This window comes from Lissotriton vulgaris, chromosome 8 (genome assembly GCF_964263255.1).
Source record: "Lissotriton vulgaris chromosome 8, aLisVul1.2, whole genome shotgun sequence".
Classification (NCBI taxonomy): Eukaryota; Metazoa; Chordata; class Amphibia; order Caudata; family Salamandridae; genus Lissotriton; species Lissotriton vulgaris.
In genome coordinates, this window is record NC_141696.1 from 438,966,718 (window position 1) to 439,942,940 (window position 976,223).

Here is a 976,223-nt window from a genome sequence, read left to right on the forward strand (position 1 = left end):
CCCGGGGCTGTCGTCGGGCAGAGCGGATATTTCTTCAGGATAGACGCGGTGCAGGGACAATCAGTGGAGCTTCACACTACGCGGCCATCTCTGATCCGCGCTTGGCCACCTTGGATGCTTTTCTTAAGCGGTTGGGGGGGTAGATGATGGTGTAGGTATGTGTGCCTGTGAGCTCCATGATGGGGCAGGCACTGTTAATATGTAATATGGCGCTATGGGGCGATAAGTGGGTCTTAAGGGGGTCTGTGCTGTGTGAGGGTGATGGGCTTGGGAGGGAGAAGGGAAAGGGAAGGAGGGTGATGCAGCAACAATTGTGTTGGTGTGTGTGTGTGGCTCTTCAGGGCGTCCGTGCTGTGTGGGGGTGATGGGCTTGGGAAGGAGAGGGGAATGTGAAGGAGGGTGATGGAGCCACTATGGTGGTGGCTAGGGTGTGGGCCTGGGGAGATATGGGGTTGGTTCTAGTAACGTGGTAGTTGCATTTTGGTAGGCGACTGAGGGGTTGGGGGTGGGGCAGGATAAGTAAAGAATGAGACAGAGAAGGATGCTTAGTTGAAGTTGAAATTGAAATTGAGATTCTGACCTGAATGAGTAGATAGGGAGATCAATGGGCGAAAACTAGGGAACCAGTCCATAGTTGTGTCTAAGCTGTAGGTGATGTGCCCCACCAATGGTGAAGCACTGTACTTGATTCTCGCAGCATCTGCAATGCCTCATCGAAATAGAAATGCTGGTTCCAAGCAGTGCAACAATGGCGATACATGGATTTTGGCAGGTGTGGCACTTTATTACCACTTCTAAGGGCCCAGGACTGAATTGGCACCCCTTGGCAGGGCAAGACTTTCAGATGGCAGAGTCCAGGTGCTGAAAGGGGATTGTTCGAAGTCTTTGATCTCCTTGAGACCTTAAAAAGGAGTCAAGCCAGCAAGCCCTTGGAGTCACTTTGGTTCTGGTTTGGAGATATGCAGGTCCGGTCCTCCTCACTCCCAGACAAGGAGGGCAGCAGGTCAACACAGCAAAGCAGGAGCCCAGCAGAGTGGCAGTCCTCTCAACAGCACAGCAGTCCTTCTTCCTGGCAGAATGTTCACAATTCCAGAAGTGTACTGAGTTGGTGGTGTGGGGGTCCAGAACGTATACCCAGTTGGGACTTTGAAGTGGGGGAGGCTTCAAAGATAGGCCTTTTAAGTGCACATAGTCCCATAGTCCCTGCCATAACTGCCCTGTCATCAGACTCAGAACAGAGGGTATGTAGCCCTCTGTGTGGGGACAGGACACAGCCTATTCAGGGGGGTCAGCTCCTTCCTCCCATCTTGCCCAGGATAGGCAACCACAATGTGGTTGGCACATCAGCCATACCTCAGTTCCCTTGGTTTGTGTCTGTCTAAAGGGAATGCACAGAGCCCCGCTGTCACCCACCCCAGAGGCAAAAGGCACCAAATGGCTAAAGTAAGAAAATGCTAACTTTCTAAAAGTGGCATTTTCAGAATTACAATTTAAAACCCCACTTCACCGTCAGTTGTGATTTTAAACGGTGATTCCAGAGACTCCAAACTTGGGGCCCCCATCTCTTCCAATTGAAAATTAAACTTCTAAAATGTAACAAGGTAATCCCAAGGCTATCCTATGGGAGATATAGGCCTTGCAGTAGTGAATAATAAACATAAGAGTTTCTCACTACCAGGACATATAAAACTTATAAGTACATGTCCTACTATTTAAATACACTGCATGCCACCCTTGGGCTGTCCAGGGCCTGCCTTAGGGGTGACATATGTATTAAAAAGGAAGTTTAGGGCCAGGCAGGAGGGTGAACTTGCCAGGTCGATAGGGAACAGTTTAAAACTACACACAGAGGCTCTGCAATGGCCAGCCTGAGACATGTTGTAAGGGCTGTTTAAGTGGGTTGCACAATCAGTGCTGCCGACCCAATAGTAGCATTTAATTTACAGGTCCCGGACACATGTAGTGAACATTACTAGGGACTTTTAAGTAAATTAAGTATGCTAATTGTCGCTAAGCCAATGTTACCATGCTTTAAGCAGAGACCACATGCACTTTAGCACTGATTAGCAGTTGTAAAGTGCCCAGAGTCCTAGAGCCCAAAAAAACGAATTCAGCAAAAAGAGGAAGGGGATGTCAAAAGGTTTCAGGTGACCCTGCAGAAAGGGCCATTCTCAACACACACAACACACATTGTATAGTTAGCACCTAGTTACCATAGGAAATGGTTTTCTTGATTTGCTAATAACTTTGTCCCCCTTTCATTTTGCCATGGGAAAATTGAAAAGTGATAGCTTGAAAACGGCGTTACCAAATTACACTAAATTTGACAAAGCTAGATCTTGGTCAAGGACATGTGCCTTTATAATTTGGTGTTAATCCGTTCTGTAGCTTTTGAGAACTTATGGTTCAAAAACGTTGCATAGCTGGACAGTTGGGTGCCCGAGAAGCTTGAAAGAATCCTGCAAACAAGCAACTTAAAAAAAAATAGAGTGACCTGATTGGCCGAGAGGGCTTTTTTCCCCCATTTGCATCTCGCTCCTGCAGGAGCAAAAATCTCTCACAAGCTCCGTTGGGAGCTCATGCTTTTATTGGCTGGACACAACATAAGGAGAAATGTTGTGGCCTTCATTTGAGGTGATAAGGACTCTGTAACCTTATCCCCAGGACCATGTAGTGGTGTCACAGAGGGACCCCCTCAGGCCCACTTTTTTGTTGTAACTGGTTTTCCGCTATCTAGCGGATGCTCATCGGGAGCTAGCAAGCCAACTGGAATCCAGTGGGGGTCCCATGAGCATGCACAGGGTGCTTTGAAGGCACCAGCGAGATTAAAAAAATATTTTTTTTAAAGGAAAAGGGGGCTGAGCATGAGTGGCTTCCTGTGGCCAAACCCATGCCTCCCCCAAAAGCCATGACCAGCAGGTGAGTTGGCAGACACAGAGGGTGTTGCACACTGCCAGGGTCTGCAGCCAAATCTAGCTGTGCTCATGCCTTAAACTAACTAATTCGCATTGTGGGGGCGTGAGTTATAATTACTTTAGTGCATAATGGTTAGTTGAGATAAATATAATTCGTGAATTTCAGTGGTTTTGCAGTCATCTTGCTGCACTTGCTGCACTGCCCTACTATAAAGTGAAAGGCCAGGAATGCACTGTATTGATCCAATATGGTGAATTCATGTCCTTTCCTCCTGTGCGGGAGCCATTTTAGCAGCATAGCACCAATGCAGGCATCCTTGCACCAGGGTGCAAGGGTGCCTGGGTTGTCGGCAGGATTGTGTTTTTGCAGGAAGGGGCATCTTCCTGCACAGAAACAATCCTAAAAGGCATTTTCCTCTTTCTATGTGTGCTGCAGAATGCAGCGCACAGAAAGAGGAAAAAACGGGGAGAAATAAAGATCTTTCTCCTTGTTACACCTCACCCCAGGAGGCGTAAGGGTTTGGCGCTTTCCCAGGTTTACATGTTCTTGTAAATCTGGAGCAGCATCAAAATTCATGGGTGTTGCATGGGAAATCCCTCCGCGAAACCCATGGAACGCCTCGCGGTCGCAGAGTAAGGCATAGCTGTGATTTGTGCTGCCTTGCCTTTCTCCATATCTATGAGGCCATTCAAAGCCACGCATAGTGGCTTTGCGTGGCCTCATAGATATGATTTTATAATCTGCGCCGCCGGAGCATCACTAAAGTGACGCTCTGGCGGCACAAGGGGCTGGTAAATATGCCCCTCTGTTTTTACATTCTAGCTCTAAGAGGTTTATTTGCTAGCCCCTTGCGCCGCTGTTGTGTCACTTTTTATCACATAAAACCCAAATTCACAAAGGTTTTGCATTGGCTAACCCGACACTAAACCTATTTGGGGATGTACAGACCAGCGCTAATTGGTATTAGTGATGGTTTCTATGGAAATGTAACACAAAGCAGCCCGAAGCAGTGCTTTGCATTACTTTGCGTTAAGTGGGTGGTACATGGGTGGTAGGTATATGGGCTTTCCCATACAAATACCCATGCTTTTTCATGCTAAACACTATCTACTAACATTAGTAGACTGGGTTTAGTGCCAAAAATGAACGCCACTTGAACGCAGGCGTTAAAAAGAGAAATGCTTTCATTTCGCCTTTCTGTTCCTACTTTGTATGCGCGCTGAACTGTACAGCACACATACAAAGTAGGAAAATGTGTTTAAACTTGTCTAGCCATATTATTTTGTGCAGGAAGTATACCCTTCCTGTACAAAACCTATTGTAGACTCAGGCACGCACTCTAGCACTGTGGCGCTGTGTGTGTGCCTGGTGCACGGCAGCTGAAATCAGCCGTGGAGCTAGGGAGAGGTTAGGAGAGAGCCATATCTCTGTGAATTTGGTGCTCTCTTGCTCTCTCACTGTCACGCCATGCAGCGCAGCCTCTCTGGCCGCTTCGCTGCGTTGCGTGACACCTTTCGGAATATATATGTGCCAAAAAAGTGACTCACAGGGGGGTTGTAAATAAGCCCCTAAGTGCCTACAATACAAAGCTAAATTGAATAAAAGCCATTGCGGTGGATTTTTCAGTTGCAAGGAAAGCCTGAGGCCTGCCTGTTGACACTGTGAAGTCTTTGCCCTGTAGCGGCGTTCTCTTTTGCCTGCATACTTACTCTTAAAGGTATTATTGCGTCTTGTAAACTTGTCTGTGCTTATATAAATATCCTCACGATGGCGCTATACCCACAATTATAATGCCGCTGTCCGATCATCTCGAAAATCAGATGCTGTGGTGCCTACTTCCAGTCCTTCAAGCTTTTCCCCGATTTGACGAATCAACAATTCAGAATACTAGACTGCTTGGTTATTAGTCCTGAAGCACAATCCCCGACTGTCGTATCCTTAGTTTCAGGGACGCTGTTGCCTGAGACAGTCACAGCGTGCATATCTTGTGGAAATGTTTATTTATTATCCAATAAATAAACGGTGGCGTAGAGTTCCATCAAAAGATTAAGGCCTAGATGTATCATCGTTCCTATTTGCGATTTCTTAATAGCGATTTTTAGCGAATCGCTATTTAGAAATCGCAAAATGGGATGTATGTTTAAAATCGCTATTTTTTTGCGATTTCTTAATATTCTTTATTTGCGAATTCGCAAGTTGCGAATTCGCAAATAAGGAATAATTTCCCATTCATTCCTATGGGCCAGGAGGCCCATTGGAATTATTGTGAAATACATCTCATTTTGCGATTCACAATTTGCTAATCGCAAAATGAGAATGATTTCAAGGGTGCAGGGGTGTCTCAAGGACACCCTGCTGTACCCCTGAAATCAGCATTTGTGCGCATATGGCGCACATACATGCCCTATGGGCATGTATGTGCGTCATATGCCACCTTTAAAAATGCAACATTTGGGATTATTTTAAGATTTCGCAAATTACCACCAACTTCAAGTTGGTGGTAATTTGCGATTTCTTAACCCAAAATCGCAAAATTGAAAAGTTTCATACATAGCATTTAAGGAATCGCAAAATTGCGATTCCTCAAATGCTATAGCAAAATAAGGAATCGCAAATTTTTGCGATTCTTAATTTTGCGATTTTTTAATGTATCTCACAACATGCAAAAAGACCGTTTACGATACGCAAAGGCCGAAATTCGGCGAATTTCGGCCTTTGCGAAGCGCAAAAGGCTTGATACATCTAGGCCTAAATGTCCCACTTCACGTCCAATTGGTGTTCATTTAGCCATGGGTTCTCTACAGTTGGGCGAGTACTCGCAGTAAGAGAGATGGGCACTCCCTGGTACGTCTAGCACCATAAATCATTCTCCTCCATTGACAAACGCAGCAAAGCATGAAATCAACCTCTTCTTCTTCTTCCTTCATTAGGAGAAACACGTCAGACATTGGAAAAATAGGTCTTTATTTATTTAATGCGATTTTATATAGCACGAACATTATCCAAAGGTGTCAGAGCGCTTTACAAAGAACCAGTTGCCTTACATAAGGACTTTCGATTACATGAGTTACATAAGAGATACGAGCAGAAAAAAAATGCAAATCTACAAGTTGTAATGTCACTCAAGGAAGAGATACAAACGGATAAACTAAAATCACATAGGAATGGTAATAAGTACAAAGGTCTACTACATATACTAGTAGTTAGAGTTCTATATATACAAATAGTAAATTCACTCAGGATTAAATTTTAACAGCGATTAGGCTTGGACAATTATATACTACATATTTACAGATAATAAAGTAATATGTACAGGATCACAGAAAGGCCCTACAAGGTCAGTCCTATACAGGACTACATTTTAATCCTATAGCCTGGAGGCCATAATTATGAGTTAAGTGGCACAGGGCAGCACAGCAAGTCACCTTGTTGTGCTGCCCTGCATCACAGGGAAAGCGCAGAAATGTGCTGTATTTATCCAATTCAACACATGCAGGACCTTTTCCCTTGCGCTGGCACCGTTTTGGCAGTCTTGCGCCAACGCAGGCACCCTTGCACCGTGATGCAAGGATGCCTCTGTTGTTCGCAGGATTGTTTTTGTGCAATACGTGGCACCTTTCTGCACAAAAACAATCCTGAGAGGCGTTTTCCTCCTTCGATGTGTGCTGCAGAATCAGAAAAAGAGGAGAATTAAAGATGTTTCTCCTCGTTATACCTAAACTGGGGAGGCGTATCTTTTGGGCGCATTACCAGGTTAACAAGGTCTTTTAAATCTGGGAATGCGTCAAAAACCATGGGAGTTATATGCGAACACCCATGCAACGCGCATGGAACACCTACCCAAGGCAGAGCAATGCATCGATTTGCGCTGCCTTGCTTTTATACCATATTGTTGGAGCCGCACAAACTGGCTTTGCGTGGCTTAAAAAATATGACTTGCAGTTTGCACCGCTCTTGCACCATGTCGTGTGGTGCAAGAGCAATGCAAACTCGGTCATAAACATGGACCTTGGACTATAGCGTGCAAGTGTCATCCAGGAAGGCTGTGAAAACACGGTGTAGATCTCAACTCATGTCAGATGGGAGAGGCCATGGGCTGCGTGAGTAGTTTATGTCACCTTCCTGCACATTGACATTGCCTCTTGACACCCAGACCATCATTTGAGGTCAGAGCGAAGAAGATAAACCTCTGCCTACTGTTGCCACAGAGGGAAAAGGTCAAGCAGTAAGTAGCTACTATTAGAGAAAGTATGGCGCGAGTTGGGTGAATATCAGCTGGGAAACATTGCTCTGGTAAAACTATGTCCAGGAACTTGTTTGCTCACATTTTTTTTTAACTATTTCCAAAGTTGTCTGTCCAACCTGGGGAGCACCTTTCATTTTAAAAATTGTCTGCAGTCCATTTTCTGTAATTATTGCATATATGTTTTTTTACCTTTTATTGGACAGACATGTATAGCCCCCTTTTTTCTTCTCTTTTCCCTCATAAACCTCTTATGTGCTGCTTTGGGGTTGCCTGGAGACCCCTCTCTTTTCTTCACCATCCTCCTCACTTCTCTCATACTATAACCACCCTCTCCAAGCCCCTACCTTCACCTGGTATGTCTGACAGTAGTGCAATTACAATTCAAATTCAGGTTTCACTCAATCAACATAGAGAATTATATAAATTCACCCACATTCCCCAACATACTGACTCATTAGCTCATTCATTGTCATCTTTTAGACTTCATAGCAGAGTGGGAAGATGTTACCTTATAGTTTCATATTCAAGTTATGTTACGTCATATTGATTTTTATAGCACCCTATCACCTGTGAGTGTATCCTGCCACTTTGAAAGTCTGTGTGGCTAGCCTCTGGGAGCTTTACTTGAAGAACCTGGGGGGATATGTACAAGGAAATGGCGGAGCGTATCGTTAGCCTCCTTGGCTTAACAACACGCACCGCCACTTCTGAAACGCAAAGCTGCACCATATTTACAAGCATATGGTGCAGCCTGCATTTCCTCCTGCGATGGCGCTAAGTTTAGCAACTTAGCGCCAATGCAGGCCCCCTTGCGCCAGAGTGCAAGGGTGTCTGCGTGTAGGTGAGGATTGTCTATGTGAAGGAAGGTGTCCCTTCCTGCACATAAACAATCCGAAAATGCAAATGGCATATTTTTTAAAGGTTTTATTAAGTACAGGAAGGGACACCTTCCTACACATAAGCAAACCATAACATTTTGGTTTTTCCATGTGTGCTGCACAAGACAGCACACCTGGAAAAAACAAAAACGACGAGAAATAATGCATTTCTCCTCGTTTCGCCAACTTAAGACCAGAGTTTTTCTGGTCTTAATTTTGGCATTGCCTCCTTTGTATGCCACCCTTGTACATAGGGGGCAACGTCAAATACAATGGGTGTTGTAGTGGATCGCCCACCACAACACCCACTGCACGCCTCTTTCACGCTAACCATAGCATGAAAGGGGGCCTTATGTACAAGGCAGCGTTAAGCCACGTTAAGTGGCTTACGCTGCCTTGGACATAAGGCGCCGCCCCTATCACCACCACAACGTCACTAAAGGTGGCGTTGTGGTGGTGATAGTGGCTTGTACATATACCCCCTGGTCTTCAGCTTCTTTCAGAATTCAAGAAGCAATGAGGAGGCTTTGATTTGGTGTTGATTGTTCCATAATTCACTTTAAAAACTCCTCTCACTTTCCAGTCAGAGAAAGAAAAGTAAACATCAATCCCATGTTAAAAGAATGAGCAGCAATGTGTCAGAACACATAGTCTGACATTTGACCTCTGTCTTTGAAGCATGATCCAAAAACATGACCAATAAAAACACATAATTCAAAGGCGTCTTTATTTATTGCTCGGACTTTCCTGACCCACCAAAAATCAGCTTGCGACCGACAGTTTGGGAAAGACTGCAGGTTTCTCAGGCAACCACCTTGCACCTTATAGTTTCACACATGCTTGGCGAGTTATGCACCTAAATACAGTAGACCATTCACTCCTCAATACTTGGCGCAATAGAGCATGGCCAAATCTTACACACTATGGCTCTATGCAAACACTGCAGGGCAGGTTAGCCCTCTCCGGACTTAGGTACCTAAGAGAGGGCCAACCTGACCTGCAGTGTTTGCAATAATTTTATGTGTGCTGCATTGTGCACCACACATAAAAACAGCAAAACGCCATGCATGATTGTTTATGTCCAGGAAGGTGTCCCTTCCTGCACATAAGCAATCATTTTAAAATGGCGAGTTGCAACTTCTATGTGTGCTTCACATAGCAGCACACATAGAAGTTACAAATCACCATTTAAGATTGTTTATGTGCAGAAAGGGACACATTCCTGCACATAAACAATCATTCCCCACAACACAGGCACCCTTGCACTATGGTCAAGGGGCCCTTCATTGGTGCTAGGCAGGTAAATTTACCACCAGCGTAGGGGGAAACGCAGAGCTGCACCGTATTGTTGTAAATACAGTGCAGCCATGTGTATCAGAAATGGTGAAGCTCGGCGTTAAGCCAAGAAGGCTAACGCCACGCTCCGTCACTTCCTTGTACATATGCCCCTCAGAATGTCTGGTTTTACAATATAACATCTATCATTTAACACTGTATTGCTGGCTGTGCTCTGCAAATCTCATGCACTACAGACTCTTATACATAGCATGTCCTCGCAACACATTAACAGCTAATGTGTTCAGACTGACTTCCCTCTGGTTTTAAATGTCCGGTTTTTACACTGTCATAATTTGATTTTACAAACCTCCTTTGTACAGGTATTTAATCACCGGTTTTAAAAAATTGTAATATTTGAATTTTTCTACTTGATTCTTATTTATGCTGTATTGCTGATGTTTTTTTGTAAATGATTTTAGGTAATTATACAATAAAGACAATACAATGCAATGCAGCTGAATGAGGAGGGCCTAGATCAGTCAGTAGCAATCGTCAGTAGAAGGATACTTCCACTGGAACAGAGGTGGAATGCCATTGAAAGAGAAGCATTTGCCTGGGCAAGGAATAAGTTGAGTCCATACCTGTTTGGGACTCACTTCCTAGTTCAGACAGACCACAGGCCACTCAGATAGCCCATGCAGATGAGGGGTGCGAATCTCAAACTGTTGAGGTGGTCCATATCCCTACAGGGAATGGACTCTACGGTGGAGAACCACCTGGGGACAGACCATGCCAGTGCTGATGGTCTCTCCAGGTTCTTCCACCTTAATCGAGAGAACTTCCAAGGGGTTGGGTAGCTCTCCTCACTTTCAACTTGGGGGGTGGGGTATACATGTTAGACCTGGTTAGCAGTAGTAAAGTGTGCTAAGTGTTTGTGCTCTCTTCCCTAAACATTGTAACATTTGTTCATCCCAAATTGGCATATTTAATTTAGTTAAAAGTCCCTAGTAAAGTGGTGCAACTTAAACCCAGGGACTGTAAATTAAATGCTACTAGTTGTCCTGCTTGATATTAACAAACAATGGTCCGAGACCTATAACTTGGTACAGAAGAAATGAATCAAAACTTATTTGATTTCAGAGCATAAGTAATTTGGCACTGCTCAAACCAACCAATGGAAAACATAAGAATTGGCAACCACAAAGAGGTCCACGAATATATGCAATATTTTAATCTATTGTCATATATAGCACTAATATTGCAATTTACAAATTTTTATAATATTTTCCGTATACATGTAAAATCATGAATTGTAAATGCCCCGTACATAACGTGCAGGAGGAAAGGGGTGTCAAAGGGAGTGCAAGTGATAGGGTGAAAAGAAAGAAGAAATCACACAAAATTTATAAAAATAACAGTTTTTTCTATTCCGAAAGGGTAACAGCCAAAAAGTGCTGGACCAAAGTACCTGACCACATTCAATTAGTCCAAGAGGACTTATTATTCATTTTGTCAGACATAAGATGTAACAGTTATCTGCACTATATCACAAAAAGAGAGGGGATATAGGTAGTGGTCCAGGTATCAGATAGAGTGTCGACGTTTCGACTCGTCTTGCGGCCTTGCGGTTAGTTGTGCCTGGGCCATGCGAGTCTTCATCAGGACATATTAAACGGGGCAGCACAGGGTTATCTTGTTGACCCCTGTGAGTGAAGCAGTAGACGTTATCTGCTTAAGTTGGGTTGTTTCATGCGGTCCAATGGCTCCTATTCTATGTACAGTTGCCAGAACCTGCACAATGAATCAGAATGGTAAATGTTCCCAGGTAAATTCCTTGTGACCACGAGGCAATTGGTCCGAGTCCAGAAATCAATCTGGCAGCTGTTGTGTACAACTCTGTTTTAATTCCTCACTTGTACCATGATCGTTGATCCTGTGTACAATATTCCAAAGTCGATGTTGAAGAGACAACGTGGTGGTAAAGTCGCCGTATTTTACTCCCATTCATTTGTCGGTGATGTAGTACAGGTTTCCAAAGCCAACCGTCTACCAGAAGATTGGAGTGGCTGCAGCTCACTCCCGGACTCGCGTCTCCCGAGGCGCCAGGATCTCGGCCACTTTTAAGTTTTACATGTCCTGGTAGTGAAAAACTCCCAAAGTCGTTTTTCACTACTGTAAAGCCTACCTTTCCCACAGGATAACATTGGGATTACCTTACGGCATTTTGTAAGTGTCATTTCCAACTGGGAAGAAATAAGACCCCCAAGGCTTATGTCTGTAGAATCCTAATTTAAAATCCTAACTTATAGATGAGTCGGATTTTAAATTACAATCCGGGAAATGCCACTTTTAGAAAGTCCAAGAAACAAGGGGAGATAGGCCCAAGGGGCAAGTTTCGGCCAGGGCCTAATTAATTGTTACACAAAGAGAGTGGGCCTGAACCTTATTATTTCAGTGAGCGTATTTTAATTCACATTTGGACAAACACATTGCTTTCTGTTTGAACTGATATTTTATTTATACCTTTCACTTGAATTTATTTGATTCTTTTGGTGAATAGACAAACACAAAAAAAAGACAAAAAGTCTACATTAAACAATCCAAATGTTTGGGATTTCATCAGATGTTGTATAGTCTCTGCAAGCATTTGGAAATCTAATTAAAGATCCAAATGAAAAAGTACAAGCTATTCAGTATTTGAATTTAAGAGGGTTCACCCAAAGATCATTTTTATTTCTCTGTTTATGGTCCAGGTTTCATAGTACCTTTGAAGTAGGATTATGGCCCAAATGTCTTACCAGCACCAGGTCCTAATTCCAGGGTGTGCAGATTTTTCCATTGAAAGAGGACATACAGTGTTGTGCCCTCGGGAGAAACTGGGGCATAAGCCCAAAGAAAAAGGGTGCATCCAAGGACCACTCAAGTCCTTCCTGAGGCTCTGAATCAGACTAGGTGCTGCCAAGTCTCTGAGACTTCCGGTGGTGCAATCTACTGAAGGGTGGTTGTTCCACATGGCACTGGCCATAGATTCGTGGGCACAAGGAAATTGCATTGTGAATGATCACAATAAATGAAACAAGATGCCATTAATGAAAGAGTCCTTATTATCAGGTTCCTTGGATATCTTGTGCACTTACTGCACTATGGAAGCGATGGAGATCCTACTCACCAATAATGGACCAAGTAACCTAATGATTACTGAAGGATCTGAATCTGGAAGTGGATTTTTGGGAGGGGCTACAGAGAGAATGTTTTGTTGCTCAACTGCTTGTTTGGTTCTTATTCCCCTGTGTGTGTTCCCAGGAACACTGCATTAGTTAATGATAATGGTTAGCAATTACTAAGTACTAACTTGGTGGCTCACAAAGTCATGTTGAGCAACTCCTTTTTCATCGGATAAGAAGTTGGGCGCATGTTAAGAAGTTATTGCGCAAGCCTGAAATCAGTCAATCAGAATAAAGAGCGCAAGAGTCACTGCTCAAATCTTCTCTTGAATGCTACTTCATGTCTGTGCAGCTTTTACCTAGGGTTAAAAAGACTAGTGCTCTAGTCCCTTCCTTAGGCCAATTACAGAAAGTCACACAAGAGTATTCGAGATCCTTGAGTGCCAGCAAGCTGCAGTAGCAATAGTATCTGTTAGTACTGTTAAACGGATTCCTATCTTGCGTGGTGGAGCTCAGTTTGTGCTGGGGCATTATTTGTGGTGGAGGAGCGGCTCAACTGGTGTTTGCTGGTGCAGGATAAATGGGTATTTCACCATCCTGGATTGTAAAGTGGAATAATGCCACTGGGTGCAATTCATATACTGATCATCACACAACATGGCTGCCAAGACCTATTGAGAAGTCAAACCCATGAGACCGTCCGAATACACTTGAGAACATTTGATAATTGTCCCAGGAAAAAGTAAAAGATTAAGGAAGGCACAGTGATGTGCAAGAATTCCAAACGTTCAAGATAAAATGGGAAATACTGTGGGAGCACAACAGCAAACGTAGAAGTACCCGCGGTGTCAACAGTCCAAGGTGACTTGCAGATGCTGCACAGCATGGAGTGCCATGATGCCATCAAGCAAGGCAGAGAACACTATACTTGGACATAGCAGGCATGATGTCCATTACAATTACCACCACTCATATAACCTTCCTCTATAGAGTTGATATTGGGCAGCTCTTCGAACTATAATGAAAGTGGAGAGGCCAACCTGATTCTACGGCACAGGTTTCCGGAGCTCCTCAGGCTGACTGGAATCTCAATGCAGGGAAGGACAGCAGAGCACCGGGTCTAGTCCCAGCATAGAGGAAACTAGAGCCCTATACTCTACAGTCTGGTAGGCAGAAGGACAGTTTGTCCAGTCTGGGTAAGAATTACCTACAAGGAGACATCAGCTTGCGCATCTAGTGTCTGGTAGCCGGACAGCAGCGCACTACCATTCACAATTAGTGTATCCTGAAAGTTCTACCTTCCAAACGCGCAGATGGACCCAGGTTTCCTATTTCTATCCAGAGTCAGGCCTCATGCCCTGCTTTCGGCATGTTTTAGCACTGATGTCTATGTGCCATGTTCCTGGAGCAAATCTCATACCATTTCCAGAACAGAGAAAGGTTGGAGAGTAGTATACGGATGTCCACAAGCTCACAAGTTTGTGGCCATTTGCAAACTCAAGCCAAACCTTCGCTTGATACTCCCAAACTCCACCCCTTGGGTGGAGTTTCCTACTCTTCATTGAACACAGCACAGTCAAGGCATGCAATTACGCAGTATCAAATGCATTTATGCCTGATAAGTGTCAGTGTCAGTGACCTGACCTGACCTGGTCAGAACCGGTCGCTCCACCCGCCGCGTTGCCCACCTGCGTGTGCCCAGTCCCCGTTTGCCACCGCCACTGCCGGTATCTACTACCTGGATCATCTTTTGTTGCAGTTTGCCGCATTTTACTGTATTGTGCCAGTATTCTGTTTTGTGCCAGTACTCCGTTTCTCCCGCTGTTGTGCCCCTGACCTTCGTCCGCTCCATCGCCGCTTTCCTCCCGTTGTTGTGCCCCTGACTGTTTGCCTGCCCCCTGTGTGCCACTGTTGTGCCCCTGTTTGGTTTCTTCTCTCCGTTCCTCCGCTGACCCACCCCGCTCCCCGCCGCTTCTCCCCCGCGGCCCCACCCCCGCTCCTTCAGCCTCACCTCGCATCGCTCCCCTCCCCACTCGCCACCCCTCTCCCGCCTCCCAGCTGCTCTTCCCTCCCACTGAGCTCTTAAGGTGGTGTCCGCGAGGCGGGGAGCTATGACCTGACCTGACCTGGTCAGAGCCGGTCGCTCCACCCGCCGCGTGGCCCACCTGCGTGTGCCCAGTCCCCGTTTGCCGCCGCCACTGCCGGTAACTACTACCTGGATCGTCTTTTGTTGCATTTTGCCGCATTTTACTGTATTGTGCCAGTATTCTGTTTTGTGCCAGTACTCCGTTTCTCCCGCTGTTGTGCCCTGATTTCTCTGTTGTGCCCCTGACCTTTGTCCGCTCCATCGCCGCTTTCCTCCCGTTGTTGTGCCCCTGACTGTTTGCCTGCCCCCTGTGCGCCACAGTTGTGCCCCTGTTTGGTTTCTTCTCTCCGTTCCTCCGCTGACCCACCCGCTTCCCGCTCCCCGCCGCTGCTCCCCCGCGGCCCCACCCCGCTCCTTCAGCCTCACCTTGCATCGCTCCCCTCCCCACTCGCCACCCCGCTCCCGCCTTCCAGCTGCTCCTCCCTCGCTCCACACCCTCCACTCTCCATTTATAGCAGAGTCCGCGTGGGCGCACAGCGTTCACGCGCAGAGGGTGCGCCAATGATGCACCGAAGGCCGCGCCTGGACCGCGCCCAACGCCAGACCCCCTGGCTCTCGCAGATGCCACCCCACCCGCCAGACGTACGACGCCGCCACCCTCAGCGCACTCAACACCGGACGCCTCCCCGGCTGCCACCAAGCCACCCCAGGACGCACCCACGGACCCTTCACCTGCCAATCCTGCAAGTTCACCTGCATCCGGACCTGCAACCCACCCGCACCCGCCAAGCACCATCAGCAATCACCTGAAGTGCATCCTGCTCAACACCCGCTCCGTCCACAGACACGCCGTGGAACTATGGAACCTGCTCAACACCACATCTCCGGACGTCGCCTTCCTCACGGAGACCTGGATGAACGCCTCCTCGGCACCCGACATCGCCATAGCCATCCCGGACGGCTACAAGATCATCCGGAGGGACCGCGTCAACCAGACCGGAAGAGGCATCGCCATCGTCCACAAGAACACCATCCGGATCACGACCAACTCCGACATCACCCCCACAGCTGCCGAACATCTCCATTTCCAGATACACACGGACCCCAAGACCACACTCAGAGGCACCCTCATCAACAGACCTCCAGGACCCCGCACACAATTCAGCGAAGACATCGCAGACTTCATCAGCCCACACGCCCTCCCCTCCGCTGACTACATCCTCCTAGGGGATCTTAACTTCCACCTGGAGAACAACAACGACAACAACACCACCACCCTTCTGGACAAACTCGCCAACCTCAGACTCAAGCAACTGGTGAACACTCCCACCCACTACGCCGGACACACGCTTGACCCAATCTTCTCCTCCAGCAAGCACATCTCCTTCAGCCATTCCACCGGACTCCACTGGACAGACCACAGATGCGTCCACTTCAGCTTCAGAAAGACCACAAGTCACTGTGAGAAGGTGACCTGATATGCAGTGCTCACTATTCTAGTGAACACTATGTATCAGTCCAGCAACCCTTATTGATGATTGGTTGTAAGTCAACCTTATAGACCAGCTATCCTAGTAGCGTGGATACGAGCAGTCTAAGGCTAAAGACTCGAGAGGGCGTGTTAAGCCAGCTGTTATACCACACATATACCCCTTGAACACCAAGTGAAAGGACACCACACAAGTGTTATGAAAATAAACAATGTATTTATTAAAATCACAACAGCCCTGTACTCTTTATGAGGACAGGGTACTAAGCACAAAACAAAACTCTTACGAAAATACTTAAGTTAGCACAGTATATACAAATGCCCGAGGGGCACGGAAAACCATATACTCTGAAAGTGGAATGCGAAATTACTAGCAGGTAAGTACAGTACTAATAGGCTTTGGAATCGCTAGGACTTGACTATAGAATCGTTAGATTACTTCTAGGAGACCCAGGGGACTCGGGTGCAGAGTGTGCACTCTCACGCGTGATGCGGGACAAAGTCTATGGTAGCTAGATTTCACAGAGTTAGTGTTCTCGGGCGAACCCGACCTGGTAGGAGGAAAACGAAAGTGGATTCTGACCCTTGGATAGTGAGGCTATGCTGGGGCACCGAAATGCCGAAGTTACCTAGCCCAGGGGCTGCAGCTGCATAGGTCTCAAAAGACGTCGGGAGTCCTCGTAGACTGACCAGGAGCCTGGAAGAAAGATGCTGGCAGGCGACCAGTGAAGAGAGTTCGAAGTGATCCAAGCCTGGATCTTGAAGATAGATGACACCTGAAAGCAGAGGGGACCAAGTTCGAGACTACTAGCCAGTAGTCAGGTGGCACCAGGAGGGCACCGGATGGTAGTCACCTCGACTAGGTGAGTGGGTGACGCTGTGCTCTGCAGATCTCACGGACCAGGAGGCGTTGTCGGCGACCAGGATGGAGGAGCGAGCTGTCCCACGATGGATGAAGCTGTCGGCGTCGCTGGACCCAGGATTGGGCAACAAAGCCTTGGCAAATTCAAGCCCACGCGGTGGACTCAAAATGGCGTCTGGAGTGGACCAGGAGGGTCCGGGGTGCTTCTCTGTTACAAGGAAGCAAGGGCCAGTCTGGAGCAACCAGACCAGCAGCAGTGATGTCGTCGGGCGTCGTGAAGAAGGCCACAAGCCAGCCGGCTAGTAGCCACACAGCGCGGTGAGCAGACAAAAGCAGAAGGGCCCCACGCAGATCGTGGAGATGCTGGAGGGCTGATCTTCGGTGCTGGAGCTGCTCAGGGTGGGGGCTTCTCGGACCCCAAAGCACTCACCAGTGGAGCACACGGTGGGCTTGTTGCAAAGAAGTCGTGCAGTCTTGGCGATCGGCGGTCCCTCGAGGTCTCGTCGCACTCACGGTTCTCAGCTTGGCTGTAGAGGTGAGTAGAGGTCAGAGGTGCCAGGGAAGCCGGGTCTCGTCGAGCTGGGCAGTCGGATTCCGGAGGAAGGACTTGCAGCAGACCGCAGTGTTCTTAGGATGGTGCCTGCGGATGCAGGGTGACTACTCCTTAGCCACAAGGGAGAATCTTGAAGAAGAAATCTTGATGTCCTTTCGTAGAAGGTCGTGTCTTGATTCCAAAGATGATCTAATTTGAACAGGGGGCCCGCTCCTATCTTTATACTAAAAAAAGGGGCTGACCCGGTGACTAGGTCCTGCCTATGGGTGGGACTAGGAGGGGGGTGGTTACACCCCTCTCCCATGCCGGACTTTCCCCAGGCCAGGGGCTGGTGTGCCCCTGGAACTGGTTCTGACCGGCCTATGCGCAGTGAGCACCGGGGTGCCACTCAGCAGTCACCTTCCTGTAAAGCCCTGCCTACCCAGGATACACAAAACCCTGTCTGGGACGGTGCTAGCACCGCCCTCGACAGGAAACCCTTTGTCCAGGCTCCCCTCGCTGGAAGGACTCCCAGCTGCAGGGGGTCAGACTCGTGTCTGTGGTGGCAGCATCCATTTTGTGGAGCTGAGGCTTCGTTTAACTTTAACCCGGGTTCACAGTTACATACATGTCGTGTCCCTCTAGAAGGGTGGAATGCTAACCCCGTCGCCAGAATTGGCGAGGGGTTAGTATTCCAATTCGTATGACACCGTACTCGACATGTTTTGATAAAGCAATACCAAAGATAGCATTTAACCGCGAGGATTATAATGCACTTAAGAGTATATGGTATGCGTTATCATGGAACAGCTATTAGGACTTGGTTCCGCAAGCTGCAGACAGGCTCAGCTCATGCCAGAGCACCATCTCACACGATTCCAAGCACTCTGCCTTCAGGATTGTCAAGGCCTGCCATAGGAGTGACTGATAGGAATCTGTGTGTCCATTTTTAGGGTTAGATATAGGTATACTATATCTACAGCAAAGGGTGATTACACGACTTTGCCCCAGCTGTCATGCAGCCAGTTGTGTCAAATTTAGGAGGCCAGCCAGGGGTGGCATAATACATGCTTCAGCCTCTGGTAGGCCTTGGGTACACCTATGCCCTGAGTTACAGGGTCTGATAAGGTGGCCCAGTACCAATTGGTAAATGCACCTAGGGTACATGTTGTAATTTAGAGAGAGAACAGCCAGGCTGTGGGTCTGATTGGCAGGCCCACAGCCAGAGAAAGTTGTAAACCAGTGAAACAAAAGCAAAAAATCTGGGTGATCATAGGATTGCAGACCCTACTCTCCTACATGACCCCCCCCCCCCAAACTTTGGGACAATAAGCTAACCTTGACCAGGTGAGTCTTCTTGTTCTAAGTGGAAATATCTGGAGAGCTCATCGGCATTGCCATGATCAGTACCAGGTCTATGTTCCACTGTAAAGTCCATCCCCTGTAGGGAAATGGACCACCTAAGCAGTTTGGGGTTTTCACCCTTCATCTGATTTAGCCACAAGAGGGGCTTATGGTCGGTCTGAATCTTGAAGTGAGTGCCAAACAAGTATGGCCTCAGCTTCTTCAGGGCCCAAACCACAGCAAAGGCCTCCCTCTCAATAGCTGACCAATTCTTCTCTCTGGGGGTCAGCCTTCTGCTTATAAAAGCAATGGGCTGGTCTTGACCATCAAAATTCAGTTGAGATAGAACAGCTCCCACACCCAACTCAGAAGCATCTGTTTGGACAATGAATGGTTTGGAGTAGTCTGGACTCTTGAGGATAGGTGCTGTGCACATGGCCTGCTTTTGGTCATCAAATGCTTTTTGACAGCCTGCTGTCCACTGAACCTTTTTTGGCATTTTCTTACTTGTCAGTTCATTTAATGGAGTCACAATTGATCCATAGTTCCTGACAAACTTTCTGTAGTAACCAGTCAGGCCCATGAAAGCTCGAACCTGAGTCTGGGTGGTTGGAGGAGCTCAGTCCCTGATTGACTGTATTTTGCTCTCCAGTGGCTGAACCTGGCCTCCACCTACAAGGTGGCCCAGGTATACAACCTGTGTCTGCCCTATCTGGCACTTGGTGGCCTTGATAGTGAGGCCTGCTGCTTGCAGGGCCTCTAACACTTTCCTCAGGTGGACCAGGTGATCCTCCCAGGTGGAGCTAAAGACAGCAATATCATCTGGATATGCTGCACAGAAGTCATCCAGCCCAGTGAGAACATGATTCACCAACCTTTGGAAGGTGGCAGGTGCATTTTTCAGACCAAAGGGCATTACCACAAATTGATAATGCCTACCAGGGGTTAAAAAGGCTGTCTTGGGCTTGGCATCCTCAGCTAACCTGATTTGCCAATACCCAGCTGTCAGGTCAAATGTGCTTAAGTAGTTGGCAGAAGCCAATCTATCTATAAGCTCATCTGCCCTTGGTATTGGGTGGGCATCAGTCTTAGTGACTGCATTGAGACCCCTGTAGTCTACGCAGAACCTCATCTCTTTCTTACCACCCTGGGTGTGAGGTTTTGGCACTAGAACTACTGGACTAGCCCAAGGGCTATCTGAGGGTTCAATGACTCCCAACTCCAACATTTTCTGCACTTCAGTTTTGATGCAGTCTCTAACATGATCAGGCTGCCTGTAGATTTTACTCTTAACTGGCAGACTGTCACCAGTGTCAACCTCATGGGTACACCAATTGGTCTGACTGGGTGTCAGAGAAAACATATGTCTGAAAGACTGAAGAACCTGTTTACAGTCTTTCTGTTGATGCTCAGAGAGGCTGCCACAAAAGACAACACCATCTACTGACCCATCATCAGGATTCTGAGTGAGCAGGTCTGGGAGAGGGTCACTCTCTTCCTCCTGTCCCTCATCAATGGCCATGAGCAAGCTCATGTCCTTCCTGTCGACATATGCTTTGAGCCTGTTGACATGGAGTACCCTGTGGGGGCTCCTGGGAGTACCAAGGTCTACCAGGTAGGTGACCTCTCCCTTTTGCTCAAGAATTGTGTGGGGCCCAGACCATTTGTCTTTGAGTGCTGCTGGGGCCACTGGCTCCAACACCCACACCTTCTGTCCAGGCTGGTAAACAGTCAGGACAGCCTTTTGGTCATGCCAAGCTTTTTGAAGTTCTTGACTGGCCTTAAGGTTTTCAGATGCCTTCTCCATATACTCAGCCATCCTGGAGCGGAGACCAAGTACATAGTCCACTATGTTGGTTGCAGGCTTTTTGAGAGGTCTCTCCCATCCTTCCTTCACCAAACACAGGGGGCCTCTCACAGGATGCCCATACAAAAGTTCAAAAGGGCTGTAGCCAACCCCCTTTTGTGGGATCTCTCTGTAAGCAAACAGAAGGCAGGGTATCAGGACATCCCATCTACGCATGAGCTTTTCAGGTAGTCCATGAATCATCCCTTTTAGGGTCCTGTTGAACCTTTCAACAAGCCCATTGCATTGTGGGTGATAGGGTGTGGTGAACTTGTAGTTGACACCACATTCCTTCCACATAGCAGTTAAGTAGCTTGACATGAAGTTTGCACCTCTGTCAGAGACAACCTCCTTAGGGAAGCCCACTCTGGAGAACACTCCAACTAGGACCCTTGCCACTACAGGGGCTGTAGTGGTCCTAAGTGGAATAGCTTCAGGATACCTGGTGGCATGATCCACTACCACCAGTATAAACTTGTGCCCTGATGCTGTCTGGGGTTCCATTGGACCAACAATGTCAATCCCCACTCTTTCAAAGGGCACCCCCACCATAGGCATTGGTATAAGGGGGGCCTTTGTTGTGCCACCTGACTTACCACTGGCTTGGCAAGTGACACAGGAGCGACAAAACTCCTTGGTATCCTCATTCATGTGAGGCCAGTGAAAGTGTGAGACAAGCCTGTCCCAAGTCTTTGTCTGGCCTAAGTGACCTGCTAAGGGAATCTCATGGGCCAAGGTAAGGGGGAAACCTCTCTGAGTCAAGGGTACAACCAGCCTCCTGGTCATGCCAGGCTTGGGGTCTCTTGCCTCAGTGTACAGGAGTCCATCATCCCAGTATACCTTGTGGGTACCTGTGGCGTTCCCAGCAGCCTCAGCAGCAGCCTGCTGTCTGAGGGGTTCAAGGGAAGGGCAGTCTAACTGTTCCTTCCCCAGGTCTTCCCTTGAGGGTCCCCCTGAGCCCAGAAATTCAACTTGATCAAGTTCAAATTCTTTAGGCTCAGTTTCCCTCAATTCTCGTAGGTCAGCCTCCTCTGAGACTTGATCCTCAACCTGGGGCAAGGGGGAAGGCAATGCCTTAACCCTACTGCTCTTCTTCTTGGAAGGTGTCTGGTCCATTGTTCCAGGATCCAGCACCTGTTCAGTGGGGCATCTTCTGGCCTGTGACCTAGTCACAGCAAACACATGTGCTGGCAAACCTAACATCTCCATGTGAGTCCTTTGCTCCACTTCTGACCATTGTGATGACTCCAAATCATTGCCCAACAAACAATCTACTGGGAGGTCTGAACTAACAACAACCTTCTTCTGTCCATTTACCCCTCCCCAGGAGAAAGCAACAATTGCCATACTATGACTGGTAGTGACATTGCTTGCATTGGTCACCAGGAAATCTGTACCTGGCATGATCTGTCCAAGGTCCACAAAGTTAGGTGTCACCATTGTGACACTGGCACAAGTGTTCCTATTGGCCTGAGCCAATTTTCCATTTATCAAAGGTGTCTGCCTGTATTTACCCAAAGTATTGGGACTTATGTCAGGGGATATATCCACATCCCCTGTACAGACAAGGACAGCCTGAGTGAGTGTGCCAACTAAGTTGTCATACCCCTCAGAATCCAAGGTTAACCCAACTAAACCCTTGGGAGGTGCACTACCACTGCTGACTGTACTAGGGGGCACAGGTGCCTTAGGGGCTGCAGTGGCAGGAGTCTGCCCTCCTCCTTTCTTGGTGCACTCACTAAACCAGTGAGTTTTACTTTTGCAGTATTGGCACCACCTTTTGGACTGGCCTTCTTGATTCTTCTTTTTCTGGGGAGCCTGACCCCCACCCTCTTTGGGTTGTTGGGGACCTGTCGAAGACTTCTGGTCATTTTGTTCCCCCTTAGAATCTTTACCCTTCTGGTCTGCTTTCTTCTGACCACCTTGATTCTGGCCCTGGTTCTGCTTGACTCTTGTTCTGACCCATCTGTCTGCCTTCTTTCCCAATTCTTGGGGAGAGGTCAGATCTGAGTCAACAAGATGCTGATGCAACAACTGGTTCTGACAATTGTTTAAAATTTGTTCTCTCATGATCAAATTATACAATCATGTGTAATCAGTAACCTTACTGCCCAGCAACCAGCCCTCCAAAGCCTTAGTGGCACAATCTACAGAATCAGACCAATCCTGAGACTGAGTTTTCTGGGTATCCCTGAACAGCAACCTGTACTGCTCAGTGGTTAGGCCAAACCCATCAATCAGTGTATTCTTCAGGACTTGGTAATTGTTAGCATCCTCCACTCTTGTAGTGAGGAGCTTATCTCTACCTTTACCTTCAAAGGAGAGCCACAAGATAGCTGCCCACTGACTTTGGGGAACACCCTGCACAGTGCAGGCCCTCTCCAAAGCAGTTATCCATTTGTGGATGTCATCCCCTTGTTTAAAGGGGGGCACTATCTTATTCAGGTGCTTTGTATCAAAACTCCTTTCCCTATTGCTAGGTACATTGCTGCCACCAGTGGGGACTACCCCACTTAACTGTTGCTCTCTAGCAAAGGCAAGCCTCTCTTTGGCCAGGGCAAGTTCTTCCATTTCAATCCTCAGATTGGCTGCCCTTTCTTTAGCTTCATACACTCTCCTCTGAGGGGAGGTCATCCTCCTCAAAGCAGAGCTCTGAGAGCCATTGGTTTGAATGGATCTGCCAGAGCCTCTTGATAGAGACCTAACTCGGCCATTCCCAATGTTAAGCTGGCCTGAGAGGGGTCCCAGGGCTCTCCTAGTACCATTCTCATGCCTGCTTAAGTTGTCCCTAGTTAGCTGACTAACTACTTCTGGACCTTTGTCTGCCTCATCCCCAGATGTCTCCTGATCATCATCCTCCTCACCTGAGAGATGGATGAGATCTGGGTCACCCCTGGTTCCTTCTAGGGCTGGCATGTCCCCTTCTGGATGAGAAGAGCTAAGAGCTTTCTCAGCCTTTCTAGTATCATAAGTCTCTAGGAGACCAATCAGAAATGGGATTGTGGGGTTAGACCCCTGTTTTAGCTTCCTGGAGGTACACACTTGTCTCATCTCCTGGAAGCTAAGAGCTGCATATCTAGAAGAGGCCTGTGGAGGGTCCTCAACCACCTGAGGGGTCTCAGTAGACTCTCCGTGGTTAGACATGCTTTCTAGTGTGGTGTAAGTGATGCACCTACCTACACTATGTGTTTGCCTACTGATCCCTTGCTAAGAGTTGCAGCCAAGGTGTGCTAAGCCTTGAGGAGCTGCAACAGCTGGTTCAGTAGAACTCAGAGTATTCTAAGCTAAGTTATATGTACCTAAAAGTACTTATGTGATCTTTCAACAAGATATTCTTAGGATACGTGTGGTAAAACAACAGCAAGCTCAAATCCCACCGCTGCCACCAATGTGAGAAGGTGGCCTGATATGCAGTGCTCACTATTCTAGTGAACACTATGTATCAGTCCAGCAACCCTTATTGATGATTGGTTGTAAGTCAACCTTATAGACCAGCTATCCTAGTAGCGTGGATACGAGCAGTCTAAGGCTAAAGACTCGAGAGGGCGTGTTAAGCCAACTGTTATACTACACATATACCCCTTGAACACCAAGTGAAAGGACACCACACAAGTGTTATGAAAATAAACAATGTATTTATTAAAATCACAACAGCCCTGTACTCTTTATGAGGACAGGGTACTAAGCACAAAACAAAACTCTTACGAAAATACTTAAGTTAGCACAGTATATACAAATGCCCGAGGGGCACGGAAAACCATATACTCTGAAAGTGGAATGCGAAATTACTAGCAGGTAAGTACAGTACTAATAGGCTTTGGAATCGCTAGGACTTGACTATAGAATCGTTAGATTACTTCTAGGAGACCCAGGGGACTCGGGTGCAGAGTGTGCACTCTCACGCGTGATGCGGGACAAAGTCTATGGTAGCTAGATTTCACAGAGTTAGTGTTCTCGGGCGAACCCGACCTGGTAGGAGGAAAACGAAAGTGGATTCTGACCCTTGGATAGTGAGGCTATGCTGGGGCACCGAAATGCCGAAGTTACCTAGCCCAGGGGCTGCAGCTGCATAGGTCTCAAAAGACGTCGGGAATCCTCGTAGACGGACCAGGAGCCTGGAAGAAAGATGCTGGCAGGCGACCAGTGAAGAGAGTTCGAAGTGATCCAAGCCTGGATCTTGAAGATAGATGACGCCTGAAAGCAGAGGGGACCAAGTTCGAGACTACTAGCCAGTAGTCAGGTGGCACCAGGAGGGCACCGGATGGTAGTCACCTCGACTAGGTGAGTGGGTGACGCTGTGCTCTGCAGATCTCACGGACCAGGAGGCGTTGTCGGCGACCAGGATGGAGGAGCGAGCTGTCCCACGATGGATGAAGCTGTCGGCGTCGCTGGACCCAGGATTGGGCAACAAAGCCTTGGCAAATTCAAGCCCACGCGGTGGACTCAAAATGGCGTCTGGAGTGGACCAGGAGGGTCCGGGGTGCTTCTCTGTTACAAGGAAGCAAGGGCCAGTCTGGAGCAACCAGACCAGCAGCAGTGATGTCGTCGGGCGTCGTGAAGAAGGCCACAAGCCAGCCGGCTAGTAGCCACACAGCGCGGTGAGCAGGCAAAAGCAGAAGGGCCCCACGCAGATCGTGGAGATGCTGGAGGGCTGATCTTCGGTGCTGGAGCTGCTCAGGGTTGGGGCTTCTCGGACCCCAAAGCACTCACCAGTGGAGCACACGGTGGGCTTGTTGCAAAGAAGTTGTGCAGTCTTGGCGATCGTCGGTTCCTCGAGATCTCATCGCACTCACGGTTGTCAGCTTGGCTGTAGAGGTGAGTAGAGGTCAGAGGTGCCAGGGAAGCCGGGTCTCGTCGAGCTGGGCAGTCGGATTCCGGAGGAAGGACTTGCAGCAGACCGCAGTGTTCTTAGGATGGTGCCTGCGGATGCAGGGTGACTACTCCTTAGCCACAAGGGAGAATCTTGAAGAAGAAATCTTGATGTCCTTTCGTAGAAGGTCGTGTCTTGATTCCAAAGATGATCTAATTTGAACAGGGGGCCCGCTCCTATCTTTATACTAAAAAAAGGGGCTGACACGGTGACTAGGTCCTGCCTATGGGTGGGACTAGGAGGGGGGTGGTTACACCCCTCTCCCATGCCGGACTTTCCCCAGGCCAGGGGCTGGTGTGCCCCTGGAACTGGTTCTGACCGGCCTATGCGTAGTGAGCACCGGGGTGCCACTCAGCAGTCACCTTCCTGTAAAGCCCTGCCTACCCAGGATACACAAAACCCTGTCTGGGACGGTGCTAGCACCGCCCTCGACAGGAAACCCTTTGTCCAGGCTCCCCTCGCTGGAAGGACTCCCAGCTGCAGGGGGTCAGACTCGTGTCTGTGGTGGCAGCATCCATTTTGTGGAGCTGAGGCTTTGTTTAACTTTAACCGGGGTTCACAGTTACATACATGTCGTGTCCCTCTAGAAGGGTGGAATGCTAACCCCGTCGCCAGAATTGGCGAGGGGTTAGTATTCCAATTCGTATGACACCTTACTCGACATGTTTTGATAAAGCAATACCAAAGATAGCATTTAACCGCGAGGATTATAATGCACTTAAGAGTATATGGTATGCGTTATCATGGAACAGCTATTAGGACTTGGTTCCGCAAGCTGCAGACAGGCTCAGCTCATGCCAGAGCACCATCTCACACGATTCCAAGCACTCTGCCTTCAGGATTGTCAAGGCCTGCCATAGGAGTGACTGATAGGAATCTGTGTGTCCATTTTTAGGGTTAGATATAGGTATACTATATCTACAGCAAAGGGTGATTACACGACTTTGCCCCAGCTGTCATGCAGCCAGTTGTGTCAAATTTAGGAGGCCAGCCAGGGGTGGCATAATACATGCTTCAGCCCCTGGTAGGCCCTAGGTACACCTATGCCCTGAGTTACAGGGTCTGATAAGGTGGCCCAGTACCAATTGGTAAATGCACCTAGGGTACATGTTGTAATTTAGAGAGAGAACAGCCAGGCTGTGGGTCTGATTGGCAGGCCCACAGCCAGAGAAAGTCGTAAACCAGTGAAACAAAAGCAAAAAATCTGGGTGATCATAGGATTGCAGACCCTACTCTCCTACAGTCACCACCTCCCGCAACAGGTTCCCCGCAGGAACTGGAACAAGATCACCACCGAGCAGCTCACCGCATCACTGAATCAGAACCCTCCTACCAGATCAACGGACCCCAACCAAGCAGCCCTCAACCTCGCACAGAGGATTACCAACTGCGCCGACTACCTCGCACCCCTGAAAACCCATCCCAGCAGGCCCGGAAGCAAGAAAGCCCTGTGGTTCAACAACGAACTCAAAAACTCCAAGAAGAACTGCCGCACCCTCGAGAATGCCTTGCGAAAGAACCTGACCAAGACAACATGACCGCCCTCAACCATGCCACCCGCAAACACCACCAGCTGATCCACACCACCAAGAAGACAGCATTCAAGGAACGACTAGACGACAACGCACACAACAGCAAGGAGCTCTTCAGCATCGTCAAAGAGCTCTCCAACCCCAGTGCCGGAAACAACGACATCACTCCTTCACAAGACCTCTGCGACTCACTCGCCACGTTCTTCCACAGCAAGTCGCAGACATACACAACAGCTTCGGCGAACTGACCACGCACCCAACCACCGAACCGACGCCCCCCACCACCACCCTCCGCGACTGGACCCCGGTCAGCACTGAAGACACCACCCGCACGATGAACACCATCCACTCCGGATCACCAACCGACCCATGCCCCCACCACGTCTTCAACAAGGCCGACTCCGTCATCGCACCCCAACTCCGGGACATCATCAACTGCTCCTTCAACACCGCCACCTTCCGGGAAAGCTGGAAACACGCCAAACTCAGCGCCCTTCTGAAGAAACCATCAGCAGGCCCTACCGACCTCAAGAACTACTGCCCCATCTCGCTCCTCCCGTTTCCTACCAAAGTCATCGAGAAGACCGTCCACAAACAGCTGGCCGCCTTCCTCGAGACGAACAGATCCCTCGACCACTCACAGTCCAGCTTCCAAGCCAATTACAGCACGGAGACCGCCCTCATTGCAGCCACCGACGACATCCGAACCCTGCTCGACAACGGGGAAACAGCGGCCCTCATCCTCCTGGACCTCTCCGCAGCGTTCCATACTGTCTGCCACCGCACCCTAGTACAACGCCTCAGCAACGTCGGAATCCAAGAGAAGGCACTGGAGGGGATCATTTCGTTCCTCGCCGGAAGAACCCAGAGAGTCCGCCTCCCCCGTTCAGATCAGAGGCCACTGAAGTAATCTGCGGCGTACTACAAGGATCATCACTCAGCCCCACCCTCTTCAACATGTACATGAGCCCGCTCGCAGCCATCGCACGCCAACACAGCCTCAGAACCAACCTGCACGAAGGGATGAAAGAAGTAGCAGAGTGGATGAAGAACAGCCGTCTGAAAGTGAACTCAGACAAGACGGAAGTCCTCATCCTTGGACCATCACCATCTGCCTGGGACAACTCCTGTTGGCCCCCGGCCCTAGGCAGCGCACCCAAACCAACGGACCACGCACGCAACCTGGGCTTCATCCTGGACTCCTCCCTGTCGATGACCAGACAAGTCAACGCCGTCTCGTCCTCGTGTTTCAACATCCTACACATGCTCCGAAAGATCTTCCGTTGGATCCCCACCGAAACCAGGAAGACGGTCACCCAGGCACTTGTCACCAGCCGGCTGGACTACAGAAACACCCTCTACACCGGAACCACCGCCAAACTGCAGAAAAGACTCCAACGCATCCAGAACGCCTCCGCACGACTCATCCTGGACATCCCCCGCCACAGCCACATCTCCGGACACCTGAAAGACCTGCACTAGCTCCCCGTCAGCAAAAGAATCACGTTCGGCCTCCTCACCCACACACACAAAGCCCTCCACGACCTAGGCCCCAGGTACCTCAACGACCACCTGACCATCTACAATACCACCCGCCAACTACGATCGACCAGCCACGCTCTCGCTGCCGTGCCACGCATCCGAAAAGCCACCATGGGAGGAAGATCCTTCTCCTACCTGGCAGCCAAGACCTTGAACTCCCTCCCCATCCATCTCTGTCTTACTCAAGACCACCTCTCCTTCAGGAAGCAACTCAAGACCTGGCTATTCGGGCAATAACGGACCCCCCCCCCCCCCACCCCCCGAGACCCTTTGGGTGAGTAGTGCGCTATACAAATTTCTTGATTGATTGATTGATCAGTTTGTGGATAGTAGACAGTCCTTTCGCAGTCAACCTAGGTTTACAGCTGAAAATTACTTTGAGAGTCAGGCCCACAATAAAGTATTGCCTGTGCATGGCTGTTTTTCATGGTTCTCGTTTTATAAGAGTTGTAACAAATGCATCATGGCTGTCTTACTTCAGAAGTCAACGTTTTACCTACTGTTATTTATACTCAGTTTTGAACTATACTTTCAGAAAGTTCAACAAATAGGATAGGGGACAGAGAGGTCACAGCAAAGATGTGAATCGTGGTCAAGGTTTTAGCCTACCAAATCCACAGTCCTCAAATGGCAAACCAGCTTTTCCAACAGGTTCAACATATATGTTTATGGTGGATGCCTGACTCTTTCCTGATTGATTCCATTGTCTGGTCCAACTTCAGACAGCAAACATTCTCTTACAAAAACATTGGTCAGGAAATTGAGGAGGATACTGGTGTAAGGATCAGCAGCAAACCTTACCTCTACCCATTTTGGGAAACAACCTAGAAGAACTAATATGAGAGATGTTTAGACAATACCGTGGTAAGAAGAAAGGAAGTCAATTGCCTAGTTTGATCATGGCTTGTCAGGAACCTCTAAAGGGAACAAAGGGGGAACTCTGTATTTATACTGCTTGTCGCTGCTACTGCAACCCATACCTTATTAATTGTGAATCTATATCTACGGTGAGTGATGGTTATAAGTGGCATAAAAACAACCACATGGTCAGAATTTATGGTTTTTTTCCCTAGTTAGAAGAGGGTTCCCAAATGTGTTGTCATAAAGATTGATGCCTTTCTCTAAATTCAGTTCTTGTGACACTTTTCGTACAGGTTAAATGCTTTCACGTAGACATTTGTGACTGGCCCAGGCATCAAAAGTTGCTTTAAAGACTGCTTTTAGAATAGTGTTGCCTGGCTCTTAACCAATCTTTATGTTGCAGACAAAAGTTACTGCCTGCTTTGCATTCATAATTCAGAAAAGGGGGTGGTGATGAACAGAGTGTCTGAATTAAGCAGACCACTCTTACCCAGTCCAAAGATCAGGGCTTGATCCATCACCGTTTTTTAGCTCACTGCACCATCCCAGCTCAGAACTTGGCTATATGCAAATTAGTCTGACCCTGGCCCAGTGCATCATGGGAACAGGGCAGACCAAACTACCAAGCCAATTCTTATACTGGGAAGGAAACAAGCTACCGGGGACCGGTTTCTGGCATTTCAGCCGTCTGGACAAAAATGATTCAGAAAATAAATAACGGTGATGGATCAAGCCCTGATCTTTGAACTGGGTAAGAGTGGTCTGCTTAATTCAGACACTCTGTTCATCACCACCCCCTTTTCTGAATCGTTTTTGGTTTTTTAAGCATTCCTGGTCTTCTTACCACGTCTTAGTTGTCATCAGAACCAATGGGTAGTGCAGAGAAGAGTTCACATGTCACATTTTGGTACTAGGAATGTATTTTACTGTGAAAGGAACTTCTAACAGTTAGTGCATAGTTCATATTTTCACATTTTCAGGAAGTACCATACAAAATGATGACTAATGGGGCGGTGGTTTATGCCATGACAAATCTGGCTACCCTGCACAAAGGAATTAAACCTTTTGGATGTCCAAACACAGGTGACTATGTTTTAATTTCGACAATTCAATAACATTTTTCGTTTTTTTTCAAAATACTTGAGGCAAATCCAAGAACACCATTCTCTCCTTGTGCCCAAGCTGATTCCTGCTTTTCTTCAATTGGAGATGACTGTACATCATCCAGCATCATCTGGTATCTGAGACACTTTTGAGCCATTACAAATTGATGTTGTGAAAGATGCTATGGCCAAGGTTAAATCAGGGTTTCCACTCAAGCCATGCCTCCATATTTTCTCATGTTGAGCGTCTCTTCTTAGTCCCTCCCTTAAGTGGGGGAGAACCTCTGCACTTAGAAACTCACTCTGATGCTCCCTCTGCTAAAAAAAACACCCAAAAAACGTCAGTGACATACTCTTAATGCAACCAATTACTGCCACATTTCTCTTGTACAATAACCAGTAAAAGTTACAGAGAAGATAACTAATTCTCAACTTATTTAGTTAGAAGAGTATAGCCTGCTGATTATTTCTCAGACAGATTTCAGAGCTAATCATATCACAGAGACTGCCTTGCTTGCCTTGACCGATAACTTTAGGTTAACTGAAGATGGAAGTAAATCTGCTGTCCTTATCATGTTCGACCTATCCGTACCCTTTAATACTGTATGTCATGCCATCCTTATCAAACATCTGCATGAGATCTGTCTCCGCTAAACTACTCTTGGCTGTTTTTTATCCTTCCGTTCAGGCAAATTGCAGTCCATCAATATTCCACCTTATAGATATAAGTCTTCTCCGGGACATGTGGCGTCCCCCAGGATTCAGCCTTGAGCCCCATGCTCTTTAATATTTACTTGGTCCTTTAATGGACATTGTGAGACCATGGGGTTGTCATCATATCTTAAGCCAATGATACTCAATTAATTATATCTTTAGCAGACAACACTGAATCTTCAATATATAATCTAGTGGACTTCCTGACTTCAGTAGCCACTTGGATGAAGGACCAGTGTCTAAAACTAAATGGAGATAAAACGAAAGGGATTTTGTTTGGTAAGACAGACACTTTCTGGAAGGAGTCTTGGTCATCCACTTCTGTTGGATCAGGCCCCACTCCCAAAAAAGTGGCAAAGAATTTAGGGATCTTAATAGGCAATTTGTTAACTTTAAAAAAAGTAGGTTGCCTCTGTATGTAGCTCATGCTATGGGATTTTACACCTTTTGTGTAACATTTTCTATTGGATCCCTAATCAACATCAGCAAAGCCTTGTCCTGGTACTTGTCATCAGCCACCTGGATTATGGGAATGCCTTATATGTGGGATATTTTTCCTCCGCCTCCAAATAATTCAAAACATAGTTGTCCAACTGGAATGCCACACCCCCAGGAGAACTTCAAGAATACCCATCCTAAAATCTGTTCACTGGTTACCAATTCATAAGCTTGCCATACTCACTGAGCACTACATGTAACATGTCCACTTTACTTGGATTTAAGAGTATCCTTTCATAAGCCAACGAGATGCCTTAGATCTGCCAATCAGGATGTGGTCGCCACACGGAGAATTAAAAATGTAAGAATAGGTGAAATTGCATATTAGGACTAACATTCCATTTTTTTCAGACGCTCCCTAGGACCTTCCTCTTTCCAAAGTAACTTCTGTTTTTTCTTTCCAGCTTTTTCTATACTTTCTTCCTGCTTATCTTTCGGACTGAGTTGATTTAGCACTGAGATATTCTCTCAAGGATGACTTAGCACTCCCCAAATCCTTTTAACATAACATAACATATGGAACAACAATGACTCAGGTTCTTTATCACTGGCATCAACGTGATCAGGAGCATTAACAAAATTTTCTGAAGACTTGCCTTGGCAGGGGCTTGAACAAGTGAAGCAGTTATCCAATCGGAGCTCTACTGATGTGCTTTTGAACAAAAGTGCTTCTTATCCTTTTTCACAGGTTCTGTAAGGGAAACAGGTTTGCTAGCTAGCCCTTTTATGAAATTCGCAGAGATTTCACGTAGCCACAAAATAAGGACCTCCAAAGTCCTTGCTTTGTGGTGGCTGGGTGGGTTTTTGTGATAGCTTCATCTCAACTCACGAGAGGCATAATACATTGACCTAATACGATGTGCCCAAAGTGCTGAACACTTCTGCAAAAAATGTACTTTTGTGTTTTCTTCTAAGTGTGGCATATGCTTCACCTACTCTGCATAAAACTCTTCATGTGCTCACATAGGGGCAGATTTACAATAAGTGGCGCATCCCTGCATATTAGCAGGGATGCGCCACTTATTGTGCGCCATGCCTCCGCCACCATTGATGCGCCGCATTTACAATGCGGCGCCCCAATGTGCATAAACGGCACAGATGCGTGACGCATCTGTGCCGTAAAGGCGGCGCAGTACTGGAGTTGCGACGCAGCTCCAGCAAGGCTCTGGGGGGGCCCTATCTATTTAATGCTGTGTCAATCCTTACGCCTGCTTCAAGCAGGCGCAGGGCTTTGACGCAGCATGGGCCCCAAAGTGACTGAGTGAAATCCTTCTGGCGCAGGGCGTTACAACATGACGCATCTCCCAGATGCATCACGTTGTAAGTACCCCGCACCGTGGCGCATCTTTTACACCGCTGCTGCATCACAAAAGTGATGCAATGGTGGCGTAAAAGGGGCGCAAGGGGCTTGTAAATCTGCCCCATAGTTTGTATTTTTCAACTACAAAGACACCTTGAACAGTGACTTCACTTTCGATGTCCATAAACAAGACGCTGCTGCAGAGTCAAGGCCTAAGGGCATGTGACAAAATGGAAACAGCATGTCAAGGTGATAGAAGCACTAAGATGACTAGTTAGCGTCAGGTTTGACATGATGGTAGGCCAAGCAAACGTCAAATTTGGGAAAAATCTGTGTCAGTGAATTTGAAAATGTTCAAGGCAAGAGCTGGTATACACCCATGTAGCTTCATTGATGGTCCTAAGGTCAATGTCCAGTCTCCTTTACAGAAAATGGCTAGTAACATCTTAGATCTTTGCACACCCTCAGAGAAGGTTGGATAACTGGTGTTTAACAAGAATAACATTAGCTTTCTCCTTCATGAGTCAGACCCTTGAGTTTTCCCTAGGGCTTTGGGAAATACTTAGGGGCATATTATCAATCCTGGGAGATAAAATTATCGCCGCTTTATCGGCAGGAAACTGACGATAAAGTGACAATAATGGGCTTGATAATATGCTCTATGGAATTCCAATCGAAGCGTATGTTAAATGTGAAGAACATCTAACATGAGCTTCGAATGCAATTGCATAGAGCATATTATCATGCCCATTATCGCCACTTTATCGGCAGTTTCCTGCCAATAAAGCGGCGATGATTTTATCGCCCAGGCTTGATAATATGCCCCTTAGTTGTGTTTGTTTAGATGATTGCTGCTCACCTCATCTATACATGAAGGTACTCTTATTCAAGAAACTTTCGCTTCCCTTTGGCATGCTTGATCTCATAGATGGTGTGCTACAATAATGGCCATTACTTGTTGATACACATGTCGCCTAAATAATGAACTGAATTTCCCTTGGAGTACCCAGTCCAGCAAGTCTATGCTCTTCTTGGCAACATAAACCTTGTCAACAATTTTCTCCTGCTGAAATGGTATCGCAGAAAGAAAATCAAGAGTTTCAGTACAACGAGCCCCGTTGTCCCCAAGTCTGCAGCACTTGGAAGCAAAATCACATCAATAGGCACAATGATGCCATCAATCATAAGGTTAAATATAGTTTCCTGTTTTCTAGGTTATCTTTTTCAAATTCGTCAGTGAGTTCATATCTCAGAGATAGAACTAAGGAATCTATTATATCTACAACCCCTACCTCATAGCTTCATCTTTGACGCCATTAACTAAACTCTTTCTGCAGCTTTTACATCCACTGGCATGTGAACAATCCAGTCACACAACTAACATTCCACTTTTCAAGCAGGACATGTGTTAACAATGACTCTATGCTTGCTACAGACACACCTATACAAAGGTCCCTTGGTCTTTTGTGTTTTTAGCAGTAGTTGTCTTGTTCTGGTGACCTTTGATATATTACATTGCTAAAAGGGAAAAGAGTTGGAATCACTTGTAGCCCTTACCTGTTTGCCGAATTTAATGCTGATTCAATACTTTGCAATGTTGACTGCATCACCCATGTAAGGGATTCTTGGTAGCCACATGATTTTTCTTCCACTATCTTGTCATGACACCTGGCTGCTCATGAATTAGTTGGTAGGCAAAGTTATCAAAGTTGCATGCTGCAACACGAATGCAAAGGCCTGCAATGTATTGTTTACATATTTAGTTATTAATATTTTAAAGCACAACAGATGCCTGGGGCACAGCTACTAGGCTCAGTTTACAGTTTTATTGAAAAACAAACGAAATCTTGCATATAAACAAGAGAAAATAATCTGAAAAAATACAGTACAGACAGGAGTGAATGTCTACTATAGGGGACATAAAGCTCAACAATCATTTGCAATGCTATAGGTCTCGCATTTGCGACCTTTTGAGCTATTGGCATTGTAAATGACACTGCCTTTTACTTATGTGTTAAACCTGCAATAATAATAGTCATTGGGGCCGATTCACAGAACCAATCTGAGACAAAATCCTAAATCTACTACTTTTGGTATTCACAGAAGGCATTTAGTAGTAGTAAAGTTAGGATTTTGTCTTGCGTTAGGATTTTGTCCTAAATTAAACTTAAGTTTGTCTTAAGTTTTGGTCTTAGGACAAAATCCTAACTTAAGACAAAATCCTAACTTAAGACTAACTCCTAACTTTACTACTACTAAATTCCTTCTGTGAATACCAAAAGTAGTAAGTTTAGGATTTTGTCCCAGATTAGTTCTGTGAATCGGCCCCATAGTCATTTACAATACCAATTGGTCAAAGTTTGGAAAATGCGCAACCTAGTGCTTTACAAAGAGGGCGGTGTCCCTTAAGCGGGCGCCGCGCTCACCATTAAAGTTTTTTTTTTTAATGAAACAGAGTGTGGTGTCCCTGAAGCGGGCGATGCGCTCACCATTAAAGTACAAAAAAATGAAACAGAGCATGGCGTCCCTGAAGCAGGCACTGTGCTCACCATTAAAGTTAAAAATAATAATTAAACATAGCGATGTGTCCCTGAAGCAGGCGCCGCGCTCACCATTGAAGTAAAAAAACAATGAAACAGAGCATGGTGTCCCTTATGTGGGCGCAACGCTCACTATTAAAGTTAAAATAAATATGAAACCGAGCGCGGTGTCCCTGTAGCGAGCGCCGTGCTCGGCTCAAGAGTTTCAAAAACAAGAAGTGGCCGCCATTGTTACGTGATTGCTGTGGGGCGAGGGGGAAGACACTTTTAAAGTTAAAGCGCCACAGCGCTTCATACAAGAAGCAGCCGCCATTGTCCAGCAAGTGTTGTGTGCCCACAGCAAATACAAGAAGCAGCCTCCATTGTCACCATTATTAATTAAACAAAATTGTGCTCACTGACTTATAAAGCAGACCGGGTAACTAGACAACTAAAAGGTTTAGTCATTATGGAAGGTAACAAATGCAGACAAGGCGACACCAAGGAGGGACTAACAAGCTTATTCACAAAAGAAAAGAAACCATTTAGCAAGGACAATAACAGGAGCCAATTAAAAAGATGGGCGGGGAAATGGGTGGAGCTTGTATGCAATACCTCAAAACAGCATGCCGCGGAGCAGCGCATGCGCTAACCAGGCTTGACCTAAAAAGAGTGCAAGAAGGGAGATGCTAAAAAGGTGGAGAGAAGAGAGAAGGCAGCAGAATTTAGCAATCTTGAATATTTCTTATTCAGTCAAAAACATTTTTCAACACAAGGAAGACACGAGATCCATTAAGCAAAAAAAAGGGTATGAAGGTTAGTGAAGATTTTGATGGTAGACCTGATTAGATGTGTTTTGGGCTCTTGACAAAGGCAATTCTATAGGATTGCTTGTGTCTCAAAAGTTGCAATTCTTCCAGGGTGTTTGTTTAACCCCTTCGCTGCGGATGACAAAGCCAGCTCGTCATGGGCGTTACCTGCGCTGCGCGCATGACGAGCTGACTTTGTCACGTTACCCACGATTTTCAAATTCCAGCGCGCAGCGGGAAAACCCGCTAGCGCGCATGCGGTTAAGGATGTGAAGTTGCTCAGTGTCCTGAGTTCCTTGTGAAGATTGTTTCAAAGTTTCTCTCGTGCCACATTCAGTGTTTTGCCACTGAATCTTGCTAGTCTCCATTTTGAGATTATCAGTTTGTGTTCAGAGATAGAACGTATAATAGTTGATGTTTGATGGAATTTGAAGAGATTTGAAAGGCATCTGATGTGGGTACTTGTGTGCATACAGCTTTTCATATAAGACATAGGATCCTGTGTTGTATTTGTTGTTCAGTGGTTAGCCAGGACAGTTGTAACCTTAAAAAAATGAATTCTGGTTCCTGGGATATGCATGGGTTGACTTCTATTGGACAAGGGCCTATGTTTCCACTTTGCATAAAGCCTCCGTGGGGTTCCTGGGTACTTACCTTGGGTGGTTCCTTGTGTTTCCAGCTCCTCTGAGTCTCCTGGTCCAAGTCCCGACTTCTGTCACAGTGCGCATTCCACTTTTGTAGTATATGGTTTGGTCTCCCCATGGAGACCACTGTCTTTTGTGCTAACTTACCTGTTTACAATTGAAGTATTGTGTTGTATTTGTGTTTATATCCCCGCATAGGAGATATACCACTATGTTAGTGAGTCTTGTGTAATAAATAGCCATATTTTTATATTTACATTGTGTGATTCTTTTCTCGTTTAACCTACACTACATAATTAGATCTGGTAAAACAAGCTGCTTATCACTACTTCTAGATAAGCCTGAAGGCTGCTCTCTACAGCTACCACTTTGAGATCTTTCTGCGGTTATCAAAGACCACTAAAATCACCATAAGGGTTGCCTCGATTAGTGCAAGGTGCTTCTCACAAATAAGTGTGCACATAAACTAAGCCAGCCTCTTACACACTACAAATCCAAATAACAAATTACAAGAGCTGTATTACTTAAAGGTCACTAGGCACAATGTGCAATTTTAAATCCGCAAATAGCTGAAATTATTTGCTAGTAGTAAAACTGTTTGCATCACAGAGTCACACAGGCAGAAACAAATGAAGAACCGCGGCCTTAGGGGCCCGGTGGCGCAGGGTACGCCTGAATCTTCGAGTCCTTCCTGCCTTGCTAAACAGAGACACGGGACACTCCGTCTGGGTACGTCAAACAGATTTATTAGCTGCAGCTAGTACAGTTGTCTATGAAGTACGCAAGGGTATATTCATAAGAGACTGCCCTTTTACTCCGTGGCGCACGAGTTTATATACATTTGTCATACACAATAGACAATCCAAAATACAGACATGATTAACCAAGGCAAAGGTTTAAAAACAAAGTATCAAGTGACTTCAAACAGACCCGGTTGTTGGCTGTATTTGTTGCTCCTCCTGTCGAGTTAATCAACGTACACAATACAATCCGACATGCCGGTGGCAAAACATGTTTATGTACTCCAAGAGGACAGTCGTGAAATAATTGAATGCACAAGAGGAATAGCAAAGGCCAGCAGGTGAGATAAAGCCAGGAAAGAATGGTGTGGACCACCAGATAGTTAAGACAGGGATTTGTCAAACCAGACATAGATTAGTGTACTCGGCCAGACCGTGACACTTGGCTAACAAACAGGGGCAAGGATAGGTTACCTAACACGTGAATGAAAAAGACGGCAAAAACATCTCGTTTGCATCGTTGCCTGAGTGAGGGCAACACAAAATGGCGGCATAACACAAACTGGCTGCTAGATACAAACGAGTCGAAAATTGCAGAACCTTAGACCCTCCTTATGCCATTACTCAGGCAATACACCAAACCCAGGTTAATCTGAGTCGGAATCAACATCAATGGCCATAAAGTCAGCAAGTTGTTGCTGTACCATCATTCTAATGTTCTCTGATTTTGGGGACACGGGCTTCGGGACACACATGGTGGCAAGTAATCCACAAATAGCTGGACCACACTGTATGCACAGGCAGCAAGAGAAAATGATGGCCAATATTGCTCCAATGAATGTCAATGTCTTCCATCCCCAAGTGGATATTAATCCCCAAAACCATCCCATAAAAGACCAATCTCCTTCGTCCTGATGAATCGACTCGTAAATGGTATGTAATTTGGAGATGGCCTGGTATACTGTTGGGGCGTTATCAGGAATGTAAATACAACAACTGGACCTGATCAATTTACAGACTCCTCCTTGGTCTGCAAGGATGACGTCTAGTGCAATTCTATTCTGCAACGTCATAAGACGATCGGCCTGAAGTTCTGCCGTGATGTTATTCAAAGCACCCACAGTGACATCAATGGTGGTCTCAACCACACGAGTCAACTGCCTAATATGCCGACTGTTCATCATAGGACCCCAGAAGGGAAGGAATCCTTTGAGGAAATCACCTCCCTCCTATCCTGCTGTATCTCTGGCATCAATTATCCCTCTGCCATATCTGTTTCTGTGGTGGCCTAAGGGAGCAGTGTATGTAGGGGGAACCAAGAAGGCTATATAGCAAGTTCCCGAAAAATCAGATGGGAGCCAAGTGTAGGCTCTATCATCACAGACAAAATACATGCCCTCAGACGGGACCAATGGAGGGAAATTCTGAGATATGAAAATGTACGTATAGGAACTATTCTGTTTGGTATCAGTCTTCTTACTGTTAATTTGAAGGCAAAAATTACCTCAATTGGGTACGGTCCACACCGGGGGAGACCTTTCCTGTTTGGTTTTTACACTAAGGCTAGAAATATAATGAGTGACATTCCAACCTTCATAGGCTCGCTTCTCATCGGGGGATATCTTGCTTTTCTCCACAATCCTAGCCATCGCCACTATTCCCTTTATTAAGGTGCTATGGCTGAAGTCCATGCCACCCCCGAACGAACCAACAGGATATCTGAGACGATTATGGTAGGCGGCCGAGAACATAGCCAGATATGCCCAGGCTGAACCTTCATAAGAAAAAAAGGAGGACTAAATAGGGTATTCCTTATGTGTGTTATGAGGCATAAGTCCACACACCCAGCAATCAGTCATATTGACAACTAACTGGTGTTGGTGTAATAATTGGACAAACAAATTATTCAGGTATTCAATTCGACGTGTCTCTTCATGTGGAGGAAGAGTATGTATCTGATGTTGAGAGACAGAAAAGCGGGAAGGCACAGAGGTAGAATTAGACACATCTTTTAACTGTAGTGAATGAACAACCCAACCTACACATGCCAGTATAATATAAAAGAGCATAAACACACCAAATCGACTATGTAACAATTTGCAGTATTTCCGCTTCATTTCTTCCTTCCTATTCTCCCTATTCGTTGTACCATCCATCTTTTCTAAAAACAAGGTTGTCGCTCACGGCAATTTTCCTCAATCACTTGGCTATATTACTGTAAATCCCGGAGGCACTAGCCACTAAACCAGGTCACAGTCAAGACTCGTACCGTGACTCTGCGATGGAGACAGATGATACGTAAACTAGAAAAATTCACTAATCAAAAGGAGGTCAAAAAAAGAATGTCTTTGATCATAGAGGAAAAAATTCAAATGTCTTTAGCAGCTCTAGGCCTTCGGTCGTATCGTCTTTTGTCCGGCACAGTCTGATCCTGAAACAACGCTTCCGGGTTTGTAGTGTCTATTCGAAGATGTGGTGGGATAGCGCTTTGCAAAATATCATCATCTTCTTTTTCAGACTGGGTTCCGTGCACCCGTGCATTACTAAAAGGCATGAACCGGGAATCTCTTCTCGTTCAGACTCCCCTAGGCCCTTGGTCGAAAGGCAAGGGCAAGGGTACCTTTTTGCAGTGCACGCCGTGAACACAGTACTTCTTTCCTTCAACTTTCACTGCCGTGCGTGTCGTCAGCAGAACCTGGCGTGGAGCTCACCAGCGTGGCTCCAAGTTCCTTGTCCGTTGAAAATTCTTCTCGCAAACCCAGTCACCTGGTTGAATCGAATGACCTGGGTCTGTAGAGGCCTCTGGTAGAGCATTTTGGACCTGTTGATAAAGAACACGCAATTTAGCCATCAAATCATGCAGGTAATCGATCAACAATGGGTATGGGATGTCTGAATATTTTTTTGGTCAAGGGACTCCCCATACGTTAGCTGGGCGTCCAAATACTACCTCGTATGGGCTCAGTCCCACACAAGAATGTACAGTAGTTCTGGTAGACAAAAGAGCCAAGGGCAAAGCGTCATGCCATGCAGGTCACGTGCTGGCTTGAATTTTTGCCAATTTGAGCTTGAGAGTGCCATTGTAGCATTCTACCAAACCCGCTGACTGAGGATGGTTTGCCGCGTGAAACTTCTGCCTAATACCAAGACCCGGTACAAAAGGGGGTGGTGATGGACGGAGCATCTGAATCAATCAAACACTCACACCCAGTCAAAAGATCTGGGTTTAATCCATCACCGTTCTTTAGCCCACTCTGCCACCCCAGTTCAGACATGGCTATATGCAAATCAGTCTGACCCTGTGCCTCATGGGAACAGTCCAGCCCGAACTGCCAAGCCATGTCTTCCCTGGACCGGAAACAAGCTTCCGAGGACCGGTTTTTGGCATTCCAGCCGTCTTCAGCCCGGCTTGCTTGAATCCAGTGGCAAAGTGAGCAAGGGACTCACGTCTGAGCATACCCTGCCACACTTATGGCGGCCAAAAGTGGTACAAAAGGGGGTGGTGATGGACGGAGCATCTGAATCAATCAAACACTCACACCCAGTCAAAAGATCTGGGTGTAATCCATCACCGTTCTTTAGCCCACTCTGCCACCCCAGTTCAGACATGGCTATATGCAAATCAGTCTGACCCTGTGCCTCATGGGAACAGTCCAGCTCGAACTGCCAAGCAATGTCTTCCCTGGACCGGAAACAAGCTTCCGAGGACCGGTTTCTGGCATTCCAGCCGTCTTCAGCCCAGCTTGCTTGAATCCAGTGGCAAAGTGAGCAAGGGACTCACGTCTGAGCATACCCTGCCACACTTATGGCGGCCAAAAGTGGTACAAAAGGGGGTGGTGATGGACGGAGCATCTGAATCAATCAAACACTCACACCCAGTCAAAAGATCTGGGTGTAATCCATCACCGTTCTTTAGCCCACTCTGCCACCCCAGTTCAGACATGGCTATATGCAAATCAGTCTGACCCTGTGCCTCATGGGAACAGTCCAGCTCGAACTGCCAAGCAATGTCTTCCCTGGACCGGAAACAAGCTTCCGAGGACCGGTTTCTGGCATTCCAGCCGTCTTCAGCCCAGCTTGCTTGAATCCAGTGGCAAAGTGAGCAAGGGACTCACGTCTGAGCATACCCTGCCACACTTATGGCGGCCAAAAGTGGTACAAAAGGGGGTGGTGATGGACGGAGCATCTGAATCAATAAAACACTCACACCCAGTCAAAAGATCTCGGTTTAATCCATCACCGTTTTTTAGCCCACTCTGCCACCCCAGTTCAGACATGGCTATATGCAAATCAGTCTGACCCTGTGCCTCATGGGAACAGTCCAGCCCGAACTGCCAAGCCATGTCTTCCCTGGACCGGAAACAAGCTTCCGAGGACCGGTTTCTGGCATTCCAGCCGTCTTCAGCCCGGCTTGCTTGAATCCAGTGGCAAAGTGAGCAAGGGACTCACGTCTGAGCATACCCTGCCACACTTATGGCGGCCAAAAGCGGTACAAAAGGGGGTGGTGATGGACGGAGCATCTGAATCAATCAAACACTCACACCCAGTCAAAAGATCTGGGTTTAATCCACCACCGTTCTTTAGCCCACTCTGCCACCCCAGTTCAGACATGGCTATATGCAAATCAGTCTGACCCTGTGCCTCATTGGAACAGTCCAGCCCGAACTACCAAGCCATGTCTTCCCTGGACCGGAAACAAGCTTCCGAGGACCAGTTTCTGGCATTCCAGCGTCTTCAGCCCGGCTTGCTTGAATCCAGTGGCAAAGTAATCAAGGGACTCACGTCTGAGCATACCCTGCCACACTTATGGCGGCCAAAAGTGATACAAAAGGGGGTAGTGATGGACGGAGCATCTGAATCAATCAAACACTCACACCCAGTCAAAAGATCTGGGTTTAATCCACCACCGTTCTTTAGCCCACTCTGCCACCCCAGTTCAGACATGGCTATATGCAAATCAGTCTGACCCTGTGCCTCATGGGAACAGTCCAGCCCGAACTGCCAAGCCATGTCTTCCCTGGACCGGAAACAAGCTTCCGAGGACCGGTTTTCGGCATTCCAGCCGTCTTCAGCCCGGCTTGCTTGAATCCAGTGGCAAAGTGAGCAAGGGACTCACGTCTGAGCATACCCTGCCACACTAATGGCGGCCAAAAGCGGAACAAAAGGGGGTGGTGATGGACGGAGCATCTGAACCAATCAAACACTCACACCCAGTCAAAAGATCTGGGTTTGATCCATCACCGTTCTTTAGCCCACTCTGCCACCCCAGTTCAGACATGGCTATATGCAAATCAGTCTGACCCTGTGCCTCATGGGAACAGTCCAGCCCGAACTGCCAAGCCATGCCTTCCCTGGACCGGAAACAAGCTTCCGAGGACCGGTTTCTGGCATTCCAGCCGTCTTCAGCCCGGCTTGCTTGAATCCAGTGGCAAAGTGAGCAAGGGACTCACGTCTGAGCATACCCGCCCACACTTATGACGGCCAAAAGCGGTACAAAAGGGGGTGGTGATGGACGGAGCATCTGAATCAATCAAACACTCACACCCATGCAAAATATCTGGGTTTAATCCATCACCGTTCTTTAGCCCACTCTGCCACCCCAGTTCAGACATGGCTACATGCAAATCAGTCTGACCCTGTGCCTCATGGGAACACCAAGACCAGCATACACTTTCTGCATAATTTGATCCACGAATTCTCTTCCATTGTCACTCCAGACAATTCGCGGCAAACCAAACCTCGGAAAAACTCGTTAAGCAATATTTTTGGCAGTGGATAAAGCAGTGTTGTCCTTCAAGGGGTAGGCCTCTATCCATTTGGAAAAGGCACAAACCACCACCAGAACATACTTAAGGTTACAACATTGTTCCATATGGATATAGTCAATTTGGAGCACTTCAAAAGGATATGTTGGGGGAGCAAAATGACCTGCCGGGGTTGGAGTTCCTTTTCCTGGATTATGCATTAGACACACAATGCAGTGTTTCACTATATTCTCCGCACACTTCGGTATCCCTTAATTCTGCCACACCGGAGCCAAAAGCTTGAATATACCTTTTGCACTAATATGGGTTGGTGTTCCGACAGTTCCGTCCAACAATCTGTCGCGTCCAACCTTCCCGTACTTTCTTTCCACTTACTCAACTCTTTCTCTGTAGCCTCTGCTTGAATCATTCTCACACTTTCAATTGTGTCCTCACACATCCCGACTTCTCCGACCCAGTTTGCAGGGCCTGCAACATACATGTGACCTGTGACGTCTCTAGCTGTAGTTTTTGCATTCCCGCGACCAACATCATCCATAACTTTCTTGTGTGCGCTACATTTTATGATTGCTATCTGTGTGGGCAAAGCAAGTGACTCAAGGAGATCAGTTACTAACGGGCCATGCTGAATTTTTGTTCCATGAGAGGTAAAGAACCCCCTCTCCTTCCACAAGCGGCCAAAACTGTGTGCCACGCCAAATGCGTATTGGCTATCGGTATACACATTCACTCTTTTTCCTTTTGACAACACACATGCTCTAGTCAAAGCTATCAGCTCTGCTGCTTGAGCTGAATTATGTCTGATACGCGCTGTCTCAACAACCGTATGCAAAGTCGTAACAGCATACACTGCAGTCGTATCTCCATTCAGAAGCCTAAAGCATGAGCCATCCACCCACAAAGAACCATCAGGATCCGCAAGCGGAGTGTCTCTTAAATCTATTCTACCTTTCGTCTCTTCCTCTGTACGAAGAAAACAGTCATGCTGTTCTTGAGTACCGTTCTCATCTGGGAGTGGTAACAATGTGGCAGGATTCAACGTATTGCATCTTTTAATTTGCACATGACTCACCAATAGAGTCAACTCGTATCCAGACAGCCGAGCACTCGTAAGATGCTGCATTTTCGTTCGGTTTAGCAAAGTATCCACTGCATGTGGTACCATGACAGTGAGTGTGTTATCCAACACCACTCCAGCCGATTGTCGGATAGAAATCGCTGCTGCTGCTGTAGCTCTAAGGCAGCTGGGCAAAGCTTTAGCTACTGGATCTAAAGTAGCCAAAAAATAGGCACATGGCCGCTGTTTGTCTCCGAATTGTTGTGTCAGGGCTGACAATGCACAACCTTCTCTCTCATGGACGTAGAGCGTGAAAGGCTTACTATAGTCTGGAGTACCCAATACAGGCGCCGAACACAGAGCTGTGCGTAAGTCAATAAAACTCTTTTGACATTCGTCAGACCAAGGGAGTGGATGAGGTGTATATTTCAAAGTGAGTGGTAATAGGGAAAAATTTGGAATCCTTTGCCTACAATATGAGGTAATGCCCAGAAAGGCACGCACCTGTCTCTGTGTGGATGGCACAGACATTTGTGCAATGGCTTGGATACGTTCTTGGGTCAATCGCCGTCCCTCCTTCGACAAGAGATGACCTAAATAGGTAACCTCTTGGCGGGCATACTGTAATTTAGAAGGCGAAACCTTATGATTGAGATCAGACAAATGACGCAACAATGCAACTGTCACATCCTTGCAAACATCCTCTGAATCAATCGCAACCAGCAAATAATCCACATATTGAATAAGTGTAGCATCAGAAGGCAAAGGGAACATATCAAACTGAGATTTAAGAGCCTGACTGTAGATGGAGGGACTTTCACAATAACCTTGGGGCACTCTTTTAAATCGGAAACTTCGTCCTCCTAGGGAGAAGCCAAAAATGTCTCTACTTTCCTCAGCAATAGGAATGCTGAAGAAAGCATTTTTCAGATCGATCACAGAGAACCAAGCTGCTGATGCAGGTATCATCGTTAACAAGGCTGTGATATCCGGGACAACAGGGAACTGGGGTACAACAATTCTATTGACTTCTCGCAGGTCAATCACAAATCTATAAACAGGGGGCTGAGAAGGATCAGTTCTTTTAAGAATTGGAAGGACAGGACTGTTACACACATTCTCTCTCGTTTCTTCAACCCCACCCTTCTGAACCAAGTCATAAATAATAGCCAGAAGCGCTCTCTCGCCATTATTGGATATTTTATATTGGGGAATGAGTGGCAATTTAACATTAGGTTTGAGCGTAACAACATAAGGTGGGATCTCAAGACAGCCAACATCATTCGGACCCATAGCCCAAAGTGATGCGGGGAGAGAAAGCAACTCAGGTGGAAACTGATCCTTGGACAAGTATATTGAGGATGTCAATTTCTCCCCTAGCTTCAAATGAACGCCAGAAGGGGAGCAATATAACGTTGCATGCAAATGTTTCGACAGATCCAGACCCAACAGATTTTCACCACAACCAGTTGTTAAAATGAGTGAAGCGTCCAAATCATAAGGACCAATTGAAATAGGCAGGAGGAAAGAAACCGGATTGCGAACTGGGGCGCCAGAAAATCCTACAGATGTATTCATTACGCCAGACAAAGGTGCGCCAGGGAGTTTAGAATGAATGATAGAACTTCTCATCGCACCAGTATCCAAAAGAAATGGCTCTGAAACACCCATTGCGTTGACGGTAACATAAGGCCCATTCTGATCTACTGGAATCGATACAACTCCCTCTCTTTGTCCATGGCTGTCCTATTCAGTATGAAAAACTTTGTTCCCATTTTCAACATAATAATCGTTTCGTTTCAAAATGCTTTATTCGGTTTGTATAGATACAACCATATAGCAACATTCATAAATACAATTGAAGTCACTTTTATAAAGAATGATGAAACTAGCTAAAACAATTACATTAGTGCAGGCAATCAAGATAAAATCTGAAAGAGAAAATAATCACTAAGTATAGCGTCAGTTTACACGTTTGGTGCAAGGCATGCCGGGAGGAATAATACTAAATAAGAGGCCTATACAGGGCGAAAAGTGCAGTAATGTGTGCAAAATAAGCCAGGATTGGACATAGCATTTAGCAGCAATTAGCAAATTAATGCAAAACATATCACATCAATGTACCATGGGATAATCATTTGTAGATAGCAGCCATTTTAAACGTTTGATACAACATGCAAATAGGTGGTACTTAAACAAGAGACCTATTCTAGGCCTAAAGTGCGATAATATGTGCAAAATATGCAAAAAAGGGGGACGTTTATATTTAGCAGCAATTTTTAAAGTGTAGTGCAAAACTTGCTAAGTGAGGTAGTACCAGTCAAGGAGGGGCTTAGACTGAGCATAAAGTGCAATAGTGTGTGCAAATTATGCAAGGGATAACTAAAGTGCAATGTCTACAACTTCTCTTACGTATTTTAGCAGCAATTGTATACAATCAAAGAAAGGCCTGAACTGGGCATAAAGTGCAATAATGTGTGCAAAAATATGCCAGAGTAACTAAAGTGCATTAACTGTAAAAGTCTGTTACATATTTATCAACAAATATATACAAGAAATTTAAAAAGGTATAAGTCCAGAGGGGTACAAAGCCAAAGGAACAGTCGATACAGGGTCTAAAATCATGATAAAAACCAGAGTTCACGTATAAGAGAAATGCATAAGGTTTGACAGTAGCTCACAATTGATCAATAGGTGTCTTTTCCAATGGAAATCATATGATAATTGATTTCCTGTGCCTAATACATTTAAGAACATAAGTGGCTACACGATAACATATGTTAGGGGACGACAGGTCAAACAATAGTTGCATTGCAGCTCTTATATCATACGTACTGTATTCTAAAAATAATTGTTTTAGATAAAATTTTCTAAAACCAGTATAAAAGTTGCAAAATAGTAAAAAGTGGCAGATACTCTGTTTCGATTTCCCATCGCATGGGCACGGGCAAGACCCCGGCTTCTTTATAGTAGGGAAGGCCACCAAATGGTGGGCTATACCCAGCCTCAGGCGTGCCAAAACGAAACGATGGGAGTTAATACTGACGAATGTAAGGTATGATGGGAATCCTGTATTTAAATTGTATTCCAGGTACAGTTTAAAAGTACTTTGTGTAGCATACCCCTTCATTCTAATCCCTTCAGCATGATCCATGTAGGTGGTTTTAAGGTCATGCTTCGTTAAAACTAATTCTGTTGGGGTATCTTTAAAAATATCCTGACCAAAAAGGGAATTATACCAGTGAAAAATGTGTTTTAGCCAGGGGATTTTTAAGTGCTGGTCCAGTTTAATACAGTCTAAAATTAATTCCTGGGTAAACTTGGTTTCATCTTTGGCCCAGATAGAACGCCAAAGGGAGAGGGGACGTAGTGCAATCAAGTCTGTGGCATGGTGTATGCCCAGCTCCCTATGTGTAATTTCGTTGGAGGCTGAAGCAGGAAGACATAATAGGCGTTTAAGGTACCTATTTTCTTCCTGCTGAATGGAGAGGGCGATCTGGGAATTATATCCCCATATCCCTGCTCCGTAAAGGGCAGAGGACATGCACCTGGAGTTATAAATGGAAATCATCTCCCTTATTCTACGCCCCCCTAGTTTGGAGGCAAATCTGAAGATGCAGTTTGTGTTTCTAATCATCTTCATGCCTATGCAAGATTGCTCGTTTGCCCATCTCCCGTCCCCAGAGAAAGTAATGCCTAAGTATCAGAAATGTTGCACAGACTCAAGTTTATCCCCATCAAGGAAAAATGACTTACTTTTCTTTAGTTTCTTCCCACAGGTCATAGTCATAGTCTTACCCTTATTAATTTTGAGCATTCTGCCTTTAATAAAAACATTGAATTTGTCAATTAACTTTTGGAGCCCATTCGCGGTCCTGGAAATCAGGACCGCGTCGTCCGCGTATAAGAGGACGGGTATTTGTTTGCCATTTATCATAGGGGCATCTGCATAGGACTCTTGTAGGGACTGATCGACCTGGTTTATAAAAAGGGAAAACAGCAAGGGTGCGAGAACGCACCCTTGCCTAATCCCTCTACCTATTTTAAAAAAGGGGGTGCACTCTCCTTTGGTCCAAATCTAACTTTGCTTAATAGGCTACTGTACATTCTGGCCAGCAAGTGAATGATTTCGGGGGGTGCGCCCATAGCGAGTAATGTTGGCCAGAGCAGTGTGTGTTCCACTAGGTCGAACGCCGAGCTTAGATCGGCAAAACACATGAACAAATGCCCTTCCTTTGCTCTTGTGTACTTGCCGATGATAAGCTCAAGGTTCACACACTGCTCCATGGTTCCTATACCCCTACGGAACCCGTACTGAATGGGTGATAGGACATTATTGTCCTCAACCCAGGACTCTAATCTTCCCAGAAGCACGCGACTCAGTATTTTTAATGACGAGTCCAAAAGAGAAATTGGGCGATAATTACGTGCTTCAGCCCTTGAACCTTTTTTAAAAAGTGGCACCAAAATGGATTGACCCCATGAGGTAGGTAGTTCATTCTCAATAGCAGCATTGAAATAACGTGTTAAAATAGGCGCCCATAGGTCAATCTTCGATTTAAAAAAGTCCACAGGGACCCCATCTGGGCCCGGGGCTTTCCCCCCCTTGCTTTTCTCTATAGCATCCTGCACCTCATTTAAAGATACTGTAAACAATAATTTCTCCCATTTAAAATTAATTGGCATTCCAGTTAAAACATTAGGATCTGAGGCCAAGGTACAATTAAAGGAACAATCAGAGTTAAAAATCCCAGTGAAGTGTATAATCCAATCTTGACAGCTGACATGCGAGGTAAGTTCGGGGATGTTGTCATTCTTTAAGAACGGACTGTTTACAGTGTCCCAGAAGAGTTTGTGATCTTTTGTTTCCGCTGCCTGATCTAATTTAACCCATGCCTCGTCCTGTAGTTCTCTCTTCCGAGTAGCCAGGGCGATTTTGTAGTTGTGACGGTCTTCCCTTATCTTACAGTGGTCTCTCGGTTTTGTATCTAATGAGGTTTTTAGCCTTTTTAGTGACTGGGCACAGTTATCATCAAACCACGCTGTCTTAACTTTTCTTGGCTCCCGTGATTTGCTTGTCAATGATTTCTCAACAGTTTGTGTGATGATTAGAAATTTAGACAGCAAGATTTCTGGGCATGGTGTTGGGGATAAACAGTACTCCACTTCTCCGTAGCAATTAATGATTACGTTGGTGACAATTTTGGTAGGGTCAACTTTTGTCCATTTCACCCTCATCCCATTTGGTCTTCCTACGGAGATGTCCTGGATAGGTTGGCCGTGAGAGTTCCTTTTTGACGGCCAGCCCAGTAATTCGACAGATACACTGTTGTGGTCACTGACCGTTTGTTCGATTACCCACACATTTATATACGTTGCAGAGCTGGAGACGATAATGTGGTCTATAAATGATTGGCTGTTCCTTCCATGGAATGTCGGGCATCTAACATTGTTAGCATTCGTATTGCATTCAAGAAGTTCCAAATCATATTTGGCCAGTAGGTTATTCAAGGCACTTCCTAGGATGTTGTGTGGGAAGTGGTTGAAGACGCTGGTAGTTTCCCTTCCAGAGTATTCCTCCCTGTGGCCACAAGCCCCCTTAAGTGCATAGGAGCACGTTTTGATATTAAAATCTCCGGCCCACAAGATTACCGCTGGTTTAGGGGAGCTTGATAACATTGCGTCAATAGCCTGCTCGATGTCGGAGATGAACAACCCCTGGCTGTGGCTGGCGATGTTATTGTAGAAGTTCACGATTATTAGATCTTTAGGTCCATTATGGGTCACGCGCAAAACTGATGCATAATCTCCCAAGACTACATGGTTACTGACCCAGAACTCAGTCAATGTTGTAGATAGCAGGGTCACTAACCCCCCCTTGGCGCGGCCAGCCTGCGAAGCCACAGCCAGCACGCTGAAGGAGGAGTATCCCTCGACATGTACTTCTGCTCTGTCCCACGTTTCTTGAAGGCATATGATGTCATAGCCTTGCTTAAGAAAGCCATCCCATACGGGTGTGTTTACCTTGGAAGCTAGGCCCGCTACATTCCATGTGATAACCCTCAGTGAACTTTCCCTGGATACATGGGATGGAATGATTTCTGTTGTGGCTGTCGATGACATTTGATCGCCTAGATGGTTTACAACAGTACAGGTGCTGTTAACTATCGTTGCCATGTCGTTAGGGCTGATTGTGGGGTTCTCTATGGAGGGTTCATTTGCAGGGGGGATTTCAGGCGGGCATGTGCGGTTGGGGTTGGCTATCGTGGTTGGATTATTTAGACTTAGAGCAGAGGTGTTTATATGGATTTCACTTTCTCCAGTAGCTGTATCCGGGAGTCAATCGTTTTCATCAAGAGGGTTGAACATCTGGAATCTGTTAGATGTTGGAACAGTGAATTGTCCAAAGATGTTACTTCCAGACCCGATTGTATTGTGGTAATTAAGATAGTTGGGGTTAGGCATTCTGTACAATTCCATAGGTGGTTGTGGAACATGCTGGTTATTAAATACATGAGTGGTCGGGGGATACAAAGGGTGGGAAGGATACCCGGTTAATTGTACAGGTGCCTGCTGTGCAGATGGATAAGGTGTATTAGTTGCTCTAGGATGTTTGAAATTCTGCACGGGAGTCTTAAACCCCACCAGGTTTCTATAAAAATAATCCAAAGGGAACAGGGTTGTATTGTATTCATTATCAGAGGGGATGGGTGCGTTCAAGATGGAGTCACGCGCCCATTCGGTGGTTTTATAATTTATTATTATGCAGTCCCCGTTTATTTCCTTTTTACTTGGACCCACCCATCCTACCCTTTGAGTTGAAATAATTTGGCCTGCACCACTTAAGGGGAAGCCACAATTGTGGACCAGCCAGTGTAAAATTTTATTTTTAAGAGTTTCACTGTTTTCAAATTGGGAGGGTTTGAGTTTTCGTACGTTAGCAAGGATTGCTACCAGAGGCCTACTTTCTGGTGGAAGATTGATCACGGCGGGGATGATATTGTTATAGTAGCTACGCGCCGGTGGGTTCCTGCTTGCTGAGGTGTAGTCCTTGGGCACCTCCCCGGTTGCTCTGTGAGAGGTGGAAGGGGATGGGCCGTTATGGGCGTTACTTTGTAAAGTTACGGTTTTGCCGGTAGGTGCTGGTGGATTCGTATTACTCACTGATGGAGCCTGTGGTTTAGGTGCAGTATGGGCAGTTGTTTTAGCCTTATTCCTGGTAGATACATTTGGGATGGGTAGAGTGGTTTGTGTAGTTTGTATAGTTTGTGGGCCTAGGTGTTCAAGGATGTCTAATTTGGCTAGGCCCAATTTTTCCAGGTTTTCCACCTTTTTACCTATTTGCTCAAGTTTGTCATTTAGGGGAGCAATAAGGTGCTTCATAGCATCCGTGATTTGGACCAGTATAGACTCCATATTAACTACCGGTCCTGTATTAGGCATCAATTGTGCAATTCCATTAGATGGATCTATGGGGGGTGTTGGTAAGATGGTCTTCTTTCTTTTGCCCTTTGGTTTCATACATCCCCTTAAGAAAGCCTGTGGTTTCCTAATGTGAGTGCGTCTGGTTCTGCGATGGGCGGTGCCCTGGTTGATTATACTACTGTCGCTGCTATTGTTGACTAGGTCTATTGTATGCATAGTATCTGCATTATCGCAGGTAATCAATGATGCGCTAGGCGCAGCACTGGGGCCCGGTTCCTCAGGTGGTGGAACATCAATCTGTAAGTTAGGAGTTAGGGATAGGCGACTGTCCCTATCTTGGAGTTGTGTGGGAGATGTAGGAAGGTCTACTGTGGGTGGAGGCACAGTTCCAGGGAGACCTGTATAAGATTGCATAAGAATGGAATCGTTGGATAATGCTGTCATGTTGATATTATATACAGTGCTATCAACAGGTTGTGGTGTGCGGTGAATTAGACAGGCACTAGGTGGTAGAGACAAACGTCTCTCAGTGTTTTCGATGGCATTTGCTACCACTACAATTGTCTGTTGAAGCATGCGGTCAATAGCAGTTAACGTTGGTAATGGTGTCTTGGTTTAGGCAGCGGTCTTTGCAACGGAGCGTGTGTTAATAGGCGCTTTTTTAACCATGTTCTTGGTGGTGGGTTTAGATGCAGTTGGAGCCATTAGCAATATATATTAATCACAAAGCGTTGTTACCTTGATGGTCGCTGTGAAATTGGCCAGGGGGTAGTGCCCAGCCCAGACTCCTCAGGCCTCTGAGGGCCACAGAGGGCCCGCCCTTTGCCCGGGCTTAGCCCCGGGCACGGCCCCGCGCGCGGTCCCGCGATGCGGTGAAGACCGGCTCCTTAAGCGGCGCCTCCGGGCGCCAAGCCTCTACGCGACTTCCGCTCGCGTCGCGGAGGCTGCTGGGACTTGTAGTCTCTACTCCCCCTGCACGGCTGCAGGCCCGATGGTGAAGGGCAGCAGCGGGGGGAGGAGACAACAGGCAGCTGGCGCGATGGAGGAGGCACTGGGTCCCCGTGCTGTGTGGCTTGGAGGTCTCCGAGGTCCCTGGATCTTGAGTGGCAAGCTGATGGAGGGTCCGTCGAGCAGGTAGGCTCGCTCCCTGAAACGCTGTGGCCGACACCCGTTCCTCTGTAAGACCGGCCCCTTAAGCGGCGCCTCCGGGCGCCAAGCCTCTACGCGACTTCCGCTCGCGTCGCGGAGGCTGCTGGGACTTGTAGTCTCTACTCCCCCTGCACGCCCGATGGTGAAGGGCAGCAGCGGGGGGAGGAGACAACAGGCAGCTGGCGCGATGGAGGAGGCACTGGGTCCCCGTGCTGTGTGGCTTGGAGGTCTCCGAGGTCCCTGGATCTTGAGTGGCAAGCTGATGGAGGGTCCGTCGAGCAGGTAGGCTCGCTCCCTGAAACGCTGTGGCCGACACCCGTTCCTCTGTAAGACCGGCCCCTTAAGCGGCGCCTCCGGGCGCCAAGCCTCTACGCGACTTCCGCTCGCGTCGCGGAGGCTGCTGGGACTTGTAGTCTCTACTCCCCCTGCACGGCTGCAGGCCCGATGGTGAAGGGCAGCAGCGGGGGGAGGAGACAACAGGCAGCTGGCGCGATGGAGGAGGCACTGGGTCCCCGTGCTGTGTGGCTTGGAGGTCTCCGAGGTCCCTGGATCTTGAGTGGCAAGCTGATGGAGGGTCCGTCGAGCAGGTAGGCTCGCTCCCTGAAACGCTGTGGCCGACATTTTCAACATAATAATCATCGTTGTAATACTGTGCAGACTGAGCATTCTCCTGGTCAAAATAATTCACAGTGTTCGGAGGAGGACGCTGCCCTTGAGGCACCGCGCCTCGTCCTCTACCTCTAGGTGCTGACTGAAAACCACCACGACCACGTGGAGCAGATATCCCATTATTACGTTGTAGCAGAACCGGACAACTATTCTTAAAATGCCCCTCTACCTTACAGTAAGCACACTGGTTAGGACCTAACATCGCTCGTGGAACAAAAGACTCAGGTTTCTGGAACACCCTCTGAAACTGTGGGGGTTGAGGAACTGCTGCTGAGCAGAACGCGGCGGATATGCCTGCTGTAAAAGAACCTTCGTCTATAAATCTTTCGTTTTCTTCTCTTGCTTGTCTTTCTCCTCTTTCTCTCTATTTTCATAATATTGTGCAGTAGCTAAGATCTGGGCAGCCGAAGAAACAGCCCATGCGCTCTCAGAACTCTTCAATTTAAGTGATAATTCAGGAAGCAGATTAAATACAAACTTGTCCACAAACAATCGCTGTCCACCCTCCGTACTCATATCCTGACCACTATGATCAATGAATGTTTCCTCGAAACGAGTGAAAAAGTCAGAGACACTCTCGTCTTTCTTTTGCTTACATGCCGCTAGCTTATCCCAATTTACTCGTACCGCTGGTATCATTGTTTTCATCAATTGAATAATCCTACCAGGGAGTTCCGCAATCAAAGCGTCAGGCTTGGCACCACCCACTTGTGCAGCGTCGGCAGCATGTATAGCATTCCAATTGCCACCTAACTCTACGGCATGGTCCTCTTTACGAATCCTTGCCCATAGTGCTTGTGGGACTACATTTCCCATCAACATATCAATATCGCCTAAATTCATAATGCAAGCCTCAACAGTCTGGGACAACTCTTTATAATACCCGGCCGGATTCTTACGGGGGTCTGGTAGAGACTGTTTAAGGGCTAAAACTTCTGATCTTTTCCACGGATCATGTACCCATATTCGCTGAAAATGGGCAGGTACGGGATGAGCGCCACCCACTGCTTCCCTCCAAACTGGAGGCACTTCACACATTGGGTAATGTTTCAATTCTTGCTCAACGACGGAGTCTGACTCAGGGAATCTCTGGGAGGAAAACAAAGTCCTAAAAGAGACAAGAGTCCCTATAGCACTTTCCACCTGAGGACCCACAATAAGACCCTTATCAAATTTACCCTGAACGTCCAACAAACCCTGGGGAGGCAAATCCAGCTCCATATCTTCCCAACCTTTGACAAGAATATCGCACATCACATTAAAAACATATCGCTGTGTGGGCTCACTCCATTGAAGAAAGGTATCCAAAATATCCTGCACACTATACTGGGGACCCTTCTCAATCCACCTACGAGCAAAGGAGTTCAACACTCTCTGTTCTTCCGACATTGGAAGTTGACTACGAGATTGTCGTCGTAAGAAAGCAGGGGACACATTCAGGGAACCAAAAAGAGGAGACAACAAACCAGTAACAGTGTCTGTAATCCTTTTACGCACTGTAGGGGAACCAGGCATACGAACAGGAGACGAAATGTCTAATGATGTAGAGGGGTAGTCAATAGACGAAAGAGAAGCTGTAGGTACCGGAGAGAGGGGTACAGAAGAAGCAGGCAACAAAGGAATAGGTGGCAAAGGAGGTGGAAGCGGGAATACAGAAAGAGGCATATTCGGGGGCATCAGAACAGGTGGAGGAGCAGCAACTGGTTGGGCAGGAAGCTGAGCAAGTTGTTGCAAAATAATGGGCTGAGCAAGCTGTAATGGAGGTGCATTAGCACCGTGTGCATAGGGTGGAGGTAAACTAAATAAATGAGGCATGAAGGGATCTTCCTCTAAATCCCTACTTTTATCAGGAGGAGAAGTTGGTAGTACCGGATAACACCTATCTATTGCCATACGATGTTGTCTATCTGAGACTTCCAATGCCTGACCAATCTCATTATCTTTCAACTGTCTGGCAGCCTATAAAATTGTCATACTTTGCACTTTCTTATCTCGCTTTGCTTGTTTAATTTCTTTCTGTTTGGCTTCCTTATGCCAAAGGCTGAAAGAGTCAAACATTGCCGGCCGGGCTTTTCTCTTGAACAGTATTGTTTCTAAGTTATCTAATATAGCGGGGTCAAAACTACCATTTTGTGGCCACTGCAGAACACCATCCTTTTTGGTGTATCGGACCCATGTCTCGTTAAAGGTAATGAGACCAATACCATGTTTCGAATAGAACTCATACGTAGGAGTTCCAACTGGAGGAATCGGACAAGAATCCTCTAGCCGGGAGTCCCTAGAACAACCTAAACAGAAAAGACGTCAGAACTTACTCAGACCAGGCATCGTTATTTCTCTGGACTGCTCACAAACCACAAGGGGATAAAATCAGTTAAAACAGCACAAACATACTCACCCCTTGGCTTCGGCTATTGCAGTAGCCGAATAGAAACCCCAAAAACAAAACAAAACCGTGGGAGCGACCCACCGTATACTTAACTAAGGATCTTCGTAGTCCAACGGAGGCCCGTCTATTGTCTCGCAATACCAATCGTTACGAAAGGGCCAAGGCAGGGCAGCAGTCAGGGCAGCAGTCGTCAGCAGCTGTCGGCAAAAAGGGGAAGCTGCGCTGTAAAGACCTTCGGTCCACTTATGACATGCAGGGGTCAATCGTGTGGTGCGCTTCCGCCGGAATTTCTTGCGGGGCTCCTCACGGTCCTCAGGCTTAAACTGCTACCGCTGATGCCACCCCACGCTGGGCGTCAATTGAAGAACCGCGGCCTTAGGGGCCCGGCGGCGCAGGGTACGCCTGAATCATCGAGTCTTTCCTGCCTTGCTAAACAGAGACACAGGACACTCCGTCTGGGTACGTCGAACAGATGTATTAGCTGCAGCTAGTACAGTTCTCTATGAAGTACGCAAGGGTATATTCATAAGAGACTGCCCTTTTACTCCGTGCGCATGAGTTTATATACATTTGTCATACACAATAGACAATCCAAAATACAGACATGATTAACCAAGGCAAAGGTTTAAAAACAAAGTATCAAGTGACTTCAAACAGACCCGGTTGTTGGCTGTATTTGTCGCTCCTCCTGTCGAGTTAATCAACGTACACAATACAATCCGACATGCCGGTGGCAAAACACGTTTATGTACTCCAAGAGGACAGTCGTGAAATAAGAGAATGCACGAGAGGAATAGCGAAGGCTAGCAGGTGAGATAAAGCCAGGAAAGAATGGTGTGGACCAACAGACAGTTAAGACAGGGATTTGTCAAACCAGACATAGATTAGTGTACTCGGCCAGACCCTGACACTTGGCTAACAAACAGGGGCAAGGATAGGTTACCTAACACGTGAATGAAAAAGACGGCAAAAACATCTCGTTTGCATCGTTGCTTGAGTGAGGGCAACGCAAAATGGCAGCATAACACAAAATGGCTGCCAGATATTACGAGTCGAAAATTGCAGAACCTCACAAAGGAATTACAGCATTTTTTAAACATATTTTTTATTGAGTTCTATACATTCCTCCAACAAGATTATAAGAACTATTACATACAACAAACATGACTGTGTTCACAAGCTCCTTCCCATCCTAACAAAATACCTACATATTGTAGATGTAGCAGTATTGGAGTTCCCCGCCCCATTAGGTATTATATGCATTTCAATTGATGGTTAATAGAAAGCAAATACCATATGTATTCCTTACATTATTTGTAGATTTCCCATTGAATAGCCCACATAGGTGGTTTTCGTTCTTTATTTATAACTCCGTATTGTGCTGTCACTTCCAGTTCCCACTACCCCCTGCTGTGCAGATGTTGATGTGTTAACTCCCACTTCATTCTTATAGTAAACGCAGTGAGTAGTGCTGCCCTTGTTTCCAAGTCCTCCCGTAATGGTGGTCGTCCATACGGCATGTCTTGATGTGAATCTTCTCAGCTACTGCCCATTCCATCATGTCCTGTATCCAACGTGTGATTGCCTGGGTCCTCGTCCCAAACCATCCGATTGCTTTCCTTCATTTTCCTAACAGCAGTTCTAAGTGGGTGAATTTATAGTGCATCTGCCCCTGTTTCAGTTTTTTGAGGATACCCAACAGACAATGCCACGAAGTGTGGTCTAGGATAAGCTTGGTAACTCCCCGGAGGCGAAGCCCCACATCCAGCCTACACGACTGTACTGTAGGGCAGTTCCGAGCCAGATGTAGGAAGCCCGCACCCTCCCGTCCCCCTTGCTGGTAGGATGCAGTGAGGAGTCACAGCATTTAATACACAGTGTTGCTGGGTAGTACAGTGGCCATAAAAGTAGAACTCGAAGCCTTATTTAAAAGTAGGACTCATAGCCCGAAGTAGTAGAGTTTAAAGAAGGCAGCATATGACACGGGGAGGAGCACAGGTTAAAGTACAGCGTGGTTAGTAGTTTGCTGGGGTGAAATTCAGTCTGCCTCCAAATTCACACCAGTGAGTGGTATAAGGAGAATTGGCACAAACTACTGAAAGAGGAGAAGATGGCGATTGGAGGGACAGAGACATGAGCAGGAGGTGGGGTCGGACAACCTCCGCAATTAATAAGGACAGCCCCAAAGTAATGATGGAAATGTGGAATGGGTGTTGTGGAATAGAGCCTCACACTAAGCCTGGAGCCTGAAACAACATGCCTGTACAACCTGAACCTCAGCTCTATAGTAGGTAGCATTGGGTGGGTGCTGACAGTGTGGGGGGGTGGTTTGGGCTCTTCCCTTTAGAAGCATGCAGACCTCTTTCTCTCCTCTGCTCGCCTCAGGTTCCTTCTCCCACTGAAGTTGAACCTGGTGCTTTTACTTCTCAAACTATCTACACTTATCCCTCTCTCGAAGCATCTCTTCAAGAGGCTTAATATCCAACACTGAGGAGTGCAGGGTAGGGAGAGACGGTACTGGAAAAGTCAGGACCTGCATTAGCTCCAGCACTGTGGTTGCTTGACCTGCCTGCCAAGCTAATATTCTTACAATATGCTCTTCTTAAAGAAGCCAACTTCTATATTTTACCAGTCACTGTGCCACTGGAACCAAGGTACACCTGACTGAAAAGACCCAATCAGGGCAAAGCCTGTCATGGGTTCCTTGTGCTCCCTTTCAGAGAGGACCTGGCCTGGCGGTTTCGGCTGGACTGTCATTGGAGCTGAGTCAAGACTGATTTGCATATGGCTGGGTACAAACTGAGGTGGCATGGTGGGCAAAACAATGATTGGTTGGGATGCTACCCTGACCGATTGCTAGAAGTTTGACTTATGGTAAACATTCCTTCCATTAACTTTTGTGTGTTTGATGTACTGCCTTACATTGCAATGGTGTGCCCAGACGGAGGTCCCTTGTTCACTATACCATTGGAACCCAGAATCATCCGACTCAAGAGCCCCAATCAGAACAAAACCAGCCTTGGGTTGCTTGTTTTCTGTTTCAGGGAGGACCTGGCCTGGCAGATCGGGCAGACTGTTCAAATTTGAGCAGGGTAGAAAAAGAATTTCATATGGCTTGGTCCAAACTGAGGTGGCATGGTGAGCAAAAAGAATGAAGGGTTGCAATGCTACCCAGAGCAATTGATAGAGTTTAGACTTATTGCAAGCATTCCGTCCCATCATTTTGTGTGTGTTTGAGGTATTTTAGTGTCAAATCTTTTTACTAAGCATGGGCGGAAAATCCGTTTCGCTCGCGGATTTTGCGGATTTTCGGTAAATTCGCAATCCGCGAGATTCGCGAATCTCCCGCAAAATCCGCAAATCCGCGAGCAGCGGATTTTGCTCGCACTGTTCGCGTGTGTTCGCGGCTTCCCAGTACAACTTCGCGCCCCGCGAATAAGTGCAAAATTGCAGAAATACGATCTTAGCAAACTGAAACTACTTACCAGGTTCAAAAGTTCAGGCTCATCATTAGTAGCCATTTCCTGTAGTTCTTCCTGAGGGGCCCCTCCAGAGTTCAGTTGCCAGTTGCAACTATTATGTGACCCTGCTCTGAACCTCAGAATAGTTACACATATGCCACAAAGGTCCTGAATTACAGCTAAGGGAGACAAGCAGGAGCCAGGCTGGAAGTTCAAATCCATTAATCAGCCCCTAATTCATTATTGTCAGTTGGGGCAGGGCAGGTGTTGTAACTAATTTTGCAACAATGAAAGCACTTAGCAAGTGCAAAAGATCACTAATCAGGAAGCACTAAGGGAGCAGGTGCCAGCTAAAAAAATATTCTGTGACACATTAATCAGCCCCAAATTAATTCAGGTCACTTGAGGCAGGGAAGGTGTGCTTGCGTTGCCACAATAATGTACACTGACTGGACAACCAGAGGGTGCTGTGATGAAACAGAGGGTGGCATGGGTGGGCCAGAGGGTGGCATGAGTAGTCAGAGAGTGGCAGTGGTGATAGAGAGTGGCAGTGATGAAGAAGAGTGTCCCAAACAGGCTGGACACGTAGAAACAACAAGTTCGCGAAACTTGCGACCCGACAGGTAAGTTCGCAATTTGCGACATTGTACAACACCCTCGCGAACTGGCAGAAACCCGCGCAAACACAAAAAAAAATCCGCAAATTCGCGAGAATTCGCGGATTTTGCGGATTGCGAGTTCGCAAATCCGCAAAATTCGCGAACGCGAGATTCGCAAAATTCGCCCATGCTTACTTTTTACTGAGTTTTGTAGCAACAAGAACAGTAACGCAGTATACAGCATGATTAATGTTGCTACATTCAGGCGCATCAACATGTTTTGGTTTTATGCGGTATAGAGACAAAATATCGACTCCAAAATATCGACTGGACATAATATCGAGTTTAAAATATAGACTGGACAAAATATCGACTGGACATAATATCGACTACAAAAATATCGTTTTTCAGGTAAGTGAAGTAATATCGACTGTATAAAATATAGATAGCAAAAATATCGATTTTTTAATAATATATAATATTTTATAGTGTATTTTTATGTAATAATATGTGTGAATAGTGTGTATTAATGTTATAAAATATTTTATTACATGAATTTTGTTTTGATAATAATTGCGTAATGTAATTCTGTAGCGGGTTGTGGGTTTATAGGGGAATAGGGTGGGAAGTAATTTAATAATAATTAATTAATTAATATATGTTTGTTAATATTTTTAATTATTAATTAATTGATAATTAATTAATATTAATTAGTTAATTAATTAATATAATTTTGAATATATTTTGTATTAGTAAATAATTGTTAATTAATTAATTGTAATTAGTTAATTACATTAATTAGAGTACATTTTTTATATATATAATTTTGTGTTATTTTTAAGTAATTAATTTTGATAACATAATATTAATTATTAAAATAATTACACCTAATGTTGTAATATATTTACTTTATTGTTATTGTTAATTAATAATTAATTGGTAATTAAATAATATTGATACATTTTGGGTAAAGGAGCATTTTTAGGGTTCAGGGTCAGTTTTCAGTTCATGGGTAAAGGGGTATTTTTAGGGTTCAGGGTCAGTTTTCAGTTCATGGGTAAAGGGGTATTTTTAGGGTTCAGGGTCAGTTTTCAGTTCATGGGTAAAGGGGTATTTTTAGGGTTCAGGGTCAGTTTTCAGGTCATGGGTAAAGGGGTATTTTTAGGGTTCAGGGTCAGTTTTCAGGTCATGGGTAAAGGGGTATTTTTAGGGTTCAGGGTCAGTTTTCAGGTCATGGGTAAAGGGGTATTTTTAGGGTTCAGGGTCAGTTTTCAGGTCATGGGTAAAGGGGTATTTTTAGGGTTCAGGGTCAGTTTTCAGGTCATGGGTAAAGGGGTATTTTTAGGGTTCAGGGTCAGTTTTCAGTTCATGGGTAAAGGGGTATTTTTAGGGTTTAGGGTCAGTTTTCAGGTCATGGATAAAGGGGTATTTTTAGGGTTCAGGGTCAGTTTTCAGGTCATGGGTAAAGGGGTATTTTTAGGGTTCAGGGTCAGTTTTGGGTTTTTGGGTAAAGGGGTATTTTTAGGGTTCAGGGTCAGTTTTGGGTTTTTGGGTAAAGGGGTATTTTTAGGGTTCAGGGTCAACAAATCAGATTTTAAAAAATTATTTTTATTATTTTCATTTATTATTTTATTATTATAATTTAATTTAAGTCGTTTTAAGTATATTTTAGTAATGAAAATTTAATATTAATTTAATTTAACACTGTTTTTAATAAAGTCGATATTTTTTACATCTATATTTTTGTTAACGATATTTTGTACTCGATATTTTTGTACTTACCTGTTTGTAGATACAAACTCGATATTTTGACTGTCGATATTTTGTCCACGATATTTTGGCAAGTCGATATTTTGTCAGTCGATATTATTTCAGTGATCCGTTTTATGCTGCTCAAGTCAATGTCCCATAGTATTAGTTACTTAAAATGCCCCCCCAGCTTAAAATTTGCAAACCAGGCCCTCTTTCCCCAAAACGCAACCAATACGAAGAAGAGATGGAGGAGGAATCTACCTAAATCATAAAATCATGGGTGCCTTTGTACTTGTGGTGGAAAGGGGTGACCAAATGTGGTGAGGTATGAAATCATGGAGCACGAGCCGGTGGCGCATTGGATCTCATGGTATGGGGGTTTTCGTGAACCAGCGATTGTTTTAGAAGGCAACTAGTCATCTGGGGTGGGGGGAGTTTATGTAAATTCCAGTCAAAGTGTCTTCCACTTGCTTAGAAATTTCTTTTCAGAGTGGATTATATTGTGCTTTATGTATTCTACGGCGACCATACTCTAAGGCTTGGGGGGTCTTGAGATGTCTTCAAATTTTCACAAGAGTTCCAAATTATGTATGTCCATAAAAGCACTGGCCCTCCTTCCCCCATATTTATGACGTCAAGCTCAAAAGAGCAGCCTTTGCACTGGACTACTGTAAAGCAGCTGATCCAAACCCTCCAATGAGAATGGACAAATCGCTGGACTGGACTCGCTTGGAAGAAGATGAGAAGTTCAAGTAATAACTGTGCATACAAGCAAATTCTAGCACCGCTAAAAAAAAAATTCACCAGCTCTGCACAATGAAAGAGTTCAGTTAAGGAATGTTATTTCTTTTTGGCTACAAGAGACACTGACTGTCGAAAAACGCAATCTTGATTCAAACACTTCAAGCGTGGGAAAAATGTGTGCCAGGAGCACTGAAAAGGGTTCAACATCAATAAGAGAACATTTGCAAGACAGTCACAGCAGTGAAACAAATTGACATTTAAGCCTACCATGAGAGGTTCAAGAATGTATGTGTAATGCTATAATCCAGTATTTACATGTGAATACCTGCTGCATACAAAGTGATGTTGTTTCTTTCAGAAGTGTGCTCCCTCAGAATGGGGAAACTCAGAAAGGTGCTAAAAACTAGCATATCATGGATAGGTAAAATACAAATGGTGGATTCGTGTCTGGTGAAATGCCTAGGTGTTTACCCGTATTCCTTATGTTGTACTTCCAACCGGGTCCAGGCATAACCACAGAGATGCAGAGAAAGGACAAAAAAAGGTGAGTGAGAGAGAAAGAGAGAGAACGTTGATAACGTCATTCTAGGCCGTACCTGACCAATGACCAAGACTTCGCCTTCACCCCATCCCCAGACTCCTGTTCTCACGATTCAAGAATTCTGGAAAGTTAAGACCATACCTTGTGGGAGTTGTCGGCCAGTTGCGTCTGTGGAGTCCTGAACCGTGTCAGCCTTCTGAAATACAGGTCTGTCTAGAAAGGTTCAGAGTGCATGCTAATTTTCAATTTGCTGTACTTCCTGATCCATATTGGTCCATGGCTCCAACGGTTTGAGTTTAGGCCAACTGGCCTCAGCTATCAGGACACACTCCAAGGCCATAAAGTTGCTATAAAGTCAAATGGGGTTCAGAGACCTTGTTCAGGCAACAGATCATAACCCAAAATGCTTGCTACCAGCCTTTTAAGAGGCTCTCTACTAGGGAAGTCGAAGAAATGTGCAAGCTCACACGCAGGCATGTGATGAATCGGCTTATGATGCAGATTTTGAAGAGATGCTTCCTGTTTCATGTATGTATGCATAGCTGCGGTCTTTATATAGCATGAACCTAGCAAAAAGGCAGCGGAGTGCTGTACAGGATCAAATCCAGAGACACAATCAGTGAGTGATTGTAAGGGACGCTGGGTTCTGAGAGTGGAGGTGGACTGTTATTCAATTGTGATGTAGTTTTCTTTACAATGGTTCGTCTTGATCACTTTCCTAAATTGCAGCAGGGTTAGGGCAGACCTGATGAAACAGGGATTTTGTTCCAGATCATGGATGCATACATGAATATAACCGATTGCATTCTTGTTGTGATTTTCTTTTGCACTTTGTCGCCCCCGCTCTCTAAATATGTCCTGGTTCAGGGTGTGCCGAGAGCCACTGAATGTCGTGAGCTTGTCAGCCAGATAGGCGAGGTGCAGGTCGTGATGGCTGTGTAAGGCCTCCCACGTCATCTGGGCTGCAGGTTCCTAGGTAGGGTCTCAACACAAGCCATTTTCCACACAGCTTATAAGATTTGATCAAAACACAAGAGAGAATATGGAATAAGTAACATTTGCAACAGGTTATCTTTGTTATACAAATTCCTTACTATACTATGGGACATTGACTTGATCATGGTGGAATATGTGTACTCACGTGTAAATATGTATTTAGATATCATTTTATGTTTGATATATAAAGGTTTCAGGAGATTGAATATACAATCTTGTCATTATGGCCTAAACGGTTTGATGTATAGATTGTACATAGTCTTCTTTTTTTATACATATAATCTGGTTTTAATAGTCTTTAACCCCTTCGCTGCGGCGGCTATTCTGCCGCAGCGCTAAGGGGGCGGGGAGGCCGCATGCTGGTGACGGAGTCGCTCCGTCACCAGCCTCAGTTGAGCTTTGCTGATGATGAAGCGGTTCCGTCATGGCCCGCCCCGCTCAATAGAACGTTCAGCGCAGGCGCGAAATTTGCGCCGCGCATGAGCGACGAGCGGGCCATGGCGGAACCGCTCCGTCATCAGCACAGCGCACCCGCAGCTGATGACGGAGCGGTTCCGTCATCAGCGTGCAAGGGGTTAATAGTTTTTATTGTCTATGTTTTGTAGCCCTGAAGAAGTCCTCAAGCAGGACGAAACGCATTGGCTACTGTGGTCATTGTGAGGAAAAGAAATCAAAATAAAGGAATTTGTATAACAAAGATAACCTGTTGGAAATGTTTACTTATTCCATATTCTCTCTTGTGTGCTGATCAAATCTTATATGTTTATGTTTGCTGTGAAAGTTTATTTCACTGCTTAAGGAAACTAAGAGGTCTTGTTTCTTCTGATCGTTGCACCAAGGCACAACTTTTCCCAAGTTATAAATAGGTGCGGTGCTGTATCTTTGACCTCGATAATAAATCATTTTCCACACAGCTCTTTGTCAGCTGGGTTTTGTGCCCATTCAACGGCTAACTCCTTAAGCCTCCAGCAGGCAAATTCATTGGTACATTGAATTAAGGAAAAGAACAGCCAGTTATTCTATTTGATTTACAGGCACTGTGGCGTCACTGCAACTTAAAGAGGACGGCAGGCAGGTCGCGTATGTGGCTCTTCCCTTTAGTGTAGTACCAGTACAATACGACCAAGCCGTGCACACACTGAAATGTTAAAAGTAGAAGTTATGTTCATTAAAAAGCTCCAAAGTGACATTTAAAGGAGGAAGGGTACATGGGTTTCAGTAGTCTATTCAAACGAGAGCATCCTTTAATGCTTCCAGTTAGTAGGACTAAAATCCTGCCATGGACAACAGCAAAAATACTTTTCAAAGCATGGGGTTACAATAAAAACAGAGTAGCTGCGGAGATTCTACACTAAAACGCTGCGTCAGGGTGACCGCCCAGTAACCTTAGCAGGGAAGGCCAAGATGGCTGCTGCATGAAAATTTAATAGGGCTGCATCAATGAATGGGACTTACACATAGATGAATGACCTGCCTGTCACTCCTCCTTTCCCGCTCGCAGACCTGTCTGCACCCTTCTGTTCCACGGAACAGAGGGACTGCGCTCTCACGCTGGCTTTCCCTAGCCTCGCGTGTCCCTCTCTCCAGATTGCGCACAGGGTGCCCTCACACAGTCACCACTGGCCTCCCTTCCTTAACAGGTCGAGGCACTCTCTCCTCCAGAGTGAGCACAGGGCGCTTTCACGCAGTGGCGCTGGCCTTCCCCTAACAACAGACTGGCACAGAGTGGTCTGGCGGTACCGTTGAGCCTCACGCGCGCCCGGCTGCGCTTTTACGCAATGACCGCTGGCCTCAGAGTCCCACTCAGACCTGACTGCTCACAGACTGCACTCACCCAGCGAACGCTGCCCTCCCTCCCCCAACGTGGCCCTCTCTCCGGGCTGCACAAAAGAGTAGTGACCGCTACTAGCCTCCCTCCCCTCGCGAATCCGCCTCTCCAGACTGTGCACAGTGGTCTCGCGCAGGGACCGCTGACCTCCCTCCCCTCTCGTGTCCCTCTCTTCAGAATGTACACAGAGTGGTCTCGCGCAGTGACCGCCTGTCAATCCCCACTCGCACGCCCCTCTCTCTAGACTGCGCACAGAGTGGTCTCAATGGTAACCAGTGGCTTCCCCTCAGGTGCACAGCCGGCCCATCCTCTTCACCCCAGGTGCCGCACTGGCAGGCTGGCAGACTCTCCCCTGGTCCCTCCTCCGCCCGGTACCAGCCTGCTACAGCTCAATGGCAGGCCTGGCCGGGTGCCCAGTGGGCGGAGCGCTCGGGCCTGTGCCCGGTGAGCAGGTAATGGCCCTAGGCTGGGAGTGGCTCTGCTGGTACACCTTGTTTGGATTCCGCTGAACTCTCCGTGCAGGCTGACGCACACCCGATGCCGGCAGCACCGCGCCTGTACCCTGACCTCTAGGGTATGCAGTAGTCGACCCAGCTGCACCCGTGCACTCTGTGCCCGCGCGCCCTTCTGCCCTCCACCCGTGGCAGCGCCCCAGCCCTCCATGACCGCCAGCGCCGTGGGAACTTCTTGAACAGTGTGCCGGCTGCACTTGGTGAGTTTCTTCGTACACTCTGTCCAGCACGTGCTCCCAAATGAGAAATACCGCTCTTACTGGGCTGATAATAAGAGTTCGAAGCAAGCAGGAACTATTAGAAAGTGTGCCACGACTTCGATGCTAATTATAGTATTAAATAGTTGCATTATATTTTTTAACTGGGCTGTCGTCTTCTGAATTGCAATGAAACTTGTATACCTGTATAACTCACGTTTTTTTTCCTCACCTGTGCATCGTTTGCTGAGTAGTGGGAGCCTTTGGACTGTGAGCACGCAGGAGCTGCTCTTCCCGCATTTTCCTCTACCAACTACTCGCGGTACCCGCTCCGCGGGTCCCGCTTCGCCGTTGGAGTCTTACTAGCGCTGCTGGAAGTGCGCTGTGACTGTGTGGAGTCCCCCCAGCTGAGCCTCTGAGGTGTGGTGTGTGCAGGGCTGCGAGCGTGGTCAGGCGTGGACTTCAAGTCCCAGGAGCGCCTGACACTCGGCATCACCAGCAGCTGACCCGCTCTCCCTGCTGGCTCCTCCCCCGCCTCAGCGCGGCTAAATTCGAGTCTGTCAGTTTCCCTGGCTGTTTCCTCACCTGTGCATCGTTTGCTGAGTAGTGGGAGCCTTTGGACTGTGAGCACGCAGGAGCTGCTCTTCCCGCATTTTCCTCTACCAACTACTCGCGGTACCCGCTCCGCGGGTCCCGCTTCGCCGTTGGAGTCTTACTAGCGCTGCTGGAAGTGCGCTGTGACTGTGTGGAGTCCCCCCAGCTGAGCCTCTGAGGTGTGGTGTGTGCAGGGCTGCGAGCGTGGTCAGGCGTGGACTTCAAGTCCCAGGAGCGCCTGACACTCGGCATCACCAGCAGCTGACCCGCTCTCCCTGCTGGCTCCTCCCCCGCCTCAGCGCGGCTAAATTCGAGTCTGTCAGTTTCCCTGGCTGTTTCCTCACCTGTGCATCGTTTGCTGAGTAGTGGGAGCCTTTGGACTGTGAGCACGCAGGAGCTGCTCTTCCCGCATTTTCCTCTACCAACTACTTGCGGGTCCCGCTTCGCCGTTGGAGTCTTACTAGCGCTGCTGGAAGTGCGCTGTGACTGTGTGGAGTCCCCCCAGCTGAGCCTCTGAGGTGTGGTGTGTGCAGGGCTGCGAGCGTGGTCAGGCGTGGACTTCAAGTCCCAGGAGCGCCTGACACTCGGCATCACCAGCAGCTGACCCGCTCTCCCTGCTGGCTCCTCCCCCGCCTCAGCGCGGCTAAATTCGAGTCTGTCAGTTTCCCTGGCTGTTTCCTCACCTGTGCATCGTTTGCTGAGTAGTGGGAGCCTTTGGACTGTGAGCACGCAGGAGCTGCTCTTCCCGCATTTTCCTCTACCAACTACTCGCGGTACCCGCTCCGCGGGTCCCGCTTCGCCGTTGGAGTCTTACTAGCGCTGCTGGAAGTGCGCTGTGACTGTGTGGAGTCCCCCCAGCTGAGCCTCTGAGGTGTGGTGTGTGCAGGGCTGCGAGCGTGGTCAGGCGTGGACTTCAAGTCCCAGGAGCGCCTGACACTCGGCATCACCAGCAGCTGACCCGCTCTCCCTGCTGGCTCCTCCCCCGCCTCAGCGCGGCTAAATTCGAGTCTGTCAGTTTCCCTGGCTGTTTCCTCACCTGTGCATCGTTTGCTGAGTAGTGGGAGCCTTTGGACTGTGAGCACGCAGGAGCTGCTCTTCCCGCATTTTCCTCTACCAACTACTCGCGGTACCCGCTCCGCGGGTCCCGCTTCGCCGTTGGAGTCTTACTAGCGCTGCTGGAAGTGCGCTGTGACTGTGTGGAGTCCCCCCAGCTGAGCCTCTGAGGTGTGGTGTGTGCAGGGCTGCGAGCGTGGTCAGGCGTGGACTTCAAGTCCCAGGAGCGCCTGACACTCGGCATCACCAGCAGCTGACCCGCTCTCCCTGCTGGCTCCTCCCCCGCCTCAGCGCGGCTAAATTCGAGTCTGTCAGTTTCCCTGGCTGTTTCCTCACCTGTGCATCGTTTGCTGAGTAGTGGGAGCCTTTGGACTGTGAGCACGCAGGAGCTGCTCTTCCCGCATTTTCCTCTACCAACTACTCGCGGTACCCGCTCCGCGGGTCCCGCTTCGCCGTTGGAGTCTTACTAGCGCTGCTGGAAGTGCGCTGTGACTGTGTGGAGTCCCCCCAGCTGAGCCTCTGAGGTGTGGTGTGTGCAGGGCTGCGAGCGTGGTCAGGCGTGGACTTCAAGTCCCAGGAGCGCCTGACACTCGGCATCACCAGCAGCTGACCCGCTCTCCCTGCTGGCTCCTCCCCCGCCTCAGCGCGGCTATAACTCTCCCTAGTAATACCGCAACGCGGGAGCGTGCCGGGAGAAGCCCGGGACAAGGGCGGGACCGTCTGAGGCCGTCAGAGGCTGAAGAAGGCTGGGCTGGGCCCCCTCCCTTGGTTCTCCAGCATTATTATAAGCCCTTTGTATCATTCATAGGCTTGCATTGCATTTTAATTGTTTTGTGCTTCTCCTCGGCTTGATACTTTTTAATTGTTATTATTCTAACTTTTCCTCATTTTTGATATAGCCTCATGACGGCCAAAAAATTACGCTCTGGACGAGTGATTGTGGGGAGATCTGGGTCTAAAACTAAATCAAACCCCCTACGAAACAAAATAGCATCTACTATGCAGTTGAAGGGTCAATGCCAGCTTTTTAATTTATGGGATAAAGGGAAAGACAAACCCACTGAGCTACAGTCTATGAATGAAATCCCAGGTTCAAATGACGTGGTGTCTGTTAACGGGGTTATTGATGTTTCTTCTAGTGCAAGCTTGGCGGTTAGTCATTCTCTGCCAATCCTAATTAGTCAGGAAGAAATAAGGGGCTCACCTTCGCCATTAACCAATGCTCATCTGAATCAGATTACTCACCTTAATTCTTCAGGCAATATGCCTTTAAAACCGGATGAAATTGCTCCTTCCCAAGTTACATCAAGGGACGTCCCCAAACCTTCTATGATTACAGATTTTTTACCAGCTACGTTAGTTTCATCCCCCACTTTGGGGAATGAATTCACTTTGCCTGATATTGATTTAACAGCTCATAGGGCACGGATGGAATCGTTGCAGGGGATCCCCAAAGGTGTGCCTTTGGAGGAAGTAATAACGATTTCTAGTACTGGTCCCCTAAGTAGCACACCCTCTAATAAATTAGATTTCTCCCTTCCACAATTAAATCTTTCATCCTGTTCAGGTCCAGTGTTGAATAACTTAGCTGAGGGCTCTTCAAATATCAATGGGAGGCTAATTTCTAACTCTTTGTCCTCTTTGGAATTAATTTTGTCTTCTATTCTAAGATTACTTGAAAAGTTTGTGGGAGGTTCAGAATGTATTTTTGATACTGTAACGCAGATTTTGCAAGTTCTTTTGTTAAGCAAAAACGAGTCAGTGTCAGATCCTCCTATTCCAGTGGCTTCTCTGTTGATGCCCCAGAAAATAAGCGCGCCTTCCTCTTCTGCAGTTTTGGATTTAGCACTTTCTTCTCCCTTTATAGAAGGTCAGAAGGAAAGTCAACCCATAGTATTCTCAGCTATTCCTAAACCCTCTAAAGCGGTTTCGGCTGGCGCTAATTGTGTAGCCTCACTTAGTGATAAGATAGAGACAATAGCAAATTCACCTCCCATCTCTAAACCCGAATTGCCTTCCCTCTTCCCGATATTTTCCTTGCCATCAAATAAGGAAGAGGAGATCCCTAAAGTAAAATCGGGATCGATGGGAAATTTGAGTCCCCAGAAATATAAAAAGAGTAGAATGAAGAAGAGGAAACCTATCCGTAGGTTTGCCAAAAAAAGACAGAGGAAACTTCTTTTTGATAAAAATGTGGATTTAAACGTAGTTGATTCTCCACAGGGGGAGCAGTCTCTCACCCCTAAAGTAGAAATTAGGGTTATATCGCCCAAAGAAGTCGCCCCTCCCTCTGGTCTAGGTCCTATAAATTTAACTAACCCTTTTCTTCCTAAAGTTTCCCTCCCTTCCACTAATCCTTTCTCTTATTGTAAGGTTAATACAGGTTCTTGCCAAGTTGTCTCTAAGGTTACATCTCCATTTGCAATTCCACCCACGTCTCTTTTAAATCCTACAGCAACACCCTTTCAGGCGCCAGCTTTAACGTCAGTTGTCCTCCCAAAAGAAAAAACATATGTGGATACGTTATACCTTGATTTTTCTCCCCTTTTTGAACCAGATTTAATTCTGAATAGATCTGCCCTATTGATCTGTTTTAAAGAGATCGAAAGTTTGAAATTAATTCAAACCTCCGATTTAGATCTTGTAGTTCTCCTCAATTCTTATGTGGGGAAACCTTTAAGATCAACAAGGGTGAAATTTTACTCTAAAGTTGTGTTGAATCTTGTTCTACAATGGGCCGAGGATCTACATATTAGAGGAATAGATGTGACGCCACACTTTGGGGAAAAATGTATGTTAAATACTACTGTTAATGCTTTATTATCACTTTCCTCCAGTTCGGGTGGGCGATTGTCTGATTGGTCTAATCTTAGATCAGAGAACCTAAAAGTTTGTGTGGCTAGGAATGAAAGGCTAGTTTCCTACAAAAACCCCCCTCTTAAGCAGACAGTGAAGGATGATCAGTCTAAATGGAGTTGGTTACCTGGAGTCCTTGCGAGTAAATCTGCTCCCCGTTCCATGCAGGATTCTAATTTTTAACAGGGAGCTGAAATTTATTTCATGGAACACTGCCGGTTTCAAAGATCATAAAGAGAAATTGGGTTTCCTTCACTCTCAAAAGGCTGATATAATCTGTTTGCAAGAAACCTGGGTGGATGGAAGTCTGGTTTTGGATAAAGATTATTTTGTTCTGGATTTCAACGCAACTAGCACTAGAAGAGGCCACGCTAAGGGAGGTTTAGCATGCTTATTATCTAATAGATTGCAATGGAACTACTCACATTATTTGGACCCAGGAAAACTGTTTCAAGCAATAACGTTAAAAGATGTATTTGAAGATTGCCCTAATAGATTGCTGATTGTGGTCAACATTTATATTCCCCCCAATTGTTGTTTTAATGCCGGTTTAAAAACTTTGTTTACTTTTTTAACTAAAGTTTTGGAGATCTCACCAACTCCGCATGTGTTAATGTTTGGGGACTTAAATTGTAATATATCTAACTGTGGGTTGGAGTTGTTTAGAAATACTCCATTGGAAGAATCTCTGAATATACCTTCTGCCCAGTTTCCCCCCAAAATTAAAACTAACAAAAGAGGTAAACTTATTCTAGATGGTTTACTTAAAACGGATTGTTTGATTGTAAATGGGAGGCTTCCATCTGATATCCCGGCAGCCTTTACTCGTAAATCTAATAAGGGTAAATCTATTATTGATTTCATCATGATAGATTATGCCGGTTTTCACTTATTGAAGGATATGAAGGTCATTGAATCGAATCTTAGTGACCATAATGTATTGACGCTTTCTGTTTCCATTAGTTTACAGAAAGTGGTTCCTTGGAGTCTGGATATAGAGTCTGTGAATTTTGATTCCAGCTCAGGGAAATGTTTTTGGAACCCTTGTATTGTTGAAAACCTATCGCCTCTTTTGTATTTTACTGTTGAGAATCTTCCCCTCTGGGAAGGGAGTGAGCTGTTATGTTTTACTAATTTTTTAGAGTCTGTAACTGCTCATGCAAAAAAGAAATCAGGTGTGAAACAGTCCTTTGTAGCCCCTCTCCCTCTACGGGCTATAAATAGAGAAATAAATAAAGTTGTAAGGGGACAATTTTTATGTTTTACCCAAGAAGCGAAATCTAGGTTGGCTATATTAAAGAGAAGGAGAGTTAGGCTTAAGGCCCGTTTAAAACGTTCTAAGGAAGATGCCCTTTGGATTCAATTGAGAGAAGCTTCGTATAATCGCCAAACTAAGACCTTTTGGGCCTTAATTGGCAAAGGCTGTGGTACTAGAGCCAGTCCTATGCCCATTGCCATTACGGAACAGGTGTGGGTTCACTATATTGAGAAGTTGTACAGTAATAATATCTCTTATGGGTTTAATGTTGAATTTGATAATGTCTTAGTTCCACTGGAATATCCAACAGTAAAGGAAATTGAATGTGCCATTAAGAACATGCGTTCCTCTGGTGCGATGGGTCCTGATAAAATCCCAATTTCAGTATTAAAAAACCAGAGTGAACTTTGGAGTAAAATACTATTTCCAGTGTTTAAATTTTGCTTTGCTAGCGGAACAGTCCCCCCCTCCTGGAAAGGAAGCATTATTGTCCCTTTATACAAAAAAGGGGCAAGAAATCTACCACAAAATTATCGTCAAATTGCCTTGCTTGACGCCATTGGCAAGGTGTTTGCAAAATGTGTACTTTCTTTAATTAACGATTGGGTATCTGAACATAAAATCCTTCCTTTGGAGCAAACTGGTTTTAGATCAAACCATGGAACTTTAGATAACCTGACTGCACTACAAATTATCACTGAAAAATATGTGAAAGTTCGGGGTGGTCAGGTATATGGCGCTTTTATTGACTTCTCCACCGCTTTTGATAAAGTAGATAGAAATCTGCTGTGGAGAAAGTTATTTAACCTAGGTATGCCTGCATCTCTTATCAAGTTAATCCGCGCCCTGTATTCTGACACTTGGTGCAGAGTTTTACTTGGAGGTGATCGTGGCGTATCGAGATTAATTCCAACATCTAATGGGTTAAAGCAAGGTTGCCTTTTGGCTCCGTTGCTATTTTCTTTATATACTGTTGATTTACCCAACGCTCTTTCGACTTGCGCCGGTATTGCTCCGTCCTTGGGGGGTGTTCCAATTGCATGCTTAATGTATGCAGATGACATCCTAATTTTGGATCTCACCCCAAGGGGGCTAAATACTCGGTTGCATGCACTCTTTGAATATGCCGAAAGTCATTTTTTATCCATAAATACGGCAAAAAGTAAGGTGATCTGCTTCTCTGGTAGAAAGAAGCCTAAATGTTTTAACTTTCCATGGGTTGTGGGGGGGGAAAAACTAGAATGTGTGAAATCTTATACCTTTTTAGGTAAAATTGTCACTCATAATTTAAGTGACAAACCACACATAGATAATAACTCTCGGAAGGCTACTTGTCAGGGAAAGAGCTTAGTTTCCCTGTATAAAGCTACAGGTAGAAGGCATTTCTCTACTCTTTTAGATGTTTTCAGAGCGAAAGTTCCAGCCTCCCTGTTATATGGAATTGAGTTAGTCGATCCAAAAAAATGGTGTTTTTTAAACTCTGCAGAAGGTAAAATTCTTCGGAGCTTAATGTCTGTAGGTACAGCAAATTCAACTGCTTCCTTGAGACAGGAATTGGGTTTGCGTAGCAGCAGGGTACAAGGGCTTGCTAGCATTATACGCTGGGTAGTAGCGTTATCTAAAGGTGAACCCAATACCTTAAGAAACCTCATAAAAATTGAATTATTAGGATCTTTTAATGACTTCTCATCGATTGTAAAAAACTTTAGATCTGCTGTGCTACAATTGAAATTAGATGAGGAGACTCTATTTTTATTGTCCCGTCATCAATTAAAAACTGTCTTGAAGTCAGCCTCTTGGGAATTGGGGTTTTGTCTTGACAGAGACTTTTGTCTAGCGAAAAAAGGTTGTACGCCTGTTATTGAATCTTATACCCTGCGGAAAGCTCAACCGTATATGTACTGGAACATCTCCCATGGCGTGAGACGCCTAGTGTACTTATTAAGACACGATCTGCTTCCGCTAAAAGTTCTACATGCCAGATGGTTTGGTTGTTCGGCACGCTGTGATCTTTGCCAATTGTATGACCAAGATCTAGATCACGTTATGTTCGTTTGCCCGACACTGATGCCCTGCAGGCGTAGATGGTTAAGACCAATTTGCTTACAACTTAACATATTTTCAGCATCTATGTTTAAGGCAGCCTTGATTAACCCCCCTAATGAAATGTTTGTTTTTAAACTGTACAACTTTTTTAAATGTTTCCTGGACTTGTATTAACTTATTTCATGTGATTGTGATGGAAATATTTTATCTGTATTGTTTTGCATGTACATGCTGTTTTGTGTGGACCTCATAAAGAGTTCCTTATCATAATAAAGAAACTTTGAAACTTTGTATAACTCACCCAGTCCGTTTTAGCTTTTATATTGTGGGGTTTCTAGTCCTGTGTATCCTAATATAAAATCAGAGCTACAAGTCTCAGAATGCTAGAAATAAATCTGTACTGGCTTTGCAGGCTCCGAACCATTGCCGCCCCCCTCCCCTCCCCCACCACACACACACACACACATTCATGCACCAATAAACAGCTATTATTTGGCTCAATTGACCCCCATACATTCTCGCACACACACACATTCATGCACCAATAAACAGATATTATGTGGCTCAATTGACCCCACACACCGCTGGGTTGGGCCACTGCACCTGTTGCACTATTGATAGTGACGCGCCGCCCCTGGTCCAAACAGACACAGATTTCATGTGTACGTTAGAAAGTGCCTCGTTTGTACTGTGACTCTCCAGCCGCCGCGTGCAGCCTGATGGCAAATGAAACGCTGTGCCCAACTCTACCTCACTTCGAACAATACCGAGCGCACTGCCAAGTCTGCCATGGTACCCGTCCCTGCTGCCTGGCGAGAGCTGATGACGCCGTCTGTTTCCCCACAATCTGTTCCTTCCATTTCCCCCCAGTGGCAGGCCGGTGTTCGCTATTTGCGTCATGTGGTTATTCGTTATTTGCGTCATGTGTACATAACCAGTACTTTTGTGTCCAGACACGATAATACCATACCGTGGGATGGATGTAGCCTTTCATTGTTGCGCGGCTCCGGCTTGGGTTTCAGGGAGGCAGACTTTGTTACCAACCTTTATAGCTGGAAGGGCTGGTTGGTGGGTTAATGCACCTGCTGCCGAGAAATCCGCAACGTGCACGTCACAAGCAAACATCCCTCCGCTGTCGAGCGGATTAGTACTGTGTCACTGGATACCAGTCACAGCAATCACAGAAGCATACGTCAGTGGTGGCAAACATTGCGTAATGGAGTATGATGACTCAGGATGCATAACAGCATTGGATAAGCCATGGGGATATAGTGATGGTTCGGGGGGATTACGATACGTAACTGAACGGAACACCACTTCGAACATCATCATTTAAAATATTACATTTCGGGAAAATGTCGTGCTTTTAAACTGATAGCAGCATTGACACGGTGCGTTAGATTTCGACCTCTAACTGTCTCACTTTTAAATTTTGGCTTTTGTTGCTATTAAATACAAACCTGCAACCTCGATCCCTACCTCCCCTATGGCTAAAGAGAAAAAGAGGCAGTGCAACTTCCAAGGTCTGCATTTTTCCTAAATATCTATTTCACTTTCTTATACATTATTCCCTCACCACGTCCCTAAACGTCACTCTATCCCTCACCCTAGCCATAACACTGACCCTCAGCCTGATCTGTGGCATAAACGTACCCTGTCCAGTGTCCCCCTCTTTCACTCTACCCACAGCACTAACCTCTCCCCTTTAAGCTTTATGTCACCCTAGCGCCCTGAAACCTGGCTAAACAAAATACCTACAATTAATCTAATTACTAACCTAAGTAAAACCCATTTTACCCCCCCATCAAATCTACAATTTATACGTAATTTATTTTTTCAGACATGTTTGTGATTCTTTTCTTATTACAGAGTTCTTGTTCTCAACCCTTTGGTGCTGATCGCGAGCGTGGAAAATAAACCTCCTGGGGAGATTCTGAACCCGGGGAGGTCAGTTTTTTCATTGCGAGTGGTCGCGTATGCTCGCGACCGCTCGTGATGAGAAACTACCAGTCCCGGTTGAGAAAGCTGCCGCTCGAGTAAAAAACTACTCGAGCAGCAGAAAACGACTGCTTGCACTGTTCAAGATGCGGTTTGCACTGATTGCACAGTGAGGACAAGCATCCAGCACTGTGCAATCAATGCGAACAGCAATTTGCACAGTGCACCTCGCAGTTCGCATAGCTACGCGTAGCTCGCATAGTGCGAAGTGCACTTTGCATAGCTACGCGTAGAGCCACTATGCGAACTACGCCCATGGTTAAGGCATTTGTGGCTTTTTCATTAACAATTTAATTGAATACTGTGGGGACTTGCTCCGAAGACTAAGAGGGCAGTGGGTGGCAGACAGGAAGGCGGGAGGGGGGGGGGGGTGACTCATCCTTTCTCCTTCTTGTTGGGCTCATGATACAGTGGGGAAGCAGTGATTTCACAAAACCGTCCTTTTCAGGGTAGGAGTACTAAAATGTGGTAGGATCACCTGTCTGAAGCCATCAAAGTCACTATATCGGTTGCAGGAGATTAAACTCTTATTGGAAGGTTTTTACGTTATTATGTAACATTTGATAACTCTGATTTCGTTTCCCAGAGGTCGGTGGAACGGACGGGCACTCACTCTTTGTGAGTCCGATTAAATATTGACGGTGGGCGTTGAATGTAGAGGGTTTATGTGCACCAGTGTTTGATGTGCTCAGCTGCCCACTAAAAAGTGCTGTACAATTTTTGAACAGCTAGTCGGTGCCATAAACAACACTTTCACAAGTTATATTCTTCTTCACTGATCTGTAGAAGTTTGAAATGTGAAATACCCACACATTTTTGGTGTCAGTTTTCCAAGGAGATTATTTTCAGTGCCCAGTCAATCATGATCAGTCTTTTTCCATGAAGGGAGGGAGGTTAAATTATACAATAACACAAAGAGCCCACTGGTATACTTTCCAGTGGTCGAGGGGGGTGGGGGGGAGGGTTCGGAGAGGAAAATAACTGGAGTATGTCCTCCCTGAGAATTATGTTTCACAACAAACTACTCCAATAACACTATGTCTTTACAAGGTGTCAGGTAGTGTGTAACATGAGGATGTATGATGGTACAACGCGTACCGTCACAACGCATCCCTTTACACCACATCCCTTACAACGCAAGTCGTTACCACGACTTGCGTTTGGGGCGCGGATTTCGAATAGTATAATTTACTATTCTAACACCAGTCCCCGTGGACCCTAGGGAAGGTGTTGGGATAGTAAATTTACTATTTTTAATCCTTTAGCGCCCTCCAGCGCAAGTCGTGGTAACGACTTGCGTTGTAACGGCCGCGTGGTAAAGGTACCACGTGGTAAAAACTTCGTGGTAAAGGATGTTTACGGTAACATGAGGAACAATTACACTATATATGGTAATGAGGATTGTGTACTCACCCACTTAAGGTATGAGGGTCATGCTAGTCATGCCCGTATGTTCGGGGGGAAAGGAAACTAGTTCTTTTTAGTTACCCTCACACACCCTAGTGGTGTCATGCTTCATCATCGGGTCACCCCGACCCCTAGAAGTCGAGGTGGGCTCAACCACAGTGTTCGGTAGCTCTTAGATCGATGAAGGATGGGGGATTTAAAGATAAAAAACCTCAATCAGACCCCTGGTTTCCCTTTATTCTTGGGTCTGGTTGGGTCAATAAAATTATAAAAACTGGTCTTTTTTGGATTTTAATGGTCCTAAGACCCTAGTGCCAACATGTTTCAGTCCAAAAGGGCCATAAATGTCCAGGACTTTCTTCAGGGCTGTAGGTAGAATCCCCCTCTATGTGTACGGAATTAAAGGAAGGGGGGGTCCCTATCCTATTTGTGTGGCGAGGGAAGAGTAGCTTCTCCTCGTGTATGTTTGCAATGTCTCTGTATTGCCAGGCTCCGTCCAATTTTAGGGGGGCTAAATTATACCACAATTGTTATTAGCTCTAATGTTCTTTATTGATTTTTAGTGTTTTATATGTAGTGCTTTAGACGTAAGTATATATTTTTGACATTTCTTTTGTATTAATCTATATTTATATTTTCATCACTTTACCAGTAGTTATACCAATAGCATATTTTATGTATCATAAAATGTATAAATAAATGTACAACTAATATTTTTTCCTATTTATTGATATGAAGATTGTACACTCGCTCCAAGATACCTGTTACGTTTTCTGCTACATTAAGTAGCCATGTACGATATACATATGATTTTATAAAAAACACTTATTTTATTGAATTTCCATCCCACTCACACAGGAAGGCATCCAAGTACTTCAAAGGTTAGTACTCTTGCAAAAGTTGCCAGAATAAAAACACTGGAACGTCCAGTTGCCATTTGATCAGCTGATTGTTCTGCTGGGAGACAAAAATAAGGAGCCCGTACCCCCTCTTCTTTTTATCTAGTAGGTTGATCCCTGTGCTACTAGGCTGACATCCCTCAGAAGGCCCCAGATCTTCCAAGTGTGGGTTTATGGTGGTCCAAATTCTGGTATCTGCATGCCATGGGAAATCAACAGTGACTCTCAAAGACAGTTAGCCACTCTTGGAAAAGGCATGGACCTCCTTCTGCACCTATATAAAAAAGAGCACTCAGTTAGGCATGTCTGCCCTCCTCCTCGACTGGCTCTAGATGATAATATAGGCTCTATAGCCTAAGTTACCCTATAGGCTACGTGGATGTTTTGTTCATTTCCATTCCATCCCTGTATTCCCCATCACCCGGGTTTCATTCCGTACAATGTTACAGGTGGGATTTCTTACATTTGGTATTGTTGGACCCACTAATGTAAATTCATATTGATATGCTGTGTAGAATGTTTTACTTTCTATATTTTACTGTATGTAGGGTGACTGCCTCCCTCACAGTTTCCTAAAAGACCTTTGTGTGATAAGCTAATGCATTTTTGGTGTTACAATCTTGTTTTGAATTCATTAGACTGATTCACCTGAAATTAATGATTTGTAGATGAAAAGTTCAGGATTGGAGACAGTGTCCATTATGATTTGGAAGGAGGTGGTCACTCTAACTGAATGCATTTTATCTCTGACCATTCACACATCATCTGTTGTGCTGCTGCCAAGCCTTTATTGCCCTTTTAATACTTTATTCAAAGTTCTGGAAAAAAGTTTACTGGTAGGGTAGCTGAACCCACCAATACTCGGAGAACCTGCTTCTGAGGTTGCAGGGTGAAGCTATTGCTGCGCAAAACTGTGGATTCCTCAGTGTCAATATATGATACCAAACAAGAACAGACAGGAATCTTATTCTTTTTTTAAAGGAAAAATTGTAGCATGTCTCATTTAATAAACCAGATTCCTGCTCAGTGGACATGAGAGGTGTTGGTAACCACGGTTGGCGAATAGTTGTAAAGAGGGTTGGACTGACTGTATAACCTGGCAACATGCTGAGGCTTTTCTGAATTGTATTTTTGCTCTTTCCAAGTTTCACACTGCACAGCCCTTTTCCTTGACTGCTCAGTGACAGCACTGGGAGATTGTCAAAAGACTTGTTGGGTGCTCTCGCATTCCTCCTTGCGGAAGTCGATCCAATATTGTACAAGAGCAAAGCACTGATATGACACAGGAAGAAGTGTGCTGGATCTGCCTGTGCACAGCCACTCTGTTGTGGCACCAATGTTGGTGAGTGATTGTGCTGATGAACACCTCACATAGATTTGACCAGGCATGAGGCCGTGCTGCCCATGTGTGCTAGTGAGGCATTCATTCTATTGATGAACTTTCTATCCCAGCATTATGATCGAGCAAGGATCCCAGAAAGCGTAATGTCTTGCAATACGAGAAGCATGTTCTACCGATCTAGTCCTGCCAGTTGGGCTCCTGGTGTATTTTCTTGCTTTGCTTCAGAAAGCTAGAAGGACAATTTCTAAAGATTTGTCAAATTTCCCTTATGGTTTAGGGGTAAGTCATTGCGTAAATTGATTGGTGGCCTCCGGTCAACAGGATCGTGCATGGAATAAACCATTGGGTTACAGCTGCTCCATGAAACATATAGGATAGTTGCATTTATTTGGTAATAGTGCACGAGTTGTCAGCTTATTCGTTTTTCTAGTTAGAAGCCCTCGCACCCGAGGACTTGAGGCCCAGCGCCGTGGGGAAGTGCCTCTAGTCAGTGTCTGGTTACTAGAGGGATGTGAGGGAAGCACAGCTCCCTGGGATGCTGAAAAAATATTGGAAACATTTTAGTTCCGGTTCGAGGCTCTGCAATAGAAGTACAAATATCAATTGTGAGGAATGGATCACTTGGAACTACGTTGCCAGGGTTTTTCTGGTGCTCATTGACTCTCATGAAAAACCCTCATTAACGCACGTAGATGGCTGGGCGGTTTATCTTGGTTCTCCGCCAATATATGTCGCATTTATGCATCATCATAGGGTCTATTTTTGTCAAATGCTATCCTCCACCCGGAGGAACCCATGGTTACGTAGTAGTGACCAGATAAAAAAAAGTGTGCTAAATTTAATTCTTTGAATGAATCCTCTCCATGGAAACTTTATTGATAACAGAGGGTTCAAGAAAGTTAAAACGTTTTTGTTGTGTCGACCTATCTAGTAGAGAGGATCTAGTAACTAGGTCCTTATCTACACAACAAAAACTTTTTAACCATAGTTCCAAGTGATCCATTCCCCACAATTGATATTTGTACCTTAGCTCGGAAGCTGAATGGATCATAACTTCTACCTCCCTCCCGTGTGATAAATAATCTGCAATAGAAGTTTCATGGAGGTCCGAGTGGTGCCAGTAGAGCTAGTCAATGTCCTCTTCCCCACAAACTCCATGGCGCGGCTCTCATTTTCGGGTGATCTAGCAGCAGGGGTGCAAGCAGAATATTAGTGAAGAGTGCTTACAAGGCGGGGCTTGCAACACTCCATGGCTCACCTTGGAAGTAATAGAGATGTTCCTGTACTCCTGTGAAAGAGAGGTTCACTCTCTCCCTACTTTGCCTCAGAGGTCGCAAGATAATGCCGCCTGGGAGGCTCCTGAGCTGAACCGTGAGGTTTGTCCAGCTGGTTCTTGATCAGATGACAGAAAGGAAGTGAAAGTGAGGAGGTAGGCAGGGAGAGGATGGAGGTGCATTATAGGTGGGAAGTGGCAGATGGAAGGCTCAATGGCGGGCGCCTGGATACTGATGTTAAGAGAGATGGGTAAGACACCGATCCCCTAGGAGGAAAAGCAAGGAAGCACGCTCAGAAGAACCTGTAACCATGACTACAGAACCCGGCTCTAAAAGAGCAGTGATATGTAGTCCTTGAATGGAATGTCCTTAACAGAGGGCCCTCAAGATGTCCTGTTAACGAAGAGGGTGTGGTGCTGTGTCAATGTCTATCTGCTTACGGTTCTACATGAGGAGAGCAACTAACACCCATGCCGCCCAACCACCCCAGATAGGGAGCAGACACTTTCTTCACACCAAACTCCTATTAACCCTTCTAAGTGCCTAGAAGGAGGAGCAGAGAACACCAGCAAGCGCTGGAGGTGTTTCAGAGCATGCCTTCCTACAAGTGCTGGTTGTCCGCGATGACCTGCAATACAGCTTACAGAACGAGGAGAACAGAGTCCCATTGATGGAAACAAGCCTAAAATGGATGTGGCACAAAATAATGAAGTTGGAAGAAGTTGGACAGACACGGGCAAGGCATTTAGGACTGCTGATTCTAAGGTGCAACAAGTTCTCGGTGTTTCAAGAATGTACAGCCCACTCAATAACAAATCTTAACGCAAAAGGCGAGGGATTGGAAAATGAGGCCAAAGATTATGATAACTGATCCTACAACCAAGGAAGGGAATTTTCCCTAACGGAAATTTTATGCAAGATATTACTAACAATTCTAAATACAGAGATTGTCTGTGACCCTTCAGCACCTGAGATGGAATGGTGGAAAGTGATTCCGTTGTTTACTCGCTTCCCAAGTGAAATCCTCAAATCTCCATCCTGCCTGACTCCGTGTGCCCTATAACAATATAAAACATATATTTATTCACATTTACGGTGCCCAGAAACGTAATGGGCATGGTTAGAACACGTTTCTGCTGAATGTCAGATCATCGTGAAATTTTATCTTTCTGGAGATGGGAGAGGTGTTCTCTTTTCTCCCCCCAGTTTGCTTTTACACATGAAACTGTATCTTTATAGAGGCGGCCAGGGGTAATATAATGATGAATATGCATGAGGGATTCAACAAAAATGTAATGGCTGCTACGAGTAGGTTCATAGATTTATGTTGCATGGTGGTCTGTTTGAACTCTCCTTTTTCAGGGAGGAGTACAGACAAGATATGCTTAAAATACTGTTTCATGTGTCTAGCAAAGAGTTGGTCTTCTCATTCTTCTATGTTGACTTTTACACTTCCAGAACCTTTTGTTCACTGTCTTCGGAATTTTGGAGGTCTGCCGATCCTTTGTCCAGGTTCGAGGTGAGGTCAATGGATCCATCTTATATTAGTAAGTTTGCAGAAAGATCCAATCTCAAATGGCTTCCCTCGCACCTTCGTGGGTTTTCTACAACAATAGGGACATAGGGCCACATGTATGACTGTTTTAGCAGTCGCAAACAGAGATTCTGGCCATTTGCGACTGCTAATAATGGTTGTAGCATGTATCAACCCTGTTTTGCAAGTCAGTAACCTATGACTGACTCATAAAATAGGGTTACTATGAAGGGGAATCCAAGGGCGTCCCTTTCCAAAAGCGAGTAACAAGGGCATGTACAATTGTTTTTCGACCGGAATGCGGTCGTAAACAATCGCAGTGTACCGCCTACTACAATCAAACATTTGCTAGCATTCGCGCCAAGAATTTTCAATTCTATTAAGGACACGGAGGCGAGGATTATGCTTCTCAAACTTTACTGCATCAACACAGCAGCCAATGAAAATATATTATTTTCGCAACAAACAATAAATTACTACATTTCCCATGAACACCATGGTTATAGGCACGCCCCCATAGTCCATAAGAACCCTCTGCGTGCGTTACACATCCTCTTTCTTTGAGGCGAAAGTCCATTGCATGAACCAACACGAACTCCAACTTGGAAAAAGAACTTCAGCCCAACAGCTTGACTTCCATCGTCCCTTAATCCGACTTTTTCTCAGCTCCTGGAAAAAAGGATAACACCACCGTAATCACTGAAATACAGGGTGGGCAAGCGTATGATATACAACATTAAGCCGGGTGGGATAATCCTCGCCTCCGTGTCCTTAATAGAATTGAAAATTCTTGGCGCGAATGCTAGCAAATTTTTGATTCTATTACAGGACCGGAGGCTTCAGATTATGCTCGGTTTAACGCTTGATTAAAGACAACAGAAGTAATATCTCCCACCGGCTTATAGTAAAAGGTTTTAAAAGTCGATTCAGACGACCAATCAGCACAACGCATAATATCTTGGATACTTGATCCCAACCCAAACGATTTCGAGGCCATTGCGCCTCTAACAGAATGAGCACCAAATATTCTAGTATCCACACCAGCTTCGGCCATCACTTAACGAAGCCATCTAGCAATCGTGGCCGCAGCCACAGGTTTGAAGGGTTTCTGAATGGCAATCAACACTTGATTACAACCCTGCGGCCGCAAGGCCTTAGTACATTCCTCGTAAGCTTTCAAGCAATGAACCACACACAATTTTTCATTTGAAGGAAAAGCATTATACGAAATGTGACGTGACAAAGTTTTAGTACGACCTGTAATATGAAAGGAAACCCCCTCCGGGGTGAACACTCTACCTGTTACGTCGAGCGCTCTCACATCCGAAGACCGCCTGCAAGACGACAAACACAATAACATAGCCATTTTAGCCGATAGCTGCTTCCTGGAAAGAAGATCATTACTCGGCCATGTATTGAATAACGAAAGCACTAAGGATACATCCCACAAACCTGTATATTTGGGCGCGGGTGGCTTGGCCGCCCTGATACCTTTTAACAGCTTGCATACCATCGGGTGCATGCCAACCGGTTTCCCGTCTATCTGGGCATGCCCCGCCGAAATTGCAGACCGAAAATTATTAACCGACCGGTACGCTAAACCCGATCCGGCCTTTTCCGTCAGAAAATTCAGAACCTGGGGCAACTCCGCCCCCACGGGATCCAAACGTCGTCCCACGCACCAATCCACCCAGTTTTTCCAGGCTGAGGAATAACGTTTCCTGGTGGAAGGCGCCCATGCCTGTCTGATAAACTCAGCAGTTTTGTTCGAAATTCCCGGCAACTGCCACTGTTCCCGTAAAGCCTCCATGCCATCAGCGACAGCTTGCCTTCCCGAAGCAAATGGTGTTGTTCCTGCTGAGGGCCCTGCAGCAACCATTTCGAGTCCGGAAGCATCCGTGGGCAATCGCAGCTCCACTGCAAGAGCTTGGGAAACCAAGCCTGAGCCGTCCACCACGGAGTCACCATGACTATCTCCGCCTTCTGTATGATTACCTGAGTCATTACCCTGGGTATCATGAGGAATGGAGGAAACGCATACTGCGTCCCCTGAGACCAGTCTTGGAGAAAAGCGTCCGTTGCCGCCGCCATCGGGTCCAGTCTCCAGCTAAAGAACCGGTGAATCTGAAACGAGAGCCTGGAGGCAAACAGGTCCGTCTGAAACGGGCCCCACGTGGCTTGGAGCCACCGAAAGACACGAGGAAGCAGCTTCCACTCGCTGTAATCCCTGAGATGTCTGGAGTTCCAATCCGCTACTTGATTGGCCTGGCCCGGAATATATTCCGCCACTACCGAAATCTGGTTCTGGAGACAATAGTGCCAAAAGTCCTTGGCTATTTGAACAAGCATCGACGACCTCGTGCCGCCCAGCTTGTTGATATACCTCACCGCCGACACATTGTCCAAGCGGTGAGGATGCAACAAGACTTCTGTTTTGGGGACAAAGTGCGAATCGCAAACGACCCCGCTAACAATTCCAGACAATTTATGTGCATTTCCACTTCTTGCGCCGACCATCTGCCGCCTGTAGAAATTTCTCCACAGCGCGCGCCCCAGCCCCACCTGCTGGCGTCGAACTCGATCACAACCTCTGGTTGTGACCCGAAAATCGCCCTGCCATTCCAGGCATCCACGTGACTTAACCACCACTGTAATTCTGTCCGTACTTCCTCCGAGAGAGGTACCGAGTCTGTGTATGAGAGGCCCCTCCGTAGATGTTGTATCTTGAGCCGCTGGAGGGCTCTGTAATGTAACGGCCCTGGAAAGATCGCTTGAATGGACGATGCCAGAATGCCCACTACTCTGGCCAGCGTCCTGAGAGTCACTACCTGACTGTCTAACAACTTCCGTATCTCCGATTTCAAATCCCGCAATTTGGAATGTGGAAGGAATAGTTGAGCCGACAGAGAATCTATTGTGAAACCCAGAAAGTCCACCGATTGTATCGGAACCAGTACCGATTTCTTTGAGTTGACTACAAAACCCAAGCTCTGGAGTAAAGACATGGTCATGTTCAGATGTCGCAGGAGACAAAGTCGATCCTGTGCCATAATTAAAATATCGTCTAGATAGATGATCAGTCGAACCCCTCTTTCCCTGAGGAAGGCGACCACCGGTTTCATCACCTTTGTGAAGCACCATGGAGCCGAGGAGAGACCGAAGGGAAGAGCCAAGTACTCGTAACATTGGTCGCCCCAAATGAATTGCAGAAACCTGCGATGCGGTGGGAAAATCGGGATAGACAGATAAGCGTCTTTGAGGTCCAGGCGGACGAACCAATCCCTTTCCTGCAGCAAATCTGCCAGGAGGTGAATCCCCTCCATTTTGAAATGATTGTAGGTAAGGTATTGGTTGAAATCCCTGAGATTGAAAACCAATCTGTTGCCGCCTCCTTTCTTTTGGACAAGGAAGACGTTGCTGAAGAAGGACCGAGGGCCCCTCTGAACCCTGGCGATCGCCCCTTTCTTCAGCAATTCTTCCACCTCTTCGTTTATGAAATTGTGATCTTGTAGGGAAAAATGGAGAGGTGGAGGGGGAGAGCCCTGCGCTGGGCGTGAATAAAATTCCAGATGGAACCCCTGAATCGTTTGCAGCACCCATGCATTTTGCGTCAAAGCTCGCCACTGCGCCATGCAATGCTGCGTCCTTCCCCCCAACGGAAGAATAGAAAGATCTGGAACACTCACCGGAGTTCTGGCTGGACTTGAAGTTGGCCCTGGTGTTTCCCGACTGGAAACGGCCCTTCGAGAATCTGCGCTTGGAAGGATAGAAAGTCCCACCGCGGGTGGAGTCCCACGGCCGCGGCCAAAGTCCCCACGTTGGGAGCCTTGCTGGAATCCTCGGCCTGACGAGCGGCCCCCGCCTCGTCCGGCCCTGTTGAAAACCCCTTGGCTCAGGGCTCGCTTGATACCGCTCTGGGCTTTGTCAAGGGCGGTGAAGGTGCCGACATATTTAGTAACGTCCTTCACGAACTTGTCGCCAAAGAGGAAACCCCCCGCCAGGGGCCCGGGTTCCGCTTCTGCAAGCTCCGTGAGGTTGCTGTCCATCCGTAGGAGTAGGGATTTCCGCCTCTCGGAAGATATGGCGCAGTTCGCGTTGCCCACGAGGCAAATGGCGCGCTGGGCCCAGCCCGCCAGAATGTCCGGATCCACTGCGTCCGGACCCTCCTTGGCCTTCAGTGCCATTTCTAGAATTTTCGCTAGCGGCCCCACGACATCCAACATCTTATCCTGGCAGCCTCGCCAGGCCCTATCTAACCCTCTCTTCGGGTCCTTGGAGAATTTACGTAAGAACGTGAGCATGCTCGCGTCTATCTCCGGAGTGTCAGCGACGCCATCTTGAATCTCAGGCCGGGGACACTCCGACCGTAAACGATTGCGGACCTCCCTGCTGAAAGGCTTGCGGAGGTTCTCATGAAGATATTCAGCGACCGCCGGGGAAGGGATCCAATCCGAGGACCGGGGGTGGATGATATCCGCCGGGTCAAAGTTGAATGTCCCGATTTTCTCCTCCGCCGGATTCGGTTTGGATCTGGCTTTCTTAAAAGGATGAGGTTGCTCCTCCGAGGTGTCGGTGTCGGTGCCTGTGTCCGTATTTGTGGTAGCCGTGTCCGTATCCACAGGCAGCGGGCATTTAGACTTGGCTTTTCCGCCCACGGAGCGTTGGTCCGATGGCCCTTTTGCTGGCAGGGAAGCCAGAGACTGAGCATGCGGCCACTGCTGACCTGCCGAGCTTGTCTCGGAAGAAGTGGCTGCGTGTTTAGATTTCTGCTTCTTCTTCTTCCCAAAGCCATGGCATTTGGCAAAACCTTCGAGTTGTTTCCGAATAGGGCGCAGAGCCTCTGCAAGCGCCTGATGCACTGTCCGCGGGACTTGCGTCTCCATAGCTTTCGAAACCGAAGCCTGGACCGAGGCATCCAGAGCTTCTACGATATTGTCCTCTAGAACAGCTTCACGCTGTCCATCTACAATCTCCTCCTCATCCTGATGTTCCTCATCTGGGTAGCCAACCCAGCCCTCCATCGCGAAGGAACACCGGCCGACTGCCGAACAAAGGGGAGTAACGGGGGGGGGGGGGTCAGCCCGGGCACACTTGAAGTAATTCGACGGTAACGTTTCCCAAACCCCCTCAGCACAGCTGTAGTCAAAAGTTCAAAGACCTGGGCCCTTGATTCCGAGAGCGTGTGCACACCCTGGGCCTCGCAGATTTTACAACCAACAGGCTCAAGAGCGCTGGCGATCACACAAGGGGGACCCGCCGGTGTGTGGAACGCGCGTGCAATGCGTTCGCAGAAAGCCAAGGAATCAGAACGAGGCGCGCCGCCCAAACGCTACCAAAACCGCCCAATGAGCCCAAATTGGTAACGTGGAGGTAGCGCGCGTCGGCCGAGAGCCACCCGGAGAAGCGTCAGGGCGTACGAGGGAAGCCTCTGCGCGCCTTGCGGCTGACGGGAACAGGCTCGTATGCGTAAGAGCGGCAGCCCCCTTGCCGGCCAAAGACCGTTGTCCTGAGCGCCAGAAGCGCGAGGACCGAAGGACTGACGTCCAAAGTCAACGGCTCTGAAGTGGTTCGTAAACGGACAGAGAAAAGTGCAAAAACAATTCCAACAGAAATAAAACAATTCAATTCGGAGCTATGGCTCAATCATACACACATAGTAAATCAACACATTTAACCCCAAAGGAACAACCCAAACACAAGCAGAGTGAGGGGACCCAGGGGAGGTGCACTTAACTCTGACTTGAGCAGCAAAGAAAGAGGATGTGTAACGCACGCAGAGGGTTCTTATGGACTATGGGGGCGTGCCTATAACCATGGTGTTCATGGGAAATGTAGTAATTTATTGTTTGTTGCGAAAATAATATATTTTCATTGGCTGCTGTGTTGATGCAGTAAAGTTTGACAAGCATAATCTGAAGCCTCCGGTCCTGTAATAGAATTAGGTGGTAAGCCACTCGCAAACATGAAGGGGTCCCCAGGGGAGTCCTTCCTCTTTGTGATTGGCAGCAAAAGTGGTCCGTTGGACCACTGCCTACTCTTAAACAAGCATTGGCATAGCCAATAGGTCTCGCCTTTGGGACCTTAAAAAGTGTTTAGCCATGCAGCAGTTGATGTTGTTGCACCAAGGATATTGTGCTGCATAACTAAATACATATAAGGTCCCAAAAGCGAGACCTTTTGGCTATGCCAATGCTTGTTTCATAAGCGTCTAGTTAGCATAGATGAAGAGGAGAGGGGCTTGGTAGCCAGTAGGTTGAACCTCAGGATCGGCCTTTTAAGAATGCATGTTGGGGAGGCAAGTAAGGCTTGCAACAAGGTGCAAAAAGAGCAGTGTTGGCAGACTCACATGTACAAAAATTATCTCTGGAGCTTAGAACATTTATATTAGCATGCTGTACTTCACACCACAAGCCATTCACCAACCTCGGGTGTGGGGGATGCATTGCAGCACACGCCGGAGAGAAGGGACAGGCGTAGATGGATTTACTAATGAGCCGTCCATCCCGGTGAGCAAATGCCAACTGGTATGTGTGAGAAATGCAGGCCGGAGCCATTCCTCTAGTAAACACTGTGTGGCTTGTCTTGTGCCGGAGCCTGATCTCTGAAGGCCACAGTGCGGGCCCTGTGTGCAGTGACACCGGGAGCAGAGGGCGGGACGCTGGCAGGAAATAAAATATGTAATGAAGTGAATATGGCTTCTGGCTCAGCAGCAGACATCAGGTGGCTGCTTCCTCCAGGCTCTTTGGGTGTCATTTGGCTGCACAGTTAGTATGGAACTGCATTTCAGTTCCCTAAACTCTAAAGGAAACTAGGGGAGCCTGCAATGGAGGAACAGGGGGGAGGGGGGCCAGGAAACAACGGAGTGGGAGGGCCCAGCCCGCCATGGAAGCGCAGCCTGAGGAGAGCAAAGAACCCAGGTTCAGGCTGGTGCTGCATGTTAAATATATTGCAGGATTAGAGACCCCACTGTGAGGCTCATTCCGTCAGCCGGCCCCCAGTCACTCCCAGTCAGCTGAGAGCCAAGTGCAGTGGCCCAGCCTGCCAAGGCTCCAGGGCGGTCTGAGGAGAGCAGTGAACCAAGTTTCAGGCGCGCCCAGGAAAGTTAAATATATTCTCAATAAGCCGCTCGCATAAAAGAGCTGGCTGTGACTAACTCGTCATCCATGCAGCCTGAGGTGGTCACAGGGCTTCATGAGAGAGGCAGAGGCTACAATGCGAGCAGCAGTGGGCTATAAACAGCACCTTGAACACAACTGCCACCCGCTCGCGCATCAGTTACTGAAGTCCTATATCTGCAAATCAACGGACAATGTCAATAAATAGAAACAAGGGGAGGCAGAGACAGCATGGACTGAGGGGTTGAAAGAATCTGGAAATGACAGGCCATAGAAGACAGGCAGGGAGAGGGACGCATGCACAGAGATCAAGAAATACGCACAAACACAGCAGAAACGAGTACTACAGGATCAGAGGAGAAAGTGAAAGTCAGGAGTGTGGTGAGATGAACTAACAGATGGCCACAGCTCTTTTCAAGCACTAGTGCTTGTGCTGGCATCCACCTTGTGGGAGCGAGCAGCGGCACGTTGGCCATCTGTTTTCAATTAGCGTGGCCGCGCGTGCCGCTCCCTTAAGGTGGATGCCAGCACAAGCATGAGTGCTTGAAAAAAGCTGACCAATTTCTAAAGGTCATCTCCTAAGCATCGCATGTGCGCCACCTAGGTGAGACCTAAAAATTAAACTGAAACGTTTAATTTTTGTTTTTGAAACACATCCCATTTTCCTTTAAGGAAAACAAGCTGCATTAAAAAACAAGCATTTGCAAGGCAATCGGTTTTGCCTTTGGGACCTTATATGTATTTAGCTATGCAGCACATTAGCTTGGGTGCTGAAACATATACTGTTCTTTAACATGGAGGGAAAGTAAGCACCAAATTGCGTGACATGCCAGGTATGGGAACACATGGAGAGAAATATTGCCTTTCAGCAGGAAATGGTATAGTCGAAAGCTCTGTTTTTAATATAAAATCAGGGCCTTCGGTGGTCATATCACTGAAAATACAAGATTTGAAAAAATATTACTGTCTACGGGTGCTTATGGAAGACAATTTCTATGGGCTGGGGTCTAGAGAATGCTAAAGGGATTCTGGTATTTTACTGACCTCTGTTGGACGTTTTCTATCAAGAAGGTTAAATAGAGGCAGTTGCCAGAAAAATAAAAAAGTCCCACAGCAGAAAGCAATTCTGGAATTTTACTGACCTCTACTGGTCGTTTTCTATCAAGACAGTTAAACAGAGGCAGTTGAACAAGCAGAACGCAATTCTGGTATTTTACTGACCTCTATTGGTCGTTTTCTATCAAGACGGTTAAACAGAGGCAGTTGAACAGAAAACAAGTCCCTAATCGGAAGCAGATAAGTCCTAGGGCTGATCTCCAGAGCCCACAAAGTACATACACATATAAGTATATGCTAAAGTATATACAAGAGGTCTTGAATGCTCAACCTAAAAATAGTAACTTTATTTAAAAAGCAAACACAGACATTGGGGGTCTGCTGTCCCCAGCAGGCCACCATCCCTGTGTTATTGCCCATTCCCACTAGGTCGCAAAATGTGACCTTCCTCATGAATATTGATGAGGTAGGTCATTTGCGACCCCATTTGGAATCGCAAAATGTGCCTGAGACACATTAGTATATTTCCTTTTGCGACTCACAAATTGCAAGTCGCAAAAGGAAATGGTCATACATGTGGCCCTTAGGGCCCAGATGTCCAAAGAATAGGAACAGCTATTTCCAAATACTGATTTTATATTGTAAATCACTATTCCTTATGTATGGAACCTTTTCTTTAATACTTGCGATTCCTGGTGGGTTGGAAATTGACCTACCTCATAAATATGAAAGAGGTAGTTTGCAGTTTGCGACCCATTAGAAATTGCAGTCATAATAGGGGTGGTGGCCTGCTGAGGTAAGCAGACCACCATGTTAGTGATTGCCTTTGAATAAAGATTTTTCCTTTTGTTGAGATGCAACCGGTTTTCCTTAAAGAAAAACGGGATGCATCTCAACAATAAAAAATGTAACGTTTTGTTTTCATCTTTTAAGAGCAGGCAATGGTACGTGGAACGACTGCCTGCTCTTAAAAATGCTTTCCAAACTTTTACAAAGGGGAAAGGAATTTGCGAATGCATTACCACCAACTTTGAGTTGGTGGTAAAGTGAATGTTTTGCGACCACACAGTGCAGTCACAAAACATTTGTGCATACCTTTGAGATTCGGCATTTGGAAGGGACGCCCTAAAACACGCCCATTCCAAGTACAGAATCACAAAACTCAAATTTAGATTCTGTAACAAGTTACCGAATAGCAATTTTGGCTTTGTACCATCCCAAAAGCATTTTTCCGGTTGTAAATGGGCCAATTCTGTGAATCTGCCTTTTTGACACTGGAAAAATGCTTCGTACATATGGTCCTTTATTACTTATTGAATATTTTCCTTCTTATATTCTTTTCAAAACAATGTCTTCATTTTTTGACTATCAATGGATCTTGTGAGAAATCCGAGGAATCTTTAGTGAAATAATCTCTCATCAGCCAGAGTGTCCTTAGAACTTCCAGGAACTTTGATGAGGGATTGTACTCTGTGATTTGATCTGTGCAAGTTTCAATCAACTCAATGGGTTTTGGTTTCCTGCAAAACAACTTTGTAAACAATACATGTAGTTTTCAAAAGTACATTAGATGAGCTTTGTTAAATAGGCATATAAGTATACAATTGGGAAACTGTAGGAGCCAAATTGGGGTTTCATGTTAATTCTGTGAGAGTGTCTGGCAGCACAAACAGGCAATTAGATCCAAGCAAAAGAACATCTGACACATCATCCTAGGTTCGACTTGAGAATAGATGCTTTTTAGAGATGTTGCACCAGCTTATAGGTGAAGAATTGGTAGGACACTCAGTTGGCAGTTCAATTAGAAAGAGAGGGATGTGTTGCTCCAGGAGTGTGCAATGTATATATATATATATATATATATATATATATATATATATATATATATATATATATATATATATATATATATATATATATATATATATATATATATATATATATATATATATATATATATATATATATATATATATATATATATCCATATCCAGGCCTGGATGATATAGAATGTGCTAGCTCTTACAGGATAAATCAGAATTCTAATTGTGGAAGCACACAACATACCAAGCCCACTTTTCACTGACCTGTTTCTTTTGGGGTTCAGGCAATTACATCTTCACTGGATTCCAACAAGTCACTTGAAAATTACATCTCTGAAGGTGTTAAGACTTAGAATTACCAACTTAACTTGGCCAAAATCCTAGCTCTCTAATTCAAAACTCAAACAAGGCAGCTGTTATGTGTGCCACCACACATTTTTATCTGGTTGTTTGTGAGTCCCTGTCCAGCGGCCAGTGCTGCAGCAACAAATGATGGACGGAATGCTGAATAAATCAAACATTCATTCCCAGTCAAGAGATCTGAGTTAAATCCATCATTCTTTTGCTCACCATGCCACCCCAGTTTGGACCTAGCCATACGCAAATCAGTCTTGCCCTGCTCCTCGTGGGAACAGTCCTGCCAGAACTTCCGAGCCAGATCCTCCCTGGGCTAGAAGCAAGCATCCTGGGACTGGTTTTGGGGTCTCACCCCTCATCAGCCAGGCTAGCTTGACTCCAGTTGCACTGCGAGCAAGGGACCCATGTCTGGGCATACCCTTCCCACTTAGGGCGAAAAGTGCTGCAGCAACAAATGATGGACGGAATGCTAAATAAATCAAACATTCACACCCCACAGCACTCCGTCCATCATCTTGTTGTGTTTGCTTGTCCAGCGGCCAGCATGCATTCTCCATCACTGGACTCCAGTAGTGGCAAAATAAAAGTTGTTCAAATTATACTTAAATTGTAAATGTGAGAACATGCTGGAGGCAATCTGCACCAGTTACCAGCATCTAGTTGCATACAGTTTAATGTGCTAAATGTAGCACATAAAGCTGCATTAGTTAAGGACATAAAATATCTAGGTGTGTTTCCGATAACATAAGGCCACCTTGAAGCTTCTTTCTCATCACCCAAAATTAAGGCACACAAATTAAACTAGGTTACACTAGTGTGCGGAAGACTTCCTGTGTTTGGTGCTAAACCATGCAGTATACAAAAAGAGCAATGGATCGAATGCTTGAATTAATCTCAGCCACTGATAACCATTTGAATGCTTTCCAATCCATTCTTATTTTGCATACCATGTCACTTCTGTTTGGACCCAGCCATATGCAAATCAGTTTTGACCCTGCTACAGTGGGATGAGTCCATCCCGAACTGGAAGGCCAGATCCTTCCTAAACCTAAACACAAGCAAGCCAGGACCTGCTTCGCCCTGATTAGGGCTCATCATCCAGGTATAGCTTGGTTCCAGTGGAACAATGTTCAAGGGGTCCATATCTGAGCATACTAGTCCCACTTTGTGCAACACAACGGTGGTGTAAAAAAAGTGATGGGTGGAATGCTTGAATGAATCCCCCTTCAAAACAAAGAGAGAAACTCCTCAGAATGCCAGGGGTCAGGGTTTAACCAACTACAAATTACCAAAAGATTCCGCTTACAAGGCCTCAAAATAACAATCCACTTACATCCAGTCTCCACACTCAACCAACGTTGCTACCACAAACCCTTTTTGGAAACACATACAGAATGGAATCAAAATGTTTAATTAAACAATAATCCATAAAAATATTATGAAGACACCAAACAGTGTACCTTTATATAAAACATAAATAGTACAATCAAGAATACCTCATATATAAATGAATATTGCATCACATATGATTAAAAACAATACATCAAGTGTAGTTAAAAACCCAAGGGGAGGCATAGTATCTAAAAAACTCCAATCAGTTGTTCAGAAAGAGTTACACTCCTACTAAAGGTGTCATTGGGCATCGTTAAATATGTATAATGACATATCATGCATGTCCAAGCACTGTGGGCCATGTGTATTAAATCTGTTGACACGTTTCACTGGTCTTAATTGGAATGTACCACCTTCTTCAGCGAAATCTTTTGGTAATTTATGAATTAATCCCGGCCACTGGTATTCACTCAGGCCGCATCCCAATCCTTTGTTATTGTGCACACCATGCCGCTTCAGTTTGGACCTAGCCATGTGCAAATCAGTCTTGACAATGCTCTGATGCGAACAGTCCAGCTTGAACTGACAGGTAAGGCGCTCCCTGAACCAAAACATTAGCAACCTAGGGCCAGTTTCGCCCTGATTAAGGCTTATCATCCGGGTATAGGTTGGCTCCAGTGACTCTATGTGCATTGGTCCAGAGCAATTACCAGTGGCTAAGATTAATTGAAGCATTCCATCCATCACTTTTTGTATACTTTTTTTATTTGTTTTATATAGCGTGAACTAGACCCGAAGGTATCAGAGCGGTTTACATAAGCACCAGTTACGTTATAGACGAACACATTCATTTTTGTGAGGCACGGGGAGATTAAGGGATTTGCCCAGAATCACAGAATGTTGAGCATCCCTGTCGAGACACGAACCCGGTTCCCCAGCTCTGAGGTCGGGTTAGGCCACATTCTTTCCCCTTATGTGCTAGACCGTGTCAAAAGCTTCTGGCAAAAATTTTAATGAAGGCAAGACCCCATATGTGCTAGAAAATTCTGAAGACCATATTATTTTGTTGTGGTTTCAATTGGGACCTTTACTGGATGTAAAGCAAAGACAGACTCAGCTGTTCCTATCGGATAGAGAGTTATAGGAGGTAAAGATACGGTCACAAGGGGAGAGAGAAGGTAGCGCTCAGTGAAGGGCTACCCTGGGTATCCATTATGTTGGTATTAATGGCCTCACACACCCTTGCGAGTGTCATGCTTCATCATTGGCGGTTGCTCCTCGTCGGGCAGGCGGTGCAATGCCCCACGGGCTCACCTCAAAGAGGGGCTCTTTAACGGAGATCTTTTTACCAACTGCCTTGGGTGAAGTGCGGGTGAGGGGCCAGAAAGGAGCGGATAGTGTAGGTATGTGAGTTAAAATATGACAAGAGGTACCTGAGATCAATTTATTCTGGTGGACACATGGAACCCTAATTTCTAGCGATCAAAGGCTGCCCACTGTTTTTAGCTGTGACAGGGGACCACCAGAATAAATTGATCTCAGGTACCTCTTGTCATATTTTAACTCACATACCTACACTATCCGCTCCTTTCTGGCCCCTCACCCGCACTTCACCCAAGGCAGTTGGTAAAAAGATCTCCGTTAAAGAGCCCCTCTTTGAGGTGAGCCCGTGGGGCATTGCACCGCCTGCCCGACGAGGAGCAACCGCCAATGATGAAGCATGACACTCGCACGGGTGTGTGAGGCCAGTAATACCAACATATTGGATACCCAGGGTAGCCCTCCACTGAGCACTACCTTCTCTCTCCTCTTGTGACCATATCTTTACCTCCTATAACTCTCTATCCGATAGGAACAGCCGAGTCTGTCTTTGCTTTACATTGTCCCTTTGGGCTCCGACTGTGGCTGGACCTTCCATTCTGAGGTTCTTGAATGGTAAACTGAGCCCTAGGATCTTGATGTGATCCGCTCTTCCCCCCTTTTTTGATATACCTTTACTGGATGCCCTGCCTCAACGTAGTGACACCATCTGTGGAGAAGTGTGGCTCACTGGTTAGAGCAGGCAGACCCTGAAGCAGAGGTCAGACCCGGGACCAGGGTTCAATTCCCGACGCGGCAGGGTCTTGAGCTCAAATGTCCACGGACTCGATAATTCTTGCTTCGGTGCCTGACCTAATCATGGGTTCACACTCTGCAACTCTGGGCATTAAGCTTGCTTAATCTCCACAATGGCCCCCCGCGGCGGGATGCCTGGCTTTCACCTTGGGGATGCCCTGTAGGGGCTATCTCACAGGGGAAAGCCAGGACGGGTTCCCAAGGCTAGTGCTTAGAGACCCCCGGGTGATAAGCGCTATATAAATCCAATATACAATACAATACAATACAATCTGTTAAGGTTATGAGGCAGTTAAGTGATTTGTAGCATCCAGGTGACCCTTGAAATGCAATGCAAAACCCTAAGTGCAGTGTATATGTGCAGATGCGGTTCCATTGCTGACTGTGCCTTAGGAAGCAAGCTGCACCCTACTGAGAAGATCAAGATTGGTGGAAACGGTCTGAGTTTACTTGTGCTCCTGTTCAGAGGAGACATGGCCTGGTAGTTTGGGCTGGACTTTTCCTATTGGAGCAGCACCAAGGCTGATTAGCATATGTCTGGCTCCTGTCCTAGGTGGCGTGGTGGGCAAAAAACATGGACTGGACTGCGGCTCAGAGTTTCATGTGCCACCGTAGTGTTAGGCATGTAGGTGGTTCCACGCAAAGATTAAGGTGTTCCGTTTTATCTGATTTCCGCATGTACTTTTGGCACTGTTATTAAATCGCTGACAATTGATTGTGATTTACACGTCTTTATAAAGTTTTGTGGTGTGTCGTCCCTTCCGTAATAATCCACATCGGTGAGCGCCATTACCCGAATGAATCATTTATAGATTTAATTTAGATTGCTATATAGCGGTCACCTTCAGAGTGTAATGTGGTGCTCGTGAAAATATGCCTTAAAAATCTTCAGATAAATAATCCCTCATTTGGAAATTTGACTAAAGATTTTTCCTCATTTTTATGTACCCTGATGGGCTCCTTGCTATTCTTTAAAGATCCAAAAACACCTTATTAGGAAATGATTGAGCAGCACAATTGCTGACCTTCCACTCAGGAGCCTGGTCTGTATTTATTCTTCCATTGCGTCAGCTATCTCGATACGATTACAGTTCCATGGTTAATTAAGGGCACTCCCTCTTATTCGTTCATGTGGCTGTTTGCTAACCTGCTGTGCTATGCTGATGGCTCCTACCAGGTATTTCAAAAACAATGCCATTGTCTTTTGGTTCTTCTTAAAGCGCAGCAGAAAAATATCCAAGTCACCGCCATATTCTAAAATGAAATTTTAAAATTTTTAAATGAAAATTATTGCATAACCATCCACCTGAATAATGCCAGTACCCCTCTTATCCTGGGCAAAACGCCACAGTCCTAACTAGATCTGCGATGAGTAAAATAGGTATACACTCTTATATACATACATAAACCAGCATAAACACTTGAAAATGGCAGTAGGTTGACTTTATAAAATAAGCACTGGCAAAGCCAATTAATCGGCGTTTATTGTGCTAACGGGCAAAATTAGCACATTTAGAGCAGTATACATGGGAGGAACCAGAAGAGGTGAACACAGAGGGTTATAGTTGTAAAGTAGCCCCTCGTGCATGTTCAGTGCAGGCACTTGTAAGGCACTGTAAGGATGCAAGCAAACAGCCTACAGCATTATTTGAGGCTTTATTACTCCCATGGGCTGAGACATGGCATAATGACAAAGTCTCCAGCCACTGGCGGAAGAGGCATAGGGGCAGATGTATCAAGATTCCGTTTTGCGAATTCTAAATAGCGATTTTTTGCGAATCGCTATTTAGAATTCGCAAAATGGAATGTATGTACAAAATCGCTATTTTTTAGCGATTCCTTATTATTCTTTATTTGCGAATTCGCATTTTGCGAATTCGCAAATAAAGAATAATTTCCAATGCATTCCTATGGGCCAGGAGGCCCATAGGAATGATAGTGCAATAATTCTCAAATTGCGAATTCGCAATTTGCTAATCGCAATTTGAGAATTATTTCAAGGGTGCAGGGGTGTCTCAAAGACACCCTGCTGCACCCCTGAAATTTACATGTGTGTGCATGTGGCACACATACATGCCCTATGGGCATGTATGTGTGTCACATGCCACCCTCACAAATGCCAAATAGGGCATCTTTAAAAGGAATCGCAAATTACCACCAACTACAAGTTGGTGATAATTTGCGATTTCTTAACACAAATTCGCAATTACAAAATGTTACATACATATCATTTAAGGAATCGCAAAAATTGTGATTCCTTAAATGCTATGGCAAAATAAGGATTCGCAATTTTTTGCGATTCCTTAAATTGCGATTATGTAATACATACCAAAAAATGCTAAAAGGCTGTTTGCGAGTCGCAAAGGCCGAAATTCTGCTAATTTTGGCCTTTGCGAGTCGCAAAAGCCTTGATACATCTGGTTCATACTCTGTATATATTGTTAGCCATAGGCTTGTTGACAGCCTCTTTGTCAAAACTCATATGTAGACAAGAGTGGTATACAAGTTTAGTGTAAGGTCTGGTTCTTTAACTCCCTGTTTGCTCACTGAAGGAGATATGTTCTATTGGCCTATACACAGATGGGCTCTTCTGTGGAAGCAATTGGAGAATTTGGGAGGCAGCTGTAATACTTGATAAAGTAGAAAAGTGTCCAGTAGTGTGCAAAAGTGTTCCTTCAAGCCTGCAAATTGAAAGTCTCTGAAACTTTAATCAATGTGGGAAAACACATCTCAATATGTATTTTGGGATCTTATTCTCCTTATTCACAATACTTCTTGTGATTGAAATAGTCCATACATTTGAAAAAGTGGTTATAGAGCTCTTTTAAATATATGCAATTTATAATCCTCCACCCTCTTTCGCCTGCTTTTTCCCAATTTTACCACCTGTGTCTTATTTCTGGAAGATAAGTCCAATGTGAACGTTTCAATGAGGTAGAAATAAGTAACAGTACAATGATCATGTTTCTACATTAACGTTTTGAATGAAAAAATACAAAGAACAGGCTGACGTCCATGACATAAAATTGATTCATTGAAATTTTAAAATATTAGCTGGACTAACTATCACAATTTACTTATGGGCTGCACAGTACATTTACATCCCAAATGCGCTGCATCTGTGAGCTATTTTCAACACAATCTCCATATTTTGCTTTCTTTTTTTGTCAGACTAACTGAAAATAAAATCTAGCACTGATACAAGGCTTTTTCTTCTGCAATCACACAGACTCAGATGTCTGTGGGGTAATTGGAACATTGCACCATTGCCATGAGAAAAAAAATAGTAAATACATTTTACCACTGCTGTAATTTCTTTTCAATTAAGCCAATAAAAGGTAACAAAAAATGGAGTGTTTTGCTTTTTAAACTAGACTAAGGCTTTACATACAAGCATCAATTAACGCTAAGGTTACAATGGGTTAAGAACATATTTGGATTGCTGTCAGTTGCATATAAAGTAGCTGTTGTGTGACTCGTCATAAATTGAGGTTATATCTACAGTATGATGAAAGGGTTAGTTCTAGGGTCTCCAACGGCTAGCTCAGTAGCTAATTCAGAGATTCCAGCCACATTGAAGCAGGCAGCACTATTTAGCTCCAGACTGCACACGGTGACAACCTGCAAGACCTGTCTCCTCTTTCTATTTAGCAAATTCACATAGAGTGGTGTGGTAATGCTTTTGCATTAGCGCTCTAGTGTTCCGCTAGGCGGAACAGGAAGGGGAGCAGCGGAACCGGAAGGCGGCCATCTTAGGGCATTGGCGCCGACCGTTCCTTTGTAAGCGGTTGTGTTTTCCCGGCGCTCTGTCCAATAAAGATAGTTAAATACTTCACGCGTCCTCATTACTTTGAACTCTACAATGGCGACGAGGCTTCAGGCGTGACGCCGACCCACGAACAGCGTGCCGCGCTGGTTGAGCAGTTTCTTATGTGGCTGCATTTTCACACGGACCGACGCATTCGACAGTTGAGAACACGACGGAGCGTGGCAGAGGGCCACAACGAGCAGTACACAGCGCGCCCCTCAGTCTGCGGAGCACAGAGGAAGCAGACGGTGGAGGTAGGCCTGCAGGCACCCCAGTCACCGTGCATCAAGGGGCCATCAACCCGATCACGAACCCATTGACCTCCAAGCCAGCGAGCATAGCGATAGTGCCCGCGCAGCGGGGAGGCAGGCAGAGGGGTGCACCGGCCTCGGCGAGGAGTGACCTGGCCTGGCAAGCTGGCGGAACTGGGAGAGGGCAGAGGGGAGTCATCCAACACTCGCCCAGGAGGGGTGGAAGGCACACAGGCAGAGGGAGTGGAAGAAACACATACAATACCTGCTCCCGAAGCACAGAGGAAGCAGACGGTGGAGGTAGGCCTGCAGGCACCCCAGTCACCGCGCATCAAGGGGCCATCAACCCGATCACGAACCCATTGACCTCCAAGCCAGCGAGCATAGCGATAGTGCCCGCACAGCGGGGAGGCAGGCAGAGGGGTGCACCGGCCTCGGCGAGGAGTGACCTGGCCTGGCAAGCTGGTGGAACTGGGAGAGGGCAGAGGGGAGTCATCCAACACTCGCCCAGGAGGGGTGGAAGGCACACAGGCAGAGGGAGTGGAAGAAACACATACAATACCTGCTCCCGAACACGCAGTACAAGCAGAAGACAGTGACAGTGACCTTGAGGCAAGGGACCCGGCTGGGGAAACCCTCTACGCAGGTACCACCGCTAAACTCCAGAAGAAACTCCAACGAATCCAAAACGCCTCAGCCAGGCTCATATTAGACATCCCACGCAACGAACACATCTCCGGTCACCTTAAAGACCTCCACTGGCTACCCGTCAATAAGAGGATCACTTTCCGACTGCTTACCCACGCACACAAATCACTCTACGACATCGGACCAGATTGCCTCAACTCTCGACTGTCCTTCTACACCCCCTCCCGCCAATTACGTTCTTCCAACCAAGCCCTTGCCACGGTACCTCGCATCAACAAGACCACCATGGGAGGCAGATCCTTTTCTTACCTGGCTGCCAAAACATGGAATTCACTCCCCGCTTACCTTCGCCTCACCCAGAACCACCTAGCGTTCAGAAAGCAGCTTAAAACGTGGATATTTGACAAATAATCCTCCCCCCCTTCCTAAGCGCCTTGAAACCCTCTGGGTATGTAGTGCGCTATACAAATCTTATGACTTGACTTGACTTGACTTTGGGGGAGGAGGCAGGCGCACCATACTCCAGCAAAAGAAGAAAAAAAATCTTGCTACACAACCTGGGCCCGGAAGGGATCAGAGTCTACGACACCATCGTAAAAGTAGAAAGAGATGCTGCGGACACTGATGTATTCAGCCACGCCATCGCCGACCTAGACGCACATTTCAGGCCGGTGGTATGTGTTGCCATTGACCGTTATAATTTTTTCCAAAGGAAACAAAAGAGTAATGAGACTGTAGATGAATACGTGGTGGCCCTGCAAAAACTGGCGCTCACATGCAAGTTTGGGACACTACATGATGACCTAATCAGGGACCAGATTATCATGCATACATCGAGCACCCATGTCCAGGAGAAGCTATGGGTGAATGGAGATGCCCCCCTCAAAGAAATTTGGGCGATGGTAAAGAAGGTCGAGCTATCCAAACGCTGCGCCCAAGCCGCCAAAAAGGAAACGGGAGGCACGCAGACCGTGTGCAAGATAACGACACAAGTCAGAGGAGAGCGTCCCAAGCAGAGAGAGCCCCAGAGAAACCAGGACAGCAGACGCCCAAAATCCAACAATTCGACAGATCAGAGGGCGAACAAAGGAGGACGTCAGAGCTGCTACAGGTGCGGGAGTGCTACGCACCTTGGAAACGATAAAGTGTGCCCAGCGTTCCGGGCGAAATGTTCATATTGCGGAATATTTGGCCACTACGAAAAAGTGTGCCGCCGGAAACCGAAAGGAACAGCAGTCAAATATGTGGACCAAGAACAGCAGGGCGAAACCACTAAATCAGAGGAGACAGAAGAACTGGAAGAAATACTGTACATAGACGTCCAAGTACTGGAAATGGAGGGGTCAGGAATCGACAAGCCCCGGTTGGACATGCACATCGGGGGAATACCATTAGAAATGATAGCGGACAGCGGTGCTCCTATCTCCATAATTCAAAGGAAGGTGTGGGAGGACAAGTTCGTGTCAAAACACGGTGAGAACCTACACCCAATGGACTTGCGTCCCGTCACATACACGGGACAGAAAATCCCAATGTTGGGGTATTGTCCTCTATCATTTGAGTTCAGAGGCCGTCAAGCCATATGCAAACTATACATAGCAGAGAAAGGCCCATCGGTGTTAAGTTGGAGAGACCAGGGTGCCTTAGGGATTCAACTCAACCCGGGAGGAATTGAAAAAATCCTCCTTATGGACATGGACAGAAGAGATGACATCGACTCGTGGAAACGAGCGTACTAAAGAGTATTCAATGGCCAAATAGGAGAGCTAACCAGATACAAGCACCTTATCAAGCTGAAAGAAGGAGCGACTCCGGTGGTGCATAAAGTGAGAAATATCCCATTCCGGAGCAGAGAAGCGGTACAACAGGAACTGGACAGACTTGAAAAGGAAGGGGTCATCGGAGCCATAGAAAGTGCAGAGTGGCTTTCTCCGTTAGTGGTGGCTCAGAAACCGAATGGCAAAGTCCGGCTGTGCGTGGACCTAAGAGAGTTAAATAAAAATATAATCATTGACAAGTTTCCCCTACCACGCATCAACGAAATGCTGTCAAAGACCAAGAACATCAAGTGGTTCTCAACAGTGGACCTATCATCGGCCTATCACCAAGTAAAGTTACACCCCTCGTGCACCCACCTCACGTCGTTCATCACTCCGTTCGGCTGTTATGAATTCGTGAGGATGCCGTTCGGCCTAGCGTCAGCGGCCGTGGTATTCCAGAAGATGATGCACAAGTTGCTGAAGGGCGTGGACGACGTCCAGTTCTTTCAAGATGATATCTTGGTGATGGGTAAGTCCATGCACGACCACAATGAGAAGCTTCATAAGGTACTCAAGATCCTACAGGACAACGGGTTGACGGCGGAATGGTTGAAGTGTAAATTGGGAGTAAAATCAGTCACGTATCTGGGCCACGAAGTAAGTGAAGAAGGGATCAAACCCAAAACTGTAAACATGAAGGCTATTCAAGATGCCCCCACCCCGAGCAAGAAGGAAGATGTTCGGTCATTCTTGGGAATGGCCGAGTACTATAGTAAGTTTGTGCCTCACTTTGCATCCAAGTCGCACCACCTACGTCAGTTGCTCAAGGAGAAGAACAAATTCCTATGGGGTCAGGAGGAACAAGCGGAGTTCGAGTCACTGAAGAAAGAGATGAGTGATACCATTCCCCTAAAAGGATTCGATCCCAGTGCAGAGTCTATACTCACGACGGACGCCAGTGACCGGGGCCTAGGGGTAGTCTTAATGCAGCGGTCAGAGACGGGTGAAATGCAAACTGTCAGCTTCGCCTCCAGATCACTAGCCCCCAACGAAGAAAAGTTTAGCGTGGTCGAGAAGGAGATGCTGGCTGTCGTGTGGGCTATGGAGCGATTCCGCCAATACCTGTGGGGAGCAATGTTCCTAGTAAAGACGGACCACAAGCCTTTGGTCAGAGTGTTAACTTCGAGTGGCCATGCACACGCCACACCCAGGATAGCAAAGATGACACTTCGCCTCTTGGACTTCGTGTACGACGTGGAGCACATCCCTGGACCACAGAACAAGGTGGCTGATTTTCTCAGCAGAGCGGCGGCCATGGAAGATGCGAACGGCCACGAAGAACAGAAGTGGGAAGGTTATGTGGTTGCCACGATCCAAGAAGCTGAAAAGGTGATAAGCATGCAAGAGTGGGAGGAAGCATACAAGGAGGATGTGGATCTAGAGGCTATCAAGGGATACGTCATCCATGGATGGCCAGAGAAGAGGCATCTAAAGGAGGAACTCCGAAGATATTGGGAAGTGAGAGAGGAACTATCGTTGGCCGAGAATCCCATCGTCCTGTTGAGAGGGGACATAGTAGTGCCACCCCAAGGCATATTAGAACATCTAATGGCTGTGCTGCACGAGGGGCATCAGGGCATCACCAAAACCAAGGCCCTTGCCAGACAAGCCTACTGGTGGCCGGCCATCGACATGCAGGTCGAGAGACATGTGAGGCAGTGCGAATCATGCGCCAGGGCGGACAAGTCGCAAAGCCTGATCAGACCCCCTCTGGGAAAATTCCCAATACCACATGGACCCTGGGAAATGCTGTCAGTGGACATTTTGGGACCAGTCCTAAATAGAGCAGGGACACAGAAGTATGTAGTGGCCCTAGTAGACAAATTCTCCAAATGGCCTGAAATTGAGGTAAGAGAAATCATGGACACGGAAGCAGTGGTGAACTTCCTACAATCCACCTTCATAAGAGAAGGAATCCCGAAAGTCATCATCAGCGACAATGGACCGCAATTCACCTCGGCAAAATGGATGGCCTTCACAGAGAGAAATGGCATCGAAGTGAAGCACCCGCCAATATATCATCCCTCAGGAAACGGCCAAGTGGAGCGGTTCAATCGCGTGATCATGGGGACCATCCAAGCAGCCATCAACGATGGTTTAGACTGGGAGAAGGAACTGGAAAGAATGATTTGGGCATACAGGATCACGCCAGGAAGTACCGGATACAGCCCCTTTAAGGTCTTGAGAGGGAGAGAAGCATTCACCAAGGATAACCAGGCGTGGAGGAAGCTGGTGATACAGAGCAAGTGGTCTCCAGCAGTGGTGAAGAGAAACCTGGAGAGAGCACAAGAGGTCTACACGACACACTTCAACAGAAATCATAATGTGAAGAGAACGGAACTAGAGAAAGGGGACTGGGTGAGAGTCAAACTAGCGGTCCTCAAGAAGAAGGGCGAAAGCAAGTTCTCACCACCTTTACAAGTTCTAGAGCCATATGCCCGATCGGCCTTGCTTAGCGATGGAAAGGTATGGTCACAAGACAGGATGGCCAAATGCAGCAAGATCATCAAATGGGAAAGCGAAGTGGAGAAGGATCAGAGAATGTCGTGGAAGATGGAGAAGATGGAAGTAGCAGAAGGAGAAGTGAGGATGTAGAAGAGGGTATGCATAAAGTAGAAGAGAGCGAAGATGGAGCAGGCGAGAGAGGAGAGCAGAGGATCAGATGCAATGTAGAGAGGAGCGAGGAGGTGATAGACAAAGATGGTGAAAGAGAGATAGAGCATGCAGCAAGAAGGGAACAGGAATGCAATGAGATAATGACGAAGGTGAGAACCAGAGCTGGGAGAGAGGTGAAGACGCCAGAAAGATTTAAGGACTTTAACATGGACTGGAAGTAAGAACTTTTGTTGTTGAATTGCAATGATTAAAGGGGGGAGATATGTGGTAATGCTTTTGCATTAGCGCTCTAGTGTTCCGCTAGGCAGAACAGGAAGGGGAGCAGCGGAACCGGAAGGCGGCCATCTTAGGGCATTGGCGCCGACCGTTCCTTTGTAAGCGGTTGTGTTTTCCCGGCGCTCCGTCCAATAAAGATAGTTAAATACTTCACGCGTCCTCATTACTTTGAACTCTACAAGTGGGCTTTGCAAAAACACAAATATCTATCATTCATGCAGCGTGTGAATGCTTGCGCTATACAGACTACTTCTTTTACAGTAAATCTAAGACGTGTCATAGGATCCATGTGAATCTCAGATCACGCACCTAAGACTTATGTTTTGTCAACTCATTTCCATTAATAGAAAAAATGATAGTTCAGTGAACTACAGTTCACAGAAATAGTTGCAGAGCAGATCCACGGAGTGCTTCCTCGGTTGAACTTATGGGGCATTGGCTTGAGCAACCTCCTGCGTTGGGAATTAGCTGCCCTATGGCTGTCACTGTGGAAAAAGAGGGCATGCAGAGCCCTGCAGACAAAGTCTCAGAAGCACTGTGATTGGTTGGTCCTGCTACGATTCTATGTTCCTGCTCTGCTGATCTGTAGGCATGAATGGCTACCTCATGCTACCTCTGATAAACATGATGTGTTTGTAGAAAACACCAACCTAAATAGTATTGTAGTGGAGGTGACTATTCCCCCAAACCCCTGCTCTCAGCTGGAATGTCAGAATGCCACCAACTCCGCCTCTCAGCATGCTGCCTTGCCTACCCAGCCTCCATCCAGCGGTCATCCAGAAACTAAAGATTGCCTTCTTCTGTGCCATGGAGACTCAAGGAGAACTTCGGTCATCCTTACCCACAGGGAACAAGTTGTTGACATTAGGAGGGAACTCCAGATTTCAGACTTTGCCACTGCTGTGTTAACTTTTGTGCTTTTCATAGGGTTAGTGCAACTCCCATCACTCTGCTTCAGTCTGCCAGTTAACTCTGGTTTTCTGCCTGCCACAGACAATCAGTCAGTAGTCTCATCAGTTCACTTTTCTACCTCTGGCCCTTCTGCCCTCCAGGATGCTTTCTCTCTTATAGTCAGGGTCAGGCTGCTGCATCATTACCGGCAACCATTGTGCATGCTTGCTCCTACCTCAGTTGTCCTACTTTGGTTTCAAGCCCTGCAACATAGGATATCCTTGTACTTTCTGTGGTCTGCAGCTTGCACACTAACAGGTATAGCTATTTGGTTAGGAGGACACTCTTGGATGAAACTCTGATCAATAGGCCTTGCAGTGAAAATGTCTGTTTGACTATTTTATCCACTCCTTTCTTCTAAAGATAGTGGGTAATGAGTGATTGCTTATGTTCACTGGCTCTCAATGTTAATTTGGCACAAAATTGATGCTTAAAATCGAGGAGATTAAGTAAGCTATTGCCCAGAGTCACATGGTGCTGAGCTGCCACCAGGGATCAAACTGTGAGCCCTGCGCTCTGAAGTCAGCCACCCTGTCCACTACGCCACACCTCTTCCTTATAGTATTAATTACTGCCATGAGCATGTCTATTTCTCCTATTGCTGGTGCCACATAAGGTGTGTGTCAAAACTAACTGTCTCTACCCCCCAAATGTTGCTAACGCCAAGTTAAGGCACACTCATGCAGTACACATTCAACACCAAGATGGAAAATTGTACAAACTCCCCTGGAGACTTTTATCAATACTACTATCACTTTCTTGCTCTCAAGTAAGGTCACTTATCCTACACTAAGCCAGACACCCTCAGACAAGATTGGGATCAGGAAACTATTGTGTACTTGCCTATCTTCCCACCAATCACTATCCCTCTGCTGCTAGAAATACATAAATCAATTAATACAACAGTGTTGTACACCAGCACCTGTAGACTGTGAAGTATACAGGACACAAGTCTTGTGTAGACATGTGTGGGCAGGGGGCAGGGCCCACCCTTACTTTTATAGAGGGGACTCCATAGTCCTTAGCCCGAAGCCGAGGGAGTGTCAAGGGATGGACGAAAGAGCCTCTTCTGGGGCTTGTCGGTGGTTTGGCCGAGGTATAAACGACTCTTTCCAGTAGCCATGGTCCCTTCACTCGATAGAATGAGTTGGTTATCCTCGAAAAAAAATCACAGTACATAAAGGAAAAAGACTGGTGGAATAAAAACCTTACAGGAGCAGAAAAGTAGAATCTCCAATAGAAGAAGGGACAAGGAATGAGGAGAAATGGATTAGATCAGGGAGAGTAACAGATGGAAGACTGAAACAGTTTCTAGGACTTGTCAAATAACTCCGACTGCATCGTAACGCAGTGTGTCACAACATGGTATCTTTTATAAAAATCCAAGCAGGATCAGTAAGTTGCACCAATGTTGGAATGGTCTAATCTAAAGGAAACCTTGAACACATCCATCTTTATTTGGGACAGGAAGCGACCTCACCCTACCTCATGAAGTGATTCCTGTAAAAGGATTCTAGAAACTTCCTATTCCCTTTTGCTATAAAGAGCTGCTGTACTTGAAGAGCTTGACCATGGACTGGGACAACCTGGCCGTCTGACCAGAGGCGAGTAGCGCACCCCTCTCTGCCTCATTAGGGGGAGCAGGATAGAAAGCTGGCGTAAAGCTTTCAGTGCTCACGTGGCACAAAAGTTAGACACATTAGTGTCCCTTTCTGTAGCAACTCATGTAGTACGATGAGCAAAGGCAGTACATGTGCTGAAGTTTCGACCAGAATTGCAAAGGCTGCACTGCATGAAATCACAGTAAAAGTAACAGATCTCTTTATATGCACCACACCTCTCCTACTGTGGATGGTATCCAGGGCACAAGTCCTAAAAAAAGAAGTGGGGGGACTCTCCAAGGTAGGCGTGGTCACAGGAAGTGACATCACGGCAGGAAGTGACATCACGGCAGGAAATGACATCACAACAGGAAGTGACATCACAACAGGAAGTGACATCGCCTGTAAGGCAGATCTATCATTTGCATATATTGCAAGATTTAACAATTGAAGCTGCTTGGTACTTAAGCCTGTGACTTAAGGTCCCTGTATGGAGGAATTAGCAGCCCAAATGTGGATGAAGTTTGGCGTACAACTACATTAGTCAAACCATTAAGTGCTGTAAGTTAGGCGTACTAAAACATGGGACCATGAACAAAAGTAGAATTATTGTGTTGAAAAAAGCCGAAGAAAAGCACATACTAGAAACTACAATAGTGATTATCAAAACTATAAAATTTATTACGCTACCTAGAACACGACATTTACATTTATTAACAAGTATAATACACTGTGACCATGAGATTAAAAAAAATGCAAGGTGCACACTTACAGTTAAAGCCTGATACTCTGTTCATCTGTTATTTCAGACATTATGACTCCCACACTGCTCGTATTGCCCTTTTGCTAGAAGCAATCCACTGGATTGAAAATACTCGCCCACATCTCAGTTTACCCTTAATTGTTCACCTTCACTTGAATAATGAAATATTCTGAGTGGGAGAGCTCTTTGGCAGCACTCTGCCAGGTTTCTCTCTCGTCACTCTCATGCTGCTGTGTTAAAGAGCCTCGGTTCTACCGCACAAAAAATTAGGGTGACCAACTGGCATTGGTGCAAATTCAGGACGGTGAGTGTAAAAATTCAGGACAAAGGGTCAAAATTCAGGACACAAATTCAGGACAGGAGGTCAAAATTCAGGACAAAACTTTAGGACAATAGGTACGTTTTACAGACACATCAGAGGTCTCGCAATAGTATATAAGTAAGCCCAGCCATTTCCAAAGATATTCAACCATTTGAAAACCTATCCATCATGTATCCTTCCATCTATCATTTCACTCATCCATCCCTTCTTCCATCCCCTCATCCATCCTTTCACTCATCCTCAATTATCCATCCATCCATCCACCCTTTCACCCTATCCATCTGTACACTTATCCATCCACTCTTCATCCCATCCATCCATTCACTCATCCATTCAGCCATTTACCCTTTCACCAATCCAGCCATCCTTTCACTTACTAATCCTTCCACCCATCCACTCTTTTTAGTCATCCATCCATCTTCCCTTTCTCTCTCCATCGACCCTTTCACTTAGCCTTCCTTCCATCCATCCATCCACCCACCCATCCATCCATCTACTCATCCACTCATGAATCCATCCATTGCCCCTTTCACTCATCCATCTATCATTTCACTCCTTCACACATCTATTCATCCTTTTGTCCATCTACCCTCCCTTTCACTCACTCATCCATCCTTACACCCACCCTTTCACTCATATGTCCATTCATTCACCCTTGCACTTATCAATCCATCGATCCATCCATCATTTCACTCATCCACCTACCCCCCATCATCCACCCACCATCCACCCACCCACTCATCCATCCTTTCACCCACCCACCATCCAATCCACTGATCCATCCTTTCACCCACCCACCATCCACCCACCCACTCATCCATCCATCCTTTCACCCACCCACTCATCATCCATCCATCCATCCTTTCACCCACCCACTCATCATCCATCCTTTCACCCACCCACTTATCCATCCATCCATCCCTTCACCCACTCTCCATCCATCCTTTCACCCACCCATCATCCATCCATCCATCCCTTCACCCACTCTCCATCCATCCATCCTTTCACCCACCCATCATCCATCCATCCATCCATCTGTCCTTCCCCTCATCATCCATCCATCCCCTCATCATCCATCCATCCTTCCCCTCATCATCCATCCATCCTTTTCCCTCATCATCCATCCATCCCATCCATTTATCCTGCCCCTCATCCATCCATCCTTCATCCTTCCCCTCATCCATCCTTCCTTTCATCCATCCTTCCCCTCACCCATCCATCCATCCCATCCATTTATCCTGCCCCTCATCCATCCATCCTTCCCCTCCATCCATCCATCCATCCTTCTCCTCATCCATCATCCTTCCCCACACCCATCCATCCATCCCATCCATTTATCCTGCCCCTCATCCATCCATCCTTCATCCTTCCCCTCATCCATCCTTCCTTTCATCCATCCTTCCCCTCACCCATCCATCCATCCCATCCATGTATCCTGCCCTTCATCCATCCATCCATCCATCCTTCCCCTCCATCCATCCATCCATCCTGCCCCTCATCCATTTATCCTTCCCCTCATCCATCCATCCTTCCCCTCCATCCCTCATCCTTCCCCTCATCCATCTTTCCCCTCATCAATCACCCAGCTACCCTTCCACCCATACATCCAGCTATTTACATTTTCTCTCCATCCTTCCCCTTACTCATCAATCCATGTATCCTCTCTCATTATCCATTTATTCAATCTTTCATTCATCCATTCACCCTTTCACTAATTCATCCAGCCATTCACACATCCCTTAACTTACTTACACGCCCACCTTTCCATATTAATTTTGAGCTGAGCCCTTTTGAGAAGAGGTCCATCAAGAACTTCACCCTCGCTGCAGGGGCCGTTCCAGGACTGGGACAGAAGCCAGCCAAAGCGGAGACAGGATCCACCGCAGGGGGGACAAGAGCCATCACAGGCGGGGGTGGACTGGAGCCACAACATGGGGGGACAGGAGCAGGAGTCATCACAGGAGAGGGAACGTGATCCACCAGGGTGGGCACAGGGGTGGGCATGCAGTATTCTAGTATCATCTTGGGCTTCTCGCCCCCTCCTGCACAAGACAACAGGAGATACTCTAAGAGAACTGATTGTCCTCCATACTTTGTTAATCAGTGTGGGTGCGATTGTGCCATTTCTTTATTGTATTATATTATGCATGTCTGAAGAACCGAGGTTTGCTTACAAATTAGTGACAGTAATTAAGCTCTGTGAAGAGAAGCAGATGCTGCCTCTGTGTAATCGGGGGTGTAATCTGGCCGAGTCTCGGATGTTTGGGGCCCTGGGTAGAAATGGAATGTGTGAGCCCCCTTCTAAATAGCAGATACAGGACGCATTCAGGGTTGTTTGCGTGTGAATAGATGCCCCTGCTCCGAAGCTGCCGCCCCCCCTCTGTCACCTTCAAGCACCTCTTAACAGCTCATCAAGGGCTGAAGGTGTGAGGGTTGCCATCCCGCTGTGCCTCGAGGGTGCTGCTGGGGGTCTGAGCTTTCATACAGCATCGGAGTCAAGAAGGGAGGTGGGGGCAAGCTGTGCCCGGTTAAAATTACGGACAAATGGCAGGGGCGAGGTGACCAGCGGCGTGCTTGGTAACTTCAGGATTCAGCCAGCCACTCGCCCACCCGGAAATGCTTTATTTTCTTTGTGCGCGCCGCGCTCCCGTTTTTTTAATGTTGGACGCGGTTTTGATTTAGCAGGGTGGACGGCGTCCACCCTGAAAAACCCTCGGAAATAAGTGGGGGGATGCCGTCCACCCGCGTGGTACCCCGACTCGTGCCCTGATGGTATCATAGGAGAATTGGCTGTAGACCAAAGTTTTTAACACCAAATCTCATCGGGAGCCCCTGTCGTGTTTCTCCCTTTGTTTATCTCCTTCAAGCCCTGTCATTGTGCTGGTCAAAAACACCTATCAGAATGTTCATCATAATAGGAGTTTAACATTTGCCTAATACGTCTTTGGTGAACATTTACACTTTCAAAGGCAATCTCTTCCATCCTCTCTCCCCCCTTGTCCAATCTTTTGTTGCCTCCTATAAGAATGCAGAATATCTCAACCAGTAACCTATATTTAACATATTCAATTTTACACGGTGGTCTAGTCAACTTGATTATTGTTTATTTTTATGCGAAACCGCATAGACACCGAAAGATCGAAACCAGGTGAGATACCCTAAGCCACTGTTGATATTTAGCTGACAGCGCTCCGTATTCTGGATAATACAGTTTTGCTTGTCTATATGTACCCCAGCATGGAAATTGATGGTTCCTAAAACGCAGGACTAGCTGAACTGAACCACTTTAATGGTAAAGTCAATTAAGTCGCTTTGAAACTATGAAACTGTGCGTATATTTTGTAGGAGTCCACTCTTTCACGAGGAAGGCACCACATTCTTAGCAAGAGCTGATTCCGGAGCCTGATTTGGATCTAAGAGGCCATGCTTAAACATACATGTGCACATACAGGTATCCGTCTTTTAATCTTTTTGGAGTTAAGGTTTACAGAAATATTGAAAGATGGCTATCCTTACATGAGCAAGCATATACCCTAGAATCCTGGATTGGTTTAAAGCCATTCGCAAACATGGTGGGAACAAGCCATTCGTGTGCTGGTTGCCACATACTACAGTCAGCGACAACAGCCTTGTAGAGGTGGCTAGGGACCTTCCTGAAACTCAAAAAGTTCTTTAAAAAAAGAATGTCACTTTCACTGAAGAGGGCTACATTCTGTGTGGTATTGCAAGGTAGCTTAAAAATGAAGAAAAGACAGACTCATCTTTGGTAATGTAAAAATAGCTTTTTACTGTCACAACAGGGAGATTGACCGTCCTCACACAAGCAAGCAGCCGGTCTCAATTTGCTGCTTCACATTCAGCTATTTATATACAGAGGTGAACAATAGGGGTTACAAAAGTTCAAAACATATTTTACTAGATGATTATACGTTGGTACACGTAAAAATTACAAAAAGGGATGTGGTCACCTGTCACCCTTAATTTTCACCTAATTCACTATGCATCCTTTATTGCCGTTTTAAAAAAAAGCTTTACAAACAAAGTATTCATCTACTTTTGAATGCATGTGCAATTGGGTCAAATGCTTATTGCTTGATTTGTGTGCTTCATCATTGTGCACCTAAGACCAGATTCTCTGTTTTCTTGGCTAATTCGATCTCCTGCTCCTATTGTCTAATCATCTTTCCAATCTGTTGAAAGCATAGAATAAGCGTCAGTGTGCTAGGCCGTAAATTCATTTGAGCTTGCTAAACTCGAGTTTTCCTTTAACTAAGACCTTACAGGTCATGCACTCTGTTCTCAAGTAAACTCTTCACCACTTTTTCATCAGCACGAGTTAGTGGCCTGCACTGTTCTTTTACCATATATAGCTGTGTAACGCTCTCTACTGTTGTCCCCTGTTGAGCTATGTTTTCACATTTCACATTCTTCATGACAGTGGTGATTACATTGTGCTTCGGCAGAATGCTGTCACTCACAGGGAATAGAACCAATGGCTGAAATGGGCAGACCCTTTGCCACATGTTGTGTGCTCGGTGAGCAGAAACAAAATGTGTAGGACTCTACAGCAGACAAATAGATAAATGAGGTATATATGTTAGGAAAAACAAAAGACTGACTCTTGACCTAATAGTCTGTCAATTAGTAGCAGGATGAGCAGTTGGCAAGCTGCGTTGTACTGCCATTCAATCAACTGTAGTGCATATCCATCTTTGCCATTTTTCTAATAGCAACTGGGAGGACACATTTAGTAATTTTTTAAATACGATTTTGCACATGCGTGCCCCGATCCCCCCCGCTGTGATAGTAGAGTTGTACAAAAGGGGGTGGTGATGGACGGAGCATCTGAATCAATCAAAAACTCACACCCAGTCAAAAGATCTGGGTTTAATCCATCACCGTTCTTTAGCCCACTCTGCCACCCTAGTTCAGACATGGCTATATGCAAATCAGTCTGACCCTGTGCCTCATGGGAACAGTCCAGCCCGAACTGCCAAGCCATGTCTTCCCTGGACCGTAAACAAGCTTACGAGGACCGGTTTCTGGCATTCCAGCCGTCTTCAGCCCGGCTTGCTTGAATCCAGTGGCAAAGTGAGCAAGGGACTCACGTCTGAGCATACCCTGCCACACTAATGGCGGCCAAAAGCGGTACAAAAGGGGGTGGTGATGGATGGAGCATCTGAATCAATCAAACACTCACACCCAGTCAAAAGATCTAGGTTTAATCCATCACTGTTCTTTAGCCCACTCTGCCACCCCACTTCAGACATGGCTATGTACAAATCAGTCTGACCCTGTGCCTCATGGGAACAGTCCAGCCCGAACTGCCAAGCCATGTCTTCCCTGGACCGGAAACAAGCTTCCGAGGACCGGTTTCTGGCATTCCAGCCGTCTTCAGCCCGGCTTGCTTGAATCCAGTGGCAAAGTGAGCAAGAGACTCACGTCTGAGCATACCCTGCCACACTTATGGCAGCCAAAGCGGTACAAAAGGGGGTGGTGATGGACGGAGCATCTGAATCAATCAAACACTCACACCCAGTCAAAAGATCTGGGTTTAATCCATCACCGTTCTTTAGCCCACTCTGCCACCCCAGTTCAGACATGGCTATATGCAAATCAGTCTGACCCTGTGCCTCATGGGAACAGTCCAGCCTGAACTGCCAAGCCATGTCTTCCCTGGACCGGAAACAAGCTTCAGAGGACCGGTTTCTGGCATTTCAGCCGTCTTCAGCCCGGCTTGCTTGAATCCAGTGGCAAAGTGAGCAAGGGACTCACGTCTGAGCATACCCTGCCACACTAATGGCGGCCAAAAGCGGTACAAAAGGGGGTGGGGATGGACGGAGCATCTGAACCAATCAAACACTCACACCCAGTCAAAAGATCTTGGTTTGATCCATCACCGTTCTTTAGCCCACTCTGCCACCCCAGTTCAGACATGGCTATATGCAAATCAGTCTGACCCTGTGCCTCATGGGAACAGTCCAGCCCGAACTGCCAAGCCATGCCTTCCCTGGACCAGAAACAAGCTTCCGAGGACCGGTTTCTGGCATTCCAGCCGTATTCAGCCCGGCTTGCTTGAATCCAGTGGCAAAGTGAGCAAGGCACTCACGTCTGAGCATACCCTGCCACACTAATGGCGGCCAAAAGCGGTACAAAAGGGGGTGGTGATGGACGGAGCATCTGAACCAATCAAACACTCACACCCAGTCAAAAGATCTGGGTTTGATCCATCACCGTTCTTTAGCCCACTCTGCCACCCCAGTTCAGACATGGCTATATGCAAATCAGTCTGACCCTGTGCCTCACGGGACATGTCCAGCCTGAACTGCCAAGCCATGTCTTCCCTGGACCGGAAACAAGCTTCCGAGGACCGGTTTCTGGCATTCCAGCCGTCTTCAGCCCGGCTTGCTTGAATCCAGTGGCAAAGTGAGCAAGTGACTCACGTCTGAGCATACCCTGCCACACCAATGGCGGCCAAAAGCGGTACAAAAGGGGGTGGTGATGGACGGAAACACTCACACCCAGTCAAAAGATCTGGGTCGATCTTTTGACTGGGTGTGAGTGTTTTATTGGTTCAGATGCTCCGTCCATCACCACCCCCTTTTGTACCGCTTTTGGCCGCCATTAGTGTGGCAGGGTATGCTCAGACGTTAGTCCCTTCCTCACTTTGCCACTGGATTCAAGCAAGCCGGGCTGAAGACGGCTGGAATGCCAGAAACCGGTCCTCAGAAGCTTGTTTCCGGTCCAGGGAAGGCATGGCTTGGCAGTTCGGGCTGGACTGTTCGCATGATGTACAGGGTCAGACTGATTTGCATATAGCCATGTCTGAACTGGGGTGGCAGAGTGGGCTAAAGAACGGTGATGGATCAAACCCAGATCTTTTGACTGGGTGTGAGTGTTTGATTGGTTCAGATGCTCCGTCCATCACCACCCCCTTTTGTACCGCTTTTGGCCGCCATTAGTGTGGCAGGGTATGCTCAGACGTGAGTCCCTTGCTCACTTTGCCACTGGATTCAAGCAAGCCGGGCTGAAGACGGCTGGAATGCCAGAAACCGGTCCTCGGAAGCTTGTTTCCGGTCCAGGGAAGGCATGGCTTGGCAGTTCGGGCTGGACTGTTCCCATGAGGCACAGGGTCAGACTGATTTGCATATAGCCATGTCTGAACTGGGGTGGCAGAGTGGGCTAAAGAACGGTGGTGGATCAAACCCAGATCTTTTGACTGGGTGTGAGTGTTTGATTGGTTCAGATGCTCCGTCCATCACCACCCCTTTTGTACCGCTTTTGGCCGCCATTAGTGTGGCAGGGTATGCTCAGACGTGAGTCCCTTGCTCACTTTGCCACTGGATTCAAGCAACCGGGCTGAAAACGGCTGGAATGCCAGAAACCAGTCCGCGGAAGCTTGTTTCCGGTCCAGGGAAGGCATGGCTCAGCAGTTCGGGCTGGACTGTTCCCATGAGGCACAGGGTCAGACTGATTTGCATATAGCCATGTCTGAACTGGGGTGGCAGAGTGGGCTAAAGAACGGTGATGGATCAAACCCAGATCTTTTGACTGGGTGTGAGTGTTTGGTTCAGATGCTCCGTCCATCATCACCCCCTTTTGTACCGCTTTTGGTCGCCATTAGTGTGGCAGGGTATGCTCAGACGTGAGTCCCTTCCTCACTTTGCCACTGGATTCAAGCAACCGGGCTGAAAACGGCTGGAATGCCAGAAACCAGTCCTCGGAAGCTTGTTTCCGGTCCAGGGAAGGCATGGCTTGGCAGTTCGGGCTGGACTGTTCCCATGAGGCACAGGGTCAGACTGATTTGCATATAGCCATGTCTGAACTGGGGTGGCAGAGTGGGCTAAAGAACGGTGATGGATCAAACCCAGATCTTTTGACTGTGTGTGAGTGTTTGATTGGTTCAGATGCTCCGTCCATCACCACCCCCTTTTGTACCATGATAGTAGAGTTGGCACTGATAGAGACGCCAGCAGTCCCCTTTGTTCTGGACTGGAGACTTGTGGCATCACCTTGCTTTAGACCTAGTGCCGAAGCTATTCTTATATGCAAACCTTTTCTGTCATTGCATACCTTTGCTCCATGCCCTCTGGCAGTAATCTCCATAATTCCACCAGGGGTGGGTAACATGATCACAAATATATCAACTTGATGAGTTCAAAATATGCATTCAAGCTTTAAGAGTGCAGATTTTAATAAGCAAACTCGGCCTTGCTAAAAATATATTCTCTGGCACATCAAGTATGTACTTTTGATTAATTCATATTATGCAAAATATTAGATGTTTATAAATGCATATATTAGTGTTTAAATGTCAACCTCTCTATTGGCATGCCTTAACAAACAAGTAGCTATACCATACTGCATGGTTCAGATGTGAATAAATAAACTATATACTGCTATTCATATACTCTTTCCAGCAAAGTTTGTATGTAATCTTTGGCTGTTAAATTGACACCTTCCCTTTGAAAGCTCTGCAAGATCACTTCTGTGATGTCACTCCACAAGATTTCATTGCACCTTTTCTTTGCTATTTAGTCTCTCCACTAGTATTTTTTAGGACTTTCTAATGTGTTATTTTGAAGACTTGAAACAAGATAATAATTACATAACGATGGTGTGTTCTGTGGTTGAGAGTCTTTGCTGTGACCACTTTTGCTTCCTCAAATTTGTCTTCTATTTTCACTTTGTCCTACGTTCAATTTACACCTAACAATAAAATTATCTTGAATGTATCCCATTTACTTTGCAGTATCTGGACTACATTCACCATCCTTTACATTAACTTTACCCTCACCCTTATATTTTTCCTTATCTTCATTTTATTTTAATTTAATTACATGAAATGTAATTAATAATCACCCTTACTGTAATCCTTACTAAAAATTAAGGGTATTTTAGAGTAATTAAAATAGTAATTTGAATTATCCTGATAACCCAATCCAAACAAAATGAATACTTGATTTTATATTATAAATTAATGCCAACCCCAAGCTAATCTTTATCAAATCGAATTAGATTTAAAAAATGACCTATTGTATTCCTAATTCTAACCCTAATGCCATAATGAATGGCATTTCAATATTTAGATTACAAGAAATCTCAATACACTTATATTAAATTATGTTAAATCATATTTTGATCATGAATTAAACAAAAATAACTATACATCTAATTCTATTCCTTATGCTAATTGAACCCCCGCATACATTTCACTATAAACATTTTTAATTTAGTTACATTCATTTATATTAATACTAAGTTTCACTAACTGCAAATGTTAAGAAGTAAATTTTTAGTAAAACAATATGTAATATGACTGTATCACTAACCCTAACCTTTAGTTCATTTTAATTACATTAATTTTCAAACAATCACAATGGTATCATGTTTAACCACAACCCTAAATTAAACAAAAATACTTTTTGGTTAAATATTTGAAAATATGCTGGTGATATTTTATATCCCTAATGCTAAATTATAGTTACTTTTAAAAGTAGTTGTCCCTAAGCTTTAGGCAAACCCAATAAATAACTTAGCAAATGCAGATGAAGTAAAAGTGTAGCCAAAATAAGGACACCGAAGTAAATTCATGTAAAGGTTGGACAGCTGGCCTGGCGTCTGTCACAAATCCTTCAGGAAAAGTGTTGTATGTCCTCTTGCCTGTCACTTTGATTATTTAATGGTCATTCCTCCTTAAAGATAAGCTTTTTCTTTCAGAGATTTGATGCAGTGATCAGGGAGGAAGATGGTCAGTGGTATGAATAAAGGGAAGGGGAGAGAGGACAAGACACATGGTGATCTTGTAGTGGATCTGTGGTTCAAGAAAGTCTATGATGATCAAATACATATTATAGGTGCTGAAGACGATAAGCAATTTAAGAAAGAAAGGATATATTTTAAGATGTATTCAAGGTCTGCTGATCTAAAATGTTGCAGTTGCTCTCAGGGCAAGCACTCTATAATTTACGTTCCTTTATGGAGTCCTCAATTAAGGATAAGGGTGAACAATAAAATGTCTAGATGGTTCACAAGAATGTGAAATGCTTACACTGTTAATGTTTATATAGAATTGAAAACACAGAGCAAAGTGGTAAGGGGTCGGTGATTCTCATAAAGCTTACAATTTTGTCCTATTTTTAGCGGGTTTGGGAGCCAGTTGCTTTTTTATCATTTTTTAAAAATGTTCTTTATTTTATATTGATTAGCACATTACATGCTCAATAATACAGACAATATATCTGCGATAGTAATCAATATAGCCATCAAACAATGTAAAAATAAAAAAATTAGAAATTGTAAACAGACCGCAATCTAAACAGGTTTCCAATCTTTGCCTTACCACAGCATTCGCTATAGCCTGAGTATTGGTCTACATTTTGGCAAAATATTAGGCTGGAGTTTTAGCATGTAGTGCTGGCTGAATACATTAGTGACTAGCTTACCCGTTGTGTGTTGCTGCGATCTCAGAAGAAAGGAAATTCAAGTAAACTCGTTTTGATAACATTCAATTTACATTGTGTCATTGTTATTGAAACGTATTCATTTAAAAAAAAAACATTTCTAAGTGTGGCTTGAGTAGTGCGTCCCCGATTGGCTTCCAATCTTGATTCTGATTGCTTGTTCATTTGAGAAGAACGGGCTTGAGCAGTGCGTACTCGATCGGCTTACAATCTTGATTCTCGTTGCTCTTTCGTTTGAGAATTACGGGCTTGAGCATTTTGTATTCGAACAGCTTCTAAGCTTGCTTCCCATTGCTCGTCTGTTTCTGCAGCTCGTAATGCCTTTTTCTTTCGTGCTTCTGATTTCAGTTTGGGGGTCATAACTGTTGACGATGCTCGCAAATTTGCTGTCTATTTTAGTATTTGAAAGATTATGCGGGGCCCTGGGGGGCCGATTTAAAAAAAAAATTGACAGAAACCTTCGCGGGAAGGTACTCAACAACTTCCCAAAATTTCATGGCGATCAGATGAATGGTGTAGTAATGCATAAAGGACAAACAGACAGACAGACATACTTTCGTTTTTATATATATAGATTAGTAATATCCTTTTAGTTTATCTTCCTCTGATTGGCAAGTTCCCAGTACCTCGTGGAGGCACTCCCTCACTGCATTCCAGAATTTTTCTAGTGTAGGTCATTTCCAGATCATATGGTAAAAGTCTCCAGTTTGTTCACAGCCTCTCCAGCATAGATCGGTGTCTTTCTTTTCTTTTTGTCTGGTTATTGTATAGTAGTATCTTGAGTTTAATCAGTCTAAAGAGTCTTTTTATAACCACCTCCCACTCCGAATTCCAAAGGCCTTCTCACATCTACCTACCTCTCAAATATTCAGATTGTACCCAATCCTCTAAAGGTGCTCCATCTCACATATGAGCATCTGTGGGAGTGTGTAAACACATTGCATGTTTAAGTTGTAAGTGTTTAAATGATTCTGTGTGTGCTAGCTTATTTTCTGATTGTAATTGGATGAATAGTTTCAACTCTTGTGCATCCCATACATCCTCCAAGCTAGAATTTCCAATAATATCCCATCAGCCGAAGTCACACAACCAGCTCAACTCCTTCAAATTACGAATATGCCACAGTGGAGTATAATTAGTTTACTATCCTGTCCTAATTTCCTGGTGGCTGACCTGCACACCCTACCCATCATGTCTGCATGTGCAAGCAAACCTCTCATGCGTATCTAACCCCATATAACATGGGCAGCTATCCGATAGAGCCCAATGTAGGCCTGTCTATTGTGATCAATGTATCCTGTAAATGCCCATTTTTGTATTACTATAATATGCAATCCCCAGTAATATTTGTGAAAATTAAGTGGTGCAATTTCTTCATCTTAAACCTTTTGAGTTAAGGTCTTTATGGCAATTCAAGGGAGAACACGATCCCATAACAGAGTGTGCACTGTGATCTCTACCCTTTTAAGAAAGGAATCTGGTAGTCAGTAGAGCTCACCTTGAAGAGAGAGGAGAATGGATTCATCTGTTTCCATGCCGCTAAAGGGTGTAACACTGACATAAGCCAAGTTCTAGTAAAAACTAAGCATTTGCCAAAGATTTGAAATATCTGGAACCACCTGTGTATTAAATCCTCAGGGTTTGTGATGTATAGTAAAATGTCATGCGCTTATAGTGATATACGATCCTCCCACTGGGATTCCCAGTAGAAGTCTCTCAGAAGGGCATTGTTTTGTACCCAAAATGCTAAGGGAAACAGTGTCAAACCATAGGGGAGGGGGTAACACTCCCTTGTACCCCTATTTAGGTCAGATATATCTCATAACACCCCGTTGACGCTCATACTAGCCACATGATTCGTACATATAGAGCCCCAGGACATTGCAATATGGTTCGCAAAGGTTTGCGGTCTTCATACAAATAAATACCTATAATAGCAAACTTCTTGGTATTTTTGTGAATGGCGCAATATGTGCCTGTCATAAAAATATTGTGGCTAGCATGCAGAGTCAGCAAACCAGGACCCGTCTTGCAGCAGTAAAGAGAGGATGTCTATACTGGTGCCAAAGAGGGCAGATTTCCATTTTTAATTCCGGTGATGGCTTATGGCTCAGTTATCTTCCGAGGGAAGGATGGTAAATTACTGGATCTGTTGCAAATTAAGGCTATAAAATCTGTCTTTATGATTCCTAAGTATGTTGATCATACAGAAACTCGATTGGAGTTTAGTCTCCAAGGGCAGGCGCTAGTGTGACAAGCCGCCTATTTTTTTTTCTTTTTCACAACAGGTTTTATTGATTGATTAGGCAAGAGATAATTACAGTTTTCCACAATCAGGAAGGTACTGTCGAGTAGCAAGGTATATTTCAATATTCTTACAACCCAATCAATTGGTGGAAAAAAAAACCCAGCCACCCCAACTACCCAGTGTCCCAACTACCCACCCTTTATCCCACCCTAACCCAATGCACGTGATCACAACAGCTCCATCAATTGATCATATTACAACCATCATCGAGTGCCACCCTAGGCCTGGAGGTCCTCTACTGTAGGCAATCCATCATCCAGGACTGCCGGAGGCTCCAGAGTCAAGCCCCTGTAATCCGCCCACCGTTTCCAGATTTTAAAGCGTTTCCGTGGGCATCCTCTGGCCTCAAACACGGGTGACAAGCCGCCTTTTAAAACTTTTTACATTCTTTATATTTATCTGAACCTGGTTCCTTAGAGAATATGTGTTGGCAGGAAATCAACCATTCCTTGTACACTGGCGCATGGAGTTCCTGCTTATGAATGTCACCAAACTTTTGCCTTACAGGTATCTTGGGCGCTAGAAATGATAAGAGGTACTTTATATGATTTTCTACCCAAGCAGCCAAACAACTTTCGTTTAACGTCAATAAAGGTTCACTATTAGCCATAAACGTCTTTGAGAAATTGGGTATACAACCTTAAATGACCATCTCCTTTCCATCACACATAAGGGATGCATATCTGAAGCTAAGACTTGGCAGATATCCAACTAAGGACGGTACTCCAAAATGGCTACAAGAATGGTCAACTAGTAGCTGCAGACTTTGTGGTTATCCACGAGAAACTCTACTGCATTTAGTATGTGTCTGCCCAAACCTGTTATATGCTCGCCAAATTCTTTTAACCCCTTTTTTTTTTTAAAGGAAGGAGTACGAAAATGTTGCCAAAGACTTATGTTGCGCTTATCGTGCAAGACAATTCACCTTATTTGCCGATTTGTTAAATCCCTGACCGAGGTGGAAAGCATTTTTACAACCTTATCTTAATGCCCAGCACTTTAACCAATCTCTTTTGAATGTTTTTGTATGTTTTATCAATGCCCTAATGATAACCAGAAACAGATAAGAAGTTAAAAGATGATGAATCAATACTAAGCACTTTAGTAACCATTTGCACAGGTCCTGTAATGAACAGCTCATGGAAATTGTCAAATAATGATTGAATGATGGAGTATTACCGTTAAGTATTTGAGCAATTTTATCCTATATAGGCTGTGAATGATTTGCATTTGCTCCATTTCAAGTGGTAATTTACTTTTGAGAGAATCGAGTTGCACAAGCCTAGTGTCTAACAACTATGGAACAGAAGTTAATGGACAGACAATTACTACTAAGCACTTTAGCATCCTTTTGCACAGATATTTGAGAAGGATTTGCACATGCCTAAATTTGAGTTATCATATATGCATCGCTGTTCAAGAGATCATTTAATTAATGTGATTAAATTGTAATGATTATAACTAATGTGACAATAAACGTAAACTTCAATTTTAAAGCTGCAATCTCTCTAGGCACCACCTTGACATATCTCTTCGTTGAATAAAGCAGTGGTGCTGGATGGAGCTATTACTGTAGCCCCTTTCACCCTCCCCCCATCCTAATTTAAGATTGCAGGACGACAGAGTGGGCTACAGTAACAACTCCCACCAGTAGTTTGCATTTAATTCCGTAAATGATGTGTGAGGTGAGGGCCACAAAGAGTTCCTTCAGTGGAGGTGGCTTATAAACAGATGCTGTTGGGGAGGGGTCAGGAGCGCCAGCAGCATGTGGGTAGGAAGCAAAACATTGATGCAGAGGAAGGGGTAGGAGGACAAGTGGCATGAGGTTGCATTGAGGGGGAGAAGGAAAAGCGTTGCTATAGGGGAGGGGACACTGAAATGAGTGGTGCAGGAGGACGAGTGACATTGGGGCGGGACAGTAAGAAAAGAATTGCTGAAGAGAGGGACAACACAGGTGTAGCCACTGGGATAGCACAGGAAAATTTGTGCTGGGCTGGTGTTTGAACAGGATGGGGAGTTGCACGCAGGGAAAGGTGGGGGAAAATGCTTCTGTTGGGCAATAGCTGACAAAAAAGGCTGGAACGATAACATGCCAGCTGAGACCCCGGGATCCAGGAGAAGACCAGAACTCTCTCCTGCCAGTCCTCTTTTTATTGAAAGTATTGGACCGGGCCTTACTATTTAGATTTCTTTCATATACATACATTTTAATCTTTTGTAACTTGCAAAGTTTTTTTAAATCGTGCAATAAAGTTTTCTACTAAGTATTTAGATTTTGCAAGGGTGTTTGTAAACAAATTGTAGGATTTTTACAATGCGCATACTTTTGCTATTTTTTGGCTCATTGCAAAGCCCTGAAGGCTCTGTGTATAGCAGTTTCACTCATGACATTAATTTCAAGCCAAAGCCCAATTTCTCAAGGATCACTATTATATAAGGCCATTCCAGTGCGTCTAAGGACATGGCTCCATTCAGTGTCAGTACCGCTGCTAGTTTTGAGTTCCTGGTTGTATACTCCTGGCACCAATACATACTTCTAAGCTTGTCTGTAACTTCTGCCCAGCAACATTCTGTTCTGATCTGGCCTGCCAAGTTGTGTATGTTGGTACGTAGTCGGTTGGCCAAGACCTTTACCAAAATGTTCACCTCAGCTTGTAGCAATGAAATGGGCCGATAGGCATCACATGCCAGCCTAGCCTTCCCTTTCTTCAACAGCAACACTACAGTAGCCAATCTTAGGTCATATGGTAATCTGCATCGGTTTCCTTGAGTTCTCCCCTACATCAAGAGGTGGTGAGGGACCTTCCTTCCCAGAGAGACACTTGAAACATTGAGTTGGGAGGCCAGTGGGGCCTGGAACTTTCCCATTCTCTAACTGTGAATTAGCCTCTGCAATTTCCTCTTCTGTGGACTGTGCTTCTAGATCCTCCAATGCTGGTTCAAATAATCTTGGAGCAGGCAGGCCTCTGATGTAACTCGGAGGGCTCTACTTACAACTTGGAAGTCCAGAGTTCTGCAAGAAGTATCACAAAGGATGTGCTATATCCACATTGCATGTTTGCGCCACCACTTGTTACCCGTTTCCCTCCTGCCAAGCCATGCTGGTACCTTGTCCTTTATTTTTCACTGCATACAGTCTTTTTTGAGCTGCCATGTTTTGATTCTTGCTATATTTGTGGCCAATTAATGATATTCGTGTTTTTTCTGTCTAATTTTGCCATTTATTCCCAGCATGCCCACTTTGTAGCAAGATGATTACTAGAGTTCTATGTTTCTCTTTTGTCCCCTTGAAAGTAGTACCTTTCTCCCGTTTGTTCCCTGTCAGGCTAGCGCTCACATGGCCACGCACCCCCGTTTGAGAAGCTTCAGAAAAGATCATATTAGACTGCACTGATCCCAAATTCTCTTGGCTGTTTCTCTTAACTTCTCCATTATCACCTCATCTCGTCTGCAGTTTCAGTCCTGGTGGGTGACATTTACCCCTCGCATCCAACTTCATTATCAGCTGAAAGTTTTTCGTTCTTCCTCTGGCTAAAAATTTCACATCTTCCACATGAAGAGTTAGCTCTTGGGACAATAGGAAACGAGCATTTGCAATGCAATAGGCCTCGCATTACAAAGGATTGAGCTATTGGTATTGTAAATGACACATTTTTCATTTATGTGTTGGTTTTGAACATAGCGAAATTAATAGCTTTGTCATTTACAATGCCAATATTTTTAACTTTCGCAAATGTGACACCTATAGCATTTGTAATGCAATATGTGTCGTATTTACGTGACTTAGATGTATTGATATTACAAATAATAATGGCTTTTAATTTTTTTAAATAATTGATACTGAAATAAAAGTTATTATAATTTATAATGGCAATAGCTTAAACTTTTGTGAAGATTATGTTCAGTGTATTTTATTGTGATGAAAATCCAAGAACAGAAGTGAAATATTAACATCTTTTTGTGACATTTGTAATAAAGCTTGAAACATTGCGAGAACATATTTGAACCAGTTGTTGTTGAATGGTTGCACAGATTGATGATGTGGTGGCGCTGAGTGATGTTGTGGTGGGGACGAGTGATGCAGTGGCGTTCAGTGATGCTGTGGTACCGCATAGTGATGCTGTGGTGCCCCTGAGTGATGCTGTGGTGGTGCTGAGTGATGCTGTGGTGATGCGATATATAGATAGAGTGAGTGTGATAGATAGATAGAGTGAGGGCGATAATAGATAGAGGGAGGGCGATAGATAGAGGGAGGGTGATAGATAGATAGAGTGAGGGCGATAGATAGATAGATAGATAGATAGATAGATAGATAGATAGATAGATAGATAGATAGATAGATAGATAGATAGATAGATAGATAGAGTGAGGGTGATAGATAGATAGACAGATAGATAGAATGAGGGCGATAGATAGATAGATAGAGTGATGGCGATAGAGTGAGTGCGATAAATAGACAGATAGAGTGAGGGCGATAAATAGTTAGACAGATAGATAGAGTGAGGACGATAGATAGATAGAGTAAGGGCGATAGATAGATAGATAGATAGATAGATAGATAGATAGATAGATAGATAGATAGATAGATAGATAGATAGATAGATAGATAGATAGATAGATAGATAGATAGATAGATAGATAGATAGATAGATAGATAGATAGATAGAGTGAGGGCGATAGATAGATAGAGTGAGGGCGATAGATAGAGTGAGGGCGATAGATAGATAGAGTGAGGGCGATAGAGAGAGTGAGGGCAATAGATAGAGTGAAGGCGATAGATAGAGTGAGGGAGATAGATAGATAGATAGATAGATAGATAGATAGATAGATAGATAGATAGATAGATAGATAGATAGATAGATAGATAGATAGATAGATAGATAGATAGATAGATAGATGGTGATAGGAAGAGTGAGGGCAATAGATAGATAGAGTAAGGGCGATAGATAGATAGAGTGAGGGCGATAGATAGAGTGAGGGCAATAGATAGAGTGAAGGCAATAGATAGAGTGAGGGAGATAGAGTGAGGGCGATAGATAGAGTGAGGGAGATAGATAGAGTGAGGGCGATAGATAGATAGAGTGAGGGCAATAGATAGATAGAGAGGGGACGATAGATAGAGTGAGGGCGATAGATAGCTAGAGTGAGGACGATAGAAAGATAGAGTAAGGGCGATAGATAGAGTGAGGGCGATAGATAGAGTGAGGGAGATAGAGTGAGGGAGATAGATAGAGTGAGGGTGATAGAATGAGGGTGATAGATAGAGTGAGGGCGATAGATAGAATGAGGGTGATAGAGTGAGGGCGATAGATAGAGTAAGGGAGATAGATAGAGTGAGGACGATAGATAGAGTGAGGGCGATAGATAGAATTGTAGGCACATGTGCTACAAAAGTAACATAGCGCAAGATGCAGCTCACGTCTGCAAAGGGTTTTCAGGCAAACATACGGAAGGGTCATAAATATGAATATGAATAGTGGCGTGTCACGCTGATTAACAAAAACATAATATATTAAAATAAGGAGAGTTTGGCGAGCCCAAGTTAATGCGATACAGGAGTGTGGCAGTTGTAGCCTGGTGCCTCCGCAATCATAAGGCTACAGAGCAGCTTAGGACTACAGAGCAAAAGGTGTTCCTTTTTTCCTCTGGGCCCCGCTACGCTGCTACTCTGCCAGACTTGCCTCAACGCTCCGCATCACAGGAGCCAACGCTGTTTTCCCCGGGGCTGAGCACGGGACTACAGCTCCCAGGATTCCTGCTGCGGCGACGCCACCGACGCTAGACCCACGCGCCAGGAGGCGCTTAAAAGCAGTGCTTGGGGCCGAGGCCCCCTGTGTTCCTTTTTTCCTCTGGGCCCGCTACCCTGCTACTCTGCCAGACTTGCCTCAACGCTCCGCCTCACAGGAGCCGACGCTGATTACCCCGGGGCTGAGCACGGGACTACAGCTCCCAGGAATCCTGCTGCGGCGACGCCGCCGATGCTAGACCCACGCGCTAGGAGGTGCTTAAAGCAGTGCTTAGTCCCTCGTCCCGCGGGACGCGCGCGGGGGCGCGCCCGAAGAAGCCCGGGACAAGGGCAGGCCGTCTGTGGCCGTCAAGGGCCGGAGGAGGCAGGGCTGGGCCACCCCCCTAACTTCACCCCTAATGCTTTTGTTTCCATAAGGCTACTCACACGTTGTCGTACAACTTTCCAATATTGTAGTTCAGGGGTTGTTGTAATATCAGAGTATAAAACTGTTGTATATGCCAATGACTACATGGTCAGGAAAGGGAAGGAGGGTAGGGGGGGTGCGTTAGTGGGTCACTATATCCGTTTATCAATCGAGCTTACTCGGTCCTTGAACACGAAATCGCTATTACTGAGCGAAGCCTCTCCGTTGAACCACTGAACCGTAAGCGTTCTTCCTTGGGGCCATTAGCGCTTGTCGCCTCCCCTGATAACGTAGAGGAGCGTATCGAAAGGGATACAACCGGCAATGTATTGGTTAGCTTGTGTAGCTCAGGGGCTAACGCCGAGAGGTCTGTAGCGCACGGACCTTTAACCCAGACTGATCCCCCGAATTCACCACAGGTTTATACTTCAGACAGGGAACCTGCATGCACCAGTAATATAACGCCCCCCCTGGGCATCCTTGCGCACTCACAGACAGTGTATATTATAGGGACCAAAGCAGCTCCTGCCAAAAGAAAAAGAGTTGGTAGTGGTCAGAAGGGGGGGCGCCCTCAATCTTCCAAAAAAACCCAAATAAAACCACATAAGGTAACCGAGAAAACAATAGGCCATCGGAGGTCAGTGAATTCTCTACCTTTATTACCAAGGGATGTATCATCTGCCGGAAGCCCGGTACCCCGAAACTCGATAGAGCTGGTAACCCCACCCCAAACACATTTCCATCTACAGGCTCAATACCTCAGAGTCCCCTTATCGCCCAGATAGAGCACGTTGCTACTCCCGCTACTTGAGAGGATAAAAGTATTATCTGAGAGGCTGGAGAGATTTGAACAAGCCACACTTGACAACTTTTTTTCCCTAAAAACATTAATAAAACTACAGGCAAGAAATAGACAGGATGTTTTTGAAACAAAACAAAATCCCTCGAAAGATCCCACACCTCCACTTGTGCCGGTATTTCCACCTACTGTTACAACCCCTGGGCTACCATCCAGAACTACTCCGGTAGCAATGGATACCCTAACCCATAACACCCAGCCAGGAAAAAAATCCACTAATCTAACTCTAGCTAAAGGGGTTAACAAGCTTCCCTGAAACTCTTCTATGCAGGGCCGGGAAGCCAAAGTAGCCTAAGTAATAGCCAAAGTAAAACAAATAGGCATTGTGAGGATTCATCTGTAATAGGAATAAAGATCGGTATAGAAAACTCAGTTGAGCAAACCTTAAGTCACATTAATTTGCCTCCTGAATGCCTGCCTTACGTAGTTGTACTAATTGGAGTTCCACAGCTTAAGGCCGGCAAATCCGAATCTTATCATGAACTCAAAAACAAAACTACTCATTGGCTGAACAAGAATAGACCTCTCTCGAGCCAAATGGATGGTCAGGTTTTATTTGTAAGAAGGGTTAACTGGGTTGGCAACAGGACTAAGGACACTTTTGGGGACTGTATTCTTGTGAATTTGAGGGATGCACGTGTTACGAGGTTTATATGTGATCAACAGTATGGCCGAGATTGGAATGGAATCGGCACCTATGATTTGAGCCACTTCCAATTGCAACCGGCCTACTCGCAACACACACAGAATCCCCATTAACCACCCTGGAGAGGGATGCAAGGTGGGGCTACTTACAATAATTTTACAGCTCCTGTGCTTAACAGATGTCCATATTTTTATGGGATAGAAAACGCATACTGACATGGGGAATTTTGTCCCCCTATATCGGTGGCTAATGCTGATGATAGGACCTGGAATACTGTGAGTAGGATGACTGAAGAGCAGCAATGGTGTCCACAATCTTCTAATAGTGTTTCTCTAACTAAAGCTGCTAGCTGTAAGAATAGGCTAGCGACCAAACTAACAAATGCTCAGAGCAACAGTGGGGCCCATGAGGGTGGGGGTAATTGTAATGAGATTGAAATTAGGGAGGAAACAAGTGCCACTCAGGCTTCTCATGTCGAACCTCATGAAACCAGCCCGATCTCATCAGAACAATCTTCCAGGCCGAACAATATTCCCAGGTTACAGGCCATTGCCCCGCTACCCCGGATGCCTGAGCCTATTGCGACACAGGATAGTGCATACTTAGCACCAACATATATATCGCAGGATTTGAAATTAGATCTGCCCGATTGGAATAATCTGGTGAGATTCACAGGATTTGTATTTTCCAGGAAACCTGGAGTATGGTGCCTCATCAAAAGGTCGGCTATACTTCCTATTTTGTACCAGCAGTACCCCCGCTTACAGGGAGAGGGCGCCCCTCTGGGGGGCTCTTAGTTTGGGTCAGTATCTCCCTGGGCTGTAGCATTAAGCAGTTGCAATGCAATTCCCCTGACATCTGAAGGCTTTCGGTCAGGGGTGACCGGAGAGGGAGAACACTGGATATATTTAATATATATGCCAGAGGAACAAAAGGAGGAGCCTCATCCCACACAGTCACACTTCTAGAAAATGAACTCAGGCAATGTCACCACGACATGCACGTCCTGGTCGCAGGGGACTTCAATTGCACATTTGAGCTTCTTGCGGCAGAGGACGTTCTAGACACCGCTGAAGATGATGCTAAGAGGGGAATTCCTACGTTATCTATCCATCCGATAAAGAGGTGGTCGCAACTGGCCATACAGCTGAACACATTAGTCATGGAGTTCGGCTTGAGGGCCCCAAACGGCAGGACTGTATAAGATCCAGCCGGGGCCCACACGTATAATAGGGTGAATCATTCCACAAGGATTGACTATATCCTCCTTGACTTTAAACTCTGGCATTTCGTGCAGGATATGGAAATACATCCAACTGCCGATAGTGACCACAATCCACTCTCTTTGAGTCTACATTCTCTGTGGCCGTCTGAGTATGGGCCTGCAGCTACAGATAAAATAATGTCAACATTAGAAGTGTGTCCCTCTAACTGCGAGAGGCGCCTAAAATGGTGCAAAGTTGCTATAGACGAGGGGAAAGTCCAGGATATAGGGGCCTTATTGTTAGCGGCACTGACTGAGTTAGGCACGACTCCTGTGGACCAACACGATCCAATTAGGGTGTCGGTAATATTCCAAGACACCTTTAAAGTGCTGGGAAACCTATTCTTAGTCCAAAGTAAAGGTGGGGCGCAGAGGGGGCATCAAAAACCTAATGGCAATGATGGGTGGTACACAAAAAATTGCAGACGTAAGAAATATGCACTAATAAAGGCAGTAAAGTGCAAATCCCAAGCGATGATACAGCTAGCCAGGAAAGAGTATAAGGCGACCGTATCAAAAGCGAAGAAGGAATGGGAGGAACAGTATTGGCAAGCACTAAAGGAGGCCAGCATTGGGAGGGATGCCGGCCGCTTTTGGAATAATAAAAGAACCAAGAATAGACCAGCATGTGACCTTATAACGTGCAATATAACAAGCCAAGCCTGGTTCGACCACTTTTCAAAACTCTACTCCAGTCCGCAGGGAGGCCAAAACGAATCAATTTCCCAAAATCTTTTAGTGACTTTGGGAGAATCTAATAGCTACCCCTTTACCGAAGAGGGAGTAGAAAATGCCATTAACCGCATTGTACCGCATAAAGCAGCAGGCCCCGATGGTATCCCCAGAGATCTCCTTCGATCTGACCCTCCCAAATGGGGAGAGCTTATTTCTATCCTAATCAATGCCATCGATTATGGCGCCACAATTCCTGAGTCGTGGAAGGGGTCAGAGGTCGTCCCAATTTTTAAGAAGGGGCACAGAGACGACCCTGCCAATTACCCCCCAATAAGCCTGATCGGCTCCACTCAAAATGTTGTTATGAAGGTGGTCCTTGAGAGGATTTTAGTATGGGCTGAATTTAGGGCTGGTACTGGGACCATAGAACAGGTATTTAGATTGTTACTTATCTATTGGAAGGTAGTTCTCCTAGGCAAGGGCAGTCTTTACCTCGCATTCATAACGTTTATGGGGAATGTTGTCTGAATTGGGGATCCCCCGAATATCCTGGCAATACTAGTGAGGCTCCATGAAGGAAACTTTGCACAGGTGAGGTGGGGCTCACAGTGACAGAAAAACAATAGAATTCCAGTGAATAGGGGTGTCCGCCAGGGATATGTCCTTGCTCCCACTCTTTTCTAACTCTATGTGAACGGTGTGGTGGAGCACTTGCAGAGAGTTCCATCTGATGCACCATCCCTGGCGGGCGAACGAATTCCAACTCTCCTATTCGCTGACGATACCCTCCTCATCTCTAAATCTCCCATGGGCCTACAGAGCCTCTTAGATAATTTCCAGTCCTTTTGTACCCTGAGAGGGCTTGTAATAAACTCAGACAAGACTAAGTATCTGGTACTGAATCCACCAAAAAAACTTGGGCGCCCCCTAGTCTTGAACCTTGTAACACTGGAAAGGGTCACCGTATTCGACTACCTGGGTATACCCATTTCCAACACCATGCAGTGGAACCCACACATACAGAAAATGCTGTTAAATCATAAAAGGATAGTGGGTGCTATACTTAGGGAACATCGATCTTCAACATCTAGACCGATTGCTCCGGTCCTTGATATATACAAGGCGAAAGGAGTGAGCTCGGCCCTATACGGAGCCGAACTCTGGGGTACAACCAATATGGACCAGCTAGTAAGATCAGAAAACAAATTTCTTAAACAATTAATGGCACTTCCCCAGAGTACCCCTACGGTCCCACTGTTATTGGATCTGGGGTGTCATTCAATTAATGATCTGGCAAAAGTTCGACCACTTTTACTGTGGGCTCGGCTGTGGCGAGCGCCAGAGCTAGTAAAATATGCGGAGAGCCTGTCGGAAATAATGTCCATGACGGGGTGGCAAAAAATTAAGTGGCTAAAAGATGTTAAATCCTTGCTTTATGATTTGGGCATCAAAGATGCATGGGAAAATAGAACTGCCCCACCAAAGGCAGTATTGAAGAAGCTATATTGGAGTTGGGTAATTGGTAAAGGCAACTCAGATTCCCAAACTAGGCAGAATAACAGATGTGTTTTTGAGGATAAAGGATGTTGCATTTTGTGAACCCTACCTAGATATTATACAGAAGCCCTATGATAGGGCCCTTTATTTTAAATTTAGGGTAGGTATATATATGTGTCCTGTCCTTGAAGAGGAGACTTCTACGCTGCTGGTCGTTCCAGACTCGACCTTTCTTCCTGCTTTGCTGTGCCCGGTCTCCCTCCCGCCGCCGCTGTTGTCACCTTAGCGGCCGCCGAGAGGAGGGAGACTACAACTCCCAGCCTGCCCAGCGACCCGGATCCACTCCAGCGGGGTCATTGCGCCCTGAGGCGCTAGAAAAACGCTGCTCCCTCCGCGTCGCGGGACGCGAGCGGGACGGCCGGACGAAGCCCGGACAAAGGGCGGACCGTCTGAGGCCGTCCGAGGCTGGACAAGGTTGGGTTGGGCCCGTCACTCTGCTAAAAAACCTGATTCAAGGAGGTGAGCCTGTGTCATAGCTGGGGGTTATTTATTGAATTGTTGCCTCTTGGAGCACCTGTTTACCCTGTGCTTATGAAAAGCATCGTCTGTTAGTGAATCATGCCCGGCAAAAAGCTATCCCCTGCAAAAAACACTATGGACAACTATATCTTTCAGGTAGTTGCCAAAATTAATAGTGACAGGAGATCTTCGCTTGGCCTGAGTTCACCGTCTGCCCTGGGTTCACCAACTTCGCCGGCTTCAGCTTTTGCCGAATCCACGGAGCAACCTACCTCCTGCTGTCCACCTGTAAGTGAATCTGGCCAAGCTGATATCGCTGTAATGAACCGGTCGGTCCTGATTGAGTTAGACAGCGAGAGTGAGGTGGAGACAGAGCAACAACTACCCGAGGACAAAGCCCCCACTCCGGTGCCCGCTCCACGATCCACCAGGGGGGCTAAAAAGCCACAGCCACAGCCGAAACGATTTGGGCTCAGATCAAGCCGCAAAAAGATTGCATCGCCCCCTAGCAAATCAGCAAGGGAAGAAGATGTCACTCTGGATGACGTTTCTATGTCTCTTACTAGTGGTCAATTTAAGAACTTACTGAGTATGTTAGACACTAAGATAAAGGACATTGTTAATCCGCTGTTAGGTAGAATTGATAAACTTACTAAGGAAGTGAATCGCCTTGGGGGTTTGCTGAATCAAACCTTATCTGAAGTAGGCAAACTACCAGATGCTGTTTCTAGTAGGGTTGAGTCCAGTAAGGTCTCTTCTTCTTTGGTGAGGGGCGGGGCTTCTTAACTACCAGTTCCTCCGGTGGCTCCCTTGATATCTATTTTAGATAGTGCAGAGAATAAAGATGTTCCCTCGGATGCATCCTCCGCCCCAGAATCTGTAAATGGCTCGGTAGAGTTGATAGTTGAGGCCTCTCCATTGGTCTTGGTTTTAGCCAATGTCCCTCTTTTGCAGCCTGGTCAGGAAGAATCTACCTCATCCCTATTGTCTAAAGCACTTTATTGGTTAACAAATAACATGGTAATAACTCCTAGGGGTAGGCACCAATTGGCTGACGAAATAGTAAAGGCTAGAAGGGTGAGGTGGATAGGTAATAGTACAAAGAAGTTTATGGGTGACTGCGTCATCCTACATTTTTCTGACCCAGAGGTTTTGGCCAATATTCTGCCCAACCTTCTACCTCCGCAGCGGAGATCGACTGAAATCATTCCACTCACTTTAGACTTTTTCTATCAGTGTAGTGGGAGGGTCTCTAATAAAACAATGCTAAAAACTAAGTGGAACGTTGTCCCAACAAAAGGGCGGAGGGAAGTGAAGCAACCAGAGAGGAGTCTAAATCTAGAGAATAGATTTTCAGCACTTTCCAATCTTGATGCCTGTGATTGACTCTCTATAAATCTAAGTCAAGTACCACTAGCAAATGGGGATCAAAATTCGGATAGCTTATCTACCCAGAATGTTAATTGCCTTACCAATGATTTGTCGAATAACTTGGTTGTCCAACCAGAGGGTGAGGCCTGTGTACTAAATTCTTTTCCTGGATTACGCCAGGGTCGTTTGTCTGGAGTTGCTAACCTACTCTGCTGGAATATAGCTGGTCTGACATCCAAGCTCGATTGTGGGGACTGGCTTGGCTTTGTTACCCAATTTGATATTTGTATATTCCAGGAAACTTGGGCCTGCGACCCTGTCTTTGTATTAAGCTATCTGAATTTTTATGTGTCAGCTGTCAAGGGTCCGAAAGGTAGACCTATGGGGGGGCTTACTATCTGGATTCGACAAGCAATAAATTTCTCAGTTAAAAATATAGCTACTGGACACAATGATATCCAGCTTATTAGGATTTCAAATGACAGTACAGGGTCACTTGATATTTACAATATTTATATTAGGAGTTCCAAAGGTCGGTCTGAAACATTACTAACCTTGGCCGACCTCATTGAGGAGCACTCCGTTAAAAATAACATTGTTATAGCAGGAGACCTTAATAGGACGTTTGAGCCATTGGTTGTGGGTGATGCTTTCACTGGTGCTGATGAGGATTCCTTCTGGGGCATCCCTGAATTACAACTGAAACCAGTCTCCCGTTGGACAGAGGACATTATAGCTATTAATGCACTGTGTCTTGAAAAAGGCTTGAGAGCTATGAACGGGAGAACAGCTGGGGATAGAATTGGCTCACCAACATTCGACAATGGGAGGCACAAAAGTCGAATTGACTATGTGATCTGCAGTTTGCATTTGTGGCCTGCCCTTTGTGATATGGAAGTCATCATAAGATCTGAGAGTGACCATAACCCCCTAAGTGTGACTCACAAATGGTGGCCTGCTGAATCAAACTCTAGCTGTATGAATGAATTCGTCCCTCCGCCCATTGTCCCCGAGAACAATATGCATAGGCTATGTTGGGACACTGTAGCGAGAAATCAGCAGGATATTGATATTATTAATAGTGAAACTGATCAAGCCATTCTAGCTATGGAACTGGCTAATGCCTCTCCTAAGGATCTGGGTGAAGTGGTCAAAATACACGATACCCTCTTTGGTAAGATCAAGGCGCATTTTCTAAGACCTGATAAACATAAGGGGGTTACTACCAGAAAAGATGCTAGATGGTATAACTCTGATTGTAGGAAGGCAAGACTAGACCTTGGTCGGGCAATCAAGAAGCGAGACTGTGCGTCTGTTTCTCTAGCCAGGAAAGAATATAAAGTATGCATTGCTAAAGCTAAGAAGGATTGGGACGAGCAACACTGGTGCAAACTGAAAATGGCCAGTGACAGGAAGGATTCCAGAGTATTCTGGAATATTGTAAAATGGGGTTCTGAGAGAGCTGAAGAGTCACCAAGTAATAACGTCTGACAGGAGGCATGGGTTGAATTCTTTAGTTTGCAATACACTCTTAATACCCGGGTCTCAGTTGATGACAGTATAGCTATGAAGTTTTTTGAAGATGACAATTTTACTTTTAAAGAGATTATGTCTGCAATCTGTACAGTAAAGCGCGGGCGAGCTCCAGGACAAGATGGAGTACCCGCTGATATATTCTTAAATGATAGTGAACGCTGGAGCAAATATATACATTTGCTTATAAACTCAATTGCCGAAGGAGCAGATGTCCCGGATTCATGGAGGGGTGCAGTTATTATCCCCGTGTATAAGAAGGGGGACCGAGCTCAGCCCTGTAACTATAGGCCTATTAGCCTTATTGACACTGTGCAAAAAATCGTGGGTCGCGTGGTGGTCAATAGGCTTCTCGACTGGGCTGAGGATTTTAATATTCTATCTCCATTCCAAGCAGGTTTTAGAAGGGCAACAAGCACGATCGATCAAGTGTTCCGCTTCCAATTATTGCAGTGGAAAACCGTGGTTCTGGGGGGGTGTAGCCTGTTTGCGGCATTTGTCGACTTGCGGGCTGCATTCGACCTGGTCCCACGTGCAAAACTGTGGCAGGTCTTGCATAGCTTGGGGGTTTCGGATGAGTTGCTAACCCTGATACTGCGCCTCCACGAGTCTAACTATGCAAAAATTCAGTGGGGCGGTCACGGGATGGTCACTCCTGATTTCCGTGTTGAAAAAGGGGTCAGACAAGGGTGCTCAATGGCTCCTACTCTATTTACATTGTTTATAAACGGGGTAGTTTCTCGATTGGTAACTGCGAATGTTGATGCTCCCTCTCTTGCTGGACTAAAAATCCCCATACTAATGTTTGCGGATGACACGCTAATTTTATCAAAAACCCCTAGTGGACTACAGCGTGCTCTGACAATTTTTGAGAACTTTTGTGGGGAACATGGACTGGAGGTGAATACTATGAAAACTAAACTAATGAGCTTCAAGCCGCAGCGTAGCTTTAAGTCCAAAATTATGATGAGTGGAGGGCCTTTAGAGTTAGTTAAATCATTCACATACCTAGGTATCCAAATAACTGATTACCATAGGTGGAGCCAGCATATAAATATTGCTATTTTGCGACACAAACAAATAGCTGGCACAATTAATTCTGAACACAGGAAATCGCTAACCAAACCTGTTAAACCAGCCTTATTGGTATATGAAGCAAAGGCTATTGGGTCTGCACTTTATGGCGCTGAAATGTGGGGCTTTGAAAATCTTACTTCTCTGCAAGCCTCTGAAAATAAATTCTTAAGAACTCTTACCGGTACACCTAAAAGTACTCCGTTGTTGCCTCTCCGATACGGTCTAGGAAGGAAACAAATCAAGGACTTGGCCAGATTACGCCCGATCTTGTATTGGCGCAGACTCTGGACCACTCCTGAGCTCTCACATTATGCCGCGGGTTTTGTGGATGTAATCAAAGCAGATGGCTTTCACAAGATAAGCTGGCTTAAATCATTGAAATCTATATTGTTTGAGCTGGGGTTGAGTTCTTTATGGCAGGACCCTGCTGGGACATCTTTCCCTTCTAAGCGTGTCTTAAAAGATATTTTTTGGGAATGGATTGTTACTAAAACTTTAAATGCTTCAAGCTCTGGGTCCATGTCTTCGCATTTTCTTGAAGCTAAAATGTATCCAGTCTTGGAACCATATTGGGATACCATCTCCAAACCAGGTGACAGGAAGCTCCTATTCCAACTGAGAGCTGGAGCACTTCCTATAAAAATATTGACAGCTAAATGGGGTTCAGGTGGAAGTAGCACCTGCCCAGCTTGTGGGTTGGGGGATGAGTCTCTGGGTCACTTTCTGTTTTCATGCGGATCATATGCTATTCCAAGACGAGTATGGTTAGCTCCTATGTGCAGGAACCTTGGGACATCAAGTAGTTCAGTAGCTATGCGAATTATTTGTACGACTCAAGTTTCTTGGATCCTGATAGCTACAGCAAAATACCTGGGTTGGGCATGGATGCTCAGGCAGAGACTGCTAGTTAAATAACTATTCTCTGCCCGATAATTTAGACAGAGACTGCTAGTTAAATAACTATTCTCTGTGTGACAAATTAGCCCTCATGAATTTGACATTACTGCTTTTTATCTATTATGGACCATGTATCAAGATAGAGACTGCTAGTTAATCAACTATTCTCTGTCTTGATAATTGTTTTTTTGCATTTGTATAATTGCTTTTAGACTCCAGCGTTTCTCATCTTGGAAAGTATTTTTATCAAATGTTTTAATTCTTCTTTTAATTGAATGAATTTTTATATGTAATCTATAGTGTTGCGTCATTGTGCTGGATTGTAAATTTAATTTGTTTTTAAATTCTTGTGTATAATATGCTTTTATGAGTAACAACTCGAATAAAGCACTTTTTGACTTGACTATACGTGAGCTGACTGCCCGCTGGAAAGTTCCTTCCCAAACAACACCTTTTTTTCCAAACTGTGAACTTAGAATAGAGTCAATTGCACATATCTTGTTCGCATGCCCAGCGTATAAATCTCCAAGGAATTGCTGGCTTAAACGGTTATGTAGAGACTTGGATACTAGAGACCACTCCATAGCACTGTGCATTTTTAAGTCTGATGCCCGATCGTTATATGTATGCGGCCTGTCGAAGTTTTTGAGATGGGCATGGTCCATTAGATCGAAAAGGCTTAGCGACATCCAATAATTACCTGCAAGTACTTATTGTTCTCTTATTCTGTTTTTATCTCTGTAGATGCAATTTATGTCCTTTTTAAAACACGGGTAATTGTTATTTAAAAGATCATGTTTGTGTGAATTCAATCTCTTTATGATGTTAAAGTATTGTCTCATGCTTTTAAGATATGTTTTTATCGAAATAAAGCTTATTTCATTCATTCATTCATTCAATAGATAGAGTGAAGGCGATAGATAGAGTAAGGGAGATAGAGTGAGGGCGATAGATAGAGTGAGGGAGATAGATAGAGTGAGGGCGATAGATAGAGCGAGGGCGATAGATAGATAGAGTGAGGGCAATAGATAGATAGAGTGGGGGCAATAGATAGAGTGAGGGCGATAGATAGATAGAGTGAGGGCGATAGAAAGATAGAGTGAGGGCGATACATAGAGTGAGGGCGATAGATAGAGTGAGGGCGATAGACAGAGTGAGATAGATAGATAGATAGATAGATAGATAGATAGATAGATAGATAGATAGATAGATAGATAGATAGATAGATAGATAGATAGATAGATAGATAGATAGATAGATAGATAGATAGATAGAGTGAAGGCGATAGATAGATAGAGTGAGGGTGATGGATAGAGTGAGGGTGATGGATAGAGTGAGGTCCATAGATAGAGTGAGGGCGATAGATAGATAGAGTGAGGGCGATAGATAGATAGATAGATAGATAGATAGATAGATAGATAGATAGATAGATAGATAGATAGATAGATAGATAGATAGATAGATAGATAGATAGATAGATAGATAGATAGATAGATAGATAGATAGATAGATAGATAGATAGATAGATAGATAGATAGAGCGATAGATAGAGTGAGGGAGATAGATAGAGCGAGGGCGATAGATAGAGTGAGGGCGATAGATAGATAGAGTGAGGGCAATAGATAGATAGAGTGGGGGCGATAGATAGAGTGAGGGCGATAGATAGGTAGAGTGAGGGCGATAGAAAGATAGAGTGAGGACGATAGATAGAGTGAGGGCGATAGATAGAGTGAGGGTGATAGATAGAGTGAGGGAGATAGATAGAGTGAGGGCGATAGATAGAGTGAGGGAGAAAGATAGAGTGAAGGCGATAGATAGAATATGAATGGTGGTGTGTCACGCTGATTAACAAAAAGATAATATATTAAAATAAGGAGAGCTTGGCGAGCCCAAGTTAATGCGATACAGGAGTTTGGCAGTTGTAGCCAGGTGCCTCCGCAAACATAAAACCTGCAGCATCTCAGCTAAAGTTCGACACATGGTGAGTGCAACACAGTGGTGGCTAACTATGCCTTTAGGGCCATAGGGGGTGGGGGAGGGTGGGGATTAGGAGGTTGACATTTTGTAGCCCGGTATTGGTGTTTTACGAGGTGCGCATAAGAAAAGAAATGTGCAATGCTGCTGTTGTTGAATATGAATGGCGGCGTGTCACTCTGATTAACAAAAAGATAATATATAAAAATAAGGAGAGCTTGGCGAGCCCAAGTTAATGCGATACAGGAGTGTGGCAGTTGTAGCCTGGTGCCTCCGCTAACATAAAATCTGCAACGTCTCAGCTAAAGTTCGACGCATGGTGAGTGCAACACAGTGGTGGCTAACTATGCCTTTCGGGCCATAGGGGGTGGTGGGAGGGTTGGGATTAGGAGTGTGACGTTTTGTAGCCCAGTATTGGTGTTTTACGAGTTGTGCATAAGAAAAGAAATGTGCACCGCTGCTGTTGTTGAATATGAATGGCGGTGTGTCACGCTGATTAACAAAAAGATAATATATTAAAATAAGGAGAGCTGGGCGAGCCCAAGTTAATGCGATACAGGAGTGTGGCAGTTGTAGCCAGGTGCCACCGCAAACATAAAACCTGCAGCGTCTCAGCTAAAGTTCGACGCATGGCGAGTGCAACACAGTGGTGGCTAACTATGCTTTTAGATCCATAGGGGGTGGGGGGGGGATTAGGAGCATGACGTTTTGTAGCCCAGTAGTGGTGTTTTACGAGCTGCACATAAGAAAAGAAATGTGCACCGCTGCTGTTGTTGAATATGAATGGCGGCGTGTCATGCTGATTAACAAAAAGATAATATATTAAAATAAGGAGAGGTTGGCGAGCCCAAGTTGAAGCGTTGGTTAAAAAAATTACAAAGATACCATATAGACACATGACATATTGCGGGAAGAGAACCAGGAAAACAAGCCCGGGAGTGGGAAATAAAAACAAGCTCTCGGCATTGCATGGCGGGGGAGCGAATTCCTTGTGTTTACGAGCTTGCAGGAGGAGCGTCTCCTTTAACAAGCTCTCGGCATTGTGGGGCGGGGGAGCGGATTCCTTTGAAGTCTGATGTCGAGGCTCACAAGCTGACAAATGGTGTGCTATGTGCACGCGCCTGGCTCACATGCACTGTAGGCAATCCGCCTTTGGGTGCATTTTTGAGAGCCTTTACTTTATATCTCGCCAAGCATCCCTAACGGGATGGCTTAGGCGAGACCTAAAAAATCTCTTCTAAACAGTGTAGGATAATACAAGTAGGTGTTACCTTGGGTATTTCCCCCTGCAGCTATCTATAAGTCTCATGATGCTCACAAAGCTATGTAGCCACGTGGGACGACGAATCTCCCAAACTCTATCTCGACCTGCCTAGTTCCGCCCAACAGTACCAAATTCGTGTCCCCATCAATTGTCATGTCACTTTGAGACTACTGATGTAACAAAATGGGTAGCTAAACTGTTCCTGAGAGAGAGTTATGTGTATTTGGCGTGACCGGGGGTGTACATGTGGCACCCTAGGGCATCCATTTTGTTGGATGTATTTGCCTCACACACCCGAATGGGTGTCATGCTTCATCATTGGCGTTGCTCCTCGTCGGTGAGGCGGTGCAATCCCCGACGGGCTCACCTCAAAGAGGGGCTCTTTATCGGAGATCTTTTTATTCCAACTGCCTTATGGTGAAGTGCGGGTATGTGGGAAGATGGGATCAATAGCCTGTAAAGTGATTAAAATGTAGTAGGGAGTACCAAAAAAGTCCTACTTTATTCTGTGGGTCTCCCGCTACGGTTAAAAACGTGAATCCAATTCACTGGGTACCGCCTAGTTAGGTATGGTGGCACTAGATGAAGATGGATGAAGAACTGGTCAACATGTTTCTCGCCTAAGGAATTTATCCGCGATTCATCAGGACCTTAAGAAGTGTGAAGAGTGTGGAATATGCAGTAATTTAATCTCATGCTAGTGTCATGTGGTAAATGCAAGCAATAAAGGTTATGATTTACCTCAGTTGTCTTATCCTATGCCTGAAGTGGGGAAATAAGAATGGTATAGCAAGGTTATTCACATTGGATCATGGCATAAATAATGGTACCATCACGCCAAAAATACACACAAAGTGTCATGCTAGTGAGTATCTACTAGTTCTAGTGAATCGTGGCTGCAGCTATGCAGCGTGCAGTGAGCACAACACACCAACCAACTATGTTAGAAGAAGTGCTTGATGATAAAATAAAGGTATACACAAAAGGTTGAAAGTAGAATAACACTAAAACAAAATATAAAAACAGCAGTATAATGGGAGACATCAATTACTTGGTGCACATTTATTTTCTAGAGTGCTCACTCAAAAATTATGGTGAAATATCTGGGGTCCATCCGTCTCACCTAAGGGTCAGGGATAATGTACTCCATGAGTACTCGGCGGTAAGTAAACGTCAGGGGAGAGCCTTAGGATGTAACTGTAGGAGGAGGAAGCATATGTTTATGACAATACCAACAATGGAGGTAAAGTGCGGCTCCTGTTCCCACATATGGGTTAAGGATCTATAATTTAAGGCTAGGGATTCAACCCGCCAAAAAGTCTGCCAGGGTCCGTCTTACCTCTAACTTCCTGCGTTCCTTCGTGGAGACCTACCCATCGCCGCCGAGCTCGGATAGATAGTGGAGCTCGGCGGCGCCCGTCATTTCTAGTTGTGAGCATCGAGGAACGGTGCGTCGCTCCGCCCCTTTGTGCCTGTCACGTGATGCGTGTATCCGTGACGGCCGCCATCTTGGAATGGGAAAAGGGCCGTTTACAGAGCGTTTTTATCAAATCAGCCCCAATGTAACAATGTTATGTTCCGATCCGTATATTGGAGTCAACGTATTACTAGACCTTAGAGTGGATCATGGTATATGTTTAAACAGTGTATACCAACGGTGTCAGATGTCTCGGTGTATTTTTGGACAAAAATCACGCTAGGTGAGTAGTCATGACAGCGTGGGGTATGAGGAACAAAAAAGTGTCAATCTGTTATTCAAGATGGCAAGGTTGTCCTGCAAAGCTGTGGGAACGTAATAGTCAGCCAGGGGTGTTGTAACAAGTGTAATGGCTGTCGGTGTAACCATGTGATAGAAGATGGCAATAGAAGAGAATTCACTCTCTTCTCCAGCGTCGATATTGAAATATATAACGCCAGCTCGTATTGGAGAGTTGATCAGAGGATGTCCTAAGAAGGGAATCAGATCTAAGCAGAGAGTCAGTGTAGCATGTCAAGGTACATGCAGTAATAGTGTATAAGGTCAGAGCGCATGCCAAGGGATGTCCTCGTTCAGGCCTCTACTATCAGATGCTAAACGATGCACCCATCTTTGTTCTTTGCGAAACAAGGCTTGTTTGGGGCAATTGGGGCTGGATTCTAATACCATCCATTTGAGTGAGTCTGCAGTATGGTTTGATTCAACATAATGTTTGCACATTTTGGTATTAGTCTTTTTGCAGCGAAAATTGCCGCCGTGTTCAATGATACGGGTTTTGATTGGGCGGGTCGTCATCCCAATGTATTGTAAGCCACATGGGCATGTCAGCAAGTAAATACAGTGGGAGGTATTGCAGTTCGTATGGCCCCTAATCTCCCAGGTAAAGGTATCACTAAGTTGGATTGTCTTGTGTACAGTTGTGTACTCACAGACCCCACAGGATCCACAGGGATAGTGACCTTTAACTGGAGGTAAGTTCCACAAAGTTTGTTGGGTCCCTTTCTTTTGTACTTTAGGTCTCGTGCTTATCAGGATGTCTTACTTTAGGTCTCGTGCTTATCAGGATGTCTTTGACATTCTGGGACCTTTTGAAGGCGAACCTTGGTGCTTCGAGGCTGAGGTTGCCTGTGTTTATAATGTCCCAGTGCCGCTTGATCACACTTTTGATTTTGTTGGACGCAGGGGTGAAAGTTGTGACGCAGGTAATAGGTTGATTCTCAACTGGTACAGCATCTCGTGGTTCAAGCAGGGCCTCACGATTGTTATTTCTTGCTCGTTTTTGGGCCCTATTGACCTCTTTCTTAGGGTAGCCTCTGTCTAATAAATTTCTAGACAAGATTGCAGATTCCTGCTTGTAATCCGTTAGTTCACTGCAATTACGCCGGACCCTGAGAAATTGTCCAAAGGGAAGATTAGTACGTAAGGCTTTAGGGTGGTGGCTAGAATAGTGTAGCAGGCTGTTTCGGTCAGTGGACTTTCTGTACATGGTACTACTGAGTATGCCCTCCCTCAGTTTTATCGTGAGATCAAGAAAGGCAATCTCCGTGGTTGAAGCAGACATAGTGAAGTGGAGGTAAGGGTTGAGAGTGTTCACCCAGTTGAAGAAGGCCTCGTGTGAGGTCGGTGGTCCTGTCCATAGAATGAGGATGTCATCTATGAACCGTTTCCACAGTCTGATGTTATCAAGGAAGGGATTGGACTCATTATGTATATGTCTCTTTTCGAATTCCGAAATGTAGAGACAGGCCACCGAAGGAGCAAAAGTACTGCCCATGGATGTCCCTTGGGTTTGGTGATAAAACTGACCCTTAAATTCGAAATAATTTTCCATCAGTGCTAGAGTGGCACACTCCATTATGAATGTCTGTGGAGTGGTTGAGCTCCAGGTTTCAAGTCCAAGTCTCTCCTCTATTACCTCGAGTGTGGCCCTCTGTGGAATGTTCGTGTACAGGGCCTCAACATCGAGAGTAATCAAGAGATTGATCTGTCCCGTATCTTGGCCAGTGTCCAGTATGCGTAGGACATCTGAAGTGTCCTGGATATATGAAGGGATGTGTCTCACTAGGGGTTGTAAAAAGTGATCACAAAATTGTGAAAGTGGTTCCAAGATGGAATCAATCCCTGAGACGATGGGTCGCCCAGGCACCGGTCTTAACTCTTTGTGGATTTTGGGTAGAGTGTAGAAGTACGGGACCCTAGGGTCTTTTTTTATCAGAAAGTCAGCTTCTTTCTTGCTAATCCACTGTTCACATTTTGCATTCTCAATCAAGCCTGTGATTATGGTGTGTAAACGTGGTGTAGGGTCACAGGGGATTGGTGTATAGTACCGTCTATCATTGAGTTGCCTGGTGCACTCCTGGTCATAATCCCCAGTGTTCATCAGTACTGTTGCACCACCCTTGTCCGCCTGCTTAATAGTAATCAGGGGGTCCTCAGCAAGTGATTTAAGGATATCCATCTCTTTCCGGGAGATATTGCTATGTTTCCTTTGCTGATCTACAGTTTTCAGGTCTTTAAGTACAGCCTGTTCATAGGTGAGGACTTCATTGGGAACCATCCCGCTGTGGGGTGTGAAGGTTGAAGGGTTATGGAGGCCAGAATCTTCTGGCAAATCACTGGACCTCTCATTGAAGAAGGCTTTCAATCTGATCTTTCGGAAAAAAGATTGGATTTCCCGGGTTTGTTGAAAAAGGTCAGTTTTAGGGGTCGGTACAAAGCCCAGTCCCGTTTGTAAAACTTGCTCCTCTTCATCTGTCAAGGGACGGTCTGATAAGTTTACAACCAGACTTATCTCTGTCCTGACCGGTTCGTGTTCCGTGTGTCCATCCCCTGTGGGCGTTTGTCTTCCCACTGTACTGTTTTCTCCTGCGCGTTGCCTCGCTTTCGCCCTCGCCCTCTGCCCCAGCCTCTGCCTAAAAAAGGGGGGCGTGTGTTGCCTTGAGGGGCATAGTAGGGTGGAAATTGCGGGGCAAAAGGTGGTTGGAAGTGAGGGAATTGTGGGTATTGCCACATTTGCGGACCCAAAGGGGGTCCCTGTGGTGGGAAGTTTTGAAAAAACTGTTGTCCACGTCCCATGGCTTGTTTCCCTCTTGGTTGCATCTGTGGGGGTCTGTAGTCCCCACTGGTATCGGATCCACTACTGGAACCCCTTCTAGAGGAGTCAGCACTGGACTCTGAGTTGTAATTATTGCCCGAGGGGACATAGCCTTCTTTCAAGTAAGGATAGACTTTTTCTTTTGAAAACCTCTTGATATCCTTTTGTAACTTCGTTACTTTTTGGTTCATGAGGTATTCTTTGTGCTCGGCCATTTCCTTATTGAGTTCCGCCAGTTTAGTTTTAAAGCCCGGATTAGGAGCTGCTGTTTTCAATGCAGCCTCAGCTGCTTGAATTCGGGTTAGTAATTCATCTGCTAATCGTTTAGCGGTGTTTACGATCAGAATGAGGAGGTCCCCTGGCCAAGTTAAGTTTCGGGGAGGAAGACGCAGCAGCTATAATGAGGACCCCATCACTCTTTGGCATAGACATAGAACCAGCCACAGGGAGTAACACGGTAGAATGGCAAACCTTAGCAGACCTCAAACGAGAATGGATCAGGATCACCATACATGGGACGATGATGGCTGAATATTTTAAAGCCAAAATAGCACCAAATGGTCTGATTGTCAAGAACTTCCCCAGAATTTTCTGGGAGGATGGACAATTTAAAATAGAGTGGTCACAGATCTCATGGAAGTGCACCCATGACCTCCTCATTCTGATCGTAAACACCGCTAAACGATTAGCAGATGAATTACTAACCCGAATTCAAGCAGCTGAGGCTGCATTGAAAACAGCAGCTCCTAATCCGGGCTTTAAAACTAAACTGGCGGAACTCAATAAGAAAATGGCCGAGCACAAAGAATACCTCATGAACCAAAAAGTAACGAAGTTACAAAAGGATATCAAGAGGTTTTCAAAAGAAAAAGTCTATCCTTACTTGGAAGAAGGCTATGTCCACTCGGCAATAATTACAACTCAGAGTCCAGTGCTGACTCCTCTAGAAGGGGTTCCAGTAGTGGATCCGATACCAGTGGGGACTACGGACCCCCACAGATGCAACCAAGAGTGAAACGAGGCAGGGGACGTGGACAACAGTTTTTTCAAAACTTCCCACCACAGGGACCCCCTTTGGGTCCGCAAATGTGGCAATACCCACAATTCCCTCACTTCCAACCACCTTTTGCCCCGCAATTTCCACCCTACTATGCCCCTCAAGGCAACACACGCCCCCCTTTTTTAGGCAGAGGCTGGGGCAGAGGGCGAGGGCGAAAGCGAGGCAACGCGCAGGAGAAAACAGTACAGTGGGAAGACAAACGCCCACAGGGGATGGACACACGGAACACGAACCGATCAGGACAGAGATAAGTCTGGTTGTAAACGTATCAGACCGTCCCTTGACAGATGAAGAGGAGCAAGTTTTACAAAAGGGACTGGGCTTTGTACCGACCCCTAAAACGGACCTTTTTCAACAAACCCGGGAAATCCAATCTTTTTTCCGAAAGATCAGATTGAAAGCCTTCTTCAATGAGAGGTCCAGTGATTTGCCAGAAGATTCTGGCCTGCATAACCCTTCAACCTTCACACCCCACAGCGGGATGGTTCCCAATGAAGTCCTCACCTATGAACAGGCTGTACTTAAAGACCTGAAAACTGTAGATCAGCAAAGGAAACATAGCAATATCTCCCGGAAAGAGATGGATATCCTTAAATCACTTGCTGAGGACCCCCTGATTACTATTAAGCAGGCGGACAAGGGTGGTGCAACAGTACTGATGAACACTGGGGATTATGACCAGGAGTGCACCAGGCAACTCAATGATAGACGGTACTATACACCAATCCCCTGTGACCCTACACCACGTTTACACACCATAATCACAGGCTTGATTGAGAATGCAAAATGTGAACAGTGGATTAGCAAGAAAGAAGCTAACTTTCTGATAAAAAAAGACCCTAGGGTCCCGTACTTCTACACTCTACCCAAAATCCACAAAGAGTTAAGACCGGTGCCTGGGCGACCCATCGTCTCAGGGATTGATTCCATCTTGGAACCACTTTCACAATTTTGTGATCACTTTTTACAACCCCTAGTGAGACACATCCCTTCATATATCCAGGACACTTCAGATGTCCTACGCATACTGGACACTGGCCAAGATACGGGACAGATCAATCTCTTGATTACTCTCGATGTTGAGGCCCTGTACACGAACATTCCACAGAGGGCCACACTCGAGGTAATAGAGGAGAGACTTGGACTTGAAACCTGGAGCTCAATCACTCCACAGACATTCATAATGGAGTGTGCCACTCTAGCACTGATGGAAAATTATTTCGAATTTAAGGGCCAGTTTTATCACCAAACCCAAGGGACATCCATTGGCAGTACTTTTGCTCCTTCTGTGGCCTGTCTCTACATGGCGGAATTCGAAAAGAGACATATACAAAATGAGTCCAATCCCTTCCTTGATAACATCAGACTGTGGAAACGGTTCATAGATGACATCCTCATTCTATGGACAGGACCACCGACCTCACACGAGGCCTTCTTCAACTGGGTGAACACTCTCAACCCTTACCTCCACTTCACTATGTCTGCTTCAACCACGGAGATTGCCTTTCTTGATCTCACGATAAAACTGAGGAAGGGCATACTCAGTAGTACCATGTACAGAAAGTCCACTGACCGAAACAGCCTGCTACACTATTCTAGCCACCACCCTAAAGCCTTACGTACTAATCTTCCCTTTGGACAATTTCTCAGGGTCCGGCGTAATTGCAGTGAACTAACGGATTACAAGCAGGAATCTGCAATCTTGTCTAGAAATTTATTAGACAGAGGCTACCCTAAGAAAGAGGTCAATAGGGCCCAAAAAAGAGCAAGAAATAACAATTGTGAGGCCCTGCTTGAACTACGAGATGCTGTACCAGTTGAGAATCAACCTATTACCTGCGTCACAACTTTCACCCCTGCGTCCAACAAAATCAAAAGTGTGATCAAGCGGCACTGGGACATTCTAAACACAGGCAACCTCAGCCTCGAAGCACCAAGGTTCGCCTTCAAAAGGTCCCAGAATGTCAAAGACATCCTGATAAGCACGAGACCTAAAGTACAAAAGAAAGGGACCCAACAAACTTTGTGGAACTTACCTCCAGTTAAAGGTCACTATCCCTGTGGATCCTGTGGGGTCTGTGCGTACACAACTGTACACAAGACAATCCAACTTAGTGATACCTTTACCTGGGAGATTAGGGGCCATACGAACTGCAATACCTCCCACTGTATTTACTTGCTGACATGCCCATGTGGCTTACAATACATTGGGATGACGACCCGCCCAATCAAAACGCGTATCATTGAACACCGCAGCAATTTTCGCTGCAAAAAGACTAATACCAAAATGTGCAAACATTATGATGAATCAAACCATACTGCAGACTCAGTCAAATTGTTTTTTTTTTTTTAAGTAATTTTTATTGTAGACACACTTTACACAGGCCAATAGTTGCACATATTCAGCATCAATATCACTCAAATGGATGGTATTAGAATCCAGCCCCAATTGCCCCAAACAAGCCTTGTTTCGCAAAGAACAAAGATGGGTGCATCGTTTAGCATCTGATAGTAGAGGCCTGAACGAGGACATCCCTTGGCATGCGCTCTGACCTTATACACTATTACTGCATGTACCTTGACACGCTACACTGACTCTTTGCTTGGATCTGATGCCCTTCTTAGGACATCCTCTGATCAACTCTCCAATACGAGCTGGCGTTATATATTTCAATATCGACGCTGGAGAAGCGAGTGAATTCTCTTCTATTGCCATCTTCTAACACATGGTTACACCGACAGCCATTACGCTTGTTACAACACCCCTGGCTGACTATTACGTCCCCACAGCTTTGCAGGACAACCTTGCCATCTTGAATAACAGATTGACACTTTTTTGTTCCTCATACCCCACGCTGTCATGACTACTCACCTAGCGTGATTTGTGTCCAAAAATACACCGAGACATCTGACACCGTTGGTATACACTGTTTATACATATACCATGATCCACTCTAAGGTCTAGCAATACGTTGACTCCAATATACGGATCGGAACATAACATTGTTACATTGGGGCTGATTTGATAAAAACGCTCTGTAAACGGCCCTTTTCCCATTCCAAGATGGCGGCCGTCACGGATACACGCATCACGTGACAGTCACGAAGGGGCAGAGCGACGCACCGTTCCTCGATGCTCACAACTAGAAATGACGGGCGCCGCCGAGCTCCACTATCTATCCGAGCTCGGCGGCGATGGGTAGGTCTCCACGAAGGAATGCAGGAAGTTAGAGGTAAGACGGACCCTGGCAGACTTTTTGGCGGGTTGAATCCCTAGCCTTAAATTATAGATCCTTAACCCATATGTGGGAACAGGAGCCGCACTTTACCTCCATTGTTGGTATTGTCATAAACATATGCTTCCTCCTCCTACAGTTACATCCTAAGGCTCTCCCCTGACGTTTACTTACCGCTGAGTACTCATGAAGTACATTATCCCTGACCCTTAGGTGAGACGGATGGACCCCAGATATTTCACCATAATTTTTGAGTGAGCACTCTAAAAAATAAATGTGCACCAAGTAATTGATGTCTCCCATTATACTGCTGTTTTTATATTTTGTTTTAGTGTTATTCTACTTTCAACCTTTTGTGTATACCTTTATTTTATCATCAAGCACTTCTTCTAACATAGTTGGTTGGTGTGTTGTGCTCACTGCACGCTGCATAGCTGCAGCCACGATTCACTAGAGCTAGTAGATACTCACTAGCATGACACTTTGTGTGTATTTTTGGCGTGATGGTACCAGTATTTATGCCATGATCCAATGTGAATAACCTTGCTATACCATTCTTATTTCCCCACTTCAGGCATAGGATAAGACAACTGAGGTAAATCATAACCTTTATTGCTTGCATTTAACACATGACACTAGCATGAGATTAAATGACTGCATATTCCACACTCTTCACACTTCTTAAGGTCCTGATGAATCGTGGATAAATTCCTTAGGCGAGAAACATGTTGACCAGTTCTTCATCCATCTTCATCTAGTGCCACCATACCTAACTAGGCGGTACCCAGTGAATTGGATTCACGTTTTTAACCGTAGCGGGAGACCCACAGAATAAAGTAGGACTTTTTTGGTACTCCCTACTACATTTTAATCACTTTACAGGCTATTGATCCCATCTTCCCACATACCCGCACTTCACCATAAGGCAGTTGGAATAAAAAGATCTCCGATATAGAGCCCCTCTTTGAGGTGAGCCCGTCGGGGATTGCACCGCCTCCCCGACGAGGAGCAACGCCAATGATGAAGCATGACACCCATTCGGGTGTGTGAGGCAAATACATCCAACAAAATGGATGCCCTAGGGTGCCACATGTACACCCCCGGTCACGCCAAATACACATAACTCTCTCTCAGGAACAGTTTAGCTACCCATTTTGTTACATCCACGACTTGGGGGCATTGGCTGATACTGGACCTTCCACTTGTTTAAGTGGTAAATAATGCCCTGTTGATCGACTGATCACCCTCCCCTCCTTTGATAACGACTTTGAGACTACTGCCATATCCTGAAATCTAGCGTATCCAGAGAGCATTTCTGCAACTCAATAGGCAAATATAAAGAGAAGAGAGCCATCCGCTCCCCCACCCTAGTACCCATTCCCTGCAGCGATACATCCCCGAGGGCCCCCTCAGGTGTTTCCCACTAAGAAATAGGTCTTGTATTTACGCAAGTTTGAGCTATTGACATTGCAAATAACAATGCGTTTTATTTCTGTTTCAAAAACCAAAACATAAATAAAAGGTCTCACACACTGCTGTCACTCTTAAACACACTGCTGTATCTCACACTGATGTTGCTCTCACACTGCTGTCTCTCTCACACTGCTGTCTCTAACACACCATGCTCTCCCTAGAACACACACACTGCTGTCTCTCACACTGCTGTCTCTCTCACACATACTGCTGTCTCTCTCACACACTCTGCTGTTTTTCTCACACACTCTGCTGTTTCTCACACATTGCTGTCTTTCTTACATACAATGCTGTCTCACAGTGCAGCCTCTCATACACACTGCTATCTCTCACACTGCAGGTGTGGGTTGTGGGTTTCCAGCGAGTACAAATTATTTTACTGCACGCCCCCCTTTATTTCACTGCTGCAAAGCAGGGGGCGACGCTCCTACGCCTTAGAGGAGGAGCCTCCACTGCTGTTTTTAAAATACACGGCAGCCTCTAGTACTTTTCTCACTTTCCCCAGCTTTCAAATTGCAGTAGGCACTGAGGCTTCAAGAGAAAGACTGGAGGGGGGCTGGTAGAGAGAAAGCAATTAGTGAGGGAGAAGAGAGAGGGGAGAAGAAAAAGGGGAGAGAAAGAGTGAAAGGACGGAAAAAGAGAGAATGTGTGAGGAGGGGAAAGGAGAAGGGGCTGGTTGGATATTGCCAGAACAGCTTTTGCTTCCCCAGTTCTGCCCTGCACACATTAGTGAAAGCAGGGGCGGCAGCCTGCATTGGGCTGCGTTCTGTGTCGCAGCGTTTAGTTTTGTGGTGAGCTGACATGGGGTCAAAATATTATCCAGAGAGGCACCTTGTGAAAGGATGTCGGAGGGATTGGGGGCATGCAGCGGCAACGGAACCACTTTCAGTGCCCTATAATGCCAAAAATATGCACGCTGACTCACACTGGAAGTGTACCGAAATGGGCTACATCCACTTTGGGCATTTTTCATAGCCTGCCCTCGAGAGCGGAAGCAGTCACACAGAGAGTAAGCAGTCCCACATCATTTCTAAATTCCTGACCTGCAACCAACAAAGAAGCCGGGATGTCCCTTTGCCACCTCCTTTCCTTTTGACTCACAAGCACTTTCATTGACCATTGGGGCCTTATTAGTGACATGGCTTTTCCACCTGCCCCTGCCTTACAATTGCTTCCAAATGAGGCTTCCGGTGGGTTGATTTAGGAAAATGGAACACAAACTTGACTTTGCAGTCTTCAAATGTGAATGAAATCCTGTGATTATGCCGATGAAAAATAGCAAAAGCATGGATCAGTAAATGTATAGACTGCGTCTCTAATTTCAAATGAAAGTAAATACATATTTTGGTGAAAAGAAAATACTTATTTTGGTAGGTGCAGCAAGGACGAGGGCACATGTGTATTTGAAGACGGGTCATCGTTATTGTCCTACAGCCTGGCTTGAAAAGTCTGTAGTGAACCAATAATAAGACAGAAGAATATTATAGACTGTAACACACAGTAGAACAACAAAAAGCCCTGATAACCAGCTCTTAATTGTTAGATAAAAAAACACTATACTATAAAACTAAAACAATCCCTGCACACACAGGTAAAAACAGCCTAACAGAGATAATGCACAGCCCTCATGGACATTCCAGTTAACCAGTAAGAAAGGGTTTATAGTGGCACCAACTGCAGCAGACGGGTATTTGTCGTAACTAAACTGCATTGAGGAGAATTCCAGTGCCACTTTTAAACTTGATATTGGTCGGTTATGGAGCCTATTGGTCTGCGTTTGTGTTTTTCTAGCCATAAAAGATTCCCTTTTTTTAGAATGGCCCAAAAAATTCTAAGGTCCAAAAACTCACACGCGTGAAATCAGGGCTAAGTAGAAATCCTTCAGGTGGAGTACAGGCTATCTACCTCAGCAGCAAGCGCCCGTCATTCATCCATGTGCTATGATTTTGGTGGAAACAAACACAGTAGGCTTTAGTGCAGACTGATACACAAAAAAACATTGTGCAAGTAGTTATTTTGTGGGCTTTGGTGCGCCTTGATACCACGTGTTCTTCTTCAGTCCATTAGCATGCGGCTGTATCACTTATGCAAGATTCGTAACTTGAAAACAAGACGCTATGATGGGCGGTAGTGTAGCAAGATACCATGGGCCCTGGTACAAGCAAGGGAAATGGCCGCTATGGCTGGCATTTGGGTAGTAAATAAAGGTTTATCAGGATTTAATGGGACCCTCGGGTTCTGTGCCCCGGTGTCACTGCGCCTGCTGCACCAACGGTGTCAACATCCCTAATGGTGGGTGGAATGTTTGCTCAAAGTCTCGGTCCCTGGCAATCGCTGGGGGCCACATTCATTTCCATCATGTTTTTTTACCCACTGCGCCACTCGATACAGACAATTAAGAGAGCCGAATCAGTCCTGGTTCTGCTCCATTAGGAACAACCCAGCCCAAACTGCAGCGATGCTACCCATTTTGAACGGTAATGCAAGAAACCTGTATGCAACATACAGTACTTGTGTTTTTTACGGCCTGGTCCTGAATTAGGTCAAAGGAAACTGCCACCTGACCTTACACACAATGCCAACCTTCTTAATTCTCTGGCAAAAGATTAGCCCCTCTATCACATGCTTACAGATCTGTCTGGTGCTTAGTCCAAATGACGCCTTATCAGGAGCATCTTACGTAAACACCCACGTCAGGTCAGCCACCGCCATGCTCCACTGAATGCCAAGGGTTGTTTTAGTGCCTCAGAGCGCTCGAGAAGCCCGAGACCTGGAAAGGGGCTGAGGGAACTGGGAAGCCCAGGAGACACCGCAAGAGATCGTGGACGGTTCAAAGGAAGTCTGCAAGAGGTCAAACCTGAGGGGCCACCAGGGAAACAAGCACAGCCGTAAGAAAAGGTCAGCGCAGGGTTAAGCATTGTCCAGAGATATCTACACAGCACATACATAAATAACGGTGTATGCAGGGAAAGTATAAACAAGGGCAAACTATGCACAAGGAGTCAAAGGAGGGGAACTGCCGGCACCAACGCCACGCGAGTTGCATGCAGAGAAATGCAAGAGCCTGCCATCACTGTAATAAAGATAAATATGTAACGAGGTCGGGCAGCCACGACGTGCTGCTTTCTCTTTTAGAGCCCGACTTACTGCTGTGGTAAAAGGTTCCTTATCTTCTTTATGGGGCCATCTGTTTCGCCCCATAAAGAAGATAAGAAAGCTTTTACCGCAGCAGTAAGTCAAGTAAGCCAGTCTGAAAAGGACGGGGCTTACAGAGAAAGAGGAACGTCACTAGGACCTCTTCTCCAATGGCTGGCCACCGTTTAGCATGAACGGTGACGCCAGGCAATGGTAAAGAGGGGCGGGGCTTAAACTCGCTAGTGAAAATCCAGCTATCTCATTAAATCTCGCCAGCTCGACTGCGCATGTGCGCAGTCTTTCGCAGGCCGAGACCTAAAAAGGTGGAACTGTTCACATACCCATTCCACATCTGTGCATTCTCTCTCCACCTTCAGAAATATCAGGATGCAAATGGAGCTGTTCAGTCAGAATCCTCTAGTGGATAAAGCCCTGAGTACAAGTCCTCCCAGGGGCAGATACCACGCTGCAGGATCACTAGAGATCCCCTGTGACCGAAGATTGGCTGAAAGAGCATATACATAGAATTGAAATGCATCCTGTTATCCAAGGGCCCGCTATGTCATGGAGTCCTTTAAATCAATAAATAAATAATCAGCTGGGGCAAAAAGGAGCCATTGATTTTCACTGGCAAAATAAGCCGTGGGCCTGAGGTGCTTTCTGCAAACGCTTCTTTAAATGCATTCATTGGATCAATTCAGACTTCATGCTTCTCCTCAGCAGTTCTGAGGACTTGTACAGTGAGTTTATTGAGCACGGCAAGCAGCCAAAAATACTATTTGCAGAAGCCATATTAGGGTACAGGGACTTAGGGCAAGAACTTTTAAACTGAATGGACATTAGTGAACAAGATGCATTTGAGGAAAGAGTCCTTTCTCAAGGGAACAAATGCTTCCCCAGAGGTGTGCTAAAGCACACACCATGGAGCCAGTTCACAAATACATTTATGAGTACTAGATGGAGTACTACAGGAGTAATCTTGTACACAAATACCTTTGATACGACCATGAAACATCTAACTCCACATCGCTAAATGTGCAAATAGGGCACAGTCCTTTATATATGCACTAATCATTTATGACCATTCACACAGAATATTCATTTTATTCCTATTTTAGATTGCTTGGGGCAATTTACAAATTAATATAAAAGTACCTAAATGTGTACTACTTTATATACACCAGAATGCATTTGGGAATAGGCCCCATTATTTCTATGTTTTATTTTCATCAACAATGTATAGCAGTTTTATTTCTGGGTGTACACACTGTCGATGTAGATCCGCTAGATTCTAAAAAAAAAAAATTGAAGGCATAACATAGGGGCCTATTAGCAAGAAATAGCGATATTTATCTCTAAACGTGGTTACCCGCTATTTTTTATCGCTGGCAATCGCTGGATATTTTAGCAGAGAAAACATGCTATTAGCAACGTTTTTCTGCATTGTGCTAAAATATCCAGCGATAGCGGCGAAATGCGAGAATATCGCTGGAAATCCAGCGATATTCTCGCATTAACGCCAATGGGGGCTTAATCTGATAATCCACTCCCCATTGACTATACAGGTAAGTCAACTTTTTAGCAGGCGTTAGTTTATAGAGATAATCGCGCTTAGTGCAAATTTTTTTATCACTTCGCATGCCTTGCTAATAGGCGATAGCTGTGTTAGCGTGGGTACGACCACTTTGCATGTCATTCGATAAATATCGCTGACATGCAAAGCAGGCCCCAAACCTTTAGCTATCGCCTAAAAGCTGTCGCTAACTGCTGTTTGCGACAGCTTGCTAATAGGGAGATAAAAATATCGCCACTTTAGCTGGAAAAAGTCCCTCTAAGCGGTGATATTGCCCTTACTAATATGCCCCATAGAGGCATATTATCAAGAACAGGCGATACGATAATCGCCGCTTTATCGGCAGGAAATTGCTGCTAAAGCGAGGATAATGGGCTTGATAATATGCCCTTGTGAATTCCCATTGCAGCCCAGGTTAACACCAGAACCTGGACTGCTATGAGAATTCACAAGGACATATTATCAAGTCCATTATCACTGCTTTAGCGGCAGTTTCCTGCCGATAAAGCGGCGATAATTTTATCGCCTGTTCTTGATAATGTGCCCCATAGTTTTTTATTTTTTCGGCTGGCAGGACGTTCAAAGATGTCTTCAAATTCCATTTGACCGTTGACATATTATACCAGTAGTCAAGTGTCCGGCACCAAGGTACTTTTTTCAGTTCCGTAGAAGACAGTATTTGATTCATTTGAACCCTGAATGGATATGTATGAGATACAATTGTATGTGATCGTCTTCGGTTCATTTAATGCAGCCACATTACATGTAAGCCTTTCGGCACCACAAGGTGACAGGCCGCGCAAGAAGGAAGTATTTTCGTTTTTCACAAACAAATGCTTCTAGGCTGTGACGGGCGGTATGCTATTTAATCTATCAGTCATGTTTTTTTTCCCTGACACTCTTATCAGCGTGTGTGCACGCGCGATTAAGCACTGGTTCAGTTCCAGTCAGTTTATTTTTCTCCCGCTCAAATCTTCACCTTCGTGACTGGAACAAACGAGCTGGTTAATTATAAATGAAATTATTTCTTCCAGAGACGTCGCTTAGGAATGCAGTAACCTGCAACTGTTGGATGAACAGCAAAGAAGAAAGACGTTAACAAAAAACATAAAAGCATAGGTCAAGCTCACGAGATGATATTGTAATTATAGTTGTATTCAAACTTAAGCTGCAAGGTGCTGCCAGACGTATCATTAGGGCTGTGAAATATTATGTTTGTTTGGCTCCTCACGGAGCAAACACGTAGCCAGACTGTATTATGATCAGTTCAGTCACCAGACGTGTCCCGAGGCATTTCAAAACGTAAATATATGTCATGAGGCATAATCATACTTCAAACGTACGAATTGCTAAATCCAGTTTAGTCAGGGCGCCGAATAAATGACGAACACTTCTGCAAAACTGCGTGTATTATATCCTCCTGTCGGCATAGGACCTTTTTATCCATTTGGTGAATAATAATTGATATGTTAAATACATTACATTAAATTAAACAATATGCTACTAATGGTATGGTGTCTAAAACCGATCACTGATTTTTCTGCTGAAGTAGGTTGGTTGGCCGCTGCTGGAAGGGTGTGGACCCAAAGCACGTGCAGTGAGGCATTGATGAGGTCATTCCTACGTCAGCTGAAAAGGTCGCGCGAGATGATTACTGTTGGAATCGTTCCAGGAAATGCTTGAGTCCTGCGCTGCTTCACCTCTGGTTCACCTTTGAATCTGCTGGCGGAAGTTGGGAATCCACAGTAAGTGCTAAATTCCGATCATGCTTTTTTTCTGTACCCTTTCCTTAGATCCTCATGAGGCTCACTCAAACCTTTACTTCTTAGGATGGCAGATTGTCCACCAATGAACTTCCTGTTCATCTTGGGTCTTGGCCCTAGAAAATGTTACCCTAGAGGCCTAGACCATGGTTGCAACTGGTAGCTGTTTGGTGTGAGCAGTATTGTGCAATTTTAGCTTGACAATGATGTTAATAATGAAGAATTGTAAACATATATTGTAACTGTGTGTATGGATATTTCTGAACATACAAACTAGGTATGTTCAGGGAGCTCATATATTTAGGACTGAGTATTCTAGTGCTAAACAGAGCAAGAACACGTGAGAAATGGATTCGAGGTATTATAATGGGGTGTGTAATTTCCTTCAAAAGAGTTGGTTTTGTCAGTGTCATCTGTTGACTTACACAGTGGTGCCAGTTGTGTGTCCAGTTATTGAGTTATTAGCAAGCCAGAGCTCATAAAAGCGGAATGGGCCTCGATCAAGTGAGGATGAGAAGCTTTTGAGCCATAAGGCTGGTCAATCCCGCCATGGCGAGCCTTCATTAAGGCATACGCGTGATATGTCCTGAGGAACGTTGCTAGGATAGAAGTTACGGCTTGCTGGAGATGTGCATGTTTGTGGCTAGTCCCATGGGAACAGTTGGGAGTCGTGCAGAACAACACACAGCTGACGGGGAACAGGGCTGGAGACGCTGTTTAGGATTACTGTGGCTTGAGTGAGGGGGAGCAGTGCCTGTATGAGTGGTTCCTGTAATATCATGGTTTGTAAATTAAATCATAACCGTGAGACTGTAATTCAGACCCCTAATGCAAAGGTTACCCGTTATGTATTTTTACATGTTTAGCTTGAGGTAGTTAGCTTGAAAAGTCTGTTCATTTGAAAGCAAGATAACTGTGTGCTTAGATTGGAATTAGACTTTCCCTATCATAAACAAATTGTTGATAAAATAATGCACTATAGTGAGGGGCATTGCAATCATATTATTATGAGGCTGCAGCATTTACCCCATAATTATGGATTCAGCACACTTTTCACATAATTTGTAGATTTCACAAACATATTGCTTTTTTTTTTACCTCAAATAGATGAAACTAATGGTGCCAGAGATGTGCTGCATCATTTGAATGTTTCCCAATTTTTTTAAAGTCTTGCTGGTTAATGTGTTTTTCCATGCTGTATAAATACTAGTAGTCCTGGCAGTGGTAATGTTCTGCGGGTTGGTTTGGATGCTCTCATTATTTTCCATATTTTATAGTTCCCTTTGTAATATGGGTTTTTATATCGCTGCATCTTGTGCAGTAAAAGCATGCTAACATGTAATATATTAGAACATTGGAATGTTGAGCTCTCTATTAAAGACAATGGAGTGCTGTGGGCTTCTAATGTCTGGTAGAAGCCCGGCACATAAACATTCCAATGTTTGTTCACAGCTGCTGCTGTGAATAAAGGCCTCACAGAGCCAGGGGGGATTTCAATTCCCATGGGCTCCATGAGACCTTTGTTTTACAAATTAGAACATTCTGCATTATAGGGCAGAATGTTCTAATAGCCTTAGAGCCCTCTGTAGCAGGATGTATTGGCCATTAAAGGCCTGCTCCCTTGTGAAAAGTCCTCACCTTCGGCTCAGGCCTTTAATGCTAGAACAGGCCTTAGATGGCCGGTAGAGCCTCTATGGCAGGCTCCAAGGCTATAAAAACATAATTTAAAACGGACCTGGAGTGAATGAGTCTTGCAATGTAATGTCATACCCAATGGAGTGGCCGAAATATAGTGACCCCTGCTGTTGCAACTGCCAGGATGGTATAGATGAATGAGTCTTCTCAGGGACATAGTTACTATTGGTGCAATCGGATCAGTAGCACAGGGCCCCAGTTGCAAGGGTTCCCAATCTGCCCTGCCCCATTGCGGTTATACTAGAGGTGGTAAACAGTGGTTTCAACGCAGGTAATACCATGCGAGTAGGTTACAACGCGAACGTTACATTGTCTGCGTTGTTACCACGCATGGCATTACATCGCAAGTCGTCTCAACGATTTGCGCACGATGGGGCGCAACACCAGGGAATCTGTTGGATTTTAAATCCAACACATTCCTTTTTTTTTTTTTTTTTTGAGTTGTATTATTTTATTGCAAGGAAATACAGCGATACATGACTAATACAAAAAAAAGACAAATTCTTCATAAAGAACATAACATCTTGTGACAAAGATATGAATATAAATCAAACAGCATAATAACTTAAATCCATTCGGCAATTGGTGCCCAAATTTTCTCCCCCAGAGCTCTTTTTTTAACCCCCTTCAACTTATATATAGCGGATTCAATATTATACATAAACAATCATTTTTCACGCCACATAAAGAAAGACGGCGGAGCCGAACTGATCCATTCCTTAGTAATGCAAGACCTAGCTGCAGCCATGCAAAGAAATAAAAAATAAGAAATTGATCTTGACCTAGTAACAGTATGATCAATACCTAGTAACAGCAACTCTGCTGTTATCTTAATCTCACATTTAAGAATAATAGATTTAAAAAAATTCCATATGTTGGAAAAGGATAGAAAGTTTAGGACAAGAAAAAAACATATGCAATTCATCAGCTGCAAATAACCCACATCGACTGCAGTTCGTACCTGTCGTCGTACTCCACTTAACAACTTTACTTGGGGTATAATACAAATTATGAATACACATAAAATGTTGTGATTTCATCATCCCTGTTATTATTTTATTTTATTTATTTTATATGCTTATAAAGCGCCGGACTAGACTCCCGAAGGGGTATCTCCGCGCTATAACTGCAAATGAGAGTGAGAACAAGAGGTGTAGCCAGATGTAATATGATCATTAGTTGGTAGGGAACAGGTAGGTTTTTAGATTTCTTCTGAAGTTCATATGGTTGGTAATGGATCTTAGGTCCAGCGGTAGTGTGTTTCAGAGTGTGGGTCCGGTATGAGCCAATGCACGGCCACCCTGCCTGGCTTTCTTAACTCTGGGCACCTTCAGCAGTTGCTGATTGCTGGATCGCAGAGAGCGCCCTGGGATATAGGGCTGAAAGATGTCAATGAAATATTTGGGGCCCATCCCTATTAAGCTCTTATGTATAGTACATAAGGTCTTGAACTGAACTCGCTTCTTCACAGGAAGCCAGTGTAGATGAGTCAGTAGGGGGCCGGAAGGTGTCCTAGGTGGAGCATTCATGACAATCCTTGCTGCAGTATTTTGTATAACCTGTAGTTTCTTGATTTGCTCCTCGTTAGCTCCAAGGAGCAAACCATTGCAGTAGTCTACCCTACTGATAACAAGAGCCTGGACCAGTGTTTTCCTGTAATGGTCTGGTAGATAGGGGAAAACACGCCTTAGCATCCCGATAGCCCGGAAGCAGGTACCAGCTACCTGATTGATGTGATCCTTAAAAGTGAGTTGTTGGTCAAATAGTACTCCTAGGTTTTTGGCCTTGCTATTAGGGGTAGGGACAGGACCTAGTTCTTGGGGCCACCACTCTGATGACCAAAGTGTCGTCGCTTGACCGAACAACATAACTTCGGTTTTCCCGACATTACATTGCAGACAATTTGATGACATCCAGTCTGCAATGGCACTCATGCCATCTGCAAAAGATTTTTTTATTGCAGGTGTGAGATTTTTAAAAGGAAAAAGGAGTTGGGTGTCGTCCGCGTACGACGCGGGGGTGAACCCGAAAGATCTTGCTAGGTTGGCTAGGGGGGCCACATATATATTGAAGAGTGTGGGGCTCAAACAAGAGCCTTGTGGCACCCCCTTATTGAGCTCTCTGTGGGTGGATTGATGGGAGCCCAGCCTAACCTCTTGGGAACGCCCGGACAGAAAACTCTCCAACCACGCGTAAGCCTCTCCTCCTATTCCCACCTCCCTTAGGCGATGGAGAAGCACCTTGTGAGACACCGTATCAAAAGCGGCGGAAAGATCCAACAGCACCAGAATCATAGAGCAACCATCATCCAGTGCCATTTTGATGTTATTGGTCACTGTTTGGAGTGCTGATTCTGTGCTGTGGTTCGGCCTGAACCCAGATTGAGAATAGTCCAGGCCGTCCGTCGCTTCAAGATGTTGAGAGAGATAGGTGTTCACGTGCTTCTCCGTGATTTTGCCCAGGTAAGGTAGGAGAGAGATAGGACGTAGGTTGGAAAGGTCTGTCCAGGGAGATGATGTCTTTTTCCTTATCGGGTTCACCACTGCCTTTTTCCATTCTGCCGGGACCTGTCCTGTCCTGAGGGAGATGTTGACCACTTCAAGTATGTGTGAGCCTAATAAAGGGATCAGAGAGCCAACCATTTTAGCTGGAAGTAGGTCATTAGGGGAACCTGTTTTTATGTGGTTGCAAAGAATAAGGAGCTCTGTGTGGTCAATAGAAGGGAAAGACGTCAGAGAAGGTTCATTGTATGTGGAGGAGGTTGTAATTAAGCACGTTTTGGAGTTATTTTTGCTGATGTCATTAGCTTCTACTATTCTCTCATAGATGATGTTAATTTTATCTTCAAAATATAGAGAGATGTTGTCACAAAGATCCTGTGAGAAGTCGTCAGAACTTTCACATGCCGTGGGCTTTATGAAGTTTTGCAGAATAAGAAAAAGTTCCTTAGAGCTGTTGCCTGCTTCAACAATCTGTTAAATCAACAACAATCAATTAAACAATCTGAAGCCATTTTAATCGAAAGCAGAATATCAACATCAGGTATACCTAGGATATTAGCCCATTTCAGCTGGCATTGTCCTAAATCATCACCATATTCCTGAATTAAACTTGAATAAAATATGTATTTGTATCGCACAATACCATTAGAATTCCAACCGCTCTGTTTTAAAAATCTAGAAAGAAGTACTTTTCGGTTTTTATGGGGCTATAAATGTCATAGGAAAGCATCAAGGAAAATGATACGGAGTAATGAATGTGGTGGATGGAATGTTCCTTATTTTCTTTTCTATTATTTCTCTGCCGTATTGCAATATATAAGCCCTTTAATTTTGGGAGATAGAGTAGAAGTGGAGAATTTTCAGACTCCGTCAATCTATGAAATGATTATGGGTGAGAAAGGTAAGGGTAGTTTTCTGAGGATTGTAGAGCCCAGTTACCATAAAAAAACAAAATATAAGATATTGAAAGCGGCCTTTGGAGTCTGGCAAAAAGTTCGAAAACATCTGAAACTATGTAAACTAAACTTTTACACTCCCCTTATATCAAAGGGCCTGTTACCAGAAATTTTTTGTGATCTAACTATGTATAGATGGCAACAGAAAGGAACATGCTACTTGCGAGATTTGTTTAGTAATGATCAAATGCTTTCATTTCGGGATTTAACAAATACATTTGCTGTGGGAAGAAATGATTTCTTTAAATTTCTCCAGCTACGAAGTTTCCTACAAAATCATCCTTTTATTCCCCCAGCTAAAGCCCCATTGTTAGAACTTTTGCAAAAAAATCCAACACATTCCTAACTACAGTAGGAATAGTAATTTATACTATTCCTAAGTCCAGTGCGCCATCTAGTGCAAGTCGTAGAAACGACTTGCGATGTAAAGCCATGCGTGGTAACAATGCGGTCGCTGTAAGGACGGCGTTGTTACCTACCGCGTGGTAACACCACGCGTTGTCAAGAGACATTCACTAGAGGCTACATGTTATTCGAGGTAACCCTTTTCAGAAATTTTCAGAAACAGAGCCTGCCTAGGGCCTGGCTTAGTTTTTCCTGTTTGTGAGGGTGTGTGGGGGAGGTGTGGAGGGAGTACAAGATATAAACGAAAAGTAGGAGAGGAACAGGAGGAAACAAAATATAAGGTGAAAGATAAAAAGCAAGAAGAGTAAAACGCAACCGAATGGGTGAAGGCGTTAAGGATCAACGAGAAAGAGAATCTATGTAAGGATGAACAAAAGGGGCCAAAAATAATGATTTTGGAGAGAAAGAAGAAGGCGATAAGGAAGAGTAAGAGACAGAAGAGGGTGAAGAGAGACCAAAATGGCATGGAGAGGACAGCATGAAAGGCGGGGAGGTGATTTAGGAGATGGAGATAGGGAGGAAAGAAAGGTTGAATGGGGCACTTTGAGACCCATAAGTGGGTTTCACATTAAAAGAGCAGATGCAGTGACACAGATGTCCTGCGGTGGCATTATCTCACTGTGATCCAGTTAAATCTTTATTTTAATACTTAGCCTGGAGCCCATTTTCCTTGCTTGGATTAGGGCTCATGAGACTCAGGCTACTCCACTGGAGCCATTTTGCACCTTTTGATGTCTGTGTAGCACGTATAGTGAAGAGCAGAGGTAGAGTCTGCCTGTGTCATCAGAGAAGAGCAACCGAAGAGCAACTGTGGCTTGAACCCAATGAGGGAATCCTAGGAAAAGGAGGATCCATCTGAGGAGTCTTACACTGTGGAACGTTCACAACTGGAGGAGGATGTCATAACTGGATTTGCCTGTATCGTCAATATCAGTGCCTCCTGGATAACTCCAAGGATTTTTATGGATTTTGATGGTGCCGGTGAATGGCTTATTTTCACAAACCAGTGAGCGATCAGTTTAGAATGGGATCCAGCACCATTACGATTTCTGTCTTGCAGGCCTTTAGGTTTTAGGTGGTTCGTGGTCAATGACGTTGTGAAACCCTCCATACCCATGTACTTAAACCACATGGCAGCGATAGCAGAAGTTGCTGGTGGATCTGATGTGTCTGGCAAGCTGGATTATAAAAATGTTGATTAGTTATTTATGGACCTCCTCTGTCCGCATACAGAAGCTCATATATAATGCTGTAAGGAAATACAATGGGAGGGATGGACCACCATTGAGGCAAGTACAGTGAAGGAGAAAGAAGGAAGAGAGAGCAGTAAATAGAAACTGCAAGAAGAAGAGCGAAAGGTTATAAAAAAAGTAATAACTGGAGAATAGAAAGAAAGGTGGCTGGATAGGGAAAAGAAATAAGGGGATAGAAGGAAGGGTGAAAAGAAAGGAAACACGAACGATGAAAGGAAGGAAAGGTGAAAGAAGGGTAAATGACAGAAAGGCAGGAAAGGTGACAGGATGGATGGAATGGAGAAAAAAGATAGATGGAAGGGTGAAAAAGAATGTGAGGGTGAAAGGATAGATGGTTAGCTGGATAGAAGTGTTAGAGCATATTTGAGTGAAAGGATCTATGGATGGAAGTTAAAAGATTGCGAGGAACAATGAAAGAATGGATAAAAATTGGGAGGGTGGATGGATATAGGAATGTATTGATGGGTGCATGTTTGGTTGGAAGTGGGATGCTGTATGGATGGAAAGAAGGAAGTGTTAGATGGATGAACCGATGAACTGCAAATGGGTGCAAGATTGCAAGGAAGTAAATGTGAAAGGATGTATGGGTGAAATGAGCTATATATAGAAGGTGTTAAAAGAAGAGTGGATGCAAAGAATGGTGAAAGGAATGATAAAACTGTAAAAAGGTGTGGGGGGATATAGGAATGTTTTGCTGGAAGATGCATGCATGGTTGGCTGGAAGTGAGGTTGATGTATGGATGGAAATTGTGGTTCGAAAGAAGGAAGTATGGCAGATGGATGGAGTAGTTAATGGACAGGTCGATAGATGTACTGGTGGATGGACAGAAAGGTAAAAGGATGGATGGGTGACTGGAAGGATTATTTGATGGATAAAAGAATGGATAGTTGAATGGAAGCCGTGGGCCTATTCAGGCAGCTGCAGTTTGCTTTTCGAGTAATCTGTCTGCACTTACCGTTTTTGTGTCGATCTAATGCACACCGGGGCATCACTCCAATATTAAGAATCTCCATGTTTAACGACTCAACAGATAGAAGTAACCATCAGACACATTTGACTTCGCTGGGTACTTTAAGCCCCAGATGACATTGCCACCAGTGAAGAGGGCATAAATGCAACAATGTTCTAAAGGCAATCACTTAGTAAAAGTTTGATAAGTTTGCTGGGGTTATCCTATTCAAAGACCCTGCTGCCACAAGAAATAATTTTCAAACTCTTCAGTTTAATCATTCCATACATTCCATGAGTAAGGTGATAATTCCAATCCTTAGAAAGGTGCTACATGTGACAGCGCAGTGAGAGTGTAAATAAGAGAAAAAAGTGCATAAAATACACAGTGCCCATTATGCAAAAAAGTCTTAACCAACAGGACATACATTTCTACATAGAACCCTAAAGAAAACTACATTGGACGGGTTTCTCAAAGTCGCATCATCAGCACAAATGTGGATAAAATAGAACAGTTGACATTTCGACCCCTAGACATTATGTGACAGGGTACTCCTCTGGACAGAATTGCAGCAACCGAGAAAGAGAGAGGAATTATTAAAATATAATAAAGATGGTATAAAAAGGGGAGGAATCTAGGCGATAAATACCATCATACTGCTCACTTGACCCGAAAGGAACAAGAGACAATGTAATGCCTGGAATTAAACCTAAATGATCAATGTCCTACGTGAACAACCTATAAAAAGACAAACTAAAATTACAGTAACTGAAACACCAAAGCACAATTCACATTGGAGTTGGTGGGCCTAGCAAAGTGAGGTGCCTAACTCCAGCATATAGTGGCGAACCCATGGTGTAACGCCATGTAAAAGACCAACAAATGGGAAGTGACCCAGTCATTATGCCAAAAATATATGAAAATTACAGAATCCCATGATGGAAAAACAGAGCCCGTATATCGGGATGTGTAATCTGATACGTAACACCAAGTGTCAAAAATGTAAAATTACCATTTGATAGTAGACAGAGGATGCATATCACTAATGTTTGTATACCTAACACAAAGCCCATGGACCCACATGCACAGTGTAATACCTAAAAGTCCAGTGCCAAAAGGATAGAACGCCTATCAATGGCAGACAAGAAAAACTATCACTAGTGTTTTATTTACCACCAGCAGCAGTCACCGCCATTAGCAAAGGGTGGTGGGGCCGGTGAGGGATCGCGGGGGGAAGGGGTGCGTTGGGGCATGATAATAATAATAAATGAAAAAACTTACCTGATGCCACCGGCTGCCTCCCGCATCGCGTCGCTCCTGCTGGCCTCTTCCTGGTTCCCAGGAGCCCCTGACACCGACTCCTAGCCAAGCCCTGTGCCCTGCTCAGGTCTTGGAGTCTGTGGGGTTACTCCGCCTGGCTGCTGAATGCAGCCAGGCTGGAGAAGCCTAAGTGTGCATGTGTGTTTTGGTCGGCCTGAGAAGGCCTTGCCAAACACAAATGAGCACTTAGGGAGTGCACAGGCACTCCTCCTCCACCTTCCCATGCCCCGCCCCTCTCTGTACAAGTTGGCTCAGAGCCAGCAAACGAAAAATAAAACAATGCTAGAGCATCGTTTTATTTTTAGTTTGCTGGCTCTGCACCAGGCAGTGGGCAAAGCTCCTCAGATAAAATCCTCCATAAGTATCATAAAAAGCATAAAGAAGGTGTCCTCAATACCACCATCCAACTTCCTAAAAAACTGAACATGGGGCCATGGTAAGGCAGCAAACAAGGCAAAAACAGGTACATTTAAATAGTTTTGGAATCAGAACATACCGGTGTGCGGCAGTCACAAATCCAAAATCAACATGGCCAGTCTACGCATTCGGCACGTTACTAAAGTAGGGGAAAAAAACATGCATTTGCAATGCAATAGGTCTCGCATTTGGTAGACTTAGCGCTATTGCCATTGTAAACATAAAAGCGGGTGCGGTGCTGAAACATAAAGCGTGGTGCCTGTGTACATAAAAGTTATGCACACTGAGTAAACGGGTGGGGAGATGAAAATGGGAAGATCCTTCACTGACTGGCTAATTACCCTATGGCCATCCGTCTCATTCCTGAGGTGATCGACTCGGACGGAGCGATCCAGCGAGCCCCAGTGGCGGTGGCCCAATGCTTCGCCACATACTACGCCACTCTTTACTCTGCACAGCCTCCCAGTCCCTCACTCCCGGAGATCCTTCAGTGCATACGGTTCCCTCTTCTGCTAGAGTTCCCTATCACCCCAGAGGAAAACAATGACGCCATATCATGCATGGCCTCTGGTAAGACAACGGGCCAGAAGGACTCCCGCAGGAGTTTTAGGCGTCCTACTGAGACATGCTGGTACCCCTCCTTATAGAGGTGTTTCAGGAGGCGAGTGATCACGGTTCATTCCGCCCGGAGACGGACACGGCCACCATTGTGGTGATCCCTAAGTCTCAGCCTCTCTCGAAGCACTGCCAGACTACCACCCCATCTCTCTCTTTAATTCGGAGCTCAAAGTATTTGCCTCTGTCTTAGCCAACCGCATATGACCGTACCTGATCAAACTGGTCCAGTGTGGATTTATGCCCTCCCGGGGAACCAGACACTGCTGTAGACGTCTCCACCTTGCTTAAGCGAACCGACAACAGCTGACCCCCTACTTGTCCCTTCTTCTCGTTGATTTTGAGAAAGCATTTGATTCAGTGGACTGGCGATACTTAGAGGCGGTGTTGATGGAAATGGGTTTTGGAGCCCCTTTCTGTAACCTGGTCAAGACGCTATATTGTAGGCCATGGGCCCAGGTACTAGTTAATGGAGCTCTGTTGCACCCCTTCCCCATCAGGAGGGGCACAAGGCAGGGATGCCCCCTCTCGCCACTCCTCTTCATGTTGACGATGGAGCCCTTTGCCTGTCTTATCCGGTCTGACAGGCTCATCACGGGATGGAGATGGCCAGGCCTGGAAGAGGATAAGATCTTGTGGGGAGGTCGAAGGCCAAATCCCACCCTTCGATGACGGCCTGTAGATGACGAATCTGTACCTTTATTGTTTAGCTACTCGGCTCCTCACATTGCATGACTGGTTTAGTGGTGGCTGGTCAGACCCGGCATACCGCATGGAACTGCAAACCCTGGGTCTGTATAACATTCAGGGGATGCTGTATGGGAATACCATTTCCCAAACTCTGCCCGAGGTCACGCATGGGGTGCGTTTGGCCTGGCGGGCTTCTCTGCGCCACACCCACTGGTCGGACAAATTGACTCAATATACCTCACTGTGGCGGTAGGTCGTCAACCTCTCTGGTTTTAGAGCATGGGATCTCATTGGGATTTCACAACTGGGGGACATCTGGGGTGTGAACCACATATGCACATTTCAAGACTTGCAGAACCGGTACTCTCTCCACACTTCTCAGTTTTATCGTTACCTGCAGTTACGCCACGCCCTCCACTCTCATATCTCAGAGGGCACCTCCTTACCCGAATATAGCCCACCCGAAGCCCAGATCATGAACAGTAACTTGGGGAAGGGGGGGGGGGATCTCCCGTATCTAACTCTCCCTTACAAACAACACCCCCAACATACTATCCCAACTCAGGGACAGATGGGAGGAAGGCTTGGGTCCCTGGAAGATGCAGAGTGGAGGGACGCATTGATGGCTCCCAAAACAGGCACAGCCTCTGCAAGGCTCCGCCTGGTTCAAGTATACTATCTTCACGCTGCCTATCTCACACCACTGCACCTACACTGCGCTGGGCTCTGACCCGATGCATCCTGTCCCCGCTGCAATCACCCACAAGCGGACTTTTATCTCATGGTATGGCTTTGCTCCGCAATCGCGCGCTACTGGGAATCAGTGATAGGGGAGCATGCCGAGGTCCTGGGCTGAGAAGTTCCCCTTAACCCAATGAATGTGCTTCTAGGAATCACAGAGGCGATGGATGGTTCCAGAGCTGAAAAACTCTTTCTCAATACGGCAATGATGGTGGCCAAGAGAGACATTGCGGCAAACTGGCTGAACGCGACTGCTCCCACTATGGCACGTTGGCGCAGGGGTGTGGATTAGTGCACCACACAGGAACGGCCCCTGTATGAGGCCAGAGGATGCCCGAAGAAGTTTCACAGAGTGTGGGGCAAATGCATCGGGTGATAGAGGTCTGACACTTTCGCTGAGCAATCAAGTACTGGAATGGGTGCTGTGCTGTCTTTTCCTTGCATGTCAGGCCATGTGTGCTGGTGTAAAACTATCTAATTTCTGCCTGGCACTGATATTTGTACAAACTGCTGGTATTGTTCTCTTTTGTTGGTCTCTAAAAAAAAATGTATGCACACTGCGCACCGTGAAGCGGGCACCTTGGTGATAAAATATCACTAGCAGGAAACAAAAGAAGTAGCCCTAAAGGAACTTATAAACACCAACGAGGGCCCGATTCACAGAACTTAAGACAAGATCCTAAACTTACCACCATTTTGGTATTCACAAAAGGCACTTACTCATTTTGGTATTCACAGAAGGCACTTAGTCATTTCGGTAGTTAGTATTTTTCTCAGTTTAGGCATAGTAAAGTTAGGACTCCTAATTTTAGGACTCCTAAAGGCCTTCTGTGAATACCAAAAGTCTTAAAGTTAGGATTTTTCTCAGTTTAGGAGTAGTAAAATTAGGACTCCTAACTTTAGGACTCCTAAACTGAGAAAAATCTTAACTTTAAGACTTTCGGTATTCACAGAAGGCATTTAGGAGTCCTTTTTTATTTTTATTTATTTTATTATTAATGCACGAGTAACACATTACAATACACATTCCAGAATTGGTTTTTGAAGCATTTAGGAGTCCTAAAGTTAGGAGTCCTAACTTCTGTGTATACCGAAATGAGTAAGTGTCTTCTGTGAATACCAAAATGTGTAAGTGCCCTCTGTGAAAACCAAAATGGTAGTAAGTTTAGGATTTTGTCTTCAGTTAGTTCTGTGAATCGGGCCCAGAGTAATTAAACTATAGTTGGCAGGTGCTGCCCTAAAACCTCTTAACCCCTTCAGTGCTGATGACAAAGCCAGCTCGTCATGGGTGTTACCTGCCCTGTGCTTATGACGAGCTGGCTTTGTCATGAACAATGTAATCTCAAAGAGTTCAGCGCCCAGCGGGAAAACCCATAGCAGCCAAGGTGTTAAGATGGTTAGCCTAATGTGAAACCTTACTTTTCACTTCAATTGGCTCCATGGCCCTGGGTATTTGACTCTGCTGGGCTCACAGTGTATTGATATGATGGAGAGTAACTTTTCTTTCTATTAAGCACTGCGGTACCTTGATGGTGAGCTAGGTGCTACAATAAGATCTTGAGTGCATGCATTTGTTAACATAACAGGGGGAAACTTTTCCTCCAAGCGCTATGGTGAATGCTAAGCCTTGAGAATGGGACTGTCCACTCAACACAAGGGAGCAGTCAAGAGCTCCCGGCATGGGTGATCTTCTATATGCACTGCAGAGGGACCACTCATTTCAGCAGAATGCAGAGGAAACATGCACTTGTTTCAAAGTGAAGATTGACACATAGTAAAAATGTAGTATCATTCTAAAACAAGAATGAACAATAGAACTGTGAATTTGTGTACAGCGGTCGAAATGTGCAATGTTACTTGCAGGGTATATCAATAAAAGAATGGTGTGTGGAGGGGCAGTAATGCAGAATGCAACACTGTACATGAGGCTCAAAAACAAGGGCCTCTGTGATTACCTGTGGCTCCGTTCTGGTTCCACATGGACTGGTCAATACTGCAAGGTTGCCACCTCCTGTGGGGTAGGTGGCTTGTCTGCTACCCGGTGCAAGTCGTCTGAAGGCTCTGCAGGACCGGTCGGGGTGACCTGTCCGTGCCCCCCAGCGGCTTCATGGCCACTGGCCACCGGGGATCTGTGCTCACAGCAGCAGCCATGGAGCCCTGGGCCAGGGGACCCGCCCTTTTCAGACCTCTCAACCCTGGAGGTGCCACCTGCTTCTGGAGAGCAGGCTAGGGATAGGAGGCACTGCTACACAAAGTTTCAAGAAAGATGCACAACGTTCCAACGAAGGTATGTTTTTTTCCAGGTGAAAACTCTGTTTATAATTTGAATTAGCCTACACGATTGTTGCATCACTGGTTAGTACCCCGTCTATTACTGATTGCTTAGAGTCACCAGGCCCAGTCGCTGTGATTAGCTCAAAGTCCTGCATTCACAAGGTTGATTTTCAATGTCGAAGTGAGAATATACCTGCAAATTATAAGCATTTGCAATGCAATAGGTCTCAGTGTTATAAACATGAATGCGGGCATAAAATTATGTGTGCGGTGGGCCATGAAGCGGGAACCCACATGCGTGTAGTGATCGGCTGCAGGACACAAACTTACTTAATTAGTTTCCTCATTTTCTTCCAGCGCGAGGAAAAGCCTCGCTCCACGGAGAGGCTCTGCGCAATCATTATTTATGCCCCTACTAAAAGTCCGATCTCCAAGGCAGGTGGAAGGAACGTCGGGGAACGCAGAGGGTTCTGCGCCCCGCACAACAGACAAGAGAGTCTGCATGTTTGGCTCAAGCCTTAAAAGAGCCGACTCTAAAGGGAAAACCAGACCAGAGAGGACCCGGATGTGTGACACAGAAAACTGTCATTGCAGTATGTCATGGGTGTGGTCTAAGTGAGCAGAGGACGATGAGACAGCCATTTTGGAATAAGTTGAATGCCAAAATAAAACGCGGTAGTCTTTCAATAAAATATTTTTATTCCACTATGATGAAGTCGGTAGTTAGGGACAGTTAGCAAAGATGTGTCTAAAGAGTCACAAAAGATAATGTCCTACTAGGGCAGTGAGTGGGTGCGCCACCTTTGCAGCAGCTCTGATTGGAGCACTACAGATGGTCCATCCCGGCTACGGCCAAAGGAAATTAAAGGAACATGACTTAAACGCATGTGGATTATTAAAAGGGCAATCTTTCCATGAATAGCAAATGCAATAATAAAGAGAGTGTCCAAACAACAGGCAACAGCAAACACTGGCAGGAAAGGAACATAAAAATAATCCCATGAACCATAGATAAAGAACCAAGGTGTACAGATACAGTAGTTAGGCAGTGCTGTGTTGGAGGAAACGAAAGACAAAAAGGAGGACAAGTGGTACGACAGACCACTATCAACAAAGGATTTTTAAAGGACTCTAAAACAAACAAATGAGAAGCAATGGGTGGAATTTAACCTCAAAGAAGATACAACAGGTCTCGAAACTCGACCTAAAAAGGACTGAAAACGTTTACCAGGCTCTGTATGATTTTAATAGTTGCCATGTTGCAATGGTCTTGATGGAAATACATATGGGTTGGCTAAGAAAAACAAACTGCGCAATAACAAAGAGAGGCTTTTGGATGGTGGGGGAAGATTGTTTCTTAACCCAAATCAATAAATAGCGGCTTAGCCCAGATAAAATCTGTGCTGTAAATAGCCGTAAACCACACCATCTGTAAGAGTGGAACTAATCAAAGCCAACATCTAAGTAAAACAGGCCTATGTTTGGGAATCAAAAATTAATTGTCAGTGCAAACCTCTCTGACAATAAATTGTGTACACCCACAATTGTGAGAAGTTGGCCTGGTACATAATGCTCACTAGTTCTAGTGATCACTCTGTACCATGCCAAGCAACCCTTATGATGATCGGTTGTAAGTCAACCTTATAGACCAGTTATCCTAGTGGTAACGTGGACAAAGCAGTCTTAGACTAAACTCTGAAAGGCATGTGAAGCCAGCTGTATTACCATACACAACCCCCTTGAATACCACATGAAAGGACACCACACAGATATATATTGAAAATATATATATATTTATTAACTACAAATATCCCCTGAACTCTTTATGAGCACAGAAGCACAAGTGTTAAACAAAACACAGTTTAAAATACACAAAAGTTGCACAATATGGATGAGCCCTAGGGGCCACCTAAACCATATACTAAGAAAGTGGTATGAGAGATACCAATCGAAAAGGAACCAGGCCTAGGGCCTTGGGAATCGCTGGAGCTGATCGGGACTAGCAGTGACTAAGTCAGGAAAGGCCCACGGGACTCGGGTGCAGTGTTTAAAGTGCACGCACTCACCAATGCAATGTTTATGGTGCGTAAAAGTTATAAAGTTAGTTAGTTAGTAACCTTCCGAGTGACCTAAAAAGCTGAAACTTCAGACACAGGCCCTAGAGGTGTGTACCAGTGTGGGAACACCGGCGTTGCTGAGTTACCTCACCCACAGGAAGCGGTGCATAGGGTCGAAGTAGTGTCGGGTTTCGTCACGCTGGTCGATGGTGCTTGGAGCTGAAGATGCTGCAGGCGGCTCGATGTGAAGAGTTCCGGTGGATACAAGGGTGGATCTGAAGTTGTGAAGACCTGAAAGCAGAGGGGACAATGTTCAAAGTCACTAACCAGTGACTACCGTGGAATCAGATTGGAACCAGGCGATGTCGGGTGCAAACAGGCGTTGAGGTGTAGCTTCTCTCTGCAGCCACGTGGCACGAGGAGGTTGAGGACGTCCAGGAGTCTATCACGAGCTGTCCCACGCAGGCTTCTTGCTGTTGGCGGTGTCGGCAACTTGATTGGAGCAAACAGGCCTTGGCTAATGCAAGCCACGCAGGAATAAAAAAAGGCTTATCACTCGGACCAGCAAGGTCAGAGCGGGTGCTCCCTTTTACAGGAGCGAGGGCAGGTCTGGAGCAACCAGACCCGCAGTGTAGTTTGAAGGTTTTGTCGCCAAGATGGCCTCTGACCACGTGGCAAATGGCCGGGATGGCACGTCAAGTGGCACAATGCAAAAGGGCCCCACGCAGATCGTGGAGATGCTGGGGGGCTGATCGTCGGTGCAAGGGCTGCTCGGTGGTGGGGCTTCTAGTCCCCAAAGCACAACGTCGAGGGTGCCTTGGATGCTGCGCAGTCAGCTTCTCGGGGGTCTTTCAAAGGGTCCGGTCCCACGTCTCTCTGTGACTCCACAGGGTCCCTTCTTTGCAGGGACTGTGGATCAGACTGTGAGAAGTCTGGGAGTCTGGGTCTTGTCAGGCTCTGGGCTCGGGTTCCAGCGGGAGGCGGCGGCAAAGCAGACGTCGAGTTGCTGGATGGTGCCTGTTTTCACAGGGTGGCCACTCCTAGGCCACAAGGGAGATGCTCTTCAGTCTTCTGTGCAGCAGAACGTCGAAGTTCCGTCGTCGTCTTAGTTTCAAGTTGATTCAGGATGATCTGAGGTGCTATGGCACTGCTCCCACTCTTATTCCCAATCTGAGGGGTGGATCACCTGCTAGGTCCCTCCTCTGGGTGGGACCAGGAAGGGGGGCAGTTACACCCCCTTTCCTTTGTCCAGCTCTTCGCCAGGCCTGGGTCTGGAAAGTCCCAGGACCGGTTTGGACTGGCTTATGCACGGGGACACCTTGTGTGCCCCGGGCATGTCTCAATCTATTCAGCCCTGTCCTACCCAATACACAAAATCCTGTCTGGGGTGGTGCTCGCACCTCCCAAGGCAGGAAACCCTTTGTCCAAGCCTCCCTCGCTGGAAGGACTCCCAGCAGCAGGAGGTCAGACTTGTGTCTGTGGTGGCAGCGTCCATTTTGTGATGCTGAGGCTCTGGTTAACTTTAACCGGGGTTAAGGCTACACACATGTCGTGTCCCTCTAGAAGGGTGGAATGCTATCCCCGTTGACAGAACTGTCAAGGGAATAGTATTCCAAATCGTATGTCACCTTACTCGACATGTTTTGATAAAGCCAAACCAAAGTTAGCATATAACCGCGAGGATTATAATGCACTTAAGAGTATATGGTATGGCAATATCCCGGAACAGCTAAGGGAGTGGTTCCCGACAGCTGCAGACAGGCTCAGCTCATGCTAGAGCACCATCTCACATATTTCCAAGCACTCTGCCTCCAGGATTGATGAGGCCTTCCATAGGAGTGGCTGATAGGAACATATGTGTCCAGTTAAGGTTAGATATAGGGATACTATATCTAAGTAAGAGGTGATTACACCAACTTACCCCAGCTGAGTGATCAGCCAGTTGTGTCAAATGTGGAGGCCAGGCCAGGGGTGGCACAATACATGCTGCAGCCCCTGGTAGGCCTGGAAACACCTATGCCCTGGGTACCTAGGGTACACTGTTACAGGGGGCAATAAGGTGAACCAGTTCCAATTCTTAATGCACCTAGGGTGCATTGGCAGTAATTTAGAGAGAGAACAGCAGGATGTGGGTCTGATTAGCAGGCCCACAGCCACATGAAGTCATAAACCAGTGAAGCAAAAAGCAAAAATGTGGGGTGACCATAGGATAGCAGACCCTACTCTCCTACACAACCCCCCCAAACGCAGGGACATTAGACTAACCTTGACCAGAGAGACCATCTGCGTTGCCATGGTCAGTCCCTGGGCGGTGCTCCACTGTAAAGTCCATCCCCTGTAGGGAAATGAACCACCTGAGTAGTTTGGGGTTTTCACCTTTCATCTGATTAAGCCATAAGAGGGGCTTATGGTCGGTCTGAATCTTGAAGTGAGTGCCAAACAAGTATGGTCTCAACTTCTTCAGGGCCCACACCACAGCAAAGGCCTCCCTCTCAATGGCTGACCAACGTTTTTCTCTGGGGGTCAGCCTTCTGCTAATAAAAGCAATGGGCTGGTCTTGACCATCTACATTAAGCTGTGAAAGCACTGCTCCCACTCCCAACTCAGAAGCATCTGTTTGGACAATGAACTCTCTTGAGTAGTCAGGACTCTTCAGGATAGGTGCAGAGCACATGGCCTTCTTCAGGTCATCAAATGCCTTTTGACAGTTTACTGTCCACTGAACCTTTTTGGGCATCTTCTTGGATGTCAGATCATTAAGAGGAGTCACAATGGACCCATAGTTCTTAACAAACTTCCAGTAGTACCCAGTCAGGCCCAAGAAAGCTCTGACCTGAGTCTGGGTAGTTGGAGGGGACCAGTCCTTGATGGTCTGGATCTTACTCTCCAGTGGTTGAACTTGGCCTCCACCTACAAGGTGGCCCAGGTATACAACCTTACTCTGCCCTATCTGGTACTTTGTTGCCTTGATAGTGAGGCCTGCCTTTTGCAGAGCCTCAAGCACTTCCTTCAGGTGGACCAGGTGATCCTCCCAGGTGGAGCTGAAGACAGCAATATCATCCAGATATGCTGCGCAAAAGTCATCCAACCCAGTAAGGACTTGATTCACCAACCTTTGGAAGGTGGCAGGTGCATTTTTCAAACCAAAGGGCATCACCACTTACTCTGCCCTATCTGGCACTTTGTTGCCTTGATAGTGAGGCCTGCCTTTTGCAGAGCCTCAAGCACTTCCTTCAGGTGGACCAGGTGATCCTCCCAGGTGGAGCTGAAGACAGCAATATCATCCAGATATGCTGCGCAAAAGTCATCCAACCCAGTAAGGACTTGATTCACCAACCTTTGGAAGGTGGCAGGTGCATTTTTCAAACCAAAGGGCATCACCACAAATTGATAATGCCCACCTGGGGTAGAAAATGCAGTCTTGGCTTTAGACTCCTCAGCTAACCTGATTTGCCAGTAGCCAGCTGTCAAGTCAAATGTGCTCAAATATTTGGCAGAAGCTAACTTGTCAATGAGCTCATCTGCCCTTGGAATAGGGTGTGCATCTGTCCTGGTGACAGCATTGAGTCCTCTGTAATCCACACAGAACCTCATTTCTCTCTTGCCATCTTTGGTGTGAGGTTTGGGGACCAGAACCACTGGGCTAGCCCAGGGGCTCTCTGAAGGCTCAATGACACCTAATTCCAGCATCTTTTGCACCTCAGTCTTTATACAGTCCCTGACGTGGTCAGGTTGCCTGTAAATTTTGATTTTCACAGGAAGACTGTCACCAGTGTCCACCTCATGGGTACACCAGTTAGTCTGACTGGGTGTCAAGGAGAACATAATGCTGTATGACTGCAAAACTTGTCTACAGTCATGTTGCTGATGTTCAGTGAGGCTGCCATCTAAGGCCACACCATCAACTGAGCCATCCTCAGGGTTCTGGGTGAGCAGGTCTGGGAGAGGGTCACTCTCTTCCTCCTGTCCCTCATCTGTAGCCATGAGCAAGCCCATGTCTTCCCTGTAAAACATATGCCTTCAGTCTGTTGACATGGAGCACCCTGTGGGGGCTCCTGGGAGTTCCTAGGTCCACCAAGTAGGTAACCTCTACCTTCTTTCCAAGAATTGTATGGGGTCCAGACCATTTGTCTTGGGGTGCTGCTGGGGCCACTGGCTCCAACACCCATACCTTCTGTCCTGGCTGATACTCAATCTAGACAGCCTTTTGGTCATGCCAAGCTTTTTGTAATTCTTGGCTAGTCTCAAGGTTTTTGGATGCCTTTTCCATATACTCAGCCATCCTGGAGTGGAGACCAAGTACATAGTCCACTATGTCTTGTTTGGGCTTTTTGAGAGGCAACTCCCATCCTTCCCTCACCAGACATAGGGGTCCTCTTACAGGGTGCCCAAACAACGATTCAAAGGGGCTGAAGCCAACCCCCTTTTGAGGGACCTCTCTGTAAGCAAACAAAAGGCAGGGTAGAAGGATGTCCCATCTTCGCCTGAGCTTCTCAGGTAATCCTTTGATCATACCCTTTAGGGTCTTGTTAAACCTTTCAACAAGCCCATTACACCGTGGATGATAAGGAGTGGTGAACTTGTAGTTGACACCACATTCCTTCCACATAGCTGTCAAGTATCCTGACATGAAGTTGGCATCTCTATCAGATACTACCTCCTTAGGAAACCTCACTCTGGAGAAAACTCTAAGTAAGGCCCTGGCCACAACAGGAGCTGTTGTGGTCCTAAGTGGAATTGCCTCTGGGTACCTGGTGGCATGGTCCACCACCACCAGTATGAATATGTGCCCAGATGCTGTAGGGGGATCCATTGGACCTACAATATCAATCCCCACTCTTTCAAAGGGAACCCCCACCACAGGTAGTGGTATCAGGGGGGCCTTTGTGGTGCTACCTGCTTTACCACTGGCTTGGCAGGTTACACAGGAGCGACAAAACTCCTTGGTGTCTTCAGACATGTGAGTCCAGTGAAAGTGAGGGACAAGCCTGTCCCAAGTCTTATTCTGGCCTAGGTGTCCTGCTAAAGGAACATCATGGGCCAAGGTGAGAAGGAAACCCCTAAATTGCAGAGGTATAACCAACCTCCTGGTAGTACCAGGCTTGGGGTCTCTAGCCTCTGTATAAAGGAGTCCATCATCCCAATATACTTTATGGGCACCTTGTGCATTCCCAGCAGCCTCAGCAGCAGCCTGCTGTCTGAGGGGTTCAAGAGAAGGACAGGTTAACTGAGCCTGCCCCAAGTCTGCCCTAGAAGGTCCCCCTGTCCCCAGAAACTCAACCTGATCAGGTTCAAGTTCTTCAGAGACAGTTCCTTCAGGGGTCTCAAGACCAGCTTCCTGTGAAGCCTGATCCTCACTTGTAGGCAGTTGGGAAGGCACAGCCTTTACCCTCCTGTTCTTCTTCTTGGAAGGTGCTTGGTCCATTGTTCCAGGATCCAAGACCTGAGGTTGGGGGCGTGGCTAGCAGCCGATGGGGACGGACGCAGCCTAGAGAGGCTCCCGACCCTCAGCCCGTTTATCCTGATTGTATCCGGAACCAGGCGTGGGATCCCCGTGAAACTCGGGTCGATCCCACGACTACTGTCAGTGCCTGCTCAGGTCGAGTGGCGAGCTGGCGGAACACCCGTAAGGAGCGGAACGAGCCGTAGAAAGTGCCCAGGTCGGAGGTGTGCAAAATAGTGGCCTGAGAATCGTTGGCAGCTACCGACGGACGGCGGATCTCTTCCAGTGCCCAGCTGACCAGTGATCGCAGCCCTCCGAACGAACGGGCAAAGATCTCCACCCGCCTTGGCACTCCGGTGGGTCCGGACTTTGGATGCGGCAGTGAGGGGCTCAGGCAGCCTAGCGGAGCCCCCAGCCCAGAGCGACCAAAATTTACACCCCGGCTTCGGGGCCTGTGGCCCTGACGGCGGAGCCCCACCGAGTGAGCGAGCAGCAGGAAAGGAGCCGCGAGTGCAGGGGACACTGGCGGCGGAACCCGCAACACCAGCAGGGGGTTTGCTGCAAGACTGATAATTGGCGGACACCGCGACAATCGGCGGCTGCTGGTGGCTCCGGCCCTGAGGCCCAGTGACCCAGAAGTGAGGGAGCAGCTGGGAAAACACGCTGGGATTGCCTGGGAACCCGCCTGGCCTACTCGGGGACAGCTGGTGGGAAGACTGGACATCATCTGCGGGGCCCTGCTCGGCTGTGAGCTGCACTGTGTGCCCCGGAGCTGGGACCGTTCGCCCTGCAGATACACCCTGGTCCTTGAGGCGGCCGGAGCGGTGGCCGGGTGACGAGAACTGAGCATAGGGCGTGGGGAGCACGGACAAACAGGGACCCCACCTCACCCACGAACGTTGTGCCCAGACTCCGACTTCGAGACCTCCTGCCGGCGGGGGGGGGGGACATCGGACTGTGCGCCCGGCAGAACAGCGGGGGTAAACTACAAAGACCCACGCAAACGCTTCAAGCTGCTGGTGACGCCACGCCGGGGGTCCAGTGCAGCAACCACTGTGTCATACGACCGAGGTGTGAAACCACCTGGAGGTGGGGTGCCCAAAATAGGTGATCGAGCCGATCGAGCCGAGCAGGGAGAAGGATCCGGACGCAGTTTGGCCTCGTCGCTGAAAAGAGCACCCACAGAAACCCCTGCTGCCTCCCTGAGGGGTGAACGCACTGCTGTTGCGGCAAAATCCTGGGGACCCGACGGGCACCGCCAGTGGGGGGGCGCCGGCATCCGCGAAACAAGAAATGCCGCCACCTAGTCAACGCGCACATCCCTGCTGAGCGCGAGCCGGCCGCCTGCTGGGAGAACGGCTGCCAACGCCTACCTCGGTGAGACCAGTGGATCCTGCAGGGGCAAAATGGGGAAGCCGCGAGGACCGAAGGGAGAAGGGGGCCCGTCCACGGAGCCTCCGGAGAACACTCAGCAGCCCCCGTCGGAGTTGCAGCTGATGCAGGACAGGATCCTCGACGCCATCGCAGCCACAAAAGACGCCTTACACCGGGACATCGCCCAGGTATCGACAGGGCTGGGGCTCCTGAGAGCTGACCATGGGAAACTGGCAGACAGGGTCAAGGAGGCAGAAATCACTCTGAAGGACATCGTGCCGGAACATAAAGCAAAGAAAGGGAAACTTGCCGAAGCACTGGACCGCATACAAGCACTGGAGAGACGGGCGGAAGACGCCGAAAATCACAGTCGGCGGAATAATGTGCGCCTAGTAGGCCTTCCGGAGAAAAAGGAGGGGGCGGACATGATAGGTTTCCTGGACGACTGGCTGAGAGCAGTGGTGGCCCCGGAGGGCCTGTCCCCCTTCTTCACCATAGAGCGGGCGCACCGAGTCCCAGCCAGGCCCCCGAAGCCGGGTCTGCCCCCTCGCCCAATGGTGATCAAACTGCTCCATTACAAGGACAGAGACTGGTTGCTACAGCGAGCGAGAGAAGTGGGTCCCTTCCAAGTCGACAATAAAAATGTCACACTGTTCCCGGATTACACCTTTAAAACTCAAAAACTACGTGCCTCATTCCTGTCCCTTAAAAAAGAACTACGCACAGAGGGTCTGCAATACTCGCTTTTATTCCCGGCCAAACTCCGAATAAAAGTGGATGAGAAGGCTTTATTCTTCACGATATCAGCAGAGGCGTGGGCCTGGTAGGACACTTACAAAGCTGGGACAGATGGGTCCGCTTCAGAGTCGAGAGCGAACTCCAACAGCGCCCAGCAAGACAATCCAAGAGACTCCGGAGGTATAGACGAGAATCGAAAAAACCGACGGAATCTCAGACAGGTGAGGAGCGGAAAGCGGCACTGCAAGCAGTGAAGGAGGTTTCTGGCACAACATCGGCGCCACTGGAGAGGGAATCTGACTCAGAGGAGTTGCGAACGGGCTCGGAGACTGAATTGTCGGAGGTGGGCAGCGCAAAGGGTCCGAAGGTCACGCCACAAACGGCGGAGGAAATCTTCGGCTGCTGAATATGGAACATAAGGGTCTGGCAATGACGAACATGGCTGCTGCGGCGCGCACGAACAATTGAGCAGGAGGCTGTAAGACTGAACTACGTGAGTCTTGATGTACACTACAGGGCGAGGGAACGGAGTAGGCAACTGACCGTAGTAGTAGCTAGCACACGTACCCAGAGGCCCATAAGGTCACTGTAGTACAGACTGCGGAGTAGGAAGATTTGAGAGCTCGTTGCTCTCTGGTTTGGATGGGGATAACTCTTTCGCAGTTAGGTCCTGTTCTGGGGAGGGGGGGGCCCGGAGAGGTTGGGGTGTCTCAGGGCGTGGCAGGAGGGGAGGGGGGAAGAACTGGGCTGAGGGGAAATAAGGCTCAGGGAAGGGGTTTTGAAGCTTTGTTGGGGATGAGCGGGGTTGGTGTCAAACCTGTAGTCTGGTCACAAAAGGAGATGAACTGGATCCAAATGCAGCGGGACAATGGATAATGGGGAATCTTTAAAATGTGTGTCCTGGAATGTGCGGGGTCTGAATTCGATGGCAAAGAGATACAAAATACACTCCTACCTTGTCCGCAGGGGGGTTCATATAGCCTTTTTACAAGAAACCCATCTAACCAAAAAGGAAGGTATAGCTTTGCAAAGGAGATGGAGGGGTCACCTGTTCTACACCTCATACTCAGCGTTCGCTAGGGAAGTGCTGATTTGGGTTCGAGCGGGAGTTCCCTTCCAGGTCACTAGGCACTCGGTAGATCCGGATGGGAGATTTGTAGCGGTCGAGGGCTTACTCAGAGGTCGCCATATAGCACTCTGCAGCACTTATGCACCAAACGTAGAGCAGGCGGCATATTTCACTAGACTATCCGGGATATTGCCTACCTATTTCTCAGGGCCGGTACTGATGGGAGAAGACTTCAATTCCATCGAGGACACCACGTTGGATAGGTCGCACCCACCACTGTACACATCCCCTATACACCGTCTAGCGAAACATAGAACAGACTGGCAAGGGCAGTGGGGCCTGACAGATATATGGCGACTACAACACCCAACTGAGAGGGACTATTCCTTCTACTCCAGCTTACATGACCTCCACGTTCCTGTGCTCCCAACCGGTACTGCCGATGGTAGCCCGGACTGAATATCTAGCACGCACGATATCGGATCACAATCCCTTGCTCCTAACACTAGATTGGATGAACGTAATTACGCAGATCCCGACGTGGCGGCTTCGGCCTGACACGTTGGATGACCCACCGTTCCGTGCAGCATTAGAGGACAGGATCTCCCAATACTTTGCGGAGAATGAAGGCACTGCTTCCTCCAGAGCTACAGAATGGGACACGCTCAAGATAGTGGTGAGGGGACACTGTATAGGGAAGTTTGCGGGCGCGAGGAGGACATTAATAGACGATTTGGATAAAGCAGAGCGGAAACTGAGAGTGGCAGAAAAAGAACGGCCTAACCACCCCGAACTCCAGGAAAGGGTACGAACAGCACGGGAGGCAGTAGCGGTGGAGGTGGAACGCCTCCGTAGCTTTGATTACAAAACGAACCTGACTAAAACACTAGCTGAGGGGGACAAAACGGGGACTCTCCTGGCCTGGTTGGCCAGCGCTTGCAGGGGCAATACCCCGATCCTGTCCCTAAAGGGATCGAATGGCGACGTTTATAACACTCAACCGGACATATTAAATTGTTTTAGGGCATATTATGAACGGCTATATAGGAGGGACTTGGGTAACCAACACGAGGCGATAGAGGCCTTGTTGGCCGAGGTGCAGCTACCTCACCTAGACCAGGAGCAAACTGATGCCATCGGAGGCCCGATCACCTTGACGGAAATCAGGGGAGCAATAAAAGGAATGGCGCGCAATAAAACGCCAGGAATGGACGGACTGCCCATCGAGTTTTATGGGAAATTTATAGATCTACTAGCCCCAAGACTCCAAATAATGTATACCGAAGCCAAAGCGAAGGGTGCGTTGCCCCAATCGATGCGCGAGGCGATCATGATCCCCCTCTTAAAACCTCGTCGGGAAAGCACTGACCCGGCTTCGTACCGACCGTTGTCAATGTTGACGACGGATTATAAAATCTTAAGCACAATCCTAGCCACTAGACTGGTAGCCCACATGCAAGGCCTGATCCATAGAGACCAGTCGGGATTCATCCCTACCAGGAACACATCGCACAACATCCGCAGACTGCTCCAGTTAATAGCGGAACCTCCACCGACCGCGAGAGCCCCCATGGTATTAGCGATCGATATAGAGAAAGCCTTCGATAGCCTGGAGTGGAGCTACTTATATAAGGTGATGCAAAGTTTCGGCTTGGGCGAGGGTTACACACGATGGACGAAGATACTCTATGCATCAGCGGGTGCTAGAGTAAAAGTGGGAGCTCTGATATCGGATCGGTATGAGGTACACAGGGGCACTACACAGGGATGTGCACTTTCCCCCCTATTGTTCGCTCTAGCGGTGGAGCCCTTAACGGCACTGGCTAGAAGTGGTGAATACTACCGCGGTTTGGAGGTTGGAGGGGCCCGCTACTACATATCCCTATACGCAGACGACCTCCTGTTGTTTCTAGACAACGCTGAGGAGGCAGTGACGGGGGCGGAAGAGCTCCTACTGCGATTCAGGGAAGTCTCGGGTTTAAGGGTAAATTGGGCGAAATCTTGCCTCTTCCCCATCCGAAAAACGGAACGGTGTTCCCTGGTCCGCCCCAGACTACGCTGGGAGGCTGACTGCCTGCACTACCTCGGGGTATATATCTATCATGAGCCCGCAGACCTATTGGATGGAAATATAGGCCGCTGTATACGAGCGCTGCAAGGCAACATGTCCTTCTGGGCCACCCTCCCTTTATCCATGACAGGCCGAGTGTCATTGCTCAAAATGATAGCCCTTCCACGTTTGTTATATTTCTTTAGGACCCTTCCCATGTGGATACCGGGAGCGATCTTTAAACGCCTAAAATCCCAGATAGTGTCCTTCCTGTGGGGAACAGGCAGGCGGAGAATAGCGCTGACGACTCTGACCCGCTCCAAAAGTGAGGGGGGACTGGCAGTCCCTGACTTCGAGTTATATTACTTGGCAGCACAACTACAGTTCTTCACGCAGGAGGTAGCGAGAGTGTACCGGGGCCCTGAGCAGGAGAGGGACATTGGCACCCCCCGTCACGTACTGGCATATATAACCTTACAACAAAGGTTAGTACTTGGAGGGCTGTCCCAAGAAGAACGGACGATGAGGTTATGTTGGAACCGCATGCAAAAGCGAGCCGGTCCTGAACACCCCTATGCGCCCGAAATCCCGATAGGCATGTTAACAGCACTACCACATGGTGGTGACTGGTCGAGACTCCAACTTTGGGAGGACGCTGGTCTGCAGATGGTGGGGGACCTCTTTGACGACGGAGTTCTAACACCCTACCAGACCCTGCAGGAGCGCTACGACCTCCCCAGAGGAGACTATTTATTACACGCAGCCGTGGTGAGGGCTGTACAGGCTCACTGGAGGGAGGGACTGATGGAACCCAAGACAACATCAGCGTGCCAATACACGATGATGGCCACGGGGACATTCAAGGCGGTCACGTGCCTTTACTCCAGAATGCATACGGAGAATATGCAACCTCTTACGCGCCTCAAGACTCAATGGGAGGCTGATCTACAGAAAGAAATCCCAGACACAACGTAGTCCCAACTGGTTCAGAGGGCCAGGAAAAGCACCAGAAATGCCCGCTTCCAGTTAATACATCTATACATTATCCATAGGGCCTACCTCACCCCACTTAAAACAGCAACGTATTTCGGCGCGGAGGACGCAGCATGCCCCAGATGTGCGCGACTAAGTGCAGACCTCCTACATATGCTTAGGGACTGTCCCCATTTGCAGGACTACTGGAGGGAAGTGGGCGACACCCTGAATGAGATGGCAGACAGGGAACTGCAATATGACGGCGCGGTTGCAATCTTACACTGGTTTCCGCACACACGCAAAAACAAACTATCAAGCAAATTCATTGACATGGGCTTACTTATTGCAAAGAGAGAACTGACTAGGGGGTGGAAATCAAAGGTGGCGCCGACACACAGAAGATGGCTGAATGAATTCCTGAAATGGGCTGCGGCGGAGAGTACAATTAGATACCAACTGGCCCGACGTAGATTAGATGAGAAAGCTCAGGAAGCAGCAATGGCATGGGAGGTCCTGGTTCAGGCTCTCAGAGATAGTGCAGTGGGGAGTGAAGAGGAGGAAGAGGCTGTAGTACCAGAGACCCTGGGGGGAGCAGACCCGAGCCCCGCACCAACACAGGACACACGACCACATCAGTCGACTTAAAACTCCTGATACTCCCATTGCAACCGGATCTCCCGACACCAGGCACGGGTACAGACACCAGGGGGGGGAGGGGAGGAGGGAGTGAAGGGTGAAGTGATTCTCGGTACCAATAGACGACACAGTAAACATCCCAGGGTTGTTGGGGTGGGGGGGTGAAAAATTAAAAGCAGAGAGCGGTAGACCTCTAAAGATGACTGCACAGACCAACGGGGTTTGCAAGATGCTATTTATACGAGAAACGCCGCCCGGCCTCCGGGATGTGGGTTGTACGGCTGTGGACATGATAACCAGATGGAGTCTATGGACCGAAGGTCCCGCAACAAGGTAATGCAAATATGTTGTGATCCTTACATTGAACTCTGCAATAAAAATTGTTTTACAAAAAAAAAATCCAAGGCCTGAGGTTCAGAGAGGCACTTTTTCGCCTGTGACCTGGTCACAGCAAGGACATGTGATGATATCCCTAACATCTCTGCATGAGTCCTGTACTCAACTTCTGACCATAGAGAGCTCTCCAGGTGATTGCCCAACAAACATTCAACTGGGAGATCAGCACTAACCACAACTCCTTTTAGGCCAGTTACCCCTCCCCAGGAAAAGTTAACAATTGCCACACTATGGGTAGTGGTGACATTGCTGGCATTGGTCACCAGGTAATTATCACCTGGCATGTATTGTCCAGGGTCCACAAAGTTAGGTGTCACCATAGTGACACTGGCACATGTGTCCCTGTATGCTTGAGCCACTTTGTCATTAATCAAAGGCGTCTGTCTGTATTTGCCCAGATTACTGGGACTTATGCTAGGGGCCAAATCTATGTCCCCCTCACAAATCAGAACAGCCTGAGTAAGGGTTCTGACTAGGTAAGAATCTCCTTCAGTTCCCAAGGTGATACCCACCACCCCCTTGGTTTGTGGACCAACACTGCCAGCTGTACTAGTGGGTGCAGGTGCCTTAGGGGCTGCACTGTTGGGGGCTCCACCCTTTTTACACTCACTTGTCCAGTGAGAGGTGTTTTTACAAGTACTACACCAGGGTTTTCTTTGACCTTCTTTCTTCTTTTTCTTAGAAGTTTGGGACCCACCCTCTGCATTAGTTTGGGGCCCTGTTGAAGACTTCTGGTCTTTAGCTTTCTGCTCCCCACCCTTCTGGTCTGTTTTCTTCTGGTCACCACCCTGGTTCTGGTTCTTTTGCTTAACTCTGGTTCTAACCCATTTATCTGCCCTCGTTCCCAATTCTTGGGGAGAGGTCAAATCTGAGTCAGCCAAATGTTGATGCAACTGCTGGTTCTGACAATTATTTAAAATGTGTTCTCTCATAAGCAAATTGTACAATCCTTCATAGTCTGTAACCTTGCTTCCCAGCTTCCCAGCCTTAGTGGCACACTCAACAAATTCAGACCAGTCCTGAGTCTGTGTCTTCTGGGTATCTCTGAACATTAACCTGTACTGTTCAGTGGTTAAGCCTAACCCATCAATCAGAGCACTCTTCAGGACCAGGTAGTTTCTAGAATCCCCATCACTAACTGTGAGGAGTCTGTCTCGGCCTCTACCTTCAAAGGAGAGCCACAAGATTGCTGCCCACTGCTCCTGAGGGATCTGCTGTACCTTGCAGGCTCTCTCAAGTGCAGTCCTCCATTTGTGGATATCATCCCCAGCTTTGTAGGGGGGCACAATCTTACTCAGGTTTCTGTTATCAAAAGACCTGTCTTTATCCTTGTGGATAATGCTGCCACCAGTGGGTTCTATTACCCCACTCTCTCTAGGCTGTCTTGCTCTAGCAAGTTTCTCTTGGTCCAGGGCAACTTCTAATTCTTGTCTCTGGATCCTAGATTCAGCCTCTCTCATTTTGGCCTCATGTTCCCTTCTCTGAGGGCTAGTCATCTCCCTTCTGGAGTGAACATGAGAACCTCTAGAAGCCTGGGAGGTATTGGAGTCACCTGAGTGATTCCTCCTCCTCCTAAGCTCCGGGTTAAGTCCACTTGGGTGTCTGGGCAAGGTCATCCTTGCTTCAGTCCCAAATACACTTACGTTAGCCTGGTTAAGCCTGCTGACTAGAACCTGACTATTTCTGCCATCATCAGAATCATTGCTCCCCCCCTTCTGTCTCCTCTTCTTCTTCCTCCTCCTCATCTACCCGAGGAGCTCCAGTGACTTGGTCATCCTCATCTACCAGGAGTATGGGGACAGGGGTTTCAGTATTGTCATCTTCAGTGGGAGAGCCTCCTTCAGCATTCCCTGTGGGGTCTGCTTTAGAGGTCTTTAGAGCCTCAGACTGGTCTAAGAGCTCTCTAAGGTGGTCTGTAGCAGGGGATGGCCCTGTCTTCAGACCTCTTAAGGCACAAAGCTGCCTTAGCTCCTTAAAGGATAATATAGCAAATCTGGATGGTGCCTTTGGAGGGTCACTCTCAACAGAGACATTCCCAGTGGAACCCCAGGCTCCAGACATTGCTCTAGTGTGGGTGGATATGTTGCAATCTACCTACACTGGTGTTTACCTACTAAACCTATCTAGTAGTTGTAGTCAGGGTGTGCTACTCCCTATCCTCTACAACAACTAAGTTCAGTAGAACTTAAGTATACTAGTCTTGTTTTATATGTAACTAGCAGGTACCTGTATGATCTTTCAAATGATAATCTCAAAGATTGTAATGGTAAAACAACAGCAAGCTCAGATCCCAATCCGCTGCTCACCAATGTGAGAAGTTGGCCTGGTTTATAATGCTCACTAGTTCTAGTGATCACTCTGTACCATGCCAAGAAACCCTTATGATGATAGGTTGTAAGTCAACCTTATAGACCAGTTATCCTAGTGGTAACGTGGACAAAGCAGTCTTATGCTAAACTCTGAAAGGCATGTGAAGCCAGCTGTATTACCATACACAACCCCCTTGAATACCACATGAAAGGACACCACACAGATATATATTGAAAATATATATATATTTATTAACTACAAATATCCCCTGACCTCTTTATGAGCACAGAAGCACAAGCGTTAAACAAAACACAGTTTAAAATACACAAAAGTTGCACAATATGGATGAGCCCTAGGGGCCACCTAAACCATATACCAAGAAAGTGGTATAAGAGATACCAATCGAAAAGGAACCAGGCCTAGGGCCTTAAGAATCGCTGGAGCTGATCGGGACTAGCAGTGACTAAGTCGGGAAAGGCCCGCGGGACTCGGGTGCAGTGTTTAAAGTGCACGCACTCACCAATGCAATCTCTATGGTGCGTAAAAGTTATAAAGTTAGTTAGTTAGGAACCTTCCGAGTGACCTAGAAAGCTGAAACTTCAGACACAGGCCCTAGAGGTGTGTACCAGTGTGGGAACACCGGCGTTGCTGAGTTACCTCACCCACAGGAAGCGGGTGCATAGGGTCGAAGTAGTGCCGGGTTTTGTCACGCTGGTCGATGGTGCTTGGAGCTGAAGATGCTGCAGGCGGCTCGATGTGAAGAGTTCCGGTGGATCCAAGGGTGGATCTGAAGTTGTGAAGACCTGAAAGCAGAGGGGACAATGTTCAAAGTCACTAGCCAGTGACTACTGTGGAACCAGATTGGAACCAGGCGATGTCGGGTGCAAACAGGCATTGAGGTGTAGCTTCTCTCTGCAGCCACGTGGCACGAGGAGGTCGAGGATGTCCAGAAGTCAATCACAAGCTGTCCCACGCAGGCTTCTCACTGTTGGCGGTGTCGGCAACTTGATTTGAGCAAACAAGCCTTGGCTAATGCAAGCCACGCAGGAATTAAAAAAGGCTTATCACTCGGACCAGCAAGGTCAGAGCGGGTGCTCCCTTTTACAGGAGTGAGGGCAAGTCTGGAGCAACCAGACCCGCAGTGTAGTTTGAAGTTTTCATCGCCAAGATGGCCGCTGACCACGTGACAAGTGGCCGGGATGGCGAGTCAAGTGGCACAATGCAAAAGGGCCCCACGCAGATCGTGGAGATGCTGGGGGGCTGATCTTCGGTGCAAGGGCTGCTCGGTGGTGGGGCTTCTCAGTTCCCAAAGCACAACGTCAATGGTGCCTTGGATGCTGCGCACTCAGCTTCTCGGGGGTCTTTCAAAAGGTCTGGTCCCACGTCTCTCGGTGCCTCCACGGGTTCCTTCTTTGCAGGGACTGTAGATCGGGCTGTGAGAAGTCTGGGAGTCTGGGTCTTGTCAGGCTCTGGGCTCGGGCTCCGGCGGGAGGCGGCGGCAAAGCAGACGTCGAGTTGCTGGATGGTGCCTGTTTTCACAGGGTGGCCACTCCTAGGCCACAAGGGAGATGCTCTTCCCTCTTCTGTGCAGCAGAACGTCGAAGTCCAGTCGTCTTCTTAGTTTCAAGTTGATTCAGGATGATCTGAGGTGCTATGGCACTGCTCCCACTCTTATTCCCAATCTGAGGGGTGGATCACCTGCTAGGTCCCTCCTCTAGGTGGGACCAGGAAGGGGGGCGGTTACACCCCCTTTCCTTTGTCCAGCTCCTGGCTAGGCCTGGGTCTGGAAAGTCCCAGGACCGGTTTGGACTGGCTTATGCACGGGGACACCTTGTGTGCCCCGGGCATGTCTCAATCTATTCAGCCCTGTCCTACCCAATACACAAAATCCTGTCTGGGGTGGTGCTCGCCCCTTTCCAAGGCAGGAAACCCTTTGTCCAAGCCTCCCTCGCTGGAAGGACTCCCAGCAGCAGGAGGTCAGACTTGTGTCTGTGGTGGCAGCGTCCATTTTGTGATGCTGAGGCTCTGGTTAACTTTAACCGGGGTTAAGGCTACACACATGTCGTGTCCCTCTAGAAGGGTGGAATGCTATCCCCGTCGACAGAACTGTCGAGGGGATAGTATTCCAAATCGTATGACACCTTACTCGACATTTTTTGATAAAGCCAAACCAAAGTTAGCATATAACCGCGAGGATTATAATGCACTTAAGAGTATATGGTATGGCAATATCCCGGAACAGCTAAGGGAGTGGTTCCCGGCAGCTGCAGACAGGCTCAGCTCATGCTAGAGCACCATCTCACATATTTCCAAGCACTCTGTCTCCAGGATTGATTCCATAGGAGTGGCTGATAGGACCATATGTGTCCAGTTAAGGTTAGATATAGGGATACTATATCTAAGTAAGAGGTGATTACACCAATTTACCCTAGCTGAGTGATCAGCCAGTTGTGTCAAATGTGGAGGCCAGGCCAGGGGTGGCACAATACATGCTGCAGCCCCTGGTAGGCCTTGGAAACACCTATGCCCTGGGTACCTAGGGTTAAGCATGGGCGGAAAATCCGTTTCGCTCGCGGATTTTGCGGATTTTCGGTAAATTCGCAATCCGCGAGATTCGCGAATCTCCCGCAAAATCCGCAAATCCGCGAGCAGCGGATTTTGCTCGCACTGCTCGCACTGTTCGCGTGAGTTCGCGGCTTCCCAGTACAACTTCGCGCCCCGCGAATAAGTGCAAAATTGCAGAAATACGATTTTAGCAAAACTGAAACTACTTACCAGGTTCAAAAGTTCAGGCTCATCATTAGTAGCCATTTCCTGTAGTGCTTCCTGAGGGGCCCCTCCAGAGTTCAGTTGCCAGTTGCAACTATTATGTGACCCTGCTCTGAACCTCAGAATAGTTACACATATGCCACAAAGGTCCTGAATTACAGCTAAGGGAGACAAGCAGGAGCCAGGCTGGAGGTTCAAATCCATTAATCAGCCCCTAATTCATTATTGTCAGTTGGGGCAGGGCAGGTGTTGTAACTAATTTTGCAACAATGAAAGCACTTAGCAAGTTCAAAAGATCACTAATCAGGAAGCACTAAGGAAGCAGGTGCCAGCTAAAAAAATATTCTGTGACACATTAATCAGCCCCAAATTAATTCAGGTCACTTGAGGCAGGGAAGGTGTGCTTGCGTTGCCACAATAATGTACACTGACTGGACAACCAGAGGGTGCTGTGATGAAACAGAGGGTGGCATGGGTGGGCCAGAGGGTGGCATGAGTAGTCAGAGAGTGGCAGTGGTGACAGAGAGTGGCAGTGATGAAGAAGAGTGTCCCAAACAGGCTGGACACGTAGAAACAACAAGTTCGCGAAACTTGCGACCCGACAGGTAAGTTCGCAATTTGCGACATTGTACAAAACCCTCGCGAACTCGCAGAAACCCGCGCAAACACACAAAAAAAAAAATCCGCAAATTCGCGAGAATTCGCGGATTTTGCGGATTGCGAGTTCGCAAATCCGCAAAATTCGCGAACGCGAGATTCGCAAAATTCGCCCATGCTTACCTAGGGTACACTGTTACAGGGGCCAATAAGGTGAACCAGTTCCAATTCGTAATGCACCTATGGTGCATTGGCAGTAATTTAGAGAGAGAACAGCAGGCTGTGGGTCTGATTAGCAGGCCCACAGCCACATTAAGTCATAAACCAGTGAAGCAAAAAGCAAAAATTTGGGGTGACCATAGGATAGCAGACCCTACTCTCCTACAACAATGATCAAAAGAAGAAGAAAAACTCAGAAGAAAGAGAAAGCCAGAGAATAAATAGACACAGACTGCAAGATAACTCTCATAATCCAACTTAAAATCGATAACAATTTCATATCAAAAAAGCAATCGTCCATATATCGACCAAACACCACTTTGGAAAGTTCACTTCATTCATCATTAGTGTGCGCACCTCCGTGTCTATATCTAGATGTTTTATCTATATGCATTAATGTGGCAGCACCGGACCTGCACCCCATTGGTGAGAAATATTCCCCATGGTGGGCCAGGGCCCAGGGTCGGCCAGAGGAGTGTTTGGCAATTCCATTCCAGAGAGGGGGTGAGTGAGGCCCCTCCCCAGGCCTTCCCAACCCTTGGGGTCCCCCCTTCTCCCAGGGGCCTTCAGAAGGATACAGGGAAGGACTTTGCCCCTGCCCAACAAAGAGAAGTGGGCCTGGGACTTCATCTCCGGGCCCCGAGGAAGCAGGAGATGAGATGATCACACCACATCTTGGAGAGTTCCACTGGCTCCCCATACATAAACGGTGGCAATTCAAACTCCTCACGCATGTATACAAAGCACTGCACAACCTAGGACTACCATACCTTAACAACCACCTTCACTTTCACTGACCCACTACCTGTGCTCAGCCTCACTCTCACTTGCACACCCCCATATCTGCAAAAGCAGAACGGGAGGTCTAGTATTTTCTTGCATCATATCAAAAACCTGGAATGGCCTCCCTCTACACACCAGGGTCTCCTCGCTTTTTGAGTTCTGCAAGAAGCTGAAGACCTGGCTCTTCAACTAATTCTCCGAGGCTGATTCACTACACCCTTACTCCCACACCCAAATGCATGCTCCAGTGCCTGGATACCCTACCGGGTAGTAAGCAGCACTATACAAATATACATAACATAACCGCTCTAGGCCCCTTGGAAATATGAGACGGGAGTGCGGTTGCGCACTCTTTCCCCAACGGTGGCTGACTTGCCACCGCTTCCCACACCCATGACTGGGGCAGCCACCACATACAGAGCATTCGTCCCACACGGAGCGGGCAGAGGAAAAGCAGGTTGCCCAAACCCATGCTGGCCGAGGAGGAGCTGGCAAGGCGGGGAGCCGGCAGATGCAACTGGCGATGGGCTCCCCCGAGCTACCCCCACTGTTTTGGGTTTTTTCTGATCTTTTTTTGAGATTTGTGAGTACACTTTACAATTTATAATGCATGATGCACATTATGAACATACCTGGGAATGCACCATATAACTGTATAATGCAGCTGCAATTATAACAGAGCGATTTGTGGAGTCATCGGTCTACAGCTAGTAGCTAGGATGTGTAAACACGTTTCCTGAGCATAGGTGAAGTATATAATCACCTAAGCAAAAAAAAGATAAAACTGTTAGTAACAACAGTTGCTATAACGAGCCAGCACCCACTGTGTGTGTCATGAGGAGCGATGTAACAACTGAGCATCTGTAAGTGTATTTGCAGGCTGCAGGTTGGCCTAGGGTATCCCTAGTGGGTTGCATCTAACACTCAGAGCCACTTCTCAGCAGGGAGACGACGAGTGATGAGAGCGGGGAGGTGGGGGTGACTATCATTATTCAGGCCAGCACACAATTCCGCAAGAAGAGCAATTGTGCTGTCAGAGATGTGGTATTTGCATAATCCCTTCGTGTCCTCTCTGTGTAAGGTCGCAATTCCAGTCTGCGCCTATGCCTACATGGAGGGCACCCAGGCAGAAAATTTAGGGTAGCTGACCGATTTCCATCTGTGGATGGTCAGGCGTTGGGCCAGGATAAGGGCCAGGTCTATAAATAGTGCCACTGCTTTGTTTTCTTTGGTTCTGCATGTCAGACCCAGTAAGCACTTTTCCCATGTCTGGAAAGGCCCGTGCGCCGTGCTAAGTGAGCTATAATTTCTAGCCAGTATTGGGAAAGTGACTGGCATGTCCAGAACATGTGCAGGAAATCTGCATCCGTAGTAAGTCATCGGGGTCAGACAGTGTCTGTGCAATGAAAGTATCGATTGGTTTTGTGGGAGTAAGGTAGTCTCTGAGTATTATGTAAAATTGTACTAATTTGAAGCAAGCATTGTAAACTGCTGGGCAGGGTATGGCAATACTCCCTGCCACTCTTTATCTATTCAAGGGTGGGCCAAATCAGTATCCCAGTGCTGTCCTTTGGTGATAGGTCTGGTGTAATTGCAGCATGGGTGCGTAAAGTGCTGGACAGCCATCAAATCGGGTGCCACCCCCTCTTCATTACAAGTAGGTACAGGATTGTGAGGTGTGGTTTGTTCTTGTTGAAAGTCTCCCCAGTGTATCCCCAATGACCGGATGTGGGAATTGTATAGCAAAAATTGTTCCGTAGGGAGGTCAGAATCAGAGACGCACTTGTAAAGTTCTATGGGGACCCCATTCGGCCCTGCGGCCTTACCTGACTGCAAAGAATGAAAAGCACCCAGGACCTCATCTGTCGTAAAGTCCGACTCTAACAGGTCGGCGTCGGAGTCCGAAAGGGAGGGCATTTGGATATCTTTAATGTAGGTCTGTGCCTCTTCTGAGGACATACCAGAGGAGGGGGTGTAAACCGCTTCGTAATAAGTGGCCAAGGTGTCTACTATATCCATAGGGGTAGAATTTACCTTACTGTCGGCGGTGCGAAGCTGCGCTATCGTCCTCTGGGCCCTGTCTTTCTTTTCCAACCATGCAAGAAGTCTCCCTGCCTTATCTCCAACCTCGTGTATAATATGTTGAGTGCGCATAAGCCGCTGTCTAACCTGCACTCGCTGATACTCCGTTAACTCCGCCTGCTTAAGGCGCAGCTGGCGCGCAGCCTCCTCAGTAGGATCAAGATCATGTTTGGATTGTAAAACGTCCAAGTCGTGCTCTAGTAGTCTAAGGTCTTCTTGCACAGTCCGTTTATGACCTGTTATGGAGGCTATCGCCTGGCCCCTCAGCACCGTTTTTTATGCTTCCCACAGGACCCGCGGCGAGTAAACGGAAGCGGTATTTTCTTGGAAGTAGCACTTCGTAGCCGTGATCAGGTCTTTTCTGATTTGCGGAATTTGTAAATAGTGAGGCGAAATTGGGAAGATACGCCTCCGGGCTTTCACATACGAGGAATATATCATGGAGACTGGGGAATGATCTGAGATACCCCTCGGGCCTATCTTTACCTCAGTTATATGGGGCAGGCTGTCAGCAGAGACAAAAAAATGATCAATACGTGAGAGACTATTTCGTACCCCAGAATAAAAGGTGTAGCCTCGATCCTCGGGGTGTTTAAACCTCCACCCATCCGTAAGACCCAGAGCCTCTACATAGCCATTCAGCCGCGCTTTATGCAACCCTGTCACCCTGCTGGGGTGACGGTCAAGTCCCTCGTCTAGAACCGAGTTGAAATCTCCGCCCAATATGAGTTCGCCCTCACAATAACATGTTTTGTGGTGGTAGTTAGTAGTTCAGTAAACCCCCACCTGTCTGACCAATCTCCGCTGTGTATATGTTACTACACATTGTAGATTTAGCATCAGACGTTTTACCCGATGCCCACGTTGGTTCTGGAAGTGGCCGTTCAGTGCAAAAGAAGATTGTTAAAAATGTATTAAGACTTAAAGGATTAAAACAGCCTTCAATGACTTTAAAAGAAAACAAACAAGCGCAGAGACACGTGTACCTTCAACAAGCGTCGGTAAGCGCCAAAGGCTGCAGTCCTGTCCAAGTTAGTCAATGAGCTGATAGTGACAGTGAGTGCATGGCAGCCAGCCTCGGCCGGAAGGGCGATGACTTTAATTCATCATTCATTTTCATGGGAACAACAATTAGCTGCCTTGCCTATGAACGAAAATGATCTCTAGACTCTCACTCACCTCTTGAATTAGTCTAGTCTGTCTCTAGCTGCCAATGCCACTCTCTGCCTGAATAAAGCAGTAGCACTGCCCAGTGCCCGCCGGCGCCCCCAGGCCAAAATTATTTAAACTCCGACACGAGTCACATGACCACGACGAGAGAGTAGCAGTGAGCGCGTAACGTGTCATCACTGCTACGTTCTTGTGCTCGTGACTTGGTGAGGGCTGGCCAAAATCTCCATACAGGGCCGTCATTGGTAGCACTCGCTCAGACCGCCCACAGCATGCTACAACTGATTGACGGCCCTGGCCTGAAGGACTTCTCTGAGCAAGGCGGGGGGGGTGGGCGGCCAACAACGGTCGGAGGACGAGGCAGCCTAGTTGTAGGCAGGACGGCGGCTGGGCTCACTTAGGCCGCGCCCGCTGCACTATTTTGCACTGCCACACTGACTGCCACCACTTTTGTCACTGGGCGCCAGGCCGCGGGCACGGCACTGGAAGCCCGGTTGCGGCCGCGGCCGCCTTAATAATTTATTTTATTTGGGACACACTGTGAAATCGTTCCCACTTCCAAATAAATTATCAAGGCAGCCGCGGCCGCAACGGGCCTCCAGTGCCGCGCGGCCGCCTCAAGAATGGTGCCACCTGGGGTGGACCGCCCCCTCCGCCCCCCCCCCCTAGCTACGCTGGTGTGTTCAATGCAGCCGGGCTGGAGAAACCTAAGTGCGCATGTGTGTTTGGCCAGCCTGAGATGGCCAATCAAACACATATGCGCACTTATGAAGTGCACATAGCACCCCTCCACCCCCCTCCGATGCCTCGGACCTGCCCCACCTTAAATGAAAAATAAAACGATGATAGAACAGTGCTTTATTTTTCATTTGTTGGCTCTGAGCCAGGCAGTGGGGCAATGATCCTCCGCTATTGCGGAGGAGCTGCCGCTGCTATCTTTGTACAGGTCTCCCACACTGCAGATAATTGAGAACAGCAATATCCAGGCAATCAGAAATAGTATCAAACTGGCAAAAAACACACACAATGTAGTGCAAAAGTATAAAAACACAAGTAAAAGAAAGCAAGATAACCATTAATTATAATTACATATAAAATTTAATACCATGGATACAAATTGATAAAAATTATTACATTATTAATAATAAGGTAAAAAATAACATTAAGAGAAGACAGATAGACTAATCTCTTTATCGTAACAGACAGGGTGGGAACAGTAATGGCTCCCACGGCTGATAGTTCGGGTCGATGTCAACGCGTTTCGACACAGAGTGCCTTCATCAGGACCTTAACAGCACCTTATCAGCACATATCTGATTAAATCTGAAGATATCTCTTAATTTAATTCTTCTGGATAAAATGGGTTCACACGATTAAAAGGCAAAGCCACAAAGTATTAGTCAAACCACTTCATGAATAGGAATATTAAGTGCCCGTTGATGTTTAAGGAATCTTCAATATTCAGTATTGTCCTTATAATAAACGAACAGTTCTCTAAGCCTCCACGTGGGCGTGCTCTTGTGAGCTCCCAAGCATACGGGATGGTGGAATGCGACGCACGTTTCTATTCCCCAATGTATTTTGCGTAGTGTTTATCCACTGTCCGCCGGATGGGTTCGAAAACGTTGTGCTGTTCAGCAACAGCAATCCGGTGTGATTAACGGCGGCAAGAGTGTTCGTGCCTCGAACACTCTTGCCGCCGTTAATCACACCGGATTGCTGTTGCTGAACAGCACAACGTTTTCGAACCCATCCGTCTCGTGTGACAATCCAGCCGCTTCTTAATCTAAACAGAGAACGCTCAGGTTCCGGCGGACAGTGGATAAACACCACGCAAAATACATTGGGGAATAGAAACGTGCGTCGCATTCCACCATCCCGTATGCTTGGGAGCTCACAAGAGCACGCCCACATGGAGGCTTAGAGAACTGTTCGTTTATTATAAGGACAATACTGAATATTGAAGATTCCTTAAACATCAACGGGCACTTAATATTCCTATTCATCAAGTGGTTTGACTAATACTTTGTGGCTTTGCCTTTTAATCGTGTGAACCCATTTTATCCAGAAGAATTCAATTAAGAGATATCTTCAGATTTAATCAGATATGTGCTGATAAGGTGCTGTTAAGGTCCTGATGAAGGCACTCTGTGTCGAAACGCGTTGACATCGACCCAAACTATCAGCCGTGGGAGCCATTACTGTTCCCACCCTGTCTGTTACGATAAAGAGATTAGTCTATCTGTCTTCTCTTAATGTTATTTTTTACCTTATTATTAATAATGTAATAATTTTTATCAATTTGTATCCATGGTATTAAATTTTATATGTAATTATAATTAATGGTTATCTTGCTTTCTTTTACTTGTGTTTTTATACTTTTGCACTACATTGTGTGTGTTTTTTGCCAGTTTGATACTATTTCTGATTGCCTGGATATTGCTGTTCTCAATTACTTGTTGTTCCCTGATCCAGGAATTTGACTTTGTTCAGGGGGTCCCTGTTTTATACAATAATTCTCCCACACTGCAGAGTCACGTCTCGTGCTAGGGGCCCATCTCCCTAAGGAAGTCATCACTTCCTCTGCGGCATGCTGAGCAGTGGCAACGCCGTGACAATATTTGTTACCCAAATGGGTGAGGAAGAGACTCTTATTGAAGCATCGACCAGTGACCTGGATCAAAAGAGATTGAGGCAGCAGTGCTCTAGAGACGGGATGAAATGTGTGTAGTTTACACACTAACAGCCTGATTCATGAAAACCGGAATCTGCGATTCTCAAATAGCGATTAACTGCGAATCGCAATTGAGAAATCTCAGAACGGTATTCATGATGTTTAGCGAGAAAAATAAGCGATTCACACGCGGCCGCAAAAAACGTTTGCGATTATCGAAAATCGCAGAAAAAGCAAAATTTTCGGCAACATCCGTGTCGGATTTGCGATATCGCAAATAGCGATATCGCTAATTGCGAGATCGCAAAAAGCGATATCGCAAAATCGCGAGATTGGGAAAACGGGAAGTCGCATTTCGAGCACAGTGATGACATCACAACCAGGAAGCAGCCAGTTCCCACCCCCATTCACCACAGTGAGGCAGACCTCGAGGCAGCAACAGAGACAGCTCCTGCAAGGACACCTTGGACTACCACTTCCAACTCCACTGCAGCAATGGCTGAGGAGGCAGTACCTGGGCCCAGCAACACCACCAGGCGCAAGAGAAAACTTAAGTTCTCCAAGCAGGAGTTGGAGCACCTAATCGAAGGGGTGGTGGAGAACCACTCCAAACTGTTCGGGAGAGAGTCGAGGAGGGTGCCCGAGCAGGAGAAGCGCAGGATCTGGGTCGGGATAGCGGCCGCAGTGAACTCTGTGGGTGTGGCCGACAGGTCACTTGATGAATTGAAGAAAAGGTGGTACGACCTCCGAGGTCGTGCCAAGGGGAAGGTCGCCGAGAGGCTGGGAGAGTCCCTGGCCACTGGAGGGGGAGGACCTACAGTCCCTCCAAACACCCCCATGTAGGATCGCGTTGAAGACAAGCTGGAGGCTGAGGCGTGCGTTGGAGTCACCCGATTGGACTCATAGCGCCCCACCCAAGAGAGCCAAGGTAAGTGACATGCGACTGCGACCCTGTCCCCTATGAATGGCCATGACCCTATAGCCTCCCATAATGTTCCAAAGTCATGCCATTGGTGCACATCAGGTAATGCCCTAAAGCATTGTGGGACATGTAGTGTGGCCACAATGTACAAGTACCCCAATGCAGCCAAACAGGTTCAAAAGTACGCAATGCCATAGCCAGTCAGGGAATGTCACCCAGCATGCATGTAGCAACTGCACGTGTGACAGATACATGCAACTAATGAACGTCCACTTCCCCTCACAGGTGGCGCAGACAGCAACAACAGTGAGAGGCTGCTCATAGATGAGCAAGCACAGGATGACGAGGAGGTGCCGTTACCAACACAGCCTCCAGCGTCTGCCGCAGCACCAACCCCTGCAGCCCGGCCCACTATCACTGTGCCTCCAGCGTCTGCAGCAGCACCAACCCCTGCAGCCCGGCCCACTACCACTGTGCCTCCAGCGTCTGCCGCAGCACCAACCCCTGCAGCCCGGCCCACTACAACTGTGCCTCCAGCGTCTGCCGCACCATCTATGCCCAGCTCGACTCCACCAGCAGCTGGCGCATCCACATCAGGTCCCGCGACAGCGGTGACACAGCGGCCACCCACTGTGGCCTGCCAGCAGGGCTCGCCTGCAGACCAATGCTCCCAGCGCCAGGAGGGGGAATGAACAGCGCCTGCCGAGCATGAGTATTGAACGTCGAATGCTACGGATTCACCAGCTGCAGGCACGCCGGCAAGGAGCCATACAGTTGCAGCTGTATAACATTGGCCGCAATGTGGCAGGTGTGGGGGACTGGATAGACCGCATGACGGCAGCCATGGCAGGTGTGGGGGAGGGGATGGCCCGCATGACTGCAGCCATGGAGGTCAACACAGCTGCTATGATTTCACAGCGCAACACGGCCCGCCGCCGCCACCGTCAGCTACTGACGCGGCTGACGGCTTACACTCGGTCAAACTATGTGATTGGCAATGCCACGTCGCAGCTATCGCGCCGGTCCCTGGCGCAGCAGCTCATTCAATGCTGCAAGGATGTGGCCAGGGTACTAGAGCACCTCACCACTGCCGTGATGGCACTTCATCCCGCTCTACCTGCCACTGTCGGGGGGGACGATGCCAGCGAGGGCACCTCAAGTGTGAGCAGCCACTCTGCCTCACACGTAGGGGCGTTGAGACGCAGCACCAGGCCCACTGCAGGGTCACGTGCGGTGGCTGAGGAGGAGCCGGAGAGGCGCTTGGGTGCTTCGCGCCGGAGGCGCACCTGACTGAAATGTACTTGTACAGGCACAGGCTGAACATAAGCCTGCCCTGTGTATTGGACGCAGCAGTATGGGGCAATACTGTTTGCATTGGAAGGATGGCAACTGGAACTATTATTGTGATTCAAACAATAATATTTAATTTAGCATCACACATTGGCGTTGTGTCATTATTAAATTGTGTATGCAATTGTGATTTGTTGGGTGAGGGGAGAGGGTGCACTAGAAACTGTTCATTGTGATGTGGTTGCGGCGTCTGTGGCCTTCAGCTGGGTTCTCCCCGCGTGCATGGTGCGCATGTGCAGGTGGCCGGTCGTCCCCTTCCGATTCACTGCCAGAGATGTCGACAGGTATCCGGCGCTTGGTAGCAATGTTGTGTAGTATAGCACACACAGCCACAATGCGGCAGCACACATCAGGACTGTAGTACATGGCCCCACCTGTCTTGTGAAGTATGCGGAATCTGCTCTTCAGTAGCCCAAAAGTTCTCTCAATGCAATTCCTTGTGCGTATGTTCGATACATTGTAACGCCGTTGCTGTGGTGTAGCAGGGTTGAGGTATGGGGTGAGGAGGTATTCACGCAGGGCGTAGCCACTGTCACCTGAATGAGAGGAGCAGAGGGTGAGTGCCTGTGCATCGCAGCTACTTCATCGCACTGTGACATTATGGGCAAAGTGTACTTACCAAGTAGGTGTCCTTCCCCAAAGTCTCCCCTGGCCAGTCGTGTGTGGAGGCCGCTGTGCCGGAATATGAATGAGTCATGTGTACTCCCCGGGTACTGTGCCACTATGTCCGTGATGTATGTCTTTGCATTGCAGACCATCTGGATGTTGAGGGAGTGGTAGGACTTGCGATTGCGGTACATGTACTCCGTTGCAGCTGGTGGGCAGATGTGGATGTGGGTACAGTCAATGCATCCTATTACGTGTGGGAAATGCGCAACATTGTAGAATTGAAGCTTGGTCTCATCCAATTCCTGTTGGCTTGTTGGAAATTTGATGTGGTGGTGTAACTGGGTCAGCATTGCGTCAAGGAAACTCCCTAGGCAGCGGGACATGGTGGGCTGGGATATCCCCCCAGCAGCCGCAACTATCCCCTGGAAGCTCCCGGAGGCCAGGAGGTGCAGGCTACACAATACCTGGACATGTGTTGGCACGGCATTGGTCCGCCTTGTTGGGTGCTGCATCAGGGGGTCAAGGTCCTGAATTAGCTTGATGATCATTGCCCCATTCAGGCGGTACTTTGCGTAAATTTGCTCTCTGGTTTGGCCCAGCAGGGTGACCCGCTGGCGGAAGATCCTGGCCTGGATTCGACATCTCCTCCGTGCTGCTCGCTGTAGCCTTCGCCGCCTGACCACTATGTACATTCCTGGCATTGTGACGCTCCTTATGCTGATGCTGCTTCTCCTTAAGTGTGTATGGGCAGGCCAGCACCAGTTGCTGATTGGCCAACGGTTTTTCCCCAAAAAATTTACTATGGGTTTAATGGTTACCACCTGCTTTGGGTTGTCCTTAAATTGCGATTTGTCATGAATCCCGATTGCGAGGAATTTGCGATTTCGCTATTATTTTTGCAGAATCCGTGATTTCTCGCTATTTCCGATTCGCAAATGGTCTACTGCCGGGATTCTGCAAATCTTTTAGCGATTTCGCAATTCTGTGTTTGCGAATTCGCAATTTTCGTGGTGAATTCCGATTATGGGAATTGCGCCCGCGATAGCATTTTCGCAGCTATTGCGAGCACAATTTAGCTTCATGAATCAGGCTGTAAATCCCACAGATGTGAGGCAGTTGTGATGTCCTCCAGTTGGCACCCCGCAAACCAGCATACCACCCATTCTAATTACAAGGCCAGGTAGTAGTGTTCAAAATTTGGCACTCCTAATCCACCCTGTTTAGCCGGGAAATATATTTTGTCGAGGTCCACCCTGCAATGCGTCACATGCCATATAAAATCACCAAAGTACATAAAAAGGGCGTAGTGACACATAGGGGCAAATTGGCGAAATAATACAACAGGAATGGCAGCATGACCTTCATTCCATGAGCCACAGATAGTGGCAAAGCCTGCCAGAATGACATTTGTACCTGCAGGGTGCTCAGCACTCATACAAGATTACGATCCATAAGATATTTTTGAGTGTGATCAATTCGGATTGCCAGGTATTGGAATATGATGGGCTACCAGTCTAATTGGGCACAAGTGATCTGGAGGGCATGGTCCGGCTTAGTAGTAATAAACGAGAATAGGTCGGACTTGACCCAATTAACTCTAAGACACAATACCTCAGTAAACCTGTTAAGTACTTGTGCTATGGTGGCCAGGACTGCATGAATGGCTTTAGGGTATAGGAGCATGTTGCCTGCATAGAATGAAGGAGTGAAGGCCGTCACTAAGTGGTATACCCCATTGCTGCCTTGTTCTTGGAGAATGTGGTCCAGTGGCTCCATAGCTAGTCAATTGAGCAGCGGGGACAGTGGCTAATCCTGTCAAGTGCCTCTATAGATCAATATCAGTTTGGATATGAGGTGACCTGTTTTAACCATGACTGTGGGCTTAGTGTAAAGGAGTTTAATCAGTCAGACAAAGGGGGTCCCCAGGCCATATCTGGAAAGTACATTGAACAAGTAGGGCCACTTTAGAGAGTCAAAGGCCTTTTCTAGGTCAAGCATAAAACACCCTGACCTCGGGCATATAACCGGAGCATACTCCAACACCTGAAAAAAGCAACACAAGTTCAGGGAGGTATTCCTGGCCGGCACAAAGCAATTCTGGTCTAGATAGACTAGCTGCAGGACCAAGGGGGCTAGCTGCTTATCCAGGATCTTTGCATTTATTTTATAGTCGATGTTTAGGAGTGCTAGAGGTCTAGATTCCAAGTCCACTGCATCTCTACTGGGCTTAAGCAACAATAGAAGCAGTGCATCATGCTGCTTTGGTGGGAGACAAGCTGATGCCATGGCTTCATCATATACTGTTTTCAACTTGAGCGCCAGTGATGTGAACTAAACTTTGTCAAATTCAGGCAGTTGCCCTTCAGCCCCTGAGGGCTTGCGTGTGGCAAGTGGATGTATGGCTTTCTTGATCTCAAAGATGGTGAGGTCTCTGTTTAGTTCCTCCCTGTGCTCCAGCGATACCTGGGGAATATCCACAATGACCAAGAAGGACCAGATCTCCACTGGTCACTGATGCATATAGGGGAGCGTAATGGTGTATGAATGCAGCATGTATAGGTCCCTTTGTGTGTGCAACAGGTCCCCAATGTCTGCACAGATGGACAGTATGGGTCACCGCGGCTGTTTCTGCTAGACTTGCCATGCCACCAGTGCTCCTGATTTATCAGCCTCTGCATGTGTTTTTGAGGTGTGGGTCACATCATTTTGGCAGCTCATCCTCTCCAGGAGAGCTGCATGCTTACGCCTTGCTCAACCCAGACGCTCGTGGCTGTTGTGGAAGACTGGACTTGTTTCTCAAGTTGGAGCAGCATCTGCTCCACCCGGAATGTCCCACTGCCAATCTGACGGCCCATGCTCAGGGTATTGTCCAGGCAATGACCTCTGATTGCTACCTTGCAGGCATCTCATTCAATCAGCCTTGTGGTGGCGGTGCCAGTGTTGATATTGAAATATTCTGATATGCTACGATTAGGGGAACCCCTTAATGGAAGATCCTCCAGTACTTTCACTTGAAGCCACCACGTTGGGATTATGGGAAGGCCATAGCCCCAGCTTAGTCATCCATGCAGTGGGTTATAGTCGGAGTATGTCCTGCCAAGATAGTCAATGTGTATAGCATGTGTGATTATATCTGGTCATGGTCATTGTGAGTAAAATGAGTAAACTCTTGGGGTGGCATTGCGCAGGCGCCAGATGTCTAATAGGCCTCAGCGCTGCAGCCAGTTAGTTAAGGTGTGGGCATTTGAGGTGGCCGTAGTACGGAGGAGGGGTGGGAAGGAACTGCCTAAGTCTATGTCAAAGACGCTGTTAAAGTGGCGGCCCAACAGCCAGGGAAATTCACTCTATTGCGACAACACCCCAGCCAGAGTGTTCAAAAAAACCACCTGCTCAGAATTCAGCACATAAATTGCTTCAAGCAGCACCTGGAGGATGCCCAGTCAACCCTCCACAAGAATGTAGTAACCCTCTAGGTCTATGACCGTGTTGTCCACAACAAAACGGACCCCACCCCTGATCTGGACCAAGACCCCTCAGGCGTAAGTGGAGTAGTTACTAGAGTATAATTGGCCCCTCCTTTGCTTTTTTAACCGCACGGCCTCTACTTGAGTGAGGTGAGAATCCTATATAAACGTTATGTGTCATCTTACAGTGCAAATAGAAATATACAGCATAGCTCCGGAAAGGAGTGTACATTGCCAGGATGTTCCTTATCATTATGTTAGTGTCAGTCATCATTATAGCATTTGGATGGGTATAGTATGACTCCCATCAATCGGGCAGGGTTAGCTGCACCCTGAAGGGAGTAGACTAGGCAGGTGCAGGCTATAACAACAAACCAAAGAAAAACGACAATAGGAAACATTAAATACCACCGGGAGCAGGGATACAATGGGTACCCGCCCAAAAATGTGTACGTTAGGTATCAGTGTCGGCATACTGGATTGGGGATAGGTGACAGTTTGGGTGGTGTATAGGTGCCCAGATCCTGTGTTCTCTGGTGAGTAAGTGGACCCTAGCACTGTATACATGTAATTGTCTAGTGGCCGATGCACCGGCTGAACCCGGGAGGGTGTGCGTTCATGCACCAGCAGCAGCGCAGCCGGGGGGAAGCAATTGATGCATGCCAACACAGCCTCCCAAGTTTGCTCACTCCCTTGTGTGTACTAGTCTCACCAAGAGGCACACAGGTAGTCCCCACTTCCACTGCAGTGCCATGTGGCCAGCGCGCATATGACTCTAGAGCAGTGATGCTACTCGAGGGGCCTTGTCTGCATCAATATGAAATTAGAAGGTGTATGGTGTTAAGGTCCCTGAATCTGCGTTTGACCAGAAGGAAAGTGTGCTGTTGGCGCTGGATTGCCAGTGTATGATTTGGGAAGATCATCATTTTCACATTGTCTACCACCAAATTGTCAAGCTTGCGGGCCTCGTGCAGGATGATGTCCCTGTCTTTGTAGTGCAGGAGCTGTGCCACTAGTGGCCTGGGTGGAGTGCAAGCCAGGCGGGTGCTTCAGCACTGACACCCACTGTACTAGCTTGACCGAAAAGAAGGTCAAGTGGACTAAATTAGGGATAAAGCTGAGGATCCATGTCTTAAGGTATGATTCTACATCCTGCCCCTCTGCATAGTCAGGTAGGCCCATCAGGCAAATGTTGTTTCTATGAGAATGGCCTTCGGCATCCTCCACCCACTCCTCCAATGTGCATACACTTTTGCAGTTGAGATTGTGTGGCTTGGTTTCATGCCTGAATTGTCACCAGTGACTGCTCTGTAAGGTAGGCCTCATCGGTGAGCCCCCCATGGTTGTCTCACAGCAGTGTGAGATCCATGGTTTCTGCATCTATTTTATTTTCCAGGGATACTCAAGACCACTCTATAGCTTCTAAAACAATGCTTATTCTCCACTGAGGTAGGTCCAACAGGGTGGTCTGTAGGGTTCAAGTCCTACTGAATACTTGGCGGTGGTTCCAAAAGGTGCAACTGTGTAGGTTGAGTTACAGATCCCAGGAGACCCATGACTGGCGTTGGATCATCCACTCAATCCAGGGTCTGAAACGGCCAACCTCTTGTGTGGGTCCCCTTGCGAGTGCCAGGCAGTTTTATGGCGCCTTGCAGCATGAGCAGTCCAGTGGTCTAGCCGTTGCAGGGGCGGGTTGCCAGGCTGTTTCGACTGGCCCAGCACAGCACTTCGAACCAGCGCTCCAGAAGAATTCAGCCAACCGTATTCTTGCCCCCTAAAGGATTACTGCACTTCAGCGGCCCGCTCTGCTGTATAGTTCCCAGCCACCCACAGTGGGGGGCAGCTGGTCTGAGCTCCGGTGCCGCAGAGGGCTGAGGCGCACTCCACACACCCCTCCTCCGGGGAACAGTAGGGCAAGAGTCACCCAGCTTCCACCGGGGAAAACACATATGCCTTTATCATTCATGCCTTTACAACTAAATGTGTTGTAAAGGCATGTGTGGTAAAAGCATATGCGTTGGAATGGCATGCGTTGTGATAGCATGCGAAGTAATCCACTTGCGTTGTAATGGCATGCTACCTAATAGCATACGTTGTAATGGATTCATTGTAATGGATGTTTGCCTTTCTACACTAGATAGTAACCCAAACACTTCATCCATAAATGAAGGAGGGAATGATGCTGAACCTTGGTTGAGTAGCCAACCTTCCTTATCCACCACACTGCAGCAGCAGCCCTCCTCTAAGGGTCTATTGCCGAACACTGTTACACTGAGAAACAAGGGCGGTGGGCACCAGGAATGGCTTAATCATAACGTGATACTAAAACCCCCTTGTGAGATGCAGCTTGGAAACAGAGTCCTGTCTATACGCAGATAGCAATTAAGAAGGTTTGACCTATAGAGGCAGACCATCATCTTTTTTTCTTTTCGATCTCCTATACTGAGGCACAGCCTAGTACAGAAGCACAATCAGTGATTCATGAGACTAAGAGAACTGTGTTCATGATCCCTAAATTGGGAACCCGCTTTCTTGAGGACAGTGGTTCGCTTGTCAACAAAGCAATACACTTAAAAAGTGAAATTAGACGTTTGTTATAATCTCACCCCAATCTATTGTCTCTTCATGCGAGCAGTATGGCTGTATCAAACTAGTATTATCTAATACAGAGCTTGTAGCAAAGTTAGGAGGTCCGTGTGTGCACTCAGCTCTGGCCAATGGTTCAGGAATCCAGTTCAATTAAGCAGTCCATTCACATCAGCTACCTCTACTTTTGTAAGTTTGACAGAAGTAGTAGGTAGATTGCATGAGCACAAGGTAGATAAACCTTATGCTACATCAACATTAAATGAAATTGATTGACTGGGGGTCATTGTAGTGATACTAGAAATAAAACCTCAGTTGTAACAGTGTGTAGGAAAAGCCATTTCCTCTGATTTATCTGTCCCTAGTATTAACTCTTCTAATCAACTGGGTCCTAATCTTGATACAAATTCCACAAAAGCACATACTTCTGTGGTTAGCGTGGGGAACGCTCAGTTATAAGTACTTTCCTGAAACTTGGGTGGTCTGAATTTTAAGATCATTGATCCAGCATGGAGAGAGTATATAGATTCTTATCATGTATGTATATTTCAGAAGCCACAGTCTACTTTGCCAACTCACAGGACAGGCTATTTATTATATAATATCAGAGCCTGTTCCTCCAGTCCAGGTCAGCCATCTGGTGTTCTACAAATTTAGGTGAAGATTTCATTTAGTTGCAAAATTTGTAAGTTAGGTACTTTATTTCCAGACATTTTCACTATAAGCATAATATCAACTAGTGACCTGACTATGACTGTGTATAATGTTTATAATTGTTTTACCACTAGGAGCCAAGAATCGAAAACTTTATCTGTACTCGGGGATCATATAAAATGTAACAAAGATAAACATCCAATTATGGTTGCTGGGTATTTCAATGTCACGCATGAACCCCTTGACTGTTTGTCTGCCTTGACAGAACTGGAGGATGTAAAACTCCAGGTATATAGGCCCTAGAGGCTAAACGCATCTCAAACTGGTCAGTTTCAGCATTACAGCTGCCTCTCTAACAATCTTCCATCAGACATCAAGAGGGCTTGAACTTTCAAGCAAGGCAGAAATGTTAGTAAGACTTATTATACTATTGTAAATATTAAAATATGGCCCTAACTCCATGATATGTTAATTATCCCGATAGACGATAGCCATATTAATGCCTCAGATCTATCTTCGAAAGATATGCCCTGGTAAGACATGGCCATATTAAAAAAAAAATCTCAAATATTGAGGCAATAGTCAGGATTAACTAAAGGTCCATCAAATGGCCTACCATTGTTAATAAAGTGGGAGTATTGACTGATAATTATAATGCATTTTTATCTGTACTGGGTCTCTTTGCTCACTTAGACTTTGCCCTCATACCAACTGTTGATATACATCCAAAATAATTTAAATCCCTGACGGATTCTTTTTGCAAGGATTGTAGGCTGTGTTCTGCCAGGTTTAATGCCAAGACACCCTGGCAAGGGGGGGGGGGCCTCTGAAAGACAGAGAGTCGTTGCCAACAAACCAAATTGCCCCAAACATGGAAATATAAAATAGTAATAAACTTAATTTATTACAATTTTATTTTTTCAAACCCCGTCCTAAGCCGAGCGTCAGGACCAGGGTTGGGGCTTTCTGGTTTCTACTGCTGCCAGTCAGTCAGCAGCAGCAAGCAGTGTTAGGCAGGGCACTTAGGTTTAAACTACGCATGTGTTTTTGACTGGCCCTCTTGCGAAGGCCAGTCAGACATGCGTAGTTTAAACCTCGCTAACCCAGCTGTTTTAAGACAGCTGGGTTAGAAACTGCATAGGGCTCCAATGCCCTCAGGAGTGGCAAGAGAGGCTGCTCCTTCCAATCCTGGCGCTGCTTTCATGCTGCATGAAAGCAGCGCCAGGATTGGTTACTGCAGCTTCCTGGTCTGCCGCATTGGAGCCTCTTTACCTGCCTGGACCCAAGCGAGGGAGACATCTCGCCAAGATCGAAAGAAGGTAAGTGTATTTTTTTTGTGGTATTATTTGTTAGCTTATTTTGTTTCCCTCCCACCCCTCTACTCTCCTTACATGCCAGCCGCCACTGCACCCTGGTTCAAGTGTAAAACTGCTAAAGCCAATTTACTGATTGCAGTTAAATCCCATCTTGGACTAGCAATCATGGTGACTATCAAGTATTATAAACATAACCTGAACATAGCCAGACAGAAGTGGGTTGATTCCAACTGTCGGGATCAATTGGTGGCTGCCAGTAACAATAATAATTGCTTTTTTTGGCATATCGTTGCCCATGGCAGCCTGCATAGCCATAACCGAGTAGAGAATCATATAAAACCACAGGCGTGGGTTACTCACTTTTATGCCCTTTGTAGTGCACCTACACTGGTTGTCACTCTTGATTTGCTTTATCTGAAGGCACTGTCAGAGTTGGTATTGTGCACGTCGATAAGATTGAATTCTCTGTCTCTGACACATCTAAAGCCATAGAAAGCCTCAGGTAAGGGAAAGCTCCAGGTCCCTTAAAGATCCACAGAGATCTTTTCCGCTCAGAGATCACGGTGTAAGCGCCCTATTACAATTTACTTTGCAATGCTCTTTGGGCTGGAGCAGAGATCTCTCCCTCTTGAAGAGGAACTGAGATCATACTGATCTATATAAATTTCAGAAAGATAATCCCGCAAATTATAGGCCCATTAGCTTTCTAGATATTGTCCAAAAAGTGTTTTGCAAGCAAATACTGGAGAGGTAGCAAGACTGGGAGTTAGAAAATCATATTTTATCTACCCTATATGTTGGATTTTGGAATAATATAAGAACACTAGATTACGTTTAAAATTTTTGCAAACAACATTAGAAGTATGTCATTTTATTAAAAAATAATTTGTATGAAGCGTTTGTTGACTTGAGGGCCCATTTAACTTGGTCTCCAAAAATAAACTATAGTCAGTCCAACAAGCCATGGGGGTCACAAGCAACTTGCAGGAAATAATTATAGGAATCCACACTGACAACTACGTCCAAGTCTACTATGGTGGAAATGATGAGCTTACAGACATAGCCAAGGTGGTTCATTCCTTTACAGGTAACATCATGCAGCCTTCATGGCACTGTTTGTTGATGTGTGGAATCCAACACTGCAATTAGGGCCCAGTGCATTAGAGTCAGCCTGCTAAATGGCAGAAGCATGCAAGATAATTGTTAGTAGGTGGTGGACTTTTTCCAAATAGGCTGTCAAATTGTGGAACATTTCCAGCAAAATAAGGGCAAGTGACACCTTCTAGAGTTCAGATAAATTATAAAGAGCTTGATATTCCCAACATGGCCATAATGGGCACCCTGCTGCATCATATCTTCACATAGAGTGGATATGCAACAAGATGTCTGGATGCCCTGTCCACTCGGCAGGAGCTTAGCCCAACTTGACAAAGTCCTATAAAAGAATGCCACCAATTCATCTAATTCTAGTGCTTTCAAAACTACCTAATACAGCAGTACTTCATATACAAATAATAGTGTTTCTTGAGAACCACCTTAGTTGTGTCAGGCAGCTTCACATTTTCTATAGTAAAAAAAGGGGTTCTACAAATTTCGGAACATGACTATAGTAGTCAGATATACTGTGAATACACGAAGATGTAGTGAGAGGATGTCAAAAGAACCATCGTAAATATTCTTGGGCACCGCACTCCTAAACAGAACACAACACTGTTTATGAGAGATTGTGCCCATAACATGGAAAAACTGCTTACACTTAGTTAGGTTGACCTGACTTGCTCATGAGCGTCATTTCCCACTGATCTCAAAACATTTCCTACAGAAAAATGCTAACATAAACAGGAGATATTCAGTAATTTTCTCTGGAAGACACCCAGCCATACTTCAAAATACATTAATTGAATAATCCAGTACAAAGCTAGCAGGTAAGGTCCTAAGAACTGATCAAAAGGGGAAGGGAGCTCAGGTAATTCCAATGGGAAACTGATCCAAGGAGGTGGCCTCTTTACTTAAAGTATTTTACATGCTCATAATTTCAATTCAATCTTGAGTCGAAATGAAAGCAATAATAAGGAAGTTTTCCCGAGAATCCATTCTGGGTGTCTCTAGGTTTCTAGGATGACTCTTAGAGCTAGCAGGCTTTACCCTCAGGGCAGCCTACAAGCAAACAATAATCCTGCCTGTTTTGTGTAACTGAATGGTTTGGCTATGGAAAATAGTGACCTTGAAAAAGGTCATGTACTCATTGAAAAAACAGATCAAGAAATATCTAACCTTGTGGCAAACGTTTGCCACTGGTGCAAAGAGTCAGAGAACCTAAGACAATAAAACTTTAAACTGACATGAATGGGTCAGGTGCTCAGGATAAAGAGATATATTTGTTTATTACACAGAAAAAAGTCAAATACAATGCCCCTTGGCCTGGAAGTGTATGACTGGAGAAGACATATGTCCAAGGGTGGGAATTCATATATTTTTCATTTTGATGTTTATTTATATATACAGTGTGAACCATTGGCGGTAAGAAGCAGATCACTGTACAGGAAGCAGGGCATTGCATTTCACCAGGTGGTGGTTACATGAGCGAGGATGGCATTTACAAAAGGATGGAAGAATAGGTGTCATCTTAATAAGTTAACGATAGTGTACTAGGCATTTAAAAAAATACGTAATTGACATAATATACATTAATTACATTGTAGGTTCCGTGAGGGGAAATCATTTTAACACGGATCCAGTGGGAAGGGTAAAGTCTTGATTTCTTTTTTGATGGCTTAAACTGATGGAGCAAATCGAAGTTAAAGGGTGGATTATATAAAGGAAGCAACGTTTCCCAAGCCTCACATAAAGGCAGACTCATTTAAGCAAATGCTTTTGTGTCAAATCTGTTTATTGAAAATTAAAGATAGGAACAGCCGCCACCATACAAAGCATAAGGCAGTTGAGTAATACTGGAAGGCTGTGAGGCATCATTCAATTGGACTGGTGTGAACATTTGAGAAAAGCAATGTAGCTTAAGGCATAAATAACTGAGACTCAAAACATAGAGAAGCTTGTCAGCAACAATAAGTGAGGGTAAAAACTTGATGGTGATTAAATCACACGACTGGGGGAGCAAATAGGGGGGGGCGGGAGAGAACGTGGGGGAGAGGGGGAAGGGAAGGGAGGAGGGAGGGAGTACCCCAGGGAGAGTCAGGGAAGTTTGAATGAGGATTAAGGAGGTAGAGGTTCCTCATTAGGTCTACGGAGCGGAGATCCAGACTGTGGGACCCCATGTCATATGGCAAGGTACATCTTCAAAGAGTTGGAGAGCCCGAAGTTAGGGTATAGCAGGAGTGTTCTAGTTTGAAAAAAGGTTTCAATCTATGGCTGCCAGGTGTGTGTGAATTTGTTTTGGGTATAGGTGATCGGGACATCAGGAGTTCAATTGCCATGACGTGCCAGAGAAGCAAGAACCATGCAGAAAGAGGGGAGGTGGAGGGCTTCTTCCAGTGAGGAGCGATGGTCTGTTTAGCTGCTCGTAGCATGTGAGCAATGAGGCACCATTCGGAATGCGTCATGGCTGCGAGCAGTTGAGGTCGGATGCCCTGTAAAGTCACTGAAGTGGAGCTCGGTATTGGAAATTCCACAGGGTCTTTGATATGGCTCAGAACATCTTTCTAAAACATAGTCAGCCTCGTGCAGGACAACAAGGTGTGAATGAATTCCCCCACCGCTGACTGGCATCGCCAGCAGAGGGGCGAAACGCCTGGGAGCATTTTCTGTAGGCACACTGGGGTGTAGAACCAATGCGTCATAAGCTTGTAGGCAGATTCCTCCTGTAAGTTTTAGGGATGTCGTGCCAGAGTTGCTCCCAGCTTTCTGGTGGTATCTCCTCCCCCAGGTCAAAAGACCACTGTCTCTGGTATGTGTGGGAGTGAATGGGGGGAGAATGATGTAGTACCTGGTATGTTCGAGATATCAGGCCCCTGGTCCCATCAAATGCGGACAATGGGGTCTCAAAGGGGGTGAGCAATCTAGTTGCCCCCTGAGTATAAGTGCTACGCAAACAATGGCTGGGTCCAAAGTGGGGTGGCATGGTGAGCAAAAGAACGATGGATTTAACCCAGATCTCTTGACTGGGGGAGAATGTATGATTTCTTCAGCATTCCGTCCATCATTTGTTTGCGTAGCACCCTGAGTATAAGTAGGCAAGAGCAACCAATGGCGGAGTTGATAATATTGTAGCCTAGATGAGTCCGCAAGGTGAGAGGCCTTCTTACATTGCTCAAAGATTTTAAAAGTGTCTCCCTCAAATAGATCCTGAATCGTGCGACATTCATCCTCCTCCCGTGGTGAAAATGAGTGTGGTTGTAGGGCTGGAGGGAAGGCAGGATTCAAATGCGGCCGGCATGTCCCGTGGGTTGGGCACGCACGGGGGGTCGCGGGGTTAATTAAAATTGAAAAAAACTTACCTTTGCGGGTCCCGCTCCACCTCAGCTCCCGGCTGGGTCCCACATTTTCCTGCTGCTCTCCTGAACAGGAAGCAGCCACAGGCAGCCTCGCTCCCCTACCCTAAGCCTATCACAATGCTGCAATGGCAGTGTTGTGATTGGTGGGGATGGCGCCAGGCCGGGCGCCTATGGGGAGGCCATTTTCTCCCTGCAGGCTGCATGCAGCCTACAAGGAGAAACGGGAGGGTGGGACGGCTAGTAGTATTTCTAGAGGCTGGGGCAGGCGAAGCCTCCGCGGTCCCGGGGAAGCATGAGTATTTTGTTTGAAAATCTTGGTCGCCCCTTTCCCCAGATGAAGGAGTTTAGATTGTGTTGGAGTTGTTGGATATCTACTTGCGAAATTGGAGTGGGTAAACTCTGGAATAGGTACCGCCCTTTTAGTAAGAAGGACATTTTGACCACATTGAGGCGACCAGGCCAGTATATCAGAAGCTTTTTCCAGCAACGCATGTCTTCCAAGATGCCCCTTCTGCAGGACGGCCAATTAGACTGGGACCAAGAGAACAGAGAGGGGGTCAAATTAAGACCCAGGTAGCGAATCAACTGGGTGCCCCAGTGTAGTGGGATGAGGGTTTGCAGGTGAAGTGCCTCCAGGGCAGGGAGGGTTAGATTCAGGGCCTGGGATTTGGCCATATTGATTTTAAAGCTCGAGTCCTTTTCAAAGGAGAGAAGCTAGCGCTGGTAAGGAGGTGCTAGGGGAGGTTAATGATAGTAAGAGATCATCTGCGAATAAGGCTACTTTATGTTCATGGCCTCCAAAGGGGATGTCAGTGATAGCTTCTGACTGACATATAGCAATGGCAACGGGTTCTACTGATAGGGCGAAAAGCAAGGGAGAGAGCGGACAGCCTTGCCTGGTAGCAAATACTTTTAAGTGTAAATTGGAATTCTAAAAGGAAGATGGGCGAGCATGGGAACATTAGAGGAAAATTACTTGTCATAATAAGAAAGTCTATAAAAGGGAATTTGAAATAATACCAAAATGTAATCTTTTCTATTTAATACATTGTTTTTGAAAATCGTTTTTATTACACATTTCACCAAAACACATACAACAGAGAAAACAAAAACAAAGCTTCTTCCAAAACAGACTGGCTACGGTTTAGAGAATTCTTGAACCCAGCAACAGCTGGGAGACATCACTGGGTTATGTTATGCTCAGACTGCATCTTTTATCACTCTTTGAAATTATTTTTTAAACGATTGTAATATAGTTCTTTGGGTTGTTAATGCAAGTTGAGGAATGCATTTGTAGTGTCCCCATTGACTTGAAATCATCAGTTAATCCTATCTGCTGGTTACATTTTCAAATATGTAAGTGGTGCCCTAGTGACCAGCTAGTTACCGCACACATACAAGAACTCCATGCCAACATCACACAAACTCAAGACCTTCTGCAACCAAATGAATTTGTAAGGTGAAGCACTTACTTTTCAAAACCAGCTTGAGGAAAACCTTAAAGGTGTCGGTATTGTCCTGTCTTGATAGCGACACTCAGAATGGGGGGCACTATAATACAAAGGTGACCGGCAAATTCCTTCTCTAGTTCCAGACTGAGATTAAATCTCCTATGTAAGATGCACCTCAATACTTCAAAGCCCCTTTTCCCAGTTTTCTTTGAAGCACACCATCCCTTTTGGTCTCCCTCCCATCATTACTGAAGACCTGTGCCCCTCAAAGCTCTAACTCACCCCCCATTCCCACCACTGGCTGGTAATTTAATACCTTCTACTGTACAGTGCTCCGTTGCCAAGTTTGTGCTTTATAAATCTAATACATACATGAATATATACTGCATTTTATGGTTGCCAGACTTGCCTTCTAAGCAACCCTCTAGTTTTGTTATACATAGCAAGACCATTGGCCTTGGTCTTAGCTATCTGGCACTCCCTTTCTGTTTTCTGTGGCGGCTCCCCCGCTAAGGCGGAGGAGCTTTGCCCTACTGCCAGGAAGCATCAAAAGAAAGGAAAAAGTAAAATGCTAATAACGGAATGTTATTAGCAATTTATTTTGTCCTCCTGCTGCCGCAGTGTGCGTGAGAGGGGCGGGGCTGCAGAGCAAGGAAGGAGTGGTAGAACACCCCTGTGCGCATTTATTCTCGGGCCGCCGAAAACAGTCATGCACACTTTCCTGTTCTCCATGCAGGCTGCAACACACCTCAAGCCCCTGTCTGAGCAAAGTGTCAAATCTCTAAGACCAATCACTTTCTGTTCCGACCTGGAGTCGGACACGGGTGAGCAGGAGAGAAGACGCGGGACCCGGCGGTGGCTAGGTAAGTGTTATTTTTTTTTTAATGCAGCCCACAGCCCCACCTGCCCGCCCCCTCACCTGCGATCCGTGCGGTCCACCCCTGTCTTTTTTATATGAGACGGAATTACACTTCTTTTAACTTAGTAAAAGCTGACTAAGCATTTTTGCACAGGTGTATTCTTACTATGCAGCTATATACAAGAAATATGCAAACTGAAACAAATCAGTTATATGATTGCAATGCAGGGTGAAATTCCTTTGTACGAACATAAAATTAAAACCAATTACTACAATCATTTGTGCATGCACGACAGTAGCTTACATGGTAAAATAATTAGACAAAAAATTATTCTTTATTCAACTGACAACTCTCCGGCGTGCGTATACACTCTCCTCACACACAAAACTGACATGGCAACAGATATATAAAAAAACGTTGTCTATGCTTGTTCACTTTTGGAGGTAGTCATAATTTATGAATTAAAGCATAACTTTCTTTGATGTTAACTCAGTTAACTGACTCTCACAGTCCCATTGAAGAAAAGAATATCAAGTCATCAGTTCTGTCTCCTTTTTAGGTTTCACCTGCACAGTGCTTGCTCTATAACCCATCCATTACTTACCATTACTTTCCATTGGTTCATTCTGGCGTCACACTTGTCTCCTTGCTTCTTATTTGTTAGAGTCTCTTCCTCGCCTCTGCTTCGTCCTGGGGCTTTCTCTATGTCCCTGCCAAGCATTGACAAAATGAGGCATCCTGGCTTATGCAAGTATTCTTTTTATTCTTTTTAACATGCACTCTTATAGAGTGCATGTCTCTGCAGTACTTCTTCCTTACCCCCTCCTCCCGCTGATTAAGCTCCCTCCCTTGTGCTGCTTTCCCTCCATCCTCCTTCCACTCTCCGTGGCTTGTTTCACACCACCCACTCTCTTCCCTTGTGTTGCTTCCCCCATCAACACCACACAGTTTTTCAAATATTGACTAGCAGCTTGGGCGGCTGTGAAAGATGGCTTCAAAGAAAAAATGGAAAGCGATATGATGCGATCAATGCTGCCTGGGTCATAGCGTTTTTTCCCTCTGCTGTGAACATGTAAAAAAACTTTGACAAACCCATATATCTTGTATAGGCTCAACGTATTGGTTTGCCAGTGCTTGTTGTCTCACCATTTGCCCTAATTGACAACTGCAGTTTTAGCGTGGCGAGACATTATTTGGTCTCGCCTACACAGCACATGTGCTGTACTGTAAGACATATTGTCTACAATTCAGTAGTCTCACACCCCGCCCACAGTATATCATTAGTTGTTTTTGTTGAGACTCTCATTTTAAGGCTTTCGATTGCTTAGCTCCCATAGGCCAACCTTCCTTTCTTGTGTTAGCTCCTCCCTTGAGCATGGACCAAGAACATGTGTTTTTCCTTGTCTTTATTCTTCCTTCTCTTTTTGTAGCAATTATTTTTTTATTTAATAGGAATTTTGATATTATTCCTGGATGCGCAATGTGCACTCCTACGTACAACACAGACATACAGCTTCTTATTTATGTTGCTGTCACCCTATCTGCCATCTCTATTGATGCTGTAGTTACTTCCACCACCAATTTTACTACTATATGCCACTTTACTCTGCGCTACTCCACTCTACGCCAATGCCCTGTACATCACTGCACTCCACTCATCTCTGCACCACACCACTCACATGCCACTCCACTCTACTCTGTGCCACTCTACTGTACGCCGCCCTTCTCTACACCACTCTACTCTACACCACTCCGCTCTATGCCACTCTACTCTGTGACACTTTATGCCATTCCACTCTGCTCTACACCACTCCACGCCACTTTACATAACTCTACTCTTTGCTGCTCCATGCCGCTCTGCTCCATGCCACCTTAATCAATGCCACTCTGGTTTACGCCACTCTACTCTACAGCACTCTACTCCACTCCTTTTCACCGGTGCCCCTCCATTCCACTCTGTGCTCCTCTACATTACGCAACTCTGCTTTACTCCACTCTACTCCACACCACTCTACTCCACTCCATTCCACCCTGTACCCTTCCATTCCACTCTGTGCTCCTCTATTAAAATCTATGCCACTCTACTCCACTCTACACATCTCTACGTCACTTCTCCCCACTCTACTCTATACCATTCCACACAACTCCACTCCACACAATGGCACACTATGACACTCTACTCTATGCCACTCTACTCTGCTCCACTTTATGCTACTCTACACCACTCCGCTCTGTGCCACTCCACTCTATGCCACCCTACTCTACTCCACTCTAGGCTATGCCACTCCACACAATGCCACTCTAAGGCACACTATGCCTCTCTACTCTAGGCCACTCTGTTCTGCCCCACTTTATGCTACTCTGTGCCACTCCACGTTTCTCTACGCTGCTCCACTCTAAGCCATGTCACTCCATGCAATTCCACTCTACAGCACTCTCTTCTTCGCCACTCGACTCCACACCACTCCTCTCTACGCCACTCTGCTCCACGCCACTCTACTCCACCCCACTCTATGACACTCTAATCTATGTCACTCTATGTCACTTAATGCCACTCCACTCTACAACACTCAGTGACACTCTACTCTACTTTGACGCTCTACTCTACTCCACTCTACGACCCTACAGTACACTCCACCCCACTCTGTGCTACTCTACTCTACGCACTCTATACCACTCCACATCACTCCCCTCTACATAACTCCACTCTATACCATTCCATGGCACCCCAGTGCACTCTACTCCCCTCCACACAGTGCCATTCTGTGCTACTTTATGGCACTCTTTGGCACCATATGCCAATCTCTTCTATGCCACTGTACTCCACACTACTATACTGTATGCCACTCTGCTTTACGCCACTCTGCTTTATGCCACTCTACTCTACGCCACTCTACTCCACTCCATCCTGTACCCCACCATTCCACTCTGTGCTCCTCTACTTCAAACTACGCCACTCTTCTCCACTCTACACCACTCTACGCCACTCCTTACCACGCAACTCTATATCACTCCACACAACTCCCCTCGACACAATGCCACTCTAAGGCACCCTATGCCACTCTACTCTGTGCCACTCTACTCTGCTCCACTTTATGGTACTCTACGCCACTCCACTCTGTGCCACCCCACTCTATGCCACTCTACTATATGCTATTCCACTCTAGGCTACGCCACTCCATACAATGCCACTCCCAGGCACACTATGCCTCTCTACTCTAGACCACTCTGTTCTGCTCCACTTTATGCTACTCTGCGCCACTCCACTCTATGCCACTCCACTTTCCTCTACGCTACCCCACTCTAGGCCATGCGACTCCATGCAATGCCACTCTACAGCACTCTCTTCTACACCACTCGACTGTACACCACTCCTTTCTACACCACTCTGCCCCATCATTCTACTCCACTCCACCCCACTCTGTGCCACTCTAATCTATATCACTATATGCCACTTAATGCCACTCCACTCTACTCTATTTTTATACTCTACTCTACATACACCACTCTACGACCCTACAGTGCACTCCACTCCACCCCACTCTGTGCCATCTATTCTATGCACTTTATACCACTCTAGTCCACTCTGCATTACTCCCCTCTGCATAACTCCACTCTATGCCATTCCATGGCACCCCAGTGCACTGTACTCCACTCAATGCCATTCTATGCTACTTTATGGCACTCTTTGGCACTATATGCCACTGCACTCTATGCCACTCTATTCTATGCCACTATACTCCACACTACTATACTGTACACCACTCTACTCTGCACCTGTCAACTATGTGGCACTCTACTCTATGCCACTCCACTGTGCACCATTCCACCATACGCTAATCCATTCCACTCTACGCCACTCCATTTTTTGCCACTCCTTTCTATACTATCCAACTCCCCTCTTTTCACTCTCCTCTACACCACATGGCTAACATTTAGTTACAATCAACAGCAGCCACAATACCGTACGACATGGCTAAAAGAAATTTTTTAAGCTCATAGATTTTAGACAGGTGGGAACTATTGGCTTTGCCAATGCTAAATCTCTCTAATAACTATTTTGGAGTTTTACTTAACGCAAACAAGACCTGAGAAAATCGGGTATCAGAGTGCCTTACATGAGCACCAGTTTTGTTACAGAAGGACACTTTCGTTTTTTTTGTTAGGCACAGGGAGATTAAGTGATTTGCCCAGAATCACAGGATGTTGAGCGTCATTGCCGAGACTCGAACCTGGTTCCCCAGCTTTGAGGTCAACCACTCTAGCCCCAAGGCTACATCCTCTCAACCTTGTCTCCTTAGATGTTGATAGCGGCTATCCTTTCAGGGTAAGAGGTCTAGCACATTTCCACTGAACCTTCTTTCATTGTTCTTGTTTCTGGTGCTGCTGAATTCTTTAGAAACACGCTCACAGGTGTTGCAGAAGTAGGTCATGTGCACTGAGATCCCTGGGTGTGTTTGTCCCAATGCGGCACCACTCCCTAGAGCGGCGAGTTCACAATGCCGCTTCAATGACGGTTTACTGAACAAAGCTGAAAAGGACAAAGAAGTTGTGCAGTAAAAGGATTTATGTTTCAGCCCAAACAATCATGGCTGTGTGTAGGAATGGTACAAGAGAGGTGTTTTCATAGTAACTGGGGTTGATGGAAATCTGTCTACAGTTGCACACAGATCACAAGAGGGATTGTAACTAAAACGAGTTTTGTACATCTCTCCATGGTAACTCAATCTACTTTATTTGGTGTAAATGACTGAAGGTTGGGAATCTGCCCACAAAGCTGTGCTTGAATATAAGATGACGCGCAGAAAGACTGGGAAACAACAGACAACTCTTGACCTTACCAGTGCTGCCTAGTATTCTTTTTTTTATTTTTATAAACTTTCTGTTTTATATCGCGTGAACAAGACTCTTTCGGGTATCAGAAAACTGTACAATAGTATATAGATAGGCAATTATGATACAAGCAATAAATAACAGATCTATATATGGTATTGGTCATGGAAGTAATAGTTACAGTGGCAAAACATGGAAAATACCAAAGAATATGAAGACAGGAATACAGTCTTTCGGAGGTAATAGCGTGAACAAGACTCTTTCGGGTATCTGGACGTTGTACATCAGTATACATATAGGTGGTTATTAGACAAAAGATCGGCGAAGATCCCTGTTGGTATTGGACTTAGAAATAATTGATAGAATGTCAAGCATGAAAAATAACAAATAAAAATTAAACAGGAGCAAATAGACTCTTAGCGGTGTGGCAGCGGAAAGGAAGAGAAAGCTACAGCATCAATAGGGAAGGAATCTGTTTGATAGCAAAAGTTTTACTTCTTTTTTGAAGAAGGATCTTAAAGGGTTGTAACTGGTCTCAGGAGAAAAAGTGTTCCAGATTTCTGGGAGAAATTCTGGTGAAGACCCGCTTGTAGGTTTTCTTTTTGTTGAAATTGTGAGGCTTCAGTAGTAGGGAGCTTGTGTTGCCAGATGATATATTACTGCCAGAGAGGGTCAATTTGTGGGCCATGTAGGATGGAGTGTTGTGGTGAAGAGCGTTATGAGTCATGCAAGCAATTTTTAGATGGACCCTAGCCTCATAAGTTATCCAGTTCAGTGATTGTAGGCGTGGGATGATATGATAAATGTTTTTCGAGCCTGTGATAAGCCGAGCAACTGCTTTCAAAGTAGCCCTCAAAGGTGCTAGTTTTATTTTTTGTAGGCCCAGTATATTATGCTACCTCCACAACTTATCTTTAACTCGTAAAGTGCTCCAGCAAAATTAGTGATTCTAAGCCTCAGATGATGCTTAGCTCCCTCTTTTCTCAGTAAACTTGTATTCTTTCTAGGTTACCTCCAAATAAAACTTCAAATAGGTGAAGTAACTCATGGAAATAACTAAACTAGCTGGGTTGGAGAAGAAGGGGGACTTCAAGTGGCTGGGTTAGCAAAAAAGAGGGACTTGGAGGAGACAATGTTGTGTAATGGCCAGAGCTGCTGACTTTGGAACTGGGGAACCAGGATTGAGTCTCCTTCAACATCTTATGATTCTGAACAAATCACTTTATCTCCCCGTGCCTACAAAAAATGAATGAGTAACGTAGCTGGTGCTCTTGTAAAGCACTCCAATACCTTCGGGGCGAGTTCGCACAACATAAAACTGCAAAATAAATAATAATAATCAAAAGAGAGAAAGAGAGGTCCCCTGGGCAATCGACTGTGTTTCTTAGGCGGGAGGGCACAGGGCAGGCTCTAGATGGGAACCTGAGCAGGACTGAACTAGATTATGGGAAAAAGTAGAAATGACGGGGCGAATGAGGGAAAGACAAAGAGGCAATAGGGAAGGAGTGTGTGGGAGTCGTTGAGGAATGGTCAGAGATTGTGAAAAATGGATCCTTGCTGAAACCCTTTCCACCCCATGGGTTACAGGTTGTACTAGACACAGACAGCCATGCTGATACTGTAAACTGTTGCACTTAAAAGAAGTGGTGGTGGTGTTATATGGGGCCCCAACAATTCTGGGACCTTCTCATCCAACATCTTCTGTACATTTGTGAGAAGAACTTACTAAATGCTTGGTGCTAAACAGTGAAACAGTTACACTTTAGTGGCAGGAATCAATGGACAGGTTTTGACAATCGCCCCTATCAGTTTGCGTTATGACTTTAGTATAGGCTGCAGTAAGGATGGAGTGACCGCATATTTTTCCTAAAGTTGTTTGGAAAGTTTTGATTTACATCACATTTTTTTCCTAAAGATGTTTGGAAAGTTTTGATTTACATCACATTTTTTTTCTAAAGTTGTTTGGAAAGTTTTGATTTACATCCTTGTCTCCTATTAAATGAACCTCCATAAAGAAGTATAGTTATTTGTACTACCCTTAACATGATCGCCTAGTGATTGCATTAGATAGATAAACTGTCACGATTTCTCGGTGTTTTAAAATTAATAATAAAGGTTTTGTTAAAATGCAGCTTTTGTTTTTCGGTCACTACTAGTTCTCCAGTTTGGCAAGGTAGTGGCAGTTTTCATCAACTTTGGTTTTGGCTAAAACAAAGTTGCTAAACATTAATCAGATGCCACGGTGCTGGTGTGCTCTGTATGGAAAGGCATTTCTTCTTCCCAGGCCTGATCAGCCTCAAACTGGAAAGAAAAGAGGGGTGTTGCTTGGTTACGGTCCATCAGTGTGAAACAATGCTCCTCGTGGCTCACTTTGGGACTGAGCTGCCAGGGGGTTTAACTTCTCATTGTGTGGTCATGTTTGTGTTCTGGGTTGGATTTTACTGCATTCCACAATCGCCTTAGATGTAAAAGCTGTTCTGACACATTTTTTCAATTGTGACTTTTTCCTCAGGTATTTATTGCATATGTGACCTAGCAATTTTGGACTACATTTTTAGTGCAGTTTACGCGACTAAACACTTAATTGTACTGATTTATTTTAGTTTCATAGATAGGAATACAGAAAATGAATTGTATATAATTTAAAAAATACAAAATGTATGTTGTCTATTATGTTTCAATAATGCTATTTGAGGGTTCTGGGGAAGTTTACGAACCATGGCTCCTTTGTCCACTTTGATACTTATGTTTCCAGAAATCGTCTATCCCAATACAGAACCATGGTCATGCACTTTGTGGAATTATTCTATGTTAAAGGTAAATGTCATGAATGTTTCTGTAAATGCAGTATTTCCTGCAAGTGTTATCCTTGTCATAGCAAGTTTGTGCTAAAAGTGCTTTTTGAGGGCGTCATTGGGCAAACGGTTTATAATATGGTGTGGTTGTGCGACCTCACTGTGTAGTAAACTCACAGACCCCTATTGAGTCCAGTCAGAGTCATTTAAAAAACTTTAGCTCAATCCTCGGTAGCTGTGGCTCTGAGCATTCAGGCTTAATCAAATGAACAAGTCTAAAGCATTAAGACCTTCCAAAACAATTGAGTAAGAAGAAAATGCCAGTATAATAGTGAACGGGGTGCACAGCCAATCTGTATCTAGGTGAAGAAAGTTGCGTGAACGCAAATAGCTTGGGGTTTCAAAAGGTCGGGTGCTCCTCTAGGTAACTTGTCCGTCCAGGCACGCCAAAAAAGTGAATCATAAAAAGTGCAGCCAATGGGAAGTGGGTGCATCCCTAGGTCGGGCACGCCTTTGGTTCTTCAAAAGAAGATTCCCTTAAAGTAATGAAATGTTCTTTGGATTTATTTGTAAATATTCAAAAGTTCATCATATTAGAATGTTGGAATTGAAGTTCATTCCACAATAATCAATCACAGTTGCATGATGTACAAATGCTCCTATAACGCTCCAATGCATTTCGGGCTGAAGAGCCCTTCATCCGGGAGCTCTAAAACATAAAGATATAGCAGTGAACAAATGTTCTCCTAATGCTTGTATCACAACATAACATAGCATGCATAAATATCAGTGAAACAGTGAAGTGACATGACAACGGGTGAAAAAGCGAAAGTGATAACATGCTTCCCCGAGTGTATAGTGCGTGACAAAACGAAAAAATTGAACAAACGCATGAGCACACTTACATATGTGACCGGTGAAGCCTTAGGGTTGACTCATAAATATTAAAAAGGGAGGGTTGGGCATTGTCATTACTTTAAATGGCAAAGTCGGGTTAACAGTTGGGAAAACTGCTCGGCCAGCCAGCAATGGCAGGCTGGGAGTCATGCTTTCCTTTGTCGCACCTGTGGTTGCACAATAAGTGTTGCAGTCCCCAAGAGACACCTTAACGTACAGGCCCTAGAGATCCCTGGTGCCATATACTAGGAGACTTACAAGTAAGTTAATGTATGCCGTTTGTGCATGAATCAATCGAAAATACATGTTTTAATGGTCAAAGCACTGACAGTAATGCCTCTTTGGCAGGGCTCATTCCACCTTCAGAGTTGAAAAACCAGCAGCATCAGTACGAAACCATGGGGGTGATCATGCATAAAGAAGCATTTCCTTACAAAATAAAAAAAAGCCCAATGATACATTAACATGCGGGAATTGCACACAGTATGCTGTTTTTACTCCCCGTAGGGAAAATGCTAATGTACAATCCTGCAGTTAATATATAGCCTTAGAGTTATTAGCCATACAGTTTTCACAAATGTGTGTCTTATTTTACACAAGTGTCTTCGTCAGCGATATGTTTGTGTCTAATGGCCAAGACATGCTCCTATAGCTGCTTCAAGTAGCTTAACATCTCCAAAAAACGCAGGAATGCACTCCCAAAAATATCAAGCTCTATGGCTATGCCATCCAATTTAAATACACACTCCTTCATGTTAGCCGTAATGTAATTGATAATCTAATTAGTCCTGTTACTGGAGCTGGAGCCTTTCACCGTGTTCCCTTACCGACAGGGCATCTGTTGGAGATCTGTAAAATTGCATTTTGTTCACATATATGTAATAACTGTGACACCATCTTTTGCTGTCACTGTACTACAACCCAGTCTAATTCTAGTTTATTTTAATCTCACCACTGTGTAATATGTTGTGAAAAAAATTGTAGGCTGTAGGTTGAACTTCAGCCTTTTGTCACCAAGCTCTGACAAAAGTGGTGGCACATCCGTTTTGTTATCTTTGAAATGATTGGCGAGGTCGTCCGTGATGTCATGGACGATGCTATTTGCGCTATCATGGGTGATGTAATTAGCAGTGCATGAATAGAGGGGGATCTGGTTGCATGCATGTCCTTAATGCAGAAATGTTCGTGTTCTTTGGGTTTTGCATCGTAGCCCTAACGTCAGTTCACCGGATTTTCTTTTTTTTTAAAGAAATGTGTGTTTGTTCTTTTGCAACATGTATTTGTTTGCAGCATTAGCAGCCAACCATAATAACCCAGTAATGCTGCCCATTAAGTATTTGAACTCACTGTACCTTCTGTCACACGTTGAGGCTGTGTCCAGCAGGCATTGTGCAAAGGACTTGGTCTTAGGCCATGCCCTGTGCCCAGTACCCATGACATCAATTTCACCTGGGCATGGCCTTAAAGTAGCATTGTTTCTTTTCGAGAATTCTTTATTTGAATTTAAATAAGAAATGTTAATGGTTAGACCCGAAAGATCCCCCTTTTTGATAAATCTGCATGCAAATTTCCAAAATCAAATAATAACTGGTATTGGGAGCAGAGGAGTAGCTTTGGGGGGGGGGGGTTGGGGGGTTGCACCCCCCTAAAATGTATTCTTTAGTAAGTAGTCGGGTACAAGAGGTTTCAGTCAGGTATGGAGAAGTGTTTGTTAGATAAGACCTGGGACCTGTACATGCCAACACTGCCAAAAACATACTTGCTCACTTTCATCTCTGTTTTGAAGGCCTTCAAATATTTTGACTAGTTTGAGAAATGTTGTGTTTTAAGTGTCCTCTTCTCTTTTTTCACAGCCCCTTAAGCCCCCCCCTCATGTTCTACTTTTTATATAATGTGTTTTAAAAAGATATCCCAGCGTGACTGTTGGAAAATAGAAGCACACCCCACCCCAATCTTATTAAACAAGCTACACCTCTGTTTTTTTCTTTTAAACATACTTTATTGAGTTTACAAATTGCCACGTCATGCATGGGCATGGATTTACCCAGTACAGACAATTCAGCAGCGAATAGATTAACCCCTTCGCTGCTGATGACGAGCTCAGCTCGTCATCAGCCACGGTGGTCGTGTGCGGATGACGAGCTGAGCTCGTCATGTAACGCGTTTTTTAGAAAAAAGCCGCACAGCGCAAAAATAACCCCCGCATGCATGTGGTTAAGGACAAAATATTTATTTGTACAGAAAACATTCAGAATCCAGGCTACTGCCTGTGCAATACATTAGTATTTTGTATCCTCAAGGTGTTATGGCTTTACAGCAGTAGGCTGTCAGTTAATGCCTAACTGCTACATTAAAGTCAGAAAACCACCCATAACAACCCTCCCTCCTTTCTGGCTCACCCCAATGAAGTTATTGCAGGTCCGATTCATGACTCGTCCCCGATATGTCCCTTAGCTACGCCCTGATTGGGCGCAGAGCATGTGCCTCATCCCTGCCATACATGCTGTGCCTACTGGTAGTAGTGCAGAGTTATAGTTAGGATTAGATGCAAGGTCAGCAGTATGGAGGAGAGGCCAAAAGATTAGCACCATCTCTTAGGAAGTGTGGCAGGGAGTGAAACAAGTTAGCTGGCAAGGCAAAAATTGGACATGGAAGAATGTTGGCTAATTTAACTTGTTTTGGGAACATGGACACTTCTACCCCTCTGCAGATCACTTAGGCATCTTTGAGGGTGATCACCCAATGCCTGCTTCTATCTTTTGGTGACAACACGGGTCACTACTTGGTTTTGCCATCTCATGTGCCATGAGCTTGATATATAAATATAGAGGTTCAAGTGCTCTCTACGCCACAGTACCTTTTTCTACTGAGAAAATGTTCTTTTTAATTTTCTCAACTCAGTGCTTGTTGGGAAATGGAGGTCACAACAGCAATTTTTCTGTAATGGCCAGCCAATCAGAGCAAAGTGGACTGATTAATTTGCAGCCAGATTTGTGCCTCCACGGTAAAAGATGGGAGAAAAGCACCTTAGGCCAATGGTGTTCCTTTCTGCCTTTGTTATTGTGCAAATCCTCCATGGATTCACAAATCAGCAGAGGATCCACAAATTATTGGTCTACGTTTCTCTAAAATGTAGGCTCTTCATGCACAGACAAAAACACTGTTTTAAATCTATTTTCCTGAAAGCTACTGAACAGATTTAAACCAAGTAAAGGCATTTCCATTATTAAAGCTATATTTAAATGCCAAGTTTGGTTTAATTCTGTTCAGCCATATGTTCTGTACTTTGAGGATCTTGTGTTGCTGGGAGCAAATATAGGATTTTGATATTATTCATGAAGCCTCCACACAGACAAAGACACATGACCATGCGCTGTACAATAGATTAATAAAGAAACCTGGCTCTCTATATAGTGCACTAAAAAGAAGTATACTGTGTAGAGAGAGTCCAGTGGGTCCCCAATGGGCTTACAGAGGCTAAAGTAAATAATACTAACGCTCTCTTTTATGGTAGTGTGGGGGAGCCATTAGGCTAATCAGAGGATTGTTCTAAGCATTTGTTGTACTCACATAGGCAATAAATGAGACACACATTCATAAAATAAATCCGAGACCAAAATTAGAAAAATAACACTTCCTTTTATATATGTTTGAAGTACTGTGTTTGTTAGAAATTTTCACAGGTAAGTAAAACGTTCCAACCTGTGCGCTTTTATGCACAATGCAGTCCTACGAGAGGAAAAGTCAGAGATGTATAAAGGTAGGTACAGTCGGTTTCAGGGGTTCACCTTCAGGGTTCGTGGTTGTAGTGAGCCAAGTTCCAAAGTATTACCAACAGTTCTTCAGGAACTCTCCAGGTTTTACTGGGAGCAGGATGTGTGTGAGATTGTAGCTGGGTCCGCTACGGTGGGCCACCTGGAAATAGGCTGCTGTAGCACAGGGGACTTGGGGCAGAGAGCTCCAAATGGGTGCTTAAGTCGCAAGGAGTCTTGGAGCAAGGAGTCACAGCCTGTTCTTCAGTACCCGGCCAAGCAGCTCTGGTGCAGAGTGGTTAGAGTGGCTAGGCTGGTGTGTAAAGATGCTCGTTACGGTTTGAGGCAAAACACTGGCAGGGGCAAAATGAGGACAGCTGGCCACTCACAAAGTGGGTGTCAGTGAGGCTTTCACCCCTCGATGGCTGCTCCGTTGTGGTGCAGTGGCAATCCGGACTAGACTCTCACTGTTGGTGTTTGGTGCAGGGGATACAGTGCCCGGGGGTTGGACCTGCATGGCTACGGTTGGTCCTGGTGTCTTTTACACTCAGTGGAGAGACAGATCTGACCTTCCAGTGCACGAGTGCCTGGTCCTGGCTATCTGCTGCATCGGTCGGTCAAGGCGGTGGACGGGAGTCTGCTTGTTGGGCCCTGCAGACTGCAGGGGAGTAGCTCCTCTACTCCAAGGGTGGCTGTAGGCAATTTTCAAAGTGCTGGCAGTCTACCAAAGGCTTTGATAGTTCACCGGCTTGCAGGAAAAGTCACTCTGTTGCGATTGTAGAGGGAGAGTTGCGAGCAGGCATGGTTTCACACCAAAAGATCTCAGCTCTTCTGCTGCTTTCACAGTGCAGTGACTCTTCTTCATCCTTCTTCTCTTGATCCATCAATCTGAGTTCTTGGGTTTAGTGGTGCCACCTAAATACACAATTTAGGGGCGTTAAGAGGAGTGGCAGGTAGTAGCCAATTAGAAAGTGGGGAGAAGAACAATGAGAATCAGGTCATAAAATGGTGGAGTGTTTTGATAAGCAAGGTTGAAGACTGTGTCAACTAAAACAAGTAAAGCGTTTTCCCATGTGATCCGGAATGGGAAATATCAACCGTTTTCCATGGATAAATGTATTGTCTGCAAGAACTGTTTAAGTTTCCTGCCTGTTGGAGTAATGTGTTAACTAGTTGCATGTTACATGTTACGTTTTAGTCTGCTTTGAACAGATGGTTGTTTTGAAACAAGATGTAGCAGGGATGTTCAGGGTTAAATTTGAATTTTGGTCAGTAGTGATGGAAGCTGTATTTAAGGCACAGAAATTATTATTATTTTTCTCTTTCAGGGAGGCTAGGTTTTGTTAATATTTGATGCACTGGATAATTACAGAGGGCTTGGTAATTTGAGGGGAGAGATACTGATTTAGAGTGACTACTATCATCGCTGCTGGAAAGAGTATACGGCCAATAAAGTATTTGAAATGTGAATGTCTTTGAGCTTAGCTTGTTTGAACTGATGAAATGGGAAAAGAACGTTAAAAGAATAGTTAGAAGAAATGTTGAAAAGCAATGATGACTTGGATTGGATATTGCACTTCAAGGGCCTAAGGGCCCCCTTCTGAGGCTGTGCACCCCAGACTGTTGAACCAAGAGGGTCACAGTTATGCTTGAAAGTGCTACGTTATCTGGCACTGCATGGAGTCGGGGCAATCATTCAGCAAACTGGCAGGACCTTTACACGAATCAACACTGAGGCAAGAAGGAATAGAGCCATCTAGGGAGTCAGTAGATAGGGTGTTCTACCTCATAAACTTAGTGCCTGACAGAGAGACCCGGCTGGATATAAAGGATCTACTGAACTCACAGCAAAAAAAGGAAGACCAAAATGGTCAGGCAATGGTGCTAGAATCTGATGGTATGATTGACGACGCTGGGATTTAGAATAAACAATATCAAAAGGGTGTCCTTTCACGTGGCTGAGAAGACTGAAATACATCTTTAAGTTAAAAACAGCCAGCAGATCATAACAATGTGCTTTCAGAGATGACGAAGGGAGAGTAAATTAATAACTGTCCTCCCCCCCACTCAGTGCCTTGCGACCATCAGGGGTGAGTAGTTGTACTTTATAAGAACACTGATTGGTTGATTGATTGATTGATTGATTGACTGATTGAGTAAATGGACATTCAGATCTCCAAGTATAATAAACTGTGAATCTGCAATACTTACCTGGCATAAGACAGATGCAATGGATTCACATGCCTCACGCCTGCTGACTTAGGTCTATAGGCCAAAATAACCATTGAGAGGGTACTGCCTGAGATGTTGATAGGTAGGGTCTCTAATGCAGAGTCCCAGACTTTGCAGCATTTAAAATAGTCTTTGACAACAAATGCATGCCACCTCTCCACTTATTAGTTTGATGGGCCTCAAACAGGGTATAATTTGGTGGAGCGATATAATTTAGGGACTCGAAAGGATGATCTGTAAACCGGGTCTAGGAGTTGGCCATTAAGTCTGGTTTACGGTCAGTGATAAAATCTCTAATAAACTGAGCATTTTAATGGCAGAATGGGCATTGATTGAAATAGCATGCAATTAAATACCTGAGGTCGAGAGGAGGAGTAAAAGCTGCTGGATTATACAAAAAAAGTAATTACTGGTTAATGCAACCAGCATCTCTATTCAATGAGTGGAGTCGATTGAGCGGAGTAATTGCTCACCTGCTTGCACCAGTGGATGTCAGCATGACGGGCTACAGGCCAAGATCCAGGCACAGACGGACTTGCCTTTGGCGCATCCACTGTATGGACACACTATGGACTGCTTTAAGTACCCTCCTCAACCCAAACAGCCGCAAATTGGCCTGAAAATTTGAGTTGCCACAAAAATGGCTGCTGTAAAGGTCAGCTGGCACAAAGGGGAAATGGTGTTGAGACTGATGGGAAGACTGGATCAATTCACTTTAATTTCAGAGGATAATTATCACCAAAGCAGTGTGATCTTTCAAGCAGGCAATGACCCAACCGAGACAATTTCTCCTTCCCCTCACACCAGAGACAAAGATAAAAAGTAGTCCAATTTGATACAGGTTAAAAATAGGGTAAACACAAATCATATAGCAGCCAAACTGACTTAAATAAACTGTGTGCAAGATAAAAGTGCGTTTAGTTATGTTTAAAATCCTTCGCAGCTGTATTGATTTTGTTCTTACCTTTCTAATATTAATTCTCTTGCTAAAGTCACAGATGGAACTGCTGTGAAAATTCATTATTCATTTCACTGGTAGTTTCTGGCCTTGTATGTAGTGCGCCATTTTCATTATAATCAGCTTCAAATTGCACTATCGCAATGTTTTGCAATGTATGTGGCCTAGCAAAAGATGTCAATTCCTAGAAATATCTTTAAAAGTATTGGAACATTGTAATGTTGAAAGCTCCATTGAAGACAATGGAGTACCTTCGGTCGTATAATGGCTGGTATAAGCCCGGAGCTCCAACATTCCAATGTTTGCCTTTTTGTTTCTCCCTTTTAATTTAGAACATTCTACCCTCAGTAGGTGGAATGTTTTAATAGCCTAATAGCCCTTCTATCTCAGGCTATACCGGTTGTTAAAAGCCCTGGAAGGCCCTCTCCCTTTTTATAGGCCCTTTTTTCGACTCGGTATCAGGGCCTTTAACAACCGGTATAGCCCTGTAGCGGGCTATAAGGCTATATTATGCTCGCTCTTTAATTCTGAGTTGGCCCGTAGGGTTCCCATTTGGATTGTATTGTACTGTCATTGCATGTACAAAAGTCTAGGGAAAATGAAAAAAGGTCAACATTTTTTCACTTAAAACTAAAATCGCAAATTCCAGAAGAATTCACTTCAAACTTGTTTTAAAGCTTTCTAAACTATTTCTAAATGATTACAACCCCCAAGCAAAGGCAGAGTCACAAAGTTAGATGAAGGAATCCAGAGAATTTAACAAATATTCTCATTTATGAAACTTCTCCTGGATCTTCAGGAATTAAAAACATGGACAACTAGCTAGCATTTTTCCCTGAGAAAGATGGCAATCCTAGTTTTACCATTACTTATCGTAGGAATATTGCATCTAGTGATTATCAATTGAGCTGATCGTGGTATTTACCAGGTTTAGCATTACCCTCGTCCTTCCCCTTTATGAGTTCTGTACCTCGGAATTGGAAATAATACATGTAAATAGCTCTTATTTCTTGTTCCAAGCTGCAAAACTCAGAATATTGTGTATTGTTTAAAATGTGCCCATCTGTGGTAACCCTGATTTGACACACTGCCTTTTGAATGAGAAAATGCAGGGGCAGCCTTAGGCATGTGCAAGCTGTGCACCTGCACAGGGCCACCAAACCCCAGGGGCCACCATGCCAATATATATCCTTAATATAATAATCCTCTGAGGATGGATGCATATTTGCGTGACGGCCCCTGGCAGGGTTTTGGCGGCCTCCGACTCTGTTCCGCTTCCAAACACCCGAACCCCCCCTCTTCACTGGCCTCCACCCCGCCCGGAAACCCTCTTCCGGGGCCCCCTACCTACGATCCCTGCCCAGGGCCACCATGAGCCTAGAGCCGCCCCTGGAAAAAGAGTAATTGAGAAGCTATATCACTATTTTCTAAGTTTAATGTGCAAAACAGCAGGGAACGCACAGTATTCAAATTGTAAATAACAGCGGATGCACTTTCCATAACTGTCCTCTTGACAAAAAAAATCTAAAATTGATGTTTAAAAAGTGGACTCGATAAAGTAGGAGTCAAAGTTCAGCGGACGGCCATCTCCTTGGGTCAGAGGGATCCGGTGTTGTATTTATGTTAACTAGAGTTTAATGTGTGTCAGAACTCGAGGTTGCAGTCTGGACTTTGAACCAAACTCCTCGGCCTCAGTTGCTGGGCTAGCTCTTTGTAATATCTCGTCTGCAGCCTTCACGTACTTCAGAGAACGAATTGGGTTGTCTTCTTCGCTTTGGATCTACCTGGTGTCTCCACTGGACCCCGACTGTTTGGAGGTGCACAGGACGCCCACAAGTCTTTCCTTGTGATTCTTCATCATGATGGTAGGAGGATTCCTGTTCGAGTTCCACTTCTTTTCATTGTGTGCCTCTCTTGTGTTTGTACACCACTTATTCTAATGACCACTCAAGGAAGGAAAAGAGGTGGCGCGAATTCCGTACAATTGTGTACTCTTAATGACCTTTTGAGTAGTTGATGTGCAGTTGTGTATGGTAGCTGGAAAGATGTTTTTGTTAGGATGGGTTATCTTAAGGGCTTTTTAACTTCTCTACTGTTAAGGATCTGAACTCATCATCCCAAGCAATGCAATTCTTCAATCCCCAGCACAAATAAAGTGGTGCACACAGGTGGCTTTGGTCTAAGTTCTGCATTGGGGAAGCGTGGCTCAGTGGTTAGAGGCGGCAGACCCGGAAGCTGAGATCGGCCGTGGACCAGGGTTTGATTCCCCACCTCGGCGGGTCTCGGGCTCAAAAATTCCACGGAGTCGACAATTCTCGCTCCGGTGCCTACTCGACTCACGGGATCACACTCTGCAACTCTGGGCAATAGCTTGCTTAATCTCCACTACGGCCCCTCGCAGCAGGATGCCTGGCTTTCACCTTGTGGATACCCGGCTGGGGTATCTCACAGGGGAATACCAGGACAGGTTCCCTAAGCAAGCGCCTTGAGACCCCTGGGTTAAAGTGCGCTATATAAATCGAAACACATTTACATTTACATTGATGCTACTCCTCTTCAGCATAGCTTAAGAGCTACAGATAAATCACTGACCATATTTGCAGAGTTCCATTTGCAGTCTCTCTGGAGCATCACTTCAGTTACCTCAAATGAAGAAAAGGAATAGATTTTTACCATATCAAATAGTGTCTGAAGTGGCTGTGATACTGTTTGGAGTCCTGAATCTCAACAAATCCTATATCCCATAAACAAATGAGTCCTCCCCAGACGATCAATAACTGTCCCTATTCTTCGCCAATTAGCAGTTATTTAACTATTTTAAAGTGCAATATAATTACATTGAAATGGTTTTACGATTCAGCCAAGTTGCCACTGTTTTAGAGAGGGGAGGGCGCAGTTGGAAAAAAATGCTGATACTTGGATCTGGGATGTGCATAAGGAAAGGGTAAATTATTTGTAATTGCTTTCACTGTGTCATAGCATAGTTGAAAACGCTAATCAGTGTAACATGAAAACTGTTGCATTTCAAAAACAACGCAAAACCTCATAGTTAGACTTTACTGAAAGGTCCACACTTCCACAATGCTTTCCAAGCCCAGCTAAAATGAAAACTCTGCTGTAGACAAACCATAGCACATACCACTATCTTGTGTTTTAACAGCTTAGAAACGGCATATATTTTCCCATTAAAGGAGCATAACGCAGATACTGTGAGACAAAAATCTGTTTTGGGGTGCTTGAGTGGGCCCACATCATACGGGCACATACTTGACCCTCCTCCCCATGGTAACAGTTCAGCCTGAACTGCCAGGCCAGATCCTCCATGGACTGAAAACAAGTATCCCGGGATTGGTTTTGGTGCATTACCACTCATTAGCCAGGGTAGCTTGAATCCAGTGGCACAGTGAGCATGTGACCCATCCCACTTAGGTTCCACTATAGCAACTCAAAATGATGATGGACGGACTGCTGAATATTGTCAAACATTCACCCACAGTCACAGATCTGAGTTAAATCTATTGCATTTCTGCTCACCATGCCACCCCAGTTTGGACACAGCCATATGCAAATCAGTCTTGACCCTGCAACACAAAAGATCAAGGTCAAGACTAATTTGCATATGGCTGGGTTCAGATTGGAATGTTATGGTGAGAAACAAAGTGATGTATTTTGACCCAGATCTCTGTACTGGAGTGAATTTTTGACAATGTTCAGCATCCCGGTCATCATTGTTTAGTGTTGCTATAGTCACCTTAAGTGGGAAGGTTAGGCCCAGAAGTGGGTCCCCTGCTCACTATGCCATGAATTCAAGCTAGCCTGGCTGATGAGGGGTGATACGCCAAAACCAGTCCCAGGATGCTTTTTTCCGGTCTATGAAGGACCTGGCCTGGCAGTTTGGGCTGTATTCTTCCCCTGGTGTGCAGGGTCAAGACTAACTTGCACATGGCTGGGTCCAAACTGGAATGGCATGGTGAGGGGGAAAAACAATGGATTTAGGCCCAGTTCTCTGTACTGGGGTGAATGTTTGACAATGTTGAGCATTCCGTCCATCATCTTTTTGTGCTGCTATAGTCGCCCTAAGTGGGCAGGCTATGCCCAGACATGGATTCCTTGCTCACTATTATACTTAATTCAAGCTAGCATGGCTGATGTGCGGTCCCAGGATGCTTCTTTCCGGTCCAGGGAGGACCTGGTCTGGCAGTTCGGGTTGAACTGTTCCCATGAGGAGCAGGGTAAAGACTGATTTGCATTTGGGTGGGTCCAAACGAGAATGGCATGGTGAGCAAACAACGATGGATTTACGCTCAGATCTCTGTATTGGGATGAATGTTTGGCAATGTTCAGCATTCCGACCATCATCATTTTGTTTTGCAATCATTCTCTTGCCCTGTGCAAGCTGGAGCCCATGTCTTGTTCAGTCAATCCATTGAAATACACATGGCCATGTGTAGCATGTTTACACAAAGTGGCCACATGATCATGCACAGATGTCTATGTCGTTTAAGCAATGGATACCACTGGAATGACCTAGTCTCTGCATTCAAAAGAGCACTTTTCAGCTGATGACACCTGCATGCTTTTATCTCTTTTCTGACGAAAAGAAGTGAAGGAACGAACTTGATGTGTGGTGTGATTTTCAGCATTCTGGATTATTACTTTCTGACGTTTTGCCTGTTTCTTTCTGCCCTTTTTTATTTCAAGCCCAGGGCCAGACTGGCCGTAGCAGGCATCGGGAATTTCCCTGGGAGGATCGGGAGGATTTTGTTTTTCATTACTGAGGGCTGGTTTTGCAGTGTTGCTGCTATATCGAACCCCAGAAACAAAAGAAGCAGGGGGGCTGATCCGTCAAAATTGCCAGGGCTGTTTGCGTTGCCAGTCCGACCTTGTTAATGACTGATGATGTGGCTTCATTTGTTGCATTTCCCTTTTAAGTTGGTGAGTTTTTTTGCAGGTGAGGTGGCAGAAATTTAGAATACAGAGAGCTGAGTGAGAAGAATAGTTGATATGATTATTTAAGATACAACTATTATTTCCAAGTGTCGTTAATAGAGTCCCAGCGTCCTGTCAACAAAGTTCAGCGACATGGTGAGAAAGTTAGAAAATTGGGGAAATTATCAACTTTAAAGTATATATCCAGATGACCACCTACACAGGAGACACTCCTGCAACCCCTTAAAAGGGACCTTCACACAAAATTCAATATAAGGACCTTCACTTAAAACTCACTGCAGAAGTTATGTGTATACGGATTATCAACAAGAAGTACTATTAATATTCTGCATTCTCCCATCTTCTATCTGAGCTTTAAATTTGGGGATATCACCAATAAAGGATTACAGGGAGAAAGTGTTGTAGTGTAGCTTCATGTGCAGTCTGTCTTTTCTTCTGCACAAGCTTTGATGTGTAATGTTTACTGTCACACTTGTCTTTTACCAAAGTAACCCAAGTGCTGTTGTATGAACAATCAATTACTGATTGTGGGGACTCAAAGCTAGCACCAAGGCGAAAGGGGTTTAAATGCATTCATTCTATGGTTTCGCATTCAATGCCCCATCTTTTCTATATGTACAAGTAGCCGTGCAGGCTTTACAGACCATTGAGATCTTTTAGGACAAATGAATGTCAATGGTGAAGAGATGTTAAATATTCTAGTGGTAGATTGTGACCCAGTGAAAACTACTTTTCCCATTAACTGATGATAAACTGTGGCGTAACTAGAGCTTTTGCCACCCAGTGACGGGCGGTGCAGGTAAGGGGGCGGGGAGTCGACAGACAACGAGGAGGGAAAATAAAATGTAAAAAACTAAATCACTTACCTGAGGGCGCCAAAATTGTTCACCTCACGTCGCCGCCCCCCAAAAAGTACTACCCTGGGGGACCACCCCCTAGCTTTGCCTCTGTAAATGAAGACAGAGATATACTGGGAATTAAAGAATGTTCTCAAATATTCACACTGCTCTGCCAGCTCAGCAACCTCCTTGGCAAAGACATACCTGTGCTGCACCCCCTTCGTCACAAATACACAACTCGGCCAGTCCGTTGATTCACCTGTATCATCCGGTCGGCATGCTCTGTACACAAGGGACAAGAAACAAGAGGGTTTGATACTAAAACTCTGAAAACATGAATAGAAATCAGTGATGCAGGCTGGTTGAGTTTTTAATATTACACAACATCTCGAAACGTAAAATGGGTTGAATTACTGTAACACAGGCATGTAAGGAATGGGACAGTTTCTTATTAATCTAAGCGAATTATTGAATTTTAGAAAAAATGCTTGTTTAAAGTTAAGATGGTTCTTTAATAAACTATTTCGCACCATTTTTGTAGAACACAATTGTTTTTTTAAAGAAGTAGATAGTGGCGAAGGCGCTACAAGACATAAGCGGCCGTGTTACACATTGGTCAGTTCATGCTGGTATGAAATCATAGAGCAACACATAGGCGTGGGGTTCAGGGTTCAGTTACAAAAACAAATATGTTCACTCTCATAGGTGTGTTTCATAATCTTTACAAAGACATATAAAGTATACTAGGGTGCAGTTGTCGAACTTGGAGGAGGGGCGTGGGGGGGGAAAGAAGGGCTTTCAGACAATCTCCACTTATTAAGATTATATACTTTTCATCCATCCCTGTTCTGCGCATGTGCATAGCCCCAACATTGGACAAATATCTTCTGATTGGAGGGGATCCCTGCTCAACCATGTGATGCACCTATGCCACTTCGTGTTAAGAGTCTGAGTTTGGGCCTTATTAAGTTACACTTGTGTTTGGGGAGAAGACTCAATAGGCAAGTTACCGGTGCCTTTGATAAGTTATAACCAGAAATTCTTGGGTTTTATGTGGAACAGGTTTGAATTTAGAAACGTTGTTTTTGTAGGTGTTTCCGCAGGCAGAACAAATGTGCAGTGCTTTAGAAAGTTGCCTATTTCCGATTTTTGGGAAAACCTGTGTATTTGGTATTGGAACAAACTCTCAGTTGAGCATTTTATTTTGATTTAATAATTTCTCAAGTTTATTAAGTTCCAAAAGTGTACGTTAATCTTTTTTTAAAAGTAATAATGAACGTTCTTTAATCCTGCTCTTTCCTCTGTACAACACATGGTAGTGGGAAGAAGTTGTAAGCTTCTCAGCATGCCTTATTTACTTGGTCCATTGTGGGTTTTCTGAATATTTTACATGCCTTAAACCATGTGTGAAAGGTGATAGGGACCATTTCTATATTAAGTAACAATTGACGTGAAACCTCAAGAGCCAAATAACAGCATTTCTGAGGGTGCTTCCATTCTGCCAAGAGGGTTAACTAGGTTATAAATCAGAATATCATAATCATAAATCTCTCTTTATTGGTATGTATCCTAAATATTGTACAATTGTTGTTTATTTGGGTGCAGATTTTCTAATATTAACATCAGTGGGGCAAAATATTTGTAATGGATATAAAGATGTGCTATTTATGTCCGATTACAAGATTCAGGTAAAAAAACCTTTGTGTACTCCACTAATTAGTTAAATTTAGATTGCTGAAAGCATTGATACGCCAATTTCTGTTGTCTTGCTCCTCTGTGACCAGTTCTTAAAATTGGCTTCCAGGCGTCGAACAGGCGAGTAAGACCATTCTACAGCTCCAGGGAATGTTAATCATAATATCTTTTGGAAACTTCTGACCCTTCCTGATAGTGGTTGGTGGAATATTTTGAAATGTGTTCGTTTTCATGTGGGTTTAAAGGTTGTGTGGATACCTGAGCTCAACACTGACAGTGACATTATGTCATGTGGCTACCGTAGGCCCGAAAAGAAACACTGCCATTTTTACATGCGCACGTTTCTTACGTTGCCTTCATTTTTGCACAATGACTTTTGACACATATTTGCTTGTGTGACAGTGCAGGATTAGTTTCTCTGAAACCACACTGCTTATAATTCCACTTCGTAAGTGCACTATCACAACACCTTGAACATTTAGTACAAGGCCTGTACACACATCGTTCAAATGTTGTTTGTTATTCGTCCATGAGGCGACATATCTATCACAAGAGAATAAACATGGTCAGCCTGTCTGAAGCCTCGGCGCAGAAGCATGGATACTGTTATTATAAATACACAAGCATTTCCATGTTCAGATCAGAGGAGCACTCTGCTGTCATTGCGAGGTCGCTATTTTCGGAGTCTCAGCCCAGCTGATTCATGTTTGCCCTCCGCGAGGAGGGATGTCCAACTTGTGTCCAAGACCGGGACCTGCATACACTCTGCTTCAGGTAATGGAGAGTTACATCGTCCAGTAGGGAATTCTTGACATAACTCCCGCCCTGGGTACCTAGGTTAGGGAGCACATAGTTGGAGTACACTATACACAGTACTTATATGGCAGCATATATACACTGTTATAGCACAATGATGGACTCATTTATCCTTTTCACTGTTCTTATACTTATAATCACTCTCATCTGCTTCTGCCTATTAATTATTGCAGCACATTTTTTATACAAGGATCACAATGATTCAATAAATATTGAAACGCCCCTTTGTGTTTTTCTTGTGTAACTTTTTTGAGCATGAACGAGCGATTGAGCAAAAAGGTTTTAGATCTGTTACCACGATTCCTCGGGTAGTCAGGGTTGTCATGTTCTGAGGTTTCCCAAACCATTTGTTACCTTACTAGGTTTAGGGGTAGTTACGGTGGTACTGTGAGCTAGCACGACTATAGGCCAACATATCATGAGGGGGTGCTTAGAATCAGTCTGGCACTATCCCAACGTTTATGTTGTCCAACAAACGAAAAGTTCCTATTGAGAAAGTGGAAACCGTACGACAATTTAACGTCACTATTTTGCATTCAGAAGTGATGTAGTGATGCATTCAGAAATGATGTAGTGGAGAAGTGTGGCTCAAGTGGTTGGAGCGGCAGACCCTGATGCAGAGGTCTGGCCTGGACCAGGGTTCAATTCCCCGCCTCGGCGGGTCTTGGGCTCAAATTTCCCCGGACCTGACAATTCTCGCCTCGGTGCCAATTCCAATCATAGAGTCCCACTCTGTAACTCTGGGCAATAGCTTGCTTAATCTCCACAATGGCTCCTCGCAGCGGGATGCCTGGCTTTCACCTTGGGGATGCCCAGTAATGGGTTATCTCGCAGGGGAATACCAGGACGGGTTCCCTAAGCAAGCGCTGGGACACTTTCGGGCAGCCATGCGCTCTACAAATCAAATTTCATTTCATTTCCTTCATTTCATTTCATGTCATTCATGTGTGGGAGCATTTTCTTGAATTATCTGTAGAGTAAGTGTCAAACTTTATTCTGAACAGCTCTATGCAGGTGGCCTTGAAGCATGTCCTTCCCTTCATTTGCAGATGATATAGAGAACACAGACCCCAGAGATGTGTGACTAAAATCTGGCTGCACATTTTGTAGCCCTTGAGAGCACCCTGGGCTCAATTGCGTGATGTGCCATTGACAACAGCAAACGTAATTTGTGGAAAGCTCAAGACTGGGAGGATACTTCTAAGTAGGTAAGATGGGAAAATCTTCTTCAGCCACTCTTGAATTTGGAGGCTCCAAGAAGAGCTTCTCATTCATCAAAAATTCCAGGTTCCTAAGCACTGGTATAAAGCCTGGATATGGACTAAGAGTTTTAAAGTTTCCGGTCAGTCCTGGCTTCACTTGAGGTGGGTAGGAGAGAGCACACCGAGTCCATGGGGAGAGAATTTCAATGCCCGCCGGGCACGAGCTGCGGCTCTCGGAGCATTGGGTTGGGTGACCCCAAGCCGCCTTGAGAAGTGGCTTTTCTCTGCTCATGCACCCACCAGAGGGGCCTGAAAACTCCATGGCATGGCCCTGCCTTGATTTATGAACTCCACATATCTAAAGAGAATAATAGGTACTGGGCAGCATAATGTCCCTGTTGAAAATATCACCCCACAATTGGAAAAGACCAACCAAATACAAGTTATAAGATTCCCTTAAAACAATCATTAACATGCTGCAGTCAAATGGAATGAGTTTAGAAAATACACTGAGGGATCTTGATGATTGTCATTTGAAAACATAGCACATACTGCAAACAAAATAATCACAACTAAGGTGTTGGTCTTCTTCAAGACTGCTAGCCGGGGTATCAAGACTGCTAGCCGGGGTACCAAAACGGGATGCCATGTCAGGCAGCTCACAAGCACAAATGGAATGACGTTAACCAAAGATGACTTGCTGGCCCCCTTATGGTACTTTAAGAATTAATTTAGCGAGTAGATCAAGTCAGACCTGGCAAGGGGCATGGCAGACTTATACTCTAAACCAAAGGAGACGATTACTGCACTTCAAAACACAATAATTAGATTGACAAAAGAGTCTTAGATGTGAAATCTAAAGCCCAGTCGCTTGAATTAATGAAAGCTGAATTTACTAACAAACTACTTTCCCGCCAAGCTCAGTAGCCCTTAAGTTTGAGGACCTGAGAAACTTCACAAGAATAGAAGACATAAGAGTGCACCACCTGCAGGAAAGGGCTGAGGAGACAAATGTGGAATCTTTTTGTAAGAGGCCTTTTTAGAGAGTTTCTGGAAGAAGATCAGACATAGAGCCATCTGGACAGAGTGCATATAGTTGGCCAAAAAAAATAGGAAAGGCAAGGAGTCCAGGAGATATGCTGAAAAACTTTCAGGCAAAAGAAAATGTCTTGAGAGTTGTGCAGAGCAAAGATCACCTAAGCTACAAGAGTATGGTGTTCCTTATTTCATAACATTGACCCCACAACCTTGGCTTACCGCTACCAATTCAGGCCTATCACAGGCAAACTCAAAGCGGGAAAAGGTGTGTTATTGTCGGGTTTATTCTTCTGACATCGCTTTGAATAGAAAACAAACCTTCAGCAAATCTACAGCAGTTCAGGTCTTAAGCATTCAAACAGACTATGAACAGGAGGAAATGGCTCACTTAAATTTAGTTGCTAATGAAATAGTAGACAGAAGAACAATAAATGGCTCACCCCTCTGCCATATAAATCGCATAACCTGGGGAAACATTCGTAATGTGGACCCTTGTCATCCCAGTTTTCCTGATCAACATGTGCGATGGTCCGTATGGATGTAAACGTCTGGAAACGCCAATAAAGGAGTTGCTTATGCCTTTGAATTTCATAATTAATTTGAATCCCATGTCCTTCTAAAATGCAGCATGTAGAGATTCAAAGGCTTGAGTGTGGATCAGGCGAGAATATTCTAGTTGTTGTCGCTAATATAGTGTGTTTATTAGCCGAGACACTTGGGGGCAGATTTATGAAGGCCTTGCGCCGCCGGTGCGTCATTTTTAACATGGGAAAAAGTGACGCACCGGCGGCGCAAGTCCTTCATAAATCTGCCACTTAGGGTCTAGAAAAAAGTCCAAAATTAGTTTGTGTACCTACATATGGGTACATTAATTTAGATATTAAAATGAATAATTGTGTTAACTTTCAATAATTACGTTCAAGTTAAGTGGGGGGTTTGAAGCTGGGGGCAATTTTTACATAACTGACTCAGATTCCCACACATTTTTAATTGACAATAGGCAGTTAAGCACCCAGGAATACATGATACTTATACCCAGAGGAACTCTAACACTCAGTAGACCATGATTAATGTTGTTTCTTTAAATACAAAAGGATCTTTTTGCTCTATTTGAAAACAAAGGTTCGACATAGTTGCAATCAGAGGCGCAACTAGTGTAAAATTTTGGAGGGGGCTAAGAAGAATTTCGGAGGGGTTTGAATCTTTAGGCAATCGGCAGAGTGGAGCTGCAGGGGCTCATAGAAGGGGTGAAACAACAACAAAGCCCCATTAACATGCACAAGGTCTTTTAAAGGACCTGTGAAGTTCTCGGGTGCGGCTGTGAGCGGGCCCAGGAAGTGTCTCATCCCGGGCTGCCACACACGACGCGTGGTGGCCTGAAGCCCTTTGAGGCCAATGGGTGTTGCGCGCCTGGTTGCAATCCAGGAAACTCATCTTTAGCGACTAAAAGGGGCTACGTTTTGACATAAACAGTGCCTCTTTATTACTCATCAGCCATATTAATCACAGCAATGTAACGCTCTTCATCAATAGATCAGTATCCTTAGCACCTGTATCCCATAATAAAGACAGAGATGGTAGGTTCATAATGATGAAAGGATTCTTGGAAAGCAAAAGCATCACTTTAGCAAATGTATGTGCCCCCAACACTAGTGAGGCAAGCTACTTGATCAATTTTGGAAAAGGTGATGGACAGAGTTTCTGAATGATGCAGAATACTCCTACCCAGTCAAGAGATCAGGGCTTGATCCATCACTGTTTTTTAGCTCACTGCACCATCCCAGCTCAGAACCTGGCTATATGCAAATTAGTCTGTTCCTGTCCCAGTGCATGATGGGAACAGGGCAAACCAAACTACCAAGCCAATTCTTATACTGGGAAGGAGACAAGCTTCCGGGGACCGGTTTCTGGCATTTCAGCCGTCGTCGGCCCGGCTTGCTTGAATCCTGATGGTGCAATGAGCAAGGGACTCACGTCTGAGTATACCCTCCCACACTTAGTGTGGATAAAATCAATTTTGGAAAAGGTGATGGACAGAGTTTCTGAATGATGCAGAATACTCCTACCCAGTCAAGAGATCAGGGCTTGATCCATCACCTTTTTTTAGCTCGCTGCACCATCCCAGCTCAGAACCTGGCTATATGCAAATTAGTCTGTTCCTGTCCCAGTGTATGTGGAGAAGCGTGGCTCAGTGGTTAGAGGCGGCAGACCCGGAAGCTGAGATCGGCCGTGGACCAGGGTTCGATTCCCCGCCTCGGCGGGTCTCGGGCTCAAAATTCCACGGAGTCGACAATTCTCGCTCCGGTGCCTACTCGACTCACGGGGTCACACTCTGCGACTCTGGGCAATAGCTTGCTTAATCTCCACTACGGCCCCTCGCGGTGGGATGCCTGGCTTTCACCTTGTGGATACCCGGCTGGGGTATCTCACAGGGGAATACCAGGACGGGTTCCCTAAGCAAGCGCCTTGAGACCCCTGGGTTAAAGTGTTGCGCTATATAAATCGAAGCACATTTACATTTACATTTACATTTACATGATGGGAACAGGGCAAACCAAACTACCAAGCCAATTCTTATACTGGGAAGGAGACAAGCTTCCGGGGACCGGTTTCTGGCATTTCAGCCGTCGTCTGCCCGGCTTGCTTGAATCCTGATGGTGCAATGAGCAAGGGACTCACGTCTGAGTATACCCTCCCACACTTAGTGTGGATAAAATCAATTCAGGAAAAGGTGATGGACAGAGTTTCTGAATGATGCAGAATACTCCTACCCAGTCAAGAGATCAGGGCTTGATCCATCACCGTTTTTTAGCTCACTGCACCATCCCAGCTCAGAACCTGGCTATATGCAAATTAGTCTGTTCCTGTCCCAGTGCATGATGGGAACAGGGCAAACCAAACTACCAAGCCAATTCTTATACTGGGAAGGAGACAAGCTTCCGGGGACCGGTTTCTGGCATTTCAGCCGTCGTCTGCCCGGCTTGCTTGAATCCTGATGCAATGAGCAAGGGACTCACGTCTGAGTATACCCTCCCACACTTAGTGTGGATAAAATCAATTTTGGAAAAGGTGATGGACAGAGTTTCTGAATGATGCAGAATACTCCTACCCAGTCAAGAGATCAGGGCTTGATCCATCACCGTTTTTTAAAAACTCTGTCCATCACCACCCCCTTTTCCAAAATCGGTTTGTCCACACTATGTGTGGGAGGGTATACTCAGACGTGAGTCCCTTGCTCATTGCACCATCAGGATTCAAGCAAGCCGGGCCGACGACGGCCGAAATGCCAGAAACCGGTCCCCGGAAGCTTGTTTCCTTCCCAGTATAAGAATTGGCTTGGTAGTTTGGTTTGCCCTGTTCCCATCATGCACTGGGACAGGAACAGACTAATTTGCATATAGCCAGGTTCTGAGCTGGGATGGTGCAGTGAGCTAAAAAACGGCGATGGATCAAGCCCTGATCTCTTGACTGGGTAAGAGTATTCTGCATCATTCAGAAACTCTGTCCATCACCACCCCCTTTTCCAAAATCGGTTTGTCCACACTATGTGTGGGAGGGTATACTCAAACGTGAGTCCCTTGCTCATTGCACCATCAGGATTCAAGCAAGCCGGGCCGACGACGGCTGAAATGCCAGAACCCCGTCCCCGGAAGCTTGTTTCCTTCCCAGTATAAGAATTGGCTTGGTAGTTTGGTTTGCCCTGTTCCCATCATGCACTGGGACAGGAACCGACTAATTTGCATATAGCCAGGTTCTGAGCTGGGATGGTGCAGTGAGCTAAAAAACGGCGATGGATCAAGCCCTGATCTCTTGACTTGGTAAGAGTATTCTGCATCATTCAGAAACTCTGTCCATCACCACCCCCTTTTCCAAAATCGGTTTGTCCACACTATGTGTGGGAGGGTATACTCAGACGTGAGTCCCTTGCTCATTGCACCATCAGGATTCAAGCAAGCCGGGCCGACGACGGCTGAAATGCCAGAAACCGGTCCCCGGAAGCTTGTTTCCTTCCCAGTATAAGAATTGGCTTGGTAGTTTGGTTTGCCCTGTTCCCATCATGCACTGGGACAGGAACAGACTAATTTGCATATAGCCAGGTTCTGAGCTGGGAGGGTGCAGTGAGCTAAAAAACAGCGATGGATCAAGCCCTGATCTCTTGACTGGGTAAGAGTATTCTGCATCATTCAGAAACTCTGTCCATCACCACCCCCTTTTCCAAAATCGGTTTGTCCACACTATGTGTGGGAGGGTGTACTCAGACGTGAATCCCTTGCTCATTGCACCATCAGGATTCAAGCAAGCCGGGCCGACGACGGCTGAAATGCCAGAAACCGGTCCCCGGAAGCTTGTTTCCTTCCCAGTATAAGAATTGGCTTGGTATTTTGGTTTGCCCTGTTCCCATCATGCACTGGGACAGAAACAGACTAATTTGCATATAGCCAGGTTCTGAGCTGGGATGGTGCAGTGAGCTAAAAAACGGCGATGGATCAAGCCCTGATCTCTTGACTGGGTAAGAGTATTCTGCATCATTCAGAAACTCTGTCCATCACCACCCCCTTTTCCAAAGCCAGCTACTTGATCACCTTCTTATACATATTAGTGGAATTTGTTGAAGGGGATATAATATTGCTGGATAACCTTAATTTACTGTGAAATCCGAGAAAGGTTGGAGATGCACAGCGATGTTCAACACATTGGCCAGCTCTCCAATATAAAAAAACACACCATGAGAACTGGGCCTGAGAGATGCATGTGTAGAACAGCATTAGGATCTATTAGAAAATCTTTTCTTCTCTCACATTCATAGAACTTACTCTTGACTATATTAAGTAATCGTGAATAGCGCACTGTTTGCCCTCATTAGGACCTAGAGATGCTATGGATAGTGACTGGGCAGGCAAGAAATGCAACAGTGGTAGATAGATATTACATCCCATCCTAATGTGAGATGCAGTGCTTAGGAGGATCTACGAACACACATTACAGAATACTTTCAAAACAACAATATAGGGGAGACCTTCGATGGGACTATGAGATGCCTTTAAGGCTGACATACAAGGTGTATGCATTGAACTTATGGCTGATGTTAAAATACTTAGATATAGTGAAAAAGACTAATTGGAGGAACAGTTGTGCAAAACCGAGATAGATCAAAGTCCTAAGCCTACTTATCGATTTTTGAGAACAGTTACTGCTATTAGAGGTAAACGTGATGCAATCACTACAAATAAGGCCAAAATGTCCCTACTTCACATAAAGCCTACAAACTACACTCTTGACAGCAGGGTTGGCCATACTACATAAAATGGAGAAAGGGTACATATAAAGTCAGCGAGCTGATGGTACAAAAGCGATGAGGGACAAAGATAAATACAGGGACTTTTCGATTTCTATTCTACTTTCTATACACCAACCCACTGTCTGAAGTAGGCTAAGAGAATTAGCTGGAAATGTGTTCTATCCCACAGATAACGCCAGACAAACAGGAGAACCTGGAAGCCCATATCTCTATATAGGAGGCATTTGAATCCATTAAATTTCTGAATCTCCATAAATCTCCAGACTCAGGCGTGTTTATGGGGGAGGGGTTCTATACATTTTTCTCTGTTGTATTAGCGCCTCATCTCATACCATTGATCAAAACTGTCTCACAAGATTTGGGAATTATTCCATCGATTGTGAAGGCTAGTCTATCATTGACATTAAAACAAAGAAAGGACCCTAAATTATGTTCCTCATTTTGACCAGTTGCACGCCTAAATATTGACTTGAAGATCTATACAAACATCTTACTGGTCATGCAGCAGTCAGGAACTCATTAACTCTGGCCAGTCTGGATTCGATAAACAGACACAGATCCATGATAATATTATGCACATGCTCCACCTGGTAGCAAAGGCGAAAAGGAAAGCAGGCCCATTGGTGCTTGTAACCCTTGATGCCAAAAAGGCCTTCAACGGGGTAGACTGGTGCTTTTTTTGGCAGAGTGGTGGCAAGAATGGGCTTTGACCTGAATTTTAAACCAATGGTCATGGCAGGATAGGAAACGCCTAAATTGAGAGGCTCAATCAATAGGTTAACTTAATGAGTATTAATATTTTTAACTTAGTAGTGTCAGTGGTTTATCGTCAACAGTAGCTCAGGGTAATACTCATCGCTGTATCTGTGCCCTGGGTCTACCCCATATGACCTATACTAGTTTAACTGCTGAGCTATGATGACCCCTGTAATGACGAGGAGCAACTCTAGTATTTTCTCAGAAATGTTTTACGACACTATCTAGAAACTGTACCTTGAGTGATATGTAGACGGTAGGATGGTTAACATTTATGAAAAGATACTTTCTGTAATGGATTGCGTATGTCAAATTGTATGAGTATCATAAGCAAAGACAGACACACATTCTTTTAACACTGCTTTGTATTTAGATGTGCATTATACATAATTTCAGCATTGTAAATTTAACCGGGCAACACACAAACTTCTCTATCATCTAGAGTTGCAACAGTCAGTGTTTCCATTTTTTATTAAACTCCTCCAGAGGAGGGATTACCCGGTTATCTAACGATAAAGAGTTCCAGCGAAAAGGGAATAAACACCGAACTGGTTGTGATTTCCCAGTGCTATGCACAATAAGATTGTTCAGTCCACTGATAATGTTTGTACACGTGACCTGTACTATTATGGAAATAATGGGTTGGACACTACTCCAGGCAACATCATGGCTAAAAAATAATTGATGAGGTACTACCACTTGTTCAAGAATGAGTTGAATTAAACAGTGTTGTGCAACATGTATTTATATCACATTTACAAAAGGCCACATATAAATTTTTCTGTTCAAAAATATTAGTTACATGTGTATTGGTACAAGCGCCTGTATTATATACTTTATCGGATCTATTTAAGGAAGCAATACTATGTCTGTATTTAGACATTCATAAAGTCGGTATCTTCTGTATGACAGTGCACTTACCTTTTGAGAGACCCAACTTTGCATCATCTTGTGTACTGTTAGTGGCAGCTGGTTTACATCCTGGATCTGGCCCTAGAGTGCTTTCTTCCATCTCTTTTGTTGGTGTGGGAATCGTTCCATCGCGTCTTCCTTGTCCACCCACAGATGCCTGAGACAGTTTTGCAACCAGCCTGTCCCTGTTCCTGGTACAAATGCCATCCACCTTTTCCACAACTCTTCAAAACTGAGTTGGTTGTTTACCACAGCATTTACAAGTTTTTTTGGATAGTACTCCATTTTTCATTGCAGAATTTGCTAAAGACCTGATCTTTTTGTGCAGATTTAGCACGACCAGCTCCTTGTAAGGAAACTTCTTTCCATGCCTCCTCTTTTCCTCCTCTGTGGGTGCTGTGCCTTCTATAGGCATATCTCACACGCCTGGCCTCCCAGATTCACTGTAGAAGTGCTGGCAATCAGAGCTTTCTTTTGACATGGGAATGGTCTCACTTTGCTGATGTCATAAGTATCCGCCAATGTAGGAGTTACTATTTGCAACATTTACCATATTTCAATTTACAATACTCTATTTTCTGAATGCAGATAATAACAAATCACAATTCCATGCCCTTTTGCATACATACATATATACAGTTTAGTGATTCCCAATTTTCGGGATCAAAATTGAATGTTCGTATATATTTGGTTCGTTAATGCTAAGGAAAAATAGATAGGGAATATTGAAACAGCTGAACAGCTAGGGAAAGAGGCAGCAAGAGGGATGTCTGCATCCTTTGGTAGATCTAATGGGAGAGGGGCAGGGTATAGAGTTGTTACTGTTCTATGTGGACATTCATACTATTCCTGAAATGATAATATAAGGAGAACATTCATTCTAAACTTTTTTTATCTGATTCCAATTTTTATGGGATACCATGGGCCTCATCACGAGTAGTCCAGTATTTGTTGTGGGGTTCCTCTGGGCTGGAGACTCCATTTCCAGGAGGTCTCCCAGCACCTTAAAACAGCCATAACAAGTTATTGTCTCAGGAATGAGGAATATCGGTAATTTTCCGCATGCCATTTCCAATTCTAGGCCGAATACAGGGCCCTTTACCACTGCCACTTACCAACTGCCTCACTGATGAAAACTACTCACCTCGCCCTGGTTTGCTTCAAGCCCCATCCCTCTTTCTACCGCCTCATCTACAAACGCTCAGACCACTCGACCCTCCTTTATGTATCTTAGTTCTGTGCACATCAGCCTACAAGGGGCCCTTTCCTCTGTAGATCTCAAGGTCATGACCAGTTCAACCAGCCACTCTGCCTGTCCAGGAACGGGGATATCACCTCCCTGTTCTCTTCTCAGTTAAGCTCAACTGCCTCCTCTTCCAAAGGAATCTTATTCTTTTGATGTGTCCAACACTACAGGTTGTGTTTACCTTGAGCCCACCCCATTGCCAATTGCTTCTTTTAGAAATCACGCTGTCCCTCCCTGAAGTGGTGTCTTGCAATTCTGAAATAGTACAAGATGCACAGAGAGGCAACATGATATTTTTAAAGCATAAATGCACAGAACATCAAACAATCCGGACTCTTCAGTAATTTCAAAAGATGATCCTTCAATAGCTTCTTGGGCCACTGATAGCGTAAAGTGATGAAATGGCACGTCTTGTACTATTTCATAATTGTTGGGTCCTCTGGCAGTGGACTGAGGAGGTGGGCAACATAACTCATGAGTAAATTTATGATCTGTGTATAGCAAGTTGGTGCGGCTCTTAAGTATCCCTTACTGCTGTTTTGTTCTATCTTTATCTTGCCTGCAATTCCCCTGGTAGACACCGCTTCCAAGCGGGGTCTGTTCATGGTAGAGGGAAACACTCCTGACTCATTTTCTAGCAGGGACCTGTCTGCCCAATCTTAAAGTCAGCAGTTACCCTTCAGCTGCAATGCCGGCCAGTGCTTAATTTGTGGCGTGGTTTCCGGAGCTCGGCTTCAGCACTTAATTGTTAACACTGGCACTTATAACAGCTGCTACATGGTGGCGCCATTTGCGCAGTTAAAAGATGAGCAGTACAATAGTTGCTTATTAAGTCAATATAAATTAAAAACAACTACCACCAGCTGCTCAAACCATTCTTATATCTTTGGGGGCCTCGAAAGTCTGAAATGTCACATGCAGGGCTATAAGTGGGGTGAAAAAACTGTGGTGGTCTTGAAGGACTGGGTTTTTCTAAGACCCAGCGGTGCCAGGGATAACACCTAAAACCTTCGTGGGTAACCTGTTCCGGCGTACAAATGACAGAGACACGGGACACTTCCTTCGGCGTCAAAGATTCGAGGTTTATTACTGCAGGGAACACAGAAGTCACGAGAAGTACATAGCATGTAAGTTCACGGAGACTGCTTCAAATTGTATCTGTGGATCGCTCTTCTTATACAGTTTTTGAACATAGGATAACATGGTGCACAAAGGTTTACAACCTGGTTCCCATCGTAAAGATCATGAGGGGTCGCTTTCATGTATTCAGGGCCCGGAACATAATTACAGTAACATTTGGCGGTTCCCAACTGTAAAAGTACATCTTCCCACCATTAGTACATTCCAATCAATAGTAAACGAGTCGAGGAAGAGACAGAAACAGGTGCAGAGGAAGACGAGGACAGTGAACAGATCGAAAAGGGTGTAAAAAGGGGTGGTATCAGGAAACACGAGTTTGCAGGCATCAAAGGGGACGTGCCTAATGAATGCACAACTGAGACAGTAGACCGGCACGGCAAGATGAGCCTCGGGCGGGGCCATCTGCCTTACAACGTCATCCACCTCATCATAAAGACACTTTCAAAGGAACACGTGTCTTCCGCAGGAGTTTGGGAATCCCAGGGTCGCGAAGCGGACAGCGTCTGTTCGCTGGCTACTTGAGGGCAAGAGACAAAATGGATGCCGTATCTAAGATGGAACCCGTGGGTTCAGATGAAGAAACCCACGAAACAAACAAACGGTTTAGGCTAGCACAGCGAAAACGCGTACACCCACTAAACTCGTCATTTGCGGTTCATAGATACCAGACTCAACCATATTCGTGCGAGTCGAAAACACCACTTACAATTGTCACGGAACCTCAGTCTCTCAAAGTGGCATGGCCAATGTAATTAAGGGCATGGCTTAAAAACATGTAAGATAAAAATCTGTGCTTAGCATGGTGTGTCGCCCGACTTGTATTTTGCTGTTTCTGTCAGTACATCCAGATATATGATACAACAAGTAACATCATACCTACAACAAGTCAGGACTATTGGCTTTGTCATTGGTTGTTAGTTGCATAAGATAAATAAGCAGCAACTATGGCTTGTATATAAAATTAAAATAAAGCTTCCACTTAAAGCCCTGGTGACACCACGACAATGTTGCTGCTTCCGAGTTTGAAAAAGAGAAGGAAAATCCAAAGAGAAAATGAATCTCTTTAAAGGATCTCACTTCCCCTACAAGGCTCACCTGGCATGACGTCATGCCGTAACTTCTCCACTAGTGAGAAGTAAGCAATGTGAGCACGCGCACATCGATGTGCCTGCTCTAACTGCAGTCTGGAAAAAAACGGACAGCCTGTGCCAGGGCACAAAACAGAGCCGAATAGAGCCCCGTTTCGAGTCCCCCTTCAAAAAAGTGCTGGTGCTCAGCACGGGTGAGACTCGGCCCACGTAAAGCCCCAGTCACACGTACAGCACTGTGATGGTTAGTAGTTGTGTAGGTACTGTCATTGGCAGCGCTGACAGTGGGTGGTGATAGGTGTGGTGTCCTCCTGACGAGGGCTCTGGCACTTATTATTATTAATTTTTTTTTAATTAAGCACTGAGTCACTCTTTTCCTGTATCTTTGAACCTCCCTTTGCCTTTGCCTTCCTTGATGACTCTTCTTATAACTCCTATTAAAGCTGCTTCTGACCCTAAATTCTCTTACTCATCTCAATCATGCCCCTGTGCCATTTCCCCCATCTTTCTTCTTCTTAAAATTCCCACGTAGCCCGGCCGCTTACATCACTCATGTCCCTCCTGCCAGGTGGCTGGCAGCCGGCACCCACTCAGAAATCACTCACTTCACCAGGCACTTCCACACTTCAGTGGGTCTGGGCAGTGGTGCATGTACGTCGTGAGCAAATCATTACAATATTCAGCCTTAATATGGGACAGTGTTGCTGCAATCAGTACCTCCTTCCATTGAGGCAGGGGTGCGAGAGGAGGTCCTTCTGACCTCCTTTTTTGAAGGAGGTCAGAAGGAGAATGAGCGATAAAGAGATCTTTAAATGTTTGCATTTATCTTTTCACATTTGCTGAGGTCAGATGTAAAACAATGTCTTCCGACAAATTGCTGCATATTTCACAGAGATTAGAGTTTATTTTGCATTTTGCTGCTTACACAATAAGGATATTTTGTAATGTAACAAATCACAATCTTGCTGGAGTACATTGTGGAAGGAAAGGCTGTAGGATAGCAAATGCTTTCTAAGACACCTCAAAATACTACTAAATGAACTTTACAACTATTTGAAAATATATTAGCAGCATAGAAAGTACAAATGATGCCAATGTTTTTTTGTAATTCTTTTTTTTTATTTGAACAGATCCAGATTTTGAGAATCAGAATTCATGTGAATGTACAATAGGGAAAATATATAGACAAATAACGAACATTATAAGTAATACTTTCAATAAAAACGTGGTGTCTTTAGACATAAAAAAGAACAGAGATGCATTCTTAAGATTCCCTATCAATATTCGTGCAAGTTAATTTAGAAAGATGTTCATTGCATTTCTAGTAAAACGTTTTTTTTATAATTCTGAAGTGTAATGTTAACAAAGATCACAAACAAAGGAACTTTACTTGTGTGATGCGCAAAGGAGAATATGCTCAGATATCCGATTTCCACATGTTACAGTTTCCGTGACGTAACATTGATAGCAGCACCCCAGTCTAAAATTCTTCCAGCGCAACCGCATTGAGGAGCCAGAGATAAGACAGGAGGAGGCCAAGTCACAAACATGTGCCCACAACACTTTGAAGTGCACACACTCATCGGTGAATCATCCTAGCTGGTGGGGAAAACGTGGCCTGTCACTCTGTGCTTTGTGCTCTCACCCGTGGGGTGGGGGGGGCACAAGGGGGAAGAAGCCGTGTTTCATCCCTCATGGCCCCATTTGAAACCAAAGTGCAATATAACAAAATGCAATACTGTGAGAAGCTGGCCTGGTATATGATGTCCACTAATGTAAGTGCTACGCAAACAAATGATGGGCGGAATGCTGAATAAATCATACACTCACCCCCAGTCAAGAGATCTCTGTTAAATCCATCTTCTTTTGCTCACTATGCCACCCCAGTTTAGACCCAGCCAAATGCAAATCAGTCTTGACCCTGTGCCTCATGGGAACAGTCCAGACCAAACTGACAAGCCATGTCCTCTCTGGACCGGAAACAGGAATCCTGGGACCGGTTTCTGGGTATTACCCTTCATCAGCCAGGCTAGCTTGAATCCAGTGGCACAGTGATCAAGGGACCCACGTCTGGGCATACCCATCCCACTTAGGGTGAAAAGTGCTACTCAAACAAATGATGTCCGGAATGCTGAATAAATCATACATTCACCCCTAGTCAAGAGATCTGGGTTAAATCCATCTTCTTTTGCTCACCATGCCACCCCAGTTTAGACCCAGCCATAGGAAAATGAGTCTTGACCCTGTGCCTCATGGGAACAGTCCAGACCGAACTGCCAAGCAAGGTCCTCCTTGGACCGGAAACAAGAATCCTGGGACCGGTTTCTGGGTATTACCCTTCATCAACCAGGCTAGCTTGAATCCAGTGGCACAGTGATCAAGGGACCACGTCTGGGCATACCCATCCCACTTAGGGTGAAAAGTGCTACGCAAACAAATGATGGACGGAATGCTGAATAAATTATACATTCACCCCAGTCAGGAGATCTGGGCTAGATCCATCTTCTTTTGCTCACCATGACACCCCAGTTTAGACCCAGGCATATGCAAATCAGTCTTGACCCTGTGCCTCATGGGAACAGTCCAGATCGAACTGCCAAATGTAAGTGGGCACCTTGCACCAGTCAGACAACCCGTATGGTGATTTAAGAGGTCTTAGACAACCTTAGAAGTTCTCTAAGTGGTAGCTGTGGAGGGCAGCCTTCAGGCTTAGTCTTGAATAAGAGTAAAGCAGCTTGTTTTAGCAGAATGACATCTTATAGCATAGATGAAGTGAAAAAGAACCACACAAAGTATTTTTAAAATATGTATTTATTATATAGCACAATCTAGTATGTTACAGTATCTCCTACTCGGAGATAGACACAAAGCACACAATACTTCAGCAAAGAAATCACAGTAAATAGCACTAATACCCAGTGGGCCTAGGGCAAGACCACACCATATAGTAAGAAAGTGGTGTATGAACCACAACTCGAGTCAGGACAATGTCGAGAGAATGTAGGATTGGTGTGACCCCAAGGAACCACCCAAAGTGAGTAGATAGGGACCCCACGGAGAGCATGTGCAGTGTGGGAGCACGACCGCGGGCTCCGTAAAACTCTACTTGTAAGCCGCGTTAGGAGTTTTAAAGATTAAGGATCCTTCCCAGTGGACTGTGAAGAAGCACAGTGGAAGACAGAAGGTTGGAGAGCCACCCCACCTGTGGATACCGTGGTACCCAAGTTACCTATCCCAGGGAAGCTGGGTGCATAGGTATGAAGTGGCGTTGGAAACCGCTGTTGACCCCAGTGTAGGACTTCAGGAAAGTGCCGCTGTTGGAAGAGGAGAAAGTGTCCATAGGAATCCAAACGTGGATTCTTGAAGAAGAGTACCTGAAAGCAGAGGGGATAGAGTCTATGTCACTCAGGAGTGACCAGGAGACTTGCAAGACGAATGCGCCCCATTCTCGGGTGCTTCAGCGATGACGTTGATGACCTTGACTCAGCTGCTGTGGGGATCAGGCAATGCTGAGGAGGACCAGGAGTCATATACGAGCTGTCCCACGAAGGATGTTGAGTGCTGAGGGGTCGGTGTCCGGCGGGAGCACCAACAAGCCTTGGCAAATGCACCCCAAGCAGGAAGTGAAGAAAGTACAACGGTGGGACCAGCATGGTCCAGATGGCTCACTACAAACAGGGGAGACAAGGCAGACCCGAGTAATCAGGCGAGCCCAAAGAAAACAAAGGTGACCCTCAAGTTGACCCACAGGCCGAAGGCACTGGACTCGTGAGAGGACCTCAAGCTGCTCACAAAAAGAAGCAGGCCAAGATGCACACAGTGCAGTGTGGCTGAAGATTTTGGTCACTGGAGGTGCTCAAGGTTGGGGCTAATTGGAGCCTGAAGATCTTCTTGCAAAGATGACAACAAGCCTTTGCAACTGCAAAGGGGACGCGGTACCCAGGGGTTCGGTTACTGCAACCCCCACGAGGACTACCAGCCTCAAACTTGGTGAGAGGGAGGAGCAGGCCTCAGGGGCTATGGAAATCTATCACCTGGATTGCAGAGCCCACAGAGTCAGGTGGAGCTCAGGATCTGCAGACCGGTTGACTTAGTTTCAGTGCCGGCGAATGCAGGGGAGTGACTCCTTCACTCCAAGGGAGATTACTTTGGTTGTCCTTGATGTTTCACAGGTCTTGGAAGGTTCCTGTATGATGCACAAGCACAGACGATGCAGCAGACTGGAAGGGAGATGAAGTCAAGCCCAAACGAAGTCCAGCGAACTCCAGAGTGCCCAGACGGTAGAAGTGTAATGGTATCTGATATGAATCTTATCCCACAACTAATCTAGGCACCTAAACCCAGGTAAGCCATTAAGTACCCTAGGGAAAGGGTTGGGAAGATTCAGGGTACCCTCCCAGGGGTCTAGACAGGGGGAGGAGGTTACTCCCATGTCTAGTTTCATGCCAGAGTGGTTTGAAATGGACTATGCACAGGGACACCAAATGTGGCCCTCATGCAGACTTTCTGGCGCTGGCAAGCGCACCCAACCAGCCCTAATACACTAAATCCTGTCTGGGAGATGGCCACACCTCCCGGTGACAGGATGCCTATTGTTCCACCTTCCTCTGCTCGAACTTGGCTCAGTAGCAGAGAGCAGAAATGTGTCTCTTTTTGGCAGCAACCATTTTGTGCTGTCCGGGTCGAGAAGGCTGGTACCAGGAACACTGAGAGCCTAACGGAGGGCTCTTCCAGTGCTTGGAATTATACCCCACACCTTTTACATTGGTGGGGGTATGATTCCAACATGTTTGATACCAAACATGATAGGATTCATTGCAGCCGTTTTCAAGATGGGCATCGCTTAATTATGCAGTGCCCATCCATGTAGTATATGGCTGCTTCACTGACAACCCGGGAGAATGGACTCAGTAGGCTGCAGGGGTGTCCTGCTCATGCAGGGGCACCCTCTCACTTAGAACCAATACCCTGCCCTCAGGATTGTAAAGGCCTGCTACAGGGGTGACTTATAGGTTTTAACTGCAGTGACCCTTAGATAGCGCAAACCTATATCTTTAGTAAGTGGTGCATTTCTCCAACTTACACAGGCTGCAATGGCAGGCCTATAGTTCCATTTTCCATGGTCTCTCATGGGTGGCATAATGCATGCTTCAGCCCATGGACTTCTGGGGTACCTAAGCCCTGGGTACATGGGTACAATATACTAGGGACTGACAAGGGTTCCCCAGTATCCAACCTGGGACGTACCTAAGTACTGAACTTACCAATTTAGGGAGAAAGTAGATAGACTGGGGTCCTGATTAACAAGATCCCAGTCAAAAACAGCATCACATCAAGCAAAATGTGGGGGTAACCATAAGAGGCAGATCCTACTTTCCTACAAATACATTTTAAAACAGCCCACAAAGTGGATGGAGGGTCACTTGCTACCTGTTATTCGTCATTTTGTAGCACTGTGAAAAATGTTACAATTGCCACCTCCTTGACACTCATTATTAATCACTGAAAGATTAAACATGCTTGCAGTAGGGCCTGGGTTTGAACCTGTGACCTGCAGATTGTGCACATATCTCAGCAGTGACTTTTCCACTTACTTCTCTATGGTTAGTATTTCTATTTTATTTTATAAGGAGTCACTGCTAAGTGTGCACCTCTACTCGGGGTCTATGGAGTATTGTATGAAGCTGTTTTACTTGAACAGAAAGATTTTAGGCCATCCAGAATGTTGAGAGGGACACGTTTCCAAAAGTTAGGTAGCAACAAGCATTGGCAAAGCCTATGGATTTGACTTTCCTTTGGTGCATACACAGATCTGGCAACACTACATGCACTGCATACTGGAACATACACACTCAGTAAAGTACGAATGAAAATTCATACATTTACTTACACACACACACAAACACGCACACATGTAATGTAGACATGAACACACATAGACAACAGACAGCATTAACCAGTCTAATTATAATAATATAATGCACCTGCAGAATCGGATCACAAGAGGGTAATCTCTGTGTAATTACACAGTTGAATGAAGTTTAGGTCAATGTGTAAAGCATTGGCTGTAAAAACAAGCTTTGGGCAGCACCACTGGATTGAGCAATAAAAGCATGGCGCAGGCACAGAAAGCTCATACAGAGGCAGTTTAATTAGGCCACAAACAGCCTCTGCTTATTTGTGCATGCATTGGCACATCAAAGCCAAACCTAATAGCGTTTCAAATGCTTGTTTATGGGGCTTTTGCTGAAGATGTGGAAACCTCATGAAAAGCTCTCCACACAGGCCTGAGAGACTGAGCCACTGTTAAAGTACAGAGACCTTTGACAGACCAAGGCAGTGAGGAGTGTGAGAAGTTGGCCTGATATATAGTGCTCACTATTCTAGTGATCACTGTGTGTCATACCAAACGACCCTTATTGATGATTGGTTGTAAGTCAACCTTATAGACCACCTATCCTAGTAGCGTGGACAAGAGCAGTCTTTAGGCTAAACTCTAGAGGGCGTGTTAAGCCAGCTGTTATACCATCACATATACCCCTTGAACACCAAGTGAAAGGACACCACACAAGTTGTCATGAAAATAAAGGATATTTATTTATAACAAGTCTACCCTGATCTCTTTATGAGTCAGGGAGCTAAGCACACAACAAAACTCTTATGAAAATACTTTAAGTTGCACAATTTACACAAATGCCCGAGGGGCACTGTTAGACCTAGGGAATCCTAGACTACATAGGGTAGCCTGGCACAGTAGGGGGAACAGCTAAACTCCAAGGCGTTGGTTAAGTGCTTACAGAACCCACTCACAGTAACCCAATGACTTACCACTAAAAATAAAGGACACCACACCAATTTAGAAAAATACCAGTACCTTTTATAAAAGTTCTCTTTGGTCTTTTCTTAGTCAAAAGTAGTATACATTCAATTCAGCATAAGTTTCCATTTACAATTCACAAGCTTCAACGCTTTTCTCAATTCAGCGAAGATTAATCAAAGGTACATTACATTTGAAATAAATCACCATCAGTTACATCAATATTGCTTCCTCAATTAGCTAATGTAGAAGGGACAATTCACTGTATAGGTTCAATGCGCCACTTTACATAACCTGGCATGTACATTACCCATCTGCACTCAGGGTCCAAAACAGCTCGAGCTCACAGCTCCACAGAATTCTACCCCCAGCAGCGTTCCTCACAAAGCTCGCAGCCAGCTATATGGCTAAAAGAAGACAAGGCAAATTAAATATGCTTTCTTGTGTCTATTCTATTACTCTACCCTTATTGGAGATGCTCTGACTCTTAAGGGTTAACTGCCTGGATGGGTTTTCAGGGCGAACTCCGGTTGCTACTGCCACCCTGTAGCCCAGCTTCCAATACCCTTGCTTAAAGCTCATTTACTCCGTTTCCCTTCTAACTCCCCCAATCCTGGTGTTACTCTCTGAGGGTTGAAATCAAGGTTCTTAAGTTCCTGTTTCACAAACGGGTTGACAGTCGACAGTTAATCTCTCTGCTGGCGATACAGGGGACACTGTTCACCGGCTGTGCCGCCTCCCGCTTTCCCACGGTTTTCCCCGCTTACTTCCTCAGAAGGGGCAACCCGGCTGGAGTTGCCCACATGCTCCGGTGACTTGATCCAGCGCCGAAGATGAGGGCTCCGTGGGAGTCGGCGATGGGGGGGGGAATAAAGGGTTATTCCAGTCTGCGCTGCTCCTTCGGCGGGTCCGTGGCGGCGCTTCAACCTCCTTCCGCGTTCCCTCAGGCCAAAGCTCCGCCTCTTCCGACCAGCTTACTTGGCTTCAGGCACGCCTCCTCTGACGCCGCCGGGCTCCTCCCGTCTCCGGACTCCGCCTCTCCCTCCGCGTCGACTCCTCCCGTCAACAACACGGGTCAGCTGGGCACTTCCTTCACCACCGATCTCGCGTCAGGGATCGACTTGGCGGCAGCGTCTCTCACAGGTAAGAGCCACAGCTGCTTCTACCGCTTTCCTCTTCAAGATATATATATCGGACTCGGGTGCTACAGTTGCAGCTGATCTTACTCCTTGCCCCCTTAATTCCTGGGCCAGTCAGCGTGTCACTGGGTCCAAATTCGCCTGCTCTGCACACGGCCCTCAGGGCGGGGCGGACAGGTCACTCCAGAGCTGCACTACAAGAGTTGTAGTGATTTCCAAAACTCGGCACAAAGTCTCTGATCACTGGTTATGGTCGCCGTGACAGTGGGGTTTGGTCAGCCTAAGAGGGGGCACTTCCAAGTAGAGCGGCAGCCGGCCCCAAAGGTCGATCTTGTCACTACTAGTGCGCAAACCTCCTCCTCAAGTCGCCTCTCTCCACACTGGTCACTCCTGATAATGCACAAAATGGCTGCTGGTCACTGGCCTTTTATAGGCTGGCCTCAGACCCCTGGAAGCCACTAGATGATTCTGGAACCTTCCTCATGTTAGCCTATGGGTCTGCCTTCCTGGGATGTCCGTTATGGCAGTTGGTGGACACCATTTTAGGTTCCTGAGTGTCCCTAGATTTTCCAGAAGCTTAACTAGGCCTCACAGAGTATGAAGGGGAAAATGGCGTCATAGTCAAGGAACACCTAGCCCCCTGACAGCACTGAAAAATCCTGGTGAACATAAAAATAAAAACACTGGGAGGCTAAGGGTGACAAAAATAAATAATAATGGTTAGAACACCCCCAGATGCAGACAGGTCTAACACGCGTCCCCCCCAGCTGAAAGTGGGGAGAGCTACCCAATCCCTTGGGAGTTCTCATCACTAAGGCGGAAATACCTAGATAGACCGTCTGCGTTGGCATGGTCAATTCCAGGCCGATGATCCACCCGAAAGTCCATTCCCTGTAGGGAGATGGACCACCTTAACAACTTGGGATTCTCCCCCTTCATTTGCATCAGCCAACGAAGGGGCCGATGGTCGGTCTGAACCAGGAAGTGCGAGCCAAATAAGTATGGGCGCAGCTTCTTCAGAGCCCAAACCACCGCAAAGGCTTCTCGCTCAATGGTACTCCACCTCTGTTCCCTGGGGAGTAGTCTCCTAGACAGGAAAATCACTGGTTGATCCAAGCCCTCATCATTTAGTTGCGATAACACTGCCCCAATGCCATGTTCTGACGCATCTGTTTGGACAATGAATTCTCTAGAAAAATCAGGGGCCTTGAGTATTGGAGCAGTACACAATGCTTGCTTTAAGGTCATGAAGGCTCGCTGGCAAGCCTTCGTCCAGACTACCCGTCGGGGTTGTTTCTTAGAGGTAAGTTCAGTGAGGGGTGCCACAATGGTGCCATACCCCTTCACGAAGCGACGGTAGTATCCAGTGAGGCCCAGGAAGGCTCGGACCTCAGTTTGAGTCTTGGGGGGCTCCCAGGCCATGATAGCCTCAATCTTCGCCTGGAGGGGCTGCACCGACCCTCTGCCCACCAAGTGGCCTAGGTACACCACCGACCCCTGCCCGATCTGACACTTGCTGGCCTTGATTGTCAAGCCAGCCTGTTGCAGGGCATGAAGAACAGCTTGCAAATGTTGCAAATGGTCCCCCCAGCTGCTACTGAAGACAGCAATGTCGTCCAGGTAAGCAGCAGAAAAAGCTTCCATACCAGAAAGGACCTTGTTCACCAGCCGCTGAAAAGTGGCAGGGGCGTTCTTAACCACTTGGCTGCTAAGGCATTATTTTAGTTTGTATTTAATTTCCATTGAAATCAATATAAAGTCCATGACGAGTTACCCTTGTCATTAGCGGCGAAGAGGTTAAGCCCAAAGGGCATCACACAGAACTGGTAGTGTCCCTGAGGCGTGGAGAAGGCTGACCTTTCCTTCGCCCCCTCAGAAAGGGAAATCTGCCAGTACCCTGAAGTAAGGTCAAAGGTACTCAAGTATTGGGCAGCTCCCAGCCGGTCGATGAGTTCATCCGCCCTGGGGATGGGATGAGCATCAGTCTTGGTTACTGAATTTAGTCCTCGGTAGTCCACACAGAATCTCAATTCAGGTGTGGTGCCCGGCGGGGCAGCTTTTGGTACCAAAACCACCGGACTAGACCAAGGGCTACTAGAAGGTTCAATCACTCCTAGCTCCAGCATCTTAGCGACTTCACTCTTGATGCTGGCCTTCACCTTGTCCGACAGCCGGTAGATCTTAGACTTCACAGGTGGGCTGTCTCCTGTGTCCACATCATGGGTACACAGGTGGGTCCTACCCGGGATAAGGGAGAACAGTGAAGAAAATTGCTCCAGGATCTGGCGGCAATCTCTCTGCTGTTCCGGAGTCAGGGATGGTGAGAGAATCACTCCCTCCACCGACCCATCCTTTTCTTGAGACGAGAGAAGATCAGGGAGAGGTTTGCTTTTCTCTTCCTCTGCTCCATCGGTCACCATCATTAAGACAACCTCGGGCCTCTCATGGTGTGGCTTGAGGCGATTGGCATGCAGCACCCGGTGGGGCTGTCTCGGGGTCTTAAGATCCACCAAGTAAGTGGCTTTACCCTTTTTCTCCAATACCTCAAAGGGGCCTGTCCAACGATCCTGGAGGGCATTTAGCTCACCCACACTTTTTGTCCAGGCTCCAGTTCCACTGGGTGAGCATTGTGGTCACACCACTCCTTCATAACTGCTTGGCTGGCTTCCAAGTTGTCAGAAGCTTGCTTCCACAACTTGGCCATTTGGCTCCGGAAGGCCAGCATGTAGCTCACCACGTCCTGGGGAAGCTTCCTGGGAGTCTTTTCCCATCCGTCCTTCACCAGGCTGAGAGGACCCCTTACAGGGTGCACATACAGAAGTTCGAAGGGGCAGAAGCCCACTCCCTTCTGTGGCACTTCCCTGTAGGAAAACAAGAGACAGGGTAGGAGGACGTCCTATTTCCTCCGCAGGCTCTCAGGCAGACTTCTTATCATACCTTTCAAAGTTTTATTAAACCTTTCCACAAGTCCATTGGTTTGTGGGTGATAAGGGGTGGTAAACCGATAGGTAACACCACACTCCTTCCACATAGCCCGCATATATGCTGATAGGAAGTTGGTCCCCCTGTCGGACACAACCTCCTTGGGGAAACCCACTCGGGTGAAGATCCCCATCAGGGCCCTTGCCACCGCGGGTGCAGTGATGGTCCTCAGAGGAATTGCCTCTGGGTACCGTGTGGCATGATCCACTAAAACCAGGATGAACCTGTGACCAGCTGAAGTTGGTGGATCCAATGGCCCGACAATGTCGATGCCCACCCTTTCAAAGGGGGTGCTAACGACAGGTAGTGGTTCCAGGGGAGCTTTTAGCTTCACCCCTGTTTTCCCACTGGCTTGGCAAGACACACACGTCCGACAATATGTATCAGACGCCACTCTCATCCGAGGCCAGTAAAAGTGGGGGACAAGCCGGGCAAAGGTCTTGTCCTGTCCCAAGTGTCCTGCCAATGGTATCTCGTGAGCCAGTTCCAAAAGAAAGGCTCTAAAACATTGAGGGACCACCAAGGCCCTGGATGAACCATGTCTGGGTGCCTTGGGCTCACTGTAGAGGAGTCCATCCTCCCAGTAAATCTGGTAGTTCCCTACAATGTTCCCTGCTGCCTGGGCTTTGGCCTGTTGCCGCAGCCCCTCAAGAGTAGGACACTCCTTCTGAGCTTTGCAGAATTCCTCCCTGGAAGGACCTCCCTCCACATGCCACTCAGCAGGGATGGGTAGGTTCTCCAAGGAAGCAACATTCTCCCCTGTGGACTCCAGATCCACCTCTGCAGGTGGCCTGTCTGTCCCACGCGGTAGAGATGCCGAGGCAGGGCCCTCTGGCCTTCTGTCCTTCTCTTCTCTGGCAGCCGGCTGGGCCATTGTTCCAGGCTCCAGCGTAAGCGAACTCCCCCTCCGGGTAGTCGCGGACCTTGTGCTGACACAGGCCCAGTCAGGGGTTCCCAACATCTCAGAATGAGTCTGGTATTCCACCCCCCTCCAAGCATTGTGCTCCATATCATTTCCTAACAGGCAATCAACAGGCACGGCAGGGCTTACGGCAACTCGAAGTGGGCCTGCAACCCCTCCCCACTCAAAGGGTACCTCGGCCACGGGATAGTGGCCCAATCTGCCATCAGCCATCACGGCGGGATGGAGTACATCTGGGATGACCTGCTCTGGAGACACCAGTTGACTCCTTACCATAGTCATACTGGCTCCTGTGTCTCTCAGAGCCTCCCCTCTACGGCCGTTGATGGTGACCCACTGCTCATACTTGGTAGTATTGGAGGGCAATTGGGTCTTTGGTACCATCTCCTTATCACCCAGGGACACTAAAGTGACACCCGCCCGCTCCCCTCCGTTACCCAAAGGCATCTCCTCCCCGAGCACTACACTAGTTATTCCCTGGGCTTTTCCTCCAGTGGGAGGGGGTGGTCTTTTTGGGCATCTCACGTCTCCTTTATAGTGTCCCACACCACCACACTCGAAGCAATGAACAACCCTTGTCTGCTGGCTTTGGCCAGGATTAGGGTTGCGGGGGGGGGGTTACCCTTAGGGATGAATCCTCTGCCCCTTCCTTGTGAAGTATTTTGTGGACCTTTTGAGAACTCCCTCTTATTATCTCCCCCCTCTTTCTTCTGGGGGGCGCCCTGTCCAGACTTCTGGGAATCCCCTCCAGTCCCCTTCGATGACACCCGGGTACTAGCCCAGATGTCCGCCTCCTCAGCAAGCTTCCTGGGGCTGGTCAGCTTGCTGTCCACCAGATGCTGTCGCAGCTCGGGAAAACATTTCTCGAGTAGGTGTTCCTTGAGTATGAGGTCATATAAACCTTCATAGTCCCCTACCTCGCTGCCTTTCACCCAACCCTCCAAGGCCTTCCTGGCGTAATCAAGAAAGTCCACCCAATTCTGTGTGCCTAGTTTGTGGCTACTCCTGAATTTCTGCCTATACTTCTCAGGGGTTAGCCCAAACTTCCTTATCAGTGCCACCTTCATTGTAGGGTAGTGGGTTTGCTCACCCTGCTCCAGGGCCAACAAGGTATCCCTGCCAGCAGGTGGCATGTATTTATACAACCCACCCCCCCACTGGGCTTCCAAGATCCCATGGGCCCTCAATGAGACCTCATAGGCGGCTAGCCATTTTGCAATATCATCACTTGGTGCGTAGCTAGCCATGACATCCTTGGGTAAGTAGGGTCTGGGTTCTCTGGTGTTCACCTTAGTTTCGCTGCCACCATTATCTGAATTGGAAGATCTTAGGTTTAAAGCTTGTAGGTTCATTTCTTTAATGGTTCGCTCGTGGGCTAACCTCTTGTTCTCCCTTTCCATATCCATTCTGGCTAATTCCAACCTCATCCTCCTCTCCTCCCTCCTATCTTCTAGCTCGGCGTCGGTCAAACCCCTCTCTGAGACGCTGCTGCCCACCCTCGAAGGTGTCCTGGGACCTGTCAGTAGATTCCCCCCTCCAGCTTGGTACAGCATTGCAGTCTCAAGGACAGTGTCCCTGTCACTCCCTTCTGGGTCCGGTTCCTCCCCGGAATGAGCCTCCACCCATGCCCTTATGCTTGTCAGCAACTCGCCTTTCCTGGCACCTTTTTTAAAGAATACCCCCTGTTGCTGACACCATTCCTTAAGTTGGGTCACGGTATAGGATTCCAGCTCTTCCAAATTTAACTTCATTTTCACTATGGAATAAAATTAACACACAGGAGAACCAAAAAAAATGACCTGGGGTTAACCTCCACCCACCACCAGAAATAAATTTAGAAAAAACAAAATTCAAATTTGGAGGGCCGCAGGGAGAAAACTCCAGATGTAGGCCCGTGGTAAGCACTGCGTTACTACTAAGTGAGTGCAAGCACAAATCCGTAATCCCACCGCTGAAACACCAATTATGTTAGACCTAGGGAATCCTAGACTACATAGGGTAGCCTGGCACAGTAGGGGGAACAGCTAAACTCCAAGGCGTTGGTTAAGTGCTTACAGAACCCACTCACAGTAACCCAATGACTTACCACTAAAAATAAAGGACACCACACAAATTTAGAAAAATACCAGTACCTTTTATAAAAGTTCTCTTTGGTCTTTTCTTAGTCAAAAGTAGTATACATTCAATTCAGCATAAGTTTCCATTTACAATTCACAAGCTTCAACACTTTTCTCAATTCAGCGAAGATTAATCAAAGGTACATTACATTTGAAATAAATCACCATCAGTTACATCAATATTGCTTCCTCAATTAGCTAATGTAGAAGGGACAATTCACTGTATAGGTTCAATGCGCCACTTTACATAACCTGGCATGTACATTACCCATCTGCACTCAGGGTCCAAAACAGCTCGAGCTCACAGCTCCACAGAATTCTACCCCCAGCAGCGTTCCTCACAAAGCTCGCAGCCAGCTATATGGCTAAAAGAAGACAAGGCAAATTAAATATGCTTTCTTGTGTCTATTCTATTACTCTACCCCTATTGGAGATGCTCTGACTCTTAAGGGTTAACTGCCTGGATGGGTTTTCAGGGCGAACTCCGGTTGCTACTGCCACCCTGTAGCCCAGCTTCCAATACCCTTGCTTAAAGCTCATTTACTCCGTTTCCCTTCTAACTCCCCCAATCCTGGTGTTACTCTCTGAGGGTTGAAATCAAGGTTCTTAAGTTGCTGTTTCACAAACCGGTTGACAGTCGACAGTTAATCTCTCTGCCGGCGATACAGGGGACACTGTTCACCGGCTGTGCCGCCTCCCGCTTTCCCACGGTTTTCCCCGCTTACTTCCTCAGAAGGGGCAACCCGGCTGGAGTTGCCCACACGCTCCGGTGAATTGATCCAGCGCCGAAGATGAGGGCTCCGTGGGAGTCGGCGACGGGGGGGGAATAAAGGGTTATTCCAGTCCGCGCTGCTACTCCGGCGGGTCCGTGGCGGCGCTTCAACCTCCTTCCGCGTTCCCTCAGGCCAAAGCTCCGCCTCTTCCGACCAGCTTACTTGGCTTCAGGCGCGCCTCCTCTGACGCCGCCGGGCTCCTCCCGTCTCCGGACTCCGCCTCTCCCTCCGCGTCGACTCCTCCCGTCAACAACACGGGTCAGCTGGGCACTTCCTTCACCACCGATCTCGCGTCAGGGATCGACTTGGCGGCAGCGTCTCTCACAGGTAAGAGCCACAGCTGCTTCTACCGCTTTCCTCTTCAGGAGATATATATCGGACTCGGGTGCTGCAGTTGCAGCTGATCTTACTCCTTGCCCCCTTAATTCCTGGGCCAGTCAGCGTGTCACTGGGTCCAAATTCGCCTGCTCTGCACACGGCCCTCAGGGCGGGGCGGACAGGTCACTCCAGAGCTGCACTACAAGAGTTGTAGTGATTTCCAAAACTCGGCACAAAGTCTCTGATCACTGGTTATGGTCGCCGTGACAGTGGGGTTTGGTCAGCCTAAGAGGGGGCACTTCCAAGTAGAGCGGCAGCCGGCCCCAAAGGTCGATCTTGTCACTACTAGTGCGCAAACCTCCTCCTCAAGTCGCCTCTCTCCACACTGGTCACTCCTGATAATGCACAAAATGGCTGCTGGTCACTGGCCTTTTATAGGCTGGCCTCAGACCCCTGGAAGCCACTAGATGATTCTGGAACCTTCCTCATGTTAGCCTATGGGTCTGCCTTCCTGGGATGTCCGTTATGGCAGTTGGTGGACACCATTTTAGGTTCCTGAGTGTCCCTAGATTTTCCAGAAGCTTAACTAGGCCTCACAGAGTATGAAGGGGAAAATGGCGTCATAGTCAAGGAACACCTAGCCCCCTGACAGCACTGAAAAATCCTGGTGAACCTAAAAATAAAAATAGAAACACTGGGAGGCTAAGGGTGACAAAAATAAATAATAATGGTTAGAACACCCCCAGATGCAGACAGGTCTAACAGGCACGAAAAACCATATACACTAAAAGTGGAATGCGAAATACTAGCAGGTAAGTAACAAGATCCAGAGGCTTCAGGATCGCTAGGACTACACTACTGAACCCTAAGGTTAGGAGCAGGAGGCCTAGGGATATCGGGTGCAGAGTGTGCACTCTCACGCGGGATGCGGGACAAAGTCTATGGATGCTAGTATTCGTAAAATTACCTTAATCGGACGTATCCGACTAGATAGACTGAAAACGACAAAGGATCTGGACACTTAGATAGTGAACCTACGTTGGAGCACCGAAATGCTCAGGTTACCTAGCCCAGGGGCTGCGGCTGCATAGGGTTCAAAAGACGTCGGGAATCCTCGTTGAAGTCTATGGAGCCTGAAAGAAGAAGTTGCTGGCAGGCGACCAGTGAAGATGTCCGGAATGATCCAAGCCTGGATCGATGATGGAGATGACCTGAAAGCAGAGGGGACTCAGTTCTTAATCAGCCAGTGATTAGGTGGGCACCAGGATGGCACCGGATGAAGTCACCTCGACCAGGTGAGTGGGCGACGCTGGACTCTGCTGTCCCTCGGACCCGGAGGCGTTGTCGGCGACCAGGCTGGAGGGGCGAGCTGTCCCACGAAGGTGTCTGCTGTCGGCGATGCTGGACCCAGGATTGGGGCAACAAACCTTGGCAAAGTCAAGCCCACGCGGTGGAGTCAAGATGGCGTCTGGAGTGGACCAGGAGGGTCCGGGGTGCTCCTCTCTTGGAAGGGAGCAAGGGCCAGTCTGGAGCAACCAGACCAGCAGTGTAATCGTCGTGGTGCGTCGTCAGGTGGGCCACTAGCCAGCAGGCAAGTGACCGGACTACGCGGTGAGCAGCAAAGAGCAGAAGGGCCCCACGCAGATCTCGTGGATGCTGGGGGGCTGGACTTCGGTGCTGGAGCTGCTCAGGATTAGGGCTTCTCAAACCCCAAAGCACTCACTCAAGGATCCCTCGGCGGTCGTGCTGGTTAAGTGTCGTGCAGTTTCAGAAGATGGCCGGTCCCTCAGGTCTCGTCACACCCACGAATCTCAGCTGGGCTGATGATGTAGGTAGAGGTCAGAGATGGCGGGGAATCCGGGTCTCGTCGAGCTGGGCAGTCTTGATCCGGAGGATGGACTTACAGCAAACCGCGATGCTTAGGTGGTGCCTGCGGGTGCAGGGTGGCTACTCCTTAGCCACAAGGGAGAGTCTTCAGAAATAGTCAAGAGTCCTTTCGTGGAAAGTAGTCAAGATTCAGAATTATCTAATTTGGGAAGGGGGCCCGCTCCTACCTTTATTCTAAAAAAAGGGGCTGGCACGTGACTGGGTCCTGCCCATGGGTGGGACCAGGAGGGGGGTGGTTACACCCCTCTCCCTTGTCCGGACTTTCCCCAGCTCAGGGGCTGGTGTGCCCCTGGAACTGGTTCAAGCCGGCATATGCACAGTGAGCACCGGGGTGCCACTTGCAGTCACCTTCCTCTCAGCCCTGCCTACCTGGGATACACAAAACCCTGTCTGGGATGGTGCTAGCACCGCCCCTGACAGGAAACCCTTTGTCCAAGCTCTCCTCGCTGGAAGGACTCCCAGCAGCAGGAGGCCAGACTTGTGTCTGTGGTGGCAGCATCCATTTTGTGATGCTGAGGCTCGAGTTAGCTTTAACCGGGGTTCTCAGTTACATACATGTCGTGTCCCTCTAGAAGGGTGGAATGCTAACCCCGTCGCCAGAATTGGCGAGGGGTTAGTACTCCAATTCGTATGACACCTTACTCGACATGTTTTGATAAAGCGATACCAAAGATAGCAAATAACCGCGAGGATTATAATGCACTGAAGAGTATATGGTACGCGTTATCATGGAACAGCTATTAGGACTTGGTTCCGCAAGCTGCAAACGGGCTCAGCTCATGCCAGAGCACCATCTCACATAATTCCAAGCACTCTGCCTTCAGGATTGATAAGGCCTGCTATAGGAGTGACTGATAGGAATATATGTGTCCATTTTAGGGTTAGATATAGGAAAACTATATCTAAAGCAAAGGGTGTTTACACCACCTTGCCCCAGCTGTCGTGCAGCCAGTTGTGTCAGATTTGGATGGCCAGCCAGGGGTGGCATAATACATGCTGCAGCCCCTGGTAGGCCCTGGGTACACCTATGCCCTGGGTACCTAAGGTACACTATACAGGGACTGATAAGGTGACTCAGTATCCAATTAGATATGTACCTAAGGTACATGGAATCCATTTTACAGAGAGAGCAGTGGGCCTGGGGTCCTGAATAGCAGGGCCCCAGGTCAACTAAGTCGAAAAACCAGCAAAACACCAGGCAAAAAGTTGGGGGCAACCATAGTCAGATATCCGCCTTCCTACAAGGAGTATATGTGTCATTTGGTCGCCTTTCCTACTTTCCATCACTGAAGTGGGCTGTTGCATATACAGTACGGAAAAGGTCCAAGCATTCATAACTTAAGAACATCCCTATCCTCTTACATAAAACAACTCTACACCTCTCACCTTCTCACTACGGTCAACTGTACTTTCTATGTACAAAGATAGCCTCCTCCAAGAGTTTCTGTCCGTTTTCCGGTGAATCCTCCTGGTACTCACATGCCCATTGGCCACCAGCAAAGCACACTTTGAAGTCTTCTGCTAAATCCCACAACAGTTTTACCCATGAACACCAATGGCCTAATATCTTGATATGTAGTCCACAACGTTTTAATATGGAGTCCTTTGTTTGATAACAGAGTCCACATTTCTGTCTTGCTGCTAAAACAAGAACAATGTAATCACATAATTTCTACTGATGCTTCAGATATAAGGAAGGATTAATGTTCAAGTTCAAAGTTCAAAAGACCTTTATTCGAATGTCATAAAATTCATAAAAGTACCACAGTTAAAACAGCAATTCATTTACATTTATACATGATTACAAAAATATTGTGATTAAAAATGTCATAGTTTGAAATATAAATCGGTTCAGCTCTATTAGGACTAATTTCAGGGATTTTCCATCATTTTGCGCACTCGTGTTATCAGTCTCAGAAAAGTACTGGTGCGGAAAATTAGTTCATCAGAATCCAGGGAAACCAACATTCTATAAGATTCATTAAGTGATAGTGGTCTATGTTTCTTAAAATAAGGAGTTAAAAACCATTTAATGTATCTGAGATAAAATTTACAAGAAAATAGGAAGTGCAAATCATCCTGTGAGATAACACCATCGCAGGGGCACGGGTTATAATCAATACTGTGTCGGTAACCCAGTGGGAAAGCTAACAGAAATTTCACTGATCCCGCTCTTAAACGAAACAGGAGTGATCTCTCCCAGCTAGTCATAGGTAGGGCGGGAGTGGTTGTCTACACAGTTCATTCCCCAAATATTTCGCGACAGTTGATTTCAAAGATTCTCTTCCCATCCTTTCAGTATTATAAAGTGCATACAGTGCATTTTTAACCTCAACATTGTCCTTAGATTCGATCATAGTAGGATCTGTAAATAAGTTGCCTCTATCCACTGCGCTCAGGGTTTTAAAAACTCCTGAGAGGCATGGAATCGCCATGCCATGATCACAGTTTAAGCAGTCTTTTATGATATTTTGTGTGAGGATGGAAGCATTGTTTCTCCAAACTCTGATCCAAAAAAGTGCTGGTCTGGCTCTAATAAAGTCGCTTACATATGGAAGGTTTAGTTCATTATGACAAATATAATCAGATGATGTAATTGGAGCGCCCAATATTTTCTCACAAAAACGGCTTTCTTCCCGCTGAATACATGGGCTGCTTCCCAACCCCCAAACCTCGGCTCCATAGGAGGCAACAGGTAAGCACTGTAGTTGAAAAAATTTTTAAATAGCTTTAGTGGCACCTATTTTCTTCGGGCGGGGCAAGCTCAAGACAGAATTGGTTGCTTTCGAGAACTTGCTCGTGGCGTGGGTCAAGTGCCCACTCCACGAGCCGTTCGCAGCGAAAACCAATCCTAAAAAGGAAATGTGGGAACAGATTCGAGTTTATCTGTGCCTATCTGTATAGTATTGAGCTTCCTTTTCCCGGGGCCACAGGACATGATAAAAGATTGTTTTAAATTAACCCGCAGATCTAATCCCTCCATAAAATGAACAAAGCTGTGGACAAGTAGACGAAGGGCATTTGGTGTGCGGGCCATAAGCACCGCATCATCTGCGTATAAAAGCACTGGTAAGGGTTTCCCTAAAATTGTCGGCACATCGCTAGTAACTTTTTTCAGGCAATTGGATAGACCATTATTGTAAATAATAAACAGCAGGGGTGCTAAAACGCACCCCTGCCTATATCAATAGCTCCAGAAACTTCACCACCCATCCCAATTCTGACCCGTGCTTTCAGATCAGAGTGAAATAGGCCAGGAACCCGGCAAGAGCATCGTCTAACCCGTTATTTAATAGGATTGTCCAGAGTTTGGATCTATTCACTAGGTCAAAAGCGGATGAAAGATCCATAAAAGCAAGATAGGTGGGAGAGAGTCGAGCAATGCTATACTTATCGATTATCAGTTTCAGATTCAAGCATTGCTCCACTGTTCCCACCCCACTCCGGAATCCCATCTGGCACGGGTCCAGGAAATCTGTGTCTTCAGTCCATTCAAGTACTCTATTATAAATTACTCGTCCCAAAATTTTTTGTGTGTTATCCAAAAGGGAGATCGGGCGGAAGGATTAATGGTAAAGAGGTGGTCAAAGTGTGTAAAATGAGTAATCCATAGAAAAGAGGGCAGAAAGGCAGCTTACCATACTGAAACCAACACAACCAACAGAACAATAAAATAAATGCTTACTATGAGCTTGGTTTTTATGGAAGTATACACTAGTTCTTGGCAAGTCCTATTTTTCGATCAAGTTAATGTTTTTGTATATTTGATGGAGCGATTGTAGTACGCAAAAAAATAATAACACCTGCCATTTATTTCAGCACATTTACATACTTCTTCAGATCATACTTCAAATAAGTGTTAGTTCATCATGTAGAATTGTGTTGTTTTAAATGAAAGAATCTCTGTTTTCAAGATGGCTTCTACATTCAAGCAAATAGTTCCTACTAGCTAATTCTGCTCCTGAGAACAATGCACCTCATGCATTGCACTGCAATCGCTTCCTAGAAAGCAGACAAATACACCTAATAGCATGGAGGTGAGAAGGAAATCTTTAGTAAGCTGCTCGACGTCCTCTTACGACTCCTGTGCCTTGGGTCCTCTTGAGGGTCTTATTTGGCATCAGTGGTCTCCCCAGCTTGCTCGGGCCTGCTCGGACTCTCCTGCATTTGGTGAGTCCTTTGGACATCCTGGTCCCAATGCTGCACCACGTCTGTTGCTGTTGCTAAGGCTTGTTGGTGCTTCCGCCGGACACCAACCCCCTGGTTCTCGACTCCCGATGTTGGACAGCTCTTGAATGGCTCTGGGTGTTCCTCAGCATCGCTTGGTCCTCACAGCTGCAGTGACAAGGTCAATGTCATCACTCCTGCATCTTCTGTCATTGGTCTTCCGTGCCTCCTGAGAGGCATAAACTCTGTACCCTCTGCTTGCAGGTTCTTCTCTTGAAGAATCTATCCTTGGATTCCACCGGACTCTTTCACCTTCTTTGCCAGCTGCATCTTTCCTGAAGTCCTCCATTGTGGTCTACAGCAGCTTCTTACATCACTTTGGCAGTGGCATAGCAAAGGCCCCTGCCTCTCCTGCAGTGGGGGGGCAGGTTCCAAGGGGCCCCTTAGCACAGTTTCCTCCTGAGAGAACTCCTAAGTGAGTCCCAAGGGGGCCGCCTTCTTGTACTCTGCAGGGGGCCCACTCAAGTTTCGTTACACCACTGCACTTTGGACCTATGCATCCGGCTTCCCTAGTGTAGGTATCCTCGTTCCTGGGGTATCCATGGGTGGGGTGACTCTCCAACCTTCTATCTTCCACAGGATTTCTTCAGGGTTCACATGGAAGGGTCCATCTTCTTTGAAACTGCAACTGTGACTTTCTCGTTGACTTCTACTGAGTACGTGGCTGTTTCCACTCTACACACAGCCTCCGTGGGGTTCCTGGGTACTTACCTCTGGTGGTTCCTTGTGTCCACAACTGTTCTGAGTCTTCTGGTCCAAGTCCTGACTGCAGTCGCAGTTTGCATCCACTTCTTTAGTATATGGTTTGGTCTCCCCCTGGAGACAAGTATGCATTTGTGCTTACCTGTTTACATTTGAAATATTGTGTGTATTGTCTTTATATCTCCGGGTAGAAGATATACCAATGTGTTAGTGAATGTGTATAATAAATATAGTTATTTTCATAACTAAACTGTGTGGTTCTTTTTCGTTTAACCTACACTATATGATTACTTCTGGTAAAACACGCTGCTTAACACTCCTTCTGGACTAAGCCTGAATGCTGCTCTTCACAGCTACCACTTAGAGAACTGTTTATGGTTGTCTAAGGCCACTAAAATCACCATAAGGGTTGTCTGGATTAGTGCAAGGTGCTTCACTTAAGTAAGTGTGCACCATATACTAAGCCAGCCACCTACAAGCCCTAACTGACACTCATTTATCATCATCAGATTTTGACCCAAAGAGAGAGAGAGAACACAAAACAGGGAAAAAGGAGGAAGATAAAGATGGAAAAAGAGTAACAAAGAAAGAAAGCAATGATGAAAAAGAACCTAAAAGAGTGATAAAAGGGACAAGGAGAGTCTGGTGGTGGATGAAAAAGGCATAAAGTGGAATCAAGATTATGCAGTCTTGGTATTTGGCAACCCCAACATTCGATAGCGCTGGCTGCGAGCTTCTGAAGAAAACTTTGGGCACCAGCAATTTTTTTTTTACAAATTAAGCACTGCTTCTACCAATACAGCAGTACCTCTACCCCTGGCTATACCATTGTACCTCTACTTATACACTAGTACCTGTTTCTCTACCTATATCCTAGTACCTCTAACCCTGCCTAAATCCTTTTACCTCTCCCCAGTACATACACTAGTACCCCTTCCTCTCTTGATACTCTAGTACCTCTGCCTTTTCCATAGTGCCTCTAACCTGCTGTACACTTGTGTATCTATCCCCCTCTCCTCTCTCCATTACTCTGTGCTTAATTTGAGGCAGTGGGTGTCAATGCCACTCATTTTTGGGCACCAGCACTTTGTGTTCTGCATCAGACATTTACTGAGAGCAAAAGAGGAAAAAAACAAACAAAGCTGAAAGATGGTGGAAGAGAAATATGGAAACACTGCCATAAATGGAGAAAAAATGACCCTGTAAGAGTGAGATAAAGGGGCAGAGAGTGTATTAGATCAGCTTGAGGTGGATGCAAGACTATGTAGCCTTGGAACTTGGTGCACTGACATTAAATTGGATGGGCAGTGGGCTTCTGAGTAGAGCGTCTGGTCCAGGTACACATTCATTTATAAATTAAGCACTCCTCCTGCTTCTTTTTCAACTTACGCTTTACCTGTGCCATTTTCTGTCACCTTTTTCTGATATATGATGTTTAATTTCCTCGAATTTTTTTTAGGGAAAGGGCTTTCCTGAATTTAGATAGCTTTCAAATAAGGTTTCCCCATCCAGGTATCAATCATGTTTTGCGTTTTGTTTTTTTCTCAAGAATGAGATGAAAACATTGTAAGCATCTATGGGGTGACGATGCCAACCTTTCCTGTAACACGGACTCTGGCATATAGTAATTCCTGTTATAGATTGAGCCTTCATGGCTCGATACAGTGATACATAGGCATGCAGAGCAAAGTCTAGGAAGGTGTGGCAGAAGCACATGTAAGTACTTGATGAGATGAAAAACTTACGTTTCTGCACCAAATCTGTATTTATTCAAAATGAAAACGAATGAAATGTTTTGTTTCGGGGTCCCTCCCCGAACCTTTGCTTTCAGGCAAATGTATGTGAAAATTGTGTCGAAGACGCACACTTTGGTAAGATTTTGTTTGGAGACTATTCACTAGTCACTAGCAGCCACTGTCTGCATGGAATCAATAGTTCCTACAAGATGCAGGGGAAACACTCGGGTAGTTGGGTATTTTTGCTTTACTTTTGTGTGTATACCCCATACCGATGTGTACACTTGCGATAATACACACATACCCATTATATTAAATATTTTTTTTATTTACCAAGCCTGTTTCTCTAAACATACTAATAGTTTTACAATTGCACGCTTTGATTTTGTTAAAATAGAGTCCGAGTTTAACATGGCACAACTTTTTAAAAGCGAATCATTTAATTTACCTAAATGTCATTGAATATCTCAACGCATTACAAATATATGACGTGGAGAAGACTAGCAACTAAAGTAGTAAAAAAAATGTCTGTGGGCGTCACTGCTGTCAATGAAATCAGGACGAGTTGAACGTGTTTCTCAGCTGCACATTGTTAAATGAACTATTGCCCAGGGAGCGTTTATTTGCTTGGGGGACCGGGCGCGAGATCGCGTTGGCAGCGAGCTGAACTCTGGAGGCACTTCCTGGATTTCTGCGCGTAGGGGCGAGCGTTGGCTGCTGGGGCAGAGGAGGAACCGGAGCTGCTGAGACAGGAGAGGAGCGCCGAAGTAGCGGGCGGAGACACGACTCGCCCTGGGTGCGGTGTGCGCTTCACCGTCGCTGGGCGAGAGGATGAGGACGGGAAAGCACTGCTCCCGGGGAACATGGCCACTTTCTACCAGTGCCTACGAGGCGACTCCAGGTTAGATCAACAGCGCGGCAGGGTGGAGCGGGCGTCGCGCGCGTGCAGGGTAAAGCCGGGAGCGCAGCTGGAGTTTGAGTCTTCAGTTGCACAGGTGTTTCGTGGCCTTACGCAACGCCGCCTGCTCGCGCTGCTCGACGTCAAACTCAAGTTTGCATTTTATCTTTTCAAATACCAAGAGAGTGTATTTTTTACAGTACTGAACTGCGTATACGGTTACTTTTCACATTCTGTGTGGGGCACCGCTACAGCCTTACATTTCGTTCTACTTTTGAGGTCGTACCTTTTGTAATGATGTTGGAGGATTTCAGTAAAAAAGTACAAAATACGTCTTTGTGTTCTCTGGTGAATTACCTTTAAAATGGATTGCGAGATATATATTTTCGTGCAGTCGGAGTCCTGCAGCCCAAGGCATGAGTTGTACCTAGCATAGCAAATATAGAAAAGGTTTACTTAAACTTCCCATTGTAAGCTAAGAAGTTCGGCAGTCGGGTGCTGTAGACTTGGTGTTTTCAGACATTTTGCTCTTTTTATACCTGTCATTAACTTAATTGTTAGGTTTTTGCTGATGTGCGCAATTATTTTATTAAAATGTGAACGTGTGAGCCTTGGCAGTTCTCAGCGGCGTGGGACTCTCAGGTCATTATGTTATCGGCATTTGTATGGCGCACTTCATGCCTCTGGTACAGGGTCCCAGCTTTTTCACGCAGACAGTTCTGAGATTTCATTAGCACACTAGAGTCCGATTCTTGTAGTGCTGTCAGTGGTGTGGACAGTTATCTTCCTATGTTACGTGAACGTGTTTACCTCAGTGAGTTGTGGGTAAATGTTCTTTCCTCGTTGTGTTCCCATCTGAGCTAGCAATACGTTGTTTCCATGTAGTGTTGCCTGTCACAGTGTGTGCCTTTCCTAAGCACTGTAAGTCAAAAGTGCTGCTAGGGCTGGCTTTAGTCCTGGTGATGCCCTGGCGACATGTTTGTTGGTGCTCCCCCATGACTACCTCGCCACGGATGTCCTCACTACCACCATTTAACAATGCCCCCAAGTCTCCAGAACCACTGTCTCTCAGATTTTTTTAGTTTTATGGCCCTACTCATACCAGTTTAGGGCGTGAGAACACTTTACATCACACATACGTTGCACAGAGACAATCATGCGTGTGTAAATCTGTGAATCGAAAATGTTGCATAAGACCGAGGCCTACAAGGTGTAGGAGTCACGTCATCCCTACTGGTAGTATAGTATATATTAAGAGTCCTTGGTCTGGAAAAACACAAATTCAGAATTTAAAATGTAACTCCATCGTTAGGGGTTTTCTTTGACGATAGACATTGATTTCTACCCAAATGAACCCTTTTTGCAATATTAGGATAAGGAAAGACTGGGCAAAACATATGTAGCTGTAATATATTCCTTGCAGTTTGCTTGCAGCTCTTTGAGGACAGTTACTGTGTTAGGATTTTAACTTTTAAACTGCAAGTAACAAAAGGATCTCTCTGATAAAAGCAATAACCCATTGACCTATTTATAGTGTATGCATTTTGTGATCTGAATGGGACACGTTTTTTTCAGCAGGCATATTAACCTGCGCTATGATGAGTCAAAATTTCCTTTACCAGACAAAGATCCGGTCTTTCTCCAGGAAGAACATTAATCACCGGAGCTAATCTGACATTTTTATTGATGCTTGAAAATTGCTGGGACAAGGAATAGTAAACAAAAATAATGGTTCTGTTGGGTATATCAATTTCTATTTTGGATTCAAAACAGTATTCGCTTATAATCACAATCCAAAAGCCTTTTGGTGAAAGAACAATGTAACACACACCGGTGTCAGATTATATATTTAAGATTAATATCAAATATAGAAGGCTAAAGCAATATACATATTTAGTTGTGCACAGAGGGAATCAATTGACTGTAGTGACTTGTGGTGATGGGTGATATGAAAAACACACTATATACAGTACAAAAATTGCAGTGCAGTGAACAGGGGGACAATTTTGTACGGATGGCCCAGAGTCAATTCAATCGTTTCCTTGTGTTCATGGGCAGTGTAAAGACATTTCGACGTTTCAACCCAAATTATAGCGCAGTGTGTGATGTGTCTGAGTGGGTCTTCCTCAGGACAAGTGGGACTCTTCATCACAGAGCGAGAGACGGCAGGACGCGGCTTGATTCCGTAAATGCACATTGACTGGCCACAGGCTCCAACCGGCTGGTGGAGATCTAACGTCCATGAAAGAAATCCATTAAGGTAATTTTGACTGATTTGCTCAGACCTTTAGCCCGCCTCTGCCTCTGCAGAGACTTTTTTGCATTCTGCATCTCGGCTTCATGCCTCGCCTCACTTGTCCTGAGGAAGTTTTGTTTTGCACATAGTGTTGATGGAATAAAATATTGATGGGATAAAATACCTGCAAAGAAAACGTTGTGGACTCCCTCTATGCTGTGAATACTCTGGTGGGGATCTTGCCGAGTTGTTCTTGAGGATATGGATATATATATATATATATATATATATATATATATATATATATATATATATATATATATATATATATATATATACACACACACCCCTTTTAGGGTGTGATTCTGTCTTGACTTAAAATACTTGTCGAGAAAACTGTTGATCTCCTGAGTAAATATCGTTACATCTCAAGTTTACCTTTTTTGGGTAAAATTTTGGAGAAAGTGGCCACACTGTATTTACAGACCCATATTATCTATTGTGAGTTTAAGGCCTGGCTTGGCCAGAGACTTCTGTATGCCCAGAGAGCCCTCTTATGGAGATGGACATGGACAGTGATGTGTTTCAGAGTTTTGTCACTTTACATCTGTATGTCCCCTTTGATCCCATTAACCATTGGATGCTCTTGCAGTGCTGAAGTGCCTCACAGATAAAAGAGAAGCTGCTCTTAGGAGGGATTGCTCCTTCCTACATTATGTGTTATTTTATATGTGTGGGTGTTGCATAATGGCTTTATCTTATCTGTAGTGTCTCAGAAGCTCTTGTGCTCCTCGTTACTGTAAGTTGTATATGGAAGGCCAGTGACAGTTGGTTTGGAGGTATAACTACAAGGGAAGCTATGTGTTGATAGTCCTCATTACCTTTTCCTTACTACTTAGAGGTACTTTTACTACAATACGAAGGTCTCTATGTGGACGCAGCAAATCTGGTTGATGTTAATGCTGAACAAGAATGAAATAATTGTGGATCTGAAAAAGAAACTGTTGTTTCAACAGGACATGACGTAGGTCTGTGTTATCAGCAGAATCCATGCTATATAATTTGCGATAATTCGTTTAACAGCCCTGATGAAGTAAATTTGGTTTATGTACCAATGACGAAACACGTGTTCGCTATAGTATTGACTGGAATGAATACTGAATTCCATAAGTGGCTTAAACTTTTTGTGGAGATGGAAGAATAAAAAGACCAAGGAATACAACTAAAGAACTAGAACTGTTTTTGTACTAACTTTCGAATGTTGTGTTGCTCAGGGGGTCTCAGAATTCTGTCCATGTTGGGGGATTTGTCCTCACCACATTTAAGGGTGTAAGTGGCCACCCTTTCTCTTTGGAGTACCATAGGATTATTCTTGAGTTACATGGGGATACTGAAAGGTTTGCGTATTTGATACCCATGCTACTGGCAACCTCTCACCTTATTGGTTTGTGATGCTGCGTCCTCTTTCTGTGCACCTAACCAGGATCCATTTGTATACGTTTTCAGAAAATGGTGTGCTCTGAACAGAAGTAACAGTGGTTAACACGCTTCAACATGTGCAGGGTGTGGCAGCTTGAATTTGTTAATGTGTTCACTACTTCAAGCTCCTAACTCTGATCCGCTGGGAGCTCTCAAATCCACTTTAATATCCCTACTGGAATACAAAGATGGAACCAGGTCAGGGCCACATTGTTTGCAGAAGAAACTGATCAAGCAATGATGAGGATGTACTAGCTGGCGCCCCTTGCTCAGATATTTCACTGAATGTGAAGTTACTTGTCTTGGAGTGCTTTCTTGTTCTTTTTCATCAGTCAGTTTTAATGTGGTTATTTAATGTTTTTTATACTCGTATGTGCACACTGTTTTAACGTTGTCTTGCTTCTGCTGAATATTTTGCATGCTCGCACCTGGCTGTTGAAATTGGATCTTGGCCCTGTGGCCTAAAGGTGCAAACAGGCCAGACTGTTTCTCCACCTGCTCTTTCTTACCTGGGGCAGCCCTCCTATGATGTGTGTTGTGATGGGTATGGCAAATAGCGAGTGTCTTGTTGACCGAAATAGGCAATTTCTATAGTGGTGAAGAACTTCATAAATAGCTTTAGATTGGATGAAATCGGCATGCATTTTAAATATTTTAAGTGGCTGATAAAACAATATGAAATACTGTACTTGGAAAGAATGCTAAAACGATTTACGAGAGCTAGAAGTGGGTTTCTGTGAACCGAGAACAACTGCAGAAGGACAAAGTGGGCTGCAGAGATCTCTTGTGCTCAGTAGTACTCTCATTCAACAACCGTGAAGTATTCTTGCAAGGAAGCCAGTGGCACTGCAAATGTTAGTGTAAAGTTCATAACCTCCGCTCTTGGTCACTCCAATTAGTAAGCATTCCACATATACATTTATGAATAAACTTTCACCAACCTTGTGTTTCCATTTTTCTGTGGGAATACTTGGCCGCAGTTTTACTACATGCATGGACCATGCTTTACATCATTGACCTCGCAAATCACAGTGGTCAGTCATACTTTAAGATGACAAGGCATAACATATTATCACCGCGTCATAACTCCTTCTGAGTGTCACAAATCATTCTGACAGGACCACAAATCATAATTACGAGACCGGTCGTGAATCACAGTTGATTGATCATACATTGTCTCTGCCAATAGATACATCAGTTCAACAGGGTCATAAAACCTCCCTGCGTGACAGGTTTTAAATCATCAATGGTTGACATGGCTTACATCATCTCTTCCATATCTCAATCAAGTCCTTGTCATTTGCTTGTCAAAATTCTGATACCTTTTATTGAGGCCATCCTCCATGCTGCCTTTTGGGGGTCATAATATTTTGTTGGTCTTTTGTTCTTTCTCTGACTGTGAGGCGGGGTAGCCTGTTACTGCTGTTAGGATCAACTCGCTACCTAGTCTGTCCATTTTGTGCCCTATCTACGAGCAGGACTGGGTTGCGACTGCCGTGCTCCGCTTACTCCCCCATCTGCCTACTTACCCTGCCGTAAGGCATCCCAAGGTAAGTGGCTTCCCTCCGGCACACCGCCCTCCAGTGTGCCTCCTTTACCAATTAATGTACCGCTTTTACCGCCACGCCGCCTGTGGGGCTCACTTCCCCAGGAAGCTGTGTGCACTGCAGGCGTTAGTGTAACCTTCAATGTAAGCTATGTGAGAGCTTAGTTCAATGCTAATTGAATGTAGCTCACTGTGATATATTTTAAGGGCCAGGTTTGCCACTCTGCCATTCCACCTGTAGGCTGCAGGTTTAGGGGTGCCTGCTATGGAGCCAACCAGGCTCCCAGGGCCCCATTTGAGTCAAGCCTACCGCAGAACGGATACTGGTTTCAACACTTTTGCTAACCCTGATTTTCATTCGCACCCATAGTCTGAATACTTTAAAGTGCTGGTACCTCCCTGTTCTCAGAATTTAATTGTCTTGATATTAACTCAAAAATACTCCACATATCATTGATGCACCGTCCGAGAAAGCCTGTTTTGGCAATGCTTTTAGTTCCACAAAAACGCACCATAAGAAATAGGGTTCTTATAAATACTATTAAGACTGATTACTATCTGTGTTGCAGTGCGGCAGGCAGTGCTCCAGCCGAAAGGCCTCAGCTGGGCCATTTTGATAATCCGTTGCAGGAACCAGCATGCGTGTTGCATCAGCTGCTAGTTAGGAGTGCACATTTAAGGCGGATGTATGACGTTACAACGCAAGCTTTTACCACGCATGCCTTTACAACGCGGTTTTTACAACGCATGCCTTTACTACGCATAGTGCTTTGAGGCGCTGGAAAGTGAATAGTTTAATTTACTATTCCAATTCCAGTCCCCGTGGATAGTAAGGAAGGTGTTGGATAGTACATTTAACCTATTCCCTATCCTAGAGCGCCCCCCAGCGCAATGCGTTGTAATGGTTTGCGTTGTAAAAGTTGCGTCGTAATGGTAGTGCGTTGTAAAAGTTTTGTTGTAAAGGTTGTTTACCATTTAAGGCACACCAATGACGAGTCCCCAAGCCATGCACTGTAGATTTTGAATCCGGTTCAATGTTTGGGTTTGAAATTGCCCTAAAAGACAATGGATATAATTTAATTCCAGTTTATATAGACCAAAAATGTAAGACGGGGTCAGTATGCCCTACTTGTTACTTTAATTCGAAAGCCTGTGGGACACTCGGGCCTCCTTGGAAAAAAAACGGAACCGTCCCTTTGTTTGGATGCTAATCTCTCGGTCGAGGTCTAGCATTCTTTTGTGTTAAGGGCCTCCATCGATTGAGCTCATGCTTTCTTCTGAGGAGAAAAGCATCGGTGTGGATGTCCTCGGGTGACGCAGAGATGTTACCCTGCGTTCATGAAACAAGGCCTTCCCTTATCCTGGGCTGGGAGGCAACCTAACTGAATCTCAGCTCTGTGCACTCATGGCCGATCGGCCGCAGCACAGACTGCCCAGGCCTCGGGACATTGCTGTGGGTTCCCTGCCAGTGGTGTCATAGGGCACGGCTGTGAAATGCACGTGGGAGTGCCGCACAGGCACAGAAAAACCCAATCAGAAGAAAGAGCTCAGAAATATAACGAAATGCCTATTGGAAACATTGCGAAGGATATGGGAGATCTCTTGTGATTTGCTACCGTGACATTACGGGAACGGCCAGTAAGTATGGCCAGGGACTGGCAAAGGACCCCCACCCTTCCGTTAACCAACATAAGATTATTAACAGGACGTGAGAGAGCTTTCCTTGGAAGGTGGGGGATCTTTCGACCCCCCCCCCCCCGGCCGTATTTATTAAAATATACAAAATAAATAAAAAATTGAAAAACAATATTTACACAATTACGCAAAAAAGTTACAATTGATATATACAGGTATTCAGATGGCTAACCTTAACATATTTCTAGTACAAGGTATTTCCTATCCGAAACTAACATATCAATTCACATTATACAATAGTTATTTTTCTGCGTACCTATTTGGGCCTATGGCAAGGTCAATAACTGGTGTCAGATCCGTATCACTAAACCACGCCCCCCTGAAGAAGTGCGTGTGTGCAGGAGGGCCCGTTTACCGTGGGGGCACATCCCCTCCCGGTTACCCCCGTACACCCTATTAAACCACGCAGTTCTGTCGAAGTGCGCATGCGCAGAGGGCCCGCTTACAGTGAGGGTACTTTGGTCTCCCGGTTACCCTGTAAGCTCCATTAACTCCATTAAACGGGGCCCTTGCATCTCTGCGCCGTTTACTGGCGTCATTGTGCACGTGTGGGGTGGCCAAAGAGCCTAGAGAAAGCGTGACTGTCTCCCCCGCACCCATGTACCCAACAGGCTGTACCTGCCCCTGGAGTTCTATGAGAGACCACTTGTCTCTCCCTTTGGGCGACCCCATTCGAGAATGGCGCCGCCCCCCAAAGGACCTTAAATTAACTGCTCACCAATCGTGACCTTACCGCCTGACCAAGGCATAGTAATAAATACGACGAATGATGACCTGAAAACGGGAGAAAGTTCTAAGGAACAAAACGTATTAATCAGACACTTTGTCATACATAAACACTTGTAACCAAATTATGAAAACCTTCATAACACACAATAACAATCATCTGCTTTAGGGGATGGTGGGTGGGAAAATTAATTACAGCCTCCTAGAGGCTGGAAGGGGCAGGCCATGGCGCGCAGGAGTCAAAGAGGCCGACTCCCGCGCTGCTAAGGCCTTTTAACCCCTCGCAGGCCAGGCCGGATCTAACCGGCCTAGCCTTTGTTCCCTTTTTGGCCCGGAAGTGACTCAATCACTTCTGGGTCACCAGGGAACCCGGGGCGAGTGGGGGCCGGTGCGCCCCGCCATAAGTGCGGCGGGCTGATGTCGGCCCCGCCTTTCCATATGGCCAGGGACTGCCGGAGGACCCCCACCCTTCTGTTAAACAACATAACATTATTAACAGGACGTGAGAGGGCTTTCTTTGGAAGGCGGGGGATCTTTCAACCCCCCCCCCCCCCCTTCCCCGGCTGTATTTATTAAAATATACAAAATAAATCAAAAATTGAAATAAACAATATTTACACAATTACGCAGAAAATGTTACAATTGATATGTACAGGTATTCAGATGGCTAACCTGAACATATTTCTAGTACAAGGTATTTCCTATCTGAAACCAACATATCAATTCACATTATACAATAGTTCATTTTCTGCGTACCTATTTGGGCCTACGGCAAGGTCAATAACTGGTGTCAGATCCTTATCACTAAACCACGCCCTCCTGAAGGAGTGCGCATGCGCAGGAGGGCCAGTTTACCATGGGGGCACATCCCCTCCCCGGTTACCCCCGTACGGCCTATTAAACCACGCCCTTCTGTCGAAGTGCGCATTTATTTTATTTTATTTATTTATTTTTAGCTGTTTTATATCGCGCTCAAATACTACCAGAGTGTCCTGGCGCGTAAGAAGAAACAAGCATGTGGCCAGAGGGAGAGAAGAGAACAGAAATTAATAAGCCATTCTGAAAAGATATGTTTTAAGTGCCTTTTTAAATGTCACAAAATTTTCAGTTAATCTCAGGGAGAGAGGGAGGATATTCCAAGTCCTGGCCGCGGTGACAGCAAGTGATTGGCCTCCCAAACGAACTCGCTGAAATCGAGGTACTCTTAAGAAATTACAATCTGCAGAACGCAGAGCCCTAGTAGGGACATAGCGGGAAAATCTGTCTCTCAAATAAGAAGGACCAAGGTCATGAACTGCTTTAAAAGCTATAGTAAGAATTTTAAAGGTAATCCTCTGTGCTACTGGCAGCCAATGTAGTTCCTTCATGTGAGCCCGAGGACTTTCTCTATATGGCACATTGCACAGTAGGCGAACAGTCGCATTTTGGATGATCTGGAGCTTTGAGACCAAAAAAGCCGGAGAGCCACACAACAGAGAGTTGGCATAATCGAGTCGTGATAGAATAAGGGCTCTTGCGACCGACTCTCTTGCTGAAGAAGGTAGATAAGGAAAAATCTTCCTCATGGCTTTTAGGGACCCGAAGCACACCCCAGTGAGTTTTTTTATGTGTGCCTCGAATCGCAAATCCTCCCCAAACCAGACTCCCAAATTTTTAGCAGGGATATTGACAGCGCCTGGCTGGGGAAAATCAGAAGGCCATAGAGTTTCTCTGAAATTGGGCGGAAACTGGCCATATAGCAGGATTTCTGTTTTATCTTCATTGCACTTCAGCTGTGCTGCTGCTAACCAGTTAAACACAGCGGAAAGGCATGAACGCACTACCTCAGTGTCAGTGTTCGCATCTGGCCACGTGAACAGGAGCTGCGTATCATCCGCATATGCTAATATTTTCGCATGCGCAGAGGGCCCGCTTACCGTGAGGTTACTTTGGTCCCCCGGTTACCCCGTACGCTCCATTAACTCCATTAAAGGGGGTCCTTGCATCTCTGCGCCGTTTACTGGCGTCATTATGCACGTGCGGGGTGGCCAAAGAGCCTAGAGAAAGCGTGACTGTCTCCCCCCCACCCATGTACCCAACAGGCTGTACCTGCCCCTGGAGTTATATGAGAGACCACTTGTCTCTCCCTATGGGCGACCCCATTCGAGAATGGCGCCACCCCACTAAGGACCTTGAATTAACTGCTCATCAATCATGACCTTACCGCCACAGGCCAGCGTAGTTGACAGACTATTGGGTCCCCCCTACCCTCCTACACTGAAAGGTCATACCCTAACCTTAAACTCTCACACTTAGCCCTCATATGTTTAGTCCAACTATCGGGCCCTACCAACTCATTGCAAGATCATATCTTCTCCCTATACTCCCTTTCGTAGGCAAGAAAATTCTCTGCAATGGTTTCAACCCTAGACGTGTACCAACGGACACCATCTTTCAAGAAGCACGACTCCCCCAGATGCACCCCTGGGCTACAGTCTACAATTAGCAAGCCTCACTTCTGTTACTAGGTATTTGCTTCCATGGGCACAATATGGCCGCACAGACTCGCTTCCCCACTTCAGGAGATCTGAAATGTCCGCGCCAGGGTGTACCCAGAGTACCGACATGTTGATCCCCCCCTTCTACCCAAGCGTCCTGGTGTACCTGTTCATTGGGTCCTTGATCAATCGCCCATCACACTTGACGTCGTTGCTTGCCTTTCCTGTACCTGACGTACGCGTCCCTTTGGCTGTCCACCTGTTGCAGTTGTTGCGGTGTGGAGCACTTCCCAGATATCCGCCATGGACCCGGCCATACATAAATGGAAAAGATAAACACAAACGATTAGTGTTTCTGGCTTCCTGACAAAAGCTGCAGCACACATGCCCGTATTACATTGCCATCACATGCTAAGCCTTGCTAAGATTAGCACCAGACGCAGTCCCATAAAGCTTGCAACTGCAAGTGTTTAGCATAGCATCAGTCTGTGTCACATGCGGAGTATTTTGAATTAGTGTTACAGATAGGGTGCCCAGTAGTATGACCCTTATTAAATAATAGACCTGGGGTCCACAGTGAATACAATAGGGCCTTTATGACTCCTTACGGACGATACACAGTGTGAAGTGCCATGACACAGCGCATATCTTTGTTACTAACATTATGCTGCAGACAAGGACATTTCTAGCCGGCCCATGCTAACGGTAGTCCGGAAGTCCGTCAACACATACGTGTATGAGCGAATGTGTGTGACATGACACCCCATCAAAGCTTACGTGTACCAGCAGTTGGTGCCAAGGGCTTTAGACACAGCTCCCCAAATTCTTAAGTACCGCTGCACTGTGCGCAGGGATACCCTTAAAGGTATGACAACATGACCTGATGTGTACTGCTTTGACGTCATCAGTGTTGGGAGGGTACCTGAGTGACCCTCCCTGCTATTTCTGAGATTGCACATCACAGTACCCCAGTGAGGGATCTAATCCTATCACTGTGTCTGCAATAGCATGGAATACCTATAGGTGGCGTAGCCCTGTCCTCTGTTAGTAATAGTGTGTCGGCATCCTGTGCATCATCAATGCCTCTAAACCCACACAAAATTTCCTAAGGCTTCATCCTAATCAAGGCAAAATCAGACATGATGGGTTACCTTGTGCTTGCCGTACCTGGAGGCCGATTGAAATCAGGCTTTCAATGTGAGCACCTAGCCTAGTATCCATTGTGTTACCTTCAGATTACCTTCAGACCCCCCACTGAGGAAGCTTAGCATTGCACCAGTCGCATGCTTCGCGAAAACAGTGACATTAGGCTTACAGTGACAGTGCTTACTAAAGCACCAGCCAGACTACATGGGGATCCCTCCGTATACCGCTGCAAGAGATTCACAGACTTGCCCAACCTCACCTGAGGTCACCTAAGGTAATGCTGATGCTACAAACGTTTGGTCAAACTCAAACGTTTGGTCAAACTCAAAGCAGAATCCCTAAAGCATATACCTGGAGCACAGAGTTGAGCATAATAGCACTTTAGTAATACTTAAATAGAGCTGAAGCTAAAACGTTTTATATTGGAAAACTGTGTCAAAAGGGGGACATCACCACTTATATTCACTATACCTAATTGTGAACCATTTCAGATTTGAAGACACTGTGTAAAAGGGGAACAGAGGTCAAATGTAGATCACAAGTAAATTGAAATAATCAGTCCAGCTAAGGTTACATTGCTCCAAGGCGAGGCCCTAAAAATTCCTCAACATGTATCCCTTTATGTATTTCACTCTGGTAGTGGCTCCTCATAAACAGTTCCTGAAATAAGCACTTTCCTACGAAAATCATCTCTGCTTAAGGTAGGCCTGTGAATGTCTCATTTAAGATTAAAGGTCCTTTACTTACCAAAAAAAAAAAAAAAAGGATCAAGAGGACACGGGCATGTGGCCTCGTTCTAACACAGTGCACGTATGGTAAAGTGCTTACCGACAAAAGTGCTAAATCACATAGGAACCCAGCTGGTGGTATTTATTTATTTATTGATGTAATGGTTTACTTCCCGCATATATACATCACACTGAATTCATTCCTATGCCCACCACGGTGTTATTTGCCTTTGAATGAAATATTATCATCCCTTAATGGCTTTCCACTGCAGTAACAACTAAAGTTAAGAAGGTGCAGTGACTGTAAACGACAAACACTGGGGTCTAGCCTAGTGTGCTGCGCACTTGTAGTCTTTCTGTCATTTCCCCCAGCTATATATTACAAATATCATACCTATAGTCAGGACTATTGGCTTTGTCAGTGGCTGTTCGCTGCCTAAGATAAATCCGCAGCAACCATGACTTGTAATATAATTTTGGAAAAAAAAAAGCTTACATCTGAAGCCCTGGGGACACCACGACAATATTGCTGTTACAAGTATCATACCTCTAAGTCCGGACTATTGGCTTTGTTAGTGGCTGTTTGCTGCGTAACATAAATGAGCAGCAACCATGGCCTTTATATAATATTAAAAAACGCTAACATTTGAAACCCTGGGGACACCACGACAATATTGCTGCTAGAAGTATCATACCTCCAAGTCCGGACTATTGGCTTTGTCAGTGGCTGTTCGCTGCCTAAGATAAATCCGCAGCAACCATGACTTGTAATATAATTTTGGAAAAAAAAAAGCTTACATCTGAAGCCCTGGGGACACCACGACAATATTGCTGTTACAAGTATCATACCTCTAAGTCCGGACTATTGGCTTTGTCAGTGGCTGTTTGATGCGTAACATAAATGAGCAGCAACCATGGCCTTTATATAATACTAGCAGCCCGTCCCGACGTTGTCCGGGTATGAATTACTGCCGGCCAGTAGTATATTGTTTTGTAGGATTTCGTTTTGATAGCATTTCTTGACAGGCCTGTGAAAAGCTCTGATTCACAGAGCACTGCTGATGCACTTAAGAGCGCGCGTTCAGTAGTGTGTGAACTCGAGTTTCCCTACTTTATTTTTCCTTGCAATATTATATAGCGCGAACTCGACAACATGGCATGAGCACAATTTACATTACAGAAGAACACATTCATTTGTGGTAGGCACGGGGAGACAAAGCGATTTGCCTGGAATCACAGGATGTTGAGCTGATGCCGAGATTCGAACGTAGCTCCCCAGCTCTAAAGTTCGCAATTCTAGAACTTGTGGCGGGAGGTGTGTCTAAAAGTGTATGTCGGTGCTGGCCAACAATGAGAGAGACCTGTGCATTTTTCAAATGGGTGGTGAAAAAATATGAGTATGTTGCAGGAGATGTGGGCCGCCGTGCCACCAATGTACTTATCGGGGGAGGGTTAACACCCATTATTCCGCAACTTTCTTTCCGCATACCATCACTCCGTATACTTTCATTACAAAAGTACCATGACTCCGCAATGCCATTATAACGCTTGGCATTACATTTTATATGCTTTTACCACACATACATTTACAACGAAATTCGTTGTAAATGCATGAATGGTAAAAGCATGTTTTTTTCTTATTGTTTGGATAAGGTAAGTATGGGTATAGGGGTATATGTTTTGGGGTACTGAGGTGTATGTTTTGGGGTGTTTGGGTATTTTAAGGGTTCAGATATAGTTTTTGGTTATGGGGTACAGGGGTAGTTTTAGGGTTTAGGTTTGGGTTTTGAGGTACAGGGGTATTTTAAGGGTTCAGGGCTAGGTTTGGGTTTTGGGGTACAGGGGTATTAGGGTTCTGGGGGTAGGTTTGGGTTTTGGGGTACAGGGTTATTTTTAGGGTTCAGGGCTAGGTTTGGGTTTTGGGATAGAGGGGTATTTTTAGGGTTCAGGGGTAGGTTTGGGGGTACAGGGGTATTTTAAGGGTTCAGGGCTAGGTTTGGGTTTTGGGGTACAGGGGTATTTTAGGGTTCAGGGGTAGGTTTGGATTTTGGGGTACAGTGGTATTTTTAGGGCTCAGGGCTAGGTTTGGGTTTTCGGGTACAGGGGTATTTTTAGGGTTCAGGGGTAGGTTTGGGTTTTGAGGTACAGGGGTATTTATAGGGTTCAGGGCTAGGTTTGGGTTTTGGGGTACAGGGTATATTTATAGGGTTAAGATGGGTTTGTGTTTAAGGGTGTTGGGGTATTTTAAGGAGTAAGGGTGGGCTATAATTATGGAGTGCAGGGGTATTTAAAGGGAGCAGGGTGGGATTAGCACACTATATGAGACATGGCATGAAGGGCGGAACGTACCACACGCCCCCAGCGTTTGTCACGCCCCAGCACACGCCCACAGCACAACGCAGACAGGCCCACAAGGGGCTACTTTGCTGGCACGGTTCTTTTACCTTTTAACTGTATATGGTGGGCGTCTGCATAGCCTATGTCCTTCTGCTGCAACTGCCCTTTTCAACGCTGTATTGGGTGTTGTGATTGGTGCTGTGGTTCCTGAGATTACCCGCCGCAAAGGTTTGGGCTCTCTCTTTATTATATTAGTATGGATTGAAAAAATGCTAACATTTGAAACCCTGGGGACACCACGACAATTTTCTGCTACAAGTATCTTACCTATAAGTCAGGACTATTGGCTTTGTCAGTGGCTGTTCGCTGCCTGCGATAAATAAGCAGCAACCACGGCCTGTAATAATATTGAAACCCGCTAACATCTGACTGCTCTTTCGTGACATAAAACAGTAATCCAACAGGTGAATAAGGGTAGGTCAAACCTAGTCTAGAACTCATGGCCTTTTACTAGTGGCCGGGTAGGTCAAACCTAGTCTAAAATCTACCCCCCTTCTGTTCTCCGGCCTATGACATAAAAAAGGGGCCACCCCTTACTGTCGCCTACAAGATAACTAGAGTGGTCTTCACAGCGATAGTGAAACTGCATAAAAAAGGCCAACTGTTCAGCTCCCTTTAACACATTACTGTTTCCGGGTACCTGCCACACCTCACTATAATCCGAAATTATCCCTCATTAGTAACCTCCGATATTCGCTGTATAATTTTTTTCTTTGCACCTTTCAATTGACTCTGCTAGTGCAATCAAGTGTCAAGTAAACTTACTAAGCTGGTTCAATACCCTGGTTCTACTATGAGTGCTTTTGAAAGGGTCCGATTTTTATTTCGTTTTAAAAAGATGGGGCCGGGAGAGAGCCAAAGAGAAGCATCTGCGCCACTGCCAAGATCCACGGCGTTCATTGGCTGCGTGCAGCTGGGCGATTGTTTTACAGATTGTGAAAACTTCTTTGTCAAGAAAACACAGGCTGTTCTAGTTAACTTCTCATTAAATTAACAAAGATGTTGACTAAACTGGCAAAAATATAGGAAATGTAAACATACTTGTCAAAACCTAATGTAATTCAAAGTGGCATTCAATACAAATATACATTTTTTAGGTTTGAATCATTGCTGGCATTTTTTCTCACATTGCTTTATTCTTAGACCCCGTGCATTTTATTCTGGTCTAACTGGAGATTGCCTACGTCCAAACACAGGCGCTTGCCTCAGTGCGAGGTAATCGTATTAAAACATGGCGGATGCACTTGGGTGCAGTGTAAAACATGCATTACCTACCCCAACATAAACCCGTGCTTATCATCTCCAAACTTCATTACCCAACGATAAAACATGCGGGGAAATGCTGAGAGTCCAGAGCCTTAAGCTGGTAAAGATACCGAAACCGAGCTTCAGAAAGGGAATGAAACTGCCCGGTTAAGCAAAGGCCTGAAGACGTAGGGGTCATGTACCACTTTTAGCTGACCTCTGCACAGTGCTTATTATGTAAACGAATGAGAAGGTGCCAGATCTCTGCTCAGAAGCCCAGGTCAGCGCTATTAAATGTCTTTGCGCTGAATTCAAAGCGCTGCGGCGTAGTCTGCCACCCAGGCCGAATCGCCCAATTCAAATTGGCAATCCTAAATCCACCATGGTATTGAAATCTTGTGAAACAGCCGGTTGAACACTGTGATCGCATTTTAAAAGACAGGATACAGAACAGAGTCTCCTGGAGATGCCAGGGATCGAACCCGGGGCCTCCTACATGCAAAGCATGCATTCTACCACTGAGCTACATCAGTAGCGGTGGGTGACATTTGAAAGTGGTGGGGCGCAAAGTAATTAGCATCCAGCACCGTAGCGAGCGAGCGCAGCGAGCAAGCCCGAACCCCAAAAGGGGGGTTTGGGGGGATAACCCCACCAAGAAAATTTTGAAAAAAAAGAAGACAAATCGTGCATTTTCAAGCATATTTGAGAAAGCAGGAAGGTTAATAAAGCCAGTTATTACATTAATAGATGGCATAACATAGGTAGCTGCTTATTCAGTATAACCACAGAGCTTCATACATTCCGTCCTATTACGCTCAGGTGCTGAATTCAGACTATAAGACTTTCATGAAAATCTCAGCTCTAAGAGTAGAAGAAGTTGCACAGCAGTTGGGAAACAGCCTTCACAAGCATTGGGAAAATGAGAGGCAATTACTTGAAAGCAAACTGAAAGCAATGCATCAAGTAGTAACTTAAAGCAATGCATCCAGCAAAACTGTGCATGCAGTCAACCATACAAAAGTAAACTAAAGCAAGTGTGAACCTGTGAACCTTCACTTTGAAAGCAGGGTGCTAGTCAACAGGCCAGTCACATACATTTAAACTGAAGAAGAGTACACCTCAGCATGCAGGCACCAACATAAAAGCACCAAGCAAGTCAAACAGTTTAATGAAAGAAAAATGAAAGCAATACATCCAGCAAACTAGACAGTGACTCAAAAAGTAAACTGAAGCAAGTGCACACTGAAAGGAATGCGCAGTCATTAGTCAGACATTCACATAAAAGCAACTTACCAAGACACCCAATCAATTACATGGGAAAAAACTTGAGCCAATGCATCCAGAAAACCAGACCAGCACACCAAAGCATCCCACCACTGATAGGATGGCAGCTGTGCTCTTAGGGTCACCCCTCAGTTTTTTGGCAGGGTTGAGCACCCCCCACTTTTATGCCCTGTGTGTCTGAAGGGGAGACAGGCAAAAGGGGTCATAATGGGACATCTGGCACAGCCACTTTGTAATCGAGGTCACCCACCCAGCTCAAGACTGAGTTACAGGCTGATCCTAAATCTTTAAACAACCACAAGTGTCTCCATCTGGTTGGTTCTTGAGCCAAGAGTACTCAGCTCACTGGGAGTCTTTACATCGCGCCTGAGATGACATGACAATGTCCCTTAATCCGGAGCAACTGTGGGGACTGGTCTGGGTCTGGATCTGACTTGGTACGAGCAGGATACAAAAAGTAATGGGTAGGTGGTAACCCACTTCAAGTGAAGGAGCTGTAAGGAACCTAAGCGCACTGGTGTTGATACCACTAACAGGGCAGCTCTGGCTTTCTCAGGGTGGGTGTCAGCTGTGTGATGAAACCAGCATGTGAAGCAGTTACCTCAAACAAACTAAAACCAATGCACTCATCAAGACAAGGATTTACATGAAATCAAATAGAAAACCACCATCAAGCCAGGTAGTCACCTAAAGGCAAATTGAAGTGACTGCACACTATGGGAAGTGCACTTCACCAGCCAGTCTATTACACTAAAGGAAAATAAAAGCAATGCTCCCAGTAAACAAGACAACATCAATTGAAAATGTTTCCCCGCAGGACCAACAGTCACAAAAAGTAAAGAAACAGAACGAAGTCAGAGGCACTCCAGGAATCCAGGTAGTCACACAAAATCATAACTGATTGAGCAAATTGTGTACTGAAAACTATTGCAAATAAGACAATTATATCAGAACAAACTAGTCACAGGAAAACAAACGCATGCACCCATCAAGCCGTGCATCACAAGTCAGCAAACTAAATCCAATTAAACCAGCAATACTTGGTGTCACCCAAAAGCAAAGTATAAAGTGCACTTCAGCACCCGAGATGCAATATGTACACACAAGGTAGTGGCACTCTTACCTGCAATAGGCGTACTTTTTGCCCTTCTTGCCCTGGACGGTTTTCGGGGAGTCGTTGGAAGCGGGGGAATGCTGCAGGAAGTAGTACATGCGGGCTTTCCAATCTTTCAAACTAAAAAGGAAGAATAAAAAGGCACGTTAAAAACATGTCCCTCTTGGCAAAAGCGAAACAAGTGTGACAACGAACTACAGTAAGCATGCACAAAGAATGACAGGGGTCACAGTGGGGGATGGGCATGCACAAGATCACATGGCGCGGCTGCAGCGCTGGAAGCAGCGTGCATCTAATTTTCACACACCCACTCACTCGCGCTCTCAGACACCCCGGACTTTTCTAGTCGATTCCAGAGCCAAGTATGCGGCACAAGCTCGAAAGAACCACCACAATCCCAGAAGTGACCTTTACACCAAGGTGCGGTGAAGGCGTCTCAAAGTAAAGCTGATAATCGCTTTCCTGCATTCTACATATCATCGCGTATTTACAGACGCTTGTGTTAACCCTTTGTTCGGCTCATTTATCGGGCACTGATGGGATTTTGGGAAGGAAGGCAATGTACCCAGATGTGGGTATCGGTCGCAAAAGATATACTCGCCCCCCTTAGTAAAAAAAGGAAATCTTCCTAAGTACAGAAGAACGAACCTCTTAGTCAGCCCTTTGGGGCGCTTCAAATCGATCTGCACTTGCATATTTCTGCAGCAGATGTATTAACCCGCAGAGCTAAATAAAAGGGGATTTCACACCAATTTAAGTGCACTGGTGAGAAAAAAAACACCTTTCTGTTACAATGTTCTTTAGGACGACTTTGGAAATCATACAAATTCTGCTTTTCGCAGTCAACGACTAATCGATTCCATTATCATTTTAATTACATAAAAATAACTAGTTATACAGCCGCCATCGAATGCCGGGGTAGCCTAGCCAACAAGGATGCTACATTGAGGACGGTAGTCGGAACAACTGGATACATGAAGTGTAGCGCCCCAACGAATGGCCAGGGGTAGTAGGCGCTATATAAATGCAATTCCCAGTTTCCCTCGTAATACAATAGGTACTATCCTAGGATTCGGCAGAACTCCCTTACCATCCAAAACTGTTTAATATACATTTGCAACAGAGGTCAACTGACAGCAAACATGACGTACATATAAAAACTGCGCAGACAGGGCTTACAGACAACTCTCGCCAGCAGTTCTGCAAACAAGAACACACCACACCAAGCTCAGACTACTGCATGGGATCACTTTCAGATGCTGGTAACATTCCTACTCCCATGGGTCCCGCTGCCCCTGTTCCTTAAACCCCACTGCAAGACCCACCTCCTGCCTCACAACACATGGATTTGATCAACCTCATCGCTGGTACACACATCTGCAAATTTATTTTTGCACTGCCATGTTGAAAGGCCCTGAAACGCTCTACCATAAAAATGCTGGGTATGGGGTGCGGTAGCTACAACAGCATGATGTGTGCTGAGAAGATTCAATGGAAGAGACGCAGTAACATGTACTTGGCATATAACTCGAGTCGGCACGTAACTCAAAGCACATCAACATATACATTTACAGTTCTGTGCACATTGAGATAGATATGCCCCAAATCACATAATGTCAAAATGGAATCTGGACCCATGTCTTGCTCAAACCAGCAGCTTTGTAGTTGCATCAAGTCGGGGCAATGGCATGACCTGGAAGTCCATGCCCTCGCACCCGGTATTAGCGTTGCCAATATTCTGCAAATCTTTGATAACTCTAAGCCACCAGCTAGCAGCACATTTGTTAAGGTCAGCTGTTTTCATTTGGCCGCTTTAATAGGGTTTGAGTAAACGTTGACCTGTAGCAGCGGACACGAGGACTCGTGCAAACGGCTATTGAGGGGAGCATGTGGTTTTCACCTTTAAGGAGGTGAAGCACAAGCATGCCTACAGAATGGTGGCTTAATCACCTGGTGTAAGAGGAAAGTGCTTTGAGGCATTCGGATCAAAGCCATTTTTGTAAACGTATCATCTGTGTACGTTCAAAATGCCAGCTTTTATCTATGAGCAGACATAATCACTTATTCTTTAAAGTCAAATTAATATTTTTTTACTCCCCTGAGATGTTGGTCATATTATAAACATGGACATACCACAGTGTAGAAGAAACCTATTTTTTCAGTGTAATAACCATAATTTCCTTTTAATAAAGCGCTTCATACCGCTCTTGTGCTGTTTCTAAGCCGCTGTAAATACCAGCTGTTGCCATTACCCAGTTTAGTAATACTGTATTACTCACGTAATTTTTGTGCAACTAAAAGCAAACTGTTTGTTGTCAAACGACCTTATGTACTAAAATTTGCTCACATGCCCTATGGTAATTGTTGGGATTGGTAGAAAGAAATGATTTTTAAACCACGATTTAAAACCTGTGTTGTTATTTCTGCTGTCATTTCAATCATCATGTATCAGACATAAAATGCAGTGACCGAGGAAGCGGATTGATTTTACAGTGTGCTTTCCTCCACCCGTCCTAACATGTCGGTAATGGAAGATCCTCACGTGGGCTCCAGATAATCATGTTTTATCGCTGCAGAGAGCAGGCATCTGAGTGATGGCTGCCTGAACCCCAGCCGAATCAATAGCCAGCAGACAGGTCATCGAACGGGTGGAAGGCTGAGTCAGCCTTGCAGGTTTGAAATTATGCCATCCAAATCATCTCATCTCAGCAGCAGTCTTTTATTCACCAAGCAGCCCGTGTACAACAGGCGGATCTTACAGTGCGCATGCTTGAGGAAGTACCCAACTTTCCCAAGCATGCGCACTATAAGTTCCCCAGCGGGACTGCCCACTACGGTCTGCTGCAGCCTGAGTGTCTGTCACTCAAGCTGCAGCAGGCCGCCCCCCCTGCACATTCGAGGCGGCTGATTGTTCAGCGCAATGTCTTTTAATTAGATAGGCTGGCGGCCGCGATGCGTCCATGGTGGCTGGTGGGGCTACGCCCCAATGGACGCACCGCTGCTGAGCTACATCCTCTCTACTGCTTAACCATAAACGCTTCCCACTGCGCCTCAGGCTACATAAATGTTATCAGTGCGCACACAAGTCATTCACCGCCTTGCCCCCTAATGTCACTTGGAGCAGTGCAACTCACCATTCAGGGCCTGAGCACGAAAACCTCAGCTTCCCTCAACACATTCGACCGCTGCCCCGGATCCAGTACGTTGTGCTCCTATCCTTCCTCGTCCCGAAACAGGACCATTGGACTCTCCATACCGGTCCAAGGCTGCAAATACGAACACGGAGCAACTGAGCACGAAAAACACGGAGCAACCTGCAACAGAAATAAAGAAAATTAATTACAGCCTCCTAGAGGCTGGAAGGTACAGGCCGTGGCGCGCAGGAGTCAAAGAGGCCGACTCCCGTCCTGCTAAGGCCTTTTAACCCCTCGCAGACCAGGTCGGATCTAACCAGCCTGGCCTTTGTACCCTTTTTGGCTCGGGTCACCAGGGAACCTGGGGCGAGTGGGGGGCCGGTGCGCCCCGCCATAAGTGCGGTGGGGCCGATGTCGGCCCCGCCTTTCCAATAGTTCTGCTATCGCTCCTATGCAATCTTCAAGTTACAGGTTCGAATCCTGGCAGGGCTGACACAGCTCCATATCCTTCCAAATACGATTAATTGAGGATAACTTAGTTGGGTATTAATAACATTTATTGGTGTCTACAGAGCTTCGAAACAGCGCATTTGCCACAGCAAACGCCAGAGTCCAATCAACATTTATAGCATTGTAAACACTGTTCACACTAAGGCTTTACCAATTGTGTAATGGTCACATTCCAAATGCATCTTGATATACATTGAATAATTAATTTCAGCGACATTATGTGTGATTTGGAAACCACCGGCAACGCAGAGGTGCAGAAAACATTGTTACATGATTTATTTTCTGCTCCTTTCATATCAACAATTGCGAAGTTCACGGGATGGTGGGGGAGCCGTACATCTGCACACCTCCCTGGAAAGTCAACAAATGTTTCTGGCGACTTAAGGCTGACAGCAGGGGTGTAGCTAAAAGGGTGGTGTTTGGAGAGCTAACCCCCCCCCTCAATACATTTATTTTCTACTATATAGTTCGGTACAGGTGCTTTCAGTCGGGTATGGTGAGTTGGCTGTTGAATTTCACCTAGGATTTTTACATTCACACACAGACAAAAACATACACACACTCTCTTCTCTGTTGTGAAGTTCTTTAAACTGTTGGTTATTTTACAATATATTGTCTTTTAAGTAACCCCAACAGTCTAGACTGCTATCCCTTCCCACTGCCCATTAAGCCTCCTCATGCTCTGCTTTTCAAATAATGTATTTTACCTTTATATGCCACAGTGGTTGTTGTGATATTTGATGCTCAACCTCCTACACCCCTCTAATCTTACTGACCAAGCTATGCCCCTGGCTGACCGAGGGAGAATGGAGAAGTGAACGGAGGAAACCATGCACTGTTAGTTATTCCTCCGAATATGGTGGTACTGGCTGCTGGCAATGCTAGTACTACTGTTGCCAATACCACCTTATGAACTGTCAGGTTCGAAATCAGGTCCTGTATGCCCATTACAAAACCTTCTCCAGTATACCCTGTTAAACAAGTAAGCTATATGTCACATGGAGTCCACCCTGAAGAGGTAGAGATTAGGTTGACCACCTGGCACGGAGGCACATTCTGGGCGGTGACTATAAAATGTTAAGGCTAAAGGATCAAAATTCAGAGCAAAAATTGAGAAGTTAGTAGTATGAAGGGTTTTCGAATTTTCTTATATTCATTAAGGCGATCAAAACCCGATCATGTGTAAGTCGGCGTGCTTAGGAATGGAAACACAGTTGTAAAATTGTGCTTTCACTCTGATTTATAAATACTATTTAATATTATTCTCAAACTGCTTGGAAGCCACTAAGTGGTTTAGTTGATGGAGTGATTTGAAGCTTGACAACGTATCAGATTTCTGTTTTTTTTTTCAGAATCTAGGTGCTTTATTTCACCCCAGATAAATAACTATAACGTGGTTATATCTTATTCGTGGGTTCAATAAATCGCATCTACTACAAGTTTCAGGGAAATGACAATCACATTTTGGGGCTTACCACACTGGTAGAAATCGTATGCTTTTCCCCTGTTAAGTGCCAGCAGGTTTGATGTGCTAAGATGTAGTGAAGGGTGAGATATTTACCGAATGAGGTAAATACCACCTAACTCCTAATTCTGAGCCCTGCACAAAATGGGGTTTACCTAGGGGTCAGAAAACACCTACCTTCTGGCCTTATTCTTTTTGTGAGGTAATGTAAAGGTGTTAGCAGCTGAAGGTGGCCTGCTTTCTTCAAATGGGAACTTGTAAAATAGGGTTGCACTGGGTACAGACTGATTGTGTTTTACTAAAAGTATATATTTTCAAAGAAGTTTTTTAAACTTAAACTCTAAATGTTTTGCACTTTTTGAAGCAGCCCGTGTTATACTGTGTTAATATAAACATTACATTGATTTACATAGTCAGTGTGATTTCTGTTGTAGGTTGGGACTTTGTGACACTATAAATACATGTCATAATTCCTCACTGTGGCAACCATAATTAAATTATGTGACTCTTCGGTAACAAACGGGAACATCTGCTGTGTTTTCATTAACCATCTCACCTTTCATAACCTAAAGGAGTGTCGTTCCAACCGATTAATTTAACTTGCATTTGTTTTTCTTTCAAGGTGTCTTTGTTATATGAAGTTACCTGAATTTGAAAAGATAACAAGATAGTTTCTGACTATTTTTAATTCTATTTCGGACCCCTCCTCACTTCGCCTGCCCTGTTGTACTCAGGGCCGCTGTTTCTATTGCACTTGAGCCGCCGGGGACGAGAGGGAGCTCTGGGTGATGGATGGCTGGGACCTCGGGCATCATCATCCGGCGCGCTGGGGAGAGTACTGCCTTAGCAATGGACAAATGCTGTCCATTAAAGTATTGTTTACAGACAATAGACTTTAGCCGCAAATAACGGACAGTTCGTGTGAATAACGGACAGGTGTTCACCATAGTTGAGGCCCTTCCTTCCTAGGGCACTATTTAGCACGACGGAAGCGGCAGAGTCCAGCCCCCCCTATACACCGGATAAGCATCCAGGGTATGTATCATTCAGGACTCACCCATGAGTGGCAGACTGCCAAATCCCAGTGTACACTGGTAAACAATCAGAGCAGGTATCATATGGGCCCAGCTAAAAGCAGCAGAGACCTATCTTCTCTGAAGGCTCTGATAATCAACTATGGTATAGGAGTAGAGATGAGCCTTGCTGGGGCACCACACTATGTGGGCCAGTGGGTTTACACAGAGGTGATGATCACCTCATCAGAAGAACAAGTTAATCTGCACCAGTCTGAGATCTTTTGGGACAAATATGATTCGCTTTGGCAAGAATATAGGGTGTGGCGTGGAGTGTGTATCTGGATGGGCTAGATTGAAAAGTGCAGGCCAGAGTTTCAGGCCCTAAACCCTACCTGGTGTAACAGACCCAAACAGCGATGACGTCAATTTAAGATGTCCTTAACTTTCCCTCTCTTTGCCTAGAGAACCTGAAAGAGGATGAGTAGAAAGGAAGAGGTTGTAGGTGAAGAGAACAGACTACACTAGCATTACTCACACAAGCACCATTAATAATGTAATACTTTAGCCCTTTTTTAACGCACTTATCCCATGAGTATTACACACCCCGGTAAAAATATTTGCATGGACATTTAGAAAAGCATGCTGGAATCGGCGTGGCAACACACATTTCCACGTTATTCCCTCATAATGGGTGCTTGCTGTGATTATACGCCGCCTGTAACTACTGTGTCCTTTGACCTCTGTTTTTCAGCATGCTTGTTTCTTTATTTACCTGAGGTAAATATTGCGATTTTCATCGATTTTTCTTTTCTTTGCAGTTATTTAGATTTCAACTTTTTCCCCTTGTACCCAAGGATTTATTTGTTTTTGCAAGATTAACGGCAGATAAGTATTTGATTCAGTAACTTAACATCTGCGATATAAGAACCCATAATTCTTCTGTCACTTCTTTACCTAACAGGTTAAATAGAGTCTGTCGTTATGAGCATTGCACGGATGGAAACAATGCTTGTTAAAGCAGTTGTCATGTCTTTAAATATAGACTCCGTGGACTCTTGCTTTCCAGGGACCTGCATCCTAGCACAGACCAGCTGCGCCCTTATCATTTTAGAATGACGGGTAGGAAGGAAAAGCGTAATGGGATTTGCTAATCGTATCTTGGGAGGAGGGCGGATACGGGATCCCTACACCAGAAGCTATAGAGACAGCCGACGGCGGAGGATGACAAGCATTGACAAAGGCAAAGTCTCTCACGTATGCAAGATCTGTTAGCGTTGCCATTTTTTTTAGCCATGTACAGCAGTGCGGCTGTTCCTCATCATGTTTTTTTGTCGATTTAACCATGCTGCACAGCTGTGGCAGCTTCAGTACAACGTAGCATAAAAAACATCCACAAAGCCAGTAGATCTTGCATCGGAGAGACCTATTGGCATTACCCATGTTTTTCTCAAGATGTTATGCGTAGAGTGGCGTTTTCCTGTATTACATCATTTGCGCGTTTAATATAAATAAAAATAAAATCTATTTAAAAAAGTTCATAATCATAAACAAAATAACTGTGTAAGAAATTACACCATTAAATGAGAATAGGGACGGACAGGGAACAGACAGAAGCCCAAGGCAGCTCTGACTCTGATGATCTGCTAGGCAGAGCCATGGTATGCTGCCCACTCCTCCTTGGAGCGATGCAGGGCTGCCAGAGATAGCTCAACTTGGCTGGGATTTTAGTGCCAAAATAGAAATTAATGCCACTGCAGACATCTTAGAAGAATCCATCCTCCTTGACGGACTCAACTAGCAGTGCGCTGAAGCGAGCTCAGCCAAAGTTGCCATAGTCACATCAGGGCAACAGGAACCCCCCGCCCCAACATATACAACATCCCGCAAATAACACACAGACACAAGTGTTAAGATTGGGAAAAGTTGCTGCAGGTTTATTATTACATACAACATTATGTAATCATGGTGGGTTATCTTACGGGCGATCCAAGGGCAGGCTGCATTCTCGCCACCTGCCCGCCTGTTGAGCCAATCAGCACAGTGGCGAACCACCCAACTGCTGCACCATTATGGTAATCACACTACTCACGCCCCTTGCGGGGCGTATCTAGGCAAACCCCTGGTTGCACAGGCCCACAACCGCCCGAAGGACTACTGGGGCGCCGACACGGGTTCCTGGGCCTCCCATGAGGTTCTAGGTTAGGCTCTGACACCCCTATGTGCCCGCTGAAGTACAGTGTTGCACCGCTCTGCTTCCGGATCGCCCTGTAACTCCGCCTGCAACGAAAAAGGAACACAATAAACTTCCTTAGGAGCCCCCCCCCCCTAGCTGACACTCTGGGTTAGAGATAGGGAGGGAAAAGAGTGTCCTCGAAGTAGTATGCGCAACGTCCGGAGCGGCAAAGAGGCCTAAACAATGGCGAGGGGGAGAGCTATACCCCCTCTCCCTGCCTGCTTGCTGCCCCGGACGCGCGTCACCGGATCCGCCCACCTCCAGCCGGGCAACGCCTGCCCTGGGGAGGAGTGGCTGACCACAGTAAGGGAAGGGGCAGCCCTCTGAGACTAAGGGCCCGCCCTCCTGATGGCCACCGGGTAGCCTCGGGCAGGCACTTTCTTGGCGTCAGCCCTCTCTACAGCTGTAGAAAGCCAGTTCATTAGAGATCGGTGTGGGATTTGACATACCGGATGTAAGATGACCTGCGGGTTAACCTAAGCTGCGGGAACCTTGGAGCAGTACTTAGGGCGCAGGTGCTGGAAGGCAAGATATATCGGGTGTAGTGTAAAGGTAAGCATTTTTTTTATTGTACAGTAAGTGGATGCACATCTCCATTTTTTACGTATCCACGTTTGTCTGCTATAGCTTAAAAACGCAGAAGAGGGTTGGTGGGGGGGGGTGAGGCAAGCAACACAATGTGGGGAAGGAGGGGGTTGGGCAAGCATTACAAAGCTGAGGGGGCTGGAGGGACAGGGCAACAATGTGGGGTGTGGGGGTGTCAGGCACGCACTGACTAAGGGGCAAGCAACTACAATGGAGCAAGCAATTATGTCAAGGCAAGCAACAACAAGAAACAAAAATTACCTTGGGAAGTGCGTGAGCAGTGGAAGGACACACACTGTGGTAAAGGAAGCAGTACTTAGGCCAAGCTCTAGGGGAGGGACAAACACGAAGAGGGAGTGAAACTAGCACATGCTGACCAAAGAGGAGACTGCAAATGAGAGTGATGATGAAGCCAACTAATTATAAGCAGTGTGGGGCTCTGGGCCCCCTATAAGCTAACTAAATGTCTCGCAAACGACAATTACATGTTCTGTCTCAGGTGAGACCTCAAAAAAGGTAAAGGTACACTCCGTTGACAGTGAAGTAGCAAGTGTAGAAATCTATTTTTTTTAGCATGTACAAACTGTCAAAAACCAAACCTGACAATTTCAATGTGCCATGGTCTCTTTCAGCCTACTAGTGACTGCTTATTATGCCACAATGTTTGGAGGAAAAAAAACGACTTCTTTCATGTTTGTTGTTATCCCTATGCACCAGCAAGCCAACACATGGACATCGATTCATCAAAATACATGGGTAATGGAAGTGATGTCACACACGGTTTGTTCCCTGATGATATCACAGTCCATCCTTAGCGGCTGATTTCCTCCCATTTACTGCTGAGGCGCTTGGAGAAGGATAACCTGTCAATATTACAGAAAGTAAACAGGACGTTGTGAGCCTGGTTTATATTTTGTTCTTTCCATGCCTTCTTGATCCCTGCAACCTGAGCTGGTACGGGCATTACCAGGGACAATAATGGCTTGTCAAGAGTAGCAGCTGCTACCCATTGAGACCCTTAATTGAACTCCCTGGCCCAAGTGCCTGAGATCTGTAAAGAACATGCATTGGTGCTTTATTGGTGACAAAATACAAGCAAGTAGGTAATAAAAACGATCTTTTGTGCTTTTGTCTGGAAAGGAGGATTGCAATTTGGTTGCTATTTTATCCCGACAGTCTCCTGTCTCTAGATGCCGTGGTACTCTAGGAAGTAGTTGCAGATAACAGATCCCACTCACACGAGATGATTTTAAAGATCTGCATGTCGCAAATAACGTTCATTGTTAGACCCGCTGGGAATGAGAGCACCAGTGTATTTATTGACTGCTGGGTGCGTGGAAGACTTTCAGTTTAGAGACTGCTAGATGTATGTTTTTTAAACGGTCAAACGTGCTGTTGATGTATGTTTTTATGCTGGCATGCTTTATACAGCTTCAAAGCAAAAAGTGCTGCACACTTGCAGTTCTTTATTTTTATTTATTTAATGCAATTTTATATAGCGCAAACTTTACCCGAAGGTGTCAGAGCGCTTTACATAAGAACCAGTTTCAATAATGTCAGGGGGAGTTCGAACGAGGGCAGACCGCTGTACATCCGGGGGCCCGACGGTCACGAAAAGAAGTAACAGGGTCCAGTCATGGAGGGGTTAATAGATTCCTCGCGCCTTCTCCACTGCAGGATGATGGAGACGAGGACAGCCAATCCCTGCTGAGCAAGGCGGATAAAAGAAACTTCTCGCGGGAAGACTAGGCGAACGCGGAAGTTGAAGCTGAAGGAGCCGAGTATGCCGAAGACACAGCGAGAGCCAAGCAGGAAGACGTCGGACCGGTGAGGATTCCTGCCGAGCCTGAAGAAAGAACACCATTGACCGAAGATCCAGTCGCCCCAGCCCCGGAAGACGAATCCGAGGCATGGAGCGAAGACTGGTGGACGCCCCCAGGAGACGTAAGCTTGCCGCTGTAACTACGGGAGAGTTACGGCTTCGGCGGTGAGTACACTGCATCCTGGGGACATTGGGAAGGGAGAGGAGGGAAGGGGGGGGGGCATGGTGTTGCGGGACGTGCCTTGGGTTTAGGGCGGCGGTTGAGCACCAAACCTACCTGGAAAACCGCCGCACAGATTGCTTGGGTAAAGCGTCCCACATACAAGGTTATTGCATTAAAGAAAACTGCCCATTATTTAAGCCGATCTGACTGATCAGATTCTTTTTTCTTTCCTTTTGTTGAAAATTAAAATTAGGTATTATCTGGGGCTTTTCTATCCGTTGCACCATTTCCTTTACGTTTTCCCCGGCACACCCTCCCTCACGTGTTTCACCATTATGAAACCTGTACAGCACGATTGGCACAAGGAGAGGTTAAGGGTAACCTAGAGACCCACAAGTGTATTCACCTCCATTGATTTCTTTTTTCGGAGTATCCTGGGAGGTCCTCACCAGCCCGAAGAACTCTGTATCCTGAAGCCAAGGACACCATATCCATCCTGCACGACCCACCGACCGTTATCCCGCCATATCCGGATCTTGGTTTTATTTCGGACCGTAATCTTTTTCCAACAACTAAAGCCACACCCTAATACCCTCAGCAATTTTCTTGTCCCAACCTTCAATAAAACAACTTATCACCATTCTCCGGCCTCCTAGCTTTCATTTCCGACCATCCCTCCGACAAATACATAAGGACTTAGGGTTACGTGCGTTACATAAAAGATACAAGCAGAAAAAATTGCAAATGTACAAGTTGTAGAGTCACACAAGGAAGAGGGTCATTCAAAGAAGCGATACAAATGGATAAACTCCAAGCGTCACATAGGAATGGTAGAGAGTACAATTGTCTACAGCATATACTAGTGATTAGAGTTATCTCTCTCTCTCTCTATATATAGGGAGTAGGGAGGGTGGGAGGGATACGGGGGTATGGGAAAAGGCAAATCAGAAAAATTTGAGGATCGTCAAGGGGGAAACGAGGGAGAAGGGTAAAGGCCGAGAGAACGGACAAGATGGCGGGCCAGGGTCAGGAGAAAAAGGCGGCAGAGAACAGCAGCAAAATAGCGGCCAGGACAAAAGCAAAAAGTAAAGAAGTCCATGAGAGTAACCCAATGAGTATGACCCAAAGAGCCAGGAGAAGTCTGGGGGGGGGGGGTACTTAGTTAAAGAAAATCAAAGTCAGGAAGGGAGAGGAGGCGTGTGGGCTCGGGTCCACTGGAGCAACACCGAAGGCCATCAGCCGGTCGTGGCTCCCATGCCCCCAAACCTGGGAGAAGTTCACTGTCCACTATCCGCAAGAAGGAGGTCCGCCACCACTGCATCGCCCACCTGCATCCAGAGCTCTCGGGGGCCCGTAGCCACAGAGCGCCCCAACTCCACGAAGAAGAGGCCCTCCGAGTGGCTGCAGCGATGGATGTTCATGAGTTGGAGCACCAGCGCCGCCGCCTTGGTGTGCAGCTTCACCAGGCTGAGGGTGTGCGGGCCCAGGCACAGCCGGTACACGCCCGTCAGGTTGCGGCTCTGCCCCAGCCCCTTGGGCTTCAGGATCACCTGCCACACCTTGCTGAAGGCCGGGCCTCCCATTGAAAAGACCGACCGGTGCCCTGGCTCGGGTAGGGCCGGACTGGGATAGCAAACCATCCCAAGCAATTATGACAGTCCGGGGGAGGGGGGTTGGGGTGCTGGCGGGACTACTGCTGCTGCGTTTTTTTGTTACAAGGGGCCGGCCCCCAGTAAAAAACTGGCCCCCACCGGTCGAAAACCAGCCCCACCATTCCAACCCACCGGGGAAACGCCCAGTGCCCGCTACGGCCAGTCCAGCCCTGGGCTCGGGGCTGTCTGCTGCGGTACCAGCCCTCCTGCTCCGTCGGGCTCTCGGCGACCAGAGAGCAGCAGTCCTCGCGGGTGTAGAGCGCCAAGAGGTGCTTGTGCTTGGCGTCAGCACGCTTGTGAATGTTGAGACAGCCGTCTAGGCGGATGCAGTGCTTCAGAGCATCCGCCGCCTATGTGATAGAAGGGTTAAAGGTTTGAAGTTCCTTGTTACTTAACTGGTAAGACAATAAAAAAAATGTCTCCCTACAGGGCTCTCCCACAAATCAATGGATGCTACCAGTGGGAAGGAGAGTTTAAAACACCCTCAGGCCAGTTTGCACGCAAATTATTTTTGTAAACAAAAGTAGCTGCAGTAGCACAAGATAACTCTTCTAAGTCCCTTGGCACTCGGTAAAGGGAGCGGAGTCCCCTGTCTAAGAATAGTAGGGGGGGGGGTCTGTACACCCACGTCTACCCCTGATTTGTGCCCTGTCCATATACCAAGACCACAACCAAGCCTTTACAAAGATGGGGATACCATACATCAGACTCACAGTCCCTAACCTTCTTCCACATAATAGTCCTGTAATAGCAGGCCTCTTACACTCTCCATTGTATGAGACCTTGAGGTACACTGTAATGTAGGACATTTTAGTAACTTTCACAATCTCCTCTGTGTTGAATTTCAAGTGGGGTTAATTTTCTGCATACTATAAAAGTAATTAATACTTCAACAATATATTTACTCTATATTCTTCTTTTCATCTTGTTTTGAAGGCAGAAATGTTTTCTTTTGCCTTCTAGTGGAAACCTAATTAGTTCTCCATGTTCTTTTCTGTCACTACTGAATTTTACTCTTATGGCCTTCATTTTTTATAGGACCGTTGTTGGCAAAAAAAGAAAACTTTTAGATCTTGTTTAACCACTTCTCCGGATTTCTGCACATGTGGTTTTTCTATGAAATGCAGTACATTTTATGGAGGGTGATAAGCGAATGAACCACAAGATTTGCTCGTCGGACTCTGGCTTAGTTAAGAAACAGGTCAAGTATATGGGAGATTTATGCACCATGAGTGCCTACGGATTAAGCGTCCGATTGGAAGGAAGTGAATGCAAGGTCCTTCGTATGCTGAGCGCTTTAGATGATCGCTTTCGGTGGGTGCTGGTGGTGTCCACGAAGAACAAGATCGCAGGCTGGCACGTAATTTACTCGTTCCTGCAAGTCCTCTCTCTCTCTCGACCGTGAGAGATGTTTATGAAGTTCAGTGTGAGCTAGCACTGATTAGTGTTGGATAGTGTCTACCTTTCAGGTGTGCAGTTCTTTAAACTGACCCAACAATTATGTCTATTAAGTAACGTCTGTGTAACTTCTCCTATCTTGTCGTTTAGGAGGGATGAGTGCCAAGTAAACATTGTACTTTTACTTTACGCAGTGGAGTGTTAGAACCTTCCAGATGCATACAGTAGCGTTTTGGTAAAATTAATATTTTGCTGTTTGTGGAAACTATACAAATTAAATCTATTTTTAAAAAGAAAACTATGTGTTGCTCTTACATTTGCAGAAAAACATTCTAAAATTGCACTTGAAGCCTAGAATGTAAAACGGACAATGGCACGATTTGACCCATTTCTTGTATGTAATCCACCGTCAGCAAGTGCATTTTGCTTTTGCATCCACCATCTGAGCACGCAATACATGCAAGCATTCCTTAGGGGCTGTGCTATAAGAAGGCGATGCTGCACGGTAACCAGGTGAGGGGGTCTAGCTCTCTCACCAAAGTGAGACTAAGCAGCCCGACGTCTGCTCATCCAGGGTGGAATCCTGTAATAGCTGTAATTAGCTATGTGTGTGGCAAATCAAGTGATAATTCGCACTAATAAGTACCTCCGCCTTACCTTTAACTTAATTCTTTAACCTGCGCCAACCTTAAAAATTGAAAAACAAGAAATGAGACAATTTGTTCTCCTTGTAGGAACGTAGAATTTTATTTTTAAACTTTGTATAATTATAATTTACACAGCACTTTCAAAATATAATAACTCGTGCACCTCCATACACAGTGTATTCAACTTGGTAGCCACACTACATTAACTATAACTCCCCACTTTGCCATGCACTGTGTTCTCACAAAAGATTTGATTTCCGCTGTCATAACTTTTATTGCAAATGTTATTATTTTAGATAGTATAAGTGAGATAATATAAAACGGTATAAGCAGTACATGGAGAAGGTACGAGTTATAGCTAATGAGGTGTGGTTAATGAGGTTAATACACTGTGGAGGCGTTTGAGTTATAATCCTTTATAAACTATAAATTAAACGTATACTTTTAGAAATTTCAATTTTTGTGTAGTTTAAGTTTTAGTTCCTAGAAAAAGAAGAAATACATGTATATTAATTTAAAGGTGGTGTGTAAATTATAAACCTATGGTATAAATATAACTTAGGAATTTGTAATGTTTGTGTATTTTAAGTTTGGTTTGTATAGAGAGACTAAAGATTAACAAAGGTTTAAGCTTTCTTTTTTTATTGAATTTCAGTGGTAGAGTGGAGGAGAGTGTGGTACAGAGTACTGCCGTAGTGAATAGTGTCAGAGTGGAATGTGAAACAGTGCAGTGGCTTACAGTAGAATAGCATTGAGTGGAGTGGTGTACATTGGAGTGGCATAGAGTGGAGTGTTGTACAGTGGAATGGGATAGAGTGGTGTGGAGTGGCATAGTGTACTGTAGAGTACATTGTTATATGGTGGTGTAGCATGTTGTGTAGTACAGTGGCGTAGAGTGGACAGGTTAAGTGTAGACTGAAGTAAATTGTTATAAATTGAAGTGACATTGTATACAGCATTGTGGAGTTGTGTGTCGTAGAGTGTTGGAAAGTGGAGTAGAGTGTTGTACACTGGGATGTAGGGGCATAGCATGGAGTAGAGGGTTGTACAGTGTAGTGTAGGGACATAGAGTGGAGTACATTTTTGTATTGTGGCTCAGTGTAGTGGAGTCTTGTAGAGTGGAGTAGAGTGTATTACAAGGGGGGATGTAAACTGGAGTGTTGTACATTGCCATAGTGGGGTAAAGTATTGTCCAGTGGAGTAAAGTGTAATGGAGTCCAGTGGAGTGGCGTAGCATAGAGTAACGTGTTCTAGAGTAAAGTGGTGTGGAGTCAAGTAGAGTCGAGTGACGTAGTATACAGTGGATTAAAGTGTTCTAGAGGGCAAAGGGGTGTGGCACAGTGGAGTGGACAGGTGTGTAGTAGCGTGTCGGAAAGTGTTGTAGAGTATAGTACAGTATGGTAGAGTTGGGTGGGCTAGAGTGTCGTAGGGTTGAAAGGCACAGAGTAGCATGCATTTGAGTGGAGTACAGTGAAGTAGTGTCTCATAGAATAGAGTATGTTAACTGGGGTAGAGCTGCATAAAGGGACTTGCGTAGAGTGTCATAGAGTGGAGCTGAGTGCCATAAACTTCTATAAAGTAGAATGCTGTACACTGGCTTTGAGACAAGTACATTGTTGTACAGTGTAGTGCTATACAGTGGAGTATAGTGTGGAACGGTGGAGGGGCATAGAGTGTTGTTCAGTGGAATATAGTGTTATTGAGTGGAGCATAGAGTAAGCCACTCCACTGTATGCTATTCCACTCTATGCCGCTCCACTGAATGCTGCTCCACTGAACTGTAGACAAATATCAGATCTAATACTTAGCTATATCTAAGTGCAAAATGCAGAACATTGCCAAAGTGTACCTAAAAACAACATGGCTACCTTTTAAAATTTGTAAAGGCAGTCATTAGCCAATCACATAGCGTCATGTTATTGCTTGGAACCGCTGTACTTCAGCGAAATACCATGTAATTTCTCAAAAGTACAGTGACAACCATACACATTTAAACATTGCAGTAGCCATATCTGTAACATCATGCCACACTCTTTAGTGTTGCACTCCAGAGTGCCCCTGCTGTCCCTACTGTTGGATGCGAGTAGAAGTATCCGTATGTCTCATTACAGGTTTAACCTTGCTCCCTGTTGTCTTGTCCTTCCCTTTCCGCTTCATCTGCAGCTCTACGCCTAAAGTATGCTTGATATTTTTCCCAGATATTCCGTGGTCTGCAGCTTATTGGCCTGAGGGCATTGTACTTGTCCGACTAGGTATTTTAATACGATAGGTATGTGAACCACTCCATGAGTGTGGGTATTGGGACCGTCCTCCATCTCATGGTGATTCTTCTTTTTGCAAGTAGTATGCCTAGTGCTGCTAATATTCGAGCTGCCCTGGGCAAATCTTTGTCATATCCTAATAGCGCGACTAATGGTGTAACAGGCAAAGATGTCTCTGATATGTCTTGTAGTGCCCTGACCTCTGCAGCCCAGAACACGTGGATCCCAGGACCGTCCCAGGCCAGATGAGTGAAAATAGTCCCTCCAACCCCACATCTCATGCAATTATCATCTTCCTGTAACCCATATTTGTGCAGTCAAGCTGGGGTGTAATACACTCTGTGAAGATATTAGAAATGTATTAAACAATGTCAGCCGTTTTGTGAAATTGTCTTTACGACTGAACAGCAGTATAACCACTGTTTCTCTGCTATATCAACACCCAGTTTGTCCTGCCACTTCCTGCATGACTTAGTCTGAGTAGGGTTACACTTAGTTATTGCGAGTATGTATAATATTGAGATTCCGTGCTGTGGGGACTGGGCCAGTATTAAGAGCGTCAGCGAGGCTAATTCCTGTGGCTCTGCCATCTGTTCTCGCAGCATTGCGCACAGCGACTGTCTTGCTCCGTAATAATGGTATTTGGTGAGTAGTGTTGTCCTTGGTAAGAGGATCGGTATGTTAACAAAGAAGAATAAAAAGCATGGTAGGACTGTAATTTTCCTGAGTGCAATACGTCCCAGTAAAGATAGTGGGAGCTGAATCCATTTCTCTATAGCTTCCGTGAGCCGCTGCACTGCCCGACCATAGTTTTCCTGATAAACCACTTCCGGATCAGTGTGTACCTGGACCCCCAAATAGTGTACGGGTTCAGTGGTCCTCGTTAAACGGTATTCATCTGAATGGGAGTGGTAGAGGCGGTGAGGGGAAATTTAAGGGAATTTTTTCAAGTTAATTTGTAGGCATGAGTGGCTGCCAAATCTCTCAACCTCCTGCAGCATTGGTGTTTTAGTTATGTTGTGGGTTTCTCATATATAATATTTTTTTGTCTGCATATGCGGATATTATTAAATTGTAGTGTGGAATTCTTATACTATGGTGTGATGGTATTCATGCATTGCACATGCTAAGGGCTCCACCACCAATGCATATGGTAGCGGGGAGAGCGGGCATCCCTGTCTAGTACCTCTTGTGATCGCTATTGGGGTTGATAATAAGCCATTCACATGTACATGCGCCACTGGTTCCGCATATAATACTTCGACCAATTTTAAAAACGCCTCTCCAAACTCCCACATGCCTCAGTACCACCAACAGAAAATTCCACTCAACAGAATCATATGCCTTTTCGGCATCTAAAAAGACATCCGCAGCACGAGCGTTAGGGGCTATTCGGGTAACTGCGCAAAACAGGGTACACAAATTACTCGTGAGAGAATGGCCAGGAACGATCCCAGTCTGCTGCGGGCCCACCAAACCCTGGAGAAAAGGGGCCAACGTATTCGCCAAGATATTAGCAAAGAGTTTCGCATCTGTATTAAGCACTAACAATAGTCTATATGAGGAGCATTGCTCGGGTGGTTTGCCAGGTTTTAACAGCTTAATCAATACAGCTTCTCGCATTGTCGGGGGCATAATGCTGTGTCTGATCATTTCTTCAAAGAGGTTGACTAGGTGTAGGATTAGCCGATCCTGATATGTCATGTAAAAGGCCACCGTAAGGTCTTCTGAGCCAAGTGCTTTATTATTGGGCATTTTTTTTTAACGCAGCAGTGATTCCGGTAGGGTGAAGGGGGCTCATCAACATTCTCTGTGGGTGTTAGTCAGCCACTTCATTGCAATGTGTGCTAAATAGTCCTCAGTAGATTCATCTGTATTGGAGTATTGCGAGGTATATAATTCTGCGTAATAATTGCGGAATCTTTTGACAATCTGTGGGGCACAACACACCTGTGCACGCTGTCATCCTGTAGTGTTAATACATTGTTACCCTCCCTCTCGGGCTGAGTCAGAGCAGCTAGTGCGGTGCTAGGTCTCTCACCTTCCCCGTATATTCTGGCAATAGAATTTTTCCATAAGTGTGATCTCAGATTGTGACAATTTGTTGTATTCATCTATCTGTCCTCAAATCTGTGCTAACTTCTCAGGCTTGGACACTCTGTGTAGTGCACTCCAGTATAGCCAGTTCTTTTTCAAATTTCATTACCTTATGGACGGGAGCACCCCAGCATGTTCTGAGATTTACGCCTAGAATGTAAGCCTCAAATGCTTCCCGGATGGTGGCCATGCGGGATACACTCCTTAGATTGGTGTGGAAATATTCATCTATCGTTTGCGCTAGTTCCTCAGGGAACACTGGGCCTAATATTGAATATTGCGGGAATTGCCTAGTGAATGCCCTGGGTTGCATGTTTCCAGGCACCAGCGTGAGTCTTACTGGTGAATGATCCGAGTATGTGCACCGCAAATGTGTGCAATTGCGTATAAAGGGCAATAGGTTCCTTGAAACAAGCCAGTAGTCTATACAGGTGTGTATGTCGTATGCTGAGAAATAATGAGTGAATTTCCTGCCCTGCGGTGATCCATAGTGCCAGACATCTACCAATCAGTCAACTTCCTCTATCACGGCTATAACTTTTGCTTCAGCTGATGGTCTTCTGGGGGTGCCCCTGGATCTATCTAGTTCGGGAGATTGAGCGCAGTTAAAGTCCCCACCCCAAAGCTGTGGTAGATTCACATATGTAGCTGGTTTACTGTGTAGGGAGTGATAGAATTGGGGGTGTCATAGTTGGGTCTGTAAATGCCTACTAGTAGCACATCCAAGTTATCTCTGACAGCGCGCCATCACATATCTACCCCCAGGATGAATGCCTACCTCATGGATTTGTATGCCTGCTCCATGATGCTCCGACACCAGGACTCCTCGTGCGTGTATTGTAAATCCTGCTGCAACACATGTACCTTTCATTCTACGCTGCGATAGCAGCCCTGGGTGAGGTGCAAGGGTTGTCTCTTGCAATATAGCAATGTCTATATTATGTCTCTAAGTACAAAACAATTTTACACATTTTTCACCGGCATTTAACCCCCTGACATTCCAGGTCAGAAAACTTAAGGAGGCGCTGCTTGAATCCGGCGTTGCCAAGTGTCTACGCTCATAATGCATCTTCGGGCTGCAGTGTCTACCATATAACTCGTGTTCCTCCTATGTACTTCCACTTGGCTACATGAAGCAATTGGTTGCTTATGTGTAATTTCCCCCCTCCCCTGCTATGTCTCCCAACCGGTTGCATGGCACATTATTCCCTACCCTTAAATCCTCCCACCTTATAAACCAAGACTTGTGTGTAATACACTCGGGCGGTGATTACCTATGAGCTTTACTCCAACCGTTGTGCCTACTGTTGAGCCGTCTGTTAACTTATGCAACACATTCAACTTATTTAACCAATATCATGGATACTTAATTATGGGTGCTGATCCCAACAGCAGTCAGCCAGTGTAAGCATTCCTCTTACGTTTGAGCCATATGAGGGGAACATGTCCATTACCCATTTCCAGCTCTCCCTACCCTCTCCCTCCCTTCACCCTGCTATCCAATGACCAGCAGTAAAATTCTGGACATGGCGGATATCCCTATTGCTATGAGCTGTCTGTGCTTCATAGTGACTACAATAGTGACACTGTCAGTAACACTATAATGTTAGCACACATTTGAAAAGTCAAATTCTGAGCAGTGTAGTACACTTTAGTCTTCCTGGTCTAATTCACTGTGAGAGGCATTGTTCTTTTTGGTAGGGTCCCGCCCCGGTTTATGAGGCTTCGCATATGAGTGTTTCTTAAGTATCTGTCACAAGCTATTTGGATCCGTGTAGATGTTTGATTTGACCTCCATTGTGACTCTGAGACGCGCTGGATAAAGCATGGCATAGTTTATGCTGAGCTCCCTCAGCTTCCGCTTTAGTGGCCCAAGTTGTTTCCATGCCTCCTGTACCTGAAGTGTAAAAACGGGATAAAGGGAAAGTTCAGAGCCCTTGCATCGGAGTGATCAGAGTTCCATGGTTCATTGTAGGGCTGCATCCCTGTCTCTGTAATTCATGAGTTGGGCTATTATAGGGCGGGCACCCAGGGGCTGCCAGGGGGCAACCGAACGATGTGCGCATTCCACTACGAATATTGATGAGAAGATGTTGTGGCCTAGCAAGTTGTGAGCAGCTGCTCCACAAAGTGCTCCATATTCCCAGTTGCTGTGTTTTTTTTTTTTCGGGCAGGCCTACTATGTTCAGGTTGTTATGCCTTGATCGCACTTCGTGATCTTCTGCTTTGTTCTGTAGTGTTGCAATTAACTTCTCTATTTGTTTCTCTACCCCTGAGGTCTCAACCTGCAAAGTTTCGGTCTCCGACACCCTTCTATCCACCATGTCTAGTTTTTCTGCCTGTTGTACATGCGTTCTGATATGCGGTCCATGCGATATGTAAGGCAGTCTATCTTGCCATCCATTGTGGTAAGGCTATGCTACATAGATGTTAGTATTGTTCGCAAATCCCACCTAGCTCGGTGATCGGGGCAACCTGATTTGCTAATGCTGTCTCTGCGTCTTCATCTCTTGTTCTGGTAGATTTGCCTTGCTCGAACTGTAACTTTAGTTGGTTCTTGTCTGGTTTCCCAATTGTGTTGCAGGTAGCTCGCCCTGTATGTAGCTCCTCTAACAGCAATGTGTTTTTGAGGGATTTTACATCGTGCTCCTGGCTTTATTATGCTGTCCAGCTGTCTTAGTGCTCCCCAGCCTGAATGTTCACCTAATAAACCACAGTAAATTACAATTCCACCCGGGCAGCGCGAGGTTGCTAGCCCCGCCGGTGCCACGAATCACTGTGCGCTAATAACTCGCCACCGTCTGGCCCAGTCCTCCATAGACAAGTGCATCTGTTTATGTGGCTGTTTAGCAGTTGCAACGCGTGATTGCACTGCCTTCCCTTGTCGCTGGTCCAGTCTTGTTTCTCCCAGTTGGGCGGGGTCCCAAGCAAGGCGCGCAGGAGGCAGTCGGCCAGCCACACGTGCAGGCCAGACCGCTCAGCCCCAGGCCCCGGAGGCAAGGTGGGCCGCATCTCATGCCTCGTTGAGTGCAGCCACTCGCCGTCGCCCCTGCGAACCCACCAGCCACAACGAGCGCAGGACCCAAGTGGACGACAGGCAGGCAAGGAACCAGCAGTCTCGGCCCTCTGGGTCCGCGCTGCTGAGCGCAAGGTAAGCAGCGCCATCGGCGATGCATGGCGCCACCGCCAACAAGCCCGGGAGAGGTCAGCTTTAACAGCAAATACGACGTTCGGTGGTTAATGTTCGGCCATGCATAGTTCTCCTGTGATAGCATGCCATGGATTCTGCAGATTCCTGCCGGATTAGTTTGACGGTCTCGGTAGCTTGCTTAGGCTGTGGCCATCTTGAGACCAGGAAAGCTCTGGCCTCCAACTTAAAAAAAACTTACCTGTACTACACAAAAGTACCATCTGTGCAGCATAATGTGTAATTCGGCCACATTTCTTGTATTATCCATTCAGCTGTTTTAGAGCTATGCTAGATACATGGTGCATTGGTACATGGTGCATGGTACATGCATTGCTGGAAAAACATATTTTGGACCCCTCTTTTATCTTTACACCTCCTTAACCAATCACTGCAAAACTTTCCATCACCAGCTAATGTAGAAAAAGCAATAGGTCTGGAAACTTCAGTGGAGATTCATCAACCAAGGGCAACCTTATTAGCGACCAACATTCAGAGGAATTCCTAAACGTGGGAATTCTAACTATAACTATAGGGTGGCTATTGCCACTATGTAATGTGTGTGTGAATGATATATATATATATATATATATATATATATATATATATATATATATATATATATATATATAATTACACACATTCCTTCTCTTTATATTGTTTTGGGTTAAAGTAAGCTCTGGCAGACAGTTACAACTCTTTTTTTGTTTCCAAACCTTAAAATGCAGTGTAGTTATTATGCCAGGCGAATATTCTTACTGTCCTCCACACCATTATGATACACTAGACCACTGTATGTACAAACGTGTATGTACAGCTTTCAATACTTTACATAGGACATTTAAAAAAAGTATTGTAGCATCAATAAATACAATTAGAAAATAAGGTTCTTAATGTTCTACTGCTCACACGTTACCAACAAGTTGAAGAAGATCAGAGTGTCCTTCTTTCCATCATCTAAGGGTAATTAATGGGGTTTGCTATTATGCACCATGGTTTTATCATTCTTTTTGTGTCTGTAACCATGATACATTTACCCCACTCAAGGGAGCATTATGGTACTGTGTACCTTGTTGTAAGTGTTTACTTTTGTAATTGTTGACTTTTCTGTTGTGCTCGAGCTAGCTGGGCGCCTCTCGTCTCGCTGCTCGGATACTGTAGTTGTACTGCTTCTAACCGCGTTCCATGGTCCATCACAGTTGTGATGACAGATAGCTCTTGCTAACAATTACATTAGTGGTTTGTACTAGGACCTGGTTGTGTGCGGGTTCTTTGGCTTCGGCCTCAAGAAGAAATAAGCTTCCCTTATGTCTTCTACTGCTGCCAAGACTTTTGCCACACACAGTATGGTATAAACGGATATAAATAAAACTTTGAGGAAGGCAAAGCGTTAGCAACACTTGTTACAGAAAACCAACAACTTTGTGCGCTCTGCCCTCAGAAACGGTCTACCTTCCATCACGTAATTGACAGATTACGTGAGAACGGCTGAAGTTTAGCTGACTTGTACATAAATAGACTTGAGACTATACAGAGTATGATCAACCATTAAGTATTTTTTCAGTTTGATTTGCAACCTGGTGTAAAGCCAGTGCAGATAACAGAGAGTGGGCGTGTCTGATCTAAGTCCTGGTCCTTGGCTTTCAAATGGCCATATGCTTCACTATTTCACATCTCTTACTCTGCATAGAAAGTGCACATGGGCGCAAGGGTCCGTGATCTCAGATTGGGAGCAAAAAGTGTATTCCCAGAAAATCTAAACTCTTTACTGTAGCAGCAAGTGGCTTTCACATGTTGAGGACACTGCTGAAAAGGAGTCTCTAAAGAAACAAAAAATAATTATTCAGATACTAGGATTCTGACTGAGGTGGAAAATCCCTAGATGCAAACTGTTTTCCTCAACATGAAAAATTAACAGATACTTCTGCTTAATTGTGTTAAAACTAAAAGCATCAGGCATGGCCAAAAAACATGGCCAACAGGACATGAGCTACCGGCCCGTTCACTCAAAATTCTGAAGAATACTGCTGCCCTGTGAGTTGCTCGGCAGCTGAAAAGACCATTTGGGGTGCAGTCATAGACGGGGTGCTCATGGTGCCGATCAGGGCTCACCGGGAAGACTACTGGGCCTGCCAAGAGCTCCGTGGCCTGGAGCAGCCGTGAGGAGCAGCATAATAGCCAAACTAGGCTCCACCTCCCCATGATCTGGCAGACGGCCGCCGGCTTGCAGGCAGTGGCCGGGAGCCTGTCACAAGGCTTTGATGCGGCCCAGGAGGAGGCGGCTCATTGCAGAGTGAGGGCCGCGGAGGTGTGTTACCCCACAGCATGCATCGCCTGCGACATTGCTGCTTGAGCCCTGAAGCACTGTGGGGACCGGGTCAGGCATTTTCTCCCTTGCTGCAGATGATAGCGGCCCCCCTGGGGACATCAAAGGAGCGATGTACCCACACAGCCACATATCCAGAAGGCAGCAGCGTGGCAAACATTGGCCGGCGGGTTCTCCCTGGGTAGTGGGGTGCAATCAGGAGAGCTAAGACCAGCCCCAGAGTTGTGGGGGTCACTATGTGGAGAAGAGCACAATCAGTGGAGGTGGGACCCTGACCAGCAGGACCCCCGTTGAATTGCTGGTGGATTGCCCAAGACAGTGAGGATGGCCTGAGGGGGGTGTCCCTTGGCCCTCCTTGGGCACTTAGATGGCTTGAGACTTTGAGGGGCCTGGCAGAGTGCTGAAAGGGCCAGTAGGAGGTCACCTGCAGGTACTGGTGCTTGGTGGCAGGAGCGGCGGTGCCCAAGATGCTGGTGAAGGTGTGAGTGGTGGGTGTCATTGAACATCAGAGACTGCATGGAGGTTCTTCTTCATTTCTGGGAAGGCACACACCTGGCTGCAGAACTTCTTGTGGCTGGCTGGGAAGTCAGACAAAGGTGCACTGGTGGCCCGTCCTGTCCAAAAATGAACTGGAGCAAAATAGTGCACAGAACAATGGCTGCCCTGCAGAGAGACCATAGGAAAGGAGAGGGAGGCGTGTTCGCACCCTGCTAATAACATTACACAGTATACAATGCCATGGAAACTGTCCCGGAGGATGAGCCGTCAGGGTGGGGTGGAATCTGCCAGAGGGTCCCTGGAGAGGAAACTGGAGCCCTCACAGGTGAAGCTGCCAGCAGCCATTCGTGGACAAGGTCACTGCGGCCGATAGTAGTATTGAGTAATTTCAGGGAGAGGTCACCACACTCAAGCTCCAGATGGCTAAGCTGACCACAGTGTCCAGTGAGCTGGAATTCCAGGGGGAGGATGCGGAGGGTCGCTCCCAACGCAGTAACACCTGAGTGCTGGGCTTCCTGAAGAGGGTGGAAGGACCTCAATGGAGTTCCTAGAGAGCTTCAGCCACTAGGTTTGTCCGACGTCTTTGTTGTGAAATGAGTGCACAGGGCTCTGGTGCCCCCAAAAGGAGCACCTCCGAGGGCCATGATCGCCGGGATCCTGAACTATCATGATAGGGATTGAATACTGCATGCCTCATGGGAACAGACTGCGCCCCTGTTGGAGAACAGCAGAATAGCCATCTACCAGGAATATACCAGGAAAGGTCAGGAGCAACTTCTTGAGTGTTAATCAGAAATTGTGAGCATTGCATGCTCATGCACCTCTCGAAATTGAAGGTTGTCTCCCAGGGGAAGGTGCATTTCTTTGAATACCCGGAGGAGGTCTGGGAGTGGCTGGAGATGTGGGAAAAGACAGTGGTGCTTCGCCCTAGTGGAGAGGTACAGGTGGATCCTGGAGCTGGACCTCGCCACGGTCACAGGTGGAGCCCCGTGGGTGCTGGCCCATCGGGCTCCCAGCATGTGACGATTCAAGAAGGCGGCACCATGCGGGGAGAGGATGCCCCGGTGATGTCAGCAGGAGGGAGGTCGCCATCCCCTATTCCCGGATCAGAGTCCGGGCTGCTGGGTCCTGTGATAGGCTGTAAGCTGGACATGCTGTGCTTTGAGTAGATGTGGAATTGAACCTAAAATGCTACACATGGCTCTCCATAACGATGGAGCTTCTGGGGGACAGGCTGATCAAATCGCTGAGTATTGCTGTCCACTACGGGGAGACGAATGACTACTCAGAGAGATGATCGGGGTGTGTGTTTTGAGAAGCTTTGGGGCCGGCCTGCTGGAGCTACGGCTGCAGGAGAGATGGGCTGGATCGCCTCTTCTGTCGAGACAATATTGAGCTATTGATATAAGCAGTGCTGAGTGGTAGGACGGGGAGTCTGGAGTGTTGGGCCTGTCACTGTTGGACGGGTAGGGAAGCTGTGCAGGTCCTGGCACATGCATTGGTTTGGCATCTGTAGATTTTTTGTTCCACTATATTTGTCCGTGAGGGGTCCTTCAATCTATGTTGTTTGTGTTCATGCGGTGGGTGAGATTAATCACCGTGCGTGAAGGGTAGGATGGAACCGAGTGCCTTTGCATCCTGATGATGTGGGGTGATTTCCGGCTGCTGATGAGGAATATCAGAGGTCTAGGCTTCTACACAAAAAGGTATCCGGATGCTCTCCTTCCTAAAGTGACATTTGGTCAGTGTAGCCTGTCTGCAGGAGACACATCTTGATGATGCTAGGGCCGAGCGTTCGGCTCGGTAATGGCAGGGGTCACGTCTTTCATGCCTCTTGCTCTACGTGCACCAGAGGGGTGCTGATATGGGTGGCCCTGTGTACACTGTTTTCCCTTACTTATCCTGAGTCAGACGTGGAGGGTAGGTATGTGTTGCTACAGAGAGTGCTAGATGGGAGGGCTATGACCGTACTTAGCACGTACGCTCTAAATGTGAATAACCCGCACTTTTTCCCCGCGATGCAGGATATGGTTGTGCAGGTTTTTGACGCAGCCCTATTAGAGTTGGGGGACTTTAATTGCTTGCTGGATGGGGGCCTTGACAGGGTAATGCCCAGAGAGGGCACCAAACCCCAGATGGCAAACACTCTTAGGAAGGTAATGGATAATGTCGGGCTTGTAGATGCATGGTGTATGATTCATTCCTTGCAGCGAGTATACATGTGCTAATCCCTGGCTCATAACATGCTCAGTAGACTGGCTAAGATACTGGTGGTAGGAGTCTCTGTTGCGAAGTGCATGACTGTGACACACCTGGCCAGATTTCTCTCCAATCGCTCCATGGTCTGCAGCACACTTAGGTACGGGGGGGATCTGCACAGAAGGGAGCGGCATGGAGGTTTCCGGCAGCTGTCGGGAGGGAGAATCTGTCCCAGAACCTTGATCGATTACATTAAACTTCACTGGGCACCACTGTGCGTAGGGTAATGGAATGGGAGACAATGAAGGCGGTGTTACATGGGACATGCCTGGGACTCACTGCCGTGGTACGGCACCAGTTGCAGACGGAACTTAAGGCATATGAGACCGGACTGGCTACCCTGCTGGCGAGGGATCTGACGGACCCTGGAGTATGTAGGAAGGAGACAGACTTGCGAAGATACATAGCGGAAATGTGGGACAGGTATACCCTGGGACAATACAGACAAAGACTGCACAGAGGAGGACAAGTCGGGCAGACTGTTAGCCTGGATCTTGCGCAGTAAGAACATGCCACCCCCAAACAACACACTTGGTGGCCCCTGAGGGTGCGAGTGTGACATCCAGGTTGGGCATTGTGTCTACCTTTTGGGGACACCAGGAGGAAGTGTATTGAGTGGCCCCTCTGGTCATACAGGACCGGTTTAGAACATTGCTGGAGGACCTGGAGATCCCTAGTATCAGCGAGGCTGTGGCTGAGGACTTCGACTCTGCCCATGAGCTTGAGGAACTGCGTGCAGCGTTGAGTTTGATTTCACGCTCTAAAGCTAACCAAGGGGATGGATTCCCAGCAGAGTTTTTCTAGGAGTTTTCGGTTGCTGTAGCACAGGGCCTGCCTGCTTGAGGTCTTCCGGGAAGCAATAGGGAACGTGGGGGGTGGGGGGAGGAGGGGGGTGGATGGATATTACTGCGGACCATGACGGTTGGGGAATTTGCTTGCTGCCTAAGCCCAGCGGGGATAAGACCAACCCAGCGGTGTATAGACGCTCACTATGATTAATTCAGACGTTAAAGGTCTATGCAAATTGCTGGCAAATCACTTGAACCCCTTCATGACCGCCCTGGTCTACGAGGACCAATGATGGTTTATCATAGAAATTAGGCGTTTGACGCATGTGCTGCATGTGGTCGGTGGCTGTAGGAATGAAATGGATTTGGTTCTTTTGACCTAGAGAAGGCCTTGGATACTGTTGAGTGGGGGGAACTTGTTTGAGGTCCTGCAGGTCAAGGGGTTTAGCTCCTAGTTCAAGGATGGATCAAGCGGCTTTACACAGAGCCCACTGCTAGAGTGCAGGTGGGACAGTGCTGTTCAGAGAGCTGGGATCTGGGCAGGGGGACACGTTGGGGCTGCTCCTTGTCCCCACTCCTCTTTACTGTTGTGATGCAGCCCTTGGTGGTGTGGGCTCGGTGGAAGCTTTGCGTCTGGGGCATAGAGTTTGGGGGTGTTCATCATATTATATTGCTATACATGGATGATGCTCTGTTTTACCTTAGATCCCCCGGGTCTCCCTCAAGATTCTGTTGCATCTATTGGACGACTTTGGGCTCCTGTCAGGGCTGCAGATGAACTTTCATAAGTGAGCACCGTGTACTAAGCCAGCCTCCTACAGCCCCTTTTCACCTGGAGCTGCTGGTATGGATAATGGCGCCGATCCGACAGTTAGCTGAAAATATGTCCTTTCAAGCATGGAGAGATTAGGGCTGTGAGCTACTGAGGGATTTATACCCTAATGAGCACTTCATTTGATTTGAAGACGCGCAGGTGAAGTTGCCACTGGGTCTCGCCACTTCTTGCTCTATGTCCAATTGACAAAACTAGCCAGGCAGACCTGGACCACCTTTCCGTCAGCACTGGCGGCTTTGGGTACACTGGGGACCCTGCTGTCCAGTGGGGCAGGACAACATCTGGTCTGATATCCTTGATATTCAAAGCATTGGTGGTGGACGCTGCAGGAGGCCCGTTGCGGGTCAGAGCGACCAGGGACATTGACATGGGGGCCCCAGTGGGGGATGTTGACTGGACCCGAGTCTGCACCTTCACAAAGACTGTTTTGAGTAATGCTCTGTTTAAGCTGGTTCATTACAACTTGTTACATCATACCTACCTTACGACCCTGACGCTACAACGGATATCGCAGACCAGGTCTGACCAGTGCCCTCGCTTTGGGTCCCAGGAGGGTGACTTCCTTCATCTGGCCTAGGAATATCACAGAATGCAGGACTTCTGGGTCCAGGTGGTGGCCGAACACACATGTACCACTTCGCTGCAGGCCACCCTCATGCCACATTTTTGCTTACTGGGTAATATAAGTAGGCATAGAGGCCGCATGATGTCACGCAGATTCTTGCAGCTAGCACTGGTCCTTGCCAGGCGTAAGGTGGCTGTTACATGGAGGAGGGAGCGCACCCAGGAGCTAGTACACTGGCATAGAGATGTAGAGGAATGGATGCTAGTGGAGGAGATTCACATGTAGCTCAGCAAGAGGGGTGATAAGGTGGGGGATGATCTACTCACATGGAGGAACCTGGGAGACAGGTTTACTTACGGCCCCGGACACTGTTATGTTCAGTGATGATAGTGCTGACTCAAATGGTTTAACGTTGGCTGGGCAGGGTCTCTGGCCTGGGTGCGGCGATGTGTCCAATCTGCCCTGGCATATGGCTAGTGTCTACAAATTTGACAGGGAATGGTGAGCTTGCATCTCTGTATGGTATGCTTGCTTGCTCAACACTGTGGTTACTGTTTTTAATGCTGCAAAGTTGGTTCGCATGAAACTGATAAATATAAAGGTTTTTAAAAAAGAAATTGAAAGCATTTTTATTCTCCAAAGTTCATTATAAATGTGTTTAGTTATCCATTAAAAAAATCTATCATCAGACAGCCCAGTTGGGCCACCCCAACTTTTGGGAAAATAACAATTTTTCAGGTGTCATAGATACCCCATTTGCTGTCAGATAATACTCACTTCTGGCATGCTTCTACATCGATTTTTAAAGCTCTATAAGAAATCAGGGCTGTCTAGCTCTGTCATGCCTATAGCATGCATTCAGGTACATCATGCATTATCTCCGCCTTGTCAAGGTTGAGCTTCAGCCAAGTCTGATCCATCCTTCTTGTAGGCTTCTAGAAGCCCCCAGTAGTCTAGTATTGCCCCCAAGCACAAAGCATACATGAGTAATGGAGCGGAATATCATGAGTATATGTATGACCCACTATCTCAAGGGTAGATGATACCTCATTGATGGCCTGTCGTCATTAAATGTTTGAGGCAATATTAAAGCTTGCCCAACATTGTGGATTGGCACAGCCCAGTACTGGTAGCTTATTGTGCTGGGTCAAGATCTAATACATTGCATTTTCAAGGATGAAATAGTTTGGCAGAGTGACACTTGTATTTTCTATTTCCGCAGATCCTTTGTAAAACCACTTGGAAATAATAACACATTTCTGTATCATACCTAGGTTTCCTTTAACCATTTAGTTGCCAAGTTTAATATGATCATCACAACTGTCGCAGACTCGCCTCACCTTACTGTCTTTTATGTTTTTTTTCTGGGTCAATGTGGTTTTAAATATTATTAATTTCTATCTGTATAATAAAACCAAAGTGCAATTGATTCCAGTGTAATATTGATGGTCTCCTTTTGAATAAAGAAGCATCCTTTTAATATACACATTCAGCTAAGAAGGAACATGTGCCCAATAAACTTTATGAAAACAAGTCTTCCTGATGGTATTGCGGTGTGCTGCAGCAAAAAGATCAGAAAGTAAGGGATGGAAAACTAGTTAAAATATAAGTGATGTCCATGCCGGATGATGAGCGGACAAAGGAGGCAAATTGTGTGCTTCAGACCCCATGTTTAAACCTAAATCAAGGCCGAAGTTGTCCTCGAGAAGTAGTACATTCTGGTTAATATGTTATGTTAGAAATTTTTATAAAGCCCTCCCTTGCCCCCAATGGAGTCTTGCCGCTAGCTGCGGAAAGGAGACCAAATAGCTCAAACAGTTAGAGCGTAACAAAAAGCCATGTTTTGAGAGCCTTCCTAAGGGCCAAAAGGTTGGGTTGGACTTTGATATGCATAGGAGATAGTTCCAGGCCTTTGAGGCTCCTAACACGAAGCATCTCCCGCCCCAGATGACATGTCTGAATCAAGGAACTGACACCAGTTTGGCTGATGCAGATCGCAGGGAACGGGTTGGTAAGTACCAAGCAAAGCGCTTTTTTAAAATATCCGGGCCAGTTTCATTCAGTGCTTCAAATACTGCGCACAAGGCTTTAAATGTAATTCTCTACCTCACCGAAAGCCAGTGAAGCTTGGCAATAAATTGAGAAACTGATTGGTGTTTGGGGATTTTGAGCGAAAGTGCTTCTTCACTGTTTGATTCATTTGTGTACTTTGTTACCAGGAAGGGTGAGTGAGTGAATGTGAGACTGACTCCGTGTTTGGCTGTGTGAGCGAGTGCATAGCTAATAGATGTGAGTGAATGGATGATGAATGGGTGAGTGTTTGGATGAATACTTGAGTAGGTGTGTGGATGATTGCTGGAGGGGCCTGGACTAGTTTGTGGCTGTGTGCACATATGGATGCAAATCGGTTACATCAGTCTTGCAGAGACTTCCGGCAGCAGTAGTGATTTTATTTTTCTATTTTTGGCACTTTATTGTACGTTTATTTTTTAAATGTTTTTTATATTTGAATAATTAATGAATGTTTATTGTATTAGAAGTATTAAAACAACTGTACAATGAATAGTTAAAAGTGATAAAAGCAGCAGAACAACTTCCTTCACGTACGACACTGATTTAAATTCCAGAGTAAACATTCACCAGACATTCTTACCACTAGTCTGGCATGAAAAGCAGTAAATCAAATCTAAAAATGTTGTTATCCTTTCTACTGTTTAATAGTTTTGTATTATAAAGCAGAATATTACCGTTTCCTTTTCTGTTCGTATCTTGCTGGCAATAAACAAAGGCTTCAGATACTTTTTTTCCCACAACTCAAGGAGTGCCGGGCAAATACACACAATGTGCTCAATAGTTTTATTCTTGTAATCATGGAGTCGGCAAGCTTTTGTGGCCAAGCGATTGAAGTTCCAAGCATCCTCAAATTGGGCTAACAGAATGTAAATCGAGCACAATCGTAAAAACTTGAGTATACAGGATGGTGCCAAAGTTGATGAAAGGTATCCCGGAGTTGTTTGGAAGCTATGGTATAGTCAGAAAACATATATGCTTTTAGCATGCCTAAATCCTATTGGTATTTGGATTCTTTCGTATCGGGCTTTTCCGAAGTAGCTGTGATGTTGATACCAAAACCTGTAGGGGGCGGTAAATTATTTCTTGTGATAACAACATTGACAGATGCTAGACTCAACGTTGAACTCATAATTTTGGCACAGCGCAATTCGTCACAAAGAGTCGTTTTAAGGACTACTCTGTCGCTGTTAGACAGTCACATGTGTAGTTTTGCTTAGTCATGTGTTGCTGGTTTATCCGACATGGTAGGGAGCGCTCCAGTCTAAGTCTTGTTTCTGGTGTTGATCACCATGAAGATAACAGATTTTATCTCCTTATTGTAGATTTAATTTAGAGTCAGACCCATTGGGTCGTAAAAGACAACTGGGTAATAAGGTTGATGTCAATTTCAAATCCATCCTATTAAGTGTCTGTGTAATTGCTCTCCTGCCATAGTTACTAGCAAAGCTTTTCACTGATTTGGTGATAATGGATGCTTTCTTTCGTCTATTTTCAACATGTGCAGACCATGATAAGTAGTCAGTGATGGTAACCCCCAGGTAGTCATGTGATGTCTCAATGCAAATCTCGTTTATAAGCCACCTCACACCTTTTCTGGTCTTCCCAAAATAATTTTTGTTGTCAAGGTTGACCCTTAGATCATTAGTATAATTTAAATTTTACCAATTTCATTAGATGGTTTTGGAGGGCATTAGTTAAGTGATAGAAGAATAATATTGTCAGCGTGGGGTATGAGTTGCTTTACTAATTTTGGTGCAAGTCCACTAGTGTTCTCGAAGTATAACGATAAATCTGATATATATATAAAGAGAAAAGAAGAGGTGCAAGATTACAACCTTTTTTAAGGCCATTAATCATGGACATCTTGGGGGAAGCATGTTGTTAGTGAAGTTAATTTGGAGCCAGTTGTTTTCATGCAGCAAAACCAAAAATTGTAGAAATGTTTGATTGATACCACAGTTGGATAATTTTTCCCATAACTTTGATCCGTTAACCCAAACAAAGACTGATGAATATTCAATAAAATATGTATATAGATTGCAGGCCTCAAAAAATCTACTCGCCCACTTGCAATTGTGAGTAAATGTTTATCAGGTTGAGCTATTTTTTAGCACCTACTAGTCGCATCTTGCAGTGAACTTAGTCTGGAAAGGAGCAGGTGTTCTGTTCATTCTGAAAGTGAATAAGCAATAAAGATGCCATTACATTTTGTTTTTATCTTGACACATTTGCTGTCTGTTCAAGGAAGAGGTCAAATGTCACTTTGTCTAACTAATTGATGCTTGGAAAATTAGGTTTATTTCTCTTTTACTAGAGTTGGAGGTTTTTGTCAAGTAAGCTGTCTGAAGATGTCAGTTCATTTTCCCTAACAAATAACATTTAAAAAAATAGCCTGTAAATAATATTACAAATATTTCAAAATATATCCGGAATACCAAAAGCAAATTTTTTGTAATTAAGAAATGTTATGTAAACAAAGAGTAAAACAGGAGCAAAACAAAAACCAGAACACTTTACTTGGTGATGTAAAATTACACATATTTTCAGAAACTCTATTTCCAAACATAATTGTTTGTACACAAATAGTTTTATCAGTAAAGCTGCATGTCTTGGGAAAGTTTGTGACCATTTCAACATAAAATCTGATTACAAATGACAGTGTGTTACCACTTCATGCTTTAGTTATTTATTTATTTATTAAAAGTGATTTTTTTTTAAACATGATTTAAGAAATATTCCTGCCCCGCCCTGATGAAAATGCTTTTAATTAACTGAGAGGGAAGTCAGGGCTCATATGTATCCTATATGTGGCTAGATTTGTATTATATATGGAATGAAAGTTTAGTCTATTAAATCAAACAAAAGTTTTTTATACAGTAGACATGCTTTTGAGGGACATGCAGACATGCATTTGAAGGTGCTCTCATATGTGATAATGAAGAAAAATGGCAGCTGTTGGACCCGGCTCTTTAGGCAGGTTCACCCCGAGACTTTTTGCTTTTTCCTAGCCTGTTTCTGTGACCTGGTGTTGGTGATTTTAGGCCTCTACGCAATTTTTCACTGTGGTACTGTGTAAAGTGCTTGAGCTCTTTGTGTATGTGTGGTGAGTGACCTGCCCTCCCATAGGAATGAATGGGGAATATGTATGCCCATGGTAGTTCCTGATGTGTGGGGAGTGCAGGGTCGAGTTTGATATGTACGAACTCGTGAGGTTGAATGCTGCGTAATGATATATGCGGCATGTCTGTGTCTAGTGTAGAAGTGCCACTTTTAGAAGTTGGCATATTTGTGTAATTTGTGTCTGGCGTGTGATTGGCTGGTGAGCCTGGTCCAGGAGTGCCTGGGCCTGCTTGTGGATTGACTGTCTGGTTTGAGGGTGGCAGGGGCTGGGGAGCCACAGGAGGTTTTCTGAGTCAGCCCGTGGATGAAAGGCTGCATCTGCTGCCAGGGAAGTGGGAGGAAATAGCACCTGGGAGTGAAGAGGGCTGTGCCTGCCTGCCACATTGCTGGCTCCACCTCCTGCTGGGCGACTGTCACCTCTGCCCCTCACCCTGAAAGGAGTTCCCTATAACCAGTTCTAGCTGGTTCTCACACTGCCTGCACCCTTTAGACAAAGGATTTCTCTGTATAAAAAGGGTGTTGTGACACTCTAAAAATTTTCTTGTTTCCAGCTTGAATCAACCAGGGGCGTGCTGCTGCTTGGGCCCAGGAGGAAGGCTTGCCTCCCTGAGCCCTACCCAGCCCCTGGATACCCTGCCCCTGGATGCTGGAGGATTTTCCTGCTGGGGGCTATGCTGCTCCCTCTTTTATTCCTGGACTGCTGAGGTCCTGGACTCCTGAATGACCTTGCTGCATCTTTAAGGAGGACTTGCTGAACTTTCCGTGTTCCTAGCACCTGGGAGGTGCTGTGGTGTGGATTCGCCCTGTTGCTGGGGCCCTGGTCGCTGGTGGGGCCAGTCCTGGGGGCTTGCCTGCCAGCGCCTTGGAAGCGCGTGTCTGCTTATTTCCGCGCTTCCCCGCCCCGAATTTTGCGTGGGGAATAGCAGGTGCCCACCCTGCGTTGTGCGGCTCTCATTCCTTTAATCCACGAAGCCGGTGCCCACCCGGCATTTGCCCCGCGGCCATGCCGCTAGTCTTAACTTTTTAATTCACCTCGAGGGAGCCCACCCCTCGGTGAAGTGATTCCCCGCCTGCCTGCCTAAGCGGGGCCGCTGCGCTGCCCGCAGCGACCCGGAAGTGGTTGGCCGGCCGGAAAATCCTGGCGCGACCGGCCGGAAGTCCCGCCCCGCAGCCCGGGGGAAAGAAGAAGTGTCGCCGCCCGGTACAGGGCTCCCGCGTTCTGGAGGGAGCCCCGGGAGAAGAGGAGAGGCGGAGGGGGCGCGGGGCACATTGCCTGTGCCCGCCCCTGCCGCAGTTCCGCAGCACGCACCCAGGAGAAGCAGCTGCATCCACCGGCAGGGCTCCGTGGTAGAAGAGGAGCCCCGCCGCCGCCCGTGTGAGCACCCGGCCCCAAGAAGCGGGACCAGGTGAGGGAGAGCTGCAGCGTCCGAGTACCGGTGAGTGCGGCCACAAAAGAGAAGGGGGGGGGGCGCCGGGGCACGTTGTCGGTGTCCGCCCCCCCCCACCCCTCCCCTCCAGGAGCGCGATCTCGTGCTCGTTGTTGTTGAGCCTGAGAAGGGCTCAAGGGGCATTATTTGAGTTTGGAAGCCGCGAGAGACTCCCTGGGCACAGTTGTTTTCAAGCCGTAAAGGCTCCCTGGGGGCACCATTGCTTTAGATGTGTTTGGAGAGCCCAGAGAGGCTCGTGGGCATATGTGATGGTTTAAGGAGCCCGTGGGCTCCTGGGGCACAGCGGATTTTAGAGCCAGATGGCTCCAACGCCCCTAAGTTGTTTTCAGAGCCTGTGTGGCTCCGTGTGGCGCAGTTTTATGTTCAAGGGCTACTGAGAGCCCATGCCACAGATTTGACGTCTCAGCTGCCCAGCAATTAGTGGGCAGCTGCACCGTTTAGGCCTTTTTGTGATTGCTTACAGCTGCCCAGCACTTCGTGGGCAGCTGCCACGTTTAGGCTTTTACTTTTGACTGGCGCTGCCTGGCAGCGCGCCCTGACATTCTGGACACAGGGCGTCTTAGCCCCAACAAGGCCAGTTGGCCTAGGGACTGCCACAGGTGGTGGCTTATGTAAGTTTTGCGCAATGTGGTTACCTGCTATGTTTAGGATGGCAATTGCCTACTGTGTGTTTTTGCGCTATTGAGTTGTGTTGTGGCACCTCTGAATGTTTTTATGCATCATGTGTCTTTCTTTCCCTGCGCTGGACCTCTGAATGTTTTAGGCGTCATGTGTCTCCTAGCGCTGCACCTCTGAATGTGTTTGTGATGCATCATGTGCCTTGTTCTTAACACCGCTGAATGTGTAGGTTTATGCATCATGTGTTTCCCTTTACTACTCCTCTGAATGTATATTTATGCATCATGGGTAATGTGTTCTTTCCTAGACCCCTAAACGCTGTGTGATACTTAGGTGGTTGTCCGTACACCTCTGAATGTTTTTAGGCATCATGTGTTTTCCTTTACTACTCCTCTGAATGTGTTTCATGCATCATGGGTAATGTGTTCTTGTGTATACTCCTAGGTGCTGTGTGATACTTAGGTGGTTGTTCTTTCCAGTACAGGTGGTCCTAGTGAGGTCCTGGTTCCTGTTACCAGTGGTTACTGGTTGTGTGCCATAGTTGCTAATTTGTGCTACTATGATTTTTATTCTTTATTATTCTTTATTCTAGAAGTGCTGTTTCTAAAAGTGTTGATTCTGACAGTGGCTCATGTGGCCCTGTCCTGTAAATAATCCCTTGTGAATATTGCCCGTGCCAGTTGGCACAATGTACATGTGTGACTTCTATCTGATGTGTTTTGACAATACAAAAGTTATTTTAATATAACCTTGTGTGGAGTTCCTTTTGTGGTGTGCCTAGTATGTTGTTGCTGTTGTGTGCTGGCGCAAATGCTTTACACATTGCCTCCGAGTTTAGCCTTACTGCTCGTGCCAAGCTACCAAGGGGGTGAGCAGGGGTTATCTTGGCGTGTGACTCCCTTGCCCTGAGTAGAATGGTGGTTTCTGCCTGGCTTTGGCGTCAGTCCTAGCCTACCAGAAATAGCCAGTTCTAACAGCGGCTCAATGAATTACATTTTTTGCCCACAATCACATCATTTGAAACCAGTTTATGGGTCAAGAGCATTACAAATAGGTTGATTAGATTGTTGTAGTCACTAGACCTGCACGTCTAGTAACATTTTTATGATTTTTCAAGGCCTAGATTGAGGCCCCTTTGCACTGTTTTATCAATAAGATGTTTTAAACTGACAATGTTGTCTGTCGTTGATCAGGTCTGCCTGAATCCAGATTGGTGTATTGGCAAAAGATTGGATTCATTCGCCTACGCGTATAACACGTTAAATAGATATTTGCCAAATAGCTTCCCTTCAGAGTAAAGCAGAGATATATGTCTGTTATTCTTTGGATATCAACAGAACTGGGGTATTTGTTCCTGTCTGGAAAAGAATAAGGAGAGCTGTTTGAAATAGAAGAATGTGAGGGGGTCTTCCTTGTTAGGAAGTGATGCCCTTACACACCCATGTGGGTGTCATGCTTCATCATCAAGCTTTTTGCTCCACAGGTGGTCGGTGCTGCAATGTCCCAAGGGCCACGTAAGAGGACTGTTTGTAGGAGATCTTTATAGTCAACAGCTGTGATAATGCGTGCGGGTGTGCGGAGCTGACAACTGAGTGTGTCTGTGATCTAAAACTACCTAAAGGGTGCCAGGGGACTAGTTTATTGAGGGGTCCGTTTCGCATGGTTCAAAACGAGGTATAATAATGGTAGTCAATGTAGAGTTATGAAGCGCGACTGTCTAGTAAGTGACGTAATTTGCTGATGTCTGATAAGTGTGGAAATTTTCCAAGGTAAACGAGCGAAGATACCATGTCTCTTGTAAGCAATAATTTGGAACGTTTTGAACTAGAAAATGTTATTACCAGTATGCCAGTACACGACCTTAACAAGAAATGTGCAACATTACGCTAAAAAGCCCAAAATATAAGGAATTACCCCCATTTTACCTGTGTATACATGGTTTCAGGGATGGGCACCCTCTCGTCAAAAGTGCCCGCATATATCAAGATTTACGACTATTAAGCCAGGGAAAGAATTAAGCAACAGAGTGCCCATCATGACAAAAATGCCTGAACATGTTAGAAAATAACACCATTTTACTTTTCTGAAGCCTGGCAAGTTCTCAAGCCCCTTTGCAGAGGACTGCAGGTTTCAGGGATGGTCCCAGACTGGGGGACAGCTCGTTGCTTGGAGTGCTGTTGTTTTGTCAACACTGGCAGCAGTGGGATCCTCTACTTGTGATCTATCACAAGCAATAGCATATGAAGATTCGGTGCAGCGCCCTTCACCTGCTTTCTGCTGCCTCCCAGAGCCTTCACACATTTCTCCAAGTGGCTGAGCAGGCCCCTTATGTCCACGGATCCAGGGGGGAGTCTTGAGTTGTCCAGGCACTGGGCGCTTCTATGGTGTTGAGTAGCAGCAAGCACACAGCAGCATCTGTAACTCTTTCAAAAGCAGGGTTACTCTGTCCTGGAGGGGAAACCTATATTACAACTCAAGCCATTACAATGACTTGCTTTAGGGGATGCGGTGTTGGATTTTAAGCCCAACACCTTCCCTACTGATACACCGACTGGAGTTGAAATAGTAATTTAAACTATTCTAAAGCCAGGCGCTTCCCTAAAGCAGGTCGGTGTAATGAATTGCGCTGTAATGGAACTCGTGGTAACAACACAGTTTTGGTATTGACTGGGTTGTAAAGCCACACACAGTTTTGCCATGTGTGGTAACAGATGCGATTTGTCCTGAAGGCAAAAGGAGAGTCTGGGTTCATCTGTATTTTGACCCTGCAGACAGGTCCGCTCTCTGCTCTCTCAGAACAGGAAATGTGCCTCTGCGATGTAAGTCAGCCAGGCCATGCAGTGGAGCTCTGTATCCATGAGAAGCTGAGCTTTGCTGTTTCCTGTTGCTGCATGCCTGACTCAATCAAAGCGATTGACACCAATGATCCTCTGTCCCAGAATGCAATGAGTCCCCCCTACCAGCCTGACAGCCACTGGGATCTCATTTAATTCAGGCAGGCAGTGCCATGATAGAAAATGTGAAAGACACTTTAATGTCAGTGACTGATGGAGGGGGGATGAGACCCAAAGTAAGCAGTGGCTGAATGGGCAAACCAAACCCACTCTCTAATCAGGCTGGTGACAAACGGTCTTGGATAGCGCCAGGCTTACAAAATGCGGTAAACTTCCAAGCGATGTTGTTCTCTGCACCTTCGATACAGCTGGTTGCTTCGGAAGTTGGCAACTAATGTTACTTTCACTCCCTGTTTATCCTCATGTTCTCATGGTGAAACTACTGCTTCCATGAATATCAAGGACTTAGGATAGTGCGAATGTTGCAGGACTTTGCCTGTTCTTGGCTCAGACTCAATCTTTTTAAGATATGTAGTGTTCCAACTGTGTTAATCCACCTCAACCCTTGTTCATGATTGGCGGTTTGGGTTTACGCCCATAAGACTTTAGATAATGCTAGAGATGATGTACTTTATACCTATGCTAAACCGCTGCCCCTCTTTGCTCTCTTAAAATGTCCAAATGTACTTTAAAGAGAATTGACAATGTCCACCCTTCTGTCACGTTACAGTGGCACGTATTAGGAGCATTGTGATGTTTAATTGTATCTTAATTTCTATCTGCTGACCAACAGCTCTGAATTAGTGCATCTCATAGAATATTGTGCTAATTTCCATGTTTGTCCATTGTGGCAGTGCTGTAGGTGGACTTGTACATTGCTATTCAGGACTGTGGAAAACATGCTGGCACCTCTGACTTGAACCTTGATGCCACCACCTGTAGCCTGTGATACTGTTTTCAAAAACTTATTTTGCAAAAAATGACTTTTCAAAAACATCTTGTAGAGTAATTTCTTTTTGGCCTAACATCTTAGGCAAATGTTAACATTGTGGTCAATGGCACAACAACGATATGTAACCTAAATATATTCAGTTGTAGTTGGACAACATAATAAATCTATTTATAGGCTCTCCTTCACGTCTTGGATGAAATTTTAAAAATGCTCAACCAAAATGAATCCCGTCATTCAATCCTCCTTGACCTTTCCTCCGTTTTCGACACGGTCGGTCACGATAACCTCATTACCATTCTGAAGAACAGGATGGGCTTCTCTGGTCAGGTGTTACAATGGTTCTCGTCTTTCCTCCACCACAGATCACAAAGAGTCAAGGTGAACCACACTCTCTCCCAGCCCTCTCCAGTACTCATGGGGGGGTCCCCCAAGGGTCCTCCCTATCTCCTATACTCTTCAACCTGTTCTTGGAAACTTTAGCTAATGCACTAAATTCCATGAATATTCTCTTCCATATGTATGCGGACGATACACCACTTTTATTTGAAACTCTCCTCCCCGGATAACATCATCTCACTCAACTCTATCCTAACGTCTACTCAAAACTGGTTAACTGAGAACCACCTCCTGCTCAACACCGCCAAAACAGAATTCCTTCTCATCTCTCCTCCGAACCACATCCCCAAACCAGACCTTTGATTGAATCACCTCACTACCTTCAAATGCTCCCCCCCTCATTATAGATTCACCCAAATCTCTCGGAATCACCCTGGACAAGCATCTGAACATGAAGAATCATATTGGTAATGTGTGCAAGGGAGCTAATCACTTGATGAGGAGACTCAGAAATAACAAACCATTCCTTCCACAATCTGATGTCAAGCAGGTGGTCCAAGCGCTTGTGTTGCCAAGACTTGACTATGGCAGCGCTACGCTTTGTGGTCTCCCCACATATACCTTGGCTCCACTAAAGGGCTTCTCTGAACGCTGCTGCAAGGCTGGTTACAGGTACCAAAAGAAACTTGCTCATATCCCCAGTCCTAAAATCCCTTAAATGGTTGCCTTACGAAATTCGAATTCTGCAAAAGATGGCTTGTCTGGCACACAAAGCTCTCCATCTCAAAACCCCCAGTTACCTAGCACAAAAACTTGAACTATCTGGGGGTGGAAGATCCTCAAGAAGTGCGAACTCTTTCCTCTTGAAACCACAAATCTATAGCAAAAAGAGAACCTGCCAACTAACCTTCTCCGGCGCTGCCCCGAAGATCTGGAACTCTCTTCCTCCAGAAGTACGCAGAATCTTCTCCACAGCTGCTTTCAAACTGGAAGCCAAAAGATTCCTACTGAACACATTTTTACCTTAAATGGGTTATGAGTACCTGCTCGAAGAATCTGATCCTACAACTGTTAGACCTTCATTTGATGCTACTCTCCCTTACCTCATTGTTTGCCCCCTTCTTAGCCCGCTATGTATTAGCTGTTGTTTTATTCTCCTTTGACCCCTTTGTATTGTAATTATTCATGTTTATTGTGCTTTTTTGATGTCAATATTGCATTTATTACCTTCCTTCCTTCCTTTTGTAAATCGCTCTGATATCTTTCTGGATCATGTTCGCACTACATAAAACTTTATAAAAACATTTTAAAATAAATAAAATGCACAAACATGTGTTTGTGTGTCTGTTTGTGTGCAGAGCTATAGAGAGAAACGTATGGAAACAAATAATAAAAAATCTAAATTAAAAGATTATTCAAGGAGGTAAAAATAAAAAAATGAGGTCAGATAAATAGACTCCATAGAGCAACTATGTTATTGTAAAAGATCTTTGGGAAAGTAATTAGCAAAAGATGTTTTGGAAAACGGTTTTGTCGCATGGAATCCATCCGCATCACCTGCACCCTGTCACACCGGTTGCGTCCCTCGGGGCGCACTGTTGCTATTTGTGCCCAAGTCCCTTCCACCAGCAGTATTTCTGCCTTCTGATGGGAATCCTGAATACCACTCACTGTTCGCCTTCATGCTCTATAAACTGCTCCTGCTCTTCAGTAAAGTGGTTTTCAGGCTGTGAGGTGATGTCCTGCTGTGAGTTGTCTCTGTGGTTTCCTAATGTTTGCCTGTCGTTAATCACAGAGCGCATGCGTCCTCTTAGAAGCGCCCAGTAATCACGAGGGATAGTAAACAGGGGTCCGTGTGACGTAGTTTGCGCCTTTATTACAACCTTGTCCACTTCCTCCTTCCATTATTCTGAGTCAATTTTCCTCGTACAAGTCACTGTGCAATGACCGGAAGTACTGACATTAAAACTTTACCCACTCTCGATAGGCAGCCTTTGTTATGTGTTTACCTAGAAACCGGTGGATTCGCCTCTCCCTGAATACGTGACCCTGGCCTGGAGTTATTTATAACAAAATGCTAAACCACATCACAGAATACCAGTTTATTACATGTATGTCTTACTCCCACCAAATACACCTTCCCCCGTTATAATCAATTAAAACATTCTGTATTTTTAGGTTGCATGGAATGAATGTGGATGTTTCTGCGGAATTTGCTTTCTCGGAGACTCCGAGTCTTGACTAAATTACGGAGTCTGGTCAAACTCCGAGTTCGCAGACATGATTTTGTGTTTTTATTCAGGCATGCGAACTTATTATCAGTGTGCTTTTTGTACAGCCAGTGGAAGAATGTTTGTTTTGCGGGAGGTATTCCTTTCTTTTGAAGTCATAAAAGGAGTTTGGCCTTTGCCTCTCTGCTCTCAGTTGCAGTGAAAACAAATGAGGGAATGCAAGCCTGCCGGCTCACCGGGTTTATTGGCTGTCTCGTGGGGCGCGGAATGTGCTGGAATCCACGGTGCGCTCTCAAATGATTTGTACAAACTGTTTGAGGCTGGAGAACCAGAAAAAGAAACGTCTGATCTCCAGGGGTGGAGGCGACACAGACAGGGCAGTAAATAAAGTTAGTAACATTTCAGCCATAAAGAGTGACTAAATGCAGGGCCAGGGCTAACAAGATACTGTAAATTACCACATTTTGAAACAAACTCTTCCATTTCAGTTTTTGCTTTTAAACATCTGAGCTGCCTTTTGCATCAAATTACACTGGAATTCTCTCCATTCGTTTTGTATACCTGAAAGGTGTAAAGGGCGCTGCCTTTTATTTAAATTGCACCATAGCGTGTATGTAATGCTTTTATACTCTTAGGTCGCTAGTCTGATCTGTATGGTGCGTTCTCACAAGGCCTCCTTTACTGAGTGTCAGGAAACTAAAGCAACATTAGTTAATGTGTTTTGTGCAGACGCAGGGATGGATGGGAGTGCTGGAAAGTTGCATAACCTGATAGGCTGAACTCCAAGGAAATGTGGCAGAAATGTAAGTGGGAAAGGGGCCAACGTTTTAGTTTGCTTTAGCTGACTAAGCAATCAAGGGAGTGTTTTTTATGTTTACTTTATTTTAGTGTGATACTTGACAAGAATTTTCCATATGGAACAAGGAAGCTTTGCATTTGGTGCAGCAAGAGCAGCAGCCAAGTGTCACGTATCAAGGGATTGGGGGTTAGCTGTTGCACATGCTAATTAGTCATCTGCTTAATGTGCAGGCATATGTAAACAGAATCTTGGCATGCCTGTGCTAGCGCATTAAAACCAGACCTAGGAAGGCCCTCTACTTCTAAACTGGCCTAGTAAGGCGTTACCCGTGCCAGTACAGTACTAAAATAGTAGTCATTAATTTAATGCTGAACTTCGATAGGTGGTCTCCTATGGCCTCTTTTAGCAGCAGGTTGTGGTACATGATGGAATGCAGCACACGCAGTCCTCTTCACATGTTAAACAATGGGCAAAGATACTATGAGTTGTTAAATATGCGTCTGGGAGCTCTGCTCATTGCTGCACGCTGTGTACTTCGATTCATAAATCGCGAAAGCAGAGCAAGAATACCATGCCTACTTACTTTACTGAATTCCTTTCCCAGTAGAGCATCCATAAAACTATTTTCAGAACCATTTGAACCCTGTATATCGTACAAAAGTGGACACTGAAAAGGCAATTCCACCAATTAATAAGAAATTGCAAATTATACGTATTTGGTTTTTATTTTTGTTATTGTTGTAAATCATTTTTATTGAAAACGGTAGTGCAGTTATGTAAGAACAAGTTATAAAGACATCGATTCACTCACTGTTGGCATAGGTGGGTTTTGGACGGTACATTACATAATCGCATTTACACATACTCAAATTTCACATTTATCAGCCTGTATAAGTTCTGCTGGGAGTATCTGTGGTTGATGCTTGCCTTTCCCTTCACTGTTGAGGTAGACATGAAGGCAAACACAAACAGAAAATGCAGAAATAACTTGTGAGAAACACATATGCATTCAATTTGTAGTTTTTTATCCATTTTATACAGCACTTAAAAATTCAGAAGCAAAACCTGGAAAATTCTTAGTGTCAAACCCTGCTTGGGGACAGACTGGTTACTGGGCCACAACTGTGGTTGGTGTGGTCTTTTTCCACTGGTGTTCTGGGGTCCGACCAGCTATGGCTCTGCATTCTCGGCCACATACACCTTTGCCATGCTTGACTGTCAAGGTGCAAGAGCAAACAGTCAAATGCTTCTCATGGAAAAAGTGTGAATGGCAAGAACTCGGAACTCAACAATCAACCAACAGATACATAAGATACTGTCCAGCAAAGTGTTTTTCTTTTAAAATGAGAAGTACTTTAATAACCCAACTAGACATAATGCTACACAAGTAATGGTGCTCAGTTAAAAGGCTCTTAAAATCACTATGGACTGTAACTAATGCATACAGTGCCTGGAGTTCTGACCAGTGGTAGTAATCTCCACCATCCTACAGAGTAGCCTCTTTATGGCTGTTTTTTGAGAATATTTAGGGGAATCTCAGTCCAGAATTGGCTTAGCGCAATCCCACTACTATGGACATTCGAGCAATGGCTCAGAAAGAGGGTCCCATTGGTCAACTCAGTCTTGTAACTTGCTAAAAGTTCAGGTGCCACACTGGCTTGGTTTAATTCCACAGATCAAGAGCAAGATGCAATCTCTAGGTCTTTCAGACTTTCGCGTTACTTCCCTGGGTACAGCATTGCTCAGAGTTGTGGTTGTTCCACGCCCTTTGCATTCACACAGCAGACTCCTGCTAGAGCAGGGTCACTAAGGTAGTTCTGCTTCATGGATCACATTGGGTTTGTGGCATGGCAGGCTGGGATCAGCAGTCCTTTTTCCTTGACAGTTGCATCCTCCATGCCATCAGAGAAGTCCTCAACTGCAGAAGAGATGACGTCTTAACCCACTGCTTGTTTGTGGTGGCAAGCAGTCCCCTCTGGTCACGGGTGGAGATGCCAGACACTTATGATGAAAGTTAATGTTGCTTCATGTAGTTCACCGAATGAACCATGCAGAAAGACTGGTGGTGCGATCTTCTCTCCATTCAGGTCGGCACCTGGTGCACTCTGACACACAATCAGCTTCTTTTTCCTCCACCAGGAACACAGCTAGGCTTCTCCTCCTAAACAGTCTCTTATGCAGGGCAAAGCACATCCTTCCCTCCAAGAACTAAGCAGAACCATAGGTTCTCCAGCAAGTTACTCAGCCTTCAGAAGATGTCCCCTTTGCTCTGGGATGCCGGCTGTCAGGCAGACATCAGTTGTGGATATACAGTAACTCTTCAAAGGACTGCCTTCCTAGGTCTAGAACGTAGAACTGGAAGAAAGTGGGGTGGTTTGGATCCCTTTTTTATGCTATTATTCCCGACTGGAGATGTGGATCCCCTGTCTTAAGGTCCTGAACTAGTTTCAGGTGGTTCCCTTTCAGATATAATTTTTATGCTGTAGTGTAGACACAGTTTTTGTGCAAGGTGATGGCTCTCACAGCAGAGAGTGATGGTGTTGGCTCCAAGCAGAGGTATTCCAAAAATCTCACACATTGAAGTGTGAGATCTGTTTCCATACATCCACTGGACCCAAGACTTCAAAACACATATGACATGTGAACGCAAAGGCCGGATTGTCGCCTCACAGCAGACCTTTATACAAGTTTGCAGGTAGCTTGTAGTCCCCTGAATTGGACAAAAACGGTTTCGTCCAGAACTATTAATCCTCAAAATTCAGCACATTGCTAGCACCGCTGTTTGTCAACAACTCAAGACATGACCAGCAGTGCCAAATCTACACACTGGGTATGCTTGATACACCCTCTAGGTCACAGGTTATGTTCTGGACCTTGGCTTTACCATGGACAACGCTTGGCCTAAGCGTATTATCATGCTGCCTTGGACAAAAAAAATCAGGAAATCCGTTTCACATGCAGGGCAGGGGTACTTACCTGCATACCATGAAGGGGATGTTCCCATCCCAACACTCAGCATAAATGATTTGCCTTTGGGAGTTTTTATTTCTTTTCTGGCGGTGAAATTTAAATATAGCCTCTTAGTGTTTATCTTTTTTTAATTATTTTTACTCCTGCCCCTTTTAAGTAATATGCATTCTCTTGCATACTACTTTGGTACTTTGTATTCTACATACTAACGTGAGGCTGATTTTGAAGAATTAATATTGACCGGCAATTCTTTTTACCACTTTTTTTGTTGCAACTTTCTCTATTTTATGAAGTTACCATTGAAGAATGTTTGAGTAATTTTTTTAGTTAATGAATTTTTTTGAAACCGGACAATATGCAACGAACTATTGAAACATCACTTAAATGGGGACCTTTGTTTGTATTCAGAGTATGTTCTGAACTGCTGCATGAACAGCATTGACCTAATTTGAGGATTTGTTTTTGCTGTATTGTGAGGCATCAATCTCTTTACAAGTGCTTCTTTGGATATGTTTTCTTTCTACTACTCACTGCAGGTTTGTATATGCTTTCATTGTGCAGATTGTTACAGATTTCAAATCGGCTGCTGTTGCACCTGCCAGTGAGTACTGTGGGGCTGGCTGCTTTTTGGTGCTATGGTTCTATCCAACATTGTTCTCCCATGCACAATAAGAAGAAATTAAAAACAAAGTAGTTCCCTTGGTGAATCTTTCGAGGCCTAGTCATAAAAATGCTACACAATATCAGGTGCTGTTAAAAGGCAAAAATATATACATCATTGACTGCCTCACCTTCAATGGGCTCTGCCACCCTATGTTCCAAAGTGTGACTGACATTTCAAACCATGCTATAGATAAAGGTGGTTGATGCAGAGCCCTTTTCTGTACAAATGACATATTTATGTTTGTGCGTGTGAAAGCTCTGGGCTCCAGCATGGACATGATTTAGGGGGTCGCTTATGGTACTGCTGCAACCTCTGGCTTGCATCCTGATACCCCTATCCTTAGAGGCGGTAAGGACTGTGTCAAAAACAGAAGTTAAACAAGGCTGTAATGTGTCGTACTTGCTGTGTGACTCTCAGCTCCCTCGTGCCCATGAAAACTCTGCAGCAGCCTGGTCTAAGTAAGGTAACACATTTGGAAAGAGATAGAAAGGTGATTTGAGACGGAGACTGGTGAGAAGAAGACGGATAAGGGGCTAAGAAAGGAGAGCGGTGAAAAAGAGATGAGCAAGAAAGGGGAAGCCGAGTGAGATCAGTGAGAAAGGCATTTGAGATGTACAGGGAACAGGTGTGAGAGAGATAAAACAGTATGACATTTGAGAAAGAGATCCGAGGTTAGTGTAACAGCAGGTCTTAGGTCATTTGACATAATTTCCTGTGATCTCATTGGGAGTCAAAACACGTGATGTCATGCTGCTTACCCTGGTATTTTGGTGAATCGCCACCAATGGAAAACAGCAAAAGTTGTCCAGAGCCAGACAAAAATAGATGTACGTCCACAAATCAACCAGTATTCAGAAGCATTTGCTGTAAAAGCGTGTGCCCGTATCACTCCTTTGCTTGAGTTACAGTATGGTATTTGTTTAAAAGTGGTTGAGAAGTGCCCATCTAACTCATTCCTCATTAATCTATTAATTTATAAGAAATTTCTTGGCTGCAGGGAAATTAAAACCGGATAAAGACCCTTATTGAGATAAATTCAGAGTAAATCAATTTGTATTGTAGCAAGTTTTGTTGCAGCTACCCCATGTGATTTGCCAACACCTAGCGCCTACCTAACAGACATCAGTGCCAACTCTGTCCGGTGGCCGGGAAGAAGCCTGACTGTTCGGTGTAAAGTAAAAGAGATTGTTAAAGGTGTCCTTAAACCTAAACCAGGACTTGCCCTTCAACTGCCCACATTAGGAAGATTCAAAGTTGTGCATAAATGTTCTTGTTCTCCTAGTAAGTGGCAGGCTATTTATAAAGTTGTACAGGTCACAACTGCATTCTATGTAGCTGGCGAAATCAGTCCTTCCCTCAGGGCTGGATTTTAAAATATTGCTAATGCTAGGGCTACCAGCAGTGCTCGTCTCTTCATTTGCAGATCAAGGATCCAGCAGGATCGGTTATTGTCACTCATTATGGACCCTATGCCCAGTCTTGGATGTTATTACAGACCAAAAATCGGAAAACTGTGAATATGCTGGAAGGTCAGCTAAAGTGTAGCATTTCTCGGGGGCTGGCATCTCCTCAGTACTTTGCCTTAACAGTTCTTACTTTCTTGCATAGTAATTGTTAAAATATTTGCTAAATTCTTGCATGTCCCCACATTAGTGTCAAAACAGACCAGTTGGGCTAGTTTGAGTATGTCAAACAATTCAAATTAATTTCAGTCGGGTGGCTGTACGTATTTTGCTTCATTTTTGGTTGCTTGTATGTTGTGCAGTGCTTGTATGTGAGGTATGTGTCTGTATAACTATCCATGTGCATAGAGTACTTCTATTTATGTTGACACGTGCATCCATAAATCTCTGTATTTTCCTTACTATGCAGGTTAAAAATATATATTTTATTTAGAAAAAATGACCAGTACAGTGGTATATTTATGATTCGAGTACCATAATAGTCCTCCGTTAAACGTATGGTGATATTTCGCTACTTTTTTTGTAGCAGCACGTAAGACGTATCTTTAAACAAAATTTGGTGACCAATGAAACAGTCTTCCCGTCCACAATATATGTATCAGAACAGACAATGTTATTGGGAATCGGCTGTATAATTTTCTAGAATATCAAGTCAATTTTGCAGTGGACTCAATATAATCCTAAGCCATGACACTATTGGCTGTAAGGAGGCATACATCTCTGCACAGGCATTGCAGAAATCCTTATCCCAAAGCCAGTCCTGGTTTCGAGGCAGTAGGCCTCAACCCCAAGCAATGACGCTGGGGCTTCTGCCCAATACTAGAGCAAGTTGTGCAAGTCTTTTGACCACTATTGGGAAATCTGCAACATATCCCAACAGTGCAATCAGCGGGATAGTGACATATCCTAATCAAAAATGGAAAATAAGGCGCTTTGTACATGTTGCCAGTAAGACTGAATAACAGGGCACAACCTTGCCAAGCGAATAAAGTCAGCAGGCCAGTGTGAGCATCGTTCGTTTGTGGGCATTTGCCTTATCGGTGTTTCTGTGTGCATGCATACTAAAGCTATTGACTTTGTCAGTGATTATCATCTAAGGTGCTGCAAAACGTCAGCATAAGAACCACATGTAATTACGCTGACTTATGTTGTCAACATCATAAACACCAAAAGCGTATTTTTTAAGGAAATTAAATATGATAAAGGTAGTTTGCAATGGAATTAAGACTGCTAGATTGCTCCATACTTATGTACCAAACAATGTATTCTTACTTCTTCGTTTTTAATATATCTGTTTATTGGTTTCATAATTGTTTGAAAGCATCAAAATCCCCCCTACCCCATATAGAATGATGTAGCATAATTAAGTCAACTCAAGTGTCTTCGTGTGACGAAGTAGCGAGCTACTGCCCACAAATCTTGTGATGCTTGCTCAAGCAACTCATGTACTTATATATTTCCCTTTCAGCTCAACAGCAGAAGACAATACCCGTGGACCAGACACGCACAGGGGGAGGGAGGCTCAGGAGATCTCTAGCATTTAGCTATGTCTCTTTTGGCTACTAGGTAGCTAATGCTGGCTAGGAATCGTGAGGGAGGGTTGCTGGGATTTCTAACTTTTACCTTTCTGTGGATCCCACCCCTATCCTTCGTCCATGAAGACTACCTACTACCTCATTGGTGAGCCGACCCGACCCGCCATGAGAGAATGCAGTGGCAGGGTAGGATGGCCGGTGATGAAGCATGATACCCAGAGAGTGTGTGAGGTAAACCTTCCAAATTTTTTAATTGACTTCCAAGAGTTTTTATTAGGGTCCTACATTGACTACATAAAGAAATATTAAGGTATATAGGGTCTCCTGAAATTGGGGAATCTCCCAGCATTGACCTTTCTGTGTCTCATTTCCTTGCTGTGTTTTTGTAGGAGTTGTGAGTGCCTGGTAGAGGCCCAGCCCTCCATTATCCAAAGAAGGGCCACATTGGAGTTGAGTGTTGTGGGAGTCTGGAGGGGACCTGCGATTGTGGTGTGTATAGAGTTCCAGAATGTGATTGTAACATGGCAAGCCCAGATAATTTGGAAAAAGGATCCATCCATGTCCCCACAGTGCAGGCAGTTCACAGAAGCAGATCGGTCCATTCTCCATATTCTCCATAGTCTTTCCGGCCTATAGTAGATGCGTGAAAGTGGTTACATTATATAATTTGAAGGCTGGAAGGGATGGTAATGAGTCTTAGAGCCATCTTTGCTTCACGCCAGTCGTCATCGTCAAGCTTACCAAGGTTGTTGACCCAGTGAGCACAAATTTGTTGGAGGGGTTTAGGGGCATTGAGTAGGTGGGACCGGAATAGACAGGAGAGGCCTGTTGGTCCTAGCGGGCCCCTCGTAAGTATGCGATCATCCTCCCATAAGTTGCCCAGCAATTAAATTCCAATAAGGTCCCACCCACGGAAGCCCTTTAGCTGAGACACCTGCCTCAACCATTTACCTGCCTAGAGGAGGGGTCTGCGCTGTTTGTCTTCTCCACCATTTAATGTGAGAAAGGGCTGCACGCCATGAGGACCGCGGAATCTCGGGTATCTGTGGGAGAGAGGTTGGCAAGCGATCACTGTAGAGCAGGCCATGAATACCCCAGTGTTCCAGCAGAGGAAGTTCCAAACGCCAGGCAGAGTCATGCCACTCTCCGAAGAGCCAGACCCTCAGCTGGACCGTCTGGGCTGCCCAGTAGTATAATTGGAGGCCCGATATGCCCAAATCACCCCCATATACTGATGCAGTGCACTTGGCGAATGAGACTGGGAGCCTTGCCTGCCCAGATGAATCCTGTGGACAAAGACCAGAGTTCTGCAAACAAAGGAAGGGGAAAGGCTAAACTGGTGGTTTTGCAGCACTTGGTTTTCATCTAACAAATAGTCCATTCTTGGAGTTGAAGCTGTGTTTGCATCATTTGGACTAACACAAATTATAATGATTTTTGAAAAAAAACAGGATTATGTACATGGTGGTTAACTTACATGGCATGACCTGGCAACTAAAAGCATGACGTGTTCTTAACATTGGAATGCAGTTACTTAGTTTCAATGCTACATAAATATGATTATAGTAAAGATGCCAAGGATGAAAGGGTCAGGCAGACCTCACTGTATTGTTACAAACCTATAATAATTGCATGGAGAACAAAGCCTGGTTCCTCATGGAGGGTGAAGTACTCTTTCACCCAGTAGAAATATTTTCTCAAAGGACATGCCAATCTGTGAATGTTGAATTACAGGGATGTTTACACTGAGGTGTTCTGAGTGACATCAAATGGACAACAAGAGCAAAGCTCGAGTTGTATATGATGTTAGTCAGAACCCCGAGATGTAAAACATCCTTGTAATTCACTTTTTCCCCATGTATAAAGTTATGTTTTGTATGGCCCGCAAAAATCACCTGCCCCACTCGTCAACTGGACACAGGGGCACAGGAGTAACGGAGAACATTATATAACATGCCCTCTCATCCCTGACACAAATTTGAAACATTAATACTATCTGCCATCCTTAACCAGCTCCACCACTTTGCCAGCTTTCCTTCATTCACCTGCAGCTGTGTTTCTCTTTTGAGTAAAAGCAGAAAAGCAGTGCTGTGCTGACAGGCTCTCAGAGAGCCCTGTCAACCTGGCCCGGAAGGCCTCTATGACATAGCACTGTGGGTAACGAGTTTTGTAATCAGCTGTTTCTATGTCATAGTAGGGAGTAGGTTCAGACACTTGTATAAACAATTGAGGCTCTCTATAAGAGCCATACATAATATAACTGTTAGAAATTGGGTCTCTAGTTGGCACTGGTTTGTACCCTTTCCAAGTAGGGACCCTCACTCTAGTCAGGGTAAGGGAGTCACAAAGCTAAGCTAAACCCTGCTCACGCCCTTGGTAGCTTGGCACGAGCAGTCAGGCTTATCTCGGAGCCAATGTGTAAAGTATTTGTACACACACACACAGTAACATAGTGAAAAGACTACAAAAGGAGCCCACACCAGTTTAGACATGTAGCCAATATTTATATTTATCTGAATCAAACAAGACCAAAATGACAAAGTCCAACATGCACAAGTCAAAATATAACTTTCAAAAGATTAGGCAAATTTTAGTCCATAGAAATCAATGGATGTGTTTCTTACATCAAAGACGAGGCAGGCACAGGGAAGGTGATGCACCGGAAAAGCCAAGCGACGTGTGGGTAACCTACTACGCATGGGAGATGATGCGTGGGTTCCTTACTGGCAGGGGAGGTGATGCATCGGTTCCTTACTGCTAGGCAGGGGAGGTGATGCCTCAGTTCCCTACTGGTAGGGGACAGGTGATGCGTTGATTTCCTTAGTGATGCGTCGGTTTTTGAACACGCAGCCTTAGTACATTACTTCAGTGTGGTGCAGATGAAGACTTGGTGCCCAGGAACGCAATGAAAATCCAGATGCGCCGTGCCAACGTACAGCAACGAAAGAGGTACTGCGTCGATTCCACAGCCGCAAAACAGGCAATGCATCTGAGTCAGAGCAGGTGCCACCGACGTCTGTGACACGGGGGTGAAAATTCATGCTGCAATGGCAAGTTGGGGCCTGCTGTGAAAGCCTTGTTTGATGCGTCAAGCATCAGACAGTAGTGATGGGTCTATCTCCTACAACGAAGCATCGAAAAAACAAGCGCTAGGAGTCAATGCATGGATTTTCACTTTAGGATTATCAGATTTCACTTCCAATGGCCCAGGAACTAAATTTAGCACTCCTTGGCAAGGCAGGTCTCTCAGCAGAAGAGTCCAGGCACTGGCAGGTGAAGTCTTTGATGGCCCTGAGACTTCTTAACAGGAGGCAAACTCAACTTCAAGCCCTTGGAGAACCTTGGAAGCAGGATACAGAAAGCAAAGTCTTTTGCTCCCAGGACAGAAGCAGCAAGCAGCAGGCTAGCAGAACAAAGCAAAATGCAGAGTGGCAGTCCATCCTACAGCATCCATCTCTTCTTCCTGGCAGAATGTTCTCACTCGAGATGTGTTCTTATTGTGGGGTGTCAGAGGTTCAATGGTTATACCCCTTTCTGCCTTTGAAGTAGGAAACCTTCAAAGGAAAGTCTTTGTATTACACAAGACCCTGCCTCTCCCTGACCTGACTCCAGACACACTATATGGGAGTGGAGACAGCTTTGTGTGAGGACAGGTAAAGCCGTATTCAGGTGTCAGTGACAACTCCTCCCACCACTCTAGCTCAGAAAGGCCCATCAACCTAGTGATGGCCCATCAAGATATGCAAGACACACCTCCGCCCCCTTTGTGTGACTGTCTAGAGTGAATGCACAAGAGCCCAACTGTCAGCCAACCCAGACGTGTATTCTACAGACAGGCAGACACACAGAATGGTTAAGCAGGAAAATGTCCCACGGTGATGGATTCAGCCCTGATCTCTTGACTGGGTAAGAGTGGTCTGCTTAATTCAGACACTCTGTTCATCACCACCCCCTTTTCTGAATCGTTTTTGGCCACTATAGGTGTGGCAGGGTATACTCAGACATGAGTCCCTTGCTCACTGCACCACCAGGATTCAAGCAAGCCGGGCCGACGATGGCTGAAATGCCAGAAACCGGTCCCCGGAAGCTTGTCTCCTTTCCGGTGAAGAATTGGCTTGGTAGTTTGGTCTGCCCTGTTCCCATGAGGCGCTGGGTCAGACTAATTTGCATATAGCTAGGTTATGAACTGGGGTGATGCAGTGAGCTAAATAACGGTGATGGATTCAGCCCTGATCTCTTGACTTGGTAAGAGTGGTCTGCTTAATTCAGACACTCTGTTCATCACCACCCCTTTTTCTGAATCACTTTCTAAAAGTGGCATTTTCAAACACACAATTTAAAAACTATCTGCACAAAAAGTTTTATTTTTTAAATTGTGAGTCCAGAAGTCCCAAACTCCAAATCTCTATCCGCTCCCACTAGGAAATTACACTTACAATATATGTCAAGTTAATCCCCATGTACCCTATGGGAGAGATGGGCCTTGCAATAGTGAACAACAAAATTATCAGTATTTCACTATTAGGTCATGTAAAACGCACCAGTACATGTCCTACCTTTTAAATACACAGCACCCTGCCCATGGGGCTCCCTGGGCCTACTGTAGGGGTGAATTTCATTTAGTAAAAGGGAAGGTTTGGGCCTGGCAAGTAGGTGCACTTGCCAGGTCGAAATGGCAGTTTAAAACTGCACTCACAGACACTGCAGTGGCAGGCCGAGATATGTTTGCAGGTATACTTGTGGGTGGCACAATCAATGCTGCAGGCCCATTAGTAGCATTTGATTTACAGTCCCTTGGCACACATGACTGGCCACAACTGGTGCACTTTCCTAGTGACTTATCAATAAATCAAATATGCCAATCATTGAGAAACCAATTAGCATCATGTTTTAAACAGAAGGCACTTGCACTTCACCACTGAGCAGCAGTGGTAAAGTGCCCAGATTCCTAACACCAGCAAAAACGAAATTCAGCACAGGATCAAAAACAGGAGGTCAGAAGTAAAAAGACAGGGAAAACCACACCAAGAGCTGACAGGCCTGACAGTATCCATACACCCTTCTGGCATCCATTCATCTATCCATTATTTTACCCACCTATACCTACATATTTTTATCGATCACACTGTCCTATGTGCCTATATGTGTGCTATTGGGTACTCTTGGTGCATTATATGTGAGAGACCACACAAGCTGAACGATTTACTAGTTCCATGCCAACGTGTCTTTCCCAAGAAATAGTTATAATGCAAATGAAGTAACGCTAACAATGGCCAATTCTTAAATATATTTGGAAATAAATATGAAATACATATCTGTAGGCTTATGTCTATATCTATGTTTGTGTGTCCCTTTTTGGGGTTCACCTGTTTGAGAGTAGAAATTGCTAGAGCAAATAGAACTCACACCAAGAGTCAAGGTGACAGAGACAGTATCACTGTTATGGTGTAACTGGAATTCTCGCTGCAAAGAGAAATTCTAATGAAATTCGGTTCAAAGAAACAATTAAAGATGCTCAGGGGCAACTGAATCCATGTGTTCACCGACCCGAGCCTAAGCTTGCTCCTCTTTTCTGGAGAAGAGATTTTCCCGCACTTTTGTGACAATGCCTAGTTCAACAGCTGGTCTGAAAATACCTGACGGTGAAGGGAACTGCCCAACAGTTTCAGATATATTTAAATAATAACTAGGTTTTAGATTTTTTGAAGTAACCTTTAATCCATTATTTGCTAGGTTGTCAGTGGTTTTATTGTAACATATTAGCATTATTATTCTTTTCTAGTAGTTGCATAAACACCTAGAGCTCCGCATGCCGGAGGAGATAAAAAGGGCAGCCTTATTTTAACAATTCCAAAACAGAGAAAACCGGAATGAAGCAACAAATAAACAGTTGAGCAAGTTGGATATGGTATGCAAATAAAAAAGGGGCCATGGAGCACAACTAGCTGCTGCACCCTCACTGTTCTCTCCCCAAATTATATTTGTTAACCAAAAACATAGATCTTGGAAATGTGTGCACTCTCTGTAAGCACCCTCTGCCCATGGGTTTCCAACCTAAATTAGGTAAACAGATGATAATAGAAATCTGTGGTGCACCACTCTTGCAATGTCTCTGTTGATTAAAGGTATATCTACAGACTGTAATGTAGTTGTTAGAAAATCTTCTCTTTATTGTGCTTTATAAGTATGCGTCAAAGACAGCCAGCCAATGTGTTTTGTCCACATCAAAGTGGACTTCTTCAGGGCACAATAATTTATTTAAGAATATGCTTGTCATCCAAAGTAAGGGTCCTAAATTTATCCAATGTTGGTTTCAGGAGTGAAATAAAAACTCCTGTAATAGTTCATCCAATAAGAAGAAGGATCCGTGAGTAGACAGTTAGAGAGTATCCAAACTTTCATTCATGGTACACATCATTGGATCTATTTGGTCTACCGTATGATAAATTGATTGAAGAACATGAGGGACAAATCTGTCCATCATCCTGCACTTAGATTGGTGCAGATCTGAGGGAACCGCAGCAATCCTCCCATCCTGGAAGAAAATCCACATAATGGACCTACATTACAGTCTGTGGATATACCTTTAATCAACAGAGGCATTGCAAGAGTGGTGCACCACTGTTTTCTATTATCGTCAAGTTGGACATGGTGACTCTTCACATGCATCAAATTGCTAAAATGCACACACAGACACACACTCATGCACATAAACATGCACCAAAAGCAAAAAACAATTCTACTGTGCATCAGTATGTACCTTCGACTCGGTGCGGGAAATGGAACCGAAGCGCTCACACTTAGCATACGGGAACAAGAACACACATTGGTTGAGTTCTTTATTGGGCAATAGAATATTGGGCACATTGTACAAAACGCAAAGTAGGTCCTCTTATCCTCCATCACCTCCTCAATCCTCACCATGCTAACAGAGATCTTCGATCAAATAACTTAAGTCTTCTCTCTGTCCCCAGAATTAAGAGAGCAAGAGGGGGAGACCGCTCGTTCGCCTACCTCGCCCCTAAACTCTGGAACTCCTTACCAACCACCTTAGGCTAAACAACAATCTACTTAGTTTCAGAAAGCAACTTAAAACCTATCTGTACGTCTAAACACTCATTACTGTAGCAAGGACTGTTAGGCCAGGGAAGCCCGTTTTGGGTAGCCATGTGCTCAATAAAAGCATTTGAATAGAAGATGTGCCAAGTACACTGAAACTGCCGTTAATAGCTTCACATTCCTCTGTCCATATAGGACCCCACTTACTTCACAACAACACATTCCATTCCCATTCTCTCACTGTTGCATTGGGTAGCAGGTGGGCCTTTCCAGTGTAGGTGATTCTCTGACAAAACTGTTTTGCACAGCATCTCCTGGAGCCCCAAGTCTTTGAGCCACCTATCAGCTACGTGAAAGTCTTAACCAGCCCTGGATTGACTGTTTGACACAACCTTGAGGTGCTTTGAGCTGAAGACTCCGGATCTGCAATATCTCCTTTGTAACTATGTGTCTCATCAATCAAATTAGCCATTTAACATCTGAGCCAGGGCTGCAACTCTTCATCTGCATCTTCAAGCTGGCTCTCGATAAGCTCCACACTTTTTCAGTGAGTGAGACAACATGATTCGACCTATTAAACACTTCGAACTGTACCTTCTATTGAACTGGGCAATGTCCTGGTATTAGACCCTGTTGTCTTTAGCTGCCTGTTTTCCAGCTCAGAGTGTTTTACCGTCAATAATTATTTGGCCAACACAGGGCTCTGCACTACCTTTTTGCCCTGACCTCCTACTCTGGAGGCACCTTGTACTGTGTCTGTGCCTTAACCCTGTGTTAGTCATTTATGGAGTAATGTTCGATTTGAGAGCATGAGAGTTTTAAACCTGTAATAGTCATTAAAGGAGTAGTTCATGACCTTAGAGCATGAATGCCTTAAACTTGTTATGGTGATCTGTGAAGTAATTTATGACTTGAGTTGATACATTTGTATGGGGTGGTCACTAGTCTAATGTTAATTAATTTTGTTGCTCTTGTACAGTGATGAAATGTGTAGCTCACTATGATTTTCCTTGAGCGGAAGTCACTCTCAGTATTGGAAAGTTAAGAGACCCCTGCATTAATGGATAGCAGCAGCGGAATCTTATTGAGAATACATACACAGATGGAAAATTGTTGAAAAATGAAATAAATAAAAAAAACTTCTAATGATCTCATGATACTGAAGCCCCTCTGTGCAACACAGACATGCCATCACATCAGCCAAAGCAAGGTACTATGCCAACCCCATCAAGGAAGCAACCAATAGAAGCAGAATGCTTATCAAAACAAGCAAATAGTGCATCATCCCTTTGCCAAACCCACTTATTCCTCACTTCACAGAATAGTGCAATGCCATCAACCTCTTCTTTAGTGAAAAATCCAGATGACCGAACAGCCCATAGCAACCTTATTCTTCTCTTAGACCAATCTCTTCCTGTAGAATCCTGCAGTGGTCGTTATTCAAAGCCCTATTTCCTGCATATGATGCCAAAATACTTCACTCCCTCAAAGCCACTGCTTAAGACGATGTCTTACCCTTGCCCTTTATGAAAGCTGTCTTTGGGGATCCTCTGTCCCCCCTATTCACCATTGTCAATGCCTCACTCACTCAAGGCACCTTGCCAGAAGTTTTCAAGACCGGCCAGATCTTCTTGCTCCTAAGTAAACCTACACTTGACTCTGATGGCCTTGACAAGTACTGACCCATCACTCGCTTACCATTCATACGCAAGATCATTGATACAGCAGTCTTTGTTCAACTCCAAGGTCACATTAATGCACACTATCTTCACACCTACCAGACTGACTTCAGAACATGCCGCAACAAGGAGACTGTTACCTTATACAGCGAAGACGATGCGCTCCTAACCACAGATGAAGATGACTTTTGCCTCTGTATATTGCTGGACTTTCAGTTGCCTTCGACACAGTTCACCATCCCACCTTCAAACACACCCTGGAGTCTCAAATGGGATATACCAGCAATAACTTTCAGTGGTGCCCCTCCTACCTTTCCAATTGACTCCAGTTTGTTCACAGAGGAACTTCCAAAGATCCCTTTTTACTTGTGGACTTCCTGGGGTTTCATACGGTCCCCTTTCAACTTCAGGCTCCATTTGAAGGCACTGTGCTCTACGCTCAGATAAAAGCATCAACATATATGCTGATGATTCACAATTTTAAATGAAAATCTCCTCACCCTGAGATGTCCAACGACTCCTATACTACCTGGTCATTATCCAGACCTGGATGTCCAGCACTTGATTGAAACTCAACTCGAGAAAGAATTCCTGTTACTTGCCAAGAACAGAAAACAAGAAATAGTACAAACCTGGCTAAATGACATGAACATTGACCACTTCAAACCCCCAACTTTCCCTAAATGCCAAGTCACTTGGTTTTACCTTGGTCACCAGCCTCACCCTCGAGGAACACATTGCCATAAAACAAAGATTGCCTGGTACCAGCTCTCTTTTTTGAACAAAGTAAAAACTCTTCCGGAAAGTGTCTTACAGAACTGCTACTCTTGTACGCTCACATCCGGATAGGGTTAATTGCCTGCTCAATGGCCTTTCATACGCCGCACTGGAACCCTTTAAGCATCCAGGGACATGTTCAGATCACCCTCATCCTGATAGAACTCAATTGGCTTCCTTTGCCAGCTTGCATCATGTTCAAAACGAGCTGCATCATTTACAAAGCCATTCTGACCAGCACTCTTGAGCATCTTGCAAAGAAGCTCACCATCTATCGTAGTGCCTCTATCTAGGACACTACCAGACTGCAGACTATAAAGTGTAAGAAAAAGAAATAAAACAAGACAGCAGACTTTTCTATCTATGCATTCAGGATATGGAATAAGATTCCTGTATCTATCGGGACTGCCGCAATGCTGCTCAAATTTGGTAAAGAGTTGAAGGCTCACCTCTTAAGAGAACACTACATCAGAATGCCTTAACAGTCTACAAACCAGCTACCTCTCCTTTTACTCATTGACTTTATGCATGTCTTAGGTCTTGTGTAGCATCTTGCTGCCTTTTGGCCAGGTTTGTATTAAAAAAACTACTGTATATGTTGATCATGGGTCTTATTTAGAAGTAGGTGGTGATATAAAATTCTCTGGGCGAAGTGCTGAATGTGGAATAGAATCCACAGGTTCAATTATCTATGTGATATTATATCTAAGATGGAGGGCGAGCCTCTGAACTCAGCACTTCTCCAAAAATGTAAAGAATTTCTATTACCACCAAACTCCAACTCCGTCCAATATGATTTGCGAGCTTTTACAGAGTCACTCTTGACACCAGTGTTTGCCCTGCGGTGAATGGCTTAGGTTTTTTGGCGGTTTTTTTAACGTGCCCCTGCTACCTACAACAATGTGCCCACAGGCATTTCTCCACATAGAAAGGCAGCACTGTTTAATTAAGCTGTGCAGTGCAGGTGGCAAAATGTCAGTCAGCATTAAAATTACGGACTGAAATACACATGTAAATGTAAATGTAAATGTAAAGTCCATTTATATCGCGCTAACAATCGCTCCAGGGAGCATCTCGGCGCCAATAAAGGGACAACCAGATGAAAAAGGTTGCCTTACTGCTTAAGGAGACCAAAACTGGAGTCACACCAGTGCTCTGGCCATTGAGTCTGGAAGATTGTAAATCCAGGTTTTCAATTGTTTACGGAAATCAGATTCCTTGTCCAGTGCTCTTAACACCTTAGCTGCGTGTAAACATTCCTCCTCAGTGCTGCGCTGTCCATTGGAACCAGTGCTGAATGGACGTCCAATGGTCGTGCGCAGCACTGGGGAGGTAGCGCTGCTGACGACCATTGGCCGTCAGCAGCACTTAAGGGGTTAATGGAAGGGGTAGCGCATTCCATGCTTTGGCACCCAATACCGCTAGGGATTTACCCCCGCGAGTTTTGAGTCTGAAACTTGGAATGGTCAAAAGATTGGCATTTGAAGACCGTAGTGCGCGATTAGGACAGTATTTAACACATTTTTTCCTTAGGTACATGGGGCCTGAATTGTGTACAGCGCGAAAGGTGATTGTCAATACTTTGTGGAGGACCCTTTTGGTTATTGGCAGCCAATGTAATACATTGAGGGCTTTGGTTGCTGAGGATTTTCTTGGCCATTTCAGAACCAGCCTTGCCGCCGCATGCTGTACCATCTGGAGTTTATGGGTAACCACCTTATTGGTACCAGCATACAGGCTATTGCAATAGTCGATACGAGACGTGACTAATGCAATCGTGACTGTTTTCCTAGCTTCGAGGGGCAGCAAGTCAAAGAACTTTCTGAGCATTTTTATTACCCCGAAGCAGGTGCCTGCCACTTTTGATGCCTGATGTTTAAAAGATAAGTCGGCGTCAAACTGTACCCCAAGGTTGCGAGCCGAGGAGGTAGTGTGGGGTGGTATTTCAGCCTTCTCGGGCCACCACAGTCTGGGGATGAAAGCATTATTTGGGCCTATGGGCATGATCTCGGTCTTGCCTGTGTTACATTTTAAGTGGTTTTTCCGCATCCACTCAAAGGTGGCCGTTAAGCAGCACTTAAGTTTTTCTTCCCAGACCTGGTTATCTTTGTCCATGACCAGGATCAGTTGAGTATCGTCGGCATATGCTATTACATCTATGCCGTAGGACGATATCAGCTGTATCAGGGGTGCGGTATAGACATTAAACAATGTCGGACTCAGACTAGAACCTTGAGGTACTCCCGTTGACAGTGGCTTCTCACTGGAATGAAATTCCCCCAAGGTCACCACTTGTCGCCTGTCACTAAGAAAGTTTTTTATCCACTCTAAGGCAATACCTTTGATGCCAGATGTTATTAGCCGGTCTATTAAGATAGCATGTGAGACCGTGTCGAAGGCCGCCTACAGGTCTAATAGTATCAGGACGGCCTTCTTGCCTTGGTCTAGAGCTGAGCGGATGGTTTCAGTAGTGAACAGGAGAGCCGATTCGGTGGAATGCTGAGTCCTAAAGCCAGCTTGGTTAGGGTGCCATGCCTCATTCTCTTCCAAGAAGCGTGTCAGCTGTTTATTCACTGTGGACTCAGTGATTTTGCACAATGCTGGAAGTAATGAAATCGGACGTAGATTAGAGAGTGTGGTGGGGTCGGGGAGTTGTTTTTTTTGTAAGGGTTTTACAGCTGCCAATTTCCACTCAGGGGGGACGTAGGCAGTGGACAGAGAGTTGTTAACGATAGTATTTATGTCCGAGTTAACAATATCAGCAATGAGATGTAGGAGTCCTATAGGACATGGATCGAACGGTGATCCTGACTTTGTTGCCAAGATAGCCCGTTTTGACTCCTCCAGGCTGATTGTACGGAAAGCTGTAAGCTGAGGGACTTCCTGCCTAGTATTTTCGTCCTCATATATTTGATCGAGGGTGGGAGCCTCAAAGTCCTTCGTCAGACCCCTAACCTTTCCCTCAAAGAAGTCTGCGATAGAATCACAAAGCGTCTGTGAGGGAGGGATGTCCTGCATTAGACATTTAGGTTTACTAAAGTCTTTTACGATATTAAAGATTGTCTTCTGTTTACTATTGGCTGTTGCTATGGCTGACGTGTAGTACTTTGTTTTGGCTTGTTTGATTAGTGCGTGGTACGCTTTCTTGGTCTTTTTATATTTACTGCGTTCTGTGCTGAGGTAATTTTTCCGCCAGCTACGTTCAGCCCGTCTAAGTTCCCCCTGTTTATTTTTTAGCTCTAGGTCAAACCAAGGGGCAGATCTCTTCTTATTCCCGGGTTTACGCTTGTGTCTTCCCTCTCCGGTCATGCTTTTAAGTTCCGTCATCCATTCCCTAAAGGTGTTTAGATCTGGGGGTCCTGCTGACTTAGGTTTACACTCTCTAGCTATTGGTATTAATTCGGGGTGCTTCATAGTGGCTTTCCAGTCCTCTTGTCTGGCCTGGTTATTTTTGCAGGTATGCTTATTATTAGCATTGGTTTCTGGTATGATTGAGAAAAGGTATCAGTACATGGTCTGTCCATATTTGGGGTTTCAGCTGGTCTATTGATAAAGTATCTAAGTTGGTAGCAATACAATCGATCGTGTGTCCCGCCTCGTGGGTGGCTGGGGTGTCACATATTTTAAGACCCAGTACTTCCATGGTTTCTCTAAAGGAGGCAGTGGATGCCTCAGTTATAGACTCAAGATGAATGTTCACATCCCCCAGCAGGGTAAAGTTTGAGTATCTGAGTATCAATGGGCTTACGCTTCTCCCACCCTTCCTAAAAAGTCAGTACTAGTGCCGGGAGGGCGATAAATTAAGGCCCCAGAGAAAGAGAAGTTGTCATGGATTTTAAGACTAAAGCCCATCCCTTCCGCATCCTTTATATCATGGAGTTCTGTTATTACACACCCAAAAATATCTCTGTGTATAATGGCCACTCCCCCCGTTGCTCATTACCTCTGTCCACCCTCTGGATACTATACCCTAAAGGTAGGGCATGTACCAGATCAGGAGTGCACCAGGGTTTGAGCCAAGTCTCTGTAATAAAGAGACAATCCAGGTTGTCATCTATAAGGAGGTCATGTATGTGCTGAGCATGTTTTGGTAGAGATCTAGCGTTAATTAAACCCGCTTTTAAAGTATGGGTGGGGGCGGTAAGTGTTGTAAGGGCGGAAACCTGAGACCATAAAAATGCGTTGTGGCATTTATGGCAGCTCACCGGACCTGTCCAGTCTGAAGGGTTTAAGTTGTGGCGCTCACAATCAGGGACTGGTTTTAATGCTAGTAGTTGTTGCCTGCTGTAATTTCTTTTATTGGTCCCAGCAGAGTCCTTAGCCCTATGCCCGGCCCGTGCGCGGACGGGCGCAGACGGGCAGGACTCTGGCTTGACATACCGTCCAATTCTTGTAGATTTGAACTCATAGTCCCACCCTGGATACAAGGAGCATTTGCTTAATCTTCTGTGACCAATTATTGTATTGTCAAGATAAAATGAAGCCATTTAAAAATATGTATATGATTCTCCTGTGTTTAACTAGGAAGTTTGATTTTTTTATTCCAGCAGAAATGTATGTTTCAGTCTTAGAGCAGTAGTACAGAATTAGGAAACAAACTGTGTAAGGATTTGTCGTATTCTCACCAACAGTAGTGTACATACATGCACTTACAAAGAATTAAGTGATTACATGCACATACTCCAATCATAAACCTCACACATGGAGTACCACAGATAACGTACGCACCTAAACCCACTGAACGAGGTTACATTGTGATGTAGGTCTAGAAACTCAGGGCCAGAAGCTTGAAGCATTTTTCTACTTGCAAACAGGCCGATTTGCAGAGTCTGTCTGTTTGCAATCGCAAAAATTGCTTTTGCGATGCATCAAACCCAATTTTGAGAATGATTCTGTAACCTGTTACCGAATCACAACATGGGTTTGCAGTTCGCTATTTGGAAGGGGCGTGTTTAGGGCGTCCCTAGCAAATAGCGATTCTTAATGGTATGCATGAATGTTTTGTGACCGTGAATGTGGTCGCAAAACATTCACATTTTACCACCTACTTCAAGTAGGTGGTAACCCATTCGCAAATGGGAAGAGGTCCCCAAGGGACCCCTTCCTCTTTGTGGATGTTTGTAAAAGATTTTTTTTTTAACTTTATTTTTGTTATGGAATAAAACAAGAACAGTCCCCCCCCCCAAATGCGGCATCATACAAAAACTGTTGCATACAGAACGATGACCTCATTAAGGCACTGTAGGGACACCGGTATCACTGGGCAAGAAACGGTTGTGAGGAATATAATAAAAACCCATATATTACAATCAGGAGTGTAAAAGCATTTTTAACAGCAGGCAGTGGTCCCACTGATCACTGCCTGCTCTTAAAAAATTAAAAGAAAACTTTTCATTTTTCTTTTTGTAAAGCATCTCGATTTCCTTTAAGGAAAATGGGCTGCTTTACAAAAAAAAAGATTGCTTTATTTAAAAGCAATCACAGACATGTTGGTCTGCTGATCTCAGCAGGCCACCATCCCTGTGATTTTTGCGATTACTAGGGGGTTGCAAATTGCGACCTACCTCATTAATATTCATGAGGTAGGTCAGTTGTGACCCCTTAGGAATCGCAGAAAGTGTTCTACACACTTTCATGCATGCCATTTTGCGATTCCCTAGATGCGAATCGCAAAGATTCGCAATTAGGGAATCGCAAACATTTTTTTTGATAGATCTGGCTCTCAGATACTTGTGACCTGTAAATAGCAGTGAATGATTGATTTGTTGAATCAGTGTAAAATCAATAACGCGTTTAGTTTCTATACGCCACCTTATCCGCATTTGTATAGGGCATTCTACCATTAGTGTGACACTAAAGTGCTTTCTTTACCTAGATGTCCTTCCTAACAATGTGTTACAATGCAATAGTTTCACAGTTGAATGACTTTCTATCCAAATATGGGGATATATTGACTCCTAGTCCGTTTGGGTTCAGTTTATGTGTACATTTATGGGGAGGATCATAACTTACATACACCAAACTGGACCTGCAAGTAAGGAAAACAAGCCACCTTACTGCTGGTTGGGTAGTAAAACCAGCAATATTGAGGATTCATTGCACCCTGCTGCCACTGAACCTGCTGCACCATTAATAGCTATCCACTTGAGGATTGGTGCTGCATTGAGCCCATTTTAAGCAAATGTCTTTCAATACCACCACTGATGGCCACAACAAAGCCCCAGATTGCAACAAAAGGCCACAGAAAATACCTTGAGAGGGGAACAGGAAAGCCAAAATGGCAAAATATAATTTGCGGCTCTGAAAATTATTTTCATTGGAACTTAACTGGCAACACAGCTTGTACACACTGCCAATTGAAGATGATTGCTTACATGGTTCCTGACATACGGGGGTCATACAGAAGGCAACCCTTCTGCCCTATGTACATATAACAGTACTTTGTCACTTAGCTGTCAGTGAAGTACAATTATAGGGCACTGTTAGCTTCCTTTCCCAGTCTCATGCTTAATGTGTGAGCTGCAGTTTCCGTGTGCCCAGATTGCAGTGCACAAAAGACCAGAAGGAGGTGAGGAGGCAGACTAGTGCTGTCTCTTTCCTAAAAATTTAAAAGGCAATTTTCCCTACCTGTGATTGCATCATTTCTTAAACTGTTTTTGCTTGTGGTTGTTACAGTTTAAACATTGTAGTCTTAACCTGCAAGTGATTGCATAATTGCTCCCCCGTTTTGTGTTTAAACTTGTGGTTTTTACTTGCCTGTAACTGTTTTTATTTAACCTGTTGAATTGTGTGATTTGCAGTCCAAAATTTGTAGTTTTTTTCCTTCTCATTCCCTGTGACTATCTGTTTTTCCCTCCTAATTTCTCCCTTGCTCTGTGCTCAGACCGGTATGTTAAGCGGTCCACTCCCAGCTCCCCTTTTGTGTTAGCAAGTGAGTGAAAGCAGACCACCCCTTTCTCCCCTAGCAACAGGGATATTCTACATCAGAGAGTGCACAGAGGGTGCTCTGAGACAGCAGTAATCTGCTGTGAGCTGTTTACGGTGTGTTGTATAGGGATTGTGTACTCCTTCTTTGGCTAGGAGAGTGAGTAAAGTGTTATAAAAAACAGTATTTTTAGAGGACAAAGTTTGTTAGGCCCTTACCTGCAGAAATCCAAAGTGTGGATTGACCCTGTCTGTCGCCTAGTAAATTCTGAATAGAGGAGAGCTACAACTCCCTGGCCAGCAAACCTTGCCTGAGGTCGCTGGGACCTTATATAGTCTGCGGTTGGATGTACATGTATGCACTGCTTGGTGGTTGTATCTGGTGTTTCTATTGGATTAGAGTTTGTGTTCTCATTGGTTGGGTATTTGAGGCTTCTGAGTGGATTCCTGGGACAGTGGTTCAATTAATGTATTTCTATTGGAAATCAGGATTGGGGTTTCCTGTGTGATTGGTTGTTGGGACTATGGTAGGGACTAGGACTAGGGCTAGGCCTTCTTCTATTGGACGTAGGGTTTAGGTGTGTGTGCCTCATTGAGTGCTTGGAATAGGGCTTTAATTGGTTATAAACTCTTGGTCTAATATTGGTTCTAGAGTTTAGGGCAAGTGTTGTGATTGGCTAGGGTTAGGTCAAGGGTTTGAATTGGCTGAAGGGGTCACCTGATTACTAGGGCTATAAAAGGCCAGAGTTTAGGGCGTCTCAGCACGGGTGTTGAGGCTAAGGGTGGAGAGGACAAGGGTGAGTGCCTGTTCGCGCACTTTTGAGCCTATTTGAGCCTGCTTGGGACTAGGGCCAGAAATGCTGGTCATTTTCCATTCAGTAATACCCACTCTACACCATCCACAGAGTAACACTCATACCAAATGTACTCCACACATTTACTACAAACCAACCCTATGCACAAATCAGTGTACCAGCACACACTACAAAACCACACAAACTACGCCTATATACCCTTCTATCCCAGTGACGACATATTTCCACCATCACTTAAAACAGTACACAACACTATCCTATACCACTAACAAATCCACTCATCACTAACACAACCAAAATCCATACCATACTTAACTACAACCCATCCAGACACACACTTCCTACTCTAATTACTCCTTTTATCATTAACACACCTATACTCAGCCTTCCATCATTTGTCCAATCATCACCCTCCTTTTCTTGCTACCACAATAACCGACCAACACAACACTTACACTCCACAGCACCACACAGTTTAACTCTTGCAGCAATCAAGTCTAAGACGGTCTTTACTTCATCCCCTCCTACACACAACATACATTCAACTCCGACACTTCACCACCCTCTTTACCTTACAACTTCCACTCGCAAACAATACTAGACAAACAAATTAATCTAAAAAAACAAATACAGCAGCACCTCTTTTCACTACTCCTCAAAAACAAAACCTATCACACACACTAGGACAACAAAATAAGTGCAACACCTCATAAGATTTACAGTCACAAAATACAATCATACACCCACCTTTCAAACTACACAAATGAACAAAGTACAATGCCAAGCTTTCTCTCTTCCACCACACCTAACACACAAACAGCAACACAGCAACTCTCTCTTCTAACTGCTTCTCATCCATTGGACAGTTTAGAACCTTACTACATGACCCACCTGCTGCACCACCACCTCTAACTTATACACTTTCCGCCCTAAACACACGCAAACAATAAAAACAATGTGCCACATATCACAACTTTGCTTCTCCATGTTTACTGCACAACAAGGTTACACCACAAAACAGCACAGCAACTCACTCTCGAACACCGTCTCCGCCACCTACACACACAGACCACTCAAAACGCCTTCTTAGCCTGCTGGACGAGGAACACGTTACAGAACAGCTACACGATTGCTATCCTAATACAGCTAATACCAGCACTAAAAACACACCTGCTACAAACCCACACAATACTGATCACTCTTCTACAAAAAAAGTCTCACTGTCACCAAAGCACATTCTCTAAACTGTCTGCTAATAAAAGCTTGATCGCTCTCTAAAAATAAACATCACATCTACTACCTTCTCACTGATGCAAAACCAGACATACTATTCATAGCTGAATCATGGTTGGGAGATGATATGGCTCCAGTCCTGCATGAAGTCGTTCCTCTAGGCAATCAAACGATCACCCAAAATCGTATAGGCAAAAAAGGTCTACCTGTTGTGTTTAGGGAAACATTACATATCACTAAAGTTGATGACATCCCCATAAGGAATTGTGAGGCTTTTCTCACCAGATGCAATTCTACACCATCTTCCTCCAGTCACTTCCTGCTCCTTACAGAAAAGTTCCTCCGAGCACTCCACAGTCAGTAATACATTATCAATGAAAAAAGTCTTTCTTCAATCGTAGGTTCAGTTGGCAAAAATTCCGGAATGGATTAATTCCAAATATTCCAGATCCAAAGAACTCCGTTCCAATTCAAAAGAAATGAGCGCAGCCAGTTCCAAAAAGAAGAAATAAGCACAGCCAACACGTGTTTCGTCTTGCCAGTATATAGAAATTGACTTCTTCAGGGCTTGTATAAATCTTGGTAATACGTTTCCTTTCATTGGTAATTCAGTTCAAATCATAACGATAACAGTTTTCCTCAAATCAAAACAATGGTCACTAAATATCAATAGTCGGCAACATTCCAATAGGCTTTGCAATTTCTCAGTAATCCCCAGCAAAAGATGGCAATAAGTCACCTAAAAAATCTCAGCTATGCTAATGCTTCAAATTCCCATCATGTCGTTCAGCACCCAATAATCATCCCGCAATTTCACGAGTACGTGTTCTCAGCTCCGTAGCAGTGTCCCGCTACCCTCTCCGGCGTGGAACGCCGGAGACGGTAGCGGTACAGTGTCGCCGAACTGAGTTCTTTGGATCTGGAATTTTTGGAATTAATAAATCCATTCTGGAATTTATGCCGACTGAACCTATGATTGAAGAAAGACTTTTTACATTGATAATGTATTACTGACTGTGGAGTGCTCGGAGGAACTTTTCTGTTTTGATTGTTTCTCCACTGTAGTGGGGATATATATGGGGTTGTGGTAACCAACTCCTGATCTTCCTAAAGCATCATTGATGAACTATATGTTTGCTAATTTCCCCTGAATTGCTGAGCGTCTGTATTGCTATACTGGTTACCACATCTTGAATAGTACTTCCTGCTCCTTTACAGACCTCCACCTATCAAGGCGACATTCCCAGACACGCTTCAAGACAGAGTTTTAAACCTGATAACAATATACTCTAACCTATGTATTCTGGGTGACCTCCACATTTGGTTTGACAAATCCAATATGCCACATCCATTAACAATAATCACTTGCCTAGACGCACTGAACCTACATCAGATCATCCACAAACCCACACACATCGCTGGGCACATCCTAGATGTCATTTTTTCTCAACAGAACTAGATACCTTTCGAACTATTAACTCCAGTCACATGGTCGTCAGACCTTCATTTGCTCGCTTTCCAACATAAAACAACAATAAGGGACTCCTCTAAAACCACCTTACATGCATTCACCTATCGACCGTGGAACAAACTCATTTTGGAACACTTAGAAACACAACTAACATCCAATACAGATCTGGAAACAATAAATTCTATTAAAAACGATATGAGTGGCTACAGGAAGCTTTTGATATCCAGATACCACTCAAAACCACACAACAGAACAAAAGAAAACAAGCACATTGGAGAAATACAGGGATAAAAGGCATAAAACAACAAATTAGAAAGCTGTAACGTGCCTGGCTCAAAACAAATGTCAAACAAGACAAACTTCGCCTACAGAAAATTAACAGATTATACAAGTTAGCTATCAAAAAAGCAAAGAAAATGTACTATTCAGACAGAATTCAACATGCTAAATGTGCAAATAAAGTATTCTATAAAATACTCAATGAATTTTTTAAAACAAATTGACTAGAAGGAACTCATCCCGTTACTCAAGATTTCACAGACAAACTGGCAAATCATTTCACGGACAAAGCAGACATGTTTAACTCATACTTAAAACAGAGACAAAGCACCAGCACTAACCTTTTTACAAAACAACAAACCAAGAAAACTCTAACCCAACCTCTCCGTTCTTTCCAATACATTTCACACAATGAATTTATGGACCTGGTCACAGCAAGGAGGCCTTCCGGTAGCCCTTCTGAACTGTGTCCACTGCAAACTTTCAAGACAATTCTTCTAACAACTTCTGCTGCCACTCCTTTAAGAAGAATCATCAAAGATTCCTTAATTACCTTAATATTTCCAGAAGAACTAAAAAAGTCATACATACGCCCTTCACTGAAAAAAAAACCTGGACCCGCTGAACCCTGATAACTACAGATCCATTACAAATGGACCTTTCCTGGGCAAACTGATAGAAAGAGCTGCATTCGCCCAGATGTCACAATTCATTGAAGAGAATGCCATACTTTCAGACGTCCAACAGGATTCTGTCCGGGAAGAGGCAAAGAATCTGCCCTACTTGCCATCTGGGATGACCTGAAGAACACAGTTGACCGCAACAGGGTTGCTGCACTACTCCTCTTGGACCTCTTGGCTGCCTTTGAAACAGTTTACCAGGACACTCTGATACAAGGACTCTATGAAGCCGGCATAGAGGGGAATCCTCTAGACTGGATCGCACCCTACCTTCAAAACAGAACTAATGTCATCCATACCTCACCTTTCTCATCAAAACCATACTCACAAAAGTAGGGGTCCCTCAAGGCTCTACATTTCGCCCATGCTTTTCAACATCTGCATGAAGTCATTACCGGTACTGATCAATTTCACCTCACTTGCTATAACTATGCAGCTGACACACAAATACTCCTTCAACTGAAATGCCCCAAAGACATTGGAAACTTGCCAATTTTCAGTTGTCTCAGAGCTGTGGATTAGTGTGTGACTTGGAGCCATCTCAAATTGAATGCTTCCAAAATGGAAATACTCCTGTGTGGCGATTGGAAACATTATGACCCACTTGCCGCCTGGCCTCATGAACTGGGATTGCCGCCTAAAGCATTAAAGGAAGTAAGAAACCTCAGAATGACCATGGACCCCAAGATATCGATGAATGCCCAAGTGGACAAACTAGTAAGACCAAGCTTTGTTACTATAAAAACTCTGCGACCAATCTTCCCCCATTTGGGATTCCCAGACAAGGTCCACACTACCATCTCCATTGTTCTGTCCAAACTCGATTACGCCAATAGCCTCTACCACAGATCACCTTTAACGACCATGAAAAGACTACAACAGATTCAGAATTCGGCTGCCAGCCTACTCTTGCTTATCAAACCGCGATACCACATCTCCCCTGCCTTGAAGGGCCTGCATTGGTTACCAGAAGATCCACGTTGAAGCTGCTTTGTATTACCCACAAAGCGATACATGGAATGGGACCACTCTTCATCAGGAATAAAATCACCAAACACATGCAACAAAGGAACCTCCACTCTAGAGTGGCACCTCGCCTCAGAATCCCAAGATACAAGAAAAAAATATGGGTGGCACATCCTTCTCTGTTCAAGCAGCCAAACTATGGAACTGTTTACCCCCAAAATAAAATCCACAAACAACCCCCTTATCTTCAGAAAACTACTCACGAATTGGCTCTTCCCCACATAAGCATCATACACAAACAGAAATATACAGCATATCCCTCTGCATAAAAGCATTTATTTCTTTGTATAAGTATGTAGAATAATTGTTTACATTTTTTTTGAGTACAACACTTGAAAATCAGAGTTTATATAATGCATCTTTAATCTACATATACTTACTTCCTTTATGCATCTATATACCTTCCATGTACTTGGATCTATATATTTATTACACTTGTTTATGTTTTGTGTTTGTCACTAGCAGAGATTTCTGCCTTCCACTGTTTGTCACAAATTTTTGTTGTTTGTTTTGGACACTTCTTTCCTTTCTTCTTATTTTCTTTGAGAAGCAAGTGACTACCGATGATGAGACAGGGGCTTGTCTGGAAATTGCATTCCAGTTACCCCGTTGGTGGTGTTTCCGTGAGGCGTCACTTGTTTCTCACACATTTTTTCTATTAAGAATTCAGTCCAACACTAGTGTGTGGACTCTTGCGACCAACTCATTTGGGTCACAATATTTGTTGTTCTGTGGTACTGTCGGGGAGAACAGGTTTGTCTTTTAACGTGGGCGGAGTACAGTGCATCATCTCCTTGTAAATTGTATAAGAGAGTGATAGGTAGCAGTATATTTGACTGCCCCTTCTTTAGAGTCACTGATATGCCTTGACGCCTTTGGACTGGGTCTGTTGTTGTATTACAGGTTTTGAGAGGAGGGTGACCCTTTCCTTTTTCCCTCTTAGCTCCTATTAAGAGTCTGACCATAGATAAGTATGCCTGGGGAGACTGGCTCTTCAACATTCAGTTGACAGTTGCGCCGGCATGGCTCGCAGGTGGGGGGTGGGCTTGGTTGGTTGCGAAATGGGGGGGTTTCGTGGGGGTCGGGGTCATAATAAAAAAAACCTTTAGGCCGGGTCCCACATCTTTTCTGCTTCTGATCTCCGGCCTCCAACAGGAAGCAGGCCTCCAGGCTCCCTCCTCTAAGCCAATCACAACGCTGCAATGCAGTGCTGTGATTGGTCTGAGCGCCGTGACATGGCTCTCAGCCAGGGGCTGTAAGGATGGGCATGTTCTCCATGCAGGCTGCAGTGCAGCATGTATGGAGAAGGGGAAAGTACGCATGACTGGCTGCAATGCAGCCTGCATAGAGCAGGGGAAAGTACGCATGACTGGTTTGGGCGGCCCAAGAGGGCCGACCAAACAGTCACTGTGCACTGAGGAGTGGGCATACCACTCCTCCCCTGCCCTGCTCCGTTAGCTGAGCAGCCCCGCCCGCCCGCCGCAAAAGAAACATAAAATGGTAATAACTAAAAGTTATTACCATTTTATGTTTTTGCTTCTCATACTGCTAGAAAGCAGTGTGGCAACGCTTTCCCACCATAGCGGAGCAGCCACCAATGGTGGATGAATGCACTAAAACTAATGTTATTAATTTCGATTGTTAATTTCACTTTCAGTTGTTAGTGTCTGGAGCCTTGATTCTAGTTGGCTGCACACCATCTGAAAGCAGCGGCGTCGTTGTCTGTGCTGGGCATGGGTTGATTTGAGTGCTCATTACGGCACACCTGAGACAGAGCATGTACTGTTTTTTGTGAGACTTATCGATAGCTTACAATGGGGCTGGAGCCCGTCAATAGTTTACCTTTGGTTGACTTCATTGTCACTCTCGTTTGCTTGCTTCGTATTTAATTAGCTGTATGGACTTTTTTTTCTCTTCTTGTGTTTGTCCCGCACCTAGAGCATGGATACATTACCATGTCCTGCCACGGCTTGCTTTTTTAGGCACAACTTTTTTCTTTTTGTTTAAGCACTCCACAAGAGTGCAGATGTTTTTCTAATGTCTCCTTTGTGTGCTTCTCCCCCGCGCCCCTGTAATGCTCTAGTCCTTGTGTCCTTCTTCTTTCCCAAAACCACCGTCTCCACGTTGCCCTCTTTAGCCTTTTTGGTTTCTGCTCCACCATTTTGCTCTCACTACCATTCCTACCATCCCTGCGCCCTCCATGTCCCCCCCCTACCTGCACACCCCCCTGCGTTGCTTCCCCCCCAGCCTTCCTGTTGCTCTGTCCCACCCCACCCTCCGTGAGCCTGGTCTTCCATCCCCACCCACAAAAAGTACTGACTGCTGATCTTCAGCTATAAAGTGGAGAGGAGTGGTTGGAGTCAGCAAACACAAAGTCATAGTGAGCAAATGTACTGCACAAACAACGTAAGTCCGCTCTGACTGGTGCAAGCTCCATCTGTGTTTTATAGCAATAAAAAACACGCTTAATGTTTGAACAACCAGAGCCCAAACAATGAGGACTGACTTTCAATGCACTCGGCAAAACTGCAGCAGGAAACTAAACCAACCCCTCCCCCGCAGGACCCTCCCACCGCAACCCCACTCCACCAGAACGCAAATGCTCTCGATCTTCTGTCACGTCCATTAGGTTCATGGACATCATCAGGGGTCTCATCGGCGTCCCCTGGCTTGCCTCTTGCAACCCGACTGCCTTTACAACCTCAGGACAGATGTCAAAAGGCAGCTCAAAGAGCTGAATGTGGAGTTTGATGAGCGCTATTTACGTTCTGCAACAGCTGCTCGGTGGAATTCCTTTTATGTTCGGTAAAATATACAAATTCTGTAGCGCAAAGCACACTTTTATAATTCAATTCAATAAAAATTTTGACAAGTCAAAACATACCTTTTAAAACCATTTGTTGCCATGTTGAATGCTTATATGTTGGAACAAAATCTTCCCTCTTCTCATGAGTGATAGTGGGTTTCAAGTGACCATAAATCAAAATGTACTAACCATGTGGAACCATTTAAGTCAATAGAATAGTTTATAGTCAATATATAGGGCTGATTAAAAAAATAGTAAAACTTCAATCTTATGTTTAAACCTACTTCCGAGTCTAGTTTTGCCACGTTTTGGAATTCTGCGTTTGGTGAAGGTTTCCATGTGGATTCTGTGGGAAATCACATGATTTACAAGTTTGGAATCCATTCCCCCTCTGCCGAGATCTTCGTGGTAGATTCCTCCAGACAGGCGGAATGGATTCCCCTTTGCAAATGCGCTCCTTTGTTTTCTTTTTACTTCTTTCAGCCCTGTAAAGGAATACACTCCAGCACTTGACTGGAATAAAATTATGACCCTTTTAAGGAATGCACATTTGCACATTCCAGTCTTTTAAAAATAAATTGAATTCTCTCTACCGGATGTTGATATTGCATTTATGTTCTTCCTCCCATCATATTGTAAAGCCCTCTGATATCCTTCAGGATCTTGACCACGCTATATAAAACTTTTATAAATAAATGCCCATTTACTTACTAGTTTGTAGGCGTGCACCAACTTCCAAGGCAAATCACTCATTGAAAAACCCAGAGCCACCCTTTTGTCCTACCCCTTCAATCAATCAATCAGGGTTCTTATGGAGTGTGGCTAATTACCTGTTAAGTTCTCAAGGCACGGGAGTGATTCTGCAGTTCAGTCTAAGAGTCGGGTCTTGAGGTCCTTCCTGAATTGAGGCAGTGAAGGTGATTGCCTTAGATGTAGAGGTAGAGAGTTCCCGGTAGGAGAAGGATCTTCCTCCGGCCGAGGTCTGGCGGATCCGTGGCATAATGGCCAGGGCCATTTGGGTAGAGCGAAGATGCTTCGTGGGTGTGTAAAAGGGGAGGCGTGGTTGAGTTATGCAGATCCGGTGTTGTAGAGGGCTTTGGAGGCGGTTGTGAGGAGCTTGAAGGTGATTCTTTTGTTGATTGGGAGCCAGTGAATGTCTCTCAGGTGACCAGAGATGTGGCTGTGGCGGGGGATGTCCAGGATAAGTTTGGCGGAAACGTTCTGGATGCTTTGCAATTTCTTTTGGAGTTTTTGGGTGGAGCCGGCATAGAGTGCGTTGCCGTAGTCGAGCTTGCTGCTGACGAGCACCTGGGTGACCATTCTCCTGGACTCGCTGGGGATCCACTTGATAATCTTCAGGATCAGGCGGAGCGTGTGGAAGCAGGAGGATGAGATGGCATTGATTTGGCATTTCATTGAGGTCGAGGATAATTCCGAGGTTGCATGTTTGGTCATTGGGTGTGGGGGGTGGGGTGTTCCGAGCGCTGCAGACCACCTGGAGTCATCCCAAGCTGACTGGTGCCCAGGCTGAGGACTTCAGTTTTGTCTGAGTTGAATTTGAAGCAGCTGTCCTTCATCCAGGCGGCAACTGCCTTCAACCTATTGTGAAAGTTGCTCCTAGTGGCTGTAGGATCGTCAGTGAGGGAGAGAATCCGTTGGGGGTTGAGTCTGTGGTTTCTGATGATGGCTGCACCTGGGGCCATGTAGATGTTGAAGAGGGTGAGGCTTGAGTAGCATTTATGGCTGCAGTGAGCTCTCCGCTTGTGGCAGAAATCTCTGTGCCTGTAAAGGGGCTTGTGTCTGCCAGGAATCCCTTTGTGTATAACGGGCGGGTATAAGACCGGTAAATTCACCCTCAAAAATACATTTAGTTATGAATTTACCTCTGTGAATCGGCCATAGTCAATATCAATTACAGGAGAACATAACCACTTGTATTGATAAATCATAGGGAGAGATAAAAAAAAAACATTTCTCATTGATGGATGTGCTACTGGAATCATTAAATCATGATATTTTGCTGTGTAAGTAATTTAGGTTCCCAGCTTTGTTCTGTGTATTGTGCCACTGCATCCTCTTCAAACGAAAATATAAATTTTCATTTTTATTTTTTTTAATATCTTTATTGCATTTTATCTTTTCTGGTACATTAGCTTACAAGCATCGATACATATCACGTCAGCAACAATATCACTTGCTCCATAACACTATACATATAAATCAAAACATTTCCTTCACTTTGCTTTAGTGTCATCAATGTCGAGAGAGTAAGGTTGCACATGCGTATACAAATCTCTTTGGGCTCCTACGGCCCGCACATTCTGTCATCTTCAGTGGAGGGTCAGCGTGAAGGTGTTTAGTACGCCTCTCCATGGCAGCAAGAGTAATGCATAAGCACATCAATGCATACAGATAAATGCAGTTCACATTTAGATCCCACTCTTGAATTGTTTCATATAACGTGTCATAAGTAAATGGATCAATGTACATGCAAATGTCAAGTCTGCTCTCTAGATATTATTTTCTATAACAATTCAACCATATCTAACAACAGTAAATATTAAATCAAAATAAAAGAGACCTCAAATAACCAAGGGCATATGTATCAAGTGTCTAGTGTGTCAACTGGGCGCATATGCGGCCAGGCTAGCCTGCGGGGATAGTGTGTGGGCTGCTACTTTAGTTTTCTATGTAATTGTATGGTTGTAAAGGTAACGCGTGGCAGGAGCTACCTCCGCGTGGTGTTTTTAGGGAGTGTGAGGTTCTCGCCCAGCTTAACAATTGTTGGTGTGGCATGTAGAAACAGCACGGTATCGGCGTCTAGGTGGCTCGTTAGGTGTCAGGTCCCGCTCGTTGCACAGGGGGTACGCGCTATATAAATCTTTATAAATAAAAATAAAGCGTGTGAGAGTTATAAGCATTTCGTCCCAGGTCTGCGCAATGGGATACTTACGCAGCCCTGCCGTTTCTTCCCTGTATAGGGTGGTGCCCTCCGCCCGTGCCCAGACTTCAAGGACAAAAATATAATTTTTCATGTAAGACAAAACGAAATGTACATGTCATCTCACCAAGCTAAATTGTAGGTTGTATCTAAAATATACATGTATATGTCCGGTCTTGTAATTTTAATCATGCAGTAATTATGGCACTTTAGGCATAATAATTATGGTAGTATCATCAGGGTTAAGGTGATGTGACATCACTTCCTGTGATATCATTGAGGTTAAAGTGTGTGTGATGTCACTTCCACGACCTATGAGATTTTGGTGAATCGACGTTCATGGTTGGGTGTAAAGGGAGATGCACAGCTGCCGACTGGCCGCATGTCATGTGGTGGACACCAACATCCCGTGTTTGCTTTTTAGCCTACAGCACTTTGAATGCTGGACATGTAGACCCATAACTTGAACAGGAAAATCGATGTTACAGGTCCGAGGTATCAAATCCCAGCATGCAAAGTTGCTGCTGGTTAAAAAGTCAAAACTGACTGGTGGTGCCACATGTGCCATGGGTCAATTGGCAGGTCTAGGCAAACAGAAACTAGCATTGGCAAAGTAAATAGACCTCCGCTCTGAGACTTCCTGGCTCAAAAGTATTGGTAAAGCCAGAAGTCCCAAAGTTGATACCTATCGACTTTGCCAGTGCTTGTTGCCTTTTTGCGTTGCTGTCAGTTAAGTCTTTGACAGTGTCACGATTAAAACGGGTTAATGAAACCTAAACCATTAAACCTGCCTTTGTGGTGCACACAGCAAGTATTCTTCCGCTGTCCCTATGCCCCTACGTTTGATCTCAGGAGACATAGTTGCTTCTGGGAAACATGTTTTGAAATGATACAAAGGAAAGCTATCGCGTAACAGATTATTCTTCTGTTACACCTTCTATTGTGTGTGACCTTCGTTGCCGTGCACGGTTGCTCCTTATTCCCCAGTGGAGTTATGTGGCTTGATATATTTAGATTTGTTTAATGGAAAACCGAGGGAGTGAGCTGCTCCTTTCTGTGAACCCTTCTAGATCAACTATGGGGCAGTTGAAAGTTAATTTGCCCATAATTCTGCCTGATACTTTGCATTGTATGCTTCCAAGCATAAAACTATGTTTAATACACTGTAAACTTAAAACTTCCCAAAATACATGTGATCAAATAGATTCTCCAAATCGAGAATTTCTTAACATATTTTAAGATGCCACTTTAACCAAGTAACTCTAACCTAACTGTTGTTACACATGAGATAAAAATCCAGTATGTCTTTTTATCTTTTCCAGGGCATTTTTCGCTAAGCATTGTAACATTTTTCGCTAAGCATTGTTAACATTGATTACTCAAAAATTTACGGATTTATGAGTAGAGGTCAAAGTGAAGTCATTCAGTTCTTTTGTTTTGGGTATTGGGACAGTGTTGTCTGTTTGGTATCTGGCATTCAGAGCTATAAAGAATGTAACTAGGTTAGATGAGTAGAGGGTGTCAAAGGTGTTCATTTGCATGTGTTGCATGGAAGGGTAGCGGTGATGATGTTGAGTGTGTCATAGTTGGAGGTGTCTTGTCTGATTTTGTCATATTTCCTTGTAAAGAACAAATTTTAAGATGGTGGTTCTCTAAGTAGTTTAGGCTTGAAGAGCAGCTGGTGTGAGGTTCACTGAGTGAATGATTGTTTTGAAAAGAGGTGGTTTGGGTGCAGAGGTGGCATTTCTTCGACCATATCAGAGGTTTTCTGAATCTACAGGGCTTCTTCTTGTTTAGATCTGCAATGTGTATTGCCCTACTGTCCATCGAGTCACTCTGTCCGTGAGTTCTTGGTTGTACTAGGTTATAGATAGTTTTACTCTCTTTAAATGGAGTTTGAGTGGTGCATGAGTGACAGCTGCCATCTAGGGCCGTGTTGAAAGTGGCAAAGGATAGTCTAGGTTGGAACTGTGCTTGAAGGTTATGACATAGGGTGCATTGGCAGGAAAGCTCTTGAATGATCTTGTTAGGATATTAGTTGGTTTAATTTGTACATTGTGTGTGGGTAAGATGTGGTGGAAGGCAAAGGAGAAGATAGTGTAATCAGACCAGCCATTTGACTGGAAGTGTGGAATTTGAGGTCTGTAATGTTGTAGCAGATAAAATCCAGGAAGTATCCTTTTGTGTGAGTTGGGCGTTTAATGTCCTAGGTTGTAACAGCGGCCCTCAGCATGGAGTCGAAGGAAATTTTCATGGGCCTAGTTGCAGAATCTCTATGGATTTCTATTGTAAGTGATAAGGGTGAGCAGTCTTCAATGGATTTAACGATCCCTGGTCAATCCATATATGGTAATGAGGAAGTTTGGCTTTAGGTCCTGGTAGTCAGTGAAGGAGATGAAATAGGAGGATCTTAGTTGCTGCAAGATTCAAGTGGCAGGAGTGCAGTTGAAAGAAGTTTGTGATATTGCAGAGGAACCCACAATGATCAATGAGGCTCTGCAATATATTCTCCTACCTTGTTTGGTCTGCAATGGTGTTGATTGCTGTTGTCTTTTGGGACCAGAGCGTCAAGGATGTTTGTGGTTGTGGGGAAAAACACAATTCATTATTGAAAATGGCATTTAGGATAAGTGTGAAGATGATGTGCTAAATGTTTGATGGGGCCAGGACTGTAGAGTGGTAATGAGCATGAGATGTCATTTGTATTCTGCTTGTTTCCTGGCTTGGATTGTGATAGAAATGTTGATGCAGTTGGAAGAGAAACTGATATGTATGTGTATCACAAGTGTGGTTGTTGAGATGAGGATTTCCTCGGGGCGCCCCGGGTTTGGCATGGAGAACATGCCAACCCTTACTGCCCCGCTCAGACCAATCACAATGCCCCATTCGAGCATTGTAATTGGCTTAGGGGTGGGAGGCTGGCTGCTTGCTTCCTATTCTAACCTGGAATCGGATACAGGCGAGCAGGAGAGAAGACGCTGGACCTGGCGGCGGTGGCAAGGCAAGGTTTCTTTTGTTATTATTATTATTAATTTTTTAAAACCAGCCTGCGAGCCCCTGCGCTCCCACCTGCGAGCTGTGCCAGCCACCCCTGGTGGCTATTCCCTTCTACTGCCAGGCTTCCACCCCTCCTTTCTTCTTCGGGCATCAAGGAGGACTGTGAGATGAGACCCATAATTCTTTGCAGTTGTACCAGATTGTACTTCATGAAGACTGTCCCTCCTATTGGTTAAGATATGGAGTCCATTATTTTGCATTCATTTCATGAAACAGCAAAGAATGGCAATATTGGGATATTATATAAACTTGGCAGCAGGTTCCTCTCTGATCTGGTTACGTTCCACCTTGCATTCTGTGACTGGACGACCTGTGCCCGAGCTCAAAGTTCACATCTTAATGTAAGTAATCGCATTACCAGCTTCCTTGTTAAAGCGTAATAAACCACAGGACTTTGTCAAGGTCCTTTTTTGTACTGCTTGTATGCCTTTCTGATCAGTGGTTAGTGTGAAGTTCGAAGTGCACATCTTTTGCACTTTCTGTGGGATGGCCTCTTTCTCGTGAGTACAGCTAATCAAATTTTATTTGTTTCACATAGAAGTTTCGCCGCCTGTAACCTAACTTCTCGTTTGGTTTTATTCATCTTTTTTGTTTTGTTCTTAGAAAAGGCACAGTGCTAATGTAACCTAATATGAAAAGCTATACCTGGCCTTCTGATACTCTTTCTGTAATACACTGAGCAAAGATGTCTATGAATTCCTAATTGTAGGAAGGGCATGTTCACGAGATATACACTTTACATCTGGTGAGGGTGCAAGCATAAGGCCAGGTAAATGCTATCTTCAGTCTGTAGAACCCTGCTCCCTCTTCCAATGTGCGCAGCCTTTAACAATGCTACACAGCTGCTTGAAGATGGTGCTGTAAGTTCAGACACCCTCTTGACATTCTATTCGCAAAGACCTGTGTTTTCATACATACTCTATCCTGGGACAGTTTCACATTTTAATGAATGCCTTTTCATCCAATTATTATCCAGTGCCAGTGGAGACTACCAAACTAATCGCCGTAGTCTGAGATTGGTGTACTGAGCCAACAGTTGTGTAGGGCTCCCAGCCATTTTTGTGCAGGTGTGGCTTCAGACCACTATTGGAAAAGATCCCTATGAACTGACTCCTCAACATGTACGGTTAGTAAAGGATATTCTGGTGGTATGGCAAGATGATGCATGAGAGGTTATCTAAGCGGGGTGAAATAAAAGTATGATACAGATGCATTGTTTAAAGTAGATGCTCTCCGTGATTGCTGAATGATGGTTGAATGGAATGTTGGGAATATATTTGTCTGAGACAATTGGCGGCTGTAACTAAGAAGCGGTCTGGACTGCTGAAAGGAGGAGAACAACTCTACTCATAAATTTCCTCACCCATGCATATACTATTAAGGAAAGTCATAAAGGCCAATGTACCCTTTTAGTTTCCTCCAGAGTCCTTTCACTCCTACTCCTGAGAAGGATCCCCTATGCTAGTGCCTAGCATTTCAAAGAAAATATCCCCTTATAACCATTGCTATACGCCAACCCGTTGATTCATTTTATATTTGTAATGTATAAATAAGGTTTAATGTCAAAGACCAAGAGAGCAATTTGGTCAAATTGTGGAATTGCTTTTCATTTTTATTTATTTACTTGTTTGTATATCGCTAGAATCGACCCCCAATGGGTATCTGCGCTTCAGCGAGATATGGGTGGCAGAATAACTCCAATGAGTTAGTAAGTGAGGAAGAGGGTAGTCTTCAGCTGCTTTCGGAATTGAAGATGGTCCAAACACTGCCTCAAGGGCAGTGGCAGTTCGTTCCAGTAACGCGGGCCAAGATGGGATAAGGCCTTTCCTCCCAATCTTGCTCTTCTTACTCGTGGCACCGCAGGCAGAGATTTCATACTTTAGCGGAGCGATCTTAAAGGAGCATACAACATGAATTTCTCAGAGAGATATGCAGGTCCTGAGTTAAGCAGTGTCTTGTAAATAGTACAGCAGATTTTGAACTTAACTCTTTGACGAATAGGGAGCCAGTGCAATTTTATCAGGAGAGTGCGGGACGGAGTCCTAGGGGGGACATTAAGGCGAACACCCATTACAACGATGAGCGCACATTGCGGTTGCATAACAATGCAAATTTCACATCACGTAAACGTTAACATAGTATGACTCCACAACGCATGCTGTTACATCGCAGGTTTTCCCGCATCGCATGCTATTACAACGCGAAAATGGGTAAGTAGTCCCAGGTTTGCAAAATACCAAACTGTCATGGAAGACATTTTGAGGCTTTCCCATGCATAAATAAAGTTATTTGAATACTTCATAAAGTTATTTGAATACTTCAGAGTGCCCTTTCACCATCCAGTACACTTGTGTCCCCTGCCCTGGGTGTAAGGAGTACAGAAGCAGTCTTGTGGCAAGCCCGTCCCACCACCAGTAACTGCCAAAAGGAAATTGTGTTGCGTGATTTGTACGTGTTGAAAAAACAGCAAACGTTGTGTAATTCATATGATCAGGCCTGCTCCTCCAAACGCAATTGTGTCACGCAGCAGAGCCATAGCAGACCAGGCCGAGGCCCGCTCCCCCTGAAGCGGCTGGTTACACTCACAAGTTTTAGAAGTAACGTGCCCCTGTTGCGCTCTGGTACATGTAGTCGTCAGATGAGTATATGCACAGTAATTGTGGCAGATACAAACCTTGCTCCGGGACTCGATAGGCATGTACAGGTTTTTTTTTTATAACCGGGGCAACAGGGCGAATGAAGTTCAGTGGCAGCAGGCCAGGCCTTGGGCTAACTGGGTCAGGTCTGAGGCTAGCAACATCCAGGGGCAAGTTAACGGGTCGGGAGGAGCGGGGGAAAGGTTCAACTGAGGTTTATCTGGGGCAGCAGTGTCAGTTTGGGGGCATCTGTACCCAGGTGGGACGCAGCAGGGTCAGTGAGGTATCAGGGGAGCCGTGGCCCTGGCGCAAACTAATAAAATGCCCCGTTGGCTGCTGTTACGGTTGTAAAATATGCTATTGTCAGGGCCCCGGTGCCACTACACCTGCTGCACCAGTGGTAGTTACGCACTGAGCAGAGCTTCTAGGGAGGCAGCAGGGCACACAGAGCAAGGCACAGAGCTGGCAGAAGGGCACAGAGCTAGCAGCAGGGCGCAGCTCGGTGGCACCACAGGTCTGGGTTTGGTTCTTACATAAATCTGGGCGAGTCCTTCAGACACTCTTCGAAGTCCAAATTGATTGTCATCCTGACACCAGAACGGGGTGAGAGAGACATCTCCAGAAGAGGGAGACTACAGAGAACGGCTCCAGAGAGAGACCTGGGTCAGGGAGAGCGGCTCCAGAAGACCAGGGGGAGCAGCTTCAGAGGAGGGCGACCCGGGTCAGGGAGTGCAGCTCTAAGGAAGACCACGGACAGCAGCTCCAGGGGAGGGAGACCACGGAGAGCAGCTCCAGTGTGGTATTGGGTTCTCCAGGCCTACATACTCCGCAGAATACCCACTACACTGTAAGAACTGTTGGCACGGAAACTAGAAAATATAAAAGACAAGTTTATTAAGACCCCATGGGGTGGTGGTACATTCCTACAGCACCCTTCGGCAATGCAAGAAGTATCACACCGAACATCGGTGCGAGTCCTTCTTTTATACAGTTTACAAACATAAAATAGGTAGGCGGTACATGGTTACAGAATAAAAGTACATATATGGTCATTTTTGGAACACAGCCACTCATGGGAGGATTTACAACACCACTGGTCAGTTTGGCGAAACATTCCTAAGGGGTGACTGGAAAATCGGAACTGCGCATGTGCGGGCTTGACCGTTACTAAAAATAGCCTGTTGCTGGGCAAACTCAAGTGGTCAGTGGTACGGACAAAGGACTAAAGGGCACGCTGACCACGAGGCAGCTCATTCTCTAAAATGGCCACCGTAACATTCAAAATGGCGTTTTCAAGTAAGGCCAAGATAAGGGCAATAACGTGTAGCAAAGCTAAGCGCTAACCCAGTCATTGTCAAATTACGACAGACGACCCTTTTAGCGTTTAGCTGAAGCTACCTCATAATGGACATAATCAGGATACTCATCTTCTATATCGATGGACATAATCTGGGCCACTTCTTTATGAAGCATTAATTCATTTTGGGCAAAAGCTCGCCTAGATGGAATACAAGCTGATAAACACATAGAACATAATGCAGGGCCACATTGTATACATAAGCATAAGAAGAATAATATCCCAACTATGATACATAAGATTGTCAGTAGCTTCCAGCCCCAGGTACTAAGCATTGACCAGAACCACCCCGAAAGGGTCCATGTACCATTGTCCGGATGTATCTCAGCAGCAATTTTATGCAATTTGGATATAGCATCATAAACAGATGGTGAATTATCTGGCACGTAAACACAGCAACTACTTCCAATAATTCGGCATGCCCCCCCTCGATCGGCTAGAACTACGTCTAGAACCATCCGGTTCTGAAGCGTTACAATTCTAGATATTTGAAGTTCTTCAGTTATATTCCCCAACGCAAAAGCAGTATCCTTGGCAACAGCTTCAACAACACGAGTTAATCGTCGTATCTTCCGACTGTTTAGAGCAGCTCCCACAAAAGAAAACAAACCCAAGTTAAAATCTACATATTGTTGCAGTGCAGTATCGGTTTGATCGACATCTTCAAGGACTACTGCTCTTTTGACTCTGTTTATCACAAAGTCATGATACAAAACATAATCATTATGGTACATTGGTGGGGCAATGAATACAGGGGGCAATACAAAAGAAATGTAGCATGTGCCTAACCATCCTAACTGGAGACGATGATAACCTTTATTGCCACATATAAAGTATGTATTTCGGGAGGCTACAAATAAAATGCCATTCGGGCTATCAAAGGTAAGTGTGGTGTTACATTCCCTTCTGCCAACTGGGATTGTACCTTTATTACGTATACAGAGGTCAACCTTTGTATCAATGACATTAATAACAGGAGAATTGGACATGTTAATATCCCGTTGGTTACTGTAAATTCGTGGTGCAGATACATTGTCAGGGCGGTACTCCTCCCATTCGAACCGAGTACCCTCAGCTTGTGGATAGCCGTCCCGATCATGATAACATATCTTATTTAAACGGAAAAGCAACCCCCCTTTTGTTGGCCAGCGCAAAGTGAACAGGAGAGTGTACCAGGCATTGCAAGACCCATTGTGGGAAAACGGGAGTGGGATAAGCGGTGTGCCTCCTTTTTTCTGATGTCCAGGCAACATCCCACATACCCAACAGTTAGAAGTGTTCGTCATATTGTGAGTATGATGCAAGATTTGAATGACGCTATTGTTCAAGTAGGTCTGTCGGTGCCGTTCTTCATGATACGGTAAGGTGAAATGAAAATGTTCAGATGGAGCCGGGGTAGTCGGCAGCAAATGTTCTCGTACAGGTACCACAAGTTCTACTACCCAGGCTATAACAGCTATCACCACAATTGTCAACACAAACAATACAGCACCAAGAATTCTTTTGTCTCGTGCTGCAGAAGACGCCATAGTTCAAAAAGTTCACAATGTCTCAAAATATACAACTAAAATAAAAATATGAGTGCTGAGCTCCGAGGTAGCCGTTGTTTTCTTCTCCGGGGTCAAGACGGGTGTCGCTACTCTTGGCAGAACTGATTCCCCCCCCCCCCTTGAGATTCCCGACTTCCGTCTCACAAACCTCAGAGCGGTAACTCAACCAGTCCCGCACCAAAAAAAAAAGAAAATCTCCCTCTTATCGTGGTCGCAGATTGTATCTTTGTTGTCCAGAAACAGTGTGGCCCGGGAAGGCTCCCTCCAATTCGGCCTACGTCACAGCTGGGCTCTTTTCCTCATCCAAAATATCTCTGTAGTCAGATAGCACAGTAGGATTCACTAGGTCCGGAGAAACACGGCGGCAGTGAGTAGAATGCACCCACCGCTTCCTGTTGGTCACTCGCACCGCCGTTCGGGTTGCCAGCAGTACTTGCTCGGGCCCACGCCACCTCGGTTCCAAGCTGCTTGTGATGGTCAAGTCCTTTGAGAGAACAAAGTCGCCAGGACGAAGATTATGAGCCTCTCCAATGGAATTGTCGGGGAGCGCTTCTCGAACCTGCTGATGAATGGAAAGTAAATCATTTGTTAATCGTGCCAAATAATCATTCATCATTATACAGGGCACATCATGTAACAACCGAGGCTTAGGAACTCCCCATATATTCATCGGCCTTCCAAACACCACTTCATAAGGTGTGAGGCCAGTTCGAGAGTGGGGTACCGATCTGATAGAGAGTAATGCTAACGGCAAGGCATCCGGCCACTTCAAAGACGTAGATGCCACAATCTTATTTTTATTAAAAATTTTATTTAAAGGTTTTGTACAGCGCGTAGTAACCCTAGAGCATCCCAGCGCTAAACCTGAATCTCTGGGGGTTTCAGCAGTCTAAGGAATTATGGGTGGGGGACAAGGAGGGTTTTTAGTGATTTCCTGAACTGGAGGAGATTAGGTTCTGTCCTCAGTCTTCGTGGGAGGTTGTTCCAGTGTTTGGCCGTGTGGACAGAGAAGCGGCGGCCACTGGTCCTGGCTTTTTTAACTCTGGGACCTGTAATGAGCTTTTCTCCGCTGGACCGGAGGTCCCTTTCTGCCTTGTAAGGGATTATGAATTCCTTAAGAAGGGGGGGCCGTTGTTATTAAGGGTTTTGTGGACCAGACAGAGAGCCTTGAAAGCGACCCTTTCTCTGACTGGGAGCCAGTGGAGAGACTTGAGAGCTGGCTTGGCAGAGGATCTAGCAGGTGTGCCAGTCAGCAGGCGGGCGGCGGCGTTTTGCACTTTCTGCAATGTGTTGAGGGTGGCTTCGGGGGCTCCCAGGTAGATTGCGTTGCAGTAGTCCAATCTCGCCAGGATGAGGCCCTGAATCAGGAGTTTTTTGGCGTTCGCAGGGAGCAAGGGTAAGATCTTCCTGCAGGCTCTGAGGAGACCAAAGCATGTACCTGCCGTCTTTTTTGCCTGTGTTCTGAAGCTCAGGTCGTTTTCAATCCAAACGCCTAGGCTTTTGACCTCATCCTTGGGAGCGGGGGGATCACCCAGGCAGCTGGGCCAGAGGTGAGGCGGCAGGGCGGGCCCCTTGTGACCAAGCATAAGTATCTCGGTCTTTGAGCCGTTTAGCTTAAGTGAGGAAAGGTTCATCCATCGGTGGACTTCGGTGAGACAACCGTGGAGGTCAGAGGGGGAGTGATGGGGGTGTGAGAGGGTTACCACCAGCTGGGGGGTCGTCGGCGTAGTTGATAATTGATACGCCGAACGGACTGACCTTTTTCTCTAGTGGGGCCATGTATACGTTGAATAACGTAGGGCTCAAGGATGAGCCCTGCGGTACTCCACAGCGGAGGGGGATGAGGGGTGAGTGGCTGTCGTTCTCCCAGACTTGGAAGGAACGGCCTGTTAGAAAGGATTTTAGCCACTTCAGGGCCGTACCCCTTACTCCAATTTCTCCCAGTCGTTGGATTAGGGTGGGATGGTCTACAGTGTTGAAGGCCGCACCGAGGTCCAGGAGGATCACTGCCACTGATCCTCCCGTATCCAGAATGCTTCTGGCCTTCTCCACTGCTGCCAGGAGGGCGATGTCCGTGCCCTGACCTGGACGAAACCCTGTCTGGGAGACCCCTAGTAGGTTGTTGCTCTCCAGGAAGAGTGACAGTTGTTTGTTCACTAACTTCTCCGTGATCTTACTATTTCCTGGGAGAAGGGAGATGGGTCTGTAATTGGAGAGGTCCTGTGGGTCTAAAGAGGGTTTTTTTAGTAGGCCTTTGACTGCTGCCGCTTTCCAGCTGGGGGGAACTGTGCCCTCCGATAGGTAGGAGTTGATCAGAGCCGTGAGGGGGGGGGGGGGGTGATGGTGCTTGTCACTTTTTTCAGGAAGCGGAGGGGTGCAGGGTCGAGGGGGGACCCGCTTTTGATTGAGGCCAGTGTTGCCACTACCTCTTCCGTGGTGACTGGACCAAAGACGTCCAGGGAAGGTCGGGGGCTATCAGGCGGATGGGAGGGGTTGATGGTAGAAATGGTAGGATCCCAATCCGTGCGACCCGGTTCAGGGGGAGGAATAGCCAGGAGTATTTTTGGGATTTTCTCGTCAAAGAAGGTAGCAAGATTGGTACATTTGCTTTCCGCTTCTTTGGGGTCGAGAGGTTTGAGAGGGGGATCAGGGGCGTGAAGGAGTTCTTTGAGAATGGCAAAGGTTTTGTGGGCCGAGCAAGCAGCGTTTTTGATTCTACTCTCATAGAAAGCGATTTTGGTGTTGCGTAGCTCCTTTTTGTAGGCACTTACGGATGTACGAAATATTTCTTTTTTTCTCTCCTGTTTTTTCCTTCCTCCAAAGGCGTTCGTTCCTTTTGCAGACCTTCCGCAGAAGGTTGAGTTCGGGGGTGTACCAGGGGGATGGGTTGACTCTCTTGGTGCGTTTCAGGGAGCTGATTTTCGGCAGGATGGCATCAAGCGATTGGGTGACCCAGGTATTGAATTCCTTGTCCGCGGCTATGGTGTCTTGAGAGGGGCGTGGAGAGCCAACTTTAGTTTCAAAGTAGCATTGTACCGTTCAACAAGACCTGCTGACTGAGGATGGAACACAGCATGGAACTTTTGCTGAATCCCCAATCCCATCAACACATATTCCACAATTTTCCCAACAAAATGGGGACCATTATCGCTCCACAAAAATTTGCAAACGCCATATCGAGGGAAGTACTCTTTGAGCAAAACCTTAGCTGTTGTCAAAGCTGTATTATCCTTCGTAGGGAAGGCCTCAACCCATTTGCTAAAGGCACACACCACCACTAAGACATACTTAAGGTTATTGCAACGCTCAAGCTGGATATAATCCATTTGTAGTACCTCGAATGGTGCAGAAGGTGGAACGAACCCTCCTTTCGGAGTATGCGTCCCTTTTGCAGGATTGTGCTGTAAACATATCATACAGTTCTGCACTACTCTCTTGGCCGTGTTAGCAATCTCAGGATGCTCCCAAACTCGTGTTAGCAATTGAGTAATTGCAAGAGCTCCAACATGTGCCAACCCATGTGTCATCTGGACCATCGCTTGCAAGTAAGCTGCAGGCAATTTCCATCGTTCCATATCTTTACTCCTCCAACAACCCTCATCATCCAGCACCCCCTCTGCTGCCCATGTTACAAGTTCTGCTTCAGTCGCTGATTTCTGAATGTCTAATATCTCCGCTCTAGCATCATGCCACCGCTCGGCCTGCGACTTCACTACATACATGGGGGAGTCATTTCGTGACATAGCCGTTTGTCTTGCTATACTGTCTGCAAAGGCATTACCTTGTCCCACTTTGTCAGTGACCTTCTTATGTGCACTGCATATGATTATCGCTACTTTCTTTGGACAAAGTAACGCGTTTAGGAGATCACGCACTAGTTCTCCGTGCATGATGTGCACTCCATGCGAAGTCAAAAACCCACGCTCTCTCCAGAGTAGGCCAAAGTCATGCGCTACTCCGAAGGCGTACCGGCTGTCTGTGTAGATGTTCACACATAAGCCAGCACTCAGTTCGCAGGCTCTTGTCAAAGCTATCAACTCCGCTGCTTGGGCCGATTTCTGTGGTATTCGTGCTGTTTCTACCACTGTCTTAAGTGTCGTGATCGCATATGCTGCAGAAGTTGTGCCATCTGGCAGCCTTAAACACGATCCATCAACCCACAGTTCCCCATCCACATCTGGAAGTGGCGTATCCTGTAAGTCGACACGACCCTTTGTTTGTTCTTCGGTCAGGAAAACACAATCATGGTGTTCTTCCTCTTGGCCCTCCGCAACCGGATACGGCAATAAAGTGGCAGGGTTCAGGTAGCACATCTTTTCAGTGTGATATGTGGCGCCAGAAGTGTGAGCTCATATCCTGTCACACGTGCGCTTGTAAGATACTGTGTTTTCGTTTGATTTAACAGGGCATCTACTGCATGGGGAACTAGCACCAACAGTTTGTGCGACAAAACTATTCCCTCACTCTGCCGTATAGCTACTGCTGTTGCTGCAACCGCTCGGAAACACCCAGGTAACCCTCGCACTACAGGATCAAGAATGGCTGAGAAATACGCACATGGTCTCTGCTTATCCCTGTGTGTCTGCACTAACACTGATAACGCGCACCCATCTTTCTCGTGCACATACAACGTGAAAATCTTTGTATAATCTGGTGTACCTAACACGGGTGCAGAGCAAAGGGCCTGTCTCAATTGACCAAAAGCGTTTTGACATTCATCTGTCCATTCAAGGGGCATTGGTGTAGTTTTAGACAATAACACTAGCAAAGGTTTTATGATGTGCGAAAACCCCATTATCCAATGTCTACAAAAGGACGTTAATCCTATGAAGGCGCGTACATCTCTCTGAGTGCGGGGGACTGGTGTATCTAAAATTGCTTGAATTCGATCAGATGTTAATGCACGCCCCTCCTTAGACAAAAGATGACCGAGGTAGGTCACCTTTGGTCTACAGTATTGTAGCTTTTTCTTGGAAACTTTATGATTATTCTGAGCCAAAAAGGAGAGCAAGGCAAGTGTACTTTCCTCACATTGTGCATAGGTGTCTGCAGCCAATAGGAGGTCATCAACATATTGAATAAGGGCTACTCCAGATTGCAATTCAAATGAATCGAGCTGTCTTTTTAAAGCCTGGCTATAAATGCTAGGACTCTCTGTGTAACCTTGGGGAACACGACAAAATCTATACGATTTATTATTTAACGTGAAGCCAAATAGGTATCTGCTGTCAGGATGGATGGGAATGGAAAAGAACGCATTTTTAAGGTCAATAACAGAAAAGGTCGAAGCAGTGGGGGGGACCAAAGTGAGCAATGTAGTGATGTCAGACACCACCGGGTACTGGAGAATGACAATTTTGTTAATTTCTCTCAAATCAATAATAAATCGATAGACTTTGTCATCAGTGTCTTTCTTAAGGATCGGAAGAATAGGGCTGTTACAGACATTGTAAGGAACTTCCTCCACTACTCCTGCAATTATTAAATCCTGAACGATATGCGTTAGAGCCATTTCACCTTCTCTGGATATCTTATACTGCGGTACACATGGCAAAGATAGTCCCTCCTTGACAGTAATTCGAATAGGCGGGATTAGCATCTGTCCCACATCCGTATCTGATGTCGCCCATAACGTATGCGGGAGAGAGGCTAATGCTTCAATTTCCTGCATTGTACACAGTCTGCCTGAATCAGGGTAATTGTCATTCAAAATAACCCGCACTCCTTCCGGAGCGTATCGTTGCTCGAAAATATTTGAGCAAATCAATGCCCATAATGTTGTCTGGAGTGTGGGGTGACAACAAAAATAGACAAAAAACAAAAAATTTATCAATGCAAAATGCAGGAGGTCGTGATAATGGGCTTGGAGAGGGTGTGCCATCGAACCCTATACATGTTATCGTTTCGCCAGACAGGGGAGCCCTTGGAACCAAGTTTTTAGACAAAGCACTACGAGTAGCTCCTGTGTCAACTAAAAAGTGATCAGTAGAACCCAAAATGCCCGCTGATACATATGGACCTCTTTGATCTACTGGCACTTCAACCGATTCCACACCCCATCCTACGCAGTCCTCGCCGATCAAAGGTGTTTCGTTCATCCTGACCACGACCCCTCGCTTCAAACCTACCACGATCACCTCCGCCACCTCTCGCTCCCGAATAACTATTCCGCGACCTTCCACCTCCTCGACCACGCGGACTACGTTGCTCACGAAGCACCGGACAATCTTCAGCCCAATGCCCAAACTCTTTACAATATGCACATTGATCCTCAGCAATATCGGTACGGCCATACGACGCAGTACCCCCTCCTCGTCTACCTCTGTCATTCCCTCTAGATTGCGTACCGCGAACCTGTGCCAACATCACCTTTGTCTTCAACTACTTCGCCTTCTTATCTACACTTTCCTTAGCCTCTAATTCCTGCCGCTCATAATACTGTGCCATAGTTAACAAAGACGCAGGGTTCGCCGTGGTCCAGGAACTTTCACTCGTTTTCAACCGCTTTGCAATCTCCGGCAGGAGATTAGCCACATACTTATCGACAAACAGATGCCTACCCGTATCATCCGTTAACAATTGCCCACTGTAATCATGAAATGCTTCTTCAAAACGTGTGAAAAAGTCAGATACAGACTCGTCTTGTTTCTGTTTGCACAAGGCTAACATAGTCCAATCAATCTTTTTAGGGGGAACAAGCGTTTTCAATTTATTCAAAATAGCTGTTGGAAGATCTAAAATCAATCAACAAGGTTTACATGCAGGCTCCCTGTCTAAATCAGCTTGGCTTATATCTTTCCAAGTAGCTCCGAACATTGTTTGATCATCGAACTTACGGATCGCTCTCCACATATCAGGGGGAAGAATTAATCCAAAGAAAAGATCTATATCAACAAGCGTCATAACACAAGAGGAAATAGCCCCCTCCACTCCTTCATAGAAAGCTGCCGGATTTTTACGGGGATCAGGTAAAGCATTTTTCAACGCCATAACATCTGCCCTATTCCAAGGCGTATACACCCAATTATATATAAAATACCCTTTTGCATCCCCGGACGTTTTATCATCACTGGTACCTTGCCCTTTAGGGGGAACATAAAAAGGTGCAGCTTCACGCATCGGCATAACATGCACTTTAGAACCCTTATCTGTTCCCAGGATAGAACACTGTTTGGACTGCTCCGTCGACTCCGGCCCAGGCTTCTCTGATGCCTTTCGTACTTCCCGCAATCTGGACGCTTCATCCCGTAGCTGGACCAATCGTAAGAAAAAGCCATCTGCATCTGCAAGAACAAATAAACCTTTACGCATATTCTCATGATGGACTGACATATCCTTGGGTTCTAAATCCTCTGAATTCTTACGGAATCGTTCAATAACTTCATCGGCAAAGGTATTTAAAAAACACATCAGTTCTCGTTCCGACCACTTATCCCTTTCAGCTATAACCTCTGACATAGTTATTCTATTCAAATTCAATTTTCTGGCTAAACCACGTAATTCCGCGGCTCTATTTGCAGTTAACCTCGTACTCGCACTATCTCGGTCATCACCAAAATCCTCTTCCGGAGCCGTAGGTTGAACATACGGAGGCGGAGATCGATCTAATAACGAAAAATCATCAATTTCATTAGTAAGGACAGGATAAAGCGGACGTCGAATAGGAAATTGACCGGTCGTTTGCAAATTACGTTCCCGTGCCTCCCTCTCTTTCTTCTCCTGCAACTCCTTCTCCTCCAGCTGTAAAGCTTTATCTCGAGCAGCCTTGCGCTGCTCTTTGTCCGCCAAGGCAATCTCACGCTTCATACGTTCACGCACTGCTTTCTCCCACATTCGCACACAATCAAACATATCCTGTCTAGACCTGCGCTGAAACAAACATTGCTCCACAAACTGAACCTTTCGTAAATCAAACGACCCATGTAGTGGCCATTGCAACTCGGGATCAGACTTGGTATATTTATTCCATAATTTACTATACAGTATAGGGGGAAGGCCAAATTTCACATACATTTCGCGATTAGTGGTCCCCTCCGGGGGAGCCGGCTGAGATTCATTTAATCTATATGAGGTACCATTTCCAAGACAGCACATCCCTCGGAGTGTGCTTAAAACAGGCATGTTCAAAAAGTACCACGAAAAAGTGATACCGTAAAAATGGCACTTACGATACTTCACACAAATGTGCCGCTCAGAGTACAAACAAAGTTAGAGAAACATCTCTACATGCCTGCCTATGTGAAGTGCACTGCACATATGTGTTCAAATTCACAAACTCAAATGTTATTTAACTCAAATCATAGTCACATTCATAGAACTTCAGTAAGCGTCCGCCGACTACCTTACCGATCACAATTATTACCCAAATCTCAAATGTCCAGATTCCAACTGCCAAGGTCTTTGATCAAATCAGCCAAACAGGCACTGTACAGCAACGCAGACGAACAGGACCTCAGTCGGGGACCGGCGCCACCTGGAAGGTCAGATCAGAAGGAAAGGAAGAAAACACCGTGGGTGCCAAGACTCGGGTCACTCAGTGGCAGCGTACGCGTCCATGGCGAGTTTCCAATCCTTCGTCACGACCTCTCCTTCGGGCATCCGAGTCGCCGATGAGTCCCTTCGTGGTCGCCAATTTGTGGTATTGGGTTCTCCAGGCCTACATACTCTGCAGAATACCCACTACACCGTAAGAACTGTTGGCACGGAAACTAGAAAATATAAAAGACAAGTTTATTAAGACCCCATGGGGTGGTGGTACATTCCTACAGCACCCTTCGGCAATGCAAGAAGTATCACACCGAACATCGGTGCGAGTCCTTCTTTTATACAGTTTACAAACATAAAATAGGTAGGCGGTACATGGTTAGAGAATAAAAGTACATATATGGTAATTTTTGGAACACAGCCAACTCATGGGAGGAGTTACAACACCACTGGTCAGTTTGGCAAAACATTCCTAAGGGGTGACTGGAAAATCGGAACTGCGCATGTGCGGGCTTGACCGTTACTAAAAATAGCCTGTTGCTGGGCAAACTCAAGTGGTCAGAGGTACGGACAAAGGACTAAAGGGTAAGCTGACCACGAGGCAGCTCATTCTCTAAAATGGCCGCCGTAACATTCAAAATGGCGTTTTCAAGTAAAGCCAAGATAAGGGAAATAACGTGTAGCAAAGCTAAGCGCTAACCCAGTCATTGTCAAATTACGACACCAGAGGGGGGAGACCTGGGTCAGGGAGAGCAGCTTGAGAAGAGGGAGACCTGGGTCAGGGTCACAAAGACAAAGTAAAATAAATGAACATGCAAGGGTACATTGTAAAGAGCACTGTACGAACGGCCAAGACCACCTGCAATTTTGTGTGTATCAATTTAAGCGTCATTCATTGTTTAGGAGCTGTTATGGTCAACCCTCCTCAAGAGGCTGACTGACTTCGGCATAGCAGACACCGAGGAAAGATTTAGTTCCTCATTGGAGTGAAAAAAGTGATTTGTGATTAATAACCCGCTGTCTGAAGACAGTATTGCAGAGTTGTACTGTGTAACCAAGTATCTGCACCATACTAGCTTTGAAAGGAAAATTCTCTGAATACCTGTCTATCTATGCAAGGTGTTTGTGATGAATGGTTACTCTTGTGAATGGAGGCACTTACTTAACTCAGCAAATAAACGTTTGTAGTTCTTTGCAATTGAATCAAGTCCCTCACCTGTTAAGACATTCTTCAATTTTAGAGGTGTTAAGGGAGGGGAAAATAGCTGTGTTCTTTATTTCTGCATAGTCACAGGAGAATCAAAGGCATAACTTCATCATCGTCCCAGTACATAAAGAATGAAAATAGGTTCCTGGTCCAAAGAAAGTTATACAAATGGTTCTTCTAGGGCACAGAGCTAGCCAAAATGCAGCCCCACGTGCAGAAGTTCCTGATGTACAGATTTCACTGACAAGCAGAGGAAATAATTAATTATCCTCAGTTGTATCAATAATGTAACTGATTGGCGTATACTACACCATACTTTTCACATTCAATTTGGCGCCTCTTGAGCAGAAGTTGCATCTCCATCAGCTTTAAATCGCTTGAGTTACCTGAGTTTATCATCTTTAGTCGCCCCAGGTTTGCCGCACAGTAGCTTTTCCATTTTTTAATGTTCACAAATAATGCATGTGCAATATTCCATCATGAGGCTATAGTTTCGTATTTTTATGTTGCCTTAGCACCCCGGTTCAAAAGATGTGATTTTTAAGTCGAGCTGATAACAGCGCTTGCGCTGTTCTGGCGAAGGCTTTATGTAAGGGCTTTTGAAATCTCACCTCACGCTCGTGCATGTGGTTTTTGTTTTGTCCCAGGCTATTGGCCTTTAACAAAGACAGCACGCAATTGGGCAAAGGCGGGTGCATTGCCCCGGCCATAGCCTATTGGTTGCGGTTACCCGCACGGGCGCCATGTGTTTTGAATTATCGTGCACTGTTGCGTGCGCGATAATTCAAAACACATGTCTCGGTGTGGCGACCGCGCGCGCACACACCAGCAGCTCCTGCATCTCGTTTTGTCTCCTTGTCCACCACTCCTCCCCTTTCTAGTCATTGCTTGTTCAATTCCTTTTAGCGCGTGCACATGTGCCACTCCCGGGCTTGTTCTCTGTTTTCTCGGACTCTGTTCTTCTCTGCCCCGCATTCCTCTCTCGCCAGTTGTCTATACAAAACGGTAGAAGGGAAGAGAAAGTAAGGGTGGGTTTAACTATTTATTTTTTGGTGTTATTGTAAAGTGCTGCAATGTGACCTCGTTCTCATCTTTAGGTCACTAAGTCGTTTCATGGATAGTGTTCTGCTGAAAGCTAGCTGTGCTTCTCCGTTCCAAACTTAAAGCATGAAACGCATATCCAATATTTTTCTCGGAGAAAGACTGCGGTCTTGACTGGCTGATGCAGTTTTGGTTTCACAATCAGACGTCACTAGCCTGAAGAGAAACCTGCCCACAGCAGCCAGGGCACTTTGGTGGAGAGACGTGTTGATTCTGAGCCCCCGGGCGAAGCCTGCCCTGCTGCTGCCCCCTCAATCTGCACGTGACACACAGGCGGCGCACAGGCTTCGGGTAGGTCACGTTTCTGCTTTTACTGCTCCACCCGTGACCAATATTCAACTGGTAGTACATAGATAATGACGATGCAAGAAATTGTCTTTCTTTTAGAGTTTGTCTGGTTCAGTTTTTATCCTTAGCGGTATCGTGTCCGCGTTGGAGATGGAGGGTGAAGCGGTGTTTTGTGTTGCGAAATATCCCTCGGTTACTTCAGTAGTACAATTGAGGTACATGCATAGCAGAGCAACATTATAGGTATAGTGGCACACCACCAACAGCTGACACGCCTCAGGTTACACAGGATATACTATGGCACAGCACTGCTATCCCTCAGGTTAGAGAAGATATACAACAAAGGGTAGCAGGAGCGGCTTGTACTACTGTACCTCAGCCACTGCTCTAGATACCACTAGTGTCATGTCCTGTAGAAAGAACCAGGACTGGAAAATGAGAAAGGTTCTTAGAACCAGGTTTACTTTCTGTTGTTCCTACACTTTGTCCTTCACCTAGCATAAGAGAACGCTGCTCCGAAGGTCAGGCCTTGTTGCCTTAAGTTAAGGACACGAATATACGTTTCGTATCGGTGGAAATGGGCGAACATTTCTCCGAAAAGTTCTCTAGCACTTCTGAAAGCATCCACAACCCTCTTTGGAACTACGCTGCTGCTGATTGGCTGATCAGTCACGCAGGTATCCTCTCTTAGGTTGGAGCAGAGGCAGCCTTGGACCTTCTGCTTGGAACTGGGGATTGACAACGCTTTTCTCATGTATTTCGATCTCCTTTCACAAGTCTAAACTCAAGTGAAATAAATACATTATATTTCTACCTCATTGCTCACTCGTCTTTTTTATTGTAGTTTTATGTAGCGCGAACTCGACTTAAAGGTATCTGGCCCAGTACATGAGCACCAGTTGTATTATGGACAGATGTATTCTGGTTTTTTTGGGGGGGGGCCGGCACGGACATTAAGGGATTTGCCCAGAATCACAGGATGTTGAGCCTCCCGGTTTTCCAGCTTAAAGTACGACTGTTCAAACCCCTACGCCACACTCTCCCCAGCTTTACATTTCGTCTACACAAAAATGTATCCAGCAGCAAGAGGGCAAGGAGGCCTGCCTTGACCTGCAGCTAAATGTCTTGATTAGTGAAAGGGAGCTGCTGTGGCAGGCAGCCTATTCCTGCAGTCCTTCTGAGCAGAGATTTGAGTTCAGACCAGCACCGGTTTAGGAACAGACTGGCACTTGTCGGAGACCGGGGCAATAGCCCACATTTTTACCTGCCACCAAGAGCAACGCTGTCTCTTACTCACCAGACTTATTCTTAAGTGCAGACCGCACAACTATCTCTCGTGTTGTGAGAGACAGAGGTACTCCTCACTTGCAGCACTCAGCAGGTCTGCCCCTCACTTGCCCAAAACACCTCCCTATTGGCCGATCGATGTCTTGCTCTGATGGCTGATATCACAATCATCAAAGATAGCAACCCTGCCTCCCGCCTGTTTCTGACAGCAGAGCTACCGCTCACCTTTCGTAAACACTGATGTTGCCCACACAAGGTTACAGACAAAAGAGCCATGCCGGCTTCTTTGCGGTCAAGCATTGGCATAGCCAATAGGTCTCGCCATTGGGACCTAATAAGTGTTTTAGCCATGTAACAGTTGAAGTTGTTGCACCAGGGATATTGTGCAGCATAACTAAATACTTATAAGGTCCCAAAAGCAAGACCGATTGTCTATGCCAATGCTTATTCTTTGTAGAAATAGTCCAGCTATCTATAATCTAAGTGCTAATGTCCACCTATTGCCATTTACCTCTACATCACTCTAGTTACAAATAGGAATTCACTTTATTGCTACATTTTTGTAGCACCCCTCCAAGCTTGATTGCCTATGGTCCTGAATAGAAAGTCTCCTCCTACCCATTTCAGACTCTCTGTGTTCCACTCCGGGAGATTCCTGCTGTCCCTTACTAGCAGTACAGGCATCCCTTTACCCTCCCTCCTGTTTCTTGATTGGAATTTGCCTTGTGAATATGTACAGTGTAAGCACCTGAACTTTGTTTGGAGAACTTATGTATCTTCCTGGCACACCAAGGCTACATGAGGCATTTTAAGGGGGGAGCGGGATTTCTGTTTGTGAGTTGCCATGCCCTGTATGATTTTAACAGTGTGAGTCCTCATCTGCGTATGCAGGAATGTAAAGCTGAAGACACACAATTGATTGACGGAATGCAGAACAAATCAAAACATTCACCCCCAGTCAAGAGATCTGGGTTAAATCCATCATTATTTTGCTCATTATGCCACCCCAGTTTAGACCTGGCCATATGCAAATCAGTCTTGACCATGTGCCTCATAGGAACAGTCCAGCCCGAACTGCCAAGCCAGGTCCTCCCTGGACCGTAAACAAGCATCCTAGGACCGGTTTCAAAGACTGATTTGCATATGGCTGGGTTCAAACTGGAATGGCATGGTGAGCAAAAAAGCGATGGATTTAGGCCCAGATCTCTGTACTGGGGTGAATGTATGACATTGTTCTGCATCATGTCCATCAACTGTTATTTTTGGATTGTAAAGCTGAGCCCCCCCCCACCAATAATGCATATTGTGTCCTCCTATCCCACTGTCCGCGGATATGCTTGAATACAGGCTTCCTCTGTGAATTAAAGAGAAGGACATCTGAGCAAAGTCACTCAGCCATTGAAGTGGGCGGCCTCATGTGGGCCCCTGAGTGTCCAGGCTTGCTCTATGTTGTACTGTGGACCTACATGCCATCTGCTTCAGGTGTCTGAATAGTTGTTTCTTTGCTGCTGAACCATCAGCAATTTTGCAGCTCATTGGCTTCTGTTAAGCAGGCAGGAAGCTTCTCCGCTCGCGGTTTGTTCTCAGAAATTCAATAGAAGCGTTCTAACTCGATGGTTGTTGGGCTTTGTGGAAAATTGTACTAAATATAAACAGTTACACTCTCTGTGTCTTGCCGGATCAATTAAAGGTCCTAATTTCTCAGTAGCTAAATCCATCTTCGAAGACTCTGCTGAAAACAAAGTTAAATTAAAAATATTTTTTTAACAAGCTTCTTTAGATCTAGAGCTCGACCTGTTCTAAATATAAACTTTTTGATTCATTTCCCTGAGAAGCTCCGGCTCCACGTGTCTTGCTGGATCCATTATAAGTCATCATTTCTCAGTAAGTAAATCCAGTTTAGGAAACTCAGTTGACAACAAAGAGACGTAAAGATATTTTCCAACACACTTCTTTAGCTCTAGCGTTCAACCCCTGATAATAGAGATAGCAAAGATATAATTCCTACGACGTTTAGGCTCAGACAATTGAAGTTCTTTTTCAAGTTGATGAATTGTTTTACAAAGTCATTCTGATATGCAACACGTTTTTTGCTTTGCTTCAATGGCATAAATGCTAGATTCTTGATCATTGAGCGATGTGTATCCCAGTGATGCTTTTTCAGTTTTAACCATTGTGCTGTGAACCAAAGAAGTTTGTATCCCCTATGTCGTGATGAAATTTCGTTGTTTTCACTTTTATCTGATTTATGACCCTTAATCCCAAGGATCTTCACTATCGCCTTGGCTCTTTATTACATACTTGTGTCTGTTGACTGGTTTTCTGTTCTGTGCTGCTGACACCGAGATCCTAATTGCTTATGAAAAGACAAACATCCCCTCATACCTCACCTTGGTGCAGTAACGGTAGAGTGATAACCTCTGCGTCTCTGACTTGAAAATAGAATACTTCTTCTCAGCCAATTTAGTGCTTGTTGTTAGAGCTGGAGTTTCTGGTTGGCTAAGGTATACACCTAAGCCAGGCAGAACCCACCACTCTAGTCAGGTAAAGCTAGATACACAGTAAAGATAACCTGTGCTCACCCTCTGGTAGCTTGGCACAGAGCAGTCCAGGCTTACCTCAAGAGACAATGTGTAAAGTGTTTGTGCAACACAGTGATTTCAGTAACACAGTGAAAACACCACCAAAAAGACTCCACACCAGTTTAGATATTCATATCAGACCAAAACGACAAAAATCGAATCAAGAGTACTAAAGGTATAATGTTTTAAGAATAAATATAGAAAACTCAGTGCTAGTAATGCGTTCGCTTTCTTTAGGGGGATTACGGTAATGTTTACGGGGAGTGAAGGAACAAGCACTTGGGAGCATGGACTTCGTTGCAGTCTGGCTCGACTCAGGTGATTCACAGGAGATCCCGGCAGGCACGAGCTCTGTACCGTGCAGGCGCCGACTTCCCCCCAAACAGGATCCAACCATGGGTCCCTCTGGACCGGTACATAGACAATCAACAGTACAATCCAACAGTGATGCGCCTTCAGTTAGAGCCCATGAGTAACAGACAACTGAGAGCCGCCGCGTGCCGGTCCCCATGGGACTGTTCCCATGAGGAGCAGAGTCGAGACTGATTTGCAGGTGGCAGGGTCCAAACTGGGCTGGCATGGTGAGAAAAAGAATGATGAATTTAACTCAGATCTTTTGACTCTGGCTGAATGTTTGATTTGTTCAGTATTCCGTTCATCATTTGTTTGTGCAGCATTTTTTGCCCTAAGTAGGACGGATATGCCCTGACGTGGCTCCCTTGCTCACTGTGCCACTGGATTAAAGCTAGCCTGGCTGATGAGGGTTGATACCCCTAAACCTGTCCCAGGATGCTTGTTTCCTGTCCAGGGAGGACCTAGCTTGGCAGTCGGGGCTGGACTGTTCCCATGAGGAGCAGGGTCAAGACTGATTTGCGTATGCCTGGGTCCAAACTGGGGTGGCATGGTGAGCAAAAGAATGATGGATCTAACTAATATCTCTTGACTGAGTGTGAATGTTTGATTTGTTCAGCATTCCGTCCATCATTAGTTTGTGCAGCAGGTCCCCTAGTAGCATTTAGTTTACAGGCTCTGGGCACATATAGGGCACTTTACTAGGGACTTATGAGTAAAGTAAAGTAAATATGCCAATTGTGGATAATCCAATGTTACCATGTTTAGAGTACAGCACACTTGCACGTTAACACTGATTAGCAGTGGTTAAGTGCCCAGAATCCTAAAGGCAACATAAACAAGGTCAGAAAATTGGAAGCTGGAAGCAAACAGTTTGGCCAACGTTGTAGGGCATTGTTCCACTCCAGTTTCCAAAGCTAGAAAACTCTGAGTCCTCTTTAACCAGCTCCTTTTGGTCATTCCTCAAGTTAAGGCAGTGGCAATGAACACACACCACCACTTGAATATGCTTAGGAAAGTCACACTGATGCTAAGCATCTTTCCAAAGTGAATCTTGTCCACTCATTGATTTTGTCACCCATGGAATACTGCCCCAGAGTGTACATTGGCCTGCAGAAGATCAAACTTCTATTAGTACAAAGTGAGGCACCAAGACTTTTATTGTGTATACAAAATAGTTAGATCACCTGTCCTCCAAAGGATTAACCTCAAGATGGTGCTTTACTCAAGTGTTATAGTCCTGAGACCTGAAATAGATATATAAATGGCTCAATGTTTATAAATGACCACACCTTCTAAGAGTGGCACACGACAATTGGATCGCCCCAACACCGTTCTCATAGGACAGCTGTAAAACTTTAAGCTCCTGTGTCCCAAAGTCTGGAATAGTATTCCCCCTACCTCAAGGGGCAACAATAGGATCATTTCAAGCTCAGAAGAGCCCTGAAAACTTCCCTTTTCTGTCAGGCATATATTGGCCATCACCTCCAGAATGCCTAGCTACTTGAGCTGTCATTGAGAAGGCCCAAGCTGTTATCAGGTGTAGGAAAGTGCCCCTTTTTGCATGGTCCCCCCACATTTTTTGTCTGATATCTGAAGCACTTTGACTGAATGTGCACTGCGTCCTTGCCAATCAGTTTCCCAGTGCCTGTGTTCTTTCCCAAAACTGTACCTTTGTTTCCACAATAGGCACACCTCGGTCCCACATATACATTTCTGGTAGAAGGTACCCCTGGTACCAAGGGCCTTGTGACCAGAGAGGGCCTCTAACGCATGCAGCATGTATTGTCACCCTCCGAGACCCCTCACCTAACGCATTTACTTTTACTCTGCACCAAAACACACAGTCTGCAATGGCAGAGTAAAACAGTCTTATACAGATCAACAAGAGAGAGAGGACTAGATAAGCTAGCCTGTATCCCCAGTATTATATATATCAATCAATAAAGGCTAGCTAGTTTAAGGGAAATATTTTAGGAGACTCAGGTACGTCAGCAGTAACAATATGTGGAAAAAACACTGTTTTCCTATGAAAGCCCTCACCCACCGACCTAGTCGGTGGCATGCTTCATCATCGGGCCCACCACAGTGGCACCGAATGTGCCCCGGGTGTGCTTCAACGCCAGGTGACTGGCTTTCCTCAGGACCAAAGAGAAGTGTGAAAGGTGCAAAATTATAATAAACTATATTTTAAGTGAGTGTAGTTTTTTTCTCTATGTGCTGCGCACGCTAAGGCGCTGTAACTGTTAGAGGGGGATTCCCTCAAGCTTTTTCTGTTATTTCAATGTAAAAAGCCTCATGGGTCGCCTGGCAGAGAAAGAGACCGAGTAGTTCGGTCTGGTTCCTCCTGGGACCTATTCGTCCATCCGCGGCGCCCGAAATGCAGTGCCAGCTTACATTAAAAGGCACTGGCTGAAACATGTAGACCACACTGGACGCTGGAGGTCATTGTAACTCTCCTTTAAAACGTCCTATTGCCTTTTTAACCTGCTACCAGAGGCCCAGTTTATTAAATATTGCTAAACCCTCGGGTGCTGGGACCTCCTGGATAGCATTTTAATTTTTCACCTTCACACCCCTTCACTGCACACTCAGCAAAATACCAGCTCCGCAGTCACCTGGCGTTGAAGCACACCCGGGGCACATTCGGTGCCACTGTGGTGGGCCCGATGATGAAGCATGCCACCGACTAGGTCGGTGGGTGAGGGCTTTAATAGGAAAACAGTGTTTTTTCCACATATTGTTACTGCTGACGTACCTGAGTCTCCTAAAATATTTCCCTTAAACTAGCTAGCCTTTATTGATTGATATAGAGTAAAACAGTCAACATGGCACACATTCCTGTGGGCCATGCCCACAAACACTGCCTGTGGCATAGGTAAGGCACCCCAATAGCAGACCCCACAGCCTTAAGGATATGGTGTGCTGTACCACAGGTGAGGGCATAGGTACATGAGCAATATGCCCGTACAGTGTTTAAGTCCGTTCTTAGACATTGTAAGTGTAGTGAAGCCATATGGAGTACATGGGCTGGGATTACGAACTCCACAGCTCCCTGATGGCTTTACTGAATGCTAAGAAGTTGGGTATCAAACTTCACAGCATAATAAACCCACACTGTTACCAATGCTGGATTTAATCTAAAAAGCACTCAGAGGGCAACTTAGAGCTGCCCCCTTAAAAACGGCCAACTCCAAGGGCGGTGTATAAGAGGAGGGCCAATCCTCGTAAGTGGAATAAAATATGGTTGCCTTGGAACAAGTATCGCGGGGAATTATGTAGTCCACTAATGGAAGATGACATTGACACCTCAGACGACGAGGGGGAGGACGACTGGGATAGTTCCACAGACATATAGGAATAGTGGTAGCGAAACTTGCCGCGTGCTAGCTATACGACCGGGAACAGACGCCTAAAGGTAGCCGGTGCACAGGGGACCCGACACGATTACACAATCTCTTTATCAAAAATCAGTGTGGGGAGTGGTCGACACTGCCGTAGTTAATGTTTGAGTTGTGCATATAATATTGAGACTAATTGTTTGGTTATGATTGTCTATAAAATGAAAATAAGACATCAATCAGTCTGGAGTAAGCAAGGGTGGTATAATTGTAACAAATCTTCATTTTACCGCCGCCGGACCTGACGTTGTCGGCTGAATGGCTGTGTAACTCCTATGTGTAGATTTAACCTGTAATGGCGGAGCCGGCCCCAGGGTTATAGGCTCCTCTCTGTGTAAGTATGTTACATGACAATAAATGTCTTTTAAAAAAAAAAACAGCCAACTCCTTTGAGTCCAGTTGACTGATCTGCACCAGCCTGCCACACACAGACATGTTTCTGACTTCCCTTGTGCTCTAGTGGGTCAGGAACAAAGGCTGCTTGAGGTGGAGGTGTTTCACACCTACCCCGATCAGGAACAGCATTCAGGGTGGTGAGCCTCAAAGGCTTCCTGTCCTTTGATATGCTAACCAGGGCCTCTACAGCTAGAGTAGATGCCGCCCCCCTGACCAAGCCCCACTTTTGGCGGCAATGTCGGCGGGAAACTTAGTACTTAGGGAGAGGTGTGCCCCTCTCTGCCAGGACCACCCCTAAGGTGCCCTAAACTGAGGTGACCCCCTCATTAAAAAATCCTCCATCTTGAATGGAAGAATTTAAGCCGATCCGGTTAGGGTATGCCCACTCCCCAAAGGGAGGAGACATACGAAGGGTATAGTCACCCTAAAGGCAAGTAGTCCATTGACTACCATCTGCCTCTACCTCTATATCCCCTAAATTAATTCTTTCGGGCCACCCTTAAGCCTTGATCCTGAGATTCCAGCAACCTGTGAAGGATGAAGAAAACACCATGCAGCAAAGCCTGAAGATGCCTACTGACTTGGCCCAGCCCTACCGGCCTGTCTCCAGCTTTAAAGCCCCTGCAAAGAAGATGACTCCTGTCCTGTGGCCAGCGACTTCCAGAACCCCACGTAAGACTGCCTACTCTGTAACAAAGACCAGATCTCCCGTGGACAGGATCCTGTCCAGAAGAATCCAACTACAAGGAATCTGGATCCAGCTGGAACCGCAGCTCCTGCCTTACTCTGCACCCGACGCCGATGGCCCAAGTCTGAGTGGCTCGCCTGTCCAGTGAAGTCTCCCAAACGATCCTGACCTCAACACCATCAATGGCTGACCTCTCCTGGACTCCACAAAGCCACCTGCAGCCTCATCACAAAGGGTCCCCCTGACAGCGACGGGCTCCGGTAAAGAAACTCTGACACCTAAAGGTGCTCCTGCATTCTCCGCCCTGACTTAGGGGAGCCCTGCTGATGGTGCCCAGGTGTCATCCAATACCTCTACTTACTTGCCCAACTGTTGGTCACCTTGTCCAGCCTCCTGGTCTGAGCCTGCAGCCTCTTTGTGTGACCAGATTCCCCTTTACTTGCATTGGGCGCCCGTTGCTAATTTGCATCCTACACCTCGCCGCCCCTGTGCTGCTGGAAGTGTTTGGTTGGTGATGCCTTGTGCCCCCCCCCCCCCTGCCCCCCTCCCCTGTGCTTGCTTAAGCCCCTGAGGCCTCTGCCCTGAAACCACAGGTACTTATCTGCAACCAGCACCTCTTGTGGGTGCCCCCAATGTCCACTGACTAACATTGAGCCCAGTGACCTCTGCACACCCCATTACCGTTGGTGGTGCAGTACTTCCTTGATCTGACCCTTGCCCATTGTTGGTCTAAACCCCCGAAGACTAGATGTGTAAGTCAAGTACTTACTGGTGAATGCACATAACTGTTTTCCTTCCTTATGATTGCATTGCATCTCTGCCTATTGCACTAAATGTCCATCTCTTACATTTGCTAAGTTTGTTACTGTTTGATTGACATTACGAAAGTATTTTTAATACTCCTTTAAATAACTTCTATGCTTTTACAACACAATGCCTACTGTATTTGAAAAGTATTGCTATTTTTTTAAACTTTTACTTACCTGCAACTGAGTTCCTCTTGGTTCTAAAATAAAATAACAAAGTAATAACTTTTTTATACAAATCAATTGGTCTTGGATTTAGTCTTTAAGGGCCCGATTCACAGAACTAACTTAAGACAAGATCCTAAACTTACTACCATTTTGGTATTCACAGAAGGCACTTACTCATTTTTGTATTCACAGAAGGCACTTGCTCATTTCGGTATTCAAAGAAGTTAGGACTCCTAAATGCCTTCTGTGAACACCTAAAGTCTTAAAGTTAGGATTTTTCTCAGTTTAGGAGTCCGAATGTTAGTAGTCCTAACTTTAGGGCTCCTAAATGCCTTCTGTGAATACCGAAAGTCTTAAAGTTAGGATTTTTCTCAGTTTAGGCATAGTAAAGTTAGGCCTCCTAACTTTAGGACTCCTAAACTGAGAAAAATCCTAACTTTGAGACTTTCGGTATTCACAGAAGGCATTTAGGAGTCCTAACTTCTGTGAATACCGAAATGAGTAAGTGCCTTCTGTGAATACCGAAATGAGTAAGTGCCTTCTGTGAATACCGAAATGAGTAAGTGCCTTCTGTGAATACCGAAATGAGTAAGTGCCTTCTGTGAATACCAAAATGAGTAAGTGCCTTCTGTGAATACCAAAATGGTAGTAAGTTTAGGATTTTGTCTTAAGTTAGTTCTGTGAATCGGGCCCACAGTATGTGTATTAATTTCTTGCCTGAGTGTGTACAACACATGCTTAACACAGCCCTCCGATAAGTCTAAATGCTCGACCACCCTACCACAAATAGTGCTTTTAGTATTATCTACTGCAGCCTCTGTAAAGCCTCTGGGGATCCACGAGACTCTGTGCACATTATTCCTTACTTTGGTATAGTATATACAAAGTCAGCTTCCTACATCACACTAGATGGACTCTTCTTCTGGCTGACCTTGATTCTTACTCCTCTTGCTATTTCTTTGTGCCTTAACAACCTTTCGCTTACCTTTTTTTGTTCTTGGCCCTCACTTTTCCCCTATTTTCTACCACTCTGAAACGAATTTCAGCTTTATGTCCAGTACCTTACAAATCATTAATACATAGATAAATAATATTGTTTTTTACTAATGTTGCAATTGTCTTAACACCTGTGATATTTTGTGCTAGATGACTAGAGCTTCTCCTGGTTGCTATCGCAGGTTTTGAAGATGTTCTTGTTTATATGTGCAATTCCTGTATAATTAGAATGGCTCATCATGCTCTGGGTCGGTATGCTCAGGTTGAGCCTGTTATTACAAGAGAAAATAACGAGGAATTCAGTCACCAAGGTTTGTTACCCTTCACAACTACATTAGAACATGGTGGTCGAGTTTAGAGGGAGTCCATCCTAAGCCATGTATTAACCCTGCCTCCCAAATAATAACTTGAGAATTCAGAAGTTTGTTATCACCCCTCAAAAACTGTCAGCAGCCGTATTCCGGATATGAGTTGCGTCTTTGAGAGTCTGAGGGGTGCTAGCTATAGTCCCGAGATTGTCGTCCATAGATTAAAAGATTACGTCCTGTCCAGTGCTGGAAGGTGCCGTATGAATGTAATACATTTGTATGCTTTGCTTTATTCATATCTAGAATAATGTAGCTGGTTCTTAATCAAGTCATTTGAGGCATGGCTTGCTGTAGGTTGCTCCAGCTTTTAGCTTCATCCAGTGGTTATCAGTGGCTTTCAATGTGGCTGGTTGTCCTTTTCGGGCACAGACTATGTATGCATTTGAAATGGAACATAGCTATGCTTCAGGATTATGTGAGATCACCTAGGTGAGAACTTCAGCCCACTAGAATCGGAGACATCTGAATCTCTTTCTTTAGACTGTCAGGATTCTGCTATTTTCCCATTGCTTACATCACAGCTGGCCGTCCATCACTGTGGCTCCTTCATCATCGGAGATTGCATAGTCTTAATACCAAGACATTATATGACCTGTGGGAAATGGTACTCTGGGACCCACATGAAATCACAATCTCAATGTCTGTACTGCTGAACTATCCCTAGCACCCATCTACAAGATCTCAGCAGTCTTGTTACTAGCAGAGTCGGTAGCTGAATGCGTACATTGGGTAACCATTGGCTGAATCGCTGGCACTTCCACTGATCGTAATGCTGCACTTTATATCTTCTTAGAAGCACCAACTGAAAATACGTACATGACATCATCCATATTTTGGTTGAAGAGGTGACATATGTTCCAGGAGTCCTAGAGACTTGCACATATTGTTGCCGCAGGTTTTTCAAAAAGCAGCACACCCACTGCTCACACCTATAAGTTCAACTGAGGGGAAAACTTTACCTCTGGCCTTAGTCCTGCCACATGTGGCCAAAAACAGTGCACGTCTGTCATATCAAGTGGGCATATTGCCTATGTTAGCCACAATGTCTCTCAGCTAATTTTGGTCCTTCAAACCTTGCCCAAAGCTGTAGCCAACCAAAGTTCCAGTCTGTGCTTTTAGTAAAACTTTGCACTTTCACTGCTCGGAATGTTCTAAGCCACCATCAGAGCCTGTGTTGCATGGACACACAGACGTTTTATTGCTATAATTCTCACTGTGAAACTGCTGAGCTCTAGTACCACTGAGACCTTGAACTGGTGCCTTTCCTTTTAGCTGTGAACTGGAGAATACTGTGCTTCCTTAACTGTTTCGTAGGAGGCTTCCCACCGGCACATTCAACTACTTTAGCTGCATGTAAAATGACACTATGAGGCCTGTTTGCTCTGCCGCCATAGAAGCGTTTTCCAAATGGCAATAGCTGCAAAAATACTGACTGATACGAAGATGGAGGGATTCGTTTAGATGGTAGATTACTAAACTCAATGGGTACCCCATCAGCTATGCTTTCAAAGCTGTCCAGAGAGGTACACAAGTTTGTTTAGGCATGGGCTTTTCCAACAGAGCACCACCCATGACTGATTTTAAATAGCATCATTTCTGGTGTGTTGGATGCTTACCTCTTATTGAAGCCTGGCATCAAAGTGAGCTACCTTCACCCATGCTAGAACTATTTCACTGCATTGGCTGTGGAGCTACCGGACGAAACGTGGCAATACTGTTGTGCTAATACCAAAAGAATATCACTCAACGGTCGCCACCGGCTGCTGCACTTTAAGTTTTTAAATAGGGTCTACTACACCCCAGAACGGCTCTATCGATATGGGCTCCGGTAGAGCCCACGCTGTGAGAGATGTGGGGTGCAGTTGGCGGATTTTTTACATGTGGCCTGGTCCTGTCCGGGCATTTCAGCCTTTTGGAGCTCAGTGTATGAGGAAGTGAATAGAATTGGGGAACTTGCACTACTCCCAACTCCCTTGCTGGCTATTCTGGGTTACTTTAAGACCATAAAGACAGAGCACAGACTGCTGGTTGACATGGCCTTTCTTGTGGCCAAGAGATGCGTGGCGCTTTCTTGGATGCGCGGTCCGGTACTGACGCTCTCCCAGTGGACTAAAGAAATGCTCTACTGCTGTACACAAACTGAATTATATAATGACTTACTGCCCCCCCTCCCCCCCCCCCCCCGGCAATAGGCCCAAGAACTTCTGGGCCCAGTTTCTGGAGAAGAGACCCGAGCGCGACATTTCAAACACACATGAGGTTGAAAAAACTATGATGGAGGGGGGTCGCACGGAGATTTGCCTACTCCAGCTAGAGAGTAGATAGGTTACTATGTAGGACTGGTCAAGGGGACCCTGGGCTAGGTTAGATAATTGGATAGCTATACCTCTGGTGGTCTTTAACTGGGTACGCGAAATTAGCCCATGCTTTTATTATGTGCAAGTATAGATTATTGTTACCGAGCTGCTGCCATCCTTTCTGACTAGTGTTTATATACCGCATTGTCGCTGATTCATGCTAATGATGTCTGTGCCTGTCCTTTGTTTCCATTGTTTCTTTTTTTTTTAAATGCCAATAAACAAATTAAAAAAATTAAAAAAAAACTTTCACTGAATTCTCGACCCTTGTACAAATGTCTTATCTGCAGTCCAGGTGTACCAGTATGTTCTACAATATGTCAGGATGGAAGAGTAATATGTAATCTCTAAGAGGAGTATAGCCAAAAATCCCAATCCTCCACCTTGTTCAGCCCAGGCACCCATTAATAATACCTAGGTTAGAAACCCATGGAATATAGGGGGAAGGAAATAAAGGAAAGATTCCGAATGTAAGGGGAGGTGTCACAAGGAGGAAGAGCAACAGGTCTGAATGGGTAAGGAACTGATGGGAATAGCCATAAAAGGGAAGGGTACGGAATGCTGGGTGATGAACTGCAAGGTAGTGAAGGGGCCGAAGCAGATCGGAAATGTTGCCTGCACTAACCCCATGTTTTCTCTCCGGTAATGTAGTCAGTGTCTCCCAGAGGTGACCATCAAGCTAAACTCCAGGATCCAGGTCTCCATTTATGCCAATCGGACTCCCAGCATCTTCTAAACTTGAATGAGGTTTTGAAGCCTGCATGTCTGATTATCAGCTCTTCATTAGCAAGATCTTTACCATTAGTCATGACACAGTGAGGTTCTTGTGAACATTCCAGGCATAACTAGCATGAGTACTGATATCCTTATATATGAGATGGACATCAAAAAGCACAACTGTCTGAGTATTCCCCCAGATGCTGTAAACTCTACATCAAATAAAGGTTGCCTGTCATGAGCCTACACACTTGAGTTTTGTGGGCATGAGTTAGGTACTAGTGGCATATTAGTTGACATATGGAAAGTTAGACATAACATCTGACCCTCCCCGGTGAAAGTTTAAGCTGTGCAGTTTCCTGGAGATAGTCTATTTTGGGGGATTCTTAAAGGACTTGCCACTACTAAACAATCTATAAAAAACCTGTTAAAAGAGAATTGTCCCTGTAACTAGATGAATTTTATGTCTGCAAGAAAAATAAAGAGGCAAGTAATTAGTAAATAAGTGAGATTTAAAAAAATGCATAAAACATCACATGCGCCGATGTTCATTTCAACAGGGGCAGAGATGCCACAGTCCATAAAGGATTGCATGTACGACCTCAACAAAACACTCAAATGGCAATTGAGGCCAAAAGCTGCCCTGGTCTAAAATGAAACACAAAAGTGATGGGTCGATAGTTTTTTTTTTTACAAGCTGTGCTACATGTGATACTTCTACTATGGAACAGCCATAATAAATCAAATGTGGTCCTGATCCAACAGTAGCACTCCTGCACAGACCACTGAGCCAGGTCCTGGCTGACAGGAAAAAATGCAACCTCAGACTGGTTTTGGCATTTTCTTGGCTCATTAGCGAGATGAAGCTTTACTCCCATAGGAATTGTGATTAGGCAAAACCATTTTACGTAGAATGTAACACTGAAATACAGATCTGACTGGTGGAATGTTTATAAAAGTCCCAGCCATTGGCAAAAACTCTGAACGTATTCTAATCCATTATTAGAAAATTGGAATGTTGAGCTCTTCCTTTGAAGACAATGGAGCGCTCTGGGCTTTTAATGGCTGGTAGAAGACTAGAGCTACAACATTCCAATGTTTGTTCAGAGCAACAGCTGTGAACAAAGGCTTCGCGGAGCTGAGAGGATTTCAACCCCCTTGGGCTCTGTGAGGACTTTGTTTTACAAATTAGAACATTCTGCCCTACAGGGGCGGAATGTTCTAATAGCCTTAGAGCCCTTCGTAGGGGAATCTACTGGCCATTCGTGGCCTACTCCCTTGTTAAAGGCCCTCGCCTTCAGCTTGGGCCTTTAACGCTGGAGCGGGTCTTTAATGGTTGGTAGATCCTGTTACAATGGGCTCTAAGGTAATCTTCTTTGTGCAGTATTCTACTCCAGACAAGGATCAGCCTTGCCTAACATCAGTACAACCTGAACTGCAGTCCAGGTCGTCTTTTAACTGGAACACAAGTATCCTATTACCAGTTTCAGCCTTGTTAGACTTCACTTCATACTCCCATTAGGTCATGCCAGTGGAATGCATGTAAAAGTCTCAATCAATGGCAATTGCTTGGGCTATATTTCAGTAAGTTCTTTTCTTGCCACTTCAGAAGGGGACCAGCCATAAGCAAATCACACTTGCCTCTCCCTTAGTAAGAACAGTCCTGCCCTAAATAACAAACAGTGTCCCCTTTGAATGACAACACAAGCAGCTCCATTCTGGTTTTGGCCCTGTTCCAAACTACATTCCAAGATCCAATGTATCCAATTCACAGTGCTAGCAGGACTCACACCCCCGCCAAACAAAGGTACACCCAGTTTGAGAAGTAGGTAATTGCAACCTTGTGATGTTCCTGATGCTTCCACCTCTACTTGTACAGATGCCATTTCCTATAGGAAATGAACTGCAGAGTGTTTGTCCCTATTGTTTGAGGCACTGGTTCCTCCCCTTTAAGCAGGGATAGAGAAGTGGAAGCTGAAGGGACCAAATGTTGACATTTTTTACAGGACTTTCAAACAACCCTGTAAGTTGTTTCTTGCATCACCCAGAGTTGGCCACTGCCACAGAAGTATACAAGGCTGGCAGTACAGAGGACCATGCCCAGTTCTTGGTCAACCATGCTATACACTCGCTAGTCTTTTAATTAAGAATATAAGGTTGTTCATAGCCAATGAGGAATCTCTTCATCTGGAGAGTTCAATGCTTTATTACCAGATCAAGGAATGCCATGTCTCAAAATAAAAATTGCATGGGAGATACTGTAACAAACATGATGTCACAGATAAACGTTGGGGCAGCTGTATTATCAGTGTAAGAGATGGCCTTTTGCTGTGTGCACTATTCTTGGCAACTCCCTGACACCAGATGAAAAAGTGGTGCTGATGGCACTTGAAAACCATTGCTTCCTTTTCTCGGCCAACGTTGGCCAACAGACAAAAGTGTGCTTCTTTGATATTGATGCAATTGTAGCGTAGGATGTGTGAGGACATACAATATGTTATAGACCAGAGCTACACAACAAATCTTGCCATTCTGCAAACCACCTTAGGGTATTATTCCCTGACAGATGGAATGCATGGCTAATGGTTTATACATCATTTTGGTATCTATTGACTAATGCTCTTAGACATCTTAAAGTTTGGGGCGCCATGGGCCAAACGTATGTTGGGGGCCCCTGTTCGAAACCGCTTTGAATTTATTATCCAATTTCAGCTTTTTCATGCACTCTTTGGCTATGTCACTGACAGTGTACAATCACACTGGTCTAAATTCTGAATGTGTGTCGATCCAATATTCAGGGAGTGTAATGTGTTTTTTTAATGTAATACAGCAGATGTTCTCCAATATTCTTGCAAATAATCTCTGGTCCCCCCCCCCCCTCCATTTCTCATATGTGAGGTCCTGTTTCGATCGAAAAAGCTTTTCTTATGGATGATGCATGGTGTTGGAAAAGACAAACTCTACATTTTGGCAAATGTCTTCAATAAACTCCTACACATTACCTGCATCAAAAACACATTAAAGAAAAACAATATTTAAAACAATATATGTTCAAGAATCATTAAAGGACATCAGGACAGGACTGTTTTCTGAAAAGAGTGGGCTCTATCAGGGGGGCCTATGAAGGTATCGAGCACTGGGCCAGCGCCCACTTTACCCGTGCCTTAAAACGCCTCTGAATGGTTTACATATGTGTGACCAAAAAAAACCTCAAAGTATTCTGAACGGAAGTTCCTCCATTCCATGACAGCTGAAAAGTGTGTTGCCAAAATTATGAAAAATTTTGCAACCTGTTGGATAGCTGAAATCATTCAGTAGGGCACATTTGCCTTTATCATGGCAAAGTATTATATTATAACTTTTCCGAGATGGGAGCAAAACATCAAAAAATAAAAAATGATGTGCTGGCCTAAAGACAATAGCGTACTGCAATAATTTGAGGCCACAAAACAAGCCTGGTGGAGAACAGGCTCAGGCTCCCAGGACCTGAGTGAGCACCAAACCAGCCCACTCCCACCCATCCCGGTGCTTCTCTCATGCTGGGTAATACTATTACCAACATGAGAGCAGCTTCTGGATTGGCGTAGGGGAGCTCACTAGAGTCTGGCAGCCTGTGCACCAGCCCATGGACTACCTTGACAGGAGCTGGACACCGAGGCTGCGGCCGGCAGGTAAGTACCCTTTTTTATTTTTTTGTTATTCTCCCTCACATTGTTTCACCACTTTAATTTAACAGCTGTCACCACTGCTCAGTGAACTGTGCATGTATAGACAGGTAAACTGCCCAGACGTCCCTTCCATGCTGCACCTTATTCCATTGATGACTTTACATGGGCAGCACAGGCACTTACTAACGCCAAGCAGTTACAGTACTTGTATTGGAGAGAGCACATGCCTGCACTTTTCAGCAGAGCTGTAGTACTTCCGTGCCCGGACTTTTCAACAGAGCTGGGATAGTCCTGTGCCTCGACATTTCAGCAGAGCTGGAATACTTCCATACCTGGACTTTTCAGCAGAGCTGGGTTACTTCTGTGCCTGGACTTTTCAGCAGAGCTGGAATGCTTCCATGCCTGCACCTTTCAGCAGAGCTGGAAAGCTTCCGTGCCTGCAGTTTTCAGTAAGTTTTCAGCAGAGCTGGAATGCTTCTGTGCCTGCACTTTTTAGCAGAGCTGGAATGCTTCCATGCCTGCACTTTTCAGCAGAGCTGGAATGCTTCCATGCCTGCACTTTTCAGCAGAGCTGGAATGCTTCCATGCCTGCACCTTTCAGCAGAGCTGGAAAGCTTCCGTGCCTGCAGTTTTCAGTAAGTTTTCAGCAGAGCTGGAATGCTTCTGTGCCTGCACTTTTTTAGCAGAGCTGGAATGCTTCCATGGTTGCACTTTTCAGCAGAGCTGGAATGCTTCCATGCCTGCACCTTTCAGCAGAGCTGGAAAGCTTCCGTGCCTGCAGTTTTCAGCAAGTTTTCAGCAGAGCTGGAATGCTTCCATGCCTGCACTTTTCAGCAGAGCTGGAATGCTTCCATGCCTGCACTTTTCAGCAGAGCTGGAATGCTTCCATGCCTGCACTTCCATGCCTGCACTTTTCAGCAGAGCTGGAATGCTTCCATGCCTGCACTTTTCAGCAGAGCTGGAATGCTTCCATGCCTGCACTTTTCAGCAAGGCTGTCAGCAGAGCTGGAATGCTTCCATGCCTGCACTTTTCAGCAAGGTTGGAATGCTTCCATGCCCGCACTTTCAGCAAGGCTGGAATGCTTCCATGCCTGCACTTTTCAGCAAGGTTGGAATGCTTCCATGCCCGCACTTTCAGCAAGGCTGGAATGCTTCCATGCCCGCACTTTCAGCAAGGCTGGAATGCTTCCATGCCTGCACTTTTCAGCAAAGTTGGAATGCTTCCATGCCCGCACTTTCAGCAAGGCTGGAACGCTTCCATGCCTGCACTTTTCAGCAGAGCAGGAATGCTTCCATGCCTGCACTTTCAGCAAGGCTGGAATGCTTCCATGCCTGCACTTTCAGCAAGGCTGGAACGCTTCCATGCCTGCACTTTTCAGCAGAGCTGGAATGCTTCCATGCCTGCACTTTTCAGCAGAGGTGGAATACTTCCATGCCTGCACTTTTCAGCAGAGGTGGAATACTTCCATGTCCTTGCTTTTCTGCCGAGCTGAAACATTTCTACAGGCAGATACAAGAATACCACTCCTCTGTGAGCAGTATGCATCGGCATAATGAGCTCCTGTTCTTTAGCTCTTATAAAATTGCTGTCTTAGTCATCTTTTTTCGGTTGCAAGGGAAATTGCTGATTTATGTATTTTTGTGTACTATTGTTGAGGTAACATTCTTAGAAATTGCTTGGGGGTTCCTGACTACTAGTGGCGGCCCAGTCATGTTTGTAGAAGGCAAAGGGTTAGGAACTACCGACCCAGTGTTTTCCTTACAGAAATGTCATCTGCTCCAAGCAGACAAAACCTTCTGGAAGAAAACCGTGTAGACATGAGGTCCCCTGGATTCTTTACTTTCTGGAGTAAGGCACGCTTAGGTATAAGGCTTTAAATACACTTTTTCAAGTAGCTCCCGTTTTGTGCAGTACTTAAGGGCAGTGGTAACACTCCACTGTGCATTGAGTTAACATTGCAAGAGAACAGGCGCGTCATTCTTCTTGGTTCTGCTAGGGACAGTCACAACGATCGAGATCAGTGGTTTAAATGCACCTGTTGTTCGCCACAAAAATAAACTCCACTTTGTAATCTGCAACCACAAATCACTTCCCCACAGGCTCAGGAATCGCATGCTTTACGAGGAAGATGTTTTCTCCGTACACGAAAAACCACAGTCAAATAGGCGCGATCCTACCCTGAACTCCTGGACAAGCGGGATGTTTTCATAACATAGCAACTGCAAATGAGGAGAGGCCTCTCCGACATACAAACAGGTCATGCGTGTCTGCGGTGAGGAGCCGCGTTGCCTCAAAGGCGTGTCTGCCAATGCTCACCTGGACAGCGAAAGTCAAAATATTATGGAACATATTTTAGCATCTAAGCTGCTCTCGTGATGCAAATAAGCTGTCAAAGCTGTTTCGTTCAGGTGGCTGAGATTTTAATCTAATAAAGGAACATTATCCAAATAGGCTGTTAAGTTGAGCTTAAATTATGAAGTTAATATTTTATTTTAACATTAACTAGTTTTGGATATTTTTGTTTTCTTTTGGGGGTAAAACTAGGAGAAACTAAATGATGACATACAGCCCGATTCATGAAACTAAATTGCGCTCGCGAAGGTCCAGATTCTGAGAATCTGGCCCTTTGCGAGTGCGATTTTTCCATTTGGGATTCATCATCCCAAATGCAAAAATCGCTATTTGCGAAATCGCATATTTGCGAGGAATTGGATTTAAGGAATCTCAATTAGAGATTCCTTAAATGCAATTCATAAACCAATTCTAAATTGCGAATTCGCAATATTTGGTCGCTATATACCACGAAGTCTGACTTCGTGGTAAATAGCGAAAAAATAGTAAAAAGCACTTTAGTGCATTTTTTACTGTTGCATGTTACACTCACACATGTCCTTTGGACATGTGTGTGTGCAACACCTGTTTAAATTTGCATTTATGGGGTGCTACAGGGTGTCCTTTGGACACCCATGGCACCCTTGAAATCGCTATCTTATTTGCGATTAGCTAATTGCTAATCGCAAATAAGGAATAACTCCCCATTCATTCCTATGGGCCCTTAGGCCCATAGGAATGAATGGGGAGTTATTCCTTATTTGCAATTAGCAATTAGCTAATCGCAAATAAGGAATGTGTAGGAATCGCAATTTTTTTTGCGATTCCTACATGAATCCCGTTTTGCGAGTCTGTAATAGCGATTCCTTATGAATCGCTATTAAAGACTCGCAAAACGGGTCTTTGATGAATCTGGCTGATAGTTTCTATTTGTTTTATATTACAAATATCTTTTCTATTTAGTTATGTTTTCGGTTATTTGTTTCTTATTATATCATTCTAAAGTTGGCATAGTTTTTCCTATGAAACTTGGGGACACTGTCCATCCATCTTACTGAAACTTTCGGCTGTGATCCACACTGTTGACAAAAACAAAGGTGCGGATATAAAACATGACTTTAAAATAGCAACACAGATATAAAAAAAACCCTTAGCATAACAAAAATAAAATGGGTAGCTATATATTACCATTAAACAGCTAATTTGAGAATAGTTTTAAAGTTTTTCTTTAAATCAGTACATGAATCTGTAGGGGAGATCCCCCAGTAGCTACCTTTTTAGGTCTCGCCTATTATATCCCGTAGGGATAAACAGGCGAGATTATAGTAAGCGGAAAAGAAAAGTCTACCTAGCCTGCGGATCGCGTACAGTTCATGTGAGCTATGCGCGTGCACAGAGCCAGCCACATCACACACCACCATTTGTCTGTGCCTCTGCATCAGACTTCAAAGGAATGCGCTCCCGCTCCCCCCCCCCCTGCCACAGCAATGCCGAGAGCTTGGGTTTTTTGCATCCATTTCGCGGGGAAGCCGTGTTTTGTTCGGCGTTTTCTACACTTTTCTCCTTTTTTTTCTGAACGAAAGTGAAAGCCTACCGTGCTTGTTTACAGTAGCCTTGCTCCTCAAATGCTGAAGCTGTGTTGCCTTTTCTCTAGGGACACTCAGCTTGAAAACACTCGACTTGCTAGCTGCAATGCTACATCCGCTATGCTTTGCCTCTAGATACGTTGAACCCTTGCAGACTGTGCTGACTCTGCCCCTCCTGATTCTGTAACTGACCAACGCAGGCACAACGCAGTCTCTTCTCTCTGTCTTATGATGTCTGCCCTGCCACCATTTACTTCAGACCCTCACCCTCACCCCTCCTCACCCTCACACCTCCTCACCCTCACCCACCCTCTCACCCACCCTCTTACCCACACCCACCCCCTCACCCTCACTCACCCACCCTCACCCACCCCCTCACTCACCCTCTCACCCTTTCACCCTCTCACCCTCTCACCCTTTCACCATCACATACCCTTTCACCCTCACTCACCCTCACACACCCACTCACCCACCCTCATCCTCACTCACCCTCACACACCCCCTCACCCTCACACACACCCTCACCCTCACACCCTCACCCCCTCACACACCCTCTCACTCACTCTCACCCTCACACACCCTCTTACCCTCACCCACCCCCCCTCACCCTCACCCACCCTCTCACCCTCACCCACCATCTCACCCCCATCACACACCCTCTCACCCCATCACACACCCTCTCACCCACCCTCACACACCCTCACACCCCCTCACCCTCACACACCCTCAGCCACCCTCACCCTCACCCCTGTCACCTTCACCCCCTCACCCTCACCCTCAATCACCCTCCCCCTCACAACCCCACACCCTCCCCCTCACAACCCCACACCCTCCCCCTCACAACCCCACACCCTCCCCCTCACACACCCTCACCCTCGCACCCCCTCACCCTCGCACCCCTCACCCTCACACACCCCCTCACCCTCACACACCCTCACACCCCTCGCCCTCACTCCCCCTCACCCTCACACCCCCTCACACACCCTCTCACCCACCCTCACACACCCTTACCCTCATCCTCACACACTCTCACACCCCCTCACCCTCACACACTCTCACACCCCCTCACCCTCACACCCCCTCTCTCTCACACACCCTCACCCTCACACACCCTCACTCACCCCCCTCACCGTCTCCCCCTCACTCACCCTCACACCCCCTCACCCCCCTTCACCCTCACACACCCTCACCCCCCTCACCCCCTCTCACCCCCTCTCACCCTCACACACCCTCTCACTCACCCTCACCCCCCCTCACCCTCGCCCCCCCTCACCCACGCACACTCACACACTCACACCCTCACACCCTCACTCACCCTCACACACCCTCACTTACCCTCACTCACCCTCACACACACTTGCACACCCTCATCAGCATAGCATAACAAAACATAGCATAGCATAACAAAACAAAGCATAGGATGGCAAAACAAAACATAGCAAAACACAACAAAGCATCGCATAACAAAACGCAACAAAACATAGCATAGCAAAACATAGCATAACATAACAAAGCATAGCTTAACAAAGCATAGCATAACATAACAAAGCATAGCAAAACATAGCATAGTAAAACAAAACATAGCATAGCGTAACAAAACACAACAAAACATAGCATACATAACGAAACATAGCATTGCAAAGAGAAGCAAAACATACCATAGCATAACAAAACACAACAAAGCATAGCATAACAAAACACAACATAGCATAACAAAACATAGCATAACAAAACATAGCATAACCAAGCATAGCATAACAAAACATAGCATAACAAAACATAGCATAACACAACAAAACATAGCATAACAAAACAAAGCATAGGATAGCAAAACTAAACATAGCATAACAAAACAGAGCATAGGATAGCAAAACAAAACATAGCATAACAAAACATAGCATAGCATAACAAAACATAGCATAACAAAACACAACACATAGCATAACAAAACATAGCAAAACACAACAAAACATAGCATAGCTTAACAAAACACAACAAAATATAACAAAACATATAATAGCATAGCAAAACGTAGCATAGCAAACACAACAAAGCATAGCATAGCAAAACATAGCATAGCAAAACAAAGCATAGAATAGCATAGCATAGCATAAAACATAGAATAGCATAGCATAGCAAAACACAGCATAACATAACAAATCAAAGCATAGGATTGCAAAACATAGCAAAGCATAACAAAACAAAACATAGGATAGCAAAACAAAACATAGCATAGCATACAGCATCACTCCGCTCCACCACAGCATCACTCAGGGGCACCACAACATCACTATGTGCTACCACAGCATCACTGAACGCCACAGCATCACTCGTTCGCCCTCACAACATCACTCAGCGCCACCACAGCATCAATCTGTGCAACTATTCAACAACACCTGGTTCAAATATGTTCTCTCAATGTTTTAAGCTTTATTACAAATGTAACAAAAAGATGTTAATATTTCACTTCTGTTATTGGATTTTCGTCACAATAAAATACACTGAACATAATCTTCACAAAAGTTATTTACAAAACTTTAAGCTATTGCCATTATAAATTACAATAACTTTTATTAAAGTATTAATTATTGGGAAAAAATTAAAAGCCATTGTTATTTGTAATATCAATACGTGTAAGTCACGTAAATACAACGCATATTGCATTACAAATGCTATAGGTGTCACATTTGCGAAAGTTAGAACTATTGCCATTGTAAATGACAAATCTATTAATTTCGCTATTTTCAAAAACAAAACATAAATAAAAAATGTGTCATTTACAAAACAATAGCTCAAACTTTCCTAATGCGAGACCTATTGCATTGCAAATGCTTGTTTTTTTCTTAAAGTTTATCTGAAAGTTCACACCTTCGAACCCAACTCGCATATTAGTGGCTGCCAGCTTCCCTTTCTAAGTATTATAAACTTCACCTGCCCTGCCAAACTGCATTACTTTTCCTCCTCTAGGTATTTGGATGTTTTTTGAGCTTTTGTATTTTTTTAACAGGTATCAGTTATTCAGCCTGTGTCTAACCTGCAGAGGTAATGGCTCCACCTCAGAATCTACCTAGTTTGCAAAACAGAAGATGGCCTGTGATCAGTGTGCACATGCGAGCACAAAGCCTAAGACAAGACTCTTTTTAGGGTACTCTTATAGGTTGAGTCTGGGCAGCACTTGCTGTGTTGGAGTAGGTACTTGAAGCCCCGCCCACTCACAGCCCATATTGGTCATTGGCTTGTGTCATTGTCCTTCGTAAATGCTGGTTTCGGATTCTTTATTAAGCTTGTTAATCCTTCGATAGTACCGCCTTGTCTGGATTTGTAACCTCCCATGAGGGCTGGGCCTTTTACCTTGGTTATTAAATCTGTGTTCTTTAGTCTGTAATCACTATTTTCTTTAATGAGTTTCTCTTACTGCAGGAGGGTCTCTCATGTGCAGTTGTGACCACTGGCTTGTTTATTTAACTCGTAGCAAACGGGGAGCTCTTCAGGGTCCATGGGAAACTGAAGGGGGCAACTCCGGGATGCCTTCAAGCATTTGGAATGCAGTAGGTCTCGCATTTGCGAGAGTTTAAGCTATTGGCCTTGTAAATGACAATGCTTTTTATTTATTTTTTAAAAACCAAAACCTAAATAAAAGGCTTTGTCATTTACAAAGCCAATAGCTCAAACTTGCGTAAATGCTAGACCTATTGCACTGCGGATTCTTGTTATAAATTTGCAAAGGCTATATGAAATGCCAATACTATATTGTGTTAAATTATTTAAAGATCTATCTATGTTTAATAAATAGAGAACTTTTTTTCACTGAGGATACCATCCTCTACTCTCTTCGGAGTATTTTCACTATTCTCTTGACTGAATTCCAGCCTTCCTGTCATTCTCTCACATCCTTTCCGCTGCTATACCAGAATTCTGTTTTTAACCACAGGGCTCTCTCCCCTCTCCCTGATTCAATTTAGTCTTGTTACTCATTGGCTGATAAAAGACATCTGAAAGCGACCATTTGTCTACATCGGGACCAGAGGTAGGATACTGTAGTTTCCACCTCACTAAAGCTTTCTTTTTGATCAGTACTAACCCTGGGCGGAGTTCTACTACACGGAACTTCGCGAAATGCAAAAAACCACGCTACATGGAGCTCCGCGAGCAGCGGAGTGCATTAGATAAATGACGTACGCAGTGACTTTCAGTGCCAGGTGCTTGATTTCACTCTGCAATCATCGCGTACAGCAATGTGCACAGCGCAAGCCGGCGCACCTTCCTTTCTGTCGCTCGAGTAGATTTTTACTTGAGGGGCAGCTTTCTCAACGCGAAAGGATGGTTTCTTAAAGTGAGCGGTCGCGGGCATAGGCAACCACTTGCAATGGGAAATCTCGCGGGGAAGTTTATTTTCTGCGCTCACGCTCGCCATCTTGACATTGACGAATGCGAGCGAGGAAAATACTCTGCTCTGCTACGTGAAGAGGAGTTTTTCAGAACTCCGCGAGCTCTTCGTAACGCAGAGTGTGGAAAACTCCACAAACACCGCGAGCCGAGCGGAGTTCACTGCCCAGACATAATTACATCCAATGAGGATGGTTCCAACCAGCAGATTACAGCCTCCACACAGACTTATCACATATGTAGCACAATCGTTATTTGAGGACCCCAAGTAAGTATACTCACATGTATCTAATTAATGTCCATCATACCGTTTTACTGTTAATACTGTGCCTTGCTTCATTCTCTGTAACAAATGAAAATGGCAAAAGTTTGATTTTTTAAATAAAGACGAAGTGTGGACAGGATTTGGGAAGAAAGTAGTAATGGACAGAAGGGTGATTATGTACCTAATCCCAGAAGCATAAACAAAAGTATTCCTACTTCAGTGATTGAGTCTTCTAATGACCTCAACAGTGCTCTCTGCATCCTTTCTTCTTATGGTTTGTTTTGAATCCTTTTGAGTGTATTGTGTACTTCTGTGCGCACAGAGTGTTTGTGAATCTGTCAAAGTTTAGTTTCATTTTTGTTTGCTTTACACTATACGGGTGTGATATTTGTTTTTGTGAAGAATTAGCAATTTTTACAATCGAAATTGGATCATCCATGTAAACAAGTGTTACTACAATTAAATTGCTGATTCTGAAAGTGTAGCCTCGTGCATATTCATAGATTTAATTTATGTAGCGATTGTGAAGAGAGTTGGAAGAAATTCATCACCTGGCCGATTGTAAACCGTCCCTAAGGACTTAGTGTTTTTTAAACTGTTCTTGCATTATAGACAGCATTTTGTTATTGGCGTTATTTGTTATCAATATCAGTCTCACTGATTTGTCTGTATGACTCTACAGACATTTTCTGAATTTGTGTCCTATTTATGAAAACACGAAAAAAGGGTAATTAAAGAAAGTTTAAAAATAAAAAAAACTGCCTCCACAGTAGAGGGCACTACTGACTGGACGATTGATGACCACGAGGAGCACATAGTTTCAGTGATGATCATTCTATTAGTACACTTTTCAGTCTGCCATAAGCAGATGTGTAGCAATTTGCTGAAACTCAAAATAAAATACATCATCAGAACATTTAGATTGTCTGCATAAATGTACGTTGAAGACATGCAAGTTATGCCTGGACTGAGCCAAAACTTCCTTCTTTCATCTGCATCCCCTCAAGATCTTGCCTTCTGGCTATTAACAACTGAACGAAGAAATCAATTTCACTAATGCTGGTATCCTTAATTTTAACTGCTAGACACTCCTTTAGGACAATGCCATGCGGTGCTCGAGTAGCTCCAAATATCCCTCGTGCCTCAGTGGTATGTTATATGGACTTCCTGCTCTAGCCCAACAACTCTCTGGTCCCCAAGGAAAGGTTGCACCGAATTGTATCTACCTGGGTTTTTTCACTTTATAGAATCAGCAGGTATCCGTCTATCTAGCCATCCCGCCGCAAGGTAACTAATACAACTTGGACAAGTGAAGTAGGATCTACTTCGTCCTCCTGGCTTTCCAGACCACCTCCCTCCAACACATTCAAAACATGGCATGCCCCTACCTTCAGGACCCACCGTGGCTCCATGTTTATAACAGAACGCTCTTGAATCATGTGCATTTTTCATTTACCATCATATGACAGTGACCTCCTTTCCTTTGCAAACTCTACCCCAGCACCATTCTCGGGAGCTTGAAATCTAGATCAAAGCATTCCTACACGTTGATCTACACAAAGTGAGCAAAAGAGAATCAGCCCCTTCCATGGAAGCCAATTCAATGACATGTCTGGGGCAGCCAATTCAAGGACATGTCTGGGGCAGCAGAAGTGACATCACATGGCACATAATTACCAGTGACTGCACAGAGTTGACCTTTAGCCCCACCTTAGCCCTGCAACTGTTTCCTGCTTGCTGCTCATGTATAAGGGAGGTAGAAGTGGAAACTGCAGAGAGTAAACTGGGAGCTTGAATCCCTGTAGAAACTCTGTTCCTCCCATGGCTTCATGAACCCTGAGACCAGGGAAGCATGGGCAGTGGCAGGGTTTGCACATTGTGGACCACGCTTCCCTTAGTGGGGCAGGGCTGCGGTCTTCCTCTTTCCCTCGATTGGTTTGAGAACCATTACCAGAGCTCACCCAGAACCAGGTTTTTCACTCGACTGATTCACATCCTTCTAGTGACGAGTTTTGTTCTAGATTCCCTGGTCGATTTCATTAACGTCCCCATCCCTCCTGCCCGCAGTTTCCAGAGGAAACCTCGAAAATAACGAACATGATGAAATAACATATAAAATGTGCTGCTAGGTGATAGTGCAATCAATAATGCATGACATTCACGTAGCCTGTCCAAATTAAAAAACGGAACGAAATTCTGATCTTACGTTTTTTCACTATTTTAAGCATCTAGCATAGTTCATAGAAGCACTGTGGTTCGGCCAGTGGAAAAATTAAACCTAACACTGTTTTAAAGTTAAGTAAGTTATAGATTATAAGCTACAGCTGTTCTTTTTGACCGCATTCAGTAACTGGAGGTTGCGATGCTTGTCTTCGCGCAGGTTATGCCGAGCGTGTGCGTGTGTAAGACGTGCAGTAATATAATGCTTCATGGCCTCGCGCCGTTGGTCAGGCATCGCATATCTCCGTGTCCATCACCCTTTGTTTATGTCTGGGTGTGTGGCCTGTCCCTGTAGAGAGCCAGGTGGAAGCGGCCGCCGTTGCGTGGCAGACTCGTATCTAACCTTTGTTTCGCATGGCTAAAAGGCACCTTTCTTCTTTTTTGTACCTCAGCGAGCTTCACATCCGGGCTACAGGGATAATGGATTCTAAACCGAGGGAAGCCGACTCGCTGGCAGACGACGCCTCAGGTAAGGGAGCTGTGTTTGCTTGCTTGAAAAGCCGGTGTTGAGAATGCCCTATACACTTAAACAGCAAGGCTTCGAAGCCTGTTTGTAAAGAAAAGGTATAGCAAAGATATTAAACTGTCTGTAAAACTTGTAACTTATGCAGTGCACACAGTGCTCACAATGTATTGGACTCTTCTTAGCACCCCCCTGTGTGTACGCCGTCATGCACACAAGCGTAAGTATTTGTTATTTTAAGGAGAAAAAGTGGAGGAATGCCTACAGTGACATAGTCAAATGCACCTAGACTTGCAAGTGCTCACTTAACTTGCACGTGGGGAATAAAATGGCCTGAGCAAAATGTAAACAAAAATGATACACATCTGTAAACATCGTGTTTGCAAATACCTACTGTGGAATGTGAATCCCGAAGGGATAAGAAGTTAAATATTCCACACCAACTGATACAACTTAAGTAATGCTGTCTCAGTGGCAGGTATGGTAAAAAAAAATTTGGATGGAAACTCAGTTAACGTTGGAGGCCACTAAATACAATTCAAACGAGGTCTTGTCATAAAGTGCATTATACATTTGGAATAACTTTCCACAGTGCTTCGGTTCCCTTATTATTTGTGTGGGGACCAGAATGCTGATGCTGCATCCATGATTACTGATACCAGTGTGTTTTCATTTTCGGGTTCCATATTGTACAGTATTATAGGGACTGGGGAAAAATTACGCGAAGCAGTCTGGGTAAACAAATTCTGCTTGATTGTCCTCATTTTTCCCCATCACATTTCATCACGATTTGTGACTGTATCATAATGCAGGCACAAGACTGGTTGGTTGTATGTGCATGTTGGTAGTCATCCGGCTGAATGTGGGCCTGCTTAGCAGCAAAGATTAAATGTCTTTGGTTAATTCCTGTGTGCTCCTAATCTGGAAGTTTCAGTGTAAGGGAAGGGGAGCAGGCATGACCTCAGGGTGCCTCCAGATGTAGACTGCCTGGAATGCCCGAGTTGGTGTGTGCCAGCACTATCAAACAATAATGCAATTAAGACACAAAGAACTTGAAAATTGACAGCAAGTTTGAGTAAAATGAGTAACAGGTGCCCAAGGTTGTCTTGAATATTTTTAATAAAACAAATGTGGCAATAATTCCAAAGGTAATCATTGAGTTAAGTAAGAAAACCCTTAAAACATCTCAGGTGTAGAATCGAAGTCATCAAGGGAAAAGAGGCCTATTGTTCCAGATCAAACCAGGTTAGTGGGTTAAGCCAGCAGATCAAATAGAGGTTGGAGTATGGTTGTACCACCGTCGCGAGGCTGCCCAAAATCTCAATAGTCCCTCTAAAAGCCTGTCTCAATGTAGCAGCAAGACTCCTAACAGGATCTAGGAAATTAGACCACATATCACCACACCTGAAGGCGCTCAACTGGCTACCCTACGAAGCTAGAATCCACCTAAAAATGGCCTGCATCACCCATAAAGCTCTTCACCACAAGACCCCCCGGTACCTGTCCCAGAAACAGGAGGAAACAGACCCTCCAGGAGCTCTGACAACCTACACCTGAAAATCTCTAGCTTCAGTAAGAAAAATACTTCCTACAGAGCTTTCTCCAGAGCGGCACCAAGAATATGGAACTCACTACCTCCATGCATCAGAAAAATCTACTCTACACCACTATTCAAAAGGGAAGCAAAATCATTCCTGATGAGCAGATTCCTCCCATAACTCCACACCTGCCTCATCGTATGGGGCCCTTCTAGCACACCAGCTATTTCACTGACTTGTAAGGCACTGTTCCAGTCCACTACTTCAAACTTCTCTCTACACTCCCCTTAATGACACCTTCTCCTCTATGACTTACCTAAACTTGTTCCCACTGCTCCGAACAAATCATCTCTATTACCGTCCTGCTACCTGCCGAAACGTGTAAAAAAATGTTTGATACTTTCTCTGCTTTGTTTTGCAAAATGTTTTACACTTGCTCTTCTTTTTTGTAAAGAGCTCTGATACCGTAATCTGGGTCTTGTTCGCGCTATAGAAAACTCTAAAAATAAACTAAAAAATCATGCAAGCCAAGCATTATTCAGATCTTGATGAAGGGGGCTAGAAGCTTCAGCAACCCATATTAACAACCGGTTGGAGCTCTTGCTCCAAGATTTCGAGGCATTTGGTATGGCGGCTTTAGGTTACGTGGACTGAACTATCATACAATTTTGCCAAGGCAGACAGGAAATTAGGTGCATTTTGAACCATCCATTGATCTGTAGTTGCAACTAGACAATGTTGAACCGGTGTTGAGATAGCAGGCATGGCTGTAGTAGGAAAACTCAGGCAAAGTTAAGATATTTCCTTAAGCTTCTGCTTAATGCCTGTTTAGTGGGTATTTCTGATCACCTAACAGCACGATATGGATGTGGGTGCAGTCAGAAGAATCAAAAGAAAGAAAGCAGTTTATTAAAATCTAATTTGAGTGTTATCCCAATACATTACCTTCCCAGTAAGCCTTTCATTTTTGATGCATGGTGTAATCCAGCTCAGGCGCCTCGCACCAATTCTCTAGATCACTGGCAAACTAGCTAACCTCTGTTTTGGAATGTGTGGCCTAAGGTTTCCCACACTTAAAGCTCTATTCATCTATTCATCAATGCTAGCAGTTGGTTTTTGAGGTTAGATCTCCATCCGCTTCATGACCTCCGTTTTAGCGGACGTCATCTTTCCCTCCTCCACCCCCCAGGGCAAGTTGTGTTTCTTCCCTTAATGCTTTCTCTCAGCCCTTTTCTGTGGCCTGCTGAAACTCTTACTGCTCTCCATTTCTGCCTGGTCAGGTACACCTGCAGCTCTGTCTGCCTTCTTATTCTCCACGTACACCATCTTTATGGCCATTTCACTGGCTGTGGAGCGTCTTGCAGATATTCTGTTTCTGGCGTGGACGGGTGCCTAGGCCAGTTCTTCTTCATAGGCCTTCACCTCATCCTTTTCATAGTCCTCTTCATGGGCTATCTGCTGTTTGTCTTCTTCCCAGGCTCCAAAGAATTTCTCTAGCCTCTGCTTCCATATTTTTTGTATATTTGAGGGACCCCTTGTCTTGCACAGTTCTCTTTCCAGTACGACTGTAATGCCACACAGGGCAGCAAAGTTCATCATTAACACTAGCAGAAGCCCACAGGTCTGTCAGGTCCAAGTAACCTTACAGAGTCGCAATGATCTCATAGACAAAGAGTTGGAAAAGGAGGAAAAATGACTATTGTTTAACAAGAACAAAGAAACATAGGGGAAATCCTAAAAGGAGGACGGATTCCCATCACTCACCTAGGTGACATGCTTTATCATCTGGGATCTCTTCCTGGTTACACACTAAGGTAACCAAGGGCTACAACCTTCTGTCTATCAGAAGGGAGCTCACAGATGTTTTCAAATGTACTCTGATAGATGGAGCTCTACAGTATCTATCCGGAAAGATGAACTAAAGTTTCAGAGTGGAGGGCGCAGTGCAAGATCAAAAAGTGATGAAAAAGGGCAATTTTAAAATTGAATAACGAGAGATAATATATTTTAATGGGTATCTCTTGATATCCAAACTAAAAACAGTGCAAGAGCAGTTTTAATAAAATAACTGCTGAAACGTTGGGCCTACATGCTTCAACCAACCGGACATTTGATAGTCCAAGGCCTTCCTCAGGACCACTGCATATAATTTTGCTACTACGTTTGTGAAAAAAGAAAGCTAAATGTGTCAAAAAGCAAAATGTGAGATTATTAACTTTTGAAACAAGGTTGGAATGAATACATCCAGAAAACCTGAATTCCAGGCATACTAATCGTCCACAAATCACTGGATGCTGATGGCACCTGTGATTCACAAGGACCTCACCTCACCTCACCTGGCACCTGGAGGCCTCCACCAAGAGCTCAGTATCAGCCCGGGGTACAGTCGGACAGAGCAGGGCCTTTTTTCATGAGCTGTCGCCAAGTGAGGTGAGGTCCGGTCCTCGTGAATCACGGGTGCCATCAGCATCTAGTGAATCCAAACAGTTCTGGCTTACCGCTGTGTGGCGAGCCAGCTACCGTGTCGAGAAGACCCGCAAACAGTACCTTTTTAGAACCACAAACAGTACCTTTTAGAAATGTAGGGCGTCGGTGAACTCTCGTTCAGCTTCCGAAAATACAGCGTCTGCAGGCGTCTGTTCTGGAGGTCGGTGTAGGAGCCGTCGGGGCTCTCTAAGTCGCACGCTTTGCAGGTCGATCTCCTCTCTGTTGGAGTCAGGAGCGCTGGCGTCTGGTACTGCGGTGCGAAGTGCAGCGGTGCGGCATGCAGTGCCCACAGGTTGCGGTGCAAGCAAGGGCTCAGTGGCGGTGTCAGATGCCGTCGTCTAAGAGACCAGGGTCGCGTGTGAGATGAAGGCAGTGCACGTCACGGTGCTAGCAGGTCACGGTGCAAGCAGCGGCGTCGTCATTGCTGAAGCGATGTAGTCGGCTGACTAACTGGAGTCAATGGCACCGGCAGGCCAAGGCTGCGGTGTGGGAGGAGGGCGGTGCGTCGTGTAACTTTACGAGCGGTGCCCTCGAACCACGGTGCAAGCAGCGGTGTAGATTGCGGCGTGTAGCGGCGTCGTAGGGGTTATCAAGGCGTCGCCGCGAGGCGGTCCAGAGTGCGGTGCCCGCAGGTTGCGGTACAAGCAACGGCTCAGTTGCGGCATCAGATGGCATCGTTGGTGAGACCAGGGTCACGGTGTGGCAGTGCTACGGTGCCCTCTGCGGTGCCAAGGCCTTGTCGTGAAGCGAGGCGGTGCGGAGTGCGTTGCGAGCATCAGCTCGGTGGCGGCGTCAGCAGGCGTAGTCGGTGAGACCAGGGTTGCGGTGCCCTCTGTGGTGCCGTCAGTACACTGAGTCAGCAGCGGCGTCGTAGACTTCATAGACTTGCTTTTCCTCTGTTACAGCACAAAACACACAGTCCTCAGTGCTTCGGGCAGAAGAGCTTGAAGTCTTTGTTGTTCCTGAGACTTCTTGAACAGGGGGCAAGCTCTACCTCAAGCCCTTGGAGAAACTCACAAGGCAGATTGCAGAAAGTTCAGTCCAGTCCTTTCACTGCCCAAGACAGAAGCAGCCACTGCAGGCCAACAGAGCAAAGCACACAGCAAAGTGGTAGGTCCCCCTCACAGCTTTTAAGCTCTTCTTCTTGTCAGTCTTCTTGATTCAAAATAGATCTAAAGTTCAGGGGTCTTGGCCCCAGTATTTGTAAACCAAAATCCTTTGATCCTCTAAGCAGAGGGTGTCTGTGCCCAGCCAGAACCAGTTCTGCCTTCTCTGGTGTTATTTCCTGGCAGGGGGTGGAGACTGCATTGTCAGAAGCAGACTTGGCCCTTTGAGGTGCAAGGAAATCTCCTCCCTCTTCCCCATCGCAGCCCAGGTCTATTCATTCCTTTCGTGACCTACCTAGACTATCGGGAGCCACCCTTGCTTCCTAGCCATCTGTCGTCCAAAACCCAGACAGGCAATCCACATTCCAGCGGAGGCACATGGGATGACTGAGCAAGAAAATACCTACTTCCTAAAAGTGGTATTTTCAAACACAGAATGTAAAAATCACCTTTAATAAAAGATGCATATTTAGATTCTGAGTTCAGGCATACTAATTTTTATTTTCTTACCTAATTCTCCGGGCCAGTTTTGTCTATAAGATGATATAAAAAAAACTTCCAATTCTGTCCTATGGGAAAGAGGTAGCCTTGCAATAGTGAAAAAAACGAAATTGGCTGTAATTCACTGTCAGGACAAGCCACACACACCAGGGCATGTCCTACCTTTCACATACACTGCACCCTGCCAACAGGGGTTCCTTGAGCCTATCTTAGGGGTGCCTGACATGTAGGAAATTGGAAGGTTAGAGACTGGCAAGTGTGTGCACTGGCCAAGTCGACATGGCAGGTACCAACTGCGCACAGACTCTGCAATGGCAGGTCTGAGTTACTTTTTACGGCTACTCACTTGGATGGCACAATCAGTGCTGCAGGCCCACTAGTAGCATTTGATTTACAGGACCTGGCATACTCAGTGGACTTTACTAGGGACTAACAATCAATCAATCAAAGCATTTATATAGCGCACTACTCACCCAGAGGGTCTCAAGGCGCTAGGGGAGGGGGGTCCGCTACTGCTCGAACAGCCAGGTCTTGAGTTGCTTCCTGAAGGCGAGGTGGTCCTGGGTCAGGCGTAGGTGGGTCGGGAGGGATTTCCATGTCTTGGCGGCGAGGTAGGAGAAGGACCGTCCCCCTGTGGTGGCTCTTCGGATGCGGGGGACGGCGGCGAGGGCGTGGCCGGTCGATCGAAGCTGGCGTTTGGGAGCGTAGAAGTTGAGGCGGCTGTTGAGGTATCCCGGGCCTTGGTTGTGTAGGGCTTTGTGTGCGTGGGTGAGGAGTCGGAAGGTGATTCTCTTGTTGACCGGGAGCCAGTGCAGGTCTCTCAGGTGTCCGGAGATGTGGCTGCGACGGGGGATGCCCAGGATGAGTCGCGCTGAGGCGTTCTGGATCCGCTGGAGTCTGGCGGTGGTTCCGGCGTAGAGGGAGTTGCCGTAGTCCAGACGGCTGGTGACGAGAGCCTGGGTGACCGTCTTCCTGGTCTTGGTGGGGATCCACCGGAAGATCTTACGTAGCATGCGCAGGATGTTGAAGCACAACGAGGAGACGGGGTTGACTTGTCTGGTCATGGAGAGGGAGGAGTCCAGGATGAAGCCCAGGTTGCGTGCGTGGTCTGTTGGTTTGGGTGCGCTGCCTAGGGCGGGGGGCCACCAGGAGTCGTCCCAGGTGGAGGGTGAAGATCCCAGGATGAGGACTTCCGTCTTGTCCGAGTTCAGTTTCAGGCGGCTGTTCTTCATCAATTCGGCTACCTCTTTCATCCCTTCATGGAGGTTGGCTCTGGCGGTGGCGGGGTCGTTGGTGAGGGAGAGGATCAGCTGGGTGTTGTCGGCGTAGGAGATGATGTTGAGGTTGTGCTGGCGTGCAATGTTTGCGAGGGGGCTCATGTAGACGTTGAAGAGGGTTGGACTGAGCGAGGAGCCTTGAGGAACGCCGCAGATGACTTTGGTGGCTTCAGATCTGAACGGGGGGAGGCGGACTCTCTGTGTCCTTCCGGCGAGGAAGGAGATGATCCACTCCAGTGCCTTCTCCTGGATTCCGACATTGCTGAGTCGCTGCACTAGTGTACGGTGGCAGACAGTGTCGAAGGCCGCGGAGAGGTCTAGGAGGATGAGGGCTGCTGTTTCTCCGTTGTCAAGCAGTGCTCGGATGTCATCGGTGGCTGCGATCAGGGCGGTCTCGGTGCTGTGGTTGGCCCGGAAGCCAGACTGCGAGAGGTCGAGGGATCCGTTCGTCTCGAGGAAGGCGGCCAGCTGCTTGTTGACGGTCTTCTCGATGACTTTTGCAGGGAACGGGAGCAGCGAGATGGGGCGGTAGTTCTTGAGGTCGGTGGGGTCGGCTGATGGCTTCTTTAGTAGAGCGCTGAGTTCGGCGTGCTTCCAGCTCTCCGGGAAGGTAGCGGTGTTGAAGGAGGTGTTGATGTCCCGCAGGTGGGGTGCGAGGACAGCGTCGGCCTTGTTGAAGACGTGGTGAGAGCAGGGGTTGGTAGGAGATCCGGAGTGGATGGAGTTCATCGTGCTGACGGTGTCTTCGATGCTGATCGGGGTCCAGGCGCAGAGGGTGGTGGGTGGGGGGCGGTGGTTCGGTCGTGGCGTGCGTCGGTTGAGTGCTGAAGCTGTTGTGTATGTCCGCGATCTTGTTGTGGAAGAAGGAGGCGAGGGAGTTGTAGAGGTCTTGCGAAGGGGTGATGTCGTTGTTTCCGGCGTTGGGGTTGGAGAGCTCTTTAACGATGTTGAAGAGTTCCTTGCTGTTGTGTGTGTTATTGTCCAGTCGTTCCTTGAATGCAGTTTTCTTGGTGGCGTGGATGAGTTGGTGGTGTTTTCGGGTGGCGAGCTTGAGGGCCGTCATGTTGTCCGGTGTTGGGTCTCTGCGCCAGGTTCTCTCGAGGGCTCGGCAGTTCTTCTTGGAGCTCTTGAGTTCGTCGGTGAACCATGGGGCTTTCTTGCTACCGGGTCTGCTAGGCGGGGTCCTCAGGGGGGCGAGGTCGTCTGCGCAGTCGCTGATCCACTTCGTGAGGTTGGTGGCCGCTTGGCTGGGGTTCGTTGCGCTGGCTGGTGGGTGGGTTCTTGCTCAGGGAAGTCGCGAGCTGGTCGGCTGTGATCTTGTTCCAGCTTCTGCGTGCAACCTGTTGCTGGTGGTGGTGGGTCGTGGTCCTTCTGAAGCTGAAGTGGACACAGCTGTGGTCCGTCCAGTGGAGTCCGGTGGCGTGGCTGAAGGTGATGTCCTTGTTGGATGAGAAGACGGGGTCGAGTGTGTGTCCGGCGTAGTGGGTGGGGGTGGTCACCAGCTGCTTGAGTCCCAGGTTTGCGAGGTTGTCCAGCAGGGTGGTGGTGTTGCGGTCGTTGTTGTTCTCCAGGTGGAAGTTGAGGTCCCCGAGGAGGATGTAGTCAGCGGAGAGGAGGGCGTGGGGGCTGATGAAGTCGGCGATGTCTTCGCTGAATTGTGTGCGTGGTCCCGGGGGTCTGTAGATGAGGGTGCCTCTGAGGGTGGTCTTGGGGTTGATGTGGACCTGGAAGTGCAGGTGCTCGGCGGGTGCGAGGGTGTCGTCGGTGTTGGTCGTGATGAGCATGGTGTTCTTGTGGATGATGGCGATGCCTCCTCCGGTCTGGTTGATGCGGTCCCTTCGGATGATCTTTTAGCCGTCTGGGATGGCGATGGCGATGTCGGGCGCTGAAGAGGCGTTCATCCAGGTTTCCGTGAGGAAGGCGATGTCTGGTGAAGTTGTGTCGAGCAGGTTCCAGAGCTCGACGGCGTGTCTGTTGACGGAGCGGGTGTTGAGCAGGATGCATTTCAGGTGGCTGCTGCTGTTGCTCGTCTTGGTCTTGGTCGGTGCTGGAGTAGTGCAGGTCCAGATGCAGGTGAACTTGCAGGAGTGGCAGCAGAAGGGTCCGTGGGTGAGTCTCGGGGTGGCTCGGTAGCAGCCCGGGATTCGGCCGGCGTTGAGTGCGTTGAGTTCGGTGGGGTCGTAGGTCCGGCGGGTGGGCTGGTTTCTGCGGGGGCCAGGGGTCCTGGCGCTGGGCGCGGTCCAGGCGCAGACGGGCTTACCTCTGGCGCACCTTCGGCGCTCAGTCGGCGCTCCCGCTGCGCGCGTCCGCTGCGCGGTCGATCTGGTGGCGTCATAAGAAGGGGGACGGGAGGGCGGGTCAGCTGGGCGGCGGGAGCGGGTCGGCCAATGGGCCGGTGGTGGGCGGGGCCTGTGGAGAGCAGCGGCGGGAAAACTGGCGAGCGGGCGGCTCAGCTGTGGCTGGGCCGCTCGGGTGGGCAGGGGGGCGTCGGCGGCGGCGGCGGAAAAAGGCGGCAAAGGCTGGCTAGGCAGGAGCAGCAGGCGGCAGGAGGAGCAAGGGGGTGACCCGGCCTGGTGAGAGGCGCAGCGGTCACTCCCGAGCATTCCTTGCTGTCCCCTTAAAAAGGGGGACGGGAGGGCGGGTCAGCTGGGCGGCAGGAGCGGGTCGGCCAATGGGCCGGTAGTGGGCGGGGCCTGTGGAGAGCAGCGGCGGGAAAACTGGCGAGCGGGCAGCTCAGCTGTGGCTGGGCCGCTCGGGGGGGCAGGGGGGCGTCTGCGGCGGAAAAAGGCGGCAAAGACTGGCTAGGCAGGAGCAGGAGGCGGCAGGAGGAGCAAGGGGGTGACCCGGCCTGGTGAGAGGCGCAGCGGTCACTCAAGTAAATCAAATATCCAATCATGGAACCACCAATCCATAACACAATTTACACAGAGAGCATATGCACTTAAGCACTGATCAGCAGTGGTAAAGTGCCCAGAGTCCTAAAACCAACAACAGCAGGTCAGAAAAAAATAGAAGGAAGAAGCAAAAAGTTTGTGCATAACCCTGCAAAAAGGGCCATTTCCAACAGGCAGTTTTACCAAAACCCACTCTGTCACAGTTTATCAGGGTTGGACCATCTGAAGTCAGTTCTTTTTATTCAGGATTTTTATGGTCATCGCTACCCTTCAATGTTAACACTGCATCGGGTTTGAAGTCTGCCTTATTTTTTTAATTAAAGCTGGTTCTGAAGTGCCAGTGTGCCAAGCAAAGTGAACTATCGTACCATTGATAGGTGATCGTAGCACCTCACCTAAAAGGTGCCTAAATTTCCCACTGTGGTATAGTTCTTGTCCCTAGTGGCACCAGGGCTCTCTCACCTTCCTTTGAAAGTTACAAGTTAAAAATATTTCTCTTAGCCTCAAAATCCACTCACAACCAATCATTTCATCATCTTCTGCGGACACTATTATCGGATGTCGTAAAGAGCAGTGGAGACAGGGAGTCTGGATTTGAACAGGGATCATAACTATCAAATGTGCAGACATTAGGCTCAGGTCACCTCCATCATCTCTTCTGATGTAGTTTGTGTGTGTGTCTGTATGCATATATGCTTGTTAAGCTAGACCCTTCACATCCATACAGGGCAGAATGTAGCCATTTGTCACCCTCACCCTGGTGCAGCTGCTATGAGCTCAACTCAAGAAACACACCACCTCAGGGTTAAGGTAGAAATGTCAGAAAGTAAAGCCAGATGAGAAGATGATGAAGTGCAGTGAATCTTAGGATCATACGAGGACACAGTGTAACTGCAAGAAAGGTGGTCTGTCCTGATTGTAGCTGAATGGTGCGAGTCTGCGACTAAGAAGGATGCTACATCCAGATGGATGTAATACACTACAAGAAAAGACCACAGAGAGTGTACCTAATGTGAGTCTTAGGTAAGACCCTTGCTACAGCTATATACTAGGACCCTATGTCTATTATTTCTGGTCTCCATATGGTGTCTTGCACCAATGTCTCTTTCTCACGGTCTCGTGGTGTTTGTCTGTCAGTGCTTCATATTGCCAGGATTCTTCTTGATTAATGACTCATTATGCCTGTGATCCTAAGGTGTCTTTGTCACACCTTGATCACTTTATCTGAGTTATCAGTTTGTACCTATCGCAGGTCAGACATTCTCTCATTTGAAACCACTCATCAGTCTCATGCTCCCACCTTCACCTGTGCTACCACTCTCTCCAGTCTTTTCTCTGCTTATTTGCAATCATATAAAGCGGTTCAACACCTACTACCTTTTACCAAGCAAGCTATATATCCGCCAACCTGAAGCGGATGCAAGACCTGGTCTTTACCAGCTCCCAAGATGGCCACAAGGCTTACCACATCATCCAAATGGTGTGACAGCTTCTTAGCAGGTGGGGACGGGACGCCCTCAAAGCTGGCTCCTTCTTCCTCGGCTAGCCACTGTTGACTAGCGATGAGGGAAGAAAGCAGGGCCCTTGTAAAGCTGTCATCACCCAAGATGGCTGCTCGCTCTCATGAGAACAATAACATGTGTGTTCCCGCTAGAAGCAAGATGACCACTGATCCAGCGCTCCTATAGAAAAACTGTCTCACAAACGCTACCTAACACCTCGATACTCCCCATTATTTATAAAACAATCAAACAGGCCCATAACACCTGAGACAATTATTGAGCAGCTGAATCATGTGATTTGATTTATATACTAATCACATAATATTTACACTAATATGTACAACTGCAGTTTATTCTTCATTACCATGATATATAAAACAACATTTAATTAAATCAAACCACTATGGTTGATGGATCAACTAATGGAAAATAGACCATGAATAAACAAGACCAGCTTGTCATTTAAAATCGAATTTTATTAGCTTTATTATTCAAAGAAAGAGCATTTTAGGTTTAAGAATTTTATTTCATAAGCAAATAAGAAAGCAGCATTTTTAATAAGGAAGTAAAAATTAGAAATGTCATTTCAAAGTCAACTCAGAAACATGAAGAATTAGCCTGTCTCAATCTGTCTTCACTTAGAAAGGAATATAACTTTATAAATCAGCTGTCCTTGCGTGCGCCAAAGGTCCGTCAGCATAACGCACACCATTCAGGAGTCGGAAAGTAAGAGTTTTTTCTCCACTCATGGTTTCATAATTTATACCTTTCTCTCTAGCTAAACTTTCTACATTTTACATTCTTTCATAGGAATCTGCATTTCCCATTGGCTGTTCGGTGTCAGACCATGATAAATCATCCAACTTTTGTCCAAAATCCGGGCTTCATATAAGGCCCATTGTCCTTTCAATTCAGCATCCTCGATTTCCTCAAGAATGATACATTTTTCAAGTTCAGGACATTCACTTCTACTTCCTGGCCTTGGCCATCATCGTTTTACCGTCCTTGGCTGGCCTCCGTGAACACGCTCATCTCAGCAAAGAAAATCGCTCTTTACTTTATAACCGCTTCGCAGCCAAATTCTTCACAGCTGCGCATGTGCGAAAATCACTCTGGACAAGCTTTCGTATCTGTAGCTCTGACAGCCATGTTTCTAAGAGCCAGCTTTAGGCCTCACTTCGGAAACTATTATTAAACAAACACAAGACCTCAATTAATTAAAGAATTGAGACCCATTCTGTTTCCCTCCCCCTTTGCTAATTAACACAATTAATTAGGTTACCTAGCTTAGCACACAAAGCAGCATCATATTTACCAATCCTTTTCGAAAGTCAGGAACTCTTAAAGCTTTTATCACAAAAGACATAACATAAGCACATATAATAAGCACATGCCATTAGTTAAACAGCCGCATTTAATACTGACAAAGACAATAGACAAGGTTAGTTTTACTAATTCTTCTTTGCATTTGCAACAAAAAGCATATTAATCCCATGTGTAAACCCATGATGAATGTATCTTTAAAACTAAATTGATTAATAATTTCACCACAAACTTGTTAATCTTGTTACTTATTAGGAGAGGTTAACTTCGCAAGTTTGAACAAAATTTTGTTCTTTACCTTGCTCCATCACCACCAACTCTCATAAGCACACCAGAAGGTAGTATTTTCCCACAAGAACAAGAATGGGAACCGGGCTGGAATAGACTGGGGAAGAAAGAGGTATCCCAGCCCACCCCAAATCCAAGCTGGACCAGACCCACTGATTAAGGGCATGGGAGAAGTAGCGAAGGCTACAGCAGAGATGATGCCAGGGCCGCAATTCCAAGGAAGGCTCCAAGGAATGATGTCAGTGGCTGGCTCCAGTCATACAATGAGGAAGAGAGCAGAGACTTGCCCTAACAGTATATACATGCAGTTGAGCGTAGCTGTTCGCTTTAAACGAGGTTAAGTAGGGTGGAAAATAAATCGGGAAGCTCCCCAGAGATAAAGGTAAACCTCACTAAGCCACTAAAACTGGCTCAGTCAATGCTCAATGTCTTAAAAGTAACAGAACCTGCAATACTTACATGCTTTTTTTGGGGCGTTTGTTTGATTTTACCAAACTCATGACACACATTAATTGTGCAGTAATATTTATTTGGCTGTGACATGTTTCTGCAACAAAGCTGTCAGTAATCAGTGCATCTTACTGACTGCAATTGCGGGTAGAATGTATCTTGCTGCACCACTTCCATAACAGAGCACCGAGCACCAGGGCATATAGTCTGCTCTTACCCTTTGCAGTTGTGGTCTTACGATGGACTAGTTATTGATATTGCGTCAGGTCTGAGTGGCAGTCTAGTGCCATGACTTGGAGCCAGGGAATACGCACTCTGGTATCCGCACCGCAGGCCATACAGTTCAGAGCACACAGATCTGTTTTGGAGACTACAGTCACAGCCTAGATCAACATTTCAAAATTGAAAATTCATGGATAAGCATGCCAAGACAGATGGATTTCTTCCCAGGAAAGCACTTACTATTGTGACAAAACGGGTCCTTATTAACCCTCAACTGCAGTGTTTTGATTCTAGTGTGAGTTCAAAACCAAACATTTGTGGGTCAGCGCTCTTGACAAAATGCATGGGTCCTGATCATTAGTGGCACATGAAACAACTGTTTGCTCACAGACCTTAGTTATAAGTGGTGTGATGTTTATCAGATGCAATAAAGTGTGCTCCCCGCGCGGATTTCAGTGAGGTGAGTTCCAAAATATTTGTTAGGCCTCCGTCTATGACAAAACTCGGAATGGGCAATCATGATCGCATCTAGTACATTTTGCACACCTCAGTGTCGGGTTTTATCGTGCCCGACACCAGGGGACATTTAGTCAGGCCCATAAAACAAATGTGTACAACGGCACATTATTTTGGCAATAGAAGCTCGACCTAAATGCCAAGAAACAATAACCACCGTAGTGGAAGTCTGCATATTCACTTATCTAAACGTTTGCTAAAGTAATGCCAAGGTTCTTAAATTGAGAGCCCATCTGTCAGGATATTGACTTTTTCATTGTGTGTTGATAAATCCTGATCCACGTGTGCAGTTGACTCCTGCCTGCTGGAGATGTAATTGAGGGCTGTGTGCTACTTTTTGTGCAATTAAATGATGGATTCAGGCCACCGAGAAAATAGAGAAAGGCTCTGACTGCGCCTTTTCTCCTAAGATTCCTATACACTGATGATATAACGCTGCATTTTGATGGTGGTACTTAAGATCATAGAGAAGTGCGCCCAGAAAATGATAGGTATGCTAAAGAGCGCTAAAATGTATAGCATTGTGGGGGAACAGGCATGCTTAAACACCTGCTTTAGCATTGTCACAAGCTTGTAAAATATTGGGAGGAAGTGTTGGATGACATCAATGTCATGTTCAAGAGCGCTATTATCAGACTTCCAGCCTACGTGACAGAGGGGCTGATAAAATACTCACATACCCCCGAAAGTCACCCGGGGAAAGTTGATTTAGGTATTTTGATGCGCTGCAAAGCAGGACATACTGGTGGTTTGGGGACAAATAAACTCCCAGAATCCTGATGCTGGCTATATAAAGTTTGGAGATCATTGGTATAGAAAGGATCTCCATGACAATGGACAAAACGGGAAAGAATATGAAATTCCGTGGTTGGCATGGCTACCCGGCCTAGCACCTTTGTCCACGAAGTCCACATAAATTGCCTGCCCTAAATATATTGAGTCCTGAGACTAACTACACAGATAGCGGGGGTGGCCTTGGATAGTCACTGAGGTAATGGAGCAAGTGGAGCTGGGAACATGTAGCGAATAGGGCCCTTTATTTAACCAGATCAATGCATGACTTGAGGTATCAGTTACCAGGACACATATTAGAAGCTGCTGTTGGGTTTGAGAAGGAAAGGACATGGAGGTGGGGGTTGCAAATAGTAATTTCGTCGTTTTTTGTGTCACCAAAGCCCTATGGTTGTAGGCAGGAGTATGTGGAGTCTCTGAAAACGAATTAGAACAAATTAGTATATAAATTCTATAGCATTTTATCTATGCCCAGGAGCACACATTACCTCCTGCTTGGCAATGTAACAGTATGAAGTGCCCTTAGCTTCATATAGGCCTGGCAAAATCCTGCCATTTCTATGGTAGGAAATATTGGTATGATAAAGATGATAGTCCTACCTCAATCTCTTTTCCAATTTCAGGCCATTACTTGCCCTGTTTAAGATTGCTTTATTAAAATAAGCTTCGTTGACATTGTTTTAGGTGGACAAAATCATCACAAATGCAGGAAAAAACTCTGCAGTTTAGGTCTCTAGTCTTAGCAGTCACTGTTCTCATACTTGTTTCTTGACTGTCTTAATACTATGTTCAGGTTCAAGAGCCTATACTTTCGAATTATTGAGTGCATTCAAAGGTATACAGAGTTTATTGTTTATTTTAAGAAGCTTATAAAGCGTGCAGCTACCCATAAGGGTCTCCCGGCGCTATCGGACAGTAGCACGGAACAGCAAGAAGAATACCTAAGAAGGCAGGGGTTCAGTCAGGGCTGCAGAAGAGCATCGTTTTTAGATTCTTACGGAACTGTAGCAGTGACTTACAGGACCTGAGAGTTTTCAGAAGAGAATTTCAAAGTTTAGGGCCCAACACAGAAAAGGAAAACCCCTGAGAAACCTGCGAAACCTGAGCACAGAAAACAGTGCAAGGTTGGCTAATCTCAGCGCTGGGGTTGGGACATACGGGGGCACCAGATTGTGGATATAAGAAGGAGCAAGACCATGTCTAGTACGAAATATGTAACACAAGGCTTTGAATGTAATCCGCTTGTCAACCCTCATCCAGTGCAGTTTATGGAGCAAAGGAGAGACGGAAAAAAATCTAGGCCACCGGAGAAAAAGGCGGGCAGCCCGTTCTGGATGATCTACAAGCGACGGATCAAGGCTTTATCAGCATCCAGATACAGTACATTCCCATATTCCAGTCGGAATGTAACCAGAGCCTGCAGCAATGTTCTCTGTGAACTTAAAGGGATCAGCTAGAGTATTTCCTTAAGCCATTTCAAAATGGAAAAACAGGAGGCTGTAAGCTTGGAGACCGGCGGTGTCAGGGAGAGATTTTTATCGATAATGAAACCTTGATTCTCAACTTTATCCACCAGTGCGGGAAATGGCTGGCTCCCCAGAGATCAGGGTTATTTCCCAGGATCACGACTACGATTTTATCGCCATTGAGTTTGAGGGCGTTTCTGTTCATCCAAAGGGCGACATTAGCCAAGCCTTGCCTGAAAGGGAAAGGATCTTTATTTCGAACATCAGATACTGAGAAAATAATGTGAGAATCATCTGCATACGAAAACACAGTAAGACCAGATTTCTCAATCGCATCCATCAAGGGGCGTAAGTAGATGTTCAACAACTGAGGGCTCAAAATAGACCACTGCAGAACCCCCGAGGTCAGAGTTAAAGTAGTGGAATTGTTGTTAGCTGATGAGACCTGAAATGTTCGATCCTTCTGAAAAGAAGGTAACCACTTCAAAGCAGTGCCAACAATGCCTGAAGGATCCGGTCTATCCAAAAGATTGGAGTGTGAGACCGTATCAAAGGCCACATTTAAATCTAAGAGGATAAGGGCGGCTGTCCCACCAGAATCGAGTTATTGCCTCAGAAATTCTGTGACTCCGAGTAGGGCTGATTTGGTGCTGAAACCCACTCTGAACTTCCCCCTTGCCACTCTTGTGTCATTGTCTCAATATACATTTTTCAGTAGTCATGTCACACACATTAGTGTTATGGTAGAAGTAGTCCGATGTTTTCAGCCTCAGCGTATCCCTATGTTAATAGATACTAGGTTGTAACATCTTTCATATGGGCTTAATGTCTTTGTTTTGGGCCCCCGAGAGTAGGACTGCATCCCAATAATCTACGTTAGCGCCTCTGTCACTGTACATATAGTACAGTGCCCGTAGCTTCAGCCTATTTTTAAAGGTAGATCTTCATTTGGATACTTGTTGATAATTAGTTGTGTTTTAATCCATGGCAATACCTCTTTTGGCTAGCCGAACACCAGTTGGAATGCCAATTCGGTATATCTGCACTTCGTCTTTTGTTGCTTGGATCTAGGCATTAAGCCAACTAGACATGTCTCAGGATTGCACATATTGTGTTGATTTGTGAGTTAATCGAATTGTCTGATGATCCCTTGCCAGATTTCAGTAATGATCAAAAAGGACCAGGGCATTTCTGTAATGTTCCCTCTCTCACCTTTACATTTTGGGCATATGCTTGGTGTTCCAGGGTACAGTTTTTGTAATCTTTGCAGCATCAAATATGTTTGATGCAGTATATTGTGCTGCAGTCTTTTGAATGTCGGATTTCTGAAACCCATAGTAGGTAATGCCTGTACCCTTATTCGTTTATTATCTTCTCATTCCCTACTGAGGTCGTTGACTCATTTGAGTCACGGTGTCTCCAAAGTCACCCTGTCATCTTGTTCTATTGAACTGGTACGATACCAGAATACATTAGTGAGAATATCTTCAGACATATACACTGTGTCCCACGTAGCGCCTCTAAAAAGATTGCCCCATTGACTTTATTAATAGAAAATGTAAACACAAAGGGAAGATATTTTTATAAACAATGTTTAGAACACACTATTTGTATCAGATGCTATTTGTGTTTGACATTGTGGCATACAACCATTAAGCCAACTACACACTTTGGGTCAGATGGGATCTGTCAGAGCCAGGAAGTACTAATCCCTTGAAGAATTTACAATTCACAATAGAGTACGAATGGCTAAGTCTTCGTGAGAGGAAAACAGGAAAGATACTGAAGGGCGAGTGTTCTGTGGAGACCTATAAGGGGGAGATATCCCTCAGGACAAGAACCCTCACTCGCCATTAGGTGACATGCTTCATCATATGGGCTCCCTCCTCATACCGAGGTGTGGGCTATGACTCCCCTATGGGAGGAGCTGGAGTGTTTTCTCCGAGGATGAGCGTAAACAGAGGGTGAGTGAGGGGCAGAGAGTCTGCCATCTCCTTCAGGGACGTTCCAAGTAGTTTCAGCTGGGCACCACAAGATGGTCCAAGAACATGGAGAGTGCACATTACTTTTTTGCACAATAATTTCCCGTTTCCCTCTGAAAAGAAGAGGGACGTTGAACATCGGGCCACACAGTTCCAGTGGTGTCTTGTATAATTTCACTTTTATCACCTTTTTACAGAGTGACTGGATATTTAGGTCCTGACGAATGCCTGTGTGCAGAAACATGTTGGTAATTTACTAGGGTATATCTGTTGAATCCCTATTCGTCTTGCATTTTAACCATGTTGCTGTGACCACCTAATACATTTTCAGTGGACTCCGACAGACATTTTTATATCACACCCTTCACACTTTTTTTTTTTGAAAATTCTTTATTGTCAGGAGTTCAGAAGAGATAGCAGTACGACATTATAGCAATGCAGTAACATAACAGTAGCTTCTTCCCCAAGTGGGGATAGTACGCAACATAGAGTATGGTAACAGTTACCGTGTTCATGCAGGGCCTAATAGGTGAAATTAAGAAATAGACATATGTAGTACAAGGCCCAGTGTCTCCCCTTCCTCGAAACCCCATCCCGCCCATATAATTCCAGGGCAGAAGGCTGAGTTTTCTCATATAGAGCATGAGCGGGGATTCATAAGAATAAAGAAAACCATTCAAAAAACCAAACAACCGTCATCATGATAACAGAGTCTGCGTATGTTCATCTATACCTTCTCACATGCTTACAAAGTCAGCATTGCGTTTAGAGTGGTAGTGCGTGCATTACACCTCCCGGCCCCTCCCCTGTGCACAGTAGTCCTCTATAGCCACTAATCATCCTCCTCCTCCGAGTCTGAGTCCTCACCCTCTGGCAAAGCTTCACAAGGGTCACCCCTGTATGCGTTCCATTTCAGCCACACCCGGTTCCATTTGCGGGGACAGGCTCTTAAGACATACACTGCTCTTTCCTTAACCATGAGAAGGTCCATATTTCTTATCCACCCTGCCACCGTTGGCAACTCCGGAGCTCCCCATCTCTGTGCAATGTCTCGTTTGGCCACCGTCATTGCTAGGGTGACCCACAACTGTTCACACCTGTTTAAGTCCGTTGGTTCCCAAACGTTCAGTAGGCACCTGCGAGGTTCCGGAAGTACAGACACATTCATGGCTTGAGAGACTGTTCGCATAATTTGACGCCATAGTTCCCTTATTTGTGGACATTCCCAAAACGTGTGTAGGAGAGTCCCCTCCTCCCCGCATCCCCTAAGGCAGTATGGGTGCTGCGCCCTTTGAATTCTGTGGAGCAGTGTGCGAGTGTAGTAGGTGCGGTGTAGCACCTTGAGCTGTATCAGGCGGAACCTGGCTGATATGCCCACCTCCCTCGGGGAGGCCAATGCCTCATTCCACTCCGTTTCATCCATATCGCCTAGCTCGGCTACCCATTTCTCTTTAAGTTTGTGCGTGGGATCTGGCGTGTTATTAATTAATTTCTTGTATGTGAGCGAGGTCGCTTTTTGCTCCATGTATTCGGTAAGCAGTCTATCCTCAAGGGGCGAGGACTCTGGGAGTGTCGTGTCTGGTGGGATTGCGCGCAGAAGTGCATGTCGAATCTGTACATAGCGGTATGTTTCAGTGGGCCCTAGGCCGTATTGTTGCTGAAGATGCTGAAAGGGAACAACCGTGCCTTTGTCCCAGAGGTCCCCAACCACCGAGATCCCTATGTCGTCCCATCTCTTAAAGCCTTTACAGGCCCTAAGGGTGCCCAGTGCCTTGGTGTCCCAAAGGGGCGTCAGCCTAGTGATTTTCCCCTTCCATCCTAGGCGTGCCTGCGCCGTGTGCCAGAGTGTCGCTGTGTGGAGTGTTGGGCCTAGCAGGGTCTTGACCTTCGGGTAATTATACAGTACCGAGAGCATGCCCTCAGTCCCCAGTTGTGACCAGTCTGCCTTGTATGCGGGGTCTTCTCTGGAAACGTGAATCCAGTGATTAATTACTTTAAGCTGTGACGCCCAGTAATACAATTGGAGATTGGGTAGTGCGATACCACCCTCGTACCAACTCTTCACTAGTTTTGCCTGCGCTATACGTGCCGGCCCGTTACTCCACAACAGGCTGGAGACCAATGCTGCTACTCGTCGGAAATACTGCGGGCTAACCATATAAGGGGAGTTCTCTAGTACATACAGAAACCTCGGGAGAGCCATCATTTTGTAAAGTGCTGCGCGCCCTAGGAGGGTCAGTGGCAGCGAAGCCCAATACTGGACATCTGCACGCAACCTCTGCAGAGGCGGCTGCAAATTTTCGACATAGAACTGTTTAGCATCTTTCGTCACATAAATACCCAAGTACTTGAAGGAAGAGGCGGTCACTGTGAGAGGGCAGGTAGCCGGCAACACCGGAGCCGGGCCGGCAAGTACATATAGTGTAGACTTGGCCCAGTTCAGGGTATACCCGGACGCTTTACCATGTTCATCGCAGATCGCCAATAGGGCGGGTACTCCTTCAGTCGGGCCAGTCATGTATACCAACATGTCGTCGGCGTAGAGGGAGACCTTGTCTTCCCACCCGTCGCTCCATGCGATTCCTCTAAATAACGGTGTCGCACGTAGCAGGATTGCCAGCGGTTCCAGCACTATCGCAAACAACAGGGGCGATAGCGGGCACCCTTGTCTCGTTCCTCTCCCTAGTGGAAAGGTCGAGGATATACGTCCGTTCGCTACCACCTGTGCCATCGGCCGGGTGTAGAGCAGTCGCACCCACGCCATATACAGGGGCCCGAAGCCCATGCGGGTTAGTACAGCAAAGAGGTATTCCCACTCAACCAAATCAAATGCCATTTTAGCATCTAAAGAAAGTATCACAGCCTGTTCTTGAAGTAGATGCGCCTTTGCCAACACCCCGTGCACCCTGCGTAGATTAAGTGCTGTGCTTCTATGTGGCATAAAGCCCGATTGGTCAGGGTGTATTAGGGTAGTGAGATGTTTGGTGAGGCGGCTGGCCAGTAGTTTCGCCAGGACCTTCGCTTCTGTGTTGAGCAGTGAGATGGGTCGGTATGAGGTACAATCGGTTGGTGGCTTAGACGGTTTTGGGATAGCCACAATGGTGGCCGTGCGTTGATCGAGTGGGAGCAGCGCCTTTTGTAGGCTGTCGTTGAACATGTCTAGGAGGGGGTTGGCCAGGATTGAGTCCATCGCCTTATACCACTCCACAGGAATCCCGTTCGGGCCTAGGGCTTTGCCGGATTGTAGCGCCTGTATTGCCAATTGGACCTCTCCCACAGTGAGGTCTGCCTCAAGTTCCTGCTGTGCTTCTGGTGAGAGCACAGGGACCTGGATGTTGCTAAGGGAGTCCATGGCCTCCTGCTCAGTGACTGGCCGTGTCGGCGTGTAGATGTTCTGGAAGTGGCAGGCTAGAGTCTGAATTATGTGCTCTGGGTGAGTTCGCAGTGTGCCGTTCGTATCATAGAGTCCATGAATCCCTTTGTTGCTGCCACCCCGCTTGTCTAGCCACGCTAGCATCTTCCCGGCCTTATCGCCCACATCATAGATCCTGTGTGCTGTACTCGCAAGGTGCCCTTTAGTGATCATGGTAAGGTGTGCCTGATGTTGTTGCTGGCGGAGCTGCAGTTCATGGAGCGTCTCAGGAGTGGGGTCTGTCATATGTGCAGTGTTCGCCGTGTGCAGGGCTACTTCCAAATTGGTCAGTGTGGCCCTCGATTCCCTCTTATGCCCAGTAATGGCTGATATGGATGCCCCTCTGAGGACCGTCTTATACGCCTCCCACAGAATTGAAGGTGAGGCGACCGACCCAGTGTTCTCAGTGAAATAGTGTGTGGTGGTTAACTTGAGCTTCTTCTTGATGCCAGGGACCTGCAAATAATTGGGATAGATCGGGTATAACCTACCCCGCTTACAATCCCTGGTGGAAATGTGAAGGGAGACCGGGGAGTGATCAGAAATTCCTCGCGGTAGAATGTCAATACTTTCTACAGAGCTCAGTCCAAACCCCAGAATGAAAAAGTAGTCGATGCGGGAGAGGGTGTTATGGGGTGCGGAGTAGTGTGTGTAATGCTGCGCAGCAGGGTTCAGGTGACGCCAGACATCCGTGAGGCCCATAGCAGATAAAAAGCCCGGGAGTGCTGCGGCTCCTCTCTGGCGGGCCCGCTGGGGAAAGGTGTCCAGTAGAGGGTCTGCGATGGCATTGAAATCGCCTCCCATGATCACATCTCCCTCGGGGAGATCAATAAGGAATCGGCTAAGCGCCGGTAGGGTTATAGCGTGCAGTGCGGGGGGGATGTAAACAGACACCACATTCAAGGCCCTTCCCTCCCACTGGCCTGAGAGTGCTGCAAACCGGCCTTGGTCATCCGTCCTGTGGCTAGTGACCAGGAAGGGGGAGTTGTTTCTGAGGAGTATCCCTGTGCCCCTGGAACCCGAGGTGAATTCGGAGTGTACCGCCATGGTGTACCCACGCCTGTTCAGGGCCTTACAGGTGGTTCCCGCCAAATGTGTTTCTTGCAGCAGTACTAGGTCTGACCGAGCACGCTTAACAGTTTGCAGCACCAAACCCCTTTTTATTTTATCTCCCAACCCTCTGACATTCCAGGTAAGGAGCTTCAGTGGGGGAACTACAGTCGTGACAGGGGTACCCATCGCGGGTGTAGCTCGATCATGCTGTGCCATGTGTAGTTATGAACCGTGTTCCTCGTTATCAGGAGGAGAAGGGTGTCAGAATGTGGAGGCGGTGCACGCCGCCCATAGAGTGCAGTGTATTCATGCCCTGTGAGATTGCAATAATGATGACGATGACCGTGAAACTTAACTTTAACTTGAACTTCGTAACTCCCATCCCTCCACCCCCTCCCTGCTCCCCTGCACCACGGACGAGTTCCCGCCCGCATCCCCAACTTGGCAGAGTGCTTTTCTCCCCCCCCCTATCTAGTCTTACTTGCTTGTGGGGTTGGTGAGTCCCCTACAGGCACCGGCCATAACCCGCCCTACTCAGTTCCATCGGCCCAAGGACCCGAGTGTAATGTTCAGTGCTTGATGCTTCCAGCGTAGTCATTCATCCCCTGCTAGGTTGTCCTGAGTCAAAGGGATCCCTTTCAAGATCGGAGTCTAAGCCCCCGGCTGCGCCCTGTTCAGTGGTTGGGCTGGGCTCGCGGCGCTCTGGCGTTTTCTCCTTACGGTGATCCTGGCGGTCCTTGCGCGGGCGTTGAGGCTTGCCCGCCGGTCTCCAGCCATCCAACCACTCTCGTGCTACTTCAGGATTGTCGAAGAACCACGTCCTTCCCTCGGCCACAATCCGCAGTTTGGCGGGGAAGAGCATCGAGTAGGGTAGTTCCCTGTCTCGCAAAGTCTTTTTGACCGCATTGAAGGATTTTCGACGCCTGGCCACCTCGGCCGTGTAGTCTGGGAAGAACGCCAGCGTGGAGTTCAGGATCTTCACTGGTGGCGCCACCCTGGCCGCCTGCAAAATGGCGTCCCTGTCTCTATAGTTAAAGAGTCTGGCCAGCACCGGTCGCGGTGTGGCCCCTGGTTGGGGCGTACCCCCGGGGACTCGATGAGCCCTTTCAACGGAGAAGAAGGCTGATAGTCCTTTAGGTTGCAGTTTTGTCTTGATAAGGTCCTCTATGTACAGGTCCATGGCACCTTTTCCCTCCGATTCCGGAAGGCCTAGAATACGGACGTTGTTCCTTCTCGAGCGTCCTTCCTGGTCGTCCAGCTTTTCTTGTAGTTGTTTGGTTGTCTTTTCTAGTCGTTCCATCGCCACCTGAAGGTCAGAAGTGTCCTCAATAAGGGATTTCGTGACCACCTCTACTTGCGACACCCTCTCCGACATTTTCTTGAAATCTGCTCGCAGCAGGTTCACCTCCGTGGAGATTGTGCCAACCGTCGCCTGGACGTCTGTGAGAGTTCTCATGATGGCCTCCAGTGTGACTTTTCCAGTCCCGTTGGTGTCAGAGGAAGCACCGGCTGAGTGCCGACCAGGTCCTTGTGAGTGGCTGTTATGGGCATAAGCAAACTTGTCAAGCTTGGATTGCGTCGCAGCCATGCTCCTCGTGTTCTTGCCCGTCATGATGGCGTGCTTGAGTTGCAAGTGTCCGTGCAGGCCTTCCTCCCGATGTGTGTCGTCGAGGCAGCCGGTAAAAGGTGCAGGGACCCCAGGGTCCAGGTCCGTCCCCGCCTGTAGTGCAGCCGGATTGCGGCTGCCGTTGGATTCAGTGGAGAGGTTGCCGCTGTGATGATGGCGGCGTGCACAGGTCCCGGATTCCGTACAAGTTCCCTCCTCCACGTGGGTCGTATGGTCGCCGTGTGTCGCCGGGGACTGGTGCCACTATGGTGAAGGCCGCCTTCCTGTCCAACGGCAGTTCGGAGTAATGTTCAGTGCTGCGGGGGGACCGCGCCGACCCAGGCGCCGTCTGCCTATGTGCGCCGTAGTGGTCGGGGCGCTGTGCGGGGCCTCCACCGTCCCTGCTATCACTGGAGTCTTGGCTTAGAGGTGTTCCCAAGTGCAACGTGAAGGGAGCGCCGTGGTGGAGCTCGGTGCCAAGCAAGGAGGAGCGGTCGCCGGCCAATGCCGACTCCTCCCGGCCGGAGAAGGTGCGCTTCCGGTCGGCACGCCCCCGAACTCAGGGCCGGTGCTGCCGAGTCGCTGTAGGCCTCTTCTCACTATCGACGGATGGAGCACTTCCCGGCGTCGGATTTTCGCTGGGAGCGGCTCGTTATGTGCCGCTCGGTTCCCGGGGCCGATTTCACCCCTTCAGGCAGGTCAGTATACGGATGTGCATGCGGATTAATGTGCGGGCCGGATTGCCTTGCGGAGCTCCCGGGTTAAGCTGCCGCCATGTTCGGCAGTTGGCCACGCCCCCACACCCTTCACACTTTAATGCACTCTGCCCCTCACTCACCCTGTGATTGATGGGTTGAATGCTTGAATTAAGCTCAACCACTGGTGATTACTCAGGTTCGCATCCCAGTCCATCATTATTTTTTACACCATGATGCCTCAGTTTGGTTCCACCCATATGGAAACGAGTCTTGACCCTTTTCCAGTATGAACAGTTCAGGCTAAATGTTCAGGTCAATTCTTCCCTGAACCAAGCAACCCAAGACTGGTTTTGCCCTTATTAGGGCTTATCAGCCGCGTAAAGCTTGGTTCCAGTAGCACAGTGCGCATTGGATCCACGTCTGGGTCTACCTGCCCCACTTAGAGCATAGCACTGAAGTATACAAAAACGGGTTGGATGGAATGCTTACAAAAACGGGTTGGATGGAATGCTTAAATTAATCTCAGCCAATGGTAATTACTTGGGTCGCATCCTAGTCTCTCTCTCATATAGATATAGATATAGAGATATATAGCATGCAACCTTATACAATGCTAGTTTTAATGCAAGTGCAGATATAATATTTTTCCTGCTTCCTTGTGACTCCTTCTCCCCTTCACTATTTTCCCTTTACCATTGCTGAACACACAAACAATATATTTTCCAGAGTTTTCTGCCTTATTTTCATTTTCCTTCAGTTTCCAGTGAATTGCGTTTAGAATCTAGCTCACTAGTCTTGTTTATTTTTATAACCGACTGAGACTACCTTTGAATGCTTTCTCCTGTTCCCTGCTCCTTGCGGTGACACCCCCATCTTAGGGTCAGTAGGGAACATATCCTGTTGGAATTCCACTGCTCTATCTCTCCCTCTTTTTCTTACCTTACATTTGTGGGATTCGTCCCTTGTGTTTTTTTCTTTACTTTGTACTGAGTGTATCAAGGTCAGCTTGAGTAAAGTAGCTTTTAAGTCCTTTTGTCATCATCGTACCATAAGGGATGGGTGACCTGAAAGCCACCTAACATGGTGGAAGGGTATGGGGTGGCGTGGTTGAGCTGGGCATGCACCTGCATTTCATTATTAACCCATTTTGTAGTAGATTCTTTAACTTGGCATGCAGGGCTGGGTATTGCTTAGATCTGAATGAAATGGCTCACGTGTCTGCTAGTGCAAGGGTTGTTTTGGTGTGTAAATTATACTTCTTGTTGGCTTATTACCATACCCTTCAATTCCCATTTTCACAGAAAGTGGTAGATTTCTTCTTGCAGTGCTTTACAGTATAATTGAATATTCACAGTATATGATATTCCAAGTCTTCACTTAAAAAGGTCCTAGTTTTCGTCTAATTCCCCATTAAAGTTTGTATTGATTTCCTACTCGATTTTTAATCTTTTTGAAGGATGTTAAGCTGTTATTCTTTGTTTAGTTTAAATATTAAGAATTTCTATGTTTCCTCCATCCAGGAAAGAAAAAGTCAAAGTTTAAGAATTTCAAAAAGTTCTTTGTTATAAAGAAACGTAAAGAGGCGTTACCATCTCTAGACAAGAGTGGGCTGAAACCAAGCCAGTCTACCAGCGATGTCACGTTTCCGGAATCTATGCATATGGACGATGATTCTGAAGATGAAACGGGGTATGGCATTTTTTTTACAGCTGCTTATCTGCCGTCCAAAGGTGAAGGCCTTTGTGCCGTGTTTGACTTATTATTTAAAATGCAAAGGGAAAGATTAATTGCATACATAGTTGAAAAAGCATGCATCTCAATGTGTCCTTGTTCATGGTCCCGCTACTTGCCCTCATTTAACACTACTATGCAAATGTGAGAAACAAGGGCGTTCTTCTATCCTGTCAAAGTTTAAATATCGATCTATACTTCTACCGACTCCAAAGTATCAACTATCATCAAGGTGAATAAATGTGGAGTTATTAATAGTCAATCTGTGCTTTAGTATGTTTGCCCTCCATGAGTACATGTTGATAGTTGATATTTGTGGAGTTGATATATGTGTAGATCGATTTAGTTGTGATATTGTGGCATACAACCGAAACCAGTTATTGGAATAAAATCCACAATTGCCTTATGTCCCCAGTACCTAGCTCCACTACTGGCTGGAAGCATTTGACTTAAGTTGCTGATGATAGGCAGATGGTGAAGTGGAATTTGATTAGTACTTATATCTACAGCAGTACACAAGTTAATAGTATAATGCCACAAAACCTTGTTTTGGTGCCACCTTCCTTTCAATCCTGCCGGTTAACATCACATAGGTACCCAAGCTTTAATTTATTGTTGTCAAGCAAAAACTTTGTTTCCTTAATTTACTTATTCATGTTAAATTAGAAAACATTTGTAGTACATCCAGCTCATGTAATACACGCAGGTCAACAAGCACCTGGTGGTGCCCCGGTATGGAGACTTTCATCATTTTTGTAAAAAGAATGACTCAAGACCTGGGATGCTACATGGGTTTTCCACTGGATGTGCCTTGACCTGGCTCTCCTGCTGTCCGCCTCTTAGAACTGGAGTATGGGTAATTTTTGAGTGTTAATATACATAGGGTCTTTTCTCCCAAGGTTTTTTTTCTCACCTATTATTTTCCGTACACAAAGCTATATTTATTTTTCCTTTGGTCTGGTGTATTCTACATCTATTTTCTGTTTACTGCACATCGAAGAATGCTCAGCTTTTCATAAGGCTTTCCTCCCAGCTGTCCATCAAGAAATGTGTGTAGGGATTAGTTAACTTTTTATTAACAAGCACAACATATTCTAGTTTTATGATTTTTTACAGGAGATTGCTTACTTCGACCTCGTGATTATAGACCACCAGAATTGTAAGCAGGAACGTAACTAGTTACTTTCTTAAAGATTACTGAGACAAACTAGGAGGGCTCAGGCCAGTTGTTGGTCTTACTCCCTGGCAATAAATTGTCCTTTGCCCACCTTTGTTAGGGAGAGGAGTTTGTCCTTAATTCTATCCACATGATTGAAAAGGTTGTTTTTTCGCTATGAATTATTTAGTGGAATTCAACATCTTTAGAAGTTCTGCGGGACGAGGGAACAGTTTATCTGGACCCCCAGCAGTACACTTATATTGATTGATAGGTTTCAGGATATTCTTCTTCATATTGATTCTAGAACTTCTCTAGAAGTTTATTCTGAGGTTTGTAGGTTCCCTTAATATTACCCCTCTGATGAATGGATCCTGCTGTGGAACTGTTAGTCTATAATTCATAGGGCCAACCCCAATCCTTAAAAGGGTTTTGTATGTGTGGTCTCCAGGACTCTTTGATATAACTGAGTGGCTGCCTGTCAGGTCTGTCACGATACATGGAGAGGTGTGGGGACAGCAGGCATGATGGTGCTCCTCTGCATCGAGCTCCGGTACTAGTTGTAGGTGCAGAAATTGTGTAGTTATCCACCTTTAGGGCCAATGTCCTAATGTGATGCATGAACAGTAGGATCATGATCACGTATATTAGATTCTTGACAGGTGGCAACCCAACGTCTCCTGGCCCAGCAGATGACTAGAATCATCAGGATTATAGTATATAGAAGATGAGATTCCACCTCATGGAAAGCCACCTTCGCATGATCTGTGACCCCTCTATCTGCAGGACAGGGGAGTGATAATCTAGAATTTTCAGCACCTATTAAACGGCAGCTAGTAGATCCCTTCTTGCATTACGTTAGTCACAAACCATAAGTAATGCCATTCAGTAATCCTGTTTGGACTGAACTTCAACTCTGAGCTTCAAAGGGAAAAGGGATCTGGGAAAATCTCACTACGACAAAGGTGCAGCATATAATTCTCAAATATTTGTTCCCATTGTTCTCTCCCTTTTGTTAATGGAGTTTGCTAAGGAATCTGTTATATAATTTGTTACTCTCTCAGTAGTGTCATTATTAGAAGCAGAAAGAAAGCCTGTGGTACCAGAGGAGGCCTGGGAAAACAGTTTGAAGGGGAATACGTTGCTGCTTAGGATTAATGCTTTGCAGACTTCATGATAATAAACATAGCAACAAGTAACCTTGCAGGTAGTGCTTGTTTAAATAAATACTCATATTTCATAGTGCTATAAAATAGCAAGTAGTGTTATTACCCAGTATGATGATGATCATTACATCAACCAGAGGAGGATGAAGATCGAAATTCTGAGTTTTCCATGCCTGAAATTCTACCGCTGTGACACGCATATTGCACATAGAGCTCCACATTGGGCGAGTAACTCACTGAGCTATGTTACTTGTTATGACTAAGCACTGACTGCCTTTTTACCTCCAATCATGAACTAAAAGTGTAAAAATTAAAAGGGTGGGGGGTTGATTCGGTGTTTTTTTTTTTAAAGTGCTAACCAATTACCTTTCCAGCTAATTACAAAACATATATGCGCTCTCTTCAGAATTTTCAGCACTTTATTTTGGCCAATAATCCACTAGCACTCCTCAAAGTGATTTTTTGAATTGCTTAAAAGCTATATAAAAACTGTCATTTAACACTACAATTTAGAGTGCAATATCTGAGATTAAAAAGAGCAATTTGATTTGGACAGGTACATCCTCACAAGTGGGAATGCTCTTCTCTTTGTTTTATTGCAGGAATCCCAAAACTCGCTAAATTTAAGAGACAAAATCATAATTTAGAACGTGAGTCTTTTCCTTGAGCGGCTTCTCCTGGAGCTTTTAGGAATGATCCTTGGAACAAAACAGGAATAGACATGGTATGACTAAGCAGTAGAGGGAGGATAGAGAGAGTGAGGTAATTCTGAATCTCATCATTGGGGTTTGTGGCACTAAGGCTGTAATTAACCTTGGGGACTGGGGAGAATCAAGACCATGACTACATTGACATAACACATGGGTCTTAAGAGCTTTCTGAAACAAATAGCAATTCTTTCTGAGACAAAGATTGTGAGGTAACATGCCCCTCAGTTGGGGACATACGATGGAATAGGCACATCCATCACATATAGATTACTTAAAAGTTGGAGCCTGGAGTTTGCATAGTGACCCAGACCATAATAAGCATGCTGAGGTGTATCCAATCATTTTGTCCTGAAAGATGTTTGGTCCTACATTGTGCAAGACTTTATGGGCATTACAGAGGATCTTAAACTGTGTCTGCTGAGCTGCAGGGAGCCAATAAAGGGATCAGACAGCCATATTCAGAACACCATGAAGTTTACAAGTGGAGTACACCAGAAGGCCTGGATAACTATAATTGGCATACTCCAACCAGGACACAATCCCCACATTCACTTCTGAAGTTCCAAGGTGAGAGGGTTCGATTTTTCTGGGAGAGAAAATAGCATACATGGATTGATTATGAAATGCTGAGTAACCATTATCCATGATAAAAATGAACAATAAATGTTAACTCTGCCAGCTTTATTTTTACCACAGTGGGAAATCCCTTGGCATAGAAGCTTCCAAGATTCAGTTTTGCTATATTGTAATGTTTGCTTCTCAATTGTTATGGATTGACTGTTGGCATACTTCCAGGAGAAGCTAAAATTCTCAAATCCTCTTAAGGGTTTAACATGCAGCTATTTTGGGTCTACGATTCAGAAAAGGGGGTGGTGATGAACAGAGTGTCTGAATTAAGCAGACCACTCTTACCCAGTCCAAAGATCAGGGCTTGATCCATCACCGTTATTTATCTCACTGCACCATCCCAGCTCAGAACCTGGCTATATGCAAATCAGTCTGTCCCTGGCCCAGTGCATCATGGGAACAGGGCAGACTAAACTACCAAGCCAATTCTTCACCAGAAAGGAGACAAGCTACCGGGGACCGGTTTCTGGCATTTCAGCCGTCTTCGGCCCGGCTTGCTTGAATCCTGATGGTGCAGTGAGAAAGGGACTCATGTCTGAGTATACCCTGCCACACCTATAGTGCCCAAAAACGATTCAGAAAAGGGGGTGGTGATGAACAGAGTGTCTGAATTAAGCAGACCACTCTTACCCAGTCCAAAGATCAGGGCTTGATCCATCACCGTTATTTATCTCACTGCACCATCCCAGCTCAGAACCTGGCTATATGCAAATCAGTTTCCCTGGCCCAGTGCATCATGGGAACAGGGCAGACTAAACTACCAAGCCAATTCTTCACCAGAAAGGAGACAAGCTACCGGGGACCGGTTTCTGGCATTTCAGCCGTCTTCGGCCCGGCTTGCTTGAATCCTGATGGTGCAGTGAGAAAGGGACTCATGTCTGAGTATACCCTGCCACACCTATAGTGGCCATAAAGGATTCAGAAAAGGGGGTGGTTATGAACAGAGTGTCTGAATTAAGCAGACCACTCTTACCCAGTCCAAAGATCAGGGCTTGATCCATCACCGTTATTTATCTCACTGCACCATCCCAGCTCAGAACCTAGCTAAATGCATATCAGTCTGTCCCTGGCCCAGTGCATCATGGGAACAGGGCGGACTAAACTACCAAGCCAATTCTTCACCAGAAAGGAGACAAGCTACCGGGGACCGGTTTCTGCATTTCAGCCGTCTTCGGCCCGGCTTGCTTGAATCCTGATGGTGCAGTGAGAAAGGGACTCATGTCTGAGTATACCCTGCCACACCTATAGTGGCTATTTTGGGTCTGTCATAAGTAACCTCCTGAAAGAGCCATAACATGAAGCCCATCACCGACAGTATAACATATAGGAGGACTGTCTAATTCAGCTCCTTGTTCCTATAACAGATCAAATGTAACATATGTCCAAATGGCAAAGGTATTAAGACCTAATGGCTCTGTCAGAAGAAAAGGTAGGAATGGAAAGAAGCTGTTGGTCAAGGAAGATAGCAAATTGACCAGGGAGAATACTACTTTAAGAGAATACATCAGGACTAATAAAAAGTGTTGGGAGAATTTTCTGAGTACTGATATTTTTCCTATGCCCTTTTTGAACACACTCTTGTGTGTTGAGGTAGTTGGATTTAGAAAAATGTAGGGTCTTAGGACAAGGGGAGAAGGGGAGAGAAGTTCCCTCTCCCCCTGTATCCTTGCAACTTTCCTTAGCCTTGCAATCTCCAGAGCTACTTTGGCAAGCTGTGGTACAGGCAGACCTGTGGACCTGGCTTGCCATCTTCTGTACAGAATCATTGTATGTAAGACGACATCCATTATTTTCTCGCTCATCAACTACTTTATCTAAGTGGTTTATAAAAACACCTGTTTGATGTCTCTTATAGCACGAATACCAGCCTGAGAATGAGCAAACTGAAGGCTAGAGTTGGCAATTGAGTGGTCATCAGAGCTGAGATGTCCAGAAAATTGAGCTCGGCTAAATTCTGTCTGGGGTCGCTGGAATCGAACTTGCTCAAAGGTCTTGTTTTCAGACCCATAGATTTAACTTGGGAGCCATACTATAGCACATTGATGGTTAATAGGGTCTTATCAGAGGAAGGACAGAAGTCTGCTGCTGATGGACATTATTTGTGCAGTGTATTCCCTCCTTCTTGCATGACAGAAAGTACAAAGTCAAACTACCACGTTCTACTTAAAGAAGTAGGTTGGGGTCCGCTGTGTATCCCTTTTACTCGCAACATCCCTGTACTTGAATCTTAATTATATGCACTTATTTTCCACATGCAGTTGAAGTGTGTATCCTGAATAAACAACGATTATTTCATCCTGTGAAATGCTTTCCTGATCAGTTGATCAAAGTATTCCTTTATGCCTTTCTCCTCCTAAGAATACCAACGGTTTTGCATTAATTCAGGAAACTAAAGTCATCTTTCTAATTCATCTAGCTGCAGGCTAAAAATCGCCAATACCATAATCAAAATCTGTACTATACTGTGTAGGTATGGAAATTCTCTCACAGCTCTGAAGATTCTGCTCTTAGATTCTTTTTTTTCTTCTTGCCTGCTCTGAGATTTCCCCCCTTTGATCTTAATATCACAGTCCACTGGAAGTGCTACACATTTACTGTTTGCTCCTCTATAAATCCTTCTCTGAACAGGGGTTACACCCAATATTTACCTCTGCCTTTAATGCAGGATGACTACTGTCCCTTCACTACGCTACGGGGAAACCGTTGATAGTTGCCTAATTTTCAATACAAAGCGCAGGACTTCTTTACTTGTACATGTAGGACAGGTTCAAATGCCCCATGTATTGAAATTCCATTCATTTTCCATAACTGTGGTCCTTCTCCTCTTTCTGTGCCATGATAGCAATGACGTGAAGTATGAATATATATGTTCAGGGCTGTGTATGCTATATGAATGATGTCCTCTGATTGCAGCACAAGACAGTGGTTCCCCTTCAAATTGCCTTGGCTCTGTAGCCTGTATGGGAGGACTGAAAGACTCAATGAACACGTGTCTCTAATGAAGCATTAAAGGCATCCCTGTGGGCACACTGTTTTTCCTCAGTGTTAGAATGAGAATTCCAAACACCATTTTCTTTGTGAATTATTTCTTTCTTTATTCCATACTTATTTCATTATTTCTTGTTGTTCACATATTACCATTTCATGGTTGTGCATATGTTCATACAAACTACAAAGTTATTTTTGAATCCAATGCATTTCGGGCGTAGCTAAAACGCCCTTCATCAGGGAATAGCACTACAAAATAAACAGGTAAAAAAATATATCATGAGCAAATGTCATATGAATGTGTATTGCTACATACATTGAGCTAGTGTGAGGTGGATCAGATAGAGATTAAAAATTGTTCGAAAAACATACAGCTGTGCACTTGCCTCAGATCTATAGGACTGGAAGACTCGGCATACAAATTCCCCTGGGCAACTCTGTCCTTCTCTCTACCATATATGGCTTTCCCCGCTCAGGATATCTAACCTTTGTCTACATGAACATACTTTCCTGTGGCCATCTGTGGCATCCCTGTTTGTGCTGCAGTTGGAGATTGTAATTGTAAAATGTATTTATATAGCGTTTACTACTCCTGATGAAGCATTGGATTGCTTTATGGCGAGTAGCACACTACTCCAGAACCCAAGATTAGAGTTAATGTTTAGTAATAAGAGTTTATTATTTTTAGGGCTCGACCTACATCCCATGAAGTGGGTGTGGCTTCAGAGTCCTATAGAGAGGACTTCGACAAGCTAGCCTACGAATTCCAAAGAAGCGCGTGATTTTCGCTCGCTATTTATGGCAGCTGCATGGCAATTGGCCCTCGCATGGCTGTGTATTCACAAGCCAGCACGCAATAGGCCATAGTCTGTAGAGTTGCTCCGCTTCCTGCATATTCCGTGCGGAGACGCACACCAGAAGGCTATATTTCATCCATTACCAGCTGTCAGGGGCCGTGGTAATTGAAGCCAGATGCCGGGCGCGCGTGCACCATTCTCCTGTTTTCAGGGCTCGTTTTTCTTTCAGCTGTGTGAGCGCGCATGCGGGCTCCCTGCCAAAGCTTGTTTCCATTTGCATTAGTTGTTAGATTTGTGCTCTTGACTTCTTGTGTGTTTAGTAGCGTTTAGAGTAGGGATAGAAGGCTGGGAATGGATTTGAAAGGGTAAGAAGTAAGTTGATTTTGTAAGTAGTGACTTTGCTTGTCTGTTAGTTAGGTGACATGGTTGGGCGAAGTTTGAGAAAGATATTAGGGAGTTCATAGTAGTCAGAAAGGTTTGAGATGAATCAGAGAGAGGATGGATGAGACAAAGGTGGAAGGGAGTATTTGTAAATGTTTTTAGTTTTTATACAAAGCTGAAATTAACTTATACATACATATTTACAAGTTACACTTGGTAAGGTTTTAGTGGCTGGTGTAAACCCCTCCTATATAAATATCCATACATACATAGAATCAATAATATTTATATGCTCTGATGGCAAATTTGTCTTGTGGTGGTGAATGCAACTTTTCCCCCAAACTAATTAACTTATACATATACACATGCCATTTCTTTTAAGTTTTAATAGTGGGTATAAATAAATAAATATATATATATATATATATATATATATATATATATATATATATATATATTAGCTAGAGGCTATTCAGATAAGACAATTAAAGCAGCCATGAAACGTACAGATGCCCTAACTAGAGATGAGGCACTCACTACTAAAACAATGAAGAAAGACACTAGTTCTATGTCTAGTTCGGAACCAACCAGATTAGTTGTTACATATAGTAAACAACATTTTGCTATACGCAACATCATGAGTAAGCATTGGGCTCATCAGAAATGATCCTAGTCTCAAGATGGGAATCTTGTATTTCTCCCACCATTACATAGAGAAAAGCGGCTTCAATGCAAAATAGCCTAGTCAGTAGCAGTCCAGAAGTCTTGGCTAAGACAAACTGGCTCAGCTCACGTACAGGATTTTGTAAATGTACATCCTGTAAGGCATGTAAACATGGAGTCCATATGCTTTCTTACACCACACCTTTTAAAGACAAGGCCACCCCAATCACTTAATATCTCGCATGTAAAACTAAGTATGCCGTATATAGGCTGGAGTGTCCTTGTGCCCTCAGATATGTGGGGAGCACAAATCTTCAGGTTCATAAAAGGGTGCTCCAGCACATGAGGGCAAATACCAACTGCAATGAAACATATCCAGTCGCCAGACACTTTAATGACTGTCATCAGAGAGACCTGAAATTGTTAAAGTTTTACGTGATTGATGCAGTCATGCCTCTCAGAAGAGGTGGAAACAAAGAGGGGACCCTACGTAAACTTGAAACACACTATATTTAAAATCTTGATAGTAAATATCCGGCATGTCTTAATTCGAGTGTGGATTTCTTTACGTGTCTATAAATGGTTGGTTTTATGTATACTCTTGCTCTTATGACAACTCACTCCATTTACAGGGATTTTTAGGTCTGACATCATTGACTTGTCTGAAATATGAACGTTGATATTTTAACATCTATGCCTTTTCCGTCATTGTATATATATGTTATTTTTTACAAAGTATTGTATATTTTGCACATTCGTTATACTTTTACACAGGTCGGTTTGCACTACAAAAAATGCACATTTTTGCACTTTATCAAGAGCTTCATCTTGACTGCCCACTTGGGCTGAATAGTGGTTCACTTACTGGATGTCAGTGTGGATACCTACACACTATAAATTTAGCATATGGTGTGTTAATTCAAATATTTGCCAACGTTACATGTATTTTACATTTATGAACAGCAGGACTAGCGCAATTTTTGCACTATCAATGATACAGTGGTTTTTAAATTACTATTTTAGTATTAATTTCCGTTTTTAAACCATGCATAAATTATTCCTGAACATTATGAATTATTTGTAAATAGGCTACTTTTTTAAAATAATATTTATTTGAAATTGTTTGAGACAACCAGGACTCAACTTTGTAACTTCTATGTCTATGATGACGCTCAATGTGTTAATCAGCACAATGAATGCACTGTCACTTTAAATAGCCTGTGAGCACTCCACAGCGTGTCATGTGATCAAGGGGCGTTGAGGCTCGAAACGCGTCATGGCGTAGGCGCGGGGTCTTGCACAATAAATATTTAGCACTTCTAATTTTGGGTCCGCTGTCATCTTTCTGGAAGTCGGAGGTGTGACGATTTACTACTGCTATATATAATATAATATATATATATATATATATTCATTGAAAAAACCATAGGTTTCAGGTCATATATAGTTAGGAATTAGCATTTAAAAGACCATTGAAATTGCTCCTATATAGTTAGTTGTACTAACTATATTTCGCGCGCCCGCAATCCACTGCTGATGATGTCACATATTACATCATTCATGACATGGTCAGTGACATCACTGATGACATCTCAATTGACATCACTCATCACATCACTGATGACATAATTCATGTGATAATACGATGCACCTCCTCACACTCTAATATAACCTTTGATACACCCAGTGTTAAATACAGACTACCATTCTTGAAACCATTGACACACCAATACCAGTTACTACATAGGCACTCACTGATTCCTAGGTCTACACACACATCCACTCATTCACCCATACAATCACTCATACATACAGTCACTCATCAATACAACACTATCATATGCACTCATACACCTATGCAGACTCTCACACACTGCCACTCATCCATGGAGTTACTCACACACTTAGTCAGTCATGTAAAGAATCAATCACACTTCCATTTCCTCATCTATACAGTTATACACACAACACCTTACTTATTCAAACATATACGAACACATACTTACTATCTTATACAATCACTGATACAAGTACACATTGATCTGCACAGAGTCACACACCTCCCAGCCAGCCACACACACACACACACTCAGTCTCCCATACAAATACTTGGGCAACCAATTAATAACCCCTATAGCCACTCGTATAGCTACAGATCAACACATGCAGTAGCTTACACAACAACAGACATACTGATTCATACAGTTTAGTTACTAACCCATGCATTCAGTAAGACACATATAATCACTCACTTATACATTCAGTCATGTACCTACTGAACCTTTTATCCAGACACTTTTACATAATGAAGAATGAGTGGATGTATAACATATATAAACTTTACAGAAACTCAGTCACTGGATGATGTAATCAATCATGTAATCAGTGATGTCATTTGAGATGTCATCAGTGATGTCATCAGTGATGTCACTGACCATGTCATGAATGATGTAATATGTGACCTCATCAGCAGTGGATTGCGGGTGCGCGAAATATAGTTAGTACAACTAGCTATATAGGAGCAATTGCAATGGTTTTTTAAATGCTAATTCCTAACTATATATGACCTGAAACCTATGGTTTTTCAATGAATTTGCAAGGTTTTTTAAATGCTATTTCCTAACTATATATGACCTGAAACCTATATTTTTTTTCAGTAAATTTGCAAGGTTTTTTAAATGCTAATACCCAACTATATATATGAGCTGAAACCTATGGTTGTTTCAGGGAATTTGCAAGGTTTTTTTTAATGCTAATACCTAACTATATATGACCTGAAACCTATGTTTTTTTTTTGGTGAATTTACAAGGTTTTTTTAATGCTAATACCTAACTATGTAAGGCTTGAAACCTATGGTTTATTCAGTGAATATATATAATTAATATAATAGATATATAATTTTTATTTTCAAGTTTTTTTTATATGATCACACGGGCCGCGCACCGTGAGCGCTCCGTAAACTCACGGTAAACGCTCTGAGCTCTTACCCCGACACATTTTTTAAGTTTCTAAAACATAATATCTACGATTTTAAAGGTAAACAATACCTGCTTAAATGTAGAAAATGTTTTTTAAAAACCTTTAACAACAGTATATTACTTTTTTGAGTAGTAATAAATCTCGCGAGGGTACGTTGCTCGTGCACGCAACGTAAGAGCACCATCCGTGCACCGTAAAAGCTTCGAGCTCTTACCCCCGAAAGTTTTATAAACTTGAAATCGTTATATCTACGTATTCATTGCACAATATAAAGGTACACATTATCTGGGATAATAAAGAACATGTTAGTTTAAAATTTTAAAGACCATATATAACTTTAGGCAATTATAAATCTCGCGAGGGTGCGTATTACGTAAACGCATCGTAAGATGAAGTCAGCGCTCCCTAAATAGAGCGTAAACGCACCGTAAGCTTACGTAAACGCAACGTAAGCGCTCCGTAAGCTTACGTTCAACCATGTGACTTCAAAACAAAAGATTTAATTGGTTTATAATATTTCCTACTCCAATTGTTAAAGACCCCTCCCATGTTCATCATTCTTCTTTGGCTTTTAGAGAAGTAACACCTTTTTTCTACAGCTCCTAGCGACAGAAAAATACTTCCAAATGGCTGAACATCCAGACTCTGACCATTCTACTAATGAAGACTTTGTGGAAGAGGACCCTCACCCAAGTAAGAAGAAGGAGTCCATAGTCTGGAAATTTTTCAGCTTTCCAGAACATCAAAAGAAGGTAAATGCACCACTGGTCACCTGCAAGATCTGTGACAGTGTTATCAAGAGGAAATCCAAATAAGAAATATTCATTGGGAACCCACAGCATGGAACGCCATATAAAAAATATACACCCCAACAATTGGAGTAGAGCTGTGGTGCAAAGATCTCAGGAGGAGGACTCTTTTCCTAGTACATCTACAGCAACAACCGTAGTACCACCAATGCCATCTTCAATGGTGGCGAACATTCAGCCAGAACTGAAAAATTTAATGATGCAATGCATACATTGCAGTAAATTAGTAGCCTTCGGAAAACAGTCCATTGAAGTAATTTTACAGACGAACAGGAACCACAGATGCAGCAAATAATTTTTTTCTTTCAATTTCATAGTTTGTTCCCGTTGAACAATTATTTTGTGTAAAAAGTTCATTTTTCTACGTTTTTCAAGCAAAACAAAACCAAAAAAAAAAACCAGTTCTTTTTAGAACTACCTCTTCTGGTTAAAGAAAGAAATAAATTTCTATGTTTGTATGTAAAAGTTTGTTATAGTGAATGTCAAAGTGTGAAACTATAAGGATGTGGTACAGCATAAACCTATAAGGTGTTTACCTATACTATACTGTACTACTTCCAAAGCACTGAAATGTTACATACGTATATAAATGTTATACAAATCAATGGGCCAGATGTACGTAATCTCGATTTACCTACTCATAAATACAGTGCCGCATAATTACACGCCACAAAATTACACTCTACTGAATACAACATACACTCCCCATATTACCACTCAGTGCTACATAATTACACGCCACATAATTGCACTCTTCCCAATGCAACGTAAATACACTCCACATAATACCACTCAGTGCCATATAATTGCACACCTCATACTTACACTCTACTCAATGCAACATAAATACACTTTATCTATCTGAATATCTATCGCCCTCACTCTATCTATCGCACTCACTCTATCGCCCTCACTCTATCTATCTATCTATCTATCTATCTATCTATCTATCTATCTATCTATCTATCTATCTATCTTTCGCCCTCCCTCCCTCTATCTATCTATCTTTCGCCCTCCCTCCCTCTATCTATCGCCCTCCCTCTATCTGTCTATCGCCTTCCCTCTATCTATCTATCGCATCACCACAGCATCACTCAGCACTACCACAGCATCACTCTGGGGCACCACAACATCACTATGCGCTACCACAGCATCACTCGTCGCCATCACATCACTCACATCACTCAGCGTCACCACAGCATCAATCTGTGCAACCATTCAACAACAACTGATTCAAATATGTTCTCTCAATGTTTCAAGCTTTATTACAAATGTCACAAAAAGATGTTAATATTTCACTTCTGTTCTTTGATTTTCGTCACAATAAAATACAATGAACATAATCTTAACAAAAGTTATTTACAAAACCTATTGCCATTATAAATTACAATAACTTTTATTTAAGTATTGATTCCTATAAAAATTAAAAGCCATTTTTATTTATAATATCAATACATCTAAGTCACTTAAATACAACACATATTGCCTTACAAATGCTATAGGTGTCACATTTGCGAAAGTTAAAACTATTGGCATTGTAAATGACAAAGCTATTAATTTTGCTATTTTCAAAACCAACACATAAATAAAAAAATTGTCATTTACAGTACCAATAGCTCAAACGTTCCTAATGCGAGACCTATTGCATTGCAAATGCTTGTTTGTTTAAGTAACAATGCAATATGCTTCCTTTTGTGTGATAATTTGCCAGTTTGTCCCAAAATTGTTGAGAAATGGGATTTGTAGCTTGTGCTCAATTTGGTTTACGGACTTTTGTGAGTATTTTATAAAATTCCTTATTGGCACACTTTGAATTGTGGTTTCGGCTGAAATAGTATCGTTTTTTTGCCTTTTTTGATTGTTGGGTTGTCTGACACCAAGTGAAACCCTCCTCTGGACATCTGCACTGTCTCTCTCAAAACTTCATCTGCTATAACCTTTTGGTGCTGGTGCCCCTCCCCCTACCCTTGCCCCATAGTAGTAAATTTGTGCCCAGCACTACTTGGTCAGACAAATGGATTTTAGGCATGTCCCATTGCATGATTGGCTCTGGCATCCCTCCAGTGCGCCTGGTTTGCCATGAATACTGGCTGACTAGTGTAATTATCTTGTATTTGTCTGGACTTCAAAAGAAGGTCTATAGCACAAGCTAGCAAAGATTTTTCACCATATTAATACTCAGGGTTTTTTAGAAGTTGCTGCTCCCCTAAAAGCTGGAACTAGGCATAGGCACTAGAAAAGTCCAGTTGCTAGGCCCTACCTATAAGAGGGGCCACTACACTGCCCAGGAGTAGAGAGGAGATTCCCTGGTCAGGAGGACAGTGCAAGGCACAGCTGAGTGAGACCTGCACGAAGAACAGCTAACAAAAGTGAGTCTACTCCGAAACCGCAATGATATTAGACCAGCTGGTCATGCTCAAAATAGTGGCAACAACATAAACTGAGGGTCAAAGATGTGATGGGACTATACAAAGACCGTACTTGTTGTTAGCCCTGCACTGCCCCCTCCCCACCCTATATTTATGAATGTCGCCATGAATCCTGAGAAGTTGGAATGATATTTCTACCACCTATGTTTGCAGAAATTGTGGTTTAAAGGTGGTATCACCTAACATTACATCAATGCTTTACCCTGGTTACTGGCGAGAAACCAGTGGATCCTGACGGTAACTCAAGCCCCATCCTGACGGTAACTCAAGCCCCAATTGTACCTTTACCATACAAAATGTTCATACAAAATGTTTATTGCTCCTCATCTGTTTCAGATATGAGCCCCTAAAGTTGACATCAGGGAGCACACGAGTCCTAGTCTATTCCGCAATGTCATTGGCTTTATGGATATGTTACTTTGATGAGGTGGGAAAGAGACCTGTCTACTTGACTGGCTTTCCTTCTTTCACTGATCACCCTATCACTGGTGGCCCTGTTAACCAGACACACATGCTCTAGACACTCCTCATTATTGCTTTGTATACTGAAACACCTCAATTTGTGAGTTGGTTCGAGTTCATATTTGGGTAGCAAGTTATTTGGTTTTGCCAATGAATCTGGATCACAGAACTACCCTTCTTGACCCCACGGCTGAGGAGTGACTTCAAGCCCTAGGTATAATGCAGCAGAGAAAGACTTATTTTAACATTCCAGTAACCAATACATCAGGCACAGTCCGTTGTTACCAAGGTTGTCACGGTTCTGAGCTGTCCAATGGCATCACAGATTGCAATCAGTAAACAATATAAGAACATATTTAACTCTTTATGAAGCATTCACTGTTATGTTTTTAATCTCTTAACATCTTTTAGTGTTGCTTGTAGTGAGCCACCTGGGCAATTCAGGAGAAGCCCACTTCCCAGGATACGTATGCAGTACATCCTCGGGTGTGGTCAGAGGCTATAAATAAAAAGGTCTCTGACCACACATGGTCTTTGCCCGTACTATTGCTCAGGTGTCAGGTCTAATATTATAGTGGTTCATTGTATCCAGGCCATGCATTCAGGAGGCTCAGTGGGCATGCTGTGTGTTTAACAAAGATCTTCAATCTTTGGTTCGCTTGAGGTGCGGCTGCAGATTGTATCTCTGCTATTGAGAGTGGTCTGGGCCACTTTCTTGATTGCGGTCTCCTTGACACTCCCCTCATCACCTGTTGACTGTTCCCTCAATGTCTCACCATGCAGTGGCTGATCCTGAGAGTCCTCTGCCACCGATGGAGCAGCAACATCTTGGATCTCTTCTTCCTCCTGACTCCACTGATGAGATCGCTCCACCTTCTTGAACTATGATATATTTCAGTTGATTGCATCCTCTCCCTTTTTGACCATTTTGGCCGACATCATTGTGCCATCTACTCTTGCTACTTCCCATAATCCTGGTTCAAATGGTGTCCTGAACTTCCATCCAGACCTGTGTTCTCTTAGGATTACGTGATCTCCCTGCTCCAGCTGTCTCGAGGCTGTTCTCCAACGGATACTTTCCCTTGTGTTATTTTGGCATTGGTGGTTCTGAGCACCTTCCTGATCATATTTGGGTTGAGTCCATTCCAGATGTACAGGAATCATGTCCCTTCAGTGCTCTTTCAGCATCAAAGCCCATGTGTGGCATTGATTAGTGCAATGGGATGTCCCTCAGTAATCCTGCAGGAATCAGTGTGGACTGACTTCTGGGCTGTGTTCCCAATGCGTGGTGGTGCTGTGCATATTGTTTAGTGTCCACATGAATCGATGTACCTCCCCATTTGCTCTTGGACATTGTGGGGTGATGTGGCGATGTCTAATGCCAAGATGTCTGAGCAGTTCTTGGAACTCAGAGTCCTGAAATGGCGGACTATTGTCCATTTTGATCTCTTCAGGAAAGCCAAACAGGGAAAACACCTTTTCCATGGCTAGTGCAACAATTGTGAATGTCGTTGATTCGACAATCTCTACAGTAGGATACTTCAAGTTGCTTTCCATGAGGACCATGGTGAGTCTTCCATCAAACTGGCAAAATCCATGCTTTCTTTAGAGCTGGGAGTATCGGCTGGCTCTTCAGGAAGTATTTGGGCAGGCAATTCAGGGCTGCCTGTTATCTGACACACTGGACACATACCAGGCCATCCACCAGTGTTTCCAGTCCTGGGAGCCACACTTTCTCCCACGAACGAGCCTTCATATTCCCTGTCCCTTGATGTCCACCATGGGCCAATCGGTGTGCCAAGCTTTTGAGGATCCCCAGCCTGTGGCCTCATAGGACAAGTCCCTCAGGAGTGGCACTGAGCCTATGCTGTATCCTCCATAGCTACATGAGGTGTTCCCTGTCCGGAACACCTCATACTGTTTGTATCTTGCAGGAAGAGTTGCCAGGATCCTTGTTGCAGTGTGTCTGACCTTTTTCAAGAATGAGTCTCCAGCTGTCGCTTCCTAAACCTCTTGTAAATTCAGTGCTCTCTGGCAAGCTCCTTGAGACCTGGCAGATGTATTCCTCGTTTTGATTAGCGTCCTCCACCATCTCACTATTGACTTGAGGTGGATGATGGTAGAGGATTTTTGGACCTTTGTCTGTAGATCCCCTTGAATTAATAATGCTGTAGCAGAATCCCCCATTGTTCAATGCGAGGTGGGGGATGGGAAGTTGTGACCTTGAACAGGGGTACTAGTGGCTGATGATCTGTTATTACACGGAATGATCCCCCACAAGAGGTATAGATGAAAATGTCATCATGCCCACTTAATGGCAAGGACTTTCCTCTCAATTTGAGGGTATCTGATCTCCTTTGGCATGAGTGCTCTGCTTGCAAAGTCCAGGGGTGCCCACCTTCCTGGCTCCACTACCTGCGTGAGTACTGCCCCCAGGACGACTGGGCTGGCGTCGACTATGAGCTCCGTCCTTTTCTTTCGGTCAAAGTGGGCCATTGTCGCTTGGCTCATTAGTATTGCCTTGACCTTCTGGAATGCCTCCTCCTCTACTGGGCTCCACACCCATTGAGCAATCACTTTTGTCAGCATGCTCATTGGCTTTGCAATAGTTGCCAGTTTGAGAATAAATTAACCACAGAATGTAGCCTTCCTAAGAAGCTCCAAGCCTCTTAGGCATTGCAGGGTGCAGATGCTTGCTTGATTGACTGTAATTTTTGGGGTCAACTTGCACCTCCTCTTGAGTGAAACATAGCCGAAGAATTTGTTGGTGACATGGAAGAAAGAGCACTTCTCCCCATGGTTGGTGATGCCTTGCTCCCACAGACGTTTCATGGCTGCTTATGGGCATTGGTGGTGTTCCTCTGCCGTGGTCGAGTAGATCAAGTATTGTTGTGCCATCAACAGTAATGGAGTTTTGCCTTGTCAGGAGGGTCCTTGGAAACCATCCAGCGACACGTTCTCGTAAAACCCAGCAATTCTGCTTCTTCTTGTTGACAGTAAAACAAAAAGAATAACTTTGAAGGAGATTCATCACAGTTATGAGAATCAGTCTATCAAGAACTGTAATTTGCCTTTCACAGTTCACCATGAACTCTTGTGTGGTTGCCAAAACAGCTTTTCCGTATAGTTCAGTAATATAATGTACCTCACAATAGTTCTAACTAGATAAATGTGTGTAACCAACTAAATTCTAGAGAAGACATTCCCTCCCAAAGACTGAAGTTGTTCTACTTCCGGAACAGCACTCGGTCACCTGCTCAACTGAATATGCCACGTTACCTTGAATGCTTAACGCATGCTATTACAATGTGGTCATTACAATGACCACATTGTAACAAAACATGCCATTACAACACAAGTCTGTTTGATACCCTCTCATGGGCCTACTTATTTCAGGTCTAACAACATATGGGAATTGGACCTCGCCTCCAGGCATATACAAGGCTCATATACTTCACACCCACCTCCAGAGTGAGAATAGGCCCCCTGGTCTCCGCCTCCTTTTCGGTTCGCCGCGGTACTCAACAGGGCTGCCCGCTCTCCCCCCTGCTTTTTGCCATGGCAATGGAGCCCTTGGCGGCCTGTCTCCGCACTGCGGGGAAGAGTGGGGAATCCCAATTGCGAATTCCACCCATACGGTGTCCCTATACGCCGATGATGTCCTTGTATATGCCCCTGTTAGAAGTTGCAGAGCACTCCTGTTGTCTCATATTGAAACCAAATATTTCCAAATTGTAGGCTATATGCGTGCCACCTGGATTACGTGAACTGCCCTCTGTCACGTCAGTAATTCAGCAATATGAAAGGAGCGGAACTGCACTCCGGTCCAGATGCACAGCGAATGTGGTAGTCTCAAATCCTTTTAAATCACTTTCATTTTTATCACAATTACTCCATGTAGTCCATGTACTTTTTGTCTTCAAACCCTTTTATTTTCATAGATCTTATTGCACGTGATATGCTTCTGTTTTATCAACTTCTCATGCATAGGATATGCCCATCCAGGCCTTTTTCGATTCAGAAAAGGGGGTGGTGATGAACAGAGTGTCTGAATTAAGCAGACCACTCTTACCCAGTCCAAAGATCAGGGCTTGATCCATCACCGTTATTTATCTCACTGCACCATCCCAGCTCAGAACCTGGCTATATGCAAATCAGTCTGTCCCTGGCCCAGTGCATCATGGGAACAGGGCAGACTAAACTACCAAGCCAATTCTTCACCAGAAAGGAGACAATCTACCGGGGACCGGTTTCTGGCATTTCAGCCGTCTTCGGCCCGGCTTGCTTGAATCCTGATGGTGCAGTGAGAAAGGGACTCATGTCTGAGTATACCCTGCCACACCTATAGTGGCCAAAAACGATTCAGAAAAAGGGGTGGTGATGAACAGAGTGTCTGAATTAAGCAGACCACTCTTACCCAGTCCAAAGATCAGGGCTTGATCCATCACCGTTATTTATCTCACTGCACCATCCCAGCTCAGAACCTGGCTATATGCAAATCAGTCTGTCCCTGGCCCAGTGCATTTTTCCATGCACGTATTTAACAAAACATCCTTGGTTGCAAGTCATAAAATACCCAATGCATTTCGGACTTTATCAAGTCCTTCGTCAGGGGTTCTCTGCAAGATTAAAAAACGTGTATATTAAAATCTAACCTCACATGTTATGACAATTTATATAAACATTCAAACAACTTGTGTGCTATGTTACTATTAATAGCGCTTTCCCTCTAAACCCAAAGACAGCTGCCTCCGTAGTAAAACTAAAGGACCTCACCCCTATATTGCAAATTATGTGGGACTTTGAGGAAGTGGCTGGACTAAGAGTTAACTGGTCCAAATCCACCGTCTATCCCTTGGTACAGGCAATGCCCCAGTGCCAGTTGAGGTTAGGTAACATTGACCTCTCATGGAGCCCCCAGGCAGTGCCGTACCTGGGAATCCGAATGTATCATTCGCCGCAGGATATCTATGAGGGTAACTATCGAAAGGTGATGGCGGGCATCAGATCATCCATACACTTCTGGAAATATCTCCCACTAGCAGTCACGGGCAGGATAGCGATTGCCAAAATGATCCCAGTCCCAAGACTCCTGTACCTCTTCTCCTACCTCCCAGTGGTTCCTCCCCGCTCGTTTTTCAGCGAACTAGATACCCTGCTTGGGACTCTTATCTGGGGATCTGGTTGTAGGCGTATTGCCCTGGCAAAATTGCAGCTGCCTCTCGACCAAGGAGGACTAGCTGCGCCATCCTTTGAGGCCTTCTTCCTGGCCGCCCAACTACAATGGGTGTCCCGTTGGACAGCGGGCCTGGCGCAAAGAGAATTGATCACCGCGGATGGACAACTTCAAACTCACGCCATCCACCGTATGCTACTACCGAGAGCTGCACCCCACCCGACCAAGCCACTTCAGCTGATGACGGCGCGTGCCTGTCTCGCGCGCATTCACAAAATGCATCGTGAGGCGCCTCAGTACTCTCCTCTCCTGCCGCTAGTAGGGTTTCCAAAAAGTCATACACACTACACAGAGAATGTTGCACATATGGACGGAGCACGACCTGACGGACGTTGGGGCGCTCTATTTTGACTGACAATTGCAGACATTTGAGGCACTTGTGACCGACTTTTAGCTCCCTAGGGGACAGTTCTTACTGTACAGGCAGCTCTTAAATGAATGCCGTCAACACTGGTGCACAATTGACGAAGAACCCCCTACACACCCGGTCCTTCACGCAATCCTACAGATGGGCCCCGGGCGGCACCTTGTTACCTGGATCTTTAAAGCCATACGATCCCTTAAGCAGCCCACACTAGTATCCCTCAGGGAACAATGGGAAACCGACTTTCGCAGGCCTTTGCATGATGGGGAATGGGCCAAAGCACTAGCATACACTAAGAAGGTATCCCGCAATTACCGCTTCAAAAACATACAATTGCATATCCTGATTCGGACATATCTCACTCCTGAAAAACTTCAGAATGTATTTCCCTGATGGCTCCTTTGTCTGCCCTAAATGTCAGGTGCCCGCTGCCTCATTCTCCCACATGCTATGGGACTGTCCGTCCCTCCAAAGCTACTGGCGCACTGTCCATGCTACACTTAGAACGATCACGGGGCTACGGGACCTTAACACATGGGAGGCTAGTGCCCTAGGTATCTGTACTCAAAGAACAACGGGGAGTTTGCTCTACATCAGTTAGGCTGAGCATTTAAACATAATAAACCAAAAGATATGCCAGAACTGAGATATTGATTTAACCTGAAGGTTTTGTTCATAAGTTAGAAAAACAGATTCCAACCTACGCTGTTGCTAGTTAATAGCGATTTATTCAATTCTTTTCAAGAGGGAATTTTTAAACAATTTAGTACATTTTATACAACACTACACCATTATATATACAGCACTCATTCATCTAGTCATCCATATCACAAGCATACAAAATCATGCATCCATATATACATAGAATTTAAGAATGATCACGAAGGAGAATTAACAACACAAAGATTAGAAGAGGGAAAACAAAGACAACAAAGGCTGCTCATACAATATTCATCTGTGATATACCATATATCTAAACATATATACAAAAATTAGAGATTAATCATAAACAACTTAAATGATATCACACATTGTATATACACATGTTCAGGGTATCGGAATTCACAGTTGTTTGAATTTTCAGTTTAAAGGGAGCAGCACTCTGCAAGGGGCCTACGCGTTTCGAGTCCTATACAGTGAAGGGACTCTCATCAGGGCCGAGGAAGTTATCCTACTGGTCTGCAAGGCCACTTCACAGATGTAGAGTACTGGGGTGCAGGCGGTCGCGCTCACTGGAGGGTGGCGAAATTACACTTATTTGTTCCGACGGCCCGTGTAGATATTTTCAAGGGTGGCGAACCTTAGGTCGAGCCCAACGGGGTGCAATAACCTCAATCGGTGGGGCTTGGTGCTCGATCAGCACAGCGTCCCACGTGAATTTGGACGAGTGCTGGTAAGAATTTTCTATGAACTCCTGAGGGGATTGGTATCCTTGTGGCCGTCGGCGTCTCCGGAGCGCTGATCCTTCGCGCATGCGCAGTGGATCAGCGCTCCGGAGACGCCGACGGCCACAAGGATACCAATCCCCTCAGGAGTTCATAGAAAATTCTTACCAGCACTCGTCCAAATTCACGTGGGACGCTGTGCTGATCGAGCACCAAGCCCCACCGATTGAGGTTATTGCACCCCGTTGGGCTCGACCTAAGGTTCGCCACCCTTGAAAATATCTACACGGGCCGTCGGAACAAATAAGTGTAATTTCGCCACCCTCCAGTGAGCGCGACCGCCTGCACCCCAGTACTCTACATCTGTGAAGTGGCCTTGCAGACCAGTAGGATAACTTCCTCGGCCCTGATGAGAGTCCCTTCACTGTATAGGACTCGAAACGCGTAGGCCCCTTGCAGAGTGCTGCTCCCTTTAAACTGAAAATTCAAACAACTGTGAATTCCGATACCCTGAACATGTGTATATACAATGTGTGATATCATTTAAGTTGTTTATGATTAATCTCTAATTTTTGTATATATGTTTAGATATATGGTATATCACAGATGAATATTGTATGAGCAGCCTTTGTTGTCTTTGTTTTCCCTCTTCTAATCTTTGTGTTGTTAATTCTCCTTCGTGATCATTCTTAAATTCTATGTATATATGGATGCATGATTTTGTATGCTTGTGATATGGATGACTAGATGAATGAGTGCTGTATATATAATGGTGTAGTGTTGTATAAAATGTACTAAATTGTTTAAAAATTCCCTCTTGAAAAGAATTGAATAAATCGCTATTAACTAGCAACAGCGTAGGTTGGAATCTGTTTTTCTAACTTATGAACAAAACCTTCAGGTTAAATCAATATCTCAGTTCTGGCATATCTTTTGGTTTACTAGGTATCTGTAAGCATCACAAGCATATGAAAGTAGAGATACGTTTTGCTTCCCTAGTGCTCTTCCTGGCCAAACGGTGTATAACTATGCATTGGGAGGGCGGCTTGGGTGTGTGCGGTAAAGAAATGGGGCGCAGCGGAAGAGGGAATACTACGGGGTGAGGAAGTCCAGGGATTCCGGAAACATCTGATTTCCATGCCTTGGGGCATGCTACTTCATTACTTCACGCAAGAAATGGCGACAGGGGAGGGGATGAGGAGGGGCGGTTCCCCAATGGCTCTTATGGACCCAGAGGATACTCAGGAGGGTGCGCAGCAGGCCCAAGCACCCGACGGGCCAGACCAAATGGCTACCAACGACCCCTCACTACACCCCCCACGCACACAGCTTTTGGCGCTATCCCTCCCCCCTCCTCCTATCCCCTTAGGTGCAACTACACCATGATGTTCCACACTAGTGCAGCTCTCAGGTGCTAACATACTGGCAAGCATAACATAAGACACAGTGCATCCTAGTTTTCTACCCCACGTTAGTTCAAGGTTAGAATGTGGCTGCTATTTCAAAACCCCTACAAGCTCATGTGCGGGGAGACACTGCACATCATAACCCTAGCGTGGCGAGGCGAAAGACATGCGGGAAGGTTACTTGTAGATGGACACAGACCCACGGGGGTCATTGCCGATTAATAGACCAAGTGAAGAAGCTCAACAACCTTCAAATCTTTTGTTCTCATAAGAAAATATTATGTTCCCGTGCGGGGTCACTTGTATGCCAGCACCATCGGCAGTGAAAGATGTGATGTATGTAATACTTTTAAATGCCAATAACCATGTTTTACAAAAAAAATAATTACAACGCAAGTTGGAACAACAACTTACTCTGGGGGGAGTTGGATGTTGTAATAGTATAATTTACTATTTCAACTCCTGTCCGTGCAACACTAGATAAGGTGTTGGAATGTAAATCCAACACCTTCTGACCCCTAGAGCAAATCGTTGTTCCGACTTGCGGAGTAATGGTATGCGTTGTAACAACGGGGTAATTGTAACGACCGCGCTGTAATGGCATGCGGTGTTCCGGATTCGTGGTAAATGATGTTGACCGCTCAGTTTATGGAAAGGTGGAAGCCAATGACTCTGGCAGTGTCAGACTTTTGGACTGGAAAAGAAAGATGGTGAGGCAGGATTAATTGATTTTCATTCAAACAATGTAAAACCAGAGTATTGTTCCTAACCAAATTTACAATTTAAGTTCAGTTTTTCATGAAGCAGCCACAGCTGACGTGTTTCACTCTGGTTGACATCACCAACATATCTTCAATAAGCTTTCTCAAGAAGGCAACATACATTCGTAAAATTCATTCAAAAAGTGTGGCAAATAAACTAAAGGAATCTGTCACTAAGCGGATCAAGGGAGTATCAATCAGTCTGGTATGTCGCTTCCATCTTGTAGAGCTCAGCATCTCCCCCTGTGTTACCATACCCAGAAATATTGTCCAATCAAGATGTGTTGATCAGATTACAACCACTTAGATGCTCTGTTTATTGTTTCATGAATGCAAATCTCAAAACCACTTCCAGAACTTATCATATTGAAATGTTTTTGATACCTATGTTCTAGTGTTAAGTCTTTAGTTAACTATTGATTGTTGGATGGAACCCTGGGCTCCCAGTGCTACTTAACTGTGGAATTACATATTAAGAAGTAACAATAAAATGTAGTGCATGTTAAAGAATTCATTTTGAAGTTCAAATTAAAATAAATGTTTGCCAGTGTTGTTACAAATGTTTGCTTTTTTGTAGGTCCCACATGGGAGGAAGAGCTCTATCACATGATAGCATTTTTATTCCTGATGTTGTGCAGGAACCTCAAATACCCGGGCGTGTGTTTTCCCAGGAAAATGTATCTGATCGTATAAGGACCTTACAGGTACTGCAAATAAAGCAAACACTCTTTTCCCTAAACTGTGTTTTGAAATGTTTAGTTAAGCCTCTGAAATTTCCTTGGCCATGGACTTTCTTTACAGGCTGCTGGTGGTTCTTAGAATCATATTAACGAGTGGTCATTCCTTGCTTCTTACCTCATAATTGTTTCAGCTGATAATAATGGCATGTGCCTCAAAGCATAAAAATGGCCCTGGTTCACTCCACAGCTCCCCCTGCATCTAATTTTTGGGGTTGAGCCTTGCGGCAGCGTGCATGCACTGTGCGCTCTTCAAGGCATGCTGTATTGGAGTATGCACTGGAAGCCCCGCCCACACTCCGCCCATATTTTTAATTGGCTTGTCATTGTCCTTTGTAAACGCTGGCTTCCGAGTCATTAGTAGGCTTATTCGTCCAATCTTGGAATTGCCTTGTCTGCATTTGTTACCTCCCATAACGACTAGACCTTTTACTGGCGTTGTTACATAGTCTGCTATATAAGTTGTTGAGTACTATTTTCGTTAATGCTCTTCCCCTATTCCACCCACGACATCGCAGCACGCCGCAAGCTTTGACTACTGTATTTCTTTAAATTACTACGTGGTCCGCTCTAACTATAGCGGCAGCGCTTATTCAGGTATTTCATTTACGCGGTGGTCTGCTTTCAGTTTAGAGGCTGCGCTGTTTTGATAATTTATTTTACAGGCAGACGCTTTCACATTAGCGACCTCGCATAATAGTAGCCCGGGCCTCTTTCACTTAAGCAGCCGGGCTGCAAATTGTTCCTAAATTAATTATTTTGTTTTTGCTTTGTGTGAAAGCACACCATATGGCCTTTCACTTTAATATTGTCTGTGCCCCTTCCTTTAGGGGCTGCTCACTGTAACCTGAATATAGGGAGTAGGGTCTAAAGAAAGGGGCACCGGCAACATTAAAGTGCTCTCGCATTTTCGAGAGTTTGAGCTATTGGCATTAAAAATTACAATGTCTTTTACATATGTGTTGGGTTTAAAACACATAAATAAAAGGCATTGTCATTTACAATGCCAATCGCTTAAACACTTGCAAAAGCGAGACATATTGCATTGAAAATGCTTGTTTGTTTAGGTCAAAGCCTTGTAAACAGCTCAACTGTCTGGTTGCAAAGGCATATTGTGGGCATGCTGAAAGCTTCCCTAGGAATGTGTTTGACTCATTGCTTACCACTGGCTTTGTGTTTTGTAACTCACAATTGATTGCTTTCTATTTGCTGGCTTTATTTGTTTTAGGCTGTCCAGCACATCTTTCTCCCACCCATAGAGCATTGTCTGTTTACCACCTCTCTCACTGGCCCCTTGTAATCTTCCACCAGTGCTCTTTTTATAAGAACTCCTTTTTCTTTTTCTTGAGGAACCCCAGGAGAATACATGTCTTCAATTGTCTGACGTATGCTGGTTCACAGCAGTAAACATGGTGTATTTGTTTGAAATTGTTTCCTGCTTCCCGTCTTTCTGCTTCTCTGATTCTCTTTATCTCTGCCACTACCAGTCATTGATCTGGCATACCTGTAAGAAACAATGTTCTGTCTATGCGCTTGTTTATTTTGATCAGTCCTTTTTAATTAATAGCATAACTGAAACAATCTTCTGGCTTAATTACACACCCATGCCATAGCTGGAAGTAGGCGAGTGGGGGTGCTAAAGTACCAACCAAAATAACAATGGCGCAGTTCAGAAGTAAATGAGCAATAAACAGGGCTTTACATTTTGTTTTTATCTTGTCACTTTTTCTGTGCATTAAAAAACAGAGGTCAAATGTTAGGCCGAGGATGGTCGGTGTTTACTTTTCTTTCTCTGGCTGCAAAGTGAGAGAATTTATGTGACAATCTTGCTGGTTACTGGGGGTTGAAAAGAAAGGCTGTAGGATGTTAATTGTTTCTAGCATAAAACAAAATGTAAATGCCAGTACATGAACAGTACAAATATATCAGAATATATGAAAATTTGGAAAGCACAAATGAAGCACATTTTTGGTAATTCTGAAGTTTGGTGGAAACACATTTTTTAATACAATCAAAACAAATCAATACACTAGGTGATGCTGATTTGCACACATTGGTTGTGCACTGTAGGAGGCTGGCTTAGTATATGGTGCACACTTAATTAAGTGATGCACCTTGCACTAATCCAGGGGGTAGCGATGGAGAGCATCTTCAGGCTTATCTTGAAGGAGTGTAAGCAGCTTGTTTTACCAAATCTAATCATGTAGTGTAGGTTAAATGAAAAAGAACCACACTGTGTATATATAAACATGCCTATTTATTACACAACACTCACTAACACATTGATATATCTCCTACCCAGAGATATAAATACAAATACACAATAATTCTTCAATTGCAACTAGATAAGTAACCACAATGCACAGTGGTCTCCAGGAGGAGACCAAACCATATCCTAAAAAAGTGGAATGCGAACTGCGACCGAAGTTGGGACTTCGATCAGGAGACTCAAAGGAGCCAGGGACAAAATGAACCACCCACGGAAAAGTACCCAGGAGCCCCACGGAGGCTGTGTGCAGAGTGGGAACACTGCTGTGTGACCAATGAAAGTCAATGGAGAATTTGCAGTTGCAGTTTTGAAGAGGAAGGACCCTTACCAGAGGACCCGAAGAATTATCTTGGAGGACAGAAGGTTATAGAGCCATCCCACCCATGGATGCCCCAGGAACCAGGTTACCTACACCAGGGAAGCCAGGTGCATAGGGGTGAAGAGACTTCAGAAACCTCAGTAGATGACAATGGAAGACTTAAAAGAAAATGCCTCTGGAGAAGTTCAGGCAGAAGTCCAGTGGAATCCAAGGGTGGATTCTGGAAGTGGAGAACCTGCAAGCAGAGGAGACATAGTCTATGTGACTGGGGATTTAGACCAGGAGACTCAGAGGAGCCAGGGACACAAGGAACCACCCACAGTAAGTCCCCAGCAGCCCGACGGAGGCTGTGTGCAGAGTAGGAACACAGGCGCAGGACCAATGGAAGTCCATGGAGAAGTTGCAGTTTCGCAGAAGGACCCACTCCTTGCCATTCCCCGCTTTCGTAAGGCCAGGACTGGGGACAGAGCCTTTGTGGTTAGAACCTCTAAACTTTGGATTGCCCTACCACTCCGCATCCACCTATCAGAGACAGAACTCACTTTTTGGTGTGCCTTGAAAACCTGGCTCTTCACCAGCCACTAGCCCTTTGCGCCTATCATCAGCCCACTGCCTCAGCGCCGGGACACCCCCTTTGGGGGTAGCTGTGTACTCTACAAACTCCTTAAATAAAGAATAAAATAAGAACCAGAGGTCCCTGAAGAATTATCTTGGAGGACAGAGGTTGGATAGCCATCCCACCTGTGGATGCCCCAGGAAGCAGGTTACCTACACCAGGGAAGCCAGGTCCATAGGGGTGCAGAGGCTTTGGAAACCTCTGTAGACGACAATGGAAGACTTAGAAGAAATGCCTCTGGAGAAGTTCAGGCAGGAGTCCAGTGGATTCCAAGGGTGGATCCTGGAAGTGGAGAACCTGCAAGCAGAGGAGACTGAGTCTATGCCACTCAGGAGTGACGAGGAGGCAAGAAGACCCAATGCCCACCGAGGTTCAGAAGAGCTGACCGTGACCTTTTCGCTGCAGCTGTGAGGAAGACCAGGAGCTGTGCATGAGCTGGTCCATGTCGGTAACTTGGTGGTCGGTGTCCGGCAGTAGCACCAAAAAGCCTTGGTAGCCGCAACTGGCATGGAAAACGAAGAAGGAGCAACGTTGTGACCAGCAAGGTCCAAGGAACTCACAAACAGCACAAGAGTCAGAGCAGGCTAGAGCTAAAAGGGAAGCTCACTGAAGCAGTACAAGACCCTCAGGAGGACCCACAGGCAAAAGGCACAGGAGTTGCAAGAGAACCTCGAGCAGCTCACCAAGAATGAAGGCCCATGGTGCAAAGTATGTGGGGAGGATGCTGAGCTTCGAGGGATGAGCTGCCGGAGGCTGGAGCTTTGTGTAGCCCGAAGATCTCTGGAGTCCAGAGCCAACCAGCCTTGGCAATGGCAAGTAGACATGATGCACAGGGGCTCAGTCCCAGTGATTCCGGAGAGGGATACTTGCCTCACAATTGCAAAAAGGACATGTCAGGCCTCAAGGGAGTTGCAGATCCACCACCTGTGTTACTGAGCCTCAAGAAGTCCTTAGGACAACAGGAGCAGCAGACGGGTCAGCTTTGTTGCGGTGACTGCAGATGGAGGGAAGTGACTCCTTCACTCCAAGGGAGATTATGTTGGTTGTCCTTGATACCCCAAAAATCTGTTGAAGAACCTGGAAGAGGCACAAGTGACGAAGAAGACTTGAAGAACAGCAAGACCAGGAGCATCATGAGTCTTCCTTGGTGCAGATTCGGTTCCAGTTGATCGAAGAGTGACATAGTTTCAGGCTTCAGTCTTGACCCACAACGAATCCACCTACAGGTAAGTCCTTATGTACCCTAGGGAAAAGGTTGGGTAAACTCTGGGGTCCCTCCCAGAGTAGGGGCTGGACAGAGGGGCTGATATTCCCATGTCCTTTGTCCATTTTATACCAGAGCAGGACCCGAGGACTCCCTGAAGTGGCTTAAACTGGAGTAAGCAAGGAAGGCACCAAATGTACCCTTCAAAGCAATCTGGTGGTGCTGGTAAGCACCCCCACCCCAGCCCAGTACACCAAGTCCTGTCTGGGAAGTGGTCACACCTCCCTGTGACAGGAAATCTATTGTTCTACCTTACCCTGCTCGAGCTTGGCTCAGCAGCAGGAGGGCTGAATCGTGTCTGTGTTCGGCAGCAACACTAGCTTGCTGTCAGACCCTGAAAGGCTGTTACCAGGCGTACAGGGGGGTGCCCCCCAGTACATCTGATCATACTTCAAACACTTGAATCGATGTTGGGGTATGATTCCAAAATGTTTGATACCAAACATTACTGGGTTCGGTGCAGCCACTATATAGTTAGACATTTTGAAATGAATGATGTCCACTACATGTATTAAAACGGCTGACCTCACTTACAAAACCTGGAGAATCGACTCCGGGGTTTGTAGGGTTGTCATACTCATGCAAGGGCACCCTCACACTTCTAACTAAGCACCCTGCCCCGAGGTCTGAAGAGCCTGCCATAGGGGTGAACTATACATTTCCTTATATCTGAGGTCACTGCCCATAAAACCTATATCTGTCGTTAGAGATGCAAGCACCAACTCACACAGGGTGCAATGGCAGGCCTGCAGTCACAGTTTAAGTGGGCAACTATGGTGGCACATTACATCCTGCAGCCCATTGGAGACCCTGGTTGCACTTATGCCCTTGGTACCTTAGTTCCATATACTAGGGACTTGCAAGGGTACACCAGTAGCCAATTGTGAATACCATGGTCAATTTAAGAAGAAAAGACTGGGGTCATGATTAGCTGGATCCCAGTCCAACTGGGTAAAAAGTTGGCAAGCAAAAATTGGGGGTAACCATAAAAGCAGATCCTACTGTCCTACATGTGCCGCATAGATTTATCAGTAAAACTGCATGTCTGTGCAAATGTAAAGGAAATTTCAATTGAACACATGTTGTCTATAATGGCAGTGCGCCACCACCCCAGGCATACTCCACTCTAATCCACTCCACTCTCTCACACTCTATACCACTGTACATCATTCCATTCTACTCAACAGCGTGCCCCTCTACACCACCCAACTCTGCTCCACTCTATGGCATGCCACTCTACGACACTCTACTCTAAGACATTTTACTCTACTCTACAACACTTTACTGTAACTCCACTGCACGTAATGCCACTTCACTTCACTCAACGCCATTCTACTTCCCTCTCGCCATTCCACTCTATAATACTCTTCCCCACTCAATGACACAAACTCCACTCTACAACTTTCTACGTGACTCCACTCCACACCATGCTACTCCACTCTATGCCACTCTCCTCTACGGCACTACCTTTTAGCCATGCTGAACAACAGCCACAGTGGTGTACAACATGGCTAAAACACATTGGCAAAGCCAATAGCTCTTGCATAGGTGGGGCCTATTCACTTGGCCATTGTTTGTTTGTATCTGCTTTTCATCTACAGTCCCTACCTAGCTCCCATTGAAAACTGGCAGACATGGCGATAGTAGCATTAGACATTTAGACATTCTGTCTCCCTAAATCGAGATCTTACCTTATTAATTGGTGTATTTTTCTCCTTCATTGACTTACTTTGTGGTTAATATGCATGTCTGTGATGGACTGGAGATTAATTGTATAAAGTATTTATAGTAGGAGCAGTTCTTCATGCTTGCCATTTCATGGACCCACCCCTTTGGGTAATACTGCTGCTCCTTCTCTTCCATTAGCGGACCGTAGAAAATATCAACATTGGATATCGTTGGTGTGCTAATTGTATTACCAAGTAAGCCTCCCATCCATTCATAGTGCTCTCAGACCACCTCTGCTGCCTCTATTTAACAAAATTATAAATTAACTAAATAACCTTGTTTTACTCAGAGTAGACTTCCAATTTGGGATAGTGAAGTTTATATTTGAAAGTTTAGATGGAACCAAAGATAGCAAGAGGTTATAAGCTATGTGGTTTTACTCTGAACTGATTTGGTACCTGGTATACATTTAACAGACAGCTTTCGTTGTATTTCCCGTAGGGTTGCCAGGCAAGATAGTGGTGCTCCCGATTCCAGCTATTTGTTTCCTAGTGATTGAGCTACTGATTCCAGTGATTGTATGGACGGGAACAGGAGGTCTTGTAGACTTATAACTGCTTGTTAAATTAAAAACACAGTTTTCAGGCCCACAGCAATGCATGTTGCATATCACAGTCACAGGATTAACTAGAATACATTGATATTGTTTCCAGTTAAATTAGGGGGAAGAGCCATTCTACTGGGCTGTCACCTATGGACTTAGAATGACATCTTTAAATATCTTTAATGCAAATCACCAAGATAAAATAAAGTGTTCCAGGCATATGAGCTGCAGATTGCACACTATGCATAGATCGCCACCTAGTGTTGGGCCCGGATGTTTGCAGTTTGTTGTTGTCCTGAAAAGTTCTTTGGAAGTCACAAGATAGGTGACTCCTCCTTAGGACCACATTGCGCATTGGCATCGGCTCCATCCCCAGATTGTTTTTTTTTCTGCCATCGGGCTCGGATGGGTTTCCTGTGCTCCAGTTTGGAACCGATTTTCTTTCAGCTCGCAATCCTCACCCAGTTTGACGGTATTGTTTCGATCGCGCTACATCGACACGATTTTCTACTACTTCGAAGTCTTCGATTCTGGTCGTCGACGAAGACCTTCGGGCCTACCTAGGCCTTGCTTTCTGGCTCATGGAAAGAACGCCTTTCAAGAAGTGTCCTCAATGTGGGTCGAAGTTTCCCCACACGGACCTAAATGAGGTGTGCAACCTTTGCCTTTCACCGGAGCACGAGGCCAAAGACTGTTTGGCGTGTGCCTCATTCCGCTCCAAGAGAACCATTTGAGACCGACTCGCTTGGAGAACTATGGCTCGCTTGTCAACTTCGATCCCTGATGACTTCTTCGAAGAGGGTGTTGACGTGCCAGAACACCAGCACAACGAAGAGAGTATTGGATCCTCAGATGGTGAAGACTCAGACGTCGAGGACCTCACCCCAGCTCAACGGGTCGTAAGTAAGACAGTCTACCCCAACCCTTCCTCGACACCCTCAAAAAAGGCTTCTGTCACACCCTCACCTTCGGGCCCGGGTGCACATGAGACGCTGCTTCCCACGCCCTGCCTTCGAGCCCGGCAAAGAAGCCCACTAAGCCTTCAGGTGGCTTGGGCTCGAGCCAGCCTATTCCCGGTGCCAATCCTATACCTACACCGAAAAAGAAGCCATCTTCCTCTACTACGCCGACCGTTGCTCCGACACCTAAGCACACGGCACTGAAGACTGGCAGCGGCTCATCGATGCCGAAACCGCACTAAGAGCTGAGTAAAAAAACCGCCCAAAGTGCCAGATTCACACGCATCTGAGCCGAAAACACCCGGAACCGAAAAAACTGGTTCCGGTAAAAGACATTGCAAAAGGGCACACTCCTAAGCCAAAAGACTCGACACCAGCTACCGACTCGGTGCCGAAAAAACCTACGGAGCCGAAAACTTCGACGCCAAAGGATTTGCCCCACTCAGAAGAACTTTCTACACCGGATCCCAATCAGAAAACTCTTGTAAAGGATCCTAAAACCGGACAATTAACTCTCAGCTCCAAGAAGAGACCACTTGAGGCGCCAGCACCTCCCCCTCCAAAGAAGGACATTTCAAACCTCTCCATTAAGGGTCCCTTCTCCACAACCTGCCCATATTGTTCCTCCTCCTACACCTCCTCCACCACATCATTCACCTACACCATCTACTAATCCAGATGATGATGCAGACACAGATTCTGACGACATAGGTGGGGATGCACACGACCCAGCAGGCACCAATAGTCCCCCTCAGTCACCTAATCCATGGGATGATTACAACACCCCTGATGCGCCTTACGTACCACAAGATGATGTATACCCTTCCAGACCTTCCCCACCAGAGGACACTATAGGGTTCAACCTACTAGTCCAAAGAGCTGCACAATATCATGGGATGGACTTACACACCAATGCAGTGAAGGAAGATTTCCTATTAGACACTTTTGATAACACACAAAGGTCTACTGCCATTTTACCAATGCTTAAGGGTGTCATCAAGCACTCAACAGAGGTTTTTAAGGATCCTGTCAGGGCTAGGGTGCTCAATCTTCGCGTTGAGAAATAATATAAAGCTGCCCCTACAGATCCAGTTTATATGAAAGGTCCAGCACAATTAGATTCTCTAGTAGTGTCTAATGCACGTAAATGTGCTAATCCCCAGACATCCGATGAGGCCTCACCACCAGACAAAGAATCTAAGCTCCTTGACGCCTCCAGCAAGCGAACAGCGGCACAAACGGCTAACATATGGCGCATTGCCGAAACCCAAGAGTTGCTGGCAAGATACGACAGGGCACATTACGATGAACTAGAGTCCATAATGCAGCACCTACCAGACAAATACAAAAACAGGGCTAATTAACTTATACAGGAAGGTAAAAATATCACTAATACTTCCATCCGTTGTGCCCAGACGCTGCAGATATCACCTCAAGGGCAATCAATCAATACCAGCACCCTACTACGTAGACCTGCCTGGCTACATATTTCAGGTTTTAAACCTAGGGTACAAAACTCCATCCTTAATCAACCATTTGATGAGACACATTTATTTGGCCCAAATGTTGACGTGTCTTTAGAGAAAATGAAAAAAGACATCGATACAGCAAAATCTAAGGGAGCCTTGCAGCAGCAAGCTCCCAGACGTTCCTTTCGTCGCTCATCATACAGAGGCAACACAAGAGGCTAATCCTCAAAAAGTCCCTCCACTTAATACAAAACTCCTGGTCAATCCACATTCACTAAGGGCTACCAGAGAGTGGGTTACAGGGGTAACAACAACAAAGGCAGAGGCAAAAACAACAACTCGCGCTCTGCCTCTACCCCTACCCAATGACTTTCCTCCCCTTCCCCCCAATATTCCACTCCTGTGGGGGGGAAGACTTCAACAATTCCTGCCGGCCTGGATCAACATCACATCAGACAGGTGGGTGCGACAAATTATTCAGTCAGGTTACTATCTAGAACTAACATCTACCCACCCCCCAAACATACCACCCAAACAGCGTCCAATGTCACAAGAACATCTATCGCTGTTAAAACAAGAAGTAGTATCCCTGCTAGAAAAAAGTGTAATAAAACCAGTTCCTCTGCACCAACGAAACAAGGGGGATTACTCTCTATATTTTGTCATTCCAAAGAAGGACGGCTCTCTAAGGCCTATTTTAGACCTCAGACCGCTAAAAATGTACATACAGTCAGACCATTTTCACATGGTCACACTCCAACAAATCCTTTCTCTCCTGCTGCAAAACGACTTCCAGGCTACTGTAGATCTCAAGGACGCATACTTCCACATTCCCATGCACAAGGCTCACAGGAAGTATCTCAGATTTGTAATAGACGGGCAGCACTATCAATTCAAAGTACTCCCATTCGGAGTTACAACAGCACCAAGAGTATTCACCAAGTGCTTAGCAGTAGTGGCAGCGCATCTACGAAGACAACACATCCATGTCTTCCCGTACGTCGACAACTGGCTCATAAAAGCCAGCTCATATAACCAATGCGTGGAACACACTCATACCACCATCCAACTGCTCCACAACTTGGGGTTCACAATAAACCACACCAAGTCTCATCTACAGCCATCCAAAGTACAACAGTACCTCGGTGCCACAATAAACACCTCAACAGCGCTAGCTTATCCCACTCCAGCAAGGATACCCAGCATGCAAACCCTTCTGACAAAGTTTCAGCTACAACTCTCCCTCCAAGCATGAATGTTCATGCAACTCATAGGCATGATGGCCTCTTGCATCTTCATAGTACCCCTTGCAAGACTTCAGATGCGTCCTCTCCATGATGGCTTATCACGTCCATGGAACCAGGCTCAAGGTCACTTAACAGACCTAGTGTTGGTAGACGGTCAGACTCCTCTCTCTCCGCAGAGGTGGAACACCAAAAACCTTTCCAAGGGACGACCGTTCCTAGAGCCAGTTCCTCAGATAATCTTGACTGCGGACGTATCGCTCTCCGGCTGGGGAGCCCACCTACTGCAACACGCCATGCAAGGCAGGTGGACACCGCAACAAACATTACTCCACATCAATCATCTGGAGTTACTAGCAATATTCCTAGCTCTAAAAGCTTTCCAGAAGCAAGTAGCAAACAAAGCTGTGTTAGTCCGCACAGACAACATGGCAGCAATGTACTACATACAGAAGCATGGAGGCACACACTCCCTGCAACTCTCTCAACTAGCACAGGACATATGGAGGTGGGCTATATCTCAAAACATATTCCGCCTAGCCCAGCATGTTCCGGGAGTACAAAATACTATAGCGGATCTGTTAAGTTGTCAAACGCAACAGACCCACGAGTGGGAAGTTCATATGCAAGTTCTTCAACCATTCTTTTAGAAGTGGGGACAACCTCAAATAGACTTATCTGCCACCCACGAAAACGCAAAATGCCCAAGCTTCGCCGCCAGATATCCAAACCCACTGTCAAAAGGCAATGCGATATGGATGAATTGGTCAAACAGATTTGCGTATGCTTTTCCACCTCTATCACTCATGCCACTAGTAGTACGCAAACTACAGCAGCATTCTCTGACCCTCATCCTAGTTGCTCCAACGTGGGCCAGACAACCGTGGTACACCACACTGCTACAACTGTCTGTAGTACAGCACCAAAAACTGCACCTGTCTCCACACCTCTTAACACAGAACCGTGGAGAGATCAGACACCCGGACCCAGCTCGGCTCAACCTTGCGATCTGGCTCCTGAAGTCCTAGAATTTGGAGTTCTGAACCTTCCTCCAGACTGCATGAATGTCATTAAAGAAACTAAACGTCCAACCACTAGGGCATGCTACGCTGCCAAGTGGAAACGATTTGTGATATATTGTCACAACAACAATATTGATCCCCTAAATGTGTAAATTCAACACATCATAGGATACTTACTGCATCTCCAAAGATGTAACTTCGCCTATACGTCTATTAGACTACATCTTGCTGCACTAGCAGCATATCTGCAAAACAGACAACATCTATCTCTGTTCAGAGTGCCTGCCATTAAAGTCTTTATGGAAGGCCTTAAAAAAATAATCCCTCCCAGAGTACCATCTTCGCCTGTGTGGAATTTAAATGTTGTTCTCGCATGGTTAATGGGACCTCCCTTTGAACCTTTACACAGATGTGAATAAGAATTTTTAATATGGAAAGTTGCTTTCCTAGTAGCTATTACTTCTCTGCGGCGAGTTAGTGAACTACAAGCACTAACCATCCAAGAACCCTTCTTGCAAATGCATCAAAATAAGGTAGTTCTACGTACTAATCCAAAGTTCCTGCCCAGTCATTTCTCCATTCCATCATAATCATTCTGTGGAACTGCCCGTTTTCTTCTCGCAACCACAGTCAGTAGCAGAAAGAGCTGTTCACACATTAGATGTCAAAAGAGCATTGCTATACTACATAGAAAGAACCCAACTTTTTCGTAAGACAAAACAACTTTTTGTGTCTTTCTCACCACCACACAAAGGTAATCCCATTTCAAAACCTGGGATAGATAGATGGATTGTCAAATGCATACAGATTTGTTACCACAAAGCTAAACGTACGTTATCTGTTCCTCCTAAAGCCCACTCTACAAGAAAAATAGAGGCTTCAATGGCATTTTTAGGGAACATTCCCCTAGATGACATCTGCAGAGCAGCTACATGGGCTACACCGCACACAGTCACAAAACACTATTGTGTAGATATGCAAACAAAACAGCAAGCTAATGTGGGCCAGGCTGTTCTCAAAACATTATTCCAAACTACTGCAACAGATAGGGATGGTCGCCACGAAGAGTGGGTACTGCTATATAATCTATGCACAGTGTGCATTCTGCAGCTCATATGCCTCGAACGGAAAATGCTACTTATCAGTATGCATCTGTTCGTGGCATGTAAAGCTGCAGACTTTCACACGCCCAACCGACTCCCCGGCTACCCTTGTCTGTTCCAGTATTATTTTACATGAGCATCCTTCCTTTTCTTGCAAAGCTCCATCATTTCCCTAATGGCGAAAAACAATCTGGGGATGGAGCCGATGCCCATGCGTACTGTGGTCCTAAGGAGGAGTCACCTATCTCGTGACTTCCAAAGAACTTTTCAGGACAACAACAAACTGCAAACATCCGTGCCCAACACTAGGTGGCTATCTATGCACAGTGTGCAACTCTGCAGCTCTGCATGCCAAGTACAGATGCATACTGGTAAGTAGAATTTTCCTTTTCCTTCTGAAGCAAGCAGTAGAGGTCTTAGCAAGACATTGAATATTGACGAAGGGTTCCATCATACACAGTTTATATTGTCCAGTGGTTTATTTGTTTTACAGAACACCACTTTTGACTTTCCCAGATTGAAATTATGTAGCATAGAGGAAGTAGTTTCTTTTCTAACAAAAGTCTTCATCGAGTTCTGACGGAGTAACATTATAAACATCAGTTTGGAAAGGAGAACCTAAGCTATCTGACCTGCTGAAGTACTATCCACTTTACAAGTCTAGTGGTATGAAAGAAATGGATGTTTAGACTAATAGCAGACCTTAATGGGGTTGGGTGGACCAAATCACGTATTGTATGGATGGCATCCAAAGAGACCACATCCAACATATAGAAAATAGCAACAACCCGAATAGGGTTGAAAAGCATGATACTGGAAAGTCCTTGATGGGTGTTAACCACACCCCCCTGAACTGTGAGTTTTGGCTGGTTTAAAAGGCTAAAAAAAGAAAGGAAATGTGTACTTTAAATGGCCATATCAAAGCTGGTCTCCTGATTGACGTCTTCATCTGCAAAGATTGGCCTGACAAATTATACATACTTTACTGCAGTTGAATAGTATGCTTACAGTCCAACTTTGAGGTAGCTTTGAGCCGCTTCAACACTGTTTACTAGAAGTCAAATCCTCAAGGAAAACAAGTCATCTTAACTAATATCAACAGTTTATAAGGCCATGCAAGCTTTTTCAGTAAAATTACCACATAGGATGAGAGCAGATCTTGATTTCAGGGAAATTGATGAGGAAACCGGGACAGAAGGTTTTGGAAGCTCCAAGATTGTATACTATTAATTTATGACTTTGATTCTTTTTTTTTTTTTTTTTTTTAATATATTTTTATTGCAGGAATTAGCAAAATGTTACATATACGACCAGCATTATAAATCCAATAAAATCAATGAACTGCATCCCACCATCCCCCAGCAGCATGTACTCATATACAATCATTCAGCCCACAACCCAAAGGTCAGGCGACAAAATCCAGTGGGGGCTCAGCAGGAAAGCAAAGCTGGTCCGGATAATCCACTGTCCGTCATCTGCTTTTCTAAACAAGCCCATAAAACCCAAAAGAAAACCCCTCCCATAAAACACTAAAACCCAAAGTAATCCCTACCCAACCCAACCCCGCCATCAGTGTATGGTAGCAGCCGCAGTAGGATTCATGAGAGGACCCATGAGGAGAGTATCAGAAACAGAAATTGCAATCGCCTATCGGGACTCGGGGCGCGCTGCACTCTCGCTATCAGAGTCGCTGGGGGCGCAATAGTCCCTGAGGGCCTGCACTAGTGTCTCCCATTCTAGCGCTGCCTCCTGTGCCTTTTCGTTGTGCTGTCTCCCAGCTAGTTGGTATCTCAGCGTGCTTTCTCCCGCCGCCCACTTCAAGAGTTCGCTGTGCCACCTGCTCCCAGTCGGACCAGCTCGTGCCTTCCAGTTCCTGGTCACCTCTCGTTTAGCCAGGAGAAGCCCCAAATCAATGAATTTACTGGAAATTTTGTTTTGGGGGGTATGTGGAAACCAATGCAAGAGTCCCACCGCCGCATCGACCGATAAGGGTCTCCCTGTCACCTCCTTCAGTGTCTTCCCCACTTCCACCCAGTAGGAGGACAATCCCGGGCAGGCCCACAACATATGGAGGAGGTCTGCCTCCGGCGCCGGGCATCTGGGGCAGTTCGCCGAGCCCGTGGCGAAGTACTGTTGGATTTTCGCCGGGGTCAGGTATGCCCGATGGAGAACATAATCGTGGACCAACTGAAAGCGGGCGTGGCGCGTCCCCTTCCAAGCCCGCCGCACGAGTTGGGACCAGGTCGTCTCCGGGATCTCCTTGCCTATGTCTGCCTCCCAACGGGCCCTCAAGGTCGTAAGGGGGGTCAGCCCTTCATTGATCAGTCTACCGTAGAGGCAAGTGACCGCCTTCACCGTGCCCGCAGACATCATGACGTATTGGCACACCGGAGACGTAGGAGGCTCCTCCTGCCCGCCTTTCCAGTGCGCCTGGATCGCTCGGACCAGGGCCGAGTGCAATAGGAAGTCTCCGCGGGGAATCTCGAAGCGGTCAATGAGCTCCAGAAAGGGCAAGAGCACCCCATCCTCATAAAGATCCCCCACCAACTGCAGCCCCGCGTCCTCCCAGTCCGCCAACCGTGACCAATCACCGCCATGGGGCAAGGCCGTCAACATCCCTAAAGGTATTTCAGGCGCATACGGTATTCGCAATTGGCCCCGGGCGTGGGCTCGGTTCCAACACAGGCGAATGGTCTTCTCCTCCAGCGACAGGTCTTGCAAGGCCAAACGTTGTCGTAGAGCTATGAAGGAGAGAACATGCCGGGCCATCCCCATACCTCTCCTGTCCTCCGGGCCCCGGAATTCCCTGGCGATTTCCTGGGTGAGGGTCTGGAGCTGCGCCGCCAAATAGTATTTCTCAAAGTCCGGCACCGCGAGCCCACCCTCGGCTTTCGGCCTCATCAGGGTTTTAAGGGCCACTCTTCGGCGGCCCGAGCCCCAGAGGAATCCGACTATCATTGACCGTAGGAGCCTAAATGTGGCCGGCGGGATCCAAATCGGTAGCGCCCGGAAGTAATACAGCAACCGGGGAAGCGCCACCATTTTGAGCAGAGCGATCCGCCCCGCCATCGAGAGCGGTAGCGTAGCCCAGAAGTCCATATTACCCCGTAGCGCTCGACTGCATCTGGTAATGTTTCCGTCCAGGAGGTCAGATGGTTCATGATAGACATACACTCCCAGGTATCTAAAGCAGTCAGGTTCCCATCTAATCTCTCTGTTGAGGACTGGGCTAGGGGTGCCTCTGCGAACCGGGAAAAGGCATGTCTTAGCCCAATTCACCCGGAGGCCCGAGACCTCCCTAAACGCCGTGAGCGCCGTCGCAGCTCCATGCAGGGCTACAACTGGGTCCTCAAGGAAGAGCAACAGGTCGTCGGCATATAACGAAATGTAGTGCGGGCCCGAAGGTGTCCAGAAGCCATTATAATGAGCCCCCGATCGGAGTAGCAGTGCGAGAGGCTCCACCGCCAGCGCGAAGAGAAGTGGGGATAACGAGCAGCCCTGTCTCGTGCCTCTTTCCACCGGGTACTGTGAGGAAATTAACAGACCCGCCCGAACCCTGGCCGATACGGAGGTATACAAGACCGCGGTCCATCTGATGAAACCCTCGCCGAGGCCGAACCGCCATAACACAGCGTGCAGGTAGTCCCATTCCAGGCTATCAAATGCCTTCTCTAAATCTACCGATAGGACCACCGGGCACGGAGCGTCCACGAGCGGTTCACCCAGCAAGCGGAACAACCTACGGATGTTCATGGTCGTGTTTCGCTTGGGGATGAACCCAGCCTGGTCTTCGTGTACCAGGGAGCTCATGTGGCCCAGCAGTCTCGAGGCCAAGATGCTGCTCAGAATCTTGTAATCGACCGTCAGCATCGATAAGGGACGATAGGACGCCGGATCAGCCGAGTCCCGTCCCGGCTTGAGGAGGGGAACCACCAGGGCCTCGCGCATCGAGCCGGGGAGTCGGCCAAGCCTCTTCGCCTCTCTATATACGATCACCAGTCTCGGAGCTAGGAGATCGGCATAGGCCGCGTAAAATTCCACAGGAAGACCGTCTAGGCCCGGGGTCTTATTCCGCGCCATCTTTTTAATGGCGCTGCGGATCTCCCCCAGTTCAATATCGGACCCCAGGGCTTTCGCCACGTCAGGCTCCACCGCTGGGAGCTCCAGGGGCCGCAGATAGTCCTCGAGAAGGTCAGGGTCTTTGGCAGCACGACTACGGTACAGCTGATCGTAGTAGTGCCGGTAGCAGCTCAGAATCTCCGGCTGAGTGTGCACCATGGTCCCGTCCGCCATGCGCATGGACGTCGTCAGTGAGGTCTGGCGCGTAGGGTTAGCCAGCCATGCCAGCAATGCGCTCGATCTATCCCCCTCTGCGAGGGACCTAACCGTATAGGCCTTGTAGTCGAAGCAGCGCAGCCGCTCGACCTCTGCCGCCACCGCCTCCTTCGCCTCTGCCGTGCGTCCCTGAAGTTCAGGGTGCCCGGGGCGGCGGAGTTCCAACTCACGGAGCCTCCGATCGGCCACATCTAAGTCATCGAGGATAACCCGCCTCATACCTACCTTCTTGGTGATGCAATAACCCCTCACCACCACCTTAAAAGCGTCCCATTCCAGCGCTCTCGAGCTCGCAGTGCCCCTGTTGGCCGCGAAATACTCCTCGATCTTATCTCCTAAGTCCGCTTTGAATACAGTGTCCTCGAGGATCTCAGGACGTAACTTCCAGGTGGGCACCGCCGGCGCCCCAGGAAACCAGCGAAGGGCCAGCAGGAGGGGGTTATGGTCCGAGATGGTCCTAGTCAAGTATTCGGAACGGACCGCCGCTGAAACCAGTTCAGTCGAGCCAAGAAATCCGTCCAACCTAACGTGCAACTCGTGTAGGCCCGAGAAGTAGGAATAGTCTCTGGCGTCGGGGTGTTGTGCTCTCCAAATATACATCAGACCCCAACGTATCTGCCAGTCCCTACGACCTTTAGCCACACGGCGGACCGGAGAGTCAGGGAGGGGCGGATGCGAGCGATCGGTCTCCACATCCACTACCGCATTGAAATCCCCACCGAGCAGGAGGGGCCCCGTGAAAAAATGGGCCAACGAGCCCGATAGCCTAGAAAGGAAGGCAATCTGGACCATGTTAGGTGCGTATACACAGCAAACGTTCAGGTCCCTCCCCCCCAGAGTGCCCGAGATGGCCACGTAGCGCCCCTCTGGATCTACCACTGAGTTTGTGACCTGGAAGGGAACCCCAGCTCTAATCCAAATTAGCGCCCCCCTGGCATACGCGGAGTACGATGTGTAGAAGACCTGCCCCCTCCACCTACGCTGTAGCGCCGCCCCTTCCGCCTTGTTCAGATGGGTCTCCTGCAGCAGCGCCATTTGTATTCCCCTACGCACCAAATAAGCATGGACTTTGTGCCGCCTAGACATGGTATGAAGCCCCCGCACGTTCCAAGTAATACATTTCACATTAGCAACGTCCGCAATTGTCCCATACTGTTTGTGCAAAGTCTCCCCATCTGGGTCCCAACAAAGAACGAACAACAATCAACCCAGCACTGATGGCGGCCATTTCCCCCAACCAAAACTCAACAACTCTTATTCTAACCAAATCCCTGCCCACCCTCCCCAGAACAGGACCCAAATAGCTCCATCTAGTTCCCATCCAAACCATGCCCTCAGAAAACCCTTCGTCCCCAACTAATCCTACGGTCGCCACCGTAGGAAGGCCTTAAGGGCCAGGTGCGGGCTGGGTGGTGGCAGTGGGCCCTCGATGCCCCGGCTACCAGGACTAAAGCAAGCCCAAAACAGTATCGGAAACCCTCGGGGCAAGAGCAAGGCACCCCACCCCCCGCTTCTCCGGAGATCATGCTGAACCATCGGCTCCTGCCACCCCCGCTTCGGGCCCCCACCCAAAAGGATGCAGCTCACCCCGTCAACCCTGTCCATCCAGAAGGTCCTCAACCGATTTCGGTGTGATCACCGGTGTGTTGATGCTATCTGTCACCGAGTCCTCCGAGTCAGTCGGTGCTCCCTCGTCACCAGGGTTCTCTTCTGCAATGGTATCATCTCGTGAACCAGACAGTGCAGATAACACCTCCAGTACTCCCTTCCGCTCCGTCGATGTCTCCGCAGTTGAAGGGCCGCCCGACCGGCCCCGGCGACTCCGTATCCTCTTAGATCGCCGTCGCTGTCCCGGCTCCACCGCTAGCTGAGATGCGGAGGCGAAACCATCTTTCCCAGCTCTATAGAGTTCAAGCCAGTTACAGACATCCTCCGGGGTATCAAAAAATTGAGTCTTGTCATCGACAATGATGCGGAGCTTTGCAGGAAATAGGAGCGAGTATTGGATGCCCTCGCTCCGGAGCTCGCGCTTGACCGCCAAGAATGAAAACCGCCTGCGTTGGGTTTCATAGATGTAATCTGGGAAGATGTTCACCTGGCTGTTCTCCACCTTGAAGGGGCCATTATGTCTAGCGGCATTGAGGATGAGGTCCCTGTCGCGAAAATGCAATAGGCGTGCCACCACCGGACGCGGTGCACGGCCCTGTTGTGGTGGCCTTGCTGGGACTCTATGAGCTCGTTCAAGGGTGTAGAAAGAGGATAAACCCTCCGGGGCCACCGTGTCTCGGAGCCAGGCTTCCAAGTAGGCCACCATGTCGCCATCTTCGATCTTCTCCGGCAGGCCTACCACTCGGATGTTGTTGCGCCTGTTACGGCCTTCCGCATCCTCCGCTCGCTGCTCCAGGGCAGAAATCCGGGATAGGGCATCTTTCATTGTCGCGGCCAAGGATCGCTGCGCCGGCTCCAAGGTTTTCACCGAGCCTTCCACTTCTTTGACCCTGTCCGAAAGCTTGCCGTGATCCGTCCTAAGGAGGCCCAGGCTCGTCGCCACCTGGGCAATGTCCTGCTGAAGGGCCGAGCGTGTGGTCGCAATCGCCTCCAGGACGCGGTCAAACTGTTGCTGCAATGGCGCTCCACCAACACTTCCCGGGTCTCCATGGTCCTCCTTGTCCGGGGTCTCCGAGTCAGAGGCGGCTGGGGTAGTCCCCTTGGCTCCTCTCGGTTTCCCCATGTCGCGGGAAGCGCACAGTGTGGACTCAGGTAAAGGCGCCACCGAGTGCGGGCGTCGGCTATAACTCTCCCGATTGCTGGCCCTCAGGTTGAGGGCTGGCGATCCTCTTCTCCAGGGCCTGGTGGACCTCCACAGTTTCGGCTCGCGCCACCACCGCGTCGTCGGAGAGCACTGAGGAGGAGGCGGAGACACTCGGCGCCAGGCCGGGCAGGCCCGTCTGGTGAACGAGGACCCAGAGCGAGGGCCACCCACACCACCAGAGACTTTGTGGCACCAGGGGGTTGTGCTTCCCATGGGATCGGGTCGATCGGGGGGATGCAGCCAAGTGCTGCGTCGGGGGTCGGCACCACCGTCAGGACCTCCAGGCGTCCGTGTGCCGGGGTTCACTATGGTGGGGGCATCCGACCATCCAGGCGCAATCTCCAATGCCAGAGTCTCATCAGGTCGAAGTCCAGTTCCTCACTTTCCAGGAAGACAAAAGAGCGGAGGGCACGCTGTAACCAGCGACGTTCCTCCAGTCTAATGGTCCCGTCCGAGGGGACAATGGGGTCCGGGCGCCATGTTAGGTCGCACTCCTCGGGACCACAAACTTCGATTTTCCGGTGGATCACCACCCGTCCGGGCTGCGCCAGGTGCCTCAGTAGGTTCCAGTCGGGCCGAACAACGGTTTGTGGGGGCTAGGGTGCCCCGCGGCCTCCGATTAACAGGATAATCCCGGGCTTAGTCCCGGAGCCGAGCTCTCAGGCGACCATCGCCATCGGCGCCCAAGCCACGCCCCCCCATGACTTTGATTCTTACTGTTCATAACTGCAGAGTCTGTCTGCTTTTTGGAAGACCTTTTATATAGACTGGGCTAGAGAAGGTATATTTTTTCCCTCCGATGAAGGGGTTCTATATGAGAGTTCTTTATGTTGACATAAACATTCATATAGCGATAGTTGTAAAAGTACATGATATTATGAGGTTAAGATTACCAGAATCATGGTTATGGAGTTGAAGCCATGAGATAATGTCATGATGGGGGTGTAGCAATTTGTGCAGTTTGGGTTACAGATTTGGGCATACCAGTATGCAGAATTAACTCTTGTTAAATTGTTCTCTTTATTTTGGTTTTGTGTGTCATGTATACCCACTTAGAACTGCTAATAAAAATGTATGAAAAAAGAGAGTAGAATAAGTGTTCTACCGCTACAGCAGTAGTCCCTTCATCCCCTGGGACAGTATTAAACTACTTTTGACATAAAACACAAGGAAATACATATCTGTTTAGTATCAGGTAACTTGCACCCTAAAATATGGTCCGCATCTGACACTTATTTTAAGTTGCAACCAGCAATTGTGGGTCCTGTGCTTATGTGAATACCTAAGCTTGCTCTTGGCAAAATTAGAACTATACTAGCAGCCCGTCCCGACGTTGCCCGGGAGCAATTAGACTTCAGGGCCCCCTCCCGCCATGCTTTTGTAACCTGCAGACGTCACTTTTCCTCCATTTTCTCCTGTAATGCACCGTTTGTCTGACATTTGTAGTGCACGGTTTGCCTCCTCTTTCTTGTCCTCAGGCTTCCCCTCCACCCGCCCAGCCAGGCGCGTCCCGTCCTCGCCCGGCCTGTCCCGTCCCCCGCCTGCCCCTACATGAGTGCCCTTACCTCCGCCGGCGCTGCTCCCGCCTGTCCGCTCGCACCACCGCTCCTCCCCTGCGCCATGTCCGCCGCTCCTCCTCCGCCGCTGGTCCTCTGCTCCTGACATCACCGCTCCTCCCCCGCGCCATGTCCGCCGCTCCTCGGACGCCGCTCCTCCCCATGCTCCTAACGTGACCTCGCACGTCGCGGCCGGCGCTACTTCTGAGGGACTACTGTTGTTTTATCGAAAATTTTAAATAACGTTTATTTTTTTAATTTATGTAGCCTATAACCATCTACACACCCTGCCGATTTCAACGGTGTATCAGTGTGTAGATTGGCGCAGTGGTTCCTGAGTTTACCCGCCTCAAAGCCTGAAAGTTTCTGCTTTATTATAGTAGTATAGATGTACTATTAAAAAAATGTAACTATCAAAGATACAACTTAGAAAAAAAGTATTTTCAATGTTAGGTTACAATAGCAATTATCCAGCAATAGTAACACGTCAAAAACAATTTAGGATTCGATTGCAGCAGTGAAGCCTCCTTCGTCTTGGGTAAACAAAATCTTCAAATCGTACTCAATCAGCCCTCAAGAATCCATCTGTTGTTAGAATAAAATGACTCCCTGATTGATGAAATGGTCATTTTATTTGCTTAAAAGTTTCTGTCAAAGCTCGCTTTCCAAGTTGAATATCGGTGATATAAGTGAATACATTTAATTTGTTTCGAAATAGCAACTGAATTAAAGTAATACGGTTTACTTAATAAACAGAGGTTCGCCCAAACTCTAGTGCAAACTTAGTACAGATTTGTACAAACACTAGTTATTCTTCATTTCTTGGTTTACTTTCCATTCTGTAAATATAGAGGAGCTAGAATTACATACATTTGATGAGTGAAAAAAAAGTTTTTAGGGTTCACATCAAGGCATTCCACATGTTTCCTTATCTTTGACTTGCCTCATGCAATCTACATATCCATATGGCAAACAAATATACTCCCAAGTATTTGTTGCTTGTTGAGTAACACAAGGCCTTAAAAGGGTGTATGCTTAAAGAGTACCCTGTGTATTTTCACTAGCTATCACTTACTGTTCTACTGGTCAAGTAGGTTGGCGAGTTGGTATTAGAATTACGTGATTAGTCCTGTCAAGATTAAGAGTTGAATTAAAGGGCATTTATGGTCTCTTAAACTTCCAGTTTGCCGCGGTTCTACTTTACAAGGATAAGATGCACCACTTCTAGGTTACGTTGCAAACTTGGTAGGCTGTGCAGTCTAATACATAATTTAATTATACAGTGCATAGAACGGCACGCTTATTATTATCGTTTTCTGCTTTCTGTTTAGTGTAAATATTAGTAGAGTGGCTACATTACAAGTGGTAGTTGTCTCTTCAAGAACACAGAAAATTCCCCTCATGAAATGTATGCTCTTAGAGTTGACCCTTACAGGTGTATGCAAATTAAGGATCTCCCTTATGTATTGCATATAGCAGTGAAGTGTAATACCAGGAGATCTATCCCAGAAATTGGAACATTATAATGTATTATGAAGCATTACGAAGCAAAACGGCACTGCTACATTGTGTTGTGTATAATTTAGAATTCTGGAAATTAATCAATTGGATCCTGTAATGTGTGTGTCCACTAGATTTCTAATCCAAATCTATGTCAACTCCAGCCTGATTGATTCAGGACCCAGTCCTGTACGAACTGTTCAAGTGAAGTCTGTCTTAATTCAGGTGACAGCAGAGAAGATAGGCTGTCTCAGCAAGAATGCAACAGAGGCAAGTTCTAACATGTGGAGACCCTGGGCATGAGCAGTCAGGCCATTTGTTGTCTTTTTTACTGCAGTGATCCTTCATTTCTTACTCTTAAGAGTTAGCTGTTTCTACATTAACACTCCAGTATTTTCTTTTAACCCCTTCCACGCTCATGACGAGCTGGGCTCGTCATGGTGTAGCCTTCTCGCACGCTGATGACGAGCCCAGCTCCTCATGAAACAATGTAAAATAGCAATTTCCAGCACAGGAGGGGGAATTGCCTTAGCAGCCATGGAGCTAAACTTACATGGCTGAATTCATGTAGAGCCATATTGGTACTTGAGGAACTTGGAGAATGAATCTGTGGCAAACAATATGTAACTGCCATGTTCCATAACTGAAAGTCTGTGTCGTGATTTAAGATTAGACCTGCTGTGATCTTCAGTTTCCATCCCCTACATCGGTTACGTATGTTTGTGCAGGTTTCTCATCATGGTGACATCTCTATATGATTAGGTATTGACCGTTGCCTTAGTCGACACGTATGACTCAAAGAACTTTTAGTGTATATGAAAATGTGGCTGAAGTATTCCTTATCACCTATTCCCTGGTCAATTGCAATTCAACCAAGTTGTGTAGAACCTGTTCTAGCAGTTTGTTGTTAACACCTTAGTAAATGGGGCTGCAATTCAAACATTTTAGGGAAATTAATGTTTGAGTGTTAGATCCATGGCCAGTATATTGATGGTTTATCCATTTTCTTTATGCATTTCAGGGAGTGGTTGCAGAATGATTTTTGAGAGTTAACTTGATTTTGCAGGAATAAGCTTGAATCCTTTTGAGGACGAATTTCTCAGCTGCTCATAGTATGTCATGCCAAACCGAATATGGGCAATGTATATGTACAGTGGATTACTCCCTCACTTGCGGCAATGTGCTATGGGATAAGTCCGTTAATTAAAGGTGTGTAGTTGGGCACACCTTCCCATAAACAGATGACGACATAATGTTATACCCTGATTCTATTGCTTGTTTTTTTATGAATTCAGATATCAAGGTAACATTTAGTCTGCTGCATCTCCTGTTGTAATTTATTCTCCCTCAAATCTTCGGTCAAAATCAAGCACAGTTCATCCCTGTGTAAGATAGTTAAAGTGACACATCAAACTTTTCCTTAACTTGGTGGACCTTTGACCTGAATCAGAGCATATTTATTATTTATTTTATAAATTTTGGAGCTCTTCTTGGGTCACTTTGTTGTGGTCATGTCCTGTTGGTTAGTATGACACAATCTGTCACCCATGGGGGTATCCAGGTGGCAAAGCAGGAACGAAGGCCCTGCTGAGCTCCTAATTAAACAGCCAGGTCTTCCGTTTCTTGCGGAAGTTGAGAAATGAAGGTGCTGTCCTGATGTGTTGAGGAAGTTCATTCCAGTTCTTGGAGGTTATGAAGGAGAAGGTGCACCCTCCTGACTTGCTTCTGTGGGTGTGGGGTACCCTTGAGAGAGAGAGAACGTAGGTGTCTGGATGGTTGGTAGATTTGAAGTTGGTCATTGAGGTATGCTGGTCTGATGTTGTAGAGGGCTTTCTACGCGTGGACGAACAGCTCTTGTTTTTAAACCTGATTTTCTCCTTTCTGACACTTATGTGTTTTGCCAGTGGACATATATTTGCTTAACTTTTGCTGTGTGGAGAACTTGGCAGACTCGCCTCCTATCAAAATTTTGTGCAGTAAATATTGACTATTTAACTTTCACTGTTAGCGAAGTGGATAGAGTGGAGGGAAGCATATTCAGGGTTTGAAAAAAATACCTTGTTAAACAACATCCTACTGTATGTTTCTGTGTCCACCTTTGGGGGCAGCTTCCAACAAGACCTAGGTAAAAAGGTAAAACTTTTGAATATTTTTCTTCCGCAATGGGACAACATCGAAAACTAAGGATGAACAATGCTGCCTCCCAGTCTGATCAGGACAATTGATTGAAGCAGGAGGAACATAACAGCTTTTATAGAACAACCTTTCTTCCCAGATGCTATTTTCTAGTTGCTAATTATATCCAGCAGATATTTCTCAAAGACTGATTCCAGCAGAGGGGCGCTCTCCTTGCTTGCAATGAGACAAACTTCCAGTGCCAGTCAAACTCATTTTTTCTTATGTCCAAAGCACACAGCACTGGGTTTGACAAACATTAACTCTAATCCTATCTCCAACCATTTGGGGTGCTTATAGACACACTAGCTATTCATTGAGCAGGGATGACCATAAACACATCAAACCAATCCACATGCTTCATCCAACCATGACACTGAATATAACATGCATAACATCTTTTGAACACCCTATCTCTGAGGTACTCTGCATAGTCATTCACCATTCACCATGTGGAGCTCGAGAACTTTGCAGAAGACCTGGACTTTATATATCTATGTCCTTTTCTAATCTGAGTTAATCACAGTCAGGAGAGGAATGATGAAAATCTCCAGTACCTTAAGGCATGAAATGCAAACATATTCACTCCTTTCTAACATCGCCATCAGTATGAGATTGCTTCATTGTCGTTTGCCAGCTTCTATATAAGGGATTAAAATGCTGAGCATGTCTTGGGAGATACCACAATGAAAGGCCTAAAAGAGCATCAGGCCTAAAAGACTTTGCAAGTTTCAAGTGTCAAACTTTATCAGCAGAAATGCCATAAAAGCACATACAAATAAAAAACACATTGTCAATAGAAATCTAATTTGTCAGTATAAAAACATATTGGGATTATAATAGACAATCTAAAAGCATAAAATATACATATCCTGTTAAGATATCATAGCAATTGGAGATTGGAATTGAAAAAATATCAATATTGTGCCTAAAATGACCAAGGTCAGGAGCTGGTAGGTTACATGCCCTAGAAGGCTGGCTGCTCGCAGCTGGTTGGGATAGAGTGCAAGACTTATAAAAATATCCTAGAGGCATCAATTCAATGTTACTCCTAGCTATTGGATTTCTCAAATATCCAAAGCGCAGGCTCTGCACCAGCAGCGGAGAACTAAAATTGACTATGACACTATCATCACAGCGGTCCACCTCCCCTGGCTCAATCCACCTGCCTGCGGGTCAGCAGTACATTACCTACCAAAGATTTGGCAAAGTTCCTGTGTGTGGAGAACAAGCCAATCCAGTGTTTTATTAAATAGTTCATTATATGTCTCCCACTGATCTGTACACAGGCAAGGTACCCTGGTAAGGATCACCACATACAGGCATTAGGCTGTGAGAAGATTCACCACTGGTGGACAATAGCTTTGATGGAAGCTTCTGATTCTAGACTCCTCGCTGGTGGGGGTTCCAGAAGCGTTGGTTCCCTAGTTTGTTCCCTCTATGAGGCGGTGGCACTCATCTGAGCTGATGGGGGAGGCGGGGGTAGGAGAGGAAGTTTGTGGCGTTCCTTCTCAGAGTTCAGTGTAGTCAGGCCCCCGCAGCAGCGGCTCTCCAGTGAGCTTTCGTGATTTCCAAGGCTCCAGTATGCCCGGTGATCGTCTGTCCAACCTGGTGCATGGGCGAGCACGAGCACAGCAACAGGAGAGGAGCAGTGTACCTTGTAAGTGGTTTAACATAATTGATATTGAGCAGTTCAGCAAATACTTCTCAGTGTGTTCTGTGGTGTTACTATGTTGTACTGTGTTAGGTTAACAGAGCGGTGTAACGCAGACTCACTCTAAATACTGTTCGTGTTATGGGCTAATTTACTTGTTGTTTAGTGTTTATTTTTAATCTTGTATCTTGCACAGTAGAGTGTGATTCTCACATGAAATGTTGTTAGTGGCATCTCTTGGTGTGAGGTCCAGACCTCATCCAGCTGCCTGGTGGAGCCTGGAGCAGTGGCCAAGAGACTTTGTGTGCGGGTTCTCCCTCTCCAGTTGTAGAAAAAACGTAATTTTACTTGCGGTGCCTGTTTTTCCTGTTGTCTACCTTCAACGATAAGACTTTGGCCAGTCATTGACTATGTCTACGGCTGATTATGATAAGGAAGTGATGTTTACCTCTGCAGCACCCTTTCATTACAGACACTTTTAGAATGAATTAATTGTTGAAAAGAACGTAGAAAATAAATTGTTCAAATGCTGAATAAGAATGTCTGCTTTGGTTCATGACTGTGAAATGTTATGGTGCTGTTTATTCTTTTTGTGCTGCAGCTGAAGCTTCAGGGCACTATAGTGATGGGCCCGCCCCCATTACGAATTCCATCCAGGCGGACAGATGACACTGGTACCAGCTCGGAGGATGATGGTTTACCCAGGAGCCCTCCTGAAATATCTTTAATGCAGGAAGCTTTAAGTCCCAGCACTGCATCAAGGGTAAGTAAACATAAGATTACATGACAATATTGGAGCAGAGTCAAAGAGGCATTTGAGTACTAGAAGTAGTTCTAGAGCAGTACTCTTTTACAGATTCTTACATGCCTTGATGAATTGACCAGAAACGTCCAACTCCCTATTAGTAAATGTGCAGGGAAGGCGCAGTCCTTTTATAGTTGTACTAATTGTACATGAATATTTCCATTTTAGATGTTTTTGTAGCCAATTCACAAAGGCATACCTTTTTGAATCAGCCCCATGTTTTTTTATTAAGATCCAAAAATTGCGAAACAAATACATCAATTTATGATATTCATACACCGACAATAAATACATATATAAAACACATTCAATCACAAAATTAATCCAGCAGCAAAAAAAGTGCATTGAAATACTCCACATGACATAAATACAAAGAACGAGTCTGGACAGCCTCCTTTCTAGTTCAAGCCACCAAAAGTGCATAAAGTACTTAATAGGTAAACAAGCAATAAGGTGCTATCTAGGCATTTAGATCTACCCCAAGGCTTCATCCATAAATCACCCTCAAAGTTTATCGAATTTCTTAATCCCTTCTTAACGCATTGCTTATTAACGCGTTCCTTATTTCTTCCATGCTTCATTTTTTGCATCCATTCCCCTATTGTGGGTATCAGCTGTGTCCGCCACTTTTGGAGTAATAAGGATCTGGCCACTGCCATTGTCACATATAATAATTTTACAAATACTGGGCCAGATGTACGACCATTGTTATTTGCGACTGGCAAATTTTAAATAAAGCATTTTTTTTTAAAATGCAGCCCGTTTTCCTTAACTGAAAAAGGGATGCATTTAAAAAAAGAAAAACGGAACGTCCCTAAAAAATATTATCCCCTGCATTCACAAAGGAGAAGGGGTCCCCTGGGGACCCCTTCCCATTTGCGAGTGCTTTACCACCCTTCTAAGAAGGGTGGTAAACTGCAACTGTTTTGCAACCGCAATTGCGGTCGCAAAACAGTCTTACATAGGGTTCAGACTTGCTATTAGGAAGGGATCCCCTTGGAATGCTCCTTCCTAATAACAAGTCGCTAATCCTATTTAGCGAGTCGCAAATCATTTGCGACTCGCTAAGTAGGGTTAGTACATAGGCCGTTTGTTTTTTGCATGAGCAAATGGGCAGCAAACCCGTTTGTACATGCAAAAAGCAGTCGTACATCTGGCCCACTGTCCTTAAACAAGAAGCGGGATCGTACCCCAGAACTTCCCTGGAGCTGGTTAACCTGCCAATCGTTCTCCAAATACTGAAATATTTAATTCCAAAATTCCTGCATAAGGGGGACACAGACCGATTACATGCAACCAATTTGCAGAAGCCCTTGAGGCACATTGAAAGCATTGGCCCGGCCAGTGCGGAATGACTCGTGCAAGAAATTGCAGCGTTCTGTATAACAACCATTTACTTAAAAATAGCATTAGGTGCCAATTGTCTTCTTTCTAAACACTAAAATTTAGTATATTGACTTCATACCACATCTTTTTTGTTAGTTCCAACCCTTCGTATTTTTCATATTTTTTGATTGCTCTTTGACTAAGATCGGAGCCCTTCATGGAGGCGAACAATCTTTTCCATTGCCCGGGGGCGCTCATGGTCGGGAGATTCGACTAACGCGGTTACTACTTTTGACCACTGCTAATCTAGTTAGAATCTAAATTACTAAATACTTTATTCAACATTCTAAAAGAGCTGCGAAGCAGAAAGTCACCTTGAACTAATGTGTGCACTTCAATCATGCATCACCATCTCTCACAAGATCAAAAGTCACCTAGCTTCTTGGACACCACTTTCACCCACTTTTGCACTATACCGGGTGCCAAATTAGCACCAGAATCCAAACCTAGTTCTGATGAAGGTGTAACCGCATTAATATGGGGAATGGCATATCTCCAATAGTCAACTTTGATGCAATTAGGTTTATTCAGTTGGCTGATAATTGTGTGATTATTTTATAATCTATGTTTTTTTAAAAAACTTTATTTGTGGATTTTCATACATGAACAATAGAAACATAGTTGTTCATTGTCACTTTCCACACTTGAAGCAATACATATGCAAGGATGTACAAGTATACCAAATAGCTTGATAACCAAGAAGTCCCGTCTGACATCAAAAAGCAAAATCACATAATTGTTGTCAGCCCCGCAATGTAGATCACTTCGGCCGCCCCGGCACTGTCAAATCCACCCGTCATATCATAACCAAAAGAACAAAAGACAAACATAATAATCATCATTACTGGAAGCATTAATGCTACCTGATATCAATGGTCCAATCAACAAACTCCAGTCGGGGCTATACCTTACTCCAGTTGTGAAGTGGACTGCTTCATATGAGACTCAACAAATGTCCTGAATGGACCCTATTTGAGAAGAAGTAGGTAAAGTGGTGGAGTATATCTCGCAATTTGTGTTGCAGGATGCCAGACTGCCCAGTTAACTCTGTAATGTGGGGACAAATCTGCGACCCCAATGAATTGCGATCTCTCTTTTGGCCAATAACAAACCTAGCACTGCAAATTTCCGCACCTTTTTGGGAAAATTGACCACATAGCCTAACAGTACCACTTCAGGAATGGGGACTAGGGACAGACCAAACATTTCACCCAGGGTCTTGTGCACAGACTCCCAATAGGGTTGTAGGAGTAAGCAGGTCCATGTGAGGTGTGAGAAATCAGCATAGAGAGCTGCGCATTTGCGACAATTGTGGGGTCTGGACTGATCTAGTCTGTGGGACTTGGCTGGTGTAATGTACATCCTGCGCAAAAACTTGCAATGTAGTTTGTGCCTACTGTTAAGGGAAATGTCTCTCGTGACCTCGCAGCAGTCAGCCCATTGGTCATCAGTGATTGGGTGGCCAAGGTCCTCCTCCCAATGTCTGCGAAGTCTCATCATTTACAGGGATTATACCAGAGGATGCTTTATAGAGTTTGGAGACGATGTGAACACTTTGTTCGCTCTCTACGACTAGGGACAAAGGTGCAAATGAGTCTGGTTCTATTGGAAAGCCAGGCAGTGTGGCGCGTAGAGCCGAGTGCATCCGGTTCAGTACAAAGCTATCCATGAACGAGGCGCCTGGGAAGCGGTTTGCCTCTTGTGTAGAGAAGGCATGGCTATCCGGGTAAAGGTCCTCTATTTTGGTAATGCCAAATTTAGGTACAACCTTTTCCCCAGTTATTGGCAACCAGTGAGCATTGGGGAGCGGTAGGGAAGTAGAGTACAGCGTGGCAGTACCGATAATGCTCCTCAGTTTTTCCCAAGTCCAACTGGTGGTGGACACCATCTGAATGTTTCTGAAGTCTCTGGGAAGGCACCTGGGTAGTACCGTAGACCATTTCTCGGAAAGGGCAAAATCAGACTCCGGTGGAGGAACGGATTCCTGGCATCAGGGTGGAACCACACATAGGCGTAGCTGCATTGGGCAATCAAATAATATGAATGCAGATCTGGCACTCCATATCCCCCTCTCTCGTAGAGAAGAGTAAGTACCTGCCACCTAACTCGAAGTTGTTTGCCCCCCCGCCCCCCATACTAATCTAATAAGAAGGGATCGTAATGTCAGGAATAGGCTTTTGGGGAGGGGTATCGGAATATTATTAAATAGATCTAAAATCTTGGGTAGGACCACCATCTTAAGGATCGCCACTCTACCAGCAATGGATAGCGGTAGTCTCAGCCATCGCTCTATTTGTGTTTCTAAGGTGCTGATAGCTTGGCCGTAGTTGAGGCGTATGATCAAGGCTGTGTCTAGGTGGATGTGAATACCTAGATATTTCGTGTATATTTAACAAGGACCCCCTGAAAAGTATGAATTATATAATTCCTAGGTCAGGGAAAACTATATATGTGCAAAGTAACAACCTAGGCAATCAAAATTTATGTAAACTTATTTGATAAAGAATAATGAACAAATAGCTACAACTAACTAAAAAGACATCATATTTTATTTTTTCATATATAAAACAGGGAACATTTCATTTGCATAATACACAGTTTAAAAGAATCACAAAGTTATTGTTAAGTTAAAAAATAATTAAACAGTAAGCAACATTTTTATTATCAACAATAGATGAGTGGCAAGGTTATGTGACTCTACGCGCGTTTCGGCGGCCAGCGCCTTCTTCCTGGAGTAGCCACGTAATATCTATAAAAATAGAGATGTACATCATTTCAATTTCATACATATAAACAATTCTATACACGAAACATTTAACAGTTAAAACATTTGTCTTTTAGTAGCTGTAGTATTGAAGAACATACATGGGTTTTAAACATATACAAACTAGTCTATTCTCCTCTATTTATGTCATTTCCTTGTAATTTCCAGGGGGGAGATGAACTAATTCATAAGTGATAATTTCAAAGAATTGACTTAAATATCTGTCAATTCCATTATGACCAATAAGGATTATTATGGTTCATATATTCGTATATGATGGGGAGCAGGCAATTTATCAGATCTCAAAAGAGTGTTGCATTGATTTCAGAAGGATCCGAGTAGATCCATAACAAGGAAGTATATCAAACATTTGGCATCATTGTCTATTCTAAGTTGGTCAAAATTTGAATACACATATCTTCTAGCGTAGATACTTACTACTAGTAACGAAAGTTAATTTTGTCTTTTCAAAAGGATGCGACCGAGTTTAAAATGCCATTATTCTTATTATGGCTTCTGACACCTCAGGGTTTGCTGAAGCTTGATAAAGAAGAAAAAGTGGTACCGACTGTTAATTTTTAAGTAATCTAGTCATCATCATTATTTAAGGCAATTATTTTCAAGTTACTTTACCTAATTACTGTAAAGGATAAGTAGTCAGCGTCCGCTACCTAGATATTTAACAGAGTCCGCACACCACTCCAGAGGGAATTCACACTTCCATGGCTTGGTGCTGGAGGTTAAGGGGAAAATCACTGACTTGTGCCAGTTAATGCCGAGACCCGAATAGCGACAAAATCGGATTACTTCTCATATGAGAGGCTCTAGATTAATCTGAAGCCCTCTCACATAGAGAACAGTGTTGTCCGCATAGAGCGAAACTAGAAGTGGGCCGGTCTTAAATTGTAGGCCTTGCTGCAAATGATGTTCTTGAAAGTGGCAAATTAGAGGGTCCATAGCCAGGATGAATAAGAGGGGCGAGAGTGAGCAGCCATGCCGCCTATCCCGAGACAATGAGAAGGAGCGGGAGAGTGTGCTGTTTATTCAGAGTCGCACAACAGGGCGGCTGTACAGCAATGAAGTAGTAGCAATGAAACCCATCGGCATTCACATTCGGTGCATGACGGACAGAAAAATGGGCCACTCCAGGGAGTCAAATGCCTTCTCCGTGTCAAGTAGGATGGCCGCAGCAGGGGTATCTGGATTGATTCTATGGAGAACAGAGAAGAGAGTCCAAAGATTGAACAACGTGGATCTGTGGGGAACAAAACCGGATTGAGCTGGGGAGATGATGAACTCCATCAATTGAGACAATCGAATGGCGATAATTTTGGCAAGGATTTTATAGTCCAGATTTAATAAAGATAGGGGTCTATATGACCCACAGAAACGCAGGTCTTTGCCTGGTTTAGGGAGGAGAATGATGACAGCCTTGCTCGGGGTAGGTGGAAGGATCTGATTCTCTAGGGCCTCTGCGCACACCTCAATGAGTTAGGGTGCCAAAAAATCCTGGTAATTTTTGTAGAAATCACCAGTGAAGCTATCTAACCCAGGGGCAGAGGAGGATCAAAGGGCTTCGATGGCCGCAAGTACATCAGCTTCGGAAATTGGTTCCGCTAAGAAGTCTTGCATGTATTTATCAAGGTAGATTAATGCAATTTCAGATAGTCTTCTTGGGCTTTGGGATTACTTCCCACTTTGGAAGCATAGAGGGTTTTGAAATTGTCCAGAAATTTGTCGTGAATATCTGAAGTGGTGGAGAGTACTTCGTTAGCGGGAGAACAGAGCTCAGTAATGTAGGCCTTATTGTACGGGGGACGAAGCATCTGGGCTAGTACACGGCCTGGCCTTTCCCCCTCGCCGTACCGCCTGGTATTTGCCCAGAAAGAGAATTTTGCGATCCGCAGTTTCCCTGTAGTCCACGAGAAGGGCGGGTTGTTGCTTTTCCGACTCTGGATCGGAGGGTCGCCCGACAACGGCGTCAAGCTCAGCAAGGTCATGCTCTATGCGGGACAGCGAGTTGCACAGATCTTTGAGCACACCAACGTGTTTGGCGATACAGACACCCCTTATGTACGCCTTGCAACCCTCGCACAGGACCGCACTAGTGTCTACCGAACCGGTGTTGATGGAGAAATATTCTTCAATGGCTTCCCGTACTTCATTATTAAAGGAGTCATCAAGCAGGGCACGGCTGGGGAAGCGCCATTGACGTTCAAACCATTCAGGTTGGGGGACATCAAGGTGCAGCAGATTGGGGGAGTGGTCAGAATATGTCCTTGGAAGTGTCGTGAGGGAGTGAAACCAACCGGAGAAATCTAGGGAAAGCAACCAATAGTCAATCCTCGTCCATGTGTTGTATTGACCTGCATAATGCGTGTGTTCTGTGTGGGTGGGATTTCCAGAGCGCCAGATGTCTAGTAAGAGAAGTTGTCCGCAAAGGTCGAGTAGTGCTCGGCGCGCGCGGGGTTTGGAGGCGGAGGTACTGTCCAACAAAGGATCTGGAAGCAAATTGAAATCCCCTCCCCCCCCCACACACACAAGAAAAAGCACAGGACACATTTTTGTTAGTTGAGCGTATAGAGAATGAAAGAACTACGGGGAATCAGCATTCGGGGCGTAGATACACACTAGAGCTATCTTATGTCCCAATAACGACCCCGCTGCAATGGTGTTTTGTCCGTCGCTATCACCTACGATCGAGCTGGGGTTGAAGAGATGTTTTTTTATGAATGAGAATACCTGCACCTCTAGCATAATTACTATAAGTGGCAAACTATCTGTGTTTACCCCAGCTGGATGCGAAGTGAGTGGAGTCTTGGCGGGGTGGATGGTGTCTCCTGTAAGAAAGCGATATCAATTTATGGCGGAGTACATAGTGTAGGAGGTGTCAATTTTTGGGGTTATCATTAAGGCCCGTACCTTCCAGGACATTAAAGGGAGGCCAGAGGGACCTGCCATATTACCCAACTGGGCCATCTAAGATCTCAATGCGTATGATAAATGAAGGAAATAGTAGGTACATGTTATCCGTGACAGTGAATAGTCTCTTGAAAATCCAATAACATTTAGCATCTGTCCCCCTCCTACCCCCCACCCAACCTCGCGAACAGAAAAGCAAAGCCTACCGAAAACTGGAAATAGTATACAAAATACCAATTGACTTGACAGTGGATTGAAGAGAAGCCAAAAGTGTTACAACCATAAAATAGAAAACCAAGCCAAGGTGTACACCAAATTGAGGAAGGGGTAGCACCACAAAAACTACCCAGCCATTTGAATTATTTCACGTGGATTAAGGACCTTATCCCAAAACAGTTACATTACATTGAAAAAATCTAAATGTTTGATGGAATCAGCCAGACCCAGTTCCTGGGAAGAGTTCCGCGCTAGGGCATTGGACTCACTGTGTGGCGGGGAGGGGTGGACACTGTCACCAACGGCCTGATTGTTCCGTCTGTATGCTTGGCAAAATTCCTGCACTTCGGTTGGATGATCAAATATGCGAGTCTTGCCATTTACATCCACTCTTATTCTAGCCGGGTATAACATGCCATATTTTAAACCAAGGTTCTTGAGGGTGGATTTGACACCTGTGTATTTGCGACGGGCCTCTTGCACCATGTTCATGAAGTTAGGATACAGCGAAATCTTGGAGCCCTGCCAGATGGCATCCTCACGCTCCCTCGCCAGGCGCAGTGCAGTGTCACGGTACCGTTAGTTCATGACTCGTGCAAAGATGGGCCTTGGAGGACATCTTGGATTGGGCCGAGGCCCAAGTGAGCGGTGTGCGCGTTCAACTACAAAGCCTGGTGTGAAGGAGTCTCTACCGAACAGGTCAGCTAAGAGAGTTTACCCGAGTATTGGAACTTTCATAGATTCCCATGCTTTGTATCATTCCCCGTCGTCGGAATGGGAGTCTCGGTAACAAAAATACCATAGCTGTAGGTACAAAAGACAATGGAAAAAGGCCTAGGCCTCATTTCCTTTTGTAGCATATCACCCTCTTTGTGTAAAAGAGACCAAACTTTGGCCTCAGCCAATCAGAAGTGCCTCACCACTTAGAACCTTCCTGAAGGAACCTCAGAGCCTCAGATTTTCTACCGCACGTTGTGCTAGGGAGTCTCCTTTGAGCTCTGCTCAACTTCTACTCTTCAAAAGGATTGCTTCAGGATTTTCTAAAGGATTTTCTTCAGAATCTTCCAGATTCTCTTCAGGATTGTTACTACCTTCCAGGATGTCGGAAATTGAGAAGAAAAAAGCCCTTATCAAGCCTTGTTCCTCCTGTGGCAAGAAAAGGCTCTTTGTGGAGGATAAGCATAAGGACTGCATTTATTGCCTCTATCCTGACCACCAGGCTGCTGACTGTCAGATCTCTCGCACTTTTTCCGCCAAAACCCTCCGGGACCGTGAGGGTAGGCTCCTGACATGGCTGCAAAAGCTTAAATCAAGGAAGGATACTGTCTCAAGTGACAGTGAGGATGCTGGATCGATGTCTTCTACAAGAAGGTCAGTGAAAAGGGGTAGGGGTTCCCCTTCTACTTCTGTGGGAAGATCTTCAAAGGCCTCAAAAAAGACCCCCAGTGAGTCTGAGAGCCCAGGTCCCAGCAAATCTCCTCACGGAAGTGTAAAGGAGAGGGATGGACCTTCTACGCCTTCTACAGGTGAGAAGACTGCTACAGCCTTCAAAACACCTTCATTCCAGTCTTCTGAGAGGACTTCTAAGTCTTCGGCGACGAAGACGTCAACAGCGGGAGGCCCGTCGACGAGGACATCGAAGACTCCGTCGACAGGAGGTTCGTCGACGTCGCTACCGTCGACGGCGGAGTCCTCGCCGTCGACGGAGAAACTGAAGACGCCGACGACGAAGGTACCAGCTTCAAGGGTGTCGACGAAGGAGTCGTCTATGACAAAAGCCCCGTCGACGTCGAAAGCCCCGTCGACGACGAAGGCCCCGTCGACGACGAAGGCCCCGTCGACGTCGAAGGCCCCGTCGACGACGAAAGCCCTGTCGACGGCGAAAGCCCCGTCGACGGCGAAAGCCCCGTCGACGACGAAAGCCCCGTCGACGACGGTGACGACGGTGTCGACGACGAGAGTCCCGTCGACGACGATGACGACTGTGTCGACGACTGCGGTCTCGTCGACGAGGGCGTTGACGACTACTACAGTGACTATGACAACGGCTGGCGTGTCGACAGTTTCATCGTCTACGACGTCCACGACACCTATCTCGACGGCGTACATACAACCGTCGACTAGGGAACTGACGATATTGTCCACAGAAAAGCGGATTACCATTTCTGTGACGCGGATCATGCCAGAGATGACTTCTCCAAGGACGGTGTCCCCTCTGTTACCTACCATGCTCCTTCAAGAGGGAGAATCGGAGGAGGATGAACAAGATGCATATAGCTATGCCAATAGTCCTTCCCAACTATTTGTCAAATGCCAGGACACTGACTCAGAGGGCGAATACGGCCACGAGGAACGTGGTCATAGTCAACAGCAGCAGCAGCAACATGAACAGGTAATGGTTTCAGTGCCAACGTCTTTCCTGCAAGATCTACATAAGATGCTACAGGACTGTAAATCTAGGGCCAGTAGACCTCTGCCAAATATGTCAACGCCTGCTACGCCTTCAAGGACTTCGGCTTCATTTGTGCCACCTACTTTAACGGCTCCAACTTCTCCACAGCCTCAAGCGTCCTTCCAACAGGATTCCTCTGGATTCCCAGGGACTCATGATGTTGATGAATCCTCGGATGAGGACCAGCAGTCGGATCATGTCTCTAATCCTGACACGAAATATGATGAATATGTTATTGACAATCCCGCTTCGCCAAATCCGGACCCGGCGGACTCCCCGCCAGCGGATATTGGGGGCTTCCATCAGCTGATGGAGAGAGCTGCGGCAAGATTTAAATTGGCAATGCCTAAGGTTACCACAGATTGTTTCTTATATGATTTTAAGGAACCTTTTCGGAAGACTGCCAGGTCCATTCCTATTGTGGATCACCTATGGAAAGAGGGCATAAAGGCAATGACACACCCGGCGACGGTGGTCCCGGTTCTACTGCATCTCGATAAGTACAAGGCGACCGATGATGCCGCTGCGGCCTTGACCGGTCATCCAAGACCAGACTCTGTGATCTCGCAGGCAGCGCAGAGGAAATCGCGCAACTCTTCGGCACCACTGACAACTCCTCCGGACAAGGAAGGGCGGAGGTTGGATAACGTGGGAAAAAGATTCTCATCGAAGGCAAGTTTGCTGGTGCGAGCGGCTAATGCCTTAGCGATCCTGGGTAGGTACGACCGTCAACTCTGGTGCGATGTCGCCCCGTACCTTGACCAGCTGCCTCCTGAATCTATGTCTGAGGCAAAGAAGATTTTACAAGAGGGAGAGGCGACGTCGATGGAAATCATCGATTGTGCAATGGATATTGCAACTACTGCATTCCGTTCACTGGCTGGAGCGGCAGTACTCCGTCGCCAAGGGTGGCTTAAAGCTACCTGGTTCCGGCCCGAGATCCAGAATAAAGTATTGGATCTCCCCTTTGATGGGGAAGCGTTGTTCGGCAAACTCATTGACGACACCCTGCAAGATATAAAAAAGGACACAGAGACCGCTAGGTCTTTAGGAACACTTCAGTACAGAAAGTCTCCTGTCAAGGGATCCAGAGGCAGGGGTGGTACTTACAGAGGATCATTCCAACAACAACGCTATTCCAACACAGGATCCGGTTCCCAGCAACACCGTCAGCCTTACCAGCAGCGGCAGGGCCAGTCTTCCAACTACTCCAGGACTTACGGTAAAGGAAAGCAGGGGGCACGAGGACGAGATTCGTCCAAGCGCCAATAGCGGCCTCCTGGCTCTTCCTACTGGACCCTCCTTCAGGAAGTCATCAGTTGGAGGCAGGGTCAACAAATACCTTCACAACTGGTCCAAGATAACATCGGACCGTTGGGTGCTCAACATCATTCGGAAAGGGCATACCTTAGAGTTCACACAAGTTCCGCCACCCAAGCCCCCGGCAGCCACTCCTTCAAAACACCAGCATCTCCTTCGGCTAGAAGTTCAACAGATGCTCCGAAAAGGGGCGATAGAGCCAGTTCCATCAAACCAAAAAGGTCAAGGATTTTATTCCAGGTTCTTCCTGGTGAAGAAGATGCTCGACAAGTGGCGCCCCATTTTAGACCTCAGGGGGCTAAACACCTATCTCATTTCTCTGTCCTTCCGGATGGTGTCCCTCCAGGATATCTTGAAGCTGATCAGCCCGGGGGATTACATGGCCACACTCTATCTCGAGGATGCCTATTTCCACGTTCCGATTCACCCAGCGCACAGAAGGTTTCTGCTATTCACTGTAGCCAAGAGCCATTACCAATTCAGGGTTTTACCCTTTGGACTCCGCTCAGCCCCAAGAATATTCACAAAGGTGCTGGCGCCAGTAGCAGCTTTCCTGCGGAAACACAAGTTTCAGGTCTTCCCCTATCTGGACGACTGGTTACTGAAAGCTCCGTCCAGAAAAACAGCGCTACAGGCGGTTCAAGCATGTACCAATTTATTTCAGAACCTGGGTCTCACTCTAAACAATGAGAAATCTTGCCAGATCCCGTCCAGAAGGGCTCGGTTTCTGGGAGCCATCTTGGATTCGAAGCTTTCACGAGCTTTTCCTACTCCGGAAAGGAGGCAGAAATTACAAACCATGGCCCAAGACTTGCAAACAAGAAAGTCTCTTTCAGTACGCCGCTACAAGTCTCTGCTGGGAGTAATATCATCGTGTATTCCACTAATCTCCCATTGCAGACTGAGGATGCGTCCCTTGCAGGAACAACTGGACAATCAATGGAAGCAAGTCCACGGTTCTTTCGACGACAGAGTGGCTATCACTCCGGAGATGAAGGACGCGGCCTTATGGTGGACAGATCAAAACAACTTGTCACAAGGCCTATCCTTCGCAAGCGACCCGTCTCCACAAGTGATAACGACGGACGCGTCATTGGAGGGTTGGGGAGCAGTGCTGCAGGACCTACATGTCAGTGGTCATTGGTCACCCCAGGAAAAACGCCTCCACATCAACCTGTTGGAACTCAGGGCGATACGACTGGCTCTGCAAGCGTTTCTTCCTCGCCTGGAAGGTTCACAAGGGCTTATCAGGACGGACAACACCACGGCCATGCACTATGTGAACAAGGAAGGAGGGACCAGATCGCGCCCATTGTCACGAGAAGCCCAGCAGGTCTGGGAATGGGCGATCCAACACAAGATGTCTCTGATGGCAGAACACTTGCCTGGCGTCCTAAACGAAAACGCCGACAGACTGAGCAGGTCATCCTCGGTCAGCCAGGAATGGGAGTTGAATCAGGAAGTCTTGTAACAAGTCTTCAGCCGGTGGGGAAGGCCGGACATCGACCTTTTTGCCACTCCGACCAACAAGAAATGCCGGTCTTACGCAAGCAGGCTTCCCCATCAAGATTCACTGGGAAATGCCCTTTCGATAGCCTGGTCGAAGACATTTGTCTACGCTTTTCCTCCCATTCCTCTGATACCACGACTAATCAAGAAACTCAGGGTGGAACCGTGCAGGATGATCCTGATAGCCCCGGCTTGGCCGAGGCAGTTCTGGTTCACGGAGCTCCATCTGTTGTCGATAGCTCCCCCCTTGCCTCTAAGGATTCTGCCGGATCTTCTCACGATGTCCGAAGGACAGATCTTGCATCCAGACCCTCAGTCGTTACACCTGACTGCATGGCTCCTGAACAGCGAGAATTTATGAACCTGCCATTGTCAAGGGAGGTTAGGGAAGTTCTGTCCCAAGCAAGGGCTCCTTCAACTAACAAAACTTACCGCCTTAAGTGGAAAAGATTCTGTTGTTGGTGTCGAAAGCAAAACATTGATCCATTCAATTCCAAGCCTCATCAGATCCTACCTTACCTGCTGTCTTTGGCCAAATCTGGTCTAGCCCATTCATCAATTAAGGTCCATTTGGCTGCTTTGTCACGATTCAGAAGGACAGACTCTGGGCCTTCATTATGGTCTTCCAGAATAATCAAGCAATTTCTTAAGGGCCTGTTCAGGGTCTATCCACCTGTGAGACCGCCTCCTCCAACATGGCATTTGAATCTGGTCCTTTCTCAACTTATGAAGGGTCCATTTGAACCAGTCCATCGTTCTGACATCAAATATCTTTCGTGGAAATTGGCTCTTCTCCTTGCTCTCACGTCGGCTCTGCGTGTAGGAGAATTACAGGCTTTGACCATCCAAGAACCTTTCCTTCAATTCAAGAGGAACACTGTCATCATGAGGACTAACCCTAGGTTCATGCCAAAGGTTCCCTCGGATTTCCACTTGAATGAACCGGTCATTCTGAAAACATTCTTCCCTCAGCCTTCCATGCCAGCGGAAAAAGCGTTGCATTCGTTGGATGTGCAGCGATGCTTAAAATTTTATTTGCAACGTACTAAAGATTTTCGAAAATCTTCTCAACTGTTTGTGGCCTTCGGGGGACAGAGTAAAGGCCTTCCACTACCCAAACAGGGTGTTTAAAGGTGGATCACAAGCGCTATATTACATTGTCTCAAGGCTGCTGGTAAACCTCTGACTGGAAAGATACGAGCGCATTCCACAAGATCTGTGGCTTCTTCAACAGCCCTCTTCGCGGGGGTGCAAATTAAGGATATCTGCAGAGCTGCTACCTGGAGCAGCGTCCACACCTTTACCAAGCAATACTGCTTGGAATCTCTGCAACAGGATGATGCAGCAGTAGGACAGGCTGTCCTGAGGAACCTCTTCCACTAATGGTGAGCTTTCCTTTCTTCCCACCTTCCATTTTTTCACATTTTGTATCTAATGTCATGTTGTCTACTGCTAATATTTACAATGCAAAATGTGATTATCTTGCCAACTGCTTACTACTCCGATACAAAGCATGGGAATCTATGAAAGTTCCAATACTGGGGTAAGAAAACAAGTTACTTACCTGTAACTTTAGTTCCCCAGTATTGGTAACTTTCATAGATTCCCATGCGCCCACCCACCTCCCCTGGAAAAGCTCAGCCTACTACAGATATGGTGTCTAAGTACACAACGGCTACGAAAATCTGAGGCTCTGAGGTTCCTTCAGGAAGGTTCTAAGTGGTGAGGCACTTCTGATTGGCTGAGGCCAAAGTTTGGTCTCTTTTACACAAAGAGGGTGATATGCTACAAAAGGAAATGAGGCCTAGGCCTTTTTCCATTGTCTTTTGTACCTACAGCTATGGTATTTTTGTTACCGAGACTCCCATTCCGACGACGGGGAATGATACAAAGCATGGGAATCTATGAAAGTTACCAATACTGGGGAACTAAAGTTACAGGTAAGTAACTTGTTTTCTTCTACAAAGGTGTCCTGTCGGCCAGTGGCTGTAGATTCGGGAACCCCCATGATGCGAATATTATTGAGCCTGGTGCACGCTTCAAAATCTTCATTTTTAATGGTCACATCCTTAAGAATACGCTCCATAAGTTCTAGCCTCTTGCGGGATTGGGCAGTGCCGTCTTCGATGTCTGATATACGGGCCTCCTCGACATCCAGGCATCGATTGTGTACCTGAATTTTTGCCCCCATGTCGGCAAGGCTCTTGTCAAGTGCGTCAAATCGGCCATCCAGAGCCCGAAAGCCCACCATCAGCTCCTGTAGTAACACTGTGGATTAGACCCAGGAGTCATCTGATTGGTCCACACCTTACCCAACCTCCGCCATCCTAGTGTTACTTTCTGAGGCCGTGTCGGCGAGTTTTTTCGAAAGGAAGCGTCTTCTGTTTGAGGTCTTTGTGGCCCATGCCGCAGCGCAATGATATTGAAAAGGGGGCAATGAAAGGCTCTGTCTTGTACCTCATGATGAAGGCCCAGCTATGCGTGTCACAGTTAATGGGGAGATACCCGGCACCTGAGGAGTGGAAAGCAAGGAAGCATCCCTCCAGGAGCAAGCAATGGGATGTAAGTGTCTCTCTGGCAGTGAAAAAGGTGCGGCAGTGGATCCCCCACAGGAGTGCACACAGTTCTGGTGCCTGAGGACAGAGGAGAGAGGAGCGGACCAGCTAAGGACCACAGCGTCTGCAGCTCTCCCTGTAGGGCCTTGCTGCAGGCAGGTACCACCAAGCGCTGGGTGCGGTGTGCCAGGGGGCCCCAAGGCGGTGATGCGAGTCGCTGTGTCCAGGCGGGGGGCCAGAGGAAGTCACCACACTGAAAAGGGCTGCAATGTAGTTGGGAGAAAGGGCGGGGCTTGTTGATAGGCTAAATTTGCCGATTTACTGGCGTAGGTCGGCCCGCACTCAGAGCAACTGGCATGCTCAATGAACAGCGAGTCGCTCCACGCTTTGCCCCGTCATCCGGACTCTGGTGTTCAGGCCGCCGTCGCCGGACTCTTCTGTGTCCACAGTCTCTCTAGGGCTGATGGGAGGAGGATTGAGCCGCCCAGTGGGGGAGGGAGTAGGACGCAAGCCGGTCACGCCATTCACACCGACTATTGAATGCCGATAGGGCAGCACTCTAAAGGATCACTCGCGGTCCGCTCACCTACCACTGTGCCCCCACCTTGGGCCGCAGAGACGGTGTTGCTGGGCCCACTCGTCCCGGAGCTCCGGCCGAATCGTAGGCCGAGATTTTCCCAAGCCAGGTTCGTCCGCTTCAGGCCGTGCCCCTCCGATCACAGCGATGCAGGCTCCGTTCAGTGGCGGAAGGGCAGCACCGGTCTCAGCGGGCTCTCAGGGGCTGGCGGCATCTAGGACGTGCCGATCATGGCCGCGTATATTGGGGATAACAGCAACTGTGCCGGGATGGCATGCAGAGCTTCAATGCTGCGCGGCCATCTTGGTCTGCGGCTTGGCCACGCCCTCTTTAATAATCTATGTTTGATAAAGTAATTGGACGACACAAGTTCAGATCTTCGTCATTGTTCCCCTTTTTTTTTAAACTTACAACATTCCCCATATGAAATGAAACCAGTATAGAACCCCCATCTAACATTGTGTTGGCAACAAGTAAGAAATAGTCGACTAAAACATCTACAAAAGATTTGATCGACTTCCTTTTTTCAACTTATTATTGTATTAGATAATTGAACCGAACTAGCTGTTGAATCTCTGTACTGAATCTCTAGTCCCTTATGCACTTTAGGCACTGGCACTTTCAGGGTCCCTATTTATCAACTGGGGGTTGGACAGACCCTACTAATCCAACGCTCCTTCTGTAAGATGGATATTAATTTATAACACCCTATTCAAATGCATGTTTGTGGCATCTTTTTTGCCTGGTGGTTTAGGAAATCTGGACTTCATGAAGAAAAAGCCTATGCTATTATGGTCTGTTTTTATAATTGATAGCATACTATATCTGAAAGAAACAGGTTAGTGTTAGATTCCTTACCTTAGAACAGAGGTCTTCAAACCCCCCCCCCCCCCCCCCTCCTCCCATCACCACTTGACAACAAATTCTGGAAGCTGCTCCTCTGCAACATCCCTAACCATTCCCACCTACAGAGTCCAGTTTGTATATAACCCTGTCAAGCCAACAGGCCCCTAAGATCGGACAAACTATACTTGGCTTTTGTACTCCGGATCAGAAGAACTAGAAGCGGAGGTCGGGTTTTTTCTTATAACGACGCCAAGCTTTGGAACTCTCTCCCTGTCCAGTTATGGAAAGAAACCAATCATTTGACCTTTCGGAAGCTGCTGAAAACCTGGCTCTTCCCCAGATAAGCTTCTTCTACCTCTTCCTACTTCTAGCACTGGGATTCCCACGGGTTAGCCATGCGCTCTATAAATGCCACTTCTATTCTATTCTATGGCAAATAATATTAAATTAAGAGTGTTTAGTAAGCTGACGTTGATGCTGACGAATGAAGGAAAACCAATTCATAAATGAAAGAAGGTTTCTTCTAATGCACAAGGGCTCCGGAGATGATGATGCTGGTCGACGTTTCGGTCTCCCTTGTTGGCATCTATGAGACCATCATCAGGACTAGTATTTCAAATTAAGAAGAAAGCCCCCTGACAAAGTAATACTAGTCACTTCGTATTACTAAGGTGTGTAGTCCAAAGGATTGTCGCAGTTAGAACAGCTAGTCCTGATGATGGTCTCATAGATGCCAACAAGGGAGACCGAAACGTCGACCAGCATCATCCTCTCCGGATGAATTGGTTTTTCTTCATTCGTTGATGGAGTTGATGATTTGTTATGAAATTGATCTGTGAAATTATATGTACAGTCCTTTTCATGACTTTGTTACTCTGATTGATTTCTATATATCCCCATGATTTGTTCTTAATACAAAACCTTTTTGATATATAATTTATTTGTTGTGTGCTTTTTAAATTCTTTCTCCTCCTTTCGCTATCTCATTGAATGTATGATTTAGAACAACATTGAAATATTTCAGTTATCCTAGAGATACAGCTGGGTTTGACTCTTTAGCAAACCTTAAAAGACATATATAAAAACAAAATCCCTTGTAGACACCTTTTACTATAATCACGTATTTTGCCCAAGCCTACAGGGTTTATTGGGTCTCCCCAAATACATTCTTATCAATTCACCATTGGTCATTTTTGCCTGGTTTCCAGGAGATGGATGACGAGGAGGACTGGGAGGGGTCTGAGGACCCTCTGGCACAGCAGTGCCAGTTAAACCAGGACTGGGCAGATGAGCTGGGGGGGGCCAGTGGTCTGGACACTTCCCCCGACACTGGATTCATCTCTCCTCCCTCCGTGGCTTCGGAGGAGGGGGCTACTTATAGCTTGGTGTTAAACAGGGCGGCTAAAGCCTTGGCTCTTGAGCTCCCTGTCGCGGCTGTGAGGACTAACCTCCTCACTGAGGTGTTCAAACCGCAGGCGAGCTCCTCAGAGCCTCTACTGCCGTTTAACGAAGCCCTCACCGACGTTCTGATGGGCACCTGGTCAAAGCCACCTACTGGCCTCCCTGTGGATTGGAACGTGGCACAACTCCACCGCCCGGCTCTGGGCGACCCCTGCTTTCTGTCCGTTCACCCCACCCCAGAGAACCTGGTGATTCAGGCCTCTATGCCCCAGACCGCATTCCCGACCGCTCCACCTGATCCTGAATCCAGGAAGTATGATCCGTTTGGGAAGAAATTGTTCTCCTCTCGGAGTTTGGGGCTGCGGTCTGTCACCACCACGTGCCTTTTGGGCCGTTACACCCACTCTCTGTGGGATACGGTTGCGGACATGCTGCCACAGTGGCCGGAGGAGGCCCGGGCACGGCTCGCCCTAGCCCTGGCGGAGGGGTGGGATGCAGCACGGTACTCAATTAGATGTGGACTTGACACCACGGACTCGCTGGGCAGGGCGATTTCCACGACGGTGGCGATTCGTGGCCACACCTGGCTGAGATCTGCCAACTTCTCGGGGGAGGTCCAGGCCACGCTCAAGGACATGCCCTTCGATGGGCGTCGCCTCTTTGGCGAGGAAGCGGATAGTGCGCTAGAGCGTTTTAAGGACTCCAGAGCTACGGCCAAGTCCCTGGGCCTAGTCCAGTGCCAGCAAACTTCCGCTTTTTGCCCCTTTCGTGGCCTAGGAACGGGCGCGCCCCCTCACGTCCAGGCAGCCACAGGCCGCAGAACCAACCTCAACGCGGTCGCGGACGTGGTAATCGCCGTGGCGGTGCCGGGGGACAACAGCAAAGTCAATCCACATCCGCCCCGCAGCATTTGCCTCAAAGCCTTCCTAGTCCGGCGTTTCAGGCCCATTCGAAGTCAGTGGGGGGCAGGGTTCGCCATCACCTCCTCCACTGGCGTACCATCATGTCGGACAGGTGGGTGCTACAAATCTTCAGAAGGGGCTACTCCCTCCCCTTTGAGGCGACCCCTCCAGCCATGCCACCGCAGTACCACCTCATATCGGGGGATCACTTGCTACTTCTGAAAGAGGAAGTTACGGCCCTCTTGGCCAAGGGGGCAATCGAGCGCGTTCCTGGGCCAGAAGTAGGGTGTGGTTGTTATTCCCACTACTTTCTGGTCCCCAAGAAGGGCAAAGGAGGCCTACGCCCTATCTTGGACCTCCGGAATGTAAACGGCTTCCTGCGGAAGGAGAAGTTCAAGATGCTGACATTGGCTCAGGTCTTAGCTGCCCTAGACCCTGGAGACTGGAGGTGGCGTTGGACTTCCAGGACGCTTATTTTCACATCCCCGTCCTGCCGGTCCACCGGCGCTACCTGCGGTTCATGGTAGGCCACGAGAAGTTTCAGTTTACCGTGCTCCCCTTCAGCCTTACCAGCGCCCCTCGGGTGTTCACGAAAGTGATGGCAGTGGCCGCAGATCAGGGGTTCCAGTCTTCCCCTATCTCAACAACTGGTTGTTGAAGGCGGGCTCGCCCCAGACAGTCTTCTCCCACCTCCAGACTACGGCCGACCTGCACCTGCTGGGGTTCCACATCAACGTGTCGAAGTCACACCTGTGCCCCTCTCAGAAGCTCCTCTTCATCGGAGCGGTTCTTTACTCGGCGCATTTTCGGGGTTCCCCCCCCGCGAGCAGCGGGTTCGGAATATTCAGGCTCTGATTCTGATCTTTCAGCCTGCGGCTCCTGGGGCTGATGGCCTCCTGCATCCTACTGGTGCATCACGCCAGGTGGCGGATGCAGGCTCTGCAGTAGGACCTGAAGTTTCAGCGTCAGGACAACCTGTCCGACCACGTCCTGATCTCGGAGGGCACTGCAAGACAGTTGCAGTGGTGGCTCACGGACCGCGATTGGGTCAACGGCAGATCTCTCTCCCTACCCCAACTGGAGCGCATAGTAATGACTGATGCGTCCATCCTGGGATGGGGGGCCACGTGGGAGAGGTGGAAATCAGAGGCAGTTGGGAGCAGGGGAGCGCTTGGGATAGTGCATGAGCCCAAGAGGGACTAGGTCAGGTGGTTGCCAAGATAAAAACAGGAATAGCGCATGTTGGGAAAAGACTGAGCGGGTGGGGGAGCGCTTAGGGTAATGCATCTGCCTGAGAAAGCCATGTCCCGGTGGATGTGCTATTGAAGAGGAAGTCCGCACGGGTGTCGCCGGGTTCCATTCAGGAGACACACATGAAGGAAAAGCAAAGGTGTGTACAGGCCAGGGAGGGTGGAAAGAGTGGGAGGGGAGGGGAGGGGTGGGGTTGGGAAGTGCTGGCAGCCTGGAAGGTATGAAGTAAAGGTATACCTGTGAATGCAGGTTGAAGTCTGAGATCCTTAAAGGGGCGGAATGCACCGTCGAGCGATCTGTGGGGGGAGAAGAACAAGAGGCCGTGGTGGGTGAGGTGAAGGTACGGGTTGGGAAGAAGGCAGGGGCACGGATCGGTGCTTACCTGTCCAGGACGCGGAGTCGTCAGGGCAGTGGCCAGTGGTCCGAAAGGAAACTGCGGGTGAAGGATCGGTGTCGGGAGAGTTAATCTGAACAAAAGTGAAACAAGGAATCAATAGGGGAAGGCGAACAGGCGATACGAGGGCAGCGTACAGAGCTAGGGGACGGAGGCTTACCTAACGCCGATTGAAGCAACGAATAACGGGAGCGGCAGAGTTTGGGTGTTGTCAGGGGAACGGGGTAGAGTAGGGAAGTAAAAGACTTCCAGAAAGAGGAGTGTCCAGGTCACGTGTGCGTAAGGGGAATGAACCTAGCACAGAGAGAGTACCTGATTGGTTGGGCCACCGGGATGGGTGGGCCCAGTGGGAGCGGTGTGCATCGCAAAGCGAGTCAATAAAGAGTTGAGATGTCCCGAGCATGGAACGAAGGACCAAAATGTTAATGGGGTACATTAAACATAACGAATATCTAGATGACAACGGTCAATGTGGTAGAATAGTAATATTAAGCCGCTCATAGTGCCTAACCACGGGTGAAGCATGGATCGTATGCGCGCATATGAGGGATGGTAGACAGATCGCTGGCCAGACAATTATGGAGTGAGTGGAGGCTGTGAGGGGTTGTCAATGTTCAAGGCTGTAAAATTAGTAAAACCACCAACACCCTGGTGGTTCAACACCTGGCAGGTTCCCTGAACGCCAAGGCGTCTGAACTCAGCCGTCGGTGCATGATGGATCACGAATGGCATCTGAACTCGAAGCAAGGTCTCTTTCAGCAGTGGGGAGAGCCTTGGTTAGATCTATTCGCCACAGAAGGGAACGCGTAATGTCATCAGTTCTGAGCGTTGGAATTTCCAAGGCGGCACTCGCTCGGAGACGCTTTTTGTCGCGAGTGGAGCTGCGGTCTGTTGTACGCCTTTCTGCCTATACCATTTCTGCCCAGAGTGCTGAAGAAGATCAGACAAGACCAGGCCCAGGTCACCCTTGTGGCCCCGGACAGGGCACAAAGGTACTGGTATCCCGAGCTACTCAGTATGTCAGTCGATCCCCCGATTCGTCTGCCTCTTCAGGAGGACCTTCTGTCGCAGCAGCAGGGGACGGCCCTCCACCCGAACCTGTCCCGTCTCCACCTACATGCATGGAGATTGAGCGCCGACAGTTGAGGCCATTTGACTTGCCTCCTGAAGTCTGTGATGTGATTCTGGCAGCCATGCGTCCCTCCACAAAATCGGTATACGCCTGCAGGTGGAATACATTTGTGGCATGGTGCACAGCAAAGGCTGTGGATCCACTCTCTGCCCTTCTTTCTCTTGCCCAGCAGGGCTCTGCTCTGGGCACTATCAAAGGCTATCTCTCTGCCATTTCAGCCTTCCTGAGGCTTCCTGATCAGCCTTCTCTCTTCAAATCCCCAGTTGTAAATAGATTCTTGAAAGGCATCACGCACATGTTCCCTCCTGTTCCTTTCGTGATGCCTCAGTGGGACTTGAACCTTGTTCTTACCTATTTGATGTGCGCTCCTTTCGAGCCACTTCACCATTGCCCTCTTCGTCTTCTGACTCTTAAGACTGCATTCCTAGTTGTCATCACCTCTGCCAGAAGAGTGAGTGAGCTCCAGGTTCTGTCTTCTCAGCCTCCTTTCCTCTCTGTCCAGCCGGACAAAGTTGTTTTGAGAACTCGTCCTTCTTTCCTGCCCAAGGTGGTTACAGCCTTTCATATCCGGCAGTCCATCACCTTGCCCACCTTCTTTGCGCCTCCTCACTCCTCGAAAGAGAGGCTCCACCATCTGGACCCAAAACGTGCACTCTCGTTCTATTTAGACCGCACACGCCAGTTCCGGGTGGACGGCCAGCTCTTTGTTGGTTACGTGGGCGCTAAGAAGGGACGGGCGGTGCACAAGCGAACCATCTCTCGGTGCGTTGTGTTGTGCATCAAGGTCTATTAGTCCTTGGCGAAAAAGGAGCCTCCTGTTGGGCTGAGGGCTCATTCCACTCGGGCCACGGCGGCAAGTACTGCCCTGGGTCGGGGAGTCCCCTTGCAGGACATCTGTCAGGCAGCTACGTGGGCCTCGTTGCACACGTTTGCTAAGCACTACTTCCTGGACAGCCAAGTCCGGAGAGATGGCTTTTTCGGCCGTTACGTTCTCCAGGACTTTCTGGTGTGATCTTGGTTTGCAGCCCCACCAACGATGGTTGGTATTGCTGGGGTATCTATTCTCAGGTAAGGAATCTAACACTAACCTGTTTCTTTCAGAGAGGGGCGTGGCTTGGACGCCGATCGGGATGGCGGCGTGAGCTCGCAGCTCCGCGCAGAATCCCGCTAATTCTCCTGCTTTTTGCACCCTGGGCAACCCGAGGTCGACACTCCTGCCCTCTGAAGTGTGAAGGGACCGCTGGGCACGGACGGACAGTTGCTGGGGGACTGCTGGCCCCGAGGAGACCGAGTTGGGCGACGGCCGAGGTGTTGCCGAGAGTGAGAAGAAAATGGCGGCGATGAGGTCGGGCAGCTCCGGACATCAACTTTGAGCCGAGTTGTCGCCGACTGGCGGGAGGCCCTGCAGCCGACAGATCGAGGCATTGGGGACAGAGACGACAGTTCCGGAGGTCAGGGGACAGTGACTCGCCCCTCCAGGATTTTGGGGACCCTCGCTGGCCGCCATCTCTATCTCCTTCCTTCCCCCCTCGGGCTGCCGAGGGGGTCAGCCGAACGGTGCTCGCCACGTTGGCCATTGGACCTGGGGGCATCGGCGGTGGCGCTTGATCCTGCTCAGTATCGGAGAGTTGGCGCCGAATCACGAGTGTAGAAGCTGAACTGGCTTTTTGGCCGGTGACGCAGTACCCTGAAATGGCGGCGGCCGGAGGGCTGGTGGCCGCGGAGCGCGGCGAGGGGGACCCAACGGCATCGTCTCGGATGGGTGAGACTTCCCCGCCGGAGTTGGACCAGGAGCAGCGGCTGAACCGACGTCTAGACGCCATACTCGATGCGATCACTTCGACCAAGGAGGCGTTGCACCAGGACATTGCACAAGTGGCCACGGGACTGGGGCTATTGCGAGCGGACCACACAAAGCTGGCGGATAGGGTCAAGGACCATGATCAGCTGCTATTGGACCTGAAACCGTCGGTGGTGACCGCGGAACACAAGATCACAGACATACTGGCCCGGCTGGACTCGCTGGAACGACGGGCGGAGGATGCCGAAGGCCGCAATAGACGAAACAACGTGCGGGTCGTAGGCCTGCCGGAACGAATTGAGGGGGAGGATGCGGTGGCCTACATGGAGAACTGGTTTCGCACAGTGGTGGCACCGGAGGGGCTTACTCCTTTCTTTACTCTGGAACGAGCCCACAGGGTGCCTGCTCGCCCACCAGGGCTTGGCCGCCCCCCCCGACCGATGGTGGTGCGGCTCCTCCACTATAAGGACCGGGACCTCCTCATCCAGAGGGCTAGGATGTCGGGCCCATTTGCGGTGGAAAACAGCAAAGTCACGATCTTCCCGGACTACACTCAGGCGGTCCAGAAGAACAGGGCATCGTTCCTAGCGGTGAAGAAGGAGCTACGGGAGGAGGGCATTCAATATTCCTTGCTCTTCCCGGCCAAGCTGCGGGTCATACTGGATGAGACCACGCACTTCTTCCAGACTCCGGACGAAGTGTGGCAGTGGCTGGAGTCGTATAGAGCGGGGACAGACAGGTCGCATAAGAGTAGGCGAGATCAGCCTAAGCAACCCCGGATCAGACAATCGCAGCGCATCCGATCCCGCAACAGGCACCAGCGGGAGAAACAGGAGGCTCAAATGGCTGCGGAAAAGAGCGATGCGCTCGCAGCGACGGCGGCCATCACGGGCTCGCAACAGAACAGTGATCTGGTGGAAACGGACTCTGGCGGGGAAGGCAGCAGGACAGGAGAGGACCTCTCAGAAGCGGAAAGCTCGAAGGGGCCGGTGGTGACCCCCCAGACCTCTGATGGAATATTTTATGGTTGAGACTGTGTTGGGACTTGGATGAGACCTGATGGTAGGGCGGTATCCTGTTGGCGATGAGTGGGTTGCCGGGAGGGGGGCTGAGTGCGCAGAGTGGGATGAGGGCGTGGGGTGTGGGCTCCGCTAGCTGGGGTCGGCGATAACTCACCCCCCTTGGGCCCTTAAGGCCTTCTGTGGTGGAGACCACAGGGTAGGAGAATGGGTAGTTGGTTCGAGGTTTGGATTGGGGCTGACATTGGGTTCGTAGGCTCTGTCCTGGGGAGTGGGGTTTGGGGTGTTTTTCTGTTCAGGGTGTGTTCTGGGGGGGGGCAACTGCTTTGGGGGGGGATGTGAATTCTCGTTCTTTGACTCGGACTGATCGATGTTGGTATGGGGGCGTTACCTAACTTGAAATGTCTAACGTGGAATGTCCGGGGGCTGCGAACTATGGTTAAACGCCACAAAGTACACGCATACCTGGTGCGAAGGGGGGTCCAAATTGCTATGCTACAAGAAACCCATCTGACAAAAAAGGAGTGTGCTGCGTTGCAAAAAAGATGGCGGGGCCAAGTGTTCGGCACCACTTACTCAGCATATGCCAGGGGAGTATTGATTTGGGTGAGGGCGGGGATACCGTTCCAGGTGTTGAATCAAGTAGTGGACCCCGATGGTAGGTTTGTAGCAGTGGAGGGGAGGCTGTATGGGAGGGATGTGGTTCTCTGTTGTGTGTATGCGCCAAATACTGATCAGGCTCGATATTTTGATGGCCTCTCTGGGTCCTTGGCCTCTTACCTGGCGGGCCCGATAGTGTTAGGGGGGGACTTCAACTCGATCACGGATGTGGCTCTGGATAGGTCCCACCCTCCCCTTGTAGACTCCCCGGTGCGCAAGTTGGCCATGCACAGGAAGGACTGGCAGGACAGATGGGGGTTGCTGGATGTTTGGCGGGAGCAGCACAGAGACACCAGGGATTATTCCTTTTACTCAGCTCTCCACGCGCTGCATGTGAGGATAGACTCAGTGCTCTGTAGTGGGTCCCTTGCTCCATTGATTTCCCATACGAAGTACCTGGCTAGAACCATCTCGGATCATAACCCCCTATTGGTACACATCCAGTGGCAGCGGGAGCCCTCAGCGATACCAACATGGCAGCTCCGGCCAGACACGCTGGAGGACTCAGTATTTAGTGACGCTGTCCAGCAAGGCATTGACCGGTACTTTGGCGAGAACGAGGGTACGGCCTCGAGTAGGGCCACTGAATGGGACGCAATGAAAGTGGTGGTGAGAGGGGTGTGTCTGGGTAGGTTTTCGAATGCTCGTACGACTGTGTTGAATGCACTTATGAAAGCGGAGGAGACTTTGAGAGATTTGGAGTGCCGCAGGCCGGCCAGGCCGGACTTACAGACCCAGTTATTGGAAGCGAAGGAAGTGGTTGCCACCGAGACGGAACGGCTGAGGTGTTACGACTACAGGCAATACGCCATCAGAGCGCATGCAGAACAGGACAAGGTGGGCACGCTCTTGGCCAGACTTGCTAACCCGGAACTTAGGGGCTGCCCGATCCTTAGCATTAGCAATGCACGGGGGGAGATGGTGTATTCCCAGGCAGCGGTGTTGGAGTGCTTTCGGGTGTATTATCAGGAGTTGTATCGGAGTCAGTTGGGAGTGGAGGTCCAGGAAATTGCGGAGTACCTAGGGGCGAGGCAGCTTCCGGTCCTAGACGAGAAGGACGCGAAGGAGGTGGGCGGCCCGATCACGCTTACTGAAATACGGGTGGCCATTAAACATATGGCTCGTAATAAAACACCCGGGGTGGACGGGTTACCGATAGAATTCTATCAGCAGTATGTCGACAGCCTGGCCCCCAGGCTACTGGTGGCGTACACGGAAGCTTATGAGACAGGGGGTTTGCCTGGGTCCATGCGTGAGGCCCTGATTGTGCCGCTCCTAAAGCCTGGCAGGGATGCAACAGATGTGAGGTCCTATCGCCCGCTGTCCATGCTGACGGTGGACTACAAGATCCTGAGCCGAATTCTAGCCACCAGACTGGCCCCACACATGACGGGCCTGGTACACAGGGATCAGGCTGGGTTTATCCCCACGAGGAGCACGGCGCTGAATATTCGCCGCCTGGTGGGGATAATGGACGCCATCTTGGATGGGGACGGGGCCCAAGCGGTCTTGTCCGTGGACATTGAGAAGGCCTTTGATAGTTTGGAATGGCCTTTCCTGGATGGAGTGCTGGAGAGGTTTGGCATGGGTGAGGGGTTCCGCCGGTGGACGAGGGTCTTGTATTCCTCGGCGACGGCGCGGGTTCGTTTGGGTGGTCTGGTGTCTGCGGCATACCCGGTGGGTAGGGGCACGAGACAGGGGTGCTCCCTTTCCCCCCTATTGTTTGCTCTAGCGATGGAGCCTTTGGCGGTCCATGCGAGGTCGGGTGACAAATACGCGGGGATAGCCAGCGGCGGGCAGCAGCATCACATATCGCTGTATGCGGACGACCTACTTCTATACCTCGACGATGCGGAGCGGGCCCTGGACGGAGCGATGGACCTGTTATCAGAGTTTGGCCGGCTGTCGGGCCTTAAGGTCAACTGGGCGAAGACCTGTGTGTTTCCACTGAGAGCGGAGTCGCCCAACCCTGCTCGCGACCTGGGGGTAGTCTGGGAGCCATCTTGCTTCACCTATCTGGGAGTCCGTATTTACCACGCGACCGCGGACCTATTAGAGGGCAACATTGGTCGGTGCGTTCGGGCGCTGAGGGGCAGCATATCCTTCTGGTCGACCCTCCCGCTGACAGTTCTGGGTAGGATTGCTCTCTTGAAAATGGTGGCGCTCCCCCGCTTCCTGTACTACTTCCGGACGTTGCCTATCTGGATTCCTCAGGGGATCTTTAGAGACCTGAGGACGATGATTATTGGTTTCCTATGGGGACATGGCCGCCGTAGAGTGGCTCTGAGTACGCTGCTTCGCCCCAAGATTGAGGGGGGTATGGCTGTACCTGACTTTGAACTATATTATTTGGCGGCGCAACTGCAGGTCCTCACGCAACATGTGGCCAGGGTGCTTAGGGGACCGGAGGAGGACCGAGTGCTGGGGATACAAAGCCATGTGCTGTCCTATATCGTCATGCAGCAGAGACTTGAGTTGCGGGGCCTCACTGTGGAAGAACGGACACTCAGGCTGTGCTGGCAGAGGAGCCTTAGGAGAGCGAAGGCGACGCGGCCTTATGCGCCGGAAATTCCGATCGGTATGCTGACGGCCCTGCCGCACGGGGGCGATTGGTCCCCATTGCTGGATTGGGAGGAGGCGGGCCTACAGATGATAGGTGACCTGTACATCGATGGGGCTCTGGTACCCTTCGAAGTGCTTCGGGAACAGTTCGGGCTGCCTGACGGGGAGTACCTCCTGCATGCGGCGGTGGTGGCGGCTATACAGAAGCACTGGAAAGGAGGGCTCATGGAACCGACCACGACTATGGCGTGCCAGTATGTGGTGATGGCAGCGGGCACATTCAAGGCGGTGACATGCCTCCATAACAGGATGCTGAACGAGGGACTGGAACCGCTCCAGGGGCTCAAGGCTAAGTGGGAGGAGAGTGTGGGCAGGCCCATCCCGGACACGGCGTGGGGTCACATTTTACGGCGCACGTGGAAAGGCACGAGAAATGCGCGCTTCCAGCAAGTGCATTTCTATGTGCTCCATAGGGCCTACCTGACCCCCGAAAAAATACGGCGGTACTTCCAGGTACAAGACGCCCGGTGCCCGCGGTGTTCGTCTCCAGGAGCGGACATGGATCATTTGTTCTGGGGTTGCCCGCATTTGGAGGCCTATTGGGCGGAGGTGGGGGACCTCCTAAACGATGTGACCGATAGGGAGGTGGATTTCGATATGGCGACGTGTTTGTTGCTCTGGTTCCCGCACACCAAACACACCAAGGTGACGAGCAAATTTATTGATCTGGGTCTGATACTGGCGCAAAGAGAAATATCATGGCATTGGAAGTCCAAGGGCGGGCCGTCAATACGGAGGTGGAAGAATGAATTGATGCGGTGGTCTGAATGCAAGAGTGTGCTCCGGATGAAGCAGGCTGTCAAGCTTGGTAATGAGAAGGCCTTGGATGCAGCGCGTGCGTGGGAGTTGGTGGTGCAGGCTTTGCGTGACTCTTTGGTGGAGGATGAGGACTGAGGGAAGGGGGCCAGCGGACACTGCGGGGCATACGAACACAGAGTTGGCATTGACACTGTAGCGGGATCCATCCAACACATCAGGACGAAGCACACACCATTAGCAGTTGCCGGGGTGGGGACATCGGGGGGTTCAGTGGGAGTTTGGGGTGGGTCGGTAGCCAGGCGGATGGTTGTCTGCGATGGCGACTTCGAGTTAAGTAGGGCCAGTAGGGCACTGAGCGGAATGAGTGATGGCTGGGGGGAGCGGCCAGGCATGATAGGCTCTACAGCGCTTGGGGTGGGTCCGGAAGCGGATAGTAGCATTTATCGCGCAAGTGGAATGGCCGACGGTGGTATTGTTGAGGGTGGGGGGGGTAAAATGCAGATACGTAAACCGATCTTTCGACCATGGTCCCTAAGGGACACTCACCGTGATGTTTTCCTACTATGTAGAGTACTATGCCGCCCGGCCTCCGGGATGCAGGCTGAATGGCTGTGTATGGTATACTTTTTACTGTTGATCGGGGGGGACGTCACGAGTGGACTGGTTGACTAATTGTATTCTGTGGTTTCTAACTCTGCAATAAAAACCGATTTAAAAAAAAAAAACCTGTTTCTTTCAGATGCACAAGTTACTTACCTTCGGTAACGATATATCTGTAAGAAACAGTAGTTAGTGTTAGGTTCCTTACCGCCCCACCCATCCTCCCCGTTCTGCGAACCGATATCTAGGGTTAAGGTCATCCCTTTCAGGGCCCTAGTTGTATGGCACCAGTGTCGGTTTCTCTCATGGCTCTGCGTTCCTGGCGTGGAAAGCTATGTACAGAACTGACGTCAGCGCGCAAGGGCGGCTTCTAAGTACTCCGACGTCATTCTGGCGATCACGATGCCGACGACGGACGCGGAGCCACAGATTGGCGCATACCAACACGCAGGCGTACTGCTGATGAAAACTTTCTGGATCCAGCCTGACGCCTGGGGATATTCTAAGGTAAGGAAACTAACACTAACTACTGTTTCTTACAGATATATCGTTACCGAAGGTAAGTAACTTGTGCGTCTGTACTTTATTATATGCATGTGACACTTTTATGGCCGCATGGCTGAAGTAAAGTTATTGAGTGACTGATTTGAAACATTCAGCCGAAAAACCATCAGGCCCAGAGGCCCTACAAATGGGAGATGTTTAACAACCTCCTCCAATTCTTCTTGGGAAAAAGGTTGAAAAATATTTTCCACCTCTTCCTAAGATAGCGTGGGACTATTGTTGTCTGCTAAAACATTTTGGGTAGCCTGGGAATATTGCGGTCTTCTAAAAACATTCCCAGGAGTTCTTTATCTACCAACTGATTTGGGGTATAAATCTGCTTATAAATGACCAAGCATAATTTTCCACACTTTCTCCTGTTTCTTGCACCTAACCCCTGAAACCGGGCATGCCAGTGCATCTATCCTATTATTGGCAGTTCTCCGCATGCCTGCCAGGCTAAAAACCTCCCTGTGAAACTACTCTGCTCATAAACCTTTTGCATGTAGGCACCATTTAACCCCTTCGCTGCGGGGGTTATTCCCCGCTGTGCTGGGGGGAAGGGGTGCGCACACAGCGCCCGCTCAGCTCGTCATGAGCACCGAAGGTGTTAAAAACTTGTGCTAAGTATAATACGCCTCACTAGGTGCCTGTTTAGCCCTATCCAATTCTCTTTTATTAGACTTGGATGAGTTCCTTAGAAATTTCTCATAACTGTGCTGGACCGTCCTTTCTAGAACTTGCTTTTGTAGACTAGCCCTTCCTCTATTGAATGCGTCCTTCTCTATCACCAACCCTCTAATATAGGCTTTTAAAGTATTCCACACTATACATGGGGGAGCAGAACAATTATTCATCACCAAGAATTCCTTTATCTCCTCCTTGCACATCCTGACCCAGCCTTCCTCCTGTAGATACTGTTTATTAAAAACTCAACATCTAGAATGCTTTGTAGCTTCCCCACCAATATCTCAAGGACAATCATTGCATGATCTGAAAAACAGTTGGTAATGTCAGCTGGCCTTTAAAAGCAGAGCTTTTTAAAGTAGGAAAAAATCTATGCGAGAAGAGGTACAAAATCATCTAGAAAAAAAGGTGTATTCAATTTTTGTGGGGAAAGCCGCCCTCCATGGATCAATAAGTCACTGTGTTTTCTATAGTTTTGTAATACCTTCACAGTTTGGGGCTATAACTGCCTCTTTAGGTTTACTGAGGAATCTAATCTTGGATCCTACAGGAAGTTAAAGTCACCTCCGAAAATGATTTTGCCTGGGATTTGTAATAATGATTGGAAAAGCTCCTAGTAAGGCTCACCATGATCATCCACTGGGGCATACCAGCTCACAAATGTGAGATGCCTAGACAGCACCAGACAACTCACCCAGCACCAACATCCACATTTGTCACTGGCAAAATCAACCGCTCCGGCACTGAGCCTCTTGGGCAAGAAAATTGTGATGCCACGGTGTGCTGCCTGGGCAGAGGAGAAGCCCCTGTAGCCTGCCCAAGTTTTAAACATAAAGAAAGATATGCGTTTCTTGGACTAAGATCACTGATCGGTTCTCAGCTGTAATCCAGGCTTCTATTACATATAATTTATTTTTGTTATTAAGACCATTAACTTTAAAAGAGGCCACCTTCAGATTATTATTATTCATCATCTTGACTTTCTTTTTCGAGTAGATCCTTTAGATACAGAGAAAGAGCCACAGAAAGTGTGTGAAGCTCTTAGTGTGCAAAGAAACAATAATATGTTACCCATTTCAATAAATACTATTCCATCCCATAGCCTACCCCGAATGGAGAGCATGCATATCCAGCCTACCCAGCTATTGGTTACAAATACACACTTAGTGACCTACCTTACCATCTTGCGCTTTGTATCTACTTTACTGGGCCTTTATGCCTGATCGTTTCCTATAGCAGACCATCCCCTCCAGTCATTAAACTGCTGTAGTACAAAGATAGACTCAACCCAACACTGGGGCCCCCCTCCTTTTAAATTTAACATTCTAAACTTTTAGTACTGTGCATTTTGCTATGAATTGCAAGTTTGGATCTCTTTTTAGAAAACCTATTACACCCTCATTCCCGCTTGACCCATCACCAAACTCCCCAAACCCCCCTCCTCAAGCAGTGGTTAGTGGGTCTCCTTTCCACCTACACCTGACATGCTTCCCCACCCCAGAAAATAATGGCACTGTAACAGTGTCCAAACCATTCGGCCCCTCTCTTCAGTCCCCCACACCCACAAATCAGCCCCATTTGGCTGCATTTAGGAAAATACACATGTTGCTATCCACCGGAGAAGACCCTACTATGCTGCATCTCTTTGTCCAATATCTACATGGGTACAACCCTCATCTTCTTATGCTGTATGGCAATTGCAGCATATATGTTATCTGAAACAGATATTCTAACAATTCTTACTTTTGAAGTCTGTGCTGACGAGAAATTTGTTTACTCTGGGCTTCTAATAAGGCGTTATACCTAGAACAATTTGAAAATTTGACAATACTGTTCCTTTTTTAGGAATTTGTGGAAAATGGCAATCTGAAATATTTTTAAAACACATAACCTCTTTTGAATGTGTCATCTTACATGATGTTTCTCAGGGGAGTTTTCCTAGAAAATGTGAATGGTAAAATATATTTAACATAAATTTAAAAACACACTCAACTGGGGGGGAAATAGCACATTACTCAGCCATTAAATAAGGGAAAGCACATTCTGCATTACCACTGTTGGACTCTTACTACTGCTTAAAAGTAAGTAATTGCAACTCTCAATCGGGGGCCTTTGCTGATGAAGAGATGTGTAAAACCTGATTTGTTATAAGGAGAAAAAAACATGCTCACGGATCTCCCAGGACTTTTCAGCCAAGCATCTAGCTTACAACAGAGGCATTCCTCTGGCTGGACCAGGATCCATTGGGATTCTGGGCTCAGTAGCAAGTAGGGTTTACCACTCCCACCCTCCATAGGACATCCAATTTCTCTTACTCAAGAGCTCTAGAAAAGATCATCTTTCCCTACCTAAGTGACAGCCCTTGACCGACCAGAACGCAATCACTGTATATCTGGAGAATACTCAGTTCAGTCAGTTAAAATCACCTCTCCCACTGTACATTCAGTGGACAAAAGCAACAAATATCTTTTGTGGCAAGCATCCGTTTTCGAATTGTCCCCCATTTTACTACTTATATATAATATTAATGTGACCGAAATAACATGAAAATAAAATCGTTTTTCCTTTGCTTTTCCGTGTAACCCATAAAAATTCAAACCAGTCTTGTGCATAGGGCCATTAGAAGGCATGTCTTCTTCCTTTAATTGTTGACTTTATGAGGGAATACCTGAACTGGTATGCCTAATCCTCTGCTTCTTTTTTGCATAATTTATTCAGCACTCTAAGCCTGAAAGGGTATTGTTTTGGCTTGTCCTGGGGGCTCCCTTACGTTCGGACAAATTTAAACCTCTCAGAAGAGCTATAACAATAGCGAAACACGTGTCGGGTGTTTACTTTGTTCATTCCAGGTTGGTTTAGATGGAATTTTACCAATCCAAAGCTGTAATACTGTACCTGGAGTGGTAAAAGGCTTTTATCATTTTACAGCTCGGTGTGGATGGCACTGAGGTAATCCTGTGCTTAAAGACTTTGCTGTTGGAATGGCAAAAAATGTTTCCCTTTCTAGCTCAACCAGGATACTAGTGTGCCAATCCTACGCTTAAAAACCTTGCTAGAAAAACAGACATTTGAGGTGAGCAGAGTCAGTGTCGCTGATGTTGTTGGGTGCTATTTACAAGAGCTGCTCGCTACCTAAACTTGAGAACTACCCAGAGTTCTCTGCTTCTTTTTTGAAAAATGTATGCATCACTCTAAGCCTGAAAGGTTATTGCTATGATATATATTCTATATATGTTATTGTCATTTATATAGCTTCAAAGCACCAACGGTCTCTCTTGTGAGAAACGTAAACCCCTACCAGAACTACACGGCTAAACTCTGTCAATGTAAGTAAGGCTTAGCCAAAAGCCTGAATAAACAAGAGTCTTTAGTTTCCTCCTGAAGGGGAGAAGGGAAACTTACCTACGCAAGGTTTCCGGTAGCTTGTTCCAAAGCTGAGGTATCATTATGGAAAAAGCTTGTAACACATGCCCCCCACCCCCCGGCCCCCTCAAGGTGGCTTTATCAAACCGAGGACAGGCCAACAGACTTTCCTCGTATGAATGGAAGCATTGCCCTGACACATAGCTCTTCAGCCATTCCTTGATGTGGTCGGGTGCCGTTCTGTGCAGGGCTTTATGTGCAATACACAGGCCCTTCAACCTAGCCCTCTGCATGATTGGAAGCCAGTGAAGTTGTGGTGTCGCATGTGCTCTCCTAGGGAGTTTGAAGATTAATCTCGCTGTTTCGTTCATGACCACCTGAAGCTTCCCTGATAGTTTATCAGATAGCCCAATATAAAGCGCGGTACCGTAGTCCAGTCATGGCGTAATTAGAGCTGACACTACAGTGCACATGGTGGAAAAGGACAGGAGGGGTACAAGTTTCCGGAGTTGCCTCATAAGGCCCACACAATTCCCCACCTCAGCGGTCGCCTGATTGTACAGTGTTAGCTTGTCGTCCAACCTGATGCCTAAGCTCCTCACAACTGGCATCGGTATCGGTATCGGGGTAGTACCTAGCTCTTGTGGCCAGAAGGAGTTGGACCAAGGGCCACACCCTGTGGTAATAGCGAATACTTCCGTCTTGTCCGGATTTACTTTTAGTGAATTGGTGGTCATCCAGTTCATAGTGAACCGGAGGATATTCTGTACATTAGAATGTGCATGTGTAGAGCTGTCGATACGTAACATTAGTTGCGTATCTTCGCCGTAGTTGAACACCAGCCATTCTAATTTTGCCAGCGCTTCCACGAGTGGCTGCAAATATATGTTAAAAAGATGGGGGGACAATGCTGAGCCCTGCGGGACCCCACACAGCAGAGCGCCTTTCCTGGACATACAATCCCCTACTTGGACTGTCCCATCCAGAAGCCTATAAAACCATCTACAATCCATTAACAGCCATCACTGAACCCTACAAATCCCTCGCTGTCCCTGAATCATAAAACCTCCTTACCCCAACCAATCCCAGAAACCTAGAAAGCCATACTACCCCTTACCTCTAACCATCTCTGAACACTAAAAACCTTTACTACCCCTTATCGCTGCACATATATAAACCCTAAAAAGTCAGATTTTTTTTCTAAGTTGCATAAGGAATTTTACATAAATATATATAATAGACACAAAATCACTGAAATACCCCAGGTACAGTCTAGTGAACTAATTATAACTTGTCCCTCCATCATGCACTGCTTATGACCATTGCACCAGCTTTCCAAGGCAAGACTTATTAGCTTTGCCATCGTTAGTTACACTTGCCCTGCTACATACTCACTCCACCTTCCACCCAACAGAATGGCAAATGTGTTGTCACCTTAAAATTTTCCTTCTGCATTTGTTTGGTTTTCAGTTCTTTTTATGTGCATTGTATAAAATAATTCTGCATAATATATAGGCTTTCTTTTTGTAATGCTCTTTGGATGCAAAAATACAACTTTTAAGACAAATGAATAATTCAATTTTTTTTTTCGTGTGAATTAATTAATGTATGTGAATTAACAATTAAACGCAGAACTAGAACGAAATCAGTCCTGGGGTGCTTGTGTTCAGGTTCAGAGAGGACCTGGTTTGGCAGTTCAGGCTGGACTGTTCCCATGAGGAGCAGAGTTAAGACTGTTTTGCATATGACTGGGTCCAAACTGAGGTGGCATGGTGAGCAAAAGAATGAAGGGTTGACGTGCTACCCCAAGCTATTGCCAGTGGTTATACATACTGCGAGTAGCCTCCCATCACCTTTTGTGTATTTCATGTACCGCCCTAAGTGGTAAGAGTATGCCCAGATGTGGGTTCCGTGTTCAATGTGTCACTGGAACTAAGTTGTGCCCGACTGACAAACCTATAACTAGGGTGAAACCGGTCCTGGGTTGCTTGTGTTCTGGTTCAGAGAGGACCTGGCTTGGCCATTCATGCTGCACTGTTCCCATGAGGAGCAGGTTCAAGACTGATTTGCATATGGCTGGGCCCAAACTGAGGTGGCATGTTGAGCAAAAGAATGATGGGCTGGAGTGCTGCCTCGAGCTATTGCCAGTGATTAGGCTTGTTAGACCTGGCATTATTGGCGTGAGTCTCCCTTCCATTTTGAAGGATTGCCTCCTCTGTTTTTGATATGGTTTTGCTGGTGATATGCTTTGGGCGCTGTGTCACTGCTATTCAGTGCCACAGTGCAAGTGCTCCCTATGTTAAATTGATGTACTAATTAGTGATTCGATGATTGTGTTATTTGATTTACTTGTCAGACCCTTGTACAGTGCACCATGTGTGCCCAGGGCTTGTAAATCAAATGCTGCTGGTGGGCTTGCAGCACTGGTTGTGCCACCCACAAAAGCAGCTTGTAAAGTGTGTCTCAGGCATGCCATTGTAAGGCCTGTGTGCAGTCTAGTATTGCCATGTCGAATTGGCCAGTGCACCCACTTGCCAGTCCCTAAATCTTCCGTTTGCTTCATATCAGACACCCCCATGGTTGGCCCAAGGGCAGGGTGCATTGTAAGTATAAGGTAGGACATGCCCTGGTGTGTGTGTAGCATGTCCTAATAGTGAATTACAGCCATTTTCGTTTTTCACTATTGCAAGGCTACCTGTTCTCCATAGGCCAGAATGGGCAGTTAGATTAATACATTTTATAATCCTAACTGACTCGGGGAACATGGTAGATATTCGAATTTAGTATGCCTGAACTCAGAATGATAAAATACATCTTTTAGTAGAGTTGGTTTTAACATTCTGTGTTTGAAAATAATACTTTTAGAAAGTAGGTATTTTCTTGCCTAACTATCCAAAGCCTGCCTCTGCTATGTTGTGTATTCCTTGTCTGGAGTTTGAGTGACAGGGCTGGGGGGATTCCAAGAGACCGAATGAGTCAGCACAGTGGTGAATAGGGAGATCTGCATTGGGGGTGGGGTTGCACCTGGGACCTAAATAGGGCTCAGCCTTCCCTCCACAATGCTGGCTCCACCTCCTGGGGTGCGGCTGATGTCTCTGCCCTGCACTGTGAAAGAAGAGAAGGAATCACAGGCCTCTCTGCCTTCAGAGAACAAAGGATTTTGGGGTATAAATATTGGGACTCAGACCTAAGAACTTTAGATCACTTCTGGGAACAAAACGCACCTTTTGCCAAGGAGAAGAACCAAGAAAGCTGCCAGAGTTTGGACTGCCCCTCCGCCAGTGTGCCTTTTGCTGGGATGGCCTGCAGTGGTTTCTTTCTTGCCAAGGAAAGGAACTTTTTAAGGACTTTCATCATCTACAGAATATTCTCCAAGGGCTTGAACTTGTGCTTGCCTCCTGCTGAAGTCTCAGGGACAAAATACTTCATCTCCAGCTCCCCCCTGAGTTTCCTTGCTGGGAATTCTAACTGCAGAAGCCTGTTTGTCGGTGGGAGCTGGAAGCACGACGCAACGAGAAGAAGCGTTTCGCCGCCGCAGCTGAGATCGTTGCATCGCCGGAGAAGCGTGCCGCCGCCGCATCTCCCAGAAAGCGTGTCTCCATCGAAGCTGCCTGCAATCGCATCGCCGTAGAAGCGTGTCGCAGGGCCTGTCGCGGCTCCAAAGTACAGAGTCGTCGCAAGGCTGCCAGGGCGTCTTCGCATCATCGTCGGATCATCGCATCAAGGGCGCCATTTTCTCGCATCGCACCAGGATTGTCGCATCGCATCGAAGCACCCTCTTGCGCATCGCAACCGGACCGCAAATTGAGAACCTGTGCATCATCCCCACACCGGTATGGATTAAGACTAATCTCCTACTCTGCGCAAAGATTGAGGCGCAGCGCATCATCTCCCCCGGATCACGGAACCGATACATCTCCCCTTTTGCGAGCCTTTTGTTCATTTTGCATTACGCATCCAGGTACTTTGTTGAGAATTTTGGCGCATTTATCACCAACTTGAACTAAGCAACTTTTACCATCTTTAAGTCAATCTTAAGTACAGTATTGTGGATTTTTGTTGTTTGTGGTCTTGTGTTAAGTCTATATAAAGAATACTTCTTTTTATAAAACCTGTGTTGTCGATCTGTAGTGTTTTCACTGTATTACTGTGTATATTCACAAATACTCTCTGCCTCTGAGATAAGCCTGTCTGCTCGTGCCAAGCTACCGAGGGGGTGAGCAGGGGTTATCTAGGAGTGTAATCCCCTTATCCTGACTTGGATGCAAGGGTCCCTATTTGGTCAACTGTGAATACCATTGCCAACTAGAGACCCTCAGATCTAACAAGAATTATTATTGCAAGCAGACTCCAATCACCTTTTGTGTGTTTCATGTACATTTACAGTGGCATATTTCTCTATGGCACAGTATATGATGCAGGTGAATGGGTTTTGGTGATGACAAGTGATTTGAAATAAATTAATACTGATTCTTATTCACCTTGTTGAGTGACTGTATTTCAAGTTTAAAATGCTCATGAATCCAAAACCGACTACAAAAACGGACTTCCCTTACTTTCCAAGAAAAGTGAAATAATTTTTTTGGATGGTTTGTGAATCATCTTGCATCTTTGTGTTTATTCTATGAAGAATCCCTCTACCTGCTGACCCCAAATATGTAAAATGAAGAAAGCCCAAGGAGTCATTTCAAGTTACCGGTGCTCATCTTTTGAGAATTGTCATTGACAGAATAATTTAAAGATCGAAAATTGCCCTTGTGCCCTTTGTTCAATTATTCATTTTGGGAGGAAGTGAGAGACACTCTTTACACTTATTGATAGTTTGGTTACTAATTCCACACTTGTTAGACCTTGTTTGTTTCCAATAGATATTGCAATTTAGGTCTGTTTCTAATCTTTTCCATCAGTTACCTTTTTTACTCACCATGTTCCTCGTTCCATTTTGCAGTTTTCTGACTCTTACAAGCGCCTTAGCTCCTTGAGTTTAGCTGGAACAGGCAGTGAAGAGGAAGAACAGGTAATTTTCAGTCTAATTGTGTGCAAGAGTTTCTCATACTGTACTTCTTATAACTATTTGTTACAACGTTTTAATACTGACTTGTGTGTCAATACCTTCCAAATGTACACCCCTTTGCCAAATTTTTAAAAAGCGTCTAGATCAGCAACAATTGTTGACTATATATCTCAACCCTGTTTACATGGACTTCAACAATCAAATTATTTTGTATGCCAAGGTATTTGGGTTTATTTTGCCATTAAAAAATGTTTTGCTTTTCTTCTGCCTCTTCTCGCTTCAACTCTTCCAACTATCATACACAGAATTATTCATTGGCTCTTAGTCTTCATTCACAGTTAGAATAATGATTGTAGGGAAGTGTGAAGTCAAGAATCTAGACGAGGAGCCCTGTTTCACCCATCTCCTGTGTTATTCACAGCATCTCTTAATTTGTGACCTAAAATACCTTGTTAATTTTGTCTTTTGTGTCTCCTTTATAAATGCCAATTTCTGATGGATACTTTTGACTTCAGATTCCTCACCTTTAGCATGTTCCCCTGGCACCACACAGGTTCTGGAATATTTTCAGAGCAGTGCTCCTGCACGCCATTAGGTGGTACTGTGCAGCTCCACATAGGCTTCATTCCGTCACGGAATTGATGAGTGGAACCTTATATAATCGCCACCCCTGCACACTGACGTCATTTCCTTTCTTCATTTTCGAACGCAGATCTGGACCTCAGTTCCTTCTTTCATCAGTTTTCTACTACTTCCAAAACAAAATCAAATGTGGAAGGGAACAGTGGCCCCTCCTAAAACCACAGGCTTCAAATGTGGAAGGGAACAGTGGCCCCTCCTAAAATCACAGTCTTCAAACCATGCTGTGATGACGAAAACAGGTGTCAGTCATCAACATGCACAACTCTAAGTTGTGTGATGAATGCGCCCTCACCTGTAGGCTATCTGGCACTGCAAAGCTGTAAGTCGCTGAACACAGGAAAAAGTCACAGGCCTCATGTAAGTACTACTCACTCTCCTAGTCATGGGGCAGACCCACTTCAGAGGCTGGTCCCATGAGAAGTTCTCTTTTTGTCTTAAGTGGAGGCATAAGAAGGCAAAGCAGGACCGAAACTCATCCCCTTCACTGTCCATCAAAAGAGAAGTCACTAGAAAGTAAATGTGCCAATCGTTCTCATTCTCCCCATCTCCGATGAGGGGCTGATTCCTCAGTTGAAGCCAATGCTGCCATAGTTTCCAAGGCCCTTGGCCATGCTGCAGGAGGTCAAGGCCATTAGGGAGGTCATGTGATGCATCTTGGACCCTTTTACAGTTCTCTCTGGCTTGCGTTCATATTGGCTCCCAGTCGGTTTACTGCCGACTGATCCATCCTCTGTCCTGTCTGAACCCTTCAGACCTGTCAAGGGTTCAGCACTAATTCCGGTGCAGACTTCCACTCTAGCTCAAAGACATGATTTGGTCCCTTCATCATTGCTGGTGCAGATGGTGCCAACGCGGGAGGAGAATCTGTTACCAGCTCCCATGCCCGACCCCGTACTAGCATTGACTCGACTCTGACCGAGGTGGCACTCCCAAACCACTGAGGCTTACCCGGTCCCCATACAGCCTGGCTTTAATCCTGTGCCACCACTACCTGTGAGGCATCTTCAGAGGAACCACTGTCTTTTGGGATCTGACTGCCTGGAGCTTGCCACCAATCTGTGATGACAATGGTGGGATGGGGATGATTTGATACTCCACTGCATGATGATGACAGCCTTTACATTGGCTTGCAGGAGGGCAGCAAGCTTTCTATTTCCATCAACACATGGTTGAATTCCGTTTTGAGCCCCCAGTGAAACAGAGTGCTTCCTTTGCTGTGGTAATTAGATGAGCTGCATAGGTTTTGGACTTACCATTGCCTTCACTTGAAATCAAGTCAACTTTCCTTACTGAGGTTTTGCAACCTGGGCCAACCTCATCTGAGCCCTTGCTGCAGGTAAGTGAAGCCCTTAATGAGCACTTGGTCCAAAGATCGTTGGCCATTTGCCAGACGCCATAGGCTGACCTTTGGTGACCCCTCTTTTCTTACACATCCTCCTACTCCATTGTCTGGTGGTCTGCTCTTCCACTAGCAGGATGAAATCCAATTCATTAGTCATATGTTTCTCAATTAGGTTGCCTCTTTGGAAGAATCTTCTGTTGCAGCAGTAGTACATGGTTCTGCACCTGACCTTGCCCAACTTACATGCCCATGCATGAAAAATGAGCAGCAGCAGTTGGCTGTCACCTGAGGTTGTGGATGTCATCCATGCTGCCAGGTGTACCTCACCCTACTCCGCCTTTTTTTTGGGAAAAAGTGGTGACGTGGCCTCAGGCAGCTTTTTGCCGAAAGTCATGGCTCCTTTCCATGTTGGTCAATCCGTTACTCTCTCAGCGTTTTTTGCTCCACCTCACCCTTCAAAAGAGGGGATGCTCCATTAAATGGACCCTAAAAGAACTTTAAACCTTCTCATCACTCATATGACCATCGAGTGGACGATCTACTTTTTGATGCTGTGCAGAAAAAGACGAAAGGTGGCTAGTCATCTGCATCAATAACTGCTATGCATTGGTCAAGAAGGTCCGAGAGCGCACTCCACCATGAGTAAGGCTACTACCACTGCGTTAGCACTTGTAGAGCCTGTCCATGACATTGGTCAGCCTGGTATCTATTCTAAAGGTGTGGAATCTGAGTTTAGAAGTATCCATCAGAAGAACAAGCTACTTCAGTAATTCTCTTTTTGGTGAATACTGTATCTAACTGCAGATTCCTTAATGCCCTCCGATCTACCCTATCTATGGAGTGGTTTGTTTTTACAATCTATAAAGGTCCCAAATTCGAGATCTGCCCACTCACAAAATAAAGCAAGAAACTGATGTTGGTGCACAGGGAGGGTGCTTATATGAGGTTACGCTCGACCACATCCTGGGGAGATAAAGGAGGCTTTGCTGATTCACATGGTACCACCTAGTGGTGCACGGGAGCCCTGCTATGAAAACGTTCTAAATTTGAAGAATCTGCTGTGTCCACCAGAAAGAGTGTTATCAATGATAAGTAATTTGTACTTTTGTGTTCTAGTTTCCCTCAGGGCCTTCTTCAAGACCGCTGTCCCCAGTAAGCCAACTTGTAGTACAGCCTGCCAGCTCAAGGACTGTATCTCCTCAAAGAAATGAAAGCCTTTTCTCACCATCTGCAGATTTTGACACCCCACCTCAGTTCTCTACATGTCTTGATAACTCTGCTGCCAAATACAGGCTTTCAATTAAGCCTAGAAACCAGCGATCAAATAAGACAAGAAAGCCTTCTGTGGTATGTATATTCCCTTAATCAAACTGCTACTGAAGGATATGTGGTGTTAATGGAGTGGTGCATGCTAATCATTTCCTTTGTTTAAATACCATAGAAAGAGGGGGCTTGAGGACTAGAAGTTCCAACACTTCCACTGTTGATAAACTCCAGCCCCAAAAGTTTAGTATCAAAAATAAAATTCATAAATACATTCATAATTTCTTTTAACATTTTTAATAGTTCATTTTTTATTATAAGTGCATATAATTCGTTACAACTTACACATGCTTCTTGGCTTTTTAGTCTCTTCCTAGTGGTTGTTTTAAATATGAAATATAAAAATAGTGTGTAATAAATTATATAATATTTGACATTTATCAGTTTAGATCATATGAAGAAACGTTTCTTATGACAATCATATTATACCCTTATTGCCAACTCCGTTATTGTGTATATTATCTACTGCACGATTTGATCAAACGTTGAACACAAATTCCTAGAATAATCAAAGTGGTGATAAAGTGAATGACATTCCTTTTATTATATCATTATCAAATTATTCAAGACCCCTACCTCAACAAATACTTCACCATTGTAGATGTAACCTTTTTTTAATTCTTGCACAAATGAGCAACAAGCACAAAGCTCTTGTTCCTTAAACACCAATAGAGCACTCGGCTCTTTCCCATCAAGCAAAACACTGTTTCAAAGCAATACAAATATACTTTTTTCTGTGTCTCATACCTGGTGTTGTAAAAAAACACTGCTGTTGTCATAGTAGAAGAGTAGAACAAAGAGACAAAAGATCTATGGGTATAACATTGCTGCTTATAGGACTGGCCTTCAGCTGGTCTTTCCATCACCACTGTCCTGGAAATGCTCCCGCCTATTCTCACCCCAGACCGAACATGGTTCTTACATCATTCAGCAGACCCCCAACCAACACTGTCGTAAACAACTGTGTTCCAGTTTATTTTGCTGCCCATACATAACCTTTGCAAAAACACCTTAGCTGAGTCCACCTATCAAGCATATATTACTGCCCATTATGTACCACTAGCAGCCTAATATGGAAGCCCACTGAGGCATTGCCCCACTGTGACACCATCACTTTCTTGATATCCATCGTAGCTTTCCTTCTCGTCAAAGTTCCAACACTCAGTTAAGGTTAGATTACCAGTTGTTTCTCTCTTGCCATCACTCTTCACCTCTGCTTAGCTGCTCTTAAGATTTGATTTCTCCAGGCCGACCTCCATTATTGTCCCACCTCCATTATATCCACCAGAATAACCTCAATGGAAGTCTACACTTTTCAGATCACTGGGGCTTTGTACTCCTGGAGCCTTACCAGTTCATGAAACTCAGTCTCCAACCATGTTAATAGCAGGTGTAGCAAAATCTCAGCTGGAACCCCTACCCCTCGTATATAGCTCCCCTACTAAAATCATTCAGGATCTCAACTTTTACATCACTTTTACAATAGTGTCCGTGGTATTTTGTTTAAAGGAAGCTAGACCACTCACCTCTCTCCAGGGCCCTACTCTAGCTATGAGATCTTGTTTTGTAGAATTTTCTGTTACCAACTTAGTGAAGCAATCTTCTTTGCCTACAAGCAATGGCTTACTGGTCAACAGAGTTAGCTCGTAATGTTTCTTACGGTTTTAAACAAGCTCTTGAATCCTGATAAATTATCTTCCCTTTTCTTCATGAGAAACAGATCGGGCATTTCATTTGTTGGATTAGCAGAGAATTAACAGCTTTATCGATGTAGGTATTTGCTTCTTTGTAATAAACCACGTTTTGAGTTTAATTTATTCTAAAATGATTATAGCAATTATGAACAAATTGTATGAAAATTGCAATATGACACAATAATAGTTTTTTTTTAATTTGCTTTTAGCACACTAGTGATCAAATCCATTATCGAAAGTTGTAGCTTCTGTTTGTTGTTCACTGTACTTGTCCCTGGCGCCAATAACCACTTTCAAGTCCTTACTGGATATATAGGTTCCTCCAGTAAGACAGTTCTTTTGTTTATTTGCTTTCAGTTTGTAAAAATTGTCATCAATGTTTTGCACTTTAAAATGACCCCCTCCTAGGGGGAGGAGCTACGCTGGCAAACAAGATAGCTACTTAGCCTCCCGGCTCCGCCGACCTCCGTATCCCGCCACAAGATCCTGTACATTATCCTGATTTTTACCCCCAGCCCCTGTGTGAATGAACTGTTCCTCACACCGATGGTGAAATCCGGAGACTTTTATCGGCTGGTTTGACGAAGTTACATTGAGTTGAAGATTGTGGCCTACTCCAGCGGTGAAGCCGGGGCCTCGAGTATCTGCAAAGCCAGGCTCCAGTGCAACAACATCGGCTGAGAGACCCAGGCAGGGTCCGGTCAATCGTAGTGGAGGCTTCTTTTATGCCCGAATTTGGCGGCGATTGTTTTCTTTGCTCAGCATTGATGGAGGGGTGACTTTGCTTGCTGACTGTGGGTGGGGGTCCCCGTCCCGCAGGCCCTGTGTTGGGCCCCGCCGGGGTTCGGTGAGTCGGGGCCCCGGCCTGCGGCGTTAAGCCGGGTGAACGCGGCTGCAGATAACGACGGGTCACCCTCCACATTTGCCCTTTCGTGATCCTGTTTGTCCCCCCCGGAGATGCCAGATTCACCCGGGGAGGTGATTGTGATTGGTATCGGGCGTGAGACTATGGATCGAACGGTGCCTGAGCCATCGCTGAGGTCAATATTGGCAGAAATTTGGGCGTTTCACTCACAAGTGGATGTTTTATTAAACAAATTGGATGCAAGTCTATCTGAGATGCTGTTTGTGGTACCGGACCCTGCCCCACTGTTGGAACAGCAATCTGCAGCCATTCAAGCCGCGGCCATTTTGACTCGGTGCGAGGACCCCGTGGGGAAGCGAGTATTGAAACCATCGGATGGTGCCCTGGAAGACTGTGTTCCCAAGGCCGCAAGTGTACCATCGAACCCTCCATCACTATTGACTTTGGAGGTATCGAAAGGCGTTCCCCCCCGGAGACTTGTGTTGTAGACTTTTCTTTCATCTTGGGGTCGTCTTCTCCCTTCTTGGAGATTTTACGACTCCGGGGCAAGATACATCGGGACTGTCCATCTAGGAGTAGGAGACTTTCTGCGTCTGAAGTTCTCGTGGACTTACTATCTACGAGTGGTAACGGATTGACTCTCAATGACTTCCTTCTCCTCTGTGACTCCTTTGTGTGCTTTTGGGTCTCGCTGGGGGGCGTTTGTGTGCTGATTCGGAAGGGTCAAGGAGATCGGGACGGTTTGGAGTGGCTATTATGGATGTTCGATCTGCAATTGATTGATTTAAGAGGCTGGGCGGTGTATCACGGTGCCCCCTAATTTCTTTTATAAGGTCTTTTTGCGATAGGGGGTGTCTGTTTCTGGCGGGGGGACTAAAGGGGCTGGGAGCGCCTACGGATATGCCCTCCTCCATTCTTTTTCCTACTTTTAGGGTTTTAGTTACTTGGGGCGACCGGCACGCTGCTAGTGGGGTTAGGCTGTAGCCATCTGCAGGTGTGCAGGGTGGGGGGTTGGAGGGGATTTTTTATTTTGCCTTTATTGTTTTCTATGGCCTTTTTTCTTCTTTCCCTGCTTTCCTTTAGGATCAGTATAGCTCGCGAATTATTCTGATTTTAAATGTGTTCTGGAGTTTAGTGCTCATGCTCTCACGTCATCCGGATTTCCGGGTGGGCAGGTGCTGAGAACTGGGGCTTACGAAAATGTATATTGTATTGTATTGTTTTCTCCGATTCATATGCTTTGGTGCCAGAGTTCCAATTATAGCTGTTCCTAGGCGCATGTCCTGTCTCTTGGCCTGTCCCCGTATTCTTTTGTTTGATTGTATGGCACCTAATCCGTTTATTTAGATAATATAAATAAAACCTCTATCTCATCCTGTGACTTATCTATGCGTTCTAATGTAAGTTCTATCCTGAATCGCTGCCGAACCTCAGGGTTGTTGGCTGATGAGCTGTGTCGTACCGTAATATAATGGGTCCTAATTATGTTTAGCGGCCGGCCCCTGCTGTTGTAGGCTCATGCTTGTATTCTATGAACGCTGCAATAAAGGTTTTTCAAAAACCTTTTAAACTGAAGTACTCTAAAACGATAATGAGTGGTCCCACAGCTAAAAAAAACAAAAAACAATAGCCCCCTGGACCTTAATTGTACTATTGGTGACAGGTCTATCCATGCCTTACCCTTGTTGGCGAATGAGCCTGAAATGATAAATGCTGCAGAGAAATTTTGAATCAAGTGGAAACTTCTGTTAAGACTGGTAAAGCAGAAAGCAATTGATCAATGTACTCAAAAATCTAGTCAATCTTCATTAAATCAGCTTAACACAGGTTTACATATTCACACCAATGTGTTACTATTAATATTCTATTTATTATTCTATTAATCCCTGAAAATGGTATATGTCCAAAATTACAAAGTTGTGAAACATGTGAAAGTCTTTTACTTTGTCTCGCTTCTTGTTTCTTACTTTCAGCCTAGCTTTACCCACATCTATCCCCAACATTAAAGAGACTTTTACTTGGCCCCCTTTCCTTCTTCCTACACCCTTATGCCTAACCATAAACATATTGTCTTCATCCCTTATCCCTTACCATAAAGTTTATAGTAATACTTACTGTTTCCCTCTCTCTATCCTTTAGTGTAAATAAATGAAACCATCTGTTTAAAGTAATTAAAGTAAGTTATCATATTCTAATGCTGTCTATTCACTAAATGTAATTAAATCTATTATTTTTATGCTATGCTACTATACACTAATAGCCCGCAGTAAACGGGGGAACTGCTATTGTCATGAACATGCGGCAAACCTATATTGTTCTTTGTCATATTACGTCTGATTTATAGCAATATGAGTGCATGCATGTAGGAGGTTTGCTAAACTTTAGGTCTACTTAGAATGTCTCCAGTAACTCTTTTTAGTGTGGCTGCCTCATTTTACTTTCTTTAGTGAAAGACATGTATGTTGACCTGCTTAGCTTGATCTTAATGAACTTGCCTGGTTTACGTTTTAGGAAATCCTGTGAAAATCACCCAGGTATTTTCCAGAGGATTCCACCTTCCCCCAATGGGTTTGCGTACCTTAAAAATCAATCTGCTTGTCCCAGGTTGCCAGTGCAGTGTGTCTAGATGATATGTAATATTTTTCTTCTTTTAATTGTTCATTTAATTGTTAAAGACACCCTCACTGCTTTTTTTTTTTTAACTCTTGGGAGTCTTTCTGATAGCATCATCACATTTTCAAATATGGGACTATGGCGTGTGAACCTCTGACTTGTATACTCATGCTAAATGTTCTAGAAAAAGTTGGTGGAAGAATGAAAGCTTTGTTCCAATACAAACTGAAACATTAACCATTATTAGTGACTCTCAGTTCTTAAGAACAGAAAGGAACATTTTCAAAATACTTATTCTTTTCTATATTTATACATTGTAGTAATGATATCAAACTCAGACCCTTTTTTAATATCTATGTCTGGGCATCTTAATACTGTTTGTGCTTGTTTGTATGGTAACTTAAAGGTTCCCTTAGTGCTTTCTTGGTGCTGAAAATAAGCTCCGTTCTTTTTGGCATTGTGATTATGCCCTTCTTAGCTAAAAATGTTAAGGGATGTATATTTCAAATCAGTGAATAAGCCTCTGATTTTAGCAGCGAATGGTAATTTTGTGTGTACATTATAACATTGTTTTTGGAGAATTATTATTAGTTTTCAAACCTTAAGTCAACGTGAGTTTTCAGCTACTTTTGACTTACTAATTTACGCATTTTCATCTCACACTCCCAAACCTAGTAATTAGGGCAAATACTGGTTTATAGCGAGTCAAAGATCCTTTTGTGAAAAACTAGGTAAGTCATTAGAGTGTAAGGGAGCTCTATTATCTTGTCCTAAGACATTTACTCCTGCTCTTTGCTAAAGGTGAAAGTAGTCACTGAAAAGTGCCATCAAAATCTGGGATGGCCCCAGGTGAGTGTTTGTTTGTATCCTGCATAACGGAGCCTAAATTTAACCACTGTTCGGCCAGTTGTCCAGGGCTTACACAATTTAAGGATTGAATAGGAATCCTTATAACGATTACTGAATTTGTCCCTTGACAGGCAAAAACTAGATTTTGCTGCAAGTTCACTGAAAAGCTGATGACCGCATTTTTATGCTTTGAATTTGAGGGAGTAGCATAGTCGAAAAGTTCAACCTTACTGTTGGAGAGTGGTTCTGATGTGGCTTGCCCAAGCTGCACGTTTTACTCACAAAAATATATTGTCTAAGCAGTGTTAGTCTTTCAGGAAAAAATATGTAACCCTTATGATTATTAAGGAAATAAGATTAGAGATGTTTATACATCGTATGGCATTTTCAGTAATCTCATTACTTTGTGGCTGAAATGAGCGATAAGCTTAAGCACGTAGCAGGGTTTACAGACACAGGAATAATTTCCAATGGATAGCCAAATGAAGTCAGACTTGGAGTTTATCACTTGTTGATATCTGATAGTCCTTGTTATCCTTTTGCGGGAGCAGCAATGGCTGCCAATGGGGGTGCAGAGCTGTAGGCAACAGTTGCAGTGGTGCCACAGTTGAAGAGGGCTACAGGCTGTGCCACATGGAAGATTAGGCAGCAACGGTGGATGGGTACACAAGCACACTCAGTGAACCTGTAGTGTGAGGATGGAGGAGTGAGTGGCTACTGCAAGAAAGGGAGATGATCAATCATTAGGGCATATGGGCTACTTATGGTCGTCAGACTTTCAAAGAATGGATCTGGTACACAAAGGTCAGACACATAGACCTACCAGGTCATAAATCATTGAAGAAGTGATGTAGAGGTTTCACAGAAAGGCCCCACATGATTATCAGATGCAGAAGCAGGATGCGGAGATGCAGGATTCTGGTGATTGACCTCTCACAATTATCTGGCGTAGAACAGGAAGCAGCGACTGCCCAATATTAAGATGTTGATGCTGAACTCAGTAACTAGCTAAATAGGCGGGGCGTGGCCAAGCAGCATGGCCGACAGGACGTGAGCTTCACCAGCTCCGTCCGAGGACCCACTAATCCTGCCTACAAGATCCTTGCTGGACCCTCCAAAGGGGAGCTGACGGTCCGGATCCTCACCTGCCACGCTGGGGACTCCCACATTGCCGAGAGAGCCTCCGGTGCCCCGGAAAACACCGCCGGAGATCGAAGCGGCGCTCTGAGGGCTCCGCCAGGTTCTACGCGAGTCCGCGGACTGGGCCTGCGTGTGAGACTGGCGGTGAAGGCGATCTCCTGCTCCGGGGCTGACCGCGTCCGCTGCTGGCCCCTCGATTGCTGGAGATGGTGGCGAGCGCCCGGGGCGACTAGTGGAAGGCTGATCTGGGGTCCGGTGATCTCCGCGGACCCGTGTGAGGGGTTGCAGCACCCGCCCCTCCCCCCTCCGATCCTCTGCTGTACCGGAGCTCCGGCTGTGGAGCGCAGCCCCGGGTGAGTGCTTCCCTGGTCCCTGGGGCTCTGCAGGACTGTTGGAGGGCTGAGGCGGTGCGGCCACCAAGGGCTTCTCACTGTTATTGCTGCATCTGTTGGCCTTTGGAGCCCGTCCCCGCACTGAGTGCCGGTGCGACCTGCACAGGCTGCCCCTCCTGGTTTTGCTGCAGCTGTGGGGATTGCGGCCTCCGTCCCTTCCCCGGGACAGTGAACTACGGCGGCCCTTCCACGTGGAGCCTGTGGTGGCGCTGGGACCTGCGGCGGCCTGAGGGGTTGGGCTCCGGGGGACGTGGGTGGCTTGGAGCCCCCCTGGTATACACGACATTGCCTGAGAGCCGGGGCGCCTTCCTTCCTACGCAGCAGCGGGATACAGACTGTGATACCCCCGGCCCACGTTGCGCCTTGCCCCTAGAGGCTTGAAGATTGTTCTGTTGCTCCTGGATGGTGAGGGGGCTCGTCCCGGGTGCACTAGTTGGCGGGGGAACTGATTGGTTGGCTGCCCTCGATCGGATTGCCCGGTACGCCCTGCTGCATTGTCCTCTCCGCCGGTCCTCCCGCCTTCGCCCTGCTGTTGGGACCTGTGCCTACCCGGAGGGACCGGGTGAATCCTAGCTGAGGCGCCCCGTGGGGGCTCCCGATCTGCCCCCCAGGATGACGACCCGCAAGGACAGGAATGCGAAATCCTCCCAACCCAACACCATCGTGCAGTATACCACCCCAAGACTGCCATCGCAGAGGATCACGCGGCAGACGGGACCGGACGATGGGGGCGATGGACCGCATGAACCTTCCCGGGCAGAGATCCTGAAGGCGATCCAGGGATCCCATTCTGCCTTGGAGAGGCAGATCGAGACGGTGTCGATAGACGTAAATCTCCTCCGGACGGACCTCCGTAAGGTGGCAGACAAGGTCTCAGACGCGGAGGGCAATATTGCCCAACTGCAAACGGAAGTGGCCTCCCTGCAGAAATCGGTCGCGCACCTGACGTCCACTACCCGTGCACTGGAGAGGAGGGCGAAGGATGCGGAAGGCAGGGCCCGTCGGAGCAACATCAGGGTCCTAGGCGTGCCGGAGCGCCTTGAGGCGGGCAACGCTGAACGCTTCTTGGAGACGTGGATCCGTACCCAGCTATGCCCGACCGGACTGTCCAGTGTCTTTGTTGTTGAGAGGGCACACAGGGCCCTGGTTCCCCCTCCACGCCCGGGCGAGTCACCTAGAGCCATCATTGCAAAGATTCTAAATTATAAAGATCGCGATTGTATTCTACGGGCCGCGAGAGAAATGGAGTCCATCACCATTGAAAATAGTCGTGTTTCCATCTACCCCGACTATACTCAGCAGGTGCAGGAGCAACGGAAGTCCTACCTGGGCGTCAAGCAGAAACTTCGGGACATGAAGCTACAATATATGCTCCTGTACCCGGCCAAACTCAAGGTGCTCTCCCAAGGGCGCGCTCACTTCTTTGAGTCACCGGCGGAAGTGTGGGAGTGGCTCGAGATACGGGGAGACGACCTACCTCCTGGTGAACGGGGTGGCCCCCGCGAGACCTGGGGGACCCGGCCCCAGAGACGTCGACGAGGCAGAGGGAGACGTAGATCTGGATCCCGGGGTTCTCCCGAGCCCCGGATTACTGTAGGCGAGGATGGGGCGCTCCACGTGAGACCATCAACGGCGGGGGCCGAGCCGGAGTCACCTGAGGCCCCTACACCTGGTGCGATCCTGGTCCCAGATACCCTGCAGGAAACCTTGCTGGAGATACACTCTGCGCCCCCGGTGATACCGGAGACCGCCCTCTCCGACACACGGCCTGAGTGAACTCTGATATGAGGTACTGTCTTGTTAGAATGTTGTTGCCCTGGGAGGTTGGGAGGGTCGCCTCTCCTGGTTTATACCTGCCCGGTGATGTCTCTACCTGGTGCTGGGAGCCCTGGTTGGTGGGCTGAACAGAACAGAGGATGGACACCATGTTGGCCGAGGCGTTGTGGTGCGAGATCCGAGAGTATATGGCGTACCGTCGCCCAGCATTGGAATTGACTTTCATGAACGTTCCCGGAGACTGTCCTGGAACATGGGGTCCTCGGGGAGTTGGGGGGGAGGGTGGGTGGTTTTGTTTGGTTGTGTGTGAGTGTGGGGTGCGTGTGGTGTATGGGGTGGCTGTGCACGTCCTGGCACTGGCAGGGGAAGGGCAGGGTAGCGTTTTTGGTTGTTGCTGTCCTTTTGCTCGCGGGTGGGGGGGGGGGACTGGTTCTGACGGGGTGTTGGGTCACATTGTTTTTGAATGGCGCTGGTGTGGGATGACCGGGATGGTGTGTTTTCCGGTTGAGTCATTCCTCCTTATGAGCGGGGGAGGGGGGGGGGGTTGTTTTTGGGGTTGGCTGGTTGCGGGTACTGTGGGGTCGGGGGGAGTTGTGGGGGGTATTTGTTTTTGGCATGGTGTGTACTACTGTTCGTGCCCCTAGGAGGCTGTTTGCAGAAGTTAAACGTGGATGCCCGGATGGGCAAGACCAACGCTTATGGGATTCAAATTTTTAACTTGGAACGTGCGTGGCCTGGGTACTTGCTCCAAGCGGTATAGGGTGCTATCCTTCCTTCGTCGGCATGGAGTGTCAGTGGCGTGCCTACAGGAAACGCATTTGAATGAGGAGGGTGCTCTTAAATTGGCAAGGAAATGGAGGGGTCAGGTGTTCCATTCCTCCTTCTCTACCTATGCTAGGGGGGTCCTGATCTGGGTGGCTCCGGGGGTACCCCTAGCGGTCCAGTATGTTGAGGCTGATGTAGAGGGCAGATATGTTCTTATACGTGTGAAACTGGATGGGAGGGACTTCCTGCTGGTGAACTCTTATGCACCTAACATAGATGACCCGAGTTTCTTTACTGGCCTGCAGGAGCTTATAGCGACGGACCTGGATGCCCCCCTCCTCTGGTTTGGAGATTTTAATTGTGTACTGGATCCACTGCTGGACAGGCATCCCCCCCGGGCGGGTACAAAACCTCGGATGACGACACGGCTCCGGGAGGTAATGGAGAATCTGGGTGCTGTGGATGTCTGGCGACTCGGCAATCCGGGCCTGAAGCTTTACACTTGCTATACCCCCACACATAACACACATAGCAGGCTCGACAGGGTCCTCGCGGCCAACATTGGCGCATCCCTTGTTTTATCGGTCACACATCAGGCCCGGTTCCTATCCGACCATTCGCCCGTGACATGCACGGTACAGTGGGTGGACCGCTCCTCCCGCCCACGGACCTGGCGGATGCCAGGGGATCTTCTGCAGGATCCGGTGGGACGGGAACATGTGGAGACGTCCCTGCGTACTTATCTGGAACTGAACTGGGAAGTGGGTGATATCCCTTTTGCGACCAAGTGGGATGCCCTTAAGGCAGTCGTGCGGGGCGCTTGCATGGGGCTGACATATGGAGTTCGCAAACAGCTGCTCCGTGACCTCGCGAGTGCTGAGGAGCGCCTCAGCCACTATCAGTCCTTACCGGACCCGGATGGGTCGAACGCGGACTCTGAGCGGACAGCCCGAGAAGGCGTCCATGATATCCTAGACCGGCTAGATAGATTCACTCTCGGTCGATATCGCCAACGCCTTCACCGTGAGGGGGACAAGTCGGGCCGATTGCTGGCCTGGATTCTCCGAAGGGAATCGGCCCGTGCGCGGATTGTTGCGTTGAGAAATCCCGCTGGGGTCCTAGTGCACTCGGAACGGGACCTTCTTGCGGTGCTCCGCACACATCTGCAGAAGGTCTATACTGCTGACCCCCTGGTGACAGAGGCGTCCTATCAGTCATACCTCCGGGATTTGCCCCTTCAGACCCTCTCTGAAGAGGATGCTGAGGACATGGATACCCCAGTGACGCTCCAAGAGGTCAGGGTGGCGGTGGCCGCCCTGCCGAAGGCTAAGTCGCCGGGAGGAGACGGTTTTCCCCCGGAGTTTTACCAGGCATTTGTTGATACCCTCGCGCCCCATCTCTTGCAGGTATACCATGAAGCGATGGTGCGAGCCGCGCTCCCGCCCACCATGCAGCAGGGTGAGGTCTGCATGCTCCTGAAACCGGGTGGGGATGACTGTGATCCTGCGGCCTACCGGCCGATCACTTTAATCAATACCGACGCCAAAATTCTTACTAAGATTTTGGCCACCCGGCTGGCCCCACATATGACGCACCTGGTTCCCCATGATCAGTGCGGGTTCATTCCGGGCCGCAACACCGCCATGAATCTTCGGCGTCTGAACCACGTTCTACATGAGGTGCGCGATAGGGAGGGTCCTCAGGTCCTGGTCTCGATAGACCTGGCTAAAGCCTTCGATACAGTTAGCTGGGGGTACTTGTTGGAGGTGCTTCGGTTAGCGGGGATGGGACCCCTGTTCTGCAAATGGATTCGTATCCTTTACAGTGCGCCTACGGCCAGGGTCAGGCTCGGAGCGGCCCGCTCGGAGGAGTGGCGGTTGGGCAGGGGCACCCGTCAGGGGTGCCCCCTGTCACCGCTCCTGTTCGCTCTGGCGATTGAGCCCCTTGCAGTGACACTGCGCACGGAGATGGCGCCCTGGGGAATACGAGTGGGGGATGTGGTACACCTGGTTTCGCTTTATGCGGACGATGCGTTGTTCTACCTGACCTCCCCGCGGGAGTCGCTGCCGATCCTGTTACACCACTTGGAACGCTTCGGTGCAGCTTCTGGGCTGCGTCTTAATCCTGAGAAGTCCCTGATCTTTCCCCTTGCGGGATGCAGTGAAGACCCTCGTGTGGGTTTCCCGCCCCTGGGGCTGCGGTGGGAGATGGAGGCCTTCCGCTATTTGGGCATTCAGGTGGCTGTCTCGGATGAACAATTGCTGGCCCGCAACGCCGACCGTGTGCTCAGTTCAATACAACAATCTGTATCCTTTTGGAATACGCTGCCACTCTCACTTATGGGACGATTGGCCGTCTCAAAGATGGTGATGCTGCCTAGAATATTGTATATCCTACAGAATACCCTCTGTCCTCTACCTCCTCGAATTTTCAACAAGCTTAATACGATGCTTACCTCCCTGCTCTGGGCAGGCAGATGCAGCAGAGTTGCGCTGCGTACGATGGTCAGACGCTGGGAGGAGGGGGGCTTGGAGGCCCCACGCTTTGATCTCTACTACTACGCGGCCCAACTTATACCGGCTGCGCGCTGGTTCGCGGGCGCGGACAATTGGGAATTGCGACTCTTGGCCGGGTGCGCAGATGAGAGGGCGTTGCAATTGGCTCTGATGCGTGGCAGAGGAGCGGATGGCAACCTGCCGTACATTGTTCGGCATACTGCAGGGATCTGGCAGCGAGTGGTGGAGAGAGTGCTGAGACGGGCCCCTTTTCATAGGGAGCTGCCGATATGGATATTGGCACCGGTCACTCTAATGGAGGAGCACATGTCGTTTCGGGAATGGCGTGAGGGCGGCTGCGACACATTGGCAGACTTATACCCGGACGAGTCCTTTGTGACCCTGGAGAGAGCCATCGAGGCCTTCAGTCTTACTGGGGGCCAATACCTTCACTATGGAGGCCTGCGGGACATGGCGAGAGCGACGTGGCCACAGTTCCCTGAGGCACCCCGGGTGTCCCATACTTTGAATATCGTGCTATCGTGCGGCGCGGGACGGCGATTGATAACGCTTTTATATACAGCGATGAGAAGCGACTCGGCGCCTCCGGTGTCTCCGTCCTGGGCGGCGTGGGAGGCAGACTTAGGGGTTGCCTTGGACCCAGGACAGCGGGGGCGGATAGGGACGCTCACCAAGAAGGTTTCGTGTAACGCACGTTTCAAATTAATCCATTTTAATTTCATGCACCGCACTTACGTAACCCCAGTTGCTCTGTGCCGCATTGCGCCGGACAAATCGGATGCCTGTCCTCGGTGTGGTTCAGTAGGAGCCGGATTTCTCCACTTAGCTTGGGAGTGCCCACTAGTCGGGGACTTCTGGAGGGTTGTGGTAGCCTACATCCGGAGAGTCACGGGATTGCGTCTTGACCTGTCCCCGACCCATTGCTTGTTAGCCCTAGTCCCCAAACCTAAGAAGAGGAACCTATCATATAAAATGCTGCAGCTGCTCTTAGTCCTCGCTCGACGGCGGGTGGCTATAACCTGGATGGGACAAAGGGCGCCAGATATGACGTTATGGCTTCGGGATGTGGGGGAATGGACATTGGCTGAAGAAACGCACATGCAACATACACGTAGGGATGAGCGGCTACAGGAGGACTTACTTGCATGGCGTATGATGTGTGCGGGGGGGTCGACTGCCAGCGACTCTGATGCTACTAGTGCTGCATTGTTCTCGTCCGAGGAATCGGAACCTGAGGAAGGAGTGGCGGGGGATGGGGAGGGTGAGTAGGGGCTGGGGTACTGCCCTGATGACTACGCACATGTTCCTTATGTCAGTTTTTCTGTATTTGCACTGTACCCAATGGATCTGATTCTTGCATCTCCTGTTTTATCTGCAACTGTTGAAGCCGTGCTGGGGGTGTGAACTGCGTACACATGTTTTTTCTATACCTTGATGCCAATGTTGGGGGGGGAAAGTATTGTTTATTCTGCTGAAAAAATAAAGTTTTTTATTTTTTTCACCCTTAAAAAAAAAAAACTAGCTAAATAGGCAGGTTTTCTCCATGTCAGCCAGTCTACATCCTGGATCCGTCAGCAGGAGAGTTTGTTCTCAGCAGCAGAGGTGCAGGTATTACTCAAAAATACACAGATAAATCCAGATTCTTCCGTTAGTCTTCACAGTTTTTGAGTGATAAGATAAAGAATGAGCAAACTGGATGGGCCAACCTGTATTCAGTTCTGGGGATGTCCAGTAAAGATCATAGTTAACACCAAACCTTTGAACAGAATAAAGCACAATGAAATGCATTATTCTTTTTGGTGTCCTCGGCTCTGTGGCAACAATTTGAGATAGCACAGCAGTCTTCCATTTTCTGAATTCGAACTGGGCATTTCCTGCTCACGCCACAAAACACAAGCTATGGTTGAGGTTGAGGAGCTGAGTCTTTATATAGGGCTCTTTGTCCAAGTGTTGCAGTCTTGCCAGGTTACAATGAGGCCTGCTGAAACTGATGCTGTTTCAGTCACAAGTAACAAAAGTTCCTCCTCCCAGAGGATGATTCAAAGTCAAACAGTGCACTTGGCCTTGCAATGAATTCCCTTGGGAAGAGGTAGTCTAAGCAGCAGTTGTGGAAGGACACATAGGTAGGTGGAACACAGCTCACCCTACCTAACAGTAACCCCATAGGTTTAGTGGTCTGCATACAAAAAGAGGTGACCCCAGCAAAGATATAGCTCCTCACAATGTACACAAGATCATGCAAGAACATTTGATCACACTCTGGATTAAAGGGGCCCAACCTTCAAACACTACACCGCTTTACCAGGAAAAGTCAGTAAGCATCTCACCACTGGGGTGAGGTAAAAAGGACCTGTACTTAAATTCTAGAGCCCATTACCACCAATTATTAGCAGCGTCAAAGAGTAACCATCAGGGTGGTAGTCATTCATGCTAAAATGATTACAACTTTGGGTGTTCCCCAGTAACCTAACCGAGTGTAGCTCTGCGTTGGTAAGCAGCTCACCACACCAAAGAAAAATGGTCATGAGACTTGTTGCATGGGTCTCATTCACCAGAAAATATACTGGATTTCCCGAAACATTAACATGAGCAGTAGATTTTCACCCGGGCACTGCGACAAGCAACTTTAAAGTCTACTGCAGCTTGTAGAAGAAAGCTGTGAATCCTATTATTCATGTAGATCTTCCTAACATCACAATTTATATCAACTGTCCTTACAAGATGAAGAAATACCAACCCATCACAATGCCCAGCTAGCTCTGAAGTAAGTATATTGTACATCAGCTGAAATTATCTACCCCTTTATTTTAAAGGCGTGTCATGGCTCAGAGATGTTATATACTGTCTGCATTTATAGTACTATGTTTTAAATTCTTCCACAGTATGCTTTGCATAGAAAAAATATATAATTGCTTATAGTAAAGAAATTAGCAATTTTCCTTTCCAAAGTGTGCCTTTTTGATCAGTGACATGAATAGTATATTTACCAGGGCTTCCAATTTCTGATATGTAAGGGTAGTGATTGATTAACACAGCAGAAGTGTTATTATATCATAATCATGCTAATATTAAAATAAAACATAATTTGAAGGTGTACCAAAGCATATAATCGTAGTTAATCTCTAATACCTTTTCTTACAGAAATCTCTTTCTGGGTCTCTCAATGACTTAAGCTCCACTCCAGAAGAAGAAATAGACGAGGGCGACAGAAAGGAAGCAGTTCAGGTTCTAGCATGGGAGAACACGGAGTCTAGCGATCAGGGAGTGGAACACTCAACACAGACATTGACTGGCAAATCTGGCTTGCATGACTTCAGTATGCCCCAGCTCTCCCCCCATGCAACTACAGAAGTAGAGCTTTCCGTTCCTGCCAGTGATAAGTCTGCCTCTAGTGAAGTCTCCAATGTCACTGTGGTGGAACTACATTGTGAAAGGAGTGATTTTTCTGACCCTTTTGTTTTGGAATCTGAGGAACATGTGCACAGTGACCTAGGAGATGTGAATAAAGGCACACCAAGTGGAAAGGATTCATTTAAGGTCTATAGTATCTCACAGAGGAACATGCATGGGAGTGCAATACAAACACTACAGACTGAGAGCAAACTGCAGCCTCAGAATCCCTCTTCTAGTGATTTTTCCTTTACAAAAGACAGCACAAGTGCACAGTCTTTACTTGCTTCCATAATAGAAAGAAATAATGCTGTTAGTGATGCTACATCACTGTATATTTCACCCACAGAAAGTGTAAGTTCACTGAAAGATCCATCAACAGTGATGTCTGATTTTGGCCAACAAATTTCTAGGAGATCTTCTCGCAAGCACTCAGAACATAACGTCAATGTAAATAATTCACCTTCTTCTGTTACTCCGTCAATGCCATCGCAGTCTTTCAAAGTGGGATCTAAAAGCAGTCAAGCTCCACTTTCATTCAAAAGGGAAAGTGGTGTGTCTGTGAGCCAGCTAGGAAACATCACAGAAAATAAGGCAAGTGTGCCCAATGAACTTGGTACGCTAAGGAAATTTTCAGTATCATCAGCTTGGGAGCGACCAAAGACTGGCACTTTCAACATTAAAGGAAATCCTGAAAATCGTTTAAGTGTAAAATCCCCCATATCTAAATCTGATATCCCTATTTCAGGAACTGAAACATATAAAAGGGACGGAGAGCACATTTCAGAATACTTTGAAAAAAAGACTTGCACCAAAATTCAAGGGCCCCCCTTAGACTCTGAACTTAGACAAGAGGAGAAAGGTGCACCGGTTTGTGTTACTCAAACTATTACTGCAGCACCAGCTGTAAATGATTCATTGGTATACCTACCGTGTCAGTCTGATTCAAAAGACCAAAATCCTTTCCAGGTGAAGCTTCGATCGACTTCATTATCCTTGAGGTACCGCAGTGGCTCCCCAGCAGAAACAAAAGGAACAAAAAGATATAGTGCAGAAATTAAGGTGGAAAAGGAGGCGTACAGCCCAGTAACAAAAGATGAGCCCATACAGATCAAAAGAACTGAAGCCATTGTAGATAGCCCATTAAACGAGCTTGGAAAATCAAAGGCAAAGTCACATGAAAATATTGAAGCAAAGCCTCCACTCCCAAGAAAACCTGCTCTGCAACTTAAAGCTGCTTCAGTCACTACAACAGACGTTGAAAACCTGGATAGATCTTCTAAATCTACTGATTCCCGACCTGAAAGCAAGGATACAGAAAAAAGACCAGGTTTTTTTAAGTTTGCAGGTAAGAGTTTTTATACCCTGCTACATTTCCTAAATGGCATCATGTGTATTCACTCTTACAATCACATTTTAAATCACATTTTACAAAGGTACTTGAGGCAGTCGGACATACAGTCATAGAATAGGCAAACATCCACCCATTTTCAGATTGTTTAAAGTACTTGCCTTGAAATTCTTCTACACATGAGTGAGGGTTATACAATAGGGTTGTGTTTCTGACTTTTATCGTAATGTGGCTGCTTAAAATATGTTCATGTAATGTGGAGGAAGCAACAATATTCCTTTTTATTCAAACTTCTAGGTTATTTGGTGGGTGCTGTATTAGGGTGACCACCTCCTTCCAGGTCATTACTGACACTGTTTGCAGTCCTGAACTTTCTTGTGATCACCTAATGCATTATTTGTGTTGTAGTCTTGCTTTGCTTCCATTGAACTATTTAGACTAACTCCTCTGAAAATAATGATTTGTAAATGTAAGGTTCAGGACTAGTGACAGTGTCCATAATCACATGGATCCTTCGCTCCATGGTGTCATGAGACTGCTTCGGGGGACAGCAGTTAGTATACATGACATAACTGTCATCTTGCTGTGATCTTATGTGATACATGCATGATTGACACTCCAGGGTAGTCTAATTACATGTGTGGCTGAATTAGATGATTGTGTGACAGCAGTGAAGTAATGTAGTATACATGTTGACATGTATATAATATGAAGTCAATCTAGCTTTGTTAGCGACCTGCTCTAGAGGGGAACATATGCTAATATTAAGACTGCCTGAAGTGTGTGGGGTGACTAAAGGTGGTAGAGAAGGTGTCATTCTTAGAAACACCTGGATGGCAAGGATCCATATGTCTCCTCCTTGGAGATCAGCACTAGAATAGTTGTGAAGGGCTGGGGTTGAGGTTTTGGATACTTTGATAATATGTGCAGTGGTAGGCGTTAAGATGTCCTGTCAGACCAGTATTAAGTGTCTCCATTCATTTGGAAAATGTATCCAATCAACCATCATTGTACAGTTTTTTAAAGATGTTTTTTTATTTCATTTTAACACATAAACCATGGAAGGCATTGTAGTCACGTGCCATTTGCACTAGCAACCTCTCAGCATCAAGGGATATGCAGAATTACATAAAGATCTGAAATACAGTTCTTTCCACTATCCATGTAGCAATAGGCTAAAATCAGTACATTGCATATCAAAGAACATAATGTTCACAATCGATTCATCTGGCTAGAAGCCCTGCAGGGTGTTGCCCGTGGACTTTTCTCCATTGTCCTCATTGTACAGTTAGCCTAGCTTCATGCACATGCCTTACTACTCTCGTCTGTGCTTCACTGCAAAGTAAAAGTTTATGTTTCTTGCATCTGCAGATGCACAGCTGTACTTTATTAGCCCTAGCACCCAATGGAGGTAAAAACAACAATATTGCTTTCACCCCTGAATAGCAGTCCAAATGTTGGGGGGAAAGAAACAAAGTCATGTATAATTGGCCTAGATCCCTCAAGACTTTGAACTTAAAAACCTGTGTTACATTGTCTAAGTGCTCTGCATAAAACCATAGCACAACAGTACTGTCACAGTCCCCACCCCCTTGGCCTCCAATTTAACAACCATGTGACTCACCTCCGAGACCTGCTTTTCTGTATTGTCCACATCTATACTGCTTTCCATCAGTAAGAAGTTGTCAGTGGTCGTTGTCATAAATTCCCTATCCTCGAGCAGTTCACATTGAGAAGATGCACTCCGGGTCAGTGCTACTAATCGCTGATCATCTTCATCCACTGGAAAGTCACAATGTCATCAGGCAGAAGTGGAGCATGGAAAAAAGAATTCCTTTTGATCCTGTTACTTATTTTCATTAGAGGGCATTGTGAAGAACACAGGTTAGTCCAGAATTCAGTCCTACTGGTACCTCACAGGTATCATCTAGCCCCCACCCTCAAATCATCGATGTGGTTATTGAGCAGGAGGACATAGCTGGGCCGATGATCATGCCTCCTCTCCCTCTTAGCTAAAAGTTTGGATACTTGTATATAGCCTCATAAGACAAGTTATAATAGTCTATTATAGGAAGTCACGGTGCCTCTCTGCACTTTTCAATGTTTAATTTTCACTTCACGTAATGTGATGGATACATCTGTTTAGTGATAAATCTTAATTACTCACTACAACTTATGTTTTCCAGTATTAGGGTGTCTTGCATAGATTCACATGCCTGAATCATTCCCCAACGTCGGAGTGGGAGTCCAACGGTACATGAAAAAGCAATAACATGCAATAATATCCTTGGAAAAACTTGGTAATAACCAACCAGGAAGTAAGTAGCCCAAGCTACAAGAGTAAAAACTTCCACACTCATGACTATCCTAGTCATTTTGTATAGTCCAAACTGCAGCCAATCAGGCGACAGCATCCACCAGAATGTTCTCCCCAGAGGTTCAGGCTCTCAGATTTTCTACTGCACGTCGTGTGAAGGGAGTCTCCCTGAGCTCTGCTCAGTTTTCTTCAATTCTTTTTTCATTATATAACAGTTTTGTAATGTCTTCTTACACAAAGTCTATCTTCAGACCCTGTGTCACTTGTGGAAAGCTGAGACCTTTTCCTGTGAACCCTCATGACGAGTATATGGACCAGCACTCTGCCTGTCTCTGACATGGTAGGAGGAGAAGGGGTTGTTCTTGTGATTAGACTATACCCCCCTTCTGATGTGGGAGGATTTTTTAGTTTGTCCTGCACATTAAGGTTTTAAGTGATGCTTCTCCTCTACTTCACCAGCTGTTAAGGGGTTTCTGGCCTTCTTTGAGTCTGCCTCCCACATCTGCGTCCACGAGATTTACTCTCAGGCGTCTAGACTCACTCTGCGCACTTTTCTACGTGAAAATGTGCCAGCTTGTCGACGATATGGTCGATGTACTCTCTGATGACAATCTCTGCCGTCACTGGTGTTATGCGACGACAACGGTTCCAGGCATTCGTCGTCGATAGTGAGGACAGTGCCCTATTGTCCACTGCAGGCTCGTCGACCACTGTGAGTTTAGTCGATGGTAAATTTAGTCGACAGTTGGCCTCTTCGACGGTAGGCTCGTCGACGGTAGGCTCGTCGACGGTAGGCTCGTCGACGGTGGGCCTCGTCGACGGTGGGCCTCGTCGACGGTGGGCCTCGTCGACGGTGAGCCCTGTAGACGGTAGGCTCGTTGACAGTGAGCTCTGTAGACGGTGAGCTCTGTAGACGGTGAGCTTCGTCAACATTCAGCTTCGTCGCCAGTTGGCTTTGTTGATGGATGACCCTGTCAACTGTTGGATTCGTCGACGGTTGATTTCACGCACTGTTGACTTTTATGCACAGTGCTTTTGTAGACAATTTATTTCGTCGACAGCAGCTTTCCGCTACATCCCCGTGATGGCGTGATGGCTTTTTACTTCCGCTATTATTCTTCTTGGACAGCACATAGCCGTATGAACATGTTTTTTCTTCAGATCAGAATGATATATTTCTGACAGGCTGCCACGTTCTGTACCATGGCGAGATTACGTCTTCTCTTACAACTGGATTTTTATTGCATCACCTCCGGTGAATATTGGAGTTTTTCCCCTTCTTATGAAGAGAGCGGCGAATCGCTTTCCCCTCGTCCTGAGGGAAGAGGTCTGTTTTTCTCTATGATTTAAAAAAAAAAACACAGAAACAAGTTCGTTCAGTTCCTATCATAGACTTTATTTAGCAAGAAGGTGTTCAACTCATGCAGAGGCCAAACTCTGTGCCGGCGGGTTTTTTCCACGCCTCGACAAGAAATGTGAAGCTCCAGACTATTCACCTGCTTGTCTAGTCTCTCAGCCTAACCCTGACGCAGTCATTACTCAGGCAGCACAGCGATTATCTTGCAATCCAGTTGGGCAGGTATGCCGCCAGATGTGCTTTGACGTGTTGGCGCTGGTAGAATATATTCCAGAATCCTCCAAGCCTCACGCTTTAAAGATCCTGCAGGAGAGAGAGAGAGAGAGAGAGAAGTCCATCAGAAATAATGCACTGTGCAGCGGACATTGCGTGTACAGGTTTTTCGACAGCTCGCAATAGGGGCAGTCTGGCAAAGACAATTTTGCTTCAATGCTTTCGCTAGGAGGTTCAAACTTCAATAATTCACTTGCCTTTTCATAGAGGATCCCTCTCTGGCAAGCATGTTGATGAGGCACTGCAGACCATCTTAAAGGACACAGATACTGCCTGCACACTCGGGACTCTCCAGTATAGAATCGCAGCCTTTTTGTGGTGCTGAGGACTTAGCTCCACGTCCTATTTTCAAGGGAGTTCCATCCAGTATTGGCTCCTACAATCAGAACCAATAGCGTTGCTCAAATCAAACGCAGTCACATAGGCAAAGTACCAACAGGTCCTACATAGAAAATCATCGTACAGCCGAGGCAACTCTTCTAAGAAACAATGGATTACCTTGGAGCCCACCTTTATTCCCTCCAAAAACGTCGGAGGTCTAATCTCTCACTTTTATTCCAATTGGTCAAAGGTGACAGAGGACATTTGGATTTTTTTTAAACGTCGTGTCCAAGGGCACGCTCTAGAATTTGTCAAATTTCCCTCTTTCTACATCTCCAAAGGGACCTCCACCTCCTCATCTACGGGAGTCGTTTGCACAAGTGTCTATATGGATACAAACAGGGACCGTCGGAGTGGTTCCGAATCTCCAACAGAGTTAGGGTTTACTCTCAGTTCCTCATTAACAAGCAAATCAGGAAAGTAGCGCCTGATTTTAGATCTTTGCTCAAACTTTACAGATGTTGTACCTCAAAGTCTTAAAGTTCTTATGCCAGAATGACTTTATAACTACACTCAACCTCCAGGATGTCTATTTTCATGTGCCAATCCTTCCTAAGCTCAGGAAGTGGCTACGCTTTACAATAGGTACAAAACATTTTCAATTAAAGTCCTACCTTTTGGACTTTGGTCCGCTCCACATGTCTTTACTTAGATCCTGGCACCAGTGGCAGCTTATCTACGTCTGCAAGGCATACAAATTTCTCATTACTGAGACTATTGTATAATAAGGAATCGCTCTTATTTACAAGCAGTCCAGCATACCCAGACTTGTCAGTCACGGTTTCAAAACCTGGTTTTTAATAAATCATGACAAGTCCCAACTAGTCCTAGCTCCGATATGAACATTTCTCGGAGCATCAATCAATACACTCTTAGCAAAGGTGTTTGTCTCACACAAATGACTGGCCTGCAGCTCCCATTTGGTGGTTCTTCTACGTAAAAAAAGGTCAGTTTCAGTAGATCCTCAAAGTCATTCCTGGCCACGGCCTCCACCTGCATCCCGTTGGTTCCCAACTACAGATTACACATGAGAAAAATGCTAGAGGAGCCAGACAAGCAGTGGTTGTAAGTCTCCCGTTCATTCGAAGATCTCATTCAAATCACTCCTCGGATGCGAGAGGCCTTTTATTTGGTGGGTACAAGAAAGAAATTTGTAGAAGGGGAGTGCGTTCCTTCAAGAGGCTCCAAATTACACAATCTCCACAGACTCATCCCTTGAGAGTTGGGGAGCACATCTTCAAGGGCTGAACGTCAGCGGGAATTGGAGCCCTCAAGAAAAGGCTAGGCACATCAATCTGCTAGAGCTAAGTGCCATCTTCTTAGCCCTCAAATCCTTTCGTGCAATTCTTCAAGGGGCCACAGTATTGGTTCGCACAGACAATACTACAAGTATGCATTACTTAAACCAACAGGGAGGAACGAGGTCGCTTCTTCTATCTCAGGAAGCCCAAGAGACATGGGTTTGGGCGATATGACTCCGGGTCAACCTCTTGGCTGTTCATGTGCCGGGAGTTGCAAATGTGCTGGCGGACACCCTCAGCAGGTCATCGGTGTCCAACCACAAATGGGAACTGCAAAAGCCAACAGCGGATGGAATCTTCCAGCCGTGGGGTCATCCTGATCTGGACCTCTTTGCAACCAAGAAAAATAGCTAATGCCTGTTCTTTGCAAACTGGCATCCCCACAGGAACTCTCAGGGGAATGCGTTTTCGATCGACTGGTCTCAAATATATGCTTACGCCTTTCCTCCGATACCGTTGGTTCCCAGAGTTCTCCAGAAGATAGAGCTGTGTCGCTTGATTCTCATCTCCCCCAGTTGGCCTCGCCAGTACTGGTTCACCGAACTTCTTCTCCTCTCAGAGTGCGCTCCAATACAGTCTCGACCAATACTGAATCTCCTCTCCATTCAGAATGGTCAAATTTGCCATCCGGATCCGGCTTCTCTAAAAATAACAACTTGGAGCATGAGCACCTTGAATTCGCTCATCTGAATATCTCTGCGGAGTGTAAGGAGGTACTGGCTAACGCACGAGCACCTGCTACAATAAAGACATACAGACTTAAATGGAAAAGATTCTGCATTTGGTGTCAATCTGCTGGGGTTCACCCATTTCATGCAACGCCGGACCAGATATTACCTTTTTTCTTGCACTTAGCAAGATCAGGCTTATCTCATGCAACATTGAAGGTCTTTTTGGCAGCTATTTTAAGGTACCATCCGGATGGGTCCACCTCTCTTTCTTCTTCAAGAATACAACAGTTCTTTAAGGGACTATTCAGAATGTTTCCTCCTGTACGTCGTCCGCCTCCATCATGGCATTTTAATGTAGTATTAGCGCAGCTCATGCACCACCCAGTTGAGCCAATTAACAGGGTGTATTTCAAATTCCTAACATGGAACGTTTCTCTTTTGCTAGCGAAGAGTCAGTGATGTTCAAGCTTTCACCGTCAATTCACCTTTCTTACAATTCACGTCCAATTCTGTGGTGCTTTGTACAAACCCAAAGTTTATGCCTAAGGTGCCTTCGGGTTTTCACCTGAAAGAACCAGTCATCTTAAAGATGTTTTTTCCTATTCCGCAATCGCCTGCGGAGAGGGCATTACATGCTCTTGAAATCAGAAGATGTTTTAAAATTCTGTTTACAAAGGACCTCTGAATTCGCAAATCCGATCAACTGTTTGTTGCCTATGGAAAGATACGGCAAGGACAAGCAGTGTCTAAACAAACCATAGCTAGATGGATTTCTGCAGCTATTGACTTTTGCCATCTACAATCTGGAAGACCTTTACAGACAACTCCAAGAGTTCACTCTACAAGAGCTGTTTCTTCCTCGACTGCTATTTTCGCTGGAGTTCCTCTTCGCAAATCTGCAGAGCAGCGACTTGGTCCAGCAGACATACTTTCACCAAGCATTATTGTTTGGATGCTGCCAGCTAGGCTGATACGTCGGTGGGTTAAGCGGTTCTATGCAATCTTTTCAGATAAGATGAGCCTCTGTTTTCCCTCCTCCTCTGTACTACTTTCCAGACGCTTATTCCATGCCTATATTGGGTGCATTCTCATGTGATTGCAAGTTTTTTCATGCATATATGAATGTTGGCATTTTATTATGTAAATGTATATACTTGCTATGTACAAACTATGTTACAAATGGCGTCTTCCAAGCATTATTTCGGTACTGCTATCTATTCTGATTCAGGCATGTGAATCTATGAAAAAGACACCCTAATACTGGAGAAGAACAATAGTTACTTACCTGTAATCTGTGGTTCTCCAGTATTGGTGTCTTTCATAGATTCACATGCAACCCGCCCACCTCCCCTCAGAGGCTCTTGGCTAGGAAGTTTTTAGCTTCACTCCTGTGCGAGAAAATCTGAGAGCCTGAGCCTCTGGGGAGAACATTCTGGTGGGTGGCGTTGCCTGATTGGCTGCAGTTTGTACTATACAAAATGACTAGGATAGTCATGAGTGTGGAAGTTTTTACTCTTGTAGCTTGGGATACTTTACTTCCTGGTTGGTTATTACCATGTTTTTCCAAGGATCTTATTGCATATTATTGCTTTTTTATGTACCGTGGGACTCCCACTCCGACGGGGAATGATTCAGGCATGTGAATCTATGAAAGACACCAATACTGGAGAACCACAGATTACAGGTAAGTAACTATTGTTCATATTTGGTCTCTTACAGCCTTGAGAAAACCCTAGAATGTTAAGCTGAACAAAGGCCACAACACGTGTCTCCTGCGGATTCAACTTGGATTTCGAAACAATATGTATTATTTGGAATAACATAAACTGAAACACATGGGAATTTTCACCTCAAATAAAATGAAAATCGCAAAGATTCAACAAAGGAATCTGTATTGATTTATTCATGGGTAGATCTATTTTTTCTTATTTTACAAGATTGCAATCACTGAGGTACAGTGGGCCCAAACCTCAAATTCTGATCTACCCCACCGCTGTGCATTACGGGTATTACTCTACAGAGTGAGAGTGCTGGACCTTGGAGCCTACTACTATATTTCTTATGTCTGTGGTGGATTTGGTACAATCAGGCAGCTCACTGGCTTCGTCATCTCTCCCACTTCTGGGAGAGCATGCATATCAGCAGTTCCAGCAGGGTCTTCTATTTGACTTCTGGTGTCTGATTAGCAGATACATCTCCAATGAGGTTGCTAGTTCACATATCCAATGGCTTTAGATGGGAGTCTTACAGAAGGCTGGATCACCCATGGAACAGGTGGGCAGGTGCTTTGCAATTGGTGCAGCCTTGCTTGGCCCAATCTCATCCTGGCAATGCACAGGTCAATTTCGATGAGGCAACAAGGTCACTGACTTGGATCACTTCTCTCCGACAAAGTGGCTTGGTTCTGGCCAAGATTTATTCTGGCACTGCGGTTAAGGTCAAGCCGTGATTTCTCTTAGAATTGCAGATAAGGTCTTCTAGCAGTTTCTTCTAGCACAGTGATGAAGGTCCAGGGATTTCTTCTGGCACAACACCAGGATAGTCCACTCTCTCACAAACCCTAGCACATACTGGACTTTGGTTGTCGTTGGTCATGTTGCCACATTTTCTGATAGGAACCAGGGGTGGAGAGTCTGTTACCCACCAACACCAGGGCACAAAGATCACTCTCTGCAGCCCTACTCTTCTACCTGAACCCACCAGTGCTGGGGTCATGCTGCAATTTGTCCCTCCTGCGCTGTCACTCTTCCTGCCGGGCTCGCTGCTTATTCCAGTAAGGTCAGACTCCAGGTAACGCTCATTCACCTCTGGGAAGCTGGCTGTCAGGGAGAGACCAGCTCTTTTTGCACAGCAGTCCTCGGAGTACTCTATGGAACAAAGCCTTCTGTAGTAGGGGATCTCTGTGTATAGTCATAATCTTGTGAATAGTCCCACCCATGTGTGTGGACCCCGGAGCAATCGAAATAGTCTCTTAAGCTGTCTTCTGCAGTCTGCATAGACACTTAAGAGAAAATCAAAGACAAATAATGCAGCCTAAAACTACATGGCTACATTGGCCAGCACTTCATCTTGAAGTGAAAAGGATAGCCAAATAATACTAAAAATTACACATTTTGCTAAGTTTCACACATAGAGAAACTCCCCTTCACAAAAATCCTTGTCATGATAGAGAGGAAGGGTTGGACAGACAAGCCCCCATGGGCTGACATTATGTGTCTGGAAAACTGATACTGTGCCTTTAAGGAACTCTCCAGAGACCCTCGGTATCCCAGGATGCACAGCCAAAGGCCTTTTACTTTCCGTTCTTTTTTCCAACTCCTGCTAGCAGGACCCTGGAGCATTGAGCTCCGCCTTTTTGGGTATTTCTTCAATTCTTTGAGCTTTTCCAGTGATTTGCGTGTTTCACTCGACGTCTGGGGTCTTCCTCTTCCAGTTGGTGTCTTTTTTTACCAGTTTTGCCACCTCTATACTGTCGAAATGCCAGCTTTATTCAACAAGTGCCCTGAGTGTGGTAGAAAGAAGGCTAAATCTGACCCTCACAGAGTGTGCATACTCTGTCTCCCTTCTACCCATGTCCCTAACTCCTGTGATATCTGTCACGGTTTCTCCCGGAGGACCCTGCGTGACAGGGAGAAGATTCGTCTCCAAGGCCTGGAGCATAGGAGACATCAAGAACCAGGTGGAACTTCTCGGCATGGAGGGACTCTGTCATCATCCTCTGCCCGTGCATCGGCCTCTGGGGGGGCTCCCCAATCTAGAAAAGGCCCAGAAAAGGCACCGTTCCCGGTGAACGTATTTGATGTCGGCGTCAAGAGGTATGACTACCATCTGTTCACTGTCGACCCAGGGCTCTGGGTCGAAGCAACGTCGATGTTCGGCGTCGAGGGGTAGGATGTCGAGACCTCAGACGAGGTCGACGTAGAGGTCTTCACCGGCGTCGACACACCATCGACGTTGTGAAGAGTACCGAAGAGGCAGGGACTCTCTGTCGAGGCAACACCGCCGTTCGCCATCAACGTTGACGCAGAGGTCGAGGTCGAGGAGAGGAAGATCAACGTCAAGGCGAAGACACTCGACGTCGGGGAGTTCGTCGACGTCGAGAAGAGCGACGTCAAGAAAAGAGAAGTCGAAGAGGTCAACGTCCAGGAGGGACAAGTCGACATCAAAGAGGAAGTCAAGGCCCAGAATGGTGTCTATTGCCTATGTGGTTAGCGTTGCATCATCATCAGCGAGTCACCGGTCGCGGCGGCGCCGCCGGCGCTCGTCCTCGGAGAGATCTACCTCCAGAGCATCCTCCCCGAGGCCTGCTCGTAAGAAGAGGAGAGTTCTTAGGTCACCAGACTCTGATTATTCCCAGACCTATTCGCCCTCAAGACCCAGGACGCCCACGCCTCCTACTCTTCCGCAACTTCCTCCTCCTTCTCCACCACCTCTTCCTCCTCCTCCACCACCGCCTCGGCCTCCACACCCGAAGCCTTTGGTTCCGGCTCGGCCTCTTCTGCTTCCACAGCCTCCTGGGCCGGTGGCTCCTGCAAGGTACAGAAAGCCAAGGTCTAGATCCAGAGGGAGGCATCACTCTCGCAGCGAGCATAGATCTTTGACGAGGTCACGTCATGGTCAGCGGAGAGAAAGGCCACGGTCGAGGTACACGGACTCGTCCAGTGACAGGATATATTCTCCCACTTTGTCGGACTCTCCTCCTACGAGAGTGTCGCCAGTGGATGACATTGTGACGTTCCAGGATGTGCTGCTGTGAGGGGTAGCGAAGTTGGGGATCACACGGACGGTGCCCACTCCTTCCACCTCTGTGAAATTTGAAACGTTGCAGCGCAGGCACCTCTCTCGCCCTTTGCTGCCTTTGGTGCCAGGACTGGAGGAACCGGCCATGGAGCTGTTTCTGACGCCGGGCTCGGTGAAGTCGGCGCCATCTCGACCTCAAAAGAAGTACAGGCCCCCGGATTCAGATCAGGCGTTCTTAAGATCAGATCCTGTCCCAGATTCTGTCATTGTGACAGCGGCCAAGAAGCAGCATTCTACAGCCCCTACGTCTACGGTCCCTCCCGACAAGGAGAGCCGTCAAATGGATTCGGCAGGTAGGAAAGTCTGCAGTACAGCTGCCACCACTATGAAAGCAGCAAGTTCATCAGCGTTTTTGGGTCGGTATGGCCGCTCATTGTGGGAGTCTCTGCAGCAATTCATTGAGCTCCTTCCGAGGGACAGGAGAGAAGACTTCCAGGAGATTTTGAATGAGGGTATGATGGTCTCGAATCAGGTCATCAGTTCGACGGCAGCCGCCTTGCTCCTGGCTGCTCAAGTGTACTGCCATGGCATAAACTTAACATGCCACTCCTGTTTGCGCCTTACCTCTCTTAAACCAGAGGCTCAACAGTGTATTGCTAACTTGACCTTTTCGGGATCTACCCTCTTCGGGACGCATGCGGACGAAGAGATGGCCCGCATGAAGGCGGAAGTGGAAACGTTGAAAGCTGTAGGTTTGGAGAAACCAAAGGAACAGCGGAAGTCCTTCCGCCCCTTCCAGAGGCGTTATTCTTCCCAGAGATATCAGCGAGGGAAAGGTCGCCAAGATGGACAACAGCAGCAGCAACAACCGCAATACCAGCGACAACCCTTCCAGAAGGGCCCGAGGGGCAGAGGCGGCCAGCAGGCCTCCTCGGAGAATAAGGGCCCCGGCCGGGTCTAAGCCCTGAGGAGTTACTTCCCCCTCGTCCGTTACCCGCTCCGGTGGGGGGAAGCATACAGAATTACTTGGCAGAGTGGAGAAAAATTACTCCGGACAAGTGGGCGCTGAATATTGTTTGCAATGGATACAGTCTTCGTTTTGTCAGCCCTCCTCCAGCTATTCCACCGGTTTGTTCGCAATACCAGCTGCGCGAACTTCAAACGAAGGCTGATACCCTGTTAAGAAAAAGTGCAATAGAAGACGTCCCTCTGTCTCAAAGGGGGAAAGGGTCTATACTCCAAGTTCTTTTTGGTACGCAAAAAGGACAAAACGAGTTCAGGCCCTTTCTGGATTTGCAACAAGCAAACAAATGTATTCGCAGGGAGAAATTTTGCATGCTGTCCTTGCACCACATTTATCCTCCGCTGCAGCGAGGAGACTGGCTTTGCGCAATAGATCTGCAGGATGCGTACTTCCATGTGCCCATTGCACGGAAACACCAGAAGTTCCTGCACTTCCTAGTCGGCACCAATCGCTATCAGCACACCGTACTACCGTTTTGGTCTGAAGTCAGCACCCAGGACTTTTTCAAAATGCATGGCAGTGGTGGCAGCGCACCTGAGAAAGAACAAGGTGTTTGTCTACCCGTACCTGGACGACTGGTTGATCAATGCCTCCACCGTCCAGGAAGTGCAATTGCATTTCAACAGGACGGCCGGTCTGTTGAACCAGCTGGGTTTACACATCAACTTGTCCAAGTCCGTTCCGACGCCTGTTCAGTGCCTGCAGTACTTGGGAGCCTCCATCAATACTCTCAGGGCAAGCTTGTCTCCTTCGGAGGAGCGACGCTTATCGATCCTTCTGAAGGCTCAGGTTCTTATGTCCGTTCCATCAACGACAGTGAGGACGGTGTCTTCTCTTCTGGGGTCGATGGCTTCTTGCATCTCCCTCACACTACATGCACGCCTCCACATGAGACCGCTGCAGGAATGCCTGGAGGATCAATGGCACCAGAAACGGGGGAGCTGGGCGATAGGATCCAGCTGTCTCTACATGCTCAACAGTCCCTGAGATGGTGGTGTTCGGCAGAGAATCTCCTCAAGGGAGTTCCGTTCCACAAGGACATTCCCATACAGACTATTGTGACGGATGCTTCTCTCCACGGCTGGGTGCGCATTCGAACCATCTACAGATCCAAGGAGCGTGGTCCCAGGTGGAATCCATGTATCACATCAATTTTCTATACTCAGAGCTGTTCATTTGGCACTGAAAGCCTTTCTTCTGTCCTTCCGACCAACTTCTTGCTTGTACAGACGGACAATACGACCACAATGTATTACCTCAACAAGCAGGGTGGCTCGAGATCGCACACACTGTCCCAAGAAGCGCAGGCGATCTGGCACTCGCTGCTAGCCAGAGGACTGACGATAACGGCTACCCATCTACCGGGTGTGCAGAATGCTCAGGTGGACGCTCTCAGCAGGCTCGTCCAGGAAAACCACGAGTTGGTTCTAAACGACGAGGTGCTAGGAAATATCTTTGCAAGATGGGGCACACCAGAAATAGATCTGTTCGCCACCGCCGACAACAGAAAATGTTGAGACTTAGCCTCCAGGTTTTACCAAACGGGGACACTGGGGAATGCGCAATGGATCAGCTGGTCGAACAGCTTTCTGTGTGCTTTTAAGCCCATTACCCTGATTCCAGCAGTGTTCATCAAGCTGTCTCAATCCAGAGCGCGAATGATCCTCATTGCTCCGGAGTGGCCTCGACAGTGGTGGTTCACAGACCTGCTCCACCGGTCTCTCCAACCTCACCTGCGGCTTCCATGTCGGCCGGACCTTCTAACAAAGTTCGGGGGGCAGATGGTGCACCCCAACCTCTCATCGTTGAGTTTGGCGGCATGGCTCCTGAGGTAGTACAATATGAACACTTGACCTTGCCTGACAACTGCATGGAAATACTTAAGGAGGCTAAAATGCCATCCACAAGGACTTCCTATGCCTACAAGTGGAAAAGGTTATGCATCTGGTGCGCATCCAAGAACGCTGATCCTACCTCCTGCAAGGAAGATGTCATCCTTCCCTACCTCTTGCATTTAGCTCAATCTGGCCTTAATTTCCATTCTATTAAGGTTCACCTCGCAGCATTAACTGCGTATAGGAAATGCCCTTCACAAACATCCTTTTTCCAGATTCCTGTAATTAAAGATTTTTTGGAGGGATTGAAGAAGGTATTTTCCCCTGTTAGGCATCCTTCGCCTTTATGGAAGCTGAATGTGGTGCTGTCGAGGTTGATGAAGGAGCCTTTTGAGCCTATTCATAAGGCTTCGCTACAGCATTTATCTTGAAAGGATACCTTCCTTGTGGCTATAACATCGGCCCGCAGGGTGAGTGAGATCCAGGCTTTGTGTTGCCAAGAGCCGTATGCTGTTTTTCATGCTTCCAAGGTTGTCGTGAGGACTCCCCCTAAGTTCCTTCCTAAAGTAATGTCTGATTTCCATGTTAATAAGACGATAACTTTACCTATGTTGTTCCAACATCCTTCTTCTCCGTCGGAGAGAGGTCTCTTCATTCCTTGGATGTAAGAAGGGTGTTGAAGTTCTACTTGGATAAGACCAAGGACATTCGTAGGTCAGACCAATTGTTTGTCAATTACGGTTCAGTCAGGACTGGTCTTGCCACCTCAAAACAGTCCATCTCTAGGTGGATTGTGTCCTGTATTCAGTTATTTTACCAAAAGGCTAACAAGACCTTAGCGGGTAAGCTTAAGGCTCATTCCACCAGGGGTAAAGCGGCTATAACAGCTTTGCTACATAATGTTCCCATTGCAGATATGTGTAGGGCTGCCACGTGGAAGTCGGTCCATACCTTTGCCAAACACTACTGCCTGGATTCTGATGCCAGGGCAGACTTCATTGAGAATTCTGTTTGCACAGTAGTGGTTTTGTCTGTTTCCTTCACCGCTGGTTGGTTTGTTGAGATGGGCTTGCCATTTTATTCACAAGATTATGACTATACACAGAGATCCCCTACTACAGAAGGAGTAGTTTCTTACCTGTAACTCCAGTTCTGAAGTAGGGGTATCTCCGTGATAGTCGTGAGCGACTCGCCCTCCTCCCCGTGGATGAAACGGTAATATACTGAATGCTACAGGCCTGGCTTTATACACCTTCAAAAAGAACTGAAAGTAAAAGGCCTTTGGCTGTGCATCCTGGGATACCGAGGGTCTCTGGAGAGTTCCTTAAAGGCATGGTATCCCTTTTCCAAACACATAATGGCAGCCTATGGGGGCTTGTCTGTCTAACCCTTCCTCTCGATCATTACAAGGATTTTTACAAGGATTTTTGTGAAGGGGCGTAAAAAAAGACACCAACTGGAAGAGGAAGACCCCAGACGTCGAGTGAAACACGCAAATCACTGGAAAAGCTCAAAGAATTGAAGAAATACCCAAAAAGGTGGAGCTCAATGCTCCAGGGTCCTGCTAGCAGGAGTTGGAAAAAAGAACGGAAAGTAAAAGGCCTTTGGCTGTGCATCCTGGGATACCGAGGGTCTCTGGAGAGTTCCTTAAAGGCACAGTATCAGTTTTCCAGACACATAATGGCAGCCCATGGGGGCTTGTCTGTCCAACCCTTCCTCTCTATCATGACAAGGATTTTTGTGAAGGGGAGTTTCTCTATGTGTGAAACTTAGCAAAATGTGTAATTTTAGGAATTATTTGGCTATCCATTTCACTTCAAGATGAAGTGCTGGCCAATGTAGCCTTGTAGTTTTAGGCTGCATTATTTGTCTTTGATTTTCTAAGTGTCTATGCAGGACTGCAGAAGACAGCTTAAGAGACTATTTCGATTGCTCCGGGGTCCACGCACATGGGCGGGACTATTCACAAGATTATGACTATCACAGAGATACCCTTACTACAGAACTGGAGTTACAGGTAAGAAACTACTCCTTCCTTGGTCATAAAGAACTTGGAACTGGAACAAGTGGGGCAGTGAGTCCCACTTTTATAGGGTAACAGTAGACAGGAGATGTGTACTCACTGTGTGCACTTTCAGAACTGGTGTGGGGTTGTTCTCCTTCAAGTATCCTCCCCAGACTACTCTTCAGTCAGCCGTTGTGCAGGTTGGTGTTTCTCACAGCAGGATTGTCTCCACCCTGGAGTACCAACAACAGGGAAAAAAGAGATTTGAGGTTTCTACACCTGGCTGTCATCGGCCAACTGAAAACTGTATTCAGGAAAAGGCAAATGGCTGGGCCTCACCTAAATGAGGCCCTTCATGTTGGACAAAAGAGTCTGCAGTACCACCCTTCAGCTCTACCATCGACAAAAACGGCAGTGCTTTAGGAAGACTAATCAACAGCCCATGGTTCAGTAAAATGCCTAATGGAATTTTTAAATGAGTCTTGATTGTCTTGGTCTCCTTACTACAGTTTCAAGAAGTGTCAGCAACACACTTCCACTACCTGGGAAAACATCACCCCCACCTTCTGTAAAAGGTCAGGCCAGGGATATCCACAATGGATCTTACAGGCCGCCATTACTCTGGTTCACTAACACACAATGTGCATGTAGTACAAAGGCTACTCACACACAAACATGCAAAACATACACTTGGGATTTTTAGCATTAGAAATTGGTTAAGTGCATAAAGGCACTTCATTACTCAAGTGGTCCAGTAGTCCTCTATTGGAGTGACACAGATAAAAAGGTCGGGCCATAACTATGACTGAGAATTTCGCTAACCAACCTATGTAGTAATAAGTGGGGTCACAACATTCTGATTCGTAGGGGGGTCACATTCCAATCTACCTCATCAGAATTCATGAAGTAGGTTGCAAATTGCGACTCGCTACAATTGGATGCCATCACAGGGATGTGGTCTGCTGGGGTCAGCAGCCAAATGTCTGTGATCCGATTTTAATACAGTAAATTTCGGCCCGTTTTCCTTAAAAGGTCCAGGACTGTATTTAGAGAAAAGTTTTTTATTATTTTAAATTTATTTGTACGTTGGCAGTCATCACCTGTACCACTGCCGACTCCCCACCAAACTTCTTCAAAGGGGGCTGGATGTCAATGGTGTCCTATTCTGATTTGAAATGTGTTACCACCACAACTTGGGAGTCAGTAACTTTTCAGTCGGATTACGGGTCACAAAACATTGATATATAACTAAATGAATCACTATTTTGAAGGGCTGCCCTAAACACTCCCCTTACAAATAGCAATTTGTTATGCCTTTATTAACCCACTAGCAGCCCGTCCCGATGTTGCCCGGGGATGAAATGTTATGTGTGTAATGTTTGTAATGGTAAATTGTAATTTTATTTTAAAATTTCACGGTATACAAAATATTTCGTCTCGTTTGAATGTGGGCGTAGAATAAATAGATTTTGCACATTGCCAGACCTAGAGAGTGCTACATATAACTGTCCATGAGTGAAGCAGTGTTCTTTTAAGTTGAATGAAGAGGGAGTAATGTTTCTTTAAGGGCTTTGTCCACTTGTGCATGCAGTGTTACAAAGAGCTTTTTTGATATGTGCCTGTTTAGCTGTCCCGTATTGCATGTCCTTAGTTCTATGTGCGTCCTCAGCTTTAATTTTTTTTTCTTTTCAGTGTGGTGTAGTGTGTTGGTTATGTAATTTCCAAGCGCGTTGAGTTAGATGTTAATGTGTCAGTGCCCCTTTAATTTATCGTATTTTAGTAACGTTTATTTTTTTAAATGTCTGCATGCAGTGTTATTATCATGGTTTTTCATCTGTGTCTTGGTATGTGGGTCGTATTTGCAGGTCTTTGGTTGTGTGTGCATCCTCAGGTTTAAGTATTGTACGGCGTGATTATGTGCTTGCGAGGGCTGCTTTGAGTCCCAGCGCACGCATTGTGTTTCACATATGTGGCTTGTTAGCTGGGCCGTATTTGCATCTCTGTGGTTGTGTGTGCGTCCTCATGTTTAAGTGTTGTCCTGCGTGAATCTGTGCTTCAAAGTAAATATTGAAGTCTGTTACATCGTCTTGTTGTGAGGCTGCCTTTACTTCCCGCTGTAGCCGTTGGAGCGTGAATGTCACGGTGAATGAATGTTGCGCTTGCGTGCACCTTTATTCTTTTTGTTAATGCAGCCACTTGTCCCAAATGTAACGTAAGTAAATGATTGAATGTGAATTTGGTTATTCAAGAATAGGCGTTTGGATGTGAACGATGATTTAATGCGGCGCAGCTTCTTTGTAGACGTACGTCTGAGAAGTGATCCGAACCGCGTCGGCGAAAGGCGCGCCCCTTTATTTCATCATAATGTAGCGCATCCCCCTGTGAGTAAGCTGACGCCCACAAAGTTATCGTCACACAAAGTTATCGCCGCACTTTCATGATAAGGGCAAGATGAAGCGTGAATGTGCGCGCACATTGCTTGCGTCAGGCACGCCCCTTTTTATTGTAATTGTGTTTTATCCCCGGTGGAGAATGTTAACGCTTATGCCCATAAAGGTTGGTTCGCAACATATATTATTAATGCTACATGAATGACAATGTGCGTGAATGCGGCGCACCTTGTGGTTTGTATACGGACGTCTATACGGACGTGTGAGAAGTGATTACAACTCGCGAATGGAAAGGCGCGCTACTGAATGACGTGGCAATTTTTTTGTTATTACATTTGTCGCACGGCCCTCTGAGTGTGTAATTTGACACGCCCAAGCCCCTCTGAGAACGGTTACGCCCACAAAGTAATAATGTGTGTCGTTTGACACACCCACGCCCCCGACACGCCCACGCCCACAAGGGACTACTTTACCCCTAAGGTTCTTTGACGTTTCTAATGTATATGGTGGCCACCTGTATAGCCTATGTCCATCTGCTGCAACTCCCCTTTACAACGCTGTATTGGGTGTTGCAATTGGTGCTGTACTTCTTGAGTTTACCCGCCTCAAAGTTTTCAGCTCTCTCTTTATAATTGTAGTATAGATTTTAGCAAGTCTGTAACATGTTATTGAATCCCACAATGAGTTTAGTAGATTTAAAAGCCATTATGCAGTTGTAAACCATGTGATTTTGTGAATTGCGTGCTTTACAACCTCAAAATGGCTTTGTACATCAGGTCCAAAGTCCTTTGTCCTTGTAACTACATAGGTTTGAGTGCATGTTCCCTCAGCTTAAAGGTCTCAAGACTGAATCAACCTGTGTTTATGTCCCCGTATGCATACCAAATATCGGGGACAAGGTTCTTTTAAGTGCCTGCAGTTCACATAACACTGAACATTTGCAAAAGTAACGGACAGCACTTGAGTGTGCCCAAGTCAGTTGGTCTTATCTTTACTGAGAGACCTTTTAACTACTCCGTCAGAAAAGGTACTTTGTAGGTGGACTTGACATCAAAGCTCACCCTGGTAGATTCTGTCGAGTCTCTTTTGAAGCTTAGAAGAACACTGCCTTTTTAATCTTAGCAAACCTTTTTTCATTTCGATTGGCTGGCTTCTTTGCTCTAAAGCTAGGATTCACCTTTGTTTGTGCCGGCCTGAGTTGTAGTTTAGCAAGAGTTTCTATTTGACATGCGTCAATGCCCTTATCTATCTGTTTCCACATAAAGGCCTATAATATTTGTGTAGCGCTTAAGGTGTGGCAGTCACAGTGGTTGGGCTAAGTGAAATGAAACCAACCTGTTTAAGTTGATTCTAATTCCATATTAAATGTCATAGTTCTCTTTTACTTCTGGTATTGTCAGAATTATTTCTCTAGGATGTAGAAAGGAAAAGCAAATGTTGCCTGTTACTAATAAATTGTGTATTGTATTCCAAAATCCTTATGAAATCATCCACCCATTTAAGGTAATAGCTTGAAAAAGAAAAAGAAATCCCACCACAGAACAAACTATAGTTCAAGCCATTCAAGTTGTTTTCATTACCCCAAGTTATACAGCTAAGCATTCATATGTTCTGCATTAACCTTGGTATCCTGAAGGATTCATTGGTTTATAATAAACGTGTTCATATGTAACAGGTTGTTAATAACACAGCAGCCTTCTTCCATAATGGCAGTTATGAATTCTAGTATTATTTCTGGAAATCAAGCAGTTCAGCATTTTTTCCACATTATTGCTTCCCAACATAGTATGTATTGCTATGGTTGTAGTTGAATGCATAACAATTGTTCAGTTCTACTTTATAATCTTTCAATGGTGTTGCTCGATATAAATTGAGTACAAGTTGTTGTCTTTTTGAGGGGTTGCCAAACTCTGGAGGTAATAGTTCTCCAGTATTAGGGTGTATTTCATAGATTCACATGCTTGAATATTCCCCGTCGTCGAAGTGGGAGTCCCACACTAAATAAAATAGCAATAACATACCAATAACATATGTATGTAAATACATAACACATGAAATAATACTAGAAAATACATAATAAATACTCAAAAACAATTCCTACATAGGAATACATAGTAGAGAGAGAAAACACTTGTAACATATTCCTGTCATTATGTTAGTCCAAACTACAGCCAATCAGGCAACAGCACCCTTCCAGAACCACCTCCTCAGTGCTCAGACCCTCAGATTTTCGTAGCACAAGAGTGACAAAAGAGTCGATGAGGAGAAGCGAGCCTCTGAGGGGTGGTGGGTGGGTTGCATGTGAATCTTTGAAAGACCCCAATACTGGAGAACCACCTGTTTACAGGTAAGTAACAATTGTTCTTCTCCAGTATTAGGATGTCTTTCATAGATTCACATGCTTGAATAGAATAATGCCACGATCTGGGATTGGGCAATCAGCCATCAAGTTACCCTGGCGGTGGTGCATCTGCCGGGTGTCTCCAACATCCTAGCGGATTCCCTCAGCAGGTCCACGTCATCGACCCACGAGTGGGAGTTGCATCAACCAACTCTCAACCTCGTTTTTCAACTATGGGGTTGTCCGTCTCTGGATCTCTTTGCAACCCCTGAGAACCATAAATGCCTATCTTACGCAAGTTGGCATCCCTACCACGGGTCGTGCTGGAATGCCCTTTTGATGAATTGGTGCGATCTATTCGCCTACGCTTTTCCTCCGATTCCGTTGGTGCCTCGTGTGCTGTGGAAGATGCTGAGGCAGCCCTGCCACATTTTCCTGATCGCCCCCAGATGGCCCCGACAGGCGTGGTTCTCGGAGTTGCTCCTTCTGTCCCAGTGCGAGCCCATCCTCCTTCATCCTCGACTGGACCTCACCACGATGGACAAGGGTCAAATTTGCCATCCGAACCACTCCTCTCTACAATTGTCGGCCTGGAACCTGAGCACCTTGAATTTGCGCATTTAAATATCTTGCCGGAATGCAGAGACATTCTCACTCAGGCCAGAGCTCCGTCTCCCATTAAGACTTACAAGCTCAAATGGAAGAGGTTCTGCCATTGGTGCGTGGCTACTAATATCCATCCTATCCATTCCATTCTGGAGCAGCTACTTCCGTTTTTTTTGTTGCACCTGGCTCAATCCGGGCTTTCCCATGCTACTTTGAGAGTTTTCTTGGCGGCAATCTCTCGTTTCCGGCAGGATGGCTCCTCCTCTCTCTGCTCTTCCAGAGTTATTAGTCAGTTTTTCAAAGGACTATTCCGGAAGTTCCCACCTCTTCGAGCCCTCCTCCCACTTGGTATCTCAATGTCATCCTAGCCCAACTAATGAAGGCGCCATTCGAGCCTATCCATAGGGCGGACTTAAAGTTTTTGACCTGGAAGGTAGCCCTTCTCCTTGCTCTGACATCATCTCGTCGCGTGAGTGATCTTCGCGCTTTCACTGTTAAACCTCCTTTTCTCCAATTCAAACCTGACTGTGTGGTGCTTCGCACCAACCCAACTTTCCTGCCGTAGGTGCCTACGGATTTCCATCTAAATTAACCTGTTTTCTTAAAGACTTTCTTTGCCGATCCTCAATCTCCGGCAGAGCAGCGATTGCACTCTTTGGACATCAAACGATGCCTTAAATTTTACATCAGCAGGACAGCCCTTTTCGCAGGTCCGATCAACTGTTCATTGCCTACGGACGCATGCGTAAAGGGCGCCCTGTTACCAAGCCAACTATTGCACATTGGATTTCTTCAGCCATTGTCTTCTGCCATCAGCAGGCTGGCAAGCCTCTACAATCTTCAGTGAGGGCTCATTCCACCAGGGCGATGTCATCCTCTACCGCCCTGTTTACTGGTGTGCCGCTTCATCAGATCTGCCGAGCAGCCACGTGGTCCAACAGGCACACGTTCACGAAGCACTACTGCCTGGATGCCATCAACGAGGCGGATACAGCAGTGGGACAGGCAGTACTTCCTCTTTTTAAATAAGGTGAGCCTCTGTCTTCCCTCCTCCACTATGGTTTTATATGATTGCTATCAAAACGTATATGACTGTATTATTATTGTCTCTTTGGTTTCTCCATGCTGTTACATAGCAATCGGGCCTCTTTGGCTGTTACTGCTCTCTATTCTATTCAAGCATGTGAATCTATGAAAGACATCCTAATACTGGAGTAGAACAATTGTTACTTACCTGTAAACAGGTGGTTCTCCAGTATTGGGGTCTTTCAAAGATTCACATGCAACCCACCCACCACCCCTCAGAGGCTCGCTTCTCCTCATCGACTCTTTTGTCACTCTTGTGCTACGAAAATCTGAGGGTCTGAGCACTGAGGAGAAGGTTCTGGAAGGGTGCTGTTGCCTGATTAGCTGTAGTTTGGACTAACATAATGACAGGAATATGTTACAAGTGTTTTCTCTCTCTACCATGTATTCCTATGTAGGAATTGTTTTTGAGTATTTATTGTGTATTTTCCAGTATTATTTCATGTGTTATGTATTTACATACATATGTTAGTGGTATGTTATTGCTATTTTATTTACCGTGGGACTCCCACTTCGACGACGGGGTATATTCAAGCATGTGAATCTATGAAAGACACCAATACTGGAGAACCACCTGTTTACAGGTAAGTAACAACTGTTCTTCTAAAATATTTTATTTACTTTGCTCATGAGAACATCTGAGTGATATATACTGATAAAGTGTCTTTTATTTTTAGGTTTTAAAATAAAGTTAAAGTTCTCTACCTTTATAAATTTACATAGTAAACTTAGTTGATAAATTCCTTTAAAAAAAAATAGTCTACACCTAGAACATGACAAGCACCGACGTACGTGAAGCAAATGTATTTTTAATTAAGACTGCCTTTAACTACTACACATTTACCTGACAGAGATTTGAGTGGAAAATAGTTATGTTATGTGGATTTGTAAAGCTCAACTTATCACCGGAAAGGTATCCAGGCGATGGCGCAGGTGTGCAGGTCATCTGCCAGGAGTTTGTTGAAGAGCCAAGTCATCAGCTTCTTTGGAATTCGAGAAGTGAGGAGGAGGCCCTTATGTGAAGAGAGAGTTTGTTCCAGGTTTTGGGTACAAGGTTGGAGAAGGCAAGGCCTCCTGTTCTGCTTTTGCCTATGCGAGGGGTGTGTATGAGAGAGGGTAAGGCAGAGCATAGGATTCTGGTGGGATGGTGGGAGTGGAAGTGGTAATTGAGATAAGCTCGACTAATGTTGTGCAGTGCCTTGTATGCAAGTGTGAGGAGTTTAAATTGGCAGCACTAGTTAATATTCAGACCAGTATTCTATACTTCTGCGGCTGTTTGTCATGGTCATAGCTCTAATGAAAGGGTGTTTGGTGACTCCTTGCAGTCCCACTTCAACTTTTACTTATTATGCCTACTTTCTTCTTTTCCATTGATTTGATTGTTAACACAAACCAAGATGTTTAGGATTGAACCCTATAAATGCCAATGATACTCAGGAAGGTCTTTGCGAACGACTGACAAGAGCACCTACAAATCTGCCTTGAGATGCTGCCATCAGCAAATCAGAGCCTCCAAACTATCTGTTTCACCAACCACATTGAAAGCAGCACCTACAGCACTAAGGAAATATTTGCCATGGTGAAACTCTTCACCTCTCCAACTGCAAGGTCCACCAGCGTAAGCCCCTATTTGGACTTCTGCACCCAGCTGTCCCTATTCTTCAGCAACAATGTCACCAGCAGCTATGAAAATACTGAGCCACAACTGGACCCTTTCTCCCTTGCAGCCTTCCTGTCCCACTCTACAAACATCCAGAGGGCCACCCTGACCACCTGGTTAACCATTATCATTCAAGAAATCACAGCAACCATGCAGTCTATACTCTGCAGAGTACCTGTTGACCCCTGCCCTCACCATGTCTTCATCAAAGGACTGGACCCCATCAGCACAGTCCTCTCCCCAATCCTACATGGCTAAATCAGCACAGCCACCTATCAAGATGCCTGGAAACGCCACAGTACTTCCCCCTCAAGAAATCAACTGCACACCAAAAGACGGTAGCCAGCTACCAGCCTATCTCCCTGCTATCCTACCCAGAAAAAGTTATGTAAAATATGACAAACCACCCACCTCAATGACAACCACCTCCTCTACACTGCTTCATCCAGATTCAGGCCGAACCATAGTACAGAGACCACCCTCCTTGCCCTCACCGATGACATCTGGATGATCTAGGACAGAGGTGACACCAAAGCCTCATCCTACTGGATCTTTTCACAGCCTTCAACACTGTCTCCTACCCCATCCTTATTCACTAACTGTATGAAGCTGGCAACCAGGGTCTCGCATTTCACTGGCTAAGCCCTTAACTATAACTTGTTCCCTAAGGTAACCACAACTCACGCCCTCACCATGCACGGTATTGTCATCAATGAGGCCAGTTCAGTTGTCATCAGTAATGCTATAAATTATGTCACTGAACACATCATGAGTGTTGTAATATGTGAGGTCATAAGCAGTGCATTGTGAGGGCGCGATTTATAGTAACATTAGGGCACGCGTTCTAGTTAACTTGAGAACTGTAACTGGTGAATTTCCGTGTTTTTTTTCAAGTTTAAAACATGTCACTTAAATTTTCACCTAACTAACGTTACTTTAACCTTTTTTTTTCAGTGAATGTCAAGGTTTTTTTAATATAAAAGTTATAATTACAATTCCCAACTATAACGTCACTTTAACCTTTGTTTCTTTTCTCGGGTTTTCATAACTTGAATATTTTATCACCATAACATAAAGCCTAGCCTGCTACCATGCCCTGCATCCAACCCCCCGTACGACCGTGTACAGCGTGGGGTTAACAGCACGGCCTGGCCTCTGGTGGGGGAGTTGGGGCTGGTAGGGGAATGGGTGCAGAGCCTAGTACCCAATACGCACGCACGGTTGACTGTGATGTTATAATATAAAGGGTGGAAAAAAATCAAGCGTGACCGCTTGCCCTCTACGCACTGTTGCAATTCCGATATCGGATCAGATTTAATTCATAAATAAGCATATGACACAATTCTTGACATATTTCATGTATGAAGACTCTTAAATCCTTAAAGTTTCAAAATTTATTGTTTTTTACTGGCATGTCAATCTTTATGAAGCGCATTAAACATTGTATCTACATGAATGCCATAAATTCATTTTTTATGAGCTAATATTCTCACAGTGATTGTTGACATCACATTGACATAATCATACTTTTACTGACAAGTTTTCCCTGCCCAATGCATTTCGGGCCCCAAGGCCCTTCTTCAGGGGCGGTACCTGAAATGACACAAAATAATGGAACTCTATTACTTCTAATGAAACTGGCTCTTCAATTATGCATTTCGTAGTTTGTCACTATTTTAATTTCTTAGATACCATAACATAATTTTTAGAAAAAAACCATTGAATCTGTTATAACATCTCTATAACGGACTTTGTACTACTTAACACTCACTTGTGTATATGTTTGAAAAGGTGGTATGAACTGAAAACGACAGAAATGGGCTGGTCCCAGAAGGAGACTGGATCAGACGCTCTGAGAGAAAAAAAGACCGTGATGAGTCATAAGAATATCAGGGGTTTATTGCTAACGACACGATGCAAGAACCGAGCACTTACTAAAAACAGGCGAGCAACTCTACTCAAAAACGTTCCAACTGATTATTTTCGGGCTGTTCCTGATCTCCTAATCCGGAGCACACCGACATCTCTCACTAGAATTCACCGCATGCATACTATAACGTTGTTGCAATGTACACAGTTTTGGCACTTTCTCATGCCTTTGTAGTTCTCCGTAGTATTTTTCAATTTGGGTTTCAAAAACTCTTTAATGTTACGAGACCTTCTATACGCAAAAATAGGTTTATTTACAAATAAGTCTTTGAAGTCTCGTAACATTAAAGAGTTTTTGAAACCCAAATTGAAAAAAACTACGGAGAACTACAAAGGCATGAGAAAGTGCCAAAAACTGTGTACATTGCAACAACGTTATAGTATCGGATACAGTGAAACACCCTCACACGGGAGAAACAATTCCCACTAGAATCAACGCAGACTGCAACACTGTGAATGTCATATATGCCATCAAATGCCCATGTGGATTGTTATATGTGGGTAAAACGGAGAGAAAAATTAAGACACGCATATCAGAACATAAAAGTACTATTCGTAATAAGAACATCAACAGCAGTTTGGCAGTTCACTGGGACAAAACCAGACACGCCATAGCTCAAATGAAATTTCAGATTCTCGAAGTTGTTGCTCCACTACCCGGCAAGAGTTTGACCAAAACCTTGTTACAAAGAGAAATATTCTGGATAAAAAGACTACAGACACAAGATCCCAAAGGGATCAATGATCGAGTAGACCTTATTTGTTTTTTGTGATTATTGCACAACGAAAAACGCTGGAGGACTGTAATGTTTATTTATTAATTTTTGTCATACAAATGTTAGTTAATGTCTCTGGATGGTATAAATACACACACATGATGTTTTGTACTCTTTGCACTTATTATATTTTATTTCCTCACAAAACACACTAAACATGGCACCCGTGTTTTTCATCCCGATTCGGGTTTTCAGTCCGTTGTCTATTTTTGGTTCACCCACACCTTTGCGTCATAAAAAGAGGCCGTCGCGTCTAGGTAGGCGTTCTTTTCCATCCGCACACAGGATAACCGGCACGTACTGAGAGGGAGGAAACGCAGGAGGACTGGAGTGGCCGTTACACAAGGTACGGGCGATAGATGCGTGGTTAGGCTGTTCTTTTAAAGAATATAGAGTGGAGTTAACGTTGGTGTTCTTGTCATTGTTTTGTAGCATCTTTGGACAGTTGACACGAACAGGCTACTAGAAGGAAGGTTAATATTTCCCGCATTTCGCTATCTTAACAAGGTGTGTGTTACTAGGACTTTGGTATAGGCAACAGTGTAAAATAGGTACAATTGCATATAAGCGTGCACTAAGTTTATAGACGACGTTTGGTTTTTTGTCAGTAGGAACGGAGCCTATGCATGCGGTGAATTCTAGTGAGAGATGTCGGTGTGCTCCGGATTAGGAGATCAGGAACAGCCCGAAAATAATCAGTTGGAACGTTTTTGAGTAGAGTTGCTCGCCTGTTTTTAGTAAGTGCTCGGTTCTTGCATCGTGTCGTTAGCAATAAACCCCTGATATTCTTATGACTCATCACGGTCTTTTTTTCTCTCAGAGCGTCTGATCCAGTCTCCTCCTGGGACCAGCCCATTTCTGTCGTTTTCAGTTCATACCACCTTTTCAAACATATACACAAGTGAGTGTTAAGTAGTACAAAGTCCGTTATAGAGATGTTATAACAGATTCAATGGTTTTTTTCTAAAAATTATGTTATGGTATCTAAGAAATTAAAATAGTGACAAACTACGAAATGCATAATTGAAGAGCCAGTTTCATTAGAAGTAATAGAGTTCCATTAATTTGTGTCATTTCAGGTACCGCCCCTGAAGAAGGGCCTTGGGGCCCGAAATGCATTGGGCAGGGAAAACTTGTCAGTAAAAGTATGATTATGTCAATGTGATGTCAACAATCACTGTGAGAATATTAGCTCATAAAAAATGAATTTATGGCATTCATGTAGATACAATGTTTAATGCGCTTCATAAAGATTGACATGCCAGTAAAAAACAATAAATTTTGAAACTTTAAGGATTTAAGAGTCTTCATACATGAAATATGTCAAGAATTGTGTCATATGCTTATTTATGAATTAAATCTGATCCGATATCGGAATTGCAACAGTGCGTAGAGGGCAAGCGGTCACGCTTGATTTTTTTCCATGTTTTAGTTTATAGATGTAATTTGGACGTTGCATCTGCCTCCACAGCACGCATATTTAATTTGTTTAATATTGAATATCTATTTGGTTAAGTAAAGGAGTGCCTCTCCCCAAACTAATTGTTACCATATAAAGGGTGTCATTTTAAGTAAGGCATACCTTCTGACTTTGTCAATGGGTCAGAACATCAAAATATAACAGTTGGGCCTATTGCCTTTATGAAGGAGTCAGCATATCAACATATACAGTGCACACCTATTCTCTTTGTCAGAAAATGACCAATAATTATAATCAAATATATATTAATTAATTTACACAGTACAGTGTTTAATAAAAATTATTGTCTCACAGAAATATTAATAAAGATGTCTTCCAAAAAATGGACATGTCTTTGATTGAGTCTTTTATTAACAGTTTTCAGGCTGCAAGATACAGCCATAGAAGCAACCACAAGGGGCTCTGCACTCAGGCTGAACACCATAAAGCTCCAGCTAGTAGTGCTTTAAAAATAAAAGCTAAACTCTCCTGGGGTCATGGATTCAATGACCAAGAAAACATACTGTTTTAAAAAAAAAAAATGCTGGGGGGGTGGGGTTGCTGTTGCAGCCCCCGCACCACCACCACCCCCACAATATTTACTTTTCTTTAATGGTGGCCCTGCCTCTTATGGGGGCACCACAAGCATGAAAATGTATTTTGTTAAAAGGGCATTATGGTGCTCCTTGCTAGGAGCAATAAGAGCAATAAATAAATTTTTTAAAGGGAGGGCCCCCTCTCTGATCCTTTACGGTCTTGGAACCAACACCCCACCCCCTCCCGGGCCTAATGTGGATGCCCACCCAGGACTCTCACTGGGCGGGCAGTGGTAGCTGCCATTGCTCCCGCCTGGGAGGAGTATTTCTTTCTAATCCTGTTGGACCAGAGCAATCTGAGTTTCCCTGCTCGCAAGAGTGCAGGCAGGAAACAAATATCTGTCACCCAGCAAGAACATTTTTGCAACTCCAGCCGGGTGGTAGCAGACAGGTTTTCCCAGCCTGCGCACATGCAGACAGGGAAACTGTGTACACCACAGTGGATCTGGACCCCTGGGATGAAGTCCCTGAGGCCTTACGAGGCTTGGAGAGGGGGGGGCCACGCGCCCCCTCCCCTATAAATATATTGCTGAGCCTAGGGGGATGTGGTCGCCTGGATCATAATTTGCTCACGGAAGGGAATGGCGTATTCCCATCCCCTCTGAATATTATGCCAGGCCTAGGCAGATGGGCCCTAGGGCCGTAATTGGCTCAGGGTGGGGGGAGCCTCATTCACGTTCTCTCACCAATATGTATTTTAATTTACCCCCGTGCCCTGGCCCACCTCAGTTGCCATTTTGTTCTTTTTTCTTTGCCCTTATTCTGCGGGAATACAGCGGTATTGCGCAAATAAAACCAATTATTTTTATTTTGGCCCCTGCTGGCGTCTTTTTTAGGTGCCCACACAAGCGCTAGAGGGCAGGGTATCCTTACAATGCCCCCTTATAGTCTGTTTTAATACATTTTCAGGTCAGGGCACTAATCAATCTGTCAATGTGGTTTAAATACCAGTATAGTATGGCTGTTAGTCATGCACATCACAACGTGCATTTCTAATGACCTTTTTGGAATGGTTGTCAAATTTCTAATTCAGAAGCCAGCTTACCAAGCTCAGTGATGGTGGTGCTAGTGGGGTGCAGGAGGTGGGTGACGGTGGGGAGTTTAACTCTGTACACCTGCTATGGGGGCTTTTAGCAGAGGGAAGTGTTGTGAAAGAACTGCAGAAAATGGAGAAGGGGGGCCCTGCCACAGCATGTCTGGTGCCAATGTTGAGCTGCTGTGGTTGAGGAGAAGGATAATAGCTGCACATTTTTAAATTGGGGTTTAAGGCACACCAATGAGTACTCTAATAGGCTCCTATGCCTCCCTGTGTGGGATTTGCTTTGTGTACTAGTCGCCAAAGACAATATCATGAACTCCATGATATACAGTAGACTGGTCCTAAGGGTGAAGGATAACCCCTGTTGGTCAGTGACGGAAGGGGGCTTGCCTAAATAAGCCAAGGGCTGAAGAGAAATCACCAAAACCCACCATGTATAGATCTATATGTTGTGTGATGTTTGTATGTGTCTGATTGAATGAACTTGTAGGAAGCTAGATCTCTATATAGTGTACTGAAAAGAAGTACACTGTGCAGAAAGTCCAGTGGGTCCCAAATTTGTTTACAGAGGCTAAAGTAGATAACACTAATGCTCTCTTTTGTGGTAGTGTGGGCGAGCAGTTAGGCTTATCAAAGGACAGTGCTAAACATTTGATGCACTCAGAGGCAGTAAATGAGACACACACTCAAAGAATAAATCTGAGCCCAATTTAGAAAAATAACACTTATTTCATATATATTTCAAAACCAAGAATTTCTTTCAAAAGTAAGTACTTTTTTCAATACCGATTCACACAGGTAAGTAAAGCTTTTAAAGCTGTGGGCCTTTACGCACAATGCAATTATTTGGGAGCAAAAAGTCAGAGATGCCTAAAAGTAGGTACAGTCTGTTTCAGGGGTTCACCTTTCGGGGTTTGGAGTTGCGGTGGGCCAGTATCCAAATTACTACCAGCAGTTCTTCGGGAACTGCCCGGTTGTGCTGGGAGCAGAGTGCTGGTGAGGTTTGTAGCTGGCGCGCTACAATGAAAGGGGGCCGCCCAAACACAGCATGCACATGGGGACTTGGGCCACAAAGGGTCTAGGAACAAGGGAGCACAGTTGGTACGTCAGGTCCTGGGCCAGGCGGCTGGGGTGCAGAGTCGTTAGGTCGGCTGGGCTGGGTGCGCAAATATACTCCTCGTGGTCAGGGACAAATAAATAATAGGGGTAAAATCAAGTCAGTTGGCCCACTCACGAAGTGTGTCTCAGTGATGCTGGTGTCCCTCGATGGCTGCTTAGTCCATGTGATGTGAGAATCCGGACTGGACTCTCACTGTTGCTGTTTGGTGCAGGGCGTCCGGTACCCTGGGGGTTGGTGCTGCACGGCTCCGGTTGGTCCAGGTGTCTTCCCACCTGGTGGGGAGACAGATCTGATCTTTCCGAGCATGAGTACCTTCTCCTGGCCCTCTACAGTGTGGGTCAGGCCTGGGAGCGGATAGGTGGTGGCTCGACTCAGCTTGTCGGTGCCTGCAGTCTGCACGGAAGTAGCTCCTCTACTTTGAGGGAGACTTTAGGTGTTTTTTGAAGTGATCTCAGGCTACCCAAGGTGTTGGTAGGTCTCCAGCTCACAGAACAAGTCACTCTGTTGCGATTATCTAGAGAGGGCTGAGGATGGACAGGGTTTCATGCCAAAGTTCAGAGGTCTGCTGCAGTTCTTGCCAGGCAGTGACTCTTCTTCATTCTTCTTCTCTTGATCTGTCGAATCTGAGTTATTGGGTTCAGGGGAGCCACCTAAATAGTCAATTTAGGGGCGTTATGGGGAGTGACATGTAGTAACCAATGGGCTACCTACACCCTCTATATGACCACTTCCTGTGGGAAGTGGGCACAACTCTGACACTAGAATGTTCATTCTGCCAAAACAAGATGGAGGAATTTAAAAAGTGGGGTCCACATCAGCTGGCCCGCCCTAGGGGTGGTGCTGGCTGAATGTGGGCACTCCTAATCTTAAAATATTCCCGCCTGTCTTGCAGGCGAAAAGTGGGGTCACGACAGGGGGGTGGGCAGCTCCACTATCTGGAGAGTCCTGGGGCGTGTAACAAAGGCAGAAGAGCCTTTGAAGCTTCTCGCCCTGGAATGCACATCCTGCGTGGAGGTGGTGAGACCGCTTCTGCCCAGAGCAGGCTTTCTTTCTGGCCTCCGAGAGCGAAGGCTCTCACCTCAGGAGGTCAGAAACCGGTCTATGGTGGCTGGCTGGACGAGACCGGTCAGTAAACATACTAGTAGTCGGTAGGTTTTATGTGGCACCTCTAAGGTGCTCTGTGGTTGCATTTATTAATAATTCCAGCACTGGCATCAGTGAGGGCTTAATAGGACGAGGTGATTGGTACCAAAGGTCTTGGGGTACAGTGAAGCTATCATGTAGCTGGGAAACTCGCAATGACAAGTAACCCGCCCATGGACTTGATATTGCTTCCCTGAGTACTGGTGGTATCTAACGGTGAACTTAGATGTCACTGGGACACATCCACTCATGCAGATATGCCCACACATGGGTATAGTGCATCCTGCCTTAGGGCTGCTAGGCCTGCTGTAGGGGGGACTTACCTATGCCACATGCAGTATTGGGTAATGGCACACTGGGATGGGTGCCATGTCGACTCTTCGTTTTTCCCTGCACCAAGACACGCAGACTGCAATGGCAGTTTGCATGAGCTCGGTGAGGGATCGCTTAGAGTGGCACAGCTCGAGCTGCAGTCCTTAGGAACCCTCTTTAGGTCCAAGACCCTAGGTATCAGTACATTTACTATGGACTTACAGGGATCCTAAAGCAGTGCCAATTGTGGAACAAAGCTTCAGTTTAGGGAAAGATCACTGGTACTGGGGACCTGGTTGGCAGGAACCTAGTACACTTTCAGTAAAAGTTGCACCCGATAACAGGCAAAAGGGTGGGGGAGACTGCAACAGAGTCCAGTTTCCTACAGAACACATTCAGCAGACAAATAAGACTGTTTGTAGTGAGACTTAAACATTGTTACTTGATGTCAGGGGCAGGGGTAGTTCCTCAGCTAAGCCCCACTGCTCTTTGAGCAGAAAAAATAAAATGATAATAACTATGTTATTATTATTTTATTTTTCACAGTTTTGGGCTGAGTTGGGGCAGGGCGGGGCTGGAGGCACAGGGGGAGGAGCGGTATGTGTACACTAAGTCCACATGACTGCTTGGTTGGCCGTCTGGGACCGGCCACACAGTCATGCGCACTTAGCTTGTTCCCCACCAGGCTGCATTACACAGCCTGGTGGGGGAACATGCCCAGGCCCCCAGCCCCCATCTGAGCGCTGATCCACAGCACAAAGACCAATCGCAATGCTGCAAAGCCGCGGTGTCATTCGCTATGCGGAGCATGGGTGCTTCTTGGTTCAAATCTCCGGAGTAGGGAGGAGAGACGGCCGGTGGAATAGGTAAGTAGTATTTTTTATTATCATGTTGTTCCCCTCGCTACCACACCCTTCCTGCTGCCCTTTCACCCTCATTCCCTGCCAGCCGCTACTGGTCAGGAGTGCAAGGATGCCATTTATTGGATCAAAATGAAGATCAAAAAGTTGTGCACAAGGGGTGGGACAAAAGAAGAATATAAGGGAAAGCCAACGAATTAAGAGTATCAAACTGACAACCAGCCAGTCATGAGCAAGGAGCTGAACCAGAGTCCACTCTATGCATTATTGCATTGTAGATAGTGGGTCTTCGACGACAGACAACTAAGAATATCTGCAATAAAGACCTACAAACCTCTAGCAAACCAAAGTAGTATAATGCATAACACAGAATGGGTCAGTGCAAGAGGTGAGTACGCTGAGGTTAGAATTAAGGGCCATTGGTTTGCCTTGATACATAGAGAAAAGCTCCTTTGTCCCTTTGACTTAGTTTCAGAATTGTATATTGGGCATACTTAGAAGAAGTCCGAGGATGCCACTTGGCCCTTTAAGTAGCTTAGCAAGTTATTTCAGTTCGGCCCTCTTTTTATGACTTGCTATTGTCTTTTTGTATATTTCTACCTAAATAAATTATTTAAATAATAAATTATTTTTGCTATTAAATAAAAAAACAACCATGCACAAAGACCAAAACCTCTGCTCTTTTGACGAAAGCATTTTAATGCTTTTTTTCTTGTCCACATTCAAGACCGTAAACAACATTATAGGCTACCGGTGTAATAAAATAAACAATGTAAATCACCCATGGTACTTAAAACAAAGCGGATACGTTTTGAAACTGCCATATTCAAACTTACTTTCACAATGCCTACTTGCAGTTTAATAAACTGGCTATGAAGCTTTTAAAAGCCACTAAATGTCAGAGGGGTTTTAGCTCCTAGATGAAAATATTGTTTATGGCATATGCAGATTTGTTTCTATTTTGAGCACTGTTTCCTGCGGCTAGTTTAATAAGCGATCCTGTTATGTCCCCAGTGCATTTTGATGATTACCAAGTGATTTTGTTAACTGCATGACTGTCTCCTTCTTGACAACCAGTGGGGCCTTGTTACAACGGTGCAGATACTTAATGAAGACTGGGGATAACAAGGGCTGAACTATTAATAGTGTTGAAGGAACATGCCACCAGGGATCAGAAGTACAGGAGGAACAGTACCACAATTAGTGTCTGTTTCTTACTAGAAAATCAGGGAATGTGAGGGGGGCTGTAATTTCACACACACACACACGCACACACACACAGTTCATTTCATATGACAAGGCATAAACGTCTTAAAAGATTGTTTTGAGCTGATCCCGCACTAATTTTATAAATATCACCTCAGACTGTGCCTGCTGTCTGGTTGTGAAAAGGCCTATTGTCAGTTTACAGTGAGTTTAGAGCCTGACAATTGCTTACCATTTTGTTGGCTTTATTATAACTCTTATTTCTTTGCTTTTTATTCAATCAGTTGTCTGGGGTTTCCTTCCTCTTCTTAAGTTTGTCCCTCCCTGGAGCCCTTATGTTCTGCTTACTTTTCGTCATTACTTTTTTCTTTTGGTTAAGTGCTTCATGAGAGTGCATATGTTTTCAATCTGTATCACTCATGTACTTCTCTTACCCTGTCCACAGTTCTCCATGTTTGTCTCTCTGCCTCTTCCATGTTGCTCTCCGCTATGATTTCTTACACATGTGCTTCTCCCTTGGGTGCTCCTTCCCCAGCCCACCCTCCTTCTCCCTCTTGTTGATCCTCCCGCTCTTCGTTGACTCCCTCTCATCCCACATGCAGTTTTATTTTTGCAATGGACCAGGCAGCAAATTGATGCTGGCCGATCCAGCTTAAAACACTTTTGCACTACTTATATATCTTTTATTTTATTTACTGATCCACTTAATTTTTAGGTGTATGGACACACCTACAGAATTGTGCATTTTATTTTAACCTTTTTGCCATAGTGCACAACATCTTGTCAATGTTGTACAGCATGGCTAAAAGGCATTGGCAAAGCCAATGGACGACAATGGTGGCTTTGCCAGTGCTTGTTTGATTATGTGGAGAGGTCAGAATGGGCACATTTTAGAATGGCTTCCTATGCACATCCGAAAAGGTAAAAATCACACACTAATAGTAAAATAGAAGCTGCATAGTGCATCGATCAACTAGTCTCAGGACTCCCTCGAACTAACTTGTTTGACTGTCCTTGAAGTATCTGAAAAATGTACTATGAGTGAGGTAGTGAGGGGAAGTGTCAAAGAGAGGGTGGGACAAAAAGGCAAGACCTAAAAAGGAAGACCCAAATGTTTGTTTCTAAAATTAGAGCGATTACACTTTTATTTCAAAGGCCAGTTCATAAAGCTGGTTACAAGAGGATGGAAAAGGTCCATGATCCATATTAGCTGTATTTACCATGTTGTTTCTTCTCTTTCCAGAGGAAAGCAGTGATATTTCTGGAGATGTGCTTGTTGAGAAAGGTAGCAAAAAATAATCCTAATGATAACCGATACGTTAAAACAAGAATATTATTTTGATTCAGTTGATCAAGAAATTCAAGTATCACACCATTATCAAATAAAATTTTTCAATAAATGTACACTGTGGCCTAATGCGTTAATAATTACATTCTAATGCTAGACAATTTTCAGAACTTTTGCAAATGCATCATAGAACAATATACTTAAATTGCTTGCAGTGTTTTATAGTTCCTAAATCTTTGTCCTTTTTTATATGCTAAATCAAGAAATGTGTGCACCAAACAGCAACTGCTACTATAATTGCTTGCATTATGTACTCCTTTCACTAAAGTGCACTGAGCCTCAATTAAGCCGCTAACTACATTGTCACTTCCGTTACACGTTCCCCAATCCAGAGAGCACAGAGGGTGAATTAGTAGCCAGGCAGACATGTCCCCATGTACACTTCCTCTGTGTTCGGGATAAGGCTATTGTCTGACATTTGAAGGCAGGATCTCAAAGTAAGCAAGAGCTACTAGAGAAGACATCCAACAATGTAAAGCAATCCTGTGGTTGGCCACTTTTCAAGTGCACTGTCATGTTTAACTTCACACCATTCTGCTCTTCAGTCTTCAGGTCTTTAATTTCAATAATTAAAGACAATTCATGCAGTTCTAGTCTTACTCACATTCTATGAAGTTCAGATCTTCGCAAAATGAAAAATTACCCTGCTGCAACCTAAAAACACCAAGAAGAACTCCAGTTGATGTCTACTCAATATGAATTCTCACAACAGCACGCAGCCAACACTTCCACCACATTTGGTCAGAAGATATTTAGCATTTCTTTGTTCTGAATATTGTCAAAAAGGATTCTTTCCTCGTTTTATCAATAATCCATCCTTCTTCACAACCTTGATTTCAAGCTTTTCGCCTTGGCCCAGAAGTATCCAACAGGTGCCAGAGATGGCTAGATCAGTATCATGTCTTTAGGCTTAACAATTTGTAAATGATTCAATGTAGATTAATTGTATGTAGGGATATGTCACAGGCATATCCTAAACATCTGACATGGACCTGGCCCGATTAGACCTCAGTTGGGTGCACCTGTTCTATGTCTTCTCAGAGAGGAGAAAAATTATTTTCAGGTGGGTGCTTTAAGGGTGATTCCCGTTGACCACACAAAAAATGAAAGATTTTTTGCTCTGCGAGCATAAACTGGAGTCAGTGTTTTTTTAACATTTGTTTTCTAAAAGTTAAGGTGTATCCCTTAGCCCAAAGTGTCTTGCAGAGCAGAACAATTCAAAAAGCAACATCACGTAAGATTTTAAAATTCCACAGAATACCAAAGGTAAATAAACAGGAATGTGAGTATAAATGAGAATTTAAAAATAAAGAAATAATGAAAAATAAAGACTGAGAATAAATCTGTTTAATATCCGGAATACCGTTTACATATTCCTTAGTGAAAAATGCTGCAAATTCGAAGTGACGAAAATTATGTCTGCCTGCTTGCTCATATAGAGAAAATCTGCAGCACTGCAAATAAGAAAAAGAAGGTAATACAATAGCCAAGAGCTGCTGCGGCGAAAGCTCTCCTGGAATACTTAGCAAGCCTACATATAGGAATCCATTATCACGGCCACTATTTACTGCAAATGTCCTTGGTACCCAAGAGCGCCAGAGCTGTCTTGTCAAGTAGGTTGATCTTCCTCAGTTAATAGTGATGAAGGCCAATTACAATTGAGTCTGGAAGTGCAACAGAAATCTGTTTACAAAAAATGGAACAGGACAGATGTGATCTGAAATTTTAGCACTCATCTCTTAATGTGATGTGGCATCACATTAAGATGAACGCAGCCCACAGATGAGCAAGAGTCGGCGCAGGAAAACCCACAAAGAGGTAATTTCTGCACTCCAGCTTTGAGCTCACCATTTCTTCATGGCTGGAGTATATATTGAGCAAGAGATAACTGGTTTGATTTGCCAAAGTATGTTCAAATACAAGATATACTACGAGGTGATAGAGCAGAGAGCCATGATAGTAATTGAAGATCTGCTGACTTGGAACAATGAATATTTAATTTTTAAAGGATTTAACTTTAATGGATGAAGAGATATGATGTAAATAGGAGTAAACTCTGAAAAGATTGAAGCTTTCAAATACCGATGGGAGCTATAGGCCATCTTAATGCGGCCTCCATAGAATGACCCAAGTTGTGGCATGGGATGTGTTCGCCACTAAAACTGCTTCACACGCTCACTTTGATTCTCTCAAAGGAATACCTAGTCTGTAATAAGTTAAGAGCTGCAACGGCTGTACTTCTAGTTTTGTACCATTTGTTTCAGCCTCTGGATTTGTCTCCTAGATACTACTCCAAATTCATAGGTCTCGCATAACCACGCAACACACAAAAATTATTTTATCTATCAGAGTGCGGATCGTAATTCTTAAAATATTCCATCCAGTTGATTAAACACTAGAAAGTTGAAATAACTTTTCTGCATATAAAGAAGTCATGCAATAAAAAAATCACTCTGAAAGCTAAACCGAGGGTATATGCCAGATGTATCAAAGTGATTTCTTTCAGGATTGGCCAAAATAAGAGCCTTTAGTGTATGGATTGTCAACACACTAAATAATAAAATCCAGTAAGGTTTAGAGGATATCTGCAATGAATATGCATTGTGAACATTTGTAAATAATGAATTCAAGTGTAGACTTCTTGTATATAATTTGATCTTTGATCATTTTTATTAATAACCAGATGTTACCAATCGGTGCTTGGACAAACTGGACCATACTTTCGATATATCATCACTATTGTGCGTTAAATTTGTTGGATATCTTTGTTTCTCTGTAAAATATTCAGCTTTAGTTAGTCTCTTAAAGAGAGTTGGACATTTAAGTCTATTTGTGACTTAGTTATCTGATATACACTGATCTAGAAAAGAGATTGTTGTCTCCTCCTTAGTGACATTTTTTTTCTAACAGTATTCTTATGTAGACCAAAAAAAACAACAGCACTTAGGTTTTCATATACTTAAACTTTAACCAAAGATGCTCCTTGATGTTTCAGGCATGGCTGTGAAAAGTGTAGCTTTCCCTGTTGTGCACTAACAATTTTGTCTGCTACTCAGAAAGTACCAAACATGTGAGTTATATGGCAGGCTTTCACTAAAGAGCTCCTTTGTGAGAGTTTACCTCACAAATAAACAGAATTCTCTAGAAGTCGTCATAGTCATACATTTAAATACCTTTTTTAACCTTTTTATCAACACCACTTTTTTTTAAAGTATAATGCCAAATCATCTATTGCCATCGTCTCTAACGCCATCTCATCTCTTTAACCAAAACTGACCAAGGGAAACAGTTGTCACCACAAGCCACCACATTAAAACAAACAAAGCTTGTTGAGTCAGCGTGGGTGGGAGGATGCTAAAAAGTGGAAACATTGAGTGAGCAAATTTTAATTAGGAAAAGCTTCTTGAGGTGCACATACAAATGTGGCAAGAAGAAGCTCAATGACCATTTGTGCTCTAAGGGAAAAGGCCTAAAATCTTTAGACAAGGGAGAAGCAAAGTCAACAACCATTAAAAAGATAGATGTACTACTGACTGCCCTGCTCATCATAATTCAAGTATTCTTTGGTTTAAATTATTTGGCACTCCTCTTTTGGACAATTTGAAATTCAATAAAAACACTTTCATACGTGCTGCCCAAAATTGAACACACTTTTGGAAATGTACCTCACAGTTCCTTCTGGGTAATGGTAGATCCAGAAAGATCCTGTGGTGTTGGTGGTGATCTGGTATCTCCTACCAGTGACTGTGGTGTAGATTTGTGGGTTTGCCCCTCTCAGTGGAGGTCTTTTGTGACTTATGTAGAACTGACAGAGCACTTACACAAGGTAATGTACAGTACATACATGCACAATGCACTTTTAGAAAGATGTTGTCCTGTAGTGTACTGCCATTTTCGGTGCACACCCCTATCTCACTTATTAAAATTAAAAATCCAGGTAGAGAAACGTCAATTGAAACAAGAGCAGTACCAAGACAAAGTTGTACATCAGCAAGCATCAAACCAAACTAAACATGACTTGTTTATAGTGTCTGGGAAATAAATACTTGAATTAGTTCTGAAAATGCCTATCTTTAGATAATGCTTTGGCCACAGCATCATAACCGCTTTAATTGCTGCGGTTAACTAAAACCAGTAAATAAAGATAAAAATAACAGCAGTAAAGGCTGTAACCAATGATTCATAATGTATCAAATACCGTTTTCTTACCGTGTATTACACATACTTTAATTTTATCAAAAAAGAGAAACACTCTTATCTTCCTCTGCTGTGTTGATCCATATGTACCTTTGTGCCATTATAAAGCTGAAAAAATTATGTAATGCGAAAAAGTCAAAAATCTTTGGTCAGATAAGATACTTAAGATCTGGAGCAAGAATTTATGAAAGCTTACAATTATTTTTTTTTCTGCTTGTGTGTATGCTTTTTAAAGCACTTTGGGTCTGGTTCACAAAAGCATTTACGAGCACATAGAATAGTGCTACATGAGTATTCGTTTACATACTTTTACATGCGTTTGGGAATCGGCCTGAAAATATCCAACTCCATATTAGTAAAAGTGCAAAAAGGCCACATTCCTTTTAATTTGTAATAATTGTATGCAAAAATCATTTATTACATCTTTAATATTTTGGGAGCAATTCACAAAGGTATGTAAGAGTGGTTAAAAGAGTACTACAGAAATACTACTTTACATACTCCAAAATTCCTATGTGAATGTGCCCCTTTAGATAAGAGACCAAGGCCAGATTCACAAACCCATTTATTAGTACAGGTAGCAGTACTACAGTAGTACTCCTAAGTACTCTAGAATGGCTTTGTGATTGAGCTCTGAATCATTCTATTTCCTGTTAGTAAAAATGGAGAGAGAGGGCACACTCCTTTCGGTTAGAACTAATTTCAAATTAATATTTCCATTTTGTTATCATTTTAGATGTTTGGGTCCAATTCACAAATGCATGTATGAGTATATAAAGAAGTATTACAGAGGTACTACTTTACGTACTTCCCAATTACTGTAAAACTAGGCCCCCGCTGTCAAAATGTAAGGTACATTACAGTACTGTTATGTTGTTTATATCTGCTTGGATTTTTCAGACATGCTATTTTCGAAACTGAATCTTAAGGGGTCATCATGGTAAGTCATACAATCACAAGGAATTTCAAAATTCAGTGAATATAAAATATTGAAACAACCATGTAGACAAAGGGCCATGTTTACAAGGAATTGGTGTAGGGCAGCGTCTCAAATAATTTTGCTGCGCTGCTCTATGCCAATTCAAAAGGACCGGAATGCACCATATTTACAAGATACAGTGCAATCCTGTCCTTTCTGACTGGGCACATTTTGCAGCAGTGCGCCATCGCAGGCACCCTTGCACCATGGTGCAATGGTGTCCGTGTTGTTGGCATTATTGGTTTTATGGAGGAAAGGGCACCTTCCCACACAAAAACAGTCACAAGAGTTGTTTTCCTCTTGCTATGTGTGCTACAGAATGCAGCATACGTGGAAAGAGGAAAATACGAGGAGAAATGTAAACATTTCTCCTCGTTACGCCTGTTCTACCGAGGCGCAAGGTTTTTGGCGCAGCCCACAGGTTTACCTGATGTTGTAAATCTGAGGCAGAGTCAAATTACATGGATGTTCAGTGGGAGCATCCACAGCAACATCAATGGAAAGCCTCTTTCTCGCAGAGTAAGGCAAGGCAGCGACTTACGCTGCCTCTCCTTACTCTATATCTACAAGGCCATGAAAAGCCACACATTATGGCTTTACTTGGCCTTGTAGATATGACTAAGGCCTGTACACCACCTGAACGTCACAAAAAGTGATGTTACGGTGGTCCACAGGGCTTGTAAATATGCCCCAAAAGCACCTATTGATGATTCAAATAATTAAACATTGAAATAGTTAATATAAGTAATACACAGTGCTTTGGGTAAAACCTGGAACATTACGTAGTCAATGTGTGCACAAATCCGCGTATTCTGAGCACCAGAGCTTTATCCACTACAGCAAAAAAGGGAGAATTATTATGAGTAAATACATGAAAATCCCTTACCTGAGCATAGATCAAGGTATTTTGTTCCTATTTGCAACGAAACCTGCATTCCAGAGGACCCAACGGGTGTGTAGTAACAGCCCTATTATTATTATTATGTTTCTTATATAGCGCCTGAATTGACCCCCGAAGGGGTATCTCCGCGCTTGCCTTGGGAACCCGTCCTGGCTTTTCCCTGTGAGATAGCCCCTACAGGGCATCCCCAAGGTGAAAGCCATGCATCCCGCCGCGGGGGGGCCGTTGTGGAGATTAAGCAAGCTTAATGCCCAGAGTTGCAGAGTGTGAACCCATGATTAGGTCAGGCACCGAAGCGAGAATTATCAAGTCCATGGACATTTGAGCTCAAGACCCTGCCGCGTCGGGAATTGAACCCTGGTCCCGGGTCTGACCTCTGCTTCAGGGTCTGCCTGCTCTAACCAGTGAGCCACACTTCTCCACTATGATGAAGCATGCCACTAATAGCGGGTGAGGGCATTCCTATTCCATAGGAACAGACACCAGTAGGAGATTAATAGTCTCTTGACCATACCTCATCAGCCTCTTGGTGCGTGATAAAGGAATAGTTTCCACCACCTCCAATAACTGGTATGTATCTATGGGAATTCATAATACATAGCTGGAAGGTATATCTATCACTGTCCCGAAATAAAAAGTGAAATCTATAGACACGTGATAGTTCACAAGGCTACAAATCCGAACACTCCTGAGTCTCCACATGTGAATTGAGCCACAAGAAGTTGTCAGCAGCTGATCTTCTCTGACAGTGTTCGTAAACTCAGTAATTTGTGAGGCATGAATAGAGATAGCCACCATCATGCCAGGGATGCCCACAGATAACAAGGGTGGCCATCGTATGCCAGGAATTGTCACCGGTATGCCAAGGATAAATGCCACTATGGTGGGGTTAGTAACCTTTACATCTGGAATAGTCATAGTAATGCTATGGATGCAGCAGTATGCCATGGATGAATGAATGGCCCCACTGTGCCTGGAATGCTACAAAATAGAGCAAGGTAGAAATTAATTGAACCATGGGGCTGGGAGTTGTGTATGGCCATGGTTAAGGCAAAACAAGTGAAATTCCACATTGAACATGATGTGATCCAGGCAAATCTGCAGGATGAAAATGTGAACATTTTGCTAGCACCAATTCTAGTTTCAGAGCAAGTACTCGGCGTGGTCTTCAGTCTATTAGCTGGATATCCCAGTTTGTCTTATACAGTAACCAGCTTCAAATCATTTTATTGCTTCTTTTCACTTAAAGAGATAATAAACTGAAGGACCAGTAAAAGACAAAGTCCAGTTGTAATAACGTGTCCTTTCGTAATCTGCACATTTCCAAGAATACCACACCTCTCAGCCATTCGCCGATCCGTATGGAGCCTATTTTCTTCCACTTCCACTACACACTTTATAAATCTCAACAATGCCTGCATGTTACATCGAGCCGTTGACAAAGCTGCATATTCTCCTCTGGAGCTGTGATGTGTTGCGAAATGTCAACTCAGTTTGTTCTTTACGCTGTGGATGGAAACAATTACCCATTAAGGTGGGAATTCGAGGTAGGCTAGTGACCAAGCCTGTCATCTAAATCAAATTGTTTAGACAACCAACAGTTCATTTAGTGAGGTTGCTACTTATAACATAACTCTCTGAAAACCACCCTGGGCAGAATGTTCTGCTAAGATTCTTGCTACTTCATGAAGAGGCAGTTGAACATTGTATGTTTGCAATATTTCTAGCTGTGGATTACATGCTGTGCAAACTCCTACCATCCGGTATTGGGCTCGGTGCATTACAAGTTTTTTTCCTTCAAAGAAAGACTTTTGGTTTTGAGGTGACTTGTTACCTTCCTTGAAACCCATGATGCACTAGGATACAGCTCCACCTCAGATTGTGTTTTTTCTCCCATCAGGTTTGTACATATTTCAGCTGTCCCAACAATGCTGTACACTGAGGAAAGATTTCGACTCCAGAGGACTTCTATAGCACCATTGGTGCATCAGAAAGACTAAATACCCTGCTTTGCACAACCACACCCTGGCAACCCCTTCTCACAGACGGGTTTTGCTACGTGGATGAGGTGCAGTCGACTTTGCTCTGACAAAGCCAGACATATGCCGCATGCTGTCCTTAATCCACATGTAACTCTCTAAAAAGGGGCTACAATAGCATTCTTGGGTAATGTCCCACTAACAGGCATATGTAAGGCTGTTTCTTAGATGTATATCCACACATTCACTAAGCTTTACTGTGGCGATTTTCAAAAACGCCAATAGGCACAATTAGTGCAGACTGTTCTTTAAACACTGTTCAAGATGTCTTCTATCTGTGCTCTCAAGTCATAATTTCAGGAACTGGGTCCTGCTTTTTAGTCTATACAAGTGGATGGGTATGCCCAGGCATTGGTCCCTTGCTCACTATGCCTCTGGATTCATGCTAGCCTGGCTGATTAGGGGTTTTACTCCGAAACTGGTCCCAGAATGTTTGTTTTTGGTCCAGGGAGGACCCGGCTTGGCAGTTCGAGCTGGGCTGTTCCCATGAGACACAGGGGCCAAGACTGATTTGCATGTGGCTGGGCCCAAACTGGGGTGGTGTAGTGAGCAAAAGAACGATGGATTCAACCCAGATCTCTTGATTGGGGGTGAATGTTTGATTCGTTCAGCATTCCATCAATCATTTGTTGCTGCAACACTTTTAGTCTATGCTCAGCATGCGATCTACACATGTTTTAAATGAAAATGTTACCTACCTGTAACAATTGGTTTGTAGCCTGCAAGTTTGACGGGAGATGGTGTGTCCGTCACCTACATTATGTTCTACTTATCTTTAGTACCATGATGTTCCTTTCCAAGGACACAGACATGATAATACTTTGCAGCTCCCAATATACAGTTTACACTTGTCGAGAAAACACAATCTGAGGTAAAGTATGTGTCCTGTTGCATTGTGAGTTTCAGGAGCTGTATCACAAGTCACCGTGAAACAGATATTCTTTCTTCTAAGGAAAACCACTTTTAATGTTCAGAGTTTAACAATAGATGGCGGGAGTTTGCATAGCATGTGAATCTACACCAGAACAGACTGCTAACCGATTGTTACAGGTAAGTATCAGTCATTTTCATTAATGCCAACCTATGAATGTATCTAAATGCTCCTGATGTACAGTCAATAACTAAAGCACAGGAAGATGGTGAGAAATTCATGAAGGGGGCTATGATATTTTAATGGTCAAAGTAACACTTTTACAACCCAACTTCTGGTCCATCCCAAGTAGCCCAGATAACCATAATCTTTCATTGGTGCTTGTTCCTTATGGCCATATAGTACGCTTTAACATCAAGCTGCTGATTCCAAGCTCCCCCGAAAAAATGCTACTGCAGTAGAGCACAAGGTATTAGTGATGCCACAGGTTTTGGGTCTTCCCCGGTTCAGTATTCTGTATCATTACCGGTTCTGCAGGTTGGGATTAAGGATAGCCTGGTAATATCATATTTTCCCCCTTTCTGTCCCTCGCTGTTCTCACCAACTTTTAATAGTTAGAATTTTTGTAGGGTAAAAAAGCTGCTTCTCTGTGAAGTTGTCACACAATTCGCAATCTCAATTCAGACGCAAAGGCCTTTGTCCACCTCAACTGGGAAATTGGGATTACCATGGAATTCAAATGAGATCCCATAAGGAAAAAGAAAGTTTATTTTATAATATAACAAAGTAGAGTTTTGAAAGTGCCATAATCGGCTTTCTTTTTCACAAGATACCGATTCATCTTTAAGCCTCCATTTATATTTTTTTTCCATTTAGCTCTCTGTAAGTACCACCAACGCACCCGTGAAAGATCTTCATCTTAATGTTATTGTTCTTAGCTGCAAGTGGAAACACTGGCTCTTGATGCCTAACTTCGGCTAAGTGTTCTTGCATTTATGTAGAAAGCTCATTGGTGGTTGTATCTCCTATGTGATGGTTTAGTCTGGACTTGACTCTCCCGTACCCCACCCATTATCTTTAAAATGAAGTTTATACAGATTTATCAGGATAGCACAAGAGAAAACATATTCAAACTTACATGAAAAACAAGAAATAATACAAAAATAAATGTAAAGTGTGTACCGTACGAATGGGCTGAGAAATCCCCAGATGATAATAGCAGCCAATTCCTTTCAGCTCTATAGAGTGTCGGTTCAAGATAGTCCAGCCGTTTGATACCAAATGCTTCCAAGCCTTTTGCTAGCCTGAGAAATGGTTGCCTCGAGTCTCTGTTTTTCTGGCCGTATGCCATCTACTTCTGGCACTTGAGTGGTCCTGATGCTTCGAATGCGGCACATGTTGTACTTTATTACACACACTGATCAACTTTGCCTGCTGTGAGGCTCGTAACCTTTCCATGCTTAACCGTCCCCATTCATGTAAGCTTGTTTGGCATCTCATTTCTTGATAGAGAAAGGTGTGCTTTCGCCAGTGACTACAGCCGAATTGCTAAAAGAAGTCGACATTCCATCAGAGCCATCATGGATTACTCGAGTAAAGCAGAAGCAGTGGGGCCTTTCGGAACAGCAGCCTAACTTGGATGAAAAAGTCCCAACTACAGAACGAAAAACAGAGCCAGCGGTACAAAATAGGAACAAGGAAAACGTGGCGGTATGTGCATGAAAAAGTTATGTTTATTGATTAATTCATGTATTTATTTATTATTTGTAATATACTACCATTCAAGTTGAATAACCTCTGTAAACGTATTCATTTTTGTGGGAACGGAAATGCCCCCTATGTAGCTGTTGTAAGCAGCCACACCTGTACAGTGTTCGTGTTCACATGCTGAAAAGTAGCATTAGTTGTGCAGGTTTTTTATTTTACCCAGTGAACACCAATGCCTGGTCACTGGAGGCCTCATGGGTAGTGGCATGAGACCCAAAGGGGGGTCTGTGGTTGTGAAGGGCACCCAAAGCTGCACCCAATTTAAATACGTGGTGACCACTGTCTTATCCGACTAAAAGAGACAGGCAATGTTGGCAGCTTTGATTGTAGTTGAAGGGACAGGCCTTTTTCTCCTCTCTGAGGGAGAGTTCTACCGTTCTCTCCTTTGTTTTTAAAAGCAGTTTGATGAGCCTCACTCAACTAGGTCTTTTGCTCCATTCACGTGGGAGAAAGATATGGAGTGAAGGAGAAGATACATGCAGCGTGTGGCGAGTACTGGGACTGTAAGCATGTGTCAAACTGATTGGCAATTGAGATTAATTTTGGATCCCTATGTTTTTTTGGGGGGGGGGATTTCATTGATTTTATTCTGGATGTTTTATATGTTTTATCAAGCCAATTTGGTTTTGGTTTTTTTGGAAAATATTTTTATTTGTTTTTCTTGAATAATACAGCGTAATTTTTTTAAGCATATACAGTAAATTTTGCACAATATCTTACCACCAGAAACCGTTTCAAGAATAATAAAGTCACAAATCTACATTATTTCAACAGTTGAGGTCAGACTTTTCACAGCTCGTCGTGTGTTCATGGGCCTATTCCGAATCTGAACTATCATCTTCATTATCTGACGGTGGTTCGCAGATATTGCCTCTGTAGGTATTCCATGCCCCCCAAATTTTCTTCCATTTTTTGGGGCAACCCCTGCTGCTAAACACCGCCCGTTATCATGGCCGCATCCATATCCCCCCCCTCCATGCCGCTAAGGTAGGTTTCTCTGCTCCACCCCATCTCTGTGCTATATTTCTTTTAGCCACCATCATACCCAGTGTTGCCCAACTCTATCCTGAACGTGTAAGATCATTGGGTTCCCATATATTTAGAAGACACCGCCTGGGTTCCGGCATCAATGAGTTTCACTCTGATTGAGACATAGTCCTTAATACCGGTGTCTAATATTCAGCTATTCTAGGGCAGTCCCATATGGTGTGATAAAAGGTCCCCTCCTCACCACATCCCCTCAGGCAGTAGGGATGATCTATCCTTCCTATCTTATGTAAAGTGCTTCTAGTGTAATAGGAGCGTTGTAGTATGCGTATTTGTACCAAACGGAGACGTGAGGGAATGCCCACTTCCTTCGGGGATGCCAGTGCCTCCTGCCACTCCGATTCATCAAGCTCCCCACAGTCAGGAGACCATTTTTCATGTAGGGTTTCCGTTGGATCAGGTAAATATTTTACCAATTTATGGTAAATTAGGGAGGTCGCCCTCTTTGGCATGTAGTCAGGTAAAAACCTGTCCTCTAGAGGAGACGCCTCCGGCACTTCCGTGTCAGGTGGTAGTGCTGTCAATAATGTGTGTCGTATCTGTACATATCTAAACTGTTCAGTGGGGGCTAAGTCGTATTGCTGTCTTAATGTATCAAAGGAAAGTACTTCTCCTTTCTCCCACATATCCCCAATCGTCGATATTCCTATATCATCCCAACGATCGAAACCCTTGGTGTGCCTAAATTTCCTTAGCCGCTTTGTGTCCCACAGTGGAGTAAGCTGCGTTAATACCCCTGCCACCCCAACTTTGCCTGCGCTTTATGCCATAGTGTAAGTGTGTGTCGCAGTGGCCCAAACTTTGTTAGAGATCATTTTTTATCGTAAAGAGGAGCTAGTATACCAGACACTCCTAACTGCTCTCTGTCCGCGTTTAGAGCCGGTTCCGATTGTGGAAGATGTATCCATTGATTAATTACTTTTAATTGTGCTGCCCAATTATAAAGGTATGTCTGGAAGCGCTATACCACCATCGTACCAGCTTCGTACCAGCTTGGCCTGTGCTAGACGTGCGGGCTGATGGCCCCATAATAGAACAGAGACTTGCGCCGCAATTGTTTTGAAATAGGAGGCCTGCACGGGATAGGGCGTATTTTCTAAGATATATAGAAAGCAAGGCATAGCCATCATCTTAAAAAGCGCTGCCTTGCCCAGCAGGGTCAGTGGTAGCAACTCTCAGTGTTGTACGTCTTGCTTGAGACGGTCGAGTGGTGGCTGCAAATTCCGTTTGTAGAATTAGTCAGTTAGCTGTGATGTAAACCCCTAAATATTTAAACGTGTTTTCTGCAGTCTGTAGCGGACAGCCGTCCGGTAGGCGCAGTGGCGGACCGTGGAGTACGTACATGGTGGATTTAGACCTGTTAATAGAATACCCGGATGCCCGCCCATAGGCCGTGCAGACATCCAAAAGTGTGATTATAGAATGCCTAAGGGAAGCGAAATATAGCAGGATATCATCTGTGTCTAGGGGGATTTTATCCTCCCAATCATCTGTCCATTTGAGGCCCCTAATAGTCGGCTCCCATCTTATCCATTCCACCAGGGGCTCCAATGCCATGGCAAACAATGATGGCGACAGCGGGCAGCCTTGACGCGTGCCCCTGGCCAAGGGAAAAGCTGCCGATTTATATGGCCATTAGCTGTGACATGTGCCATGGGCTTCGTGTACAGCAGTCGGACCCAGGCACAAAACTTCGGTCCGAATCCCAAATGGCGCAGCACCGCAAACAGAAATGGCCAATGGACCATGTCGAACACCATATGTGCGTCCAATGAGAGTATCACCGCCGGCTCCTACAGATATACTGCATTTGCCATCACCCCGTGTAGTCTTCCTAAATTTAGTGCTGTGTTTCTGCCGGGCATAAAGCCCGATTGGTCCCTATGCACTAGCTTTGATAGGTGTGGCGTGAGTCGTAGATCCCTATGTTTTTGAAAGGCTGACAAAAGAGAGGTTGAGGTGAACATGTTCAGACACTTAAGAACTGGGAAAGGTCCCTGCAGCATTGCCGGGCCTTACATTTGAAGTGAACCAGGTACAGTTATTAGAGGGTGAGGGGCAATTACTCCTTTGAAGTTCAGAGGCAGACCCTTGTCATTCCTTCTTCCTCATGGGGTTCTGCTGTAGTCTTTTTCCCTATTGTTTTATTGTTTTGTACCACTGTTTGAGCAAACCCAGCTGCAGCCTCCATCCTGATGTATCTGCATATTAAACACTGGCCAACACAGATACAGTAAGAGATGCAAGCACCCAAAATCAGACATCACCAAAAGCAGACTGGGCTGTTGGAACCCTCTTTTGCATCTCCACACAAGGCATAAATATTCTGTGGAAAAGCAAGAGTGTGCCAGTGTTCTGGTTACCAAGAAGGCGGATACATAGACGTGTGTTGTCAACATCTTTGGGTTCCAGACCTGGGATCTTTGATTGCCACCTTCCCTTTAGATTAGGAGCAAACCTAAAAGGTCTTACATCCTGCTAGATATGTTGTTTCTGGCAGACATGAAGGAAGGAGCCTTTTACAAATCTGAAACAAATACTGAAGGTACTCTTGCACAGAAGTGCAGCCCACAAGTGAATCCACAGCTCAGCAAAATGAAGAAGAGGAGTTGTGTAGGAAAGACTGAATTGACCCTGTTGGACTTGGCCCTTTTTGCAGGGTCATCCCTAAACTTTTTGCCTTTCTCCTAGCCTTTTCTCCGACATGGTGTAGGTGGTTTTAGGACTCTGGGCACTTAAAAAAAAAACAACATTTTATTAATGCTGTTGAAGCAATCCACAGTAGTAAAGAACGAACATACATCATGCACATATGAATGTCAGTTTTCGCAGTCAGCATATCAATTGGTACATTTAGGTGACCAGCAGGATTGCGTAGTAGAACATTGTGGATATCACAGTTGAAACATTTTCTGATAAGGCAACAGATATGTAAAGAAAATATAACTAATAGCACGAAAATTAAAAGTAAGATAAAAGAAACAGAAATCATATTTGCTAGATTGCAAGACCAACATAGCAACTCAGCTAGTGTGATGGTGAGCATTACCTTTGACATCAACCACATTATAGCGAAATCAGACGATGTCTTGTGCCACCCCTCTAGGATACGGCCAGTGATCAGGAACCTACACAGTTGGGTGATGACATAAAGGTCCGAGGAATGAACCGAACACTGTACTAAATCCCGTAGCCACAGGCAAAGCGTCCCCTGTTCCAGGAGCGGCGATGAGACCCCAACCCACCAGGACCCGGCTACAGTCCTCAAGGGACGGAAGTGTGCTGCAGTAGATTCAGTACCAGAGCGGGTGTAAAGAAGGGGTGCCCTATGTTCTAACCCACCCCCGTCGGAGTGTTGGGATGTAGGAACTGAGAGGGCGCCTCCCGTGCCTTCCCTGCAATGTATTGGCGATATGGACCCGAGATGTCCGTAGGGCGGGAAGAGGCTGGGAGCTGCTCAGAATATTCCACACTGTTCACATTACAGTACGCCACACTCCCGAGCCATGCTTTGACCGTGGGAGCGCGTTGTGAGCACCAGAGCAGCGCAACTTCTCTCTTGGCCAGCAGGAAGCAGATGGATGCTAATTTGCGAGTTTTGCGGGGGAAATTGGACACGTAACCCAGCAGTGCAATCTCCGGTGTGACCGTCAATGACAGATCCAGCATGTCACCCAGGGTTTTGTGTACCTCAAACCAGTAGGAGTGCAGTCTCGGGCAGGTCCAGGAAAGGTGTGCAAAGTCTGCCTGAGGGGCGTTGCATTTGGGGCAGGTGTGGGGTCTGTTGGCGTCAATCCTGTGGGCAAGCGCCGGCGTGTGGTACAGCCTTCGAAGGAATTTAAAGTGTATGAGTTTGTGTCTGCTATTCATGGAGACCTCTCTGGTCATGGCACAACACGCTTCCGATTGGTCGTCTGAGATCTGTGTGCCTAGATCCTGTTCCCATGCGGAGCGAACCGCCTCATCCGATGATGGGAGTGAGGGCAAGCACAACTTGTAGAGTTTGGACACCACGTGAGCCCCCGAGGTATTCTGTATGATGGATGCAAGTGCCGGAATATCGTCGGGTGGGAGAGGGAACGTGGGAAATGTAGCTCGCAACAGCGCGCGCACTCTCGTGAGTACGAATGTATCCATAAAAGATCGATCGGTGAAGCGGGGGTCCTCAGTTATAGTAAAAGCATGGCCATTGGGAAACAGATCGCCGATCGTGTGCAGTTGGAATTTCGAAAGCGACCGGCGTATCACCGTTTCTCCTGTTATAGGGAGCCAGTGGGATATTGGGCAATGGGAGGGCAGAAGAGTACAATGTGTCAATGTGCAGCAAGCGCCTAAGTTTGTCCCAAGCCCAAGTCGTCGTGGTGAGGGGGAGTATGTCATGTGGTTCTCGGGGGAGGCCTTTGGGAAGAATCGTGGCAAGAGTCACCGGGAGCGCCGCGTCAGCCTCGGGTTTCAAATGTGGAATTCTGGCGTCTGGATGATACCAAGGGTGAGCATAAGAGCACTGGGCAACCAGGTAGTAAAGGTAGAAATCTGGGACCCCAAAGCCACCTTTCTCGTAAGGTAGGGTCAGCGTGCGCCAGGCTAGTCGTGGACGTTTCCCCCCCCACACCAATCGTAACAGGGCAGTGCGCAATTGTGTAAAAAAAACCTTGAGGGGGATCGGTATGTTGAAGAGGTACAAAAACCGGGGGAGAACCACCATCTTGACAATGGCGATGCGCCCGGCCATTGATAAAGGGAGACGGAGCCATCTTTCGGTGTTATCTTCCAGAAGTCTAGAGCTTGTTCATAGTTCAGGCGAATAATGGACACAGTGTCGAGATGCACATGGATCCCAAGGTATTTGACAGATTCCTCACACCACTCCAATGGGAGGGAGCAAGGCCACCGCGCGGTGGCGGGGGTAAGTGGAAATAATTGCGACTTGTGCCAAGTTACCCTGAGGCCCGAGAACTCGCCAAAGCGTGCAATTTCAGATAGCAGAGGTTGTAGATTGGTCTCCGGAGTACGGACGTATAAAACCATGTCGTCCGCATATAGGGAGTGGAGTTCTGGACTTTTTGGTTCCGTCCAGAGGTGTCAGGGTACAACACCCAAAGACCCCGGAGTTCCACCTGCCTTGGTGCACAAATGAACAGAAACACGGGCTTCTCGATGGTGGCGTCAAAGACCAAAGGTTTATTACTGCAGGGACACAGAAGTCACAGAATCTACACACGGGCAGAGACTAGGAGCCTGTTCGATTTGTACAAAGAGGGCTGCTCCTTATATACGGTTTTTTATGCTAGGGGCAAATTCTTTACATGTAATACATTCCCAAAACCTTTGTGTCTAAAACAATAAATATTTGACGTTACACAGGAACCGTCGATAATATCTGAGGCCAAACATTGCGAAGAGAGGGGTTCCCACTAGTTTGTCACAATTCCCTGTCAATATTGCATTCAGGACCCGGACCGCCTCATCGTAAAGTTCGTTACCTCCCCCTAATAAAGATTCAGAAAGAAAGAAACAGAGCCAGGTGTGGAAGATAGAAAAGTGGGATAAGGGATGTTTGTGGGTTGTAAATGGGCAAGGCTACCGGCTTCGGCCGCCTAATCATGATCAGGTACAATGGACACGAAGACCAGTTTGGCAGGACTGGCCTCGGGCAGAGGAGGCAGCCTTTGTCGAGTCATGTAGCTACAGCGTGATCTGGTTTAAGGTGCACGTGTCATGTAAGAGGTGAATCTCCGGCTAAGGCTACGTGTCCTTAATCAAAGTGGAGTGAATGAAGTGATCAGAGGCTATTGCATATGTGAGGGCAAGGAAACACAAAATGGCGGCCATGATCTAAGATGGATGCCATGGGTATATCAGAAAATATGTCAATGGAAGGAGTGCTCTTGCTCGTAGCGTAGCGAAAACACTAGGATATACTAAATGGATCATTTGCGGTTCACTGATACCAATATTATGTATTTCCGACAAACTTGAAAACACGGGTTCAAGTCGTCACGGAACCGTCACGGAACCTCAGACCCTCCTTTTGCCCTTACATAGGCAATTACTCAGTCTATGTCAGAATCTAGTTCTATGCCCATCAGGTCAGTGACATGTTGTTGTATCATCATCCTTTCTCGTGTCTTTTCTCCAAACGCAGGTGGTTTTCTGAGACAAGTCGCAGCACAAAGACTACACAGAGCAGGACCACACTGGATAATCAGACAACATGAGAATAGGAATACTAGGATGACACCAATGACCATTAGAACCTTCCATCCCCACGCTGAGATCAGAGTCCAAAACCACTCCATGAAGGACCAGTTTCCCTTGTCTACATGTATGGAGTCTGAAATCTTGTGCAACTTAGAGATCGCCTCATAGACTGTTGGAGCATTATTAGGAATAAAGACACAGCAGCTCGATTGGATCATTCTGCATACCCCACCTCGATCTGCAAGTATAACGTCTAGAACCATACGGTTCTGCAACGTCATGAGCCTATCCGCCTGAAGCTCAGCTGTCAGATTGCTAAGGGCACCAGCAGTTTCAGTAATAGTAGATTCAACTACCCGTGTTAGCTGACGTATGTTTCTACTATTGGCCATAGGTCCCCAGAACGGAAGGAAGCCTTTGAAGAAGTCTCCGGCTTCCTGACCAGCGGTATCTTCCTTGCTGAAGACACCTCTCGCTACTCTTGTTCTGTGGTAATCAGGTGAAGCAGTGTATGTCGGAGGCAATAATCGAGCAATATAACATGATCCGGAGAAGTCGGCAGGCAACCATGTATAAGCTCTGTCTCGACAAATGAAATAGGTACCCCTAGCAGTAAGAAAGGCAGGGGAAGAGTTAGCCGGAAACACATAAGTCTCTACGCACTCACTCCTCCCTAGCTGAGCTCTCGGATTTCTCCCATTACCTTGCAAACAGACCTGACCTCGGTGAGGTACGACCCAGATTGGAGTTGAGCTTTTACGCTTGCTTTCTCCTAAACTAAGGCGATACTCTGAAGTATTCCAACTTAAATATACTCGCAATTCGTCTCTAGGGTATGATGGAGTATTATTGACGTCCTTGACCATGTCAATAATTCCCTGGACTAAAGCTTTGTTAGCAGAGTTATATTTAGTGGAACGTGGTGGACGTGGAGGATAAGTTTCAAGGGCATAAGCAAAGATGGTTTGGAAGGCCTGAAATGATCCATTATAGCTGTAAGGCAAAACCAAATAGGGAATACCTTTATCCATAGTGTGAGGTATCAAGCCACACACCCAGCAGTCTGTTGTGTTAACTACCAGTTGGTGTTGGTGCAAGAGCTGTACAAAAGTGTTGTTGGTAAATTCTGAGCGTCGAGCTTGCTCATGTTCCGGAAACGAGTGAAAAGAGTGTATAGAAGAAACAGTAGAAATAGCAGGATCAAGGGGAGGTACTGTAGAAACTGGCACAAAAATCAAATTTATGCTAAAGACGATTCCACCCACCAATGTTGCTAAAACAATCAAGAATGTAACGGCACATTGCATCAAGAAACATTTGCTGTGAAGAATTCTATTAAGTCTGTTTCTGCGAACGTAAATCACATTTTCTCGTTGCAGCGCAGGAAGCTCCATCTTCTACAATCCGCTCGCGACCACTGATGATGTGTACGTAGATGAAAATGCCTCTATCAGCCCTGGGAGTTCCCAGAACTAACAGAAAGATCGACCTTGTGTCAGACCCCTGCAAATTCAAACTAGGCACACAGCCACGACCCTACGGCTACCCAGACGGCAAGGCAATTTTAAAAAAAACAATAAACAATAGCAAACTTCCTGGCTGAAGGCAAAAGTTCAATATATCAAAATCACAATATGCAGTTGCCTGCTTTATTTGTCCTTTTTATGGCTTCTAAGGTTGTATTTCTGCTTCGCTGGTACTGTCTGATCGGAAAATAGTGTATTACTAGCAGCTGTTGCAGGGTTTAAGTTCGCAGATAGCAAAGTTTCTTCTGATGCTGGAGACAAATGTTCAGTGTTCAAAGGAGTCTTTTCAGGAGGAGAGTCAAGTTTCAAAGTGTCAGTAATCAAATCGGCATCGCTGAACGGGATAAACTTCGGAGTGATTTCAGATTCGGAGGCACCAATTCCCTTCTTCACCCAGTCGTCGTAAGGCAGTGGCAAAGGAACACGCTTTACGTGAGAAGCGTGAATCCAGTGCTTACGGCCAGCGACACGTACGGCTGTCCTCGTTGCCAGCAGGACCTGGAAGGGGCCGATGTAGCGAGGCTGAAGATTCTTTGTCCTCGCGAAGTTTCTGACCACCACGTGGTCGCCGGGTTTCAGCTGATGCCCTGGACTCTCCGGAGGTTTTGGCAAAGCATCGAAGACCTGTTGATGAATAAGACTCAATTTAGCAGTCAAGTCGTAAAGGTAGTCTATCAACATAGGATATTCAACGGAGCAAAATTGTTTAGGCCTTGGCACACCCCAGATATTTGCCGGGCGGCCAAACACAATCTCGTATGGAGAAAGCCCTATTCTAGAATGCACTGTTGCTCTCGTTGATAACAAGGCCAAAGGAAGTGCGTCTGGCCAGGCTAAACCTGTGGATGCTTGTATTTTGGCTATCTTAAGCTTCAGAGTGCCATTGTAACCCTCGACTAAACCAGCAGATTGGGGATGGTTTGCACTATGGAATTTTTGTTTCAATCCTAGACCGGCACACACACTCTGCATAACTTTCCCTATAAACTCACTTCCGTTATCTGACCATACAATCCGTGGCATTCCATACCTAGGGAAAAATTCCTTGAGAAGAATTTTGGCAGTCGATAGAGCAGTGTTGTCCTTTAGTGGGTATGCTTCTATCCACCTGGAAAAAGCACAAACTACCACCAGGACGTACTTTAAATTGTTGCAGCGTTCCATGTGAATGAAGTCTAACTGAATCACTTCAAAGGGGCAGGAAGGAGGAGCGAAATGACCAGCTGGAGTTGGAGTTCCCTTGCCAGGATTATGCATCAAGCACACCATGCAATTTTTCACCACTCTCTCTGCACACTTATTGATTCCCTCATTCTTCCAGACCGGAGCCAACATCTTACATATCCCTTTAGAACTTATATGCGCCACTCCATGCGCCATCGTCACTACTGCAAGCACATACGCATCAGGCAACATCCAACGCTGCTGTTCTGTCAAATCAATCCAACATCCATTCGAGTCCAACTTGCCCGTACTTTCTCTCCATACACGTTTCTCTTCCTCAGTCGCTTCTTTCTGAATCTCTTTCACACTTTCCATAGTGTCCTCACACATTCCAGACTCAGCAATCCATCTTGCAGACGTAGCAACATACATTCTACTCATCGTGTCTCTAGCTGTCTGTTTAGCAGTTTCATCAGCAAAGGCATTCCCACGACCAACATCATCCGTGATTGCTTTATGAGCACTGCACTTTACAATCGCAACTTCAGTCGGCAAGGTTAGAGATTCCAACAAGTCATTAACTAGCTGACCATGTTGGATCTTAGTCCCATGGGACGTAATGAAACCTCTTTCTCTCCACAACCGGCCAAAACTATGGGCCACGCCAAATGCGTATTGACTATCTGTAAACACATTCACTCTCTTTCCCTTAGCTAAAACACACGCTCTCGTTAGAGCTATTAATTCTGCAGCTTGGGCAGAATTCTGACTCACTCTTGCAGTCTCCACAATCGTCTTCAAAGTCGTTACCGCGTAGGCAGCAGTCACATCACCATTCTCCAGTTTAAAACATGACCCGTCCACATATAGCGTACCATCTGGGTCGGACAGGGGAGTATCTTTCAAATCGATACGTCCTTTTGTCTCTTCCTCCGTTTTGAAATAGCAGTCATGTGGCTCAGAATCACTCGACTCTTGATCAGTCGGCAACAATGTTGCTGGATTCAATACATTGCATCTTTTGATCTGAATATGACTCGCTAATAATGTCAGCTCGTAACCAGATAATCTCGCACTAGTAAGGTGTTGTGTCTTCGTTCGGTTCATGAGTGTATCCACTGCATGAGGAACCATGACCACTAGCATATTATTCATCACCAAACCAGCAGATTGTCGAATGGAAGCCGCAGCTGCCGCTGTAGCCCTCAAACAACTAGGTAACGCTCTGGCTACCGGATCTAATGTTGATGAAAAATACGCACAAGGGCGTTGTTTATCACCAAACTTCTGTGTCAGAACACTCAACGCACAACCTTCTCTTTCGTGAACGTAGAGCGTGAATGGCTTGCTGTAATCAGGTGTACCTAATACAGGAGCTGAACACAATGCTTTTCGTAATTCAGTAAAACTCTCTTGACATTCATCAGACCATGGCACCGGACTCGGAACATTTTTCCCAGTCAAAGCTACCAATGGTTTCGCTAAAAGAGAAAAATTTGGGATCCACTGCCTACAGTAAGAGGTAATACCTAGGAAGGCACGTACCTCTCTCTGTGTGCGTGGAACACTCATCTGCGTAATGGCTTTTATTCTCTCTGGGGTCAACTTCCTTCCCTCCTTTGATAAGAGATGACCTAGGTAGGTCACTTCTTGGCAGCAGTATTGCATCTTGGAAGGAGACACCTTATGATTCAAATTAGACAAATGATGCAATAGGGAAATTGTAGCTGCTTTGCAAGTTTCCTTGTCATCTGCAGCCACTAAAAGATCGTCTACGTACTGTACTAGGGCAGAACCTGGAGGAAGGACAAAAGAATCTAGCTGACTTTTTAAAGCTTGACTGTAAATGGATGGACTTTCACAATAGCCTTGTGGAGCGCGTTTAAATCTGAAACTGCGACCTCCTAAACAGAAGCCGAAAATATCCCTACTTTCTTCGGCTATCGGAATGCTAAAGAAAGCATTCTTTAGGTCAATAACTGAGAACCATGTAGCTGTAGCAGGTATCAATGTTAACAAGGCAGTAATGTCTGGTACTACAGGAAACTGCGGAATTACAATCTTATTAACTTCTCTAAGGTCTATGACAAACCTATAAACTGGAGGTTTTGTAGGGTCAGTTCGCTTCAGAATCGGTAATACAGGACTGTTACAGACATTTCCTCTAGTTTCCTCAACCACACCCTTCTTAATCAAGTCTTGCACAATCAATAAAAGTGCACGCTCACCTTCACTTGATATTTTATATTGGGGAATTCTTGGAAATTTCACATTTGCTTTCAAAGTTACTACATACGGTGGAATTTCTAGGAGACCTACATCATTAGGACCAGTCGCCCAAAGAGAATCAGGGAGTGAACGTAACTCCGGCGGGAGTGCGTCCATTGACAAGTACATCGGAGAGGTGATATTTTTACCCAGTGTAAGCTGTACTCCTTCCGGAGAACAGTACAATGTCGCATATAGTCGTTTTAACAAATCTAAACCAAGCAGATTTTCATTACAACCTGTCGTCAAAATCAGGGGTGCTTTCAATTGGCACGGTCCAACAGAAATAGACAAAGGACCAGATATCGGGTTGTACACAGGGGCGCCTGAAAAACCTACGGAAACATTTGTTGAGCCAGACAAAGGTGCACCAGGGAGTTTCGCATGAATGATAGAACTTTTTTCGGCACCAGTATCCAACAGAAACGGTTCGACTACACCTGATGTTGCTACTGCGACATAAGGCCCACTCTGATCCACTGGAACTGATACTACTCCCTCTCTCTGTCCATGGCTGTCCTAGTACCCATTTTGTTGAAAACCCTCATCTACTTCACAATAATCTTCAACAAGATATTGCTGAGATCTATTTTGCTGAACAGATTGTCCATTTCTCTGATCAAAGTGATTGGAGGGACGATCATTCGTTTGTGGAGGCATAGTACCTCGTCCTCGTCCTCTAGAATTCTGCACAAAACCACCACGACCTCTCTGAGCTGCTGCTGCATTATTTTGCGCTAAAATCGGACATTCATTTTTATAGTGACCCTCTTTCTTGCAGTACGCGCACTGATTCCATTGATATTGAGGTCTTGATGTACTATAATCTGTCCTTTGGTATGAGTTTTGCTGCGTATTAGTCTGATTCGTGCGAGGTGGATACGCCTGCTGCAAAAGAACTTTAGTTTTTAAATCTTTCGTTTTCTTTTCTGATTTTTCCTTCTCCTCTTTATCTCTATTTTCGTAGTACTGCGCAGTCGCAAGTATTTGCGCTGTCGTAGATACAGCCCACGCACTTTCTGAGTCTTTTAATTTATTGCATAATTCAGGTAACAAATTATGCACAAATTTATCGACAAACAATCTCTGACCTCCTTCTGTACTCATGTCCTGACCACTATGATCTACAAAAGTCTCTTCGAACCTCGTGAAGAAGTCCGAGACACTTTCGTCTTTCTTTTGACTACATGCTGACAACTTGTCCCAATTAACACGCAATGCTGGCATCAGAGTCTTCATTAGATCAATTATTCTACCTGGCAGATTAGCAATCAAAGGTTCGGGTTTCGCACCACCTATTTGTTGATTATCTGCTGCAGTGATAGCTGCCCAATCACCACCTAAAGCAGCCTGATGATCCTCTCTACGAATTTTAGCCCACACTGGTTGCGGAACTACATTACCAAACAACATATCAATGTCGGCTAAGTTCATTATACAAGCCTCAACTGTCTGTGTTAATTCCTTGTAATATCCGGCTGGATTCTTACGCGGATCTGGCAAGGCCTGTTTCACTGCTAACACTTCTGCTCGCTTCCATGGAATGTGTATCCACACTCGTTGGAACTGTGCTGGAGCAGCTGCAATTCCTGCATTATCATCACGTTGTATTGCTTCGCGCCAAATTGGAGGAACCTCCCTCATAGGATATTGGCGACTTAGCTTCATTTTACCCTTCTCTAAATCTCTCGGTGAACGAAGAGATGGATCATTCCTAAAACTTAAAATGAGTTCCATCGCTTGCTTTATATTCTCACCCACTATCATTCCAGCAGCAAATTCCTTTTGAACCCTAATTAAATCTTCCAAATCTGATTCGACATCGTCTTCTTCTATCTCTTCACGTAACAACGAGCACATCTCATCAAAGACGTATCGTTGCGTTGGTTCTCCCCACTGCATAAATGTGTCTAGCACATCTCTCGTACTATATCTTCTACCCTTCGAAATCCATCTGAGAGCCGTGGAATCTAAAACTCCCCGTTCCTCAGTACTCGGAAGCTGACTCCGTCTCTGTACAGAGTCAGGAGTAGGAGTCTTAATCAAAGTTTTATATATAGGAGACAGCATATTAGTAACCGAATCAGTGATTCTTCGACGAACAGAAAGTGGAGTTAGTACACTCGCAGACATAGAGAATGCAGTGGAGGTAGGAATAGATGAGGAAGCAGTAGGAGTATCGAGGAAAATAGTTTCTGGAGCAGTAGGTACAGAGGTAGGTATAGGGGTTGGCAGTGTAGGAAGAGGAGGAGCTGTAGGAACATTTACATTCATCACAGGAAGTACAGGAACTTGATTCTGAGGGATAAGAGCAGGAGCACCAGGTTGTCCAGCAACCGGCAATTGAACATTCGGGACAGGCGGAGCCGTAGCACCTTGTGCATACGGTGGAGGTGACCGTAACAGATAAGATAGCAGAGGATCGTTTTCGGAGTCCTCCAGTATCTTAGCCATTTTCGATGGCAAGGCAGGATAGCACTTGTCAATCACTAAGTTGTGCTCTCTAATGGCTACATCTATGGCCTTCTCACACTCGTTAGCCTGCAACTGTTTAGTCGCTTGCTCTAGAGTTAACTCTTCTTGTTCTTTCTGCTCTTTCTTCAACCTTCTCATTTCTCTCTGTTTGGATTCTTTCCGCCAATAACGGAAGGAATCAAACATTGCCGGCCGGGCTTTCTTCTTGAACAATTTCGCTTCTAAATTGTCGAGAATCTCTTGTTCAAAACTACCATGCAGTGGCCAACTAAGGACACCATCCTTCTTACAATAGCGGACCCATATCTCATTATAAGTTATAGGACCCACGCCATACTTGCAATATAAATCATATAGGGGAGTCCCAATCGGAGGAACCAGACAAGAGTCCTCCAATCGCGAGTCACTGTTGCAACTAAAACAAGACAACATTTTCCGACTTACCATTTTCAGTCCGGAACACAAAAACAAACAAACACAGAACAAATATGTGCACTCGAACCAAGAACTTAGGCCTACCAAAACGAACTGATGTATCGATACCCAAAACTAAACCAAAATAGATTATCGTAACTAGAACAACCAGTGATAATCTGACAAAACCAAACCAAACCAAGAACCAATCAAGGATTTTTAACAATCCTCACAAAGTAACCAGCTAGCTATCACTAAATACTTAACTGAGTCACTGAAGACGTCACCAAGGAGAAACCCGTCACGTTTCGCCGTACTAAGGACTGCACCACTTCGGGTCCAAGACAGGGCGACGGTCAAGGCAACGGCCCACTGCAGCCGTCCTGAACGGGAAACCCTCGTGGAAGAGAACTTCGGGCCACTTTTGCGATATGCCGGGATCGATGAAGTGGGGCGCCTCCCTCAGGAATCTTCACACGAAGCTTCTCGAACTCTTCAGGCTTTTGGACCGGTACCGAATGACGTCGCCCCACGTGGGCGCCAATTGGAGTTCTGGACTTTTTGGTTCCGTCCAGAGGTGTCAGGGTACAACACCCAAAGACCCCGGAGTTCCACCTGCCTTGGTGCACAAATGAACAGAAACACGGGCTTCTCGATGGTGGCGTCAAAGACCAAAGGTTTATTACTGCAGGGACACAGAAGTCACAGAATCTACACACGGGCAGAGACTAGGAGCCTGTTCGATTTGTACAAAGAGGGCTGCTCCTTATATACGGTTTTTTATGCTAGGGGCAAATTCTTTACATGTAATACATTCCCAAAACCTTTGTGTCTAAAACAATAAATATTTGACGTTACACAGGAACCGTCGATAATATCTGAGGCCAAACATTGCGAAGAGAGGGGTTCCCACTAGTTTGTCACAATTCCCTGTCAATATTGCATTCAGGACCCGGACCGCCTCATCGTAAAGTTCGTTACCTCCCCCTAATAAAGATTCAGAAAGAAAGAAACAGAGCCAGGTGTGGAAGATAGAAAAGTGGGATGAGGGATGTTTGTGGGTTGTAAATGGGCAAGGCTACCGGCTTCGGCCGCCTAATCATGATCAGGTACAATGGACACGAAGACCAGTTTGGCAGGACTGGCCTCGGGCAGAGGAGGCAGCCTTTGTCGAGTCATGTAGCTACAGCGTGATCTGGTTTAAGGTGCACGTGTCATGTAAGAGGTGAATCTCCGGCTAAGGCTACGTGTCCTTAATCAAAGTGGAGTGAATGAAGTGATCAGAGGCTATTGCATATGTGAGGGCAAGGAAACACAAAATGGCGGCCATGATCTAAGATGGATGCCATGGGTATATCAGAAAATATGTCAATGGAAGGAGTGCTCTTGCTCGTAGCGTAGCGAAAACACTAGGATATACTAAATGGATCATTTGCGGTTCACTGATACCAATATTATGTATTTCCGACAAACTTGAAAACACGGGTTCAAGTCGTCACGGAACCGTCACGGAACCTCAGGAGACCAATAGAGGTCCGGTGCGGAATTGGAGCCCCCTGTGGAGATGTTTCTCCTGGAAGTGACGAACCAGGGGGTCCATTGCCAAAATAAAAAGTAAGGGAGACAAGGGGCTCTCTGGAGAGAGTGAATCTTTCGGTGATGGTGCCATTTAGGCGAATGCCGGCCGTGGGTGCGTGTATAGCAACTCCACAGTCGCGACAAACATTGCGAGCATGCCCATCCTTCGCATCACGTCCAAAAGAAAGGGCCACTCTAGAGTGTCAAAAGCTTTTTCGGTGTCTAAGAAGACCGCGGCAGCCGGGGTGGAGGGGTCGATTCTATGTAGAACCGAGAAAATCGTGCGAAGGTTTAGTGATGTTGACCTCTGAGGGACAAAGCCCGACTGTGCCGGCGAAATAATGGTGTTTACCAGCAACGCAAGCCGCATCGCCAGCACTTTGCCCAAAATCTTATAGTCCAGGTTCAGAAGTGACAGCGGGCGATAGGAACTGCAAACCGTGGGGTCGCGTCCTGGTTTGGGCAACAAAACTATGATCGCTTCGCAAAGCGTCGGAGGAAGAATACCAGACTCCAGGGCTTCTGCGTATACTTCAACAAGTATGGGCACCAGTTCCTCCTTATATTCCTGATAAAAATCAGCCGTGAAGCCATCTAGGCCGGGTGCCGAGGATCCCTTTAGGGAGTCAATTGCTTCAGCAATCAATTCCGGAGTGATGGGATGGGCCAAAAAATCCTGCATATATTTCTCCAAGAACACCATAGCAATTTCGTTAATGTATGGTCCCGGATCGCGACACTCATCCAGAAGGGCAGACTTGTAAAGATGCCGGTAGTAAGTCAAAAAAGTGTCGCAAATAGCAGGGGTGGAGAAATGACGTTCGCCCTGTGCATCCGCTATTTCCGTGATATATGCAGCTTGCCGAGGTGGGCGCAGCAGCTGGGCCAACAGCCTGCCCGGCCTATCTCTCTCACCATACCGGCGCGCCGTATGGTACTTGCCCGAATATCTCAGTTCTTTGTCTGCTGCGTCCCTGAACTCCAGTAGAAGCTCGAGGCGTCGCGCTTCATGGCCCGGGGAAGGGTCAGCAATGAGTACATTCTCAACAGCTAGCAAATCATTTTCTAGGCGGGACAGGGTTGCACGGATGTCGCGCAGCGCTCCAACATGTTTGGTGATGCATACCCCCCTTATGGTAGCCTTGAACCCCTCCCACAAAGTGGCCCATGTGGTTACAGTGCCAGTGTTAATTTCAAAGTACTCCTCGATAGCGGAACGAACCTCTTCAGTGAAGACCGGGTCCGCCAATGCCCTTCCAGGGAATCTCCACTGCCGTTCATATCCGCCCAGCCTAGGGACTGCAAGTGACAGGACCACAGGGGAATGATCAGAGAGGGTGCGGGGAAGAGTGCGAAGATCAGTGACCCATCCCGCCAAGCCTGGAGAAAGTAGCCAGTAGTCAATTCTGGTGCTCGTGTTGTGATAGCTGGAGTGGTGAGTAAAGGCAGGGGTGTCAGCGTGCCGAGTGGCTTCTATATCCAGAAGTGAGAAATGTGAGCATATAGCAGCCACCGCTGCGCGGGCAAGCGGCTTACGATCAGGGGAGGGAGACGTGCTATCCCTACTGGTGTTCATCAGCAAATTAAAATCGCCCCCTAGCGCCAGTAAGTCTATGTCGGAGTGCAGTAGTGATAGGTATAGTTCCTCGAAACAGGCCGGGGAGTCAATATTGGGGCCGTAGACCCCCACAAAGGCAATTTTATGACCAAACAACAGCCCAGAGATCATCGCATATCTGCCCTCACCATCAATTTTACTATTCGTGAAGACAAAGGGGATCCGTTTATGTATCAGAATCTCCACCCCACGCGCATATCTACTGTAGCATGAAAACACTCTGTGAGCACCCCAACCCCTTGCAAAGGAGGCCGTGTCTGCCTGTAGAAAAAGTACATCAGCTTTATGTCTCTCAACATACTGCATAACCTGTTTCCGTTTACGGGTGGAATTCAGGCCATGGACATTCCATGTCATCAATGTCAGACCAGAAGGACCAGTCTGCAAACCTATCCGGGCCATATCGTCAGATCAAGGACTGTAAGCAGGAAGTGGTCATTCAACAGGCCGATACCATGAGTCTCGCAATCGGACAAAAAAAAAAAAAGGAGCCACAAAAAAACACACATCCCCTCCCCCACCCGCCACCCAGCCTCCCAGCACCCCAAGAGAGGCAGAACCCAACTAGATCCTGAACAACAATGCAGAATGACAATAGCCAATTATACAAAGCATTTAAACATATCTGCAAATTCAAACGTAACAAACCCCAGCAAAAGGAGCAAAACATGCAGGCATACGCCATGGGGGGAAGCAACGCTAGCCCCCGAGCGGGCAACCCAGTAGTGCGAAATGAGAGATTATAGCTAATAAGGAAATCCGGTTACGTCGGACCAACCCCCCAAGAAGACAAGCAGCCATGTCCGGGGCGTCACGGGCAATCAGCCCAGGCCAGTGTCTACTAATACGTCTGCGCTAGCTTGTGTGTCAGGCTGCTGTGGAGAGTTAGGTCTGGAGCCAGAAGCCGAGCCCGGCCCCTTTTTGTATGTATGGCAGAAGTCTTGGGCCTCAGCCAGAGAATCAAAGATGCGGAATCTGCTATGAATGTCCACCTTCAGACGGGCTGGGTACAGCATGCTGTATTTCAGGCCGAGATTGCGAAGTGCCGCCTTGACACTGGTGTATTTCCTCCGCGCCTCTTGCACCATCAAAGTGTAGTCCGGAAAAAAGGACAACTTGCTCCCCTGCCACTGCACCTCCCCCATCTCTCGTGCAGCTCGGAGTGCGGCGTCGCGGTCACGAAAGTTCATAATTCTGGCAATAATGGGCCGGGGCAATTGCCCCGTGCGTGGTTTAGGCCCCAAGGACCTATGTGCTCTTTCCACCACAAAGCCAGCCGTGAAGGTGTCCTTGCCAAACAACTCAATAAGGAGGTTTTCCACAAAGGTGTCGAACCGGCCAGTGGCAGTTGTCTCCGCCACGCCAAGGATTCGAATGTTATTCCGCCGACTACGCGCTTCTAAGTCCTCGTTCTTGTTGGCCACATCCTTAAGAATCTTCTCGACCCGCTCCAGCCGTTTCAGAGTCTTGGAGGATGCGTCTTCTAAATCAGATATTCTGGAATCAGCTAAGTCGAGGCGCCGGTTGTGTGCCTGCACCGTGGAGACAATGTCAGACAGCTTTTTCTCCAGACTATCAAAGCGAGTGTCAAGTGCCTTGAAGCCTGCACGCATCTCCCCCATCATGGCGGCCATCATGGATGTTGCATCTCCACTGTCCTGTGTCCCCTGAGCGCCCGAAGCCGCCCCTGGAGGGGGGTCAGCAGCAGGGAGTGGCGTCTTGTCGAAATTGAGCGTCCTCTGGGCCGGATCTCTTTTCCCCATCGTTGAGGACGTGTGGCGGGCCGCAGATGCAGCGACAGTGGTGGAGAGCAGGGATCAATGGTAAGGCGGGCGACCAATGTCAAAGGCCACTAGAGCCAGTGCAGTGTAGAAGGTGTGGCAGGCAAGCGAGTAGGCCCCAGACCAGAGAAGCTAGAGCAGGGATACGTTAGCCAGACACAGTCAGCACAATGGAGTGCCGCCGAGACTTCCCGTGCGTAGGCCCTCGCCACCTCAATCGTGGCTGAGCATGGAGGGATCGCGTTGCATCAGTGTGGATTTGCGCAGGGAGAGTGCAGCACGGTCGCACGGCGGGGCCGCTGTGCATTACCGGGGATCGCTCTCAGTCCTCCCAGCCACCACCTCAGGTCCGCACGGGCCCGCAATCCAGTCCCCGGCTCCCACACACACCTGGGCCGGAAGCCCCAGCCGCATTCGGGAACCAGACAAACCAGGAAAAACGGGGACCGCGCAGCAGTTGGCGGCGCCCACGCGAGTCCAGCGGGGAAAAAACGGAGAGGAATGGGGTTGCGACCGCTAACGGCCGAGCAGCACTCACCTGGCGCTCCAGCGCAGAAGGAATATGGCGCCGAGGTCTGGAGGCCTCAGATCCCCTCCGCCGTGTTCTCCGCGTCCGGGCGCTCCCGCGGCTCGGAAATGTCACCCTGGCAGCCCGCGGCCATCCAGAGGCAGGTCCTGGCGTCCGGCATAGACAGGGGCTGCAGATTACATCTCCCCTCGCCGTCTTCGGGCGCCCGCTCGGAGGAGCTTCAGAGCGGAGTGGCCATTATGCTTGCCGCTGTGGCCACGCCCCGGACTCTGGGCACTTTAGCGCTGCTGTCCAGTGTAAAGGGCATGTGCTCTCTGTGTTACATATGGTAAGATTGGTCTACACCTGTTTGGCCTATTTAATTTACCTGTCAGTCTCTTGTAAAGTGGTATCTCAGATACCCAGGGCTGTCAAATTAAATGCTACTGGTGGGCTTGCAGCGCTGAGTGCGCCACCCACCAAAGTAGCCTTGAAAACCTATCTCAGGCCTCTGCCTTTGCAGGGCCTGTGCGTGCAGTGTGACTGCCACTGTGACATGGCACCTAAAGTGTGTGCCATGTCTGTGACCCCCCTTTTACTGCATGTTAGTCACCCCTAAGATAGGCCCCAGCTAGCCCTATGGGCAGGGTGCATTGTAGGTAAAAGATAGAACATGTACCTTAAAAATGTGTGACATGTCCTGGTAGTAACAAACAGCCATTTTGGTTTCTCACTACTGTGGGGCTTCCCTCCCGTAGGAATGCATTGGGGCTTCCCTGATTAGTGTTTCAGTGGTAATTCCTGATATGAGAGGAGCAGCGTGGTTAAGTTTAGTATATTTGGAATGGTAATAATAAATGCTGTGCGCAGATTTATTATATCTATTTTAGAAATGCCACTTTTAGAAGTTGGCACTGTGTGCTATGTGTGTGTGCCTGCCTGATGTAAATTGCATGTCTGGCTTTTGAGTGACAGGGGCTGGTGAGGTGTGTGTGGCTCCAGGAGGGGCAGGGTGAGTCAGCACTAGGCTGAATGGGACAATTACATTTGGAGTAGTGGGAGAAGTCCCTGGTCCCTGACTAGGTCTGTGCCTAGCCTGTACAATGCTGGCTCTGCCCCCCTGTGGTATGTCTGATGACTAACACCCACATGACAAAGGGAAAGAGGAGCCTGGTAAACAGAGTTCTCCAATTAGCCCCTGAACCAGTTTTGCTGGTTCCCTCAAGCCCTGTACTGCAGACAAAGGAATGTATCATATAAGGGCTGTGACCCCATGAAAGGATGCAGTTTCCTGTGCTGAGAGGGGCCTGCTGTTGCTGCTGGGGCCCAGGAGGAACTGCCATGAGGGCTTGCCTCCCTGGGCCCAGCTTTGCCCCTTCCCCCTCTAAGTACTTTTGTACCATCCAGCGCCTCGTGAGCGCTACATTTAAATGACCCAAGAAGAGGAGCGCGTGGGCTTCGCAGCGCTGAGCTGCCCGTCTTTTCAGAGGAAATCCACGTCGTAGGGATTCCCCCGTGATGCCCGCATTTTTGCACGCCGAGCTGGAGTCCACCCTGCTTTATGAATATTTAAGAGGCGGGTGCCCATCCCGCATTGTGGTGCCGACGGCGGGTGCCCACCCCGCTTATGTATATCTTAAAGGCGGGTGCCCACCCGCATTGCACTGCCAAAGGAAAGAAGCCGCTAGCCGAGGCGATCGGGCGGCTACCCAGAAGTCAGGCAAAACCACATGACTATGGGCGGAGCTTGGGAGCCTTCCGGCGATCAGGGAGAGGAAGTAGTGCCGCCGCAGGAACTGTCCGAAACTTCGCGGGCTCCCCTCCAAAGTCCTGTATCCCAGGATAGGGACCGGGTGAAGGCAGAGTGAAGGGGGAGCTTCGCGGGCTCCTCAGAAGTGCGGGACCAGCTTCAGAGAAACGTGCAGAGTCCCGCAAGCAGCCCGGTGAGCGAGGCCGCATGTTGGTACATGTTGGACAGGCCTCGTGGAAGGCCCGCTCCCTCCCCGCCTGATAGGGCCCGGACACCGGCTCTCCCTGTATCCCCAGAAAGAACCATCCCGGCAACCCACCGAAGCAACCCGCAACCCATCCCCCCCGGGACGCCTGCTCCCGAACACCCCGACATCGGCTGGCCCGGGCCTCCATCAGCCACATTACCCCGGCCCAGCCGCCATCTTGGACACTGCACCACGAGGCCGCGTGGCCTCGGCTCGACCCCAACCCTGGGCCTGGCCAGGCCCGACATCGAGGCACCACCATCCACCCAGGAGGTGAAGAGACCACTTGGCAGGTCAATGGGAGAAAGGAATGTCGATGGCTCTCCCCCGCCAGGTGCCGATCGCCCCCAGCCTCCCCGGGCGCTGGCTCCACCCCCCTGCTGGGTGTCTGGACTCCCTCATCCCGGACCTCCCGACCTCCAAGCGCGAGGGTCCGGACATCAAAGGAGACCAGACCTATAACTGGGGCAGCTCCAGAGCAGGAAGGCAGTTGTATCCTGGAGTCGAGAGACACCTTGAAGAACTCATCCCTGACGGACTGCTGGCGCTGCCGCAGCCCTGCCTTGCGAACCTCTCCGAAGCCTGCTGGCGCTGCCGCGGCCCTCTACATCGTGAACCATCGTCCCAGCCTGCTGGCGCTGCCGCGGCCCTCTACATCGTGAACCATCGTCCCAGCCTGCTGGCGCTGCCGCGGCCCTCTACATCGTGAACCATCGTCCAAGCCTGCTGGCGCTGCCGCGGCCCTCCTTCGAGAACTATCATCCAAGCCTGCTGGCGCTGCCGCGGCCCGACCTTGCAGACCCCTAAGCTCGAGGATTGTGAGCTTACATCTTGCCGCACCCGTACCGGACTGGTACCAAGACTGTCCCGCTACCCCTTCCCCTACAGAGACTAGAAGTGAGAGGACCCTAGTGTCCAGACCTTGCTGTATCGCCGATAACCTTGTTTCAAGACTCGTATATAAAGAGTGTTGTCCTCAACCTTGTGTGGTGTCCATCTGTGGGGGGGAAGTTACTTGTCTGTACGAACGCTGGAGACGGCCCTCACTGGAGGCCTCTCCCCCTGACCTCGGCCGACCCTCCGGGTTCCCGTCTAACATTGGTGGCCAGCGGCGCGATCCGAACAAATGCGTAATCGTACAGAGAGTAACTCACCCCACGACTCAACCACAATGACAACAAAAGAAAGCGGAACCACAGAAAACTTCCAGATGGAGAAACTAGAAGAGTACAACCACAGAGAACTGAAACAATTTTGCATAGAACTAGTCATTGCTACTACCGGACTGAGCACGAAAGAAGATTTCAAAAAGGCCCTGGAATCTTGGGCAGAGACGGGTACGGCCGTACCCCAAAACCAAAGCCGCGAGGCACCGGAAACGAGCACCACTCCGACGGAAGAAAGAAGATCGGGTCTCTCCCCAGAGGAGATCCGAGAACGGGAAAAAAGCAGGCTCCACGAATTGGAACTAGCTCGACTTCGTTTAGATGGAGAACTGAAATTGGCGGAACAAAAAATAACGTTGGAACACCTGCGGCTCCGAGAGGAGCGGGAAGAGAAACAAAGACAGAGAGAGTTAGAAGAGAAAAAGCTAGCCTACGAACATGAGCGCAACCTAAAAGAAATAGAGCTTCGGAAACAGAACAAAGATCTCGGGGTTCCCGAACGCCCGAACACTCCTGCCACTACAGACCCTAAAGTCCACATCCCCAAGGATGTCGTCAGAGAGTATTACCGGAACGATGACATCCAGCAATGGTTCAAGGCCTATGAGGTAGCCATGACCTCCCACCGGATTCCCCGGAGCGACTGGGGAGCCGGGTTATGGGGGAGGTTCGTCAACGAGGGGCGAGACGCCCTGCTGCAACTCCCGGACCATCAGATGACATCCTACGACCACATGAAAGCCGCACTCCTCACTCGATACGGACTCACGCCCGAGATGTACCGCCAGCGGTTCCGCGACTGCAAGCGGATCCCGGGTACGACTTGGGTGGAGTACGTGAACTTCTTCAGCCGAGCCTTCGAGGGGTTGGAGTTCTGGACTTTTTGGTTCCGTCCAGAGGTGTCAGGGAACAACACCCAAAGACCCTGGAGTTCCACCTGCCTTGGTGCACAAATGAACAGAAACACAGGCTTCTCGATGGTGGCGTCAAAGACCAAAGGTTTATTACTGCAGGGACACAGAAGTCACAGAAACTACGCATGGGCAGTAACTAGGAGCCTGTTCAAATTGTACAAAGAGGGTTGCTCCTTATATACTAAATTTTGGCCTTCAGGCGAATTCTTCACATGTTGGTACATTCCCAAAACCTTTGTGTCATAAACAATAAATATTTGGCGTACACAGGAACCGTCGACAATATCTGATGTCAAAACATTACGAACGAGGGGTTCCCACTTTTCCATCATAATCTCATGTCAACTTTTCATTCAAGACCCGGACCGCCTCATCGTAAATTTCGTTACCTCCCCCTAATAAAGGCCCAGAAGGAAAGGAGCAGAGCCAGGTGTAGAAGATAGAAAAGCAGGATAAGGGATGTTTGTGGGTTGTAAATGGGCAAGGCTACCGGCTTCGGCCGCCTAATCGTGATCAGGACAATGGACACGAAGACCAGTTTAGCAGGACTGGCCTCGGGCAGAGGAGGCAGCCTTTGTCGAGTCATGCAGCTACAGCGTGATCTGGTTTAAGGTGCACGTGTCATGAAAGAGGTGAATCTCCGGCTAAGGCTACGTGTCCTTAATCGAAATGAAGTGATCAGAGGTTATTGCGTATGTGAGGGCAAGAAACACAAAATGGCGGCCATGACCTAAGATGGATGCCGTGGGTAGATCGGTAATGTGTTTATAAAAGGAGTGCTCTTGCTCGTAGCGTAGCGAAAACACCAGGATATGCTAAATGGATCATTTGCGGTTCGCTGATACCAATATTATGTATTTCCGACAATATTGAAAACACGGGTTCAAATCGTCACGGAACCTCAGACCCTCCTTTTGCCCTTACATAGGCAATTACTTAATCTACGTCAGAATCTAATTCTATGCTCATCAGGTCAGTGACATGCTGTTGTATCATCATCCTTTCTCGTGCCTTTTCTCCAAACGCAGGTGGTTTTCTAAGACAAGTTGCAGCACAAAGACTACACAGAGCAGGACCACACTGGATAATCAGGCAGCATGAGAACAGGAATACTAAGATGACACCAATGACCATTAGAACCTTCCATCCCCACGCTGAGATCAGAGTCCAAAACCACTCCATGAAGGACCAGTTTCCCTTGTCTACGTGAATAGAGTCGGAAATCTTGTGTAGCTTAGAGATCGCCTCATAGACTGTTGGAGCATTTTTAGGAATAAAGACACAGCAGCTCGATTGGATCATTCTGCATACCCCACCTCGATCTGCAAGTATAACGTCTAGAACCATACGGTTCTGCAACGTCATGAGTCTATCCGCCTGAAGCTCAGCTGTCAAATTGCTAAGGGCACCAGCAGTTTCGGTAATAGTAGATTCAACTACCCGTGTTAGCTGACGTATGTTTCTACTATTGGCCATAGGCCCCCAGAACGGAAGGAAGCCTTTGAAGAAGTCTCCAGCTTCCTGACCAGCAGTATCTTCCTTGCTGAAGACACCTCTCGCTACTCTGGTTCTGTGGTAATCAGATGAAGCAGTGTATGTTGGGGGCAATAATCGAGCAATATAGCATGATCCTGAAAAGTCGGCAGGCAACCATGTATAAGCTCTATCTCGACAGATGAAGTAGGTACCCCTAGCAGTAAGAAAGGCAGGGGAAGAGTTAGCCGGAAACACATAAGTCTCTACGCACTCACTCCTCCCTAGCTGAGCTCTCGGATTTCTCCCATTCCCTTGCAAACAGACCTGACCTCGGTGAGGTACGACCCAGATTGGAGTTGAGCTTTTACGCTTGCTTTCTCCTAAACTAAGGCGATACTCTGAAGTATTCCAACTTAAATATACTCGCAGTTCGTCTCTAGGGTATGATGGAGTATTATTGACGTCCTTGATCATGTCAATAATTCCCTGGACTAAAGCTTTGTTGGCAGAGTTATATTTAGTGGAACGTGGTGGACGTAGAGGATAGGTTTCAAGGGCATAAGCAAAGATGGTTTGAAGGGCCTGAAATGATCCATTGTAGCTGAAAGGCAAAACCAGATAGGGAATACCTTTATCCATAGTGTGGGGTATCAAGCCACACACCCAGCAGTCTGTAGTGTTAACTACCAGTTGGTGTTGATGCAAGAGCTGTACAAAAGTGTTGTTAATGAATTCTGAGCGTCGGGCTTGCTCATGTTCGGGAAACGAGTGAAAAGAGTGTATAGAAGAAACAGTAGAAGTAGCAGGATCAAGGGGAGGTACTGTAGTAACTGGCACGAAAATCAAATTTATACTGAAAACGATTCCACCCACCAACGTTATCAAAACAGTCAAGAATGTAATGGCACATTGCATCAAAAAGCATTTGCTGTGAAGGATTCTGTAAAGTCTGTTTCTGCGAACATAAATCACATTTTCTCGTTGCAGCGCAGGAAGCTCCATCTTCTACAATCCGCTCGCGACCACTGATGATGTGTACGTAGATGAAAATGCCTCTATCAGCCCTGGGAGTTACCAGAACCAACAGAAAGATCGACCTTGTGTCAGACCCCCGCAGATTCAACTAGGCACACAGCCACGACCCTACGGCTACCCAGACGGCAAGGCAATTTTAAAACAACAAAATAATAGCAAACTTCCTGGCTGAAGGCAAAAGTTCAAAATTTCAAAATATCACAATAGGCAGTTGCCTGCTTTATTTGTCCATTTTACGGTTTCGTAAATTATATCTTTGCTTCGCAGGTATTGTCTGATCGGCAAATAGCGTTTCACTGGTAGCTGTTGCAGTGTTCAAGTTCGCAGATGACAGAGTTTTTTCTGATGCAGGGGACAAATGTTCAGAGTTCAAAGGAGTCTTTTCTGAAGGAGAGTCAGAGCTTGGAGTGTCAGTGATCAATTCGGCATCGCTGAAAGGGATGAACTTTGGCGTGCTTTCAAATTCGGAGGAACCAATTCCCTTCTTCACCCAGTCGTCGTAAGGAAGTGGCAAAGGTACACGCTTTACGTGGGATGCGTGCACCCAATGCTTGCGACCAGCCACACGAACTGCTGTTCTTGTTACAAGCAGGACCTGGAAGGGGCCGACGAATCTCGGCTGAAGGTTCTTCGTCCTCGCGAAGTTCCTGATAACCACAAGATCTCCTGGTTTCAGCTGATGCCCTGGACTCTCCGGAGGCTTTGGTAAAGCATCGAAAACCTGTTGGTGAATAAGACTCAATTTAGCAGTCAAGTCGTAAAGGTAGTCTATCAACATAGGATATTCTAGAGAACAAAACTCCTTAGGCCTCGGCACACCCCAAATATTTGCCGGACGGCCAAACACTATCTCATAAGGGCTAAGCCCCACTCTAGAATGTACAGTTGCTCTCGTTGATAACAAAGCCAAAGGAAGTGCGTCTGGCCAGGCTAAACCTGTGGATGCTTGTATTTTAGCTAGTTTCAGCTTAAGGGTGCCATTGTAACCCTCCACTAAACCAGCAGACTGGGGATGGTTCGCACTGTGGAACTTTTGTTTCAGACCTAGGCCGGCACACACACTCTGCATAACTTTCCCTATAAACTCACTTCCGTTATCTGACCATACAATCCGTGGCATACCGAATCTAGGGAAATATTCTTTGAGAAGAATCTTGGCAGTTGATAGGGCAGTATTGTCCTTTAGTGGGTATGCTTCAATCCACCTGGAAAAAGCACAGACTACCACCAGGACATATTTCAAATTATTACAGCGATCCATGTGAATGAAGTCTAACTGAATCACTTCAAAGGGGCAGGAAGGAGGAGCGAAGTGACCAGCAGGAGTTGGAGTTCCCTTGCCAGGATTATGCATCAGGCATACCATACAATTTTTCACCACTCTCTCTGCACACTTACTGATTCCATCATTCTTCCAGACTGGAGCCAACATTTTACAGATTCCTTTAGAACTTATATGTGCTACTCCATGTGCCATCGTCACCACTGCAAGCACATACGCATCAGGCAACATCCAACGCTGCTGTTCTGTCAAATCAATCCAACACCCATTCGAATCCAACTTGCCCATACTTTCTTTCCATACACGTTTTTCCTCCTCAGTTGCTTCTTTCTGAATCTCTTTCACACTTTCCATAGTATCCTCACACATTCCAGACTCAGCAATCCATCTTGCAGACGTAGCAACATACATTCTGCTCATCGTGTCTCTAGCTGTCTGTTTAGCAGTTTCATCAGCAAAAGCATTCCCGCGACCAACATCATCCGTGATTGCTTTATGAGCACTGCACTTTACAATCGCAACTTCAGTCGGCAAGGTTAGAGATTCCAACAAGTCGTTAACTAGCTGACCATGTTGAATCTTAGTCCCATGGGACGTAATGAAACCTCTTTCTCTCCACAAACGGCCAAAACTATGGGCCACGCCAAATGCGTACTGACTATCTGTAAAGACATTCACTCTCTTTCCCTTAGCTAAAACACACGCTCTTGTTAGAGCTATTAATTCTGCAGCTTGGGCAGAATTCTGACTCACTCTTGCAGTCTCCACAATCGTCTTCAAAGTCGTTACTGCGTAAGCAGCAGTCACATCACCATTCTCCAATTTAAAACATGACCCGTCCACATACAGCGTGCCATCTGGATCGGATAACGGTGTATCCTTTAAGTCAATTCGTCCTTTTGTCTCTTCCTCCGTTTTAAAACAACAATCATGTGGTTCGGAATCACTCGACTCTTGATCAGTCGGCAACAGCGTTGCTGGATTCAATACATTACATCTTTTGATCTGAATATGACTCGCTAGTAATGTCAGCTCATAACCAGATAGTCTTGCACTGGTAAGGTGTCGTGTCTTCGTTCGATTCATGAGTGTATCCACCGCATGAGGAACCATGACCACTAGCATGTTGTTCATCACCAAATCAGCAGATTGTCGAATGGAAGCCGCAGCTGCCGCTGTAGCTCTCAAACAACTAGGCAATGCTCTAGCTACCGGATCTAATGTTGATGAAAAATACGCACAAGGGCGTTGTTTATCACCAAACTTCTGTGTCAGAACACTCAACGCGCAACCTTCTCTCTCATGAACATAGAGCGTGAATGGCTTACTGTAATCAGGTGTACCCAATACAGGAGCTGAGCACAATGCTTTTCGTAATTCAGTAAAACTCTCTTGACATTCATCAGACCATGGCACCGGACTCGGAACATTTTTCCCAGTCAAAGCTACCAACGGTTTTGCTAAAAGAGAAAAATTTGGGATCCACTGCCTACAGTAAGAGGTAATACCTAGGAAGGCACGTACTTCTCTCTGTGTGCGTGGAACATTCATCTGCGTAATTGCTTTTATTCTCTCTGGGGTCAACTTCCTTCCCTCCTTTGACAAGAGATGACCTAGGTAGGTCACTTCTTGGCAGCAGTATTGCATTTTCGAAGGTGACACCTTATGATTCAAATTAGACAAATGATGCAATAACGAGATCGTAGCTGCTTTGCAAGTTTCTTTGTCATCGGCAGCCACTAAAAGATCGTCTACATACTGTACTAGAGCAGAACCTGGAGGAAGGACAAAGGAATCTAACTGGCTTTTTAATGCTTGACTGTAAATAGATGGGCTCTCACAATAGCCTTGTGGAGCGCGTTTGAATCTGAAACTTCGACCTCCTAGACAGAAGCCGAAAATATCTCTGCTTTCCTCGGCTATCGGAATGCTGAAAAAGGCATTCTTCAAGTCGATGACTGAGAACCAAGTGGCTGTAGCAGGAATTAATGTTAACAAGGCAGTAATGTCTGGAACCACAGGAAACTGCGGAACTACAATCTTATTAACTTCTCTGAGGTCGATAACAAACCTATACACTGGAGGCTTTGTGGGATCAGTTTGTTTCAGAATCGGTAGTACAGGACTGTTACAGACATTTCCTCTAGTTTCTTCAACCACACCTTTCTTAATCAAATCTTGCACAATCAATAAGAGTGCACGCTCACCTTCACTAGATATTTTGTATTGCGGAATTCTTGGAAATTTTACATTTGCTTTCAAAGTTACTACATATGGTGGTATTTCTAAAAGGCCTACATCATTAGGACCAGTCGCCCAAAGAGAATCAGGGAGTGAACGCAGCTCTGGCGGGAGTGCATCCATTGACAAGTACATCGGAGAAGTGATATTTTTACCCAATGTAAGCTGTACTCCTTCCGGAGAACAGTACAATGTCGCATATAGTCGTTTTAACAAGTCTAAACCAAGCAGATTTTCATTACAACCCGTCGTCAAAATCAGGGGTGCTTTCAAGTGACACGGTCCAACAGAAATAGACAAAGGACCAGATATCGGGTTGTAAACAGGGGCGCCTGAAAAACCTACAGAAACATTTGTTGAGCCGGACAAAGGTGCGCCAGGGAGTTTCGCATGAATGATAGAACTTTTTGCGGCACCAGTATCCAACAGAAACGGTTCGACTACACCTGATGTTGCTACTGCGACATAAGGCCCACTCTGATCCACTGGAACTGATACTACTCCCTCTCTCTGTCCATGGCTGTCCTAGTACCCAATTTGCTGAAATCCCTCATCCACTTCACAATAGTCTTCAACAAGATATTGTTGAGATCTATTTTGCTGAGTAGACTGTCCATTTCGTTGATCAAAGTGATTGGAAGGACGATCATTCGTTTGTGGAGGCATAGTACCTCGCCCTCGACCTCTAGAATTCTGCACAAAACCACCACGACCTCTCTGAGCTGCTGCTACATTATTTTGCGCTAAGATCGGACATTCATTTTTATAGTGACCCTCTTTCTTACAGTACGCACATTGGTTCCACTGATATTGAGGTCTCGATGTACTATAATCTGTCCTTTGATACGAACCCTGTTGCGTATTAGTCTGATTCATGCGAGGCGGATACGCCTGTTGCAAAAGAACTTTAGTTTTTAAGTCTTTCGTTTTCTTGTCTGATTTCTCCTTTTCCTCTTTATCCCTATTTTCGTAATACTGTGCAGTTGCAAGTATTTGCGCAGTTGTGGAAACAGCCCACGCACTCTCTGAATCCTTTAATTTATTGCATAATTCAGGTAACAAATTATGCACAAATTTATCGACAAACAGTCTTTGTCCTCCTTCTGTGCTCATGTCCTGACCACTATGATCTACAAAAGTCTCTTCGAACCTCGTGAAAAAGTCGGAGACACTTTCGTCTTTCTTCTGCCTGCATGCGGATAACTTGTCCCAATTAACACGCAATGCGGGCATCAGAGTCTTCATTAGATCGATTATCCTACCTGGAAGATTAGCAATTAAGGGTTCAGGTTTTGCACCACCTGTTTGCTGACCATCCGCTGCAGTGATAGCTGCCCAATCACCACCTAAGGCAACTTGATGATCCTGTCTACGAATTTTAGCCCACACTGGTTGCGGAACTACATTGCCAAATAACATATCGATGTCTGCTAAGTTCATTATACAAGCCTCAACTGTCTGTGTTAATTCCTTATAGTATCCAGCAGGATTCTTACGCGGATCTGGCAAGGCCTGCTTCACTGCTAGCACTTCAGCTCGTTTCCACGGAATGTGTATCCACACCCTTTGGAATTGCGCTGGAGCAGCTACAATACCATTATTATGATCAGCTTGCACAGCTTCGCGCCAAATTGGAGGAACCTCCCTCATTGGATATTGGCGACTTAATTTCATTTTGCCTTTCTCTAGATCTCTCGGTGAACGAAGTGATGGGTCATTCCTATAACTTAAAATCAATTCCATCGCTTCTTCTATATTATCACCCACTATCATTCCAGCAGCAAACTCTTTCTGAACCTTAATTAAGTCTTCTAAATTTGATTCAACATCGTCTTCTTCTATCTCCTCACGTAACAACGAGCACATCTCGTCAAAGACATACCGTTGCGTTGGTTCTTTCCACTGCATAAATGTTTCTAGCACATCTCTCGTACTATATCTCCTACTCTTCGAAATCCATCTGAGAGCCGTGGAATCTAAAATTCCCCGTTCCTCAGTACTTGGAAGCTGACTACGTCTCTGAACAGAGTCGGAAGTAGGAGTCTTGATTAAGGTTTTATAGAAAGGAGACAGCATACTAGACACAGAATCAGTGATTCTCCGACGAACAGAAAGTGGAGTCAACACACTCGCAGATGTAGAAAACACAGTAGAGGTAGGAACAGATAACGGAACAGTAGGAGTATCGAGAAAAATAGTTTGTGGATTAGTAGATGCGAGCGAGACAGATACTGGTATAGAAGTCGGCAACCCAGGAAGAGGAGGAGCCGTAGGAACATTTACATTGACCACAGGAGGTACGGGAACCTGATTCTGAGGGACAGGAGCAGGAATACCAGGTTGTCCAGCAACCGGCAATTGAACATTTGGCACAAATTGGGCCGTAGCACCTTGTGCATACGGTGGAGGTGACCGTAACAAATAAGATAGCAGAGGATCGTTTTCAGAATCCTCCAGTATCTTAGCTGTTTTAGATGGCAAGGCAGGATAGCACTTGTCAACCGCTAAATTGTGCTCTCTAATAGCCATCTCTATGGCTTTCTCACACTCGTTATCCTGCAACTGCTTAGTTGCTTGTTCTAGAGTCAACTCTTCTTTCTCTTTCTGTTCTTTCTTTAACCTTTTCATTTCTCTCTGTTTGGATTCTTTTCGCCAGTAACGGAAAGAATCAAACATTGCCGGCCGGGCTTTCTTCCTAAACAATTTCGCTTCTAAATTGTCAAGAATTTCGGGTTCAAAACTACCATGCAGTGGCCAACTAAGGACACCATCTTTCTCAGTGTATCGGACCCATACCTCATTATAAGATATAGGACCCACACCATGTTTACAATAAAAGTCATATAGGGGAGTCCCAATCGGAGGAACCAGACATGAGTCCTCAAATCGTGAGTCACTGTTGCAACCAAAACACGACAACATACAGTTTCTCCGACTTACCATTTTTCAGTCCGGAACACAAAACAAACAAAACACGAAACAGATATGTGCACCTGAACCAAGAACTTAGGCCTACCAAAACGAACTGATGTATCGATACCCAAACTAAACCAAATAGATTATCGTAACCAGAACAACCAGTGATAATCTTACGAGACCAAACCAAACCAAGAACCAAAAAGGATTTTAACAACCCTCACAAAGTAACTAGCTAGCAACCACTAAATACTTAACTGAGGCACTGAAGACGTCACCAAGGAGAAACCCGTCACGTTTCGCTGTACTAAGGACTGCACCTCGGGTCCAAGACAGGGCGACGGTCAAGGCAACGGCCCACTGCAGCCGTCTTGAACGGGAACCCTCGTGGAAGAGAACTTCGGGCCACGTTTGCGATATGCCGGGATCGATGAAGTGGGGCGCCTCCCTCAGGAATCTTCACACGAAGCTTCTCGAACTCTTCAGGCTTTTGGACCGGTACCGAATGACGTCGCCCCACGTTGGGCGCCAATTGGAGTTCTGGACTTTTTGGTTCCGTCCAGAGGTGTCAGGGAACAACACCCAAAGACCCTGGAGTTCCACCTGCCTTGGTGCACAAATGAACAGAAACACGGGCTTCTCGATGGTGGCGTCAAAGACCAAAGGTTTATTACTGCAGGGACACAGAAGTCACAGAAACTACGCATGGGCAGTAACTAGGAGCCTGTTCAAATTGTACAAAGAGGGTTGCTCCTTATATACTAAATTTTGGCCTTCAGGCGAATTCTTCACATGTTGGTACATTCCCAAAACCTTTGTGTCATAAACAATAAATATTTGGCGTACACAGGAACCGTCGACAATATCTGATGTCAAAACATTACGAACGAGGGGTTCCCACTTTTCCATCATAATCTCATGTCAACTTTTCATTCAAGACCCGGACCGCCTCATCGTAAATTTCGTTACCTCCCCCTAATAAAGGCCCAGAAGGAAAGGAGCAGAGCCAGGTGTAGAAGATAGAAAAGCAGGATAAGGGATGTTTGTGGGTTGTAAATGGGCAAGGCTACCGGCTTCGGCCGCCTAATCGTGATCAGGACAATGGACACGAAGACCAGTTTAGCAGGACTGGCCTCGGGCAGAGGAGGCAGCCTTTGTCGAGTCATGCAGCTACAGCGTGATCTGGTTTAAGGTGCACGTGTCATGAAAGAGGTGAATCTCCGGCTAAGGCTACGTGTCCTTAATCGAAATGAAGTGATCAGAGGTTATTGCGTATGTGAGGGCAAGAAACACAAAATGGCGGCCATGACCTAAGATGGATGCCGTGGGTAGATCGGTAATGTGTTTATAAAAGGAGTGCTCTTGCTCGTAGCGTAGCGAAAACACCAGGATATGCTAAATGGATCATTTGCGGTTCGCTGATACCAATATTATGTATTTCCGACAATATTGAAAACACGGGTTCAAATCGTCACGGAACCTCAGGGTGGATCAAGGGCAGCAAGGTGACCACTTACGAGCAACTCTTTGACCTTATTGTGTGGGAGCACCTCTCTAACAATTGTTTCGTCGAGCTCAGGCAGCACCTCCTCGACAGTAAACTGACTGAACCTCAGCAACTCGCCGCCGAAGCTGACTGATGGGAAAGCACCAGAGTTGCCCGAAGCGGGCCCAGCGAGCCGAACAGAACCACCCAAGGACCTCATCGCCCCGAGGGGGAGGAGGAGGCCAGGGTCGGGGCAGAGACGCCGTCCCAGTGGCTCCCGCCAGCAACGCCCCGCCCCCGGCCGGCAGGGGAAACCCCCCGATGCGTCCAGGTTTTCGAGCCAACGTTACCTGCCTCCGATGCCAGCGACCTGGCCACTACGCCAATGATCCTAATTGCCCGAAGAACCAGAACCCGATGCCCCGCCAGGTCGCTGCCGCCGCCCTGGGGGAAGAGCAAACTCCAGAAGACCCTGAGGAGTACGAGGCCGACCAGCCCGAGTGGGAACCAGCCGCCATGTCCCTGGTCTGCCTAGGGGAAAGAGACATGATCCCGCGGGCCCCCCTACCCGCCAACACGCAGAAATACAGCCAGTGGGTCAACATTAATGGGCGCCGGGCTGAAGCCTTACGCGACACCGGGGCGAGTGTGACAGCAGTCCGCTGTCATCTGGTGACCCCGGATCAGATCTTGCCAAACATCCTTTGCCCCGTCCGGTCAGCCGACAACTCAGAAAGCCTGTGTCGGATGGCCTGCGTCCCCTTCGAGTGGGGAGGAGTGTCCGGAATGCTGAAAGTGACTGTCCGCGATGATGCCCCTGTGGACTGCCTCCTGGGGAACGACCTCGAAAGTTCCCCCTGGGCCGCCGTCGAAAGAAGAGAGCACCTGGGGATGTTGGGCCTCCCTGAATGGGCCTGCATAACGACCCGGTCCATGGCCGCCCGCGCCATCCCCAGTCCCGAGGAACCGGAATGGCCAGAGCCTCCTCCCCCGATCATCCCAGAGGGAGCCGCCCTAGGAGCCAATCCTCCAGAACAAGATGAAGACGGGCCCGTTCAACTCCAGGACCTTCCCGAACTGGCCCAGTGGCGTCAAGAGGGTGGTCCCACCCCGGAACAATTCCGCCAGGAACAGAGAGCCTGTCCCTCCCTCGAGGGACGCCGGCAGCAAGTCCTCGCCCAGAGCGCAGGAGACACCTCCGGGGCCCACTAGATTTATTTGGACAATGACCTGCTCTACAGTGAGCAAAGAATAGCTGAGCTGAGGGCCAGTCGGGTACTGGTGGTACCCCTCCGCTTCAGAGACTTCCTTTTGAACTTGGCACACGATGTCCCCCTCGCTGGGCACCTGGGGCAAGACAAAACGTACAACCGCTTGGTAACTCACTTCTACTGGCCCAAAATGCGAAACGATGTCTCCAACCACTGCCGGGCCTGCCCCACCTGCCAGGCCAGCGGGAAGAGCGGCCGAAAGATCAAAGCACCCCTGCAACCCTTTCCCGTCGTCACCACCCCGTTCGAACGGGTGGGAATAGACATTGTGGGGCCCCTGGACCCCCGCACGGCACAGGGGCACCGCTTCATCCTGGTCCTGGTGGACCACGCCACCCGCTACCCCGAGGCCATTCCTCTTCGGACCGTGACAGCACCTGTGGTAGTCCGAGCCCTGATGGGAATCTTCTCTCGAGTGGGCTTCCCCCGGGAAGTCGTCAGCGACAGGGGCACGAACTTTATCTCGAAGTACATGAGGTCTCTCTGGCAACAGTGCGCGGTCACCTACAAATTCACGACCCCTTATCACCCGCAAGGAAATGGACTGGTCGAGAGGTTTAACCGCACTCTTAAAGGAATGATCATGGGCCTGGAAGAGCCCCTACGTCGACAATGGGACGTGCTGCTCCCGTGCCTCCTATTCGCCTATCGAGAAGTCCCCCAGAAATCCCTCGGCTCCAGCCCCTTTGAGCTCCTGTACGGACACCCGGTCCGGGGTCCCCTCAGCCTGGTCAAGGAAGGATGGGAGATGGCCCCCCAAAAGACTCCTCCAGATGTGTATAAGTATCTCCTGACCCTCCGCAACCAGACCCGGCGATTCAGGGAGCTCGCCAAAGTCAACCTTGAGGCCAGCCAGGAGGACATGAAGAAATGGTACGATCAGCATACCTCCTCCATAGAGTTCGAACCGGGTCAGCAAGTCTGGGTGATGTCGCCGGTCGAACCCTGTGCCCTGCAGGACAAATGGACAGGACCTTTCAAGGTGATAGAGCGCAAGGGCCCCGTCACCTACCTGATCGGCATGGAATCTCCCCGGAACCCTCTACGAGTCCTCCACGCCAACAGACTCAAACCCCACTTCGTACGCTCAGAACTCAGCCTACTGATGGCAACAGACAGTGGGACGGAGGAAGACTCCGAGCCCCTCCCTGACCTACTGAGAACCCGTGAACAGGATGGCTCCGTGGAAGGGGTCAGACTCTCCGACGCTTTGACCCCGGAGCAACGCCAAGACTGTCGAGCTCTCCTGCTACAATTTGCAAACGTGTTCTCCCTCACCCCCGGGGTCAGCCCCTGGTGCCTTCACGACGTGGACTCCGGGGATAGCACACCTATTCGACACAGGGCGTACCGGGTGCCAGATCGGGTGCGCGCCTGCATCCAGAACGAAGTCACCAAGATGCTGGCGCTAGGAGTGATCGAACCATCCGACAGCCCCTGGGCCAGCCCAGTCGTACTGGTCCCCAAGGCTGCCGCCCCGGGCGTTGCCCCCGAGCTCCGGTTCTGTGTGGACTATCGGGGCCTGAACGCCGTTACCAGAACCGACGCTCACCCCATCCCCCGGGCAGATGAGCTAGTTGACCGCATGGGGGCGGCCCGCTACTTGAGCATCTTAGATCTAACAGCGGGCTACTGGCAAATCGGCCTCACCCCCAGGGCCCAAGAACGATCCGCCTTCTCTACCCCGGATGGCCACTACCACTTCAAAGTGATGCCATTCGGCATGAAAAACGCTCCAGCTACCTTCCAACGACTCGTGAACCAGGTACTGGCGGGCCTCGAAGATTTCAGCGCCGCCTACCTGGACGATATTGCTGTGTACAGTCGCCACTGGGCAGACCACCTCCACCACCTCCGAGAAGTCCTGCACGCCCTCCAGCAGGCCGGCCTCACCATAAAAGCCAGCAAATGCCAGGTTGGCCAAGGGTCCGTGACCTACCTCGGACACCAAGTGGGGAGCGGTCTGGTGGCACCCCTTCAGCTCAAGATCGCTGCCATCCAGTCCTGGCAACCCCCTGTCACCCAAACCGAGGTCCGAGCCTTCCTGGGGCTCACCGGATACTACCGGTGGTTTGTAAAGGACTATGGCAGCATTGTGGGGCCCCTCACGGAACTCACATCCAAGAAAAAGCCCCAAAACAGTCAACTGGACTTCAGACTGTCAAGCGGCCTTCGAGAAGTTGAAGACCGCCATGTGCACCGCCCCCGTGCTCCAGGCCCCCGACTACAGCCGGGAATTCATAGTCCAGACGGACGCCTCAGATCATGGCGTTGGGGCAGTCCTCTCTAAACTCAACGCCGAGGGAGTCGATCAGCCAGTGGCCTTCATCAGCCGACGCCTGCTGGCTCGAGAACAGCGCTGGAGCACCATCGAGCGGGAGGCCTTCGCAGTGGTATGGGCCCTCAAGAAACTCCGGCCCTACCTCTTCGGTACTCACTTCAGGGTACAGACAGACCACCGACCCCTGCAATGGCTGATGCAAATGCGGGGGGAGAACCCAAAACTGTTGCTATGGTCCATCTCCTTGCAGGGGATGGACTTCACAGTGGAGCATCGTCCTGGCCAGGACCACGCCAACGCGGACGGCCTGTCACGCTTTTTCCGCCTCGGCGAGGAGAGTACCCAAGAAGATGTGTGACTCTCCCTGCCTTCAGCTGGGGGGGACGCATGTTGAACAGGCCTCGTGGAAGGCCCGCTCCCTACCCGCCTGATAGGGCCCGGACACCGGCTCTCCCTGTATCCCCAGAAAGAACCATCCCGGCAACCCACCGAGGCAACCCGCAACCCGTCCCCCACGGGACGCCTGCTCCCGAACACCCCGACATCGGCTGGCCCGGGCCTCCATCAGCCACATTACCCCGGCCCAGCCGCCATCTTGGACACTGCACCACGAGGCCGCGTGGCCTCGGCTCAACCCCAACCCTGGGCCTGGCCAGGCCCGACATCGAGGCACCACCATCCACCCAGGAGGTGAAGAGACCACTTGGCAGGTCAATGGGAGAAAGGAGTGTCGATGGCTCTCCCCCGCCAGGTGCCGATCGCCCCCAGCCTCCCCGGGCGCTGGCTCCACCCCCCTGCTGGGTGTCTGGACTCCCTCATCCCGGACCTCCCGACCTTCAAGCGCGAGGGTCCGGACATCAAAGGAGACCAGACCTATAACTGGGGCAGCTCCAGAGCAGGAAGGCAGTTGTATCCTGGAGTCAAGAGACACCTTGAAGAACTCATCCCTGACGGACTGCTGGCGCTGCCGCAGCCCTGCCTTGCGAACCTCTCCGAAGCCTGCTGGCGCTGCCGCGGCCCTCTACATCGTGAACCATCGTCCAAGCCTGCTGGCGCTGCCGCGGCCCTCTACATCCTGAACCATTGTCCAAGCCTGCTGGCGTTGCCGCGGCCCTCCTTCGAGAACTATCTTCCAAGCCTGCTGGCGCTGCCGCGGCCCTCCTTCGAGAACTATCATCCAAGCCTGCTGGCGCTGCCGCGGCCCTCCTTCGAGAACTATCATCCAAGCCTGCTGGCGCTGCCGCGGCCCGACCTTGCAGACCCCTAAGCTCGAGGATTGTGAGCTTCCATCTTGCCGCACCCGTACCGGACTGGTACCAAGACTGTCCCGCTACCCGTTCCCCTACAGAGACTAGAAGTGAGAGGACCCTAGTGTCCAGACCTCGCTGTATCGCCGATAACCTTCCTTCAAGACTCGTATATAAAGAGTGTTGTCCTCAACCTTGTGTGGTGTCCATCTGTGGGGGGGAAGTTACTGGTCTGTACGAACGCTGGAGACGGCCCTCACTGGAGGCCTCTCCCCCTGACCTCGGCCGACCCTCCGGGTCCCCGTCTAACAGTACATTATCAGTACCTATTTCCTGAGTGGACCCGCGGGAGAGCGGGCCGCTCCTACGATAGGGGCAATTTGGTTTAGAGAGCCCCAGAGCGGGGACCCAGCGTGCCAGGGCCTCTGTTTATTCACCACTGCGCCGCACCAGCAACTTTTGCTATATTTGTTGGCGAAGACCCAGTGGGAGCCCAGAGGGCACAGTGAGTGCCTGTACCCACATTTTTCTTCCCAGCTGCACCGCAATTAGCGGCAGTTGCAACGTTTAGCCCAGAGTATATTGAGGAGTCCCAGTGGGGACCCAGGAGGCACAGTGGTGCCAGCGCAATTGCACACTTTGGATTCTGCTGCAGTGGCAGCCAGCCCTGAAATTTGGGACATAGGGCATTTGAGCCCTCTGAGAAGGCCAGTTGGCCAGGGGGACAATGTTAAGTTGATGGGGCACCAGGCCCTAAGTTGATTTATGTGGTGCCTATGATAAATGTGGTTTATGCACCCTGATTTATGCCTCTAATGAGATTTATGATTATGAGGTTATTGCATACTGTGTTTATGTTTAGGAGGTTATTCCCTAATCTGAGGTTCATGCTTATGAGGTTATTGCATACTCTGTTTATGCTGGTGAGGTTTATTGCATAATGTGTTTATACTTATGAGGTTGGCGCACAATGTGTTTTACGCCTGATGTGATGCTGATTGCATAATGTGATGTATGTTGCAGGATATAATGCGGAGGACAGTATTTCTCCAGTAAATTACTGGTTGTGTTATACTTTTACATTGGTGCTTTGAAATGGTTCTGACAGTGGCCCGGTTGGCCCTGTCATGTGTATATAATCCCTGTAAATATTGCCTAGTGCCAGTTGGCACCGTGTATATTGTGTAATTACTATTCTAATGTGTTTTGGATTATACAAAGGCTATTTTTATATATAACCTTGTGTGGAGTTCCTTCTGTGGTGTGCCTAGTGTGTTGCTGCTATGTGTGTGTTGAGCAAACGCTTTACATAATTGACTCTGGGATAAGCCTGACTGCTTGTGCCAAGCTACCAAGGGGGATGAGCAGGGGTTATCTTCAGCGTGTAACTCCCTTGCCCTGACTAGAGTGGTGGTTTCTGCCTGGCTTAAGCTCAAGCCCTAGACAACCAGAAATCCCATTTCTAACAGACCCTAACACAATACATGCATGTGGCACCAGTAATGGATCAGTCTGCCCTGAGCTGTGGTAGACCCATTGCTCATGGAGCCCCAGTGCACCACCTCATTGACTCCACTTCGATTTAAGAGCTCTGCTCCTTCCTTCCAGCGTGAAGGATATCAGCATGGTAACTAGCAGAAACAGGTCCATTGTCCCTGCAGCTGTATCATGAATGCTGTCGGTGCTTTGCAGGGTGATCATCAAAGTAACTTTTGAACAGGATGAGCACCGTTCACAAGAAATTTTCAGCGGGAAGGCCTGAGATCTTAGGTCATAATATATGGCTAATAATTTATGTAGAAGAGGTTAGGTGGGAAAATAAAAGGAGTTGAAAGTTAGAAGTGAAGAAAGATGTATTACACATTTTGAAAAACAAATAAGAGGCCGAGTCGAATTGTGTACCCAGATTAATTGAATTGCCTTTAAAACCCTACATTTTCCCCATTTATTTTGAAATTGTGCTATAAAGGTTATCATTTATTATTTGATCCCATTATTATTTCATGGGGGAGGGCTTTGATTCCTTCTCCTTCCATAAGAGCAGGCGAGCTAACTCGTTTGCTTCCTCAGTGTAATTTAGTGTGTGGATTTAGAAGTGCAGTTTCAGGTTCAGCAGCAACGCCTGCTATTAGTAAAGCTACTTATTAATATGATGTTTACCCTTTCCAGGGAAGGCCATTTACTTTCATTGGGTACTGTACTGAATGATATTGCCAAGCTATTGTCCCGCCGATTGTGCAATGCAAGTCACCTATTAGTCTGATGGCTAGACTGAAGTTTCTAAATGAAACTGGGGTGGGGGATTGCGGAGGAGGGGTGAGTGAAACGTTTCAGCAGTCCGTCCATCATCTTATTGTGTTTGCTATGTTCACCCTAAGTGGCAAGGGTATGCCCAGAGGTGGGTCCCTTGCTCACTTTGACACTGGATTCAAGCTAACCTGGCTGATGAGGGGTGAAACCCCGAAACCGGTCCCAGGATGCTTGTTTCCGGTCCAGGGAGGACCTGGCCTGGCAGTTCGGGCTTAACTGTTCCCATGAGGGTCAGGGTCAAGACTGATTGAAATGGGGCTGGGTCCAAACTGGGGTGGCTTAGTGAGCAGAAGAATGATGATAGATTAAATTCAGATCTGTGACTGCGGGTGAGTGTTTGAAAAGTTTCAGCACTCCGTCCATCATCTTATTGTGTTTGGATTGTGGAATTAAACATGCATTAATTGAAATCCTATTGTAATCATTCTGATTCCACACATATGCCCTGATTTAGACCGGGCTGAGGCACCATACATAAGTAATGCTACGATCACTGGCTTATGGCTCCTCCACCGAGGAGTATTTCTCTCTCAACTCATGCTATTATTGGCTGTTTAGTGCCTCTTATGGACAGATTGTGCTGCAGTGCATCGTGGACTACTTTACATCTTGTTTTTACAGCAGCAGTCTTACTTTTAATTGATGTCAGATCAAGACCCAATTCACCCAACCACGTCATCAGCAATATGTGCAAGACTGCCCTGGCTAAAGACAATTCTGAAGCACCCTTTCTACCTCCCTTTCCATTAATTTGTTTATTGAGGCAATTCAGAAAAGTCTGTTTTTTGTATTTTACCGTTGGATGATGCAAGGAAGCCCTTTCTCTGTTCAGGTATAGGACTTTGACTGTGTGCTTTCCACTGAGCACACCAGAAGTCATACTATTAAAGACAATATAAGTCATACTGCTTGCTAGTATCACATAAACAAAGGCCTGCACTGTGTGCTTCCTGACCTAACATGATCCGGCCTTGAAATGCAGAGTTGTAGGCAGTGTGGAGGCAAGCAGTCGTTAACCAGTAATATCAAGAAGCAGGTGTGCTGCATGTCTCCACTGGAAACAATAGACATGTAATTTATTATAGACTTAGAGCCCGACGTAGCGGGCTCTACCGGCCATTAAAGGCTGCTTTGGTTCAGGCCTTTAATAAGGGAGCGCCCCTTTAATGCCCGGTAGAGCCTGATACGTAGGGCCGTAAGGCTATTAGATCATTCCGCCCCCAGAAGACAGAATGTTCTAAATAGTAAAACAAAGATCTCACGGAGCCCAAGGGGGTTGAAATCCCCTCGGGCTCCGTGAGGCCTTTGTTCACAGCAACAGCTGTGAGCAAACATTGGAATGTTGATGCTCCGGGCTTCTACCAGCCATTAGAAGCCTGGAGCACTCTTCAATGGAGCGCTTCCCATTCCAAATGTTTCAATACACGTTTAAAGATCATGTACGAACTACTGTACATCAAATTGGCATGTACGTATGATTATTGTGGTGTATGAGGATTTGTAAGTGCTTTCCACATACCTAACGTGTAGATTTTCTCTGTCTACATCCAATTGAAATGAAAGGAAATCATTGTATATTTAAAGTCTACATTGGGCAGATAAAAGAGATCATTCCATGAATGACGGAGTATAATTGCCATTCAGAATAGCTCCATTGCTTGCCTTCTTGTGCCCTAACCCCACTACCCTTTTCCCAAGCCTAAAAGTGAGTCATGGTTCGTTGTGCTCCGAAGAGACACTGTTCTGTGTTTGGGTAGATCTCAATGCAGGTTGATGGCTTTTTATGCAGGAATTTGCACATGAAATAAACACAAACTCCAGAGGCAAGCCATTATAACCTTTTCTTCAATAAGGCAGAGCTGCGATTGCCTCCTGCAGAAACCAGCCATCGATTTGTCTTGTGTTACAATTATGTGTGAAGAAAAGCAAACAATGGCACATTCTCCAAGTTGGGATAGGTTTATTGGACTAGCGAAAATAAATTGCACTGATTTACACTATATTAACTTTCAGAATCAGTACTGTCTTTTTAAAAGGCAGTGGGAAGTATGTAAGGAGATAAAAGCTTTTGTGTTCATCGTTTGCTTGCATATTGCGGTGAAGAGCTAATATGACAAACTGAACTAGGACAGGCGAATACATTTTTGCATAATTACCAATGACATCAAAGACACTTTTTTTACCATTCATAATATCTCTCTGGTTAACTTGCAGTTATTAAAATCTATTTGGTAAAATCACGCCTTACAATTAGCATAAATGTGAGCGCTTAACAATTCATCATTGGTGACCCGTGTACTCCCCCAGAAATAGTGTCCTTTTATAATTACTGAACTCCTGCCTTAAAATGGGACACAAATGCAAAACCGTCCGTCCAAAACTTCTGCATTGCCAAGATGTATTCAAACAATACGAATCCCCTCGTCCACTGCAGCTAATCTAGAGCGTGCATCACATAAACTGAAGCTAGCAAAACTGCATCCGGTGCTAATTCGAGACCAACAATGTCTAAAAAGCAGTTTCCAGCCATCTTGTGAAATTTCCATAGCCAAATAGTTACTTTCATTATAGTTCCCACTCCTCGTCAATCACAAGGCTTGATTTAGAGGCGAATCTGCTAGGAAACAAATATCATATCCAGCTGCCTAATTTTGATTTCCCTCGAAAGCAGACATCCCGCCAGCAGAGAATCAGAGACATTCTCTGCTGTCAGTGCATCTACCATTATGTTGGGCTTCCTCAACCCAGTGTTTTGGCAGTCAGATCCACAAAAGACTACAGCAGGAAGGCTGTCATACTGTCAGCAATGTATTATCTCCCTAATATGCGGGGAAAACACCCTTCAGTCTGTTGGGAGACTAGACTTTTGGGTGCTTACAAAGTATTAACACTTTGGAGAGACATTTTCAGTACCCAGGTACTGGTAGTGGGAGTTCCACCATGCAACATTAGCTTTGGTGGAATTTACACCAGAGGTTTCCACTTCTTAATTTCCTCTTCCCATGGCAGAGACAGTCACTGCCGTGGTGGAGAAATCTAAATGCATTGGAGTTTGTGTTATGTTATGTTAAATATTTATAAAGCGCTCAAATCACCCTGGGGCATCTCGGCGCTAGCTAGGAAATTGTGCTGAGAGATTGAAAACAAGGGCCATTGTATTTACAGTTACAATATTAAAAAAGAAAGGCTTTCAGCTGTTTCCTGAAAATACCATAGCTTGAGATTTTGCGTAAAAAGAGAGGGAGATTGTTCCAGTATGTTGGTGCGAGAAATGAAAAAGCTCTGCCCCCGTGCGAACAAAGCGAATACGAGGGACCTGAAGAAGATCCGGAGTGCTAGATCTAACATTCCTACAAGGGGAATATTTTAGTAGTTTTTTCTGAAAATATAAGGGACCTCTATTCAGTGTGTTGTATGTGAAGCAGCAGATCTTGAAAAAGGATCTCTTTTTCACTGACCGCCAGTGTAGAACCCTTAACAAGGGGGTCAAAGATGCACCTGAAGGACTATTTAAGATCATTCTTGCTGCGGTGTTTTGTACTACTTGGAGTTTGGCCAAAAGTGACTCTCCCACTTCAGCCAACATAGCATTTCCATAGTGGAGGCGGCTGATTACCAACGCCTGGACTACTGTTCTGCGGTGGGAGGAAGGCAAATACGGGAGAATTTTCCTAAGAAGCCGGAGACCATAATAGCACGAGCTAGTGGTAGCCGCAATGTGGTCCTTCATAGTAAGGGCCCGGTCCAGTTTTAGACCCAGGTTTTTCACTGACTGTTTGGGGGAAGGGGCCAGGCCAAGCTGAGCGGGCCACCAGTTCTCTGACCAGGTGTCCGAGGCTTTACCCATTAGCATGACCTCCGTTTTTTCTGGATGTTACTTGAGACAATTTACTGACATCCTGTTAGAGATAGCAAGCATACCAGTGGAAAAACGTTTTTTTTCGAGCTCTGGGTTTGGTCCGATGGTGAACATAAGCTGCGTATCATTGGCATAAGAGATGATCTCAAAACCCAGCCGCTCGACTAACCCTGCCAGCGGAGCCATGTATAGGGTGAAGAGAGTTGGGCTTAAGCAAGAACCCTGCGGAACACCCTTGTCAAGGTGCATTTTCGGCGAGGTATATGGACCGAGCATGATCGTTTGCGTTCTCCCAGACAGAAAGTAATTCAGACACTTAAGCGCTACCCCCTTAATGCCACAGGTAAGAAATCTCTCCGCCAGCTTAGAATGTGAGATGGTATCAAAAGCTGCGGAGAGATCTAGGAGGATCAGAATCACTGAGCCTCCTGCGTCTATAGTCTGTCTGAGAGAGTCGGACACTGCTAGAATAGCAGTCTCTGTGCTAAAGCCTGGACGGAAACCAGACTGCGAAGGATCCAACAAATGATTTTACTCCAAATAAGAACTCAATTAATAAAACCTTCCAATAATTTGCCCAACAATGGTAGCAAAGAAATTGGACGGTAGTTACCGAGAATTGAGGGATCAACCGTAGTTTTTTTTAATATTAGACAAACAAATGCCTCTTTCAAAGAGGCTGGAATGGAGCCAATCTGGATCGACAGATTAAATATATCTCGGATCACTGGGGCACATCTTGTGGCTAACAGTGCCATTATTTTTGTCGGGCAAAGATCTGACGGTGATCCAGATTTAGCGGAAGCAAGACCGTTGATGACCTCTTCCGTTGTGATTAGTTTCCATTGCTAATGTGCTGAAGGACATGATACTAGCACACTGGCTGACCGAAACTCTACCAGCCAAATTCTAAACACCAATACTGTTTATTATAAACTGTGCTTTGAAACCACCTTTTTTTCTGAATAGTAAATCCTTGAAGGTAATCCTTAACCAAGATCGAGGTTCGAAATTGTTTCTCTCTCAATCAGGCCTGTTTTTTCCGACACCTTAAAAAATGATTGTGTGGTACCAAATTCCACTTCTCCAAGTGCACCACGCCATCTTTAAAAAGAGGTAATGCAGTGTGGCTGAGCTGCATTCAGTATTTTTTTTCAATGAAATTGTTTCATCTTAATGAATTCATAATTATCATTTGTGAATGATGTTCTTGTTCCCAACTTTCTAGTGCATTGCTAGAGAAGTACATTGCATATACGTTGCATAACCTACCCTTAATGTAAATAATGTAATACTGACATACTAATGTTGGCATTGGTTTAGTGATTAGACACCCCTTACCCTGAAGTAGTCTGTGGCTTCATTTGTTTCCTATGTGTTTTAATTCTGTGATATTGCAATAAGGCATGCATTTCTAACATTCAATCACCATTGAAACTAGGTTACCTCGAAACTGCCAGCAGAAACCAACACGAGTAAAACATCATTTTCAACATCTAAAACTATTTCTGAGGAACCCACTCAAGAAGGCAGGAATGAGCTAAAAGAAACACGTCAGAGGGCGCACACGGTGTCCCATCCCGTCTCTGGTAAGGAATACTATTTAAAGAAGTGCGATATTGGAGGATGTGCTCACTAGATGTTAACTGTTTACCCATTCTGTGCATCTTTTAGCCTAAAGCTGAACCTGAGCATTCACATTTAGAGTAAATTAGCAAAACATAACCAATGGTTAAGTGTCATTTTCACTCCAAATCTAAAATGTCTGAATGCTGGTAGAATACTTTTGTTTTCTATTCTCGTGGAAAATGTAAATGACAAAATAGGTGTTGGAAATGGAATATCTCCTACATGGTAAACTGGTTTCTCCAGTATTGGGGTGTCTTTCATAGATTCACATGCTTGAATATTCCCCGTCGTCGGAGTGGGAGTCCCACGGTAAATAAAATAGCAATAAATGCTAAATATATAATAATATACAATAAATATATATATACATAATAAGGAAAAACCCAAAAAATGCATACAATAACCATCTGGCACCTAACCAAGAGTTTCCACATAGGAATGCATGGGGAAAAGAAGTTCCAATGCAGCCTATCCTTGTCATTATGTTAGTCCAAACTGCAGCCAATCAGGCGCCAGCAGCCCTCTAGAACCTTCTCCTCAGAGCTCAAGCCCTCAGATTTTCTACCGCACGTCGTGTGTAAGGGAGTCTCCCTGAGCTCTGCTCAGTTTTCTTCTTCAAGTGTTCCAGTTTCTTCCAAAATGTCTTCAAGTAAGAAATCTCTCTTCAGAGCGTGTTCCTCTTGTGGAAAGCTGAGATTATATCATGATGACCCACACAGTAAGTGTATTTACTGCCTTTACCCGGACCATGAAGTGGGTACCTGTAAACTCTGTAGAAAATTCTCAGAGAAAACTCTAAAGGACAGAGAAGGCCGTTTACTTGTCTGGCTTCAGAGGCTTAAAGACAAAGATAATGTAATTTCTGACGCTGAAAGTCTGGGGTCAGGCCGTTCTCAAGCAGCTTCTAAACGTGGTAGTGTGCAGGAGGTGCCTTCACCATTTCTTAAAAAGAGGAAAGTTTCCCTCACAATGGCCCCTGCGGTGTCTTCACCTTTGCCTACCACGTCTGGGCCCACGAGACAAAGCTCTCAGGCTCCTTCTGCTTCAAGGTCCAATATTTCTGTGAGGAAAACGGATTTGCCGTCGACGACGGGAGTTTTTACTCCGTCGACGAGAATGGCTGTCTCTGGTTCCAAATCGACGACGACAGTCACAACGACGATGGCCTCTGGATCGTCGTCGGCCTTAGCGTCGACGTCTTCATCGTCGATGAGAGTGGTTCTCAGCTCTAAGACTGTGCCTTCTGTGATTCCTATTTCATCGTCATCGACGAAAAGAGCTCACTCGTCGACGACCCGGTCGTCGTCGACTAGAAGTGTGAAGGCTTTGACTCCGTCTACGCTCTCGTCGACGAGCGCACCGTCGACGGCTATCCCGTCGACGAGGGGACCTATTCCATCTGCTCCGTCGACGACCGTTCCGTCGACGACCGTTCCGTCGACGATGACTCCGTCGACGATGACTCCGTCGACGATGACTCCGTCGACGATGACTCCGTCGACGATGACTCCGTCGACGATGACTCCGTCGACGAAGACATTGAAAGTAAAGGTTCCGTCGACGATGACTCCATCTATACCGTTGAAGACTGCTCCGTCGACGGTCTCCTCGTCGACGATGGCATCCAAATCGATCCCATCGCAGAAGTCAATTGATGTCATGCCGTCAACGCGTACGCAGGACACTATTTCGACGCCGGCCTCTTCTTTTGCTACTATGCCTCTTTTGCCCTTGCAGTCCAGCAAACCACAGTTCGAGACTCTTACAGAGCAAGAGATGATTAATCCTCCATCTCCGCTGTTTGCGACTGATTCTGATCAAGAGTCTGATGGCCAAGCTCACAGTCTTTCGGACCTTAATATTAAGTGCCAAGAATTCAGTAATGACGAGGAAGATGTTTATGACCAACATCAAACAACTCACACTCAGATTCCAACTGCAATGTTGCCTATCTCCATGATATCAAACCTCCAAAGTATGTTGGAAGACTACAATCGGCGTTTCCCACCAACGCCACAGCTTACAACGGTCCCATCAGTAATGAATCCGGTTTCTAACCCGGTTCTGGCTCTTCCTCAACCAGCGTCTCCTGTAACTGTTCACCGTACTACATCGGTTCGTGTTCACACTACCATCTATCCAGAGGATGATGATGACGAGAATCCTCCAGAGCGTGAAGATGGTGAAGTTTCTGAAGTAGATGAGGATGGTGAGGAACATTTGGCGGAGTGGGATGACTATCGTGCTCAAACACCATCTCCTTCTCAGGTGCCTGCAGCGGATTCTCCTCCAGTGGACATCGCAGGTTTCCACCAGTTAATGGATAGGGCAGCACAGCGTTTCAAACTGCCACGAGCACACCGAGAGGAAGATTGCTTCCTATACGATTTCAAAAACCAGCCCTTGAAACAGATCCACACAGTCCCGATTATAGATTTCATCTGGTCTGAAGGGGAGAAGATAATGAAGACGCCAAACTCTCTACCAGCGCAGCTGCCAAGGTTAGAGAAGAAATACAAAGCTCCTATAGGATCTCCAGCATGCCTTACAGGCCAACCTAAGCCCGACTCTGTCGTCACGCAGGCAGCTCAACGGGGTTCAAAGAATCCGGCATCTACGATCACTGCTCCTCCGGACCGTGAGGGCCGTCGCCTGGATGCTATTGGACGAAAATTTTCCTCCATGTCCTCTACTACAGTTCGAGTGGCCAACGCCATGGCCATTTTAGGCCGTTATGATCGTCAGGCTTGGGCTGATCTAGCCGCCTACATAGCGTTACTTCCAGATGTTTCCAAGGCAGAAGCACAGAAAATTCTGCAAGAAGGAGAGAGGACGGCAGAAGAACTTATCGATTGTGCAGTGGATGTAGCCTGCACCGGTTTTCGCCAGCTCGCTGGAGCAGCTGTTCTGCGTCGCCAGGGTTGGTTACGCTCGACTTCGTTTCGGCAGGAAGTTCAGGCACGAATCCTAGATATGCCCTATGACGGTGAGTCATTATTTGGAGCGCATATTGATGAGGCGCTACAATCCATTAAAAAGGACACGGACACTGCACGTGCTTTGGGTACCCTTCAGTTTAGGAAACAGCCCTTTCGGGGTGCTCGAGGACGTGGCACTACGTCCACTTTTCGTGGAGGAAGCAGTCAATACCGGTCCTTCAACCAAGGTAACCAGCGTTACACCGGTAACCGCCAGCAGTCTTCCCGTCAGCAGCCTGCCAGGACTTACAGAGGGAAGTCTAATTTCAGAGGTCAATCCAACAAACGCCAATGACTCCTCTGTCGAACGGAGAATTGGAGGTCAAATCTCTCTGTTTGGTTCTCAATGGTCCTCAATTACTACGGACCGTTGGGCACTCGACATTGTGAAGAGAGGCCATGCATTGGAATTTGTCGAGGTACCTCCTCCAACGCCACCTTCCGGACCACCACCTCCGCACCTCAAAGAACTATTTCATCAGGTTCGCCTTCTCCTTCAAAAGGGTGCGGTGGAAGTTGTGCCAAAGTCGCAGAGAGGGAAGGGGTTTTATTCCCGTTTTTTCCTCGTCATCAAAAAGAACGGAGAATGGAGACCAATACTGGACTTGAGAGCACTCAATCATTATCTCAAGGACCAGACCTTCCGTATGCTCACGCTTACAGAGATCTTGCGTTTGCTCTCAGTCGGAGATTTCATGACTACCATCGATCTCCGGGACGCCTACTTCCATGTCCCAATTCTAGCGGCGCATCGCAAGTTCCTACGTTTCAAGGTGGGGCACCTTCATTTCCAATTCCGGGTCCTTCCATTTGGCCTCCGTTCAGCCCCCCGAGTCTTTACAAAAATGTTGGCTCCGGTCATGGCTTTTCTTCGTCTTCAAGGCATCCAGATATTCCCATATCTCGACGACTGCCTTCTGAAATCACAATCCCGTGCACAACTTCTACATCATACTGCAATCTGCCAGACAGTATTCCGTTCCTTGGGTCTGTCCATCAATCTGGAGAAATCTCAATTGCAGCCAACAACTTGCAAAGATTTTCTAGGGGCAACGTTGGACACCACCCTGGCCAAAGCATTTGTCTCCCGGGAACGTCAACAGAGGATCCTCCGGCTAGTATCGCTACTTCTCGCAAAGAAGTGCGTTTCAGTCCGCTTGTTGAAGTCTTTTTTGGGGATGGCTTCGTCATGCATCGCTCTTGTCCCTCATTGCAGACTACGAGCGCGACCTATCCAACAGGCTCTGGACAAGCAGTGGCGTCAGGTCACCGGTTCCTTCAACGATCAGGTCTCCATCACCATTCCCATGAAAAAGGCGCTCAAATGGTGGGCACAACCACACCAACTAGCAGCAGGCACGTCTTTTCTGTCCAACACCCCAGATCTAACACTGACGACGGATGCCTCCCTGGAGGGCTGGGGAGCTCACCTCCAAGACCTGTCCGTGAAAGGGAAATGGACCTTCCATCAAAAGACCTGGCACATCAACAAGTTGGAGCTGATGGCTATCTTTCTAGCCCTGAAATCATTTCAACCAGTGCTGCAGGGAGAGTCAGTTCTGATACAAACGGACAACACGACCTGCATGCATTATATAAACAAGCAGGGCGGAACAAAGTCTCCGGTGTTGTCCCGCTTGGCAGAAGCGATTTGGGACTGGTCCATCAATCATCAAATCCAAATCACGGCAGTACATCTTCCGGGGTTGTCCAACCTCCTGGCGGACTCCCTCAGCAGATCTCGATCATCCAACCACGAGTGGGAACTCCACCAGCCAACACTCGATATGGTCTTTCACCGTTGGGGAAGCCCTGCAATCGACCTCTTTGCGACTCCAGAGAACCGCAAATGCCCCGCTTACGCAAGCTGGCATCCCCACAAAGGGTCCCAAGGCAATGCCCTTCTGATGGATTGGTCGAATCTCTTCGCCTACGCTTTTCCTCCGATCCCTCTAGTGCCTCGCGTACTTTGGAAGATGCGGAGAGAGCCTTGTCACATCCTTCTGATTGCCCCCAGGTGGCCACGACAGGCGTGGTTCTCAGAGCTGCTACTCCTGTCTCAATGCAAACCCATTCTTCTTCATCCTCGAATGGATCTTCTCTCCATGAACAGGGGTCAAATCTACCATCCGGACCCCTCTTCCCTGAGCTTGTCAGCCTGGAACCTGAGCACTGTGAATTTGCACATCTAAGCATCCCTCAAGAGTGTCGTAACATCCTCGCTCAGGCCAGGGCTCCATCAACTATAAAAACCTATAAGTTGAAGTGGAAACGCTTTTGCCACTGGTGTGCAGACGCCGGGGTACATCCTTTGCGTGCCACGCCCGCTGAGCTCCTCCCTTTCTTTCTCCATCTGGCTCAGTCGGGTTTGTCACATGCAACTTTAAGAGTTTTTCTGGCGGCAATCTCACGCTTCCGCCATGATGGCTCCGCCTCCTTATGCTCATCCAGATTGATACGTCAGTTCTTCAAAGGACTTCTTCGGACTTTTCCACCAGTTCGGCGTCCTCCTCCAGAGTGGCGCCTCAACATTGTCCTCTCACAATTAATGACTGCTCCGTTTGAGCCAATTCATAGCGCAGATCTCAAGTATGTCACCTGGAAGGTTGCGCTTTTACTCGCACTGACGTCCTCACGTCGAGTGAGTGATATGCATGCTTTCACAATTAAACAGCCATTTCTACAGTTCAAACCGGATTCTGTGCTTTTACGCACTAATCCTACTTTCCTTCCAAAAGTGCCGTCAGACTTCCATATTAATGAGCCTGTTATACTGAAGTCTTTCTTTGCCAATCCGCAATCACCTGCGGAACAACGCCTGCACTCTTTGGACATTAAAAGATGTTTAAAGTTCTACATCAGCAGAACGGCCCAGTTCCGAAAATCAGATCAGCTCTTCGTGGCCTATGGCCGTTTTCAAAAAGGGCGACCAGTCACCAAACCTACAGTAGCCCGCTGGGTGGCCTCGGCGATTGCTTTCTGCCATCAGAAAGCGGGAAAGCCTTTACAGTCTGCAGTGAGAGCCCACTCTACCAGGTCTGTGGCCTCTTCGACTGCACTCTTTGCCGGAGTTCCATTGCATCAGATTTGCAGAGCTGCCACGTGGTCCAGCAGGCACACGTTCACGAAGCACTACAATCTGGGTGCCATGGCCGAAGGGGATACCGCAGTGGGACAAGCTGTGCTCCGGAATCTTTTTCAATAAGGTGAGCCTCTGTTCTACCCTCCTCCTATGGTTTCCAGTCTTGTGCATGTCTTCTCTATGTATACATACAGTGTTATAACTTCCGTGACATGGATTTAATCCTGTTGATTTCAACCTTTTGTGTATACATTGCATCCTGGAAACTTTGTGTACGGATACGGACTGCTTACTATTCTATATTCAAGCATGTGAATCTATGAAAGACACCCCAATACTGGAGAAGAACAATTGTTACTTACCTGTAAACAGGTGGTTCTCCAGTATTGGTGTCTTTCATAGATTCACATGCGACCCTCCCATCCTCCCCTCAGAGGCTCGCTTCTCCTCATAGACTCTGTGGTCACTCTTGTGCTACGAAAATCTGAGGGCTTGAGCTCTGAGGAGAAGGTTCTAGAGGGCTGCTGGCGCCTGATTGGCTGCAGTTTGGACTAACATAATGACAAGGATAGGCTGCATTGGAACTTCTTTTCCCCATGCATTCCTATGTGGAAACTCTTGGTTAGGTGCCAGATGGTTATTGTATGCATTTTTTGGGTTTTTCCTTATTATGTATATATATATTTATTGTATATTATTATATATTTAGCATTTATTGCTATTTTATTTACCGTGGGACTCCCACTCCGACGACGGGGAATATTCAAGCATGTGAATCTATGAAAGACACCAATACTGGAGAACCACCTGTTTACAGGTAAGTAACAATTGTTCATGTTGCCCTTACCTGCCTGCCTGGCATCACGCTAATCTAGCATGTTCACAGAGTCCTAGGTCTCTCCATAACAGTGCGAGGTCCAGGGCCTGTCAAGCGACCTTGAAGGGTGCATCAAGTATAATTGTACCCAGTAGGCTGCTACTGGGTATTGCATATTAAACAGGGGTGGCAGCGTACCAGGTTTTGTGAATCTTTTGTGTGCTCAGAACTTTTCATATGTATAGGTAAAAGTAAATGTGGCCTATTGACCCCTCTTGCGTAAAGTTACACTGTTATTTGAAACCCAGAACTTTTCCTGACTTTCCATGTGCATGGCAAGTGCATATGCATGTACAGTGAGCATTTGACACATGGTAGTAGGGCTCTGTGTGAGTCGGAGTACTAATTCCAGTGGAATTTGTGTCCATTTTGGATGCCCCCGACTGTAGCAGGACACAAGATGGGGGATAAGTATAGCTTCCTAACCTCCCGCCCCCAATATGTGGAAGTCTATTGCCTGCATTCCCGGGATTGAAGGGTGGGGACCAAGACACTGAAGTGAGGAAGATGGAAACAGGGCAATCTTTATAAATTCCATAAAGACTTTGTTAGCAACGAGCTGCTAATTAGTTCTTCCTTAGCACTGTCATTTAGTTAATGGTAGGGATAAGGAGGGCTGCAGTTCTGTTGTTTAAGGTGAAAAAGTTTCTAGGCCAGGCATGCCCTCTTGTCTGTCTCTGATTTCTTCATTAGGAAACCTGATTACATCCAGATACTGAAAACTCACACTTGATTGTTCATGTTGTGGGTGCTACCTGTTGCGAGAAGTATCACTTTGCACAAAATCTATGTCTGGAGAGTAGCCTAAGGAGGACAATTGAAATAAGACCAACCCAAACCATTTCTTGTTCCAGTGGATCAGCATTCCGGTCTACAAAAAATATGTATAACAGTGGGATGATCCACATCAACCCACTTGGTCTGGTCACACGTTCTTGGTGAGCAAGGAAGAAAGCTCTCTGCAGAGAACTAAAAGAACAGCTGTGTAACCAGGGCTGGTGTCTGCCTGATAACTAGTGTCCCAGAGGTAAGGGGACATCACCTGAAGTCAACACTTTATGCTGAGAGAGGGATGGAATGTGTCTGGCCCTGCAGAAAGAGAAACTGTCCAGGAGGAGAGGCCAAGATGTTCTCATCAAGAGGAACCCCAGAGAAAGCCAATGACCCCAGAAAGTGGGACTTTGTTCTGAAAAGGTCTCTCTAGCATCTCTGCACAGTTCATGAAGTAAGCTGCACCAAGTCTGTGCCAGAAACATGTCACCTTTCAGCCGAGCACAGGTTAGAATAGATCCTCTGCAGCTGCTACTGCTAGCAACAAGCAAAGGACTGCATCACCGCCAAGCCGGGTCTGCCCAGGGCCTGCCTCTATCTGAAGATATCACCACAAGTATATTCGCCTTAGAGGCCACAACTACCTCTGCTCAGCGCCTGCCTGCACCCGACCAAGAGGACCTTTGCTGCTGAGCAGGGCACTGACAAGAACACCAACCTCCCCAAATGCATTGTGCTACATTGTCTACAAAGCTTTCACCAAGGGCCTATAACAGAGAGTCCACACTGCAAAGGTGGGAGGGTACATCCATATCTGCTGCACTGTCGAGAGCAACTTATAGGGTTTTGCCTGCTCCAGGAGACAAGAAACACAAAGGTGTGTGGGCCAAACTGCCCCACCTGCGTGAGACTGTTGTCTGATACTAATGGAATGATAAACTGTCGAACCTACTAAAAACAGTGTGCACATTTAAGCTAAATGCACCTGAGCCTATGCTGCCTAAACCCATAAAATGGTTGTAGGAGGTTGACTTAGTATATGGTATTCACCTATGTAAGTGTAGCACCCTGCACTAATACAGACAACCATTATGTTTTTTTAAGTTGTCTTAGCCAACCTTTAGAAAGCTCTCCAAGTAGTAGCTGTGAGCCTTCAGGCTTAGTCCAGATGGAGTGTAAAGCTGCTTGTTTAACCAGTACTTAATCTTATGGTATAGGTTAAGTGAAAAAGAATCACACAGTGTAGTGATAAAAATAGGTATTTATTCTAAACACTCACTAACACATTGAAATATCTCCTACGCAGGGATATAACCACAATACACACAATATTGTGCTAGTAGAATGAGTAAGTAGCACAAATACACAGTGGTCTCCAGGGGAGACCAAACCATATACTGAAATAATGAAATGAGAACCGCGGCTAAAGTCGAGACTGGACCCAGAATATGTATAAGAGTTTGGGACCCAAGGAACCACCCAAGATAAGTATCTAAGAACCCCACAGAGGCCATATGCATAGTGGGAACACGACTGCGTGCTCAAAACAAGTCAAAGGGTAAATCGCGTAAAGGACCCTTCCCAGGGACCCTGAAGACACCCCGTGGAACATGGAAGGTTGGTGAGTCACCCCACCCGGGGATACCCCAAGAACCAGGATACCTACACCAAGCCGGATGCATAGGTGTGAAGTGACATCGGAAATGGCTGTAGACCACAATGGAGGACTTCAGAAAATATGCTGCTGGCAAAGAAGACGAAAAAGTCCGATGGAACCCAAAGGTGCATTCAAGATGAGAAGTACCTGCAAGCAGAGGAGAGAAAGTCTATGCTACTCAGGATATGAATGCCCACTGATTTGAGGATGCAGGATAGTTGACGGGTCTATTGAAGTTGCAGCTGTGCAGACCAGGCAACGCTGCGGAAGACCAGGAGCCATTCATGAGCTGTCCCACATTGGATGTCGAGAGCCATGGGGTCAGTGCCCGGCAGGGGCACCAACAAGCCTTGGAAACTGCAACCAACGTAGTAATCGAAGAAGGGCTACAGTCACCACTGCGACCCGCAGGCGTAGATAGTTCCTTGCCTCAAATACTAAGAACAACAGCTGTAGAAATACATACATTCACAAACTATATGGAGACCACAGCCCATTTGAGAAGTACAACGGGGGACGGAGCTCAATGGGGGCAAGTTGACAACACCATTGAAGCAACCGTGGGGATCATCAGTCAAAACAACTCACCAAAAGACTTGGGTGACCAGGAACAAAACTCCAGGGGGCTCACGCCCGAGAAGGAGAATGAGAACAAATGGGCTGCAGTATCAGAAGGGCTCCCAGGGCATCAGATTCCCAATGACTCAAGAGGACAGCCACCCTCCATCTACATCTCCCCTTCCCATCAGAACACATTGAGCGAACCTGTTGAAGCGATTGCAACATCTCATGCAAAAAATAGTTCTCCATATAAACAACTGACCACACAAGGCGATACTCACTAGCTGAGAAACAGCAAAGGAATACAGACCCCGCAAATCTCCCCTTACATTCGCCATACGAGGATTTGTGTACCACTGATAGCGACATGACCTTTCTGGCGTCACTAGAATGGGAGGACCTAGTGGCATCATATAACGTTAAACCAACCTTTAATAGCCCCACCGAAGAGCGTTCTAACCTGCACCTTGAGGGGAGTAGCGGCCCTACCGATACATTCTGGGCAACTTTACTTAACACAATCCAGCTGTCGGCAACAGCACTGCAGTATCAATCCGATAAACTAGACATGCAGTTGATAGTCCTGCAAACGCTAGCAGAAGCTACTTCCGGGATAGAAAGAAAACTTACTGATTTTAATGGCCTCATAAAAAGAGGGCAAGAAGCAGCAAAACTATCTCAAATAGAACTACTGCGTCTGTTCCCCAACAGTCGACAAGCTATCTACACTACCCACGACGCTAGGGAACCTCTTGGGGGACTTAAAACTAAACACAAACACGCACCCTACAATGGAAACCAGGTCCGGAAGAACACGCCTCCGTGAAAAAGCATCAGGAACTAGCAACGACCATCATATTGCTAGCTAGCAAGCAAGGGGACTCCACTCCAATAGCCAAACGCACACCAGAAGAGTCCCTTCCAAACATCTCAATTAATGATAGGGCCGGCGCCGAGACAACTACGAATGCGGGAACCCGTCGGAAACAAAAAAGGAAGCGTAGGAACAGAAAGGCAACCGGAGTAGATTACACTGACAAGAACCAGCAAATGACCGCATCTACGGATCAGGTGCAATCAGGAGAAACCATGAATTACATTGAAGGAAAAATTTTAACACCAAGATAAACAAGCATTGGCATAGCCAATCGATCTCTCTTTTGGGACCTTATAAGTATTTAGTTATGCAGCACAATATCTTTGGTGTAACAACATCAGCTGTTGCATGGCTAAACACTTATAAGGTACAAGGTTTGGCTATGCAACAGCTGATGTTGCACCAAGGATATTGTGCTGCAAAACTAAATACTTATACTGTCCCAAAAGCGAGACCTATTGGCTATGCTAATGCTTGTTTTTAAACTTGTTAACACTGTCTGGGCATTCGTTGCAACTCGTCAGTACCAGTTTAACATTCAGACACAGCAATAAACTGCAGAGAGGTGGCCATGCAGACTCTGCATAGGGCCTTCCCCTGCGGCAGCACGTCGCTGCTTGTTTAGTAACTTTGAGCTAGGATCTAAATTGTTTTTTTGTTCAAATCTGCAGATTATGCAGCAGATGATGGGCTGTGTGGCGAATGAGGCAAATCTATAATCATTCGAAAATCGCCCCAGCCTCATAATGGTATAATTCCAGTGTCCTGCCCAAACGTACTTTGTTTTAGTTTCACTTGAATCCGTCCATCCAGATGGGCAGCTTCCAGTGTTCAGCCCTAGGTGGCAGCAGACACACACCTGCAGATGCTGCTGCATCTCTCCTATCTCAGCAGAAGCAGCAGCTGGGGGGTCCTGCCCCAGAAGCCCCCTCTCCCCTCTGGACCTGGGACAGGAAAGGGCAGCTAAGGAAAGGGACGGAGACTAAAATCATTTGAGCTCCCAATTTTCCTTTTTTTTGCGATTTTTACAGATAAATTCAAATGGGTGGGTAAGCTGCTAAAACCCTACTGGAACTCAACTATGTGTTCAAATGTATTTATTAAATAAATTGAGAACTAATTGAGTTACGATTTAAATTGTAAAACACAAATTTAATATATAGAAATACCAATAAGATGGCCTAAAAATACTTATTAAGAAATACAAACGGGAATGTCTTTAAATTAAATAGTATAACATGTTGTCCAATGAAATACTATAAAAGCGATATTCGTACAATAATACAGTTCTGTCGTTTAACAGCTGTAGTAAAACAAGCAACGTGGACAATGGAAAGGGGAGGGTGGGTGGAGTCAAAAAATATGTACAAAGGAAGGAGGGAGAGAGGGCAGTTGGGGCAAGCAACGCGGACAACGGATGGAGGGCGTGGGTTGGAAAGCAACATGGACAATGGAAGGAGAAACGGACGGCAGGTAGAGGCAAGCAACACATGTGACAGAAAGAGGGAAGGTGAGGGTAAGGTTTGTATGACGTTAAGAACAATTCATCTGGGAGATTTGTGAGCACTTTTAAATTAGCATGCAAGGGAGACGCCAAATGTGTTTGTACTACTCCTTGTTTATTCTCCTATTGCAGCAGACAAACCTGGAGCAAAATATGTACCAACTTTTTGTGAAGCAGAACGAACAGCTACATGTTTTATTAGTAATGGCCAAAATTAGCTCCAATGGGGCAAAGTCACCCGGTTCCATAAATATCGTAAAAAGGAATGCATCACATTACACATATCAAAACAAACGGTTTCCAGTAACAGAACAGCTCTGTTCATGTAACATGATTTATTGTACTGGTAAAAATCAGAAGGCCGCGCTTCATGAAAATAAGAAACGCTAATGCATTTCTTATGTACACAAAATGAGCAATGTCTTAACATTTTTTCCATGGGTAAAACCGACTCCTATATGAACATCACAGCTGCAGACATGTTTTATGCACATTTTCTATGTTTATATTTTAACGCGTTTCAGTCTCTCGAGAACAAAAAATTATCAAACCAACATATTCAACCTTTTTCGTGTATTATATTTTATGTACGATTTTTTAAAATGCTAAATTCATTTTCAACCGCTATTCGCAGTTATTTTGAAGTAATATTATTAAATAAATATCCACTGAGGGTAAATGAAAGCCAGAGTCCTGTAGGCTGGGCCGCTTTATCGCTCTGCTTAAAAAAATACTTTCCATGCTGTTGTTTCCATCAGGCTGCTGCTGCGGCAAATTTTGGCTGTTAAACTGTGCAGATGACAAAGTTCATGACTTCTCGGGAGAGCTGCGTGCCACATCTGTAGCTGATAAAATAGAGTGCAGAAGTGTGGCAGACAGGAAGAAAGTGCGAGAGAGACAGACACAGCTCGGGCCAAGTAAATTGTCTTCAACGCCGTGCTAAAAAACTAGTTGTTTCCCCAACAAAAAAAAAGTAATTCTAACAAAGATAAAAAATATAGTACCGCCGTCAAAAAAGTGTAAGAAATATAATCATATCTACATCTTTATAACATGTCAAAAAAGCAGTCGTTCCTGCAACACTAGAACTGAGGCACTCAATTCGAAAGAGGCACCGTACACCCTCGGCATATGTGTCAGCAGAAGTCTTACCAAGGAGGAGTCTTTTATCAGCATGCACCAGTACTCCATACATGCTTGGGGAAAAAACACAAGGCACCCCGGTTCCTCCAACCCCGATGTCGGCCACTTCCTTGGTGTGGACATCTCTGGAAGCTCGTTCGATCAGCGCCAATTCTAAAAGCCGAAATTTATTTTCCGCATATGAGCTGGATTTCTTCGGTAGGATGAGAAGGGCTGGGAGGGGTGCCAGGCCGTGCAGAACCAGAAGTCATTTGGAAAGGCACAGTAATGACAACCGAGTGCCAAGCTATTGCTAAAAGCTCACTCAGCAAGGGCAGCGTGGAGAGATTTGCCAGAACAATGATCTGGGGACAAGTATGTTGGGAAGATGCTTAAAATAGAATACACTGGCGCTCGCTCTCTCAGCGCCTTTATCTTGTTCTTTTAAATAGTTTCTTTTTTCCAGAGTGGAAACTGTCTCGGTCCAGACAGCTTGAGTATCGTTTCGTGTTACCCCAAGGCTCCTAACGTTACAGCCCTAGGTAAAGATCAAGAGAGGTTAAAGCCACAACATCGGGCCGATAGAGAAGAGGCTTGCAAGGAGTGTGACAAGGGAAACAAGAAAAAAGCGCTCAAGCGGCAGCTGGGGGAAGGGATTCACTCGCGGGAGCGATAATTGCGACCAGATGGGCCGGGCGCTCCCGCGAGTGAATATCCTGACGTGCACACGTTTCCATTGAAGGCAATGGAACGCGTGCACGTGCTTGGCTGAAAAGCCTAAGCACTCGGTAAAGGTAGTTTTCCTTCGCAGCGCATGCAAGCTGCGAAGGCTCGACCTAAAAATCATTAGACACAAATATCACAAAAGCAGCAGCAGAGACCCCTACACCGATATTCTCCAAAGAGAAAACAAGCAAACAGATAGAGCAGAAACACATTGGCCAAGCCAAACACAAGCAACCCAGTAATATACCTTAGCCGGTAAATGACACACAAAGCACAGGGAGGACTATCGCAGAAAATCCGCCAACAGTAAAAATACAACCCGGCACACAAGTCATAGAGCAGGCCCTAGAGGAGCCCGTCCAAATTAACATAGAAGTAATAAACACTGATTCACCCATAAACAGTGTTAATTATTGCAAGGAGATCACCATCCAGGAACAAAATAAGATGGTATGCACACAAAGCACGAATAAGCTAGCCATTGACAGGTAAAAGAGGACCACCAAGAAGCCAGCTCAGAAAGCAACAACATGACAAATAAAATCCAGCTCCCATACGGGGTCGAACAATATGAGTCAACCACACATCAGTGAATACCGACCCCTGGAAAAAAAGAGACCGACATTATCCTATTTATTCCAGAATTGAAATGCAGAGGAAGAGTGGACACCCTAAATAGGGGTAATATACTAAGACTCATCAACTCAATTGAAAACTTAAAACACATTAACACAACAGACCTGCTCGCAATTGAATTTCACTCTTCCCCAGATCAACATGGACACGAAATGACAGTCAATCTGGAAAACAAACGACGAGCAGATCAAATCCTGGGGAAACACTCAGATTCTCTCAATAGGGAATAAAGCTAAAAGCTGGAAAAAGCCTAACCCACCCTGCTCCTAGAAGAAAGAAAAAAAAAGTCTACAAATAGTTACATTGATTCTAAAAGGAGCACACAGTTATTCCCAAGGACATGACAGTAATATACCACACCTAAAACATTACACAACTCAGCAACTTGATTCAAACTGGGCAAACATCCGGCGTACAATAATTACAGAAGATACAAAGTGACAAGGGGCATCAGGCCAGCCTCTCACGAAACCTAACACCTCTAATATTAAAATATGCGTTTGGAACATTAATGGTCTGTCTAGCAAACTGGAAGACATAGAAACATCTAACTACTTAAAATCATTTGATCTGATCTTACTCCAAGAAACCTGGGAAGAGAAAGAGATACCCCTGCAAGGATATACAACTCGAATCCACCCAGCAATTAAAGGTGCTCCCTATGGTCGCAGCTCAGGAGGCTTGGCGTCACTCGCCTCAATAGTAACAATAGGAACAATGAAAGAAATCAACGTAAAAATCACTCCCCCTAGTGCCATACATGCAATAGTAATAACAATTGAAAACAAACCGGTGGCTCAACCACTATACATAATAAACACATATATACATCCGAAGCACAGACTAAAAGGGGCAAGATAACTTGTAAGCGAATTGACAAGACTCATGTAAGAAAAGGAAATGGAGAACTTACTTCTGGCAGGCGACTTCAATCTTTACCTTTTTAGAAAGAAATCAGAAGAAGAAATAGTACAGGAACATTGCATGGGGAATACCAAACCAATCCCCAGCCTCTCCAAACAAGCAAACAAGATGCTCAAACCAACTATTGAAAGACCTGGAGCAGTTAAACCGGAAAGTACTAAATGGTCGATTCAAAGAGGACACACCACCAGCACTAACATATTTTTCTTCAACTACTTCTTCTCACCTAGACTTCACCCTTGCAACACTACCATTTTTTGAAATAATAAGCTCATTCAAGGTTGGAGAAAACTACAATAGTGACCACCTGCCACTAGAAGTGATACTAGGTGTCACTAATGGGAACGACATGGAAGCAAGGAAAAGCATTGGGACAGAGTATCCCTCCAACTTTAGAAGGATAAGGTGTAAGACCAACAAAGCAGAAGAGTTAGCACTCAACGCAAAAACAATCTTCCACCAGATAGCAAGCTTAATAAAGAATCTATTAGAGGCTTGGGAAGAATTCATAATGGAACTTGGAACAACGTATGCCACAGAGCACAAAAAACCTGCAAAGCAAACACATCATGTAACATAATTCACGAACGCGGGTAGTGAGGTATAATTAGCGCAAATTCCTGTCAGAATTATTATTACATCAATTATCTCAGTTGCATCAAAGGGAACCAAAGGCAACGACCACTCAACGTTGTCACAAAATAACAATACTCAAAAGCAATTGTTATTATATCATAAATTGAAAGTAGGAACCCTGAACTAGGTCAAAGTATAAGAAATATAAATAAAGCTTTTTCAAATCAAATGTCCATATGCAGATGTCGTGATCATCAGTCTTGTTTCTTTATTTTCATATTACAGTTGTTCCTTGAAGACTTGTTGATACACAGATCGTTTCTTTAATCATGCAAACAGCCAACACATGTTTCGTCTGTGGGGTATAACCCAAAGACTTCCTCAGGGCCTGGACTGTACTTCTCGTTATTTAAATATTGCTCAAACATCCTCCTAAATCCAGGGATTTTCCACACGAATATAGTTTCTTTGGTAAGCATCAATATCTATAAGCCTCCATTGTTTCAAAATCCATTAAACAATTATGATCCACGAGTAATATTTCCTTGAGGCTTAGAACCACAATAAAAACGGAGTATACTTGGTCAGAGTAAAAAGCTCCTATTTAAGAAGCATATCCTAAAGTAATGGAGAGATTCCCCGCATAACGTGGTCGTCGCGGTACGGCGTGTTGTAAATACACCAGAGATAAAAAACCTAAAACTGAAAATAAACCATATCCTAAGGCAGCTCCGCAAACAATCGAACAATGAAGTCCTGCAAAAAAGAGTTGCAAACTCTAAAGGCTCAACAAAAGAAGAAGATCTGGGTAAGGAAAAGGCAAATGAACGACGATCTCTGGGCAAAAATCGTGTACGACTCGAAACAGAAAAACAGCGCTAGATTCTGGAAAACAATCCATAGCCTCCAATGGCCAGGACACAAAGGAATTAAGTCGCACATATCTGAATCCGACTAGGCACACTATTTATCAAACCACTTTAATGATAAAAACCCAGAAGGGGAACCACCCAGAGGGAAAGCTCCGGCAATCAAGATGCATCCAAGCAATAATAAAAAAGGAATACATAATCATTAAGTATATGACGACCCCATCAAGACCGAGCCCCGCACAAGATTGCAAATCTGGAGAAAGAAGTAACAACAAGCTCCAAACTAATCTCAAACAGGAAGGAAAATAATTACGCAGCAACAGCGGTTATGATCAAGCCACAAATATGAAAAGGGAAACTAGAAAGTGCTCTCGACCCCAATGGAATCTCGCCAATAATGTACAAGCAAGATGCTGACCTCTGGAGCGATGTACTGGCACCAGTCTTCCAGGAAATTAGGGAAACCGCAATATGTCCATCATCCTGGAGAGGATCAATAATACGTCTGATCTACAAACAGGGCGAAAGGAGCAATCCAAGTAACTATTGACTCATTGCCCTAATAGACATAGAGGCAAAGTACTATGCAGGACTCCTTTTGGAGGAATTAACATCCTGGGCAACTTTAAAACACATCATCCCAGCAAACCAAACTGGATTCAGCTGAGGCCAGGGCACAATAACTAACATCATGGTGCTAACTCTACTGATGGACGCGGCAAAGACAGCCAAGAGCTCGCTATTTCTATGTTTCATAGATTACAGCGCTGCGTTTGACCACGTAGACCGCAGCAAACTCTGCCAGAAACTGGAAAAATGGGGGATTCCCGGGCCGCTTCTAAAACAACTGATACTACTACATACCAACACTTGGGTTAAGATCAAACTGGGAGCTGGAACGCACCTTTCAAGGCAAATTAATACCACCAAAGGTCTAAAACAAGGATGCGTTCTAGCCCCCATGCTGTTTAATCTATTCCTTGCAGATCTTCCTAGAGAATTGGACTAAACCAAATCGCATGCACCGCGGCTGGGAGACATCCGGCTATCAAATCCCCTCTATGCAGATGACCTGGTCTTAATTAGTTGGTCCCATATCAGACTACAACATCTCCTGGACACCACCAACAAATTCTCAACAAATAATGCATTAAGGATTAACTTAAATAAATCAAAAGCTATGTCAGTGAATTGCAATAAAACAAAAAAACTAGCATGGTTCCTGGGCGGACAGAGGCTAGACCACGTAGCCACCTACAAATACCTAGGTGTTCTTTTTGACAGTAGAGGTTCGTTTAAACCCCAACTAGAGGCCATCCGTTGAAAGGGCACAACATTCTACCTCCCAATGAAGCCCCTGAAGAAATTTCTCCCCGACCGTCACTGGATCCCCTCCTACAGGTCATCAGAGCACGTTTACAGCCAATGCTCACATACAGCAGTGAACCCATGCAAGGCAAAGACGCCATGGCTCTAGACAAAACAATTAGCAGAGCATATAGGGCAATCTTCCATCTGCCGAACTATGTCTCCCCTGCTCAAATACGCCTCGAATTTGGTCTCCAGAGACAAACGGTCGAGAGAAGAGGTGCCTACATAAAAAGCTGGCGCAAAATCAGAGGCGCTGAGCAAGGATCTTTAAACGCCCACCTCTGAACCGAACTGTCTATTCGAGAGAACTCGCCCACCAGGAAGTACTTACAAGAATCACTGGAGTACCTGGGATTAACAAACCTCGGGGAGTCCTCTACAGAACACAAAAGCTTCAAAAAGGTGGTAACAAAAGTGACCAAAATGATATCCATAGAAGACAAAGAAACTCTGACCAAGAGGGCTCATGGATGGATAGCGCTGAAAGATTACAAAGCTCTTAAACCGCAAGAATACCTGAAAACGGGCCTCGCGCAGACCACAAAAAACACATTTCTAAATCTACGCTTTTGCATCCTTCCAATACTACCCCATTTGCCACCTTGGAAAAGGAGAGCAGACAAACACCTTTGCCGTCTTTGCAGATCAGGGAAAGCGGACCTAATACATATAATCTGCATCTGCCCAAACCTAATGGACATAAGGCGCTCCTTACTCCGAGTATTTTGGAAACAAAAGGGCATAACAAGTTGCAGGCAGGCTGTGATGCTGTGCTTTAATCCTGAAAAGATTCAGCTAAATTGCAGACTAACAAAGTATTTCGATACCGTGGCTAGAGGACTCAAGAGCTAGCTATATGGATTATCTGAAATAAAGCAAGCAACGGCATTTCGATCTAATAAAGGAACAGCCCGCTAGTGTAAAATACCTTTCTCCTCTTATTTTTATAACATAAACTTGCTTACCAGTCGCGCGTTGCTGCGATCTCAGAAGAAAGGAAATTTAAGGAAACTTGTTATGATAACATTCAATTTACATTGTCTCATTTTTATTGAAACGTATTCATTTTAATATGGAAAACATTTTAAAGTGTTTTTTTTTAATTCTGTTTATTTATTAGAGTGCTTGTGGATACACAGTATTTTTCGTTTTTCCGTCTGGTGCGTACACGAATAAATAAGAATGTTTTCCGACTCGTGAGCTGGCCACATACAGTTGTCCATGTGAGAAGCACGGATTCTCCAAATCTAGTCCACACACTTGCAGCGATTGTCCTTGTGCTTTGTTGATGGTCATTGCAAAAGCGAGTCGCACCGGAAACTATAAACGTTCAGTATTGGTAGGATTATGAGGGCCCCGGGGGGCCGATATTTAGCAAATTTTTATTTTCTTTTTTTTTGCCAGAAACCTTCGGGGGAGTGTACTCAAAAACTTTTAACAATTTTTTTATTTATTTTTTTATTTTAGTTTTTTTATTGCCAGAAACCTTCGCGGGAGTGTACTCAAAAACTTTTAACAATTTTTTTATTTATTTTTTTATTTTAGTTTTTTTATTGCCAGAAACCTTCGCGGGAGTGTACTCAACAACTTTTAACAATTTTTTTATTTATTTTTTCATTTTATTTTTTTTATTGCCAGAAACTTTCGCGGGAGTGTACTCAACAACTTTTAACAATTTTTTGTATTTATTTTTTTATTTTCGTTTTTTTATTGCCAGAAACCTTCGCGGGAGTGTACTCAACAACTTCCCAAAGTTTCATGGCGATCGGATGAATGGTGTAGTAATGCATAAAGGACAAACAGACAGACATACATTCGTTTTTATATATATATATAGATGTAAAACAAGGTTTAATGATATTTTAATGATGGAAGTTTTTAATATTGTGAGTTTTAATTAACTGTACAATAAAGCTACTACTACTGCTTGTACTTCACAGGGTAAAATTGCTGAATGAGTTCCAAAATTAAAGGTTCATCACGCGTGCTATTAGTTTTGAGAATGAATGGTGCGCTCTGGAGCTGTCTTTTAACTGGAAAAAAATTTGATTTGCTGATATTACTTTTTATTACAAAGGTTCTATTTTCAAGTTCTTTTGTTGTCTCTTACTGTGGCAATGAGCTAAAGATAAACAACTTTATTCCATTTGACTGTATATTATTGTTTGTTAGAAAATGTGTACCTTGCAGGCTCATTTAACTGACTTCTTCTTTTATCTCTACAGCAACTCAGCCACTTTTCGTAGCAGAGAAAGAGGAGAAGCCCCGCCATCCACAGGCCAGTCCTTCTGCATCTGAGCGGCCTTCCTGGATGGATCTTGCCAAGAAGAAATCCCAAGCTTGGAACGACATGCCCCAGATTATAAAATAGAGAAATGTTTTTCACACCAATCGTGTTATCCCTTATAGACTTTAACTGTTGTAAATGAATCATTTCTGAAGAATCAATGGTTCATGAGTAAGGTCACTCGTAGGCAAAGGAGCCTTTGAGTGCTGTCTCAATGTCCATCAATCTGAATTGTAGTCTTGTAATAATGGCACAAAAAGTAATATAAACTTTTATTTTTCTTTTAATAATCCTGGAGATTTTCTTACATTGTTTAAACGAAAAATGTCCTTGCAGCTTGAGTAAACGCAAATGTATCCTCTTGGATCAAGCAGGTTTTGTAGGTATGTGATGCGTGACTGAAAGACCCAACAGAGTTTGGATCTGCGCCCAAGGCATCACCTCCCTCTTACAGATCTAAGTTTGGATCTGCACCCAAGACATCACCTCCCTCTTACAGATCCAAAGATGCAAGGAAAGGCGACCCTTGGCTCTGAGGCAATGAAGTATTGTTTATAAAATGAAACATGTAGTTGTAGGTAAAAAAAAGTCATGCAGGTTAAACCGCTCATCTTTTGACTCCTGGCATTGCATTTTTGGCCAATGAGATCCTTTTGCACCTTATCCTATCACAGGAAATGTTTCTTCATTCTTACACTGAAATCAGAAACATCATGCATGTGAGGGATTTTAACTCAACAAAGAAAACAGACAGGACTTATTTGAGAGTGATTTTACTCTGTCTTTCTCCGCTTCATGAAGTCTAGGATAGACCAACAAGTTCAGCGTGAGGCGTCTGATGTTCAAGGTGGCTTCAAGTCATTTCTACTTTTCCAACTTGTTAAGGCCAAGATAAAGCGCAGAATTTTGAAACGGAGTTACTACTGCACCAAGATTGATGAAGTAATTACAAATGAAGGTGCATGGGAGACAAGTGCAAACTGGTTTTCTACCAGACAAACTTTACCTTCTCAGCCTTTCAGTAATGTTTTCTTAGCCTTCTCCCGCCCAAACACTTTCCTCTGTTTGATCATATTTATTCTCTGATTTTACTTCTGTTTTTTACTTAGCCTTACCTAAACTGCTTTACGCTGTCCAGGTTTTGCACCACTCAAATTTCTCTGTAACTTTCACTTCAACTGCCCACTTTGAATCCTGTGCGAGATCATTTTTTTTTTAAATGATTTCTTTCACATAATTCCTTAAATGAAAATGTATGTAGTGTAAAATATTTTATTTGTAAACAAAAAATAAGTTTTGGTGTAGTAAAAAGTAAAAAAAGAAGAAACCACTTCAAGCAGTATTCTTTCTTTGCTATTTAATGTTAATTTGAGGAGCACAAAGGCCAGCACCAAGAGGAAGCAAGGCTGCAGTGCCATATATGTATGTGACTGGAAAGACCTTGCGTTCATGACTCCTTGCTCTTAGACCCCAGTGTCCTCTACTCTAGTCTAAGCACAATAGAGTCTGGGTGCAGGGCCTGCCTTAAGCCATGCCTTGTGATTAGCAGCATTTCTCCCGGCCCACGGGGTTATTATTTGGAAACGTTAAGACTCAGAAGAAGTCCAATGCATAGGGAAGTTTCTCCAGAGGCTAGGGGGATAAAGCTCTGGTTCTTCCTACCGTGCTCTATGCATGGTTCTGCACTCAGAACATCTGTCCATTGGACTGCTGATCACTTTTTCCATTAAATATCTGTATATATTTATAAATGAAGAATATAGAAACAAGGCTGTGTTGACTTTCTTGTCCTGATGTGTGAATGTATTGATGGGATCAATGTCATATGTGATCTCGTATGAGTTCATGATAAGAGCATTGGGGGAATTGTGCTTGTTTAGCTCATTAATAACTTGTGCATTCCAGTGGTTTTAGGTTTTAGATCATAGCCACGACACCCCTTAAGCGGATGTTTTAGGCGAATTTATGTGCTTTTTATAGCATATGTGTTTGTGATGTGTGTAAGGAACCATAAATTCCTTGAATAGAGATATTTATAGGCAATTGTTTTGCTTTTATTTTGGTGAACAGGCCCCAGAGCCCAAAAAACACGTCATCTGTCCTCCAGCCCTACTGTGAATGAACAACAGTTATGTGCAGGAGGCAGTGGACGCAGGTCAGAGTCTTTGGCTGTGCCGTGCACCAAGTTATACTGTTGTCATCATCTGGTTGACATGGTCTTGAGCTGTACACAACATGCACGGACATGACTTTTAGCTGTGCTCTGCACCCAGTCTACCTGCTGCACATGCCTGCTTCACGATGCTTTCGGCCATGTACATACAGTAGGCACTGGGTATAGAATTCGGCCATCGGCCATGCCCTCCACCCAGTCTGCATGTCCCCAGTGCCCGCAGCCTTCAGCTGAACACACCTTGTGGTCCACAGCCAGAAAGCCCTTAAGCAATGTTCCCTGAACCAAGTGCCTGCTATGTATATATTTCGGGGTATCTGGCCCTCTGCCATGCCATGTACAGAGTCCTCTACCCCCACTTTGCAAAGTCACACCATACACCCAATAGCAGGTAGCCACTAACAACTCTCATCTATCAACCACCTCACATTCTTAGTTTTCTATAAAAGAAGTGCGATGTCGTCCTTTCGCACCAGTAATTATATGTGTGTGGCAGTGTGAAGGAATGAGTCCGACTAGGACAGTAATGTCCAGCATCCAAAATGGCATCACAAAGAGCAAACATGTGATTCTCTATCAGTCCAGAAGCTTGTGTATGTGTATTTTGCTGTGTCAAGAAGGGGCAGAACTCTGTCAGCATAACTTAGGAGTCTTATAAAGTGAACAGATCCAATAAGTGCGGGTATAATAGCAAAAAAGGAAGTTTTGACAGCCCCTTGGCCTTCTTGTAAGAAACAACAAAGGCCAGTATCGACTTGGAAGGGAATATAACGGTCTCCCACCATCAAAACCTGCTATGTGATATTCTCACTCCAAAATGAAACCAGAAACAGTGTTGGATACCATGGCAGGCAACCACTTACTAATACCCCTGCCCAGATAGTAAGTGTACACAGATCCCAATACCAGTCATCTGTAGAATGAAGTGTATATTTGGTAACACCTCCCCAAAACTCGCCTTAATTCACAGTCCATTTCTGTGACTGGTCGTTGGGGACTTCCTACTTCCCTCCGAATTGTCGTAGGGTCACAGGTGGATATGAGGATATGTCTATGGAGCCATTTAGGTAATTTGTCTCCTTTCTTTACCTTGTGCTCCTTCCATTCACCTACTTCTCCTGACATATTCTGCTCCTCTCCTTTGTGCTGTCTCTCTTGATCCTGCTCTTCTTCCGCGTTGTTCTGCTTGCTCTCTTGTCCTTTCTTTCTGCCACATTCCATCCTTCCTTCGCCTCTGTACAGACTATCCTCCTTCTGCTCTGTCTCCTGTCAATCTGTCTCCTCCTCCTTCTTCTCATCCTTTGTTGTCTTCCATCAAACTCCCTACTTCCACATACCTTGACACTTGTTAGGTCTGCTTAATTCTATTCCCAGAACCAGATATTCCCATCAGGCATAGATCCGTGGGGGTGTTTGGGGAGTTACAGCCCCCCCTCTATTCTGTTGTAAATAGTTAGGAACAATGGCTTTCAGTCTAATGATGTAAAGTGTCTGTCGGATTTCACTTGGGATTTGACAAAAAACAAAAACGCACACACTCTCGTCTGTGTTTTGAAGGCCTTAAAAATGATGATTTTTTGAAAAATATTGTTTTTTAAGTATCCCTAACAATCCGCCTTCCTCTCTCTTTCCAATGTCCCTTAAGCTCGCCTCATGTCTTGCTTCCCATATAATGGGCTGAACATGATTGTCTTCTTCAACCTCCTTCCACCACACCCCCACCCCCCTCCCCCAGTCATACTGACAAAGCTACGCCCCTGGATATTCCTCTCTTTTAACCCAGGTGGAGAGGATGTGTTAGACGTCAGGCGTCCCGGAAGAAATGTTACCAGAAAATCTGTCCACTGTCTTGCAGCTGCCTAATGGCTAAGTCGGCTCACCTGATAATGGTAACGTTCTCCCCCAAAAGATAGGTTTCATCGCAGTTTGTTAAAGTTGATAATAACACCGCACTTATAGCTAACTTGGGGGAAAGCATTTTCTTGTTGGCCCGTAACTATAGCAGCAATGACAAATCTGTTTTTCAGAGACACAAGGCAACCGGTGGCAAAGGTCATTGGCATTTACTAAAACTTTCATCATTAGCACTGTCCTTGCTATGTTTTCTCTCATCATATCACAATTCTCACTGCCACAAAAAAAATAATAGGTCAAACCATGTTTTCTATAATGTCAAGGAATTAATTTTAGTTGTGTTTGTTTTAAGGATAATACCAACTTCCCCGAATCACTCTATACACTCTATCCAAACAGCAACAATGCAAACTTTTCCTAGCTAGAGAACAGGTAGTGCAAGAATCCCTAAGAGAAACCAAGGGGGTTTAGTTACCATTAGTGCAGCAAATGCAGCAGCACCAGTAGCCATGGTTGTGAGTGGCCCACTGAGCTCTAACTGTGTTTGTCTTTTACTACCCGAGAGGGACACTTTATTTTAGAATACAACAGAAAGTCTGCTGAACCCGCTTGAGGAAGGTGGGCTTTCCTGCAAGTCAGATCAGGTATTACATCCAGCTTTGCAAAGTGCCAATGGTGGAAGTGGACGATAGCCTCTTAAAAATTTTGGGCACTTGCACTTTTTTTTAAAACAAATTTACCACTGGCTGAGGCAGAGGTAAATGTGTGTGGTTATCTTTTATACTAATAAATTATCACTGCAGGGGCATGGCCGGGACCCCTATGAAGATGGCTGCTTGTCATCAAAGCTACTCATAGATCCCCCCAACCCTGCCTCGGCGAAATAAAGAGCCTTGCAAAAGTAATCTGGCCATGAAAATCCAGTGGGAATGTGTTGTAGTGAGGAGAAGTGGTAAGAGGAAGGCGAAGAGGGTTCCCGGAGCTGCAGAGAATTGCTGGTACGTACTCACAGTGGCCATAATGAGCCTCGTAGAACAGGCGCCTGGAAATGAATTCAGGCTTGTTTTTGTCTGACCCTCCGCTTCAGGAGTGCTGTCGCTGGCATACCTGAAAAGACAAGATGGGCCTGGTGCTGATAACCCCAGTGAATTTCTAGATAAACTACTGAAAGACGTTAGTCAGAGAGTACCTAGCAACACCCAAAAAGCACAACATAATGCATATATTAGATCAGGGCCACCAGTGGGAGTATGGTATGCAGGCCTCTGAAGTCCACTGGTGGATAAGGGCCTTCATGAGCTTTATGGCCTGATCTGCAGAATTCCAATTACATGAAGCAGTCATATATGCTGGATGACAATTCAATGTGTGCAACACCACTTCCCCAATTCAGCATCAAAATGCATGCCAAGATCGAAATTGAGTTAATCTTAAAGAGAATTCAATGATCATTGGGAGGGAGGGAGTGCCATATCCAAGTGTACAACTGACCGACCCAGAGCCTTCATCGTTTTTGAAATGGGATCCTAGGAAGACCGACAGCTCACCCCACTTTACCAAGGAGGACCTTCAGGCATGCTTGGCAGATCGGTATCAAAAGTTCATAGAAACGTTCGCCACTCAGATGACAAAAAGGAAATAGCCAGTTATTTCAGACTTAACAAAAGAAGTACATTCAACTGCGAACGGAGTTGCATCGCATGAAGAAAAGATCCCTTCTCTTGAAAGCAATATGTACAAAACTCAGTCCATGTGGAAAAATTAAAAGATCAGAGCAACAAATATGACATTCTGGATAGGTCTAAAAGAGCCAATTTTACAATTTGCTACATAAAGGAATCAGTTGAGGGCTAAAGTATCGATGAATACGGCACAGATCTTAGATCAATCCTTTAAGAAAAGTAGAACATTGTTCAGGCATGCCGGATGTACTCCTCCTTCCTAAGAGGGACAGAGGCCATGACCAAGATACTGGTGAAGCTTGGGTCGATGTTTCTCAGGCATATGAAGTCTGATATGGTTTTCTTCAGAGACTATGAAGTTATGTTCTTCCATGACCTATCTCAAAGCACCTTGAACAAAGGAAGAGCCTGTATCCCAATCACTACAGAGTTGAGAAAATAACATGTGTGCTGGTTCCAGATCAATCTGAGGACCGTTATTATTCACACCCCAGAGGATGGCCAGACAGCTTTGAACCTTAATGTCGATGAACAAAATGCCGATAAACAAAATATGTCCTCTAGTATGAAAGAACACGGGTACAGAGTAAGCAGAAGGTCTAAGAAGATGATCTTAAACCTTAATGGGAAAACAAGCATGAACAACAGTTATTATTTCTAGGAAAGGAGCAGTACGGAGGGTAACCTATATGTTGGTAGAGGAGGGAGCACTCTTGGGGTGGCACTCTAAAGCAGTCTGACAGCTCTTTACATTGAGATGGGTTAAGTAAGTTTGATACAGGTGATCAGGGGTGTGGATATTGTCCACGGCTTACTTACTCATTCATGACAGAAATTTTCTCGGAGGGAGGAAAAATAGGAGGGGAGAGTTGATGGAATATGGACAGAACTCTTTAATAATAATCTGGGCTGAACTCCCCAATCAAGCTGAATCTCCAGATTTGGTTTGCATTCCGGATGCTCACCTCGTAAAGAAGAACTTTGACTTCATGACGCATCAGATACCCCAGTCAATACTTTACAATTACTAATTCCAAGAGAGGGGGGTTATGATTGCTATATATGAAGATCTCACATTCATAATTCACAAAGCAATACGCAACACACAACATGGCAGATGAATTATCCTAGTAGTCAATGTGGAGGAATGACCTGTCAGTGTGATAGCTTCATGCCCTGAATGCCAGCCAAGATATCTTTAGGCTCTTTCTACTACAGTGAGGAAAGCAGTTGCCAAAGAGTGAAACGATTAGGCTGAGTTTGAAGGTCCACACTGGACCAACATCCACTGAGCAGATATTTGCGATGGGGCCATGTCTAGAACATTGAAAGATGCAATTAGAGAACAGGGCTTCTTTGATGTATGGCATTCATTTTACCCACAAGACAAAGAATACCCATTTTTTTCACATGTCCATCTCTCCTATTCAAGGATTTTTTAGGTATGGGGAACACAATATCTTCTGCAATACATAGCAAGAGTATATATAGATCTGCTGGAGCTAAATGACCACAAAGTGGTGGTATGGGTCATGAGGTTAGGGGTGCCTATGGGTAGTAAACGTTCATTGAGGTGCACTGTCGCCCTCTTGAAAGAACGTATGTCCAAGAGATTATAGCGAGGATATAGGCTTGTTTTAAATTAAGCAAGGATAATGTAACCCCACTGACCAAATTGTGGGACACCTTTAAGGCAGTAATAAAGGGGAATTTTATAACTGATCAAAAATTAAATTGTCCCCTAACAAAAATAAAATTGGAACCAGAACCTAAAACTGCTGTCTAAATATAAAACTTCAGGAACCTTTGAGGCCTATGGGAGAAACTCTCCTTCGTGGAGTAGCTGAACTGTCTTGCTACAGAAAAAGAGAGCACTTATTTGTTGTAAACAAAAGTACTATGAGAAGACCAACAAACTAGATAGTCTTTCAGCGAAACTCCTTTGGTTGGACTCAACAAAAACAAGAATCCCTAGTATGCTAGATCCAAAGAGTGAAATGCCAAAGGAAGATGGCATTTCAAGATTTTCACCAAACTCTTTACAGGGCGGGGGGAGTCAATTGATACCTGTCGGGAAGGACGAATTTTACAGGAGATTACATTAACACTAAAGACGTCTGTAATAGGGCAATTGAATCACGAATAAGGAAGCAGCTAAAGTAATCAAAGAGTTAGAACTCAACAAAGTGCTCAGCATGGATTGCCTAACAAATACATCTTAGAAGTACTTTCCTGCAGACTTGAAACCCAGACTCGTCAAATTGTGCAACTTGTGTTTTCTCTTTCATAACAAATTCTCCATCAAATGCAGACACTGGTATCACCCTGATCCATAATGTGGGATGTCCTCTGAAAAGTTGTGTATTTTTAGGCCAGTCTCCCTTCTCAATACAAATTCCAAGATGTTAACCAAAACTTTTACTGACAGACTTATTTATGCTACACATGAAGTTCCTAATACAACCTGACCAATCAGGTTTTATCTACCTTAGGCACAAGTTTAACAACATTAGAAGCACCCTTCACTTGATAAAGATAGTGAAAAAGGTAAGGCTACACATGGCCATTCTGTCCCTGGATGCTGAAAAAGCATTTGACATGGTGCAGTGGGTTTTCCTTAGACGTACTCTAAGGAAAATAGGATTAGAGCCAAACATGAGGACATTAATAGAGGCTAAATATTCAGCAGCCACGGCTATGGTAACAGTCAATTGTTTAAAGTCTGATGTGTTCAGATAGGGCAGGGGAACTAGACAGGGGTGCACCTGTCCCTGCTGTTGTTCAAGGCAAGAGAACCTCTAGGAGCAATAACTAGAGACGAGGTAAGAATAGAAAATATGCCATTTAAGGGGAGGGGACAAAAGATTCATATCTTTATAGGTGATATATTTCTTACTCGGAAACGCATTCATTTCTATTCCTGTAATACTGAACACCTCAAAGGAGTATGGTATAGTCTTTGGCTTCAAAGTAAATGTAGGTAAATGTGAGGGATTGGGTGTATGATTGGACCAACATAATGATCAGTTCTAAGCACAGACAAGCTATTTTGACAGGCAAAAGACAAAAACAAATTTAGGAGTGCATGACATGCCTTCATTGGAATGTTTATACAGGGCAAAATACCCTAGACTCTTGGAGAAACTTAACAAGCCTCTCATGGCTGGCAGCCCCAGCCCCTATTAATTTCCTTGTTGGGCATATGTAGCTGGGTAGGTGGCATAAAGTTGAATATACTACCCCACTTTTTATATCTGTACCAAGTACTTCCAGCAAAAGAGATTGCGTCCCTGCAGATGGCAGTTAAAACTTTTATTTTGCTGGCAAAAAAACTCAGTTTCTAAATCGGTCATAACAATATTTCGGATGTTGTAGGCCTCCCTGTATTAACCCAATATCACCAAAGAGCTCAACAGCCACCCTCTTAGAACGAACTCCATGGGATGTTATCTGCTTGCAAAATAGTCAAGGTCCTCCGTAAGCTATGTGTCAGAAGTAGTTGGTACTACTTTGGAAATCTGGGAGTGGTTGATGGAAAAACTAGCATTTGACATCCTTTCCTTCTCCCTTTATGCCTTTGTTCAATAATTCTGATTTCACATAGGTCTGTATGGTGAAGGTGCCTAAGATGACTATTGTATGATGACGGACCTCTTCCTCAAAGGAGAAATCAAATCATTCAAAGAATATAAAAAGGCAATTCAAAGTAAGAGTCTGAAAGGCTACACTATTTACTATTTATGCCACTGGGCACTTTCACATGGTAAGAATGAAGCAGGCACCAGTGATCTTACACCCTTTGAAAAGTTCATTAATTTCTACCACAAAGAAGAACATTCAAAATATTTAATGTTAGAATACAGGCTTTGTGCATGTTTACCCCTGCTTTTTGCACTAGGCTTGACTACTAGGCACTGGTGTAATTATTCTGAAATGCCTTCAGCCTGGATAATCAGGACGCAGTGCATGTGTTCTGTCCCTTAAAAAGGTACATGACTGATTAGCTTACACCCAATTGGAATAGCGTAATTTACTCATAAATCCTTGTTATATGCCATGGGGTACTTAGGGCCTGTAATTAAAAGTGCCTCTCATGGACTACAGCAATAGTTGTGTCACCACTAGTATGAGGAAGTAAAACACGTCTCCCAGACTACTGACTGGAGAGCATTTTTTTACTGCTAATTTTGACTTGGCCATATAAGGTAAAGGCAAAGCCCAATCCTCCCTTTTTTTTCATATATATATATATATGTTGCCGCTAAGGTAGGCTTATCAAGCCCCAAGTCATTCTGATGTACATTAAAAGTGAAACATTTACTTATACGTGTTCCAATTGTAAAAAGACCTACATTGTTGTTTTTACTCTGCTGGAGGCTGGTAGCCCTATTGGCAAGTACAGAGTTACAGGCTGACACTTCAACCCTGCTAACGTCTGAATGGGACTACTAAAGTTGGGACTGTAAGGTATCAAAATAATCAGTGCATTAAATCTGATTTAATGTCACTGGTGAGCAAAGTGCAACTTTAGAAGTTGGCACTTTGGTTAACAGAGGTTTCCAATGCAGTTCACGGTTGTACACAAAGACTGTCCTCACAGACAGCCTTCTGTTCTCCTGGGGAGACATGTGAATGACTCCCAGGAAATGAAACCATAGGAGCTTGCCATTGGAAGAGGTGTTACCCATCGCAGGCAGGAAACCACACGGGGTGTTATTCAAATAGGCAAGCTTTAAAGGGGAAGCCCCATTTGAAGGGCAAATGGTGAACACACAGGTGAGAGGGGAAGGGAAACCAGTTGCCAAAGAGTTTTTTATCCTGGGTGTGTAGCTCCCAAGTAGCCAGACTGCTACATTGGGCTACCAAGCGCCTCACACCAGGAGGATTTCAACATCTTGCAAACGGGCAGAATAGAGCATGCTGCGAAAGCTAGATGCCACAATTCATAGGAAGTTGTCTTAAGGTGGGAGAGAACCAAGTAGCCTATTGGCTAATGACTGCAACCACCTCAAAGGCGCATTCTGAGCATAAAAGGGCACCCTGGCACCCAGAACTCCAATTTTGCTTGACTGGCGAAGAAGGATTGCCCGGCTGACCATGGAACCGGTGAAGAAGAGGCTGCACCGAAGTTTGATTGCACCTACTGCTCCTTGGGTTAGTGCGCCTGCTGTACTCCACTCATGGAGAAGCTGTCCCCCAAGCAGAGACTCCAAGAGTCAGTTACCTGACTTCCTGTTTGCAACACAGGGCCACAAACGCTCAAGAAGCCAGCTGGGCTTAGTTGGTAGCCCAGATCACAGCTCCTTGCCACTGTGCAGCCCAGCTGAACAAGACCCAATGCCCAAAAGTTGCATCTGAGTTTGTTAGACCCTGGAAAGTCGTCAGAGTGCAACTTGGTCACCCAGAAGAAGAATTATAGCCAAAAGAAGGAAAACGCTGATTCCGCTCTGTTGGGCGACTGGGTTTCTGCTGACCCAGAGGACTTTGAAGTATGCCGACTCCTGTGATGAGAATCACCTCACCCGGACCGTGGTCTGAGGCGCAGCCCCAGGAATACCCCCTCCCCCCGCCTCCCCTCAATGACTGCACAGCATCTTTAGCATCCTGTATATCTTGCATCAGGACTACTCCATATAAGTCAAAGGAAAGGAGCCATAGATGCTGGAACTGGACTCAAGACTGCTTTTTCTGGCAAGGTAACTGTGTCTTTTGACCTGGTCAGGCTCCCTGTCGGAATTGGTCAGCCAAAGTAACCCTAAGGAACAGCATTCCATCTTACCAAATATTTTCTTGAAAAAGATTTCTAAGTGTCAAATTCATTGACATTTCAAATGCTTGTCTGCGGTGAAATGAAACGCCCTGATTTATTGATTCTTTTAAATTCTATATCTCCGGAATCCTCTAGTGAATTTTTTTTCATCTTGGTGTCCATACATTCTTAAAAATATAACCTATTTTTATAAATTGGTGTCAGTTTTCTTGAGAGTGGTGTTTTTTCTTCAATTGGGGCGCTGTTTAACTGCTTTACACTTGTTACTTTGTGTAAGGCTTAATGCTAAGAGCCACAGCTACCTAGAGTAGAACTAAAGTTTAACAAACGAAACCTGACTGCTCCTAAAGGGATTGGTGGTGTATTACAAGGTGAGGTCTCAACCACACCATATTATATACCCATTTTCCTCACATTTATCCCACAATATATCTCCCAGAACAGCAGACAGTATGGCCCCTCATTAAGAAATGTAGTCGGATGTTTGGGAAAGAGATTCCTCCAAATAGTGAGCAAAGAATATAGGGGCATGTTATCAAGGGGGTTTATCTCCACTTTTTGGGCTTTAAAAGCCAAGAAAGCGGAGATAAAATTACCTCCCTATTACCTAGCTGTCGCTAACACCAGTTAGCGACAGCTAGTAGGAGATAGCGACCATCTTGGGCCCCGCTTTGCATGTCAGTGATATTTATCACTAATGACATGCAAAGTGGGCGTGCCAAGATGTTAGCGACTGGAAACAGTCGCTAACATCGCTATCTCCTATTACCAACTTTTGGGGATATTCGCGCTAAGCGCGAATATCTCCAAAAGCTAACACCTGCCCCTGAGCACTTCTTAGCCATGTTATCCAAGGGTAGGTGGATAACATGGCTAAGAGCATTAGCTCGGTAATGCATGAATATCGCTGACTTTTCAGCGATATTCATGCATTTCGGCCGATTTTTATCGCTTAGGAGATAAACCTTGATAATAGCAAGGTTCCTAAGCGATAAAAATCGCCGCAGCTCGGTGATAAAAATATTGTCGCTAAACCAACATAGCGATAATTATAGCTAGTTGTTGGTAATATGCCCCATAGAGCGCTATCCCCAATTTAATTTGCAACGTACAAAACAAAGAAACTAAGTACAAACTGGTGCTCCAATGGTAAATAACCTCAGACAAAATAAAAGGATGGGTGAGGTGGTAGAGGAGGTCTGGTGGTGAGGATGTGATCTTGATGGGAATATTGCATAGTTGGTGGGCTTGCCTAATTATTGAGCGTACGGAGATACTAAGTCATATTAAAGAAATGCTAGGATACCCAATTCCCAAAGATCTAGCTGTGATTGTATTAGGTTTGAAAAGGAAAAGTTACGCATGGCCATTCTGTCTCTGGATGCTAAAAAGCATTTGACTTGGAACAATTGGTTTTCCTTAGACACATACTAAGGAAAATAGGATTAGGGCCAAACATGAAGACATTAATAGAGGCTAAATATGCAGCCCCCAAAGCTACGGTACAAAAGCGGATGTGTTCAGACTGAGCAGGGGCCCAGACAGGGGTGCCCCCATCCCTGCTATTGATCGTTTTGTTAAAGAACAACTGAAAACATAAAACAACCATGACCCTAACAGCTAAAAAAGTATTTGCACTTACACAAAACAGTGGTAATAAGCGGAAAAAAACAGAATGGGTTGGAAGACTACGGTCAACCTTAGCAATGGAGGGTGTCCCATCGGATCTACACTTACAGGGACCTCTTGTGAGTTTTCTATTCAAAGGTTACCAGATTTAGCTTGTCCACAATCTCATAAGAGCCTTACATTTTAAGTATTACTAGGAGGTGGATGTCCTTGGACTAGTTTATGACGCTAACTATGTGAGCTCTGGGTTACACCAGATGGCTGTATATTGAGTGTGGTTGGGTATTCTCTTGGTAGAGGGGGTGGAGGAACAGCAAAAGCGTTGTATTATTTTTGGTGATTATATGACCATGGTTAAATCAAAATTGATTGCAAAATGTCAACTAATGGTTATGCTAGGAAGAGTAGTTCCTTCCACTGTTCAGTCCTGCAGCGGAACCATGAAGGAGGACATGCACCAGGAAAGCGGTCACAACATCGTGGAGAGTCAGGCTGAACCTTGGGGGTATCTTTGGTCCAACACAGGTCCTGCAGGAGCTGGCCCAAATTGAAATCCTAAAGTGTATTGGTGTAAATCTATATTCTTTGATGTACTAAAGAAAGTGGTACATTGACAGTGCTGTTCTTGTAACTGCATGCAGATCAAATTCTGAACAGAAAATAAAATTGATTGGCAGAGATATCAAAAATTGAATCAGCATTAGATAGGTTTGCGCTATAGAAATATCATAGGGGTTAAAAGACCAAAGATCTGCCAGCCTGAGCTAGCCAAGGGACCACAATCTGCTTGGATCCAATGTCTACTCCCTTCGCAACATATCTGGTCACAAAAGGGGGCATACATTAACAGGCTGACACTTTGTACAATCTTTTTATATCTATCTGGAAAGTGCATTATCACCAGTGTTGGACTTGTCCCTTTTTGCAGGGTCATCCTTGAAGTTTTTGCCTTCCTCCTGTATTTTGTCTGACGTGTTTTTGTTGGTTTTAGGACTCTGGGCATTTTAGCACTGATCAGCAGTGCTAAAGTGCATATGATCTCTATGGTAAACTGATGTATGGATTAGTGACTCCATGATTGGCTGATTTGGTTTACTTGTCAGATTCTAGTACAGTGCATTGAGTGTGCCCAAGGGCTTGTAAATCAAATGCTGCTGGTGGGGTTGCAGATCTTGTTGTGCCACACACAGAAGCAGCCTGTAAAGTGTGTCTCAGGTCTGCCATTGCAGAGCCTGTGTGCAGTCTGGTACTGCCATGTTGACTGGGCAAGTGCACCCTCTTGTCAGTCCCAAAACCTTCCCTTTTCTGCATATTAGTCACCCCTATGGTAGGCCCAAGGGCAAGATGCATTGTAGGTAAAAGGTAGGACATGCCCTGATGTGTGTGGCCTGTCCTAATAGTGATTCACAGCCATTTTCGTTTTTCACTATTTCAAGTCTACCTGTTCCTCCTTAGGCCAGAATGGGCAGTTTGATTATAACATCTTATAATCGTAACTGACTCAGGGAACTAGGAAGAAATTTGAGTTTAGTATGCCTGAACTCAGAATAATAAAATACATATTTTAGTGAAGGTGGTTGTAACATTCTGTGTTTGAAAATACCACTTGTAGAAAGTAGGTATTTTCTTGCCTAACTGTCCAATCCTGCCTCTGCTAGGTTGTGTATTCCTTGTCTGGAGTTTGAGTGACGGGGGCTGGGGGGTTCCAGGAGAAGGGGTGAGTCAGCACAGGGCTGAATAGAGCTATCTGCATGTAGATGGGTGGGAGGAGTTGCTGGATCCAACTCCTGTGGTGCGTCTGATGTCCCTTGCCCACACTGTCAAAGGAAAGAAGGAGTCTTGTCAACCAAGTGCTCCAGGACTGCACAGAACTGGTTTGGACTGGGTACAAGACTCTTTGCCTTCAGAGGACAGAGGATTTGCTAGTATGAATATAGGGACCCAGACCCCAGAACTTTAGATCACTTTTGGGAAACAAGAAGAACCTTTTCTGAGGAGAGGAACCGGAGAAACTGTGGAGACTATCCTTACGCTGAATGTTGTTTGGGGGGAATTATCCACTACAACGTAACTGGTACAACGCGGTACCGTTACGACGCAGCTTTAACAACGAAAGTAGTTACAACGACTTTCGCTGGAGGGCGCTCTAGGATAGGGGATAGTTTAATTTACTATCCAAAACCTTCCCTACTATCCACGGGGACTGGTGTCGGAATAGTAAATTAAACTATTCACTATCAGCGCCCCCCCAACGCAAGTCGTTGTAACGACTTGCGTTGTTAAAACTGTGTCGTAAAGGGACGCGTCGTAACGGTACGCATTGTCCCGTCATACATCCTTGTTTGGGGTATTGGCCTGCAGTCGTTGCCTGACTGCCAAAGAAAGGAGAAAGGACTTTGTGCTTCTTTCAAATCAACTTGTAAAGGATCTCTAAAGGGCTTGAGACAGAGCTTGCCTCCTGCTGAAGTCTCAGGGACAACAGACTTCACCAACCAGCTCCCCTGCCTTCCCTTGTTGGGTATTTAAGTGACTGCTGTTGAGCTGGGCCTTCTGAGAGACTGTGTCGCTGGGAGCTGGAAGCTCGACTAAAGACGAGCAGCGTGTCACCACCGCAGCCGTTTTCGTCGAATCACAGGAGAAAAGTGTCGCCGTTGCAGCAGACGCCATCACATCACCGGGAAGCGTGCCACCGCTGCTGCCATCGCATCACCCGGGAAGCGTGTCACAGGGCCTGTGGCGGCTCAGAAGAATCGCTGAGTCGCTGCCCGGCCGCCGGGCATGCACACATCGCTGTCTCATCAAAAAGGAGAGCCATTATGTTTAATTGCACCGGATCTTCATCGCATCAAGGCGCTGCTGGTCGCACCGCCACAGAAACCGACGCATCCCCTACGCAGCAGGAGTGACCCAATGCATCACCGTTCTTGCGTTTAACACCTTGGCTGCTAGGTGTTTTCCCCTCCTATGCTGACTTTTCGTCATTCCTACTAATCATGACGAGCTCAGCTCGTCATCAGCACAGCTCAACCGTGCATCATGACGAGCTGAGCTCGTCATGAGCATGGAAAGGGTTAAGGAACCGACGCATCACCTTCCCAGCAATACTTTCGTTGTATAGAGTTACGCATCCAAAGGAATATTGAACTAAAAGTGTCGCATTTTACATCTAAAGAGAACTAAGCTATTTCTGCCATTTTTGAAGTACAGTATTGTGGATTTTTGTCGTTTGTGGTCTTGTGTTAAGTCTATATAAAAACACTTAATGTTATACTACAACTTGTGTGATGTCCATCTGTAGTGTTGTCACTGGGTTACTGTATGTGTTCACAAATGCTTTATACACTGCCTCTGAGATAAGCCTGCCTGCTCATGCCAAGCTGCCAAGGGGGTGAGCAGGAGTTATTTTAGGAGTGTACCTCCTTACCCTGACTAGACGCAAGGGTCCCTATGTGGTCAAAGGTACCTAACTCTGCCAACTAGAGACCCCCAAATCTAACAACCAGCAAGGGTATCCTGGCCCAGAGTAGCTGTGTGCGCATAGCCCTCCCTATGGTAGATTGGTTAACTGAAAAGCCAGGTCTTCAGTTTTTTGTAGACTTCAAGAAGATAGGAGGAGGCTCTGATGAGTAGGTCATTCCAAGCTTTAGGAACGATGTAAGAGAACACTCGTCCTCCTGATCTGGTTCTGTGTATGTGTGGAATGTTAGCTAGTAGGAGTTCTGCAGAGCAGAAGCGTCTTGGCTTTCCCATGGACTACAAACCTCAAACTCCATTAGCGGGGACACTACTTTCTGGATCCCTACCTGGACCAGGTACTAGGTGGCATAAACCGAGGAGGTTGTCATCCCACACAGCATCCCAACCAGGCCCAGAGCAAGGCACTGAAAGCCCATCCAATTATTCCGTTTGTTGCCATGCCATTAAAGAGTTTGTAAACAATAAATGTGTGCCTGACCCTCCCCTCCTCCCCCCCACCCCTGTTTTGTCTCTAGCACATGGATGATCAGACATCTTTTGTTACTGCACATCCACTTCGACCACGCAATGGTCCAGTAAACAGAGAGGCATTGCAGTGTGACATTGTCATGGACCCGGACAGACTCTGTCTAAGCAGGATATTTGGTGTTTTTCACACCCTGTACCCAGTACTTGTTCCTTCTGGGTACCGTCTGTAGTGGATACTCGGCATAGGTCATAACCTTTAGCCATAACCAGGTCCAGTATCTGTGGTGCACAGTGTGGGGCTGTGCCTTGTGGTCTCCGTTACACATCATGACCAACTTTCATGTCCGTTGGTGACATCCTGCGCTCCCAGAGTATGCTGGCCACAGCAGCTGACCATGCTGTACTAGCTTTTACCCGCACATCCCGTTCAATCTGCACACCTGCACACCTGTAACCAGGATATTTGGTGTTTTTCACACCCTGTACCCAGTACTTGTTCCTTCTGGGTACCGTCTGTAGCGGATACTCGGCATAGGTCATAACCTTTAGCCATAACCAGGTCCAGTATCTGTGGTGCACAGTGTGGGGCTGTGCCTTGTGGTCTCCGTTACACATCATGACCAACTTTCATGTCCGTTGGTGACATCCTGCGCTCCCAGAGTATGCTGGCCACAGCAGCTGACCATGCTGTACTGGCTTTTACCCGCACATCCCGTTCAATCTGCACACCTGTAATATTAGTCAATGCCGTTATCACTTCATCCCAAAATGCAAGGATTCTTGGGAAGACCCACGCCAGGTGTGCAAAATCAACCTCATCTGCACCACATCGCTTGCAACAGTGAGAGTCTCTCAAACCATACTTATGCAGCTGTATAAGCGTCTACCACAGCCGCTGACTGATGAGGAATGGGAAGATAGCCGTCGTATGACTGGGAGCTTTGCAGTTAATGGTAATTTTAAACTTAATAATTATAAGTTCCTGCACCAGATGTACTATAGTATAGGACGGGTTCGGGGACCAGGGTCTCGTGGTGCAGCAGGCGCACAGGATCGCAGGCCCCGCCGCACACGGCGTCAGCCTTGTGGCGGGGTCGGAGGCAGAGACTTTGGGCATTCCGGAAGAGGACCAGGCCCAGAGTTACGTGCCTTTTATTCACACCCCTATGCTGTCCTGGCGTACGCCGGGCCAGCCCACTCCGCTTATGGGGGGGACGTAACAAGCTTCATTCCCGCAATCTTTCCCACTGGCTGGAGTGACATGGTTGCACCACTGTCCACTACACTCCGAACACCAACGGTGTGTGTCGACATAGATATGTATGTGTGGTCTGCATACCGCAGTCTGGCCATTACATCCACGCCATACTCGGTATTGTGTACATTCTCATTCATCGGTCACTTGCCTCCTTCGCACATGCCTGGTCCCCACCTCTTCAGACATTCTGCTATTGTGTGGCTGAGGTGCTATGCGGTTGATGGCTAATGTACATGGCTGGGCCACGTTCCCACAGTGAGTTGTGCTGTTGTGTCTGGTGGGTGTGCATGTTTGATGTATGTGAGCATGTAAGGTGTGCATTTCTTGTGTTGTGAGTTGCATGATTGTGGAGTTGTGGTGTGTGCATTTGGTTTTAGCCAACGAACAGTGCATCTCCGTGGGTGCCATCCTGGTAGTGCAGGTTGATGATGGACTGTTGGAGATGTATGAATGATGCACACTGCCCGGGTGCTTTGCGGCGACGTGGGCGGTGATTCCCCGTTGGTCCACTATTGCCTGCACATTGATTGGATATATGCACTAGTGGCAGGGGCCACTAGTAGGACATGCGTGCAGTCAATTGCCCCCTGACACGTGCGGGAAGCCAGCTGTGGCGTAGAAGCCTTTCTTGGTCTCCGGCTGTTCCTGCGCAGTGTGTGGGAAGTATAGATGGATGACACCATCAGCTTGGTACCCCATTATGACCCTTGTGAGGGACTTGGAGTGGCCTGGCTTGTGACTCGGGCAGTTGTTGGTTAGAGGGTACTAGAGGCCAACAGGAGAATCACAGCCAGCAGCTTTGTCTGCAGAGGGATGTTGTCTGTCCGCTGTGTTGGCACCGTCAGCCTGTGGACAATGGTGGTCAGGATGCGGAGGATGGTTGTCCCTTCGAGCATTTAGTGGGCAATGGCATTCTCTGGTGTTGGGTCTGTGAGGTTGGTGCATTTTCTGGGGTCGCTGTCTTTGTCTGCGCTTAGTGTTGGTCCCGGTGTCCAGGGGATGGGTGTCAGAGGAGGGGGGGGGGTCTGGGGGTGGTGGCGGTGGGTGTTGTGGCCCTCTTGGGGCTCGGAGCTGCATGATGAGTGGCTCCATGGCATCTGTTGCCCTTCAGGTGTGGCTCTGGGCTGGGCTCCCTTTTCTGGTGCAGGTTGTGGTCCTACTTTACACCAGGTAAGAGCAGGTGTTACTTTCCTGCAGCTAACCCGCCTTATCACTTGTTTTGTGGTCTTTTCGCACATCTGGCTGGTCGTTGAGAATGTTGAGATGTGGTGTTGTCGCGGCTTTTCGAACGGGAACGCATACTCTGCATCTCATTAGCGATAGTTGCGGGGTCGTCTGTGGTGATGTTTTTTGCAGCTGCTGTCGCAGGTAAACTGGTGCTATGGGCTGTTAGAACCAGCTTGTGAATTGGGCGATACATTTATCGCCACTTTGGCTGCAATAAAGTGCCGTTAACTCTGCGATAACTCCTTGAGAATATGCCTCCACGTTTTTCCAAGTTGAAGATGATCTGAATGGTCTGTAATGTCTGGAGCGGTTTTGCCATCCTATACTACATGGATAAGAGCACTTGTTCATGGTAAACCTGCGGGGCTGATCCTTGTTTGTGGCCTTTGGCAATGTAGACCATGAGTAGTCTAATTTAAAGGTAAACTTGAAACTTTTGATTCCTGGAAAGTGTAGAGGGGCAGTGGGTGGAGCTACTCCTAGAGGACTGGTAGAGGGTGGGCAACTAGATTCAGAAAGGCTGAGCAGTGCTATTTCATGGCCTTAAAGGCCTACCAATTGTTGTTGCTTGGGGCCTTAAATATTATGACTGGCACAATGTTACATTACTATTAGTATGTCCTGCAAGTATGCCATATAGAATTTGTTTTATTTACTCCATTCACTCACCTGATACTAAACAAAAGAATTCATAAATAGATGGAAGTGCACATGGTTGAAGAAGTATTGCATAGATATTAGGGAGATCACAAACAACAGCTCATCTAATAGAGCGAGGGTGTGACTTAATGGCTAGGGCCCCCGACTTTGAAGCTGAGGAACCAAGTTCGAGTCTCGGCGGGGACACTCAAGCATCTTGCGATTCTGGGCAAATCACTAAATCTCCCAATGCCTTAAAAATATGAATGTGTCAGACTGTAACGCCTGGTGCTCATGTGAAGCACTCCGATACCTTCGGGTCAAGTTTGCCCTATATATGCCCTATATAAAACTGCAAAAAATAATAAGATATTATGGTACAAAATGTGGAGTTGTTGTTTATGGTTTTAGTGACTGTCTGGGAGGGGGTGAATGTCTTACTTGATGGGTAGATAATTGGCTGGAAAATAATTTTAAAATATTGCGCGGTGATGGTAGCAGAATGACTGCTCACAGGTTGCTGTCTGAATCCGAAAAGCCTACATGGCATATGAATAAGAAGGAATGGATGTACTACATCATAGAAGAGGAGTTCACAGGCACCACAAATATGATAATCTGATAATCTGGGTTGTCCGAGGCAGGAATGCATATCCAAGCAACACAAAATACGCTTCTATTTGAGGTGGCCATTCGGTGGACCAAGGGCAATCAGGGGCTACTAGGCACCAGCTGTGGGGGCTGGGTGGTTTACCTAAGATATCCTGGGGCTCCTCCTACTATGGCTATTCAAACATGGCCTAGTAAAACGCCTTCAACATTTGATTCTCAGTAGTAACAAGGGTGAGCTGCCATAGGCTTATACAGGAGGTAGTGTGAGGGTGCACAAACTCAGCACTCAACAATAATCCTGTAACACAATAAGTGAATATTTGATACCGTGCTTTACATTATTAAAATAAAATGACTCTAAACAACACACTTAAAAAGTAATACTTCACAGCACACAAAATGGACACAATTTGTGTCCTGTCACTAGAGGCTGATGCGCCTCATATCTTGCCTCACCCACCCCAGTCAGAGTTAAGAATCCCTCTTCACCAGCCAGCCAGTCATTCACTCATGGGATGGGAATACATGGGCTTCCAACATCTGCAGCGATGCTAGCACAACTGCCAGCACATTGCCATAAGATATGTGGGGATGTTATCAATGTGAAATGGAGGACCACATACTGAAAGTGCGGGGTTCCCCTGGATCCCAGTAGGACTGGTGAATGGGGAGCATCTGAAAATGAAAATAGGTATCCTGGAAGCCCCAAACCAATCTGCTGAGTTCAAGGCCAACAGGACTAGATGCACGGACAACCTCTTGAACTTTTTCTGTTGGACGAACAGGTTCAGAATATTCAGATCCAGAACAAGCCTCAGGCCTCTGTCCTTGTCGGTGAGCAAGATGGAAAGAGCCTAAACCCCCGTTTCCTTCTCGGACAAAGGCAAAACTTCTATAAACCCTTTTTGAGCAAGGCAAGGACATCAGCCTCCAGTGGCGAATCATGACCCAGCGTATGTGCTCTGGAGGAAGGAGAGTGGTCTGACTAAGGGAGGGAGCATAGGAATTGAAGGGTGTGATCCAGACAGATCAGCTGAATCACCAAGTGAGTCCAAGGTGATCACCTTCCACAGACATAAAAAGGGAGATCCCCCTGTCCACCGAAAGTGATGTAATGACGGGGAGGAGTCAGAGGGGCTTGTATGTAGTAGAGCCCACAGAACACAACCGGAACTGGATCTGTTGCTGTTGGTTACATCTTCTCGATCCACCACCACCCCAAAAGGAGCTATACAGTTGCAGTGGCGTTTGGACAGGCTGTCATTGTAATAACACCACAGCTGCAGATAAACCACAGAATTTCTGATACTGTTGGTGAAATTGCCATGCAGGGAAAGTCAGGCTCTGGGTGTGACAGTAGCCCTGCTGCACTTGAAGTGTTTCAATGAGAAGTCAGCCTTCTGAAAATCAAGTGGAACTCATCCAAGTGCGTCAACTTAGAGTAACATCTGCACCTACAGACCAGGCAACAGCGTCAGCAGAGTCGTAACTTGAGCATCTGTTTTAATGCATCTAGATGTCATATGACATGCTAAAGAATGGCTTTTTCATTGGACCTGGCAGGCTGACAGTTCTAGGTTTGGCCAGTTTACATAAGGCATGGACAAACTGGTCTAAAAGGTAAAAGTCATGTGGAGAGCCAAGATGCCTGGGGAAAAAACGTTACAACTCAAGCATCAAGCTTCTTGGATTACCTTTCCAGAAGAGCTGTAAGAAAGGCATTTGTGTTCTGCTCTGAACCACCAAGAATCTAGTCAGGAGCAGGGATTCATAAAGTATGGGTCCCCTGGATCCTTGGTGTCCGGGGATCTGCCTGCGGACTGTCTGGCGAAAAAAAAGGGTTCCTTCGATGCAGTCACAGGGACTAGGAGAGCATAAATAACTGGAAGCACATGCTCTAGAGAAACTGTGGAGAATAGCAAGCCTTCTGTAAGAATGTTAGACGTCCCTTCTACAGAAGGCAAAGTCAATTGAAAAGATGAAACTTCTTCCAAAGGAGGACCAGAGGGTCCCATTCTAGTCAAATATGTAGTCCACTGGTATTTTGGAAGTTTAAGTAGATGCTGGCATTAGTATTGTAAGATGGCAGAAGGAAGATCAGCCTCCGAGTCATCATCTTCGATGTGACCATAGTCCTTATTCACCATAGCCAAGGCATTAGAATCGGAGTTGGCAAACCTCTGGGCTCTTAGAAGGTGCTCACAATCTGGTTCATCATTATAAAAAGTGTCTTAACCATCTCGTTTACCACACAGATGATACTTTCTTCTATTGACGCCTTGGACACTACCAGCTCAATGGGTGATGTTGCCTTTGCCATTGAGATCAGTTTTGAAGGACCCAGGAAAACAGGGGACAGTGCCCTATCCAGTTTCGACTTTGAAAGAGACCATGGGGTCAAAGCCAGTGGAGACTCTGCATCAGAGCAGCCATTCACGAAGCCCACACGATAAGACCTTGCGGAGTACCCTAGAGAATTGCGTAGCCATCCTGAAAAGATCTAACACCTCTAAGCTGAAGCCCTAGACCTGCACATGGTCAACCGATGTGCTGGGAAACTCCGGTCTTGTCTTTTAAGGTGCCAGGGATCACTCTACTTCTAGAAAGAGTCGATACTCCAAACAGTCCAGGGAACTGAACCACTTCCTTGAGGCAGGAGACAGCTTCTCCTTGCCACGATGCCTTTTAGACTTTTTTTGTGGTAACAGCTCTTAAGAGAACATTTCCTACAAGGTGACTTCCATTTAGAAGGAGAAGTTTACTTGGGGAGCCTTTCTCTGAGCAATAGCCAAAAAGAATAGCTCCCTGGGGGCCTTCGGTTGTAGGAAGGCAAACGAGCTGCATGCTTCTGTGTCATGTACTGACATCAAACAGTCATTGTGCTTGACCCCCTTTGAAAAGACATTTGACCTACCCGCTGAAAGACAGCTCCGGGTGCGTTAATGAGGTGCAGAAGAACAAGAAATATCTCAACCGTGTTCAATGGTACCAAATTTATTCAGATTATGTCACGTCCAGAGTTGTGGCTGGAGCTTCCTGGCGTCACCGGGGGCCCTAGAGAACCTGAAGCCTGGAAGGGGTATTCATTAGGCGAATAATCTGTGGGAAGATGTTTGAATCAGACACACTGTCTTTAGTTCTAAGACATTTAAGTGTGTGACCATACTGCCCCAGTAATATCCACTGACCTGTAATTTGTGTAAATGCATATCTTGGTTGTAATGCATTGTTGTTCCGATCACAGTGCCCTTGGTCATGTTGCTGTGCTTAACACCTTAATTCTCTCTCTACCTTGATTGTGACAACTGCTAAATCCCCCAGTCCACCACTGTAAGAGACCATTGGTTTCCCTATCTGGTGTATAAGCAGTTGAGCATGCGGTAGCAAAAGAATGCAAGATTCCATCATTCCAAACATTTTCATCATCGTTTTTTCAGAGTGAGACTTATGGTAGAGGTGAATTTGCTTTTGAAATGCCACTATTATCTTTTAAGTTGATATTTCCATTGCTGTATTGGTGTCCAACTCTCCTGCCAAGAAAATCTCTTCTCAGGACGGAAAGGAGGGATGACGTCAAGCGGACTATGATCCCTGAATAAGAAGAGTCAAAATATTGGACAATTTATACTGGTTTGGCAGTATTGTAACTAGCTTCCCTTTCCCAGCTGGTCCTTTAGATAAGATTATATATGAATGTTTTATTGCCTGATGCGTGCAGCCACCACCACTACACATTTTGTGAACAACCCTTGGTGCAGACTTTATTCTGATATGCAAAACCCTGCATTGATAACACTTTTATGGTGATGAAAGGTAAGACTATGAATGTTCCTGATTCATCCGAAAGTAGCTGTCTTTGTGGTACACTGTTGTCAACAAGTCTCCTTTTTCCAGGCTGTATCTTAGGGACACCTCAATGATACCGGATACTGTAGCCTCTATTTTTGCAACATGTTGAACTGATGGGATTGAGAATCAATAGGACTCAATTCTGCCACTTCCCATTCAATCCAGCAAGGGTAGACCAACACCCTCACTCAACGGTATTCGGCTGCCCTGTCAAGCCTTATACCTTCCGTTATTCAGGAATCCGAGTGTATCATTCCGACACTGATCTTTACAATGGTAACCTCACTAGGGCACTGACACTAATGCGTTGCCAGAGATTCTGCCAATCCCTTTCACTGTCAGTGGCAGGTCACATAGCTCTTATTAAAATGATGGAGCTTCCCTAGTTCCTCTACTATTTTGCTAACCTTCCCCTCTACATTCTGACACCCATTTTCACCTCTATTGAGGGACTGCTCCCCTCCCTGATTTTGGGAACTGGGGGGTATGGCCCTGTGGACAGGGTGGGGTTGGGCCCAATATATCTTTAACAAAAAGAGAAAGTACCCACACTTCACGTTATTTCATCAAAAACTACTTAGAAAAAGAAATGAACCAACTTGATCATGTTCTCGGCAATTATTTGTGCCTTTTAATCGTTTTTTAGAATAAACAGTGCTGTTTTTTAGAAAGAGAAGAAGGAGTTCTTCACAGACATAGCCACAAAGTTTTGTGATCTAAATTAAGCAACAACATATGAACAAGAAAAAGTGAAAACATACAGTCAATACAATTCATTTCATAGTATGACGTGTTATTAGGCAAACAGGTGGAAAGAGAAATTAATAAAGTGAAAAAAATGTCAAACTTGTTACCAAATAGACATTAACACATAAATGCAATTATTTCAAAATACTGAAATACCACCGAGTATTATAGTTATTCAGTATAAGATCATGTATCAACAATACTTTCAATAGATAAGGTTCAGTCCCCTTTGTCAACAGTATTTACAAAATTGTGGGATTTAGTCCTTTGTGTCAAAATTATGGGATTTAATCCTTTATGCCGACGCGTTTCGAGTATGGGTTTCCTGTACCCAAACTCTCATCAGGGCCGAATGAATCTTTTTCCAATCCTTATCCTAGTAATAAAAAAACAACATATGTGTGCTTATTAGGACCCCTTCCTTAGGTTTCCCAATATTTAAAAAAAAAGCTGTATGATTGAAAGCAAGGCGCCTTACCTCTGAGGTGTAGAGGTGAAGGTCACACTTGAAGCTTTAGAGTGAAGCTGTGTGCATGCTTCTAAAAATATAAAAGTCGTTGTGTTTTTGTTAGATAAAACTATCTAACATCATTTACTGCTTACAGTCAAAATTATACAAAGCCAGGACAAAACGTTTTTACCTTTCACGAAGTGTCTTGAAGGTTCAGTAGTTTATACTGTTTTCCTTCCTAGTTATTATGAATAAACGGGACCGCTTGTGCCGTGTATTTCTGTGAAAAGAGTGACCGACATGCCATTATTATGTCTGTCTTCATTTTAGAATCGTCTCAGTTACTTTACTCAGTGAGCTGCTGAAACACTCACCGAGAATTTTTTCACGCGTTAATTGGTGTCTCTCACCAAACTTGTTGGGCAATGCTTGTGCGATGTTCACGAATCTGTAATATTAAAACGCCATTTTAGGGACGCTGTGCTTAAAGGTAAGATCGCGAGCTGCTTTGGCGGGCTCAAGGTACACGCTTACCTATTTATTCTGCTTGCTTCTCCTCTCGCTCCACTCCTCAATCTGAGTCACCAGTGTTGTTTGGACCGGCAACTGCCTGTCTGATTCTTGGAACTTTGGTGACCAATAGGAGGAGAGTATTGCGAGAGAGCCAGAGGGGTGCATTCTGGGAATTGTAGTGAATGGAGCAGTTCAATAGAATTTTCACAGTCTGTTTAATTCACTCATTGAGTTCAGTCCTTTGGCACAAATCTAGATGCCTGGTGGCATTACAGAAGCTTTATCTACCCACTGACAATGGGGGAGTGGCTTTCCCCAATTTTGAGCACTATTATTTGGTTGCTCAGGTCCAATGGGTCACACGTTGGCTAGGAGGCTTACATCTTGCTGACAGTGCTACTACTTCCCCGGTGTGGGAACTGCCGGCACTGCTTCATTTATTCCACCCCTACACACAGGCCCAGATGCCTCGGCCTTCACTCCGGAAGGTCGCTTACGGCTACTAAAGGCATTGCCTATTCCTCACTAAACATGTTCATCCATATGCTCCTGCACTCCCACTACTAGGAACACCATTTGGGGAACTAACTACACTGCCACTTGAACTAGTCACTTGCCATGCCGCTGGGCTACATACACTCGGAGACCTATACCAAGAAGGAATCCTCACACCACTGGACTCTTGATAAGATGATGGGGGACTGCCCCAAGGTCTGTTTCTTCTCTACATCTCATTGATATGGGCACTGGGAAACAATTGGGGTGACGTGCACCAAATGCATCTCACCATACAATATCTCCACGTCCTATGGTCGGGTGAACACTTAACTTACTGGTTTGTTGATTCTCTACGAACACAGCCATCTCTATCATTTCTCCCTTTACAGCACCACTGAGAAGCAGACCTAGGCAGTCCGTGCACAGACAAGGAATGGGACATAATCCTAGCGATCCCCACGCATTTTCCACGCATCAGTAGTTTCCGTCTCATACAACACTATATTCTTCATAGAGCTTATCTTACACTGAACAAGATGAATAGATAGTTTCAACGCATGGACGCCACCTGTCCCTGATGTTCTCTAGCTGATGCTGAAGTATTACAAGCTATGGGCTTGCCTGGCCTTGCACTCCTATTGGAATGTGATCACGTCCTATTTGGCACAATCCACGTAACACCTAGCACTACACACTTGAACAGTGTGTTTATTAGGTTTATGCTGATGAGATACGGGATATAGGGTCACTGACTGATTTATTGACTGGAGTCATGTTAGCAAAACGTCTCATTACTCCCAAACGGAACACTCCCACATCACTCACGATCGAAGAATGAATATGCTCAATGACCACATGGGCCCAGGCAGAAAGCATTGCCTTACACAGGGAAGACACCTCAGGGCTGTGCAAATACCCATTAGCCGACGCCTGGGGCACTATTCTCACTGATTTTCAGTCAGTCGCAAAATTACCTGAATACTCGCAATGACTCCTGTACCCATCCTCCATAGGCCATGTTGATTATACTGCCTCCCAAACTGACCCAGGCATTTTTTTTTTTACCCAAGCAACAATGTTCCGACATAAGAACTGGGAACAATACATCCCCTCTGTGAGCTAGATTTGCAGTTCATAGTTTAGATGTTTAGACTTGGCGTTTTGATAATAACCTGCCAATATGAATCCTGTATTGCAGAACAATACAGACACTACATGTTGTGTAATTGCTATATTTTGCCTGCCACATACTCTAACACAGTGATACTCAAAGTACACCCTGGGAGCCGCCTTTGTCCCTCCGAACCTGGTTTTTTCTGGTGGCTAGCCTGAGGATGCAGGGTTCTAAGATTTTTTTCCTTACTGTGCCTGCATACTATTCCTAATATATATAGGCTCCTGCAGTAATGGTCTATGGGGCACATGCATCAAGTTAAGGAATTGTGATTATTTAATAGCGATTTTTAAGGAATCGCTATTTAGGAGTCGCAATTCCTTAAGCATATAGGTTTCGCAAAAATAATAGCCTACACATTCCCTAATAGCGAATCGCATAATTGCGATTCGCTATTAGGGAATGCTTTCCCTTTCATTCCTATGGGCCTTCACAAAACTGGCATACCTACCGGAGTAAACAGATTTGGTGGAGTGTCTGACCGATAAAATAACATTCACCAGATTCAGCTGGAGGGAGAGAGAGCTTAGGTTGCCCCGTTCAATCTCCAGGCATGAAGGTGCAGGCTCTGGAGGTGGGGGGTAAAGAACCTGCCCCTGGGACTGCAAGAGTAGGTCTGCCCTGAGAGGGAGATGGAGCGGAGGGTGCGATGAGAGGTAAAGGAGATATGTGTACCACACCCTTCTTGGCCAGTCCAGAGCGATCAATAGGACTTAGGCCTGGTCTTGGCAAATCTTCCACAGAACTCGAGGAATCAAGGGTATGGGAGGAAATGCGTAAAGAAGCTGTGAGACCCAGTCTAACTGAAAAATGTCCCCCAACGCTTGCCATAATGGATACTGGAGACTGCAGAACGGCAGGCTGTGCGCGTTCTCGTGAGTGGCAGACAGGTCAAACTGAGGAAACCCCTACATCCCAAAAATGTGATGGACCACCCCTGAATGGAGACGTCACTCGTGATCGTCCGACTACTGCCGCTGAGACTGTTTGCATGCACATTCAGCATTCCAGCCAGATGATTTTCAATTATACAAATCTGATGGTCCTGAGCCCAGGGCCAGAGTTGCAGAGCCTCTCTGTAGAGTTGATATGACCCTACTCCTCGCTGTTTGTGTATGTAGCACATAGCACCTGAACTGACTGGCCACGAAGGGAGGGAAGAAAAGCCTTGAGAGCCAAACGTATCGCCCGCAATTCTAGAAGATTGATATGAAGCAATCTTTCCTCAGGAGACCGAAGGCCCTGGACCTCCAGACACTCCAGAGGAGCTCCCCACCCTGGAGTGGAGGCATCTGTTATTACTGTGGTCACCATAGGAGGAGGATGAAACAGCTTTCCTTGAAACAGGCTTTTCTAAACAGTCCACCATACAGCTTCGCTGCAGTATCTCTGAAGATTCTGACCACTTCTCTGAGATCTCTGTTGTGTTGAAACCACTGCCTGCGGAGGCACCACTGGAGTGGCCTCATGTGCCAGCAGGCAAGGTTGACCAACAGTATGCAGGAAGCGAACAGACTGAGCTGGCGTAAGACCATCAAGACTGGAACAGCCGCTCCATCTTGAAAAATTGGAATCATAGCCTGGATGTCTAGAATCCTCCGAGGAGGTGGGAAAGCACGACTCAGAGTTGTATCCAGTACTGCCCCTATGAACAGGTTTGATTTTAAATTTGTAAAGCGCAGCAATTACCAAAAGGTGTCAAGGAGCTATAGATCACCGTTCGAATGAACCAGCTCATAATCCAAAAAAGATGACTAAAGGGAAAATAAACATGTCTTAAGAGCCTTCCTGAAGGGTAGGAGATGAGGAATTGCCCTTATGTTCAGTGGAAGGGTTCTCCAGAGTTTGCTAGTGGCCGTAGAAAATGCTCTATTGCTCCAGTTTCTTCTTTTGGTTCTTGGTATTGTGAGCTGAAGTTGAAGCGAAGAACAAAGGGGTCTAGCTGGGAGATACCGGGCAAACATAGTTTTCAATCTTGCAGGGTATGGAAGGTGAAGGGCCTTGTGAACCATGCAGAGATTTAAATCGAATGAGTTTGTTAATTGTGAGCCAATGTAGGGACTCCAGTCCCTTTGGAGCGGACAGCCCCCTAGGTATGCCCAGAACCAGTCTCGCCAATGCATTCTGCATAACATGGAGTCTGTGGTGTATGATCTTATTTGAGTCCATATAGAGTGAGTTGCACTAGTCAAGTCGGGCCGGCGTTGAGGGACGCTTCAAATGGATAGCTGACGGCACCGGAGAAAACTCTATTCTTCCCTCCAGGGATGGCAACGGCATAGAGTACCTCGGAGTCGGGAGAGGCCAACTTCCCAGGGTATTCGGCATAAAAGGTGCCTGGGCATATTGAGGTGGCAACCCAATGTTGAAAGACAGAAGTCCCATGGCCAACAGGTGCACCAGTAGGGTTAGCCGCCTTAGGAAACATGCTGAACATCGCATTCAAGAATTGTGAAGGATCCGTACCTGGAGCCGGAAGGGAGGATACAGATATGCATCCCCTATCGCCTGCTCAGGAACAGCTCCAGGAGGCTGCAAGACTGGCTCCGGCTGCGGCGCCGGTAACACTGGAGCCAGAGGAGGAGTAGTCGGAGGAGAAGGCGATGCTTCCCTGGGCGTCTAAGGACCTCTCAGAGCCAGAGAGTGCACCAGAGTCACCTGAGGAGAAGGAGAGAGTTATTCTTCATCCTTTCCATGATGCCGAAGTACGTGAGACACCGACTTCGGATACTTATACTTGGACAAGTGACACTTAGACCGATGACGCTGCTTTTTCTTGTCCTTTGTCGAAGACTTCAAGGTGTGCAGAGTCGGTAAATTAGACTTTGATCTCGTCCTTCTACGACCCCTCTTCTGTTTCTTCGCACTGGCCATGAACAACTTGGCCTCCCTCTCCTTGATGGCTTTCGGATTCATGTGAACCCACAATGAACATCCCTCGACGTTGTGATCTGATGAAAGGCACCAAAGACAATTATCATGGGGGTCAGTGATCGACATATGATCCTGCATGCCATCAAGGCTTGAAACCAGATTTCTTCTGAGCAGCCATTGCAATGCTACAATTTCAGAAGAATCAGTAACAATGAAACACTCAGAAATGGAGAGCCCTGGAAAAACTGTTATGATTGGACGGTGCAGAAAAAAGGGAACGAACGTCCGCATGCCGACGAGGTCTTCTTATGGCTCCGATGATGTCGTGCTGGGTCGAGAATGGAGCCGTTCCATTGTGACGTCCTCTTCGATGTGAGAGAGCTATGGAGACAAAGTTCAGTGAAATGTTGCGTAAGGGGTAATTCAAAAGGTGAGGAATCCACAGGCAGATGCATCCATCAGAAATAAAGGGTTAGTCAATTCTAAAGTCAGTATTTGTGGGGTCTGCTATCTCTGAGGTTAACACAGAAATTATTTTCCCTTTGTTTCTATGCAAGCAGGTCTACGTCCACCCAGGAGGGTAGTATCAGAAATTAGGTGTAACTTGGTTCCTGGGGAAGATATGGGTGGTGCCCATCCAGATGAGGCTTATGAGGAATGCTGCGATATACTCCGTTCTAATTGAGGCACTTTTGGTGGGTCTTCTGTCCACCAGTCCAAGCAGATGTGGCTTGCAAACAGCAGAGGGAATTTCGCACTTTCCAGGGAACCAATTGCCTGGTCTACCCATGTGTGATTTACAGGCAACAAACTGTTATTCCGTTCTCAAAAGAAGAAATGTAAGCGATCTGTCAAGAAAATAATATTAAAGAACATAGAGGGGTACTCCTTTCCCCATAAAGTGTTTTATTTCCCAAAGCAGTACATTAAAGGTTGAATGGGGTGTGATGTACAGTAAAAGATAGCCATCCCTCGGCAAGACATTTGTATTTTTAGGTTTGCCATTGATTGAGCTCATCCCTATTGTGATCTACAGATATATACAGCATTAGAGTTATTAGTTTCTCATGTGTTTGTGAGAAGTCTAGGTAGGATTAAATAGGCGGGTAGAAAGTCACTGAAACAAAATATTTATGAGTCTAACATATTTATGTCTCCTTTGGCACACACCAAATAACCGGGAGAAAGTTGGGTCAGCTACCTTCTCACTGGTGCAGGTACTGTGTGCTAGGCATCTTTCTATTTGGTGGTTATGACTTATTTATTGAATTGAGTATAAGAAATGGTCTGAGAAGCATAGCTGGGGGATTTAAAATTGACACGTATATTCTAAGTTAGGAGACAAAGGCCATTGCCTAGCAGATAAAAGTACGTTGTGCATGTTGTTGTGGAGTATGTAACATGTCTGAGCTCTGTTAGATGTGTGTGTTGTCTTCAATCTAGTTTGTTCTGTGTGTCTATGAAAAATGTGCAAGATGTTTTATTTTGTGTGTTTGTGTGCGGGGAGTACTTCTTGGTGTGCAGTCTGCTTTGGAATCACAATAGCGGACTTTATCTCTTTGTTAGGAGTTCTGTCTAGTATTTTTTGCATAGTGATAACCAACCACATGGCATACCTGTGCTGTATGTAGCTTGCAAGAGGTGTTCTGTTTAGTTTTGTGGGCTATATGCAATGTGCAGTATTTTGCTGAAAGGCAGTGACATGAAATACCTTATAGCAGGGTGTATGGCATACTTGAGCTGCGTGAGTGTATGGAAGCTGTCCCCTCAAATAGATATTCTTGTGGTGTGATGTAGGTTAGTCTTCAGATCAGATGAGAGTTGTGTGAATACAGACAATATTACATATCTGTGCTTTATTGAATAGATGCAATATGTTCCATCTAATGTGCTCCGTTGGATGTTGCAAAGTCATGTAGGAACAATGCAAAATAATGCAAACCATGCAAGCCTCACATGAAGAAGATATAGATGATAACAATAATTTAGCTATGACAGAGCACTGAATAACGTAAACGAATATTTAATGGACCCTTTTCATACAAGGTAAGAGCAGATGAGATGAAAATGTAAACCACTTGCGCCCAAGGTTTTTCCAAGACAGTAGCTGCAGTAGACCTTTGCATGGCACACACAGTGAGGTGAAAGAACTTGATTGTGGATGGTTATACATTCGAAGTCTGTTACGATGGGTCCTTGGTGTTTATGGGAGAGAATGGGGTATTTATGGGTACCTTAAGATGCCAGAGATCTTATCTGGCAGAAGAGTGTTAACTGGGATCATTACAAGAGGTAAAGGCCTATTGTATAGTTTCAACAAAGTTGGGGGAAGAGTCTAAGAGCTGCAACAACAATCCCCATGATCCCCCAGAGGTCTGCATGGTTTGTTTGCAACGAGATCCATCCAGACAATCCCATAAACCTACAGCTCTAAGCCAATATCCCACAAAAACAAAAACAAAACCCAAAAATATTGTTAGGACCTAAAACATCCAGTAAATGAAAAGACTAAATGATATGCTGCATGAGTAGATAGTTTGAAAATATTTATTACACAAATGTACATATTATTTTAGGTCTTCTATTAGGAATGTACTCAATGTCCATATGTTTACTCACTGTTAACAAATTTGCACCTATTATTTTTGTTATCTTTATCCCAACCTAAAAAGAAAAACAGTTGACGTGGAAGTTCAGTGGGCATCCTAGAACCTGTTTTTTGTGAGAACCATTTAAAAATCTGGACTGGGAGGGGAATCATATTGGATGTTACCAAAACTGTGTAATAACTATTCATATCCGGAGTACCTCCTATGTCCTGGAGCTGCTCTCCAACCAGAGTAATTGACAGCAGTGTTCTCATGTTAAGCTTAAATAAGCATTTGTCAAGCATAGGCAATAGTAACAGAGTAAAAAGCTTAACTTGAAAGGGATGGAAGAAACCAAAGTCCACCTCCATCGCTACCGCCAATAAAATGGAGCTTAGTGCAACATGGCAATCATCTTCGTGATTCACGTTTTGTTTTAATTTTTAAGAAAACTAATACATTAATATCATTGTGGTACACTCATGGTAACAAACAATGTTCACAATGAGCTTTTGCATATATGATTTACGAATCATTGTTAGAGAAACGGGATACAAAAACATCCCAGAGCTCTTGTACCCAACAATGATTTATTTTATCTACAGTGAAAAGTTATCTATTTACAATTTGTACAATATATTAAACATTTCTTCAAAAACAACCAAAACAGTCCAGATAAAAAAATTGCAGTGCCATATAATACAGATAAAACCCACAACACCCCTTTTCAGTTGACTCGATACTTGTAGAAGGTGGTAAGCATGCCTGTGAAGTTCCATCCCAGTGCCAACGACAGCACATACAGCAGAATGAGAAGGGCAAATGGATAAAGCAGAACAACTGTGTTTTTCAGAAAAGGTAATGCTGTTGGAGAAACAAAGACATGATCAGCATTAATGACCACATTGCATTCCGCTACAAGAAAGTACATTTTGTCTAGGTTACTTTGCGGCTAGGAGGAAGCGGCCAAGTTTCAAAATCCACCACTAGAAAATACATCCATAAAGGCAGTATTTAATGTCATGCTGCTATTACAAATGACTAACCCTTTGCAAGTATTGTTTCATATTTATAAAGTTCTCTGGTACATAACTGTTTAGAACCTGCAAATAAAAAAAACTATAAAAATATTATTTGCAAATATCCTTTAAAGGTGCAGAAAAATGGGTAACATTGACATCTTAAGGCGAACAAATTACTAATTAATAAATAAAGCAAACCCATTAATAGCGATATCTTAACCTAATACACAAATAACCCGATCAGTTGGTGCATTTTGTTTGAGGCTTAGATAAGACTACCTCATGAATTTTCAGGATAAGCTGTGCTTTATTTACATTTTCCATGAGGTAGCTTCTTACTCATGAAAACTACTCACAGAAATGTGTTGTGAATCAGCCCTGAATTTTTGGGTGCAACTCACATCTGAGACAGAAGTGACCCACACCCACTCAAACAGCTTTCTGAATCATGCCTAAAGTGCAGGATAGAGTAACCGAAGGAAGTATTTCCATTCTTGGCAGTGCAATATAAGCACCAGCAATGGCAGATCTAAGATGGATGCATGCTGATTCTCATTACTTTTAGTTAGGTAGCACTATATTCTTTTTTTCGTTGATGCAATAAGAAACCTGTTTAACAATTCAGGCTCCAATGCATCCTTTGGGATACATAAGAGTTATAAGTAAATATTGTTCATTTTGCAATACTTTAGGCTATGTGTAATTGTAAGACACTGCCTAAATGAACCTACTTTCCATTGTTATTGAAAAGCATGCATACAGAGGCAATGGCACGCATAGCTTTACAGTACAGTGAGCATAAAAGAAGAAAAATATTACTATCCTGGGCGATTACCATTCCGGAGCCTGCACTCCCTCAACTACAATGGCAATAAACCTAGGAAAATCAAGTCCTGCACCAACCTGTATGCAGAGAAACTTCAACCTCTCATACAAGCATAGCAAGTGGGTAAGACAGTGAATGAAGGAGTATGGGAAACATGAAAAGGAAAATGGTGCATGAGGAAAAAAAGAAAGGCGAGGAAGTATATGTGCCCACCTACAGCACCAGATAATGCACCAAAAAAAGACTTTCCAATGACCAAGTCACAAAAGAATATGACAAGAGTTAGCAAGCACTGTCCATCATGACAGTTTAAAGCCAAAGATTCCTTCAGCTGAGTACGATCGTGGATAGTGAGAGCTGTTGGAGAAAGTCTGTGCTTCCTTCAATTATGAAAACATCTACCAAGTTGTTAGAGAGAGGATGTCCTAGACGTTTATTTTTTGACGGACAGTCTGCTGTTCTGCCATGGGGAAGTGTAATCAACTTGTCCCTGTGGCGGAAAAACCGCACATCAAATTTATAAAGGACTGTCAAGCAGGCAGTCATTTATAAAACATTGTCAAGAACCGACGTCTTAGCAGTTTCTGTCAATGCATATTGCAGGCTGATGCAGGGCTGCGTCAGCATGGTTAAATCTTACACCAAAGTTTTCTTTTTTTTGATTTTCAGAGAGAAAATCCCAAAACGGGATTTCCTTTTCGAAAATTAAAAAAAAATGGCTCCCCTCCCCATGGGAGTCCTCTCCCTTGGCGGGGGGAGCATTATTTGCGTGTTACTGTCCCTGACAGCAGGGCTTGCCTGGCAGTCACGGACCGTAAAAAAAAAAAAAAAAAATGGCTAAATGTCCGCCCACACTGATTGGGTAGGCAGACATGTAGCCATTTCTCCGATGGCCTGAACGCCATTAAGCCGTCTGGGAGGTTTGTCTATGGTTAGTAACATAGTAGTCACAGCAGTAGTCAAACTTAAGATCCGTTCTCAATTAAATCGGGTGGGCGGACCATTATGTTGGCGGTGTGTATACTCCGTTGTTGTTGTGATGGAGTATACATGCATAATGTTACTAAGAACAAGGGAAACCCGAAGGAATTATACAAGGGACCTTGGGCAGTAATTTATTTTAAGGAACAGTGTTCCCTAGTTTTATAAATCACAACAACAATAGACATACACCAAATGTCATGAATGTCCTTTGTCCAGCCGGACAGAATTTATTATTTTCACAATATTTTTAAGAAATTGAGTCAGTAATTTAATACAAATATCAAGTGGGCACAGCCCATGACCACCAATTTAAAGACAAAACAGAAAGAAAAAATTATTTACAAAGAACGTACAAGGCGGTCTGTTCCAGTGCTTAATTATACAGACTTGTATCAATTTTAAAACACCATTGTAAAAGTTTGTTAAAGCAGTATTTGATACATATGGTGTTTACAAGTTCCCTCGAGAGACCTCCACCTCGCCAGACCCCCATCCTGCAGCCATCGTGCTGATGCTCGATAAATGTCCGCATTTGCACGTAATCAGTCCCGTTGATTGACACGAGGCGAGTATTATAGAAGATAACTTTGCATTTTAATATGGTTGCCAACTTCGAAAAGTTGATAGGTACAAAATAAACGCGAGTGGAGAACCCATAATCGCAAAAACCCTCTGCATTATCTATTTATGAAAGTAAGCAGACAATGTCTGAAGCCGATTGATATGCCTATGGCTTAATTCCTTCCAGCCACCCAACACCGGCATCTTGGCTTCAATCCTGTTAAGATCGTATTACCCGATCTACAGGTGCAAACAAATGTGTTAAACAGAAATTTTGGTTAGACAAAACATGATTTACATTTTTGTCCTGATGATGATGTCCTGTATGTAAGTGTGACATCGAAACGTCGTCGACCTGTAAACACGATATGTATCAAATGCTAGGGGGGCGTGGCTTGGACGCCGATCGGGATGGCGGCGTGAGCTCGTAGCTCCGCGCGGATTCCCGCTAATTCTCCTGTTTTTCGGGACCCCAGGCGACCCGGAGAAGACGTTCCTGCCCTCTGAAGTGTAGGGGGACAGCTGGACGTAATCGGTTCATTGCTGGGGGACTGCTGGCCCCGAGGAGATCGAGGAAGAGGCGGCCGAGGTGTAGACCAGGGTGTGAAGAAAATGGCGGCGAGGAGATCGGATGGTCCCGGACTACAGCCCTGAGACCGGCTGTCGCCAAGCAGAGAGGGACCCTGCACCCGACTGCCCGACGCACTGGGATTGGCGGCGCGAAGCCTTGAGCCCGGGGGACGCTGCTCGATTCACCCAGGGGACCCGGGGCCCTCGTCGGCCGCCGTCCCGTGACTCATCCTCCCCCCACCGGACTAGTGGGGGTGACGGACCGGAGCTCATCCGCCTGGTCATTGCTCCTGCGACCATTGGCGGTGACACTGTGCTGCCTGGTGCCCGGTGCTCGGCACGGGCCCACGAGAGCGCCTCACAGAAAGGGTGGCCGGACTTGTGACGCAGCGCCCTGACATGGCGGCGATCGGAGGGCCGACACCCGGGGGCCGCGAAGGGGACTCGGCGACATCGACCCGGTTGAGTGAGAATCCCTCCCCGGAGCTTGACCAAGAACAGCGGCTGAACCGGCGCTTGGATGCCATCCTTGAGGCGATCACCTCCACCAAGGAGGCGTTGCATAATGACATTGCCCAAGTGGCCACGGGCCTGGGGCTGCTGCGTGCGGATCACGCGAAGCTGGCGGATCGGGTCAAGGATCATGACCAACTGTTGCTGGACCTGAAGCCCTCGGTGGTGACTGCGGAGCACAGGATTACAGACATTTTGGCCCGGCTGGACATTCTGGAACGGAGGGCGGAGGATGCCGAAGGCCGCAATAGGCGGAACAACGTGCGGGTCGTAGGCCTGCCGGAACGGATTGAGGGGGAGGATGCGGTGGCCTACATGGAGAACTGGTTCCGCACTGTGGTGGCGCCGGAGGGGCTTACTCCATTTTTCACCCTGGAGCGAGCCCACCGGGTGCCCGCTCGCCCGCCGGGGCTTGGCCGCCCCCCCCGTCCAATGGTGGTGCGGCTCCTCCATTATAAAGATCGAGACCTTCTCATCCAGCGGGCAAGGATGTCGGGTCCTTACGGGGTGGAGAACAGCAAGGTGACGATATTTCCGGACTACACGCAGGCGGTCCAAAAGGACAGGGCATCGTTCCTTGCTGTGAAGAAGGAGCTCAGGGAGGAAGGCATTCAGTACTCCTTGCTCTACCCGGCCAAGCTGCGGATTATCATGGATGGCACCACACATTTTTTCCAAACTCCGGACGACGTTTGGCACTGGCTTGAGTTGTACAGAGCGGGGACGGACAGGACGCACCAAAGTAGACGAGACCAGCCCAAGCAGCCCAGGGTGCGGCAGTCTCAACGTATCAGGTCCCGCAACAGGCGCCAGCGGGAGAAGCGGGAGGCCCAAATGGCGGCGGAGAAGAGAGACGCACTCGCGGCGACGGCGGCCATTACAGGGTCGCAACAGAATAGTGAACGAGCCGAAACGGACTCGGGTGGAGAGGGCAGCAGAACAGGAGAGGAACTTTCGGAGGCGGAGAGCCAGAAGGGGCCGACAGTGACCCCACAGACTTCGGATAGTATTATCTGCGGCTAAGACAGACTTTGGTCTTGATCGGGACTTCATGGTAGGGTGATATCCTGTTGCTGGAGGGCGGGTTGCAGGGTGGGGGAGCGGAGTGTATCTGAGGGGATGAAGGGCGGACGCGGGCTCCGCTGGCTGGGGTCGGCGGCGACTCACCCCCCCTAGGCCCTTAAGGCCGACTGTGGTGGAGACCACAGGGTAGGTGTGCGAGTAGTTGGTTCAAGGTTTGGATGGGGGCGGCCATTGGGTTCGTATGCTCTGTCCTGGGGAGTGGGGGTTGGGGTATGTTTCAGTTTTGGGGTTGTTGGGGGGGGGGCAACTGCATTGGGGGGGTCATGGACCGTGGGAGTGTGAAATGGACTGTACGGACTTGGTATGGGGACATTACCTAATTTGAAATGCCTAACGTGGAATGTCCGGGGGCTGCGGACTATGGTGAAGCGTCACAAAGTGCATGCATACCTGGTACGCAGGGGGGTCCAGATAGCTATGCTCCAGGAGACTCATCTCACTAAAAAAGAGTGCGCTGCCTTGCAGAAAAGATGGCGGGCCAGGTTTTTGGCACCACTTATTCAGCGTATGCCAGGGGGGTCTTGATCTGGGTGAGGGCGGGGATCCCCTTCCAGGTCCTGAATCAGGTAATAGATCCGGATGGCAGGTTTGTAGCGGTGGAGGGGAGACTGTATGGACGGGACGTGGTTTTATGTTGTGTTTATGCACCTAACACTGACCAAGGCCGATACTTTGATGGCCTCTCGGGGTCCTTGGCCTCTTTCCTGGCGGGTCCGATAGTATTAGGGGGGGACTTCAATTCAATTACGGATGTGGCTCTGGATAGGTCCCATCCCCCCCTGGTAGACTCTCCTGTGCGCAGGCTGGCCGCGCACAGGAAGGACTGGCAAGAACGGTGGGGGTTGCTGGATGTCTGGAGGGAGAGGCACAGGGGAACCAGGGATTACTCCTTTTATTCTGCCTTACATGATTTGCATGTTAGGATTGATTCGGTGCTCTGTGGGGGCTCTCTAGCGCCATTGATCACCCATGCTGAGTATCTCGCTAGGACGATATCTGATCATAACCCCCTGTTGGTGCATATTCAATGGCAGAGGGAGCGCTCAGTAATTCCAACATGGCGGCTTCGGCCGGAGACGCTAGAGGATTCTGTGTTCGACGATGCGGTCCGGCAGGGCATTGATAGTTATTTCGGTGTGAACGCAGGAACGGCGACGAGCAGGTCTGTTGAATGGGATGCAATGAAAGTGGTGGTGAGAGGGGTGTGCCTGGGTAGGTTCTCGAATGCTCGAACGACTGTGCTGAATGACCTAATGAAAGCGGAGGAGACTTTGAGGGACCTGGAACGCCGCAGGCCTACTAAGCCAGGTTTACAGGCCCAGTTACTGGACGCGAAGGAAGTGGTGGCCGCGGAGACGGAACGTTTGAGATGCTATGATTACAGGCAGTACATGATTAGGGCGCACGCAGAAAGGGACAAGGTGGGTACCCTCTTGGCCAGATTAGCTAGCCCGGAACTTAGGGGTTGCCCGATCCTCAGCATTACTGACGCACAGGGAGAGATGGTGTACTCTCAGGCGGCTGTAGTAGACCGCTTTCGGGGTTACTATGAGGAATTGTACCGGAGTCAGCTGGGAGTGGGGGTGCAGGACATCGTGGAGTACCTGGGGGAGAGGCCGCTTCCGGTCTTGGACGAGGGCGACGCGACGGACCTGGGTAGCCCGATCACGCTAACGGAAATTCGAGTGGCTATCAAACATATGGCCCGTAACAAGACGCCAGGGGTGGACGGCCTCCCAATCGAATTCTATCAGCACTATGTAGACGCTCTGGCGCCCAGGCTGCTGGTGGTATATACGGAGGCCTTCGAGAAGGGGGTGTTGCCTGCCTCCATGCGGGAGGCCTTGATAGTACCACTCCTCAAGCCTGGCCGGGATGCCGCGGACGTGAGGTCTTATCGCCCACTGTCCATGCTGACGGTGGATTACAAGATCCTGAGTCGCATCCTAGCCACTAGACTGGCCCCTCACATGACGGGCCTGGTGCACAGGGACCAGGCCGGGTTTATACCCACGAGGAGTACGGCGATGAATATCCGCCGCCTAGTGGGAATAATGGACGCCATCTTGGAAGGGGAGGGGTCGCCAGCGGTACTGTCCGTGGATATTGAGAAGGCCTTCGATAGTTTGGAATGGCCTTTCCTGGATGGAGTGCTGGAGCGGTTTGGCATGGGCGATGGGTTTAGGAGGTGGACGAGGGTCTTGTATAACTCGGCGACGGCGAGGGTACGATTGGGCGGCCTGGTATCCGCCGCGTATCCGGTGGGCAGGGGAACACGACAGGGATGCTCTCTCTCCCCTCTATTGTTTGCCCTGGCGATGGAACCCTTGGCGGTCCATGCGAGGTCCGGCGACCGTTACGCGGGAGTGGTGGGGGATGGGCAATGGCACTATATATCGCTTTATGCGGATGACCTGCTCCTGTACCTAGCAGACACCTCGGGGGCGTTGGTCGGAGCGATGGCTCTGCTGTCCGAGTTCGGCCGATTGTCGGGCCTTAAGGTCAATTGGGCAAAGACCTGTGTGTTTCCGCTGAGAGCGGGATCGCCAGCCCCTAGCAGCGACCTGGGTGTGACGTGGGAGCCCTCTTGCATCGTCTACTTGGGGGTCCGCATTTACCACTCAGCCGCCGACCTCCTGGAGGGTAACATTGGCCGTTGTGTCCGGTCACTGCGGGGTAGTTTGTCTTTCTGGTCGACCCTACCGCTGACAGTCCTGGGCAGGATAGCATTGTTGAAAATGGTGGCGCTCCCGCGCTTCCTTTATTATTTCCGAACGCTACCGGTTTGGATTCCCCAAGGGGTGTTTAGGGACCTGCGGTCCATGATTATTGGCTTTCTGTGGGGGCATGGCCGTCGTAGGGTAGCCTTGAGCACGCTCCTTCGCCCCAAGCTGGAGGGGGGCATGGCTGTGCCCGATCTTGAGCTATATTATTTGGCGGCGCAGTTGCAGGTCCTAACGCAGAATGTGGCCAGGGTGTTCCGGGGGCCGGTGGAAGACCGGGATCGGGGGATACAGCGCCACGTGCTGTCGTACATCATTATGCAGCAACGGCTCGAATTACGGGCCCTCACCATGGAGGAGCGGACGCTCCGGCTGTGCTGGCAGAGGAGCCTCCGGAGAGCGAGAGCATCGCGGCCTTATGCCCCGGAGATCCCGATCGGGATGTTGACGGCTTTACCGCACGGAGGGGACTGGTCCCCGCTGATGGATTGGGAGGACGCGGGGTTGCAGGTGGTGGGCGACTTGTATATAGATGGGGCGTTGGCACCGTTTGACGTGCTCCGGGACCAGTTCGGACTGCCTGAAGGGGGTTTCCTACTGCACGCGGCTATAGTGGCTGCTGTGCAAAAGCACTGGAAGGAGGGGCTCCTGGAACCCGCGACGACTATGGCATGCCAATATGTGGTGATGGCGGCTGGCACATTCAAAGCTGTGACGTGCCTCCATAACAGGATGCTGAACGATGGGCTGGAACCACTCCATGGGCTCAAGGCTAAGTGGGAGGAGAGCGTTGGCCGGCCCATACCGGATACGGCATGGGGCCATATCCTGCGACGCACGTGGAAGGGCACTAGGAATGCGCGCTTTCAGCAGGTCCATTTTTATGTGCTCCATAGGGCCTACCTAACCCCAGAGAAACTACAGCGGCACTTTAGGGTGCCGGATGCCTGTTGCCCCCGGTGCTCGTCCCCAGGGGCGGACATGGACCACTTGTTTTGGGGGTGTCCGCAACTGGGAACTTATTGGGCGGAGGTAGGGGACCTCCTGAATGAAGTGACTGACAGGGAGGTAGACTTCGACATGGCGACGTGTCTATTGCTCTGGTTCCCACATACTAAGCACACCAAGGTGACCAGTAAATTTATAGATCTGGGCCTGATATTGGCTCAAAGGGAAATATCGTGGCACTGGAAGGCCAGGGGGGGTCCCTCACTGCGTAGATGGAAGAATGAGTTGCTGCGATGGTCTGACTGCGAGAGCGTGCTCCGGATGAAGCAAGCGGTGAAGTTGGGGACTGAGAAGGCTCTGGATGCAGCGCGTGCGTGGGAGTTAGTGGTACAGGCTCTGCGTGATGCTTTGGTTGAGGATGAAGACGGCGAGGACTAAGCCGCTGGACACCGCGGGGCGAACACAGAAGTATGCCATCATGCACTGTAGTGGAACCATCCAGTTCAGTAGAGCGAAGCACACACCTTAGCAGTTGCCAGGGGGGGGGGGGCGTTGGGGGGGTTAGTTATAGAGGGGGTTGGGGAGGGCCGGAAGCCGTTGGAGGGTTGCTGGTGGTGGCCTGGATCTCCTGGGACTGGGGGTATTGAGTGGCGGGCGGATTGAGTGGTTGGAACGGCCTGGCACGAAGGCCCAAATAGCCTAGAACAGGCCCCGATGGGGGCGATTACGTTGATACCTTGGAGATGGCTGACGGGACTGTTGTTGTGGGTGGGGGGGTAAAAGCAGATACTCAAAACGACCTTTCGCCAGGGTCCCAATGGGACGTACACTGTGTTGTGCTCCTCCGGAGCGATCTGATATGCCGCCCGGCCTCCGGGATGCGGGCTGAATGGCTGTGTACAATTGTGAACTGTTACTGGTGGGAGGGGCCCACAAATGTACTGGCTGATTACTTTTTTCCTGCTGTTTATAACTCTGCAATAAAAATATATTTAAAAAAAAAAAAAAAATGTATCAAATGCTAAACAAGAGGGGGCGTGGCTTGGCCACCAACAGGAATGGATGCGTGAGCACGAAGCTCCGTGCCCACCTCCGGTTTTATCCTGTATATCTTTGCCCTGCTGTCCCTAGAGGGTCGGACATACCCACCTCCCTCTGCGTGGGCTCTGTGGAGCCGTCCGGTATGGAGAGTGCCGACCTGCAGCTACGGAATGCTGAACCTCCGGGGAGTTCATTAGACCAGCGCCGGCCATCTTTTTGTGGCCTACACAGCTGGGCTCATCCCCGGCCTCGAGAAAGCAGTTAGCCGGGCCGGAGTGCGGGTGAGTCTGCCCCAGATTACGGCGGGAGCCGGTGCACTGGCGGAAACTTGGAGCGAAGACACCGGAGGTGAGATGGACCTCAGAGCGGCCGGAGATCCCAGCGGTGCCCTGCTGTGGCCTCGGTGAGCTGAAGAAGCGCTGCATTCTCGTGACCCTCGGACCTCGAGGTGAGATTGACAGTGCGGCCTGCTGGGCCCTTGCAGATGCGGATACCTCCAGGGGCCCATCGGCCTGCGTGTCCGGAGCGAGCGGTGTGGTGGAGAAGACCGGCTGTATCGCAGAGGGCCCCCACGGATACCTTTGTGGGGCGGCGCTGCGCACTTCCACGGGCTGGAGCATTCGGCCTAGGCCCTGGCCGGGAACACGCAAGGGACCAACTGGAGGAATTGATTGGCTGCCCCGACTGGACGCGGTCCTACCTGCTGACCCGGGGTGCCGGCGGGCACCACGTGCGGGAGACACGCGTTCCGCCCCATTACTCCAGTACTGATCCCTGCGGCTCCTGTTGAGGAGTAGGGCAGTCTATTGGAAGACCTTAACAGGCCACGAACCGGCAGCGAGGGACCCAAGGGAGTTGACAGAGCTCCGCCTCTTTTGCCCGGGGACAATATCGACGGGGGACAGTTTCTAGGCCCTGCGACCAGCGGACATTGGTGTTGCGAGTGCTGGGGGTGGACTGAAGCTCACCATCACTTCCGAACTGTGGCCTAGATGATGGACTAAGATTGGCACAATCACCTGCACATCTGGGTCGTCTTCGATTCTACTTCTGAGGGCTCTGCGGGTCCTCTGGAGCCTGGAGTGGTCCGGAGCTTTCCTGGGACGCATGTAGAGCAGGCCAGCCACGCAGATTCAGTGTCTCACAAGGCGGGTTCGGCTGCATGTGAAGAGGTCGCAACACAAATGGAGAGACTCCGCTGTTTTGACCGTAAGGAATACCTCATTCGGGCTCACGCTGAGCGGGATAAGGTGGGCTCCCTGTTGGCCTGGTTGGCTAATCCTGCCGCCCGCGGCACCCCAATTCTGTCCCTGTCTACTGTGGAAGGCCGTTTGGTATATTCCCAGAAAGAAATTAATGACCAATTCTTCGCTTACGATGAACACCTCTATAGGAGCGCGATGCCAGACATATCTGGGGTCCTTGATGATTTCCTAGCCGCTGCTCAACTACCATGCCTAGATCCGGAACTGGCAGATAGCTTAGGAGGAGAGATAACAGAGGGTGAGATTCGTACAGTGATCAAACATATGGCTCGCCGTAAAACCCCTGGTGCGGACGGTTTACCGATCGAGTTTTACGCAGCATATGCATAAATACTGGCCCCACGATTGCAAGCTATTTACTGGGAAGCTGGGGACAACGGTGTATTGCCTGCGACTGCCCGGGAGACACTTATAATCCCATTATTAAAGCGTGGGGGGGATGCCAGCTCTCGATCAGCTTATCGACCATTATCCATGCTTCCAGTTGACTACAAAATCTTGAGCAAGATCCTAGCGACACGACTCCTAACTCACATGAGGGCCCTGATTCATCCGGATCAGGCCGGCTTCATTCCCCAGCGCACCACGGCGACATGTATACATCCGCTCATTAGGATCATGGGGGAAGATTTCGAAGGGCTCCCAGAGGCTGCTGTGCTTTCAATCGACATTGAAAAGGCCTTTGACAGTGTTGAATGGCCCTACCTGTTCCGAGTCTTGAAGGCATTTGGATTGGGTGACCGGTTTGTGAAATGGACTGCATTGCTCTATAATGCAGCTACGGCTAGAGTGAAAACGGGAGCCACGATATCGGCCGCGTATCGGGCGGGCCGTGGGACGCGCCAAGGGTGTTCGCTGTCACCCCTCTTGTTTGCGCTGGCCATCGAGCCCTTAGCGTCTCATGCTCGAATAGGACAGGCGTACGAAGGTTTGACGCTGAGGAGTGAGACCCAATATATATCTGTGTACGCAGACGATCTGCTGATGTTCTTGGCGGATATAATCGACTTACTACACGGAGCCAAACTTCTGCTTCACAATTTTGGCCAACTCTCGAGACTGAAGGTCAATATGGGAAAGACCTGCCTTTTCCCAATGACCCCTGGAGAACATGCGCCCCAGATCACTGGGAACCTTCGTTGGGAGCATCACTGTCTCCAATATTTGGGTTCTCATATTTATCACTCTCAACTAGACTTGCTGGAGGGCAATGTGAACAGGGCGATCAGGAACCTACAGAGTAACATTGGGTTTTGGCGTACCCTACCTCTCTCTGTGGCGGGGAGGGTGGCTTTGCTGAAAATGGTGGCGCTTCCTCGCCTATTGTATTTTTTTCGCACATTGCCGGTGTGGATTCCAGCGTCGATCTTTCGGAAACTTTGTTCCTTGACTACGGGATTTATCTGGGGATAGGGCAGGCGACGAGTCGCTTTGACCTCCCTGATGCGTCCTAGGGCAGAGGGAGGACTAGGGGTCCCTGATTTTGAATGGTACTACCTGGCAGCGCAATTGCAATGGCTTACGCAGGCAGTGGCTCAGGAGTTCAGGGGACCAGAGGGACCACAGGAAAGACTAATTCCCAGATATGTACTATCTTTTATAGTATTGAATCAGAAGATAGAATTAGATCACCTCACACTTGAAGAACGTACCATTCGTCTCTGCTGGAATCGGAGTCAAAAACGATCGGGTACCACTCACCAGTATGCCCCAGAGATTCCTCTGGGAATGTGTACGGCTCTCCCACACGGCGGCAGTTGGTCAGCGTTGGCTGTTTGGGAAGATCTTGGGCTGCATATGGTTGGAGATCTATATAAAGATGGGGCCCTGCTGACTTTTCAAGAGTTGCAGACCACTTACGGGCTCCCGAGGGGAGATTATTTGCTTCATGCCGCGTTGGTAGCTGGCATTCAGAAGCAATGGAGTATGGGGCTCTCTGAGCCTCTGACCTCTCTGGGCTGCCAATACGTGGTTATGGAGGCTGGTACTTACAAGGCTGTGACATGCCTCTACAGGAGGCTATCGACAGAAACTTTGTTGCCTCTGGAGGGTTTGCGAGGTAAATTGGAAGAAGATATCGGAAAACCCTGGAAGGGTACTCGGAACGTTAGATTTCAACTAGTTCAGTTTTTTACGTTACATCGGGCGTACTTAACTCCGGTTAAGATCTCACAATATTTTGGCGGCGCTACCTCACAATGCCCAAGATGTAGGGTTGATGGAGCTGATGTCTCCCACATGTTTTGGTTGTGTACAAGCCTGACAAATTATTGGACAGCAGTGGTAGCTTGTTTGAATACTGTAACAGGCCGGCAGATAGAGGCGGACATGGGAACCTGTTTATTACTATGGTTCCCACATACCCCCAGGACGAAAGTTACTGGCAAATTTTACGACCTGGGTTTGATTCTGGCCAAGAGAGAACTTACCATGCATTGGAAATCGAACGTAGGCCCTAGTTATATGAGGTAGAAGGCGAATCTACTGCGTTGGGCACAAGCTGAGGGAACGCTCCGAGTACAGCAGGCCAGGCGATTAGATAATGATAGATCCCTAACAGTAGCTAGAGCTTGGGAGGCATTGGTGACAGCGCTCAAGACCCCTGCAGAAAGTTCAAGCGAGGGAGATGAAGGTGTGGATTAGGGATGCATAACCAATTGGATCCGATCATGGAGAAGGAAGGAAGAGTGGAGATTTTCACAATGGGTTTATCTCGAGAAGACGTCCCCTTTGCATCACCTACAGTGGAGAATTTACGATTTAAGGAAGGTACCCATATATGATGAGCGTCTTATGTATTGGTCACAGGCGCACTGACAGGGGGTGAGGGGTATGGGGGGGGGGATTTAGGTTTGTCATTGCGGGTCCAGAGTGTCATTTACTGCTGTGTGAAATGTCGATAAAACGACCTGGTGTGTTATTGTACATGGTGCTCACTTTGTTTGCAGATAACAATAACATTTGTTTACGAAAAAAATTATGCTAAACAAGAAACAACCTGGAGCCCACACAAAGGGCATATACAAAACACAAAAGATTAGCAGAAGAACGGTTTCAGGGCTTTACAAAAAGCACCATACTCAGATGCTGAGCCAATCTGATTCTCAGTGGAGTGAAGAGGCCCCCATTTCTCTCACATCTACGACTGTGAGTAAATTCGGCCTTCTCTATCCACTCTAAGGCGTTCACAATAACCTATACCTTTTGATGGCCCAGACCACAGGAGTTACTAGTCTCTTCAAAATTCCAAGTGTTGTTATTCACACAGAAATTGTAGCTGAAAGCTCCTTATCAAAGGCGGTCAGAAAAACTGTGGAAATTGTTGCAGAAAAGCTAGTTTCTGTACAGTATTCCCCCAAAACTCGTAATTTTAATTATTTAACTCCACACTGAAATATCAGGAACTCTGGTTACGGTAATTCCAGGGCAGGAAAGTAACAGTGAATTATCTACCTACTCATTCTCCCAAATGAATGCATAAAACCTGATTCAGAGTTGGTACCATGCCTCTAAGGTATCACCATCTTCCAAGCATACAAAGGCAGTTCTACTGAATAAGCATGGACAGACCTGAATATTTACTTCACTTAATGCTATAAAGTAGCTTGGCTGCTCAGAGTAGTGCAATAAAAAAGCTCAAAAACAACAATAAATAAAAGACTTCAAAAAATGTTGAAATTACATTTGATGTTTACTGATGCTAAAGACTAATAAATCCAGATGCGGCTTAACTGCTAGAGCGGCCGACTTTGAAGCTGGGGAACCAAGTTTGAGGGAGACGGGGGTATACGGAAAGCCGTCCTTCTCAATATTCGATCCATAAAAAAGCATGAACTCCAGCTTTTTGACCTCCTCACAGCACAGCCTGATGTCATGTTTACAACAGAAACATGTCTCAACGAGGGCTCAAACCCTACCATCGCCAGCGCCCTCCCATCAGAGTAGAAGATTCTTAGGAAGGATAGATCTGGCGGTAGGGGTGGTGGTGTGGCGATTATATATAAAAACCCACTCTCCTGCCAATTAATACCTAGAGCTAGAAGGGCCAGAGGGACTGTTTCCATCTGACGATCTCGGCTCCCCAGTCTATCGCAGACGCAGTAATTTAGAGCCCACCGGAAAAGGTTCTGTCCAAGTCTCCGTCTTACTGTAAAAATCGATCGAAAAGCTTTAGATCAAATAACATCAGAGGCTTTAGCAGCTTCACTTTGCCATCATCCTATACCAGCTAACAATAACTTAGAACATGAGGTACTCTCTTTGGAAGGCTGGCTTCAGGAGTGGACCATGCAGCTAGGTCACGAGTGACCAAACAAGGCAGAACCTCAGCACCGTGGTTTACTGAGTCCTTAAGGAAAAGTAAAAGTGCATGTAAAAATCTAGAAAGTTTATGGAGAAGAAATTTCGATCCCATAAATAAACTTACCTATAAAGCGGCTTTGAAGGCCCACTATGCTAAAGTTTGAGAGGAAAAGAAAAGTTTGTTAGCGATAAAAATTGAACAAGCTGAAAACTGCGCTAAAGAATTGTTCAAGATTGTCAAGGACTTCTCACCTAATGCTTCAAAAAGCTTCCTTGCCCCTACCTATGAATGGACAAATAGAATTGCACAATACTTTTACAGAAACATTAAAACTATTCAGGACTCTTTTAGTAGCCGCCCCCCCCCCCCTGGACGGGGAGAGCAATATTGATAGCCTCTCCCTGTATGCCCCACTTCGGAGAACACCCTTTTGGAGTTTACTCCTATGACCATGGCCACTTTACTTAAAATTATGAAGGCCCTGAAATCTGGATCCCCTCTGACCCCTGTCCAGCAAATATTTTGCCATCAATTGCTGAAGTAATAAATCCAGCTGTCAACTGGATACTGAATCTATCCCTGTCCGAAGGAAGGATACCAGAAATTTAGAAGCATGGAAAAATTCTTCCGCTCCTAAAAAACCATTAGCGGATCCCTTGGTAGCCAGCAATTATAGACCCATATCGCTTCTACCTTATTTCTCCAAGGCTTTGTAGAAATATGTGAATGCCATCATCACAGATTTTATTGAGGTCAGCCAGGTGCTCCACCTGAGCCAGTCAGGATTTGAAGCAAACTTCAGTACAGAAACGGCTCTATTAGAAATCTCAGAGACTATCAAAACCATCCTTGATAGAGGAGGAAAGGCTGTGCTGATATTATTAGATCTTTCTGCGGCTTTCGACACCGTGCCACATGAATGCCTCCTTCATAGACTAAGGCAGAGCGGCATTGGGGGCACAGTGCTCAGATGGTTTTTCTTCCTTTCTAGATAGCCGCCAGCAAAGAGTCTGGGCTCCTCTTTTCTCAGCCCTCATCCCTCCACTGAATGCAAGGGTTCGACAGGGTTCTGTTTTAAGCCCTACCCTGTTTAATATATACATGGCCCCCCTTGCTCCTTTAACAATATGGTGCAAAAATTCTATCGTACGCAGATGACACGCAATTGCTGTTTACCTGTGAGAAGGATGAGGTGCTTAACGGCAATGAAGTCAATGTTTGCCTAACCAATGTGTTTGACTGGTTCAGGCAAAATCAATTACTCTGCAACTCTGACAAGTCGGAAGGAAAAAGCTACTTACCAGTAAGAGCATGTAGAGCTGCAGAATCCTACATTTAGCAATACATCGCCACCTGGTGTTGGGCTCGGATGATTGCAGGTTGTTGTTGTCTTCTTGGAAGAAGTCTATTGTAGTCACAAGATAGGTGACTCCTCCCTTGGACAATACTGTGCATGGTCATCGACTCCATCCTCAGATTGTTTTTCGCCATGATGGGAAATGATGGAGTTAGTAGAAGTAAAGATAAAAAGGATGTCCATGCGTGTGCATCTAAGTAAGATAAGTACTGGAATGGATACAAGTCCCGGGGAGGCGGGAGGACATGTAGGATTCTGCAGCTCTACATGCCAAGAACAGATGCATACTGGTAAGTAGCATTTTCCGTTCGAGGCATATGAGCTGCAGATCCTACATTTAGCAACGATTGTGCGCCAGTGTCTCCCCTAGCGGTGGTCGCTTGTATCCGTTGCAGCATACTGAAAAAGTGTTTTAAGGACAGCTTGGCCCACTGCAGCTTGCTGCTTGGCTTGCACATCAACACAATAGTGTTTAGTGAAGGTGTGTATTGTAGACCATGTTGCTGCCTTGCATATATCCTCTAATGGTATGTTTCCTAAGAAAGTCAAAGAGGCTCCTAGTTTGCGAGTGGAGTGTGCTCTAGGAGGAACTGTTAGTGTACCTTTAGCTTTGTGATAGCAGATTTGAATACACTTAACAATCCATCTAGCAATACCTCCTTTAGAGATAGGATTGTCTTTGTGTGGGGGAGAGAAGGATACAAATAGTTGTTTTGTTTTCCTGAATGATTTAGTTCTCTCTGTGTAATATAGTAGAGCTCTTCTAACATCTAGGGGGTGCAAAGTGCTTTCTGCAACAGAGTCCGGTTTTTGAAAAAACACCGGTAACTCTACTGATTGATTTACGTGAAAAGGAGTAATCACTTTTGGTAGGAATTTTGGATTGGGTCTAAGAACCACTTTGTTAGGATGTATTTGAAAAAATGGTTCTTCTGTTGTGAATGCTTGGATTTCACTAACTCTTCTGAGAGAGGTAATGGCAACAAGGAAAGCAGTTTTCCATGTTAGAAATTGTAGTTCACATTTATGTAACGGTTCAAAGGGGGTCCAATGAGTCTTGTAAGGACTACATTTAGGTTTCATACTGGAGCAGGTGGTAACCTGGGTGGGATTATCCTCTTTAATCCTTCCATAAATGCTTTTATTGAAGGTACTCTAAATAGAGATAGATGTTGTCTATTTTGTAAATATGCTGCAATAGCTGCTAGATGCAGGCGTATGGAAGAGTAAGCCAAATTGGACCTTTGTAAATGTAGAAGGTAGCAAATTATATTTTGGATGGAAACGTCTAAAGGATCAATGTGATTGTTGTTACAGTATATTGCAAATTGTTTCCACTTAGCAGCATAGCATGCTCTGGTAGTGGGTCTTCTAGCTTCTTTAATTATATCCATACAGTCTGGTGGTAGGTTTAAGTAACCAAACTCTAGGACTTCAGGAGTCAGATTGCCAAATTCAGTTGGCTCGGTTCTGGGTGTCTTATTTCTCCATGGTTCTGTGTTAACAGGGATGGCGTGAGCTGTAATTTTTGATGTGGAACCATTGAGAGATCTAGTAGCGTGGTGAACCACGGTTGACGTGCCCATGTAGGGGCCACTAGTATCAGTTTGAGGGACTGTTGTCTGAGCTTGCGTACTACTAGTGGAATGAGTGGGAGAGGCGGAAAAGCGTACGCAAATCTGCCTGACCAATTCATCCATATTGCATTCCCCTCCGACCGTGGGTGTGGAAACCTGGCGGCGAAGGTTGGGCATTTTGAGTTCTCGTGGGTGGCAAACAGGTCTATTTGTGGCTGCCCCTACATTTGAAAGAATGGTTGAAGTACTTGTGGGTGCAACTCCCATTCGTGAATCTGTTGAGATGGACGACTTAACAAATCTGCTATCTGGTTGTGAATTCCTGGAAGGTGTTCTACTGTCAGATGTATGTTTTGAGGAATGGCCCATCTCCAAATGTTCTGTGCAAGTTGGGACAATTGCAGAGAGTGTGTCCCCCCTGTTTTTGTATGTAGTACATGGCTGTCATATTTTCCGTTCGGACTAAGACAGCTTTGTTCTGGATTTGTACTTGAAAAGTTTTGAGTGCTAGGAAAATTGCTAGCAGCTCTAGGTGGTAGATGTGGAACTGTTTCTGTTGATTGTTCCACTGACCTTGTGTGGTATAATGCAGTAGATGGGCTCTCCATCCTGTGAGGGATGCGTCTGTCGTGAGCACTACTTGTGGAACAGGTTCTAGGAACGGCCGTCCCTTTGTCAAATTTTTGGTGTTCCACCATTGTAGAGAGCGATATGTACGGCTGTCCACCAACACCAGGTCTGTAAGCTGACCTTGGGACTGATTCCACTGTTGTGCTAGACATTCCTGTAGTGGACGCATTTGCAGTCTTGCGTGGGGAACTATGAAGATGCAAGACGCCATCATCCCTATTAATTTTATGAACACTCTGGCTTGTAGAGAGTGCTAGCATTGAAAAAGGGAGACTAAGTTCTGAATACTTTGAATCCTGGCTTGACTGGGATAGGCTTGAGCTACTGATGTGTTTATAGTAGCTCCTAGATATTGATGAACGTGCGAAGGCTCTAGGTGCGACTTTGTGTAGTTTATCGTAAACCCTAAGTTGTGCAGTGTTTGAATTGTTTGCTTTGTGTGTTGTGCACACTGGTTGTACGATCTTGCCTTTATGAGCCAGTCGTCTAGGTAGGGGAAGACATGTATTTATTGTCTTCTGAGATGTGCTGCCACTACTGCTAAGCACTTTGTAAACACTCGTGGTGCTGTTGTAACCCCGAATGGAAGGACTTTGAACTGATAGTGTTGTCCTTGTATGACAAACCTTAAATACTTCCTGTGCCCAGGATGTATTGGAATGTGAAAATAGGCGTCTGTTAGGTCTAGTGTGGACAGAAAATCTCCCTGTTGTAGTAACGGGAGTACCTGTTGTAAAGTGATCATGTGAAAATGATTGATTGAATGTAATGATTGAGTGGCCTGAGGTCGAGAATTGGTCTTAAAGTTCCATCTTTCTTTGGAATTAGGAAGGACAGGGAGTAGACTCCTGTTCCTTGTTATTTTAATGGAACTACTTGAATAGCATCTTTTTGTAGGAGTGCTAGAACTTCTTGTTGAAGCAGAGTTATGTGTTCTGCAGACATTGGACGCTGCCTGGTGGTATTTTTGGGGGGGTTGCTGTGAGTTCTAGGCAATAGCCATGTTGGATAATTTGTCTTACCCACCTGTCTGTTGTGATGGAGTTCCAGACAGGTAGGAACTGTGAGAGTCTGCCCCCCACAGGAGTGGAGTGCTGTAGGGGAGGCAGAGGGAAGTCATTGTTTAGGAGCAGAAGAGGAGCGGTTGGTGTTACTACCTCTACCTCTTCCTTTGTTGTTATTGCCTCTGTATCCTCCTCTAAAAAATACTCTATTAGAGGAGGTCTGAGTGTGTGTTTTAAAAGATGATGTTGTGCCTGCGCCAGTCTGCTTGGAGCCTCCTCTATAAGAGGAGCGGCGAAAAGAGCCACTAGCTTTGGTGTATTGTAACGGCCCCATAGACTTGGCGGTATCTGTGTCTTTCTTCATCTTTTCTAATGTGTTATATACCCCCGGCTCGAACAATTGGTTCTGATTAAAGGGCTGGTTTAGAATGGTAGTTTGTACCTCTGGTTTAAAACCTGAGATGCGTAACCACCACTGAGAATAACACTAGTGTTTACTGCTCTGGATGCTGTGTCAGCTACATCTAGTGCACATTTAATTGAGGCATTTGAAATTAATTTTCCTTCTTGTAAAAGCTCCGCTGCTAGATCCTTGTGTTGATCTGGTAGGTGTTCCATTAACTTTTCTAGTTGATCGTAATGGGCCCTGTTGTAGCGTGAGAGTAAAGCCTGTGTGTTTGTCATGCGCCATATGTTTGTTGCTTGTGCAGCAGTTCGTTTCCCTGACGCATCAATGATCTTGGACTCTTTGTCAGGCGGGGTGTGTCCTCAGAGGTTTGAGAATTGGCCCTTTTGCGCGCATTAGACACTACCAAGGAGTCTAGTGGCAGATGACCCTTAATGTATACTGGATCAGCTGGTGCTGGCCTATACTTTTTCTCGATTCTAGGATTTAACACCCTACACCTTACTGGATCTTTAAAAATCTCTGGAGCATGTTTTATGACTCCCTTATCATTGGTAATATTTGAGTAGACCTTTGTGACTGTTCGAAAGTGTCTAACAAGAAGTCCTCCTCAATGTCATCAGAGTGCATGGGAACCCCATGGTAAACTGCAGCTCTGTTTAACAAATGATTAAAACCAACACTGTCCTCTGTAGGGGAAGGTTTTGTTGGGTAGTACTGAGGATCAGGGATGTCTGGTGCATTATTTGGTGAAAAATTACATGTATCCTCATCATCCTTAAGATAATCTGTGTTAGCCTCCTCATCTAAAGGGTATGTATGCGTTTCTGGAACATCATCCCCCCCACCCAGCTCATACTCCTCATCAGTGTGGTGTGATGATGCAGGAGAGTGAATAGGAGGAGTTATAGGTTGATATGGAGTAACAGGAGAGGAAGAAGGTGAAGGAGAGGAAGGGTGCATTGGAGAAGTTGCACAGTCCTTTTTGGCAGGGACCACAGGTGTAAGTGGTGTCTCTGCTGGTCTCTTCTTATGAGGAATTGCTTCCATATGTCCAGTTTTGGGATTAATATGGACTTTTTTCTGTTTAGGATCTGGTTTAAACAGTTCTTCCTCTTGTATAACCTTCTTCGGCGTCAATCTTTTCGGAGCCGATAGAGGTTGTTTAGTACTTTTTGCCTTATGAGGGGTACTGGAGTCTTTTGGCAATGTTTTCGGTACCGAATGTTGTTTAACCTTATCTGGGGTCTTCGGTACCGGTGTTAGAATTTTTGGCGTGGATACAGGTTTTGCTGGGCCTGTGGTGCCGGAAATTGGCTTCCCCTCCTTGTTTTTTGAACCGGAAGGTTTTGGGGTCGAAGCTTTCGGGTTTGGTACAGTTTTGGTCTTTGGCACCGATGGTACGGGTGCCGAAGTGTCTTTGTCTTTGGGCGCCAAAGTGATTTTTATGTTCGGTGCCGTCGAATCCTTCTGTGCCGAAGGATGTTTTGGTGCCAATGGAGGAGCTATAACTGGCACATGGTGTTTCTTCGTTGCCGAGGCACCGGAAGGCGTACTGTCTTTCCTCGCAGCCGGGCCCGAAGGCAGGCGATAGAGAGTAAATGTCGGTCTCGACTGGGCCCCCATGGGCGGAGTGCTGACCGTTGCCTTCTGTTTGGGTAAAGTCTGTCGTGCAGGGGCAGATGTACTCACGGGTTGTCGAGACGGGATCTAATCGTCCGAATCCTCTGCCCCAGATATTATCTGGAGATCAGGCGAGTCTTCCTCTGCGCCGAGTGGAGCCTCGTCTTCGGAGATTTCTTCGATTGGATATTCGTCCTCGGAGACGTCTTCTTCGACGATCTCCTCTTCAAAGATGGCCTCCGGTGCTGGTGCTGATCTCCTCATTTCGTGTCGACGGGCCCTCCGATCTCCAATTGTTTTCTTCGATCCGAAGGAGGCACGGGCTGTGCAGGTCGACTCGTCGTGTTCTGGCGAGAGACAGAGGTTGCAAACCTCGTGATGGTCGCTATGAGGGAATTTTGCTCTCCCTGACACAGGACCCACACCCACAACTGTGCTTTGATAATATCCACGAGCACCCTAGGCATCGACGCACCTTCCACGCGACACACACACACACACCACACTCTCGGAATCAGTGACCACAACCTCCCTTTTCCCTGTATCCCCTAGTTCTTTATCCCTTTCACTGTTTATCTAGTTATGTTTTTTCCTTTGTCACGCTAACATGGATGGGAAATATGTAGCACACTACTAGCGTGATGTATGAAACAATGTAATGCTATGTGATGCACTATGCCCCGCAACCATGACAGACATCCCCGGGATGTGAAGATGTGTAAGACGTATCTTGCAAGTGTTCTAATCTCCTGTGATTTTCAATAAAGGATATTTAAAAAAAAAATGAGGGAATTTTGCTCGGCATACCAGGAATCTCTTGAATGGAGTTCTTTCCATGAGGCGTAGGCCGCACGGCGCCGATAGGCCCAACAGCCCGCGTCGACGCACCGGAATGTAGCTGGTGATGTCGAAAGTGTGTTCGATGTCGAAAGAAGTTTGTTTGAAGTTTCTCGCTTCGAAAGAGCAGAAAAAGTCTTTTTCTAGCCGGAGCAGAAAACTTTCATCCGAACCCGGTGGCGGAAAAAACAATCTGAGGATGGAGTCGATGACCATGCGCAGTATTGTCCAAGGGAGGAGTCACCTATCTCGTGACTACAAAAGACTTCTTCCAAGAAGACAACAATAACCTGCAATCATACGAGCCCAACACCAGGTGGCGATCTATTGCTAAATGTAGGATCTGCAGCTCATATGCCTCGAACATCATTTTTTTGGGACACACTCCAGGTGTCGAATGGCACCAATGGTGGCCACAAAATGTATTCAGACAGTCCAGTCTCCATCGCAAAAAATGTAGGAGTAAAATTTGATTCCGACATGACGATGAAGTCCCAGGTTCAATCGGTTGCTGGCACCTGTTTTGGGCTTTTAAAAATGATGAGGAATTTCCTCCCCCTACTTCCTATCTCCCATAGGAAAACCGTGATCCAAGCACTGATCAGGTCATGGCTGGACTACGTAAATGTGTTGTATCTGGACCTTCCGGTCTACTGATTGAACTGCCTTAGATCCCTGCACTGGTTACCAGTGAAAAAAAAAGGGTCAGTTTTAAAACTCTGGTGCTGACTTTTAAGGCCCTAAATAACATTGGGCCCCGTACATCAGGAATAAAATTCAGCCCTACAAACCATCCAGAACTCTGCGGTCATCAACCCAGGAATTGACAAGTGTGCCTAAGTTTTGTCGTTCTCTCAAAGGAGAACGCTCCTTTCAGGTAGTAGCCGCAAAATTATGGAACAGTCTCCCACTTTCCCTTAGATAAGTACGAGACCTCCTCAGCCTTAGGCAAAGCTTAAAAACCTGGCTTTTCCAACAGTAGAGTAGACTAGCTGGTTACGGCTTTTAGGTCTTTCTTTTGCTCTGTTCCGGGGTCAAGATAGCGCTGGGACACTCCTCAAAGTATCTGTGTGCTTAACAAATACCCTATAACATAAAATAACTTAATCTCCCCGTGCCTAAAAAAAAAATGTCAGTCTGTGATGTAACTGGTGCGCATGTAAAGTGCTCCGATACCGTTGGGTATAGTTTGCGCTATATATAACTGCAAAAATAGATTTTTTTACTAAATGGACATCTGCCATTCAAGATGGCACAAAGATTTGGCCCTCAGAGTTGCTTTTGATGATGCACTTTAGATAGATGGGTGAAGACACAAAATACGACCATGCATGACTACACCGTTTATCGGAATATACTAGAATCTGGTTTGCGAGAGGCTTATCACTTCGGATTCACATGATAATTCCTGAGTTTTGTGTTTTTATTACTCCAGGGACACAAGTGCAAAACAAAATACATCCCAAAGATACATTCAGACAGGTCAACCATGCTGAGATTCATCAGGCGAAAAATGCTCGGTAAATTCCTGCATATATTCATTTTGTTGTCCAAAATCTCCATGTTATGCCCCATATTATGGCAAAACTGCAACAGGTATTTCTCATGTATTTCAAATGAGTAGTTCACATCTTCCATGTTTTTTAAATGGAAGCGGATTATGGATTTTGAGAAGAACTGGGCCGCTTATTTTTTTTACTTATATGACTCAGACCACAAACCAAAACCGTCTCTGGTATGCAGCTTTCAGACAAAAATGAACCAGAAGGTGGTAATAAGAATTTTGAAAAAGTGGTTATAGAAGTTTTCAAAACAGATAATGTTCAAAATGTGTTACTCGACCATTTTCTGAAATTGAACATCTTTTATCTCGTGTTGACACAGTTTCAGAGTTTCTTTTTTCAATCGTTCATTTGGCCACTTATGTTTATAACTCAGTACTGTGAACCTAAGATGGCTTGCAGCTGTTAACTGTTCGCTCCCTATCTCTCTTGTACTCAAGTGGTTAGGTTCTCTCACGTTCAGAATGCGTTCAAAATATTTTCATTCTACTCTTCAATTGCGTATTTTTTCTCCTCATTTGCCCACTAAGATATATAATGCTAATTTTAGGTGGTGTAAGATGTTAGCTGCTGGAGTTGTTTTTTTCTCAGTGGTCCTTGCTGCTGGTGTTTAGGACTCACTCTGATGAGGGAAATGATGTCCTGCTATGTGCAATTAATTTAGGTAGGTTATACAGCAAATGTCCAGTTTAAGGGAGCAGCATTATGATTTAAGGAGAACATTATAAGTGTAGCAGGACACTAGAGCAGTGCAGTGTATTGTACAGTGCTGAGACGTTATTTAAAATGTAACTTTGAAAGACCACTTCTTAACTGGGGGTGCCGGGGAGGAGGGACTTAGCCACTAGACCACAGCGCAATGGCTGCAGTTACAGCTGCTCTTTCTTTTTTGACTGGCAGGCACCTATAGAAGCAGTCTTCCATGGTTATCATCTTACTTGTGTCAACTACTGCTTCTTTTATGACCCCCTGCCCGCTACCAAAACAGATGGCTTTTCTACATACAACCTTTTCAGCACCCATGCGCACCGCCATGTCCCACGATCACCTTAGGAGGCCAGTGCAGCCTCACTACATGGCTGCATTTCTCTCAGACATCTTTGCCAACCAATGGTTTAGGACCTCGGAAGGATGGGAGCCATTCAAGGCTGTGACAAGTTAACAGAAATTCTGGCTGTGACTACATCTGTTCAAATAATTATTCTAATTAAGGCATAGTGTTTCAGTCGTCATGAGATAGTTATCCACATGGACAAGTTGATCCTTGCAACCAATACCCATTTCTTGACTGCAATGTATTCGCATTTTCTTTTTAACCTGCTTGTATCACTATTGGTGCTATGTTGTAGTGCTCGAACATCTAAATCAAAATAAATATATGAATATCAACTAACTGGAAGGATTCGCATTTTTACCTTGCAAGGATTTAGAGGGACAAAGGAAAAGCAATGACTAGGACTAATCTATCAATGGAATGTACACTATGTTGCTTCCAGCTGTAAAGGTACTAGGCACTCCTGCTCAAATGCACCATACTCCAAAAGATAGGACCTTTGTTTTGACTAGATGTTTTCTTCCAGAGCAAATAAACAGTAGAAGCTTCTGGGCACACCCTTGTTAGATACAAGAGAGGACTTTTAGGAGCACAGTAGGTATTTCTCAGAAACCTTTTAGCCGCAGGAACTAGTGATCTCATTGTTAACGCACTGTTTAATAAGGTCTTATTTAAATCAAGCAACAGTCTATCCTTGCCAAAACATGAAACTATGGGCAAGGGTTTGAAACTGCACTTACCCAGAAAGCTGCTAATTTATCTCCCTGACTAAGCCAGCCTCTAGCTGTACCTACATGTCTACCACTATCACTGGCTAGAGCTTGACGGGAACAGTCTCTCTCAGGCAATGGAAACAAATAGTTTGAAAATGGCTTTTTCACCAAACGATCCGAGCGGCAGAGAAGTTGAGGTGATCAAAATCCATTACAGAAGAAAACCTCAGAAAAGTAATGATTTTGCCCATGGAAACTGATGTTAGGAGACATGATTTAAAAAGTAAGCGTATGCTTATTTTTTCACTGCACAGCATAACTATTCCAATATAGTACACATACAATAAAACTCAAGCATTATATTAAAATTGGCATAAAATAATACCGGCCAGGTTGCTTATTTCATAAGATTAAGTAATTATCATACTAGCTTAGTTATGAACTAGTTATTCTAGACCACAGTGCATGTAGTGGCCAAAAGAGCAGCTGAACATTGCAAGCAAAGAAGTAAAATTTGAAGCTCTGTGGAAAATACACTGAAAAATAGATGGATATTTTTGAACAGATTTTGATTGCATGACCTACCTGTACGTAGTCTGCAAAAGTAAAAAAATTAGTATTATTAATCAAACTATCCTAACCTTGTCTACTATACTGAAGTTCTCACACTCCACATCTGCATTCAGATTGATCAAATCTCCTTCTCTACAGGGAGTGGTGTCATGTAGGTTTAACTAGAGTTAAAGGTCTTAGTTCTGAACTGCACGACAGAACTTGAAAGAATTAAAAAATGCAAAAATGACACCAAGACAGCCAGACTAACTTAAGGGTTTGTAGTGAGGAATAGAAGAACAAGTTATTTATCTTTAATGACGCCTTATCTGGTAGAGACATGATCTAGCCACAGATTCCTTACCTTTGAATGTCTTAGACTTCGAGCAATACCCCTGCATGATGGTAGGTGGCCCCGTTTGACTCCACGTGGCGTCATCAGAAAGTGACATCTGCTTCACCTAGATAGGCGCCATCTCAGCGAATTGACATCAGTTACTTTTTTTACGACTTTGCACGCCAGAAGCACAGAGCTATGAAGTGTATGGACGCAGGTGTGTTTGAAAACAAGAGCCCTGAAAGGGATAAGTCCAGACCCTACAAACCTGCCCCCAGTGCGGGGAGGATGGGTGGATCGGTAAGGAATCTGTGCTAGATCATGTTTCTACCAGATAAGGCATTAACTTGTTCATCTGATAGAGGAATCTAACCGAAAATTCCTTACCTTTCAATAGATACCCAAGCAAGGACTGTGGACAAGTTTAGATTGGAAAATCCTGCAGGACTTAGCGGCCAAAATGACAGTTCCTGCGACTTGACAGTCTACGCAGTAATGCTTGGTAAACGTGTGCAGGGATGCCCACGTCGCCGCCTGACAGAAGTTCAGGACTGGGACTCCACATTGCAGCGCAGTAGTAGAAGCCATAGCTCTGGTGGAATGAGCCATTAAGCCTTCCGGAGGTTGCTTCTTAGCCAAAGCATAGCTAATCGTGATGTTGAGGACCCATTGTGAGATGGTCCTTTTCTGCACTGCCCGACCCTTCTTCTCTTCAACATGCCACATGAAGTGTTGGTCGTCCACTCAGAACTCTTTTGTGCGGTCATGGTAGAACGACAACGCTCTTTTTGGGTCCAGACGATGGAGTTACTCCTCTTCTTTAGAGGGACACGGAGGAGTGTAGAAAGTGGGCAAGGTGACAGATTGTCTCACATGGAATGGTGTTACTACTTTCGGGAGGGAAGAGAACTTAGTGCGAAGCACCAACTTGTCAGTGAATTTCGTCAAAAAGGGAAGCTTGGACGATAAAGCCTGCAGCTCACTCACCCTGCTGGCAGATGTAATGGCCACTAAGAAGGCTATTTTATAATGAGTAGCCAGAGGGGGCCATTATGCTGGTGCTTGAAAGGAGCGCACATTAGGAAAGTGAGAACCAAACTAAGGTCCCTCGGAGGCATGATGAAAGGGGCAGATGCGAACATATGTACAAGGCCTTTCAGGAACCTATATACAATGGGTGATTTAAATAAGGAGGGTTGGCCAGGATGCCTAAAGAAGGTAGATAAAGCTGAAAGATATTCTTTTAAAGGTACCTAGAGCAGAGCCCTGGTGGCAGGGTCAAAATAAGAAGCAAAACATCAGAAAGGGAAGAGAAAGAGGGTCAAAAGACTTTTCTGTACAAAAGATTACAAATTTCTTCCATCAGCAGGCGTATACCGTTTTGGTGGAGGCACGCCTGGCTGTCCGAATAACATTACAAGCTATCAACTGCAGCCCACAATCTCCATGCAATGCGGCGTAATGTTGACAGGTTCTGGTGGAGAAACCTCCCGTGTTGCTGCGACAGAAGATCCTTCAGAAGGGGCAGCCTCATTGAAGGATTGGTGCTCATTTGCTGAAGCTCTGAATACCAGACACTCCATGCCCAATCCGGAGCCACAAGGATGACTTGGGACCAGTTGTTCTTCATTTTCTTGAGAACTCTGAGCAGGAGTGGTGCAGGTAGAAAGGAATACAGGAGGCTGAGCTCCACTTGAGATGAAAAGTGTCTCCAAGGGAGAGCCACCTTGGAAACTCTAGAGCACAAAACTGCTGACATTGTGCATTCTCAGAAGAGGCAAACAGATATAACCAATGCTCTCCCCACTGGTAAAAGAGACCTTGCACCACTCTAAATGGAGACGCCATTCGTGATCCACTAGATATGGACTGCAGAGCTCATTGTCCCTGGCGTTCAGAGAATCCTTGTACAAAATAGAAGGGTCTGAGCGAAGTTTTAAGTCTTGTAGGAATTCAATCCCCAAATGCATATAATTGCAACCACAAAAAAGAACCTACACGACTGAGATAATGACCTCTGGATGTTAATCTCAAGAGGATCACAGCTCAAACAGATGCTGTTTATATAATAATTGTTGGAAAGCAAAGGAAAAAGATGAAAAGAGGTGTCAACATGAACTCAGAATCACCTCCGGATTAGAGGTATCCCATCAATACACAAATAGTGTGCCCAGTGTCATCATCTGGGTACCCAGACAACCTAATGAAGCCTCTCTTAGGTAATCAGAGAGAGCAACAACCAGGTTGCATCCTTCAGTATGATTCTCAATGAAGGAAGAAACCGAATGAGATTGTGTACTAAGAAATGGCTGATATGGATACCTTGACAGTACAGTGCAAAAGAAAATAGTGAAACGTGAATATTAAAAAGGATCAACCATAGAGACGGACAATATGGCCCTATTATTCAATGTCTCGTGTTTTTTCCTACTAAAAATTTGAAAAAATGAAAAGAAAGAGAACTGGAGCAGTTACAAGTTGGTCACTGCTCTCCTGGTCGACACGTTTCAGCCACATGGAGAAAAGATCTTCCAGGCTTTCTTCAGGACCTAATTAACTAAATCACTGCAACTACAACAGTACATTTTATACATACAGTATCTTGACTCTTCTCTTGTGATTAACATGACCATTGTGCTGCATTATTACTCATCAAGAGGTTAACCTCACCTCACTCTGCACCAGCTAGAGTAAATAGAGGCCCGCCCTCTCCGTCGGTACCTCCCAGTCTGACGCTCAGCTGGGATGGAGGTCAGAGGCAAACAGATCTAATGCAAATGCTACTTACCAGTATGCATCTGTTCTTGGCATGTAGGGCTGCTGACATTCATATCTGTGCATAGATCGCCGCCTAGTGTTGGGTCCGGATGATTGCACATTGTTGTCCTGGAAGAGTCTTCGAAGTATCACAAGATAGGTGGCTTCTCCCCTGGACTACAGTGCGCATGGGCATCGCCTCCATCCCCAGATTGTTTTTAGCCATTGGCAGAGATGGAGTGAAGTATGTGAGTGATGACCATGCTATGAGCATATATATATATGAATACTGCAGCTGCTACAGGCGCCGGGGAGGAGGGTGGGCGATATGAATGTCAGCAGCCCTACATGCCAAGAACAGATGCATACTGGTAAGTAGCATTTGCAGTTCGAGGCATGTGGGCTGCTGAATTCATATCTGTGCATAGAATACATAGCAGTCCTCCCATTATTGGCGGCCGCCCGTGCCAGCTGCAGCAGTCTGAAAAAGTGTTTTGAGAACAGCCTGACCAACAGCTGCCTGCTGTTTGGAGTGCACGTCTACACAGTAATGTTTAGTAAAAGTATGTGTGGTAGACCATGTGGCTGCTCTACAAATATCTTCTAAGGGAATGTTACCTAGGAAAGCCATAGAGGCCCCCAACTTTCTGGTGGAGTGGGCTCTTGGTGGAATTGTGAGAGTGCGTTTAGCCTTAGCGTAACAGATCTGAATGCATTTCACGATCCACCTAGCGATACCAGCTTTGGAGCTAGCGTTTCCCTTGTGGTGTGAGGCAAATGCAACGAAAAGTTGCTTGGTCTTACGAAAATCCTTTGTCCTGTCAATGTAGTACATTAAGGCTCTTTTAACATCAAGGGTGTGGAGCATCCGCTCCGCCAGCGACTCTGGGTTTTGAAAAAACACTGGCAACTCAATTGTCTGGTTCATGTGGAATTGAGATACAACCTTGGGTAAGAATTTAGGGTTAGTGCGGAGCACCACCCTGTTAGCGTGTACTTGGAAGAAAGGTTCTTGGATGGTGAGCGCCTGCAACTCACTAACCCTCCGTAGCGATGTAATTGCTACTAAGAAAGCCACCTTCCAAGTCAGAAACTGAAGCTCACAAGAGTGCAGTGGCTCAAAGGGAGGACCCATCAGCCTTGTAAGAACCACATTGAGGTTCCATTCCGGAGCTGGTGGTGTCCGTGGTGGAATGACCCTTTTGAGTCCTTCCAGAAAAGCCTTGATAGCAGGGACCTTAAAAAGTGATAGGTGTTGCCTCTTCTGGAGGTATGCTGCCATTGCAGACAAGTGAATGCGGATGGAAGAATACGCCAAATTGCATTGGTACAGGTGGAACAGGTAACAAATGATGTTCTGAATGGAAGCATCTAGCGGGTCAATATCGTGGTTTACACAGTAAATGACAAACCGCTTCCATTTAGCCGCATAACAAGCTCTAGTGGTGGGCTTCCTTGCCTCCCGAATGATGTCCATGCAATCGGGGGGAAGATTGAGGTAGCCAAACTCTAGGACTTCAGGAGCCAGATCGCCAGGTTGAGCTGTTGCGGATCTGGGTGCTGAATGTCGCCATGGCTCTGCGTCAGAAGGCTGGGTGTGAGATGAAGCCTTTGATGCGGTACCACGGAGAGTTCCAGAAACGTGGTGTACCATGGTTGGCGAGCCCACGTTGGAGCAACCAGGATGAGAGTCATCGAGTGCTGCCTGAGTTTGCGTGCCACCAGCGGTATCAGAGGTGCTGGGGGAAAAGCGTACGCAAATCTGCCTGACCAGTTCATCCACATCGCATTGCCCTGCGATTGCGGGTGTGGGAACCTGGCGGCGAAGCTTTGGCATTTTGCGTCCTCCTTTGTGGCGAACAGGTCTATCTCTGGATGACCCCACCTTTGGAAGTACGGTTGGAGTACTGATGGATGTATCTCCCACTCGTGCATTTGGTGGCTGTGCCTGCTGAGCAGGTCCGCCATCTGGTTGTCCTTGCCCGGGAGATGCTCCGCCATGAGGAAGATGTTCCTCTGAATGGCCCACTTCCACATGCTCTGAGCCAGATGAGACAGCTGCGGAGAGTGTGTGCCCCCCTGCTTCTGAATGTAGTACATGGCCGTCATGTTGTCCGTCAGGATCAACACGACCTTGTTGCACAGATGTACTTTGAATGCCTTCAAGGCCATGAAGATTGCCATCAGTTCCAAAACGTTGATGTGCATCTTCCTTTGCTGTAGTGTCCATAGTCCCTGCACTGTGTAGTGGAGTACATGCGCTCCCCATCCCTGGAGAGAAGCGTCCGTTGTCAGGATAATCTGTGGCACAGGCTCCTGGAACGGTCGGCCCTTGCAAAGGTTTTGTGGATTCCACCAATGCAGAGAGTTGTATGCCCGACTGCTCACTAACACTAGGTCTGTCAGTTGCCCATGAGCCTGAGTCCACTGACGTGCTAGGCACTCCTGAAGCGGACGCATATGTAGTCTCGCGTGCGGGACGATGGAGATGCAGGAGGCCATCATGCCTATCAACTGCATGAACACCTTCGCTGGAAGCGAGTGCGGAGGTCTGAATCGTTGGATCAGCGTTTGGATACTGGCGATTCTCACTGAATTTGGCTGCGCAGTGGCTGCCAGAGTGTCTATTTTCGCGCCCAGATACTGCCGTATATGGGCGGGTTGGAGATGGGATTTTGGGTAGTTCAGCGAGAATCCCAGATCGTGCAGGAGATGAATGGTGCGGGACACGTGGTCGGCGCACTGCTGTTCTGACTTTGCCTGAATGAGCCAGTCGTCCAGATAGGGATAGACGTGGACGTTCTGGCGTCGTAGATGCGCCGCCACAGTCGCCAGGCACTTTGTAAAGACTCTTGGCGCTGTGGTGACCCCGAAAGGCAGAACCCTGAACTGGTAGTGCTGGTCTTGAATCGTGAATCTGAGGTACTTCCTGTGGGAAGGATGCAGGGGGATATGAAAGTATGCATCCTTGAGATCCAGCGTAGCCAGGAAGTCCCCCTGTTGAAGCAGAGGGAGGACCTGCTGCAACGTGAGCATATGGAAGTGCTCCGATAGAATGTACCAGTTGAGGGGCCTGAGGTCCAGGATGGGCCTGAGGGATCCGTCCTTTTTGGGGATTAGAAAGTACAGAGAGTAAACTCCTGTTCCCCTTTCTTGCAGTGGAACGAGCTCTATTGCCCCTTTTTGCAGCATGACTTGAACTTCCTGCTGCAACAAGTGCAAGTGCTCGCCGGACATAGGACGGTTTCTTGGAGGTATGTTTGGTGGAGTGGAAGTAAGTTCCAGACAGTAACCGTACTGGATAAGAGATTTGACCCACCTGTCCGTGGTGATGGATTTCCACGCGGGCAGGAACTGCTGGAGTCTCCCCCCGACCGGTGTTGTGTGGTCGGGGGGCAGTGACAAGGCGTCACTGTTTGTTGGTGGAGGAGGACCTGGAGCTGTTTCCACGTCCCCTGCCTTTGACGTTGTTGCCCCTGTAACCACCTCTACCTTTGTTGGTGTATGAGGTTTGGGTGTTGCTCTTATAGTACTGCGTGGATTGTGATGCCTGACCCCTTGAGGTGCCTCTGTTATTGGAGCGGCAAGGAACCACCCCGAAACTGCTGAGACTGGAGGGCCCCCATAGACTTAGCAGTGTCCGTGTCTTTCTTCATTTTTTCAAGGGTCGCATCCACCTCGGGGCCAAACAGGTGGTCTGGATTAACTGTTTGGTTCAAGATGGTTGTCTGTATATCTGGTTTGAAGCCTGATATTCTAAGCCATGCATGCCTCCGCAGCAACACACTAGTGTTTATCGCCCTGGAGGCGGTATCAGCCACGTCCAGCGCACATTTGATGGAAGCGTTGGTGATCAGCTTCCCCTCCTGAATCAACATTTCACCTGCCTCCTTGTACTGATCAGGTAAGTGCTGCAGAAGTGTTTCTAGGGTGTCGTAGTGCGCCCTATCGTAGCGTGCAAGTAGGGCCTGCGTGTTTGAAATGCGCCAAATATTAGCTGCCTGCGCAGCAATTCGTTTCCCTGAGGCTTCAAATATTTTTGACTCTTTGTCTGGGGGAGGAGCGTCACCCGTGGTCTGCGAATTCGCCCGCTTACGTGCTTTGGATACAACCAAAGAATCCAGGGCAAGTGTCCCTTGATGTACGTTGGATCCGAGGGCGCTGCCTTGTATTTTTTGTCAATACGAGGATTGATGACTCGCGCCCGAGTGGGCTCCCTGAAAACCTCTGGCGCGTGCTTCAGCACTCCCTTGAGCATAGGCAATGTCTTGACTGACTTTTCAGCCACTGAGAAAGTGTCAAACAGAAAATCGACATCCACAGGATCTGCATGTAGGTCGACATCATGATTAGCTGCAGCTCTCTCAATCAGAGCGTTGAAGGCTGCAGAGTCCTCAGTTGGAGAAGTCTTCGCTGCAAAAAGCTGTCGTTCATGACCCGACTGAGGGTCCTCAGGGTCGCCTCCGGCAGACCAAGGTTCATGTACCTCCTCTGGATCCGAGTATGCTGGATAATTGTACTCGTCCTCCTCATCTCCGTCACCTTCCCCAGCGTTAGAATGCGTCGGTGAAAGTTCCAAATTATGTGGAGATGCAGGCTCTATAGGGGCAGAAGTACCCGCAGAGTCCTTTTTGTTCTTGAGTGGAATACGAAAATGTTCCAACACCGGCTCCGTGGTGATCTTCCTTTTAAGGAGAGAGAGCTTCCCGGTGTTGGCGTCGATGATAACCTCTCGACGCTCCTCATCTGCGAGTGGCTGGAGCCGAGGCTTCGGCACTACCAATGACGCCTTGGGCGTTGACACCACCTTCAAAGGCACCCCGGCCCCATGCCTCAGAGCGAAAGCCTTCGGCGTCGTCTTCGGCGGCAGCGTGAAGTGGATAGGCGTCTGCGCCTTTGCCGGCTTTGGTGTAGACTTCGGCACCACATCCTTCGGTTCGGGAGCCACAGCGTCCTTCCGAATCCGCTGCAGGGACTCCACGACCTTTTTTGTTAAGGCCGGGGAGGGCTGGACCGGCTCGAGCGATTTCCCCGAGTCCGGAGTCGGGTCGGCGAAAGGCACGGTCTTCGGAGCCGACACATCACCATCCTTGGCCTTGACGGCCGGAGTCGGCGCAGCCAGAGCTTTGGAGTCATCCTGACGCTTCCTTCGGGTCATCGACCTCGACCACCTTCGGCGCCGACGCGGCCGCGTTGGTCGTCTTCGGCTTCGACACCGGGGTCTTCGGGTCGGCCATCTTGGCGTGGCTCTTGATGTCGGCCATTTTGAATTTCTTAGACATTGAGGCCTCTGGAGCCTTCTGTCCCACCAGTGCGACTTTCACTTTCGGTTTCGAAACCGTTGGTGTGGACCCCGATGGCTTCACTTTCGTTTTCTTCAACGGGAGTGGCGCATCAGAAATGTCCGTGGCCGGGCCCGGAGGCGAGGCCGTGGGACGATTAATGAGGTCTTGGGTAAGGCCCGAAGGCGATCCCTCGACCTGGGCCGTATAGTGTGGGTTGACCCCTGAGTCAGTTTGAGGATGCTCCTCCTCCGAGCTATCCTCCACGGTGGTAATGGCCCCATCGTCGTCCCCTACCTCACAGACGACTTCATCAAACTCCTCGTCTCCCGCGTCCTAGTTTTCTTCCTCCGACGCCGGGCTAGAGTCCGAAACTTGAAAGACATTGTCGTCTCCAACGTCTTCTTCGAAGATGTTGTCTGGCGGGGGCGCCGATAACTGGGCCTGGAGTCTAGCGGCCCGACGAAGCTTGAGAGTCTTCTTACACCGGGACTTTGAGCAGGCCATACACCTGGCCTCATCATGGTCCGGCGACAAACATTTGTTGCACACTGGGTGCACGTCGAGGTGTGAATACTTTGAGGTGCACACCGGGCACCTCTTAAACGGAGTTCGTTCCATGTCTGGAGCGTCGTGTAGGCCCGTCCGCGCCGACAGCACGCGGAAGGGCAGCAAGAGTTCGGAGCTGAAGAACAGACAAACCCGAACGAAAGACAATACCGACGCCAAGCCTAAAGACCTTTTGGTCTCAAGTTAGGAAAGTTAAACAACTATCGATTCCGACAGAGGGAACCGAAACACATCCGAACCCAATGGCGGAAAAAAACAATCTGGGGATGGAGGCGATGCCCATGCGCACTGTAGTCCAGGGGAGGAGCCACCTATCTCGTGATACTTCGAAGACTCTTCCAGGACAACAATGTGCAATCATCCGGACCCAACACTAGGTGGCGATCTATGCACAGATATGAATTCAGCAGCCCACATGCCTCGAACCCAATGCTCTCCCCACTGGTAAAAGAGACCTGGCACCACTCTGGATGGAGACGCCATTCGTGATTCACTAGACATGGACTGCAGAGCTCGTTGTCCCTGGTGTTCAGAGAATCCTGCCAGGTGCTGAACCACCAGGGATATGCCCTGCTGTTTCAGCCATGCCCAGAGACACATGACCTCCTTGATCAAGGGTCCACAACCCCACCCACCCGGTTTGTTGCAGGGGCACATGGCGGTGATGTTGTCTGTGAACACCTCCACTAACTTTCCCTTGATGAAGGGTAAAAAGGCTCTCAATGCCAAACGCTTGGAGCTCCAGCATGTTGATGTGTAGTCCTGAGGCCGCCAGAGACCAGTGTCCTCTGATCTCCACCTCTCTCAGATGGCCCCACTCATCCCAGGAGGGCAGCATCTGTCACTACTGTGAGATCTGGGTGGGGAAGGGAGAGGGGTCTGCCTCTGAGCCCATTGCGGTTCGCCAGCCACTACTGCAGGTATTGTGCCGTTCCCTCCGAGATCTGGACCATGTCAATCAGATTCGTCTGATGGTGTGCCCATTAGAACTTCAGATCTCACTACAGAGCCTGTATATGCCCTCTGGTATGAGTCACTTGCAGGATGGAGGAGGCCATGAGGCACAACAGCCTCCGTGTCATTCTCACCGACATCCAGGAAAGAGGCTGAAACATGGGTATCATTGCCTGAATGTCCTGGGCTCGCAACTCGGGAGGATAGGCCCGAAACTGCACTGTGTCCAGAACTGCTCCAATGAAAGGGAGCATCTGAGAGGGAATCAGGTACGACTTCGGCACGTTGATAGTGAACCCCAGCGAATGCAGGAGGTGCACCACAGTCTGGAGGTGGAAGAAAACAGCCTGGGGCAAGCCCCCCTTCAGCAGCCAGTCATCAAGAGAGAGGAAGACTGACACCTCTGATCTGCATAGAAGAACTGCGACCACTGCCATCACTTTGGTGATCACTCGAGGGGCACTGGTAAGACCAAAGGGGAGCACGGTGCACTGAAAGTGCTCATGGCCTACCGTAAACCACAAGTAGCGTCGATGGGCGGGCAAGCAGGACAGGGATATGAAAATAAGTGCCCTGCAATTCCAAAGCTACCATGCAGTCTCTCAGGCCCAGGACAGACAGGACCTGAGCTAATGTGAGTATCTTGAATTTTTCCTTTTTGAGGAAGTAGTTGAGGGCTCGAAGGTCTAGGATAGGACGATGGCCCCTGTCCTTTTTCGGGACCAGAAAGTAGAGGGGAATAGCAGCCATGACCTACTTCTGGTGCCGGACCCTCTCTATGGCTCCCTTGGCCAAAAGAGCCATGACTTCGTCCTGGAGTACAATTAAACGATCCTCCGTCAGCCGGACGTAGGAAGGAGGCATAGCGAGCCCCATTACTCCAATGTGATGTTGCGCCATTGGTGAAGGTGATGGCTGATCCTGCCACCAACTAAACGCCCATGATCAGGAAGGGCAAGATTAGGAGAGCTTAGGGGCTGAATCTGCCAGGGGTTGGAGGGTGGTTTGACTGGACCGCTGGCTACCCGGCCCACATGATGGGAACGAGCTGCACCCTCGTCTGCTCAGAGGGTAAGGAACTTGCGCGTCTCAATGGCTGGGATAGGGCTGGCGCGTTTGAAAGCCTCTTTCGAAGCTACAAAAGGAGTGAAAGGCAGAATAAGAACGGAGGGCAGCTGAGAAGCTCGAGGACTTGGCCATAGCCAGTGAGTCCTTAAAGTGCTCCAGCACTATGTCTGCCTTGTCTACGAAGAGACGGGAGCCATCAAAGGGCATGTCAATGAGCGAGGCATAGACATACCCAAAAAGCCAGATGTTCTCAACCAGGCGTGAAGTCTAACACCTATCGTCATGGAAATCGCTCCGTCCAGCAAGTTGGTTGTGTCTAAACCACATCAGATGCAGAACTTTGCCACATCCCTCCTGTCTGATACTGCTTGGGAGAGGATGGTCCGGGCCTCCTCCCGGACCTGTTGAGGAACTTGCTAAACAGTTTCCCAGGGAGAGTGGGAATAATGGCCCAATAAGCATTCAGTGTTCACTGACTGCACTGGAAGGCCCAACCTGCCCAGCCTCTTGGATTCCCTGTCCCAGGAAGCGGCAGGGAACGTGCCATGTGAAGTGGAGGCTTGGACCACCAAGCTCTCTGGAGTGGGGTGTGTAGCAAGTATGTTTGGATCGCCTGGTGCAGGGCGGTGGCAGCAGGCGATCGTCCTGTGTACGGGAGCCCCTGTGCTGGTTTGGACCAGGTTCCCAGAAAGACGTTCGTGAGGGCTTCATTGAATGGGAGCAAGGGTTCTAAAGAGGAAGCTCAAGGTTGTAGCACCCCCATCAAGATGTTAGTCTTGACCGCAACTGTGGGGAGATGTAGGTTATGGACCCAAGCTTCCCTGCGCACCACCTTTGCATAAGAAGCACCCTCCCCCGTAGCCATGGTAGGGGAAAGCATGCCAGTTTCTGAAGATGTATTCAGTCCACTGGCCTCACCCAATTCCTCATGCCAGTCCATGTCCTGATCATATCTCTGGTATTCTAAAGAGTCCAGTGGCCCTGCCCCTTTCTTCTCCCAATCCTGTCCTGTCCAAATAAGGCTCAGGGGAAGATATAGAGCCAATAGGTCCTGTAGGCACCGGAATCCACATTGGTCGACGCAGCACTGGCTCCGTGGCATCAGCGATCAGACTAGGCTGGCTGCGACGAAAGGCACTAGCGTCACTAGGAGAATCCGATACGGGGAAGGTCACAATGGTACAACCCGTGCTGATCTGAATCCATGGCCGGATGGAGGGGTGGGGAGCTGCCAGCGAGGAACCTGATGGAGCCTCATCTCACCCTGCAGGGCAAAAGGCGAGGCGGAGGGCTCAGGACACTCAAAAATGACACACATGGACTCATACATTTCTTTAATTTGAGGGGGGGGGTCGCTCCGGCTCACGGAAAAGAGGGGAGGCGCGGAGCTGACACAGACTAAGGTTTCAAAGGACAAGCCTTTGAACACCAAGGCTCCCCCATCGCGTTGGCCAATGGACAGGGAGAAGTCAAAGCATGCTACAACTTCTAGTGCCTCTTACCAGAGTGTTCCAAGGATCGTGAGTGGGACAAGGAGGGTTTGGGACTTCTGGAGTGGTTCCGGGACCTTCCTCTTGACCAGGACCGAGACCTCTGTGGAGTCAGGCATGGCGTTGTCTGCTGGGCAGCAAGCAAGTTTAGGGACCGCTCCCACAAAGCCTTCGGACCTATGGCCAGCCAGTCGGAACATGACTTTGAGTCATGGTCGTGCTCCAGACACCACAAGTAAACCAAATGTGAGTCAGTCACCAACATGGCATGGTGAAAGGCGCCACAATCTTCGATCCCTGAAGTCTTCCCAGAGGACATGACTTGAAGACGGTCAAAAAAAAGTTTTTAAAATCCTGACAAAAAGTGACAGAAGTTAGTCCCTTCATGGATTAGCGCAAAACGAAAAGAACTGACTTCAGCGCACCGAGGTGGCACCTAAATAGGTGACTCTGACGTCACCTCTGGCACGGACGACGCCACGCGGAGCTGACCAATGCCACCTACTGGGGCACAGGGTTATTGCTGGAAGAAAAATCTTCCAGATCCAGACTGACACCTGGGAAAGTCAAAGGTAAGGAATCTGCAGCTAGACGTCTCTATCAGACCCACTAAAATATTGGAAAAATATTGGCAAGACTTTTCAGGGAAATCTATCAAGAAAATGCAATCGACTAAAACTGAACCGAGATTACACAAGGCATCTGAAATACAATTTTTACATTAAACCAGAGAGGAACTAAAGATTTTCTCTCAAATGGGACCCTAGAACATGTGGAAAAGATATGCAGTATTAGACAGTTTCCATATAATAATTGTTAACTGCAGGAACAAGGACAGTATCTTTCTTAATTGTGCACTAAATTGGTCAGTTTTACAGAGTATAAAAATTTGTTTCTTGAGACTTACCACTGTATCCCAAAAATGTGATATAGATATAATAGCCAATTGCGAGCAACCAAAATGTATTTCCAACAAAGTATCCAACAAACCATTGCGACAATATAACATCTGCAAAGGAAATAAGAAGTGGATTCATGTTAATATACAATTTGAAATGCTACACTTGCTTTTTATTGCCAATAGTGGACAGGTACTTACGATTGATGAAAAACAGCTGGATGAAGTGAAGAATAACCAAGAGTGGATAGAAGGCATTTAGATGGACATCAAATGAATAGCCCCATTCCACATCATAATCTTTACTTTGACGTTTAACTAAATACTTGTTCGTAATAAACCTAGTTGGAAACATTATACAGAAGAATTCATTAAAACAACTATGCTCAAACAATAAAGAACTAAAACATTTCTGAACATGCTATTTACATTTGCCACACTGTATATCACACATCCAGCTAAAATCTTAATAAAACAAAATGTTTTAAATATGGAAAGTTCACAATCAACAGCCTCTAATGGATGGAAACATTGGCACCCACAAGTCAGTCTGAAAAAGAGTATGTAACGATACCTAATTTTGTTAGCCAAAGTGAATTCACTGCTAGGGGTGTATGAATAAAAGACTACAGCAAAATTAAGGCAATTTCTGAAGGAAATGCTCCAAGACTGGCAGACCGGTTATTTTGTTTTTTTAACCATTTTTGGTGCATGCATGTGCAATGATTTAGGTAACAATACAAGCTAGCTCATTATACAGACAAAGCGTGTTCATAATTCGGAGTACCGTGCTACTCGCCTAAAAATCGATTTGCGCCTTGTCGGGGGGTAGTAAGCACTATATAAATGCAATTACAATGATGTAAGTTAAGTATTATACAACTAACTTGATTACAGGACATATCAATATAGTTTAAATAAACAAATTATAACTCAGTGTCGGCTCCATGGCACCAGAATGATCAGAGTAATGTTGACTAATTTGGATAGTACGTTTTTCAGCCAAATCCACATTTCATGGGCCCTTCATAGCATAGTCCTAATGTAGTGCGCTACCTGGCTCAAAGTTTCCACATCAATCATCCAACAGCTCAGAGAAACATTAGGATAAAAAACACATGTTCCAACACATTTTTTATTTCTTTGTATAGCAGGGATGCTACAAGCAATCCCTTGAACTGCTACTCAAGAAACTAATTTGTAGCATTTCATTAATTACTGTAAATAGCTTTGGTCTTAAGTGCTATAAATAAATGAAAATAAATAAACTCATGCCCATAAACAAGGTGTTTGACTAAAGAAAATCACTTACCACATGAGGGTTGCAATAAGTAGGCCAACACCTATGCAGTCTATAAAAATAACCCAAAGGAGGAGCTTCAGTATCTGGAAAAATCCCATGTCCAGGACAAACCCAAATCCGAGTGTGGACACTGTTGGGAATATAACAACATCAGTCTTGCATCCGAGATAATGCTGTTCTCTAGTTCTCTTTTTTTTTGGCTCTGTGCCCTTCACAAAATGTTACGTTAATGTAAAAAACACTTCAGAATCACAGGTGAACTGAATCTTATTTGCTAACACTGACGTGTGAATTAAGATGCAGCAACTGTCAAACAAACTCATACACTGAGACTTCTTAGTTCATGTTACCCGCACAACTTAAAAAAATTTAAAGAAACATTTCACTACAAAGTTGCTTTACAGGTTAAACTGGCAGTATACCGCTTCAGAGTTCATGGTCAGGTGGCAGAAATGTAATCAATGACAAACTGGATTGAGGAGAATATAAGAGGAACAGACATATGTCATGATATATGGGTTGAGGACCGAAGATCACTCTAGATAAATTATGGCTGAGGCTGAAGAAGGATGCTTCCCAATCCATTTGACACGCTGAGATAAATTTGGAAACACATAATAAAAACAAGCATTTGCAATGCAATAGGTCTCGAATTTATGCGATTTTAAGCTATTGGCATTTTATTTGACAATGCCTTTTATTTATGTTTTAAAAACAAAAATTAAAGGCATTGTCATTTGCAATGTCAATAGCTCAAACTCTCGTAAATGCGGGACCTATTGCATTGCAAATGATTGTTTAGGTAAAAGTGCCTGCCTTTCAACACAACAGAACCAAGCCTCACGTGACGTGCCTGGCTCTAGCCCCACCTGTGCCCCTCATGCAGAAGAAAACAGCAAATTAATTAAATACCCAAACAAACAGATTATTTAATATGAAAACAGGGACGCGCCACAATAAAAGTACACATTTCATTGGAGACGTACCAAATGAAGGCATACCAAATGAACCACTTCCAATGGAAAGCTCAAATACTGAGGCCTCACAAATCATATGCAATTGACTGGGGCGCTATATAAGTTTTAGAATACCAGCTTAAACCTAAAAGCATTGAACAGTGGCACATACTGAACACATGCGGGATGTGAAGGCGGGACAGAGACAGACAGACAGACGCCCGCGGTCCTGCAGCGCGAAGCACACAGCCTGTCAGCACGCTGACATGTCCCGCACACTAGATGGAACACTCCCTTTCAGTCTAATGCACCTCATATGAGGCACAGAGCAACTCATTTGGAGATTCTGCAATTGAAACGAAAAACATCCCTAAAGCGATAGAAAACATAAGTATACAGATCCTGCTAAGCGAAAAGTGCAGGACTGCTGAAAGCAGGGAAGCACGCCTGTCGGCTCTGACACTGAAAGATGCCACAAACCCCACAGGTAACTGACGGCCAACCGCTGGGCACAGCAAAGCTGGATCCCCTGCTCAGCCCCTGCACCTCCATAGTGCGTAAAGGGCGTGTGAAAGGAATAATGTTCAGCTAAGCATTGGCAATGCTCGTCCGTTCGAGCATACCAAAGAAACCCGCATGTGCTGCTGCCGGGGGAGGTCTGTTATCTTCAGGCTGCCAACAGCAGACAGGTTGGCAGGGCATGGGGCCCTATCAGCAGCGAACACAGACACCGCCACGCTCAGGGTAGCAACGGGAGAAGTGATTTGAGTGTGGAAGAAAATAGCGAGTGCCTGAGAGAGAGGAAGGGAAGGATCAGACACTCACTCTGTGCACCTGGCGCACCGGCTCCAACGCCTGCAGCGCAGTGGCCACCGCAACTCTAGGCTTGAGCAAGAGGGATAAGGGGCGGAATGGGGATGGGGGAATATAGTGTGTGCGTGAGTGAGGGATGAAAGTGCAAGGAACAACCCACTCCCTCCAAGGTATCTCACCGTAGCCCTCGGGGCAGGGACAAGAAGGGAGCAAAGGGGAAAAGGACAGGAGTAGGTGTGGGGCACGTTAGAGGGAGAACGAAATGAGAGGGGCCGAGATAACCACAAGAGAAAGTGACTTTATGCGTGTGGGGGTACTAGAGGTGTCCCCACACCTGCGCGCCTACAATGCAGCCGCGGATGGTCATGGTGCACCATCATTACTGCCAGTTGTGTTCTCCTCCTGCCTTTGGAGGGAGTGCTTTCGCCTGCGAGTAACACCCGTCCCGAGGCATGAGGCATGGTCCTCCAGCCCCCCGCGAGCACAGGGGCACAGAGCCGAAAGCTCGTTCCGCTGCGCCACGCGCATTCCCGGAGGTCAGCAGACAGCCGTGTGGAAGTCTCAAGGTATAAACAATCAAATCAATATTTATCTTTACCCCCACCTCCTACGGGGGGTGAGGCTCGCGGGTGCCAGATGGGAATGTTACCCACGGCCCGGCTGGCATCTGTGCCAAGTTGGGCATGTGCAGGGCTTTGACATGTAGGCACACCTGGGCTGGGAGTGACCAGCTCTACAAAGAAAGCGACAACCACTACAGCGAACTAAGGGTAGCCTGTGGAGGGTCTGAGAGTACTGGGCAGCGGGTATTATGGTGAAGTTGCGCAGCAGCAGTGGGGAGGAGAGGGGCTGCACTTGCGGGAGCGATAATTGCAGCCATTTGGCGGGGCGCGCTCTTGCAAGTAGATCGCCTCACGGGCACGCGTTGCCATTGATGGCAATGGAATGCGTGCATGTTTTTTGGCTGAAAAGCCAAGGCGATCAGAAAAGGTCTTTTTGCCTATGCAGCGCATGCTCACTGCGTAGGCAGACCTCAAATTGAGCAAGGGCTGCATTGCATGGAGTGCAAAAAATATCTTGTGCACTGTAATATTTAAAGGTAGGAAGGGCACATCTGTGCTAGCGTACTGGATCAAACCGCAAGGCATGACTTGAGGACATCTGTCTGAATATTGCACTACAGAGATGACAAGAAATTAAATCTTGTACATCAGATGTGTAGGAACGTGGATATCTGACTATATGGTTACCCCAACTTTTTGCCTAGTGTTTAGCTGGTTTTCGACTTCGTTGGCCTGGGATCCTGCTAATCAGGGCCCCAGGCTATCTGCTCTCACTGTAAAATGGACTCCATGTACTTTAGGTACATATCCAATTGGGTATTGGGTCACCCTGTGAGCCCCTGTATAGTGTACCATAGGTACCCAGGGCATAGGTGCATTCAAGGCCTACCAGGGGCTGCAGCATGAATTATGCCACCCCTGACTGGCCATCCAAACTGACACCACAGGCTGAACACTCAGATTGGGCAAGGTGGTATAATCACCCCTTGCTTAGATATAGTATTCCTATATCTACCCTTATATATAGACACATATATACCTATAAGTCACTCCTATGGCAGGCCTTGACAATCCTGAAGGCAGAGTGCTTGGTTTTATGTGAGATGGGGCTCTAGCATGAGCTGAGCCTGTCTGCAGCTTTCAGAACCATGTCCTTATAGCTGTTCTATGATACAGCCATACCATATACTCTAAAGTGCATTATAATCTTCGTGGTTAATGCTAACTTTGGTTTGGCTTTATCAAAACATGTTGTGTAAGGTGTCAAACACTTTGGAATACTACCCCCCCCCCCCGCCAGTCCTGGCGGCGGGGGTAGCATTCCACCCTTCTAGAGGGAGAAGACATGTAGTTACTGCTTTACACGGTTAAAGTTAAACAGAGCCTCAGCATCACAAAATGGATGCTGCTGCCACAGAATCGAGTCTGACCTCCTGCTGCTGGACGAAACTCCAGCAGGGGCGGCCTGGACAATAGGTTTCCTGTCAATGGAGGTGCTGGCACCTCCCAAGACAGCCTGTAGTGGATTGGGGCAGGGTGCGTTCAATGGAAACTGCTGTTTCCAGACACTGCCTGGGGCACACAAGGTGCTCCATGCATAGCCCAGTTCAAACCAGTTGCTGGGGCACTCCAGCCCCAGCTCTGGTGCGAAACTGGACAAAGAGAAAGGGGTGTAACCACCCCCTTCTCAGGTTCCACCCATAGGAGGGACCTAGCAGGTAATCCAGCCCCTTAGTTTGGTATAAAGTTAGGAGCTGTGTCTAGAGACTATAGATTATCATGGAAAGAACTCTGAAACGAACTCTTGGACCTTCGACGTTCCATTTCGACTGGAAGACTGAAGACATCTTCCTTGTGGTCAAGGAGTGACCACCCTGTGCAAACAGGCACCATCAGTAACTTGCCGGGTTTGCTTTGACGACGCTTCCGCCGGAACCCGAAGACTTAACGACGCAGAATCTGGACTTCCAGACTTCTGACTCCGACCCACATCCACAGCAAAGCTGAGACCCGTGGCGGACACCCGAGACGTGGGACCGGACATCCTGGACTACCTGCATCTTGCGAACGGTGCAGCTTCTGAGGCACCCTCGAAGTTGTGCATTGAGGTTTGGGATCCCCAGACCTGAGCAGCATCTGCACCGAAGCACAGCCCTCCACACTCCATGAGTGCCGTGTGGGGCCTGCGCCTGCATTTGAGCTCACCGCGTCTTCAGGGTTGCTAGCCCGTTGGCTAGTGGCCCCTCTGAAGACATTCTTTTGAAACAACACCATTTGCCTGGTTTGCTCCGGCCTTGCTCCGGCTTCCCTGCAAAGGAGAAACGCCCCAGACCTTGCTGGTCTGAACAGAAGCCAATCTTCGAATCTTGAGTGGATTACATTTGCCAAGGTTTGTTGGGTCCAATCCGGATACCGACACCGCCAACAGCTAGATCCGTCGTGGGACAGCTCGACTCCAGCTCCTGGCCGTCGTCAAGACCTCCTGGACCTCGTGGCTGCGGAGACAAGCTTCACCTCTTCGCATCTCGACATCGCCTGGTTCCTTCCTGGTCACTGGCTAGTGACCCAGACTCTGTCCCCTCTGCTTTCAGGTTCTTCACTGCTCCGATCCACCCTTGGATCCATCCGGACACTTTCCTCCTGGTCGCTTGCAGCATTTTCAGCAGCTCTCCATAGGATTAATCGACGAAACCCGACACGAAAGAACACCTATGCACCCGGCTTCCCTGGGTGAGGTAACTCGAATACTCCGGTGCTCCTGTGGGTAATAACTATCCAAGTGTCCTACTTTATCTGGGTTTTCCCGTAGTCCACCTGGAAGTGTCCGAAATCTACAACTTTGTAACTTTTAGGTTCCCATTGAAACTCTATGGTAACTCGCATGTGTGTTTAGACACTGCACACCCATCCTGTGGGACTCCTACGTCCTAACCTTTGGTTGTTTAGTGTAGCCCCAGCGATTCTCTAGGCCCTAGGCCTATTAATCTTTCCTAAAGTGGTTCTTATACCACTTACTTAGTATATGGTTCGTGAGGCCCCTAGGGCAGAATTGTATTTGTGCAACTTATAGTATGCTTATTGAGTAACTTGTGCTGTATCTCGAACTCTGACCTCATAAAGAGTGCAGAGGGGTTGTGTTAGTAATAAATACATATATATTTGATATATATACCTTGTGTGGTGTCCTTTCATTTGATATTCAAGGGACTATTATTGGTAAACAGCTGGCTTCACATGCTCTCTGAAGTTATAGCCTAAGACTGCTTTGTCCATGCTACCACTAGGATAGCTGGTCTATAAGGTTGACTTTACAACCATCACCATAAGGGTTGTTTGAACTGGTGCAAGGTGTCCACTAGAATAGTGGACATCATATACCAGGCCAACTTCGCACAAGAAGTACTACTTGGTGGTATATGTGGCTAGAATGAGACTGATGGGCAGGGTGAAAAGCAATAACACTAATACTGGTGTAAGATCTGCAATTCAGAAGCTGGCCTGTTGTACAAGGTCTTGCAATGGCATGGGTTACACAGCTTCTGGGATTTGATAGGGAGCACTCTTAAGAATTAAAATGAGGACAGTTGCAGTGAAATGTATCAGCTTTCCATTTGTACAAATCAACCTGGCAGATAACACATAAAGCATCATACTATGTTAGAACAGAGAAACTAAAGCTTACAGATTATGAACGGCAAGCAGTGACCATTCAAGTCTAACTTTTCCACACTAGTCCCTCATATACAATAGCTAAAATGCAATTAATCACTTATTAGTGGGTCAAAATAATTCTCCATACTACAATGGAAGTTCAAATTCAGTTGATTTATAAGCTCTCTTCTTGGTCCTGTCCCACAATTAACAATTACTGGAGAGATGCATCTAACCTCCTAACAGGTATAACAGGATTGGCTATTCGCTTCGATCCTCTGATACTTCTGCTTGAATACACAGATAGGAGGCAAATATGAAAATCCACTGTTATCTACACTGAAACGTTTAATTACGTTCATGCTCTGCGTTACAAGAGTAGCAAGCACTGCCAAAGCCATTAGGTCTCAAATATATTGCACCTTTTGGCTTTGCCAATGTTTTTTAGCCATGTTGAACAGCAGCATGGCTGCTGTTCATCATGGCTAACATAGTGGAGTAGAATAGATTGGAGTGGCATAGAGTGTCATGCACTGGAGTGATGTAGAAGGTGGTGGAGTGGAGTGGAGTGGTGTGGACTGACGTGGTTTGGAGCAGACTGGCATGGAGTGGGGTAGAGTAGAGTGACGCAGAATAAAGCGGCAAAGAATGGCAGAGTGGAGTGGTGAAGAGTAGAGAGCGTAGAGTGCTGTAGACTGCCATTTTTTGGAGCGGTGTGTAGTGGCTTAGAATGGAGTGGAGTAGAGAGACATAAACTGGGGTGGAATGCCTACATTAGATTAGTATAAAGTGGATTAGCATAGAGTAGAATGGCTCAGAGTGCCCAAGAGTGGGGTAAAGTGCTGTGGAGTAGAGTGGCATGAGTGTAGTAGTATGGAGTGGCATAGATTAGAGTGGCATAGGCAGAGAATGGAGTGATGTAGAGGGGCATGGCTTGGAGTGGCATTGAGAAGAATGGCTAGGAGTATAGTTGTCTAAAGTGAAATGGTGTAGAGTAAAGTGGCGTACAGTGGAGGAGCTTAGAGCTGAGTGGCGTACAGTAGTGGGTGTATGTAGCTAAAGCATCAATAGAGATGGAAAAGAGGGTGAAAGGAACATAAATAAGAAGATGTATGCCTGTGTTAACAGTAGGAAAGCACATTACATGTCCAGAATCAGTAAGAAAATGCTTATAAAATAAAAAATAATAGTGCTTTGCCCAAAGACAGACATGATCCAGGGAAGAGCTAACACAAGAAAAGAAGGGAAGCCTAAGGGAGCTGAGCAAATGAAATATTACAAATGAGTGACAACGAAAACAACAAATGGTATGCGGTGGGCGGTTTGTATGACCACTGATTTGTAACAAATATACCTTGCAGAACAGCACAACAACTGTGTAGGCGAGACTTCGGAATAGTTATGATGTGGAAGTCACTAGAACCTCTGTTGCTAAAATTGTGGTAGACCAAGCTATCACACAGGATGCAATGGAAAAGCTTCCAGTATTTGTCAATGACAAACTATTGAAATATTATACCTTCATAAACAACGCGCTTCATATCCACGAGCAGCTTGAAATATGAAATTGTTAGACGATCAGGTCTTCGAGAGAGCCAATTCAAACCACAGAGTCTAGGACGTAGACTGCCATTATTATTTCCACTATAATATTTTAATGTCAGGTTACATTTGATTAGTGGACTGCTAAGAGAAGGGGGGGGGTGGATTTCAACTGATGCTTACCTTAAAGAACTAAAACACAATATGTATAAGCAGTTATGTGCACCAGTGAAAGCTTTATGGTAGCGAAAGACAGTCTTCTCATTGATGAGAAAGTCATCACCAAGACTAATGAAGTGGTATTTAGTCATTCTATCAATGAACAGGAGGATGTCGGTGAGAAGATGATCGACAATGAGGAAATGGCCCTTGCAGACAACAGGACTGTCATTGATAATGAAGGTGGCTTAGATGATGGAATGATGATCAAAAGCTTCCACCGAGAGGGTGTTAAGTATGTCATTGACGCGAACAAACGTGGTGATGGTTAAGATGAGTGTTTATTTTGTTTGCAGCAACCGTCCTTTAAATGCTCTACCCTCCACAGAAACCATTGTGACATTAAAGAAGAATTCCCCAGAGCAGGCCTAGGTCTGCTCGGTTGTTTAATCTTTTTTTTGTTGAGTAAGTAGGCTTTAAACGTTTTTCGGCTTTTGTAAAAAAAAAATTAAAGCTAAAAATGGAAGAGATTTTATTTATTTCTTGACTGAAGAACTGATATTTCAATGCAAAAAACGGTTCTCAATGGTTACGTTGGACCATTAATTACTTTGGAATTAATATTTTGCTCACCTTTTTTTTTTAAATCGGTTTTAGCATGAAATCGGATTAACTTCGTTTTACTCCAATGCGGATTTAGGTTTAGTCGGTAGAGGGCAGTGTTGCTTCATATACAAGCATGTATTTTTCCTCCTTAAATTATACCTGGAATGTCAGAATTATGGGAGTATAGTGGCTCGGCATCTTGTTAGCAATTATTATTAATTTACTGCACGTACCACATATTCCGCTATCTGCTGCATAATTACAGATTTCTACAAAAAAGTTTCTTCCCTAAACGTCGCTTAAAGAAGCATGGCATTCGTGATACATCGCATTGCTACTTTATAAGACTTAATTAGTTTCCTTTCAGTTGCTGCTTGCTAGGTTCAGATTTTAAACTGCTTGCTCTAAAAACTTTTACATTGTTGTCCAGACGGAATTAATGCCACCCGGTCAATGACAAGGGATTGGATTTAATATGCATCACGAAACATCTTGTGAGTTGCAGCCTACCCGTGCCCCCAGATTGCAGTGAGCAGAGTCCAGGAAGTGATAAAGAGACAGACTAGTGCTGTCTTTTCCCCCAAGACAAAAAGTTGTTTAAAAAACGATTTTCACTTTGTGTTTACGGACTATGCCGGTTGTTGTTACAGTTAAAAATTGTAGTTTTAGCCTGCCTGTAATTGCATATTTTATCACCTGTGTTGTGTTTTAAACTTGTGGTTTTCCCTGCCCATGATAGCCTCCATTTAGCGCATTGAATTGTGGGATTTGCAGTCCAACCTCTGTAGTTTGTTGCTCTCATTCCTTGGTGACAATTCTGTTATCCCTCCAAATTTCTCCTTTGCTCTGTGCTAAGACCTGTATGTTATAACAGTGCACCCCCAGCCACCATTTTGTGTTCACAAGCCAGTGAAACCAGCCCCCCCCCCCCAGCAACAGTGATTTTCTACATCAGAGGGTGCTTCTGTGAGCTGTTTAAATTGTGTTTTACTAGGGCCTGTACACTTCGTTTTTTGGCCAGCAGGGGGAGTAAAGTTTTATTCAAACAGTGTGGTTAGATTTTCAAGTTAGTGAGGCCCTTACCTGCTGAAGATAAAGTGTGAATTGAGCCGGTCTGTCTCCTAGGACATTCTGAACAGGAGAAGCAGCTTCCAACTCCCTGGTCAGTAAACCTTGTCTGAGGTCGCTGGGACCTTATATGGTCTGCTAGTGGTTGATACAGGTCTACATTGATTGGTGGTTGTATCTGGTGTTTCTATTGGATTAGGGTTAATGTCCTCATTGGTTGGGTATTTGAGGGTTCTGATTGGTTTCTGGGTCTGTGATTCAATCATTGTAGGGTTGGGACTAGGGTTAGGATTTCTATTGGAAGTAGCGACTAGGGTTTCTGGTGTGATTGGTTGCTGGACTAGGTGTGGGACTTAGAGTAGGGTTAGGCTTTCTATTGGAAGTAGGGACTAGGGCTACCTGTGCCATTGGTTGAATGGACTTGTTTTGGGACTACTGGTAGGGCTAGGGCCTTTATTGGACGTAGAGATCAGGGTTTTTGAACTGATTGGGTGCTTGGACTAGGGCTAAGATTGGCTGTAAGGTCCTGGTCTCCTTTTGGCTCTAGATTTTAGGGCTAATGTTGTGATTGGATAGTGTTAGGGCTAGGGTTCCCATTGGCTGAAGGGGTCACCTGAATACTAGGGCTATAAAAAAGGCCAGGCTTAGGGTGTTTCAGCCCGGGCGTCTCAGCTAAGGGCAGAGAGGACAAGGGCAGTTTCCTGTTTAAGCCTGTTAAAGGGCAGAGAGGACAAGGGCAGTTTCCTATTTGAGCCTGTTCGAGACTGGTCGGGACTAGGGCCAGAAATGCTGCCCTTTTTCTCATTTAGCAATACCCAGCCCACACCATCCACATCCACAAACAGAGCAGCACACTCACACCAAATGCACACCAACACTATGCACAAATTAATGTACCAGCCTGCACTACAAACCCAACCAACCACATCTACACACCCTACTATCCCAACTACCACACATATCCACCATCACCTACAAACAGTACACAACTCTATCCTATACCACTAACCAATACACTCTTCACTAACACAACGCCAATCAACACCATACATAACTACATCCCATTCAGACACACTCTACCTGTTGTAATTACACCTAACAGACCACCTTTTATCTCCTACTCTACCCCTCCTTGCATCATCTGACACCTCTTTTACTATACTGATCCCCTAAAAGAAACCTTTCTAAACTCTTTCCTCTGAGTATTCTCCTCCAATACTCCTTTTTACTCACCCAAAAGCCTACTCCTATTGCTAAGACCTAAAAAAACCTTTTTTTAAAAATCTTTCACTCTTATCCCTCCACTATCCTTTCCAATCGAAATTAACAGACTAACATGTTCACTTCTCAAATTCCATAATAAACTATACTAAAATACTACCCAAATAACTGAATAACATATCCACTACTCAAATTACTTCATATTTTATTACTATACTCATTTTCAACAGTAATCCTTTATGGGTTCCGGAGTGGCATGCTACTCGCCAAAATAGCGATTCAACACCCATCAGGGGTAACAAGTGCTATATGAATGCAAATCTTTCTTCCCCTTTTATCCCTCCGCTATCGTTCTCACTCCAAGTAACTGGCTAATATCCACCACTGAAATTACTTAATATTTCACCATATTAATTCACCACTAATCCTTTGTAGGCTTCCTGAATAGCGTGTGTCAACAAGCGCTATATAAATACAAACCTTTGTCCTCCTCTATCCTTCTGCTATCATTCCAAAGCCAAATAACTGACTAACCTATCCACCACTTAAAATGTACTTGCTTGTTTCACTATACTAATTCAACACTAATCCTCTATGGGTCCCGGAGTAGCGTGCTACTCGCCGAAAAAGCGCTTTGACCCCTTATCAGGGGTAGTAAGCGCTATATAAATGCAATTAAATTACAATACAATACAATATTTAAATGCAATGCAACAGGATGGAGAAGGCGATTCCTACTTTATCATGAACATATTTAGTTTCATTATTTGTGTTAATTTATGTTGCACCAGAGGCACACCTCCAAAGCCAGCAAGTGTATCAAAAGGGTATTCGAAGAAAATAAACTTCTAAACATTTTTTATAAAGTCCGAGGTCTTGATTATTTAATTGCCCCTAGCAAGACAATTACACATATTGTACACATGTAAAATACAACATTGTTGTGTGGGGCCCTTCCTTAATGAAAATAAGTGATTCGAAAAGGCTTTATTGTGGACACAGAGTAAACACAAAACCAAACATGCAGAATAAGAGACACATCTTTTACTAAAAGAAGCATGCAGGGTGCAGAAACATTTCTTCTCTTAACAGAACTTCACAACAGTGATCTGTGATTGTGTTTGCATAGAAAACAGAATTCAGATACATGATATTTAAGGAGAATTAAAAGCCTAGAAAACCCCCCATTACCGTGGGCTTGGTTAAAGCCTAACATTTGAAATCTTTCCTGGTGATTTTAAGAGAATTCATGTTTCAATCCAATGTAAAGTATGCCGGGTCATCATCAGGATGCAAGTAGTTGAGACGATAACCTCAAAAGAATCTGTGCACTAAAAGAATCACCTACTGTGACATATGAACTGAATGTGAGAACTAACATTAGAATAAGTGTCGTGCTTCAGACCTCACAGCAAAGAACCTTAACACATCTGAAGCATAACAGGGGGGAGTCTTGCTAAATGGAGACATTTGTAAAGGTGTATAAATGAAACACTGTTAAAGTGTTCACAAAGGGGGTATGCTGCAAACTACACAGAGCTAAAAAAACAAAAAACCTGCATGTACACATTTTTTGTAACACACACTCACTAACTATCGGAATGAACCTGGAGGAAAAAAAAAAAGAGTGTCCGTGCTTCAAGGAAAGACAAATTACTGTTTGCTGTTGAATATCATTTTCAATTGCATCTGGTGAATGTGCATAACTTCCTTCCATAAGAAACCTTTTTAGGTCTCGCCTATGCAGCGCGCATGCGCTGCATAGGCAAAAAGACTTTTTGCCGTAGCTTAGGCTTTTCAGCCAAAAACGTGCACGTGTTCCATTGCCTTCAATGGCAACGCGTGCACCTGTGGCGTTTCACTTGCAGGAGCACGCAGCGCCATATGGAAGCAATTATTGCTCCTGGCGCTGCACGCTCCCACAAGTGAAACGCTTTCACTTGCCCCCTCCTCTCGCCCCTCCCCCTGCTGGAAACGTTGGCTGTTGCGATAACCGGTTGCTCATAACATCTGTGATGCTGACTTTAGCATTAGGTAACCCGGTTAGAGCCCCGGCTTCGACTCAACATGCTGAGATTCTGGGCAAATTACTTAACCTTCCAGCGATAAACACAGGTCTTGAGTGTCTTCATAGTTTGATCTTTTTGCTAGTCTTAGATATTTTTACATATTGCCTCGTGGTGCCTAAATTGGTTATAGGCAGCCGCGTGCTGTTCGGCGGGATGGGGGCGTGGTTAGGGTGGGTGCGTCATCGTCGCCCCTGTGTTCCTTCTACTTCGTTTGGGAATGCTTTCCTTGCGCTCCGGTGTGGCATTGCTGCTGAGTTCTGCACGTCGGCAGTGACAGGCAGGGTTCGGTTCCCGCTGCCTATCTGGTATTTTTTTTTTAAACAAAGGGGAATTGCTATGTGCGCACAGTTTTTTTTAGTTGTCATGTAAACTGTGTGCTAGGCAAACAAACGCAATGCAGTGCCTTTGCCTTCTTTGATATGCTGCCTGGTGCAGGGCGGGCCGCAAGGTATTGTGGGCGGGGCCGGAGGTGCGCGTCGGTATTCCTCCAGCATGGCGGCCTACGGCAGCTGCCTTTTTTTTCTTAAGCCGGTGCCCACAATGGTATTCAGTGACAGGCTTGTGCAGTGGGGACAAGTCCTGCGCTTTGTTGCGCGTGTCCTCCTTTGCTTTAATAAAACTGATAAGACCGCATTCCAGCCAGCAGCATGAGGAATGAAAACCTATGTGCACTACTGAGAGAAACTCTTATTTTATTAATCAGGGCAGTGTAGTTCGATACCGCATCGCCGTCCTGTCATTTTAAGTTGATCCTCTGGGGAGAGAGGTTGGCGTCTTGCACCGGATGGTGTTCTCACACAGCCATCCCGGTGATTGCACGCTGAGCCCTAAAGCCCTTTGCGGAATGACCCCCGCATGAGTCATTTTGAAAGGGGGATAAAGTGTCACGCAATGTATGCTTCGCAGTGGGGGTCCGTATTACTGGTTTTAAACTGTAGTGTGGGTGTGTATATGCACAATCGTGTGCGTGCTCAGTCAGTGCACCATGAGCAGTAGTGCAAGAAAGGAAGTGAGCTTTGTGGCAGATGTTTACAGCAATATTCAGGATTTGGTGGGCCTCTTAAGCCTCTGGGCCCCGGCGTTTCTGCATCAATCGAAGCTTCGCGCGCACGTGTGTATGTATGTGCAGGATGCCCGGTTTCAATACTGCTCCTTCACGGAGAGATGTGTGTTTGTTTCGCTACGTAAATGAAACTTCTAAATATGAGATTAATGAGGCTACAGTGTATGTTTGTGTGCATGTGCTGTGCGTCCAAATTAACGTCACAGGTTCGGATTCTCTCTGTGGAAGACCCGGCCTTTCAAATTCTGGGGTCGACGGAATGAGTACCATTGAGGGGGGGTAACCTGTTCAGCTGTTATTTGCACCAACAGAACATAATGCAGCAAATTCTTTGTAAAACAAGGTGTGACTTTTTAATACATTTATTTCTTTGATCACTAATCCATGTTGTCACCTTAAAATGAAGCAGTGCCAGGGACACGAGCGTCTTATGAGGCTGGGCGGCCTGGCTAGGGCAAACTCCCCTATGCCATTACCTCGTCAGCAGGGCCTGGGCAACGCTCGTTGCTATAGCAGGTGCAGTGGCACCGAGGCCCATGGTTGAGTGGCCCACCCTTATTATGACTCTTATTCGACTAGGGGGCAGAGAAGCCTGTTACCTTCAGCAGTAGTGTTGCCTACGACACCATTGCTGCGTCATTGCCCCTCTGCTACAAATAAACAAAACAAGAAACATCAGCCAGTGAATCCTCACGGAATCCTAAAATAAGAGACCAGAGCCACCCCCCACCCCACTTCCCCAGCACGCGCTGCACCCTGCATCTGGGCCCAGAAGCAAGCAGCGAAGTAATCGTGAATGGGTAACATAGCGCCTGCTGCTAGCCGCGCAGCTTCGAAGCACTGTACATAACAGGTGAATTGAAGCTCCTTTTATCGATAACCTAACAATGAAAGCTGCGTCTGCCCCAACCACAGAGATGTAGCCGTGACTTGTAGTTCACACACAGATCTTTGCAGCAAGTGCTTTCACACAGAGTTATCTTTGATTTCCGGTAGTTTGCTATTTTATTGTTTATTTTAAAGGTTTTATATAGCTTTGGCTAGACCAGGAGGTATCAGAGCGCTTTACATCAGTATCAGATCATAGTTACAGGTTAAATCGTTACAAAGGTTACACAGTTATTAGAGCATGGCAACATAGTTACATGTAAGGTCGAGATAAACAATAAGCACAAATACATAAGGGGCTTATCTGGTAGCTCCACTGGGCATCAGGAGACTGCAGAGGAGGGAATCCATCTCTCCAATAGCTATTGGGGTATCTCCACCGGGCATCAGTCAGAATAGCTAGGTCCCAACAGTCGAGGGAGGGTTCAGAGGTGGGGCCGGGCACCGGGGTCCCCCAAGCCAGCAGTCGTCACTCCTCCAGACAGCTCCGTGAGCTGGTGCCTCGTGGGGAATGCTTAGTGTCAGGAGATCTCTGTGGTCACTCCCCTACAGCCATCTTTAGGTCAGGTGCTCACAGCTTACTGTACTTTGGACGTTGCTTTGACTCGTCTACCGGTTTGTGTCCCCGTCACCCTTCCCCTCCTCTTTCCATGCAGTATCTCTCACCCTGCCCACCTCTTTCCCGTCTTCATTATCTGTCTACTTCCCCTACTTCTATGCCCCCCGAATCTCTCCCCTTGCCTGCTTTTCCCATTATGCATTTGTGCTTATTGTTTATCTTGACCTTACAAGTAACTATGTTGCCATGCTCTAATAACTGTGTAACCTTTGTAACGATGTAACCTGTAACTATGATCTGATACTCATGTAAAGCGCTCTGATACCTCCGGGTCTAGCCACCGCTATATAAAACCTTTAAAATCAAAAATAAAATAAATAATAAATAAATCCCAGGGGAAGCGGTATCACTTCCCTATCTCTGTTGCGAGAGGCTCCCTTTACACAGTGGACTCTCTCAGAGGGCTCTCTGAGACTCCAAGGCCTATATACTAGATCCTTCCCCAAAAAGGGGAAAGGGAGGGCTTTGGCAAGGGGTGCCATACCTTAGCTTTGAGTGTCTCCCTTGGCGCAGTGGACTCTCTCAGTGGGTTCGCTGAGACTCCAGAGTATAAATATTGGATCTTTCCCCTACAAGGGGAGAAGGAGTGCTTAGTCAAAGGGCACAAATGACAGGGGGCTATGCAGAGTAGCAGACAAGGTGAGATTCAGGGGAGAGGGGATAAGAGCTAGGGAAGAAGACAAAGAGAGAAAGAGTACTATTTGGGAACATATTTAATTAATGAGTTATTATATAGTGCTGGCTTGACCCGAAGGAATCAGAGTGCTTTACATGAGAAACAATAATGTTGCAATTAACATCAGTTAAAAGTTACATAAGTATCAGGAAAAGCATTTAAAGAACATAGGGGACAAGGTGAATGGAGAAAGGAAGGGTAAGGGGATAGGGTAAAGGGGTAGGAGGAAGATAAGACGTAGAGACGAGGGAAAAATCTGACCAAGGTCCAGCTGGGTAGGTGACGGCAGGGGGGAGAGAGAGTCCATAACCCATCTCCTCTTTAGCTATCTGGTAGATCCACTGGGCATCAGGAGACTGCAGAGGAGGGAATACACAGCCCATCTCTCCAATAGCTATTGGGGTAGCTTCTCCGGGCATCAGTCAGAATAGCTAGGTCTCAACAGTTGAGGGAGGGTTCCGAGGTGGGGCCGGGCACCGGGGTCCCCCAGGCCAGCAGTCGCCGCTCCTCCAGACAGCTCCGTGAGCTGGTGCCTCGTGGGGAATGCTCAGTGTCAAGGCAGGAAATCTCTGTGATCACTCCCCTGCAGCCATCTTTAGGTCAGGTGCCCTTTAGCAGCTTCCACTGTTGTTCGGTGTAGGAAGGTGGCTACCTGACTATGGTTACCCCAGATTTATTACCTTGTGTTTAGCTGGTTTTCGACTTAGTTGGCCTGGTTCCCTGCTAATCAGGGCCCCAGGCTATCTGCTCTCTCTGTAAAATGGATTCCATGTACCCTAGGTGCATAACTAAATTGGCTTGGGTCACCTTATCAGCCCCTGTACAGAGCACTATAGGTGCCCAGGGCATAGGTGCATCCAAGGCCTACCAGGGGCTGCAGCATATTTTTTGCCACCCCTGGCTGGCTATCCAAAATTGACACAACTGGCTGATCACTCAGCTGGGGCAAGGTGGTGTAATCACCCCTTGCTTAGATATAGTATGCCTATATCTAAACCTATCTGGACACATATAAACCTGTGAGCCACTCCTATGGAAGGCCTCATCAATCCTGGAGGCAGAGTGCGTGGTTTGATGTGAGATGGAGCTCTGGCATGAGCTGAGCCTGTCTGCAGCTGTCGGGAACAACTCCCTAAGCTGTTCCCGGATAATGCCATACCATATACTCTTAAGTGCCTTATAATCCTCGCGGTTATATCGTAACTTTGGTTTGGCTTTATCAAAACATGTCGTGTAAGGTGTCATACGATTTGGAATACTACGCCCTCGCCAGTCCTGGCGACGGGGGTAGCATTCCACCCCTCTAGAGGGAGACAACATGTTACTTTGCTAAAACGCGGTTGATTTTTAAAAGAGCCTCAGATCCACAAAATGGATGCTTCTGCCACAGACACATGTCTTACCTCCTGCTGCTGACCGAAACTCGGCAGAGGAGGCCTGGACAAAGGCTTTCCTGTCGCATGGAGGTGTCACACCACCCCAGACAGGAGATAGTGGATTGTAGCAGGGAGGTTTGAAAGAAACCAGACACTGCCTGGGGAGCACAAGGCTGCCCCTTGCATAATCCGGCCAAACCGGTTCTGGGGCACACCAGCCCCAGTCCCAGCGCGGCCTGGATCAAAGGAAAAGGGGTGTATCCACCCCCTTCCTGGGTCCCACCCATAGGAGGGGACCTAGCAGTTAATCCAGCCCCCTAGATTGGTATAAGAATGGGAGCAGTGCCAACGCATTCAGATTATCCTGACAAAATATTTGAAACGAAACTCTGGACCCTTCGACATCCTACTCAACGTAGAAGACTGAAGAATCTCCCTTGTGGTCAAGGAGTGGCCACCCTGTGCAAACAGACACCATCCAGCACCTCAACGTCTGCTTTGTTGCAGTTCCCGCCGGAACTCGAGCGATAGAGATCGACGAGATCAAGCTTGCCTGCCTTCTTACAGCCCGATCCACAGTCCCTGCAGAGCTGAGACCCGTGGAGGCGACCGGGAGCGTGGGGCACGCCATCTTGGAAAGACCACGAGACGCTGACCGTGCAGCCCACGAGTGACCCTCGAAGCTGTACACCGGGGTTTGAGAAGCCCCAACCCTGAGCCACTCTTGCACCGAAGCTCACCCCTCTACACTCGACGAGTGCTGCGTGGGGCCCTTCTGCTTGCTTTGGCTCGACGCGTTGGCCCGGTCACTTGCCAGCTGGCTTGTGGCCCCTGTGCCGACGAAAACCTAAAACCGACTTGCGATTCTGGTTGCTCCAGACTTGCACTAGCTCCTCTGAAAAGGAGCCCCCGCTCTGACCCTCCTGGTCCGAGTGAGAAGCAATCCCCCGGTCCTGCGTGGATTGCTCTTGCCAAGTGTTGTTTGCTCCAATCTTGAAACCGACTGCGCCGACGGTGAGACCCTGCGTGGGACAGATCGTGACCCGCTCCTGGATGTCGCAGATGCCCCAGAGCCCACGTGACAGCGGAGAGAAGCTCCTCGACAACCACCTGATTGCGCCAGACATTGCCTGGTTCCGTCCTGGTTCCACCCTGGTCACTGCGGAGTGACCCAGACTCTGTCCCCTCTGCTTTCAGGTACTTTTCTACTCTGATCCACCCTTGGATCACACCGGACACTTCTCCTTCACATCGCCTGCAGCATCTTCAGCTCCAAGCACCAAGAGCCTGCGTGTCAAAACCCGACGCCACTTCGACCCTATGCACCCGCTTCCTGTGGGTGAGGTAACATTGCAACGCCGGTGTTCCCACACTGGTACACACCTCTAGGGTCTGTGTCTAAAGTTTGGTTCCTCTAGGTTCAGCGGAAGTGTCCTTAAACTCTATTTGTGAAACTTTTACGCACCATTGACTTTGCATTGGTGCAAGCTGCACTTTAAGTGCTGCACCCGAATCCTGCGGGCTTTTCCCGACTTCAGCATTGCTTGTACCGACTGCTCCCAGCGATTCCCTAGGCCCTAGGCCTAACCACTGTTCGATTGGTATCTCTTATACCACTTTTTTAATATATGGTTTGAGTGGCCACCCGCCCTCATCCATAATTGTGCAACTTTGTATGTTATACTGTGCTTTTGATTTAACGCTTGTGCCCCTTTGCTCATAAAGAGTACTGGGGATTAATTTAGAAATAAACACATATATTTTTATAATATATACTTGTGTGGTGTCCTTTCATTTGATATTACAGGACTGTGATTGGTAAAACAGCTCGCTTAACACGACCTCGAGTTAAGCCTTTAAGGCTGCTTAGTCTATGCTACCCTTAAGATAGCTTGTCTAATAAGGTTGACTTACAACCAGACACCATAAGGGATTGTTTGGACTGATACAAGGTGGTTCCAGAATTGGAAACATCATATATCAGGCCAACTTCTCACATTCGGTCAATCCCAGCCCCCTCTCTCTTCAACCAGAACTGGACAGGGCCTTAGGGTAGGTCTTCCCCCTCTGATATCCCTCTCCTGTCGCTGTCGGGCTGCTGGTTCTCTCCTCAGGGCCGATCACTGGGCAGCCGCCTTGTCAAGGTCAGGCATGCAGAGCTTGGTAATCTAGCTGTCCATCTGGCCTCCCTTCTGCCGGCAGACAAACTCATCGGGGGAGCAGGGGGTACTCCCCTGGCACCTTCTTAGCTCCCCACATGTCACAGGCATCAAGGGCACTCACCGCTGGTCACTCGCAATCAGGCCATCAACGTGTCACAGGGGAGTCCACGGCCGCTCTCAGCGTCACTTTCCAGGCCGCCTGGGCTCACGCAGTGTGCCCCCCCCCCAAAAAAGAAACTTCCCCATGATAACTCTGATGATGTCAGGAAATATATAGGTTACAAGAAGAGCTAGTAAGATGGGGGCCTCCCACATTGTTCGTATTTGCAGTCACACAGCGAATATCAGCCTCTTCAGTGCGTAGCGTTTGCTGCCACCCCCATAGGATTCATGTTATCGACCCTGAAAGGATAAAACTCCGAGCCACAGGAGCGTTGATGCTGCGATCTACAGGCTGTGCACACATATCTTTGCAGTAAAAACCATCGACAAAGCCCACTGAGCTGCCTCCGGAAGCTGTCATTCTGGTTAACTCACTGTAAAGTGTATGTGATAATTTCTATGCTAGGGAAACAGCATGTTGACTCTGGGGAATCATGTGTGTGCTGCGATGAATTATTATTATTATTTTTTTTGTTTGCATTGATAACATGGATAATAATGATAATACAACTACTACTGATAATAATCATAATAATGATAGTAATAATACTTACAACAATGATAATGCCACTAATACTAATACGAATATGAATAAGACTATCTATTATTATGTTGATGATGATGTACGGTGAGGATGGTTTTTACTTTAAAGTGGTAGTGTCTCCTCTCATGCGATTTTCCCATGAGTGCCCATTCCACCAATCACGCCCTCGTTCTAAAACCAGGCAATTTTAACTCACTGACGGCTTCTTCATCATCCTCCGACATCTGTGCCTAGGCTACCCATGGCAGACAGAGAGGACACATATGTAAATAGAGAGACTTCCCTCTCGACTGGATTTTCTCTGATTTATTGGCGGGAGTGTAGAACATTAAATGATACCTTCCTGGCGAGGTTGGCATCTTATTGGGCAGCACTGGCCAAGTTGAATAATTTGCAAGACTCCAACAACATGGAATTATTTTGCTGATGTGCTTCAATCGCAGATGATGAAGGTGCTTCAGTGCAAAGGACCTCAAAGCGCTTATCTTTGTTGTTTTCTTAAATTCCATAAGGTCGGCATTTACAGTGCCATTAGCTCAAACTCTCCTAAATGCGAGACCTATTGCATTGCAAATGCTCGTTTTATTTCCCATAGCATTCAGTATCCTTTCTGTATCAACAGGTGTTAAAATTACAAAGTAACAGAGCAGTATATACATGTTAGTCTAGGTCAAAGGGTATTATGAATCAATAGAGGTGAGTGTTCTGGAGGGGTTGGAATAAATGTTGATATATGTGTATCCCTTGTATTGTTCAAGCAAAAGTGATCTGAGCTCTTGTATAGTAAAACTTTTTTTTTTAAATTACAAAGTAATACGGTTAAGGATTATGGTGCATAATTGGTCTTTCTTTGCTGTATAATTTACTCATCCCATTTGCATAATTTGGTCCTTCACTGCTACATAATTTCAGTGGCCCAATTATAGCCATTTTTTAAAATTATCTATATGAAACATAATTAAATGTATGTAATTAAAGGGGGTTGAGAAGCTCCGTTCCGTTCTTTTTGTTACTATTCTATTGTCCCCTTTTTAGGTCCCCCTCAGTACTACTGGTTTTGGGCCAGCCCACTGCTTACCACAGGGTGGCTTTCCTTCAGTCTCATTTACTTGCTTCTTATTCAAAGAGTTCTCTTCCTCTTCTTGTGTTTGTACTTCCCCAAATCATAGCTTCTTTACCATCCTTTTGACTGGATGACTTGGATCCTTCCATGGTTTATATTAGGGCACAACTTACTCTAATTAAGTGCTTAAGGATATACAAAGTAAGTGTTTTATTGCTCGCACCCGCTGCACTCCTATTCTAGATCCCAACTCCTCTCCCAAGTCATCTGTTAAAACACTGCAACCGGTGAAAGCATGCTTCATTTATCGGGATGGTTTTGTTTTATCTCCAGTGTTCCGCGGGTTGTATCTAAAGATCAGGCCTGGGTTTACGAAGGCAGTAGTTTTGGTTCTAGGGAGGGACGAGCTGCACTCCGCTCTAGAAAGGAGATGTCTATCCTTCAGGAAGTCCATAATGATGGTCCTTTGGCTACTGCAGACAACCAAATAGGAGGTTTCAGTACCTTATTCATTGGAAAGTATTTTCCTGACAGTTCTTTGTGACGTAGATCTTTATTTATTTTTAAATATTTAAAGAGTTTTATATAGCGCTGGCTAGACCCGAAGGTATCAGAGCACTTTACATGAGGTTCAACAAAATTACAAGATTACATCAGTTTCAATTTACAACAGTTGCTAGAAAAACAATTACAAGAGCATAGAGAACGAGATAAGTGGAGTGAAGAGGGGAAGGGGTAAAGGGTAGGGAGGGCGATAACTGCAGAAAGACGAAGGAAGGTCTGCCCAAAGTCCGGCTGGGAGGGTGATGGTCAAGGGGGAAGTCCCAAAACCCATCTCCTCTATAGCTATCAGGTAGCTTTACTGGGCTTTGGCCAAATAGCTAGGTCTCAATAGGAAACGTTAAAAGAACATGGGGGACAAAATAATGGAGCGTAGAGAGGAGGGTGAAAAAAGGGAGGATAGGGGAAGAGACAACAAGGGGAGACGAAAAGAAGTCGGTCTAAAGGCCGACTGGGTAGGTGACGACCAAGGAGGAAGTCCACGGCCCATCTCCCCTATAGCTAAACCAGGTAGCTCCATCAGGCATCAGACACAATAGTTCAGTCTCAAAACATTGAGAGAGGAGAGAAGGAGAGACATAAGTAGAGGGAGGAATGCGGGACGAGATGACAGGAGAGATGAAACTAACCTAAACTTATTATATGTATGGAATGACGGGGGCTATTGGGTTAGAAAAGGCTAGACATTCAAAGTGTGTTTACTTGAGAATTATGACAAAAGTGCAATCGCCAGGATAACATTTTTGTAATAAACATCAAAGTATTTTGATTGAAAAGGGATAAAAATGTGAATGTTGTTCATTTGTTAGGATTGTGCCCAACAACAGCACATGTCAGATGTTCAAAAAGCTGTCTGTGGGAGTTTCAGACAGGGAGCAATGCAGATGAATGCACTATATACTCATTCAGCAGTGCAGCTGAAGTGAAAATATAAGATAAAGCTTAAATTATGGCACTGTTATTTACTCTCCAACTAATAAAAAAATGAGCTTCTAGTATCCATGGCGCCATTCTTCTTTCCTTCCTTTCTAGAAATTTCGACCCACCGGGTTAAGCTTTAAATCTTCCTTTAAGTAACTACTTCATTGGGGAGGTCTGCACCGTTAACTGCTGATGTTGCTCTTCATGGGAGCCAGTTCACCGGGTACCTGCAGCTCATGCATGCCCTGGACAGTCATGTGTCTGAATTAGGGGCAGTGCCTGAGTTTTATTCCCTGGAGGCAAAATCTAAAAATGGGCAAAATAGGGGATATCACAACTGTATAGGCCCCTAATCATTAAGTACCATGACCCATTCCTGAGTTTTAGATAAAAGTGGGGTGATGACCTTGGTGTCACAGTTGATGACGATTGGCTCAAAGCAAAAATGCCCCCCAGACCTTTGGATATTTTATCCAGACTGTCTTCTAAATATTGGCATTATGTACAATTTCATCCCTTCAGACTACAGCGGAATGGTAAATCTCTGTTGTTGGAGATGCAATAACAGAGGGAACATTCCCGTACGTCATCTGGGGTTGCCCAATCATTACTACATATGGAGCTAGAATGCACACATACTTGGATAAAGTATTGGGTCACAACTTCTACCAGATAGGCTGCCTTGCTGCGGATTATGGATGGTTGGGAGTGTGGCCATAGTGTACGTTTGCTTGTTGGGCTGAGCCGATTGCTAAGCAATACTTCGGAAGGAAACGGCGAAGCATCACTCGTCCACCCCTTTGCGAGTGGCAGGGAGGCATGGACAGATGTGTCTTGGCAGAGGAGACTGTTTGCAAAACTAGATGCTGCCCCACTACATATCAGCGGATCTGCTCCAAATAGAAACAACAAAAAGCCACTTCCCGATCATAGTCCAGAGGTTTCTATGCAGCAACATGCACAATTTAAGATGGGCATAGCTGGGTGCCTGTTTAAATCCCATCTGCAATGGGGCAGGATGTGTGTTAGATTTGATCATTGTATGTTTTATTGTACATAGTTTATAGGTCTTGCGTGGGTGTGGCAGCAAAGCTGCCCCGCCCTGCGAGAGATATTGTAAAGAAAAAGGGAGCCTAAGCCCCGCCCCTCCTTTCTATTGGGTAACGTCAGCGTTCATGGTAAAGACTGGCTTACCATTAGAAAGGAGGGTTTTCCGTTGCCGCCCTGTCCGCTTTTGGAACGGCCCCTCCGGACATGGTAACCTGCATTACGGCCATCGTGAGGAAGTTTCTTAACTGAAGCTTCGTCACGCTGTTTTTTATTGGTCTGTAAGTGCCGGTCTCGGAGGAGCTGCGCTATTAATCACAGAGTTTGTGAATGCCAGAGATGTAATACAGCACCAGACACACTTGATGTAACTTGTTTTTAATGTGTTGTTTTTCTTTGGGTTTTAAAGTGACTCTCGAGTGCTCCTCCCTTCAGAGGATGGTGGAGAGAGGGGATGTGGTACAAAATGTCCACTTAGAAGAAAGTGACACAGAGGTAAATGCTGTCTTTAGTGGAAACACCGAAAATGTGTTTTTTTCTGTGTGAAAAGGGCCCTGGATTGGGTGCGTGTGTGGAAGGGGGGGGGGGGGGCTTTGGACCCAGACTGCCAAAGGTGGTTCTCTGCTACCACGTGTGAGGCCTGCCTGAGAATGACTCATCTGAAGCTGCTGGTGGCACTTGGCTTCTCTGATCTAGGGTTCAGGATCAAGATGACATCTGGGGGGGGTGGGGGGGAGATAGCCAATGAGAGAAGTTTAGCGCCTCTGACGAATCGAGGCGCCCCAAAGGCGGCGCGAGAAGTGCATTCCCATGTGGAACGCTCGAGGCCTACCGCCCTAACCTTTAGCCTGACCCACAGTATAAATCCATCAAAGCGCCTACACGCAACTCAAGTTCTAATATGCGCTATGAAAAACTTGTTTCGCCTAGCAGTCATTAGCTCGCGCTTACAAATTAGAGCCTTCTGCCTGGCTTCATCTTGGTGATAGCAGGCTGTAAGGTGGAAACACGCGAAGGTGCATAAGGAGGTTGTACCCCCGCCGCGGAGATATGTTTCACATGTCTGAGGCGCACTTCGCCTTTCCCCCATGCGGCGGCCACATTATGAGGACCCTTGCCTTGGGTGATAAACTACGATGTTTATATTTAGTGTTAATATTAATTCTGATTACAAATTGCTCCATTGGATCAGAGATCTAAGTACAGCTTGGGCGTGGAGTAAGTAGTCCGTGATTAAAGCCTCCGGTGGGCCCGCACAACCCACAGGTCTTTATCCCGTCCAGGTTTGCAGTGATCAGCCATATGCGCACAAAAATACTGTACATGTTTCTTATGTTGCAGTGATTTTATATAGTGCTTATTCTGCCCAGGGTAAGGCCTGGTAGCGCTTGTATTCTGCGCACAGCAACAACGCTGTAATTGCAGGTGCTTGTCTGTTACAGATGTCAAGGTAGGCGAGGGCGTCGACTGTTCGTTAGAGCCCTGTGTGTACTGCATGAGTGCAGGGCCCAAGTTATTTCGGTACAGTAACAGGCCACCTTCTTGGCGCCTTCCCTTTGTGTTTGAGTTATGCTGCAGACTCCGTGCAGTTTGTTAGCCAGGGCTGTGTATTAGTCTTTACAAAGAGGTGGGTTTGAGGCTCCGTTGTAGGTACTCTGGCGTCTTTCAAGCCCTCAAAAATCCACTCAAAGACCTTTTACCCTCCCCCCAGTAAAGTTCACTTGCACCAACTCACAAAGTGCCTGTCACTCACCCCAAACACGCAGAAAGCGCTATCGCTTTCACCAATTCCATGCATAGCGCCGCGAGGCAATTCGCTTATACTTTAGGAAACGCACGCATTCATTGCGTGGTTTTGTCTGGTTTATTCTCTTATTTGTGTCTGAAGATTTCCTACTTGAAACTATATGTGTCTCCTTGGCTTCCATTCCATTTTATTTTTTAATTCGATAAAATGTTGTGTTTATTTTGTTTGGTACCCTTGAGACAACAGGGGCCTGTAATGCGCTCTACTCTGGCCTGATCAGCCTCCTCACTCACCGTGACTGCTCTTCCTCGACCCTTATCAACCTTTGAAATTTAAATGGAAGAGGCTGTCTATGCAGAGCAAAGCACTCAAAACACACCAATGACGTGCTCATTTCAGAGGCCTCTGTGCCTGTCTGCCACCGCTGTGCTTCCGGAATTATATACCGTTCTTATCAAACACGTCTCCTTGACCTGGGAAGGATGGAAGGCTTGCCAGCCCTGCAGACTTTGCACCTGCGTCCTTAAGACCAGTTTTTAACACACTGAGTTGACTTGCCGCTTAACACACAATGGTCCAGCTGCATGCAGACTGGCATCTTTATCCTCGTTAAAAATAATGAGGTGGGCTGTAGGGTTATGGGCGCACATATGGGATTTATGGGCCGGACCTGCACGGTATCAACCAGGGAGGAAGGCTGGGTCCCAAAACAGAGACATGAAATGATTGCAGCTTTCCAGCCTGGGGCGACACGTGTGAATCAGTGGTCCCCATAAAAACTGGGTAGCGGGGGAAGACGTGGCAGGGCTAGCATAGCGTGAGAGCAGCAGTTTGTAGCGATGGGAAAGGGGGTGCAGTGTGCTTCTGGGGATGGGAAACAAAAAACATTTTGTTGTAGTCTATGTTACATAAAACAATTTGAAGCAGCGAATAGAGGAAACCAATTGTGACACTACTGCAAAGGTAAAAAAATTGTAGGGTGTAACTCTTGCTTAGAAATTGTGATTTTGTTAAAGATTTAATTAAAGCTCGTCTAGAATAGCTTTCCCCCAAAAGAAAACGGTTTCCTTGCTTACGATTTCAACCTGAGAGACCGCAAAGTGATTATGCCCCAAACTCTGCCGCATGTTCCCCGGTCATTCACCTCAGAAATGGGGTAAACAAACTTTCTGAAGCAGGAATAGTGCACTAGGGGTGGTTACATGAAGTGGGGTTGTACACTTCCTGCATGGTTCAAAGTCTTCTAGAACGTCATGTTTACCTACTGACCAGACCACTGGAATTATACGGCACAGGAGGAACGTATTGGGCAGCAGATTTGACAAAAAGATTCGGTCAACAGGCGGATTGTGCTGCTCAGTGCGGTGCCTTATGTGGTAGAATCGCTTCACTGTGTTGCTGACTTCTTACACGTTAACCCTGTCTGAGCACGTTCTGCATCTTTAGTACCAATTTAACACCCAAATGCAGCGATGAGCAACGCAAAGGGTTTCGTCAACTTTTGGTAGGAGTTCCTTGTGCGGCAACAAGTCATTTTTGTTATAAAACAACCTAAGTTTTCAATGCTGCAATCCCGCTGCGGCAAATACAGACATTCTGTTTTTATTGCAATCCGAGTATTGTTTGTGTTTATCACGTTCACTGGCATTCCAATTCTAGCATGTAACTTGTTGGTTGTGCGTATACTTGTTTACAAAAAAAAAATGTTTTACTGCTTCCACCCCCAGCAAAGTGATAAATACATCTGAGCTCTCATTAAACTTTGATACGTGCATTAGTCTTCTTGGCTCAAATAACGAGCTTTACGTCAAAATTTAAAAAAACAGCTTCTATCCCCAGCAAAGTGATAAATACATCTGTGCTCTTATTAATCTTTAATACGTACATTAGTCTCCTTGGCCCAAATAACAAGCCTTTCAAGAACGGGATTCTATTTCTAGGCCCATCTTCCTCTAGCATTCCACTACTTTGTGGCCTCAATTCAATAAAAAAAATGGGCACAAATGGGGGTGCATGGTTCTGCTTGTGCCTCCCTCTACCTTTTTTTAAATCCAGGTGCTTGGCCTCGATCTTATACTTGTCTGCATCCCAGTCATTATTGACAACCTCATCTCACCCACTCCCTGCTTAACTCTTTGAAATGAATAAGAAACATTAAGCTTTGTACAATGTATTCTGAAAATCAATTCTATAGTTTTACTTTTTCCAGATGTTCGAAACTTACCACATAACCAGATGCTTAGTAACACAAGGAAAGCTGGATCGTCTCTTGCCCACTGGTCCTTGGTTTGTTTCCTGTAATGAAAGTTTCGGTAAACTCGCTGAGGTGAAGTAAAGAGATAGAGCATTTGCCAAATGGCAAACTCAAAGTCCATCTGGCGAAAACGGAAGAGTCGCCGCAGGTATTTGTATCGTTTGGCCCCCGCTGTGTGTCGCGCTGCATCTCTTGAATTGAGGGCCCCATTGCCAAGGGATGGGGTATTGACTGAGGTGGTTGGTAACATATTTCTGAAAACAAAAAGGACAGGTATATAATGTAACATAAAACAGTTAACCATCACAGTTTGTTCACTGGGCTCGATTTTCAGTGGGATTTAGAACGAGCTCTGAATATCACCCATTTGCATCAAATACCCGAGGTCCTCATCAGGCCCAAAGTGACCCAGTCATTCAACACTCGAATCACATCATAATTGGGTGGAGAAGATTCTCTGTGAGCTTCTCGTCATCTAATGTTTCAGCAAACAACAAAAACAAAGGTATTGAAATATCAAAACTATTGACCATGGACTCTCTCTCTTGAAAGGATCACTGACTGCTCTTCTAATGCTATAAAGTTCACACACAAATGTGCATACATTTCACCAGTTATACATTTGCTTTGTTTCTCATGAGCACTGCAAATGCACTTTAGGTATATGACTAACCAACAACCATCTTCTCTTTTACCAATACAATCTTATTGATGCAATTTACAGAGTGTGGAAGCATGGTTTGCTCTCTGTTCATATTAAAACTAGCCAACATTATGATTAGTTTCCTTAAGGAATTTGTGTTGGGTATTTAGCACTGCTGAAATATGATTTAAATGTTTTCTATTAATGAATTCTTAAGATCAACTGTTTGGTTTTATCAAGAAAACTTACCAATATCAATCAGTTCAGATGTGTCACCACACCGTAGAGTTAAAATTATGTGAGAGAGAGGACACCTGCCTTTCTGGAAGGTTTCTCAACCCCCGTATACTTTGAGAAGCAGAAATAAAGTAATATTCTTTATATATACGAGTAGAGAATAGGAGAACAAGAGTGACAAACATTACACCTGCAAACTAAAGACCATATTCAAGTATGACTTTAATTGCAATAACTTGAGGATTCCAGACATTTTTGCTCATTCACAATTGCTGCATTACATACCCTACATAGTGAAGAAATGTAGATGGGTAACACCACCCCAGATTGCTCATAGCGAACTCCTTCAAGACATGAGTTTCTAGTTTTTCCCCAGTGACAATCTACTACTATGTGATGTCAGGGATACGGATCACAAATTTGATCAAAGGATCATCTACAGTTTTGATCTTCCCCAATCACAAAGCCTGGAGCAAATACTGTGTTCTTAAATAACATGTTACTACGGCACATGTTTTATCCTGGCAGGTAGCAGGGGCTTTCGATTTGTTATGATTTGATTTCAAACACAGGCCTATGGCAAACTGCAGCTTGACACAGTTTACTACTGCTTTACAAGTGAGGAAGCAATTATGAGTAAGGAAAGCCCCAACCTCTGTGTTCTATACCTTACAGAAATATCTTTATGCGGTGCTCTGGGGCTAGGAAACGTCAACTTGGAATAACCACAGAACGGCTGATCCAGAGCGGGGAGCCCACTAAGGGTGAACACAGTTGTTGCTCTGATACACAAGGGGTTGGCGTGAGTGAGGTGTGGGGAACGCTGGAGACCATCTAACTTGTGAACACGGACTAAGAGTTGGTGCACAATAGACGATGAGGACTGGAGAGATGATCTTGCCTCTCCCAAAGAAGTAGCGATCCCCATGCTCCTCTGCCTTATCCAGCTTAAAATGCTCCACAGGGTGTACTTTGATGCTAAATTATTGTTTTGATTAGATCGACAACCTGATCCGCTCTGTCTCTGCCACTGCAACCAAATCGGCACCTTCACACACTTAGGGGCCGATTAGGATGGCGGACGGACTTGCGTCCGTCCGCCACCCTTGAGGAGGAGGGAACGTCCGCAGGGGCTGCGGCGTTCCCTCCGTCCTGATTAGGATGTGACCGCCAGGGTGGCGGTCACATCCTCTATATTTAACATTGCGGCGGGTGCAGCTTCAAGCTGCACCCGCCGCAATGTTAAAAAAGCATGTGTTACATTTACATGCACAAAGCGGCAGGGACCGCACGGTGCCTGCCGCTTTGTGCACGCAAATGCAGGGGGGTACCATAGGTACCCCCCATGTGCACCCCCCACCCCCCATTCACCCTGGGGGCCCGCAACGGGCCCCCAAAGTGAATGTCCGTATGCTTTTCCATGGCGGAAAAGCCGCCTTGGAAAAGCAGTTTTCCACAAACATCATAATATGGCGGACGGTGTCTCATAGACACCGGCTGCCATGTTATAGCTTTTCCGCCGCGGTCGGAAGCCGACCGCGGCGGAAAAGCGGCGGACGGAATTCCAGACCCACCAGCCATCCTAATTTGGCGGTGGGTCTTTGGTGACTCCGCAGAGGATTTTCCGCCTCCTCCGGGCCGGAGGTGGCTTCCGCCGGCCCGGAGGAGGCGGAAAATCCTCCATCCTAATCGGCCCCATACTGTGGGAATGCCCCCGCATACATGAATATTGGGAGAAGGTTACACGCTAAATGGCTAGGAGATGTGACAAACCCTTGAGATCCTCTCCCAAACTCTGCCTTCTCAACATATGGGAGGCTACTGACCTCTTGCAATAAATTCACAGAAACCTGTGATATGGGGTGCACTGTTCACATACACACAATTACGTGTTGAGTTTTTAACCTTTGTTTTGTCTACTCATTTTTCAACAATATTACCACAAAAAACAATTGGTGAAAATATCCTTGTTCGAAAAATTGCATCAACATTTATCCACGTTATGCTGAAAACATAAATAACATAAATAACACCAAAAATATATTCTTCAAACAATGCTTTATGTTTTCTTTCTTCAAAAGAGATTTATTCTTCTTTATCCATCAAAGACAAATATGAATTCCTCAGACAACTCATGAAGCCATGTCCCAATGCATTTCGGTATGCACCTTCGTCAGGGGAATGCGCTATAAATAACAAACATCTATCACAATTATGTAAAAGAAAACATGTACAATATTCATGCAACAATTTGTTGTGAATAGAAACCAGAAGATCTTAAATAATGAAACTGCGTATATTTGTACAATAAAAAATTCATGCTCAACAAAGTTCACCTGCCACCTGTTGATCCCAATACTGCCACCACATGCTCATCACTGCATGCACGTGCAAATTACCAACTAAAACCATGTGTGATAACTAATAACCCTAAGTTTTCAGAGAGCCACAAACGTGCACTCTTACCTTCACTTGTAACCACACGAAAATGAAGTGCCAAACTCCTCTTCTTCTACAAAGTAACAATACCAAAGAAAACCTTTATCCTTACTATGTTTCCTCTAATCTTTTAAAGTATCTCGTCCTAAACCAGAGCATCCGATACTTACTCGGTCTTTTTAACACGCGTCTAAATCTTTACAACTCTTTCCCTTCTTTTCCGGTGCTTTAACGCTGAAATGTAAACACAGGAAACCTCCTAAGTATCACATTAAGTTTTAACCCCCTTATGCTTAGGTGAAACCTCCGTAACATCTCACCTCTCTTTTCATAGATTATGCGTGCCTCTCAGGTTCACCCGTCTAGCTCTCCATGTTCGAACTGAGCCGAGTTCGAGACGCCGGTTTTCGGCGTCTGACATCATAATAAGTAAAACATAGAAAACGGACTCCTCAACGCCCCGTCCTGTCCCAAGATGGCGCTTACAATAAACTAACATTAGCGCTACTCTGTCTAAAGTGATGCCTACCTAAGAAAATATCGATAAAAATACCTATTGTATATGTGATCAAGTGTAGTTGGTGAGATTAATTGAGCAAAAGTATTCCCTACCAGTACGTTCCCACAATGACCACAATTTTGGCACTTCATCATGCCTCTCTGACCTAGATCCGTTTTTCTCAGTTTACCACCTTTTAAAATTTCTTTAATGTTCCTTGATCTAGAGTGCGCGAACAAGGGTTTATCAGGAAATATCTGTCTGAAATCAGGTTCTTGCTCAATGATTTCCCATCTTTTCAAGATGCATTTCTTTATTGCCTCTGAGGCTGTGGAAAATTTCAATACATAGACTTCTCTCCTGCTCTTACTCCTTTCTCTCTTCTCTAACATGGTGGATCTGGACATTGTTCTAACTTTATTTTCGGCCTGGTCGAGGACTGTATCAGGGTACCCCCTTACTGAGTATTCTGTACGCATTCTCTTTATTGTTTCCATACATTGGTCCTCATCTGAACAGTGCCAAAATTGTGGTCATTGTGGGAACGTACTGGTAGGGAATACTTTTGCGCATCCACATACAGGCAAGAAGATCACCTTGAGGCATACATCAGATTGTAATTCTAGTGGTTTAATCTATGCGATTAAGTGTCCATGTGGACTTGTTTATGTTGGATGCACTGCAAGGAAGGTGAAGGTTCGGATGACTGAACATAAGAGCATGATACGCACCAAGAACTTGAAATCATGTTTGGCAACACACTGGCATGAGAGGGGCCACACCATACCACAATTGAAATTTACTGTGCTAGAGAGAATGGTGGTCAAACCACATGTTGACACAATGAAACTGTTGGCTCAAAGAGAGACATATTGGATCAAGTCCCTTAGGACGTTGACACCCTATGGGCTAAATGATAAGATCGAAATGATACATTACCTGTAAATTGGCATTACAACTAAAGTGCTGTTTTTATTAATTCAACTGTTTTGTGTAACTTAGTGATTTTTCATGTAATGGCAGGTACCTGTTTATATTCTATATTTTGTTTGTATATATTTTGCATTGTACATGCTCAATTAATCTCACCAACTACACTTGATCACATATACAATAGGTATTTTTATCGATATTTTCTTAGGTAGGCATCACTTTAGACAGAGTAGCGCTAATGTTAGTTTATTGTAAGCGCCATCTTGGGACAGGACGGGGCGTTGAGGAGTCCGTTTTCTATGTTTTACTTATTATGATGTCAGACGCCGAAAACCGGCGTCTCGAACTCGGCTCAGTTCGAACATGGAGAGCTAGACGGGTGAACCTGAGAGGCACGCATAATCTATGAAAAGAGAGGTGAGATGTTACGGAGGTTTCACCTAAGCATAAGGGGGTTAAAACTTAATGTGATACTTAGGAGGTTTCCTGTGTTTACATTTCAGCGTTAAAGCACCGGAAAAGAAGGGAAAGAGTTGTAAAGATTTAGACGCGTGTTAAAAAGACCGAGTAAGTATCGGATGCTCTGGTTTAGGACGAGATACTTTAAAAGATTAGAGGAAACATAGTAAGGATAAAGGTTTTCTTTGGTATTGTTACTTTGTAGAAGAAGAGGAGTTTGGCACTTCATTTTCGTGTGGTTACAAGTGAAGGTAAGAGTGCACGTTTGTGGCTCTCTGAAAACTTAGGGTTATTAGTTATCACACATGGTTTTAGTTGGTAATTTGCACGTGCATGCAGTGATGAGCATGTGGTGGCAGTATTGGGATCAACAGGTGGCAGGTGAACTTTGTTGAGCATGAATTTTTTATTGTACAAATATACGCAGTTTCATTATTTAAGATCTTCTGGTTTCTATTCACAACAAATTGTTGCATGAATATTGTACATGTTTTCTTTTACATAATTGTGATAGATGTTTATGTTATTTATAGCGCATTCCCCTGACGAAGGTGCATACCGAAATGCATTGGGACATGGCTTCATGAGTTGTCTGAGGAATTCATATTTGTCTTTGATGGATAAAGAAGAATAAATCTCTTTTGAAGAAAGAAAACATAAAGCATTGTTTGAAGAATATATTTTTGGTGTTATTTATGTTATTTATGTTTTCAGCATAACGTGGATAAATGTTGATGCAATTTTTCGAACAAGGATATTTTCACCAATTGTTTTTTGTGGTAATATTGTTGAAAAATGAGTAGACAAAACAAAGGTTAAAAACTCAACACGTAATTGTGTGTATGTGAACAGTGCACCCCATATCACAGGTTTCTGTGAATTTATTGCAATTTGTACCAACTTGACTAGGGGCTAGTCAAGATATGGGTTAGCACCATTTATAATAATTTTGTTTAAATTTTGATCAAGGAGTTAAAAGAGGAGTGCTTAGCACATAATATTACTGAACAGGCTACTGACCTCTCCCAGGCGGAGAAGGAGTGGGCTGCAACGGGTTGGGCTATTGCAAAGCGCAACATAGCACAGCAATGGAGGCGGCCGCCATCTCTCTTGTAAAAGATTGGGCACAAGACATGGCTTGCGCAATGGTAGCGGAAATAACGGTATTTAATTGACGCGGTTGCCCCAGGAAGTGGGATCATAAATGGGGAAAGTGGAATAAATACAGGGGAGATATCTGCGTTTCCCCCACAATTGAATTGAGACAGAACGACAAATGATAATGGCCCTCCCTGCAGAAGTAGCTGGGTCCTTCCCACCGGCGATTTAGTACAATGGGGTTGATACATCCTACCAATACAAGGTACTGTGGAATGTACTGTCTTTGTCTAGAGCTGTATGGCATAAAATGTTGTGAGCCTTCCAGAGGCAGCGCACTCCGATATCTTCCAATACAAGGTACTGTGGAATGTACGGTCTTTGTCCAGAGCTGTATGGCATAAAATGTTGTGAGCCTTCCAGAGGCAGCGCACTCCGGTATCTTCGGCCTAATTTACGGGAGGTGATGATGAAAATGTCCTTTTCCCGTTTATTGAACCCATTTATGTGATTGTACTATGCTATGTACCGATGTTTTAAAAAAAGATAAAAACAGTAAAAAAAAAAAAAATTTTAAAAAAGAGTTGGTGCGCAGGCTCACAATCCGGTGCTAATAAACCACACACTCACAACTCCAACAAACTTTGGACCTTCGCAGTGGACTTACTAAGATACTGGATACTGACACCCATGCTTCATCCATGCACAAGCTCCAACTGATTTTATACTAAGGCAAGAAGACAGGGCAAGATGGATTCTGAGACACACAAGCTAGTGGGGTGGTCTAGGAAGTGGGTACAGATTGCCAATGGATAATATGATGGATGTAGTCCCGGTTGCCAGTGGTAAATCCTGAGCGGCTCTAGAGCAGAAAACAGATACCATAACAATAGACAAGAATCTGCTGAGAGAAGACCAGAGCAAGAAATACGACAAGGATGCAGAGAGTGAATCAACACTGGCAACAGTCCGCTCCCCCCAAAAAAGTGTCAGGTCTACAAGAGAGGGTCAGATATTTTGAGTACATTGCTGAAGACTACCAAGTTGGGGTCTTGGAGGAATAATGTGCATGTCATGGGTCTCCCCAAGAAGATAAATGGTCCCCCAAAGAAGTTATATCCAGAAGAATGGATTACCACCAATATAGTGCAAAGAAGCTTCTCTACGACATAGAGGGCATATAGATTCCCACAATTCCTCCTAGACCGGTGGCACCCTGTCATCAAGTGGTGACTCGACGTTAAATTACAAGAACAGTAGCAGTCTTCTCTAGCTTGCCCAACGTAATAAGATGTACAATACTGAAAACACCAAGGTACATAAGTACACAGGCTTCAAGGCTGTGGTCTTAAAACAATGCAACACATTTATTGAGGTCCAGAAATATCTCAGACCACTAGGGCCGACATTCACGTTTCTTGTTGATGGCAAAACTATGGATCTTCGATGACAAAAGTGAACACTTTTTCACAGACGCCGGAGGCACTAGAGAAGGGGCAGACAAGTTGGTGACCATGCATACAATATTAGTGACTGAAGCATCAAAAAGGCCTATGCGTGGGGGCACAACAGGACAAGACTGTGAAACGGACACAAACCATCTAAAAAGCAATGTCAGACAGACCAATCAAAGATGGTGACAGATCTCACTCACTGGAGATCAGCAGAGCAGGATACCCCAGACAACTCAGCGGAATCAGGACACGCAGAAACAGACATAAAACCAGGCAATGTAGACCCAGTTATTAAACTGGATTACACCCATAGCATTGGAAACTTACAGGCCACTTGCCTTATTTGCACATCTAGAATGGGACAGATCGAAGACCAGTGTCCCCACACAGGAGCTGTAAATTTTTAGTGTCTATGAAGGCCTGGTGGGAGACACGCTTTGGAGTTAGAAGCCTTCAAGGTTTTTTTTTTAACTGGGGTAGGTGTATAGAGAACATGCATGATGAACAAGTGACACCTTTGGGAGATACTTCAATTAGAGGCAGAGGTGAGATGACTGAAGACAGAAGCATTTAGAAGAGAGAGGAATTTTCCCAGTTGAGCTCAGATATGGAGTGCAGGTTGCAACTGTTTGATTACAGGGAGTATATAATGTCGTCGGGCAAAGAGAAAGAAGGGACAAATCAGGATAGGGTGAACATCCCTATAATAATGAAGGCAATAACTCCAGCTACTGCAGACTTCTTATTAAGTATAGCTCCAGAGAGCGATGTACTCCCTGTGGAGTTTTGAAAGACTTTTCGCATCCTTCTTGCTGCTAAATTGTTGGGCATGAACAAAGCGGCTTGTGAAAGGGGTCCACCACATCAGTCCACTGTAGAGGCCATATTAGTGATATTGCCTAAGTCAACAACTGGACATGTCATTGTACTGCCTGCTTTCATTGCTTAATACAGACTACACTATAACTGCTTACTGGGTTTTGTCCACCCAGGCTCATTTGGAATTCTTTTATAGAGAAATGTGGCGGCCAATATCGGGTACTTACTCCATATCCTAAATCAACATTCAGTTGTAGCGTCTATTGATTTAGGGAAAGCCTTCGATTAGGTGAACTGGGAATATCAGGTAACTGTTTGAAAGTATTGAGCCTCACTTCAGTAATAAGGAAATATGTACGGTTGCTATATAAACAATTCTACCCTGATTACCATCAACAATCTTTTTTAGGGTTTGGTCAGGGGAGAGCGAGAGGCAGGAGACGGGCGCAGCAGCAGGGACATGTCCAATGGAACATACCACCCAAGACGATGGATCTGAGGAATGGCAAGAAAATCCCCCAGGAGCAACCAGGGACGTCAGTGACACCAGCCTCGTAATCAACCTAAGCTCCCATGTACTGACCCACCTCGAAGAACAGGTGCTAAACAGAGGTCTTGGCTTTGTAGTAACAAACAGAGGAGATCCTTTTCTCACACAAATAGAGATGGATAAATTCTTTAGAAAGGTTCGACTACACTTTCTCTTCTCAAGGACCAATGGAGATACTCGGGATCTGTGTGAAGAGGTGAATACAGGCCTGAAAAGACCATCAAAATTCAATCCCACTACATTAGGGCTACCTGCAAAGGTCACTGATTTTGAGGAGGCAGTGGACCATGACCTAAAGGTTTTGTTCCAACAGCACCATAACCCTTTTATTCATTTCTCTCGAAAAGAACAGGAGGCTCTGAAAGGTCAGAGAGAATGCAACACTAACAATAAAACCTGCAGACAAAGGTGGTGTCATAGTCCTGATGGACTCTAGCACCTACAGGGATGAATGCCTCGGGCAACTGAATGATGTGAAATCATATCATAGATTGAGCGAAGATCCAACTGAGAGGCTCTCTATAGTGATTGCTACTGTTGTAGAAGAAGCGCTTGCAGAAGGATGGGTGACAGGGAAAGAGGCACAATATTTGTGTGCAGTGAATCCGGTAGTTCCATATTTTTATGTACTACCGAAAGTACACAAACCGCAATGGCCTTCACCAGGCCGTCCCATAATATCGGGAATAGGTTCTTTATTAGAGCCTCTTTCCTCTTTTGTCGATTTCTTTTTGAAACCCATCGTAAAAGAAATGCCCACTTTTCTGAAGGACACAAAGGATGTTCTTAGGATCTTACCAGAGATTGAGTTTGACAGGGATCTGGACTTACTCGTCTCGTTTGACGTGGAATCCCTGTACACTTCTATACCACAGACACAAACTCTTGAAGTGGTAGAAAGGCTTCTAACAACAAGGGAACTCAATTCCATCACACCAGTCAATCTAATTATGACTTTGGCAACAATAGCAATGACTGAGAATTTTTTCCAGTTTGAGGGTGTGTTCTATCTGCAGGTTAGCAGGACTAGCATGGGCAGCGTTTTTGCCCCTAGTTCGCTAACCTGTATGTGCATCAGTTTGAGCAGGAGCATGTCCTCAGTCAAGTGAATCCATACCGCAGTAATCTGCGAGTATGGAGACGTTACATTGACGATATTCTGGTGGTGTGGCGGGGCTCAGAAGATGATCTTAAGAACTTTCATCTCTGGCTGAATAACAGGAACCGCTTTTTACGCTTTACAGTTGAAAGCAGTAAACAACAGCTACCTTTTTTGGACTTACTTATTACAACCACTGATTCTGGTCTGCAATCAGAACTGTACCGTAAGCCAATGGCTAAAAATTCTCTGCTTAGCTATCAGAGCTGTCACCCAAAAGCCCTACGGGATAATTTACCGTTTGGGCAATTTTTGAGGATACAGCTTAACTGCTCGACTAAACCAACATTTGAAAAGCATGCCAAGAATCTGGAGGCTAACCTGGTTGCCAAAAGTTATCCCAAAAATTTAGTTCGCAGATCCAAAAAGAGAGCCTCTCATAACAATCGTGAGAGTCTCTTAGAAGCAAGTGCTATCAAAGAAAAGCAGGATCGGATGACATGTGTTAGTACTTTTTCTACACAATCTAACAAAATCCAACAAATTTTGAAAAAAAATTGGGCAATTCTCAATACAGGGACTGATAAACTACCTCCTCCTCTCTTCGCCTGGAAAAGGGGTCAGAATCTAAAAGACCAATTGGTCCACACGAGGCCAAAATTGACGATGCCACGATCTGTGGGGACACTATGGGACATGCCAGCAGTGAGGGGTCATCATCCCTGTGGGAATTGTGCTGCATGTCCCCAAACCTCTAAGACAACGAGCATTGATATTGGCACTGAAAATCCTTGGTTACAACTATGCTTTACGAACTGCAATAGTGCAAACCTCATATATCTCATTACATGTCCTTGCAGTATGAGATATGTAGGGATGACCACCAGGAGAATAAGGGTCCGAATTTCAGAACATAAGAGTTCAATTAGATGTAAGCGCCAAGCAACCAAAATGACGAACCACTTCCTGCAAGTAGGTCATGATCCCCCTGATCTTAAATGGACTGTTATTGAACAGCCAATGATCCCTTCCCATGTATCGGATGTGAAGAATTTTTTGTTCAGGCGCGAACAGAAATGGGTTTTTAAATTGAACTCTGACAAAGTTGGATTGAATGAGGACATCCCGTGGATGTCGCTCTAAGAAGATAGGTCCCCTGACATATAGCTTTCTCTAGGTCTGGACTGGACTAAGAGCAGTAGTAGATGACCATTGAAAGTAGTGGCCTCTTATGGGTCCGAAGAGATTGGTTGCTACAATACGTCAATAATCATGACCATAAAAAGATCTGTGGGTCGTGATGTTCTAAATGTGGTACTTCACTATTTTCACCGTCTGACTGCTACCCTGAATGCACCGGTGTCCTATGTAATCCAGTCTATAGCCAAACAAATGTATAATTATTGTCAGTGCCAGAGTACCCAGAACACATGGGTGCTTCGTTCGGCCCCTGCGAATCCTGTTTGCAACTGCCCTGTTAATAATTTGCAGGGCTTAATAAGATAGTGGGATTCCGTTTTTTGTTGCTATCCTCAGACAAGACTATTACTTGTAAAACGAGCCCATTTGTATTTGCATAATCTTCGCTGCGAAAAGAATATTGCTTTGGGATTCAATTTTTGTTGATAAATGTGGGCTATGAAGTAAAACTCACGCTTACAGTTACGATGCCAGCTCAAGTTTACATATGGTTCGCAATAAACTACATTTCCCATGAACCCGAGCGAGAGCGCATGACTATGATGCGCTTCTCGCGACCCATGATTGCAGGAAGATAGTTTAAAGATCAGCACTCTGTTCCGGCTGGCATCTCCCAGAGACAGCCCAGAGGTCCGTCTGGAGTACCGACCGAACGGTAAGCTGTTCGCGCATTAGGCTGTTTTTTCATGCTTAGCAAGGTCGCGCACTAGGCTGTCGCTTCACGTTTAGCGAGGCAGCTCAGCATGAAAGGAAAGTTGGTGTTCTGGTAACATGTGGCTCCGCCGAAATACCGCTAAGGCTCTTTTCTTTTTTTATAACATGAGTGGAAGAAAAAAGCCTTTTAGAATAAACGAGCTGATAGCTCAGGACGCCAGCACTGACATAACAAGTTCCTTTAATAACTACAAAATATCGGAAAGTGGCATAAAGATACGTACGAGTAACATACAAAATGAGGCCATGTTAATAATTATTAGCACATAAGAACACGCCTGTGTCCAGGTCAGCAGGAGCACACACAGGCGAATCTACGAGACATGTTTGCTGACTCCTAGGTGGTGAAATGAAGTCGGTTATCTGGCGTGTCATACTAACCCGTTATTCAATATGTTTTCCTTCTTTTCATGCTCATCAGTGCGGGGCTCCATTTACCTGAGCTGTGGCCAGGTGGGGTGGAGTGTTTCTCTCCTACGACTTTGGTGAGTGAGAGCAACCACTTTAAGATTTGGAAGTGTGGTGTAACTTGTGAGACACTAGATTTCGATTTTTCAACGAATCACTAATGCACATAACTCCGGTATAGTGTAACCAAACTGACTGACTGTTTTGTTGGTTGTTTTCTTTTTGTATGTGTCTGGATGGGTATCACATCTCTTCTGGGATCATCTGGATATCACCGAAGGTAGGAGAATGATGAACTACTAAAATACCCAGCCGCGTAGCTAGGGGGGAGCGGGGGGGCGGTCCGCCCCAGGCGGCACCTTTTCTGAGGCGGCCGCACGGGCCGGCACTGACTGTCATAGACCGAGGCCCGCTGCGGCCGTGGTGGCCTCTGTGAGTGACACACACTAGTGACTGTAGGTAGGGCGGGTGGCGGCGCTCTTTAGTTCTGCAAAGTTAAATACTATCAGTATGATCACACACTGTCTTAGTTGCTGTCTGTCACGTCACGGTCGGCCCGGGTTCGAAATGAAATACAAATTCTCAACATTCACGTGATGACCGTCACCGTTGTTGGCCTGCCCCTCCTCCTCCCAGCCTCGCTCAGTCACGCTAGTAGTCCAGTCCTCCTCCAGGGCCGTCAATCCAGTGGTAGCGTGCGCAACCAATGACGGCCCTGTAAGGACTTTGGCCAGCCCTCGCCGCGCCGTAGCAAGCAGTGTGACATCACACGTTGCGCGCTCACTGCCCGCCCCGCGCCTACGCTCGCCCATCGTCGTCGTGTCGAGCCTGGGAAGTCAGAGGAGTCACCATTCTCTTCTAGTTTCATCTTGCCTGCCTGCAGCCTGCATACGGCCAGGGGCAGCGGAAGCAGCAAGGACGCACGCAACAAGTACAGTACAACTTTAAATAATTCAGGTGAGGAAAGGAAAGCATAAAGATGACCATCCAATTACGCTGCAATCATTGCACTGTGCACGACCGGCACGCACCAACAAGTGTTACACTACTTCTACACACTCTTAAGTGCCCAGACAGACTCGTTTTGCACTCTGCCGTTCGTTAGGATATATGGCTATGCACTTCATTGAAATTCTAATACCCATGCATGAGTATGAGTTTGCATCTTGTGCCCCCTCCCTCCGCACAGCCTATGTTTCTTGATCAATAATGTACTTATTTTATCGACCTTGGATGGATGGAAGGCTGAGTGGCCGCCTTGCCGTAGTTCTTGCCTGTGTACTCGAAGTCGCATGCTGGTTGGTGGTGGCAGTAGAAGCTTTAACGCAGTGAGCGCCGAGGCCTTGTTAAGAGTGGGGGGCATGAGAATGGGATATGGGTTGGGATTTCTGGCGGGCTAGTGCCTGAGCCAGCCACATGTCAAGCATGAAAGCCTGGCTAGCAATGCCCTGTTAGTAAATCCCTCTCTTACTTTAATTGCACGTTAGCCCTACATGCATTCTCTCTTCCCTTTCTGTACTAATTCTTGAGGAAGCAGCTAGACCAGTACATGTTAACTCATATACACCCGTTCTGAAAGCTTTGAGAAGTGCCAAAATGAAATCAACTCCGCAGCGATTCCTTGAAATCTGTTTTCAAAACTGTGAGGGGCACATTTCTATTTTCTTTTAAAATATATTTAATTGTGCGCACTGCTGAGGCTCAACGCCTACATCAGGGCCACTTGAGTGAAGCGATAGTAGAAAATTGTATTATGCGCTAGCTTTAACTAAATTATGTGGCAAGAAAAGTTCAAATATGCAGCTTTATGCTGCACCGAGAGTGTGGTAGTATTAGCCGTGCGTTCTTCATGTTAACGCGCATTGATAAAAAGGGGGTTTCGATTTCTAGACTAAGTCCAAAGGATTCTTGAGAAACAGAACTGAACACGTGCACCGATTCTATTGCAAAATTGGTCCACAAATGGAGATTTTATCTCGCTGGGAGCACTGGATCGCAATGTTATTAGCGCTGTCCCGCCTATACCTAGAGAAAGATAGTTTGGGTAAAATGTACAGTGTTGCATGCAGCAGAACCTATGCCTGCGCGTGCACACTTCATGTAATAAAGGAGCTGGTCTTCACTTTAGCTTTTTATGTGCTTCCAGCACATCCTATTTCCTTTATGAAAGTGCCCTGCAGAGCAGAAGTTTACATTCCATATCTATAATTGATGTTTTTTTGTTGGGAGGCATTCAAATATGCAATTCCTCAGCCCCTTGAAAAGAGATGTATAATGTTTGAGATTTTCTGTACTCTGGTGGCGACTTGAAATAACTGCTGTTGTGATAACAGCATGGTGTAACGCAAATTTGCTTGAATAATGAAGAAAATGGTTTTCATGACAAAGAAGGAATAATTAATTACACACTGTCTGATTACTTTAAAGACGTCAATATTTATTTCATGCTGCAGAAAAAAGCCATCTCCAGTACTATCATTGTGGATTAATTCCAGCAGAGCACTTGAATACAGAAAACTGGAAAGTGACCTGTTACCTTTTGCAGAATGTATGCCACTGCATTTAACTAAATGTGTCATGTTGTATTTACTAAACTTTTGAGCCATTTGAGCTATATTTTTTGTTAACAACTGCACATTATACAGCAGAGATGAAATACACTGTGACTTTGGCAAATCTGTACTTCTGCAAAGAAAATGCCACAGTTGTGCATTCACATTTTTCCAGTGGCCCCGCGCTGGTTAAAGGGGCTACACTATTCTATAAACATTAGGCCAATCATCAAAAGGGGTAGAGCCAAAATTAGAAAACTTCATTTGGTAATTAAAAAATTGCAATTTTTAGCAAATAACTGTTTCTGAATTTGCAGATATTAGGATCTAAGGCTCATCATTACCAAATAGCAATTTCTTAATACCAATTTCCAATTTGTGATTTTGTAAGCATCACAAATTGTAAACCTTTATTTCAAATTGGGAACCTCGCACCGACTGATGACATTACCGTTATTGGTCTTGTGTTAAGTCTATGCATAAAGATACGTATTTTTTATAACTACTTGTATGGTGTCCCTTTGTAGTGTTCTTCACTGTGTTACTGTGTGTGATCATAAATGCTTCACACACTGCCTCTGAGATAAGCCTAGCTGCTCATGCTACGTTACCACAGGGTTGAGCAGGGGTTATCAAGGGGTGTAGTGCCCTTACTCTGACTTAGGAAGAAGGGTCCCCACTGGGACAGTGGCCAGCCATTGCCAACTAGAGACCCCCATTTCTAACAAACAACCATTCCAATTTTGAGAGGAGTAAACATCTCAATGCCCATTAGATTCCCCATGTTAGACTAATGTTCTGTTCTAATGATTTGTTACCTTTGCCTCAAATTGTAAACGCTCTGATATCCTTCGGGTTCAAGTTCGCGCTATATAAAACTTTATAATAACTAAATGTAACTTTCATGATCGAGGTAACTGTTAGCAGCAATACTACGCTTGTCTCCTCGGAGACTCGGACATCTTTCAAGTGCTCACCGTCCTCCCCCCACCCCCCCTCCCCACAGGGGCGGCAATCTGAGGGGTAGCCCCGGGCGCCACAAGCTCTAGCTACGCCCCTGAAAATACCCAGGTGATAGCTATTCATTTTTTCACTTTTAAATGAGCAGTCATGATTATGGTCCTGAAGAATGCAGCAGGATACCTTTTTGGCTCCAAAATTCAGTCTGCAGAAACATGTTGACCGTATATAGGGATTAGTGGCTATTTGGTAAAACCACTAGTATCGCACGCATTTTTATTATATTGGGAGTATAAAGGTGTATATTAAAGTTGTTTGTCCTTTCTATTACCCAATTTTATCTGATTACATCACAGCTCACACTTTTTCACTTAGCACATGCACTGCTCTACAGTGGTCTATCCACACCTTGACATATGAGAACATCTAAGGTTTCCGTTTCCATCATTTGCATTGTTCGAAACCTACCTTCCCGGTGTGAAGGAAACCCAAATGATGAACAGGGCATTCAGGATCGACAACTGATGGGTATTTTTCCACACAGGAAAGATGCTTATCATTGATGTAGTTTAGTTCTACCTTCAGGTTCTAGACACATACTTGAGTCAACTTATCATTGACCCACTGCTACCTTCTGTTGTTATAGTTTGTATTGAGGGGCTGTAGCAGTGAGAGGTCTTTAAACATCCCCTTAGGCCCTCCCTTCTCTGTTTGTGTTTATGCTATATAAGGGTACAATGGCCAACAGTGATGACTGAGAGGGAAGCTTCTGAATCGTGGTGCATCCACCTGGCTATCAGGTAGAGGCGTGACCCCCTCCCTTCACTGCTGATGTCACTTAATATCTTAAGGATCCAGAGAGACCTGAACCAGGTCCTGCTTGATCTGGCATGGTTCAGTGACATGCAGGGCCTAAAGTTACACCTAGAAAAGTTATGTCTGCACCCACTGAGACCAACAGGAACGGAGTTGGCGGAGGAGGGGGGACAGGAAGGATCGCCATAGCTTGCTTTATAACTGCTTTTTTATTGAGAAAGCATACATATATCAGAGTCAGCTCTTGTTGCTGGAAACATGTCCAAAGCTGGGATGAATATTTATGGTCTCTAACATTTTTTAAGAAACTCAAAGCACTGCTAACAGGGCAAACCTAAAAAATGTGTTCTACTCATGCCTACCCTTAACAATTTGTTGTACTGATATAGTGACATAGTTACTTGGATCTCTGGAAACGGCAGAAGGCCTGGGGCGAAGTCAGATGTTATCTGCAATCTCCTCTGCTGGGCGTCTTCTATGGTCCTTCTTCTTCGTAGGTTGCGGGAATCCGTCTTCTTGGTTCAGGGCTGCCCCCTAAATACTGTATTTAGAGGGCGTTTTAGGTCAATGGGCTACTGACCTTAGGGTGACTACACCCTTGATGTCCTCACCCCACGTGGGGGATTGGGCACAATTCCTAATCCAGATTGGAGAGTGCCTGCCATCTGCAAGATGGTGGGTACTGAAGAGTGGGCTTCACCTCGCCTCCCACACCTGAGGGGTGGGGTTGGCAGAGGTGGGCACACCTTCTGGGCTGTGCTAATTTTTCCCGCTTGTCTTCTCGCCAAAAAGGAGGGGAGACAGGAAGGGGGCCTGCTCTTGATCGCAGGAGAGGCTGGAGGTCGCGTTACAAAGGCAGTTCTATGGAGAGGGCGAAGAGCAGCGGGACAGACCTGCCGTGTCCTTTTGTGAATTTGTAATGGTGGAGAGAGAATTCCATTTACCTGAACCTGTGCATAAGGGGCTCTGTATAGCAGTCTCACTAGTCTGAGAAAGGTGGGCCCGAAGCCCGCCCTTAAGAGCACAGCCTCAAGAAACGATCAGGAAACAGTATTGAATGCCTTTTTAAAAATCAATTAGAAGGGAGGGCTAGACTGTTCTCCAGTTGGGACGACAGAAAGGGACAGCTGAAATCTTCAGATACAGTGACGAGTGCTATCAGACTTGAAGCCACACTGGTCTGGATGTATAAGGTAGGCAAGAGTCCGAGTCAGAATAGTTGCCAAAACTTTCAGAAAGATCTTAATGTCAGCGTTAATAAGGGAAATCGGGCTGTAAGTGGAGCAATAGTCTGTGCCGCCCTTCAGCGCCTCTTCAAAGAGGAGCAACAGAAGAGGTAGTAACACCCAAAAAATTAGATGTGGAACCCATCAGGTCCCACCAGTGCTTTACCTCTCCTGACCTTGTGCCACCAGTGCGTTGTTCTAAAGCAAGGATCTGGTCCTCCAACTCTGCTACCTGTGCCTGCTGCTCCCCATGCGGCACGTAGCCCTTGATACTACACTGCAAGGTAGTTTACTCGCCGCCTTCAGGTTCCCACGGAGGACACCAAGCCTTTATTGTTCTGCAAGAAGGCGTGGAGCTCCTCCTCCACAAAATCCTGGTCCGTTAAGTACCATGCGTTGAATCTCCACATCGGGCGATGGTCGCCATTGGGGATGCCCCATTCAAGAAGGAGAGCGATCATGATTAGGGCTCCCGGATTTATGGTATTTTTTTTTTAACATTTCCGTCTGCATTTATCCAGATTTATTTTTTGCTCATTTTATCTTTATTTATCCACATTTATTTTTGTAGCAAGCAAAAGATACAGCAGCTAGTATTTTTTCAGATTTATTTAAATAGTCAATGCACACTTGCACTCGGTTGCTATAGATTTATATATATATGCCAAATTAAGTAAACATTTCATTCATCTGAAAAATGTGCCATTTTTGTACAAGCACATCTTCAAGCTCCTAGAGTCAGAGTGCTCGTTTCCCTTTGCAACCTGCCACCCGTTGTGAAGCACTTTTCATGACGTGTGTAATTGTTGGTATACAAAGCAGGATCGATGACACAGGACAAGTTATGATCCACTGTTATATGTGCTTCCTAGAAGCTCCTATACTTCGTTTCTAAAACGATCTTCTGTAAAACACTGAGAAGGATGTCCAGTGAGAAGCCCTCCAAGTCAATGACACTACTAAGGGGATTACTGCTTCTCAACCGCAGCAGTACAGCACACGGAAAGGCAGAGTACTCGCACTCTATTTAATAGCTACAGCGTTTAATGTTTCAAAACAACGAAGACAAAATAGACCACCAGTGTCTGCAAATCGTGAGAAAAGTTGCATGTCCCCCATCCTGGTCAGGGAAAAGCATCCAGCAGTAATTGTTCACCATCCACCGCACGTCAGGAGGACATGCCAATCTCGCACCGCATTCTGTCCAGCTATTTATTATTTTGTGGACATCCCTCCTCTACACACCCTGCTTCGCCTTCCACACCCTGTTGCTAAAAACTTAAATCCCGTAATAGCGTACTCTGATACCCTGGTTGTTCAGAATGAATACGCGCTCATGCTTCTGAAAAGTCAGAAGTTTGAACCTCAATAAACAGAGGAACATAGCATGCAGCACATAGAGGGGATCTGCAGTAACCCCATCCAGCTGTAGTTTCTCCCTTAACACCAGTCAGGAATAAAACCATGACACATGCACGAGATGTAGAGCCCAAACCAGAGTTTTAAGTCGGCGCAGAGAAGTGATTCAGGAGTGAATGATCGCTCAACCCTCCACTTAAAGCAAGGTTGACACTACAAAAGACCATTCCTCCTCCCTCACTCCGTGCTATGAAACATAGATGTACACCCTCCCTTTCACTTACATTGGCTGTGAACTGGCCGGGGGGGGGGGGGGGGGGGGGGGGTGGAGGGAGGGGAGGGGAGGCAGGCATACAGATGCAGTGACGCATGGATCCGACCACAGTTAGGAAATGTCAGCAGGGGCTTGGGGGCAGATAGGGGTCTCATAGGAAATAATTTCCTGTGCATCCAAAGATCGACATCAGGCAGAGGGGTGTGGCAACCATGGGCTGGAGCACGGCTGCGCAAGTCTCTGAATTAGTTTCGGCAGTATTGTACCGTTTTTATTTATAAATACAGACAAAGAAAAATAGTTTCCAGTCTGTATTTATATGTAAAAATCCATTTAAATGGAAAATTGGGAGCCATAATCATGATCAGAGATGTCTCTGGGCTGCCAACAGGTAAGTGCAGGACTGTTGCCTCGGGTGCCAGGAACGCCAGGCATCAGAGGCCAATGGAAGCTGCCCGAGCCAACCTGCCTGGTCGCGAGGGCCCGATGTGTCCCACACAGGGTTCTGGACCATATTAAATCCTCACCAATCATGGTTTTCCTGGAGGCAGTGTCGCTACTAAGAACCGGAATGTGTGCAATGCAGACTGCAAAAGGTGTGAAGAAGCAAACCTGGAAACAAAGTTGAATAGGGTAGCCTCCAGTCGTCCCTCATCGGAACAATACAGCCCTTGGGGATCTGCATGTATAATGGATACCGAGAGCGGAAAGGTTTTACGTAGAAGAATCGCAACCCATCGAGCCTCTAGAGTAGCTCGTAGGATACACAGGGTCATACCCAAATCGACACAGCAAAGTACATCAAGCTCCCAAGAGGTGTGTCTCCTGAAGGACTACATCCAGTCTATACCTCTTTAACATACTGTATAACCCCTGACCTTTTTGTGGGCGTGGCCAAGATGCCAGTCGGCTCTTACAGGAGGCCTAACCAGTATCATCTAACATCCTACTTGACCTCACACATCGAAGCCCCTCTGCCTGGCCCCCGCACAGCTCCAGCACGGTTGGCACCCCCTGGCCCATTCTAGGTGGGCCTGAGGTGTTGATGTAAAGCAGCAGTCACATGGGGGAAGAGAGGCGATCGAGATGGTGGCTGCAACACTGATACACATAGACTGGTATCAAAGGACTCAGACTCATCAAGCCTATTGGACTGGGGTGGCTGTGCAACCCAGCCATAGGCAAACCAATCTTGACCTTGCTCCTCATGGGACAAGTCCAGCCCGAACTGCCAGACAAGGTCCTTCCTGGACCGGAAAACAAGCCTCCTGTGACCAGTTTCAGGGTATCACTCCTCATCAACCAGGCTAGCTTCAATCCAGTGGCATAGCTGATGATGGATGATACCCCGAAACCAGTCCCAGGATGCTTGTTCCAAGTCCACGGAGGACCTGGCTTGACAGTGCAGGCTGGACTGTTCCCATGAGGAGCAGGATCAAGACTGATTTCCATATGGCTGGGTCTCAACTGGGGTGGCATGGTGAGCAAAAGAATAATGGATTTAACCCAGATCTGTTGACTGAGGGTGAATGTTTGAATTGTTCCACATTAGGTCCATCATTTCTGTATCTTTTACTCTACGGTGCCACCCTGCACTCGAGTGACAATAATCTGTTGGAGACCAGCTCTGCACCTCACTCGATGGACGCAGCCCCTCAAATAGCTGGGTTTGTGGGCTTTTCTCATTGGGAACACATAGATACACCTACCTGGGCAATGTTCACCGAGGGGGGCTTCTGATATCCTTCCAAGAGCCAAAGGACCAATACAACGTATCCCACACACAATTCTACTGTTATCTCCAACTACGCCATGCTATTCTTACTCGCCACTGGGTGGATGCACAGATCCCCGATTATAGTCCCCTGGAAGCAAAACTCATGACTGGTCGTCTGGGCAAGGTTGCGATTTCTATGATCTATCGCCCCCTTTTGATTAATGCACCAGATCTCTTTTTACATCTCTGTTGTAAATGGAATGGCTGGGTGGGCGATCTGGAGGATGAAGGCTGGAGGGAGGCATGACTGGCCCCAAGGGAACAAGCTAATTCCTCACGCTTGAGGATTTTCTAGATTAATTGCCTTCTTGCAACATACCTATCCCCAGAATGATGCCAACAGATGGGACAGGCGGTGTGTACATGCTGCCCCGTTCCTGCTGCTGACTTCTACCATGTGGTATAGTCCTGCCTGCTCCAGACACGTTTCTGAAGTGGAGTGAGTCATGAGATCTCGGAGGTCCTAGGCCACCAAATTGACTTGGGCCCCCGGGAAGCACTCTTGGGTCCGTTGGAGGGAGTTGTTGAATCCCATGCAGAGAGATAGTTAATGGGGTGGTATCTTTGGTGGCCAAGTGGGACATTGCTCACTGCTGGAGGCGTCCTGAGCCACTCTCCCGTGTGGTGTGGCAGAGGGGCGTCGACTGGTGTGCATGCCCAAAACAACAAATTTACAGTGCTCAAGGCTGTCCTCAGAAACATGAGGGGGTTAGTGTACTTACCATGGTCTGCCTTTGTAAAATGTGTCATTTCGATGGGGTGCTGTTCATGTTCAATGTTCAGATCCAGAAATGTGATTTCACTTGCTTGTAATTGTATGTGGATGATGCTGTGTACTGTTAAATCGGATAACATTTGGTTATAAAAAAACATTTTTTTTTTTAAATACCATTCAAGAGGCCGATTACGTTCCAGGAGACAACTCTTACCATGTGGGAGAAGAGTTAGGGAGGAGTGGAATAAATCAACAGGCCCCCCCATATCTGGGGTGAAGATGTGTATAATGGTTCAAGACTCCGCCCTGAGATCAGAACTATTGCTGTGGAGAGCATATGTGCTGATTACCTGAAAGAAAAATAAGTAAAAAAATCCCTGCACAAAACAACGTACCCCCAGACACCTCCCCTCCCCCTACTTACTCCCTCGAAGCGTCTGTCACCTCTATTAAGAACATTATACAATAAAGCTGGGTGGAAAAAGAAGCACGCAATCCAGAAGTCCAATCACCCTCACATGAATAACTCCCTATAAGCAACAACAACTAACAAATGAATGAGGAGCCCACATAAAACAATGGCTTGAGAAAAAACACTGCAAGAGAAAACATTCCTTTGCCCCAATACAGTTCGGCAGTCCGGCTATTAATTATACATTAACAATGCCGGTCGGGTCTCATGCACTGCATCACCCTGGATCAAAGTATGCATATTATCTTGAGTAGCTCGTTCACACGGCAATCAGGGCAGAGAATCTGCCATACTCTCTGTAGATTTGAAGAGCGCTGGGGTATCAGAAAGGGCTGCTTCCTGATCTGCAGCATGCACTTGTCAGACTTGCTGAGGCTCTTCTCTGCCCCACAGCGACCCATTCTTCCGCGATCTATTGCTCAGCCTGTGGGGCTCTTGGATCGGACGGGGTGGAGGACGTACCCTAGTCTCAGATCCCACAGAGCGTAGTGGTTGCTGTTCCGTCAACCATTCTCAGGCCTGTTCGTAAGTGTCAAAGTAGTAAGCGGAGGAGGCAAAAAATACTTTAATAAAAAAAAGGAGCATGTAGCAGATGTTGAGTGACAGAAGTTTTTGGTTTACCTCCACAAAGGAGCAACAGCGCTGCTTGACTACCCTGGTATAGTCTGGGAAAATCAAAATCTTTGTTTTGGAGTGTCTTAGGTCAGGTAGGGGTCCGGGCCTCGCAGAGGATGGTGTCGCGGTCCCAGTGGTTGAGAATGCGCACCACGAAAGGACAGGAGGGGCCCCTGGGAGAGGCTTCTTGGTCAGGGTTTGGAGTGCCCGCTCCACAATGAAGCAGCAGGATAACTTGTTGGCCGGAACCCAGGACCAGAACCATTCCTTTAGATACTTCAGATAGTTCATCCTGGATCCCTCCACTCCCTCCAGCAAGCCAATGAGGTGCAGAGCAGCGTCCTCTGCCAGATTGTCCAGAACCGCCACTTTGAACACTAATTGGGAAACATGCCGCCTAAAAGTCACCACGACGTTACTGTTTCTCGGTCTCCATAACCTTTTCTGCTACTTTGTGAAGATCTCGTCGTAGAAGTGAGAGGTCGATACAGACACCATCTACTTTGGATTCTACTTCATCCTTTGAGTCCTAGATTGCTCGATGGCCGTCCGGTCTGCAGGGGGCAGAATCAGTATATTTGGCAGCTCCTCCTCTGCACCTCTAATGTCCACTGTGTAAGTAGTTTACTGGTCCATCTTTGGGCTGCTTTCAATTCTGGAGGTTTGATGCGCCGTTATCAAGATGACAAAGAGGGATTTCAAGGACCCGGCCCGCTTGCCACGGGGCAGCATGAGCAGCCTGCTCCTACGAATACAGAGGATTGTCTGCTGAGGCCTAGATTATCCTCCACATGGCTCAGAAGGATGAGTCTGGATAAACAAGCGACTGCAGAGACCCGTAATGCTGACTTGCTTGCCCCAAGGCAGCATGACCAGTCAGGGGGGGTAGTAGTAGTATTGGGGGGGGAGGGGGGGGGGCTTCCAATGCCAGACAGATGGATAAAATTCAGTCAGTGGGTAGTCAAGCAGCAAACTATGATCGCATCAGGCAACCACCAGCCTTTAAGCTGCAGTGAGCAGTAGCCTTGCACGCCAAGTTGTCACCGCACACATGGTCCTCCAGGTACACAGCAGACTTCACAATCCAACAGATTTCCAACTAGAATTACTGCATTCGTAGACCAAAAGAGAGTTCTCACTACTTGGCGGACAGATCACAATTCAGCACACATAGTTTGCTGGCGCCGTTATACCACAGAGGTTAGGCGGGAAAGCTACTGGGGCCGACCAAGCACACAGTAACCCTCTGGCATAGTGCACAGGCGAAGCTTAATTGGAGGAGAGTCATAACGAAATTAACACCTTTATGGGACACCAAGGCATTGGGGCACCTACGTCGCACCAAAGGATTCACCCAATGGGATAATATAGGTATCTCCACAGTGGGAGACATGTGGGCATCAGATGGGGTGGTTTCGTTCTCACACCTCCGACAGACTTATAACCTAGGTCCCAATGAAACGTACAGATATATTCAAATTAGGTACGCACTTATGACAGTAATACCAGCGGGAACTAAAGTCCCGGAGTCCTTTCCGCTGGAGGACAGACTACTGACAGACTATATGCAGACTAGCGCCACATCCCTCACTTACCGTAAGCTACTAAACAACCTGACAGATCCCCTAGTCAAGCTCCGGGAAAAATGGGTAGATTAAATAGGAGATTTGGATGAGACAGACTGGAATGGGCACTAGCATCCCCGAGGGAGGCTGGCATTTCAGCGAGGTTTCGTCTTGTGCAACTGAAGATCCTGCACCGAATATACTTCACAAGGACCACTCTCCATAAACTACACAGGGCGGAACACCCGAATTGCTTGAGGGAGGGAACATTCTTGCATACACTTTGGGAGTGTCCTAGTGTCTCAGATTATTGGCGATGGATACTTCGCACCATCTCGCAGACGCTAGATACTACACTGGTGCCTGACCCCTGCACAGCCTTACTACATATATGGGGCCCTACCGAGCTGACACGTCAGGGTCAAGTGTGGGCGATTGTAGGTTTCATGGTTGCCAAACGTGATATAGCTCAGAAGTGGGGGGCGGTGGAAACTCCAACTTTGGGCCAATGGTACAGGAATATGGATACGATCATGGTGACAGAAAGGGCGGTGTATGAAAAGAGAGCCAACCCGCGTAAATGGAATAAAGTGTGGTCACCCTGGAATAAATACCGGGGAGATATATGTGAACCGCTAGCGGAAGACGACATTGAAAGTTCAGAGGACGAGGGTGCAGATGAGTGAGTTAGGGTGAATACAGGACGATATGGTTTAGTTGACAGGCAATACGCAGCAGGGTGAGAGTAGGGGGGTACGATCTGAACAGAGACGTGGTCTGTGCTCGCCTGCCGGTTGCCTTAACTGTTGTAAGCTTTTTTGTCTTGTTTTGCTCTCCATTGTGCCTGTTTTATTGTAATTTGTGCCCGTGTTAGCGTTTTCCTTCCTGTTTGCCCGCCTAACTCGCCGCCCTCCGCTCTCCCTCCCCGCTTCCCGCCACCGCCGCTTACCCCGCCCCTTTTTCTCTTCTGTACCCTCCCCGCTCCCGCCTCCCAGCTGCTCCGCCCACCCGCGCACTTCGCCTCATATGGCGACCGTGCGAACGCGCAGCGGTCACGCGCAGCGTGCGCGCCAATTGTGCGCCGAAGGCGCGCCAAAGGTAAGCCCGTCTGCGCCCGTCCGCGCCTGGACCGCGCCCAGTGCCAGGACCCCTGGCCCTCGAGGACCCCAACCGACCCGCCTGACGTACTCCGCCGCCACCCTCATCGCACTCAACACCGGCCGAGTCCCAGGATGCTGCAGAGCCACTCCACGACGCGTCCACGGACCCTTCAGCTGCAAGTTCACCTGCATCCGGACCTGCCCGACACCAGCACCTGCCATGCCGAACACCAGCAGCAACCACCTCAAGTGCATCCTGCTCAACACCCGCTCCGTCCACAGACACGCCATCGAACTCTGGAACCTCCTCGACACCACAGCCCCAGACGTTGCCTTCATCACGGAGACCTGGATGAACGCCTCCTCAGCGCCCGACATCGCCATCCCAGAAGGATACAAGATCACCCGGAAGGACCGCAACGCCAACCAGGTGGGAGGAGGCATCGCCATCATCCACAAGAACACCATCCGCATCACGACCAGCACCGACAACACCCCACCCTCCGCCGAACACCTGCACTTCCAGATCCACACCGACCCGAAGACCACCCTCAGAGGCACCCTGATCTACCGACCTCCGGGACCACGCACTCAATTCAGCGAGGACATCGCCGACTTCGTCAGCCCGCACGCCCTCCCCTCCGCTGACTACATCCTCCTGGGGGACTTCAACTTCCACCTGGAGAACAACAACGACTGCAACACCAGCACCCTGCTCGACAACCTCGCCAACCTTGGACTCAAGCAGCTGGTGTCCACCTCCACCCACCTCGCCGGACACACACTCGACGCCATCTTCTCATCCAGCAAAGACATCGCCTTCAGCCACGCCACAGAACTCCACTGGACCGATCACAGATGCATCCACTTCACCTTCAGAAGAACGACGACCCACCACCACCAGCAACAGGTTGCCCGAAGAAGCTGGAACAAGATCACAGCCAACCAGCTCGCCGCCTCCCTGAGCCAGCACCCTGCAGCCAGCTCAGCGAACCCCAGCCAGGCCGCCGACAACCTCACGAAGTGGATCAACAACTGCGCGGACGAACTCGCCCCACTGAGGACCCCGCCCAGCAGACCCGGCAGCAAGAGAGCCCCATGGTTCACCAACGAACTCAAGAGCTCCAAGAAGAACTGCAGAGCCCTCGAGAAAGCCTGGAGAAGGGAACCCACGCCGGACAACAGGACCACCCTCAAGCTCGCCACCCGGAAACACCACCAACTGATCCGCATCGCCAAGAAAACGGCTTTCAAAAACCGACTGGACAACAACGCACACAACTGCAAGGAACTCTTCAACATCGTGAAAGAGCTCTCCAACTCCAACGCCGGAAACAACGACATCACCCCTTCGCAAGACCTCTGCAACTCCCTCGCCTCCTACTTCCACAACAAGATCGCGGACATACACCACAGCTTCAGCACTCAACCGACGCACGCCACGACCGCAGCATCGCCACCCACCACCACCCTCCGCGCCTGGACCCCGGTCAACACCGAAGACACCGTCCACACGATGAACTCCGTCCACTCCGGATCTCCGACCGACCCCTGCCCTCACCACGTCTTCAACAAAGCCGACGCTGTCATCGCACCCCACCTGCGGGACATCATCAACACCTCATTCGACACCGCCACCTTCCCAGAGAGCTGGAAGCACGCCGAAGTCAGCGCCCTACTGAAGAAACCTACAGCAGACCCCACCGAACTCAAGAATTACCGCCCCATCTCTCTACTCCCGTTTCCAGCCAAAGTCATCGAGAAGACCGTCAACAAACAGCTGGCCACATTCCTCGAGACGAATGGATCCCTCGACCCATCGCAGTCCGGATTCCGTGCCAACCACAGCACCGAGACCGCCCTCATCGCCGCCACTGACAACATCCGAGCCCTGATGGACAACGGGGAAACAGCGGCCCTCATCCTCCTAGACCTCTCCGCGGCTTTCGACACGGTCTGCCACCGCACCCTAGTGCAGCGCCTCAGCAACGTCGGAATCCAGGAGAAGGCGCTGGAATGGATCGTCTCCTTTCTCGACGGAAGAACACAAAGAGTCCGCCTACCACCGTACAAGTCAGAGGCCACCAAAGTCATCTGCGGCGTCCCTCAAGGATCCTCACTGAGCCCGACTCTCTTCAACGTCTACATGAGCCCCCTCGCGACCATCGCACGCCAACACAACCTCAACATAATCTCCTACGCCGACGACACCCAGCTGATCCTCTCCCTGACCAACGACCCCGCCGCCGCCAGAGCGAACCTGCACGAAGGGATGAGAGAGGTAGCCGAGTGGATGACGACGATCCGCCTGAAGCTGAACACAGATAAGACGGAGGTCCTCATCCTGAGCTCCTCGCCCTCCGCCTGGGACGACTCCTGGTGGCCCCCCGCCCTGGGCACCGCACCCAAACCGACGGACCACGCACGCAACCTGGGCTTCATCTTGGACTCCTCCCTCTCCATGACCAGGCAAGTCAACGCCGTCTCCTCATCGTGCCTCAACATCCTGCGCATGCTCCGGAAGATCTTCTGGTGGATCCCCACAGAGACCAGGAAGACCGTCACCCAGGCCCTCGTCACCAGCCGATTGGACTACGGCAACGCACTCTACGCCGGAACCACCGCCAAGATCCAGAAGAGACTCCAGTGCATCCAGAACGCCTCAGCCAGACTCATCCTCGACATCCCACGACACAGCCACATCTCCGGACACCTAAGAGACCTGCACTGGCTCCCGGTCAACAAGAGAATCACCTTCCGCCTCCTTACCCACGCACACAAAGCTCTCCACGACCAAGGCCCGAGCTACCCCAACAACCGAATCAACTTCTACGCTCCCAAACGCCACCTCCGATCCGCCAGCCACGCCCTCGCCGCCGTCCCACGCATCCGCAGAGCCACTACAGGAGGAAGGTCCTTCTCCTACCTGGCCGCCAAGACCTGGAACTCCCTCCCGGCCGACCTGCGCCTGACCCAAGACCACCTCTCCTTCAGGAAGAAGCTCAAGACCTGGCTGTTCGAGCAGTAGCGGCACCCCCACCCCCCCCAAGCGCCTCGAGACCCTACGGGTAGGTAGTGCGCTCTATAAATGTCTTTGATTGATTGAGACATGTAATGCAGGCGCCTGGAAGGACCGCTAGAGGGGTCATTTACAAAAATAGGGCAGAGATATAGGATGTTTCTTACATTACTGAGTCAAGGAGTTGAAGTTACGTTTTAAAAATACAAAAAAATAAGAGCTAATGTGATTTCGCAATAAATAAGGTTATGGTGCATAGGCCATTTCAGATATTTCGCTGCCGGACTGATGGTTGTCGGCTAAACAGCTGTGTAAAATGCATTTATCAAACATGTTTATGAAAAGCAGCCGGCCTCAGGGTTGTAGGCGTAAAGCAGTGTTTACATGGCAAATTTCAATAAAACTCTTACGAACAAAAAAAATAAAAAAAAGAGTTCTCAGTGACGGACAAGTCTGAGGAGGCAGCAGGTGCTGTACAGGCTGGGAAGGGGCATTAACACTCCAGGCTGCACATTACACTGAGCGCGTTCAAATAGCCACGGATACTAACCGGCTCCCCCATGGGGTACTTCAAGTCATGGGGGAACCACCAAGTAACTCCCTTCTGCAGCTGTGCTAGCCTCAGATATAAACCGGGCAGGCCCAAAGTCCCTTTTAGGGCACTCCATTAATCTGTTGACTAGAGGCTGCGTAAAGAAAGTTCAGCAGGGCTCCGCAAATCAGCCCGCACTGGCCCCGATGCATGTGTGTCCCTCAGAAGAGGGCTGGTCTGCCACAGCCGCTCCCTCCGATGGGAGATGGAATGGCCGCACAGTGTGCGAAGTAACTGGGGGGCCAGGGTTCTCAGCAGCGGGCACATGCCAACCCCGGTACATAGCTACCAAGGCTGCACAGGGCCTGCGTTGTAGACTACTCAACATACCCCTGCCACACTCACCACAGCAAGGCGGGCCGCAGCGGAGATCCACACGGCCTCTCCCGGTCATCGCTGGTCTCGGTCCCTCGCAGTGGGATTTCTCACTCATCACCTCCGCACCGTTGGCCAGCGAACACCCGAAAACTGGCCCAGAGAGCTAGATGAACTCACTCGCCACACTCTTAGCAATGGCCACCAGGGGGCTCCATGTCCACCACCTTGATTGTGCCTAGTCTCCAAGGCAGATCGCAGCTGATTTGCCTCTATCAAGGCGAGGAGGGGGGTGTCACTGGAAGCCTGCAATGCGTCCCAATAGGAGGGAGTTCTGGTTGGTGCTGTCAGACAGTATTGCAACAGATTACATTTGGGCAGCAGGAGCTCGGTTAAAGTTTGACCGCCATCCTTGGCCACTACCACCTAGTTTGATAGTTTTTAGCACTGTGATGTTACTTCAATTGAAAGGGTCAAGGCTCAGTTGGATAATGCCAGGAGGTAATCAAAATGTGATTGTTGGACAGGGAGGATCACAGAGAGAACAACATCTTGAGGGTTTCCCATTAGAACTTTCTCCGGAACAGGATGGGTCTTGATCCTGGACCCTCTCTAACATAATTCAAGAGAGAAACTCCAGTCTACGGAGAAGAGAGTAGATATGTTCACGGCCCTCGTATTGGGCAGCCTACATTGAAGGTGTCTCATTAGGTGTCTCATTAGGACTAAATTATGAGATAGCCAGCAAATGGGCACAATAATGCAAGGGAACCAGAGAGAGTGAGAAGAGTAAAATCAGCGAGTGAAACTCCTATCTACCAATGGGGAGAACAGAGGTATGCAGGCCCACGTCTTCTGCAGATTACACTGAAGGAAGTGTCTCCTCAGTATAGGAAGCTGGCTGTGTATGTACTATGATTATTTTCCTTAAAACCAGACGAGCAGAGACCCCGGAGTAAGCAAGGCCCATATACAGAAGGAGCCAATTACATTGCGCTCCGGATTATAGGTAGAAAGAGTGACTTTATGCTCACTTTTCATCATGTGTATAAAAGGTGTATTTCGGTTTGTTCAGATAACTGAGAGGGGTTTTGGTTAGACCTATTGATGAGATAGTCGATATAACCCCATAATCATTCCGTAAGTGAAAGGGTGTGTTGTAAACGATATTGAGTGTAAATTGAACAAATTGTCAATGAAAATAAAGAAAAGATAAATAATTTTAAGTTTCATATCAAATCATTGAAGTGTGCATCTCCAAAATTCCACAGGAGCCACACCTTCCCGAGTGCTGTAGCACTTGTCTGTACAATTAAATGCTATTGGGATAAGGAAAAGAAAATTATTAGTCCTGAAGATGGTAGCTTTATTAACACTGCTCCACTAAAAAGCGTTGATGCAGAATATCTTTGTTAAATTTGAGGAGTCTCAGCGGCCACAAAAAAAGACAGGGAAGTCTTCCTTTGGGCGAGGTCTATAATACATCTTGAATTAACAGATACAAGACAACGTTCATTGTCTCTTGTAGTTTTCCTGTCCGGGGAGGTTGTTTGCTGTTGAACTGGTGTCTATGAGATAACCGACGTGTTTTTAATAATTTCATTATATTGCTGTTTTTGATGATATATGGTTTTATTGTACAATTGTATTCAATTTTGATATGATTTATTAAATGTGCACATAAGTGCTTACACACAGAGTAGAGCTTCCAATTTTAAGTGTATAATTGGTGTGTGAGGAATATTAGGCATCTATGGATATGAGTGTATGATGAAATAATAAGAGTGAAAAAGGATTTCCAAAGAGAAAATTTGGTTTTTAACTATCTGTATGTACTATACAGAAATGAGGTATAGTGTGCACAAAGTCCAGTGGATCCCCAGAGGCTTTACAGAGGCTCAAACAGATAAAACAAATGCTCTCTTTTGTGGTAGTATGGGCTAGCAGTTAGGCGTATCAGAGGGCAGTGCACAGCATTTGTTGTAAACGCACAGAAAAGACATGAATACACACACTCAATGACTACATCCGAGACCAATGATCTGTAAAAATATTACTATTAGTATATTTATTTTATAGAACTAAATATACTTTGCTTCTTACAAATACGTTTTGCAATATTATTGACTTTCAACGTAAAAAGTGGACATAGTGCATTTTTCAACAATACAATGTTATCCTATGGGAGGATGAAAAAATCCGCAATAAGCAGGTACATAAACTATTTACGATATTGAGTTTCTGGACAAAGAATCAGTCCCAGGTAAGGTTCAGGTTAGTGACAAAACTGCACCAACAGCAGGCACTGGGGCGGCCGAGTGCAGAGCTCAAACTAGGGTTTGGTGCCAATGTTATCCAATGGAGAAAGGGGTCAGTCTACTCATAGGTAAGTAGAACTGTTTGTTAACCCATCTAAGGGGGGTTACGGTAAGCACAGTGGGGGGGGGGGGGGGGAAGTCACAAGGCAGAACCAAACTTACACCTCCAGCGGCACAGGGGCAGCAGGGTGCAGAGTGCCAACAAAGCCTTGGGCGCCCAATGCAAACCAATCTGGAATCTCGAACTTGGAAAAAGGCTGCAGGCTCAAGCCAGGAGGCCGACTCATAGAAACCTACAGCTGCACAGGTAAGTCGGGATGTGGAAGAGCGTCAGGACATAGTCGGTTGATCTCCCCAAGGCTCAGAGGCTCCTGGTGCATGGGTGTCTGTTAATGTCAGAAAACCGCTTACCGGTGCAAGTCGCGGTGGGGGGGCATGCAGAGGCTGCAGGCATCGACGTGGTGTCCGGCAGGGAGTCAGACCATGGTGGGCTCTTGCTCTAAATGTCTGGGGAACTTTTTCTGGACTGGTGAGCCACTGGAACTCTGGTGTGAGTGTCGGGTGCAGGGGTAGTTGGTTTTGCTGTTCTGCAGGCAGAGCACTTACGGCCACATGCATCATTGTTGGTATTTGCGATTCCTAAATTGCGAAAATTAAGGAATCGCAATTTAGAAATCGCAAATACCTATGCATTAAAAATTCGCATTTTTATTTGCGATTCGGTATTTTTCCTTAATTGCGATTCACAATTTGCGAATCGCAATTAAGGAAAACCCTTCCCATTGATTCCTATGGGCCAAAAGGCCCATAGGAACGAATGGGAAGGCATTCACATTTTGCAAATTTCAAATTGCGATTCGCAAAATGTGAATGCAATTTCAAGGGTGCAGGAGGTGGGGGTGGGGGTGGGGGGGGGGGGGGGGGGGGGTCCAAAGAACCCCTCCCCGCACCCCTGAAATGTTACTTCAAATGCAATTTACACGTGTGTGTGTAAATTAAAACTTTCAAAAATGCAATTTGTGCATATTTGTATGTTTTCGGTAAATTAGCATGTTCACCTTCATGCTATTTTACCACTTCCAAATTGCGAATTCGCAATTAAAAAATGATCATGCATTGCATTTAAGAAATCTGAAATTGCGATTTCTTAATTCCAATCGCAATTTTTGAAATCGCAACATGGTTGCGATTCCTAAAATTGCGAAATGCATGATGCATTCCAAATTAGTCAATTGCATTCGCAAACGGCCAAAAATTGCGATTCGCACCGTTTGCGAATGCAATTGACTTTGATGCATGTGGGTGTAAGTCTTTAAAACTGGTTTTCTTCTGGACAGTTCTGCCCAGGGGAGATTATGAGTCTTTTTAGAAGGCAGGAAGTCCCCCAGGGTTCTGGCGGTCGCTGGACTGCGGAAAGCAGAAACTTTGAGGGCTGCAGACAGGCCGGTAGGGATGGGGCCAAGCCAGTTGATGTCTTCAGTCTTCGCTACTGCACAACTCTACATTATACTCTTCATCGTAGGTCAGTAATATAGGCAATTGCACCTCTTTGTAACGTATGGGGAAACCTCTCAATCTACCACATACATGTGTTCCTTGTAGAGAACAAACTCTGCTGGTTGTGTGAGATCATAAAACCTCTTATAATTTCCAAGACGCATAGATTTTTTGTTGTGTTTGTCCAATTCTGAATGAAAATACTGTAGCCTTCGAATCGCCTCTCCATTCTCACTTGGACTTCTTGAACTTTGGGCACTGGGTCTATTGCTGTGCGATTGTCCTTCTCTACTCTTCCTCATCGGGTAGGGGGGCATTCAAAGTTTCTTCAATTAACTCTGTTATTCTGGAAGTAATACCGGACCTCTAAATTCCCTGACGGATAGCCAGTCCTCTCTTTTAAGAACTTTCGAAAACACACCTTATATTTTATTGGCTCGTCTGATGCTTTCTTATTAACTATATTACCCAATTTGGGGTTTATTTTCAGAAAGAATAGTCTTCCTTCTTTTGCTATTAAGCCTGCGTTGCCATTACCAAGCATACAGACAGCATGTTGGCTCCAACCCTTTAATATAACCACGTCTATGGTCATGTTCTTTACATGGGTTTCCTCAGCCATATCTATAATCCATGTCAAAGGATCTAGAATATTCAGTGATGTGTCTGGGTACTGCTATACCATTCATAGGGTCTTTTCCCATCTTTATAAATGAACCAAAATAAAAATATAATCAATTCTGGTTTTAGATTTGGGGTATAGCAAACTGTATCATCTTTAGCTCGTCTAGAGCACTCCGCTCCCAGTTTCTTTATCTAACAGTTTTCTTAGCCAATCTTTTATTACATTTGCCACATTATCTATTAGCCATAATTCAGAGCTACGAGGATGTAAGATCAAACATGTCCCATTCAAGAGGATCCTTAACTACCATCAAACTTGAAGGACGCAGCAAGTCCTCGTCTAGCCGGACTCCTTCATATGGATAGAAAACATTTGTCAAAATCACTTTTTATCACACTCTTCAAATAAAACCCTTAATTGATCCTCCAGTTCACAGTACTCTAGTCCTCGCTTTGTGCCACTAGGGACACCTTACTCTATTGTCGTGCTACAGCCCCCTATCTAATGCGTCACTAAGGACATCCTTATTAGTATTTCTTCTCATAGAAGTAATCTCAACAATTTTTTATTATAAATACATTTCTTTTCAATGTGCATAGTTGTCCACAAAACCTTATTACCGATCTTACTCCTGCTGGTATCATCTGATAAGTTAAAAAAATCCTGCTCTGGAGGACAACCTTTCGCTTATATAAAACAGCTTTGACTGCCTCTTTAACTAAGAATATAATGCCTTCCTCAACAGGTTTCCCAATTACGTCAAGATTTACTTTTACTGGAAGGTGTCTCTATTCAACAACTACAAATATAATATGAAGACCAGCTCGAATTGAATATATATATTAATTTCGAAAATATACCCCCAAACAAATCTAGGAATATGCACCCTATTGAAATAGCAACACAAGAGCTGGAAAAAAGCTTTTCAAAAAGGCTTGTAAATCTCTCCTAAGCTACAAGATCACCCTTGCGTCAACAATGGCACTAAGTTAACAAACAGGGACTATCCCAAATGAAGATGGTGACCGGTCCCGTGAAAAGAAGCGAGAGCAAGCTCTGCCGTTTACTTCACCTAAGAATTGTGACCTGATGCTTGCAACTGCCCAAGGAGCGATGCACTTCAAGTAAAAAGACCAAGAATGTTTAAATGATGCTGTGACATCTGAACACAAAACAAAGCCGGGGAAAAATATACCCATTTAAAGCATGTGAATAATTAAACAGGAGTGATAATAGGCATGTAGAAATTATAGATCTGCATTAAAAAAATGTAAAGGAACAAAAGTGAAAAGCGATGCCCAAAAAAAATAAATGAAAACACACTTTAGCCCTTAAAAACTCAGAAATGTGCTTTAAGGCCACCTGTGATGTTGGTATTGCAGCTGCAGATGTTGAAAGTTAATACAGGGCCCCTCAACTTATAATTATAAACGAATGGTGGTCAGACACTCGAGGGGAACCCCTCCACACTACAGAGAAGTGAACCCTCGGTGAGCCAGCCATTTCACACCTCCTAGATGGCGGGATAATCCCGCCGGCCACAATGATGGTGAGCCTAATGTAGCGGACAACCTTGAAAGCCCTGGCTTGGGACAAGTGACTGACAGGGCAGATGACCCTATGGGTGGGTGCCATGCTTTCTTAGCTAGCAGAGCTCCCAGGTTTTCGTGGCTGTGATACGATTAGGATCTCTACTCTGGTGGACGTGCTTGAAGGGGTGACACTTAAAACATATCAAACCTTGCAAGAGGAATAAACCCTCCACCTCAGCCATTTTTTCGCTATCTACCGCTACGACATGCCCTTGCAGACATGGACAAACCCCCAGGCTTTCATCAAATAGAGACCCAACTGCTGCAGGGAGACCTGGATGACCACAAGATCTCACATGTCTATTACTCTTTGGCACGGAATATACCAGACTTGTTTGCAAACTTGCGCTCTGCCTGGTAGCAGGACCTAAAAAGCCTTATCTGACTAGGACTAGGTGGAGGCTTGTGCATCATTGAAAAGCACACCGATTTTTGTGCCACTGCATCTTATTCAGCTGAATTACCTGCATAGGACCTAGCTTACACGGCACTTGCTCTGCCAGATGGGGATGGTCGCTTTGCCCAGGTGTCTGCGGTGCCAGCCATATTGGGGCACTCCTACGCACCCTGCCATCACCCGTTTTGGAAGGGTATCTTGAGCTACCTAGGACAGTTTTAGGACAGCCAGCACCACAAGATCCGAAGTATATCTGTTTGCAGATCACCGAAGGCACTGAACTGACGCTGTACGACACTGCTTCTTTGGAAGGGTTTCATACTGGCCACAAGGGATGATGCAATCCTCTGGAAGGTTGAATCCCCACCATCGGTCACTGGGTGGAAGAGGGGAATTGACTGGTGCATTGTCAGAGAGCAGCTGGTTTAAGCTGCATCGGGGATTCCCTCAGAAACATGACATGGTTTGTGGGGGTGGACGGACTACAGGGGTATAGTATTTGAGGGTGAATATTCTACTGTTCCAGGCCTTAATGATGGAATCAGGTCGTATGTGGGGCAGGGACCCTAATCTTATCCACAAATGAATACACTGCCTTCCCTCAGGGTTGAGGTGGGATTGGAGAGGTGAGGGAAGAGGGTCTATGGACACAGTACTTACCTGCTGCAGTTTTATTTATATTGTAATTTCATCCAAAACCTAATAAAAGCATTATTTTTAAAAAAATCCACAAATCTGGGTAGAAAAAGAAAATATTATAGAAGAAATAAGATTATCAAGGTACTTATCTGTGAGTAGCCCATAAAAAAGGAATATGCATAACTGGGTCTTATATACTCCCTATGGGATTCTTTATTGGAAGAGTGTGTTTATGTTGTATAACTGTTCTTTAAAGGGCTGCATGTTTGGAGCAGCAACAAAGGTATTGCAGTATAACCACCTCCTGCCTTGACTGATTTTATTACATCTGTATTTTCACCTCGACATCCTCCCACCTACTGCTTTTCAGAGGAGACCTGCAGCACTTCAGGAAGGACTTTTTCCACAGAGAAAGTCTAAGAGAACGTACAATGCCTAGTTTAATGAGGAAGGATTCCATTTGACTTTCTGGTCCAGAGGAATCGGCATCAGTCTACCTGGAATCTCTAACGGCAAACGTGGTTGTCTAATATTGACCACGCCATTGCGATTTCTTCTTTAGGGGAGCAATGGTTGCCGCCAAACACACTATTACCCAAGGATATGAGTAACAGCTACCAAGGCATGATAAAAATATGGCAACTTAATTTTGTAATAAACCTGAATTTGGAACTAAAAGTAAGTCAACTACCCTCACATTCGGGGGCCAAAAAAGTTGGTGAGTAGTGTGCTGGAGGCTGAAAATGAGAATGCAGAGAGCTGCGGTGCCAGAAGGAGTAAGGTACCTGCAATAGTATTTTTTGTGATGACACGGTGTAGTGTCCCACAAAACAAGTTAAGTGGTGCCATCCCACTCTAAGCCTACAATTCATGATGTCTGGACATGTCCTTGTGAAGACAGCCAGGCACTGCTGGGCAAATGAGGCACACAGAGTGGACAATTGGGATAGTGAGTGGTGCGGTAGGGCACCCATTAAAGTTAGCGCCTGAGTCGCCCCCAGGCAAACAGGAGCCACGTCACAAGGCCATGACTTTCATGCACTCGCTCTGTGTGGTGGATGAATGAGTAGAAAGACACTCAAGTAAGGAGGTCGTAGCTACATTATGTGAGATGCTGAAACCGTTGCTAAGTTATTGAAGTAAGAAGCACCTGAAAACAATTAAGAGGAGGCTGCTTTGTCAATCCAGCAGACAAAAATGAATCAAGGAGGGCCAGCAACAATATTTTTTCACACTGTGAGAGTTCCGAGGAAGGCCAACGCAGTAAAGCAGTTAGAGAAGCATAACAGACTGGCCACCATATCTCGTGGGGAGTCCCTGTATCTGAAACACCAGAACTGTTTTAAGACAGAGTCCATGATACAACGTTTTGGCAACGGAGATCAAATTAGAGAAATTAAAATAGGAGGTTTAACAAACAGAAGGGAAATGTCTAATGTGAAGGGTAAAATGGAGGTAAAGAGTGCATAAGATGAACCCACCCCCATTGGAGAGCTATTCAGAGTTCCACAATTGTTCAGTGATCACCTTGGTCAGACAAGAACAAGAAAAATAAGTTTGAAAATTCAGTTCAAGCAAGGAAACTACTGTTGTAGATACTAGAGGGTTCAATCTCTTATCAACCAAGAAGATTTTATGTTCTTGATGCAGTTTATTGGCAGAGGTAATCAAGTGGAGTAACACTAAGTGCATGAGAGGTGAGCAGGGCTGTATGTCTGCCAGTTAGAAGACAAAGGAAAACAACTACCTAGGGGTGGGTCTGGGTTGAACTGGCAACCCCAGTACAGTAAGACGCAAAGAACAAGCATTGGCATAGCCAGTAGGTCTCACCTTTGGGAACTTATAAGTGTTTAGCCATGCAACAGTTGATGTTGTTGCACTAAGGATATTGTGCTGCATAACTGAATACTTACAAGGTCCCCAATAGCGAGAACTATTGGTTATGCCAATGTTTGTTTAAATTTGTCCTCAGTAGTCTGCTTCTCCAATATTGTGGGTTCAATATTCAGGATGCACGCGGTCTGTCTGGTGGTCTGTCTGCGGCGCTCTGTTGATGCTTTGGTACTGTGTAGGGGGAGGGGTCACTGCACCCTCTTAACAAATAGGACTACTTACGAGGCACTAGGCTAGATCAGTGAGTGTGTGTTCATGCTGCTATTTTTTGTTTATTCTGTTTAGAGTTTTACATTGTATGGCTGGGTCAGTCTTGAGTACTAGCTTGCTGGGTCACTTACCAATGATGCATTTTAAGGATTATAGTGCATGGCAGTCTGCAGTAGCTGTATTAGAACCTGCATGTAATTTCATTAACGGTTTCTGGTTTTGGCACCCATGTCACGGAAAAACACAATCTCTGCATTATAGTGTTAAATTACTGCAGTTGAGTTGTGATGTCGCCACGCCTGCATCAGGAGGTATACATGTGAAGAGAAGCTCAACGAATGGAAACAAAGCTGAGCCTTGAATGATTAAAGGGATACGTAGCTTTCCCGGCCTTCAGGGATTCCTTCGATGAATATTCAGTCATTTTCTGTGAATTTAAGGGTACTGTTATTCTGGTGTCTCGTTGGCGCATTTCAGGAGTTCGGTAGACAGGGCAGGAAGGAATCTACCTGCATACACACACACATTGTAAATCACAAAGCTAGTTCTGAAGTAGAATTTGGCCTAAAACTATATTGGAATGCGCATTTGTCATAAACTTAATTTATATATTTGGGTGTTTTGCATTAAAGGGGAAGGCAGGCCTTCGAAGGATGCAGTCTTCATTGCCTACATTTGCTTCTCTTCATTTGTCGTTAACTGGCGTCACAACTCTGTGATCCCAAAGGAAAAGTTGTGACGTCGCAAGTAGAGTTAAACTTGAAGACGTGAAAAAGATATTATTGTCCAAGTGGTGGCAGTGGTATACTTCCCACTCCTTCGCAGAACATGAAGTGTTTTGTTGTTAAACGCTATGCGGCTAAATTAGTTGTTTTAAAACCCTAAAAGTGGCCTTGGTCTCTGACGAACCGCAGATGAGCCCACATGCCCTGTCCCCATCCCCCGCAGGAGAAGATCTCTTCTCTTAGAGGCTTAGTTGAACGTATCTGGCTTTCCCTTCCATTATCCCGTCCGTATGCAGTCTCTCCAGGTTCCACCGCCTCGTGTTCATGTAGTGCCTCGCATAGAAGTACAGCTGCTACAGGGCGCTCTGAGCATGCCTAGTTTCTTGTTCTAGCAGTGGGGTGAGGGTGGACTAAACGGAAACAGTACAAGTGCTTCATAAAACATGCAAAAATTATGTCTCTGCGTGCTGCTTCCGGTAGAGCGAGAAATGTCGAAACAATACACCAAATGAAAGTTACTGTGCTGCAAAGTGAGAGGTGAGTCCTAGTTGAGAGTGGGCTCGGGTGAAAGTGCTTGAATTTCCTGAAAGGTTTATATTCGGATATTGAAAAGTGGATGCTGGAAACATTCTTCAACAAGGAAGCTATCGACTTCAGGAATGTGAAAGAAAGCTCTTGTATCTTGAAAGCTGATGACCCATGATGAGAGAGTAAAGCCAGATGGCGCCTCTGCTCGTAAGCGCGCCCTCGCACATGTAACCGAAAGCTCTAGGCCACAGTGGTAGCATTTTCTGAAGCCCTTACTAAAAGTCTCGCCAGAGCAGCGCATGAGGGGGTGGGGGAGTTGGAGTTAAGACATAGCTATTGTCCAAGACCTCAGCTGTACCACGCAGGACAGGAGAAAGGAGCTACAAATCAAAGAAGGAACTATTGGCAATAAACTGTGAGGCCTACCTCTGCTTTCCAGCACAGTTTAGAGTAACTTGTGTGAGTACATCAATAACTTGTTTACGATGCCAGAGCCTTCCTGGAAGCGATGACAAGAATCCATTAGTCAGGTGTGTCTGATAAACTGGGACTTGAACCCTACAGATGACCTTTTGTGCCAATTCAATTATCCAGTCTATTGAATGATAAAAAATATTTCCACCCCAAAAAGCAGATGTGGTTTGTATCTGGACTGACTGTCACTCCTCGCTTTAAGTGGAATCCAATATCCAGGAAACGCCCAAATTCAGTCTACGTATCCGTAAATTATCATGATCCAAAGTCTCAGACTCAAGTGGCCAGCTAGCAGAGAGCTACATAACAGCTACTGGCATGAACAGTAAAGCCACATGTTGTCAAGTTTAATCATTATGGCGAGAACTGGTTCCGTGCCACGGTACACACTTCACAAATGTGAAGCCCTCAAGGCTTGGGTCACATGGTAGAAAGAAGTGTCACTTTTCTTTACAAGCATTGTGCTGATTTAATTCAGGTACTTGCCATTTATTAGGAGATGTGCATCCAACGTCATAACATATTAAAAAAGTTAAATACATGTGCAGAACATCCAGACTGCAATAAACACCTGTTGCTGAATAGATTAACAAAATGAGGCTACCTAAATTTCTACATCTCAGAAACATTTTTACACAGGCAAACAGCACTGACAATCCTTTGTACAATTCAAACAGATTAAAGCACAGAGAACTAGGCAAAGATTGTTACCCATCAACTGCTGCTGGGAGTACAAGGATTCCTGTGTGGAGAACAATATGTATGTAGAAGAGACATGGTGAATGTAGCACTAAAGTAATGGAACTATTGTAAATTGCTGCCCTTTCACAAATCACATTTGTTCTTAAGCATGCTGCATTCACTCACAAAAAGCAAATCATTGTTTCTAGGTAATTTATCCAAGTGCAATTACCTTTAATATGACTAACACTTATTTTGAGCCTTAACACTTCTATTTTTTCATAAAATAAACATGTTATCATTGAGATGTTTCCTATGCAATGGATTAGAGAAGCTTGTCAAGCAAAAACAATGTTTGTCATGTAGTCCACTTTGGTAAAAAAAAAGGGTGCTCTGGTGGACAGCGACTGACTGCCCACAGTACTCCGATAAAGAAGACTTTATACAAACTGGCTTCAGTGGGCTCAGATTTGCCAGTCCTCAAGGAGGGAGATGAAGAGGGGAATCCATAGAATGGCCAACTGAATACGCGAAGAAAGCAATACACCAAAGAAGAGGGTCAACCACAGAATGTGCAAACATGATTCTCAACTGTGAGACCTGGCATACTTGGTGTGGCTTCACCATGCTTTTTGCCTTCTGACCTCCTGTTTTTGGCTGTTTTCCTGACCTTTGTTTTTATTGGTTGTAGAACTCTGCACGTTTTCACTGCTGACCAGTGCTAAAGTGCATGTGCTGTGTATTAAAAATGTGATAAATTTTGATTTATATCGGATTGGCATATCTGATTGGCATATCTGATTTACCTATAAGTCCCTAGCATAGTGCACTGTATGTGCAAATGGCCAATACATCAAATGCTACTGGTGGGCCTGCATAAGGCTACCTACATAGGTAGCCTTTTAAACATGTCTCAGGCCTGCCACTGCAATGCCTGAACGCGCAGTTTTAAACTGTCATGTTGATCTCACAAGTAGACCTATTAGCCAGGCCCACGCCTTACTTTTTTTCCCCCACCTAAGTCACCCCTAGAGTAGACCCTGGACAGCCAATGGGAAGGGTGCAGTAAACTTAAAGGCAGGTCATGTACTTTTAAGTTTTACATGTGCAGGTAGTGAAACTCTCTTAAATGTTTTGTACTACTGTAAAGTCTGGCTCTCCCATAGGATAACATTGAAGCTGCCTTGTAACCTCTTATAAATCTAGCTTCCAATTTGGAAGATCGGTGTAGGAAAGTAGGATCTGCTTTCATGGTTACCCCCACTTTTTGTTTGGAATCAGTATGTTTTGACCTAGTCTGACTGGGATCCTCCTAATCAGGACCAAAGTCACTGTGCTTTCTCCCTAAATTGACCACAGTAAGTACTTTAGTACATGCACAAATGACTACTGGTGTATCCCTGTGGGTCCCTAGAATATGGTACTACGGTACCCAGGTCATTGGTACACCGGGGTCTCCCATGGCTGCAGCATGTATTGTGCCACCCATGGGAGTCCAAATAAACTAAGACTACAGGCCTGCAAATGCAGCTTGTGTGACTTTGTGCTTGCACCACTCACAACAGATATGTTTCCTTATATTTGAGGTCACTGCACTTTAAACATACAAGTCACCCCATGGCAGGCTCTTCAGTCCTGAGGACAGGGTGCTTGGTTCCAAGTGAGAGGGTGCAACTGCATGAACAGGACCCCCCCAACAATCCCCAGACTCGATGCTACAGGCTTTGTAATTGCATTCAGCCATTTTATTACATATAGTGGACATCAGTCATCACGAGATGTCTAACTATATAGTGGCTGGACAAGAACGGTCAGGTTTGGTATCTAACATGTTGAAATCATACCCCAACACAAATTCCAGTGTTGGATGTATGATCCCATGTACTCGGGGTCTTCCTTGGGTTGTGCCGACCAACAGGGGTATGCCCTCCTGCTGCTGAGCCAAGCTCGAGCAGGGGAAGGTCGAACAACAGGGTTCCTGTCACAGGGAGGTGTGACCATCTACCAGACTAGACTTGGTGTATTGGCTGGTGAGGGGGTGCTTGCCAATGCCACCAGAATGCTTTGAAGGGCACCTTTGGTGCTCTCCTTGCATCCTCCAGTTTGAGCCAGTTCAGGGAGCCCCCGGCTCCCGCTCTGGGGCAAAACTGGACAAAGCACATCAGAGTATCCTCCCCTCTGTCCAACCCCTCGAGTTGTTCCAACCCTTTCCCTAGGGTACCTAAGGGTTTACCTGTGGGTGGTTCCCTGGATTCTTCGTGGGACAAGACTCAAGACAAACAACATCACTCTTCAACTGTTTGGACACTGACTTAGCCTGGAACAGAGACTGCACCATGGAAGACTCCTGCTGCTCCTGGTCTCGCTGTTCTGTAAATCTTCTTCATTGCCTGTGTCTGTGCTTCTTCCAGGATCTTCAACAGGCCTGTGGGCATCAAGTACACCTAAAGTGATCTCTCTTGAAGTGAAGGAGTCACTCCCGTGCATCTGCAGGCACCGCAACGAAACTGACTGGGCTGCGGCTCCTGTCATCTTAGGACTTCCCATGGCTCAACAACACAGGTGGTGGTTCTGCAACTCCTGCAAGGCTTGCACTGTCTTCTCACCGAGTCTGAGGACAGTAACCCTCGTCGGAACTGCTGGGACCGAACCCCTGTGCACCGCCGTCAACCTGTCATTGACAAGGCTTGCTGGCTATGCACTCCAGAGATCTTCGGGCTACAAGAAGCTCTTGCACCTCTTCCTGCAAAGTATAGCGTCATGACCGCATCCTCTGCACTGTGGGCCTCTACATGGGTGACCTCAGAAGCGCACAGACATCGAGTTAATTCCCTCTAATGCTTGACTCCTAAGATTCAGATAATTCAAAATGAAGATGATTTGGTCATCATAGACCAGACAAATATAGGCATGCAACGAACACTGGTTGACTTGAACAATTAAAATGTATCTAATAAGCTGACAGTTAACGTAAATAATAATATTTGGAAAAAAAGCTAACATAAGTATAGGCATTATTTGAACCTTGGACCAGTTAAAATTAGTCTACACTGAAACGTATAACAATCTCAGAGCTTGACTATTGTTTAACAGCAGTACAAATAAGTGTGTAAACTACATCAGGAAAAAAGCCAGCTCCTGAACATTCGCCTTGTGCAAATTAAATCCACACTTACACAGCCCATTTGCAGAGACACTTATAAGAATCGTCAAACTAAGCGGATAACAATGTTCTCTTATGGCCATCATGCCTTTCCATGTAAGTTTTCATAAATCCTGGATAAATTACAATGCATAACTTACAGGCGGATATTTGATCTTCCACAGTACGCTCAACAAGACCAGATCCAACCTAGAGTTTTGAGTTTTCAGGAAGGACTTGGAATGAAAGTTAATAATTGTTAGATACCATTTCCTAGCCACAAAGGCAAAGCCATACAAACTCAAAATGGGTATTTAAGAAATCTTGAAATTAGAAAATAATCTATGTTCGACGTATCTAGCAACTGACATTAAAGAATTAAAACTCATTAGGATAATCTCAAAAGATCTTTGCCATACCCAGCCTTAAAAGCCATACTGGAAAAGCAAGTTCTGGTGTTATCAAAGAAAGTAGACCTAAGAAAACTAAAATCAGCTACAGTTTTCGTTCCAATCTGCAAATTGTACTAAACAAACCGAAAGCAGCCATAACCAAAGAAGGCACTAAGCATGCCACAGAAATTACATAGTCTGTGCAAGACTTACGGATTTACCTATTGACTAGTACACAGCATCCTGGAGTATTAGGCACGCTCTTAACACACTGCAGGTTCTACGAACATAGAAGAGAATCTATTGCAAATTTACTTTGTTGCTCCCCTGAATTTTTTATAAGCGTGTCACACTTTAAGCAAACTGATCTTCCTACAAAAAGAGGCCTCCACCTGTAGGGTAACCTTATCCCCGTTTCAATACCAGTGACATAACAGTATTAGTTCCATCCAGAAATTATTAAACATTCAATAAAATGAAATTTCCTAAATGTAGCAGCCTAAATAAGCAACTGTCGAAGATGTTTTTAACTGTTGTGCTCATCTCAAAAAAAGGCTATTGCGTTGTGGGGTCAATTTGCAGGTACGCCTATTAAGTTTGGTCATGACCTCTAAACAACAGTGCCTGTTTGCTACATCCATCTTATTAGCAGCAATGTTATTGTTCTAACCCGACTGTAACTCAGTAGAATTGTATTTGCTTTATTGTAGCTCTATTTATTGTAAAAAATGTTAACTGATATATTCACAAAGTTGACATTTTTAGTACGTATGGGCTGTTTAAGCCTCATTATTAGTTAATTTTGAACAAAAAAGGGCAAATTTTACAAATCAAGAGAATTGGGTGAATGGAATGGGTTATGTGATTATAGGAGGAATGTACTGGGGGTCACATGGGCAGATTGTGGCTGACAAAACAAACAAGCATTGGAAATGCAATATGTCTCGCACCATTAGAGTTAGTGCTTTTAGAATTGTTTATGGGTTTTTTTTGTAAATGTTTAGCATTTTTGTTTCCTGTAGCCAATGCTAAAGAATTACAAATAAAAAAAGCCATAAACATTTCTTAAAGCTGTAACTGAAATGGTCTGAGACCTATTGCACTGTGTGAGGGTGAGGGGTTGAGGGTGAGGGGTTGAGGGTGAGTGAGGGTGAGGGGTTGAGGGTGAGTGAGGGTGAGGGGTTGAGGGTGAGTGAGGGTGAGGGGTTGAGGGTGAGTGAGGGTGAGGGGTTGAGGGTGAGTGAGGGTGAGGGATTGAGGGTGAGTGAGGGTGAGGGATTGAGGGTGAGTGTGGGTGAGGGATTGAGGGTGAGTGTGGGTGAGGGATTGAGGGTGAGTGAGGGTGAGGGATTGAGGGTGAGTGAGGGTGAGGGGTTGAGGGTGAGTGAGGGATTGAGGGTGAGTGAGGGTGAGGGATTGAGGGTGAGTGAGGGTGAGGGATTGAGGGTGAGTGAGGGTGAGGGGTTGAGGGTGAGTGAGGGATTGAGGGTGAGTGAGGGTGAGGGGTTGAGGGTGAGTGAGTGAGGGTGAGGGGTTGAGGGTGAGTGAGTGAGGGTGAGTGAGGGTGAGTGAGTGAGGGTGAGTGAGGGTGAGTGAGTGAGGGTGAGTGAGTGAGGGTGGGTGAGTGAGGGTGGGTGAGTGAGGGTGGGTGAGTGAGGGTGGGTGAGTGAGGGTGGGTGAGTGAGGGTGGGTGAGTGAGGGTGGGTGAGTGAGGGTGGGTGAGTGAGGGTGGGTGAGTGAGGGTGGGTGAGTGAGGGTGGGTGAGTGAGGGTGAGTGAGGGTGAGTGAGGGTGAGTGAGGGTGAGTGAGGGTGAGTGAGGGTGAGTGAGGGTGAGTGAGGGTGAGTGAGGGTGAGTGAGGGTGAGTGAGGGTGAGTGAGGGTGAGTGAGGGTGAGTGAGGGTGAGTGAGGGTGAGTGAGGGTGAGTGAGGGTGAGTGAGGGTGAGTGAGGGTGAGTGAGGGTGAGTGAGGGTGAGTGAGGGTGAGTGAGGGTGAGTGAGGGTGAGTGAGGGTGAGTGAGGGTGAGTGAGGGTGAGTGAGGGTGAGTGAGGGTGAGTGAGGGTGAGTGAGGGTGAGTGAGTGAGGGTGAGTGAGGGTGAGTGAGGGTGAGTGAGGGTGAGTGAGGGTGAGTGAGGGTGAGTGAGGGTGAGTGAGGGTGAGTGAGGGTGAGTGAGGGTGAGTGAGGGTGAGGGAGGGGGTGAGGGTGAGTGAGGGTGAGGGATTGAGGGTGAGTGAGGGTGAGGGATTGAGGGTGAGTGAGGGTGAGGGATTGAGGGTGAGTGTGGGTGAGGGATTGAGGGTGAGGGGTTGAGGGTGAGTGAGGGATTGAGGGTGAGTGAGGGTGAGGGATTGAGGGTGAGTGAGGGTGAGGGGTTGAGGGTGAGTGAGGGATTGAGGGTGGGTGAGGGGTTGAGGGTGAGTGAGTGAGGGTGAGTGAGGGTGAGGGGTTGAGGGTGAGTGAGTGAGGGTGAGTGAGGGTGAGTGAGAAAAAAATAAGAGCAGACAGTGCTGGGGCTTGACTGGCTATTAGCAGAGAGCGCCCGAGGGTCAGATACAGTGCCTGGAAGCGAGGACATCACAGCCTGCTCGACTTCAAACCCAAACGCAGCGGCAGGCTTAGCATTAGACTCCCACTGCTATATGGTGACCAAAAGAGGAAACTGTATGTTCCTGGAAGCGGATGTCCGAAGAGATGGGAAACCTGTGGAAGAGAGCGACGGTGGGGCGACAACGATTATGGCTTCGTTTGCTTTTGGTATCCGACTGGCTGCTGCGTTCCGGTTCTGAGCCGTGGAAGTTAAAGGGGTTCTCGCAGAGTCAACGAGGCAAAACGCGAAGGAAAGAACCATGGCTGAAGACGGGTAACATTATATTAAATCTACATCCGTTTGCAAGCGCTAAACGAAGCCTGACATGGGCGAGCAATAATTCAGTGCAAATACTGTAGCGGGGCAGCCAGGATTGGATATAGTATAATTGAGCACGTGTTTTTTTATCAACAATGACGCGAGATTTGCTACGTAAATTCAAGAGGCACGCGCTGTAAAAGTTACAACTATTTGCGTGTGAGTGAGCTCTTCTTTGCTTTAAATCTTTTGGCGCGATATATTTAAGTTGGAACGCAAACGACGACAGCGCGTTCGCCTCTTTTAACTCTGCGCCAGTCAGACAAGGATTTTACTTCAGGAAGGTCTGGAGTTGTGTTTGAGTAAGTTTGCTCTCGTTTGCATGTACCTGACAAAGCCCCAGCATATACTTAGTTTCCAGCTAACTTCGCAAACCGTGTGAAATCCCGAATGTGAACTGTAAATCAATTGGTCAGAATAAACTGTTAAACAAACACAAGAAACAGTCGGACATGAAGCAATCGCAGGAGCAGGCTCATGTGTGCAGCAGTTACAGAGCGCACACACACAACTGGAGACCAGTTACAGTCAACGAACAATCGCAGGCAGGAGCAGTCACAGGCGGAGAGAAACGATGCGGTCACAGACATGGAGCAGTAACATGTAAGGGAGAGGTCGCCTGCAGGAGGCAGTCTAATTCGGAGAGCTGCTGCAGGCACGCGGTACTCACAGGCAGGGCTGGCGCAGGCAGGGGCTTCACTCGAGGAGGCTGCGGGGACCAGTGGAGGGGGGAGGAGAAATGCGACACGGCGGGAAGGGACAACCAAAGAAGACGGAGGGAAGAGAGGGGAGGGGGAGGAGAAATGCGACACGGCGGGAAGGGGAGGGGGCGGAGCGGGTAAACCAAGACGGACGTGCACGCGCTTTTAAGCTCAATGCGCATGCGCATTGAGCTTAAAAGTCACGGGCACTGCAAGGAATCGCCACGATTCCTTGCAAGTTAGATAAAGAGTAGATAAGTCCCAATACTCTCGCCTTGCTCGATGCGCATGCGCATCGACAGGCGAGACCTAAAAACGAACATAAGTGTGCTTGAGGAAAAAAAGTATAAAGATGGCAAGAGCAGATGAGATGACGAGATTGGTATGAGTTGATTAGAGGTAAGAGGGAAGAAGTTGAACAGTGGGGGCAAGGTTTTAGGGGTTAATACTGCCCTCAAAACTGAGCTCACCAAATTGTATATGAATATACGAGTGAGTAAAGACTGGTTTGTTGTTTTGAGGTATTGAAAATAACCTGGAGTTTATATGCACGGGCATTTTCTAAACTCTTACTAGGACACAGGAGTCTACGCAAAATCTGGATCCGTTTTTTTGTTTTGCAGCAACTGAACTCCTTGACAAAAGTCAGTCTTGAGACCTGGCAATCAACTACAGACATATTGGTAAACACTTATGAAGTGTAGGAATACTCTGGGTACAGAAAAGACTGAATAAAGTTCATTTTGTGCCTTTTGACTCCCTCGAATCTCAGCCCCCAGTTCAAATGTCCATTCAAAATAAAATGACAAGATTTGATTATCTAGGTATCCACGTTAGACAGGATGCATGCAAACTGTTCAATCTGAACCTGTACGAGGCCCTGCATAGGTTCTTGGGAAGCCACGAGCCACTGATAAGGCTGCTTGCTGCTCTCTCTGCTGAGCCAATTGGCTCGTTCGAATGTAATGCTGCTAAAGCTACTATACTTACTCCAAAACACCGCATTACTGTGGATCTTAGAAATTTTCAAGAGGTTAAATAAGAAAGATACGAGTATTTTTAAAGGATGGAGAGCCCATTAGGATATCAAAGTCACAATGTGTTACGTTTAGGGTGGGGGAAAGCCCTACTGGATATTTGTAAATACTGTTGCGAGTGTCAAATCTTCGTGCTAAACGACTGGACTCACCCACCACATTATAGTAGACAGATACGTGCTGGCGGAACCAGGATACCCAGCTGTATTAAAACAGACAGTGGAAACGGCTACCCGACAATACAGTATCTGTAGTGGTGAGATCAGGACATGCTGAGATATGGGAATCGCCCTGAGGGGGGGGGGGGACCAGTCTTGGTGGCTTCACAGTAATAGATCTGAAAGGTCTGCGAACCCTAGGGTGACATATGGGATCGGAATATGGTAAAACCATATGTGTGAAACAGCTGCAAGCCAAATTTGAGTTAGTAAGCTCAGAGGTCTTTCAAACCTACGATTCAGGCACGTTTTGCCAGTGTGTACGACACATTATACTAATCTCAGCTAGAAACCAGTGGATTAGCCAAAAGCTAACAGATAAGGCTGCCTCAATAATTTACAGGATAATAACACTGCTGATACAGTAAGCTTACAGTAATATTGCAAAGGGGCCTATTAAGCTTGGAAGACAGAGTGGGCCTGGAGATGGATTCAGAATGGTTCAAATAAACGTATTATATTGAGGTTATCGTTCCAGAACTCAATGTAAGCAATTTGTGAAATCAGATTGGGACCGCTGTTGCAATAACGAAGGTAGCTTTCTTCAAATTAGCTATGCATATCCAAGACTGGCAACACTCAGGCAAGGCCTGCCTCATCTGAATGGTCATGAACCAGGAGGGGGGGGGGGGGGGGGCAAAATTATTTATTCGCATGCATATATATATATTTTTTCAAACTTATCAAAATATCACTTTTTAAGTGTTTTGTCTTTAGATTAAGTAGCAATAATTATATTATGTTGAGCAATGTATACAATGAATTGTTGAATTTTTCTAATTGCTTTTGCTCGTTTGCACTATGCACTTTTTAAAAAGTCTGCTTACCCTTTTCATGCGAAGAATGGGAGGGTTTTACATTGATCATAGTATTTAAGGGTGGAGTTTTTCCTGACACGTCATGTGATCAAGGCTGGGGTGACCCGGCTGAAACGCGTCATGTTGTGAGAGAGAGGCTTAATAAATGCACTGAAAATTTGAAGAACCTTTGTGGTGGTCCGTTCCTGGTGTTTTCACTGCTTCAGGAGTTGTTTTCCATTGATTTCAACACGCAGTGGCTGTCGGCGTGTTCAACGGACCCTCTTCACGTTTGTGGCTGTTTTTTCGGCGGCTGTTATCGTTCGCGATAGTTGGACTTAACCCGGAAGTGGTACAGTACTCCAGCCCCCCACTAGGCGGAACAAGGAAGCTCCGAGCGTCACGTAGGTGAAGCGGCAAGCCTGCGTTTGGCGAAGATCAGGACCACGGCGTCGGAGGATTCCAGGTCCGGATTGCGTTGCCGAACAGGTGAGACGTTTGCTCTTGTGCGCGAAGAGGAGCCCTTTGCCTGTGAGCTGTGGGTGTGAAGATTTAAGGACTTTTAGCGACTTGTCATTTTCCAAGACTTTACTTACCGAACACCTATTTGAATATTAGGTTATCGTTTGGACTGGGAACAAGCTATTTAAACAAGTCGCTATATTATTGAATTGTGCATACCTTTATATTTGCCCAAATATTAGCGCTATGGCGTCCACAACTGACGTGCTCAGGAACCGTGATGAGCGTGCGGATGCTATGTTTGCCAGTATACCGGTAACTTCTGGAACCAGGCAACAACACAATGTGCAAGCCACGGAGGTGAAAGATATCAAAAACTTGCTAAAAAAACTTGAAAAACTACAGAAAAATGAACTAACGAAGTGGTGGGAACGTAAGTCCTTGGAAAAGTACATAGAGGCAGGAAGGGTTCCTAGAGGACTGCGTGTTCTAATTGCACCTTCATTTTGACAAACCTAATCCTTTGATGCTGAAAGAATGGGCTACGAATAATTTAGAATGCTCCATGAATATGGTTATAATGCTTGTTAAATATGCTGAGATTGATAGAGTGGAAATAGCGGCTGAAATAGAGTTGTTAATTGCAGAACTTGATGCATTAGACCAAAAAGACGCGGTCAAAAAAGGAAGAGAAGATATACAGAGACGCCTTGACAAACATGAGAGTGTTATAATGAATCTCAAAATAAATAAGTTTGCGCGGGATAAACGCGATTATGAGACTGGACGTATTTTTACCTTTGCCAAGCGCTTCAATAATGTTAAAAAAGTGGCAATTAATAGTAAAGTCCAACCACCGTTAATCTCCATTAATCAAGGGACTATCTCGGATAATGCTTCAAGCTCAGGATCTAGTCTTGTTTCAAGCAATGCAGAATCAATCTCAGGAGAAAATGAGCAACATTTAAACCTGTCGGAACCCCAAAGCTTCACTCCCTCGGAGGAATTGGGGTTCATGATAGAGGACCGGCGTCAAACCCTCAGATCATGGGCACCCCAAGCGCAGCCACAAAATGCTGTAGAAGGAACAAAAAGCGCAAAGAGAGGAGGAAAGCGCGGAGGCTACAAGAAAAGAAATTGAACACGTCTGTGAGCCAGTCAAATGATGTAGACCGTTCATCTGTCAATACTGTTATAAATATGACTGAGCTAGAATTAAACACTGCAGAATTACAGTTGCTTTCTTTGGGGCTTTCTTTCTGTCCAAAAAATAATTTTAAATATGTGCAATCTCGTATTGACATTTTTAAGTTTATCAGAAAGTTGAAGCTGGTCAAGTTCCATAAATTAAAGAAGGCTAATGTTAAAGCAACAGTGATTAATGCTGAAAACCAGCCCAGCACTCGTTTCCAAGTAGCTGATGTATCTGTACATCGTACAGTAAGTGGTTTGTCAAATGAGAATGATGAGAGTGAATTGAACACACAAGAAGACCTTCAAAGTATGGGTATATCAACATCTAATGCTGCCCTTACTCCTTTTCGGCCAGCATCTACATTCATGCCTATAATGGCAAGAGATGCGATAGACATTTTTGGGGATTGCGTAATTAGTGATCTTAAAGTCCTCCATAAAAAATGTATTTCACTGAATAAAAAAAGTCAGTATAAAGAACAACAATATTTCCGCCTTATGGATAAACTTACTAAAGAAAAAAACATCATAATCAACAAAGCAGATAAAGGCGGCAATATTGTTTTATGGCCTAGAGATGCATATTTGGAAGAGGCTAGGAAACAATTGAGCGATGTTCAATGTTACAAGCAGGTAGCCTTTACAATCCTTTTGAAAGTAAAGGATCAAACTTTTAAAGAGTTATCCAAGTGGAAGAGGGAAAATTTAATTGACAAGGATGAGTATAATTTCTTAAGAACAGAGCATCCTATTACACCAACCCTGTACCTACTCCCTAAAATCCATAAAGAGATAACCCCAGTGCCAGGACGACCTATTATATCGGCCCAAGGAAGTTTACTTGAATCGATGTCAAAGTATGTTGATTTTTTTCTTCACGACTATGTAACTGCTTTGCCCTCATTTATTCGCGATACAGGACATTTTTTGGATAGACTGAAAGATGTCACTTGGGAGGATGGTTACCACTTGTTAGTGTTGGACATCTGTTCCTTATATACAAGTATTAACCATCAAGATGGCTTGAATGCTATTAAATTCTTCCTGTCTGATAGAAATATCTGCTACAATGAGCACAACAAAATGATAGTCCAGATGACAGAAATGTGTCTAACTAACAATTTCTTTATTTTTAATAAAGAGTTGTTTCATCAGTTAAGGGGTGTGGCTATGGGGGCGTGCTTCTCTCCTAGCTATGCGTGCTTGCACGTGGGCTGGTGGGAGAAGCACGTCCTCATGCAGACCCATGGTGATGACTATTCAGAACATGTCATCAGATGGTGGCGTTTCATTGATGACGTGTTCGTCATATGGAGAGGTACAAAAGAATCAGCTATTGATTTTGTCAGGAAGATTAATAACAATTCCCTTAATTTGGAATTTACGGCAAAGGTCAGTGATTCTATGGTAGAATTTTTAGATGTAGAGGTATTTATTGATCAAAACAACATTTGCACTAAATTACACCGCAAAGCAACAGCTGGTAATTCTATTCTTCATGCCAGCAGTGCTCACCCTAGGCACCTCATAAAAAGTATTCCCTATGGTGAGTTTTTACGTATAAAAAGGATCTGTAACAGAAAGGAAGATTTAGACATTTGTTTACATGAAGCTAAGGAAAGATTTTTGAAGAGAGGTTATAGTTCCAAAGATCTACAGTGGGCCCTTGGTAAATTAAATACATTCACTGTAACAGAGGTCAGTGAGTTAACGGATGAGAATCAGATTACAATAACTGCTCCTACTCCAGTAAGGTTAATTACTACCTACAGTAGTCAAGAACATGATATCAGGAGAATTGTGAGTAGGCATTGGCCTATTCTTCATACCGACATCATTTTGTCGCCAGAACTACTTAATCAGCCTACTGTCACTTTCAGAAGAGCACCATCTATGCGAGACGCTCTAGTGAAAACTAGTCCTGAAGTGATAGAAAAAAAGAATTGGTTGACTGACAAGAGAGGTTTTGTGAAATGCTTCTCTTGTCGTGCTTGTAAGTTCGGTATAAATAAACAATTCTTTACTGACCCCTTTTCAGGGATACCCAATAAGATTAATGGTTATTATACCTGTAAAACCGACTGTGCGGTATATGTTCTGGAATGTACATGTCAACTATCATATATTGGTAGTACTAAACTTCCTGTGTTCAACAGGATCCTCCAACATTTGCGAGCAATTGTGAACTCGGATCCATCCTATCCGGTTGCTCGCCACTTTAAACTTGTACATCACAACAAATTGGATGACCTAAAATACTATGTAATTGACTCGGTTTCAAAATCAATACGAGGTGGAGACAGGGAGAAAAAACTCCGCCAACTAGAGAGTAAATACATAGTAAGATTAAATACCAAGATACCTAATGGTTTGAACACAGGGGAGGATATGGTTAACTTTCTATGAATATATTACTTTATATCGGTTTGGAATTAATATTATTTTAGAAATATACCTGATATTGGGCTCAACATCAGGTGAATAGATATTCTCTAAAGTAATATTTACATTATGTCCATTTCATGACAATTTAAGCTCCTCTGATACAGATGTTATTTATGTGTGTATATAAATGAATTTAGATTTTATATTGAAGGGTAAATTTATTAACTTTTTTTAATAATAGATTTTTAACGTAACCTTTTATTGTATATTACCTAATGGGTCTTCTAGGTTGTTCTAGTTTGATTATGAGGTTTTCTGAGAGAGGGTTATCAATCTATTATGGATCTGTTGATATTGTTAGCACTTTATTATGATCCTACTGAATTGCCTAAATTCTATTCATTCTATGTTCTAACTGTATATACACATATATACTGATTGACTGTGAATTGCTCCTTTTGTAGGGTTTCAAGGTTGTATAGTATTAGTACGTTTAATATGATATTCTTCTCTTTGGCCATGTACTAGATTTTTGATAAAATGGCATCCGCACATTCATTTATTTTAATTTATTATTTATGAAGGGTTGTAACTAACCACATTTTCATTTTCACAATTGGGTTTTACTATGATCAATTGTTATCAGAATTGTGCAGGACTAATAGTACTACTTATAGATTAGCACTTGGGCACTTGCCCTGGATTTTTTCAAACTTATCAAAATATCCCTTTTTAAGTGTTTTGTCTTTAGATTAAGTAGCAATAATTATATTATGTTGAGCAATGTATACAATGAATTGTTGAATTTTTCTAATTGCTTTTGCTCGTTTGCACTATGCACTTTTTAAAAAGTCTGCTTACCCTTTTCATGCGAAGAATGGGAGGGTTTTACATTGATCATAGTATTTAAGGGTGGAGTTTTTCCTGACACGTCATGTGATCAAGGCTGGGGTGACCCGGCTGAAACGCGTCATGTTGTGAGAGAGAGGCTTAATAAATGCACTGAAAATTTGAAGAACCTTTGTGGTGGTCCGTTCCTGGTGTTTTCACTGCTTCAGGAGTTGTTTTCCATATATATATATATATATATATATATATATATATATATATATATATATATATATATATATATATATAGTTTTATTGCTAGGCAACTGTGTATCCCACGATCGACACTATTGCTTGTATATGCGCATATAAAGACGGAGTTATAGAAATAACACATGTGAACCATGATATACAAATAGATTCGAATGCACTCTAGCAAAGCCCAGGCACATATATCTGAAGGCTACAACTCACTAGTTTTCTCGGGTATGAGTCAAGAAGTTAGAAAATGGCAATACGTGCCACTTGTAGAGAACAAATAACTGGGAAATTGACAGACAAATTGGTAACATTGTATATCCTCTTTAACTTGCATTATACCTTAGGTAATTTTAGAAGCAGCAATACAAAAACTCATAAATGGCTTAAAGTAAAACAGTAGCTTAGAAAATAATGTTGGGCTTCGAATAGAAACCTGCCTGGTCCCACTCGAGTTAGTAACATAAATACTGCCCGGCCATGTCAGACGCTCTACCGAACTCCTGCCCCCTCAACAACCACTCACCGGAATCTCCACTTGGGCGTCAGACGCCCAAGCACTGTCGGTCAGCCAACCCAGCCCGGAAGCCAGAGGCAGACTCCGTAGTACCTGTTCCCGCAACAAGCCGAACACGTAGCCACACAGCAACGTCACAATAGAGCGCTGCGCACAGTACGCTGCCACTAAGCACCCTGGGAGCTGTATTTCAAAAAGGAGGGCCTACCAGCCATGATAGAAACAGAGAGAGGACTACACACTACAAGAGGCAGCCGCAGGAAAATACTATTGACACAGAGAAAGGACTGTCCGCTCATGTCATTAAGAACACGAAATCAATGATCTCTGGTTATTGGGTAAACTTACACCGACTCAGTAGCAAGTATGATATTTTATTTACTTTACCCCCTGGAACATAATACTTGGGATATGTATTGCAGAAAAAACATTTGTCACTTGTACTAATCGGGATGTAAAAGTAGATGAAAAGCGTCCAAATGTATTACATCCGTCAATAAGATTAAAAACGTGTGCAATCAAAGTGCGGTCATTTGATCGTGCTTCCATGTTGGGAACGGACAAAACAGACAACGTAGATAGCAAACAAAATGATTTATCAGTTTCCTACCCGTCTCTGAACTCGTGACACGAGCCTAAAGACTAAGATTCACTGTGTCTGTATTAAATTTGCCACCACTTAAGCTGTGGATCATTGCAATCATGTGAGAGTGTTTGTTTAGTTCATCTTGCTGTGCCTTCACCATGGCTTCCTTCTCCTCCAGACGGGCCTCTAGTTGTGTCTTTTGCACTTCCAAAGACGAGGCTTTAATGCTTAATTCTTTTCTTGCTTGTTCGGTCTTGCTAAGCTCTTTCCTAAGAATATCGATAGTCTCTTCCATATCTTCTTTTTCTTTCTGCCTAGATTTCAGTTTGTCCTCCAAAACCTTCAACTTCTGCTGCAGGCTTGCGATCTTACTGTCCCGTTCCTGAAGCTGCTTGGTTAGGTCTTTCCTCTGCTCCTCTAACTCTGCTAACTGCGCAGCGGTTTTTTCATTCTGCAGTTTGAGTGAGTCATTGAGCTTTTTCATCGTGTCATATTGTTTAGTGAGTGTAGTATGAGAAGCCTGTAGATCTTTTAATTGCTTCTCGGTCTGCTCCTGCTTGACGATTTGCTCTGCAAACGACAGTTTCAAAACTTCATGTTGCTCTACAACTGCCTCTAGCTTCTTGTTATGGTGAAACAGTTGGTTGATGTCACTTTTTGCTCGTTCAGACTCCACTTGCTGAGCTTTCAGAAACACACCGAGCTCTTCGTTTTTCTTCTCTGCATCCTTCAGCATCGCAGCAAGCTTCCTTGCCTCAGCCTCGGCCTGGGCTCTCTGGCAGCGGTATTGGGCGATCAGCTTGTCTGCCTGTGCCAGAGCCAGCGCCTTGGCTTCCAGGAGATCTTGGAGCCTGTTCTCCTTAGAGGCTAGGGCGGCCAGTTTCTGTTCATAAACGTCCATGAGGTCGGAGATCCGCAGGCCGTCACCCTGCTCCTTGAGCTCCATGCCTTCTTGCAGCTTGTGAATGAGCGATTGGACACTGGGCACCTGGGTGTCGTCGTTAGCGGGCTGGGCGATGGGATTGCTTTGAACGCAGATTCTCTTCGGTGTGTGCTCGGCTTCTTGCTTCCTGTAGGCGTTGTTGGCCGCGATGCTCTCGCCCAGGACTAGGGCAGGGAAGTCGGGCAGCGGCGCTGCCTCGAAGAGGATGCGAAGTCCGACTTGCACCTGCTCGCGGAGATCCGATGTCAGGGCAAAGGAGAGGGGCGACACCAGGCGTGGGTCCTGCAGGATCTTATAGAAGCTGGCCTCCATCCCGGTCCCCACCTGTTTCAGACGGCTCATCAGGTCCAGGGTCTTGAGGATGACAGCGGCGGCCACTTTGCACAACTCCGTGTCGGCCACCTTTGCATCCAGACCGCCACAGCCGAACAGGTGTTCCACCAGCGTTGCGCACCGCTTGGCGGCGAGCTTCTTGCCCACTAGTGCCCTCAGTGTCTCCTCGGCGCAAAGGAGCAGCAGCACCTCGATGGCCCGCAGTGCCCGCTCGCACTGCGCCCTCCTTTGCGGGCCCTCATCCTCCTCCCGTGGCTGCAGATGCTCTACCATGACGGGCAGCAGGAGTTGCACGAAGCGCTCCGCCGTGGCACCGCTCCCTGCCTCCACCGTGTCTTCCAACACAGTCCGCAGCAGCTCCAGCGCCAGCAGTGGGCAGTCAGCATCGAGGGACTGTCCGGCCCAGTGCAGCAGAGCCACTGCCGGCTCCGGGGCCTTGCCTTTGGATCCCAGCCGTGCCCCTGTCACCCCAGGCTGGTCCAGCAGAGCCTGCCGCAGCAGGCGGCGCAGAGGGGGCACTTCACAGAAAGCCAACAGCAGTTCCAACACTTTGGCCGCTGACTCGGGCTCCTTGCCGTGCAACAGGCCCAGCACCTGACCCAGGCAAGAGTGGAAGTGCTCGTAGCGGGTCAGGTAGTCTGCGATGCGCGGGCTCCGCAGCAGGTCGACCAGCAGGTCCACGGAGTACTGGCGGGTCAGGGTGCCGCCGCCGTTCACCAGGATGTTAAAGATGAGCTGGAAGGTCTGGTGAATGTTGCGTGCGTGGAAGAGCTTCTCGCCCACCGTCTCGTCCAGAGTCAGGCTGGCCAGCACCGACAGGGCGAACACCACCACAGTAAGGCTGCTGTGCGCCAGGAAGGCGATGAGTGCCCGGTACAGGCCCCGCACCTTGGGCAGCGACTTGACGCTCGCCTGCAGCGCCGGGCTGCCGCGGCACAGGTTGGCTAGCAACCCCAGGCAGGGCATGGTCAGCTCATCCTCGGGGGCCTGCACTCGCGCCGCCAGGAAACACAGCAGCTCATCGGTGTGGGCGCCGGCCCCGCGCGGGCCTCCTTCTCCGTAGGTCAGGCGCTGCAGCAGTTGAACGCAGGGCAGCAGGAGAGGCTCTCCCGCCGGGTTCCCTCCTCCGCTGTAGCGGTGCACGGTGGCTGCCAGCGCGCCGCCCAGGCCGTGTGCGGATCGCAGCGCTTCGCGGGCCTCTCCGTCTGCCGCCAGAGTCGAGAGGAGCCCCAGGGTGCGCAGGGCCACGGGCGGCCCGCAGTGCGGGTCCTCGATCATCTCCACCAGGCAGGTGAGGCATTCGCTGGGTAGCACCTGGCCGGAAGCGAAGTGCCGGGTCAGCTTCAGACCGGCGATGACCTCAAGCTGCCGCTGGAGCTGCAGCGCGTTTTGCTCCGACTTGAGGGCCCTGTAGTGGCCGGCGGCCAGCAGCAGCGACTTGAGGCAGGAGGTTGCATCCATAACCACGGCTCAGGATGCAGCGGAACCGGCAAGAGACAGCCAGGGCGCCAACGGCTGCCAGCGCGCGCTCCCGCTCTAGAGGTGCTGGCGCGTGCCCGCTCCTCCCAGCATCAGCCCCTTGGCAGCCCTAGGGGGGCTGGAGCGGCCTCCGCCCCTTACATTTAGTAATGCGAACGGTATTTTGCCTGGTTAAATTAATACCCTAGGCGTACATTTCAAACTGGTTACACGCTCACACGGGTGTAAACTCCTGCACTTTGTTATGAAAAACTTTTGAAGTAGAAAAAGCACTTACCGTTTTGAAATAGCCGCCTTGGGTGGAGCGTAAGGTTTAGTCCGTTCTTTATGTTTATGACAATAGTAGTTGAGTTTTCACGGCCAGCCCACTCCTTCTTTGTGACGTCAACATTCTTTGACTTCAGAAAAAAATCATGACCTGATGGTTCAATTTGGAAAGCAATAACCCATTTCGTGTCGTATTACTTTAAATGTTTGGCTGCGATTTAGGCGGCTAAATGCCAGAAAATACGAGTCGTTTTTGGGTAGGCTACTGGCAGACCGATTATTAAACAAGTCATTAAATAAAAGAACATAGAAATGAAAAATCATTGTACCTTTCTAAAGCAGCGTACGGCTATGAGAGTCGGTTAGTGCGACCCAGGCTGCATACGGCATGAACTGCCTCGAACTTCTTTGACCACATCGTTTGCCTGACATAGATATGGCAGCTGTTTAGGACTCAGAACCTTCTACAACACTTTAAGAATTTGACGTTTGCCTGACTTTTCAATGGCCGCGACACAGGACATACACTGGGTTTGTACGTTTTGAAAGCCCTTGAGCTGTGGGAGCAGGAGACACCATGCCCAAGTACTACGAGGAAAAGGAAGAAGATTCTCAGCCCTGTTCCGGTGTCCGGGAAGATCTCAAGACATGCCTTTTGGAAACAGATTGTGTATTGAAGGTAAATGGACTCTGCGGATTCACATGAAGGAACATGGGACTCCTGGGGTTGTGTGAAGTTAGTCCCGCGCTCATCCCATGCAAGTTAGTGTGTCATATATGCATTACCTTTACCGTTGCAATGTAAGTTAATGACCTAATCCCCTTTTTGAGTTTCAAAAGAGTGACAGGTATGCGTTGTGTGCATTTAAATATGGGTAGATAAATTGACACTTGTAACAAACCGTATTTCTGTGAATTTGTTGGCTTTCGAATAAGAAGGGAAGGCCATTAAGGTGAATGAAGATAAAACATTTTTGGGGGAGGGTGATGGATGCCCGTTTGCAGAGAGGACAGACGGCCTTCTAGAAATCGATAGAAGAAGGCTGCTTTTTTGTGGGAGAATGAATTGGATTGAAGAGGGTGACATCTAGGGTAAACAAATGGCATGGGTCCAAACTGTGCAGGTCTTTTTGTGGTATTTCATATGATCATAATCTATTTATATGGTTGCTGTACTGGTTGTCTAGTCTGATATTTTGTTTATAGTTCATGGTCCGAAGCAGGCATGTTTTGGTAAGAGAAGTGCTTGGAAAGATCTGCTTGGATGGACTTAGTTTCTAGCACCTCATATCGGAATGCCATTGTGAGATGTAAAGCAGAACGCTTAGAATGTAGCTAATTAAAAATTTGCAAACATTCGTGACAAGAATTTTCAATTCTATTAAGGACACGGAGGCGAGGATTATGCTTTCTCCATTTCTTTACTACACAGCAGCCAATAGTAATACAGTAAAGAAAAACAGAACTACAACACCCATGAACACCTGGGCTACCATAGAGACTGTATCCCTATATAAACCGGATAGAGAATAACACTTCCTCTTTCTTTGCGTAACAGTCAATCAGAAAAAAGTCAAAAGTCAACTCAAGTGATCCGGAGCCATCCAGCAGGAGACATCCCAAGTCCAAAGGAAGGCGAAACAGGCGAAGGAAATCCAAGGCACCAATATTCTGAAGACTCAGCAAACAGCTACAAGACTGGAAACCAACAGCGAAGGCGAAAGAAAAACAGGATGAACTGCAGAACAACCTCACTTCTGGTCAGATCCTGAAAGAAAAATCAGAGCCGTAACACACCACCCCAAAACCAAGGAACTCCAAGGTATAAAGGGTAGGGAAGAAAAACATTGCAGTAAAAGAAACCAGAACAATGTCATAACATATATAAGCATACAGTAAAAATATGCAGATAAAATACATGGGTGGGATAATCCTCGCCTCCGTGTCCTTAATAGAATTGAAAATTCTTGTCACGAATGTTTGCAAATTTTTAATTCTATGTCAGGACAGGAGGCTCAGATTATGCTTGTTCAAAGCTGAGCCACCACAACAGATGCAATATCAACAATTGGCTTGAAATAAAATGTCTTGAAAACAGAATCGGAAGACCAATCAGCGGTCTTCATAATATCAGGCAAAGACACTCCAACAGAAAGGGCTTTAGATGCCATGGCCCCCGAGCGGAATGGGCTCCGAAAATGGAGACATCAATTCCAGCTTCAGACATAAGCCAACGCACCCAGCGCGCCAAGGTAGCCGGCGCCACAGGCTTAAAGGGCTTTTGTAAAGCAATCAATAACTGACCAGACAAGTCCTGACGAAAAGGAGCTGTACTCACCTCATAATCCTTTATGCATTGCACAACACATAATTTTGAATTCTGCGGAAAAGCAGGATACGTGACAGAGGAGGTATTACATTTAGTACGCCTAGAGATGGTGAAAGTGACGCCTTCCGGAGAGAATGATCGACCCGCCAAGTCTAAGGCCCGAACATCCGAAATCCGCTTGCAGGACACCAAACATAAAAGCATTGTCAACTTCGCTGACAACTGTTTCCGGGACAAGGAAGCGTTAGCAGGCCACGACTCCAAAAAACGTAAAACAATGGAGACATCCCAGAGTGTCACATACTTGGGACAAGGCGGTTTCAACATCCTGACACCCCGTAGAAGTTTAGAAATTAAGTGATGTTCCCCACAGGTTTCCCATCAACCATGTCATGGCCCGCAGAAATTGCAGAAATCGCAGAGCGAAAATAATTGACCGTCCTGTAAGCAAGACCTGAAGAAGCCAGAGAAGCGAGAAAATTCACGACTACAGTAACATCAGCTGAAGCGGGATCCAAATCCCGTTCAGAACACCAGTTACCCCATCGTCGCCAAGCGGAGATATAACGCTTGTGGGTACTGGGGGCCCAGGCCTCTCTGATAAACTTTGCAGCGTCTCCAGATAAGCCCGAGACCTGCCAGCGTTCCCCGAAATCCGCCACGCGACCAACCTGAGCTGTCCTGACAGAATTAGAGGATGAGGGTTGAGCAGGGGATCCAACAACAGGTTCTTCTTCTAAGGAAGAAGGAGCGGCGTCGAGCAACTCATCTCCATCAGATCCGGAAACCAAGCCTGAGGCCTCCAAAGAGGAGTTATCAGAATGATTTCCGACAGAAAGAGCTTTGTCCGAGCCAACACCCGCGGAATCATTGCGAACGGGGGAAACGCATAACAGAGGTGATGAGGCCAATGCTGCAGAAAGGCATCCGTGGCCAGAGCCTCCGGATCCGGACGCCAACTGTAAAACTTGGGCAGTTGAGCCTTGAGGCGGGAAGCAAACAGATCTATCAACGGACGACCCCAAATGCGGGAGAGACTCCGAAACACCCTGGGGTGAAGCCTCCAGTCGCTGAAATCCAGCAGATGGCGAGAGTGCCAATCGGCCACCTGATTGTCTCGACCCGGGAGATACTCTGCAATAAGAGTGATTCTCCGCTGGAGGCAATAATGCCAGAAATCTTTGGTGATCTCCGCCAAGAGTCTCGATCTTGTCCCCCCTAGTTTGTTGACGTACCGAACCGCAGAAATGTTGTCCATGCGGAGGAGTATGCAACAATTCGTCGCCTGCGGGGCAAGACAACGGATCGCAAATGAGCCCGCCAGGAGCTCCAGACAATTTATATGTAGATCCAATTCCTCGCGCGACCAACGACCTCCCGTCGTCACCGACCCACAACGGGCTCCCCAGCCCCGAAGACTGGCATCCGATTCCAGAACGACATCCGGGGTAGACCCGAAGAGGGCTTTCCCGTTCCAAGCTTCCATGTGTTGAAGCCACCATAGCATCTCTGATCTGGCTTCCTCCGAAAGAGGAACCAGAGCGGAATAACTCAGTCCTTTCTGTAAATGTCTGATCTTGAGCCGTTGAAGGGCCCGATAATGCAATGGACCCGGAAAAATTGCCTGAATGGAAGACGCCAGAAGGCCGACAATCCGAGCAATCGATCTCAACGACACACTCTGTTCGGACAATAGTGATTTCAACTCCCTCTTGATGGACCTGATCTTCTGGGATGGCAGAAGGAGCTGACAAGATATCGAATCCACCAGAAAACCCAAGAATCCGATCGATTGAGTGGGAAGCAAAAGAGACTTTTGAGGATTCACTAGAAATCCGAGAGATTGCAAAAGGTCTACCGTCCACTGCAAGTGTGTTTGCAACTGAAGCGGACATTGTGCCATCAGAAGAATGTCGTCGAGGTAAATTATTAGACGAACACCGCGCGCCCTCAGAGATTCTACAACCGGCCGAAGAAGCTTCGTGAAGCACCAAGGTGCTGACGATAGGCCGAACGGGAGTACCGTGTACTCGTACCAGATCCCCAACCACTGAAACTGGAGATACCTGCGATGTGGTTGAAACATTGGGACCGACAAGTACGCGTCCTTCAAGTCCAGGCGAACCATCCAGTCGCCCTCGCGAAGAAGATCCCTGAGTAGATGGATACCTTCCATCTTGAAGTGGCGATAGACCACCCCGCCGTTGAAGTCCCGGAGATTGAGAACGAAACGTGCTCCGCCCCCTTTCTTCTGCACTAGGAAGACGTTGCTCACAAACCCCTGAGGACGGCGGTTTGTTTGAACCACAGCCCCTTTTGCTAGAAGAGATGTGATTTCCTCGGATAGGATCTTTTGATCTTGTTGGGAAAAAAGAAGGGGAGTAGGAAGACGAGACTGACAGGGGGAGCTGTAAAACTCTATTCTGTATCCCTGAACCGTTTGCAACACCCAAGCATCGCTGGAGATCATGCGCCAGTTCTCTAGAAAAAAACGCAGTCTGCCCCCCAGAACAACCTCTGAATAAGGAATTATTCTCACCTGAATTGGAGTACTCCTGTCTTCCTCCTTGATTTCTGCCATATCCTCCTTTATTGCCTTGCCCACGACCTTTGCGGGAGGGGTAAAAGGTTGCCTTTGAGCCAGAATTGGAAGAGGACTGATTACCTCCCTGGTGGGACTGGTTGCCACGCTGCTGGCCAGAACCTCGGCCGAACGAACGTCCCCTAGAACGTCCGGCCCGCCCAAAAACCGGACGGAAAGCCCTACGAAGAGAATTCTGCGCCTTATCCAGGCCACTGAAAGTTGCTACGAACCTCGTAAGCTCTTTAAGAAAAGGCTGTCCGAACAGCAGACCCTGAGCCAAAGGACCCGATTCCGAAGAGGCCAATTCAGTCAACTTCGGATCCATCTTCAAAAGAATGGACCTCCGACGCTCCGTCGACAGGGCACAATTGGCGTTTCCCAACAAGCATACTGCACGTTGTGCCCAGCCAATCAAATCGTCAGGATCAATGGGTGAATTAGACTCCTTTGCGAGATACCCCAGATCCAGCAATTTGGTCAGAGGACCAAGTAAATCCAGAAGTTTATCCTGGCAAATACGCCAGGAACGGTCAATACCCTTCGAAGGATTTTTGGTAAACTTCTTGAGATAGGTCAGAATCGTGGGATCCACCTCTGGAGTACAAGCAAGCTTGTCTGCCAAATCCGGTCTGGGACATTCAGAGCGCAGACGAGTGCGCACCTCTTGATCAAATGGTGCTCTGATATGGTCCTGAACATATTCAGCAACCTCAATAGAAGGGAGCCAGGATTTAGAGTTAGGGTGGACAATGTCCGCCGGATCAAAAGTCAACACTGGAGGTCTGGATGGAGCGTCCACAAAGTGCTCCATCCGGGCTTTTTTGGCAGGGGGAGGGACATAAGGGTCTGAAGAAGAAGAAGAAGAGGAACCATCCGTGTCTTCAGGAGTAGGAGACTCTTGAGCAGATTGTTTAGAAATACTGGTCGATTGTAGAGTTTTTGCCAAATTAGAAAAATCTTGAGCATGTGGATTACTGGGAGATTTAGACGTTTTCCTCGAGGATGTAGAAGGAAGCCAACCCTGCTGGGCGGCATAATCTGTCAAATGATGTTTGAGAGGTCCGATAGCGCGAACCAACGCCGTTTTAACTGATTGTTGCACCCCTTGGTCCAGGGCGGTCACCAATGTGTCCGCAAACGACTCCTGGTCATTGTCGACCTCATAATAGTCGTCCTCCTCTTCACCATACTCAGCCATGGTGACCTATGCACCAAGAAATAGCCAAAAGAAGTCGAATGTCTTCTAGAAAGCCCACAGAGGAGAACGCCAGTGGCCAAACAAAAGGCAACCACACAGGGGGAGTGACAGAAAAAACCCCAAGCAAGCCCTGAAGCAATTAAGAATTAGAATGTGGAGGGAACCGGCTTGCAAGAAAACATGCCACTCTAGGCAAAAGCCTCTATAAATTTTCCAACCCCCACTCGTAATTGGGCAGGGGCGTCAGTTTGGGGCTCCCTGGCAGGCAGTGGGCGAAAGGCTTCTTCAAAAACGCCGCCTCAGGCGTGTCCGGCACCGCACTGGAAGCGGAGCGTCAACGAGGGCTTCTGCGCATGCGCAGAAGCCCGCCTGCACAAATCAGGAAGGAGCGTTGCGCGACTGAAGCGCGCGACCTCCAGAGCCCCGTTCCCACTCCACTGGAGCAAAAACACGGGCACAGAGCGCCCGAGTTAAACGAGAGGCGACCCGCGCTCTCAAAACCCTAAGCGCCGCAAACCGGAGCGGCGGAACAGAACCGGAACTGTACCGGCAAAAGACAACACCAGAACAGGTGAGCGCCGAGCGAGCGCAAGTGAAACCACAGAAACAAAGCGCAATGAAGCGGCACAATCAATAAAGCACATTTAAGCAAGCATACATAAACATGGAAAAAAGATAGAACACTTAACTCGGCTGCGAAGCAGCAAAGAAAGAGGAAGTGTTATCCTCTATCCGGTTTATATAGGGATACAGTCTCTATGGTAGCCCAGGTGTTCATGGGTGTTGTAGTTCTGTTTTTCTTTACTGTATTACTATTGGCTGCTGTGTAGTAAAGAAATGGAGAAAGCATAATCTGAGCCTCCTGTCCTGACATAGAATTGGGACCTGCAGTGCTGGACTAGAGTGCAGTCCTCTGAGTGGCCAGCTTTATGTGCAGATTGCTTCACTTATCCCATGTCTGTTCCGCTGGTGAGGACTGGTTTAGGGGCTGGTACAGTACCAAGTGATGGTTATGACCCAAAGCAGACAGGTCTTGTGTGAGGGTAGGAGCATTAAGCAGGAAACAGAAGTTATAAACCAACCTGCATGAGCTGCCCAGACTCGAACTAAAAACCCTTAAAGGCATCTTTATTGCCCATTCACCTTCTGAATAAACAGTGGACAGACGCCTCCCCTAGTGTTCAGACGTGGGTAGGTCCCACATATTGGAGCACCTACTTGGTGGTAACTCCCTCCCGCCAGTCTAGTTGTTGGTTTGGACGTCCAGACAGATGCCCCACGTCACTACTTATATAGGTTCACTAGAAGGACGTGCTCCCTTGTCCCCCTTCCCGGATTACGCTTGAGTCCAAGATACAGGTACGATACACCTTAGAATACCATCCTGAACATCTCTTGTTTACAGAGTAGATTAGGTTTCTTTCCCTGAGAATGGAGACGTGAAACATGTCGTCCTTTTAATCGCTTTCACCCCCATCATACACATTTAGCTGCAGCAGGTTTAATTCTTCTAGTCAGCCATGACTCCTGTAGTCTATTTTTAGCATTAGCATCAGTGTCCAGCTATTAAAGGTTTTCAAGGACTTTCATAGCTATTTTTAGCACACACACTTCACCCACTCTACTCACCACACGTCTGCCCCCCCCCCCCCCCCCCCCCCCCCACCCCTTCACATAGGGCCTCCGGCATGCAATCTAGAAGACCTTCGGCAAAGAGCCCCCCTGCGGGGCCTGTTGGGCATTGCAGCTCCGGCCCAAAGAGGAGCTGCCTTATAATGGAGCATGAAACTACTCGGGTTATGTGAGGGCCCTTGCACCTTATTGTAGCACCCCCCTTTCCCATCCTTTCTCTTACCTGGTCTCCCATCTCCTCTAGATCCGTCCTTTCCATTCGGAACTGCAAACCTTTTTGTTTGACCTATGACCCAAAGCAGATAGGTCTTGTGTGAGGGTAGGAACATTAAGCAGGAAAGATGAGTTATTAATCAGCCTACATGAGCTGCTCAGGCTCGACCAAAAAACCTTTAAAGGCATCTTTATTGTCCATTCACATTCGGAATAAATTGAACACCTGTATTTTTTAGCTAGCTTTCTCGCCAGGCTGGCCGAGTAGTCCCGAGAATATCTTGGCCTGATAAAAATTGACTTAACATAGTGAATGAGCAGGTAGATTTCTTGAGGCCTGAAGCGCTACAATCAGTTTCTAAAATTTGAAAATTAGTGAGTTTGGTTTGGGGTAACATATCATGCCTTAGTTAAAAAAAAGTCTGTGAAGGCCTCAGAGAAATAATCAGTCCAGCTCATCAGTCTAGTAGGGGTTACAAAGTAATGTGCAAACAATACAAAAACCATTGTTCCATAAATTACTTGCAAATGGAGAAAGTTCAAGATAGGTGCTCATCTACGAAAATGCAGGGTTCCCTACTAATTCATCTCGAGATCAAACTACATGGTGCAACTCGAGGTCACAAAGAACTCCAAAGCTACATCCATGGATCTACAGGCCTTTGTCAAAAAGGTAAACATTGGCGTCATGATTCTTTTATTAGGAATAGACGGCTTTGGTTGAAAAATGGTCAGGAGAAAACTAATTTCTGAAAAAGAATATTGCTGCACAGCGTAGGCTTGCAAAATAGCACATGAATGAACAACAAAACTTCTTCAATGATGTTCCCTAGACGAGCATGAAAAAGTAGAGTTGTTTAGCTGTAATACAGATCATCATCTTTAGCAAAAAACACGCTCTCAGTATCGCATCATGAACCTCAAAGCAACCGTCGAGCATGGTTGATGATTCGGGCTTACTGTACAGTCACGGGAATAAAATGTATCACAGTGATTGAGTCCACCATGAACTTCCCTCTACATGAGCATATTCTGAAGGGACATGTGAGAGACAATGTGTCGAACAGTGGGAGCTTAACCAAAAGTGCGTCATTCGACCAGATATTGTTCCTCAACACCCTATTAAAAGGATGTCTGCAAAGCAAATAATCAGGATTTTGTAAGACAATTCAACGTGCATAGCTTAACCTTATTGGAAGGTTGTGGTGAGACCTTCCGAGAACTGTGCATTAAAATTGCTTTTAAAAATCACAAAGCTGAAAATAAAGAGGTGATCGACCCTAGATAGGGTTTAGTCACTCTCCAATATGTCTAATTGGATTAGTGTCTCTTTTGGTGTGATTTATAATGGTAGTGTTCTTTTCCCACCAAATATTTATGACAAAAACAATACAAACACCCCTGTAGGAAAACTATAGAATGTGTTTCAAATAGGAAAATTCACGAATTCCACAACACAGTGCAGCATTATTGTTTCTTTAAAAAAAAATATATATATATATTCTGTTGCCCTTCTCATTATTACAGGATTTTACAAGATTCAGCCAGCACATTTTCAGCCCATATGTCAGTATGCCTTGGGCTTCCTTAATACTTATAATTAAATGACAAGTTTCAGATTCGTCACAGGAAAGATTTCAAGGGCGTATGCAACATAATTTGATAATGTTGGCCCTTAGTATATAAAAGAATGTAGGGCAATTCTAGTCACTTATTTTAAAATCCTCTTTTAACCAATGTTCTAGCTCTTCTTGGAAATTGTCTGTGTGAACTGTAGTGGTTTTGGTAAATGTACTATTTTATGTATCATTTAATACTGATGATTAATTTGTTTTTTTAATACACGACTTTTGCCCAAGAAGTAAGAGTTCTCAGGTGAGGAGACTGAGCTGTTGTCATATGGTTCCAAAGGCAACAGCATAATAACTAGACTCCAACTGCAAGTTTAAAGACTGCCCTAGAGGCGCATTTAAGCAAGCAGTTTTTGATGGTTCCCACAATGAACACCTGAAAGTGGATAGAACATTATTTTCTATTTTTTTAAAGACATGTCATAAAATAAAATAGAAATGTTTTGTTGATGGAAGGCCTGTGGATTGGGCGGGGAGGGCCTGATGTAATCATTCCTTTCTGAAGGGCTTGGCTACTGTCCAGCTATCACAGCCTGACCTTTACAAAATCTGACTATCTGGTGAGAAGGGTGGTAACAGATGCGTCAAAAAATGTAGTTCCTCTTCGGAAGGTTCAAGGTCTTGATTTAGAGGTAGGCCCTAACAGGACGTCTGCCAAAAGGCATAAGTCCCATCTGCCAAATTCTGCCCCAGGGTGGAGGAGAGTCTACTTTCTGGTGGTGAGTTGCCATCAGACAGTTGGAATGCTCTTTGAATTGGGGTTGGAATGTCTACACAGCTTATGCAAGCCCATCAATCACCATTCTTGGCAGTACCACCTAAGCGGGTGCACCCTATATCAATGATGGCAAGCGTCCCTGTTATGCTAAGCTAAGACTCCTCGCACAGGAGTATATTTACCATGTGGGTGGTGAAAAACGGACCCGCTGACATCTCTTAATGGGGCACATCTTAATCCTCCAAATGTCAAATAGTAATTTCCTGGCTAGTCCACTCACCATTTTAAAAATGGAACTGGGGGGGCGTGGCCAAGATGGCGGGGTGAGCGGACGCTTCTTCCCGCAGCTCCTCCGGCCCGACTAGGCCCGAGCCCTTTTTCGTCAGCTTCTCTCCCCCCGCTGAAGCTCAGCGACCGAGGGACGAGTGGCGGAGACCCTGGGGCACGTATTGATGCAACTTTGGCCCCGAACGAGCCGGCGGAGGTACGCCTAGAGACGATAAACGAACCGCGGAGCGCTTCGGGGGCGGAGCGGAGTGGAGCGCTGGCCTGGTGGCTCAGACAGATCCTGGTGCTGATAACTGGTGGCCGGGCATGGACTTCGCTTGGGTGCCCGCATCTGACGGTGCCCGATTGGTACCGATGGAGGCTAGCTGCCACGGGCTGCCGCAAAGAGTGGACCCTGTTTTGTGATCGTGGTGGCCCCTGGATCTGCAGCGATGGCCTACGACATTGAATGGACCCCGACCCGTCGCAAGTTTGTGACACTACTCAGAATCTGAGGCCAGGTTTATTGCTTCTCTTGTTGGCCGGCTGGCCTTGGTTGGGCCTCCTATCAGTGACACTGTTTCCCGGTGCGACTTTGGTGGCGCCGTCGGGCTCGGACGATCTACCCGGCTACGCCCATCCGCAATCTTGTCCTCCAGGCGACGGTGGCGAAGCCCTCCCATAGTGTCGCCCGGGGACAACTCCTGCGCCCCTGGCCCAGCAAAGCTCTTCCTTCCTGAGGGACATTGCAGCCTGGGTCCCCCGGTTGGAGGCCAGCGTCTGACTTGAGGCTGGGCTGTGAGTTGCCTTCTACGACGGGACTGGCCCACCATTTTGTCCTCTGTGGCGCAGATCCCTTGGTGCCCCTACTGTCACGGGCATTCCCCCTGGCGGCGATCTGCCAGCTGTTGAAGACTCATCGGGACCGAGGCCTGCTGCAAGTGGCCCGAGCTCGCATTCCCGACTGGGTGGAGTGTGGTAGCTTACGGGGCACGAATGTCGGGGAACCAAGGATCAAGGAAAGGGGACCGCACCCTGCCGGACATGCTTGGCAGGGCCCAGCAGCAGCGGGACAGGGCGCAACCATCCCGAGCTCTTCGAGGGCTGCAGCGGACCCGACTGGAGGCGAGCCCCCCGTCACAAGGTCCTTCATGGAGGATCTGTTCAGCTCCCTTAAGGCCGACTTCCAGACGCTGAAGCAGGAGGTGGCCAGCGAAGTGCGCGAGGTCCGTAGAGAGGTGGAGGGCCTGGGCGAACGGATGGAGTCGGCGGAGGCGGCGGCTCAACGGAGGGACGAAGAGATTGCCCATTTGCAGCAAGACGTTCTCCGCCTCAGGGAGCAACATGTCGAACTCCAAGCGCACAATGAGGACCTGGAGAACAGGTCAAGAAGGAACAACATCCGAGTTCGGGGTGTACCGTCCGCGGATGAGGGGACAGATCTGACGGGCTACCTGAAGGACTTGTTTCGAGAGATTCTGGGGGAACCCGCGGATTTCCCGATCCGAATCGACAGGGCCCACAGAGTCGGCCGACAGCGACAGTCGACGGCACCTCCACCGGACATCTTGGCCTACCTCCCGGATTTCCCGGTGAAGGAGCGCATCATGACCGAAGCCCGCAGAAAGCAACCGTTGACCTTCCGCGATCGCCCTGTGGCACTGTATCAGGACCTGTCCGCTATTACGCTACAGAAGCGCAGGTCCTTCAAAATTGCAACAGATTTCCTGCGAGAGCATGAGACGCCGTACTCGTGGGGGCATCCCTTTCGCCTGATATTCCGCTAGAACGGAGTGCTCCACCAGCTGCGTTCCTTGCAAGATGTCTGCGGTGTCCTGGGTCTTACGGCCGCGGAAGAAGGAGAAGCAACACCGAGCTGGAGGCGTTCGGATAGGAGAGGACGGCGGAGATCAGCGAGGAGGAGGTCGGCGGCGAGTGTTGGTCGGCCGGACTCGCCCACTATCGGGGCAGACATGGCCAGCGCACTGAGGGAAGCGGCCAGGGACTCGGTCGCCACGAACGGTGTCGCCTTGACGGCGTAAACTCACTCCGGTGGGAGATGGACATAGCTTCTTCAGTGCCAGGTTTGGGGGCTGGAGGGAGGGTTGGGGGGGAGGCGGGAAGAACGAGTGGCTAGACGTCCACTTTTACTACTTTCCACAGACTTGTCCGTTTTGGGACTTGACTGGGACAATGGGTTGTTTGTGCATGGGTGGGGAGTTGGCCAGTTGCCATGGGTCTGTTTTGGGGGGGGTTGGGAGTTGCTCAGGGGTTGAGGGGGTACCGTCCAATGTCTCAAATGCTATTGCTTGGCTCTCTTTTGCTTGTCCTGCGCTGCTGGCCCGCGCCCCCCTTTCGCTTATAGTCTGCCTGTGGCTTAGCGTTTCCGGTTTCCCAGGGATATGTCGTCATTGAAGATTGTGACCCTTGATGTTAAGGGTCTGAATAACCCTGTGAAGCGAAGGGCGATTTTATCTCTGCTGGAGGGGACACAGGCCGATATATGCCTTCTGCAGGAAACCCATTTACTGTCACGGGATTGTCATAGGATGCGCTCTGCTAAGTTCCCCACTCAGTTTTTCTCCTCTGCTGCATCTAAGACCGCGGGGGTAGCCATCCTGCTAGCGAGTTCCTTCAGGGGGGAGGTATTGTACAATTTTGCGGAACAGAAGGGGAGGCTATTGGCATACCGCCTCCGCCTGGGGGACACGACGTTCACTGTTGGCTCCTTATATAGCCCAAATGACCACCAAGAGCGCTTTCTGGACTCCGTGCTGGTGGATGTGACTGCCTCCCCCGATCGCCATATCATACTGGGGGGTGATTTGAATATTGTCTTTGATTCTACGCTAGACACATCAGCACAGCGATACCCGCAGACTGGAGAACTTTCACAGGCTGGGAAGGCCCGAATCACTGACATGGATTTGCATGATCTTTGGCGCACCCCACAGACAGGGACTACTCCTACTATTCCCATGCACACCGGACCTATGCACGGCTGGACTACTTATTGGTTAGTGGACCGATGCGTGCCGCTGCTACGGCGGCGGACATTGGGGTCCTCTCGCTATCTGACCATGCGCCGGTCGTGGGCTCATTTGCATTGCCGACGGCCTCCCCCTCCCGGGGAGTGTGGCGCCTCAGGGACACCCTTCTACACAAAAAAACGGTGGTTAAGCATATTGAGGAAGCGATTCGGGAATACCAGGCACACAATGATAACTCGGACACTTCGCCAGCGACACAGTGGGCGGCACTGAAGGCGGTTCTTAGGGGGGAATTCATATCCATCTCCTCCGCAGAGAATAGGGAGAGACAGCGCAAGAGGGAGGAGTTGACTGCCCAGGTCCGGGAATTGGAACAGGTCCATCGCCGTACCGGAGCTCCAAGGGTTTGGAGGCAGCTGAAGGCTGCTAGGAAGCTCCTATCGGCGTTGGACATGGATAGAGCGGAATACGCAGCGCTGCGTCTAAAACATGCGTTTTATACAGGAGGGGATAGGTGTGGCAAGCTCTTGGCAAATAGGCTTCGTATCGCGCACCAACGTAACGTGGTGAAGGAGCTACTCGGTGCTGACGGGGTGGTGGTCTCTGAGGACGCTGCGGTGGCAGAAACGTTCTGTAGTTTCTATGAAGCGTTGTACACGGGGGAACCCCCCTCGACGCAGGATGCCTCGGAATATTTGGAGTCAGTGGCCCTTCCGGCGCTGGACTCCGCTCAGGCAGAACACCTCGAGCGTAGCATCCACGTAGAGGAGGTGGTATCGGCGATAGCGAGGCTCAAACACGGGAAAGCTCCGGGACCGGACGGTTACACGTCCTTGTTCTATAAAACCTTTTGCCCGGTCGTGGCCCCTATTCTCACCCGCCTGTTTAACTCCTTTTCGGAGCCGGGCGCCATCCCGCCGGACCTGTTAAGGGCAACGGTATCAGTGATCCCGAAACCCGGGAAGGACCGGGCCCTATGCGGCTCGTACAGGCCTATCTCACTCCTGAATGTCGACCTTAAATTGTACACGGGAATTTTAGCGTCTAGGCTGGCCCTACATCTGCCAGGCCTGGTTGAGGCTGATCAAGCTGGCTTTGTGCCTGGCAGACAGACGGTCGATAACACTAAGAGAGTGGCTCACATTCTGGAGAAGGCCTCGCGGATCCCGGGCGAGCGGATGCTGCTGTCGGTGGATGCTGAGAAGGCATTCAACCGGGTTCACTGGCCTTATCTCGAGCAGGTGCTCCGGAAACTGGGTATTGGAGACAAATTCTGCACGATGGTCTTCAACTGCTACAAGCGCCTGTCGGCGACAGTAAGAGTCAATGGGTGCAGCTCCCGTAGCTTTGCGATCGAACGGGGCACTAGGCAGGGGTGCTCGCTCTCCCCACTCCTTTTTGCTCTTTATATGGAGCCGTTTGCCCAGAGAATTCGTCAGAACCCGGATGCGGTCGGGATCAAGATGGGGCAGTATATCCACACGGTCAGTCTCTATGCAGACGATGTCCTGTTGACTTTGGACGATCCTAGACGGGCCCTCCCGGCTTGTATTCGCGAACTAGACGCTTTTTCGAAAGTGGCTGGTTTTAAGATGAACATGGGCAAGTCGGTGGCTTTGGATGTGTCCCTGGCCGCAGATACTAGACGAGATCTGCAGCGGCTTTTTCCCATGCAGTGGTCGTCATCTCTGGTGCCGTACCTGGGGATTCTGCTAGCGCCAACGTTGCCAGCGATGGTAACGGCCAACTATGCCTCTCTCAGCAAGAAAATCAGGGAGGAACTGGGCCGCTGAAGTAAGAGCCTACTGTCTTGGCTCGGCAGAATTGCTGCGGTCAAGATGACGGTTCTGCCCCAGATTCTATACCTCTTCCGAGCCTTACCGCTCCAGCCTCCTGTGGACTGGATTAGACAGACACAAGCTGACATCGCGCGCTTCGTTCGGCAAGGCCGCAAACCGAGGATGAAGAGGGTCCTCTCCACGCTGGCTCCGGAGGGGGGAGGCCTTGGCATCCCGGACCTCCGGAAATACTTCCAGGCGGCGCAGTTGCGCTACCTGGTGGAGTGGAGTAGGTGGGAATCCGACAAGCATTGGCTTTTTCAGGACCTGGCAGTGGCGGGGCGCACCCTCCAGGAGGTTCCATTCATGCGTCGGGTTCACCGCCCTCGAAATCTCTACGCTTCCTTAGTTACGCGAGTTCCCTTAAGGGTATGGGACACAGTCAGCGAGGTTCGTGAACTTACTACGTTCCCCTCACCTTTTACCCCGATAGCGGACAATCCTGACTTCTCCCCCGGGTTGGAGCCAGGCGCTTTCTCCCACTGGAGGGCGGCGGGCTGCCGAGCGCTTTTCCAGATCTATGGGCCGGAGGGGGTAGTCCCCTTTCAGCAACTGAAACAGGAATTCCATTTGTCTGAGTCAGACAGGCTGCGGTATATGCAGGTCAGGCATTGGGCGCTTCAACCCCAGGTGCGGGACACTGCTGATCGCCGGATAACGGCATACGAACGGTGGTTGGTGACGCGCGCCTCTGACGCTAAGCTGATCACTGATCTATATAAATTCCTACAGCCCCCTCCGTTTCACTTCTATAATCCGGGCAGGGAATGCTGGAACAGAGAACTGGGAAGGACGCTTAGCCATAAGGAATGGGATCAAATTGCGCACCGTGCGAGACACTCTGCATATCATACGGGCCTCACGGAAACACTCACCAAGGTGTCTACGTATTGGTATTACACCCCGGAGAGGCTTCATGAAATGAACAGACATATTGAGAAAGCGTGCTGGAGGGGCTGTGGTCGGGTGGGGACCCTTATACATATACTTTGGGATTGTCCTTTGTTAGAGGCTTACTGGAAGGAAATTCTTGACGAGATTGATGTTAATTTTGCAACTGAATTGCCGCGCTTTCCGGCATATGTATTGCTAGGCCTTCCTAATGACCTGATGTACCCGCTGAAGTCCCGTAGGGGCAGGCAAATTGCGATAGCGCTGGGTTCAGCGATTCAGAACATCTTGATCCACTGGCGTACTTCCGCGGTCCCCTCCATCACAGGCTGGCTGCACAGGCTTTGGCACGTGCTAGGTATGGAGAAATTATCGCTTATGGTGGCGGGGGACGTGGACCAATTTGATGAGCTGTGGCAACCCTTCCACGCGCTTCTGACTACTGAATTCAGGGAACTCACTTGCCCGAGATACCTCAGACTTCTGAGATTACAACCGCCGGTGATTTCAACCGACTAAGGAGACACGAGATCTGGGCTCGCGGGGGGTGGGGGGAATGGCGGGAGGGCAGGTTGTGTTATCAGCTGAGTATTGGACGGATGGGAGGCGGGGGGGAGTTGGGGTGAGTTGGGTTGTTTGGTGGGGGGTTCTGGGGGTGGTGGGGTTGGCCTCCTGCATTATTGCTTTTCCTTTTCTAGTCTGCTTGATGGTGTCGACGGTACTTAGCCTTTATCATTTGCCATTGTTTTTTCCTTTACAGTAGCTTTGTCCACCATAGCACTCATAAACTTTTGCTCAGCTTTTCTTACCTGATTGTATGTAACCCTGCCCCTCATGTTCCCTTGCCTCCTATTTTTTGTCTTAATAAAATGCTTTAAACCTAAAAATGGAACTATATTTCTCATTGCGTTAAGACAGTCATGTTTTATTTAAAAAAACTTAGATCTCCGTACACAAAGTATACCAACAATAAACATGCCTTAAACATTGTGAATGAAACACTGTAATTTTTTCTAACACATCTCAGGATAAAAGTGTAGATTAGGACGGAGAGGAGCAGGCCATTTGGTTGGTGAAATTGGCTGAGCACAATGAGCAGAAAGCTGTAATCTACATCAGGGACATGTTGATGATGCTGACCGTAGCAAGTTGCCCCAAGGTAGCGTCCACTATGTTGCCACGGCTTCTTCAAACACCGTAAAAATGCAAACAGCAACCCCCAGTCAGATGTATTCATCAGCAGAGACATGGCGTTCCCAACTCTCCTGCCATCTCTTGCTTTAGGAAACTGCCTTACCCAGGACTGCCTTAGTTGGCCAAAAAAAAGACAGAAATGTATGACAGGGACCACCATTTCAATCACATGCTCTCTCTCCCTCGAGCACATAGGCACTCTTCTTGTCACACACAAACACTTGTTGCAAAGTTAGGGCTTCTGCTGAGATCTAGTTCAAAGCATGAAAGCTACAAGGGATTTAATTCATTCACTGAGTAATATGAGTTTGGTGGCATAAGTCAATGAAGTTGGTTCAAAGGAATCTAACTGATTAATATTCCTATGATATCAGTTAAATTCATACAAAACAGTCAATGTTAACAGGAGAAGCAAGAACACACGGGCAAGTGAACAGGTCTGAATTTTTTTTATATAAAGAAATTAATCAAATAGTTAGTTCATGGGGAATCAGAAACAGAAAATGGGCACAGTGGAGTTATGAATGAATGTACGCAGAGGTCAACAAATCAATACATAACAAATCATCAACTCCTATTATTTGGAAAAGGGTAACCAAGTCAAACAATGAACAAAGGTATACTCTTGAAGCAAGATTTAAAGCTTAAGGAGATGATGATAAAGTCGACGTTTCGGTCTCCAATGCTGTTGTCTATGAGACCATCATCAGGACTGATATTATGCACAAAGTGGCCCCTTGAAAGAGTGGCTGGCAGTGGTATAGCCAAAAGTGCTCAAGGGCAAGTCAGATACCGCAAATGTATCTGCGATGGATAATCAATATTGACGCGTCAGTGGGATACACAATGGGGTAATGAATCGGCCTCGCAGTATCGCCAATCTTATATTTATGGGAATACGGGCAGCGTTTCGGAAAAGTAAAACATCAGGACGAAATGAGCTGAGATCTGGCGTGCACCAAATATAGTTTACAACCGTCTTGCAAGGGGTGTAGAGCAAGTACTCTCTGAGGTGCATGGATGACTTTACTTTGTAGTAGGACATGGCAAGGCCTGTGGCCACTGCCATAACGAGGGCCACTCTTTGTTGTAGCGGTTGCCCTTCTAGTTGTCTGCCTTGGTGAGTGCTTCTGGGTGCTCTCACAATTTTCTAAGATGAAGCCTGCACTGGTTCTTTTTGATGGTGTGAGCCAGTTACCCTGGTCAATTCGTATATTGTTATCCTTAAATCCAAGACTGCCTTCCTGAAATTTAGCGAGGGTCTACTACAAAAGTATACATTCTCTAGTCTCCCTAGTTGTCAACACTCTCCCCACCATGTCTTTCATGCCCTTAGTGCTAGTGTGAGAGGCTCCCTACCCACCACAAATAGACTTTATTATTCAATACCACTACCAGTTATTGTCCCCCATTTGTGCCACCAAGCCCTATACATGACTGTAGGCACTGCCTTGCATTGATAAACATGGAGTGTTTTCTTAACTTCTGACCCCTCCTTGTATTTCTAGTCAAAGCACAGCACGTCACCTCCCACTTTCTCCAAAACTGCTTTGCTCTATGTGCTTGGGCTTCCGAGTAGGTCATGAAGAAAAAGTGAATTCCTAGGTAACTACCTATTTCTTGTTGAGGTCAGCAAACTGGAGAATTGGGGAGAGGCAAACAAAAGGTGAGATAAGAGCAAAAGTACAAGCTGAGCCATTAAATTAGTTGGCATTGTAAATCCTGAATTTTTTGGGTAGTCCCAAAAATGGTATGTTATGTTAAATAGCTTTACAAATATGCCACCTTTGCTTAAAAAGAAAATTGCCCTCCTCGAAGCCTTGCGAGTAACAAACACCTGCTCTTTTTCACTGTTCTTCAGGGGCATTCGACTAGTTAAAACTACAAATGTACTTCGTTCCAAGAAAGCTGTCCCACAACCTGGCTTGATGCAAGACGTTCCAAGAAAGCTGTCCCACAACCTGGCTTGATGGCAAGACAGTTCAGTTTGTCTAAACGTAATCGGACTGAGAATCCAACAACACGCACTATTTCTAAAAGGAAACACCTTGGATGGTGTTCAGCTGAATAAGTACCTCAGATTCGTCCCATAAAAGTGCACTCCAAAGACTCGCACCTTATCTACATGCAGAGATCCCAATCCCAGCTTTTAATTTGTAGGAGCAGACTGGAGGGTGGTTCAAGTTGTAGGGGCTCGAGGCTCTTTTGATGTATTTTTTTTCACTTGCCAAGCACAGAAGCTTTTCCATCAATCCTATCTGACATTCAGGAGGTGGAGAAGCAATACATTCCCTGCTCTGCCCAGGTGAGTGTTTCCCTTGCACACAAAGAGATGTACCACTGATTGATTGAAAAGGAAGCTGTAGAGCTTTGAGGCATAGGTGGAGAGGGTGCATAAGTGGCCACACTAGAGGCAGGCAGAGGCTATCAGAAAGCATACTTGTTTTGCGATCAAGGCCCTCGAGGACCTCAGGCTGATCAATGACAAGACTGCTTGCTCAAGCCAGACTCGTACCTTCAGTGGCCTCCCCACCTTGTTTATTTCAACAGTTGTCACATATAGGTTTACAAATAATCAGTGTCATTCATTTATTTGTGCAGCTTTATATGGTGCAAACATTACTCTCAGGAGTTAGCGGTTTGCACAGACCAAGTCAAAAGTTTGCAAACAAAATTGGGATGTTATAAAAGAAACAATAGCAGGCTGTTTGACCAACAGAGCAATCAATTGACTGTCAAAGTGGAATCCCTTTTACAATCAGATGGATTACAATTATATATAATATACAGTATATATAATATACCCAAAAGTAGACTGGGTACAGGAAAGGTCTTATGGGAGCAGTAGATCTAGATAAATGTGGGGAGAGAGTGAAAGGCATGGTCAAAATCAGGTAAAATAGAAGTATCTTTGAAAGAGGAGAAACTCCAGATCTTGATTAAAAGTAGCCAGTTAGGCGGTGGTGCGTAAAGCCTGGGCTAGGAATACCAAACTCTTTTTGCACTCCCTGAGAAGGACTGTGCCATAGTGCGTACTCTCTTAAAAGTTGGTGGTTCCTGAAGAAATGTATCAGACCTGTGGAGGGATCTGAGATCACTTGTACTTTTCAGTATTGGGGAGAGGAGGTGTGACATAGCTCTTGGTCAATGCATATAGTCTTTTAAATTGCTCTACCATCAGTGACTAGCCACTGCGACACCAGTAACACAGGAGTAATCTTTTTTTTTTTTTTATTATTTTTTTTTTTTAGTTCTGCAAGCAAATAGAGCATCTGCATGGGACACTGTTTTTTTTTAGGAAGCTAGGTGCACTCCAGGAACACCAATTCTAAAGAATTTACCATAGTCTAATATGGAGAATACCTAGGATTGAACTAGCATCTTAATGTCTTGTTATGGGGTGAATGGATGGATCCTATGTAGTAGCCTCTATTGATAGAGATCTCTCTTGGCCATCACATTGATCTGTGTTTGCAGGTTAACCCCGATGTCTAGAATGAAGCCAAGGAATTTAACTCTGTCAACAATTGACTATTTGGAATTTAAAACTCCATGTGAGTCAATCCATGTTTGGACTGGGAGCATCAAGGGCAAGCTGCTGCCTTTAGAGGACTGAGTTTCGGATGATATAACGTGTTCTGGTTTTTAACTTTCTGCAGAGTTTGAAAAAGTAGTGACACATCTGTGGGGTTTAAGATCTTAAATCTGATTATCTTCAGCATATTCATGAGATAGGATTCCAGACTTCTTGAGCAGGAGACTTGTGAGGTTGAATATTGAAGATGGAAATATATGACCCAAAATAGAACCTTGTGGGACCTCCTGGGTTTAACTGACTGCATTGGAGAACCATTCTTGAATGATCTTGATGAGTATAGTAAGGTTCACTGTGTCAAATGCAACAGGTTGAGGATGACGAGAAGACAATAGTTGCTCAAATCCATGATATGAAGTGCATCATCCACAACTTATAGTAGGTCTGTTTCCTTACAAGAAGTTGTTATCAGTAGTGTGTTAGTTTTGTTGCCCCAAAACTTTAATTGACTTTGGCCAGAAAGTGAAGACCAGATTCAGGACAAAAGTTGTTTAAATCCTCCAGGTTGACTGAGAGCTTCTTCAACAGGGGAGTAACTTGGCCTATTCGGAGGCAGTCTGTGAGTACAACTTGTGCGTGAGAGAGGTTCAACAAGTCAGTCCAATAAGGTAACAGCTGATAGTAGAAAATATCTAGCGGTAACCCCTACGATAGGGTTTAAGAAATGGGTAAAGGGTTGACTTTAGAGATGGTATCCATGAGCTTGTTTGTAGATAAAGTGTTAAAATTCATCCATTTCCTCTTATATTTGATGAGTATCGAATCTCTTTTAGACTCAGGGAAGTGCAGTAGTGAGACCTCAGTGGAATTCACTTTTTCATTTCAGAATTTATCAAATCAAATGGAGGGAGGATGTTTATTTGCAGTTCTGACCCCCTCAAAGACTTGTTTCAGATGATCTGTGGAAGAACTGATGAGAGATTTGATGTGTGTTGTTTTAGCAGTGAAAATATTCTCATCAAACAGTCTTCTGGCTGTACTGTAGGCATACAAATTGGAGGTGTAGAGCAGTTGTTTCCATTTCTTTTGTAGCCTAGACGTTTTTTTGCTTCAAAGAGATTTTTGGAGAACCAGGGTGAAGTGGGTTTTGATCTTTTTCTCTTCAATTTGAGTTGTGCTATTTCTTCAAGAATCTCAGGTACACATTCTTTAAGTTAAAGTATTGTGACCTTCATTTCATTGTTTGGGCTAATAGAAGAATGTTCAGCCAGATAGGTTAATATTATCAAGATCCTTGATGTCTATGAGCTGGGATCCTTTTCGACATGGCTTGAGGTAATGGTGTATGGGGAGACAAGTAAGAACAGAATCTTTTAAGAGTAAGACCAGTCAACGGGTATGGATAGAATTGTTTGCAACAACTACATTTTCCTTAGAAATGTAAAGATTAAGAGTAGATTCATTAATGTGGTTTGGCCTAACACAGTTTTTGAAAAGATTGTTACTGTAGAGGAATGAATACAGACTGCAGTATTGTTTGAGTGGCCATAATAAAGCTTGAAATCACCTAAAAAGATATTTTTTTCTTTCCAAAAGAACAAGTTGGTTAAGTGATATGTTCCATTCACTCCTCAGTAAAGCTCTGGTTGTGCCCGAGTAGGGGGAATAATGGGGGACATTTAGTCTTATGGGAGCCTAGTACTCTAATTCTATCTCCATAATCAGAAATTGGAAGGAGAGTTGTAGGAGGCTGGCTTAGTATAGGATGCATACTTATGTAAGTGATGCACCCAGCCCTAATCCAGACAACCCGTATGGTGATTTTAGTAGTCTTTGATAACCACATAAAGCTCTCAAAGTGGTAGCTGTGGAGAGCAGCCTTCAGGCTTATCTTAAAGGAGTGTAAAGCCGCTTGTTTTACCAACCTTAATCAATGTATAAGTTAATTAAAAAAGAACCACACAGTCTTTACATAAAAATAAGTCTATTTATTACACAACACGATCACTAACACATTGATATATCTCCTACCCGGAGGTATGAACTCCATGCTCAAGAATTCTTTTAAATAATCGGGTAAGTAGCACAAATGTACAGTGGTCTCCTGGGGGAGCCCAAGCCATATATTAAAAAAGTTGAATGCAAACTGCAAAGGAGAATAGGACTTGGACCAGAAGACTGCGAGTGCTCGGGACACAAAGAACCACCCAAGGTAAGTGCCCAGGAACTCCACAGAGACTTTATGCAGAGTGGAAACACAGCTGCATGCCAAATGGAAGTCAATGGAGAAGTCATGGTTGCAGTTTTAAAGAAGCACTCTTCCCTGGAGGACCCTGAAGAAACCCTTTGAAAGACAGAAGGTTGGAGAGCCACTCCACACGTGGATGCCCCGGGAACTGAGTTACCTGCATCAGGGATACCAGGTGCAAAGGGGTGAAGTGACGTCGGAACCTGCCGTAGACGACAGTGGGAGACTTCGACGAAGCTGCCTCTGGAAAAGACTGTGAAGGAGTCTGGTGGAATCCGAGGATGGATTCTGGAAGTGAGGAACCTGCAAGCAGAGGGGACAGAGTCTATGCCACTCCCAGGTGACCAGGAGGCAAGGAGCACAATGCCAACCAATGTCGGGAGGTTCAGAAGAGATGCCAGTGACCTAGTCGCTGCAGCTGTGAGAACCAGGCGACGCTGAGGAAGACCAGGTGCCGTGAATGGGCTGTCCCACGTTGGATGTCAGTGTCTAGATGGTAGGTGTCCGGCGGGAGCACGAACTAGCCTTGGTATCCGCAACTGCAGTGGAAAGCGAAGAGAGGCTTTCATTTGGACCAGCAAGTTCCAAGGGACTCACCAAGTGCAGGAGAGTCAGAGTAAGCCCTGAGCAAGCAAAGGGAGCTCACTGAAGCAAGAGAAGACCTTCAGGACCGACAGGCCGAAAGTACAGGAGTCGCAAGAGGACTTCAGACAGCTCACCAAAGATAAAGGCCCACAGTGCAAAGGATGCAGTGATGACACTGACACTGATCTTGGGAAGACGAGGTGCTGGAGGCTGGAGCTTCTCATAGCCCGAAGATCTCTGGAGTGCAGAAGCAACCAGCCTTGTCAACGGCCAGTCAACGCACGCACAGGGGTTTGTTCCAAGCGGCTCCAACAAGGGATACTGTCCTCAAAATTGCTGTGACAACAGGTCAAACCTCTAGGGAGCTGCAGAACCATCACCTGTGCTGCTGAGCCTTGGGTTGTCCATGTGACGTCAGGAGCTGTAGATCGGTCAGCTTCGTTGCGATGCCTGTAAATGCAGGGTAGTGTCTTTTTCACTCAAAGGGAGATTACTTTGGATGTCCTTGATGCCCACAGGCCTTCTGGAGAACCTGGATGAAGCACAGATACAGACAACCCAGAAGACTTGAAGAACAGCGAGACCAGGAAAAGCAGGAGTCTTGGTTGATGCAGTCTCGGTTCCAGTCGAAGTCCAAGTGTCTAGACGGTCGAAGAGTGTCTTTGTTTCAGAAGTGAGTCTTGTTCCATCACGAATCTAAGGACCCACCCACAGGACGGTTGGAGGGTTTCCCGCTTCGCTGACCGCCGGATCTCTAACATTTATCTGACTTGCTGTAGCTCTCAGTGATGAACCCATGTATCCACTCCCTTGAAAAGTTCTACAAAAAAGATATTCCCTTTGGTGCTCCTTGCAGTTTAAACCACCCCGGAATCAGCTGAATATTTATTCTTATGTAGCGTCGCGGGCAATCAATATTGTTCTATTGAACTGCTTGGTTACCTCTATGCCATTGTGAAAAGGATCTAAGCGAGCGAATATCACTATTTCCCAGGCGTGCCTGTGTGTCCCACAATGCGTATCCTGCTCTGCCCTGATGAAGGTGTTGCCCTGTCCTGGGCTACACACCGAAACGCGCGTTGGCGTTTAATTCTTCTTGTGTTTTTGGACTTTGTCTCCACTTACCATTGGGAGGACAAGCAAGAACTTTCAATTCTAACATCTTGTGGCAGTCTTACCACCCGCATTGATTTTTGATTTTCTAGGAATGTTACTGTTGAATGAATGTGTATGTTATTATGAGTGAATGTGAGTATGATTGATTGCTATGAATGTTACGTGTGGGACCTGTATATATTTATTGATTATACTTTATGTATTTATTTATGTACTAGGTGAAGTTTGATAAATATGCTTGAAATAATGATAAAAGAAAAACACATTTTCCAATTAATGTAATTCTTGAATTTATTGTATATATGTGTATGTCAGCCCTAGCTGTTGTATAATATTGAGACCCTTTCCTTTGGGCCTATTGTAATTCTTCTATATAGGCAGGTGGCTTTTGCTAGTGTTGGTTCCCATCCACAGGGGAGCCATTAAGTACCCTAGAGAAAGGGGTTGAAACAACTCTGGATTCCCGCGTAGAGGAGGGGGAGGACAGAGGGGAGGACTCTCCCCTGTCTTTGTCCAGTTTTGCGCCAGAGTGTAACCAAGGGTTCCTGAACTGGCTCATTCCAGAGTATGCAAGGAGGGCACCAAATGAGCCCTTCAAAGCAATCTGGTGGCACTGCAAAGCATCCTAACCCCAGCCCAATACACAAAGTCCTGTCTGGGAGGTGGTTACACCTCCCCGTGACAGGAAACCTATTGTTCTTCCTTTCCTAGCTCAGCTCAGCAGCAGGAGCACAGAATCATGTTTGTGGTTGGCAACAGCACTAGTTTCCTGGCAGACCTGTACCGGGAGTACAGGGGGTCCCCTAAGGAGCCCCCCAGTACATGGAATCATACTTCCAACACTGGATCGGTTTTGGGGTATGAATCCAACATGTGTGATACCAAACATGACATCTTGTAAGGACTTATGTCCACTATATACCTTAAAATGGCTGACCACTCTTACAAAGCCTGGCGAATCGACTCTGGGGTTTGTAGGCGCCCTCACACTTATAATAGCACCCTGCCCTTTGTACTGAAGTGCTTGCCATAGGGGTGATTTATAGGTTTTAAGTGCAGTGACCTCAGATACAAGAAAACGTATATCTTTTGTGTAAGTACCAACTCACACAGGCTGCAATGGCGGGCCTGCAGTCACAGTTTAAGTGGACTCCCATGGATGGCACAATACATGCTGCAGCCCATGGGGTACCCCTGGTGTACCTATGCCCTGGGTACCTCAGTACATATACTAGGAACTTATAAGGGTACACCAGTCGCCAATTGTGGAAGTACCAAAGTACTTACCAAGCCAATTATGGAGAGAAAGCACAGTTGCTGGAGTCCTGGCAGATCCCAGCACACTAGGTAAATAAAAAACTGACACCAGGCAAAAGGTGGCGGTAACCATGAAAGCAGATCCTACTTTCCTACAAGAGTAAATAGTAGAAAGTATTTTTTATGCATTGAATAGAATTTTGGGAGAATACTGCAATATCTTCTCTAGGCTTGCCTTTGCGATCACTGCTCATAATGGAGAAGTTGGATGGAAAGAGGAGATCCATAATATTATGAGAATTGTATTTAACCAGGTCACTGTAAGCACTAATTTGTCAATACTGTAATTGTCGATCATGTTGCCAATTTCAAGTCTATGTATAACTGCTGACCAACAGTTGTGCAGCATACAGTTCGATGTCCATTGCTTTACTGTGATGCAAGGCGATGTCACTGGTTCTAGTTGGATCTGGACATGGTTACTGCGTATTACTTTTTTGTCAGCTCGAGTTTTCATGAAAGGTCTATGTTCTTTTTTATAGACTGGAGGAGCTGCAGTCTGATTCTGGTCCCCAGTAGATGATGTTGAGGCGGGAAATAGAGGTTGTAGTAGGGAATTTAAACCATCATCTAATAGGTACGGAAGGGTTCTGTTTTGTTGAGGTTCTTTAGTATCTCTAGGGATTCTTGGCAAGGTAGGTTCCATGGGGTATGTGAGGATGTAATGGCTGTCTGGGTGAGGACAGTGTTAATTGTAAGATGGATAAGGTTAAGTCATTATATTTGTGTGGTGGTAGATTTTTCTGGGACTTGTTGGGCAAGTCAAGGCCATTGTTCTAGATTCAGTCATTGGGTATGAACTGAGCAGGCTATAATTTGTAGAGCTAGCATCCCTACTGAGGTTGGAATCCGATCTAAACTCTGGCCAAATAGCAACATCAGTTCTTATTTCTGAGCCTACCAGACAGGAGAAGCTGGTTTAGAGAAGGTAGTTGGAGGGGAGGTATAGGGTGCAATAAAGAGGGAGAGGTCAACTTGGTGTTGAGTGGCATAGAGGAAAGACCCATAGAACTGGTAAGTAGAACTGGTAAGTAGGAGTGAATACGAGTGGAGAGAGGCAGTCATCGTGTGCTGAAGAACGGGGTGGGGGGTATAAGAGGAGAGGGCAAGGTTAAGGGGGTGGTAGGAGCAGTAGGAGTGGAATGAGTAACCCATATGGTGTCCAGAGACATTTGGGGGTGAGTAATATTGGTTGAGATTGATTACCACCAGGTGTGTGCAAAAACGTGTGTCATTTGCTGTAGAGTAATTATTAGAAACTACAGCAAAATGACACTTAATTACATAAAATGCATCTTGCACTCAACAAATTACCTGAAAGATTAGTTGGGTTGAAATTCAACTTGAAAATGAAATTTCAAGTTGATTTCTACTCGCTTACATTCAAAACACTGTAAGTTTTGACCAGTTCACTCAGGTGAAAAACCTACCCGAATTGCTGCTTGTAGGAAGAAAATTATCCAAATGGTATTTCTTGTGTTAAAATTTGTCCCTGAAAGTACGCTACGTGGCCTAATGGCGTAATCTCTGTAATTTTGTGTAACTGTTGTCACAGAATTACCAAAATTGCACCAATTACACCAGAGTAATCAAAATTTTGCCCAGGCCTTATTAATACCAGAAAGAATTATTGCAAGTTTGTGTGATGAAGGACAAGTTAGGAGAAGGAATTAGGAAGTTCGATTAGGTTGCCGGTGTGCATAGGCAGCCAGGTAGTGTGAGGCGGGGATGGTCATTATTTTGAATCCTAGAGGAGTGAGCGGAAGTGAAGACTGAAGGGAGACAGATAGTCGTCTGAGGACTGAATTGTTCCATTGTTAGACATGGAAATAGACAGAACTTCACAAAAGCGTGGAGACATAAGATATACGGTCATAGGAAATACTTGAAGTGTATTACACATTGTGCTCATTAATAAATGTTCCCCACTACAAATCAATGTTGTGTGAGAAGAAAAGGTCCGCTTTGAGTTTACCCTTGCAACCACTGTGGTATTAGTACGCAATCAGTGTTTCTGGATTTTCTCCACAAACCTTAAGTTTTTCATTGCAGACTCACATTGGGTGTATAGAGAATTCCATAGGAAATGGGCCAGATTGAGTAAACCATGTAGATAGATAGAGATGGACAGCGAGAGAGGGCTGTGACGCAGAATAACACAGAGAAAAGAGTAATGGGGCAAAAAGATGTGAGAGTACATAGGAAAGCTAGCAGCAAAATAAATAATTATGAGCAAGAAATCATGGTAATCATTATCAGATTGCAAATATTGGGCGCAGGAACATGAGACAGTGACAAACGTTCAGTGTTTCTGGATTTTCTCCACAAACCTTAAGTTTTTCATTGCAGACTCACATTGGGTGTATAGAGAATTCCATAGGAAATGGGCCAGATTGAGTAAACCATGTAGATAGGTAGAGATGGACAGCGAGAGAGGGCTGTGACGCAGAATAACACAGAGAAAAGAGTAATGGGGCAAAAAGATGTGAGAGTACATAGAAAAGCTAGCAGCAAAATACATAATTATGAGCAAGAAATCATGGTAATCATTATCAGATTGCAAATATTGGGCGCAGGAACATGAGACAGTGACAAACGTTCAGATGATTGGCAAGTACGCGTAATAGAATCAATTTAAAGCAATATTTAGATAGAATATCGGAAACGGAAATATTGTGGACCAAAATATTGTGTCAAGAATATCGTGGACACAAATATTGTGAAGGTAGGTTTCTATATGTAAGCAAAGTTTTACTATATATAACTTTGTATATATGTACTATATGTACTGTGACTAGATATATATTTATATATATATATATCCATCACACCTCCTTTGCTCCTTTGTTAAGGAAATGAGTACGCACTCACAAAGTCCTTTGTTTCCCAAAATATTATTCGCAGTGATTTCCAGCATATAAGTAAAAATTTCAAACCGACGCGTTTCGCTACAAACGTTAACATTAACCGTGAGCAAGCTACACGTTTGTAGCGAAACGCGTCGGATTGAAATTTTTACTTATATGCTGGAAATCACTGCGAATAAAATCTTGGGAAAACAAAGGACTTTGTGAGTGCGTACTCATTTCCTTAACAAAGGAGGTGTGATGGATAAGTAAAAGCAAGGGTTTGCTAAGGAGTACGGCACCGGTAAAAAGAGCGCCAGGGGTCTGCAAACAAGAGCCAAAACGGTGGAGATATATATATATATATATATATATATATATATATATATATATATATATATATATATATATATATATATATATATATATATATATATATATATATGATAAACAAGTTTGGAGCACACAAGGGTATTGTAGTCCTTTTGATCCACCCAGCATGACGCGTTTCGTCTAACTGACTTCTTCAGATGCTGTTCGGTGTGTAAGGGAACCAAGATTTCATGGTTCATTTTAAAAGCAGATTTTGGGCTCCGCCTGTGTGATCTTCAGCGAAGAGGGACTATCGTAGCACAGTAGTCCCTCAGTGTTTCTTGCCGCCATCTTGGAGTGCATGCCTCTGTGTTACTCACTGCCATAGTTGTGGTTTGTGGCGACATGACGACATGGCGGAGTGTTGTTTACTTATATCAGCACTTTCAGATTCGGCATATTACCAAGCGGCAGATGTATGGGTACTAAAAAGCATGGCTCCATAATCCACCTCTCAGCGACAACGCGGAAGGAGTGACATGCCTTTTCCCAACAAAGCATGAAAGTGCACTCACAAGAACTTAAATCGCCACAAACCACAACTATGGCAGTGAGTAACACAGAGGCATGCACTCCAAGATGGCGGCAAGAAACACTGAGGGACTACTGTGCTACGATAGTCCCTCTTCGCTGAAGATCACACAGGCGGAGCCCAAAATCTGCTTTTAAAATGAACCATGAAATCTTGGTTCCCTTACACACCGAACAGCATCTGAAGAAGTCAGTTAGACGAAACGCGTCATGCTGGGTGGATCAAAAGGACTACAATACCCTTGTGTGCTCCAAACTTGTTTATCCTATTCCACGTGCATGCCACTTGCACGAAGGAAGCACCCATCAGGAGTGTTCGGCAGAACAGTGGAAGTTGTATTCATCGTTAAGAAAAATTCTGCCTGAACCGCCGCTGCCAAACATATGAAGTATCTGCTAACAGAGAGTTAGACATGACGACATGGCGGAGTGTTGTTTACTTATATCAGCACTTTCAGATTCGGCATATTACCAAGCGGCAGATGTATGGGTACTAAAAAGCATGGCTCCATAATCCACCTCTCAGCGACAACGCGGAAGGAGTGACATGCCTTTTCCCAACAAAGCATGAAAGTGCACTCACAAGAACTTAAATCGCCACAAACCACAACTATGGCAGTGAGTAACACAGAGGCATGCACTCCAAGAAGGCGGCAAGAAACACTGAGGGACTACTGTGCTACGATAGTCCCTCTTCGCTGAAGATCACACAGGCGGAGCCCAAAATCTGCTTTTAAAATGAACCATGAAATATTGGTTCCCTTACACACCGAACAGCATCTGAAGAAGTCAGTTAGACGAAACGCGTCATGCTGGGTGGATCAAAAGGACTACAATACCCTTGTGTGCTCCAAACTTGTTTATCCTATTCCACGTGCATGCCACTTGCACGAAGGAAGCACCCATCAGGAGTGTTCGGCAGAACAGTGGAAGTTGTATTCATCATATATATATATATATATATATTGATGGCAGTTTTTTATCCACATGTTGTAAAATAATACCAGCAGTTAAAAGTATCGACTTCGCCTTGGAGTGCTGATTTCGTAGTATGCGTACCCTTCGGTGCACGAAGCACTTTGGTGACGGGTTGGAGTGATATATATATATATATATATATATATATATATCACTCCAACCCGTCACCTAGGTGCTTCGTGCACCGAAGGGTACGCATGCTACGAAATCAGCACTCCAAGGCGAAATCGATACTTTTAACTGCTGGTATTATTTTACAACATGTGGATAAAAAACTGCCATCAATATATATATATATATATATCTCTATATCTATATCCAGTTCCTTCCCTCTCCGGAAGAAAGTAGTCCACACAGGTAACACGGGATGCACACCTTTTATTAATGCACGTTGGGCTGCATGACACGTTTCGGCATCCAATTGCCTTTGTCAAATGCAAATGTCCTTCTTGCTATTCGCAGTCCATTTTGAATTACACATAGCCTCATACGGGTTGGTGGAGGCTCCGTCACCTAACAGAGGGGGAGGGTCTTACAGGCGCTCTATCTGAGTCCTAATCGCATGCAGGCAAATACGTCAGTACGAGCCCCAGTGGGCGGTGTCTGCAGCTTATCCTCTTCTGTGCCAGCTGGTTACCATGGAGACGAGGTGTTTGTATCCCATGTCCATTCTCCATCCGCGTTCCTCCAGCCGCATGCAGTGACACCAGCAACTTCAGTGAGTGCCCGTGTCCTTGTGCAGTCACAATCCAGCAGATAACTGGCCTCGCATACGTGCTGCCGGGTGTGGAGGTTCGGCGTTTTCCCAATCGTTTTGAGACCATACCACACTTTGCCACTGAACGCCGAACTGCTTGTTGGAGGGGGACCCAAGGTGCTCATGGCCGCACCTATTAACATACAACCAGTTCCTTCCCTCTCCAGAAGAAAGTAGCCCACACAGGTAGCACGGGATGCACACCTTTTATTAATGCAAGTTGGGCTGCATGACGCGTTTCGGCATCCAATTGCCTTTGTCAAATGCAAATGTCCTTCTTGCTATTCGCAGTCCATTTTGAATTACACAGAGCCTCATACGGGTTGGTGGAGGCTCCGTCACCTGCAGAGGGGGAGGGTCTTACAGGCGCTCTATCCGAGTATTATATATATATATATATATATATATATGTCTTCAAGGTACGTACATGTCCGTTAAGAAAAGTACAAATATATAAGTATAGATTTACTAATCTTCGCGATATTTTGGTCCTCGATATTTTCGACACAATGTTATTCCACACAATATTTCTGTTTCCCATATTCTGTCGGTGATCCAGTTAAAGTGTTACTTAAATTAAGATTTATGGGGTCAGCCTGAATTTAGAAATGTCAATTTAACTGATTAATGCTTCAAGTCCATACTCTGACAACTGCTCAGTTTTAGGTCTGGCTTAGAGACAGCTTCGGCTCTTATTCAAGCCTCATCTTTTCCCCAAAAAATCTCAATTTCCGAGAAATTATACAATTTACATACATATACAGGTATATACATAAAGGGAATTTTTTTGGTTAGCACTCTTCATCCATCGGTCTGTTCATGTGCGATCCACATTTCGCTTCTGCCCATCACAGCCTGCAGCAAAGCGTAATGGGCCAGCCCACTTCAGCTACTGGCTCGCTTCATTGTGAGTGATGACATTTTGCTCTTGCACATGTCACATCTGCTTAAAAGATAACCTACTTCAGTGCATTTTGCGCTTGCAGATATGCACATCTGCCTAAAAAAATAGTTCACTTTAATGCCTGCACTGGTAGGCAAATATTTTCTTTAATTTCGCTTTCTTTTTATTTATTCATGCAATGGTTAATTTTTTGCTATTTTTTTTGTGAACACGCTTGACCCCTTTAGAAGACAGTATGTATAAATGTTTTCTTTTATTACCTTTACTCTTTTAAAGCCTATTGCATATCTTTGCCAAATAAATAGACAATTGCAGGCTTGCTAAGGCTAGAACTTTTATCTTTGCCAATGCTTGTTATTAATGCCGTCATCAAGTCACCTGAATGTCTGGCACCTTGTCCTGTACAATTTCCCTTTTTGTGTTAGAGAATATTTGGTTCTAATTTCTATTTTAGTATGTTGAGCCCGATTTACACACCAGGCGGCGCTCTGCATATGGAAAGCCATAAGAGAACATACGACACATGTACTAAATATTTTTATTGTCCCAAATAGTGATCACTGTCACAAACAATCTGAATTGCTGCTTGCGACCACAAAAACGTTTTCCTCTAGCATTTAAAACCATTTTTAGCAACTCATAAAAATGACTTTGCAACTTCATATTGAATCACTAATCGGAAGCGGTGTGTTGTAGATGTTCCTTCCATATATCTATTCGATATGAGATGTATCAATGTTTTCCTGCTGAAATCCAGTTGCAAAACATTGAAAAGTTACCCAACTTGGGGTGGTGATGCAATTGCTGAAGGGAAGGGGGCCATCCGGCCCCCTTCCCCTTTGTGTATGTAAAAAATACATTTGTAGAGAGGAGTAGGCCGTTGTTCAGGGGACCACTGCCAATCCTTAAACACACTTTTCACAAAACTACAACATTTTTCTTAAACGCGGCATCGTTTCCTTTAAGGAAAATGGACTCCATTAACTAAAAAACATGGTGGTCTGCTTACCGTAGTAGCCCTTCGTCCCTGTGATGACCACCAATCGGATTGGTTTGCAATTTTCAGTTTACCTCATTAATATTTATGAGGTAGTTCAGCTTACGACCCACTCCCAAAGGGAATTAAGCAAATTGGCCTAATAGTACATAGGTCTGTTTGTTAAATTCTTTACAGATTGAAAAAATACTGGTTGCAAATTGCAACCAGATTTTTGAGACCAATGCTCAGTGTGTTAGATTTTTGTGACCAGATTTTTGAGACCAGAATATGCGAGTTGTTAGCTACTGAGTTGCACAGGAGAACTCAGTTCATGTGTTGATTCCCTTGGTATGAGGTGCATGGTAAAATTCTTGGATACTTACTCTGTACCTTTTTTCTGTGACAGGAAGGAAAAACTCCCAAAGAATGCCTAAAGGAAGGACACTGTAGAGCGTTGCAGGTGACCTTTTTCGAATGCAAGAGATCGATCGTAAGTAATGATACATTCATTTCACAGGACAAAACAAAACGTAACATTAACTTCAATGGTAATGTGGTTCTCTTAAACGTATTTATTTATAGTTCTTATGAAGCATGGAAATACCCTAAGGAGTCCTGGTGTTAAAACGACTCAAAGATACATCCATCGAGTGACACTGCCTAGAGCTGGAGTAGCCAAGTCTTGATGTCTTGATAAACTCGAAATGAGAGACGACTTGACTCCAGGGCAAGGGTATTCCAGGAAGTTCCTGATTCTGCGAACATTTAGGTGGAAGTTACCAGAGGAACACTCTCACTGGTGGCGAGTACCTGGCGACTAGTTGTTTAATAACTAGAGTTCTGTTGTCATGGAGACCTTCAAAGCACATGCATAGGCCTTCAGAAAATGTGCACTTGTGCACCAGAAGCCAGTGCAAAGTTTGCAGATAGCCAGAGATGGTGGTGCGATGAGGCAGTTTGATGAGAAGATGGACAGCTGAAGCCGAGAGGGTGTAGTTGGTCAATTTGAAGTATAGTGCATTGGCCTAATCGATAAAGGCACACTCAACCACTTGAAGAATGAGGTTATGGGTGTATGCTAGAAGGAAATGTTAGATTGTTCTTAAGACTTGAGATTAAAAAAACAGGCAACAGCCACCTGACCATTGAAGGATAGTTCATCATCTAACACCACACACACCCAGGTTTCTGATTGTCTTACTAGGATGGGGACAGTGACATGTGGTGTTGACATTATTAATGGAGGACTCTCTAGTACACGTGTACTCCCATATATTTTGCCAGGGGCCAAAAAGTTTGGACTGTGTTCTGCCGAGGGCCGCATTGATGCCAGAAGGGAGGCAGTCGGGAAGGGGGTGCACGAGGGGGATTGCTGGTAAGGTGGGTGTAGGTTTAGCGAAGCATAAAGAATTAGTGCCTGAACTGAACAAGGGGAAACCAGAAAATGTGTGATTATTCCCGGCTTTCCCATTTTACCAAAATGTGTGATCCTAGGCAAATGTTTCATTGACTTTTCCCTCCTTTTTCTGCCTTATCACATATAAGAGGATCTAAAAAGACAGGACTTCAGGATGTGCGCTGAACAAAACCTTCTCCTTTGTTTGATTTAATAAACTATAATGTTAATGTATAAAAGGAAACCAGGGCACCCAAAGTGTGCACATAACAACTGACTTGCCTCTTTAGTTCAATTTTGGAATTGTTGCCGCCAGGGGGGGGAGGCTTGGAGTGGTTAAGGTTTCTAAATTCCTTCATTTTTTAAAACGATCACTTTTAAATTAATACTTTTCAATGCAGTGATATAAACTGATGTAATATGGTGAAACGGTGGTTCATGTTAGTTAAATACATTTTTGAATTTTGAAAAGAATTTGTGATATTTGTATACTTTTACAGCAAGATGTCTTTAAAAATGATGGTGTTTCTAAAGTTAAGCAGTGCAGGACTCCCTAGTTATATCCTCTCTTCAGCATCAGTTAACATTTAAATAAATATTTGCCTGTATATTTAAGATATTCTATTGTTAGTGCTGAGTTTTGTCAACAGCAGCCCAGTGCTGCAGTTGACCAGCGGGTCGCATGTATAGGTCAGGAGGGCCGTATGCATCCCCGGGCCCTACTTTTGAGCATCAATGGTCTAGTATCGTCACATCAGTTTTATCCCAGAATCCAGTCAGTCACAGACACCAAGCCCAACTTAAAGGTTTTATGGGCCACACTGCAGCTCCCATCCAGTCTAAGAATCAGCTGTGTGTCATTGGTGCAACATATACATGAAAGGTGATGTAACCTAATAAGTTCCACAAGAGCAGACATTAAAGAAAGTCTGGCCCAGCCATGTAGAACTCCTCAAAATGCCACAACAGCCAATGACCTGAAGTGTGCCATACAAACCATCTGGGTATGATCCAAAAGAAGGGAGCAGATCCATTCCAGTGTATTCCCTCTAATTCCGACCTCCTAAAGTCCTCAAACATTTGATCCCGTTGGAAATAAAGGTTAACATCACTTTCTACTATACAAGCATTGCTATATGGAAATCCATTACAAATACTTATAGGAATACAGAACTAGTATTGATACAACTAGAGTCAAGAATTGCAGCCTGATGAGGTAACAGTGGGAGGACTCTGACAGGTTAGCAATGTAGTTTCTCTGCACCTCCAGTGTGATCTACCTGGTGCTTTCTTGAAGTGGAGGAAGGGTCATAAGTGCTCTATCCTGTGAGAGTAATGCCTCTTCCCCCTATTTAGGAAAGATAAGTACAGTGGGGTTTTACTAAAAACAGTTGGACTTGCATTCCTACATTTACAGTGACACCCTTGATCCTAAGTAATCCGAGTTGAGAGTGGGTTAGTGGGGATCCGATAGTCCTGATAAAGTGTCATAGACACAGTAAGGGCTACACAACACATTAAATGTGCAGACAATCAAGGTATGAAGGGTTGTAACTCGCCCTCTTGTTTTATGGGTGTCACAGGGAAACACAAAAAAGTGAAGCATGCCACATTTCGTTGTGAGGGGTCAGCATCCTTTTTACTCCGATACTGCTGAGTAAACCTGATACGACTAGCAGGTACTGGATTTTCTCTTAGTCGTGTATGACAGGTTGTATGTCACTAACATATAGGACATTACACCGCAGATCATTACCACGCATCCGTTACAACACGAATCACTACATCTGATGGAACATCAGAACGTATATACATAGGTACATTTATGTTTACTGTACACACACACACACACACACACACACTTGGACTTTTGATACTGCATCATTTTTTAAAACTATTTACATATATCCTGTAAGAAATCTGATTATTATGTGGGGTGGGCAATTTGCCACTTCAAAGGACAGCCACAACCCTTGTCACAGTGAACCCTCAAAGTCACTAAGTTAACCTGAACTCAACCCCCTTGTAGCTATGGCATAGAGCAGACAGGTTGAACTTAGGGCAATGTGTAAAGTGTTTATACAGCACCAAAACAGTAATACAGTCAAATCACCAAGCAGTGCAAATCCCAAACCAAATTAGAATTAAAGAGTAAACTTTAATAAACAAAATAACACAAATACAATTAGGGGAACCAAATATATGTTTTATTTAAATTGGAGCACAGGTTGGATACACCAACTAAGTTCATCCTGGTTAAAGATTTTATCTTTTGACTTAGTATTTTAAGTCCTACCAACCAATCAGTACACTTCTAAGCCCCTGGGACCTCAGGGGAGGTACTTGGAGACTGACGGTGTAAGGCAGAGGTCAAAAGCACGATCTAGGTCCAGATGCCACTGGTCATATGAGTACTTCCATGAAAAGGCTCTTGCAGCTTGGTGTCTCCCTGTAGCCACACAGGAGGTCAACCAATTGACATTGAAGTCCACGTTTTTATCCTGGGTACAAGAGGGAGCAGTTCCAGCTCCTCTCAGGTTACAGACAGCAGGTAGAGGCCTCTTCTAGTCTTCTGCAGGTCCAGTAAGTGTTCTAAAGAGGGTGCACAGGGTTGCCACATTTATGCCTGGCATGAACTAGTGGGTAGAGAAGACTGCTGCCCCCTTACTAACCAAGGAGTGAAAGTTCACAGGGCCCACCTACCCACTTTTTCAGTAGTTCCCGTTTGCCTTACTGCAAACCGGCCCAAAATGCCACATGTCAGGGCATTTCAAGATGGCTAAGTCTTCAGCCACGCTAAACCTGGGTTCTGAGCCTCGCTGTGTGCATAGGAAGTGTTTTATGGTAATCTTAGTGTCCGTCACTGCTGTGATGCTGTACTTAGGACCTCACATATTATATCTCTTATGACATTGTATTGTATTGTAATTGCATGTATATAGCGCTTACTACCCCTGACGAGGCGTCGAAGCGCTTTTTCGGCAAGTAGCGCGCTACTCCAGGACCCATAGAGGATTAGTGTTGAATTAGTATAGTGAAACATGCAAGTACATTTTAAGTGTTGGATAGGTTAGTCAGTTATTTGGATTTGGAATTATAGCAGAAGGATAGAGGACAAATGTTTGTATTTATATAGCGATTGTTGACGCACGCTATTCAGGAACCCTACAAAGGATTAGTGGTGAATTAATATGGTGAAATAGGAAGTAATTTCAGTGGTGGATATTAGTCAGTTACTTGGAGTGAGAAGGATAGCGGAGGGATAAAAGGGGAAGAAAGATTTGCATTCATACAGCACTTGTTACCCCTGATGGGTGTTGAATCGCTTTTCTGGCGAGTAGCACGCCACTCCGGATCCCATAAAGGATTACTGTTGAAGATGAGTATAGTAAAAAATAAAAAAAATGAAGTAATTTAAGTAGTGGATATGTTATTCAGTTATTTGGGTAGTATATTAGTATAGTTTAATATGGAATTTGAGGAGTGAACATGTTAGTCTGTTAATTTTGATTAAAAAGGATAGTGGAAGGATAAAAGAGTGAAATATTTTTTTTATGTCTTAGCAATAGGAGGAGGCTTTTGAATGAGTAAAAAGGAGTTTTGGAGGGTAGGACTCTAAGGAAAGAGTTTAGAAATAGGTGTCAGATGATGCAAGGAGGGGTAGAGTAGGAGAGTCTAGAAAGGGTTATTTTGGCTATCATAGTAGTGGTATGGGGTTTAGGATAAATGAGAGAGTGGATGTAGAGGATATATTGATAAATGTAGAGGATGAGAGAAAGGGTAGTGCATTGGAAGGAGTAGTAGAAGAAGTTTGAGATGAGTCAGAAGGATGGGCTAGAAGATATATTGAGCGAAGTATAGGCTGAGAAATAGGGTAGTGCATTGGAAATGCTAAATTAGAAGAAAGTGAGAAATGTATAGATCCATAATTACATTGAAAGTATAAAGATACATAAAGGAGGTAAGTATATGTAGAATAAAGATATTGATAGAGGCACAGGATGAGAAATAGGGTAGTGCATTGGATATGCTTTTTCAGGAGAAAAGTGACAGACACACAGATCCAAGTACATGGACGGTACATAGATGCACAATGGAAGTATGTACATGTAGACCAAAGATGATTTTTATGTATTTATTATTATAATTTTTTCTCTCAACAACATAATTATTTTACATGTTTATACCAAGTAATGCACAAAGATAGGTACATATCTATAGTGAAAACAAATGCTTGTATACAGAGGGATATGCTGTAAATTTCTGTTTGCTTATGTGGGGAAGAGCCAAATCCTGAGTAGTTTTCCGAAGACAAGGCGATTGTCGATGGACCCCATGCTGGGGGGGGTAAAGAGTTCCATAGTTTGGCCGTCTGAACAGAGAAGGATGTGCCACCCATGGTTCCCCTCCTGCACGGTGGGATTTTGAGGCGAGATGCTCCTTTAGAGCGAAGATTCCTTTGTTGAACGCGTTTGGTGATTTAATTCCTGACGAAGAGCGGTCCCATTCATGTTTTGCTTTGTGGATGATACAAAGCAGCTTGAACGTGGATTTTCTGACAACCGGTAACTAATGCAGGGCTTTCAATGCAGGGGAGATGTGGTCTTGCGGTTTGATATGCAAGAGTAGTCTGGCAGCTGAGTTCTGAATCCGTTGTAGTCTTTTCATAGTTGTTAAAGGTGATCCGTGGTAGAGGCTATTGGCGTAATCGAGTTTGGACAGAACAAGGGAGATGGTAGCTTGGACCTTGTGTGGAAATCCCGAATGAGGGTAAATTTGTCGCAGTGTTTTTATAATAGCAACGCTTGATCTTGCTAGTTTATCCACTTGGGCATTCATCGACAGCTTGGAGTCCATGGTCATTCTGAGGTTTCTTACTTCCTTCGATACTTTAGGCAGGGATCCCAGTTCATCAGGCCTTGCGGCATGCGGGATGTAATGTTTCTAATCGCCACACGTGAGTATTTCAGTTTTTGAAAAATTCAATTTGAGATGGCTCCAGGTCATCCACTGATCTACGGCTCTGAGACAGCTGAAAATTGGTGATTTTCCAATGTCTTCGGGGCATTCCAGTTGAAGGAGTATTTGCGTGTCATCTGCATAGTTATAGCACGTGAGGTGAAATGTATTGATCAGTACTGGTAATGACTTCATGTAGATGTTGAAAAGCATGGGTGAGATGATAGAACCTTGAGGGACCCCTGCTTTTGTGGAGTATGGTTTGGACGAGAAAGGTGGGGTATGGATGATATTAGTTCTGTTTCGAAGGTAGGACGCTATCGAGTCTAAAGCAGTTCCCTCTATGCCGGCTTCATAGAGTCTTTGTTTCAGAGTGTCATGGTCAACCGTGTCAAAGGTAGTTGAGAGGTCCAAGTGGAGTAGCGCAGCAACCCCGTTGCGGTCAACTGTATTCTTTAGGTCATCCCAGATGGCAAGGAGGGCAGATTCAGTGCCTCTTCCTGGACGGAATCCTGTTTGGAAGTCTGCGTTCCCTATGCAAATGAGGACATTTCTTTGACCCTGCGCCATATTACAGACATTTAAAAGGTGGCGCACTGTCAGTGCGCCTCCTGACAGCAGCCTTCTGCAGGGGGTAATTGGGGTCCCATGGACCTCCGCAGACATCCCCTTGCAGGCTGCTCCGTGAAAAGCTGCTCCTTGTTTTCACCTGAATGCACTGCCCCCAGTGCAGTGCGAGTTTGCGGCTGCCCTCAGAGCAGTGCATTCACCATAATGGGGCGTATTGGCATTGTTTGCGCCCGGCGCATCTTTTGAAAGGTGCGCCAGGCGCAAATAGTGCCAATACGTAATACGGCCCCTGGTGAGCAGTGCCGAACTGGGAACCGAAACCAGCCATGGCAAACTGCTCGGCCGGCCCACCCTTGGGGGTGCGGGCGGCTAAGCTGTTTGCCTGGGCTGGTTTCTGACGATTTTGTTACAGGGGGTCGATATTGCTGCTTCCCGGTAACAAAAACGGCCCCCACCCTGGTGGCAAACCGGGGAAACGCCTGATTCCCGCTACGGGCAGTCCGGCCCTGCTGGTGTGGTTTGTGTTAACACTTTTACTCATTTTTGCTCAGATATGGATTAATCCTATTTTGGTGGAAAAACTCCAGCGTCCTTTGTTGTGTTCAGGTCCGGCTTTCATGAAGGAGGCAACCCTATGTCAGACCGCATATTTGTAATAAATCCTGCTCTTTCTGTTGAAGCAGAAGGGAAACCTTCAATCATATTTACTTGACCAATGTTCTCCTAATGTTATTCTAAATAACTGCAAGTAATATTGAAGCAGTAACTTAAGGTAGAGTAGCTCTGCACACTTATCCATCCTTTTGAACACTTTATAAAATAAAAATAATTAATTGAGCATTTTCAGAATTGTTTATATAATCAGATAATTAAATCTCTTGCTGTGAAATTTACAATATGCTACTCGCAGATCTCTTTGAGCAGGACTCTATATCGGTTCTGTGCCATCAAGTATAGAACTCACTTACCCCTGACGTCAGAAACCTTGCTGCTAGCCTGCTACTATTCAAGAAAAAACCCAAGTCTGATTAAATTCTATTCTTGCTAAAAAAAAAAATTGGTACTACTCCCCATCCTACTGGGACAGAGCCCCTGAAGAGTGGCCGGGTGACCTCTTACCCGATGGCCATGGATACTCTTGGCTGGGGAAAAAGAGGGGTTAGGCAAGATCTACGCTCATCATACAGTGGTTCTATATAGTGACTCCCATCACAAGTTAGTACTTTTTAAAACAATTAGATAAATACACAGTTGTTTAGAAAATACACAATGGCAAAACAATCAAACTTTCTATTCAAACAGACAACTATTACTGAACCACAATTCAGGAAATGCATTTCTCCGTAATCTGTTTGTAATAAATACGATATTTAATAGCCCACATTATGTCTCTCTTTTGAGGGTAGTCATTCATTTATAATTTTTTACTGCCAGATGGTTGGATTGATATACAATAAAAAAAGCAGATTCCTTAAGATCTGAAGACCTGTTTCTTTTGCAACCCCCATAAGTTTGATGGTTTACAATCGATTGCATGAAGACCTGTCTGTTTTGTTGTCAGCAGAGCTTATCAGACCTGCCCCTACAGACATGATGTTACACAAGCACACTTTTTGGGTAACCATTCATGCTTTACAAGCCATAAACCCCTCATTTAGCTCTAATCGACTCCAACTGATCTAAAGGAACTCTGATAGTTTACATTATTTTGGTGAATTTCCTGAAATATAAATGTTTTTCTTCTTCTATAATAACCAGTAAATGTAAGACTGTGATGAGCCACGATAAAAAGCACAATACACGCAGAGGCCTTAAATTGTGAAAAAAATTACATTTGTATTGTTTTAAGCATATTTTATATCTATTTCTACTTATTAAGATGTTTCCACAGTTATACAACACAAAGCTAAATCAGCTGTGCTTAATTTTACAGTTGGATAACAGAGCAAGATTTCGAGGAAGAAAAGGATACTGACGCATTTGTGAAAAATGCGGAGTGTGATAGACCAACCCACCTGTTTGTTTCAACCGATGCACAAAGACATTCCTGGAAATGGAAGAATACTCGTGGCCTTTGTCAAGTCGGTACATCTCCTGTTTGAAAAGTAATTGTTGCAGGACCAGGCAGAGTCTTATCCTCATACCGATGGACATGATGTCAATCAAACGTGAAGTGCATATAGAGCTTAAACACAGTAGTCCTCTCAAAGCCGATCCACAGTTTGGAACCTTGAGTATATGTGGAAACTAAGATGTAAAGAATAAATGTTAGGTTATAATGAAGACAGCATATAGTGCACTGACTAATGGATTCAGTCATAGTCTGAAATTTACTATGGACTGTTTTGTAATAAAAAACATTATGATCAAGTTTCCATCTGTTCATGTTAAAGCGCGTTTTATTGTGCATGCCGATAACGAACACCAAGGTGGTAAAGTCCTGTATAAGGTGCATTGTCTTCCTGTGTTGAAAGACTCCAGGGTTTAGAACCGGGCGAACTCTGACCCAATCCTTCCCTCAATGCTTTCCAAGTATTTGGAACTCTGGCTTCCCAGAGGTGTGCCTCACTAACCTGCATTCAGTTTTCAAAGACCTCTGCTGTTCCTTCCCGTCTTTTGTCCATCATCATGCCAAAGCTGTACTTCTCTTGACCTTTATCTCACTCCCTCTCCCACGATTTAATCTTCTTTTCCATTTATACATCTTTGCATGCATTCCATTTCAGGACATCTATTCCTGTCTTCATATGGATACATAGTGTGATGTGTCTGCAATTTTCTAATCTTTCCATCCCTGCTGTGGGCAATTATTTTACAGCTACCCTCAGTATAAGCTTTACTCTTGCCCTCGTCTGTGGGGTAGGTCGTCCCTGCATTCAATGTGATTTCATTTTTAGGTCTTGCACAGAGACATCTTTTAGCTGTCTGTTGCCGAAGACTTTCTGTGGGCAACGCAAATACTACTGTCTGTGGTACTTGTCAACCAATTTACTGGAGAATAGCTTCTTTGCTATCATTTTGAGTGGATGACTTGTAGCCTTCCACTGCTTACATTCAGAGAACTATATTTTCTTTTCTCTCGTGTGCTGCTTCCCCCCCTCAAATCCCTCACCCCACGGTCTCTTTGTTGCATTAAATACCGCCTGTTTGATGCTTCTGCTAGATGCTCAAATACTGGGTGTATAGAGATTTCCAGAGTTGGGAGATCTCAAGTCTTACTGTGTCCAGTGAATGTGTAATTTATGTAGTGCTAGGCGAGTGCCATGTTTTTATTTCCTGATCATCCACACCACCCAGCAGATTCAACTTTACAAAACCACAAAATGTGGATAAGGAACTTGGCCTCTTTGTGCCACTTCAAACATGATAACCATATATAGACCTTGCTCAGTCTGCCACGGACGAATATAATTATCAGAAGACCTTATATGCATTTTTCTTTATCAGTGCAATTTGAAGATATTGCTGCCCAAGACCTGATGGCACACAAGCTTCAGTAGGGAATTCTTTCTGCGTCTCCCCTCAACCACTTAATCAGTGGTAACCTTTTCTCTCTGCTTGGTATTTATATAATGGATACCCAACAGTAAATAACTTTTCCTGGTTGATTCCAGATTCAAATTTACTCTGAGTTGAGGACAGTGCCCTCACGTTTTCCCTGAGGCTCACAATGCCTGATGTAAATGTAATAACATCTTTTTTGACAATTACGGTTGGGATGGTTCTGAATCAAGGCATTTGCTACATTGTCTTTTTGAGTATTTTGATAAAAGCTTGACAGACTTTCACAGAGAGAAAGATCATGTTTAAACTTGTGTTTTTAGACAGCCAAGAGATTTACATTTTTATTAGGGCACTGATGCCTCTCATCTACATCCCTCTGAATCTGTCCTGCGTTTGGCTCTGAACTGACCTTCTGGGTCGCAAGTGTTGCTCCTCACAAACGTGTAATTTCCAGGCATAGGAGCACAAACTTCCCTCTGACATGAATAAGTGTTTTGGGTGGCTTGCTCAATGATAGGGTCTGAGGCTATTTTCTCTCATTTGCATCAGGGAAAGACCGTAAAATGTATAGCCAGGGCAACAGATCAGTCTTTTTGCCTAAAAATGTCACTGAAACATAATGTTCTGAAAACTACAGTTCTCCTTAAAGAAAACTCCCAACTCTCTTTTTTCTAGGTTCCTGCTACACTGCTGACAAGATGGTGATTATTTATTTGGACCTTACAACAAAAGAAAGGACCTCCTCTAGAATAATATATAAAGTTTCCTTTGTTGCTCAGAAAAATGTTGCCCATTAACCAGAATTATGTTTTCAACTGTTGTCTGCAGTTGCTGTGTCTCTGAACCCCCATCGTACAGTTGAAAGTTGAGAACCCTCCCAGTGGATCTTGGTGGCAACATCTTCCGTGTCATCATGTTCTTGAGTCGGAGACCATTGAGCACTAGAAGTATGCACGCTGTCAATGTTTCCTCACATGTGCAGACCATTTTTGGCCTTCCCACACCACTTTTTCTCCAGAAAAATAATTCAGTCATCATTCACGATCCGTTCTCTCGCAACACAATCAACTTGTTTTCAAATTACCTACATTCTTACTCATTCACTTTATTGGGTGTTTTACTCTAGAAGGCTATACATAATAGGAACAAAGTCACCTTTTCTGCATGATCACCCCAGATTTTTTACCTTTTTTTCTGAAACCTGTTTTTGCTGGTATTATGTCTTCCTTCACTGTGACACTGCTGTTCAGTGCACCATGCAAGTGCTCTGCCTCTGTCCTTGGTGTACAGAATGTACCAGAAGTGTGGAAGGTAGCTGACATATGTGGGTTGCAGTGTCTATTTATCCTACCCACATATTACACAAAAATATATGGCTCCAGGGAGCACGATTGTGCTCTGATTGAGCTGAAGTTAAAAAGCATTGCAGTAACACTTGGCAATCATAAGTGTCGTTGCCATGTAGAAAACAAGCATTTACAATGCAATAGGTCTCGCAGCATTAAAGTTTGAGTCATTGGCATTGTGTATGACAATGCGTTGCATAAAATGTTTAGCAAACTTTGAATTGCTGAGTAGTGAGAGTGTGTGCAAGAGTATGCTGTTCTTGAAAGCAGTGTGGTAGAGAGTACAGGAATTTGGGTGACCTGAGCAATGTGGATGATGCACCTCAAGCACAGGGCTGCCACAGTTATTATTCACACAGCTCTGATAATGCACCTTAGGCACGGGCTCACAGCTGTTATTATTCACACAGCTCTGATGATTCACCTCAGGCAGGCTCACAGCTGTTATTCACACAGCTCTGATGATGGACCTCACGCACAGGGCTGACGCAGTTATTATTTACACAGCTCTGATGATGCACCTCACGCACGGGCTCACGGTTGTTGTTCACACAGCTCTGATGATGCACCTCAAGCACGGGGCTGACGCAGATATTATTCACACAGCTCTGATGATGCACCTGAGGCTCACAGCTGTTATTTTTCACACAGCTCTGATGATGCACCTCACGCACGGGGCTGACACACTTATTATTCACACAGCTCTGATGATGCACCTCAGGCACGGGCTCACAGCTGTTATTATTTACACAACTCTGATAATGCACCTCAGGCACGGGGCTGACACACTTATTATTCACACAGCTCTGATGATGCACCTTAGGCACGGGGCTCACAGCTGTCATTATTCACACAGCTCTGATGATGCTCCTCACGCACAGGCTCACAGCTGTTATTATTCACACAGCTTTGATGATGCTCCTCACACATGGGGCTGACGCTCAGCTGTTATTATTCACACAGCTCTGATGATGCACCTCACGCACAGGGCTGACGCAGTTATTATTCCCACAGCTCTGATGATGCACCTTAGGCACGGGCTCACAGCTGTTATTATTCACACAGCTCTGATGATGCACCTCCAGGACGGGCTCACAGCTGTTATTATTCACACAGCTCTGGTGATGTACCTCACGCACGGGCTCACAGCTGTTATTATTCACACAGCTCTGATGATGCACCTCAGCACGGGGCTCACAGCTGTTATTATTCACACAGCTCTGATGATGCACCTCACGCACAGGGCTGACGCAGTTATTATTCCCACAGCTCTGATGATGCACCTTAGGCACGGGCTCACAGCTGTTATTATTCACACAGCTCTGATGATGCACCTCCAGGACGGGCTCACAGCTGTTATTATTCACACAGCTCTGATGATGTACCTCACGCACGGGCTCACAGCTGTTATTATTCACACAGCTCTGATGATGCACCTCAGCACGGGGCTCACAGCTGTTATTATTCACACAGCTCTGATGATGCACCTCACGCACGGGCTCATAGCTGTTATTATTCACACAGCTTTGATGATGCACCTCACGCACGGGGCTGACTACAAGGGCAATCGTTTTTGAAAACCCTGGTTTCCTCTTTATCATCAATTCTCCATCCTATTTTTTTCGCCATAGTCTGCAGATTTGTATTTCATTAGAACTTAATTTTTAGAGGGTGGCATAATATTTCTATACAGCAATGATACCACACTTTTAAGGAATACCGTCTTTGTGTTGCATCTCTCTTCCCAAAGGGCATTTCGCCATTTGCACTGCACTTTGTAAATAACCACAGCAGATTTATGTGAAAAAATGCAGGCCGGCAGTTTAGGAAGAGGGAATGGGTGAACTGGGGGAGAAGGGGGTGGGCACGTAAATAAAATAAAAAAAAACAACAGAGGGTAATCACTGCGGGCAAACATCTGCACCTAGAGAGAGTTGGCGTTTGCCCTGCATTGAAATATCCGCAAATCCACTGTTACTATTCACGCGTGGAACATCTTTGTTCTCAGGCATCACCCCTGGCCAGGTACCTTCACATGTAGGGTGGTCTCCTGAACTCACACACTAATCTATCGTGTGCTGCAAACCTCCCTTGCTGTCAAACATTGGACTAAGACCACCAGACCATGCCAGAGCTGCAAGCTATCCATGAAATCCCTTTCTTACTCTGATTATTCTGAACTTTGGGTATGGTGCATCCTTCTCCGGGATCAACATTGGGGGCCTTCAGAAAGCCCTGCAAAGGGGCCCTCCGCGTCGTTTCCTTCCCATGCATCAGACGTCAAGGTTTCAGATGCAAGGTATTATCAGATAGAAATATATCAACAATCCTGGCATTTTCCTTTAGAGAGGGCTCTGCCACTGCCCATGTTCAAGGCCCCCTCTGAGCACAAGCTACGCACCCTGGAGTGAGCCAAGCCCCCCAAACCCCAGGACCAGCGAGCCTTTGACACGACAATCCACCAATAAGCTGCTCACCTGGTTCTGCCGTAGAGTTGAATCTGGTCGAGTTGTCCGTGATTAAGAGAAAACGAAACCTATTGTGCGGCGAGACTTCCGTCTTGTGAAGCCCGCGCCCACGGAGTGCCTGGCCGGAGGAGCAGCAGTGAGCGGTGGAGGCTGCAGAAGTCCGGAGTGGAGGTAAGTGGGCTTTAGTTGTAGGGGGGGGGTCTCGGTGCGCTTGTGTGTGTGTGCAACGGCGGGGGGATGTCTCTGTATGTGTGCGTGCATGTATGGGCGCTCGTGTGTATGTCTGTGTGTCTGCGGATGCGTGTGTTTGCGCTTCCCAGGAGACAGGAGATGGCCACAGCGAGCGCGTTCGCGCGCTCATGGCCCGCTCCGATTGCCTTCTTCAAGATGCGCGCGGCCAGCTCCTGTCTCCTGGAAAGCTGCGTCGCTAACTATACGTCTCTGTGGCGACACCACGCTTACGCGCGGTTCAACGCCACGAGACCTAAAAAACAGTTTCCATATATTATTTAGGTCACCCCTAAAGTGTGCCTTGTAAACACACATGGTTAGGTGATTTACATATGTGACCAGACAGTTTGCTGGTAATTTTTTCATGTTTTCGTTTCTGGTGCATGGTGCGACTAAGGCATTTGACATCCTAGATTGATCACACGTTTGAAGTTTTGCAATGGATGGGGTTTGGATTCACTTATTATACAACGCTCTCCTAGTAAGAGTAAAACTCAATGGGACTCTATCAAGATCATTCCCTCTTGTGATAGGGACAAGACAGGGATGTCTTCTCTCCCCAATTGACCTGACCTTGGAGACATTGACCTGTTTGGTGTAAAATGATAAGTTCTTCAGAGGCCTCTGTTTTAACACGGCATTGGATGAACATATCTCACTTTATGCGTGTGAGAAGGTGGCCTGATATGCAGTGCTCACTATTCTAGTGAACACTATGTATCAGTCCAGCAACCCTTATTGATGATTGGTTGTAAGTCAACCTTATAGACCAGCTATCCTAGTAGCGTGGATACGAGCAGTCTAAGGCTAAAGACTCGAGAGGGCGCGTTAAGCCAGCTGTTTACCACACATATACCCCTTGAATACCAAGTGAAAGGACACCACACAAGTGTTATGAAAATAAACAGTTATTTATTTAAAGATCACAACAGCCCTGTACTCTTTATGAGGACAGGGTACTAAGCACAAACCAAAACTCTTACAAAAATACTTAAGTTAGCACAGTATATACAAATGCCCGAGGGGCACGGAAAACCATATACTCTGAAAGTGGAATGCGAAATTCCTAGCAGGTAAGTACAGTACTAATAGCTTTTGGAATCGCTAGGACTTGACTAGGGAATCGTTAGATTATGTCTAGGAGGCCTAGGGGACTCGGGTGCAGTGTGTGCACTCTCACGCGAGATGCGGGACAAAAGTCTATGGTAGCTAGGAATTAGAAAGTTAGTGTTCTCGGGCGAACCCGACCTGGTAGGGAGAAAACGAAAGTAGATTCTGACCCTTGGATAGTGAGGCTATGCTGGGGCACCGAAATGCCGAAGTTACCTAGCCCAGGGGCTGCAGCTGCATAGGTCTGAAAAGACGTCGGGAATCCTCGTAGACGGACCAGGAGCCGGAAGAAAAGATGCTGGCCGGTGACCAGTGAAGAAAGTTCAGTCGGATCCAAGCCTGGATCTTGAAGATAGATGACACCTGAAAGCAGAGGGGACCAAGTTCGAGACTACTAGCCAGTAGTCAGTGGGCACCAGGAGGGCACCGGATGGTAGCCACCTCGACTAGGTGAGTGGGTGACGCTTGACTCGAAGATCTCACGGACCAGGAGGCGTTGTCGGCGACCAGGATGGAGGATCGAGCTGTCCCACGAAGATAGAAGCTGTCGGCGTCGCTGGACCCAGGATTGGGCAACAAAGCCTTGGCAAATTCAAGCCCACGCGGTGGACCTAAAAATGGCGTCTGGAGTGGACCAGGAGGGTCCGGGGTGCCTCTCTTGAAGAAGAAAGCAAAGGCCAGCCTGGAGCAACCAGACCAGCAGTCGTGAAGTCGTTGGGCGTCGTTCAGAGGGCCACAAGCCAGCCGGCTAGTAGCCAAACAACGCGGTGCACAGCAAACAGCAGAAGGGCCCCACGCAGATCGTGGAGATGCAGGGGGGCTGATCTTGGGTGCTGGAGCTGCGCAGGGTCGGGGCTTCTCGGACCCCAAAGCACTCACCAGTGGAGGACACGGTGGGCTTGCAGTAAAGATGTCGTGCAGTCTTGGCGATCGTCGGTCCCTTGAGGTCTCGTCGCACTCACGGTTCTCAGCTGGGCTGTAGAGGTGAGTAGAGGTCAGAGGTGCCAGGGAAGCCGGGTCTCGTCGAGCTGGGTCGTCGGATTCGTGATGAAGGACTTGCAGCAGACCGCAGTGTTCTTTAGGATGGTGCCTGCGGATGCAGGGTGACTACTCCTTAGCCACAAGGGAGAATCTTGAAGAAGAAATCGTGAAGTCCTTTCGAAGAAAGTGGTATCTTGATTCCAAAGATGATCTAATTTTAACAGGGGGCCCGCTCCCATCTTTATACTAAAAAAGGGGGCTGACCCGGTGACTAGGTCCTGCCTATGGGTGGGACTAGGTGGGGGGTGGTTACACCCCTCAGCCATGCCGGACTTCCCCAGGCCAGGGGCTGGTGTGCCCCTGGAACTGGTTCAGACCGGCCTATGCGTAGTGAGCACCGGGGTGCCACTCAGCAGTCACCTTCCTGTAAAGCCCTGCCTACCCAGGATACACAAAACCATGTCTGGGACGGTGCTAGCACCGCCCCTGACAGGAAACCCTTTGTCCAGGCTCCCCTCGCTGGAAGGACTCCCAGCTGTAGGGGGTCAGACTCGTGTCTGTGGTGGCAGCATCCATTTTGTGGAGCTGAGGCTTCAGTTAACTTTAACCGGGGTTCACAGTTACATACATGTCGTGTCCCTCTAGAAGGGTGGAATGCTAACCCCGTCGCCAGAATTGGCGAGGGGTTAGTATTCCAATTCGTATGACACCTTACTCGACATGTTTTGATAAAGCAATACCAAAGATAGCATTTAACCGCGAGGATTATAATGCACTTAAGAGTATATGGTATGCGATATCATGGAGCAGCTATTAGGACTTGATTCCGCAAGCTGCAGACAGGCTCAGCTCATGCCAGAGCACCATCTCACACGATTCCAAGCACTCTGCCTTCAGGATTGTCAAGGCCTGCCATAGGAGTGACTGATAGGAATCTGTGTGTCCATGTTAGGGTTAGGTATAGGTATACTACACCTACAGCAAAGGGTGATTACACGACTTTGCCCCAGCTGTCATGCAGCCAGTTGTGTCAAATTTAGGAGGCCAGCCAGGGGTGGCACAATACATGCTGCAGCCCCTGGCAGCCCTGGGTACACCTATGCCCTGAGTTACAGGGTCTGATAGGGTGGCCCAGTACCAATTGGAAATGTACCTAGGGTACATGGAATCCATTTTAAAGAGAGAGCAGTAGGCCTGGGGTCCTGATTGGCAGGGTCCCAGGTCGACTATGTCCAAAACCAGCTAAAACACAGGGCAAAAAGTTGGGGGCAACCATAGTCAGGATGTACCTTCCTACACAACCCCCCCCCAAACGAAAGGAGATAAGGCTATCCTTGTCCAGGTAAGCCTCTATTACCTAAGTGGCCATATAAGGAAGGACCAGCTCTGGCTTGGTTTCCCCCTGTGTCATGGTCCACTAGGCAACCCCTCACCCTAAGGGTATCTGAGGGTCTCCACCATAGGGAATCTCTGTCTCTGGTGTGTCTTGGGAAAGAAGAAGGCTGATGCTGGGATGGAGTACTGAAGTGAGGCTCCTCTACCTTTGGGCTCAACTTCCTCCAATCACCATCCATCATATGTGCCTTTCTTTCTTTAGCTGAGATGCACTGAGCTCTCAGGGTCAGCCTCTGGCTACCTAAAGCTGGAGGCTGGGTCCCTCTGTTTGGCTTACTGGAGGGACAGGTCAGGTCTGGGGTTTTTAGGCCCCATGTTTGGCTGTGCCCAACAGTGTCCAGCTGTGGGAGTTCCCTAACTACTTTTAAGGGGGATCCCTCAGGAGTCTGACTTATTTTCACTTGGCTGGGTTTACCAGCTTCAGTGACCCTAATCTGCTGATTAAGTGGTTCTTTTGGACAGGGGGCCCTTTGGGGTCCACCACTGGCCTCCCTGGTCTCTTCAGCCCTGGGCTGACTGAGGCAGGGTAGAGAGGTGCAGGTTACCTGCTCCAGACTGGGTCCCACCTGGGAAGGGTCCACTGCCATCAGGGGCTCTGCCAGGCTAGGCCTGACTACCTCTGGGGCAGTTCCTTCAACAGGGGTAGAGTCAGTTCCCTGAGGAGGCTGGCTCTCACCTAGTGTCTGGGAGGGGGGAGACTCTTCTTCCTCCTCAAGGCTCTCTGTTTGAGTGGAGTGATCCATTGTTTCAGGCTTCACAACCTCACTATCTGTCTGAGTAGAGGCTGAGACCATTTCAACCTTGCCAACCTTTTCAGGGAGGACTGGTGCTTGGACTGGGGCTGTAGCTATTACTGCCCCACTAACCTGTCTGGATAGGCCTATCATTCTGGAATGAGTTTCTTGTTCCACTTCAGCCCATGCTGAGAGTTCCAGGTCATTCCCCAGTAAGCAATCTACAGGTAGGTTATCTGTCACTGCCACTCTCATGGGCCCTGTGACATTACCCCAGCTGAGCTTGACTACTGCCATGGGATGCCTTCTCTTCATTCCATGAATGTCTGTCACCTGATAAGTAAAACCAGGGGTCAGTTGAGCAGAGGGGACCAGATGGTCACTCACCATGGTGAGGCTGGCCCCTGTGTCTCTGAATGCCTCAACTTTCTGACCATTCACTAACACTTCTTGTCTATACTTTCCCAAAATGTGGGGTCCAGTAGTGAAGTTGGCAAACCCCATGCCAGTCTCACAGACAAGAGTGTGGCCAGGGAACCTGGCTAAGCCATAGTCCTCCTGATTGCCCAAAGTAATGCCCACCACATTCTTGGGGGCACTCCCACCACCTGGGGGATTACCACTAGTGGTAACAGGAGGTTTAGGAGTATTACCTGGGGGTGTATTTCCCTTATTACCATTTTTAGGGCAACTGGCATCACTTTTGTAATGGCCCACCTGTTTACAGGTATGGCAATAAGGTTTCTTCTGTTCTGAAGGAGTGTTCTGGGACCCACCACCCTTGTTGGAGTTTTGGGGCCCTAGGGAAGTCTTCTCTGTGGATTTATCCCCACCCTTCTCTTGAGGCTTGGTTGATTCCTTTTTCTGGTCACCACCCTGGTTTTTAGGCCTAACCCTGGTTCTGACCCATTTGTCTGCCCTCTTACCCAATTCCTGTGGAGAGGTCAACTCAGAGTCTACCAGGTGCTGATGTAATAACTGGTTCTGACAATTATTTAAGATTTGCTCCCTCATAATTAGATTATACAATCCTTTAAAATCAGTAACCTTACTACCCAGTAGCCAGCCTTCAAAAGCCTTAGTGGCACAATCAACAAAGTCAGTCCAATCTTGAGACTGAGTTTTCTGGGTGTCTCTGAACAGCATCCTGTATTGTTCAGTGGTTAAACCAAACCCATCAACCAGTACATTTTTCAAGACTTGGTAATTGTTAGCATCCTCCACCCTTGTGGTGAGGAGCTTATCTCTACCTTTACCATCAAAGGAGAGCCACAAGATAGCTGCCCACTTACTTTGGGGAACACCCTGCACAGTGCAGGCTCTCTCCAAAGCAGTAATCCATTTGTGGATGTCATCCCCTTCTTTAAAGGGGGGCACTATCTTATTCAGGTGCTTTGTATCAAAACTCCTTTCCCTATTGCTAGGTTTATTGCTGCCACCAGTGGGAACTAGCCCACATAATTCTTGCTCTCTAGCAAGGGCAAGTCTCTCTTTGGCCAGGGCAAGTTCTTCCCTTTCAATCCTCAGTTTGACTGCCCTTTCTTCAGCTTCATACACTCTCCTCTTAGGGGAAGACATTCCTCTGTGAGAAGAGTTGAGAGAGCCATTGGTTCGAAAGGATCTGCTAGAGCCTCTTGATAGAGACCTAACTCGTCCATTCCCAATGTTAAGCTGACCTGAGAGTGGGCCCAGGAGTTCCCCAGTACCAAGCTCATGTCTGCTTAAGTTGGACCTGCTTAGTCTGCTGACTTCTACCTGTCCCTTATCTGCCTCATCCCCTGATAACTCATCCTCATCCTCAGCAACATCTGCCTCAAGGAGGGGATGGATATCAAAGGGACCCTGTAAGGAGGGCAAACTTCCATCTGGATTAGAAGGGTCTGGGTTACCAGCCCTACTGGCATCATAAGCCTCTAAGAGACCAATCAGAAAGGAAGTGGTGGGGTTAGACCCCTGTTTTAGTTTCCTGAGAGTACACACTTGTCTCATCTCATGGAAGCTAAGAGCAGTATATTTTGAAGGGATGACCTGTGGAGGGTCAACTGACACAAGGGGAGACTCAGTGTTTCCTCCTGTGGCCGACATACTGCTTCTAGTGTGGTGTAAGTGATGCACCTACCTACACTATGTGTTACCTACTGATCCCTTGCTAAGAGTTGCAGCCAAGGTGTGCTAAGCCTTGAGGAGCTACAACAGCTGGTTCAGTAGAACTCAGAGTATTCTAAGCTTTAGTTATATGTACCTAACAGTACTTATGTGATCTTTCAACAAGATATTCTTAGGATACGTGTGGTAAAACAACAGCAAGCTCAAATCCCAACCGCTGCTCACCAATGTGAGAAGGTGGCCTGATATGCAGTGCTCACTATTCTAGTGAACACTATGTATCAGTCCAGCAACCCTTATTGATGATTGGTTGTAAGTCAACCTTATAGACCAGCTATCCTAGTAGCGTGGATACGAGCAGTCTAAGGCTAAAGACTCGAGAGGGCGCGTTAAGCCAGCTGTTTACCACACATATACCCCTTGAATACCAAGTGAAAGGACACCACACAAGTGTTATGAAAATAAACAGTTATTTATTTAAAGATCACAACAGCCCTGTACTCTTTATGAGGACAGGGTACTAAGCACAAACCAAAACTCTTACAAAAATACTTAAGTTAGCACAGTATATACAAATGCCCGAGGGGCACGGAAAACCATATACTCTGAAAGTGGAATGCGAAATTCCTAGCAGGTAAGTACAGTACTAATAGCTTTTGGAATCGCTAGGACTTGACTAGGGAATCGTTAGATTATGTCTAGGAGGCCTAGGGGACTCGGGTGCAGTGTGTGCACTCTCACGCGAGATGCGGGACAAAAGTCTATGGTAGCTAGGAATTAGAAAGTTAGTGTTCTCGGGCGAACCCGACCTGGTAGGGAGAAAACGAAAGTAGATTCTGACCCTTGGATAGTGAGGCTATGCTGGGGCACCGAAATGCCGAAGTTACCTAGCCCAGGGGCTGCAGCTGCATAGGTCTGAAAAGACGTCGGGAATCCTCGTAGACGGACCAGGAGCCGGAAGAAAAGATGCTGGCCGGTGACCAGTGAAGAAAGTTCAGTCGGATCCAAGCCTGGATCTTGAAGATAGATGACACCTGAAAGCAGAGGGGACCAAGTTCGAGACTACTAGCCAGTAGTCAGTGGGCACCAGGAGGGCACCGGATGGTAGCCACCTCGACTAGGTGAGTGGGTGACGCTTGACTCGAAGATCTCACGGACCAGGAGGCGTTGTCGGCGACCAGGATGGAGGATCGAGCTGTCCCACGAAGATAGAAGCTGTCGGCGTCGCTGGACCCAGGATTGGGCAACAAAGCCTTGGCAAATTCAAGCCCACGCGGTGGACCTAAAAATGGCGTCTGGAGTGGACCAGGAGGGTCCGGGGTGCCTCTCTTGAAGAAGAAAGCAAAGGCCAGCCTGGAGCAACCAGACCAGCAGTCGTGAAGTCGTTGGGCGTCGTTCAGAGGGCCACAAGCCAGCCGGCTAGTAGCCAAACAACGCGGTGCACAGCAAACAGCAGAAGGGCCCCACGCAGATCGTGGAGATGCAGGGGGGCTGATCTTGGGTGCTGGAGCTGCGCAGGGTCGGGGCTTCTCGGACCCCAAAGCACTCACCAGTGGAGGACACGGTGGGCTTGCAGTAAAGATGTCGTGCAGTCTTGGCGATCGTCGGTCCCTTGAGGTCTCGTCGCACTCACGGTTCTCAGCTGGGCTGTAGAGGTGAGTAGAGGTCAGAGGTGCCAGGGAAGCCGGGTCTCGTCGAGCTGGGTCGTCGGATTCGTGATGAAGGACTTGCAGCAGACCGCAGTGTTCTTTAGGATGGTGCCTGCGGATGCAGGGTGACTACTCCTTAGCCACAAGGGAGAATCTTGAAGAAGAAATCGTGAAGTCCTTTCGAAGAAAGTGGTATCTTGATTCCAAAGATGATCTAATTTTAACAGGGGGCCCGCTCCCATCTTTATACTAAAAAAGGGGGCTGACCCGGTGACTAGGTCCTGCCTATGGGTGGGACTAGGTGGGGGGTGGTTACACCCCTCAGCCATGCCGGACTTCCCCAGGCCAGGGGCTGGTGTGCCCCTGGAACTGGTTCAGACCGGCCTATGCGTAGTGAGCACCGGGGTGCCACTCAGCAGTCACCTTCCTGTAAAGCCCTGCCTACCCAGGATACACAAAACCATGTCTGGGACGGTGCTAGCACCGCCCCTGACAGGAAACCCTTTGTCCAGGCTCCCCTCGCTGGAAGGACTCCCAGCTGTAGGGGGTCAGACTCGTGTCTGTGGTGGCAGCATCCATTTTGTGGAGCTGAGGCTTCAGTTAACTTTAACCGGGGTTCACAGTTACATACATGTCGTGTCCCTCTAGAAGGGTGGAATGCTAACCCCGTCGCCAGAATTGGCGAGGGGTTAGTATTCCAATTCGTATGACACCTTACTCGACATGTTTTGATAAAGCAATACCAAAGATAGCATTTAACCGCGAGGATTATAATGCACTTAAGAGTATATGGTATGCGATATCATGGAGCAGCTATTAGGACTTGATTCCGCAAGCTGCAGACAGGCTCAGCTCATGCCAGAGCACCATCTCACACGATTCCAAGCACTCTGCCTTCAGGATTGTCAAGGCCTGCCATAGGAGTGACTGATAGGAATCTGTGTGTCCATGTTAGGGTTAGGTATAGGTATACTACACCTACAGCAAAGGGTGATTACACGACTTTGCCCCAGCTGTCATGCAGCCAGTTGTGTCAAATTTAGGAGGCCAGCCAGGGGTGGCACAATACATGCTGCAGCCCCTGGCAGCCCTGGGTACACCTATGCCCTGAGTTACAGGGTCTGATAGGGTGGCCCAGTACCAATTGGAAATGTACCTAGGGTACATGGAATCCATTTTAAAGAGAGAGCAGTAGGCCTGGGGTCCTGATTGGCAGGGTCCCAGGTCGACTATGTCCAAAACCAGCTAAAACACAGGGCAAAAAGTTGGGGGCAACCATAGTCAGGATGTACCTTCCTACAATGCGGATGACATCCTGCTATACGTGACGAGTCAAGTGGCACTGATCAAGCGTTTCTACAGATATTGACGTTTTGACAAATACTCAGGATAAACTATTAACCAGGGAAAGTCAGTGCTGTACCCACTGCCAGGATGGCCTACTAATGGGACACTCCAGGGATAGTTCACTATAGTGCGGGAGGGCTTTAAATACTTGGACATCTATATAACTTTGAGTCACAAACAGTTTATGCAAAGAAATATTACATAAATATAACACATGAAACATTGGCGTCCTCTGCCTCTGTCCCATCTTGGGCGAGTGGCAATGTTCAAACTGACCGTTTAAACAGAAATTCACACATTCCCTTCAGAACACACTATATTGGGGTTCAGACAGTATTATTAGAAAGATCGAGGGAGCGTTTAGACTGCTCCTTTGTGATGGGCATACAGCGTAAACAACACTTACAAAGTTAAACAGGGGGTATTTGATGAGGGCATTACTCTGCCAAATATTCAGAAAGTCTATCAGGCCTCACAGATGGTGCCAATAAATGAATAGGCCATTTGGCTGCTATATGAATCCTGCCTAAGGTAGACAGATAGGCAATGGATCTAAGAGTCTACTTAGCGGCCCTCTACAGGTGGGGAAAAAGGAAGACATTCCGAGATCACATTGCATCCTCACTGAAGACGTGGGAAACAACCACCAGTTACCTTAAATAAGAAAGGATACGAACGAAACAGCCCTGTGGGACGGTGACATACTGAAGGAGGTGGGGACCCTGGAAGGAATTCCAAAATGGAAATGATCGGAATGAACAAACTGTGAGACATCTGGCGGAAAAGATGGGACCGTCCTTTGGGAATATCTGAGAAAAGTGTGCCAATAGCAAACTGTGACTCGTATAGGTATGTTCAGCTTTGCCATGCATGAACAGCCCATATACCTAAAGGTGCTCATATAGCAGACTCCTCTCTATTGGAGGATAGGGTTCTAGCAGACGAACTTCCTCGAAAAGCGATATCCCTTGCATACAAAACAATAATAAACAACTCACCAGATTCAGTAGTTAAAAATAAAGATAACATTGGAAAATGACTTGTCCATTTCTGGAGGGAGAATGGGAGGAGGTGATCAGCTCCCCTTCGGAGGTAATGAAAAGAACAGGATGAAGAATGGTGCAACTGAAGATCATGTATTGGGCATACTACACACTGAGGTTGTGTGCTTCACTTCTTTGTTTCAATAACAACAAAAAGATTTTAAAGAAAAGTGTGGCCTCTCGAGTTCGTTTTGGGGGTTATGCACATAGACTGAAAGTGGCATTTGCAGCTCTATTGTCTCTTAGATCACTTTGCCTTAAAACTTTCTAAATCAATATCTCTGTTCTTCCATATCCAATTTAAATGATTTTTGTGCATTCCTGCTAATTAGATTGTCTTTCTAAATTGATTTGGGGAGTTTACTGTGTACTTAACTTTAGTGTTGTTTACTATTGCTTGAATTTATCACATATTTCTCTGGCGAACTGCCTTTGCTTGACCACAGCTCCTGGGGGCTGAGCAGTTTCTCTTAGAACTTTGCTGAGACCTAAACAGGGTGTGTTTATTTAGATGGTAAATAATAACCCACTTTCTCATAGTAACAAAGTAATTTTACAGACAAATATAATATGAGTAAAAAATAATGTAAGAAAAAAATCCTGCTAGAGTCACTGATGGTCATAAAGCAGGTGGAAAGGTTCAGGAAAAGCTGTGAAAAGTTTATAGTTTAGAAAAATATGAACAGTTTGAAATATTTTTCATGGGTGAGGGTACCACAATGGGAAGCAAGTACCAAGAAGGATTTAAAGCAAGGTGAGTCGCATGTTGAGGGAGGCTGGACTAGGTGGATTTGAGAGGCAATCAAAAGAGAGTGAGATGGACTTGGAGCCAGGACCAGACTGGGGAACCAAAAGCAGTCCTGGCAAAATGCTCAAGCCAGCCCTGCTCTCTACATCTCCTTGTGCAATCTCTTTCTTTCCATCTATCCATTCTCTCTTCTGCTCTCGCTATTCCCTCTGTGATTGCTTTCTCTACATTCACTCTCTTGGAGCCTCCCCATGCATACTGGAATTACCCTTAGGGAACTGTGGAAAGTGACAGAGGCACCAGGAGCCCTCCTCACCCTAAAAAAACAAAATCTTGGGGCTCCGGCCCACCAGGAAAATGCCCAGTGGAATAAAGGCCTGTCCAGCTCTGCTTGGAACAGCACAAGAGGATACAAGAAAAGTGGTGATTGACCCTGCATACATTTTTAAAACATATTTTATTGAACGGTGCACATGTAAGAAAGTGGGTTTCTGTTGCAGTAACCCTCCCACATTTTTCCTGACGCTTGATTCACTTTGACTTGATGTGCCCTGGGTCCTTGCCAATCAAGTTCCGGGGACTGTGTTTTTCCCCAAACTGGGACTCTGTATCCCCAATTGGCACATCTCTGGCTCCAGGTAAGGCTCTTGTACAATGTAACACGGGTACCCACTGCACTATGACAAAGGAAGGCCTCTAAGGGCTGCAGCCCCTATTGTGCCACCCTTAGAAACCCTCCACCTTGACACCCATACACTGCAATTTCAGGCTGCGTGTTTTGGTGCAGAGAAAGGTGAAGAGTTGAAATGGCACACATCCTTGTGTGCCATGCCTTCAACCCACTGCCTGTGGCCTAGGTAAGTCACCCCTCTAGCAGGGTGCACTAGACAACAGGTGAGGGTACAGTTGCATGAGCACTGTACCCCTACAGTGTCTAAGTCCATTCTTAGACATTGTAAGTGCATTAAAGCCATAAAAGAATATATAGTGTGGAAGTTAATCATTGGAGACTACACAGCTCCATAATGGCTTTACTGAAACCTGGGAAGTTTGGTAGCAAACCTCTTAGCACATTAAACCCACACTGATGCCAGTGTGGGATTTATTGTAAAATGCGCTCAGAGGGCATCTTAGAGATGCCCCCTGAAAAATAACCAGCCCTGATGTGGTTCCTGAATGGCTACTCGCCACTTGTCACCACCAAGCAGGTTTCTGGACCCCTGGATAGAATGCCTCCGCTCACTGGGTCCAGAAACTAAGCCCATCCTGGGCAAAGGTGTCATGCCTCCTCCCCCAGGATGGACTGGGTCCACGAAGGGGAAGCTTCAAAGGGCTGCTGCCTTTGTTAGCTGACCTTGCCTTTTGCTGCCCCCAGCAACTAGCTCCCACTGGTTCTGACAACCCCCCCAACTTTGGGAGGAAGAATCACAGGAAAACCAAGTGAAGAAGAGAGGTGTACCCACCTTTACCAACCCCACCCCTCAGGTGGGGAAGACGAGGTGAAGAACACATCTCAATCTCCTACATCTTAAGAATGAGGGGACACAGCCAATTAGAGAGAGGCTCATTCCCCCTCCCACTGAGTGTGACATAATAGGGGGTGTGCTCACAACAAGGAAGGGGACTATTAATAATGCTCCTAAATTTAGTTTTTAGGGGGACCCTGAACCTTGCCTCCCCAGAGTCCTGCAACCTACGAAGAAGGACGGAAGAAAGTACACAGCAGAGGAGACTGTAGAGAAGAACTGACTTGGCCCCAGCCCTACCGGCCCGTCTGCAGTTCCCAGAGATCCTGTGCCAAAAGTCGACTTGTCCTGCAGCCAGCGACCTGCAGAACCTGTGGAAGGGCTGACTGCCTTCATCAAAAACCGGATCTCCTGTGAACAGCAGATCTGTTCAAAAGAAAGACTCTGAACCAGCTGAGGACGAAGAAATCTGTTGCCTGGAACCGTCACTGCACCCGTAAACTACCGCCAGAGTCCAAGTGGCCTACCGGTCCCAGCGAGGTGTCCAAGCGCTCCAGAGTCCGAGTCCACCATGGATTGACCTCTCCAGGACTCCCCGACGTCACCAGCAGCATCTGCACAGAGAATTCCCCCCCCCCCCTCTCCTACAGCAAGTGGCTTAGTAAGGTGAAATCCAACCTCAAAAGGCACCCATGCGTCCTGCTGCCCTGTGCCCTGGAGAAGAGGACCTGAGGGGCACCTACGTTCCCGAGCTCTCTAACTTAACTGCCCTGCTGCTGATTCACCCCAGAAGACTTTCTGGACTGATCCTGCAGACAAAACCTGCAACATCCATAGGACTGAATTGGGCTCCTGACACCTCCTAAGCACACTGCACCCGTCCGCTCCTGCGCCGTTCGTGGTGTGGGTATGGTGTCAACCTGGGACCCCCTTTGCCCTGATCTTAACCTTAGGAGCTTGGCTCCCAAGACAGAGTGACATGCCTGTGAGCAGCTCTCAACCAAAGTGCCCCCTAGTCCCATGGGCTAGCACTGGTCCTATGCACTGCAACTGGTCACCCTAATGATACTGGTGCAACTCTAGTGCCTTCTGGAATCTTAGTTCTAATCGTAAAAAGCTACTCATGCAGGTTGTTTACTTACCTGCAACGATAACCTTCTTTTCTCCCATAGAAACCAATGTTATGATTTTTGTTCCAAAAAAATGTTCTGTTGAACTGACTTTTTGTATGAAAACCCAAGTAATTTCCTTTGAGCTAAAAACTGTCATGCTTACCTGTGTTTTGTAAGACCCACGATGTGATCTCAAGGCATATCCCCCAAGTAGTAAAAGTAACTAAAAAGTTATTCAAAGTATTCTAAAGTAACTTCTATGTATTCTAAACGGTTGTAAAAGCAGATACAAACCTGAAACAGTTTCAATTTCAATCACAACTGTATTTCCTTGTGAAGTTTTTCATTTGAAAGTATATTACACTTACCTGTGCTAAGTCCTGCTTCGTTCTAGAAATAAAATACAAGTATACCTTTTTAGGTCTCGCTATTCGATGCGCATGCGCATCGAGCTTGCGAGGATATAGGGCTTTAACCAGAGTTAAACTAACTGGGCGATTTGGTGCTGTGCCCGTGGCTTTTAGGTCAATGCGCAAGCGCATTGACCTAAAATGCGCGTGCACAGCATCAAATCGCCAGCCATCTGTTGCCCAGCTTGGTGCCGCTCCACCCCCTGCCGGATCAAAGGCTTTCACGCCGAGCGGCCGTGCTTTCAGTTTCACGGCCGCGTCTCCCTATTTTACTTCTTTTGCTTGTCTACATGAGGACACATTCCTTTTGTTAGGCACGGGGATATTAAGTTATTTGCACAGGATAACAGGATGTCGAGCATCGGTTCCTAGACTCGAACCCTGTTTCCCCGCTTTGAAGTCGATCACTTTAGCCGTGAGACCACTACCTCTACTCCACATTAGAAAGGAATTTACTGACAACAGCTCCGATTTCTGGGAAACCTCGCTCAGTGATATGTAAAGGTTTTTTTTTTTACCGGTCGTTATCGAGAAACAACGCAACTACAATCTGTGCCTAAAATACAAATCACCGCCGTTCAACATCGTTAGCTCAGCGGCGTAGACGGCATGTTGCAGAAATCCACGCAACTTTCAGGTGATACAAGCCATTCACAGGAGCACCAAACAGCCTACTGGTCTCAGATTTGAATTCTGGTTTCCAAAGTAAGCCCGCTTTTCAACGTTGAACATACGATCCAGTGAGAAAGAATATTACATACGCCGGACATTGTGCAAAGTCGATATTGTAATATGGGTACTTTTTATTTTATGTTGCGACTTTGTAACCAATGTTCCCGAGTCCTTCGCTAGCTCACCTATCCTAAACTATGTTTGCATCAGTACATGAGCAGAGAACTGAATATCGCTCTATCATTTTCGGAAATGTTAACTCTAAGGTGTGAATACTGAATAACGGGAACAACAGAAGAGCGTGGTTTAAAGACAAGTGCGCCGATACATGTTTAAAATTGCCTGAAAGGCATTCTCAGAAATTAAGCAAGCAAGGAATTGCAATATTGCCAGGCGCCCCCCCCCCCCCGGCACGAAGCCGGATTCCCTGGTGCCGAAAACGACGCCCTGCTCAGAGGGCCATGTCCCCACAACACTCGGGCACGGCCTCGCTCCCGCGTGAAATCAAACTGAAAATCACTCCTCGAGCATAACACCCAAATGGCACCGACTTGCGCTCTACCCTACCCTTGCGCAGCCTCTCAATGCATTTGGACGGCCCATTGACTCCTACAGGTAAGCTACTTTCATTTGCACTGCCAAACATTGACCAACAACTGCGTGGAGGCATCTCACGGCGACCTCTCCGGATCTTCAAGTCACTAACGTGAACCGGAGCCCTTCTCCTAAACTGACGACCCCCGCTGTGCAGACAGAACAAAGGCGCGTCCCCTGCATATGGCAGCGGGACGCTCGCACCACAAGTCACATATTTCTGTGAGGTGCCTCACCCTTCAAAGCTACACAAAGCGCGAACAATCTAAGAATGTAAAAATAATAGCATATTGCCCTACACAAAGCCAGGCTGTGGTCCGAGGGGACAAACAGAACGAAACCCCTAGATCACAGCCTTAAATACCTCTGGTAAGTTTTGTTTCCTATAAGTTTCGTTTCCCTTGCAGCCAGCCCTTTTTAGGGCTCGCCTGCTGTGCGCATGGCGATTCCACTGTCGATTTCTTTGAGTGCATGTGCTTTTTAGGTCATTGCGCAAGCGCAAGCCCTAAAAAGCGCGTGCACAATGCCACCAGCCGCCTGCCTGCCTCGCATTACCACATCAAAGGCAGCTTCTCAGCGTGCGCTCATCCCCTAATTATTTACGGCCGGCCGGCCAATCATTTTTCTCTTTAATGAGAAAAGAGTGCCAGACCCATTTAAAGCAGTTATTGCCGAGTAGATATATTCATCAATTGCCTGTGAGCCTACAAAAACATGACATCCACCGCATCCACCACCACCGCATCCACCACCACCACCACACCCACCACCACTACATCCACCACCACATCCACTACAACCACCACCCCATCCACCACTACCACCACCACCGCATCCACCACCACATCCACCATCACATCCACCACCACCACCACATCCACCATCACCTCCACATCCACCATGACATCCACCGCCACATCCACCACCAGATCCACCACCGCCACATCCACCACCACATCCACCACCACTTCCACCGCATCCACCACCACCACATCCACCACCACTTCCACCACCACTGCATCCACCACCACCACATCCACCACCACCACCACTACATCCACCACCACCGCATCCACCACCACCACCGCATCCACCATCACCACATCCACGCATCCACCATCACCACATCCACGCATCCACCACCACTGCATCCACCACCACATCCACCATCACCACCACATCCACCACCACATCCACCATCACCTCCACATCCACCATGACATCCACCGCCACATCCACCACCAGCACATCCAACACCACCGCATCCACCACCACCACGGCATCCACCACCACCACCACATCCACCACCACCACCACATCATCCACCACCCCATCCACCACCACATCCACCACCACCACATCCACCACATCCACCACCACCACATCCACCACCACCACATCCACCACCACATCCACCACCACCTCCACATCCACCACCACCTCCACATCCACCACCACCTCCACATTCACCACCATCACATCCACCACCGCCACATCCACCACCACCACTTCCACCACCACCAGCGCATCCACCACCACCACCGCATCCACCACCACCACCCCCACCACCACTACATCCACCACCACATCCACCACAACCACCACCCCATCCACCACTACCACCACCACCGCATCCACCACATCCACCGCATCATCCACCATCACCACCACATCCACCACCACCACATCCACCATCACCTCCACATCCACCATCACCTCCACATCCACCATGACATCCACCGTCACATTCACCACCATCACATCCACCACCGCCACATCCACCACCACTTCCACCACCACATCCACCACCACATCCACCACCACATCCACCACCACCACTTCCGCCACCACATCCACCACAACCACCACCCCATCCACCACCGCATCCACCACCACCACCACCACCGCATCCACCACATCCACCATCACCACCACATCCACCACCACCACCACCGCATCCACCACCACCACCGCATCCACCACCACCACCGCATCCACCACCACCACCACACCCACCACCACTACATCCACCACCACATCCACCAGCCCATCCACCACCACCACCACATCCACCATCACATCCACCACCACTACCACATCCACCATCACCTCCACATCCACCATGACATCCACCACCACATCCACCACCACCACATCCAACACCACCGCATCCACCACCACACCCACCACCACTACATCCACCACCACATCCACCACAACCACCACCCCATCCACCACCACCACCACATCCACCATCACCACCGCATCCACCACCACCACCACATCCACCATCACCACCGCATCCACCACTACATCCACCACCACATCCACCACCCCATCCACCACCACCACCGCATCCACCACCAACACCGCATCCACCACCACATCCACAGCATACACCACTACCGCATCCACCACCACATCCACCATCACCACCATATCCACCATCACATCCACCATCACATCCACCATCACCTCCACCACCACTACCACCACCTCATCCACCATCACCTCCACATCCACCATGACATCCACCACCACCGCACCCACCACCACTACATCCACCACCACATCCACTACAACCACCACCCCATCCACCACTACCACCACCACCGCATCCACCACCACCACATCCACCGCATCCACCACCGCATCCACCATCACCACCACATCCACCACCTCATCCACCACCACCACCACATCCACCATACCCACCACCATCACTTCCACCACCACATCCACCACCACTTTCACCACATCCACATCCACCACCACCACATCCACCACATCCACCACCACTACATCCACCACATCCACCACCACCACATCCACCACCATCACCACCACCATATCCACCATCACCACCACATCCACCACCACCATATCCCCCAGATCCACCACCACCACATCTATATGTGTGGGGCTCTGTGTGTGTGTAGGTGCAAATGCAATGTTCTTGGATTTTCGTCACAATAAAATACACTGAACATAATCTTCACAAAAGTTATTTACAAACGTTTAAGCTATTGCCATTATAAATTACTATAACTTTTATTTAAGTATTAATTATTTACAAAATTAAAAGCCATTGTTATTTGTAATATCAATACATCTAAGTCACGTAAATACAACACACATTGCATTACAAATGCTAAAGGTGTCACATTTGCAAAAGTTAAAACTATTGACATTGTAACTGACAAAGCTATTAATTTTGCTACTTTCAAAACCAACACATAAATAAAAAAAGTGTCATTTACAATACCAATAGCTCAAACTTTCCTAATGCGAGACCTATTGCATTTCCAATGCTTGTTTATACTTACCCAATTGGTCTGAATTCTATCTCTCCGTGTGTGCCATCAGCCTTGATTGAGTGAATACAATAAATGCTTAACACACCCTCCTGATAAGCCTAACTACTTGACCACACTACCACAAAGAGAGCTGTTGGGGATTATCTAATTTACCCTCTGCTATACCTTTGGGAATCCACTGGACTCTGTGCTCACTTTACCTTACTTTGGTATAGTGTGTACATAGCCAGCTTCCTACAACACATATAAACACAAAGCACAAGAAAGGAAAAGCACTAAAAACATTTTTTTAAAACAGCTAATGAAAAGAAATCCGAAATGGTGAGGTGTGTGAGAAAAGGGGAGGATTTAAGCTAACCTTAATGAAGGTAATTGCATACAGACTTTAGAGGAGCAAGATAACAGACAGGAACTCTAATTCTTACTTTAGTTTTTCTCAGTTTATTGGTTTTCTGTATTATTAGATTTTCCACTATTAGAGTTTTGGAAGCCTTAAAAGTAAACAGTGACTGGATTTTCCTGATGTTATACATCGGAAAACATCAAATACAAAAACCTGAAGGGATGTGCCCAGTATAGAAAAGAAGAGTCCAAAACAAATCCAAGGTTCCTAGTAGAAGAGAGAGGAAGGTGAAAGTCTCAATAGTGAAGAAGGAGGAAGTTCTGGATCTGTCAGCAGCTTTTCGACACGGTCGACCATGTTCTTTTGGTTGACCGTGTTGAAGGACTGCCGCAGTTGGTCCGCTTATCTCGCTTTAGGTCCCCCAGGTCCAACTTGCCTGCGGATTGCCCCAAGGGTGCGCCTTGTCCCCCCCACCTCTTCAATATGTGCATACGTCCCTCATGTACTCCTTGAAAAAGATGAAGGTTAAGATTTACAACTATGCAGACGATATGCAATTGCTCTTTTCCATCGATAACTCGCTGGAATCCCAAGCTGCCTTTCAAAATACAATGCTATTCATCTGTGATTGGATGAATAGTCATCAGCTCAAACTAAACTTTGACAAGTTGTAAAAAGGTTGCCTGCAGATTTAGAGCTGAGAAACATACTAAGATGATGATAATGGGGGGGTACTACACCACCCAATATTCAGATTTGACTGAGGACACTTTACATGTGATAACAATGCACATTACCTGGGATATTGATACACTGATCATCCAAGAGACCAGAAATGTAATCGAGACAATGAATGGAAGGGATGAACTGAAGGAGGATAAATAAAATTGCCCTGATGAAGTCCCTATATGGGATGAAATGCATTGACTGTCTGTTTAAGATTTGTTTGAGAATTGGATACTTAATAAAAAGAACTTTATATGGAAAAGACACAAACGTCTGGGAATTAATTGTAAAATGTGATATGGAAATTAACTGAAAGCAAAAAGTGATTGCAGATACAAGCGATTTGAATTGGAAAGTTCAATGTGAACGAGGAAACCTGAGATGCCCTGCTACCAATGAGAAAATATCTGACAAGATGGAAATCATCATAATTAGCAACCGACTCAACTTGTTGAATCCCACTTTCTGGCCAGCAGTAATGGGCACCCCTCCCCAGCCCAAGAGTTCAGTGAAGAGACTCCGGGTTCTCGTTGACAAAAATCTGTCCATGAAACCCCAAGTAGGGGCCATGATTTTGTCTTGCTTCTTGCAGCTGCGCAAAATAAGAAACATAGGTACATTTTTTCCCTTCGTAGCCCTCAGCCAGGTCATTATTGCATTTGTCGTATCAAGGATAGACTATGCAAATTCCCTTCATTTGGATCTTCCCAAGGGCCTCAACCGCAGGTTACAACGGGCACAAAACCAGGCAACCAAGCTGATCTACCAAAAACCCCAAAACAGCCATATCACCCCCATTATGGGGAAATTACGCTGTCTGCTGGTAAAACGGTGCACTATATTCAAGTCCAGCAGATTCATTTTTAAATCCCTGTATGGCAACAGCCCAGTCTTCACCTCTGCCTGCATCCGCGCACCTGAATCTTCTTACCATTCATTACTTTAAAAAGAAGAGACTCAGTGGTTCCAATTTTTCAAAATATGGCTTTTGAAACAAGCGCGTGAGTGAAGCTGCGTGCAGTGGTCTATATTTCTGTTGCTTTAGCTACAAGAACCTGTTTAGTGTGTGTCAGGGGGCTACTGTCTGCCACGACTCTGATACTGATGTTCAGGGGCTTCCTACCTGCCTCGACTCTGCTACTGATGTTTGTCCTTCTTCGTTTCCGCCTCGGTGGACACAGGATGTTCGTGCGCCTTCCACAGCCGCCTGGGCTTACACCGAGGCGGCGCCTCCGGCAGCGACGTCATCACCAGTTGACCAATCATCTTCCACGACGGCGCTGATAACGCAAGGGTTCGAAGAGAAAAGCGCGAACACCGGAGCAGCACCGGAAGCATCGGACGTCTTCGCCGCTGGTCGGAAGGAACCCGGAACCGAAGTGCTCGAGGAAACATCAGCAGGAGACGGGGAGAAACCGACGACAGGAAAGCCAGGAGGCCAACGATACCACGCTTCGCCCAGCCACACTTCACCTGGAGAAGTGTGGCACCGCAAGGTACGAGCTCGTATACGGGGTCTGTTTCACCAAGAGGGAGGAACGGCTTAAAGGGGCGGCTGAGGTTACGGGGTCGGGACGGTATCGCGTCGGTGTAGAAGCACTTCAGACGGTGGTGGTCCCTGGTGTTCCCTCACGCCCTTGTCCTACCCCTCCACGTATCAGATAGGGGAAACAGTCCAGTAATGTGGCTTTCTTTCTTTTCCCTTCCACGCCACGCCATCGGGGAGTAAGAAGCAGACGTACCATCCGGAATCCCTGGCCTGACGGAGAAACCTACTTTGCCTGTTATTTGAAAGTTCTGTAACGCACCAAGCTTGAATAAATCTTCAGTACCACTATACGTTCCTCTCTGGTTATTAGCTTTCCCAGCTGTACCAAACCTCACAAGTGGTGCCGTGACTCGGATCCTCATTTGAACCGTCCTCTGATACAAGATGGAAGCTTTAATTCAACAAATGAAGGAAGCTCAGACAAAACTCGAGTGGGCCATAGGTCAGACCGCTACTCAGGCTGACACCGACCGTACCACTTTCTCCAATGCCATGCAGGCTCAAGTTGATAATCTCGTGAAATTGGCCGAGGGACAGAATCAACTTTTGGCAGTATTAGGACAAGGTAGAAGCCACGCACCTGGCCCCGTTGTTCCGTTACAAAAATCCACGCCAGGTGACGATCCTTTGGCTTTCTTCCTGAACTTTGAAAGGGCTGCCAGAGCCAGTGCCTGGCCGGGGGATAGGTGGCCGTTCTATCTTGCACCGTTACTAACTGGTGACGCCCAGTCCGCTTATCAAACAGTTAATAGAGATGGGACTGTAGGGTATGCTGTCGTAAAAAAATATATATTGGATCGACTCGGCGTTGATGAAGAAACGCACAGACTCAAATTCCGACAGGAACGAGGTACCCCAGGGGATCTCCCTAAAACTTTATTTTACAAACTCAAAGCAGCTGCCGACCTATGGTTGAAACCACATGAGGGTAATATAGAGGACGTGATGAATAAAATCTACCTCGAACAATTTTTAGAGGCCCTTCCGTATGGTACACAACGCTGGCTGAAACAACACGCGGGATTGACTCTTGAGCATGCCATTGAAATGGCCACTTCTTACTCCCGTGCTCAAGGTCGACCCCCGGTGAAAGAACCGGAAAAACCCTTGAAACCTATACCAGTGAGAAATGAGAGAAAGTTTGTAAAACCCCTCTTTGAACCACAACGGCCACGTTTTCCCAAACCGGAAGTACAACCCACTCAGGGACCTCAGTGCTATGATTGCGGAGAGTGGGGACACATAGCGAGATTTTGTAGAAAGAAGCCGAAAGAGAGGGAGGAAGAACCCATGGATGTCAGTTATGCACCATATTCTCTTCTCTTTGCAGAAGAGACCGGACCAGTGTTTTACGTAAGTGTCACCATACATGGGAAAGTAGTAAGGGCCCTATTAGATTCAGGGTGTAAACACTCGGTGGTCCGCCAAGAGTTAGTTCCTCCTTCGTGTTTCATGGCAGGGAAAACTGTACATATACGTTGTGTTCATGGAGACGTTAAGGAATATCCCCTAGCCACTGTTAATTTGTGCACGGCAGCAGGGTCCGTAACTGAGGTAGTGGTGGGAGTAATGCCTTCTCTGCCAGAACCAGTCATTATAGGCACTGACAATCCGGGATTTTCTATCTTGTTGAAAGACGCTTTGCAAACCGATCCCCGAAATGCACTCCTGGTACCTGAACCCTGGGCTAGAGACACTCATTTTAGAACAGCACAGTTAAATGACGCTACTCTCTCTAACGCTTGGCAGATCGCCCGTTCTGGTCAAGACCCTTCTCAAAGAACATTTCCCACGTTTATTGAAAAAAACGGGTTGTTGTATAGAGTAGCCAAACCCGATGATACGCCCCAACTCTTGGTTCCTGTAGACTTTAGAGACCAAATCCTGTTTTTTGCACATGCGCATTTGTTGGCAGGACACTCAGGAGCCGAAAAGACAGGACAGGCTATTTTGAAGCATTTCTTCTGGCCAGGGGTATATGCTCAAATACAACGTTACTGCCAAGAATGTCAAATATGTCAGCGCAGGAATCCATATGTCCCTCCAGCGGTTCCATTAAACCCCCTTCCCATCATCGGAAAGCCATTTGACAGGATTGGGATGGACCTTATTGGACCCTTACCAAAATCAACTAAAGGACATTTATATGCCCTAGTCTTGGTTGATTATGCCACTCGATATCCTGAGGCCTTCCCTCTTAGAGCAGCAACTTCGGCGGCCATTGCCCAGAAGTTGATAGAAGTGTTTTCCAGGATGGGTTTTCCTCGGGAAATCATTACTGACCAGGGAACCCCATTTGTTTCAAAACTCATGGCCCAAGTTTGTTAGCAACTAGGAGTCAAACATATCAAAACCTCCGTATATCATCCCCAGACAGATGGCCTGGTCGAGCGATATAATGGCAGTTTAAAACTGACCTTAAAGAAACTTCTGTCCGGGGATGGTAAGAATTGGGACCAATTGTTGCCGTTAGCCCTTTTTGTCCTTCAAAGTCAGAAACAAGCTAGTCTGGGTACATCCCCGTTTGAATTATTGTTTGGTCGGGCTCCCAGAACCTTGCTCGAAATTACGAAGGATAGCTGGGAAAAGGAAGGGGTTCAGGAAGCCGAGGCTCTCTTGGACTATACACGGCAACTACAGTCGAGACTCCACAAACTTAGAACACTGGCCCATGAACAGTTGTCGATAGCCCAAAAGAAACAAAAAACCTTCTACGACAGGGGAAAGAAATGGAGGGAATTAGATATAGGTGACTGGGCTTTGGTATTGTTACCCTCCTCCACTCACAAACTTAAAAAAGAGTGGCAAGGTCCTTTTGAAATTGTCAGAAAAATAGGGAAGACCACCTATGTGTTAAGACTGAATAGGAATAAGACACAGATGTACCACATCAATCTCCTTAAAAAATGGTTGGGTAAACCTCCCCAGTCAATACACACTGTGGAAAGTGTCCCTCATACAGTGCATAGCACCCCTGTTAATCCTGAAATAACGGAAACTCAAAAGGAAGAAATTATGGCTTTATTGCTGCAATACAAGGATGTATTCTCTGACGAACCCGGGATGACCAACATTGCTGTTCACACGATTCCCACTCCCCAGGGTACGGTAGTGAAACAAAAGCCCTACAGAATACCGGAGGCCCGTAGACAGGCCTTTCAGGATGAAATTAACCAGATGCTACTTTCTGGCGTCATTGTTCCCTCGAAAAGTAACTGGTGCTCTCCAGTGGTTTTAGTACCAAAACCGGATGGAAGCATCTGTTTTTGCATTGACTTTCGAGCTGTGAACAGGGTTTCCAAGCAGGATGCCTATCCGCTTCCTCGTGTGGATGAACTGTTGGAGCGTCTTGGTGAGGCCCAATACATTACAACCATTGATCTCACCAAGGGCTATTGGCAGATTCCACTACATCCTGCAGATCAGGAGAAAACTGCTTTTTCTACCCCCTCAGGTCATTTTCACTTCACTGTTCTTCCTTTTGGCCTTCATGGAGCCCCGGCCACGTTCCAAAGAGCTATGGACACTGTCCTGTCTTCACATCAGCAGTATTCATCCGCTTATTTGGACGACATTGTGGTCTTTAGCAAAACGTGGGAGGACCATAAAGTGCATCTGGAGAATATACTCTCCAGTCTCCGCGATTCAGGGTTTCACATCAATGCCAAAAAAACCAGAGTCGCCTTCAAGAAAGTGAAATACTTGGGGTATGTACTTGGTAATGGACTAATTGAGCCTCAGACTGAGAAAGTCAAAGCCATTCAGGACCTTTCCTATCCCAAGACCAAGAGGGAATTGAGGGCTTTCTTGGGTCTAGTGGGGTACTACAGGCGGTTTATTCCACAATTTGCTGAATTGGCAGGACCCCTCACGGACTTGTTACGGAAGACGCAGTCGTCTCCAAGGCTGCCTGCCCCTGGTCCTAAAGAGTCGACCGCCTTTCAGGCCTTGCAGAATGTCCTCACAACGTCTCCTGTGTTGGTTTCGCCTGACTATAGGAGACCCTTCATTCTTCAAACGGATGCCTCTGGGGTGGGTATTGGGGCTGTCCTTTCACAGGAAGATTCAGACGGACTTGAGAGGCCGGTACTTTTTATCAGCCGTAAACTTTTCCCCAGGGAACAGGCTTATACCACCATTGAAAAGGAGTGTTTGGCTGTCCGCTGGAGTGTGGAAAAACTTCGGTACTATCTTGAGGGTCGTCCTTTTGTTCTGTATACGGATCATGCCCCTTTGACTTGGTTGCAGCGTAATCGTGGCCACAACGACCGCATTCTGCGGTGGTTCCTTGCACTCCAGCCCTTTCAGATTGAGGTCCGTCATCGCAAGGGTCGTGATCAGGGCAACGCTGACTTTCTGTCCCGCTTTCCTCTTTCCCCCGATCGGGGAAATCCTGGGGGGAGGATATGTCAGGGGGCTACTGCCTGCCACGACTCTGATACTGATGTTCAGGGGCTTCCTACCTGCCTCGACTCTGCTACTGATGTTTGTCCTTCTTCGTTTCCGCCTCGGCGGACACAGGATGTTCGTGCGCCTTCCACAGCCGCCTGGGCTTACACCGAGGCGGCGCCTCCGGCAGCGACGTCATCACCAGTTGACCAATCATCTTCCACGACGGCGCTGATAACGCGAGGGTTCGAAGAGAAGGGCGCGAACGCCGGAGCAGCACCGGAAGCAACGGACGTCTTCGCCGCTGGTCGGAAGGAACCCGGAACCGAAGTGCTCGAGGAAACATCAGCAGGAGACGGGGAGAAACCGACGACAGGAAAGCCAGGAGGCCAACGATACCACGCTTCGCCCAGCCACACTTCACCTGGAGAAGTGTGGCACCGCAAGGTACGAGCTCGTATACGGGGTCTGTTTCACCAAGAGGGAGGAACGGCTTAAAGGGGCGGCTGAGGTTACGGGGTCGGGACGGTATCGCGTCGGTGTAGAAGCACTTCAGACGGTGGTGGTCCCTGGTGTTCCCTCACGCCCTTGTCCTACCCCTCCACGTATCAGATAGGGGAAACAGTCCAGTAATGTGGCTTTCTTTCTTTTCCCTTCCACGCCACGCCATCGGGGAGTAAGAAGCAGACGTACCATCCGGAATCCCTGGCCTGACGGAGAAACCTACTTTGCCTGTTATTTGAAAGTTCTGTAACGCACCAAGCTTGAATAAATCTTCAGTACCACTATACGTTCCTCTCTGGTTATTAGCTTTCCCAGCTGTACCAAACCTCACAGTGTGCTTACGCTCTAATAATGCTTATAACATAATAAAGTGGGGGAAATAGAGGGAGGAAATACAGCTGATAAGAAATATGAGGTAGCAGAGAAAGCACTTTTCTTTCTCCTTGTGATAAGATGTAACAATTGAGAAGACATCCAAGTCGTGATGGCAGAGAAACAGTTGTAAGATGTATAACAGTGGAAGTGTTAAAAGAAAAAGAAACGTGAATAGTTCACAACAAACTGATACAATAGATGAAAAGGAAAGAAACTAAAACGATAAGTACAACTAGAGAAAATAAGTAGTTGGAAAGAGAACCCTGGGGAATTGTCTTGGTCTCTAATTCTTTGTCCTGTGAGAGGGAGTATTCAGCCCTCTCCAAATTGAAGGTATACATGCTCCTTGGAGTCACCTGGTAGAACCCATGGCCCTATCTGTGAGAAGTTGGCCCGATATGCAACGTTCGCTATTCTAGCGACCGCTATGTATCGTTCCAACGACCCTTATGGTGTTTGGTTGTAAGTCAACCTATAGACCAGCTATCCTAGTAGCGTGGATACGAGCAGTCTAAGGCTAAAGACTCGAGAGGGCGCGTTAAGCCAGCTGTTTACCACACATGTACCCCTTGAACACCCAGTGAAAGGACACCACACAAGTGTTATGAAAATAAACAGTATATTTATTAAGAATCACAACAGCCCTGTACTCTTTATGAGGACAGGGTACTAAGCACAAACCAAATCTCTTAGGAAAATACTTCAAGTGCACAATTAAAACAAGTGTCCGAGGACACGGAAAGTTTAAGGTCTCGGGCGGACCCGATAAGGCAAGTCGGAAGCGAGGGACACGGGACCCTAGAGTAAAGAGGCTATGCAGGCACCGAAATGCCGAGTTACCTAGCCACGAGGGCTGCGGCTGCACAAGTCTTACAGGCGTCGGGGTCTTCGCTGACGAGCCAGGAGCCGGAAGAAAAAGGAGTTGCTGGCCGGCGACCAGTGATGAATAGTTCGTAGAGATCCAAGCCTGGATCAGAGATCGTTGACACCTGAAAGCAGAGGGGACCAAGTTCGTACTACTAGCCAGTAGTCAGAGGGTACCAGGAGGGCACCGGTTGGCCGTCACCTCGACCAGGTGAGTGGGCGACGCTAGGCTCTGCAGTCTCTCGGACCAGGAGGCGTTGTCGGCGACCACGGTGGAGGTGCGAGCTGTCCCACGAAGGATGATGCTGTCGGCGTCGCTGGGCCCAGGATGGGGCAACAAGCCTTGGCAAATCTCAGGGCCACGTGGTGGGCCTAAGATGGCGTCTTGAGTGGACCAGGAGGGTCCGGGGTGCTTCTCGCAAAGATGGAAGCAAGGGCCAGTCTGGAGCAACCAGACCAGCAGAGTTGTTTGTCGGACGTCGTCGAGGACGGGCACAAGCCAGCGGCTAGTGACCAGACAACGTGCTGAGCAGCGAGCAGAAGGGCCCCACGCAGATCGTGGAGATGCTGGGAGACTGCACTTCGGTGCTGGAGCGGCTCAGGGTCGGGGCTTCTCGGACCCCAGAGCACTCACCAGAGAGTTACCTCGATGGTCGTGCTGGTTTAAGAGCGTGCAGGTTCTGATGATGGCCGGTCCCTTGAGGTCTCGTCGCACCCACAGATCACAGCTGAGCTGATGACGTGGGTAGAGGTCAGAGGTGCCAGGGAAGCCGGTTCTCGTCGAGCTGGGCCGTCGGATCCTTGAGGAAGGACTTGCAGCAAACCGCAGAGTTCTTAGATGGTGCCCGCTGATGCAGGGTGACTACTCCTTAGTCTCAAGGGAGAAATCTTGAGAAGAGTCTTGAAGTCCTTTCGTAGAAAGTAGTTCTTGATTCAAAGATGATCTAATTTGGAAGGGTCCCCGCTCCGGCCTTTATCCTAAAGAAAGGGGTGGGTACATGACTAGGTCCTGCCCTAAGGGTGGGACCAGGAAGGGGGGTAGTTACACCCCTCTCCCCTGCCGGACTTTCCCCAGGCCAGGGCTGTCGCCCCTGGAACTGGTTCTAACCGGCAGATGCGTAGTGAGCACCGGGGTGCCACTCCGCAGTCACCTTCTCGCAAAAGCCCTACCTACCCAGAATACACAAACCCTGTCTGGGACGGTGCGAACACCGCCCTCGACAGGAAACCCTTTGTCCAAGCTCTCCTCGCTGGAAGGACTCCCAGCAGCAGGAGGTCAGACTCGTGTCTGTGGTGGCAGCACCCATTTTGTGGAGCTGAGGCTTTAGTTAACTTTAACCGGGGTTCACAGTTACGTACATGTCGTGTCCCTCTAGAAGGGTGGAATGCTAACCTCATCGCCAGAATTGGTGAGAGGGCAGCACCCCGATTCGTATGACACCTTACTCGACATGCCTTGATAACGCGACACCGAAGTTACCGATGTGGTACGCGTTATCATGGAACAGCCATTGGGTCTTGATTCCGCAAGCTGCAACCGGGCTCGGCTCGGGCCTGAACCTAGCTCACACGAGCCCACGCACTCTGCCTTCAGGATTGTTAAGGCCTGCCATAGGAGTGACTGATAGGAACTCGGGTGTCCATTGTATGGTTAGATATAGAGCTACTATACCTAAAGCAAAGGGTGATTACACGACTTCGCCCCAGCTGTCATGCAGCCAGTTGTGTCAAATTTAGGAGGCCAGCCAGGGGTGGCATAATACATGCTGCAGCCCCTGGCGGCCCTGGGTACACCTATGCCCTGAGTTACAGGGTCTGATAAGGTGGCCCAGTACCAATTGGAAATGCACCTAGGGTACATGGAATCCATTTTACAGAGAGAGCAGTAGGCCTGGGGTCCTGATTGGCAGGGCCCCAGGTCGACTATGTCCAAAACCAGCTAAAACACAGGGCAAAAAGTTGGGGGCAACCATAGTCAGGATGTACCTTCCTACACAACCCCCCCCCCCCCAAACGAAAGGAGATAAGGCTATCCTTGTCCAGGTAAGCCTCTATTACCTAAGTGGCCATATAAGGAAGGACCAGCTCTGGCTTGGTTTCCCCCTGTGTCATGGTCCACTAGGCAACCCCTCACCCTAAGGGTATCTGAGGGTCTCCACCATAGGGAATCTCTGTCTCTGGTGTGTCTTGGGAAAGAAGAAGGCTGATGCTGGGATGGAGTACTGAAGTGAGGCTCCTATACCTTTGGGCTCAACTTCCTCCAATCACCATTCATCATGTGTGCCTTTCTTTCTTTAGCTGAGATGCACTGAGCTCTCAGGGTCAGCCTCTGGCTACCTAAAGCTGGAGGCTGAGTCCCTCTGTTTGGCTTACTGGAGGGCCAGATCAGGTCTGGGGTTTTTAGGCCCCATGTTTGGCTGTGCCCAACAGTGTCCAGCTGTGGGAGTTCCCTAACTACTTTTAAGGGGGATCCCTTAGGAGTCTGTTCTATTTTCACTTGGCTAGGTTTACCAGCTTCCGTGATCCTAATCTGCTGATTAAGGGGTTCTTTTGGACAGGGGGCCCTTTTGGGTCCACCACTGGCCTCCCTGATCTCTTCAGCCCTGGGCTGACTGAGGCAGGGTAGAGAGGTGCAGGATACCTGCTCCAGACTGGGTCCCACCTGGGAAGGGTCCACTGCCATCAGAGGCTCTGCCAGGCTAGGCCTGACTACCTCTGGGGCAGTTCCTTCAACAGGGGTAGAGTCAGTTCCCTGAGGAGGCTGGCTCTCACCTAGTGTCTGGGAGGGGAAAGACTCTTCTTCCTCCTCAATGCTCTCTGTTTGAGTGGAGTGATCCATTGTTTCAGGCTTCACAACCTCACTATCTGTCTGAGTAGAGGCTGAGACCATTTCAACCTTGCCAACCTTTTCAGGAGGGCACTCAGTTTGTGTTTGGGCTGTGACTGTCACAGCCCTCCTATCCTGCTCTGGAAAGTCTGTCTGAGCCTGGGCAGTGGCTACCATGGCCCTTCCAACCTTTTCAGGGAGGAATGGTGCTTGGACTGGGGCTGTAGCTATTACTGCCCCACTAACCTGTCTGGATAGGCCTATCATTCTGGAATGAGTTTCTTGCTCCACCTCAGCCCATGCTGAGAGTTCCAGGTCATTACCCAGTAAGCAATCTACAGGTAGGTTATCTGTCACTGCCACTCTCATGGGTCCTGTGACATTACCCCAGCTGAGCTTGACTACTGCCATGGGATGCCTTCTCTTCATTCCATGAATGTCTGTCACCTGATAAGTAAAACCAGGGGTCAGTTGAGCAGAGGGGACCAGATGGTCACTCACCATGGTGAGGCTGGCCCCTGTGTCTCTGAATGCCTCAACTTTCTGACCATTCACAAAAACTTCTTGTCTATACTTTCCCAAAATGTGGGGTCCAGTAGTGAAGTTGGCAAACCCCATGCCAGTCTCACAGACAAAAGTGTGGTCAGGGAACCTGGCTAGGCCATAGTCCTCCTGATGGCCCAAGGTAATGCCCACCACATTCTTGGGGGCACTCCCACCACCTGGGGGATTACCACTAGTGGTAACAGGAGGTCTGGGAGTGTTACTTGGGGGTATGTTTTCCTTATTGCTGTTTTTAGGGCACTTGGCATCACTTTTGTAATGGCCCACCTGTTTACAGGTATGGCAATAAGGTTTCTTCTGTTCTGAAGGAGTGTTCTGGGACCCACCACCCTTGTTGGAGTTTTGGGGCCCTTGGGAAGTCTTCTCTGTGGATTTATCCCCACCCTTCTCTTGAGGCTTGGTCGATTCCTTTTTCTGGTCACCACCCTGGTTTTTAGGCCTAACCCTGGTTCTGACCCATTTGTCTGCCCTCTTACCCAATTCCTGTGGAGAGGTCAGATCAGAGTCTACCAGGTGCTGATGTAATAACTGGTTCTGACAATTATTTAAGATTTGCTCCCTCATAATTAGATTATACAATCCTTTAAAATCAGTAACCTTACTACCCAGTAACCAGCCTTCGAAAGCCTTAGTGGCACAATCAACAAAGTCAGTCCAATCTTGAGACTGAGTTTTCTGGGTGTCTCTGAACAGCATCCTGTATTGTTCAGTGGTTAAACCAAACCCATCAACCAGTACATTCTTCAAGATTTGGTCATTGTTAGCATCCTCCACCCTTGTGGTGAGGAGCTTGTCTCTTCCTTTACCTTCAAAGGAGAGCCACAAGATAGCTGCCCACTGACTCTGGGGAACACCTTGCACCGTGCAGGCCCTCTCCAAAGCAGTAATCCATTTGTGGATGTCGTCCCCTTGTTTAAAGGGGGGCACTATCTTACCAAGGTGTTTCGTATCGAAACTCTTTTCCCTATTGCTAGGTACATTGTTGCCACCAGTGGGGACTACCCCACTTAACTGTTGCTCTCTAGCAAAGGCAAGCCTTTCTTTGGCCAGGGCAAGTTCTTCCCTTTCGATCCTCAGATTAGCTGCCCTTTCCTTAGCTTCGTACACTCTCCTCTGAGGGGACGTCATCCCTCTCTGAGAAGAGTTGTGAGAGCCATTGGTTCGAAGGGATCCGCCAGAGTCTCTTGACAGAGATCGGGCTCGTCCATTCCCAATGTTAAGCGGACCTGACAGTAGCGCCGGGGGTCCCCCACTATCATGTTTGCTTAAGTTGGACCTGCTTAGTCTAACGACTTCTACCTGTCCCTTATCTGCCTCATCCCCAGAGGGATCCTCATCCTCATCATCCTCCACATCTTCGTTCTCAGTTGCGAGGTGGATGAGGTCAGGATCGTCTCTGGTTCCCTCGAGGGGAGGCATGTCTCCTTCTGGATTAGAAGAGCTAAGAAGTCTCTCAGCCCTTCTGGCATCATAAGTCTCCAAGAGACCAATCAGAAAGGACGTTGTGGGGTTAGACCCCTGCTTGATCTTCCTGGAGTGACACAGCTGTCGTAACTCCTTGAAGCTCAGCACAGTATATCCTGAAGGGATGACCTGTGGAGGGTCAACTGACACAAGGGGAGACCCAGAGTTTCCTCCTTTGTCCGACATACTGCTTCTAGTGTGGTGTAAGTGATGCACCTACCTACACTACGTGTTTACCTACTGTTCCCTTGCTAAGAGTTGTAGCCAAGGTGTGCTAAGCCTTGAGGAGCTACAACAGCTGGTTCAGTAGAACTCAGAGTATTCTAAGCTTTAGTTATATGTACTAATAGTACTTGTGCGATCTTTCAACAAGATATTCTTAGGATACGTGTGGTAAAACAACAGCAAGCTCAAATCCCACCCGCTGCTCACCAATGTGAGAAGTTGGCCCGATATGCAACGTTCGCTATTCTAGCGACCGCTATGTATCGTTCCAACGACCCTTATGGTGTTTGGTTGTAAGTCAACCTATAGACCAGCTATCCTAGTAGCGTGGATACGAGCAGTCTAAGGCTAAAGACTCGAGAGGGCGCGTTAAGCCAGCTGTTTACCACACATGTACCCCTTGAACACCCAGTGAAAGGACACCACACAAGTGTTATGAAAATAAACAGTATATTTATTAAGAATCACAACAGCCCTGTACTCTTTATGAGGACAGGGTACTAAGCACAAACCAAATCTCTTAGGAAAATACTTCAAGTGCACAATTAAAACAAGTGTCCGAGGACACGGAAAGTTTAAGGTCTCGGGCGGACCCGATAAGGCAAGTCGGAAGCGAGGGACACGGGACCCTAGAGTAAAGAGGCTATGCAGGCACCGAAATGCCGAGTTACCTAGCCACGAGGGCTGCGGCTGCACAAGTCTTACAGGCGTCGGGGTCTTCGCTGACGAGCCAGGAGCCGGAAGAAAAAGGAGTTGCTGGCCGGCGACCAGTGATGAATAGTTCGTAGAGATCCAAGCCTGGATCAGAGATCGTTGACACCTGAAAGCAGAGGGGACCAAGTTCGTACTACTAGCCAGTAGTCAGAGGGTACCAGGAGGGCACCGGTTGGCCGTCACCTCGACCAGGTGAGTGGGCGACGCTAGGCTCTGCAGTCTCTCGGACCAGGAGGCGTTGTCGGCGACCACGGTGGAGGTGCGAGCTGTCCCACGAAGGATGATGCTGTCGGCGTCGCTGGGCCCAGGATGGGGCAACAAGCCTTGGCAAATCTCAGGGCCACGTGGTGGGCCTAAGATGGCGTCTTGAGTGGACCAGGAGGGTCCGGGGTGCTTCTCGCAAAGATGGAAGCAAGGGCCAGTCTGGAGCAACCAGACCAGCAGAGTTGTTTGTCGGACGTCGTCGAGGACGGGCACAAGCCAGCGGCTAGTGACCAGACAACGTGCTGAGCAGCGAGCAGAAGGGCCCCACGCAGATCGTGGAGATGCTGGGAGACTGCACTTCGGTGCTGGAGCGGCTCAGGGTCGGGGCTTCTCGGACCCCAGAGCACTCACCAGAGAGTTACCTCGATGGTCGTGCTGGTTTAAGAGCGTGCAGGTTCTGATGATGGCCGGTCCCTCGAGGTCTCGTCGCACCCACAGATCACAGCTGAGCTGATGACGTGGGTAGAGGTCAGAGGTGCCAGGGAAGCCGGTTCTCGTCGAGCTGGGCCGTCGGATCCTTGAGGAAGGACTTGCAGCAAACCGCAGAGTTCTTAGATGGTGCCCGCTGATGCAGGGTGACTACTCCTTAGTCACAAGGGAGAAATCTTGAGAAGAGTCTTGAAGTCCTTTCGTAGAAAGTAGTTCTTGATTCAAAGATGATCTAATTTGGAAGGGTCCCCGCTCCGGCCTTTATCCTAAAGAAAGGGGTGGGTACATGACTAGGTCCTGCCCTAAGGGTGGGACCAGGAAGGGGGGTAGTTACACCCCTCTCCCCTGCCGGACTTTCCCCAGGCCAGGGCTGTCGCCCCTGGAACTGGTTCTAACCGGCAGATGCGTAGTGAGCACCGGGGTGCCACTCCGCAGTCACCTTCTCGCAAAAGCCCTACCTACCCAGAATACACAAACCCTGTCTGGGACGGTGCGAACACCGCCCTCGACAGGAAACCCTTTGTCCAAGCTCTCCTCGCTGGAAGGACTCCCAGCAGCAGGAGGTCAGACTCGTGTCTGTGGTGGTAGCACCCATTTTGTGGAGCTGAGGCTTTAGTTAACTTTAACCGGGGTTCACAGTTACGTACATGTCGTGTCCCTCTAGAAGGGTGGAATGCTAACCTCATCGCCAGAAATGGTGAGAGGGCAGCACCCCGATTCGTATGACACCTTACTCGACATGCCTTGATAACGCGACACCGAAGTTACCGATGTGGTACGGGTTATCATGGAACAGCCATTGGGTCTTGATTCCGCAAGCTGCAACCGGGCTCGGCTCGGGCCTGAACCTAGCTCACACGAGCCCACGCACTCTGCCTTCAGGATTGTTAAGGCCTGCCATAGGAGTGACTGATAGGAACTCGGGTGTCCATTGTATGGTTAGATATGGAGCTACTATACCTAAAGCAAAGGGTGATTACACGACTTCGCCCCAGCTGTCATGCAGCCAGTTGTGTCAAATTTAGGAGGCCAGCCAGGGGTGGCATAATACATGCTGCAGCCCCTGGCGGCCCTGGGTACACCTATGCCCTGAGTTACAGGGTCTGATAAGGTGGCCCAGTACCAATTGGAAATGCACCTAGGGTACATGGAATCCATTTTACAGAGAGAGCAGTAGGCCTGGGGTCCTGATTGGCAGGGCCCCAGGTCGACTATGTCCAAAACCAGCTAAAACACAGGGCAAAAAGTTGGGGGCAACCATAGTCAGGATGTACCTTCCTACACTATCTTCCCTTGGGACGCCGTCCTTTCACATAAGTAAATTCATGCACTCAAATACGTTTTGACCAATAATCCTTCACAGCAAAGGATGACGACGTTAAACTACCACACAGAGCGTCGTTATCCTTTGCTATGAATGATAATTGGAATAATTGCTTTCTTTTTGGGTCCGAAGAGAGGACGCAGCCTTCGTTTAGGAGTTCTGCGGCAAGCAACAAGATCGCATGAGAAGGAAAATGTATATATTTATGTATCTCCATTCAAATCAAACTACATGATAATACTGATGGATCTTCAGACATGATTTCTAAAACACACTATTCAGGGGAATAGCTGTCTGTTTTCCCAAGTGGACTTGGCAAAGGCCAGTTTTGAAAGTCCGGGCTCATCTTCAGGATGATTCCTTCCTTATGGTGCAGACAGCGTGGGGATTGTTCTGGTGAGTTGTTATGTCAATAAGGAGGATTACAAACATGGGATTGCCTCGTTGTAATCTTGCAAGCGACTACTGAGTCTTTTCATGCTTGTTCGAGCTGGGTTGATAAGTCCTTCTCTTGTCCTAAGTCTTACTGTGATTTAATGCTTGAAGTGTCTTTCGACTAGTCTTGAATGTTGTCTACTAAACAGATGCAAACCCTTTGTGAGTCAGTGAAGCAGAGGAGACAACTTGTCCGCTAACAAACACACTTCAATTTACTTTCATAGCCCTGCTGAAAAATGTGTATCTTGTAGGAATATTATTGATGGTCTAAAATCATTACTTCAGGATACCACTTATTTGTGCTTGCATCATAATTAAAGCCTTTTGTATTCAGGCTAATAAACTTCGTCAAGCTATTCATTGAACCACTAAAAGTTTTATGACCGCTCATGGACCACTCTTACTTGTCCCTATAGTATTTCTTCTTGTTATTACTCACTCAAACCCACCCCATGCTCTGTCACTTACTCTTCCTCCTCCCTTAACCCCCACTTCTTCCACATTGAAGAATATCAGCTCCTGCGTTTGGTGACACTTGTGCCCTACCTTTGGTGCCCCATGCCATGTTTCCGCACATTGCATTGTCCACCAGTGGCAATCCCCACAAATAAAGATTCAACACTCTTGCTCGACACAATTTCCCATCCCATTTTGTTCCATCCTCGTCTCTTGTTGGCCACATTGACAAGACTAAGGGCCTATTTAGAGTTATGCCGCCCTGACAGGCATGCTGTCCTCCAAATTTAGAGATGTCCACCAGCCCCACAGACATCTCTTAGCATTCGCAGGAACCTTCATCTGGGCAGTTCCTGTCAGTGTTGTAAAAGTTTGATGGATGCTTCCCTCAAACATGACGGACCTCCTTAAAACGTTTACAAAGTTTTACATATTTCAGAAACTCAAAGCATGAGTTTTTTTGTGAAAAATGTGAAACTAATGCCCCCAACACCATATCAGTTTTCTCCCATCATGTAGGGCTAATTGATATATTATTTTTTTTATTGTCCCTCGTTGTCTGGTTTTACCTGCCGGTGATGGACAGTGAAAAAACACAGAACACAGACCACTCTAAAGAGGCGGACTGTGTTATATGTTAACCATCGTCATCCCGTACTTTGTCGGGTCCTCGGAGGAATATGTCTGCAACAAAGTGGAGTAGGCTCTGTTGTCAACAGACTTAAGGTTCACACTGACTCCAGATTGGGCGGGAGAACCCTGAGTTTGGCGGAGAAGGTGCTCTGTCACTACAGTGACGGAGTACCCTCTCCAACAAACTCTAAATCTGCCCCTAAATTTCCTGCCACCCATCAATTAAGGGCAATGTGCATCGTCATAACATATGATTTGAGACGCATATTAAAAATGCGCAAGCTCCACAAACCTCCAGGTTCAATGTTTTAAAACTTGGTTTAATCTGTATGTAACCCCACATCATATACAACAATGGGGTGGGATTACGGGAGTCAACTGTCCTAGGTGTGGGGAATACGCAGTCGATAGTAGTCATATGTTTTTCTCCTGCCCTAGTTTGACTCCATTGTTACACAAAATTGAACAACGGCTGGAGCAAGTCTTTGGTTTTATGATTTTATTAACATCTCAAGCTGTTATACTGGGGGTAGTGGACTTAAATATGACGTTATCAGAGCGGAAATTATTTTATATTGCGATGACCTCGCTCAGATTATGTTTAGCAACTGTGTGGTTGGATCCTGCTCCCCCGACAGAACACAAATGGTTTAGCAAACTTTTAAATGTTGGGAAGTGGGAGCTCCTGGTTTTCAAGCGCAGAGGCCCACGGGCTCGCAGGGAAAGAAAATTAGTATGGGAACCTGTAATTAATTGGTTGGATCGTGTAAGCTCATGATTAGTGAGTAGGGCGGAAGCCCGGATGAACTGTATATATTGTATATATTGGCGATAGTGTGATATAATGTGACTAACTTGTCTTATCAATGGTTTCTCTCTCCCCGTAGCAATCCCGGGGGGGGGGGGAGTTTGGGGGGGTTCGGGGGTAAAAAACAAAAATACTGCGAGTAATGACAAAGATGAAATGTTTTGTGATATTTTTTTTGTTGTTTTTTTGTTGTTTCTTTTTTTGTTTGGATGTTTACTCTGATATCTTGTTACTCTCTAATAAAAAAAAAAAAAAAATGTGCAAGCAAATGCTAATACCGCACTTCTCAAACAAAGGGATCACTGAATTTTGTTTCAAAAAGAAAGCTTGGGTAGCCAAAATATCTGAAGAAATGTAGCCCAGTTTGTTGAAATTTTAGAATAAGCTGTTTAAACCTTCAGCAATGAATCATAACAAAAATCAGAACAGACTCTAAAACTATATTAATTTCACGCTTCATCAGATTACACCTTGTTTGCCTAAAGCTGGATTTTATATTTAGTTCTAGTGCCCGAGTCACTTTTTTGCTTTCACTGATCACGCACGCTAGCGGCTACGTTCCCCTCTGAAATAAGACTAAATCCTTCAACTACATCTTTCAAAAACGAAGTTAAACTACTATTTATGAACACATTTCTGCCCTAAAACCTCTTCTCTCCAAGTATATTATGACCCGTCAACTACTTTCAAGATTACTGCTATCTGATTATGCTATCTGTTTCAGCATTGTGGTTACACCGCCCTTATCTGGGGTGTAGCCAGTAACCTAATCTGTCCTGTTCTAGATTATGACAGTATGATAATTGCTCGCTAGTTATGGTATTGCCTTTTCTTATTTATCTGTATTATAATTAAGGTGTTACCACCCTCATCTTGAGTGTTGCCATAGCCTGTTATGTTCTAGATTATGTAATTATTATTATTACTCACTTTTTTATGCTATTGTCTTTTCCGATCTATCTGTTTTAACATTGAGGAGTCAACACACTCTTCTGGGGTGTTGCCTTATCCTGTGCTATTCTAATTTATGACACTATGGGTTTTAAACGTCTCTGCTGTATGTCATTTGTAAAGCCTTCTGATACCCGCAAGGTATAAAACATTTCAAATAAATAAATCCGCACACAAAGTAGTTCCCTTCAATGCCACAGTCTATGTGGCAATATGTGCTTTTTGAGACACAAAAATATACTTGCTTTTAGTCAATATTGGCGTGGGCCCAGCAGCTCCTCCAGCAATAAGTTTTACAAAAAACATGAAAAGAATAAGCATTTACAAAGTCTAAAAGCTAGCAGCCAGTGCCAGACAAATTGGCTTTTCCAGTGCTTGTTAATTCTGTGACTTTGATCCTTGCTCTGAACTTTAGTCAAAACACAAACAGAAAACCCACACCCTAAAAAAGAAACTGCTCAATGGAGATCAACACCCCTCCTCCCCCCCAAAAAAACAAACAGATAACTCAACATCTGCCAACATTGGGTTTTGGGAGTATCAGCGAACAGGACTGAGAGGTGCTACACAGAACGACATACAAAGACATTTTTGTTTCTCTATTTTTAGCATGGAAAAACCCTGCTGCGTTCTTTAGTAAATACCAAAGGAGGTGTATGTTATTTTAGAAGGCAACACGAGATGAGAGTTCTCCATGCGTGGTCTGTAGAGGCAGTCTGAGTGGTTTTGCGGAGCTTTGGAGACCGGGACAATAGCCATATCTCGATGATCATATGCTGTACTTAGACAATCAAAATCACTGTAAGACAGAGCTGGAGGATACGTTGGACCCGATGTTGGCTGAGCATGACCGGATAAAGGGAGACTGGACAGAGCCAGAACAGGGGGGCATGATGAAGGAACTGGTACCCTGGTAGGTAGAGGAACCAGTAGACATGGTGGGCAAAGATGGAAGCACCAAGTAGACATTGGGCGAGGGGGACCATCCGGAATGTATTGCAGGAGCTGGGAGACCTGAAGAAGTAGCATGGGAAGCAGGACACTGTTGAGAGGGTGCAAAATCAGAGCAAGCACTTTGTAAGTTTGGAGTAAGGAAGTTTGAGGAAGAGGCCAGAGGAAGGAACAGACAGTACAGAAGATGGTATAAGAGGAAGCATGGTGCAGGACTAGAAAGAGGACAAAGCGGAAGAAAGAGCGGCCCAACGACCTATCAGCATTCGAAGCAGGCACAACTGAAGGTACGTAGGGAGTGGAAGTAGTCTTATGGAGGGCAGTAACAAGGGGGTTGAAGGATGAATGAAGCGCGGTGCAGGACTGATGCCAAGGTCCAGAAAAAGCAGTGAGCAAGAGAAGCACAAAGTCTGAGAATCTGTAGGACGGTGGCAACGGAGCAAGCACCATGCAAGACTAGTGGAAGAGGGTCGGAAGACAGTACAGGAGGCAAGACAACTAAAATAAGCACTAGGCTGGACCTGAGCAATGGACGTCCAACAGAAGAGGAACTGAAGAAAGCGGGCCTGGAAGATAAAAAGAAATGAGGAGCTAGGGGGGAACTAGGCCATAGGAGGTACCTTGGAGGACAGCCCAAGAAGAATGGAAAAGGAGTAGAAGGACAAAGCGAGGCAGCAGCAGACAAAACAGAAGGCAGGATAGTGCAGCACAGTCAGACAACTCACCTGGAGGAAGGGAGACTGGAGAACAGACCAAGCACAGTAGACAGGGGTGGGGGGCGGAAAGGAGGGAAGAGCCAGGGAAAGGGCTATGCAAGACCAGATCAAAGCAGACAGGACAGAGGAATGGGCAAGGATGGAGCAGGCTGCACTGAGAAGTGATGACATCTTACCTTTGAAGAATGAGAAGAAACGTGACCTTCCATAGACATGAACACGGCTCATTGACTACTCTGTACTAGAAGTCGCTGTGGCTTATAGGAACAAATAGAGTATATATACACGATAGAAGCCGTTCAAAAACATAAAACACAAACTCAGAAAACTTGAAGAGGTACAATGTCCCCTAGCATGATGTAAGGAGATCATATGTTTTATTAAATTGAGTTTTCAGGAGCACTGTATTCCCTGGGAAGGCTTCATTGTGTAATAAACACGAACACAAAAAGTGTACCTCACTAAGTTGTGCCGAAATCACAATGCCTTCAATTACTTGTCTTAAAATGTGAGGTAGTAATGACAAAGGGAGCTTGTTCACTACAGCCTGGACTGAAAGAACCTTATATCTGTTGTCACCTTGAACACACCAGGGAGAGTTGGCAGATAAGAAGAATGGATAAGAATTGGTGAGTCTGCACTGGCAGGCATACTCTATATTTTTAATGACAAAAAAAGGAATCCATTCTGTAGAAGGTTTAGTGAACAATACAAGATGCTTTGTCAGTCACTCGGTTACAAAACGGCAGCCAGTGCATCAATTTCATTGTGGGACCGACAAGCTTATGACATCTAACTCTAGAACCGAGAAGTTACTGCATTTTGGGGATATATTGCCCAAATTAAGTGAAGTGCAGTGTTTGGCTGCCACAGTCCACCATTCTTCCTATTCTGTTTGGGCTGGTAGAGGTGGCCCGAGGGGATTGATTACCAGCATGGGGTTCCTTTACTTGAGGCATTAATATACTGGTTTTGGGCAGTGCTTAATTTGTAAACAAATAAGTGCCAGGGCCCTTGTCATGAGACCGCTACAGCTTGGGGGTAAACCCATTAGAGAAATGTTACAGATCTACCGGGCAAAGTGTATAGCCACGGCCACATATGGCGCAGGCCTTTGGGGTTTCGAGAATGTGTCCTCATTACAAACTTGCGAGAACACTTTCATTTGTTACTTACTAGGTGTGTCCAAAACCACGTCGACTTTTATGACTCATATTGAGACCGGCGTTAAATACCTTAGTGACATTATAAAAATATCACCCTGTTTGCTTTGGCATAAGATTTGGACAACAGAGGAGTGCAAACTGAATAGAAACCTCATTAAAGACTGCATGGCTTTGGATGGTGCAGCAAAAGTCAAGTGGTTGCGATATGTACAAACGATGTTCTCTAACATTGGATACCCTGAATTTTATGATGAACCAGAGACTTTACAAACCTTGACTAGGCCGGCCCTTAAAAAACTATTAATTACACACCTAGAAAGTGCAAGATGGGACATAGAGAAACTTAAAGGCACAACTCTGAGCTACCAGCAAATTACCCCTACTGAAGGCCTACAATTTTACCTTGGGATTGAAACAGCACCCTACCCTCGCATGCTTTTGACTAGGCTGCGCTTAGGGATTTTCTTCCGCATGGTCACTTTGCCGAAACAGAACGACTGGGCCTCATTGAAACTAATATGTCCATGCGATGACCATTCAACACAAAGTAACATTCATATCATGTTCTTTTGTTACCTGTATACCAGCCCGAGGAAACTTTTCCTTCTACCCTTACTTAAACGCTGGGGGATAAGAACATGTAAAACTGCATATTTGAAATTATTGCTTTTAGAAGATGAGGATGTTATCTTTGCTGTTTCTCGCTTTCTAATGTCAGTGATGAAATTTAGAAACTCAATGAGTTAAGTATCACATGTCAATATCGACTGATCAGTGTAACACGAGGCCCTTCGCCCAAATGACTGCTGTAGATTTTAATTCTTGGAGAAATGTTTTATCTATTTTTGTAACTTTGTTTATGTGAAAACTGTTTTAAATTTCCTGTATAAATTGTACTTGCACGCTTTTATGATTTTCTGATAAATCGAATAAAGCTTATTTGATTTACTGTATTTTGGGGATATATTGCCCAAATTAAGTGAAGTGCAGTGTTTGGCTGCCACAGTCCACCATTCTTCCTATTCTGTTTGGGCTGGTAGAGGTGGCCTGAGGGGTTGATTACCAGCATGGGGTTCCTTTACTTGAGCCATTAATATACTGGTTTTGGGCAGTGCTTAATTTGTAAACAAATAAGTGCCAGGGCCCTCGTCATGAGACCGCTACAGCTTGTACCACCTATTGCCCCTGCCAGACCGACAGCGCCACCATGCGACAGACCATCACAAGTGCAGTTGTTGACAAATAGGTGCCGACACAAACACTGGAAACGACTGTCACAAATTAAGCTCTGGTTTTGGGGCACATCTGTAGGTAGTACACTTTATGTTCAGGGTATAAAAGTTCAGGATAGCTCACCAGTTTCATTTGAGACAATGCTACATCTTAGTGACAAGTCTACGATTCTACATGGAACAGTTGTAAAACTCTAATCTTAATCAACACATCATAGTAGAGGAGAAGAAGGGTTTCCATATTGGAGTAGGGGCTAAAGCCTCTGTTCTTGCACACCCAAAGAATGGGAGAAGGAGATGGGAGAAAAGAGGACAATCATTGTCAGACCCATTCAAAAAGAGGGGTGGAACTAAAGGCGGTGCATTGAGAGAGCACCATTCTATTTAACAAGAGGTGCCTCTCAGTAGTTAAGATGCTGGTGACCTGACTGGATGTATGCTCACAAGGGTCTTCTCTTCTTTTCAAGCAAGTGGAGATTATGTGACAGCAGGTGGTATTGGCTGGGGGTAGGGCATACATGCTTTCAATGCCTTTTGTTTGTTAGGGAGGATGGGAAGCTGCATTCAGAATCCAGGGAATTAATCTAGTTAGCTATTATTTCCAATAAAACTATGGTCCTTCCTCTGAGCGTTGCCTCCCCCCTAAGAGACCCCCTACTGTTTGGTTGGGAACAATGGGATTCACCGGCTACAGGTTCGGTGGGTATCCGATGTGGGTGGGGGGAGGAGGGTTGGGAGTTCTGACATATTGTGTGACTACTGTTTGTTGTATGCAGGATGTAACATATTTCGTCTGGCATTATCCAACTTTACAGATTGACAGTTCCCCGTACATCTAACTAGGACTGCCACTGCACGGCCGGGCGGGAACTCTGAGGCACTAGAGTTGAAGTGAATGTTCTGGAACGTGAGGGGCCTGTCTAACCCCCGCAAAGGGAGACAGGTGCTGGCTTACCTTGCCAGGCACAAGGTGCATATCGTTTTTTTACAGGCGACCCACTATACTACCATTGCAGACAACTTTGCCTTTACCTGAGGCGTCAATCGTTTTTTACCAGTTACAGCACCTTCTCCCGTGGCTCTGCATATTAGTTCACAAAGCAATACCGTCCCAGGCACACACGATGGTTAAAGACCCAGAGGGGCGCTATTTGGTAGTGGCGGGAACTCTTGCACTACACAAATACTATTGATTAATATATATGCCCCTAATGTAGACTCGCAAGGCTTTTTCTCTGGCATCTCCACGCGCATTGCCAATTTCCCCATTGATTCCATTATTCTGGAGGGAGACTTCAACCTCACATTGCAACCTACCCTTGATACTACAGGCTTGGGACATGTCACTAAACTACATTCCACGCAAGAACTCGCGGACCTGTTAAAGACCCACTTACTATTGGACGCCTGGCGACATCACCACACTGCTGAGAGCGGTTTCTGTTTTTATCTAGCGCCACATGGTACGTGGTCCCGTATATACTATTGGTACCTGACCCCCGACCTTCTGCTCCATAAACTCTTGGCGGATTATTTACCCTGAACCTTATCAGATCACTCACCAGTGCTGCTGCTGCTGACAATCCCCTACATCGCACTGCCGTACCGGCCCTGGTGCTTCCCAACTGACGCCCTCCTTGATGCCGTATTTAAAAGTGAAATCAATTATGCTTTCATTGAATACTTCCAACTTAATACAAGCTCAGTGCCTCAATACGCCACTTCATGGGAAGTTTTTAAAGTTTATATCTGAGGCATTTGTATAACTAAGCAGGCAGGAGTTTTGCGCACCATTCAACGCGATCTTGACACGACCGAAAGAGCGCTGAAAGATCTCGATCCATGCGCCCTATTTGATGACCCCCCCTCTTCTTTGCATCAATGGATAAAGATCCGTGAGGTGTTCCAGGAACTTGCAACCTTTGAGGCTGCCTACCTTGTGAAATACGTGCAAGCCTGGGTGAATGGGGAGGGAGAACGACCAGGACTGACCTTGGCCGGGTTACGTAGTCCCGATACCAATCCTCTTACATCACTCAGTTGCAATTAGATGACAGCACACACATTACTCGCAGCGTGGGTGTCTCATCTGCCTTCCTATCCTACTACTCACGCTTATACACCACACACTCACCGCCGGCAGATGCAACCCTCTCTGAATATTTGGCAGAGGTGACTATGGTCTGGATTGATGAAGGCCAGCGCCAGTTCTTGGCCTCACCTATAAGTGCTGACGAAATATCACAGGCCAATGACGACCTTAATGAGGCCGTGCCCCTGGCACGATGGGCTCACAGGTGTATTCTATAAGACATATAACACTTTGCTGGTTCCCCACCTCTTGGAGGTGTATGCGGAGGCACTAGACTCGGGAGCACTCCCTCCCATAATGCGAGAAGCCATCATCTCCTTACTTCTCAACCCTGGCAAGTCACCTGATAGATGCGCCTCTTACAGGCCCCTCTCTCTTCTTAACCAAGATTATAAAATTCTGGCCAATGTGCTTGCGACACGCATCTCGCTCTTAAAAGATCAAATTATCTCTCCCCTCCAGGCTGGTTTGGTTCCAAATAGATCCATGCCTGTTAACCTACGCACGGTATTCGCAGGACTCAACAAAATTGAACCAGCTCTCCCCGCCACTGCGAAATTATTGGATGCCGAAAAGGCATTTGATTCTCTAGAGTGGCCTTACTTACACACAGAGCTCAATAAACCAGGCTTCCCTCATGGCTTTTGCAATCTCATCCGCCTCCTATATGCCAGCCCCATGGCCCGGCTCCAGGTGAACGGTGAAATTACAGATCAGTTCACTTTGTCGAGAGGTACTAGGCTAGGGCTGCCTACTTTCACCTCTACTAATTTTAATTGCCATGGACCCACTTTTGCGAAATCTCCAGGAGAGACACCTCCATTGGAGTCTTCTAGCCTTCCTCTATATGGATGACATTCTGTTGTTTGTTCGCGAACCTGAAACTAATCTTTTCCCACTCCTTTAAGAAGTGGTGCAATTTGGAGTTTTTTCTGGCCTGGTAATAAATTGGTCCAAGTCTGAAATATTCCTACTGACAGATGCCGCACTCCCCTTCACATTGAACTTTCCTCTGCAGTGGTGTGATGACAATGTCATCCACCTAAACTACGGCCTGCGATCGACCTACTTTCCACACAGATAGGCCGGTGGATAAGGCTCCCAATATCGCTTGCCGGCAGGATAGCCATTATTAACATGGTTTTACTGCCCCGTTTTTTGTATCTTTTTTTGAATGTTCGCGTTCCCATCACGACCTAGTTCTTTGATACACTTCAGAGCATGCTAATTAGTCTGGTCGGGCTGGCGGACAGGCCCGTATAGGCTGGCAGACACTCACAATGCCTTTTACGCATGGGGGCTTTGGGGTACCCAATTTTTATTTATAGTATTTAATAGCTCAAGTACCTTACACACATTTTTGGTATCATCCAGACGCATGGCTACAATACTTGAAACCTGAATGGTCGCAGGCTTGCCCCGTCCCCTCTCCAGGATTCTCCCTCTAGACCACCTAATGAGATACAAACACTACATACCATGTACTGGGCATGGAAAAGGCTCTGCAGATATTGGCAGGCCAACCACCTTTACTCCCCTCATTTGCCACTAGAGCATATGTCACCCCAAAACTTCTTGCTAGAATGGATTCTTCCAGATCCCATAACTGCCCTAGATGTACAGCTGACCACACCAACTTTATAGACCTAGCGTGGAATAGTCCCCTGGTCTTGGAGTATTGGGAGGCAACCTTCCGACACATAGCACTAATGATTGAGTTTGAGCTGACCCCCTCCCTATTACTTGCACTGGTGGGATATGTCCTATCATTGGGTCCTGGGATTCAATGCTTTACTTGCATTGCTCTATTACTGGCCAAGTGGCAGAACGCCATACAGTGGGGCGGCCCAGCAGCACCAACAATTAAGGCCTGGATGAGGAACCTCATATAGTGTGATACCACCAATAATGTGTATGTGATGCTGCTGCCCCCCTCCTTCAGATCTAAAAATATTTGGCAACCCCTTTGCTCTTACTTGTTGCTTCACAATGAGGTGACGGACTGACATATGGACACTTCGGACCAGGCCCGGGGCCCAGAGGCCAGGAGTGGGCTAGAGTCATAAGGAATGTTGTGGGAAGACACAATGCCACTCTAACCTATGCTGTAATGTTGTCAGAAGTGCTCCTCCCCGCTGACCAGAACCATGTTCATTTAACTTTGCCCGTGCCAACCATTCACACTGCCACTTTGTTCTGACTTGCTAATATTTCAAATGTACTAGTACAATTACGGTAATTACCAGCTGACCATGATGAACGCTAAAACCTCTTCACCTTTCCTTACTGTGCATTCCTGTATTGTTAATTTTGTTATGTTTAAGTTGAATGCTACCATGTCGATCTTGATTATTTCATACCTCACATGATCCGAACTGTGGATATGATGGCAGTTGTTTATGATAAATGCAATAAAAACTTTTTTTTTTTAAACGATGGTCCCTCTAAGATATTGTATTCTAGAGAAGTGGGCAAATAACTTGTGGAATCTCTCTTTTAGGAACAGGGGGAATTCCCACGAAGTACTACATACATTTCTGGTGTCCTCACAACGTAAGATGAGCTGTACCATATAAGTATAATACACCTATGTACTACATCTATACTTTATTATCTCTGTGTAATTACCGCCAGGATCAGAATTTGCTTATTGGTGCTACTTTCCATGTAATATTCCACAGTGTGGCAGTGATTTGTTCTTACTTCAAGAAGGGGGGGGGGGGGGTAAGATTGACTCAGACGTTGAGCCCTTCATGTTGGTCCACATGTATTCTACTTAGGTGGACAGCGCCACCCAAGAAGCCTGATTGCATGTATTACACAGAAACATAGTACATCATCCTTAAACTGGCAAGAAGATAAAACTAGAAAACTGTAGAAGCAGCCACAGCCTGTGCGGGTAAGAGTGGTGGGCCAAGTTGGAGGGGATTTGGACGGACGATGACGAGGGACATTAATTATTTATTTAATTTCCCCCCGTCATCGACTGTCGAAATCCCCCCTCATCCGGCTCCACCGCTCTTACCTGCCCGAGTCATAGCTGTATAGAAGGTACAAGAGAAAAAATGGTATTTGCAGCGAATACATTCCAAAGTGTGAGGATTGTATTTGCAGTTAAGTCACAGTGGAAAGAACATTGTTGGAGTATTCGATTGGAAAACAATTAATCCCCATTGGCCAGACACTTTCATCAATGTTTACATTTTATATCCCAGATATGTTCTCAGGTACTTGAAGTACATCAATCATGCAATAGGAAGGGTACATGAAAGTCCATTTACAAAAAACACTCCAAATCTGTTGGTTGGAGGTTCTAGACAAAATACCTCTGAGAAGATTAAATGACTCTGAAGCCTTGCCTTGTTTCTTGCAAATCTGTTACTTACTATTAACTGAAGGGGAAAAAGACACACAAGCTAATGAGAGGAATCTCAGCAAGCGTTAAGCGGTTTATGACACTATTATGGGAAGGTTTGAAAGATATTTTATATGTAAAATCAAATAATATTAAAATTGTGCTTTAAAAATGAAATGGTCAGAAGTTATTTTCTGTATATGTATCTGATAAATACATGGGTTAGCATTTGAGATTACCTCCTGAGAGACATTAACTAAATGTTAGGCCAAACTCAGAAACCCGAAGTCTCAGTTCCACGCAAGATCTACCAGAGAGCCCTCAAGAAGTGTACAAATATGCAACACCAACGTTTGGCCCCAATAACTGGTCAATCACTGCTGGAATATGGAGAGAAAGGGTGGTTCAAATTAGGAAGCTGACCCTAGAAGAACCCAGGAGTCTGCTGACTATTTTCGTTTGCCATGGGATGTTACCTACTCATGCTGCTTCCGCACCCATACCTGTGACCAGGCGCAGTTTCGCTGACCACTGTTGGAAGTCCTATAGGATTTTTAATGCTCTTGTGAGACTCCCAAACTTTTAGCAACTATCTTGTTTGGCTCTGGTATAAAAACCATACCGATTCCTGGGGACCTTACTAGGCACTTGGGATTGGGCAAGGCTGAATCTGAATTTACCTGTTCTGGGAACTACGATGCATCCTGACCTTTTCGTCCTTGGAGTGCGCGTTCGTATTGTGAGTATATGTTTACTAAGTGGATAAAGAAAAGAGAAGTTTAAAACTGCAACGATTCAGGTTAGTAAATCAATACAGTAATACATACTTGAAACTCACCTTTGAAATAAGTCATCCATTGAACTACATTTGGAAATAATCAAGGTTCAAAACCAGTCCAACTGAGATGATATAACCTGTAGAGGTAACAGGTAGAAAATTACAGGACCCCCAAAACTCTGTTTATTAACAGGGTGGACTAAAGCCTCAACACATCCAAGGGAAACAAGTTAAATATGGGTGGCACTTGGACCTCTCCCTTGTTATAATGTTGGAAAGAATAAATAAAAACAGTCCCTAAGTGTTATATTTCCTTTACACGTCAGCAGAGAGCCTCGCATAGGATGAAGGGCAATTATTATGTAGGCAGTGATATATAAAGATAGGGTAACTGCATATTGAAAATTGACAATCTTTTTTTCAAATATATGTTTATTAACATTTTCTGTAAAATACACATTTGCTCTTCAATTTAAAATGACTAATTTCGTGCAATGTATCCCTGTCAGGGTGTTTATCAGGGCTTAACATTCAAGGGTATATAGGTCCACGTCCAAGTTCTTGATGGGCTTTACGAAGATTTAAGCACCTGTGGTTGGTAGGAGAATGATACTAGGAAAGTGCCTTAGTTATTTTGAGTTTTGTAACATGATAAATGGGGCTCAATTGGACAGTAGTGGGTGATGTAAACTCCCCCCCCCCCCCTCCTCTTTCAGGCCATGCAGCGCGTACTACTTTCAGTCGCAAACGACCCAATTCCAAGAATCGGGCTGTTTGCGTCCTGAAAAAAGCTTTTTCAAATGTACAAAATGCGATTCAGTAATTTATTACTGAATCACATTTTTCATTTGGGGTTCGGTATTTGGAAGGGGCGTGTTTTGGCGAGCCTTCCAAATACGGAATCGTTATGGTATGTATTACTGTTTTGCAACCAAATTCCAGTCACAAAACAGTAATACCGTACCAACAGTTGGTAACCCATTCGCAGAGGGGAAGGATTCCTTCCCCACTGAGAATGTAAATAAAAATATTTTTTAATAGTAGACAGTTTTCCCACGTACACTGCCTACTTAAAAAAAATGAAACTTCAAGGTTTAATTTTTTTCTTTTTTAGCTCAGCCTGTATTCCTTTAAGGAAACTGAGCTGCATTAAAAAAAAAAAAAAAAAAAGATTGCTTTATTAAAAACCAATTACAGACATGATGGTCTGCTGACCTCAGCAGGCCACCATCCTTGCGGTGGGCTGGGATTTCTAATGGGTCGGAAACTGTGACATACCACATTAATATTCACAAAGTAGGTCGATTTATGACCCACAAGGAACCCCTACATTAAACTCAATGAGTCTCATACATTATACCATATTCCCTTTTCCCCTCTGAACATTCTTGGAGGCAGTGTTACAATTCAGTGGTTCTTGGTAGTCGGGGGGACAAACTAAAATCGCTCCAACTGGACTAGTCACAGATCTAAGGTTAATGAGCTTATTCTAACACAGAGGAATGGGTCTTTTTATCCCAAAATGTGCAGAGGACTTTGCAAGAGTGAAATAAAGTTAAATGAGGATGATATCAGAGTAAAATTGTCAGATAAAAATGAATGAATTAAAAAGTGATTAAAACATTTAATAAAGAAGATTAATGAATTGAGCAAAATGGTTCAGATGTAACCAAAAAGTAACTAAATAATTACTAGAATGAGTGTGATGTGCTCCCAAGGTAAGGATTTGTTCTGGTGAGTGTTTCTTTGTTAATTTGAGGCATTGCTTGTTCTTCTTCCATTAGCACCAGAATCAAACTGAAACTCAGGAAAAGAGGGAGCGTGAAAACTTAGCTATTATGGTAAAAGAACAGCTGCAATATTTCCACAGGTGGTATCCATTGATACTCATTATTATTATTATTATTACTATTGTTAGACTTGTTATCGCACACGATTCACTCCTAGAGGAGCATCTCGGCGCTGGGCACAACAGGTTGGCAAGAGTGATCCTCAGAGAATTAAGGAGAAGCATTAAAAGCCTTGTTTTAATAGCTTTTTGAAATTAGCATGATCCTCACATAACAAAATAGACACAGTAAGTTTATCCCAGACAGTGGCGCCAGGTATCAAAATGATCTAACGCCAAATTTGGCAGTACAAATGCGAGGAATTTTAAGAAAACATTTATTTGAAGATCTGAGGGCTCGAGATGGCAGATGCAGGCAAAGCTTAGAATGCAGATAAGTGGGTAAGGCTTTGATTGGGCCTTTCTGTGAGAAGCACAGTAGTTCAGAACATAAGTTGGCACATTACTACTGTAGGAGAGTAGGGTCTGCAATCCTATGATCACCCAGATTTTTTGCTTTTGTTTCACTGGTTTACGACTTTCTCTGGCTGTGGGCCTGCCAATCAGACCCACAGCCTAGCTGTTCTCTCACTAAATTGACATGTGTACCTTAGGTGCATTATCCAATTGGTACTGGGCCACCTTGTCAGACCCTGTAACTCAGGGCCTAGGTGTACCCAGGGCCTACCAGGGGCTGAAGCATGTATTATGCCACCCCTGGATGGCCATCTAAATCTGACACAACTGGCTGCACGACAGCTGGGGCAAGGTGGTGTACTCACCCTTTGCTGTAGATATAGTATACCTATATCTAACCCTAAAAATGGACACACAGATTCCTATCAGTCACTCCTATGGCAGGCCTTGACAATCCTGAAGGCAGAGTGCTTGGAATCGTGTGAAATGGTGCTCTGGCATGAGCTGAGCCCGTTTGCAGCTTGCGGAACCAAGTCCTAATAGCTGTTCCATGATAACGCATACCATATACTCTTAAGTGCATTATAATCCTCGCGGTTAAATGCTAACTCTGGTATTGCTTTATCAAAACATGTCGAGTAAGGTGTCATACGAATTGGAATACTAACCCCTCGCCAATTCTGGCGACGGGGTTAGCATTCCACCCTTCTAGAGGGACACGACATGTATGTAACTGTGAACCCCGGTTAAAGTTAACTGAAGACTCAGCTCCACAAAATGGAGGCTGCCACCACAGACACGAATCTGACCTCCTGCTGCTGGGAGTCCTTCCAGCGAGGAGAGCTTGGACAAAGGGTTTCCTGTCAGGGGCGGTGCTAGCACCATCCCAGACAGGGTTTTGTGTATCCTGGGTAGGCAGGGCTTTACAGGAAGGTGACTGCTGAGTGGCACCCCGGTGCTCACTACGCATCTGCCGGCTAGAACCAGTTCCAGGGGCACACCAGCCCCTGGCCTGGGGAAAGTCCGGCATGGGAGAGGGGTGTAACCACCCCCCTTCCTGGTCCCACCCCTAGGGCAGGACCTAGTCGCGTACCCACCCCTTTCTTTAGGATAAAGGCAGGAGCGGGGATCCTTCCGAATTAGATCATCTTTGAATCAAGAAACTACTTTCTACGAAAGGAACTCTCGACTTCTTCTCAAGAGTTCTCCCTTGTGGCTAAGGAGTAGTCACCCTGCATCCGCAGGCACCATCTAAGAACTCTGCGGTTTGCTGCACGTCCTTCCTCCGGAATCCGACTGACCAGCTCGACGAGACCCGGCTTCCCTGGCACCTCTGACCTCTACCTACCTCTACAGCTAAGCTGAGAACCGTACGTGCGACGAGACCTCGAGGGACCGGCCATCATCAGAACTGCACGACTTCTATCCAGCACGACCGCCGAGGGATCCTCTGGTGAGTGCTTTGGGGTCCGAGAAGCCCCGACCCTGAGCAGCTCCAGCACCGAAGTCCAGCCTCCCAGCATCTCCACGATCTGCGTGGGGCCCTTCTGCTTTTTGCTGCTCACCGCGTTGTTTGGCTACTAGCCCGCTGGCTTGTGGCCTTCCTAACGACGCCCGACGACATCACCGCTGCTGGTCTGGTTGCTCCAGACTGGCCCTTGCTCCCTTCCAAAAGAGGACCCTCCTGGTCCACTCCAGACGCCATTTTAGGTCCACCGCGTGGGCCTGAATTTGCCAAGACTTGTTGCCCCAATCCTGGGTCCAGCGACGTCGACAGCATCATCCATCGTGGGACAGCTCGCACCTCCATCCTGGTCGCCGACAACGCCTCCTGGTCCGTGAGACTGCAGAGCCCAGCGTCGCCCACTCACCTAGTCGAGGTGATTACCATCCGGTGCCCTCCTGGTGCCATCTGACTACTGGCTAGTAGTCACGAACTTGGTCCCCTCTACTTTCAGGTGTCATCCATCTTCGATCCAGGCTTGGATCACTCGAACAATCTTCACTGGTCGCCTGCCAGCAACTTCTTTCTTCAGGCTCCTGGTTCGTCTACGAGGATTCCCGACGTCTTTTGAGACCTATGCAGCTGCAGCCCCTGGGCTAGGTAACTTCGGCATTTCGGTGCCCCAGCATAGCCTCACTATCCAAGGGTCAGGATCCACTGTCGTTTTCGATCTACCTTATCGGGTTCGCCCGAGAACACTAACTTTGCCTTTACTAGCTCCCATAGACTTTGTCCCGCATCCCGCGTGAGAGTGCACACTCTGCACCCGAGTCCCCTAGGCCTACTACTAGTAATCTGAAGGTTCAGTAACGTAGTCCTAGCGATTCCAAGCCTATTATCCCAGTACTTACCTGCTAGTAATTTCACATTCCACTTCCATAGTATATGGTTTTCCGTGCCCCTCGGGCATTTGTGTAAATTGTGCAACTTAAAGTATTTTCGTAAGAGTTTTGTTGTGTGCTTAGTACCCTGTCCTCATAAAGAGTACAGGGCTGTTGTGACTTAAATAAATACACTGTTTATTTTCATAACACTTGTGTGGTGTCCTTTCACTTGGTGTTCAAGGGGTATATGTGATGGTATAACAGCTGGCTTAACACGCCCTCTAGAGTTTAGCCCGAAGACTGCTCGTATCCATGCTACTAGGATAGCTGGTCTATAAGGTTGACTTACAACCAATCATCAATAAGGGTTGTTTGGACTGATACATAGTGATCACTAGAATAGTGAGCACTGCATATCAGGCCAACTTCTCACATTGGTGAGCAGCGGTTGGGATTTGAGCTTGCTGTTGTTTTACCACACGTATCCTAAGAATATCTTGTGAAAGATCACATAAGTACTCCAGGTACATATAACTTAGCTTAGAATACTCTGAGTTCTACTGAACCAGCTGTTGTAGCTCCTCAAGGCTTAGCACACCTTGGCTACAACTCTTAGCAAGGGATCAGTAGGCAAACATATAGTGTAGGTAGGTGCATCACTTACACCACACTAGAAGCAGCATGTCAGACAAAGGAGGAAACTCTGAGTCTCCCCTTGTGTCAGTGGACTTTCCACAGGTCACTTCCAGATATGCTGCACTTAGCTTCCAAGAGATGAGACAAATCTGTACATCCAGGAAGCTAAAACAGGGTGCAAACCCTACCATTCCTTTTCTGATTGGTCTCTTAGAGACTTATGATAGGAGGGCTGGTAACACAGAACCTTCTCATCCAGATGGGAATATGCCTCCCCTTGAGGGAACCACAGGTGACCCTGACCTTATCCATCTCTCTGCAGAAGGTGAAGAGGAGGATGAGGATCTAGAGCCATCTGAGGATGAGGCAGACAAAGGTCCAGAAGTAGTTAGCCAGCTAACTAGGGACAACTTAAGCAGGCATGAGAATGGTACTAGGAGACCCCTGGGGCCCCTCTCAGGCCAGCTTAACATTGGGAATGGACGAGTTAGGTCTCTATCCAGAGGCTCTAACAGATCCATTCGAACCAATGGCTCTCAGGACTCTTCTCAAAGAGGGATGACATCCCCTCAGAGGAGAGTGTATGAAGCCAAAGTGAGGGAAGTCAATCTGAGGATTGAAAGGGAAGAACTTGCCCTGGCCAAAGAGAGACTTGCCTTTGCTAGAGAGCAAAAGTTAAGTGGGTTAGATCTCACTGGTGGCAGCATTCCCCCAAGGGAAAACAGGAGTTTAGACACTAGACACCTGAGTAAGATAGTGCCCCCCTTTAAGCAAGGGGATGATATCCACAAATGGATTACTGCTTTGGAGAGGGCCTGCACTGTACAGTGTGTCCCCCAGAGTCAGTGGGCAGCTATCTTGTGGCTCTCCTTTGAAGGTAAAGGTAGAGATAAGCTCCTCGCTACTAGAGCTGAGGATGCTAACAATTACCAAGTCCTGAAGAATACACTGATTGATGGGTTTGGCCTAACCACTGAGCAGTACAGGTTGCTGTTCAGGGATACCCAGAAAACTCAGTCTCAGGATTGGTCTGATTTTGTAGATTGTGCCACTAAGGCTTTGGAGGGCTGGTTGCTGGGCAGTAAAGTTACTGATTATACAGGATTGTACAATCTGATCATGAGGGAACAGATTTTAAACAATTGTCAGAACCAGTTGTTGCATTAGCATCTTGTTGACTCAGATCTGACCTCTCCCCAAGAATTGGGAAAGAAGGCAGACAGATGGGTCAGAACAAGAGTTAGGCAAAACCAGGGCCAGAACCAGGGTGGTCAGAAGAAAGCAGACCAGAAAGGTAAAGATTCTAAAGGTGAACAAAATGACCAGAAGTCTTCGACAGGTCCCCAACAACCCAAAGTGGGTGGGGGTCAGGCTTCCCAGAAAAAGAAGAATCAAGAAGGCCAATCAAAAAGGTGGTGCCAATACTGTAAAAGTAAAACTCACTGGTTTAGTGAGTGCACCAAGAAAGGAGGGCAGACTCCTGCTACTGCATCCCCTAAGGCACCTGTGCCCCCTAGTACAGCCAGCAGTAGTAGTGCACCTCCCAAGGGATTAGTTGGGTTAACCTTGGGTTCTGAGGGGTATGACAACTTAGTTGGCACACTCACTCAGGCTGTCCTTGTCTGTACAGGGGATATGGATATATCCCCTGATGTCAGTCCCAATACTTTGGGCAAATACAGGCAGACACCTTTAATAAATGGAAAAATGGCTCAGGCCTATAGGGACACTTGTGCCAGTGTCACAATGGTGACACCTAACTTTGTGGACCCTGGACAGATCATGCCAGGTACAGATTTCCTGGTGACCAATGCAAGCAATGTCACTACCAGTCATAGTATGGCAATTGTTGCTTTCTCCTGGGGAGGGGTAAATGGCCAAAAGAAGGTTGTAGTTAGTTCAGACCTCCCAGTGGATTGTTTGTTGGGCAATGATTTGGAGTCATCACAATGGTCAGAAGTGGAGCAGAGGACTCACATGGAGATGTTTGGCTTGCCAGCACATGTGCTTGCTGTGACTAGGTCACAGACCAGAAGATGCCCCACTGAACAGGTGCTGGATCCTGGAACAATGGACCAGACACCTTCCAAGAAGAAGAGCAGTAGGGTTAAGGCATTGCCTTCCCCCTTGCCCCAGGTTGAGGATCAAGTCTCAGAGGAGGCTGACCTACAGGAATTGAGGGAAACTGAGCCTAAAGAATTTGAACTTGATCAAGTTGAATTTCTGGGCTCAGGGGGACCCTCAAGAGAAGACCTGGGGAAGGACCAATTAGACTGCCCTTCCCTTGAACCCCTCAGACAGCAGGCTGCTGCTGAGGCTGCTGGGAACGCCACAGGTACCCACAAGGTATACTGGGATGATGGACTCCTGTACACTGAGGCAAGAGACCCCAAGCCTGGCATGGCCAGGAGTCGGGTTATCCCCTTGTCTCAGAGAGGTTTCCTTCTTACCTTGGCCCATGAGATTCCCTTAGCAGGACACTTAGGCCAGACAAAGACTTGGGACAGACTTGTCTCACACTTTCACTGGCCTCACATGAATGAGGATACCAAGGAGTTTTGTCGCTTCTGTGTCACTTGCCAAGCCAGTGGTAAGTCAGGTGGCACAACAAAGGCCCCCCTTATACCAATGCCTGTGGTGGGGGTGCCCTTTGAAAGAGTGGGGATTGACATTGTTGGTCCAATGGAACCCCAGACAGCATCAGGGCACAAGTTTATAATGGTGGTAGTGGATCATGCCACCAGGTATCCTGAAGCTATTCCCCTTAGGACCACTACAGCACCTGTTGTGGCAAGAGCCCTAGTTGGAGTGTTCTCCAGAGTGGGCTTCCCTAAGGAGGTTGTCTCTGACAGAGGTGCAAACTTCATGTCAAGCTACTTAACTGCTATGTGGAAGAAATGTGGTGTCAACTATAAGTTCACTACACCCTATCATCCACAATGCAATGGGCTTGTTGAAAGGTTCAACAGGATCCTAAAAGGGATGATTCATGGACTACCTGAAAAGCTCAGGCGTAGATGGGATGTCCTGATTCCCTGCCTTTTGTTTGCTTACAGAGAGGTCCCACAGAAGGGGGTTGGCTTCAGCCCTTTTGAACTTCTGTATGGGCATCCTGTGAGAGGACCCCTGTGTTTGGTTAAGGAAGGATGGGAGAGACCTCTCAAAAAGCCTGCAACCAGCATAGTAGACTATGTACTTGGTCTCCGCTCCAGGATGGCTGAGTATATGGAAAAGGCATCGGAAAACCTTAAGGCCAGCCAAGAACTCCAAAAAGCTTGGCATGACCAAAAGGCTGTCCTGACTGTGTATCAGCCTGGACAGAAGGTGTGGGTGTTGGAGCCAGTGGCCCCAGCAGCACTCAAAGACAAATGGTCTGGGCCCCACACAATTCTTGAGCAAAAGGGAGAGGTCACCTACCTGGTGGACCTTGGAACTCTCAGGAGCCCCCACAGGGTGCTCCATGTTAACAGGCTCAAAGCATATGTCGACAGGAAGGACATGAGCTTGCTCATGGCCATAGATGAGGGACAGGAGGAAGAGAGTGACCCTCTCCCAGACCTGCTCACTCAGAATCCTGATGATGGATCAGTAGATGGTGTTGTCTTTTGTGGCAGCCTCTCTGAACATCAACAGAAGGACTGCAAACAAGTTCTTCAATCCTTCCGGCATATGTTCTCTCTAACACCCAGTCAGACCAATTGGTGTACCCATGAGGTTGACACTGGTGACAGCTTGCCAGTCAAGAGTAAAATCTACAGGCAGCCTGATCATGTTAGAGACTGCATCAAAACAGAAGTGCAGAAAATGTTGGAGTTGGGAGTCATTGAACCTTCAGATAGCCCTTGGGCTAGTCCAGTAGTTCTAGTGCCAAAGCCTCACACCCAGGGTGGTAAGAGAGAGATGAGGTTTTGCGTAGACTACAGAGGCCTCAATGCAGTCACTAAGACTGATGCCCACCCAATACCAAGGGCAGATGAACTTATAGATAGATTGGCTTCTGCCAACTACTTAAGTACATTTGACCTGACAGCTGGGTATTGGCAAATCAGGTTAGCTGAGGATGCCAAGCCCAAGACAGCATTTTCTACCCCTGGTGGGCATTATCAGTTTGTGGTAATGCCCTTTGGTTTGAAAAATGCACCTGCCACCTTCCAAAGGTTGGTGAATCATGTTCTCACTGGGCTGGATGACTTCTGTGCAGCATTTCTAGATGATATTGCTGTCTTTAGCTCCACCTGGGAGGATCACCTGGTCCACCTGAGGAAAGTGTTAGAGGCACTGCAAGCAGCAGGTCTCACTATCAAGGCCACCAAGTGCCAGATGGGGCAGACACAGGTTGTATACTTGGGCCACCTTGTAGGTGGAGGCCAAGTTCAGCCGCTGGAGAGCAAAATACAGTCAATCAGGGACTGGGCTCCTCCAACCACCCAGACTCAGGTTCGAGCTTTCTTGGGCCTGACTGGTTACTATAGAAAGTTTGTCAGAAATTATGGATCAATTGTGACTCCACTTAATGAACTGACAAGTAAGAAAATGCCAAAGAAAGTTCAGTGGACAGCAGGCTGTCAAAAAGCATTCGATGACCTAAAGCAGGCCATGTGCACAGCACCTATCCTCAAGAGTCCAGACTACTCCAAACCATTCATTGTCCAAACAGATGCTTCTGAGTTGGGTGTGGGAGCTGTTCTATCTCAACTGAATTTTGATGGTCAAGACCAGCCCATTGCTTTTATAAGCAGAAGGCTGACCCCCAGAGAGAAAAATTGGTCAGCTATTGAGAGGGAGGCCTTTGCTGTGGTTTGGGCCCTGAAGAAATTGAGGCCATACTTGTTTGGCACTCATTTCAAGATTCAGACCAACCATAAGCCCCTCTTATGGCTAAATCAGATGAAGGGTGAAAACCCCAAACTGCTTAGGTGGTCCATTTCCCTACAGGGGATGGATTTTACAGTGGAGCATAGACCTGGCACTGATCATGGCAATGCAGATGGGCTCTCCAGGTATTTCCACTTAGAGCAAGAAGACTCACCTGGTCAAGGTTAGTTTATTGTCCCAAAGTTTGGGGGGGGGGTCATGTAGGAGAGTAGGGTCTGCAATCCTATGATCACCCAGATTTTTTGCTTTTGTTTCACTGGTTTACGACTTTCTCTGGCTGTGGGCCTGCCAATCAGACCCACAGCCTAGCTGTTCTCTCACTAAATTGACATGTGTACCTTAGGTGCATTATCCAATTGGTACTGGGCCACCTTGTCAGACCCTGTAACTCAGGGCCTAGGTGTACCCAGGGCCTACCAGGGGCTGAAGCATGTATTATGCCACCCCTGGATGGCCATCTAAATCTGACACAACTGGCTGCACGACAGCTGGGGCGAGGTGGTGTACTCACCCTTTGCTGTAGATATAGTATACCTATATCTAACCCTAAAAATGGACACGCAGATTCTTATCAGTCACTCCTATGGCAGGCCTTGAAAATCCTGAAGGCGGAGGAGGAGCCAAGACGGCGGCCAAAATGGCCGCATAGACGCCCGGCTCCGCAGCTCGCCCTCACCTCCGGAACTATCCTGGCGATGATCCTACACCCCAGCCACGGCCCAGTGCAGCGGAATCTCGGCGGAGCTTGACCGCGTTATTCTGATCTTTTTGCGGCCTCTGACGGCCGAATAAGACCGCCTGCAAGTTTCTGGCCTTTCCTCCAGCACGAGCCGGGACCTCGCGTAGCGAGGCAGCCGTCCCGCACAGCGTCAATACCGGCCTCCATTGGCCATTGATACCCGGCGACCCGAGTGGTGAAACCGAAACCGCTCTTCTATGATCCTGTGACTGTCGCCGCAACGCAGCACTGACTAACGCGGAGTGCACATTCTGCTGGCCCCAGCAACCTCGCGCATAGGATCGGACAGCAGATTGGCTTGCCTGACCGGACTCTGACTACACCGTGGTGAGAGGTGTGTAGCGCTGCACATCTGAAGGAACCTGCGTGTGCCTCATTTTGTTTCTCCACACACCGCGACTTGCTGATGTAGCCGTGACACCGGTAAGAACGACTTTCTTTGGTGTGTGTGGCTTGAAGTCCCTGGGCGTTGGAGATGCAACATGGCGCCCACGCTAATGGATGTTTGGCTGGCCCTCCGAGACTGGCGCATTGAGTGGCAAGAACTGCGGGCGGCTGCACATGTTTCTCACCCTACTATCTCTCCTGCTGCGAAAGACTTGGATGCGGTACCGTGCATTGTGGACTGTGAGCCCGAATGCTCCCCGGTTGTCATAGCCGAGGTCTCCCAGGCGTGCAGGAAGCGTGTTGGAGGTTCCGGGGAGCACAACGACAAGATCAGTGACTCTGTTTATCCCTTTTCCTTCCTATTGCCAGCCTGCCTGCCTGAATGCCGAAACCCTGCCTTTGTGTGGAACGTGATTCTAGCTCAGGGGGACCCTCCTGGACTATTCCTCTGGTTCTTGGCTCGATCTGAGATTGCCCCTCCTGGTACTACGTGTTTGCTGATACCACCTGTATGCAACTGTGACTCATTTTTGACTCTTTTCCGTACTGGCCAGGGCTGACTCTTGCTCACTCATGTCGCTTATTCGTGAATTGGATGCTGGAGTGGATTATGGATTGCACTGGTGACCGCGGGTGGCTGGGGTGATTGTATATTGATGCCCGCGTACTATTTCAGTGGGCCCTTGCTTCTGGGGTTGGGGGTGTACAAGGGGCTGGTGCTATGGCCCTCCTCCGCTTCTCCCTCTTTTGGGGTTTCTTGGGGCGACAGGCATGCCTAATGGGGGGGGGTGGGCCGTGGCCTTCCGCTGGTATGCAGGGTGGGGGATGGGATGTGTTGTTTGTACCTCTGTGTCTCCATGGCCTTCTATCTTCTTCTTCTTTTCTTGTTCTTTCTCTTGTTTCTCTTCTTCTTCTTATATATCTTGGGTCAGACGGGTGGTCAGGGTTTAGTCCTTTCCGGGACGATTTTTGCGCTTTGCGTTTATGTCTTTATCGCATGGTTTATTGATTCTATGGCTAAGATCTCGATTTTACTGCATATTCGCTGAATGATTGCATATTCCGCTTTTCCTTCCCTCCTATACTTCTGTTTGAGGGCGCATATCCTGTCTACGAATTGTTCCACGTAATATATGCTTTTTATAGGTCGTCAGATCCTTTTATTGATGCTATAGAATGAACCCTTTGTCCATCCTCATATACCATAGACTTGTTAGATCGCAACTCCTGAGGTGATATATTGATTGGGCGGGCGCTAACTGGGGCGACATGTACTTCCGCGCTTGTGTATCCTGTTTGTAATGACTTACGCCAGTATTTTAATAACGCTGCTTCACTTGTGGATACTTTGCTATGTGGCTCGCCCTCTCAGCTACCCGGTCTGACTTTAGAACGATTCGCCAAAATTACAAAATGAAACCCTCTTTATCCTTTTCCTGTAGTTCCTTGCCAGTACATCGTAGTGTTGTTACTTCTGTCATTGGTTGCAGCGCAAGGTAACCTGGAATGTTTTACAGTGTCATAGCGGCCGGCCCGCAGTGGTTGTAGGCAGACGCTGTGTACTATATTTATGATAAATTAAGGTTTTCAAAAACTTGACATGTGTACCTTAGGTGCATTATCCAATTGGTACTGGGCCACCTTGTCAGAGCCTGTAACTCAGGGCCTAGGTGTACCCAGGGCCTACCAGGGGCTGAAGCATGTATTATGCCACCCCTGGATGGCCATCTAAATCTGACACAACTGGCTGCACGACAGCTGGGGCAAGGTGGTGTACTCACCCTTTGCTGTAGATATAGTATACCTATATCTAACCCTAAAAATGGACACACAGATTCCTATCAGTCACTCCTATGGCAGGCCTTGACAATCCTGAAGGCAGAGTGCTTGGAATCGTGTGAAATGGTGCTCTGGCATGAGCTGAGCCCGTTTGCAGCTTGCGGAACCAAGTCCTAATAGCTGTTCCATGATAACGCATACCATATACTCTTAAGTGCATTATAATCCTCGCGGTTAAATGCTAACTCTGGTATTGCTTTATCAAAACATGTCGAGTAAGGTGTCATATGAATTGGAATACTAACCCCTCGTCAATTCTGGCGACGGGGTTAGCATTCCACCCTTCTAGAGGGACACGACATGTATGTAACTGTGAACCCCGGTTAAAGTTAACTGAAGACTCAGCTCCACAAAATGGATGCTGCCACCACAGACACGAGTCTGACCTCCTGCTGCTGGGAGTCCTTCCAGCGAGGAGAGCTTGGACAAAGGGTTTCCTGTCAGGGGCGGTGCTAGCACCATCCCAGACAGGGTTTTGTGTATCCTGGGTAGGCAGGGCTTTACAGGAAGGTGACTGCAGAGTGGCACCCCGGTGCTCACTACCCATCTGCCGGCTAGAACCAGTTCCAGGGGCACACCAGCCCCTGGCCTGGGGAAAGTCCGGCATGGGAGAGGGGTGTAACCACCCCCCTTCCTGGTCCCACCCCTAGGGCAGGACCTAGTCGCGTACCCACCCCTTTCTTTAGGATAAAGGCAGGAGCGGGGACCCTTCCAAATTAGATCATCTTTGAATCAAGAAACTACTTTCTACGAAAGGAACTCTTGACTTCTTCTCAAGATTTCTCCCTTGTGGCTAAGGAGTAGTCACCCTGCATCCGCAGGCACCATCTAAGAACTCTGCGGTTTGCTGCACGTCCTTCCTCCGGAATCCGACTGACCAGCTCGACGAGACCTGGCTTCCCTGACACCTCTGACCTCTACCTACCTCTACAGCTAAGCTGAGAACCGTAGGTGCGACGAGACCTCGAGGGACCGGCCATCATCAGAACTGCACGACTTCTATCCAGCACGACCGCCGAGGGATCCTCTGGTGAGTGCTATGGGGTCCGAGAAGCCCCGACCCTGAGCAGCTCCAGCACCGAAGTCCAGCCTCCCAGCATCTCCACGATCTGCGTGGGGCCCTTCTGCTTTTTGCTGCTCACCGCGTTGTTTGGCTACTAGCCCGCTGGCTTGTGGCCTTCCTAACGACGCCCGACGACATCACCGCTGCTGGTCTGGTTGCTCCAGACTGGCCCTTGCTCCCTTCCAAAAGAGGAGCATCCCGGACCCTCCTGGTCCACTCCAGACGCCATTTTAGGTCCACCGCGTGGGCCTGAATTTGCCAAGACTTGTTGCCCCAATCCTGGGTCTAGCGACGTCGACAGCATCATCCATCGTGGGACAGCTCGCACCTCCATCCTGGTCGCCGACAACTCCTCCTGGTCCGTGAGACTGCAGAGCCCAGCGTCGCCCACTCACCTAGTCGAGGTGACTACCATCCGGTGCCCTCCTGGTGCCATCTGACTACTGGCTAGTAGTCACGAACTTGGTCCCCTCTGCTTTCAGGTGTCATCCATCTTCGATCCAGGCTTGGATCACTCGAACAATCTTCACTGGTCGCCTGCCAGCAACTTCTTTCTTCAGGCTCCTGGTTTGTCTACGAGGATTCCCGACGTCTTTTGAGACCTATGCAGCTGCAGCCCCTGGGCTAGGTAACTTCGGCATTTCGGTGCCCCAGCATAGCCTCACTATCCAAGGGTCAGGATCCACTGTCGTTTTCAATCTACCTTATCGGGTTCGCCCGAGAACACTAACTTTGCCTTTACTAGCTCCCATAGACTTTGTCCCGCATCCCGCGTGAGAGTGCACACTCTGCACCCGAGTCCCCTAGGCCTCCTACTAGTAATCTGAAGGTTCAGTAACGTAGTCCTAGCGATTCCAAAGCCTATTAGTCCAGTACTTACCTGCTAGTAATTTCGCATTCCACTTCCATAGTATATGGTTTTCCGTGCCCCTCGGGCATTTGTGTAAATTGTGCAACTTAAAGTATTTTCGTAAGAGTTTTGTTGTGTGCTTAGTACCATGTCCTCATAAAGAGTACAGGGCTGTTATGACTTAAATAAATACACTGTTTATTTTCATAACACTTGTGTGGTGTCCTTTCACTTGGTGTTCAAGGGGTATATGTGATGGTAAGACAGCTGGCTTAACACGCCCTCTAGAGTTTAGCCTGAAGACTGCTTTTGTCCACGCTACTAGGATAGCTGGTCTATAAGGTTGACTTACAACCAATCATCAATAAGGGTTGTTTGGACTGATACACAGTGATCACTAGAATAGTGAGCACTGCATATCAGGCCAACTTCTCACAACTACCCTCAACGTTTTCTTGTTCCAGTCCTTAATATATGAACTGTGTTCACCTTCCCCTATGCAACAAATGACCTATCTAAAAAGCCAAAATCCATTTTACTACTTTTTTCACCGTCTTTACTTTTGCGTTTCTTCGCAACACATGGGGCCATAAAAGGGGAAGCATAACTTCAGCACACACTATTAAACTGTCTGCATCTCCATCCCTTTGGGGGGGGGGGGGGCATGGCTGCACCATAATCTGTCTCTAGCACTTTTTTTTAGATGGGCGTTCAAAATGTGGCCTATAGTTGTCCTCAATTGTATTTGGGTGGACAGGCCTCGATTTAGCTTCCAACCTTGGCAGGTTCTTGCTGTCAAGGTTTGACCATTCTTGTGTGCTGTTTTTCTGGGGTGAATGTACACGCCTTGTGGGTTATTTTGTTTCACTCCCCTTTAGTTGGGCGGCAAGTCCTGGCTGTTTTGCGTGAGCCTCCTTGTAGGCACTGGGAGTGCCACTCTTCTGCCTATTCTCCTGGGGTCCCATGAAGAGGGTGGGGTTGGTGTCGACCCTGCCGTCTCCTGGGCCTATCTTTCTTCTAGACTTCTTGTCTGCTGTGTTGTTGTTTAGGCGAAAGGGCACCCGTGCAAGACGACCACTTTTTGAGCGAGTGTGCAGTTTGGATCTGGGATGTTGGAAGACTTTTTCAGAGGTCTTAAGTGAATCTAGGGGATACCTGAAGCTGTTCACCACTAGGGCCTATAGTGCCCCATGCTATTATCACCCCAAATTGAAATCAAGCACAACCTTTTAGTACTTGATTCTCAAAGTAGCAAGAGCAAAGCAAACCAGGGTTCTCTCAGTAGGAGGTGATGTGGGCTGGAACCACAAACGTCAGTAGAACACATAATAAAATCTAATAAATCATTGTCCAGTCAGTGATTTTTCTTTTAATAAGAAAAAGTACTATAATATGCACACATCTAAATACTGTGTATAGACATGGCCGCCTTTGCGACCCCATGCCTCAGAGATGATAAAAACAGCCCCACGAGCAGAATGTAAACAGTGATCTGATGAGCACTGTTTACTTTCTGCAGAAGCCAATGGGAGTCAGGACAATACCCTTTTTGTTTTGAAAAACATATATCTGCAATAGTGCAAGTCACACTCTTATGATGAAATAAAAAGGAAACGAAAAAAAAAACAATCATTTTTAAACAACGTTGCCATGTTTCTTCATTGTGATTACATGAAACATGACATGTTCGAAGTAGAACACAATCTTCCCCTCTGTGTTTCTCAAATGTTAGTGTGTTACAAGTTAAAATATATCAGAATGTATCAACAATAAGGAATTACTTAAGCCAATAGCATAGTTAATATTCAATTTCTGGGGGCCAGTTCATAAAAAAGTAGTAAAACTGTATTCGGATTTTTAAACCTAGGGCCAAGGGTAACTTTAGTAAATTTTTTCCATTTGGAATCCGTATGGAAAGCTGTATCTAGCACAGGTTTACGTACAAAATCCTGGGAAACTCACACAGTTTCCAAGCTTGAAATCATTCCCACTGTATGAAGGTCTCCCTGGCAGAGAATTCACATGGGGAATGGATAACTGCACAATTTCTTTTTCTCCATGGAGATAATATGTTGCCAGTGGAGAAACTCCTCTTGCTACACCCCATCAAATTTGGCAGGGATGCATTCCCCTTCCCACCTTGGAAAGAGATTTAGGCCATCTAGGCTGGGAAAGGGAACATTAGGAGATTGTGAATGCCCAATGGAGGGAGACGTGCTCGAAGCAGGAAAATAATCAATATATCTTTTCCAGAAAGTGATGTTACCAAAAAAGGAATTCTCAACATTATATATATATATGTCTGACCTCGTAGGTGTCCATGAATATATGTGCTATATCTGGGGCAAACACATTGCGGGCAAAAGAAGAGATTTCAATAAACATTACTAGTTCGCAAACACAGTTCCCAAACTTTTTCGACCCGCGGCTCCCTTGACCCATTAGCCATTGCCCGTGGATCCCCACTGCTACTTTTTTGGGACTTGCAATTTTCTTCCTGAAAAGTATTGGGATAAGGCTGATGAATGTATTATAATCATATGCGCAGGGTGTTTTGTATTACTAAGGCGGCGCCTCTAATAAAATCTTCCTAGTTACACTTCTTTGCCCATGCCTTTTTAAAGTACCCTCTTAAACTTTTTTATCCCACTTACAGTGCTAGATAGCACAACATGCATGTAGGGCCAATTGCCAAAGTGATTCTGCGCTTGAAGAATATTTGCATGCACTTCCATTTCTACACATGTCATACGTCCCAACACACCTGTCTCAGCATGGTGACTCACAATTTTTTAAACCACATACAGCTTTATTTTTGCCATCTCCTCCCTAAAATTGCCTCCAAATCAATGCAAGTAAAATAAATTCCTCAGATTTTTTTTTTAAACGTCCCTTTTTCTTGCTTCAAATGTTGGCATTATGCCACATACTTCCCTGTGTTCAAGGAGAGAGACAACCAGTCTGGAAGTGTGTGTGCTGAAAGAAATGTGTACTGGAAGTACCTATGATTCAAGTAAAAATGTCAATATTTAATAATACTTAGTGTGTTTAATAGACAGGCAACTGTACTTTCCTGATAACTTGCATTGGTGTAAAATGCATTTGGAAAAAAATGAAACTATTAACAAGTCTAACAAAATAAATCAGGCATCTTCTGCCTACTTTGGGAGTGTTTGGAATGTGGGGATCCAGTAAAATATGGAGGTCATCTCTCTCTCTGGAGAGAGAGATAACATCAATTAACCACTACGTTTACAGCTTTAGGCATGTCACTTACAAATCGTCAACATCGGGGGCGCGGTTGACAGCCGGCTAAGATGGCCGCTTAGCCTAGAAGCTCCTGGGAAGACACGGACCTTCCATCAATCCGAACAGTAATTCGCAGTAGAACAGACCCCCAAGAGCGGGAGCCAGGTCCCGGGATCGAGCGGTAACAGCTGGCGAAACTCCGGTGTCAATCGGTAGCCAAAAAGTACATTTTTTGCCCACTGTGTCGGAGCGGCCTAACATCCGGATGAGACTGGGCGCTCCAGTGATCAGCGACGCCGATGCCCAGTGCGAGACGCCCGGAGGGACCATACGCCGAAAAGGGGACTGCCGCGGGAAGCAAAAGATTCACACACCTTATGCGCTGGGGAAGAGGCGCACCTAACACGCACGCTGCACCCCTAGTAACGGCATGCGGACTGTGACCACACGGGCAACTAGTTAAGTTCCCGACATCCACGCGCTTACAGAGGCAAGGACTCCGGCGGTGATAGGCACAGAGAACAGAGGACGGTGGCGTGCGGAGAGAGTGGAAGCCGACTTGAACACGTGAGACCGGGGGTAGGTGGCAGAGGAACCCCCCTCACCCTCTCCCTCCTTTCCCCCCCACCCGTGCCCGAACCCTTGACAGCGGAGTCACACTGAGAGCGATCCGGGCGGCCTCGCTGAGGCGGGGACTTACATTGCCTCCCATTTGGGCTGCGGAGGTGCCGACTGCTACGGAGGGTGCACGGGGCAACATCGGCGCACAGACTATTGGGTGACAGTGAATAAAGACGCTGCTCGTCACCCCAGAACCCCGGGGGTGAACCACGATGTGCAGTAATTCTTATCAGGAGCCCCAGCGGGGGGGAATGAGGGGTAATACCCGTTGAGAGTGAACCCACACCTGGCATATCACTGGCACTAGTCCAACTGTGGCAGCTCTTCCTCCACGCGAGAAAATTAATTAAGGTGAGACTAAGGGACGCAGGCGTGACACTGAGAACTGCGAAAGTCTGCAGCACCCGTGCTTGAACTAAAAAATGCGACGCCTTTCCCCACACCGCTGGCATAACGGCGTACTATTGGGAGCTAACGAACAACAGGGATTTGAGTGAGCGGGCACGACACCTCAACGGTCCAGAACTCCTTTGCGCAGAAACAAAGTAAAACCTCGCCCAGACAAAAAGCGACACCCACGCCACACATAGGAAAGGGAATCATGGCGGGCAGGGGTCCAAGAACCAATAACGCCCAAACTAAATTGGACAAATATGCCTTTGAGAAAAACTCTGTGACACACTCGGAAGGGCGACTGTCCGCGAGCAAAACCCAGGAAGGAGAAGGGGCAAAAAAGATCACGTTAGAAGATGTAATGGAGGCATTGACGAACATGCAAGCGACAGTTGGCACAATTTCCACAGATATATCCCTCCTGCGCGCAGATCTGCACAAAATGGCTGACAGGGTAAAAGAAGTTGAAATCGTGACGAAATCCCTGGTGACGGACACGTCGGAATTACAAAATGAAGTCACTCAACTCAAGAAGGAGACTAAATCGCTGGCCGACAAACTTGATGACCAGGAAGGACGCGCACGACGCAACAATGTGCGCATAATTGGAATTCCGGAGACCGAAGGCAAGCAGGCAATGGACCTATATGTGGAGGACCTAATAAAGACAATGTTGAAACCTAAGGGGCTCTCAAATTTCTTTACAAATCGTCAACATCATATATTTATTTCTAATTAGCTTAACTGAAGACAACAACCCCTTCAACTTTAAATGCATTAAAGTGCTTGGAGCGCGGCTCCCCTGGCTAGACATGATGGCTCCCCAGGGAGCCACGGTGCACAGTTTGGGAACCACTGACATAGGGTTTCTCCACACTGTAAACCATTAAAGATACACAAAATGCTTTCCATAATTCCATATTAACACTTACAATCCACATGCATTCTCATATGGAATCTACTCTGAGCCACACACCCTAGCTGTCCACAGGCAGCTTAAAATGTCTGAGAAACCTTTAGGGGGACTCACGACACAGTAGAGGTCCAGATACCAGAGGTCAGAAAGTGAAACACTGGGAGTTTTGATGAATTAGAAATAATTTTCCTAACAGGCTTCCTCATGTACTTCCTGCTGAGTGTGGGATTAGTGGGATGTGTGACTTGTCTCATTGGGGGCAGGAGAGAGACAGAGACTACCCCTTCTTGCTTGTTGCTTGTTGGAATCTGTGAAGTGTGGGTTTGTTTATCCTGTTTATCCAAGTTCCTTGCTAAGCTTTAGGCTGGTGCTGCTCAGGTTCCGAGTGTTCCCTTCTGACTTTGCTTGAGGTTGTTGGCTCCTTTGACTACAGTTAAGCTTACCAGCTCTTTGGCAGCTTTTTTTGGTGTTATTGCTGCAAGGTCTTCTGAATGAGTTTCTCAGTTGCTCTGGGTAAGTTGTCTTCTGCCCATTTAAGGCTTTCCTTCTTGAAGTAGTCCATGGTGGATTTTTTTACCTTTGTGGTGGTGTCACATTGGGTCTGGCTGTTGGCACTACCCTTATTCATTGGGTGCATTTTTCGGTTGTCATGATCCAGGGGGCTTGCCTTTATGTTTGTGGCATAACAGCACTTGCCTCTTGGTGGCATGCTCTTTGTAGGTTCCCTCTTTGGGTTGTTGTTTGTAATGGGGTCTAGTCTCTGTTAACGGGTGTTGATGTCTTCAAGCATACCGCGGGGGAATGGCACCTGGGTGGTCTTCTTTTCTCCCTATGGCCTGGATGGTTGCTGCTCTGTCTTTTGACCCCTTCCTAGTGGTTCTTTCTGAGCTGTTTATGCTTTGTCTGGCTCTCGGTCAGTGCCGACGATGAAAGGGCTTCTCCTTGGTGAGGCTGGTCGGCCTCTTGGGTCTGTTGTTTGCTGGCTCAAGTTTTGTGGGTCTTTTGGCTGGCACTGTGTCACTATTTTGTGTGCCTGCGTCCCGTGCTGGAGTTTCTCTGGCTCTTTTTTCCTTTTGTGTGATTTGGTTGGTCTCCTCTTATTCTTCTCGTTTTGTTGTCTGAGCTGGTTGGGCCTTCACCTAGGTGGAAGGGAGGATGCTTTTGGCCTGTTTAAGGAATCCTTTTTTTTTTTGGCCGTCTGCTCTGTGTTGCTTCTGGGCGCTCAGAGGTTCCTGATATGGTGGATGGGAGTGCCTTCATTTCATACTTGTACCATTCCTCTGGTGATGTTGTGCTCTATTTTCTGTGGCCATTTTGTATTGCATCAGGGTTTTTGTGCTTGTTGGTATTGGGCTGTGGGCTTTCTGCTTTTTCATTCTTCATATAGTAAGGACTGGGAAGAAGAAATGTTGAGGAATTAAAGCACCCCTAACTTACCATGAATCTTGATTACTCTAATGGCAGGTGAAAATGATGTAGATAGAAGAGAGACCACTGGGAAGCCTGCCTTCCCACTAGCAAAAGTCAATTACGTGCTTGGTGGTGAAAAAATGCCCATTCAGTACATTCGGATTCAGCAAGGTTCAGCAAATAAAGTATGTACTAAATAACACTGATTGTCAATTATTTGCATGCCCTCCAGATTCAGTATTTTCCATATGTAATAAAAAATGACCAGCCAACATTGGATATTAAATACTGAACATATGCTATTCACTGGCAGCTATAAATTCACTGCCTCCAATAAATAGCGCACGTGCAAAGCACCAGGAAGTTCTGTTTCCATTCATTTGATACCCTGAGTGAGACTAATATTACCAATAGAGTTGAAACATCCAGACTTAACATAAAGAAGGACCTTAGGATACCCCGAAAGCACGCCATCTCCTCATTTCTACATGGGAGTGCTCAGGTACTCATTTTGTGTGGACACAGTACTTAAAACACGAATAACAAAAAACACTGCTATCCTCTGATATCGGAAGTATAAACCTGCCAGTATCTTCCATCATTGACCCCAGCAGTGTTAAGAAGTAGAAGTTTATGGATCTTGAGCCAAGTATCCTGGCTGATGATGTGGTAAGACAGCACTGCCGTCTGATGAGCCACATCATGCTAAAGATCTCACCCAAAACAAGAACACATCTGTAGATGGAGATAACAAACATAATCAATTTGTCATGAAAGTGAGTGCCTGTTACAAAATGGTGACATCGACTATGATGAATGTGTGCATGGTGAGCCATGTCCAACATACTCATTCAACAAAAATGTAAAAACATTGAGTGACATTTCCAATACTCACAACCATGTCACCCAGTAAAAGAGCACAAGTGGACAAACATTATGACCTTTTGGTAATGATAAGTAAAGTTTTCATTGAAACAGCATGCTCCAGTGTGCCAGCAGGCCTGCCTACTTCACCTTGTCCACCTTCTACATTGGCCTGAGGGACTGGACAGCCATCAATATGTGCCAGCATGATGCATGTGTTCAATGTCCCAAAGTGCATGATGATGTTGTACCGCTTTGATGCCGAGGAAGCCTATAGTGGACCAATGGAGAGAATTAATGAGAGCCTGGGCGGGTCTGGACCTAGACAAGGGAGATCTGGATGATGGGGGAAGCAGGCAGCCAATGGAAATAGCACCCATCATGTGTCCGGAGAGAAAGGAGGCAATCACGAGAAATTCCGAAACTCAAGCCGAGGGGGCCACTCAATGGGAATCACACCAGGAATGTGATCCGGATCAGATATTACTGAGACCAATGGCACATGTTGAGTGTTTATTGTAAGTCCTGAACGTACATCGAGCCCCCCACCGCCCTCTACTAGACATGGCATTACCCCTGAGCCCGCTGGCAGAAATAGGATAAGCACAAGTTCTTAGTTATAGTGTTCTTAGTTGTGACAGTAACAGGCTTCCATCGGATCTCGGAACTTCTGGACATGGGTATAGAGCGGCACGAACAATGAGTAAACGTGAAGCGGTTTACAATTAGGTACTACAACTCCAGGGAGGACAAAATGTAGCGATAGGTGGTGTTAAATGATATTAGCTGAACCCAAAAAATGTAAAGCATTGAATGCATGTCATGAATAAAAGATGTGAAATGTAACGGGACAAAGAAAGAAATGCATGTGTTGAACAGCTCAGATGGGTATTTATGTAATTTGTTACCTGCTGATGATAACATTAGAAATGCCAATACATCTTTTTTTTTATGATGTACTGCTTTGTTGTTGTTGAGGAGTCCCATCTTCATATGTGCTATTTTCCCCTCCTTGATGTCCTCAGGCATGGGTATGCAAATCTTGATGACAATGTTGTGGAGCATGATACATTCCACTACAATACAGCAAACCTTAGTGTACTTCCAGTATGATACAGGCATATAATCCTCCATTGTAGGAGGACAAAGACATGCTCTGTGGTATTTCTGGAGCTTCGGTGTGCTTTGGTTATATGCTTCGTCATGGATATCACTGGGGGTCGCGAGCTGGTATCACCAGCCAAAGCATGAAAGGACGTTCAGCATTGTCTGCAGCTGTTGGATGGTCGGTGAGTGGAGCATGGGTGTGAGAAGTGGAATTGGGTAAGAACTTGTAGATGTTATTCTACTGCAATATAAAGGTTGCAGTGGAGGTACATGTAGTTATTAGAAAGCTGATTTAGTTGAGAATTATCATCAGAGTAAACAGCGACCAATGGAGATGAAGAAGAAGTAAAAGAGGACTGACGGGTACGACCAAGAGGATTCCCTGGTCAGTAAACAGAGTATCAACTAACAGGAGCATCAAGTAACATAAACCACTTAGTTTTAGGTGTCTTCTGTGAAAACAAGATTGAAGTTATAGTGTCACAAGTGGGAATCTTAATGATGTTATAAGAAGCAATGATCAAGCATCCAATACGTGTTTTGCCACGGATTACTTTTTAGGTCTCGCATAGCGTTGCAGCGTGAATGCGCTGCTTGCTCTGCGAGGCTTCTTGTAATCGGGATTTTTTTGGAAGTTGTCTTTAAGCCCACCCCATCATTCTGATTGGGTTGCGTCAGCCTTTATGCTAAACGTTGCCTTCCCATTGTAAAGGAGGCTTTTTGGTTACCGCCCTGTATACTTCTCAAACGGCCCATCCGGACTCGATTGTTTTCTTGTGGCGTTAGACGGTCTTCTTAAACTACTGAGTAGGCACTTTTTTTTATTATTTACAATGTGACAGCTGGTTTAACATTGCGGTAGCCTCAGCTGTAAGTATAGTTTTTTTTCTTTTTGTAACTTGCGATAGAGTGTATTGCCTTTTTGTTTCTATTTGTAACTCGCGATCGAGTTTATTAACGTTTGATTTCCCCATGTTTTTTTATATTGGTTGGTTGATGTTGCTTGTTTTTTAAGTTCATAATATTGAGTGATAATCAATATTGATTTATATGATGGATTAGATATGCAAATGTAAATTAATAATATTGCAGCTGGAACGAGTTTAATATGAAATGTCTTTATTAACATATTTTAGTAAGGCCACATTTTTAACACGTCGCCATATTAGCTAACGTAGCTGCTGTTCATTTCACTGTTACTCGTTCTCCCTCACATCTTCTCTCCACAGGCTCTGCAGAGAGAAGACAAAATGACTTTGATCTTAGTGTGCATGCCTTTGAATGAACCTACCCACTGTAAAATTCTTAAAGGACCTGCCACTGTAGTTCAGTTGCTGGGGCCTAGCAATATTCACTGTGTATAGGATAGTCTTTGCAGGTTTCATTCTTTGTGCACTCTCTGGACAACAGCAGCATGGATGCTAATCGATATTCTTCTTAAAGCAATGGGGTATCCGGCATACTACTGATGGATTATCCAGTTGCTGAACTCTAAATCAGACTCGTCATCTTTGGCACATTACAAAGAATCTTTATAACTCCAGTTTAGTTTTTAGAATGGGGCATAGTGTTGCCTCCATCATCGATAGACAGCATTTCCCTGACTGTCTCTAACACAGTGTGAAATAAAACTGATGTTACTGTTACTGATACAGTATACTTGATTCTGCTGATATATGTGCACTCTAGTGTAGCTAAATGCCTGATGGCCATTTGGTTTTAAATATTCCAATGGGAAAGAAAAAAACAATGAGCTAGAGTATAAATCTACAGCACTGCCTAGAGACAATAATTAAAATAATCCACTTTTAAATTCCATACTGATATTCTACTTCAATTCAGAATGTAAATGCACCACTTTTAATTAGGTGCTTCAATTTCAAAGTAATAAGCAAAGAAAAATAGGGCCTGGTGTAGTGCTAATGCATGTTCCTAGCCTACTTCCCTTCTCAGCATGAACTTTGTGGTCTTCAAATAGCTGTTTATACAGAATGCTGGGAGGAGAGCCAGCAATGTGTGAAAAGGTGCAAGGAACGAAAGGGTTTGTGAAATGTGTCCATGCCTGAGATAAGTCTGGAGGTACTTGACTTTTAGGGAAGAAAAACAAGAGTTAATAAATACCGCAAATACAATCTAAATTTAAGGATCGCAAACAGCTGCATGTGCAAAATGTTATCTTCTCGACTTTATTTACCTGATTGCTTTTGTCAATTTTTGGGGCTTTTTTCTCACACTTATCTTTGGAGTAGTTACTATTGAGAGACTTTCGGCCTTAACTTATGTTTTTTGAAATCCCTTCTTAATTGGCTTGTGTCATTGTCCTTTGTAAAAGCTGGCTTCTGGTTCGTTAATAGACTTGTTAGTCCCTCCTTAGTACCGCCTTGTCTTCATTTATAACCTTCCTGGACCATGAGGACTGGCCCTTTTACTTCCCCGTTTAATGAGGTTCTCCTACTACAGGCACAACATGCTTTCCTGCATCATTCAGCGTACCATGCACACTAAACTTTCCAAGCAGCCTGGGACAATGGCGGCCGCTTCTTTGAAATGAAATATGTCCCGCATTTACAAGAGTTTAAACTATTGGCATTGTAAATGACAATACCTTTTATTTATGTGTTAATTATCAAACCAGATAAATAAAAGGCATTGTCATTTACAATGCCAATAGCATAAACTATTGCAAATGCAAGACCTATTACCTTGCAGATGCTTGTTAAAAGGCTGTATGTATGTATTTGCAGCAAATAGTTATTTTAAATCAAACTGCATCCAGGAAAATATGTTCAGTTGAAACGCCTCACATAGGGAGAAAAGCAGCGGAAGAAAGACTGAGCTTGTAATATTCTCAGATGATAATAATATTGGCAGTATGTGCTTGATAATACAGGGGATTGCTATGCCTATGGACGCTAACCAGCAAAGAGGTGTTAAAATTGAATTTCATGAAATTAGAAAATATTTTATTACTAAACAGCTTAAAAGCAACATTTGTACAGTGAAGCGCCAAGCAAAATACAGTATGAAGCTTTCTCACACCCCTCTGCTTCCCTCAAAACCCCAGAAGCGAGGGCCTGGCTGCAGCGACCCACAGCCTCCAGGCAGCACCCCTACTTAAGGGTACTAGGTTAGTGGGGGGCATTGAGAGTACAACTGGTGGGGCAGTCACTGTCCCGGAGGACCGCTTACCTGCCCGGACGTCTTGTGGAGCTCGGAGCTACCTGCTGTTGGTCTCCCTCGCCGCCGCTGCTGATACCATTTCGCGGCCGCCGAGGGGGGAGACTACAGCTCCCAGCTCCCTCTGCAGCCTTAACCACGCCCACTTCTGCCCACTCCCGTGCCCGGAGGCGCTCAAAGGAGAGTCGCTCCTGAGGTGGAGCGGGGGCATTGACAGTACAACTGGTGGGGCAGTCACTGTCCCGGAGGACCGCTTACCTGCCCGGACGTCTTGTGGAGCTCGGGGCTACCTGCTGTTGGTCTCCCTCGCCACCCCTGCTGATACCATTTCGCGGCCGCCGAGGGGGGGGGACTACAGCTCCCAGCTCCCTCTGCAGCCTTACCCACGCCCACTTCCGTCCACTCCCGCGCCCGGAGGCGCTCAAAGGAGAGCCGCTCCTCCCGCGTCGCGGGCGATGCCGGGAGAAGCCCGGGACAAGGGCGGGACCGTCTGTGGCCGTCCGGGGCCGGACGAGGCCGGGCTGGGCCATCCCCCTAAGCACCATCAGAAGGTGAGAGTCATTGTTACCCCATGGGGAAACGTACAGCAATATCTGGTTCTAAACCCTCGACTGTGACCACCATTGAAAGCATGCTTGTAGAGGCCGTTGACATGGTCTCGGCTGAGATCGAGTTAACTGAAAGAAGACTCTCTATGAGCCTACCGGCACCCCATCGACACTCATTGGGCGGAGCAGAACAGGGTAACTTATGTATCCCTTTTCCACTGTCCCCAGAAGTCCTGATTACCACGCTTAGCCAGTGTGATATGTTATTCAGGTTTAAAGTATTTTATTGAAGCAGGGTGGGATAGGACACAGAGGGGTAAAAAACAGGTGACCCACAAGATCCGCGCTACAGTGCGCATCATACAGCCAATACAACAACGCAGTCACAATATGTGAGAGGTTCCGTCCAACTCGGGATCATAGCTTCAGCACCTGTGGGTACGGACTAACTACGGGGGGAGGGGGGGGGGGGGGGGGGAAAGAGGGGGGGGGGGGGGGGAAGGGAGGGGAGGAATGAGGAGAGGAAAGGGAGGAGAAACAACCCCGCTCCAAAAGACCTACCCAACCAAACTTAACCCCAAACAACCCTACCCCGACCCTCCCCCTGTACTGTGCCAGCATCCATAGTCTCCGCCATTGTGAACTCCCAATGAATCCCTACTATGCAACACCGACCCCACCCACTCAGGCAGGCGGGTCCGGCGGCGGCGTCAGCCTCAACAACCGCAGATATCTAGGGCAGGTAATCTCTCGGAACTCAGAACATAACAGGCTGTGAAAGGGCTCCCACAATTCCTCAAAGGTATCAGTATCCCCCAGGGCCACCAAGGACATCTTTTCCATTCCAAGAACGTGCCACAGTCTGTGCAGCCAACCAACTACCGAGGGGAGCGTCGTAGTGCGCCAGTGTATGAGAATATTCTGCACCGCTGACCCCAGCGCAATTGCAATCTGTCTACCCCTCTTGGACCTAAGGGGATACATCAACCCATTCGGCAACCCCAACAGGACATAGGCCGGGAACCTAGGCAGTTCTATCCCAAAGCATTTGTCAACTTCGCTCAGGACCTCTTCCCAGTACGGGGCCAGCAGGGGGCAATCCCACAGTATGTGCGTCAGTGTACCAGTGTCGCCACAGTTGCGCCAGCACGTCCCAGGTATCGCCCTATCCATCTCATGCAGTTTCTCCGGAGTGCGGTACCAATAGGTCGAGATTTTAGTAAAGGTCTCCGTAAGACCCGTGTGGTAGGCCGAGTGGCGCGCGCGGTAAGAGATGTGGTCCCATTCTTTATGACTCAGCTCGCGCCCAAGCTCTCGCTCCCAACGTTCCCGACCCGGGCTATGAATGAGAAATGAGGGGGGCTGCAGCATTCTATACAGGTCCGAGATCAGTTTGGCGTCCGACGTGCGAGTTATCAACCAACGCTCATACTCCGTGATTTCCCTGTGCGCCGTGTCGCGCACTTGAGGCTGTAATGCCCAATGGCGCGCCTGCATGTATCGCATGCGTTCCGTCTCCGGGAGGCCATACTCCCTCTGCAAATCCTGGAAGGAGACAACTCCCTCGGGGGAGTACAAGTGGTACAGAGTGCAGCAGCGGGCCACCCGCCAGCGTTCATAGGCTCCCTGTTCCAGCCCCGGGCCGAAATCCGGATTGCCAATGAGCGGCGTAAAGGGAGAGGGGAAGGTAGTCAACTCGCATCTAGCCGCCACCGAGTCCCATGTCTGGAGCGGGACCCGCGTCACCAAGGACGCGTAAAGATTGGGAGGCCGATGGACTCTCCTCAAGAATGGGACTTCCTGCAGAGTCCGACCCGCCACCGCCTGATCTTGGAACAACCAATGTTTATCCGATTCCCACCGGCTCCACTCCACGAGGTACCGGAGCTGTGCGGCCTGAAAGTACTTCCGCAGGTCCGGTATTCCCAGCCCTCCGGATTCCGGTGAGAGCATAGCGATGCTCCTCTTGATCCTTGGCCTACGGCCCTGCCACACGAAACGTGCAATGGCAGTCTGAGTTTCCGCGAGCCACCCCGCAGGAGGGTGGAGCGGTAATGCTCTGAAGAGGTAAAGCACCTGAGGCAGAAGGGTCATCTTCACCGCGGATACCCTACCCAGTAGCGACAGCGTGCCTTTATCCCACCGGCCCAGTTCCTCCTTGATTTTAGTGCCCAGAGCTGCGTAATTGGCCTTAACCATCTCCGGGAGGGAGGGCGCCAACAGGATCCCCAAATACGGGATCTGGTCCTTGGACCAGCTCAGAGGGTAGAGCCTCTGCAGTTCCACTCTAGTGGCAGCAGAAAGCGAGATGTCTAGGGCGGCCGACTTACCCAGGTTCACCTTAAAGCCCGCCACATCAGCGAATAAGTTCAGTTCCTCCACACAGGCCGGTAGCGATCTCCGCGGGTCATCCAGCGTCAGTATGACATCATCCGCGTACAGGCTAATCGCGTGGCGAAACCCTCCCATCTGGACACCAATAATGTCCGGGTTCTGCCGAACCCTCTGGGCAAATGGTTCCATGTACAAGGCAAAGAGCAAAGGGGAGAGCGGGCACCCCTGTCTCGTGCCCCGTTCGATGGGGAAGGGGCGAGAACTGCCGCCGTTCACCCGGACCACCGCAGACGGAAACCGGTAGCAGTTAAAGATCAGGTGACGAAACTTCTCCCCTATCCCAAATTTGCTCAGGACTTTCTCAAGATAGGGCCAGTGCACCCTGTCAAAAGCTTTCTCCGCGTCAATGGACAGGAGCATCCTCTCTCCAGGGACCCTAGAAGCCTTCTCGAGAATGTGCGTCACCCTCTTTGTATTATCAACCGTTTGCCTACCGGGCACGAAGCCCGCTTGGTCCGAGTCAACCATGCCGGGGAGATGCAACGCCAAGCGTGCCGCTAAGATACTGGTGAACACCTTCAAATCGGTGTTCAGCAGCGAAATGGGACGGTAAGACCCACAGGCGGTCCTGTCCTTGCCCGGCTTGGGGATCACTGAGACCGTGGCCTGGAGAAATTCGGAGGGGATGGCTCCCGGTTCTGCGAAGGAGTTAAAAAGGCGAGTCAACAGAGGCGCCAGCTCCTGACAGAAGGTTTTGTAAAACAGCGGGATGAAGCCATCCGGACCCGGGGCCTTGCCCAGTTTGAGCCGGGATATCGCCGTGACCACCTCTTCAACGCGTATGTCGCGCTCCAAATACTGAGCCTGCTCCAGAGTCAGCGACGGAAGCGGAACCGAGTCCAGGTAGTCCCCCTCAGCCTGGGCCGAAGGGGGCTCCCCGGAGTAGAGGTCCGCATAAAAGCCGCGAAAGACATCCGCTATTTGGTCATCGGTCGTGACTCTACCGCCAGCCGGGTCCAGCAATTCCTTCACTCGGTGCTGTTGGTGCTGCACCCTGAGTTTGTTAGCCAGGAGCCGCCCACATCGATCGCCCCCTGTGTAATATTTGTGCTTCAGGCGGAGCACTGCGTACTCCGCCCGATCCGTGTCTAGGGCCGCCAGGAGCTTCCGCGCCGCCTTCAGCTGCCTCCACACCCTGGGGGCCCCTGTCCTGTGGTGAACCTGTTCCAGCTCCCTCACCTGCTGGGTGAGCTCATCTCTCTTTAGCTGCCGGTCCCTATTCTCGGCAGCGGAAATCGCGATGAATTCGCCCCGGAGCACGGCCTTCAGGGCCGCCCACTGCGTTGCACGGGAGGTGTCCCCATTGTCGTTCACAGTCTGATAAGCCAGAATGGCCGCCCTGATCTGATCCACCACCGACCGCCTATGCAAAAGCGTATCTCGGAGCCTCCAGACCCCCCTCGGTCGAACCACCGGCGGAAGAGTGAAAGTGCCCTCAACTGGGGCGTGATCAGAAAGAGAAAGGACCCCCATGTCTGCATTCGAAGCCAAGAGAAGCAGCGGGCCCGACACTAGGAGGTGGTCTAAGCGCGCATAAGACCTGTGGGCGTGTGAGAAATAAGAGTATGCGCGGGCGGTGGGGTGGAGGCCTCGCCACATGTCATGCAGATCGAGCTCCGCAAGTCGAGTTCGAATCGAGCCCGAGAGCTCACCCAACTGCAGGCGCCGCTGCACAGACCTATCCAGGGCCGCATCAAAAACCAGATTCAAGTCACCCCCCAACACTATGTGCCTATCAGAGGTGAATGCAACGTCGTCCAAGGCCCTGTGTAAGAATTGGTCCTGATGATCATTGGGGCAATAAATGGAGCCTACCGTCAGTGCTAAGCCCCCCACCTTGATTCTATACACCAGGAGTCTTCCCTTCTGTTCCGCTACCTTGCCCACAACCTCGCCCCTGAACCTCCTAGAGAACAAAATGGCCACCCCTGCCGTCTTGGAAGTGCTTGAGGAGAAAAGCTGAGTGGGGAACTTGGGGGTTCGCATCCGCGTGCAGTCCTTAGCCAGCAAGTGGGTCTCCTGCAACAGGCAGATATCCGCCTGTGAGTTTTCCAACAGGGATAACACTGCCCGCCGCTTAACCGGGTTATTCAGCCCCTTCACATTGAGAGTAAGCACCTTAAGAGCCATCTAAGAAAGAGGTCCGGAAGCACATATCAGTAGGCGAAGCCTGGTCAGCAAACACAGAAGGCACCCTTCGAGACCCCAAAACAGAGCAACGTTGAATCAACCATTGGCACAGTACAGTCCCCAAACCCCAACATCCCACAACCCAAAACCCCCCCCCCGTCCCAACCCCAACAAAACCACACCACCCCCCGCCTCTGACCCCCCGACTAGGTCCCAAAATCGAAACAACTGCCCGCCCGCCCCATCCCCTTCCCTCGCTTCTCGAACTTTTCACAGAAACCATTGTCCCAGTCCGGCCCAAACGGGCAAGGCCGTGGAAAGTCAACCTAGTGGACGTCCAGCCACCACCTTCTGCACTCGCCCTTCCTCCCATGCCACCCCCCGAAACCCCGCACCTGCAATAAGAATGTGCTAAAGTAGACTCCCCCCGGAGTAAGTTCAGGCCGTCAAGGCCACTTCGCCATTCGCCGCGACTCTGGAGGCCTCCTGGATGGCAGCCGCCATTTCAGCCCGGATTGCAGGCGAGCCCGGGCGCTCCGCCGGGGGAGAGGTCCCCCCCTCTGCTCGTTGCCAGCCGTTGCGATTGCTACGCCTCCGTCGCGGGGCCGGGGTATCCGTGTCCGTTGCAGTGAGGCCCAGCACCTCGCAAACATCGTGAAGGGACCGAAGTTGATGTAAGACCCCATTCCACCTGAAGATCAGTCGGAAGGGGTGCCCCCAGGAGTACTGCGTTTCATGCTCCCGGAGGAAGTCCGTGGCGATCTTGAAAGATTTCCGTTTCTGTAACGTGACTGTGGATAAGTCCTGAAACAGTGTCACAGGGTGGTCCCGGAATCGAAAAGGCTGCTGCCCTCGCGCCTCACGGAGGATCCGCTCCTTCAAAGGAAAGTTCGGGAGGAATGCCAAAATGTCCGGTGCGGGCGCCGTTGCCCTGCGGGGGCGACCCACCCGGTGCGCCCGGTCAATGCGAATCCGAAAGTCCTCCGGCTCTCCCAGGATCGCTCGGAAGAGGGCCACCAGATACGCCGTCACGTCTTCCCCCTCTTCACCAGACGGCACTCCGCGGACCCGAATGTTGTTCCGCCTGGACCGGTTTTCAAGGTCCTCGGCGTGGGCCTGTAGCTCGATCTGTTGCTCCCGGAGCCGTAGGACCTCCTGCTGCAGATGGGTGATCTCCTCATCCCTGGAGTGGCCCGCTTCCTCCACCGTGTTCACCCGGTCCCCCAGGGAGTCCATCTCTCTCCTCACTTCGCGGACCTCCCCGGCCACTTCGTTCTTGAGTGCTTGGAAGTCTTCCCTCAGGGAGCTAAACAGGGACTCGAGAAAGGATCTCGTCACCGGGGGTTCTCCTCCTTCTGCCCCCCTGGCTGGAGCCGGCGAGGTCGCGGCCGGTTGGGCACCCCCGCTGCGCAGGGCGCTCCGACCCAGCATCTCCGGCAAGGTCCGGTCGCCTCTTCGCTGTCCCCTGGCTTGCGACATCGTAGAGCTAGAACAAACACTGAGGCTCGCTGAACGGCAGAGAAAGTGGCTATGTGCCAGCCGGGAGTGGTCGCAGTGAGCGCCAGAGGGGATGAGCTGCCCGGCCGGGTCCCACAAAATGGCCGCTCAGTAGTGTCGTGGGGACAACGCCCAAGATGGAGACCCTTTGTCTGCCTCCGACCCTCGAACCAGAAATCCGGTCAGGGGGTTAAGTCACAATGCAACAGCCACCGGTGTCCGCCGCATCAGGGAGAAAGCAACCTCGGAAGACTCGGTCCCCAGATCCGCACAGATAACCAGCTGAGGCGACCTCCTCCGGCAGGCCCCGTCGAGCCCCGGGCTGGCGTAGCAAGGTGGCACCGACTCCGCCTCCGCTTTGCGCCTCCGCTCCGCTCCGCTCCGTACAGCTGCTGCTGGACAGCTCCAAGCCTCGTGCGGATCCGCCGTCGAATCCCACTCCTACAGCCCACGCACCACCACGGGCTTCACACCTCAGGGGCCGATCGCCCCGTCGCGCTCCGAGGGTCGGGAGACTCGCGGCTTCCAGCTCCCCTTAGAGCCGCGCAGCGGGGTTCGATCCGGGCTACACCGGCCAAAAACTCGTCCCCGACGGCGCCAACCAGGCTCAGCAGGCTCTCCACACCTCCACCGCAAGCACCAGGCTCGGTGGCCGCGTGATCCGGGGGGGAATCAGCGACTCCAAGCGGTGCAGAAATTCAGGGGTCCGGGAGCCCTCGGCAAGTGCGACCGCTCAGCCCGCCATCTTGGCCACGCCCCGTGATATGTTATTCAAGGGCCTTGAGACTGAGTCTGAAACCACCAATGCTGATACAGTCAACATAGTATCCCAATCGGGGTCGCAAATCGATGTCAGCAGCGTGGACTTATCCACTGCTACCACAGCTACCAAAATAGCGGGGGGAAAGAGGAAGAGAGGAGTAACCAAACCTACTATTAGCAAAAGTAAACAGCTGGCTTACTCAAAAACTCAACCCACCCTGCAAAATATGTGGAAGCTAGGACTGACTGCTGTCACAACGGGCCAAACGGAGCAAACACCGAATAATACAGTGTACTTGACCACAGTTGCAGATGGTATCAACTCGGCCCATACACAAACTGACGATATGATTACATATGGCATACAGGGAAGACAGGGGGACTTTTCAATTGATACCATAACGGATTTGGTTTATGATCGATTAAAAACATTAATAGATAAACAATTTAATGCTTTGTTCAAATGGTTGGACAGATTGGAAAATGTTGTTAAAAAACCTGACTCTAAGAAAAATAATGTCACCATTGCTGATTAAATTGTGGGGGGCAATAAACAAATGGGAGCAACTGTCCAGGGCATGTCAAAGGCAAGTGGTACCTGTATACCCCCAACTGCTAACGCTGCTTGTGACAAGCGTGGCAATCCTAAGGATAGTCACCCTCCTAAATCTAACCCCATTCTGAAGCCCTTACCAAACGCAGTAGCAGTTGGCAATGGGACCATTAGTAATAGTCAGCCACGGATCCCAGTGTCAGCTTCTCCCGCATTATCGGTCTCAGTGCCCATAGGTGGAGCAACTGCTCCGAAAGATATTCATATTTTGGCTAAAGATGTTCTTAATTTACCCCCAGAAGCCTGCCCATACGTTGTAATCCTAACTGGCGCCCCTCCCTTGAAGAAAGACCAATCGGAATCTTGGGAACAACCTAAAAACAAGAGTACCGATTCGTTAATAAAATATAAAGGCTTAGGGATGGAGTACGCCAATGAGATTTTAATGGTGCCACGTGTAGGTTGGGTGGGGTTTTCCTAAAAGAATATCCCAGGTGATTGTATAATTATAAATGTTAGATGCCCCCCTTTGGTGAAATGGCTATTGCAAGCACCAGTTAACTATTATACTGTCCCAACCCGTATACAATCCTTACCATTGTGCTTTTTTTACAGACCCCCATTAGGCCCATGTAACCCCCCTATACCAACATGGAACACACAGAATCGGTTTATTGTTTTGTCTTGCTCAGAGGGCCCACGCAATCCATTTACGCCAACATGGAACTTACAGAACCGGTTTTCCGCGTTGTCCAGTTTGGAGAGCCAGGATTGACTACCTAACCACCAATCCTCGATTATATCTGAGACAGCAGATCCCTTAATAACATGTATAGGTGCTAGCAAACTCACAACTCCAGATCTGAATTTAAATGTTCTAAGCTGGAATATAGCAGGTTTAAGATCTAAGCTGAATTCCACAGTGTGGGTTGACTTGGTTAGTACTTACGACATCTTGATGTTCCAGGAGACGTGGTGCACAAATGAATTGTTTTAGAAGGGTTCGTGTGTCATAATCGTATTGTAGATAGACCAAAAACAGGTCGACCATGTGGGGGGTTATCAACATGGTTAAAAATATCGGCTGAGGGCAGTATAAAACCTGTAATGACAAACAATATAAATTTCCAAGCCATTATTTACACACGGGGCCTCAATATGTTTAATACATTTTTATAACAATGATTTTACGTCACTACCAAATAGAAATGTTATTAAATTGTTTGAATTTATCGATGAATTAAATGATGAACAGAGGTATGGCAAAATAGATGGAATAATTTTAGCTGGGGATTTTAATGCTCGATTGCTTAGTGCTATTGATGATATCATCATTGCCCAAGTTAGTGCGATCACATGCAGAAGAGGGGAGGAACTTTGTAATTTTCTATCCCCCCGTAATTTGATTAATGTAATGGAAAAGGCTGGTGTAAACCCAGCTGAGGGGCCATTGCCTACCTATAGAGGACTTGGCTGTTCATCCATCATAGATTATGTTTTTATATCATCCTCATTGGATTTTTTTTTGGTAAAGGCTGAGGTTTTATGTACTAGCCAAGGCGACCATACTCCCATTTTAACAACAATTAGACTTCGTTCTAAATTCATTGCACAAAGGGAAATAGGAGCTAAAAACCTGGTGGTATCTACCGACAAGCTCAGGTTGATATGGAAAGGGATAGACAATAAAGCCCTCCTTGTACGTATGATAAGAACGTATCCCGTACTTGTAGATATATGTTTGTCAAGCAGCCCCACAGGCGGGGAGATTATTGAGGATTTCAGTGGTTTATGCACTGGCATTAAACTTATATTCTCTAAACCTATTACTAATATAAGCAAGAATCCCAGGTGGTTTGATAGCTCTTGCTCGCGGGCCAATAGAGATCTGCCTGAAGCATTAGCGGCTTCACCCAGGGATATAACTCTAGTTAGATCATTAAGAGCCTGCTACAAGAAAGCTACTAAGACACGCTCAGATGAGTTATTGAAAGTACGCTGGGATAACCTAGCCAAGGCTGCCTCCTTAAAGGATACAAATGGAGTCTGGAAGGAAGTTAAAAGCATGAAGCCCATGGATACAAATATCACCCCCAAAAGCTGTAACATATCTAGCGAGCTATGGGAGGAGCACTTTGCTGGAATTTATACCGCTTCCTTAACTACCAGCAATAAAATTTGTACCCAAGTCTTAAAGGTCACTATAACAATATCTGAAGTTGAAGGGGCTATACAACAAAGTCTAGGGAATAAAGCACCAGGTCCGGACGGGCTATCAGGAACCGGACTTTTGGGCTCCCCTTTTGTGTAATGTTTTTAATAATTTGACTAATGCAACCATCCCGAGCACTAGGTCGACTAGTATTATCGTGCCCATTTTTTAAAAAGGGGATCGATCCAACCCCAGCTGTTACCGCCCTATCTCTTTGATAACTAACACCTTGAAGATCCTGGGCAGGGTTGTCTTTAATAGAATTAGGAATTGGGCCGAAGACAACCATATTTTAAATTGTTGCCAGCTGGGCTTTAGAAGCAATGTTGGAACTGTGGAACAGTGCCTAAACTTGAATCTTATCTTGGGGAAATATACGGTTGCACAAAAAGCTCCACTTTATTTGGGTTTTATGGATTTATCCTCAGCATTTGATTTTGTTAACAGATCACATTTATGGGAAATTCGTTTAAATTATGGGTTGGATGAGGCATTGGTTTGTTTTTTGGAGTATTTGCACAGGGATCTGAAGGCACGGGTGAGGATAAGTAATGACTGGGACGTTTCTGGGGACATCACCATCGGCCGAGGGGTCAGACAAGGTTGTGTTCTGGCCCCTCTGCTTTTCATCCTTTATATAAATGAATTACATAACTCCCTGTCAAAAATGTCTAGTGATGTACCCAAAATTAATGGCAAACTACTGCCCGTGCTTTTATACGCAGATGATGCGGTTCTTATGGGTCGCACGCCCATTGCACTTCGCACTTTAGTCATGGGATTTGTGTCCTTTATGGCAGATCTTGATCTTTGTACAAATTTTAAAAAGTCTTATATAATGAGTTGTGGGCCGAAAAACACTGTATTAAATCAATTTCAACGGGCAGCGAACTGCTGACATGCACTAGCACTTTTCCCTATTTGGGCTTAGTTTTCTCAGAATCTGGTTCATGGAAAGCCCACACGGCTCATGGAAGAAGTAAAATTACTAAAGCGGTAAATTCTATTATCAGTCTTCGGCAACCAAGACAATCTGAGGCAGTGGTACCATTGATTCAGATATACAAATCGCAATGTGTACCAACGGCTACTTATGGTGCCGAAGTCTGGGGGCATGCGAATTGTAGTGGGATTCAAATTGAAGAGAACAGATTCTGTTGGAAAATCCTTGGTGCGCTAATATCATCTCCCAATTATATATGCCACAAGGAATTACAATATGTGGAGGATTTTATTAGGTCACGCCCAGCGATATTCTGGTTGAAAATATGGCAGAATCCAGCGGCAATTTTAACAAGAGAAATAATTATAGATTGCCTCAAGTGCGACAAAGGTGGCTGTATACCCTGGCTAGCCGCAGTAAAAGATAGTTTAGCTAGCGTGAACATGGAGCACATTTTTTCACGTCCGTTTGCAGTCGAAGGTATAAATATAAGATCAGTCAGGGGGGCACTTTACGACTTGTATCGTAAAGAAAGGCAAGATACTGAGCATCCTAAACCATCGATTGCTAGATAATGCCCCTTTTGGAGACAGCAAGTACCCAACATCATATGCCACAACAATATCTTAGGAAGAATATGGGGAGATGGAAAAGGAGTCTACTCTATCGCCTCAGGGATGGAAGCATTAAATATTCACTCTGCTTTCCAATAGGCTTTAATAATAATTTAGAGCAACTGAACTGCCCCTGTAGCACTGGTAGCAAACAAACTCTGTTACATTTTTTACTTTTTTGTAAATTTTATGTAAGATATACTAAACGGTACCTCGCCCCATATTTTAAAGCTCGGGCTATTATGGACTTTGAATTTGCATA

At 46.3% G+C, this 976,223-nt stretch overlaps 4 protein-coding genes across 11 annotated transcripts; 2 read left to right on the plus strand and 2 right to left on the minus strand.

Moving 5' to 3' along the window:
* The first annotated feature begins 66,570 nt into the window (after positions 1-66,570).
* CRACDL (CRACD like) lies at positions 66,571-679,032 on the plus strand. Of its 8 annotated transcripts, XM_086934211.1 has the most exons (15): positions 66,802-66,860; positions 159,069-159,264; positions 217,981-218,107; positions 423,964-424,040; positions 450,668-450,836; positions 475,776-475,902; positions 503,106-503,267; positions 541,939-542,007; positions 545,105-545,335; positions 561,063-562,659; positions 598,333-598,374; positions 608,935-609,134; positions 656,694-656,841; positions 677,641-678,136; positions 678,182-679,032. In XM_086934211.1, the coding sequence occupies exons 4-14, from the start codon at positions 423,992-423,994 to the stop codon at positions 677,784-677,786; spliced, it is 2,940 nt and encodes a 979-aa protein (XP_086790337.1). In that variant the 5' UTR covers positions 66,802-66,860; positions 159,069-159,264; positions 217,981-218,107; positions 423,964-423,991; the 3' UTR covers positions 677,787-678,136; positions 678,182-679,032. The 8 variants fall into 8 exon arrangements, with proteins under 8 accessions (XP_086790339.1, XP_086790340.1, XP_086790336.1 ...); XM_086934213.1 differs by lacking the exon at positions 598,333-598,374 and having other exon boundaries at positions 66,571-66,860; XM_086934210.1 differs by lacking the exon at positions 217,981-218,107 and having other exon boundaries at positions 66,665-66,860.
* Positions 679,033-711,126: 32,094 nt separating this feature from the next.
* UNC50 (unc-50 inner nuclear membrane RNA binding protein) lies at positions 711,127-837,216 on the minus strand. Its single transcript, XM_086934217.1, has 6 exons — positions 837,063-837,216; positions 780,700-780,983; positions 753,008-753,128; positions 751,897-752,036; positions 751,705-751,806; positions 711,127-712,049 (listed from the first exon to the last, which is right to left on the minus strand). The coding sequence occupies exons 2-6, from the start codon at positions 780,977-780,979 to the stop codon at positions 711,913-711,915; spliced, it is 780 nt and encodes a 259-aa protein (XP_086790343.1). The 5' UTR covers positions 780,980-780,983; positions 837,063-837,216; the 3' UTR covers positions 711,127-711,912.
* A 197-nt stretch (positions 837,217-837,413) lies between these two features.
* Positions 837,414-840,376, minus strand: CIP2A (cellular inhibitor of PP2A). The gene has a single exon (XM_086934216.1). It carries the CDS (start codon positions 840,374-840,376, stop codon positions 837,689-837,691), a length of 2,688 nt encoding a protein of 895 aa, XP_086790342.1. The 3' UTR covers positions 837,414-837,688.
* Positions 840,377-840,421: 45 nt separating this feature from the next.
* On the plus strand, positions 840,422-883,614 carry COA5 (cytochrome c oxidase assembly factor 5). The gene is made up of 3 exons (XM_086934218.1): positions 840,422-841,340; positions 874,721-874,804; positions 883,173-883,614. The coding sequence occupies exons 1-3, from the start codon at positions 841,239-841,241 to the stop codon at positions 883,212-883,214; spliced, it is 228 nt and encodes a 75-aa protein (XP_086790344.1). The 5' UTR covers positions 840,422-841,238; the 3' UTR covers positions 883,215-883,614.
* The last annotated feature ends 92,609 nt before the right edge of the window (positions 883,615-976,223 follow it).

Excerpts from the sequence above, each read along its gene's own strand:
- CRACDL (XM_086934208.1), top strand. The coding sequence starts at position 279,036 with ATGGCCACTTTCTACCAGTGCCTACGAGGCGACTCCAG. Across the intron at positions 279,074-423,963 it reads TGCCTACGAGGCGACTCCAG|CGAGCTTCACATCCGGGCTA; the intron begins GTTAGATCAACA and ends TTTGTACCTCAG. Across the intron at positions 450,837-475,775 it reads GATTCTGAAGATGAAACGGG|GTCCCACATGGGAGGAAGAG; the intron begins GTATGGCATTTT and ends GCTTTTTTGTAG.
- UNC50 (XM_086934217.1), bottom strand. The coding sequence starts at position 780,979 with ATGTTACCAACCACCTCAGTCAATACCCCATCCCTTGGCAATGGGGCC. Across the intron at positions 753,129-780,699 it reads ACTAAGCATCTGGTTATGTG|TGTCCACACTCGGATTTGGG; the intron begins GTAAGTTTCGAA and ends TATTCCCAACAG. Across the intron at positions 712,050-751,704 it reads CACATTTTTGGGATACAGTG|CATTACCTTTTCTGAAAAAC; the intron begins GTAAGTCTCAAG and ends TTTCTCCAACAG.
- CIP2A (XM_086934216.1), bottom strand. The coding sequence starts at position 840,376 with ATGGATGCAACCTCCTGCCTCAAGTCGCTGCTGCTGGCCGCCGGCCAC.
- COA5 (XM_086934218.1), top strand. The coding sequence starts at position 841,239 with ATGCCCAAGTACTACGAGGAAAAGGAAGAAGATTCTCAGCCCTGTTCC. Across the intron at positions 841,341-874,720 it reads AAACAGATTGTGTATTGAAG|GAAGGAAAAACTCCCAAAGA; the intron begins GTAAATGGACTC and ends TTTCTGTGACAG. Across the intron at positions 874,805-883,172 it reads TCGAATGCAAGAGATCGATC|TTGGATAACAGAGCAAGATT; the intron begins GTAAGTAATGAT and ends TTAATTTTACAG.